At 41.0% G+C, this 1,057,190-nt stretch overlaps 11 protein-coding genes and 4 long non-coding RNA genes across 45 annotated transcripts; 8 read left to right on the forward strand and 7 right to left on the reverse strand.

Annotated features, from left to right (window-relative positions):
* Window positions 1-38,405: 38,405 nt before the first annotated feature.
* On the reverse strand, window positions 38,406-44,095 carry LOC134167169 (uncharacterized). 4 transcript variants are annotated; one of them, XR_009966119.1, is made up of 4 exons: window positions 44,076-44,095; window positions 41,435-41,526; window positions 40,491-40,563; window positions 38,406-38,699 (listed from the first exon to the last, which is right to left on the reverse strand). It is a non-coding gene; the product is annotated as an uncharacterized LOC134167169 (long non-coding RNA). The 4 variants fall into 4 exon arrangements; XR_009966118.1 differs by lacking the exon at window positions 44,076-44,095 and adding an exon at window positions 42,163-42,645; XR_009966116.1 differs by lacking the exon at window positions 44,076-44,095 and adding an exon at window positions 42,173-42,395 and having other exon boundaries at window positions 41,431-41,526.
* A 1,195-nt stretch (window positions 44,096-45,290) lies between these two features.
* On the forward strand, window positions 45,291-82,500 carry AVL9 (AVL9 cell migration associated). Of its 2 annotated transcripts, XM_062625501.1 has the most exons (16): window positions 45,384-45,577; window positions 58,334-58,454; window positions 60,648-60,733; window positions 62,529-62,600; window positions 63,264-63,353; window positions 63,734-63,800; window positions 64,456-64,496; window positions 65,617-65,655; window positions 69,522-69,591; window positions 70,141-70,670; window positions 73,528-73,662; window positions 74,506-74,725; window positions 75,755-75,872; window positions 76,739-76,792; window positions 77,261-77,349; window positions 78,721-82,500. In XM_062625501.1, the coding sequence occupies exons 1-16, from the start codon at window positions 45,512-45,514 to the stop codon at window positions 78,813-78,815; spliced, it is 1,893 nt and encodes a 630-aa protein (XP_062481485.1). In that variant the 5' UTR covers window positions 45,384-45,511; the 3' UTR covers window positions 78,816-82,500. The 2 variants fall into 2 exon arrangements, with proteins under 2 accessions (XP_062481486.1, XP_062481485.1); XM_062625502.1 differs by lacking the exon at window positions 78,721-82,500 and having other exon boundaries at window positions 45,291-45,577; window positions 77,245-77,349.
* Window positions 82,501-86,866: 4,366 nt separating this feature from the next.
* KBTBD2 (kelch repeat and BTB domain containing 2) lies at window positions 86,867-416,877 on the reverse strand. 2 transcript variants are annotated; one of them, XM_062625504.1, is made up of 4 exons: window positions 416,867-416,877; window positions 92,654-92,944; window positions 90,002-90,167; window positions 86,867-89,584 (listed from the first exon to the last, which is right to left on the reverse strand). In XM_062625504.1, the coding sequence occupies exons 2-4, from the start codon at window positions 92,821-92,823 to the stop codon at window positions 88,049-88,051; spliced, it is 1,872 nt and encodes a 623-aa protein (XP_062481488.1). In that variant the 5' UTR covers window positions 92,824-92,944; window positions 416,867-416,877; the 3' UTR covers window positions 86,867-88,048. The 2 variants fall into 2 exon arrangements, with proteins under 2 accessions (XP_062481488.1, XP_062481487.1); XM_062625503.1 differs by lacking the exon at window positions 416,867-416,877 and adding an exon at window positions 99,688-99,752 and having other exon boundaries at window positions 92,654-93,165.
* On the forward strand, window positions 94,571-96,604 carry LOC134167171 (uncharacterized). The gene is made up of 2 exons (XR_009966121.1): window positions 94,571-94,665; window positions 94,862-96,604. It is a non-coding gene; the product is annotated as an uncharacterized LOC134167171 (long non-coding RNA).
* LOC134167155 (uncharacterized) lies at window positions 102,129-110,917 on the forward strand. Of its 2 annotated transcripts, none has more exons than XM_062625481.1 (6): window positions 102,129-102,181; window positions 103,370-103,532; window positions 104,243-106,183; window positions 107,142-107,267; window positions 109,365-109,484; window positions 110,665-110,917. In XM_062625481.1, the coding sequence occupies exons 2-6, from the start codon at window positions 103,385-103,387 to the stop codon at window positions 110,700-110,702; spliced, it is 2,373 nt and encodes a 790-aa protein (XP_062481465.1). In that variant the 5' UTR covers window positions 102,129-102,181; window positions 103,370-103,384; the 3' UTR covers window positions 110,703-110,917. The 2 variants fall into 2 exon arrangements, with proteins under 2 accessions (XP_062481465.1, XP_062481466.1); XM_062625482.1 differs by lacking the exon at window positions 102,129-102,181 and adding an exon at window positions 102,384-102,518.
* RP9 (RP9 pre-mRNA splicing factor) lies at window positions 114,200-120,803 on the reverse strand. Of its 2 annotated transcripts, XM_062625513.1 has the most exons (6): window positions 120,508-120,792; window positions 119,280-119,310; window positions 118,368-118,497; window positions 117,433-117,524; window positions 115,932-115,993; window positions 114,200-115,231 (listed from the first exon to the last, which is right to left on the reverse strand). In XM_062625513.1, exons 1-6 carry the CDS (start codon window positions 120,708-120,710, stop codon window positions 115,018-115,020), a joined length of 732 nt encoding a protein of 243 aa, XP_062481497.1. In that variant the 5' UTR covers window positions 120,711-120,792; the 3' UTR covers window positions 114,200-115,017. The 2 variants fall into 2 exon arrangements, with proteins under 2 accessions (XP_062481497.1, XP_062481496.1); XM_062625512.1 differs by lacking the exon at window positions 119,280-119,310 and having other exon boundaries at window positions 120,508-120,803.
* Window positions 122,728-153,892, forward strand: FKBP9 (FKBP prolyl isomerase 9). 3 transcript variants are annotated; one of them, XM_062625484.1, is made up of 10 exons: window positions 122,728-122,840; window positions 140,581-140,726; window positions 141,267-141,456; window positions 142,412-142,557; window positions 143,493-143,682; window positions 145,256-145,401; window positions 146,590-146,776; window positions 149,110-149,255; window positions 150,726-150,889; window positions 152,249-153,892. In XM_062625484.1, the coding sequence occupies exons 2-10, from the start codon at window positions 140,639-140,641 to the stop codon at window positions 152,429-152,431; spliced, it is 1,440 nt and encodes a 479-aa protein (XP_062481468.1). In that variant the 5' UTR covers window positions 122,728-122,840; window positions 140,581-140,638; the 3' UTR covers window positions 152,432-153,892. The 3 variants fall into 3 exon arrangements, with proteins under 3 accessions (XP_062481468.1, XP_062481469.1, XP_062481467.1); XM_062625483.1 differs by lacking the exon at window positions 122,728-122,840 and adding an exon at window positions 136,926-137,196; XM_062625485.1 differs by lacking the exons at window positions 122,728-122,840; window positions 150,726-150,889; window positions 152,249-153,892 and adding exons at window positions 136,922-137,196; window positions 149,820-150,185.
* On the reverse strand, window positions 158,454-185,311 carry NT5C3A (5'-nucleotidase, cytosolic IIIA). Of its 7 annotated transcripts, XM_062625509.1 has the most exons (11): window positions 170,123-170,229; window positions 167,686-167,736; window positions 166,604-166,753; window positions 163,606-163,704; window positions 163,086-163,155; window positions 162,332-162,378; window positions 161,874-161,959; window positions 161,533-161,622; window positions 160,173-160,335; window positions 159,528-159,728; window positions 158,454-159,068 (listed from the first exon to the last, which is right to left on the reverse strand). In XM_062625509.1, exons 3-11 carry the CDS (start codon window positions 166,652-166,654, stop codon window positions 158,967-158,969), a joined length of 909 nt encoding a protein of 302 aa, XP_062481493.1. In that variant the 5' UTR covers window positions 166,655-166,753; window positions 167,686-167,736; window positions 170,123-170,229; the 3' UTR covers window positions 158,454-158,966. The 7 variants fall into 7 exon arrangements, with proteins under 7 accessions (XP_062481493.1, XP_062481495.1, XP_062481491.1 ...); XM_062625511.1 differs by lacking the exons at window positions 166,604-166,753; window positions 167,686-167,736 and adding an exon at window positions 185,140-185,311 and having other exon boundaries at window positions 170,123-170,232; XM_062625507.1 differs by lacking the exons at window positions 166,604-166,753; window positions 167,686-167,736 and adding an exon at window positions 185,111-185,249.
* LOC134167170 (uncharacterized) lies at window positions 174,647-182,552 on the forward strand. The gene is made up of 2 exons (XR_009966120.1): window positions 174,647-175,746; window positions 178,204-182,552. It is a non-coding gene; the product is annotated as an uncharacterized LOC134167170 (long non-coding RNA).
* Window positions 185,639-445,389, forward strand: BBS9 (Bardet-Biedl syndrome 9). 5 transcript variants are annotated; one of them, XM_062625489.1, is made up of 24 exons: window positions 186,001-186,104; window positions 187,183-187,297; window positions 188,938-189,088; window positions 190,137-190,201; window positions 191,762-191,875; window positions 211,603-211,777; window positions 213,797-213,881; window positions 215,546-215,729; window positions 216,676-216,805; window positions 229,172-229,353; window positions 232,550-232,626; window positions 234,276-234,329; window positions 236,032-236,134; window positions 237,092-237,196; window positions 239,223-239,237; window positions 242,658-242,798; window positions 244,790-244,885; window positions 249,560-249,732; window positions 250,510-250,662; window positions 298,176-298,358; window positions 312,749-312,971; window positions 339,811-339,921; window positions 351,399-351,530; window positions 441,874-445,389. In XM_062625489.1, exons 2-23 carry the CDS (start codon window positions 187,192-187,194, stop codon window positions 351,524-351,526), a joined length of 2,754 nt encoding a protein of 917 aa, XP_062481473.1. In that variant the 5' UTR covers window positions 186,001-186,104; window positions 187,183-187,191; the 3' UTR covers window positions 351,527-351,530; window positions 441,874-445,389. The 5 variants fall into 5 exon arrangements, with proteins under 5 accessions (XP_062481474.1, XP_062481476.1, XP_062481477.1 ...); XM_062625490.1 differs by lacking the exons at window positions 186,001-186,104; window positions 239,223-239,237 and adding an exon at window positions 185,639-185,931; XM_062625492.1 differs by lacking the exons at window positions 186,001-186,104; window positions 351,399-351,530; window positions 441,874-445,389 and adding exons at window positions 185,641-185,931; window positions 394,875-395,255.
* Window positions 445,390-460,004: 14,615 nt separating this feature from the next.
* On the forward strand, window positions 460,005-604,839 carry BMPER (BMP binding endothelial regulator). 7 transcript variants are annotated; one of them, XM_062625517.1, is made up of 15 exons: window positions 460,005-460,131; window positions 460,887-460,972; window positions 485,974-486,073; window positions 497,811-497,893; window positions 499,410-499,500; window positions 500,262-500,344; window positions 534,180-534,279; window positions 537,482-537,591; window positions 538,223-538,363; window positions 540,477-540,581; window positions 546,034-546,079; window positions 554,696-555,025; window positions 561,003-561,339; window positions 598,148-598,278; window positions 604,588-604,839. In XM_062625517.1, the coding sequence occupies exons 1-15, from the start codon at window positions 460,017-460,019 to the stop codon at window positions 604,767-604,769; spliced, it is 2,040 nt and encodes a 679-aa protein (XP_062481501.1). In that variant the 5' UTR covers window positions 460,005-460,016; the 3' UTR covers window positions 604,770-604,839. The 7 variants fall into 7 exon arrangements, with proteins under 7 accessions (XP_062481501.1, XP_062481507.1, XP_062481502.1 ...); XM_062625523.1 differs by lacking the exon at window positions 561,003-561,339 and having other exon boundaries at window positions 554,824-555,025; XM_062625518.1 differs by lacking the exon at window positions 546,034-546,079 and having other exon boundaries at window positions 554,824-555,025.
* Window positions 604,840-683,336: 78,497 nt separating this feature from the next.
* On the forward strand, window positions 683,337-739,025 carry NPSR1 (neuropeptide S receptor 1). The gene is made up of 9 exons (XM_062625524.1): window positions 683,337-683,855; window positions 693,901-694,033; window positions 720,045-720,148; window positions 720,447-720,540; window positions 724,819-725,020; window positions 735,807-735,883; window positions 736,311-736,400; window positions 738,340-738,520; window positions 738,637-739,025. Exons 1-9 carry the CDS (start codon window positions 683,709-683,711, stop codon window positions 738,728-738,730), a joined length of 1,122 nt encoding a protein of 373 aa, XP_062481508.1. The 5' UTR covers window positions 683,337-683,708; the 3' UTR covers window positions 738,731-739,025.
* Window positions 739,026-770,007: 30,982 nt separating this feature from the next.
* DPY19L1 (dpy-19 like C-mannosyltransferase 1) lies at window positions 770,008-813,047 on the reverse strand. Of its 3 annotated transcripts, none has more exons than XM_062625525.1 (23): window positions 812,441-813,047; window positions 811,566-811,634; window positions 806,123-806,147; window positions 804,824-804,911; window positions 804,039-804,176; window positions 798,481-798,601; window positions 797,019-797,112; window positions 793,121-793,178; window positions 789,847-789,938; window positions 788,017-788,116; window positions 786,603-786,680; window positions 784,690-784,776; window positions 782,111-782,170; window positions 781,447-781,527; window positions 780,587-780,688; window positions 779,785-779,856; window positions 778,329-778,378; window positions 777,238-777,262; window positions 775,653-775,772; window positions 774,598-774,772; window positions 774,260-774,359; window positions 772,735-772,860; window positions 770,008-771,888 (listed from the first exon to the last, which is right to left on the reverse strand). In XM_062625525.1, exons 1-23 carry the CDS (start codon window positions 812,730-812,732, stop codon window positions 771,732-771,734), a joined length of 2,310 nt encoding a protein of 769 aa, XP_062481509.1. In that variant the 5' UTR covers window positions 812,733-813,047; the 3' UTR covers window positions 770,008-771,731. The 3 variants fall into 3 exon arrangements, with proteins under 3 accessions (XP_062481509.1, XP_062481510.1, XP_062481511.1); XM_062625526.1 differs by lacking the exon at window positions 812,441-813,047 and adding an exon at window positions 812,051-812,295; XM_062625527.1 differs by lacking the exon at window positions 812,441-813,047 and adding an exon at window positions 805,584-805,647.
* A 24,137-nt stretch (window positions 813,048-837,184) lies between these two features.
* On the reverse strand, window positions 837,185-872,676 carry TBX20 (T-box transcription factor 20). 3 transcript variants are annotated; one of them, XM_062625528.1, is made up of 8 exons: window positions 872,358-872,676; window positions 870,261-870,495; window positions 869,133-869,297; window positions 863,849-863,957; window positions 858,322-858,480; window positions 854,748-854,824; window positions 842,784-842,893; window positions 837,185-838,477 (listed from the first exon to the last, which is right to left on the reverse strand). In XM_062625528.1, exons 1-8 carry the CDS (start codon window positions 872,482-872,484, stop codon window positions 838,137-838,139), a joined length of 1,323 nt encoding a protein of 440 aa, XP_062481512.1. In that variant the 5' UTR covers window positions 872,485-872,676; the 3' UTR covers window positions 837,185-838,136. The 3 variants fall into 3 exon arrangements, with proteins under 3 accessions (XP_062481512.1, XP_062481513.1, XP_062481515.1); XM_062625529.1 differs by lacking the exon at window positions 837,185-838,477 and adding an exon at window positions 842,080-842,309; XM_062625531.1 differs by lacking the exons at window positions 837,185-838,477; window positions 842,784-842,893 and adding an exon at window positions 852,733-853,416.
* A 51,814-nt stretch (window positions 872,677-924,490) lies between these two features.
* LOC134167190 (uncharacterized) lies at window positions 924,491-950,197 on the reverse strand. 2 transcript variants are annotated; one of them, XR_009966136.1, is made up of 3 exons: window positions 949,940-950,197; window positions 946,538-946,717; window positions 924,491-926,630 (listed from the first exon to the last, which is right to left on the reverse strand). It is a non-coding gene; the product is annotated as an uncharacterized LOC134167190 (long non-coding RNA). The 2 variants fall into 2 exon arrangements; XR_009966135.1 differs by lacking the exon at window positions 924,491-926,630 and adding an exon at window positions 936,778-936,959 and having other exon boundaries at window positions 949,940-950,196.
* Between the last annotated feature and the right edge of the window lie 106,993 nt (window positions 950,198-1,057,190).

The raw sequence follows: 1,057,190 nt of genomic DNA on the forward strand, positions 1-1,057,190 counted from the left end.
AAATTCATTGAGAGCTTTTCAATTCATCAGAACGGCACTCACTTCACATGACTGATGCGAACTCACAACTCTTGTTTCCATGGTTTTTTTTCCTGATTTCCTATGCCATTACTGGCTAATGCTTAATTTGCCAGTCAGGGACATCATATTATCATGAGAAAGGCAGCAGGTTAGAGTTGGCAGCAAGTGGGAGCATGAATGACTTGGTTTGGGAATGCTTTTAGATATTTAAGCTACCTTAAGACACTTTCCATTATAATAATTTCTCTCTTACACATTTAGCAACATGATTTTCTAACACAATACCAGAATAATAAAGGTAATTTGTATGAAAGGCTCCCTCCCACAAATGGCATGCAAGTTTGGCTCCTCTTTATACAAAGATCTATTACTGCCTGTTGCAGAACTTCAAGGCTTCCTTATATTGATTTTGATGTCACTAGTGTCTGAAGAGGGAATAATTTGGGGAGCAGGAGGAAAAAAGCTTACTAAAAGGAGACCTAGGAACATCTTTCCCCAGAATGTATTTGTTTGTATTGTGTCCCTGCAGCCCAACCCATTTTAAAAACAAGATAAATGTTCTCCACAGTTATCCTCATAGAGGTATAAATGCCAGGAGTAGAAAAAGGAGATTTAAAAGTATCTTTAAGAGCTCCCCATCACTAGCTTCACTATCAGTACCGAAGGCCATATTCAGAAACATCGCTGAAACTAGTAACTTCACATGACTTATTTAACATCCAATTCAACCAGCTATTTGCAAGCTTTGTTCCCATCATGTTAACCTGTCAAGAGCTTTGTCTTCCCCAGTCAGACACCCAGCCCTACTTGCTCCAGCACACCAGTGGCTTGGCATTCCTCATTTCCATCCCACCAGGAAAGCTTACAGTTCCTCCTTTCTTCCCATGCTCCCTCCTTTTGCCTATTTTCCACCGTGCCAGGAGCCCTGTGGGGTGCTGCCCTCTTCTGAGTCTCTTCTGCTCCTTCAGCCTGCACACCCTTGTGCTCATCCCTTTTGCTTGGGAAAGAAGTCACTCAGGTACGAAAACAGGGCTCTATGAGGAAGTTTTTCTCAGCCACTTAGACCCATCTCTCCCCACTTGTTTGTTTCTTCAGTGATGGTTTCCAGCCTCTGAACTGCACCCATTCAGCTGCTTTGGACAGGAAGGAAAGGAGCATGACAGGAACGTACCCTGGCTTTTATTTCAGACCATTTCATGGAGCAGAGATCCCTAGCATCCACACTTCATGTTTTCATTAGCTTTCTGCTCACTGGTCAAAGTAAGTAGCATTTCTCTGCCAGCACGTAACATCCAGTTATATGCTTTCTCCATACCACATGCTCTCAGCAGAAAGTACCATTATCCATAATTCAGCAGCCAACAGTTCCGACCATTTTTACCTAAACACTACCAATTTTCTCTCCCTGATAAATCAATCCTTCATTGTAGGATGGTCCAAGATGAACTCTCTTTCATAGAATCCCAGACTGGTTTGTGTTGTAAAGGACCTTAAAGTTCACCCAGTTCCAACCCCCTGCCACAGGCAGGGACACCTTCCATTAGAGCAGGTTGCTCAAAAGCCCTTCCAAAGCCCCATGGCAGGGGGTTGGCACTAGATTCTATGATCCTCAGCCTAATTAAGAGCTTGTCACACATTCACCACCTGGGTTTTTCCAGAAGCCTATGGTCTGACATTCTCTGCACTGCCCAGGTTTTCCAAGCTGTGAACTCCCCTGGGATATCTCAGTTTGGGTACTCTGAAGTTCATGTTTTTCCTGTTTCCTGACAGCCCAGAATGACACAAAAAGGCAATCTTACTGGAAACAGATTGCTCTCTTCATTACTAGTTTTAAAAAAAGCCTGTTATTTCTGCAGCATATGTAGTCACACAAGCTACAAAACAGTATCTAGGTAAACTGGAAATTAGAGGTCATAGAGTATGATTACAAATGACCCGCCCCTGATAGAAATCAACTGACACTACAAAAACCTCAGAAGACACAGTAAATTCTTGCAGTTTATTCACCCTAAACAAGATCATTCTCCATCTTACCATAAAGGTTAGTTGGAAAGACCGTGCAAAACCAAACAGGACTGTGGAGAATCTCGATTTCTCCCCCCTTCCCATCTTTCCTTCGCCGTGAATACCCTGGGATGGATTCTTCCCTACATAGGCCACTGATAATGCACTATGCTTCAGCTATTGTAAAGCTGACAATACCGAAGAACTGATTCAGTCTGAGCTAGTTTGATTGAACTATGATGTTAACAATATCCTACTTTTAGGTATTAAATAAAATCATGAGACAGGTTCCAGAATTAAGAGCTTCTTTAAACATAAATAGAACAAAGAGGGGGAGGGTCTTCACTTTTCTTCCAATATTTTAAGAGTTTTGGATTACTTAATAGCTTAGCTTATAATAGGCAAATGAAGTATAAGAGCTGGAAAATATTCTTCCCCATTTAAACGAAACACAGGAAGGAAAGACAAAAGACATTTGTATTTCAAATAATATATGAGGCTCATCAACATCTGACTGATGAAAAGAGACCTGCTAAACAGCTGGACAAATAACCTAATGACTGAGGGGAGAAGAAGTAAGATGAAAACTGGTTTTGTGCTAAGTCAGCAAGAAAACAAAAAGACCTCATAAACATTTACATATGCGACCCATACTGTGACTAATTTATTCCACTCGTCAGCATGCAATTATCAAGACAGATTTTACCTGTTGGCGAAGAACAGATTGAAGTAAACCATGTCCACCCATATTTAAGCATAATGTAACTAACTACATTTCTTTTGGATGTACAGAGTTTAGAACTCGACCATCTCATTGTCATTGTTGCCTTGGATACAAGAACTGCTCTAAATCAATTTAATAATTAAGGATTTTCTCTTGGAAGATTCTGTGCATTCTGGCTTCCATCCAGCAAAGCACTTGCCTACCTGCATACCTTTAATCACTCAAATGGTTTCAATAAAGTGCAACAATTTGCTGCCTTAAAGTTCAGTTACATGCTTTAATCTTGCTGGATTACAGCCAGAGCACTGAACACCTTGCAAACCCCAAGCAAGAGTGGTCATTATGGAAGGGAGTAGCACAAATGTGGTACACTGTGTTGCTAAGCTTTTGTAACACAAAAAGGTGCATAAGATGTTTACTTCTTTGTTGACTGCAGATTCTTATCTGGTAAGAACTTTATTACATGACTTTTATTTAATGTATAAAATCAAAGTTATTTCGAGGCCCAACAGCACATGACATGCAAATAATCTAACCTAAGCATGTATCCAATTGCCTCCTGACCCACAAAGGGCAAGGCATTAGCAGGAGCAGACACTGGGTGGGTTCTGCAGAGGGACTCTGGTCTTTAGCTTCACAGTGTGTTAGGGGCTGCTGAGTTTACTGACCAAATTTGTTAATTCAACGGTCAAACTCAAACTGACTGCAAGTTTTGATGTGAAGCAGGACCTCTCTCCCATCCCCTTGTCTTCAGGTTGTTTGACCCCATCCCTTACAGTGGGAGCTGAACACAATGCACACAAACAAGCCATTGTTATCAACACAGAAGTCCCCAAGGTCAAGTTTACATATGGGGCTTTTTTGCTAAACAGAATTAAAGTGTAACCTTGGCAACGAGGAAAAAGGGAAAAAAAAAGTCGAATCACCATAGGAGAGACTATTACTGGAAGCTCTCGCACCTCTCTGGAGAAGAGCAAGGGGGTTAGGTTCTCCAGTGTTCACACTATCCCTTTCCTTAAAACCAGGGCTGGCATCCCCTTCCCAGCAGAAGGACCTCAGTCTGCACAGAGCCATCCACAGGTACAAAATGTAGTGAGTAACCAGCTGGAAAAGTTTGGAGCAATGCTCGGAATGAAACTCAGGGGTGCCAACTGCTGAGTTTTCCAGAAGGAACTTTATCTATCCACCTTGCACAAGCAACAGGCCTGGCTTCCCACAAAGGGTGGAATATTAGGATATGCACACAGGGTGCCAAGAGCCGTGGGTTTTCTCTCCACTTGAGCTGGACACAGGCTAAAAGCAGAGCCACTGGAAGAAGGAATTAGGGTTTTGTCACATTTGCCAGAAATGTCCCCATTCCACACTGTGTGCTCTTGGGAAAATGAAGAAGGCTGGACAGGACCTTGAGTAATCCGGTCTAGCGTGAAGCATCCCTGCCCACAGCACAGGGTTGGAACTAGATGAGCTTCAGGTCCTTTCAAACCCAAACCATTCCGTGATTCTATATCAACTGCTCAACCTCAAGCCTCTCCTTTTCCGCACTCCTTTAAATCACTGCTGAATTGGCCAGACAAGCTTTCTGAGTCCAATTCACTGCCTTGAACCATGTGACTGACTTTCTGAAAGTGGTACTCTTCTTTGTGAGAGCATTTCAAATCAATAGACACAAGTAAAAGGGCTCTGCAACTCTCAACAGAGCAAAAATTCAAGCAGATTGGAGAGTCTACTCTGATACGCAGCCCTTACCTGTGCAACAGGGATAACGCTTTCCTGGTGGGGAGGAATGCTGAGTGTTTGGAATATGATCCTAGATCCAAGCAAGTAAGATAAGCAAGTTGAGAAAAGGTATTTATAGAGAAAGCAATAACCCCGTTTCCTTTCCCTCTTAATCTTCACCAAATCAAGTTTCAAACAGAGTCCTCTTACGCTGTCCTTGCGTTTCTTATATTTTAACCCCAATGTTCTCTGCAGAGCACACAACACTCCGACACAGGGGGAGAAAACAAGAACATGTAAAGATATGAACTATTCTAACTTCTCTCTCCCCATCTTCCCTTCAAACTACATAAAGCCAGAAAAATAGCATCTATAGGCCAATTAAACTTGATAGGTTAAAGCTGCTCGCAAAGGAGCAGTCATAGTCTAAGCAAACAAATCCCTTCCAACACTCCCGAGAACCATTAACAAAAGGTCACTTTGAAGTTTTGCCATTCTCTTCAGCTGCTTAATTGCAACACACCAAAATACCACTTATATAAGCAAGAAGCACACTCTTCATCCCCCAAAACCAGCCAAAGCATCCATGTGCCCTGCTTTGTATTAAGCAAGCACAAATCTCCGCCAAGCATCAGGAGTCTACCAAAAGGCTTTATGTCCATAAATATTGCTTATAAAATACATAACTAAGGGAAGGGGGTGGAGGAGGAGGAGATCAGACATTGACAAGGCTGCATGGAGAAACTGCAGCTTCTATCCCGTTCTGTTCTTAGCTTTCTGCTTCTCAGTGCTGAGGAATCTGCTTTAACCTTTTAATTGCTTCTTCATTTTGCACTATATCAAGAGAGAAATGGGACAGCTGCTAGCAAGTAGTGCACTATTAGCAAGTAGTACTGCTCAGAGCACCAGCTGTCCTGCAAACACTTCCCAGACTTTCCTCATTAATGACTAATGTATTCAGGTAGTAGCAAATGACAACATTTCTGCTTTTTGCCAACGATATGAATCTTTAATCCAGCAGAAAGTCTTGCCTGTTTATGAGCACTGAAAGGAAGAAAAACAGTTGAACAGCTGGTCCTGGGGGAAAGAATTCATGATTTAATTACCTCGGTGTGTGAATTTGATTATCATTACTTTCAAGAAGAGGGGCTAAGAACAGTGCATAAATGGGGGTGGGAGAGGAAAAAGAGTAAAACAGGAGTTTAAACCTTTCATATGGTAGCTTCCCTTTGCAATCACGTGCATCCAAGACAAGCCGACCAGAGATCTCAACCTGGCCTGCAAGCTGCTTCTAAACAAAAGCCTTGCTTTGAGGGGTCATGCACTGGGTCACTGAAGGAATCAAGTAATTGACTTGGGTTTTCTTTAAAAGACTAAGCACCACCATACCCACAAGACCCAACACACCATAAAACAGCAGCATTCTGGAAAAGACATTCTGACTGCTGAAATGGTTTGAGAGCGAGCCTCGAGAAAAAACAGTGTCAGTAGATTAAAGCAGCATGTATTTAAGCAGAAGAGATTTTAAGAGACTGTTTTCCATTCAACAAAAGTCTGGTCTGTCATTCTCATGCATTTCAGACAGAAAACTTGGGTGAGACTGTGTTCTTCCCAACTCATCTTTTCCTAAAACATAAAAACCTGAAGTTGGTACCACCACAAGGAACAGCCTCTACTCATACAAGTGGAGAAGACATGCAAAGTTTGGCCCCGTTTCCTCTGCCATGGTCTTCCTTGGTAACTAAGCATCTCTACTGCCCATGAAACCAAAGCACAGTTTAAGCTTCAGCACAGTGTGTTTAAACAAACAAGTTCTCCCTGACACAATCAAAGATGTCCCTGCATGACTGTACTACTGTGAGACTAGGAAAGATTCCCTTCTTGGTAGTACAGTGTAAATCCAAAGTAACTGTAAAGGAACAACATCACTGTACGGCTCTTGTTTATCGCAATATTGCCAAGGAGACCTGAGACCTCTCAATTATTTCCATCTCTTGTCACATTTATGACAACTGACAGAACCAGCTTGCCCAAGAGTCAGTCACTGGGGAGGGAGGAGTAACAGCCAAAAATGTGTCAAACATGCTTCTGTTACAAAGACACCTGAATATCCCATTATTGCTGTGTAACAAAGAGCATGATGCTGTCCATAATGCTTCATTAATGCAAATGGTCCTCAGGGAGGCTGACCTATTTGGTTATTACATATCAGATCTTCCCCTGTAGCCTCCAAACTAAAGTTAAGAACAGTTCTATAATCTTTATTTATATATGCAGAGTGAACTGAACAAAAGTATTCTACATGGAACCAACTTCACTTCATACTCTACAGTGGCGCTTACTGTAGCTTGAAATGACTGAAGCATTCAATTCCTTCTACTCCAAAGGCTACTCTGAGTGCTATTTTAATCCCTATTCAGATCTCTTCCTCCTCCACAAAACCCAAGTAAAATGATCCCTTTTAGCATGCAAGCACTCACGTAACATTTCAGCCCAGGAATTAAGGACTTTGGAGGTGGAAGGAAAAGTTAAAAATAGGAAAAAAGTAAAAGGCTGAAGGGCTCAACCTCAATCTTCACTTTTTCACTAGATGTCAGGTACAACTATGACCAGAGACCACCACAATTCAACTGGCTGACCTGGGAAATGAGAGGATGAAGAAAAATATGCATTCTTCAAGACAACACAGCTACTCCCAGTGCTATGACCTTAAGTTTCCTCCCAGTGGCTTTTGCACAGGCAAAACCAGCCCAAAACTTCATATCAGCATAGGTTCAATATCGCTCCGGAACACTAAGACACCATAGCACTGGGATTTGCACAGAGCAGCATATAAGAGACTGACGTCTTTGATATTAGGTCCAACTTCATATTTAGATCAGATTGGTCATGCACTCCCCTGCCCCTATCATTGCAATAGCTGGACTCATTCGAGTGTGTCAATAGTACTGGCACTGAGGAGCGCAAAGCTGGACACATTGCTACAAATACACCCTCGCAAGCGCTGGAGAGAGGTGTGCAAACTCCTTCAAAACTGGCTGTGTACTTCATGATATACCCATATGTGGTTAGCTCACTGCATGAAGAGCAAGGAGGGAAAACAGCAGGCTGTGGTCCAGCTGGAGAGGTTATCAACCCAGGCTTGATCAAATCCTGTGATCAAATGGACGGAGTGATTTCAGTAAAACTTTTACACTTTAGGGCATGTCATAATGCTTCAGCAACAAGGTTTTACAAAAACAACAGCACCTTCCACTCCAAAACGTAGCCTCCCACTGCTCCAAAAAGCACAGTTGTAGCTGTCTTGACACGGGCAAGCGACTAGCTAGCAGACAGTGTTAAAAGACAGATAAAGGAGAAGGGAACTGTTTATGTTTTTCAAAATAGGTATGGCACATGGGAAAGAAAACCTCACTCCATCTGTGCCCAGCTGTCTCACTACATGAACCATCTTGAGTTTTTGGCCATCTCTGGCTCTGCCTGCCTACAGGCTGTGGGTGGAAGAGGTGTTAAAAGCGTAGGGTGGGACTGTCAGCTCACAGCTCTATGGTGTTGCTACTGCATTTTTGAAGTCCAGATTTACTCAGATTTTACTTGTATTCCTGGGGAAAAGTTAGTCATGGGTTATTCTTTTTACACAGCACTGGATGAAAACACTTACTCATCTTACCTTTTCTCTTGAGAAATCTTTGTATTTGTAGAGCTACTGGGGGATGATTAAAAATAAAGCAAATTTCTAAACAGTTCTTGATGAGAAGCACTTGGATAAATACTTGTTTAACCTGTCTGTAGATTTTCACCTTCTACACTCATCTTGTCTCCCATTTTCCTTTTCACATTCCCTTTTTCCTCTGCAGCACCTCTAGAAAGAGCTGTAGCACAGTAAAAGTTAGCAAAACCAAACTTGGCTACTACAGTGAAAACACATTTATAGAGTGATCAGTGCTGTAATATTATTCCATTTTTCCTGCTGTACTATCATCTATCATATTTATAGAAACTGTTAAAAACGCTGTTTCTTCTGATCGAAAATAAACTAGGAGATGTGGGCTCCTATTGGACTTCAGAAGTGTAAACTTGATGCAAAAGTTAGCTTACTTTGTTCCTGCACCTTGTCATGGAAGTGAGAAGAATGAAAATAAAAGGTACTAAAGAACAGGAATGTAAGTTTTAAGTTTTACAAGAGCACTTCATTTGATGTAGGAACAAGACACACCAACATAAAGAAACAAAGTCCACAGCTATGTCATTTCATCAATGACAAACACATGCTCACAATGCACAAAAGCTAGACTATCCACGGAATGGGGGTGTTTTCCTAATGTTTTCTGTATTCAGAGGCTTTTGATCAATGGCAGCATACTTCCTGCGTTAAAGAGCACATTTGAAGGCAATGAGAACCACCTCCTGGTAATTCTGGCACATGTCACAGACCAAAGATTGACAGAAATCTGTACAACACAACGAGTTTGTCATCCCAACCAAAGCCAGCATAAAGCAACAACTGGGAAAGCTAAAACTTGGGCACATACACACAACCACTGCTCTGGTAGATGTGTTAACCTTTCAGCATGGTTGCAGCTGCCTGATGAGACATGACCAGAACATTGTCTGAAGAGTATTTGATTCTCTTTTAATTAAGCACTAAACTGTAGCATTCCCTGCAATCCATGATCCCACTGACATTAATAGGTTTAGAATCACAGAATATCTCAAGCTGGAAGGGACCCATAAGGGAACTATTTCCAGGGGAATAAGGCTGCTCCTTTCGCATCCTACTCCCCACACCCCAGATACTTTGAATCAAAGGAGGTTACAACGGTGTCCCATTAAAGTATTAGATCTGCTGTCAACCAAGCATAGCCCCAGACACTGTAATTTAAAGCCAATTATGTTTCTAATTTGACTGCTCAAGACAGTTTTCAGGTTTCCACAAATACAGCTCTTGAACACACCCAGCATTTTCTGCTGTATAACTGCTTGCATCAATTACGCCTTAAATAATTCCTTATTGAAGCAAGGATATTTCATTTAAAGTTACTACCTAGTACAATTTTCGAAATGTTTCTCAAAGAGCAGACCACTACTTATCTATGTGGGGTTTGTGCTGAAGATATAAATGTCGTCTTCTAGAGGAGGCAAACACTGAGCTTTCCGCTGTTATGAAGATGAGTGTGAGCGACTGGCTATTTGCCAGACAGCAAAACTTGACATTTCCAAAACATCACATCACCAGATGATAGGCTATCCTCCATGTAGGCACCAATTTCACTGGATGCGTATAGAACCAAGACTGCACAAAGGAAAGGAAACAAATGAGAGCTACACTAGCTCCTATGATGCTCTGCAGTAACTCAGCCTACTGAGCCATCCAGGGAAGTATCAAAAATATCAGTTACTTGTACTCATTTTCTGAACCACAAAGGCAGAGGTTTCAGTAGCTGAAGAGCAATCTGAAGTTATTTGGATGATGGTGCCAAGAAATGGCACCTTGTAGATTATGCACACATCAGCAATTTCTAATTAAATAATCCAAGGGAAGCTATGTGTGCATTTTCTAACCAAAGAAGTATCACATCTAAAGAATGTAATACTCAGGGGTATAAATTTCCTTAGTGCAATGAAGGATAAAGCTACAGTGTACCTGAAGCCAAGAACGCACCTCTGAGATCACATTAACTTGACAAAAGTAACAGTGACAGCAAGTGTGATGTCATGGCTCCAGTGCAGGTTGGTGACACTGAGCAGGGAGCCTGGAGAGCTGCTGCACTGACAACAGCATGTGCCAGGACTCGATCTCCCATGTTTGGAAGCAACTATAGCATCATCCACACTATGATGGATAGATACCATCAGTGACAACAGCACCAGAACAACCTGTAGCAAATAGCCTTTCTCTTAAAAGGCCAGGTCCTTAGAATTGGGAATATCAGTGCCAAGGACTACAGAAGCTGATAGTTTTGGATAGGTGATCTTTGTAAGATGAGCTGTTACCTTGAAAGTAAAACAGCAACGGAGGACGTTTTAATAGAGAACATTTGTTCTTCTACACCCAGAATTATTGGGCTGATGAGTAACACATCAATATCAACATCTTAAGTGTCGCATAAACGAAGCTCAGTGTATATATAAAGCTGTATATTTACAAAGCTGCATGTAATTTCATTGCTGTATTCAATTAAATACTTCAAAAGAAGAATCATAACTGTTATTTGTGTGGACTATTCTGAAATGGAAACAAATACACTATGAAATCATTCTAGAGTGATGCAAACAAAACATTTAAGCAACTGAGAAGATATGCTGCGGGATCTAACAGAGAAGAAAAATACCACCAAAACCCTCAAATGTCACAAAATTTCATTGGAATGGAAAACATTGCACATTTTCTGTCTGAATTTCTATGATATTTATTTGCTATGAACTGTCTGTACATGATAATTCTGAAACAGGCTGCCACCCTCAGGTCCACCTGTGATTAAAGTGATTAATCCTGTGATTAAGCCACTTGTTTCCTGGGCAGACCCTCTTAGAAAGTAAAACATTCCAGAAAAGCAGAAGGTCCAACAAACACATAGGAATTTGCTTTAAGGAACACTGAATATAAGCATTAACTCATTTAACAATGGAACAAAACAATACCCCCAGCTACTACTCATTACCAGACTATAGTGGCACAGATGATACAAGATGTTGGGAAAGGGAGGCAGATGTGTTAACTCCCTCTGTAATCACAACTGCTTTTACACTCACCCAAGACCTCTTATACCAGCATACCTCCCTCTGATCACACATTATTGTCCTGTAGGACACTCACATCTGTGCCAGGAACATACTCTCCAGAGGCACCAAATCCTACTCCATGCAATTCAACTCCTATGCCAGAATCTGGAATGCAAAACATCAGCAAACAAATATAACTAATGTAAACTTTTTGACACTTTCCCATTCTTCTGCTGGCATATATTGAATTTTTTTTGCCTGACAATTCCTACATGGCCCTTCCAAATAGTCCTAAATAACTTCATTAACCTTAACACAGCAGCCTGCTCAGTATCTGTCAAGTTGGGATACTGAAAGAAGAGCCATCTACTGCTCAAAGATCCCTAACAACCTGTATCATATCTCCAAAAGGGAGAAGGGAATTTTCTGCAGCATCTTGATGTATTGCCATTGAATGTTAATTTACTTTGTGACCTATAAGGCATCTGGAAGCAGGATATGATTACTGAGATGAGAGACCCTAATGCAATATATCTGTCACTATTTGTTGCTGTGGTTACAGTTCCCAAAGGCCATAATAAGGTCCATTATACCAGATTAGGAAGAAAAAAATAAACTAATAATTGCCCTATTATTTTTCTATCTTCTTCCACAAAAGAGTTCAAACTGGTTTGAAAATTAGTATTATTAAACCTGACTTCAGAGGCAAGAAGCATTTTATCACTCAGCATTGTTAGCAGTGATAGAGCAGAGAAAGAGAGCAAAGCTCTGTGGGGAAGGGGAAAAATACTTTTTTAAGAAAAAGAGCAGAGGCACTTTCATTCAATTTAAAACTGAGTTATTTCTGAAGCTGACATACATGGGTCAAAACTGACCTCACATCTTTTAATGCATAAAAGCCCTGAAGGCTGCCCTGCAATCAATGGCAACTGGCGACTTGAAACATGTGAAACACTGGAGAGTCAGGCTGGGTAGATGGTCTCAGATCTCTCTTCTCCCACCTCTGTCACACTAGTACCGTAATGGTGAACCCACTTGGCAGGTCAACAGCCCAAGTGCTGCATCCACCACCTCCCTCCAGGGTACTGGAGAGTGCAGTGATTCAAACAGGCACCCCCAGCCACAGGGCAGCATAAAGGAGAAGTCAAATGTGCAGAATCCTGCTCAACATTCAGCCTTGACCAGATCTGCAGGAACAAGGAATGAATTTACCTGTGAACTCTGGAAACATGGGCTATTTGATAGGAAACAACATCACTGACTCGGAAGTCAGCCCTGTTGTCAAGCAACAAGAGGAGGAAAGCAGTTGACCGAGGAAAAACCTCTGGCATTTTGTGTTCCCTAAGACGGTGTTTGTTTTCCTAAGTCATGACTGAGATGTGGCCTCTCCTCCCACACTCAGTGCCTCTAGAAAGAAAATAAACATGTCAGTCTCTTACAGCAAGGCTCTTCTACAGTTTGTTTATTTCCTTGTGCCAGGGTAAGACACAATGACTGACAGGCCCACTCACTGTCATCTTTTCATGTGTTATTTCACAGTTAACATGTACATCAAGCTTTCGTATACCTAGCTGCTTGATGTAAGTGCCCAGAGGTTTGTGCTTCAGCCTGCCTCATACTGTTTCTGATAGTCTGGATCAGTGGTATACTGTATGAAGTCCAGTATTTAAGATCAAGCCCTCATGAAATTGTGTTACTGATTGAAGTCTGCTGAGAAAGGCAATAAAAGTAAAGCATGCAAGATCAGAGAGAGCCTCAAAAAAGGATGCTGCCAAGATTTATTAATGACCCTAAAGATTCAATACAGTAGGAAAAAATAACTGGAGCATATAACACCCTGCTACACCCTCACCTTCTGCCACACACTATAGAAAGTGATCTTGGAAGACCCTGCTATGCTTCTAGCCCTTTACACAGTTATAGTCATTCTGCTTTTCTCTACCCTGCTGCTAACCCGAGTGTCAATCTAAAAATGCTTTCTGGAGCACATACCTATAAGGATGCATACGTGTTTGCAATTCTCCCATAAAAACATCTGAGCTAGTCAAGACTCAGCTCAAGTCAAGACTTAGCGTAGCTGACCAGAAGCCTTAGGTGCTCACCATGTGAGGATCATCCTCTGATGTGGCTGTAACAAAAGATTTTTCATCTCCTGATGGCAGGAAGAGGAATGCTCGAACACTTACCCAGCAGATAGAGTGCATCTGCTTGGACAAGTGCACTACTTTAGAGCACAGACACATTCATACACAGAACCCTCTGGTGAGGCAAGCTCTCCACTGCAAGCCAGTCCTAAGGTCAGGATGCATCAGAGGAATTTCATAGACTTACAGACTGCTTTGGGTTGGCCTTAAAGCTCACCCAGTTCCAACCTCTGCCATGGGCAGGGACACCTACCACTAGAGCAGGTTGCTCCAAGCCCTGTGTCCAACCTGGCCTTGGGCACTGCCAGGGATGGGGCAGCCACAGCTTCTCTGGGCACCCTGTGCCAGCACCTCAGCACCCTCACAGGGAAGAGCTTCTGCCTAAGAGCTCATCTCAATCTCCCCTCTGTCAGGTTAAAGCCATTCCCCCTTGTCCTGTCCCTGCAGGCCCTTGTCCAAAGCCCCTCTCCAAGTTTCTCATAGCCCCTTTAGGCAGTGGAGCTGCTCTAAGCTCTCCCCTCAAGAAGCCTTCTCTTCTCCAGGCTGAACCAGCCCAGCTCTCTCAGCCTGGCTCCAGAGCAGAGCTGCTCCAGCCCTTGCAGCATCTCCATGGCCTTCTCTGGACTCGCTCCAACAGCTCCACGTCCCTCTTGTGCTGTTGCCCCAGAGCCAGATCAGGACTGCAGGGGGGGATCTCACCAGAGCACAGTAGAGATGAATGCAGCCCAGGACATGTTTGGTTTCTGGGCTACAAGCACACACTGCCAGCATTCACATCTCCCAGAGTTCCTGCCTGCAGCTGCCTTAAACTGAAGCAGAACCTGGTGACACCCATACTGTGTTTTCCAGATTTATTTGTAACTGTGAACTCTAGAGCTTTCGGGTTTTATTTTAAAAACAGGAAAAGGAGATTATATTTCTCAAGTCTCCTGATAGGAAGCAGTTTCCAGGTTTAAAAAGGGCTCCAGTGTTTATAGTAGTATTTGGGGTCGAAAAAATAACACTGTGTTCCTGAAACACTCTGGTAAGCCGCCACAGAAGTGAGTAATGGAGCACCTTGTACCAGACCTGGCTCACACCATGCTGCACTCCATCTGTGAAGCCCATTCCCACACTGCACAATAAGCACTAGCTAACCCCAGCGTTTCCTGGAGGACTTCCAAAGCCACGTTAGTCCAGAAACCGGGATTTTTTCTCCCCACGACATCCCCACTCCCTTTGATTTCATAGATCTTTGTAGGTACCGCAGCCGTGGAGACCAAGTTTGCCTTGACAAGCTGAGCCCAGTGGCCACTAGATGGGGATAAAAGAAAGGAAAGCCCGCATCTCGGGTGAAAGGACAGGGAAAAGGGGGAAGAGATGCTTCTTCAGGAACCTCAATGGATACGGGAAGTATCCATTACTTCCCGTATGGGTACACGACAATGGATACAGGAAGCCCTATTTTGTTAAAATTATGCATTTATATTGGCAGACGCTGATATTTACTTGCAGGGCTCAAGTGAAGAAATCTTCCTCTCTCAAAGTGTTTTCTCCACACATTTAAAAAAAAAAAAAAAAAAAAAAAAAGAGGAATTTTGAAAAAAAGCACCCCCAAAACCAAAAAATCCTCACACTTCCTTTGTTTCTCTTCTCTGGGGATACCTCTGGAACAGGAGCTGGCAGCATACTGCGTGCTGTACCTATCCAGCAGCACTAACGTGTCCTTTCCTGGCTATCTCCACACATGCCCCAGCTGCTGACAGTCCTGGGGCAACAAAAAGAGCAATGCAAGTAAGCATCTTGTGCTGTTTGGTGTTCTTTTGAACACAGTGACTGCTTTGAATCATTGGCACTAAACATTTGGTATGTTTTATTTTTGAACATGGCTCAGTGAAACAAAACAAACTGCTGAAGTAAAAAAAAAACCTAAAAGATAACAACAAAATCACATGCACATTTCTTGCATATTGCTACCCATTGTTTTCAAATGTCAAGTGTAAACACCTCCAGTTTTGTTGTTAGGTGTATCTGGACAGCCAAAAAAGCTACTCCAATCTTTTAGATGCTATCCTCACAGTTTGAGCACAAGATGTATCTTAGTTGCACACGCAAACTTGGTTAATGTTGCTTCGGTCAGTACTTGTGCTTCTCCAGATCATCACAAGGTGGGAGGTTCTGTTTGTTTGTAATACAGTACCCATCACATTTAGAGTGCAGCCATGTCAACACTTTACACCTTCACCAAAATTGAATCTACATAGCAAGGTGGACAGGCTGGCAGACATTGCAGCAGTACAACATAACAACATAAGTCCTGCCAGAATGACTGATTACTAACTCTTCCAAAGAAAAATACAAAACCCACCCCAAACTATAAAGAGCTGTGTATTTCATAGAGTCATCAAGTGGCTTGGATTGGAAGGGAGCTTAAAGCTCATCCAGCTCCAACCCCCCTGCCAAAGGCAGGGACACCTTCCACTAGAGCAGGATGCTCCAAGCCCCTGTGTCCAGCCTGGCCTTGAACACTGCCAGGGATGGGGCAGCCACAGGTTCTCTGGCCACCCTGTGCCAGGACCTCAGCACCCTCACAGGCAAGAACTTCTGCCTGAAGTCTAATGAAGATTGTAACTCACCACTGCCATTGTTTCTGTGGTAACAAGATAAAACAGCATTAATAGTGTAATTTAATGGCTAAATTAAAGCAGTACTCCAGCTAACATGCCCGCCATGTCCCCATTAGCCAGACATCATGGTGTAACAAAGGCTTGTTTAAATTTGAGTTACCTCCTGACAAACCACCTTTCCCTAGAAAGACTGGAGCTAAGCCTGTGGATGCTGGTTGAGCTCTATCAGTATTTCTTTTAGGATACAGAGAAGGTGAAATACGGTCTTCTTCTTAGAAAGCTGGATATAAGCACCAGGAATTTCCACTGCAAATATAACTTTATTTTTCAAACCCTTCAAGGCATTTTGTTCTGAAATTTTGGCCAACAACTTTAATGCCCTACTTTAAAGATTAAAACAAAATATTTTAGTCTTTTGTGATAACACATCACACACCTGCAGATCAACAAAGAACTCTTACTAGGAGTAATACAGAAAACCAAAGCAGTGCCATACATCAGATTTATTTCTTATCTTGTACTGGCAATGCTTACATGTTTCAAAGTATGCCTTGAATTCTATTACCCTTCACCACATCAATGCAAATGGGACAGATCCCTTGGCCCATGCAAAATGAGCATCTCAACAGCTTTGCTTCTCCTCTTGATCGCTGGAACAGCCCAAAAGGGAAACCAGGATCCAGATGATGCTTATATGAAAGGCACAGGAGAACAACATATGCTGAAGCACACAATTGTGTCCAGGAATTAGGAAAAGCCTAGGAGGGCACCAAACTGAGAGAGGATTCAGCTTTAGCTTGCATTAGCAATGATATAACAGCTGCAGTTACTTGTTGCAGCTATATGTATTCACGCTTAGAACTAATAATAACTATCAAGTTCCCGTCAAGACCCGCTCCAATAAGATGAGCACTTAATTATAGCTCAGAACAATAACCTTTAGTCATGCCTTGTGTTGTAAAAATGCCAGTGTCAGGCTTTCATGCAATTACGCCCTTGATAACCAAATGTGAGTCACAAGCGTTAGCAGCAGCTACAAAAAGGCAGGTTCCTCTCTGCAGTGGCAAGGGTATACAGACCAAAAAAGACCTCCAGAATGCAGAAGAAGAAACAGAAATGGACAAGAAAACGCAGACACAGGAGTGTGCCTGTAACTTCCCCCATAGAATTTTACAAATCACACTTGGACGCTTCAAGGAAACATGTGAATCCAAAGCAGAAAGAAAAACTTCAGCCTCAACCTGCCACTTCCAAACACTTACAAAAGCCCACACAGCTCCAGGCGATGGTGGTGGCACGCAGTGCTGATGGCAGCTAGTCTCATCACCTTCCTCAAGGCAAAAAGAGAGGTTTCCCTGAGCCACTGTAGTAAGTCAACCCAAAGGTCCCTTCAGCTCAGTACATCACCTGCAATAGTGGTCAAGCCCTCACAAAACGGGTAACAGCAGCAGAGGTGTACAGCTATAATATTCTCAGAATAGCTTCCCAACAAGGGCCTGCAGGGACAGGACAAGGGGAATGGCTTTAACCTGACAGAGGGGAGACTGAGATGAGCTCTTAGGCAGAAGTACTTCCTGTGAGGGTGCTGAGGCGCTGGCACAGGGTGCCCAGAGAAGCTGTGGCTGCCCCATCCCTGGCAGTGCTCAAGGCCAGGTTGGACGGGGCTTGGAGCATCCAGCTCTAGTGGAAGGTGTCCCTGCCCATGGCAGGGGTGTGGAACTGGGTGAGCTTTAAGGTCCCATCCAGCCCAAGCCAGTCTGTGATTCTATGAGCACCCAATGTGCTTTTCTTGCTACCAGAAACTAATCTGAAAACAGATCACAGAGATGAAATAAAATAGGATAGGCCTTATTTACATAGAAAGGAGACCAAAACTTTTACTTACAAAAACGCAGCAGTGCCAACATTACTTTTATATTTAAACTAGACACATAGTAGTCTATGGACCTGCCTGCTCTCCAAACCCTCAGTCAGAATAAAGCTGAATTTCCTGTCACAAGAACTCAATGTCCATTGGTTCAGACTTGCTGACACTTGGAGAGCTGTATACTGTGCATCCAGCCAGGTCTTTTGGTGACCTCTGACAACATACCCCTCCAAAATACAAAAGAAGAAAAAAAACCACCAAAACAAAAGCTTTCTGTTACCATACTGGCACACCAGGGCTGACCTAAACTGCTTTGTCCCACCTCTAAGAGCAGGCTGAAAGATTGCTTACCAGTCCAGATGCAGTAAGAGTTCACTGCTCCTCAAGAGATGGGGCTCTCCAGGCCAGAGTGGCCTATCCAATCTCCCCAGTACAGCAGTGGGGCAGCCCCAGAAGTGGCCACAAGTCCAGATCACCAGACAACCCCAAGGTGACAACACTGGTACAATACTAAGCAAGGAAGTTAAGTCAGGATCATATCCAGAAAGTGCAGCTGAGGTCAGACATGGTTGCACAGTGGCCAGGCAAGTCCACAGTGACAAGACAACTAGTAAGCAGGCAACATGCAAGGGCCTAGGGTAATGAAGACCAGCAGCATTCCTGCAGCACTACTGAGAGAAGAAGCAATACCCCCAGGCTGAGCTTAAATGGAGCTTCTGGGCTGGGGAGGGGGTGCGTAGAGGGCCCAGCAGGGGCTAATCAGGGTAATTAAGGCAATTACTGCCTTCAGGGCCTTGGCACAGAGGGCTTCCCCAGCAGAGAAAAAGTGGTTTAGAAGATGGAACAAATATTCCCATTTAACAATGGGGAAGGTAACTCCACTTTATACAACAGGAACCGGATACTGAAATCAAAAGCATAACATGAAATCCCCCTCCTACTAATCCCAATGCCCTCACTTGCCCAGACAACTCAAGCTCATGTCCAAATACTGCAAAAGCATGAGAAGAACTCATTCCTTCTCCCTTCACCATCGACATGCAAAGTGGCACTCCTATGAAAGTACAGGCAGGTCAGTGTCCAAGAAAAGATGAAGCAGGAGATAGTTTTTCACTGAGCTTTCAGGAATGAGTTGGGGAAATCTTTCTGTCTGCTTTGAGCGCTTAGAAGATGTGGGATACCTTTAAAGTACAGATTGCTCAGAAAAGTACAAGAATGGTTGCATTCATCTTATAAAATATTCCTGGTCACCCAGCACTATCTCCTTAACCACCTGGAGAAAAGTGGCTCTTTCCACTATGCACAGGCGACTTAATCGGCCATAACTGCATCTAGGAGGAAACAACAGCACTCAGATTTGTCCAGTTGCTGTTGGATGCAGTACTTGGGCTGCCCAGGATGTTCAGAGTTGTGCCCTAGAGGGGTTTGTGTGCCTGCCAAATTAGAAGTTCTGACTCAAAGGTCCTCAGAGCATGAGGACCAATCCAGAGGTCTTCAGAAAGGGAGAGAAGTTCTCTATCCAAGTGGTTTTTAGCCAAAGAGAAGCAGTGCTGACCTGAAAACCCCTGGACTATGACTTCCATCTCTTCCACTGGAAGGTGTTCAGCATTTCTTTTTCACTCCCAGTCTTCACTACCAGGAAAATAACCATATTCACATGGATTATAAGTGTCAGGGGATTTTAAAATGAAACACTAGAAAGAAATGTGAGAGTCTAACATTTCAACACAAAATTCATCTGTTTAATTTCTGCCTTTTAGACTACATGTTTTCTCAAACTCCAATTCCAGGCTTTCCTAGCAACCTTTCCTAGCATCACAATAACATGCAAGCTTCCTGCTAACCACTGTGATCTCATCCATGAGCTTGTCAAATATGTTGTCGTACACAAACAATTTATCTAACAAACTACTGGCAGTGTGCACCTTATATGCTCCAAAGGGTAATAAAATCTTGTACTGCTGTGTTGATTATTCCATTAGCTGAAATATTGGAGGTGTGTGCTTTGGACCAGAAGGCTGCGGGCACATCAAGCATTGACTACATGGTATGTTTATTGGAAGTCCCCTATTAGCATTTTGGCAACATGCCCCCACTACCCTGAGAGCTAGATACCACCACCTTGAAATAATGTCAGCCATTTAGTTTTTCACAGCAATACCTCAGCCACATATCCACCCAAAACCCTCACATCAAATCAGTATTTCACTGGTTTTACTCATTTTCAGCTAGTTCAGATGGTCTGGGTTCTGATCTTTCATATATCATAGCAGTAACCACATTGCTAGCTAGTAATTAGCAAGTTTTATCAGTGCTGCATGCTCTTATCCTCAAACAGTCCCCAAGAGCCCAATTTAGTAAGATATATCTCACTTGTTTAACACAAATTTAGCCTCCTAAATTATTCCTTTTCCATAAACAGCCAGCACTAGAGCCCTGAGGCACCATAAGTAATTAATATAAATGTATTTTTTAACTATTTCTGTATGCATAATATTGCCAAAGCCAGCCACTTTCTGTAGATTTGCAATCACAGAGAGATGTAGTTCTGGATGTCTTAGTAAATGATCAGGAATAGAGACAGTAGAGAAGTTGACAAAAATAGAAAGCAATAAAAATCCATGATCATAGCATTTTCGCATAAGAACATAGCATGTAAAGAATGGCAGGTGCCTGGCAAAATGTTGTCTGGTAACAGAGGAAGGTCTCAACTCCAACAATGTTGTTTCCTTAAAAGTCAAATTAAAACCTCTGAATATTTTTGTTGCTGTTAGGAAATCAGCTTTATGCTTTTGCAGCTCAAATCCCCCAAGTCAAAATGCCCTGCCACCCCCTACTCATTTCTCCCTTCCCCACCTGCACTGGATGAAAATCCTTGAGCTGGTAGAGATAATGGTGGGGCTAACAAAGAGTGTCCTGAAGTCCAATGGATGAAAACATGATAGTAAAACCATCTATTACCTTCCTATAACTGCTCTTTAAGACTTTGAAATGATGCCCATTGTTCTGATGTATTTATGCACAAGTCTAGCTTAATAATGTGCCCTATAGATTAGATAAAATGTTTTATGGATTAAAAGAAATAAACTCAAAAAAGGATCTGGAACAAATATATCACATCTCAACCCCAGACTAACCACAGGTAACTTACTCTCAAGAAGACTAATATTTCTAGATAGGCTTTTTCATTAATCTTGCATAAATGTCTGTCATTAGGAACAAAAGGTGCCTAACCAGAACCTCACTAATGACTATGCTCTGACTGTGAGGACTGGGACTGTTTGGCACCTGGGCACAGAAACAAAGCAGCTCTTCTCACCCTTCATAATCATTGCAGATGCAGAAGGAGGTGGGAGGTGTAACATTTATGATTGGACATGAAAGCGCAATTTAACATCTGAGGGCTCTATAAAGGAAGGTTAGGTTGCTGGGAGACAACGTGGGCTGTTTGTTTGCAAGCTAGCCCTGGAAAAAGAGCACTCTTGCCACAGGTGGATTTCTCAGGTCCTTGATTGAGGGACAGGAAATGGCTCTGAAGGGGTCAGAGAAACTTATGACTGGAGTTCAAGTTAACAGGAACAGCAGTGAAATCAGTGGGGCAAAGCTGGAGGCTCAACAGCCATTGATAATGATATTTGAATTAAGCTCTTCAGTAAAAGAGTCCTGTGCTAGTAAAGAGGAAAAGTGGAGAGTGTCCCTGACAGGACAAGGGGGAATGGTTTTAAACTGACAGAGAGGAGACTGAGATGAGATCTCAGGCAGAAGTTCTTCCCTGTGAGGGTGCTGAGGCGCTGGCACAGGGTGTCCAGAGAAGCTGTGGCTGCCCCATCCCTGGCAGTGTTCAAGGCCAGATCGGACACAGTGGCTTGGAGCAAGCTGCTCTAGTGGAAGGTGTCCCTGTCCACGGCAGGGGTTGGAGCTGGATGAGCTTTAAGGTCCCTTCCAACCCAAACCAGTCTGGGATTCTATGATTCTATGAAAAAGTCAATTCATAAGTTTTTAGTGCTAATTAATAAATGAGGGCTTGACTCTTTTCCTACATTTCTCTTGTGTGATCAGAAGTGGCTAGTAACTCATGTGATTTAGGCACTGGTACACTCTCAGAATAAACCCTTTTTGCCTACTGTCTGAGGCCTTGTGATCAAAAAGTCATTAGAGGTAAATTAAGGTTTTGTTAATTTATGCCTTTTGTCTTATTCATATACTACCACACTCTAAGCAGATAGTCTTCCTGCAATCCTAACATCATAATGTATGAGTGTATTATGCTACTGTGACTTCAAGACTAGGCCTTAAGTTCAATAAAACCATTGGAAGCCACTTTGCAACTGTAACTGAAATAGATTTTGCTCTTAAGTGGATGAAAATGCTTCTAAGTGGCAAGGCCACATGCTGGTATTTCAGGCAATTCAGGATGAATTGTGTTGGGCCATTTCTTTTGACATATGTGAAAGGAACTGAGCTAAAAAGCAGACTTGATTTCCCACTATCCCTGTACCAATGCTTCCCAGAGCCCAGGAAACTACAAGGTAAATCTCTTGAGCAATGGTGTCTCCAGGAACTCACTTAAGAGCTCTGCACCTCTGCCCCAGTGATGCTTTTTCTCCTGTAGAGTGAAGAGTTAGAAAGCATAACTAGATAAGTCTTAATGGCAAATTATTGGCATCAACCACTATTATTATGTTCTTTCTCAAGGGATGACAGCACCTCAGGATCTGACCATTTCTGAGGAATTTGTGATGTTGGCATTATAAGGGTGATCATATATCAAGTGCATTACACTGAAGACATAAATACAGGACCTGACATGAAAGGACAGATGAGTCAGTACTTATAAAAAATTGATGGGACATAAAAACAGTTGCTCCAACTCATATAACATCATAAACAGGAGATATTAAATAGGAAAGAATGGAATGAATGAAAAGGTCACCATGGTCAAGACTTTCATGAGAAATATTATATTTAAACATGAGGAGACACATTTTGCGTTTAGTTATATGAGTACTCTTAAGATTTGTTAGATCATTGATATCAAATGATTACATATGTGGTCTAAAGAGTAGCCACAACAAATGAGAGCCATGAAGCAAGCCTCATTAAACAGTTATACTCGCCTACACCTAATGTAACTGGAGCTGTATGAACAAGAAAAAGCTGACGTTCAGCAGCATAAAGAGCTGGCTATTTACTTCCCTGAGTATGTAACTTTGTTTTCATGTGAGATTACATTCCTTTGCACCATATTAGATATTTTTGACCAATGCAGTACCTTTTACAGTAGGCTTTTATTACTCCAGATCACACTGATCATACCTAGAATCATGGAATCATTGACTGGTTTGGGTTGGAAGTGACCATAAAGATCATCTAGTTCCAATCCCCCTGGTATGGTCAGGGCACATTCCTCTAGACCAGGCTGCTCAAAGCTCCATCCAGTCTGGCCTTTTGATCATTTTTAAATCATCCAAATCATTTAAATAATTTGAAATCACTAAAAAGTATGGTGTGCTGTCTTGAAACTGAAGGACAGCATTGGGAAAACTGTTGCACAGGCACACACAGCAAGACCATAAATCTCAGCTGGTCGAAGGGACCTCAAAGCTCATCCAGCTCCAAGCCCTGTGCCACGGGCGGGGACACCTTCCACTAGAGCAGCTTGCTCCAAGCCCCGTCCAAGCTGGCCTTGAACGCTGCCAGGGATGGGGCAGCCACAGCTTCTCTGGGAGCCCTGGGCCACCTGCTCAGCACCCTCACAGGGAAGAACTTCTGCCTAAGAGCTCATCTAAACCCTCCCTGTACTCTGCATAAGAGAGCAGGAGTAAATTTAGCACTTGTTATTGCTTCTTACTGTCCTTACTCAACGTTCAGTATTACCTCCTGAGGCAGAGAAAGGGGTTACCTTGGCACAGACAGAGCAAAAGGCATCCACGGTGGTACACAGCAGCTTGGCACTACCTGCCCTGCCCTGCCCTGCCCTGGTTGACCCTGCCTTTAGCAGGAGGGTTGGACTAGAGGATCTGCAGAGGCATCTTCCAACCACAACTATTCTGTGGTATTAACCGTGACAGCATCACCGACCACGCCATATTTACAGCTTGTAACTGTACAGTTTACAGCAGATCTGGCCAGAAACTTTAACAGTAGCAACTAGCACAGCCTTGTAAAACGGGGACGCAGTTCTCAGCCAGTGGAGATTTCCAAAGCCAACTTTGATTTTACATCTCTAAAATGGGCATCATAAAACCTCACAAGGGCACTGCAAGGTGCAAAGGCACTTCAGCGCCTTTGTAATACAGACTGTGATACTGAGCTTGTTAGGTATTTAAACTGACAGCAGAATACAGATACATCTTCCTGAGCATACAGTCTCCATTTCCTCACATAACCCTTTAGGAAACAATCGTTAGCAAAAAAGTCACAACCGACTGCATCTCTTGCTGCGAGGGCTGGAGCAGCTCTGCTCTGGAGCCAGGCTGAGAGAGCTGGGCTGGTTCAGCCTGGAGAAGAGAAGGCTTCTTGAGGGGAGACCTTAGAGCAGCTCCACTGCCTAAAGGGGCTATGAGAAACTTGGAGAGGGATTTTGGGCAAGGGCCTGCAAGGACAGGACAAGGGGGAATGGCTTTAACCTGACAGAGGGGAGATTGAGATGAGCTCTTAGGCAGAAGTTCTTCCCTGTGAGGGTGCTGAGGCCCTGGCAAAGGGTGCCCAGAGAAGCTGTGGCTGCCCCATCCCTGGCAGTGCTCAAGGCCAGGTTGGACACAGGGGCTTGGAGCAACCTGCTCTAGTGGCAGGTGTCCCTGTCCATGGCAGCGGTTGGAACTGGATGAGCTTTGGGGTCGCTTCCAACCCAAAGCAAGCTGTAGGTCTGACGTCTCACAAGCAGGAGATGAGACTGCTAATAGACAACCTATCCTCTAGAACAACCCCACCTCCCCATTTGCCTCAGTTTTGGCCTGTGGCAAGGAAAAGCCTGGTTTATTTAAAGGTTAATTTTTAAAAGGATAAAACTTTAAACTGAAGAGGTATTACTGACATGCAGCATTGCAGAATTATGAAACACAGGCACAAAATTTTAACCAGGGAGAAAAAACTTACTAGCTCAACATGAAGCCAAATGGCACAAAGGCACTGCAATTCCATCTTGAAATGTACAGTCCTGTGCATGGTTCTTTTCCCCCCTCATAGCCTCACCCTCAAGCTCCAAATACCCTATTTCCATGGAGTCTCTTCAGACAGCTACAGGCACTTACTACGCAGGCCCCACACGTGCAGCCTAGAGAATAATACAGATTGTTCGTGAGCTGAGGCCATGTCAGATTTTAAGGGGGTGCATGACACATACTCATGCTTGGTGAATCACCAGCGAAAATGCCAACGTGATGGCAGGAGCAGCTATTACAGAGTTAAGGGTTGAGTCAGTTACTTTTCTGAAATGCAAAATGCATGAAATTGGGGTCTGCCACAAGACAAGACTCGAGTTCTTTTTCTTGATCTACCTGAAATTAACTATGTTCCTATATTTTAGCCTAAAGGAAAATAAGGCTTATAGGCTCTCCGACTTCCTCCTAATTTCTGAACTCCTCATCAGAGTTATCTGAATCTAAAGGGATAAAAGTGCTCAAAGATGCAGAGCTAATGCAAGTTTCCTGAAAAGGTTTGGAGGAATAAGTAATAAAACCTCCTCTCCACCGTGGGAAGGATTGCAGCATTCACCTATCAGCCATCAGCCTCTACATTCAAGTCCCAAACTGGCAGGAGATGAGAGTACACGAGCTCATAGAACAGCTCACATTAGGGATACCTGCTGGCCTCCCTCTGCTCAGCTGCCAGGGCTGTGCCCTGCCTTGTGAGCCCACAGAGATGTGAGCTGGGTGCCCTTTCCTTCAGCTAGGTGACAAGCTTTGTGTCAGGAGCTGACATTTCATCCGTGCTGAAGGCCGACAGAGCAGGACCAGCAGATACATGACACCAGCCTGTCCCTGATAGAAGGACAGGAAGAGTAGCAGTACTCAGCAACTGAAGAACAAGTGTGGGGGAGGAAGACTAACAGAGAGAGAAGAAAGTGAACTCTTTCTGCTCCACCAGCAGCCCCAACACGTTAACTACAGCTCTCTGGAGAAACACTAAAACCTATACAGGCTTTCAAGTAGCAAAGCCAGGTCCACAACACAGGGTGGATAGTCCTTCACATTCTTGCTCCATCTGTTGTTTTTCTCCCTCCTGAAGAGCATAAACCACATGTTCAACCCTCGGGCTAATCCTGTCACATACCAACCTTGAGGCTCAGCAGCAAACCTACAGTTGTGCTATTCAATAGAAAGAAATCCTCTTGACCACACCATTTCACTGGACCATAGATCTCTGCACCACTCCCACCTCACAGGCAGCAGCTTTTAAATACCCACAAGTTGTGCAAAGGAAGCTGTTCACATGGATTAACTTGTCTTCTCGTTTACACTGAAGACTATTTAAGTCACGATTTCTAGCCTTTGGCCATTTGAGAGGATTCCTTTGTCAGGTCTGAATGACTTGGAAGACAACAAACACTTACAAAGTCACAGACCAAGCGGTTTGAACACATTTATTTGAAACATTATTGCTGATGAAGTGGGGTTTTATTTCAGAAATACCTGATTTTTAGGTAGCTGTGAGCCTTCCCTCATCTACCATAAAACAAGTTTCAGAGTCAAAAGTTAATAAATTCCAACTTCAGAGATGGAATGAAAAGTGGTAAAACCCAGCTGAGATCAAGAAGTTTTTAGGCCTGGGTAGCTTAAGGTGTCCTTTTTCAGAGCCATCAAGGTGGCACTCCACACCCCAGTTGCCCTTTCTAGACAACCACTCCTCATAACCCTTAGGCCCAGATACCCCCACTGTGATGCCATGAGAAGGCAGGAGGACTCACTGAGCACTTTATCAGCAGGGGTAACATTTAAGTAAAATAAGCTGAGGCAGTTCTCTGGTATTTAGTGGTACAATGGACAGTCCATCCCTGGCAGTGTTCAAGGGCTTGGAGCAACCTGCTCTAGTGGAAGGTGTCCCTGCCTGTGGCAGGGGGCTGGAACTGCATGAGCTATAAGGTCCCAACACAGTCTGTGATTTTATGATTTTATGATTTTTAGAAGTCGTAAACCACTTACACAAACAAGTGGGATTAGATAACAAACAGGATTTTTAAAAAGGCATCTTCTGATACTTCAATCTGACTCAGTTTCTGTAACAGCAGGTCCTAAACTATGATTTATGTATGCTGCCTATTTGTTGTGCTGCAACTTCTCATCTATATCTGTGCTATTACTGTATTTTTCACGGCTGTTTTAAATTCAAGGTAACACTGATCTCAAATACTAAGAATGAACGGTCATTTCCTCTAACAAAGAGCTGTGAGCTACTATCTAGTTGTATATTGTATTCATGAGATCAGAAACTCATAATTCCTAAGGCTGCTACATGGGTTAAATAATAAATCTGGGCTGATAAACTGCCTATATTGCAGCTCCTGTATACATTTATGTACATAAACATCAAGACAAAACAACTGTGTCCTGCACATGTCATTTTAGACAGAGAAGACACTGATACACACACATAGACAATTAAGACGCTTGGAAGATTTTGAAGAACTGACAGACAAATAACCAAAGAGGAGCAAAGATGTATCATCAAGATAGTTCTGCCATTGCATGTTTTCTCACTGCTTTCCGATAGATGTTCGTATTATAAAATAACTGTTGTACTTTGCCTTCTGAGCTTCCCATTCTTTGTGAACTGTGTCAAATCTGTGCAAAACTGAAATACCATCCTAATCTTATGTTGCAATATTAAAAGAAAATGCCATAATGTAACATTCCGATCCAACAGCACTGGTAGTTTTGGTCAATGTCTTTCCTTTAAAGGCAAGAAATAGCTCAAGGTGGCAGCTCTCTTCTGCACGTTCAGAACTTCAGCACACATTTCTCCAAATATTTACGATATCCAAACTTAAGTAATTTCAACTTCTGTACACACAGGCTAGAGAAATTCACTGCCTAAGTATGTGAGTACTAACTATGCATGTACATCATACAATGTCTATCCAGTATGAGCAGAGCACAGGAATTCAGCTACTTCTTTACGCTTGTACAGCCATAATGTACTTCTGGTTCATCGCTAATCATGACTATAACAACCAATACTCAGACTGATTGATTTAGCGATTGCTTGCCACAAACCCCTTTCATGGCACATTGGAGTGCAGACTGAGTAACAGCTTCCCTTGCCTTAAAACCCACTAACATTTCTACTTCAAGATTGCCTTGATACTTGATTTTTGACATAATCTTGGTGGGGAATGAGATGGGGAGAGCAGCAATGCAAGAGAGGGTTAATTAAACCAACACACTCATCCACTTGGTCAGTTGGGACTATTGCCGTAGTGAAATGCTTTTTACATGCAGCAGCCTAAGAAACACATGCCAATTATTTGAACTAAAGTGGATATGCTCATGGCACCATCCCATCCTCTGGGAGACTCCAGCATGACAGAAAAGGAAAGAGAAAGAAACATAAAAATCAGCAGCAAGAAGAGTATTGTTTCTTCTTTGTTCAGCAGATAAAGAAACAGAGAAGATTAAGAAATAGGTTTAAGTTAAAACCGCTCTTCCCCAAGAGCTTCACATTTACAGCTCTGATCCATAACAATATAGCTTTTATGCTCAACCCCACTCTTAAGTGCAGAGGACAACCAAAGTTTCTGAGAACAATAGCTTACTTTCAGCTAAATGTTTAAAATGAGACAGAAAGCATTGTTACGGGTAGAAGAAATGGCATTCTCATAAAATTGCTTCTCCACATTTTGTTCTGTAGGGAAAACTCAGTGAATTTTTCTTTTCTTTAGGTTAGCATGTTCTTTCAGTACACACCTCAGAAAACGTCTGTTGACTCAATGCGACAAATCACTTCCCTTTTTACACAATCTGAAACTTCAGGAATAAGCACAGTGAATTCGTTATGTGAAACCTCAACTTCAGTTTAATATTAGTTCCTTTGTGCTCAATAAGAGATTACTCCTCACGTGTTTCATTTAGCTAAGTCTAATTGAAAATACACATCTTCACTTATGAAGGGAGCAGGTGATTTGGCAGTATCATGGATTTCTGTTACAGGTACCTCCTGGCAAAATTCTCCTGTCATAGTTTCACGATAAATTATAAGCCATGCCAGATGTCATTAGGTTCTTGTGTTGTTATGAAACATTAATTTCAACTTATTCAATGTACTGCATTATGGCATACACACAGCTTAGCATTCACAAGAACTCTGAACAGAGGATAAAGAAATACACTGGTAAAAGCAGTTGGTTACAGCTAAGCTTGCACCTGTAAGGTAAACTCTGGCTTTGGTCCATCAAAGTGTACAAGCTGTAGTTTAATTTCCATTGTACTTTGTGTTCAACACCCAGGTATTACTGGATCACCTAGAAGCTGAAATTTCCTTTGCACAAGGTGTGAGCACATTTCTTTTGACTGAGCCAGAACTTACAACCTTATGACACTTTTAACGCTTTATGGGGGAGGAAACAATACATGATCCACCACAGAAGCTTCCAGGACAAATTGCTCGTTCAATACTTATTCACAGAACAAATTAGAATAGCACCTTTCACTGCTTTGCATCATAGCTGAGTGTTCTAAACTAGTGTTGAGTGTACTAAAACCAGATGTGCTGTTTCAAGAAAACATGATGCCACTTGAATTCAGTAGAGTTTCTTCTGTTCGTAAGCATTAATTGTGCCCTTAAAAGCTTCAGCAGATCTATACATTCAAACCTGTGACATGTCCTAACTTTTCCGACATCCAGGACATATGGAAATAAAACTTTCAGCTCCATAGTTGTCAATGAGAAAGATCTGAGTTAATCTAGACCATTCATCTAGAAATGGAATAATACTACATTAACTAAGTAGCCTTTATTAAGAGATTAAAAATAACTTCTCAGCATCCTTTAAGTTTCTAAGCATGAAATCATTAGTGCAGCTTACAAGGTGTGGAAGAGAAATATTTTGGTATCACAACCAAACTAGTCTTTCCCTCTGTGAACTGGAACACAATCTGTACTGTTACATTGACACTTCAAAACCCACTCTGTTTCTCCTCTTTTCTCATCCCACATTTCCTTTTCAAGAAATTCTTTCATTATCTATCTCATAAAAAAGAGAAATAGATTATTATGGAAGAGCTCATAACATAAAAAGTCAGTGCATTAGACTGAGATACAAAAGTTATCTGATACATTTCTATTTGAGCTTCTGATGAATTATTGAGTTGTTTATAATTTCTAGGATTTCCCTCAGTAGTAAAACATTGGCAATGTGCATAAGCATGTAAAACTATTCATGAGGTACATTCATCCTGTATGTAGTTAAACAAAGCTTTTAAATCACAAAAAGATTTGGCTGTGAGACAGTACATGAGACAGTAACCAAAACCACAAGACCACGTCTGTCATACCCTGTTCCGTTTCAGAGCAATCTCAGCTTGCAAGGCAGATCAGCTTTCTAACACAGAGATAACTAGGGCTCACACAAACTCTTCATTTAGAAGGCCTCAAAAAGAATCACAAAGAGACCAAGTATCTTTTGTGCTTTTGTGCTTACTGACAGCCATTTTAGCTCACAAAGTGCTATGAAAATTACTTTCTCTAAAACAGTGCTCCATTTTTTAATCCTTTATTTTTCTCCTGAAAACAATCTTATATCTTTATCCTTGAAATTGTTTTTCAAGTTTTGATTTTTTTCTAATGAGAATCAACACAGGAACATTCTAAATTGCTTAAGCAAATTAAGTGTTTGCTACAACTGCACTTGGTCAACATCCCATTTTTATCCCAACAAGTGAACAAGTACAACCAAGTTTCTTTCAAGAGCCATACAGAAGGAGAAAGTATAGAATCACAGAATCCCAGGCGGGTTTGGGTTGGAAGGGACCCTGAAGCTCATCCAGCCCCAACTGCCTGCACAAGCGGGGAACTCCTTCCACTAGAGCAGCTTGCTCCAAGCCCCATCCAACCTGACCTCGAACACAGCCAGGGATGGGGCAGCCACAGCTTCTCTGGGCACCCTGTGCCAGTGCCTCAGCACCCTCACAGGGAAGAACTTCTGCCTAAGAGCTCATCTCAGTCTCCCCTCTGTCAGGTTAAAGCCATTCCCCTTGTCCTGTCCCTGCAGGCCCTTGTCCAAAGCCCCTCCCCAGATTTCTTGTAGGCCCCCTTTATATATACATTCTGCTCTGTATGCTAGCAAGTAAGTGAAGAAGCTGATACCAATTCGAAAACTATATAGGCTCTGCTGTACCGATTTTGAAATGGAGAAGAAAAACATCCCTTATTGCTTTAATAGTCACGTCCACATTTTCTAAGCGGATCCATTGCTTTGAGAGACCAACTAGAATTACCTGGAACAAACCTTATTTTAGTACAGTATCTGTTTGTTAGCTGATAAAAAAGTTACTATGTCTTGATTAATGATACTAGATGATTCCATCAACATAGTTCTGTCTCAAGGGCTCCAACTCTATTTTATTTTCCAGTTACGCATTCCTATCCAATTCCTATCTCTGACTTAGAGGCAAGCAAGGCACAATTTCTCAATGTCTACTGGTCACATGGGGAAGTCAATAAATCTCTTTTCCATCGGTACAAGCAGTTTGCAAAGATGAGACAGTTTGCTCTGGTCATCAACTGATTCTGAACAAGGAGGAGAATACAAAAGGATCGATAGAGAAGACCTTTGGTATCAGGGAACCCAGACCAACTGGTGCAGCTTCCTTCCCTATTGATCTGAAAAGAATGTTGTTTGACTGTCACTCTGTCGTGGTTTAAACCCAGTCAGGTAACTCGTTCACTCACCCCCCCACACTTCTTTCCCTCCCCCTGCTCCCGGAGGGACGGAGAGTCAAAAAGAATGCAACTCCCACGGGCTGAGATAAGAACAGTTTTAGTAACTAAGGTATAACACAAATCACTACTGCTACTACCAATGATAATAATGATAAAGGAAATAACAAGGGAGGAGAATACAACACCTCAGCACCAGCTGACCGATAACTTGCCCCCCTCAGCCCAACCAAGCACCGACCCATACCTCCTCCAACCCTGCAGACTCCCAGCCCTTCCAGCTAACTCCCAGTTACATCCTGGGCATGACGTGCTGTGGTATGGAATACCTCTTTGGTCAGTTTGGGTCAGGTGTCCTGTCTCTGCTTCCTCCCGGCTTCCCCTCCCCCCTGGCAGAGCATGAGCCTCACAAAGTCCTTGGACAAACCAAAACATCACTATCAGCTCTGTTCCCAAGCTGAAAGTCAAAACACTGCACTGCACCAGCTACCAAGAAGGAGAAACATGACTGCTACTGCTGAACCCACGACACACTCATAATCCACATATTATCTACTACTCTTTCTAGCCAAAGGGCTAAGGCTGTGCCACCAGCAACTCCGTAACATACCCAGAAACAAAAATCAGATACTACAGCTCAAAGTCTAAGGAAACAGCACCAAAGGCAACATGGAAGGCCTGGTAAATGACAGTTGTAAGTCATTCATAATTTATCATGGCTCTGTTTCAAATACTGACATTTTGCATGACTTGGATTATGCCTATTACTCTGAGATCATTGAAATAAAAACTGCTAGACAATCTGCAACTCTAAGTCACCCAAGCAAGGGAAGTTTGAAATTGGAAGCCTGACTGATTTCTGACTTTGAAAACCTTTCTCCAAATCACTTACGGTGTGTCACTAAGATCCAGCAGCAGTTCTGTCTTTAGTCAACTGAAGCCCACAGATCTGCACTGCTAGCTTGAAGACCAGCACGCCAGCCTCATGTCCCATTTCCATCACCTAGCTTTTATGTACCGTTTCTCACTAATCAAAAGGTACAGTGATTCCTCACCACGTCACACTTGAGTTAATACATCCACACATCTTCTTTTGCACCATTATATTTGCATGGTTTGCTCTTGAGCTCTCCAGCTGACATACTGCCTTTCAAGAAGGGTATACTATAACCCAGTGAGTGCCTACAGGAAGTCCCAAGTGGGTGCCCAATGATGTACAAAAGTCTGACTTCAAAGTATAAACTGAAAACCAGCTGCTCAAGCTGCAAAGGGACATGCTGAAGAGAAACAAGAATGTTTAAACATCTAAAATGTAGCTATAAAAGAAAACTTCTGGGTACATCCACTGCACACAGGACATACAGCAAAGGGGTCTAAACTACCATCTGAATCATTTAGGATTCATAGCAATCTTTGCAACAGTAGCAACTGCTACAGGAAGTTTTAAAGAATAAATTAGACATGCATTTGTAAAGAAAGATACAGAAAGTTGATCATTCACCTTTAGAATGAGAACACTAGACTACCTTCAAAGGTTCTTCTTTCACCATTGCTGCCCTTCTGTGTATGTCTATGGCCAGCAAACACAAGCATCATCCTCAGCTGTACACCTACAATTATGTATGCATATGCACATGTCTATCTATGCAAATCTATTTCTTTGCTACACACAGTTAAAGGAGATTAGTCTTAGGTAAGCCAATTTACATAGATAGCATTTGAAAGTTAAACACCTCAGTTCCTTGCAAAAGATTAGCCCAACAGATCACTGTTAGCAGTACGTAAACCCTTACTCCAAAACTGTATTCTCTTAAATCTTATGAAAATTTGTGCTAATATAAAGCCCAACTCATCTATTTTCTGACATTCTCCTCTTATTAAAGGTACTTATTAGACAATAAAACAACTGATTGGGAGCACATACCATGACAAGTCAAATAGCCAACTTCTGTAGCAGTTGCATATTACATCTCAATAAAGGTTACCGTTTAGTAGGTATACAGGTAGATACGTGCTTATAAATGCACAAGAACTGGAAGAAATAATCTTTAACTGGTAGATTAAGGGCTCTGCAACAGCATGCAACCTAGATCCATGTGCATCTATGGGTAAGCATAGTACAGAAACATTCTTCTGATTAAAACAATATGAGCAGCAGTACAGAAAGGTATTTGGAATGTCTTACTTGAAATCCACTGAAATAATGTCTGCGACAGCAGTCAGAACACTGGCAAACTACCTTTTCTGTTCCACAGAGCCTTGAAACCAAAATCCACCATCTGTTGATAGTTGCCATTAACAAACAAAAGCATTATGATCAACAAGTGTGTAGGACACCAAAAGTGACATTTTTGAATATATCACATACAAGATACTCATTCTCAGTATCTGTAAGGTTATACAATTTTGAAATAACTGCAAAAACACGAGTCCTGGAGTCTGTCTTGGATTATATTAGGTTTTAAAGTGTGTTTTCCTGCATTTTCCCCCAAAGTGTTTCAGAAATGAAAGAATCTTGGTAAAGTGATTCTCACACACTGCAGGAACACAGTATTTCTCCTACTGAGAGAGAAGTATAAAAACACTCTTATCTCTATGAGTGACCGAGGTCACAAGAGAATCTGTACTTTTCCACTGATTAAAAGGTGCTTTGTGCCTGTGCATACAGTTGCCTGGTAACTTGCTCTGAGCTACTGCATATTAATCACACAGACATGCAGGAACACAAAGCTGACCACTTCGCTTTATCACGCAAAACAGGTCACAGCAACACTAAAGTTTATAGCAATTCAAGAAGTTTAACACCGAATTTACTGGGATTTAGGTATGTGCTTATATGGTTTGATGAACAGTAATTTTATGAATAAAAAGGAAGCAACAGAAGTCGTCTGTACAATAGAAGTTATTTATATGTGATTTTAGAGCATACAAAAGGCATTGCCTACAAAGCAAACATCAATTATTACCAATATTTACCTTTTCATAGGGCAACATGTAAGGTCTCAGACTCCGCAAGCATAACCTGACAGACTGTTACGATTTGGAAGTCTTACAGAAGCTCCAATAGTGCACTCAAACTGGAGGTGTTTCAATATTTGGGATAGACTCATTATCTTCCATAAACATATCTCTTTTCAAACACAGGATAAAACTAATCTATAGATTTCCTCTTGTAAAGAGCAAACTGCTACAAATACGCTGTTCACTCCTATTTAGAATATTAAATTGTGCAGATCAGAGAATCACAGAACCCCAGACTGGTCTGGGTTGGAACAGACTTTAAAGCTCATCCTGTATCATGTTGAAATGCAAACAGCTATTTTGATAACAACACATATTATTCACTGAATTTAGGCACCCTGTTGCACAGTTAGTAACGTCGAAGAGCCGCTGCCATGCAACAGATGCACCTTACAGTACTTCAAGCTTTGAGACAGCCATGACCCATCAGCTCATGGCCATGAAGTCAGACAACTTGCACATTTCAACTGGAAGCCAAAAAGTTCTGAGGTGGGCTGCTGACTGTGTTCAATAGTCACAGCTGATGTAGGAGCAACCTGGTCTAGTGGAAGGTGTCCCTGCCCATAGCAGGGGCTGGAAATGGATGAACTTTAAGGTCCCTTCCAACCCAAACCAGTCTATGATGTGAGCATAGGTAGGAGCAAACTTTACTCATTTGCCTTTAATTGACACTCCAAATGTTTAAAATAACTTTTAAGTAGGTTGCTGGTTTGATTACCCTTCATACAAAACCTTCCTTCAAATGCAGGCTTGTTCTCTTCAGATTTAATGCACGAGCAGAAACCAAACCTGCATAACCACTGAAACCAGTGCAGAGTTTCAATAAACTTCAGCAATGTCAGAAATTGTCCTCAAGGATCTTCCATACAGCAAATGCTTCCTTCTTCAAAACTTTCCTAAGCAAATGTTAGTGATGCTGCACCACACGCACTCACCCCCAGGCACACACGTTCCTCCTGAGATGGGTACACAGCTTAGGATTTTAATCATCACCATCCTGTGTACTTGATACAGGTTCTCCCTTTTTTCAAAGTCTGCTGATAGGGAAAAGCTGCAAGTGCAGACTCGGTGCTTCTTGCCAAAAAGATTAGGCTTTATTAAAGAATACGCCTATTGCCTATATTTAAGGATCTGTAGATCTATGAATGGGTATGATGGCTTGTTAGCATCAATATTTAAACACAGGTATGAAAAATGTCCTTCAGCTGAATGCCAAAGTCGATTAATTAATTGCTGGGCAAATCCCCAAGGATGAAACACCTATTAAAAGCCAACAGCAAGCCAGAAATCTCTTTCCATTTCATGTGGTAAAAAAACCTAATACATAATAAATCCTGAAAAAGGGTCTAGATACTTAACAGGAAAAGCCTATATTGTTATAGGGCAAGCATACAGCTTCACAACTCCAAACAGCTATCAACTATAGCTGCAAGTAAACTGAAAGAGTAGGTAGAAAGGAACCATGTCCATACTAAGCCAGTCAGCCATGTAGCAAAACTAAAGATCATTGTAACCAGTGCCATCTTAGAGAAGAAAAAAAGCCCAAAACCCTACAAAACACAACTGAGAGGAACCATCACTTTGCATGGCATAAGCAGGAAGTTATTTTAACCTGATGACTTCCCTGCTCTAAACTTTAAGCATAACTTTCACATAGTTTTAAAGCCTGGGGTTATTCTGTTAAATGACCTACTTGTAGTGGGACCCTAAGTGGACACCAGTGCCCACAACTTCTACAGGACAGTGCAATATGATTAAGCACTAGATTTCTAGGGGAGGCAAAAAAAAAACCACACCAGCAGTGACTCATTCCATTGAAAAGCTTATTACCTGCACTTCCAAAGCAACAGGCTACAGAGATACTGAATGCAAAGTAAGCCAGATCCACCTGGAATACTTTGTATTCTCAGCTGAAAGTTTATAAACTCTCTCTTTTCATATTATAAAGGATTAACAGCATTTGTATGCACAGAAACTGCCTTTAGAGTGATGTCTGCAGACCTCCGAGTCACAAATTAAAATGTCTTCCTAAAATGTAGCAGTCTTAGCACCTCCTCTAAGTGGGGGAAAAAAGCCCATAACCAGAAAAGAAGGGTGAAGCAACACCAAGCTTTTTTCCCTAGACAGAAGACAATCCTGAGAGATTGTCTGAGAGAGATAAAATTCATGCTATCAGAATAAAAACCCAAAGGCACAAAATAGTTCACCTTTACCCCTGAAAAGTTGTTTTTGAGTCAAGATCTGCTCTTTTCCTTGGCCAAGCATGAAACCTCTCTTCAGTTTAAGACTGCTTTCAAAATCCTGATTGAAGCAGACACTGGAACATGTACAGAATCTTACTGATAACAGAAAAACAACACAACATGTATCGCTACACTGGCTAGAAACACTTTAACTGTTCTGACAAAAAGACTCAGCTTATTGCTAGGAAATAAAGTGTCTGGAGCCCCGACCAAATGTTGATATTCCAATCAAACGCAACTTCAAAGAGTATTTTTTATTGTATTAAAAAAAAGAAAAGCTGGAGAAGGAAATGAGGACAGAAATGAAAAACCATCCAGGGAGTCAATGGCATAGCCTGTCACCATGCAGTCTGAACATGACAATTGCAGATATTCAGAACAAGCAAGTCCAAATACCACATTCCCTGGGAGAGAGGAGGGAGTCTCTTGCCCTTTTCACAGGCTAAAGTAAGAAGTTTTCAATGTATTTCAAGGCAAGACCCAGCTAGCAGAAGGCAGAGTTTCTGACAGATAAAGCAAGGCAAAAGGATCTTCCTTGCAGTCTCTTGCTCCTGAGCCCCCTTCTTCAACTCCTCTTCTGGTGGCAGGAAGGCAAAGCATGTCCTGTCTCTGTGAGCCTGTGCGCTCCTTGGCTACAGTAACAGCGGGCACCTGTGATTCCTTCTCCAAAGACATTTACACATTGAGATCAGTTGAATTCTGCATTCTGAAAGCATAAGCTGCAGTGGACATGATTTAGAATCAGTTATTTTTTTGCCCATCATGACAAAATAGAAATGGCAATTCCTTACTTTACAGACATTCTCTTGATGCAGCAGTTGCTCCAAACATCTGTCAAGTTTTTATATCCCAGGAGAACAGATGCAGCCAAAAGAATGTTTATTCTAAAATGACTCCTCTGAACTTCACAAGCAGGCAGCGGCAGCTCCCAATTCAATTAAACATACACACAGCAGCTCCCAGTTTAATTAAGGATACACAGCGCCACTTAGTGGTGAAAGCAGTCACCACTGACGTGGATGAGAAGTTGTAGCACCAGCCTTTTTCTTTACTCCCCAAAACATGAGCCAGGTCTGCTCTGTCTCTCCTCGCTAGCCAAATACTATTACAGTGTCTTTACTACAAGAAAGTGTATTTACCAAGCAAAAGATGTCCAAGAGCGCTGAACCTCAAGGCCAGTAGAGTGAAAGGCTGCTGAGTATCAAACAGATGCATCCACTTTGAAGAGCTTTTCAGCATTCTCCAGCACTGTACCAGTTCCTGGTGACACAACCTCAAGCAGTGTTTAATCAAATGATCCAGCTTAGTATCTGCCTGTACTTCAAAGAACAGCAATGTCTTGGCTCACGACTTGTCTTTTATATAGACTTGGGTCATCAACAAATGCAACAGATGCAGAAAAACTAAACATTGGCTTTCTACTCCATCAACTAACTTGTGCACTTACATAACAAAACACAGTAACTAAAAGAAAGCCTTTCATTCAGGACAGATTAGTGCATCATTACAAAAAGGTAATGATTTCAACTGACAAAGTCAGCATCATCATTAGCAGCGCACCTTTCCTGAAGAGGAAATCCCTGTTATCAAATATCAACTGCAAGAGCGCGTAAACAAAATAAACAACCAACAAACACACCCATACCCCAAAAGCTCTATTTATATTATATTCTATACATATATATATATATATGTATCTTCATAGATGACAACTGTATCGATTTATACTTCAGGTCCTTCTCCTCCAGGAACCAGCTATAAAAGAATAAGACAATTGTGTGTTAGTGCCATAGATTAAAGTTTTACAAACTCGCATGCGACTGTTCTTCCTTTAGAAGATTTTAGCAGATGGAGACTTCATGGTAGACCACAAAAATGGTGTTTAGATTTTATATTATCTTCCTCTGGCAACAGAAGTCAGTTACTACCAGAGAAACACATGCCAAAAAGAACCTCCAAAATACAAAGAATGTTTAACAAGACACAAAGGAGTTCCTACGTAAGACGTTTTGTGTTTTGTCTTTGTTATTCAGTTCAAGGAGATTTTTTTGTCTAGAAACACTACAGCTTGTTTTCAGAAAGACATAGAACTTCTTTCCCACTTTCAGAAATCATGTGGGATTTCTCCAATTGCTCATTCTTCCCCAGGCTGTCACTATACTGGGAAGTTGGTTTCCCCTTTCTGACTTTTATTGCTAAGCACAGCCCAAAAACTAATAGAGCCTGAACCCTTCTACAGGCAGCAGGGTAAGTCAGCACAGCATTCTCCTGTGAAGAGAGTAAAGAATTTTCTTTAAGTAAACAACTGGACATCACAAAAAGAAATGGAAAAGGAAAAATATGACTAAGGGGAAAAAAGAAGAGGGTAATTTCTTTCACTGACACATTCTTAATAGTTAGCTGAGCACTTCTAAAGACAAAGAGCTCTGCTGCTTTTGGGACCAAAATAAGAAAACGTCTAAAGCGTAGTTTCCCTTATGTGGAAAGGTGTGTCCCCAAAACAGACACCAGATCTAATATAGAAACATATTCGTGTCTTACTGAAAATCTGCACTCTAAGAATCCCCAGCTTCTGCTTCGTGGGCAGCATCCCACCAGCTGAACTGGATGGTAGTAGTTTTACCCCATACAAGAAGTCAGAACACGCACTGTCCTTCAAGGACGCAAAACAATAACCAGAAAAAGGATTAGAAATGAAGTCAAGATGGCACTTGCTGAGACACACAGTGAGGAGGCGCAAGGCAGGTACAACAGCAAAACGGAGATTATTCCTCATTCACACAAAGCCAACTGGAGTCTAAGTCAGTCTTCCTCTTCTCTTCCTACAAAATTAGGAACACCCTTATGTAGGAATTCCAGACTTCAATGCAGAGAAGCAAAAAACTCTGGGTCTGCTTCTGCAGTACTTAGGAAGTTGCAGACTCCAGCTTAAGGATGCATAATCATAATATCTAATTACTGTTTCAGTACTGATCTACATACATCAGCACATGAGAAACAAAACCCGTAGTGCTTTCCATATGGCATCATCCAACAGGCCTCCAGATATTTTTTTAAAGCACGTAAAGGTACGTACAGCTCTCTGAGCATCAGGTGGATAATCATCACCAAATGACTCAACAAGCTTGTAAGCATCCAAACTTCTGCAAACACATTTATATACACAATAATGGATAAAATCTATTCCACCTACATACTTAGGCAAGCAAACACTCACAGGAGTTTAAAGCCACTGTATGAACCAGCCTCCAGAGTGGGTAACAAAACCAGTGATTCCATTGCACATCTCAAGACTGGAAAAACAGTCACCTAAGTAAAATCAGGGTCATGCTCTTTTTATTATTATTCTTTTTAAGCTGTAACATGAACCAAGTAAGGCAATAATACCACTTTTCCAGCACCACTCATAGACAAATATGCCCTGGAAGGGAAAATACCTTATGCAATGGAATTCTCTGGAAAACTCAGCTTAAAGTAACCTAATTGCTGACAGACTTACAGGTACAGAAAATAAATGCATGCTGCCTTTTAACCACGATGACTTACCATTGTTCTGATACTTCCATTTAACAAAATCTGGTCTAGTTTTGTGATTCTTCTGCCCTCAGGTGTAATCTCACTGAAGCAGCATTAGAAAAAGAACATGAGAACATGTAACCAGGGACAATGATTCATGTTTTGATTACAGAACTGACAAACATGTCTGCATTAAGATGACAATTGCTGGAACTAACAAAGACATCACCCACACTGCAGTGTAACTGACCACCTGGGTAAAGAAAGCTACCTGGCAACTATAAAGTTCCATTGTACTTTTCTGCTCAGTACATAAAGACACAGATTCACCCTGTAAATCCTGGCAATTTCTTGAATACCACCTACACTCAAAATAGGTTTCAAATATAAACATGGCACAGCAAAGTAATAAATACTTATCTTTACGTCTGACAGCTTTTTAAATCTTTGCTTAGACCTTAAGAAAATGTAAAAGCAAACAACCAGCTAGTTCTACACACAAGCCATGCAAAATTAAGGCTACAAAATAGGAACCTGATTACAAGTATATATCATGCAACAGCTACTCTATGACACAGCTGTCCTGAATACATCACCACTATAGTTGAACTCCAAGATATAAACTATTCAGCTGGCAAGTATTCAAAAAATGTAAACCCACTTTGCTTATAGATTTTATACAATATTTTTTTTCTCAGGAAACTAAATAGAAATAATGCTTAGAAATCTGTAACATCTTCTAACACCACATCTGAATACCCAGCTTCAAAGAAAATAAGGCCCAGAGTTTTAAAATAAAAATAAAGTTATTTTCATTTTTACTGAACTGTGATTCTATCTGTAAAATAAAAACACCAGAATAATACAACCCACCCATACAAAAAGTTTCTATCCAGTGAACTCAAACCTCTCCTCTCACATACAACAAATGAATTGAGCAGAAGCATAAAACATTTCCATCAAAGGATACTGACAAAGTCATCAAATCCTAGAAGTGTTCCAACAATTTCTTTATCACTTTTCATCACAATATGAATGCGGGAGCCTATACATTTGTCCACAAGCTCTGTAAATAAAAACAAACAATAAAGTTGAAAGGGACAAGAGACTTTTTTATAGAACAAGACATTCATTTGAACAAAACCCCTGAGACTGTGTGCAGTGAAAATATATTTTTAAAGGTGTACCTGTACTGCTAGTACACGACCACATCTCTGAGGCTGGAACTCTGCAGGAAGACGTTCCCTTCAGTGAGAACACTTTAATGCCATAGAATCATAGCTTGGATTGGAAAGGACCTTTAAGCTCCCCCGGCTCCAACCCCCTGCCACGGGCAGGGACACCTTCCACTAGAGCAGGTTGCTCCAAGCCCCGTCCAGCCTGACTTCGAGCACTGCCAGGGTGCGCAGTTCGTTACCGCACACCAGCCGAGCATCAACACTCGGCTCCAGCCGGTGTCTGCTCCGCACCCACAGACATCCACCGGGATTCCCGTTTGCTGCAGGCGCCTCCCGAACTCGTCCACCCCATTCAAACTTCCCGCCAAGCGACAGCGCCGCTCACACCAACCACAAGTGCCCGTAAACAGGCTTTCCCTCATCTCCCTTCCGTCCCGTTCCATGCTGTCCCGTTCCATGCCATGCCATCCCATCCCGTTCCATGCTGTCCCGTCCCGTCGCACACCGGAGCAGCGCAGCAGCACCACCCATTACCGAGCGGCAGCAGCTGAGACGGGTTGCTGGTCGCGGTGGCTGCCATGTTGGACTCAGGCCTGACCAATCGCTGCCACCTCCCGCTTCAAAGGTGAAGGGCGGTGCGGCAGCCCCGATGAGCGGATCGCAGAGCAATCGCTCCGCCCTTTTCCCCTGATTAAATACACTCACCCACCCTTCAAATAGCTCTTCTTTCCGCGGGGAGTGGCAGGGGGAAGGATTTTAATCGCTGTACGCCATAGCTATCTTTATTTCCCCACCCAGATTTGTTCATTAATTCACAAGTGGGCTGCAGCAAGAAGGATTTTTGGAAGCCCTTTTGGATACACACATGGCTTGGAGCAAAAATCACTGGCTGTTCGAACACGCTTTGCTTGCTTCATACTGCAGCACTGAGCAACCTGCTCTAGTGGAAGGTGTCCCTGCACATGGCAGGGGATTGGAACTGGGTGAGCTTTAAGGTCCCTTCCAACCCAAACCAGTCTATAGTTAGATAACACTGGTATTTCAACACCTAGAGGCATCACACATTTTGTGCCAGGCTGCCTCTGGAAGAATCAAGCCCAAATAAATTCCATCCTCTGCCTTAGAGGGCATGAACCTTTGGAGGATGTAGAGCTGCTGGGTGCAGGGCGGCTAGCTCAGTTCTTGTGTGGTTAGTTCCCAGGCAAATCTGAATGTTCACAAAGTCAAATCCAACCTCTAGCATCAGCAGATGCCACGCGGCTCCACACAGGATCACTTCACGGTGACCAGAGCAATGTGAGGAGAGGCTTGCCTCATAGCGAGGGTGCAGGGCTATGTCTCTCCCTGGAGCAGTGTGTACAAGGTGGCAGTCAGGGTAGTTGTAATGATGACGTAAGTTGGCACAGGCAGAGTGTGGGGACAGGCACAGAACCATAGATGAAATGCAAAGAGTAACCTTAATTTCTTTATCTCACCAAACACAGGATCTAGTGAGCAGAATCCAGGCAGAGCCACTTAAGCAGGGACACAGACATCATGGAGCTTGATCAATGCTGGAGTATCACCAGCACTGCTGTTTTCCCTGTTAATCATGGATTCATGCAGGCTTCATTTACCACTGTGCTTTGATCTTCTCCATAGCAGGACAGAAATTTCAAGCGTGTCTCATCGGATGTCTCCAAGTCAACTCTACTTGTCAAGCACAAAAAGATAAACAATTAGTATGATAATTTTTTCTACAGCCCACTTGCAGTATATTTCTCAATGTATAAAAATTCTGATTCACCTTTCAGTAAAGTGGATTCAAATCCATTCTGTCAGTTCCAGGAATGGATGATAGTCCTTGGGTAGTCTGGTTCAGAGGAAGAGGAGGAGAACAACTTGGAAAATCTTGGCTAGGCAGGCTTACAAAATGAGTATTCCAATAAATAAGCCTTGTTTTGATGGGTTGGTTCTGAGCTGGTAAGTTCATGGGCTCTGTTTCCAGACATCTGCAGAAGGCGTCTACATGGGCACAGGGAAAAGACTAGCAAGGGGGTGGAAAACAGTCTCTTGAAAGTGGCAGTCTTTTCTTTTTGCTTGCCATTTTTGCTCATGGATTTTCCTGAACCACTGCATTATGTGCAGTCTGACATACAGACTGTCAGGAAGTGAAAAATAAGGAGGAAAAACTAACCATTTAATCTAAAAGGCAGTGTTGGCACAAAAGCAAGTGGACACAAGAACTGCTTTTATTGTTATGAAATGCAGAATTACTAATGAACTGATGAATGGATGGGGCTTTGAGCAACCTGGTCTAGTGGAAGGTGTCCTGGACCATGGCATGGGGGTGTGGAGCTTTAAGGTCCCTTCCAACCCAAACCTTTCCATGCTTCTATGAATTATAATTACTACGGTAATGATACAATAGATGGTGATTCTTAAGTAAAATATTTACCTCTGAGTAACAGAAGAACTGTTTTCATTGCTGTTTGCTAGCTATGCACCAAGAAATAAATTCCTTTAGGAAAATTCTGAGAGCTTGTTAGGTAGCAGCTCTCACTTCCTTTCTTTCTCATAAATACACGTGGGGTGAGCTGCGAAAAAAAAACCTCATATTATATCAACCAGTTTTCCTACAAGAGGTTGATGTTGTCAATCCAATGTTTTTACTGTTTTAGCAGAAAAGAAAATTTCAAGCAGAAAAAAAAAAAATCTAATAATTTATTTAGAGACGCAATAAGGTATAATTATCCAGCAGTATCATATACAAATGTCTCTGTAATGCAAAATCCATAGCAGGAAGAGTGATGCCAGGCTGCACTTTCCTCAATGAACTGAGTATGAGCTATAAACACTCCCATACATCTTTGGGGTGATGTCTCATTATTGCAGTAGGCAATGGCCAATACTTCATACACTTTTCCTTTTTAAAATGATACTAAACAGTAAGTTACAGACTAAAACTAACAAGAAATCATTCACTTGCCAGAGCTGGATTGTTCTTTGTAGCTTATCCTGTGTTCCTTGCAGTATATTTTTTCTATAATGGTACTTCTGTTGGAGCTGAGGAACCATACGTAATTACATGCTTTCCTGTTATAATCTGAGCCTCTGGGTACTGTGCTCGTGTTGAGATTTTCTTTAAGCATTATTCATTTACAGCTCTTTAAAAAATAATCTCTTCCTCCAATTTCCACCAGAGAACCTTAATAATTCAACGTCCAGTCTTTACTGAATGCTGTTGATTTATATAAGCAGAATTGAGTCATAACACAGGTTAAAGAGGGAGGACGGCCTGAGTGCACTATGTTTTTAAACCACACTAAATTTTCCTGTGCTCCAAAATGACAAACCTGGACAGAAACCATCCAAGACTCCCTTTATGCGCTGCCATTAACATGGATGGCTGGAAGGATGCAGCCGAGGATGTGCTGTTCTCTGCGCTTCAGGGGAGCTTTGAGAGATTTGCTCAGAGAAGAAGTAGACCACCACCAAGAGGAGGCACCATGGTGGGACCAGGACTGGCGGGAAGGCCTCAGCAACTCCACTGCCCGGCCTCCATTATGCTTTCCCGGCCGCAGGATAACACGCAGCCGCACGCCCTGGCAGTGATTTCGATGGGCTGAGGTCCCCCCCAGAGTGCCCGGCGCAGCAGCAGCAAATTACCGCCGCTCCCCGGCACACAGCCCAGGGCACCTCCTGAGGGGCCGGACGGAAGCGAAACCCCGCCTTGGCAACGGGGCGGAGGGAGGGAGGGGCTGCCGGTCGCGGCTGGGTGCTGCGGAAGCACAGGCGGCCGGGGCCGCGTCCCTGTCGGACCCTGGGCAGCAGGAGGCGGAGCGAGAGCTCGTGCAGGGTGGCATCCTCCGGAGCGGCCATCGCCGGGGCTTCATGGAGAATCGGGGCCCGGTGCTGCACATCGTGGTGGTGGGGTTCCACCACAAGAAGGGCTGCCAGGTGAGGCGGCGCGGTGCCCGTCGTCTGCCTCTTTCGCTCTCTCTCCCTGCCTTATTCTGCCCTCAGCCCGTGGCGAGGCGGCCCGGCTGAGGCCCACGGGCAGGCTGGAGCCGCTGCGGAAGGGGCGCATCCGATGGGGCCTGGGGAGTGAGGGGGAGCTTTCCCTTACCTCAGGGCGGGCTGGAACCGGCGAGGGGCCGCTGATCGCAGTAGGGCTGCGGCCTCCCCCTGGCTGGGCCGGGGGTTCCCTCAGCCGCGGGGCCATGAATGACTCAGCCCGCCCCGGGCGGTGGTTAATGTTTGCTGGGCTGCGTACGTGACCGCTATCGGTGCTGCGCCTGTGGCTGCTGTGGGTCGGGCGTTCGGGCTAAGAGTTAAGAGGAAAACAGATTTGTTACCTGCCTCCTGTTCCTGCCGGACTACTCTCACAGGTACAGCTTGTGCACACACAGCCTGGTGGCCCCAAGGGACAGGACTACCCGTGATTTAAGTTTTGAGTGTCGGCTCCTTTGTTGCTTAATTGCTTGGCTGCTTCCTGTAGCCTGTAAGGTAGAATAAGTTTATGTTGTGTATTTCATAGGTGTGTCATGCTCGGCTTACTTTAACCCTTGAAACAGGAGATGCTGTTACCCAGCTGGGCTGCACGCACAGTTGCTTTGCTGTGACAAGATAGATGTAGCGATGGACTTGCAGCGAGTCTTTGTCCGTGGGGCATCCGTACTGTTTACAAAACATTGACAAAACAATAATGCCATGGTGATGACTATCCAAGAATAGGTGTAACACAAACACATTTCATACAAGGTAGCAAAGAGTTAAATTAATCTTTGTTAATGTCTAAGGAAACAAAACAAGCACAGCATAGTAATGTGTAAAACCATTCTTCATGCCAGCAGAGGCTGAAGCACAAGTGCAATAATTCATTGTAGGTATTCTTCCATCTCTTTTTCTGAAAGATCTGCAAGGTTTTGGCATGCATCATTTCACCTCAGGGTGTTTAGGGGCTGTTCAAATGTGGATGTTCGAAGGATCTTCCTGTGAAGTGATCCGATAATCTAGGTTGCAAGGTTTGCAGTATTTATCAGCCACTTTTTTGTCAAAGACTATGAGGAGATGAGTGTTAGTTGGTTATCTGTAGGAGGAAGAGCACATTGTTGTTGACCTCTTGGAAAAGACATAGGTTGGAAATAAAAGCAGAGATCACTTTTGTTGCTTCTGGTCTTCTTCTGCAGCCTGTATTTTTTTCCTTGTAATGTTATAGTGTGTTGATGCAATGAAAAAAACCACACAGAAAACCCCCACCCACCTATACATTAGTCGCAGTGAATTTTATCTTGCTGCCAGTGAAATGTTTGTAGAGGGATGTTTTCGGGTATTGTCAAAAATGGGGTCGGAATACCTCTGAACCAAATCCTTCTGTAAGTTTCTTAAGAAATGAACTGGAGAAGTTGGAAATGAAGGCAGTTGGGGAAAGGGTTAAGGTAGCTGTGTTGCAGGGAGAACTGCAGGAGTAGAAGGTAAGTTGGTAGAACCACAAACAGCCAGGCTTCCTGAGGGAAATCTAACCAGAAATTAATTTCAAATGTATTCTACTTCTGACTTAGCAGATTTGTTACTGAACTGTAGCCTCCTCAAAGAACTGGAGGCAGGGAGCTGCACAGCTATAGCCTAATGAGTTTGACATCAGTAGCACATGAGTCTCTAGAGAACTGATGAAGGAAAGAATTAACAACATGAGACTAAGTAGACTGAGTCCTAAGGGCATTCACTGAAGATGGATCATGCCTGACTTACCTGCATCTTTTGCAAGAACAAGTGATTTACTTTCTCTGTAGAACAAAGAGAGAATCTTGAATCTGCCTGCAACTTGCAAACAGATCACACAGCACTGAAAAAAACCTTTTTTTCTAAGGTGGAGATAATGGGGAATTAGCACAGGAGCTGGTACCTGAATAAGGAATAGTATGAAGGTGAGGAAGAAGCAGCATATTGTGTCAGAATAAGAGCTGCTGGTGTGAGAGGTGCTTGCAAACGATGTTTCTCAAGATTGAATTTGGGACACATATACGGTACTGGCGTTGTGAAATCTAAGATATGGTGAGCAAACTTGAGGAATCAGTGTTACAAAGCAAGACAGGAATGTTGTGGAAGAGCTTCATGATAATGCTGGAATGATAGAGATGGGGTGCATTACAAAGACATGCAATAGGAGTGAATAATAACAGTACAGGCTTGGAAATTAACATGAGAACGCCTGTGGAAGAGCAAAGTGAGACCATGTATGATGAAGGATGAGTTCCTGAAATGGTGTGGTTTTGGGGGTGAGAGTGGCAGTAGATGTAGTCCTATAATATAATAGTATTTTTATTGATGCATAAAAATTCTGATCGACCTTTCAGAAGAATGGATTTGGATTCTCTCTGTCACTTCCAGGAATGGATGAGATAGTCCTTGGGCAGTCTGTTTTCAAGGAGAACGTAGAAGAGCTTGTCTGAGTAGGCTAACAAAATGGATTTTGAGGCTTTCAGTTGTCTTCATCTGAGGACTATTAAGCTGCCTCTGTGAATGTGGGAAGATTCTTCCCTTTTCCTGTCCTACCTCTTCAAAGCTGGAAGATAGAGGCAGTTGTGTGTTGAGCTGAAACAGGGAACTGAGATGACCAAAAAGCAAACCTTGTTTTGGGTTGGTTTTGAGGTGGTTGGTTCACAGGATCTATTTGCTGGGTGGACATCAGCAGAAGACAACTACAGTGGCACAGAGAGACTAATAGGGGAGGTGGAAAAGTGTCCCTTGAAAGTGACAGCCTAGGGCTTCTCTTTTTGATTGTCATGTGTCATAATGGCCTTTGAAATATTCATTGAATGACTGCATTAAATGGACTTGGATTCCAGGAGACTGCTGGAAAGTAAAATATAAGGAGGAAAACCCAACCATTTAATCTAAAAGGCAGTGCTGGCACAAGAAGAAGTGGATATGAGCTGTCTGTGGACACACTGAAGATGGCAAGCGAGAAACCACTAAGTGCAGAAAAGCAAAGTTCCAAAGCAACTTTTAAATGGCAGCAATTCAGGGTGAATTTGGGAGGCTTAAGTTGGACATATCATACAGCTAACCTGCCTGTTGTAAGAGGAGTTTACCTGGTTTACCTGAGAAGGCTCTTTTGGGTTCTGTGTTTCTGTTTCTCTTTTCTCAAAGAGTCTTCCTAGTGAATGCATGTGGAGTTAGATATTTGGATGGATTTCTTGATTCTTGGTGTTTTCTTTAGATGACTTTCCCCCTGAAACTGTAGTATGGAAGAAGGGGGAGATATATATATATATATGCTATATAGCTGGTGTGTACAGAAGCGTGTAACTTGAAACTGAGCTCTGTCATTATGGATTCTCTGTCTGGGATTGCAGTTGGTAATGGAGGTAATTGGATTCTTACACATTCTATCTTACTCTGGCTTGAGGCTTATGTCTGAAGTGTACAGGTCTTCCTGTTGATTATCTTTCCATATAAGAATCGTTTAATCTATAGAGAAACTTTTATGTGCAGTTTGGAAATGTACAGGAACATACTTTTCTTGCATAGACTTGGAAAACAATCCACATGCATTCATTTACAGATGAGGAGAGTCAGGGTATTGCTTTGTCTCCTTCTAAGGCCCCACTGTTGGACTGTGGGTCTTTTTGCTGTGTGAAGTAGAATTAGGCTTGCTTTGTTTAGAATTAAGGAATTAGTCTAAGGAAGGAGTGAGTTCGCTTTGCTCTTTTTATCAACTCTTTTGAGAACTGCCTATGTTTCCAGGTCTCCTGTGCCCTTGACTGTAGCACTTGCTTCCAAGAGGAAAATTCTGAGGTTGCTCTCTTCAGAGGATTCCACAGGCAGCCTTCTGGAGGCATCTTTCTTTTCTTTTGTTAAGGGGAACACTTCCAGCTTGTTCCTGTCCCTGTTTGTTTGCTGTTGTTCTCCTAAGACTGTTTTACTGGAGAATTACTTTTTTTCCACTTCTTGGTCTTTGTCAACCCAGTAGTTGATGTGATTGTTAGATGTGCTTGATGCTTTTAATCATGTAAGTGAAGTAGATGCTTTGTTGTCTTTAAAGTCCTTCTCTCTCTGTTTTGGGGAACACAGTAGGCAGGTATTAAGCAATAAGTAATCTCTTCTAGTGATTAAATGAGATGTTGTTGAAAAGAGCAACAGAAACACAAAATAACTTGGAAAGGAACTGTGCTGACATCAAGCTGAAGTGCTTGTCCTGCCTCTATTGACAATAACCTTTAAACATTAGCTCAATTCGTTTTGTTTTCTTCCCTGTAAGATTATTTAAGCGCTTCAAAGGGCTAAAATGAGCATGAAATCTCTAGATGAAGTTAATCCTAGCATAGGTTGAATATCAAAGATTACCCTGTTGTCTAAAATATGTGGGTTTGCTTATGTTCAACAGGTTAAAACTTGGAAAGAAGCTTTTAGCCTTTGTTAGAAAGGCTATGCAAATTAGCATGGGATGCTAAAAGTTTTAAATCCACAGTGTATTGCTGAGTACACCTGTAGCTGCTATCTCACATTCCTGTAAACAGTGCCACAGATTCTGATTTCTCATGCAGGATTAATGGTGGGTTCTGTTCTTTGCATGACTCTGTAATCCACTTATTTAGTGTTTTTTGTTCATTGTTCAAGTGAAATTTACAGGGGTTGTGGATTTCTGTTTGGATTTTTTGTTTCTTTGTTTAGTTGTTCAAGCTATGAAGAGTGCTACGTTTTGATAATCTTGCAGTTGCTTCCCTGAAGTCCGAGAAAGGAAGTAAAGCATTACTTTGAAGGACCCTATACTGGATATTTTCTCCTTAGTTGCCCTGATGTGTGAATTGAGATGAAGTTCCTAAATACCTGATTTCAGCTATGTGACACTTGCCATAGTCAGTATCATCAGCTTTCATCCTATCATCTGTCTGTTCTTTATGTGTCTCATAATATGTGAGTAGTTATTTAAATGTTCTGTACCAGAAATCTTGAGCTTTCTCTTGAATCAATGAATTAATTACAAGTGCATCTAGACATTTTTAAATTGACAGAGGGGAGATTTAGATTAGACATTAGGAAGAAGCTCTTCCCTGTGAGGGTGGTGAGTCCCTGGCATAGGGTGCTCAGAGAAGCTGTGGCTGCCCCATCCCTGGCAGCGTTCAAGGCTGGGCTGGACAGGGCTTGGAGCAACCTGCTGTAGTGGAAGGTGTCCCTGCCCATGGCAGGGGGTTGGAACCTGATGAGCTTTAAAGTCCTTTCCAACCCAAACCAGTCTGGGTTCTATGAATACTAAATCAGTAAAAAAACTTTATTTTTGTATCTCTGTCTCACCTATTTCAGAATGCTTTCAAATAGTAACTCAGTGTAATTTATATATATCTATAATAGAGGGAGGTTCAAAGCTGTAAATCACTGAACAAAAGTCACTCCAGTTGGAATAAATTGAAACTTGCTGTTTCAGCTTTGTGTTCCCTGTGCTAAAATTACCTTATTTTATGTGTCTAATTTTGTTAATCTGCCCCACACCTTGCATGTGCTCCTGAGTTATTACACCTAGGCAGGTATGTTGTTTCTGACAGCACTCTTAGAAAGTTGTGGATACAAGATGTAAAAGCAAGTTCCTTGCCTGCTCTGACATGCTGGAGGACAGGGCATGGGGCTGCTTGCTTTGTTGAGGTTACCTAGAGCATAGTGTGTTCTGTACTTCATGGTATTACTGTGTTTGTTGAACTGGATTTGTCTGTTCTGAGGAGTAAATCTAATGCTGAAACTTGAAAGGAATGAGCATGTTCACTAAAAGCCATTCTGGCACCATCTGGTTTCCCATGGTAAAGACCCTGAATGCTTCGTGGTTCATAATACAAGGTGATCGCTCTCTTGTAATGCATCAGTTCAGCAATATAGGCTATATGAATTACACACAATGGCTGTTTCTAAACTGACAAGTAAATGTACTTTAAAGTGTACCTACCGTCCTGGTCCTTCATTTTCCCAGGACAGGGAGGATTCACTGGACCACTTGAGAGCTCCCTGCCAGTATGCATGGGCTTCTTCCCATTGGGAACTGGGGCATGCAGCAGAGCTGCGGAAAGGATGCGCATCTGAGTCTTGTGTGTGATGAAGTCTGGTTGCTGTCCTGCAGGACAGGAAGTGCCACCAGGCCGTGTAGCTGGGTGTATCCATTAAGAACCAGTGGGAGCAGCAGATTGTGGGGTGAAGAAGGGCTGCTGCTGACCCCAGTGTATACTAATTGCTGTGTTGAGCAGATACCATTTAAGAGTAGAGTAGAGGATTGTCCTCTCTCGTTTCATTAAGGAAGCTGCCCTCTCTGGTACCTTATATCTTCTTAAGAGTTCATCCTGTATGAATTCAAGCTTAGTTTCTGTAAGACCATAAGGTCTTGTCTTGAGGGCAGAACTCCCTAGCAAGTCCTCTAGGCTGGAATGGTTGAGTAGTATTATGTTCCACTTCTGGGAGGAGTGTGTGTGTGTGGAGAGGTTGTCATTGTTTACTTTCTTGGAGGAGAATGGTGCAAGCTAAAGTTCCAAGGCACCAAACTTATGTCTGACTTGAATGGCATGACCGCAAAACTGAAGTGTTAAGTAATTGGAAAGAGTGTCTAAATGCATCCTAGCATGACTTTGACGGCAAATACAAAGGTTCAGTATTTCAGGTTATTTTATATTTTAAGGGCCTAAAAGTCAAAACTTTACTAACTTGGTGAGAGTTTTCAAAGAAAATTTGAGTGGTTATATTGTGCATCTGCAAGAATACAAATGGTGTCTTAGAACTTGTGTAAGTGGCAGCTCTATAGCTTTAGCAATATGGGAACATGAAGCAGTGCCAGTTTCAGGAACTGGAAAGATGGAAAAGACTCTGCCCTACCTCTTTGTAACACATGGGCTTCTTTCACTGTTAATCTGCATGTATGTAATGGATTTTAAAATACATTTATAGAAATACGTATCATGCATATTCTGCATCTACATGTTTATATAAATATGTGTGTGTATTATACATAGTTATTGCACAGACAAATATATAATGTGTATTTACAAATCTGTTGTTAGATGTATTATTGCATAGGCATTATTGTTATATGGATGGGCTCTCAGCTTGTAGATCCTGATCTGTTGGCTCTGTCGTACAACAATGGGGAAAGCTTGCCATTTAAATCAGATTAAATTGTGATTTCAATAGTAGATTGTTCCCCATGCTGAAAGACCAGCAATGGTCTTGGATTTCCAGTTGGCTGCATGCTGCAGTTGTTATGACAATTCAGATAAAATCACGGGTGTATGGGTTGTCTCTGCATCTGGCTGTGCCAGGACTAATACATCAAGAAAACTTTTAAAAATCCCTGCTTTGTGTGAGGAGCAAATGCTGACTTATATGAAAGGAGGGGTCAAGGTTTAGGTATAATTTTAATCTCTTGGTTTTTTTTTTGATCACTATTGCTCAATACTCAACATCCTTCTACTTTCTGATGAGAGAGGAAGAGTTTGTATGCTCAAAATGAAATGTGTTGAAATGGTTTATGAAGGGGAAAGTTTTCCTGAATGGGAATGTAATAAGTGGGTTTTGCTGATCACCTTTTCTTCCTTTGGACAATTCTTTTACCTGTTTGTGCAGTACAAGCAATGGGAGAGATCATCAAAGCAATTGTTCAGAGAATGGAGTGGGTTCGCTCCCTGTAGATTGAATTTTGCAGTTTACTGAAGGCATCCTTAGTCTTTAACATAATACTGTCATTCTAAATATTTTCAGGGTTTTTTTAATAGAGATTCGAGTTTAAATCCTCTCTTCATTGAATTGATGGGGAACCTTACTTGAGTCCACATGATTTTACATTTCTTGCCTGAAGAGAAATCTTCCCAAACACCCATATTAAAAAGGAGAGCTGATATTGTGACTGTGCTGAATAAGAGGGGTTAACTTGTAAGTGGAGTAGTTCAAATGTGATTATAGATCGAGGGGGGAGGATGAGGAGTTTATACCGCCTTGCCAGCACATTTTAGATGATCGCTGTTTGGTGCTCACTGAGAATCTTACCATGGTTGCCAACACGAAACACTTTTCACAGGTAAGGGAAGCAACCTTACCTGAGTAAAAATTAATGCCAACTTCCTGTGTAATGTCTGAATGTAATACCTCAGGTGGACATGTTTATATGTATTGGAAATTCCTCTTTTATCAATGCTCTTTAACTTCTCTTCTGGTTTTGTACTTGTAATTTAGGAGAGAATATCAGTGTGTTGTTTTTAAAGAAAAAACACATTTGTTCCTAAATATAGCAGGTGAAATACCTTGCCTGCACTCATCTTTTTTACTTTGAGTAAAAAAATAATAAATGAGTAAAATAATAATAAATGGCTGGTAAATGTCTTCTGGCTGGAAAATCTCCTTAAGGGGAGAGTTTTTTTCACTTGTATTTTATTTTCATATGGCAATCCACAAAGGGTGAAATCGTTTGTGCAGAGCACAGTTATTTATTTGTCCACTAAATCGCAGCACAACCTTCTGTATCGATTTTAGTTCTGATATCCGTCAAGAGCTATGTGCTCGCAAAATAAGACAATGTGAGCAGGCAGAAAGCATTGCCATCAAACCCCTTTGACAGGCATGAGTAATATTTCCAGCAGTAATGAAGATCCCTGACACTGGGAAGAATAAGAACTGAGTAGAGATTCTAGTCTATGTGTTATGTAGCTTATTCTGATGCCTCTGAGGAGTTCAGCTTTGCATTTGAATTTAATTTTGTTGGGGAGTCTTCTTTAATTCACAAGAGGAGACAAAAAACTGCTCTGGCAATCTGCTCTGAACTTGCATGTATTTCTTTGTTCCTGTTGACTAACGAGCTTTATTAAAAGACTTTGTTTTTCATATTTGCAGTAATACATCTGTGTATTAATGACAACAGGGAAATTGAAGTGTGTGCTTATGTATGCACATTGTCCTGGTTTCAGGTTATATGTATGTATATATGTAGGGATTTACATAAATCCATTGTATTTAAATAAAAAAAGTAACTTCATTCTGTGAAGAGGGTGAAAGAGCTCTGAGACAGGTCTCTCTGTAGTCCCATCCTATCCTGTCAAGGTTCATCTTGGGTTTAAAGTGGAAGATGAAAAATAAAATAGCTTTTATTTTAGGTTGCTTTGACTGGAGACACTGTACATTGTGCACAAACAGGCTGAGAGGAGGATTTGACTGAGGCTCCAGCTGTACAACAAGTCAGAAGTGATAGAACTGAGATTCTGTCTACCCTGTTATTATCACTTCTGTATATGTGCATTGTGCCAAGCTTTTCAAGAGCTGTGGGGTTTGTTTTTTTCAGTGTTTTTGTTGGTTGTGGAGTTTTTAGGCTACTCAATGTTCTTATCCTTTGGGTTTGAAATAATGTTTTTTAATATGCAGAGTTGATGTAAGTCTGCAAATTGAGCTGTAGAAATCAAGCAGGGAGCAGTTATGGTGAGTTTCATCTGCATTCATTCAGTCAGCTGCAAGTTAGAAGTGTGAGCGAGCTCTCTTTAGAGGCGATGGAAAGAAACGGATCAGATGAATCATCCTCTGCAGGTGTCTCTTTTCTCTGACTGCAGAATGCTAAGGAAAAGGAAAGCTTTCTTGGAAATGGTGCTTTTTGACATGTAGGCAGCTACATGGATCCCCCCTGCACTGACTACTTGGCAAGAAGTTTGATTTAAAGAGTTCCCAGTGATTTCATTTCAAAGAGTTAAGTCAGAGGAGGGGTGGAAGAAAGTTCCCCCAAGGCATTGCATTCTCTCCTTGCTGTTGGATTATCCTTTTTCTTTTTACTGCTTTGTTTCTTCCACACTTTCAGCCTCCATGGTATGAGGCAGTACTTCTACAAGCAGTGATCTATTACACTACACAAATGTGATTCCTCCTTAGAAACCAGGGTACTTCCTACACGGATATTCTTGGCGAGGGGGAGGAATAGTATATCAGAACATAAATCAGGTCTGTCATAAAGTAGATCTGTAAAATAGGCTGGTTTTAGGCTGTTTATGCAATCTTAATTCTGTTTTATCTGAGTTTTGTGATATTCTCACATATACGCAGATGTATACAGCAATCTCTATAGTAGAGAGCATATTTTTGAAAGAAGCAGACTGATACAGAGCAAGGTTGTCATTAGTGTCTAATGTCTGCTCAGTTTGTTGAATTTGGAACAGTCAACGCCTGCAGAAGTCCCTGTTGCTGGGAGTATCAGATAGCAGCTGAGGTGCTGACAGTGTATTGTGGGCTGGAACAAAGTAGTTCCTCAGCAAATTTCATACTGTCAAAAGAACACAGGAGGCCAGCTCTCTTGGCTTTATTCTGGGCTTTGAAAAGGGGTATCCCTAGTGAATACATTTTTATTGTATAGCTTGAGTTGCCCTACCCTTTTTTCCTTTATTATGTCTTCTAATTAATTATTTTGGTTGGAATGCAAAATAAATTGGAATTCTGCAAGTGCTTGAAAGTAGCTTGACTTCTTAGATCCTTACCATATTTTGCTGTGAGGAATGCTTGAAGGTATTCACTGAACTCTAAGGGACCTGGGGTCTCTGTATTTGATGGAAATAAGCTCCTGCTGTGGGTCATGCAGTGAAATAAAATGCCTAATTCAGGGGGTTAATGTAGATGCTTCTTGACTATCTGTGTTTTAACACTTAGGAACTTTATTTTATTTATTGCTAAGGTTACTCCTCCTGCAAGAATCTGGTAATAATTCTGTCAAGTTTTCCGCCAGCCAGTTTGAATCTGGACAGCATCAGACTGTATAATCCTTTTCTGTATTGCAGATACTTACATGAAGCTTCTGACATTTTAATTTTCTTAGATCTGTGATTTGAAAAGGATAGCAAGAAGTTCTTTGGATTTATATTTGTACTAGATGGCAGGCAGTTTCTCTGCCCTTTGGATGGATGCAAATTCCAGCTTCTGTTTCTCCTTTGGAAGTCAGATGCTCTTCTCTTTTGCTCAGCATAAATAGACTGAGGATTCCTGGTTACTAATTGCAAGTCAGGGTCTGGATTCCCTCCCCTTTCTCCTGTCAGAATTAATCCTTTTTCTATTGCATGTTTTGTTGGTTTGGGTTCTTTTTCTCCCCCCTTGCCTAATTAGTTTTGTGGGTTACTTACGTTTTGCTCAGGACTTTTGTCTTTCACCAGACCTTTAGTTTTTGTGGGTATTTTCAAGATCTCATTTATAATACAAGGAATAAGAAAACTTGATACAGCAAGTAACAAGGCTGATTTCTTGTAGTGCTGTCCTTTGTGCTTTTTTAAGTTGGCAGCAGTTGTAGAAAGAGTGACACCATGTGTTAAGGTAAGAATTTAACTTTTCTTGATTTAGTTGCTATTACATCTTCAGTACTCTCGTCCTTTACCATGTTTGTCTTTTATCATCCATCAAACGTTAACGTTTTCTGTATGCTTGCTTTGCCGTGCTTTTGTTTTCCATGTATATATACCTGGAAAATTTCCATGTGTACATATTACAGCTCAATGTTTATAGCTACATGTGCTTTGAGAGAAGTTGCAGTGTCTTTAACTATTTTAACTTCCTGTTCAGTTTCCTTTACTGATAAAGGTGGGTTTAAATTTTGTTTAGTAATTTAAGAAATACCTGAAGGGGGTTCTACAAGAGAGCTGGAGAGGGATTTTTACAAGGGTTAAAGGGACAGGACAAGGGGAATGGCTTTAACATGACAGAGGGGAGTTTTAGATTAGACATTAGGAAGAATTTCTTTCCTGTGAGGGTGCTGAGGCACTGGCACAGGTTGCCCAGAGAAGCTGTGGCTGCCCCATCCCTGGCAGTGCTGTGGCTGCCCCATCCCTGGCAGTGTTCAAGGCCAGGTTGGGCAGGGCTTGGAGCAACCTGCTCTAGTGGAAGGTGTCGCTGCCTGTGGCAGGGGTTGGAACTGGATGAGCTTTAAGGTCCCTTCCAAACCAAACCAGTTTGGGATTCCAAATGCACCTCTGGAAAAAAGAGTCTCCATAGAAAAAGAAGATGAAGTATTAGTAGTGTGAAGATGCTGATGATGAGAGTCTGTGGTAGACATGCAGTGTAGTGCTAAGAATAGAAAGGTTTTCTCTATTTCTAGGAAAAATGACAAATAAATTAAAGGTGAAGCTGAAAAGCAGGGTTTCTTGGGGAAAGGAAAAGGAGGTACTTTAGGCCAATGTGTAGAACGCATTGCAGTGAAGGACATAAAAATATGTACAAACAGTATTTTGCTATTAGCATAGTTTCTGAGATTATTCAACACTGTTAGGGTAAAATAGAGGCTTGTGTGTGTTAGCATGTTACCCAGTCATGAGCATTTGGGGGGCTGAGAAGCCAAATCTGATTTTAGGCTATGTGTGCCCAGCGATGGCTCCTGCTGAGGTTGCAGGTGCAGCAGTGTGCTGCTGGCTGTGTGCATACAGAAGGTATTCAGCTGCTGGATGATACTTTCTGCTTGAGGACCTGTTTCATACTTCTCTTGAGGAAAAGGTCCTAGGCTGAACAGAAACACTGTACAAGCCAAATCTGCTCAGGGCCTGTCAGACCACACGTGAGTCAGTCTGTGCCTGCTTTGGAGTAGGAGATAAAGAATGCTAGTAGGAAATAAAACTTTAATACCATTGCTAAAACAAAAGGTGCTGGGCTGAATCACGGACACTTGCTTGTTCGATAAAAGTAATGTATTGTCTCTTTGCCTCCCCTCTGCTTTTGTTTTTTTTTGTTGTTGTTTAGGTTGAATTTTCCTATCCTCCCCTAAAGCCTGCAGAAGGACATGACAGCCAAAGTTTGCCAGAGGAATGGAAGTACTTGCCATTTCTTGCCTTACCGGATGGGGCTCACAACTATCAGGAAGGTAAGAAGTGAGAGAGGAAGTTGTATCTACTACTGCTACTGCAATCAAAGAAAACATCTTGACGTCTGAACAGTTCATCGGTGATTCTTTTAGACTTCCTGCATTGTTTTTGGTTTAAGCTGCCAAGTACATTGGCAAAGATACGTTGCTTCAGACTTTGAAATGAAAGTAGATCATAAAGGTGATCCTACATCAAGAAATCAGATGTTGATAAAAGCCTACACTTGCGTGTAGTCTAGAGCAAAACAAGGCTCCAGCCCTCTCAGTTCTTTGAACGGGGAATAAACTATTAAGTAAAACCTAATCCAGTTTTGAGGGAGTAATGAAATTCTAACATTCTGCTTTCATTATGTTCTCTACTAATTCAGAGGTTCTTAGAGTAACCTACAGGTCACTCGGTGTCTGTAGAATGGTGTATTTTGAAAACCAGCAAATGTAAAGGGCAGGAACAGAAGCTTTAGTGCATTTGTCAGCAGAATGATTCCTTTGCCACATATTTACCAGCAAATTCACTGCAGTTATTTTGTTTCTGTTGCTTAGTATTGCATTTATTTGTTGGACAGCAGTTTGGTTCGTCACCATGACATTTATATGCAAGTTCAGTTGTTTCATCTGGGCTTTTTTTTCCTGCATAGCAGTGAACAAGGAAGTCACTTAAAACAGCAAAATCACAGAAATGTTTTAATACTACTTTTAATAAGGGTTTTATGTTGTTGTTGTTTGTTTTTTTTAACTCTATGTACTTAGCTTCCTAATTCTCCAGCTTACAGAGATCTCATTTGGAAGCAAAAAGAAAGTAATATCAAAATAATCCCCTGCCTAGCAGTAAGAAGACTCCAGTCTGGGTCATGATTCAATAGCTCGATTTCTGTGGTGTTAAATACATAAGGAGAAATAGGCTACATTCAAAGCCGGGAAAGTCACATTCAGCCACACCTACATGTATTCTCTTGGCTCAGTACCATCCCTCAACTTTAAGCATTTTTATTACTGTACTAAAAGCTTTTCAGTGTGTAATTTTGGGTAAATAAATAAAGACTTGGCAACAAAACTGATATATATTCTTGTGTCCTGTAAACGAGAACGCACCTGAATTTGAAACAGGCAAGTATGTTTCAGATAATAGTTACGCTTACTATAGCTTTATTAGATATCTATTTTTTGAGTTTTAAAGTAATTCCCACTGGTAGTTGCATTTTTTCAAAGGAGATGATGGTTCAGGAAATAGTCTTCAAGGCTTTCTAAAACCCTAGGTGGTCTTCATAATGTCATTAAACTTGTTTGAGGGAGTTAGCTTTGTTGTGAATAGTCCCTCTTTCTGTTGGACTTAAAAGCATGTAGGATTGTCTCTTCATTTTGTTACTGTGAAGCAAAGTACTAGTAGTTGGTTTCAAAACAAGTTCCACTCAGGTTTTTGAAAGGTAAACAGTTGTAACCTGTTGTCTTCTAGTTACAATTTAGCAACAACAAACGGTCGTAAAGTTGTCTTCTAGTTACAATTTAGCAACTTTTGCAGTAGTAGCAAGTGTATATGTATGTACATTGGTGTGTAGGTCTCAAGCCATAAAAGTCTTTCTCTTGTCATATTTTATAGATACTTCTTTTTTTCTTTCATGTTACACTTGCACAGAGAGAGTATTTATTTTGTGTGAGACAAGGATTCACAAATCATTTTTGTGAGCATAGTGGTGCATGAGTATCTACCTTAGCAGTGGCAGCAGCTATGTTAATCTTTCAGCTGTCCTCCTTGGTGTTTTTTTCCCGTCTTCATGGCATTTACCTTCTTAATGGCATCACACTCCAATTGTATGCCTTGCCTCACACTGCTTTGTCTTTGCTCCTCCATACTGAACTGGAAAAGCAGCATACCTGCAGGTTTTAGTGGTGCTTAGCTGCTGTCAATAGCTGCTGTCAATAGAACCTGTCAGTGGGCTTGTAGGAGCTTTGTTCAGCTAAACACCAGGCTGTTAGAATATCCATATTAGCACAGCGGGAGATGCTTCCACAAAGCATCTTGCAGTCTTGAAACTAATTTGAGTGTAGGCATAGCTTTATAGATGAGTTTTTAAAGTCTCAGAAAATAAGTGTGTCAGTATTTTCAGCAGTGAATGTTTTATAAATAAGTGATGCTGAAAATGACAATATTGGACTCTTGTTAGTAACATATGAAACAAGTCTTTTCTTTTTTCACAGATACTGTGTTTTTCCATTTGCCACCGAGGTGTGGGGATCGAACCACAGTCTATGGTGTCTCTTGCTACAGGCAGATTGAAGCAAAGGTAACTTTCCAAGTTGGGAATTATATTAATGAAATAGTAGGCTTGATGCATTAATGACCCCAAGAATCAGTGGCTTGCATTACACCAACAAACTGCATGATCAGCTTGCATTAAAAACCTATGAAAATATGCATAGTAAATAGCTCCATAACTTGGAAACTATTCCTTTCCCTTATGTCAGCAGGCTTATTGTGGTCTTTTGAAATGTCCAAGGCAATTGACAAATATGTTTTGGCTCTTGTGAGCTAATCCAAACATCAGCACCAAATATGAAAACAGCTATCAGCAAATAGCTAATAGTCTGTTATGGTATCTGGGAATTAAGCATCTTGGGTGGAAAATGTTGAAATTTCTACAGTGTGTGCCCATGAAGAATTCTGGAATGTTTCCTGGAATCTGATGATGCAAGTGTAGGGGTGTTTTTCTTCACCTACCTCCTTTGCTGAAAGTGCACTTGCAGAGTAGACAAGAATCTTCCCATTCATTGTAGCTGCTTACCAATACTGAGCAAGTAAAAAGCAGTAAAGGTGAAAAATAGCTGAGAGGTGGTGTACACCTGATCACACTGAGGAAATGATGTACTTGATCTACTGGAATCTGTCCGTATTTTCAGAAGTAGTAACAGTAGCATGATCTGTGTATGACTGAGAAATTGGGAACTGAATGATCTTTAAAATCCCTTCCAGCCCCAACCATTGTAGGATTCTGTTGCTGAGTTATTACAGATTTAACTTTTAAAGTTCCTCCCTTTTCCAGTGAGATGCCAAAAATCTGGACTGCCATGTGGGTTTGAGCTTTAAATGAGTCTTGTGTTCAGAAGATGTAAATATTGTACTCTGTTCTAGTGTTAATCATACCTTGATTATATTTCAAGTTCCTGTTTATGCTATAGGAGAAATTTTACACATGCAGATTTTAGTTCTATTTCTTCTGAACTAAATCCATGTTGACTTCAGTTCCCTCACTATCTTTGCAGCCAGTCTTCGCTGTATTCTGTGATTTAGAGCCTTCCTCTATTTAACTATAAATTAACTTGGCTTTATTGTGCTCTTGATTAGTTTATGTTGTTTAGTAACTAATTAAGAAGCTAAAGAGATGTTTAACACTTTGGAACAAGTAGAACACAAAACAGTGTGTTTCATAGGACAGCTGTAGTGCTCTTCCCATCTGTTCTTTCTGGTGTGTGGGTTGCAGTCCACACACTTGCTGGTTTGTACCATTAAGTGAATCACTTTGCTGGATTTCTGCCCCACCCTTTCTAGGTCTGCTCTTAAATCCTGGGACCATTTGGTCTGGCTGAGAATGTAGCTGATTCTGCAGATTATACTTCCTATTTATTTGATGGGTGGCTCAAAGAAATCCTCAAGTATAAAGCAAACAGGTTTCTAGGCAAAGACTTTTCAACCTGGTCCATTTCCACAGATACTGTTAGAGAAGAGCAAGAGATGTGTTGTGGCTCCTCTTCTGTTACATTACCTTGAGTTAAAATGCCATTGCCTTTTCCAGGGCTATTGCCTTTTTCTCATGCTAGTGTCTTTTTAAACAGTCCTTTGCCTATCATCACAGTTCTGTTTGGATCTTTGTTGTGCTCACTGAGATGAGAACACAACTCTGACTTTTCAGTGTTATGATCATTTTTACTAGGTAAGGGCAAACTGTTGCATGGTTTGGATATTCTGCCATTTAAGGCAGTCAGTTTTAGGACCCTGTTTAAAACAGGGGGATGGCATGTGGCAACTAGACCTGTATTCACAACTGTGTCTTGTAGAACTACTGTAATACTTCTATTTTTTAGGCATTAAAAGTACGGCAAGCAGATATCACCCGGGAAACTGTACAGAAGAGTGTCTGTGTTCTCAGTCAGCTGGTAAGAATGCTTGTTTAACTCCCAAAACACTTTCAGATAACATACTAAAAATTATTTATTTTCTATGTTCTGATTTGGAACTTTTGGCTCCAAATACCTCTCTTTATTGGAAAGTGAATGTACTGAAGCAAAACTGAGTCAGAAGGCTCTGGCGTTTGAGTGAGCTGCCTGGAATTGATATATAAGTTATTGTAGACGTGTCTGCCTTCTGTAGATGTTATCAGGGATCAGGATATTTATTTGTGCTTTGGTTATTCTCATGTGCTACTAACTTTATTTCAGGTAGTAGGATTAAGGGTTTTTGGCATTATAATACCTGGAGAGAGTGGCTATTGACATTGATGCTCTGACAGTTGACATTGAAAGAGGTTTTAAGATAGTCACACATACAGCACACTCTTGTTTTGAACAAACATCTTGTGATTCTACCTATTTAGCAAAAGCTGTCTGTCACCAGGCAGGGAAAAGGGATTCTTTCTGTGCTTAAAGCTGAAAGATTTAAGCACAGGAGGAGGATGCTGCAAGTTAGCAACTGCCCCTCCATGAACTCTGTGTGTAATAATGTGTCTATATTGCAAGATAAGAGTGGGAGAAGATTCTACTTTAAAATGAGGGACTAAATAAGTTTTCTTCACATGCTTTTGTGTTTGTTTTTCTCCCAAGCCTTTGTATGGATTACTTCAGGCGAAGCTGCAGCTCATCACACATGCGTACTTTGAAGAAAAAGACTTCTCACAAATTTCAATTCTTAAGGTAACTTTTCAATAACAGCCACACAACAAACTTTCAGTGTACAGAACAAAGCTTTCAGTGTACGGCTACAGGTTTTAGTGTGTACAGTTATTGCTCAAATATTCCATTTGCATAGGTCATTCAATTATTCAGCTGTTGTAACAATTTAACATGAACTATTCTAATTTGACAGAGAGTCACCTTTCTGATGTGTAGTGAAATACAAGAACAAGCATGATTATCAGTCTGTATCTCCATTGACCCCATCAGTAAAATCTGTCTTTCTGGAATAAGATGTTGAGATCCTTGAAAAAGCGAATTTTATTTATTCTGGATTTTTGGTGACCATGTGCCATTAACAGCTTCTGAGTTTTGTTTTGCTTTTGTTCTAACTTTTACAGGAGCTTTATGATCACATGAATAGTTCTCTGGGCAATTCTTCACTAGAAGGGTCACAGGTTTATCTTGGTAAGTATTTTTGTACAAGCAGCAGAGATGTTAAACTAATCAGCACATTCCCTTCCTGAGCTAATTTGTTTATGTGCATTTAACAAATTAAACAGCAGAGGTCTGTGTGGCTGCACACTATTCTGTTATGTGTTTCTTAATGGATTTCAATAAATGTCAAATAAATTGAGTGTTGCTTTCATAATAGGAGTTAGTTGTAGGTTAAAAGCCGTGTTACCTCTTCACCCAACAGCCTGACAAGCCACTGCTTGGCTGCTTTTAGGAAACAGTACCTTCTTAATTTCTAGGTTGAGCTATTTGATGGTGTAGGGTGCTCAGGCTTTCATCATCTGTTTTTTGGGATAGATCCCATCTGATTCTGACTCTTTTCTGTGTTTTCTGAATGAACAGTGAGTACTTCAGCCTTTCCATAATGCTGTATGGTAGCCAACAGGAGTCAACTCAAGAGTATGACAGTTCATGTTATTATTGTCTCATTTGTAGATATAATTCTTGCTCCTGCTTAAAAGAAAGTATTTTATATGAGTTCTGCTCTTGAAATAACCAGGTTCACATAATGGGTGTCCTGTCCCCTCTGAAAAATGGTGACAAGACTTATTTTAGTATCTCTACAAGCTATTAAGCTGTAGTAATTGCTCTCTTTTTGGAATCTCAGGTCTGTCTCCTCGGGATCTTGTTCTTCACTTTCGACACAAGGTAGGTGTTCTATACCAGATGTATGAAGTACAGCACTTTGTGGGGTAAAATGCTTTGAGAGGAACTGAAAAATAAACATGTCTAGACATACCCGAGCTAGGAGCAAGATGACTGTTTCCTAAGTGCTTCTGGTTACAACCTCCTCATTTCCTATCCCCTTCCACCTACATAAATTCAGTGAATATGTAAGTCCTAGACTGACAAGTTTTGCCTGTGTGCTGGATTCCTTGGCCATTTCTACATTTGTGTGACATTTCTTTAGACCTGTCCCAGACTGCAGGTGGGATCTCAGTTATGATCTTGTTTCTATTTCCTGCTTCTCATCAGATGAATGTGATGGAAGAATATTGTTAAAGTTTGTGCAGGCACAACTTGGAGCATTTTTCCCTGTATCTTGTAATTTCTGCAGCTTCTGCCATCACAGAACTTGAGGGGACTAGCTCCTCTTCTATTTCCCAATGACTATTGAAATGCAGCGTGTATCCTATAACTAAGGTACAAATAACATTTAGAATCTTATTAACTGAGGGAGGTATCAAGGAAGCAAATTAAAGAATCTGAATTTCATGATGTATTTGTGCCTGCTCAGTAAATTTTTGGGGTAGAACTCATTTTTGTTTAACAGCAGAGGTCTGCCAGTCATACCCCAGAATTGTCTGTGTTTTAATTTGAGTGTAGAGAGTCTGTACGGCCACTCTGATCTAGATGTCTCATCTGTAGATGCCTAAAATTAGGTGAGGTGAATGACAGTCTTGGTATTCTGCTGAATCTTTTCTGTAATTCTGTGGAGGAACTCCTTTACGGTTCTGTAGTTTACTGGGGTTTTTAAATTCTTGAGTTATGCAACATGTACTTTCTGATAAGCTTTGTATGCTTCAAATTACACAATTCTTTGTGTAGGCTTTTCATTGTGTATCTCAAATGCTGATTTAAAATGAGTGCTCAGGTGGGAAAAGAGTATTGGAACACTGGTTTTCACTGGTCAAATGTATTTGCTCATTTGACAATCATGCAGTGATTAACATGAAACCTTGGGTAAAAGATTAGGCTTGCACAGTATTTTTGATAAATGGCACTGGTTCACTCACCATATTTCTCCTTTTTGTGTTTTTTTCTGCAGGTGTTGATCCTTTTTAAACTGATTCTTCTAGAGAAAAAGGTAATGTTTTGTAGGCTGAGGTAATTAAAATAGAAGATGCAGTTGTAAAAATTTGCCTCCACTTCTGTTCTGTTCATACTGAACCTTATTAATGGTTGTCCCAGTCAGAGTAAGTAAAATTTTATTAAATGTGAATGGAGAAACTTAACATATTATAAAAGATAAGAAAGGATACACATAATGCAAATAGGTACCTGTGTGAAGGAACCAATAGGAAAGCTGGTACCCAAAAGGCTGTGTACAGTTTTACATTTTTAAATAGGCATATCAAAGAAAACAAGTGCTAGAAGTGTCTTTCAGACCTGAATTGCATGAACACTTGCAGGAGACAAGGTAAAAAGCCTATCTGTTAAGTCAGGCTGAACTTACATTGAGTGGGTAAAACCAGTTGAATTCTAGGCTCAGTGTTTTCTTTGGGCTATCTCACTGTCCCAGAAGTAATGCTGACTTAGTCATTTAAGTGCAATGTGCAAAATGTACAAGCAGATGTGAAACAGAGACATTTGTTTTCTTCTGTGTGTGTGTGTATATATGTATATATAAAAATACCCTGGAACAAGCACTTTCAGTGAAACCAATGTGTATCAGGTCTCAGATATATGAAGGGATTTGCTTTTGTTTGTTTTGCTTTTTTAAACTTATTGTTTAAAATTCTGTTTCAATTTCCCAAATGTCACCTTTTCTTAGCAAACCTGCTCTGTTAAACCCCAACTTCTTCAGAGCACTGAGAAGGAAAATGAGGATTTCCTGTTAGCTGCAATTGGAAAGTCAGTAGGACTTAATCTATAAAGAAAGTGTTCAAGGCCAAGTTGGATGGGGCTTGGAGCAACCTGCTCTAGTGGAAGGTGTCCCTGCCCATGGAAGGGGTTTGAAACTGGATAATCTTAAGGTCATTTCCAACCCAGAGCAGTCTGTGATTCTGTGAGTAATTCTAAGTATAAACAGTTGTGATTTTTTTTTAAGCTTATTGAAGGCCTGGGTATCGTTAGTGAGGCAGTAAATATGGTTTTAAAAACAGAAGTAACAGCTTCTCGGAAGCTTTTGCACTTGTCACTTGTAAATTAAATATACCTTGACAGTTCTAAATATTTATTGATGAGAATAAATGCATTGATGAGAATTTATAGAATCACAGAATAGCATTATAGAATGGTTTAGGTTGGAAGGGGCCTTAAGATCATCAAGTTCCAACCCCCTGCCATGGGCAGGGACACCTCACACTAAACCATGTCACCCAAGGCTCTGTCCTACCTAGCCTTGAACACTGCCAGGGATGGAGCATTCAGAACTTCTCTGGGCAACCCATTCCAGTGCCTCACCACTCTTACAGTAAAGAACTTCTTCCTTATATCCAATCTAAACTTCCCCTGTTTAAATTTTAACCCATTGCCCCTTGTCCTATCACTACAGTCCCTAATGAAGAGTCCCTCCCCAGCATCCTTACAGGCCCCCTTCTGATACTGGAAGGCTGCTATGAGGTCTCCACGCAGTTTCTGCATTTAAGAGCTGTATGCTAAAGACTGCTAGGTATGAAAGGCTAGGCAAAAGGTATACTTGAGAAATTACAATTATGACATAGTAAGAGTGCACATGGAAATATGTATATAATCAAGACTCAATATGCAAGCTTTTTCCCCAGAAGAACCGAATTCTGCATTGTTTTTTAAACCATAAATGGAAAGAATATTTCCCAGTAGGATTTTGTAACGTATCTCCATGGATCTGTTTAAAAACTTGTAATACCATTTCATCAAGTCAGTTCAGTATCTGGACATAAAGAAACAAAATGCTTTCTTAAGTTACAGTTCTTCTCTGAAGCTGCTCAAACCCCAAGACATAAATGCACAGGAAGAGGAAGGGTTTCCCAAGCATGTTCATGTGACTCAAACATATGAAATTGTTTTTAAAGTAACTGGATACTTGTTGAATAAACCTGCAGGTTGCTTTAGTTTTGTTTTTCCCTGACCTCCAACAGGAACACAATGCTTGCATTTTCAAAAGGAAGAGTTTAGGTTTTCTGACACTGCCTGTTTTCTGGCACATATTAAGGTTCCAGAGTAACAGAAGGAATCTGTATGTTCAAAGACCTTAAACATAATCTCTAAGAAGCCACTAGTAATGCCAGTTTTCCTTGATCTGAAAAATGCCTGAATGCCACAGACAGATTTGCTTTAATCCTTAGCAATTTGGTTGATGCCGTTCCACAGGCTAAAGAACTGGTTTTCCACCTCTTGGCTGTCATTAGGCTGGAAGATTACTTCCAGATGGTGATCATTGGGTTTTCTGCTGCCAGGACCACCCAGTTTGCTGATGTAGATGTTGTAGGGCATATAATAGGGTTGGGAGGGGTCAGGAAGCGTGTGCACATATAGACAGAGAGATGGCAGAGGGGCTTGATGGAACCAATATAGAAAAGTACTCGGCTTAAGTAAGCAGTATACCAAGTGAAAACTTAGGATGGAATAGATTTCTTGTAAGCAAGATGGTACTTACAGACCTAATTATTTCTGTAGGCTTAAAAATAAGCTTGACTAGGAATACATGTTATCTGGGAATCTAAATCTCTAGAGGTATTGCAAGATTTCTGTTGTAGTTCATTGCTGTTGGGTCCTGCATCTTTCATTCGTGTGTTAGAAAGCAGCATCCTAGAAGAAGTTTGACTTTTTTGATTCCTGTTGGAGTCAGCTGAAATCCTGTCCTCAGATGAGCTGCTTGTTCTCATCATGCTTTCTCTGTGGCTGTAGCAATTGAATTTGCCTATCTTGAACATAGAAAAAAGAAAATTTGTGCAAGATAATACACATAATCTGTTTCTAGCTGATGTACTATTAAATATCATTTGGTGCGTGTTAGGTCTCTATAGGTTTTTCTTTCGGTTCTATCAATTCACTAGCTTGTAGACCTGCAAATAGTAGTGAAACATGAGTTCATCAGTCACATTAAAGTGTCTTCCTAGCTGACAGCAGAAGTCTTCTAGTAAGTCTACAAATTTGCACTTTTAATTTCATCATAAACCTATTAAACTGGCTTGCATAGTCATCAAGTTAGGTTGTTCTGCATTCCTTTGGTTGATTCCTTGTAATGCTTGCCTGTCTTGGAGGAGCTTCAGTAGTAATATTCAGTCTGCCTTGCGGTTCTTTCATTGCTAGCCTTTGACACCCCTCCTTTTGAATTCCTAACTAATTTACTAATCACAGTCTCTCTGGCTTAATTAAGGAGATTCTCTATTCCCATGTTATGCCTTAAGTGCTTTACCAAAGCTAATTATCAGTCATGTTTTCTGTTTCCACAAAATCTTGGGTTTAATCATAGGAAGACACTGCTAATAAATATATGCTACATTTATCCTGGTTTTCATTTATCTGCATAGCTTTAATTTATTTTCTTAGAAGAGATGGTTTTGCATAGTTTTTTTGTCAGAATTCTGGAATGGAGATTATTTGGCCTTTTTGATTTATAACAGACATTATAATGTACTACACATGGATAAGAATTTATGCGGTGTGCCAGGAACAACTTTTTCCTGTCAGTTATTCAGTAACTGAATCAATTTGGAGGGAAAAAATCCTGAACAACTGACAGTAAAATCCAAATGATTGACAAGTATCTATTACACATGGCTGTATATATGCAGCATATATATATCACAAATAAAATGTAAGGGTATAATAGACATTTAAATATTTGAAGTACTGTAAGAGCTTTTGTTGCTACGCAGACTCTCTAAAATAACATAAAAAGCAATGCTTGAATAGTTTGCGTGTGTTCTATATACCTTTGTCATGCTTGAGTGTAATTTTATTTTTCTCGTTCTCTCCTCCCTAATTCTCCTTTTCTCACCCCACCCCTCTCCCTTCTGCCACTAGGTGCTATTTTATATCTCTCCAGTCAATAGGTTAGTGGGAGCTCTGATGACTGTCCTGTCACTCTTTCCTGGTAAGAAGAGAAGTTTAGACTTTTTTTATATGCTTTCTGGTAGTAACTGGGACGGGCAGTTTCATATGGCAGACAACACAGGTGACAATAGAGTCATGTTTGGTATGTTGCTTGAAAAACAGGTGACTTTTATGTGTGTACACATATCCTAATTCTTGCTACTTACACGCTATGGGTTATTTCTTGTGCTTTATTGGAGCCACTGGATCTTCTGTATTGCCAGTGGGTAACATAGGTGGGACCCTGAATAAGTCACATGTTCCTGGTGAGTTCAAACAAACAAAACCAAAACCCCTAACCTTGCTAATTCCTAGCTTCTAACCAGTCTCCTCAAAGAAGAAAAGTTGGGGAAGATTGTTTAGGAGAGAAAGTGTGGGGTTTGGGTTTGGTTTACTTCTGTGTTTTTTTAACACAGCTTCCCCCAAAAGTAGTGTTTTAAAAAACTTGATTTCCACTACATACACCAAAGCACTTTGTTCATTTTCTTTATTCAAAGTCACTTCTATTTCCATTGAGATGCTGATACTCCTGTGTGCTATCACTTTCCAGGAATGATTGAACATGGTCTTACTGACTGCTCACACTATAGACCAAGAAACAGCATATCAGAGGATGCTGGGTTGCAGGAAAATACACCACATTTAGGTGACCCTGTTTCTGCTGCTGATACTTCAGATACAACTTTGGGAATGGGAAAGGGAAGCAGAAAGGTGGCAGAAAACCTTTCACTGGAAGGTCAAAAAACAAGCATGCCTTTCTCCCCATCAGAGAAGACTTGCAATGGAGCTCAGTCCTCCAACAGTGCTGTGCAGCGCTTGAAAGTTCCTTCCCGTGCTTCTCCAGCATCCTCTGAAAGTGACTGGGAGACCTTAGATCCAAGCATTTTGGAGGAGTCTAATCTGAAAGAAGGAGAAGGTGAAAATATAGCATCAGAACAGGCTGAAAATATTCTGAGCTCAGAAAGCCTTCCAATCACTGTGCAACCCCAAGCAAATACAGGACACGCAGTGCTTGTTCCAGGACTGATTTCTGGGTTGGAAGAGGACCAGTACGGTATGCCGTTGGCTATTTTTACAAAGGTAAACATGTTGTTCATGATACCTGGTAACTCATAAAGACATCTGTTTTTCAGAAGTGGCTAATAATTTTGGTTACCCAACTCCAGATCGACAGTAGGGTACTACAAAACAAGTCTCTGGCAAGTAAGTACAGTCTCTGGCAAGTGACTGTGTTCCTAGGCAGGTGGAAAGTGTGAGTGCACGTCTGTGGTTAATAAACGGTATGTAACTACTGTTTTCTTTCACTCTGAGTTGTTGATCTAACCTGTATGGGGCAAGATCAGAGTACTTAAGAAGTGGTTTGATACATTAATCTACACTAAGATTCTGAAAGCTTTATTTTAGCTAACACCTAAGCCTGTGTTTCCCTCTTCTTATGTTTATATGTATGTATTTATAAATACATATATGTGTATATATGCGTAAAATGTGTATATAAATGTGTATCTGTATGCACACACAAGAATATATAGAATCATAGAATCACAGGCTGGTTTGGGCTGGAAGGGACTTAAAGCTCGTCCAGTTCCAACCCCCTGCCATGGGCAGGGACACCTTCCACTAGAGCAGGTTGCTCCAAGCCCCATCCAACCTGGCCTTGAACACTGCCAGGGATGGGGCATATATATCCAATTTCATTATTTTTTACATGGTAACTCCCAGTTATCTGGCTCTTTCTCTGTGCCTGGTGCAGAGCCACTGAAGTTTAAGCTTGTGCTGGTGCCTTACTGAACTCCAGGTACTCGAGTGTCTCTCTAAGGACTCTGAGCATTGTCAGATAACAAGCAGTACATTTACTAGGGCTGGTTTCCCATAACCTTTCCCCTTCCCCCCCGGAAAGTGCATCCCTGTTAAAGATATTTTTGTTAGTGAAAAAGTTTTGTTTTTAATTTAATAATCTTTTAGAGGAACTTTTGCCCAGAAAGAAGATTCAGATTGATTTCCTCAAGCTGATGAGGTTCGAAGTGGTATTTCTTCCTTTGGAGGTGCTTATTTGCATTTCCTTAATAGAACATTTTATTAAATGGGTATGTGAGCTCCTGTCCATAACTTGCATTGGAAATGGCAGTCTGTGTGGGCTTATGGGAGCAGCTCAAATATCATTGCCCTGTATTGCCTTATGTCACTGTTAGAAATGCTTTTTCAACCAAGATCTGCAGTCTGGTGTTTGTCCATATGGTCTGTCTAATGAAAAGGATAGCCTGTAAATTGTATTTAGTGTAGTTCTATGGGAAATACTAGATTGAAAGCAAGAAGAAAATGATTGATAAGGGGGCCTATGAGTGCAAGCTTAGTTTGCTACTAAGCCCATAAAGTGGAAAAGTAAACAATTTTAAGGAAATGGACAGTTTCTACGTGTTTACCTTCTGTTCCACAATGGCACTTTTCATTTGAATTCATCCAGTGTCATTAAAGCAGAAAAGACTTTACATCTCTTTAAGTTATCAGAAAAATGTCATTTGAAGTTATAGTTTAACCACTATAAACTTGCTGCAAAGTTTAAATCTCTTTTAGAGCTCTCATATCAGTGTTTTTTTATGCAATGCCATGGAAAGACTAATAAATCTGACTAATGAGAGTGCGAGGAGATTTTGCCAGATGGCCTAATTCCTTATCCAAGTACACCTGAGCATAAGAAAAAATAGGTTGTGATACTTGTTTCTTTGGTATCAGTTCTTTAAGTTCTGATACTTATTTCAGTGGCACTCTTTAAAAAGAATGGAACATGTTCACAGAAATAAGAGTAGTTGTACTTAGAGACAAATGTGAATTTAGGAACTGAAACTTGATACTTAAATAGCAAAAGATTTCCAGGACTTTGCTACTTGGCTATCCAGTAATTAAACCTTCCTTTGCCAGCCGTACTTTGGGAAAGATTTCCATTTAAGTTGGTGATTCCCCTTAAAGCACCATTGTTCCTTTGACACAGGCTGTTTGTTCTCAGCTGATAAGGCCTCCTCATCTCGGAAGCCATCCCTGTGTCTAATCTAACAAAAGGGAATAGCTATGCTCCTTCCTTCCATATGTTTCCCATTACCACGTGCTGTGTGATGAAGTGCATGTGCTCTTTTTTCTGTCTGGTATGTGTTAGCCCTTCAGGGTTCCTACCAGTAAATTGCTTTGTGTTTTATACAACTGAACATCTGGAATTAGATTTCAGGGGTATGTTGAGTCTGTATTGAAAAGAAAATTACAATTCCTACAGCTGCTTCTCAATGATCTCTCAATGATTTCCATCAAAGCCTTTTTTACAAAGGCAAAATATTTGGTTGTTGGGGTCTTTTGCAACTGGAATGTAGGATACTAGTTTAACTTGTAATCATGGAGTGGCTAAAAAGCATGGTGTATTGCTTTCTATCCTGCTCTTTCTTAAAGCAGGCATGCATATGGTTATCAGAAATTGATTGCTCTCTCTGGAGCCTGGAAATCTCCACCTACAAAATGTGGATAGCAGTCTGTAGCTTTCCTGCATCATGTGCTTCAGGACTACGAGAAGACATGGTATGCAGGTGGAGAGATGAATCTTTGTTGACTTCTTGTCTCTGAATTGACCTGAGACCTCACTCTTGTTTTATATTGCTTGATCTGTTGCCTTAGAAACACATTTGATTCCTGTCCTTTGTGTTGTGTTTCAGCTTCAGTCCTGGGGCTGAAAGGCAGCATAACCACCTCTTGAAAAAAGTGATTCATGTGGAACCTGGTTGCTTTGCTTTGCAGATGTGATGTAGCAAAGCAATAGATAATCGTGGCTGAAATTGTAATAACTAAGGTTCATTCTGGGTGGAATGTGCTGGTTTTGTTAGGGAAAAACTCTGAATGTAGACAGTTCTAATTGTTTGACATTATGTTAATCCTCTGAACATGTCTGTTCTTTTAGGGGTACCTCTGCTTGCCCTACATGGCACTGCAGCAGCATCACCTCCTGTCAGATGTAACAGTGCGCGGCTTCGTTGCCGGAGCCACCAATATCCTGTTCCGTCAGCAGAAGCATCTGAGTGATGCGATTGTGGAAGTATGAGCCTTTGCCTTTGAGCTTCTTGAACTAGGGAGGGGGGAAACAGAGGTTCCATTTTAAATACAGCTTTAAAGTTTCACATTCATGCCCAAATTCTGACTTATTTCTTTTGAAATCTTAAAATGCAGAAGCATGTTAAATTGGTATCATCTGTTAGGATAGGGTTAGATAAGCTGTGCAAAACTACTACATGTTTTTCTGTATAGTTTTATATGCAATATTTGAATTTGCAGGGCACTTAGGGTTTTGTTGCTGGTATAATTTTAACTTCTTGTGTTGTGGGCTTTTTTCATCACTTTGTAGTAAGGTTTTCAAAAATAAGTGCTTGCAGCTGAGAAACAGCTACAGTTGGGTAATAAAGCACATTGCTGTTGAGTTCCTTCTGATTCAAGCAAGAGATAAAAATCAGTATCTAGTTAGAAAACAATCAGTATCTAGTCAGAAAATATCAGCATCTAATCAGTTCTAGCAAATGGATACAGCTACATAATCAGCATTTGGTAACCTAAGATAGCTACATATAGGTAACCAATGTAATAAATTGAAGTGATAATCAAAGAGCCTCTAGGAGAATGTATGTGAGCACCAAAGTTCCCCTGCCAGATCCTGTCAAATAAGCAGCTTTTATTATGTGCCAGGGAGATTATTAGGTTCTGGTTTTATCAGAGCAGTATCTGACTTTCTGAGAACAGTTAATTCTTTGTTTCTTTGGCTATTTGTTTCTTCTTGATATTGGGGGGACTGTAAGTTTAGATTTAGGTAGTAATATATAGTAATATATATATATATATATATAAGTAATTTTATTTAGATGAATGTTTACCATTGGAACTATTTCAGATAGAAGATGCTCATGTACAAATCCATGATCCAGAGCTCCGTAAGATCCTGAACCCAACAACTGCTGACCTGAGATTTGCAGATTACTTGGTGAAGCATGTAACTGACAACAGAGACGATGTTTTCCTTGATGGCACTGGATGGGAAGGAGGTGATGAGTGGATCAGGGCTCAGTTCAGTGCTTATCTTCATGCACTGCTTGCTGCTGTGCTGCAACCAGGTAGAACAGACGCCTTGTCTAGGGACTGAGATGAGGGTGGGTGTAATAAACATTTGTACTGTTGCATTGAATGTGTGGGCGGTCACTGGATCTTTCTCTACCTCGCATTTCACTTCAGGCTCCTTTTTCGGTTGACCTTGGCTATTCTTGTTACTCCTTGCCAAGCTTGTTACTAACTCTCACTCCACAGCCTGACAGACACTTTTTTCTTTGTCTTCTTTCTTCTTTGTCTGTCTCCTTGATTTAATTAAGCTTTCCTCATAAGTAGAAATACCTGAAACTCCATATGTGATGAGACTTTTACAAACACTGTTGCAGCTTGAGGTTAATTTTGGGGAACTAATTGGATTTGGAGACATTAAGTTAAGAGGCTGTCTTCAGGAAGTTTTTCCAAGGCTATTCCATCTCTTTTCCCTTCCTGCCATAGTCCCAAGCAGGGATTCATATAAGTGGAAAGTGTCATGTAGAGGTGTGTGTGTTTTCTGGAGCTCAATTTTTTGTCTTAACTCAGAAATCTCAATGTTCCAGCTTTTTGTGCATGAATATAACTAAAAGAATCAGTGTTTTATTTGTGGAAAATGTTTAGTTTGCCCAGCACTGACCCTGTTCACTTCATTCTTGTCACAATTATTCTATATTCATATCAAATAACTAATTCAGATTTTGCTCTGTGGTGTATGTGAGAAAACATGGGATTGGGGACTTGATTTTTCAAGCCCGGAAGATGCTCAGTTCCCATCTGACAGTATTTTCAGATGATTCATATGAAGTGCCAGGGTTTTCATACTAACTTTGCTCTAAAATAACTGTTTTCCTTCTCTCCTGGCATTGTATGTTTGAGACAATTTAAAATGAAGCTAAGGAAACATTATTTAAGTGCCTGGTTCTTAGTACTAGGGTTTTACTTGTCCTTGATTTGATAAAAGCCTGGAAAACTTTAATGTTTCCTTACAAGAAAGAATGTGCTATGTCTTGTGTTAGGTCTCTAATGAATTACTGCAAATTCTCATTTTCTTTTTAATTTATCAGACAACGAAAAGACGTTGTCAGACTTTGGAACGGTGTTTGTAGCAGCCTGGAAAAACACCCACAACTACAGAGTATGGAACAGCAACAAGCATCCAGCTCTTGCAGAGGTAAATTCTAGGTAAGGAAAGCATATTTTTTTTTCTTTAAGCATTTACCATGGATTGCTCCTAGTCAGGCACACCATTCTGTAGAAATACAGTGTTCCTTTGCTCCTGCTATAAAGCACATTGAATCAATACCTCCTTCAATAGTTCTTGCTCTAATTCTGAGCTATAGTTCTAGGAAGAAAAATGCATCCTGACTCAGAAGAAGTGAAAGTTGCTCAAGTTGATTGTTGGCTGTCCACAGCTATAGGAAGTTTGTCATTCCTCAGGAATTGTGCTCAGATGGTTCTGCTTTTCATTAATTACTTCCATGTGTCCAGGGAATAGCCGTGTCCAGGGTGGTCATTAATGGGGATGGAGAGGAACTGCCTGTTTTGTATTGCATCTTCTGTACTTTGGATTGTTTTATGTGTATTTTCACTCAAGATTAGATGATGCCAGGCTTGGCGACACTGTTGGTTCTGCATGCATTTTGTTTACAATGGGTTTGTTATTGTACTGCAGGGAGTTTTGTTTGCTTTTGCATTGTCAGCTGCTCTAGTCTGAAGAAGGCTTTTCTTCAGACCTGCAAAGCTCTCTTGGTCTACTTAATGGATCTTTTTTATTTGCTGTGTTTTGTTAGAAGGAGGTACTGTGCCTTAGTGTGCAAAAATTGTTAATATCTGGACTGTAAATAGAAGGCACCTTACAGGTCGTTCCTAGGAAATCGACAGTTGAATTGTCACTGGGACCTCACCTTTGGTGAAGTAGTGTGTCTACAAGAGATTTTATTAGTTTTATTGTAAGCCACAAGGAGGAGTACAAGTAATAATTGTGTGACATGAATTGATTTATAAAACTAAATTTCTAAATGTTTTCTTGGGTTTTCCTCCTCTTCTAGCCACCCATTCCAGGGCCAGTACTCTGTGTCAGATGTGAAGTTAAGATTGTCACAGTAAGTATATAGTATTTGGATTTTTTTATAGTTTTTAAAGTGTGATCAAGTATTAATAACCTACTTTTCCTATGATGAACTAAAACAAAAGAATTATCTAAATTGGGCCTGCACATGAAACTGTACTCAGTGTTCTGCAAAACACCACGTCTAAAGATGGAACATTCGCTTAAATAAGGAAAAAGAGTGCTAGTGCACTATTTTGTGTTGGACTTCACAATAGAGCTCTGTTTTTCTTGCATTGCAATCATAAGGCTTTTGTATCTTTTCTTCCTCTGAGAAGCTTGCCTAACTGATCTGTGTGAATAAGATGCAGGAATTATGGGCTTGATGATGTATGTATATATAGAACTATACGCTATGTAAATTAGTGTGTGTGTTGATATATAAACTTTAACTATGTATTTTATTCACACCTGGAAGTACTAAGTCAGTCAGCTAACAGTGTTCAGTATCTCTCTTGTTTAGCTCTGTGCAAAACAGTGAACGTGGAAAGAAGATTGGGAATGTGATGGTTTCTACTAGCCGAAATGTTGTTCAAACAGGAAAAGCTGTAGGTAAGACATTTGTTTCAAACCAGCTTGCATCTAAGCCATATTTTTTTTGAAGAAGCATCCTATATCTCAGTTATGGTTTGTTTTAATCCAGGTGTACTTTATTATATATAAAGCAGAGCAACAGTTTGAGGGGTAAAGCTGCCGATTGAGGCTCTGTATATCTGTGGAATACAGAAAGAGAAGCAGCTAGACAAAGTGTAAATTCCTTTTCTGGTGTGGGCTGGAGATGAATGTGGGAAAAGAGATGTTCAGGTAAAAGCTCTAATGGAATCTGGAAGTGCTTAGACAACATCACCACCTTCTGCACTGAGCTATTCTCATTTTTATATCAGTTCGACTGAAACTATTCAGAGCTGGTTGAAATCAGAGGAAGACCTTGTGTCAGTTTCCTCAGGTTTTGCAATAATCTGTAATTCTCTGGAAAAGCACTTCTTGCACTTGAACAGGGGCCACATCACATTGTCACAGAACCACAGAATCAATGAGGTTGGAAAAGGCCTTCAAGGTCATAAGGTCCAGCTGTTCCCCAACATTGCTAAGTCCACCACTAACCCGTGGCATTGAGGGCCTTGTCTACACAGTGTGTGAACACTTCCAGGGATGGTGACTCCAGCACTGCCCTGGGCAGCCTGTTCCAATGCCTGAGCACCCTTTGGGGAAGGAATTGTTCCTCATCTCCATCTAAACCTCCCCTGGTGCAGCTTGAGGCCATTTCCTCTTGTTCTGTCCCTTGTTCCTTGGGAGCAGAGAGCAGCCCCCTCCTGGCTCCATCCTCCTGTCAGGCAGTTGTTGAGAGAGTAAGGTCCCCCCAAGCCTTCTCTTCTCCAGACTAAACCCCCCAGGTCTCTCAGCTGTTCCTTATCACCATTGGGCTCCAGGCCCTGCACCAGCTCTGTTGCCCTTCTCTGGCCCCGCTCCAGCACCAAAATGTCTCTCTTGTAGTGAGAGGCTCAGAACTGAACACAGGATTCGAGGTGCGGCCTCACCAGTGCCCAGCATAGGGAGATTATCATCTTGCAATACCAGGTAATATGAGTTCACCCACTGAAGAATCTGATAGTTGTCCTGAAGTAGTTTTACCAAAAATTGTTTAGCTTCCTATTTTATTCCGTTGGAGTCTTTCTACTCTTTTTGCTGTTGTACAAGCTGGGAAGAAGTGCATTTCAGCTCAAGGTCTATCAAGGGCAGCACAGGCCATTCGTGCTGACCTACAGTGTTCAGGTTCTTTGAATATTTTCAGACACAGACTCTGCACTTGGATTTTAAATCCCAAATTGGATGACTGGTTATGTGGGGGTTTGTTTTTTTTTTTTCTTTCTAGTGGCTTAATAGCGATAACACTACACTACTGACCTTTGCTTTGTAATGCAGGTCAGTCAGTTGGAGGAGCCTTCACAAGTGCAAAATCAGCTGTGTCATCCTGGTTTTCCACTTTTACACAGTCAACCCAAAACCTTGGGGAGTGAATGACGGCTTTCCATGATGCTGCTGAATACTTCAGGTGCAGTACTTTCTCTGAGCTCTAGAAAGACCGCTCCAAAACATAGGAGTGGAGATTAACTATCCAGGACCAAAACAAGGTATATGTTGCTTGCAAGTAGACATGAAATGTTATTATTCAGCTTCTCTAGAAGTATAGAAGAATGGTGGTGTCTCCATACAATGGATGGCATTTCCAATATACTGGTTGTATTGAAAATGACTACTTTCCTTTCAAACTGAGCCTTTATAAAGACATTAGCAAACAGGGCTTGTGGCAAGCCAAATGTGTTTGACTTTAGATTTGTACATTTTCTTGGATGTTGAAAATATTTATGTAAACTAGTTATATTTTTCAATCCAAATAGCCAAATGTTGATGAATTCTTGTTAGAAATAAGCAGAGTATAAATACTGTTTCCTCTTTCGGGTTGGACTTGAGAAGATCTCTGCAACAAGTATACAACAGGAACCCTCAAAGGGTTCCTTCCAAGCCAGGTGAAACTTTTCACCTGCAAACTAAAATCAGAAGGGTGCAGAGTAAGACTGTGGCTTACTTAAGGGGTTTATTTTTCCCTTTATCCTCTGTACCCGTGTACAGTTGTTTGCATTATTCCAGCTCTCTCTGTCCCCAGATATGTGTGACAGTGGTGAAATCAGTATTTTCTTGACATCATGCAGTAAGCCTTCATAACTTTGCATATGTTTTGGCTGTGTTTTTACCCTGGAATGTAAATGGAATTCCAGTTGGCAAGATCTCTTTGGGAAAAGGATTACAAAACAATTCTCCCAAATTGGGATTGGATCATAAGACAGTTTTGTGAGGTCTTGCTTTATGGCAATGTAATTACACCATCAGTGTAGTTACATACATACGAACACAACGTATTAAACCTGCCTAAACCTACACCAGTAGCAAACTGTGTGGCTTTTTTAACCACTTTTTTTTTGTTACAGTAAAGTTATGAAGACTCTTCCAAATGAAAATCAGCTCTGTCGATTTTCTGTGCAAACTCAGGGAATGTTCTGTTTGGATTGCTACGTTTTTCATAAGGAAAGTAACACTAAAATTGAGAGAGGAACTGAAATGGTTCAGTTCGTATCCTTGTGTGAAGAAATGTCATAGTTTATATGAAAAGATGTGGCATAATGCTGTATTTTGTATGCAACATGCATGAGGTGTCTTCTATATGCAAGAGTTTTCCCACTTCCTCTCTTTGTGTGCCTCTTTATGCCTTCCAGCATCCCCACATGAGAGCTGTCAACATTTTCTACATTACATTATCAAATGTTCCAACTTTCTGTAGTAAAAGGCTCTTGGTTTATTGCCTCGTCAGTGTCTGTCAGCATTTTGCCATGGTCTTTTCTGGGGCCAAGATTTCAAGTCATGGTTATTTCTTCTGTTCCTCAAATAAAAGATAGCAGCTGTACAAGAGGTAACCCAGAAGGCTTGAATGTAATTTGTTTTAAGAATTGAAGTTCTGATTTCCTTAGGTGCATTTGAGAAGCCAACAGAAAAGCCACACTTGTATCACTGTCCAACAATTTAGTTTTCAGTTTTATTGCTTCAAACAGCAATTTGAAAACACGGGGTCTGGTTTAAAGCCTTCATGATTTTTTTTCCAGGACTAACTAGATAGAATGGCTGTGGAAAACCTGTGAGTGTACAGCTAGTATGAGTAGTTTCATTTGAGAAGGGCAAAAAAGGCCTCTAAAGCTCTACTAACCTACTGCCTCTGACATACAAGTAAAACGTATTTATAGAACTGCTGCAACTATTGCTCCTGGTCTCTGTGTGTATTTGTGTATCTCCTGAAACTCCTGATGCTTTTGTCTGTTTTATTCTACAACTCTGTAACAGAATAGAATTTATATCTTTTCAAAGACTAAGTAATACTTGATAGGCAGGAAGACCTCTGGTGAAGTAAGACTGGAGCTGAATTTATCCATGATGAGTCTGAAGCATTCTGATTCAGCATGCAGATAAGAAAATACTCCAAAATAATCCCTTGCTTTTGTGAAATAGCTAGCACATAATCTGCTCTCTGGGGCTTAAGTGGTCAGGCTTCATGTTGTAATGAAGACTGAGGAAAAATGCATAAAGGATTTAAGCACTTATAAAAGTAACTGCAGCAACTTAGGGCACACTGGGTAAATTTAGGCTTAGGTGCTCACAACAGCGAGTTCTAGGAGCCAGGCAAGTGATTGGTATTTCCATGTACAAGGTACAGAAGTGGGACCTTCAAGGATGCCTTTTCAGTATCTTTCTCATCCTCACCTGAGTTTTTCTGTAGAATTCTCCTGTGCCCCAAATTTGTATAGCAAATTTGTTATTGCTATACAATCTGTTATTACCCTGCATTCCCCTTACTCCCACAGACTCCCTTGCTGGTCCAGGGATATTAGGAATGATATTAGAAAGCTGACCTGTTTTTTGGCTGTTGTTTTGTTTTGGTAGGTGGGTCTGAGGAAAGGCAGAGTGAGTGCCTCTGCAGTGCTAAGGTGATACACGGCTGCTTGCTGCTTTGCACAGGGACTCTAAACGATACTTCACAGTGTTTCTCTTATGGACAAGAAGATTGAGGCAGATCTTTCTCTGCGGTCTTTTTCCCATTGTCCCAGCTGTCTCTGTAGAGCCAGACACACAACCTAATTTAAGAGTTTTCTGTTCTTCACAAATGATAGAATAAGAAACTTGTATCCATTTTCAACCTTTTAAGAACTATCATGATGCTAGCAAGTCAGGCTGTGATTTTTAAATGCATACAGTGATGAAGAGCATGCAGCAGGTGGAGATGAAATGATTTTTATAATAGGTGGTCTTCATTAATGTGTTCATTTGCTCTTTGACACATGTTGAACTTACTTTTGGGCAGTAGGGAGGCATGTGGTCACTGAGGTTTCCCTAAACTCATGTAGTCCTCTTCTTACTAACAGTTGTAATCTCTAGTTAAATCCAGTGCAAATGCAAGTTATTTTCTTCCCCTCTGTTTTCAAATGTCCAATGCAAGCATTAGTTTTTAGAAAGATTTAGGCAGTTGATTTCCCTTTTAAAGACCCTGCCATCCATTTCTGCCCTGCAAGGAACACTGAGCCCTACATCAATTGCTGATAGTGCCTCTAGTAAGTCAACTGTGAAGCTGTTGTTACAGCTCTGCCATGACGTATGTTGCAAAGGTATTTCTGGCTGATGATGTGCAGCGTGAACTCACTTCCAGGTACTCCAGTAACACACCTCTCAGATCCCCAAAACCCACAACACTAAGTATTGTTGACCTAATATTTCATTTCACTAAAAGGTTCAGCACTTCTCATCAATCATTTTTATGGTACAACCTTAACCCCTGTGCACATCTGACACCGGTTCTCTCAAATATCACAATGTGATGATCAGTTTTAGATCAGTGTTCTAGTACATTGCACTTGTTTGACCTTGTACGTGTTTTAAGCACCTTTGTAATGAAATTGAGTCTTTTGCCTAAACAAGCTTCTGATTTCCATACCAATTACTAAGCAGAGCAACTAATGTGGCAGTATTTAATGATGAAAGTGAAGGCATGAATGCAGTTTTTAAACATAAAAACTGTTGTTTGATAATGAAACATTCAAGTAATGTATTGGATTTTTTCTTCTCCTGCTTGAAAAATAAATACATCCAGCCTGTTTAAAGCTCTGTCTGCTCAAAAAGCTGTATTATTTTAAGAACTGAATCCCACCAGACTACACTTGCAGGCATCTAGTGTGATACTGGTAGCTGCTTGTTTTAGGCTGGCAGTCTAGCTTGTCTTCCACTTAAACTGATCATGCTGTTGCTCCTTGCAAATGCAGGACAAGAGGATCCTCGAGTGTGATTTTTGATTCCCTATTGGGTATTGCTCATTGTGAATTGATTAAAGCCTTCAGTAGGTCACAGAGCTCTCTTGCATCAGTGAGAACTTCAGGTACAACTACAATGTGGATGTAGATTTAGCTTCACGTTAATACATAGTTCATGGGGATTGTGACATCGAGTGAAAACCAGGGGGCTGAGTAAATGAAGTGCTGCACATCCAGTTCTCTGCCATCGTGAGCTGTTTTAAAACATGGTAACTTCTACTCTTGCTGTCCCTGTCCCTAGCTGAGAATGACCTGGTAAATTGCTGTAGGATCAAACTGCCTCCAGTACCACTGGGATGTGAATTGGATGGAGCATGTGTCTAGAAAAGAGTTAAAATTCTCCAAAACGTGTTAAAATGTTTCAGACCATGTGCAAGTTGTTGTGCAAACACACTGAAAGAGAGACCTCCATAATGTTGTCAATGCGGTGTCATTTGACTTTCTTGCAGGTATTTAGTTTGCTTTCAAAAGGGCAACATGGACAGTACTGATTAAAGGCAGAAACACTCCATTACTGTACTGTGATTAAAGATGTCTGACAAATTGCTTTGTGGTGTTTGGAGTCTTTAATACTGTAGGAGAGAAGAGACTGGCTTAAAGAAAACCAGTACAGAGCTTTAGTTCTGTGATGTTTCTGGTCTTGGCCCCTTTGTTTATCACACAGTAGGAGTAGTGCTTGGATCCATAAAAAGAAGTTAACTAGTGACCCTTACTCAGGTTACTTTATTCCCCCTAATTTGACAGTTGTGTGTGTGCACCATCTATACAGTGGTGGAACTTGGAAATCAAGCTGTCTTGTTGAGTCCTTCTGTATAGGTTTGGAAGTGCCTGATTGTACACTGCTCTTCTTGTAATACTATTCCAAAATCAACTGATAAAAAACAAGGTAGGTTTTTTGTTACTTCCCTGCCTGAATGGACTAATGTTGGTGAAAGCATAATTGCTGTTTGCTTCAATACTAGCAGAGAAATCCTACACAAACTTCTTTTCTTGTCTTCAGCTAGATCACCAAGAAGGGCACACTGCTTCCTAGAAAGAATATTTAGACTGAAGGAAGACCAGTTATCTGAAGTGAGGGCAGATACAGAGGTGGGGAATAACATCACTTGCATGCTAGATGAAACAAACGGGAAATACTGAAGGAGTAAACTTGGTTGGTCCCTCTTATCTCTGAATTCAGAGACTTTATGAAACGCACAGAAGCACCATGGAGAATTCATGAGTTGAGGCAAACCAGAAAGTCAGAAAATAATGCTGAGCGTAATGTGTTGTCTAATATGACCTGTGGTTACTGACCTTTGCTGCTCTGAATTGTGTGTCTATGCATTTTGATGTGTGTAATGCTGTGCTGAAAAGCTGGCTGAAGAGTACATCCACTCTTAAATGGTATTCTTCAGTAAGAACACGTGCTCAGAGGTAAGTCAGCAAGCTATAGCTCTTGCAGTGGCTAAATAAAACCTCAGTGTCAGGATCTAGCTTGACGTTTGTCACATCAGCTGAATAGATTCTTAAAGCCTGCATTATATCACTACCTTTTTATTGTCTTGTTTACCAGCTCTTTGGTCATATTCTGCAGTAGAGTGCGTGTCTGTATTCAGTACAGTGTTTCAAGAGATGAAGCCATGTAACATTTGAGGTGACCAGTCCTAGTTCAGGAATGGTGTGTGTATGCTTAAACACTCCCTTTACTGAAACGAAGCTACCTGGAGTCACAAGTTAGACCAAGACACATAAGAGCTGTATGTTTTAGAGCAGGAGGGGAGAAAAGTACATGCTTTTATTACTCTTTCACCTTCATGCCTGTCTTACCTTCTCTGTTAATCCTTTCTTTCCAGATTGGAATTTAACCCTGTACTGACCCAGGTGTTGCTGGCTGTGAGTGATCCCTGCATTTTACTCAGGCTGCTAGTACTCATCCTCCAGGTTACAGGTTCTGTAAGAACTGTGCCTTCCTGCATTGTACTCCGGTTGTAGGAGGGAGATAATCTTAAATACTTCTGGAGTGAATCCAAACAGAACTGGGTCTGGCTAATGTTAAGCATGAAGTGGAAGGAAACTGGTTTTAAGGGTGAGTCTGCCTAAATTAAAGCTCCTTTCATGTAGGAATCCAGACCAAAAAGAAAACAATGTTAAGGTAGCTGTAAATGGGAAACAGAGGAAGGAAAACACCAGGCTGCTGCTGATGCTTCAGGCATCACAATGGCTTGTCCACATGTTCCATAGTACTTCAGTGGGGCAGGTGCTAGTGCATTGGAACAGAAGCACTGAGAAGTGACATGAGAAACATGAAAAAACAAAACTTCAGAGTTTTATCAAATTATTCCCCCCACCCCTGTGATCCTGTTCTCTGTAAAGCTTGACACAATTCACTGCTCTAGACCTGACTGGTCCCCTTAGAACAAAAGTTAAACTTGCCATTAGGTGTGTATTTAAACAACTGCAAAAAACAAGGGGATGCATTAAAAATAAGCAGAGGCCAGACTGCTTCCTTTTATCACTTCAGGTGGGGGGAAACTGAAACTCTGGGGGACTAACTTAAAGGAATTCCACCAGAAAAGCAGGATGTTTTCTGCACTTACAGCCAAGTGTGAGGACATACAGAGTATATTCTTTGGAACTTGTATGTAAATGTACTCCAAAGCCAAGCCCAGGCTGGTATTAGGGTGTAGCTTTGTAGTAAAATACTAGTTTAGAACTCTGTGAAGGCTTTGATAGTATTTGCTCCATTCATGAAATGAGAACTGTATTTTTCAGCTGTTGTCTTTCACTCTATGTCCAGTGCCCATCTCCAGGCACATGCCAGCATTTTGCCTGCACAGTTTCCTTCTCCAGTTATGCAAGGAAAGAACTGAGACTTGAGAATAGCACTTCTCAGCTGTGTTTTCCGCTGGGGTTGAATACTGACTGCAACAACTAGTTTTATAAGCAACTGAGGCAAGAGCTAGTTTGTCTTGAATGGAGTCACTACAGAACTGTTCAACACTTGACTAGTTTAAATACTGTACAAATAATAGTAAATTAATTCACAATAAGGTCCTACATCATCTCAGACCATATAAAATGAAAATAATAGCTAGAACAATATAAAAATAATACATTAAAGATGCAGACCAGCAGGAAGCCCTGTACACCAGCTGTGTTTTAAGATATTCCCAAAGGCATAAAATTAAGGACAGCTCTTCCAGATTCTGTGAGGCAACTGCAGCAGCCACTGAAATTTAGTCACCTCTTTCCTATTCAAATTTACCCTTTTTTTCCCCCCCTTCCTTTGGTAAGGAACTATGCATAAGATTTTTAAACTCAAGCTGAAGGTTCTCACGCAGCAACCCCACTGTGCTCCTTCACCAGCTATAAATCATCTCCAAGCACCTGGGCTTGTCCTGAAGCCTCTTGCAGCATGATACAGTGGGCAGAAGGGAGCAGCCCCTTCAGACCAGCATTCCCAGAGACACCACTCACAGTTTTGCCCAAGGTATGCAATTTTCTAAATCCCATTCTAAAGCAGTATCACTGGTTTTCCTTTATTGTACACTCGCCTGAGTGGGCTTGCAACTGGAGGTGCCAGGCTACATGCCAGCAATAGGAACAGCTCTACCAGCAGCTTGCCTATTTCTCTTCTGTTGGACCAGTCATTATTCTGGCTCCCATAAATTCCTGCAATAGCACAAAATCCTAAAGCATTAAGAGTTTTATATAAGGCAGCTTTCTTACCTGAAGTCCCTTTCCCACTCAAAGCCTTAAACAAAGCTTTGTAAATCCATGTAGGTGCTGTAACTCTATTTGTGGAATAAGGAACAGAATCAAAAGAAAGCCAATGGCAGTCTGGTTGATGGTATTAAAGACTGAAAACAAGTCTCCCATCTTCTGAGCTTGCAGAAAAGATCCCTCATCACCTCCTTAATGCCCACTCATCACTTTCAGTTGAGCAGGACTTGTCCCATGACTGGAGAAGTGCTGACAGATCAAAATCATAGCAGGGGATTCCAGTTCTATATAATCCTTAGTTCAACTTAGATTCCCCTTTCAGTGATTAGTAAGTACAGTCAACTCCTGTGCTTCTCTCCAGACTTCTCACAGCTCAACTACTGCCAGTTGCCTTCAACAAACTACTCTATGCATAGTAACTCTACGTCCTTCAAGCAGAAAGCACACTTCAACTCAAGTTGGATTCAGTCTTTTTTAATAAATTAATGTCATTCAAAATACAGTGCCAGAACATGATGCAGCTGAACATGCTAGTAAGGTTTGTCATGAAGCACCTGTGTTCATGTTAGATTGGCGGCGCCCCGCTACTGCTAGTGGTTCCTGGGATTAATGCCAGAGCAGCACTAGTCATCTGCTCTCCTGCACGCAGAGCACAGGATATTCCTGAAGTTTGCTCCCCTCCCTCCCCCGAGTAAAAAACCTGATAGCTAAGGGATATCTATACACAATCACACTACAGTAATGCTTGTTATTAAATTAACAGAAAATAAAGACCTGGTTAATCCACACTAAATCTTTGTTTTACAATGGAAAAATACATCAGCAGCAGGAAGTAATATACACGAGCCAATGGTACTGTAACACAGAGCATGGAGGCATTTCGTGATCAAAGCTCCACGCAGACCCGCACTATGAGGGCTGGCAAGTCCTACTTCCAAGCCCAGCAACTAAAGTCCACACCTGGTAATCTACCAGCTGCTTGGAAGACCTGTATTCTAAATAGACAGGTATAAGTTAGTGAAAATAGGATACATGCACCTAACAATACAGCTTGACTGAACCTGCAGTCATTGTGCCCTGCATGTTACCATACAATGGAAGATCTACCCTTCCTACCACAGGTAGATCCATGGGATTTGTTTCTTTTTCTTTTAATGGCATTACTATACCAACATGGATATTAGTATTAAGTAAGTGCAGCACAGTCCTTGAGTTGGGCTGCGCTGACAGATAACTAGCACTTAAGCAGAATATCCAGAAGTAGTTCAAATGTAACTAGAAGATACTTTCAGAAGAGTTGTGACGTCATCCTAGAAACAGAAACTACTTTTTTTCTGAAGCTAATTTTCCTGAACTGAGACTTCATAGAACTAGAAATTAATTCTTTAGACAAGTCAGATGCTTAAGCTTATGATATACATATACGTTTCTCAATTATCAGATAATAGTATTTCAGATTATGGAAGCCTATCTGCTCATTTCATTGATTCATACTGAATGGCAGCAAAGGTTAGGGGAGGGCATAAAAATACATCCTGGGGAAAGCAGAGTCTGACACTTCATTTTCCAGACCTGCTCTTTCACAACTATTTATTTCAACCTAACTGAGTACAGTATCAGTTGCTCAGTCTGATCAGGAGCTATACAGGTGGCAGAGTAACCATCTCCCCATCCAGCTCAAATTCATCAACTCCATCTGGTGAGAAAAGATAGGTTGGAGGTTTCCATGGGGACTCTTCAAGGCAGGATGGATAGAGCTTTCCTACAGTGCACCGGAAGTCCTTCCCCAGGTCCCAAAGCACACGTTCTGATATGTGCTGCCTTAGAAACCAGCGGTCAAGTTCCAGGTCATACTGGTAGGTGGCATACTTGGCTCTCTCGTTCATGTGGGTTTCTCGTATAAAGACACATAAGGAATTGGAGATGACAACAGCTCTGATGCAGGGGTCAGAGTACCGCTTGGCAGGGATATTGGCTGCCATCCTCCATTCGTTTTTATTCACATCATAGATTTCCACAGTTACAGAAGACCCATCTACAGTACTGCTGGGGAGCCTTATACCAGAATTGCTGGCAATATGCAGTCCTCCAATATAGAATATTTTGTCACCAAAAGCAGCAGCTGAAGCAAAACACCTACTTGTTTGGCGCATGGCCATTTCGACCCAAGCATCTGACCTGGGGAAATAGCAGTACATCAGGTTGTATGCCATGACATAAATGCAGTTGTGAACTGCTACTGCTGTGCTCCACTGCCATGCACAAGGCAACGGGCTCACCATGGTCCACTCGTCTTTCTCGGTGTCGTATCTCTCCACAGTTCTCCTGTTGAGCTCTCCACCGACACTATCTCCTCCGATTGCATAGATGTATCCTTCACAGCACACCAGGCATGGCTTTATGCGAACAAAGAGCATCGGTGTCTTTGGAAACCAAGTGTTTTGCTGTGCATCAAACCAGTAAAAGCAATTGACAGTTCTGAAGGCAGCCTGGAGTTTGCTGCTTTTACTGTGATTGGTTTTTGTGTTTTTCAGAGGAACCTGCCCACCTGCTATGTAGATGTCATTATCAGGAGTTACAAGCGTCCCAACCTTATGCAAATCAGCAGGAGGGTTGCAGAGTTTGTAAACCTTTTCTGCCTGTGGGCTGTAACAGACAGAAGAATAAAGACTACCAGGGTTTTCAGCAGCAGCTTCAATGAATATCATCATCTCCTCTTTTGTCATACCGAGTCTGGGCTTGAAGAACTTGGGCATCGATTTGTAGAGTCCTTGCACCACCACTGACTTATCATTAGGTGGCAAGCCTTGAAACCAGGCTCTCTGTGTCACTTCTGAAAGTGCATCAATCCGGATTTGGCTAAGAACAGAGGACAAGTACTGCGATCGCGACTCCGTGTTGTACTCCAGCCATAACATAGCAGCTTCCCGCACTGTCTCCTCCTTCTCCACATTTAAATTGTCACTGCTTAAAATATCTATCAGTAGATCATGCGACAGTTGCATGAAAGCCTCCTGGTGGTACACAGCAGTGAACTTGTGCTCTACCATTCTTTTAGCACTCTGCTTTAACTCCTCGCAGCTGAAGAGATCAGCAAAACTCAACAGACGCACACAATTCTCTGCATTAATCTTTTTGATTAAGTATTCTCTGCACCGCTGCAGCACATCATCCACCTGTAACGCACAGAAGAAATGCACTCAGTATTCCTGCGTATGGCCTGTTCCTTCACACACATAAAGTACCTGCATTTAGTGCTGAACAGAGTTTAGGCTTCGAATACTACACATACACAGAAATTCAGCAGCGATTTACTCAACTGCTTCATACAGATCAAGTACATCAATCACATAGTCACGTGTTTCAGAGAAACTACTCTTCTGTCAGAAGCACACTGTTTTACTTCCACCCTCCATAGGGACTGTGAAGCAAGGAGGGATGGGTACAGGACACCTATGTGGCAAGCAAGCACTGCCTATACTGGGCAAACTGAACATTTTGAAGTGACTACACAGAAAAGACTATTTAACAGGAAAGAACATGGTTCAGAGATAAGAAGCAGTTACTTCATACTCCAACTAAGACATCCCTACCTGTAAGAAGCAGGCAGTTTCGTACAGCTGCTCTACGGTGCTGTCGCTTATTGCCAAGTTACCCGTGTATGCGTAAGTGATTATGATTTGCAAAGTGGCTGCATCCACGTTCCTCAGGTGCACGTGTGTCTGTTTGCTTTCGCTCAGCCCGCTCATGAACATGGCTCTGAGGAGAAACACACACATTCAGACAAGGATCAACAGTGAGTAGGTACAGCCACCTTGAACAGTCACCTCTAAGGCTCCAGTGATTACACTCCAAAAGGGGAACAGTCTGTTTAGTATTTACCATCTAGTGTTTAAGATAAAGCATTTGCAGAGAACTTTCAGAAAGGACCATCAGTGCCTTCTGGAGAAACATTTTACACTTACAGAATCATAGACTGGTTAGGGTTGGAAAGGACATTAAGATCATCTAGTTCCAACACCCCGGTCATGGGCAGGGACACCTCCCACTAAACCATGTCACCCAAGGCTCTGTCCTACCTGGCCTTGAACACTGCCAGGGATGGAGCATTCACAGCTTCCCTGGGCAACCTATTCCAGTGCCTCACCACCCTCACAGTAAAGAACTTCTTCATTGTATCTGATCTAAACTTCTCCTGTTTAAGTTTCAACCCATTACCCCCTGTCCTGTCACTACAGTTCCTAATGAAGAGTTGCTCCCCACCATCCTTATAGGCCCCCTTCAGATACTGGAAGGCTGCCGACTCTTTTGCATTAATCAGACAACTTTAATGATTTGGGAATCTTAACATTGGAATTTAAAACTTTTTCTGTTAGATGATGATGAGAAGGAAGAAATATCCTCCAAGAAAACACTGTTGAAGCACATACAGCTAGATTTTAGATTCTGAAACAGAAGCAGCAGATTCATATATTTATATGAGCTAAGTCATATAAAAGTGTGCTCCTCTAGGAGTAGGGAAAAGCTAGAGCAAGTACTAGTATTCTGTGAAGTATTTCTTATACACCAAAATGCTTTATACACCTATTGCCCATTCTGGTTTTTTAATTGCAACACAGTTAAGAACTAACTAGAGCCTAACAGTGTAAACCAAGTACTTGCTAATTTCTTAAAATAGGGGACATCAATTTTAAGAGCTTAATATTAATTCAGGTTTGGTCTTTGCAGTTGTATTAAAAACTCAGCTCAAGGCTCTTTATGTATTTGGGTCTTTTTAAGAACACAGGCATGAAAAAAACTAGCAGGGACTAGCTGCAGAGGTGAGGGAACCCAGGGGCACACTCCTTAAACAAAGCTATTCCAAGAAGCATCTTATACAGAGACAGTGCCATACTACTGTTCCCTCCTGCCTCATCCCCACCTCTCCATCTTCTAAGTTCCTTAACTAAGGGCAGCTTGTATCTTAGGAGGCACCACTGAGTGGCCAAGTCAGCATCAACTTGCCATGCAGGTAAACGAGACAGTACAAGTGCCAGCAGATTCCTCTTTGTAGAAAGTAACAGGTAGCTGTTAAGAGACAGCAGCGTTCCAGCACAGAGATGGAAGGTAAACTGGCTGCAGTCAGACACAATGGCTGCATCAACCAAGAGATGCTTTTCTGCTCTTCCCCCTCTCCCCACAGCTTCCTTCAGGGCTATCAATTTTTCATAATAAGGCTAAATTTAGGAAGCTGAGCATCTTTTTGTAAACTAAAGTAGAGAAGAAAAACAGAACATGACAAAACCACAAGCTTGATACTTCTTATAACGAGTGCCAAAACCTCATTCCATAAATAATAAACACACACATATGAATAAGAGATCTGACTACACAGTCTAATGCAGCACACTGTGGACTCATGACAGCTTTCCAACCTTACGATTAGCCACCAGCATTGAATCTGGCTCCATTTCCGGGGGCTATTATTTTATAGACTGTTGGAACTATGTCATCTGCACAAGGCCAACAGCAATAATCGTTATTATCTAGTTATCACACAATGCTTGCTGCTAAAAAAATACACCTTTTAATCTCAGCTGAGGCTGGTTGGTACAACACAAAACCCAGCAGCAACAAACACTTTTATGAAAGTAACAAATGAATCCTCAAATATTTCTATACAAGAAAGCAGACAATGTACAGAAAACAGTTTAGAAGTGTTCCGCATGGTGAGCCCATCTCATGAGAACCTTTCCTTGATGAAACAGGAAAGCAATGTCACAACTCCATCAGGAAGGTAAAACATGGCTGGATGTCACCAAGACTAGTTTCAGGCTTCAAAATTCCTTCCAGGCAAGCGCATTAATTATACTGTGTTCCCACAAAAAATGATTGATCACTACAGAACATTCACAGTGCCTCATCTTCTAGGACTTACTACGAAGATATCTGCAAAAAGTAGAAGCACTTAATGTATCTTGTTAATAAAAACTTCTTGATTAACTAACTTGATTAACTCCCTAAAAAAAAGGAACCATCACAAGTATAACTGTTTCTTCCACTTACTGTAAAAACTACAGCGCCTATCCAGACTAAGTCACAAGATGCTCTTTTGGTGTTGGCACCCAATGGTATTTAGGATTTTAATTACTACACTGATGTTTAAAATGCTAACATGTTAATTGTAAGTCAATCAAGTAATTTTACACTCAAAATCAGCTATCACAGATTGCCTAGAATTAACAGATCCCACTTTGAATGCTTACCTGAAATATGAGCTGCAAGTGGCAAGAACCATCTTATGGCAGGGAAATTCAGTGCCCTCAACAATCAATACTATGTCAGTGAGCAACTGCTGTTCATAGAAGAATTTTAACTGCTCCAGCAAGGATACAGCGTACTCTGTATTTATCTGCTTCTCGTCCTGGGTAGACATGACTGTATTCCATTAATATTTTCAGGACCAGAGAGAAAAGTCAAGATCTTTTCACCAGAGAAAGGTCAGTTGAATGTTTCTGAAGTAAGAGCAGGAAGTCTGTAGCCTTCAGAAGTGATACCTCAGTGTTATCTCAGACTGCTGAATCAATGCTTCAGACTTTGACCATCTTTTGACTTAGGTCATCATGCTTTGACTTGCTGTCACAACCTGGTCAAAAACTTTCAAGAGTGTCTGCAGGGCTCCTGGGGAGATCTGTGATGCAGCAAATGAATGAGGAAAAGCGAAATCTGAGGTAGGTTCCGTGGGACCATCTCTTGAACAACGGCTGCACTTGAGTCACTGAAAGAAGGAAAATAAAGTTAATTCACACATTAGCACTTACTCAAAACCCTTTCATAGTTACCTGTTAAAAACAGTTGTCTACAGCGTATTTCTAAATCAAATAATTCCAGCTTTAATTTTGCACTGTTTCACATTCCAAAAATCAAGCAATAACCAGGGCCACATTTGTCTAAGACATCACTATCATCACAGTTCATGATGAATGGTGAATGCAGAAATACCCTACTTGAAAAATCATACTTGAAATTCCAGGCAAAAATACACCATTTGGCATAAGGCAAAGGCTGTAGGAATCCCTGCTGCCATATTGCAGATCTACTCATTCAACAGAGCCCTGCCTCTAATACAATTCAAAGGCAACTGTTTTTTAACATTCACTCCCTTGAAACAGATCTGCTTAATTAATGTCACTTCAGTAGCTACTAATTTAGTGTCACTGATCTTTCCCAGTGAAGAAATACACACAAGCAGGAACCTCAAACTCTTTTAATTTTCACTGGCTGTTTAACTGGAAACCAGTCAAAATAGTCAAACCCAATGCTTACTGGTCAAGTGAAGCAAGTTAATTAAGCATCCCAGATTGTTTTGGGTTGGAGGTATCTTAAAAAGCCTTAAAGCTCATCCAGTTCCAGCCCCCCTTCCATGGGCAGGGACACCTTCCACTAGAGCAGGTTGCTCCAAGCCCTGTCCAACCTGGCCTTGAACACTGCCAGGGATGGGGAGCCACAGCTTCTCTGGGCACCCTGTGCCAGTGCCTCAGCACCCTCAAAGGAAAGAACTTCTGCCTAAGAGCTCATCTCAGTCTCCCCTCTGGCAGTTTAAAGCCATTCCCCTTGTCCAAAGCCCCTCTCCAGGTTTCCTGTAGCCCCTTTAGACACTGGGAGCTGTTCTAAGGTCTCCCCTGAAGGAGCCTTCTCTTTTCCAGGCTGAACCAGCCAAGCTGCCTCAGTCTGCCTTCATAAGAAAAAACAGAAAAGGTATTAATATTCAGGGGAGGAGAGACTTACTTGCTATAACAACAGATATTTGCACAAGTCTTGCCTTCAGACCTCCAAGTTTCAGGAGCAGTTAACTGCTGGAGTCACTGACCCACATGTATATCAACGACATACAAATTACTGCTCATCTAAAGCAGTGACCTGCGTCAAGTCACACCTTTTCACCAAATGAGCATGCATGCTGTCTCTGCATCCATGACACTATCCTGGTTTATCTGGTAACAGCATAACATGCAACCTAATCCACTGACTGATTCTGCACTGAACTTTAAATGGCTATAAAGACACACAGACCTCCTAAGTGCATTAGGCCCACAGGAATAAATAGCTCATGGCTCTACTGGTATCCCGGGTCTCTCTACAGCATTGTTTTTCCTGGCTTAGGAGTAAAGCTATAAGAACAGTACAAGCTAGTGGATTAAGCTCTATTGAGGCAGAACATCAGTACTACTAAGCTTTAGCAAAGGGAGTCATTGATATCCTGACTTCCTATTCTGATGTAATTTTAAAGGATATAAATCTTCAGGAATAGGAAGAAGGAGTAAAACTAATGTACACTGTTTTAGTCATCAGGTAATGGAACCAGTCAAGGATGCCATGGAGAAACTGACAGACACCTGCTAGTGAGATTAATGACTTTCGGCAGCATGTGGCTGAGGGCTGGTAACTGAAAAAGCAGACCTGTTCAACAGGAGACAAGCTGAAACTGTGACATTAATTACTATTAATAGCTGGAACATTTCAGCATGACCCTCAGGAGCAGAAAAGATTGAGGAGATGACAGGAGTCTTGTTGGAGAACATTTATGTGATGTGAACCACTGTGGAACTATGAATTCATGAAGCTGGAGTCCTTGGTTTACAGCTGATCCCAAACCATCTTGTTTCTGTGATGTGCCCAGAGAGGTAGATGCACATAGTAGGGACACACAACATACATGACTCCTGTTTTCCATATCCATACTGTGTTTTGCTGCCAGTGGCAAGCATTTGTTAATGAACAAAATTTTGTGTTTGTCATAAAGTCAGGAGTTGCATCATATTCCCTTGTAACAGAACCATCCTCAATACTCCTGAAGAGAAAAATAAATACATCAAGGATCTGTGCACTTCTGGTTTAAAATTAGCCATCATTTATATTGACATTTGCCCAGGAGAAGTAAATCTGTTCAAAATATTTGGGTAAGTGGTGTAGGAGCACCATTTTGTGCTTGGAAAGACATCCAAGACCACTTACCTACCTCTCTCACACCTCTCTGAAGAGTTCCACACAATTTTAAAGGAGATGGCTCTACTCACTTTGGAGGCAGTGGAGGAAGAATCAGCTTGTCCAAGGCCATAAACTTGCCAATGGAGAACTACAAGAGGGTCAGTCTTCCCCAGTCCCAACACAACATCTCTCACTGCACTGTTGTTGTCTGGCATGCAGCTCTTCATCTCACCTGACTGAAAAACTATCAATGTTAAAAGATGTCTACAGATGGACTACAACATCTTCTAGTTCTGGATACTACACAAGAGTGGACATGTTGGATTTATGCATGAGAATACCTATGGCTGAAGTTAGCTTAATATCCTGAACTGAAATTCTAATAGAATAAAAATAATCCTTGAATACAAGTTCTATGAATAAGACTTTCCCCTCCAACAATGTCACCGAAACAACCATGTTGTCCTGGGTAACTTTCTGGTAGTCAGCTATGTAAAGCAGGACTGGCAGGTACCTGCTGGATGGCCACCACTGAACTGGACTTCAAACTAATCCCAGGGGATCCAAAGTAGCTCCCTATCAAGCAGAACAACATTAAACAACAGCCTGATAACAGGGCTTGTTTTTAAGTAATTGCTTCTTTCAGCTTAAGTAATGAGGTGGCTTTTAACGCTTGTTCAGGTACTTCAAATCTGAATGAGACCATTCCAAAAATTAGTCATCAAATGTTAATGAGTTCTGGGATAGGCTATTAATTGCCTTCCTTGAATCTGTTAATCTTCTGAGGTCAGGCAAAGACTGATAAACAGAGATACAAACTGCACTATGTACATGGAAGTGTTAACACTATATGTCAGTGTGTAACATGGAGTAACTATGTGGACTATTTCCAATTTAATTAGTAAGGAAAGGTGTAATATATATAATATTCTTCAACTGAACTCATTCAAAACAGAATTTGCTTTATTTTTTTTCCAGAATTAAATGAAGGACAAAACATATCTAGATATGCAGTATTTTGAGGGTGGAAAAGAAATAAATTCTTCTGAAAATCTCATTAAGAATTCTGCTAGATTAGATGCCTAGCTTCCAACAGAATTCTGGGATGTATGAAAGTGTCATAGGTTCCTATCTGCATCTCTGGCCATCTAAATCTCTCTCGAATTCTAACTTCATTAATTCTGATTCACACTTCAATAAACCTCTATGTTTGGAAGAAAAAAAACAAACACCACCAAAACTTACTTCCTCAGACATTCAACTCATTAAATCTACTTTTAACTAATTAAGAAAAGCTTTAAATACTACTTTTGTGCATTTTTAGTCAAATTCCTATTTCCATCCAGGGGCAGCTTCACACAAATCACAAGTAAAAACACGTCTAAAGTGAGTCACTCACTATTTTTAACATAATAAAATGTCAGAATTAAGAGGCAACTGTAAGCCAAACTACACAAGCTCATGTGTGTAGAGAGGAATCCTCCCAGCTAGCAATGAAAGTATCGACCTCCGCATATGCTGAGTTACACATCAACATGATACAAAATTACTACACCAACTAATAGCACAGGGAATACAAGTACTAAGTGATTAAAATCAATTCTGTAAATCAATACACCTAGCCAACAGATCTCAGACAGGAAAGAAAGAAGAAAAAGGAGCTGGAAGTTCTAGATTCTTGAGTAATATATCAAATTGGCATCCTTGGCAGCAAAAAAAAGAAATAGATAATTAATGAAGCAATCCCAAACTTGGAAGTTTTCCTCTCTTCTAAAGCCATCAAAGGTGTCTTTGATAGCACTGCAAGTCCAGAAACCTGAGGACATCAAGGAGATTCTAGTAAGGCAACAACAACATGAAATTTCAGAGGAATACAAGGAATGATTTATTCCTACAATGTTATAATCTTGAAAAGTACTGTTCACTTGGAAATTACTACTATTTTCCATACATATTATGCCTGGGAGGAAGGCTAGTTACAGCTCAGAGGTAGGTGAGCCTTCTGAAACTACGCAGAAGCTAGAGACAAGGAGTGTCAGACTATGCTAACAACATGTTTGGTCACAATGTACTCCTCATTACCAGTTTCTTTCCTGTTTTTCAGCTCCTAAAGGAAGTTATACACTAAAGGAAATACCTGCTCAGAAACAAAATTAGCCCAAGATAAACCAACAGCTTCATTTGGCAAGTGGCCTTCTACCCTGAGCACAGGTAGTTTCCATCCCCAAGGGCATTTCTGTTTTGTGGAAAGACTTCACCTGTTTTGGAAAATTAAGCTCTGGAAAAAAGAAAGAAAAAAAAAGTGGGCCATGGATGTCTCCAGTAAGATCCAGCCAAGTCCCATCTGTAGCCAGAAAAGTGGGTTTTCTCTCCGTAGTACGTTAATGAAGCAAATCTGTTTAACAGTTTCAATTCCAGTTCACAATACATGTCACTTCCTGAAAAGTTCACTATGAGATATGTTGATGTTCAACTATAAATTCAAGTATTTCTACATTAAGAAATTAGATTAACAATTAATCCCAGATTGGTCTGGGTTCAAAGGGACCTTAAAGCTCATTCAGTTCCAATCTCCTGCCATGGGCAGGGACACCTTCCACCACAGCAGGTTGCTCCAAGCCCCGTCCAACCTGGGCTTGAGCGCTGCCAGGGATGGGGTAGCCACAGCTTCTCTGAGCACCCTGTGCCAGCGCCTCAGCACCTCATAGGAGCTTAATTAAGCATGTTAGTTACTAAAAGGTAGAGTCTTATCATGGAGATCTTATTAATACATATACAATTTATTATCAAAGTGAAGTAGCCGCTAAATTAAGGAAATCTTAGCATTTGCACCAATTCTGCTTCAACATCACCTGACCAAGCTAAAAAAAGCCTGCCTCAAAAAAAGACCCCAACAACCACCTGGCCAAAATGTAGTAAAAATACTTCTAAATAAGCAGCAACATCCTTTTTCTTTGGTCTCTACTGGCAAGATGCTAGTTAGACAGCACCAAGTATAATGGAACCCTTTTACTCCACGTACAAAAATAATTGTGAAAGAGGTGTGACACCTATGCCCAGTTCATAGCAGTACATGATTTATACAGCTGAGTGCATTAAGGATAAAAAATTACCTGTTTCTCCTGGAACATTTACGAGAAACTGAACTAACTTCATCTTGTATTTTAACAATCTCCTGAATCATCTTAATAAAGCTCTCTTAGGTAAAGCCCAAAGTGAGCTCAAAACAGCACACAGACTTTTAGGTCCACACAGAAAGCAAAGCTGTGGCTTTGCAACAGAAGCTCTAAAACCACAGATGTTGCCTACAATACAAAGCCATTTCTGTTCATAATTAATTTCAAAAGCAGGAGGTATCTATCCTGTTCATAACAGAAATAACAGTAAATAGTAAAAAAATCTTAGGCATATAGATAACCAACTTCAAAGTTAAACTACGCATATACTTAGTCCATAAAAGCTCTCTAAGACTTTTCTGGCTCTTCAAATGCACATCTGAAGCCCACCGTCAATTGCTGTAGGTACAAACACAATTAGATGTATCAGCAAGACGGGCAGCAACGTCAACAACCAGCAACACTTCTACAGTGCTGTTCTCCCACAGGGCTTCACTGTGTCTTCAAGCACCAACATAAAGCACCCAGGCTACAAACACCCCAGCCTGCTGAGGCGAAGAGGCCCTGAACACTGAAACCCCGCTGCCCGCCCCGTTACAGGCCTGAGTTCACAGCCCCTCCCGATTGCAGGGTGCAGCGACACGGGAGTAGAGACGGTAACACACGTTTCCCTCCTCCCGACACCCAGGCGTGCACGAGTCCCTCCGCCGCTGCAATTCCTTTCCTGCTTCCCTCGGAAGCTCCCCACCAGCACTAATGAAAGGGACACTTTCCTGCTCCGTGAAGAGCCGGCGCAGACCCAGCGGCTCAGGCCCGGTCACACGGCCGGCAGCCCACTGCGCCGAGCTGCCCTCTTCTCCTCCCGCAGCCCTCCGGGAACCGGTCCTGGCCAAGAAGCGACCCCGCAGCTCCTCGCTTCCTTCTCGGGGCGCCTCCGCCGCCGGTCTCAAGCAGCGCCCGGCGGGACACAGACCCGCAGGTCGGGGAGCGGGGGAGAGGAACCGCACCCAGGCCGAGGGCTGAGGAGTGTTTGTACTGGCACCAGCGCTGCCGCAGAGCCCCCCCCCCGGGCCGCCCCGTCCGCCGCGGCCCAGCACCGCTCACGGCGAGTGGCGGCCTAGCCCCGCGCGGGAGACGGGAAACAGCGCCTCGGCCGCGGGAGAGCCACCGCCAACCACCCCCCACCGCGGACAAACCTCCGAGCGCCACTGGCGCCTCAGCGGCGAGCCCGGCCCGGGGAAAGGGGCGAAGAACGACCCGGGGCCACCCGGGCGGCGGCAGCCGTTACGACGCGCCACCCGCCCGCGCTGCGCATGCTCACGGCGCGCGGGGAGGAGGGCGGGGGTACGGCGGGTGCCCGCGCAGCCGGGTCCGCCTCCGCTTCCGGGATTGCCCGCCCCGCACCGCCGCTCCACACCGCGTGGCGTGGGTGCTGCCGGCGGGGACGGAGCCGGTGGCTGCCGTGTCCCGCTCCCCCTGCCCCGAACGGGCCGTGAAGCGCCAGGCAGACGCCTCCTTCCACCTCAGAGAACAGGTTCAGACTGCTCCGAGAGCGGACCTGCAGCTCTGTGTGTGTGTGTGTGTGTGTGTGTGTGTGTGGAGACAGCGTTCTCACGGGAGAGTGCATAATTGGTACATAAACTCTGAAAATCCTGAAGGATACAGCAAGGCCATGAGAGGCCCAAGGGAGCTTAAGCAAGCAAGATAAGAAGAAGCTGGAATTCACTGTGTTATGAGAACTGTGGACTGCTGGCAAGCTTTTGAGGTCAAGTCCCCGCACCTGTGCTTAACCAATTATATGCTAGTTGCAAAGGGTCTTCAAGACATGTATCCAATCATAATATGCCAAATCACTGTACGTGCATGTAGGAAATAGTATTTAAGGGGTTAAGGCTTTGTAATAAACGGCTTTTTGTCTGATCATATTGATCTCTGAATGAGTCCATCTATTTTCTGCGGCAGGGGGGGTCCGCAGTAGCGGCCCTGGAGGAGCCTGAAGGGGAGATCCTGAGGGGAAGCCTTTCATTTGTTAATTATCGCCCATGGCAGTGCTGCCGTCACCGTCCTGGAAGTGTTCACACGCCGTATAGATGAGGCCCTCAGTGACATAGGTTAGTAGTGGCCTTGGCAGTGCTAGGGAACGGTTGGACTGGATAGCTTAAAGGGCTTTTCCAACCTCCTTGATGCTGTGATTCCATTTTGATGCATCCACCAAGAGACAGAGACAGAACAAAACGGTAAAGCGCAGGAATTTTCCAACCTGGAAACATGAACTGTTTCCAAGCACCCATTCCTCTTAGTTTTTCTCCAGTCGCATACCTTCGTGCATAGCACATTCATAGTGCTTTCCACTGTCCCTCTGTCCCAAAACTGGTTTTCCGTCATTAACAGATGAGACATGGCAAAGTCGCCGCTCCAATTCTGATTGCCTGAGAGGAGCCAGGGCAGAAACAAATTAACACGTTTCATAAATGACAGGTGGCAGAGTGTACTGTGCTGGAGTGTGTCTCTTGCCCAGATGGAAAGAACATGATGTCTGTCAGCACACTTAACCACAGAAATATAGAATCAACCAGGTTGGAAAAGACCTTTAAGCTCATCCAGTCCAGCCCTTCCCCAGCACTGCCAAGGCCACCACTAACCTATGGCACTGAGGGCCTTGTCTACACGATGTATGAACACTTCCAGGGAGGGTGACTCCAGCACTGCCCTGGGCAGCCTGTTCCAATGCCTGAGCACCCTTTGGGGAAGGAATTGTTCCTCATCTCCATCTAAACCTCCCCGCTGGTGCAGCTTGAGGCCATTTCCTCTTGTCCTGTCCCTTGTTCCTTGGGAGCAGAGAGCAGCCCCCTCCTGGCTCCATCCTCCTGTCAGGTAGCTGTAGAGAGCAATAACATCCCCCCTGAGCCTTCTCTTCTCCAGACTGAACCCCCCAGGTCCCTCAGCCGTTCCCCATCACCCCTGTGCTCCAGGCCCTGCACCAGCTCTGTTGCCCTTCTCTGGTCCCGCTCCAGCACCTCAATGTCTCTCTTGTAGTGAGGGGTCCAGAGCTGAACACAGGATTTGAGGTGTGGCCTCAGTGCAGGGGGGTGATCACTAGCCCGGGCCCGCTGCCATACTGCTGCTGGTACAGGCCAGGATGCTGGTGGCTTCTTGGCTGCCTGGGCACAAGCTGCTCATGTTCGGCTCTGTCAGTCAGTACCTCCAGGTCCTTTTCCAATGGGCAGCTTTCCAGACACTCTTCCCCAAGCCTGTAGCATTGGATTGGTTGTTGTGACCCAGATACAAGACCCATGTTAGGATAGAAAAACGTCACTCCCTTTACTCAGTACTGAAAACTTCACAAATTTCAGAAACAAATCTAAACTTTTCCCTCATTGCCTAACTTTCTTTTCCTAAAAAACAACAGTTTTAAGCAGAAGATTAGCAATATTCTGATTTGTTTCCTTAATGTAAATTCCAACATCACAAAAGGGAAACATTAGATTCATTTAGGGTTACAGCTTAAACACCCATGAGCCTTAGTTTCCTGTAAGCAGAAGAAACAGCTGAAAACTTTTACCATGATTCCTACCCTCGTGCCTTGATTCGCTGTCCCAACATTGATAGGAAAAGGCTCCTGCATCACTATTTAATGAGCCTCAGGTGGAAGGGGGAGCAGACAAGTAGTAGCTGCCTGCCATAAAGAGGGTGAGCTGAGGGTCTGGTTAGTTTCTTGCTGGGCAGTAAGCCATAGTAGTATGGATCTTAGTTTAGCAGGGGCTCCAATGGGGCACGAATAGCTTAGGTCTTGGAGGCTTAGGGTTTAGCTTGTTTGTGGTTTGGTTTGGGTTTTGTTTTTTTTTTCTCTATTACTTGCTTTTTCTATGGCCAAAATAATTCTGGGAGTATTGGCCTAGGGGAGCTTGTAGGCTTTTTGGTGCTTTCCGGAGCTGGTGGGCCATTCTAGATGGAAGCTGAAGAGGGCTCCAGTGTTCCTGGAAGCTTTCTGAAACTCTAGGCTGAACTGTATGCTAACTTGTAGCAGGTCTTACATTCAGATTTCTTTCCTTGTGATTTTGAAATATTTAAGCTTTCTAAAGAGCTGAGCTGCTGTCTCTTTTTCCTGCTTAGTCACTAGATCTTTTGTGTTCTTTACTGATTTTTTTTTTTTATTACTCTTCCTGCTTGTATGCTATGTGTGACAGGATTATATTATTTGCATGGTTTGGAATAGACTGAATTTAGCATATTAGTTAACTGAGGAGATGTGTAAGCGTGGGAGGGAGCTCTCTCTTGTGAATTTTGTATGGCTTTGAGTGTCAGCTTATGCATATTTTTTGTTAAGAATTATCTAGTTTAAGTGTAGTGTCACTCAAATGTTTGGGTTATTGTGTTAGCTGACCTTGTTCTTGAGTATGTTATGAAGTGCATTTCCTGAATTAATAGAGCTCTTACAGTTGTCTCAAATGCAACACGTGTGTTAGCATTAGGAAGTGCTTTCTTCATAAAGCACTAAACTTCTGAGTGTGTGAAGTTTCCACTGAGTTTTTTGCTCAAAGCTAATTTTTATTTGGCTGGAATCCTACTTATATGTATATATAAGACTACACTAAACTTACTAGTTCTGTGGCTTTAAGATATGTTATAAAACAGGATTGAAGTACTACTTCTGAGAGCTGCCTATAAAAGCTTGCTTGACAAAAGAGAAGTTAAAATCTTTGACCTTGACAGTAATGCAAATTATTTACTTTGTTTAGAAGATAATTGCTTTTTCCTGGAAAATTCTGGTTTCATTGGGCTGGGAGAGGAATATCTGCTGAATTCTGACAGAGCATCAAAAACATGAGGTCACACAGTTCTTTCAAGTGGTGAATTCTAAATATTTTTCTCTTTCAGTGTTTAAAAAAGAAAATGAATACTGCCTCAGCTTCAGAGAGTGGATCATATTCCACAAACCACACAAGACCCTTTTTTTATGTACAGCCAACAGCACAACAGCCTTTTCCAAGTACATGGTACCTCAGTCATCCATACAGTCCATACTGTGTACCTGCTCCAGGTAAAGTGAATGAGAGCTGTCTGTGGTAGCTTTGCTTAAGAAGTTAATAATTGTTTCTCCACTTATTAAGTGGAGGAAACAAATGAGTATCTGTGTTAAGAAGCTTCTTGGGAGTTTATGGTAGTATTATTGCAATGTTTTAGTTACCAAAAATCTGATTTATGGAGTGTTAAGTGTGTAGCTTGTGTAAAGCATCTGCTTGTGGAGAATGGAAACTAAGCAGAATATTAAGTAATGGTTTTCCCACAGATACAGAGGTCTAGAATATGCCTAACAGTTAATGTGTGTGTACATATTTGAGTTACATACATATATTGTAGGCATGGATAAATATAAACTTAAAGATCCACATGGGAAGAATATTATTAAATACATCTTGTAAATGTGTGTATGTTACCATTTATCTAGAGCTGTATTTTTCAAAGGCAATGCTATAACATAGTCCATAAAGTAGCAAAAAGGTATGGAAAGCTAACTGGTGTACATTCCAAGTTTGTTTCAAGTGTAGCTCTCCAGATAAGCTGTTCCATAACAAGGAACCCTCTCTGCTTTTTTTGCACCAGATTTGCTTCCAAGTGTTGGTGGGGGAGTGTCTTTCTTACTTATGTTCTGATCTTGTAGATGTCCCTGTGTATGTGAGCAACTATTAATTGGAATGACTTATTTCAAGAAGATATATTTGTCTTTGCCTTTTTTATTTCCAATCTTAGGCTTCCGAAGTGGACATCCGTATTTTCCATTTTATTCTGTTGCGCTCCATGAGTACCCTGGATTTCTTGTTCCACAGCAACCAGTTCATGCAAGAGTTAACAGAAGGCCTTATTTTAATGCTCCCCAACCTTCCCCTATGTTTTATCATGCAACAAGATTTAGACACTATAGTACCCCTGGGAAAAAGATGGAAACAAAAGAAACGCAGACTGATCCTAGACAGCCTGAAAACAAGCAAAAGAAGCATCAGGATATCCGTATGGAAACGAAAGGTTGTGATGCAGGAAATGCTGCCTGTGTTTCTTCTGGTATAGGTACAGAGACTGAAAGTACTTCGGAGAAACAAGATTCATCTGGATCTTCCATTGTGGTAGACAGAGAGTTTCATAACAAGAGCCCTTCCAGCTCTACACAGTATAGAAGTCTTCCTACTGGAAGCTATGCCTTTGAGAAGGAAGAAGTGAGGATAGAATATGGAAATGGCTCTCCAGCTATTCAACTGTGGAAGTCCTTTAAAGAAACTATCCCTTTGTATGATGTGTCAAGTGGTAAAGCAGTCCCAGAGAATATAGTGCAGCGTGACTTATTTTCTGTTAGCTCATGTGAAGGAATGATGTATAGCACCCCTGAAGGGGAGAAAATAGTAACAGGAGCTTCCTTAGATGAGAGAAAATCTGTTCTCCCCTCTAAACAGGGTGTTGAAACTATGCAAGAAAAAGAGGTCCAAAATAATGAAGTGAAGATGGATGCAGAAAAGCAAGTGAGTGCAAGTCAAGGGGCAAAATCGCCCCCAGGTGAACCCATGGCAGTGCAAGTCACAGAGTTGTCAAGGTCTGTTAGCATAGATCAACCAGTGGTAAGACAGGATGTGGTAGTAGCTAAGAAACTGAGCTCTAAAAGACCTACAGGCTCAAAAACCTCTCAAGAAGAGCCCAGCTTTATTCAACAAGCAGGACTGCTTCCATCTAGCATGGAGGTTATGAGTGACTTGAGTTTCCAGCAGAAAAAGCTGAACCGAAGCCACAATGTGACCAGTGAAAGTCAAACTGATAGGAGTATTTGGTGTGACGAATCCATTGAGAAGTACGTTCCTTCTAGCAGCTGGCTGGCTTGTGTGGACGCTATGGACACCAACTACACCTATGACATTTGTCTGCCACAAAGGAAGCGTCAAAGTGTACTCAGTCTTTCTTCTGATGACGTGTCCTCTAGAGAGGAAGGCTCATCAATTGACAATGCCCCGGTGTCTTATTTTGTCCCCGACTATGTGCTTCACAAAAGCATGTATGCTTTCCAGAAGGGTACAGAGGGCTTGGAGAAAGAGAAAATTAAAAGTGCCGGGTCCCTTAATGAAGATGAAGTGGTAGGAAGGGAGCAGATGAATAGCTTGCATGACCAAGATGTCAAAAACTCTTCAACCATGAAGACTAAAGAGGCTTCCAGTAAAGGTAGAAAGCTGGGAAACCTTCCTAGATCTTCTAGTCGGATGAAACTTGATTCTCTCAGGACAAAAGCAGCTAAGAGTTTGTCAGAAGTTGAGGACTCTGAAGAATACTCTGTGAGGGGAGAAGATGATGAAGAGGGAGAGGAAGAGGAGGATGAGTATGATGACTATGACATGGATGAAGTGGAATATTTTAATCAGGGAGCTACTCCATATGAAATCTTGATGCCTAGTACAGGAAGCTTCTACCAAGTTGGCCAGAGGGTGCTTTGGAAACCACCTAGACATGCTATACCAGCTCACTTAATCAGCTGGCCTGCTCAAGAGATGATAAAAACTAGGAATGGACTTGGTGACAACACCGGTGTAGTTTACAAGCCAAAGGAGAGAGAACAAGATGGTGCATGCAGTGACTATGGGTATTATGGAAGAAAGATGCCTACAGCAAGAAAAGGAGGACTTGAACATCAGCGAGCACTACGGAAATTCTTGGGAGGTAAGAAAATGGCTGAGGACAAAGTGCTGCTGAATAGAACATGCAAGCCACCTAACTGCAGTTGCAAACTGTAGTTGGAGCCAGGGGGAAAGATTGGAGCAGAGCCGTAAATATTGCAGAATTGGGTTGGATTTTCTTGAGGCAGAAGAGGTTTGCTACTATCTTTTGCCAATTGCAGGAAGATTCTGCATCTTCACAACCAGCAGAGGAATTCGCAGAAACTCTCCTTTGATTTAGAGTTGATCTACTTCACTTTCTGCCATTAGTGGCAATTTATTGATTTGAAAAGCTTATGGTTATTTGAACAACACATTTACCATTGTTTAATAGTATCTTGGAAACCTGGCATTTAAATTTATACAAACAGCCTGAGTTCTCATCATATCCACAAATTAAGTGGATGAAACAGGATTAAATTCATTATAATCTGGTGGCCACACCCTGTGTAACTTCTCTGCAGAAAAGGAGTCAAACCATTGTTAGTTCACTGTAGCTGCTGCTCTCTTGTTGTTAGCAACAAAAGCTTTGCCTTATTTTAATCAAATCAGTGTGAAAGTGTAAGTTTGACCTGGAAACAAGCATGTTATTAGTCAAAGAAACTAGATTAATCTGAACTGAAAATGAGTGAAGCTATAACCAGTTATGAGCCCTGACTGATGTGGGAAATTCAGTGAGTGGCTGTTCTTTAGTCCAGCCTTGTATTGTGACAGGCATCCAAAACAGGGTGATCTACTTTTAATGACAGTCTTGGTGTTCTTAAACTTTATCTTCTTTGTACAAAATCTGTAACTTAAAACAGTTTGTAACATGTCAAGTGTGGTCCCTAGAAAGCCATGAGGTTTTTCAAATAGCCATTTACTATTAGATTCAGTAGCTAGCTTTGCCTTCTGACTTGTAGATTGAACAGTATAATAACATTAGCAAAACTAAATACTAACTTAATTCTTTCCTTAATTAGGAAGGCTGTTCAGGGAGAACATGGGGATACCACCTGAAGAGTATTGGATTAGAAGTGGTGCTAAACCCAAATTTACCAGCCAAATACCTGGTAGTCTCTTACCCCCAGCCAGGAGCAAAGAACAAGGTACAACTTATTTGCTCAGTATGTTTCTGTTCTTAAGGAACATTCAAAAGGATCTAATACAAAACAGAAAGTTTATGGTATTTGAACAAGGCTTGAGGATAAAACTAATGCTCGTTACTCTGATTTTGATGAAATACCTGTCAGTGCATTTTGGGGTATAGTTATACCCTTCTCAAACTGAAACATGTGAGTAAGGGTGCATTCTAGCTACTTACCTTGTTTTAAAGGTACCAGGGGAAATCAAAGCATCAAATGCTTTGTGGCCAAGCAAAGCCTTTATTTGTGCAGACCTCCTACTTCCATAAACTGTAGTATTGATTTTTCATCTGGATAATGCTTAAATGCATGTGCAATGATAGTTCCTGATCTTGATGAGTAGAACATAGGAGTCATGTGTGATAGCTACATAGGCCAGTGCTTAGAAACTAGCATGGACCACAGTTACCTTGCTACTGCTAAAGGGTGTCTGAGTGCAAATCATCTTGATGTGGCTAAGGGAAAGGTGAACAAATCATAGTCAGGGTTGGAAACGACCTTAAGATCATCAAGTTCCAACCCCACTGCCATGGGCAGGGACACCTCCCACTAAACCATGTCACCCAAGGCTCTGTCCAGCCTGGCCTTGAACACCACCAGGGATGGAGCATTCACAACTTCCCTGGGCAGCCCATTCCAATGCCTCACCACCCTTACAGTAAAGAACTTCTTCCTTGTATCCAATCTAAACTTCCCCTGTTAAAGTTTTAACCCATTACTCCTTGTCCTATCACTGCAGTTAATGGGTTACTTTAACAAAACTAAGGTTAGCTAGTTTCTATGTCTTTTTCCTCTGAAGAAGAATGTTTTGCCTTTACAATTAAGGTTTACTTGGAGTGCAACTCTGTTTCTAAATGCTCTTCAAGGGTGTTTCTTATGGTAAATGATTTGGAAGAAGTGTAGAATTTGCTGTAATCTGGGTATTACTACTATCCTGGCTTATGTGCTTTCAAAGTATCGCAGGATCAGTCTACCAGGTAACAGTGTGATGTCATTTTCAGGACAGACTGACTTGCTTCTATTCAGTGATAACATCTATCAGGTTCCCCATATCAACAGCCCAGTGAATTATTCTCCAGAGTGTGTTCCTTGATTCTCTCTCCATGTTGCTTTCGTGCTTGAGCATGTTGGGATTTGAGATTTGCCTCCTGAGTTGGATACTTTGTCCTATCTGTTATCAGATTTGAAATTGTTGTGGGTTGGTTATGCTGGCCTGCTCTGTAAAAGTTGAAAACCTCTTCCTTTATCAATACTGTTCTTGGCTCCTTGCTACAGTTCATAAAATTCATAAAATAGTTCTAAAATTTTGTTTAACTTTCAGCATGTCTCTTCTGTCTCTTCCAAGTTATAGATGGTATGGCATGCTAAGGGGGTTTGTTACTCCCTGCTTTTTCCTCTTCCTTTTCCAGCTTATAGTTTGGAGAAGCTAGCACCTTCAATGCTAGGAGGAAGGAATAGGTTTCTTAAGGCTGTCCATGCTGATGGATGCCTCAGAAGTGCTAGTAAAATCACATCCTTTTTAAAATCTTGCTTATCTTAAGACTGGTTTCTTCATATTAATCTTAAATGTAAGTGCCCTCCAAGTAAAGGGGTTTGGCTAAACAAAGTATGTTGCTTTAGCAGTAATATCATATACTAAATTTGACTTCTTGAACTGTGTACCTGTGCTGCATAACTTAACAGGTCTGAAGAACTGAGCATTTTTGAGATGGTGGCAAGTCTGGTCACTTGGACAGCCATCAAGTAGTCTTGAACACTTAAAAAGTGAACTAGAATAGAATTATCCAACTTTCACTGTTTGTTTTTTTTTGCCACACTAACATCTATCCAAGTTATGCCCCAAAATGCAATGCATCCAGAGTTATGGTTAGTGATTTAATATTGTAGATGCAGAGGACTGGTGCTTGACATAAGCAGTGTCAGTTTTGTCTGCCACTAAAATGGGCACATAGTGCTCCTCTTTCTCCCATCCCACTACAGACCAGTCGGGGGAAGTCAAGCTTATATTTGCTTTTAGACTATGCTTTGGAGAAATAACATCGGTTGTATCTTGCTATGTAGGGTACCCACCTTTGGCTAAACTAAAGAAGAAAAGAATAGGCAAGCCACCTTCAAAACGCAGAGACACAAGATGTGAGGTGGAAGAAGCATGGGAGATGCCTAAAAGCAGTGTCCACAAAGGTTGGTATACAGTGACAAGCTACAACAGTGGCTGCTGTGAGATTTTTCTTCATTACTGTCTAATAATTAATGGTTTTGTTTGAACTGTAAGAATATCAGATTGTGAAATAATAGTAAATACATTGCTATTGTATGTGGGCAAGATGGAGGGGAGGGAAAGCAAGCTAAACTTTGAACATTGAATCACTTTGCTATGAAGACTGTTGTAGCTTTGACCAGGTTAGATTCCTTCCCCTTGTTTAAGGGAAAGGAAGGAAAAAACCCACATACAAAACTCCAGTATTTTAGTCTAGTTGCTTTCTAGACTATTAAGTGTTGGGTCCTGTGTTGCTTTGCAGTAATGCTTTTCTTTAAGCTACTGGTCTGTCTCAGCAAAAATACTGTTACTTGAAACAACACAAATGCATATGTACGGTTCTTAAGAACTTGAACTTTATGGAGTAGGAACTTTTTGCTACTTTGGAGGAAGCTGAGAAAGGTGATGGAGGGAAATACCACATTGAGTAAGTTCAGTAACAAATATACTTTTGTGCACTTGTGGGAGAGTCTAAGAAGGCTATACATTGAAAAGGGTTGGTATGTACAAGAAGCTAATTTAGGTGGATCAGAGTTCCTTCTGGATATGAGCAAGTTGGCATGGTAAAGCTAACCTGAATAGTCAGTCAGGAAACATAGGGGTTAAAGACAGTCTCTCTTATATTAAACAGATGACACTTTCATGTGTTTGCAAGGTTGGAAACCATGTTGGACTGAAGCATCTTGATACTCAAAATTGGTGTCAGTTGGATTATTTGAACAGTGTTAAACCTTTAATTGCTGTTCCTCTTCAATAAAAGCGTCTGGAAAATGTGCATCATTCCAAAATACTTTAGATTTGCCCCAGAAACAGTTGGTGCTTCTTGGCTGCATTCAACAATGTAGTTGCAAGAGCACATTGAAAATACACAATGAATTTCATGAAGAACTCTTATCAATCTGTTATCTTGGGATATTCTGAAGTCAAGCACCATTCCTGCAGAATTTATCCTTGCTGGGAAGATGAGCACATAGTTGTATCAGTGTGATCTCCAGTAGGACAAGGCAAACGCTGCTGTCTAGTCTGTCTTTAGAAGCAAATTGGCATGTGCTGGGAGGGAGAGTGCATCCCTTAATCTCTTCCTTTTCTTTTTTTTTTCTTCAGGGCATGGATCAAGAAAGTCCCTCTCTAAGAGACGATAAATGCCAATATTGAGGCAGGACGGGAAACAAAGTTATGTTTTGCATAAATCCCAAACTCTATTCTTGTATATTTTGTAAGTTGCTGTGTACTCTTAGAGGATAAGTAGCAGCATTGTAAAGACTGAGGACATTTAAAATGGAGTTAAATACTTAACACTAAAAGCACCTTTTTACGACTAGCACACCCACTATTTAATAAATTTAATAGAATTGCACTTTGAGGCTCCTTGTATTCCATCTATTACCTGGAAGCAAAACAGCTTGTTACAGGGGGGTGTGTGCATCAGTAGTATTAGCATTATTAGTCTTTACTGCTGTCCTGCTGTTGAGCTCTGCAGGGTTGTGAAGCCTGTCAATGTCATCTCGTACTCGGCTTGTCTGTATGGTGTGGCTTTAAATAGCAAATTCTCTTCCATCAGCTGGGTTTTTGGTTGGATTTGTTTTTGTTGTAAAAGTATATAGCTAAAACTGGATCAGGTTAAGTACTGACTTGAAGTTTCAGGCAGCCTCTCAGATCTTAACTCTCTTCAAGTGCATGACTGAAGAAAAAAACTGAAACACTGTGGTGATGGGATGCTTCCCCCTCCTCCCCTTGTTTTTCTTTGGAGACCTTTGAGTCCCCCATGGAGGCTCTGAGCTGGAGAGGTGAACTTTGGTGAACTAGGAGTTTTTACAACAGCACTGTACCCTGTCCCTTGACTTCTTACTGATATCTGTTACTGTTGATGCTGTCCTTGGCAGCCTGCTACAGGAAAATCATCTATAGAATGAAGATGATAAAACTAGTGATCTTCTGAATAATGGAAATAGACTGATCTAGATGAGGTGGATAGCTCAGAAGTGGCTGTTTTTATGTGGAAGTATTGAGGTTTCCCTGCCCAACTGATCCTTGATCTACTATTTTTAACAGCACTTGCTTACTTGTTTTAACAAGCTTTTAGAATTATATCCTTCACCCCAAGCTGTTAGTGAAAGGATCTACTTTAACACTATGATCCAAGTCTTTATTTCCTCTGTACCCTAAGCACTTCAAGAAAATAAGGAGTATAGATTTTGATTCGGCTTTTGTGATGCATAAAGCCTGTGTTACATCAGAACCTCAAAGAATAAAATGAGGGAGGGAATTACTTCCAGCATGGAGCTTTTTAATAGTTTGGAAAATATAGGACTGCTGCTCTTGAACATCTAATACAGGAATGTCCTGCTTTTAGAGGAGGAAAGACGTTATTCTGGCAGGGAGGATCAGTGGTAGAATCTCTTCAACTTGAAGATTGTTCTTAGGTAAGACTGACTTCTTTTCCCCTGAACTTGAGCATCGCCTTGGCATTGAATACTAAGCCGGTTCTGCTGACAGACTTATCAGGTAAGCAGCAAGACACAGTTAAAGGAATATTCATGACCATCACAGTTAGATGGCACTCTGTTAATAGCTAATACTTCACAGGTACTCCCAAGATCATCCTACTGATCCTTTCATAGGTCTTGCAGTAGTCAATGTATTTCCTACCCACACAAAAGAAACAGTTTAGGCTCTGGTGATGCCAGCTCCCAGGAAGATGTGAGGGAGTAGCAGTAGGAGTGTTTAGACAGCTCTTTGTCTGAAAACAAATGCTATTTTAAACTAATTCCTCAGTCTTGTAGCGTACCCATGCTATGTATCCATACCAATGCTTTAAGTAGTAGGCATAAATGTGCAAGTGCTCCAAAAATACTTCTTGGATCGTTTTATATGTGGTGTATTCTACTCTGACAGTACTAGTTATATGACCTCAAAACTAAATCTTCTACTTGGCTTTTTTTTCCACTCAGCAGCATGATTTGTGGACTGCATCTTAAGTCAACTGGTTTACAGCTATATTTAATATTCTGGTGGGTAAAATAGCCATGCTTTTAGGCAAGTTGTGAAGTACAGACTGTGTTTTATGAGACTGAGTTGGAAGTCCAGGCTGCTTTTATTCGGGCAGGTAATCAGCCACAGGGATTTCTGAGATTTAACTTTACAGGTGCACATACGTGGCACACTTTTGTTTTCAGTGAGGCTGGACTTTCCTGTGCTGGCAGCATTGACCTTGCAACTGGGGCAAGTACAGCTCTGCCCTTGAAGCTTTCACATGCTTCCTGCAGCACCTCTGAAGAGCAGCTGAAGAATCTATTTGCTGCTTGGCACACCAGTAACAAGCGGTAGAGGCTGGGGGATTGGTTTGAGCAGACTGTCTGGGCCTCGGAATTTGACTCCTTATTTGTAGCTGACTAAAACCTCTGTCACAAAGCGGTGTGCTGCAGTCACTAAAGTGGAGCCCGTGGCTTATGCTGGCTTGCCATGTTTTAATTCTATGTTCCAAGTGTCAACTTGGTAGCACCCGGATGGCATAAAGCTTTCCCTTTTACAATGTCCTGTCTTCTGCCTTATGTTGGGAAAAAAATTAATTGCAGGTCTCCCCATGAAAATCAAACTCTGGAAGACCAGAGTCAATGGCATCTCTCCTTCCCCCCCCACTTATTGCATGCTGAGAGAAAACACATACATGGCTTTAAAAAAAAACAAACTTCACATTCCCCTGACTCGCTGCCATCTCAGACAAGACTTATAACCCCCAAGTTATTTCATGGCCATAGAAATAAGATGTCAGTATTTCTGCTGAACTCCGACAAGGATCATCATTTCAGCTGTTAAATTTCTTTCTGGTGAAAGAGCCAGGAGCTCTGAATTTACTGCTGATGTTGCTGATACAGGGAACTATCAGGAGCCACCAGCATTATCTCATCACAGGGAGATATGCTGTATAATACTGGGAGATAAAACACAACTCTGCATTCAAGCTATGGGAATAAGAATCCTTGTGTAGGTAGCTTTTGACTACCTTGCTTTTCCCCAGAACATATTGTGAATTACCAGCAAGGAATGGGGAGTCATTTTTACTAAATGACTCTTAAAACATGTAGGAGGGAGAAAACACATTTTAATGTATATTTTCCCCTGTCATCTTTTCCAAAGGTCTCGGGAGGAAAAAACAGTCATCTTCCATGAGATTTAATGTGTGGTTCCTAATGTCAGTGTTAACGTTCACCTTACTAACATCAGGGCTTTATCATGCCTTTCTTTTTCTTTCAATGTAAACATAAGCACAGAAACTGAATTCCATGTAAGCCCTTCCTACTCCTGTCAAGGCAAATCTGTTTCTCCTTTGCAGACTGCCACTATGTATCTCATCTTCGTCCTGAAATCATAGCTTTGTACCACTGCGTCTTGATGTTTCAGAAAGAGCTGCTTACTCTAATGCAGTTCGGCTTACTCTAGCTATCTAACTGAGCCTACAAGATTAGTTAGAATAAAAGCATAGTAAGTCCACAAGGTCAACTGAGTAGACAGAACTTTTCCTTCTTCCTGCTTATGTGTTCTTTACTGCTGTTCTGTGGTTACCATGTCTATCTTGAAAACCATTTTGAAAGCCTTACACGTTTATATTCTTGTGGAATGATTCATAAAATAATTGTAGTAAACAAAAAATAAGGTGGAATTTATTTCCCCGAGTAAAAAAAACTCAGATGTACCAAAACAACCAATACTAAAGTATATACAGAAATGAATCCTTTTCATCTTGAACATGAAACCCCCTTTTTAAATAGCTAAACCTACTCCCTCTTTACACTCAGCTCCCAATCCTAGAGGCTGGAGAAATGCTTGAGGTGTTGTAGAACTATGTGTATTAATGGTGATGATGTTGAAATTTTATTACACACAATAAAACACTTAAGTTTTATTAACACAGCAATTTTAAGTAGATCCCCTTGATTAAGTTTCCTTTCCTTCAGCAGTGCTCTTTATTTCCCAGCTGCCAGTACTAGGACAAATACACTGAACTTCATATAGGCTGTATGCAGTACAATACAGTACAAGCTGCTGCTTACGAGCACTGTAACTGAACTCCCAGTGCTCTGTATGTAATACAATAACTTTACAGAGAAAAGACACTTCAGCAGACAGCTGGCTCCTGCTGCAGGTTTGTTGGCAATACCTTGGAAGTTGCTGTTTCCTGCCACAATCACATGTGGCAATTCAGAGCCAAATCTGACCAAGGCAGATGACCCTTAGCACAGGTTTTACAATAAAGATATGTTTGATGGAGAGTTTTTTAATGCAGTTCTCTTCTGGCTGCAAAGGGGCAGGAATGGGCAACCAGCGTAGGATGTCATACGTATCACCTATACATTCCCAGTTTAATAAAGCCTTTTCTGGTGGTTTCTTCCTCATCCTTTGGATTTTTCCTTTCACCCCACCAGAAGAGGTCAAGGAGCATGCAGCAGGTGACTGCTGCTAATCGGATTCCGACTTCTCATTAGATTTAGATGACTTACGCTTTCTCTTTTTCTTCTTCTTCTTTTCTTTCTTTTTCTTTTCCTTCTTTCTCTTTTTTTTCTTATGTTTATCTCTGCCTTCGGAGGAAGTGGAGCTGCTGCTGTCTTCATCATCCTCATCGCTGTTATCTTCTGAGGTAGAGTCCTCCAAGAGCTGCTTCAGCTCCTGTATCCTGAGTTTAAAAACTGGAATGAGAATCCTTTCTAGCTCTTTTTTACCTGTAAATCTTTATTCTAGCTTTCATCTGTTTCCTTCGTAGCCTGAGAAATGAGAGCTACATGCAAAGGGCAGGGGAACACTTCTGCTTCTGCCAAATTACACTCCTGTTACAGTATTTGCAGACTGATAAAAGCAATCCCTTTAGACACATGCAGATTCTCTGTTCTCTGGGACTTCCCATCCCACAGGATGTCAAAGGCAGAGCACAATACTGGCCAATATTTATGTGTGCAAAATAATAAGGCTACAGCTATCACCAGACCATCCAAAGAAGTTCTGCAATGCAAATGCATGTTGGAATGCTGATATTATGATGTTCATTGTCCTGATGACACATAGATGATGGTACTGAAGCCTTTTTTAGGCCTACAGGTAAACTAAATGCAAGTACCTGATTATTATGGCATAAATGAATGACTACTCTATAAACTCTGTTTTGGGGAAAAGTGTGGAAGATGACAGAATTAAAAAGGCAGGAAGTATTATTGTGTGATTCTTAAGAAAGCAGAAATGCATTCGTGTCTACCAACATAAAGAAACTGCCATTAAACAAAATGTAAGGGTAAGCTTGTATCAAGATTTCCCCTATATTAGTACTGTGATCAAAATGAAAACCAAACTGAAAATACAGTTTACTATGGAGCCACACTTACCTCTTTTCTCTTTCTTGCCGTTTATTTTCCTTTATTATATTATACATCGGATCTTCATGTGCCTTTAAAGTGGAAAACAGAAAATCCAGTGTTGGTAAAGCAAAGTATTTCTTACTGACTGTTATATTTCCTAAAAACAAATAAACCAAAGCAACCCAGATCCAGAAGCTTTTATCAAAAGATGAAATACAGTTAGCAAGCTCTTAATTCCCAAGTATACTCTCAGGCTTACCATACTTAAAGTGAACTGGTTTGGTTTTTATTACTTTAATGAAGGGGACCCTTCTTAGGTATAATGCCTCTCTGCCTCTTCAAGCAGTTAGCTAAGAGAACACCTTTCATGTACTACAGGGATAGCCAGACAAACAGAGAAATTCAAAATACTGAGCTGTATGTACCCTTATAGCATATTCTGAATATAAACACACAAGAATGATTACAGGAGCAAGGACTATAAGACAAACAAATAATGAAGTTGGAGTTGTCCTTGCTTGCTCTGCACTACCATTATTGGTTCTTAACTCAGTTCTTTTGCAGTGGAACAGCATTGCTGCAAAGCTTGTGGTGAAGGAAGGTAGCAAATAAACACTGCAGATATTTAAGGTGAGTTCATGCCATGCAAGAATTCAGCAAAAAGATGGGGTGATAATTTCTGTTGGAAGATTAAGCAAACAAGTTCAACAGAGATGAGGGATCTGATGTTGACCAGAGGTGGGAATTAAAACATCAGTAACAAATGAAAGATGTTAGGAATGCACCATGAAGGGCCTTGGACATACAGCAAGAGTTTGAAGCAACAGAGAAAAAAGAATGAGAAACAGTGAAGAATAGAGGCAATCTTGTTATGGGAGAGAGCTAAAACTACTCTTTTCAGTAGCATACAATCAGTATGAGCTCAGAATCAGGAGAGAATGAGTCCAGACTACGTTTTTAAGGATAGAAATGAGGGCATAAGACAAGGTCACGAGAGTTTGAAATACAGGTTAAGAGTGCAGAGCCACAGGAAAAGTTAAAGAGGTCACGCAGAAAGAATCTGCAGAACTGAGATGCAGCCTCATGTAGCAAGAGATCAAACCTGTAGACAACTGGATTACAGACCTAGACAACAGGCTTCATGATGTGGTTGTTCACAGCGACAGCAGAAGGCTTGAAGCAGCTGCAATGTGGGCAGCTCAAGCTTGACTAGACATGTTTTGTTATGTTGGCATTTTAATCACAAACACTGAGTATAATGGTTGAAACAGCTTCTTGAAGGTTTTCAATGTAAATGTAAAAATTACTAATTTTCCTTTTGAAGAGTAGATTTTCTGCAAAGCAGTCAAACATCCAACCACATCTGTAGCTTTTTCTTTATTAGGAGATTTTCGGCATCTGTATTATACTAGAGACAGGGGAAAAGTCCTTAATAAAGCATCATCTAACAGGCTTCTCTTCACTTGCAAGATTATGCATTGTCAGTATTAAAAAGTACAAGCAGTAATACTACAGCATTTGTACTCACTACTCTAAATTGTTCCAATTTCTGGTTGCCTTTAATGAAGAACGGGCATTCTTTATCTCCTGTTCTGTGTCCATAACGCTTACACCTCCAACCTTTAAAAATCAAAGAGCAGCAGTGAATTGCATCTCTGAGCCAGATCAGAAAAAAACCCCACCAAAACCATATTTATGCAAATTATTTCCCATGTATTGGAACAAACAGTATGATGTCCATAAAAGCATGGCCTTTATGAAAGGCTAGGCAAGGCTACTGCATCCTTCAAGATACTTTTCTATCAGCACGAGGTCATAGATTCATAGAATGATTTCAGTTGGAAGGGAAATTAAAGCTCACCCAGTTCCAGCACCCTGCCATGGGCAGGGACACCTTCCACTAGAGCAGGTTGCTCCAAGCCCTGCCCAGCCTGGGCTTTAACACTGCCAGGGATGGGGCAGCCACGGCTTCTCTGGGCACCCTGTGCCAGCACCTCGCCACCCTCACAGGAAAGAACTTCTGCCTAAGAGCTTATCTCAATTTCCACTTTTGTCCTGTCACTACTTGCCCTTGTAAAATACCCTCTCCACACTTCTTGTCAGCCCCTTTAGGGACTGGAGCTGCTCTGAGGTCTCCTCTTAAGGAGCCTTCTCTTCTCCAGGCTGAACCAGCTCAGCTCTCTCAGCCTGGCTCCAGAGCTGACCTGCTCCAACAGCAGCATCTCCATGGCCTCCTCTGGACTTCCTCCAACAGCTCTATGTCCCTCTTGTGTTCCAGCCCCAGAGCTGGATCAGGACTGCATGGGGGTCTCACCAGAGCACAACAGAAGGGGAGAATCCTCTCCCTCGACCTGCTGGCCAATCTACCTGGACCTCGTCATCTGTCCAGCAGATCTGCCCTCCCCCAGTGTAAGTGGATGGCTCATGAAGGTCCAGTGACATCTGGAATATTTTCAGCCTTACACTGCATGACTTTGACTTCTTTTCCCAAAGGCATCCAAAGCCCTTTTGTTGGGGCATGTGCCAGGAATTCTCGGGCACCTTCATTGCCTGGCACATCAGGTATGCAGTCCTCTGGTTTTGTTTCATTCTCCTATGAAAAAAAAAAAAAGAGAATAAAATAACTTTTTTAACTTGGTAAAAATTAATACCTCAAATGTTCAGGCTTTCACTTACTGTGGAAGCTATTTTCCCTGTAACATTTCTTTTTTCTTGTAACAGGTAAGGGTTTTTAAATGCTTTTAACAGCATTAAGTAATTTGCTTTTGTCCCTCACCCTTGAATTTTCCAGTCTGAACTTTATTGCCATATTAATTCCATTCCTTCCTGTTTTTTTTAGTAATTTATTTAAATAAGTAATGTAAATGAAAACTTAACAGACAAACAGAGGCTTCTTTTCCCTCTTTCTTCTAAGAAGACATAATAATTAAAAGCAGCCTTTACATCACAGATTATTTCTTTAGGTTAAAAGCACTAAATGATGGCTTAGGTATACAAATTTGGCAAAAGACGTTATAACTGTGAAAGGAAAAGTATTTTTACACAAATATTCGAGCATTAATAACCGCGAAGCATCCTGAAAAGATGTCACCCAAACTGAAAGTCTGCTTTACCATAAATGACTCCCCTTTAGCCTCTCTATTAAATACTGCACGAAGCGTGTGCGCTAAGAGGTGATGAAAGAACTGGTCTCATCCTATCTGGGCATTTCACTCTGGATTCACTAAGTCACGGTTCAGGTTGTAACTGAGGAGAGTTTTGAGTTTTACCCTGGAAGCACCTAGTATACAGGTAACAGTCACTTAAACACCTAAAAGACAGGTTTTATGAAAATCCCTTGTCATGCTACACATTTACTGCAATGTATTTACCAACCTTAATGAGCCCAGGGGGAGGTTTCTCATAGCTGAAAAGCAATAGGAACATTGTTACTCTGCAGCTTAGCACAAACACGTTGAGAACATACAGTACTTTGATGGTACAGAGCTAGAACTTTCCTTTCACCTCACATTTTCCCTTGCATTTCATTCTGTCAACAGGTACCAAGATGCAAGCAGACTGAGACACAGTGTTTTTCATATCGCCACACACGCTTCTCGCAAACATCCTTCAGGTTCATTCTCATGTGGGAGACCTGCTTTCATTGCACTGTTTTACAGGGATGTGTGGTACATCCAGTTCACCCTCAGCTATCATAAACGTACAATTCTCTCTTCTTTTTCTGTAGCACTCCCACCCTCCACCCCCTTGGATCTCACTGATCCACTCCAGCACTGCTGAATCACAGACACAGCCAGCTGAAAACATCAGAGTGTTCCTTACATCCAACCCTGCCAGCCAAACCTAACACATACTGATTTAATCTCTCTGTGTATTAAACCTAAAGACAGAACCATACTGACCCAAATATCATCTTTCCTGCAGCATTTCTTTAGAGTTAACAGCAGATACAAAATGTATTTAAATCCAAACAGCAAGCAGGCACTACTTAGAGCACAGCATCTGAGAAAGCACCTGTGTTGGGAGTCAAACACCGAGGCACTATGAAATGGTCTAACTTTTTAGTGCTGCTTAGTGCATTTCACTACAGATTTTTACTTCCATTTGGAAAGGAAAAAAAAATCATATTCTTGTGAACCTCCTGATCTTATTCCATTAAAACCCTTTCAAAGAAATACCATAAACCTTTCACAGAACTGCGGATTACTGATGGAGTCATTCGGCAGATCTCAAACCTTTGTATCTTAATTTCTTTTTTAACCCACTAGTGGGAAGCGGCTGCACAACCTCTGCTTCTATGCTGCAACTCCAAGACTCCCAGGAACGTGGAAGAAACTCATTTTCCCTCCACAAGAAGTGGTTATAGAGTCACCGAGCAGCCCTGCAAGTGGCCCTGCTCCCAGAGGCACGGTCTGCTCATGGATAACAACGAGCCACGGTTTCACACAGTTACGGGGCTGAAGCAGCCGCTGAGGGAAAGGAACGGGCCCTGCCTCCCGCGGCGCCAGGCGGCAAGTGAAACCCCAACACACCCGGCCCCCCCAAGCCGTGCACTGGGAACGATCCGCAAAGGGGCGGGGAGCCTCCCTCCGCCGCTCCTTACAAGGACTCGAGGTGCTGGATCTTCTGGAGCTCCTGCGCCTCCAGCCTCTTCCGTTTCCTCTCCTGCCGCTCCTGGCTCTTCCCGCTGCGCGCCGGGGGCTGCGACCGGCTCTCGAGCCGCGCCCGGCTGCCCTGAGCCGCTTCCTGCTGCTGCGCCCCCCCTCGCTGCTCCTCCTCCGGGCCCTGTGGCGCCGTGTGGGACATCGCAGCTGTGGCCAGAGCCCCGGCAGCCGCCGAGGCCGCGGCGACGCGCCCGCCCCTCCCCGCTGCGCATTTAGGTTTCACTTCCCCTCCCGGGCGGGGCGCGACCGCCCAAGCGCCGACTGCCTCCGGTGCCACGGCCGCCTTCGGATCTGCAGGCGTGCACGGCTCTGGGGGGGAAGGTCGCCATGTTTAGCCCATCGTGAGGCGGCGGCGGCAGCAGCGTGGCTCCCCGCCGGCACCTTTCCCGGCCAGTAGAACTAACATATGGAGTGTTGCGCTTTCGAAACACCGATATTTAAAAATAAATAAGTGATAATAACATAAACCCCACCTCAGCGCCACAACCATTCACACACGGGTTGAGGCGGGTATCCCAGAGGCCGGGCAGCAGACACCAGGGCAAGTGGAGAGGCAGAGGCTGAGGGTGCCATGTCACCGAGGCCTCGGGGCGGTGGGGATGCAGTTGGAGGGTGTCTGGGCATGAGGAGAGCAGCTGGGTATGCAAGGAGGGCGCCCATAGTGGTGGTCACAGGCCACCAGGGGCCAAAATAGGCGTGGGCGGAAGGAGGAGAAGGTCAGGGACATGCCTGCAGCCCCCAGAACACATGCAGGTAGGTTTGTTGTCTTTCCTCTTAGCGAATGGGGAGGGATAGCCCGTGGAGGAATGGGCTGGCTGTGGGACAAGCCCATTCGCTTGCCGCAGGTCCGGCGAGCTCTGGCCAAGGCTATGCTGGAGCTGCCTGACAAGCAAAGGGCAATTCCCTCTTCAGCCCAAAAGCACTCCTAAACAGCCCGATCTATACCATAGTTTCGCAGTTCCCTGCCTCAGCCATGCTGCTTGGGCTGCAGGATGAGGAATGGAGGCAGGTCGGTGTTGGGAAGGTGAAGTCTGAATTGCTCCTTCAGCCTCACACTGAAGTTCAAGGGCACATGAGATTGCTTGAGAGCTGAGTGAAACATACAAAATGGATCTTAGAAGTGGAGGAATTGAAGGTGATTTTGACTGTGATCTCCTTGCTGCTTCAGAAGTGGCAATGATTCGGAGAAAACTCCAGGAACAAACTTGCCAACAGAGTTTCAAGTTGACAAGCAGATATTCTTTATTTCGGCCCGGGAGACGCGGGGGATAGCTCCTCCTAACGTGTGTCCCCGAATTGCTCTACAGGTCATCCTTACATGGTCACTGAGCATATTACATCATTTTCCAAAAGGTTTCCGGCATGCGTACAAAATGTGGTGGTCTTTAAGGGTCGTTTACTTTTCCCAACAAGCTTAATGAACATTACAGACATAGCAATCATCCTGGCCTTCTACTTACCAGTTAGTTTAACTGCTCTCATCCTGGGCATCTGCTAGTCCGGGATACTCCCCGTCCCAGGTCCTGTCCTTCTGCTTTTCTCACGCCTTTTGTACTGAGGCCCTGAGGGTCTGAAACTATGTCAACTACCTCCAAGCACAGCAGTTACTTTCCATTACAAAGCCATCAAACTTAACAGTACTTAGAACTGATTACATTTTGTATGTACTTTTGTGCCTCCTTGTCTCAGCAAAGGGTGCTGTTCCTTGGTAACTGGTATCACAGCACCCTCTGCTTCTGGAGTAAGACACAGCCATGAGAAAGCCCATCTTTTACAAAGGAAATAGCAATCTTACGGTTTATTAAACCATGTAATATTATTAAACAAGCATTACTTTAATGTTGTTTTAGCTTCTACGTGGTAAAACCTCATTTACTTGGGGTGAAAGTGTTTCTCACTTGCTTTCAGTTAAGTGGCTGCCATTGTAACTTCACATCCCAGGAAACTATTTTTGTCCAGTCTTTCTGGACAGTTATTTCTGTCACAGTCTTTTGCAAGGATTTGGTGCTTATTTTAAGGTTTCAACAAAATAGTCTAGCTCTTCATTGCATATCATGCCACTAATATATAATATTGATGATTTTTATTTAATGCTCCAAATTTTGTAGGCTTTCTTCCCTGGAAAAAAAGCAGCAGCCATTCATGCATGAAACAACTCTCAGCAGCAAAGTGACATAATCTTGGAGATGCAATTCTCAAAAGAAAACAAACTTCTGATCTTCATAAATTAATTCCAGCATATCCTTCTGGTGAAGATGTCATGAGATGTCGTGTAAGTTGTGAGAAAACATTTTTCATTCGTTTAAACTGAAAGAGGAAAGATTGAGATGAGCTCTTAGGCAGAAGTTTTTCCCTGTGAGGGTGCTGAGGTGCTGGCACAGAGTGCCCAGAGAAGCTCTGGCTGCCCCATCCCTGGCAGTGTTCAAGGCCAGGTTGGACCCAGGGGCTTGGAGCAACCTGCTCTAGTGGAAGGTGTCCCTGCCCATGGCAGGGGATTGGAGCCGGATGAGCTTTAAGCTCCCTTCCAACACATACGTCTCTGTGGTTGATTCTGTGATTCATCCCATGGGTCTGTAGTTAGCTCATGTGTTTTGCTTTGCAGTGGGCCCTTCAGCAGTTTTACTAATAGCCTTTCTTTGGGACTAATCTGAGAAGAGACTGAGCTGCTACCATCTCTTGCCATGGCAGGACACAGCAGTTGACCCAAGGTGCAAAACTCAAGACCTCTTTTCTAAAGGCTGAGAGGCAAAATCAGTTTATTTGCTAATCTGAGTTAAATACCAGTGTGTCTACAGAGAGTATGAGGCGAATGCAAGGTGATGTAATTTGAGGTAATCCACTATGATGCACATTAAGCTGATGATTTTCATGTTTGCTGGAGGCCAAGAGATTTGCTGCCATGACACTGCAGGTGTGTGGGAATACGTCAAATGCCATCAGTCCTTTACATGGTCATGTATCTTCAAGCAATGAGTGAGGCAAGAGATATGTTTTTAGGTGTCACAGTTACATTTAGAATGTCTGAAAGGACTTAGATGAGACACAGTGTCAGTTTTTCACTCTATTTAAAGAAATGGCAATAGTTACTAAAAGTTACGCATCAGCTGGGCTGATGCCTACTAAATAGAGACTTTATTTTGGAAGCAAACTCAAGTGATTTTTGTCCCTCTTTTCATTCCAGTGTTATTTTGCTATTTTCAAGTGCCTTTTTATTTCATGTTTTCAAACCAGCAGAGTAGTCAGACTTTGAAACGGCTTTCCAGAATGTTTCTGGACAGTGACAGAAAACCTAATGAATTCTGAGGTGGTTATTTTCTTGTTTATGAACAATATTTTGTGGGAGGGATGTGTGCAATAGCAAAAGAGACAGGAGTTCTCTAGAAACCCTATCAGTCTTGCTTTTGTACACCCTTAATGTCCTAGTTTGGCTGGATTGAGAAGACTTCTGCCAGTTTGGAGCAGGTAAGGGCCTGGTTTAACCTCAGATTCAATGTTTTCAGCCTTGAGAAAATAATTGACACAAATTCAGGAACTAAATGCAGTTTCAACAGAAGTGTGGGGTTGCAAGTGGAGGCAGAAGGACAGACCATGATATATTATCCTCTTCTTACCCTTAAGTCAATGAGAGCTTGGCTGTGTTCTTTGCATCCTGGTGTCTTGTATGTCCAGGCCTTAATTTCTGAGCACATCAGGGCATTTGTGTAATACTCTTTGTGGCGGCAACTTAATGTTGCACACAGAAGGTAAAATTAAATAGGTACATAAATCTGCTCAGGCGCAGTGGTTTACATGTGTTCTTTCTTCGGTTTGATACAAATAATTCACAAATGCATTTCCTCGTCTGTCTTTTAGAAGTTATCTTTATCACTCTATTACCCTGCTCAGAAGTACCTAGCTGTGAGGTCAGGCTTTTCCTACGCTCCAGTTTCTAATAGAGGGAGATTATAAACTACAGGTAGCCCCAAAGTGTCTCTTTTGACCTTTGCTGAGAAAAGCCCTGGATTCCCATGTCTGTTGCACACTTACCCAAGGACACAATTGGTTTTGAGTCAGTCCTTAGGGAAGATCAAAACAAAATGAATTGGGAAGAAGGAGGGAGTAGAAAAAAAGTAGCTGTTATTTTCAGTTCTAGTTATTCTGGAGCAAAGATTCTCAGTATCTGTTGCTTATCTGTTGCTTAAATTTGTTCTGTTTAAAGGGTTTATATTAGCTGAGGATCTGGTTCCTTGTACTTAGCAGGATATTTATTTGAAGTTATATTGGTTCTTCCCTTTATTTGAATATAGTGCTTCAGGCATTTCAAGAAGTTCATTTTGGGGGAAATGTTGTCTTACCATAACAGCTGGCTGTTACAGTGCTGTAATTCCAGCTTTATCAAAGCATCTAAGCAGAAGCATTAACTGCTGTCACAACACAAAGTATCTAAAAGGCCCGTATGTTTCACAATATCCATTACAACTTTGTTATAAACAACTGAATGTTTCAGCTACAAGCCCTAATGCTGGACCCACTTTAATTTACATCTGTGTCATCCCATGGGCATCAGTATTCCTGTGAGAGCGTGGCCCTGGCAGAACATCAGCCAATCTGTTTCTCTCCATTTTTGGCTGGCTAGAGCTTTGAGCCAGGGTCTGTTTCTGATTATGTGTCAGATATTACGCACAGGAGAGGAATCCAGAACTGATGTTAGGCTCCATGGGAAGCTAAGTACCTCCTAATGGGATCCAGAAGGCTGAGCAGAGCACAGTCTAAATCCAGCATGGCCAGCCTACCACTGCCTGAAGCTAGCTGATAGGAGACATCCATGACTCTAATTTCTGGAACATTTCTGACCTCAGCACAGGCTACCTTGGAACAGCAGTAGCACTTTGAGCCACTTGAGAACCTTGGTTGTGAAGAGAGATGCTGACATGCTTTCTTACAGAGAAATTTAAAGTTTAGTTTAAGTGGAAGTGCTGCAATTTCTTTTGTATGCTAGCTTAACAATTAGGAAATGAGAGACTTGGATTCAGTTCCCTCCTTGGTCTTGGTAGTCAGTGATGGTGGCACTAGGAAAAAGTACCCCAACCATCATGTTAATGGCTACATTAGTGGGAGCCACCAACCGTTCATGTTCCACTCTTTGGGAGCAGCAGAGAAAAGCATTTGATATTCATGGGGTCGGAAGGACAAGTGTGTTTGAACTTGGTTGTGAGTACACTAAGAAGGGTGCCCATCCCAACACTGAAAACTGTACTTCTTTCTGTAAGATACAAAATCAATGTTCTAAGCAGGGGCCAGAACCCAGTTCTCCCTTGATTAGCAATATTGCACCACCTGACAGTATTGTGTTCCTATTTCCGCCTTCTCAGATTAATCTCATTTTAAAACTTGAGAGTTCATTATAAACTGGGCTCTGGCTCCTGCTTAGGTCACTGATTTTGTGTGAAAAGTGAAAACTTTTCCTACACACCTGAACCTTCACTGTGGTGTTCACTGCCACACATCATCATGTAAAGGGAATGAGGGAGCAAATGTCTGAAAGAACACAACAGCCACAGCTGCAATTCGTACAGTCCCTGTCAGTGTTCAAGACTGTAAATGTCTACAGGGGCAAGCCTTTTAGCGAAATTGGGAAGAAGAACATGAAGGTTTTGAATCCTAGCCAAGCATAGGAGTGAGCTAAGCGTTGAGTTGCTTATTTCTGTAAAGACTGGGGTACTACCTAAGGTATTCAGAAATGTCCACCTGCAGGAAAACTCTACCGCTAAGCAAGGAAATGTCTTTAGAAATTAGGGTTGGACAGCAGTTGAGAAAGGTTATTTGAAGTGCAGCTGTAGTCTGAAGCTCCTTTGTAAGGCTGCATCTCATTTTAAGCACTGAAATACTCAGCACAGGTGAGGCTGCACTTCAAATCCTTTGCGCGGTGCTGGGCCCCTCACTGAGACATTGAGGTGCTGGAGGGGGACCAGAGAAGGGCAATGGAGCTGGTGCAGGGTGTGGAACACAAGTGTGATGGGGAAGGGCTGAGGGGCCTGTGGGGTGTTTGTCTGGAGAAGAGAAGGCTCAGGGGGGACCTTACTGCTCTCAGCAACTGCCTGACAGAAGGATGGAGCCAGGAGGGGGCTGCTCTCTGCTCCCAAGAAACTAGTGACGGGACAAGAGGAAATGGCCTCAAGCTGCACCAGGGGAGGTTTAGATGGAGATGAGGAACAATTCCTTCCCCAAAGGGTGCTCAGGCATTGGAATAGGCTGCCCAGGGCAGTGCTGGAGTCACTGTCCCTGGAAGTGTTCACACACTGTGTAGATGAGGCTCTCAGTGCCATAGGTTAGTGGTGGCCTTAGCAATGCTGGGCAACAGTTGGACTGGATGATCTTAAAGGTCTTTTCCAACCTGGTTGATTCTGTGATTCTGTGATCCCAATGACTGATAATCCAGTACTTAAGAGAGGAATGATTATCTTCCTTCTTGTAAATTCTGTCCGCCAAGCCTCTGGTTGTTGATTGCATGGATGAACTCCCTCCATCCTTCTGTGGAAATACTGCCTTACTGATCACTTAGAGCTTGTAGTGGCAATGTCACCTATTCCTTCCGAAGTGTAATGCTTACTGTCTCTTCAGGCCACCACACAGTGAAAATAAGCTGTCTTTGATCTCTCTTCAGAATTTTAACTCCCTTAAGATTTTAGAGAAATGAAATCACTGAGTAACTTACATTTTTCACAAGTTTTTGCCCTTTTCCTTCCAGTCTTTGTAAATAAACACAAGTAACTGTATGCAGTCCTGGCCATTTTGCATTGTGCCACTGACACTTTTGGAAGAATGAGGCTGTAGTTGATGGGGGCATATTAGTGTAGTACGCTACTGATAGAGTTTTGTATCTCTGGGTATACACTGACATGGTTTCTCTTCTGTTAATGGAAGGCCTCAAATAGAAGGCCTCAAAAAATTACAGAGGCAAAGCTTCATGTAGCCTTCAGGGGGCTTTGCCTGACTAAGGATTGAATACATTTGGGAACTGTGTGAGTAGCAGGAGCCCTCAAATGCATTTGCATTATGGTGCATTATGCAACAACAGTGGGGAAGGGAGAATTTGGCTGACAACTCTTGGAGAGTCTCCCAAGTTCTTACAAAACGTACCATCCTTTGTGGGATTGCTTGTGCCCAAGCTGAATGGGCAGGACTTTGGTTTCATAAGAGACAGCCAGATGCAGTGAAACGGGTAAGTCTCTATTTAATCTGTTTTTGACAGATGAGAGGTTGAGTCAGGATTGCTGCAATTTGAACCCCATATTAAAGGGAAGATAATTATTCCAGATTGGATGTTCCTCATCTATTAAATCTATATATATACTGCTGCTTAACTCCCAATGGTTATAGTCTTACTGTCATCAGGGTTGGCAGGAGTTTTGCTACTGACTTAGCAGGGATCAAGGCTAGATTCTTTGCCTGGTAGCCAGGGTTTGTGTTTTCATAGTTGCAGGAAATTCCTCCTTCTGAGCTTTGGCTATATTGTTGTATCAGTGATCAGTTTGCAAGAACTTTTTCCTTGCAGAAGCAGATTCCTTTCCAGAATTTCTTCTCCAGAATACAGTGACTGATAAAACAGTTCTCATTTAAGTAATGCCCAGCGTATCAAATAAAATAGGCAAATCCATCTTTAGGGCCAGTATCTGCCTTTGGTATGTCCCCTCTGAGCTGCCAACTTTCCAGTGGAACACTGGTTGAGTTGCCTAAGAAGGCTCCAGAAATAAAGTGATGAAAAATACAATCTAAAAAGTTGAACGCAGAGATTCTTGGTTCTGCTTCCCACCTCTGTTAAAAAGGGAGATGACTTCTGTTAAAATAGCTGCTCTGTTAGTTCCATGCAAAGCAGCTGTTCCCACTTAATCACAGGTTTTTCAAAACTAGCCAAAGTTTGCAGCTCTTTAGGCTTCAAATACTTCCCAAATGTCAAGTTACCATCAGTTTCTTTCTAGGTAACTGCAAAGAAATGAATGGAAACTTGCAGTTCTAGAGCTTCTTCTTCCCCTGACCCTGTTGAGAGGGTGATACAGAAGGACCAGAGTAACAGTGGTACAGCAATGAAGCAAGAGTTAGTTATACAAGTTGACTCAGGAGTGTCTCTGACAGGAGCGAGAAAAGAATTCTGGTATGGGACTGTTGAAACTCATGCCAAACACACACAAATAATGTTTCCCAATGGTGGGACAGGAGCCTTCATACCTTTATTCCGCTGCTTTACTTTTGCTATGAATGACATCCAGGAACACTCCCTCACTGCTTGAAAGTTAATCTCCTCTCTTTCCTGATGCAGTCTGTATCTAGGCAGATTTGTACATGGCTTATGTCACTCATGGAGTGTGTAAAAACAATCAATTTATCATCCTCTAATAGAGCTTTCTCCTGCCAATCTTGTGTGCTGCTTTTGGTCCTGTTTAAATAAGCTGAGAAATGAGAGGAGTTCTGCCCAGTTATAATGTAATTTTAACAATGTACCAGTGGTATTGTCCAAACAAATAGATGCTGGGTACCAGTGGGTAGGCTGTGTTAATGAAACATTAGTTAAATTATCTGGAATGCAGATACAATACTTAGATTGTAGGCTGTGGGGAAAAATAACAGGGCATTTGGGGCCTCCCAAAATACAAGGCAGCAGTGGTAGAATTGAAAATTCAGGCACAGTAATGGAGGCCTCAGAGCTATAGGCACAAACCATAAAGAGGTGACTAAAGAAATGTAGCTTTAGAAGCTGAGTCAGTTGATTTTGTGGGTTAATAAAGAGAACAGAGAACAAGTCAGTATCACAAGTAAAACCTAAAACATGCAGTAAACTGAGAAATAACATGGGACTGTGAGCCAGCAAAGAAAGAGCAGCTGCCAGCCCCTCCTTCCTTACAGCCTTGGGTAACATGGTTTAGTGCAAGGTATCCCTGCCTATGGCAGGAAGGTTGGAACTAGATGATCTTCAGGTTCTTTCCAACCCTAACTATTCTATGATTCTGTGATTCTATATAAAAGTGACCTAAAGTAAGGAGGAAGAAATGCACAGTATCATTCTCCTCCTGGCAAAAAGGAAGAAAAAATCGTAAGTATTAGCATTGTAATCATGGCAAAGTAGTTGGAACACTGACAGCTTACTATAACCAAGCCTTTCTTCTTCTAAGGAAGATCTTTTGAGCCCAGTGGGAGGGTGAGCATGATACCAGAGAAAGGCATAGACAGTGCTAGGTTTGTTATAGTAGTTTGAATTATAATGTTATTGAATAAGCTGCAATAATCAGCTAATTGGACTATAAGTCTTAGCATGACTGTAACTCTTTCAGTTGCAAAGACTTTAATTCTTGGCTTTATGTTTATGGAGTGTTTTTTTAGCCCACACAGATTGCATGGGATGTTTGTTCTGGGCCCTAAGCATAAGGACAGACAGATAAACTTGGCTGTAATAGCTGGTGGAGAAGGTAGGCATCAAAGGCTGTGACCTGTGCTGCAAAACAGGCCAGCAAACCAGAAATGGGATGAGAATGTGCCCAGCACTCAGTATGATCTCACCAGCACTGTGCAAACACCTAAAGCTGGTTGTGTGATATGAAAGCACACAATTTTGTAAACCTGGGTCTAAAACTGTCTTTTAGTACACAGATCAGATGCCTGCAAGAGGTTACTGGGATACCACCCTCCACTTGCTCCACAGATGGACTCTTCTCTGTTAAAAACAAGTAGAGAGGTGTAGTTAATATTGTATGGATCTGTGAGAATCTGCTTCCACAAGAATGTAGGAATTTCTAGTAGAAGTGAAGTGTTAAGACTTGATGTCTGAATACAACTTATTTTCTCTCAAGATGCAATATCTGAATAAAAATTCATGCAAGAGTCACTAAATACTTACTGACTAGAAGAGATCTTCTACAGTGATCTTCTTGCACTTGGACCCCTCATAAGCACCTGCTGCAGGACTGCCTACATGCAGCGTGTGCTTGCAGCCCAGAACTCCCTGTGTCCTGGGCTGCATCCCCAGAGCATGAGCAGCAGGTCAAGGGAGAGGATTCTCCCACTCTGCTGCACTCTGGGGAGACCCCCCCTCTGCAGTCCTGATACAGCTCTGAGGCAACAACACAAGAGGGACATGGAGCTGTTGGAGCAAGTCCAGAAGAGGCCATGGAGATGCTGCGAGGGCTGGAGCAGCTCTGCTCTGGAGCCAGGCTGAGAGAGCTGGGCTTTTCAGCCTGGAGAAGAGAAGGCTCCTTAATGGAAGAGATTAGAGCAGCTCCAATGCCTGAAGGGGCTACAATAAACCTGGAGAGGGGCTTTGGACAAGGGCCTGTAGGGACAGGACAAGGGGAATGGCTTTAACCTGACAGAGGGGAGATTGAGATGAGCTCTTAGGCAGAAGTTCTTCCCTGTGAGGGTGCTGAGGTGCTGGCACAGGGTGCCCAGAGAAGTTGTGGCTGCGCCATCCCTGGCAGTGTTCAAGGCCAGGTTGGACAGGGCTTGCAGCAGCTTGATTTAGTGGAAGGTGTTCCTGACCATGGCAGGGGTTGGAGCTGCGTGAGCTTTAAGCTCCCTTCCAATCCAAACCAGTCTGGGATTCTGTGATACAGTAATAAGAACCAGTGAACAGTACTTGGTAACACTTATGCACTGTGGGCAGTTCCTGGGGAATTCACAAATGAATATGAATGAAGGGAAAAATAACAAGGTGTCCTGTTTCCCGTCTGCTCAGGCAGTGGCCACTGGCAGCTGCAGTGCTGGTACACAGAGGAGTGACTGACCTGACTTGCCTCTTTTCCAATCCCCCTCTGCAAATAATCCTTTAAGTCAAGACAGGTAAAGTGGGTTTGTGGTGTGCTCATTGCAAAATGCAGGAGGTTTTACCTCTGCTAGAACAGATAAACTTGCATTTCAGGAAAGCTGGCTTAATTTATTTTGTGTCAAGTTGTTTGCAGAGGAACGCTTTCCTCCTCTCTTCCCAAAACATAGAACTTCCAGAAAGCATTTTGTAGGCAAAATGCTTTTGGCAGGGGGTGGGTGGATGTGGGGGTGTGGGCTAGACTGGGGTTTGCATAAAAGGGTTCTGTCATAGTCTACACCTAATTTACAAACTGACTCTATTAAGGCTGCTTTGTTTAAAAGAATGTTGGAACAAAACCGTATTATTTTTAATTATAGAGCCATAAGCATTCTCGCGGACAGAGCACAGATTGGCCTGATAAAACCTAGGTGGGATAAATCAGTTACCAGGTTGTGACCATTTGCTTTACAGACCTTTTTGAGAAGGTTTTCAGTCTTCAAATAAATGCATAATACTTCCGCCCTCCCCTTTGATTCACTGAAGATGCTTTGTAACAGATGAACTACCAGTAATGGTTTGATTGTTTTGAATACATTTTAGACAACATCCTTGTTGCAGAAACTGCTCCTCTCTGCGCAGTTTCTGAGATTGTGCATGCGAGTCCAGAGAAGACCATGGAGATGCTCCAAGGGCTGGAGCACCTCTGCTATGGAGACAGGCTGAGAGAGCTGGGCTTGTTCAGCCTGGAGAAGGGTCAGCCTTCCAGTGCCTAAAGGGGCTACAAGAAATCTGGAGAGGGGCTTTTGACAAGGGCATGTAGAGACATGACAAAGGGGAATGGCTTTAACCTGCCAGAGGGGAGACTGAGATGAGCTCTTAGGCAGAAGTTCTTCCCTGTGATGGTGCTGAGGTGCTGGCACAGGGTGCCCAGAGAAGCTGTGGCTGCCTCATCCCTGGCAGTGTTCAAGGCCAGGTTGGACGGGGCTTGGAGCAACCTGCTCTAGTGGAAGGTGTCCCTGCCCATGGCAGGGTGTTGGAACTGGGTGAGCTTTAAGGTCCCTTCAGTCCAAACCAGTCTGGGATTCTGTGATTCTATAATATATATAGACTATGGTTTATTTCACATGAGTTTTGATAATTTGTTACCCAACGCATTTGCCATCTTGTTTCCAGCTACTCACAGTCCATGAGGTATGTCACTAATGGCCAGATTTTCAGTTTATCTCCTCCATAGAGGAACTTCTCTGAAAATCTGGTAACTGATTTCATATTTATGTTGAAATTTCAGCTTTTCTGAAACGATAAGGTTTAACCTCCATGCTCTCTATTTTCAAGGGTATTTAGACCTGAAAACTTTTTGAATGACAAGCTGATAAGCACTAATGAGGACAGCTGTTAGTGTGCCTCATTATGTTGTGACCCTCTGCAGGGAAGATGCTGAGTACCTAGTGGCAGGTGAGACTTTCTCCTGGCATGGCAGCGTCTGGAAGTGAGTAGTGATTCACACTGATTACCTGCTATTTGTTTGACTTACTTCGAACCTCCGTAGTGGGTGGAGTAGAGAGCAACTGAAGATGTATTGGAGTAAGTGAAATGTGCCTACAGGTATCCACAATTTAAAATGTATCCACTTCTTATGCTCTGTGCACTTTTGTGTTTTTACTGCTAAACTACTACCAGTAACAAATCAGAATGCAATCTGCATGTGGAGGTGGCTGATCAATCCAGCATGACTCTGTGTCCTGGTTTAGGCATGTGGTCAGGCAACTTGTTCACTCACTGCCCCCCCCTTCTTTCCCTTCCCCTACTCCTGAAGGGACAGAGAGGAGAATCGAAAAGAATGCAACTCCCACAGGTTGAGATAAGAACAGTTTAGTAACTAAGGTATAACACAAATCACTACTGCTACCACCAATAATAATAATGATAAAGGAAATAATAGGGGAAGAGAATACAACACCTCAGCACCAGCCCCACCCCACCAGACCAAGCACCCACCAATACCTCCTCCAACCATGTAGTCCTAGCCCTTCCAGGTAACTCTCAGTTACCTCCTGGGCATGACGTGCTGTGGTATGGAATACCTCTTTGGTCAGTTTGGGTCAGGTGTCCTGTCTCTGCTTCCTCCCAGCCTCCCCTCCTCCCTGGCAGAGCATGAGGCTCACAAAGTCCTTGGCCAAACCAAAACATCATTGGTTTTATCAGCGCTGTTCCCAGGCAGAAAGTCAAAACACAGCACTGCGCCAGCTACCAAGAAGGAGAAAAATGACTGCTACTGCTGAACCCAGGACACTCTGTGACAAGTAAAGAGCTCTGTGGCACAGTATTTCTTATGGCCCACCAAAGAAAAAAGCCCAAATCACCTGGATCTTTTTGGTCAAAAAAGGCATTTAGGGTCATTGTTAGACCCTCATGAGTCACACCATTGACAATAAATTTAATTACTCCTAATGTAATTCTGTGTAACTGATAGAATTTTTATTAAAATTATTTGGGTACAAAGAGCTGTTTCAGGTTCCAGGAGTTCTGAACTTACCATGTAGCTGCATAAAATAAAATAGTATTTGTTCAAAATGCTGCTTACTCAAACCAATACTTACTGAGGATCCTCAATGAATATAGTTTAGCCATATTTAATACTTAAAATGTGTAGATACACTGTGCTTCTGTGGTAGTTTCAAAGTATCTGAAGATCTCCAAAGAGTTTACAGATGCTTAGGAGAAATTAGCTTTGAGTTATAATTGGGGCCTTCCTTTTCCTCACTTGAAATTCAGCTCAGCAGAGAGAGCATAATGGTTCTTTCACATTAGTTGTAACCCAAAACTATTCTCTAAGAAACTTCTTAGTAGTTTGAAAGAGAGCACATACCGAGGTGAGCAGCTGTGGAAAGCTGCAGAGGGTAGAAGTAAGTAATTCATAGTTCATACAGATTATACAGCCAAGCCCATCATTCTGTGACCTCTCTGAACATGACCTACTGATTAGAAGCAGACTGGCATTTTTTTTTTAATTAGATTTTATATCTATTCAAGCTGTGTTTCTCATTGCTCTTACTTTTTTACTTCCAGAGTCATAGAATAGTTAGGGTTGGAAAGGATGTTAAGATCATCTAGTTCCAACTCCCTGCCATGAGCAGAAATCTGAGTTTCCTCTAAATTTACCTGCCATCACTTCAAGGTACCTGCAAGCTGTAGCATTTGATATGTTCTTTCTAAGAAAAAAAGGACTCCTTCTGCTTTTCTTGATCTGTAATTGAGAGAGTACTTAGAAAATATCCCAGATCCACTCTATGTTTTCCTCTTTGGGTATGCTACCTTTTTAGAGAACCTCAATATCAAAACACAGTATACACTTGAGGCATCCAAGGACTGAACCTTCAGGCCTGTAATTTTAGCTGTGTGATGGGTAATTGAGAACAGTTAGTGGGTAAGCACTGGGTAAGTCCAATGGCTACTCAGCAGAATATTTCACTAGTCACAACCTCTTCTATGTTGATATAACCGAATGTGTGGCAAACACTGTAATTTACATCATGACTGCCTGGCATTTGGCTTCAAGCACATTCCAAGGAGCAGAACAGCACCTCAGGTTACACACCAGTGGTATCAGGAACTGGCTTCTCTAGAAGCGTTAGGCATGTCTGTACCTATCTCCCTACTTACACTCTTAGTCATTGCTGTGTTTTGGGCTGACTGAAGAACAGGCAATCCAGTAGTGGTCAGCATCTCCAAAATGCTTCCTGGGCAGCCAGGTTAGTGTTCAAACTAAGCCATGCTCCCTTGTGTCACTGAATGCCCTCTTAAAAAGCCCCTCTCCAGATTTCTTGTATCCCCTTTAGGCACTGGAGCTGCTCTAAGGCCTCTCCTTAAGGAGACTTCTCCAAGCTGAACCAGCTCAGCTCTCTCAGTCTGGCTCCAGCCAGGAGATCCAGCCCTTGTAGCATCTCTGTGGCCTCCTCTGGACTCGCTCCGACAGCTCCACGTCCCTCTTGTGTTGTCGCCTCAGAGCTGGACACAGGACTGCAGGGGGGTCTCACCAGAGCAGACTAGGGGGAGAATCCCCACCCTCAGCCTGATGGCCACACTCCATTTTATGCAGCCCAGCACAAAGTTGAGTACAAAACTGTATAAATATTAAAGAGTCCAAGGAGTTGTTTTGAAAATGTAGAATTTCTAAATAAATGGGCAAAACCCAAAGGCTGTGTCACCACCTGGCAAAAAGAAGTGCCAGATGCAGGGCAAGCTTTGTGTTGGTTGTATCAACATACTCCAGTGGTTACCTGTGTGTTCTCCTTAAGAAAATAGAGCGTGTCCATACAAACTAACATCAAAAAAAGCTATTTCAATCTAGGCAACTGCCAGACAGTCTACATGTCTTGTTTAAAGGATGCTTTGCAGGGCTGATCTGGGACCTGTAGCATGACTGTTGTTGGATCTGTAGCAGCAAATCTGGTTATCTTCAAATAGCTGCCTGAGTTGCCAACTTTTTTCACTGGTTAGGTCACAGAGCAGCCAGCATCTCCTAGCAATACATCAGTGTTACACAAGAGTGTTTATGAAAGCACTTTAAAACACTTTGATTGGCTGCATCCCTTCTGCTGCAGGGTGATTGTGTTAGTGTGCTGGTGGCTGTGCAAAGAACGGGGAGCTGGGCTTGTGGGACAAGATGCTCAGGCTCGATCGCTGCATCACACCCTCAATGGTTTCTTGTTGCAAGTGGTCCACCTGAGTGGAGTTTATGCTTGTTCTATAATTTATGAATAACAAGATCTTATCATAGAATCCCAGACTGGTTTGGGTTGGAAGTGACCTTAGATCTCATCCAGTTCCAACCCCCTGCCATGGGCAGGGAAGCCTTCCACTAGAGCAGGTTGCTCCAAGTCCCATCCAGCCTAGCCTTGAACACTTCCAGGGGACAATAAATCCAAGTTCCTCCTCATCAAGGTCAAAAGGGAGAAGGGGAGAGCTGGCTAGCTGGGGCTGTGATGCCTCATGGATGTTGGTGCCTCACTGCGTGCTTCTCAGGTCATTTTCTCCATCTCTTTTGCACAGTTTCTCTGACAGGCTGTTGCAAATACCTGTGACTGGTGCTCACCGAGCAGCAGATGTCAATGCCACCTTGTTACCTTTGGAGTTGTGATTTTAAAATGGCACATTTGCGATGGGATTTTTAAACCTACAGCTATTCCAAACTGCGCAGGGAGCACGTGTGCCGCGGTGCAGGCCCAGCACTGAACCTCCCTGGTGCCTTCGCCCCCTCCCAGGCTGAAGAGCTTATGTATGTGTGAGGAGGGAAGGGCAGGAGCAGGACAGGCCGGGAGGGCGGCCCGGGGGCAGCGCCACGTCGCACCGGCAGCCGCTGGGATGGACGGACGGACGGACGAAGGACCGATCGCGGCGGCGTGTGGGGAGCTGGCGCCGAGGCTGCTCCTCCCCGTCTCGGGTGGGAGCGCTCCATCCACGTCTGCAAGTTCGCAGCGGAGGGAGGAGGAGCAGGCGGGCCGGGAAGGGCCGGCGGGCTCGCTTCTGCCTCTCCCCTTTTCTCCGCGTCTCCCTCCCTCCCTGCGCTGTGAGCGCTGTGCGCTGCCCGCTCGCAGCGCTCCATGGCGGGGCCGGCGGCAGTGCGGCGGCAGGGCCGATGCTGCGGGGCGCTGCTAGTGCTGCCGGCCGTGCTGGTGAGCTGGGCCGCCTGCCAGGCGCCGCCGGTGCCCGCCGCACAGCCGCCCCCGGACGGCGCCGAGCTCCGGGTCGAGCGGCGCTTCGTGCCCGAGAGCTGCCCGCGGGCCGTGCGGCCCGGAGATTTCGTGCGCTATCACTACCTCGGCTCCTTTCCCGACGGCACCCGCTTCGACTCCAGGTCTGGCCGGCAGCACCCTCGGGCTTGGGTTCCTGCGAGGGTGCTCTCGGGGAGAGCAGGGGAGGGAGCGGCTCGGTCCCCTAAGGGTGTTTCTGGGGATGGAAGTTGCGGTTGAGGTTCGGTTCAGCTCATCCCAGCTGCGGCCCATGGGCACTTCTGGGGTGAGCGCTTGGAAGAAGGTCAGCGGCAAGCTGTGCAGTGTGGTGCGAGCGAGAACAGAGAGCTCCCATGGGAAGGTGTCTCTGGAATGTGAAAGGGTGAAGAGCTGGGGTGTGATTGCAGGGCACTGGGGGTGAGAGAGACCTCTGTGGAGGCTGGGTCCGGTTCTCAGTGGTTTGCGTGCCCGGACGGATCCCCACTGCATTCTTCCAGTTGCTTCTCCAGTGCATCCACCAGAACCTTTGTGCTCCAAGAGAGGAGACCGTAAGGATATTAGGTTAGCCTGGTAAACAGGAGCACATAGGGTATTGAAGGCTCTCACAGTAACCTGCCTGTTTCTTTCTGTATGTTTCCTATGTGTTCTCCGGGTTCAAACCTTCTGGAACGCAGACATTTCTGAATCATTATCATTGCCAGAAATATAAGAGTTATCAGGCTGTGCTTCCATAAAAGTTTTTGGATAAGTTGACCTATGTACAGTGAAGAACCTGGCTGCTTTCCTGCTGTTATTTTAGGATCAGACAGCCTAAACAGTGGGATCAGGAGCTTGTGAGGAATGTTGATGCTGCCCATGGCTTATTTGTTTTTTGTTTTTTTTTTCCTGTTTCATTCATTACCACTGATCAGAAAGAAAAAACAAAATGTCTTTCAGTAATCCTGGTAATCTTCCTTGTGCTTCAAGGAGAAATCTACTGCCTCAGGGAAGTAACTGTCCCTCGGTGCAAGCTCAGCTCTTCCTCTGGAGCTGAAGTGGCTGGTAGTGCCCCTTCACCAGTGCTTCTGCGGGTAACATTTGGGATGCAGTAACTGGAGTTGGTGCAGCTTCAGTGACGAGGCATAGCGAGGACAGTGAACTCATTGGCAAGTGAGACTCCTGGAGAATCATCCTGAGCTGCAGATGTGAGGACACGCACACACAGAGGCAGCATCCTCACGGCTCATTTTACAAATATGTGGCAACTGGGAAACCGGCCGTGTACTAAGAAGTGTGCTTCTGCTTTCTGCAGATACACACTGAGGCTTACGGTGGGCTGAGCTGGACCAGCACATGTCTGCACCCAGGCAGGGCGCCTGGAGGGTCTTCCCAGGTGCTGGCTTTCATTTAAGTCCAAGTTCTTTGTCATTTGGAGCAGGAGCAGGCTGTGCAGAACTGCACAGCGTTTATCCCTTTCAGTAAACCAGTAACATCAGTGAGAGTCTAATCTAACTTGAGTGTCTGTATGGCCACCTTCATGTCAAGAGGGTGCAGAAAGTCAGGTTTGTTTGGCTTGTATTATTTTCTCTCACATTGACATAAGTTTTTGTTATTCACTAAATATGGTCTATTTTTAATATCAACGGCAGTGATCTGTCATGTTAAGACAATGGAAAATGAGGGGTTTATGTTCTGTAGGTTAATGGAAGAAGTATTTTTGAGTATTTGTCATAAAATATTTAGTGTTCCCTGCAGACAGTCAATATATACTAAAATTGGCCTATTGAAAAGCTCATTTTTCTACTTATCTGCATTGCTACCTGTTGATTGTTTTTTTTTTTTAAGCTCCTGAAAGTTACTGCCAGCATCAGTTTAGTCAAACACTGCTATGAAATTGGCCTAGAAAATGCTCTGGGTGTTGAGCTAAGGGCAGTTTTACTTTGTTTCTTCCTCAGCTACTGAAAATATTCTTGCAGTTTAAGACTATTTTCCTGTATTTCCAAGCAGAGGTGGTCATCCTGCTCTTCTTCCTACCAGGCTGTTGACAGAGTCTTAGTTTATTCTTTATAATCGTATATTCTTTTTTATTATTATAATTTATTATTTATGTTTATTGTGTGTCTGTTTATTTTTTTCCTCCTCATCAGTATTTGCACTTCTATTTCCCTGGCCATAAAATGATCTGGACTTTCAAGTCTGAACTGACTTGCCCAGTCATCTGCTGTTAATTTGGGAATTTCTACTAACAGAAACTAATAATTTTGCTTATTTTTAAGGAATCTGCAGTCACTCCAGCAGAGCTGCATGATCCGTTCACTGCTTTGCCCTGTTTTCTGCTGAGCATCAGTGTCTTCTTGACTGTAGGTTTATATCTGGTTTCTTAGAACCTGTTACTGGTCTTAACACCTTCATTATGTTTTTGTGTGTATAACAGGATTTGGCAGGAGCTAATTTAAATATTTTCCACCCTTGCCTGGGAATAGGGATATTTGTGCAACCAAAAGTGAGTGCTCTGTATAGAGGGTTGTCTGTTCTAAGGGAAACGGTTGCCAGAAGAAAAAATGATGGAGCAAACAGAGAGGTCGCTCAGTGAGAGATCCTTGAGGGATTTGACACTCTGGGACTGTTGGGAGGCTCAGTGTGTTGTGGAAGTGATGTGTATGGTCCTGGAAGGAAAGTTTGACATCATTTCCCTAGCAATATCTAGCTCCTGGCTACTTTCCAGAGAGTTTCAGCAGAAAAGAGGCACAAGCATTTCTTTTGTATTAACTTATTTTCTTCAGGGCTGCCTTTATCTGAGAACTAAAATAAAGTCCTTTGAATTATAAAAGGAATTTGAGAAAATGGGAGTAGCAAAGGCTTAAAAATAGGCATGAAGCTTTTGAAATACTTCCTGCTGTATGTTTATACATCGCTTCAGACTGTCAAATAGCAGCAGTAATTCAGGCACAGCCAAGGGGATCGTTGTGCAGAGTTAAGGTGGTCAACCAAACCATGTAAGCTGATGTTAGTGTTCTGCTGTGGCAATGCTGATGTTCTCCAGCCTCTCTGAGAAGTGATCATTTAAGCATCATTGCTTTTACTTGTCAAAAGTTCATGTGTTATCACAGTGGAAGATCATTTAGCTCTCTTGATTCTTGATCAGTCAAAGTTGTTGTTTAAAGCATGTCTCTATGCCTTAAGTGAGAGATGGGAATGTGGAGGAGAAAAATAAGTAACCAGCTGGAGAAAATAACCAACCACTGACCAATCTCAGAACTAGTACTCAAAAAGGCATCTTTTCTCTTTCTCTCTTCTCCCACGGGAAGTCCCCAACCATGATGTCTCAGATTATGAAGCTTGTCGAGCTGGTGTAATTTATGGTGTTACTCCCCAAAGCGGTGGAATGGTAGAAGGGTTTAGGTTGGAAGGGACCTTAGAGCCCATCCAGCTCCAACCCCTTGCCACAGGCAGGGACATCTTCCACTAGACCAGGTTGCTCAAAGCCCAGAATGAGCTGCTAATGTTTTTGCCCTCCTTTCCCCCTTTAGCTATGACAGAGGATCCACATTCAATGTGTTTGTGGGAAAAGGTCAACTTATTGCTGGGATGGACCAAGCTCTGGTCGGCATGTGCGTGAACGAGCGGCGCTTTGTGCAGATCCCCCCCAAGCTCGCCTATGGAAGTGAAGGTGTCTGTAAGTACAGCACTGGGCCAGCAGGGAGTTGATTGTGCAGGGGATTCAGAAGAGCAGATAGAGGATGGAGGCACAGAGGAGTAGAAATGGCAAGTAGTGAATTTCAGAGAGGTTTTCCCCTGCTCAGGGGTGTTTGTTAAGCCTGGCTAATCTCACCAGGCTCCCTCTGCATGCTGGAGGAAGAGCTGTTGACTCTACAGGACCTTCAGCAAATTAAGCTTTCTACCAAAGTTCACTATTTATTTATACCTGCCTTGATGTTAAATACTTACTGTGGTTTGTCATGGCAGTACTGCACAAGGTCTTGTCAGTGCCAGAATCAGCCTTGCTCTACAGACAGTCAACAAATGCTAAATCAAGATCAGTTTGCCTGATGGGCATGTTTGATAACAATTCATGTTGCCAGATACCCCCTCCGTAAGCAGCTGCAACAGTGACGAGGGGCCGGGGGGGTATAGGCATTACAAGGAGAAGGGTGTATACTGTGCCTGTTTTTTTAGGATATGCATGGATTTTGATTGTGTTGTTTTGCTTTTGCAGCTGGTGTGATACCCCCCAATGCTGTGCTCCATTTCGATGTGCTCCTGATAGATCTTTGGAACTTGGAGGATGAAGTGCAGGTTCAGACTTACTTCAAACCTGAGAAGTGTCCTCGAACAGTCCAGGTGTCTGACTTTGTACGATACCATTACAATGGAACATTCCTAGATGGGACCCTGTTTGATTCAAGGTATGCAGCTGGGCTGTGTGTCTTTGTGTATTTTAATAGGTATCTCATGTCACTTAAACCCATAATTTCCTCCCCCTTCACTGGTATAACAACTGATGTTAATTGCTGAGAAACACAGGAAATTAAAGCTAGCATCATCTGAGTGTCAGTAACTTATTTAGGGGTTATAGGAGAGAGGTACTGACTCAAACCAGTAAAACAGTACATTATTTCTTCATGGGCATTACAAACCCAGATCACTGTTTATTGCAGCCAGCTCAAAATTTCTGTAACCACTGCAGCATAGCAGTTAAAGGTAGAAACAAGCTTTATAAACTAAACAGAGTTCATAATGAAACTGAGCTACTAAAACTTTCATGTTAAGATTTTAAGTTTGCAGCATGTGGACTTCATTGAAGTTTGGTGGAAGATAATGCTGTAATAACAGCTGCCATTAGGTTTGTGAGACACTTTTCAAAACCTCTGCTAGGTTCCTGAAATAGCTAAGCACTCCCAGCCAGCCCTTGGTCAGTCAAGGAACAGTATTTTCAGAGTGGCAACTTGTGAGTTATATCATAGAATCAACAAAGTTGGAAAAGACCTTTAGGATCATCAAGTCCAACTGTTCCCCCAGCACTGCCAGGGCCACCACTAACCCATGTCACTGAGGGCCTTGTCTACATGGTGTGTGATTGCTTCCAGGGATGGTGACTCCAGCACTGCCCTGGGCAGCCTGCTCCAATGCCTGAGCACCCTCTCTGTGAAGACATTGTTCCTACTATCCAGTCTAAAACCTTCCCTGGTGCAGCACGAGGTCACTGCTGGTACAGGCCAGGATGCTGTTGTCTTTGGCCACCGGGGCACACTGCTGGTGATACTGTGCATAGCATGGGGCTTTTAAAGGTTAATGCTGTTCTTTCCTGGGGCTGTCTAACATTTAGTCATGTTTTGTTTGTGTTTCTGTTTTCTTGTTTAGCCATAATCGGATGCGGACTTACGATACTTATGTGGGAATTGGGTGGCTGATTCCTGGTATGGACCAGGGTCTCTTGGGAATGTGTGTAGGAGAGAAGCGCATTATCACAATACCACCTTTCCTGGCATATGGAGAAGAAGGAGATGGTAAAAGTTATTATTATCTTTTAATCTAAGTGATTCATATTTTAAAACAAACTTGTATTTGTGTATTTTAACTTTATGGGCAGCATTATTACTGATTCCAGACAGATGGAACAAAGTGGTGGAGAGAGAGGTTCAAAATGTATTATATGCAGGATCGGACTGGTTAGAAAGTACAAGTTTTTTTTTTTTGATAAAATTGTAATCTTTGTATACTGAAATTTTATTCAGAAAATATAATCTGCAAGATGGATTAATTGGCCTATGAGGCTGTATGCAGCCTGCAGCTCATACACAGAGGTGCCCATGTTAAATGAGGGGGCAGTTAAGTATAGTTTGGAACTCATCCTTAAATTCTTTCTCTGCTCAAATATTTAAGGATATGTCTGTGGATCCAAGGTTTCATACCCCTTCCATGAATTCATTACCATTAACTGTGATAGCCATCTCCATGAATAACAAAACCTGTGTGGAGCTGGGTTTTGATCTTAATGGTCCTCAGTCAAAGCAACCCATGCTGTAATTTGTGTATTGATGGAAAGGTACTTTTTCACTGAGATACTCAGTTTACCCTTCTTCAACTCCATCATGTGGTCTCCTGTTTTGATATTAACATGATGGGAAGAATGGATGTGCCACGTATTTCTTCTAATGGTTATTTTATGCACTTTCATGGAGTGTGTTGGAAATACTGGTAGACTAAACCATGCAGCTCAGATGGAGCTATATTGACTAAAGTAGGTGTTGCTGAAGAGGCTATTCTTAGTGAAGCAGTGCTATCACAGTAGGAGCAGAAGGAAATAATTGAGTTGAAGAACTGAGTGACAAACCCACTGAAAATGACTGACTATAAGCAGATTATGCTGATTTATTTTGGGAGGGGTGGTGCTTGATAGTCAGCTGTTTCTTACCAGTTTTCTGCTCCAACACTTCTGTAGGTAAGGAGATACCTGGCCAAGCTTCCCTTGTCTTTGATGTGGTTTTGCTAGACCTCCATAACCCCAAAGATGGCATTGCTATTGAGAACCAGCAGGTGCCTGAGTCTTGCGAGCGGAGGAGCCAGGCAGGAGACTTCCTCCGGTACCATTACAATGGCACACTCTTGGATGGCACACTGTTTGATTCCAGGTAACCAGATGGTTCAGCCCTTCAGACCATTTGCAATTTGACTTGTCTGTTTTGTCCATAACATATCCAGTTATTTGCTTTTCCTTCCTTTTTGCAATTGTTAAGTGGATTTGGAGTCTTCTTAAAAGCCTCAAAGAAAACTTTCAATATGGGAAGGAAGACAAAGACCTCTTTGTGTTATGACAGTATCACAAACGCCATCTAGGGGTGGTGATCCACCTCGTGAAGCTATGTATGCTTCAGACACGTGCCTGAAGACTCTTTGCCCCATAGAGCTTATTTGCCACATAGGTGATACTACTGAAGAGAGAACAGATCAGTGATTCCCACTGTATGTCCTGAAAACTGTGAGTCAGCATGCTAGTGGCTCATTTGAGGTTAATCTCAAGAAGCTCTTTCCAGTTGCGCTTGAAAACTGCATTTTGAAGGCTGATATCTTTTAGGACTGAACTCAGTGATGGGGTTTCTGTGGTAAAGGAAGAGGGATTGCTGTTGTGTCAAATTTAAAGCTCTGTGGGCATGTGAGACTCGTGTACAGGATTATATGATGAATAAGAAATACCCTTGTAGCTTCCTGCCACTTTTGTTTGCTCTTCAATGAGCAGTACTTTACTTTCCACTCTAGCTTTCAGAACAGTTGGCACAAGTAGCCAAAAAGAGTTGAAGATGAGCCATTGTAAAATGTTTTAAAAAATAAACTCATGGAAGGAAGAGTGTTTAGTACTGCTACAGCTGCTGTGTTTTTTCCTTCTGTAATAGTGAGCTGCAGAACTGCCCCATGGCAGCTCAGCCACGGCTGTCTGGACTCAGAGGAGTTGAACTACATCAGGGTCTGTCCTGATCTTGCTGTTCTTCAGAGTTACCTTGTAAAGATGAATTGAAACCTTTCTACCTTCCTTTCCTTGGGCTGTGCCTTCATGTAGCATGCCTTGAGGAAAGGCAGAAGACAGGCACATCCTTGTAATAGACCTCATTTGTTGTCATGGGCTTGTTTTATTTCTGTCATTAGGTGTTGAAGCAGATCCTACGCAGAGGTGATTGGCATAGTGGGAAGGGAGGGATAGTATTGATAGTGTTTTGTTGGTGTGACTCATTTTAATCATGTGCATCCCACCTTCTTGTAGTAGTTGTACTAGTAGCTGTGGTTGCAAAATGAGATAGTCTGAAGAGTGTCTTGTGAAAATGAACATAAACTACATCTAGTTGATAGCATTTACTAAAGTAGAGTCAGGGCAGAGGAAAACTTAAAGAAAAAAGCTGATTTTTTTCAGTTACTTATCAAAACATGTTTTAATCTAAAATACAGAAATAAGTGAGATTTTCTTTCCAGGTATGGTAGGAATGTGTTTGCAGATAAGCTGTATCCTAGCCAGGGTCCCAGTGCCAGTTAGTGAGTGATGCACACTGACTGATGAAACCTGGTGGCCTACATTCATTGAACATGGTGATTGCATTGTGCTTCTTAGGTGCTAATTAATGACCTGAACTGCTTTCAGAATTGTATTGCAAATCTGCTGCAAGGTTCTGTGTTTGCTGGAGCACACCTGACACTGCTAACATGCATTTCCCATAGCTACTCGCGGAATCGCACGTATGACACCTATGTTGGGCAAGGTTATGTCATTGCTGGAATGGATGAAGGTTTGCTTGGTGTGTGCACTGGTGAAAAAAGGAGAATAATCATCCCCCCTCACCTTGGATATGGAGAAGAAGGAAGAGGTGAGCTTCACTTTTCATTTGAGGCTTCTGTAATTAATGATGTTTCCTTTCTTGTTGAGTGCATTTGTATGTAGTTCCCCTTTTTTTTGGCATTTAAAGACTTAGGTTGTTATTTTGTGGGCATAGAGCTGACAGGATTACACCCACGATTTGCAGAATGAGTTTAATTAACTAGTAGGACAGGAAGAATGCGGAACAGCCTCACATGTCATTGGTGACCTGAACTCATTTGGATGATGGGTGGCTCAGACAGACTGGCACTTAGGTGCCAGGAGCTCTGCAGGGTGAGATCTTTCTTCCTTCCTTCCTGAATGTGTGCAAAAGCTCTGTGTGCTGAAGGAATTCATTGTGGCTTCTTCGCCATCCTTTCCACCAACACAGGTTTTGTGGATTCCTAAACCTGTAAAGGGTGGATGAATGTAACGGTGAAGTGTGTGTGTAACATGCAATTAACATTCCTTTGGGAAAAGTCATTAGTACCCACAAAGATTGGTGTGAGAGGTTGAAGGTAGTAACCCTTCACACTGATCACAGACCTAAGGCTGGTGTTTCAAAAGGTACCTCCTGGGATGTTACTTGGGAAAAGTGACTTAGAAAAAAGGCCTCTCCTTTGGGACTGCAAATTCTATGCCATTGAATCAGGGAATCAGACTCCTTTACCAACAATTCCCATTCCTGGATCAGTATGTGTCTTGTTAGTCCTGGTAATGCAGTTGCACATTGTCCTGGGAGGAGGAAGAAGTTGCTTTGCTGTCAGGATGTTGTAAGGAAACATCACCTTTCAGGCATTATGGCATTCCTTGAAGTATGCGAAGTCCTACGGGAATTTTGATGCTCAGTAATGAACTGGTACATGAAACACAAATCAGTTATTTGGGATGGTCACAGGAAATACCTGGTTGTTGCTTCATATCAGTGTATTTTTCAAATTCAGAGTAATGCATTTTTTTTCCTTCACTGTTGAACTGAGGTTTTAGTGCTTTTCCACTGCTTCTCCTTCACTGGATACAGCTTGCATTAGTTGCACACAGAGGAGAAATAATCCTTTAATTCTGAATGAGAAGAGCAAAATAACTTGGTAGCAAGCGCAGTGGGAATATGTATTCCTGCGGGATGCAGAACCTGGCCATCATAAGCCTGTTTGGGTACCATTTCTTTCTCTACTTGCCTGATTTTATTCCTATTTAGGGAAGATTCCAGGATCTGCAGTGCTGGTCTTTGACATCCATGTGGTTGACTTCCACAACCCCTCAGATTCAGTCAGCATTACTGTGAACTATAAACCTTCCAACTGCACCGTCCTGAGTAAGAAAGGGGATTACTTGAAGTATCACTACAATGCTTCACTCCTGGATGGTACTTTGCTAGACTCAACGTAAGTATATCCCTGGCAGCTGGTTGAGGGCCTGGAGCACAAGTGTGATGAGGAGTGGCTGAGGGACCTGAGGGGTTTAGTCTGGAGAAGAGAAGGCTCAGGGGGGACCCTATCACTCTCAACTGCTTGACAGGAGGATGGAGCCAGGAGCGGGCTGGTCTCTGCTCCCAAGAAACTAGTGACAGGACAAGAGGAAATGGCCTCAAGCTGCACCAGGGGAGGTTTAGATGGAGGTTAGAAATAATTCTTTCCCCAAAGGGTGCTCAGGCATTGGAACAGGCTGCCCAGGGCAGTGCTGGAGTCACCCTCCCTGGAAGAGTTCACACATGATGAGGCCCTCAGTGGCATGGGTTAGTGGTGGCCTTGGCAGTGCTGTGGAATGGTTGGACTTGAACATATAAAGGCCTTTTCCAACCCCATTGATTCTATGATTATATGATTCTATAGCATAATGAGAGAACTGGGAACAAAGAAGGTGTAGGAGTGTGTTGGAGAAGAATATAGACACTACAAGTGGAGTGATGAAGGAGGTTGTCTGTGTGGCAGTTCAGGTGCCTGGGCCAGTCCTACTAGAGTGACACTGATTTCAGTGTGAATGAACTGCCTGAGTGTGTTCAGTTTCTTGGGCAGGTTTTGCTCTCTGTGTGGGTTCAGTGCTCCCAAGAGAGGTCTCATAGGTGTATATGGTATAGGGCTTGTTAAAGCTGTCTTGAGTGTGGTATACAGTCAGTTGTCACCAATCACATTTGGAGCACACATGGGTGCTAGTTTTCCTTTATTGTAGTGTTGTGGTGTCAGCATGGAGAAACTGTCAGAGAGCCTGATTGTGATGGTAATGATCATTTCCTCCTTCCTGTTAACAGTAGGTTCATGAGGGAAGTAAGAGACTGCTCCAGTCTGTCTCATATAGAACTGAAGTGAGCCCATGGCACTGGTTGCTGCAGCTACAAGAACGCTTCTGCTACTTTTTTTTTCCCACCTTCATCTTTTGGGTAGCGCAAGTGATCGTTATTTAGGTTGGAAGATTTGTTTTTGGAAGGGAAGTTGGGAAAAGCTATTCTTAAACAGGTTATAATTAATATAGGAAGCAGTTTGTAGTTTTCACAGTGTACACCATAGCTTGCAGAGCTGAAAAGCTGGCTGACACTGAAGCTCTTAATGTGATGCTGTAGGCGAGTATGTATGCAAGAAATGTGTTTGGAATCAAAACACCTTTTATATGGCAGGAATGCTCATTTTGTAGCAGGAAGTAAGGGATGTGGAGACTGTCTTATTCTAAGCAGTTTGTAGAGAACCAAAGATCATGTATCTTATGCTCCTAATTTTAAGGCTGACCTCAAAACCACTGAATTGTTTTCTTTCCAAATAAACCAGAATATTCTGTGGTGGTACTGCCAGGCCAGATAACCAAAGGAGACCAACAGGAGAAAGGGTCATAGAATCTTAGAGTCACAGAATAGTTTGGGTTGGAAGGTTGAAGGCTCATCCAGTTCTAACCCCCTGCCATTAGAGCAGCTTGCTCCAAGCCCCGTCCAACCTGGCCTTGAGCACTGCCAGGAATGGGGCAGCCACAGCTTCTCTGGGCAACCTGTGCCAGCACCTCACCACCCTCACAGGGAAGAGCTTCTGCCTAATGTCTAACCTAAATCTAGGTCCTGCTGTTGTGACGTGTACCACGTAAAAAGTCTTAACATTGCAGGCTCTGCTTTTAGAATCACTTTAACTTGTGATGATTTCTAATTTTAGAAACAAGCCACCAGCAGCAAGGTAAAATTCAAAATATAATGTGGTTAAATAGCAGTAGTAGTATGTGAGATACTTCCATGCTGTGTTGGTTCAGTGACTGCTGTGCTGTAGTGGCTGATTTTATTACAGGGCTGGCTGATCCATGTGAATGCACCCTGATCCTCATGGGCTGGTAGTTTTGCGACAAATATACCTCTGGAATATGGATATCTGCTAAAAAAGCCAACTTAATTAGTTAAAAATATGTGAAAGGCAAAAGCCTTGTTTTGAGATAAAATACCTTGGGGGTTTAGTTGGCGGGATTAATGATTTTAATTGGGTTTCATTTAAGAAGCCTATCATTTTAGTATCAGAGGACCTGTCAGCAGTAGGGACGCTTCTGTTTGGTGCTGGCCATAACTTGCTACCTTGGGAACAACTTCAGGTAACTGCTTGGTAGAACAGAGCACTGGGCATGTAGTTAATTTTTGGTAATGGCAGGACACTAACTAGAAACTGCTATTTCTGTGGTCATTTGGAACAACAGAAATCCTCTACTGTATGTTGAGGGCTTCTATAATTCTTCTTCTTCTTCCCTTCCTCTCCAGACACAGCCTCGGCAAGACCTACAACATAGTTCTGGGATCTGGGCAGGTGGTGGTGGGGATGGACATGGGCCTGCAAGACATGTGTGTTGGGGAGCGCCGAACTGTTGTTATTCCACCTCATCTTGGGTATGGAGAAGATGGAGTTGGTAAGTGAGTGAATCCTAATGCACATCCACTTAGCATCTCTTGAGTAACTGAAACACAAGTACACAAGGTTTGTTATTTGCTGTGCTTTAGGGTGAGCTCCTTAATGGGATTTTTTAAAGAGGTTTTTCATGTCATTGCGTTAGGATTCCCCCCCCTTCACGAATGAAATGAACATACTGTCTGTGCTGTGTTTTAAGTCACTGTTCCTGTGGTCCATAGCCCATCCCAGTATAAAAGGGAACACGTGCCCCAGTAATGTTGCTCTGTTATAGTATGATCCAGGAACTCTGTTGCAGAAGGAGGTAGACAGTTGCTCTCTGTGATGGGGAATTGGATGCTCATGCCTGGACATGCCACATGTTATGCGGGAAACAAAACTGAAGGGGCCTGTTCCGCACTGATGTGATAAAAAATTCAAAGAAAAACTCAAACCTCAAGAAACTACGTTAAGTCAAATGTGAGATGTGAAATGGGATCAGTGCTGTTGAAACACCAACACCAACATGTTTAAGGCAGTTTGCTCTGGTTTAGAGCATTGAAGCCGATCCATGTTGTAATGACAGGGCCAACAGTGATAAAAAGAACAATACAGAAGTGACAAGAACTTTCATATCCCAAGATGTGTGGTTGCTACTGGTCCTCTGAGTTAAAAGACTTGAGGAAGAGGAGTCAGGAGATCACCAACAAACTCTCATGTGTATGGAAACAATTGCAGAAGTTGCTGTGTTCTCAGAATAGCTCCAGAAGAGTTTGTGTTTTATAAAGACTGTCAGGCATTATGTGCCAGGCTTAATGGAGAATTAATTTGTGATAAGAAATAAGGAAGCATTTTCACTTGTACCTGTCTTCCATGAAAAAGTATGAGTATTATATATATTATTACATAAAATTGCATAGTTCTATGTAATAAATTGAAAGTCTCATAAGAAGCCTGCTGTGTTAAATACCTGTCACAGGTATTTGCCATCATTCAGATTACATTTGCTACCCATGGTCTGAATCGCTGGATGGTTGCTAGTGCCTTGGTGAGTACACAGGTACCTGAAGAGATTTGCTTGTTTGCTGCTGGGCAGAAGTTAGAGATGACCTCCATTTTCTTTATCAAGAATAAATCAAACTCCTTCCTTCCATGGTTTCAGCATCTCAAGCTGCTGCAGCACTCCTGAGTGTCAGTTAGCACCTCAATACACAGTGTATGGGGGAGATAAAGGAAAATGTTTTATACAGTTTTATAAGTAAAAACAAACAAACAAAAAAAAGGATGCAGTTTTATTCTGAAAGCTTCCTTCATGTCTTGGTCACCTCTGCTGAAGTGAACAGAAGATTTGGTGGTTTGGGATCACGGGGTTTGGGGATTGCAGTAGAGAAGGTGCTGTTGGAGGAGAAAGAGAAATTTAGTTGTGGATTGAAAGGATATACATCCTTCAGTGTAAGAGAAGATCATGCCCCTCTGCCATTTGTTGTGACAGAAGGAGAAGTGCCTGGTAGTGCTGTACTGGTTTTTGACATCGAACTGCTGGAGCTGGTGTCTGGCTTGCCCGAAGGGTACATGTTTGTGTGGAATGGGGAAGTCTCTCCTAATCTGTTTGAAGAAATAGACCAGAATCACGATGGAGAGGTTCTTTTGGAGGAGGTAAGCTGAAACAATGAGAACACTTGCAGTGATTTTCTCCTACTACCATCATCAGGGTGCTTTCTTCTAACACCATCACTGCAGATGTTGAAGAATGGGATCTCTCCTCTTCCCCTCCTCTTCCCCTCTTCTTTGACATGGTGTTTGTTGTCAACAGGAAGGCAACATGTCAATTAAAATGTGGTTATTTAGCCTTAGAGATGGAACCAAAAAGAAGTAATGTAAGAATGGCTAAGAAAGGAGTTGTATTTTTTTAGTTTCTTCGTAACTCTGTCTTTTCACCTTTCTCTGTCATTCTGTTCTGTGTCCTTCCTCGCTGGAGTACTGTTGCCAGCAGCACTCAAAGGGTGGGCTGGGGCCCTATGGAACAGCATGAGATGCTTTTGAGCGTTTTAACAAGCCAGTGGGGTAAAACCAGAGTCTCATTTTCCCTTCCCCTAGCACTCTTTTCCACCTCTTTCTTTTCCTTCCTTCTCCATCTTCTCTTGTGTTTACCTCCACTTTTGCTCTTGCCTAATAGAAAAGTGCTTTTAGCACCCTAGGGAATGAATGGTGTTGGATGTGACTGTTGCTGGCACATCCTTCTGGTCACCTAGCAAGGAGGAGAGGGAGAAGCTGAGGAGGTAGAAGTGCTTGACCTAGGAGGTGTAAGTTAATGTCAGGAGTAGCATTTCTTGCTGAAGCTTATTTAACAAGAGGTGCCAGAGCTCACAGGAGTTGAAGAAGTTGTGTTTGACTGTGGACTTCTTGTCTTTGGCAAGCCAGCAGTAAGGCTTCTGTCAGATGTTGTCTCATCACATTGAATAACTTCATCATACATATCAGGAAAAGGACTTTAAGGGAAAACTAACCTTGGAACCTTTCTTACTATGGAGGCAAGCCAGAGGCATAATGCCTGAAGAGACTTTAGCAAATCTCATGGTATTCTGATACTCAAAGTCTCATTTCCTTGTTTCACTCTTTTTTCATTATGTGTGGTTTCTTGTAAGATGCAGGCAGATGTTTCTTTTACAGTGTGAGCTGCTTGCATTGGCCTGTGAAATTAACCCACCCCGTCCATGTTCTGTGTCACTCTCTGTTCAACTCATTGTCCCCTTAAATTATGAAAAATAGCTTTTCTTGTTAGGGGTCCAGGACCCACTGGAGTAAGTGAGGAAATCCACAAAGAGCAATTTAACCTCACATGTCTGTCCAAATTAGTCCAGTTTAGGTTGTTAGCATTATGTGTGTGTACTTTTACATACACTTAGTAAAATGCTAACAGTCAACAGCAGGTAAGTACTGCTTTTGTAAATACTCTTTCAGTTTTAAATGCCTGTCTCACTGTGAGCTTTCTTCTCCCCCTTTCTCTCCACACAGTTTTCAGAGTACATACAAGCTCAGGTTGATTCGGGTAAAGGAAAACTAGCTCCGGGGTTTGATTTTGAAAAGATTGTGAAAAACATGTTCACCAATCAAGACCGGGATGGAAATGGTAAAGTTACTGCTGAAGAATTCAAGTTGAAGGACCAGGAGGCCAAAGAAGGACATGATGAACTGTAAAGAACCAAAAAGCAAAGAAGTCCTGAACTGAGCTACTGTTTGAACGTGCGTACTGAAAGAGGTTTGGGCGGGCATGTTTCTGAAAGGTCAGCACTCAGCCAGCCAGCCTGCGGCTGTCCACTGTGCTGGCAGGCTGCTACATGGGAAGAGGGTTTGCAGTTGGAATCATTAGGTCTATTTGAAGAAAGTGTTCAGTGCCTCAAGTTAGGATGTGCCAACAGATAGAGTATACAGCTGGACCTGAGCCACAGGGCCTGGCTTTATGCTAAAGATTAGATGTTCTCATGGAACAACACACAGGGGGGATGGGTGAATCATTTGGGATGGATGGGCTGATGGATGGATGAATGGGTGGGTGGGTGGGTGGGTGGTAGGGAAAAAACTTACTGAGTGCTTTTAAAAGAATTTTAAGATACCTTCTGTACGTGAAATATTTGTGCAGGAAAATGAACCAGCAAACATTTCCCACGAAAATAACCTGTAAAATGGGCAGCAGTTGAGCCCAGCTCTTTTCAGAATGCATGAGCTCTCTTTCCAGTAGCTGAACAGACTCCCAGGACTATTTGCCATCTGACATGCGAATTGCAGAGCATGCAGCTGCTAGCTATGCCATTGCAGAATTCCGTAAGCTGTGAATTAAATTAAACAGGCCTAGAATTGTACCCATGTGTGTGCTGGGTTTTCACCTGATGGAGTAAAAGTCTGCTACCAGCTGCCTTGTAGTTCATTAATAACCTTGACTCTGGCTGGCCTGTTCAAACAGTTCCCCACAGCGATGCCCACACCTCCCTGGCTGCCACCTTATTTATAGTTTTGTTAGACTTCACATATTAGTATTCCAGGGTCCAAATACTGTCATAAATACGGGACACAACTGATGTTGTGTTGGGCATCTGTCCCCTGTATTGGGAATGGTTAGAGTGAGGAGGAAGGACTTGGAGCAGAGCAGTCTGGCATGGCAAACACCCAAAATGACAGTGACACAACCAAGGAACAGAACTCTGAGTCTGCAAAGGTTCTGGCCTATCCCTCCATACCGGATCAGCCCTAGGGGTGCAGCTGGAATGGGGTGTACTCGAGACACGGACCCATTAGGTCTGTAGACATGGCAGGCTGTTGAGTAGGAAATACACAGACCCCCTTAGTATGATTCCCCCTCAGTACACTGCATGTAAAGAGCACAAACACACATCCGATGAGACACTGTTGAGGACAAGGAGAAGGGGAGTTGTGTTCCATTATCTGCTTTGTGTCTAGTTTCTTGCTTTTCTTGATCTGTATGTGTGGGTTGGGAGCTCCCTGAGACCTGCTTTTTAAAACCTGGTATTTCAATTGGATGAAAACATTTTGTATTGGGTTTTTTAATACAGTTGTTATAGAAGGAGGAGTGAAATATTTTGTTTTGATACCATTAAATGTCGGGTTACTGATCTTTTTGTTAAATAAAATGTTGATGAATTATTACTGCTAACATTTCTTTGTTTTCTTTTTCCCCCGTTTTGGGAGCTTGAAAGGAAGCAGGACCCCTTGGTGCAGCACTCTCCTCCTGCACAACGCAGGCTTAACCTGAGTATGGGCAATACTGCTATTAGTCTTCAGGAAAAATGCTTTAAACTAGGATTATAAGGAACAACGTTTCATTCCTCAGGTTAGTGAAAGCAACCTCCCTGGGCATTGTGTCTGAGGTTTGGTGCTCTCCCTGTGCAGCCTGTTCCAATGCTTGAGCACCCTTTGGGGGGAAGGAATTGCTCCTCATCTCCATCTAAACCTCCCCGCTGGTGCAGCTTTGATGCCGTTTCCTCTTGTCCTGTCCCTTGTTCCTTGGGAGCAGAGAGCAGTCCCCTCCTGGCTCCATCCTCCTGTCAGGTAGTTGTAGAGAGTGGTAAGATCCCCTCAGCCTTCCCCCCTGAGCCTTCTCTTCTCCAGACTAAACCCCCCAGGTACCTCAGCCGTTCCCCATCACACTTGTGCTCCAGGCCCTGCACCAACTCCGTTGCCCTTCTCTGGCCCTGCTCCAGCACCTCAGTAACTCTTGATGATAACTCTTGTCATGTCATTAATAGCCATATGAAAAGGGATGTCAAGGGAAGGAGAGACTCCAGCAATCAGCTGCTGCTCCTGTAACGCAGCAGCCAGGTTCCCAGCCTGGGCACCTGATTCCCATTAAGTAGCCAGCTGATGAAAGGGAGCTGCCCGTAGTCAAAGGTGGAGGTTGGTTGTGGAGTTATTAGAGGCTTACTAGGAAGGGGACATGGGTGCGCATCCAGAGAAATTCAGGTATTTATATTGTGTGTTTTTCTTGTCCTAACTGGACAGAGGTGCTTTCTGCTGTGTAACTGATTAGGAGGAAACTGTAAACCTGTAGAGGTCCCCAGTACTTGATCTTGGGCATGTGCTAGAGACAGAACAGATACTGTGAGTAGAGTCAAAAAACTTATAAATTCACTTAACTTTGTTGCTTATTCCTTGCTTTAAACTTTAAATAAGACTCTTTTGGCTCCAACAGAATGATCTGGGAAATGTATGATACCTTTCTTTCTAAGTTGAATCATACATTAAATACACTTTCAGTGTTGCAAACTGTTTCTGATTAGAAACTTGACTTGGAAAGACATTTTGTGAATAATACCTCTTTCCCAAAACTAAATGTAGAATCTGGTTAGCAATTAGAGGGACTGGACTTTCTGGAAGAGGTGCGGTGATGATGCTGTTTGTAGTTAATTTTGCTTATGATTTTGGAAGGCAGTGTGAATTGAATGTATCAGTTCTTATTTCTAGCCAATAGATGTGTAACAAAAAGATGGGATTTAGAAAAAGTGGAGCGTATCTGAAAATGCATCTTATGTTTTCCACTGGTTACCATATAATCAAGAGCTATGGTTGGCAGTGGGATGATGAAAGGATGTTGTTAAACTGTACAGTACTATGTAGGTTTTTTAAAGTGGACTTCCTGATTCAGGTTGGTTGTGTTGGTGCCTATTCTCTCAAAAAAGCTGCACGTATGCTATCTCAAGAAGTAAATTATTTTGTGTACAGATCCCCTTTGAATAGGAAATGGGCTCTATCAGATGACTGAAATATGGCTCAGTTGCTCCTATGTCCTAGAAAAGGTTTGCTGTTCTGGCAGACCCCTAATGCAGAGTCTGAGACTGACAGGATTTAATGGCTGAAGGTGAAAACCCTGCAGGAGGTCTGAGCTTTCCTAGTGGGAGGGTGAGAATCCTTTTCTTTCAGTGATTGTCAGTGTGGACTGATGTTTGGAGACTGACCATTCATTGTCCTACTTGGAGGTGAGATTGGAAAATCTTCCTTACATAATGCATGGGACACGGTTGGTTGATCTGAAATCCTCTATCAAGGCAAGGAGTTTAAAGTATCCCTGTAGTCGGGAAACCATCAAGTGATCCCTTCTGATACACTTGGGTTCTGGGCAGGCTGAATAGTCATTTCAGTAGCTCTGATTAAGATGTAGTTGGAGATCTGCTTGGGTAACTGCTTTTAAAGATGTTGCCCAATGCTTTTCCATATTGCTCTGTCTGTGCTATTGTGTATGGTTTGGTTGGTTGTTTTTCTTCCCCCCCCCAGTTATGGGTGGGTTATACAATGAGATCCTCATCATGCTGAAGGAGTGATGGTTTGGGATGGGTGAGCCTGAGGAAGAATCCCGGCAGGAGGACCAGTGAGTTTATGTGAAATCCTGAGGCAGGACAGTCCTGCCCACCAGAGACCAGTCTCACACCTTCTCGCTGATGCTCTGGGGGGTCAGGGAACTCTGTTACGCTTGTAGCCAGAATGATCTTGTGCCAGAGAGTGTGTTACTGCCAGATCTTGTGCCGTGGAGCTGTGGCTATCAGCTACTTCTCACATGCTCTACATTTTAACTGTTATCTGTATTCCAAAGGTAACCCACCTGTAAACGGAAAACTTTGTCCCAGTGTAGACTTTGGGGGTAATGCATGGTAATTAGCCCCTTGCAAGCAGAGACTGGTTGAGTAAGCAGTGCATCCTGGCTCCGTGGTGTTTGTGAGAAGGCCTTTGCCTTTTGGACTTCTATTTGGCAGCTCTGACAAAGAGCCAGCATGACTGCTTGTTTAAAACACAGAACCACCAACTCTCCCCCTGCTCAAACCTTGATGTTAGCTCAGCTAACAAGTTTTGTAGGTGCCTGTAACCAAAATGTAGACTGCTAAAGGCAGAAGATGACTGTGCAGAAGGCTGCTCCTTCCTTCCCTTTCTGTTTTGCAGTATAACCATCCAGACCCTCCTTGGATGGTTGTACTGTGACTTGCTCCTGTCAGTCACACATAAGCTGCAGCACTTGGTTCTGTGTGTTTGTGTGTACCACTGACTCAGCAGCTCTCACTGCTTTCAAGCTCTCCCTGTTCTGGCTTTGGATGACAGGCTCTTGGCAGGTCAGGGCTGAGGCAGCTACTGCTGCTGCCGTGGTCTTCTGTCACTGGCATGACCAGGGTGCTGCCAGCTCTTCAGTGTCCGGCTGCCTGAGTCATGGCTCTAAAGGGAAGGCAGCCAGGACACTGTCCTCACCTTGGTTGTCTTACGGTTCAAGTGTTTTTCTGCACAAATGGATGGCTTCTAAGGTCCCACGTGTGGGGATCTGGCTGCCCCTGTGCCAGGAGTAAGGAATTACATGACCGTAGGTTGCATACAAGGAGGACATCACCTCTCAAGCAGTCTCTGCCTGTGACAATGCATGCCTCTGCCATGCATTTGGAATATATGGATGGTTAAATTTCAATTCACTGCAGAGGCTGCAGAGAGAGGTGGGGTAAAGAAACTACCCCCATCTTGCCTCCTTGGAAAAGTTCCAGTGGCTGTACAGATGTCAGTCTGTTGATTGGGACTGAATGTGACTGGTGCTACCATGTCAGAATTTAGATAACAGACCACAAGTTGGAGAGAAAGAGGATGTTTAGTAAGAGGTCTATTACTTGGTGGTGGGAGAGTATGCTCATCTAGGCTCTCCTGTATATGTATTCCTTAAGGAATGGAAGATGGCACAGATCCTGCTGTGTATAAAAGAAAGCAAAGGGGAACAATGACCATATTGCATGTTAGGGAAGTTACATGACTGCCTCTATATTATTAATGAATAGAGCTAATACAGCCAAGACCTCTTTAGGACCAGGGTCACAATACCACCTTTAACTTCTGCAACAGATCAGAGTACGCTTCTGAAGCTGTGGCTATATTAAGCTGTATCATTCTGTACATTATGCTGGGAGGTACAGTCATGCGTTCAGTACAGGGGACACACTTCCTGAAGGAGTATTTTACGAGGGTGATGAAACACTGGCAGGAGTTGCCCAAAGAGGTGGTGGATACCCCATCCCTGGCATTGTTCAATGCCAGGCTTGTTGTGGTTCTGTGCAACCTGACTTAGTTGAAGATGTCCCTGCTCAATGTGGGGGGTTGGAGTAGGTGATCTTTAAAGTCCTTTTCAACCTGAACTGTTCTGTGATCCTATGAAGATTCAGTAGGTGTTTAAACAGAGAGGACCTGCAGAACAAAACTAGAAGAGCTAGATGTAGTATTGATGCTTGTGCTTACAACTTCCAGAGAGTAGAAATATGACCCAAAGCCAGTCTGGAGAGGTGTTCCTTAAGTGACTCTGAGGCATGGGGCTGGTAGCAAGAAAACTCAATTTTGCACATGGTTAAGTCAGCTCTTAAATCCAAGATTAGGATCTAGCTTTGTTTTGATTTTATGTGCCTGTGGCAGCTGAGAATTCCAAGAGAAATTCCTTTAGATGATCCATGCTAGCTTTGACATGAAGCAGCAGGCTACAAGTGGAGTAGTACACAAAAGACCTGAAAAGGGGCTGAGGTTATGACTGGACTCTCAGCTTCTGAAACTCTCTGTTGTTACAAAGATGGAGAAACACTATCTCAGATATACTAACTTCAAACATTCTTCCCAATCCACAGAGGATAATGAAACAGTAAGGATACAGAATATTTCGTACTGATACAAAAATCTGTTAAGAAGAAACACTTTGCCTGAATTGGGTGAATAAAGCATTTTTACTGATGAAAAATATATGTAGAAAAGACTTGTGTGAAAGTCTGTAGCATATGAGTAAGATCTTTCGAAGTGCAGCTGAGACCAAAATCTCTTCTTTGAAAGAAGAAAACACAAATGTGCACGCTGCTCAGTCACAGAACGTTCACATCTTCAATAGTACAAAATAGCCACAGTTTCTAAAATGCTCCTCTGAAATGCCTGATTAAACGACATTGCACCATATTATCCCATCAGGAGCGCTTTATCACATCTATAAATCCAATTTAAATCTAGTTATAACAGGAGTGTGAGACAACAAACAACAGCATAAGAGCAGTAAAGGGAGCTTCTAGTTGACGATGGATGCCATACGTATTTCAAAATACCAAAATGAAGATAAAAGGTTTAAATTAAATTAAACAGTTCTGTAAATGAGTGAGCTAAGACAGCACCAATGTGCTGCTCTTCTGTCCAGTTGCCTCCTGGAAGGAATGGAGTAACTTGAGACTGCAGTTTACAGGATTTTCTGTAGGATGGAGTTGGCAACTTCCAGGGATTCATCTTTCACCAAGACAATATCGTAAGAGTCCATATATTTTTCCAAAAGCTCATCTACCTAATTGCAGAAGGGATAAAGAGAAAGATCTGCTTAGTTGTATATTTAATTATATATGAAGAGGTTTTGTCTATAAAATATTGCCCAGTCTTTGCCACCAAATTCAGGAAATAAGCCATGCAAATATGTATTGCTCCTATGAGTGAATTGCATGGGGGGACAGAGGAGGAGTGGCCTGACATAACTGTGTATGCATTAAAGGATACAGGACCTCATGTTTATTCCAGGATCTCACACATAAAGATACCTAAAAGAAAAACTACTTCCTCAGCTTCCTGAAAGGCTGAGAAAAATAGAAAACTGAAGTCTCCTCTCTCCTGAATGCAAACAGAAGTGCATGACAACAAAACATGTTGTCATGCCAACATGTGGTTTGATACCTGAAGCTTAGTATAATGGACCTGTTTCTAACTCATACTGTTTCATTCAATGTTTACAAGGCTAGATTAGGCTACTTACTTTATCGTTGAGATAACCAATCTTAAGGATGTGTTCAACGTTTGCTACTCCATCTGCCATACTCAAGTCTCCTTGAGAATCACCCAGCAGTATGATGTTACTGTTGTCTTTTAGTTGCTTGAAGTACTCTGTATTCTTCAAGGCACCATCATGTTTGTTGTAAACATGAATCAATTCTCCTTTAAATCCTTTTAATACCCCCTATTTAAAAAACCCAACAAAACACTGAAGTTATTTCTAGTGTCATGCAGACACGACAGAATCTAGAATTAAAGAGGTGGTATTACTGTTGAAATGTAATATCTAAGGAGGAAGAAGATAAATTACTGTTAAATAATGTGATCACTGCAATAGCATTGTTAAGACTAGACAGACAGCAATTCTCCCTGCCTGGAGGAAGAGTGGTGCTGTACTGGGCTGAGTGTGAGGTTGTCATTCAAGGGAATGAATGGTATCTTAGTCACACCATGCTAACAGTGTTTGAACTGTTATCCTTTGCTTCTGTTTTGCCTGGGAGAGTGCTGAGTACGCAATTCTGATTTTCTGTTGCATTAAAATATTCATCTTGTAGTGTGTGTATATATATATATATATATATAGCTACTAAATACCACAAACAGTCATGTAAGAATGTGTTATACATACATTTTCATCAAAATCCATGAAATTGGAAACCACTTTGACATTAGGATGGTAGACTCCAGCCTGGTGGATAACTTCCTCAAGAATGTCCCCAATCCCAGCAGAAAATATGAACACAGGAATATTATGTTCACTGAGCTTATCAAAGAAGTTCTCATATCCTTCTCTACAACACAGAATGTAAATACAAATCAGATCTCCAATAAAGAAAGCCAACAGAAGTCCAAGTTTTCAGAAGACATTTACATCATCTTTGGAAAAGAGAATGAATTTTCCCTGAGCATTCACTTTCTTCTTTTACCTCATCTTTTTGGGTTAGCAAGAACCATCAGCCTAACAACATAAGACATGTAGTTTTAGAAAGAAACTGCAGCATCAAGCTCTCTGGTCTTGGTCTGTATAGTCTTATTTCCCCCAAAAGATCTATTAAAGAATTAAAACCAATGTCCCCTCCCCAAACACCCCAGAACAATCAAATGAGTAGTAGAACTCTCTAGCAGAAGTCTGTACATCTCCTTTCCATCTTCCTTGCTTAACTTTTGACTTTCTGTAGGGTTACTGCCATAAAGCACATCTTGTTTTGCTTTTAAATCCTGAGAATGTTTATTGTGGCTCTTTTCTGAAAGTTTCTACTTTTTAGTACCCAATCAAAGCTATATATGCTATACCAGGAACAAGGGAATGTCATCTACATATGCTTTTTCCACACAGACACTGATGGGTAGAATTTCACCTTTAAAAGAGACCATGTGCTTGTCTGTTTTGTGGAAAATAAGAATTTAGTCAGTGTGATACACAAACACTTCCACAAGTGAAGTTCTAACATCCTGTTTCAGTCATCCAAAATTTACCAACAAGTTTGGAGAACTTTAAGAGATATAGTAGCCCCATCACATTTCAAGCAGGGATTTTGCTGGCTTTTAAACTTGCCTTTAGCCATAGAGGAAGAATAATACTTAATATAACATATGAAAGGTATTTTGCTGCATTTTTATCCCAGATAAAACTATTTTAGGGGATATTTCTCAAAGCAAAGTTGATCTCTGCATTACCCTTTAAAAAAGCATCACCAGTGCAATTTCAAGAGGATGAGTCTACAGAAACGAAGCTTGTAGAGATGGGACTATAAAAACCCCACAAAACCCAGTTTCAGATCTCTAGCTTACACTGTTGTGATCACTGCAGGCATTTAGCTGCAACATACCAATGAGCTGGGAGCATGAAGAGCTTGCTATGTTGCAAGATTAAGGTGTGTTCTCGGGAATGTTGTTTGGTGTCTGCTTCCTCTCCTCTGCCCCTAACACCCAGTAAGAATCTACAGAAAATGTTCCAAACCAGTATCATTTAATCAAAAGGAACTTACTTCAGCATAACATCAGATTCCCTCACAACTTCTGCAAACTTATCCTTTTGTAAGCCTTGTTCAATGAGAAGCGCATGAGATTTATTGTACCTAGAACAGAAACAAAAATAGGTTGAAACTGGCTTAAGAAGATTCACCCTTCATTAAATCCCATGATGAAAAGCATCCTGTATGGTTAATTCTTGCTCATTCAAGTTAGCAGCAAAGCAAAACCAGCTGTTGCACAACACTCAAAGAGATTAATTCAGTTCATGCATTAACTAAAGTTAATTACTGCTATTAATTTCCTTTTAAAAACTTACTAAATTGAATCTTAGTTCAAGATGGGAGATGTCTCTTACCATTCTACCATATATGGATATTTTTCTTCAATAGTGAGAGCTGGATCAATTTCAATGGCGTAATAGGTTTCTTTCAGCTGCAATAACTGAAGGGAAAAAACATCAGATATTTCAGAAAGATACATTAATCAACTCTTGGTATTTATCTAACCATTCTGATTACATTATTTAGATACAATGGGATCTGAAATGCTTTTTGAACAAAGAGATAGCTTGTAAAAAGCGGATGCTGTTAAAATTAACTACGTGCTGCTATTAAGAATACAAATATTTCCGTTCACTTCTTAGTGGTGGGATTTCTTTCAATCTCACTCAGTTTCTTGAGTGAGAAAGCTCAGGGTTTTAAAGACTGGATCCCTTTTCTTGTGCTGCTATGTAATTCAACATACAGCGCAGCTAGTGTTGTCTATACCAGTTGTCTGTACAACAAACCAACAGCTAGTAAGTTTTCTGTTTACCTTTTTCCGACATTCTTCTGTGATGAGCTTAGAGTTATCAATGATGTCTGGGGGGGTGGTGAAAAAAAGAAGTGTTAAAACAGGATAGTGTATTTCCTTTGCTTTGCTCTACAATAGTGTAAATGGCACAGATGGCAAAGTTTGATGACACACCACTATGTTTCCTCAGAACTTTCCTTACCCACAACCAGTAAAAGGCACATTTCTCTTCATAAGCATGAAGATGTCCTTCCCCTCATCTCTGAATTAAAAGGTCAATTACAAGCTCTCTTATCTGTTTCTTGAGATTTAACTTTCTGAAATCATCATGAGCCCTCCGATGTGTTTTAGGATTCCCACTTCTTTAGTAAATGGATTCTCTTTATTCTAAAAGGCTACAGGATAAAAATGCCGAGAATTATGAAGAGTTTACTATCTGGATCTTGCAGGCCTCAGGGATATTACCAGCTCTTAAATGTAAGTCGACCCTACCATATTGCGCTACTAGCACATTATAGTTCAGAAATTAATGTCATTCACAGCTAAAACAACTTAACTGATCTCAGTTCACACAGATTGTTATTAAAATGTATATGCATAAAACCACATACAGGCAGTCACTAGGATACTTCTTCATTAGGATGTACAGGTTACGTAACAAGTCAATATAAAATCTCACATATTAGGAAATAAATTGGATAGAAAATTAAAATGTAGGAAAAACTAAAAGGAGTGAACAAACCAATCTCCATTAAACAAAAAAAAAAGTACTCACTATGGCAAGTTGGACATCTTTTTCCATTGTAGGAAAATCTACTTAATGTCATATCAAAATCTGTAATAATCTATTTAAGGGAAGAAAAAGCAAAACTGTCTTACAACATGGAGGGACAAAATAAAGAATGGCTAGAAATTCTGAATGATCAACAATACCTAGAGCTCAGTAGCATGTGTCACAGAAATGTCCCTATTCTACTGAACTGCTGTAATGCAAACTAGTATAGCCCATGAGAGTAACTTCTTTCTAACACAACTGTTTTTCTAATTCCTTTGGTTAAAATATTTCCTGAAATTACATGTTTATCTCATTTACTTAACCAGTGTCTGGCTGAATTATACTTTAATCAACAACAACAACAAAGAAGAGTTACCATTTAAATTTGGGAGATCTCTTGAAGGCTGACTTCTGTTTTTTTAGAGATATATATATATATATTTTTCAAACTTTCTGGCATAGAGCGCCAATTGCATGATTGCTTTCATTCTGAAATGGTTACACCTTCTACTATCTTTACCTGAAGTTTGGCAGCTCCACCTTTGATGAGGCCACAGATAATCTCCTCTACTCTCCCTGGGTCCTTAATATGGACAGTCTTCTTCTGAAACTCTGGCATCTATGAAGAATAAGAACAAAGACAGAAATCCACTTTACAGAGGAAAACTTACTAGGTAATACCTACTATCTATCAGCTTGGAAGCTCTGCATTTATTAACAGTTTTACGTGCCATGCATGGGACAGGAAGACAAGAGCAAGAAGAAACAGAAAACACTCTAGATGTATTAACTGATGATTGCATACAGTTGTTTGCTTTCAACATCTGTTTTAATTTCCTTTCCTAATATCAAATTATTCAGTAGGCTGACACTCGCACAAAAATGCAACTGTATTTGTAGGGAATAAGGGATATATATAGAAACAAGATGTATGGGATCACCCTGTGGGTCAAGTATGTCAATTGGAGATGGTGAACTTTAAAACTAGCTCTTTGTGCGGTTAATATGCCCTTAAAGTTTCAACACAGATAAAGAACACAGGCTGACTTTAGACACTGCTTGTATTGTTGGGAATGCTGCATGTGTCAACCGACTGTTCCAGTACAACAAGGCGGAATAGTAATCCCTGCTCCTGAGCTGGTCCATCAATCATTTTCCGTAATCCCTTTGAAGAGTATTTCTCAAATACTATGAGAAATGCTGAATTAGGAAATAAAGGAAAAAACCACAAACCTCCTACTCCTCCACAAACAACACCCTCCCCCCCAGCCCCCCCCCCAAGCCTTTACTCACTCTAAAAGTTTATCTTCAACCTCGCAGAAATGGTGAAAGAACTACTTACTGACAGAAATTTCCAATTTGCCCTGTATTTCCTACCTTTATAATCACGTATGGACTCTTCCCACCGCAGAGGCATCAGACATTTGCAGTCTGTCTACACGGGCATTTCTGATTAGTACAGTTTATTTTCTGTATCTATAACTTTAGAGATGATGAAGTGCTAGAATTTCATTTCTCTCATCCTGACTGTTCAGCTTTCCCTGTCTCATACCGAGCACATAATCTTTTCTGCAGTGAGCCAACTGAAAAAGAGGCAGCTTCTGTTTCCAGACACACTTCTGGAACCAGAGTTCTCATATCACCAATTATTACTAAGTCACACAACACTGTTTTGTCCTGCTTTCAATACTGCTAAGCCTTTAACAACTGCCTTGCAGTCAAACTGCAATTAGGTTATAATTTAAGAAAAAGATGACGTTCTAAAGTCTTGCAAACACTTGTTTCTATAATGGAAAAGACACTTGTGTGTCAGGGAAAAGGAGGAGTTGGAGGTACCTTTAAATATCGGCTCTAGTCCACTCTGCCCTCAGGTAGGAGCAAACTATTACAGCTACATAGTTCTCAGCAGATACTTGTCTAACCCATTCTTCAAAAACTACTCGCATGTTCCTCACTTTTCTCAACTATCTATTCTAGTGCTCAACTATGTTCAGAAAAGTTTGCTTAATCTCTATGTACCCTTCCATACTGTAATTTTAGGCCATTAAACTTGGAGGAAAGTATTCTTTTTCACAGGTGCTTGCTGGATATTTTCCCCCTTCTTCCTGCACTAAAGAACCCCAGTTCCTTCAATCTTATTTTGCAGAGCACAGTTTTCTAATCCTCTGACAACTCTTGATGTTGTCCCAGCCCATCCATTTGAACCATTCTTGAAACACAGCATCCGTAACTATGGGCACAACCTTTCTGCTGCACTCTGAAAAGGCCTGATGTGAAGGGCTATTTTAGACTCTATGTAATAAGTTTGCATTCACATTTGAATCTATTTACTTTGCTAGCATGAATATAGTGATAGTTATTCAAATTCAGTTGGTAATGACCAATTCTTCAGAATTACTCCTAGGCAGAAACAGGTAGTTACACAAAGTGCTCTATTTTATATTTAGTCTTGCTGGATTGTATCTTTTCATCCACATCAGCTCCAATTTTTCCGTATAACAAGTAATTCTAATCCCCAGTATGCTTGTTGCTACTTTCTGGCTGATACCCTTGAAGACACTAATGAAAACAGGAAATAAAAATCCTTCCAAAACCTGAATCTCGAGTCTGATTATTTTCACGGTTTTCCACCCATCCAAAATACCTATACCAGAATACCTTGCCAAAAATTCTGAGGTCTTGACAGGTTATTCACTACTTCTTTGCTTTATAAATCTCAGAAAGAAACAGATCAGCTACATCCCACCTGGGAGTCACTGAGAAAGTTATTGAGTGTTAACAAAAAATAAAATCCCTGGAAAATATCCATGAAAGAATTCCCTAATCTTTTGAGAAATACAGTTACAAAGCATTTTTAGATATTTATTCACAATTATCAACACATGTAGCTTCATAAAGTGAAATATTAACAACTCTTCACAGATGTTTCATGGTATTTCTTTTGGTTGTCATACAGCGCTGGTAAACAAAAGTAACCTTACCACTGGTTTGGTGAGTATACACTATTTTTTCTCTATAATGGAATATGAAGCAATTTGACTCTGTTTTGTAACATTTTCACTGTAAATTGGCTCATCTAATTCATTTGACTTTCAAGAGGCAAATGATACATGTATTTTTAGACTTGGCATGCAAAAATTAAAATGGAATCTAAATCATGTTTTTCTAAGAAGTAGTTCAAGCATTACTTGGTTTAGTTAAGATTCTAAGCAACAGACTTCCTAATATAATTGATTTAAACAGAACAGATGTTGGGGGAGATGGAGAGATCAGAGGGAAAGGCTGTATGAGGAAAGCTGGATTGTTTGCTACTGTTTGATTTCAGACATGCCTTTTGTAAGTTTCTGAAACAACCTGAGGAAAAACCTCCTTAGTAAACACTTTAGTAGATGGTGTTAAAGAAGACATTACTTAAGACTGTAAGTCTGATGAAAGTTGCTCTGAAGTTGTAAACTGATACTTCTACTCAAGATCAGCTTTTAAGATACATTTACTTCTAATACATCTTTCATTTTTACATAAGAATTGAAGTCAGTTGAAGAGGATTTTATTTTAAGGGTGAAAAACATGAGTCTTCTGCAGCAAGTATAACTCAGGCAATTTCAGTCTCACAGGCACTTTCACAGGCAAAACCACATCTTCATTATAGGTATGGCATCTGATAAAGCCTCAGACAAATATGGTTAGTTGAAATAGCCATTGTCCCCATCACTAGTTCTTTGTATTCGAATCTGCAACTGCACATTAACTAGTTCTTTTATTTAGGCTTTATCATTAGAAGTAAATGAAACTGTCAAATAAGCAGTCACCAGTTTTCTGGCAAATTGGCTCCTTCAATACCAGGCTCCCAGACTAGCTCTTGTCTTTTTCTTGTATATTTGCCATTTGTCAAGAGTCAGAAGAGACAAGCAGATTCAAGTTGGAAAGAACTGATGAACAAAGAGTGAAAGAATGTAAAGAACATTTCAGTCAATTTGCTAAAATTTGTGTTTCTATTAATTGGTTAAGAAAGCTGTAAGAGTCAACTCAATATACACAAAAGGCCCCAAATTCTGATGCTGGGGAAGAACACATATGGAGAAATACCTGAACAAAAATCTCCACAGCACCTAACAAAGGCAAGAAAGCTTTTCAGAGCAAAGAGCTTCTATACTGAGAACTTTACGTACATAACCACAGGAAAAGGAATTTCACATTTTGTTGTTCTGAAAGTACATCCTATTGAATTATTTATGTTTCCCTATCCTGTCATTTTATAAGTGTGAGAAGAGTTTTGCTTTCTTACTAAAGATATCTATATGTTACTGAACTAGCTCAGGGGCCAGTGTCTCATTTAAAACACGTTAAGATGACAACTCACAAAGGTAATTTGTAATTGACTTCTATGCTGGGCAGAAATACATTTAAGTTTCCAGTCTGACATTTTTAAGGAGCCTTCAAAGAGAAGCAAAGAGAACAAAACTGAACAAGATTATTTTAAAGGTTGAGCTTAACTGAATTTATGAAAAGGAAAAACAAAGATCTGCTTGTTTGTGATAGCAGGTAATGGGAATAAGGATGTAGGAAATTCTTTTGTAGCTAATGATGTTAAGACTCATACCTTGATGAATGAACCGTAATGGATTCACGCAGCTTTGGAAATCCCCCAGTCCTACAAACCACAGAATGGGTCATTTACAACAAGGATAGTTCTGGAAATTACAAGTCTATTTAGTACCTGAGACATGCATCTGGGTTAAATAAAGAGAAGTATTTACTGTAAAGACCCTGCTGAATTCTAGTTTTGAAATAGTTTCCTACATACAACTGGATAGCAGGAATGGGACTAGGTGATCTTTAAGGCTTCTTCCAATCTAAACCGTTCTATGAGTGCAAACAAAGCTGCTTTTGTGTTCTATCTGGGTGCTGTTTTCTTAGTATTTGAGACAGATTATATCTAAGTGCATGCTCCATCAGTTCAATTATAAAAAAAGAGTTGGTGATGATCACTAAAATGAAAGGCAGGTATCCAAGTGAATTCACAGCTGCCATAGCAAGCATTTCCAATTGAGTATCCTAGGGAATTAGTAACTGATTGTGTGCACCAGGTGGAGTGTCATATTCTGGAGTTAAGATTACACTGAACTTTTGAATCTACCAAGTGCTGGAGATAGAGCAGTTACTTTCTTCCCCTACCCAGTAAAACAATGTTAAGTCCCTATGATTTAAAATAACAAACAAAGAAGTTCAATAAAAAGGGAAATTTCCTATAAAGGATGATTGTGGGACCTTCTTTTGGTTTTCACTATCTGTAGTTTTAAGTTGGGGAGGATGAGCTGATGAATGACTTGCTATCTTAACTACATGGAGATACGGCTCATTTCATAATCAAATCTTGATACACAGCCTGAAATAATACTAGTAATAACTACAAATATAAGATGTTATCATCAAAACTGAGGACATGAAAAAAGTGGGGCAAGTATTTTTATGCTGATACCTGTAAGCCTACGTTACTTGACAAAGCTGGGTTTTAGTTTAAAAAGACCAGTGTGGATCCCAAAAATCACTGCTAAGGAAACAAACACCCTGCATTGTGGCTGAATAAGTAAATCTCAATTACCACACAGTTTCTTTTTTCCTCTTTTCCTGGTAAACCTGCATACACTAGACTATGTTCCAAACCTATTATCTTTTGACACAGAGGACACACAGGGGTGGGCTGGCAGGGAGAGGGAACTATTAATGTAATTTCCAAACAACGAAATTGCAAATCAAAGTGATTAAATGGATAGGAGTCAATTATTTGTAAATTCTAGTCTATGGTGACAGCTTCCATGTAAAAGAGTACAAACCAAGAATAAATGGCATTTACTTTGGGAACTGCAGATGCCCGATTCTGAGGTCTGAGACTAGCTATCACATATACTTACTTATGGACATGTACCAAAAAGGGCAGGACATGGCATCAGTGATAGCTCTGAAATTTGATACCTTGGCAAGCTACAGAAAATTGGTTTCAGTGCTCTTGGTGTCAGAAAGTAACAGTTTGGTGAAATTGTAAGAAAAGGGGCACATTCCTTAATTTACATCTTACTTTCCACTCCCTTTTTCTTTTTGCTATTACTACAGAGCATTACTTTCATCTACTTCACAAAGCAAAGCTTACCAAAAAGCTTTTGAAAAGCATGCAACCTTTTTCATGTAACTTCTGCTATTTGCAATGTACGAGCTGCAAGAAGCAGGGAAGCTGTAACAAAACCACAGAATGGGTGGGAGTGGGTGTGTATCTTTTCCTCCATCTCTATGTTCTCATATATAGCTACATGTGCTCTTATATGTATAAAGCAAGATTGGCTCTGAATTCAGACAATTTGAATTGTGGTCCATGAGTGCAATAAAGGTTTCTCTTTGCAGCTCCAGCTGTGAGTAGGCTTATCTTTCAGACAGGAACATTAAAAGCTACTGGATGTCAGCATGGTTGCATCAGACACACCATTAGGTGCTGCTAGTCAGGAGACCTGCACTAGTGATCATGCAATCTGCTAGCATAACCTGAGCTCAGGACAGACAGATATTCATCTGTAATTATAAAAACATAGTCAGTTTTTTATTTGTATGATGTAAACTCAAATATGGTAGTAAGAAATCCTTAGTAACTAGTATTACAAATCACTTTTTTGGTAGTTTTGCCAAGAAATAGCCTTAGGACTACTTATCTGAAAAGTAAACAGGCAAATGTTATTTTGGAAATGAAAAACACAGAACACTGAGTATCTTCACAGTTGCTTGATAACATGCTGCAAAACTAGATACCCAGCACAGGTTCTATGAAATAACCTGTCACTACCTAAGCTATTTTAAGAAACTGAATAGGATGTGTACTAAAAATATTTTTTCCTGTTTTGTTTCATTGTTTACATCCTTTTACACTTAATGTGCTGGATTTGGATACTGTTTTTTTCCCCCAAACTAAAACATATAGAAAAATCTGGAGAGAGAGCTTCCAGAGAAAACATGACAACAGCATTTCCTCTTGTGCATTTAAAGGAGAATACCTGTGTGTTGAGCTTAGGGCACTCCTGATTCTTCTGTCCTTGATTTTGTCCTACTGCAACAGCATAGGTGGCAAGCAGAGTCCAGAGACGCAGGGCTTGCATGCAGGCTGCCAACAAAAACCAACCAAATCCTTTTAAGAATTGGTCTCCTGTATTATGTGATCTTTGCTACTCCTGTTGTACAGAAACAAACGCAGACATGCATGGTACAGAGCTACGTCCCTCTGAAAATACCCACACTTACATGGCTGCTCTAATACGTATTTAAAAGCAGAGCTGAATTCATCTACTCAATACAAACTGGTAAATATATTTACTCCTTCGCTGCTGTTGCCAGTTCTTTGGTATCAAATTTTTATACAAAAAATAGAGTTTGTTACAATAAACAACCGTAAATAATGCTGCAGCTCATAACCTTGGCTTAAAAACGCAGGCAGAAGACTGCTGTTGACAGAAGCTATGCACACTTACCAGAGGGTTTTGCAAGAGCAGCTGCCAGAAGCAAAAGAAAATTCCTCTTGCTTGAGAAGCACTAATATAGCAGCACAGGGTGCAGTTGAGGGCGTTTCCAAATGCAGCCTGACTAATCCCCATGCAAAACCCCAGGGTCCTGTGACGCACATCAGCAGCGCACAGCAGTTTGTTGTGCTCAGCAGTACAGACTGCCGGGCTTACAGCCCATCAGTTGCTGTACCAACAACAGAACATTTGACCTGCGCTGAATGAACAGCCTTCGTGGATGCAGCAGGCGAGTTGGGGCTGCTCTAACAGAGGAAGACGCTTGTTTTTCAAAGCAGAAATTTACTACTTAATTACTTTTTAACCCTTTTACAAGACCTTTCCAGGTGTTTTAGGATTTCCTGTTGCAGAGCGTCAAATTTCTTACAGCAGCTTGACATGGTCTCATGAACGTGTAGGAGGGAGCACAGATTTATTTGTGTAGAAGCAGCAAATTACTTAATTAATCTTTGCTTTGACTGTAATTATCTATGTGATACTGAAACAGGAAATCAAGGAGGCTTGTTTGTCAGGATTTTTGAGAGACAAGGTGCCACAACATGTTTCAGAAGTTTGTAATTTGCCTTATCAAAGACAGTAACTAGGTACCACAGAAGATGCATGTAAAAGGAATCTCTATTTTGCTGTCAGAGTATGAAGGAAGTATTGTCTAACCATATTTACACTTTGAAGTTGTGTAAACACTAGGAAGTGTCACACGAAGTTAACTCTTACTACAGCAACAGCGCGAGCTTCCCTATGCTACCCTGTCAGTCATATTCAACCTTAGGTTTATGATCACTAGTTCAGGCCAATTCATACGTGGTCATGAATTTGACCCATGCAATCATAAGAACTAAAGCAAGGGCAGGTTAGAAACGTAGCATGTACAAAACCCCTAGAGCTACACCCCACCCCTCCCAACCCCATTACAGGACACTAGAAATTCATTGGTGATACAAATTTCCATGCTGTTTTTCTACATTAAAAAAGAAAAAAATCAATAGACTTTTACTAAATGGATCCATATGTTTTGTGTCCACATTCCAACTGGAGGCCAGTATGTACTCTATCAGAACCCCTGTTTCGACCCAATGAAACAACTACTTCTGCTGATAGAAAACATGCGCATTTCATCAACACGTACCATCTTAGAATTGAATAAGATCTCCTCAAATGTACATGTATATGTCTGCTGTATTCTGAAGCAGCAAAACAATTTGAAAAGTGTGTTCAAAAAATGACATAATCCCTGCAAAGACTATATATAGTAAATTGAAAATACCTGGCATTGGTATTTGCCAGGATTTATAGCTCCTATTAATCTACTTGTTACAGCATGTGTCTACTGTTGTAATAGGTAACATACAGAGAATGCTACCTTTTATAGTATTTTAATATAGTTAGCATGCTTTTGGCTAATAGTATCTCCATAATAATGTTTGAGAAAGATATGTATAATACATGATCTTGAACTAATATGAATTACTTGCATTGCAAAAAGCTGAAGCTTATGTCAGTGTTGGATTTACAATTTAAAAAAAAAATCTTATGAACAATGAAGTAAAATATGCTTGCTAGATGAATCATGGAGTTCAGGTAAAGACATCACTTGATACATCCAATTTCCGGAGTACCTGCCTTTGAGATTTTATATATATATCAATGGTGACAGTGGTACTGTTATAAATGAGTCTTGTGAACCTCCCAGGTAAGACTGGGACGTGGTGGATGGTGGAGGTGGCCTGTTGATATTCTGGTACTTCTATGGTGTGATTCAGCGAGAAACAAAATGCTAATGATATCAAGGAATTCAAAGGAAATGAGCTTGCTTTTGATGAAAGTTGGGTAAACAAAAAAAAAAAAAGTGTGGTTTTGTTGGTTTTTATAAAAGTTATATCCAATTTAAGGTTGAAGAAAAGAGTTGCAGAAATAAAGTCCAACTTTTACAGACTAATTTTCGCTATACCAGCCTAATTAGCCTTTTAAAGGAATGATTGCAGTGTTAGTGAAAGAGCCAGAAAATGACGTGAGCAACATTTCTGTAAACATGAATACAGCCAACACCTAATTCTTAGAAAAATATCTTCCTGTTTTTCAACGAGTATAATTACTTTCACTTTAAATGAAAACATGGTATATGAAACTCCTCATTTACAAAACAAGGACAGCTGTCTTTGCAACTCTTAAGAACCCTGTGTGTCAAACAGTTTATTGACAATTGCTACTACTGACCATGTTCTGTTACTGCTGATTGAGTCAGTCAGCATTTTGTTTAGTGTTTAACTTTTGGTAAGAGATAAATTAAAATCACTTCTTTGTTGAAAGAGAGAGAAACCAAATCCAGCTGGCATTTCTACTCTCATGATACCAAAGGTCATTTAAATATATTTTAAGAACCATGAACTAAAGATGTATAGCTATTGCAACAGATAGGTTCTATTTTAACCTTCTCTCTTTGGCTGAGGGCCATATCTCAACTGCAGAAGATTCTATGGACAAAAAGGGGGGGAGGGGATACAGAACAACACTTAGAACATTAGATGAGTTGTTACTGATATCAAACTAGGAAAATGTTCAACTTTATATGGTGGTGTGTTGGGTGAACTTGGTTTGCAGGGATTCAGGATGCTCTCAAAGAGTATGAGGCACTGGAAGTTTTAGTTTGAAGCAAATAAAAACTGGTTCTGCTGGTCCTTACGCACCTCTGCCCTACATTGCACCTATTTGTGGAAAGAAATTAACACAGCAAAAGTAAGTTACATAAGCAAGTAAGCTAAACTTTTGTTGTTTGAAGTAGTAAAGTTGAATACTTCAACTAAATTGCCATCAGCTTTAAAGATCAAGAAAGGTCACATTTAAGAGTTATTTCTATTAATTGGAAAATTTGCTACAAAAATTAGAAGTGACTGAATCCTGTCTACAGTATTCATTAGTAAACATTAGCTAGTGGCTTTTCATGAGCTTACTACTTTTTATTCTTGTTTAGTGAGCCTACTACAACTGAACAACTTTGAACACATAGCCATTTCTGTAGCATATTGCCCAATTTTACTTGAGCAATGCTTCATTTTATTGCAGGGATCAGTTTTTAAACTTCATGTTTTTAAACTTCATGTATTTGTTTTCTAATTTTGCTTTTGTAGTAACTCTACTTAGTCCGTATTTTCCAAACCAGACTACTTGATATAACCTCCACAAGATAGGGAAAGCTAACCAAACCTTAGCACTCAAGCATCAAAACCAAGCAGAAGAAAGGAACCGACATAAACCAGTCTAATTCAAACATGATTTTTATTCATGCCATAGTAAACTGAGTTAATGATCAGCATCCTGGCTCTGGGAATAACTTTTTCTGTTTGTGACCATTACAAGGAAAAGAATGTTCAGGTTGAGGAAACTGGAGTAAACAGAAGTTTAGAAGGCTGCCTTGCAGGAATGCTGGATATCACTTATTTTTTCAGTACAGATCTGGTGGTGTGCTAGTCATATTTACAGCTGGTATAATGCAATACAGAAATGTTTGTTTATGAAGATGTGTGTGCATTATGGAGATGACTCATGAGGAATGTAAGAGATTGTTTAAACATAAAGAGCTTGAACAGCACTTGCTATGGGAAGGTGCTAAGAATTTATTAAAGACTGAATTAATTAAACTGTGATTAATCCAGAGAAGACACATGCTAAGAACGTGAGGGTCTTGACCTGACCCATTTTAAGGAGCAGCAGTACCATTGTAGCTGAGAATTTATTTTGCCTACTCAACTATCACATTTTGAAGAGGAAGAAAACCAAGTGCATGCTCAAAACCAAATAGAGGAAGGAAATGCCGTATCACAAAACATAATTAGAAATTTTATTTGGTGTTAGATCTCATCAGAGATAAATCTTTCTTTACAATATAAGAGAGAACTTGCGTTCTACAGTCTGACCATTTATGGCTATATTGAACACATTATGTTACCAGTGATAACACATGCACTAAAATGTGTAACAAACAGATAACTTATTTATTCTTGCTGTTTAATACACCAATAATTATGATGTTCAATTTGAAGCTGTGACTTGCAAAATTCTATATGGAATTGATTGTTCAGATGAGAAAGTAAAAGATACTGCAGCATCACTGTCTCTTATGCACCTTCCTCTTGTGCTTACAAAGCCATTCTAAAAGCAGAGGTTTCCTCTGGGTGGTATATCAACAGGCGTTTTGAATCTTACAGGAAAGCCGGAATGAAGGCAAGCCAAACACACTGCTGACTTGGTATACTGAAGTTCAGGGAACAGAATAAGGGCAAGAGGTTTTGATGGACTTACACATTAATCAAAGATACTTCTCAAACACAGAGGTATTGTTACACATTACAAAACTCAGAAAGAACTGCAAGAACTGTGGCAATAGAAATCAACACAATATTTAAAATCCTCCATAGAGGTTTATGAAGAACTGACAGTAACTAAGGTCTGAATTTCCAGTATTTCATGTGCTCTCCTCCTGTCAGTTACTACTTCAGGCAAAAATTTAGTCTGAGAGTATATATGGGGTACAAGCCACATGGAACCAGATCCAAACGTTCTGGGAATGAATGAATGAATGAATACAGTGCAGGGCAGCTACGTTTTGCCTGCACTTGTATGTTAGGGGAATCGCCTCATCTCTGGGCTCTGTTCCCCTTCCCTCACTTTGGAGAGAATTAAACTGATAGGTTAGAAAAAAAAGGGGAAAAACCACCCCAAAGTCCTGTTTAATAATCAACAAGTATCTGGAAATGATAAAGTGATCTTCAGTTAGTAACCATGTATCTTGGAAATGCTAGTCTATAAATGGCAGCCTACCTGAGCCAGAGTTTAATCTGCTGGGTTGTTTTCCGTATTTGCATTTCACTGATGCCTGTTCTTGCCAATGCTTTCTGGATAGCCCTCTTTATAATCATTATGCACTCTCAAGTTAAACACCAAATGCAGTTCTGGTTTCTCTATCTTACAGGGGACAGCGCAGAACTGGAAAAGGCCCTGAGAAGGGCAGTAAGGATGAGCGATGACATGAAAACCTTCCCTACAATGAACAGCTGAATATAATAGAATTCTTCAGCCTGGAAAAGAAATGACTGGATGGCACAGAAAAAGTTAACAGGGAAAGACTGTTCACTATCTCTTCCTGGGTAAAAGTAGTAATTATCAACTAAAGTTAACAGGGGGCACATTCAAAACAAGTGGAGACAGCTAGAGGTCACACAAGTAAATTAGTAAGATGTGGGAATGGGAATTCTTTTCTGGTGATACTGTAAATTTACACAGCCTTAAAAAGGTACTGGATAACAACATGAAAAAAGCTCAGGTTAAATTACAGCCACTGTCTCTTAAACACAAGCTGCTGGAGGCTGGGAAGTCATTCTAGAAAAAAACATCAGGACAATTTGTCCCTTTCTTAGGATTTTCCTGGGCCTCTGCTATAGACTACTGCTAGACAGTATCAGGGCAAGGCCTTTTGTGGAAGGTAAGTCAACACTCCCTGTTTGTAACGTGATGGCAGGGAGAATCTTTTGCTCTTTAGGACAGTGCTTCAGTTTCACTGAAAGTATCTTATTTTCTGCTCATTCTTCCTTTTTCCTGCTGGTTTTTCTTCAGAGAGCACGAATATAAAAAATTCATTTTTGACAAATTGGAATTTGAGTGGTTCTCTCTTTTTTCTTTACTACTGCTGTGGTAACAGCATAGCTATTGGAATCTGGCTATCTGAAAGATCCAGTTCCCTCTCATCTTACACAGAATCTAACACTCACTGAAAGAATGCTTACAGGTGAGGTGCTTGGTACAACTAATCCTTCTTCAAAACAGTACAGAATTCTAAGAAGTGGCCGTATGTAGATACTCTGGCATTCTTATAAATTCTTACTCAGCTATCAGGTGTGCAAAAGCTCACCTTGCACAGTAATTCTGATGACCTCAATTTTTTCCCCGAAACTGCACATTTGCATATATACTTTTTATAATTAAATATTCTGTATGTATCTGTATGCTTGGAAATAACTTAAAACAAATGTTGGCTTGCCTGGAAACTTCTCATGTAACACTATCTGAAGTGGAATGTGCATTAAGCCCAAGGCCTGGACTAAAGCAGTTGCTGATGATTCTCCTCTTATCTGCTTCTAAGAAAAAAATACCCATCTGCTTAGATTTTTCTTTCCACTAAGAATGCTGTATCTAGATCAAATAAACTCTGACCCTTGAATAGTGGAGTTGCAGGACCAGTTTGAAAACAAAGTCAGCAGGACAAAGTTTAATCTACAATTTATTGCCAGACACTATGATTCTGATGGAAGAATGTAGTGCTAATATAGTATACCAGTTAAAGTTACACATTGAGACCAATAGGTTTTTAACTGTTTTCTTTGTGTACAGACCCTTCTTTAAACTTCTTGGAAAAAAACGTATCTGTTAAGTCTAAAGATGAAATACCAATATGATACACTCAGTTTAAAGATAATAGCACAATGACTTGAGGCACGATGGATTGTTTTACCTCCATTGTCCCATTGTTTTATGGGTGTTCCTGACTGCTGAATCCATTCAAAGATGTAACTGGATGCTCCTTTTTTCTTGTAACTCTGCACATTTTTCCCTCTGGAAGTGTTACGAGACATGTTCAAAACAAGTCTGTAGTAATACTACCACTACTATACTTTGCACTACGCTACTACTACTGCTAATGTATCAATACTGCTGTTGCTTTTGTACTAATTCCTCCCCTTCAGTTTCACATAAAATTTCTCCATGGTAACATGCAGACCAGGTTCAAGCTTACCCATAACTGATTTATGTTGCAAAGACAGATGCAATCCAGGATAAAAAGTGTTGCATCAGTAACTGGTAAGTGTAAAATTTACACTTTTAGTCTGAAAACTTGTAAGTTTCCAGCATAGAAGGAAAGCTTTCAAGGAGCAGGGTTAATGGTACATTTTAGTGGTATTCATTCTGTCAGCACAAAGGTGGAGTAGAACAAACTCTTGGGTAACCCACTCCCCAATAAACTTAAATTATTTCAGGGATCCAATCTCCAAAGCAGACGAACAGTTGACAAGTGGGGACAAAAAGTAGGAACAAATATATTTGAACAGGAATCCTTGGTGGCAAAACCAGCTCAAGAGGTCTCAAATTCTGTATTCAGACACATTATGAATCTTCAGTGTCTAAATCTGGGCCTTGCCCCACCTCTTTAAAAAATAAATTGCAAATTAAATTATTGTTTTAAAGGTTGGCATATATAAAAGCAGAAGCCCCATTTCCTTCTAGCAATAGGCATTATTCACATTATTTATGGAGTATTTTTGTAATTATTGTCTGAGATAAGCCAGTGCAGTTCTATATTCCTTTGTGGCATTACTGAACAAAAATAGAGTTAATTTTAGTATTTAAACATGGTGTCTTTGACCTGTGTGCTGCTACCTTAGGCATATGTCCACTTGTACTGCAAAAATGCTTAACTTTTTTAAGTATTCAAGTAAACCACTTTATTAATACAAGGATTAGACAAATTACAAAAATCCAGCACTTTTAATAAGCAGGTTTTTTTTTTCTTACAGTCAGAAACTCCACACAAATAAGCTAAGAGAGATGTGACCAGCACAACAGCCACAGATTCCAACTTCAGGGCACAGTGCCAGTCAAGCTGCTGCATGATAGATGTGGGACTAAAAACCTGCCTACTGCAGTCATCGTAAGTTCTCTGATGTTTTACAGCAGCTGACCATTGGTGATTGATTACTTTTGGGTAAGAGAAAGCAGCTGACATCCAGAAACTGGTCAAGGTGTAACTGCTATACAGAGAGCTATGCCCCAAGAAGAAACAGTAAGTACATATCAACTGCTGCACAGTAAGGTGACCACAAGAAGGCAAGGGGGAAAGTTAGACTTCATGTCTTTTTATTTTCCACACCCTTCACGACAGTACATTATCCAACTTTCTTGCCCAGTTTTACCTGTGCTCCTATCTCTGCATGCTTGTTATGAAAGGAGGCCAGGAAGAATAGTTGTGAGCTATTCCTGCCTCACAGTTGCACTTAGCATGTGATAAGATCAGCCAAATTACAGTGCTGAGCATCTGCCAGGCCCTCTGCATGCAGGAGCAGTTCACTTGTATGTGTCTGACCTGGAGTCAGGTAGTGGCCAAGAAATGCCGGCTGTTGTGGGACAGGATTTCTTAAATGAGAGGTTACGTATAAAATAAGTGTATACCCATCTTCAGAGATGCAAACAGATACTAGTGCCACCTGCTGCTCTACACTGTCTGCTGCAGCTCAACTAGCTAGAATGTAAATACTGACAATGAATTGCCATCTGACAAATGCACCAGATTAAAGCACTGAAATCTAACAGTGGGCTTCTCTTCTATTTTGCTTGAACTTCCCCCATGATGTAGTATTCACAGGAAGTGAAACGTATACTGTACTACACTGGCACAAATATGTGTGCATATGCACACACGGAGAGAAGAAAGGGGCTGATGGATTGAAGGCTATTAAAGTGAATTGGAAATAGCCAACACAGGAAAAGATTCTGTATTTTGCATTGTGCAATTCATTCAAGTGAAAGTAAAAGGTAAGAGGCAGCTATTTAACTTTTCTTTAAGGAAAGAACTTCAAAAGTTCAGGTATTTTTAAAAGATTTCCAGGCTTACACAAAATGTGATGTTTTTACATTTGCAGGTACCTTTGAAATTGCTATTGAATTTACAGCTAGTGTTCTCCTGCCTATAAATGCACTGATCCATACCCTGGCACTCTTCAATACCTACAGTGATCAATTTAGGTATTTTTAATACAAGTTGATAGTTCCTGTGAACTCAAGACTAACTGTTGGAATGCTATGCAACTTTAATTCATAATATGAAGAATTTTGCAATGATAATGTGCATTCAATTAAAAAAAACCTTCTTACTGCTTCTGTCATTTGACAATGAAAGGTAACATGTCAGCCAGCTTGGATGGAGTTTTGGGTGACATGTTTTAGTGTGACCCATCCCTGCCCATGGCAGGTGGGTTGGAACTTGATGATCTTAAGGTCCTTTCCAACCCTAACTATTCTATGATTCTACGAATACTTGCAGTATTTGCTATTGGTCTTAATCTGCAGAAGAAGTTTAATAGAACACATGCTATTAAAGCTCAACCAATAATTATTGCCAAGAGGAAAAATTCACTTAGAAAATATGACTTAACACATAGTAAGCATTTATGAAAAGGTAAATATATTTCAGAGCAGAAAGATTCACTGAAAGATTGCTTTTCTGGCTTGGTCAAAGACTTCATACAAAAGAGAAAGCAGCAAAGAAGCTGTTCTGAGCCTGTACCTATAATATATATCATATCCTGACATTTCCTTATAGTTACTACTTGAAGCTCAATTTTCAGGTGCGTAGATCATTATTATGTTTTTGATAACTGTTATAATGAAGATAGATAAGTTCTAAGGAAACTCATGCAGAATTAAAGATTCAATTGATCTTCCCATACCCATTCCTTCCTTGTAATAATGTATGTTTCAAGACTTAGTGAATCAAAAAAACCCTCAAAGGTAGCAGCAAATTCAGAAAATTAAAATCTACTTCTGAAACAGATGATTCAATTGTAGGATCAGCTTATTATACTAAGGTAAAATGTTAATATGCACACAATGTATATAGTAGACTACTTTTTGATTCTTAACAGTGTTAGAAAAGAATATTGAAGTTTTTCTTCTCCTAAGACCCAAATCTTTAAATTTTCCAACTGAATTATTTTAAAGTGAGAATGAAAACCTATTAGTGGTATCTAAGTTGTATCCATAAACTATGCTTACAGTGTGTTTCCTGGCCTGTACAAACTTGCTTTACAAGCCACATTCTAGGTAATTATGTATTATGAGTATCTGTGCAAAAAGCCCGTGGGCAACAAAACCTTGTTTTAGTAATGCTGGTGTTTACCACTCTGTCAGTGTGATTTTTCTTTTGAGGGACACAGTCTAAACAAAAAACAAGACAGGAATAGTTATATCTGCAGCACTCATAAAATTTAACTTGGATTTAAAATTTTAACAGTATTCTAAAAATGATTCTAATACTCCAGCTGCTAATAATATAAAGGCTCTCACATACATGTCGGTAGGTAGGGGGCAGTATTAGGTCTCAGGAGCTCTTTCACATTTCACTACCTTTTATTGATTCCAGTTTGCTCAGGCTTGAATTCTTCTTCATCTTTGTAAAGGAAAAAGTATGTATGAAGGAGTTTCACATACTAGCCATTTAAATTCTTGACTATGGTTGCTACTTATTACATACTCTTTTACTTCAAGTGGAGAATGTTGTGAAGGTCTCATGATGGAGTAACGTCACGGTTACTCTAACAACTGGCTACTAGCAACAAGACAAGAATGAAGTGGGGAGGTATGTGACTGCTGCCAGTTGTAAAGGTCTGTATCCTTTGTCTGTGGCACAAACCCCTGATGACCTATGAAACAAGATGCCAATCTCACCACAGACTGGCAAGTAAAAGAAAATAATAACAAATCCCCACACGAACCCTATGACAGTCACATATGTTATTTGATTTCTTAGGGAAGTACATAATCAGTTACTTCACTTCTTTCTTGCTTGCTTATTTCTCTCCAGGTAAACTGTAATACTACAAAGATCAACATTTCTTTTCCTCCCCCAACGTATTAAGTAGTAATCTGTCCAGAGATTTTAACAATGACTGGCTAGAAAGTTTCCTGTAAAAAGAGAAATTGTTTTTTTGATACAAAGTCTGATTTTCTGGGAATTGGATCCACAGAGACAGAATGGAGAAATAGACAAATGTAACTAAGCATTTGCCCGGTTGTCTGCATAAGAAACCTGGGAGAGTAAGGAAGTCTCAGTTTCAGGTAGTCTGCTACTCAGGTTTCAATCAGCTCTATTACGTTTCTCATCCTTATAAAAGAAATACAATTAAAAAAACCCAAACAAAAAGTAATAAACAAGCTGCCAAGAAAAAAATCCAAAGTTCAACAATGTTGTTTATGAAACAAATAACAAAAAATACTGTTACCCCATTAAACAGTTTTTCTTACATTAACCCCATGTTTTAGCTAGTATGGACTAATCCTTGCATATGAGTGTTATCAAAAGACTTGGGCAGTGTTTTTCACTCTCGTTTGTGAACACCTCTTTTCTGCTGAGTTCCTAAAAGGCTTTACAAGGAGTAAGCAAGAAATGAAGTCTATTGTTAATAGAACTGATTTGCTATATAAGGATCCACAACTTCATTGCAAACTTGTTTCAGGCCTGGAAAGTCCAAAAGATTGTTACTGTAAGGTTTAATCTCCTTTTAAAGTAGCTATCAAGCAGCATCTAGTAAGTTACTTCAAGAATCTAATTAATTATTAAGCTTCTCTTTAAATTAAAGTTAGCAACCTTGTGGCTAACTATTACCTTCACCTGACTACAGGAATACTTTTACAGTTTCAGAGATGGCAATTTGGCTGTGCAAAGTAATACAGAAGACTTTGGGTGACAGTTGCTTCTTAACACATCGAGTACAACTTCATGTGACTGGCTGTATATTTACTATTAATGCCTCTTTTATTTCAGAAGTGGAGCCAAATTAACTCTGCCTAGATCTATCAGTGCCTAAGGGAAATTTCCTGTTTGCAAACTTCAGATGGTCAATGAAGACACATCATTAATACCTGAATTCCAAACTTAAATCTTTGCTTCCAATTAAGATGCTGTAATTTTATGGTGCCTTTATTAAGTTTAAATTTGTGTACCACTCTAATTACTTTGGTAAAGAAACGTAGGATAGATATTTAAGAATTTCTTGGGGTTTGTTATTCCACAAGGAAACTGTTACCCTTGTATTTTTCCACAGTGCTTGAGAATCCTTTCCACTTCTCTTCACATTAAACATTCTTGGTGTCACAATCCCCGATACTAACTTGTCTTATAGATATTCTATTTGATTTGTAATGTCCACTCTCCTTTTAGCTTTTAAACACACTGTAAGTTGGCTTCTTGCTTACATTTGAGTTTTACATGAGTTTTGTTTTAACTAGGAAAAAAGTAAAAAAAAAGTATTGCTGTAGTTAATGATACAGAAATATTTCATTGGTGAGAACTGAAGTCACATAACTAAGGTGTAAATAGGCCCGCTCCCCACTGATTTTGATGACCTTATAAATTAACGTAATGCTGAGTCTAATGTGGGTATAAAACCAAAGTGTAATATTCCCCAAAGGAAATATGAATAAAAAATATCTGCTGAAAATACAAAACCAATCCCGTAATTTTAATCTAACATGGAAGATCAGCCTGCTATAGTAACTCACAGATTAGGAAAAAAAACCCAAACCATTTCAATAAAGCTGTACTGTTCTCCCCCAGCCCGCCCCCCCCAGCTTGCACCAAATTACAGACTGGAAAACACCTCCTCCCCAAAGCTCCAAGGAAGGTCTCTCTGGCGATAAACTAAACCAGATGCAGTGTTTTATCAATGACAACCCTTAAATCAAATTACATTTGTGAATAAAACTATTACAGGAAGTTCTCCAGAATGCAGCATATTCAAGTAAAACAAATACATAAAACACATTTTTGCCCTTGTAAACTTTATACCAAGGAAACATAACTGTTTCCCTTATTGCAAAGAAATTTCACAGGCTGATTACATGTCCACTGAAGATACTCCCTGAGGGAGAAAGAGGACTTGCAGCTGATGAACTGCTTGTAAACTGAGGAAGCTGCCAGTTGGAACAGTGGTTGAAACCCTGGCTAAGCCAGCAGATAGTATTAACATGTTCAGTATTAACATCCAACTGGTAAAACATTCCCACCCAAGATAGCTGACATGCTTTGAACAAGCTTTATTTTCCCCTTGCAATTTCAAGTTCAGAAAAATCTCTGATCTTGAAAGCAGAATTTTTGGACTTATCTATTTAGGATCATAGATCTGTGTTCAAGAACATAGCTCTCAAAATGTTATCTAAAGTACATACTTAAGAGTTTCACTTACCAGAAATTAATTTAACATTGGTGTAACGATTTTTTTCTCTACCAAAGGCAAAATCTTTGCAACAAAGATAAAAGCTAAAGTCTTCCCAGCCAAAAGACTATTTAAACACTGCTCAGAAAGTGAATACAAATACATCTTTAGCAATTATTAGGCACTTTCTGAATGACAGCTCAAATTGGACATTGTGAATAGGAGTTGATGAAGCTATTGGAAGTATTACAGCACTAGAAGTAAAAAAGTTATTTATAGTTAACCAGTGCTATGCCACAGTAGTTTTCAAATGAGTTTTGTCAAATCCTTCCATAGAATCCAGAGCCCTTTCTCAGAAATACATCTAACCCTTTCCATAGTGACAATCCAAGCTTTCTGCTCTCCCACAAGCTAAGTGGGCTCACAGAAACTAAAAAGCAAGACACCCCCCTCCAAAATGCTGAAGGCTGTGGCTGATGGTAAGAAACAGCATTCATGTTTTTTCAACTCTAAGTATGACAACTTTATGACTACTGAAACCCCAACAGTGGAATTCTTTTCTGGACCCACGTTACCACACACTGCACTTTATGACTTCAAGTCAAGTCTTGCAACATGTGAGCAAGTGAGTAGTTACACAGCTCATAATTTACACACAGAATCCTATCTCTTAGCAGAAATCTATGTTTCCATGTGTAATTAAAATAAAAAAAATCTGAGCTTTTAGTAAAGTTTTGCAGGGCAGATCACAAAATATCCATTGGCTAACATCAGCATATTTAGTTTCAGTTCCATTCTTCAGTACTGTTCTTCACCAGTGTCCAAACCATAAACTCAAATTTTGAAGGATTTCAGCATAATCAGTATATTGTCTAAATTAAGACCTTTCCCCATTCAGTTAATACCTGATAGGCAGATATTTAAATAATACCCTAAACACGAAGTTTAACAAGCGCAGTGCAGAAGGAGCTCTATCTTCCTTTTATAGTAACTGTGAACACGCCATTGCCTCCCAGTTTCAACAGATGGCTGAGCATCCCCTCCTCCCACCTCCCTGCCCTCTTTTCTTGTAAACAACTTACAAACAGGCTTTTAAATTACAACCAAGACCTATATAGGCCCGTATATACCTATAGCTTTATGTACAGCCACACACAAGCTGGACAAGACAGGATGAAACTGACGCTTTCAAGGCTAGTGGATCTTGCTGTGATGGAACAGCCTCCAGCGCCCGTCCTTATGGTCAGAAACCGGCCACAACATCCCTCCTCCGCCCCTTCGCCTCAAGGGGTGGACATAAGACACAGCCCCACACATCTGGACAAGAGCCCTCACTCCTGGGGTCGGCCTGCAGCAGGAGCTGCAGGGCAGCGTGTGAAGGAGAAGGGAGCCGCGTGTTTTAGGTAAAGGGCTGACATTCGAGGGCGGCGTCACCCTGAGAAGGAGAAGGAAAAGGGCGTGCGGCCGGCGGCGGAGCGGGCCTCTTACCACGTACCATCTCGATGATCTTGGTCTTCCTCCCCGTCTTCTTCTTCATGGTGAAGATGTACTGCGCCAGCACCACCCCGCCGACCAGCACGCACACGCTGGCGCTGGCCACCGCGCCCATCTTCGCCACGGCGGTCCTATCCATGGTGGCCGCCCGGGGCACACCGAGAAGCCGCTGCGGCGGAGCGGGGCCGCTGCCTGTGGGCGCTGCAGGACACGGGGGGAGTTCCCTCCCGTCCCCCCCCCTCAGAGCCGGCCTGAGCGGGTCCTCACCCACCCGGCACAGCCCCGGCGCGGGCTCCCCGAGTGACGTCACGAGCGCGTGGCCTGGCCGGCGCTACCATGCAAGAGGAAAAAAGAGGGGGAGAAAGGGAATGTGACGGCTAGTGGAGGAGCAAGGAGAGAGAGCTCCAGAGGACGAAAGGCTTCTGTGAGCGGTTTCAAAAGGAAACAGCACCAGCTAGGAGGTTAGGTGTTTTTCTCAGGAGCACAAACCAATGTCTTCTTCCTTTCGCCTCCCCATGCCTGCCCCCGCACAGGAAGAAATGAGAGAGCCCAACGGGCCATCGCGCCGCTTCCCAAACTACGTTTCCCGGCTGCCGCGCCCCCTGCTGGTTGGGGCGGCGTGGCTGATGCTTACCGCGCGGTGAGGGGACGGCGGCAATGGCGGGGGCAAGGCGGAGCGGGTTGTAGCGTTGCTGGCTGGTGCCTCACCTTTCGTTTCGCTTTAGGCCGTGCCTGGGTGAGAAGTCCCTGCGAGGAAGGGGGACTGCCGCCCCGGAGTAGCTCGGACTGCACCACGCCCGGGAGGTGCCGGCTCCCGCCCAGGTGAGCACCCGCCGGGCTCTGTCTGTTGTCCCGCCTCAGGGCGTGTGTCTCCGGCTGGCTGTGGGGCTCGTGTGTGAAGCTGTGGGTGCGGCACCGAGGATCTGTGAGGGGGAGAGGGTGTGTTGTCGGCAGCGTGCCCGCAGCTGTAGCGGGTACCAGCGGCAACCCCTGAGGTGAGAAGATAGAGGGCTTATATTCCAGGCATGGTTTGTTTTACAGAAGCAACACGGTGGTTTGCAGGGCTGCCTTTGCTCCGAGGAAGGCAAAGGGTGAGCCCGTCCTTAGGAGCCTGGCAGCCCCTTACCCTCCTCTGCCGGGTCGGGTTTGTTCCGCTCACGGCAGGGCAGGGGCCGGGAGCGGTGAGTTTTGAGGTAGGGTAGCGGTGTTGTTGAGCCGCCTACAAAAGGATTAGTCTCTTTTTTTCTTCCGCCTGTCCCCTTCTTAAAATAACAGCAGGTATGGAGCAGAAAAGCTGATTTGTGCCCTGAGGTCTTTAGTTGTGTCACTAGGGCATCTGCAAGGCGATTACTTGTTGGAGGTTTTGATGTTGTCTTTCTATGCCTAAAAATAAGTTTTCTTGCATGAGACTTGCATCAGAATCTTTTTCTTTTTCTGATACTCCTTAGTAAGAGACAAAATCTCAGTTCTGTGACTTTGAAATCTTGTTTTACTTTCTTAATGTTAGTTACAGAAGGCGTTTAATAATTAAAAAAGCTGGTATTCCTTTGTATTTTCTTTAAGTAGCAATCAGTGGCTATCATAACTAATTTCCAAACTGAGGACAAGAAGTTTCCTAGGGTTGTTTTCTGAGTTACATAACCAGAAACCCAAGACACCTGAAGTCAACGTGTACACAGCTCAGACTAGAGCAATGCGAAGCTAAAAGGTATATAAGAATATAAGAAACATACTAGATCAAAGTTGTTGATAATGAGGTTGTTTGTATACGAGGTTGTGTGTATGTTTTACTTTCTGTGTGTATATTTTACTTTCTTACTATACTTTACAGAGGGCGTTTAACAATTAAAAAAGCTGGTATTCCTTCAGTCAGTGTGTATGCAGCTCAGACTAGAGCAATGCAAAGCTAAAAGGAATATAAGAATATAAGAAACATACTAAATCAAAGTTGTTGATAACGAGGTTGTTTGTATACACAGGTGTGTATATATATTTGTATATACTTTACTAGTTTCTATACAGAGGTGTATGTATATTTGTATATACTTTACTAGTGGTTTGTTTCCTTTTCAGTAAAGAAGAATGTCGTTGTTCAAAGCGAGAGACTGGTGGTCCACCACACTTGGAGAAAAGGAAGAGTTTGACCAAGGCTGTTTGTGTGTTGCTGATGTTGATAATAGCGGACGAGGTAAATTCAGAAATATGTATTTGCTGACTTTTAGGCTACACAGCTGCTAGTTTGCATACTGAAAGTTTATTGCCCAGGTTGTGTGCATTAGTGCAGATGTGCTTCAGTTGAGTTATAGATCATGCCAGCTCTTGTGGGCTAGAAGTCCTCATTCCTGTGTAAATCTCTGGTGCTTCTGGGGTTTCTAACACATCAATAACTCTTGTGTCTTTGCTACTGCATGTTTCTCCATTCCCTGCCTCCACTGAGACCAAAGGACCTCGTTAACACACACATCCCTCAAACCTGTTGCCCCCAGGCTTATTTCTGATGAGCCTGATTTTGTCCCTTTTCCCCCTTTAAACATAATTTAGAGCTCACTCAGTTAGCCCTGCTAACTCCTGTGCAAAGATCCTTTCCCCTCTTTGAAACAGGTGTACCCCATCTGTTGCCAGCAGGCTTGCTGCCGTGTGAACTGACCTGTGATCACAACTCCCAGATTCTGGTGGAGATCTGAGTTGTCTTTTCCTGATGAAAAACAAATGTAATTGGTATAAAAGCAGGACTTAAACAGTGTTGTGGGAATAGTAGTCTGCTGTTTTATTTACTTTCTCAACATTATACATTTCTCTCTGTTTTTAGACTAGTCTTCTTCTACCAGAGTTCAGGACCCAAGTGAATCAGCTATTTGCAATTGCCTAGCCACAGGCTGAAATACCCTCACTTAAGCATTTTTAAGGAATTAATAACTGCAGTGGGTTTAGTTAATGCTGATGAAATACTTGTTACTGAGCTGACGAAGGGATGTGGGGAAGGTGATGTTCTGTGACTGAGGGACTTGGGGGTTCAAATCTTTTGTGGCTGAAGAAGAGAGGAAGCAAGTGTCTGCTCTGAGCTTTTGATGTGGGATCCCATGGAACCATGCCAAGTCTCTAGAGCCTGGTGAACTTGCTTTAGGAGTACTTGTATGTTCTGATTTGTGGAGAAGTTCTGTTGGTGTGGATTTTGATCTGCGTTGATATGGTGACCTGTATCTAGAAGAAATAAGTATTGGCAACCAAGTTGGGTTGTTGGTTGTCATCTTGGGAGGCACCTCTTTGGTGGTTTTGTTGTTTTTTTTTCTTTCCATTAATTATTTTTTGTTACTAACAACCAAATGCCTACTTGATTAAAATACTGATTCCAAAATAACTCTGATGTAACTGTTACATTCATCTTTGTGATAGTGGACCTGTCTCAAGAGCAGGTGGTTCCAAGGCCCAGCTTTGATGTAGTAATTATCTGCCTTTAGGTTTGTATTTGGATAAATGTCATCGGTCCTAACTTTAAAATTTCACACTTCTGCAGGTGTGCTATGTCTATGCACAAATCCAAGATATAGAAGCTGAAAGTTTGAAGAATTCTTCAAAACCAGAATGAGACTTTTAAAGCGTGCTCATCAAAATGATGGAATAGTAACAATAGTCAGGGCCACCACCATGATAATTCCTGTATTGAACCCTTTGCTAATCTTAATCTAGAACACAGAGCATAAGCAAATTTAATTGAATCATGGAAATATTCTATCTTTTATGTATTCTTTGAAATACTTCTGCAGCAAAATGAGTTCCGCAGGTGCTATTGTATTCTGTAGTCTCATTTGGTTACTTGTTTGTTTGTAGATAAAATTATTGTAGGCAGTTATATGGGGTATCTCCGAATCTTTAATCCACATCCTGTGAAACCTGGAGATGGAGGACAACCTGAAGACTTGCTCTTGGAAGTACAGTTACGAGAACCAATATTGCAGGTGGAAGTGGGAAAATTTGTTTCGTAAGTCAACAACAGGCTTTGTTGCTGTTTGTTTAAGGCTTAGCTGTGATTTTCTTTGTTTTGGGGATGAGTTTTCAGTTTCCAGAGGGACAACTATTAAGCACATCTGAGAATACTGTACTATGCATTTGATCTGCTTCTCAAATCGTTTTGATATGAGAGGATTTTTACTTAATGTATACGTGGAGGATAATCTTCCAGATCCTTTTAAGAATTAATTTCTAAAATAAAGTTCTCCTAAGCAGATTCTCTTATAGCCAATTAAATACATGTTCTTAAGGGATTAATTTTAATTTTGAGATAAACTTCTAGTACTGCGGCATGAATTTTATTTTAAAAACGAGGAAAAACCTGTACTAAGCAAGAGAAAAACTTGTACTCTGAGACCCAAGGCCACAGGCTAAAAGGCCTGCATTGGTTGGAAACTGTCACTCAAGTACTCATGGAGTGACCCTGTGCTGGGAATTCTAATGCCTTACCCTGTGACATGATCTAACCCATTTTCTATAGTTACAGCACAAGAGCTTTCTCTGCAGGAAAAGGTTTTAGGGAAGAATAATGTGAATATAGGATTTGAATGTAGGAATATGCAAATATATAGGATTTGACTTCTGCTGTATACTTTAATTAACTTAGGTTCCATGCAGGTAGTACAAATGCGAGTTTTAAAAAAGTAATATATGTGGTTATTGAGTAATACATATTTGGAGGTATGATCCTTATACTCATTTGTCTTTTGGAAGAATTAACAGCACCTTGTTTGAAATTAATTTCAAGCTAAAGTGGGAAAACAGTTGACTTGCTCTTCATATGTAAATGTGAAAATATGTTCTTAAAGGATTCATTTTAATTTTGAAATTAGTTTCAAATACTTCAGTGTGCATTTAGGAAATTAGTACTTCTGAGATTTCATGCTAGCATTAAACAGCCAAGCCTTTGGATTTGGCCCATACCTAAAAATAATTTCAACAAGGTTATTTGAATTTTAGCCTGTATGCATTTTACTTGTAATTTATCTGTAAACAGTGCTTTTTTTTTTTCCTTACAGTGGTACTGAAGGGCTTCATCTGGCTGTGTTGCATTGTCGAAAACTCTGTGTGTATGCTGTTTCAGGTTAGTTACACACACAAGCTTTCATGTGATTTTAATTGTATTCTAAAGTCTGGATTAGGTTAATACTGAATTTAGTATATACAGCGTTTGCTCATTTTCTCTGAAGAGCTGCAGTCATGTTCTCTCACTCAAACTTGTGTCTGAAGAGGAAATCATTAGTGATGAGTTCTAGGTATTTCCCAGTGACTAACAGGTTTGCTGATCTGCTGAGTGCTTGAGATGCTCCGATGTGTGTGCTGGTCTGTGGTTGGTAGTGCTTGTGAATGACTAGTTCTTATTACAGTTTTGAAGTGGGTGTTACTGTTCAGAGTGCTAATGAAATAAAAGGTTGTTTAATGACAAAGTATCTCTTTAAAAATGAAACAGTTATAATTACTTCTGAACTCAAATCCAGATAATTCTTAGAAAGCCAGAACACTCATCCCATTGCACAAGGAGGTTAAGAGGAGGTTAATACTGGTAAGAAGGTGAAACTACTGTGTTTTTTCTTAAGTCCTCTTTCTTCTACTGCCTTTGGAAATTCTAAATGCTGCGTTCTCTCTGTATGTAAAGAGGCAAATCACAAAATACCTATTCTGTGTACTGAATTCTTTCTAATACATGCTTAAAGCAAAGCACAGATTTAAGACATTGTACCCCCATCTTCAAAATTCGATAGATAACTCTACATTGTGCATTTTCGGTGTACAGGGACAGCTGTGGCATGTAAGAGCATGGTTTTCTTGCAGGTATTGGAATAATCTTCGTATACTTAAAGCTATGGTAGGGTTTAGCTTAGATATCATTCACTCAAAACACCTTTTCCCCTGCTGATGTGACTGTTCTCAAAGGGTTTTGCTAATATTAGTTCTTAAGTGTTATTCTATAAGGTGAAGAACTTTGTTTACTTCATGGGGTGCAGGGAGGACTTACTCAGAAGGGGAGCTTTAACTTCAGTTTCTTCAGGAAGCTTTTTGAATTTCTCCTAGTTTCCTAAAAGAGTCAGGAAATTAAAGTTAATTTTTAGAGAAAGTGATATGTATCATAAAATAATTCTTGTTGCCGTATGTTTGCGTCTTGTCTTTGCACTGTTGATTGCTGCATTTAATTTCAGACAAAGGCAAGTCACAAATGTGCCCTAAGCGCAGCTTTGTTCAATTATAGCAGGTGACTAGCTATATCTTAATTTGAGACAAAGACTGTAACAGCTGAGGGTGGCTGTTGGATATAGTATATTCACTGAGTAAGTAGAGAATTGTATGAATTCCCCTTTGAGCAGGCTTTTTCCTGATATTAGAGATGTGCCTATTGTGGAGAAAAATATATTTAAGTAATAATCTTGGCCTCTTACTAAATATTTATACCATGTTTTCTGTAAGAAGACCTTATTTCTGGTTCTGGCCTTTAGGAATTTTGTAGCTTGGTGATCTTTCTAAATGAAAGCAGTGGTGTGAGCCTTCATATCTCAAAGCCACTAGGACTAAGTTACAGTTTTTTTCAGGTTGTTTAAGCTGGTACTTCTTTACTTCTTCCACATTGTGTGGATCAAAGGTGTAAATATATAACTTTTGTTTTTTTTAGAAACTCTGGGAAATGTGGAACATGGAAACCAGTATCAGATTAAACTGATGTATGAGCACAATCTTCAGAGAACGGCTTGTAATATGACTTATGGTCCATTTGGTGGTGTAAAAGGTAAGCTCCTTGTCGCGTATTCTTTATTATTAGTTGTTTAATTGTGAACACTTGATGATTAACTTAAATATGGAAAGGCAACATGATGCTGCTGTTTAGAGTAAACTGTCTTTCTGTGAATGATGGTACCTTTGCATCTAGAAAATAAATGAGGCAAAGCAGAGTAGTTGTTTCGTTACATTTTGAACTGGGTATGAGTTTACAAGGATAATACTGATCTAAAAAAATAAAACCAGCAAGCCAACATTACAAAACCCCTGGTTCCTCCCTTGTAAAATACTTTTAACATCTAAACTAGTTGTCATCATTTATGCTTTAATTGTTTTGCTTTTCTATAATTTGCTTATCCCAGGCAAAGAAAAGGTTAACATCTTCACTCTCTGATCCTAAAATATCAAATGTCTTTTGAAGATACGTAGATTTAAAAAAAAAGTAAAATATAAGCTTTGATTGGAAAAACATAACAGTGGAAAATAGTATTTATGGTGCGTTTGTAGTTTTGAATGAGTTTAATAGATACTGGTCTTTCTGAACTTCTGAATGGTGAATGTGTTCCAATCTGGAAGCATTTAGGTTTTCTCTACATGACAGTTCTTTCTCTTCAGAAGTAAAGTTTGCCCAACAGTATTGAGGGGTGGTTGTCATCTACACAAGTAGTGTTCATAAACTGTCGGCAGCATGATAACACTTTACCAAGGTAGAAAATCATCTGAATCTTCTGTGTCTGTGAGAATCTTCTGGTAGTAATTCTACAATGCCTTATCCTAAACTCAAGCTTGTCCCTGGGCTTAAATTCAGTTGGCCAAAATTCATATAATTCATAATGATTGGAGAGATTTTAACATACTAATTTTGTGCAACCACTGTGGGGAAAAATGGTCACCTCTTGTGGATGAGAAGATATCTATGCTGTGAGTATCTTGAGGAGTGAGCGTACAGGGTATAGTGCGCTTCCAGGCGTACATGTATTCAGGGGATTGTAAGCTAAAAGTTGTGAGTGTCAGGAATGGTTCAAGAAGAATATAAAGCAAATACCCAGGTACCACAATGTAGTTCTGCAGAATAAACTCTAGGGTTTTGACATGGTGTTTGTTTACCATGGAGGTACAAGTAGAATTCTGACCACCAGCCCAATCTTGATGCCAGGCCTGTCTCTTATAAACCTTATCATAAGCTGTGGCAAATGCAAGTGACGTAATGAAGATGTCTTTGCAAGCTAGGGAGAGACAAGGTAATGGTTACCCCAGAAACTGCTCAGCCAGCCAAATACTTTTCAACACCTAGGGTGGTCAAAATGAGGTCCAGTTCTTCAATAGCAGCAAGAATAGCCAGGGGAACTCTGGTAAGTTCTGCAGACTCTGTTTTCTAGTAGCACTTCTGCCCCAGCATGTCAAGCTGTATTCTTTTTCCTTTTTTCTTCCCCATGTTCCAGTTTGTGTTAATGTGTTTATTGCTGTGAAAAAAGAATGACCTCAAGTCTTGTTTTGAGGTGGCAAAATAATAAACAAGGAAGGCACAAATTTGTGTTTTGTAATAAATAGTACATGTTCATATGGTAAGAAGCTTTCTGTTTAAGACCTAAATCTAGGAACGTTATAGTGGATGTACCTAATAGCAGGCATTGAAGCATCAGAGAAGTAGGCGAAGTGAACACTGAAGAAAGTTCTTTTGGGGAAATACAAGAAATAATTCCATTTGTTAGAATTCCTGGACTGAATGTCCTTTTTTTATGTGGCATTCCTGGACTGTCCAGTTAGATCTCTTGTCAAAGATGTGTTTTTAATTTTTCCCATAGCCTTTTGCAGTGAATTGATTTCAGTTTTTTTAACTATCATCTTTAACACCCTGTTCTCTGCTTGAGGCTTATGAATGACAGTATTGGGGGTTTATTTCTATCTTGAAGACCAAACAGAATGAACCAGAAAGGAGCTTTGTCAAGTGCTGTCAATTTCAGCAAACTGCTGCATGTCCTGGTCTGGCCTGCTGTACTATCTGTGTGTATCTCTGGCAGATGTTCTGGGATGTAATTGAGAACCATTCTGTAAATAAATAAATACACTTTTTTACTGTCTGTCTTTCACAGGCTTCTCTGTAATTTTGGCCAGGCATCTGCTAACAGTCTTGCTTGCCTTCAGCAGAGGCTAATTCATGATGGTGGCAGCGCTGTAAGCATGCAGCAATGAGCTGGCTTTGCTTATGGTGTGACTTCTACTTCCACACTGTGCAAGTAGACTAACAAAACATAGGATAGTTTTTGTATTTATTGCCTTCTGTTACTTCTGTGACTAATATGTGCCTTATTGCTATGCTCAGGCATCCTTGAAACAATGTGAAGGTGAAAGAGGCACTTCAGAGGTCATGTTTACGGAGCTACTGAAACAGACAAAGGAGAATGGCAGTTGAACAGAAGGAGGAAAGCATGTGTACAGGGAAAACATGTTGTGGGAGTGTCGGGGAGGAGGGTGAATGTCAGTCCCCCAGGAACATGATCTTTCATTTGAGGAAGTAAAGAATGCTGTAGGAGTTGACACAGAGCACTTGATCTATGCAGTTCCTCAGTCTTGCTCATGTTTCTCTTGCTGAAAATTATGCTTTTTACTCTAAATGGAGGTTTTAATCCTGTACCTTCAGTGTTAAGAAACTTAGTCTGCCCAGCTAGAACAGTTAACTCTGGCAAAAAAAAAAAAAACAAAAAAAACCCAGGATTGACTTTGTGTATGCTAATATGTGCTGGTGTCCTCAAACATATTCTTGAGGGTTTTCTGTCCTTTCTTTGGACCAGCAGTTATTTGGTTCTAGCTAAAGCTCTATTTCTTTTTTGTTGGACTGCTTCCAAACTGTTGCCTGTCAATTTAATGGATACTGCTGAAAATGATCAGTTCGTTAATGTTTGTCCCTAGCAAAGATGAAATACTTGCCTCTTGACATTGAGGTATCTCTGTTATCATTCCTGTTATCAATAAATGTTATTTCCGCCCATGTGCAAATGCAGTCTTAGGCTGTACCGTGGGCCGCTACAGCTGTAGATTCATCTCTAGATACATCTGGGATGCCAAATGCTCTATTGGTCTCTTGATGCTGTAAGATTGCATAGTCAATTTTGAAAATTGGGCTGTGAAGCCAGCACATGGTTTGCATTTCTCATCTTGCATCTCCTTTGGCCTCTGGTGGCTTCTGCTCATTCCGTCTGAAAGAGTTTCAGTTTCCTTTGGAAAAGGAAGTTTGAACAGCAAAGAAGGCGTCTGAGGCTTACTGCTGTCCCTTGCTTCATGGAGAGCCCTGTGGGAAAAGGGATGAAGCCCTCTCTTGTCAAGAACCGTTCACTATGTGGGATGGGGTACGTAGGGTTGAAAGAGATGCGTAAACCAGGCTGGGACAGAGGTCTGAGGCTGGGTGACTGCTACTGAAATTGGGAGGCAGTTCCATAAGTAGGCAGCAAACTGTGCATAATGGTACGGAAAGGAACTCTCTTTCAGTCCTGCAGTTCTTGAACTTAAAGAGTTTCTGAAGATCCTCCAGTTCCCTTTACATTCTTAAAGGGGCTGAAGAGGCTTGTTCAGACCAAGCTTTCAGTTTTCATAGTGTTTAAGTTCAGTTTAGATTGTATTGGAGCAGAATGTAGTTCTTCAACTTACAAAGCATCTTACTGTCTTTAGGATGACTGTTTTTATGCAGAAACTGCCTGAAATTTTTCTCTCGACTGTTGGTTCACCTAACATTCAATCAGAGCTTTTTAGCAATGAAGGAGAATAGCTGCTAGAAGGAGATGCTCTACTACTATTTTATGTTTCGGTTTGGTTATGAAGCTCCACTAAGCATTCTTTAGCTGTTTGTAGTTAGATGTGTACTTACATAAATCTCTCCCTGTGTGCGCTTTCTGCAGCTTCGTTAGGGGGGAGTATCTCACAGGTTCTATTACTGTGGTAGCTGGGGAAGAATGTCTTTGCAGGTGTTTGACATGTTCAGAATGTAGAAACAAACACCACTAGGTCTGTATCTCATTCTCAGTCAGTTTCCTCCAGTGTTTTTGCTTTCCTGTCCCTGCTAGTTTGTGGGAATCTTAGACCATTGTTATGTTATAATTTGGTTTGTTAAACTGCACATCTTTTTAGCTGAAATGTGATGGAGATGTAGAATGTACAAAGTGCAACTGTCATTTCTCAACTGGTGTTTTTTTTTTTTGGCTTTTGCACTAAGAAAAAAGATATTGCCGATTTCTCTAAGGAGAGAATTGAGGTAATCTCCCCTATTTTGTAGCCTAGTTGCTAGCAGCTTCATTCCTGTTAGTGTCTTCAGATTAATGATTTGATGCTATGAGCAACTTTCACACATGGAAGGATGTTCTTATAAGAGGAGCAAATGAAGAAAATCAACAAACCCGTTTATTTTGTCTCATCATGGAAGGTTGAAACCTAAATTATATAAGCGATTAAAGCAGTGGTATAAAAAAGCCAAAGAGTGAGAAGCTGTTCAGTGACTGGCGCAGGTTAACAGCACACGTTTGTCTTTGAAGTAGCAGAGTGTGAATTGCGTTTGTCGCCACTAGATGGTCCTCTGACTACAGGTATTGGTCAGTGGGCTGCGTCTGTAAAAACTGCGTTTATACTAGAACATACCCTACAAGTACATTTACTGTAAGACAGTATAGAAAACACAAAAGTGTTTTCTGAAAACCTGCATAGCAAAAAGTTTCACTGATTGGAACAGAATGTGTTCTGTTGGTTTAGAAGTTTAGCAAAAAGGCAAAATGAACTTGACTCTTGCTTTCACCAAAATTAAGGGGCCAGGGATGTGGGAAATAACTAGGAAATCCCTTATGTTTAGCTAGAATCCTAAACAAAGCTGATGAAAACATAAAGAAGTGGAGAAAACGTACAAAGATGAAAATATAAACCAAGTATAGGCAGAGTTAATTGTAACTTAAAAATCTGTGGCAAATGGAAAGACAAAAATACAGAACTTTTATTTCTTTGCTGCTTTAACTTTACTTTTGTTCCTTGCTATTTCTGAGCAGTGGTGTTAAAATGAAAAGATTAAACTATCAAGAAGTGACACAGGAAGATCAACTAATAAGATCTTGTATTGTTAGTTCAGACATTAAAGAACTGAAATTAAGTTATTTCCTTTGTTCTATCTGCTTTTCAAATTTTGAACTCTTCCTCGTGATCTTAGAGCTGTATGTTGAATTTGTCCTGCAATGCTCTGGTTCTAGCATATGGGTCCTTTTAGAAAGGGTGATTCATGATAAAAGCATGAGTCAGGAGTGCTGAACACTGGTTTTCATCCACGTGAACTCTTAACCTAGCCACAAAGTATCACAGTCCTTAAGTAATGATCAGATTGCACAGTCTTCATGTTTTACTTCAGATGTAAAATTTAAGGAACTCGAAGTGACTGCTGTAAGCAGAGTAAAGGAAAGGAAGGTGGATGAGTGTGCAATTTAATGATTTATATTGCAACCTTGCTTATTGTCAGGTTTCAATTCTACAAAAATACACTTTGTATAAACCAAGGTAATTCTTCCCCCTGGTGAGACCCCACCTGGATTACCATGTTCAGCTCTGGGGCCTCCAATGCAGGTAGGATGTGGACCTGCTTGAGTGAGTCTGGAGAAGGCCACAAAGAAGATCCAAGACAGGCTGAGAGCAGCCTGCGCTAGTGAAAGGTGTCTCTGCCCATGGCAGGGAATTGGAACTGGATGAGCTGTAAGGTCCATTCCAACCCAAGCCAGTCTGTGATTCTATAATTGGACCACCAGAGACTGCTGTGTTAACAATTTAACTCTCATTATATGAAGTTGTGTTTGCTGTTAGTTTACAGTATCTTGGAAAGCATAGTGTATTGTATTTGTAAGATACTTGACTCAAATACCAAGTTACTGGCTAAAATTATGTTAAAGAACCTAGTCAGCTTGTAATACCAAGAGTAGAGTTTGCGTAACTCTGGCTTATAATTTTATTTGGGAGGGAAGTGAGAAAGTTGAGCATTTTAGGCTTGTTTTAGAGTTTTTGATCATCCAAATGCAAAGCTTTTTCCTTATTACTATGTTTATGAATGATCTGACTTGTTTCTCTAATGTAGTGAGGATGTACTTATGCTTTTGTGGTTGTAGCTGTGTGATGCAGAGGCAGCTATGCTAGATTTAGAACAGTGTGTGTACTGGACAAAGCATGAGATGTACTATTTTAGAACTGTAGTTAGTATTCTGGATAGCATCTCTAAGATACATTCTGTGAGATACCAAGATATTTGAGGACAAGTAAGTAAACTAGTTTCAAATGTTGTACGGGGCTGGTAAACCCTAAGTGATGGGACTTCATTTGGCTTAGTAAAAGTCCCTGCTGATTGAAAGCTTCCGATAAATGAGTTATGTGTTTTGATGCTGTTAAAAGAATGGAGTGAAGCAAATGAATTGGATATAGTGTTTTAGTTAAGAATTCCTTTTTTTCATGTAGCAGTGTGCCTCCAGTGCAGTTCTTAAAGCATAAATCTGATATTAATCTACAAATAGTCAAGTCTTATTAAGCAATATTCTACATATTATTTAATCTTTAAGTTAAAACAGCATTTATAAAAAGAGTGAGAGGATTTTTTTGTTATTTAAGCAGTGATTAGATTTTGAGGCAGGATTGCTCAGTTTTGTGATTGACGTAATTTGATCACAGTTTTGTTCCCTTCTTAAGCTTCTTTGCAGGTTCACCAGAGTCATGTAGGTCTAGTTCTTTTAATTAAAATAATGCTGAGTTGGATCTGTTTTTGCTGTGCAGATATTTTGGTTAATTAATTTAGCTCTGTTGACTTTAATTATATGAAACAGTAGCTGTGAATGATCTTCATATAATAATAATAAAACTTCTTATAGCTGGGTAATCACTTGGAGATAGTTGAGATAATTGTCAACTGTTTGCTTAAGGATCTCATGAATTTGCATATTGATACAGTAGAAGATTTGCAGGAAACTGGCATTAAGCAAAACATTTTTGTCTCTGCAAACAAATCCATATTACCTCATAATTAATTTTTATAGCCTTTTTCTAATGTGATATTTAGATAATTAGTGCTGAACGTACCTTAATTTTGTCTCCACAACCTATAGAAATAAACTGTCCTGTGCTTTGACTTTGTCTTGTTCACACTGAAGGTTTCTGGAGATGGTGTGTTGTCCTGGCCTTAGTGAAATCTGAGGAAGGAACACTAACAGGGAAAACCGCTGGATCACAGCCTGGGTTGTGTTGGAAGGGACCTTAAAGCTCATCCAGTTCCAACCCCTGCCACGGGCAGGGACACCTTCCACTAGAGCAGGTTGCTCCAAGCCCCGTCCAACCTGGCCTTGAACACTGCCAGGGATGGGGCAGCCACAGCTTCTCTGGGCACCCTGTGCCAGTGCCTCACTGCCCTCACAGGGAAGAACTTCTGCCTAAGAGCTCATCTCAGTCTCCCCTATGTCAATTTAAAGCCATTCCCCCTTGTCCTGTCCCTACAGGCTCTTGTCCAAAGCCCCTCTCCAGGTTTCTTGTACCCCCTTTAGGCACCAAAGCTGCTCTGAGGTCTCCCCTTAAGGAGCCTTCTCCAGGCTGAACCAGCCTAGTTCTCTCAGCCTGGCTCCAGAGCAGAGCTGCTCCAGCCCTTGCAGCGTCTCTGTGGTCTCGTCTGGGCTCGCTCCAGCAGCCCCATGTTGCTCTTGTGCTGCTGGACCAGGACTGCAGGGGGTTCTCCCCAGAGCACAATACAGGGGGAGAATCCCCTCCCTCGACCTGCTGCTCACGCTGCTGGGGATGCAGCCCAGCACAAAGGTGGTTTCTGGGCTGCAGGTGCACACTGCTGGGTCATACTGAGCTTTTTCACTCTTGTTACATGACCTGCTTCTGTTGAAGCTTATAGCTATTAGCCTAAGTCCTTCTACATCTTGAGAAGGAGTCAATATACTGCTTGTGCCTGACTGTTCCTAAAAAAGAGAGATTTACTGGTGTGGAGCCTGCTTATAAGAAATGGTGGTATTGTGCTCTATGTAGTAAAAGAAAACAGCTCTTTGCTACTGCTTTGAAAAAGTGAGCAGATCAGGCCGCACTTTATTCTTTGCCTTGTTTGTCTTGAGTCAGGTGTGACTTATGCTTGAGGAAAGTATACACAATAAATTCCTGCTGAAATATTATAGCGGATGGAGAAGTGCTTAAAGTAAAAATAAATTCACTTAGTTGAAGCTTAGGTAGTTTTACAGATTACTGCGTATATTTCCTGTGGTCAGTTGTGCATTACACTGAGTGGTGGGCAGGATAGTAGGTCATACAGGAACAAACAACAGCATGTAAGGAGTGAATACTAAAACTCTATACTTGGAGGACTGGTGGATGAAGTACAGGTTTCCTGAGCTACCATCGGATGTGCTTAGGAGATGTTTGAATGATCACATCCTGTAATAGGAGGATGACCTTTCCAGGTGAGGGCTGAGTTCTATGGTTGTTCTCTAGAGCATAAGTGATATGTTAAAGAGGGCATATGAACATTCTCAACACTTGTAGTTTCCTTCTTCAGTTTATGTCATTAAGATTTTGTCTCTTACGTAAGAACTAAAGAATCAGCATATTGATGGTAGGGGTTGAAACTAGATGATCTTAAGGTCCTTTCCAACCTTAAACATTCTGTGATTCTATAATAGCTTACCAGTGGGACACACAAGCTATTGGGTTGCTCTTGAATAGAATGCTGATTTTATTTAGAGACAGAGAGAAAGCATAGTTTAATAACCTTGCTTTTGTAGTAACTGAGTTTTTAATGGTGCTCACTTGTAGGTAATGGCGTTTTGTTTTCACTGCAAAAGCAATATTAGTATTTTATGTGATTCTGTAGAATATACTTGCATTATCTAATAGTTCAATAATCAGTGTATTTATCCTGTTTTTATAGAACTTGTTCAAAGGCATTGATAAATGATTTAGAATTGGATCCTCCTAATAATGCACATTTTTTGATCTGAAAAACTTAATGCCTTAAGTTGGCTTCCAGACTAGTTCAGGTATATTTGAAGTTGTTCAGTGGATACTGTACCAATAAAAAGAAATAATAAAACAACGGCAAAAAGAAGGAAAAAAGAAAATACAACTTTGACATGAAAAAGTTAAGAGCAAAAAGAGGTGTGAAAATACCTTGAACCTGTCTTTTCCTCAGCAAATAGCCTTGAATTAATTTTACTTTATTATAGCACTGGCCTAGAGGCAAAGTATGCTTCAGAGTTCCAACAAAGAGGGTGCTATACGTAGGAATTCTCTTAATAATGAGATGCAACATATGTGTAAACCATGCGACCTTGTAACAGGAAACTTTGTAAGAAGGGTTAGACTGTGCTTAACTTTTCCACAATTCTGCAAGAATGAGTTTTATTAGGTGTTAGTCAGAAAAAAATTATCAGCTGAGTTTTATGCTCTAAGGTTAAATGATTCTTATGACTATGTTTAAATACAGCAGCAGTATAAATTTGGACTTGGATTTATTGGCTAGTTCTGTTAAGGAGAAGAATGTTTAACTGTTACCTTCTTGTTAAATTGCTTCTGGGTAAGGACAGATGATTTGAAAGGCTTGGGCATCAGGAGTTGTTTCATGGAATAGATCTGTTGCTGACCATTTCTAAATGGTTTCTCATGTAACTTTGGAAACCTGTGTTTTTCTTTTTTAAATAATGGATTTAGAACCTCTTTTAAATTGATGATGTGAATGGAAAAACAATCAAGGAAAGTGTTCTGTGAATCTCTCGCCACCCGTTTCCTTTCACCTTTCTCAACTTCTCCTAACAGTAATGGCTCAGATCGGAGCCTAAGTGAAGTGAAAATTCCCATCACCTTCAGTATGTGAGAACTTCAATTAAAAATTGTGAGATATATTATTTAATCTGCATTTCATTTAAACAAAGCACTATCATTAAAATGAAGTAAAACCAATTGTAGAAATAGAGAACTGTGGGAGCTCTTGTATATGTAAGTGAAAGACTTGCTTTTCCAAACTTTGGTAGATTTTATGTGATACTCTTTTTGAATTTCTTTTGTTGAAGTACAGTATGCAAACGTGTGCAGTCATTGTGCACTGGTAGTATAAAATGTTTTGTATCTCTCATGTAGGGTTACGGCTTTAGCAGTACTCCTGCCAAGAATCGGCGAGTGCCAAGCAGAACAATAATTACCTCATATGTTTTTAATAGTGCATGTATATTAATAATGACCCAATCTTGCATTTCTCCTTTTGGTGACATATTGTTGACTCATATTTAATTCATCATCCTCCTCTAATCCCCGGATTCTTCTTAGTGCTGTTGCCTGCCGTTCTCTTGTTTCCTGTGAGACAGTTGTCTGAGATCATATCAGATATTTCACTGAAGTTTAGAGATGCTGTCTCTAAAGTTTTTTGATGCAGTATGTTATTATTAGTCTGTCTAATAAATAGTTTGGCATGATGAATTTTCTGTTACTTCAAACCTATGTACAGCTTTATTATTCACATATGTACTTTCTTATTAAACCTTCCTGCATTTCATGTGGATGCATTTGTCTATCAGATTTGCTTTTTTTTTAATTCATCCAAAAGAATGCAGTTTTCTGTTTAGTCTCTTTTGTCTCCTCAAAGGGTCTTTCAGAAATGTGTGCATGCACCGTTTGCTTATTTTTCTAGTATTCATCCATGACTATTCCATGACAAAGTCTTCAACTTGCAGGAATTTATTTGGAAGGTAACTAAAACCTTGTCAGTTGCTCTTCCTAGAGGGGTGCAGTGTATCTCGTAGAGGCTGTCATGCTTTCTGCTAATTCTAATTTGGGTTATTAGGTTTGGTGTGAATAATTTCTGTTAGAAATCACTCTGTCATTAAAGGCAGATTTTTTTTTTCCTTGGAGTGACAAAAGCATGAGGGAACAAACTGACAAGAGGAGATGAAAATCAATACAACTGTGACAAGGTAATCTTACTTTCAGATTAATGAGCAGAATTCTATTTTTGTGGTATCCAGTTGGTTCTGATCACGGTCACAGCTTGTTCTAAACTTTGTTGAAAGGTGTATTGTTGGCAGAATTGGGCAGCTGGGCATATACAGTTGAATAAGGTTTAGAAAAGTGTCACCAAGTACCTAGAAATTCAAGAAGCTGGTAAAAAATTGAAGTTAGATTTAATTTTATATACTTGCTTTGTGTAGGACTGCTATGTTTTCCCCTGGGTGGCAATGCAAGCTTTGCTAAATGAGACTTGAGCTTACCTTAACCATAGTTCTTGCTTTAGTAGCAGAGCCTCTGCCTACTGGAGGATTAAGGGCTGTGCAGTGCTGTCGCTTCAGAGGGCAAAGTTTTAAAGTTTTAGGGGAATCTGGAGAATTTGGAAGGATTTAAAAAAAATTTAGCAGAAGAAAAAGTGTTCATAACTTAAAGAAATAATGTGCAACCTTGCTGAATGTTTCCATTTCTCTAACGACTGATTATGACCATGGTTTATTAAAGATAAATATGCAACCACTCCAGAGAAAAATGTATTTGGTGACTATAATGAAAAGGACAAGGAAGGATTACAGCAGAAATGAAGTGTTTGCAACTGCGCCATCATAGACTTCTCTAAAGATTGCTCGTTGATTGGGAACAAAGTGTCCCATCCTGCTTAGCTGCAAAGGTATGAAAAGAATACATTGCAAGGCTAGTGACAAAGGAATAAGATAATCTCGGCATTTGCAGTGTGCTTCTAACAGTCTTAAAATACAAGATAAGAAATTGTTCCTGCTTTGCTAAATCCATGATATTTTCTGAGATTGCCAGAAAGGAAGTCTGTGGGGATGGTGATTTTTTTTTTTTTTTTTTTTTTTAATTGATGGAGACAAAATTTATGGACTCATTTGACTACAAAGTAAGAGTTAGTCCTTTCTGTGTGTTGGTTACTAGCTGAGGATAAATAGACAAATGATCTGAGTATGAAAAGTGGCTGTATTTTATTGGTGGTTTTGTGAATCTTTAGTCAAGCTGTGTATTTCTGATTTTAATGGGGTATATGAAACTTCTTGAAGAGGTATAGGTGTTCCACCTAATAGTCCAAACTCGCACGTTTGCACTGTAAGCTTCAGACTATTAGCTTTGGTCTGGACTATTTTTAATGAGTTCTTTGGGTGTGACTTCAGTTATTCTGGAGAGTGTTCTTCAGCAAATATTTTCAACAATACTGTAGCTCAGAATTAGTAAAGAATCCATGTACTTTGGGAAGTGCTTAGGAATCATGAAGCTTCTTACTCTAAGGAGATTAGAAATGGAGAAGTAGGAGTAAAGATGGAGAATTTCACTGGTTTTAGCAGTGGGATTTTGTATTGTGTTTGGTTATAAGTTTGCAGGTATGTCTTAAATGGGAATTTAAACATGGTGTATTTATTGTCTGATGGTGACTTAAGATCCTACAGGTAACTTTTGAAAGTACCTAAAATATTGCAGAATGGGGCCTATATTCAACTTCAGCTGAGCTCAATACAAGGACTAATACTGGTTTGTGAATCATTAAAAACATCCCTGTGCCTTAACTATAAAGTCAGAGGCTGTTGATTTGGAAGGGCAGATGCTGACAGTACTTGTCTTTACTTCATTGTTATTTGTGGGAGACTTGCTGGTTCAGTAAGATGTTCTTTAATAGTTATATAATACGGGATAGGTGTATAAATGCAGATGAGGGCATCTTGCCATTGCACAGGTTCCCAGACTAGATTTTCTTCTGTCCTCTTTAGGAAACACGTATGTCGATGCTCTTTTTAAAGACCCACTCTGTTTGTTCTGTCTGTAATTAATGTGCTATATTGAAAACAAAATTTTAGTATGATAATCTGTTTAGGGCAGGAGATTTTACCTTTTATGTCTACACAGTGTCAAATACTGTATTTTTTTCAGTAGCAACTGAAAAAGTGTGCTGGATGTTGCAGCTCTGATACTGTAGTGCATTTAAGTCTTCTGTACTTCTTTGAATCATACTAGTGTTGTTTCTAAGGTTCCTTCTACCATCTCAGGTCAGTATCATAAATGGATCATTCCCAAGTTGTCTTCTTCTGTAAGAGTCAGATCAAGAGTAAAGGAGTGTATCACAGGTCTCTACAGTATTGGTTATGTAAGTGAGGGCTGATTGGCCTTTGGAGATATTTTCAATAGTTCAAGATCTCTTTTTCATCTACACCTCCCTTATGCTATATGGCAAGCTGAAATCTGCAAGATGTTATGTAGGGAGGGTACAGGATGATGACTGAAAAAACAAGAAGGTGTTTTTTCTCATGGCAGCTCTGACTGCGTGCTTTACTGTGTCTTGACCAGGGAGGCTTCTTACAGAGTGGGCTGTTGCAGAGAGAACATCTCTTGTGTTGGGACTTGTGAATGTGTTTTGCTGCAGTGATTTAATTTTGGGAAGGGCTCACAAAATAGTTAAAGCTAACATCAGTGGTATAAGCATTGGGTGTTTTCTGTAAACACTTTTGTTATTTTCTCTTAAACTGCTATCCGTTTCTCTTGTTTTCTTTCATTCCAGCAGAAAAGCACTGAATCAGTCCCAGCTGAAACGTAGTAGGCTTCGTGCATTGTTTGGGATGGGGACATGCATTAACATCGTATGATGCAGGGCATTCTTCCCTTTTCTCTTTACATGTGTGCAGGGAATTGTACCTCCTTGGCAGTGCCATCAGATCCACTGGCCTAGAATGAATGGCTGCAGCTGAAGTCCTGAATTCTGATCCCTTCTGTACTAATGCAATGAGCAGGCACCAGACCACCATGCTAGTCGATTCAGAGGTCTTTAAGAATGCATATGGACATGTGCTTCCTCCTTTGGGTTAGGGAAGTAACCTAAGACTTACCTTTTTCTAGGCATACATTGTTTTAACAACTGCCTGTCATATTTTCAAATGGTTTTTCCATTAGGCAGAAGTGATTCCTGAAGTGCTTTTCTCACAGTTGACCCAGGTCTGTTTTGTTTCAGGAGCTGTACTCAGCAGCAAGTTGAATTCTTCAGAATGGCTTTGAACTGGAGGAGGCTGTTTTCTGTGCTGGGAGAAATTTTTTGGGGTGAATTTCAATGATGAAGGAAAAAGAAAACCTTTTTGCTTGTTTCATGTCAGGACACTAATTTCTTTTCCAGTGTGTGGGAATATAGTTTGTGTGATGAATTTAACTTCTTTTAGGAAAACATTTCCCATGTATCATTAAAGTGCTCTTAGGTTCCTGTGCATCTTATAAATGGCAACTGATCTTTTAATTGACACTTCCTTCCACACAAGACTTCTGACTGAAGCTTTTGATTGCCATTGGGGGCAATAAAGTTACCCCTGCTGACTTCTCCCAGAAAGCTGTAACTTTATGAAGCTTTTTCTGATCTCTAAGTCATCCTGTTTGATAGTGTAGTTTTCATTGCATGAGTTCACGTGGTGCTCAGGCCTTGTGCTTGCATAATGTACTTTTAATGAAAATGATTTGGTGCCAGAGGGGAGGCTCAAAGTAGAGGAAATCATTAACATGCAAAAAACCTTGAGCTCCAAAATAACTTTAATTAGAAGATTATTTCAAAGAGCTACCACCTGCCTGTCATTTTGGCTTTGCGTTAGCTCTAAAAATATGTTGTAGTTTAAAAGTGTGATGTAAATATATTCATATCATGCTAGAATAACAAAAATGCAAAACAACAGTAGCCAGACTTGTGCTTAAAAGTAACACTTTCTGGCTGCAGAACATTCCTCTTGAGACACGAGCTGCTTCAACTATGTAGAGTATACTAAGTGATTCCATCTGATCTGCAGAAAACACTATGGTTTATATTTTCACTTTATAAATATGTCACTGGTAAAGCCAACTGGCTGCAATAAGCTGTTTTGAAATGGACATTTCTGGCCCAGTTTTTGGGCGACTGCATTTCTTAAAGTGAAACATAAAAACTCCATTCACTAGCTACACATTAAAAACAAATGGCCAAAGGAAATAAGTTGACCTATAAAATGCTGGGAAATTAAAAGAGTTCATACACAATTTAGTTTTCTTTAATTATGCTTTACATGTAATAGTTTGGATAATTGGAGTTTGAACCACTAGTAAAAGCTGGTTAAAATCCAGAGTTGAGAGTTAAGTGAGTGGGATCAGCACAAATATGATGAACAAAGCGGTAGGTATATTAAGAAGTAATGCTGTAGACTTCAAGTCAGAAAGTGATTAGTGGTTCAGTCTTAGGTGCCTTATGTGTGTGTCTTCAGACAGTGCAGTTCAGTACTGCAGTGTTCTTGGAGATCATTGGAGTGCTGTAAAGAACTTGTCAGATCATATCAATTATATATTCCTATCAGTCATACCAATCATATATCAATCATATATTCATATCAATCTTATTCAGTCATATCACTAATGTTAAAACAGGAGAGATTTTAACATTGATATTTGCATGTGATCAGGGATTATGAATGTTAAAGATGAATGCTTCCATGTCTAACATGGTAGCTCCATCTATTGCAGAAAGTGCTATAGTTCTAATAATTTTCATGATGTAATGCAATTGGTATGAATAATATTGATACTTATAATGCACATGGAAGCAGAAGCTATTACTACTTGTTACTTAAGCAGTAACACCTCAACACTTCTACTGGCCTTTACTTTTTCCTGTTATTTGAGTTGTACTATGTCTACTAGATGACCACTGCATATCCATTCTCTCTGCTGTAGTATTTGTCTTTCAGTGTCATCAAAGAATAGAAACGTGTTTTGTTTTGTTTTTTTTTTTTCCTTCTGGTTTTGCCTGTATTTTTCTAAGGAAGAAAAGATGAAGAAGAAGCCTTAACAAACAAAGAACAAATGTGTTCTACTACTGGGCCTTTAAAAAAAAACCCAACACATTTTGCAGGCTGATATCTGTAATCTTTGTCTTCAGGTACCAGGGAGTTCCACAGAAGCTAGACATTGAAATTTAAGGTTGGGAAATAGGACAGACAGCTGCAGGTTTCTTCTCTAGAACACAGCTGATGGTAGGAAAATCCATAGGAAACTGCAAGGAGAGTTTAAGATTCTCTACACCCAGACTTACAGCGTTGTGTTCTTGATGAAGGTGTAAAATCGAGTGGAACTGAATAGTTGGCTAGTATATAGTGTTGAGAGAGTTTTCAGTATGCCTTTGAATGTGAATGTATGTGGTTTTGCGGTAACAGATGTAGAGTAGCTGTGGTCACATGGACACCTGGATTATGAAGCACTGTTTTCTTGCAAGCCAAATGAAAATACCACTAGTTAATTCTAGTAGCCAATAACTATAAGATAACTAGGTAAAACTGTGCAGGCAACCAGTGGGCTAGCACCTTTTACTAGTTATCAGTGTTTGTATAAGTTTCTGAGAGTACTTTTACTGGTTACTCATAATTTTATACAGCTGGATACTTTTTCTAGACTGTGTCAGCAGTGTGATAATGCTGTCAGCAGCTGTTGGGAAGTGGAAGCTGGGTGTCATTAATATTGATAGCATAACAGTGCAAACCAGCTCCCATTAATGGTTTCCATTGTTTGCTGATCAGGAGTATGTGATAGGACTAAATCCTGTGAAATTTCACAGCATTGAAGAACAGGTATTGACCACAGTGCCTTAGAGTGGATCAGAGATGAAAGATAGAATGTTTTATTTGAATTATTCTTCTCTTGATATCATCTAATTCAATACCAGTTTCCAAGCAGTTTCATCTAGAAGTTGCCCAGGATTGTGTTTAGTTGTGTTTTCAGTATGTCCATGGAGGCACATTCTGCAGCCTTTCTGGACAGTGCGTTCCACTGTTTGGTGTTCATGGTAAAAAACCCAACCAACCCACCAAGTCTCTTTTTTTCATGTTCTGATAGAATTTCATGTGATAGTTTGTTCCTTTTGACTTTTGTCCTGTAACTTCATGCCACAGAGAATAGTCTGTCTCTCTTATTCATCCTCTCCCATTAGGCATTAATGCACATTGGTGAGGTTCCCCTGCGCTCTCTGTTCTCTAGGCTGAGCACCCCCAGCTCTCTAGGTTCTCATCTGAAAGATGTACTAGTTCCTTAATAATGTTTGTGGCCTTCGGACATGCTGTGGTATGTCCCCAGATGTGTTTTTGCACTGGAAGCCCAGAACTGGACCCAGAACTACTCTGGATGTGGCCTCACTGATGCTGAGTGGAGGGGAAGGATTGCTTCTTTCAGCTTCCTGTTGATACTCTTCCTAATGTAGCCTGGGATACTGTTGGCTGCCATTGCTGCAGGGGCACATTGCTGGCTGATGGTACAGACCCCACGTCTTTTTTCCAGCTGTTTGGTCCCCACTGTGTACTGATGCCTGGGGTATTCCTTCCTGGGGCAGACTTTGCCTTTCTCTTTGAACTTATGACATTGCTGTCTGCCTACACATCCAGTCTGTTGAGGTCCCTCTGAATGGCATCACACCTCTGAGCCTGGTAGTTTAACCAGTCTTCAGTCTTCCTTGTTGTCCACTTACGTGTTAAGTTTTTCCTACTGAGTTGGCAAGCCTATTGGCAAAGATACTTCTGCTGGATTTAGTCAGAGGATCCCATCTCTTTCAAACAGCTGTCAGTCCTCAAAGAGGTTTCTCAGCAGGCTGAAGGGAGGAAAACCATCTAGACCCATATATCCTTAACCATCATGGCCAGAGCCATGTCACACTTTTAAGCTTGAATGGAGTTATTTATGTGGGGTGATGACTCACTTGTCTTAAACTTAAAAAAAACTACAAATTCAGGATGAGTCCTGCTATCAGCTTAACAGCCATCAGATAAGTGCCAGATCTGGCTTGGGAATGGAGAGGAACTATGTGTCTTGGAGCTGGAGGCACAGGAAAGGAGGTGAGTGAGCAAGGATCATTTGCCTCCTTAGCATTAAATTGATTTCTCTCATTTATCTGCTCACAGCCTTAGTGTGCTTCAACTGATAAAGTGAACTTAACTAGTGTAGTTGTTACAATTCTTTTATGTATATATTTTTAATTTACACTAATAGCAGTTTGATAGTATCAGCTGTTAGTAATGAAAAGGAGGGCATTTGTAATTGTAACTTTAATAACTTCATATATGTATATATAGTATGCATGTATCTTCACATGTATATTTTTTTAATTGAAACATAAAAGGTACTTGTAGATCACTATTATTTTTGAATCATCTGCTAGCAAAGTCATTGCAGTGCTCTTGGCTGGTACTTCAGAGACTCAGAATAAGCAGCAAACCAAATACGCTATGATCAGCAGTCACTGTAACCTCGTGAATACTGCGTTTTTTAGGGGTAGAATTCATCTACAACATATGAATAAATTGGAAAATTCTGGAAGCTGTTCTGTGAAGAATGTTTAAGAGGGTAAATGATTCTCAGAGACTTAAAGCGGCTTTATACAAATAATTTTAGAGGAAATGCGTGAGTTATGCACATTTAAGAGTTGTGTGTATATCTGCATGTCTGATGTGTTTGTGTACTGTGTGTTTCTAATTTTATAACCAATAAATTCTAAGATTGAACAGAAACCCTAGACGGTACTTTATAGTTTTAAAAGTCTGTGTAGAAAATCCTAGGAAAGTCCTAGTTCTAAAACAGTTTCTCTGTTTAGAAAATGATTTTGGGTATCCAAAAGCCCATATATATTCTCTCAAATCTAGCAATATATCTCTCAGCCCATAATAATTCTCTCAAAAATGACTGCATTTAGTCAAAGGAAACATTTCGTCATTGACTTTTGCCATAAATAGACATAAAGAGTCTACATTTTCTAGGAGGAGGTATGACTTTAATCTGCACATAGAAGAGGAAACATTTAAAATGTTTCAGGTTTCCAGTGTAGTGGTACAAATTTTAGCATGTTATAGATCAAACTTCTGAGACTGAAATCATCAAATTGAAGCTGCTAGTGACAAGTGGTCACTGGTTTAATGAGCTGCTATAAACGTGATATATTTACATTTTCTCACTTGCAGTAGTAGAAAAAAACCAAAGGTATATTGGTTTGTCCTTAGGATCAGGCAAAATCTCAGTCTGATTACTTTTGAACAGTAATGATTTCCATACTGAAATGCTGCTGTATAGCATGTTCCTATATTAATACAGATTCTGACATTTTTTTCAGCTTAGGAAGATGAGTTTTCATTGTCCTCCATATAGAATAACTCCTTGGTTTTGTTGATGATACAGACTGCGTCGGTTTGGTTTGGTTTTGGTTTTTTCTTTCTCAAAAGACAAATGTGAATGCAAAGTGTGGAAAACATTACCATTGTATTATTTTCACAACAGTATATATTTGTAGGACTTTGTATTGTATTTGCTTAAGTAGACTTGGAAGAGTAGACTAGGGTATTTTTAAACCATGGTTGTTATGACTGCTTGTAAGGTATGGAGGCATTTAAAAACCCAAGTAATTTGGGGTTTTGGCAGTATTAAACATTTCTTTAAACTGAGATTGTAATAGTAATAGCTTTAGGAATTTTTGTTTTAAATAAAATATTTGACTCTCCTTTTTGTTCTTAATATGTTCTGAATGTTATTCCCCCCCCCAGTCTAGTTTATTTTAGTAAGCAAGCCTTTATTGAGGTTGGCATATTTAGCATTTTTTTCCTCATAATAAATACGTAAATTACAATTAATCTTATTTTTGTTAGGATTACTTCTGAGTACAATTTTAATTTACTAAGCATTTTAGGATTGAACTGATACAAATAAAAATCCTTTGTTTTCTTTGTATTGTATTGCTTTTCTCAGGTCGAGATTTGATATGTATACAGTCCATGGATGGGATGCTTATGTTGTTTGAACAGGAAAGCTATGCTTTTGGCCGTTTTTTACCTGGTTTTCTGCTGCCTGGTCCCTTGACATACAGCTCTCGGACTGATTCTTTCATTACAGTGTCTTCTTGTCGACAGGTTGAGAGTTACAAGTATGTGTTCATGTTTGGTGATTATAGCATGTTTTGGTGCTATCATTTAGTATGTAAACCAAAAATAATAATGTTTAATACTTATTGCTTGTACTAATGTAGTATATCCCAAAGCAGGTGATAAGTAATTGCAGGAAAGAAGAAAAATGTTTTATGTTGTTTACTGATTACTGTCTCTGCGCAGTCATAGAAGAAATTGTATCCTGTGTCCTAAGGACTTTAGGGTCCCATTTTATTTGCATTAGTATGTTAAGTATACTAGCTTATCAAGTTGTCCTGCAAGTGCAAGGATTTTCCCTGCTTGAGTTCAGTCTAATCTGTGCTTTCAGTGTTGTCGGCACTATACTGCTTGAGAAAACTATTCCTTCTTGTTGTTTCAATGGGATTTTTATTTTGATGCAGATAGGTATTAGCCTGATAAATCTGTTCAGTTTTTGGAAGAGAGTTGAGACAGGGCTTTGTTAAAACTTCTGCTGGCAGAAGGTCTGAAGAACAAGCACTTCCACGGATATTTCAGATGTAAAAAGGCAGATCTAGGGAATTGGCCCACTGTCAAACAGATTAGGCAACTTCAAAGGTGTGAAAAGACCAAGGAACTTGATGCTTGCTTTGCTTTGTTCTTTCTCCATTAAAACATTAAACATCAACACATATTACTGATCGATGGGAATTTAGTTTGAAAACTATTAGTCCCTGTTTATTTAATAAAATGGCAATGTGCCAGCTAAGACTGTCAATAAAATATGGTGAAAAGAAAAAGATGTATTTGGTCAGAATCTGCAGCTTGTCCTACATGTGTTAAACTGAAAGAGGGAAGTGAATTTGTTCATATAGAGGACAATTAAAGACATAATAATTGTAATAGAAACAGCTTATTTAGTATTTTTATCTAAGTCATAGCATTCACCTTAAGCAGTTGAAGTTTCTTACTCCAAGTTCATAGTTTACTTCTGTAGTTAAATATTTTTAAAAACTAAAATCCTTTGGTAGTGAGCACTACAATACATGCACCTGAAATGTGAGGGCTGCTGGTATCATCGTTTTAAAGCTGTAAGTTTGACAATATAGAAAAATACATAATTTTGTTTATTAAACTTGAATCGGAGCATTCAGAATTGTGTTGGTTTGAGCCTAGGAGCTGATGGTACTCCATGACTTCCAGAATCGAATGCTGTCTTTTGGATAATTTTTTTTTTCTTGGTTATTTCACTTCTGTAGCAAACTTCAGTATTTCACTAATTACTTAGTGATACATGAGCAATGGAGTAGTTCAGTATGTTAGGACAGCAGTGTAAATTCAGGAAAGGAATAAGTTACATTAGTGTCAATGAGGACATTTTGAACGTTGAGGGTTGCATATGAGGATGGATGTGCAAAGCTTTTCTGGCAGTTGACATCTTTTGTTCTAATGTCTTCATTGCCAGTTTTCTTAAGTGGTTGGTTGGCAGTTTAAAAAGAATAAATCCCAATCCAAACTTGCAAACCTCTCATCTTTAGCTAGATGTGCAACCTGTTGGTGCCAATTTACTGTTGTATCTTGGATTGGAACCACTTAGTTGATGGATGTGTTTCAGAGTAACTGTTATATATAGCAGATTGTATTTCTGGGTAGTTTAGGAAGTTTTATAAAGCTTAAGAGGAAAAAAAGTCAGTTTTGTAATAGAATACTGATTTCACAATTTAAAAATAAATTGGTTTCTTGCTGTCTTTGTGGCTTAGTTTTCTATCCTCTAATATATTTAGCTGTTGAAATAATTCAGCACCAGATAAAGTCTGAATAGAAATGTTTGTTTCAATTTCTGCCTTTACATTTAGCTGTTAGCCTACGGTGATATTTATCTCATCATCTTTGCTGTTGACAGATGTGTTGCAGTAGTTTTCTGACAATCCTTAAGGACAGTGCTTTACTATACATCTATACTCATAATATGATAATTATATTATTTCTTAATATAAGGATATTAACTACAAAGATACATTTTATTTTTTACTTTTTTAAACATCCTTTCTTCTAAACAGATACCAAGTGCTGGCATTTGCAACAGATGCTGATGAAAGACAAGAAACAGACCAGGCAAAACTTGGCTCTGGAAAAAGACTTGTGGTAAAACCTGTTTATTTTACTTAACCTGTATGGTACGCTGCCTACATGGTAAAGAAACCAATGTTAAGTAACGAATGGAAACATTGTCTGCTGACAAAGGACCTGATCCAATTGCTATTAAAGGAAATGGAAAGACTCCAGTAGATTTCTATTAAGATTTCTTTCAGTTGTTTAAGGTTGGGCCTTAAAACTCACTGATGTTCTATAGGAGAAAAAAAAGCCCCATGAGAGAACTGTGTACTGGAAATGACTATTTCTAAGGCAGTCTGTGTAATACAGAACTTAAACTGAAGTAAAATAGATAATAGGGAAAATAGCTCATGGTTTTAATTTATCTGTGACTTTGTACTGGACTTGGAAAATGAACCTCATTCTACTAGGGAAACTCAGTAGTGAAAACCAGTTCTGTAAATCATATCCTGGACTCTTTTGGTCAAAAAACCTGTGGATTCAATAGTCTTCAGGAGGTCCCTGTGACTAAGTTGTTTAATATTAGAGCTGCCTCCTATTAAGAGGAAGAAAATGCCCTTCTTTGAGGTGCTGGAATAGAATTACTTGTCTACTTAATGTACTGTGTATACTCAGCATATTTCAGCTATGACAGTAAAATACTGGGAGAGCATCTTCCTTCTAGTGGCTAATCATACAACTTTCTTGAAACAGTCAGAATCCTAAATCTTGCATTAGGAGAAGACATAGTTTTTAAATAAGAAATGTGTATATACAGCAAATACTATTATTTTTTAATCTAAAATGAGAAGCATACACAGAGACAAATGTAACAAGCCTGGCTTTTTTTTACCTTTGTCTTTTAAGATGGCACTTCCAGCTTCATGTATCAGATAGGCAACTGTGTTTACAAACACATTCTGTGTTCTTCAAGCAAAGTGATTGATGCTGTTCTCATAGGAAGTGCTGCCAGTTCAACTTGGATATTTTTTTTACTTCAGGATTTCAGAATTTGTGTTTAAGCACAAATTCCGTTTTTTCATGTGTGAATCAGTTGAAATTTCTCGGAGGAGCTGAAACAACAAACCAATGAAATGTATCAATAAGCAGTAGTATTTAGAGATACAAGGATATAGGCAAGGCAGAATTTTCAAGTAGTTGCTTATTATATCCATGTATGTAGTAGAAAAAGTGCACTAATACACACAAATGTTCATCAGACTGAAGGGTGTACATTATTGACTGTAAGCATGAATGTTGGTTTAGACAGCTAAAACATTGTCTATTTTTCCATTTACATGTATTAGGATAATAAGTTACCACCTGTTGTCTCAAATCTTGCCCTTTATCTTAAGATACGTACAGATTTAAATGAATTTAATATTCTGCTCTTGGATTTAATAGTTAAAGCGTGAAGCATTTTAATTCTGAATGGGATGTGTGTATTAAAATTTGAATAATACTTAAGTGCTTAGCCGTCAATTCATGACTATTTTAAAAAGTGGATGTTATTGCTGCTTTACTCACAATAAGGAAAATTACCAGTTGCCTTCAAAATAATAGGATAACCTTCCCTCAGAAAAAGACCTTGATTTTACTTTTCTATGTTAATGATATTCATGTAACTTGATGAGATCTGAGCCTTCTCTGAGCTTTGTCTTTAATATGCAGCTGTTGACTGATCTCTGGAGTATTTTTTTTTTTTTCTGTTGAAGGTGGATTGGGTTTTAAACCTCGGCGAGCAAGCATTGGATATATGTGTTGTCTCCTTTAATCAGGCAGTTTCTTCTGTTTTTGTGCTTGGTGAGAGAAACTTCTTTTGCCTTAAAGATAACGGGCAAATTCGATTCATGAAAAAGCTTGATTACAGCCCGAGTTGCTTCATTCCTTATTGTTCAGGTTTGTAAAAGGAAAAGTCAACTGTAGCTTGGTTACTTCTACAGCCAAGTTGTTTGTTTTCTCTCCCCCCCCCCCCCCCCCCCCCCCCAATAGATTTTTCTCAACAAGCTGTTGATCTTTAAGAAATCTGTGGAATCAGAGCTCTCTTTTTAGATGAAGCAGGTTGATTGTCAAATATTACTTAGTGTGATGTCTCATAATTTTTAGCATCTGAATAGATATTTTCTCATCACCGAACCGAGGTGCTTCTCTGCTGTTTGAGTAAGTTTGCCTGGGCTGCCAAAGCAACAGACATTTAAGTATGAGAAATTTTGGATGAGTAAACTAGTGTTTGAAACCTTCTGTCATTTATGGACAGTGACAAAAAATCAAATTAAGTTTATTGGTGGGAGATGAAACTTAATACATTGTGTGGAAACACCTTGGTTGGATGCTACAATAGAACTACAGATTCTTCATACCTGTTCTGTTTCCAATACTATTAGGTAAATTTTTGTCACTGTCTTTAGAGTTAAAATATCTTCTTATTTTCACAGTTTATGCTTTCTGATTTAAATTTTATACTATAAATAAACTCTACAAATGCATACACTTTTAATCAGTATTCATGAGTCATTTAAGGAAGAGTTTAAGTAGCTGATATGTAACCAATGTGTGTTTTGTCACATGTATCTTGGCATGCCAGCATGGCAATTAGGAATCTTTTGTTCATTGGGATGTGGCTGGCTAGAGCCGGTTGTTGGATATGTTGTATAGTGTGCAGTTGATACTGGTGTCCATAATTAATCACCTATGGCCTTGGTTATTGTCAGTGTAACTTCCGTAACTTTGGTACTTTAATTTATAAGAATTAATGTCTTGAAAAGAAAAAATAGTGTAATGATACAAGAAAAGTACTGGTTTTTGAAAATCTGTCATCCTAAAATTGGTTTTGTATCTCTAACAGTGAAAGAAGGAACAATAAACACTCTAATTGGAAACCATAGTAAAATGTTGAATGTTTATCAAGACGTTACACTGAAATGGGCCGCTCAACTTCCCCACATTCCTGTATCAGTGAAAGTAGCAAATTTACAGTAAGTAACTTATCAAGTTTACTTTTTTCAGATCAATTTCCAGTTGTGAAATTTGCTCTAGATGTGAACAATCAGTTCTGAGGTATTCAACAAGGTGACTTGTGAAAGGAAAATTCAAAGTGCTTTTCTTTGTTTTGTAAAGTATTCATTTCATTATCAGGCAGACTGTTAATTCTAGAAGAATACTGAAATCGCTGCATTGTGCTCTAGATTTTCTGTTTTTCTTGAGTGAAGGTAGAACCTGGGATCGTACAGCTCTGGTGGAGCAGTTTGTTCTCTAAGAGAATGAAAAAAGAAGCTTTGCAATCTGGTAAGATCCTTCTCTGAGACAGGAAAATAGGGAATCTCACTGAAAATCTGTTTTCCTTAAGCTTTTAAGAGCATATGAATTCCAGAGATGATTTGTTGGAACAGAATATTAAACTCCAATGTTAAACTGTGGAAATTAAGGAACTTAATTTAAATTGCTAAGGATTGAACTGCAGCAGCCCAAAACGTCTTATAAAACATGCATAAGAGAGGTCAGGTGTAAATCTGTTTGGGTGGGGGATCAAGTGTAGAAAAATTCTGATATATTGATAACTTACGCTGAGCCTGTCACTGAAATACTAAACTACAGAAAAGTTTAGCTTATGGCTGGACTCTGCCACCAGAGCTGTGGTAGGTGCTGGCTGCTCAGTGCCTGTGACCGTACAGGATGCAGTAGTATCCTTGGCAGGTGGGTTACTTCTAATCCCCAGCAGGTTTATGGCTGCTGTGCTACCATATGCTGGATTGTAGAATACTTGATCATGAGTCTTATGTTTTATCTCTTAACGAATGAAAATGCATCAGTCTAACTGGCTTAACTGCCTTGCACAGAGCAATCTGAGGGATATTTGTGTTTTGTTTGGTACTAATGGTTACCTAATGATTTTTTAATACTTTGTAATTTAAATTTTTGTTTAGGCTCTCTGGAGAGAGTTGTGCTGGCTTTCATTCAATGCATCTTACAAGTAAAATAGAATGACGAGTCTCAGTGGGCCAGTTAGTATAAACCAACAGTTAATTATGCAGGCTATGACAGTACAGCTTTTGAAGTTGGGAAAAAATATTTGTGTCAGAAAAAATTTGAGAAAGGCACAGATTTTTGCAACAGCAGATTGTGCTAATGTTTGTGTACACACTTATTTGTTTGGAAAGTCGTATTATGGAACCATCTGTTTACTAATGCCTCTAAGAAGTTGATGCAGATTCTGCCTTTTCCATGTGAACTTTAACACTTGGTAGAGCATACTAATTTGTCCCAGATCATTTTGCTAGTTACATTTCAAATTCCCACAGACCTATTAATGCTAGGGTTTGGTTTGGGGTTTTGTTCTGTAGAGGGTGGAGAGATAGCAGTCTAATTATACATACCTCTTTACACAGGTACTGGTAAATGAAGGAATGCTTGTGTGTCTAGACCAAGTGGCCTGAAAGGCAGGGAGAAGTCTAGGGCAGATGTGTGTCAGAGCTGTGATTCTGTCTTTCTGTTTAAAAACATGGAGTATGCTTGTACTTCTGACATTAAAAATAAGAATGAGCTGAACAGCAAAAACTGTAGCAAAGCTTACAGTGGTAGTAATTTGTCTTAAAACATGGTTGTTTTAAAAAATAATTTGGAAGGGAATTCTTTGAGTCAATGTGATAATGCTTTTATAATACTCCACTTGAGAGGCCTCAGCCTCAGTAAGGGCCTCTGGGCACTACTGTAACATAAATAATATGAAGTACTTTAATAAGCATTGAGTGTTAATCCTATACTGTTGAGAGATTGAAATGCCTTTAATATGTATGTCAATTAATTACTTTCACATCCTTTCCGCTTTTATTGCACTAATGCTAAGGAGGTAAATGGAGTGTTTTGAAAGCAGTTGTCTCTGAAGATCATAGATGTTCATCTGTATTTTCTTGTTGGCATGTCTACTACTATTGTATTGCTCTGGCTTGATGGATAAGAAAAGCATCATTAGAAGCTGTTTTGTATAAATCCCTTGGGCAGGGGTATGATTACTTCATAATGGCAGTCAGGTACTTTTATCCTATAATCTTGATAGTCTACATCAAAGATAAGCGTACTCTTCATGAATTGATTCATCTTCTTACAATAATGTGATGTACAGTACTTCCAGTATGTAAATAAAAACAACACACTACAACATTTAGAATGAAATTCCAGCATAAACTGATGTCTATCCCAGTTTCAGAAACATGCAAGGAAAAGTAGAATCAAAGATAGGTGGTTACTTATAACATGTTTAGTGAGGTGTCTCTGCACTGTGTTTTTAAGATGTTGAACTGCTTCTGTTAAACCAGAATGTTCTCTGTCAGGAAATTGAATATTTCATATAAAAGTTTGTGATCAGAAACTTGAACTACAGACAGAAATTTGAGTTTGTTCTGGGTTTATGAGTTTATTCTCGGTTTTACCTGAAGATCTCTAGAATTATGGTCACTGAACTGAAAGTTCAGTTCTATTCATTGTTACAGAAGTTTGTTCACTATTTTGTTAGAAGTTTATGTTCTGGGTCTGTTAATGTATAGTAGTTACTAACTGTTCATGACATGGTTTTAATGTCAAGGGGACTCCTCCATGCTTAGCACTTCAGAGATATAACTACTTACATTGACAATTTTGGTTAATCTGCTTAGGACTTCATCTCAGCAAAACCTGATCTTCCCATTGATAAGCCTGCTTGGACAGTTACATTTCTGCATACCCTGTGTTGTCATCCTTAAAGTTATGGCTGTGCAAAAGCATTCTTACTGCAGCTGAATCTCTGAAAGAAAATGGTGTAGGTGTTCTGCCCTGACACCAACAAAAAAACCCACCAAACTTCTAGGGTGGTTCGAAGAGAAACTTTCCATATGCTGCAGTTAGGAAAGCTTGAGATCTGGGAAGCTACACAAAGTAATTACAAAAGTTCTCACTTCCCTCAAATTTTCAGTGTGGAAATGGTAATTGTGAGCAGTAATGTTTGCTTGGTATCCACCATAATTATATAAATCTCTTCTTAGCACTGACCTCAAAGTCCATTCCTTTATTTAGTGTGAGGTGTCCCTGCCCATGGTAGGGGGGTTGGAACTAGGTGATTTTAAGGTCCTTTCCAACCCTAACTATTCTATGATTCTATGATTTTTTGACATTTAGTTTCTGTATTTCTGTTTCATCAGAGACCTCTTTTCCAAGACCTCCTTGTACCTCCACATCTTTGCAAAGGATATGTCATGAGCGGTATCTCGTACATTTATAGATTATCAAGTCTATGAATTAGTCACTTTTTGATGCTTCATAAGATGCATTAGATTCTCTTTCTGTCTTCCACCCCATAATTCAGGTAATTATGAGGGGAGCAAGCACACATAGAATTGCGGCTCCTACATAGAGTTCCTGTTAACAGAAGCGCCTCATATGAAAGTAATTTTTTCTCTGTTGGCAGGAATTTGAGCCTGTAAAGGCACATGACTTAATACTCCCCCACCAAAAAGATGGGTCATGTTTGTCTGAATCATCTGAAATAACTTATGCAGAAAGTAGCAGAAAGTCACTTTTTAAGGGCCTATCACAAGACTTACTTGTTTTTCTGTGCCTGAATTATCGTGTCTTCATATGCTTGACCATAAAAGGTCCTTGGAGCAGATTAAAATACTTAGACAACTACTTTTCTATTTATTTGACACTAACTCACTTGGCAAAGCTGTTCTAAGAGTACCGTGTTTTAATGGCTGGCTAGGTATTACTCTGACCTGGCTGACCTGAAACTAGAACATTATGTTAAGGTGCATTCAGTCTGAAGCAGAATAGCTCATGTTGCTAGCCTCAGGGATGTTTCCATCACAAACAGCTGAAATGCCACTGTGGGTTGAGTTAAAACTACATAGGCAGAGCATTATAGCTTGGATGTAGTCTCAGGAAGGGGATTTCTCTTGTGATCACTTCCAAGTTACAAACCTGTTTTTGCAATAGAAAAGCATGAAGCCTTTAAATCGGGGAGTTTGTTTCTTCTGAACATTTTTGAAGTTCACTAGTCTCAACTTTACTACCTGGTTTTGTTTGTATACAGCCTTTGAGTTATACCTGGTAAGTCTGTGAAGGTTGGCTGACTTTTTTCTTTCAAACTGAAATAGACTGTGGAGTTCCTCAGATACCTCTCTTTCAAGTCAGTGTTTCATAATATTAATAAAATTTCACAATATTCATAATATTTCATAAAATTCACAGTTTTGTTTTTTTGTGCCTTTAGCTATCCATCAAGAAATGAAGTCTGGTGATATCTGTATGGCAAAAAAAAAGTTGACTTCATGTGGACTTTATCAGTAATCACAGTATTAACCAGCCTCCTCTCAGGGTACAGGGGGATGTGTTGTGGGAGATATTTCTTCCCTCTCATTTTAATCTACTGAGGACTCTTTACTGCTTAAGGCACCAGTTTATCAATGAAGTTCTTGTTTAAATGAAGGATATCTTCATCTTCAGCCACACTGGAATTGGATTAAAAATACCCAAAAGAAAAAACTTAACAAGCCACCTCTAGTGCTTGTCTAAAGGTATTTAGATGCTTTGCATATGTAGTACCTCTTGCTTTTAGAATGTGGGAACCAACTTTCTTTTGTCAGGATTTGTATGTCCTACTGTATCTGTGAGCAGAAGAACTGTGCTTCATGGAAGAAAGATTCTTGAAGCAAATAACCCACAGAGTGACATATATGCCTTGTAAAATGTGGAGTTCCTTTGATTACAAGGGGTTGACAGGTATAGACAAGTTGGTGAAAGTTACTAGAATATTTGCTTTCAGTTTCATGTATTTGACAGATAAATATCATTTTACTTGGTAGTGGAACAGCATGTTATCTGAAGGGGAAGTATAAAGCAGTCTGGAAAGGCTTTTTTTTGTGTGGAAGTAATGTATCACCTTTAAAGAATAAGATGAGTTTCAAAAAAATGTTAAATTTCCAGTACCCACTTTTTTAGCTTGAGCTAAGCTAGTAAATAGGTTTTCAGTATTTGAGATGGGGGAAAACCAATTATTTTTTAAACAGGAGTAACTGTTGAAAAGCCAGGAAATAAAAGTAGACTTTATATATTCAAGATGGCAAGCAGGGCCACTTAGTAAGCTTTATCCATACTTGAGCTCTTTATGAAATTCAAGTCTGTCTAGGTTTATACTGAGGAATGATCCTGTAATTTTTTTTATCTTCTGCAAATAAGATAACAGCAGGCTTGACTATAGGGGTCATGCTTGAACTTCTAACATTGGTGTTGTGAAACAGCAGCCATTAAGACAGCATCGCGTGGTGATATATTAATCAGCCATCTGTTAAAGCCAGCTACCCATGGGCTACTGATGTTCATGATTTATGGTGTTACATGTTTGATTATGGATTCTAGTGAATTAGAGACTTAAAGAAGTAATAAATTTATTAAAGTAGTAAATTTATTAAAGTAATAAATTAGAGATTGTGTAGGCTGAGATGCAGGAAGCTTACTGAATCACTCTAAAGTTACTGACTTGATATGCTTATAGTAGTGTGCAATTTTCTTACTGCTTGTAAGACAAAATAAAGTATTAAATAGGTCTAAAATTTGTTGTTGTTGTATAAGTCCTTCTTCCCCTTGCAGAAATAATAAGCAGAGTGTATTTGACTGATGAAGGTACATAGTTAACATGCATGTTAACATGTAACTTCATGACAGTTTATCTGTATAAGTTTATATATAAAGTCTCTGACTTAGCAATCTGTCTCCAGGTTGCTAAATCAGATTGCTAGTGTTTAAGTTCTTTGTTTTGACACAGGTTTAATTCCCAGGTTTGAACTCTTAAGTAACACAACGTGATCAGTTTAAACAAGGTATATGAATCAAAAGATTGGAGTTCAGTAATCTGGTGGACAGCCATTGGTTGAAAATGTGCTTTATGAAGTTTTAGCTTCCAGTAGTTTTAAAAGAAATTTGAAATCTGCAATCAATTTGAAAGTGAGAAAATACTGGCCTGGTCCAAGTAGGAACTTGAAATTTCAACTTCTCTGGCACAGAACCATGGTACATTGGGTGGTTAGATGAACACTGTAGCTGGGCTCTCCAAACAGTAGAAGGGTAACAGGAACTGAATTTATCTGGAAAAAATATCAAGAAATATTGTTGAATTAAGTAGATAAGCTGTAAAAGTGCAGTCACATACAGGGTAATAGTGGGTGGAGTCGAAATAAAACCCCTCTCTTTGAATTTTTTAGCTGTCCAGATGCTTGAATATACTTTGTTCTTCATTCCAGCTCATCTGTTATTCCTTATTAAAACTGACATCACCACAGCTATCACAACTGTTAAAGAATCGCCATATAAAAATGGCAAAACTTACATGTAAACCCAGCAAAACTTAGCACTTGCTACACGTTTTTATGGAAAGAAAACTGCAGGAATCAAACTTTATAGTTTGTTGAAAGATTTTTCCTTTTTCTGTATAGTAGTACTGTACCAGAAGCAATGCCAGTTATGACGTACCATTATGAACGCTTCAGTTATATACCTGTGTATATATATAAATTTTTATTTGAGTGTTCTGTAAGAATATTGCCTGATCTGAGAAGTTAAATACAGAGAATTCTAGAATCTTTCTACTTAAGCATAATTGCATTTTAAAGAGATGCTTTTAAGGAGGAAAAAAAACCCGCACATTTTTTAAATAAGTGAATTACTATTGGATTGTCAAGAGGTGGCAGTACAAAACATTACCCTTTTAAAGGTCTTTAAAGAGATAATTTTGTTTATTAATATGTGTAGCTTAGCCACAAAATATGAACAGGATTGTATTTCTTTTACCTTACTGGGATTCTGATCCTGCAAAAGACACATAAGTGCCAAATACTGTGTCCAGCATATACTGTGATTCATGAGCAGGCTTTCTAGCAAGTTAGTTTCAAAAAGTATTTAGTTGTATGATATTAAGCACGTGCCCATATTGCCAGTTCTTCTAATTTTATTGCATGTCACTGATTTGCTTTTTCACAAAGCACACATTTTACAGTTATGGGTTTGTAAGTGTTTCAACTTACTTTAGAATAACACTTAAAATATTCCTACCCTCGTGGTTCTAGGGAAAGCCTTAAAGGTGAAAATTCTAACTGCTCAAGAACAAGAAGGCAAGTAACTCCCCTTCTAGTATTTAAAATACAATACTTGCTTTTATGCAAATTGCATGGATTTCTTTTTCCTGCTAACCTGCAGTTTCTCTCTGGCTGTTCATACTGTGACAGATCTGTAGTGCCTAATACTAGCTTGTATGAAGCCAACAGTTGAGAATAAGCTTTATCTAAAACTTATTAGAGTGTAGATGTTGTCAGTGTAGCACCTTACGTCTCTTTATTGCTGGAAGCAGAGATGCTAGGGTCCTCTCTAGCTTACTGGAGTGAAATGAACTCTAAACATTACCTTGAAGTGGGAGAAGAAAAGGTTTAGATGAAGGGTAAATTTTGAGGCCCTCCAGATGCTATATTCACGATGCTGTAGCTGCTGTGTTGTATAGCCTTTGGAAGCTGCTCTGCTTGTCTGCCAGTGAGGGAGTCTGGCCTTAAAACAGCTTTTAGACTTACAGCGAAAGAGGCGCAAATGGAGAAATACATACTTGATGCAGCTGAAGAGGGAGTGAAGCATGGAGACATTTTAGGTGTCACACTTGGTCTTAATTTTTTTTCTTAACACTGACATTGGTACTGTCATAAAAGAAATCACAGAGTAATTTCTCTTGTTTCTTATTATTTGGAGCTTGGACTTAGAGGCTGCACTCTTATTTAAAGTTACTGGGGTTTATCAGCCCTTGCATTCATTTTCCATTTAGATAATGCCACTAGGTGTCTTAGTGTGGAGCTGTGATGATGTGAAATGGAATGTGGAAGTTCTGAACTATTCCTTGAATATTATACTTCAGAGCTCTTTACAATTTTCTGCCTGAAGCAAGATCATGTATTTCTGGAGGCCTGTGTCAGCAATCTGAATACTCTGGTTTTATTCTGTTTGTGAGAAATACTAATTTTAATTTAAATCTGCATTTTTGTATAGCTGGCTACCTTATTTTTTAACAAAACCTTCACTGCTTTTGAAATAGCTTTGATTTTATATTTAAACCAACAAGAAACTAAGTTGGTTAATCCTTCAGATAAAAACTGATTTTAGATGCAGTGTGTAGCAAGAGCTGAAACTGTGTGTCTAGCTTGCCTAGTATGTGTGCTCCCTGTCTGAAGGAACCACAAGATGATCAAAGAAATCACAGAGTGGTTTGTGTTGGAAGGGACCTTAAAGCTCCTCCAGTTCCAACCTCTGCCACGGGCAGGGACACCTTCCACTAGAGCAGGGTGCTCCAAGCCCTGTCCAACCTGGCCTTGAACACTGCCAGGGATGGGGCAGCCACAGCTTCTCTGGGCACCCTGTGCCAGCGCCTCAGCACCCTCACAGGAAGAATTTCTGCCTAAGAGCTCATCTCAATCTCCCCTCTGGCAGGTTAAAGCCATTCCCCCCTTGTCCTGTCTCTACAGGCCCTTGTCCAAAGCCCCTTTCCAGGTTTCTTGTCGGCCCCTTTAAATATTGGCAGACTGTTCAGAGTTCTCCCTGGAGCTTTCTCTGGGCTGAGCAAGCCCAACTCTTTCAGCCTGTCTCTATAGCAGAGGTCACCAACCCTCATGATGTCGTTCATGGATGTCAGTGTCTCTGCAAGCATTGTTTAGTCAGTAAGGGAATCTTAGCAGTTTAACTGTCAAGCTATCATACTAACCCTGATTAAACCCCATTGTTTCATTTAATATGATACGGCAACTTTTGGGGCTCGCCTGTGCCTAAGCTGTGCTCCTTGGCTGGTCCTCACCCGCCTTGTTGCTGCCCCGCAGGTGGCAGTAGCGTTCTGGCAGGCAAGACCCCTGACCCAAACTGCTGTAAATAGCGTGAAAATAGTCCTTTCCAACCCAAACCATTCTATGATTTACTAGTTAATGATATTCAATATCATTACAGATTGTTAAACAGTTGTAACTGAACACTGTATTTGCATTATATGTTTACTTTTCCTCTTCAAAGTGTGCAAAGCATGTTAAATACATAGTATAAATAACCTTAAAAGAATTTTAGTTTCTAATAGCAAACAGATTATCTGTTATCATGTATAATAGCAGAATGATGAAGTCTTCCACATAGAAGTATTACTTTTGATGTAAATGTGAACAAAGGATTTTTTTTTTTAATAAGGGAGGGGTTTTCAAAAGAGCCTGAGGGTCTTCCACAGATACCCCAAACCAGTTAAAAATAGGGGCTAACTGGCACTGAAGTTGTACCAGGTATACTTTAAATATCCAGCTGAAGGTCTGATTTTGGAGTTAGCGTTTAGTAAGAGTAAGATAGGCTTTTAACTTACTCCCACTACTTCATGTTAGAAAACTCTTACAGTTTATTACTCCTAGTCCAATTTTTCTTGAGCATCTTGTCAAATAGTTCACACAGCTAAAATGACACTGAAATGGTAATGAAACTTAGAACAGTCTGAGTTTTCAGAAGCACTAAACCAATTTTCATTATGCTCTTGCATATAGTTATTTCAGAGGATGATAAAATTGAGTGAGAAGTGTATTCAAAATGCTTGAGTACACTTCAGGAATTAGTTTCCTAATTTAGTAGTTTATAAATGATACATTATCAGTAAGGCACTGAAAACAGCACTGCAGAACATCTTGGTTTCTAAAATGATTGGTATGAGTAATACCAATTAAGACTACTTCTGAAATTGAGGTAGAAGTTTTATGCGCTATTATAAATATAAATAATTAAAGCTGTAAATTGTGTCAGTAACCAGACCTTGTCCTGGGAGTTGTCCAAGGCTTAGCTTGTGTCATTCAAGTAGAACTTAGAATTACAGCTCCAACTTCTATGTCAGTTGAGTGATCAGTTTGGTATTATAGAACTGGAAACATGCAAAGCATTTTAATTTCTTCAAGAATTATATTGTGAGCAATTTGTTTAGTAAGAGAAGATCTACAAAAAGCATATGCTGTTATTATTACCCAGAATCCAATAAAAGATACTTTTTCAAACTATTACCATATGTGTGTAGGAGTTGCTTTGTACTGTAGTTATTTTAGATACCAGAATAATTTGTTTCATACTTTGAGTTCCTCACTGTTAAAGTGTCCCCTTAGATTTGCCATTACTTTGACTATTGTGTGAGATATAGTAAAAAAAAAAGTAGTTTACAATAAAAGAAATTTAACAGTAATTGGAATTCCAGATTCTGCACAAAATGTGCCAAATGAAGTAATGGTATTTGCAGGGATATTGCACGAGTGCAGTAGCTGTGGGGAAACTACTATAAAACTGTTAAATGCTCTCCCCTTCCCCCCGCTGTCTTTAAACATTGCTTTATTTTCCTCAAGCTTTTATAACAATCTTGACTGGCTGACAAACATTCCAACAGAGAAATTAATGTATTATAAATCATATAACTGGTTACCCATATTTTTCTTATTGCTTCAATTGATGTGCAAATTCATGGATGGCTTTAACAAGGAAAGATTACTGTAAAAAGGCTTTTTTTTTCTATTTGTGTGTGTTTTGAGTTGCAGTCTTCTTGGGACCCAGCAGAAAAGTAGCTGAAGCAGAGGCTTGTGATGCTGCTTTTTTGAACTAATGCTTTTATTTCTGAGCTACTGAAGACTTAAAGGACTTCATGACTAAGAGGAAAGTTAGTTGAAATGAGTTTGTTTTAAGATGGAGTTTTTGAATGTGTCTTCTGTAATGCTGACACACTCAGAAGAAAAGTGTAATTTATACAGTAAAATCGCTTCCTTGATTTGAGTTGATTTTATGTGATAGACTGATTACCTGCAGATGACTGCCAACTTAAAGGTACATAGGAAGGACTGCATTTGCAAACCACTTTTGAATATATTATACTTCAGTAGTATATCATCAAAGACTTATTGCAAAGTGTGTGCCTATATTTCTTCATGCTCTTTTAATTTACAGTCAGATGTCCTCATTGAATCTTTCTTTCACAGCTTGACAGATTCGTAGCCTCAGGAAAGAAATTTTAAGATGGTCCAAAGCCAGTGCTGAAGAACTTTAGAAATTGCCTTGTTTTCAGGTGTCAATTTTCTTCAGGTGTGGAAGAAGCTCATGGTGCAGTTTCTCTTGTTTTCATTATTTGCTGCAACTAAATAGTAAAGGGTGGGACAGAGTATTCAGTAACATGGTAACATCTGCTTCAACAATATCCCTTTTCTAAAGACTTTGCTGTGCCCTTTGCCAGCTTTCTTATAAAAAATAAAGTTTTAGATCCAAGAATGAAATTTGAGCTCTCTTTGCTCTATATGACAGTTGTATTTGATGCAAAGGCAGTGCCTGCTATAAGATATTCTAATTCTGGAGTAAGAGCTAATTATTGGCATGAATATGTCACCTCATGATTATGAAAATAAGCACAAGCTTTTAATGAAGAATAAGCATTTTAAAAACTAAAATGAAAGTTAACTTTCTCCTAACTTTTGCTGGTAACAACTATTCTACTCTACTGTTCAGTTCCTCTTTTGTTTAGGGATTACTTTCAAGTTAAGAAAAATGTTGGCAATACTCCCTGTTGTCTTGTAATTTGTTAAATGCTGTCCTAAATTTTGCTTTGCATGGTACCTGGTCAGATACACAAAGTAAGTAAGATTTCCATAGGAGTAAGTTCAGTGAACTACTGTTCCTTCGGCTGAAAAGGCACTGTAGTGTAGCTAATAAAGCACCCATTTGTATTGATCCAGAGCAGTGAAAGGGAAATGTTTTGGATCCACGTGGCTTCCTTTCAGAAAGATACCACAGGGAAGAGCCAGCCAGAATCCTACTGCTGTTTTCAATGTGAACATGTTCCATCCGTTGTGATTTCTTCTAATGCATCCTTTCCCTTCCCTTCCCTGATGTTCCATTTTGCTAATTTATCTTCCTGCATACTGACCTTAGTCTCAGTACTTCAGAAAACTTAAGTTGTGAATGAAAAAGGTTACAACTGTACTGTCTACTTGGCTTTTTATGATCCTTTCCTTTACCTGTCTTTGTTATACAGATTCTGAGAAACTTGGAGTAAGTTTTAGTCATCTGCCTAGCACAGATTGGTTCTTAGGTGTGATTGCAATAAATAGGAGTAATATTAGTAAAAACATCTGAATTGAAGAAAAAGTATTGTTATTTTCTTTTTGTCAAAGAATCTCATTAAAACCAGGAAGTTCTATTATATTTGTAGATGGAACAGTAGAAGCAGCATAAATTCAATGTTACTGCTTCTGTGATTCTTCCCAGTTTCTTAATGAGCTTTCTTTATTTTTCTTATGCAGAGATTTGAAGGGTGTTATAGTCACTCTGAGTGATACTGGGCATCTTCAGTGTTCCTACCTTGGAACTGATCCTTCACTCTTCCAGGCTCCTAGGGTTGAATCTAGGGAACTAAACCAGGAAGAGTTTGATGCTGAAATGAAAGAGCTTCAGAAGATAATCAAGGAGGCCACAAAAACACAAGGTATATTTTATATGTGCTTTTAACCACCTGACTTCGCTTATAGCACTTTGAAGTACTTTGATTCATTTTCATCCCATAACACATTTCTGTAGGAAATGTAATATTTAATAAAGTTTAAGTTTTAATAAAAAAAATATACAAACAAAATCCTAGATTGTCAGGCCCTTGGATACAGAGTTTATCCTTTGTGTCTTTATAATGCCTGTTGGAACTTTCAAGATACTTATGGCAGGTTGCAGATAGCTGTCACTAGTGCAAGGGTTCAGAGAAGAAAATGACAGTGCAAGAAAACTTTAAGGAATTACACAGTAACAGCCTGATATACTTAGGCTTCAGAGAGAGTAATAGTATTGCCAAATTCTGTTTTATTATTACAAATGGCTTTTTAAGTTGTGCAATGAACAAAGGATTATTTTTGTTAAAGAAACTTTTCTGTTGTTTTAAGTTGTCTCAAAAGGAGTTGTTTTAGAAGAACACAGGCATCAAAACACAGATGATGATAAATTCTGGAATTTACATACTCATTGATTTTGTTCAAGTAAGAGCACATAATTTCTGCAGAGGTCCTTCAAAGTTTGTATTTTCGTAACTGAGCATTTAAACAGTGTGTCTGACTTGTACAGGGAATTGAAAGCATGTGATTTTACAGGAAACTGGAAAAATCTTAGACAAATAGAAAGAACCAATTGAAATCTCTTCCAGATTATAGTTAGCATGTTCTTAAATTGTATTAAAGATATAGCCACACCTTTTTGTTTGAAAAAGGGATAAAGCTCCCTAGAAAATAAGAAATGATTTATCTGCAGGTGTGAGCTTGATTCTACAACTTAAAGATTTCTTTTTTGTAGCTGCATATAATCTTGTCCATTATTGTTATAGACTGTCAGATTTTCAGTTTTACAAATCCAGTGATTGTATTTTTAAGCATATAAATGTGGGTAGATTCCACTGATTTTTACCACGTCAGCTCTTTATGAGTATTTGACTTTTTTTTTTTTTGGCTTTCATAACCAAAAGAAAGAAAGCATGATGGAATAATAAATCCACTTGAAGTGAATCAACTTCTGTTTGTTAGTTTTAACATATTGTGTGGAAGATCCAGAGAGAGAGTAAGGAAATATAGAGCAGTCCTTTATAACTTCTTTAATAGCTGTCATTGTATGATTGACAAGTTTATTGGGAATATTGTTGGCGTTTTTGTAATTCTCTCTTCCTCTTAGTTTTTCTTTTCCTCCTTCAGTCTTTCTAATCTGATCTAAGGTGTTACAGTGGTGTTTTCAGGTGGGTTTTTATGAATGCTCTTTTTGTTGTGGAGAGATGCTCTAATGATGCGTTTGGCTTTAACTGGATATAAAACTCTTGAGAGCATTTTTACAACAAAACCTTTTACTTAAGAATGCCTTTCAGTTTCAGATGTTTTGGCTTTGGTTCATTTTGGCTTTTTACTTAGAACTTTAGCTAAGTCTTAAAATAACTGCTAGTCATGTCTGGTCGAATACAAAACACTTCTGAACATTGGTCACCATTAAGATACTCCTAAGCATGATCTTTAAAATGAGCCATTGACTTTTTTGTGTTTTGGAATCATGTTTTTGCAGTAAGAGCTGGTGTTGTTTTGAAAATATCTATACTTATATGGAAATATTTTTTTCCATTTCATTTTTACTTCCAAACATGGCAACTACTTAGAATTAAGTCATCATATTAAAAATAAATTAAAAAAAAAACCAAACTCCACCCCCCTCCAAAGCTGACCAGAGTAGTTATTCCCATAAATGCCATGTATTTCTGTCCAGTGCTGACCTTTAAACTGTTGAACTTAAGCTGTTTTATACAGGTTGAGGAGTAAGGATTTACGTTGTACTCTGAAGTATTTTGAAAACTTAATATACTAACTATTTGAAAAACTAATATACTAACTATACAAATTAATGTTACTTGCATCAGTTTGGTTGCTGTGATTGAGCTGAGTCAAAACACCTATGTTTAACAAAAAGTTGATGCTTACATTGAATCAGCCACATTGGAAAAGACCTTCCATCCCTGGCAGTGTTCAAGGCCAGGTTGGACAGGGCTTGGAGCAACCTGCTCTAGTGGAAGGTGACCCTGTCCACAGCAGGGGATTGGACCTGGATGACCTTTAAGGTCCCTTCCAACTCAAACTAGTCTCTGATTTTATGAAGTTGCATCATAGTTTACTTGAAGAAGCAACCTGAAGAGAAATGCTTAAGAAGAGATAGAAAAGGAAGATGTTGTCTTATCTGTACAAGTGGAATGGATTGTGCCTATTTGTATGTAATTGACAGAACCTGTTTCTGAATGTGCTGGTGCTCTCAATTATTCAGTTAGTATGCTAATTTCCCCTTTACATTAAGTCTTTACTGTTTGTTACTTCAGGAACTATACATTTCCTGTTTGGGTTTTTCTTTTTCCAGTACATTTAGTATTAAGAAATAAAAGTGATTTTCAGAAGAATGCAAATACCTTAGAGTTGGACTTCTGGACTCTGAAGAGGAGAGTCTGGAATTCCTCATGCTATTTAAATGCCTAGCTTTTAATCCTTGCAATTTTTTTTTTTATATATGTGAATCTGCATAAGGTTTTATATCATGGATATAAATTTGTTCATAGCATTCTTTGCTTTTTGTGTTGAGTCCTGGAAATCATCGGGTAATATATTATAACCAAGCCCTGTATAATGTTCTGTACATAAAACTTCCATATACCTTCTTACGCAGAGGAATTCCTACAGCATATTTTAATTTTACACTGTTAGGCGCAGAATCTTTCTGTGTCTAATGTGTTGATTATCAAATAAAATACATGAAAGTGAAATAAGGTGTGCAGTATGCATTTTGGAGATAGTTGGTTGTTAGAGGTGTATTAGTATAAGCATGTGAAGACAGAAGTTTACAAATTCCTTACAGTCTCTGAAGATCATGGATAGTAGGTATAAAATCTTGTTACAGATTGCACCTAAATCCTTTTTTTCGTAAAGAAATCAGAAATCTGGTATGAGATCCAGGTTTTAGCTTTAGGAAGAAATGTCTTTGGTCTAAATCATATGCGTTGTTATACTTTTCCTTTACGCTCGTAGGTGTATTGACATAAATCTGAAACTTGATGCTGTTCTTTTTAGAAATGTAGCTGTGTGTTTGTTAAAGGAGAGCTGATTTGCTTTTTCCTTTTCTTTCAGATATTTTGCCCAAATCTGAAAAAAACAGAGATGTAATTGTCACAGCAGAAGTTTCACCCAGTTTGGATGTGGAATCTGTATGTACCTGTGGAAAAAGGAAATTACTTTGAAAACATGGGTTTCACACATGAATAGGTGGTGGTTGATCATGGATAGGGATTACTATGTATTTATGTTTGTGGGACTGAGCTTCTGCATAGCCCTAAGTTTCCATCAGTCAAAGTGCACTTTTGTTAATGATTTTAACTAGAATTATTAAAATTATTTAGTATCTTCTGTGTCTTTAGATTCCTGGCTAAACAAATGTAAGTGAACAAGAACTTGGGTTCTCAAGTAACTTTGTAGTGGTGAGAATTTGTAATAGTGAGTAGTTAATGAGGGGAAACAGTAGAGGTGTGGATCATCCTGTGGGTCTTTTAAAGGTAGAATGCATGAACCACTCAAAGATGCATTATAAGAAATAATCTTTCTCTGGTCAAGGCATCATTCAGTGTTCTCTGGTATTGTAACCTAATTAGTTTATTCATCTTGTAAATGTACATAGTTTATAGAAACTCAAATTAAGATTCAGGAGAGCTTATATTCTTTCTTTAAACTTTTCACTCTAACATTTCAGAGCATACTTATTGCACTAGAACATCTGTAATAAGTAGTTTCTGGCCACTGATTTCTGCAAAACTGATTTTCAGGGCTACTTACTGTTTAAAAATACACAAGAAGCTGCTTTTTAATACATTCATATATATATCTGATATATTTATTTAAACTGTTATTACTACTGCCGTCTCTACTGCTATTTGATAAGGGGATCTCTTTATAGTACCTGCAAGTGTCCTAGCAGTTCTGTATAGAAGAAAGGACAATGACATGGTCTTGGCTAGCTTCAATGATCTTCTCACAACACTTAAGAGAACTGTCAGGTCCACAGGATGTTCTAATGCTGCTGTGCTCATTTGCTCATCCTTCCAGATGTTTCATATATATGTAACTCAATTTAGCAGTTAAATCACAGCCTTTATTTCCTAAGGTTGTCCATATATTTTAGTTACCTGTGTGGTAGCGTTTTTCTGCGTGTAGCCATTTAGAAGGGAAAATCTGATAAGATACTTCATGGGGAAGGATCAATACAGCAAACGTGGGAACAATTTTAGGGCTTCTGCTGCAATCTTGGAAACTACAGTCTTGTAGATACTACTCCACTTGTGGAAAGATTGAAATTGCACTGTATGCATGAGTAGCAAGATGCCTACTGTAATTTTGTTCTGAAGCTAAAAATGTATTTCTGATTATAAGATAACGTGTGATGATTTTATAGAACATACTCTGGTGCATATGTAATATATTGGCAGATTGGAAGTCACCTTTCCCTACTGAATAACAGAAGGTATTTCCAGAATTTAAATAAATATGCAGTGGAAAGTAGTGTGCCAAACAAAACGTTTTCAGGTATTCATATATACATCAGAGTGTATTAGCTCCTTGTATACATAACATTCATGACCTTCTGCTGTCCTTTTTGCAGGCAATTTCAGACAGAGGCTTTATATTTTCAGAAGGAACTTGGAAATGTATTTTGTGTATTTTAAACTGTCATAGGAATGATAAGTCCTTTACTGTTAATTCCCTGTTTACCAAGTTGATGATAGGAAGGTAATATTGCATTCATTGTGTTCACTCATTCATGTGTAATATTGAATTTACTCTGTTTTCATCTTTTTCTTCACAGCAAGCCATTGACAGTGATGTAAAAGCAGAGACAGTGCCATCAGTCACAGTGAAGGTACTGTGCCGAACTCAAACAGTATCGTTCACATAGTGGTGACAAATTTTAGCAAACCTGTCACTGTATTTCACTTAGATCATGAGAATGAGTAAAATCTGAAATGCAGAATATACTTAATTCCTTTTCTCCATAGTATGGCAAGGTGTTGTTCCAGTAAGCCTTCTGCTGAAGTCAGAAAGTGATTGGAGATTTATTTTTGATAGGCTTATCAAGAAGCAGACACAAAGCCATTAATAGGATGGAATGAAGTTCTTTCTGGTTATAATTTTTCTACCACTTTTCAAAGGCAATAAATAATTTTTCCAGCACCTCTGAAATATTTGCTTACTCTCAGTGTGAAGGTTGTTATCTTTTTAGATGTCAATAAACAAAATTAGACTTCCTTTTTTAAAAAGCCTTTCACAGATTTTGCTAGTGAAAAAGAAAAATGCTAGGAAAATCTAATTTGAAAATTGAAATCACTGCAGTCCTCTGTTAGAGTTGCTGCCTGTAACTGGTACTACAAAAGGGTGAGTGTGTGTGCGTGCCTGTGCGTTCATGTATGCAGGTGTATTTTCTCCTCAGTATTGTCTAAAAAAGGATCATGATTTTTATTTCTGAGTTTGAGAGGATCTTCTAGGAATATCAGTTGAGCCTTATTTTTGAGAACCTTTCAAGTTCTCCCTCTTTCTTGAGTAAAAAGTTCAGAGGGTAACTAGATTATTTGTTGAACCAGCCTCCCTTAGACTAGTGTGGTTTAGTTGTACTTGGTCTAACACCTTCCTCTGCGTTTTTAAGTTCTAAAATGATACAGGATAATCTGAAGGCCTGTTGCAGCCCAAATGCATTTTTGAACCAAAATAAATGTTGATTTTGATCCTATTAAAGTAGTCAAACTTCCTAACACTTGAGTGGTTTTATAGCTAATAGTATTTTCCTAAACTTAACCTAGCTGCAGAGAACTCCTTGTTAGACCATCAGTACAAAACGGATGATAATAGATAGCAGATGGGGTCTGTGTACATGCAGACCACATTCAGATCTCAGTCACAGTTACACTTGTTTTAGATCTGAGTTAAGGACATTCTTTTGGTATCTGTTGGTTTTGCAAAGAAATAACTGCCCTCAGTAGAAGCACCCGGAGCCACTCCAGATTTATGGTTAGGTCAGCTCTCATAATCGAGAGTTGTAGTTGTGCTGGGTATCCTGTATATAGAATATGTGAATTTGTTTTCAGTAGAACATCAAATAGAACTTGACTCCAAAATTATTCAGGAAATTGTATTTCTCTTTGCACTTAAAGGAAGTAATTTCTTTGATCAGCTTTGTTTTTATTCTTTTTGGTCTTTTTTACTGTAGTCACCTAAAAGAGGCAACATGTTATTTTTATTTACATTGGAACAAAGGCACATGGCACTTTTAAAATCTTAACATTTTAATAAACACTTTAGCATCGGTTTGTTTTGGGTTAGCGTTACAAAGAACATGAGAAATCCCCTCAGGTTTTTGTAGTCTTTCAAGTTATTGTGTAGCATTGTTGGCTCTAAGAAAGAAGGAATTGTAAAAGGAAAATACTGGTCTTGAAATTTGAAGTTCTTTAACGTTGCTAAATTGTTCTTTGCAGGGTTTTCATACTTTTTTGCTGGTTATGGTTGTTTTCTGCTGTACAGAGATGAAATTGATGCTTCCTTTAAATACTTCTGTATGTCACTTGATTTAGATAACGATACAGAGCAGAGTGACTGCGAAAAAGCCAAACCTGGAAGTGTGTGTACAAGCTCCATTAGCAGTGACCTGTGAGCAGTTCGTCTTTGATGATTTAGGTAAATTATTCTAGGACCATTACAGATATTGCATCATATTACATTGTCTGATGATGTTTGAAAGGTATAGTCCAGCCTCCATCGCCAGTGTACTGTTGCAGATATGTGGCAGTTAAAGCAATTACAAATTTGCCTTGCCTGCACTCTGCAGCTTCTAGATACTGCTTGGTGGAGAAGACAAAGTTGAGAGGAATGCAGTTGCTTCCTTGACTGTGGCACGATGCATGGCAGGTGAGGAGAGGTAGCTTTATGATGGAGGAAATAATGCATAAAAATCAGTGGTACTTTTGCTGGGGCGTTTTGTTTTGCTGGCAATTCTCTCTATGTACAAATGGCACTGTTGAGCTGAAAGCAGGGCAGAAAGCTTGTTTACTCTTGAGGACAGTCTAGCATATGCTTCCAATTTAGCATCAGCTGTTTGGTGATTTCTGGTCTTTTCCCAGCTCTGTTGATAAGGCTGTAGGTGGGATTGCCTTGTTGATTAAGTGGAGCTGAAGACCTGAGAAGTATGTCCTGCTACCTCAGCTAGGACAGCAGACCATTTCTGCTCTGAAATGTGCTACCTTGGTCACTCTTGAAACAGGGCTTTACTGACTGCTGCTCATCTGAAAGGACAGTTATTATGTTTTCTCAGCATGTGACAGGGGCAAAGGGCTGATGGCTTTGTGAACTATTAAAACCACAATATAAAACTGCATTTGTTTTGATATGCTCTCTTTTCAGGGTATTGACTTGTTTTATTGGTTGTACTTCAGGATAGTTATATGTTGGAGAGACTAGTCTGCCTTTTACAAATTACAGATTTTAAAAAACACAGAACATGCTCAATGTTTTGATAAAGGTGAACTGATGGAAACAATTGACATAATTTAGTAGAATATTTCCCAAAGTGCTAGAAAATACATTGCTTTTGTTTGAATCCTCCTATTACTTGATATAATTTTGTGTTGTTTTTAGAACCAGATTCATCTGAAACTGTGATTGTGTCTGTCTTTTTGAAGAAGAATTTTTCTCCATCAGAACTCGAAGGAAATTGTGTGCTTTCATACAGTACACCGACAGGTAAGTCACTGGAGATTTCAATTTGATTTGCCTTTTTTGAGGTCTTTATTTTTATGTATTTCTCATAAATGTTCTTTTGAAATATCTTGAAGGCACTAGTAGTTAAAGAAATAATGTGTATCAGAGTCTAGTCTTCAGTTTTAGCTAATATTTTATGTAGTATCTTTTAGTTATGTAGTTGTTCTTACAGATGTAAAATCATATGCTTTTGTGGCTTAGGAAGCAGCTCTATGAACTTTCCCAGCCTGTCCTACCAATTTGCTCCTGTTCTGCCCTTTAAGGGACTGACTCTTGGAGTGAGGAGTTAATTACATTTTTATGACTCCTCATATTTCTGGGCTGCCAACAAATGTGACAGTAACTGCCTCCCCAAGAAAAAGATTTGAATAAGCATCGGGGTGATTATGCCTCACTTCCCTTCTGAATAGTTGAACATACTCATTCTAAACAAATAAACTAAATTATTCTGATTTACAATGCCATAATGACCCCAGTGATAGCATATGTAAATTTACCCTGCTTTCTGTAACTGAAGATGGATTAGCTTGGTTTTCTGCACGCAGCCTTGTCAATGTGTCAGCCTACTGAGAAACAGTATTTAGGCAAGACTTCTTTAAGTTAAATGCAGCATACATCAGTTTAAGCTGCCTGTTCTTCACATCTCAGCTGTTTGGCTTTGTTCCTGCACCTCCTCCTCCCTTGTGCTCACACAGTCAACAGTTCTCAGCCAGATTTGCTGATTTGGTCCACTCTGCAGAGCCAGGGAGCTGTGCCAGCACAATAGGAAGGGTGACATGGAGTAGACTGGCAGCGAAGAAATGCATGTGGAGTTAGGACTTCTGTGAAGGGTGATGGTCTTGAGTACCTTATCCCACATTGATGCTTTTATTTAAGCATTTACTTCACTTCTCACTGAAACACTGTGTTTATGATGATAGTCTAGGCTGTGTGATGACTGACAAAACTGAAACTCATGTTTTTAAAGAACTTGATCTTACCCTCTTGCAGATGGGTGCAGAGGGAGGGAGGGAAAAGGATGCTCCTCCCTTATTCTGAAGAGCCTGTGCGCCCAGCTTGTACAACTTCAGTCCCTCTCTATTGTCACTCTTATTTCTTGTGAAGATGTTGTACCTTCACGAGTGTCCAACTTGGTGATGTGGCTTTAGACAGATTTTTGTGCTACAGCTGTATAGCTAGCATACTTCTGAGTATATTGGATTGTCTGGCTTTGAAATCTTGCTTTTTGTTTTGCTGGTCTGGCTTCTGTGATTTTGCTTTGCATAACTGGAGTATCAGACTTCAAGGGTATTTCTCACAAGCAAATGAATGTGTTATTTCTTTCAGGTGATACTAGTTAGACTTACATTTTAGATAGTAGGTTGGATTTTGCTTGCCATTTGGTTAAGGAAGCTAAGAAATCTTGTATCTTAAGTACGTCTGATTGTTTATATGCAATTAAAAAAGTCTCCAGAATACATGAAATCTAACAGAATTGGGGATTTGTAGAAGAGATCTTAAAAGTTTCCCTTGAATGGTAGAATTTGTAAGACTTCTAAATAAAGGAGCATGATTAAAATATTGCTAGATTTTTGGTTATAAATTTAAATTATTAAGCTGCATGCTATTGCTAGTGTTGCATGTGCAAGGCAGTCAAATCCCTCAGTGTCATACATTAGCAAAAATGAAGTGCCTTTGTGACTTAATTTTATCCTAATAGAGACTTTGTCCTCTTTTGTTTTTAAGTTATCCATATTTGTGGCCCAATCAGTCTTCAGTGTATCTATGTGGGATTTATATAGCTGAAAATTAATGAGTCAGTCAGTTGGATGAGATTACACTATTGATGAATGTGGTCTCATGCCTACTTTTTGGCTAGGATTATGTCTTTATATATTGTTTAGTTAACAAATGTCTCTAAAGTTCTTGAAAAACTGTTACTACACTTGCTGTTTTCCTTATTTGAGTAGCATCTTACATATTCTTTTTTTTGATCTTCTCTTTTGTCCCGTTGCTGGTTATACTGTAGAGCTCTTTCCTGAAGGTGAGTGAATGGAGAAAATGCAAAGTTTGAATGGTTTCATGAGTGACAGCACATGCTGGATAAAGCAGATTTGGAAGGGAGCTGTTATTTTGCCTATTATTTCTGTAAGTTCTCATTATCCTTGGTTTGATGCTATGAAGGTGTGAATATTTGAGAGAATTGAAAATAAATGAGGATTAGACATAAGCCATGGAGAGAATAAAGAAGCGAAGACATTTCTTGAAGTATAATTCATTTCCTCGTATATAACATGAGACTTTTGCAAAGTATTAAGTGTTGTGTGTGTGAGATTGGAAACAGAAAACACAGTTGTATGTTCTTGCCTTACGATAGATATTTTGAGCTATTTTTTTCAAGTTGCAGCAAGAGCTTAAGCAGGTAAACTGTAGCTTTTTTTGTGCAACTGAAATGGCTATTAAGGATTTGTAGCTAATGTTAGGCTGTTTGGCCTGAATAGCTCTGAGAGTGGTGTCACTTAACATCTTTTCATTCCAATTCCTGTTGGAAACATGTTATTCAAGGCTAAAAGGCTGCTTTCTAACCAAGAATACCAGCAATACAAAACTTAGCTGTGGTTGTAATAGATAGGGTATTGACAAAAGGTGCAGTTAAAAGACAAAACTAACAAAAGGACTAAAGCTTCTGCATTGGTAGACTAGAAAGAGAGAAGGGTAGTTTGCAATGTAGTTGTGTACATGTGTTGAAAAGATACAGCCTTGTAGGAGTTACTTCACTGACTTGTGCTTTTGCAAGCATACTAAGTGGAAAATTAGGTAACTGTGTTACTGGCACCCTTTTCTGGTTTCTGTATGTTTCAGGTGACTTTGAGGTGGTGTACGAGAAATAGACACTTGAACCATCTCCGTAAAATACCACTCTTGGCAAGAATAGCTATCACTTTGTGGGAAGATTTCTGCTATATAAAGTAACTTTAAAAATTAGTAAAAAATAGAGTAAATATATAAATAAACTGTCTTAAAATAGATTTATGTCTTTTGAAAGTGTAGCATTCTAAAAAAAGATTTGGATTTTGTTTTAAGAAATTTCTACTCAAGATAAACACCTGCTGCTGAAGAGAATGTTGTGGAGCTTAGTAAACTTAGTAGAATCATCTGGGGCATTTATTTGAGTTACTCTGAGGTGCACTGGACTAGGTAAATGGAGGGTCATCAATATCAGGAAAAACAAATTCTCTGAATATTCAACATCCTAAATTAAAGATCTCAGCTTTAACGTTTTTTATCATGTACATCAATGTTATGTTTCAAATATAAATAAGAAGAATGCATGAGTAATTTGTAAGTGAATTGTAACTATACTGCATGGAACTTTTATTGCTTTTATCAGGTAAGTGCATAGTATGCCTTTAAATCATAGCAATTTATGAGGTAATGTTACAAAATTTCTGTTGTATTTCAGATTTTAAGTTAATCTGATTCTTTCCACATTCTTTCTTTATTACAGTGCTAAAATTATGTATCATGCAATGTATCACAACTTGAGATGAAGTGGGATGTATTGCTAGACATAACGCCAAAGGATTGAGGAAGTTCTGGCTCCCACACTTGGCTAGTGCTTTGTGTTTCTTTACTACCATTTAAAATGCTAAAATACTCTGAAAGCCTTTCCCAGCAAGAGTTTTTCACTGTAATGATAAATTTTATTGGTGCTATTTGGTTTTCTTATATATAGCTGTTTTGGACTCATTAACTAGAAATCTCTCCAGTCCCTTCTGAAGCCGGATACTATTTGATTTAGTTTTGATTTGACCTTTGTCTGAAATACTGAAACACTGTTTCTGGTGAGGCAGACTGAGAGCCGACTAGGAAAAGCTGGTTTGAAACAAGAAGAAAACATCTTTTTGGCTAGTTTTGTCACTGTTTTTTTTTTTTCCTGTTGATAAACCTCTATGTCTAAGTTCAGTAGTAAGATGTTTGTGTTATGTTGTCATCAAGAAAAGATCTTGATTTTCCCTTCAGATGATGAAGATAAAATTGAGTGAATAATTCTGAAGGGTCATGGGTTTATCGTCAAGTATTTTTCAGGAATTTTCCTTGGAACCCAGCGATATCCTAGTTTCGAGGATCTGTCTTAAGCTTTCTGCTTGTTTCACACTGATTTTACTTTCTGCAAGCTGATGCAGAACACTTACTTGGAGGCATTATCAGCCAGCCAAAAGAGCTACTGAACCAACAACCTAAAGGGTTGAATCTGAGTGGTGGTGTAGAATTTGTCCCAAGATGAGTCTTAGAAAAAATTTTTCATTGCAAGGGCTACGTGAAGCAGCAAACAAAATTGTGAGCAAAAAGGGTTGCTTGGAAGACTGCTAAGTGGTTGAACTCTATTTTTACATTAACCTGCTAAGCTGACAGGACTGATAACTTGTGTAGCTGTTCAGTTTTGTGATTTTTCTGCCTCTACATAATCTATGACAGTAACTTTATACTCTCTAAAAATGTGCTATGTTAAATTCTGCTGAGATAAGTGTTGGGTTCATGTTTGTCTTTTGTGAGTTATTTGGGAAAAAATGAGAGAATGGTGAGAGATTGAGGTGAGATAATGTTAGTACTGATCTCAGTATGACAGGTATTTCTGCTGATAGTGGTGTCTGTACCTGAACAAAACAAGGTTTCCCTGTTAGCTCCTTCATCAAAAAATCCTCCTCAAAAAACCCATAATCTGGTTGTAAGAACTCCGTATTTCATAGCAAGTAGCACTTCTGCCTTTCACTTCTACCTTTCACATATCACGAACATCCTCTTTTCTCTTGCACCATTCTGATTTAATTGGCATATGATACTAGATCCTGAGCATCAAAGGCAATAGCCTGTTTGTTGTACAGTTCTGTTTCATTATGATGCAGTAAGCTAAAAAGCAGAATTTAATATACCTTTGGGTATCAATGCCTGAGATACATTTTTTGCTAAGCCACAAACCTCTGACAGATGCTATGAAGGTAGCATAGCTTTATTTAGGTGTGTAAAAGAGTAACTTTGTTCTTCAAAAGGATCTAGTTTGTGGTACTCCTAGTGAAAACATAAATGCTTCAGTTTGCTGTTTGAAGTACCAGGAGTAACCATATAGCTGTGGTCTATGTTAAAGTAGAATAGTTTGTCTAGAGCATTAAAATGTTGATCTTCATTGCATATTAATTGGTATAAATACACATATACAGTGTATTTAATAACTCTTGTTTTCCCATTTAGTTGAAAGTGTTCACTTGAAAATGTAATCAGAAGTATTCAAATTTATAGGTATTTTTAGATGGAAAATAAAATTTGAGATTTTTGCATAGTTTTTTTTAATGTATCCTTGATCATGTTAAATATATCTTGTTACACCTCTCCAAGGGTAGAAATATGAAGTGTCTTGTATTCAGAATATGGATGTGGAAGATGAATCTGTGTTCTTTCATTTTAGGAATGCTGAAAGCTGCGCAGTGTAAATTCAGTCTGCCTTTACGATTAATTTGCTTTCCAGCTCAACCATCAAAAGCAGCAAACCACAAGATAACTATTGATACCAATAAACCTCCCATCAGTTTTCTCACCATTTTTCCAGGTAGGTTTTAATTATGTCTGTAATAGAAAATATGTTGGGACCTCCAACAGGAATTGTTCATCTGTGCAAAGTAATGAGGTAATTAACAAAATTAATGTTAGAATATTGAAACACTGTATTTTGAAAGAAATAATGGAGTGTAGTTCTTGATACAGCTGTCTGGAGCTGATTTTTTTTTTTTGGTAATAGTTTTCTTGGACTGGAAAGATAACGTGTACTTAACGATATCTTCTAATGCACAAATCTGAGCTACTTTTTCTACTTAAGAGAGTATTAAAATAGTATGAAGGAGTAATTAGGTGCCATTTAGGACTGGAAAATAATAAAATTGAGTACTGTAAAGTGTAATGTTCTGAAAATAATTTCTGCTGTAATTACGAGCTCATAATTTGGAAGAGATACAGGAGGTGGAAGTTACCACAGAAATACTCTTGTAGTACAATCTAGTACAATCATAAGCAAGCAAATAAGAGCTGAGGATGCATTAGATGAAATGTTTCCATGCAGGAAACTATCATATTACTATGCATTGGCACGTGTAATAAAAAAAAAGCCATGAGTGTTATCTAGAGATTTGAGAAGAAATAAGAAAAGTGACTCATTTAGCTTAATAAAACACAGGCGAAAGAAGGGAATACAGTTGACTTCAGTAAATATTTTGTGGCTGTATCATGCATCTAGATGATCATATTAGCACCAGAAGAAATGAATAAACAGGGCTTTTGTGGTTTAAGCCCAGCTGGTAACTCACCACCGCGTAGCCGTTTGCTCACCCCCTCATCTGGGTGGGATGGGGAGAATTAAAAGAATGTAAACCCCACGGGTTGGGATAAGAACAGTCCAATAACTAAAGTTGAATATAAAACTACTACTAATAATAATAAGGGGAAAGAATCTAAAACTAAAAGAGGCAAGGGAAAAAGAGCAATAAACCCAAATGATGCGCAATACAATTGCTCACCACCTGCTGACCGGTACCCAGCCTGACCATATCAGGGTTAAGCGCTACGTAGCAACAACTAGACCAGTGGTGTGTTATCAGCATTGTTCTCAGACTAAAGCCAAAAACACAGCACTGCACCAGCTACTAGGAAAGAGAACAGTAACTGCTACAGCTGAAACTGGAACAAGGGCTTATAAAGAGATTTTGAATAAGTGAAGTCTGGCAGTTATTAAGTTTCTGAACTTCAGAGGACTAAGGTTCTGGAACAGTTTGCTGAGAGCTGTATGGGCCAACAACTTTAATATGGTATTTTTAAGGTGGAGCTGCATCTCTTTTTGAAGTGCATTTGTCTGAGTAGTGGATTAGGCATGGTAATTTTTTTGGTAACCTGTTTTTCCTCACTTTGAGAGTAAATATACCTTTTTCTTTTTTTTTTTTTTTAAAGGGTGTGCAATGGAACACTTAATTGAAACAGAGAAACCTTTTTTTCAAAGGTCTACATTTTGGGGTTTTGATCATAGGCTTCCATTATGGCCAAGCAATAATGCTTTCAAAATACAGTACTGTATTTTTAACCTAGGGATGCGCTGTTGAAAATACAGCAGAAAGCATAGGCCTGATGTGCTTGAAAAGAAGGTATTAAAATCTTCTGATTTCTGTTCATCCCATTTTTAGTGCTTTAGGGAGTGGCGGGGGGGGGAGAACTGAACAAAGCCATACTGATGTGATCGGTGAAGGAACTTTGGATTCTTGGTGTGCACAATAAAAGTTGTATCTCTTCTGCTTCCTGTTTGCCTTTTTAGGGGAAGGTTGGGAGGAGAGGTGCTAGGGAAGAAATAGCAGTGTGTGGCTCAGCTTCCACATGTGAATGAAGGGAGGGTATACCAAAACACCACTGCTCGTCTTCTGAGCCCTAAGAAGGGGATCAGTCTCATATTGCCTTTTCTAAATTGCTTGTGCAAAGGCTGATGTGGTCCTGTCTGTGGCTTGAGCTGTGTTGAATCCCAGCATCGGATTATAGAAAACTCTGTTCAACTTTCTCTTTCAGACTTTGTTGATCCATCTGAGGATGACCAGGCAAATGTTCTGGGATTTCAGTTTTTAAGTGGTTCAAAAGCTACTCTTCTTGCTTCAAAAACATCACGTAAGTGCTATAAGAATTCGTGTTAAAGGAAGCCTGATCATTAGTTAATATATGTATATATAAAATGAGGATGTGAATCATACAGAGCAGGATAATAACTGTGTGAGAATTAACACAGGACTTTCAAACTGTTAGCTGACTAATTCTCAACCCCTCTCTGGTATCCAGTGATGTTACTAGGAAAGGCACAACATTTTACAACAAACAAAAAAATCCTACTCAAGATATAGTACACTACAGTGCCAGTTCCCTGAAGAAGCTGAATTCTCATCAAGTTTTTAGTAAGGTTTTTATTCATGAGTTAATACTATCATTGTAATAATGAAAAACCCCTCTTTTCCTCAAAGGTATTTCAACATCTGTGTTTGGGAGTAGGCATCTACTGGGATTTCTAAAAGGGATTAAAAAGCAGGTTTCTAACTTTCCTCTGATGTTCAGAAATCCTTTACTTTAATTAGACATCAGACCCCGCTTACTTGCTTTTCTGCCTCTAAGTAAATGCCTGTCTCTAGATGCTTGTATATCTTTGTAAGCATAGGATTATGGATTTTATATCCTTCCTATTATGTTGACAGAATGTATGAAGATGCATGTAGATACGGTGTTACCTGGTCCAGCGTCTCTTGTATATTTCAGTGGTCATGTTACAACCACTTTGAATTTGTGCTATTTAAAAAAGTTTGATTCTCTTCATTTTGGAGAGTTACGGCCTTGCCTTGTACAACTACTCAACTCGCTAAACTCTTTCTTGGCATATGCGTTGGAACCAAATCACTCCAGTTGTGTTTAGCAATTTCCATGCCAGCAGAGCACAAGGTCTTCATTTAATACAGCAGAGTAACAAATTGAAAAGCTGTAATACCTATTGTGTGTGGCAGGGAGTTCAAATGGCACAGTGTGTGAATGCTTAATGAAAGCAGTTTTGAGGGAGAAAGCAGAATCTAGTTGTTTGTTGTAAAATTCTTTTGATGCAAAAATAATCTGCCTCTTGGTTTTCAAAAATTGGTATTCATGATGGGTTATGCAGACATTGGTGGCATTAGCTGTGAGCTCCAGGGTAATATTTAATACCTTTTCTAATGTAATCAAATGTGGGAAAGCCAGAAACCATTTGGAGAGTAACTGTCTTGGTACCAAGAATCACTTCACATTTCTGAAGTTCGAATCCATTTGCACTGGTTTGTGTATGCATTACTTGCATGCTGGTTTATGGTTAGTTTGTTTTTAATATTTGTTTAAATAGTATGACTTAAACTGTTTTAACTAACTGGACGTGCAGTGATAGTTTCTGAAAATGAAAGGATGTAAAGGATTTATAACAACTGCCTTTTTCCTGCATTGCAGTTTAAATCCTTTGATTTGAAATTTATTTTGCATAGTTGCTAAATCTGATACTGTGTAAGGAACAAATTTGTGTCCATGTAATTAATGCATTTTAGCTTCTAGTGAGGCTATAACTTAATTCCCCTACCCCAAACCCTCAATCTTTTCCTCTCAGGTTTGTTTATTCACTAGGTTGGAATGACGCTTGCAGTCCTACTATAAACTTTCCCACACTGCTTTACTTGTGAAGTTCAGTTTACAAAGAAGATTCAAAATATCTGTTTCTCTTAGCGTGACTACTCATTTCTTGTGTCTGGGAGTCCTGACTTTAGAAAACAAATGAGTTGTTTGGTGCCACCTTCTATGTTTCCAGCATTCATTCATGGATTGGATTGGGTTGGTTACAGAATTTCTGAGGAGGATTTGCTTATTTGAAATACTACCCAAGTAAAACTTATTTAAAACAAATAAATTGTAAAAGGTCTGATACTGAAACATAATTCAGAATATGTTTATGAGCAGAGACTCTCCATAATAAAAAAACATTTGTAGAATTTCATGATACTAAAATGATTGTGCTTGAGTAGACAGCTCTTCCCTGGAGCTAATGAATGCAGACAAAATTGCATATTATTTACATTAGTTTATTACATATTAATTTAGCACTTAGTTTATACTTTGTAAAAGTGCTTATGCAACATTATCATTGTCAAAATAGTCTTCAAAAAGAAAACTGTACATACAGATAAATAGGCTAGAAGTAATGGTGTTTCAGAAAAGTAAAAAAAGTCCATTGGGACTGATCAATCCTTATTTCTGATTTACCGTGGAAGAAATTTATCTTGGATCCTTATCAACTGGACTTTAAGTTCTGAATTGGAAGAACTGCTTGTAGGAATGGAAGTCTCCAGGTTCATTTGGGTTTCCCTGTTAAGGCTGCAAACATGAATGGTATCTGTGTTCACATTTGTTTTTACTTGTTTTAGCTAATTCAGTTTGAACATGGTAGTAATTGAAGATGTTACTTCAGCCTGTCAAAAGCACTGCTGCAAAGGACCCAGCCTGAAGTTTATTTTGACAGTTAGTACACAGATACAGAAAGTACAAGATACAGAAAATATCTTGCCTCATGTAGATTTTAAGGTTTTAAGTTTGTTTGTTTGTTCTCTGGAGTGTTTTATAACTGTTTTTTAATAGAAGTGTAAAGGAGGCTTGACTGCTAATTGCAGCTGCTAATGTGGGTTTCCTGGCTGAGAGGTGAACTGAATCTTCTCTATTTCTTTCAGATAACCTGCTTGCAGGGCAACTACTCTTAATGCAGGTTGTGCTAGTTGGATGGATCAGCTGTAGTGTTAAAAGCCTTTGTAACCTATTTAGCCTATTGATGCTTCTCAGTCTCCTGCTTTTCTGTTTATTTTCTGACAATCTATTGTAATTTTCTGTAACAGAGCTTACTTTAACAAAAGCAAACACAAGTTGGTGAGCTGCTATAAAAGCACAGGATGAGCAGAAGCACAGGTTTTTTTTGGTGTTTTTTTTTTTTTTCATTGCATTTCTGTTTAAAGCACCTACAATTAAAGATTCTGTTTCATACAGTTTCTAAATCTAATTTGTCTGTTTTTGAGAGCTGGAAGATCGTGTAAAGCAAATAGCTGCAATGCTCTTAGGCCATGATAAAATTAGATTGTGTTTGTATTGACCAACAAACAATGTATGGAAATCAAATATGCATTTTGGAGGAAATTAATTTTATCCATTTTAAAACATTAATGTATTAGATATGTCAATTATAAATATAGTGACTGTTGATTTGGCCTGAAAACATCTGAGCTAATTTTCCCTCAAGGAAAAAAAATCACTTAAGGCAAAGTATGGTGATACTCAGCTCAGTCCAGCCGTTACCTTGTGAGTGTTTAAAAAATGGACATTAGGTTGAATGTTATCTGGAGCAGATGGTGTTCTTTTCTTTAACAGGCATGTTTTTAAATAAAACTTGCTTCTTTCCTGTTACACTGTAAACAGAATTTGTCATTCTTTGTTCAGTGAAATAAGTATCCTGGGAATGATGCCAGTGGTAATGTCAAACAATCTTGAATTACTAATGTTGAGAAAATTTCAAATAAGTACATTCAAGCTCTAAAGAATTCTGGTTAATTTGATTTACTGTGAACCTTGTTAACAAGGGCAAAAAAAAGAACTTGTTTGTATCAAGTCCCAGCAGCTCTTTTCCCTCATAGCTACATTTGTCTATCCTTTCGCATAAAGTATTGGTAGATATGTAATGAAATGAAATAAGGAACTGTTGTTTGAAAGTGTTTATCTGGATAAAAAATGCTGCTGTGGTATTCCACAATGTTTTTGTCTCCATATTTAATTAATTCCGATTTCCTGGAAATCATTATATACATTATATACTATATATGCGTTATTATATGAATGGGAACAAGAAACAACAGAAATAAAATCTTACCCACTAGCTTGATAATTTGCAATTTACTAAAATGTGGTGAGATAAGTGAATTTGTTGGGACAGATAACACTGGCACAAACAGGATTTGTATTTTCACTTCAGTTTAACGCTTTCATTTGTGCACTACAGCACTTTTACAAAGCCATACTGTGTAAATGGATAAAAATCACCTGCTAACATTAGCTGTATCTAGATTGAAGCATAGCTCTATTAAAGATGAATGTTGTTGTCTGTGACTAGTTAGAGTAATACTTTTCCTACTAAAACATATCCTAGAATAGGAAGTGATGATGTAATTAAAATTATATTGGCTGTATTATCGAAGAACTCAATAACCATTTCCAAAAGATATTCAGGATTTTAGGTAGATTGGAGTTGGTTTGTTCACACTGTTGCCAGGTACTTAGGATGCCTTGCTTCTGTCATGGTTTAAAGTGAATTGACCCTGGTTCTGCCTCCAACCCTCAAAACAGCTCACTAAGTTATATTATGGCAGAGAATTGTGGACAGCCTGTTGTGATGACTTAATATCATCCAGTAATTATCTTGTTTCCTTATTATGGTAGTTCTTCAGAGCTTTTTGTTCTTAAGGAGCAGGCCCATACTGAAAAGTAAGTAGTCCTGAAGCAGTAAACACTTCTATTTTGTGCTAGGAAACTGCTTTTAAAGTTAAAACAAAAGAGCTAGTATTTAAGGCTAACATCCACAGAATACAAGCATTTTTTAACACTAATGAACATATATCTCGTTGGAAAATCTCATACAGACTTAGGATGCAGTTAACAAGTTCCATTTGTGTGTTAGGTAAACTGTGTTGTATAGTGAACGTATGTGGTTTAAATGTGTGTTTATTAGTCCTGTATTTGTTCTTGTTTTCAAAGAACGATATAGGATCCAGAGTGATCAGTTGGAAGACCTTTGGCTGATAACAAAAGAGCTGAGGCTTCGACTTGAAGAACATTTCAAGAAGCAAAACTGCAAAGATTTCACATGTACATTTTCTGGTTCTGTTCCCCTGCAAGAATATTTTGAACTAATTGATAGACATTTTGAGGTATGTGAATAATTGATGTTCTGCTCATTTAAAAATTGTTAATGTGTTAGTACTATGGTTGATTAGATTAGGACTATAGTTATCACGGGCATTTGGCTTTCAGGAAATAGGAAGTTGTATCTAAGATAGTGCTGGAAAAAAAGAGTGGTAAGGTGATAAAAAGATAAAATAAGAATTGTTATCTGGGCATTAGATATCCAGTGTTGATCTAAGTTCACCTATTAAGAAGGAGAAAAAAAGACTGCTACTGCTGAACCCAGGACAACACTTCAAGAAAGTTTGTTGCTATAGCTGATCAGTCTATGTAAAAGGAAAAAGGGTTTCACTTCAGAAAAAGTTATTCAAACAGGGCAGAATTTAGTACTTCTATTCATGCTTAAGGGAATAACAATCTACTTTTCTGCTGTGATGAATACAGAATGCAGTACACTGTGTGTATGTGTCATAAATGGCATACCAAACCGAGAATAAGCCTTGAGATACTGGTGGTGAAAGTTCACTCTTGTTATTAGGCTTCTTGATGACATACTTATGCGTTTTCACAGATTATTGTGACTGTTGACAATTAGCTTTTATTTCAGTGGCAAAAGATAGTTCTTGAAAATGTTAATAAGCTTATGAGAAGTGTAAAATATGAAACTGGTATTAAATGACATTATATTTGCGTAATGCACACTCTCCCAAAAATTTTACTACAGTTTTCCCATTTCATTTGGAATGTGCATACAAAACATATATGACCCTTAACCTGAATTCCTGAAAACCCTTAAATTGCAGCTACGTTTGAATGAGGAAAAACTTCAGGAGCTGTTATCTCAAAGGGCTGCACAGTTTCGAGCTATTGAGCGGCGATTGCTGACACGATTCAAAGACAAAACTCCTGCTCCGCTTCAACATCTGGATACCTTGCTAGAAGGAACATTCAGAGAGGTCAGTACAGTTTGATTATGAGCCTAACCTTTCTTTATGTTGTTAGTAAAACTCAGCTTAAAGCATATAAGCTATGCTTTCCTGGTTACATTTACCATCCAGCAGACCAGGAAGCAGTAATTTGTTTAACCTAATTTTCCCTGTAACTTTCCAGATGATTTGCAATAGTTTTATTTCATCTGCAACCACAAAATCTTTACTCCTGGGTCACACCAGCTTGACAGCACATCATTCTTTCCTAACTGATGCTGATAGTGTAAATATTTTATAGTTCATGTGAAAGTATTTTATAGTTCATAGCTTATGTAAATATTTTATGGTACACTGTAAACTGGTTGGAATGGTTTGGTCAGTGTAACATCCACAACAAAATTGTCTGAGGCTGACCATGTCCTTCCTTACAGGGATTTTATGTTCTAACCATTCCAGAATGCGATAGCATTCATTCCTAAACCATCCCCATACTGGAAGGACCCAGGAATAACGCAGTTTTTCTTCCTTTTCTTGTCTTAGTTCTGCATTGCTTTAGAATAACCCTCGTGTCATGATGCGTCCCCTTTGCTAAGAAGTTACTTTGTGCATTTTCTGTTGGAGGATCTGATTTTACTTTCCAGTATGCCTTGTTAGAGAGATTGAGTCACAATTGGATTCCTTGTTGGAAAAAAGACTTACCTTTATGCACTGTTGTATATCTCAGCAATTAAAACCCAAAGGTGTTAAGGACAAATATTTTTCCTTATTGTTTGCTCTAAGAAAATATTTCTCTAAACTGAAGAAAACTGCCTTTCCAGATATACATGAGTCAAAAGAAATTTGCCTTTGTTTCATTCTTTACTGTGAATGAGTTAACTATGAGATGCTTTAAGTTTGAAAGTGTGTTTTTTCTGCTTACTTCAAGAAACAGGTATTGTTGTGATAGATGGGTGATTCTTTAACACTTGGAAATGGCATGACTAAATAAGCCCTAAAGATAAAGAGAAGTGAGTCTCTTAAGTCTGCTTTTGCTATGTAGAACTGTAGCCTTTCAACTTAAAAGTGACTGATGTGCTATACATTTTTCTTATGCAGTTGAACTGAAAGATGAGTTCTGAGAATATGACAAAAATCAGGTAGTTGAAATAAATGGATTCTGCAGAAGCTTATTTTATGAGGTCCTTGAAACCCATATTAAGTGGGTGCTTTTCCTGATAATTAATGTTGTAAGCTTTTTTAATTAGAATTAGTGTGGTTGAAAGGAGAATGAGGGAAAAGATTTCTTTCCAGAGAACAAATGCATACATTCCCCAGTGTTTGTTAAAACTTCCTTTTAGGCAAGCTCACATTTTTCTTGGTAGATTTCCTTTGTTGTCCGCCTTTGTGAATCTCCTTCCAACAAAGAATTGTCATTATTGTTAGTAAAAACAAAAGTGTAGCAAAACATAGAGACCCCCACTGCTGCCTATGTTGGTTTGAAAGCAAGAGTTGTGGTAGGATTTAATATTGTCTCTTCACTATGTGGTTGAAATGAAATTGCTCAATGATGCATTTCCTATATTGGAAATTGCCTTGTTGTCTTTAATTCAGTCTTACCTTCTGTCTTTATTTGAATAAGTATATCTAATGCAAATAGTTGAGGTATTCAAAATTTGGTACATGTGTTTTAAGTAAAGGAATAATAAGGCCAGATAAATATGAACAGCATAAAGTCTCACTCCAAAAAGTATGTAGCCTTTTTGACATTGGAATTGATATGATTCTATTTTTGAGAATGCTGCTTTTCAGAATAATTTTTCAAACAAGTTGTATTTCCTTTTGGAAAGTTGTCTGTTTTGAGCCCCATGGTTGTGTTCAATGATTTTCCTAATGCAGAATGCATCCAATGAAGAATAATGATCCATACTCGTAGAGTTAAGTGGGATGACTTACTTGGTTCAGTGGAATTTGTATTGAACTCTGAATAAGCAATGTAGAAGTTCCAGAGGGCTTTGTAATAAAACAGATATTATAAATCCCACAATAAAATACATTGCCAACAAGGCAGGATGTATTTAGTACTACAGCACAATTACTAATGGATTTATTGCAAGTAAGCTTTAGCCTTGCTTTTCATCTTCACAATAACAAAGAAATATATAAGCAGGCATCAGTGTATGCCATGATGAAAAGCTTGTGCTTGGTTTTATAGTCCTGTTTAATCTTTTCTTCTATAATTTCTCTTTCTGAAGTAATATTCTAGGTCTAGGATTTGAGAGAGATTTAACAGCAGTTAACAAATAGTGGCATCAGGTGTTCCATTCTGGAAGGAGAAGAAAAGCTTTTTGATACATAGTAACCTTGAAGATTGGAAAAAGGAAATGTTATTATCACAAAATTTAGGAATGATTTGTGCTGTGAAGGTGCTATAAAAATAATGGAAAAACTGATTTGCAGTAGATGCTATTTGTATGCCCGTGATTAATTTCTTCATCTCTGGTTAAAAAATGACCAGTGCAATTGGACATGCTGCTAGCTGCTGTTCTAAGAAAGGAATTTAATTATAGGAATTTAAAAGCAATTGCACAGTAGTTGAGATTGCATAGGTGCTTTGTAGTTTAAAGGACTTCAAATACAAAATGAGATTGCAGTGAATTTTATGGTAGCTGCTGTAAACAGCATGTACTTTGTGTAATGCTCACTTACTAGAGACATGTTATTGCTTGAAAGCATAATTTAATGATCTTTAATGTCTATGATGTGCTTTCTGTCTTATTAAAGTAAATAAAAAAATCATAGTTTGGCAATAGCTGCAGGTGCTTGCCCCAGAATGGTAATTTTCATGCGTTGACTCTTGACATACATTATTTAGGTTTCCAGGTACAAGCTGGAATTAACAAGTGTCATAAAAATCAGGTAATTCAATTTATTTGAACCCACATGGATTTTATCCTAGTGAATCAAAGCAATACTGTCTGTGTCTAGTTGTAAGCTGTGTTTAACCCCGTAACCATGTTCAGAAGACTACAGCAGGTACATTCATTTGGGGAAAAAGGAGGAAGGTTTCTATGATTCTGAGGATGAGTTTGAAATGGGGGTGGGGGGGTGGAGTTCTCCTAGGGCACTAACTGTTGTTGCTTAACCAATTTTAAGTACTTAAAACATGAATCTTGGACAAGATGGAACAGTTCAATTTTACAAAAAAATTTAAGGACAAAGCAATTACATCTGCCTTGCATTGTACTACAATAAAAGGTAGGAAAATTAAGACAAATCATGAAGCAAACACCTGTGTCCTGTATCCCCACACTTCCATCGTTTGTCATAACCATTGCTCCCTTCCTCTTCTTTGATGCCACTATTGCACAGTACCTGTTCCCCCATGTTCTGAAGTTTCTTTGGCGTTAACGGGCTTGTGCTTTCTAATACTGACAAGTTCTAACCATGGCCCCGGCAACACTCCTGTAATTGCTTATCTCTGCACTCTCAAGCCAGTGTGCTAGGGCTGACTGGCAGTAGCCATCTAACCAGACAAGATGGATGATGTTCCTGAGTCAGTAGAAATACCAACAGTATCTCTCCCCTCCCAGCCTGCTAATTAAAACACATTGAGAGAGGAACTTAATGATTTCTGGATCTTCATGTCACTGAAAAAATTAAGTGTTGTCATCTGAAACAACAGAAGCTAGGAATGGACCAACAGAGTAAGTCTGGCATAAATGGCCAGCAGAGCTATCTAACCTTAGACTTCTAGTCTTAATAACTACATGTTCTATAACAGTGGGTCTTTGGTTTTGACTGGTGATACATTTTATCTTTTCTTTCTTTAAGGTACTTTATAAGTTTGAGAGTGTCTTGCCATTCGTAAGAGAAACTAACATGCTTTTCTAAATAGGGCTGCTAGAACTAATTGATGCTGCAAGTTTATTCCCTTTATTTTCTCCTGATTCAGCTATCCCATCATGATCCTTTCTATAATTACTGAATAGCTTGTCTCACAGAAATACTTGGCTGTAAGCGGCAACAAAGTGGCTTTCAACATCATTTTCAGATCTTGTCCAGGTCATTCTGCTGCCTTTATTATATGGTTTGTATTTAACTTGTCTGGGCTTGGTCTTGCTTATTATGGGTTCTGCATATGAATTGCAGCTCAATGGAATTCACGTGCGTAGGAATTTTTCACTTAAAAACTCTGCTTGAGACAAGGGGAAAAGTGTTCGGTCTTTCAGATTTCAAGAGGTGCTCACAGGTTACTGTTTACAGGGAATAGGAAGAGGGACCATTCCTACAGATAATTTTTCAGGGTAATTTCCTTCATTTGTTCTCCCTTCAGCACTCTTGTATTCTCTATCTTGTTCGTATAGCTAGCAGTGCTGGAAAGCAAGTGTAACATTTCACCGTCAGGCTGTTAGAAGTGGTCACCGAACACAATTGCCTCCAGGTAGATATACTGTGACTCCTCATTTAGAATAAAGACAGCAATTCCATCAGGACATCAATTTTAATTCTTTATGCAGCAATAAAGTGTGCAGGAATTTGTTGTCTGTGACTGAGAGCTTTTTAAAGGGTAGTTGTTTTCCCTGAGGTCTGTGATCTGAGCTGTCACTAACGTGACACGTCACACAGCTCTGGATGTTAGTTGGAGATCTTGAGCATTCAGTAGAAACATAGGAATTTGGTGAAGGATTTGGAAGTCATATATCTCTAAATGAATGCACCGGTTCTTTTAATGAGTAATGTCACAGGAGTTGTCCTTTCTCTTTGACAGGGCAGTTTTGAAGAAAGGTGCTTCTACTTTATGAACTTCATTACACAACTGTTTCTTTGTCATAGCCTAATTTAAGCTTATGGTTTTGAGATGGAATTTCAGCAATTGTGCTGTGGATTAATATCAGCTGCTAAAATTTAGGACTGGCCCACAGTTTCATGCCACAGGGCAGGATTGATATTTAGGTCTCTTACATTTTGTTTATAGATAGCATGTCTTGCAACCCGATTGATCCTTTTGAAGCCCTTCAATCCCATGTTGTTTTCAGAGTGACATAAAATAGCCATAGTCCATAACAAGGTCCATTTTAGTCTTGAAAGTAGACATTCAAATAATAATATTTAAAGGTAGTCTTTGAGAAAAATAACTATACAAAGTCAGAAAAGAAGAATTATTTTAGAGCAACGCCTGATTAAAGCATGGAGGATGTGTCTTGCAGCTCTGTTCAAATATATTCTAAAATACACAAAAAGAGCATTCAGCACGTGTCAAAGAGTTAACTAAATGTTTTCTTAGAAAAGCATCCAGAAAGAGAATGCTATGATACAATAAACTTTCAAAGTTAAATGTAAGGAGAAAAAGCAAATCTGTTGTATTCTTGGACATCATTTAGGAGGCCATGAGAAGTGCACTAAATATTTGTTTCTTGAGGTTTCAGCAGAATGTGTAATTAATCTGAATTTTGGACTCAATTTAAAGAAACTTCGAGTCCCTTTGAGCACATCTTACTTAACAGGACAGTTGTGAGGAATTTTCACTCTAGTGCTGATGATCACTGCTGTGATGTCTTTCTTCCATTGTGGTTTATGATCAAGTAAGAGTGTTGAAACCTTGTCAAGCAATATTTTACGGATCAAATACTGTGTGCCAGTAATTGTCCATTTTGTAGTGCACACAGGTTCTTTCAGTCCCCATAGAAAGCCCTCATATGGTCTGCTGAACTGTCAGGCTGAGACTACAAGATCTATCCTACAAAGGAATATTAATTTTTTCCCCTTCAAAAACACATGGAGCGCTGAAACAAATGTCACAAGAAGTGCCAAAGAACACTTAATGTCACAAGGAGTGACATAAATCACTTCCTGCCATTGCCTTTATACACCAGTCTGCCCCTGCGCATGAGGACTGACTCAGTGCTTGGGGAATCCTCGGACAGGGCACACTGGTGCAACAGCTCTAAAGTGGGAACTGCATGCAGAGTGGTTTTGGGGAAAAAATATTAACTAAAACCATTCCTCTGGTCCCTTGGTGACCTGAATGAAGCAGTGGGTGTTCTGAGTTGGCTGTTGTTCACAGGTTCAGGGGGAGTCATTCAGGAGATAGGCCTGTATGTCATAACACAGTGGGTGTAGCTGAAACCCTCCTTTGTGGAAATGTGACAGGCCAGACTGTATGCAGCCCAACAGACCCCAGTTGAAGCACTTTGTGTCACATCTGTACCCACAAGGACATTTTACTTCCAACTTCTTTCTCCTGTGATGGCCACACCATTTCCAGCTTTAATGTGCATCTAACTCTCTCCCTTATGAGCTATTATACCTATTTGTCCTAAAAACTGGCTGGTCTTAAGTGAAGACAGTCCCACACTGGAACAAGTAATTGCTACCACAGACAAGAATACAGAAGAGTTGTGCCAGCAATCCTAATACATGCTTCCCAAGCACGGCTAACTACTTTCAGGCATTTTTGGAATACATCTTCTAATAAAAAAGGGGCTTTGATGACACTGTTAAGTATTCCACTGTTAAAACTCAGTAAGTCTTCGGGAAACAGAAACATAACACTGTTTGAACGCCAGTAAAATAGAAGATTTTAATTATATGTAATAGCCAATAAGCTTTTAGTGCCTATGAAAAAGCTACATTTAGCAGAAACAGCAGTAAAATAAGAGAAGTTAAATATAACTCCTCCAAAGAACAGCATATTTATTCAAGCCAAAAAAGAGCTAGTTTATACTATGGGTGTAGTTCTCACTGACATTATCTGGCGAAAATGACTATTATGGGAGAGGGTGTGATATATAGCCTTTGAGTCATGCATGATAAACCCTAATGGTTTTGCTTTGAGGTAAAAGTCCTTACTAATCAAGTAATGAATCATTCCCAGAATGTTCCTAAGGCCATGTGTGTCTGAAGTGTGACTCTAGAGAGAATACTGAATCATTAATGATCACTTCTGAGATTTTTATCAACCAATTAATAAGCAAGGAAAGGAGTTAAGGGTCTTGAACAAAGAGTTAATGGACCTTTAATGGCGTTCCATGTTTTTTAGTGAATAGAACATAATGAGTTTAATTTGCCACTGACCACAAACCACCAGCGATCGAAGTGCTCCACACATTGCAAGTGTTAAAATATTGCAAGGAACAGCATTTACGCTTTCAAGAGACTGGAACACCATGTTTACTTTAAAAGTTGTCATGTTCATACTTATTTTGTATTACAGCTATGTTGTAGATTATAAATTATAAAGAAAGAGTTCAACTTCCTAAATCAGTAGATGGACATGAGGTAAGGAGAGAAACAGGAAGTGAAAATGGACCTGGTTGCAATTCCTCAAAGAAAGGAAACGTCAGATCTGATAATCTGAAATATCAGATACCCATGAGTTATTGACAGGTTCTTTCACTGGGAGAAAGGTACTCCATAAGCAAGAGAGGAAGTGTTCTGCAGCAGTGTAATCAACACTTGAATCAAGAAAAATTGATGCCCTTTTCATAATGGAAGACACTATTATTTCATGCTCCTTAGAAAGTTTTCTGTATCAGCCCTGTAAGTATGCAGTACAGAAGCATTTGAGGCATGAAAGCGATACAGTTGAGAACAACTAGCGAGTGTACATGGTGGAAGGTACAGTGGCTCATTTGCGAGTTTGGATACATGATCTTTGTGAAATTGCTCATTTTGAGTGGTCCAGATGTGATCAAATAAGTGAACATTAAATTATTACCAGCTTTGGTTAATTTCTACATGCAGTACTAAGGACATTTTGGTGGCTTCCGATGTAATTTTGAAAGCTTGCTTTTATACTTGTGGTGGCTACTATACTTGTTTAACCTGTGTGTACATGGATACTGTGCCTTCAGGTGGCTGAAATAATGTTGAACTGGATCATGTTCTGGTGTAAGCTCACAACAAGTGATACTGTTTTTTTTTCATGTACAGTAGATAATAATTTTATGTTGTGGTTGGATGGCAAGTATGTGTTGGTTTCAGATTCATGCTGAGTTCTGGAGACTTTGATACTTGGATTCAGTGGAATGCTTGGGTTTATCTTGACTTTTATGTTCACTATACCAACAACTAAATAAGGGAGAGAGCTACATAAATCATGTAATTTAATAGCATTTTATGCCAGACTGATTTAAGACCAAACCAAAACAAAAAGACCTCCCTCTCTCCCGCAAAACAACCAAGCAAACAAAACAAGCATCTGGGATGTAAATATTTGTGTGTCAAGTTCACTATATTATTTGCCCATCAAATGCTTTCAGATCTTGGTGTGAGCTGGGTGTGGAAGTTGATTTGGTTACTGTTGTATCTTTGCTGTATCTTTTGTCTGCTAACTTAATCTAAAATCATTTTACATTACTGCTCACAATTATTTCCATTTAACATATGGCGAGTGAGCATGTAAATCACTGTTCTGTTGATCTTGGATACTCTTACAGATTTAATGTAGTGACATTTAATTTAGTCACTGATGAGGGCTGGCTAGAAATGACTTGTACAGACCAGTGTCAGAGGTGGGAATAGACCTCGGGTCATCAGTACATCTACAAGTGCTTACTTCTTCGTTGCACATTCCTAATCACCTGACTTTGGATTCTATTTGGTATTACTTACCAAAGGTAGTAGAGTAGTGGACTTTGGATTCCTGAAGGAAAAAGACAGAAAAAGAATTTAAAAAATAGCATAGAAACTTCACAACTAAAATAACTGTTTGTGTGTATGCCCCCTGCAGTCAGCTCAGAGCTGCTGCTCTAGCCACTGTCTCTCTCAGGAAAAATGCAACTTGTGTGGTCAGTCTCCCAATTTAGATCTTTTAAATAAAAGATACAGCTTATTTTGGAGTGAAACTGTTGGTTAAGCCTGTAAATTGACGAAAACAAAAGGGAAAGAACTTTCTTCTCCGTTTCTTCTTGCCAGTTGGCATCTCAGGAGGTCTGTTTTATGTTTCGGTTGTGCTTAACTGCTAACTTCCACAGTAGGTATTTCTACATTGTGAACTGTTTAATTATTCTGTTGTGGGTAATTTAAACCAGTATGCAAAGGAAAAAGGTGGTTGCAGGAAAAGTTGGTGTAATGAACTCAGGGGGTCAAAAGTTGGGAAGGAAGAAGACAGTAATGATGAGTGTCATAACTACAGAGCTGTTACTTTAAGGCTTTTACTACATAGAATGTTCTGCCTATTCTGCTTGCCTTGAGTTTTGCAAAATGTCGTGGCTGCCAATTTCTTGTTTTTATATTGTCTGTTTTTTTGTGGATACAGACTTGGTATTATTTAGTAATTTTAAAAGGAAGTGTTCACCTGAGTTCCTTGTTGTATGGACAACCACGACACTGGCAGGTTTTGACCGTAACAGTTGTAAGCATGATTTTTCTAGAAAGTCTTTTAGTCAACCTGAAAAACATCGTGTATGGGTGCTTGCCAGGGTAAATTCCTGTAACATGGGAAGGAGAGGTGGAGAAAAATCATTCTATATCAAAGGAACTGGATTTTTTAAATGGTATTTTTAAAGGAATCGTTCCATTTCCCTTTAGGAAATTTGAAAGTATTTGGTATGGATAACATAATTTTTATCTTGTTCATTGTTTATACTCTTCAGGCCAATCTTCTTAGAAAAGGCAACACCTATTAAAGGCCTTTGAATTCAGAGTCTTTCATGTTACAATGTGTCTATTTACTGCTGTCAGTAGGCTTGTAATATATTTAGCTTGAAGAGGTTAACAAGCATACCTTGGAGTGTTACTTTTATTTTCTGTTCTGTGACACTTAGCAAAATCCCATTACACAATTGAGGAGTATTATGATGTTAAAATGTTAATTTGTTCTGCATTCCGTTAAAATTGGATTTTTTTCTTGTGCACTGGCCCATGCGCTTTGTATAAAACCTATAATTTAAACACTATACCATAGAAATGCCTAAATTGGGAGCCTTTTGCCTTTGCTACCTTAATTACATCTCATTATTTAGTACTTAAAGAGCAACTTCTAGCTATTGGTTAAATATTTGCTAGCTAAATAGATTTGTCGTGTTAAAGAAAACAGTAGCCCTTGCCTCTGTTCTGGAGTGAATGGGGTTTCAGAGGTTTGAGGAAACTCTGTGCTTTGCTGGAGGAAAAGTAAACTTTTTGCATTTTCCTGATTTCTTTCATTTCTCCTTAATAAGCGTTTCATCGTGCGTGAGCTGTCTGTTACGTTCCAATAGGCAATTGAAAGTCTGTCTTGAAAGAAATGTTTTCCAAAAGACTGTTGTGTTTCAGTATGTTCTATGTCTTCAAGTTACATTTATTCCTTTTAGCTTTTATGAGGATCTGATGCACTCAATTTCTTTTCTCTTTTTATTGTGGAAACAAATAAGAAGCAGATAACTTGTTGGCTACTAATAGCTATCTTTCAGATGTTTTTTTCCTCCTTTTGGGAAGAAGTCTCTTCTCTGTGATCAGAGTCAGAAAGAATATGATGCATCCCAACATCTATTGAATTGTTTTTTCTGATAAATTTTACAATAATTTTTCCTATTTTTTTTAATTATATACAGGAATTATAAGCTGCAGAAGTCAACAGCTTGCAGGTGAACCTTCAGTATTTTATTGTGCTTTATCTTGCTATTTTTCCATTGTATAAGAGCATGCGAAGAGATTGTAGTTCATAATTGCAATTAGATAGAATGCCACAATGTGAAATTCCCTGTCATATGCAAAGATGTCCTACTTCATTCAAAAACCTCGTCTCTGTGAGGGTGGTGAGGTGCTGGCACAGGGTGCCCAGAGAAGCTGTGGCTGCCCCATCCCTGTCAGTGTTCACGGCCAGGTTGGACACGGGGGCTTGGAGCAACCTGCTCTAGTGGAAGGTGTCCCTGCCTGTGGCAGGGAGTTGGAACTGAATGAGCTTTAAGGGCCCTTCCAACACAAACCAGTCCAGGATTGTATGATTCTACTGCTCTCCTTAAGGAGCTCTTAAGTTGCTTATGCTGTTCATTTGCTTTTGGAAGCCCCGTGTCTCAAAGAAGTTCCTTCACCTATTCTTCCCATATGTTTTGTTACATGGTGGGTTAAAAATTGCAGACTGGCATGGTTACAGTTTGAGGTATAACTCTCCATTTATGTTTATTGCTGTGATATCACTGATCTTCTGCTTTTCAAAAGGCATCAGAGGCAAATAGAAAAAAAACCACCTTGATACAATTCTTCATCTTGCTCATGTGATTCTTCTGTGAGAAACCCATCTATGGAACAGAGAAACATTTGGCTGCCTTTGTATAAATCTGATTCTATGAAAGCCAGTTTTAATTTTCTCCAATGTATTTCTGTTAAACTTTTTTGAGGGTAGTGGTGGGGGGGAATACCAGCAGTGCAGCTACGGAGAAACCTGTCCAATTCTAGGCTAAGGACTGCAACCTTTCAAGCAGATAGTGACACAGGAAACAAAACATGAAGTTTTCAGGGAAACCATTTTTACATTTGATATATGTAAGCTCTGCAATCATTACTTCACTATTCATGTGAGGGTTTCAGTGATTTGTTGGCTATTGTCTGTATATATTCTTGGTTTTTAATTCAGCAAGGCAATCTGTAAAGTTCTGTGGAAACCCTTCCCTAAGAAGAGGTTTTGAGATTCATGTGGATTACAAAGCATTAAGAAGCGTTATTCCTTAATTTTCTTTCCAAGCAAAAATGCCAAGAGACAATTTTAGTAGGTATTAGTAAAAACTGGAAAGGATGCTTTGTGTTCTGGGACTGTTGCCAACATCTGTATTTGCAACTCCCATGACAGGTCCAAGAGTGAAAGCTTTTCCTTATTGCCCTCAGAAGACTGCTTGAACAAGGCTGTGACATTTCTGTCTTGTTGCATCTGTGATACTTACTTTCCTCCTCACAATTTTTGTTCTTTCTTTGAAGTTTATGGCCATCGCAAAGGAGTTTACTCTCTGGGGATGGGAAGAGAGAAAAAAGTCTTTGTCTTGATCACAGGTGCATTTTTCTAATAGGAGGTCACGTTGAATTTGTGTAGCATGTTTAGATGCTTCTGGAGCAGATCCTCAGCCAGAATGAGTTATCATGGGAGTTAAGAGCTTTGAGTGCTTACAAGGGCTGAGGTCTGTTCTCCAGTGCAGGTAAGTTTCTTCATTTTTTTAATGAAAAAATAGGACTGTAAGTTTTACAATTCCATCCAATGTCCTGTAAATTGGAGTAAATTTTTTGAAGAGATTCTAAGTCTTGTCGCACTTTTTGCAAATGTTATAGGAACCTATATTGTCCCTAAACTTTTTCATATTTTGATCAGGGTTCAAATGGAGGCAGTCAGATTTCTGTTGCTCTTTTAGAATCATGCATTTATCAGGTGAAGGAGAGTTAAAATGCTGCATACAATTCCGGGCTTTTCCAGTCTGTGTTTCAAGAAGCTTTTCAGTGCCTTATTGAGACACTTAATTTGGTGTAGTTCTATTCTGAGCGGTGTGGAGCCCTCTTGTAATCCTCTTCAATGTAGGACTGTTTCAGGTGCTCTGTCTTTGAAAATAAGCCACTTTATTAGGTCAACTAAATACTCATTTAAATGTCTAAATTCTGGTTTTAAAAATACACGTGCTTCAAGAGTGCATTTTTACAAGCAATTAGAGTCCTGAATTTTTGCCTCTCTCGTTAACTTTTCCATTGTGCACGGAATGATGTTGCTTTCAGTTGAAAAATCGATTGTTCCAGCAGAGTGCAGCAAAAGACAAATATTGTAAATATGTTTAGTTCCCTGTCAGGAGTTGGTATTGTGTAAAAAAGGAAGAACTTGGATGAAGAGCTCGTAATTCACAAAATTCCAAAGAAATGATGGAGGTTTAGTTAAGGTCTGCCTGCGAGCTTTTCTTTCTGCAGTCCTGTGACATCAATAGAATTTACTAGGAAAATAATCATTAAAGAGGTGTTAATATTTAGTGAATAACTAAAGTCTAAGATCTCACAAGCATTCCTTGTAAATAGAAGCAGGACTTTGTAGGCAGCCAAATACTAATGGTCAGTAATTTATCTGAGGCTGGACTGCAAGCTGGTGGGAGAGTGGAGATTAAAAGTCAGGATTTTTCTCATCTACTCTATACTTCAGCTATTAGATTCCCCTGCCTTTCATTTTAGCTGCTAATGGTTTGGGTTTAGGTATTTTGGTATTAGTGAGCCTAATACTGGTTTCTGGTTAGTATCTACAATTTGAATCAGTATTCTAGTTCAATCTTGGGGAAAATTCCAAATGATGCAAAAGGATTCTTGCATGTTCCTTATATGTCTGTATGCCTAAACTTACTTTAAGACATTATTTTTCTTCATATTGGCGTAGCTTTCCTGCATATTCACAATGTAAAAGAATAGTGAAGACATCACATAGAAGTACTTTTTTTTTTTATAATACTAAAGCCAATAGGAGTTTTCAGAAGGTGAAATTTAGTCTTAAAACATGTTAATGAGTGTAAGAGCTACATAGCTAAGAAAAAAGTGAGTATATGTATATTCACAGATGAAAAATTAAAATGGATACATAAAAGATTTCCAATGAAATCTCAAGGGAGAGTTTTCCTTACCCCATCTGTTAAAATTTATATAATTTGAATTAAGCTGTACATTTTTACTGATAGTTTTTAATGTCGTTCCCATGTCAGAATCTGAATTGAGAGCCCGAAGCACGCTTACATTTTCAGTGTTTGGGTTGCAGCCTGATCCCCTGGTCCTCCTGGTCCTGTGTTTCAAAATGCCTTGCACTGCCAGAGTTCAAGTGGGAAGTGTTCCAGAGTTCATTCTCAGCTCATTAATCAGCATGAGCAGGTCAAGTGAGAGACTGAGGATGAGTAAGTCAGGGATCCCCATCCAGTTGGTGTGGACACTGGGGACCCATCACCCCCACAGTTGGCCTTCCCATTCTTCAGTGGGTCCCGTTCCTCTGACACCTTTGCCCAGCAGAAGTGTGGGGTACTGCTTGTTGCATTAGTCTCTTCCTCTTCCTCCTTACTGGTCAGGTAAGGACAGTTCCCCAGGGCAGTGAGAGAAGTAACCTATGGAGAAGCTAAAGCTGCAGTGCTGAAGAAGTAGGGATGTTTGGAGAAAAATCATAGCAGGCTTTTAGGAGGCTATTCCAGCATTCCTGTCTGCTGCAACAAGCAGTTCCCCACTTTTCCCATGTCCTGTGGCTCTAGCAGATGGTGGTAACAGCCTGTGATATATGCTGATTTTCTTCTACTGTGACCTTGAATCTCTCAGCAATAAAAGAATCTGTTTAGGTTGCAAATGCCTGGGTTTGGTTCTGATCAAGATTTTTAATACAGTGTGAAGTAACTAAGTTTCTGGAGTGCCTACATATTCCAGTTAGGCTCAAGGCACCCAATGTATTGGATGCTGTGCAAGCACAGAATAAAGTTTCTCTTTTTATTTTGAAGATCTTTCTGTTTCAGTACACCAAATCTTAACCACATTTTAAGGACTTAAGTTTAGGGGTAAGGATGAAGGTCAGAGTGATAAGAGCATGGAGATATTTAGGAAAGCTGTTACACAATAAGATGATTCTAGGTTCATTTATTAGCTTTTCTAATACTGCTTCTTTAAATTTTTGGATCTGACTCAGTCTAGTCTGAAGGGAATTGGTTACTGACCTTTCCCATACCAGAAAATCTTAACAAAGGAAGAGTGGTGCGAAGATCATCTAGTATTTTTCCTGCCTCAGCTTTGTAAAGACTTTATTTACAAGAAGACAAAGGGAAATAGATATAAGGATCCCTCACTAATGGGAAAATGCGACTGCAGAATGGTCATTATTCTTGTGAGAGCGATGCTTGATTTTGCAAAGCACATTGCTAGTCTTGGTGAACTAAAACAAAAGTGCTCAACAAATACAGCCCGTAAGGATCATGAAGAAAAGCTTGAAATTCTCTCTGAATAGTGTGGGACATGCGGGAATGACTAATTTTAGGGCTGCCCTACAGTACTCCATATCTGAACATTTCTTTTGTGGCAGCACAGTGTGGCCACATGCAAGTTGGAACCCATCTGTGCAGTCAGTCCAAACTTAAAATACCAATCATTGCCTCAGACATTATACAATCTAATGCAGTATTTCTCTGACCTTTTTTAACATAATGGGTACTGATTGTTTTATTTTACTTTTTATTTTCCCCTGCTGTTTGCAAGTTGGAAACAAGGAAAGATGGACAATAAATTGCTTAGAATTTAGACAAATAGCATCCCATTGCTTTACAGGAGCATTGCTTTGATGCTGTAAACCTGGATGTTTTAAATTGGCACTGACAGCAGTGAGGAGCTGGCCTCTGGCGCTGCCTGCTAGCAGTCCCAGCTGTATACCTGCCAGCTGAGTGGTGTTTCTGTGTAGGTGGTTTGTATTTGTATTCTCAATTGCTGGTTGCTTCATGAATGCTGCTAGGAAGACCACTGGTGGATCTATAATCCTTTAAAAAACTGAGTTTGCAGGTGGCGAGAATAGAGGTGTCATTGTAGAGATTTAATAGTAATACTAAATGAACCTGAAGAAAGTCATAAAAGCCCTTTGAGGATTCTTTGGGGTGGTAATTATGCCTTGATAATTATCATGATGGGAATTAGTAGGTTGGTTCTGAAAATTAGTGTATGAAGAAGTCATTAGTGTTTGAGAACCATTTTGTCTAAGTAGTACAATGAAGGTATAAAATGTTCAGCAGGTGGGAGGAATGTTAAGATAGTGGCTACAAAGAGCACGCTCTCTATTGGAGGTTTTTTGAGATGAGGAAAAGAGAAGACGATGGCTTGAAGAGAAAATGATCTGTGGTTTTTGATTCAGTGATGATACAAACTATATATCCCTGGACTGCCTATAGCACATGAACTGCATGCAGAGAGGAGAGATTCAGGGCCCTGGGATACAGAGCTGTCTTTGTTAGCATGATACCAGACCCTTTGCAGGCTTCATTTTTACTTTTCCAGGCACTGCAACTGGTAGGGGGTATTTGATCTGCACAAAGTCTGACTGTTCATGGGGGTTGTGGGACAGTAGGGAAGGCGGTCGGAGCTTTGGATGGATTTGGGAAGCAAAGAAAAGAGGTGATTGCAAGCTATTTTGAGGCAAGGTGCTCTGTAGGAAAGCACTCTCCACATACACTTAGCAATGCTAGTGAGGCTAAGAAAGAAGACTGATCTTAGCTCAAGGGAGGTGCGGGTGTGTGAATGGCTGTGGCTGTTGGTTGAGCAAATAAGACTTTAGGAAGACTAGAGGAATGTAATGAGAGGTACTTAGAAGAAAAGATAGGTAAGATAGCACACTGAAGAAAGGAAGAGAATCTGGAATTTTCAGACAAAAGGAGACAAATTATTTTTACATATACGACTTTGTCTTCATTTTTACATTCAAATAATCAATCTGTAGAGGCCTAGAAGTGATTTCAGACAGGAGGAGGCGTTTAGATTTTGTGTGTTCTGACTGGGAGGAGAAAGAAGGTGAAGGGGAAGAAACCCCAGAAAGTACAGAAGCTGGTCATGCTTCAAAGCAATAATAAATATTTTGGTAAAGATAAAGCAGCGTTTATGCTGCTTTTACACTTTTGTCACCGTTGATTCTTTTCATCTAGTAAAGATAATAAATGAATAATCATAAAATATTTGTGTTTGAAAGGTCTTCCTTGCTTTTCATGAAGAGTATTTATTTTCCATCAGTCCATTACAGTGTAACATTGATTGGTGCATGTAATGTATTATTCATACTGTTCTAGTTTCATCCCATTAGCAATGCCAACATTATGCTGAATTCTGCAGTGGTAATCTTGTGTGAAGTCTTTGTGCAGTGACTGGTGCTGTGGTTCAGACCCTGTTTCACATTTTGTGACAAGACAGAGTGAACAACAGCACCTTATTGATACTACTCAGACTTTATTCCTCCTTTCTCCCCCCAAAGCCATGAGAACCATAAATGTACTGTAGACCTATAAACCGAATTGTGAAAGGCAGAAAGTGTATCAGAACTGGTTTATTTTTAGTCCTTGTAGTGTATTTTTGTTTTCCTTATAGCTGATGTCTTTAGAAGAGCCAAATAACTAAAACCATCAGATTGCAGAAATAACAAGAACAGAATTAAAAACTGCCTTCAGATAAAATAGTCTGTCATTTTGGTACATACGTATGGTCCTGTGGGTACAATTTTGATCATGTTAATTGCTGTGTGTAAAGCTGATTTAAATATGTGCTAGAGCCAGCTACTCAGCATGGTAAAGATGAGCGAAGGTCTGCCTAATGCTAGTACAAAAAAGCACACTGCTTTTTAATTCAAATCGTCAGTATTTGCTGCTTTAACATTTAGTACAGGAACTTTTTTCATGTGCAATAGGCTCAGACCAGAGTCCATCAGATTCAGTGCTAATCTCTTGATTGACTGAATGATTTGGGTCTGGTCTCTGTAGGTGAATACTTAAGGTTGCATTTTTTTTTTCTCTGGAAAAAGTGGACTTCTCCATTGGATATTCTGAGAATCCATAAGCAATTGCATCTCGAGACAGATGAATGAAGATGAATGTAAAAAATATCTTAGTTCCTTAATGCTTGAGATGTAAAATTACAAGGAAATAAGATGAAAAGTTTGAAGAATGTTCTTTTTCAAATGTTTTCATTTTTGAAAGCAGCTGTGTAAACACTGCAACCAGCTCTTCCTGGAATGAATGCTGAAGAGAAGAGAAAAATAACACCCAACCCCCCCATGCTCTAATGTAGATGTTGTCATGAAGGAGAAATGGCTGGTATCTGTAAAACCATGTTTCCTTGCATTTTTATCTTGGGAGATGGGGAGCCCCTGAGCAAAGTTGGGAGGGCTGTCTGAGCAATGGGAAGCTCACAGGTCAACTGGACTCCCACGGCTCTGAAAACGAGGGGTGACAAAGAGTCCAAAGAAGAAATCTGGAGAGGGAGTTTGGACAAGGGCCTGTAGGGACAGGACAAGGGAAGTGGCTTTAACCTGACAGAGAGGTGATTGAGATGAGACATTAGAAAGAAATTCCTTACTATAATGGAAAAACTGTGGCTGCCCCATCCCTGTCAGTGTTCAAGGCCAAGTTGGATGGGGCTTGGAGCAACCTGCTCTAGTGGAAGGTGACCCTGCCTATGGCAGGTGATTGGAACTGAATGAGCTTTAAGGGCCCTTCCAACACAAACCAGGCTGTGATTCTATGATTTTAGGGGATAAATAAGATGGAATGAGGGAGGCAGCCTGAGGTATGAAAGGAATAGACTTCATAGTCAAGACAGATTATACCAAAGGAATAGAAAACAAAAGTTTAAAAGAAAAACAGTGATGGTGAGAGAAGGTGAGTATTTTTGGCTGTGTGTTTATTCCAAGAGGCATGTTTGTACTTCGGTCTTCATTAGCATTGGGGAAAAGATTTGCTCAGCCTTTTGGAGAATAAGGTAGGTTAGCATTCTTTACCAGGCTTTGGATGGTGTTCTGAAAAGTACTTGTGTTGTATATACACATTTTTTTTTCTTGTTTTTCTGATAAGGAATTGTGCATCCTGGAACATATGTCAATAAAACTCTGACCTTTCAGAGCTTAAATGAAAATGAGGTAGAGAAAACTCAGTTATTTGCAGCAGTGTTTTCATTGTAGTAAAATTCTGTGAGGTGTTGAGTAGCTTTTAGTGTAAAGACTGCGGGTAAATTACTATTTTCAGTGAGAGTTTATATATTCAGGCTTTGATTTTACGTTAGTTTTTACAAATCAGACTTTGTTTCATTGTCTAATGTATTTGTCAGTGTTTCAGAAACATGTGAGTCGGCTGAGCACTTAAAATGCTTCATCTTCACTAACTGCAGCATGCAAATATAATGTCAGACACTTACAACAATTTATTTTTAAAGAATTGATCAAAATCCTAATTAAAACAGTGTAGGATGAACCTCTTTGCTTGAAAAAACAGGGAGGAGGCTTCAGGCAAATGGTCCAAAAATCAATGAAACCTCTCCTGGTGTATTTCCTTCCCCCTTTACCTGACATTATCCAGCATATGAGGAAGAAAGACTTTTGCAATATCTTGCGTGGTATTTGACCTTCAGAATAGTACATCTGACTGCATTCCAGTGAACAGGACAGTTATGGGGAAAGAATTTAGTCTGGCGAGAGTAGGATGTGCCATAGCCAAACAGCTCAGTGGCTTAGAATATACTTCTTCTCACTGGCTTGCAGTTTGTATTCTTTATTTTCTGGCATTATAAATTTTGCGTTCCGTATTGCGTTTGGGTCCAGCTTTGGAGGGTCCTATCCCAGGATCTTTTCATCCTGATGATTAGGGAGCTTAATAGGAAGTAAGGAGGGTTGAGTGTCGTGCTTTCTTAGGGCAGTGCTTTAACCCCTGTGTAAAGGGTCCTGTGTAAAGATACGCAGCTTCAGTTAGATGCCTGCCTGGATTTTGCTTTCTGCGGCTTTAGTGGGTAGCAGGAACTGTTGCAAAGCCCTGGAGTACCATGTGTTTGCCAGCTGCAGTGTGATAAGCCAGCAGCAGGATGAGAATATAAGCATGAGATGTCATTTTGCACTGGAAGCTGCTGGTCAGTTGTGATGCCAGTGAGAAAGGCACTCAGACTGTGAGGTCTCATTCACAATCCTGCTTATGGGAGCTAACGCTGTAAGAAGCATAGATACTCCTATGTCCTTTTAGATGTTGGGAGCCCCTTGTGGTGTAGCATCAAATGCACCTCCAACCCATGGGCAGTGCGCTGGGGAGACACCATCTGTAGACAAGTCTCCCTTTTGGTCATTGCAGCTGTAAAAGGATTGTGTAGAAAAACAAGGAAGCAACTCATTAGCATTTCTGCAGTCAAAAAAGAACAATGTTCTTGGGAGACCTTGCTGCCCTTTCAGGGCTTGCAAGTGGTGTAACTGCTGGTATGGAGGTGGAGCTGCCTACAACCTCCTCTGTTAAAATGTGTTGGTTCCATTTGCCCTGTGGCCAGTGGATTTGTGCAGCACAGCCCGGGTGGAAAGCCATGCTGGGTGAACTCTTTGTTGGCTGGATCACTTATTTCTTAAGACAGAGTCTCAAGCTTTTAACTGGTGAAATGAACAATTTTTGAAGATATTCTTCTTCATCTACCTTTCTCTTTGCAGTTCATAGCTATTTATTCCTTATAAAATATTATTGTTGTGCAAGTTATGCTAACTGTGCTTCATATTAATATTTGAAATATTCTGTTTAAGTGCCTTTTTATTGCTCTGATTAATTTATTGGAGTTGATAATCCTCTTTGAGAGCTTTGATGTTGTAATGCCTCTTAAATCAAAACCCAGCAATCTCACCGATAGTTCCAAAGAGATGGAAAAAAGTTCAGCAATGGGAACAAGTATTGTTTTGGCATTAAAATTTGCTGTGTATTTTAGTATGTTCCAACAATTATATTTCTACCAGCTTGGCTTGCTAAATCTTGCTCTTTACACATATCAGGTCAAAGGGACTGGATTCAGAGGCTTACAGCTGTGTATATCATTAGGAAAAATAACAAATTAGTCGATTAATCTGTGAAATTCATCCTCTAAATGTAAAAACTTGATAGAAAGTCTTACACTGTTTTGCTTATGGGTTTCCCTCTTCCAGCAATGTTGAGTATTCCTTCAAATCTAGCTGTGACTCCTGTTTTATCATCCATTGAAACCACTGGTTGATTTTAGTGGTGAGTCATTCATAAACCTGTGATCATAAGATTGTGGAATTTTCTGTATCTTGAATTTCACATTGCAAGCTCCTGGGATGTTTAAGTAGTGGGAGGAAGACTAATGTTCAATTAAACACCAGCATCAGTTTTCCAATGTGGCAATTGATATTCCACTCGAGGTGTGAGGATTATTAATGAATTATGAGGAAGCAGCAGAGCACTGATAAGAGAATTGAACTAAGTTGGCACATGAAGAGATTTGGTAGTACTTGAGCTTTGCTGAGGGCTTGTTATGGCTTGTGTTCATGTAGCTTTTGTCTTGAAGCAAAAGGCAAATGTACCAAGACTACAGCGTAGAGCCTTATGAGTGTAACAGAGAAACTGTACTCAACAGTCACTGCTTTTAAAGCTATTGCTCCAGCTCATGGTTATTGTTATTCTGAATAAATGTAAGGATAAAAAGGATAAAATAATAATTAAGGAGAAAAAATACTGCCATGTGCCCAGAGAAGCTGTGGCTGCCCCATCCCTGGCAGTGTTCAAGGCCAGGTTAGACACAGGGGCTTGGAGCAACCTGCTCTAGTGGAAGGTGTCCCTGCCCACAGCAGGGGATTGGACCTGAATAAGCTTTAAGGTCCCTTCCAACTCAAACTGTTCTATGATTCTGTGATACTTTTCAGTAGTTTCATAACACAGGTTGTCATCTGTAAAGAATAGTCATTAAAATATTTTGAGCCTCAATTGAAAGTACTTTTATGACTTTTACTGGATTTTCTTGTACAAATTTGTTTTAATTCAAAGCCTTCTCACATCTACAAATCCAGGTGGGCAGGAGCCTCTTTATTTCTGGTCTCCTGAATGTCTCCTGTAGATATGTCCCATTCCTTTCTCTTGCTCTTCTTTTCTTTGCCACATTTAACAAGCCTTTTTAATTTTTAATGTTTGCCCTACACACAGAGCGTTTTCCATTATTCTGGAGTTCAGGATGTATCTTCTTGGGAGCTATTTAGCTTTCTTTGACAAAGTATAATTGAAAAATGCTGAGTCACTAAAATTAGCCCATTAACTACTATTAGCCAATGTCCAGGTTTTCAGAATTATTTGTAGTTGTCAGAATGTTCTATTGAAACATTTTCTGTATGGAGCATTCTGTAAAGATTTCTTGTTCATGTTGAAATTTAAATTGATTTGTATTTCCCAGGGCTAAAGGAAGAAAATTGAAAAGGAAACCTTTGAGATCAGCTAAATGCATGTTTCCCTTGAGTTATTATTTTCTACTCTCTTTGTGTTCTTTAAATGATTTTGTATTTTTCCATATTGAGATGTGACCAATAAAAAAACTCAAACCCCACAAAATTAAATGGCCTGAAAATGAAATAGGTTTGAAAATTCTCCTTGAAAATTTTAATACTCTGTGTTTACGTTGAGATTTTTAATTGCTGAATATTCTGCAAAATGAATATGTTAAAATATGTAGGCATGTTTTTATATTCATTATAGAGCCAGAAACCATGTAACAATTTCTAGCGTCAGAAAAGAAGTCTGAATCCTTGTTCCCAATCCGCTATTCTCAACATAGCATTCCCTTCCCAGCTTAATTCTAAAGGGAATCCAGATGTTTATTTGAATATTCATAACACACTGCTGTTAGTTCTGGGAGGACCATAGATACCTGTGTTCCTTTCACACCACATTCATCTTGGAGCTGAAAATGTCGTATTCATTGCAGTGCTAGCAGATGAGCTCTTTGACAGGAAAATGCTTTCCCTCCTACCCCCCTACAAGTAAGGCTTTATGGAAAGGCGGTGGTAGAGCAGTCTCAGAAAACGTAATGTACTGAGTATTGACCCCAGCTCCACAGAAGAAGCTTTGTGTACTGTATTTAAATACTGTATTCCCAAAGAATTCTGAATTTATTTGCATTGCCTTAGCGCTAGACATATCTGCAAAGGGCATAAAACATTGTAAGGAGCCAGTTGGAGCTTTGTAATTAAGATGGAGCTGAATTACACATTTAACGGGGAATTTATTTCATTGTTCATGGAAAACAGAGTTTACCATCAAAAATTGAGACCTGCCAAATCTTTTAATTTGCAAACCATCCAAAAAGGACTATTTATTTGGCAGCATTTGCTGCCAAACTTTCCTAAGGGTCGTGACTAAAATCTGAGATTTTAAACATGTTACCTGATAAAAGTGATGAAAACCCAGTCTGTGTAAAATGTTTATATCTGGCCCATTTTATCCTTGCAGATATTTTTCCATCAGAGTGGAAATAATTAAAGAGATAAAAATTGATGTATTGGATGTATATTAATTCTGGAGTACAAGGAAATGTGTGCAGTGAAAGGAAATTGATGCAGGGGAGCATGAAAGCCACCAGGCTGGGAATTTGGGGTATGTGTATAGAAAGTCATGGGAAGATGCAAGCAGCAGTAGGAACCTGCAAGGTGAAAGGGAGAAGAGGAATGTGCATTCTAGCTGTTCTGAGGAAATAAAGCATCTGTAAACCTTTCCAAACTGGTACTGCATGCTTCTGCTTTTCTTCTTATTAATGGAAATGAGTCAAATTCCCAGTGAATCTGGCTTTAAAAGCTTTAAGGAAAGGCAGAAGTAGGGAGGTATGATTGATTATACTAAAATAGAAAATAATTTATAGTCAGCAAAGACTGTTTAGATTATTCTATCAAATGACTGAAGTCCTGACACCACTCTGTTCTTCACTTATTTAAAGGTGTACTCCTATACCTTTCACTATACATTTTAGTAAATGGATTTTATGGGGAAATTTGAAAGGGAAATGTTGAGCAAATGATAGCAGGAACATTAGATTAAAGTAACAAGCAGAGTGGGCATGGTTCTTAAGGGAATGTTGGAACATCTTCCATGGAAGATTAGGTACAAATGGTGGGTTTTTTTCAAATGTTTTCTTCTATTCTTACTCATGCATTCCTTTCCCAATATGGTATCTGTCTAGGTATCTCTGTTAGCAGTTGTGACTTTTCAACCCCGATTTAGATGAAGATGAATGATGATACAACATATTTGCACTCTCAACTCATTGCAGTGGCTTTTTAAAAATGCTGTCATAATGCATTTTATGAGCATAAGTTGCTTTCTCTGTCTTGTTGTAAGACAAGTGATTAATTCTTGTAGGCAAGCACTATATGCCATTATTGTCTGTAAGAGCTAGACAGGTATTTGAAAACACTGGTTTTTGCATTCCTTTCAAACCATTGTGAAAATATTTGGATGTACGTAGTGTTTATTAGCTTGAGTTTACTGGAGTGAGCGATGGATATAGGCAGACTGGACTGTGAAGGAACAGAACTGAAGACTTTAAATGCCATGTGAGGAATAGGATTCACTGGCATGAAAGAAATTTGGTCCCATTGGGTTATCCTGTCAGAGGACTCATCCTTGGGACAAAGCACACTCAGGAGGCCGGGCTGCTCAGCAGCTGCAGTGCTGCCTTTTGTATGATTTGAGGCTTACTTTGGTGTTTCCTGCAGTGAACAATGATAATGGGAAGTACTGGTCAGGAGGGATAAATATTAGATCAGTCTTTGGGCTTCTTGCCACGTTTCCTGGTGCTTGGGCCATCTTATTTATAAACCCAGGAGAGTTTGGTAATTATTAGAAGAAAGTGTAATTAATTTATAGAGTTCTAGTTATTTTGCTGAGTACTGTCATTGGAAGTACAATGCAGCCTTTAAGTAACGTCCAGTCACTGTATAAAGCTGTCTTGTGGCTGCTAAACTTTAACATTATACTGAAGTTGGATATAAACACTCCTTTTATAACTCGCATGTCACTGAAGTACGCAGATGTCTTGGCTCTGAAAGCACATTTGTGAAACGAGTGCAGTACTGGACCTGTGCCAGGACTGAGATGCAGTAGTTTGAGGGGGAGTCCTAATACCTCTCAGGATGGGAGGTCAGCTGAATAAGTGGGCCTCCCTTGTTCTGGCAGCAGAATACTACCCCTGAGAGAGCGTGCTCTATGCATGTTAGCTGCATGATGCTACAGTTCACTTCTGAAACTGAATTGAGACTCCATTATAACACTGCTTTGGGCCTTGCTGGAAGGGCCAATTCTGTTTAGTGCAGGCATTGTGCCCTGTTAAACAGGAAAGTTGGAAAGAAATAAAATCTGGAGAACTGTATTCATCTTTGTCTTAATTTCACAGCAGTTTTGTGAAAGTGCATAGGAAATGCATAGATTTCTCAAGGCTTATTTTGTATAGCTGATAGGTGGATGTATATTTACACAATGTGTAATATAATGTGTGCCAATACGTATTTGTGTTTGTGTATATGTATGTAAACCACAGAGGTTATAAATATTACTGTAGAATACCTCTAGCAGCTTAAATCCAGTTTGATTTCTGGAGTTTCAGCTGTTGTAAAAGATATCCACGTTTAAATGTTAAGTGTTTATAATAAACCAGGTGGGACAACCTTTCCTCCATTGCTGGGTGGAGACATGGCTGTACATCATCCAAGTTGGATGTTATGCTTTCTTTTGTTTAGAACTAATACGTTATATAATTTGGCAGAAATGTGATGGAACAGAGTTCTCTTTTTGGGTAATTTACATTGTAGTTTTGATCTGTCATTTGAGACTGAAGTGTGAGATTTTATTCTAGTTATTTAGCATATAAGGAATTAATGGCAGAGTTGAGCCCAGAGCTGAAATGCTTGTTTTTCAACACTGAGCCACTTTCTTCCTCTCATAATAATGAGAAACCATTGACGTGAGCTAAAATTAAGATTGCAGTCGTATATGTTTTACATTTCAACATTACATTGATTGGGCAAGATCCTTGGCTCTGCAACAGTGCCGTCTCAGTATCAAAAATAATCCTATGGGAATTCCGCTTTTGGTGCGGTGTATCTACACATTTATTACAGGCAGATAGGAGTTAATTCTGGCCATGCTGCAGTTCTGAAGGCTTGCTGTGCTGTACCTGAACTTACTGGAGTAGCACAGTGCTAAAAATCCTCCTGTAAAATTTCTGGGCCAGAGCTGTCTTGTGTCTGACTGAGGTGTTCATGTAGCAGCTGGAGGATCTTGTCATCTGTGCTTACCTTCTTAGATCTTGGTTTTTTAGATCCTTCTAGGAGGATATAGAATTATGAGTTGCTCATGAGATCTCTATAGAGGGCCATGCTCGAGTACCCCTGAGACTAGATAAATTGAGTCTAGCTGGTGTCTGTAGCTACAGATGACTAAGTATTAATGGCTCAATTCACTTCTGCTGAAAGCCAACGTAATGCACAAAGCTCAGCCATGATGGAGAACAGGACCCCTTACTTTTCTTTTACATTATTCCAAGGTATTAGCACTATCTTTCAGATTGGTAATTTAGTGAGTTACTGACAGAATTCTGATGTCCAAATGTGCAGATTTTGTATAATGACATAGTCAAGCTTATAGATAATGTGTGAAATTATTTTTTGAGAAATACTGGGTTTTGGCAGAAGTTGTTGTTGGCCTTTTTTGATTTGCCATGTTTTCTGAACAAACTCATTAAGGTATTTGTGCTAGGTGGATCAGCCTTCAAATAAGTGAATGTCAAGATGTTAAACTGAAAGAGGGTAGATTCAGATTAGACATTAGGCAGAAGTTCTTCCCTGTGAGGGTGGTGAGGCACTGGGACAGGGTGCCCAGAGAAGCTGTGGCTGCCCCATCCCTGGCAGTGTTCAAGGCCAGGTTGGACACAGGGGCTTAGAGCAACCTGCTCTAGTGGAAGGTGTCCCTGCCCATGGCAGGGGTTGGAACTGAATGAGTTTTAAGGTCCCTTCCAACACAAACCACTCTGTGATTCTGTGTTAATTTGCTTCAGCTAGGTATCAGATCTTTTGAGACTTAACGCATCTTAGTTATAACAGTTGAGATTGTCTAACTTTGAGTAAGCTGCAGCAGCAGTTGTACTTCTGTGTCAGGGTTTCTGCAGTGATGGGATATCCAAGCTGCCCATGTGACTCTAATGAGTCAGTTTCTGTCAGTTTTCCAGGTAAAACTGGTAATTTGCCATTCTCACGGAATAAGGTATCTGAAAGAACGAGCACGCAAAGCCCTGGTTACTGTAATACTTTGATATAGTTTTCATAAATGTGTTTTTTACCCTTATCAAAAAGACTATGGAGGCAATTGGACCAACCACTTGTAATCGCCTGTAATTGGAATTACAAGACATGTAATTTTTCTGGTTTGTCTAGGGTGGAGAAGGGGATGTGAAGCATGAGAATCTTTTGAAACTATTCCTAATTACATAAAAGTAAGTTTGTTAATAGAAGTTTCCTTTCTTTTGGTTATCTCACAACTCGATAATTTTTCATTACAGGCTTAATATATAAGGCAAATATTTTCCTCATTTGACTATTATCATTAAAGAGTTTTGAACATACAGGGGACTGTCATATACCATTGAGAACACACTGTAGTATGCATTCATCCTAGTTATTTTGAGCATGTATTTTATCAAATGCCTCTAAGAAATAGCCTGGCAATAGTTTTCTCAAGTTTAAAAAAGTTTTTTAAATTTATATTTCCATTAATGAATAAAGAATCTACCTGTAGATGTTTGATATAAACTCTTAGATTGGTAGAGTGTCTTAATAGTCAGTAACATTGAGTGTGCAATCCTTATGTCTGTCTGGCTTTGGCCTCGCATGAAACTTGAGAAAAGCATTAGCTAGCAGGTGTAGATCTTGCCTCTTAAAGTCTAGGACCAGAAAAAGGACCAGTCTAGCATGTTAGAACCATTTTGGCAAGTCTGTGCCTTCTGTTTGGCTGTCACGGGCTTCAAAGTGAATTTTGTTTCACCCCAGATTACTCAAGGACAGCAGCGCCTGGCATGGAGTATGGGGACATGATATAGACCCTGTATCTGCATTGCTTTCTAACAGAGGCTTCAGTGCTCCCTCAAATGTGGTGTGTGGGTACGAACATGCATCATGTTCCAAATGTCCTCTTAGAGCACATGGAGATCCTGGCAGCCAGGACTACTCATGAACTTGGTGTGAGGCAGTCTGTGGGTATAAGGCAGATAGGCTCACTCAGGCAGCAGAGGCGGGTTGGGCAGCGTGGTAGGGAAGGCACTGAGATGGCTTCGCTGCTTTGAAGTCTCTGCTACTGGAGCAAGTGATGTAGCAAGCTAACCCCAATTTGGTTTAGATGGTATGTGTTTACTGTGTATTAGCAGAAAGCAGACATTTGCCTGGTAACCAGGATGTCGTCCTCTACAGCTGAACCAGTGTGTGTTTATAATGTCCAGTCAATTTTTATAGTGTTATTTCTAACCACTGTGATCTACAGTTATACAGCACAATCAAAAGAAGAGGTGACTGATGGCAATAATAAAGATGAGAGTGTATGGAAATAAATGTCAGATGGGTGAATTTTTTTTTATATTAAAAGTGCCACTTTTGAATTTACATACTCTACTGTAGGTTCCTGCACCTTATTTAGGTACCTAAAATAACAGTGAACTTTCAGCTGTTTAGAGTATTCCTATCCTCCAAAATTATTGGAAGAGATTTGGTGCATTTGACTACCAATCTATGGTGCTTAAATAGCCTGTATCTCACTGATGCAGGTTTCTGATTTTGTATGTTGACTTTTAAGGATCTTGTTCAAAGCATCAGATTCATCACCATTTTACTTTATTATTACTTAGAGTTGGTTAATTTTCAGCAAAACCTACAAAATATAAATCTCTGTGTGAAAAAGTTGCATACCTGAATATGGTAAAAGTGTTGTTGATGACAAAAGGCTTGTTTTAGTCGTTTGGGGAGTTTTGAGAGCAGGATGTTTTCTCCACTCTGTGCTGACCTGTTTGTTTATCTTTTGGTATTTATGGGTCCTCTATAAATTTCTATGAGTAGTGCTGTACACTGTGAGTTAATAAATTGCCTCATTTGTTGGTAGGCTTTGAGGGTGTGTTTGTGTTAAACTAGTGGCACCAGTAGTTCAGGCGGAATATCTGAAAGCTGTTTCTGTTGCTTTCCTGTTTTCAGGCAGTTTAAAACAGCTTAGATAAGTAGTCAAACTGCAGGTTGCAGTTAATTGTTCAGAACATGGGAATGGAACGCAGGTCTGGCATAGCCCAAGTGAGTTACACTGAATTTGGCATGGAGCATAAAAGAAGGTGAAGTCACTTTTAATGGTATGTCCCGGTTCGTAAACAGGTGTTTGCCCAAGGGGAACACATCAGTGTTACTTTGCAAGCATTATGGCAGAGTGATTCACTGGAATATGTGAACATTTCTAACCCTTCCCTCCCCCCAAATATATTCTGTCAATCCTTTTAGCAATTCATGTTCAGTGAGATATTGCTTGCAGCAGTGAAAGAGATTGGATTCCAGAAATAGTGGCACTCTTTTTATCTATTAGCCTATCTAATGAATGGTGGTTTAAAATTTGATTGGCAGCTTCTTTTCCTATCTTAATTAAATTGGTCTTTCACCCTGGTGTCTTTGAAGGACAGAGCCTTTGTTAAAGATGTCGAGTTGGTCTTTTATTGTTTGTTTCCACTGGAGTAGAGCTTGTTGACGAGTTAAAGGTGCAGAATCAAGAATATACTTGTTAAAATATTCATTAAAAAGGTTTTAATAGTACTACCTAGGACAAAAGAGGAAAATGGGGCAAGTGACATTATGTTCTCCACCTGAGATGCAAAGAGCTTGTAACATTTCTACTAAATCAAATTCTCTAGCTAAGGTTGCAAAGAAGGTAATAAGGCTTGTTCTGTAAGTTTGAAGGCAGCTGAATGCATAGAGAAAATTCAGTCAAAAATGTTCTGTTTGGTAGTACCATGCTTAATTTCCATAGAAGGTAAAATACCATCAAATGAACATTGTAGAAAAATAGCATAGATGTAAAGAGAAAAAATTGTTGATGGGAAAAAGAGTTGATAGAGAGTCTGTTTATTAAAATACTTGGTTTTAAATTAAGTGGGGATTAGAAGCAAATTATTTTAAGGTCACCAATTGTGAGTTATTAGACTATTCTCATGCAAATTACATTTGAATATGCACCAGTTGGAATTGCTTTCTTGAACCGTTTCAAAGCTTTATTTGCACGTACGTTTCACTGCAGAGGTCAAAGTGCATAGTGTACAGTTTGAAGTTCACTGATATTTCTCATGGGGGTGTATACCTGTTTGTTAGAACCATGTGGTTGTAAAAAGTTTGTCAGATAATGAGAGTTTTCACTGGCTTGAAGAAGACGTAGAAACCCAATTCAAAACAATAAAGGTCATCTTTTGCTGTTAGGATTGGATTTACTATTTGTATTCACTTCAAAGGCCTGGAGGACTGTTGGTTGTAAAGTTGTCCTTTATTATCACAACTTGCTAGGGACTTGCACAGATTCTGACTTGTTAGCAAAAAAATGCTTTGCTGCACGCGTAAATAACCTGACGAAGAGTTGTACTTTTGTATATTGGCCTATAGTGACATGCATTTTGTGCTTTATGCTTGGATGTTTTATATTTTGATCTTAAATCAACTTCTTCTTTGTTTGCCATCATGTTTTAATTAAGTTTGCATGCAATATATTTGATAAGGAGCCAATACCACTTACGGATATGGAGTCATAAAACTGTCCTTAAGTCTTGGTGCTACAGGATATGGTAAGGAAGCTTAAGTTTAAGGGGAGACCCTTATCTAGAACTTAAACATATAACAAACCACAGTAAAAATTAGCCAGACTAGTGTGTAGTGATGGGACAAGCAGGAATGGCTTTAAACTGACACAGGTTAGACTTAGATTAGATATTAGGAAAAGAACTCTTCCCTGTGAGGGTGCTGAGGTGCTGGCACAGGGTACCCAGAGAAGCTGTGGCTGCCCCGTCCGTGGCAGTGTTCAAGGCCAGGTTGGGCAGGGTTTTTGGAGCAACCTGCTTTAGTGGAAGGTGCCCTTGCCCATGGCAGGGGTTTGGAACTGGATGAGCTTTAAGGTCCCTTCCAACCCTAGCCAGTCTGTGTTTAATGACTCAAATTAAAGACCATTCATCTAATACATTTTAACACAATTACAAATTGTGTTAGAATGAGAAAAAATGCAGGCTACAGTGTTGTAGCAGTGATATGAAAAAGGTGGTGGGAGTTTACTGCTCCTAATTTTTCTGTTAGTTCTTGAGCTGAAACATTATATAATGGAACAAGATTAAAGAGCCAAATTTGCTTTTAATATTGGGCATTTCTACATTAAAATAATTTTATGGGCTGCCAAGCAGTCAGAATAAGGTTGAAAATAAAGTGGTAAAGATGTTACGGAAACATATGCTTTTCTTGCTACCCACAAGGGTACATGTGGCACCATGAGTTAATGTATTACCCTTTCAATTATAGGGATCTGGTTCTGGCAATACATGGACTGTATGTGTTTTGACAGGTATATTGGTGGCTATTGTCACATCACCAATTACTTGAGCATCAGTAAAAGTAGTTGTAATGGGATATAGGGAAAAGCTCTTTACTTTTTCAGCTCCTAAAAATGGCTAGGAGTAGGACCAGATAGAGAAGTCTCATGTTTTCCCTGACAATTACTCAAATTAAATGCTTTCTTGAGAGAATAGTTTCAGCAGAGATGTGTCCCTATAAATATTCTTTTCTATGTTAAATATAGAATATACATATTTTCCATATATAGGGAGAATATACAAATTCTCTCTGTCTCAAAATATCCTGTTCTATAAATACTCTATGCAGTATTCTCCCTAGCTATGGAGAATAAAACCCAGGAATCCTTAGTGGTTGAGTCCTTACTAACTCCCATGACAAATCCTGAGTAAACCTATAGCCCCCACCAGTTTCAAGGACCATAGATTAGAAGCAAAATCTGACCATTAATGTGAAGGCAGTACCTCTGGAGCGATGCCCTATGACTGTGGAACATAACTGCCTGCGTGCTTCCAGTTTACATTAAGCTTTTGTAATAGAATTGAAAGGTTGCAGAGTGTAAAATGTAGTGGAAAGCTTAATTACAGTCCTCCAAGACCTTACTTGATAGTATAATTACCTTGTAGCAAAATGACAAACACCTCAGCATTATAATCATAAATGCCACTGGTGCTTTCAAACACATTTCACAAATACCTGTATATGTATGAAGATAGTTTTCTCATTGTATGAAAATTAAGAATACACTGCTAACAAAATCTGTATTTTTCTGTGTGTCTTTAAAAAATGAGTTGTAAATTACTGTATGTGGTTAACTTAAAGCTAATGGTCTGATATTTTGCTTATTAAATTTGTGGCATCAGATATTCTTGAAGCAGAGAGGAATGGAAGGAAATAGAAATGCTAAAATTAACTATTTCAGTTGTAGTAATTACGTTTGTGACACAGATTAAGGAAAAGCTCAAAGAGTAAGTTTGGTGCAGGTGTGGGTTTTCTTTCCTGCAGAGGCATTTACGTGTCTCGCAGCAGTATCATTCAAGTTGAGAACAGAAGATAGGGATAGAAGTACGCAGCACAATAGGGAAGAAGCCTATTTGATCCCCTGGCTATTTAAGTTAATTAGTTAATAGCATATTTTTCCTCCAGCTTTCTTCTGATGGGTTTAGAAATGTATGTGTAAGGGTCAGTATGAGGAGGCCATTCTGCAAACAAGGTTACTAGATTGTTATTCTGCATCTAAACCTTCAAGAATCTGAAAATTTCCAATTGCCTGAGACTGGTGCATTCATATTGGACACCTTTATCTATTAGAAGTGTAACTATATTGTGGTTTTTTTTCTTGTCTTTCCGCACCTGTGATGTGATATAGTAACTTAAAGAAGCAGAAATGTTGAATATATGTTCTTTATTGATCTAAACAGAAACATTGTGTTCTAATCAAGTGACGTAAAAGTTTCCAGTAGTCCCTAAGGAGAATATTAAACATTACTGTAAACCTTTTAAAATCTTCAATTTAGCTCATATTTAAGAATTCTAAAGGCTTGGACAAACAATTCCCTGTACAGGTAGGGTTAGAAGTGACAGAGGAGGGTAGTTCCAGAGAAGTGGCTAAAGCTGATCTTCAAATGAATTGAAGGAAGACTGAGGTAAATGTAAGGATGTTGGCCTGACATTCATCTTGGGTAAAATAATGGCATGGCTGAAATGGAATTGCGTTAGGAAGTTATGTAGAATTGCGACACAGTCAATAATAGTTGATACAAATTTATGGAAAGGTAGGAGATTATTATTAGTATTCCCTTAATTATATGTTTAGTTTAAATTATTCACAAAATAATTTCTGTTCAGTTTCCACAAAACTCCTTATTGTTTATATGCTGTTGAATTTTATTGTGCAGTAGAGACAAAGAAGTTACACATTGGGGATTCTGTTTTGTAACTACCATTGTTGTTAATTCTCTGTAGTTTGCCTCCCATTTCTGCTGCTTGTTATGGATATTGTGCAAAATCACCACAAAAGGACAGGGAAGATTGGGGATACCTGAAGATAAAGGAGAGGGGGACTAAACCTACACTGCTTTTCAAAGAGATGTAGGTGGATTAAAGATTCAGGTAATCTCTTTCTGTAAAATCTGTTCATACATCATCTGTCAAACATCATCACGAAAGCTGAAAGAAAAGAGTATCTTGATGTCCTGTCATACATAAGGTATGTTTCTGACTCATCTACCATTAGAACTTATATCAGGTGACACCCCCCCAATTATCTTTGCCATGTTTTCACAGATTTATAATAAATAAATAAATTGATAAATGCTCAGTTTAAACAGGCTGAAAATTGGAAGAAATTTGAAAAGCAAAGAAGTGATTATGGAGGGGTTAGACTATTAAATGAAGCAGCAGGTGAACTGAGAGAGGCCCTGGCTGGTATCACATGGAGAAAAACAGATAAGAGGAACACTCACTAGAAAAGACTAAATGAAAGAGGGCAATTAGCAGGGATAATTACTGACAGGAGCACCCTCTTGCCATTTTGAAAGGGATTTTGTCCATCAGTGCTCTGATAATAACTGCTGATAACGGTAGTGATCTTTGGAGGTTGCAAATGCTAAATACTGACTTTGGGGGAAAGAATGTTTTCATATAATATGGAGCTACTCTTTCTCAAGTGAATTACTACATAAGAGTAACCCTGCTAAAGTTCAGGGTGGCTTCAGGTTTTCTGTTTCTCTGAATACTTTTGAGTGATAGCAGCTGAATATGTTTTATCCACACACAGAAAATTGCTATTTAAGAACATAATTATGTATTAAGAATTATATATTTTAGTCTATTTAGATACAGATAATTAAATGATTAAGAACTAGACCTTACAGTAGCCTTCCAGTATCTGAAGGGGGCCTATAGGGGTGCTGGGGAGGGACTCTTCATTAGGCACTGTAGTGACAGGACAAGGGGCAATGGGTTAAAACTTAAACAGGGGAAATTTAGATTGGATAAGGAGGAAATTCTTTCCTGTGAAGGTGGTGAGGCACTGGAATAGGTTGCCCAGGGAAGTTGTGAATGCCCCATCCCTGGCAGCATTCAAGACCAGGTTGGATGAGGCCGTGGGTGCTATGGTTTAGTGTGAGGTGTCCGTGCCCATGACAGGGGGGTTGGAACTTGATGATCTTAAGGTCCTTTCCAGCCCTAACTGTTCTATGATTCTATGATTCTAATTATGATTATATATTGAAGGAAACGTACTTTATTAACTTCTTTACATTTTGCATTTGATTTTTCCTTGTGTAAAATCTCAGTTAAAAGAACTTAAATATAGTATGCTGTTTACGTGCTGTCCTTAGTCATGTGTGAGTTGAAGTAGTGGAATTTTGTATGCTGTGGATGAGTCTGCAAGGGTCCAAACAGCACGTCAGACATCTATCCTTTCTTGAACATGATGCTCTAACCACAAGAGCCCCACATAAAAGGACACTTGTTTGCTTTTGGTTTATGTTTATTGTTTTTAAACTGTAGTTTGTTTTCAACAGAAGTGTGTGGTATATAGACTTAAGTTGGAATGTCCTGTTTCAATAGAATAAAAGAAATATTCTTAATAGTTTCTTTTCTCAGGTAAAACTTTAATTTACTTATAGACAGAATTATTTAACTTTTGAGCACTGTAGATTGTGAATCCAAACCCAAATGTACTAAAATTTTGTTCTTAAGGGAACTAAAATGTCTGTGGTTAATTTGTCTGTGGACCACTTTCTTGGCTGCTTTTGCAGCATGCTTTTTCGCATGCTGCTATTCACAGCAGGAAAGTGTTGGGAATTTTGTCTTTAATATTGTGCTTCTATGCAAAGAAAAAAGGCATTCATTGATAATGAAGATTGACCCTCACGAGATAAAATTTCTTATATGTTTTATTACAGTATTTACTGCTAAAGATCTAGGCATATCTTTTGACTAGGTGGGGTTTGCTTTATTGTGCTATGAGTGAGTGAGATTCACAGAAGCAATTTTCATCTAGAAAGTTAGATTTCCTCTGTAGTCAGTGGAGAGGAAGATGGGTCCTCTGGATTCAGAGGCACAGAAAGTTAGATACCTTCTTTGGTCTTTGTAAATTTCCCTCTGTTTTCAACAGTGATGTTCTTGTATTTGCTGCAAAAGAGAGCAATGCTGCATGTCTTCCTGGTTCTTCATAGCTCCTTCGCTCTATTAGGGTAGCAGACATCCCTTCCTCCAGTTCCTTTAACAATAAGCTTTGCAATGGGGTTAATTCCTTTGGGAAATGATTTTTCTTTTATATTCTCCCCCAGGAATTTTCCATTTAGAAAAGAACATAATGTTTGGTTTGTGTTCTCATTACACAGCAGGCTTTCTTTAGTACTTCTTCCCACAGGAATGATGCTCAGTAATTCTCTCCAGTCCTATCATTTAGCCAGATGCCAGCTGTCTGTTGATGGAGCTCAGTAAGTTACTTCTACACCTGATATGAGGTTTTATCTATTTTTTATATATTTTCATTACTAATTTTTGACAAGTGGCTCAGCATCACTCCGAGGGAGTTGCTTACATGAAACCTTACATGAGCTCAATGCAGTCTGAGCTCAGCTGCGTGTATCTGTAATGTGAATCTCAAATGCCATTCTTCTTTATGGGCTCCTAAGCAGACTCCAAGGCGTTTCTGGTAACAGGCCACTGGAGATGGCCCTGGAAAAGGTAAGAATATGAGTGAAAGTAGACAGATGTTTTTCCTTAGATTCTTACAGTTTTATTAATCATGAATGCTTCCCCCCCCCCCCCGCCCCAGCAGATGCTAAATGAGGAGATGGTTGTTACTTTTTCAGAGGACATAACTGTGTAATTTGGATCATGTTTCTGAGCTCCACCAACTTGAAACATTAAAGTAAATTTGTTCTGATATTTGGCCAACTTATCCAGTCATCCCTCTAGACAAAGCATTTATCTGGATTTTTGGTCTATAGTGTGGCTACAGCGTACGCTCCCCAGATGTGTTTTCCTAACTTTGATGTGATAGAATAAAGCAAACATAAATACCCTTTTGAGTACACCTTGTTATGAGAAGTAATGGTTGAAATGAAGTTAAAACTATTAGATTTGACTGAAGCAGGGCATGAACTTCAGCTGTATTACGTCAGGGGAACAAGAGAAGTGTTTCAATGGAAATTTTTTGAAAGCAAAATCTTATCAGGAAGCTTATCAGGAAGAGCATTTGTTACTAATTTAGTGGGGTATATATGTGTGTGGTTATATATTAGCATAGAAAAATGAGCTCTTTCCTGTTCTCCATAATTGAGGGTACAATTTGTTAATCCAAATATGCAGTAGAACTATCCATAAACTTCTGCTCAGTTAATAAGGAGGGTTTTCTAGATTTAAACCAGAAAGTTATGAGGTCAGTTATCACATTTCAAACACTGAAGTGTACTGACTTGCTGTCTCTCTTCTGTTCTCCTACTTCAAGGCCTGTGGGAACCTAAGTCTAGGTGGGCAGGGCTTAAAAAAGACCTTATATATATTGCCCCATCTCTTTCATAGACTCAGCTGCCTTCCAGAAGTTGAGAAATGAAATGTTTGTGTGGAGGGCTGCAGTATAAATGCATTAGTTCTTGTGCATTTGATGCTAGGGTGTTTTCCTTGCTGGAAAAAATGGCTTTCTTCTAGGAAGTAGAGTTGAATTGAACTTTGGCTCTTTTAGAGTGTGCCTCCAAAGCCTTTTTGAAAGTGAGAGATTGTTCCTCTTTAATTCCAGGTGGCCTGAACTGCCTTGCTTTTCTATTGGCATACCAGAGTACATAGGTAGTGAGGCTAGGTCAAAAATGTGTTTATCTCAAACACTGGTGGGTTTGTCACATGGCTGTTCTTCCAGTAGAGGATTGGTGCTAAACATATTGGAAGGATTTTTTCTTTAATCTCTTTGTTAGCTCCTCTATCTTAATTTATTTTAAGGAAAAGAACAACAATGTGTGATATGAGTGAAGTCAGCACCGAAAGTAGGGAAAAAGTTGTGTTTCCAAAGGCACGGGTGAAGAATTTTCACCTGTACTGCCAAATTTGAACTGTTTCTTTTTTTCATGATGTTTTTCAAAAGCTAAGAGATTGAGTGCGTCGTTAAATAATGTATTTTGAATGAATGTTACAAAGCCATATAGCTTCATCTATATTTAGAAGCACAGCAGGAGTACAACATAGAATGCTATTAATAATAATAAAGTCCCAATCCTATAAATATGTACATGTGTCCATAATGTTGACTTTTACATTATTGGATGCAAATCAGTAACCTATGTTATGTAATCCTGTGATAAAATAGTTTTTACACTGTTTCTTTTTTAAAACAGTTATTAGTTTTGCAACTTGTCTTGCTTTGAACGTAAGATTTGGGGAAAAAACGCTTCTTTTGGTACTGTTCTTTATTCCTTCTTAAGTTCTAACTCCTTTGTTTAACTGGCAGAATGCATTGGTGGAATTTGCTGTGTGGCTAGGGCAGATGCATGTGTGAAGAAACCTGCACCTGATCCTGTTCGTGTGGGCTTTGTGCTTGTGAATTAACAAGGTATTTCAGGTGAGATTTTCCTAATTTGTCAGTTTGAGACAAGAGAGTTAGAAGGTACAGTTCCAGGTGTGCAGAAGAAGGTAGTTGGCCATTATCAGCAGCACAACTGTTTTGGTGACCTAAAAATATATGTTCTTTTGATTGCCACCTGAAGAGTTGCCATTGAATATACAGTAATGATACTTCAGGTGGTTCCTTTTTTGTTTTCGTTGTTTTTCTATAGATAGATAGTCCCAGGCAGGGATATGAGAAGCTGTTTGCTGCCTCATGACTAGGTTAAGTCCACTTACTGTGTGACTTGGCAGTAGGATATTTTTTTGGTCTATCAAAACTTGTTTTGCTCCCATAAAATGAAATCTGCACCACTGAAAATAATCATACCTGTATGGCAACTGTTCACATAGAATCACAGAATAGTTTGGGTTGGAAGGGACCTTAAAGCTCGTCCAGCTCCAACCACCTGCCACGAGCAGGTACACCTTCCACTAGAGCAGGTTGCTCCAAGCTCTGTCCAGCCTGGCCTTGAACACTGCCAGGGATGGGTCAGCCACAGCTTCTCTGGGCACCCTGTGCCAGCGCCTCAGCACCCTCACAGGAAACAATTTTTTCCTAATATCTAATCTGATAGAAGCCAGATGAAGTAGAGTGCAGTTTGAGTTTGTAAAGGTTATTTGCTGAGTATTGCTGTGGAGAGAGCATTGTTGTGGTCTGTGCTGTAGTTCCTCTGTGGAGGAGCACAAGAATCCTATTTGAAATTTCCTGGTGTTGCACCTTGCATGAACAGTGAAATTCTGCTTTCCGTGACTCCTTTGAGACCATTTTCTTTTTCTGCTAGTAAATCCAGTAAAACCTGGTGAACTCTAGTCCTTCTGCTGAATTCTCTTCCAGTTTGATAGACTGTGGTTTTGACTTGGTTTAAAAAGACTGCATTTCATCACGATGTGCCTTTGTTTGGAAATGGTTATGTCTCTTTGAGATGGAAAAAAAAATAAAAGAAATTACAGTAAAGTTTTAATTCAAAGACAAGGTGTTCAAGTAAGCAGTTCGTATGCTTTGCAACCTTTGTACTTTGACTTGAGAATCATAGAATCATAGAATGGTTTGGGTTGAAACGGACCTTAAAGCTCATACAGTTCCAACCCCCCTGCCGTGGGCAGGGGCACCTCACCTTAGGCCATGTCACCCAAGGCTCTGTCCAACCCATTTTATTTTCAAATGTATTGGCAAGTTTGTCAAGAACTTACTAATAATAGAGAAATTCTATAAAGAGTCTCAAAATAGAAAAGTAATTTTAGTGCGAGATTCCTTGAAATTCCTATTGTTGTTAAGTTTGAGCTTCTAATTACCCTGCCATCCATTTTCTTTGGTTGCTATGTTTAGAATTTGTTTCCAGAGTGTATTATCTTAATTTCATCACTCTGAATCCCAGTTGCTGTGTTAGCAGTCACTGTGGTTTCTAATCACTAGAAATTATATGCTGGCTCAACCTGAAGAGGGACTTCTGGAAATTCCCTCAGGTGGTTCAGTATAAAACACAAGTGCCAAAATTGCAAATGGGATCGAGGGGGGCAAGTTTAATGGCTTGGAATTTAACTTAGGACTTCATTGTCTAGACTGACTTGATGGTTAGTTTGGTACTGATACTTTTATTGTTAGAGATGTTGGATTAGGATTTTCTGGAATGGCTTTGTGTTCATCTGTGAAGATGGAAAAATACCTATGTCACATATTAGTTGGATTTGGTTTTATTAACCTTTTAAAGATGTGTCTGTCAGCATGTTTATTGTTTCTCGCTATAATAGAACATAAAGGCGAGGTGAGCCCGAGTTAGATGTGTTTTCCTGTGTACTTAGTAGGAATCAATGACCTGTGGATTTATTCTGGATTTCTAAAACTCATCACCTGATACCTAGTATGCTTTGAATACTTTTTTCCCCACTAGGTGCATATGACTGATCACACTGTGAGTAATGGTCTGTAATAGGATGTAATTCTGCCTTTACTGAATCAATGGAATGTTCCCACCAGAATTGGCTAGTCTGCAACATTACTCATTGAGCTTCACTGTGTGCAGAAGTAGGATCTAATGGCTTTCTCTTGATTTCCTGGGCACCGGTAGATGCTGTTGAACTGAAATGCACTTAGAAATTTTCAGGATGAGGTCCCTGTTAGTTTAAGCTCTTTGTTGGGGTTCCCAGCTCATTTTACTAGATAAAGCATGCAACTTCCCTGTTTAAAATTTGGTCCTTTGTTGTAAAATGGTCTTGTGATCATTATACAATATCATATACTTGGGGTATAAACCAAGCTCTCCACCTCTGTGTCTCCATTTAGCTAATGTCTGGCTGTATTTCTTTTTTATACACTGCTGACAATTCAACCCCAGCTTTACAGTGAAGCTCTGTCTCCAGTATTTGTGGGCTATCAGAGAGTCCATGACATATCTGTGCATAATTTAGCACATCCCTATGCTTAAATGGAACTTTTGTTTTGAAGGGGTGAGTAAAGCATTCATTGTAACTCACTGGTTTCTTGGGGTTTGTGTAATTTGTAGCAGATGTTACTTCACTCAGATAAGCTACTAATTTTGTAACTCTGCTTTTGAATTTGGATTTTACAATGTAGAACTTGCTTCTAAATGTATTGGAAAGTAGCGTATGTTTGTACCTTCCTTAAAGGAATTATTGCCCCCCCCCCGACACCCCCCCTCCCCTTGGTATTTAATAGTTTTACCAAATAACAAGCAGTTACTCACATGTAAAACTGGCTGCAATATTCACTTTTGGATAGGCTGTCAGGAGGAGGTCGGATGTCAGGTTTAAAGTAATTTTCTTCTATGTATTCTTCCCTTTAACAATATTTTTATCTGGCTTCTCAAAAATGCTAGACCCCTTTACAAAAATAACAACAAGCAAATAGAGAAAAGTGTATTAATCACGTTAAAATAGTCTTAAGTGTAATCCTAACCACAGAAGGAACACCAGAGGCAACAGGAATTCCTTTATGTTACTGTGGGTTTAAACAAAGAAACTCAGAAGATGATAGGCAGCAGTATAAAACATTAGACGTTAGGAGAAGGTTCTTACCTGTGAAGTTGGTAAGCCACTGGCAGAGGTTGTCCAGAGAAGCTGTGGCTGCCCCATCCCTGGCAGTGCTCTCCATGGGCATAACACACTATTACTTTGGTTTGTGGAGGTAAGAGACAGCTTTGGTACATGCAAAGTCTCTAAAGAGGATTCTACATTTAAGAATGTCATAATGTACATGCATTTGGCTCTTACAGAATCATAGAATAGTTAGGGTTGGAAAGGACCTTAAGATCATCAAGTTCCAACCCCTCTGCCGTGGGCAGGGACACCTCAAACTGAACCATGTCACCCAAGGCTCTGTCCAGCCCATCCTTGAGCACCACCAGGGATGGAGCATTCACAACTTCCATGGGCAACCCATTCCAGTGCCTCACCACCCTTACAGTAAAGAATTTCTTCCTTATATCCAATCTAAACGTCCCCTGTTTCAGTTTTAACCTGTTACCCCTTGTCCTGTCACTACAGTCCCTAATGGAAAGTCCCTCCCCAGCATCCTTATAGCCCCCTTCAGATACTGAAAGTCTGCTATGTGGTCTCCACGCAGCCTTCTCTTCTCCAGGCTAAATAGCCCCAACTTTCTCAGCCTGTCTTCATACGGGAGGTGCTCCAGTCCCCTGATCATCCTCATGGCCCTCTTCTGGACTTGTTCCAACAGTTCCATGTCCTTTTTATGTTGAGGACACCAGAACTGCACACAATACTCCAGGTGAGGTCTCACAAGAGCAGAGCAGAGGGGCAGGATCACCTCCTTCGACCTGCTGGTCCCGCTCCTTTTGATGCAGCCCAGGATACGGTTGGCTTTCTGGGCTGTGAGCACACACTGCCTGCTCATGTTCATTTTCTCATCAACCAACATCCCCAAGTCCTTCTCTGCAGGGCTGCTCTGAATCTCTTCTCTGCCCAACCTGTAGCTGTGCCTGGGATTGCTCCGACCCAGGTGTAGGACCTTGCACTTGTCATAATGTTGGCATCAGCCCACCTCACAAGTGTGTCAAGGTCCCTCTGGATGGCATTCCTTCCCTCCTTCCCTGAGCCACACAGCTTGGTGTCATCGGCAAACCGTGAAGTGTTTGAGCTAACTGGCATTTTAACGTGTAAACTGTGTTATGTTCTTATAGATAGAATCATAGAATGGTTAGTGTTGGAAAGGATCTTGAAGCTCATCTAGTTCCTACCTTCTGCCATGGGCAGGAACACCTTTCACTAAAGCAGGTTGCTCCAAGCCCTGTCCAGCCTGGCCTTGAACTTTGCCAGGGATGGAGCATTCACATCATCCTTGTGCAGCTTGTTCCCATTGCTTTACCACTGTCACAGTAAAGAATTTCTTCCTTATATCCGACTTAAATCTCCCCTGTTTAAGTTGAACCCAGATGATACATGGCAGGGGGGGTTGGAACTTGATGATCTTAAGGTCCTTTCCAACCCTAAATATTCTATGATTCTATGATACTGCTTTGTAGCAATTTTCAATTTAACATTGAAGCAAACAAAACCACACAACTTCCCTTGTGAACTTCCTTAATCTGGCTTTTCTATTTTCTGGAGGCAGGTTGCTATATTAATTACTTGTGATGATCAGTAATTCCACATTCCTCACGGGAGACAGTAGAATTTCAGGAGGTAGCTGGGTGCATCCAGATAAAGCATGGGTCGTCATGCTGCAGTGTCTTTCATCTCTGATGTCATCTCAGATTGAGGTCATGTTGTGCTTCACTTGAATGTTGAGTGTGTGGTGAATGGTGAATGGATGCTTTGTCCTCATCATGGTGGGCCTGTGCTACCATTTTAAGAACTGAGGTCATGGTTAGCACTAGCCCAGGCTTTATGATAAGGGTCAGGTAGTTGTGGCCTGAGGTACTTAATCCCAACATGAGCTCTCCCGTACCCACTGCGGTGATGTGGGAATGCCACAGTGTTTAGAAGTAGCTCACTTGAGGTGAGTGTTTGATAAAGATCACTTTCTGACATGGATATCTTTGCCTGCATTCCATAACGCTTTAGTCACCTGTCAAAGGCTCTGTGCACAATGGTTGTTGAGTGAGGTGGTCTGTGCAGGGAATTCGGCTGCTAATCACTGTTTTTTCAACTTTGTGAACTAATTTGGGAATTGCTCATAAATCTTTACTCTCAGAATAAGGGATATTTGGGATTTTAATTAATTGGGTGGATATTATCACTTATTTTATCAGTTGTAAAAGTTTGCTGGCCTGGTGTCTTTAACTTTTTTATGTGGCTGCATACCAGATGTGCAAGGTAGACAGAGAGGCTTGTAAGGAAAAAGAAATGCTTTCCTTTAAATGCTTACATGTTCCAGGTGAACTCAGATATGTGATGCAGACTTCTTTAAATCATAAAAAAATTACTTTGTTAGATCTTGTTTTAGATTTAATAACTGAGTTGTTATTTCCTTCTCTGAAATGAGTTAATCTGTGAAAAAGTGAAGTAGAGTAGTAGTTGTCCTGTTGAATAGGAATGGACAAGCAATAATCCTAGCATTCCTCAGCATTCTATTTTCTGATTTATATGCATTAAGATCCTGCTTTCTGATGTTGTTTAAAAGTAGTTGGAAGGGATCAGATCAATGAACTACCTTACAATAAATATTCCATAAGAAAAATTGCCAGGAGAGGACCCATGTGCTTGTGATCAACGTTTTTGCTTATAGAACTGTGTACAGAATGTCTCTTTTGAGCCAGGTATAAGGGCTTGGTTATGGATTAATTTACTGTGGAGTACATAATAGTCTTGGTAATTCACCATCTCTGTGTCCATTTAATAATAATTACATTTCAGCTGTTATTTCTCCTATTTTAAAAATTTTGTATAGAAGACTTACTCTGAAGGGCTATGGATGAAATGTAAAGTGATTGTATTTCTTAAATGCCATACTTTTCCTCTCTTCAAACTTGGTTTCTGCTAAAACTGGAGGTACTTTAAATTTACTAGAAGCTGAACCCAGTGTGATAGAACTAGGTGCGAGCAAGACTAGTTGGGTGAATTTCACCATTGGTGGGCATTTATGTTTTTCTTGGTTGATTAAGAAAAACCCAACCACCCCTCCACCCCCCACCCCCTCCCAGCCAAATTGTCAGACACGTTTCCTGTTTTCTGGTTTAGAATATGGCATAAAACCTGTGAGAGTTTCCAGTCCCAGTGGTGCTAGGGCCTCCAAGAAAATGTGCTACCAACTTAAAGTGCCTTGGAAATTTATACTCACTTCTTGGCCTTTAGTTTTTCAGTTTTCTTCAAAATTGTAGCCAGCTAATAAGAAGGCATTTTGCATTTTTGGAATTGTATTTGTGTTTTCTTGTATTACTGGAATGAGCCTGGGAGAGTGATGTTCATTATTGCCCCAAGGAGCTTGTCTGAATATACAAGAGTGGGTATGTTGCAAGCCTTTTTCAAGAGGGATTATTAAGTCTGAAGTTAGTGCTGGATGTTAAACAGTGCCCTAAAAAATATCTTTTAAGAAAGTGGTAATAATAGAGAAATCTGAATGTTTTTAAAACTTAAATCACCATTAGTTTGCATTTTTCAAATTCTTGACATCTTCTGAGGTCTACTTAGCAATAAATAAGCATAGGATCATAGAATGGTTATGGGTTGGAAGGAACCTTTAAGAGTATGAAGAGAAATCTTTCTGCTTAAACACTTTAAGGTTGAAAACATGAGAAATGCTCTATGCTTGGAAATGATTGCACTTAAATTCTGGCAATAGTGTTGAGGGTGGAAATTCCCAAGATGTTAAAAATACTTCTGGATTTCAGCTCTACCTGTGCAACTGTGAATATGAGATTTAGTAAAAATATTCAATATGAACTTTCTTTAAGGATATAAATGAAAATCAAGTTTTGATCAGTTGCAAGAACATGTATTCAATGGTGTACTTTCAACCCATGCTGGTTTCCTGCACTGGCTACTTTTTTCTCTTCCACTGCTGTTAGGAAGTCTGAAAACCTGATTTTTAGTTTTGTTTGAAAGCTTTGGGACATTAAAGAAAGAAAAAGAAAATTGTTAAATAGGCAATGATAGGCCTTATGCAATATAGGTGGAGTTTTCACCTGATGGCTTAGGAAATGTTTACAGTAATTTTCCTCTGTGAGGGAAGATTTCTTCTTTTTGCCTCAGATCAAGTACTTACTGTGGAACCTTATGATCTCAGACTATCTTTAGTTCCTCCAGCTGCTCTCTGTTGCTTTGGCTTTCAGGTTGACATATCTTAAGGGGTGTTGTCCAAGCAACCATTTTTCTAGGGTATAGGCTTTTTTAAAGCTGCCATGGCCATGTATGCCATGTGTATATCATACATTGTAGTATCGTAATTCATATTGTGTTATCCTGGTGTTCCAGATCTCAGAAGGCTGTATTAGGTCAATTCATCCATTAACAGAATGATTGAGACTTAGAAATGAGGTTTTCTTCCCCCTTTTTGGTTTCTCTGGAAGTATAAAAGTTGAACTTGTATATATGCAGTCGTAAAGATTTAATTGCTGTGTGTTTTAGTGACCTGCAACACTCCAAGACTGCACCTCTTCTTTACAAACTTAGGCATGTCACTGGTGTATATTTGTCTTGTATTAATATACATTAGAACTTCAGAATTTTGTACCAAAGGCAAACTTTTCTATCAGCTGTATTTTTAGGGTTTCTTATGAAGGTGCTTTCAAAACAGCTTAATGGCTTGGTACATTAGGTGTTGTTTGGGAGTACTGGGAGATTTGTTTTACATCTGTAGCCTGTGAAGAGGTGAGCACCTCCTTTGGTCATGGTTATAAAATGGAAAGAAAGCAAATTCTGAAATGAAGGATCCTTAAGGTGAAATGCCATGTGAAAGGCCTGAGTTATACAATATAAATTGAAATATAGCACAGAGTTAGAGATCATCGAGGAATTAATTCATGAATTCTCAAATACCTATTGGACAGGAAAGGCGATGAAATATTTGAAGGCCTCTGTTAGACTGAGGAAAACTTTACTGTTGTAGCTTGCTTCTTCAGAAAGGTGAAGCTGTATAGCTGTACAATGACTGGTTGCAGTGGTGGGATATAACTGGTGTAGGGTACTACTTAGTGTTGTGTCTGTGATGGAGCTTTGTCACCCATAACTGTTGAAATATAACAGCAGTGTGGAACTGAACCTTGTGTAGAACATGAGGTATGAAGAACATCATAGCTTTTGTCTGAGCAAACTGACAGGGCATGATTTTGCATCAGGTTATATGTTTGTGATACTATTAATCTCTTCCAACTGAACTATGTCATGTTGGTTTTCTCTATTTGGGATTAACATCTCACTTCTTTGCATGGTTAGCTGGGCTTTTTTTTTTGGTTTTGTTTTGTTACTGGGCTCTAATTTATGTAGTGTTTGGGCTCATGGGTGTCCTGTGGGTTTGCCATGTTGTTTGGAAACGTTACATCTTAAAATATAAACCAAAAGCTATCAACACATTTTGTTTGAGATGTTTCATATTTATAGTTCCCTAAAACTCTGTTTTCTTTATCTTCCCAGTCACATGGGAGTTTGGAGGGAACACACACACACATCTCTAATGCCAGTGTTGCAGATTAAAAATAGTTTTTCTCCACCAAATGCTAACAGCTGGTTGGCTTTAATTCCCGGCTGAAGATGCATCGTATAGTATTTTCATTTCCCTGCTGTTGCCAAATGCTAATGAATCAAGCTCTGCAAGTTTTTCCTTTGTAAATTCTGTTGTAATACTAATTACAATTTAACTGCATTTCTGCGAGGCTTTTGACAATTCCAGTCAAGTACCTATTACCCCATTTTGCAGATAAGTAAACAGAAGGAGAATGTGGTTGAGGGAGGTGCTTTGGGTTGATTTAAATGGCAGTGAAGGTAATCAGCACTGCTGTAAGCCAGGTATTATCCAGCCAACATGAAGATGTAGTGGCATTCATGTGAACAGGTCTTGTAAGCTGTGCTCACCCAGGATAAACCCCTTTCCTTTAGCTGAAGTAGTTCAGTGCCAACACTGGAAAATCTCTTGTCATATTGACATGTCATATTGAAATTGCATAGTGAAATCACTGTTATCCTCACTTTTCACTGGTGATGGAAAATGTCTAAATATTGTACTTCAAGAAAGAAGGCATTTATAGCAAAGTTTCTCAGAATACCAGTTTTTGTAATGCTGTGAATCTACAATATTATATACAGTGACAAGTTATTTCGTAACTGAGTTGAATATCATATAATGGCTCTTCTGTTTTTCCCCATCTTGAAGCACTCAACCCAACTGTTTTATCATCTTCGAAGAAGTGAATCTGGTGGTTTAGTTTGATTTTTTTCATGATGTCTAGCAAGTAAAGTGGTACTGCCTTCATATACATGATCCATAATGTTTACATCTTAGCATAAAAGATAAAAAACAACTAGTGCAAAACATGGAGAGACATGAGAGCTAATAAAATAACAGATTGCAGTTCTGTTCATCTGGAAATAATTATGTACTGCATTTTTAATTGCATAAAAGCAATGTATTGTTTTTGATTCATACAGTAGACTTGCTGGTCATCTGGAGATTTGTGTCTTGTGTGGTATAAAACTGAAAGTTAGTGTGTTATTATGTATCATGATGGGGATCAAGCTCAGGAATGCCTGAAGAATATGTTCTAAACGGAATCCTTTCTACACTGAGTATACTAGATAGATTGATCCTGTTACCTTGGTATGCAAAAGAAAAACCTTGATAATGAATTTAATACTTTGTGGTTTGTGTTTATGGAAAACAGAATTCCTCAGGATCTTCTAAAGGAAAATAGGAGTGTGCCAAAGGTAATTTCAGTGTTGAGTGTTCATGGATGGTAAAATTATCCTTAACAGACACTTGTGATTTTTGCAGGTAATAGCTCTAGCAGATGCAGCAGTGGAAAACCAAGCTAACATATTCCAGGCATTCACAAAGCTGAAAAGTGCCACTCATCTGGTGATTATGCTGATTAGTCTGTGGCAGAAGCTCAACACTGATCAAGTTGCTATTCTGGAAGCTACATTTTTGCCATTAGCAGAAGACACGAAAGAGATGGTAAGAATCTGTATAGACCTGTTCAAAAAATGCCACACAGCTTTAAGTGCTTAAATTTATGTATTTCACCATGTGCTTTGTGAAAGACTGTCCTTTGAGGTGATACAGTAGGCTTATTAAGTAGGAGTTTGATGCAAACTACATCAATTTCTCAGGAAAGTGGGAAAATAGGAGTAGGTTGTGGAAGGCTTCATTGGAAGATATGGTTGATAGTCAACTTCTGCTTAATCCTTCCTTACCAAGCCACGTAGGAAGATCTCACATAAGTTTAGCTGGCTTTAGCTTCTCTCCAGTTATTAGTACAAACAGGTTAGCCCCAATTTATTTGAGATTAATATAAATGCTATAATATATATATGTACTTACATGCACACATTCCAACATAACTATAAAATATAGACATGTACACCCAGTAATAAGCATTAGCCCTACATTTTCTCGAGTGTTTGCACATTGGTTTATGTAATGGATGAAAGTTATACAAATAAAATAGTGTGTATAGGTAATGTACTTGTGTTCTCCAGACTGCGCTCTAAATAGTCCTGCATTGTTTAGATATTTTGAGCAACCTGGTCTAGTGGAAGGTGTCCCTGCCCATTGCAGGGGGTTAGAACTGGATGAGTTTTGAGGTCCCTTCCTACCGAAACTGTTCTGTGATTCTATGATACTTTGCAAATTCTGCTCTGATTTAGTGAATATGACTATGTGAGATCATGTGCAAAGTTTGGAACATGGTCTATAAAGAAAGATAGTGCTGTACTCTATCCTTGCTCAAGGCTCTCAGTTAGATACTCCTTTAGGTGAAGTACTGAATGTTCTAAAATTAAAACAACTGGAGGCAATCTCTAGTTAGTTTCAAGTCCAGCCTTTTTACTGGGTTCTAGAATCAAGTAGCATGCCACAGTTAGAAGAGAAATAGAATCTGACATTAATATGCCTCAACAGTTTCCTTTAGGAGTCTGAACAGTATTCTGTATAACCTTTCACAAATGATTTCTGTAGACTAAAAAATATGAATTATCTTAGGTACACATTAATACTAATTTTCATGCTCTGCACAAGGTTTTTGCAGAGTACAGTGAATGCAGATTTTGGTATGTTCCTGAAATACTGGTTTGTGGCCATTTAGAAAGCTTGTGCTGGGTTCCAAGTGAATGTAGGATCATCTGCAATTTCCCCCTGGGGATGAGAAACAGTGTTTTGGTATTACACATTATATTGATCCATAGCAGGCAAAGCAAAACAGTTTTATCAGGATTTGTTTTGGATTTTTATCCTTATTTAAATTTGAAAAACTAAGTTGCCCAACTGAGGAGCATTCATTCCCATGAATGGAATTGAAAGAAAGTTTGTATGACTCCCATAAAAGCCCAGACAATCATTTTCTGCATGACTCACTTTTATCATCAGGATTTGCATTGCTTTGACACATGTTTTGATAAAACATGGTGAAATCTGTTGCATATCGTATAATGTGATATCACTTCAGTACGTATATTGATGTGGTTTTGATATATTAGTTAACAATATTCTGTGTTAAAACTGTAAGACCTCACAGATATTGTAAGGATATACATCCTGCAGTGCAGCCAGGATGAAAAATATAAACCACCAGTAATTGGGAGTGGAAATGGGAATGAAACCTTTACAAAATACTGAAATACATGTTGTATTGAAGTTGTTATGGTACCACAGGAATCTGAATGTAATTTGAGAAGAAGTTTAGGCAGGGAAGAGGGAAATCTTCTGACATACCAATGATATTTACAGACAGAAGCTCCTAGCTAGTGTTCAGATTTCCTTGCAAGCAGTCGAGTGAAACACTGGTGGAAGAAACTACTCTGAAGAATTTTTATTTAATCTTCAGACAGTTCTGCACAAAAGATTATTGTATTTTTATTTGGAGGGGATGTGTTTAAAGCAGGGTTTGGATGCAGTCTGCATCTCCAGAACATTGTCTGCCTTCTGCATTCTGATCATGCAAGTGTTTTGGTGGTTGTTTTGGTTGTTTTTTTAATGGAAGGAAAATGTTTAGACTATACTGTTACCGTAAAAAGAAATGCTTCTCTGACCATAACATCAACATTATTCTCATACATGCCATTCCATGTAGAACAGATTGCATCTTGTTTTCTAGGCCTGGCAATCACTTCAGTTAGATGTTTAGTAAATACAGTAGTGGTGTTTTGTGTTCCCATTGTCACCATTTTTTTTCTCAGACTGCTAAATGGTTGCTGCAAAACTTTTGTCTAAGAACATGGAAAATTTCTTTTTCCCTGTCTACAAAGATACATGGAAAGCCAACCATATCCTGAGCTGCATCAAAAGGAGCATGACCAGCAGGTTGAAGAAGATGATCCTGCCCCTCTACTCTGCTCTCGTGAGACCTCACTTGGAGTATTGTGTGCAGTTCTGGTGTCCTCAGCATAAAAAGGACACGGAACTGGTGGACAAGTCCAGAGAAGGGCCACGAGGATGATCAGGGGACTGGAGCACCTCCTGTATGAAGACAGGCTGAGAAAGTTTGGGCTGTTTAGCCTGGAGAAGAGAAAGCTGTGTGGAGACCTCATAGCAGCCTTCCAGTATCTGAAGGGGGCCTAAAGGGATGCTGGGGAGGGACTCTTCATTAGGGACTGTAGTGATAGACAGAGTGATGGTTTCAAACTTAAACAGGGGAAGTTTAGATTGGATATAAGGAAGAAGTTCTTTACCGTAAGGGTGGTGAGGCACTGGAATGGGTTGCCCAGGGAAGTTGTGAATGCTCCATCCCTGGCGGTGTTCAAGGTCAGGTTGGACAGAGCCTTGGGTGACATGGTTTAGTTTGAGGTGTCCCTGCCCACGGCAGAGGGGTTGGAATTTGATGATCTTAATGTCCTTTCCAACCCTAACTATTCTATGATTCTATGTTACCAAATAGTGACATACAGGTGTTTCATTGCTCAGAATCACCCCTTTCTTGTTATAGGCACATTTGTGATACTATAGTTAATAGTAACAGCTATAAATTGGCATTTTGGAAGTACTCCTTTTAATGATGTTTGGAATCATACCAACTAACTAGATGTCTGTATTATATCTTATTTTGCTATTGAAGTTGTAATTTGGAAGAAAAAAATGCCTGAGGATGAAATGCATGTTTTTAAGTGGCTCTATGATCTACTGTAATTAAGTTTGTGGCTTTAAATTTGCTACTTTACGGTGTTTATTAGATGAAGTAGAAAAATAGACTTTAAGGCAAGGATGGAAAAGAGATGGTGTCAGAAAAAAATCATAGAATCAATGAGGGTTGGAAAAGACCTTTAAGATCAAATCCAGCTGTTACCCCAGCACTGCCAAGTCCACCACTAAACCATATCACTACCTTGAACCAAATTTGTGAAGTGTCTTTTAAGACTCATGAGAGTTACTTTAAAGTGACTGTGATTTCTGTAAGAAGATGCAGGAAAAGATCAGGCCATTGGGAAAGACTAGGTAGCCTGCTAGGTTTTATGCTTGATAGCAGATGGGTTTGACTTGTAGAGTTCTTGAGTAATGTAAAAAATACTATTTGGCTGGTTTCCACTTCAAAGGAGTAGCAAAAGAAACTATGTCCAATTGTTTTTTTTATTTTTTTTTTTTGTAATTTGCAGTTTTTTCAGTTGCTGATAAGGGGACATCAAATTTTTATTTTCTTAAAGGTTGACTTTTGGTGATTGGTAATAATGGCATAAAATTAGTTTAAACAGAATTATGCAGAAATAGCTTTTGATGTGCATTAGGAATTCTTGTCTTGTTAAATTGTATTCTCTAGAACTTGTATGAAACTCAGAACAGGCATTCAGCCTTGGTATAAATCTTCTAATGGAGAATCTGACATATCTGGTTTTTAATTTTGTATTTAACTTGATCTGTCACCTTATTTGTTCTGTCAGTATTAGGAAATACTGAAGTTAATCTTCAGTGGGCTCAGTTAGTGAGCATAAGCCTACTCAGGGATTTTCTTTCTTGGTGTAAATTAGTCAAGGTAGAACTGTGTTCTGCTGTGATTAGTTTGCCTCCAGCATATATTACCTCCTTGAAAACTAACTTGGATTTCCTGTTAAGTATTGCAGTTGTCCCAAGAGACATACCCTTTGTTTGATAGATTAAATAAGCTTCTGTTATCAGACATCTTTCTCTGTGTAATATTGTGATGGGGACCTCTAAACTTTCTCTGTGTTAGGGTAGTGTAATCTGCCTCATTCAGGTACAAAGAGAAGCTAAAATATTTTAGTGCAGTAGTAATTACTGAATATGTGCTGCATACCAGGAGTTGAGATCAGTTGTCATGTAAACTGCTTAATTACCAGAGTGATGCATTATACTGATTACAGCCATGTTTTTCACCAAAATGACCTAACACTTCATAGAGATAATCAGTGACTCACTCTTTTGGCTTCTTTCTTTTAAAGAAGCTGATTGGCAGTGGAGAATTCCCTTGATATTGGGTCCTAATTGAAAGATCTGTAGATCTATGTGAATCTTTCATCTTGTTACAAGATCCCAGGAAAAAACTTACTGGCTTCTTGAGTATGATTTTGAGGGTAGCCATTTATTTTCAGGTGGAAGTTTTCCTTTTAATTAATGGTAAAATGCTTTGTCTTAATTCCTAGATCAAGAATGATATACCGGTATTCTCTCATATCTGCAGAGGTGGCAATAGGCACACTTTAGGTTAGGACAGGCCAATTCACATTAAAGGAACACTGAGATTGCATAATTTATTTCTGCCATCTTCTCCTGGCTTTTTCAATGAAGTGAGAGTTTGATATAGCCAAAATATGGTTTTGATGCCTCAAAAGTAAATCAGGCCATAAGACAAGGCTGTACAAACAATGGTGAAGTTAATTATCTTTGCTAGGTTGGACTAGATGACATTTGAAGGTCCCATGCAATCCCAGCTTTATTATGGTTCTATGATTCTACTGCCTCAGGCCAAAAAAACCCCAGTACTTCTAGCATAAGCTTGAGAATTGGCTATCCAAGAAAATATGCAAATCCTGTTTGCCACTGTCCTTGTTGTCCTAGCCTGTGTATTTTGAGAGAATAGAAATTCCACAATTTGAAGCAACAGAGCGGAGTCTAAAGTTAGTGGTGAGTAGATCTAAAGTAGTGTGAGAATTTAAATAGGAAACAAACTTCTTGTCAAGTTGTGGTTTTTTTTTTAGAGGTAAAATATGTGAGTGGGCATGTTTCCATATGTCACAGCTTTTGGAAACAGAAACTTGTCAGGCTTTTATAGCATCTTATATCGGTAACCTAATAAAGGATATTGTAGTAAGAGAAAAGTTCCTCCCCAAAGTCTGTCACTGATATTACAATAAAATATGGGGTGAGATGCCATAAGATGTCTCAAGAAGCCTTTGTTTGATTCACTTTTTTCTTCCAGATCAATTATAAGGTCTGATTCCTCTTCCCTGTATCAAAAATTATCTTGCTGAACCTCAATCTCATTTATAGACCTCATGTGTAGCAGGATTACTTCTGGATCTATAGCCTTCTTCAGCAAGATGCATGACTCCTGATGTGTTTGCATACTTGCAGACAGCTTTGACAGCATCTGCAAAACCCAAACGGCACCTCAGTTTTCCTACCTAACTGGTGACAAGTTCTTGAGGAAAAGAAAGATGAGGTGTTGGACTATTTCAGTACTAAAAAGCAAAACAACAGACCTCTGAAGCTGGCAACGAAGAAGCCAAACCCCTCCATTCATGTAGCACACACAAGAGTTTCTTTCATCAGTTCCCAGGAAGGGATCAATGGTTGTAAGAAGTCAAGTTAAAAAGAAAACTAAGATGACAAAATCCCCTAAAAGTTTCAGGATTTGGGAATAGCTTCTACAGAAACCCATGATGTGTGTGAACTTTCATGATCCCAGACAGGATGTATTTGAATTACAACAGACAAGCATTACTAAAGGAGTAACTGTACAAATAAAATCACAGACTGGTTTGGGTTGGAAAGTCCCAGAGCTCATCCAGTTCCAACCACCTGCCATGGGCAGGGACACCTTCCACTAGAGCAGGTTGCTCCAAGCCCTGTCCAACCTGGCCTTGAACACTGCCAGGGATGAGGCAGCCACAGCTTCTCTGGGCACTCTGTGCCAGTGCCTCAGCACCCTCACAGGGAAGAACTTCTGCCTAAGAGCTCATCTCAATCTCCCCTCTGTCAGGTTAAAGCCATTCCCCCTTATCCCCTTATCCTGTCCCTAAAGGCCCCTGTCCAGAGCCCCTCTCCAGGTTTCTTGTAGCCTCTTTAGGCACTGGAGCTGCCCTAAGGTCTCCTTGGCAGTTACATCAGACCTGTGCAGAAATGTTCTGTGTCTGGGACACTTTAAAAACAAAAACTTACAGAGTTTTTTTTTTTCTAAAGCTGATATTTACAACTTTTACTACCTGAAAATGTGAGACATTAATAGTTCAGTTAGATGCTCTAAAGTAGCTTGAAAATAGTTGCTAGCATGAATCACAGAATCATAGAATCATTAGGGTTGGAAAGGACCTTAAGATCATCAAGTTCCAACCCCTCTGCCATGGGCAGGGACACCTCACACTAAACCGTATCACCCAAGGCCTCGTCCAACCTGGTCTTGGACACTGCCAGGGATGGAGCATTCACAACCTCCCTGGGCAACCCGTTCCAGTGCCTCACCACCCTAACAGGAAAGAATTTCTTCCTTACATCCAATCTAAACTTCCCTGTTTAAGTTTTAACCCGTTACCCCCTTGTCCTGTCACTACAGTCCCTAATGAAGAGTCCCTCCCCAGCATCCCTATAGGCCCCCTTCAGATACTGGAAGGCTGCTATGAGGTCTCCACACAGCTTTCTCTTCTCCAGGCTAAACAGCCCCAACTTTCTCAGCCTGTCTTCATACAGGAGATGCTCCAGTCCCCTGATCATCCTCGTGGCCCTTCTCTGGACTTGTTCCAACAGTTCCGTGTCCTTTTTATGTTGAGGACACCAGAACTGCACACAATACTCCAGGTGAGGTCTCACGAGAGCAGAGTAGAGGGGCAGGATCACCTCCTTCGACCTGCTGGTCACGCTCCTTTTGATGCAGCCCAGGATACGGTTGGCTTTCTGGGCTGCAAGCGCACACTGCCTGCCCATGTTCATTTTCTCATTGACCAACACCCCCAAGTCCTTCTCTGCAGGGCTGCTCTGGATCTCTTCTTTGCCCAACCTGTAGCTGAGCCTGGGGTTGCTCTGACCCAGGTGTAGGACCTTGCACTTGTTATGGTTAAACTTCATGAAGTTGGCATCAGCCCACCTCACAAGTGTGTCAGGGTCCCTCTGGATGGCATGGAAGCATCGATAGTTATTGCTAAATAGGTCTGCACAGAGCTGTTGTGCTAATCTCAACCTAATTGAATAAATATTATAGAGCAGTTTCCTGTATAAGTCTTGATTCCTTTCTGCACTCTTCCACTTCTTATTATTCATAGATACTTCAGTCTTTCATACCTTAAATATCTGTTGTATCACGATCCCTATAGGACTTGATTGTTCAGGACATGACATATTGTGGTCAGTCATCAAGGTGTTACCTTGTATTTCCCTGGGTTTTGCATTTGTTTTTTATCCCTTGTGTTTAGAATTATTGTAGTTAGGTTTGGAGTAGGTAAGTATGCTAACCCAAATCCATAAGAAGATTTAAAGGTGTATAATGTAGCTCTTGACATGAGAGGTTATGACTTCAGAATCCCATCTCACAAATAAGGATGGTTTTAATTCAAGGATTTTTTCCTTGAATTAAAGTGAAATTGATTTATTTACTAGTTTGAACTCTTCTTCTAGAACTACATACCTTGCTAATTTTCTTAATTTTAGTTATTCTGTCTCTTACCTTGTTTTGGATTTTCAGTTGTATTCTCACTTTGATACTGCTTTCATTAGTCTGTAAACTGTTAGAATCGAATTATTTTAAATACCAATAGAAATGAAAATCAAATCAGTCAATATTATTATACATGATATTGATTTAAAGAAAGATACATTTAGAGAGCAGGATTAGTATAAGAATCTCAGCTGCTGCAAAAAGCAGTATTCTGTGCGCACTACAAACATCCTTCTTAGGCACTTAATAGATTTGGAATGTATTTAAGCTTGAGTCACTAGTCTGGATTTTCATCAGACTTTAATTCCACCTGTCTGTAGGATTTTACCATTTCCCAGCTTTTTAGGTATTCCAGTGGTAGGTATTTTAATGCACTATGTTGAAGGGAACTGTTTTTGTATTGTTACAGTGATAATTCTTCAACCATGTCATATGCATCCTAAAAAATGCCCTGTCTCTTGAGACCATTCAAGGTTTAATACATTAAGACTTAAGTTGTATTTTACTGCATTTTTTCTGAGTGCTATATAGGCATATAGACTATTTGCTTGTCTTCTTCTAGAAATTTATTCAGTCTGTTCAATAGGTCTCCTTAAATGCTTTATCGATTCATTTTTAGTAGTAATTTTTCAGGGACACAAGAAAGGTTTGTCAGCTCCTTTTCTGGCAGGAAGGCAAATATTGCACACTATCTGCGTGGCTGCTGTGGCTGTTATCTCCTGTACAAGACAGATAGGTCAGTTGGAAATACAGAATATGCTTGAACAATGTGTGTAAGGATGCCTGGTAGGACAGCAAAATTGGCTAATAGTCTGTGTCTGTGTTGGAGACTACCAGTTCAGTAGCCCTGGATTAGTGGATTACTAGTTTGTATGTGTAACAAATAAGACAATTTTTGTTTTAATCACTGTAAAAGTGAAGTGTTGAGAGACACACAGCTGGTGTTTCTTGTGAATCGGCATATACAGTGCTTTCAGATACAGAAACCTCTTCTTTGGTGATTTGGAGAAGCATAAATGCTTAGGTTTTCATACCGTAAGGTATGCTTCTAAGTATTATAGCGTTTCTGAGAGCTGATGAAATCATTATTGTGACTAAAATCAAGAAATAAGATACAGTCAGGCAAATTCCTGACTTAACAGCTGTAAGAGTTCCCATAATTTGGCTTGCACCAATTCTGCATAGCTTTTGCAGTATGTTTCACGTGGCATTTGTATTCTTTCAGAATTGTCTGGACTATCCCTCCAGGCTATGTTACTTCATAGGCAGCTTAAAAAATGGCTGTTGCCTCAGGACTAATATTAATGATAAAGGCTTTCAAAGGAAATTCAGTCTGTTAAGGTGAGACTTAAGATACAGAATCAAATGGCTGTCTGGCTCATGAACACAACATAGGAACAATGTTGTTTAAGTCTCCGATGTGTTAGTAGAATGATTTATTTACACTTAAGACAAATAGTATTAATTTGTAGATCTCTAGGTAAATTTTCCACAATCCCTAGAGTTCTCTGATTATTTGAACAGTAAAACTGAATTTTTAGCCTCTGTTGATGTAGCTTACTTGGCATTTTTATGGAGAAAAAATAATTCTTAGCATGGTGGGTTGACATGTTCCTTGATGCAGTGCAGCAGATGTTGATATTAGGATGGGGTTCAGCTGATTGCAGTGATTGCTTAAAGCTGCTTTTATAGCAGATTGTGGTCCTGAATAGGAGTCAGTATTCTTGCAGTTTGGAGACATGCAAAATATCATACAAAACATTATAACTGCAGATTGAAGAGGCTATTTTAGTACTACTTATTCTTGCTTTTGTGAGTCTTGTGAAATGTTAAAAGATTTTTTTTTTTCCCCTGATAATCACAAGGCACTTTACCTGGCTTGCTAAAAGGAACGGGCAGATTTAATGGAAGCAAAACAGAGTGGCCTAATGGAGAAACAGCTATGAAAACGTCTAACCATTGTAGAATAATACTGTGTCATAGTGGGCCTCTATCATTAGCAATCATTTGTTGAGAGGTTTCTGCTCTTCTGCATTACCTAGCACAAGAATAGAATTGGTTCTGAATGTCTTTGCTGTTAGGCCTACTGACCTCTACTTTTCTTGTATTAAGAATCACAAGGTGAACTAGAGTTTGCATTCAAAAAGAACCCTTTGCTCAGCTCTTCCATCTAGGAAAGAAAACCACTGTTAGGCTAATAGCTTGGCAGAATTGAGTTTGCTCAATTATCTGCATTAAAATTGAAGAAGAGTCATTGGGTCATCTGGTCAACTTCACTATTAACCACATTCTCCGTCTGCATATTGTGGCATAGGATCAGTGCCCTTTCTGCAGCCTGCCAATTTATTTGCAGTGTGATATCTCAGATGCTGGATGGGCCTCCAATTTTATTGCCTAGAATTTTAGAATAACAAACAGTAAGTTGGTCGTTTACCCTGCAGGGAAAATAATTTTGGAGGTTTCTTCTTATTCAGCAAATGGTAGAATCATCCTGAAAATTAGGTACCCTAGATTGAACCTTATGCCAAAGTGAGGGCAAATGTATAATCATGGTTATACTCAGGTATGCCATGATGCCTGGGAATCCTTAATGATAATATATATGAAATATAAGTTATGTGTACTACTACAGTCTTAGTCCTTCTGGTATCATTTGGTCTTCAGAGTCTTACAGTGTATGTGATTTGGTTAAAAGAAAGTGCCAATCTCTTCCTATTACCTACAAGAGAAAAATAATAATGTATACATGCAAAATATGAAGGCAAGTGTTTCCCAATGAAAAAGTTAAATTGATGAATTAAATATTTTTCATATCTATTTCAGATCATACAGTCAATATAAAGAATTTGCATGGTTAAGTAATACGTCTTACTGTGATTTTTGACTTATATTTGCTGTGGCAGTTATGGCAACGCTTGCTGGTCATAGGATGATGGATTACTGGTATCACGCTTCTGTTGAAGGTGTTTCTTTCAAACCTCAAATATGCAGAATATTACACAGAAAGCCATTAGTGAATATTACAACCATGGCTGTAGAATCATTCTTCATTGTAGGGTATAGACTTGGACACTTTCATTTTCAAACATCTTTTAGTTTTTTAATGTGTAAGGGGTAAAGAATTTTTCTTGTTCTTTCAGTGCTCTGCTTGCACCAATAAAAACTGCTGACAAATGCAGTCTTATTTGCAGCCATCAATTCCTAATTGTATAAAATCACTTTAACAGATTGCAATCAGGAGGGTTTTTTTCCATGTAGAGGTAGCTTTTTGTGTACTCTTTCGCTAATCATAAAGGCTGCTTTGGATTTGAGTGGACTTACTGCATTAACAGTCGTTGAATTGGAGAAGATAGCTTTATGGTCTACTGAGAAACCAGTTTTATGTGGAAATTAGATACAAGAACAAGGGCTGGAAAATGTTAAGGTACAAAGTAAAACATACCTGTGTGAGCCAAGGACAGAATACTAGCCACTTTTAATTTCCTGACTTTCCTTAGCTTATATTTCAGTCTTCCTTATTTAAATGCTCCTTTTGCCTCCATTTATATAGCTTATTTGGAGGGATGTATTGGCCAGCTTCTCAGCTACTGTATGCTGACACCAGTTAATCACGTGTTTCTTTGTGTTTTAGTGGAATTCTAGATTCTGATGTTTGTATTGTCTTATTTTTCATGATTTGTAGTATAATGAAGAGTGCCTGGCTTGATTGTTTTTGATGCTTTGTACATATTAAGTTTCATTGCCCAGTATGTGGGAAAGTAGACAGAGTTTACCAGCTCATTAACCTCTTTAAATTGGCTGCAGAGTGGATTATTTCCTGTTACCATCACAGGTCAGTGGATGGATTACGCTCCAATGGACTCTTTCTAGAACATTTGAAGAATGTTAAGCTACCACTGCATTGATTGACTGACATGGTTTTGCTGATCCACATGTTTTTTTCGGGGGGGGGGGGGGGGGAGGAATCTAAATAAGGAAGTAGTTTAATATTCTGCCCCTCTACTTTGCTCTCATGAGATCTCACTTGGAGCACTGTGTGCAGTTCTGGTGTCCTCAGCATGAAAAGGACATGGAACTGTTAGAACAAGTCCAGAAGAGGGCCATGAGGATGATTAGGGGACTGGAGCACCTCCCATATGAAGACAGGGTGAGGAAGTTGGAGCTGTTTAGCCTGGAGAAGAGAAAGCTGTGTGGAGACCTCATAGCAGCCTTCCAGTGTCTGAAGGGGGCCTATAGGGATGCTGGGGAGGGACTCTTCATTAGGGACTGTAGTGACAGGACAAGGGGTAATGGGTTAAAACTGAAACAGGGGAAGTTTAGATTGGGTATAAGGAAGAAGTTCTTTACTGTAAGGGTGGTGAAGCCCTGGAATGGGTTGCCGAGGGAAGTTGTGGATGCTCAATCCTTGGTGGTGTTCAAGGCCAGGTTGGACAGAGCCTTGGGTGACTTGGTTTAGTGTGAGGTGTCCCTGCCCAGGGCAGGGGGGGTTGGAACTTGATGATCTTAAGGTTCTTTCCAACCCTAACTATTCTCTGGTTCTGTGATTCTGTATCATTGTTCTGAAGTCAGGAATGGGAAATGTTGACTGTGAAAACCTTGCTAACTGATCCTGTTCCTCTGCAAAATGTAAATGCTTGATACATACACAGCATATTTTCAGGACGCTATTAAGAGTAGTATGTTTGGACCAAGATGAAGTGCCTGTGACTGTGGTTTCTGATGTACTTGACCACTAGTGAGCATCTGTCCTGAACCTTTTCTTAGGAGGTAACAAGGTCAGGAAGGGTGGCCTTTGCTTCTTTGTGTCAAAAGTAGTACCCTAGCCTTCACCAACACCATAGCTATCTAATTAAAGAAATTCATATACCGTATTTGTTTGACAGTGGACTCCAACAGGGTTTACACCATCATCGTTTCAAATGCTATGCCTACCTAGTCATGAAAATTTGGATATGTAGGTGATTTTGCTGTTCAACTGGGTGTTAGAATGTGTCATAGAAAGAGCTTAAAACCAAGAAGGATCTGGGTTTGTATTAATTACAACTGAATACTTGAGCTTTCTTTATCTATTTTTTTTTTTTTTTTAAATGCCTAAAGAGCTATCTTGGTATCTGTTACCTTAGCACCAGATAGAGCTTGGCGGGGGGGGGGGGGGGGGGTCCAGACTGTGGTCTCAAATACTTCCACAGTCAGGAAAGACTATTGCCAAAATAAGTCCCAACCAATCAGGAGTGTTGAGAGAGCAGACACTACACTAATACTATAGCAACTAAATAGTACTTACCTCCACATGTAGGCAGCACATAAAATTTGCTTATACAGGTAGTTGAACACTGAGAGATGTTATGAGTCCTGAGGTTAGCAGACCACAAAGCCCTGTATTAGTTACTAAATCTGTTCAAGCACTATAACATTGTCATGAAAAGACATGAGCCGGCTTTGTGAGTGTCTTGCAGGTTCATTAATTACAGAAACTTTGCATTAATGACATAATCTTATCACAGACTGTAATTCAAGGTTTAGAGAATCCATCTAAATGAGTCAATTCTGCATTGCATACTGCAGAATGAGATAGATGTCATGTATTAGATTTTATATATTAACCTAATAATCTTGCACAAAAAATAAAGACTTCTGCTATCCAGGATTCTTAATTGAAAGCACATCTTTGATTTGTTCATGTCACTGAAGGCCATAGTAGAGATTAAAAACTGGAACCATTTTAAAGGTGTTCGTTGAGCTGCCTCAGGAAAAGAAACTTTCTTGTCTTTACTGAGTGTTATTTGCAGGAGTAAACAATTTTGTGGCAATACTGAATGTGACACTGAATATAGCTTTTCCTCCTGAAAGCTTTTCCATAGGTAGCTGCATGTTTTAACTTCACTGATCACTAAACTGCTGTCTTATAAATGTTTACAGCTTGACGTGATGCTCTCAGAAATCTAAGTAGCAGCTTATCAGAGCACTGACACATCTCTGCTAATGCTGTGGGTATCGTAATTTAAAGTTAATCAGTCTGATAAATGGATGCTGAGTATCTGCAGCTTTTGGTTGCAGTCATGGTGTTCTCTGCCATTGGCGTATTGTCAGAATCTTAAACAGTGATTCCAAAGAATGTATAATATGTTTTTGGCTTTTTTTTCCCCCTGGCATTGACATATGATCAGCATAATGTTATATACCATATATTATATCTGTATTTACATCTCAGTTCTGCTCTTAATTCTGAATGTTGCATCTAGAAACTTCTGGTTTTGTTATTAGTACAACTACTGAATTTAACTATTATGTCACATACTATCCATATAAATGATACTTCTTTGTCAATCTTAAATTTGGAATGAGGAGTATTTCAGTTTTTGCTTGTACAAGCTGAAGAACTGGGATTTCATGGCACTTGCTAACCATTAAATTATATTTAATGTATTGCTGTCATTTTCAAACTTTTAGTCCTTGATTTGTTACTTTGTTTTTTAATATGCTATATCATATAATAGTCACCTAATCTTGTTTGATTTCCTTTTCTGTAACCCAGGGTTGGGAAGAAACTGTGGATGCTGCCATTTCTTACTTGTTACGAACTTGTTTGTCAAAGAGCTCTAAGGAACAGGCTCTGTCTCTCAGCAGCCAGTTGTGCATGCCCAAAGATACCAGCAGACTGAAGAAGAACATCACCCTCTTCTGTGATAGATTGGCCAAAGGTGGTCGCCTTTCCTTAAGTACAGACTCAGCCACTCATCAAGCTTCTGTCATGCCAGGTGAGGCGTGAGGTACATGTTCACAATTCACAATATGTATTTGTATATTAAAACTAAAAAATATGCACATTTGATAGTGTTAACAGTTTTCACTGTGGAAACCAAACACTGGTTGTGTTGCTGATCAGTAAAATGAGTTAATATTAAGATAATACTAAATCCAAGTTTTATCTCAGTCTCAAGCCAAAAATGGTCCCATAATTGTTCAATAGTGTAACTGTCATTATCTTGAGGAATTCTTCAGTGCCACTTTTCTAATAACTATTCTTTTTCTTATCAGAGGAGACTCCTATTTCTATAGCAACCAACTTTTAGAAATGTGTTTGAAAGTGCCTAGAACCCTTCTGGCATTGCAGCACTATAGCAGTAATCTGGATTTCTAGAAGCTATATTTGATATGTTTGAGATAGGGTACCTTTCTAGAGAAGTTGCTTGAAGCCACATTGAAAAGCTGATGATTATCTTCAAGTGTGCAACTACTTGAAACATGCCCTTCAGAAAATAGCTATCAGTATTTGTAGTTAATCCAAGTGTATATGTTAGCTGTGTGCCGTGGTCTCTGCTGGGCCTGGGTTTGTTCATTATTTTCCTTAATGGCTTCTGTGATGGAATATGGAGCATCAGTGTTAAAACTGTGGTTTTGCAGCAAGCAGTAGTTTCAAGCACATTGAAAAAGCAGTAGTGGATCTTGATAAAGAGGTAAGAGGTGTTCAGCTGAGACAAGGGCAAAGGACTCTAGCTAAAGCAAGAATCAGACAAACTTAAGCACGGTTGCCATTGAATAAACTCCTGGGGATTATAGTGTGCCTGCAACTGAATAAAAGTCAGCAACATGATCCCATTAAAGGTGAATTCCAAGTTTGGGATGTTGTAATATGACTTTTCATGAGGAGATACAGAATTATTTCTTTCTATTCTTCAGGAGAAAGATTCAGTTGAAATTACAGGGTGACAGAATTTAACAGAAGAATTTAGAGAAATTCAGTAGAGTTCAGAGAAGAGCACAAAAAGTATAAATGAAACAATTTTTATTTTTGTTTTTTCTAAGCAAAAAAGGAAGAGAAGGTTGAGAAGGGATGTGATAGTTTTCCAGTATGTAAAATGTTCTTATGAGGATGATTAAAAGTTAATGAGAATTAGTGGCTAAATATGATTGTGCGTGTGAGCCACATCAGGCTGTATCATGCACTGTGTTGAATTTGGCAACGTGTAAACGGTTGGATGAGAGGAACGATGAGGGGCTTAGGGAGCCGTGCCAACCCAAAGTGTGGGTCAGTGCCAGGGAAAGGTGAAGCAGACCACCCAGGTTGTCATGTATTGTGTTAAATGAGTGCAAGAACTTACAGCGTAAATCCTGATGTCCTGCAATGAATTAATTTTGTAGCTTTAAAGGTCTCTTATAATATGTTGTGTGTTTTGCAGGATTGCTTTGAGGTGTCAGCTGTTGCTAATTGGAGATTTGTTTAGGTGTCAGTTTGGTTGAGAAGCTGTGGCTTCCCCTTCCCTGACAGTGTTCAAGGCCAGGCTGGACGGGAGCAACCTGCTCTAGTAGAAGGTATCCCTGCCTGTGGCAGGGGGTTGGAACTGGATAAGCTTTAAGGTTGCTTCCAACCTAAACTATTCTAAGGTTCTGTTGGAGCTCTATTTGCAGTATTGCCTTACCCATGTCCTTACTGGAAGATTTTTCTATTATTTCATATGCATTGTTTTTTCTGCAAATCAAACTGGTTTAGTGTGAGTATTGAAGGTAGAGGTGGCAATTAATGATGTTCTCTGTAATGTTTAAAGCTTTGGAAGCTTCTTAGGACATCCCTTCAGTAACTTTTTCTTTTATACTAATAGTGACTAAATTATCTCATTTTCAGTTCTTAGTGATTGTTTTCCGAAGTGGAATGTTTTTCCTTTCATCTGTAGCAGGGAGTATACCCTGCTGTACTCTGCTCCATCTCAATTGCCGGACCCTTTCCTACACATTTTTTACCTAAACAGATGTTTCTCATTCTCTATTTAGATATATGGTATTAGTTTCCTAAACATGGTAGTCTATATGTGACTTGACACTTTGTCTTCATAGCTTTAATTCCCCAAGTTGATCATAATTTTGCTTTGTATAATCATGATCTGTCACTCAGATTCTGAATGAGTAAATGCTAAATTGAAAGACAAGTTGCTTTACCACATTAAATATACATATGCACCAATAATGTATTCAAAGTCATGCTTTGGAAGACATTTTTTCTATCTTTTTGTTATTTCTTGCATAAGCTTATAAAAACCTTTTTTCAAAATTGTGTTCTGATAACCATGAGTGAATATTGCCTGTTTTGGAGCTGTGTTCTTAATAGGAAAACTGGGATTCAACAGAATGTGTCATATTCCTTAAGGAACATTCTGTTTACGTGCTACTAAACTTGAGGAGAATGTCAGGACTAATTGGAAAAACATGTGGATTTGAGTTCCTGGAAGAATAATATTCATTTTTATATATGTATTAGACATGAACTTTGCTGCAAAGTCCTTGGTACACGAAGTGTGCTGTCAAGAAAGACTATTACTAGTTTGTGCTATCTGAAAAAATTGTGAATTGTGAAAACTGTTAATTGTGAAATCTTTGTTGTTCATTAGGAGAGGGAAACAAGCAGTGTAACTCCGGCATTCTCAGACTTCATAGTGTGGACTTTAACAGAATATTTTGCAAAATGTAGTACTTGCTGTTTGTACTCACTGTCACGGTAATGTATCTCAGAAGCAACTACAATATTTTTTTTTTGCCTGGAGAAGTTAGAACCATGTAGTTTAAAATTGCTCCAAAGTAATTGAGCATCCTGAAAAAGGCACGGAAGTCAGCAGCAAGGACTAGACAAGACTTTGAACTACCAGCAGATATGCTGAAAATCACGGCATCACTGTTGGAAAACTTTCCCTGGAACTTAAGTATTGTTAGCCTGAGATGACGGTAAACTGATGGCTTTGCATAGCCCCCCATGCTGGTGCAGAGAAGTGTATTAAAAATTGCCAGTGTAGTTTTTTTTCTCACAGATGTGACATAAGTCCAGTGTTGTTTATCTCCACTGAAGACTGTAGTCCATTATGAAATGTGATTCTTGCTTAATATATTTTCCATAGGTTTCCTGTAGCAATAAATTACTTTTGCCTTTAGCAACCCTTGAAATAATGATTCTAGATATTTTTTTTCTTAGTTTAAATATATTGGGTATCCATAGAGCTTTTAAGCAATGATTATAAAATCTGTTTGAGGAAAAGCGAAAGAACAGTTTTATTCAGAAAGCCTGCTACAAGTTACCTGCAAGGATTTTATAAACCTGAAGGCTGGTCAGTACTGATCATTGGAACTGATAGTCCACTGAAGTCAGTGGAAAATATCATTACCCAAAAGACATTAGGCATTTACCCATCTTTTTTGTAGTTTTCCTCACCTGTTTCAAATGTTTCATGAGACGGTATCATTTACAAAAATGTCCAGAGGACATTGGTGGGTATCTGTGATCTCAGGAATCTGAACCTTAATAATAAGTGCCTATTTCTCATTGGAAGTCAGTTTGCTGAGAACTTTTTTCTTAAATGTACCCAGAGACCTTTAAAGTACACTTACAAACAGTGCAAGCCAACTCATTCGTATGAATTTGTTGGCTCAGGTCCTTAAATATGCAGTTGATGTTAACTCGCTTTAGCTGTTGCAATGAAAACTCTGAACTCATCTTTTCTAGCTTCCATAAAATCATACAGGTTGGTCCTTAAAGTACCTTGAAGGACTGATTCCCCCAGGAAGTGGGTTATTTAATATGAGTGAAAAAGCAATTTTTAATGTATGAGATACTAAAACTTAAACAGGGGAAGTTTAGATTGGATATAAGGAAGAAGTTCTTTACTGTTAGGGTGGTGAGGCACTGGAATGGGTTCCCCCGGGGAAGTTGTGAATGCTCCATCCCTGGCGGTTTTCAAGGTCAGGTTGGACAGAGCCTTGGGTGACATGGTTTTAGTGTGAGGTGTCCCTGCCCATGGCAGGGGGGTTAGAACTAGATGATCTTAAGGTCCTTTCCAACCATAACTGTTCTATGATTCTGTGGTTCTATGCTACAAAAAGACTGAACTCTGCATTTAGATTTTTTTTTTTTAATGTTTGCTGGCTACATTTATTTCTATATGAAGTATAGCTTTGTATCACTAAAATATCATGTTCACTAACCTTCATTTTCATAACTGCTTAAAACTTACAGACATATTTATCTGAATCTGAAGTTAACATATGTTTGCATTTTAACAAGTACATGTTGTTTTTGTTTTGCCTGAAGAAGCTGGGGTTCCCGTGCCCAGATAAAGGTTTCTCTGTGAAAAGTTGTGTACTGCTTGCATTAAGACCAACACAGATCCATCATCACTGTAACGGCTTGTACAAACTTCCCATACTTTTTATTGCTGCCTTAAAGCAAACAGGCATTTGGTAAAAAGTATACTTCCTATCTTTGTAGTTCTTCCTTCTAGTAAGGCTACCAGAGTGGGGCTTGGAACTAGATGATCTTTAAGGTCCCTTCCAACCCAGACCATTCTGTGATGGCTCTGCTTTGTTTGTTTTTTTCTGATTTTCCTCAGTTATTTTTTGCATTTCTCCTCTGTCCATCCACTTCACTGGTTTTCTTCTCCATACTGTGCCCTTTGATGTCCATGCAAATGCATGCACAATTTCTTCACCGTGATAGTTGGAGCCTGGTAACCCCATCACTAGCCACCCAAGGGAGCAAATAACAAGGAGATGTAGCAATAAAAGGGTAGAAGACCCTTTTTCTGGGTGTCCCAAAGAAGTAACTGCAGATTAAATCCTGTGGTATGAGTGTGGATCTATCTGGCAAAGAGATTTTAGCAAGGTTTAACAAAGGCATAATGGAGACTGAAGCCATGAACAGTGTGATCATTGTGTACTTCTGTATCCAATTTGTGCAGCCCTGCATGGCTAAGCTGTTGTGCCAGTTTAAACATAACTTTCTTCTCTCCCTCTAATTGCAGATGATAATCACATAGGAATGATGATAAGAAGTTGCCATAACTCTTGCAGCCCTCAGCATTGTCATGCACTTCTGTTACACTGTGTCATGCCAGCTAATAATGAGACATGATACGGTGTATAATGGGACATGATACGGTGCTGCAGCTTTAATGTGACTTCTGTTACTCCACATGTAAAGTATTTTTGCAGAAATGTATCGGCTGTTCACAAGGAACTGTTCTATCTTAATAGAAAAGTCTAGAAATAAGCAAATAGTAACATATCAAAAATCTTAAACTAATTATTTGGGTTCTATTTTTGTGATTAAAATATGTCCCTTGCCCCATAAAGCTGATGTATTGAAAAGGAAGGGGAGTAGCAATTCATTAGGGAGAATTTTGGGAGTGCTTACAGCAATAAGATCTGTGGTTGCTCAAGAAAAGCTGAAGAATAACTTGGTGGAGCCAGAAACAATGACTGTTAGTCTCTCTGATGGGAATCTTTACTCTCTGTAACTTCTTTCTGTTGTGACTTTCTTTACTCTTTCAAACTTATATTCTATTGTTTTAGTAACTTTATTAATTTATTTTTGTGGAAAGAAAAATTAAACAATAGAGAAGTTAAATGACTTTCCCAAGGTCATCTCATCCTATGAGCTGATAACACCTGTGCATAAATAGGATTCAAACATGTCTTGCTGTCTTGCAGTGTAGCTCCTACATATAGTTTTGTGTTTTATTGTTAAAATACAGGTTGCACATGAATAGACTGGGGAGAGCCAGCTTGCCATGCAGCCTGTTCTTTTATCATTCTGCATGGTCAGATGAACACATTTAAAAATCAAAATCTGAAGATCAGACATGGGAAGAGAATGAGGCAGAATGTCAGAGGTGGTCTTTAATTTTAATGAATTCAGTCAAATTTCATCAACCTCCTGGACTCAAATGATAGTTCTCTAATTGATTAATTTTCAGGGATTACGTGAACAATGGTAAAGCATTTGTATTAATTTCTTTTTATTGAAAAAAAGATACTGATAGAAAACACGTATTTGTTTGTTTGTTTTTGTTTTTTTTTTTTTTCCAGGACATTTCCAGATTCCAGTATTGTAAGAAGGGGCAGAATAAGATGGAAGTGTAACAGGACATGTTTGTGTACAGGGTTGTGAAAAGGTTTTTATTATGTTGTTTAGAAAATCTCCCCATCTCAACTGGTATTACAGCTGGCAAAAACCACAGAGGGAAGGAGCACAAAGGTTAAGAAGGCTAAAGCCATAACATTTCTTCAAAAAAATAAATAATTTAAAGAGGAAAATGTCATGCATAATGAATAAAAAAGAAATCCCGCTTGAGATTTGGGATTCATTCATTTGTTGTACTATGAAATGTAGTTGGCAGTGTTGCAATTCCAACTTGCCTCATCTAAGCACAGGATCAACACATTAGTGCCTTTGTGAGCACAATCCTATTGCTGGCTCTTTACATCAAAATCCATTAAATTTTAATATGTCCCACTTAAGTATAAGTGGTCACAAATGATTCATAATGTTGAGGTAAGCTTTTGGTGACAATAATTGTCAGTTGAAAGAATTTCCCCTAATGATTGTGCTTGTCACTGGGCTTTATTTTACCAGTTGTTTGAGTCCTTGGGAGACCACAAGCAGAAATAAGCTTCTGAAATCTGCACTTAGAAGCTAATTGCTTAAAACTATGGAAAAAGTGTTGCTTAAAGGAGTAAGCATACAGCCTCTGACCTTCTAGTTCAGATGACTCAATAGTAGCAAGTGAAAAAGTAAAACCTAAATAGTTATTTTAAGAGGCTGTAGCGGATGATGTAATCTATTAAATAAAACCAAACTTTTATAATATAGCATAATCCTTGTCTTTAATGTATGCTATTAATAGGGAGTCAGTCTTACATGTCCAGTCATACTTGGATTTTCACTTAACAGGTTTCCTTTAAGTTTTCATTTCCTGTGGTACTTCAAGAGCAGCCTGTCTGATGGAGTGCACTGGTATTTGTATGTGAGCTGTGGGCATTTGAGGAGCATAATTAACTCTGCAGTGTAGATGACATTACTTTTCATTTCCGGTCCCTATCTAGACAAAGACCACCACGAAATTACAGTGATTGTCTGCTTTTCCCAAGTACAGCCACAGAAAAGCATACCCATCCACAAAAAGGTGTTGGGGGGAAGAATTTACAGAGGGATGGGAGGGGGTGGTGGAAAATATTCCAAGTCATCTCTCCTCTCTTAAAATGCTGAAATCGGGTTCTTTTCGAGCATTTCCTTTTATTCCCATACTTTTCTTTTTTTTTATATGTGTGTGCAACATTTCTCTTAAGTGGATTTTAAGTATTTCTTTTAATGTGATATATAGCTCAAGCCAGAATGTGTAAAGGCTAATGGCTTATTCATTTTCTTCTGACTGGAAGTAGCATCCTTTAGTCAGCAGAGATGCAACTGTTTAAACACCGGGAGATGTTGTGGCCTTTATTTCAGGTGCCACAACAGATTTGTTTTGCGTTTGCTACTTTGCTTTGTTTTTGGTCACATTTAGGTTGAGTAAACCTGAGTTTTCTCTTACACTGTCATAAATTAGATGCATCTTTGCTGAAATTGCTAGTGTTACGTTATTCTGAACTGTTCTGAGCCAGTGTGCTCAGAACGAGATAGTTACTTGCATTGGGTTTTTTGTGTTATCACTGAATTTGGCTTACAGCTTTGGAAGGGAAACTCTTCACATTTTGTTTGATTCTCAATTGAAAAAACAGCAAATTGCTTGAGCTATGACATTATTAATGTTTTTCTCAATATTCAGGTCTTTTTAAAATGAAGTAAAGGTGTCTGTGTATGTTGGTTGATTTCATGATTTTTATTATGTACATGGTGTAAGTAACATGTGTGAGTCTGTGGGACTCTGTGGTGAATTACCAGTGCAAAGCTATATGTACATCACTAACACCACTTAAAATGTATTTGCTCTTCCACATTGCCATAAGGGAGTCTTAATAAATCTAAACCTAGTGAAAATTTCATATTTTGTCCATGCAGAACTGATTTTTCAATTACTTCAGACTTTTTTTAGAGCCCAGTCCAAACGCTGATGAAATCTATGGGAGTTTTTCCATAGACTTCAGTAAGGTTTGGCTCAGACCCCCACTTTTCAATTTTTCAAATAGATTTGCCAAAAATCTGCAGAGAGCCAGGCTCTTGGAAAAGTTTTTCCTTGTGAAGCACAGCTGGTTTTGAGTTGCACACAGAAAAGTTCCTCCAAAGAAATGCTTTTCTGAAACAACAAAAAAAGAAGTTTTAAAGGTCTCATAACTTTAGTAGGTAAAAGAGTGGCTTTAACTTTTGAAGCTGAAGTTGCCTTTGGTCTTAGTCTAAGCATGACAAATTCTACATTAGATTATTTATATAATATGTAACTATATGATAGAGCTTAAAATGACTGTTATTGTAAGCTAACGTTTTCTTGGGTTGCAAGTTCCAGAGAGCTGCAGATGTCCTTCCTGATAAATTATTTGTTTTTTTGCTACACTGCATTTAAGGAGTGATTCCCTGAGCTTAAACTACACTAACTTGAGAGCTCTTGAACTTCAGGGAGCACATAGTACACAACCAGATCCAGTACACTGCGACACTGGGCAGTTTTCACTGCATCTGGGTCACGAGACTTGGAGATACATGTGGTTGGAGAGGCTGGGGTTTAGAGAGTGTGGGGCACAGCATGTGCCTCAGCAAGCTTTGCTTATACTCTTGCTTATCAGCCTGAGAGTAAAATAGTGGCATTTTAACGTCTTAGGTTATGGATGGCAGACAATGAGGTGTAGAATCTCTCTCAATTTCCCTTTTATTTGTGGCTTGTTTTTTCTTTGAGTGATTACATTCAGCAGATCTGACTGTAGTAAAGCTCATTATCAGTTGCCCACTCCCATGGTCTTGATGGCTTTTTCAGATGGAGAAAAAGGGTGACATCTTCCTGAATCTGAATGCCTGACACTGTTATAAATTTGTGCATCATCAGTATTGAATTTTTAGAGAATGAGAGCATTTTGGAGACCAGGCGTGTTTATGACAGTTCCAGTTTTTGTGAGCAGTCAGCTGTTAAGTCTGCTCATGAAGTTGGTTCAATGGTTCAGCTTGTGTTCATGTGGTAAGTGAAGGTCCATAAAGTCATGTCTCCCTTGCCCCTGTGCTCAGATTCACCCATCTCTAATACTTTTACCTGGTATTTGAGCTGGAAAATGTAAATTAAAGCAAACACAAGGTGCTTCAGCTTGGAGAAGGGAAGGCTCATGGAAGCCCTTGTAACAGTCTAACAGTACGTAAAAGGGCCTATAAGAAACCTGAAGGGGGCTTTAGACAATGGCCTGTAGCAACAGGACAAGGGGGAATGGCTTTAACCTGACAGAGGAGATTGAGATGAGCTCTTAGGCAGAAGTTCTTCCCTGTGAGGGTGCTGAGGCGCTGGCACAGGGTGCCCAGAGAAGCTGTGGCTGCCCCATCCCTGGCAGTGTTCAAGGCCAGGCTGGATGGGGCTTGGAGCTGCCTGATCTAGTGGAAGGTGTCCCTGCCCGTGGCATGGGCTTGGGACTGGGTGAGCTTTAAGGTCCTTTCTAATCCAAACCAGTTTGAGATATTGACATATTTGAAAATTCTTTAAAATAGTTCCTTTTTTTCTAATGGTGTCAGTGGCTGAACCACACGCAGGGGTGGTAAGGAGGCAGGCAAAAGTGAAAATCTCCATGAACTTGAATTCCTAAGGCTGGTTTTGGTTCAGTTAACTTTGAGACAAAGGTTTAGCTCACCCTTTGCTAATTAGAATGTTGCTAAAGCACTACTAAAAATAATGTATAGTTAACTAAATAATGCTGAAGTACTTTTCTTGTAGGGTTATAAAAGCCTTCGGCAAACTGCTATGAACTGTAGGCTTGATGGCTTTCACATGATTAACGTGGTAGACTGCATATCTGTGGGATGTTTGCTGCGTATTGTAAGGGCAAATACCACAGCAGGGTGCATTGCCGGTAGCTCTCTGTCCTTTGATGAAAGATGTACTTTATTAATTCTGACCTTAACCAAAGCTTGACTGTTATTCTACTTGGAGAAAATTAGTTAACTGTAAATTAGAGATATCACCGAAAGGGGTGTTACTTCAAAGTTAGGATGCGATTAGGGGGATGTTCCACTGTATTAATTGAGTTTCAATTTTAATGACCTACTGTCTTCTATGTAACAATAAGCAGCTGTGCCACACTGTGTTTCAAAGAACATTTACTCAGCCTTTAAATTTACCATTAGAGATCAAAGAGAAGGTCTGATGTATGTGGATGATGAAGGATGCCTCAATTCGAATGGATGGCTGAACAGAAATAGTGGAACTAGAGGGTAATAAATATTATGAACAGTCTTTTTTAATGTAAATTATGTGGTGCTGAACTATATGAAATTTTATAGCTGCACTGAGAAATCTTTCACTATTATCTTTAAACTTTGTCAGAGTACTGATAAGCATGTATTACTTCTAACACTTTTATTTCAAATAAACTTTTCAGTCAAAACTGAGGGGTTTTTAAGTAACAATAATTGCTGGTGACATTCTTGAAACCAGCTTAGAAATAAATGGATGCTTGAATTACATATAGGAATTTGTGGAGGACATTTCTGAGTAAAGTCTGGTTAAATGATCAGACTGTTTCCTTCCAATCTTAAAATCTGTTTAAATAGATATGAATTAGTAATTCTTGGTTTTCATCTTCTGTAAAATAAAGAGGGTTTCTTATAACCAGAGTAGTCATTAGGGGTATTAGGTTGCTGTTCAGGGGTATTTAAATGAAGTTATAATCTGACATTCTCATTTGAATCAGGTCATTGATAAAGGAGACGATAATGTGACAGGAGTTACACAGGAGATTAAAGTTAGTGGAATACATTATGTTAGATACCCTGGGTCTGATTACATTCTCCCATAAATTGTTGAGAAGAAGGAAATCCTATGGAATAATGTAGAGTCCAGCCAGATGTGATGAGGTAATAAGAGGTTAAGATCTAGCAAGGGCCATATTGCATGTTACAGGTAGGATTTTCCTATGCTGTTATGGTTCTATCCTTAAAGCCCTTATAAAAGTAAGTCAGGTTCTTATGGTGACATGTTACCCTACAAAGGCACTGTATTGTCAAAATTAATATGTTGCAATACTTTCCTAGTCTGAGGAGAACAAATTAACCAGTTCTGCTTGATTATTTCATTTGATTAGTTATCAAGAGTAAAATGCTTGTTGTACAATATCATAACAGTTTTCTCAAATATTTTCAAATGAAAAGAACTGGTATCTATGTCAAAAAAAGTAGCCTTTATTTTCGTCATCTTTGCAGCACATTAAAACCAGTTTTGTTCTAGTTTAGTGTAAAATTGATTCTCATGTGGGTAACTATATTCTCTCTGGCTATTGAATTGCATGTACATGAGATCATTTTGGTTAGTGTAGTTACAGTGTATATTGTAAACCCTATGAAGAAATATAAGAGGTTCAGTTCATACTGTTCATGGTTAGTCTGCTCTGGATTTGGGTGCATGCTATGTTTCAAGTATGTACTTTGTGATTCATGGAAAAATGGGAAGCTTTCTGCAACACAGCATTGCCAAACCAAGAAAGTGCTTCAGTTCTTGGTTCAAAACATTCCTTTTTAATGCAGATATTAACATCGGTGGTCAGTAATGGGTGTTGAGGGAAGGTTAATTATTCATTTTCAGACCTGTGATAAGGCTATGCTAAAGAGAGCTTTGGTACTCTGGCTTTTTGCTAAGATAAAAGCAAGATCTTTGCTGTGGATGCTTTTTGATTATATTGTAGTATGTTTGGTGAGTTAACAGTTTCCCTTGGTGGAATGAAAAAGGAATAGTTGTAGAGGGATCTACAATTAGGAATCATCATGGTAGGTTGCATTAGGAAATTCTTGACAAGCACTAGTCACTAGTCTAGTCCTTCTGAACAGTGAAATTGTTTTGATCAACAAGAGAAGAGTGAAATCCTAGCCCCGCTGATGTTTTGCCAATGGGAGTTTTGCCATTGGTTTAATATAGTCAGGATTTCTCCTGTTTACTTGACAGTACTGTATGTTGCTGTTTTACTTTATATTCATGTAGTGGTTGGTAACCTTCTGACTTGGGACACGTGCAAGTGAACTCTGAAGTGGACTTCTTTTAAAAGTGTCTTGAGAGTATGAATTCACCTCGGGTGGTTCTTCCTTCAGTGTTTGGACAAAAAGGAAGGTACAAAACCATGTTTAACTCATTGCAGATGTGGTGTTAATAGAAATGCAAACACAAATAGCCAGTTATGTTAGCAGAGACTCTGTAACAGTCTTCCAATACCTAAAGGGGAGCTACAAGAAATACGGAGAGGGACTTTCTGCAAAGGCATGTAGTGATAGGAAAAGGGGCAGTGGCTTTAACCTGACAGAGGGGAGACTGAGATGAGCTCTTAGGCAGAAGTTCTTCCCTGTGAGGGCGGTGAGGCGCTGGCACAGGGTGTCCAGAGAAGCTGTGGCTGCCCCATCCCTGGCAGTGTTCAAGGCCAGGCTGGACGGGGCTTGGAGCAACCTGCTGTAGTGGAAGGTGTCCCTGCCCATGGCAGGGGGTTGGAACTGGATGAGCTTTAAGGTCCCTTCAACACAAACGAGTCTGGGGTTGTATGATTCTGAAAAGAAAAAGATTAGAACACTGTTAAAGCTTCATTTTTTCCTGTAACTTTGGTGCCACAGTGACGGTGCTGTCTTGTCTTCATGACAAGTATGGAGGTAAAAGTGTAAAGAAAATATGAAAATTAAATTGATTCATTTCTATTAATTCCTACTGAGCACCGAGTAGGAAACACTCGGCATGTAGTATTAATAACTGTCCCAAACCCTTTGCAAAGGCTGACTTTAGCAAGAACTACAAAACATGAATTTGAAATACTGTATTTTTCCTGGTTTGTTATCTTTTTTGTTGTTGTGGCTGAAATCTTCAAGTGAGGAGAAGCAAAGGATACCTTGGGGAAGATAAGCAATAGGAAGAATTTGAATGTACCTGAATTATAATTGCAATTTAATTACAATTGTATGTTTTGTTTGATGTAACTCAAGTACAAAGAATGCAGTGATATGTTATGGCTTCCACTATAGGCTGTAACAGAGAGGGCCTGTTGTGTAGCTGGTGCTTAACAAATTCAGCTGTTTAGCTGATGCACAAAATATACCACACGTGTTAGAGAGCTGACAGGCTAAAATGAACAGTCTGCTGTAAGTAGCATTTCATGTTAGAGAAAATGCAGATGCTGCTGCAAGATGTATTATATTTCCATAATCAGTGATAGATAACAAGAATTGTTCGACAATCCATATCCTTATGTGTGCACTTAAGCTATGGGCAGATCGATAAAAAAGCATTAAGCCTGGTGCCAGCTGAAGATATTATACCTGCAGGCTGTTTGACTGCATAATGGAAACTAAATCTGGATTTCAGTAACTCTATTTAGGCAAATCATTATCTAGACAGTGTCTTTTCCAATTTCTCTGTTAGTTCTGGGTCATTTGGAAAGAGAAAGTCTATACTGAGTCAATGGAGTTTCTTGTTTAGTATTTATAACATGTAATTTTTCCATAGATGAAGAAAGTATTGCTGATGTCTTAATGTAAATGTTATAGTGCTTAATAATAGTAATTTTATCACTTAAAGTTATTCCTGGGTCTGAGAAACAGCAGTTAGTTACACATAGAATAAAACATCATGACTATGTGTTGAAATGGCTGCTCAATTAAAATAAGCTTTCTCAAGTCTTCGAAATCCAATAGTATTGTGTTATGTACTCATACAGTGTTGAGGGGTGTGTTGCATTCTAAATACTGGTTTGATTTTCAAGCGTGGCAAGTTTTACCTGACCTGTTTGTGAAATCATTAACAAAATCTAAAGTTTCAGAACATGTCAGATTTACAAACCTTTTAAGCATGATCAGTGAACACTGAATCCTCAGCATGAACTCTTTCACTCTCAAGGCAGGCTACTATTGCTCTGCTTTACTTGAATTGTAGACATGACCAAATTAAAGCAAAAGGACAGGAACACTACTTTTTAACAATGAAATGTATCCTTGGCCTTTGGTCATTCTGTCATGAAGCTTAATTTATGGAGGGGAGCCAAAACAGCTTACAGCATGTTTCTGTCATTTTGAGCAGGCAGAAGAATGAGAGTGCCACAGACATGCAGTGAGCTTGGCTATACAACAAACTCTTTATAAGAACACACGCTTTAAAGCAAGGAAATGAGATAGTGTGATGTTTACATAGTGGGATTTTTTTTGTGGGGTCTGTGGTTTGTGGGTTTTCTGGTGTGGGGTGTTTTGGGAGTTTGTTTTCTGGGTTTGGTATTTTTTGTGTTGTGGTGGTGGGTTTTATATAATAGAAACTGTCTCACATGAAGTTATTTCTTTTAATGAAGGAATTCTGATCTTTCTGAGGTCACAATGAATTTTGGTACTGTCAGGAAAAGTTAATATCAGGCGAGACAAAAAAAAGATAAAAAAAGATGTAATTGATTTTTATATGAACTATTTCTGCTGTCCAATGATATAAAGAGGATTATGTTTGCTCAAGTTTGTAGCCACTTTGTTTAGAATAACTTGAAATAATCTGCGCATTGTAGGGACTAAGAAATTGCTCATGCTGTTACTCAACTCTTGTTAAAACATACTGTCAAAAGAAGTTAATATAACAGATCAGAGGTTTGATGGCAGCAAACTATAGTTAGATGATATTTGGTTTGCCACTCAGATACAGGTATTTGGACTTTAGGTTCTTTCAAGTGATGTACAAGTAGAGAAGTATGTCAGTTCTGTGGCTTGAGGGTTGAAAGAAAGAGGTAGAATTTAAAAAGAACTGGTAAAGGAGGAATGACATTGAAGTGTAGGAGAAGCCGAAGCTATTTTAATTAGTAGCTTCCTAGGGAAAAATCCATCAAATAATATAAATTATCTACTTTTGCTTTAGTTGAGAGTGGTTTTAGACAGGAAAAGAAAATTCAACATAATGTTTAAGTTGACCTTCTAAACCAAGTAGTGCTTATAGCCTAAAATTAGTGATTCTGGTATCTTCTTGTTGTCTAGTTCTGTAATGGTGTATTGGGTTTGCATGGCAGGATTTTGGAACATTCTGTTCCCTGTGGGAAGGTGCAATCTGTAAAATTCTACCATTTCAGTTCATTCTTCTCTCTAGTTTCAGGTTGTCTGATACTTCTACTTGTATTTTGAATATATATTTATAGTCTTTGGATTGCTTTATACAGTTTACTTGCAGATGAAGTAGACGTTTCTAAATGATGTTTTATTTAAACTGTGTATTGCAAGATTTATGTTTAATTTGCCATAGACTTTCTTCAGCGTGCCCTAAAGTTGTACAAAACCAAGACAAATACGATTTGGAGGGGAAAGGAAGCAGAGGCAACCCTTGTCATACAACTTTCAGTTTGTACCTTACCAAATTTCAGGGTATCCAGTCGCAGTTACAAACCCAGTTATTTTGAGTAACCCCTTGTCCCAGTCAGTTACAAGGTGGTCTTTCAAACTTAAAGAGTTGATAGAATTAAATAAGCATAAGGCATAGAAGTAGCTGACTGACAGCATCTCTGTATTCTACTTGCTCTGTCACTTTATTTATCATTTTGGACAGTAGCAGCAATGTCAGCTTTTAAATAAGATGAAACAGAACAGTTAATCCTGTGCCTTCCTGTATAAAAAGCCACTTTGTTTCAGACATAGCATTTTATTGTAAAAACAGACCTTACTTTTTACCAAAAAAGCAGGTTGGATTTGAACACAGCTCTCCCTAAATATCTGCTGTCTTCTAGTGGATGTAATTCATTTGATGACATTAGCCAAATTGAGTCTCTTTCTCCTCTCTGAAAAGTTCATTGCCAAGATTCTTCCAAGTTGTGAAAGGTTTCTGGGAGTGTGGATTCTCAGATCTTCAGATACCTTGATCTTGGTAGAAAGGTACTTGGTAAAGTTGGTTCAAGGTTTATCTGCTGAAGCACATCGACCTCCTGTCTACTGCTGAAAATCCTTGCAGATAAGGAAAATCCTTGCAAATTAAGTTCTTCATTCTTAAGAAGAAAGGCCAAAAGTAATTGCAGTTATGGAAGATCACTTTATCTTTCAGTTGTATCATTTTCATAGCATTTGAATGCTATTGCTGTTAGTAAAATTGGGTGATTTACACAAATATAGGTGTGGTATGAGTGAAATAATGAAAGGGGAAAATTTGCTAAATAGGAAGTTCTTCTAAACAAAGGCAAAATTTTGTCTGCAGGATAAGATGCAATTTTAAAGTAGTGTACAATTCTGCGTTCATTTCCTTCAAATAAAATAGATTGATTGCAGGGCACTGTGATGCTAAATGAAGCCAAAGAGGCTTTTTTTTTGATTCCTCCTCAAATCAATCCTAGAAATTATAATGCTGTAAAAGGTTGATCTAACACAATATAATACTTGGATTTATTTGATCAGTGAAATATAAAGTAAATGAATAACTGAGTAATAGTGGGATAAAAGTAAATAAGATACGTTTCTTATTGCAATATTGGAGGAAAGATAGGTCATCATTTGATCTTAGCTCCTAGTACAGTTAATACAAATCGTAGTTGGTCATTAAGTAAAAGTGACTTTTTTTAGACTAGCAAACACAGTATTACTCAGGTTTTGCATGTTTTGACAAATCTAATATTTGGATACAGTTGAGAAATAGAAATTTACAATACAGGAAAACAATGTGCTATCTTTGATATAATTAACATACAATTAAGTATTTTCAGCAAAGGTTGCATTTCAAGTGTGGAAGGGAACTTATGCATTATAAAAAGAATTCGCTTTCTCTCCTATGAATGCTTTGGTTTTCTAGGTTCAAGGATCTATGTGCTGTTTATCTTGGAAAGGCACCAGATAGATGTTTGTTTTTATTTCAGTATCTTTAAAAAAGAATGCTTGTATCCATGTTTATTTCATCACTTGAATTGCTTTTGTTCCAAGTAGTATCTGGAAGAACAGAGGCCAGTTCAGAATCTTCTTGAAAATACAAGGTCTGATTTCTTGTACTAAATTTCAGCGCTTGGAATTCTGTATTTTATAGTCTACTGTCTCTCCAAATGTAAATTTAGTAAGTCTGCTTGCCAAATAATTTGGCACCAGAATTGTCAGAACTTGAGTTTTTAGGTGTTAGCAATATCACTGCTGGTATTTTAAAATGAAATATTCTTAATGATATTTTGGTCCCAGAATCTTTATATTTTTTACTTGAAGTTGTGAACTACTGGTTTACTTCCTACAGCTGGTTAAAGTCGCCTGGTAGCCTACTTTTTGTGATATTTATGTTCAGCGTGAATGCTGGGAAAATATTGTTAGATAAATGGAGAATAGTAATTCATTAATGAACCAATCATTAGATGACTGTTCATAAGTGGAGAACACATGAGTAGAGAACAGATAGATGGCTAATGCTGGAACACTAACAGATAAATCTTTGGTGGGGTAGAAAGGAGAGGGAAAGGGAAAAAAGAAATTCCTAGTTCAGAAACTCCATCTCTGTGTTAGAATAAGGCAATTTAGTCCCATTCATGAGCACAATTGTTTACCTCCATGCTTTCTGTTCCGGGTTTGTTCAAAGCCCTTCCTCTCTTGGCAGTCAGAAACCTGATTTCCAGTAAAAATTAATTTATGATCAATTCCTTATGATCTAAGAGTATCTTTTATTTTGCCAGAGACTGAGGATTTCTGGCCTAATCGCATTATTGATAAAGATCAGTCTGTTCCATTTTTAGTCCTCTTAGCTAGACCGATTGTCTGCTCATGTGTTGATAAGTGGAGTTATTCCTAGATGATCTCAGTAACCTTCAGCTGAATTTTTCCAGGTTTATTTAACCTGTCATGAACACATTAACAGGAATTGAACCCAGGATTGCAGATGTCTTACCAGTGCCTTGTTCATTACTGCTTTCTTGATACTTACTTGGAATGTTATCAGGTGGATTTCAGAATTGTGTTAATCTTTTGCCTGGTCATCACACTGGAGCCTTTTGCTTCTATCATCCTTTGATTATTTCAGTGGGGTTTCTATATTCTTTCATTCTTGTAACACCACCATTTCTAATAAGATTAATGCCTTTCATAATATTAAAGCAACTGCAATTGCTCTTGAAATCTGATCTTGGTATTCTGTAGGTAAAATTTGACATTTTGTGTATTAAACTACTTTAAAATTCTTTTCCAAATTGCCCAGTTCTGTATACTCCTCTTCCAGTAGCCTGTCACAAAAATGTATAAAGTATTACTCTACCAATTTAATTTTACCTTTCTGAGCACCATATACCCTTCAGTACCTACATTTGAATCCCAGTTACTAGTCCACTATGTTGTTATCCACAGTATATTCGATACTGCATCTGATGTCAGTAGTTTTTATTTCTGTATTTTATTCTCTTGCCCAAAATCATGCATTAGTGTACCTTGCAAATGTTTTTTCTTGATATCACTCAGTTTCTGATCCGGATTAGGAATAAGCTCCTTATTAACTGTTTCTACCTGAATACTGTTTCATCAAGGCTGTCCCAAAACATGCAAAAGACCTTGTGTTAACAAGTTCTTATGCAGCAAATTGCGTTATTAGCTTTTATTTCATGTTCACAGCTGGAACAAAAATGTTCGCTGTCTTGCATTACTGAGCTTCCTCTTGTTGTTGAAAACAGTGTTTTGCTTAAGTCTGTATGCTTCAGTATCCTTGAAGGGAAATAGTTATCTGTTCCTCAACCAGTCAAAGAAAACTCACCTCGAAAGTCTTGCAGTATGGTTGTACGACAGACACTTTCATAACTCACTGGATACAAAACTGCAAACCTTGCCCTAAGCACTATGTGTTCAACTTCAGGCTGCAGGGAATGAGGACTTGCTCTTTCCTTACTAGTAACTCCAGAATTTGTGTGTGTACATATATATACAAATATATAGTGTCTATATACGTGTCTGCTTTCTTGCATCTTCCCCTTCAAGAAGGCTTCCTATATATGCTCCAAGAAATATAAGTGTTTTAAATGGTGTCTTAAACCACAACAAAGGAGAATAAGTGCGAAACAATTCTTTAAACTTCTCAGAATGATGAATACCAGGAGGGTTTGGTATCAAGGTTACAGCCATTAGTTTCAGTCTGTCTCCTTTTCAGTGTACACTGAAGAAAGGTCAGAGACTACATAAAGACAATATTATGAATATTTTTTTAAAGCATTCTCTGGAGATCCCAGCTGCTCTCAACATTGGCTTTCAGGTGTTCTCTTGGGGTGTGTTGGCAGATAGAAACCAGAACTGACAGTAGAAATCCCTTGTGTTTATCAAAGGGAGTATTACCTCTTCAAGTTTTTGATGTAAACTAGTAAATGACTCTTAAGTGTCTTTTACTCTTAAGTCTCATTAGTGCAATGTGTTATTGAAACAATACAAGAGATACGGTCTCTACAGAGCTGGGAGAATGTCTTACAGAAAACAAAATATTTAACATAAAATTCTCTATCTGTTTTATATATACATCCTAATACACATGTATATATATTTGTGCGCACAAACTGAATTTGTATGTGTAAACCAAAACTAGTTATGACAAAACGCTTGCATATTCTTCTTGCTGCCCAGAAGGCTAGCATGGAATTGAACTTGTTACTTGAATCAAGAATGTTGTTCTGAAAAAATGTTGATGACACTATATCCTATAACTTCTGTGACTTCTGTATTTAAGCATTTTGAAAGAAAACCTTTTCTGGTCATTCTAAATGAACTTGTACACTGAATATGGGGAAGAAAATGTGAGACCCAGTTGCCAAAAATCACTGGGTGTTGGTGTGTGGCAGCATATTCTGAAAAATGCAATCATTTTTATGTTTATAGTGTTTGTCAACAGCTGATAGTCCCCTTGAAAAACTCTTGTTACAAGCGGATTTTGTTGTACTGTTACATAAAGGCAGATGGAAGTCCTCCAAGCACTACAAAGCTCAATAACAATTAACTCTCCCAACACATACCAGAACACAGAGCATGCTTTTCAGCTAGTATGTCCTCATCAGGTGAATAGGTTGTTGGGTGGAACAGTACACTTATGTGGTTGAAGCACGTCAGTCATTCATCCTTCGTTCATAGGGAGTAACAGTTGACTTCTGGTAAATACCGAATGGCACCATATAGTTTAGTGTTACTGCGTTCTTAGTCCTGCGTTAGTAAGGGTACTACTGAATATTGATTTTTGTGTCCTTGGCTGAGTGTCTAATAACATTTCTGTAATGAGAACAGCTGTTAGATCTGTTCTTAGCAGTGTGTTTCCCAATGCTGTTTGTATGACTTGCATACCACATGCCCTGAATCTCATCCTGGAAAAATCATGGAATCATAGAATCGTTAGGGTTGGAAAGGACCTTAAGATCATCAAGTTCCAACCCCCTGCTGTGGGCAGGGACACCCTATGCTAAATCATATCACCCAAGGCCTCGTCCAGCCTGGCCTTGAACACTGCCAGGGATGGAGCATTCACAACCTCCCTGGGCAACCCATTCCAGTGCCTCACCACCCTAACAGGAAAGAATTTCCTTCTTATATCCAATCTAAACTTCCCCTGTTTTAAGTTTTAACCTGTTACCCCTTGTCCTATCACTACAGTCCCTAATGAAGAGTCGCTCTCCAGCATCCCTATAGGCCCCCTTCAGATACTGGAAGGCTGCTATGAGGTCTCCACGCAGCCTTCTCTTCTCCAGGCTGAACAGCCCCAACTTTCTCAGCCTGTCTTCATACAGGAGGTGCTCCAGTCCCCTGATCATCCTTGTGGCCCTCCTCTGGACTTGTTCCAACAGTTCCATGTCCTTTTTATGCTGAGGACACCAGAACTGCACACAATACTCCAGGTGAGGTCTCACGAGAGCAGAGTAGAGGGGCAGGATCACCTCCTTCGACCTGCTGGTCACGCTCCTTTTGATGCAGCCCAGGATATGGTTGGCTTTCTGGGCTGCAAGCACTCACTGCCGGCTCATGTTCATTTTCTCATCGACCAGCACCCCCAAGTCCTTCTCCGCAGGTCTGCTCTGAATCTCTTCTTTGCCCAACCTGTAGCTAAGAATGGCTAAGACAATTTGATAGCTTAAACAGCATAGTTGCTCCCATAAAGAGGTTATATTGCCAAAGTCCCCTGAACTTTTAAAGTCAAGGTTTGATGAATTCAGGCATGTTCAAAATGTTTGAACAGGCTACAAGCTCAAACAGAAGCCACACAATTGGTGCAAATTATCTCTGCATAGCTCTCAGTGCAAATAGTGGCAACTTAAAATAGGGTAAGTGGTAGAATTTATGAACTGGAAGATTTGCTGAGAAACATTAGAGTAAAGCAGATCAAGAGTCTGGTATGCCTTTGTGTACTCCCATTGAAAATATTTTTTGGTGATCTACAGTGACATTGGACTGCATATGCAGTTGGTATGATTTTTCATAAATTTATTATCCTAATGGAATGTAACAGACATATTTTCTATCATTTTATTGAATTTGGTTATGTCAGATCAGGCATGAAACAGTGGAATTTTGTGACTGCACAATTGTAGCCACACTATTAGACTTCAGTGCTATGTTCTGAGATCTGTAACTGATTAGTTAGTGACTATATTTTGCTAGTGAACATGTGAACTGAACCTGGAGTGTTTTCCACTGTCATTATCAGACACCCATGTAGGAAAAAAAAAAATCCCTTCTTTGCTTTTCTCTAGTTCTTCTTTCTCCTTATACTCTACAGTGGAAATACACTTGTATTCCTGGAATGTGTCTATTCAAATGACACTCTATCCCAGACCAAGTATGTGAATAAATGTTCCCTGGACCTCACCATACACTCAAATATGTGTTGTTTTCTTCTATAGATTTTTTTCCTCCTTCTGGAAAGAAGCAGTAGCACTATCTATCTACAAAGCCTGCATGCAGCATTTACTTCAACAGGCAATGTACTTTCTGATGGGCAGGTACTAAACAAGATTTACAGGACTTCAATACATGTAGCTGGCAGAACCAGTAGCAGTAATTGATTAACTCTGTTTTAGAGAGAATATTCTCTAATGCCTTCAACAGCATTTTTTGTATACACTTCTCAGAAAATAGTGGACACCAAAGAAAACCCAACAGAACATGGGTTTGCATATAGCTTTGGAATATCTGAAATAATTTTTTGCTGTTTAGATTATGCCCTTTATATAATGGTATACAATGATGACAAATATATACATTGTATAATGGTCTCCATTCTATGATGGTATACATAGATGACCAAACCTGCTGTTTAGAGGACTTCCTGCTCACATTTATACTATTTTGTTGCTGCCAAAGACTGCTCAGGAAGCTGCTTTTCTTCCTTCTTTCTGTAGATTCTTGTAAATGTTAATTTCAGAGGAAAATGGAAACTTTATGCATAGTACAGATTGTGATTGAGTGGAAGAGAAAGGGGAAACCCAAAAAAGTCTTTCCTTCAAAGTGCCTTTTCATTTTTCAGATGTATACTACTTTTGTTTTCCTGTTTTTCAGCTTTTGGAGCCATGCTAAAACGTGTAAAAACATGGTGATAGGAACCTGTAGGAAAACTGTCAGTACTTAATTTTTGTTCAATATGTATTATATGTTTATGTTTCCTTTGGGTGTGGGTGTCTTTTTCCAACTCAAGAACCAAATGTGTTACAAAAACAGATGTAGTGAAAATAAACAAGAGAAGTCTCATTTCCTTTGGTGAACAGAGTTCACAATTAGCTTGAGTGTAATTTCATGCATGTTGTACCCTATCGAACACATTTGCTGACCAAAGCTTGCTTTCTTGGATTTATCACAACTGATAAAAGATCTGTGATGTCAGACAAGAATTTAGCTACACAGAAGAGGGGGAAAGAGTGGGTCAAATGTAATAACATATTCTAGATGTTATTCCTGCCAACAATTAATGGGGAAATTCATTTTATGAAGCACTGTTTACAGACTGACATCTGGAGAACTTCTCAACTTGGACCATTTCCAGTGTGTAGATTTATGTACTACTATTCCTGCCTCTCTTTTCCCTTAAATATTTCACTTTTTCTGATTTGTACCATTCATTTATGAATGAACATGAATTATTCTGCTGCTGTGATTTCTTTTAGGATTCCAGGTGCATAAAAATCTTAAATGCTTGCTAAAATGGACATTCAATGTATCAGAAAGTATCAGTGGGTACATTCTGAAATTTCTAGAGATACGCAAGAATTTAGGAAGGTTTTGATTTTATTTTATTATTTTTTTTAACTTAAAGTTCTGTTAGTCTATGACAGAGATTCAGAGTAGATACCCTCAGTAGGATCCCTGCAGTTTAGAGTCCTAGCAGGATAAGTCCTTTTTCTTCTCTTTCCAGATAGCTGTCCTTCACAGTTGTTAAATGTTTTTGAATCGCATAATCCTGGTTTACTGTGCATTAGATATTATATTCAGTGGTGTATGCTTGTGCCTTACCCAGTTTCTTTTTTAGTCTAGTGAAAGTTTACAATACTTTGAACATTTCAGTTCTTTCAGTGTGACAATTGATTTAGTGTGGTCTCCAATCTTTTCTTCCTGCCCTGAATCATAGCATGTTGTCAGGGATATTCATTCAACATAAAGACAGATACCTGTGCCTATTGGAGCAAGAAACTGTCGCAGAATCACAGACAAGTTTGGGTTGGAAGGGACCTTAAAGCTCATAAAGTTCCAACCCCCTGCCACAGACAGGGACACCTTCCACTAGAGCAGGTTGCTCCAAGCCCTGTGTCCAACCTGGCCTTGAACACTGCCAGGGATGGGGCAGCCACAGCTTCTCTGGGAAAACTGTGCCAGTGCCTCAGCACCCTCACAGGGAAGAGCTTCTGCCTAAGAGCTCAGCTCAGTCTCCCCTCTGGCAGGTTCAAGCCATTCCCCTTGTCCTGTCCCTACTGGCTCTTGTCCAAAGCCCCTCTCCAGGTTTCTTGTAGGTCCCCTTTAGGCACTGGATCTGCTCTAAAGTCTCCCTGGAGCCTCCTCTTCTCCAGACTGAAGAAGCCCAACTCTCAGCCTGTAATACAAATATTACAAGAGTAAGATAGAAATGCAGGGGAACAAAGACCTTGATCTTCATTGTCTCAGAAGACTAAAAATATCACTACTCTATTCCTTTCTTGTCTGGTGATTAATTTAAATAATTATTAGCGCAAGAGTTCTGGTGAAATCCTGCCCCACTGAGAGCAGTGCTCTCAGCCCATGGAATGCCTTTATAAAACTATAGTATTTAAACAGTTTGTAGAGAGCAGCAAACAAACTAACAGTTTGTTAGTGTCTTTGCAGAATAAATAATTACTACTCTTAATATTGATGCTGATACTACTGCTGTATGTATTCCGTCTTTGTTTTCATTTAGTGTAAGATAGTCTCTCACTGGTAACATTTCAGTCCTCACTACTCTCTGTCAAGAAAATAAAGTTATGGAAGAAGTGAATTTTTATTTTACTAACTTCTGATAGTGTCAGGTGACAAGTAAATCTGAACAAATCTCTTGCATCAAAATCAAGAGCAGGAAGTCTTGCTTCCTTTCAGCAAGTAGCGTGTTGTACCTAGGGGCAAATAGACCTTTTCCGATTCTTACTCAGTTACTCTCAGTGTTGATGACTAATGACATATTTTGGCATCAAAACCCATCAATTCTCAAGGCTATGTGTTACTGAATTCCAGGTTTTTAGAATGAACATTGCAAAAGGTCTTTGATTTCCCTGTGGAAGTTCAGTAGGTGATAATTGGTGAGTTTTCGCTCATGCTGTTAGAAAATATTCTAAAACCTTTTAAAATCTGATGCTATTCTTAGTAGTTATTTTGTGCAGGAAACCTTAATTTTGTATCCTGTATTTACAGATTACTGTTCAATAGAGTAGATTTTATTTGAAGAATATGAATGAAAAATATTTAACTTGACCTTTAAAACAGTGATTTCCATTTCATCATATCTCATAGTTTACATTTTAGTCACTATTTTCAAATGGGAACAGACATATTAGCTTACTGATATTTATTTTCATTTAGGGTGTAGGTACATTTATCTTTAATGCCATGTCAGACATTGCCCCAGTGTTACAGTATTTTAACATGAAGACTTTTTCTGATTTCCCATTTCCTCCTTCAGTCTCATAGCAAGTATCCTAAATATCTGAAGCTGTCATGGGTCATAAGTGCACATTGCTGACACGTTCACTCCTAACCTTCTTTTGTAACTGAAAAAAATTGCTTGCTCTAAATCAAACATAAACCCCATGATGCATCTTACCCTTTATGTCAGGGTGTATCTGGAATATGGTAGCTTGTGTCTTTCCTCTTTGCTAGGAACAAAAGACGCTGTATCAGTTCTCCATCTGGTAGGAGTCATAGAATGATAGAATACCAGCTTGGAAGGGACCTCAAGGATCATCTGGTCCACCTTTTTGAGGCAAGCATGAGCTAGATTAGGTGGCCCAGCATTCCCTATTTCCAGGAACAAATGTTTTCACAGGATTCACTGGAGCTGCCATGCTTTACCCTAGCTAGACAGCATTGTACATTGCTGCAGGATATGGCACATTGATTTGCCAGTGCTCCTGGAAGTGTTGGGGAAACTGTAGCTCTCCTGCATTGGAATACAACCTTATTTTCAACTATTTCACTTGTTTAGCTTGAAAGGAGAGAGTAGCCTGTATGGCTACAGACTATATACTGGTTACGGGGCCTGGAGTAGAACAACTCTTGACATAAAGGTGAAGAGCCTTTGTGCTCCACTGGGACTTGATGTGCTGTTTATAAACACATGCTTTCAGAACATAATAGGTAAGTACATGGATTTGTTTGCTTGCTAGTGATGATCCTGGAAGGGCTATGGAAAAGAGATGCAGCTCAGTTGTGTGCTGTATTGTTGGCAATGCACTTACTGTAAGGTCATGTTTCTGTTGTGGGATAGTGGCACATCCTCCAAAATCCTGATCATAGCCAACCATTTGAAAATGCGTTTACCTCACCCTATTGTACTGCGAGCTGCTGCAGCTTGTCTTCAGGTGATACTACCACTAGATTATTCCTTTCTTCATATTTTAAACACAGGCATTTAGACATGTTTGAAAGCTGTAAGGCATTGTGTTCTCTAATCTGATCAGAAAGGAATAGTGCAAATACAAAGAATCTGTTATGCCATGTATCCTTAAATCACTTGAGTAAGGTGTTGCCTTACTCAAGTGTGTTTCTGGACTGTGAAGGTGTCCCCTTATTTCCATATCTATAACACTGAATAGTAAAAATACTATATTTAATAGCCATAGCCCATCCGGAAAATGTCCTCATGTCACTCTCCGTGGCAAGCTAACAATCTTCATGAGGTTTGTTGACTTTGTACAGTTATTTCATTCACACTTACTTAATTTTATTACAAAACTAGCTCCCAGTAATCTGATCTTTAACACAAATCAAATTATTTCCATGTTTTATGTGGAACCACTTTTACATGTTCTGTGGTCTTAATACATTCATACTTTTTTCAAACCAGGATAAGAAGTAGTCATTAAGGCATAATCAGCCTTCTAAACAATGGTAGTAGTTATCTTCAACAAACGTTTCTGTGAAATGAGGATAAAGACTGTTTCAGTTTTATGTGTTCCTGTCAGCTAATTTATCACCTCTTTTCCTTAATTATGCACCAGTGGAGTTGTTTTGTTACATAAACACCACATTAAGGTTCTTCCATTTTCAACTAGGTGGTTGTGCTACGATCCCAGAGTCTGATTTAGAGGAAAGAGCAGTTGTACTGTGCTCCACAGCAATGTTTCCCCATCATGGACAGATCACAAAGCAGAAATCCAAGCCTGGTAAGAAAAGGAAAACTACTTTGTTTTATTTAGAGGTGTACAGCTCATATTTTCAGAGTGCTTGTGGACATAGGAAAGAAATTACATGTGTCAGGCTTTATTAACATAATTTCCATTTTTTCTTGTGATAAAAGTATGATGTGTAGGATTCTGAGTATATTCAACTTCTATCAAGAACAGTTAAACTCCAGAGAACAGTCTTGGAATTAAATAACTTCACAGTTGAAAGGTTTTGTGCTGCATAACACTTGAATGGGATTCTCACAGGTTTTATTTCCAACCTCTTCCACAGAAGAGGCAAAATGAAGCTGAGGATATTTTTGTGCAATAAAGGCTGCTTTTCGCTGCAGGATGGTTGTTAGACTTTGTGCCAGGTGATTAAAGCACAGTCATTACTTATCTTTTGTGGGGAGACTTACTAGAATTTCAGAAAAATATTATTGGATATAATCAAATGAAATTATACCAGCTATAAAATACACTGCATACAGCGGTGACACATATTCTGGAAAGACTTCATGCTGCCGGGAACTGTGGTATAGTGTTAACATCTTTTAAAAGCAGCATTGTGAAGTAGTACATTGCAGTTTAATAAAGTGCCTGGTAAGTTCTTAAGCTTTGACTGCAGCTGTTTCCCATTTTGTTTACTAACTTTTACCTTCCCTCCGTTTTCCCTCCTCATTGTCTGATTTTGTCCTTTAGTACCTATTTTTAAATGTATTTGAATGTGGTTTGTAAATCAGATGTGTTCATTATAGATTGCTGTTGAAGTTAAGAGCTTGCAACCAGTGGTAGTCAGAAACTCCTTATACATCTGCAAAAACCAGTTAATTGTGTTTAAAATATATTCAGCTGCTTGTTTGCCCGGCTAACTGTTGCACAGACAGGTAGAGAGTTGAAATATATAGATAATTGCAATAGTAGAATTAATAATAGTAAGTTTTTAATAGTGGGCAAGGAAGAAGGCTATCTAATGCAACAGTATAGTAATGCCACAGTGTAACTTGAAACTCCAAAATGAGTATCTGCTTGCACAGATGACCTGAAATATCCCCTGAAGGCCTAGAGCTCTGTTCTAGAGTGCTAATTACTTCCAGTCCTTATGGGCTTCAGGTCATGAGAAGGAGGGAAGCTGTCAAAGTTGACATACGTGGAGTTCAGTCCTTGTCATCTGGCTGTATGAATTACCCTCCTGGTAATGGAAAAGGATATCGTCTCTTTGATGTATGATAGAATCCTGATAAAATTCCAACTTTGGGCAACTAGACCAATAAATCCAGAACATATGGCAGGCAATCTTCATCTTCCTTCAGATGAAGCACATCTTTGTTCTTCAGTAGATGGTGTTCTGCTGTGTTGAAATAACCTCATTGCTGAAAAGACAAGCACAAGAGGAAAAGTGTAGAAATGTATTCATGTGACCCAGAAGCAGCAGCATGGGCACCTGCATATTCTACTGTAGGTCTTAGCCTGTGATAAAAATAGAGACTTACATCACATAGCTGGCTGTTGTTACTTTGTGGCTGTAAAAGGCAGAATGAAAACTTTGAAAGCTTTAAAAAAACCACCCCAAAATCATTAAGTTTACAGCCATGTGTTACACCAATGAATCTAATTCATTCATGGTAAGAATTGACTGCCATCTGCCAGTTAGTGCTACAATGTGGAGAGTAACTAGAATATCTGCCACTGAGCTGTCTGGAAATTCTAATTACTAAGAGCAGTGTGTAAGAGCCAAGGGAGCTACTTAAGCCATAAGGTAACACTAGGCATGAAATCACAGTGTTGCAGTGTTTTTCTGTACATGATATTTTTGGCCTGAATTCTGGTTCGGGCACCAGAGACTGCAGCAAGACCATGGTGATTACAGTGAACCCTTAAAGAGTATTTGTTGTGTCTTATGTATCTTTGTATGAGTTTGCATTTAATTTAACTATGTCCAGTCAGTAAGTGAAAAAAGGGTCAAAGTTGAGTAAAAATTATTTTCTTGATATATCATCATTCATTTCCTGGGGGGTTTGAGATAGATTTTGCTTGTAAGTTAAGAGTTTTGTTTTCTTTTTGAAGATGGCTTTGCTATTCATATCTCTAGCTATAGAGGTAGTTTAATTATACTGACTTGAGAGAGTTTTCTGCTAATATTTTGCATTGGACTGTGTCAGTTGAACTGGTATCTCATGCCTCAGCATTGTCATTAAAAAAATCCCAAAGTTTAATGACAGAAGTTTAAATAGATAAAAGTAGGTTGTGGTTACACCACCAAATAGTTCAAGACTGATGAGAAAAAACAGGATCTTTGCAGTGTAGACGGGTATGTACATGGGCACAATGGCTGGTAACCTTGTGTAGGAAACTTGAGGAGAAACATGTCTAGTAAAAGAGTGCATGCACAGAGGAAGATGGAAATGAATTTGATAACATGAGCTGATCAAGTTAGAATATTCCAAAGTATCCTGTAGGTCATATGAGACCTTCAGCTGAATACTCAAGAATACCACCCAAAGTTGAAATGGAGTGTGAAGTGCTGTTATGTACTTGCTCCATCTGGTGCCAGACCAAACCTTAGCAACAGGATTTTGTACAGGTTGAATTCTGTTCATAGTAGAATGTAGTGTTGGAGGAAGGAACGTGGACACCCTTGCTTCCAGTTAAATTGCTTGTGTGGATAAATCTGCTGAGGAGAAGTGCTGTTGAGAAGGTTGGAATATAGGGCAATTATGAGCGAGGAGGAAGCCTCAAGACTTTGAGGGGACCTAAATTCTGTTACAGGCTGTGAGCTTCCTATGAGCTTGTCTATTACTGCTGTGGCTGCTGCTTGCATAGCTAATGTTCAGTTAGTCTTGAGCTAGCTAACTGCAGTACTGCTAGCAACCTACTTGTGATAGTATGGCATTGAACCCTGGCTGTAGAATTTACCAAAACTCAAAAGTTCAGCAGTGAATTTGCATGAAACTCTTGCTGCTCGTAAGTGTCTGAGCTTGCTAATCTCTTGTTAGTGAGATGTAGTGTGTACTGTATGGACGTGACAGCCAGTCACTGCATTGTACACTAGAATGTTCTTTGGTCATGCTGAGAGCTTTTTAGCTTTAACGAGTAGACATGGACATGAAAATATGCCTTCAAATATGTTGTATGAGCTAGGCAAATAACTGCGAGGGAAATGAGGGACAGACCTGGAAGACTGTGCTGTGCTATGGGAAAGTATGCTGTAGGGTAGCATCCTGCCACAGACTTGTGAGTTACCTCATACAGAGTATTAGATTGAGACTTTCCAAGCAGCTGCTAAGCATGTCAATGAGGCTTTTGGCTTTGTTTGGAATAATTATTTAGGGCAGCAGAAAGTAGCAGCTAGTAGTGACGTTGCAAGTCTGTGCAAGGAGAGAATGAATGGTTCTGGGCCAGGTCAGAGTCTCTTTGGAAGGGGAATTCATGGCTGTATGACACTTTCTTTTTATCGCTGAAATGGTTTGCCTTGACTGTTTTTTTCTTACTTGTTTTTTTCCAATTCAGGTATGTTGTGATTCCATAGTAAAGAGTGGGATCAGGTTCATGCTGTTTGAAAGTTGATGATATTACTGCAGTTACAGGAGTAGCTTCTTGCCAACAGCTTTTGCTTTGAGTGGGTGCAAAGGTACTCCCTTGAGCGTTCTCTGTCCCAGTGAATGGAAAATTCTCCCTGCTTACCCCCACAGGGCACAGAGTTTGTGTGCGCTGCATTTGGAGGAGTAGTGTTAGCATGTTAAATCTATCCCTGCAAACTTTGATCTTAGTGCTTTGGTTACAGTGTGGACAATGAGCACAGATTTCATCATGGGCTGCAGAAGCATGGTGGAGAGATTGAATACAATTTGAAGTCCACTTTCAAGTCTCTTGTTACAGCACTGCTCACAGCTACAATACCAGTGCAGATACAACATGATCACAAATGCAGTGATTGTCGGCTCTTTCATGTGGGTCCTATGCACTTCCTTTCTCTTTGTTATGCTGTTCTACATGTTCCATTTTCTTCTTTACAAGTTATGAATTTCTTCCTAGAGTTGCAGTCTGCTTGAGTGGTGTGACTGCAAGGATAACTTTTCATATGTTCTAGATGATAACAACTAATGGAGATTTGCAGAACTCCACTTCCCAGGTTCTCCCTTGAATATTTCTGATTAAATGAGTTGAAAATGGGGTTTGTAGCAAATAAGTGTAAGGAAGTTCTTGCACCTGCTGGCTTTCTAGAGACATCTCTAAGGGATATGGTGAACAACCTTGCTTTGAGCAATTAAACTCTGCAGGTGATGAGCTCTAGGATGAAATAATGACTTATGTATTGATCAGGATATAGCCCTTTAAGTATTCTGTGTTCCTGATGTGCGACTGCTGCATGCTACTTACTATGAAAGAAAATTTCCTAAGACGCATTTTTCTAATAAATACAAATATTCCTACTGAATATTTTAGGCAGAAAGGATCTGGTTGCTCTTTTATGAGTAAAGAGTTTTATGCTGGTAAATCATGAGTAACTCCACTAAGTTAATGGAAAAGTAGATGAAAACTTAGTATGAATAAAAGAATTATTGGGCTGGAAAATGACTGAGGGGTTTTTTTTTGTTGTTGTTTTGTGGGGGTTTTTGTGTTTTTTTTGTTTTTTTTTTCTTTTTTTGGTGAAAGAGTGGTGCCACTTTGCAGTTTGCTTACTCATTCTGGATTTTACAGTGCTGGGAGTCAGATATGTCAATTGTCATGTCATGCAGCTGTTGGAATTCTCACAACTTGTAAGACTGGATTTTCCTGGCAGGATTTTCCACCAAAGATCCTGTAAATCTATCCTGTAAATGACCCATTTGAACAAAAAAGAACTCCTAAATGTTGAAGGGAAATATTTGCCTGACGTTTATGCTAATTAAGAATGATCATTGTCTTTTCTTGAGAAAGCGACCAAGAACATGGCCTCATATTTACATTTATTGTTTAAATACAAATAATTCTGAGGAGCTATTCATGAGAGCAAATGAACCAAAGGTTTAGCATTTGCGCTCGCTACTGTGCTGCCACTGTTTTTAGTTGAAGTTTTTATATTTTGCTATCGTGCAAATATTTAGATGACTTAAAGATTTGATTTCAAAGTTCTCATCTTGTATATTTAGAAAAGTAAATAAGCTCTCACAGTTTAATACTCCTCGCATCTAAGACCAAGAACAGTTTCAGCATTTATATTTATGTATTGGAATAGATTTTTTAACTGTCTTTAATTTGAAGCATCTGGCTTGTTACATTTGATTAAATACATGGGCAGCTATACATAAATGACTGTGAGGCTGAGATATAAACTCCAGTAAAACAAGACATTCTGAGACAAATTCTCAAACAATGCTCCAAAGTTGCACCCAGACTTTGCACAGCTGCAGAGTTTTTCTTGCAAGTTTTACTTAGCACTTTTTATTTGTTGTATTTGTTACTTTATCTACAGCATTGCATGACAGCGTTCATGTAGATGTGGTGGGTGCTGTTTAAGAGGATCATTCAACTTTACTCTTCTAATCAGAGACTGCTGGACTCAATTAATATGCCTGGATAATTTTAGGAACTACTACATGAGATTCCAGCCCACGAAGATGCTTAATTATACAAGGCTGTGTAAACAACTCTGTTTGTAAACAGCTAATTTTCTTTAAAGGTCTAGTGGCACATTTAAATTTAGCTGTGTGCTTCATTTTTTCATGAATCATCATTTACGTGAATACACAACTGTGTGAAATGCCAGCTGTAAAGCACCTCATCACAAAGTGAAAGAATACAAGATGAAGTTCTGTGATAGTGTTTCATTTGTTTGATTTCAGAAAGGAATATTCTTAAAACACTCGGCTTTGTACAAACAGTAAGATGGTAAAGAACTTTTGGATATAAATTGTTGCCAAATTGACTGAGTCTTCTATTTCTGTACTGTTCTTAATCTTGTCTTTTACCTACACAAATGAGAACAGGCATATCTTCAACTTGTTTTAAAGGATGTTTAAATAATCTCCAAAACATGTCTGTGAAAGATTTCTGTTTGCTCTAGATCAGACATATTTTATTTATAGATTGGACTAATAACTGCACTAGATTTTCAACATACACAAGGAAGATTCAGATGGCCTTACTACTGTTATTGTAATTATCATTGTTTGCTACACTGGTAATCATTTGGATACTGATATTCTTGCCAATTACAGCAAAAGTATTTTCAAATACATGGCCAAGCAATTAACTTTTTCGGTTAGGCGTTATAATAGGACAGAAATCAGTGCTAATAGTAACTGAGTTCTACATGAGATTAAACAAAAGGGAGATGTATAAATTAAGCTAAAGATCATTTTGGAAAAATGTACGTGCTGTCTGGAATAGGATTTCATGCCCATAATGAGCTTTCAAAACAATCAGTTGAATGAATCAGTGTTGTTGGCAACGCACTTTTCAGCTGTCCATGGCCACAGTTTTGAACCTGAACTTTTGTCCCAGGTCTGGTTACTACACTCATGACCATAAGACCACTCATAAGAATAACAGGTCTGACTTTAGGCTTATTGTTTGAAAATCACTGAAGGACCAATTAATGGGTCTCTTTTGAAGTAGTAAATGTACCTCGGACAATTTGAGTTCAGTTTCAAGCATTTTTATGAGACAGTTGCAGGACAATATTTCGTCCTTGAGCTAACGAAGAGTCTTGAATTAGAAATGAATCCGTCAGAAATGTGGAAACCTGTGATGGCCTAAGGTAAGTGAAAGCTCCTTCAGGACATAACCTTATTAGTAGCTCAGTTCTGTAATTCCCACTGATGTATTGTAGCACTGTGAGACTAGATCCTTGTTTCTTTCTGTCTCAACATTGCTATGTAATAGGAAAGATACCAGGAGCCTGCAGCTGGGCCCACCTAATACTTTAAAATTGCTAAGCTAATTGTTTCCACAAGAAAAGGTGCAAAGAAAATCACTGGGCTACAAAAAGCCTATTTTTCTGGGGAGAGCTGAAGAGATTTATGGAGGTTTTCTTTTCCACAGAGTCTGTTTTTCTAAAGAGCAGTACAGCTTAAGAGATTAATGTGAGAATTCCTTCATTAAGTCAATACCAAATGAAGTGCAGTTTCTCTTTAGCGGGAGTTTTTACATACCTCTCCTGTGAAATGTAATATAACATGTGGGAATGTAGGAAGTCTTACTTATGTTCTTGTATTTGCAGATTCAAGTATATCATAATGTGTATTATCCGCTGCAGTAGGTAGAGAGATCGATCTCTTCTGTTTGCGCCATGCCAGTGGTTGTGGTGGTGTTTTGCAAAATGTTTCCTTCAAAGGTCAAAGAAAGTCTGACTAATTCCAGTTTGTTTCATGGGTTGTCTCAGAAATTGCTATGAGATCGCAGAAAAAAAGTATGAAATGAACAAGTCATGGTAGGGAGAGCCCTCAACTTCAGTGACTTTAATGGAAAAAAATGGTTTAGAGCAGTTTTATGATTCGAGAAGACACTCAAAATTATTAGCAAAAGATTGCTATTGTTGCAGTTAGTGGAGCAGTAAAATGCAATGCAGCATATAACAACATACTCATGGCCATGTCCAAAGTTTTTGGAATCTATGAAGGAGACTTTCCTTATTCTTATCAAGTCCTGAAAATGAAACTGCTGATGGATACTAGAAGATGAGAAGCACGTAGAAGTGGCATGCTAAATATGGAACAAACTGAAAATCAAAGTTAAACGTGTTGTTACAAATTCTGAATAGGTTTTGTGTGCAAGAAAGGGGAATTATAGCACAATGCAAAGAATACTAAAAAAAAGATAATTTTAAAGCTTTTCATGTGACCAAATATTGTTCCTTATATTTCCTTGGCAGTTGTATTGCATAACTATGGACTTAAGATAAGTAGATGATTGTCTGTCACTAGGATTCATTCACTTGCTCAACTTCTGCTGGTAAATATAGGCAGAACAGAAACTAGTCTTACTTTTCTGTTAGTTGCTGCTACTTTTGATCTGTGCTGGGGAAGGCTGATGCTGTTTTCCTTACTGGTGTTTGTAAGATTTCTTATACTGCTTTTGTTTTCTCACACCAGTTATTTCCTCCATCATAAGAAGTGTTTCCATCTAAAGTGACCACTGCAGATACACCCAGTTGTTTCTGGTAATTGTGAACCGCTGGCTGTTGTTTTCTCTAGCTGTGGCAAAACCTTTCCATTGAATAGTCAGTAAAGCTTGTTTCTCAAGGTATCTGCTTTCCCACCTAATGCTGACTTCTGAATAAACTTTTTATACCTAATTTTTTGTCTAATGGGGAAATGATCATTTTGTCCAGAATGTGGATAGCTTTGAATTTCACATGTTGTTTGGATTAGTGTATTATTCCTGGCTTCACTTCTTTTGTCTGATCTTTGTTGGTTAATGAGATAGAGCACAGATATCTGTGCTGCTTTGTCGACATTATGGAAGAGTATGTATGAAATTTACTTTCTACTATTTATTCTTTGTGTGCATTTGTGTTAGATGTTAATGGCTCCTGTATGCTGTTGGCAGTCTTTGAGAAAAAAAAAAGAATAAAAGGATAGAGAAATGAATCAAAACATTTGAATGCTCTCTCATCATTCCAAGTCCTGAAAATCCAGGAGGATTTAATGGCTGCCATGTATATTATCAATTCCTAGTCAGTTGTTCAAAGCCCTTGGACAACAAGGTTGACAAGCAGAGGAGAATTTTAGCTTCTAAAATATTCATATAAAGAGGTAATTAAAATGAAGATGTTCAATAGCACAAACCAGAGCCAAGCACTCGAATTTAAAACCTCCTCTACTGCTGAAAACCAGCACTGTGAGCTTTAGGGAATCCCCAAAACTCATTGAGTGCTCCATGGAGTTTTTCTGATGCAGAAACTTGGGGATGGAATTGGATGGCTGAAGTTTTATATTAAAGTCAGATTACACATCATAAAGGTTACTTCTGTCCTCAAACTGTTTCACTAACTTTCTCAGAATCTTAAAGTTAATACTAATGTAAGTGCTTGACATATCAGATGAGTATTAGTTAAATCCAGGATGAGGCTGTAAAATGGTTTTCCAGGTCTTTTTTCCAGGTTACACAAAATGCCAAGACTCGCTTTATAGCTTGTCAACATTGGCCACCAAAGGGAGATTAGCTCTAGGTCTTTAGAACTGTTTGCTGGAAAAAAAAAAAAAAAAAAAAGGCATTGTGAGGTGTTAGAGGTTATTTTCCAAAGTATCTTCTTTTAGAAATAATTTTAGTGTCTTGCGCCCCTTTCTCCCCTCCCAGTTCCAGAAGGCAGACATCCATATTATGAGCTAATGGCTGAAACTTTCTTTAGAGAAAAGAACTGTTTTTTGAGATACCAGATTGCATGAAAGCACCTGAAACTGCTAATATCAGTTCTTTCTCCCTGAGGGTGACTCTGCAACCTCTTGAAAAATAAGGGAATTCAATGGAAACATTGACTGTCTTTTAAAGAACTGCTGACATGCCTGAAATGAGGGAGCACATTCCCACATGCTCTTTGTTGGAGAGTGTTACTGGAATTGCAAATAGGTTTTCCAGGTCATTTTGTGGAAATTATCAGTGCCATTATTAGCCACTTCGGAGCATTGCTAGAGCTTTGAATTGTCAAGGAATGGGCATTTTGCTTATATGGATAATATATAATGCCAGAGTGTATCGTCTTAGTTAAATAATATTGTGAATAGTACTGAAATGTTTCCAGAGTTGGTATCAGCAATTTTTTCCTCTTAATTATTAGAATAAAATATTCAAAATGTTACTGCACCATCAAGGTTGTACAGCTCAGAGCTCTTCTATAGAGGCAGTGGGATGTCCATGTTTGTACAGGTAGGTGATATTGTGATGCTAGGGCTGACAGGTCTCAGAAGTGGCTTGAACCCCAGATCCCAGTAGTCTCAAAAGTTCTTCTCACTTTGCTATGCTGGAGCAGTACCCGTGCCAGTTATGTTGGCTGTAGTTCTCAAAACTGGCCACTTGAAATGGACAGTAAAACCTCTTAATTTCTAGTTGTATTCGGTAGTGTTAAGAGCTCTTCCGCAGTTTTTTGAGTGAGTGGGGACACAATTCCCCAATGTCAAGGTATGTCTAATTCACAGAAGACAATATTCTGCTTTTAATAAGAATGTCTTTTGGGGCCCTACCTCTATGTGCTATCACAACTATCATAGCTGGTGGCCTGTCACAAACTCTTTTTGGTTCTTTACTTGGTTGTGAGATACAGCACATGTTGTCCATAATGCTTGAATTAGCAGTCTGGTCTAATGGAACGTGCCCCTGCCTATGACACTGGCATTGGAACTGTATGAGCCTTAAGGTGCCTTCTAACCCAGACCAATCTGTGATTCTATGAATGTGTCATATTTCCAACTTCAGTGGAGAATTAAAATTTAGGAGTTAATAACTGTACATTTGACTGTAGGTCAAATGAATGCAGGTCTTCTGATGTTTTCTGATCAAGGGGCACATCAGTTACGATAACAAAATTAGGCTTCAAAAAGAAGTTAGGCTTCAAGAACTGATTCAAGTTCACCACACTGAGTGAGGGTGGTTGGATGACTTTGTTAAAGAATTGTTTGGTGTGGTTTGTCTTCCCACCATGTTATTGCATAAGTAAATCTATACCCATACTTTAGCAGCATGCCAGTGCATGAGGCTAATCAAGTTTAGGTCTTTCATAAGATACAGTGAATGCGAAAAATAGCTTGTATTTCCTAACACAGACTTTCAGAGTGTGTCTCTATTTCAGGGAGAAAACCAGACAGATGTTCCAAAATGTGTAGCAGCACAGGATGTGATTCCTGGAGTGGTGTTACAACTAGGTTTCTCTCCTTTTGTGCTACCCTCAAAACAAATGTACTGTGGCACTTAGTGAGGACACATTTGCTTTTATTGGTGGCATGTTATTCACAGCTCATGCTGCCTCACAGAGCAAGGTGAACCACAGCAGAAACCCTGCAGTTCCTTAGCTTGCTCATTTCCTAAACAGAGTAAAAAAATTTATGACTCCAGTTAGGCCAGATTACTTTTCAGCTCAATGTATAGCTCCTATCCAGTAAGATAGCAAGTAAGATACTACTTAATCACATTTGAACTCTTGATTTATTTGTCTTCATGTTAATAATGAATTGAATCTGATTATAGTGTATTTTGGATCTTAGATCTCTTATCTGTCTTCAGTGTCCTGAGTGTCATGGACAGAGAGATGTGCTTTGTAGCGCTGTGCAATCCTCCAGGTATATATTGGCACCCTAGAGAATACTGCTTTAAAAACTAGAAGAAAAGCTTGTTTTCTGGAAAGTAGCCTTAGCAAAATGTTGTAACTTGGATTTCTGATGTGAGCTCTGGTCCTATTAAAGAAAACCTTAAGTTGAACGTTAGGAGTTAAAAATACCAAGATTGTATGTACTTAGAATTCTCCCATGGCTCTGCTTATTGAGAAAATTTTGTTCTTTTAGGGCTTTATTTTGGTGTGTTTAACATTCCAGCAGATACTGGATTATTTTTCATGCATGCAAGTGCTAACAACTTGCCACTTCAAGATTGGGAACTGCTGTCATTGCTGGTGGGAAAGAGGAAAAAGTAGTAAGGTAAGAACAGAGGACTGAAAAACATAGCACAGTAGAAAATGAGGAAAATAGAAAATACACTACATGTTCCACATCACATGGGTTTTAGTTCTCTCTCCTGTAGTCATAATCCAGCAAAGTTTTTAACTGTGAAAAGCATGATTAAAGACATGTGTATGCTTTCATCTGGCCTACACTGTCAGCAGCATTAAGCAAACACTCACTGCAACTGTTCCTCAGTGCACATTGCAAAATGTGCCTGGAAGTGTAAGTTGTGCATAGCTGTGCCGCTACCAGTACCTAGGTTAGCTAACTTAAAACTAGATTGGTTGTATACAAATGAGTTATGGCCTAAATCAGAAGAGTTGCCACGGTTTTATCTTCTCCCCAGCCACCAAAGTGTTTCTCCACTTTCTGGTGCCAGCACTACTGTTTATATGACCAGGTGCTAAGGCAGTTTTAGGGAGCTGAACTGATTGAAACCTTGCCCCAAATGGGGTTAAAGCTGCTTTTTCTTTAACCTTAGTCTTACAATTAGACCATTAAAAGGAAATGTTTTGCAGTGGAGGAGGTTGGTATGAGCATCGCAATACATGGAGGAGAATGAGACTAACCATTTTGGCAGCAGGCCATCAATATATGAAATTAAGTATGATTAAGTATAATGTGAAATTGTGTCCTAGTTTTTGACTCAATCAGCTTCCTGAATCATTGACCGTGTAATTGCAGGAGCATGAGTGCTGGTTCAAGGACAGAGAAGGGAATGGGGAAGCCACAACTGCTTACATAAGCTTATGCTGCTGTGTGACTCTCAGCCACAGTAGCTGAAGCACATTTGGACCCTCAAAAAATAGCAGCACTGAGAAAAGAGCCCAGAATGTTATAAGGATTTATTTAAACTGTGTGCTGTGCCTTATGAAGTGGAATTTTAAAGTTATTCTGAGTTCTGTTAACTAATGGACCAGTGCTGGAAATACTAGTTTATTTTTGTGCTGTGGAAGGTGGTTTGTGTATGATGGGGAGCCTCTTCATTCTTACGTTCACAATCCATTGTGCCAGAACTCATTTATGCTTTTTCCTGGCAATTTTCTCGCAGCTCTAAAATTGTGGACACAGGACCTAATCCAATAAAGTTCTCAAGCACATGTGCTGCCAAGCATATGTAGCCTTACTGGACTCACAAGGGAGTATAGTAGGCAAAGTGAAAACGCCCTCTGGTCTTTCTGTATCAACTGTATTTGGTCTTTCTTGGAGTAAAATTGGTTGTAAGCCTGAAAGAAATGTCATATTAGGACAGCTGCTTCTTCTGTTCTCCTTAGCATTTTCTGGTTTCGTCAAATGGAGAGTAGGTCAAGACTCCCATCACGAACATGAAGCTAAGCCAACCCTTGAGCAGGAGTTCTAACATTTTGGAATATTTATAACAGCTAAACTTCAGGATAATAATCTGTTCATGGGCTGTGTTAGTTCATTTTCTCTAAAATACAATTTTTATTCTGGCTGAATTCCAGACATCTGAGCATGGACTAGAAATCAATCTGGAATGGTCTAAAATTAAATTGCCATTCTTTCTTTTCTTTTGCCTTTGTTAAAAGGATTTTTCAGAGGAGCTGATACACCAAGTATAAGGCAATAATTGGGACTAAACTAAAACAAAAAAAGGGGGGGGGGCACACAAGATCCTCTATGAAATTTCATTTGCTTTCTGGAGTACAGTTCTGGCAATTAAGTACTGATTTAAAGTAATGTGTCACATCTTGTATTTCACTGTTTTATTTCTGAATCCTCAATATGTTATTTATAGTCATGTAGAACATCAAGACCTGTATTGTATACTTTGAGGCAAACTAGAAAACATAAACTATGTAGCCCAAGCTGATTTCTTTTTCCAGTAACTACATCCCCCTCTTCTGTGGCAACCCTTAAGATCTCTATTTGAGATATGTTTTTTTTTTCCTGCTGATCAGCTGTATTTTGGAGTGATTCTCCTTCTGCTCCCACTTTTTTCTTTCATTGTTCAGTCTTCTTTCACCTCCAATCTTGGAGTCTTTTTTCCTTCCTGGCAAGTTATTCTCAGTGTTCAGCTTGTAATACTTGCTAGAGATACAGGAGGTGTTAATGGTTATCGGTAATTATAAAGGCAAAGGTGATCAGGGCTACTGTATTTCCTGTACAGATACAGTGGCTGCTCTGCATGTTCAGTTCTGTGATTTTGTAGTCTGAATTTTAAGAAGAAGAATTAGGTAACTGGTTGTCAGAGTGTAGGATGTTCCTGAATTTTAAAGAACAGTCATACGTAGCACTCAGAAGTTACTGTATTACATGTAGAGAAAGATACTGGAAATGAATGCAAGATTCCATTAATTTCATCAGTGATTACAGTATGGTTTCCTGAAACTGTATTTTGCCTTATCCATATGATATGTTATATCCATAACTGTTACAGCTGAACCCAGAACACCGTATTTACTGTCCATTCTTTTAAATTCACGATCGTTTCTATAATAGTTTAGGTCAATGGCCGTCAAGTTTGCCATTCCGTCCAGAACTGAGGTTTGCCTGTTAATTCCTCATGCTCAAAAAATGGTCTTCTGCCAGGTTACATCTCTGAACTTGTTCAGAAGAGCAGATGGTACAAGAGTTTACACATGGACAGCCACAAATAAGGCAACAGAAATATCAGGTAAAATAGCTCTAGAAGCACAACTCACAAGTTTGGCTGTGAAGCTGATTTTACTTATTTGCTTCTAAATCAGATTCTAGGTGATTCACAGAATCACAGAACAGATGCGACAGTGATATCTAATGCAATTGTTAAGGAATAGCCAACAAGTACCCAGCTGAAATGTTAAGTATGGATGCGGCTAGAGAACCTGAAAATGTTTTCAGATTTATTTCTGCAAATCAGTGGGAAAAATTTGTGGAAAAGAAAATAAGGTTCCTATAGGAATTAAATATATATATATATATATATGGAGAAAGAGAGAATAAATTAGGTATTATAAACTGTTCTCTAATACTCATAAAGTCTTTCCACCTAAATTACTATTTGAAATGCAAATGATTGCCAAGGGTTATTTGGTCTCTGAATTACCTGTGGTTTCAGTACTTCTCAAAGTAGTCATCTTTGATGGTTTTCCTGATGACTGCCCTGTAGTTCTGTTTGTAATTGCCACTGTACCAGCTTTGAGATGTACTTGGTTCTTATTTCACAAAAGCAGGTGGAGGGGGCTCCCCTCCTACCTTCACCTCCTTAAATCTGCAGTAGTGAAATACTCTGCTAACTCTTTGAACGCAGATGTTTCATCAGTGCTTCCTCGCCATTATCTGCTGCCACAGAAAAATAGGAATTGGGTTGGAGTTCCTGAGATAGGGTTTTAAAGTCCTTTTAGATTTTTGGACTATGATTTCGCTAGTTATTTATTGTTGTCCTCGTTGCAAAACCATGGTGATGCGTTTGGTTCTGAAATGCCAAAAAGGAAATCTGTTTTTACAGCAAACGAGATGGGTTTTAAAATCTGCAATGCACATCAAGTAATGCATGTTGCCTGATTTTGTCATAAGTAATAGTTTCAGGGGAGACTGTTCTTGGCAGGCATTGCTTGAAGTGGGTTTAACAGGCTTATGATGAGAGAGATCCCAAGAGACCTTCTGTCTTTGTATAGATGTGTAAAATAACCCACAAAACTTTCCACAGGAATCTCTGGATAGACAAGGTGCATTCCCTTGTTTGCGCATCTCCTTTCTCTCGGGAAAACATCTGCTTGTCACTCATATCTGTTCATATCCGCTCATCCTGTGATATGACACTTCACCTGCCATTCCAGTAGAAACTGGAGTCAGTATTTTTGAGGCAATTTTTCTCATTGAGATGAATTTGAGAAGTTTGTAAAAATTCTGCTTTGTTTTCCAAGACAGGTTTATGACCAGTAGAGAAGGGTGTGTCTTGGAAATCAGCTCACTTTTGCTGAAGGAACAGAAAAATGCTGACAGTGGAACAGTGATAAGCGAGCTGATTTGGCAGCTCTTTTGATGCTTCAAGCATTAGTCCTGGAAGGTAGTTGTGCATTAGGCTTAAATCTTTTCTCTTACTGAACTTGTGTTGGGCATATTAATTTCATTTAAGGGTAGCAATCAGTTCAAGTAAGATCAGAATCAGTCTGTCATATTGCAGTTAGAGGAGCTTTGCTGTAGATCAGCCTGTGCTGCTTTAAAATTATTTGATTATTAGTTTATACAGAGATAAATATATTGAGCATTTATGAAGTCCACTTTTCTAATGGCTGAGCAAACTCTGAATCCATTTTAAGTGTGGCTAAATCTTGTCCTATGTAGCAGATACCTGACAGCAGCTTTTGGTGTATCTTAGGCCAGTTGGGGATTAACAATATTGTAAGGAAATATTTTTCAAAAACCAAAGACAAATTAAATTAAAAATATGATTTTTAAGTAACCAAATGCATAAAATTATCTTCAAGTGCTTGCTCCCCCACTCTCCCACCCAGCCAAGTGTGTTATGGCAGAGCTATGTTACAAACCTGGTATTCTTTCTTTCATGCTGTCTCAATTCATTGACATGCTTTTAGATGGTGTATTGAAAAGTAGTTATTGAATAGAGAAAGGAAAACAAGTAGCAGTTTAAGACCACCAACACTATCAATGCAGTACCAAACACAGTAGTGCAGTTTTGTCTGACTAACTGATCGGGTTGATCCAAGAGAAGAAGGGTGTGAATAGGAAAGTGTGGGCTTTTCCACCTTTGGAGGATCTGCAGAGCTCTGTAGCATGTTTAAGTGGTGCCTTTGAAACCTGAAAATGTGTTTAGCCAAGCATAATTGCTAAGCATATGCTATAATAAGGAAAACAGTTCTAACCATGTAAGACACTCCTATTTCTCATGCTTATGTGACTTGAAATACCTGTCCCCGCACCTCTGTCCCTTTAATTCTACTGAGCTCACAGCAGTAGAATGAGACAAAGCTGCCAGTATCTTACATCTCATTCATTAAAACTTTATAAACAAAACTGTCTTATTAAATTATGAACATGTAAATCACTTCTGGAATGAACTTCTGAGTTATTTTAGATATAATTTATTATTTGAAGGGTTTTGCCTATGTAGCTTTGAGTTCCGCATCTGGATCTGTATGAGATTTATGTAGAACTACTGATATTCAATTGGAATGTTTATCCAGATATGCAGGTTATTTACTTAATCTATTAGAACTGGAAAGAAGCAGGCTTTTGCCTTTTCCAAAGGTCAGCCCTATCAGATCCCTAGCATTTTAAAAAGGGAAAAAAGGAAGACAATTTTCTACTGTCTCCGGTGAATCCAAAGGTCAGAGTTTTGTTCCACTGACCTCACTATTCAGTATAGAGAAAGTAGATGGCATAATATTTTCTTAAGTTGTTTTGTATGTTACTATTGTGTACTGTATGTTCACATCATATATAGGTATATATCCAATATATTCAAGGTCATTGTTACCACTGATAAGGTTTCTTTTGAATTAAATACACCAAGCATGCATCAGGAATGAAGAGCTATATTTTGACTGCTAATTTTAGGTCTCAAAGTATTTCAGGATCTGAAAATGTTTCAAGCTTGGTCATTCATTCCACCTACATTAACAGCCTAAGCTTCTGGATAGTTAGTGAAGAAGGCAGATTCCGCTGAAGAATTAACTGAAGAATAAGTGAAGGTATGGGTATCTTTCCATCGACTGTTCTGGGGCTTACCCTGATGTCTGCCTATGCCAGTTCAGTGCTTCTGCAGGCTGTGGAGGAGGCCACATGGCATTGGTGAAGATCTAGGTTCAGGCATTCATGACTGAATGTGTCTTTGTTTGGGAACTTCTCAGGCCATGCAAGTGACTTCTCTGCATAGGTACGAAAATGTTTGAGCCGGAACTGGGAAGTTAAAAGGTGAGGGTTGGGAAAGTGCACTTGTCTATTTCAGAATCAGTGTTGCTTACTTTTACTAGGTTTGTAGAACTGTAGCCTCAGCAGATATTTGCTTGGGGCTATGGAGAGTAAACACTCTTAAGTTCAGATGCCAAAGAACGGGATAAGTAACAAGTTCGGTGCTGTTTGTACAGTTTACTCTGCAGTACTTAAAGTGAAAGTGCATACAACAGTAAGTGTAACTTGTGGTCTACATAGTGTTTGTAATGGCTAGCTAAACAATTCAGGGCAGAAAAACCCCCAACATTTGTGGAAGGAAACAGTGTATTTGGAGAGCTTGATGTTCATGCTGTCTACATTTAAGGGTGTTTCACTTCCGACTACCTCTAATTTGGTCAAGTGGACTCCATTAGTGATTGAGGTACATTTTCTAGTGTTGCTCCATCTAGAAGGAGTCTCATCTGTAGTCTTTTAGACTGTGCCATGATATTTAAAACAAAGTGCAGAAAGTGGGGGATGACTTCAAAATCTCAGTTCTGTTCCAAATGTAAATTGTAGATGCACACAGTTTATGTCACTGATAGAGGCAACAGAATTAATCTAACGTTCTGTTCAGTTTTCACTTGTGTTTGAGTACAGCATTTCAGTCACTGGCTTCTGCATATTAAAATATTAAAATTCTGGCTATTCTATTTTAGCTTTAAATGAATTCCTATGGTAATTGCAGATGCAGTTGTTTTCATCTAGATTATCTTGTCTCGTGTACTGCTTCATTGCTAAAATTATCTTCTCTACGTAAAATACTAGATCTCATGTTCAGTTATCTTGATGCATGCTATAAATTACACTGATTCAGAGGCTTTGCATGGGCAGAAGTTTAAAGGAAAAGACCTGTGAAGGAAAAGGTCACTAAGTTGACTTGGTAATTAGCTCTATCATGTAACTTCATAGTTCTGATTTAACAGAAATTTGAGGTCTTGTTAAAGAGAGAGGGTTTCTTTTTGCTCTGTCTCCACACTGGTCAGGTTAATGGCTGCGTTGTGTTTGAACTTGTCCAGAGACTTCTAACAAAAAATGAAATCATGGTTTTACAAAGCCACTGGCTTTAAAGGAGAGCATATTACATGTGTATTGGTATAGGCAAAAGTAATTTAAAACTTGGTTCACAGGCCAGAGAGTAGGAACTTCAATTAAAGTTTTGCTTTAATTGGGTTTATGGATTAATTTGGCTCACTCAGATCAGCTCTGTCTAATTATAAAACTATATGTGAGATTAAAGGGAACTGAAAAAAGCATACCTGTTTCTAATGTACCTCCCACAAGTCCTTTTCATTTTAAATTATTTTGTTTGTTTGTTCCACATTTCATCCTAACAGAAAAGCCTTCTGGCAGTGAAGTTTAAGGATCAGTTACTTTGCAAGTCTTAGAGAAAGCACAAGGGACTCTTTTATTTTCTTCTTCTTCTTCCCCTAAGGGGTTGCTTTTGAAAGATGACTTACAATTCTGTAAGGACAAATTTCTGTCTGCTGTTTAATTGCTCAGCTTTAGTTGGGGATTTAGTCAACCTAGCCACTTGATTGCACCTGCCTACTAGGTAGTTAGATGACTAAACCCCTTAATTTGATTCTTCAGTTTATTGCAAAAAGAACTCTTACTACATTGAAATAGACATCAGAATAAGGAATGGTACTGTTTTTTCTCTCTCTGACTTTTTTTCTACAGCACAGTGTAAGGTTGTTTACCCAGGTTTCACTGCAGTCTCCTCTGGCTTGAGCCATGATGAAATTGAATTTTATTAGTGGCCTTCACTGATGTTACAATTTTTGACATTTCTCATTTTGGCTGATAATGCTGTATGAAAAGGTCTCTTTGTGTGGTATATTTAACCGTAGTAGAATTTTACTTTCCGTTTGTATTCGCATATTTTTGTTGTCTGTCATACAGGTGGTATGTTAAGTGGAACAAATGGTTGCAGTGATATTTTCAAAGCTGCAGTCACTGTTTTACTGGTGTGTTTAATACATGTTGGAAATACATTTTTTTTTTTGTTTTAAAGAGACTAGCTTCTTGTCTTCAGTGCTCCTGATTCATAACCCATTATGTCCTGCACTAAACATAGCTTTGCCCATTCATGCTGAGATTGTTCCAGGAATGTGTTGTGTAACTGATGGCAGTGCACAACCAGAGGCATGATCCCGAGTGCCTGCAAATTATTTCAGCAGAAGCTAGAGTCTCTTAGCACTCTGCGTGCAGTGTTTGGCTCTTCCCAGCATATAGCATCTACTGGCTCTCCATCTCATCCCCTGGTGCTTTTATATCACCCATAAGTATGGTGCTAAGCCAAAATTTGAAGGTCTTTGTATTCTCAGTGTAGTTTGTGCATGGTTTTCTGTTGCTGTTTTCTAAGTATGCAGGAAAGGAGTTTTCTTCTGAGGAACAGAAGCAGGTTGTCAGCTACAAACCCTGTATCTTCACCTTGCTACTGGGATTGCTTTTCCTTTGTTGTCTTTCTCAATTTTCTTCCTTTCTGAAACGACAGACCAGGTTATTGCTTGTGTCATTACGTGGCTGTTTTTACACAGGCAATGCCATGAGTAGTGAAGGTGGGGACTGCAGTTACAGATAAATGTCAGTTGAGATACCACAGAGAGTTTCTCATCGAGGAAAGATGTTTTCTCTTATTGGTTTGGGGATTTTTTTTTAGTTTGACTATTTTTATTGAACATTCTGTACTCTCCAGTTTTGTGATCACTTTTCCTTTCATAATTGGGTCTTTATATCTTAAACATATATAAGTGCTTTGTTGTTACCATGAAATGATACATGTGACAATAATTACTTTTCAAGAACAACTTGGATCTTTGTTTTTTAAATGCAGATATGCAGTAGTTTATCTGTTTCTTAGATCACCTAGTCTTCATGATGCTGTACTGAACTGAGATTACTTTCACAGTGTCCCTTTTCTAAAGGCAAGATTTAAAACACCCCTTTTGGTGTTTAAAATGGGACTTTAAGAGGAGTGGATAAAAATCATAGGAAAACAATACTGAGCTCATGCTCTACTTCAGCCTTAGAGATGCCTTAAGTGCACTAAGCATGTCTGTTGGACTAGAAGTCCCCCTCACTTTCACTTCCTTTAACTGAGTAAGTGGGATGTGCCTGGATATTACTGGAGTTGCATTCCTTGAGTATTATATGTATTTATATATATATAGCTCAACACAAGAAGGAAGTTTTACAAAGAGACAATCATTTTTATTAAGGAGCCTGTCTTCAGAAGCTGCTGCTCTTGATCTGCTCCAACTAGAGACACTTGGTAGGAATCATGCTTTTCATGATAAAGAGATGAAGTTCCAACACATGTAAAGTACAGTATTCCTTACTTGTCCTTAGTGGATCTACACACAGCTTTTTGGGTTTTTAGACCCTTTACTTTGAAGATACTTTGCTGTGTCCACAGGCTATGCAGATAAATGACCAGGACTGCATTCTGGAACCACACATCCACTTCTTGGGTGTTTCAGCCCTGAAGTTACAGATTCTTGAGGACGTAGTTCTTTCCCACAATTCCAATTCAGGTTTTAGCTCATTGGCTATCCAATCTGCAGAATCAAATGCAGAATAAATTTAACCTCCTATGTTGTTCTCTCATTTTTCCAGCCTGATCTTTCAGATCCAGTTTCACAAGAGCACTTAGGGACCAGATTTCCCCTGGATTTGGGTTTGTCCTGCATGCACACCTAAATGCATGGCTGTGGAGTGTTGTTGCAGAAAATGTGTTTGAGAAAGGAATTTTTGAGAAGGATCTGAATGACAAGCAGGTGGTTAATTAGTTCTAAGGGAGGGAAGGAGAGAGACTAGGAACTCTGAGTTCTGTACTGAAGGTGGCATGAGTAAGAGAGAGGGAGGGAATACAGTTTGTGGTACAGAAAAGAGCAGTGAGGGCAGCAGGATTTGTTTGGGGAAAAAAATGTGAAAAGATGAAGCCCATATGGATTTCTTTTAGCTTCTTTTCCATTGCTTGAGCTTCGCCTTGTTTTGGTTTATAATGATTTTCCAAGTACAACATACTTAAAAATAAATCAGTGTTTTCATCAGAGTTTATGTGTTTGCAGTCCTGATTCTGTTTTTAAAATGCAGCTGTTGAGAATCACTCAAGATAGCTTACATTTCCTTGTGTTCTCCCTGATAAGTTGTACTTAGGTTTTTTTGCCAGCTAGTTCTCGCACAACTTCAGAATTAAACTTGTAAAAACCATTAAAATGCTGTTGAGAAGCAGAACTAATAATTCTTGTGGGTCTTGTTTTTTATTTTGGTCTTATTTCAGGCTTGGTTTTTAGGCTGACTGATCTGCTCTCTGAAAAGTAGGCCTATGGCCTTAGACACAAAGCACTAAAGGACTCTGTGTCATATACAGTATTATTCTGTGGGGAAAAAAAAAATTAACTATACTGAAGGATAAAAATCCATTGGGGAAAATGATAACTCTTTTTTTAATAACTGCTTACGAAGCAGTGTGAATTACCTTGAAAATAGTGGTCCTGCTCATGTGCAACTCAATTGAAGGGCTTTGAGTTTTTGTAGCAGCTAAAACTGTGCTTTTGATGTATTAAACATGCAATGAAAAATTATCTATAGCTGTGAACAGTATAACTTTGTTACCCTTTATCCCTAATGCATATGTGATGCATTACTGAATGGACATTCTAAGTAGAATATTAAAAAGAAAAAGAAATCTAATCTCCTACTTTTATTTGTTCCTAAGCTAAACTATTATCAACCTTATGTATTTTCATATTTACAGTTTAATTAGTAAAAGGTCTTATGTTCCCATTCATTCAGGAAATGCTGTGTAGTCAAAACATTCCTTGACACTACCGCCTTTTGCAAGAAGCCATGTGCTTGAGGTTTGACTATAACATCTGTATGTTCCTTGACAATTACTGCAATAACAGCTTCTTTGACAAAAATGGCAAATTTGTGATTTGTATTTAAATTGATTCTGTAGGAGTTAAAGATATGCTTGGATAAATTACCTTTTAAGTTGTTAGTGCAAGATTTGTGTTGTACTGACTTTCAATTGATTATATGCTTCTGCTTAAAAAGAAGGGAATTGAGCTGATGTAGTTTTAGTTTATGTCACTAATTATGGGTGCCTTCTCTGACTTTATGTGTGTGTTCAACCAAGCATCCTGCATTTTCTGTATGTCTAAGGAAGTTAAAAGAAAGACTGTTACAGACCATGGAATTCCGTGTTTAAGCAAAAGATGGTATTGGAGTCTTGTTTGGAAGAAATTGAAGTGAATAGAAAGGTGGACCACATCTTTGAGATGCTTGAATAGACTGAGAGACTACTGCTTCATTCTCCTGCTGATCTTTCTGTTGTCTGTATTGCCTTTGACATAATTTGAGGGACAATGAACTAGAAACCCAAAGAGTTCCCTCCCTATAAGAAAAGTGCTGGGACTTTCATTTTCTTCCCTCTCAAATTTGTTCAGTGAGTTGATGAAGAGGAATGCAGTAGAAGCAGCTTGCTTTAAGCCTCATCTGATTGTTACATCCTCACATTTCATAAAATTAAGTACAGGTTTTGGTCAGGTTGAATTAACTTGTTACTAAATTACGTATGTTGTCAGATCATAGAATCATAGAATGATTTGAAACAATGAGTTTGTCATAATCAGCAGGAAATAATACAGACCCAAAAGGTGAGCATTTTAATATGGAGTTTTCTGTTGATGGGTAACTTCCTGATGCCGTCTGATACTCACTTCTCACCCGTGCGTCGTGACAGCTTCCTGAGTGAATTCCAGCTTATGTGCCTGTTTGTGAATTATTTCTTGGCATATTACTATTGTCAATTTGCATTGCAAAAATAATTAAAGCAGGGAAGTTCTTTAGTGGAAATTTAATCTGAATCACACTGTTCACAACCATGCTGTCTATTTAAATGTCAGGACTGAGGGATTAGGAGATTTACACTTGGCTGTTGCTTTTCGCTCAATGGTCAAAATAGAACCAGTTCAAGAAGAAGGATAGTAGGAAAACCAGTTAAGCCTCCTGCTAAAGTCATTGGTTGAACTGAGACTTGTGAGGCAGCTTCTCAGAATTCAGTGCATACTTTCATAAATGATACTGTGATGACATTCACTTTCTCAGAAGTTCCAAGTGTTCCTTGGCTTTGCTTTAGGCCTTGCTGCTATTTGCAGCTCCTGCAGAGCTGTAAAAGCTTTCCATAGGGACTGTGTATATCTACAGTTTATGCATACCGGTTTGGGACTGTGAATTCCTTACATAGCCTTCTAACACACTGCAAATTTCATTTCTATTGTGAGGCTGCTTGCATCCTCTCCTCTTTTCTTCTAAGTCTTGGGTAGAATTCCAAGCTCACGGCACAATGGAAAGGTTGTGTTTTCTGTAATTGTGAATCTAAAGGCATAGAGTCACAATCAGAGATTAATGGGTAGCTCTAGAGAACAGGTCCATCCAGTTATATTATGAAACTTAGAACTGTATCAAAGGCAAACACAGTTGTTGAAAAAAAATGACTAAAAGTTAATTCTTTATGATTTTTTTTCCCCAATGTTGAATTACAAACAACCTGGTGCTCTTTTTCTTAAGTGTTTCTGAAGAAACACTGATTTCTGTCAATACTGAACAGATCATACAGTGAAGATGATCAAGGGTCATCTGCTTGATGAACAGCAACTTTTAGAAAGGTAACTTTTCTACCAAGTAATTTAGAGCAAATGGAACTCAGAGCAACATGATGTTGTAGGAAAAGAAAGAGGATCATGGATATGCAATAGAGATCTCATTTGTACCCACTGAACTCCCAAGAAAGGGGAGGAGATAGAGACTGTAAAGGTCGTACAGATAACTTACTGATTTCTTGGGTATGTAAGTTTTATAGATTCTTTTTGCTTCCTTTAAACACTAAATCTCTTGGAAGACTGTACTTAAGCAACTACTGTATTGAAGGCAGCAAAATTGACTTGTAGATCTGTGGATGCTGAACTATAAGCCTCTGATTCTTTAGAGAGGTGTCCCGGGTTCACCACTTAAACCACGACAAGAGGTAACAACTATCTCTGCTCAAGGAATGTACCGGGGACAAGGGAGAAAATGAAGCATAAAGCAAAGCTGAAAGCAGCCACGTGCAGTGGTGGGACTTCTAATAAAACAGTGGGAGAGGCACCAAGGTGTTTTAACTTAACATAGGCTATCTCTGCTTCTTACAAATTTTTACACATTTGTTGTGGCCTGGCAGCGCTACTTTCAGCAAAACGTAGGATACTGGGATCAGAAATACGTTCAATTTAACACTATCAATATCCCTTGATATATCAGGATTGGCTGGGTTTCTTACTGTGGTTTGCACTTGCTGTTTGGTCATCTTTCTGTGTATGACCAGATACTGTATTTGATAGTGTCAGTCTCTAAATAAAGCAGGTACCAATGCTTTCAAAGTATAATATGGTGAGATGTCACCTGGAGTACAGTGTCCAGCCTGGGCTCCGCGGTACAAAAGACACACGGAGCTCCTGGAGCAAGTCCAGCATAGGGCTGCTAGAATGATTAAGGGTATGGAGCATCTCTCCTATGAGGAAACGTTGAGGGAGCCTGCTCAGCCCAGAGAAGAGAAGGCTGTGGGGGGAATCTGACCAATGTATATGAGCATCTGAAGAGAGTGTGTCAAGAGGATGAGGCAAGACTCTTCTCAGTGGTGCCAGGTGATAGGATGAGAGGCAACAGGCATGAACCAAAACACAGGGAGTTCCACCTGAACATGAGAAAGAACTTGACTGTGAGGGTGACTGAGCACTGGAATAGTTTGTCCAGAGAAGCTGGGGAGCCTCCTTCCCTGGAGATATTCAAGAGGCCTCTGAGAGCAATCCTAAGCAATGTGCTATAGATGACCCTTCTTGAGCAGGGAGGTTGGGCTAGATGACCCCCAGTGGTCCCTTCCCACCTCAGCTATTCTGTGATTCTGTGAAAATACAATATACAGTAAAAGAAATGCTTCTAGTAGCTCCACTGTAACTTGAAGCTATGGTTTTCCGTTAGGCTTGATAGGATTTAGAGCTTCTATGTAGACCTAGATTTCACAATTAGGGCATGCCTTGTGTCTTTTCCTTGTTTTAGGATGAGTAATCTTTACAGATTTTAGGAAAAAAAATGTTGCTCTTCTACAAAAACTGCTACAGGGAGTTGCAGGTGTGTGTTTGGTTTGGGATTTGTTTTAGTTTAGAATCATCTATAGATGAGTTTTTTAATTGGCAAATGGAGAGGAGCGTTTGGGTTGGTTATTTTTAATTCCTCTGACTTCGAAACGTCTTTTGCCATTCTTATGTCTCTTAAATTCATGGGTTTTGAAAGTGTTTTATTTTTAATGTGTAGTCAGCTATTGTTTGTAACAAATTTTTGTGGTGAGGGATGAAAAAGTTATTCGTGCACAGCATTCTTCCTGAGTCATAATTTATTGCCATGTTAAAAAGCTGTCCTCATATTTGGGATGCAGAAGTTTTCTCCTGTCATATTTCCACAGTCTACTTATTTCAGTCAGTTTATCTACTGCTAATGTAACATTTTGCAGTCAGCAAGCACTTATCATTCTTACAGTTTTGCTCTCACAGTCCAACAATTTTAATAACTAATTTTAGCAGGCAGTGGTGTGATTTATTCTTAGTAGACCTACGTTTGATTATTAAATATATCAACTCTTGAAGAAATATAACCTGTTCCAGGTAGGTTGTTACTCTTTAGCTGAATACCTTGCTTTTTATTACTTCTTGCTGAGATAAAATAATTTCTAAGTCAGTCACCCTTGCCATCTGCAAAGCACAGTGATGGTTTTAAACAGCTTGCCAGTAGGGTTCATACAGGCAAAGTGTAGTTTTAAGATGAATTTTGGTAACTTAGGAAATTGAGGCCAGCAACACCAAAAAAACTGGTCCCTGAAATAAATGGGAAGTTTCTTGCAGTAGTGCACTCCAAAAAATAGATTCTTAACTGGCTGCTTTTACTTACTAATAATTATTATTGTACCTTTTCAGTCCTCGGTATTTGTAGGTAGGTATTGTGTGTAATTCAGTATTAAGAACTACAGTAATCATCCCAGTGACACATCATGATACAGTGTCACCAAAGTCAATGTAAATTCTCTTTGAATTGGCCGATATTGCCCTGGATAGTGTAGATAAAGTTTAATAGGGTTGTTAATAGAAGTAATTTGTAGGTGAAGACAATATTGTACTTCTTAGTCCTACCTGTTGGGTTGGGAATTTGAACTTGTGTTTGCAATGAGTTGAAAGATGTAAATGTGAGGAAGAGAGAAGTGATGTGTAGTTCTGAGTAGCTCATAAACTAAAGCTGAGAGCACCTCAGCACTAGCGCCTGTGTACCACCCACAGGAACTAGGATTGGCTAATGTGAATGTGTCTACTTAAGACTGCTAGAAACTACTAAAGTGGGGTGCATTAGGATAGATAGATAAAATTACATAAGTCATTGCTTAAGATGGCTGATTTGTCAGGCACAGGCATGTTTATACTGCTTTTATATTTCTGATAGAGGCGATGCGGTCATTAATCAATAATTGTCTTGCTGGATTTAAAGGTAGAGGGTGGCCCTAGCAATATTAAGTGAGGGGCTGTAGTGAAAGCCTTCTTTAATAAATAATGAGACTTTGCACTTACATAACAAAATGCCTTTCATCTAAGCAGGATAAAGATTTATAGAGGTGGGTAAGTTCATTTTACTGTAGGAGGATCGGAGGTATATTGAGTTTGAAATTAACCCCATGTCAGGATCAGAATTCATAGAATCATAGAATGTTTTGGGTTTCCTCAGAGAACAATATGATTAATTCTAATTAATCTAGTATTTAAGAATTATGTGTTTTCCCGACTGGTTTGGGTTGGAAGGGACCTTAAAGTTCCTCCAGTTCCAACCCCTGCCACAGGCAGGGACACCTTCCACTAGACCGGGTTGCTCCAAGCTCCATACGTACGGAGTAATACTTCATATACTGGGGCTGAAAGCTTCCTCCCCTGAGTAGGTTGGAGTGCTTTCTCTCTAGGAGCTTACACAACATGCGTATGGCTAGAATAATCTATCTGCTCTTGTGATCTTTTGAAGTTGCTGCTGAGTCTTGAACAAAAGCTGAAGATAAAATTAGAAAGCTAAATTAGAATCTTCTTTGAAGGAAGATTGTTTCTAGAATCTTGATGTTCAGTTGTTTCACAATGGTACTGGGGAAGCTTTCTGTGCAGAATGCATTCAGATGACTGATTTTGAGGGCTGTTGTGATGGGCTTTTTCTCTCAGTTGTAAACTTTTGGAAAAGAAAATACAAATCAACAGTGTGTACAAGAAATTCCCTGCATTTATATTGAAAAAGCATGTAAATATTTTAGAATGGTTTTGCAAATGATCAATTATTTTAAAGTGGATTGTGCTACAAACTGGATGCGTGTTGCAAGATGACTTAAAGTTTGGGAAGAGATTTTAAAGGCACCAGCTTAATTTTGTTTTCAAGCTTTTATTTCTTTCAATTTCTCTCAAAAATCACGTTGTACTTTAGGAATCTGAGCAGCTGAAAATACAGTACAATAACAGTTGAATTGTTCTAATGTAAAAAGCCTGCACACATGAGAAAATAATGAAATATGGAATGTTTGGCATGACCTTCTTACTAGAAGATCACATCACACCACAAAGTGCATATTCTACTAAGTCATATTCTTATCAGCTGTGGAAAATGCATTGTCATTTAAAATGCTTCTAGAAGATGAATTCTGGACATTTGAGGTTTTTCTGACTTCATGGATGCTTTGTAATCAGAGACGTTTGCATTAGCATGGCTAGTGATTCTGTTCAGCTGGCTATTGCCAGAGCAAGTAGAAAACAGAGGATAAAGTCCAAGAACCTGAAGTTTCAACAGTTCTTCTACATTTAGCCCCATCTGACGCATGCTTTGCTAAGAGCATTGGTTTTGGTTGCATGGTCATTTCTTATGTGAATCTCTAGTCCTTTGGTTATTTCATGGTTCCATTCAGAAATCATGTCCTGTGGTGCCTTTTTTGCTTTTATTACTGGTTTCCCAGTTTTGCTTTTTTAATTCTTCTTGAGCTTCACTTGTTTCTAACCATGGAACAGGGGTGTGGGGGAATATTTGGCCAAGGAAACTTCTTTGAAAATACACACGTTTGCGAATTAAGAGTTGGGCTTGTTCAGCCTGGAGAAGAAGAGGCTCTGGGTAGACCATATTGTTGCCTTTCAATACCTAAAGGGGCCTACAAGAAATCTGGAGAGAGACTTTTGACAAGGGCCTGTAGTGACAGGACAAGGGGATTGGCTTTAACCTGACAGAGGGGAGATAATATTAGACATTAGGAAGAAATTGTTCCCTGTGATGGTGCTGAGGTGCTGGCACAGGGTGCCCAGAGAAGCTGTGGCTGCCCCATCCCTGGCAGTGTTCAAGGCGAGGCTGGACAGGGCTTGGAGCAAGCTGCTCTAGTGGAAGGTGTCCCTGCTCGTGGCAGGGGTTAGAACTGGATGAGCTTCCAAGCCATGCTATTCTATCATTCTATAATGAATAGTGTGCTGTCTTATACACAGTGGGTTTTTTAACTTCTGGCAAGAGAAAGCATGATTGATGAGTTGGGTCTATGCTTAACTTGTACTGGAGATTGCATTTACATAATATTCATGAACTGTCCTACAGCAAACTTGGATTTAGGATAGAGAAAAATCTCATTATTTGCTATGGGATTTTATAAATTCATTCCAAATAGTAAAGATCTTGTTTTCTGACAATTCAGTAGGTTGTTGGAGTAGTTGCTACGGAGCCCTTGTAATTACTTCATTGCCTGTTGAGCTGTGTATTCCAAAAAAAAGGAAAATCAGGCACAGCAGTGGTACTGATTCCTTCACAGCATATTGCCATGGTATGTCAGTCATGTATTGGAGAAACTTAATCAAAGCATGTAAAGATATTTTAATTTTTGGCCTCTGAGGCTGTCAGCATGTTATTTAGTGCCCAAGCTCTTAATGCAAAGTTATGTGAAATTTAATAATAATAGTTAAGACCTAAAATTTCCAGAGGGATCTAATAACTCTGTGTGTTTTGAACAAGACTGAAGGCATGAATAGAAGTCAGTGTCAAATTTGCATCTTCCCAGAGAAATCTGAGAGGAATGTAATTAAACATGACAGGAATGTCAAAAAAGCCTGTCAAATTCTGCACAGATTTTTTCATGGTGGCAACTTCTTGTCCACTGGTACGTTGATTGAAGTCATCAGGATACTTAGACCAGTGGTACTGAATATAATCACATTTGAAATGAAGATTTTGCCTTATGGTAATTATTCTCCCATTTCTGATCTTTTAATCATGATGGAGTTAGTGTCATCATGAAGTGTGGAAAGAGACATGAAGTTGCTTATATTTTTTGTATGAAGCTAGCGAGGTTTTCAGGTGTCTGAAGACTCAATCTCTGTAATAGTGACAGCCAAGCTAACACTTTGAAGCAGTTGACATAATAGTTTTAACTTTCAGATGCTGCTCAGGAAGCAAATGCTTGACAATAATTCTGTCTTTTTTTTTTGTTTGTTTGTTGTTTTTTTTTATTCAAGTAATTTTCTTAATCTGTAATGAAAAAAAACCCACACCAAAACCCAGCCCCACCAATCTGTTTTATAATATTTGTCTTGTCATATCTTGTCAGTGCTTCCTTTCAGTTGCTTAAGCAAATTAGGCTATTTTTGACAACCTGTGGAGCAGGTCTTTGCATGAATGTTGCTTGGAACTAAGATGATGAACTTATTATGCCTGACCTTGAGAAGTATATTTTTATGTTAAAATGTTGATAAAGAAGAAGAATGGCTTAGCATAGAAACTATGCTCAGGAAAAGACAACTGCTGTTAAAGGAAGCAGTACACATTTATTCTCCTAGCTTGTTTTCTTTGTAAGTTTTGGACAGACCTACCACAAGTGAACAGGAGATGCCAAGAGGTAGTTGGTTACCTAGAAGGTGAACAAGGTTGTTTCTGGATTTGTAATCTATAATTATTGCTACAAGCAGCGTAGGATCCATAGAGTTACCTTATTAAACTTAGCAATAGATTTCATAACAGCTTCTCTCCAAGTCAGGACTTTCTTTTGTGATTCATAAAGAATATTGCAATAATAAATGGATAGGACAAATTTCTCAGTTACCAGTTTTAAGAAGCAGGGAATTGGATTGTTCAAAAGAGCTGCTCTTTGAATTGCACTGGCAATTCAATTTTTATTGTAGGCAAACAGTGTTTTGTGCTGTGTAACCAGCTCACTTCTCAAACTCTTTGGCCTGATCAGGCTTTACTTGGGAATGAGATCCAGCTCTTTATTTGTTTTCAAAGTAGAAACTCTTTCATTCCTCTGCTTACACAAATAGCACCTAAGCAGTCTAATGTTATTTAACCTCACTCATAACTGTTGTCAGTAATTGGCATCAGCACAGAATAAGGTTGTTATTGATAGCTCACACTATCAATTGAATATTTTTGTTAAGATCTAAGATTTCTGTCAACATCCTTTTTTTTTCATATTAAAAGTCATTTGGCTGCAAGTTAGGTATTTTCAGTGGTCTAGTGAGGTAAGTGTGACTATTGCATGCACCGTTTGCTCAAGCTTTTGCGCCTGTATTAACTTGACCTTTACTGAGGGTACATTGGGAAATTAATACTTCAGTTGTATACAGTAACTGTTGTATCTGGATATCTGTGTTAATATATCTCAAGCAAGTTGCACTGTCATATGAAAGATCTTGTGGGTAGACATGACTCAGGGTAGGAGTAACTTCAGGTTAGTTGCTTAATTAATTCTGCATAGAAGATAAGCCCATAAATGGCATGAGGATGGAGTAACAGTGATGACGATGCTACAAAGCATACATAGCTACATATACTTGGAAGCTGTGCAAGCTAGTGGAAGTGCTCCTTGATGATGCTTGTGGCTCAGGATTGATGCCTTATGTTATTTTTAAATATATATCATATATACATATATATGACACTGCTTCTTCAGTTCCTGCCTCTGGAAGAAGCCTTTCTCTGTCACTCTAGAAAAAGGACGATGGTTATTTTGGTGGAGCACCACTCCTTACAGGAAGTCATTGTACTGAGGAGTAGCAGCATAAAAGCTAAAAAGAAAACAAAATGTCAGGATCCATCTTTGTGAAAGAAGGACATTGTTTTTAAGATATTTATGGTTGAGATGTAAGCTTAATACTGGCTTCAGAAGAAAATGGAGTCTTCTACAGACTTCTTGTTTTTCTTGTGACCATTCATTTGTTTGATTTCTATTGGTTTTAATGGTTTTGCTCCTTGGAATTTTTGTACAAACAGCATTGCGAAGTCAAACATATTCAAATAAAACCTAATAAATCTTACAGAAAAATATTGTATAACAGTTCCATTTACATGGTGAGGACTCTCCCATTAAAGACTCCTATGGCTTTTAATGACTTTTTATTTTAATGTTTGGTTCCTAGCGTCTATAAATTATGCATGTTGGCTTTTCATTAACATAGAAGGCAAACATAATTCATTGCGGAGAATTCTTTGGCCACGCATGATTGAGAAGTTCAGAAAGATCAAAACCACTTCGCTTTGTGGTAGGAACAGAACTGTATTTCATGTACAGGCTCCAGCTCCTTGATTTTTAATATTGATTCCCTCCTCCCGCCTCAGTTCCACAAAAATTCAGGAATGCTGATAGCTTACACAAAGACATTTTGTAACTACTGGAGCTCTATAAAGAGCCCACAGGGTGATGTTAACCTCTTCCTAACAAATGAAGTAATCTCTGAATTGCTTTTTGTGTATAACAGGAGTAGGGCATTGCAATGATTATTTTTGCCTACAAAAAGATTTAAGGCATTTATTTTGTTCAAATGTCTTATGTTGGTTGACAATGAAGATTAAGATAAAAGAAAGATGACACCAAATAAGGGAAGCTTTGTTAGTACAGGCTTGGTAGGGGCTTGTGGGGTTTGGGCGTTTTAGTCTGAAGGCAATTTTATATTCATGAGACTTCCAATGAAAAATATGACATGGGAAAACAATGACTGAGATGTATGAGGATAAGGGCCATGGTTCTTGCTTTCTAAAAGACAGCAGTAGGGAGGGATTAAATTTCATACTGTTAGTGCAGGAAGAGATTTTTCTATACTGTGAGCATGGGAGACTGAACATATAGCATGAGTTTGGTACATGGAAAATTGCATGTCGTCCAGAGGGAGAAAGAACCCTCATGGGGGCTTATGAGAATGGTTTCAGTACTTTAACAGAACAATTATAGCTGGCATGGGATTGGACCACAAATATTGTAAGCTAGAGGAGATGACTGAGCATGAGAAATTGATGTGGATTTTAACACTTATGTCAGGTAAGTTTTTCTTGAATAGCAAAAGTACTAATAAAACATCCTTGTTCTGTATGTGCAGGATATCTGGCATTTCTAAAATACAGCTGATCTCTGAGTAATCTGTATGAAAGTTTGGAAACTCCTGCATTACTGTGAAACATAGATTAGCAAATCCACAGGGGTATTGGAGCCCTGCAGCGTGCTGAGGCATTTTTAAGTAATAAGTGACTGAGGAGGGTGAACAGGCTCATCAGTGCATCTCCTCTCTGTTACAGAGGCAAAGGGGGCCACTGGTTCTGTGTAAATGTAGCTTCCCCATCCCTGGCAGTGTTCAAGGCCAGGCTGGACGGGGCTTGGAGCAACCTGCTCTAGTGGAAGGTGTCCCTGCCCATGGCAGGGGTTGGAGCTGAATGAACTTTAAGGTCCCTTCTAAGCCAAACCAGTCTGCGGTTCTATATTTCTAAATCTAAAGCATGAGGCTGCTTTGGTTGAGATTTCTCAAATCTAGGGCTAGCTGAGAGGTGAAAAGCAGAGGAGGCACGGGTAACCTACACAGGGCTCTCATCAGCTTATTCCCAGACTGGTTTATGTGGGGCTTAACTGCTACATGGAACCTTGCCCCAGTTTTCTACTCTTCAGCACAAGACTGTTGTAGGGAGCATCAGACATGTTGCCAGATACTGGGTTTGACCCTGCACATTCAAAGTGGTCAAAGCATAGTACTGAGAAAGCTGGCAAATGACAGTCCTGCCATGTGTCAGATATTATAAATACCCCCATTTTCTGAAATACCAAGGTTGGGAAAGGGGAGTTACTGGGTCAGGAGTGAAATGCAATGCATGCGATGCATGTTGCAATAGCTGGCTGTGCATATTGACCGTTTCTAGTTCTTCTGAGTAGCTGATGCTCAGTAAACTGGATAAAATGTTCATAGTTAAAGAAAGTGGCCCTAGTGAATCCCTCAAATTCCATGAAAGATGACAAACGAATACATCAGAGTGATATATTCAGCATGTGTCTCATTTAAGTCTCGGCAGTATTGAGAAATAGTGTTTTGGCAGGGCCACTCTCCCATCCTAAACCAAGTAAATCAAAATCTTTCTCCAGTACAAACTATTGAATGGCATTCACAACCCATGTAAATTGGCATCACTCTCCTGCCTTCCTATTGATCTGAATTGTCTGAGTTTGATAAAAACCTTGGCTGGGTTACATTGCAAGCCTTTTCTTACCACACTGACTGCAGTCTGTAACCAAAAGGTTCGTTTCTCAGAGGCTGGTTGTAGCTTTTAAGATAGCTTCAAAGAAGCTTAAGTAAGGCAGGCAGCCAGGGAAGTATTTCCCTTTACTTGGTAAAAGAGGAGCTAAAATACAGCTAGATTGTGAGGTGAGTGTTCTGCTTCTGGTGCTGCTTTGTATCCAGAACCTTCAGGTATACTAAAGAAACTGACTTATAACAGCTTTCATGCTTAGGAAAGCTAAGGAACTTTCCCAGTACAAACGTTGCTGGTGTTACCTTGTTCACTGCTTTTTATTGATAGCTTTTTATATTTCATAATACAATGATTAGGATCACTGTATGAGTAAGGCTTTATGATCTGTAAAACCCTATAGATTGTCAGACTTTCCCCAGCAGTTCACAGGATTTTTGTCTACAAATCAGTTTTTTAACTGCAGTGTCAAATATACTTGCACCCAAATATATATTTTAATGCTATATTTTAATGTATTTTAATTCAAACTTCTTGTGGTGAGAAGCATGACTGAATTTGATAAATGTAAAATGGTGACTTGGAACAATGTTATGTGTGTTCCTAGAATGCTTTTAACTGCAAACATGCAGGCAGAATACTGTGGCTGCAGTTTTTTGTCTATCTATACTAAAAATGTTAACTTGAACTGAACCATTTAACATGCCTAATCCATAGCAGCTGTAATGGTCAGTGAAACTATTTCTGTAAACCACTTCTATTGGCATTATGAGCTTCCTTCAGTATTGATTTAATTTTAGTCAACCACTCCAACTTTAACCAGAATAAGCTGGTGCCAGATTACGCATCAATGACATATGTATTCTGTGTTCCTCACACAATTGCAGATTTCACTTGCCTGTACCACCACTTTGTACCTAATTAGACCAGACGTCTCGCTAAAGAGAAACCACAAACACAGCAGTATGCCCTGATAGATATTAATACAGTCCAGTCTCCTAACAAAGTGAACAATTGCCCAAATAATGATTTCCTGCTGTGGACTTCTTATGCTTTGTTTGTTAAATCCTATTTTCCTTCCCACTTTCCTGTTGACTACAGCAGAATTGAATTTTATTCAAGCTGACTCTCACTGGGTCAGCAAAAGTCTTCACCTTTGTGGAAGAGAAGTTAACCCATTGAAGGCTGTCTGGTTTTGAACATGTTGTATCAGTGCACTGAGCTCCCACTCCCAACCAAAGGGAAGGGGTTAATAGTCCTGTATGAAATGTGGGAGAAATGAGGAGCTGAGGTACATATTTGCTAATGTGTTTAAAGCAGAGCCAGAGTTCACTGGACCATGGTTTGGTTTGTTTTCATTTTCTAACTGTTCATTCTTTTCTTAGTATTTGCTCATTGTCTTAGTGATTTAGCAAAATGTTGTGCTAAATGTATCAAATATAACATTAGCAGTGATTACTAGCGTAAGCATCACTACTGAAAATGAAGCTATAGTGGAAATTAATCGTCTGGAATATCATGTCACTAAAGAGAATGGCAACATCTCTGCATATTGATTCAGCTGCTAGGATGGGGATACTGGAAGTAAGGTAATTTACTACATAAATTTACAGAAATATATGTCTAAGCAGGTTTATCTGATGATATGCAGGGAAAAACATTGCTGATGGGCAGAGAAATCATTTACTAACTTTCTACTGTTTGTATGCGATGCGATTGCAAGGGAATTTCAAGTAGGTATATCAACACTGCGCTTGCTGCCTTTACAGTTGGCAAAACAAACACTTCCATAGTCCTTAGGAAATGTGAGCACTTGGAAGAAATGTTTTGGATGGGATAACTTTCTTGCAAGTGCAGGAAAAAGAAAGCTCAGAGGGCTGTGTTTGTGATCAAGAAGCCTTAGTCAAGTCTTGGTAACTTTTGATGACGTTCCTCTTCCATAATGAAATCCATGGGTCATTATATTCTAATGAACAAAAAAGTGTCATAGAACTTGTTGTTCAATTTAATACTCTGAAAGTATTAGGCCCACAGGGATGAAAATGGTGCTAATTGTCAGAATTAATCAGCAGGAGATAAATAATAAAGTAGCATTTATTGTATTTTTTATGTTGCTGTTCTGCATTTTGCACACTATACAGTATGTCATGTCGATATAGTATCATCAGTCGAGAGTAAAGATTCCATACTAACTCTTTAAATCCTTAATTACTACTAAGGTTTTTAATTGAAATATCAATATTTTATCAGGTTTGAGAAATTGCCTCTGTGGTAGATAGAAAGTACATTTAAAGCAGTGAAGAAGTGTTCAAAGTTGCATTTTTGTTAAAAAAGGAGTTTCATGTTGTGGCTTCCTGTGATCTTGAAAGCTACACAAGGCATCTGAATCCCATTCATGTTTCCCCCATTTTTGCTGTCTTTTTTAGTCCTTTCATCTGCTCAGGTGGTATTGCTTGAATGCTGAGCCTCCTGGTAGAAAAAAGGCTTGAGAGATGAATGAAGGAAAGGTTATTGATTATGCAGAAGAAAGTCTAAAGCTGAGCCTCCCACAACCGCTTTCCATAGAGTGATAGTTGCAGAAGTCACTGAACTGGCAGTCGCGTGTTTCCTGTATCCTTTAGAGCCCTTTGAATGGTGGAAGGGCATGCAGCCATTCATTTCTGAATTCTTGGATGAAAAATACTTCCAGTTGCACACATTGATCACCCCAGAATTGGGGCCACTACTGAAATTTGGAAGGGGAAGGGAAAAAAAATAGGCCCTAAAAGTTTAACTGTCATTGTTTAAGGACCTCTGCCAAGTGCCAATCTTTGTGTAATTATCCAAACCAGGTTATATTCTATTAATACTATTTTTTTTTGGAAGAGTATTTGATGTATTTTCTGCCTTTTTTTAACTGTAGTCTCTATTTGTGCTACAGAAAAGATGCACAAGATTTATTAAGGAAAACATTTGGTGAATCCTAGCTCTGATTTATTTTCTGTGATAGGTAGTTGCTTGTTTCTCTGCCTTACTTCTCTCCCGGGAACGATGTTACCTCCTAGATGCAGAATGGCTTTACCAAAATTCAGCAGTTTTGTAATAGGCAGCTGTGTAAATTAGGAGAACAAGGGACTTGGAAGGGAATAGTTGCACCTATTTGCAAGGGACTTCTGCGGATCATTCTACAGATCTGAGCATAAGCATGTTGTTAATTCAGTGGTCAGCAGAGCACCACTGTGAGGCAGATAGTGATAATTAACTGTATCTACACAGGAGGAAACCAAAGCAGACACATTACATGAACTGAGTAAGTTTGAAGAGGACTCAGGAACTAAAATAGAGAATTTCCCTAACTTGATTCTCACACTTTGCTTGTTACACCATGATATTTTTATTGTGTGTGTTACACTCAAGGGGAGTCAAATTCTGTTATAGGGATGTGTTGGAGAAAATTCAGGTGTGACCTGAATCACTGCCCTGACTGTGAAAAGCTGAGTTTTAACTAATGTTGCATTTGACTGATGTCTCTGACTTCAAGTTCAAAGGAAGAGAAGGATCCTGAGTGATTAATAATATTTCAGAATGAAAGGATGTGATAGTGCCCTATGTGACCTCTTTGGCCTTGTGTAAAAAATAGGGACAAGAGCCTGGTTTAAAAATCTTTGCAATTAGCTCTAACATTTTAGATTCCCAGCCTCCAGTTTTCATGAATCTTCAAAGCCTAACTCTGCTTTTGGTGCTTCATCAGCTATTTCTGCTCTACTACTATGGGTATTATTCCCTACTATTGAGTAAAACAGCTTCTGCATTGGACTATATAACAGATTATTTATTTTTGTTATTTAAATACCAAGAGAAGACAGTTAATGACCTATGTATCTGCCTTTTTTTTTTTTTTCTGAGGTAAGTAAGAGCTATAATTTCTATTTATATTATGCATGACATCCATATGCTGCTTTGGATTGTCACTTAGAGATGAAGAGATACAATCCACTGCTGTATTTCCAGACACATGGTACACTGCTTTTCATAGTCTCTAAAAAAGTGAACTCGGTATCAGGCTACCACTATCTAATCAGAGCAACTTCAGTTCTGCCATTGGACCAGTGTTTGCTATTCAGGGAAATCCAAAGGAATTTGGTTAGAGGTATGTTTATTTTGGAGCTAATATGAAGGTTAGACCTCGCATCATTTGTAGAGTGGGAAAAAATTAATTGCTTCTACAAGAGTAATTATGTTAGTGCACTTTTATTGTGAAAATAATTAGAAAGAATGTTGGACTTGGGTTTTTCATCATGTTTCTGTTCATCATGTCTGGTTCAAGCCAAAATTTGTATGTCTGTGTCCAAGCTCTGATTACAATTGGCCTCTTTGTTTAAAATGCAGCACCCAAGTCCCCACACTGTCTGATGAGATGAAAATTTACTGCCCTCTATACAGACTAAACCATTTGTATAAAGTAACATAATTGATTTAACGTGGATTATCATAATACTACAGAAGAAATCACAGCCTAAAGTTTTGATATGCAAATGAATTTATGAAAGTGAAATTAGAAGGTCACTGAAAGGTTTGATGCACTGTCCAAGGAGGCACCGAGGCAGGTACATAGACCTGCTTGTATTGTGAGACACTGGCACAGGTTGCCCAGAGAAGCTGTGGCTGCCTCATCCCCAGCAGTGTTCAAGGCCAGGTTGGATGTGGCTTAGAGCAAGCTTCTCTCGTGGAAGGTGTCCCTGCCCATGGCAGACAGTTGGAACTGGATGAGCTTTAAGGTCCCTTCCAACCCCAACTATTCCATGATCCTATGATTTGCCACTCTGAGGTATAGAACTAGCATAAGACTTCTCCGGTAATCCTGCTAATGCGTCCTGCTGTGGGCTGGCTGAACCGCTTGACTCCATCCCACTCCAGTTCTCTTTGAGGAGGGATTTAGATCCTGAATCACACCATTTTTACTTTTTCTTTGAATTCACAGTTTCCTGTCCTCAGTAGCTGGTAAGCTGTATAATGTTTTTCCTGGCAGAAAATGCTGACTCAGTCCTGTTTCGTTTTCTGTATGGCTTTATGTAATGAGCCTTGTGAGACACAGCATAGTATTTTGTATGCCTGTCTGGTCTGGCAGTGACACTGTGAATGGCCGTAACCGTTTATCTTGTTACACTTGTTGGTTGTCCATGTAAAGTTGCACTTCTGTTATATTTCTAAGGAAATAGCTTTTATCACAAAGAAACCAGACCTGACTGAATCTCAGCTCCAGACAGAGCTTCAGTATTGTAATGCAGAAGTTCCTCAGTGTCTCCCTGGCATATATGGATGCAGTTTTACTCTCTTGGCAATATTCAAAGCTTAGAAACAGCCTTGTGAAGGCTTGGCAATCCTTAGTGAGGCCATTTGCCTCAGCAGCAAATTAGTTGAGAGACGCATCTGACTTGTATCTGGAATGAACAGGAGCAGAGCGAGCTATTTTCCCTATTTAGATGCCTGAAAAGTATAAAAATACACAAACATTCTTTTCCTTTTAAATATGATCAAATTTACAATCTTCACATTTCTAAAAGCCTGTTTTGTATCTATACTGTTTCTTTGATGGAAGAGGGTAAATAAAGGATAAATTATCTTTGAATAGGGCATGAATGTTTGAAGTGTGAAACTGGGACTTGCTCCTTAACTTAATTCTTCCAGCAAGCAGTCAAGAAGGTGACCTGAATCTCAGATTACATTATCCACAATGGAAATATGGTTATCTTTTTCCTTTGATCATTAAAAGGATGTTGGGGAGGGTTATGTGTGATTCTGTAACTTTTCTATTTCCCTTTCTGCTGGAGAACTGTTATTGTTCCCTGCTGCCCTTGCAAATAAAATAAGTTCAATGGTCAGCAGACATGTGCAACCTGATGACTGAGGAATGAAAAATAATCCTTCACCATCATTTTATCATTGGCCTTTTCTGTGACACAGCAAACCAGATAAGCCAGAGCTTTGTACAAGTCTCTCTGCTACTGGGTGCCAGCTTTTGGGGGTGACAAACTTTTTGGGATGACTTTAGCTTGCTTTTTGGAAGCTTTTGGAGCAGTGAAGTCTAAGTGTATTTTATGGTCAGCTACGGCACTAAGATTCAAAGGTTCTCCCTGAAAATCTTACTGCTGACCTTGCTGTTCCTATTTGTGATGTGCAAAGATGATTGTTTACCAGTATCACATTGACATCTGGTTAGAAAGCTCTGAACAAGGTCTGAGTAGTGTTTATACCCAACTAGAGATCAGTTCTTTTCCTGCAGTGTGATATAGTTCAAACCAGACCAACCTCAGCCGGAGAAGGAATTTATCAAACAAGAAGGCAGTACAGATTGTGCATTTCTTGAGGATATTCAGTGGCATTTACGTGCAACTTTCCTGGCAAGCAGTGGGTTGGTTACATCTCGCTTGTCCGGACGTGTTTCTTCAGGTTGTCTGACAAGAAGTTACTTCTTTGCCTGATATTTCCCTGACCCATTCCAAGAAAACCTTTTGCAGAACGAACTTGCACTAAAATAATTCCAAGATTTCAGCAATTACAACTTGACCGCAGAGGACAGGCTTATTTTTGTTGCTTTCCTTTCCTAATGTGGAGCTAGAATCATGGAGCCAGTTTATGCCGACAACAAACAACGTCAAAAGTAGATTAGTTTTTTTTCCTGTTCTCTTTCATTCTGGGGTTTTATAGCTTGGAATTTCCACATTTCTCTTCATCTCCTGGAAAAGAAAACCAGGCCACAGTAACCTGCCTGTGACATTTAGAGATAAAAGCATTTTGTGCCAGCAGCAGCAACCAGGCATGATCACTGCAGTGAACCAAGTTATTAAACTTGTGTTTGGGTCCAGCTGGCACAGCGAGCAGTGACTCAACTTCTCCCCGTGGCACACGCATCAGCGCACACTCGCTGCCTGCCACCTTCACTGGCTCGGGCGCTCAAATAAAACTTCTCCATCCAGGCCAGGTCTAGGATCTGTAGCATGTTTTATCGGCCTCACAGAAGGCACGAGTGACTCGGTGTGTCTGGCACTGTTTGTCTGGATTAGGACTTCATAGAAGTGCCACGGTAGTGTAATGTGATTCAAAATGAGCTGCCTGGTTTAGGCTGACTAAAAGCAATCAGAAGTGTGATCTTGGTTTGAACATGTATGTTCTCTCTTACTCTTGGCCTCTGTTAGCCATTAAATTTCCATATTTTATTGTGTCTTTCCCAACAAGGCCATACCAAGGTACTTCACATGCACGTTCCAACTCTGTTCATCTCTGTTTTTGGCCCCCTTTTCAGGTTGGTGGCCTGCAACCCTCATCCTCTAGAAGCGTCTGGTGATGTTTGTGAGCATTTGTGTCCATTTGATGCTACTGTCCATTTGATGTTCACTGGGCTGCTTGGAACTTTGACTTGGCTCTTGAGTTAGGAAGAAAATGATGGGGTACTGGATATAGTCCTGGTGAATAAGGGGCATGCCCATATTGCTTGATGATGCAGCAAGCAGCTGAAGCCAGCTGATCTTCCTTCATGTGGAGCCTTGTCCCTTTGTGATCTACCTTTGAACTTGTCTGGTAGCTGCCACTCCCCCACCATTTGTTTTGCAGGCTAATCAAGCTTGATGAATGGATATGCAGGAACTTCTTGGAGTCCTGAAGTATGGTTTTGACAAATTCTGAATATATTGGATAGGAATTGTATGGGGAGGTCAAACCCTCCTGAGATTTGTGGGGTTTGCTTCTTAAGAAGTGTAAGCCTATTGTTAGATAAGCGGCCGGATTTGTTTTTTTTGAATTCATGGCCTGACATCTTGTTCCTCACTTAAAAATTACTGTGCACCACATATTTAAAGGTTTCCTTTTAGACTTCCATAAAGGTAGTGGTGGAGATATAGCTAAAAATAATGCAGAATACCTTTCTTGGCTCTGATTTTTAAAATCTAGGTGGTATTATCATTATTATTGTTATTGCTGTTATTGTTGTTATTGCCAAAAGTGTACAGGTATGAAGTGTGTATTTGAGATTATCACGTATCTCTTGGTCTTTATGGCAGTACAACCCAGAGTCTGTGCTGATTTAAGAAGAAAAGTTATAAAGCTGGTTTTATAGCTGCGTGTAGTTTGAGGTAAAGGTGAGTTTAAAGAGATATATACTTTAAGTATTATTTTTCCCCATGTCTGAATTTATACAGCACATTAAATCTTTAGTGTAATTACTCGATAAAAACAGGCTGAAGAGGGTACTGATTATAGTATTTGTCACAAGGATGTGTAATGAAAGAAACAGGAAGAATGGCTGTAAGGTTAAGCTTTTGAAATAATCTTGCTTTGCTGTATATTCTCTGTTCTTCTATATGTACTTCCTTGTGTAACTGTGGGAATGTGTAAGAGTGTGGCAGGAATGGCTCATGGTACACGTATCGGTACTAATGATGAGGAAAAGTGAAAAGCGGGTGGAAGTTCCCCGTTGCTGCAGCAGTCTGGTAAATGCACTTCTGGAGCTCTAGTGCTGTCAATGTTGTTTATTCTACAATAGAGGGTAGGATGCTGTGGTTATCGGGAAATTCCAGCAGTTTTCACAGTTGGCCATTTCCAATGGGGGTTACAAGGAAACTCGTTAAATTCTTCGTGTCTAGACCAAGCTGTAGCAACCAGCTACTGCTGGGAAGAATCTTTTAAATGCCAGTGAGGTCCTGTATAGTCCATCCATTAATGGTTGAAACATAAGGATAGAGGAGTGGAGAAGAGGTTGTAACCTGCCCTTTCCCGGCTTTACCCTTCCATCCAGGTAGGCCCACCTACAGGTATGTACAGTGTCAGGATACAATAGAGAAGTCTGCTAAGAGTACCTGCATCCAACCCTAATAGATACTTCTTGCCACAGGACTGAGTGTTCAGGTATGGGTGCGGATTGAGTGATAACCTCACAACTGGAGTGGTTATGAGGAGAGCTGATCCATAAGAGGTTGATGCGGATGAAAGGGCAGATGGTGGTATGAGTTGTTCTGTTGAAGGATCTGCCCACACAGTGTTTTGCCTAAGTCAAGCAGAATTTCAGTATTTTGCACTAAGCCATGCAGTTCATTGCAGAAACCTGGATTTCATAAATCAGTAAGAGAAACTGCTTAAGAAGCAATAGGGAGTCATGCAGCACCAAAGTATACTTAGTTAATTTGCTCTGACAGGCCGGTTGGTGGTGGTTGTTTATAGTGTGGTCGTGCACACTATTCATTTCACAGGCTGTGTGACCCTGCTATAGTAGGTGCTATGTAAAAGGTGAGCCTGTGCCCGAGCGGTCGGTTAGTGGACAAAACAGGAGGAAGTGGAAATAGAGAAGAGAATGGAATACAAGGAGACAATATGCATGCAAAGCAGTGTTTTCAGCATGCTCTAAGCCGTACTGTTCTGCAGCTGAATCACCCCTTCATGGTGGGGGGAGCAATAAAAGCTGTGTTCTTTTAATACTTCTGTCAAGATACTGCTTTAAAAGCTGTAAATGCCTATCGTGACCCGGAGGGCGAGGTTCGGAGATGAAAATTGCCAGCAGCCTGGCAGTTTGGTATTCTGAGAGGAGCATAGCGTGTTTTCGATAAGGAATTGATTCCTGTCTCCTGCTTCTCCAAGTGATGTGTCCTCCAGCCTGGCATTGGAGAAGGTAGCTGCACACATGTGCCTTGCTCAGTTATATATGCTGCCACAATAATAGTAGGTAATAGGACTAGCTGTTATTATAAGCTTCTGTTTATTATGTAAACTAATCTTGATCACACTGTGGAGAAACTTGACTCCATCCCTTCAATAGAGGCTTAATTACTGAAGTCTTTTTTGGAAGACAACACCAAATATAGGTAACCTAAATTCCACCCAACGCATCTCCACCTTGTGTATTATGTTCAGATGTTTCTGAAGGTTTATGCCACAGACTGTGATGCAGGAACATAGGTGGAGCTGAGGCTCTTTGTTATAGTGGTATAATGCCTAAGGTAGATGTTTGACCCTTGTCTTTAAGCCTCACACATTAGGGACTTGAGAATTCTGTTTTCTCCACTGGAGAGTGATAATGCAGAAGCTCTGTCTGCACCTAGACTCACTCACCTGCAACATGGCAAACTAGGCATGCTGCCTGGTTTATGGGTTTGTCTAATTTAACCTGCCCTTAAAATGTGGTCATGAGATGGTGCTGGCTAAGATGGTCAGGTGCTGGCTAAGGAAGGAGAGCTGGAAGAAGTTTGACCTTATTGCTGCTGGGCAGGCAAGGTATGTGGATAGCATGACTTAGAGAAATAGGAATATTAAGTTCTGGGTCTTGAAGACATCCTGTGCTTGAGAGTACTTGCACGTTCTCCCACCACAGGAGAACATAGACCACAGGCATGAAGAGTTTTAAAGACCTCTGAACCTGAATTGAACAAAGGTACTTAGTTTTTCATTCTGTAAAGCCATGGTCATCTTCTATGAATGTATTAATTCATAGTTTATTAATTAGTGCTGTAAACTCTGTAAAATATTCTACATAACATTAGAAAATGATTCTGGTTTAGCACAAGGAGACTCATGGCAGTGTCTTTCTGGTAAAGCTGTGTTAATATAGTAGTGAGGTTGCCTGCTCACTGCTTTTTGAGATACTTCTGGATGGTTGGAATTAATGAAATGACAATAAGTGTTGTTTTACTTTATGGACTAAGGGATATCATCAAATATATCTTTCCTAAAACCTTTGATGTATTATTGTGCTCACTTTGGTAGTGAAGTAGAACTCATGCCTTTATTGCAGAGAAATGTAATGCAAAGTACTGTCATCTCATAGATAAAACCCCTTATAAATCAAGTGGATATAGTGAGGGTTTTGTTCTCTTATTAAGTCACCCTTTCTCATGTTTTTACACAAATAAAACATTTTCATTTTCATTCAGGCTAGTGATTTATGTCTTTGGCACCCTGTACTTGATGCTGTAGGGGCTCTGAGATGTTCATTGTTAGGCTCAAACTATTGCAGTAATACCATTGCTTTCTGTCTCCATGTGTAATTTTCAGTCAAAGATTTACAGCCATACACCCCATGGATCCTCATATTAAATTGTCTCATCTGCAAAAACAGATATAAATGAGTCCCTTGGCTATTTCTTCATAGTTCCAACACTCTTACGCAACCTGCATATGGCCAACACACAAGAATACTCATTCTTATTGATGTAAGAGCCAAGTCAAGTTATTGCCACTGCCTGTAGGTGCATTTTCTTGTACAGTTGTTTTCAGGACAGCATTATCCTTATTCCATATTGTCCTTTAATCTGTGTTAGAAAGCTATGAAAAGCAGATAGGAGATCTGTATTGCAGAAACCTTTGCAGTTCTGTTCTCTCAGAATCATACAATCATAGAATAGTTAGGGTTGGAAAGGACCTTAAGATTAGCTAGTTCCAACCCCCTGCCATGGGCAGGGACATCTCACACTACCATCTCACCCAAGGCTCTGTCCAACCTGGCCTTGAACACCGCCAGGGATGGAGCATTCACAACTCCCTTGGGCAAACCAGTCCAGTGCCTCACCACCCTTACAGTTAAGAACTTCCTCCTTACATCCAATCTAAACTTCCCCTGTTTAAGTTTGAACCCATTAGCCTTTGTCCTGTCACTACAGTCCCTAATGGAAAGTCCCTCCCCAGCATCCCTATAGGCCCCCTTCAGATACTGGAAGGCTGCTATGAGGTCTCCACACAGTTTCTCTTCTCCAGGCTGAACAGCCCCAACTTTCTCAGCCTGTCTTCATACAGGAGGTGCTCCAGTCCCCTGATCATCCTTGTGGCCCTCCTCTGGACTTGTTCCAACAGTTCCATGTCCTTTTTATGTTGAGGACACCAGAACTGCACACAATACTCCAGGTGAGGTCTCACGAGAGCAGAGTAGAGGGGCAGGATCATCTTCAACCTGCTGGTCATGCTTCTTTTGATGCAGCCCAGGATACGGTTGGCTTTCTGGGCTGCGAGCGCACACTGCCTGCCCATGTTCATTTTCTCATCAACCAACACCCCCAAGTCCTTCTCTGCAGGGCTGCTTTGAATCTCTTCTTTGCCCAACCTGTAGCTGTGCCTGGGATTGCTCTGACCCAGGTGTAGGACCTTGCACTTGGCATGGTCTCAGAAGGCCAACATCTTTCTCAAGTACACTTAATTTGATTTATTTATTTTTTAATGGTCAGCTTCAGTAGTCACCATATGTAGTCCATAGATTGTGAACAAGTTGGGTTTTGAAACCATGGGGGAGTTACTGATTAAAAGCTTGTTTAAATTAAGAAAAAAAGTATTTTCTTCAAGACTTTTTTTTTTACTGTAGAATAAAATAGTAATATCATTCGTAGCTTCTAAGAGTATTCTAATGAAAGTTTCTAAATAAAATATGATACATTTTCCTATTAGAATAAAAAGCAAAGGAATGATTTAATAAATTTCAGTTCTGCAAACTCAACATGTTACACAAAAATCAGGTTAGGTTCCTCTGGGTTCGTATGTAATCCGTGTGTAAGCATGCAGAACCCACAGTTGGAATTGGTTGATATAATTCTTTTATGCTTTTTTGTTGATATTTTTCGTTCTTAGATATTTTGAAGATGTATAAATCCATATTTTTTCCCTTTAACATCCTCTTACTGTTTTGATTTTCTCCATGCATCAGTTATGTTATTAATCTCAGGTTGGTAACAATAGAAAAGTCATTTTGTTGCCTAGTAATTTTTTGCTTCCCCTTTGCTGCTTACTTAGTTATGAAAATGTTATTGACCTAATTTATTCTCACAAAGGAATAAGCTATGTTTTGTTTGAACCCCATGCAAGTACATACCAATTCTCAAGTAGCGGCATAAACTTAAGGGCCTTGGGTTCTTCAGTACAGGCAATGATACATGATCTTACCATCCCTTCATGGTTACTTTTCGTGATCAACCACGCATTACCAGCTGCCTTCAGCTCTGTGAAGAAAAAAGTTATGTCCTCTTGCGAAAGTGAACTGCTGTCTGTCTGCTGCTTAAAACCTTTGTGTCCAATGCACATACAAAAACACAAGGGTGGTGGGGAAGGCTAGACACCAAGGAGTCACTATATATAGTAGGGGTTTTTCTTTTGACTGCTTAAAAAAGATAAGTAGCTGAGAGAGAGTCAAGTGTTGTTTCTCTATAAATTGTGTGCCAGCAGGTTTATCACTAAAGGCTGTAGGTTATGTTGAGTGGAATAATCAGGAGGAGGAAAGGGAGGTTAAAATAACAGAGTGGTAAGACTATTTTGACTCCACAATCAAACCCTCCTTGACTTTTGCCCTTTGGGTGGAAAGTGCTTATGTTACAAAACAACATGAGGTCAGCCTCTATGTTCTGCTGTTAGTTTTGTTCTTGCTGATCTATACTGAGGGAGTAGTTGCCTTGTATGTTTGTATTTTTCCCTTTTGTGTTAAATATTACATGCTGTCACTGAGTGATAAGAAGGACAGTTGCCTTTACTACAGAGTGTAAGAAGAATTGCCAAGTTGAAGAATGAAAAATTGCCTAGATGGCAATGAAGAGCCATCCGTGACTTCAGGAAGGTATCTTGAAAAACATCTGAGCATCTACTTTTCAAATACCTCCTCAAAGGCAGTGTGTGGTGTTAAGGAAATTTTTAATGAAGTCAGTTTCTAAGAGGTGGTTTGGGTGCATCCAGTTGAGTTAGCAGCGCTGTGTGAAAATTTTCCTGAGTTCTTTTGGAAAGGTAAATCATACCTGGTCTAGTCATCAGCTTTTTTCTGAACTCTTACCACTGCTTGATGAGTGATGCAGTGATAGACCTGTGATGTGGAAGAGATGTTGGAACCTGAGTGTATTATTTAATGGCTGCGGTGCAGTGAAGGAGGCCCCTGTCAGGAAGCAATAAAGTAGTTATTAGGTAATGACTGTGGAGGCACCATATATAAGGTTAAATTGATATATGTAAATCACTGACTTTAAGATGCTGAAGCTGCCTCTTGGTGCCCATCTTTTTTTTACACAAGTGGGGATCAAATAGTTCCTGTTTTGATAAATGGTATGTAGCTAACATACATTAAAGACCTTAAGGGAGTTGAGCTCTTGAATTCCTTTGAAATGTAATGGAATTTGAGCACTGAGTGCTGTTTCTTTTTTTAAAAGAGTCACTGGCTTATTTACCTTTATTAAACTGCTTTTGAAAATAGTGTGCAAAGACTATGATATGTCCTGTTAGGCACCGGGTATACATGCAGACAGACACATCTGATTTCAAATGTGTATTGGCAGTGGCAGAAACCAGTGCAAACCGATTTGGATTAACTGTTGACTTTCTACTTTTGTGTCTAGCATGTGTCGTGCGTAAAACTGATGTCAGGTTTTGGAGGTCTCTGCACAGGCTGTGTGGGATCATTTGAACAGAAAAGTTTCATGTTGGCTTGTTTGTGGATCATTAATTTTACTTAACATATTTTAAAAGTGAAAAAAAAATAAATAAATCTGCAGCTTATTTGAGACCTGACATACAGGAACGTGTCTAGCGGAGGGTGTCCCTGCCCATGACAGGGGGTTGGAACTAGATGAACTTTAAGGTCCCTTCCAACCCAAAGCACTTGAGTGATTCTGTGCCTGAATCACTTGCTACATACTTGTCTGCTACCCAGCTGTATCTTAAGAAAATACTTCCATTCAGCAAAGCTGTTACACATACTAAACAATATAAAAAATCTAGTGTGATGATCATTATAACCCACATTCAGAATAGATTAAGCAAATCCTTAACACTGCTGAACTGAAGTTGCAGTTTACTTCTGTAGTACATAGCATTAGGGTACCTGTAAACATTTATACATGCAGTTCCTATATAAGAGTGGATATATTTTTTGTAAAATATATATAAACAAGATTTTACAGAACTCTGTTAGCTGCAATTTCAAACAAGACCTGAGATTTTTTTTAGGAATGAGGGATTGTCTTCGCTTTTGAGGTTTGAGCTGTCTTTTCCTTGCTTGCATTGCTGTGTATGGAGACTGTTTATAGCAGTTAAACCCGACAAATTTTCTTTCTTCAGACTAGTTACGTTGTGGGAGCTGCAGTTTGGTTGACATCTGCCAGACTTTACAAAAGAAAAGTTTGGTTTTTTTTTCATGTGGTAGTTTACATGTGACTCTAACTACTCTTGAGAATTGAATCTGCTATGATTAAAGACTGTATCTGATACTATTTGTGCTTGGACAGTGTGCAGTGTTGCAGCAACAGCTGAGTAAAATACAAAACGATTGCAAGCTGCTTTTCTTAAGAGAGATGTACAATTAGGTCTTGGGTTTACAGTTAATCTTAGGTAGTCTGCCGCTTGCATGGGTGATCACCAAGGAAACAGGCTTGCTTTTGTTTGTGAAGGTACGTGCAATAAATACAAGTAAACATCTGAATGGAATTCTATTTAAATATAATCATGTAAAAGAAATGCAATTAGAATGAAACCAAACCAGATGTAATTTTTTGCTAATATTCTTTAATTAGGTGAGTGCAAATCCTGCAAGTGTTCAGTTAGAATTTCACATGTAAATGTGAAAATCCAGCTGTAAAGTTAAAACAGAAGTACCTTAATCAGAGCTACACAAACCTATATAATCAGCATGAAAATATTTTTGTACTGCCACATGTGATATATCATTGCTTTGCTGTATAAACACAATTAAAGAGTGCCTTGGGGGCTCCCTCAGCAAGAGATTAAACAGGGAAACAAGGCCAGCAATTCTAACACTTTGCATCTGATGATTTAACCAATCCAGACAGGCTTTAATTCCCAAAGATTTCTATTCCCTGCAATACGCATTATAAAACTCACAAGTGCAATTGTCTAATGCTTTAGGTCACAGACATCCGGTGTTTTGTGTTTTGCTTGTCAGTAAAAGAAATAATCCGTAACCTTTCCACAGATTGTCTCCCTCTTCCCTCTCTTTCCCCCCACCCTGTCAGAGATTAGCAACAATTTAGACTCCTGAGTGGAGCTAATTGCTGAATTCTGTCTAAACTGCTTCAGACAAAATGACCTTGCTTAGCAAAACCCTCCCATTTAAATTTTTAGGTTAACCTCACTTGTTTTGTCTGGAATAGGTTAAGGAAGCAGACTGTAGGCTGCTCTGGAAAAGGTGAGCATTTCTGATGGGGAGCTGAGTAGCTGCAAGTGCTTCAGGGAGCCCCATCAACTTTCTTTGTTGAAATAGCATCAAGTAAAACTACTCAGAACTTGAAAAATAGTGTCTTAACTCAGGAAATTGCTTATTACTTAGGTGATTCTTTCCTATACAGTCTGATTCTGACTATCCTAGATTTACTAGTTTGGGATAACAAATCCCTCTTTCTCAGACTTTGTAAAATGATATATGGAATCTATAGAAAACTTTGGCTTATTGAAATTTGTTATAGAGGAAACCAAAACTTGCAAAATGTCTATTTTAAAAATTTATTGCTTTTGATAACATTCCACAGAATAGAAAAGTGATAAACTAGTTCAGATCAGTTTCTTTCTTGGATGCTGTGAAATCCATGAATAGTTTCAGTGATCATTTATACCCATTGTTAGTTGCAAATAGCTTCCTATGTATTTATGCCCCTAACTTTTGAATTTCTAGTAGTAAATCGTAACAAATTCAGCACAAATCTGAAAAGCAGTTTTGGTAGTGTCTCATGGGTCAGTTCACACACCAGCAGGCCTGCTGGCAATGGATGGGGTACACTTGTCTCAAAGGGGGAGAGGAATCTTTGGACAGAAGTAGTGACAAAGGCTGAGCTACTTAGTGCTGTCTTTGCCTCAGTCTTTAGTATTAAAACCAGTTTTATTCTGGGTACCCAGCTCTCCAAGCTGGAAGACAGGGATGGGGAGCAGAATGAAGCCCTCGTAATCTGAGGGGAGATGATTCAGTGCTGGGTCCTGCACTTGGGCCACAACAACCCCATGCAACACTACGGGCGTGGGGAAGAGTGGCTGGAAAGCTGCCCATTGGAAATGGGCCTGGGGTGTTGGTCAGTGGTTGGCTGAGTATGAGCCAGCAGTGTGCCCAGAGGTCCGAGGGGGCCAACAGCATCCTAGCCTGTATCAGCAATAGTGTGGGCAGTAAGACTAGGAGAGTGATCTTCCCCTGCAGCACTGGTGAGACCGTACCTTGAATCCTGTGTTCAGTTCTGGGTCCCTCAGTACAAGAGAGACATTGAGATGCTGGAGCGGAGCCAGAGAAGGGCAACAGAGCTGGTGAAGGGTCTTCAGAACAAGTCTCGTGAGAGGAATGGAGATGGTTTGGTCTGGAAAAGTGGAGGTTTGGGGAGACCTAATCGCTCTCTACAGCTACCTGGAAGGAGGTTGTAGTGAGATGGGTGTTGGTCTCTACTCCCATATAAAGAGCAATAGGACTTGAGGAAATGGACTCTGAACAATGGAGATCTAGGTTGAATATTAGGAAAAATTTCTTCATCGAAAGGGTTGTCAGCCATTGGAACAGGCTTTTCCAGGAAATTGGAGGAGTAACCATTCCATGAAGCATTTAAAAGATGTGTAGATGTGGCACTTGTGGAGCTGGTATAGTGGTGGACCTAGCTTAATGGTTGGACTTGCTGATCTTAAAGGTCTTTTCTGACCTAAACTATTCTACGATTCTTGGAGAAAAAGAAAAATTTGTTTTAGTCAACTTAGTTTTGATTCAGGCTGTGTTTTGGATTGGAAAATTCTTTTCCAAAATTCCAGATGATTAAAATGTTTTTTTTAAAAGCAGACTTCTTTCTTTTTGGCTTGAAGTATTTTGTCATCCTTATGTCACAGCAAAAATCTTTGGCATAAAAATTACATTTTCATGCCAAATACTAGAATGCATATTGCAGCATACAGCTCAAAGTCGTTATACTGGGTTGCGTTCGGTCTTCCTGTGGGCAGAAGACAGAGATCATCTTTTCCATAGGTTGTTTAGGTCTCCAAAATTAGCCTCACCTTTGTCCGATGTTGTTTCTAATTTTGAGAAGGGCTAGTCAACATTGGAATATTTTATGAGATTTGCATGTAGTTCTTATGTCTTTTTATATCTGTAGTATGTATACAATAGGCCTCGTCCTCTATCAGTCATTAAGGTGGTCGTATGCAGCTGTTCTTTTCCATGAGCTTTTTTTTCCATGGCTGCCTTGCTTCACGTCCAAGCAACTGGAAACAAAGTTAGTTTTTACAATACAATCACAGTCATGGACTCTAAATGACAAGACCTAACCAACCTGATAAATAGACTGTGAGAGCTGTCTACAGCTGCTGACTCTTAACCAAGAGCACTCATAGCTCTACAGCTCTATAGTTAACTTCTTTTCCTTCTCCATGCTGCACCTGATGTGCAATGGTTCTCTAAAGCAAGTTTTATTAACAATTCAATTGTCCTTCTGCTACCTAGAGATTTCCTTTAAAGCAATAAAATTCCTAGTGCCCTAATCCAAATGACTACCCAAAGGGTCAAACATCCTAATTAGCTGGTTGGGAACATTGCCTCATATCGGAAATGGAGTTTACACATTTTATAAATTAAATCCAGATGAAAAATACTTTCTTTTCAATCATCTTCATAGGCTGCTAAGACCAAAAAGTCTAATTGAGAGAGTAAGAAGTAGGAGTGGTGACATTAAAAGCCTGTTCTTTTACTGTCAGCCTTGGTGCAGATGATAGGAATTGGTGAGCTGAAACTGTAAGGCATGAACTAAAATGAAAGTTTGAAAAGAAAAATATACAGACATGGTATGTATTTTCTTACTTGATTCCAGAAAAGTAACTTTAATTCAGAAATATTGTACTGTTACATCCAAAGCCTTCAACAGTGCTGCAAAGTGATGAAATGTTTAAGATTTTTGCTAACTGTCCAGGAATATTCAGTAGCTAAAAAATAAATAGGAAATGGTAAAGGAAGGAAATGGATTTTTAAGCCCCATTTAAAATTAAACCTTGTGTTTATTAGTATCAATCCATAATTGTAATACTTGTATTTGAATATACTGTTACCAACAGGGAACATTTGGTCTATTTGGACATGCTGTGAGATCCAGGCAGCTGCTGTAGCTTAGCCATTTTTAAATACTTAATAAACTGGCACTCCTAAACCTGACTTATTTATTATTATGGACATAAAATCATGCAAAAGAAAGCCAGATGGTAGGGAGCACAGTTTGGTTTTAGGGTTTTGAGCTGTATCATGCTTTTCATTATAAGATTTCCTATTCCCAGTATCTGTACTTTTTTATATCTTCTGATAAGGCTACCAAAAATTCTTGCAGTTCACCCATTCTCCATATAAATAAGTTGAATGGAAATTGTAAGAAATAAAATGTGTATGGTTTAAATGCTTGTTTCAAGAACTAGTGTGTTTTCAAGAGTAAAATGAGGTTTGGGTGTTTTGTTCAGAAAGAGCAGAGTTGCTTTTAATTGCTTTTGAAAATCTAGTTCAGATCAAACCCAAGGAAGTAAGATTGTGAAATTTCAGTCTTCAGAACATTGCTTTGAATAATATGCCCTGTATCGAATCCTGCTCCATGTGATTGAGCTATGTGACTCTTCCCATTGTCTATCGCAATTTTACATTGTTTTCATTCTGTCTAAAAAATTCCACCAACTTCTTTTTTTTTTTTGTATTTCTCTTCTATATATATCATCCTCTCCTCAGTGGCAGTATTTAATGTCTTTGCTCCTCTGTTGAAATGTCTCTTGCATTTCAAATTTCAGATTCATGTTCATTGGATGGTGACGCTCATTGAAATTCTTTTTGCAAGTGCCTTTCTGTGTAGCAGATTACACTGGGGTGCTCATTTAATGAAGCATGTATCAGTAGAAGGTTGATTATTCATCTTGGGCATGGTATTTGTTCAAACTGAATTCTGTTAGGAGGAGTTTTGTAATATTTAAAATAGTTATCTGTTTTTATGTAGCATTTCATATGTTTGTGTAGAATGAAATTAAGCAGCTCTGGCTGCTTAACTGTAGGTATTTAGTTGTCTTATAATTGATCCATCTCATCCGTGACAACTATTTCCTAAATTATCAGATTTGAGTTCATGTATAACATGTCATTAAATTTTACCTGTGTGGTACTCAAATTGGTCTTGATAAGGAGTTTGGAAGTTCAGGTTATAAAGGCGGAAGAAATCATGGCCAAGCAGAAAGTAACTGTGTCTTAGAAGATAGTCTCATCAAATATAGATAATGATTGTTTGAAGGTCAAAACCAGTTAGAATGGAAGAGTGGGCATGGATGTGGGAAATGTGTGTTGGAGATATGGGGATTACCTTCCTAATCCAATTAATCTTCTCCTTTTTGTCATTTTTCTCCTCTTGAAATCTCTGTCCTTTGTCTTCCCCATCCTCCAGATGCATCACATGCCTAATACTCTCTTGAGGGTAGTTTCAGTAGCTTCTGCAGGATGGGTCTTTTTTGGTTTTACTTGGCAGCTACTGATTTGATATGAAAAACATAGAAAAGGGCTGTGTACACGTGTGTATACTTTATTGTGTTTATGGGATGGAACAGTGTTTTAAACCCTGGAAAGATGGAAGAAGCAGCAGGGAATACAGATTTATTATTCAGTTCTTGTAGTAGAGGTTAACCATGGTTTAAAAAATTAGCACACTAGATAAGTAAGTTCTCTTTGAAGTAGGTATGAGGAGGAAGCAGAGGGATGATTTTTTAGGATTTACCATGGAAAATCTGGATATGTTCAGTAGAAACATATCTTTTAACAGGTAATTCCTGTGGTAAGATTTTACAAAAATAATTTATAATGGCAAATAATTACCCTTAATAGCAGTTTTAAAAGGCAACATATTAATCCACATAATTTTTCTTTTCTTCTAGATGCGTTTTGAAATAAATGTTCTCAGATCAGTGTCATAAATGCTGCCATTTAAAATTCTGAATATACTCTCATGGACATGTGGGTTCATGCTTAGATGTGTAGATATCTTTTTCAGTGGAGTAATCAGTGACTGAAAAAAGGATTTGAAATGAGTTGAATATTGACATAGAACCTGAAGTGTCTGCTTATGGAAATGGTGGAGTTAACATCATTTGGTGAGAATCAGAGGGTTTGTCATCTTCTCTTTTCACTCTTCAAATTAGTGGAGTATTTCCAGCACCTCTTTAGCCCCAAATTTGGCCTTTTAATTCTAATTAATTTGTGCAGCCTATGTCTTTTTATTGAGGATTCTGCTGTTTCCTGAAAGGGTGTAGGTCAACATCCTTTTTATATCTTTGAAAATTATATTATTTGAACATAGAAACATGTTACAAATGGAATTAATTATGCATAGGCATAATAGTCTTAACATAGCCTTAACTTCAGCTTTCCCAGTTTTCTGTATCCCTCTCTCTTTGAACATTCATTGAATGTCCGATGTTATCCATGAAAAAATAAAGGAGTGGTTTGAAAATTATCTGTACTTGGTGCTAAGATTTTCTTCTTATGCATATCAATTGCAAAAGAGGACCTTTAACTGCACAGTATGGTATTTTCTGTGAGTGAAGGATTCTTTTATTTTCATTTGATTTGTTTGTATTTAGAGGAAAATCTTGTTTCAAGTCTAAAGCTAGTAAATGGAAAACAAAATTGAGCAATATTGTTCCTCTAGTTAATATATATTGCACATAGGTTTATATTGTAGGTTTATAACCTACAATATAATTAATACCTATGTATTAAATGCGTTTATTATAGGTAGGAGTATAGATAGCATATCTCATTGAATTTGACCCTTTGTATCATGCATGAGTATTGATTTAAAGTATAATAAAAATTCTGTAAGTCCAGTATCCATGGTTGCTTCTTAAATGGTGCCTGAGAAAGGACATAACCTACAAATGGTTTTCTGTATTCTACAGTCACACCTCCCAGCCTTAATCAAAGGCTTTTTCTGGTCTACAGGCTCTGGCTGGACCAGGTGTAAATGGAAAGCACATTTGTGAGTCGTGAGCCCAGCACCTAACAACTTCCTGCCATAGTTGCTCATGTGTTCCCTATACTACTTCTAGTTCCTTAAATGCATTAGTGGTATAGCTGGATGAGGACAGTTGCTGAGGTGATAAGTGAATCCTGTGTGTTGTACTGACATTACTGGTACCTAGCAGTACCTGACTGATTACTATGTCCCTATGGACAGGGCTTTGAGGAACCTGCTCTAGTGCAAGGTGTCCCTGCCCATGGCAAGGGGTTGGAACTGGATGATCATTGAGGGCCCTTCCAAACCAAACCATTCTGTGATGCTACACGCTGTACTGAATTGGGATGATTTTTTAGGAGCCAATATAGACATAATGTGCTGAATTGGTACAGTTCCAGAACTATGTAAATTTGAATTGCTTTCAGATACATGGTTAGAAAAGTCCAAAGTCTAACAGATCTAAAACCAGGTTGCATAGGATTTCACGAGGTGACTGAAGCTCCTCAGCAAGTCTGTTGAGTGCAGTATGGTCAAAACCACCTTACAATGAATCAAGAAATAGAGGCCTCAGTATACTACCATGCCTAAATCATATTTATTCACAATCATATTATTAGTTTCACTGAAAGTAAATACTATTTGCAGGCACGAATTTCCTCCTGTAGTTGTTTTTTTGCTGTCAATAGATTTTCTGTACCCTCAAGGTCTTTGCTATGTGATAGCTTTTATCTTTGGGCATTCATGTTTAGACTTAGCCTACTTTCTTTTGGCCAAATTTGGGATGTTCCCAGGCACAACGAAACGTGACACTGTATTATTTGGATCAGATTGTCTAATCAGTTGCAGTAAAATGTCACTTTGAACTGAAGATGAGCCTGCAGTGTAATATTGGATTCTGATTTTGGATCTGTAATCTCAGCTTTGAAGTTAAGAAATGTTCATACATCATATGAATAGGAATGGCAGATATTTGTGGGTCACCTGCAAATAAATCTGGATACAAAGTCAGAAGTGATTTACAGTTAAAATATCATGTAAATTAAGTGCAAGTTAATGTTTGGAAAATAATTGTACGTTACTATACCGTTTTGAGGTCTGTATTAAAATGCAGAGAAAAGGGGGTTGCAACCCTTAGATTAACATGCTTTTCACCAGGATATCAATAAAAACGTAATGCCAACCTTGTCTGTGAATAAAATACCTATAAACACAGTATATAACACGTTTTTACATAGTTGACCTATTGAACATTTGCACATGTTTTTCATTTACATGGAATTGTTCTCTCTTACTAGACTCCATTCAATTTTACTTTTTTTTAAGCTTGACTTAAATACAGCAGACACCTTAAATGTCTTAACAAGCAGAGCCGACCTCTCTGTGGAATTCTTCAGAAAGGGTTGTGGGCAGCTGCTGTGGCCAAGGTGTGCTTAGGTCTGGTTTATGGCATGAATAAGGTAGAGGAATCCTCAGAAGAGTTTGTACAAGTAGAGTGTAAAAGCTAGACACAGGGGAAAATATTGGCACTGGTCAAAGGAGTATATGTGGTGCATATAATTTCCCAGCAGTTGTGCTGTAGCGCACTCATACGCACAATATACTGCTTAACTGGTAATAGGAAGCCATTGTTTTCTTTACAGATCAGAAACCTTGACTCCTGGCAGGTCATATGAACATGTGCATAATGTAATAACTTAAACATATGTCCCTGTTGTAAGGCAGGTGTGAAACAAGGATATTCCAGTTGAAAGATCCTACAGCTAGCTTTGGAGTCAAGAGGAAGGCCAGGAGGATGCGTGGTCTGGAAATAGGCGCTATAGATGTTTTAGGAGGTTGCTTTCATTCTGTTATGTGAAAAATCAAAATCTGCGTAATTCAGTTCATTAATAATTTTACTCTATTCTGTTTTTAAATGTTTTTTTTTTCCTGGTTGGAGGGGGGTGGCGGGTGTGAAGGCAAGTTACCTTTTCATAAGCTTTTATTGTTGTTCTTTTTTGTCTTTAGCTGTAAAAGTGCTTTTAGTTTTTCAGGTTGTGTTCTCTATATTAGAAAAAAAGACCTTTGCATGCTTGGTCTTAAAAGGATTTGTTTGTACCATTTCTGACACAGAGAAGGAGAATTCCTATTTAGTATTTTAAAACCAGGTTCATCTGTATATTAATATGTTTAATCTCTAAACTATTAGTTATGTATGATTAAGATAGCCTTCAGTATATGTCATTGCTCCATTCTAGCTACTTAGAAGCACCATCAATCTGATGACAGTCTGTACTCTAAGTAGTCTTTTCAAGGTGTAAATTCATTCCCTTTTGGTAATGAGACAAACTTTCTCTGGGTCATAAACCCTAAAGCAGCTTTAATATTGAAGTAAAAGGAGTGATTTAGCTGTATTATGGTCTTGTTTGGGGATTTTGTTCCCTCCTTCATGCAAAGAACTTTCCAAACAACCGATAGTTGCAAACTTTGTGTAGAAATTACTCCATCCACAAAAATCCTGAACAGTTAGAAGGGAAAGGACATTTTAATGAGTCCCCCCCAGTGAATCCTGTGTGTGAAAGAGAATGAACAAGAGACCAAACATTTTCCAAACTGTAAAATTGAGGACTTGAATCAGGGGTCTTCTTGCTTCCTATGAACTTGTGAATTGGCAATATAACTAATCTGCAGCATTATTCTTCCTCTTCTCAGCTGTTAGCAGCAATAGGGGTAAGTGTAAAGGCTCATCCCTCATGAACTATCATTTGTGTCTTTAAAACAGGGTCCTATTGTGGCTATAACTTCTGCACATAGTGTGTGAAGCCTCGATGCAAAGGCAATCAGTAGAAAGTTTGCCATTGACTACAAGAGTCTTTGGATCAGGCCCTGAGCTTTTAAGTCTGCAACTGTCATGAAAAATAAATACTGCACTTCAAGGAGCAAGCTCCAGGGTCTCCTAAAAGTAGCTTAAATAGCTCAGAGAGGAGCAGTATAATAACTCCAGCTTTCATATAGTAGGTTCTCACTAGTTTTACATCCCAGGGATACTGCTGGGACTCCCAAATCACTGGTCAACGGTGTAATGATACATGGCAAATTACCTAGGTAATGGCAGTCGGATAAATCACCTCCAGCCAATGCTGGTTAGCCAAGGCAGGGGTGTGCTATGTATTAACTGGAGCCAATTCCCCAAAGACAAAATCAAAGGAAAAATGGATTTGAGACATTTTTTTTTCAACCCAGTATGATGATTAGTGGTCATTAGTGAAGAAGATTTATTTTTCCTTATAGAAAGGCTAGTGAATGACTTCAGAAAAGCAAATGTGAATGTTTAACTTCTTACAGAAATTGCTGGAAGGGGTCAGAGGCTTCACAGCAGAGCTGTTCACCTTCAAGACAGAGTTTCTGTTTGTGCTCTTCCAATAAGGCAAAACAAGCACAATGGAAAAAATCCAGAAAGCTCTTGATAACATCCAGGACTGCAAAGCAGCCACAGTGACGTGGCATTATCATTTTCATGAGAAAGAAAGGGAACAACCAGCAACTATTCCCAAGCCTCCTACATGTTTTGCTGGGGTGATGTGAAGTTGAAAATCAAAGTGCTGTCAACTTCGTAGGAATTGAAGGTGCTGAATGGGAACCTGGCAAAGGAAAGTGCTGTGGCTCATCTTAGCCAGAGCACAAACTTTGTGCGGAATGAAACCAGGAATCCAGTTAAAGTCACAGCAAAGTGTGATATTTTTCATAGCTCTATCCAGAAATGTAGGACTTCTAAATCCCATCTGATGCTTGCAGTTAGCTGTGGAAAAAGTGAATGTGGGTTAGGCTGGTGCCAGTTATAATGGTAATTTGAATAATTTTAGAAAATTTCAAAGTATTTTTCTGACAGAAATGAATCATGGGCTAGTAAACTGAGCAGTTAAAGGAAGGTGTTAATGGAAGACGGGTACACTGACAGGCATTAAGCATATCCTGTGTTAGGCAGTGATGTACAAGCCCATGGTGGTATTTTTGGAACTTCCTTTGTGGAGCATTGTTGAGTGCTGGAATTATCACCTCTTTATGAAGGTACAGGCAGGGGAGGATGACTTAGCCATCTCTGTTGCAGAGTTCAAATGGTAACTGCAGTATTTTTAATCTGGGTGTGTGATGACAAGCCAAGAGGCTCCCATCTTGTTCTATTGATCACATTGCTGGGTTTATGCACTTCAGTGCATGTAAGTGTATCTGTGCAAGATTTTCAAGTATTTAAAGTTGAATAATTAGGATGATGACTCACAGAATCACTTGCATGTAGGGAGCCATCTGAGCTTACAGTGATTATTAAGCAACATTCAAAGCTCCCTGACTTAAACCCACTGTTTTTTATTTTCCTGAAATAAGCTTTCTTTCCTAATGTGACCTGCTCAATTGTGTGTTACGTGTAATATTTCTGATAAAAGCAGTACAAGACACTTACTCTTTTGATGCTGTGATCTGCACTTCTGGCTAATCTTTTTTTCCCTGTAGCCTGGATACAGTGTGGTAAGAAAGAGAAGCAGATATGATTCATCATCTACTGTAAAGTGCAGCCAAATAATACATGAATTCTAAAAACAACTAAAGGTTGAGTGATGGAAGATGAGACTGAAGCAGTCATGGAGGATTCTTGCTAGCAGCAGAATCATAGAATGGTTAGGATTGAAAAGGACCTGAAGATTACCTAGTTCCAAGCCCCTGCCACGTGCAGGGACACCTTCCATTAAACCAGGTTGCTCCAATCCCCTTGAACACTGCTGGGGATGGAGCATTCACATCTTCCTTCATCAATCTGTGCCAGTGTGCCTCACCACCCTGATAGTGAAGAACTTCCTTATATCTAACCTAAATCTCCCTTGTTTAAGTTTGAGCCCATTGCCCCTTGTCCTGTCGCTACAGTCCGTGAAGAAAAGTCACTCTCTGGCATCCTTGTAGACTAAAGTACAAAGAACCTGGTGTTAGACCAAAAGAGCCTTTACCTTTTCAGTAGCTTTACACAGAAGAATAATCCTATTGATAAATCTTAATCTTCACATAATTTTCTCAATATTTTGATTTTAGACAGACTAATGTATCTGGAAATTATGTTAAACTCTTCCTCTTGTGGCAGTGAATCCCATTGGCCATTTGTATTAATGGTATGAGGTGAAGTGAGTATCAGTGTTCATAGTCATGTATTTCTACTTGTTGGCTACTTGTCCAAATGCTGCAAAGGGTTAGGCAGATTTTTGTTAATGATGTGGCTAGAATGAAAAGAGCAGTAGTAGCCATTAAATCTGTCTGAGTTGACATTTTGAAAGGTTTTGAGTGCTTCAGGGTATTCTATTTTACCTGGGATTTTAGCTTGTTCATGACAGCCAGAGCTGGGTTGCAAGACAGTTCTCAGTTTCTTTCTGTACTAAAAAACAGAATACGAAGTGGAGATTTTTGACTTCACATCCTTGCTTCAGTGAATTTTAGTTACCCAAAATGAAATGGTTGCACAAAGTGAGTCAGTTACCTCCAAGGAGCCAATAGACTGATAGGAAGAGAATGCCTGGGTATCTGGGAAAACAGTGGAATCTAGCACATGAGCTGAAGACTCTCTCTTTCCAAGTTAATATCCTACCTGGAGGTATTTTTGACATCCTCTGTTCCCGTTTCTGAGTGTGCAAATTTGCATTTTCCAGTTTAAAAAGACTGTGGAAAACTTCTTTATGAGTTCTAACCTTCATTTGTTCTGTAACAAATGTTACAGAACAACTTAAATGCTTCTGTAGCGATTTTCATATCCAGGTAGTGTTACAAAAAGAACTCTAAAACGGGCTGGATTTAATTTTTATTTTATCTATTTAGGAAGTGAAACTTTATTCTGCAAGGCTAATAGCTAGCGTAAGGTGGAGCAGTGTCCTTGCCAACTATAGAACATTTGTTAACAATGTTTATTATCATAATGCTAAAAGTATGTTATTACTAACTTTGTATGAATAATATTTTTGTGCGAGTTACAGCACACAACAAGGTGTGCATTATAAAAGAGGGTGTCCTTGGCTGAATGACTTAAGTGCCTTGAAAAGTGGGATTTTTGTATCCATCCACACAAATGTATTCATCCACTAAAATTTTCCCAAACTCATTTCTTTTGAATGGCAAGAGAGATTAAAAAGGGCAAAGTGATTCCGTATGATCTCGTCGTGATGTAAAGAACTTCAGGCTAATGACTGGATTGTATTTTATAATCTGTTCCCATTTTATTCTTTCAGTGTTGGAGTACATTGTATTTTAAGATGGAAACAGTACTGCTTTGTGATCTTAAAGGGACTTATCTTTGTGGTGTGTTGAAAAACATTAGTGCTGCACATCCTGACTATTTTCAACTCGTGCAGTTCCACATAGGTTTTAAAAAGAGAAGACTTGATCAGTGTTAGTTTGTTCATAATGTAGGAAAGAATCAGCTACTTACGTATATCCTGTTCTGTGATTAATTCGTCTTTCAGCTCCAGGTAAACTGCAGAAAAAGAAATCTGTAGCCAAATCAACAGCTTTTCACAATGATGGTTTCAAAGCTGGATGCGTGAGCACTGCTAGCTACTTAGGCTTGAGGAGATGAAGAAAAGTAGGATGGGATTAAAATCATCTCCCTCTGAGACGGATGTCTTACATAAAGCAGAGGATTACTCTCTGGTTGTGAATTCCTTTCTCCATTATCTGTCAAAGTCTATTTTATTATAACAAAGTGGATGCCTAATTTTTGCATGATTATCATTAAGTGAGCTGGATCCTATGTAATGTAATGAAGTCAATTGCTAGGTTACAGTGAAACTGGTTACAGATGAAACAAGAACATTATTAGTGTGTTATATATTATAATGGTTTCATGCTTTGAAAGAGCTAGTATCTTTACGAAAAAGCCAAACCTCATTGCATGTAAAATCAGTGCCATTCTACTGAAGTCAATGGACTAGTGCTGATTTCACTTGAGCTGAAGACCTGGCCTGTGTTCTGGAGCTAGTGTGGAGGACATTTCATGTTTACCTTTTACTTTATTACTGTCTCAAAAGCATACTGAGCTGCCATATATTTGTCAGTCATCTTTCAGAATTGGCATTTATTAATTGCTCATGAAGCATGTAAAAGGACTGATAATTAATTGTTTGACCCAGAAATAACTTAATGAAAATACAAAGCAGTTTTTGCCATCTGAGTGCTGGCAGGAAACCAAAGCGTTAAGCTCTAATATATACCTCAAATAAACTTGAAATATAACTGTGAAATATGTAGAGAGGTACTTTTCATTAATACTGTATTGGCATAATGGAGCAGAGTTCTGCTTTACATTAAATGGAATTCCATTTCCTGTTACCATTAATGCAAAAGGACAATTTGGGCTCCATCTTCTTAAAGCACCCTTTCTCTATTATTGATAAGCCACTGTTTGCCTTGGTCCATTGTACTGGTGTGCATTTTAGGCTTGAGACTGAAACTGGGAAGCTCTCCTGAGCACCAAGCAGTGCAGTAGGTCAGTGCTGCTTAGTCAGTCGGCATTTACTAGCATCAGAAAATATGATGGATTGCACTGAAATGAAACCATCAGGTTCTTAAACAAAGTGGTTCCTTTCTCAGCTTCAAGAAGAAGTTTAAACCACTGGATAAAATTATGTGCCAATTACGTATAAACTTTTTTGCCACTAGAATAAAGGAAGCCATAATTCTATAGACTTGCATTCATCTGTTTTCATTTATAAATAGAAGGTAATAGAAAAAGAAATCTGTGATGGTGGACAGTGAAATGCAGCTTCTGTGCACTTCCAGTGAAATGAACAAAACCCCATGTTTTCTCTCTTTGACAGGTTGAAAGAAGGACTCAGAAAAGGAAAAGCTACTTTAAGAATGTCAGTCTTGAATACTTTAGTTGTTAACGTTGATCTTGAATGTTATAGCTAATAATAAGCCTGTTGAATTTTAACAGCATATTCAAGCTCCTCCTGGAAGGAAGACAATTATTTTAACAATTCCTCAGAGAAGAATTTAGACCAAGCCTATAAAACTCCGTATTTGGGGCACTGTTCTCTTCCTAATTGCCTCCAAAATTCCTAAGGATCTAATTTCATTATTTAGAATGTTTAAACTTGTCCTTTTATGTAGAGCCTTTTAAAATTAAATACCACTGAAATCTAAAAATGAGGGAGACATGGGATAGTACACAGAAAAACACTTCAGCTGGGACAATAAAGCAAGAAATCTGAGCAGTACCATGGTTAAAATTTTGCTGTTGTATCTAACTTGGGCATTTGCTCCCTGGAAAAGGGGAATGTTTTTTTATTGAAGATAGACTATTAACTTCTTGAGAATGATAAATATATCTACTGTTAAATCTTACTTCTGTTTGCTACTAAAAGTAATCTTGCATTACATCAGAGTCTTAAAATTAATCACCGGAATAAATCATAATTAGGGTAGCAACTGGTACAAAGAGGAATGAAGTATTTAGTATACATGTCACTAATGAAGTATTTCTCTAAAGTATATTAATAGAACTATGAACATATAGCTTGCTAATTGAATTTATGGTGTACAGAGTACAGGATGAGTATATTTTAAAGTACCCCCTTAGATCCCTTTAGTAGTAATTAGGACTCTAAGGACAGCCTTGTGGTATTTTCATTGCATCATTAAAATGAAATGATTAGTTGATTAGTTAAGTAATCTTGTACCAGAGCCACATCAAAAGGGTAGTGATTGCTTAAAAAAAAGTTGTGGTTTTTTTTTTTTCCCTACTTCAAAGCAGCATGATCAAAATGTTGCTTCTGTGCATGTGTATAAATACATGTACATTAATCACATAGAATCTGGAAAAATATATTACTGATACTAAACATAAAAAGTAAATAGCATTAATTTCAAAATAAGATATATGTAATCTGTCACCTCCTGTAAAATCCCCAAACACCCTCCTTGATAGGTCAAGATTTCACTAAATTTGAGTGAAATCATGGTATTTGGGTAGGAGCTACAAACTGCTGCAGTGTTTTCAAGTCTTTATTGTGAGAAGGTCTGAGCTTCAGTGAACATCTCTGAAGACAGAAAGCATCTTCCACGGTTGGGTTGTCTGTTGTAATTTCAGTCTGGGCTGTGGGCATCATTCATTGACAGCAAGTGCTGTAGTTTGTAGCTGTGTGGTGCAGAGCAAGCAGTAAATATGCAATTTTATTTTTGTGAATTTAGGATAATTTTATTTCTCTTGATTTTGCTTCCAAACCTGTTACATTAGAACAGTTCCTCAACGATGTTTTCTCTGAATCCAATCAAAAACTTAAATCCCAGACCCATCACTTTGTTGTTTTTTTAAATGACACTACTATTACATTGCAATTTAAGACTTTATTCAGAGTAAGAAGCAGTAAAACTTCTGTGGAATCAGCTGAGGGAGTGAGAGACTGAAACTGTTTCTACCCAAAATATAGACATATTTTACCACTTAATGTTAACTCTCAGTAAAACATACGTGGACAGAGGAGCCTTCCTGAACATTGTTCACCTCTATGTCCCAGACAGTAAGGGAATGTGACTTCAGCACAGGAAGCTTTACTCTTGTGTTGATGGCACCAGCAGTGGCAATGAGGTGGCACAAGCCAGCAGTCCCAAAGAGCACTGAGAAGCCTTGGCAAGCTTGTGTGTTGTCCTTGGTGCCGCATCTGCACAGACATGCCCATCAGAACTCCTGGTAAGCCTTCCCTCTCATAGAATCCAAACTGGTTTGGGTTGAAGGGACCTTAAAGGTCATCCAGTTCCAACCCCTTTCACTACGTTGCTCCAAGTCCTGTCCAACCTGGCCTCTGTGGAAATATATGAAAGAAACTGAGCCTGCGGAGAATAGCAGGACACAACATTGTGAAAACACAGCCTCAGAGGAAAGCAAAGAGGGAGCTAAGATCAGGCCCAATCCTGAGTGAAAGGCAAATAACCATGTTAGTGAAAAGTCACTTCAAAGGAATAATGTGACTTTCTCATTTTTTCCTTTGTAGTAGAAATACCCTAAGGATGCTAAATTTTGGCTTTCTGCTCAGGCCAAAAAGAAGTAATGCTACTCAGGCAAAACTCCCAAAAGATGTGTCCAATAAAAATGTATTACTTTCTTGGACTGATTTTTACTGACTTAGAGTTTTAGATGACGCAGCATACATGAGCACCATAGGTCCGTTTGCTTCTCTGTAGTGTTCAAAATTATTCTGCTAATAGCTGTCATAAATTACGCGTACCTGTTCTGCACCCAAAAGGCTGTCTAAAAGCAAGAGTCTAGTCAGAGTTATGGTCGCTCCAGTTATTTCTGCTTTTTCCTTACCTCATGACCAGCAGGTTGGACATAAGGAATACGGGAGTCATTATCCATGCCCTTGAACACTTGAGAGCTCCTTTGCAAAGGTGAGCCATCTGTTTATTGCAGAAAATAATTTTTAGTGATTGTTTTTCACCACCAGAATTCCAATGAACAACTTTGAAAAGGTCAGAATGACTGCCTATATTTCACTGCCATGGGAAATCCATCAGGCAATAATTTAACCTGTATGCCCCTTCGTACACACATGCACGTTCCATATTGTATTACAAATCTGTCATCTACTCTGTATTTTCCCAAACAGTCTTTTTGACTCATAAACTGTGTTTTCTTTAAAACTGTGGCTTGCGGAATTCTCTGTGGAGGCAGAGGAAAGGAAAAGGATTGCACTGAATTGTTTCCAGAGTGCTTGTGTATGTAGGGATGCTTAAGAAAGAGTGAGTTTATTTAAGATTGAGAAGTAAAGCACATAAACCAAAATTGGATGGGTGTCTTGTTGAAGGATCTCCTGGAATTAAGATGAGGGCAGAGTGTGCCACCAGGGTGCAAAAAATACTCCTTCATAAGGTGTAGAAAGTGCTAGTGGACTCTTTTGTCTTCAAACCTTTTTGCTTAATTGCTTCAACTTTCCAGAGTGATCCCAGATGCATGTAGCTAATCCTGTCTGTGGATTGCTGCTCCACTTCTGTGGTGGTAACATGAGGTTTATTTGAGGCATATTTGAGAAAATTTCATCATGTGGATAGAATAGGATGACTTTTTTATATTAATGAACAAAAACCCCACTTTCACTCCAAAAGCGAAAGTGGCATGTGAAGACAGTTATGCTACTCCCACAGCCACTGTGTTAAGTAGACCACTCTGTTTAAGACACACGGTACTCTGTAGCACTGTGCAGATTTACTAGCTCAGGCTTCTGCAATCTCAGCATCATTCTCATTGTGCATTGTGAAACTACTGTGAGAAAGTTTGGTCTTTTACTAAATGAAGTGTCATTCATGAGAAGTTATCCTAGGAAGCTTTCCAGGAACCATAAAATATAAAACAGCATTATTTTTTCTTTCAAATACCACTGAATCAAGAGCCAGTGCTGTAAGGAAATGTAACTGCTCTACTGCGAGTGCCCACCTTTGAAGGATGCATTACTGGTTCGTGTTTTTAACTTTTTAGTGTGCTGTCCCATATTTAGTCAGTGAAAAAATAGTGCAAAAAAAATGTGTGATTTTTCTGCTTTATGTTCTGAAGCAGGATTAGGAAGGCTGGAGGGAAAACATAAAAACGTGACATGCCAGGCCAAATATAATAACTGTTCATTGTAATAATTTAGTTTTGATGCAGTTGTTTTTTCATCCATGATAACTTTTTTATTCTAAATTTAGGGTAGCCAAGATCCTATGAAAGCATAAACTCCTTAATAGAGTTTTTTGGGAAATAGGCAAATTGGAATATAGGAAAACTGTAAATAAACAATAGATATATTAAAAAACTGTATATTTGGGGGGTTCCCCTTCCTCCCCCCCCCCCCCCCCCCCCTATATCGTACTTACTTTGCTGGTTTTTAAACAAGAGCCCTAAAATGTTATCATAAAGTTCATATTCAAGTCTACTTATCAAACTCTGGGGTTTAGCTGAAAATTTGGTTTGGATAATCCAGAGAAAATGTGGCATGAGCCTGCCAGGTAGATTGCTGTAAAAGAGAGGGCTATATTGGTTCAGATTTTCAGCTTACTCTGTCTTTGTGCATGTAATGAAAAGCATGTAGCAGACTACAGAACTATGTAATTTTGCAGTGCTCAGACAGCATGATCTTATCTGAGTGTGATTATCCATACTGTCAAGACTGTAGATACCAACAGTAGCTGTATTTTCCTGTGGAAGACTGGAAGGGGGGCACTGTATTCACAAAAGCATCTTTGGTATTTTCAAGATGGCTGGAGTTAATTTCAAATAAATTATTTAAGTTCACATTCTGTTTAATAATGTTGATGATTTCTGTTGTTGACATTCTTGGACAATACTAATTTTTAAGATCGATTACACATCCTTTATAGGCATCAGCAAAAGATGTTTCTGGTGTATTCACCAAAGATTGGATAAAGGTGGGTGCATTTAGTCACTTTCAGTTTTCCTCCCCCTAGTTTTAAAGTGAGGAGATATTGTCAACTCTTTAGGATACATAATTTGCTAATTCTTGAAGAACTTGTAGTCATTTTAAGGTTTAATTGAACAATCTGAATCTGCAGAATTTTTTCCTGTTATGTTCATGTAGTTGTTATTAAAGATGAATCTGTTTGAAAATAATCCTTTCCTACTTTTGCAGCAGCTTTTGCTAACCAAGGGGAAACTTCAGTACCCTTCTCCTTAAGCCACAATAGCTCAAGTTATTAGTATTCAGTACATGCATCATGTTTCCATTGACTATTCCTCCCTTGTCGTTGATGTTTGGTTTTAGTGTCCCTTTCCATTTTCTGTGTATAATGTTCATTCTTGTCTAAGTACAGGAAGAACCAATTATTGTTATAGTATTTCAATTAGGTGATATTGTATATAGAGGTATATTAGGCATTTAGGAAATACTGCAGATAGACGGTTGATGGCTTGCCTGCTCTGGCATTTCATTCTTCCAGGTTAGAGACAGCTTGGCCACCTTTACTTATTCATTTGATCTTGGGGAAGCTTGTATCTTTAGTCCAGATACAGCTAATGATCTTCATAGGTGCTCCAGGTATTTTAATGCAATTTTTTAAGATTTCTATGTCTTGGTGTTCTTGGTGTACAGGAATAAAATGGAATGAAACTCATATAAGGACTTAGCCGCAGAGATGTAAACCTCACACTTTTGATATATTTTTTTTCCCCTTCTTGTCCTTCCTGCTATTACTGTAACTGCTGTGATCTCTTCATTGTGGCTTCCTCTCCCATCATCTGTCCTAGTCAAAAACAATAGAAATATATTTTTCTAAGATAATTTCCCCCCTGTCTCTCTTACAAGCTCTGTTCTTCTGTCTCTCCCATTGCTTTGCTTCCTCCTTTTGGGCTGCTGTCACTTTCTGGTGACAGCAAGAAAGCGTGTGTACAGTGTGTCTTCCAGTGCGTACAGTCTTTCTGAAGTCTTACTTTCTTTCTGTGTGTTTAATGCTCCTGGACTGAAACAACCCTTAAGGAATGACTTTTCTCCAAATTCCTTCCAAAACTTCTCCTCGGAAATAGGAGCACATCTTTTTCATTAACTGCTTCTCTGTGCATTCTCTTAAGTCTTACAGGTGATACACTTTTTGGCAAAGGGATTCCAGTTAACGTGCCTACATTATTGATGACGTTGCTAGTTCTCAGTTGTACGTCTTGTGAAATCCGATGCTTTAGTAAGACTTTCAGCTCTTGAACACAACAGATTTGAAAAGTATGTCAATGTCTATATCGAACCCTTCCCCCATCCTCATCTCCCCACACCCCATGGAAATTCCATTTTTTGTATCTTATCTTTCTCAGGAGTTTTGGCTTTGCTTTTGTAATTCCAAATATTTGCTGAATTGCATCTAGGTATTCTTCCAGTACCTAAAGGGGGCCTACAAGAAATTTGGAAAGGGGCTTTTTACAAGGGCCTGTAGTGACAGGACAAGGAGATTAATGACTTCTAACTGACAGAGAGGAGATTTAGATTAGAAATGAGGCAGAAATTCTTCACTTATGAGGGTGCTGAGGCACTGGCACAGGGTGCCCAGAGAAGCTGTGGCTTCCCCATCCCTGTCAGTGTTCAAGATCATGTTGGATGGGGCTTGGAGCAAGCTGCTGTAGTGGAAGGTGTCCCTGTCCATGACAGGAGGTTGGAACTGGAGGAGCTTTAAGGTCCCTTCCAAACCAAACCACTCTATGATTCTATGATTAGTGTGGGGGCAAAGACAGAGGTGAAGAGGACAAATTTTAGTGTTTCTATTTCTTTTTATATCAGGATCCCAAGTTTTGTCTTTAGGCTTGAACGGGATTGTCTCATTTGTGGTGCAGGGGAGGGATGGATCCTTCATATCCTCATTTATGAAATCAGCAGACACTTTCCAGCCCCATGCTGGCTAAGGATATTCTTGGAGGAGGCCTTGGGTGACATGGTTTAGTGTGAGGTGTCCCTGCCCGTGGCAGGGGAGTTGGAACTTGGTGATCTTAAGGTCCTTTCCAACCCTAACTATTCTATGATCCTTTGAAAAATCTCAGGAGAAAGCGAGCATCCAGTTGTCTGTAATGCTGTATCTGCCAGAGAGCATTGTCTTGCTCAGTGTGTGACCAGTCATATTTAAGCAGTCCACTGGCTCTAGTAAATCAGGCTGTAGTAAATTGACATCTCTGGCTGTTGTAGCAAAAGAGTTCTGAAACTCTTGACATTTTCCTCTTCTTATCAGCAGTTTTCTGTCTTGAAGGATTAGCTGAACTAGTTCTCAGTAATCACATCACCTTTTAACACGAAAAAGCAGCTATCTTCATTGACACATTTAGCACATAAATATTTTTTTCTGTATTAAAAACTTGAGTGAATATTTTGCTCATGATACCAAGGACTGTAATTCACAATCTAATTCTGAGAACAAGAAATTATGCAGCCATAAAGTGTGCTTTATTCGTGAGATGGTTTAAGCTTATTTTATTTTCATGACTATATATTCTCTGAAGTCTATACAGATAAACTTTTTTAACATCTAAATATAGTACAACAGTAACACAGACCATTTCATCCATGGTACAAGTAATCTAGCAACAAAAATGCCTGTGTTACAAGGTTTGAGTTCAAATGTTCAAGGGTAGAATTGGCTGTAATGGTATATCTGTGAAAAAAATAAGCCTGTGGTGAAGCTGGAACCCCAGTGCCAAAGCACAACATATAATTGGGCCTAATTTTTTCCATATGTATCAACAAAAACAGTCTTTGCTTCCATGAGAGATGAAAGCTTCCCTTTCTGTCATATTTTTATTTTGTATATGATTCCTAACTCTTTATAATTTCATAGGCTTTTTAAAAAAACATGCCTAGATTTAGGGAGAGATGAGCTGTCACCCTGGATTTGAGTTTATATTTCTAATAGAAAAGCCTTTTTTGATGAGGAAGGGAAAACACGACTATTTCCCCTCCCCTGCCAAAAGGGCTACTCTGTTCAAATCCTTGTACAGTGCCTGTGAGCTATCCAAGTTGGCGTGGAACAATCCATTTGTGAATTGATTTAAATACCTCATTTAAAATAAATAATCTAGTGGAATTAGTGTCATAAATCTTCATAGAATAAGCTCACTATTTATATAAGATTGAAGAAGTGTTAAATACATTTCTGTTCTGTCGACAATGTATGGTGGTGTTTCTCCCTCTGCTCAGTTTTATGTTAATTCCCAAATAAAAGATGCCTATTTTATTATGCATTTGATCTATTGTTTAATGTGGTATCTTTCCAAATAATATTTCTTCCTCCTGTCTGTAAATTCAGTTAATTTGTATCTGAATCCTGCATACACTGATAGCAAAGGTAAACTTCATGGAAATGCCTCACGGGATGCCAGCGGTAACTTGCTGGTTTACTAGTTCACCTCACTTCAACTCTAGTTACATCTAGAATTTGGTTTGTAATTTATTCTTCCCTTAACTGATTCCACGGAAGTGAAGGGATTGTTTTTTTTCCTGGCCTTACATTCACACAGCATTTAAAACATTCTGTTCTAGACACCTTCTTTGGTAGGAGCAGAATTAAAAGTTGCATTGGCAATGGAAGCAGACATCACTGAAGTGACTTTTGAGTTCTCTGTATTGCTGGCTGTGCAGAACTTACTTGGATGTGGATGTGAGCTAAAGCCATCTTCAAAGTTATTCCTAGTTCCTAGTGGGCTGTTATAAAGATAATGAAGACAGTGTAGCACACCTTTCCCAAATGACTTGTTAATTTTCTGTTTCTTAGGAAGAAGCCCCACGCAGGCATTCAAGAAGGAGGAAGAAGCATTCTTCCACTTCCAATGCAGTTAGGAAATACCTAGGTAAAATCAAGGAAGGCATGTCTTGGTTACAGTAACCTGCTTCTATGGATGCCCACTGATATATTTTGGTAAAAGCAGTCTTACACAGTTTTGCTTCTGGTTTATGAGACTCCGGGAACAGCAGCCAGCTCAGAAGAATGAAGCAAAGAAAACTTTTCTGCCTTGTTCTTATTTCGGGTCAGCCAGAGAAACATTCTCTTGGACACTAGGTGACCACAAATTCCAGGGCCCTCCTGGAGCAGGAGAAATCCTTTTGGATTTCTTCCAGAGGGTTTCTTTGAATCTTAATGCAGGTCAGCCACCTTAGAAACAGGAGCTGCTACTTACAGTATTCATCGCCTCCAGGTACAATCCTTACTTCTTCAGTAGTCTGCTCCTGTCACTTGGTTTTTTTCAAGCCTTGGGCTGGTTCTGCTTACCTTTATTGCGTCCATTCCCCGTATGTCCCATGCATACCTCCCAAATCCCCATGCTACTACCACCAAGTTTTGGGATATCAGAAGTGAGAAGTCTGCCTGTAGGCCCACTTCAGGCTCAGATAAGCATGCTACTGACCTCCTTATAGTACGTCTCCTGAACCTTCCTGCTAGTCCAGAAACCTTCTGATAGCTAATAACCATATTCTTCCCACTCATTTATGTCTAATAAGAGGTACTGCAAAGCAGATACATCTTTGACTTCCTTTATTGGCAGCCACTGGTTTTATTTGCCTCCATTAGCTACCATCTGCTGCCTGAATCATCTGCGTTGGTCCTCTCACTTCATTGCTTTCACACTGACCTTTCAGACTTCCAGCTTTACTTGTGCTTTTCCTGCAGCCCTTTCTTTCTACCTGTCTCTTGCTTGTCTTCCTATTTTGGCAGTGTGTTTTTATTCCAGCCTCTGAGCCTCCTCTTCATGACTCCATCATTTTGGACTCCTTTTACCTTCTCAAACAGGATGTCTTAAGCCAGAATTGTAGGAATGCAGTTATGGCCCTACTCGAGTCAACAGGCAGAAGATTTTGCCATCTCTCTCTTCATGTATTTTTTTCCCATGTATTTGGGCACTATTTGCATGTATAATTGTTACATATGGATCTGTCTTGTGGAAGAAAAATAAGCTGAAATTACTCCAGTCTCTGTATAGTCAGATGATTGATATATGACCAGTATAGACTTAACAAAAAGAACATTCTCCAATGTGCATATTGCTTTGATTACTGAGGTTTTAGAATGTCCAAACGCTGTACAAAATGAGTAACAAACATCAGATGTTTGAAAAGTTAACTCGATAGAAGTCAAGGAAATAATTCTTAGTAGCAACTTGTTACAAAGAGTTCATATTTTTCTATTAATGGAAAATGACACAAAGATACCCTTAGGCCAGCTCAGTATTTGTATTAGTAAGTGACCAAAACTGTGTGTCAAGGCACTTGCACACATACTAATCACTTGCATTTGTAACTGCTTCCTCTGTCTTCCTGGCAAAATATCAGCATTAGGAAATTGTGACTAATGGTAAGAAGAAAGAACATTGAAACACTTATCGTAATAGGCACTATATCAGTACAGTCTTTATAGGAGCCAAAGAAAAACTAAAATACGGTTTGATTAACCTAAATACGATAGTGTGAATGAAACAGGCAGTTCCTTTGAAATGTAAGTGAAAGTGACCAGAAAAACTCCTACAGAAGTTGTTTTATTACTTATTATTTTTTATTGCATTTGTTAGAACCAGGAACAGTGTATGTACTCATTCCTTTAGCACAGAATGAGTTTTGTGCACGTAGAGGCATGAAAGAACGGCAAGTCTACAGCGTTCATCTGTTTTGATTTTTGGATATTTTTACTCCACTTAAAATCTAATATTTCTGGATAAAATTTACATCCTTTGTTCCCTTGTTTAAAAATGGGGAGGGGGTGTTTTTGTTTTGAATAATTAGTTGTGGCGTCTGATTGTATAAGAATTGCTCTATTGTTTGGACAGTATGACAGCCTCTTGTGTTTTAAGAATCTTCTTTTTTTCCAGGCAAATGGCTTTTGAGAATGGCAGCATTTCAAGATTATGAAACTGCTGCTGATGGTAATGGTTCTGTGATAATTAAACTGTCCACAGTCTCCTTTTTTTGTGTGTGTGAATCTGAGACAAGGGTAGTTGTGATTTCATCAAAGGCTTTGTTTGAGCTCTGGCAGCTGGCAAGGCAGAGCCCTCTGCTAACAGGCTAAGTACCATCCTGAAGAGTTTTCACTATACATTTCCTTCATCAGCTGCATATTCATCTCATTTCATCTTTGCCCATCTCGTAAGAAGACTAGTCGACTTCTTGGTGTTCTTCGTTGACAGAGTAGCCAATTTGTCCTCTTAGTAATCATGTATTAAAATTGGCTTTTGGAGACTTCTTAAGTTGAAGGTGGGGAACACATTCTCTTTGGGGTTTCATTGTTTGCATGACCGTTTGTGTAAGAAAGTACAGTAACCTAAACATGCCCTGATGTTAAAAATAAGAACTAAAATTATAAAATACATTGTGACCCTGCAGTAAAAATTAAAAAGGTTTTCTTATTTTAAAGGAATGTACATCTCATTCTCTGAAGAGGCCTGCAATAGCCTATGTGTTTATGCAAATGTATAGTTCTTTAATGCTTTATGACTGGTCAAGAGTTTAAGGTGAAGGACCACCACAGGTTCTCATGACTGGAGCAGTGCTGAGGGATTTTCACAACTGCTTTTGTGTGTGTGATTATGCCATGTAGGCAAGAGATTATCTGCTCTTTTCAGGAAAAACATTGCTGTAAATGGAGTCTCTAGAGATTCACGGGAGCAGAGCTATATAGCCTAACACATAAACTTTGTTTAGATCAGTGGTGACACACTGTTGTAGAGACAGTACAGGTATTTACTGCTCAGTTGGTACCCTCACATTAATAGCATTGGACTTCTGGACACTCAGTACCTCATGGGATCAGGTTGCTCTACTGAGGATATTGCTTAACTCTTGTTCTTTGCCTTTTTATATGTTTTTTCATTCAACATTGTCTATTAACCCAGTCTAATTAGCTTTGAATATTAGGTCTGATGGAAAGCCAATAGACAGAAGGTGAAATCCATTTTAAAACTTCCTTATGGGATGGTGCTCATAACACACTTGGCAATGGCGGTAATTGGTTGACTGAGACACTGAATATATCATTTAGTAGCTGTATGGTCCCTACTGACTTGTATGTGTTGTGCTTGGGATGGGATTCTGTTGCAGTGCATGCTGCATGACCACTGCCCATTCTTGGGTTTGGAAAGAGGTTGGTGGCCCTTCTTTAATGGAGGAGACAAACTGAGTTTGAGGTAGCTCAAGGGGGAGGACTGGCAATTCAGAGACATGTGAAAGAAAGACACAATCATAAGTAGAAAGTAAATTTGGGTAAATGCCACTTCTAGTGTTGTGCTATGAGAAATGTTTGGAAGAATTAGGGGGAAAGGTAAAAATGGTTAAGGAAGATGAAGGGGATTAATGCACAGAGAATAGTGTGATTCAGAGTTTGGGTAACTGGGGAATGTGGGAGTTGGTAAACACTCAGCAGAGCTTATTTGATGAATTGTAAGACATTAAAAAATAAGAGGCTGAGAAAGAAAGTGGGAAGTGAACAAATACTGGCAAACAAAGAGCAAGACAAAATATCTCTAAGGCTATTTGCGATAATGGTCTAAAGTGTTTGCGTGTACAGCACCACAAGGGGTAGTACATCTGCATTAATTCTCACAACTCACTAGCTTGTGGCCCCTTACAGAAATCCTTTAGTGTGGAGTTACATGAAATGACTGACCTGGCCTAGGATCACTTCTTGCTGGAAAGAAGAGATAGTTCTCCTTTCTTCCTCTTGCTGCTGCCCTGTGCTCCAGAGCCCATCCCCTACCTAGACCATGTGCTAGTACTTTGTTCACTGAACCGCCAGGAAAAGAGTGTTTGTATGTTTTTTTGCCAGTTTAGCTTTGCATAGTGTTACGTGGTGGTTCAGCTGTGAAGTCTGATGGGCACCAGCACGAGGAAGGATTGGGAACAAGCAGCTGGAGTAATAGACAGGAGATAAGACTCCCTTTTGTGTTAATGACTGCTTAGAGCAGCTATTTTACCTGTCTCTACACTGTGGCTGCAATTTTACAATTATCTGAATCCTATCTAAGTCCAAGCTCCTGCTGAAAGGAGTGGGGGCTGTGCTGATGGTGACACCATCATGGTGTCATCATGGTCAGTGGAATGGTCAGATGAGCTAAGAGAAAGTAAGCATCCTGACAAAAGAAGTCTGTTTTCAGCAGGATCCATTGCCTGGTTTGGCTGTCCTATTCACAAGGACCCAAGAGGAGGGAGAAGGAGGAAGGGTGGGCCTTCATTCTGGGTTGCAGCCCATACTTAGATGATTCTCAGCCAAGGGTGAACCCATGCCCATAGGCTTTTCTGGTCCCTGCTGCATTAGATTCAGGACACAGATATAGGCTTGCTTACCCAGAGGGAAGAGAGTTGTAACTAAAGATGCATTTCACAGAGATACCATAAAACTTAATGTAAAGTGTTAAGTTCAAGCTTTTGGATGAAAGGCATTGTATAAATACTGTTTGTATTAAACTGAGAAAAAAACCCCACTGTTTAAAATTTCAGGAATAGCTGTGGGAAATAATTTTAGGTCTGTGTAAGGAATGCATATTATTTTAAAAGACAGGAAAGATGACCAGAATAATGCAGTGATACAGGGGTACTAGGTATGCAAAATAAGTAGTTCTGAGTTATTTAGGAAGGGAGGGGATCCTACTGAAGAAAAAGGGATTCCACTTAAAATGTGTGCAATTTTTAAGGGAATTTAAAGAGAAAACCTTTAAAAGGTTTTTGAACTTGAGTCTGGGGCAGAAAACAAGGAGATATGGATAAGACTTGAAGTGCCATGTATGAAAGGAATTGAGGAGGAATTGCTGGTTGACGAAGATTGTTATTGTACAGCTTGCAAAGAGAAGAAAACAGAGAAGCAACTGAAATAATAACAATAATAATAATAATATTAGTATATTAGGCATTTGAAAAATAATAGGTAATGAACATATGCAGACTTAAATGAGGGGAGTGTCCTGCATGGGTTCTTTGGCATCTCTGAATGAGTGGAAATCTCTCTACGGATGGTTGCTTGTCCACAGTGGTAGGCAACACAGGCAGAGAAAATATGTGACGGAATCTGATAAGGCCAGTTCACCAGAGAAGTTGTGGCATGTGGTATTTTAATGTGTAAGCTCTAGTACAGTCACAAGATGTCACTTCTATGGTTGCATTTAAGTAGACACTGTATTTTGATCAGTCTCTAGGCTGGTGGGTGTTTATTCGCTCACCAAATTGTACTTTCACGTTTGGGCAACATTCGATGCTTTTACTGTCTTGCTTTATTTTGATGTTCTTGTCTTCCTTAAAAAAGAACACATATTCTGTGTGTTTTTAGTCAAACCAAGCGTATATTTTTATATGCGGATGGCAATTATAGCAAATATATATAGGGCAGAGACTGGGACTTCCTTCCTTTTGACCACAGCCTTCTCTGTTCCTGTATAGTTACCTCATAACATAAAAGTAGTCATATAAGCAGTCATGCATACTCAAGGTTAAAAATGGTTTCTCACAGTAGTATTATACAACCTGTAACTAGATGCCAAACCCCCAAAGTGCACTGAATCAATAAAAATTCCTCTCAGTCTGCATTGAATAAAGTGATACTGGAGTGCAGCAGCAAGTACTGTTTTACGTACTTGCATCCCTTGGTGCTCCCTTGCAGGTGACAGAGTTGCAGCATTCCTCCCCTCGTTTCTAGACTCCAAAGGAAATAAATGGTGAGGGGTAAATCTCAAAAGAATTGAAAGCTCCATTCCTACAGTTTTTCTGTTTAGGATATTTATTCATATTGCTTTGATTTGGAAACAAAGCCCAGAATTTCATGAGAACAAGCATTTTTATGAGCTTTCTAGGGTGTAATTACCTTCTGTTTGATATAAGTTTTACATGTTGTAACATGATTTTAATAATGCTTTGTGGTTATGCTTTTTAGAAATGCATTTCTTACATAGTCTTCAGCTACGTGGAAGCTGTTTATGTAAAAGGGTGCCCTCTGTTTGCATGGTAACAGAGTACTTTGATTGTAATCTTTTGAACCTTATTTTAAAGAAAAAACGAGTCCCTGAAGTGTCCTAGTTTGGACATACAAAAAACTGTATTGTTCCAAAAGCAGTCATGGAGATTGAGGAGAAAATCCCATCTCTCCAAGCTTATTGTTTTCTTCTCCAAAAGCTATTGTTTCTTCTGTCTATAGAATTGAGATGTCGTACTTTGAGCTTGCATTTTTCATTTCAGCATGTTATTGTTGCTTGATAGAGTTAGAGACAAGGGCTAACTCTCCAGTAACAGTTGATTGCTAATTCTGTAACTGTAGATTCACTGAAGATCCAAGACCTGGTTATTTCTTATCTAATAAAGTTGTCAATGTAATGGATCACAGATAAAAAGGTGGCTTTTTGAGCAGACTGGTTTGAAATAGTAAGAGTGCCTTTAGAAGCAGAGGTGAAGTCAAAGTTGAAAATGAATGAAGTATTAGTATGCTCTGTCCTGTATAGTTATAGAATGCTCATTCCAATGAAGGTGAAGTCAATAATTATAAAGGTCTTCAAAATTAAAATAGAAATAAAAACCAGGTTAACTGAAGCTACAAAAACCTTTTGCTTTGAGGGAAGATTTATGTAGGTTTTTAGTTTATCCAAATTGCTTCACCCATTCTTAGGAACACTAATAGTACTTTGGATTTCTATAGCACCTTTCATCTGGGAACCTCAAAGCACTTTGCAGGCATTAATTTAATTAAATTTCACAGCACTCCTGTGAGCTAAGTAATGTTTAAATAAGGATCACTTCACCCAGCACTGAAATGGAGCCACCCCTGGGGTGGAATGCAGTAAGTAGTTAATCGTACATAGCAACACTACACAACAGTTCAGGACAGAGCATGAAGAAAATACTATATCCCACTGAGACTGCAGGGTGAATCTTGTTAGCCAGCATTTCTGTTTGCTTGTTACTTTCCCTCCTTAGTTGTAGGTTATATTCCACTGCCTTTCTGATGACTACAAGGGGCTAAGAGTGTGCTTCTAGGTCCCACCAAATGGTCTTTGTCTAACCAAGACTTATCTCCCAGGTGTTGTGATGTTCCATTCAGTGAGGTGTCTCCTCTAATACACACAAGTTTCTGTAACATTCATGCCTCAATAGTTTGGTACTGATTTAAAGAATGGAGCATATCATCTGCTCTGTCATCAGTTGTGGATTGGCAGCACCTTTTTCCCCTGGAAGCTTACTGTGCCAGCTACCACACTGGTCCAAGGCAGTTGTGTTTGCAAGATCTAATAGGATCATAGCATAAGGTATGGTTATCCTCTCAAATCAATCCATCTTTTTTTGGCACCGTGGCATGCTGTTTCTGGTAGCTTTACGTTCAAAACCGAGCTAATGCATTGAATCAGCTTTTACCAAAGTCTTAGATCTACAACAAAGCATTTTTCCATTGTTACTTTTTAAATGCTGTAGGATATAAACATACCTGTTTGTTGCTCTTTTGCTTTGAAGAGTAGCGTGTTAGGGATTTTAACTTTCAACATGCCTTGCATGACTTTTACCCAAATCAGAAAACATAACTGGGGTGGAGAAGGAGGGGAAAAGGACTCATGCCAGTGGTGCTTAGTATTTGCTTTGGGAACCTGAGCTGAGATGTTCACTGGTCAGCAGTACACTGGTTATTGAAAGCAGAAGGAATTTCTTTCCTACTGTCTGTAATGATGACATTATCTTGAGATGAAAATTGGTGCCATAACTCTTACATTCTGTTTCTGTTGTTTTTCATCACAGTTTGAATCTTATTTGTATGTGTTTTGTTGTACTAACCCACTAAGGTACTGTGTGTACTAACTGGGAAAAATAGTCTTTCATTTTCAACTTTCTTCATATGCATTTATCCTTTTAAATTGCCTTCCCTTTTTTTTTTTTTTTTTTTTAATGACATTGCAAATCTCCTGTCTCATAAGTAAGTAGTATAGAGGGAATATAATGAGAAATTCTGTTCTGTCATAACCAGGAGGCAGGTGGTTTCCGTTAGAAGCTCAGCTGGAGTTTCCTTCCATGCCAGCAGCTTCCCACAACTAACTACTCCACTCATCTCTGCCCTTTTCGGTGGGGAATGTGGAGAGGAAGTGGAGCACAGCCCTGACAGATAAGGGATTACTCAAATGGCTTCTGTCACAGTCTGGGGATTAGGTTCAGTTATGAATCCATTTATTTTGTGAGTCTGTTAGTGCTTGTGACAGTCATGAATGAGGACATTCTGCTGGCAGATATTTGGCACCAGAGGAGCCGTGGAGTCTGAAAGGGTGTAAGAAAGCACTCTACCCATGTTGGTATCATGTGTCTCTCACTTCCTGGAACAATGGCACCTTTTGCAGATAGAACTGTCCATACCTGTGCTATCTCCTCCCAGGGAAGAGTACATGACTGGAAGTCTTTTTGGAACAGAGTCTGGCTGCGGGAAAAACCTAATTTATCCAGCTGTGATCACTTGACCAAAGAGGGACAAATCCCTACTTGAGGTAGGAGATTGGTGTGCAGAGGTGATAGACTTATCAAGACACTTAGAGTATCTATTATAAAATGACGAGATGCTGGTCATAGTCCATGGGGATAACAAAGACAAAGGGGGAGGAGACACATCCAAAGGGCAAAATTTAAGCTAGAGACCAGGTATTTTGTTGTATTATTTTTCTAGAATAGAAGAGGAGTGAATAAGGCATGAGATAATATTATAGAGACAATGAAAATCTTGGATAGTGTGGAGTCAGGAGGAATTGCTCAGTGGTTCTCAAATACTAAAACTGGGGCCTCTGAGTGAAAAACTAGGCAGCAGGTTGCAAAAATAAAATATAAAGGGGATACCCTCCTACATGGCATCTAAATTGTAGAACACCTTCCCACAGGATGTTGTGGAAACCCAAAGTACAGATTGGTTCAATGATAGGATGAGTTTATGAGAGGAAAGTCAGTTGAAAACTACTAGCTACAAAGGTGTAAAACTGATCCTAGCTCAGGAAACTTTCTAGCTGTGGAGTGTTGAAAGGTGGACGTTGCTTTCTGTTTGCCCTCTGCTTTATGCACACTACCGAAGTATCTGCTTGGGATCACTGTCAAAAGGTGGCTATTTGGCTACATAGGATTATGTATGCCATTCCTGTGCTTTTTTCCAGAATAATTCTTGAACGACTATTTTCTTAAAGGTAAAGAAAGGTTTATTTTAGGCAGAAACACAAGGCATAGAGGGAAATGGGAAGCAGGAGTTACCCAGTTTATTCTGAAAAATTGGATCATGCTTAACTTTAAACTTCTGAGTAGTGTCACAGAAGTAAATGGAAATATGTGTATGCAGGCTTAAGTGTAGGTGTAAGTTCTTCCCTGTGCCATGTTACATGGCAACGTATAAACGTGCAGTTTCAATTCAGCAGAATACTTTTCCCCATCTGCTAGTCAGTGTGCAAACAAGTGTGGTTATTGTCAGAGAGTAGGTTCATCTGTGTAGATTGGCTAGTTGGGAATAGGAATAGGTAGATAGAAAACCAGATGTACAGCTGGTTTGAGGCATAAGAAAATAAGGTGGTGGTGGTCAGCAGAAGTATTTCTTTCTCTTCTCCCTCCACCCTACTGCCAGCGCTGAGCATTAACAGTACAGCTTGCAAGGGGAATGAAATGTGCTTGCTATAAACTTTCTGGAGATAGATGGTAAGTGGCTACTTGATTCTTTTCAGGTTTCCATTTCCATGCTGAAGTAGTGCTAAGGAGCATAATGATAATCAAATTTCAGTGGGATTTGGGTAACCCTGAACTCATTTGAGCATTTAAGTTCTATGCAGAGTTTTGAAATGCTGTTATTCAGTTTTGCTTGATTGACTGGTTGCATTTTTAAGCAAACATGCTGTGTAAGCAAATTCAAGCAGGCATTTGCAATATAGAGTTTACGTAAAGCCTGAAGCTTAATTGTGTGGGAAGAACTAATCCCAAAGTTAATTAAAAGAGGATAAATAAAAGTTATGAGATAGCCATAAAATATTATAATAGATTTATTTACAAAATATTTATGATATTACAATATTATATCCAATCATATGCAATAAAACATACAAAATTATTCACTAGGTCAAAAATCAGAATCCCAGCTCTTTCATTCAGCAGGTACCTGTTAAAGTTGACAGTCAAATAAAAAGTCGGATGTATTCACAGAGAAACATCTCAAAAGTAACCAGTTCTTTAAATTTTCTATTTTAGAGCCATTTTTATTCCTGTGTATGCATTCATAGTGTAGAATTATAGCTTTAAATTTTAAGACTTAATCCCGGGTTAATTTTCTTTATATTCCAGAAATAACTGGCCTCTGGGTCACTGGTCTGGAATGAGTTTCCACTTTATTTACACAGCCGTTCTTACATTTGGTATTCTGTTTCCATAGTGGAGTAAATATTTCTTATTGTTTGAGAGAGTTCAGCAGATGCTTCAAACCAGAAATATTGGCTTAGCTGGCAACCAACTTGACCTGTGGCTTAGGTACCAGCAAATGTCTTGCCTCAGTTCCTAGCCCCTTTGGTCACAAACTGCATACTTTGCAATATTCCTGTTGTTCCATGGGGAAGATTGTTTTTTTTTGGTTTTGCAAATCAAATAAAAAACAAGTGGTGAAAGACTCAATGGCTAAACTGTAGTCAGGAAGTGGTCAGAAACAAGGCAACAGTAGCCTGTTGATTCTCAGGCGGATGACCCAATGAGGGGGGCAGTGTCTACATATGCCTAAATTATGAAGCTGCTGTCTTTAGTAACATCACCTTCCGCAGAGCAGGTGCCAGGAATGGCTTTAGGGCTTGAGGGAAAAGATGACGTATATGTGGATGTAGCTTTGTTCCTGGTATTGTTTTTGGTTTGTTGAGGAACAGAGTAAAGTTATAGTTTTCCTGCAATTTTAGGTTTACACTATGAATTCTGCTACCTCAGCTCAGCCAGTGTTCCACAGGGAACTCTGTTTTGGCTTGCATTACTCTCTTCCTGTGTGCCATTTAATCTTGCAAACCTGGATGAAGATTTTACCACCAGCCGCAGTCTTTGGTCTGTATCATTCATCAGAGATGGTGGAGAACCACCCCTGTTTCAGAAATACCATAAAACTGCATTCTTCCCTTTCCCTCTTAAACCACTGATACAACTTAATGCAACTGTATTCCCGTATGACTTGTTTTCCTACCTCATGCTCATATGTCATGTTAAGGACACTGGACAAGTGTCCAGTTTGTCTTCATCTCTTTACACGCTTCACGATTTCTTCTTTATTAAGTATGAACCTTTCTTAACAAAAAGCTGTTCCACCGTTGTTACTGCGTTACAGCACTAAAGTTGAAGACTTCTAGGGAAATATGTCTGCTAGTGCCTTCTGAAGAAAACATCAGTGTCCTAAACAGTAGGGACCTTTCTGGTATAACATTTCCATGTGCAGAGTGCAAGTTTTTTAGTTTATAAAGCCCAGATTCAGTTTGCCAGGACTCTTAGCATCTCCACTCCACACTTGTAATGACTGACACAGAACACAGGACTGAGCTCCTATTCCATAGTTATGGCCAGAGAAAAGCAAATTTGTTTTAAAAAGAAGTACTGTTATGTTATAAAGAAAATTACTGGCAGTCGGAGGACTTAGTAAAGCAAAGCTTTTTGCATAAGTCATCTGGCTTTCAAACATGCCTTGAAAAAAAGGAGGGAAAAGTCCACCAGACTATTCCATATCCTGTGGAGAAAATTCTGCTGAAACTGCAGAAGCACAGTGTGGCAAGCGTCATTTCTGCCTCCTTCGTTCCATAAGCACTCCTTTGACACATGGGGAAACTATCCATGTTGGGCATAGTTTGCTTGGATACGTGCTTTACCTAGACTTAATCCTTCTACTACTGGCAAATTGAACTTGCTATCCAAGCAATGACAGTTCCTGTAGACAATGTGTGTTATATTCAGGATCGTTATCTCGTACTTTGTATGACACTAGACATGAGATTAAGTGCTCTGTAATGTGCATATTACAGCTATTTTTTTACTTCCTCTCGTGTTTTGTTTGATGTAAAGTAGAGATGAACAAAACCAGATAATGATTTTAGAGCCAATGTATTGCACATGTACATGGCTGGAAGCAGAAGCAAGAAGAATTTGGACCTAGAAATAAAGGACAAATTCTGGGCAGAGAGGAATAACTTCCTTACAGATGTGATTCATTCTTCACTTGAAGTTTTTACATCAAAAAGCTCAACTTGAAGTTAAGGGCTTGTTGAGTAAATTATTGGGTGAAATCCTATATTCTGTATTATTCCAGGCATCTGACTAGATGGTTGTATTGAGACCATCATAGTCTAAGCCCTTCTGTTCTTTAAAATCTGCGAACAGTGAATGTTGCTGGCATATGTTTTCATGTTACCATGCGGTGTTTTCTTTAGTAGTGTGCCCCAGTGAGGGAGCAGCTTTCTAATGGCTGCTCAGTAATACCCAGTATTCCTTTAAAACAGTCAAATTTTGCTCAGTTTACCTCCAGCAGGTTTTTTTGTACATTCCCAATGGAGAATTTCCCCAGCACAGAGGTACTCTGTGTTTGGTGTGACTTTTCCAGATGCATAACCACAGCTTCCGTTCTTTGCTGATCCATCAAGGAGTTTGGTGGTGCAGTTTAGGGCTGTGTGGTACCAGCTTATGTTAATTCAGTGCATCATCTAAAACTACATGTTAAAAGAAAAATAAAAGGACCTGAGGATTATTTCCTTTTGAGAATGAGAGCCTGTTTTCACAAACCCTTACGAGAAGTGTTTGCTCTGTGGATTCCTGTTCACTCTATTATCTTCTAGACACCTCTCACATGGACTGGCAGAGCTATGCTTAGGGCTGTGATGGAGAATGCAACACTGGCACTGAGTTTGTACATGTGCATAGAGGTATCTGCTGAAGTCCTGCCAACGTGTTGATCATACACACATAGGGCAGAGCTTGTGTTAATGAGCCCCATGCTCTGATCCACAGAAACCTGGAGGTAAAATTGGGCATATCCACTGAAAGGGCATTTTCTTTGTCTCTTTGAATAATGCAGTTCTCAGTATCATAATTCTGCAGAACGTTTATAATCAGGAAGGCATTTTTTTAGAGGTATTGAATTCACCCTGCTTTTTAAATGATGTTTGCTTTTTTAACATGTGGCATTTTATAAAGCTAACTGATGGTATAAATCATAGGGTTATTTTTTTAAGTTTAATATGAGCTTCTAACTCAGAAGTGCTTCCTTATAGACTGCTTTCCTAGTAGAACATATAATTAAATGTCAGGGTGTGGGCTTTTGATTTTTGAGTGTTTTCTTGATTCTCCAGAATTTCTCATCTGAAGCTCCTCTTACCCAGGGAAAATCACCAATACCATTTCCTCTCCCCTTTGTGGTGAATTAGTTTATGTAATGATTTTCACACAAATTCGTGAATACATCTTGAAACACAGATGGATTGCAGGACACCAAGCTGAAAATGCATGTGTTTTTGTTTGACATGAAGTAATTGGACATATTGAAATGGGACATTTGGATTGCTAAACTGGAATCTCTCAAACTTACAAATTCAGAATGTCCAGTTGTGTCTGGTTACTTTGTGTGTTATAAAAATGCCTTCCATTTGTAACCTGCTTTGAAACCTTATGTTATCATAATGGTTGTCTCTTGTTCTTCTCTTGCCACCCTCGTTGAACCCCCGTGGCCAGTTTCCTATGCATTTTAAAGAGAGATAAACATCTCAAAAAATATGTAATTTCACACAGATTTTGTAGAGGTTGTCAGGTGGGTGTAAAGGAAAGGCTCAGATTACTAGGGGAAGGCTCAAAGAGGAATTTAACAGTTACCTGTTGCTTTTGACGTTATCTTGAGTAAGTACGCTCTTACCTCAAAACCAGCCTAATTCGTGGCTCTTGCTTGGGTGGAAACTGGTAGATGTGAAGGGTTAGCTGAGGGTACTGTGGAGTGAGAAGGGATATAGTTGGGTTTAGCTGTGGGAGATGGAGTATGTTAATCTAACAAATCAGGAATTGGAATTAGGAAAGGAAGTGAGACTTTGTATGAAGCTGTTCTTCATAACCACAACTTGTTGTATGGTGACATTGCCAATCTGCAGTGTAGTAAAAAGTTTAATTCTTTGTTATATTTCCATATTTTTATATAGCTGAGAATGAAAACCTGTTGCAAATACCAACATTTTCCATAAAGCAAGCATTTCACTTCCAGAACTGAGTTGCAGTCATAGACTTTGCACAGTTCAGGCTACATATATTTGTTCAATAAAAGCATTAAGAATCAGACTTTAAAAATTCTGATTTCATTATTCTGGCCTCTTGGCAATTCAAAGCTATAGGCAGGTCTCAGAAGAACTGGCAGAAAGTTACCTAATCTTTTTAATACTTCCAACTATTTCAAATTGATTTATAGCCTCTGTTTCATCTCAACAAGTTCAGCTATAAGCAGATTTACTGTTTAAATCCCTCTTTATCTTCTTTGTTTTTCTTTCTCACTGTTAACAATTCAACAGAATGAGATGCAAGTTTCCCCTTTATCTTACTTCTAATTTAGCAAAAACCTGAATGTTAGCAACTTGTTAATCTTTAATGAGTGTAAAGGATGATGCTATCTACACTGTACCGTGTTAAAGAAAAGGGTCTGAGTGTCTTCCAGCTATCAGATCAAATATAAATACAGTGAAGGTGCAGAATTGGCAGTGAATATATATATGTACACAATTACCTAATTATATACTATCTTGTGGGTATATGTTCATCATGGTAATAATGTTCTTTTAAAGTTTTAATCTCAAGTATATTATCCTTTAAAATTTCACCAGTAACATAAGAAATCGGAAAGAGTCCTGATTCTAGAAAGTTTTAATTTCTTTTTCTTATAGATAAAGTCTGTTTGTAATGTAGAAATCGTACAAGTACAGCACAGTTCACTAGGAAAATGAGCTTAGTGTTCTTGGTTTAGTCCAAGTTGGACAACACATTATTTGGCACAATTGAGTGGCCTGATTTTAAGAGAAGTACAAGACTGAATAAGCATAGTGGTTTTATTATTTGGGTGAGATGAGCTGTATGCATAGAATGATGAGGAACCCTTGTACTGTGTCCCACCTGCTTTCAATTGCACTGCTTTTATAAGCATTGGATTTACAGCAAAAATGTCTCCTACAGAAACACTGTTCTTTCCTGTCATCTGTAGATGAAAGGCTGTGTACTTCTGCCTTTCACATACCATACTTGTGTAGACAAAGTGTTACAGAAACATTGATAAAAATGTGTGTACATTAAATGGTTGGATATTGTTTTTCAGAGTACAAATGTGAGATATTTTATGTTCAACAGACAAATCATTTTGTTATGTTGTATGTTGCTCTAGTGCTTTGCCTGTTGAAGAAACCCTACTTTTAAGGGGAAGTGTTCTTTTCTTTGTCCAGTCTTAATGACTGCTTGGTAAGATGTTGACTTCTGTTGTGGTGCAAGTCTTAAATTAAGCATTCATTTCCTGTGGATTATAATGTTAAGAAGGATGAAGTTCATACAGTAAGAAAGAAGACATTCCAGGCCATTGGAAGTGCTATTTGTGTTGAAAGAATAGGATAGGAGAGGCTGCCAAGTGATGAGTTTCCCATTCTGAGGGTCTTCAGAAAGAAGCTTGCTTACCAGTTGAAAAGTACTAGCTTTAAAGATGAGATTTAGTGAAAGCATGACAGAAGTCCTCACTCTGATATGTCTGTTACTCTGCTCAGATACGTAGAGCATGGGGACCTGAATTTTCACCCTATGATTGCAATAGAAGGATGGGATTATGAATGACGGCCTTGCAATAGGTTTATGGTTTGAAGAGGAGCTACTGAATTTCATTTCAAGAAATCAAAGAGACTGTGTTGTCTTGGACCTAAGTTACAATGCACACGGTATTTTAGATGGCTTTAGCCTGAGCTGAGGTTAAATAAATAAACTGTGAAATTAAATGCAGTTATCAAGTACTCAGTCAAACAAAAAATAAGGCTGCCTCTTTCATATAGTCTTGGCCTTCTCAGAGGTGCCAGTGGAGGAACTTCAGTATTAAGAGTGTTGAAAATCGTTGTAAAGCAGAAGCCAATGCTAATAAACAGTTTTGGAAGTACAGTGAGTGGTTTAAGCATAGTCTGGATTATTGTTATTACTGTGTTAAATCACAGCAATCAAATAGCCAAGCATTGCTTCAAATGATTAAGTAGGATGGCTGTCAGTGAAAAACCTTCAGGCTTATTTGCAGGCATAGGACGGGTGTGGTCGTGGTCAGCTCTCCCAAACATGCCTTTGGATGCTGTTGCATATACAGAGCAGGGTGTTACATGATATTTTCAGAATCTGTCAGATTTCAGTTTGGTTTGGATGTTTTTTATGTTCCTTGGCAGGCATGCGTATCCCTGCAGCCGTACAGCAATCTGCATTAATGGCTGAAGTAACACCTACTGGTGAGGCAGTGTCAATCAGCAATAGGCTGCTGTTGACTCATGACTTCAGTTGACTCATAATCCCATTGAGTTTTGGAGGTCACCTTTTTTTCCCACCCTGAAGCCCAGTGCCACTTTCTGTCATGATTTGAATACCCATTGATTAAGAAAGTAGGTGATTAGTGCTTTGTGGACAAATGAGGATGTGCCTTTAATGAAGATATGGTAGAGTCTTACATTACTTCCTTCCTACATTACTTCCATCAGATAATTAAGTTAATTAATTTATTTATTCACATTTACGAAGGTCTTCACCCAGAGTGTTAGATAGATTGCAGTAATCATAGAACCACAGAACCATTTAAGGTGGAAAAGACCTGTAAGATCATAGAGTCCAACCGCAGAGCTCAGTGTGTTGTTGAGTCCAGAGCTCAGTGTGTCAAAATGGCACAGAAAGATCTCACAAAGATAAGTGATTTATTTTATAATGCATTCAGATTTTATCATCCTCTGTGTATATTTCTGTCTCTCCTCGAAGAGCGTGTAAAACAGATGAGGTTTGAAATGTGCCAGATCTGGGTATTGTCATGTGAAGGGGGCATCATATGCCAGGTAACAGAGTTTCTAGATCAGATCTGAGAGAAAAAATGAAGGACGAGAGCATTCTGCCCCTGGAATTTAGAAGGTAAAAAAATATTAGAAGCATTTCTAGGAAGTTATTCAAAGAGTCTTGGCTTGAATAGGAGGTGGTGTTGCACCATCTCTGAAGATAGGTATCTCAGTATGATCCGGTTTAGTTTTACAAACATGAAGTCATTTAACTTGTCATCCCATGCATGATGTGCGATACGTGGGAGAACAGCTCATTCCTTTTTAAGTCTGTAACTTGTTAAAATGACTAACCATCCTTTTCCAAGCTACTGCACAGGGACTGAGGCTGGTAAAGTGTATGGAATCCTTCAGGCAAATACTGTTTCTGACAACACAATTTGAATTCTCCTGTGTGGGTGGAGAAGCTCTGGCCATGGTAAGCATGAGCCAGCAAACTATTCCGCCATGCTTAAAGGAAGCTGCTTGGTAGTCTTTACTGCAACCTGTTAAATGGACTGGTTTTGAAAGTGCTTCTGTTTTACTGCTTTCCAAAAGGCAGGAAAGAAGGGTAGGTGCTCCTGGAAATAGTATATTTGAAACTTCATTTTACACTGTTGTTCATGTTTTACTATTTTCTTGTTTATCATCTGTAGTTTAAATGAATACTGGTAAAACTGCAATTTGATCCTCTATTTTTCATCTTCACACGTGGTTGAGTGGCTTTCACACTTTCACAGTCATGTATTTCTGCTGGCCCATTTCCTGCAGATGATCGTATCTTCGCACCTTTAGCTGAAAATACTGTAAGGATGATGTTTATTTTCTTGTTTGTGATTTCATGGGCTGCAGACCATGAATTCATGGATGACAGACTGGAAAACACTTTTACCATTCCAAGTAAGGGTTAAAAGCAAAAATCTATACCTTAACTCACAGCTCCTTTCAAAACATCTTACATGTGATGAATGTTGCCTTTCTTCCAATGAAATCCCTGATTACAGCAATAAGACCTCTAAACTGCATATGCATTGGGAGAGAAGTAGTAGCATCCAGCTTGTTGCAAGATCTTAGGAGAAGCAGATAATGGGCAGGCATAGTGGGACTATGTCTACATTTTGATAAATCTTCATCTACTGTATTAAGATTTCACTCTTGCTGCAACAGAATGGCTCTCAGTAACATGTCTTTCTTTACATTTTTGCCCAAACTATCCATTTGAGAGGCTCCAGTGGAGCTTTTGGAGCCCTGTGTGAACTGTGAAGTAAAGCTCTCCTGCAGTGAGAGATCAGAAATGCCTTGTGAAAAGCAGAGTCTCCTTTGAGAACACTTTGGAGACAGAAAAGCATCTGTTTTCCTAAGAAAGTTCTAAAAAAAATGTGTTGAGTTAAATGTAATATATGATTTAGATATTTCCTTGGGTGATGTCACCAGATTCTTCTTAGACTTAAAACCTCCCACAAAAAAAATCCATAACAACATTCCTTGCAAGTCATGTGCACAGTAAAATGCCAAAGATTAAAAAAAGCCAGTAATGTAGCATCAGAGAATTCTGGGGCATTATGTAGGAAAGCACTTAACAGCTGTACTTCAATTCTTTGTTAATACAGTGTTTATGCACGCACCCAACTTGAACATATACGTGTGTTCAGTTCCACTGAGCTCAGCTGATCATATGCATAAGTGATTGGAAGCAGTTTTCTGACCTGGAATTGAAGCTGATTAAGTATCATGCATGATTAGTTAGCTACTCTCCAAACTAGTAAACCTAAGTCCTTAAAGAGCTGTCCTATAAACTAAATAGCATATTTGAGGAGAACTTTCACTGTCTTCAGGGTGGCTTGTGAAAACCTGGATGTCCACCTTCTTAGTGAGGCAGACATTATTGCTCACATAAATAAGGACAGGTAGTGGTAGTCTAGATGCTGTGTCAAGCACAGGTTTGTGGACTTTCCATGCATCAAGTAGGGAAGAACAGCATTAAGTTGAATTGGAGTAGGAAGAAACCTGTGAGGTTCGTCTGTCAGGTAGGTTACCTTGAAGCATGACTTGAGCTATCTTTAGGCTGTTTCAAGTGGACAAGAGGGAGACTATGGAGGTGGAACAGCTCCAAAGGCAGCTCCTTCTGTGATACAGATACAGCTGCTGAGTCTGGGAAACGTGACTTTCATACTTGAATAGAAATCATTTGCTTGCATTAATTAATATTTAGTTGATAATAGTATACTACTCACGGTTAGTTTTGGTTTTGCTTTGGTTTTTTTCCTGATTTAGCATGTTCATCTTTGCTTTCTTAGCTTTCTCCAGGCACTTGATTTATTGCCCAATGAAGAAATAATTTTAACATTAGGTAACCATCAGAATGAAATTGTTGCTCTTCCTAGTCGTTACTGTCCAGTTCCAGGAGAAGTCTGTGATCTAGGGCAGCAAGTTGTGTTGCCCTCTAATGAAACTACCTTATTTACGTGATCTGAATGTATTTTGAGCAGTGTCCTTGAAGAATACAGTCATTTCAACCTGCATTCATTGTGGGAATCCCATTGCAGTGACATTTCCTGAAATTTGTAACATTGAATCGGCTGTCTATAAAAGTTGAGCATATTTTCCCTAAAGTCACAAAAAAATTATGAAAACTATATTGCTTTCCTGCCGTCTGACTATACTTAATTTTTATTGCTTCCTGAGCCTGTGAGAAAATCCATAATACATTTAAAACTGTTACTTCCATCATTCTAAGCCTTAGATGTGAGTGTGTTGGCTTCTACTGCTTTTCTGGAGGTACTGAAAGGTTCAGTCCCACAAAGAGCTGCCCTCATTTTGGTTCTGCTGATTTCGGTGTGAGGTTGGAGGGCCCAGAAATTTCTACTCCTCTTTCAGAAATGCGCAGATTTGGGCCTTATTGAACCCCCAGTTGGATCATCAAATCTGAGTAGCTTTACAGTTTTTGTTGTGAGTACTGAAATTGCCATTATAGCTAAGATATGCCTGGAATCATGTGGCTGAGATATGCTTGGAAGTATCCAGGGATGTAGCAGCATGCGACTCTGCTTCCATGTGTATGAGACAAAACTGCTACCAGTGGAAAAAATAGTAGAAACAGGGAGAATTACATTACAGGTCTTTGGTATAGTGAGATATTAAGACATTTTAGAATATACGATAAAAAAATACACACTGCTATTACATTACCCCTCTAGCACACTCTTCACCCCCCAAATCATCCTTTGCATTTTTAAAATATAAGATTTTAGTGGGGATGAAAGGAGATAGACACAAAAAAATAAAGGCAGATACATATTTTTGGTGAGCAACAGAAAGGAGTTTAGTGTCCATTTAGAAGAAATATCATCTGTTACTTTAACACAGGTTCTTTTTATTTTCTTCATTTGCTTTTAAGCCAACACTGAGACTTATCGAAAGACTGCATTTGGAAAAAAAAAGAAAAGAAACCTCTTAAAGCATTTTTCTCATATACTGTAGCTTAAAAGGAATGTGTGAAATTCAAGATTGGAAAGTATTACCCCAAAGTATTCTTTTTTCCTTTGTTGTTCTTTTTTCGAAACACATTTTTCCTCAAACCTGCCTCTCTACCAATGTTTTTTTCCCACAAGACTCCAAAGGAAAAATGACATCAAATGGTAAAATCCTGTTGTATGTTATTTCCAGAAGAATCCATGGAAATCTTGAATATGATTTTATCATTTGCCCTGTAATGTTCCATTGTTAAAAGGAGCAACACACTGAAGAGTATTCAGTTGCTGAATACTTCATGGTAAGCAAAAGCTGATGTTTCTGTGACTATTACAAAACACTTGAGGAATTTGTAGCACCTCAGATCTGTTGTATGATAATAGGAGTTAGAAATGGAAAACTCTTGTTCTATCAGCTTGACCATCTCCTGACACCACCAGATTGTTGTCTTCATTGTGGTACTAATTTGAAAATGTCATAAGCCATGTAGCGTTCACCACTTCTCTGGGGAGAATACATGGCATTAAAGCAGCCTTGAATAGTCCTTTCCTTGACTTCAGCTTCTCAATTCTCTTTTATATCTCTTCATTGAAATAAACAATTCCTAATGTTGCTTTGCCTTTAGCTATTTGATTTGTCTCCCTCTCTTCTGTTTTCCACAAAATCACACTGTTTGCACTGTTCCTTTGAGGAATTTCTCCTCTTTTGTTTATCTTCCTGGTACCCAGGAGCCATGGACTTATGTATACTGTAGGCTGTAAAGAAAATGTTAGAAGTCTCTACTGGAGAAACTTATGTTTACGTATGAAGGTAGTTAGTTGTCTTGTGGACATACAAGTTAAACTTGCACAAGAAGGCCTTAAATGCAAGTCTATAGCAGACTCATTATCCATAAAGAGATTTTTTTTTTCCTGTATGAATCTAACACGCTTTATTCTATATTTTACTGAAGCTGGTGTTGGCTACAGCTGCATATACTTTGCATGTAATATGTATTTTAGCAAAACTTGTTGAAAGGTTCAGTCTCACAGTGATATCATGCATATTAAAAGGATAACTGCACTATTTTGACTGAAGATACAGGTACACACAAGAATAGAGCTCTGGAATAGAAAATCTGTTGTTTTGGGAGAACTTCCAGTAATTGATTCAGGTTTCTCTTTTTCTGCTCAAATGAAGTATTTTGCTTAGATTTGTATCTGCTAACTTACTTTTAGAAGTAAACCCAACATTATACTCAAGGAAGCTTATTTGCAATCGTTTGGTGTTAAATGAAAATTAAAATTATTTTGAAAATACCAAAAATGCTGTAAATATTTACTTTTTTTTTAAGCCAAATTGACCTGACAAATTCAGCAGATACGTGACTGATGGTTTGTTTGACCTGCATTTGCAATTCTCTAAGGCAAATCATCTCAGCTGAAAAGTTTTCTCAGTATTAGCTAATGTTACGTATGTCGATGAGGAATGTTTGAAGTTAGACTAATGGGGAGGTTGTAGGTCTTAAGAAGTCAATTATGAGTTGCAGCCAGCCTACAAGAGTAGAAATTTACTGTAATATCTATCTATCGATCTGTATTTCATATCCATGAAGGATCTTGGATCTTCCTGCAGGCAGACACTGGGTGGCTGTCTCCAGGAGTAGGATTCATTACCATTCATATGAAAATGGTGGAAAATCTTGCCCTAAAGCTAACCTACCCCTGGAGTTTTGCCTATCTGTCATGGTGATCGCTTGTCTGGCAAGATAAAGGATTTGGTAATAGTCAGCTGGCTGGTCTGGCTGTCTGGGAAGTCAACAAAACAGCACAAGGAATCAAGCAGGCAAAAGACTGATTACTATGGCATTACTTCTCCCCAGGAAAAAACAAAGAGTTAACGTCTATGCAAAAAAGATCCTGTTTTTAATAGATTATCATCTGTCTAATCTCAATGTATATGGCCCAAATAGATGTTGGTTTGGTTTTTTTTTTGTCAGCAAATTATTAAAGAGCCAACAGTTCTGAAAAATTTAATAGGATTTGGGGTTGCAGTGAATGGGAAGGTATAAGACGAAGAGTAAATCGAATCATTGACATTTGTGTGGCTGGAATTACTTAAGTTTTAGATTTGTGTTGTGCATATTTTCCTTAGAAGCCACTGCGTTAATTTGTTGCCCTAACAAAGGGTGATCGCTAATTAGGAAGAAAGGAAGTTTGGTCACTAAAAAGCAAACGCTTTTTAAGGGATTTACTTCCTGGCAAGAAATACCTCTTCCAGCTGAAATGTGTCATTTGTGACTTCTTCCTGTAATCATCTCTACAGGAAAATAACCATTTCTCAAAGATTGCAAGCTTTCCTAGAAAAAGGCCCAGGATTTGATAGTTGATTATGATAGGCCAGGTATTTGGAGAAAATAGGCATTTTTCATGCAATTGGAATTATGTTTCTCACAGTAATGATCAGTGACTTCATTTAAGATAGTAACTGCTTTTTAAGTAGCTTGTCTCCATGCAAACAGATTCAGTTGTGTCTGTAATAATTTATGGATTGTTTTTCGGTTCCTGAATGAAGCTTAGAATACTGTTATTACAGTGCTGCTTATAGAGCTCTACATGGCTTTGAACTTACCAGCATCCCATTCCTCTTTTCTCCTTGATACCTTTAAATGTAAGCTAGATTCGGTGTGTTGACAGCTCTTTGTGTTTTACAGAACGTGTTTATTCCAGCAGTGTGTATATATGTGTGTATGGGGGTGTGTGAATATGTAATGTAAGTGCCTGTGGTCATCAGGAAAAGCAGCTGTGTGCCTTGAATTTTTTTGGTCATATCACTGGATGTTTTTTCCTGATGTTCAAATTCGGTAACTTTATATTAGAAACATTTTATGTGTCTTGGGTGTTTTCCAAATGCAAAGCAGACCTAAAGAAAGCACAGAAACTTTGCAGCGTTCTAAGCGTAGGAGTCTGAACTCTGCCATTTAGAGCTTGAGTACTTGATAATCCCAGCAACTGTGAACTGGTGCACACCTCCTTACCTTACCCAAACCAGGGCGGTAATTCAATGCAATTCAATCCTTGGACCCATTGGTGGCAGCTCTAGTGCTTTTTAGGTGCTGGGGTTCTCAACAGAAAAGTTTGTAGAAGGGATACATAAAAGGTGTGTGTATGTACACCATATAATGTAATGAAGGCTGAAGAATGCAATATTATACAAAAGAAGCACAGCATGATTTAATTATATTAATAGTAATTTATATTAATTATAATATTATTATAGGATAGAATTGATGATAGGGATATTTAGTTGCTGTACTTTGGAAAACAAAGACAAAACAAAAGAAATTACCTTGGAAAGGACACTAAATTTTCCATCATGTCCCATTTCACAGTTGGCCTGAGTTGCTACAGGCATGAGTCTGCAGAGTTGCCATTGAGGGCCACTGCCCAGGGGCATGAATGCACAAGAGCTTTGTAAGGTTTTTAAAAGTTAATTAAAAAAAAAGAAAAAAAGAAAATCTTGGACACTTGGTAAATGTTGTCTTTGTGGTTGTCACTGCCTTGTTATCTCCATTGTGTTACACTGCTACTACATGTCACTACTATGGCAGAGTGACAAAAAGGAAGATTTTTAGAGAGGTTTTTTAAGTTTTGTGGGAGCAGACCCTGCTATCCCCAAGGTAAGAGGTGCCCCTTCTACCCCTGCTATTTTGTGGCAGTTCAGCAACTTCATTCTTCATGGCTTTATATAGGTTGGACTTGCCATATTAATTGCAGTAAGTAGGGGGCATGTTTGAGAATGATGGAAACTGTTGTTTCACATTCTCAATCTTGTGATGTATATGGACAAAGAAAAGTTCCCTGAATTATGTCCTTTCAGTCACTCTGTTTCCTAAATGAAAAGCCAATTTATTTGATTTACACAGTTCTCTAATGAGTTAGTCCATGCTTCCCCCTCATTCAGCTACCATTTCTCCCCTTTCAGATACAAACCTGAGTGCTTTTAAATCATGTGTGCAGTGATCAGTGACTCACTGGTGTCTTGGAAGGCAATGGTAAGGCTCACTCTCAGTTTATTATTCCATGAGAAGTGATATAGGATACTGATCAAGTCCAGTTTACCCTGTTAAAGCAGTATAGGAAAGTCTGTAGCTTGTCCATCATGGTGATCAGTCTTCTGCACCACATCGGAGTTGACAATTTTACACTAATCTATTTGGCACTCCAATTGAGTGTGTCAGTTTGCTTGGGATAAGCAAGATGCTGTTGCTTTCTTAAGCTTTCTGGAAAACCCTTTGGATTGTGTTCATGGAATAAAGATTAAATACTAAGAGAAAGGAAGCAGCATATATTTCCTTAAGCGGTTTATAACAATAAAGAAAATTATTAGCAGTGAATACAGTTCTTAAAGGGAAAATTATTGTGATTTTCAGAAATGTGACCTGACAGTGCTGGGAAAAATCTGTTGTCTTTTGTTAACAAAAAAGTGAAAAGCTGTTAACTCTGGTCATCTGGAACATTTCATTTTGGATCCAGAATTTTATGAAAAATATGTACCTTGAAGCTGTAGTTTGTTCTAAAGCTGTTTCATGTCAGGTCTAGAAATAGCGATATTAACCATCAGGCTATGAGATGGGGTGTTTTTTTCCTCTTTTAAGTGGGACTAGCTTAAGAAAGGGGTGCCTCCCTTCTCTAACTTAAAGTAACTTTTGTCGTCTTGTTATAACTGCACTTTTCTGAGTCACTGTATGAAAGCATTGAATATTGTAGATCAGACACTTCAAAGCCAAGTTTGACTTGGTTTTATGCATGCTTCGGAGTACACTAATGTACAATAGTGTCCAGGAAACTAAGCCAGTAATTCATAGGAGTCCAAAATGTTCTCCTTAGGATGAATCATAGCAGCATAAATGATAGGATTGGAGAAGATCCTTTAGGTCATCCAGTTCAAAGCCTGTGTATCTTCCTTTTTACTAATCCCCCCCTAGGATTTCATCGACCCTATCTTTGCAAACCTCTCATATTCTTGAGTCAGCCACCTCCTTGGGTAGTTTCTTCCATTGCCTAATTGTTTAACCTGAACATCTTTAAACCTTACACCATCATGCTTAGTGTGAAAAATTTATGACTACAGAAAACAATCCTTTCTCCTCCCTTCTGCTGTCATGATCAAATATCATCCCTCCCTTTAAATGGTTTTGGTTTGCTGGTTTTGTTGTTTTATTCCACCACCCCCAACCTGCATGAATAACAGTTCCAAGAAACTTGGTTTTTTTTTTAGCTGTCTTTGGTGCTTCTGTCACTGTAACTAATTTTCTTTGAACTTTCAGTTTTCAAGACTCAAAAATACATTTTTATCTAGAAATGACCTTTCTGTGACTGAATGACATGTATGCATTAAGTCATGCTTTTCAAGAGGTAAATTAACAGGACTGAGGAATTCTGTGTCTTTGTTTATAGAAGCTGCTTTCATGAGGATGCTAATGTGCTCTGACTGACAAATATACAAAATTGGTGCAATTTCAGTGACTGAAGGTGGAATCTGGTTTTGACCTCGGATAAATGCAATCTCATGTTACTAGTCAGGATGTTAATTGGATCATATATATCAACTCTGTTTCAAAATCTTCCCTCCAGGAATTCTGGGGTTGCTTACTGCAGAGGAGTTAAAATTTATCATGCTTATTTCCAGAAGCAGTTTCCCAGTTCATAGCTGAGTTCATAAATAGAGGGTATGAACCTTTTAATAAACATTTGTCTGTGTGCTCAGACCAGTGTGATTCTGATAGGATTTTTGGATGACCTATAAAATGAAACATTGAGAACTTCATAATGGGGATATGAAGATGGAAGGAAGCTTTTTTCCTGATGAATTGAGGTAAAGGAGCCATAATATACAGATTTATTTTTTTTATATAACCTGTATTTCTTAGGATCTGCCTGGGCTTGTCAGAATATGCTGATGAAAACCTCTCTGGTGTTAACCATCTCACATACTATGATGTATCATGTGCCAGTTAGAGCAATGTGACGTGTACATTGTTCTCCTAGATGACCAGTTATTATTGCATGTTGAAAACATACAGGGCAGAAGTGGGAAGGCTGCTTATTGCAAGGCAAGTTTTCATACTGCCTCCCATTTTGGAGCTGCAGTTTGTACCTCACCTGTCCTCTCACGTCTCCTGCAGTTTACTCATGTGGTAGTTCTTTGATCAGTGCAGGTTCCCTATAGTCATGGATAGTGCTGTTGGGCAAAGTTGTGTGAAATTGAGGTAAATCCTGCTATATTACTTCAGTTTTGCCAGCCCATAATTACAGTTAATGCATTACGTTTTGTGGATCCACTGGGGTTCACGTGCTTGAAGGTAACCCTTCATGTTGCCCGTTTTGGCATGGCAATTTGTAGAAACAGACACAAGGGTTGTTTGTGGTAAGTCAGTATCATGGAAATAACAGGTTTTGAAAGCAGTATCTTGGGCACTATTTTATGGCTCAAATGAGTTTCTTTGCATTATAATTTCATAATTTCTAATTTTTAACATGCTGTATTTTCAGCCTAGTAAAGATGCATCAAGAAGGCCTTTTCAGTAAGATTTCCCTCTTCTCCCCAGTATTTTTGTAAACCTCCCTTCCTTAATTTCAGTGCTGTTATGCTGCTTTAGATGTTCTCTATCCAGTCCTCAAATGTATTGAAGTTGAGGACACTGTATAGTGGCAGCGTTACGTGTCTTGAGCGTGTAGCTTAGCGAGCAATGCTAATGCAGAGGTTAGTGCCTCCTGGTCTCTGTGGCTGTTCTGTTCAGGTTCAAATTGCTGACCATAATCATAGCACCTTCTTGCTGTTTCTCGTCTGAACTATGTGTGTGTCCAGCTTTTCTAAGAGTGGGCAGAAACTGATTTCATAATTCTTGCAAACTCTTTTCCTTGATTATGGTGGGGGGAAGTACCTTTTATGTAGTATAGAGCTGTAAACAGCTCCAGATGTGATCTCAACAAAGCTATATAGTCAGGGACAGTATTAACTGTGAGCTTTGCAGTGTCTTTTACACTGCATTGAGCTACATGGAGTATTCTACATGGGGTATTTCACTGCAGATGCATGTCTTAAACAACTTTTTCCATTATGCTACTTCTGCAGGGCTTTCCTCAGCAAGGTATCTGTGTTTAAGATTGTTATTTCCGTGGTGTATTGCAAATGGTGTCTCTTTTTATCTTTTCTCAACCTTGTTAATCTCTTAGTCCTAGAGCAATCTTTCTCCTCAACAACATTTGTAGCTCATCTTAGTTTCTTATAATCCACACATTACATTATTGTGCTACCTACCTCCTTCCCCTAGATCATTAATGAAACAAGATGGGACCTGCTGCTGGTTCCTTTGGCATCCCAGCATGTGCTACGTGATGAGAGTTTTGAACAAAAGAGCTGCCATTTGAGGGCTGACCTTTGTAAACCAGAGACAGCTCTTAACATGGTATTTTTAATTGTCCTTTAGGAAAAAAAAAAAAAAAAGGAAAGAAACCAGTAGAAGCTTCAGTAAAGGGAACTTCTTAGTGCCTCGGGGGCCTTGGGCTTCCAGCTGGTGCTGAAAATTTACTGCTTTAGTCTTTTGTATCTTGGTGATTTTATCCTTGATCTCCTGCTCTGTTAGCTTCACTGATGCTTTCCTTCAGTCTCAAGGCCTGAGATAAAGTTTGTTGAATTTAGTACCAGCAGTAAAGCATTGTAAATCCTGAAAACACCAAGCTCCAAAAAACACTGACAGTGGAAAATAAAAACTGAAGAAAGAAATGTATCTGGTTTTGTTGATGAGGAATTGCACAGGTGTAAATGAAAGCATATTCTTTTAGAATTATATATATTGTTGGTGCAAAAATTTGTGTGAACGAGACTGTGAAGGCGGTTGGGCTGACAGGCAAGTGGTGGTTTGAATTTAGAAGACTTGGATGCTCAGATTTTATTCTGCGGACCTTCTGGATCATTTCACTTCATTGGGGGTGTGTGGATTTCAGCTTTCTTCAGAAATGGCTCATAAAAAAAACTCACAACCAAACCCAAACACCACAGAACAAAACATAAAAGCTGTGTGTTTTTTTTATTATTATTCATATATCCTGTGGAGATGGTGCGAGTATATTTTGGATTGCTTTACATTTATTAGAAAAGAATTTAAGTTAAATCATTTTCAACACAAATTAAGAGTGGACCTGTTAAATAATAAGAGCTGGGTTAAATAATCAGTTCAATGTAAAGTCATGCAAGTATTTGCCTCTACAAATTTGTGTGATTATCCACGGTTCTTTTTCTCCCTGGATTTTCCAAGCAACTTTTTATGAGTTTCTACCCACTTTTTCAATTCTGTCAGGTTCATTATTGCAAAGATTGATATCCAGTACAGGATGCATTCATATCTTGAACTGGTACTTGAAAATAGGAAACTCAGAGTTTTGGGTTGAGGCAGAAGTTATCTTCAATACAAGGGTTTTGCTATTTTCCCCTTCTCCAAAATGTTAGTCTGGTATTAAAAAAAAAAAAAAATATATAGAATAAAATAGTTGTTAATGGGTTTATGGAGCCAATTTTCTATTGTTTTGCAATATGTATTGCCAGTTCTACCTAGAAAAAGGGACAGGCAAAATGCAGGTAGATTGGAGTAACTGTGTCTCAGATCATATGCCCAGTTGTTCTCTGTCATGTTTCTATGATGTGAAAGTGGTCTGTGATTTTATAACTTAGACTCTGTCATCCATCATATGCGTAAAACAGCTGATGTCAAATTGCCCTTACTGCCTTATTTTTTTTTATTTTCTAAACTTGTGAGTGCTTGAATTTGCAAGTTATGCTTTTTTATCATAACTGCTTTGCATGTAATAAATTGTTTCCTCCAGCTATAACCAAGGGTTTTACAAACTGATGAAGTCAACAATGTAGTGCATGTAGTTGCCAGATACACTGAATTTTTAAGCATCTTCTTTCTTCTTAATAGGCTTGTCTGGGGAATCAGCAGAGGAAGCAGAAGAGCCATGAAATCCAAAGACGGCCCTTGGGAGGAATTTCTCTCTGATGTCAGATGCATTTATAGTGCATCAGTACCAACCCGTTTTACCTTGCACTGACTGCAGCTTCCAGAAGGACTGTGCTAATTTATACAGATACAGAGCTGGGTCTCCCTGCCAACTAGCATCCTTTCCGTGAACAAAGTTTAAGCACTTACCCAACTGTGGTAGGAGTGTTGTGTTATGTTATCCCTTTCTAAGGATTCAGTTGATTGATCAAAGACTATTTACACATAGTTAAAAGCAACCTTTGTTTAAGGATATGGTTTATCTTTTTTTTCTTAAAGATACTCTGAACGGTAACTCCCTTTGAGATTATATTAACATTTGTTATATCACAGTTTTGACAAAAGATATCTATCTCGTTTCCTGCTGTACTAACATTCATGATTCCAGACAACTGAATTCACCACCAAAAGAAAAACTGGTAATCCATCAACCTTCTTTTTTCTCCTCTCATTGCTTATGCAGATTCTTGCTCTCTAGAGATACAGAGTAAAATATGGTTACTGGACAGAAAAGGCAAACCCTTTTGCCATAAACTATGTCACTATGAATGTGAATAAAGTTTACACTGTAAGTACCTTGAGCACAGCAACACATGGATCTTTTTATGGTTACCTGTGAGTTCTGTTATTCTTGTCAATCAGTCTGTTCTAGTTATGGGCAAGATTTTCAGAAGTAACAACTGATTTCCAAGTGCCTTAATTTTTATTAATCCAGTTGGAGGGTGCTTTGAGGGTTGAGTTTTTAGAAAGTGCTGACTATTCGCCTTCTGAAATTCAGGTTCATTCAAGGTGCCTGAAACGCAACACTCAGCAACTAGGGTGACCTTTGAGAGGACCTTGGATTTGGAAGCATCTGGCTCATGTCTGGATTCCAGAGAGTGATTTGAGATATCAGTAAAAGGTACTTGGGACTGAAAATAACTGAGACGTGGGTCAAGTGTAAAAACAGGCATTTGAATGAGGCCTCTCCTGACTGCTGCTGGTTCATACCAAAATATGTTGCAGCCTTTTGGATAGCAGAATCAAAAGGCAATGCTTGTCTTAGCTTAGTTTCTGGTAGATGCAATTGCATGAGCCATCTCTACATCCCACTCTCCTAAACAGGGGTTGACCAGCTCCTGTTGTAGCCATCAAAGAGATCCCTCCAACTCACTTATATGCTGTTTCAGCAGAGGCTGTGACAGTTGATGTGGTGCTAGGTTGGTATGTGGGTAAAAAAAGGACATTATTTTTCAAGATGTCTTAAACCATCAACCTTTATCATCTCTGTATCTACTTTCAACCTTTTTATATGCACCCCCAGTACGAAACCAACCTTGTGCCACGTCTGCATCTGCTGCTTAACTATCTGGTCCTACTCTGGTTCAGTAAACATAATATGACCATGTTTTACAGAGCCTTATTCAACATGTTAGCTACTAAATATTAAATAGAGCTAAGTGGCCAGGGAACTGGGTTCTGATACCTCTAGGACTGAAGCGGGCAGTGACTCCCAGTAAAAATTACTCTGTCCCCCAGGAGACCTCAGGTATCTACAAGTTGTGGGGCCAGAAATCTTGCTGCTTTCCCAGGAAGGAAAAAATCCTACCCCCTGCTTGCTATGGAGTGATTCTGCTGGCTGAGTTGTCTTTGCTCTGATCCCTCCCCCGTGGTTTTTGTCAGGAGGGTGGTATCCATCCCATTGTCCAGTTACCCTGCTGCGCTGCCAAAATTACTCTATAAAATAATCTCCTGTAGTCTCTGTACACACCTCAGTGACCAAAGAAAATCCATGGAGAGCTAATCAATTACTGTAGCTATTAGGTTTAAACTTTAACTATAGATCTCAAAACTTCTTTTGTCCTCTTGTCAGCAGCTACTAGGTAATCTAGAAAAATCAACCACAGTTACTACTGGAAGCCTGTACCATAACAGTGTAGAATCCTGGACCAAAGAATCCTAAGCTATAGGCATATAATATAGCTGGAAAGCAGACTACTGTGAGACTTCCGTGAAATGTATTACTCTGTCATATCTACCATTATTGAATGTGATCCCAGTGCTCAGAGCTGCCTGGCTTCATTGGGAATTTAGGGTAAACAGTGAGTAGGCACTGAGGTCAATTATATTGTGCACTCTTATTTAAGTTATTTTCTGTCATTTTAAGATGTAAGGCTCAGAAGCACTCTTGCCTTTTCCGCTGCATGCTTTGTAAAATGAAGTCTCATGAGAATAGTTTTACAGAAAGGGGAAAACATACTGGTAATAAAGAGGAGGGAGGAAAAAAGGGTAGAACTATCTATAGGAGTAATGTATGACCTCTTTGTACATTGCACTAAATTGCAGTATTTGGTAGCATCAGGATTTGAAAGTTGCATCGAGTAGAAATTACTTAGTTTCCACCAATGCCAAACAGTCCATCTAATTCAGAGGAAGGAAGCAATTGAAACGTAGTCATTTACGCAGCAGGCTAAGAGGAAATATTGTAAAGTAATTCTTCGCAGTTCTTAAATGGAGTTTGAATTTTTAAGAAAGTTCTTTTTGGCTGGAAAAATTCAGGCCAATTACAGGAAGTTTTGAAGTGAAGAGGGTTGGCCAACTGTAAAGTGTCGGGAAGCATTGCTAGTTCAGGGGAACCAAATGTTTGGTTCTCATCAGTGATGTTTCGGAGGCCAAGACAGGCATTGCTGCCCAATCAAACTGTTGAACAGGATTTGAGAGTAGTGCCTGGTCAGTTCTTCTGGTCAGGTTGAAGACACAGCCTGTCTGCATGTTTAGCTATTTGAGGTGAAGTGTGTATGTCTCCCAGATAAAAATTAATGTGTAATTATGATCTTTTTGAAATTAGTTTTGTATACATATATCTAAAAGGAATTTTTTGGCAGTTTGCAAACAACACTGTGAGTCACGGCAACTCCATTATATTTGTGCTAGAGCACTGTGAAATACATTTTCTCAAGTAAGTTCCAATGTCAAATTCATACTTTTGTGTTTGTATTAAACAGGTAAATCCTTCTGGAGTTGATTTTCTTGGTAGAGATTATTTTCTGAATGTTATTGTCCAAGGGCTTTTCTTTCATTTTGTTTTTGTGCTGTTGCAATGTAGAAAAACAGATTAAAACAATTACTGCTCTGATGACCAAAATCTGGAGGTCTGGGCTCTGCTGATCTTTTGGGCTTCGAACACAGTGCTGAGTTCAAACTAGGACTGTGGTTTTCAGCCCCAGATTGATTCTTCTGTCCAACTATTATTAAACTATGACACAGAGAAACAACATTTCTTTACTTTCCAGGGGCTGGGTTTTGAATGCTTTGTCTTTTTTTCTTCAGCATTTACTGTAACAGCAAGCATTAGAGATAAGTTCCAATATTCTTGTACTGCTTAGAAAGAGTAATTTACTGCCATAAACTGAAGTTTGCTGCGCAGATTGTATTTCTATGTGAACACTTTCCAGCATATCCCCCCCCACACACACATAGTATTTGTCATATTGAGTAAGTATCTTTCTTCTTATCAGAATATCCTGTTTATAAATAATCCATTTAAAAACTGCTGTAAAGGTGCAGTGAAATACATGACATACTCCTGAAACCAAGCTTCTGCATCCCTTCTTTATTTAAAATGAACCTTGAGTTTTCCCAAAGCCCTGTTTGTTGTCACCCCTTGACATCATGCTGCTTTGTTCGTTTTCCTTGTAGCATAAGGTTCCTCCAGTATTTATGTGGTATCTTCATGTGCCATTTACAGATGACTGTGTTCCTTTCCAGCTCGAAGGTAAAGTTTGTGTAGCTCTCCACTGATTTCAACCTTGATCCTCTTGAGGGGATGGAACACCCTCAGGTCCTCTGGAAACAAGTGGGAGGCCGAGGCACTCGCTGCCTACAGGGCAGGGCTTATAATTAGCAGAAGTGACCCAATCTAGTACTGGTTTAGAATGCATTCTGTCTGTGAGAATTTATCCTAATATTCCAGTAGACCAAGTTCAAGGTTGGTATTTATAGCAAGACTGAAAAACATTGTTTGGAGTCTGAAACTCCTCCCTGCTTGTCTGTTTCCTGTCTTATAAATTCTTACAATGGTCAGTGGTACCAGGAATTATTATTTCTGTCCTCTTTTTCAAGGTTGCTTGCTGTTTGCTATATAAAAGCTGCTAATATGGGAGAATATGCTTTATCCAGGAGACCAGCAGAGACACCTAGTACTTCTGTTAGCAAATGATATAGTTAATCATGGGATGGAAGCATAACCCAGTTAACTGATATGACCTGGTGCTCCCTGACAATGTGTCCTTATTGCTGTATTTTTGCTATAACAAGGTTGTATTTGCTATAGCAAGGAGTACAAACAGATGCAATATGCAAACACTTTTGAATGATTGCTACTTTAAAATACTGTGGCATTTCCCAAGAATTTCATAATGTTGAAAGCAGGAAAGGAAGTAAAATACAATTATATTTTCATATGCACTCATTGTAGGCTGATGTTTCCTTCACGTGCCCTGTCATGTGCTTAGTTTTACTATGTGTGTATAAGGCATCAATGTGTTTGTATGAATCTGCTGTATTGAAGATTTTGGTATCCACCCTCATTCTTAAATTAAAGGATTGAGCAAAATTGTGTTTTTATAGCAGGAAAAACAACATGGAAGTAACCAGGAGCCCTGGAAGAGATCCACAATCTCAAGCCATAGCTGGTAGATTGATGTTAGCTCTAATGGGAGTATTTTCCATTTGATGTACCATGAGCGTATTGTATTACTCAGTTGTTTGCTAGCACCACTTTAACACTACACTCTCATAATAAGAAATATTTGTTTTGGAAATTATTTTTTACAAAACCAGTTAAAGCTACAGAGAAAAATGATAGCAGTTTTTGATAAGATACTTTGATTCATCTTTACAGGCAGAATAGAGACTTGGAGTGCTTCCTAAGTGGGGATGATCATTACAAATCATAGATCACCCTCCACCACAGCTCCAGCTGGGTGCAGGCTGACAGTGTGTTCAGCTGCAGAGGCAAGATAAGAGCTTTTCCAATTATGTCAGCTGTTGCCTGCCTGATCAGAAATTGTGAAAGGGAGGTCGGTCATCCTAAGTCATTACTGTAAACTGATTAGAGTCCTAAATCTATTTTCATTGAATTTAACTGAGTATTTTGCCATTGATTTTGACAGGAGAGCATCCGTACTCTTCTACCAGAGTTGTGTCACAATAAGATGACATACAAGCGCAGTTTAACTAGCTGGCTGATGTAATCAATTATGAGGGTCTCTCCAAAAGATACTATTCCAAAATTACAATATGCATGAGTGTTAGCTAGTCAGTATCAATTAACTAGCTTCAGCATTCCACCTCAGAGGTGGTTGCTTCTCTGTAGAGAGTGATGCTGCATGGGGAATGGGCCCTTACAAGTAAAACCACAGAGCATTTTATACATGTTACTTCAGCCACTCATAAGATGAAATCACTCTCAGGATGAAGTATAGCAGCTTTTGAACAACCAAAGCAGCACTATGAAACAGTTTAGGAAATCCAGCAGTGAACAGCATCCTTCCCAACCAAGAGAATACTGGAGGGATGTATTTCCAGGACATGTTCTATTAACAAGAATGCGCTTACTTAATTTGGCATTTGAGCAACAGAAAGCTGGGCCCTCTATCTCTTAAAAAGTTGCTATGGTTTCTCTAAATTGATGTTGTTGTTATTACTATTTCCTGAATTTCACATACAATTCAAAACCTGGCAGCTCCAGTCTCCTCTTATACTGAGACATTTTATCATTGTTAATGAATGTAACATAGGTGCTATTCTTAGACAACCTTAGAAAACAACAAGGATTTTGATCCAATGATGGCTTGAGCCAGTTCTCCTTACTCTCATAAATCTGGTGAGACTGTATTGCAAAGTCTGCAGTGTGATTGGGAGAGAAAAGAGGTTTTATTGTATTGATTTTATTACTTTATTCATTTTGAAGGATAGACCAGTTCCATAGCATCTTGGATGAGTTAGAGAATATATGAAGAAGTTGGTCTATGGCAGATGATACTCCAATTCATTATGAAGCAAGTATTCAATAATTAATAGTTGCTTCAAGTGCCCATAATATGTTATAATCATGGTTGGATTCAATTACAGGAGACATAAAGGGGATTATTGTACGTTTTCTTCCCCTGATGGTATAATGAAGTGGAGGCAGTTGGGATCCATAAATATTGGAGAACAGTCAAGTTGCTAGATATATAACAGGAACTGTTTTTTCCAGCTGTCTGGATGTGTAGTGTCTTCCTTCTGCTTGAGCTATGACTGTAACTAGGAACTGGTAAGCATACAGCTTGGTTAACATTGTGCGATTGTTTCTGATCTGGTAGAAACAAAGAGGGTTTCTCTTGGCAGCATGTTTGAGTGCCATGTTCCAGCATTAACTGGATATTTCATGGTGGCACGACACATATCTTTCAGCATGACACCGAACAGCTGCCTTACAGACCTCAAGGTGCAAGTCCCAGAAGCAGTCAAATTTTCCCATTGCAATAGTATTTCATCTGTAAGGATTTGTCCCCTCTGGTAGTGACTGGAGGGCCTGGGAGGAGGAAGAGGAGATCCAGGGATCTGGATTCTCATCAGGATTGTGTTCTAAAGCTCCCATGCCAGCTGCCACAGAGAAATGTATTCTGAGAATAGGAATCCTGTTCATCTGGGTAAGACTGTGCCCTCAGGGTTAGTACATGTGGGTGTTCGATGATCAAGCAGCAGGGCTGGATTCAGTGGTAACAAACAGCTTGATATCAGTAAAAAAAGAGTAAAAGTGAATGTTTCTGTGGCCAAACAACCAAACAAGAATATGGACAATATGGCTGGCCCTTCAGAAGAGCTATGATTTATCACTGCCGTGTCAGTTGTGCCTTTCTGGTTCCACATCACTGTGAATTAAGAGGTTGAGGATCACAGGAAAGCAAGGTCCAAGCAGAAGTGGATGATACTTCCTCACTGCAGGCAGTCAAGACTGGAAAAGGTAAAGGGTGGTCTTCTGTTAAGTACCGCAGGAAAGGTTAGCAAAGATAAGGTGGAAGAGAGCTATGAACATGCAGGTGGTTGCAGATTGTGGATAGTACACTCTTAGTGTATTCAGAATTAATTTTTCTATTTTGGTCTCTCTTTTTAACAAAGTCATTCCACATTCACCATTCACTAGCTCATCTCATGGGGGGAGGAGTCCTTCTTATCATCCACATTTTTGTAGATAGCAGTCACTCTTGCAATCACAACATTCATTTCTTCTCCTATTTGCTTCTTCCTTTTTTCTCCCGGATACCATTGACCATAAATTGATGGGTTTGCCCAGCAGCCACTTTGTACATGTGTTTTAAAATTCTGAAAGAAGGAAAACTTGCAGCAAAATGAGTGTTTTGGTGAAACCTTTAAAATACAATGTAGCTATTCTTCTCTGGGATGAATAACACTACTTTCAGCATCAGGAAAATAATGAATGGAAAACCAAATGTGCTCTTAAGAAGTTGAAGCTTTTTTTAAAGGGCTACTGCCCAAGTATGTCATCCAACGGAGGAAGGTTGGTAGCTGCATTGTTTTTTGTACAACAGCTACCCAGACAGTGATGTGATACCTTTTATTGGGCTAACCAAAGTTAAAATTAGAACTGAGCAAATAAATCTCAATGAGTAACAGAGTTTGTACATTTAACCTTTCTTGCTTCTTACCAAGATCAACTTTTTCAAACCTGGCCACTGATTTTTTGGCTTCCAGTTTACAGCATGCTGAGGGAGGACCTAATTTCTAAGCCTAGTGAGCTTCCTACCTTCAGCTTGATAATGACTGCACAAAACCAAATAGGCATAACGGTACAGCCTTCGTCCTACTTGTTCAGGATTCTTGCATTGGACAGAACAATTTCTACAAATCCTCCCCCATCTCTCTTGTCATTTGAAGATACCCGGTGCAAAAATCTGAACCCTGAGTGTTTAGCTGAGTTAGGCCTTAAAAGAGCAGGCATGTCCATCCCTCGAGGGTTGAGCTAGGATGTGAATTCAGGATTTACCTGTGTGTTTTATGTATTTGGGTTGCTATAGCATTGCCAGGGGAGGCTTTGTGGTAACATTTATGGAAACCTGCATGCGCTGTGACTTTTTGTATAAAGGTTCGTCACCAGATCACTTCCACGTTGACTTCTGATTTGAAACTCATTCCTCTCCTGGTCATTGTCCTCACTGCTGTAAGTTTTTATTCACCAAGTTTAAAAACAAAATATTCCTTCTCTGTATCACTTCTGCCCCTGTCTATAGCTGCCTCTCCTTCAGAACCAGTCATGCACCGCTGCAGGTAAAGTGAGCAGCACAGCAGAGGTAAGAAGATCCAACCACTTGTAAAGATCAAAGTTGTATAACTCGCACTGATTCACCATGCAGGGGTGTGGTAGAGCAGTTTCTATAATGGTAAACTTACTCACCGAAGTGGCCAGAGGGCATTTTTCTTCAGAAAAAAACAGCCAGAGGGTATAAGCAAAAGGAAAACCTTTCTCCTTCTTAATTTCTTGTGCCTACTTCATTGTTACTCAGCACTAGACTGTTAGTCATGTGGCTGCTGTGGTGAGAAGATTGTGGGTTTGATTCTCAGCTAGAACAAACTGGAACAGGGGTAGCTGAGGCTTTGACAGTGTTCCTCGCCAGCCCTAGAACCATGCACTATCCCTTTTGCCCTTCTTCTCCTCTCCCCACACATGAGCAGGCTACTCTCTGCTCCTGAGCAGGGCAGAAGCAGGGATGTTCAGTTTTACTTCTCCAGGGTAAATCTCCTGCTCTGGCACAGTCAGGCTGTGCCAACATCCCTCAAAATTCACCATGGATTCACCCAGGTCCATGCCTCTGCGTGGCTCATGTCAGAGGTGTCACTTAGCTCCCCTTTATATATTTTCCACTGTTTGTAAAGTATAGCACCAGGTGGTGCTCAGAATAATATAGAATAACATTTATAAACTGGTATAATAGTATTTTGCTTCTCTCTACAGGGCCCCATGTCTCTCTCCATCTCCACTGCATGTCCAAGAGGATATCTTTTGGGTTCATGTACCACACTGTCTCTGCTAGGCTTGGCTCAGTCCCTGTCCTTTCCCTCACTAAAGTGTTATCAAACCTACCTGATAATTTGGATTGTGCTCATCTTTTAGCTACCCCAGTTCAACTCAAGGCACGTGGCTCAGACTGGGAACCCCAAAAGTGAGACTCTGGATTTGGAGAACTTGGTTGCGGGTGAATAGAGCTATTGTTCAGCTGCTCCCATGCCTCATACTTTTGCAGTCTGGTTGGATCCTGCTAGCTGTGAAAAAATGCTTAGTTTGCACTGCACCTATTCTATGGGAAAACAAAGTGTAGCTTTCAGAGCCATCTTTTCTTCCTCATTTCTCCTAGTTTGCATCATGTTAATTCGAACTGTCTTGTCTTAATCCTTTTCTGCACTTGGGCCAGCAGCTGAAAGCCTGTGGAAGTATGTGTGCTTTATCCTCTCCATGCTCTGCAGAAACAGCTTTACAAACCACAGAGACTATTTAAAAATAAATGGCCATTTTTTGAAATCCTATCATTACAAAGCTGAGGCTTGGTTGTTGTCCTCCAAGTGCTTCATAGCAGCAACATTCCTGCATTTTGGGAATTGTGCTGTGTGTTGAGCCAGTTGGAGTGAATCCAGAAGCAAAGCATGGAACTGTTGTGAGTGCTGTGTGCTCATGCTGTTGCTTTCTTTAATAGATGGCCTGTATTGTTGTTTTGTGGAATGCTCGGGTGTCAACTCATTGTCATTTGGAGTGTGGGGATGATTTTTTATTTTTAGAGAAGGATGCACAGAAATGATCTTTCAGAATTCCAGTTGCTTTCATTACTTCTGGCACAACAGAACTGAAAGCAGCTCCACTGCGGGCCTGTGGAACCCACAGTTCTGTGATTTATTGTTTGATATTTTTCTTTCTTCATATGAACATTTCTGAAGGTAAACACATGCTGCAAAACAAGTCTGTCTGAGAAAGTAATTGTGAAAGTTAAGTAATCCCTGGCAGTGTTCAAGGCCAGGTTGGACAGGGCTTGGAGCAACCTGGTCTAGTGGAACTAGATGAGCTTTCAGGTCCCTTCCAACTCAAACTCATCTGTGATTCTATGAAATACCATCCCAGATGATCTCTTAGGTCCTAAGCAAGCCACCCAAGCAATGCAGCTTGCCTGGCACAGTCTGTAAGTACAGGGGTGATTTTTGCCTCCCTCAGATCTACTGTAGCCCCCTTGGGAGAAGAGACCTGTTCCTTGGATAACCCAACACAGAGTTGAACCAGAACACAGGAGCATCCCTATCTTGTTGTAGTCATCCCCTTTTAAATGGAGTTATCCTGGTTTCCTCTGAGGACCTGCTGCAACAGCTACTTACAGGAGGGCCTTCTGCCCATGATGTGATTATTCTCATGGACCTCATCAGGGCTATTCTGATGTGTATTTCCTGGGGAAGGGTCTAAATTTGTAATTTGAGGGTGGTGAGGCACTGGAATGGGCTGCCCAGCTCTGAATGCTCCATCGCTGGCGGTGTTCAAGGCCAGGTTGGACATAACCTTGGGTGAGATGGTTTAGTGTGAGGTGTCCCTGCCCATGGCAGGGGGGTTGGAACTTGATGATCTTAAGGTCCTTTCCAACCCTAACTATTCTATGAAATTATGTGATCTATTACAACAGTGAGCCCAAGGTACTTCCAGCATTGTAATCTTCTGTTTGTTTAATAATAGCTATCTTACTGATTTCCATACTGACACATACACGCTACAGCCGCACAGGCTGATTTCAGTTTGATCAAAACATAAGGATATTAAAGCCAGTTTGATCCACACCTAACAGTGTTAAAAGCAGGCACTACCTTCAGAGTCTCCATTTAAAGATACCAAAAATAAATAGCATACACCACATGTAAATACATATTTAAAATTCTGTGAAGCCTTAAAAATGTTGATCAGTTGTTTTCTTCAGATACAAGAGGTTCAGCTTACTCTCCTGGGTTTCACCTGCTAATATATACAAGCCATGTGACTGATACTTTCCCAAAGTAAATACAATTCTCTGTCTCTGTTTACCTATTGCTTCTAAATGATGTATTTAGAGGCATGCTACTGTCAGAGGACTTTGGGATTTGGCAGAAACCCCCTGCAGATCTGTGTAATGACACCAAAAGCCCACCTCTGGCACATTCAATCTCTCATCTCCCTCTGAAAGAGCCTTAGATAGCCCAGAGGCAGGTAGATGAATTACGCTGCTTTTTGGAAGTACTTTTTTTCTCTTGCCCAAGTGGCTGTGTGTTTGCTTTTTGGCGAAGGTCTTCGGTTCATCTGACCTGGGTGCATGGGTACTAAAACGAGATGGGTTTTTAACAGATTTCTACTTTGTTATTGCTAGTATAGTTGCTTATTTCTGGTTTTGTTTTTTTTTTTTGTGTACTCTTGAGTAATTTTGGGGTTTAGCACATGCAGAATTATCTAGGATTTCATTAGTCAGACTGGGGCACAGGTCAGTATAATTATTAAATCTTGTAATACTGCTTCTTTAATAATGGCTCTATTACTCATAGGAAGGTACATAACTCACAGAAGTTAGAACAGATCAGTGCAGGATTACCCCAGTTTGCTCATGTATATTATACCAACATATCCTGATGGTCGAAGCTGAAAAAGACCACTTATGATTGTCAGTTCATTGCTCGCTCTGTGTGGTACTGTCAGGCAGTAGTACAGATCAGGTATTAATGCTTAACTGAGCGTGCTTCATTTAAATCAGAAGCCAAGAAGAAATGGTAGGGAGGATTTCTTACCTATGCCAGCTGCAGTGTTGCATAGCCAATTCTCTTAAGAAAAAAAGTAATCAGTAAATTGATTAAGGTTTGTACTTGGAAAATAACAATAAATAGGGTCTCTTTGTAAGACTGTCTTTTGCTTTGTTTTCCAGATAAAATAAGTTGTGTTGTACTAATGGCGGGGACAGCAAAAGCCCAATGCCAGATGAGGGAAAAGGAAAAGCCCATTTTGAGAGCAAACCAAGAGAGCATTTCGCTCCTGTAGGAGCAAGCCGTTAGCACATGTGGCTTAGATTGCTATAACCAGCTCTGTGGTTCAGGTTGATTGCGGCAGCAGCTCCCGCTCATCCCTGCTCAGGCTGCTGGCTGCAGGGCTCTGGTCTTCCAACACTGCCACCTGCCAGCAGCTGCTCCACACAGCAGCAGATTGTCCTGTCGACAAGCTGTAACTTTTTATTATAGATGTCTTAAAATTAATGGCCCTTAGTCTCCTCTCAGTCACTTGAGTGGGAATGAGGGCATCCATGTGAAGGAGAGGAGGCTTCTACTTGATGCATTCATTCCTCGAACTCACCTCTGAATTTTTAAGCCTTTAGTTGTCATTCAAAGAAAGTCCTGGGAGACATTCTGCTACAAAAACAAGAGCAGCAGCAGGAGGAAGGAAGTCTCAGTAGGTGAAGTGATGCTCTTACAAGATGCATGTTGTTGGAAACTTGTCTTTTAGCAAAATTGTGAGCCTTTGCCTTTCTCTGCTGGTAGAGGCATCTAAAGTTGAACTGCATCCTGGCTGAGGGGTGCAATCTTCTGTCAAAGTAAGCATGTTTTGTCTTTTGGGGGCATGGGTGGAATCCAGAAGGAGGGTCCACCCTCATCTGCTATCATTCTTCCATTTTATAAAGTGTTTCTGGAGTACTCCTTGGCATGGTATTCATAAGCTGGAATAGCAAAAATGCAGGTTTTGGTTTGTCTCACAAACTGGAAACAAAAGAAGAAAGTACCTCACATGTCACTCTCCATGTGATTTCATTAGCTCTTATCCTTCATCAGGCACAGCAGATGTTCAAGGGTGAATCCAACACAAAAACACATAACTCAAAGTAATTTTTATTATCTCTGGAAGGCAAACTATTTACAGCAGCAAAGTAACAGGGAGGAGTATGAGCATATGCCACTGTACTCTGTTTGCTTGGCCTGTGGCCTCTTGAATAGCTTCTGCTGGGAGTCCCATGGTTAAGACAGCATCAGCATTTCTCTTACCATTTACTTTCTTGTTGTCCTTATAGGATATTTTATATGGACCACTGCAGCAGCCTGTTGTCTCCGTATCGGAGCAATGCTTCCTGCTGCATACAAGTATTTTTCAGTTTGAGGTGCTGGTGGCATTTATATCCAGTTTAGGCTCTTTTCATTTGGTTTGCACTGCACAAATACAGATGATGAGGGTAATTTTGAAGACTTTTACAATCAGAAACTCCCTTTTTTGAGTTCTTAGAAAATATAATTTAACCAATAGAAGTATGTGAGTTTGACCATGCAGGACATTCTGTGTTAATAAACTTGTAAAATGTTACTCATTATCTTGCCACAAATAAATTAAATGCTTTGCATGCTCCAGAGGTTTATGGAAAACTGTCAAAATGACAAGCTGTTTGATAGAATTTCTAAATATTTATTCAGGAAAGTGTCACTGTAACTTTTAGATACTTTCTTGTACCTTCTTTTTATTTAAGGACTTTGTCCATAAGCCATTTTTAATCCTGTTACAGTTTTAAAACCTCTTCGTGTGGGCTCCTGAACCCACTTTACATCCATTTAGATTTCTGAATATTTTGCTTTGTCAGGAGTACCTCTTTGATACACTCAGGCCAGTCTGCAGGTTTATTAACATTATTTCCTGAGGAAAAAAGGGCAGTGCAAGAAGTAGTGTTTGTTCACACTGGTAGATAGTCTTAACTTTGGAACATGATTAAGCACAGAAATGCATGGATATGTGTAAGCATTTGAAAGGCTGCAGCCCAGCTCAGTATGGCTGAACTGCAAAGACCTGATCCACCACCAAAGGATGAACAGTAGTTACTACTGGTAGTGTAACTCCCATCTGCTCTCCTGTGTTAAAGTGCAATGCCTCTATCACGAGTTACTATGGAGCTTCCTGACTGCTGTGTGCTGATGCACCGTGATAATAAAACACTTTTGCAAATTACAGGTGTCTCTGCAAGCATTCACAGGGTTGAAGCTTACCAGACCCATGCCTCCAACTACAGTGAATGTACATGATCTTCTTTCTGATTGTATAAGTTACTGGATCAGGAGTTCTTTATCTTTAGTAAAATGTTGATAGCAGTAGAAATGTGTAAGCTCAGTCTGATAGGCAAACTATCTTCATTGCCTTGTAAATGTAGCATGTTTATGGCACACCTTCTTGAATGATAAGGAACCCTTAGGAAGATCTATGCCCAAGACCTTGAAGAGTGAATTTCATAAAAGACATGTGAATTTCAGTGATTCAGTTTCTTCCTCCACTTCTGGAAGGATTCACTAGCCCACGAAGAATGGGCCTTCTAGTGATTCTGACTTGCCAGATAATCATGAAGAAAGATGTGAATGTGCTCGCTGTCTCCTTTGCTGTTAGTATTGTTAACCATAAAGCTTGTTTTATTTCTTTTTAGGTGAGTGCTGAGTTGATTCTTTATCATGACCAGCTAGTGGCTGACATTGTTTTATGGCTGACTGCTGGGAAAGCTTCACTGCAGAAGGAGCTGCATTGCACATAAAGTGGTGTTTGTGAAGAGCTACCATTCCACCAAGCTGGATGAGCCCAGGCTGACCAGAACTAATGAACATATCCTTTCAATAACAACTAATACCATGTAATGCCTGTACGAAAAAGGTAAGGCTTTTGATGACATGACTTCTGTTTTAACTGCTAGCATACAACGAAGTCTCTGTGCGTATCTGATAGCAGAGCACAGTTTTCAGTGAGACCCTCTGATTTTGCTAAAATTACCACAGCTTTGAATGTTGTTGTCAATGTTTCATTCAGTGTTTTGAATGAAAAATAAATACCTCTTCAACATGGATGCAAATGGGAAAAAAAAATCCCCTGAAACTGTGCTTAATGTGGCATTAAATCAGAAAGGATTCTGACCTCTGATAAAGGTACATGGGAGATAGGGTAAGGGAGAGGTAAAAAGCTGAGACAAACCCCCTACCTATAGCACTGAATGGGTGAAACTGGGGGGGGGGGTGGGGTGGTGGGTGAGAGGGCATATTTCTCTCCCAGGCTGGGTCTTAACTTCATGAGAGATATAAAGTAATTTTCTTCTATGACATGTCACCAGGAAGAAACAGATACTAACAGTGAGGAGCAACTCCCTCATGAGCAGGGAGATAGGGAACCAGGGCATCAGGAGATCTGGAGACAGCACGAGCCCTGAGCAGGCTCTTCCACCAGGCAGCAACCAGGCAGGCATGGTATGAAAAGCCTTAGAATCCCATTTCAGCAGGTGTTTCAAGCAAGGAAGATGTGAGAATTCCTCACCCCAACACTGGTGCTACCACAAAAGAGACACGGACCCAGTGAGCTCACCCCACAGACAGTGTTTTCATGCCACAAATGGTGTTTCAGAGGTAAGTTTTAGGCCTAATGAAGTGTGTTGAAGGTGCTTTAGTGATCATGCTTTTTGTTTTCTTCCTGTGAAAACTCTGTAACAAATCTGTGTGTATTGCTTCTGCCCTGCCTTAGGTATGATTTCATTATATAGGATATCATTATATATAGGATTTAATTATGTAGGATATAAGAAAGATTTGTTAACTGAATGACTTATGGCAGGGATTTAGTGTGGAATTCAGTTGCTGTCACCTCTTGTCTTTATTTGATGAAAGAGATGAAACTTTCTGCATTTTCAGAGTATTTTAGCAAGTTCCCTGCTGTTATCTGGATGCCTGAAATGTTATTTGATGCCTTGTTGTGATTTGTATGTTTCTCACACCGGGTGACATTAATATTTAATGAATTTGAGACCATCACAAAGAGAAAATTCGATTCACATGGTGATATAAGTACTCTCCTGTGGTAGCTCTCACTTGAGAAATTATTAGGGTAGATTTTTTTTTCCCCTATGGCTGTTGCTTTAGAAGGGTTGTGGCCTGACTGGAATTGGAAAAGGGAAACATAGGCACTTAATACAGATTTAGAAGTAAGAAAAAGCGTTTGCCAAAAGATTCAGTACATCTTTCCAATGGAATAAACCATTTGGATAGGTGAAAATCTCTTCTGGAGTAGTGCATAATAATATGTACCTTGACAGGCTCATCTAGGTTTAAAATGAAGGGGAATGTAAAGATGATGTTTCCCAGAAAAAGATATACATCCAGGTTACACACGTTATATTTATGTACCTATGTGTTTATAATAGTCTATACTATGTGGAGCAAATCTGGTACCCCACTTGTGTTTCTAGGGAATATAAACCCCTTTTAATAGCACGTAAACGATCATATTTGCCTGTGCAGCTTCAACTTACATGGACTGAGGTTGGGAGCTAAAAGTTAAGCTTTCTTTTCCCATAGAGATGTCTAGTGATGTCTGCAGGTTTGCCAGTACCATTTTTTTCCTATCACAGGTGCAATTTTAGCTATTTTAGGACTTCTGCTTCCTACCCTAAAGGTAGGTGAGAAATTGTGTTAGAAATGAGGTTCACATATCTTACTTTTTAGAACTAAGCTAAGGCTTTCAGACGTCTTGGCTTTGGGGGTTTGTTCTTAAAATTAACATGTAAATCTAACTGTCTTGATTCTTAAGGGGAAGGGGAAATGTATTTAAAGTAGTCCTGTGTGTACCAGCCTGCCATGCACTTGATTTGCCATTACATTTGGGATAGCAGCTCACATCCACCTCCTAAAGAAAGAAAATAAGAACCTGTATAAATCTGAAAACTCTTCAGACTCGTTTGCTTCAGAGAGTGTTTATTTCCCCAAATGAAACATCACAGTTTGAAGGAAAATGGTTTGTGAAACAGGCTTGGGAGGATCTGTCACAGAAAATGCCCCTGCCACACACTGCAAGTGTCATCCCGTCCAGACAGTGCGTGTGTTTCTATGTGCAAAAGCTGGGTTTCAGTGATGTCCGTGGGTACTACTGCCCGTGTTTCTACCTAGGACAGGAAAGCGTGGACCTACAAACGGGAAGCGTTAAGGAGAGGAGCTGCAGAGGTTGCAGCACCCGCCGGGTAGCCGAGAGACCGGGAAGGGAGGGAAGGGAGCGAGGCCCCGGTAGCTGTCACGCTGCAGCTCCCCAGCCCCTCGGGCGAGAGGCGGGGTGAGCCCAAACCCCGATGGGGAGAGCTTGGGCCTGAGAAAGCCTCTCCGGGCAGGGGGGCAGCGGCGCCGGGAAGCGGGACTTTGTGTTGCGGCTGCCGCTGGAGAGGGGGGACAGCACAGGGGCCGGGAGGGAGCGGAGCGCGGCGGGGGGGGGGACCGGAGGAGAGCCGGGACGGAACCTCGGCGGTCCAGGCCAGGCGGGGAGCGGAGCCTCGCCGCGGCGCTCCCGCGCTCCCTCCCGCTCTCCTTCCCTTCTCCCCTCTCGCTGACAGCTGGCAAGAGCTGCCCGCAAGCACCAGCGGCTCTGACGCCAGTCGGGCTGCGGGGCCAGGGACGAGCCCTGCGGAGGCGGCCGCGCTCTGCCCAGGTACCGGGGTTTGCGCCGCACCAGCCCTGCCACAGTTTCCTCCCCTCCTTACTCCTCCGTTACCTTTTCCTCCTCCTCGTCTTCCCTCCTCTTCTCCTCGGTCCCCTCTCTGCCGATCCCCCCGCCCCACCCGCGGGCGCAGCCCCCGACGCCGCGGCCGGTCCGGGCGGTGCTCGGCGGGGCCCGGGAGGGAGTGGCCGGGCATCTCCCGGCAGGGAAACGGGGTCTGGGGCTGGCAGCCTGTCTGTGCGTGTGTGCGCCGGGGGGGAGGGAGGCCTGGGGGCCGGGGGGTGCCGGAGGAGGGACTATGGGGAGAGGAAGGTATAAGAAGGGATGCGGGCAGGGGAGGGGGGTGATGGAAAGAGGGGGTGCGAGGCCGAGGGGCAGGCGCTGACAGCCGCTTTCCCTGCACCCACAGTCCCCTCCCCCGGTGCCGCTGTGGGGTGGGACTCCCCGGCGGGCCACTGTCTCCCGTCCTGTTACCCTTACCCACCGCACCGGGGTCGGTGCTGGGCCGGGCTCCCCCACCCGACGGCGCGTCCCCGGGACAGCGGCTCCTTCCGGGACGATGCCCCGGCGGCTCGGCGGGGGCTGGCCGGTGGCTCCAAACCTCGTCCCGGCCGCCGCTGTCCTCCTGGGCGCGCTCTGCTTCCCCGGGGCGCTGGCCTCGTCCCTGCTCACAGGTAAGCGGGCGCGGAGGGGCCGCTGAGGGTGCGCGCTGTCCACCGGCCGCCGGGACCCGCCGTCGGGCGCGGGAAGGTGCCACCGCGTGGTTTAGGGCAGGTGAACGCGGGAACCTCGCTCCCCCCATCCCCTTGAGGGTGATGTTTTCCTGACATCTGGGGCACGGAGGGAAACGCCGAATCAATTTCTAGTGCAATCGAGGAGCCATTAGATTGTGGGAAGCGATTCCAACGTGACACAATAGCGGCTAATCAGCGGTAGGGCCATAAAGGGATTTCTAGTTTGATGCCGTTTGACAGTCAGCCTGCTAATTTTGACTCATTTGCCAGTTGCCGGCCATGCGTTACAAGGATGCTTGGTTCCCGGCTCGTGCGACGCTCCTGGTCCAAGTCCTTGCAGTGTGATGGACAGCTTTCTGGTGATCTCAGTGAGCTATGGAGCTGTTGTTACAGAAGTCTCCTGTTTTGCGTGGAGTACTCGTTATTCTCCACACGTCATCTGAGAAGAGAAAAAGCGTCCTTCTTTGCTATAACTGGGGCACAAAGAAAGCCTAGGTTGGTGTGGCAATAAAGGGCCAGTCATTCCCTTTGGAATCTTACAGAAATGCTGAGCGTCCATGCCTGCTTGAAGTGGGCAAAGTAAGGCAAGATTTTAAATCAAAGGCTAGGGGTTAAACGTGAGTGTGATGAGGACAGTTTTCAGAGCCAGCTGGGGGAATTCTGTCAGTGTTCTAAAACCTGTGTTTCTGTTACAGGATCTGTTGCAAAATGTGAAAACGAAGGGGAAATTCTGCAGATACCGTTTATCACAGACAACCCCTGTATAATGTGTGTTTGCCTGGTAAGTTTGGATTTCAGATAGGAAGAACATTCAGGCCTGTGCTAAGAGTAGCTGCATGGAGAGGGGAATATTTAACATAATCAAATCTTGGGTACCTCTGTCGCCTTCATGTAACACAAGGTTATCTCAGAGCTGAGCTAATGGAAAGTAATCCCATCCATGATCTGGCAGTCATTTCTTTGGCTTTAAAACTCTGGGGCTCAAAGTTGTACGTGACTTTAATTTGACATTGCGAAACCACATTTACTATGCGAATTTGGGCCGGGGGGAAGAACAAGTCGGGGTGCACACAAAAGTCTTTGCATGTTGTTCAGCAAAGGGAGTGAAAGGTAAGGCTTGGAAATGCTGCTGCTTCGAGCTTCCATGCGCTTAGTGTCACATGGTGGTAGCTGAGGAGCAGCGCCAGGGTGCAAGGTGAAAGCTGCAGCGTGACTCTACATGCTGTAGTAAGATGATGGTGAAACCATAAGCGATGCTTTCATCGGGGCGCTTTGTTCCAAGGATGACGCTGCCTGCTGTGCTGGGAATGCAGTGGTTAATAATGTCACTAGCTGATACACATTTTGGGGAGAAACATTCCCTTTCCTTATAAACTCCACTTCGGAGTTAAGCGTTTTTGGGAGTAGTTCAGCTGGACAAGCCAAGGCTTAGGAGATACTGAAAAACAGTTGTTCTAAATAAAACTCCCTACAATGTATTTAAAAGAAAGCCATAAAACCTTAATTTGCTGTTGAATGCAAAGGAAAGTATAGACCAGAAAGCACTATGTTTTACATTTTGGAAGTTATAGAGTAGCTGAATGTACAGAATGTGCTCTACTTTAGGACTAAAATACCAACATACCCTCTCCCCCCTTCTATTATTGCTATTAATAATACTAGCATTAGCTAGCATTATCATGTCTGTAAGAGACTTAAAGAATTGTTTCAAACTGCCTTTTAGAAGGCAGTTTTGGCAACTGTAGGTCTCTGATCTTGAGCCTGTCAAGTCAATCGATGTATTGACTCCTATAGATTTTAAGTGAGACACGGTGATAACTTTTTAGCTAATAGTAATAAAGAATAAGTTATCAATTCTTCTGAGTAGAGGAGGAGGAGGAGGATGGGATGTGGTAAGTAAAGAAATCAAAGGGAAAACAAAAAAAAGAGACAAAGCTGTGTTTTATCATGGATCAGCTTCCCAAGTATGTCTGCCACCACTCTTGCTAATGGAATCTGGTGTTAACCAGTGAGGAAGCAATTTATCTGTGAAGGAGCAGAAGTTCAGCCTTGGGCATCAGGGCAATAATGCATCAGGGTAAAATACTTGTATTTATAGATCTCTCTAGACCTTGGCTTTATGAAATCAATGAGCACCCTTTTAGTGCATGAACATGAAGAACTGCAAAAAGCATTGGATGTAAGAACTCTAAATCTCTGTGGTTTCTGTGGCTTGCTTTAGTGAAATGGCAGCTGAGGGCATTTGGCTCCCCTCTGTGCAAGGAGGACACTATGTCTTCTTAAGAGTACAGATGCCTGATGAATTCCTGCAGTTACCTGCACTGGATACGCTCTCTTTTATTTTTGCCAAAGGATATATGTGATCTCTTTCTTGAGTTGGAAGCTGGGAGACCTGGTAGAGGAGAAGGAAGCCAGTCTGGAGATACTGACTTTAATGCTGTGCAGCATCCAAAGCAATTGGATAGCCTCTCGCTGAAATCTTTGTTCAGGCCTGCCACGATGGAGAAGATCAATTTTATGAGTCCTGGGGAGAGCAGAAACAAAAGAAACTATGTGGTGATTTGTGTCCAGGAGTGAAGAGAGAACCAGGTTTCCTTACATCCAACTGGAAATATTGTTTATTAGCAATTCAGTGAGGAACTTCCTCTAGAAGACTGCTCATACTCTTCAAGTGCATACCTCATGGATGTTTGTATTGTAAGAAAGGAGCAACTAGAGTGATTAATCAGCTGTTCCAGGAAGGAAGCATTTTTTGTCCAGGAGAGGACAGAACATTCAACATAGGGCACTTGTGTTAAAAACACCAGTAAAGTAACTGAAATACAGGATTCGATTATGGCAGGTCTTCCCTAGCAGTGATTCATTTCCATGGCTGCAAGCTGCCGTAAGTAACTGGACAAGTTATAGAAATCTAAATGGCTCTGGGAAGAAGAGGAATATCTAAATAACTCCCTTCCAGGACTTTCCCTATCTCACAAATGAGAGAAGACAGAACTGAAATGTGAGAACTGAATCATCAAGTGCTTGACAGAACTGACTGTAGGTTGTGTCCTGAGTGGGGATGCATCCCAGCAAGGGAAAAGAGGGAGGCAGCATAAGCAAAGTGATCTCCAGCTTTCTCTTCACAGGCTAAATCACTTGGGAGGGCAAAGCAACAGGTAGTGAGCTCTACATAAGCTCTTAGTTTGCTTCTAGCTTTTGTTTTAGAGATACTGTTGATCGTGAGTACAGAAAGGACACTGGTGTGGATCTCCTAGACACAGGCAAGTCTAACTACCAAACAAGATGAGTTCTTTCTTGAACATCTGCTGTAACATGTGGGAAGAGAAGTTGTGGTGGTAGGGAATTCAGACTGGGGGGTGTGTGCTGGAGATTTTGGGAATGGTACATAGTCACCCACTTCTAAAGTACAGATAATGCTTTCCTAATAAAGAGGCACTGCACGCACCGTGAGATAGCTCTGCTTGGACTTCCTGATTTGTGAAAATGAAACACGGTGGAGTGTGCAGAACAGCACTGATGCTTGCCCTTAATGTAAGGAAATAGGTAAGACTCAGTATGTGTGTTTGTAAATGTACATTGTAGCTCCAGGTACAAGAACAACCAGCTGAACAAGCCACTACAGCTCAGATGTGGAGTTCCCTAATTTGTAATTTATATGTCTCTACTTTATGGTCTTAATAATGCCCTTAAAAATAGTAACTTTTTAAATCTGTAAGACAATAGTTTCTGTGTGAGCCTTTACAATTACAACACTTTAGCGATGGTGTATTGCTGTCCAACTAATCATCTCTAAGCACTTAATAAACACAGGATGGATTTGATCTCCAAAGAACTGGTCATTAATTACAGCTGACTGCAAGAAGTGGCCACTTTTATTTTATTTTTAGAGAGAAACATCAAAGTCAGAGAAAGATTGTGGTTTATCCACAAGGAATTTCTTGTGGGAGTGTGATGAAAGCTCAGGTCTCCTAACTCCTGGTCTAATGGATTGACTACAAAGCCATCCCTTCTCACTTCATGCACTTTCACTTTACAAGTGGATGTGGGTTGTGTAGTCACAGTATGATTGCACTCATATTCTTTTTCTGTCTCTCTGACAATGGGCAGGCTGCACAGATGCCAGGATTTTGGTGTGTTGGTTCTCCTGAGCTCTCTGAGGCACAGATGGGCAAGGGCAGATTAAAGCTGACTTCATGATTGAGAGGTTATGAGAACTATGATTTATGACTTGCCATTGCTGTCTGCTTAGTGCTGTTAGAGCTAGTGTGCTTTGGTCTTCTGCCCACTTCCACTTTGCATGTCTGTGGTTCTGCATCTCCGAGGAGACATGCTATCTCTGGAAAGCCACCATGGCACCTGTCTTTCCATAGGGTTTGGGATACTGGAATAGGACAAAGCAGGCTGAAGGCAATTAAGATTTTTACATTAGGTATTAGAAGCAATGTCTTCCCTGAAGGGTGCTCAGGCATTGGAACAGGCTGCCCAGGGCAGTGCTGGAGTCACTGTCCCTGGAAGTGTTCACACACTGTGTAGATGAGGCCCTCAGTGACATGGGTTAGGTGGTGGCCTTGGCAGTGCTGGGGTAATGGTTGGACTTGATGTTCTTAAAGGTCTTTTCCAACCCAGCTGATTTTATGGTTCTATGATTTTGAGAGTACCTGCTTTCTTGTGCCTTCACTTTATGTGCTGTTCAACGAAGATACTGTTGAAAGCACTGGCATCTTTAGTATTCAGATCTAATAGGCAAAACAGATATATGGAAGTTGCACTAGCAAATGTTTTTTTTGTGAAGCTAGGTCACATAAAAGTGCAGGACAGCCCATTTCTGAGGGCCATGGGTGAACATCCCATTGCAGCTGTGTTTATAGCTACAGACTTCTCTGATGAAAGGATGGGAAATGATGCAAGCTGCAGCAAGCTCTGTATCAGAGAAAGATGAACAAGCGAAAGGAAACTCTGGATGTGATGGGCAGTAACAAGGACTAAGTCAAACAACTCTGTGAATTAAAAATACTGTTGTTGAAAAGAGGGAAAATATTATTTCAGATAATGATGTGGCCCTTGACAGTACAAAGAAAATATGTCAGAGAACATGTGACTGTGAAATTATTTTATGCTTAGTGGTCAATGGTAAGAAAATCTCATGTCCTGCTGGCTTCTGAAAAATCAAAGTAGTGCAAGTGTGGGTTATGAAGGTGACTTGAAAAAGCTTGGGTTTTAAAGAACTTGCCTGAATTGGCAATGATGATTATAGGTGAAAATACATAATCCTGATGGTATTCATAACGGAATTATATTGATTCTGTTTGAGAAATAGATTCTTATATTCTGGTTATTAAATCCTTTAAGATGCAAGCAATTGTAACTACACTACTTAATGCAAAAATTATCTTCTAAAATGCTCTCCTACCTCTCTAAGCATCTTGTGTCCTGGCGGTGTGCACTTGCAGCCTGGAAACCTGGGCTCCATCCCCGGAGCATCAGGTCAAGGGAGGGGATTCTTCGCCTCTACTGTGCTCTGGGGAGACCCCACCTGCAGTCCTGATCCAGCTCTGGGGCAACAACACAAGAGGGATGTGGAGCTGTTGGAGCAAGTTCAGAGGAGGTCATGGAGATGCTGCGAGGGCTGGAGCAGCTCTGCTCTGGAGCCAGGCTGAGAGAGCTGGGCTGGTTCAGCCTGGAGAAGAAAAAGCTCCTTAAGGGGAGACCTTAGAGCAGCTCCAGTGCCTAAAGGGGATACAAGAAACCTGGAGAGGGGCTTTGGACAAGGGCCTGTAGGGACAGGACAAGGGGAATGGCTTTAACCTGACAGAGGGGAGACTGAGATGAGCTCATAGGCAGAAGTTCTTCCCTGTGAGGGTGCTGAGGCCCTGGCACAGGGTGCTCAGAGAAGCTGTGGCTGCCCCATCCCTGGCAGTGTTCAGGGCCAGGTTGGACGGGGCTTGGAGCAACCTGCTGTAGTGGAAGGTGTCCCTGCCCATGGAAGGGGGGCTGGAACTGGATGAGCTTTAAGGTTCCTTCAACTTAAACCAGTCTGGGGTTCTGTTATTTGTGGGAAAATGATTTTATTTCAGTCCATAGGAGCATTTCATGTACCTTGTGGCATTTGAGGAAACCTAACATGTCATGTATGACAGTTCCAGATTTTTATATTTCGAATGTAAAAGTTTTGGGCTGAGGGTAGTAAAAATTCTGCTAGTAGAAACAAACTTCATAAATGTGAAAACTCGCCACATTTTGTTAAGTTTTGGACTTTCTGTATATCAAGGATTTTGAAATGTTAGGATGAAAATGCTATTAAAAGAACATTGAGGGAACTTTTGATTAGATTTTTATATGGGTGTCAGCATATAAAATAGGCATGGAATATTTAAGTTCAGCTCTGGTACAAGTACGGTAAATGATCAAGCACAGCAGAGTTTTTGTTGGTACAGCTTTTTGGCTGGAAGGTATCTGAAACTCAAAATAGAAGTAGGCTCACACCTGATATTACGGCATTTGCTTTCAAGAAATCTATTTCAACATGCACTTGGAAAAGACATAAAAATGCTACAGCCCATCAGAAATAGATGAAATGAGAACCTGTGCATAATTGTAGGAGGAGGACATAAAAACACCAGAGAGTTAACTTAGCCTACATTAAACTTGTGAGTGCTGAGTTGGTTGAAGATGAGATGAACTCGTCAGTGACAATGATGACCAGTGTTGGTGGTGGTGAGAGCCATGTCATTTCATGCCCATTTATCATCATGGACCACGAACACCTTGCCAGAAGCAAGCAGAGATCCAAGAACAACCTACCCGTTGGCCAGTGGTGTGTATAGTTTTGAAATGAATGTACTAAAAATGCCAGCCGAAAGGGACAGGTGAGAAGCCAGGAACTACAAAGAAATAGGTGAGCATACCTCAGCTATCAGTGGCCTTCACATTGCAAGAGCTTGATATTTACTGTACTTGTACCAGTGCGGATTCATTCTCTATTCTTTCAAGAGAATGAAGGGGTTTATTTTCAATGTGTTCTTTGTGGGGAGAAGAGGATTCTTCTTATTTTCTTAGAGGTTTTTTTCCCCAATAATTGAGAACAAAGTGAGTTGTGTCAAGGAACAGCTGATAAAAGCCAGTAGTGATCTTGACAAACCACATCTAACCCAGCACCATTTCCCCCACCTTTCTTCCTTTCCCCTCATGCCTGCGCTTCAGTCTTGCCAACTGCACCTGAGGAGTGGTAATCATATGTCTCAACCTTTTATCACCTAAATCCAGAACAGAAGGAAATGAATGTGAGCCAGAAAGTGTAACCAAGTGTTGGAAACCTGAGAAAAATTTGGAGACAGGAGCTCAGGAAACTAGAAATCAGAGCTTTGCTTGGCGTAAGCTTTATTCGGCATGAAACATCATTCTGTAGTTTAAATTTCCGCCTTTAAATCCAAATGTGCAATGTAGAATTTGACCTTTGCTCATTAAAAAAAAAAAAATACATTAAATTCATCGTTATAAGACCTAGTGTTCTACCTAGTTTGAACTGACAGAGTAGTGAAACCAAGTGCAAGCAAACCAAAAAACCCAGAAGAAATAATCTCAACTCTTGGTCCTCCCTGCATATCCCTCTTAGTTCCCCCCAAAACCCCTCAAACAACCCCAAAACCCTAGACCAAACAAAACACAAAACCTCATTGCAAACTAAAGCAAGAAAGCTACTAGATTTGTTGTTGTTTTTTTTTACCTATAGCATAGTTGATTCCTGTGGCACAATACACAAGTTGGAAGTGCAAAGCTAGCCTGAGAGCAAGTGTTTGACACATGTTCAGTGAAGATGGCAGTGGTTTAGTACAGCAGGATTCAGTTGTTGTTGCGTCAAGGTATAATGTGGCCCAGATGACTTTTAGTGGAGAAGTGCATATTAAAAAAGAAAATAAAAATCATCAAACAATTCTTTCATACCTATTTTATTTAATTTCAATAGTTTACATACATCAACTACAGAATCTACCAAGGCTGCATCTTCTTTCAATTTAAATATTTTTGGTCTTTATTACTTTATAGTATAATCAGCTTTCTCTTCACCCACAAAAATAACAAACAAAGAGACACAAAAGCCTATGATACAGTAGTGTAGTGGTAGTTTTCACTCCCATATTACTGCAAAAGAGAATGTTGTTTTGATCTGTGAGTGAAGGGTTCCTGGAACACAAACATGCTCCAACACGATAAAAGCTGTATTAGTTTTTATCTCATTTTAAAAAGATACAGATGTATATGCCATCTCTTAAATAAAAAATGAGAAAACCCAACACCCCAAAAAACAAACCCTGAAAACAAAACCATACGTCCATGTCTGGTGCAGCTGGGTGTCGAATATGCACTTTGTCGTGGAGACCAAAGAACAATGTGTGTGTGTGTATGTATATATCGAGATGGTTTTGTAAGTGATAAGTGAACTGAATCAAGAGCCCAGAGCTGGTTAATTACCTGTTGTGGAAATGAGTGCTTTGGTAGGCTTCCCTGAAAAATGATTCAGGTAGGTTCAGTTGTTCTTGGTTCATGTAAGACCTGTAAGACAAGACTTTGGCCTCTCTGAGAATGAAACGCAAACTATCTATGGTAGGTGATGGTTACTATAGCTTGAATCCTCTAAGTTTTCAATAACAGTGTTGAGGCAATGTTCAAGTTGGTTTACTCCCGTATACAGATATAGCCACCTTGCCCAAGTTATACCGTGTGCAACATCTCATCCAATTTTCTTCTCTGAGAAATGATTATGGATGGTATAGCTGTATGTTGTGTATGTGCCATCTGTGGGCCTTTTAAAATCCACTTTCTGCGCTTTGCTTCACAACCCAGAGCTGCCTCAGAGTATGGCACATCCCTATGCAGGTATGTTTGCCTTCAGTTTGCTGTTCTTTAGCATGACATTTAGTTGATTATTAACATTGTGCACAGTCGTATGTGACAGCTAATGAGGAAGCCTTTCTGGAAATATGCAGGCTAGGAGAAGCTATTTAATGTTGTTCTCGGACCACATGGGATAGTGAAGAGTTCGCTATGTGCACATATTCTAACTTAGAGCCAGCTGCGTTGAGCAAACATACATGTGCACACAGTGCTGAACTGATTATAGGTCTTGGCAAAGCCCTCTTGCAAAAGATCTGGTGATATGTCACTGTAATGATGATGAAGATCCAATCCATCAAGTATGGAAATGAGATTCTTTTTGGCATAAATAAAGAATCAGAGAACTCAAATACAAAATAACATATTTAAAATATCTAAATAATATGTGGGAAAAATATGGAGGGCACAAAAATGCCATAAACTAAATGGAAAAATGTAATATAAGTTGCAAATGTCTTTGGAATGTGTCTACAATAAGTGCAAAATAGATCAGTTTGAGTTAAGGCACTTTTTTATTGCCAATAAGAAAAACATTATTAAAGAGCTGGTCCAATATCAAAATGGCATTTTAAAAGCATACGGTTACCTGTATATAGTTTTTATTAGCTTTCAAGTTTCTTCCATTGAGTTGTTAACGGTCTTTTTAAGAATTATGGTCCTGTAATTGAATGACTCAGTGTCAGTACTTCTGCTGTTCTGCTTTGTGCTGCCATATAAAACCAGATATTTTTTCCCCACCAAATATCTGGTTTTATTTCCCCATCATGTTTTAATAGAAATTTTTGAGGGAAGAAAAATATTAAGCCACAACCAAAAAATCAGATGAAAATGCAACTGTTTTATATTGAGCTTATGGTCAAATAAAAGGCCATTGTGAAGAAAAAACAATATTGTATAAAAGCTTTTACCTGTAATACTACTATTAAAATGACTGTCATACCAGTACTTGCTCATATTGTACCTAGTAACTACTGTAGTTACTTCCTCTGAGGCCTCTTGGCCTCTTCATCTTATGCATTTAGCTGCGGCTAAAGAATTCCTAGTCTGACCATTTGTCCAGTTGAGTTCTTTGCAGCATTTTGCATTCATCTGAATCAAGTGCTGAGATCTGGGTCCAAGTACAGTGTGGACCTCATCCCTTGTCATCCCAAGGTCAGCTCCTTGGGATGACCTTCTGAGACCTGGATTGCGTATACTTTTTGTCTGTTTCTTCATTTATTTATTTAACTTTATTCCTGCCTCTTTCCCCCCACTCCTTCTGTTCTATTTTCCCTCTGTGTCTGGAATCTAGATAGTGAGTGTGCTCTAGTGTGTCTGCTCTAGATAATGGTCCAAGATGGGCTGCTAAAATAGGAGTGCGTACTGTCATCTCACTGAAAAAAATCACATCTTCATGCATTGTCTGTGATTTGCATCCTTCTAACTTGTTTCCTCCTCCATTTTACACATCCTGGCTGTAGATTTAATTTTCTGTATTGTATCTTAGATTTTTCAGAGAGGGAAGCATTGTACATTTGTGCTGTAAAGTGCTATGACAGAAGGCAGTACTGTGTTGCATTAAATTTGGAGATCCATTTGTTCTTGTGAGCACAAAGGACAGAAATGTGATAACAAGTCGTTTGGAAAAAATGATGTGAAAGATTTGATATATTTTACCTGGCAAATCGAGCCCCCAGTTTTTCTGGGTCCCTGTTTTAAGTAAACCCTTCCACAAAGCTTCAATGTTAAAGTTTGAATTAGATCTTGTCTTTAACTCTGCCTTAGAGCTATGCTTACATGGTTACACTGCCTTTTGCTCCAGAGCAGGTCTAGTTCACGTAGGGTGTCTGCAGTTGGTCACATTAGTGACATGGTTTAGTGATGGACTTGGCAGTCCGGGGTAACAGTTGGACTTTATGATCTTAAAAGTCGTTACCAATCTGGTTGATTCTTTGATTCTGTGGCAGCAATGCTGCCTTGTGAATGCATAAACCCCAACAACTTACAGTGTTGAACCTTTCTGTGAATCAGATGTTTAGTGCAAATTCCTCAGCCACGTAGACACTTCCATTTCAATTTTAAATGTCTCTTGTGCCAAGTACTGTATTGGTTTTAACATCCAGAGTGGTGCCAGACTTGGGAAGTTGAAGACTACCATTTCTACTTTACCCAGGTAGTGCGCAGCCTGGGCTGGTAAGGTGCTCAGTATAACCCCAGCCTTTCCTGTTGGCTGCAGGGGCAGCTGCCCCTTTCTCCTGCCAGCCATGGATGGCTCACCCCTTCTTTAGTAGCTAAAGGTCTTGCTTGAGGTGTGGAAGCAGCAGCTCCACACTCTTCCTTACCCAGGGGTCTGTAAGCCAATGTGTCATAGTGCCATGGCCAGGAAGATCTGATTTCTGACAGCTAAAAGTTGTGTGGTTTGGGTTTTGTTTCCTTGGTGGGTTTCTTTGTCTGTTTTGTTTTTGACTGTTCCTGACATCTTTACATTCAGTTTTATTAAGTGGCTTCAGCAGGAACTGTATCTATCCCAAGGTCTAGAACCATTAAGGTGTATTCTGTTGGCCAGCTAGAGTCATACACTTGCATCTGTTTTTCAGGCTTGTCTTATGATTTATTAGTGGCTGAAGAATACCAGACCTTGATTGTCCTGAGGTTGTCTCTTCATCCTTTTTTCTGTCTGAGAAAAGGGCAGTTGAGGCATGATTTGCAAGAGATGGATAAGAGCTGATAAATGACTGCTCTAAGGCTACTTAGTGGTTATGATCTGATTGTGCCAGTAGGCGAAACACCTCCAGGTTGTGCTGCTTGGAGATCAAGAAGGAGCCAGGCTGAGCTTGAGATAAGACTGTTAGCTGAAGGATTGCCCGTGGGACCTAAAATACTTATGATAGCAGCAGGCTCTCTTACTACAGGGAGGCTGTTGATCATTTACTTGACAGAGAACATTCTTTTTCTGTATATATGGCAGTGTACATCTGATCATTTTCATATTTAGCACTTCAACATATATCCCCCCCCCCCCCCGATACTCAGCTCTAGGGAGAACTGGAGCAGTTATAACTGGGTTGGGTGGATTGCTAATTCAATCTGGCAAATACTTTTGATTAAAATAAATGAATAAAATCATGGCAGCAGGCAGAATGCAAAGCATGTGAGCACTTTAGCTCGTGAGCCAAGGGTTGGTGGATGGGTTCTTTGTAAAAGCAGTGCGTAAAACATGGTGGACAATTAAAATCATTATATATTTAAATGTTGACGGTGTGATAGTGTAAGAAACCTTTTCAACAGGAGCATGCTTGAGGCATAGTTTGTCTGTGATCAGAATGCATTAAGCATTTCTGGAAAAACTTGCTGATGTGGACATTTAAGATGCAGCACAGGGCACTGCTACTGAACCAGAGCTTGTTTCACATGGAAATGCAGAGGAAACCCAAGAAGGGTGCAATTTGTATAGTTCCTTGAAAAATGTCTGTATATGTCCCATCTAACTTGTCAAGGTTTCCAGTCCTCAAGCAAAAAAAAAAATTGACCCCAAAACCGATCTGAAGTGGGAATTTAAAAGAAATCTAGAACTCTAGTCCATGATAGTAAGAAATTGGAATGGTTTTATGTACTTGTCGTTACACAAAGTGTACATATTCAGTGCCTAAAACTATATAATCATTTTAGTATAAAATGAGTATCTTTGATGTTATTGGGTTTCTTGGCATAATTAAACTAGTTCACATATGGAAACATACAAAGATGGGAGCTATAAAGGGGAAAAGAAATCAAATCACCTACAGCAAAAGGCAGGTTCACTGGGAGGGAGCCTACTGGAGAGATGAGTTGGCAGCTCCAGCCTGTTCGCTGGGCATTACCTTTTACATACAAGACAGCACAAAAACTTCCAATGAGACAAAGCTTTAGTTGAGAGGATGTGGATGTGATGTGACTCCAGGAAAGCTGTGCATGACTCTGGATCCAGCGGTCTAGAAGGATTTTAAGTGTTTTCTGGAGACCTACTATTACTGCTCTGTGTTTGTGGACAACTTGTGACTGGCCATACAGTACTCTTAGTTAACCCACTCAGAAGTACTCAGGTTGGGCTATTGGCACAAGCAGCCTCTGCTAACTGTCCTGTCTCCTCTATTCAGAAGGCAACTCAGAACAGGGATTTCTTATAGCTGACATGTTGAGCAGAGAGCTGATAGCAGGTGTTGGGTATGAGGACTTACCCTAATCACTTCTCTCTCCTTTGGGATCAAGGACCTTATGCTGTGCTGTTCAGGGTTCAGTGCTCTGACCTGGGTGACAGGAGTATCTCCTCTTATGTCATACAGCTTAGTAGTTGGAGGCTGTGAGAGAAAAGCAGTTTATTGTCAAGTATATGGAGAGTCATTAACGCAGAGATCAGTGATCTCCCCTTGGTCAGGCCTCTCCTGCTCTTCTCTAGGCTAGAGAAGTGTGTTTCAGATGCCCATGTAAAACATGGCAGTGTGGCCAGGCTGGATGAAATGTTGTTCCTCTTCCAACCCGGTTCATCTGTGACTTGGCAATGAGAGCATTTCTCTAATTGCAGAAGAAGGTGTAGTTAATGAAAAATTAAGTTTCCAAGACCTGAAATGGTTACTTTTTAGTTTTCTTCGGTTCTGTCCCAGGTTCTCATTTTAACATGGCATTTGAGTCTCTCACCATAAAGAGCCCTTCTTAGGCTAAAGGTGTGAAACATTTGGATTTCAGACCATCTTTCTATCTCCCCTGTTTCTCCCCACTGCTGCCTGGGTAGTAGTATTGCTGCCCAAGTTCTTGCTCTTCAAAGAGAATTGTGCTATCCCACACAATGAAATCACCTCTGGCTGCCTTGCAAGTGCTGCGGACTTCGAGCCAGGCATGATCCCTTTCCTGACATTTGAGTCTCATTAATTGGGTTAACAAGATGCTATCCGCACTCTATACTTATGTAAATACAACATGCTAGCAAAGATCTTAATGGCAGCTGATGTATCACACTGCCTTTACATCTATCAAGACGTAGCACTGCAGGAGTCACTTCCAAAAGCAGGTTGTGTTCCTGGTCCCATGGGTCCCTTTATAAGCTGTCAGAAATGCTGGTGGTCAAGGCCAACCTTTCAGATGTCTTTAAAGTGTCCCACTGGTGACCAAAAATCACTTTGTCAGGATGACAAATGGCCTGCACATACCCCGTTCACCTTAGAGCTTCACTCTAGTGTCAGCTCCATTTACTTGTCAGAAACAGGTATTTTTTTTACTTCCAGCAGTGCAAGTGGGGCAGGGGAAAGGAAGGAGTGAAGGGAACACAGGCTCAGAAAGAAATCTGCTTGTATGGTTTCTGTTCAGTGTGCTATAGTAGTTGAGATTTGCAAGTTTTGGACACACCAGAATCTGTTTGTTTGTACATGTGTGAAGCAGAAAGAAGGGAATTGGCTTTTCGGAAGTGAGAACTGCCCCTGCAGGGCTTTGATTATGCAAAACCATGTTTTATCCACTGGATTTTTCAGGCAGAAAGCGGTTGTGCAATGCTAGTTTCTTATTTTGGACAGCAGACTTCTTTCCAGAGCAGCATTTAAAAATAACTGTTTAATGAGCTGGGTCTGCCCGGTGCATGGGGCATTGTGCGTGTGTTGGCACTGAAGAGCTCAAACCTCTGAACTTCTGTGGGTGGTTTCTGCAATGGTATTTTCATGTGGCTCAGTGGTCACTGCTGTGAATGAGAGCTGCTACATGTCACCCAAAAGCAGCGAGGGCCAGGCCACAAAATACGGTCAAAGTGAGCTGAAGGACTAGGAAAGTGACTTTGACAGCTTTGGCTTTTTGTTTTTTCTCAATCACTTCCATTCCGCTTTTGCTCAGTTCACAAGTCAAAATAGACTTTTTCTCCTTGCATCTACAGTGTTGGCTGAAGCTTTGAAAGTCACAGTCTGATGTACTTTAGCAGTATGGTTGATCACAACAAAGGAAAGTTTATTCCACCTTCATTGCATCTGATGGAAGCTTTGCATCCATCAGAAGTTTGAGTAGCTAGGAAGCAGAAACATGGAGAAATGAGATGTTTCAAGTAAAACATCACTGCAGCAGGAATTTTTTCTGACTAAATTCTGCTGTGGCCTTGAGTCTTTTCTTGCTGCACCAACTGGATGAAACCCACTTGAGAATGTTGAATCTAGATCTTTAAGGTCCCTTCCAGCCAAAACTGTTCTATGACTGCTGCCATGAGCTATCCATGAGTTAGGATTCTTGCTGTGCCTCCAAGATTTTACTAGCATGGAACAGTTGCAGTAAAAAGGAGTGAGCCCCTGTGAACTGAAGGCAGCATTAAAAGACTCCAAAGGCTCTTGCCCCCTTCAAGGAGTTCTGCCTGAGGTGTTCTTGATCCCTGTCTCTGCCCACTCTTCTCTGTACAGACCGACGAGATGCACCTTCTCTCTGCAGACTGCTGTGAATAACCTCCTCTCCTTTTCCAGTACCACAGTGTAGCACGGGCAAGATCCTGTAAGAAAACAAAAGCAGGGTCAGCGCTGAGTTTTCTTGCAAGTTCATTAAACCAGCAGTGTCTGGAGGCCTCTTGCCTAAATAATTTCATAATAGAAAACAGACTCCTGTTGCTTTCTTTTGGGCTACTATTTTTATTTGGTTGTTCCTCAAGCATTTTGGTCCCATTTCAAAACTTGCTTCAATTAAATGAAGAGGATTTGTTTTTTGGTGCTTTCCAGTTTAAAAGCTGTGCTACTACTGCAGAACTTCTAGGAGTCCTCTGGATTATGGAGCTAAGGATTGACAGGGGTTTTCCTAATAAAATATCATTCAAAAAACCCTATGTAGATTAAAAATTCAGAATAAAATAACAAACCCTTCCCCTTCCCTCCCCCAGCTGAGATCTCCTGTAGCTGCTTCTGGCATACATCACATCTTTGAGGATACAGTATCATGAGAAAACTGTCACTTGGTGATGTATTAGGGTAATATATCATGAGAGCATCGTTTCTTTAGAGGACATGGGCAGTAAAAGACATGATTCTGGCCAGACAGAGCAGCAGGGGACCTTGGGTTTTTTTCCTTCCCTTTTCTTTAATCTAGCCCTGTTTTTGTGTTGTACAGAAGTGAGTTTCTTCATGGGATATGACTTGTTGAAAAGTAAGTTAGGAGGCCCATTGGGCTTTTTAAACTCTTTCAGAAGTACATGGCCTCAAGGGCTGCTTTGTTCAAAGCTTTTATAACAGGCTCAAGCCTAAAACTAGAGCATTTGCCACTGCCTAAATCTCCAGTGTAAGGGTCAAGTAAGCAGATTTCAGACAGAGAAGGCAATAAAGATGCAATGACAGGTAACTGCAGTTTGGATAATGCATTTGTAGGTGTAGCTCATCAAAATGTAGTGAAATCATATTTATGAAGAAACCTCAGTCAATGCATCTGTTTTAAATAGATGTCAAATGAAGTTTTAATTCACATCAGTAGAAGAAAAAATACTATTGGTCAGTATTCAGTCTGTAATATAGTTATCCAAAAACATGAATTCTGAACTTGGGGATGAACTTCATCAGATCTTGATGAAAACTTTTTAAAGTTGTTTTTATGCTTTTGTCTCTCTCTCATTGGCAATGTCTGCTGGAAAATAGGCTGAGCACTGTCTATAGAGTGTGGACTGGGATGGCAGTAGTTAAGCAAAAGCAGAATACTGTTAGGACACTCTTTTGATGGGACTGAGTTAATTTTTGAGATGGCTCCAAGTGTGACCCTGTGGCTTGATCTAAATTTGTTGAATTCAAATTATTTAATAATTTCTTTTAAGCCTTTTGCACAATCTGCTTTTATGGAATCAGCTTGATAATTCGTCTGTGCCTTCTTCAACAGGTTTTTTTTTGGCTAGAATTTGCTTAGAGTGTTTTCAGACCAGTTTGGCTCAGGGATGATAGGAACAAACTTCTTCTCCTATCCATCCATGACACTTAAGGGGAACAAGCAGAGTAGCATGCTCCAGGAGCTGATGCACACAGGACAGCAATGCTATCTTCTGACTTCAGCTGTGTGTGGGTGGCCTCTGGATCAAGCTAAAGCAGTGGAAGATCTGATGGTCCTCAGCTGCCTGTCACTTCTATGGGAGAATGAATCCTGCCCCATCAGCTGCAGTCCGGGCAAATCAGGCTAGGCTGGACCATGCTTTCAAGATGAGTTGGGTGGTGATGGTTTTGCTGGCTGATCTGAGTGACTGGGAACATCCAGCAAGAAACAGATTGTAAGCTCATAGGGATGTGTCACTGAGCTGCAACCTTTTCCAAGAGGATGGGTACAGGTTTGCGCTCTCAGCTTCAAATTGACAGATATTGTCTGTGACTACCTTTTTCTTAGGTCTTGGCATCAGATTTAGGTGACTGATAATTAATACAAATTCTTTATTGACAGAGTTGAAAAAACATGTATTTGGATTTGCTTGTTTGAAAACACATTTAAAATTCACAAGAAAAGCTGTGACTGTTAAATGCATGCATCTTGTGAAATGCAAAGTTGGGGTCTCCCACAAGAAGCCCAGCGCATGCCCTTTCCCCAAAACTGGTTTCTGGACTATTATAGCTGTTTTTTTTGACTACAGTACTAACTGTTGTGAAGGTAGCATCACTTGTTACTTTGAAGACCATGATGTTATTTTGTTGACAGGTAAAGAGTTTTGCCTTTAACCTTACAGCTGAAGAGCTCTAATCCAAAGTGGCACTTGGAGGCTGAGATGGAGCAGGGAGACTAGGAGCTGAGTGGTCTGGATCCCACCCTTGCTTTCTTGCTGACTTAATCTGCAGTTATGGTCATTTTGTCTGGCCATGTCTGCTTTGTCGATAAACGGGGATGTACTCCTTGGATGTGCTTATGTGATGTCTGATGTAATGGGACCCTGATCCCAGCTGCAGCCTTAATGCAAACAAATGTAAAAGGAAAGAAAATGCTTTCTTTTCACCATGTAGTAGTGCAGTGGGCTGCTGTCAGGATTGCAGCAGGCCACCGAGGTCACTTCCCTCATGCTGGTGAACATCATTAAGCACAGTGAAAAACAAGATTTAAATCTGTTCAGTCTATAAGGGCTTGTGAGTGATGTGTCCTGAATGACTTGCACATACTCATGTCTTCCTCACAGCAGCAGGAGACACCGATTTGCAGTGAAATTCAGTGTCATCTTTCAGCAGGGCCTTTGTTTTATCCTCTTTCCTAGGGTGCAGGGACAGATGGAAGTATGAAGGGGTGGTTGATACTGGCTGAGCTGCAACCTCCTCCCAGCTTGCCCTCAGAGAGGCCAGATAAGCTAAAGAGATTACAGGGATGAGGGGATAAATTGGAGGCTACCGAGTGCTCTGCTCAGGAATGGAAAGAGAGACTCTGTGAAAACTGGCATATTTTGTTCCTCATGAAATACTGTTATTTGCACCTAATGCAATTCATGCTAAAATCGTGGTCATGTTGTGCCATGGGCAAGAACCTAATGCTGAAAGTACTAAGCATATATGTTTAGCTTCACCCACCCCTGGTGATAAAACCCCTGGGAGTTGTTCTGTTGAAATTGAAGACATGCTCAAGATAATAGGACTTCTCTCTTTGTGGGGTGAAGCTTAAGCCTTGGTGCTTGTGGATTTGCTAGCAGAGAAAACTGCATGGTTTTTCAGAGAACAGGCATTGCTTCATAGGGAAATATTTTTTCCACCTTGAATGTAAAACACACCTCGTGTGCTAACCCATTTCTATTACTGTACCCACGAAATGTGTTTTTGCAAGGGTAATTGGAGGGGAACAAGGGAAATGAGACCTTTTTCTTATTTCCCTTGACAGTGGTTCAAAACATCTGCAAACATCTCTCTGTGGGGAGTGGTGTCTCCTCCCTGAAGCCAAATTGTGTGGCTCTTGCTCAGGCAGAGCCATGCTTGTGGAAGAGAGCAGTCACACAGTATTAGCAGGGATTGCTTGCTTGCATCAGCTGTCAATTAAAGGGAAGTTTGTAACTCAGACCCGAGACAGCGAGTTCCAGACAGCAGTGCCAGAGGAGCAAGGGTGCTATTTTCAGAAAGTGCCTCAGGATTTGTCTAGACCATGAGTTACGCACGTGCCTGAGCCTGTTTCGAATTCACGTTGGCCCAACATTGGGGTTGTCTGCACGTAAGCATAGGTTCAGATGCACAAAGCTTGGTGCTCCAAAGCATTGCTAAGGGACAGAGATTGTGGCCAGCACTGGCCCAAACATTTGCTTCCATGTGTGCATGGACTTAGCATGCCTCCATGTACACATGAGATGATGCTCTGGCCATAGGCAACATCTGGCAGAGAGCCAGCAGCTGGAGAACGTGCGTGTCATGGCACGCGGTGTGAGCCTGTGTTTGAGCCTGGCTTGTCCCTTGTGGTGGAGATGTTGCCTATATGACTTGAGTGCTCTTGTTTCATTAATTTGAAATGGCTTTTTCTTCTCCTAAGGTCATACGTGCATATTTGAAAGCTGTATCCTAAATTCCCTGGGGGAAACTTTTGACATTGTTTGAAAATCAGTATTGTTTTGGTGGGTGATCCCATGATCCCACAAGCTTCTCCTGGCAGAAACTTAAGGACACTCTGAACTACATGGTGAGGAGTGGGACTGTGATGAATAATGGTAAAAAATGAATATTTTCAGGATTAGCCATTGTCCTGGCTTTAGCAGTAGCAGTCAATTTTTCTCCTTCTTGGTAGCTGGTGCAGCGCTGTGTTTGATTTCAGCCTGGGAACAGTGCAGATAATACCAATGTTTTCAGTTGTTGCTAAGTAATGTTTACCCTAACCAAGGACTTTGTGAGGCTCATGCTCTGCCAGGGAGGAGGGGAAGCCGGGAGGAAGCAGAGACAGGACACCTGACCCAAGCTAGCCAAAGAGGTATTCCATACCACGGCACATCATGCCTGGAGGGGTAACTGGGAGTTACCCGGAAGGACATGGGCTTCTGGGTCGGGCTCGTTTCTTGGCCGGTGGTATTGTATTCTCTTCCTTTGTTATTTTCTCTTATCATTGTTGTCGGTGGTGGTAGCGGTGGTGATTTGTGTTGTACATTGGTCGCTGGACTGTTCTTGTCTCAACCCGTGGGAGTTGCACTCTTTTGATTCTCCTCCCCATCCCTTTGGGAGTGGGGAAGGGGAGAGCTCCCAGGGGGGGCCTCGATTGCTTCCAGCCCAGCACCACTCACCTGGAGTGAGTGAACAAGCTATCTGGCTAGGGTTTAAACCATGACAGCCATTAACAACAGTTCTCATTTCTGTTTAGTCTCTGTTGCTTTTATTACTTTTCTGTCCATAGCCTTGTTTAAACATTCATTTAACCAAAAACTTTTCCTATTCAATACAAATCATAGATTTGTAGAATTGCAGACTGGTTTGGGTTGGAAGTGACCCTAAAGCTCATCCAGTCTCAACTCTCCTGCCATGGACAGGGACACCTTCCACTAGAGCAGCTTGCTCCAAGCCCCGTCCAACCTGGCCTTGAACACTGCCAGGGATGGGGCAGCCACAGCTTCTCTGGGCACCCTGTGCCTCAGCACCTTCACAGGGAAGAACTTCCTTATACCTAACCTGAACTTCCCCTATTTAGGTTTGAACCCATTGCCCCTTGTCCTATCACTATAGTCCCTGATGAAGAGTCCCTCTCCAGCACCCTTGTAGGCCCCCTTCAGACACTGGAAGCTGCTCTGAGGTCTCCATGCAGCTTCTCTTCTCCAGTCTGAACAGCCCCAACTTTCTCAGCCTCAGTTTTCTCAGTTTTTTGTCTGCTCTCTTGAAGTCAAACCTGAAATAGTTACTAACCTCAGGATATCACAAGTGCAGTGCCAGCCTTCTGAAAGCATTTTCAATACATAAGAAGTCAAAAAAAGAGAACCCCCCCCAGACTCTTACCATGGCAATCTAGCCCTCTGTGAATGCACATCTGCAAGGCCATCAGCAGCCAGCTGTGACAGCACAACTGTGACAGCTTGTGGTACCACTGACAGAGTCACTCTTTGGTACAGCCGTAAAGAAATGGACTCCTGGTTTTATTTTATTCCTTTATTTTCTCCTCTTCCAAGTCAAATCCAGGTTGAAAAGAGCCATCCTCCCGGTGACTGCTGTGAGCCGACAGGAGCCCAGTGGGGAACCCTGTTGAAAGTTGGCTATGGCTTCCAAGCTGTGGTTTGGCACACGTTCTCTCCAAGACCTCTGCCAAATATTCAGATTTCTTTTTAGTGTTTGGTTGCTTTTCTTTCTTTTCTTTTCATGTTGGCATTTTATTTAGGGGGACCACGTGAGTTCAAGGCTGTTAGTTTGATACGCTTTGTCACCAGAATGGGCCGTTTTGAGTTCTTTGCTGGCAGGTAAAAATACTAGGTGTATGTGGAAGGTGAGCAAATTGCGTTGAGAGGAGGTTGTAGTAAAGGTAACATGAAGTGGTAACGGTGGTATTGGGTCTGGTTAGTGTGTGGGAATTTGGCCTCACCTTTGCATGCCAAGTTAGAGAGACCTTTGGTTCCCACTAGCAAAGTGTGGGCACCCACAAAACTGATCTTCCTTCAAAGGTGTTAAGACATAAGTTCTCCAGCAGTTGGGCTTGGTGAGCCCAGGAGAGGAGTGTTGAGGGTCATCCTCCATGACTTCGCTAAATTTTCCTTTCTGAAGGGATTCCAGTGTGAGCCCTTTATGGGGTTGAGCGCTGGCCGGGGAGTTGTGTCAGCTGTGGCAGCATTGTTCTGGATCAGCCAGAATAAGAAATAGCACTAATAAAAACCTTCAGCTGAGGTTCTCTCCCTTACTCTGTGTGTGCCTGAACACTAAATTAACAAAAATCCCAGATGTGAATCTATAAACCATCTGTTTAAAATAACCATTGTGCAGGGCTGTAATTAAAAGTTATTTATGATGAATCTTGGGATCCTATTATGGATTTGACTGACTCCCAGGTTTCTGACTTAGCAAACAGTTTATGTATTTATGAGCCATGTGTCTCTTCCACACTTCTCGGTGCCAGAGTGCACGTCCTTTAAACAAAAGGAACAGAAAAATCCCCTACCCTCTCATAACTGTTGGCTTCTGAATGTTGCCGTCTAAAAAGTTTTCTCTTAAGACCAGCAAAAATCAAAGTATCTGAGAGCTTTCAACAGCTCCAGAGACGCTGTTGACAACACAGATGAAGGTTTGGTAATACAGCTGTCCTGCATGCAGCTACTTAGTGACTTCTTAAAATGTATGGCTGGGACAAGTAATGAAATGTTATTATTACTAAGGGTAGAAAGGGACATATTTGGAAAGGAAAGGATTTGTTGCTAAAGACCATTTGCTGTCACCCTTCGCTTTGCCCTTGCGAAATAAGAGGGAAGAAGGCAAAATCAGGACAAGCAGATGGACAGTAGACACTGAGCAGTGTTTTGGGCGAGAGGGTGAAGGGAAAAAAAAGCTCCTGATGACAATTGCTCTTTGTTTAATCTTTGTACTTTTACACCCAGTGGGCCTGCGAGATCTGCACTGGATAATGCCTGACTGCAATAGACTAAACAATGATTTACCAGCCCTGGTTTATCTGCTGCTGTCCTATGACTGATCAGCATGGTACATTAACCCTTTCCTGTACATCTGCTGGCTCCAGTTTTCCACAAGATGCAGCAGTAAGATAAAACAGGATTTTTTTTGAAGAATATTGGGATTAAATCCTGTCCTAGAAGCAGCAAGAGGCACATGAATGCACTGCCCTGGAGCTATGCTCATCTCTTCATAGTACAGAAGACATTTTGCGATGATGACTATGCCAGAGCAGTATGTTGCAGTTGTGGCCCTACTGGATGCTTCTTCAGCATAAAACCCCAAAAGGAGCAGTGGGGGCTTCAGCCATGAGTGCTGCTCAGCCCAACCCCAGTAGCAGGGAGTGGGGCACCTCGGCTGGCACCTGAAACACGCTTTTGGAGCCGTCTGGGGCTCGCCTATAATACCAGCTAGAGAGGAGGAACATCAGCTTTGCAGATCCCGCCCTGCTTAAGTGCTTAGCTTCACTTGTGCTGGCAAAGGCTGTCTCTGTTTACCTGGGATACGCTCACCTGGCCCTGTGGGAAGAAGAATGCAGCTTCACCTCCAAGAGACAGAGCTGAGCTTGCTCTTTTCTTTAAATAAAGAGGAAAAAAAGGGATGTGTGTATGGCACTTCCCTTTAAGATAGTCAACCATGTTCAGTGCCCTCCATATCCAGAGGCAATTCAAAGATTCATCCCCTAGTTTCCCCACAAGCATCCTTGCTCTTGGGACTGATGGCTTTTTGGGAGCATGAGGAGCAAGCCCCTCTTCTGCTGAAGCTGGGTCACTGAGACTCATGTAGTTAGTTCAAGGTCTACTGAGATAAAGGAATTAGGAATCTATAGCCTACTGCTTAATGCACCCTCCGAGAGGGAAGGACCCTTCAGTTCCTGTCACTGCACTGTGGGCCACTAATGTTCTTTAAGTGGAATAGCTGCCTAATGTAAAACAGCCCTTGGCACCAGTATATGAAATTCCAGATTTTTCCTCCTAGCAGCGGGCACGTACAGCCCAGCTCATTTTTGTTTTCTCATTCCAGTTGCTTCCATCCGTACGTGTAACACAGGTCCTGAGTTTGGGGTTGAGCCACCAGCATCGCTGGTGATAAAGGAAGAAGAGTAAGATCCAAACCTGGCTGCACGCCTGGGCTGGCTCAATGGTACCAAAAAATAAATTGATGAAGATTGCTGATTTAAGTGGGGGGCAAACAGGAGGCTTTTACTTCGAAGCAGTAGCTGTCATGTCTCTCTTGTTTGAAATATGTTGGTGTCATCCTTAGGATCATTTTGCATTGCCAGCAAGAAGCAACTACATTAGGATGTACCTGAGGGCAAAGGGAAGCAAGCAGCTGGTACTCAGGGTTCTCAGTGTGAGAAGCTGCCTGGGTAGCTGGGTTGCGTGAGACATTTGCGTCAGAAGTCCCCTAGGAATCTGGGAACGAAAAGGAACATGGATCTGCTTTACTCCTCATCCCTCCTGCAGTAATAATGTCTTCCTTTGAAGATGGAATCTGATGGGTAGGTGCCTACTGGAACCCCTGATATGGGTCCAGCCCTGCTAGGTTGGCATAGAAGGGCACCATGCATCTCTCATCTCCTAGAGGTCCATGATGCACGCTGCAGCTTGGTAAAACTAAGGAGACGTACTCTAAACTGGGTTTTGCCTTTCTTTCAAACATGATTTGAACCATGCACAAGATTTTCCTACAGATAAAGGCAGTGGGACTGCTACACTTGATACATTTGAGCAAACTCTCCTCAAAGAGAATCATATCTTAGCAGAACCCTTTAAAATACAGACTGTTCATAGTCAATCTGGTAAACTGGATTCCGCTGCCCTTCAACAGGCTTAATGGAGGCAAAGTCTCACTTTGTTCAAGTGGCACTGTGTTCACGTAAAGGGAACCAAGATTTTACCCTGTGCTCTAAAAAGAACTTGTTGAGCCAGTTGCAATTCTGTGCTGTGGCTGCTTTGTGCCAGTCTAGAGCTACGGACTTACCATAAATTCAGCTTAACTCACCAGTTAAAATGCATTTATGGTTGCTCTGCGATGCTGGAGTGATGCAGGGCAGCCAGCACTTAACAGTGACTAGCAGTGACCTGGCTTTTTACAGTAGTCATTTGTGTTGCTGCAGCTGCGCTTTAGGGCTTGATTCTCATTTGCCGATTTCACACTGGCTTGAAGAGAGTGCTCATTTACACTGATAAGATTGAAGTGCCTTTATAGCTCCCATCAGATCAGGCAGTGACTTTGAAGAAAATAAACCTCTGATTTTAGACAAAGAGCTGGAGTGTAATAAAAGCTGCGTGTTATCCTTCACAGGCACCTTGAATAAGGCCACAGGGAGCGAAAGGGAAAGACTGGAAAGCACAGCCTTTTCTCCTTTAGTTTTATGATTTACATTTTCCTAGGCCATTGATTTTTTTGGTCTCTAATTAAAGTCATAAGAGTGGGTGAGGTGAGTGCTTGCGTCTAGTATAGATGGCCACCTGTGTCACTTAATGACCCAAGATACTAATTATAGGTGGAGGTGACTTCAGAGGGCTATTTGCAGTCAGGAATTTCAAGTAGCAAAACTTTTCTGCAAGAAACACCCAAAGTGTTTGCTTTCTGGCCTTGTTTAAAGGCAAGGATAACCAGAAGGGTTGACACCACAGGGGAGAGGCAGGCTATAAACGGGGTAGCTCTCCTACCTGCTGTCACACATTCTCTATTGACATTCCTCAATGTGCTCTTTGGCCTTGGCCATCACTGACTCTTTGCCATAGAAATGTGACAGTAATGTACAGTGATGCTGCCTGCTTGTGGTGTTTCATTGACTCTCAGCATCTCGGGGAGAAAGATGAATTGCGGTAGTCTCATTTTCAGTGCAGTAGCTTCTTCCGAAGGACCTCTGGGTAGCTTGGTAATACCGCTAGTTAAAATGACATTCAGCAGTGGCAGAGAGTTTTGTTTTCTCTGAGGCTGCCAGCTCTTCCTCAGCCATCTGTCCTTTTGTCACCGTGAGAAATGATTCTGGAGCTGTGTGGTTCATGGGGCAGCACAAGACCCCAAGGATATTTTAACAAGCGTATCGTGTAGCTCATTGCTCATGTAGGTAAAGTGGATTTCTTCAGTGGTGCATATTTTCTGTCTTGTGATGGGTAGCATTCATGAATTACTGCCTGAGCAGAGTTTAAACACCATTTACTTGGCCTGCTGGATAATTCAGACTGTTTTCTGCTATGCTCCTTCAAGGGGAGAAAGATGCTTTGAAATCACAAGGACCTCTCCTGAAGAGAAAGAGCAGAACGGTCGCCTCATATTTTACTTTCTGAATGGCAAGAAATGGTAGCTGTGGATTTGGTTTGCTTGCAATAGCTTTTTGTCTGTTTTATTTTTCCAGAATAAGGAAGTGACATGCAAAAGGGAGAAGTGTCCAGTGCTCTCCAAGGACTGTGCTCTCGTCATTAAGCAGAGAGGAGCTTGCTGTGAGCGTTGCAAAGGTGCGCTTCCCTTCCGGTTGTTTCCCTCTTCTTAAAATGTTATCGATTCACATCTGTGTTGACAGAGATTGGACAAAGTTGGGAGCTTCTCAGCTGGGACTTACTGTCACCAGAGGCTAGAAAAGGACATTAAACATAATTAAAATTAATAGGTTTACAAAGCTGGTGGAGAATGCATAAATTCGTGTATGTGTCCTGTAATTATTAGTTCTTGCACAGCAGCAGTCCTTTAGAAATACATCTTTACTGTACTTTGTTGGCATGTTGTCAGTCTTTTGAAGGGATATGTCCTTTGTAACTATCAGAAATATTTTAGATCCACAGCCATCTGCTAGTAGCAACCAGTCAGTACGAATTCCTTAACCTTTTGTGTGGTTGGACAGAATAGGAATAATGCTTCTGAGTAATGAAGAGGAGAGTAATTATCCAGGACTCTTTTTATTTCTCCTCGTATTAGAAACAAATCAACCAAATGCTGTTTATTTCCCTAAATGTTCCTGATTAAAATCATCATATCATGGATCCTTTTATTAAATCTGAAATGGGCAACAATCTGAACATATACATTTATTTCTTGACCAACACTGTATTTTCCAAGCTCTTTAGAATGAGATAATTATCAAATAAATGCATATATATATATAAAATTAATAAATTGTGTAAGCATTCTTATCTATGAAATATGTGCAAGTAGATGAAGTTGAAAACCAGTCTTTTTTTTATACTGATACAGTAATATACTCTAAAATACTGATTTTGCTGAGGGACTGCTGATGCAGTCAACGAGGTGGAGAATGTCATACTGAGACAGCTTTATTTTTCTCTGTTGTTTAATTCTCCAGTGGTGACGGAGTGTTTCTGAGGGGGAGATAGGGTAGGATAAATTGTTGGGAGATGCAAACGTTTATTGCCTTCCCAAAGGGAAATACAAATGCAGGAAAACAGATTATGCTGAAATTCAGATGGAAGAGACATGATGGATATGCATTTTTCCTGGATGGTTGCAGAAGTGTGTTAGCTGCTGCTGTGCTCAATCTTTGCTTCTGTGCTGCAACTTTGAAATAGGTTTGGCAAGCCACAGTTTGAGGACTTGTCTGGAAGTCTGACACTTAAAAGGAACTGAAATAAAAAAGTTAAAGCATTATTGAAACAGATTTTACATAAATGCAATTTATTTCTTTTGTCAAATTGTATTTAATGTCAGCTTTATAGCAAAAGATTCCTGAGTGTTGCTTTGATTAGGCCAGAGGTTGATTTTTCATTTCCATAATGGGATGTGTAGTTAGCAATGGCCTGAAAATTTTATATACATACATATGCATATGTGCACGCATGCATGCGCACAAAAACAAAAGGTTTCAAAGTTGAGGACACAGATATTATTTTAATATATTATTTTAATTCAGACTCCTTGTAAGGTTCTCTGTTTATCCTGAACTGGGGGGCAAGTAACTACAGAAAATTACTAATAGGCTTGAGCCTGTCATCTGCAGATTGCCTGACATATCTAATGGGAAAATTAATAGAAACTGTTCAAAAACACAATCAGGAGGCACATGGATAATTGTGATGTAAGGGGAAAGAGTTATGTCTTCCAAAAGTCCTAGTCCTTTTGAATGTATCAGTCAGCATATGGACAGAGATACCCGACTAATAGGCATACAGCAAGATCTCTCACCAGAAGCTGCTAAAGAAACTTTAGTAGCCCTGATTTTGCAGAGAAGCACTTCTCATCAGTGAATAACTAACAGGTGGTGACAATGAGTGGTTGTTTTCATAGTGGAAAAGGTTACCAGCAGATCATAGCAAAGATCTCAACTTGTCAGTGTGCTCAGAAATGAGCTAGAAAAGGGGTGTAGAGGGACAGAAAGCTTCCTGCTGATGACCTCTCTTTAGCTTAGTAAAGGAGGAGGGCTGCCTGTCAGGAGTTGAGAAGGGTCTTAACACACTGCACAACTGATGACAAAATGGCAAAGGAAGTTAACATAGATGGGAATAAACATGTGCACGCAGGACAAAACAATCCTAACTACAGATCCAGTAACGGGCTCTGAGCTGGCAGTTACCAATTAACAACTGTTTCTCAGTGTTACAAAAGATACTTCTCTGGCTGGATCAGCTCAACCCCAGTAGCTCTTCAAAGGGAAAACTGAACGTTGGGTTTACTAGGAAAGCAATAGGGTACAAACCAGAATGCTCTGATATTTTTCTGTGTGAGACCGCAGTGTCTCCACTGAGGGAATATCAGGTAGGCTGCTTGTTCTCTCTCCTCTGGAGGCTAAGGTAGAGCTATGGAGCTTGCACTGTATTTTTCACTTTGCCATGGGTATCTGTTGTTGGCTGCTATCAGATACTTGCCTAGAAGGACATTTCTGAATGAGTTTTTCTCCTCTTTCTGAAAGGTAAAGCAAAATATGCACCTATATACCTATAGCAGTCCTGACACCACACACTGTCACCAGGTTGTTCTGGTGCTATGGGAAGATGTTGATGGAGCCAGATCTACCTCCTGGGAGGCTGCTTGCTCTCCTGGCACTCCAAATGTTGCTGAAGCTCTTGCTGTGTAATGCGGGTATGGGGAATATTTGGGGAATCATGGGTGCAAATGCCTGCCTAGCACTTCACCTACTCCCTTTGGTATTGCAGCAGCTCCCTGGCACTCCCTGTGTGGAGCTGAGATGCAGCCAGGACTTTGCCCTGCAGTGCTTGTTCTCAGTTCTATTTTGTCAGCCTGCCAGAGTGCCCATAGGGAATGCAAGCAGGAAAAGGGAAACAGGGCTTTTTCTTTTTTTTTCTGATTTATTCTTTCTTTTTTTTTAGACTGGTTTCATTTCATCTAAACGTGAAAAGAATATTACAAAGAAAAGACATCAGAACCTGATGGCTTTTTTCTTGGCTTCATTCCTGAAGCCTAGAAGAGCTTAATCAGGCCTTAGGGGCTCTTGCCAGCTCTATTTGATAGCTTCATGTCTTCCTACCTTGTGAAGAAATGAATGAATGAATGAATGCATGAATGAATGAATGGTTGTTGTCATTTGAGCACATCATCAGCATGATGACATCAAGACCAAAGGGTATGTTTCCAGAACTGGCTTCTGTAGGAAGGAAACCGCCACTCATGAGTCATTCGTGACACTGCTGCCAGGATATTTTTTCTGTTGTGAGGAGTGCATAAGGACTGGGTATGTAGGCCCAGTATCTCTGATAGCAGAGAAGCAGTCTGATACTATATACCTGCCATGGTGCATCCAGATGAAATCCCATATTAAAAGCCGTGCACACAGGAGAAATGGAATTGTTGGCAGACAGTGGTGAGCATTATCTCCCTTGCTTTGATTTGGGTATTTCTATGCCACTTAGATAATTTTTAGCACTTTATTTCATTTTTCTTAATAAAAAAAAAGTAAGAAACAGCAGCAAGTATAGCTTCTGCAGTCAGAAAACTCACTGTGGTGGAAACAACATGTTATCCCTCACATATTAAAAGATTTGGCTTAAGATTTTAATACACCAGACTAGCAGTGTGTTTGAACACTGTTTTTGTCTTTAAGCCCATAGGACCTTGGATAGTAAAGTCTGTGAGGCAAGGCTCGCTTTTGCTGTGTGTTTGTGCAGAGTCTGGAACAGAGAAATGTGAGCCCATGATTATGGCTCCCTGCTGCAAGGAGAATGCAAACAACTAAGTATAATAGCACAGATTTTCAGAGAGGTTAGTCTTCTAACAGGTACTAAATGCAGCTTATAAAACATACCCTATACCTCTAGCATACTATTCATTTTGAAAATATTAAAAATATTAAGCCCTTTCATTACTTTAGCATAGGATAAATAGGCCACTTTTCATCTCTCATTTTATTTCATATGTTTAATGAAAACGTATGAGATCACTGAGATTATAGAAATAGATTTGGCAGCATTTTCTTATTTAGTTAGATGGAGACCTGTCACTTGGATGTAGAGCTCTCTACACCTCTAATAATAACTTACTTTCTCTCTGAAGAAGTGGTATTACTGGCTCAGGGCTGCATAAAGTTTGCCTTTCTAAAATGGTGCTCCATATTCTACTCTCTTATCCTAAGAATCTGAATCTTCTATGGATGTGCAAAGACAAAGTTGGTGGGTATTTGTAGTAAGAGATTTCTTCTGAAGTTTCTTTCACTTCCCATGTGCGGTTTTGCTTTTTCTGCCCTTGTAAACTTCTGAGGATTACTGTGGGTTTTTTTTTGCTGTGTGTTTCATTTTCATAAATCAACGATCTTAGAGGTTCACGAGCTGTGTTTCATTGATCTGGAGTCTACAGAGAATGGAATCACAGCCCAGGCAACAGCAACACTAGTTCCCTGTAATATTGAATATTCAAAGCTATCGTAGCTAATTGGGCATTTCTTGGATATCAAATATGGCTGAGGATTGCAGCCAATTTCAACTGTTAGGGCTGGCTTGCAAGGGAAGTTAGAGGGAGGTTATGAGTTTATCAGTGCTCTGGGTACTCTACTAAGGCCCTGCAGAGGCCATACATGCATTCAGCACTTTGCCTGTGGACACCCCTAGTATGAGATACCTGATACCAGTTTGGTGCCCTGCTGTAACACTGATCAGTTGGGGCTTTGTGTGGGGCCCTGCTCAGCACTATAACTTGCAGCTCATCCTTTCATGCTCTAAGGCAAGCTTGCAGAGACAAGGGTGCAACCCAGTACGTGGATGGAGGGTGATAGCCTGGGAAGTTCATAATCTAGTCCTGCCATCTGTCAGAGACAGGTTATGGAAAGAGATGTTTTGAGGACATAATCAAGTCTTACTTTTTTTCTTGGCCTTTCTTACTGCCTCTTAGTCTCTCAGGCTTTTGGTGATGTGCTCCAGCTCTGAACCAGGACTCCTGTTTCTTGAGATTGGAGGTTTGCCTCAGCTTTCATTCAATTTCTAGCTTTGTATTTCAAGCAAAGGCAGGGGTTTTGAAGCAGTGACATACAGCCACTAAGGACAGTATCATCCACTATCAGGTTATGCCTAAGAAAAGGTCTCTCTCTCTCCATCCTTCCCTTGGGTTAACTCTTCTTAAAGAGGTCTTTACACATACATTTCATATCCCTTGAATATCTGGTGTAAACTATTGCGTTCAGTTGCTGCCCAGATCTCAGATTTTCTGATTATCTTGATTAATATATTAGTCAAGGTCATTATATTATTTTTCCTTTTATGTAAGAAGCTCCTTATGAAGTATCTTGTCATGTTGACATAAATACTTTTGCTGTCAAACATTACCTGGAGTTTTACAATCACAGAGCAGTTGCTCAGGATGCTTGGATTAGAAAATAACATGAGAGCTCCATGGTGATAATGTGGATGCACTTATACTTTGTGTGTGGACATTGTGCCCAGTGCAGCAAAGGAAAAGGAAACTGAAGACCAGGATGGAGACTTCACACAACACACACATGTAATGTTTCTCTGGAACAACATGATAAACATCTTAGGACACTTAATACTGGAATAAGAATTTCTTTTACTATTTGACTTTGAAGCTTATAAGCTGTACTGATCATGAGGAGACTGGGTATAAACGGCAAGTAATTGTGCCGCCAAATAACATCATTCATGGCACCCTCATAACCATGAGAGGTCACAGCTCTTCAGCTGCCAGAGATAGCAAGCACATTGAGCTCAAGATTCAGTGGTAGCTTTAACTATAAGGCATTTGGATTGCAAGGTTCTTCTGGACCTGTAGAGTGACTTTTCCGCACTCTGCATGTGTATTTGTGAAACACAAGACATTTTGAAGGTGAAATTCAGTTCCAGTAGGATGCAGGGGGGCAAAAACAGCACTGGGAAGAATTGATGCCTTTGTTGCTGCTACTCTTTGTTCAGTGAATATGAGCTTCTTTGTATCATATGCCTGTGAACTGTGGAGTCCTGGCACAGCTCACCCCTATGGCCACTTCACTCTGCTGTGTTGTAAGCCCTTTATAAGGCCTACATGCCTTGCATCCCTTGAGTATTGTAATTGCAGTGGCTCAGCTGCAAATAGGTTTGATTGTACTTAGTTACAGAGGAAAGAGTTGGCTTTTCACTGTTTCGAGTTAGACTGGATAAGCAGGGGAGATTTTGTATATACTTTCATGCTTCTGTGTTGACAAATGAAGACCAGGCTTGGCCAATAGGAAGTTGAATTTTCTAGTAGCTGTCAATGGCTTTACCATTTTCACATGTCATTAAGGCATATGAAAATCTATTTTATGATGGGGTTCACAGTTCTCTTATTTTGACCAACAACTTTCCTGCCCAGGAAATAGTGCAGAATGTGCAAGTTATTGTTTTGTTTCTTGTTTGGAGTTTTTGTTTGGTTGGAATTGGTGTTTTTTTCTCTTTGGCTCCAGCTGATATTTAGTGTTAGCATGCCTGGATACTTCCCTGAGGATTAATTTATCAAACACTAAATAAAACATGTCTTCTAACTGTTTTCTTTTTCCTAATGTTTATTTTCCATGCCAATAGAGGGGTTACGTTTTTTAAATAGAAAGTGGAGGGAAAGCAAGAAAAAGACTTAATAGGAGAAGAAAGATGCTGAAGAAATGAGGGATGGGGAGCCAGTCTATTGTGCACCAATCTATCACTTTCTCTTGGGAGAATAAGGAAATGACTTGTCTATAAAATTCTCATTAGCCTAAAAATAAGCAAAAATCTCTTCTGGAATCTTATTAGGCAATGTCAGAGTGAGTAATAAAGGCTTGTTTTTAATGAACTGCTGAGGACACTGACTGAGCTTTAGCACTACTAAACTGTCTCTTACAGTCCATTTCCCTATCTTCATATGATACTCCTCTGTGCTGGGGTGTCTGGGGAAGGCAAAAGAAGGGTCATTTAACAATGTTGCTGGATTTGGAAAGACAAATGGCTTCCTGATTTTTAACTTGTCTACATGCCAATAACAAAATCTACTATAATTTGCCTCTTTTGTTAGTCCAGTCCAGTTCTGTGTGAGGATGCTTGTGTTTGGATTAAATTGCTCTCTTTCAAATTAAAGCAGCCAGAGGTTGGTAGAGCATGTTTGAAAGTTAGGTGCTGGAGTAAGGCATGTACACCATTAAAACAAAGTAGCTAAATTAGAAAATCAGAATTGATTTAACTATTTTATAATCTTTTTTTTCTTTTGTGCAGGAGTGACTCAAGTCTAGAGATCATTTTGCCTCTACGATGTAACTAGAAGGTCATTAGCAATTTCCACTGCATATACAACAGTGACTGACTTCAAAGTATTCAGTGGTTTGGTTTGATTCAGATAAGCAACTTTTCAGCTTGCGTGTTTATCCAGGACTTATCTGAGCTATTTGAGTTGGAGTAGGTAATAGGAACAAAACCTACAACCAACTGAAAGTTAATATTTTACGTTAATAAAACACCAGCTATTTTAAAAGAAAGAATCAGGAAAAAAATTGGGACACAGTCCTTGACTAATATGAATCACCTTAGCTCCATTAAAATTGAAATGGACCACTGATATTTAACTTCCTTCTCTATGTGGAATCCTAAAGAGATGCCATATACTGGGGTCTATGTCATGGGATCAAATTTACCGATTAATGTTGAATTTTCATGTACTCCTTAGAACATTCTCAGGCTTTTGGGGTTTCCGCTCTTGAAAACCTCCTCTGTAGCCCTTTCTTTTAAAGTTTTGGTGTGAGTATGTATTCAGGCAGAGTAAGTGGATGGTGTTTAAGTGACTGTGCTAAGCTCTGATCTTTCTTGATTTATTTTCTCTTGCTCTCCCTTTCAAATGGTGGATGGAGACAGTGAGTTAATATAACAGTATTTCCAAAGGGAATTAGAGTGGCTTTTAGGAACTTGAAGTATGTTTTGCCATGCTCTATTGTAGAAATTGACACTGGGGACTTTGCTGATGCCTTTGGACATGAGATCATAGAATCATAGAATCGCTAGGGCTGGAAAGGACCTTAAGATCATCTAGTTCCAACCTCCCTGCCGTGGGCAGGGACACCTTATGCTAAATCATATCACCCAAGGCTTCGTCCAACCTGGTCTTGAACACCACCAGGGATGGAGCATTCACAACTCCCTGGGCAACCTATTCCAGTGCCTCACCACCCTAACAGGAAAGAATTTCCTCCTTATATCCAATTTAAACTTCCCCTTTTTAAGTTTTAACCTGTTACCCCTTGTCCTATCACTACAGTCCCTAATGAAGAGTCCCTCTCCAGCATCCCTACAGGCCCCCTTCAGATACTGGAAGGCTGCTATGAGGTCTCCACGCAGCTTTCTCTTCTCCAGGCTGAACAGCCCCAACTTCCTCAGCCTGTCTTCATACAGGAGGTGCTCCAGTTCCCTGATCATCCTCATGGCCCTTCTCTGGACTTGTTCCAACAGTTCCATGTCCTTTTTATGTTGAGGACACCAGAACTGCACACAATACTCCAAGTAAGGTCTCACAAGAGCAGAGTAGAGGGGCAGGATCACCTCCTTCAACCTGCTGGTCACGCTCCTTTTGATGCAGCCCAGGATACGGTTGGCTTTCTGGGCTGCAAGCACACACTGAAGCCAGCTCATGTTCATTTTCTCATCAACCAACACCCCCAAGTCCTTCTCTGCAGGGCTGCTCTGAATCTCTTCTCTGCCCAACCTGTAGCTGTGCCTGGGATTGCTCTGACCCAGGTGTAGGACCTTGCACTTGGCATGGTTAAACTTCAGTGATTGCTACTTTCCAAGCCAAATATGGTGGACCTTTAAGCATGGGCGAGCTGGAATGGCTCAACTGAGCTGGCATATGTGTGAGGCAGGTTTCACTCAGCTGAAATTAGGTGAGGCTCATAAACTTCCATGCTATGAGAAGGTGGTTTATGAAACTGGGTCTGTGTTTGCATGTGTCAGCTGAGAGATGTGTACATTGAAAGTAAGGTTCAGAAAAAGTAGCCATGATGTGGGCTTTGTTTCTTTCTCCTTTTGAAGAACAAAAGTGGGTGTAGATCTGGGGCGTCCAAAGGGCCATTGGGGTACATTTCTCTCAGAAACAGAGATTGTAAAGCCCTTCCTTTTTTACTTCTCTTCTGTTTGCCTGACATTCAGTCTTCATCCAGCTCTCACCAAGCCTGCTTGTGTTACTGGCTAACTCTCCCTTTGTGCTGTTTTCCTCCACTGAGCGTCTTTTGAAATCCTGCTCCCACCGTACTTCATGTTGGTGCTTGCATGATGCTGCTCTGCCTCCCTTACTCTGCTGGCCTGTGCCAAAGCTTGAGAGCAATCTTAGTGTCTCCAATACTTCTCCAGGCTGTTCCATTCTGGTATTCAAGCTCTCCCTGCTACGGTTACTTCTGGTGTGCCTCCCTTAGTGCTGCTAGCACCACATATCAGCAACAGAAAGGGCTTGTGGGCAGGCAGAGTTTGGCTCCCCCCTTGCTGCTTTCCACAGGGGCAATGGCTGGTGCTGCAGGGCAGAGGATTTTGTAGCACAGCTTGGCAAGTGAGAGCAGTGGTGACTGCACGGATGCACCACCTTCATGCTTTCTTGACCAGACTAATCCTTGGACTGCAAATTTCAGTTCAATGTGCACATCTGTACATGCAGATTAGCCCAGGGTCATTAGCTTTCTGACAGAGGAAATGTTTTAAATTAAAGAACATAATTGGTGAACAAATATGCAAGGTATTTTGCAGTTGCAAGTTTCCAGCCTGGCCCTTGATTCTGCACCGTGCTGAAGCTATCAGATCCATCTTGTAGAATACACACACATACAGCACAGCTTGTTCCATCTTGAGAGTCCAGCACACATGTAAACTCTTTCTCAGACTGGGATCAGTATGGCTCGGGCTTCTGCAACTTGAGGATGCTAAACCATTTTGAACAGGCTTTGCTACTCATCCGGGTTTGCAGTGAGCAGTGAGACTGCACTTTAGCTGGATGTTTTTCAGAACAGGACTTCAAAACACATAAGAGGAGCTTAGGGCTTCCTGCATCTCTCTTGAAATGTTGGTTTGCCTGTGTGAGCGCTCCCACAGAACTGTATTTAATATGCTGTGAATCTGAACATTTCTTCTGTTATTCGAAACTGGGGCTTTGCTACCTAAAAAGAAATATACTTTTGGGTTGAATTCAAAAAGGATTTTGTGGGGGTTTTCAGTTCCTCAGCAGCTCAGAACTGTGACCCTCAAGTTTTCTTACACAGTTTTTCTGATGTTATTTTATAATATATTATATATGTGTTAAAATAAAAATTAAAATTAAAAATATAGATTAAGAATTTAATACTTTTATTAAAATATTATAAATATTCATATTTAGAAATGATAAATAAATATTTAATAAATCAAAAATATAAATTAAGAATATAAATATATAATATATATTTTATAATATATTTTATATGTTTACAGTTATTTTGCTGATAACTCACCTTAGTTTTCAAAAGGGCATAAAATGGAGCCCAAAGCAGTTCAGGTCAGTGCACCCTACACAGAATAGAATGACTTAGAGTAGCTGCTGAGGTGGCATGCGGGAAGAGGATGGTGCTGTGGGCATCACTGGACTGACTGTAGTTTTGTGCTTGGTGGATCTCTGTAGAAGTCTGTGTTTCAAAGTCTCTGGCAAGACTCCTCTTGGTTTCACAGGCTCTTTGATCAAGCTCATTTTGGATAAAATAGACTAGGAAAAAGCCTTTGGAGCAGAAAATGGAAAATGGGCACTTTTCCTGCAGAAAACAGCATATGTGTTGCTTCTAATTGTATTTATTTATTTCTATATTTATTTCAGAAACACTTTTGGTCTCCAAAGAATTAATTTTTAATTGAAACAACTTTGCATTCATAAACTGTTTTGAAACAAATATTTATTCCACTCAGTATGTCTTTTCTAGTTGTGCTTTTCTGTTGAGCTCTTTTATTCTTCTTTGTGTTCCTTTTTGGGTTTCCCTTTGTGCAGAATACCAGAAAAGAGTGAAAGAGTGGGAAGGGAAGCTAGTAGGAACATGTAATAAAAGTGAGGAAAGTAATGTTTATTTTATTTTGAGCAAATGGCTCAATGAAGCTTCATTTTGCACAAAAAAGTGTGTGCTGAGCCTGTCCACAGGCAAGCCAGCCTATTTTCTGTTAACAAAGTTGTCATGTAACACAGAAAGACATGTCAGGCCAAACCCTGTGGGACTCCAAAATGGCCCCACTCAGAGATCCACTTCCCACACTGAAGAGCTTGATGTCTTTTAGCTGGTATGGATGTTGATCTCTTCTGTCATGGGAGTGAAAAGGTATAAAGGAGGGGTAGCTCTGCTGATGTCAGTTTGTCCATGCTGAGCTGCCCTGGCTGAAAAGCTCTTCCCAGGGGGTTTGGTTAATGAATGAGGGTATCATGGCCAGGCTGGGATGCTGAATGTTTCCAGCTCTTCTCTTGCCCTCTCTCCTTCCTCTCCCCACTCCACTACGAGTGGCAGAGGAGCTCCTGAATGGACTGCAGAATAAGCACCATTTTTGCGTAAATTGTCACTAATTTTCCGTTGCCTTGAATAGTCATAGTAAGGAGTTTGGCCAGTCAAGCATCAGAACAGATGGTGGTGGTGCTGCCAGCCCTCCCAGGACATGACCCTTCTTGTCAGTCCCAGCTCTAAGCTCTATCTCTTTTGTTCACCCAGGAGAGAGAGGATGGGTTGCATTTAGGATGCTGCTCTGTGATTTTCAGCAGCAGCCTCCTATGCCATCATTGTGTTCAGCTGAACTGATGTGCTTCTGTGTCTTCCTCTAGATTGCAGTTTTGGAGGAAATACATACAACAGCTCTATGAAATGGCACCACCCCAGCAATCCCTGTGTTACATACCAGTGCCAGGTAAGGATGTCATCAGCATCGTGCTAATGGAGTTGTGAGCTTTTCCCATGAAATTCTGGGACTTTTTTTTTTTTATCTGCTTCAAGTAACTTGAAATATTTTATTCCCAAAGCACAATATGGACTTTGCATTTAAAGTAGTTTAAATCCACTCAGATGCAGCTAGCTATAACCAAACATTCAGAAGGATAGGTTTTATGTGACTTGAGTACCACAATACCAAAACACTGCTGAAGGAGAGGGACACAGCCATGCCATTTCCTGCTGTCTTGATATTGAAATAAGTCCTCTTTTTCTCAGCATGCTAAGCCTTTTGTGAGATACAAATTATTTTACTAAGTAGTATTTCACTAAGCAGACACTTTTGTGTTTATGGGTTATACCTGGGATGTTCTTTTAAGAGAAACCCATAACAGAATCTTCTTTTCCTGGGCTCCTGCACTGGAAAATACTGCTACCCAGTAGTACTTTTGGTAGCTTGTCTATCTGCTACCATGGCATTTGCAAGGTTGTCCATTTTCCAGCACAAAACAAGGAAGCATGTAGGAAATTTTAGTTTCTGTCTGTGAATAGGTCTGGCATTTTTTTCTGACAATTTGATCTGGTTTTAATAGTAACTACTAAGAATTGCAGCTGTTAGAAAGAAGAGAAATGAATGAGTATGAAGCGTTTCTACAAACAAGAGAGTTTCAAGATGTTTCTGTTTTTCTGTGATGCTTCTGCTCTGTGAAACACACCTGTGTTTTTAAAGAGACATACACTGAGAAGGATGACGTTAGAGCAACTGTATTCTGCATTCTTGCACTTAATGAAAAGATACAATGTGAACTCAGATACTCTTACAACTACTAATTACATGAAATGAGCAATTCTTTATTGCCTGTTTCAGTGCCTAAATGCAAAACTGGGTGATGGTGTTTACCCTTGATCCACACAGTTCCTTTGGCTTCAACTGCAAAACAAGAAAATAGCAGCCTTTTGTACACAGATCCTCACACCCAGATTTGTTCAGGAGGACTCTTGACTTCTCCAGCAAGGAGTACAGGAAATGTTAATTTGCTAATACTTATCAGGCAAAGCATTAAAGATAAGCATCTCCCCTCTACAGAGCAAGATGCTTTTATCTGCTTTCTAGGTCTTTTTAACTCCAAGGGGAGAGGGACGAGAATGCCTAGTGTTTGGCCTGTGTTCACCAGAGCTGCATGGCAGATTATTGAGCCTGAGGATTCCTGATAAAGCGGGATTCCTTTTCCTAAGAAGGTGCTTGGTTTCTTACCTGTTCCATTTTAAGGCAAATCCTGTGACTGGAGTCAGAGAGACTCAAGTGGATCTTTTGACTGTGGATTAACCTGAATTCCTGATACAAGGCAGCAGGTACAGAAAGAAAAGAGGTTTTGAAATCCAGTGCTTTGTGGCATGTGCTGGGCTTTAATTGTACCACTAGTAGTAGTGGATTTTTGCTTGTTAAAGCAACCTGAACACAAACAATGAACATGTCTGATCTGCTTCTTTTTCAGGAAGGAGTGATAGTAGAGTCGGAGGTACAGTGTGTTGCCCCTTGCAAAAATCCTACCAAACTCATGGGAATATGTTGCCCTGTGTGTCCAGGTGAGATTTCATAGGAAGATGCTGTTCCACATGTGCAACTGTATTTCTAATGATAAGCATCATTATCTGGGAGACTGCCTCTAAATTCTCCATTATACTTGACAAAAACGGAGGCCAATGGCTTGCAATCCATTAAATGACAGACCAGGCTTAATATCTTTTAGTGGAGCAGAGGCAGACTATTGCATAGGCAGTAGCTTGTGTCAATATCCACAGGTGTATTTATGTTGTTTTTCAGAGGGTCTGTCAGTTGGATTTTCCTGGCTGATGGCTGGGGTTGTGTTAGGAGGGAAAGTGTAAGAGTAATCCTGAAAAAGAAGACTACCTTTGTGAGGCTAGTTGCTACCTATAGGCTAATCAGAGGCTTTGTAGGTAAGCACTGCTCCACTTATGATACAATGGGCTTATTATATTCTAATCAGTTATAATTTCTGCCAACATATAATATAAGCTTGGAGGTAAGAACGAGTAGTAAAAGATAAACAACTTGGAAAAGTGTTTTAAAGCCACTTTCAATGGGAGAGCTGACTTAGTCTTGACTTCATTGGTGCAAATTTGTGCGCTGTAGAAGAATGTTTTCTTTCCCCAAAAAGACATCTGGGGGTTCTCAAGGCCTTTGTAAAGGCTTCTGAAGTATTTGTGTCAGAGAGGGTGGTACGATTTACTTTTCGTATTGTCCTATGGTAGGGTTATAGAGTATTGTTACAGAGAAAAGGCAGTGTGCTATGCTGAGCTAAACTTATCCAAATGCTATTTTCCAGGTTGTATATTTGAAGGGAGACTTTACAATGAAGGAGAAGAATTTAGGCCTGAAGGAAATAAATGTACCAAGTGCTCTTGTATTGTAAGTATTTGCCTTTTGGCATTGTATCTGCCTGTATGAACTTCAAAAGGCACATTATTATTGCCATAACAAAGCAAGAAATATAAGGAATTCAACACTACTATGCATTCTTCTCCTAGATTTCAGTTTTCTATTGAAGACTTCACTGTACTAATACATTCTATCACTCATACTCTAAATTTATCATCTTTTTTATGAACTTACACTGTACACAAAGCACGGTATTTGGAAGAGGCTCAATGTGTTATATTAATGATGCTTTTTTTTGTAGTGGGATCATGCAGGAGGAGACAGAAAGCTTTTGGGGCTTCATCTATTGATTAACATTTATTAGCTGTTTCCTTGAAAGGATCTTTTGCAAGGATTCCTTTCAGCTCTATGTGGCAAGGGCCTTTTCTCTGAATTACTGAGTGAAAGGATAAGGGTAGCCTCCTTAGGCTGTCCCAGGTGGATTTTGGCTTAATGCTTAATGAAGAGGTCATATCCTGGAATTTATTCTTGACTAGCAACAATATAGAGAGGAAGTAATAATTGCATCCTTTGGGTAATGAGCACGGGCTTCTCTTTCACTTCCATTAAGTTTAAAAGATAATGCTATATGAGTTGGGGCAGATAACTTTGACTTCCTTGGTGTGATCAGTGAGACCACTAAAAGGCAAAATTCAAATCACTGCTTTTGTTGCAATTGATGAGCTGGTTATCAGCAGAAAATGCAAGGCTGGGGAATTTGCATTTCAGTAGCATACCAAGAGTTTTGTCAGTACCAGGCACAGCTCTCCTGCCTCATGAAAATAAAATAACAAAGGGAGGAGAAAAGGATAGAACTCAAAAATTAATATGTATTTGTACGTAGACACACATACATAGTTGTAATGAAACTGCTGCAGAGAACTTGGACTCTTGTGGGGAAAAATACCTGGGGATGTGCAAAATTAATTTACACTAAATCATCACTGCTGTTGTGGAGAATTGGGCTGCTCGGGTAATTGTGTTTTGTTGTTCTTTTGATGTAGGTACTTATTTATTTATTTGTTAAGTTTTAATCCTGTAATAATGAAAATATGCCATTGCAGTGATACTATGTGCCTTGGGCTTCAGTTCAGTCCCAGGCTGAGGAAAGTTGCTCCGTCTGTACTTGGTTGGTCCCTAGCTCACTTCAGCTTCAGCTGTAAAGCAGTAGCTTTCCTTAGTTAATGTTCCTCAGGGGAAGACAGGTCTGAATGGTTGAGAAGTCTGTGGAGACGTGCTTGAATATTTTCAGGCTGTGCTTTGCTCTTTTATAAGTGCTGAACAGATACTGCCTATTGCCCAGACGTTGGTGTGCCAGTATCTCCTTTATCAACTTTCCTTTGCTCCCTAAATAACAAAAGTAACAGTTCCAAAAAGAACATGGGATGTGGGAGATATTTGGGCAGAGCAATATAAGGAAATATAGGAACATAGGGTCAGACCTGAGGGTCTGTCTGACAGTTACCAGTGTCAGCTGTGTTAGAGAAGGAAACACATCAGCTACTGGTAGTGATACATTTAAAGTATCAGGTAAGAGGCCTAATGATCCCTTCTGAAACAGAAGGCATGATGGGTTTGGATGTTCATGACATTTGTATAAGATGTCCATCTCTAATGCTGGATGTTACTGACAACAGAAGAAATACCATCTATGCATAAGCCATACCTGTCCTGCCTTGGTTCTCTGTGCAATGCCTTTTTTTACCCTCTCACCCTTTTCTTTCAGAATTTGGGGATTCCTGTGCAATTTCAAGGCAAAGCAAATAACAAGGGCATCCTCAGGGTTGTGATAGCAGCTTGTTGCCTGCTTTACATCCATTCCCTTATGGGAATGGGTCCCCAGTGAATCTGTTATCTAAGCAGTTGGTGGATGTCTTATTTAGAGATACATATCTAGCCATGCAATGTGATGTGAACAGGCTTGTCTGTGATGTGCTGCAACTTGTGCAGGCTGTAACACATGAAAGGTAGCTCCTCACTGAAGATTTCTTCTGGGATTTCAAATTGTAACTATTTAGTGAGTCTTTTGTGGAAGTGCGGCAGAGGAACTGGCATGGCATATATTATTGCCAGGGTATGTTGGAGGAGTGGTGTAAGGATTCAAGCCACTTTCACTTAAGGGTGAATTCTGCTTTTTACCTGGGAGCAAGCTTTTCTAATGGTGCATTATTCTGGACTCCATAGGCCATCATTGTCACAGGCATAGCTCAGCCTGAGGCTGCAGGCTGCATTGAACAGGAAAAAAGTAAAGAGGGATGGCGGTGGTTTGTTTTCCTGGAGAGATGTAGCATTGTTCCCCATTCACTAAATGTGTTAAAATGAGGAATTACTTACAAAAAGGGAATTTTACCATTGCAGAATGCACTTTAAGGCACATTTCAGCAAGGCTGAACTGCAGGGCACAGTCTTTGGAAAGCTCTTTGGTAGCTCAAGTTTGTGGTATTTCCAACTCGGAGCAGTGCCTACTAGATACTGTTGAGCTCCTAAAGAATGTGAAATGGTTGATAAGATGTTTTTTTGTTGCTGGTTTATCATGCATGGCCCCAAAGGGTAGGGAAAGCAATGGCACGGCTACACATGGGTGCTTCACTCGGTCCTTACCTGCCATGCATTCAACCAGTTAATACAGTTTCTGTTTAACACCACTTGTGGTTCTAGTTAATGTCTACTGAAAACCAGCCCAAACCCACTAAACTCATTCCACGGAGGTCACTGAAACAACCCATTAGCTAACAAGTTTTGGGTTGCTACTGAGCCAGGCCATGCTTGTGGCAGCAAGGCAGAGATGAAAGCCCTCGTATTCCATTACCACTCTCTGGAGCTAGCTGCTCCTTGGGGCGACTGAGATTTCTTGCTGAAAATGAAAATGTATCACCTCTCACTCAATGCATATTGCCTGGCAGGGGCAAATGAGCTGGCTTTTAATGACTCGGGTTCTCTGGGGAGAGGCATTAGTGTAAGAAAGGTGGACGGGATAATAGGGATCTCCTCGTAGCCCAGCTGAAACCAGCTGTATCGCAATAATTCATCTGCCTGGCCTGTTCTTTGCTTTCTGTGATAGGCCAGCAGCCTGTTCTAGAGAAACCTTGGATATTTTCCCTACCATAAGCACCTACTTAAGTGAAGGACTGGCCGCTTTAATCAAGTGTTATTTCTCAGATACCACTTTTATGAGGTTGAGAGTGTGTTTCTGCTTGCACAGTGAAAGCACTTGGCTTACATGTTCCCTTTCCTACCGCCTGCATTAAAATAGCCAGACTGTGATTATCCTAAATGTTTTCATTTTCTCTTTTGATGTAGTGTGTTTGGGAAAAAAAATAAATAGTGGAGGTGGAAGGAGGGGGAGACAGGGAGGAGGGGAGGAGAGGGGGTTTGGCAGGAGAGTGACCTTGCATGAGACTGGTAACCATGGAGAAGCTTATCTCTGAATGGTAGAATCCAAGCTCATAACTAGCCCCATTTGACTCACGCCCTTGTTACCCAGACCATGGGTGCTGCGTGTTTCGGCATGTGAGGCATGCAGTGGTACGAGGTACCACCATGCTGAGAGCATGCAGCACTATGGAGATACCGCAGCCCAGGACCTGTCTTCCTCCACACCCCCTCTTGGAAACAGTTGGAGGCTGGATTATTGGATTATGGCATTGCTGGGATGGCCAAGGGCTGGAAGCAGGAAGGGTTGCACTGTCTGTCTGCCCTGCAGGGAGGCTGAAAAATCAACACGTTCAAGTATACCTTTGCAGATGAAATACTGCATCTATGAGGCAATGGAACAGGATGCCCATAGAAGCTATGGCTGTCCCATCCCTGGCAGTGTTCAAGGCCAGGTTGGATGGGGCTTGGAGCAACCTGCTCTAGTGGAAGGTGTCCCTGTGTGTGGCAGGGGGTTGGAACTGGATGAGCTTTAAGGTCCCTTCCAACCCAGATCATTCTATGAGGCACATTTCAGGGATTAATGTTGGCAGCATGGTCGTAGATGTTTGGTCCCCAAGCAGCATTGTTTCACAGAAGCAATGCTGGCCTCTTAGGTACTGTTCCAAAATGATTCGAAGCAAGTGAAACCCAAGTGACCTGAAGCAAAGCATGGGAATTTGGGGCTCTTGGAGAGCCAATTTAAAAACAGCCTCTGCTTGATCTTTTTTGCATCACTGGGGGTTTTACACTGCTGCTCAGGTGGGCTCAGAGGGACTCAAGATGCACAGAGCTCCTGGTCTGCAGGTGTACTTGTGGGTCTGTAGAGGAAATGTCTTGTCACTTATGTTCCTGAGTGCTAGGGTGCAAAAACTGCATAATGAAAGTTTTGCACAAAGAAAAGGAAATAGCACCAAGAAAATCTGTTTCTAAATCAATGAGTAACAGGCGTTGCAACTGTGGTAAGTAATGAGAAACTACATATGTTAGTGCTTTGGACAAAGAGGGTGGAATTCATCTTGTCTAACTCCAGCCATACAGAAGTAATGTGTCTGCTCTGATCTCCTTATCTGGGCTCCTCTTAACAGAAGGAGAGAGGTGGGATGGATTACTCTCTGCAGATGCCTATCTTCCTCCACTTACTACAGGGGGAGCCTACCCGGCTCACTGAGATGGCTGAAGATAGCTGAGACGGATCCTGCCCTTGCAGCCAGCTGGGTGATCAAGCACCCTGATACAGTTTTAAAGGCTTGACTTTAACAGGTATTGGGAGCTGCTGAAATACATTCCCATCTCAGTGGATTGCAGGGGACATACTCCAATCTACTGGGGAACTCAGGGGAACACGCAATTAAATGTATCCTCAATGAAGCCTGGTAGCAGAAGCTGTGTCCAAGTTCAGATTTTTGTCCTCAGTGCAGTGCCAAATGCCGATCTTCCCAAATTTCCATGTACTCCAGCTGCTGTGAGTCAGCTCCAAACTCCACCAGATGCTGTCTGCCCCTACTTCAGGGGCCTAGAAATGGTGACAGAGTTGTAAGTCAGGGGTGGAAAAGCAAAGAGCTAGTCTTTTGGTAGCAGGACTGTTCACTTTCTTGATGTTAGTGACAAGTAGAAGTGATTGGCTTATGGGCAGGTGCAAATGGAGAGCAGTAGATGTTCAGAAATGGGCAGCACAGGTTTGCTCAATGTATCTGGGTACCCTGCCCCCCCCCCCCCCCCCCCCCCCAGTATACAGAAGTTTTGCAAGGCTAGAAAGTTTGTTTTTCTGACTAGTCTAATAAAACCACAATCTTCCAGGTTATGTGGAGATGTATGGCTGTGCAGGTAGGCATGAGAGAGCAAGGACTGGGTATGTGCTGAACTTCAGTGAGAAAAACAATGTGGATTAACATGCATTGCCATTTTTCATCTTTCTTTTGATTTCTCTCAAAAATGCAAAAATTTTCTCAGAAAATGTGTCTTTTAGAAAACGTTCAATAATTTTAACAAAACTCCTGGAGTAAATTTAAAAATAAAATTAATCACAATGTTTCTGAAATACAGATGAACTCTGGGATAGCAATGCACGTGGCTGGAACTCAGTGTAGTTGTGCAGTGTAAATGATTTTTATTCACAAGCATTTCAAATCTCAGACTTCATAAGGCATCTTTCTGTGGCAAGGTCTCATTTCCTTCCTCTAGTCCTTTCGTCCTACATCTACCTGCGGAGCTTCCTAGCTCACCTAATCTGAGGGTGTTCCCAGCTCCCTTCATGATGCTTTTAATTTTGGTAAGGATTGAAGGGACCATTCTCTGCAGCAAGAGACTGTGCCCGGTTTGGGCACATTTCCAGGGGAGCAGAAATACTGAGCAGCTTCCTGAAGGAAGAATTCTTTAAGGATTGCCCAGAACGTGCAGCATCTTTCTCATATCCCTTCCTTCCTCTGAGCCTTTAGCTCTCTCTCTTCAGTTCTGGTATTCATTGAAATGAATCCCACCCTTCAGGATTCAGTTCAAATTGACCTTCCATGCTTTAGCATGATCTGTGCTCCCATGGCTGTGCTGTACCTCCAGCTGTTCTTCTTCCTTCTCCATTGTTTCACATAGGCACGCTACCCAGTTGTTACTATTTTTGAGATGACATCACCAATCAAAGATGAGTGCCCATTGTGCTTCATATCATAAGGACATTTACTCCCTTTGCCAAGAGGAGAGAGTGTGGCAGAAGAATGTGAAAAGAGATAAAAGTGATCTGGCAGATTTCCGTGGGGAATTTTTCCTGCTGGGAAAGGAGTGTGGAAATGCTGAGAAATCGGAGGAAGGAGCTCTGCCTTTGTAAGGTTCTTATTCAGACAGAGAACTGTCTTTCCAGTTTGATGGTCTGAGATGGTATTGTGATGATTAATGAATTAAGTGGTACTAGAAGCCACAAAAGACTTAAAACTTCCTGGGTACCTGAAGGGCCTGAGTATATGCTGATTAACAGCACTGAAATAACAGCCTCTTGCAGTACAGAGCAAAGGCATCCAGAACTTCTTATCATTCAAAGGAAGGGAATGCACAGAGCAGGATGGATTTTGCACTCCTAAAGCATATAAAGAAAAGAAATAATGCAGGTTGATCACTTTTAAAGGCTTATACCTCGAGTGTAGGTTGCTGCTGTTCTTGGGAGCAAAGGGAGAGAGCTTGTGCCGTCAGGTGTCTGTCCCTTGTCTTGTTAAGCTTTTCCTAATTGAGAGGCTGGCATTGATTCTTCTTACTGACTAGGAGGAATTAAGTACACAGAGCTGTAACAGTACAGGAGAGCTGTTAACAGGCAGCCTCTAGTGAGGGGACTGTTTTTTTCTGGCATTGGGCTGCAAGGAAGACTGCACCCCTCTCTGCTCTAACTCACTCCTTGCAGAGGCAAGGAACTATCTTGGAGGGAAAGCAAAGCAGTAAGATGGCAGAAAAACAAAGAACCTGGTTAAACTAAGCAAACAAACAAACAAACGAGCCTGCTGACCAGCAGGGGAGGAAGGGTTGCACGTGATTGTAGAAGTGCCCAGCAAAGACACAGGTTTTATGTGAGATGGCTGTAGCAGTTCTTGTAAGTGGCTTCAGATGGGAATGTGGGTGGCATCTCGTGGGAGCGCTTGTGTGCAGAATTGATTCAGGTCTAAAAGATTCCCACAAGTTGTGGTAGGAAGCAGTAAAAGCAATAGCTTGTCAATTAACAAGGCCTTTGTTTGCCAAACATTTTATGGAGAGTCCAAGAGCCTTCTGGCTGGTGTTACAATGAAGGAGAGGCTGAGAAGAGCAGGAATGCTTGGCTTTCATGTTTGTCACCCTTTCAGTTTAAATAAACTTGGATGTCACAGTCTTGGAGGTTGTTAGCGGATAACAATAGCTAATGGTTGTAAACTTGCGCAGCTCTCTGTGTCCTGAGACAAGATATTTTAGTCTGCACAGTCCTACTAAATGAATTAACACAAGAGAGCTTAATTAACTGCCTAACACCTACTTGGTTTCCTCTCTCTGATTTTCAAAAGAGAAAGTAATTAAGGATTGGAGATGGTACATGGTTACATGTGGGGCTTTGGGGTTTGCTTCCCCCCCTTAAGTCTGACCACTGTATCACTTTGGGTACTGTATTTTTGTAGTTAATTGTGCTGTTGCTGTTGACTTTGCTCATATTTCATGTTTTTCATTGATCAATGAAACTTGAGATCATTAAGTTTGAATTGCTGTTGAGCTCTAGTGTGATTGCCAAATTCCATCTTGACTTGCTGCCACTTTGCCTGTATTCTCCTTGCTCTTTCCACTGCGTCCTACATCGTTGCTTTTGTTTTCTGCCCTGGAAGCAGCTTGTGCGGATAAGGGAGCAAGTTTCCCACCCCACCTATGAACTATTCTTCAGCTGGGATGTGTGATAAATGAACATTTCTTAAAACAAACCAGTCATCTAGCAGGGGCTTGTCAAAGCTCCTTGGATTTCATCAACATGAACATATTTACTGCTGTTGCTACCTTATTTAATGGTGAAAAGCAAACACATTGGATAGTAAAAGGGAGGAAAATGATGCCCAAGAAATTATTTTCAGGATTGTGACAGGCTGTAACTTTTTTATACAACTCATTCTCTTAGGCTGAGAGTAGAATAGGCAGAATAATTCAGTGGCTGTCAAAACAGACATAGGAAACAGAAAAGGAAAAATAGAAAGTGTTTTGAGATGTGACAGTGATTTATTTATAGTGCCTCTAACCTGGCAGAACTAAAATGTGTCTAGGAGCCAAACTACCATAACACTTTTGGCACTCTGCTGTGGGTCTGTCAGTCTGAAGCAAAGATGCAGACATCCTTGCAGGCAGCTTGGGTTTGTGGTCAGCAGTGGGTCGTACAGCCCCAGCTTCCACTGTAGTGCTTCAATATGAAAGGTTAGTCCTTAAAAATGCTTTCCACTCTAGTGATAGACACAGCCTGTATGTCTTAGCTTTCTTCCAGGAAATCATGCTCCCATGGTACCTGAAGTTGTGTCCCAAACATGACTAGAACACCATTAAACTTGACAGTCCCAAGCTTCATTGAAAGCCCAAGAAGTTTTCAGCTCTCTGCCAGAAGCTTTGTAATGAAGCATTGAGATTTTCTACAGAAAACAGATGTATGTGGGGGTTTTGTGTTTTTCTTCTTTCTTTTTTAACTGGCGTTCAAGGGTGTTGCACAATATTTTGTGCTAAAATCATTGAAATGGAAATTTCTTTATCGCTTGTACTTGGGCGCTGGAGTCAATGTGATTGAAAATGCAAAGTCCAGATTTCCAACAGACTCAGATCTGATGCTTGAGGTGTCCGAGGCCGAAGAGATTTGAGTAAGTTATATGCTTTGTGTGGCTTCTTTTCCATTTTTTCCTTTTATTTCTCCAGAACACAGTACCAGCAGTTTTCTGAGAGTAGGACAGAAGCAGATGTGCCCGTGCCAATAGTATCTTTCTTCACAGGAAAAAACAGAGCTGGCCTCAGCTCTGAAAGCATGGAAATGAGGGCACTTGTTCCTTTTACCATCCTCTGCCTTGCACCCAAGTAGTCCACATGCTGAATAGAATTTTGACAATGAGACAATGTATGGGATAACAGTTATGTCCAAGAAGTCTGAGGATTTTTTGCTTTCAGCACTCAGCCTGTTCTCTGCTCCCTCTCCTCGTTGTAGCATAACTTTCCTTTTCCTGGATGCAGCTGAACACAATTCTTCCTAGCAATTTCAGTTGCCAATGCACTATTTATTCTTTCAGCAGCCAGCTGAGCTGCTCTGCTCTCTGTCTTTTGAGGTCAGGTTTTCTTAATTCCCCAAGGTTCCTGCAGTCACCATTCCTCCCCCATCTAGGTTTTTTAGTGCTGCACTTCAGCAAGTACGGGTATGTACATGTCTGGAACCATGCAAGGAGGGAAAATCCTATGTTTAGTGTATCCTCTGCTATCCACTGCTCTTTGTAGTTGATGTGCACGCGTAAAATCTCTTATCAGCAGTACTTGCACCACATCTGCTACTATGGCTTTGTTTTTTGGTCTGTGAACCTGATTATAACACAGCGAGCATTTTATAAAGTAGCTAAACGGGAATAGGACCCATAAAAGTTGACACCTGGTGGAAACCAAGCCAGGGAGGCATTTTCTTTCCTGGTGGTGTTGTTAAATTCCTCGTGGTCAGCAGTAATAGCTCTGCTTCCTAAAATATGGGCTGTGGGGTTTTACTCTGTTCTAATGGGCATTGCTCAAAGATTTAGTGTTTACGGTGTTTGGAGGACACATTCTTGCTTCTTGAGTGCTCAGCACAGCAGAGGTAACAGCAAGCAATTATATAAAATGAGGAGTAAGTTACAGGCTAATTTGAGGGCCGAGGGAGACAGAGGGAGAAGAAACATGCCTGTGCATTAGCAGGAGTAGTGTCAACCTCTGTAGCAAGTTTGCTGTTCCCCTGAGGCTGTTTTTGCAGTATTTCTCTGAGTCAGATGAGAGGCTAATAGGGATACTATTAATACACCCACTGACCAAAAGTACTTTTTGCAGTTTTCATAACGAGTGCCTGTGTTTCTATTTCTGTATATCTCATCCAGCTGCCTCACATTGCTGTCAGTCTCTGGGAAATCCTTTATCTCAGACTTTCTTCAAACTTACAGAAAGAGAAGGTGGCAAAGTAGACTTGGATCTTGCTTGTTCCCTGATACTGCCCTTCAGACTTTAGTGAATAGCCTGGTCAACTCTGATTATAATAAATAGTTGCTTCCTTGTCTGACTTCTCATGTAGGGCAATGGATTTCAAACAGAGAAGGCATTCCTTTCTCAGGATGTGACAGGGTTTAGTGGGGGAAAGCCAAGCCATACTGAGGAAATAATTTCTTCCTTCTTGATGTAGTAGTAGCAAAACAATGTGTAAAACGCATGGTGCTCTAAGGGGAGCAAGCGGGACTGAAACTCAGTGGGACCCTGGAGCTGCTACAGCAAGGGAAGGTGCCAGCTTGCCTGTAAAAAAAAGCAGGGATATCCAGATGGTACAAAGATAAAAAGCTGCAATTTCCAGCTCCCCGCAAATTCCTTCATCTCTCCTTCACTTTGAACTCTTGTAGTTTTCTAAATACTTAGCATTATGAAAGTGGGGGAGGACACCTAAGATGTGTCCTGCAAGTGGGCAGATGAAAGCAAAGGCAAAGGAAGAACTCATAATTTCCAGTGTGCAGGATTTATACCGCATTTGTGCTCTTGCAAGGGAAGTAAACCACTCATACTGGGGGCAGGAGCTGTAAGTCAGTATCATAAAAATAATGTCTAAAATCTCATTTGAAATTCGTATCATCAGCTTTTATCAGATGGAAGAGTTTCTTCTAGGGATGACATTTGCCCACGGAAGGAAAACTAAAATAGAATATAGCATACCACACATGCCGAGTCAGAATAGCCTGAAATATTCATATCTAGAAAGGCAACAAGCATACTTGTGGTTCAGCTACAGAATAAATATCAATTTGGTATTATTAATTAAAAAATAATTCATTATCTCTGGGCAGTGTATAATGTCAAAAGTACTAAACTCTGCTTCCCCCTTTCCCCACTGTAATTTGGATAAAATTTAGTCTTTGGTAATAGGTTGCAAAATTGCCAGTTTAATAAATCAGAATCAATACGCTGAAAGCACGTAGGAGGGTGACAATTTGTCTTCAACAGCAGGCACAGCAGAATGAGGATGTGTCAGCCCTGTGCCATATTATCACGATTTTTCTCTCCAGTCTGTTGACAGATATGGTTTTATTTTTAATTTCTATCATTTATTTATTTATTTAGGGGCTCGGGGTTTCAACATTTGAGTGCAGAATGGAAAGCAATTAAAATAAATAGTATGTGAATTTTCAAACATAGAAGCATATAATTGCGCTCTGAGTTCTGCCTTTCTGTTCCAAAATCTAAATGGCCTCAAAGAATACAGTGCTGAATGCCATCACCTCGTGCTTGAGTGAGAAAGTCCTAACAGCACTGGCTTTGAAACCCTGGCCCTAGGGAAGAAGTTTGTTCTAGCCCTTTGAAACCCAGCTTCCCTTAGACTCGATGTCTCCTCCTTTTATCTGAATTAAGCAATGCTGAACTTAAAAGGTTACAAATATTAAAATGGATGTGGTTTTCTGTGATAAAACTGAGATAACTTTGTGAAAATGGAATACAGGAGCTGGGTTGGGTGGAATAAAGATGAGGAACTAATTATGTCCACTGCTTAATTTTATCACCTCTTGCTACAGCACTGTCAAAACAGCAGTCTGCTGCCTTTGGAGATTGCTCAGTGTTATCTCTACATTTGGAAAAACAAAGTTGTTTTCCATGTAGTCCCATGCGACCCATGCTTTCCTGGTTTAATTAGGCTCATTTCAGTGATGTTAACACAGGGCTAGATTGAGTCTTGCATTCAGTACTTACTGTTTTGATACTCAAGAGCAAACACTGGCAAACTTTAGAGTAACTTGCATAATGGCTTGGAAGCCCAGTGGAAAACTTAGTCTACATGGATTTTTTTTGCCTTATTGCAGAAAAATTAGTATGATCAGAGGGGAAAGATGGCTTTTTAATATGTTTTTATTTATTTTAGTGGAACATCCCCGGTGAAACGGAGAAAAACGTGTGTGCGCGGGTACCTCTACGTGCCTGAGTGTCATTGTGTTCTTTGCGTGTGCTGCGCGTCTCCGCCCTTCCGCCACGTGGCGCTGCCGGGCGCGGCCCCAGGGCGAGCAGGCGCTCCGCGCTGTTTCCTGGCGCCACCTAGCGGCGGCGGCGGGAGCAGCAACCAGAGTTCAGAGACTCCCAAGCAGAGGAATGGTAAACTGTGATTAACTAAACAATTAATAACAGATGTTTAAGAAGAGCCATATTCGGAGATTCCAGCAGCCCTGTTTCTGCAGGCAGGGAAAATACAATTTAAATATAATCACAGAATCGTAGAGTGGTGTGGGTTGGAAGGAACCTTAAAGCTCATCCAGTTCCAACCCCCTGCCACAGGCAGGGACACCTTCCACTAGAGCAGGTTGCTCCAAGCCCCGTCCAACCTGGCCTTGAACACTGCCAGGGATGAAAGCCAGATTGACTTTGTCCCCTCAGTGTTACTTATTGCCCATCATACAGTTATAAGAACTTAGAAGGTTGAAGGTGTTTTAGGTTTGGGTGTAGTTAGAAGTCTCACCACCCTCATAGTGAAGAACTTCTGCCTAAGAGCTAATCTCAGTCTTCTGTCTGTCAGGTTAAAGCCATTCCCCTTGTTCTGTCTCTCCAGGCCCTTGTCCAAAGCCCCTCTCCAGGTTTCTTGTAGCCCCTTTAGGCACTGGAACTGCTCTAAGGTCTCCCCTTAAGGAGCCTTCTCTTCTCCAGGCTGAACCAGCCCAGCTCTCTCAGCCTGGCTCCAGAGCAGAGGTGATCTTTTAATGAGAAAGGCACTTTATTAAAGCATCTTGTTATAATTTCTATTAAGTGTGATCTGTATATTCAAGTCTGCTTGCATGTTTTCTTCAGTTATTATATTTATACTGGCCAGTGCTGCAGTAACCCCTAGAACCCAAAAGTACTTGACATTTTTCTTTTTTTTGTGTCCTTGACCTGACTTCCTAGCTGTGGTGTTACCCTGTATGTGTTTGTACATATTTGCTTGAATGAAGCCTTTTGCTAGTGTTATTGTTCTCTGCTTTCACCTCTCCCCTTAATCATTTCTCTGGTAATCAAACTCATGTTAGCAGGATAAAATGTTGGGTTGGATTTGATTTCTGGTGACAGTGAAGTTTTTCAAATAAGCTTTTGCATATATAGATTGATGAAAATTGGCAATACTGGAATGATGGGCATTGATACATGGCTGTTGGGTTTCAGCCTGATTAAAAGGATGGGAGAATAAAAAGGAAGGAAATCTAAACAGTTGTGCTCCACTGGGGAGTTAAAAAAGGCAGTATTGAGTTGGAGTCCAGTCAGCTGCAAGTGCTAAGTTGGAGTTTTTATTTATTATCAGAATGAAGACAAATGAAATCACCAGCCATTAGCTCACAATGTATGAAGAGCTCTGAAATGCTTTTGCACACACAGGAGACTCCCAGCTTGTCAGTGTTTGTATCACCACTGAAGTTAGCATACAGGGGACAAGTTCAAGGAGCAACTTTAAATTTGCTAACGCCTACCTTTGTGCAAGGCTGAGCCTTGAATACTTACAGGGATGTAGGCCAGATTGACTTTATCCCTGCAGTGTTACCTATAGCCCATCACACAGTTACAAGGAGTCAGAGGGCTGAAGGCGTTTTAGCTTTGGATGTAGTTAGAAGTGTCACAAGTTTTGTTCAAGTCCTTGAGAGGGCACAGTGGAAGTTGGAGAGGTGGAGGCCAGTGCCATCTCAGGCAGCAGAAGCCAGAGAGTCTGTCTTCAGGATGCAGAGAGAGACTGGCTTAATTTAGAAGTGGAAGGTGTCTGAGATGTTGGGGCAGTAATGTTGTTTACTAAAAGCTTAGTCACACATTTGAGTTACTTTTTTGTATCTTTACTTCACTCCTGCTAGCCTGTGCTTTTAGGTAAACACACATTCTTAACCTTTGTTTTTTCTTGCTGATAAGGATGCTTCTGAGTGATGTGGCACATGTTTATTGTACAGTGAGGGGTCTTTCTTTCAACTGTGATAATGGGATGCTCTCAGTAAGTGCCAGTGCAATGAGCTACTGCAGAGTATCCAGAGCATGGTGGTGCTTGCCTCTGCAGCACCTTTGGTCACTTACAGAGATGACATTCCAAATACTAGAAGACGAAGAAACGTCTTCCAGTGGCTAGCAATGACTGAGAAAGCTCTGGCATATGGCAGGCTTTGAAAAGCACTTACGGTTTTAAAGAGAGAATGTGACGTACATATGTTGGGCTAGGGTTAAAGAGCTACTAATGAAAACTGGACAAACATGACAAGTTCTGGGAATTTGCATCCTGTGAGTAGAGCATTGCCTCACGTTAAAGGAAATGTCAGCAGATGTGCCAGTTACAAGAAGAACAGGGTTAAAAACTGTATCTGAATATTCTTGTGTTGCACTGTGGATGGTAGAGCGCGTTATTTGTAGCTGTTAAAAATGAAATAAATGTTTTCACATTCCTTTAGTGATAGCCCTAATGAAGAAGAATTTTAGGAAGTAGGGAAAGGTCCGTATAACTTCAACTACAGCTATATCCCTGGACTGGTAACACCTTCTCTGGAGAAAATGGGCATGTGGCCAGCCAAGCTTAACTATGAGCTCAGCTTCCACTGGGACTGCCTGTCCTGCTTTCTTGAAAAGCATTTGTATGCAGGGCTTATTCGCAGTGCTTTTTCCTTCGTTGTGGCTTGTCCTGTTGGAGACAGAAGAGGAAGCTTGATCTGGCTTCACACCTTATCCTTTCTCCCCACATGAAGGCAGGCAGAGAGCCAGCAGGAGAGCAGCAAAACACATTTCATGCTGAAACACTTAATCTCTATGCATTTTTCCCAGGGAGCATGGCTTTTCCCTTTTCTTGCACAGTATTTTCATGATACTGAACGTTGTCCATAAATCTGATATCCTTGAGAACTGTCAAAAATAGAACATTCGTGAGTTGCAGGATTTATTTACCTTGCCCTAAAACATGGAAAAGTCTCAAAACACAGGAAATGTAGTAGAAGAATGAATCATTATACTGAAGGATTTGGTAGAAGAATGGTTACTCTTTTCCCTGCTGCTCCTCCTGCAACATAGACTGTCAGGAGCAGCAGCAGAGATGTATTTAGCCAAGCATGGAACAAAACAGAGCACAAATGTGTTTATCTTTGTTGGTAGAAAGCACATGATTCTGTATAATTGCAATAGTGGAAAGGGAATTGAGAGATGCCCTGAGCTATGATGTACTGAGCTGGAGAGGAGGCAGGAGGTGAACAGGCAGAAGTGCATTTGCTTGGGAAGCTGAACAGGATTTGATGGAAGTAGTAGTGAAGCAGCCAGAGAGAAGTGACTTCTTGTGTTCTCAGGCAGGAATTCCCTCTCCAGGCACAGTCCTTTGAAAACTTTGTTGGCTAGTAAGAGCAAGGCAGTCTCTTGTTGATGTCATGAGAATAGGAGAGCCTAAAGACATCACCAGTAGGAATGTGCAAGTTGGAGTAAAACAGGAATTGATTGCACCTTGGAGTGAAATAAACTACTGTGAGAGGCAGGCAGTGTTAGTGGTGATTTCATGCTGGGTGAAGCCAGCAGTGCCTGGGAGGCATGAGAACACGATATTTCCAGACCAGAAAGATTCCTGATAAATGCTGGATGGTAAGCGCTTCTCTCCTGCCTGACTTTGCTCTTGCTATAGCAACACTCTAACGTGGTTTGCATTCTGGGGTGGGATTGGCATGAGACTTAATATCTGCTCTGGGGTTCTGAATTCCCTAAATCTGGAATTCTCCGTGTCTTAACAAATGCCCTTCGGCTGTGGTAGCATTTCCTCTGCATGATGCATGGGTCAGTGCAGATGGGGTGTACATGACACTGTCAGCCAGGTCTAAGAGGCTTGCCAAATCTTCAACTGTGCTTCACAGTGGGCCCCAGACAGTTCATAAACAATGCCTTTGCCTGAGTATGGGAGAGCTGCTTGACAACTTATTTAATTACTGGGTGGAAAAAAAAGTCTAAACATGAGGAACTGAACCATGTGTCATGTTCTTTAGGAAAGAAAATAGTCTGAGGGAATTTCATCGTTATTATCCAACATGTACTTGTCATGCTGCCGTCACAGAGAATATTCTCCTCCATGCTGTTTCCTCTGTTTTACATTGGCCCATTTACACTAAATCTTGCAATAAAAGGGTTAGGTGTGCTTGATGCTGCAGTGTACTCAAGTTAGCTTTGATATCCAAAGCAATCTAACTGTGGCAACACAGACCACTGCATGAGCTATTTTATCCAGGAGACAACCACAGACAAGGTACTTTCTCAGGGAGTAGATACTTGTATTGTCCGCATATGAGCCTGTGGGAGAGAGCATTTTCCTTTGCAGGAGACCTGGGCAATGGACAGATGTTCACTTTGCCGGCAGCTGTGCTGGTTAAGACATTACCATCCCCAGATGTTCGATATTCCTATCTTGCATACGTTCCTGCCTCCTGAGCTCTGCCAGTGGAAGGGAGCCAGGAAGTGCTTGCTAAATGGGCTTCAGGCAAAGTCAGCTGTGTAAGCTCAAGCAGCTGATAGAGGTGGCTTGAGATAACCTGACTGCCTTTGCCTGAAGCTCATGCAACTCTCCTTGGCAAACCTCTGACTATGGGATAGCCTCCAGTTGGCAACACGAAGATCTGGAAGGCAACTATCAGCTGGTGGTCTTAAGAGTCACTGCTGATGCCCTTATTCACACATATCCCTTCTCTTGTGTTGGTCAGGAATGAGGCAAATGTTGTTTTAAACCGTCTTTATAGTCCTTATGTTCTTGAATCGCTGGAGGACTTGTTCAGGTAATGAATATCACTTAAGGTTTCTCCAACTGTTCCCTGTTTCTTAGCCCCTCTGAAAGATTAAAATTAGGTTCTTGTTTGTTCCTTACTTCCAGCACTCAAAACAAACCTGGGTTGGAAACCCTAAGCTGTCCCAGTGCTGAGTGTGGAGGACTTTAAAGTGATGTGGCCTTGGAGGGGCTGGTTTTTCTTGCAATGTTTGATGTTGTGAATTCTCCACCTGAGTCACGCACCATCCAAACCTGCCTGCACTCAGCCTCTCCTCGAGCAGAGTGGGTAGCTGCCTTCTGGAAAAGATTGGGCAGAAGGTTACCAGATTCTGGTTCATCACCATAGGCATTTGGAGATTCCCAGCAGAAATCTCCTGTGTACAAGGAAAGCATTTTTCTAGTTAAACCTACAGATTTCAGCCACTTGTGTGAAGCTGTCTAGCCATCTTGCCTAATTCAGCTTCTGGAAACAGGCATCAGTGTGAAAGGAAAGAGAGGTCTATTGTGGCATCATGGTGGGAGGACTGGTCTGAGGCTGGCTGGCAAAGTTTGGAAAACCCAAGTCCTCAAAGACAGGGAGGAGAAGAGAAAAGGCCCAGATATATATAGAGAGAAAAGAAGAGCATCACAGCACTGTGGTTGGTGCTGAACTTTTGTCATTTGATGAATTTCAGGTTTAAAGTGTCCACGCGGGGCTAGCACAGCCCTGTGTTCCTGCTTGTGTGGTTGTTCTTTACCTACGTTCATGTATGTTCTTTACAGCATATGTGACCTGTGTGAGCTTTGCCTTGCTGCTGTGTTTCTGTAAGCTGTCCTTTCAGGTCTCTATATAGGAGGCAACATTTTTCCTTTCAGGTTTGCAGTGGTGAAGGTTCTTTTTGGCCTTTGGATTTCCAGTGGGGATCAGAGAAATGGAAGGGTTCATTAGAAATTATCTTTTCAACTAAGAGAAAAGCAGCAAGGATGAATCAGAGAGAAATTAGATGTAACGAAGAAGTTCTTTACTATGAGGGTGGTGAAGCACTGGAACAGGTTGCCCAAGGAAGTGGTAAATGCTCTGTCCTTGGCAGTGTTCAAGGCCAGGTTAGACAGAGCCTTGGGCAACATGGCAGGAGGTTGATGTTAAGGTGTTTTTAAGATTTTAGATGATGTTAAGGTCCTTTCCAACCCAAACCAGTCTGTGATTCTATGAATTCCTAACAAAGAAGTACCACACAGGCTGTTCCACAACAAATTCCCAACAGCGTGTCTCAATTCCACTGTTTTCATTTTTAAATTTCAAGTCCAAAGAAACGTTGTTTAGAGAATAAAGTTTTCCATCCTTTCTGTTCCATTTATTTCACTTCTGTCTGGTGAGAAGCTCCATGTGAAAGAACTAGTTTTCAAACAGTCTTTGTGGATTAGAAACACAGAGAAGTGGAAGTTGCAGATTTCTTTTTGAGCATCACTGCTTGGAGCAGGAAAAGGCTGGGTTTCTTTTGGAATTTCACAAGTGAATTTTTGCTTTGAAAATATGGAAACTGTTGATTTTATGGTGCTCTTGGTTCTGATTTTTGATGGAGAGAGGCTTTAGTAATTCTCTTCAACAGAAAGGGTAGGCACAATTTTCTCCTTGTTTTGCCACATTCAAAAATAGCTACAAATATTGGATTTCTGTTTCATTATATGTCACTTTAACAGTACTCTGAAATCCTGCTTGTAATTAAAAAGTTTCACTCAGGGGTAGGGGGGGAAATGGCTTTTCTCTCTTTGAATGAATTTGCAAATGGGACAAATGCATGGTGCAGTCTGCAAAGGATTTAATCCAATATAGAAGAATCCCTCTTTATGAGTGTCTCACGTCTGTACAGGTTTTTTCCTTCCTTCTTCTTTTTCACTCTGAAAGTGAATAATTACTTCAGAAAAAGGGTGCCTTAAAATAACGTGTCAAATTCAGCTTTGGTACATGGACCTGCTAGTTCAAACTGCCTTTAACAGAGTTGCATTCCTTTATGTTGTGTGTGAATTTGGCTGTAAAACCTTACCTGACTGCTCTGGAAAGCTCCTGGATCTTCCTTGCATTAGGAAATATCCTGTCCATAGTTTCACTTATACAGAGCCTATTGTATCTACCTAAGAGTTATGGTGGTTTTGAAAATTTAAGTTAAAGTTTTTTGAACTTTGCAGTAAAGCTGGAAAAAAAAAGGAAGAAAAGAGAAACACAATTCAGATCTGTCTTGACTTAATGAGATTATTATGGAATGGACTGATTCCTTTAGGATTTGCCAGGAAAAAAAGAAGGGGGGGGGGGGACGGGGACAGGGACAGGAAAAAGCCACAGGAAAAAAATAAGAAGCAAATGTTGCATTTATCAAGTTAGTAGTGTGTATAAAAATTACACAAGGAGTCCAGAGTTTGCCTCAGATGCAGTAGTTGCCTGATACTCCACAGTGATAACGTGACTGATCATCCTTCCTTGCTTCCTCTTGGAAAGAGGAGGAGAAAAAGAGAGAATAGTAATATATCTTCTGTTGCTAATGCTGATATGCAATCTAAAGGGATTTGAGCCAACTTGGAGAGCTCTTTGAAACCAGCAGTGAATTTAATTAAGAAAGTTTGAGAGGACTACGGATGGAATGGATAATACAGAGAAGATTTCATTTAGCTTTGAAGAGGAGCCCTTCCTAAGCAAGTGTTTCACATTTGGGGGGAAGGCTCAGAGGAGGACAACACTGCAGAATAATCTCTTTTTCTTTACATTTATTTTGGTTCGCTCCAGATCGTTTAAAACAGAAGTGAGTTGGAGCGGAAGGTCTTGCACACACAAATTGTAGTGTTGTTATCTAGAGCATGATGCATTTTCTTCTGTGTCTTCACTTAAAATACAATTGTCTTTCCTCTGGTACATTCACTTTCTTAAATGACATGGGAAAAGTAGGCAGTGCGTTCAGGGATGGTCCGGTAGGAATTTCTGTTCATCCTTATTTTGCTGCTTCTATTTCATTTATGTCTAAGGAATAAACTGTGTCATGCCTGTGCTAGATCAAGAGCCCTATGCCTCTCCAAGAACACCTCTCTTGCTAATATCACCTGGAAAACAGTTGGCACATGGAATTTGGTGGCCATCTTCTGAAACTGTCTGGCATGCTTTTCTTCCTTGAAAAGCAGAGTAGATTTCTGTGTCAATTTGGGTTGGTTTTCCCATTGCATAAGTCCTAATTAGCGCTGGGGAAGTTGGTTTGCACTTGCAGATTACCATCTGGCCAATCTTATTGCATGATTTTTACAGAGGCCTTGTGAGAAATGGAAGTCTCAAAGTCAAAAATAACCTTTTTGTCTGATCTTCTCGAAATACGATGTTTCGGAAATCCTAACCAGGACTTCAAGGTGTACAGGATTTGGCATAGTTGTGCTCACACAATGAAGTCCCTATAGAACCTCTGAACCACAAAGTGGAGTTGCCTATCAGAATTCCCTGGTGTTACTGAAAAAACACCAGCTTGATGTCACCTGAAATACAAAATAACTTCTTTTTTAATTAAATGCTCAATTGATCCTAAAAATGAAGAGTTCGGGAATATTCAGCATAATCGATATAGAAGTGCTTGTCACACACAGAAAAGGGAAAAATTGAAAACCCTTAACGATGGCCATTCTAATATCAGTTTAACTTGGACACAGAATTGCAGAGACCTCATGCAGGCTTACTTGGCAACACTTAACCTTCTTCAGTCCTCTGGTTCTATCATCCGTTGCTATATTTAGCCCCATCTGTAAAAATATGTTTTTGCCAAGGAGCAAAGGCAGGATAAATTGCAGAAAGCATGTAAGCAAACAAAAAATCATAAAGCTTACAGGACAGTCACAGTTGCAGTTTTGTTAAGCTGCTCCCCATTTGTTCCTTGGCTTTGTGTTACCTATTTAGATCATAAAGCTTCTCAGGCAGGAACTTGGTCTTTTGGCTTTTTTGTTTGTGCTTAAAGCCCGCAGCACTTTGTACATGTCAGTACATTACTTTTACAGAAGACCTAACTGCCCCATTTCAAGGAAAAATAGGAAAATTCTGTGAGGTCCATTTAGTGACAGTGTTTTGTACAAGCGCCTATAATGGATGTGGGCAGCTTCAAGTTCTCAGCTCATGGTCTGCCTTATCTGGGACTTATTACCTAGGTACAGTGGCATGCTAAGAGGTCAGTGTGTCCTGCAGGCAAGCCAAGAGTGATGTCCCATCTCTGGCCAGCTCAAACTGTCGAAATAAGGAGATTTGCCAGCACCTTTCTGTGCAGCCACGCTGGAGAGGTCTTACTGTCACTAAACCAGCTAGAGTAACAGCCTGAGCGTAGTCTGAAGCATAGCTGGCTGTAGAGAACAGCTACTATTTGGAGTAGGACAGCTTTTGGTTATTCAATGCAGGCGTTTTTATGCCGTTGAGTAGTGCACTTGGCTGCTCACTTTTGTGCCAGGAAGGTATGGGTCTCTGGTGGTGAATTCGTTGTCACGTGCTTTGGAAATGTCTCACATAATGGAATTATCACTGCTTTGGCAATGTCTTGCATAGTCACTGGGTCTGAGATGGCTCAGGCTAGTGACATATACGCAGATTTTGCCCAGAGGGGCTTCTTCTTAGCTAGTGTGGTCCATTCTTAGAGCTCTTAATTTGCTGTAACTGATTACTAATTGGAAGATGGATTTCTTGAATTGCTGGTGGTTAGTGGCCACCTACTAATTGCTATTTGTTCATACATCTGTTCATGGTTTGTTTGTGCATAATTATCCTTAAGTGATATTTTCTTTTGGCGTGCATTTCTCTGGAAGGCAGTGTGAGTACCGCGGAGGTCCTCTGTGACGTACGGCAAAGATGTAGGAGGTATTCTTTGTGTTTATGTAGTGAGAAAGGCATATGGCTTCATCTGCTGTATCTACTAACAATACCATGTATGTTTAAAAGTTGGACTTGATTATTTCAGAGGTCTTTTCCAACCTAGCTGATTCTATGATTCTCTGATTTAAAGAACAGCAGTTCCTGTACTAAACATGCAGGGAGCGGGCCGTGGAAACCAGCCACACTCTATGTCTAATCAAACCTAACATGTGTGGCACCAGTGACATGCTAATAAAACTGTCAGGCCTTGGGACCAGTAATTTACACCCGTGTTCTTAGATTCTCTGTAAGAAAAAAGCAACTCTCCTTGTGGATGAAAAATGATGTGTGAATCTGTAAGGCAGGGCTGAAAAGAAGCAGATGCTGACATTTCTAGGATTAATATTTTTGCCTTAAAAACATGTCTGTCATCAGCCTCCACTTATAAGAGCAGAGGAGCACTTATCTAAATAAACATGGCAGCTGTTTTATATGATGGGTCTGTTTTTAAAATAGTAAAAAATACTGTATCATTTTGAAATGTATAGCTGCCGTTAGTGCTAACTTACAATAATAGGCTGGAGTGTGTAGCTATTCTGTACTTTAGGCTAATTTCAAATGACACTTTCTCACATTATCAGCGAACCTCCCTGCAAGGCCAGCACAATAAGAGAGAAGGTTAATAACTGGAAGTGCATTTTTACATCATTAGACAGATACAAAGGAGACTTAACAGCATGAAGGAGAGACCTCCACTTGCAACTGCAACCAAATTTTCTTTGTTTGCTTATTATCTCTCTTAGTGACTACTAATAATGATGAGGCAGTAAGCCAAATACAAAAATGCATTGTAATTTGCATGTGACCTGCATTCTTAGTCTCAATATAAGCATTTTCTGAAATGAGAAATGCAGGTTTCAGGTGGATCTTCTTGGTTTTGGCTGCTTGGTGGTGTTGCTTTATCAAGAGGATGAGGTGGTGCCTCTATTCTGAAGTGCTTTGGTTAGCAGGGTGTTATTGGAAAGGTAGATACAAGTATTTCCAGCTCCTCTGGCAATCTTTTTTGGATGAAGTTGGCCATGTGCTGTGGCCTGAACATGGCCTGTGCATATGGCCTCGCAGAGAATTTAGATACAAGACTATCCAGTCTGTTAATGTGATGTGAGCTTAACTTGGAGATAAGTGCCAAGCTGGTTGGCTTGCCATAATGGTGCTGTTCCAGAGCAGGAACAGCAGCAGGCCTTTAAGCAGGTGCCAAAAGAGTTGGCCTGGCCAAATGCAGCCAGCCCTGGCACATTATAGGTGCCTAAATGGTTAAACCTATATTTCCATAGGTCCTATGTCAAGCCTAAGCTTTCCCTGAGGAACCTATGATCTTTATAGATTTGGCATCAGCCTATTTCAGATGCATTGCTGCCAATGGGGACCCAGTAATTAGTAACAGGATCCCACCCATAAGTTAACAGCAGTGGCTGGATATGAACTTCATTGGAAAATACTTGGAAGAATAGACAGGGGAAACCTGAGTGTATGACATGGTCCATGCAAAAGGAGGAACAGACTTCTTAGGGTTTCATCCACCCTCTCCCCATGCATGTGCAGATGGTTTGCAAGCTAGGAAGGGAGGGAGGAACTGTGATTACCCTATCGGTCTTGCTAGGACTGGGAAATGTCAGATTTGGCTGCTGATGCTTCTGTAAGTCATTACCCCTGGAGGAAGGAGGAAGCAGTAGAGGAACTGGGACTTGTAAGCAATTCCTAATCAAAGTGTTTCCCAAGGCTATTGCTGGAGAGTGCAGATTCCTCAGCACCCCTTGCTCAGGCTTGTGTTTAAGACTATAATGTGTTACTTTCCCTTGATCACAAGGAGGAGTGTGCCCTATCCTGGAATAAATCCAAGCCATATCTCTGGGGAGAGACAACTCTAGGTGTAGTACAAAGCAGTGGAATTGTGCACTGTGGTATTTAGGGATGTTACTATAGATAGGTACCATTGGCCTACAGTGAGTCTAATCCTATACTACTTTAGGTAGACTGAAGCTATCCCTGTGTCTGTTTCACTGTAGGAACAGTTTCATAACCTACTGGTTTCATTAAGGTAGCCTAGTTTTCCTAAAACTTCATTTCCAAGAAATCCTCTGAATGAGCTGCAGTTTAGCAGTTTCTCTTGCTGAAGTCTGTATAACATTTTAAAGTGTATTTTTAACTCTCTTTGCTAAGTACTTAGGACAAACAGGATCTCCTGTTAATGAAAACCTTTGATGGATGCATGAACGAAGTAGTGTCTATGTAATCCTATATTTCCTGAGGTTACCTCAGCAGTATACGTGCAGCATAACATTTAAGGAGGGTATGTGCGTATGTAAAGGTCTTATAAAAAGCTAAAAGTAGTTTCCTTACTACTGTTACAACAGTATGTTTTATTTTACCATGGATGTTCTACAGATATCGGTGTGCTTTATCATCAAAACTTCAGGCAAGGGCATCCATAAAATGTGGAAACAACTGGTGAAGGATTAAATCTCAACCTCTCCAGTACCTCATTGAACTAAACCACTGAAGTTTTGTTCTCTTTGCTTGTGACTGGAACAGTGTCTTGGTGTGGGCTATTCTGGTAGGTTTTGACCTAGTAGCAAGTTTCCCCAATTCAGGTAAGTAGGTACCTTCTAAATTCAAGAACAGCCCCAGTTTATTTCATTCATGACCTTTGCACCTTCAAAAAATGAAGCTCAAATCGTGCAATGAAATGAAGTTCATGTTGTCTACAAGAATGTATCCACACTGCTGAAAATAAAGCCTTTATTTTGTATCGAAATGCCAGATGTCACAATTTGTTGGGCAGTGGAAGATTTAATTCACTCAAGTCTTACAGTTTAGTACTGTAGATAACTTAAGGCGAGTTATTTAAAAGAAATGCTCTAAGGCAAAGCTGTGAGGCTACATCTGTAGAGTTTCTTGTCGTGAGCAAGTATATTAAAGAATGATGATGAAGTGAGAGTCAGAATTGTCACCTTTCTCAGGACCACAATGGTACTAGTATTCTGCATATGCAAGAAACACGCTGGGGACACTGGAGGGATTTAATAACTGTTTATCTCTGCGAATGGGCTGTTCAGAAGGAAAAGCTGTTCTCAGAAGGGAGGGCAGGGCTGCGCTGTAATGTGGGAATTGAAGTGGGGGTGAAGGTAGTTGCCAATAGCTGACAAAGCGTGGGGTTTATGGAAGTACCATTTACTCTAGAACATAGCAAGAAAAGCCTGTACAGTAGTATGACAAAGCTGCAGAAGGAGAAGGGGGGGAAAAAGGAAAACCTTTGTGCAAGTTTGTCTTATGAAAAGCAAGTGCTATTTATAAAAATACATTGTGGCACTGATTATCATTTTGCAAGCATTGGGTTAGGACTTTGAAAAGTTATGCAAATACACTGGTGGTGTATACGCAACTGTACACCCACTGGACTGTGCTTCATGTGTTCTTGATGCCAATGAAAACAAAGCAGCCTCCAATTGATTTAGGGGAAAAGTCATAGCTGCAAGAAGCCAGGACCTGCTTTACAGAGCTACTGCTCTGCTTCTAATAACTGAAGTTAGGAAAGTCCCTTGGATTTAACCATAACTTTCTTATTATCTAGGATGAGATGTGAATTAGAAGAAGAAGCTGAAGAAGTTTGTTAGTGGTTTTTAATAGTTTTTCTGGCCACAATTTTCAGCATAACATGTTTTGTTGCAATTTTTCATAGCAACTCTTCATTTTAGATAAGAAATAAATAATCATGTGGCTCACAGCAAAGATTCCATAGTCACTGGAGACCTCTGGTGTAACAGCTCAATTAATCACAAATAGCTGAACTCTCTCCTGCAGTGGCATGCCAGAATCATTTCCTTGCCAATGTCTTTGCTTCCCTTCTGCTCTCCCCATGAAGCTGCTGCTCTTTACCCTCAAGGTGGTAAAGAGTTCTGCCCTTTTCTGCAGTGTGGGGCTGCCTATTCCTGCTTACATGGTTGTCTGGGCTCATTTTTCACCATTGCTCTGTCCAACCTTTAGGACATTTGTTCAAAATGCTGTCATCCAAAATGGGCTGACAGTCAATGGAAAGACTCCCACTGATTTTTATGATCTTTGATGCAGTCCTTGCCTACATCCTGCCTTAGAATCCACCTCTTCCACCAGCCATATGTCTTCTAACATGCAGCATTATAGAAAGACATTGTACTATAGTAAGTGCTGTATGACGCTAGATCCCTATCGCTGTTGTCCCTAGCAGCATTCAGAGAGATGACTTGGCACTGTTTGTATGTGCCCTGTGTAGCAGATGGCAGGGAGATTAGAAGGGGAAGCATAGCCTATAGAAGGATGTCTGGTTTATGGGAAACACCAAGAGGGTACATGAAGGGGTACCTGTGGTTGCAGCATCTCTGTTACATAGCTCTCTATTAATAAAGAGCTTGCTTTAATTTCAGAAGTCTGAATGCTTCTACCCAGCATGGACTATATAAAGCCGTGTGGCAGCAATGAGTTTAATGAGACATGCAGCAAGGCAGAGAGCTTGATTAATAAGTGTGTGAAATGGCAGCAAGTGATGGAGGTGATGTGAAACGATTGAAACTAGAGGAAAAGAAGCTGGATTTGAGATGTTGGCCAATCATCTCCATGCTGAAAGCAAGAACTAACCTGCTGTGCAGCACTGAGCATTGTTGGTAAAGTTGAGAAGATGAAGATAACTTTTTAGATACTCTCTTACTGGGGAAAACATCTGAGAAGTGATATTCTGTTGCTAGGAATAGGGCCTGGGATAATTAGGCAGCCCACAAAGGTGTTCGGGGTGCAGTGATATTTTTCACTTACTATCAGCAAGCAGAAGAAGGAATAGGCACTTACGTTACACAGTTGAAAGCTCTGCCTTCTGCAAGTAACTTTAGAGACATTAAAAAGTACCTAATAGAAGACAGAATAATTTGTGTAACACATTATTTCTACTTACAGGAGAAATTTGTTGAGACTAAGGGATCTACACCTGGAAAAAGCCCGAGTTGTTGAACTGTCTAGGAGAAGCATCAATAAAATAAGAGCTCCCAAAGCAAGAACAAGTATGTAGGCTCCAGCTGAAAGCAGTCAGCACTCAGGGTAGTTGCAGGCCAGTTTGGAACACAGGTATCATAAATCTGTGTAGGTACTGGGGAAAAAGAAACAGGAAAGACAGGAAGAAAATGCTTCATCTCATGGGAATAGTGCAGTAGGTATGGGGCACAGACTTGTCTTGTGTCCCATTGCCCCTGCTAACCTAGGAATAGAGCTGTTGTTCCAGGAGCAGCAGAAATAAGGAAACTCTGTTTCTATAGATGCCTAGCCCTTGCTCCTTTAACTGTCTTAACTCCAGTAATCTGAGCTTTCTTACAGCATCTTCGTGACATGAGCACCAGGCAAAAAGGAGGAGTTGTGGAAGATGCTGCCTGGACAGCCAGCTGCTACCTAACACTGTGGGATGCTTTCTGGTGTACCCTCTGGGGAAGAAACTGGGGGCTCTCCACTCTCTGCAGCCATCCAGTTTTGACAGAACTTGTAGGAATTTAATGCCCTTGAAATCTTAATGTCATTTTAATTTTTCCTTTTCATCTCTATCGATCTTCTTTAGAGGAGTCTCTTGATTGATCGTTTGTGGCTGGAGCTGATCAGAGATTCACAAGTTGCAGGTGTGCCTGGTTTGTGCCTGCATAAGCCTTTTTTCCTTAGGAAATCAGCCTGCAAGGGGAAAAGTACACACTGTGATTAAATTCTTCAAGGCTTCCAAGTGAAGGGAGCTGTTTACAGCATCAGTTCCAATGGAGCCAAGAGCTCAGTGTGTAAGCCCTGGAGGGGTGATGGCTGCTGGCTGTTCAGCTGTTGGGTCAGCGAGCAATTTGATGTCAGCTGGATTGTGAAGCCAGATGCAGACTAATCCCAGCAACACTTCTGCACAGCACTATTAGAGGGGAGAAATATGACCAAGTGCTGGCTATTGTGTCCCCCAGTTGAGAGGAAAGTGCTGTGTGACCTTCCCCAAGGAGTTCTTCTGCAGTTCCAGCAACTGGGAGATTTTAGGAGCAGTGTCCCTGCCTGTGCATATTTAAAGAAGGCTGCTGTGCAACCCGAGGTTTCATTTTCCACAATGTTCCCTTTCATCCAAGGGAGTAAATACCTTGATCCTTCACCTTCTCTGACTGGAGAGTCAGGGCAAATAGTGCTTCAAAACTTGACAGAACCAGGACCAGCATCTCCGCAGTAGTCCAATTTCAAAGTGGGGAGCTGTACCCCAGAACAGTGAACTTCACTCTCTAGGAGGAACCTAGCAAACAAACACAGCCCACCACTTCCCTCTGTAAAGGGGAAATCTTCTTTTCTTCATCTAAGCAAACCTAGGGAATGTGGCTCTCGAGAAGTGAAATCGATGGCAAGATCAATTGGCTTGGCACTGACACAAGTCGCTTTGTACACATGGTGTTTGTTTGAGGGAAAGCATAACAGTATTTAGAGGCTTCTTCTTACCCTAAATTACTAACTAATGGATACTTTAGTTAATTCCTCATTAGCTGGATACAACTACATACATATTAATTTCCAAAAGAGGAAGGCTTTTTGTTTGCTCAAGATGTTCTGACTCTGTGACACTGCAACCACACTTGCAACGTGCTAGGAGCTCAGGAGCATGAATTTACAGTACTTGGAGACAACTAAAGAACTTTCTTATTAACGCAGGTTGTTGGTGACACAAACAGTATATCTGTACCATAAGGTGTAGTACACTTGTATCATAAGGATGCACATGGAGGGATAGGTAGTAGAGTCAAACTCCTACCTGCTAGAAATTGATGGAGTTCTTTAGGCTTCTCGTGGTTGTGTCAAGGAATGCTTTTGAATCAGATGGAGAGGAAGGATCTTTAAGTATTGTGCCTTTACTTTGCCCTAGAGTTTGGTCTAGAAATTTATTCGTAAGAATCTTTCTTGTAATCTGTATAGATTCAGGCAATTTTAAAGACATTTAAGGCAGTAATTTGTATCCTCACTAATCTGTATGATCTGGTGTTAAAATGAAGGTGAGCTCTTCAGAGCAGTTTATAGGACTCCACTTTAGATTGTCACTAGGACCACTTTCTAAAGCCTTCCCATAGCAATGATTTATCAGCAAATAGACTTTGAGATCTAGGTCCAGAGTTTAAAAACTTAGTACAGACAGGAAAGTATAAATACCTGCTGCTTTGAACTGAAGCTGAAGATCTTCCTATTCTGAATTTTATCCAGTGCTTTCTAAAGAGGCGTTTTTAAAATCCTAGTCTGGACAATAGATGAGGCTGCAGGGATGCAGAAAGCTCTGGCTTGTCTGTCTGTCTGTTTGCTGGGCTGATTGATGTGCTGTTTGCTTTTATGCTGAGAACCGTTTTGCTAATTTGTGCATTTCCTAAAACCTTCTCCCTGCTGTGACCCTTCCAGGGAGCTCTCATTGTACATGACATGGCTATTTCAGGGACCCTGAAATACTGTGTAAGGCGAAGTTACTGCCAGAGCGTCGCCCGCATATGGCACTGGCATTCTTGTGCAGAGTGTCTTTCATCTGATTTGTGAGAGAACACCAATTTTATTTCCAAATTAAAACCACACTTTAAATACTCTATCCTCTCACTTTAATGGATGAAGTTGACTTACATGACGCAGCAGGGACTGTACATCTCATTGTAATATCAAGGTATGGGTTTACAAGCATGTGATTCCAGGGGAGTTTTGAAAATGTTTGCATAGTACATGCTGCTGACCCTTTTTATGTATTTAGTACACGTTTGGGAGGTAGTGAAAGTCTTTGCTATCACACAGTAGTTAATAAGTCAGGCAGAGCTCCTGGTGACCGTCAAGTGCATGCAGGCACATACACTACCCAATTCACATAGGAAGCCTTATATACATCAGCAAATGTGGTGTAGTGAAGTAGGAGTCCTTGTATGCCTTAATCTTTTTATTTTCCAGAGTGATAAAACTCATCACTATCTGAATCTCAAACAAAATGTCTATCATTTTATCAGCAGATTTCTATTCATTGCCTTTATGCCATTACTGTCACAAAAGTGATAATGTCTCTTTAAAATCTCATGGTGGCTGTGGTTACCTGCACCCTGTGTTTATTTGGCTTCTCTTGTCACGGGCATGGGGCAGACTTGCTTAGTAGTGACCCTGTTGAACTTTCAAAGTTATTTTTCATGCTGGTGGCATAAAATCTTTATTCATATTTGGAGACAATCTTGAACATCTGTCTTAGTTCTTACAGCAACCCCTGCTGAAGCTACAGTGTGCATCTGACCTTGCTCTAATGTCTGGAATATGTATCCTGGAGTTGAAATAAATGTGATTTTGATATTTCTACATTTTTTTTTCATCATAAGGATAACCTCACTGGTAGCAAATGAAACCTTTCACACTTCTAGAATGAAAGTTAAAAGTAAATGCCTCTAATCCACTGTGAGCTGAATCCTAATGCCAGCACTTAGACGAAATACTCTGTGAAATCGATGGAAATTTTACTTCTGTTGGAGGATTAGCAGAGTCTTTCAAGCACAAGGTGAACACGGGGCAAAACTAGGGAGGAATCTTTTTTAGATAATTCATAGCTTCACTAAAGCACAGAAATAAAGCCTGAAAGTGAAATGGAAAATGAGAGTCGCTCAAAAAAACACGGTTCTTGATAATCCCGAGTTAACCTTTAACATTAAATAGTATTTATATAAGACATTATTAAGCTTAGGCATGCTCGTTATCAGTAGCAAGCAAATTGGGAGTATGGAAACCTCTGTCCTGAGATTTCAGGAGTGCTTTCAAAACGTGCCTACACCAAGTGTAGCTCTGCTGTTGTTGATCTCTGTTCTCTGCCTCATGGTAGATGAAGCCCAAGACTCTTGGCTTGGGCTCCCAGCCTTTTGGGAGTTTTTGGACAGTTTCTTCTGCAGACATTTTCCTCTCCATCTTTCCTAGCACAGAGGCTGCACACATACTGTGCACAAGGCATGGGGGTAGCCTGCCCCAAAAACATACTCTCCTTCATCCAGCAGCTCTATCAAAGTCAGCCACAGCATAGTTGTCTCTCAACTCTGCCAAGTTTCTTGTGTCCTTATTGAACAGTGAGGTATCGCAGTCAAGATAGGAACTTAGCAGAACTGGATGAATGGGTAGCTAGACTAGCTCCATGCTTTCATTTTAGGAAAGACTCTCTCTCAAAGATGGATCTCTCATGGGAGAATTAGAAAGTGCTATTTCACCTTCCCCTCCCTTCTGTCTCTTGAGAAAGCTGCTGAGACAAGACAGTACCTCAGTGCGCACCAGCCTCTGAGCCGACACCAGAGAGCCTCTTTGTTTTGCAGATATGAGGTGGCAGCAGGCGTTTCAATGGTTTTGTTTGTCTCCAAGGTGGAAAATTAATGTTTTCATTGTAGACTGTAGATTTCATACAAAATCTATTCCCTTCAGAGGACTTGGGCTGCAGCAGCATCCCTGATTAAGGCTTCATGTTAACTATCACTCAAGGATTTATTTGCCTAGCTCTTGAATACTATTTCTCACAGGAAGCAGATGTCATTTGTACTTTATTGGTCTGTGCTGGCTTCCACTTCAGTCTTTGCTTTACTGGAAGGTGTTGCTTCAGACCTGGAATATTCTGGCTGCCTGGGATATGTTATGCTTAACAGGGAGATGTGAGCTGAAATCTGTATCTGTAATTGGGAGGTGGAGAAGGCAAGGTGTTTACTGTGCAGTTCCCACCCTGGTGCAGGCCATGCAGAGCCAGTCTTTGCTCTCTGGAGGTATTTTTCCCTTAATTTTTTTTGATTGAACTTTTTGTTGCACTGTTTTTTTAATCTATCTGGCTCCGTTTCATGCAGTTGAAAGCATTGGCAGCACTAGCTGATACTGCTCTGAAAGCTGATGTTCTGAATGCTTTGTGAGTTTTGAATTGTGATGACTGAGGCTTTTAAGAAAATAGAAATATTGTGTAGGTTTTACTGTTTCCTTGTAGTGCCTAATGAGTTATCTCTCTAAGCTCTGTAGAGCAAGCAGAATTTTTCTTACTTTAAATGGTACAAGTTGATCTGTTTTAGCGTGGTTTTAAACTTGCACCTGGCATGTTATTCAAGCCAAAGAACCTATCTGGGACAGCAGAAAGTTAGAATAGTTTGGTGTTAAAAAGCAGCATTACCCTCCCTGGAAGCAGGGCTAAAGAGGGAGGTGAAACTGGGCTAGGTTTTGTGCAGAGGAGGGGCTGGTACAATAGATAAAAAGGAGCTATAACCAAAAGGTTGAAATTAAGAAATATTTCATATTATCCATGGCATTGTGTGTTAAAATATATTTATGCAACAACTGTGAAGGCAATGTCTCAGTAATATGCTAAACCTGAGCTTTGATTCAATCCATCAGAGAAGCAAGGCTCCAGAGCAGTTCCAGAGAGACGTAGAATAGGTATTAGGTATATAAGCAGGGTTGCAAGAAAGGACCTGTGCTCACCATGTGTAGGACCATTGCTCTGTCTTATACGGACATATCCCTGATCCGGTCAGCAGACTGGCCGAGGTCTCCATGCCCAACTTTCCCATGTGCTGATTGTCACCGAAGTTTGAACTTTGTCTTCCTTTAGCCTTTCTCCCTGGGTAGAAATGACAGCACTGCTTCAGAGAGCCCTTCTTTGGTATTTTCTCTTTCATTCTGCACCTGTGTCTCTTCTCACAGAGCTATTCCCTGAGCATCATAAGGAGCACCAGTGAAGAATTCATTTTGTTTTGTCAAGTTTCTGGTCTGACCCTTAATTTAGAGCAATCATTTCAGTCTACAATAAACTCTGTGTTCTCACATGCCGCAGTGAAAGAATTATGAGTAGTCCTTATCCACGTGCATTCAGGATGCTTTGGTAGCCCCATGGGACCAGTAGACTTCAGTGCCTGAAAACTTATGGAATGGGGTAAAGTCAGGAAGTTATTTTCTGTATAATAGTATATATGGGGTCTGCCTGTATGTAAAAGCTTTTACATGATTCACTGAGACCATTAGGAGTGGAAATGCATACCATCATTTCAGGCATAGAGCTCTTCAGAATGAACAGCTTTTTCCATCTCTCCCCAGGGAGCCCTGAGAGGCATCCAGCATGTAGCTGGGAAGAGACTGTTCATAAGTATTCCATCACAGCATCCAGGAACACAAAGCTTATTGTTGGGATGAGCCTGCAGCTCTGAATGATAAATAAGGCAGGGTGGTTAGATGAAAAGGACTTACTTCCCTTGCTAAGACAAAAGCATACTTATTTTTAACATGTATCAACCTGGACCTCTCATGAGTGTAGAGCATATGTTGATAGAAAGTCCAGAGCTAAACACAGTATTCTGTAAGCATGGTGAAGTAGTCAGGCAACAGGGCAGAATGAGAACAAAGATCTCTTTTGACTGAGTTAATTTTAGGCATATATTCTGTGCTTTCACCTGTGCTGTGCTTTTTGCCTCTCTCTGTTTCTGATATTCATTGATGCACCGGGATATATCCAGTCCAGGCTGCTTATTCCATATACCCTCTTGCATTTCGGTTCTCTGAAGCAAGCAGACCTTCTGGCTTTGCATAGTTGGGCTTGGAGGCTAACAAAAATGTGCTTTCTTAAGTGGTTTTGGCTTATTTGGTTTCTGAGGTCATGGACATAATGGAAGAACACCTGCTCTCATCTTGCTTCAGCACTTAATCCCTGTCCCAGACAAGCCTAGAAGGGCATGGCACAGGAGGTGAAGAATAATATAAAAAATGGCTCAATAACTTCTTCGAGCATCCGGAAAGGTTCATGGATAATGATTTTATTCTCCCTGGCTTTCTCATATCCACACCAAGAAATAAGAGAGAAAGGCACTGTTTCTTCAACTACTACATTCATTGCTTGACAGAATGAAAAATACATGAATAAACCAAGGTCTGTGCAAGCAATATTGAAAACACTGAAAGACAGTAGGTTTCTTGCATGCCTGATGCAAGCAGAGATTTCTGTTGGCAAATAGTGCTTTGGCTTAGACTTTGCAAGGCTTGTTACCAGTCTGTACACATCTACTTGACATTTTGCTTTATTTTTCCTTCTAACTGAACCTGTTTTCCTTCAGGGTGGCCAGACACAGTGCATCCGAGAAGTCTGCCCCATTCTCTCATGTCCCCAGCACCTCAGTCACATTCCTGCTGGACAGTGTTGCCCCAAATGCTTAGGTGAGTGGTGTTTTTCCTGGGAATTTTGTAATTGATAGGGTATGTTTCTGTGTAATAACTTTCATACCAGTATTTCACAACACAATTCTGGGAGACAGTATGCTCAGAGGAGTTTATATCTACAGGTACTCGGGGTCAGTGTGTAGGGTTGTGGTGGGTGGTTCTAAGTAAGCAGCCGCAGAAGACCATTTGAGTGTAGATCAGTTGGCTCGCTTAGGAACACAGAGATGCTTCCTGCCTTCATTACACATTGTAGAAAGGAGGTTGAGGAGGGAGGAAGTGTTCTGCTGGAGTTTGCCACAAGCAAAAGGCCTCACTCTCTCATGTTTTTATTGAAGTGTGCATTTGCATTCTTGGTTTTGAGGAAATGCAGGTCAGAGGAAACTTCTGGACTGAAACTGCATTCTTATAAGCTGTTGTCAGAGAGGCCAAGGACCAAGGGGTCTGCCTCTTAAGGTGGAATCACAGTTTCAGACATGAATATTTCCAATTGCATCTTTCCAACACATTTTAAAGGAGAAGTCAGAGGCCCCTATGAAGGGTTAGCTCTTCCAAGTCATGCCAAGGAAGGCAGTGACTTTTGAGAGTCCTCATTTTGCTCTTACCATGCCCACAGATCCCACGGGTTTGTGTCCCTCTATTTCATAAAGAAGGAGCACTTATATCCTACCAAGTAAATTTGCTTTAATTTTGTCTGTGAGGTTATAACTAGGTTTGGAAAAATTTCGAAGTTGATAACTCCCAGTTCTGTAACAGAAACTTGTTGTCATTTTGACCGTATCTTTACTCCTATCCAAAGTCTATTTCCAAGGGTAGGTTAGGGACATAAAGAGGTCTGGCCTTGGAGGCAGCACGCCACAGAGTTCCAGGTTCTTATAATAGTTAACATTTTTGGCTGATTGAAATGAACCTGAATTTATCTATTTATTTATCTATTTATTTGTTAATTGAGAAGTGCTACAGATAAATGCCAGCCTGGAACATTTAACTGCAGCACCAGAGAGTAATACAGTAGAGGACTGAAATGGAGAGGAGAGCAGTCCAAACACCAAACTTCTCTTTTGCCTGAGGACATTTTTCCTTTCCTTCTGTAAACTCACTTGTCCTCTCCATCCCATGCTTTTCCCAACTGAACCTTCCCCTCCTTGACCCAGGCATTCAAAACCCAGCTTTATTTTTGACTGCTTCATGGAGATTTTTCTACAGGTTCTTTTTTCCTCAGAAAAGTCTGTAATAGATAATGTCTATTCGCAAGGAAGTGCTGGAAGTTTTTTAGTGGAGGCAGAGCCAAGGGATGTGTAGCACACCACATGGCAGTTAGGAAAGAGAAATATTTTCAGGGATGCTGAGGCAAGGCTTTTAAAGTATCATGTGAAGGATTTCCCTGCAATTGAATTCCTGATACTCAGCATATATGACTTAGAAGAATGCAGTTGACTCTACTGGGACTTGAATTATTAGTTTAACTAGTGGTTGTGGGCCAGCAAAGCCAACCATTAAGCCAGTATCTTCATCACCACAACTTTTAGAAGTGGTAGCTCCTTTGTCAGTGGTTTTTTACCAACCGTTTGAACAGGGTTGGCCACCCAGAATTGAGCTGGGTGGTTTGCAAGGCATGGGAAGAGGGTGTGAGAAAGAGCTGGACTTCTCTTCACTTGCTGACATAAGTTATTCGATTGCAATCCTGGCCCCACATAAAGCAGTAGAGGTGTTGTTACAGGCAGGACTGTGGTCAGGGTTTGCCTGTAAGTTGTGCATGGTTGTAGAGCAGTTCCTTTTAGGGCTGCTGAGCATCCTCAGCTGATATTATATGTCAGTTCTGTAAGAGGAATCAAGCCTTTTCAGAAGGATGCACATTCAGTAAATGGAAGGCTGGTTATACAAGCATAGATTAGCCCAAGGTAGCTAATTTGTAAGAGAGATGTTCAAATTGTGTCTAACTGAAAAATAGCAATTATTTCTTAACTTTTGTTTAATAGTTATTTTAACATCAGATTTGTAAAAACAAGGCTAATACAGTCAATTTCGCTATGTGTTTATCCTTTGTTCACTTACATCTCAGAGGAAAAAGGAACCTGTTATGCTGTCCTACATTTATCAATAATTATTGAAAAGGGAAGGAATTGCAGAGTGCCAGCACATGGTGGTTTGAGAGCTAAAGTATTGGCCTAATACTTAGTGGCTTCTTGTATGCGCTTACAGTCATCATTCCCTATCTCGGAATCGATGCCTATTTGGTATCAGACCTCAGAAATGATAAGCCAGGAGACTGGCAGCCACTTTATTAAAGAGCTTACTAGTTGGCTTCCACCAAAAGTAAACAGGGGAAGGTATTAAAAAAAAGGAAGGTAAGTACAGTGTTTTTGTAAAGAGCTCACGTTTATGTATCATAACGATTGCTTGTTTAAAATAACCTACTAGGAAACAAGCTGAGGAACAGGAGAAGCTTGGAGGACCACAGTGTGTTGCAACTTGAATGTAAAAGTGCTTACAAGATTGCAGGACTTCAGGAAGGGTTTGATGTTGATGCCGTCTTCCGTGTATAGTGCTCTTAACCTTGCCTCAGTCTCCTGAAACACAAATGTTTTATGGGTTATAGAAATTAAATATCTTGTGTTGCCCTCATTCTGCTCATAAATGCTGCAAATGCCTGTATTTCTTGCAACCCTTGTGAACATGGTACGCTAAGCTATCTTAATGAGACCAGACAACACCTATGTTGGGGTTTTTGTGTCTTTGTCACTGAGTTGATTTAGTTTGGCTGCTGTGAACCCCTGAAGTAGATATGCTAAAACCAGTTAAGGCTGCTTTATTTGATAAGTTATTGCATTACATTAAAGACTGTTTAAACTAGTTTAAGTGTACCTACCCTAAGAGTTTGCAGGGCTTACTTTTTATTCCTTTAGCTGCACTGTGCACTTTATGATGAGAAGGAGAAGAAAGATTTTTCCAATATAAACATGCCATAAATCATATTTACATTCCCTCCCACAGCAGCATTTGTACAGATGAATGTGTGCTCGAAGAACAGTGAACTGTTAAAAGCACATTTATTTTTTTTTTCACACCAAAATGGAAACACAGAGCAAATGACACATTGCACATTAATTTGGTCTGGTGACAATAAGCCCTACTATTTTTGTTGACAATATGGCATCTTTTCAACCACATTCTGTTTCTATTACTGTTTATTTGTATTCAGGACAGAGGAAAGTGTTTGACCTCCCATTTGGAAGCTGTCTCTTTCACAGCAACGTGTATGATAATGGGTCTTCATTTACTTATGACAACTGCACAGTGTGTACATGCAAGGTAAGTCCTCAGTGCTTTGATATTGCATGCCGCTGGTCGTCTGGCTTGGCAGGAATTTGTAGGGCTGTGGATTTATAAGCCCTAATACTGTTCTTTGGCATCTTTTGTGGTCCCTGAGAATCTGATCTGAAGAGCATTGCAGTTGTGCTAGGAAAGTCTAAAAAGCTACTGATTGCCTCAGCTGAGACATGTTGCCTGATGCTGCATGCTCCAAAATGGAGTTGCTTCAGGTTATGTGATCCACTTCAAGTTTTCATTAGAGGAGAAGAGATGTTTCTAAATGGCAATTTACCATATCTTTGCTGAAGGACAGTGATTTTTTTTTCAGCTCCTTTAACATGAACTGTGCCCACTAGCACTTCTGCATCAAGGTAAAAAGCATGAAAGTGTCACCAAATCAGTAAGATTTTGCAGGCCAGCAGGAGAAGTTGGGTTTCAGCTTCACAGGCCACCAAAGGGCCCCTTAATCCAGTAAATCATTTTTATTTTCTCCAATCTGACCTATTCAAAGCATTTGGGCTGTAGTGAGGGTGGATGCATGACTGAGTGAGCAGAAATGTTAGGGTAAGGACACACAGGAGCACAAACATCGTGTGATGATTTCATGATTTCCTTTTGTCCTTTTACCTAGGATTCAACAGTGATATGTAGGAAGAGGTGCTTACTTCCTGGTGAATGCAATAAAAACAAAGACCACTGCTGCAAGGAGTGTGTCTCATATCTCTCTCCTGAGGAAGTGAGTGTGTGCAAGTTTGGCAACAAGATCTTCCAGGTAAATTTTCAGGTGTGGCTCAAGAATAGATGCCATTGTTAGAGCAGAGTTTTGCAGAGCTTTCCATCTGCAATTTTTCTTCTGAGTTTATGTAAATTCTGTTAATACACAGCAGTTAAAGATTAGTTCCTCCTCGGTGAGACATGTCTTCCTCTCTGTATGCAGAGATTCAAGTTGCTGTCTCATGACAGGTAATACATTTTTTGTAAGAAACAGCGGTGCTCTGCTTTTCCCCTGATATTTATGGAGCAGATACTCCGAGTGGTGTGTAGGCTTTAGCTGCTGAGCCGAAGAGTCTCTTCCATAGCTGAGCTAATAGGAGCTTTGCAAAGTTTGTCTTGGCTGAAAGTTATTCATCTTGACTTACTACATTTCAAGTCTCTGCTAAGGACAGTACCCCTGACATCTTATATTGGGATAGCCATAACTGTTACCCACTGCATTCTCACTCAGTGTTTTCAGAGCACTTCTTCTATTGATGAGATCCTATTAGGTTTTCCAAATGATGTGGCTTTTTTTACATGTCAGAAGAAGATTCTGTCACCTCATGAGCCATCTGTGAATTATGAAACTCTTGAATCAGATCAGATGTTAAATCTTTGTGAATACTTGGTTTGCTCAGCCAGAGTTACTTCCCAATTATTCCATCTTTTGTGTACCTAGCTAAAGTGTTTATTCTGGAAATTACATGTGAAGCTACTGTATGCTGAGACTATACACCATGTGATTGGCGCTTTCACACTGGTGCTATTGTGCTTCAGGAACACATGCCTTCTTCTTAGGCACCCAACTAAAATATCCTGCTTCTTGTGAAGATTTTATTATATTACCAAGTATTATATGGAGTGAGAAAAAATAACAAGACAGTCCACCAATTTCTGGCTTTGTGAGCAAAAAGGTAAATCCAGCATCGCTCTGTTGAGGTTAATGGTCTAACACAAGTAGAATGGGCACAGCGAATGTGTTTTTGCATGCCCATGTAAAACCAGCTGTGATATATTCTGATACCTCAGCAGATGCTTGGAGAGCAGTCATTAGTGGCCCACAAGAACATATGCTGCATCAGGAACATCAGGCAATGGTAGCATGGCCTGGAAACAAAAGACAGGAGAGAGCCAGCCTTTGACCAGGGATGCTGTGCTGAGTAAGTTAGGCTCCTTGGCATTTCTAAGTTATTCTGTTTTCCCCTCTGGTCAGAACATCATGTCGAGGTGGGCACATAATTGTTCACAGCTGCCTGGTTGGACTGCCTGTTCCTGTCAGATCTATCTTCACCCTTCCTTCACAGCAGCCCTGTAAACAGAAAACAGGCACATTTTGGCTCTAAGCGGGCTAGCACAAGACTGTAAGTGGGCGAGACAGAATGTTTTAGGAACCACATCTGGCAAATGCAACGCTGTGTATAGGGAACCAGGGCAGTTCCACAAGCAATCCTTTCCAAATAAGTGGAGACAAGATCATGAAGCATATTTTGCTCTGCACCTATGACTTTGAGAACTATACACAGGCTGTCTTACCTGCTCTGAATGTGAGAAATTCAGCACTGTATCTCTTCTAAGCATTCTCAGATGTTTAGCGGATCAAGTATCTGTGAAAGTGCTGTAAGTAATCTAAATTAGGATTCATTATTCGACCATTCCTGCCCTGAACCAAAATGATGCTGCATCTGGGAATAAATTTACTATATGCTGACATCTTAATCGAATGCTTTCACGTGCAACAACTTAAAGGCGTCACTCAACCCAGTGAATCAGGTTTTTCTCATTATGTGAGCTTAAATGAAAATTGGTGGTAGGTGTGATCACATCTCAGGCACACAGTGAAGAGAAAACAATGCAGATAAGCAGGACACTGATGAAAAAATGCAAATGTGATTTGGTTACCCTTGGAAAAAACAATTTCTGAACTAGAGGTCCAAAGAGAAGGAAAACCCTGCTGAATGTGAACTTTGTCTTGAATCTGACTGGTCATGGACAGACACCTCAAAATAATGTAGGCTAAACAATGACACAATGCCAAAAGGAAAAGTCATCCTTTCTTGTGCAATGATACATTGCTGAAATAGCTTCCTTTTGCCACCCCAGCTGATACTGTATCATGTTGCCTCTTGCAGGATGGAGAGATGTGGTCCTCTGTGAACTGCACCATCTGTGCTTGTGTAAAAGGCAAGACAGAGTGTCGCAAGAAGCAGTGCATTCCAGTCAGCAGCTGTCCTCATGTGAGTTTTTTAAGAGAACAGAGCTTTCTTCTCTTTCTCCACCACTGTCCTTTTCAGTGTTCCTTGGTAGTGTGTGCATGGCAGTGGGGTATGCAGATTAGAAAGAAGGGATCATCTGTCATATTCATTTAGACAGGCGTTCCAAAGTGTGCTACTGCTACCCTGAATATGGGCTTCCTGACTCTGTCCTTGTATTGAAGGCTCTGTGCTGCTTTTCTCCTCCTCTCATTAACTTCCTCTGTCCTGAGTATCTGGACTAGAACATCTCTTTCACATATATTCAATAGCTTCATAGGGTGGTGAGATGACTACGATAATATTTCAAGAGCGTTCCTGTTGTCAAGGCAGGACACAGGAGGTTGTTGCTCTCGCATTTCTCAATGCATATGAGGCTTAATACTTGGTTGAAAATGTAAATTAGGCAAAGCAAAGCATATTTCAGTCATGTGGTGCTGCTTTCTCTTAAGGTTGCAGCCTGAGTATTTTCTATTTGGAAGTCTGAAGTGAACCCAGAAAGTGGTGTAATTGTAACTTTACTGAATGGCTTCAAAAATTAACATTACTTGAAACCTTGAGCTCAGGACAGCCCTTATTTCTTGGATTTCTGTCACTGACAAATCATTCTGTTTTAATGGCCCAAGCTTTCAGAAGAGGGAGTGCTAAATAGCACCTCATGTAGGGGCAGACCTTTGAACAGAACTGCAGAACAGAGAGCCAAGTTGTTAGCATTACACCTTCTCAGTGTTTCCTTCTCCATCCTGGAAGCCAGTGGGGAAAATATGAGTCATAGACACCTAGGTATAAAATTTTCAATGACAAACTCTAGTTTGTCAAGTTTTACACGTGTAAACTTTTGAGAGTCAGAAGCAGTGGTAGGATAGAGAGCCTGTACCTTGGCTCTCCCTGTTCTGCTGTGACAGTGCTTGCATCCTCAGAAGAGGGGACATCCTTTTCCTGTCACTCACTGCAGAGGGCAGTTCTGTTAATGGACATCGTGTGAGATGCTGCATACATTGTAGGAAGTATGAGCAGATGCAGCTGCTCTTCTGGGAACCTGATGTGGCTCATGGCAATCAGGCCATTCACAGCATAAGCAAGAGGTGAGAGCCTGGACTCTTCAGGGCTTTTCAAATTCTTTGTTGGCTGAGAACCTGGCACACACTGAATCTCATTTACATTTTGCTTGTGCTGATGCATTTCAACCATTTAAGCTGCTTCTGGGATCAAATAAATAATACGGCTTAATATAGATCTAAAGTGAAATACACCACTTCAGCAGTACCCAGATACACATTTGAGCATTGAGGTGATCAGTTGAAGTGTCTTCTAAAATGAGCATAGTGGTGGGTCATAGTGGTCACCATCTGCAGTCCTGTGACAGCATAACTAAGTCGACCAGCACTGCTACATGATCTGCTTCAAGGCTAATGTGAAGTCCTAAACTGCTTTAGACCACTAAGTTGAGTCCTCAGACTCCTGCTCTCAGTTCCTTAGGGCAGAAAAGACCAGCTTTGTTACCCTGCAGCACTGTTCCCTCCAGTATCTAACCAGTCAGCCTGCTGCCTGCCTTAAAACGGAGCCTACAGCAAACTGCATGCAAACCCGTCCTCCTCCACAGGTACATTTCTGCTCTTCCAAGCTAAATTGGAAGGATAAGTAGGAGAAAGAATGTAAATTCTAGAGTGAGATTTATTTTCCTATTCCAAGTAATTTTAAAGCAAATAATGTATGCTAATGCATTTAAATCTTTTCATCTCTCCTCCACTCTCTTTGATGCGATACTCTGTCACAAATGTAGAAACATTAATTAAACACACCACATTATTCAAGATAAAGATATATTAGTAATATTGGAAGTCTGGATATCACGCACAGAGTTATGCTGCTGTCTCTGCAAACTTCAGGGGTGTGAACTCCATTTCTTCCCTCTCTTCACAACATTTCTGGCAGTAAGCAGTCTCTGCTGACTATTGAAGACTGCTGTGGAATAAAAGGCTGTTCAGTGTCCCTTAGAGTGTCAGGCTACATAAAGTTATCTCATTAAAACTGTGTTATGATACACACAACTGAGTGTGAAAGGATTGGAGATTCACAAGGAACCTATAATATTATTCCTTGACATAAAAGCTTTACCATGCTTCTTAATACTCCTTGCATGGTTTTGTGCAGGGTTTTTTGTGATGAAATATTGTTTATCATTGTAGATTTTGGCCAATTACTTCTCTAAAGGATGGGTTTCAAAGTGGTAATTCTGCTGAAATTTCCAGTACCTTGAAACCATTTGTATTATTCAGTGTGTTTGTGGTAGGCTGACGTATTTTTGAAGACTCTTCCTGCCATTTCTTTCATTTTACTCATAGGTTTAGGCACATTTTTATGTTTCTTTTATTCTTTTCTGGAACATTTAATCCTGTATCAGTAATTACAAGAAGGGTCTTCCTCAGCTTGTCATCTGCAGCGGAGGTAATACATCTGACAAATTCAATCCTTCCTGTCATATTTATAGTAAAACACTAGAACTCCTTGGGTTTCTAGTGAGCCTTGTGGCTTGTGGTTTCTGTTTCTTACTTTCTGACCATGGACTCCATGGATTCACTCCATAGATATTCCCTCTCTGTTACCTGGAGTGTCAGCCTGCAAGGTGCGGTACACACTGGCTTCCATCCAGGGGAAGCTATTAAGCATGTATCCAGTCCTGCTAAGTTAGTAGGCTCTCCGTATGGGCTTAAGCTTAAACACATGCTTAAATACTTTAAGGAAGGGAGTAATCTCAACACTTGTTAAGACTGTTTCAGAGACCCTTTAGACCTTTTCTTACGTAATTTGCTATTCACTTACCCTAGCCCAGCCCTAGCCTCTTTCTTGCCTTGTGCCAACTCCTTTCCCATTACTCATCCTAATCATTTTCCACCTTACCTCCTCTCCTTACACCTTTGCATTCCCCACTACCTCTGTAAGCCTGTGGTAATGGTGGTCGTGGACATGGTCTATTTTTGTACTGCTAGAGGAGAGCCTGGTGAGTTTTACAGCATCCAGCCTTTTCTGTGCTCCAAGGCTGTGCAAAAGTTAATAGAATTAAATCCATGGCATGTGAAGACATTTGCAGAGTTTGATTCTGTGGGTGAATTTTGAACCCGTGAACTCCAAGTCAATTGAAAATTTATTCAGAACACGTTCTCCCATCTCTAGCACAGACTGCATTTAATGTTAGACACATCTGTTATTATTACAAACAAAAAGTTGCTGTTTTTACTTGAGTGCCAAATGAGGCACAAAAAAACAACAGCTGTTGCTATTGCACAACCAAACAGCCCCCTTCCCCCTGCAATTAGTCTTGCCTTAAAAAAATAGAAAATAAAAACCTCAGACATAAAATTGAAAACCTCATAAAAAAAAAAAAAATGAAACATCCCAGAAAATAGACAGACTTAAATGTGGTCTGCTTATAAATATTCATAGGGAAAAATGGGATCACATCACTTAGCCCACTCCTAAGGGAACCCTCAATGCTAACGAACTCTTGCAGCACATGTTAGCAATAATGGGTTTCCTTATTCTACAAGACAAAAACAGGATCTCTGGCCAACATGGTGGCTCAAGTAACCAGCCTCAGCAGGCTGCCTTGGAGATTCCAATTTCACTTGAATTCTTGCCACTTCTAGCTCGGCTGATGATTTCAACTCTTTTATTGAAACAGAGAGGTGAGGCAGTGCAGTGTGTGGCATTCAGCTGCATGTCTTCCCTTCGTACAAATACGTGTTGCCAAACTTCCTGTTCCTCCTTTAACGGGTTTTGTCCTAGCAGGTGCTTTAAGATGCTTCTCCCGGTTGCAGCCTGGTCCTCAGCTGTTCTCTTTGCTATGGTGGTCACACAAACATCAAGGCATTGCCCACACTGCCAGAGAAACTCTGATCCAGCCTTTTTCTCAAGTCCAGACGTACCTCAAGTCTGTTCACATGCAGTTGCACATTCAAAGGCAAGCTTACACTGAACTTCTGTGCCCTGCAGATGATAAGCCCAGGTGTGCTCATCACCAAGCTCTCATTCATGCCATATGGGTACTTCAGGCGTGAGCAGGACAAAGCATGTTCTGCTCTGGTCTGCAGCAGATACTTGGAGTTCATTTTTTCCCATGCACACTGTCAAAGCTTAGCAGTCCTGTAGTCAGAAAGCAAGGCAGATAGCAATAGGGCCTGCTGCCTGTGCCCCCCTCCCTGCTTTCTGCATAGACCTTACTTGTAAGGTCTTAACTTCTTACTGCCACTTACTTCTTACCTGTTTTCACAAGCTTTTCTGCGCTGGTGAGTGGGCAGAATAGCACAGCTCTGTTTGCTTGCTCTTGTTGGCCATTCCTTGTTCACCTGCTTGGTGGGGAGCAGGAGGAGTGGTCCCACAGAGGAGATTTACTCTGTAGTCAAATACTGCTGGAGCAAAGGCTCGGTGCTGGGGGGAGCAGCACAGCTCCATATGCCTCTGCCTTCCCTGTATGGGAACGAGGGTGAGCTCCAATATCACTGTAAGTTCTGCTATAACCTATGCCAGTTTTTGCTTGGAAAAACACATCATTCAGCCTGAAATTTTCCAGGCTTGTCCTCTAGCTTGATGGTTAGCTTTAGGGAATTTCAATAAAATCAGATAGAACATCTTTTCATTTAATGAAGACTCAAAAGGAGGGTGAATGTATGTATGCAGAGGCTGCTTCTAACCAGCCTTGTATAAGACTCAATCATAAATAAAATTGACCTGGCAGAGTGCTAAATAAAGACTGAACCTTTTTTTTTCCATATTACTATGACTAGACCAAATTGTTGGCTTTTACATGGATGTGTGCCCCTTTACTTCACTGGGGAGATTGGTCCATGGCTGGTAATATGATTTGGTGGGAGGTACCACAAGATTAAGCCGTGAAAGAAATCTGACCAAATTAGATCTCTACCGGTGCCCTTTTCCTTTTCCTTTTCCTTTTCCTTTTCCTTTTCCTTTTCCTTTTCCTTTTCCTTTTCCTTTTCCTTTTCCTTTCATGGAGAAATGAATGATGTGGGGGGAATGTGGGAATGTGTGTGGAGCAGATTGCTTCTGTGTGGCTACTAAAAGGGTGTGCATAAGAAATACATATACTCTGGGAGGCGGGGGAAAAAGGTAGTGATCTTATTAACCCAATGACTAGTCTGCTTTAGATTATCTTGCATGAGTCCAAAATTCTCTCACACTCGCTCTAAAGAGAAAAGTGGTAACAGAGAACCCTTTTAGTATTTCGTTTCTTATAAGACTGCCAGGAAGCTCTTTGAATAGTTCTGTCTGTTTTTAGCACCTGATACTTGAATCTGTAACCAGGGCATTGAGTTCAAACACAACTTGAACTATTTTCAAAGGCTTATCCAGCCTTACAACATGACACAGTCATTGCTCCAAAACCTCTTTCATTAAATCAGCCTGTCTTTCTCCCAATTAGGGTAAAATCCTGAACAGGAAAGGATGCTGTCCCATTTGCACTGAAAGTAAGTTCTTTCTTCGCATTCTTTGAATTCTTTTTTATTCTTTCAGAGAAAATAAATACAGTAGAAGTATGTTTGCTTTTCTGCCTTCGTTTTAGAGGTGGCTAAAGGGCAGGTGATTATTGCTGGCAACAGATTTTGCCTCCTATAAATCTGTAACTTTAAGCTAAAATGCCTGGGTATTTTATTGTATTTTTTTCCAAATGACACCCTTTTGGTCAAATCTGAGGTGCTGCTTTTTTAAGGATATGGTTGGCCTGTCAAATTTGTAGGTAATAAAATAAGCAAATTAATAGAGCTGTAACTTTTAGGACTGGGTGCCTTTTATACTTGTATATAACAGCCCAGCTATGTGTATGTATAATCCAACACCTTTGCAGATGATTTGTGAGAGTGAAAGAAAGGTGTGCAGAAATCTGAGACAGTCTGGGGCAGCGGTAGAAAGTACAATAGAAAACTAACCTTGTGTTTGTATGATGTTTAGCCTCAACCATGACCTTTTTATCCCTTTTCACTTCAGGATGATCACCATATGATATGACTTGTGTTCTCTCCTAGTCAGCAAAGCACTTAGGCAAACACTTATTTTTAAGCGTGTCCTATTTAAGTCAACAGGGAGACGTGTCTTCACTGAAGTTAACAGAATACAATTATGTATTTCCTTCAGGACATGTTTAAGTACTTTTCCAAATAGGGACATACTGCTAAAATGGGGGTTTATGATTTATAGGAAGGCTTCTGAAAGAAGGAACAGGTTTTTAAGGAGAGTATTTCCTATTCTTTTGGCTAAAATCAGATTGGATTTGCTGATTAACTCAACTCTGGATGCTCTTGAATTGCATGAATTCCATATGCTAAATACCTGTTTTTCCACTCTACAGCTGAATTATGTTGAAATGTGTAACTTGTGATAAAATAAACTTAGCTTGCAAGTCTTCAGTATCAAAACAAAACTCAGTGCAAGTGGCAACCTCAGGAACACTTGAAATAATACTAAGCAGAGGGAGAAATGAAAGAGGATTCAACTGACCAGCAGCTGATTTCATGTTGGCTCAGTTTCAGGGGAGAAGAAATTCATATAGACCTCTGCTCGAACATGACATGTCATTAATGTCATGAATTTATTGATCTCTGTCTTGCCTCTCTCTGTTCTTATGTTTCAGTCTTATTTAACCTTTCTCATGTTCTTTTGTAACGTGAGAGTGGGAGGAAAATAATGGGGCCAGCCATTCCCTCACAACACTGAAGACCCTCTACTGTAAGGGGTTAAAAGGAAGACAGTGACTTCTTCCCTTGATAATATAAGGGAATGGTCATGGCTATAAGACATGTGAAATTAAGGGCAGACTGCTGTTGCTTGTCCCCCTGCCATGAAGATCTGTAAAGAGCTTGGCTTCGTCTTGCCAGTAAAGGTACCCTTCTAAGTACTAGCAGACTGTTAGGTCTCCCAGAAGCCTTCAGGATAACTAGCTGGCTGGACATGAGGCTGGGAGGCTGATTGCACTGTCCCACGGTAGCACGCTTCTCTGTTGCACATGAAACAGAGAGGTCCTCTTTTTGGAGAGGTATCTCACTAGGGACCTATTTAGTATTTGGAGGCAAGTTGATGCTGAGCTGATTCTAAGCTACTGTGATTAAAAAGCCATTCCCAGCTTTTATCAGATAATGTAATCAAAGAGCTTAAATACCCACTGTCGTACAGCGGTGGTGGCTACCACTAACTATTTTAACATCCATGTTTTAACAGTTGCCATTTGCAGGGAAATAATTCCACCTTTGTGCCGGAACTGCTGTAAATCTCATCAGAAGACAGGCAGAAGGCATAAGGATTTCAGTGATGATCACCATCTCAGATAATAATTAGAAACTTTGCTAATTCAGCCAGTTTCTGTTGAGATAAGATGTATATGCACAGCCCTTTCCCTCACCCACCCATTCATGTTGATCCTCTCTCCACATATTAACACGCCAAGCATTTCTGGCGGTCCAGATATTAATTTTCCAAAGTAAAAACAACATAGGGAGGTACAAGAACATACTGTACACAGGAGAGCTTTGAGTGCAGTTTAAATGCAGCCAATTTCTGTGAAGTGGGTAAAAAACAGTCGCGTTGTTAAAGCATACACTTTAAACTGAAAAAAAGAACCCTAAAAAATCAAAGGATTATTTTCAAAGCAGGTTGTTGCAGAGAAAAAGTACCTTGTCTCCTAAAGAGCTGGAGAGTCTCTTTTGTCTACTGTTGCCCAAGTTAACTATGGTTAGTTTTGGCATGTTGCTGTTTAAGCTCCACGGCTGGCGTACAGTTATCACTAATTAAACACAGTGGTCATACCAGTGGAAAATTCAACAGTTTAGTTTATGCTGCTGTAAAAATGTAATGAAATGTACTCTTTCGGGCTTGATTTAGAGAAATCACCACTGACGTCAATTCCATAAATTAGTAATCCTATGTTAGACCGAGGTCATTTTCATATTAAAAAAAGAAAACACTAAACCTGAGTTCAAATAACATGAACAGACTGCTCTCAACCCCAGACAAAGATGGGAATTTGCAGGGGAAGTTAAATCTTTGTTCTTGACAAAGAAGAATTGATAGATCTTGCTGGAATTACAGCATGCAGTACGAAAGCTTCCTTCTGCAACCATATAGATATATTTTACTCATGATCAATAATCTTAACACTGTCTTACCTAAGACATTGTGAGGCTTTATGGATGAAGTTCTCCAAGTGGACGGCAGTCATCTAAGTCTAGCAGTACATTGAAAATGTCATTTGTCACAAATTCTGCAGCTCTTTTACTTGACGAAATGACCAATGGAGCTAAACCAAACTCACTTGAATCCAGCCTTAGGAGTAAAAGTTTGGTCCTTTCACCTGGTCCTGCATCTTTTTAACGTGTTTTTATAGTAATAAATATTCTTCAAAGCAAAAAAAAAAAAAAAAAATCTCAACAAAACCAACAGTAAGGTGGGGTTATGCATTGTAGGTACCTGTGAGAGCAGGGAGTGGGACTAAAGGACAACATAGGTCTGTCCTAGTTCTTTTTCTTGTGTTACTTCCTTGCCCTGGAGATATCCATCAGCAAAAAGACTGCAATTGTTTATTCATCCTGGAATGCTGTTCATGATTTACCTTTTCAGCCCTTTTAGCTGTGATGGTGTACTGTATAAATATGTATTTTGACAAATTTGAATAGGTATTTTATTTATGAAATAGACCATAAAGACTCCTGTGGAGTTTTTGACACCACACCTTGTAATGTGTATTATATCAAGCTGCACTATGCAGCAGTTATGAGGAAAGTACTCTCTGGCTATGCATTTTTTACAGAAAAGCTAATGAAATTCTATTATGCGTGTTCTGTAGCTAGTTTTCAAAAGTTAATAATGTGTTCTGCTTGATTTAGGGCTTAATTCAGCACATGGGCTAATTGCATTCAAAGTTTCATTTTATTTTCAAAGAGCTGGGGATCTTTTTGAGTTATAGATGTGCAACCAGAACACCCTTAACTGGTAAACTTGTATTTTTTCCTCCCTCTCCTTACTTAGAAAGTGTCCAAACCAGTTTTAGTTATAATTTAAAGCATATTTTTCTTGGCCACTCTTAACTACCTACAAGCCCAGAAGAGTGTGACCAGACATCTGGACATCTTGGACTTCAATTGACTGCTCTGATCTCCTGAAAAAATAAAACAAGCCATTCCATGAGCACCAGAGCTAACAGAACCTGGTTTCCTATGGATTTGTGTCCCATTTCCTTTATATCCCAACAAATAATAAACCCAGCTAGAGACAATATATCCTGTGGCTGCTCTGGAGCTACAAGTGTGCTAATTGCCCAGCCAATATGCTTATGCTCTCCGGCTGGTCAGGATGTGTGTGCTGACTGTCTGTCTGGCCTGCACCATGCAGTATATATATCTCCTCTTTCTAGAAAGGCTAAATACCATCGGGGGGGGCAGGAGCGGCGTTGGGTAAAAGGCAGAAAGGTACTTTCTGGCAGTCACGTCTTTCAATAAGTGGTTCTTACCTTTACTGAGCATCCTATATATTAGAAATAAGTTGTCTTTCAGGCTTTTATCCCTTCGTGTTGGCCAAAACAGGTTGTGATTTCACACAGATTTTTGGGAAATGCTAAAATGTTCTTTTCCTTGCTGTTGGTTTTTTTTCAGCTTTCTTTTTTTTGTACAGATAAATGTGCTTTCCAAACTGGTCTGCTTTGCCCACAGTTACCTTCCCTGTTACATTTTCTAATGAAAGTTACTATTTCGTTTGAATTGGGTGCATGATTTGTAATGCAAGGAAAGCATGCCAGTAGTTCTACAGTATTCAGTTTAGCACCTAAATACTATTATTATTAGTTTGTAAGTAAGCTGCAAAGCCTTAGGGTGGGAGCTGAGCGCAACTGCATGAATCACAGATGTAGTTTACGATTGTCAAATGTAAAAGTGTGAAGTCCATATTTAGTTGCTTAAAAAACAAAAGTGAAAACTGCTGAGCTCCCAGAAGTGTTTATGAAAGCCAGGAGTTTGGAATAGTGATTTGGGAGCCTAAATGTAGGATTTCCAAAACAGGTTTAGAGACGTTTGCATCCAGCTCCCAATAATGTTTAATCGGAGCCGAGTGCCTAAGGTGCTTTGAAAATCACAGCCTTCTGAACATAGTTCTGAGGCCCTCCTTTGGAAAAATCTCTGTTATTCAGGGGCAGAGCGGGAAGGGGTATATTTGCCTTCATGTGCATGTGTAGATGGGCAAATGAAGTCATAAAAGAGCATGAATGCCAGGTTCAAAACAAGAAAGAGGCAATGGTTCTTCATGCATTTTGCCTAAGGTTGTTATGGCTGCTAAAAAGAGTTTTGGGTTCAAGGGGAGACTGAATAAGTTCACAGAAAGGAAGTCTATCAAAGGTTACTAAATAAAGAGAAGCCATGTCTAGCTCAGGAAGTCCCTAAGCTAAACATAGGTAGAGGCTGCAGAGTCTTAAGGGGAAGTATCATATGTAATTGCCCTTTTCTAACTCTGCCCTAGACAGATGATACAAGGAGTATCCACAGTAAGCTGGGAACAATTTCCTGTAGGGAAAAAAGGGAAGGATCTTCACTCATGACCCTGTGCCTTGTTAGCACAAGCTGCTAAAATTCATACTCCAGTTTTGGGGAACGTACCTTTGGTGATGAAGCAATATCTCTCCATCCATTATGTCCCAACAGAGGAGCAAGTCACACATGCTCCTAACTAGAGAATGGGTGCTTACAATAGATTCCAGAACCAGCCAAGCAGAAAGACTGGTTTGTTTCAGGAGGGGAAAAAAAAGAAAGAAAAAATAATAAGCAAACCATAAAACATGATGTGATTGAAACTCTCCCAAAAGGAAATAAACAGCAATCCAAAACCTAAAAATGGCAGGAACTCCTTTCATGTTGCTTGTCTTGTTACAGCTGGTATTTAAGGTTTATTTCTAGGCCAACCAATTCTTCTTCCTGGCAGTGCCTGAGTTATCACACACACTCTTGCAGAGTGTGGATTTTTTGTTTTCATTTTAAATTCACAATTTTAGCAAACCTTTCAAGAATGTTTTACACAGTGATATCAGAGAATCAATTATTCAGGCTGGTTTTAGGTAGATTTTCCCTCCTCCATTTCCTTGGTTATTAAAGAAAACAGCAAAATTTGGATCAGGCATTCAGCTCTCTGGTCCAAAACACATTCTTTTTTATTTTAACTGCACTGCATCAAGTTGACATATGACGTGACACGATGTAACATAACATAAACCGACATTACTCTGCATAGCACATTAGAAATTAAAAACAAATATTTCCTTTGGATCCCATTGGTACTATCAGTTTTACTTGCACATCTCTAAATTATGTTTGCTCCTCTCATGCCTTGCCTTTTAGCCCCTTGCTTAGGTGAAGAAGCAGCCTCCCTCTCCTGATAAGTTAGTTAATAACGTGTGTAACATGTTCTTGGCCTGTAGAAATGCAGACAAAAACCAGTTCTCTCCTGTGAAATCTTCAGTGATCTTAAGGCTGGGTTTTTTTGATGATAAGTTGTCATGTCTAAAGAAAAAATAAAGCCTGAAAAAATGAAATAAAATCTGAGCAGGTAATAAAATGTATCTTCATATTCATTGTACAGATAATTATTTGATATACGGAAATCAGAAACATGTGAGTATGATTTAGTAACTGTGAAGTCAGATGTTCTCCATATAAAATCTATGGATTCTTTTCCCATAGGTAAAAAAGATCAATTAATCTTTGTATGGACTTTGGAAACAGTTCTTTTTTTTCTCATTGGTATCAATGAGGAAAATGAGACTCATTTACTCATGGTTTAAAAGCACACTTCTATCTAAGTGCCTTGGTTTTCAGGCTCTGCTTAAAGTCCATTGGGCCTGATTTCCAGAGGTCTTGGTGAGATGTGGTTCATTTTGACTTCTAATGGAGTTGTCAACGTTATGTCAGTGAGAAATTGAAACTTTCGGTCCCTAGTTTGCAGGCATAGTGGAGAAGCATAATAATGATGCTGAGAATAGTTACTGGCTTAGCTAAAGAAGCATGCATGTGGCAAGTTAGGGGTGAAGTACAAATTTCCCAGGCATCAGCTCTGTGATGGTGCTGAGGGACAGTGATGGCAGTGAGGGACACTGAGGTGAGACTTCAGGAAGACCTAACTTGCAGTAAGGGCAGTCGAGCACTTCAGCTGGTTTCTGGAGGAGGCTGTGGAGTTGCTGTTACTACTGCTCTTTAAGAGCAGGTTGGATAAATGTGTGCCAGGAATAAACAGGTACAGGTGATTCTGCATTGCAGCTGGAGAAGGGAAAGGTAATTTCTCCAGGGGTCCCCTTCAGCCCCATTTTCTGTGTCTCCATGTAGGTGTCCTTGGATGCTCTTTAACTACAGCTAGAAAAATGTGCCTGAAGCATCACAACTTCTTTAGCACAGCATTCTGCCTAGGCTGAAAAACCATGATGAGGAATGTGTATTGCATAGTCACAGCTGCATTACACTGCACTGAAGGAATTCTCTGCCTCCTCTGTGTATCATCCATGTCTCCTTTTCTGTAGGTTTGAGTCTGCTATTAATGGGATTTTTATTTTTTTTCAGTGAACGAATTGTAATTTTTTTTGATAGATGCTGTTCACATTAGTGAGTCCAGTTTTGCTACTGCACAAAGTCCTCCCCCTAAAGCAGGCATCATCTTTCAAAAGCAGTCTCAGCCCATGGGTATCCAGTTGGCAATAGCAGTGTGCATTTCTCTGCCTTTTGAGACTCCTTCTTCCAGGAACAGCAGCAAGGAGATGTGGTTAGGACCTATTGTTATGCCAGAAGGATGCAATGCAAATAAATTTGCTGCTCTCTTTGATTGTGAGGCAGTTCAATCGTTGGGTGACTGCAGGGTAACTCAGCATTGTTGGCATGAGTGTGGAAATGTTCTGCTTTTAAGCTGTGGCTTCTCCAACATATGGATGCAAAACATCAATAAGAAATCTCCTGCTTTGCTTGATGCAAATGATTGGTAGACATACCAGCCCCTAAATAGGCATTGCATCATGTTAGTCACGTAATATGGACTTTTAGTTGGTAGCCTGGTGACAATAACTACTACAAGTCAGTCATGTATAAACAACACCTATGATAGCAGAATAAAGTTGCTGTTTCTACAGATAATGTGGGGAAAATACATAAATGAGCAATACAGTTTATAAATGTACATTTTTTATCAGTCTGCCTATATAAAATATGGACAGTACCAGGTCCTGGTGAAGTTGTCTGATGGCTTTTAATTTCACGGGATCATCCCTGCCTTACTGGGACATTAGAATTACCCTCAAAAATACACATGTGATATTTTGAATTCTGCTTCTATTAGTGGACTGGGCTTTGCTCCCACAATACAATTTAAGGGTGGGAGCTCATCCCAGGGGAATTTAACTGTCTGAGAGGAATTACTGTAGTCTTGGATACTTTTTTGTGCTTCCAGAGCTGGCTGCAAAGAGAAAGGCTCCTCCAGAGAGTAATTCCCCATGTATTAAAAGAGATGTCTAAAGCTGGTGAATGAAAGACTTTTTAGACATGTCTTTTCCTCTCTCAGTGAGAGGGAATCACTTAGACTAGACATTTCATGTCTGGAAAGCTGAAGGTTAGGTGGGAAGGCTCCCATCACGCATCTCCAGAGACGTATGGTCTCTGCAAACAAGGGCTGTGCCTGGTCTGATATCATGAGTATGGCTTGTATTTTCCAGAAATGAAATACACTAAAATATTTCACAGGCTTTGTAATAACCTAAACTGTTCAGGTGATACATGATGTTCAACGGGCAAATGTATAGGTTGGAAGATGTGTCCTTGGCTCCTAGCTACAGGTTAGCCTTCCTATGGTGCCCCAAGAATCAGTTGGCCTTTCGTTCCCACCCACTTTGGGAAAGACATCTACTAAAGCCATGAAGCCTCTCTTTTTCAAACATATATATTCTTAGTGGGCATCAGCCCAATGTGCCCTGTAGGACAGATAGATTAGGTCAGAGCAGCATCCTCTAAGTTCTTATCAACTGCTTTTCTCAGACTTGGATTGATCCTGATATGGCGCTTTTGTTTCTCACTCACCTGCAGAGCCTGGCGTTTGCACTGTATTTGGAGACCCTCACTACAACACTTTTGATGGACGGACATTTAACTTTCAGGGAACATGTCAGTACGTTTTGACGAAAGACTGCTCCTCCTCTGCCTCGCCCTTTCAGGTGCTGGTAAAAAACGATGCCCGGCGGACCCGTTCTTTCTCCTGGACAAAGTCAGTGGACCTTGTGTTGGGCAGAAGCACTATCAGCCTCCAGCAGCACCTCACAGTGAAGTGGAATGGGACCCGCATCTCCCTACCTTGCGAGACGCCACAGTTTCAGATCGATCTGGATGGTTATTTGTTGAAAGTGACAACCAAAGCAGGTAGGGCAAGTGTGTGTGTGTGTTTTCCCTGAAGAACTTCTCAAGTGCAATGTGAACAGCAGTCAGTAAAAAAAGCATGATACCAAAGCCAGTCTATCACTCCCCTTCTCAAATGGACATGGGAGAGAAAATATAACAAAAGGCTTGTGGCTTGAGATAAGGACAGGGAGAGATCGTTCACCTTCTTACATAGTGTTTGGGTTGGATGGGACCTTCAAAAGTCATCTAGTTCGACCCCCCTGCAATGACTAGGGATAAGATATGTTATCTCTGAGATGCTAACACCATCGCTGATGGGCTCAGCTTTGGCCAGAGGTGAGTCTGTCTTGGAGCTGGCTGGCATGAGCTCTATCATACATAGAGAAAGCTTCTAGCAGCTTCTTACAGAAGCCAGCCCTATAGCCCCCTCTGCTACCAAAACCTTGCCATGCAAACCCAATACACAGGGTCATTGATTGATGCTTAAAGGTGAGAGCAGAGAGGAGATCAGTTCTTACACATATCATTCATGGTTTTATCCAGTTGCAGCAACATAGCTTACAGTCTAAGTCAGCAATTATATAAAATCATTAGTTACTAATGGCTAGAATGAGTTTAAGTTGTCAAATTATGGGAATATTTCACTGTGGCTACCCAGCAAAATGGAGGCCCTTGTTGGAAAACCCTAGCTTAATTTGCTGTTCAGTGCCATCGTGTTGGGCTTGCTTTGTGCTCAAGTAAGAGTTTGTCTGCAAGGAATAGAGTCCAAAGCACCAGAAGCAAAGGGAAATCAGACGTTTCAGAGAATCTGGTACCTTATTTATGGAAACAGGGGAGGGAGATGCAGACTCTCAGGTCTTTTGAGTCCTAGAAAATGCATTAACTGTCAAAAAGCTGAACCAAAGAACTTACATTTGTTTTGATAAAACTATTCTGAAACTACAGTATCCTTGCATAGATGAATCCTGAGGGGAAGTTTAAAATGTTCTCATTAGCATGTGTTAGGTACTACCGTAGTCCTGAGAGATTTCACGCACACAGTGAAGTACTGTTTCAGTGAGAATACCATTTACTGTTAATTCAATTAAATGCCATGTGAAAGCAGTGAAACCAATCTTTCTTATGGAGTGATATGGTCACAGGCGTGACACATAGTCATACTCATTATCTAGCATCACTTTTTTTGCAAGGCGGGACACTAAGCACCCACTGTTGAGCTGAGAATTTAGACACCTGTTTATATAGCCCCTGGAAATGTAAGTCTACATAATGTGGATCCCAGCTCTGGGCTCATTCCTCAAAGTGGCAATGCAGATTTTTGTGGCTGTCTGTAAAATGCACACAAGTTGACCATTATTCACAACTTCTAATTAAAAGCATCTTGAGGGTTTCTCTTTGCAGCCAGCTGAACGCTATGAATTCTGGCTATGTGGAATTCATTAGCCAACCACAGGCCAAGGCAAGGTTTTCCACTGAAGATGAATGACAGCTAATCCTGCTGCTATTCCATTTGTCTCTGGTGCAAGCCTAATAAATGACTGTACACCACCTTGTCCATGTGTTGGCAGAGGGAGTGCAAACATGGCATATGACAACGCACCAAACAGTGTGTAATCCATGCAGATTATAGCCTAAATAATTCCTCCCCTTGGCAGAGCAGGATCAGGTTTCTCTTGCTGAATGCAGCACGATGGGCCAATTCCTCTTTTCCTTAGCATGTAAGGCCTGGAAAGCAGTAGAACAGCATGGCTCCATTCTGCTGGGAGAGGACAAGCAGCAGAGAGGAGGGATATGCTGAGTAGAACTGGTTTAAGGACAAACTTTTTGTTCCACAGGAAATTATGAGTGCTGGAGGGGGAAAAAATGGAGGATTTTCTGTTTCAGAACGAAATACAGATTTAAAACAATAGATATGCTTTCCCATGGTAGGGTGAGAAAAAGGATGAGGGGAGCAGAAGTAATGAAAAATAAACAAAACCATTGCACTACAAGCAAAATTCAAAGTAAAATTAGGCTGGGAAGTGCAGGGTCTGATGCTTACAGCTCAGCCAGCATTCCCACAGCTTTTGGTTTCCCTTTTGGAGAGCTGGGAGCTGAGCCCTGGATAAAACAGGGGAGCCCAGAGTTTCAGGAAGCCTTGTGGTCCCTGGCTACAGAGTGATCTGCATGCAGGGGTGTCCTGGAGTTGCATACCCTCAGAGTCCAGGTTTCCAGGCAGCCCACCAGGCGAGCTGGCAGGAAACTAGCTTGGAGCCTTGCCTGTGCTGTGTTGGAAGTTCACTGAATGTGATATGTCTCCCTGAAGCATTTCAGTTCTGTTGAATTGGCATTTTCCAGTGAAAACCTGTTTTGTTGCTGAATTCCTCACCAGCTGTAGCCCTGGATGCCATACAGCAGTGTTTCTGGCACCCTGCACTTGCAGGTACTTTGTCATGGGTATGCTTGGGTGGTGGTGTTTCTTGTGTAAATCTGTGTGCTAAAAAAATGAGAGAGCAGAGGTCAGAGGGCTGGTGTCACTTATCTGTCTCTCTAGTGCAGGAGCACTTTTTGTTGTTTCTGTGTTGATCTTTTTCCCAAAGCTTCTTTGCTGAGGTTTTCTGTACTGCTTTGGCACTAAATCCTTAGGGACAAGTGGTCTGCCAGTTCTTGAGGATGCCTTTACCATGAAAAATCAGACAGAACAATTGATGGGAGTTCCCAGCATGGGGAACTCAGTGTGCGATGTGCATAAATCCAGAAGGATTTTTTTTTTAAATGCAGTAGAGCACATAGTGTGCCAAGTTAAGAAATCAAGTAACAAGTTGGTTAAGCATCCGTCAAAGAAAGGGGAAAATTGGAAAACCTTAAAATGTAACTCAGAGAATATCCCTTTTCTGCATATCCCCAGATGGGACAGATGCTGCATCTTTTGGCTTCACATCTCTTGCATTCTTGTCCAAGTGAATGGGAAACTCATCCATTTTGGGGTGGGGGGGAGGAAAGGATTTATAAGCACGAATAAACTCTTCCAAACAATTTCTTACTACCAACGAGACCATTTCAAACATTGCTCTGTAGCGTAGTCCTGTCTGTCACAGCTCTTGCTGGTTTACAGAAACCAACTGAGCTTTCTGCTTGTGACCAAACAAAAAGGCACACTCTGCACAGTGCCATCAGGGTCCATCAAAATTATCATGCATGTAGGAGTAAATACCCTTCCTCATTACCCCAAAAGGGACAGAAACCTTCAGGCTGTTGATCACAGCTAGAAATTGTCCTGCGATCTAAGCAATTACAGTAGAATATACAATACCCAGCTAGAGGAAAGGGCATCCTTTTGTCATAGTTCAACTATGAATCTCTTAAATTCCGTAATCAAAGCAGGATTCTCTAATCTAAAAATGTGTATTTTTTGTATGCTGAGATGAAAAGTAATGAATTTGTTTTATTCTTATTGGCATACTGATTGCTCAGAGAGCAACATCTAACACGTAGATTAACAATTCTCACAGAGTACACATGGATCTTCAGGATAATTTTATAGTTAACCTTTTATAATGAAGGTGATGGGTGTCACTGAAAGTAAGTCTTGGCTTGAGGAAAAAGAGAAGTTGTAAAAGGAAATTTAAGATATAATCATTAGCTGGTCTTAAAGTCAGCAGCTTTTGAGGGAGCTCAGTTGGGGAAGAAGTTGAACACTGCATTAAAAACTGGAGTTATTTTCTGAAGAGAACTGAGAATTTGGATATTGATGCTTCAAGCTTTGTGAAAGTTCATATGATTCTCAAGTCTGAAGAAATCTTAGTTTATAAGTTAATGGAAGCTTTTTATAAATGCCAGGACAACAGTATTAATCTGGTGTCTGCAAATCAAGCTGTGTTTTGTTTTGTTCAGTGTTGTCAGAAGCAAAGACAGCTGGAGTTTGAATTTGTCCAGCAATGATAATGTATGAAGCAGCTTAAAAGGCAGCTTTCCTCCTTGCCACTGTGCTGGCCTTGTTAACAACTGTAGTCTTGCACAATTTCTCAGTTGTCTGGGTGCAAAGTGCCTTTGGAAGAGGACACAGTGGCTCTAACGGTTGGACTTGATGATCTTAAAGGTCTCTTTCAACCTAAATGAGTCTATCAAAGCTTGGTTTATTAGATAAATTGAAGCTGCTTTCAGTAATAGTCAGCTCAGGACATATTTATCCTACGGTTGCTAACCTATAGTGATAAGATGCAATAGACTATAGTGATAGTTGGTGCAGAATTATCTGCACATCCTTGCTGGGTACGTTTTTCCCCAAACCCTTGGTGGCATGGTGTAAACCATACAAGCACCAAGACAGGATGAACCAATGGCCAAGAACCCCTTCTATAGCCGTAATTGCCATTTGAGCCTCATCCTGTTACTCTGCAGTGTGGATAAGAATTGTCATAGGAGGCAATGGGATGTGTTGCTAAAGGAAGCATTCCAGCTTTGAACTGAGTTACTGGTATGATAATTACTTACATGAGGATAGGACAGGATCTGGATCACATAGTGACAAGCATTGATTTACAAGAGAAAAAGGTGGTGCTAAGCCAGCCCACACAGCAAATGTAGAAAGCTGGAGCAAAGCCCTGGTCCTGCAACACAGAGCAATGCTGTTTGGTATTCTTGGTCAGGGAGGGAGAAGAGGGTAAAATCTGTTTTATCCTCTTTAAAAGCAGATTCTTGTGTTTATCCTTAACTAATCACTGTGCACAGGTACTTAAGGGAATAAATTATCAGCAAAATGATTTGTTATCTTCAGGTGCAGCGTTACTGCAGAGATGTGAAGTAGCATTCATCAGACATTGGAAATAATTAAAAGAAAGTCTGGTTTGGGTAGAAGTTAAGCAGCAGTGATTCTTGGCGGTGTTTTTGTTCCATATGATACTAAAATTGCTTTCCCTTATGAGATACGTATTTACTCCTTTGAATTGACAGTCACCCAAGTAAATACTAGAAGTTTAGCTTCCACCTGATGTCTGGGCTCTCTCAATTATAGCTGGGAACAGAGAGGCATTTAGAAGTTAGTTTATTCCCTTTGTATTAGACACCCTGAGCTGCCTGTTTCTCTCCATCAAAGACAGTGCTCAGACAGCTGACTTGAACTAGATACCTAGCTTTTAGGTGAGTACAGACAGATAAAATGTGTTTCACCTGCAGAAGCCAATTTTTGAGGTACTAGAAGTGCAAAAGCCTACTGTAAAACAGACTAGCAGAGTGCTTGCATCTCACCCACCAGGTGAAGGTTAGAGATTTACCATCATTCCTTAGTGTTGCTGACTGAGGAAGACAGCTTCAAAAAAGACACCTTTTGAAGAAACAGTTTGAATTGAGTTCAGAATGCTTCTTACTACAGTTTTATCCTCTGACATATCGCTGTGGTCCACTTTTTAACTCTCTTCACCCACACAAAATAAGGTACTTGTATTCCAGCCCTAATCATTCTATGATTCTGTGATTCTGTGTTCACTCAAATGAGCAATCAGTGTCAGCTTTGCAGGCAAGAAAAGGGTGTTTTCCATAAGCTGATCACTGGTGGAGTCTCATGGGACATGGGCACCTTTGTATGTCCGTGTCCTGTGCAGTGGGTGACAATGGCTGAAATTCTGTGTCTCCTGCGAATTCAGGTAGAAATTTGTCCTAGCAAATTCCATTTGCAGAATTTTGCAAGAGCCCTCTTTCCACGTTGAGAGGAGTTCTGCCTTGGCTCCACATTTTTTTAGGATAACCCCACTCATTAGCAAGGAGGAACAAAAATAAACAGAGGCAGGCATGAGAGTATTGTAATTGAATGTGATTTAAGAAACACTACAGTTGCCAGAGGCACTTACTGGGAGGTATATAGAAACCTAACAACATTATCAGAATGAAGCCAATGGCTTTGTTTAGGTTCCCATGAACACTGTTTCACAAACACAAGGCAGTGTTTTTTATCCTCAATTTCTTCTTATTTTCTTTTGTGTGTGTGTGTGTGTGCATGTTTTTTGTCTCATCCCTTTATTAGGCTTGGAAATCTCATGGGATGGAGACAGCTTTGTGGAAGTCATGGCTGCGCCTCATCTGAAGGGCAAACTCTGTGGTCTGTGTGGCAACTACAATGGGCACAAGCGAGATGACCTGATCGGGGGCGATGGGAACTTTAAGTTTGATGTGGATGACTTTGCCGAGTCCTGGCGTGTGGAGTCCAATGAGTTCTGCAGCCGCCCGCAGAGAAAACCTCTGCCCGAGCTCTGTCATGGGACGGTTAGGGTGAAACTCCGAGCCCATCGGGAATGCCAGAAACTCAAAGCGTGGGAGTTCCAGAGCTGTCATTCAACGGTGGATTATACCACATTTTACCGGTAAGCGTGGCTTGCTGTGGAAGGAGATGTGAAGTTACTGTGCGAGGAGCAAAACCACAGCTGGCCCCCTTTCAGTAGCATTTGAGCACATAATTTGAGCTGCTTTTGCTGTGAATTAATATACAGGCCTAGAGTTATGATGAGCTTTTCTGAGTCAGGAATCAAGAGAAGATGACCCTGAGCTAATAAAGACCTGAGCAGTCAGTAGTGAGAAGGGCAGGCAGGCTTGTGGTCACCTAGAGAAAAAGTACTTTTGGAGACTGAGTAGAGAAGAGGAAGAGACTTCAAGTCATTTCAAAGTCAGCTGTGAAGTTGAGGCTGACATAAATTGCTATTGCTTGTGGTCCAGAGAAGTGTGTCTTCCCAGAAGCATTTTTTAAATGACTTCATTAAAGCAGGGATATGAAATATTAGTAGTGCCTGTTGGATGGTGTAGTTTGTGAGCTGGGAATTTGCAAGGAGAGAGTTAACAGAAAGTTCAGTGCGTGCCCATCCTGCCCTGGGAGCAAAGGAAGACAGACGAGGATCTAGAAGCCTTCTCTGAGTGAATTATTCAAGGTTTTTATTTTTTAAATGCTTCCAGTCTAAACCACAGAGCCATCATTTCTGTTCTTTAATTGGCATGAGTTTATTTGCCCCTCACTCAGTAAATAAAATTGGCTTTTCTTCTGATTGTCTGACATGAAAAGATAAAAGTAAAGCCAAGTCACATTTGTATGGTGGCGGATGGAGCTGCCTGATCTCTGCGCTCCCAGCTTTCCCCACTTATGCACATCTGTTGAACTGTTGGGCTTATTAGGAAAAGCTTTCTAAAATGACTCCATTTCCCTTATGAATTGCCTTTCCTCTTCTTTTATAATGAGACAGAAAGACTTTTATCTAGCCCAGCAGAATGTCTGGGACTGGGAAATGCTAGAAGACACACAGCTTGGCTTGTAGTCTGTGTGCTTCTGCATTTAGTTTGCTATAGTGTATCCCTGTGCTAGCAGCCTGGCAAATAGTGAAGATTAGATTGTGTGCAGGTTATAATACTTTATCTTTTCCAATGGCTGGAGGCACAACAGAGAGCACTAGAGATGCTAACACACACACAGAAGGTCTGTTGAATACATTTCAGCAACATTCCCATCTCACTTCCATCGTCCTCTAAAGGTAAGTGATGACAATGCAAATGGAAAACAGACACAGAGAGATTTGTTTCATTTTGCAGTGGATTTTTTGTCCCTTTTTAAAAGTAGCTAGTGATTAATTTAGTGCAATACACTTCCTGACACCACAGTGGAAAATGATTTATATTTTGGCTACAGCAGCCAAAAAAAAAATCTCTACATGCTTGCATGGAGCATTTCTGTTCCTTAAGAATAATGTATTCTATTTGTTTTGGAAAGACAATGAAATCAAGCAAATATTTAATTTGATTATATCCTTTTGTAGAAAAGTCTGTTTTTCCCTAAGGAAATTTTATGTTGAAATGACCATCATATTCTGTCAGAAGTAGCTGTTAGCTTGCTTCCATGTAGATGTTGCTAGCTGTTAGACTAGATTCCAATACAGGAATCAAAGATAAAATATAAATTAAAATTAAATAATGGTATTTAGTAGAATGGTACTTCTTGTTAGAAACTGACAAAGTTGGAGCAGGCAATTTATCCAATGACCATGGCCATTTCTCATACAAGGAAATTCCCAAAAGGGGGTCATGATTATGGGACAAGCATTCAAAGGAAGTTCTGGGAATCTTTCTAACATAAATCTTTGCCTATACAAACACACGTGCATTTGTGTATATTAGTATAAATAAGTGTGCTTAAGAGATTTGCATTTTTTGTGTATTATTTTTAAAGAACTCATTGCTGCTGATGTGGTTTTGCAGAAAATTTAAATGACCATTAAAAGAAATTTAAACTGACATTTACAGCTTTTCACTGGGGTGTTTCAAAAAAGCATCTTCAGTCAATGTTTTCTAATTTCAGGCTGGGTGTAACTAAATAGTTTTCCAATTCTGCTTTACTAACTATGGACAAGCTTCTAGCAGTAAGAGAAGTGATGAGGCAGAATGGTAGGGTCAGGTTCTTTTGGTTTATTATCCATCTCCTCTTTGAATGAATAGCTTCAAATGGAAATAGTGTTTCCATTTGAAATACTGCATTTTCAAGAGTTAACCTTTCTTGGTCATTCTTGCCTATATTATCAACATTGCCTCATTTTCATTATGCTGCTCTGGTAGTGACCTGCTGTTAATCAGAATTCTCAGAAATAGAAATAAACTCAGCAGGAACTTTATGAATCAGGGTGTGTTTTCTCCAAATACCAGTGAAAAAAAGGCAGTGACCAATGCATTGCAAACATTTGTCTGACCCTGTGTTACTGAGGAGGTTTCTGTGAAGAGGTCTCAGATTGATTTTGTCTCCTTCTCTTTGCAGCTGCAGTTTCTCTTTTTGTTAGCCATCCAAAAAACATACACAGCAAGATTGTCATGATTGTTAGGTGAAAAGGATATGGTTAATGTTTTAAAAGAGTAAAGATCTAGCTGCATTGTTGTGAGGTTAAAAACGGTTAACTCCTGAGCTTGACTTTGATAGAACTGTGACACCTTAGGAGAAATGGTTGTGCACCTTGCCTTTAACCCTTCTTTTTTGACATTGTGACCTTGGTGACGTGTTTCTCTGCAAAGCATATGGTAGAAGAAAGCACCAAGAAACTATTTTGGAATAGTCCTGATTGCAAACTAACAATTTTAGCATCTCCTTTTATACCACTCTTTTAATTCTTTGTTTTGTAACTAGACACGTTTTACGGGCTTTTAATTGTGGTTTGCTTTGTTTATTTTTGAGTTGGTATTTTTGGTTTGTCTTTAATGCGTTGCTAGTTGTTCAGTACTCATGAATAACACTATAAAAATAACCCTTAGGGTTCAACTTTATGGAGGCAAGTTCATTAAGCAGGGAAACAGTTTTGAATTTCCAGGATATTTCAGTAAAATTTAGGTGAAGAAGACGCTATCAGTGACACTCATTGCCATTGCCACTTGTCTATTTAGAGATTTTAATATGGCTAAACATCCTTGCCAAAGAAAGTTACCAAGGTTACTCAGTAGCAGGCTTTTAGAGGGGATACTCTGACCTCTTATGCAATAAAGCTTGAACTCAGACTCCTGAAGCTGCTGTTGAGTATAAGCAATATTAAAAATACTTGGTAACATGTGAATCTCTCATACTGCTGTTACCAGAAAAAGCTCTATCACATTATTAAGAACTATTATGGTACTATTTAAGCTCTTGGATGAAGATTTGGGGATCTTAGAGGACCTGAGGAAGGAGAAGACAACTTTTTGTGCTCACCAAGCTGTACTCCATGGCTGATCTCATTGTGTATCTTTGGGGCAGGAGCCTGGAGGAGACTCCAGCCCCAGTGAGATTAGGGAGCAATGCGGCGTGGGAGACAGGTCTCTAGTGTGCACCCATCCATGCCTGATGCCTCTCAGGAACCTCCTTGGAAGGCAACAGGCAGCCCCAAACAGGGGTGCAGGGACTGACAGCAGTGCTGAAGTTGGGCTGAAGGAGACACCATAAAAGAAAGCACAGGACTGACTAACACTTTTAGAGTCTGCCTTCATTAGCATCTGTGGCTCTCTGGTAGACTTTTTTGGTTTTTAATAGTTTGGTATCACCAGCAGCTTTGACATGTGACATCAACATGGTATCAGTATATCACCCACCTCTAATACACTTACATAGTAGCTGAGTTTATAAATGAGTAGTTAGACATTGCTCAAGTCTAACTTAACTCTCACTGCTGCCATAGCTCTGGAAAAATATTCAATGTCTTACTTTTGCCATGCAGCAGACTTCCTTATTTGAGAGTGGAAAATCTGTGCTTCTAAGTCTTGAAACAAGTCTTTTTATTATTACTCTTCCTATTTTTATATTTTTGTTAATGCCACTATTATTGTCACGTTTTAACAGCAACAGCATACACTTAAGTTATATACATACCTATTGCAACGTACATACTTCAGTCACTCTTTTTTAATTGTCCTAAGAGGTATGTTTTCTCTCAAACACTTGAATTTAGTCATATTTGGCATTTTATAGCCATTTTATAGTAATTAACATAGTAATAGCCTCATTGTTTGAATCTGTGAATCAAATGCATTCAGGAACTGCAAATTGACTTTATTGCAATTTTTGTCTTTAATGTTCTTTGTGACTCTGCTGACATTACTCCATCTCAGCTCCTGGTTAGTCAGTTATTGATTTTCTATCCATTAACCAGGTAGCTGTATGCCATTAACTGCTGCATTTTTGCAGATTTTCTAAAGAATTCTGTTTAACCAGTGAAAATATTATTGATCAAAGTTGGAGTATAAATTGCAGTGTTGTTTGAGTCCATCAGCTCCCTGTTACTAAGTTTGACAGATATGCCATGAATGGCTGCAGAGAGCATGTGAGCTGTAGCATTGCTAAGTTAATGCAAGCACTATTTAAAAGATGGAGACCAAGGGTTTGTGGCTTTGAAGCAAAAGGCTTAAAGGTTTTTTTTTCCTGTTAACAATGGTGTCCTACAGCTGTAAATTCATGTGGTTATAGCCCTGTGTTCGCTCAGCAGGATGGTGCAAAAGAAATTTAGGCTGAGGGACTTCAAAAAAGCTGTCTTCAAGTGTTAAAGGGTTGGGTGGAACTGGGCTCTCTGAAGCACTCTGTTTGCTGCCAAGGGTGCATATTGCAAAATACACAATAAAAGAAATAAGGGTTTCTGGTCCTGTCTGTGTCTGTGGGCACAGCAGTGGGCTGTGTTGCTCCAGGGCTCATCTGTGGTGTGACCAAGGGTGGCTGTAGCTCTGAGTGCTCACCAGGATCATTTCTGTCCCAGCTCCTGCACCAGTGGCTTTCCACTCTCCCCAGGGCAGAGCAGCCTGTCCACCTCTTTCAAACAAGCCAGTGGTGATGGCTTGAGGACAGGACTGATGGCATGGACCTTGGCTTGTCCCCTTGCTGCCCTGGCGCAGAGCAGGGGCTGTTGTTCCCACTCGCCCTTGTGCTAAGATAGGGATGTTTTTGCACATGTCTGACTGCCTGCCCAAAACTTGCCCTGAGTCTGAGTACTAGCAGCAGTGTAACCACAACAAAGAGGAGCTCAGGATGAAACAATTTACTCAGCTTCTTGGGCAAATTGTCACTGAGCAGCTGTATGACCCACAGAGCTTCTGGTTAGAATGGAATTTGAACATATTTGAAATAATAATTGTATTTTTTTAAGCAAATCTGTACCAGGACTCAAGTTTCCTATGAGCTGGAAGTGCCACTTTCCAGTCTACTCTGTTCAGCATCTTTGGGTCTTCCAATCCTCTGAAGTTACCACTGGAGCTTTAGTTGCTTGCATTAAGAGCTTAATAATTCAGACTTTCTGTACAGAATTTCGCTGCTTTATATCATTCTACTTATACAAGGCGATCCTTTGCAGATCTGCATTGGAGAAATGCACAGAAGACTAGACCTAAATGGACAGAGCCAGTGTTCCCAACCTTTACAAGAGCACTGGTGCTTGGGAACATATTCTCCCACCTGCTGCCTTTACTTTATGCCTCTATATGAATCGACATTATTCTCCAAACCACTTCTAAATATCAGCCTGTGCTGTCTTGTGTATTGCCATGATGAACTCGCTGCCTGAGAGGTGAGAGGCATCATGACTTAGATGATCGTAAGGTCCTTTCCAACCCTAACTATTCTATGATTCTGGTGGCTGGCAGTGCTATCAAATGGGAGAAAACAGACTTTGTAGTGTCCAGCACACTTTGGGATTTCTAGCAGCGAGCAGCAAGCTTTGCTATCTGTGTGCTGTTGGTAAGGAGTACTGCAGAAATGACATATATATAAGACTATAGATCACCACTGTGTTAAGCGTCCTCCTTGAAGTATTTTTCATCTGATGTAGCCAAGAGTGGGTGCAAGCTGCCAGAAAAAATACTGTTTAGATTTAATGATTAGAAGTTTAGATTTGGACAAATAGGTTTCAGTGGTCAGAAAAGATAAATCTGAAGCCAAGCTGAGCTCAATTATCTGCAGATCAGGATTCTTCTTAATCTTCCCCCACACCCATGGCCCTGGTGGGGTATTTTTCATGTAACCAAGACCCATCCACTTGTGCCTGTTTAGAAAAGTACCTCAGGAATTTAGGGCCAGAAAACATTCTTCTCTTTGTATCAGTGGTTATTACAGCTGTAAAACATTGAAGCAGTGCCAGAGGAGTCACAGATGTCTCCTTTCCTGTTGAGGTATTGCAAATGGGGGGGGTGAAGGTGGAGAGGGCTCTAAACTCTGACAAGACAGTGGTGTTGGACAGACACCATTCACCTGGGACCATCCGTGGCTTGCTTCCAGCTGGAAAGCGCATGCTTCCCTGATGACCCACTTTGTGCTTCCCTATATGGAAAGTTAATGATTTTATTCTTTTAAAAAAGAAAGATTTTTTTAGTAGGAAAACCAGATGAAGCAGCCATACTGCTCTGTGATAAGAACCCAGGAAAGTTTCCTTTCTTCAAAGGGTGGCGTGTCTGGAATGTGTTTGTTTTGCTTACCTAATTACATGATCACAACCCTACCTGACACTGTTCTTTTACGCAGAATGAGATGTTGTTTCCTACTGGTTGCAAGTGCAATATGAGGCTTCTTTTCTCTCCTTTCCAGGAATGAACTCAATTTGCGATTATCATGCATTCAGGTATATAGAGACTTATTACAAAAACCTGCTTCTGCCTAGTGAAACTTAATTTCTTTCTGGTTTATTACCTGGCTCAATGAAATTCAAGTCAGGTGTTTCATAACCTAATACTGTCTTCCTCATTGCCCAGTGTCTGACAGATGTGAGAGTCTGCATGTGGAAATACAAGGTCAAAAGTGATCCTGAAGGATGGTAGAAACTGTGGAGAAGCAGGGAGAGGGAGAGTCATTGAACAGAAAAGCAGGGTACCATAAATGCTCTTGATGTCTGCTCTTCCTATCATTGTGAAGCAGAATTCACCAAGAGCTGGATTGTTCACCCACTAATAGGGAACGTGAGCTGGGATTAGACCGTCGTGAGACAGGTTACTTTTACCCTACTGATGATGTGTTGTTGCAATAGTAATCCTGCTCAGTATGGGAGGAACCGCAGGTTCAGACCCCTGTTGCGTGCGCTTGGCTGAGGAGCCATTGGCGCGAGGCTACCATCTGCGGGCTTGTGCCCGAATGCCTCTAAGTCAGAATCCCACCTAGACGTAGTGATACCGCAGCGCCGCGGCTGCCTCGGTGGGTTCACGATAGCGGTCACTCGAGGTTGACCCAGGAAATGACTGTCTTGCTCAGAATGTGCGGGTTAAAGCCCATCCTGAATCTTCCTTAGTGAAGACAGGCCTTCCTCATAGGGGAAGGAAAACTCCTATCGTCATACCTGGGCTGATGGAGCTTGTCTAGCCTTGTATGGGCTTCCATCTCGGAGAAGGACACTCTTACAAAACCTACGACCTGTGGGCTTTGCTGTCACCGTCCTAGCTAACTAGGCTGTGGCAGAGTCAAACCTCAGGTGTAAAGGGTGGGGCCAGTTGTGCGCAAGCGGCGTCTCACCTAAAAACTGCGCTCAAAACACCACCGCGCAGGCTGGAAGGGCTCACTCTCACCTGTCTGAAGGGACGGGCGAGTGTCGAAACAGCAGGTGGCAAGGTGCCTGGGTAGCTGCAGATCCAACCGTGCATGCAGGCAGACCAGTGCGTGGGTAGCTTGAGATCACTCAGGAAATGACAGTCCTGGTCGGACACTCCCTGACTGCCTAAACACCCTTTTTTCCAACCAGATTTGCATATCCCTTGGTCATCGTGCTTGTAGTAAGCGTGGTTAAAGCTCTTCCCAAGTCTTCGCTCGCAAAGCCAAGCCATCAATATGACTGCATTCTCAGAACTTGTTGTTTGTGAATTACCTTTAACAGAGGTTTGGTAGGGTGGTTTTGTTTGTTTTACTACCATGCCTTGGAGACGCGGGATAAGATCCTGATGCATTGAAGTCAGTGGGAATTTTGCTGTATTTGAGTGACAGGTTTTCATCATTGTGACTGTTCCTCTCCCATGCAGTTTTACTGCACTAATCTCTCACATCAGTTAGTAATCACTGGTTAGCCTTGCTGTACCACAGACAATTTAAGGAAGCTTCAGCTGGTTCAGAGACGGTGTGTCCATTCTTCAGTGGGCAAAAAAAACATTCAGATCGGGGCTCCTAGGTCCTATCTGCTTGCCACATTTTTCCAAGGGGAAATCTAAGGGGTGTCTTTCCAAGGCAGAAGTCCTAATTTATTTGGTCATAGGCAGCTGAGTTAACTAACTTGAGTTCACTTGTGGTTCTTTCTTCTTGGCTGTAAGAAGTGTGTAGGAGAAGACTGCAGTGCTAGGTCTGCTGTCCCTCCCATTTTTCAAAGCTTATCTGATAGGCTTTTAAACATGCCCTAGGCATAACTTCTCTAATATTAAGGTTCCCCATCTCAAATATCCTTATTTAAGCTACAATCTTAAGATGTCACTGTTTCACAATAAGCATGAGTGTGCCCTAAGACTATCACAAGCACACCCCTCTTGCGTAGAGTAATAATTACTTCACATTAATAATGATACTAATTTCACATTCTGGAAAACACCCCCAATATTTCAGTCATAGAATACAAGGCATGGTTTTTAAAGGGGAGAGCAGGTGTGGCGAGGAGCTGGTAAAAGAGCAGAATGATATCCTCCCTTGTGGACATGTTTTAAAGAACACTACAGGCCATTTGGTGTAATTCAATCCATTGCCAAAGCCAAAATGCAGCAACACTGAAGTCTTCTTTTTAGCTGCAAAAAGCAATCCTGTTTTTTTGGGAGATGCTGTTCAGAGAAGCTGTCAGCATCATCAGAGGAAACCACCCTCTGTCTCTGTCAGGTACCGCAGGATTTTAACTACAGCTGCTACAGAACCCAAGACCACTGTTTGATCTCATTTTAATTAACCTCTAAGGTTCACAGCAGGGTTTTCTTTGCTGGCTTGTTTTAATTTCATTTTAGCTTTTTATGTTTTCAGCTTCACTGCAGTATTGATTTTAAATACAATCCAGAGATGCTTAGCTGATGGTAATGTGTCTATTGCTGTGAATAAATAATTCAAGAAACCAGCCCATCAGATCTCACATTCTGTCTTGGGCAGGGGCTAATATGTGTTGCAAGGAAGAGGAAACCCACCCATACTGTAGCTGGCCAAATGTGCCATGTCATAGATGGTGGAGGAATTCCTTTCAGACCCCTGAGATGATCAGTTTACATCTCATAGCATGAAATTTTAATTACCTTTCCTATAACATGCATAACTGCAAAGCTACTATATTTCAGCTCCTATTTTAAGCCACCTGCAGTATATCCTGCCTAATTAGACACACAGCAAAGATGAACGAGGGTGTTTATAAGCAGGCAAATGAGATGAATTTGTGGGAAATGTTTTAAAAATAAGCTTAACCTAATCCTCCTGTTATTCTTATGAGTTCATTTATGCTTCTGGCAGGATAACCAGACAAAGCAGGACGTGAGCTGTGACCAGCACAAAAACTTTCCTGTAGAAAGTTTGCCTTAGGAAGGTTTTGACAGCTTTGAGCAGCTTATCAAGCTTGCTGTCGTTGTTGTTCATAGAGCTGACTTGCCACAAGTGAGGTGTCCATTTTGGAGACTTTATATGGGTTAGATTTAACTGAAAGCTTTCTTGTGGGTGTTTTTAAAGGCTGAAGGTCTTTTCCTTCAGTTTTGCTGTTGTTCTCTAGATCTCACAGGTCATCCAAAAAATCTGGTGTGTTCCCAGGCTTTTTGATCTCCAGGGACCTTTGCACTATGCCAGCTTCTTAGATGTTTTCAAGGCCAGGTTGGACAGAGCCTTGGGTGGCATGATTTAGTGTGAGGTGTTCCTGCCCATGGCAGAGGGGTTGGAATTAGATGATCTTAAGGTCCTTTCCAACCCTAACTATTCAATGATTTTATGTCTGTGATATAAAGTAGCAATCTGGGGTAAAGGCTCTTCATCAGTGGCTGTAGTAATAGGACAAGGGGGAATGGGTTCAAACTTAAACAGGGTAGATTTCAGTTAGAGATAAGGAAGAAGTTCTTCCCTATGAGGGTGCTGAGGCACTGGCACTGGTTGCCCAGAGAAGCTGTGGCTGCCCCATCCCTGGCCAGGTTGGATAGGGCTTGGAGCAACCTGCTCTAGTGGAAGGTGTCCCTGCCCATGGCAGTGGCTTGGAATTGGTTGAGCTTTAAGGTTCCTTCCAACACAAACCAGTCTGGGATCCTCTGTTTCTAAACCTGCTCCTCTCCTGTCCATCTCTGTAAGGGCTCGCTGTATTGATATGCATGTGAAGGTCCCATATTCCACACTTGCCCTCTCAAGTGCGCAAAGTGCTAGTGTGTAAAGCAATTAACTTCTGTTAATTACTCAACCCATGTTTTTCCTTCAGTCTTCACAGCACATGAAGGAATCAGCACCTCACATTACTGGTGATTTATGCAGCTTTGCAAACAAGGGCAGCACAAGCTGTTTTGGGAGGCCTCTATGACTACCGTTTGACCTGCAAAATGCTTGTTCCCTATGCAGCAAAGCACCAGGAGCAAGAGCAGGTCGAGCACCAGGGGCTGGTAGTGTGATGAGGAGCAGGCGCAGCCCTTTTTTAACTGCAAGTGCACAGGTCCTACGCAGCTGTATGCAGCAGGGCTACTGCTGATGAGGACTTGGGGCATGACAGCAAAATCTTGTGGACCCCCATGGCAGTTCTTGTCAGCTGAGTATTATTGTACCTTAGAGCATCGCAGCAACCAGAGCAAAGAGCAGACTTGTGGGAATTAAGGCAAGAATGGGTGGAGATACTTGTTCTTACACAGGAATATGTATTTACCTATCTCAAATATTTACCACCACAGTATCTATGGGTAAGGCACGCAGCACAGGCTGGCTGCATGGGTGTATGTGTGAGGTTCACTCACCCTTTAAGCTGTTGAGATGCTATTTAGAAACGTGTGTGGCTCTGCTTTCTGGTAGACATGTCAGAGCAGGCATACATTTATGATGGTGAGGTCTCAACACTGGAGATTGCCAGTGCCATCCTGGAGCAGGGGTAGAACTAAAATGCCACTGGATCCATACCATAAGAAGTCCCTTCCTCACCCAAAGGGAGCTGGAGGGTTATACTTTCACCCAAATGGAGGGCTCTGTATATGTGCAAGCAGGTGCTGTGATTTCACCTCTTCATCATGATATGCAGAGGGTGAGAGCATTTAAATCTCTCCCTGACTCCCACACTTAAGCCAGCTGAAATTAAAGTTGGTGGGGAATGTACTGGGAATACTGAAGGGAGTTGGAGCCATAAGTTTTCTTGCATTCCTGGGTACTCCTGCAACTAACATTCTGTTTAGATAATATTCCTGAAACATAAAAGCTAAAATAAATCCAGCATGTGAAAATTAATAACAAGTAATTTCTCTTATGATCAGTCCAGAGGAAGCTGTCGTAAGTGTTAAGGCATTCAGACAGCTGATTTTTGTACATCAGCTCTCAAGTGAGGTATGTAGTTTACAGAGAGTGAGTGCTTAAGGTTATGTAGTCTGAGTACATGAAATAAGAGGCTGTTGAGGATGGTGGATACCATGGCAGCAAGAAAAAAGTTTACAAAGTTCATTTCCTAAGTGCTCCTTCTTAGCACTTTACATTTTCAAATTGCAGTGTAAACATTTAATTCTCACTGCACCCTGGTTTAAAGTTGCTGAAATGAAGAGAGTTCTTTGCTGTGCAGGAAGCCAAGAGCAGATTTGAGATTAAAACGTGAAAGTGCCTGGTTCCTGGCCTCAAGCTCAAGTCCTTCTGATGGGATTTAAGAGGTTTCACATGCACAAGAAGTGCATTGTCTTATTCTTGTCAAAGCACAGATTCTTCTCAGACTTTCAGAAGAAGGCATTGCTAGTCTTTTTAAGAAGGCACTAAATCTTCTCTGCTCCTGCAAGGCCCAGTTAGATGAGAAATAACTCATTAATACTTCAAGCAGAAAATGTGTCTTTGGCAATTAAGGACTATAAAACAAGTCAAATCCTAGTAATGGGTTGAGGCAAGGACTAAAAAGATTTGCTTTTGGAGCTGGAGGAGTCAATATGCAAGAAAACACCCATACTCTGTTTTCAGATATCAAGGATTTGGCTAAGGTTTGAAAGCCCATTTTTGTTGTTGTTCTCATTTGTCTACGTGGTTCTTCTCTGTTTACTGATTTCTTAGCCCATGGTTCATGAAAGTATTTCCATACCCTTTGGAGAAGTTTTTTTTCATCATGGCAAGGTGATTGCATATATCATAGATGTCCTCAAATGGTGACATAAGCTTTCAATTATTTCAAGATTTGCTGTGGGTGCAGAAAACTTTCAGAAAGGGCTTATAGACTGCATGGCATGAGGAATACACTTCTTGGCTTAATTCCCAGGGACAAAGATGATTTGCTGGCAATGTAAAGAAGGGTCACCAAGATATCACTTGAAGGAGTCTGAAGTTGTTCTGTAATCAGAGAAGAGCTACGCAGATCCCACAAACAAGTGGCTACTTTATCTGCCATTGAGGTTGTTCGCATGCCTCAGACTCTATACACTAATTAGGCTGTGTTTTTTCAGTGGCTGAAATGTGCATTTCCCATTATTTGCATCATGATTCCTCACTTTACAGAAAGGCCCAGATCTTCAATGTAACCACTTCCAGGGCAGTGGTGGAATCTCTGTCCCTGGAAGTGTTCACAAACTGTGTAGCCGAGGCCCTCAGTAACATGGGTTAGTGGTGGCCTTGGCAGTGCTGGGGCAGTGGCTGGACTTGATCTTAAAGGTCTTTTCCAACCTGGCAGATTCTGTGAATAGCAGCAAATACCTGATTTCAAAAATACCCAGGAGCACAAAGTTGAAATACATTACACAGACATTTCGTCCCATTCAGAAGGGATATTTGGTTCATATTCCAGCTCTCCTCTAACTCTCCTGTGCTGATCTGCAGCTAGTTTGTCTCTCTGGTTAGTCTCACCTCTATGCAGCTGTTTCAGACTGGTGTCCATCCATCCCTTGCAGGTGAAGAACGCAGTTAGCAAGCACCTTTGAAACATGCCCTCTGCAGGCTGGGCAAGATCACGCAGAACACAGTGGCAGAGAGGCAATGAGGGAACAAACTTCTCCAGCAGGTTATTCTCTCCTGAGCTGTGTTTTCTCCCAAGATGTCTAGTCTGCTGCCTGATTTGACATAATCTATTGCATAGCCACAGCCTGTGTTATGGGGCAGCCAAGTGATATCCCTGGCCAGGATTCCCATCTGGTTTTTGAGGCAAGGAATTCACACTGCGTGGTTCTCTTTATCAGCTGCATGCAAACTGTGTGCTGTCTTGCAGCCCCCAGAATTTCCTTCACCTGTCTCTTTTATTTCTCTTTGTCTCTCAGTGCTGTTCATATTTCTTTCCAAATGATGAAGTACTTGGCCAGGAACATATTTTAGTTACGGAATACCAGAGGGATTTTTGTCAACATCTCCCATCTATGGAAGTTACAGTTTTATATGGGTAGAGGAAATTTAACCGTGTCACTGGAAATAATAACTCTTGTGACATAAAAAGATGCTATTTATTATCTTCATCATCCTTCCAGCAGATGGGTTCAAAGTCATGCCAAGGTTAAAGATACTGTGTGCATACTGTTGGTAGAGTATGTTTTAGTTCCATAACTGTGATGAGCCTGATTGACAGTGGTCTATGCAGAATGTTTAAAAACTTTTCCATATGACTAGGAAGTCAGGAGTTGACAAATTTCCCCAGTGTTTATAATTAAACCCTAGAAGAAGATATTAAAACAGTTACTGGTTTCTGTGTTGTGGTCAATATTAAGATTTATTGACTTGAGAACCAATATTGACTGAGAGAAAACTAAGCTTTGTTTTTCCCCTAAGGCCTACCAAGTCTGGATGTTGTCTGAAAACAGAAGGTTGCATGTTATAGACATCCAGTAGCATCCTTTTCCAAGAGTTTCTTTGACTTTCAGAATGACTCCAGAGTTTGTTATAATGTTTGTTACAATGCTTTACAGAAATTAGCAATACAGTGTTGCTTTAAAGAGTCTTTTAATTGTGGACATACCCCTTTGACATGCAATTGTTGGGGTTGCGTAGAGTGCATGAAAATGCTGTATTGGTAGCCTAAGGGAGGGAGAATTGTGTGTTCAGTGGGTACAAAATGAACAGCAGCAACATGAGTTTCTTGCGCTGTCCTACTGTTTCCATCTTGGGCTGTGGCAACATAGCTTGCTGAATTCCAGTCAGTATTGTCCCTGTATCCAGATACAGAATTACTGCAGACAATGTGGTGACTGTTGTGACACGGACTGCTCTTTCCAGGGAAGCACAAAAATGCACCTGAACTCATTCCAGGTCATTCCTCTTGCTTTTGTGTTACAAGTTTTATCATTTAAAAACATCAGGTGCCTGAAAGAACAGCTTGAGCCAGGAAAGTCAGAGATCAGAGCCTGATCTCATAAACCAACATATTACGTGACTATCACTCCTACAGATACAGCATATGTATTTTTGCCTGCTTCTGACTGTTGCCTGAATTATATACATAGCTAAAGATCTGAGCACTGCTATTTTTTTAAACAATCTCTATGAAATTAATCTCTTGCAGATGCTGGCTCGAGGCTAGCAGCATCCTTCATTTGCAAGCTCAAGGTACAAATAAAATTCTTAAGTCTGCTTTCCATTCAGATGTGAAGAGAGCCTTCCAGTTTGACATGAACAAACTCTTTGATTCATCTTTTGTCAGTGGTGAGAGTGGGGCTAGTTCAGCTCACAGGGCTCTAGACAGAGTTGTATTTCACAAAGCAGGCCAATAACCCACTCACCAGTTAGACCCAGTGAAGTAGTTTACCTAGGAGTTTTTCACGCCTCCCTTCCTTGGCAGCTTGGAGCCTGTCAAATTACACGGTCAGACTGAATTCAGGCTTCGTGTTGGCTCAGCAAAATGAATGCGTTGTGAGCTAAGGGTGGAACAACCAAGAGAGGTTTACTATGCTTACGTGCAATAGGAGCAAAACCAATTTTTGTAACATGGAGTGTCAACTGCAAGAAAACCAGCTTTATCTTAAGATTAATGCTATGTCTGAAAGCTGGCAGAGAGGTATGTGGTTTAGTTTTCAGGGCTTGTATTGGTTTTGTCCTTTTCCCTTGTAGTGTCCATTGCCTGCTTTGAATGGGAATGTTCTGCAGTCGCAGTGACGCCTTGCTTGTCCTTTTGGCTGAGGAAAATGCATTATGTACTGGTAGCTAGTGTTTCCAGAAAACAGTAATAACTTATTACAGAGATACCAGAAACCAGTTTCCTCAATATTAGCAATTTTTAGTGTTCCCTTATTTACCTTATAGGCATGAATACTGTCTGTGTGAAAAGAGTACCCTTTTTTTTGGTTGACCCTTTGTTTTCCACTTTTGCAGTACAGGTGTGACAGTGATGGAGGAACACGTTTACAGGTCTGTGGGGCTGCTGGAAAAAAGGTCCCTCGCTGGGCTGTTCACAAAGTGAATCATTAGCCTGACTGTAACAATAAATACCACCAAAAGAGAACATGCAAGGATTTATCCAAAGGTCACATTCACCCAGAAGGTTTCTCTGCTGAAAGAAGCTCACAGCTGTGTTAAGATTAAAGAGTGTCAGAGAACCATCATGCATGTGATTTTTTCACCCTGAGTAAAATATGAGCTGTTTGTGTAACAGCCCCATCTGAGAGATGCTGCTGTCAGACTACCTTGGGGCTGTCATATGTATTTCCAGTGGGTTTTTAGCGTTTGGGAATAATCTTGACTTTGATGCATTTATCTGACACATCCTAAACTCCTGCAATGCCCAGGAGGAGATCTTCCTCCCACTATTCTGAGTACTTTGATAGTCACTCAGAGAAAGGAAGTTTAACTGGAACAGCCCAGACAAATGACTGAGGTCAAAGTTATCCCAAAAATGGAAGTAGCCTGAACAAATCACTTGCCTTCTCACTTGAATGTGCTTAACACACAGGGGGCCAGGCTGTGATGTGACAAGCATTTTACCTGCAGCAACGGGCAGCTGCTTGGGTGAATAGTTGCTGATGGGATTCAGTCAAGACCCTTCTGTGGACTTTTATGCATGCATTTAAGGACACAGTCATGTAGTTGCAATGTGCAGCAACACCTCTGTTGCTAATCTCGTTAACCAGCTTCTCCATTCATTGGTAACATTTTAAAGTCAGGAATAGAGTCAAGAGTTTAATACTGATTTAATCAAAGATTTTTGCCTTTAGTGGTATAGGGCACAGTGTAGCCCGTGATTGCATGATGTCTCTCTTGGTCTCTTTCTGGCAGATAGTATGGGTTTTCTCCTTGCTTACTGATAGTGGCCCTGGATCTCTGACCTCAGAGAGGGCACCTCGTGCTTTCGGGACCATGCATTCTTGTTCTCAGCAATGACAGGCCACCCGTAGATGCTGTGGGAAAATGCTGTGGTGGCAGAGAAGGACACATGGAGTGTTGCTGTACTGAATGTTCCTTGAGAAGCAGTTGTGGCTGTTGTTGCATCTGTGGGCAGTAACTTCTGACATTTGTGTTGCAGAACACCGGAGAAATGCCATGTGAAAGTTTAATATAATTTTAATTGCCCTTTGTCACTTCCTACCCACAAGTCATTTCATTCTTTATCAGGGGACTCCACATTGGTGGATGTGAGGGAGAGAAGATCTGCTGGTCTCTCCTCCTAGGTTTCGACTGGGAGTTGATTTTTCTGGAAACACTCAGTGGCACGTTCTTCTCTGTGTTTTAGAGAAGCATCAAGTGATCACCTCATGAGAAATGGACCCCACTGGGGACTACACACCAGATTGTAGGCAAATATCGTGACAGCCCAGCGAGAACTCTCTAGCAGCCAGTTAGCGGATTATGTACTTACAACCAGTGGGGTTAGAAGTGACCTTCAGGCTGATAGCTCTCTCAGCAGTGAAGCCATGTTGGTTATTTGGATCATCTCTGAACCTGCTTTCTGTCTCTGTGAGTTCACATGGTTCTTATGTTGACTTGATCTGGAGAGTCACATAAATGATTGCGGGTTGTTATAAGAAATGGGTTTCCATGTGTGCTAGCCTTCAAATAGGGAAGGCTGCCATGAAACACAACATGAGGAGAAAGGAAAACACCTGAGGCTGAATTGGTGTCATGGTTCTATTTTAATTCTGAAAAACCTAAGTCTATATCCAAAATACCTTAACTCTGTTGTCTTAGATCTTAGTGGACCTTAGTCAAAAGCAGAGCACACAGCTTTTGGCACAAAACCCAGAGGATTTTCTGTTGGCTTTTTTTCTCTGGTTTCATATAAAGGTGGTCTAGTCATAATGAAGGAGAACAGTAGCTGCTTCAATGTGATATTTCTCTGTGTTATTATGGCACTGAATAGAAAACCTGTAGGTAATATGGTGACATAGTTAGTTGTAGGCCAGTTAGACACAGGAGAAGACCAGAATCCCATCGCAACGAAGTAATCCCTTTTCTTCTGGTGCTCAAGGGCTTTCATTTTAAATCTCCAAAGTTTTTAAGTAAGCATAAAAATGTTTTGACACCTTTAGGTGTCACTGCTGTAGTCTATCCAACTCCACTTCCATGCCCATCAGTGTAGAGTTTTGCAGATGCACCTGTTGTACCAAAGGCTGAAATCATGTGCGTGAACCTCTACTTCAGAATTTATTTTGCATCTCTTTTATAGAATCATAGAATTATAGAATAGTCAGGGTTGGAAAGGACCTTAAAATCATCAAGTTCCAACCCCCCTGCCATGGGCAGGAACACCTCACACCAAACCATGTCATCCAAGGCTCTGTCCAACCTGGCCTTGAACGCTGCCAGGGATGGAGCATTCACATCTTCTTTGGGCAACCCATTTCAGCTCCTCACCACCCTCACAGTAAAGAACTTCCTCCTTACATCCAATCTAAACTTACACTGTTTAAGTTTTAACCCGTTACGTTTTGTCCTATCACTACAGTCCCTAATGAAGAGTCCCTCCCCATGATCCTTGTACATCCACCCTTCTTCTCTATGTCCCTCTGGCACTCTGGCTCTACTGATGATTGCTTGCAAAGGAAAAAAAAAGAACAAAATCTCTCTTTAGAAAGAAATTTTGAAGCATTGACCTTCTTCTGAACTTTACATCATAGTTTCCATTGGCTGTCATGCTTGGAGTGGTTTGAAGTTTCCTGGCTGCTTATCCATTGGCTCAGCACTGGGGTTTTCACTTTGTCTTCATTGCCCAATTAGTGGGCAGAGAGCAGGAATGTGCTTGTGGAGGGGCTTGCTGGCTTGCTCTGCTGGGTTTAGGTCTCCAGTGAACTCAACAGCTTTGCTGATGTTTCTCTCTTGAGCTCATGGCAGTATTGCTGGGGAGCATGTTTTATGGAAGACAAGTAGGAGGTGCGGGCTGTAGAGGTTAGGTTTGGCACCTTTTTCAGTTTGATGACTGAGGTGATGAGGTTAGCACCAGCTTTCTGAGTCCCTGTGAGCTGGGCAGAGTTCCCTGCTGAGGCCAGCGGCTGGGTGCTTGACCTGCAGCTCAAAAGTATTTGCCACTTAGCTGACCTCTGGTGCCTGTTTTCTGACTTGCATGCTGTGTGACTCCTGTGATGACTGAAAACAGCAATAGAAGTGGATTTAGAATGAAAAGGTTCATTTCTGCAATGTGGTCTTTCAGAGTGCCATGGGTTTTCCAACACAGGTGTCTGAGAAAAGTGCTGCTCCAGGGGCCAGAGGTGTTCGCAAACCAAAGGTGTTTGGAGTGCAAATTCCTACAACAACCTTTTTGTTGTAGGAATTTGCACTCCAACCAGAATATGAAGCTTTTGGAAGTTCCCTGGAGATAAGGCCATGAGTGTGACTGACAATGCAAGTGGGATAACTCAATGGAGACATTTGACTGTTGCTGTGTAAGTGGAAGTCAATATACAGGGACTATCCCTTTGTGGTGCAGTACATGCAGAGAGCTGGGACCATGTATTGCTGGTTGTTACTGGCTTCAGGGAATGCTCTCAGTTACAAGCCTGTGGTACGGCAATTTCTGTTGCCCTACTCCACTTTACATTAGCACAAAGTTAGACCTTAATGGCGCAGTTTTCATCTGTCTCACTGCAGGTGAGATGATTTGCTTGAGGCCACCCCAGGAAATCGTACATGCAGGTTCACATGTCTATTCAGGATTAATAGAGAAGTGTGTGTTTAAGCCTACCCTAGAGTGCTGTGCAACAGCATGCAATGAATCATAGGGCCTGTGACTTCTGCTGTGGAAAACAATAGAGTTATTTCATTTGGTAATACAATAATATTAACAGTAATTATAAAGAATTGTAACAGTAAAGAAGAATTGCTCTTAGCCAAGCCCTTATTTTCAACCTTTAGCCTGACATTTCCTGATTTGTTTCATGAATGGAAAAACATCTTTGGGTCACTTTATTGCACAGAAAACAGGAAAAAAAAAATACATGCTGGGTTTGTCATTATTACTGATGTAGTGTAGTCAGTTTAACAGATTTTTCATAAAGTTGCTGGAAAACTGCTGCTGTTTTATTTCAGATGATAGGAGGGAACAGCACTTGTTTCTTCCGTTGTCAAGACAAACTCTCCATTCTGAATGTCACCCCTAATGACCCTATTTTTGACCTGGATAGCTCAGGTCTGATTAATCTAAAATGACACAGCCAGGACATTTGATAAATACTATACAAGTAATGTGATAACAGCGATGAGGCAGGGGCATCTTCCATCTCCGCACATATTCCACGCTGCTTTTGGAAGTCACATGAAGCAGACTGTGTGCTATGCTTGCCCTTTGAGGAGGGCTGGGATTTGGAAAGGCCAGATAGCAAGCGTCTGTGGTGCTCCAGGCAGCATCAGAGGAAGCTTTAGGAAGCATGGTTATCTGAGAAATACAGTTTATATATCATTCTGTGGTCGCAGGGTGTGATCTGTACGTTCTGTTCACCCTCAGGAACTCACTGGAAGTAAAAATAAAGAATGAGAGAAGCTCTGCCTACCACGCAGAAATGGTCTGAGGCATGGCTTGATAGCAATGAAGTGACTTGTGAAGCAGCAGGATGGAGTCAGAGTCAGCTCTGCCATTCTTCCCTGATGACTCACATGTTTTGTGGGACAAATCGCTTCCCAAATTGTTGCCATTCCCTTGCCTCCCCATAACTGGGTCCCTAAGGGGAAGGTAGAGGTTTCTTGGCTGGATCTGCCCATTGCCTTGAACTTGCAAAAGGACAAATGTAAGACTTGGTGTCATTTCTCTCTTCCATCCCCACAGATGTGAGATCTGACCATCAATGCAAATAATTTTAACTGCCTCTGGTTTGAATCGAGCCTGGGGCTGAAAGCTGTGAGCACTGTGCAAGGTGTAGTAAATGAAATGGTGACTTCCCTTTGTTACTAGATACTTAAATAAATGATTAGAAACAAAGCAGCATCCTCAGCAGAAGCTGTGTAAAGATGCTGGGAGTCTTTCCCCACCTGTACAGCAGGATCATTGTCAATTCTCTGTGGAATTTCTTGTTAAATAGGAGATTGTAATACCAGGGTTCTTACCCTGGCATTGTAAATACAAACTTCAGGATATTTTTCAAGTTAAAAAGGACACAAGCTGCACAAGCTTAGCTGAGAAAAATTGCGTTTCAAGCTACTTTGACTTAAAAAATATTTACTGTAATAGCACATGAATGTAGTTATGCTTTAAGGCTGTAAATATTTTTTGCAGTGCATTGACTCGTGCTACGCATTTTGGGGCTCTGAATTGCCCATGGACTTGGGTGTGAAATGGAGAATGAAAACAGATCATGGGAAAATTAGATGCTTTTGAGACTTACCTGCTGTTCTCAGGCATTGAGGCTGCTTGCTATCACTGCAACTTCTGATTGGCATGAAAAACTCCAAGTGGTAGGTTGACTATGAGACCACCATGGTTCCCTGCTGAGCCTCCCTAATCAACTGACCAGCTGCCTAGCTGGAAGATGTTTCAACCCAGCTCTTAGTGTTGCTGGGCCGAGCTGCTCAGCCAGGCAGCAAGGGACCAAGTCCGAGCAGGCTTATAGTGTCCCCAAAGCAGAGGTTCAACACTGCTGTCCTTCACAGCTTCTTGTTCCTCTTGCTGCCATATTTCTAAAATGGCAGGGTTTCAAAGCAGAGTTGGGAAAAGACTTGGTTTTCATGTGACTTCTGAAGATGGATACAAGCTCTGTATCTGTCAGATGTAGGACAGTTAGGAGGAACAATCTCATAAATTGTCACTGGTGAGACTATGATGGTATGTGATATTATTCCACTGTTGAAAACAAATATAATGTATTACTGCAGAGCCAGATTCAGGGCTAGGAAAGTTGGGTAAAGATCCTTGCCTAGGGCTCTCTGTGAATCTCTGCTGTTTCTAGTGAAACTGAACTGATTTATGGTTGTGTCAGGAAACTAGAAGTGGCCCGACATAGATCCAGATCCAGAGGCAAATGTCCTTAAAATTGAGTGTTCCATTGTGTGTATGTGCAGATATGTGTATGGGGGATGGAGAATGCGTTTAGCTTGTTACTAAATTGGAACAGATGTCGGATCTGGAATTGGAGATTTTGGTTCTTCTCCTTTTCTTGTGGAAACAATGCAAAGCTATCTTTTCAGCTGGCAAGTTGTAGCTGGTGTGTGGCTTTGGTCTCAGCTTTGTTACCCTCCAAGCTCTGAGGTTTCTCTGAACTGAAACACAAAATACAGTTCAAATGTTAGGATCTCAGAAAACCGAAATGGAAATAGAGGTTGGTAATGCTGATAATTCTACGGACAGAAACCTTTCAAAGTCCCTTGTGCTTCAGTACTGTTATTCTAAATGGGTCAGACTGAGTAGGCAGCTCAAGATCATATAGCAAAAAATAGATGAACTGCTTCTGCTACATGTGATAGAACTGAAAATGAGACTATGTTTTCTTAAGACTTAATCCTCCTATTCGCTATTTTGAATCATGGCTAAGAAAAATCCTGTATGAAACAAACGGACAAAACCAGCATGCAAGAGAGAAACTAATGAACGTACATACTGAAAAGGAACATTTTATTCTCCCCAAGTAATTCATGCCATTTTATGGTTTATTTGAAATGAAGTAGTCTGTCCTGGCGGGATAGTGAGCAACTTGGCACATGTGTTCAGTTGCATCCATGGAGAAAAGAAACAGTTCTTTCTGGAAGAAAGTCAGTATGTGAGTATGAGAGAACTTTTTCAGAGCTGGTCGTGTAGGGTGAGACGTCAAAAGCAGCTGGTGCTGGCCAACCATACCTGGCACTATAGACAAACACAATTTCAACAGAGCTTCAACAGGGATGGAGTTATACCAGCACCAAGAGTTTCTGGAAAATCTTAACCATGAAAGAGCCTTCTCTTCTCAAGCCAGGCTGTGTCCTCCTGTAACCAGCTTTTCAGGAGAAAAGGAGAAGTTGGCCTGAGGTTAACCACCACATGCCCAGCTGGGACCAGCTCAGAGATGGCAAATGTAGAAATGCTTAAAGTATACTCCTTAGCCAAAGCAAGAGCTATTTGCTTAATTAATTAATTAATTAATTCGCCCTTTAGCAATTTCTTAGAATTACAATTAGTCATTTCCAAGTTCTACCTACTGTTTTTATTTATCTATAACACCAAAAAGCTTTATTCATAGGGTTAATATCCAAGGGTGCTGGTGTCACGCACGGATCAGAACCTCATTGCTGCCCTCAAAAAAGTTTTAAGTTTTAAAGACTTATGTTGTCTAGCTTTGAAGAGTTCATGACAGTCTGTCCTGTACAGTATTATGCATTGCTCTGCCAGTACTAAGTTTTTCATTTGATAAAGAACAGGTCTGCTTCGCTGCTACAGCTTCCCCATCAAATTTCTTCCTCCACTAACATTTCAATGGGATTGAAAAGTGGGTGTATTAAGAAGCAGAGAGAGGAAACCATAATGAGGTGTCTGTAATATTTCCTATCTTCAGGTGTCATGTTCTCCAGCCTTTCTCCTTGCGCTTGAGAAACATAAAGTTGGATCTCACTCAGTAGAGTAAGGTCAGAATGCTGCTTACATGGAGTACCCCGTGGGGTTGAAAGCACACACAGCAAGAAGTTTGTTTTAGGACTTACTAGATGGCATGCTGCCTTGGAAGGCAGTGCTGTAGTATAATCATCAGGATGCCTTATAAAAACAGATCTGAGGGAGTACAAAGGCAAGCTATTTGCAATGGACAGCAATACATTTTATATTGAGCGTACACAACCAAGGTATTTTTCTGTACTTCTGAGCACATCTGTAGACACCCCTACAACTGTGTACCCGAGGAAGTTCTCTCTTCCCAATCTGAAATAAAGACCAAACAGTAACAGCATGTGGGCATAAAAATTAATGTGACGGTTCACGTAAAAAGGGGGGGTATGTAATATTCTGGTTTACTGAGTTTCATTTCTAACCATTTAATTCTGACCACCTCAAGTCTTCCTGCACTTTAACTTAACAACAGCCTTTTTGTCACTTCCCATCATGAAAATCGCACAGCGTTTCTGTGAGATGATAAACAGGTGTTACTTTTCATTCTGGCAGCAATGGCATTTTGGTGCAGGATGAAATAATCCTATCATTAAATAAGAAGCTCACAGTGGTGTCGTGAAGCTTAATTTGTTTGGAAAATGCTTTGCAGTATTCAGATGAAAGGCACTCTGGATATTCAAAGTATTATTACTGCACAGCTGGTGGTCTACACACTGCAGATGTTTATTCCATGCTGTTGCATGGTTACTTAAGTGGCTTCTTAGTGCAGATGTTCACAAGTGAGCATGCACAACCTCCTCTGCCTATGTTTCTTGACACGGATTTTATTGCTGCTTGACTTTTGATCTTGGAAAGAATATTCCTTCACTGGTGAGGTGCTACGTGTGTGTGTGACTACGTCCCTGTTGGTTCAGCCCCCATTGCAAACAAGAGCATCTGCAGATATTTACTGTGGGCCTTTCTCTTTAGCCTCTATTTCCTTCTGTGGCTTTTAGTCATTCCCACAGTGTTCGACTCTGGGGACTCTGCCTCTTCTGTTAATACTCCATCACCATCACTCACTTCATGCAGGCGTGATGATTCCCTTTGTACTCTTTGCCCAGATGGGATCAAGAGCTTCACTGCCTCTTGATTTTTTCTTTCCATGGCTGCTGCTACTGTTACATAAAGGGGTCTCTAAGAACTTCTGGGCTGCCATTCACAATAATATAATCTCTCTGAGAAGATTTCAAGATAAGATGAAATTTCTGCATGTATGCAGCTATTCTTTCCTTGCAAGTGGAGAGAGGTAAGGTCTGACTGCAGCTGACATCCATTGAGTGTGCTGAACATGCACAGATCTCCATGGAGGTGTTACATGATTTCATCAACCCATAAGGCAAGAGAACTAATGTTAAAATTTAAGTTCCTCTTGTTTTGCTGTAATTCCAGCAAATGTCCAGATACCCAATGCAATAAATACAAGGGCAGCTGAGGAAACAAGACTTATGTGTAACCTGAAGTGCAATGCATATTGCATTACTGACCTAGGAGCAGAAAATGGGTGAATTTGTACACATGCACACACACAGAGAAAGAGGAAAATACAGCAGAGTGGTACTGCTTCTGGATAGCATAGATGTTATTTACAAGATTCACATGGAAGGAGGATTTGATAAAACATACTTGAGTGTTTCTTCTGAAGTATTTTGAAAAATAGGTCTCTTGACAGCATGTTCAAGACCCACTATCTTGCAACTCAGAAGAATGAGTCCTGGCCACTTATCTCTAAAGAGACTGTGAGAAGGCAGAAGCTTAAAGCTGACTACATTTAGACAGGAAACTTCAGAGAGCAGGGTGAAATCGCATCACTTTCTGTAGCACTGGGAAAGGATTGGTGACAGTCAACATGGCTTCACTAAGAGCAAATCATGCCTGACAAATTTGGTGGCCTTCTATGGTGGGGCTGTGGTGTTAGTGGATAAAAGTGCCTGATGTAATCTACCTTTGATACATTCCTTTGCTCATTCTGATTAGGTAACTCATCTGAAATCTTGTCGTTGTATGGGTAGCATTTGGACGCCTGTTGTCTGATTCATGGTGATGTGAGCATTCGTGATTTACTACTGCTTGGTAACAAAAGTTTAATTTGCACATGATAAAAGCCGCATTAAATCACTGGCCCCTGATTAGCAGCTGAAAATCAATCAGGAGGGGCTTTTGCTCCTGCCTCTTTGGCTTGAGATTGAAACATTTCATGCAGTAGCTCTGCTAGGGGTAAGCTGGGCTGCCTTACTAGCGTAATAAAATGCAGACCATCCTAAGGGGATGAGGGAGTTGCATTCCAAAACTTGACTGCAAGCGACCAGAGTTTAATGGAAAACTTTGAAAAGATTCTATTAAAAACCAGTTTTCCTTCAATATATCATATGCTCTCTTTTATGCTTTCCCTGCTCCCTCTTTTTTTTTTCCTTACTGGCACAAAACCCAGGATCTTTGTTTTGACAGAGCTAATCCGCTCATGCTTTCATACTGGCCCTCGGGCTCCCCACCTGTGGAAAGATCCATGGGAGCAGAAAAACTACTGAGCGGTTGCCACATGCTCACCTTAAAGGGAAGAAATCAGTGGCCTCTCAGAGATCGGGACTCCAAACACTGTGCCTCCCGAGGACCCATGGAGAACATGAACTATGAGTCCTGTGCAACCTCCAGCAACAGCTTTTCCTTCCATATTGCCTTCTGGGATTTGCTCTCTTGTCAGCTGGGCTGCTTCAGGAGCTGTGCTGTATGGGCTGCCTTGCTGCCATGCTGCCTCCCTCTTCCCAAAGGCACACTCAGTGCTGACAATTCCTGCCCACAAGCTTTGCTGGTGAGAAAGGTTTTGAGTAGCTTGCAACCACTGCCAAGTTTGACAGCAAGCTGCATAACAAACTGGTACAGCCCTGAGATCTCTCTGCTGCTTCTGTGGGGAGACAAGGGAAGATTTTATGGAGTGAAAAGTGATGGAGAGAGAATTAATTGCTTTGTGGCTCCATCAGGCAGCGTGTGTAAGGTGGCTAACATCAGGCATTGATCTGCTCTATAGAGTCTCTGCTTAGCCAACAAAAAGAGGCAAAGTCAAGTTCAGATGTTTAGGGCTTTGTATACAAGACTAAGCCCATAATTTATCTTAGCATCTTTGCCATTCGGCATCACACACAGCTGATCAGGGAAATAACCTGTGGTCATGATTGTTCTGTTATAGGAAGGGTTTGCTCCTGCTCATGGCTAGCATTTCTCTTTAAAGACTGCTGGTTCACGTCAGCCTTTGTATCTAGTAAGTGGCTGTGCCCAAGCAACACACTGAAAGTTAAGTTTGTCATGAAGGAGAACAAAGCTTAGCTCCATCTGGTCATGTCATCTCATCCCACCTCACTTAGAAAGAGGTCATTCTGACTTTGTAACATCCATGTGGGTTCCTGTGGCTCCTAGGCCAGGCTTATATGTCGTGGAGTCACTATGTCTAGCACAGGAAGTTTTAATGCGTAGCATTTTAATTAAGGAAGCTTGAACTGAATGTGTTGTTGTGTGCTTAAGGAGTCTGAATCCTTCAAAGCCTTGAAGTACAGAACTGCAAAAAAAAAAAGGCTGATGACAGTTCTGAGTCTTGGCTCCTCTGCTGTCAGTAGGAAAATCCCCATCCATTTCACTGGAGCCAGTGTTTTCATCCACTGTGTTTTCAGGCTCTGTACAGTGGTTTGCAAATGAGATCTTGCAGTCAGGAAGGTTAAAGAACTGTGGTAGCATGCAGAACATGTCTTATCCAGAGCTTTCTGCATACGAAGTAGCAGGCTAAGTCAAACTGACCAGAGACCAGAAACCAGGTTTCTGCCTCCTGACTGAGTCCTGTATCACCATCAAACTGTTATGTTCACCCTCTTTATTGAATATTGTATGGACCATGGCAGCACTGCTGCTGTTTTAAGACAACTGTTCTTGGTGGGTAGGAGGACCTCTCTGTCAGAGTGAAGTCAAGTTAATGCCTGAGAGTGCCCACATGGTCTTGAGAACATGCAGAGCAAAAGCAGAGGTGCCTGGGGAAACATACAAACGGGAACTAAATATCCAGCATGGATATCCAGCAAATAATATCTATCAAACTAAATATCCAGCAAGATCAACCTCACCATGGGCAGGGCAACCGAGATGGGACTGCAGTTTTGCATTTGCGTGTTTGATTCCTGCCTAAATCATGCTTTATGTGCCCATATCTTTGTATGGGTCTGGGCCAGGACCACACAGAAGCCATAAAGCCAGGAACACAGTGGTTAATTAGAAAGATTCAGTTTAAGCTGGCTCTTATGCCACTTCTCACAAGTCCCATTTTTAGCAGTTATCTTTGATGAAGACCAAACAGGGAGACCTCTGACACGAAATGCACTGTATGCTACAGGCTGGGAAGTGGCATGCTTATTGAGCCTGATTTTGCCAAAACAAGATTTTTGGCCTTTTTTTTGTAAAAGGAGCAAGATAAGGAGGAAAGCTGTTTTCTAAGTGGCCGTCTCCTGTGTGCCCTTTCCCTTGCTCTCTTTCTTTCATATTCCATCTGGTGCCAGCGACTTTTTAAATGCTCTGCAGCCACCTAGAGGAAAAATATGCTTGACTGAAGTTAATTTTATATGGGTTAAGCCACGGAGTGGGCTCTGCAGAGGATGAGAATGTGAGTTTCTAAACTAGCCAGCCTGTTTATTATTATATCACAAGGCCTCCTTTGAAATATATGCAGTGAATCATCAACAAAAGCAAAAGATAACTTCAGTTTATGTTTGCACTTCAGAAATATTTCCTGCTTCATGTTCTCATTGTTCTTGTTATAAAACATAACATATTTTTATGACAGATAGCATAGCAGGGCCACGGTATGTTTTGTCATTAGACAGAAGGAGGTGATCTGTTTTGAATTCTTTTTTTTTAGAAGATTGAAAACTTGCATTATTTTATATGCCTGTCTCATGGCTATGGCAATACGTTGTTGGTATGTCTACGTGGTTTATGGTTCTGTAGGTTCTATCTAGGACATTCATAGTGCTCCTGGAAACCCTGTGGCTTTTCCTCAAATGAGGACAGTCACACAGAATACGCTTGTGGGCTCTCTGTCTACTAAAGTGAAAGTTGGTGAACTCAGATTCATTTCATCTATGCCATGTTCGTTTGCACTGTATGAAACATAATAGCAAAGCTCAGCTGTTGATTGAAAGTGCCACTTGGATGGTGTAAAGCTAGATATTAAAACATGTCTGTCTTTTTGAAATGGAATTGGAATGACTGGGTTTTCTTCTCTTTAGATAAGATATGACAGTTCACTCTCCACTTGTGCCTGAAGAACTGAGACTGAGTGGACTCTTCTTTAAAAAACAAGTCTAGACATGGAAAAAAAGATAAAATTTTATGTCAATTACATAATGCAAAGGCTCAAAACAGTGATGGGTTTTCCATTGTAGCTGTGCCAGAGGACACTGAAAATTCCATTACGATGGAGAGTCTCTGTCATAAGGCAAATTCACATGAGCAGTGTAAATGCTAAGCTAAGTGTGTGCATGAAGTGAATAGAAATGTAAAAAAACCCTTAGGAAGTAACTTTCTTTCTGAGCATTAAATCCATAGAGCACCTAGAGTTTTTTTCACCAGAAGACTTTGCATGATAAGCCGTATCAGGTAGCATTAGACATACTGCTGCTGTAATCTTTACCAATTATTTGATGGGTAGTTGCATCAAATGTGTGATAGATGGGTGACTGTGGATATTAGTTAACTGAAGAAATAAATGTCTTCAGAAAGCAGGTTCCATCTTTTGAACCTTCAGTGTCAGGGTCTAGGTGGTACTCCTAAATTTGCCTCTGTATCTTTCTGTTGGTCCAAACTTCTTATTATAAATGACCTCTTTATAATGAGTTTGGAAACTATGTCTGTTCTCAAGCTGAGTTATTGTAGTCCTTGTCTTTTCCAGCCAGGTACGCAAACCACAGATCATACAACATACAGGCAGACAAATCCTTTTTGCAATAACCTCACCAAAGAGGGTGGAACAAATTGTATGTATGCTGCTCAAGCAAGCAAGTAAAAGAGAGTATTTTTTGATAGGTGCATTTCAGTGTGATGTTGGGTACCTGTTTGATATGGGTTAAGAAACTTGTGCTGTATGTCCTCTTTATTCTAATAATTCTGTTCTACACATTCTGTTTTGAACTGTTTCACTTCAAGCTAAATCTACACATGAACTCAAAACAACTCAAGTTCTCATGTGTACAGATATTTATTTCAAATGCCAGGACTTTAAAGGTTAAATTCTTCGTGGCCCAGCTCAACTGAAAGAGAAGAGGAGGAGGTGAAAGCTCTCTCCCACTTTCTGAAAGTGAGTGGCAGTGCAAGGGGTCAGCTCTTCCAGGGCTGTGGGTGGCATTTCCATCACCTGCCAATGTTTCTTGAGCAATCCACTCTCTCTAAAGGTGGCAAGTCAACTGCTCAGCTGTACTGTAACTTTCAGCTCTAGGAAATATTCTGAGTCATACCAGATGCTTCTTGGAGCCTAGCATGGGACTTCATTGTCTTCCTCAGTCATGGTTCAGCTATTTCCCCGCGGAGGGATTTTAGCCAGCCTTTCCATTCTGAGGATGAGAAAGAACATTTAAAGCCACAGATGCCTGTAAGTATCCAAGCACAAGAGACAAGAAGCCTACTTGACATATTAGTAGATGTATTATCATGAAGAGAGAGGTAGGGGAGGTTGCTGTGTTATTTTGTTCTTTATTTGGTTCTTCCTCATTACTCCCTTTCAAGTGCCTTTGCCACTGCTACTTCTAATTTAGCGAGATTGTAAGTAGGTGTCAGGGTAGTGCTGTACTGAGAACAGTCACTTTAAGCAGTTTTAGAAAATGTTCCAGAACATTTCATTGTTCATTTTACCATATTCTTGTGGGTAATGTTGGTGAAGGCAATGAAACACAATTCTGGCACAGATTGCTCTTTCTATAAAAGTTAAAAATACTTTTTGGCTTTAACCAAGGCTTTTGGAGAATACTTTTAGTAGTACATAGTATAGGCTTGGGGTGATATTGTGCAGCACAGTACTTTTTTTTTTTCAGGGGTCTACATGGGCATTCATTTATTCAGTGCATGGAAAATACCATGTTTGGTTACCCTTTGTGAAGGAAGTATGGGTTTTGACTGCTTTTAAAGGATACGGATATGCAGATAAGTGAAAAATGAATTGCTGTTTGTTTCTGCTACGTTGGAAATTACCAACAATAATTACCACTTGCATTTACAGCATCTTTTTCCTGATTTGACTGAAGTCCTCTAAATAACTGCTTTGAAAGAGTGCCTTGGCAAGGCAGGGATGAATGTGGGTATCTTATGTGATTCTGTTTAATTATCTCTGAGTATGAATTCTATATCTGGAGCAGAAACAATGGCACTCAGAGTTCAATTAGGACTCTTCAATATATGTGTAGCATGATTGCTATGCCCTAGAAATCTTAGATCACACACAGCTCTTGCCCTTTGGTGGAGTTGCATATTTTATAATTTCTTTCTGCTTGTTTCCGTGTGGCAATAGTGTCCATGGCTGAGTCAAAAGTCACACAAAAATTTGGGATCAGGATGGAATTTGAACGCGTGATTCAAATGCCTACTACTGCAAACTCCTCCTCTGCAATCTGCCAAAAACAACTGCGATATTCTCAGGCGTTATGGCCAATGCTATCTTTATAGAAATGAGATTTCCCCATGGAAAGCATATGCCTGCAGTAGATTTGCCATGCGCTCATGGAAGATGAGCTGTGAGTTTCCTTTCTGCTCCCACAGTTTTTAGGGTTTTTTGGAGCCACTTCATCAGTGTGGGAGTTCTGGTACCATGGGGGAGTCTCCAGTACAAAACACATGTATGCTGCCTGCCACTTTTACTGGGTACCCTCCCACTTTCCCGAAAAAAAGAGTTAAGGCACTTATGGTTTAACTTTGTGATGAATAACTTAATCAGATCCCCAAGGCAATGTTACCATTGTTATGATGTGTAGGAAAAGCATAGAGGGAGTGCAGATACAGTTACCTGGTCTTGGAAGAAATGATCCCTGAACATGAGTGCCTTTGCTGCATGAAGCAGTCTGTTCCCCAGGCAAGTGCTTTGAACAAATACTCAATAGATGTAAGGGCTTCTGTGTTTTCAGCAGCTTCCAAAACTACCTTCCTCATGAAATATTTGCTGCTTTTGCATTAATACTAGTAAATTCTGGCAAAAGAGAGAATGATCTCAAGCCTCTGATCTCAAGCCTCAAAGCCGTAGTCTTCAGCTCTACATACCTTGCTTCAATACTTCAGTAAGATTAAACATGCACATACAGACAAGAGAGAGCTTGCGACAGCAACAGCATGAGCCTTTCCATTATACATCAGAATATGGCTCAGCTTCTCATCTTCTTACCTTGTGAAACGACTTCTCTCTCTGGGACCATAAGTAATGGTAACTCATTGAAACTTTGCAGGAAAACCAAACCAAACAAACTTTCTTGTAACGACATAACAACTGGCGTATGGCAATTTTCCTAACTAGTGCTAACTTAGACCAAGCTTTGTGCTAAAACCTCTGATTTGGCATATGCAATAATGAGTTATCCTAAGAAGTCTTGTCTCATGGGATGGTGGGGCTGGAAATCAGTTCTCCTCTCTAGGTAGATAACCCTTCAGGCTTTGGAAGTGTACAGCTTATCCCAGGTACAAACCCCTTTACCTTCTGATGCCTCTCTTCACATACATAAAACGAATGTAGTGATGCAATCTCTAATTGCTTTTGTAAAGTCTTTTGAGTCCTACTGGTAGAAAGAGGAAGATGTTTCCATTTGCATAGAGCCACTTCTTGAAGGCATCAGGAGGTTTGAAAAATGCCCTGCATCAAACTCCTGTTGCGAAATGTGGAAAAAAAAAAAAACCCATCCATACAGAAATCGTCCCTCCTAAAATCCCAGACTGGTTTGAGTTGGAAGGTCCCCAAAGCTCATCCAGTTCCAACCCCCTGCCACAGGCAGGGACACCTTCCACTAGAGCAGGTGCTCCAAGCCCCATCCAGCCTGGCCTTGAACACTGCCAGGCATGGGGCAGCCACAGCTTCTCTAGGCACCCCATGCCAGAGTCTCACCACCCTGATGGTGAAGAATTTTTTCCTAATGTCTCATCTGAATCTCCTCTCTGTCAGCTTAAAGCCATTCCCCTTGTCCTGTCTGTACATGCTCTTGTTGAAGCCCCTCTCCGGATTTCTTGTCGGCCCTTTTTAGGTATTGGAAGACTATTATAAGGTCTCCCCAGGTTCTGGTTGTGTATTTGTGTGTACTGCAAAGGAAAAGGAACTGATCGCGTTCAGCAAGTAAACATCTGCCATTTCAGTCCTGCGTGGCACTGACTAAAGCTGTAGGCTTTGTTGCTCTGATCTTTTCTTCTTCCTCCTTTTAATCATGCATGTAGCACAGGACTCGGTTCTTTGCCCTTTGTGGGACTTGGAGACTTTCCATAGTTTAATGTGAAAAAGGGCTGTTGCTGAAGGAGTGTACTTATGCAGCTCTCTTTGAAGATGTGGCAGCAGAGTGTGTGTGTGTTTGTCTCCTCCAAGGGTGTGTCCCACAGCTGCCGGATGTCTTCACTTTCATGGATTTCCCCTTGCAGCAGTTGGTGATTATGCATGCCTGATTAGCGGCATCTCTGACACACACCCTGCAGGCAGCATCCACAGCATCAAAAGGCATCACAGTGAGGCACTTGGTACCAGTTGAGGACTGAGAGGCTGGCTGTGCTTTGGTGCTTATTTGGAGCAGGGTCTCCAGATAAAGCACGCCATCACAGACGAATGTAAATCTGTAAATATGTCCTTAAAAGAAATGTCATTTTGTTTTGGATGACAACATCATTGCCTCTCTGTGTGATTTCACTGAGAGCAGAGCTAAGCTGCCCAGAAGTGTCTTGTGTATATTTCCGTAGCTGGTAAAATGGCTTCTTTTATAAGTAACTTGCCCTGCAATCTTATGAGATTATTTCTGTATGACTGTAATGGATTTGTATTGAAGCTTCATTTAAGCAAATATTTTGGTCTTGGTAAAGTGTCAAAATACCTTGGAAGACCCAAAGTCTCTGTTAGTGTGCAGTGTGGTACCTTGTCAGTACAGCTTCATTATCGGCTTAATTCCAGAGTTTTACTAGAAGTTTATTTTCCTGTTGTTTGTCAGTCAGATTAGAGTACAGCTAAACCTCTGCATACATGCAGTTAGTGTCACCGAATCTATTTATCAGACCCTGCTCCTTCAACTGCCAATCCATCTAACTACAATTAATACTAATGCATTAAACTTGCCACCAAGGAATTTCATTAAGGGAGGAAAAAAAAGGTTTATTTTGATTGATACTTCTTAGCAGCTGTGGATATTGTTTCCTTTACCCTCATTTTTCATTTAATGGTAATTAATGTATTCTTAGAAATAATTAGCAATTGTAATTCATTAATAAACCTGCCACAATCTGATGATTGCTCCTTAGCCATGCTTAGGGCTTGAGCCCAGCAGCTGTCAACAGAATTAAAAACTTTAGGAAAATAAAAGCTACCCAAGTAATTAGGTATGTAATGAATCAGAGGATTGTGTTGCATGGGGCATGCTACCTTCTTTAGTGGACACACATGCTGAACACTGTAGCATATTGTGTTAATTCCAGCCAAACTGGAGATGTTTCACTCTGGAGTAGAACTCTGAGAATGCAGAGCGAAACACTGAATTGGAACAGCCTTGAACATCTCTGGATGCCAAGGGTTAATGGTGTAGTGTCACTCACATATATACAGGGGCAAAACTCCATGCAACCTCAAAGAGGTTGTGCTCCTGCAGACCAAAACAGTGCCCTGACCTCCTTCATCCCCCAGACCATGCCCAGGCTTTATCAGGGTGAGTGCTAGTCTTGCCACCAACGTACTGATGGTTAAGAAGACTGTGTGGCTGATGGTGGTATCTTGCCATGGTGGAAGCATCTGGGATAGCTGGTATTGCATTGACTCAGTGCAGAAGGTGGCATCCCCCTCTGGATAGTGAAAATATATTTATGCTCTAGAAAGCAGAGGCAGTACCTCAGGTTTATGATTTTATAATTTCTAAGGCAGGAAGTCGGTGAGCACATAGCCAACCTGGTACTGGCAAACATTCCTAAATAACACAGAGTTTAATAATAACTAAATCTGCATGGAGAGCAGTAAATTGTGATTGATAAAGGAGGTTAGCGCAGGGACAAAAAGATGATGAAATTGTATCTTAATAATTGAATTTGTATCTGTGGGCAAGGCTATGTAGGGACAGGGCAAGGGGGAATGGCTTTAAATTGACAGAGGTGAGATTGAGATGAGCTCTTAGGCAGAAGTTCTTCCCTGTGAGGGTGGTGAGACTGCCACAGGGTGCCCAAAGAAGCTGTGGCTGCCCCATCCCTGGCAGTGTTCAAGGCCAGGTTGGGTGGGGCTTGGAGCACCTTGCTCTAGTGGAAGGTGTCCCTTCCCATGGCAGGGGTTGGAACTGGATGAGCTTTGGGGTTCCTTTCAACCCAAACCATCCTCTGGTTCTAAGATTATTACAGACTCCCTTTGTGCTAATAATTTGCTGCACCAGCAAACTAGCATCTACTTCACTGTAAAATGAGACACACCTCTTAAATGCTGTGGGGTATATGGAGCAGTGCCAGCTGCAGGGATGCTAGCAAGACATCACAAACATGTTGTGGCCAAAGGAAACAGTGTAAACTCGTTTAGTGTGTCACATAAAAAGGTGACCCTTTGTGCTTATACAAGGCCTTTTATCAGCTAACAACATCAAACAATGCCAGGGATGCTGTGCTAATCTGTTTCTTGCAACCCATCAGCTGCAATACCCATACAGCGACATCTGTTACTGGGAAAGATGTAAAGGGACCTACCGCAGAACTAAAGTGAAATAAAATTGCATCTTCCCCAGAAAGTAAAGTTATTTCAAATGAAAACCGTTGGTTTGTAGAAACAAGCATGTTGTAGACTTGCTCCAAAGCAATTCTGTTTGTTCACAGTAAGCACGTATCAGTAATTGCAGGACAGATAACCTTTTTATGTTAGTGTTTACATTGCGTATTTGTCACACAGTGAATTTTTAGGTAATTTTGTGTTGGGGATCCACTGAGAGCAACATGAAGGAAAGCTCATGGAAATGTCAAGTACAACTGTCAGGTTTAACCATGTGAATGGACACTGAAAGAGCCGGTGACTTTGGGAAGGGTAAATACTCCTCTTTAAGCAGCACTGTTGGATATGCAGAAACAAGCTTGTATGTGTTTGAAGGACCGCAGATTCTCTCTCGTAGTTTTGAATAAATATTTCCCAGTGACACTAAAGCATTGTATGGACATTAAGGCTCCTAATTACTCTGAGGTGCTTGCACCTTTTCCAAGCTATTACCTACTCAGCTATAGGGAAGGTTTCTGGAAAATTGAACCTGTATCCATTCTTTTTCTATAGGCAGTTAAAATATTGGTCCACAGCAAGAACAGTTAACACGGAGAGCTCATTTTTACTTCAGACCTTGGTCTTTCTAGAGGATTTGCACCTCTCCCACTCGTAGAAAAGTCCCTGAATGTGCATGGAGCAGAGGAACACCCAAGGTGCATGCACAGAGCTACTTCTGCAAAGCAGAGGAACTGGAAGCATGATTTTCAGAGGGCACCTTGTCCCTGCATTCTAATGATTCCACTCAGAGCAGTAGCTACTTGGCATTTCTGAATTTGCATTGGTGTATTTGCTGAAGCACCCAAGCATTCTGCATATGCAGAAACTGCTGACTGCAAGTCTGCTGGCTCTTGACAGTTACAGTTTAGGTCTGTGCCAAATGGGCACACACTCTGGATGAAATAACTTGAAATATAGTGGTGACACACACAGTAGCAGTTTCACTTTGAGCCATGTTAGCAGCTTTGCTCCCTGCCACGTTTTGTGATGATTCCATCTTATGCAATGGAAGAAGAGGGTGATATTAACAAGTGCCTGTGGGATTTCCTAGCATGAGAACTGCTCAGTTATGCTGCATCACCCCTGTTCCTTTGGAGTCTCTTCAAGTCTGGCATTTAGTAGTGATGCTGCTGAGAACACAGGCATTTAGCTATGTTGGGGCCTTCAAAGCCAAGGAGAGGTTGGGGGTAACCTAGTAGAAGGCACCATTTCTCATCCTGTGTATGGACGGGCATGTGCTTATTACCTGCAGAACTCATCCACTTAACAATGCTTCTGTTATTATTGGTATAATTGTTAAATTACTACTTTGCAGGGAATAAGAAAGAAGTCTTTATCTTGTGTTGAAACACAATTGTTGCAAAAATGGAGTTTGCCTTCTCCCACTGTGGTCTTGGTACTCTCTGCCTGACATTTATTGTATCCTCTATGTTTTTCTGCATGGTTGTCTCCCTGATGCCCTTGCGACTTTCTGCGTCAGAGCGGCACATTAAAAAAGAGCTGAGCCCTTGGGATGTAACAGCAGAGACGTGTTTAACTTCCCTGCCTTTTAGCACAAGTTGCTGTGGCATTGAACTCCATGTGACTGGAAAGTAAACAGCTCCAAACCTCGAGCAGGTATCTACCAAAGCTTTCCCTGATTCTCTGTTCTGGGGCTTTGTTCTGCAGGTCCTGTGTGACTGACATGTGTGAGTGCCCGGTTCATAAAAACTGCTACTGCGAGTCATTCCTGGCATATGCTCGAGCCTGTCAGAGGGAAGGGCTCAAAATCCACTGGGTACCGGAGCAGAACTGTGCAGGTAGGTGTTTTGGGACTGCTTCTTTGTAAGCCAGTGCATAGCCAGTGCAACAGTGCTTTTACTGTTGGAGGAGGATCAAAAATGAACCATCTAGAAAGGACCAGAATTGTACCAGCAGGGAACTTGCATACTGAGTTATAGAGAAAGACCTTAGGAGGAAAGATTTGTGACCATCAAATACTAGAAATGTTTATTTTGCTGCAAACTTTTCACTTCTAATGCCACCTGTCTTAATTTTATGTATTTCCAGGAAGAAGTACATGCCTTTTTCTTTCAGGATATGTAAACAGTTGATTAAGGCCAGGTTGGATGGGGCTTGGGGCAACCTGGTCTAGTGGAAGCTGTCCCTGCCCTTGGCTGGGGGTTGGAACTGGATGAGCTTTTGGGTCCTTTCAAACTCAAACCATTCCAGGATTCTGTGATTACAGACAGTGTTTAAACTCCTTTGACCTTCTGTTAAACACAGCTATATTTCCAGGGACAACATGCATATATGATTGGAGTAGGTTCAACGAGGGAAGGAGAGAGAATGTATTTCATGGGAATATTAAAATTCAAACCTGCATTATCTTTGGTACTTGGACCAGATTCCCCATGTGATTAGGGCTGCATTAATTGCCAGTGATTGGGCATAATTGTTTCTGTGAGAAGTGGTGGCCTGTGGTTGTGGTCACTTGAAGTAAAATGCAATATTGCAGATTAATATTTCCCCTGATGATGGTCTCACTAATTTAGGACATTCTATAATGGCATCGGTTTGCCTTTAAGTGTATTCAGGTTTATGTAAAGCAATTGACAGTAGTTGGAAAAAAAAAAACAGACAATGAGAGAAGGATACTCACTGCTGGTCAAAGAGCTATTGCTCTGTGGTCCGTTCTGGTGATCATGTGTGGCTCAGGGTCTGCTCTCTCAACTTCAGTTTCCTTTTCTGTTGAAGTCACGATAGCAGGGATGAGGGAATGACAGAGCACATTTCACTTGATTGGCTGTTCCCAAAAGGTTCTTTTTCCTTTTTTTTTGCAAAGTTACATTAAAATCCAATCAGGGTGTCACTAAGTGAAAGCCCTACTCAAGGATGTGGTCTCAGACATACAATGTATGTAATTTTAATCTATTGATCTGCTAGCATCCTGACTTTAGTTATTCATTTTTTTGTCCAAAGCACTTCAGACTGAGACCTTACTCTGGCTGATGCTGTAAAAGGAATAAAACCCCCAGTCCCTGCCTTCAGGAGTTTATACAAGTGCTGGCATATCACGACTTAACTAATTGAAGCTTCTTTTCACATTTTTTTTCTGGCATTTTACCAAAGACAAGAAAAGTTTCTGAGGCAAAAACAGTCCTTGAGAGAACATTAAGAAGGAATTTAAATGCACATCTTTCATTAAAGCTAATGAAAGAACTGCTTAAATCCACCCAAGTTTTTAATCTCAGTGCAGGCTTCTAGAGGGAAAGGGGAGATATTGTTAAGCAGAAGATACAGATAAGCTGTATTGGTCAAGTACCCTCAAAACACTTAAGCATCCAGTATCAGAAAAGTAGCACCATCTTCTACAGTAAATCATGCAGTAAGCATTACATTAAAGTGCATCCACTGCACTCCATAATTTACCAGAAGCCAGCATCAAGATTTTAATCTTTAACTTGGTTTTTTTTTCACCCCAAAACTTGTAGTTACAATTATTGTGTCCTAATTATGGATAGAAGTTCCTGGGTATGAAACAATATATCCGTAATAAAATTTTAGCGCTCTGTGACTTTCATTTCCTGCTTGACATTTCATAGCTAGTGGGATACTTGGAAGAGCTGTGTTCTGATGAAAACGGAGTATGCTTATTAGTAAAGTCAGGTTTTAATTATTCTTTTGTGTGTTATAAAACCAGATCTTGTGTGGCTGCCAGTTCCTCTACCCTGACTGCTGTATGCTTAGCTCATTTTTACAACCTTCAGAAAGCTTGTGTTGTCTGGAGGGCCAGCCAAACAGGATGCTCAGGTGGCTGAATTACATGTCTTGTTCCCTGCCTGCTCTTCTTCTTCCCTCAGTGCAGCAGCATATTCTCCTCTCAGTGCTCCACAAAATACTCCTGTTCAAGGTTTGCTGTCCTTTGAGCTTGGCTTGGTATGGAGAATGTCAGCTGCCGTTTAACTGGAGGGGTGAAGAGAAGAAGCTAATGAGTAAGGAATATGCTTAGGGTAGGAAAAGGTTTGTGAGATCCACATGGGAACTGAGAGGATTTGGAAACGAATATGGGTTTCTATGGGAAATAGTGGGAAGTGAGACCTGTTAGGACAGGCACATGAAGAAATATGAGTGATGGAGAAAAAAAAATGCCAGGAGACCCAGCATGAGGGACAGAAGAAATAAAACAAAGTGATACAAGGTGTAAAATAAAGGATACAAATGGAAGAGGTTTGAAGAGAAAAGGAAATAGAAAAAAAAAAAGGGGGGAGGGGGTTAGCCCAAGAAAGGCCAAGCAAGCAGTTTATAAAGTGCAATTAAGTAATCTGAACTGGTGAAAGACTTTGGGCCATAGTAATTTCACATTGAATTTTTGAGGGAACTGAGAGAAAGAAGACTCAAGGATGGCAGATGGCAGTAACTCCCTGTCATGGGCATGACTATACAGGGAAGAATAAAAAGCAGATATGGACTATAATAAAGTGCAAAATGCACATGGTAGCACTGATGTGCTGACACGCTCTAACAGCCTCATAAAAACTGAACAATTTTCTCTTTTTCCTATGTGATTGGCTAGACTAGAGGAGGATGAGTGTATATATGATTTTGACTCTTCTCTCCTTGGTCCCCTCTTCTCTGCTGTGGAATTTTCTGGCCAAAGTCACTCTTTTTCCCTGCTATATGTTGTTTTCCTTTAATTGCTTTATTGCGTGTGAGTACGTATCATAAGGCTATTCTGACATTTCAGTGGAAACTCATTAAAAACTAAAAGTTGAAAAGATTTACACAAGTGTATCATTAAAAGGTCAGTATCCAGATCTGTTGCCTTCTGCTATGTTAGAAAGGGAGACGTTGTGAATTACAAGCACCATGGGTAACATTCGGTTTGGAAGTCCTACAGAACAACTCAAAAGCCCATATTGTTCAACACCAGCAGAAGCAGGACGATTCCTTGATGCACAAATTAGCTTAGGAATTTCTGTGGAATCAGATTTACCAGATACCATCCACCAAGGGAATCCTTCAGCAGTTCCACGTTAGGTGTTTTGGCTTTTGTGTTGGGGAACAAGAATTCTTCCTAAATAATTACAGCCATGTCTACAAAGAAAGACAGGCGCAGACAGATACAAGCCTTCTCTATGAAGCTGCCAAACTGGCTGGAATAAACCAGCCCTGGTCTGAAAACTGTATAGCCTTATTAGGCAGGGTTTATTAGCTCAGGCACAGTACTGTATTTATGTGTCTATATGGCTTCTGGACTGGAGCTGGCTATCATCCTGCCAGCTCAGAAAGTGGTCTGAGGAAGCTCACATCTGTCATGCCAAACACATGTTCTAGAAGAAGAGTGGAAAAATCCTGTTGGGACTGGTAACATTGCAAAATGCAGTATTATTAGTAACTTTTGTGCTTTGGGGTTGGGTTTTTGAATTATTATTTTTTTGCTAGTGCACTAAGGAAGTTATTACTAACAGAGATTGGCTATTTAAGAGAGGAATTTGCCTTAAAAGACGGGTGCAATGGCATCACTTCTGTTTTCCATGTTTACATGGTACTGATTCATTTCAGCAGGCCCCAGGAAGCCTACTGCAGAATGTGTTTATTTTTATTTTTTAAAGTGTTGATGAAGTGGAATGTTCTGGATCAATCACACCACATGTTAGCAACTGAAGCACTCAACAATAAAAACCATCCAGGAAACAGCAGCCATTGTACTTTCCTGATTTTCCCCTTGACAATGAGTTAATAATGCCACTCTGTACTGCCTACAGCAGAAAATAAAGTCACGTTATCTTCTACATGGCATCATCTGAAGGAGAAGGAGGTGTTTTGACATACCATATCCATGTGTGGTAGCGCAGAGCTGGGGACTACTTAGAGATGCCACTGCTGCTGAAGGCAGGCTGTAATATGTTCTCATTTGCTCTGGGCAGAGATGAGGAAGTGGAAAGGAGACCTTGGCCAACTTTCCTGAAACCCACTGGCTGAGGCACTAAACAGAGCTCAGGTGGAACAAATGAGCTGGCTGTTACTGCAGTGAAGCCTTGTGGGATGAAACCTGTACAGCCTAAAAATGGAAGCTCACAGACCTTTCTATACGGAAACTGCATGTACTGAAGGCAGATGTTTCTGTTTGTGATTGGTCCATTAGAGATCCTTCGAAGGGAAACTCATTTTCAGAAGGAGGGATGGAAGTTTCTAGGAAACAGTCCGCTTAAAGAATTCACATTGTGTGGAAAATCGCTATCCATCTTTGAACATCTCGGTCTACTTTTCTGGACAGTTAATACATTGTTTACAAACACATTTTAATCTCCCATTTTATAGAGATTCAGTCACTATTCTTAACGCAGTGTGTAAGTGGAGAGTTTGTCATGAATCTAATATTTTACTTTACTCTTATTGCTTGCATGTTTTTCCCATCTTCTGTATTTCCTGTTTCATTTAGATTTCATTGTAATTATTCCTGTTGTTTGTTCCTTCTTCAGTGTACATGAAAGTTATCATGCACAGCAAGAGAGAAGGGGAAAGGTGGGAAAAAAAGTGCTCAAAACATCTGTTCCCACAAGCTGAATAAGCCTGTCTTGAACATTGCTGACACATGTTTTTTTTCCAACCTGCTCTAAAGCGATATGCAGTAAAAGGTGTATCCTGGAGTTTTTGGGTAGCTTGCTCTGGTACTTTCTCATGCTGAAAGCTAGAGAGCTTTTCTGTCCCTAATATCTACCTAAAATCTAGTATCTGTCTAATATTTAGCTGTTGATTCTCTGTAACTCCTGGGTATTTTTCTGCTGTACTACCCATTTTTTTGTTTGTTTATTTAATATATGTGTCCAGAGAACTTTGTATGCATTCCTGACAGAATTCCTTCTTCAAGGTTACTTTTCACATATACATAAATATCATAAAAATCATAAGAAGTAGAACTTGCAAGAAGTTGATGCTATTTTGAAGATCACCTTGTCACTGGTGAGGAGGAACCCCTTAAATTTATGATGCTTTAGCACTAAGACTTCCATCCTCTGTTATACACTCTTATACATATTTAACCAATATCTTTCTGCCTATTTCTCTTTACGAATAATAATAGTGCTGTAATGGCACTCCAAGGCAAATCCTCACCACAGAACAGCATGCTTCTGTCCATAACAGAACTGGTCTTTAAAAAATCTGGACTTTCTATCTCTCCCAAAATGGAGGAAACCTTCTTAATGCAACCACCTCTCTGTTAATGGGAAGAGATGATTCTGGATTCTTGAGAATCCCTTACCATCTATAAACTATTAGTACTTGGTTTTACCATCACCACAGCCATTAGAAAGAATAACGGACTTCTATTCATTATCAAAGCATGTATTATTCTCCATACTAAAAAGTCAGGATATAAAATGTTAAGAGTTTAAATATTGATCTTGAGGGGATAGAGAGCTTTTAGCTGAGCCCTCAGTGGTCTCTTATGTTGGAAATGCATTGAACTGTCAACTACATAAATCAATGAATAGATACTGGGATCATTAAGTACAAGAATTCTCATTCTCGGCGATCCCTTGGTAAAATAGCATAAAGCATGGAAATAACTGATTTTTATTGTTTTGTTGTGGTTTAGAAATGGTGCTGCGGAATTAACAGCATTGTTTGAATCTGCTGCAACATGCATTATTGAAAGTATAATCTTAGGGCTAGAAAATCCGACATGGTGAACAACTCTCCTTCCTGTAGGAGTGGGACTGATAATAACTGTCTGTCCTTGTAAATGTTTCAGGAATCTTTGATAAATTATAGTAACACATAAATGAACAATGTTAAGCCTTAAATATAGAGCATAGATCTGCTTATAGGTACAAACCTTACCAAAGCTTTATATACCATCATCTGTGTTAAAATACTCAAAATAAGTTAAGACTGCTAGGAACTTGATACCTTTTGATTAGGAAATTTGCTACCATTATATTTGTGATGTAAAGTAGTGCTGAATTTAATGTACTGCAATCACATGAGTAATTTTTTTCCTCTAGGTGATCGCCATACCAAAATGTGGGGTTTGATATTTGCAGTAGGAACCAAGCAGATAGCTAACTTTCCTTGTGGCCTTTGTGTAATATGGTATTTTGTTCCTTTTAACTGTCTTACAGCAACTCAGTGTAAACACGGTGCAGTTTATGATACCTGTGGTCCAGGATGTGTCAAAACATGTGACAACTGGAACGAAATTGGCCCATGCAACAAGCCCTGCATTGCAGGATGCCACTGTCCAGCAAATCTAGTTCTTCACAAAGGAAGATGTATCAAGCCAGTCCTGTGCCCACAGCGATGACATTAGTTCTCTTCCCATGGACATTAATGTGGGTGGTCACTGACCCCTTTGATGCTCACAGCCAGTGAAAGACTCCGCAAAATACACATCTAATCACAGATTGTAAATATGCTCCTGTGTGTGTATTTGTGTGTTTATGTATACACACATGGCGCCTAGAAAGATATATAAATGTATACTGTGTGTATGTACATACACATATCTATACACAAGTGCCCTAAAACGTAAGTACAACCCATATATTTATATATATGTCCACACACTCAAATATACATCATTTCTATATATCATAGAAGGATGAATTATTATATGTATATTTTTTGCTATAAAGTTTATGTATCATTATTTCTAGGACCGTGATCTGTAAGTCATTGTATAAATAAACCAGGTGTTTTTAATATAATATACTGGCATGAAAAGATTGGATGACTTTGCCATTGCATAAATTTGTCGTTTCCAAGGAAACTTTTCTAGGGCCATAGCACTGCCAGACTGGATTAGTTTCAACACAGAACCTGGATTTACAGTTGTACAGGAAACACATTTCTCTGGAGATGGAGGATTTATCTAGGAATATTTCATGCGTACCTTAGAGCTGCATAGCGATTGGTGACAGTGCTTAATCAGGCACAGAAAGCTGGGGATTGGCCTTTATGCTTTACTGAAATTACTGTGCAAAATGATTTCCAAAGCTGGTTGGCCAGCTGCCAGCAGAGAGATATTTCTTTCTGGAACAGCACCAAAGAGTCAGGGGCCAGGCTTTCAAAAGTGTTCGGCACCCAGCAGCTTGCTTTGAAAACCTGACCACTTCCCATTTCATATCCTAATGCCCCGTCTCTGCTGTTGTGTTTGGCAGTAGCTGTGAATACACAATAAGGAGCTTGAAGAAAACAGTCATGTACGTATTAGCCCCTTTAACATGTTTGAAACTGCTGGGTTTGTTTCATATTTCACCCAAATATTATGCAGAGAGCAAATCCCACTGTGAATTGGAGTGTTTGATTTCAGCGTGCCTTAAAACATGAAATAATGCTGAGTTTAGTAACTCATTTCATTTATCAGGATGGTTTAGAAGAAAGACAAATTCACCCCAGCAAAAAAACAGTAAAGAATGTCAAATGCTAATTGGAAAACTGCAGTTTATTTCCTTACCGGTCTTTTGCTTGAGGTTTATGAACATGTGGGCTTTGTGAAGTTTGCATGACTTTTGAAGTCTCCCAGGGGAGAAGCAATAATATGGGATTTCATTAGAAACTGTTAAAAAAGCCATACAACTTTCTCAAGCCTGGAGGAGAGGGGGGAGGGTGTTGGACTATTTTTCTTCCACTGGAAAACCTCTTGTAGAGCCTGATAGAATGGTCTCTGGAGATGACAGAAATCTTTGGGCATCTGATTTAGGTTTATAATGAAGTAATATCCTCCCACATACCTACTTCTGTTATGCCTTGTGTTGAAATTGCACATTGTAATGCTTTGAACAGTTTTATCCTTCAATTCTTCACTCTCCAGGAAGTTTTGCGGGGTCTGAGTTTACAGTGAGTGAGTGGGTGTAACACACTTGGGTTGTACAATCTGCCTGCAGTCCCATCCTGGAGGAGAATGCTAAGTGAGACCAGTTAGCTTAGGTACCACGCTAACCAAAATGCTGCACCACCACAGTGTTAAAGAGAGCTGGGCAAATAATGCCAGGGGTGTTCCATGGATCTTTATCCACATCTTAAATAAACTCAGCTTGATCTTTTTCTGTCCCTTTGCATTCATTTTCTCAGAACAGTTAAATAATTTGGTTTTACTGGCAGGAAGGGTTTTGAAGCCACACACACAAGTGCACTGGGAAGCAGAATTGCAAATGTGCAGATCCTATCAGAGCAGGAAACTACAAGAGTTTTATGTGTCCCATGTGATAATTGAATGGCAAAGCTAAAATTTAGGACAATTGCAGTAGGTCCAAGGAGTTAAAATATAAAATGGCAGTCATTAAAATAGTTCAAAGCAACAGTTAGACAGAAGAAATTTCAGCTTATTGGTGTCTGATGCTGAGATAGGGGGCTAAGCCATTACAAAGGTTATTTGCCTACCTCTATTTTTAGGATAGATTTTCGTTACTGGTAGGTTTTCGTTACTTACTGCTCAGTGTTTCCAAAATAAAAATACAGGCAAAGTGAATTGCACACAGGAATGGTGTGAGCTGTCCTTCCCCTTTCTTCTGACTGATAAAGGTGAGTGAAAGGTGAAGGGAGAGCCCTCCAGCTCTCTCAATCCACTGATCGCATTCAAGCAATACTTAACTGGTGCCGGGTGAAGAGGGGGACAAATTCTATTTTGAAATCTTGAAAGAGTTCATTTTGAAGCCTGACCTAGAGGTCTTCTCAAAATGAGAACTCATTCCTTGGTTTAACTTTTTCACGTCTGCCTAATTAAGGGTAGCCCCCTGCTTTTACCTTTAGTGATGTAGGCTGAGGAACGTGGTTTCATTTCTAAGCTGTCTGATTGCACCCTTATGGTGCTGTAGAGCTTTTTCCTCCAAATTCTGCAGATTTCAAGGCAATGATAAGGGTTCACAGGTACAGTCTAAGCAGTTCTGCTTTTCTAGACATTGCCTCTGAGCTTCAACTTGGCATAGGTTTTATATCTGTATCTGTACTTATTGTGTGCCCAGCTGAGCTATTATGACCGGATCAGTCCCAGCCTCGGCCTGTCTCACTCCACTATCCTGTTTGCTTTTCTTCTTCCAGGCTATTCGAAAGTTGAAAGTCTAGTCCATTAACATCAATAATAGCATTACCACTGGCCTCATAGAGTTTGAGTTGTAGCCCATCTTCCTCGTTAGTGCAGCATTCTTTCTAATTCTGCTGTCTTGGCTCATGAAATACTGCCCTTGGATGCTAGGGCTCATGAAATATTACCCCTAGGATGTTAGACCTGGAAACTTCCTGCATACCACCGGGGACTTATTTTTAACAAAATTCACTGATAATCCAATTTTAGTAGCTAAGTGTGTTTAGCATGCAATAATGTGTTTTTAATAATAGCAGAAAGTTGAAAATCCACATGGCATAGGGTTAAACCACAACATATATTCACCGAGCAAAACTGATGGTAGTGTGAGTTTTGGTCTTGATTATATTTATGTCAATCTGTGCATATAACTTTGTGCCAATTTGCAAAGTGAAATATATTTGAAGGAGCAAAGGTTCCAACCAAAGAATGATCCTAAAGGAAAGTCTGAGAACTTTCAATCCAGTGGATGGAATTAAGGACAGACTTGGATCAATAGCTTCACCATTAACCTGCTGTGTGTTCCCTGGCAAGTAATTTAATATTCTGTATTTCAATGAGGAAATGAGGCTTTGGGTTTATGCATAATTTTTATGTTTATGGATAGAAAATGTTCTAGAATGCCATATGCCACCAGGGGAATGTCAGCTGGTATTTTACCAATCTACTCAGGTCTGCTTTGCATCAGGTTGTCCCATATCTCCCATGTCATCATCACTTCAAAGTCAGCTTTTAGCTGGCATATGTGGAGGTCATATACATTTACTTCCTCTTTATTTACTTTCAATTATGTCTATTTTTATCATATATATTGAATTTTATAAACCATGGAGACAAGCCACAGCCAAGCAGAGCAATTTGAGTCATAGCTCAAGCCTCTGTGGGTACTCCCACATCTTCCAAGAACACCTTTCTTCTGTAGTGTAAGGTATGCACTTAGAGCAAAAACCTAAGGTATTTTTAATATCCTACCCAAATGTGACCCCATCCTTGCATCACATAAGCAGCTTCCAGTAGATAATCTAAAAGAAGTAAGTTCTTCTCATGAGAGATTTTTCTGCTATTTTCTGGAACACAGGATTCAAATGCAGTTCGACACTGCTTGGCTTCCCACTGACAGAACCTGACACTGGCAATAGCTGGACTGATCTTGAGTGACTGTACAGGGGTACTTGGTTTTTTGCTTTCATCAAAAGTAGACAGGGTTATATCAGAACTAATGGATATGAGAATAACAGCCCATGTATTTGCAGCTGGGCAGGCTGGAAACAGAGGCAGTTAACAGCATTTAGCACTGAAGTGGTGAGATGTTTCAGGTATTTCAAGAACAGACCTGAGTAAGGGGGCACTGTGCCTTAGTATTATGTCTCACTATTTGACAAACAGGAACTCTGCATAATGCTGATCAAATGCTTATTCTGCTGTCCAGTTTTACCATTTCAGAAAGCCCTGTGGCAAGAGAGGTGTTTCTGCTTCCTTACAGAAACATTTCTAGTATATGACTGCAAACCTTTCAGGACAAAGGCCTAACTGTGCTGCCATTACAGAATTCCTCTCTGTGTAAAGATCCTTGCACAGATTAGTATTTCTGGTACAAGCATCACCATGACACCCGAGCACTAAAGTCTATAACAACAAAATAAGGTGCTCCTATGAATACGAGGTGGCTCTTGATGCCTCAGATGGTGTGGCACTGTGTTTGAATGAAAATGCTACAATAATGTGAGGAAATAAAGAGCTAGGATGGCAGAATAACGGTAAGAGGCAAAGGAGAAAGTAGCAATAGGATTTTTTTTCTATGTGGATTTTTTCCCTCTAAATAGTAAGAACTAAACTGAAAGGGTTCTCCAAGCAAAGGTAAAGTACATCCTTATTCCCTCAGCAAAATAAACCCACCCAAAACCCCCAAACTAACCACAGTGGAATCATTTCTTCAGATCTGAAAAGAACTGGTGATATTAGTAGGTATAGAAATCCATAATTAAAATAAACTTATGATCTTCTATTCCTACTTTTCTCCCAACCCTTAAATCACAGTAGAAAAAGTCACCAGAATTAAGGAAAGGGGTCTTTCCTGGGCTGAGATGCGGCAAACACCTGCAGAATTCTGGTTTTGTGCTTCCAGTAGCACAACAAACCTGTTTTGATTTCCTCCAGGATATGTTTTAGTGAAAACACAGCATTTCCCAGTGTACAGTTATCAGAACAAAGACTACAAATGCGTTTTTATAACTAGCCTTGTTCCTGACTGAGATAAGATTGCAACTCCTACCTACTACTAAGAGGGCATACGTTTTCTTTTTGGTAACACTCTTTTCACCATGCAGAAACATGGCTCAGCAGCAAGCAGCATCTTCAAAACTCTAAGCAATACTAAATATGACATGTAGCATTTGTTATTTGCATGACTTTACCCTTTTCATTGTGAGTTATGAGCTAATGCTAGCCCCACAATACAGGAGGAAGTTGGCTCTAATGGAGTGTGTATTTGTGGTGGGAGAGGGGTGGCATTGTGTAATTACCATTATCATTGATAGCGCTTCATATTTCCCTAAGTGATGCTTATACCTGGGCATCAATACAATTTGGTTTTGCACATAAAGTGAAATGATGGGAATGTAGGAATTTCCTGCCCAGACCAGCCCACATTTTCTTCTTGCCAGTGGTGAAGAAATGCTTCAAAGCAGTCTTCAAAGAGTGGGATGTAAGCCTCATAATGGACAGCTATGCAACAGCCTGTTCATAGCTCTAATTTAACCTTATACTTTGGCAGTAAGTGGTTGGTACTTTAATGACCCAATCGTTCAAAGCACTTAACTGTGCTCAAACTTTGAATAACCTCGTTTGCTTCAGTGGGGCAACATGCATGCTGACTTCTAAACACATGCTTAAATGGTTTGCTGGGTCAGGGCCAGAGAGTTCAGCATCTGGCAGGATCAAACATTAAACCTCAGGATATTTTGTATTTCTTCATGATTTCTATACAAAGATCTGCTTTATGGTCATGCAGCTATCTACTACTAGAACATCAGAGAAGTCAAGGCTCTTCGAAGCCTTTTGTTTTATGACTAGAAGATTGGTGAAATGTTTTCTGTTGATTTTCAATGTCAGCATAACTATTTCTTACATTACATTGCAATTTCCTACCCTATTTTGTTTCTGATTATTCTTAAAGGGAGATACTGAGCTTGATTTTTTTTTCTTTCTCACTGGTAAAAGTAGGGAACCATTTCAGTGTGCTAATTTATATATAAAGAGAACTATTGCTAGCTGTACTAGTTTTAAACTTGCTTGAGATCATACTAGCACCATCCTGGCTTTATAGTTGTGGAAGTCATCCACAATCCTTGTGTGGCTTCCCTCAGTTCTTAGGCTTCTAATTGCTTCTAACTATGGGTCATTATAAAATTCTGATAACACCATATTAGAATAAAAGCATCTGCAGACAGATCACTAAATAACTTGCTATGAGAGATCACAGTTAAAAAGGGGGGTAAGGGATTAATTTGTTCCTCTTAACTTACTTTCACAATAACTTTTATAAATGGTGTTAAGAAGGAGAAAGGAAGGTGAATGTAGAAACTGATAAAGATAATTTAGAAACTAAAGATGTTTTGTAATATTTAGTGCAAGTATTTAACTTATGTTATTTCCTGAGTACCATTGTCTGGCATTCAAAACCCTTAGCAAGAAAAGGATTTGGTTCTGCAGAATACGGATCAAAACCCAGAAGTAGGTATGTCCTGATGCAGTTGTGCAGTTAAAATTTCACTCAGTCTATAAGGGAGTGAAGTAAATGAGTAGAGTTTGGAGGAAATTGTTTCTCCCATCTCAGGCACCTGCATGTTTGCTTGCTAGTTTGGGTTTGTAAATATGCAGGTGTTTGAACCCCACTGTGTTTGCTACACAGCCCTTACTCTCTTCGCATTGGTGTGCATCAAGAACAACTCCAGAGGAGACCACAGAATAATTCTTTCACTCATTATAGTTAACTGTTACCCTTCAAATGATGAGAGGGAAGAGAAGCTGCAGGGAACGTTAGAGTGTGTATCACATATATGAGATGTTTGAAGCCATTAATGTATGGATGGGTTACTTGAGATATTTCAGATGCATTTTCTGGGAAAGGCTCTGCAGTGTCAAGAGCATCACTGCAGCATGTTTACATTCTAATGCTTTGAATTGCTTTGGTTACTCAAGCTAAATTTTTAACAGATTTTGTCTGAGGTGCATTCATGTAAATAGGAAATATGTTTAATATTTTACTACATTTCTGTCTTCAGTATGTCTCTGTTTAAACCTTTGTTGAATTTAAAATGGTTATGTAGTTAAATGTATCTTACACAACTGCAAAGCTGTGCAGTAACTTTGCCCCAGCTTGCCTTTGAGTGTCTGTACAGTTTTTGCAACAATATTGTGCTAATATAATTTTGTGGAAGTAGGATTGTGATGAGTATGTTTGTAAAGATGTTATTTATTCCCTTATAAACTTAATATTTATTATCTTTATACAGATAAATACTGACGCCTGATTATTTCATAGCTAGCAATGGAAACTGCTGTTCTGCTTTGCGAGGTCTGACTCAGAAAAGCAATGCCTCCCACACAGTGATACTTTGTTCTCCTAAGAACTGATGTTAAATACTGTTATTTCTTGGGAGGGGAGGGAGGAGCAATGGGAACTCTTTTTCCTTTACTTTTGCCTGTGATCTAGGAGATGGGATTTTTTAACTCTGTGCAGGTGTTAACTCATTCTTGTGGTGTCATTTGACCAAGTCATTTCACTGCTATTTACCTTAGTTTCCCACTGGTCGAACAGAAATGATAATGCATTACAGAAATCACAGAAACTTTAGGAACAAGGAAATGTGTTAGAAATCCACTGATCTGTGTTTTGGCAAAGGTTCTGTCCCTTGGGCTCCAGATCAGGCATCACAATTGCCAAGTCTTTTTACTTTTTTTTGTGAAGAGGAATCTGCTCTACTTCTGAAAGGGTAAGTAGATCATGAACACAAAAGGCATGGGCTGGTATCAGCACTGAGCAAGAAGATTACCTTCTTTGGGGGATCTCTTACCTCCTAGGCTGAGGTGAGGAGAGCACAGAAGGTAAGAGATTTGGGACTGTGCTGGGTTCAGCAGTAGCAGTCATTTTTCCCCTTCCTAGTAGCTGGTGCAGTGCAGTGGTTATCACTGCTAGGAACAGCACTGATAACACCAATGTTTTTAGTTGCTGCTCAGTAATGTTTACTCTGACCAAGGACTTTGTGAGGCTCATGCTCTGCCAGGGTGGAGGGGAAGCCAGAGGAAGCAGAGACAGGACACCTGACCCAAACTGACCAAAGAGGTATTCCATACCACAGCACGTCATGCCCAGTATATAAACTGGGAGCAGTTACCCAGAAGGGATAGATCACTGCTCAGGTCAGGCTGGGTATCGGTCAACGGGTGGTCAGTGGTTGTATTCTCTTCCCTTGTTATTTTCCTTATTATTATTGGCGATAGCAGCAGTGGTTTGTGTTCTACCTTAGTTACTGGAGTGTTCTTATCTCAACCCATGGGAGTTACACTCTTTCAATTCTCCTCCCCATCCCTCTGGGAATGGGGGATTGAGCGAGCAGCTCTGTGGTTCTGAGTTACCGGCTGGGCTTAAACTGCAACAGGGACTTTGCTTTAAATTAGTAGGACTGCTGGTGCTGCATGCTCTGTAGCTGTGGGACTCCTTTCTTGGTTTGTACTAAGTATGCTGATGTCAAGTCCCCAGTGGTAGGCTGCTTCAGTATTGTGATACACTGAGGAGGGAAGGCTCAGCTCAGCAGTCTTTGTTCCATGACTGAGATGGGAGGGCAATGCAGAGATCGCACGGTCTACAGTTCCAAGGTGACCACGCTAGTGTACCTGGTGACTACTTACATCGTCACACATAACTTTTACCTCAGATGACCACTCAGTGGTCACAATTACTCCCTATTATTTTCACCATCCATTTTAGATGCAGCCTTCTCACCAAAATGCTGTGTTAATTCACCTCTGAAGCAGCATGCAGTTACAGACTTCACCCTCAATTCTCTCTTGCCAGGCTTCACATAGCCCTTGGTGAGATTAAGCCCAAAAACAGTCAACATTTTGTTTGCCTGACATAAGGGCTTTACAGACTGACATTTTGCAGAACATTTGCTCTGTTTATAGAGGCAGAATATAGGTCCCATTGGCACCTCTAGCACTCTAGTAGACCTAGTATAGGTCCCATGGGTACCTTGAGCAGAGTACTTGTGATGCTCTGACCGCAAGTGTTTAGGATGTAGTGCCAAAGGGTGACTAACACAAATAATGAAGATGTCCAGCTTTACATGGGAAGCCTATAGAAAAGACCAAGCTACCTCAGAATGACATTCAGCCTCAACCCCTGAAACGCCACCTCCTGTGGCTCCTGCCTCATCCACTGCCCTCTCCAATATGTGGTTTATGAGTCCTGCTGGTGATGGCCTACAGCCTGCAAGGCTCACATTCACTGCTGGGTAGAGAAAGCAGGGCAATAAATGCGCTGAGATGGAAGCAGAGGTACAAAATGAGAAACTCTCTTAAAGCATGATGGGCAGATGGGCTGCAAGGGCAATGAGGAAGAGGACAGGGAGGACAGGAGAAGAGGACAAGGATCTCCAACAGAGCCCTTCTGAGGGTCAGGATTCTCCAGTTCTGCTGTCTTGTCCATTTGGGCACATCACAAATGTGAAGCAATAATCCTTCCCTTGCTGCTCCTGTGTGACCAATTCTGAGCTGGATGTCTTCTGACTCATTTGTTTTCATTAAGATCCTTAAAGAGGAAAATCTTCTTTAAGAAAAATACAGCAGAAGGGCCTTAGAGAGGGGCTGAGAAAAAAGTCTAGTGGCTGTTCTCCATTTAAACAATCTTTAGATTTATTTATGGCTTTCAGGCTATTCACTGAATTCAGGCTAATCACTGGAATACATTTCTTCAGCACAGTTCACCATCAACAGAGTTGTGATGTTTGGGAGTATTGGTAATAATTGTTCTGTTAATTAGACCATACTGAAAAGTTAATAATCCCTATTTAGAACTTTTAACTGATGCATCGCTTCTGTTTTTATCATCGTGTTCTGTGGTTACCACACATTAAATTTACACTTGAAAGACAATGCTTTGTCTTCAGTTGTATCCATCCTGTTTTGTTTAGTACATCTGCAAATCAGGCTCAACATTGCTATTATTTCTTCATCTCCTTCCACTGCCCTATTCTAGACATGGTGTTTTGTAGTGCGTTTTCTCCCCCAAGTGTCTAACCCAGTCTGTGGTCTCTATGTAACTGTATATAGATAAAGCAATTCAAGGTCTGTATAAATGCAGTTTTAATATTCCAGACCTAAAAAAATGTATTTGATAGTAGATAGAATTTAAACCGTTTTAATTTGATTGAAAAGCTGGGAAGAGTAATTTTGGTTGCTATTTTCTGAACGTACAGCAGATGGTGCTTAACAAATATGCTTTACAACCAACATCTGAAAACAGCCGAGCCTGGCCATTTGAATGTTAATCGTACTTCCTGGTCTTTTCTAATGGAAAAAACAGCAATTTGAATGGAAGGACCCCAACAGGATTGACTTGCTTTAGTATACACAATGTGCACGATGTTTGAAGGATGGGGATACAATAACAGCTCTTTGAAAACAGCCTCTTGAGTGCTATAAAGGAACTATACATTTGGAAAGGAATTAGGCATTAGCAGATTGTTTAGATTATTTCTCTCTTGGTTGTTGCCCCTTCTCTTCAAACTCATCATGGTTCACTTAACAAATGGGAAAGATCCAAGATCCATGTACTACTTGGACAAAAGAATATGAAGGAAATGATGTGATGAGACTAGCCTGATATTCCCAAACTCCAATTCATTTACCTGTAAGTGAAATAAGGTTGTTTTTTTTTTCCTGCTGGCAACAACAATTGAGCCTGTGCTGTGGCTCTGGGCAACCCTTTCCCAGCGTGAGTGAGACCTGTCTCAGGTCTAAACCAGAACTTGCATCACTGTTTCCCCCCCTTGGTATCTCATTAGCGAGATAAAGGCAGAGTGACTCCTAGGTGCTATTTACATTCTGCAGTGTCAAAACCTCAAGATTTATCTCTAATAAGGCAGCTGTCATTATAAAGAAGCGTAAGCTACCATGAGCCAAGGGAACAATATGAAGGGGGGCAATGAGTCAGAAAGCTGAAGAGAATTTACTGACGTGCTTAGTGAAGTTTTAATGCAGCTTTATTCTCTCTGAGACCTGACTTATTCCAAAAACTGTAATTTCTTTTTATATGAAAGTGCATTTTTTAGGGTACTAATGAAAGGACTCACAATGAACATCTCAGGGAGGGAAATTCATCCTGCACAAACATTGATAAGGTACAAACAGCAGTAATACAAACATTTACACCAGTCTTCAGCGGTGCTCTGTCAACCCCAGCCTTGTTGGATCTAATCGTAACCCAGAAGGGCACTTAGCTGCAGACTGTAAGCTGTAATGATGGCCATGCAAAACCCATTGAGCAGACCTTTCATGCCCACATAATTGGCCTAGTATTTCTGGAGTTTCACTGATGTGAAAGAACAGAACACTTTTAGATGCTCTGCTTGCCTTCTAAACAGCCTGTCATGCCACAGTGCTGCCTCAGTTTCTCTAATTTAGAGTTAAAACTTGATTCCCTGTTAGAACTGAGACAACTGGCCACGTGTGGAATGGGATGGGGAACTCATACATCTTAGGTGGGGGATGCACTCCTCCCCCTTGCCTACAGCAGTTTGAAAGGCAAGCCAGCCTTGCAGTCAAGTTAATGCAGCTGCAGGCCTAGTGCTGGTGTTGAGATTGCTTTAAGAGCTTGGACACAAGAATTGGATGCTTTTCCACCACATCTGCATAGGGATGCGCATGATGACCTGCCAGTTGGACTTGGATATAGAAGTCTCACATCTGCAGTAGATTTACTAGGATTCAGAAACAGGGTGATTTCAAATACAGGCCTGATCAGATGAACTTTGAAAATAGATGGTGCCATGAGGTGTTATGAATCATACCTACTAGTCCAGATAGCAAGGAACAAACATCAGCTTTGCTCATCAAAACAAGCCAGAGTCCAGGTTTTAGAGCAGAGGTGAGTGGTCCATTAATGACTCAGAGCCCCCGAGACCTGAGTGGAAAGGCTGCCACCAATTCAGCAAAGAGACTGAAGATCTACCAGGACCTTACAGGTGCAAGCTGTGTGAAGAGGCCCTTGTTCCTTGCTCTGGAGCTGAAAAGGGAATGAGAATGCATCTCTCTGGCATATGACGGAATGATTGTTTATGGGCGATGGGAAATGATGTGAATCCATCTGAGCTGTGGCCAAGCAGAAATGGCCAAATTCTCTCTGCAGCCATTATAACAACAGGCAATTAAAGGAGCCTCTGTTTAATTATCCTAAGAACATTTTGAGGAGTAAGCGATTACAGCCAAGATTGCTGGGAGTCTGTGTGCAGCTGAGTGTCTGTTTAACCACCATCTGCAGCTCTTGGCCCACCTTCTCCCTTTGTTTAAACTTGTGTTCTCCATAGGCCGTTGTGAGCAGATCACAATATTGCTGAGGCAGTAATCGATACTGCTCTTGTTTTAATTCGCTTGCCACTGAGAAAAGCCAAGTTTAATCTCAAAGTTTTTTGAAACTTGGGCTACAGACAAAGTTGAAACTTCATTATAATTATAAAGCTATAGGAAAAGGATTCACTGATCTATTAATCTGTCACAAATGTATAGCATCTACTCCCCTTTCATCGGTTCCACTTTGCAGAGGACGGGCAAATGCCAAAGCAGACTGCAAGAAAAAGCTTTCATGGGCTGCAGTAAGAAAGCATGGTTTACCCAGCCCTGAAAAGGGTGTGCTCTTGGGCATAGAGTCAGATCAGCCCAAGTGTGTGTGAACATGTGTGTTCCATGTGTGTGCACGAGTTGCATGTGTGTGTGTGGAAGGCACAGAGGAAGTAGGATTATTGTAACTCTATGATATGATGCAGAATGCATTGCTCATTTTAATGGTGAAGGCATTTTCTTCTTTCCTCCCCATATCAGAACATCCCTTTCTGATATGAAGAATGACAGTGTTTCTCTGAGTCTTCCCAGGGTCATCAGGAGAGAGCCACAGCTTGAGCCTAAATCCTCCTGCCTGCTTCTGTCCCTGCCACAGTCTGTAGTGTCTTACTGGAAGCTGAACAGAAATGTACATCTAGCCCTCCACAGACCTGCTTCAGGGGACGGTTAAGAACAAAATGACATTAAAAGAAACACTGAGCAAATCCCTGATGAAGCTGGAAAGAGCAAATTTTACTGCTGATTAGAACTTGTGCTCTAAAAGTTTGTGTTAAGGATATTTCAAAGTTTCTGTCCGTCTCCAGGGAAGTTTGTTCAATGCCACAGGTTCCAGTGGAAAACAATAAAAGAAAAAGAAAATTAAACCAAGCGAGGCAGCATCACTCGTAGTCTAAACCTAGAAAGTTTTAAGGAGAAGTATGTTGAGACATTGTGAGAGGGAAAATTTGCTTGACTGCAGGTGGGATTTAAAAAGGCGTTATAAAAGGGGTTCTGCTATTTAGAAAGTAGGTCTTATTATCCTTGCCTGAATATAGCCAAATTTCACCAGTTGATTCTCTCAAGAGTGAAAATGGTAACTTGGAGTTGAGCACAGTAAGGGTGTCCTCAGGAGCAGAAGGTATTGTGCTATATCATTTGAACACTTTTACAAGTTGATGTTCCTTACCTTTGGTTTTAACTCTACCACTGTGATCTGCACCAATCAAACGGAGAGGAAGTGACTTACATCAGTGAAGTATAAGCTCCTGCTGGCTTGAAGCCATAATATAAAAACGAACTCTTACATCTACTGCTCTGAACACTGAGCTGGCACTTGAGGTGTCCTGCAAGGCTGTGGCTGGTTGCCATTCAATCTGCATTCAAGCTCAGCTCTCACTGACGCTAACAGGTATGTCACGTACTTCTTAGTCAGAGAAAACAGAAAGGCAATTACATGGTATTGTTTAATGTCAGTTAGATCAACAGAAATTATCCCAAGGCATGATTAAAGTCTGAGCAGGAACTTTGACGTGGATCCTTGCAAACTGGCAGCAAGGACAGGGACTGGGCATTGGTTTCATTGTGATTGTGTGTGATGGAAATCCAAAAGTGAGGGAACAGCAAGCAAAGGCAGTGTGAGACTGAGAGTGAAGATGGGTAAGAAAAGCTTGTGGTGTTCAAAGACTTCTTGGAAGACTTTATCCACACTGAACTGTGTTTAGAAAAAGTACTGTCTGTTGTCTTCGTCTGGAAACAGGGCCACAGTAGAGAGAACAGTAACTCCAGTTACTCCAGGTTACTCCAGCCAGGCACTAGATGCTTCATAGCATAAGTTCATATAATCTATTTCTAGCACAGCTCCAGGGAAATACTAGAAACCTTACCAGCCTGTATCAGCAGACATTGTCCTTCAGCTCAGAATCATAGAACAGTTAGGGTTGCAAAGACCCTTAAGGTCAACTCCCTTCATTAATGACCAGGAAAGCATCTAGAGCCCTGTCTGCATCTCATAAACGCACCTGACTTGTCAAAATAATGATCTTCTCCCTGCAAGGGGTACATTATGATCAGGAACCATTAGAAGATCAGCAGTTTCAGAGCTCTGATGTTCCATGTGTCTTCTGCAACCCTCCCAAGCACAGGGTTTTCTTTCAGACACCCTAACCCATCACCTTATTTTGCATGGTCTCTCATCAGCTCCCACTGTTGTGACTCATTTTGGGTTTACTGGCTGTGACTCTGTTTGGGAGGACAAAGACGGAAGATTTGGTTTTAAGGATTCCTCTACTCATCAGTTCGAAAATCCAACACAATGCCAACTCTGAAGACAGTATTTATGGAAACTGCCTTTATTAGCTGTAAACTATGATAATTTTGCTCTGAATACTAAAAGGCAATTTAAATTATTTGTGAACCAATTAGTTCTCAACAAGTGGGAACTGTCAAGGGAAGAAAATTGTAATACCTACTAACAGATGAAGGCCTGACTCTTGTGGTTTGTTATTTTGGGTTGGGTTTTATTTTATGTCTTCTTTTACAAGGGCTGAATACATAAAAGGGTTTGCTTTGAAGGGAATGAGCTGAGGGAATCTGTTCTGAAGTTTGTATCCTCAGCTATACATCAAATGTGAAAGTTTCCTTTCTTTGAGGGCTCTTGGGCATAGATGGTCATGTCTCAAGTAGCAGCAGCTCTCAGTTCAGTGAGCATTTCACTTTGGGGATTTCTTTCAGCAGGTGAAAGGATGCTACACTCATCACGGTAAGTCAGAAACACTCCTCATCCATCCTCTAAAGATAGGGGTTGTCGGGGGAGATGCCTGTTGTGGACTGAGCACATCCATCTCCATACAAAGCAGTTCGTGTTGCCACTCTTCATACAGAACTGCTGCTTCTTCTTCCTGCGGTGCTAATGCTTTTCTTTTTTTCTCCCATTTGTCCTCAGAGCTAAAACTCCTCATCTTCTCTCTTGATTAGCGCGATATGCTTTGCTACAATCTCCATCAGGGCATGCAAAATAATTACTGGGCTCATTTTCTGCTGGTCTGAAACTACGAGTGGTTTCTCCTGGCTTGCTTAGGATTCCTCAGTCCTGTCAAACTCAACCATTTTTCTTTGAAGGCCATGGCAAGAAATTCCTGAAGTCTCCTTTACCCAGATGTTCAGCTGGGATGAATATTTAAAGAATTATGATTATAGTGACTAAAACTGCGTCTTCTCTGTTGGTCAATAAAGTTTTATTTCCCCAGGTTTTCAGAGGCCTCATGGTCTGCGTTCCCAGCTCTCTCTGCTGGTTTGAATTTTGGAGCTTGAGCAGACACCTCACAGTGGGGAAGACTGTGTTACTAGGCAGACGGTATGCTTGCGAGTTTAGTTTTGGATTTCTTTGACCAGCAGTTGTAAGTCTGTCAGCTACAGTACATCTTCATTTTCTTTCAGCTCTGGGTCACTGTGAATATATATCACAATGTGAGTCGCTGAATGTTCTTCTGCTTAAGGGGCAAAAGAAAAGCTTGTGTTACACAGATGGACACATTTTGCCCAAGTGATCCCATAGAGATGGCGGGATGTTACAGCATTTCAATGTGACTGATGTTATTTTCACTCAAAAGCCTCCAGCAGGTTGAGCTGCTATGAACAGGCTGACGTAGAAGAAAAAGAAAAGGGAAAAAGGATTCCAGAATGAAATGGTTACCATATATGCATTTATTTTTATGTATTTATTTATTTTGCCATATGTGTGAGCATAAAGATAGTATCAAGGGAATTTTGTTAGGGGTGGCAGCTCTAATCCATGTTGTAGTAATGATTTCTTACCACCAGCTGTAATGATGCTTGTGGCAAAGTCTTGTAAGAAGCTAGCTTAGGTTTTCTCTAGTTTAGCAGCATGATGACCCTCCCCACGGGTGGAGAAAAGTGGTATCACAGAAACTATAGCCTCAAGTGGCAACTAAGCTCATGAGTAATAACTGAAAAACCCCTGTAACTGATAACAAGCTAAATTGTGCTGTAGTTAGCTTGGTCTTTCAAGTCTTGGCTGACTTGCTCACCACTGTAAATAAAACAATCTTTATAAATTGTTCCTATCTGATATAAAACTGTTGGAATAGGTACAGTTGGTGTGTGTGTAGGACACAGGAAAACACAATAAGCGTTCCCTGGAAATACTACAGCACCTAAATATTAAACCACACATTGCTGTTACAAGAACCTCAGAAATTCACAGTCTGGAATTAGGGTTTGTTTTATTTGTGACGAACAAAGAAAGACCCAGTTTAGGCTATTTAACTTAGTGCAGAATAAATTTTCATTTTGGATTAATCTCTCTGGGAATGGATTTTTTAATTCTCTCTAGCATCTGTGATTTGCATTAATATATGCAAAGCATTGTAATAGCATAGGCTTTCCAAAAGCAGATCTCTTCAAAGTTAAATGCTCCATTTTGATAAAGGGAATTATCTTTTGTTTAAAAGAAAATAAATCCCTGAACATGAAACTTTTTTTTAATTCAGGGCTTTTACTGCAAAATGCACAAAGCATTTAGAAATACCTGTTTAAAGGGTTTAATTTTGCATGTTATTAAACTGGATATTTCCTTCGCAATATATGCATATGCTGGTTACATTGGAGTGTCTCCATCCAGTAGTAAAAGTACAAGTGAATGTATATATACGTGTGTGTATGCATATATATACATATGGTTTTCCCACCTATTCAGCTTTAAGTGGCAGATCATGTTATTTTTATTCTTTCCTTTAGTGAATCAGGTTCTCAATCCTGAATTTACTACTCAGCCCTTTTAGTTAGGATAATTTCTTACTGATTTCATTGAGAGTTTTGCTCAGTTACAGTCTGAATAGGAAATTAATGGTGTCTTCACATATTGGTGCAGAGTTAATTCTGAGTGACTGGTATCTTGTGGGCTTCAGAGACCTGAATACCTACATATTGTCTCATAGTTCTTGATAGCCAGCAGTCTTTTTTGTCCTGTTTGTTAGGAAATCCTTCCAGGTCATCTTTTTTTCAGCATATATTCAGTATGTACCTCGCTGGGAAATCCTGGATCATGAAGAATAATTCAAAGGCATGATGGAGTCTGTGCCCAGCCTCTGTTTTGTCTGTTTGTTGTGTGCTTTTTCAGTCTTGAATCTGTCTTGACTGCATAGATTCCTTTAAAGGTCAGAAAAATGCCCATTTGCAAAGGTAAAAGGCTATATTTAAAGCTGCATAATTTTTCTGTACATCTGTCTGATTGTTTGGTTTGTTTTCTGAAACTGAAGGCCTCAATTTCATCTTAGCATTTCCCACACTTAGCTTCATGAAAGAGCCCCTGGCCTGCAATTAGTGAGATATGCTATAAATGTCACCACTTTGCTCATGAAACAGTTCTATTTTTACTTAATTCTTGACATTCAGACTTTTTAGCATGCTGACGTGTGGTTTACAACATTTTCACTAACACAGCATCTCAACTGTGCAGGCTAAATGGCAAATACCTTTTCATAGCTTGGACAAATGCAGCTTAGCAAAAGCTTCTCAATGGTCTATCACGTTATTAGGTGACGGGAGCTTTTGTAGTCACTTTGACTGGAAGTCTAAATATATTCCTCTTCTGGTGTTCCAGTTACTGGAACTCCACGACAGCAATCAGACCAATCTTCTCCAGTTTCAGACATGGGCACAGAAGTGCCTTCTTCTTCCAGGTGAGAGGTACAGCAGGCCCTGAAAAAGTCCAGTTTTCAAACCCACTGGTTTTCTAATTCCTGGCTCAGGTACCTCTGTAACAAAATCTGAGAAGTGCTAACAAGAAGTGTAATAGTTTTCACATCTTTCAGCATCAGATTTGAGTTCTTGAAAAGTAATGAAAAATCTAGGTATTACGGTAATGGTCTGATGACTAATGAAAGATAAATGCTGAGATAATTAGGATAATTGAAGAGTGAAAGACTCTTGATTTGGTTTTAGAAATCATTGACATTCAAAATCATTCATTCCCAAGCTCCTCTCCCCACGCCTTCTGTTTACTTAGTTTCTCTCTTAAGGGTTTTAATCTCCTGTTTTGCCATTTTGCCTACAGTTTACACAGACTATAAACAAACAGCAGTTTTCTGCTGCAGTTATTGGTAGCTCTCCTCTTTCTCTTGTATGCCTGACTATTTCCAGTGTAGGCTCATAAGCTTTCTAAAGCAAAGCTTTGTTTTTACATTTTAATTTTGATGTCCTCCCATTTTACATGGTCAGATAAACTGTGCCGGTTGATTTGCTTTGGGATCACTGGAAGAGGAAGATTGAAGTTATATTTGAAACTGTGGCTGAGGCAGCTGCATTAGCAGCTCACCTGGAATGAAGACAATATCTGTATTTGGAGTTTTGTCACCTAGGAAATGTAAGGGAGGTTCCAGTACCAGTGCTCTCAGAGGGTCTTGTATACTACATTGGGTCTTTGGCTTGCAAATAATCCAGTTAAAAACAGAGTCCTTAAAGGTGAGAAGATGGGTGCAAGGTAAACAGAAAAGAGAGAAACAAGAGAGAATGCAAGATTATTTCCTGACCAGTGAATTTACAGGGACTCTTCCCCACATTTTTAAAGGGATCTAAAGATAATACTACCATTGCACAAACATGTAAACTTCTTGAACACACCGCTTTAGTTTTAAATGGCTTTTCAATGATGGGATAATACCATGCTAACCCTGAAATGTAGATGATGATGAGTATGTTCTTGATACAGTTATTTTTTAAAAGTAGCCTATAATTTTTCCTCTTCTAAATGCATGCATTAAACCCTCTTAAACTGACTTCTAGAGATGGCATTTCAAACTATTCAATCATCTGGGAAGATGTTTTCAACAGAACTTTGGTCTGAGCCATAGCTTCACAAAGCATGGGAACAATGCAATGCATTCATAAATAACTGCTGACATTGCTTAGTCTGGTAGTTATTTACAAGCAGAAGGTCTCTCTGTTCAGGATGCACTTTTCTAACTCTTTTCCTACCAGAAGAAGAAAAAAGAAGCTACATTTTCCTCAGGGAGTGTATTAAATGATTACGCAAATTAATGCCATGCTTCCAATTAGTGGTTCTAATTTTGCATCACCTGTTGTTTGATCTTAACAAGAAAACAAAGGTTTTGGTGAGAGTGTTCTTTTTACTTCGGTCAGTTCAACCAGCCAGAATTTCATTCCTGGACAGTAAATCTGGTCAAAAAATAGTGTGTGATACTCCTCTGGGGGATGTGAAGAGGTGACATTATTTTCCTAAAATCTCCCATATCTGTTCAGATTCTGCACTTCTCATATTTTTCATCCTTCTCTTTGTCTTTTATGTTGTGCCTGTAAAATAGAAAATAAACCAAAAAGCAAGCAAGTTCTACCTCCAGCCCAGCCACCAGTGTTTGGACCAAGAAAGGGAGGAGTGTGTGTGTGCACATGAGGGAGAGGAGCACTCATGTCTTTGTGAAGGGCTGTGCAGGGATGCAGGATGCACATCCAAAGGAAATCTGCAAGCTCTGCTTCCTGTGGAACAGTGTTTTTCTCTATCTGGCTTGCTAATACCTGGTCCAGGAAAAATCTAGTACTGGTTGCTACTGGCCTCCTGAAGCTTCTAAGGAAACAAGAAGTCCTGAGATACTCAGTAACACCCTGTTTTCTGATGGCTGCGAATGCTCACATGCCTTGCGTCAGGCTAACTTTATCCTTAACATACTTCGGAAGTCAGCTGGGAATATTTTCTTTATTTAGGACACCCACTAGAGGGAGCAGTGCTAATGCTGTAACGTGGAAGATGTGTAACAAAACTGCATTAGTAGCACTGGTAAATCTGGGGCACTAAAAGCCTTGGGTTCCTGCCTCTCCTGAAAGCCCAACTATGTACTAAATAAGGAATTAGAGGGTTTCTCAGTGCCCTGGAAACACTCTGGAGAAAATAGTTTTAAAGAAAGGCTGATGTTTCCTTTCTAATTTACACAACTGCATTGTTGAAAGAGGATTTGCAATGACAAAATGGGCTTTAGTTGCCCTCAGGAATGACTTAGGGATGGAATGTGAGGGGTTTTTTCTTGATGGCTAAGATTTGTATGTAAATGCGTTGTCCTGATCCTCAGAAGCAGGGGTTTTAAGCCAAACTTAGCATTAAAAATTGCATTGACAGATATTTGGTTTTTCTCTAAAGGGTTAAAATAACCTGTAGTTGAAAGAAAGAAAATACATCTCAGGTGAAATACTTCTTGTCTTTTGAACAGATTGTCCTTTTTAGTAAACAGCTGAATATTACTATGCTTCTGATGAAAATGCTAGTCAGCATCCCAAGAGCACCTAGACGAATGAAGGGACTTGGATGTTGCAGTACCTGAGTGTTTGTGATGGTTATGTGTGCATCCAGCCCTGTGGTAAAACTGACAATGCAGTGTGGAGAACCTACACTCTCAATACAGCTAAGGGAAGAAGCGATGCATCCCAACAGGATCTGCAGATATTTGGGCACTGAATAGGAATCACTTAGTACAAGTAGTCATCTGGACAGTGCTGGTGGGAAGACATATGAGCAGCTATCCCAATACTTCTTTTTTCACTTGGCTGAGACCTCATAATCAGTATGTTTTTATTTCACTCCTTTACTTCTTTCCCCTCCCTCCATCTTTTGGTACTTGTGTGAAGTGTGAATCTTAAAGACCCACACCTAGAATGCCGATTTTGAGTGGTTTCTTTCTTTTTCTCTCTTGTTATAAACCTAACCCTCTGAAATACAACTCTATTAGTATTAAGCTGAGCCTGACTAATAGCAATAAACGATTGCACAAAACAGACTTCTATACTTGTTTTGGCCACTCTTCTATAGCTAGCAGACAGGAGGAACTGTGTAAGTGGTGATTTACCATTATGGAACTATCTCTTTTACCAGCTTGATTTCCCTTCCCCTTCTCTCTTAGGATTTCTGTCTCTGGCAGTGCGCAAGTAAAGTGAAGGTAATGTGGTGTTGCTCATGCAATGCTCAGCTAGGCAGACAGGGTGGACATTCTGTCACATCTGGAGATGGGACCCAAGGTCTGTATCCCACACTGGCTTAAGGACAATCCCAAACCACTAAAATTCAAGGTAGCAGTCACAAAAATAGAATTGGATATTACACAGATTATCCCAGGCAGTGAAAGGGGGAAAGTGAGAAAGTGTTTGTCCTAACATTTTTTGTGCTGTTTTATTCTGAGATATAAAGCAACTTGTACATAGTTACTGTTCTATTTCTGATCCTACATCACAAGTTACTGCTGAATATGGCACTGTAGATAGCAATAATAAGTATTTCTTCATACCAATGAGCTTTGCTTTCCTGGATCAAGATGGGAGCAGCATCTTCTTGCTTTTGACACTTGTTTCTTTTCAGACTTTTAATCCCTTGAGTTTACTTCTGTCAGAGTTGAGTTTGGACCAGTCAGCACATCTGCAGAGCATTGCAGAACCATATTAAAGTCCAGGTTGGCAGAGGCCTCTGGAGATTGTATGGTCCAACCTTTTGTTGAAAGCAGGGCCCGAGATTGACTTATCCAGGTCCCTGTCAAATTGTGGTATTTCCAACAAGGGAGATCCCATAGGTCAGCCTTTTTCAATGTTGACTTTTTTCTTATGGTGCAAATGTTTTCCTTATCTATAGGGATTTTTTCCTAAAGCTCCTTGTACCCGTTGCTTCTTTTCTGTCACCGTGCATCCTTGCAAAGGGAGTTCCTGCCTCTTCTCCGTGATTGCATTTCAGGTATTGGGAAAATGTGATTAGATCCCTGAGGCTTCTTTAGGCTGAGCAAACTCAGATCCTTCAATCTTTCTTCATCTGCCAAGTTCTCCAACCCTCTTATCATGTTGGTGGCCCTTCAGTGAACCCTGTCCAGTTGCTTTTTATCTTCTGAGGAGATCAAACCTAGATGCAGTATTAGGTGTATACCCCACAATGCTAATGGACTGGAACGATCACAGCCCTTGATGAGCTCGCTGTCCTTCTGTTGATGCAGCCCATGGCATGGTTTCCCTTTATTGCTGCAAAGGTGCACTGCTGGAAGGCATTCTGGTTGCCATCCATCAGGACCCTCCAAGCTGCGCAGAGAGACAGACATCTCTTCTACTGCTGTGTGGGATTGCTGTATCCCAGGTGCAGGATTTGCCTTTTATCTTTGCTAAACCTCATGCAGGTGTTGTTCGCTTGCTCTTTTAGGCTATCAAGGTGTCTATGAGGTGTCTCTTTCCTCTGGCAGGTTTGCCTCCTCACCCAATGTGGTGTCATTTATGTGCTATCAAATGTATGAGTTGCATGTCATAGTCTTATACATTAATATACACCCTGGCAGGAGTGTGTCTGAGCTGCTTACAGGTAAAGGCCCAGTTGTCTAAGTGAACAGGCAATACATGGGTCAGAGAAGAGCTGTATCATCAGGTACTCAAGCTTAAGTTTAATGCTCAACTTCTCTGAGAAAAGACAGAAGGAAGACAGCATTGTGATGGAGGTATAAGGAGCCAAGTAGATATTTTATTTTCAAATACTATCTAAAATGCCTCAATTTTATAAAACCAAAACACTATTTGATAACGTTGTCTTGGAGAATAAATTCTATCAGTGTAGCTTTCAGAAAAAATACAAATGGATGATGTTTTCCAGGTGCCTTTTAAATGTACACAGCATCATTCCTATGTCAAAGACTTGCAATCATTAAAGGGCAGAACATGATAAGTAGGAAAACCAGCACTTCGGCAGAGTAATAATTTGAAGACATGACAAAAAAAGTCACTGACATCAATTGATTCTGTGCCCAGAATAGTCCTGATAAGTAAAAACTGCATTTTAGAAAGGATCCCATAACTGAGCATATGTTTTTGCAACTGAATATAAATTTTGACACAAAAAAGTGAAGCATTCTAGAACTAAATGGCATGATAGCATTTTAAGTGTTACTTTTCACCTAGTCCTGGAAGGGAACAAGAGAAAATGAGTATGTATGTTCAAACCTGCTTGTGCTAGTGATTGTTCCCTGATCAGTCTGGGCTGAAGGGACTGTAATCTAGGTGTCAGCTCTGTGTTTTGTTAGAATTGCTGTATCTGTTTTCACAAGTGGGATCCTTGTTGGAGTGTATCTGGTGTGCCCTTATTACAGGCTGAGCATACCTTGTCAAGCTGAATGGTACATACACCTAAAATACAGGCTGCTGTTAACGTGTGGCATCTTGAAATATCTACTGTTTAAATTGCAGATAGGTAGCCTGGCTATTCTCAGTTTTGGGTTGTTTTTTTTTAGTCTGGTTAATATGTGTGGACAGCAAGCAGGCTGTTGTACTGCCAGATGGCACCTGGCTCCCTAGTTTCTTATCAGTACAAGAACTGTAACTTTGTTACAGTAAAGAAACTGGTTAAAAAGAAAGAAAGAAAGAGGATTATTATGTATTTGTAGAAATAAAAGAAGGTTAAACACACTACAAATATGTCATGATTATTGAACTAATGATGTAGTAAAATCTCTCCAAGAAATCTTTGGAGTGGGACAAGAGGGAGTTCCCAGTACGTCAAAATTTTGATATGGAATGAGAAACACTAATAAGTAATAATTGTTCTGCAGCCATCTGTGCATAAGCTATATTTTTAAGCTTGAATTTATTTGCTGTGGGACTAGTCATGCACAAAAATCCACCCTCTCCTCTATTTTCAGAACAAAACCATGAGACTTATCAAATGTTTAGCACTGATGCTTTGTGCTTAAACTAAAAAATCCTGCTCTTGTTGCTTCTTTCCCAGCAGATTTTGGTGCTGTTTTCTACTCCTTCTGGTGGAATGTTTTAAAGGATTTGGGTTACTTTAAGAGGCTTGCTTTTCTAACAATAATTTGCTAGTCATGGTCTCCTTGAAGTTTTGAAGGCTTTCGAATAAAAATGGATTTGAAGCTGGTAGGGGATGAAAAACTTTTGCGAAGTGAAATGATATTGTGGAAGAGAACATCAGTCTGAGCTATTGAGTGTATTAGTGAATGTTTAAATAGTACAGCAGCTTGCAAAATCTTCTTCATTCAGCCTTATAGGCACGCAAGTGACTGCTCTCTTTTCTTTCCCAGATCTCTCTTCAGCCCTCCATAATGCTTCTCTCCATTGGTTTGGTTTTTGTAAAGACTTTCCAAAGCATTCCTGCCAAATCCCAGGACAGAGGATCTCTGTGGTATGAATGCACTGTGGCATCTCCACTTGGAAATGTGCATAATGTTTGTCTTTATCACAAAAATATGTCCTCCTTAATGCTGCAGTTTCTTTCTAGAGGAACCTCAGAAGCCTGCTTCCCACCTCATACAAGCTAATGTGTTTAAAGTAAACCTTTTAAAGTCACAGATAGCTCTCTGCTATGCCACGAGACTGGAGTTTTGAGGGTTTAGAATAAAACAGTAAAATTCTGCCAAAAACTAGTTGACATTTATCAGCTGTCTTAAATTAAGAATAGACCATTTATTAAGGCATGGTAAAATACTCCATTGACAGTAATGAAAGACATAAACCGAGCTGTGTGTAGTGATGAGAAGGGGTGGTAAATATATCTTAGCTACACGTTCGATCTCTATCTCCTTTTGTCTTCAACAGTGCTTTAAATTATAGTAACAAAGTGACGAAAATGAATTTTCCCAGAGGATTACTAAAAAAGTCTGCAGATCTGTCAAATTACCGTTGTCTTTCAAACTGAAAGAAGAGATATCAGGCCTAAGGCTCCTGATTTATGTTGATTCTGAATAACATTTCTTGTCTGTCTTTAAGATGATAACCCTGAAGGATATGAATAAGTATGCTGAAGGAGCACAGTTTCCAAGCATACATTAACACTGCTTTTTAAGCCATTTCTCTTCTTTCTGGTGGAGGAAGAGGGTGATGCCAGGGTTGTCTGTTCTGGGCATCTAAATCTTACACAGTACTGCAACTTTCACAGGTAACTGACATGTCCTGAGCAACACTAGGAAGGGTATTCTTGTGCAAGGAGAGAAAAGTTACTGTCTAATATTTCAGCCCTAATGCAAAGAAAATGCTTATGCACAAGAATGGATTTTCCACCAGAAAGGCTTTAATGATCATGCATTAATATTCTCAAATTCCCAATCTCAGGAGGTAATTATGATGTCATTTCTAATTGCAATATTATTTTTCTTTACTCATGTAGATTTAACACTAATGAGATGAGGATTAGGTGTACTACAGTCCTTCTTCACTGGCTGATCCTCTGGCAATGAGTAATAATACGTAACACAGGGGAGACATGCAGCTTACCTCTGTGTTTACTGGCTCAGTCCCTGCTGCTTTGTAGAACATTTACCAGAATAAAGGAAGTACCCAATAAAGTGGCCTATAAACTGATCGTATCTGACCAAGTCCAGGTGTTTGTTTGTTTTCTTTTGAGCAGAGCAATAGGCCAGCAAAGCACCTGAAAGGCAGCATAAATAACCATGCTGAAAGGAAAAAGGTCACTGATTTCTTTACGTGCACAAATAGGATTTTAATACAGGATGCTGCAGGCCACATGCTCCGCAACTCAATGTCTCCATGCAACTTCAAAAGCAAGAGAATTTACCTTTTGCCTAACACAAAATTTGTGCATACACAGCTGACGTGGTTTCAGTGGTTACTTTTGACATGTGCAAGTGTTAATTAGAGGATAGCTAATACAGTAGTTCTCGCTCAAGGGTTTCTATGAGCTGCTGAGATAAACTCGCACGTAAACAGAAGTGTAAGCAGACTGTCTGTCTTTCTGCACTGCACTCTTGGAAAACATTTTGTCCAAAGCATGTCTGGCTCAAACTCACCACTCTTGAGGACTTGCAGTAAAATTAGCTCTGAGAGCCTAAGAAAGTACAATTGAATTGTGCTACAAAACTGTCGTGATTTAAGCCCAGTCGGCCACACACCTCGCTCGCTCACTCCCTCCCCTTCCACCCCCCTGCTCCTGGAGGGATGGGGAGGGGAATTGAAAGAATGTAACTCCCATGGGTTGAGATAAGAACAGTCCACTAAGGTATAACACAAATCACTGCTGCTACCACCAATAATGACAATGATAAAGGAAATAACAAGGGAAGAGAACACAACCACTCACCACCTGCTGACCGATACCCAGTCTGACCAAGCAGTGATCTAGCCCTTCCAGGTAACTGCCCCCAGTTTCTTTAGTGGGCATGATGTGCTGTGGTATGGAATACCTCTTTGGCTAGTTTGGGTCAGGTGTCCTGTCTCTGCTTCCTTCTGGCTTCCCCTCCTCCCTGGCAGAGCATGAGACTCAGAAAGTCCATGGTCAGACTAAACATTACTAAGCAGTAACTAAAAACATCGGTGTTATCAGCATTGTTTCCAGGCTGGAAGTCAAAATCACAGCACTGCACCAGCTACTAAGAAGGGGAAAAATGACTGCTACTGCTGAGCCCAGGACAACAGCATTGCCTCGACATATAATTTTAGTGTAAGATAACTTGGCTGCAAAACCAAATTTAGTTACCTAGGAGGAGCTTAAGGTGGTACTCAGGGCTAGATCAGCTTATGCCAGATGTGGAGGGTGTGTAGTATATTGTTGCCTCCTAATGGGAGCAGAGATAGTTTGATCCTACAAGGATGTTAATGAGCTCATAATAAAAGGGAATAGAAAATGATGATTTTTAATTAGATTGCTTTGGGATGTTAAGTGGAGAGGAATTCTGGAGTCTGTCTGGAAGGCTAAATGGCTTACCAGAGACTTAATGGGCTATCTACAGTTAAATCGGGGTATTGCTATGTACTGATTGGAAACATAAAAGTCTTGTCTGTGTTCACTGAAGTCATCCATTACTGTCATCTTCCCCTAACAACGTCTTGAAAAAAAAGAAGTCACTATTAAAGGAGGGGAAAAAAAAAAAAAAGGGTTGCAGTACTACACCTCCTGTTCTCTGTTAGTTATCATAAGGAAGAGGTGCTGTGTCCTGCTGTATGGGAACCCAGCTCTTTGTTCCCTATGTAGACAACTGGAGGGGGATCAGAGAGAATGAATGCTGCTGGACATAGAAAGAGAGTTCTCAGTGTGATAGACATCTACTATCTAAAAGCTTTGTAGCCGCTAACATGACATTTATATTAGGAAGGAGTGAATGGAATTGTGACAGGGACTTTTAAAGGCATTGTAAGTTTGGATAGCCCCCTTCACTACCTGAACAGTTAGCTCAACGTAGCCATCAAACCATGGGAGAACTCCTTTCCAGAACAAGGTACAAATTTTCTGACAGCTTAGCTGATTCCTTATTAATAAAGCAGATCTAGAAAACTTGCTCTGAGGAGAGGGACTGAAACTTGATCTATATCACCAAATCTTATTGAAAAACTGAGGTGAAATCCATTTTATAAAACCTTGAAAAAATGCTCATAGAAGACTTTTTTACCCTGTATTCAAAGGCATCATGAACATGACTTTTGGAGATGGAAGCATAAATAACTAAAAAAGCCCTCTAGTGATGTGATAGAACTGTGGTAGAGTCTATATTGATACTTCCAAATCTGCTGGTCAACTCTTCTAAGACAAATGCCATCTAACCCAGAAGCTGCAGGTTTATTTCATAATCAGACACTGATTCCACAGGAAGGAGGATGGTTACAGCACCTAGTGCCTGCCAAGGAATAGTCCTGGGTATTACAGGTGCTGTGTACTGTTAAATTCTTAGGAAGGTCTTTCACTGCTACTGGTGGCAAGTAGAGCTCTCCCAGACAATTCCTAAGCAAGGGCCAGAAGCTAGCTTGTGTCAGGGGCCTCTCTTAGTAGGCAGTTTAGATGGGGCTACCTTACTTTGGGGGGTAGGAGAGACCAACATTATGAATGTACACTGCCCTGTGTTAATTGGCCTCATTTGCCAGAGGATATTCCTGTGCACGTTAGATCTAATAATCTTTGAAAACAGCTGACTTTCTGTCAGTTTTCCACATGCAACACCTCAGGCTTCTCTGGATTTTGTAGACCTTCTGGAAAGAGACAAACATCTCTTCCTACAAGATGTTGGAGCCAAATGTATGTTAATTTTTATCTTGGATAATGCTACTACTGCTACTACTACTAATATCAATTATTAAGCCATATGAGCAAACCATAAGGTAAATTTTTATGGCATTATAATTCATTAAGTTTTTTTTCTCTTACTGATGAGAAATGCTTCAAGAAATGTTTTTTCTAACCACAAACCAGTCCATGTTCATTTGCTCATTTCTTTGTTGTGGCATTACACCTGCACTGCAATCTGGAGGGAATTGCTTCTTCCCCTCAAGCAGTTTGTTGAAATGTGGCTTCCAAAATATTGCAGTATTTGGGTAAAAAATATACCTTATCAGGGAATAGTTTTGCTACCAGTGAGTTGCAAGGATATGGTGTCCTATTTACTGACAGCTGGTTTCACAGGGTTAAGCATTAACGTTTCTCTGCATGAACAGATGTTGAATATTTGTATTTTTTTAATTAATGGAGATTGTCCTTGTGATTTCATGAATTCTGAAGACAAGTGAAGACTTTGGCTACTTTTGCCCTTGGCCTTTTTACGATTTTTGTTCTTGAATTTCATGCCAAGGTTTCATTCAGTGCTTCTGCAGACAAGAAAGGTAAATCAGGTGCCCTTCTTCTACCCTTGTGGATCATTGTAGTGTTTTTGAGGGATCTGGGGAGAGTAAGGGGGTGTTGTTTGGGGGTTTTTCTTGCTTGTTTCTTTCTTTCTGGTTTTTATTCAACAGCTAAAAGAGATTTGTTGAAAGAGAAAATCTAAATGTTCTGAAATACTGGTCAGTTTAAGCATTCCTCTGTTCTCTATCTGTTTTAAAAGACTGTGTGTGTTTTGTTAAGCTATCAGTACCCCAACTGTCTGTAATGTACCAGCTTTTCTCATCTAGACATCAGTTTAACACAGGGCACTTAGAAGAAATGCTATGTGGATTTTCTTCTGACTTTTGAGTAACTTCTTTATTCTTCCTGCAATTTCCTTACTCTTTAAGGAAACTTTATTTTGTGTGTTTTATCTTTTCTGGCATTTTTGAGGATTCAATAGATTGTTGGGTGCCTTTACATTGAAAATATGTGGATGATTATTAATTGGAAGTTAAGGTGGTGGTAACTTCTAGTCTGCCTGAGTAGACTAGTCTGATGTTCTTTGGAGCAATGTATGATGTGGAAGTGTGTCTACATAGTTTCCTTGTCTTTTCGATTTTGTGCAACCTAAAAGTTATCTGAAAGAAAGAAAAAAACAATAACATTATCCATGCAAAAAAGACCTATACATTGAGTGCATATTTTTAGGTGAGAATACATTGCTTATCAGAGCTGCAGCATTTTTACAGCAAGATCATTTTTACCTGCTGTTCTTATTCTAAGAACTTCGTATAAGATCCCTTTTTCTGACTTTTACTCAACCCTAATCTCAGCTAAGCTCTCATGCTATCAACAAAATTGAGTATGTTCTTTCCTCTGTTGGTTCTGGGATCTAGAAATAAGATTTCTATCATACCTGTGGTGTTACATGCTGAAGGTCTAACACAGGGTACTGAAAGGGTACCATGCCAAAGATGATTACCAAGTTCATTTCACTGTGTGTCCACAGATACATGAGGCCATTCAGCATAGATGAAATAAACAGCTGCCTCGAAGCATCTCCCGGGCTGTGGGAGCAGCAAGCCCAGCAGCATCTGGCTCATATAGAAGTAGTATCCTTCAATCAGATACTTGAGTGTTTTATCTTATTATCTATGAAGTGGGTGATCAGCTCATATAAACATATACTCTGAGTAGCAAAACTGTAAAGATAATTATTGCTTTCATAGATCTGTGATTTCTGTAATTGGATATTTCATCTAAAATATAAGAAACCCTAAGCTGTAGGAAGTCTGTGCCCGTTGGAGAGGCAGGCACTGGGAGAGGAGGAAGAATGCTGTGGCTGTTGAAGTACGTTTCCTTCTCTTTCATTCACAGCTATCGCAGTGGGGTTTCTTTTGTTTTTTTTTGTTTTATTTTTGGGAGTTGAGTTTGGGCTTTTTTCCTCCAATGTATAGATTTTTAAATAGATAACCCAATTATGTTGAGTAGATTTTTCACAACTGACATCCGAAATTTGACCCTTGACAGCGTACTGACATTTTTAATTTATCTTCTAGCACCCTGTGCACAGCCTCCAGTTGACAAGTTGAATAGTTCCCAAGGAATGCAGCTGGAAAGTACCTGCTCTTACAGTGCTGCATATGCAAAACCAGATGGGGATGTGCACTTTTGGAAATGAGTGTCTCCAAGCCCACTCATTATTTACTGCTGGCTGTGACAGGCAGCTTTGGGATGGCATCTCACTGCTCGCAAGTCTGGCTACTGCAAAGTTCATTTTCTTCTTCTCTGCGGTGGTGTCTTGATTGCCTGTTGCCTGTCAAATGGAAGGGGAGATGAGTTAGGCTAACCCCTTTTTAGACTCATGTTCTTGTCAGAATGGGACAGTTCTGCAAGAGAAAGTGTCATCTATTTGTGCTTCGCACCAAGGCATGTCTGCTCTTATCACCTGCAAACACCTAATTACAATGTTTTCATTACTCAGAGATTACATATATATATATTGCTCAGCATTCTAACAGTGCACACATGTGCCAAACATTTAATTAGAACTGTTTCAGTGCAAATCCTTTGCTCATAGAAAGAATTGTAGTGATTCTTGGCCAATTATAAACAAAACTTATTAGCTATTTCAAATATGGCAACATGATTTGAAGTCACTTCCAGAAATGAAACAGGGAAGGCCCATGCATTTTTTATTATTATATCTACATTTTAACACATAGAATTGTTTTACCATCAAATTATAACTTGAGAAACTGTTAATAACATGCAGCTTTCCAGAATGTTAGTTCCTGAAGCTACCAAGCTCTGAAAACAATTATATGAAGTGCAAGTTTATAGCTTCCCATTCTAGCATTCTCAGAACACATCCAAAAACATTTTAGATGACACTTATGTATGCATATGTTGATTAACTATTACAGTCAGGGTCTGTGCATTTTGCTGTCGTTATTGCCTTACTTGTATTTACAGTGTTAAAGTGCCTGACGCACCAAATGGAGATTTTTGGGGATGAATGAGGAAACTAATTGACCTTCATGAAATCACTCTATAATGCTGTCATTAAACCACACAAAGTGATGCTATGCAGGCATTCCGTAAGTAGGTCTGGGCTTGTGTAATTCAGCATTTCTTAGATTTGTACTAAGTGTGCCAGTTCGCCAGGGCTTCTATTTCATTTAAGGTAGCTATACCATTTAAATTTTCTTCATGGCACAGTGCAACATTCTCTACAGAAACATGCATCAGATTGGTGCCTTGCATACCTTTGACAAGCTTGAACTTGACACAGAACATTTTTGATTAAACACGATCAAACTTTGGTCAATCTTTTGTGTTAGCTTTTTGTATTGGTTTCAACTAAAACACCATAGAAAAATGTTGGCAGCTGAAGGTATTAACAATCAAATAACTGATAAACCATGATTCAGATTATGACTGAGATTCAGATTAATTTATAAGCGTTAGGGTTTAGACCAATTCTGTAAAAGAAATATGCCTATTTGTGTAAGTGTGGATACAGATAACAGGTATCTCAGTACCGTGTCCTGATGTTAACTTTTGTGTTCCTACAATGGTACCATGAAGTAAGTGTATGCTTCTCCATTCTTAGTTACTGTGGGTCCTTCAGATAACACGATATCCTACAGGAATGTTCCAGAGGGAGGGATCTTCTGAGGCCACAATCCCACAAAGCAATGTCTCCCTCTTACTCACAGCAGCAAAAGGACAAAAATGCATAGACACCAGGTGGAAGCAAGGATATCAAGAACAGGCTGCTTTTCTCACCTACTTCTTATGGGACCATGTAATAGCAACTTCCATTTGCAGTCCACATGGGGAAAGCAGTAAAATCCATGGACTCCTGCTGTACCTCTTGCTCACCCAGTGACAGCTCACACCTTTGGCTGGTGTTGGTTTTCCTTGGGATTCACAGCTTCCAAAACAGAGAGGTGCAAGGAAGGGCTGCATTGTGCAGAAGGCTGTGATATGGATTTAGTTTTCAACACAAGAAGGCCTGGTACAGGTCTAACACCTTTCTGTTGCAGTTTCCCCCCTGCCCCCCCCCCCCCCCCAAAAAAAAAAAAAAAAAGATACTGTGTTCTTACTTTTGCTCTTTTCTTTATTTGCTTGGTTTAGGGGGATTTATGTGTCCTTACAGAATTATGTGCCTGGTTTTTGTTAGCTGAGGAACACACAGCTACCTCCCTTCATGTGATAGAGCTGGTTGTGAAACTCACAAGGAGTCTCTGAAGTCCCAGTTTTGCTGTTCCATGGCTGTGTTACATACACCTCACAACCTTCACTGCTGGGGAACTTTCAACCCCATGGCCCCAGAATCTCCTGTGCTTTCTATGTGGCTTCTGCAAGGCACATGGCAAACATCCGATGTAGGATGAAAGGAAACATGCTACCCATTTCTCCAGTGTCTCCTCAAACATGGGCTGTGCAGTTCTGCAAGGTGCTGAGCACCTTCAGATCTTTGTGAGTCTGGTGGGTGCTGTGAGCACTTGGGAGTACTGAGGCATTGGTGGCGACAAGTCAGATCCACTTCATAAAGCATATGGGAAAGACTAGCCCCTGTCAGTCCTTCTTTGGACTATCCTATTGTGTCTGGTGTTAGCTGCAGAACACCCCTTCAGTGCTCACTGGCACAGAGGAGTGATAAAATGATTGCTTCTATTTGCAGCCAGACTGGCCTATTCCATGTGCCATACCATGAGCTGGATTGGCTCCTGGAAGGGCCTGAGGAGTGGCAGAGCTGAGGCTGGGACTGTATGGGCAGACACAGGAGGTGATGAGCCAGGGCTCAATGATGGGGATGTAGCGTTGTTTTCTTGTGGCAGCAGGGAGCCACTGCCCTGGCTATGCTGCCTGCTGAGCCCTTGCATGGAGGGGTACAGGGAACACTGAAGCCCCTGCAAGGCAGATAGGAGGGCTGTGTGGCCCAAGCGTGTAGCAAACAACCTTTCCAGTAGGCATATCTAATGGCATTAATTCAGGTGGTCTGGAACTTTTCCTGTATTCTCCCTAGGTTCAGACTATGTCATTAAACAAAGCAGATCTGAACAACTCTGAGCTCAACTCCAACAAGCAGCTCTGTCTCTGGTTTCTACAGCAGGAAATCCATGTCTCTGGTTCCTAACATATGTATGTACATAACATAGACATCTCTCAACTGTGTATTCATTATCTGACTGCATCACATCTGTCAGGCAGACTCAATTAAGCAAGCATGCTTCCAGACCTAGTTAAACCTTCTGTGCATGTAAAATGCATCCAACCCCAGATAAGGTTTTGGTAATCGGAGAATTGAGGAGAATGAGCTAAGGTGGGGGAAAAGCAGGAGGTAAAGAGTGTTTGTTAGTATTTCCAGGTTTGCCCCAAAGACTGTGTCTCCAGGTGTTTGGAAGTGCTGGCATATATTAGGTTGTTCAATGTCATGCAAAGAAAGGATGCTGGAGACCAACCAGACAGTTGGAAACATTTCACTACTTATTATCTGTTATTTCCTTCATTGGGTAATTCTTTAAAGAAATGCAGTTTAATCTTAAAAGTTTCCTCTGTTGATCATTAAATGCTCTCCATCTTTTTGAAGACTGGTTTTGCATGCGTGTGTTTGCTTTTTACACTTTGCAGCTCAGAGTTCTTACAAACCATCAGTGATGTCTGAGGTCAAGCTCAGCCTCCAGAAGCCTTTTCCAGATGGCACAAAAATGCAAACAGCCCTTGCTACCCCACAGGGAAGTACATTGCAGGCCTCTCTTGAATCACCTTTGACTGAAGACATGGTACAAGAAACTTTAGCATTTACATGAGCAATGATCACTGGAGGATCACCCAGGGAGTGAGATGGAGACACACCAGCATGCACATGTTGCACACGATGGGCAGCGATGCAGAAGTGGCTCTCAGCACCTTCAACAAGCTTCCTGCTGCTTGGGATGGCAAGTGGTGCTCGCCTCCGGTGCAAGTCAGAGCAGCCTGGGACCACGAGCTTGTATCAGGTAGGTAATGTGAACTACTAAGTGATCTTCTGCCTTGAACTCTGAAAAGAAGGAAATACAGACCTGCATATTTGAGGAAGCAAATGAACTAATAGGAGCCAAGCACTCAGCTCACAGATGGATTTTACCTGTTTTGAGTATCTGCCTGTGCTCATCTTTCTTGCTTTGGACCTTGAATCGTTGCAGTAAAGCAATTCAAGGTAACAATCTCTCATAAGGAATGGCACAGACCTGTAGAGAATAGCAAGGCAGACACCAGACTGTATTACAAGCTTCTGGAAAGGAATTTGCATTATCAGCCATAGACTAATTTTACTCTGCTGAAGTCCAACAGATTGCATAGGTGCAGTAATACTATAATGGGAAGGATCAGTCCTAAACTGACTTGTATTCATGCTGATTTAAATACCTTCCTTGGCTTGGCTTCTATATGAATAAGATAAAGGTGTCACATTTCAGTAAGTTTTACATTGAATTTATATGAATTGCTGGTGGTGGGGTTTTGTGTGCTGAATGGTCTAAGTCAGATATAGAAGTTCTGAAACTGTTTTGTAAAACCAGATTTAAGGTCAAGAAGTGCCAGGAGTTTCTGGGTTAAGGAAAAAGAATTTTGTGACAGTTTATTATAATATATTCTTAATGTCCTTCCTGGACTAGATAATAATTTAGAGTTTGGCACAGGAACTTACTTGAATAGATTTCCCTGGTGGATCAGTCATGAAAAAGCTGCTAAAATTCATCAGAAATATCTCTTTTGAAGAAGAAATTCCATCTCACACATTCCTTAAGGAAGGAAACTTCCACTTGGCCAGGATTGAGCTAAAGACATCTTTGGATACAGTAACAGTGCTGTGTACAGTGCTGCACCAGGAACTCAACCATGGGTTGGGTTGTAGCCTATGGCAAACTGACTTGGGGTTTTTTCTTTCTATCTCTGGTCTCATGGTATTGTGTGTAGTATTTCTTGATGTTATTTTTAATGTTATAACAGCTGGATTCATGCCACTCCATGAAAATCATAATTACAGGTAGAGAAAAATGACAGTTTTTCAAAGTATGACAAAATTTGAAGTCTGAAAATCAGATCAGGACCTAAAAACATCCCCTGAACCAGAGACTAACAACTTCACTCCTTTCCTAGCTTTTACCGTTTCCAAATGTTCCCACTTTCCTGAACCCTGCAAAGGTTATGTAAGAAAAAATAAATAAATCATGATAACTCTTAAAAAAATAATGAGATCTTAACAGTACTACTGATTTTGTCTCACTCATATCACAATGGGCAGAGGTCTGGCTACCAAGTAGGGTTATGGTCCCCAACCCTGCCTTGTTTATTATGGCAGAAATATAATTTCACTATATATGGAGCCACGGAGTGACACCACGTACATTAGGAGAAGGAGGTGACCCATCTTCAGCTGTGATTTTTAAGTGTGCAATGTGTTATTAGGTAGCTTCATAACAAACCTAACAGATTCCTGAAATCAATGTAAGTAGCTGCAACAATTTGAGCAAAGGTGTTTTGATGTCTCTGCTTCTTGTATGTCTTCATGAGATTCAAAGGCTTAAAATATAAACCCCAAATGTTTGTTTATTGTAGGAAAATGCATGTGTTGTACATACGCTCATACTTTTATGTTTGCAGCTGCAGCCCTATGTAAATTGCTGTTTCTTGAAGTCTCCCATTCATGGTCACAGTGGTAGATTACACATTTCCTTTCTGGAGGGCTAATTAATGTCATCCAAATTCTGAATAGTTAATTTCTGGGTAGTCTAGAGACAGCTGCAACATCTATAACCAAAGAAACACTCTTTACTTGAATAAATGGCCTGTATGCTCTATTCTATTTTATCAATATAACTTGAGAAAGGCAGATGTTTAACACTCAGATACTGTTCTCTTGAATGGAGTTCATCTGGTTCCTGCCTAAATCAAGAAGATTTTGCTAAATTTGCAAAAATGTGAGATTAAAATCACAGCAGGAGATAAGTGAACCAGTCAACGCAGTGTACTTTTGGCAGAGCTCCTCTCTGGTGGCAGTTGTTCTTGCTGTGAGCATGGTGGGGAAGGAGTTGTGCTGTCAGAGCAGTTAAGGGTTGCTGACACCCTTCGTGGGCACCTATAGTATCTGGGCTTAGGGTTTAGATCTCCATGGCCACTTCGGACTAGAGAAGTGGACCCCTAAGCAGAGATTTCAGCTAGACACCAGCCCCCTTTTTTCTCATTTTAAACCTGCTTTTGGGGAGAGAAGTTTTACAGCTGTTTTCTCATGCAGGGGAACAGCAGCATCATTGTGGGCAAAAGAAAGGATAAACAGAAATGTGCACAGATTTAATTTTTAGGTTTAATTTTAAGATTTTTCAAATGTGTAATTTTTAGGAACCCTTCTTGAGTGTTGTATGTCAACAGATTCCTCTGTTTCAGCACTGTCTTTATTTCACACTCTCCTTTTGACAACAGTGAAATATCTGCCCTTTCTCTGACTTAGCAGGCAACTGTACTTTTCTCTCCCTTTATCCATATTGTCATGGAATGAATGGGAAACAAGAAAGTAACCAAGCTGTCAAGTGACCTTCCTTCCTCAGGTAGTTTCACTCCTGTGTTTGCCAGCACTGCAGCTGAGAGATATGCCCTGTAGCTATTCCTTTCTTTAGATGTCCTGGAAGGAATGAATTGCTGTGAATCCAAGCAAGAGACTAATCTTCAGCTTAGCATTTAAAAGCTAAATGTTCAGTTTGAGTTGTCATCTAGACTGTCTCCCTTGGCTAGGCAAAGAAAGGCAATATCAAGGGTGATCTGATACATCCTAAAAGAGAGGGAAAATTTACCTATAAAACTCTGTCTTTACTGAAACAGAATTAAATTACTGTTTTTCTTAGTCCAAAGGTTTCATTTCTTATCAGATTAGACTTAAGCAGGATAAATGTTTGTTTAGCTTAGGAGCCAGCATCTCCTGGAAGTGGAAATGTTCAGTTACTTCAGTCCTCAAGCCTTGTTAGGCTACATCCATCATAAGTGAAAGCCGAAGAGTAACCAGTGAGGCTGCTTCATTTACCATATTAGTGGGAAAATAAGCATTACGGCAAGGAGCGGTAGAACAAAGGATTGTTTCTGATTTTCATTTCAGGTTTCTCTTGAACTTGCACCACTATCATCAGAAGCAAAATAAAAGCTTGTATAAACTCAGCAGCAGTGCAAAAATCCCTGCACCTCAGTGCTCTCAGCCTTGCCCTCCCCTTATCTAAATGGAGGTGTTAGTATTCAATTATTGCCACTATTTTTGGCACTCTTTCACTTCAGCAACACTTGTCCTTTCAAACACAGACTATTAGAGATGACAAAGGCACTGGGCAAGATTTTATTTTTTCCTCATATGTATTCTTACTGTACAATAAACCAATTTCAGGCAATGTTAATATGTTAAAGTCCTACTTCAATACAGTGTAAGGGCTGGGTTTCCTAACCAGGATACCTGCAAGAACAGAGATAGATTGTCTGAGGCTGAGAAGATATTGAAGAACAATACATAAGAGATGAAAACAGTAAATGTGATAGGCTGCTTTACAGAACTCCGGAGATAATTTCATTCTGACAAACCAAGGCCTTGGCTGTGAGGACATAAAAATGAGTAGCTAAATCAAATCGACGTATTTCCACATCATGAGTCAGGGCTATGAGACCGGAAAACAAGAATGGGTTTAGAACACAGAACTGACATGGAAAGAGTGCTTATTCAACCCTCATCTCTGCAGCTAAATGGTGCTTTCTCCATGTGCTTTCATGGTGGAGGTTTGGGTCCAGGCCACCTCAGAGATAAAGGGGCAAGTGCCAGGTTCAGCTCTAGACTTAGTTTTCTTTCTGCAGTTCACTTTTTGGATCTCATCTTTTGGTTTCAGCTCAGACTTTTTCTCCCAGTAAAGTCACTGTAGTGATTAGAGGTTACATTGCAGTCATGATGGTCCTAAGAAAGTAATGAAGGTCCTAAGGAGCATTTGTACAAAGAGGTAAGAGGAAAAAAAGTAGAAAAAGGACTTCTGGGCACACAAACCCTTCTTTCAGTCTCAAAGACACAAATCTCAAGCTAAATTATTATAGACAAAGTTGCTTTGGGAATGGTTTACTTATGGCAGGAGAGTTGCAGACATACCCAGCACTGGTAAAGCAGGAGTATTAGTAGTGGAAGAGGGGAAGTCTAGAGACCAGTGGGGTAAAAGAAGACATGTAGAGTTTTAAAGCATATATCAACAGTAGATCTGTATAAGCAGAGGTGCAGGAGTATAATGAGCAATTGAATAGCTACCACTCTCCCTGATATGCTACAGAAGATTACTTCATCAGTCTATATGCTGGTCTCACACTTGGAAATGGGAGATAGCTTATACATACCTCCATAAGGTGTGAATTAGGACTCACTAAAGGCTGTGAGCTATGTGCACGGGAATGTCTTGGATAAACTGTTTTTAAAAGCCAAGGTAAATGCAGAGGTACTCAAGTAAGCTGCTAAGTCTCTAAAAGGAAACATGTTCATTTTCTGTATTTGTTTTTCTGAATATGGTGAATTCATGCTCTATTTTGCCTTACAGCTTACACTGTGGCATATGCTTTACTGATTACAGGACGCTGAGACTGCAAAATTCATTACTTAGCAGAGAAAGGATATTTGCAACAAAGGTAAGAAAACTGGTTAGTTTTAAATTTGTCTCGCTGCAAGATCAAAGTGATTGGGAAGTTCAGAGAGCAAACTTGAGCCTGCTTGTTGGCAAATCCACTTGTAAAGGCTGAGATGGATGAGTTGTTTGAGAGTCTAGCCTCAAAGCTCTTTGTTAGTGTCCTGGGTTCAGCAGTAGTAGAGCTGTGCAAATATTGGAGACATGTAATGCTTCTAGGCAGGATGCCGTGGGCTGATCCTTTAGCAGTCAGACTATCCTCAACAGCCCTGCAGTGAGAAGGCTTTGACCTGGATACATGCATCTAACCACCACAGCAGTCTATTGTTAGTAACTGTTTGAGGTAAGAATATTGTAGCCATTTGTATGAGCTGTTCCTGCTTTTGCCAAGATTTTGAGCCACATGGAAGTATTTGGTGCTGAACCCTTTGCTTATGAATAATGGTAGTGTTCTCTTGATATCAGGTGTGGGGAGGAGGGGGACAGCTTGTTGGCAATAGCTGAGGAAGGTAAGGTAATGTTTTTCCATGAAAAATTCCTTAGAAAATATTACAGTGCCTGTAGGTTATTATGGCAGAGCTGGAGGTGCTGTGCGGAGGCAGTCCAGCAGTAGCTGCCATGGGCAGCAAGCATCTGCGAACTGAGCTATCGAGTCCCTTTTAAGAAAGATTAAAACTTCTCTTTCCTTTCTAAACAGTGTGATTAGCCTACTAGTGGCAAACAACCCATTAGTGTTTCTTTCTCTTAATGAATTTGGAACCAGAGTCTTTTTAAATGAGGTTATATGGGCACTGTGGACTACTTGCATGCTTCTGGATCAATGTAGACTGCTGGGCCTATAGAAATTAGTATAAATCTGGGGACAAGGTGAGTTACGAACACTTAGGTGTTACAAGCAGCCCCACTGAAACCTTCTTGCACCAAGGTGTTTGTTGTTCATTAGAAACAAATGCAGTTCTGCCCACCAGCAAAAGATTTTCTCTTCCTTTTGTTAAGGCTGTCTGCTGGTGCAATTGAGCATAGGCAAATCAGAAGCAAACTACCTTTCTCCAGTCATCTGTCTGTAATTTGACCCAAAACCTGAAGGTATGTGTCAGCGCTGATAATTAGGTACATGGGCACAATTTCCTATAAGACTGTTGGTGGAGTCCAGGCAGTCTGCCCTATTTCAGACATCAGAAGTAGACCATCAGAAGGTTATACAACTCTGGACCATGGGTTGGAGTTCAGATGATACCCCTGAATATTGCAGGGCTGCAGCAGGCAGTATGAGGCATAATCTTTGCTGATTGCTTCATGTCCTGAGGGCACAGGGCTGGGGCAAACATTTATTAGCCACATTCATTAGTTTGGGGGGTTTGGTGCTGCTCCATCCCATTTTCACAGCACTCATTTAGAGCGTGCTGCTTCTGGCATTTGGTCAATGAAAGAACTGATGGGATCAACAGAAATGGCATCAATTTAACTAAAAAATAAAACTGGTGCTTGGCAGGAAATATGAATGACTTGTGTTTTCTTCAGGTCAGGTTTTAAAGGTATTTAGGTGCTTAAGGTACAGGTAGGTACTTGGAAGATTTTTCCAAAGTAGCTATATGCTCAGCTCCAATTATTTTTTAATGAGACTTACATGCTTCCTTATTTCAAAGACACCTGACAGGAACATGTGTGAGGCTAAAGTACTGAAGGGCCTTTACAAAACTACTACGATATTACTATTGAAAATGAGACTTCATTATTTAAGCATTACAAGACTGATTTAACATTAAAATGATCTGTAGATTGTATTGATGGCTTTGGCATTTTAGTGGGCTTATGGTCTTCAACACTGGAAAAATAGTATTTTCTATTCAATCAGAAGAATAATTATACTTTATAGATATGGGCTGCAATTATGCAACTGCAGAAGTGTGAGGGAGGAGGAAAGGATGTGCTTATCATAGCGTGAAACACCAGAGTTTGTTCTGAGAGAGCTGCAGGGAGAGCCTGTGCCTTCATGCTGTTGTCAGAGAAGTGGACCTCAGGTTTAAAGTCTCCTTTCAGCGTCCTGAAGGTAATGTTGCCAAGCACATGGGACACTGAGCTTGGCACCAAGCTTCTGCCCAAGCATCTGGGCTACAAGAGCACATGTACCAGTCTCTTCTTTGCTGGTCCAACATTACCTCCCTTGGAAGGTGTTTTGAGATATCCCACTGAGTGGAGCTACTAGCCAAGAGTTAGCTTTGTGCAGTGAGTTCTGTGCCACAAATATATGAGCCCAACAGCGTATGGGTTGGGAGCAAGAACAGTCAGTGAGAATAGGCACCTTTTCAACCAAGGAGGGTAGAAAACTCTGGGTATCCTCATAACCAGGGACTGTGACAAGTTTGCCTTTGCTCATCCACATTCATGGTTCGTTTTTGGGTCTCACATGCACAGAGACAAGCACTCATCACTGTCTCTCCCTGGGGAGCTCCCTTGCATATGGCATTTCCACGACTGTAAATATGAAGTTTAATGCTAGACAAAAAGCTGTGCTGATAATGATGCCAGTAAAAGCTATGGCTTCTTAAAAGCATAAGTGTTTTTTCAAATGATAAATGATAAGCAGTTATGGAAGTGTGGAGGGAAGGTAGTTAAAAGCAAACTGTACTGATTGAAGATTAAAGCATGAGCATACCTGTGAAATGATGTGCATTAGTTTGGGTTTAATTCTTTTGGAAGAAGGAGATGCTGATAAAGAAAGTACTGAAATCTGAAACTGAGACAAATATCATCATGCAGCTGAATAATACAAAGGGTTAGAAAGAACAGATTGATAATGGTAATTAATGAGATCATAACCATGATGGCAATGATGTCTTTGATCACTTACTTTTTTCTGATGTGCTCTGAAGCCATGTGCCAAGTTTTGACCTTGAAAGTCTCATTCTTCCCTAAAATAGGGGGGAGAGGGGGTGTAATATAGCATCACTGTAGCTAATTACTTGGTTGCTAGGTTGCCTGGAGTGCAGGATGTGGTCCCAAAGAGGTGGCAAGGTCTGTGGTGCTAGTGTATTAGTACTGCATATGTCTGTATGGAGTTTGGTGAAAATCCTGATTTTACAATAAGCGTACTATCAGAGTGGCTGAAAGTATTTGTGCAGAGGTCAGTGAATGAGCTGACTGGTGTATAGCCATAAACAAAAAGAAAACTGAAAGCAGAACAGCTGTGGATCTTGTTAAATCAAAGCATTGCAATACTGTTTCAAAATTACATTCTTCAAAGCCTATCCTAGTGTACACTTGAAAAACGGTGCAGGACACCCCCATGATTAGTGAAACAGTTTGGTTTTGTTTAAAAATAAAACTGTTAGTAATATATTTTTGTCTTGACCAAAGCACAGAAATCAGGGCTCTGCGTGCCAGGGTGCGTGTATGCAATAACTGAATTCAACCAAGATAAGGAAGAGGAGCAGTTTTGAAAGGAAGATAGCAAGACTTGGATCTCATGATGGTTTAGCTGATGCCTTTTGTGTTTTAATTCCTTTTGACATTTAGTACAGACCAAACCTAGCAATTGCCTATTCCTGGTTTGTTCTTTTTGTCTGTTATCTCACAGGGACTGTCAATACAACCTTTTGAAATACTACAATGCAGAAAATAATTTTTCTACCTTTTCAGCTTTTTTTGTTTGTTTGTTTTCATGTGATTAGACTTCAGAAAAAGTGCAAAACATTTCCATAACAACAGTCCAGTGCATCTTTTTAATTCCAAGCACCAGGGAAAATCTCTTCCCATCTCCAAAGGATGTGATTAATATAAGGTTGTTTTATTTATATATACAATATGCAGTAGTTAGCAGCTTTTCATACAGTTAACACCTGAGAACCTGGGCATTTGAAAACAAGCAGGGCACTGGAGATGTGTTAATCTTCAGGTGGTATTGCTTGAACATATCGTGAGATAGTGCAGGTCACTGATAAGTTATGTATTCACATCACTGGGAGGCTGGTCTAAAATTTAACAGGTATGTGTAGTTTACAGTTTATAAGAAAAGGCCTTTGCATGTTCACAGGATAATATGTACTGATAATCTCTACTTCTTGGCAAGCTGGAGCAATAAACTGTAGCAAGAAATGTATATCCAAAACCGGAGTTGAGCCCATGGTCGTCTATCTATAGGCCAAAGAAAGGAGCAGGCAATGGCTTTTGAGATGTGGAGACTTCTGTCTAATGCTGCTGCTTTGAGTGTCCTTAGCACACACTCAGACAGGATGCAAGCCTATCCATTCTCTTGTGAGAGTAGAAAGTTTATTTCCTTTTGCACAGGGGTGAATGGTCCCTCATGGCTTTTATTGACGCTGGGATTTGATGCTGTCCTTACGGAACTGAGAGGGACTTTCTGGTGGTAGTCCAGCGCTGAAGTCAGCCACATCTATCAGTTTCCTCTAGAAAATGATTTAATTTCACATGGAAATCTGTCTCCTGGGTTCTCCTAGAACTAGTTCCTACTTTTCTAATTCCTCAGTGATCATAGATCTGGAAAGTTTTTCCAGACTCTGTTTGCTCGCTGTCATTTTGAGTTCTTTTGCTCTTGTTCCAATGTCATTTTACTTTAAAAGCTCTTTTTTTTTCTGGTGAAGAATTGGATGTCCCTTTCCCCCACTGTGATTACTGAAAGTAATCTTATTCCCTCCCAGTTGTGCCCCAATAGTTTTCAAATGCTTGAAATCAGGTGTGATTTTTCTACATAAAACACAACCAAGAATCAATGGAATAAATGACAAGTAAAAAGTGTTGAACAGTGCAGTGGAAGAAAGGATATATGGTACCATTATGATCTGTTTGATTAGTTCTTCAATTCTTGGCAGGAAGGTTTTCAAGTTGGCCAGACTTCTAAATTAATTCCTCTTTTCTGTCCTCTCTCTCCTTTACCCTTTCTCCTCTGTCACACTGTGTATCATGGACTAGAACTGCATTTTGGTAGCATCAATTAAATACAGAGGGTACACTAAGATTAATGTTTTCATGTGGATCAGAGTGCAGGTTTTGCGCCATGGAATGTTCTCTTTGCTTATGAGCTGTGATGTTTTAAAAGGAAATTAAGGTAGAATATATGCTGGAGTACAGCACTTCATCCACAAATAGGCATCCAGACAGGAGGCTGGACTAGAAATAGTCTGAAAATAAAAACAAGCACAGTGCAATCTGGAAATGAGGCCCTCAGGACCAACTGTTTCACTCCACGGGTCCACCCCCATGGTTCACATTACTTGCTACTGCAGATGTAGTCTTAGCCTTCTGCCCCGTCTGTCTGTCTAAGGGGATGGTATAGGTAGATGTACCTGCATGAAGCTTTCCTCCACCCTTATACTATCTTTGCATTCATCTGTATCTGTCTTCTAAAGAGTGTTTATCCTACCCTCAGACAGACAAAACTATCCAGAGGAGAGAAAACTGGCTGTTCCTCCGCAGTATGAATGCAGTCTTGCAGAAGAATGTCACTGGTAATCAAGACTAGGAACCAACAAAGCATTCACCTCCTTGAAACAGATTCCTTTGGATGGTATCCCTTGGTTACCTACTGACTCATAGATACCAATCTGGGGATAAAGAAGACTATTGTACTAGTAAAACCTACACTGAGATAGGTAGATTAATATTTAAAAGCTCAAGTTAATATGGCAGATTTAAACCTTGCATTTACATATATTCACTTTTCTTTCATTGGTGCTGTAAGCCTGAAGATTTGTCTTTAGATCTTGCTCATTAGCTTAAAAATGCTATCTTTTAACAGGAAGAATAACATACAAACTGGTTATATGCCTTCTAGTCAGGTACATTTACCAGAGCTTGGAGGAGGAACAGGTAGCCTTTTCAAGAGTGGTTCATCTCATTCAAGGTGAGCTTTGGCTGTAGTCCCTGCATAGGGAGAGGTGAAGAACAGGGCTCGTGACTGTGGTGCATAGGACCTGATTCTGCATTTACTGTACTTGAGGTGCTCTGAGTTGAGAAAGAAGGGCTACATTTTGAAGGTATATTTGAAAGACAGAAAACTCGTATTAGCAGCTGATTAATTAGTCTAGTCAAGCCATGCCCTGTGTCTCTAGCCCAGCAAGTGAATCAGCAAAGTCTAAATGGGCGTTTAAGATTCTCTGTGGGCAGGAGTGGAAGTTCCTTTAGCAGTAATGGCAGAATTGTTCCTGGTGTTAATACAACAGTGAAGACAAGCCTGAAGCAATAATGTTTTATATTTGTGTAATCTAGCTTCATTGTGGAATGACCGCCACTTCCACTGAAAATGAATTCCAAGTACAGTACTTTGTTGGTTGACTGCAAAATTATATTATGCTAAATCAGTCCTTCTTTCTTCCAGTTTATCAAGTTTATGGACTTGGTTATGAGAGGGGAATGAGTGATAATGGAGAATATGAACAAGGAAGTTGTATGCCTCCATGTATACTCCTGTTCATGTAACTTCTGCAAACGTAATTCATCCTTGCATACAGAGAACATAAGCTGGATGACTGTATGGCTCTCTATAAAGCATCTTACTTGCAATTATTGCCCAAGGTAACATCACAGTTAATTTTTAGACTCTCCTACAGCTCTGTCCTTGGACAAAGTATGTTGTGTTTGGCACACTAAATCTCTGCAGATTTTATCTCGTTATTAATGACAATTTACATAAGAAGTGGAGATACTCTCACTTTGTTGTCTGGTTCATTGCAGGGGCTTGTGACAAAGACTGAGATTTGTGTTTCTAAGAACTCTCCTCAAAGTGGGCTTAAAGAATAATGAATCCAACACAGAAAGAATCTGATCGGTAATTCTTGAGAAACTGTTGCTTTCCACTACTTGATCCAAAGTTTAGGTACGGAGTCTGTGGTATCCTGCCTTGAGGGAGTGCTTTCACCCTCTGTAAACCTGAACTATTTGTAAAATTTGATGTGAATGTGAATGCACTCACTGCCATAGGGACTGTATTTTTCTTGCTTGTTTGATATGCTTACTCCTCCCTGAGCACCGGTTTGCATGCTTTGCTGACTTGCTGACACCCGGATCCTGCAGGATGAGCCCCATAGGAAGGCAGTGCTGGTTGGCGCTCACCTCTGACAGCTCTGGAGCAGCGGTACACACTGCTGAAGGGAAGGCAAGAGGAACAGGGTACTGATGTCCAATCTCCAAGCCAGCCCACAGGACTACAGAGAGACCTGCACAACACCCACTGTCATGGCCCTCTCCTGTCCTGGGAATGAGGAGGCATGTGGGAAAATAAATGTTTCTCCGAGTACCCTGCCTGCTCCTTATCCAGTTGGGAATGGCTTCACGGGAGATGCATGGGGTTGTTAAAGCAGAGACTGGCACACTTTCCCCAGGATACAGTTCTGGTTTCAGCTAGTTCTTTCTTGTATGCTTTTTAGTGCAGCCATTATTAATTTGGAGACAACTTTTTCATGAATTGTTTCTTCTCTTTCTGATAAAAGATTCCTTTTTAGCTGCTATAATCCTGCCAGATACTGGCAGTTCAAAGGACAGCTTATTTTCTTGCCTTCAGAACAGGCTGATGGATATAACGTTCGGCAATAATACAGCTGGGAACTCCAGAAGAAAAGCAGGAGAGAGTGGGGGGTGAGGGGGTGCAGGAGAAAGCCAAGTGACACATTGAAAGTGGTTTCTCCAACAGATCCTAGCGGTCCATGGCTACTGGGCTATGTCTGAACTGTTGTTGCAGACTTGGCATGGGAAATGTCCTCTTGTTTCTTTCACCCAAGCACCACAGCTTTGATACTCTGCAGTTTAGAAATGTCTTCTCATGGAGACCTACCTATAACTTCTGCATACACTAATGGTGACAGCAGAATTGCGAAGAGCACTGGCTAAATATTGTGAGAGGGGATTAAATACAGGCTAGCTGGGCTTTGGTTCCCTAAGTCTTTTTATTCCCTATTTCACCACCTACTGGATGTGATCATTTGATCCCAAGCTATATCCTTTCTTGGAGTGCATCCTACTGCAGACTTTGTAGAAAGCTTTGCTTTGTGGCAAAGCTCATGTGCAGCATTCTGGCAAACATCCTTCCTTTTATTCAAAGTAAATACAAATGAACAACTGTTACTGACTCACCATTTCAGCAGTGTTACTTGGTGACTTGATGTGTAGGCCACTCTTATGTTACGAGCTGAAAAAAGATCAGGCCTCCATTAAAAGAAAATCGCTAAATTAATGGCTCTGCCATCCAGAGGGAAACTTTCCTTGTGTCTCCTGTGTGTTACTGTTGTTAAGTTCACAGATAAACCCCAGGATTTTCAGAAATGGCAAGTGCTTTCTGAATGACGTGGGTTGCATTTAAGATGACATTTTAAAAGAACCTAATTCTCTGTGTTTGGCAGCACTTCTTGGAGAATTAGACTGTCCCCAAGTAGCTCAGGCTGAACAGGGAACCAGAAGAATCCAGTTTCCTATAGGTTTCTCAGACTGACATCCAAATTTTGTGTAAAGCTTTCCTCTCTCCCTTGTCCTTACACAGTGACTTCATAGATGTGAAAGAGAGTTCTTTATTTTTTCAGTCTTTCGGTTACTTGTTTTCAGCTGGATGATATTTGCTTGGATCCAGTGCCTTGAATTTGACTTCTGGTTTTATTTTCATTTTCAATGTTTTATAAATAAATCCATGCATTTATTTTTAGCGCAGCTATTTTAAGGAGGTTTATCACATGCTGCACAAAGGGACGCGTGGCCCTGCTGTGCAAGTCATCTTGCAAAGGTGTGCTAACAAATGCATTTATAGCAGTGGAATTCATGGGGGACCCTGTGGGGGAGCAGAAATCATCCGTATGAGCCATCTGGAATGAGTCCCTGACTGTGAGTGATGAGTACTGGATGCAGCAGTGGTTCCAGTGTGCTGCCAGGAAAGCTGCTCTCTGGAGCTGGGGCATGATATGGGGCTTCAGCCTGGAGCATCAGGCACCTCCATGGGGATGGCTGAGGCCATGCTGGGACATTAGGCTGTGGACATCAGCCCACAGGAGCAGTGGGTTTTGTGGCCTTGAAGGGCAGGGACACAAAAGGATGTTCATACCCTCAAGGCCCTGGCAGCATCTCTAAAGTTAGCAAGACTCACAGAGCCACCAATAGTTTGGGATTTGTGGATAACATGCTAGCAGTAAATGAGGTTGAAATTTGCTAAAGAAGTTGGCCACCATTGATAACTTACCTTGATCAAATTAATGCATTTTGGGATGATAGCACATAGTAATCTCTCCTTGGAGATCATTTTAGGGGATAGATGCATGCAGCCGTAGCCTCTGTGTGTATGTGTGTGACAAGACAGGATGAAATAATAGTGGTGAACTGCTTATATGTGATTTATATATTATATAACATATATTATATACTCATATATAATAAGTATTTCATTGCTTAAATGAATAAGCCCTTACTTCTGTTTTGAATTTGGCACATTGGTGGTATAAAAAGTGCCTTATAATGATGCCTTGCCTTTCTGAGTCTTTCTTCCAAGGATTATCAGGCTGTATTGCCTGCTCCCAGCTGTTGCTTATTGCTGTAGTTTGCTAAGCTGCTGTACTGCTTCACCCCAGAAACTACTGCTCATCAATCTCTGATAGAAGTGTCCCTGCCATGCTTTTATACCCACCAGATATACATTCATTTCACTGAGCCTCATAGTCCAAAAAATGACACAGCACACACAACCCAAAAGGATATTCAGAATTGTCTGTAAGTGAATTAACTGATTTAAATCAACACAGTCTTCTCAGCATTGAAAGACTTCAGTCTGATCTTTAGCAGTTCATGTATTTTTCAGCCTGGGCCAGAACATGAGCAGGCTTATGCATCTCTAACTTCACTGTGTATTATGATTCAATCTAGCCAAAGTGTCACATTTTAGTTGAAGGATGTTAGTTATTTCTGGTTTATTGCTTTGTGTTTATTCCTTTTCTTCACTGGTTTCCAGATAGGCATAGAAGAAGAATTGCTCAAACTGCAGAAGAGTTTGCATTATGTTTCCTCTAGCAGAAACACCATATTTCTGGCCAGTATTGTACACACATTCACATACCATGTTCTTTTTTTTGTCCCATTTTGCTGCCTTAAGAGGCACAGATGCATTTGAAGGAATATACAAATGCCTTGAGGCATAGCTGAATTCCAGCCCTGACTTTCTGAAAGTTCACAGTAATGAAATTAAGCAGTAGAAGGTGCCTGAGAAGCATGACATCTAGGTTGACCCAGACTCTCTGCCTGTATCAGTAAGCACAGTGGACCAGTAGGGGTGGATCTGTAAACCAAAACAGTTGGCACTGAAGACCTCATATCCAAGATACACACATTTCAGGGTGGATTGGTCTGGTCTGGTCCTGTGGAATCCACATCTGTCAGCAACTGGTGTGCCATAGAGGTAGTCATGGAAAGCTTCTTACAGAAAATCTCATGTGAAAGACTTCCAGTTTGTGTTCTCCACAAGTGCTCAGCCACATGAACCAAAGCATGGTAAGTGGGGGCAATTGGGAAGCTCACTTCAAAGGGGCACTCTTGATCTGAACTAAACGCTAACGTAGACTCACTTGTAATCTTTCTCAGCCTGTTCTGGATGTCTAGTAAGTAGTTTAGGAAGATGTTCTACAAATCTGAAAGCTCTACAGAGGGCTCATGTGTTACTTATCACAGTGCTGGCAAAGGTATTACTTTTCCCAGGCTAAATGTCCAGTTATGGCTCAAGTAGTTGATTTAACCAGTGATAAAATTCATTGTGTGTGTGTGTGTGTGTGTGTGTGTGTGTGTGTGTGTGTGTTCGGGTTTTTACAAAGGACAATTTGCTGCAGTCGAGCAGCCCACACAGACTGGTTACTTGAAAGCCAAATTACTGTTTATATTCAAGTATCATTAAGGGCATGTAAAAACTGAAGGAATTTCTTAAGACACATGGGGAAGAGAATCTGCATTTAATGAAATTTGCCAGAGGAAGAAAACTCTGGCTTATGTTTTCTGTGGCGCTCATTCTGCAATGCAATTGCCAAGAGGGTCTTACGGAACTGTGATCCAGAAGCAAATGGATCAGCTTTAATTGTGTTTTCCTGTGGAGCAGAAGCACAAGCTCAAACACCAGCCTTTCTAGACTGAAGCTTTCATCTGTTTTATACTGTGGGGTGTTTTTCCCTAGCTGAAGGTGAATAGATGTGAAGAACAGTTTTCAAATGTGTAAGAGCTGAGGGAGGTTAACGGGATGCAGGAAGTGAATGAATGTTTTTGTGCTGCGCTTGCTGGAGTTTTGTGCATGATTACAGAATTTGTGCTCTTTTTACGTTGTGGTCTGGGTGGTTGGGGGAAAGTGAAGGTCCCATTCAGGATTCAGAACATTAAATTGTTTCCCTCCTGGAAGTTCAGCAGGGTTTTGTTACTGACACCAGTAAAACCAAGATCTCATGCGGAAAATTTAGATGGTTCTGACACCCTATGGTGACTTGAAAAAGGTGAAGTTAGCTGGGAAAAAAAGCAAGTGAGATAATACATCTAGTTTCAGAGATAGCTTTTCAATAAAGAGAGGGAGCCTGGGTAATGGGACAAGATGCTCTAAGACCTTATCTGGACAACTGTGTAAACTTCCCAGTCTTCCCTCCTGAAAGACAAAGTCAGACTGGGACTGTCCAGGAGGGTTGATGAGGGGACCAGGAAGCCTGATGTCCTTGTGGAGGACATTGAAAGAGCATGGTTTGGTTGGCCAACTGAAATAAAAACTTGTTGGAACATGATGGCTGTAAATACCTAAGAGCACCAACTTCCCAGTCAGAAGGAGAAGTCCAAGTGAAGTGACAAGAGTGGTACATGAACAAATGGATATTAAAAAGCCATGAATAAACTTTAAATGCAAACTGGATTCCCAGCCATCAGAAGCATGAGGCTCCAGACTGGCTTTCTGACAGTAGTGGGGGCAAAACCAAACACGTCTAAGAGCTGGATAATATTTGTGAAAGGAATAGTATGACGTTGTACCTGTAAGAGGAGGGAACAGGATACAATATGGGATATCCCTTCAGTTTCTATGTTCTGATACAGAGCTGTTGGAACGTGCTAGGAAAACAAAGGGAAAGTTCAACTTGTGCAAAAGCAGATTTTTTTATAAAAAAGCAAGTAAGTTTGGCTTCTTCCTTAGGATCACATTGTAAATGTCAAATACCATCAAAGTAAAGGCAGCGTTCTACTCTTTACTGATAGAAGTGCATTATCCCAAACAGAGGCCAAATGATAGCTATGCTCTTGCCTGTGCATTAGGTTTGGGTATAATGCACCCTTTTTCATTTGCCTGGAATCTTGCTTGAGACACGTATATGCTGTAGCAATGCTACATGTGCCTGTAAACAGGAAGGTTAGTTATTGTAGCAACACAGATGAGGCAATGGAGCATGACTGTTGGGAGTGCAAAGGGTGAAGAGGCAGGTAACAGACCAACAACTGAGAGTCTGTAGCCTGTCAGAAAACCAAGAGTTCTATGCAAACTGCCTGCACTATTGTGCGCTGGGGATGTGAAGGCTGGAAATGGCCAACTGTAGCAATCAAAGGCACATGGTTTAAGTTGAACACATGCTGCTGGTAATTACTGAGGCTTGACCGTGTGCTCAATGAAATGGAGCATTTTAACTAATGGGAAAGCACAGGATGCAGTGTTTGGAGGTTTGGTTACATATATGCAGACAGGAGCTATGATCTGGTTCCTGTCTTGGGTAGCTACAGCTGGAACCTCCTAGATGCTGTTGAGCTACCAAACATGCTAGATGATGTCCAGACAAGGTCTTACAGTTGAAGATGTTCTTGAGGGAAGACTTTGGTGAAAGGGGACTGAGAATATAGGATTCCTTGTCAGTGAGAGTTAGTCTACTAACTGTGGCTAGTGGGTAAGCATTTGTCGAACAGTCCCTGTTGTGCAGCTTCCGTGGCTCCAAGGACTCCAGTGCATTGAGACGCTGTAGAAAAGACACAATAATAAGAAAAACTTAATACACATTTATTATTTAGTTTAATAAGGATAGATTACTGTGAAAGATGGCTTTCCTTTCCCCTCCAAGATCTCTGCAGTGTGTTGCACTCTTAGTATCTTCGGGGAAGAGTAACTCAAAACACATGTACAGTGCAGAGAAGGTTGTACAATATTAATCTGTATTGTAGAGGTCTTTCCATGAACAGTACCATGGAAAAAGTTCCAAAATTACTATTTTAGGCAGGATAATAGACTTTACCTCTGACACTAGAGGAAATACAGTTTAGTGTGTTACATTGCTCACAGGCAAGATTTCAGTGATTTAAGCACAACACAAACCAACTCAGTAAACCTGCTAATGATAGCACTCCTGTGATTAAAATTGCTCAGTAAAGTGGTCATGTGGAGATTTAAACGGGCATCATGGCTTGCAAAAAGCAAAGAAAAAGATGCAAAGCTTTTGTGCAGTACTGGTTTCAGGTGAGTATAGTACAGGACATCAACAGGTACAAGTTTGAATGTGGTAGCATTGTCCCAGGAGGGCCAATGCAGTTGTTGGACTTTGGACTTTGATAATATTAGTATTGTACTGCAGTGGTCTTGTGCCTGGGATTGTTCTCTGAGCCAGAGGGGCTGAAGTCCTCTGCTAGAGTGTATTATCATAGAAGACAGGGAGATGAGAGAACAGCCAGTCCTCAGCAGGGCAAAAGTGGAGTGCTTCCTCCTTTCTATTCTGTGTGCTTTTAGGACCCCAGGTCCCTTTGAGGAACTGCTGTGCTATAGACACCTCTATGAGCAGGCTGTTGGAGTGAGTCTAGGCTGTCCTTTGAGGAAGGTGAAAATGAGGGCTGTTTAGGCAGCAAACCTGGATACATGCTTACAGCATAGCAGGTAGGATGTCCCATGGCTTAGTAAGAGGTGAGTTTGCAGGGCACTGAGCGAGCCACCTGCAGGGTTCCCATGTGCCTGGGGAGGAGGCTGCTGCTCACCTGAGAGAACCTTGATAATTCTGCTGAAGTTAAAGACCAACTCTTTATCCAGGGCTGACTGAGTCATGGCATTAGAAGTTGTTATCAAATGCTCTTGAGCTTACCATCCAGCAAAGGGTTAAAGCAGGAATCAGTGGGAAAGCATATTTTTGTTTGAACCATGGCAAATCTTCCAAATCCAAACCAAAAAGAACCCCTCAGACACATTTAAAAAACTCTTAAAACTTTTTTTATACTTGAAAGTGGTTTTTAGCAGGGATTTTGTTGGTTTTGGTTTTGCTTTTTTAAAAATATTTAGTAGAGAGTGCTTTATAAATCTAGGCTAGGAGAGATAAATGGAATGGGTGGGTGGTGCCGAAAAGCACATGGCCACCCTTTGCTATTCAGAGAGCTGATTTTTCACTCAATCCACTTCCCTGGCCATGAAAGGGAAGAAGAAATCTCACGTACAGCACTGGATTTGAAGTAGAAGGACCGTGCACAGATCAGCTGTACAGCACCTCAGTCCCCTTACTGTTATCTTGCAAAAAAAACACATTCCTATCCCTAATTCACTTCTGTGAAAAATGCAAGCAGACGTCTCTCCCACCTCTAGTTAATTCATGAAATGATACTTGCAATGTATGTTACAGCAACAGTTGAGCTACAGTCAGGGAGTGAATGGAAAGAAAACATTCCCTGGGAATGTTCTTTGAGATATGACAGTGCTAAAGAAGCCGGTTCAGTGGTTAAGTGAGGGGACCAGAGCAGCGGTCTGCTGGTGGGAAGACTCACTCAAATGCATCAACCTGAGAAATCTGCTGCATTAGTCTTTCTTTCAAATCCTAAGCAACTCCTTCTTTCAACAAGTTCTTAGTTAAATCCATATCCAAGAAGGCTACTGCAGCACAAGCTTTGTATTTCATGGTCAGTTGCATCTCATAGTCACTACTACAAAGAGTGCAGCAAATGACCTCCTCTGTCCTCTCCTAGATTTGGTCACTCTAAGTGTTCATCAACCAGTATGTTCATCAATCAGTATCCTGCAAAACAATTGACCCTATACTATTAGGACTTGATACTTTGACTAAATGCTAAAATTACTAAGACTTGAGATGAGTAACAACAGTGACAACAGTCATTACCACCAATAAAAATGAAGGGAAGGCAAATTTCACTAATTGAACATTTTGCCTCAAGACCAAAAGGAATAAATGTGTTGTTGCAGGACAGAATGCTCTCTTGGCACTAAAAATGATGCACTTAGAATAAGAAGGAGTTGTTTTCCCTTAATTTTTCAAAGTTTGAATTAGTGCAATCTCTCGTATCATCCTTAAGGCATGATATGTATGTCTCCTTAAAAAAATAACTGAAATACCACACTCTGTTGTATACAGTGTGTATACACTACTGGCTACAGTAGTCTTCTATGTTCCTTTCTGTCTTTGTGCACCTTTGGCTGAGCAGAAACAACCTTGTGCAATAGACTGTTCATGCATTTTGATGGTTTTACATGGTGGTGCATTTGATGGCGCATTTTGGTGGCTTCTGTGTCTACATGCGTGTATGTATATATTGGGCGGCCTGTTGTAGCCCAGGAAGATGGAAAATCATTACAGGATAAAAAGGTATTCTCCTTTGTGGGTCCTCTGCAGTGACACCAGTGTTTTCTTCAGTTGATGTTCATAAAGTTTTACGATGTTAATGTCTTGGACACAACCAGCATTTTGACACATGCAAGTTTCCAGTGGACTCAAAAGTTAAGGGAAGTTTGAAAGATAGACATTTGGTTATGTAGGAGGTTTTGGGTTATTTTTCAAGAAAAGAAGGCTAAAAGCCCTCTTAGTTTGTCCTACCAAATGACTTTCAAATTAAAGCATGTTTAAAAGACTCTCTGGGCCTGTGGATTTCTGCCACCCTATACCTGGATGCCACATAAAATGTCCTGAAGTATGTATCCTGGAGCAAAAATGGGCATGGAATACCATGAAGGAATTATGATAGTGCTAAATCCTGCTAAGACAACAACAAAGATTCTCCAAGGTGAATAGTGCTATGGGAACTTCGTGGTATTTTATGAAGAGGTCAGTTATAACCATTCAGTTTTTTCTTTTTCTGAAGCTTTATAAATGTTATTGAAAAATGATTAAGAGCAAACACTGTATGAATATATGTGTTTCATTAGATGTGCATAGTGGTCACATAGTAGTCCTACTCTCAAATTTGGGCAATGGTAGCATAAAGTTTTGTCTAACATACATATAAATGAAGAGAGAGATACTTTGCCCAGAGAACAAAAATAATGACATCCAGAATCAACATTAAATATACTTGACCTTGAAAGTACAGATGAAGAACTGGAATTTCTTTCCTCTAATTTTAAGATTTCATGAACTCTACAGAGATCTGGATGGAGGAATGCTTTGAAGAAGTACCTGACCAATGCATTGCAGACTGACCAAGACTCAATATCAAGAAATTACACTAACTTTCTGGGGCCATCACTGAAATAGCATGACTCAGGTCTATCAACTAACAAAAATTCTTCTTTCAGGTCCAGCTATGTAAGAGCATGTTGCTGGCATCTAGTGTTGTCAGTGTTTCTGAGGTCTCAAACAACTAAGTAAATAAAAAATTATATGTTGCATAAGGCTACTTTATTCATCTATGAATTTCTCAAACACATTTTTAGTTGCAAAAGTCTTTAACTTGTGAAATTTGAACGTAGTCAAAAGGCCTCTTTTATTTCCATTTTAAGTTCCATCTTTCTCTCTTGGTGGGTGGAATAGGGATTGAACTTGAATCCATTAAGTATGAATGAACTGAAGTCTGAGTTGAACCTAAATAAATAACGATTGAACTATTTTCTCTGAGAGGCTAAGCCATATTTTATAAGCTCAGCCTCTGAATATCCTGGCTCAAGACATCCTGACAGGTATTGCCCTCCTGTGGAAACTGTATGTATCACTGAGTTCAGTAGAAAGTAAGATGTCTCCTTCAGTCTGCACTTAGGTAGAGCCACCATACACTACCCTCAGAGCACTTAATAAGCCCTGCATAACTTTCACAAAGGCCTTGCCTTGTCAGGGTGCGTGAACATGTCTTTGCATTTTCATTGAAGTCAATGGAACTTAAAGTCTTCTGAGATTCCATACGTGTAGGTTCTTTGCTTGGTCATATTCAAAACCCTTGTGTATGCTTTCACACAGGGTTTGGTTTTCCATTTTCAGTCTTTTAAATCTGGGCTTGCTTATGGCCCTTAGGCTGGAAAACTGCAGAGCTCTGCAGTCCAGGAGGACATCTTGTTCTCTTCCCTCCAACTTCATTGCACACTGGGGGGCATGGAGACATTTGCCCTCTGAACACCTGAGACAAGCGACACAAAACGTCACAGCCCTGGATCATGTAAGCACAGCTTGTTTGGTAGACAGTGGAAGGAGAGGAAAGGACACTCTTGGAAGTCCTATCTCCTGGCTCTTCCAGCTGATTAGGAAGCAACATGTTGAAACACTGGACTGAGAGTAGTAGCTGTTAACTTAGTGTTAAAGAAATGATGACAGACTACTTAGTGTTAAAGAAATAGTGACAGATCAGCAAGCATTTTTGTCACACTCTTTTGCCCATAATAGGGTGGGAGGAGAAAGAAATAGAGGAAAATAGCAGAAATGAAGTGGTATTCCATTGCAGAAAAATGACGAAGAGGTTATGTTTGCATTTCAGCAACTTATTTCAAGATTGATGGCTAGCTGGAGGGCTAGCTGGAGGGTCACTGTTGACTTATGGCAGTATTTGACTATTGCCCTGAATTTATGTTGCTTGGCAATGGTAACACACATTAAGCAAAAGCGCAGCACACCTCCTGGCTGGTCCAGCCTGTATCCCTTCAATCATGCAAACCAATATGTGAGGCAGAGGTCAGATCTGTGGCCTCTACCAAATTCCTTGTAAAATTTAAGTGCAGCTGCTTCTCACAGAATTAAAGGTTATTTAAACTGTATTTCTTTTCCAAAAATACTTGTCATAACATGGGGAGTACCCTTGCTTATCTTTCAAAGCCATCAGATGCTTAGCACATCTTGGTTTGTTATGCCTCTCTGCAGGGCACAAAGCACTGTGTTACACAAACTCTGCCAGGATGGAGCTGCATTTGATGCTCTCTTGCTGCGTTCTTGGAATTTGTCCTTTACATGGCAGGTGGGGACCCAAAAGTTTCTCTTTGTGTTAAGGGACACTTGTATATGTATAAAGAGAGTCTCTACCTATGGTGGGTTGACCTAGGCTGGCTGCCAGTCATCCACTAATACACTCATTTATTCCCCATCCACAGAAGAACAGGAGAAGAAAATACAATAAAAAAGCTCATGGACAAGGAGATCACTTACCAGTCACTGTCATGGGTAAAACAGACTTGACTTGTTGAGCAGCAATTTAATTTATTGCCAGTTAATAACAGAGGAAGATAGGGAGAGATAAACCACAGCCACCTCCTCCAATTACCCATCCCATTCTTCCCAAGGTCAGCTTCATTCTTGATTCTTCCACTTCCCACCCCACTCCACCGGTGGCACATGGGGTTGGGGAATGGGGGTTGTGGTCAGTTGATTACCCTTCTTTCTGCTGCTCCTGCCTCCTCACACATTTTTCCTGCTCCAACATGGGGTCTACCCATGGAGACAGTCCTTCATGAGCTGCTCCAGTGTGGGTCCTTCTCCACGAACTCCTTCAGAGTGGGTGCTTTCCACAGGGTGCAGTCCTTTGGGAATGGAATGCTCCAGCATGGTGGGTCCCCCATGGGCTGCAAGTCCTGTCACAATACTCTCTGAGCAGAGTATTTAGAAACAGCCCTGGGAAAGCTGTGGAATGATGCACCCTTCTGTCTCTCTGCCTTTGGTGGGAATGCGCTGCCTGAAAGGACAAATGAGTTACATCTGCCACTTCAGATCAGTTCAGTGTGGCTTCAGGGCTGTAGTAAAAGCATGTCTCCTTGAACAAGAGAGGGGATAAACTTCAGGAACTTTGAGTGGTGACAGTTTCAGCAGCTGAGGGTGGACAGAGGAAATAAATACCCATATAGTTTCTGTGAGAGGAAGAGAAGGGGTACCTTGCTTCTTAAACAATCATTTTAAAACTTTTGAAAACTGTTTAGTAGAGTTGTGAGCTGAAAGGGAACCGCAGTTGAAATGTAGCAAGGAATGCAAAGTCTTAACATTTCTCTCCCTTGTGCCATTGCATTAACATATAAATAAACCACTGCTAACTGATTAGCTTATATCAGTGAATTTGGAGGAAATGGAAAAGGAGAGAATAATGACAAAACGTTTATTCTGTATTTGGTTTACAAAATGAGAAAGCTGTGTAATAGTTTAATAAAACATTATTTCAGTTATAATGAACTAAGCTGTATTTGCATGACAATGTAGTGCAACTTGGGAATGCTCTGCAGACACCTTAAACATTTCATGAGGAGATGATAACTTTTAAGCAGTTAAGGTCTAAAGCTCTACACTTACACCGAGCCAAAGCCAAAGTCACAATGCCAAGACCACTCACTTGAAGTTTTCTGAATGTCATTCCTATTACTCATTCATTAAAAAACATTGCCTTTCATTAGAAGCAGGACTGAGCATAGCACTTGATAAATCAGAACTCTTGTGATTCAGTCTGAGGGACTGAACCCTCAGTTTTGCTTGGTTTACCCCAAGGCAAGTTGGGTAGGTCAGGTTAACTTAGAAAATCAACTTTATAAAAAAAATAGTTTAACAAAGAATAAATATTTGCCATTAATTCTATGAAGACACTCAATAGAGAAAATAATAGGAACAGGACAATTGCTGTGAAATGCTAGTAAAAAACCAAACCAAGCCAAACTAAAAACCAAACATGGTTTTTCCCCTCTAAGTGAATCAGGAATACAGTGAGAAAGAGAAAAGAATGGGAAAATAAAATGCCTCCAAAAGTACTGCAACAGTAAAAACCTGCAAGTAAAAGGTGCTTCTTGAATATGTTCTTAACCAAACATAGATGGTGGAACAAGTCTTTGTTTGAAAAAATACTGAAAATGTAATGTGGTCAGCCACAATCCATGTGGGTATTTTTTGTTTCTTTGCTGCAGGAGGGTATTGCTGTACCTTAAAATTGTTTTACAGTTCTAAGCTTCTGAAAAAACTCATTAAAAGGAAGACAACTGAAAAGATGGGGATTCATGATGTTAGATTTAGATTAAATTTTAAAGTTATGATGAGGTGGCTTTTAAATTAATGGCAGAAATGCAGTTCTATTTTAAAAATACAGTGCATTTTTCTGTTGACACTGTTTTCATTGTGTTCATTCTTACTCTGACTTCAGAAAGGAAAGGAGAACAAAATAGGAAAATGGAAGCTGAGTAACAGTCAGTACATCTTGTTCTTTGGGAAGGGTAATTGTGAGAAGTTATACACTGGCTACAAACAAAGGCAGGGGAGAATTGTCAGGAATGTGCAAAAATCTATTGCAAAATAAAAACAATTTTAAGAAATGCTATAAAAACAATCAAAGTTATTTTTTTTTTTTAATTGCTGGTATGTGATACTTTGTAATTGGGTGATTTCTTATTATAAGGCAAATGCTCACCAGCAGACGACTATAAAATATACTGGTGATGTAACTGCATTGGTTCTGGGTTTCATTGCAAATGAAAAGTCTTTGATGAAGAGCTCTGCAGCTTATACAGCTTAAGTTCGTTCTGAAGAAACCATAATACTACCAGACTTGTCTCTCCCTAGTCAAAGACCTGTACCTGCCTACTTGTACTGCTTTTGTAAACTGTCTTTGGCAACTGCATACTGATGACAGTACGGCATGGCAAGGGTTTAGAAGTTGGGATTTTCTGATGTTCATGCCAAGATGCTTTGGTGTGGGATGTGCCTACGCTATGGATAATGGATGCCAATGCGGCAGTATATAAGGGTCTTTAAGGAGCTCCAGAGCAGAGTATGTGAGGGAACAGGTCAGTCAACAAGGAGGACTTTTACAGCTGCCCAAGTACAGACAGAAAATATTCCCTGTATCATCAGAGAAGACATTATGGTTTTACTGTGCAGTAACTGTACCAAGTGGAGGAAGGACAGGGAAGCTGGGACATGCACAGTCATTACTGTAAACAGTACATTAACTAGTATAAAATGGTGTTTCCAAATATTTTAATTATGGATTTTAATTTTTAGTTTGCTTGTTTCTGGCATGAGAAATGAATATTTCTCAACCAGTTCCTGTTACTATTTTAAGTGCATGGAGACGTGAAGAAGGATATGTATGTCTAAAATCCGGTATTATTCCTGGGTATGAACCAGCACTTCAAAAACTGCTGTTTTTCGAAGAATGAAATTGTCACCCAACTGAATTTGGTGGAAGTTTTGCCTTAGATTTCAGAGGCCCTTTACATTTTTTGGTTGTTTGAAGATACTTCATGGTTTTATTCTTGATCTCCCATGTGATGTAGGTAGTGAAGACCAAAAATAGTCCTCAAATCCTACCCATGAAAGACCCAGAAGGATGAGGAAGTTTACTTAAATAGAAAAGACATAAATGGTGCCATGGATTAAAATAGGTTTTTTTTTGAAAAGGAGTTAGGAAATTGGTATGAAGGTGATTTGCTGCAGCATAAAACACAAATTGAAATATAGAGGACTTAAGAGTAGAATTTCTGGATTGGATATGAACCTGGAGGTTTGTTCCATCTGTATCCTGACCCCATATATGAATGGAAAAGCTCTAAGTTGAATAAATTTGAAGTGAATCCCTAAAGAGGGAAGAAAGGCTAGGAAAACATATCCCCTTCAGTGCAAGACAGAGAAAGTCAGTAAGTAAGGATTAGTACCCCATTCTATTTTTTGCTATCAGCAACATTCCCTCCAAAAATGAAATATTTGTATGATGATCTCTAACATTTCTGTGCTGCTTCTGGGTGGAAAAGAAGTCAAATATGTACATAGGTAGTGACTTTTAAATGAAATGGCACCACAGATAAAACGTATCCTGAGGAATAGCTGGAGAGAATTACTATAACATTTTGCTACTGGAAAACAAACCACTATTTATTAAATTAAAACCAGGATGCATCAGGTATGTCTCTCTTGCAGGAAGGTCAACTGCTGAGAACAGTGTCACTTCACCTAGATAATTTCAATCCTGTTAGGACTACCAAGCACAGATCACTTTTACAGCTCGGCATAAATACTAAGTGGGTGATTAAAAGCCCCAGAGGAGGACACAGTAAATCTCATTGTCTTCTCTTTGCAGTCTGTTGTTTTGTGCAGCTGTTCAGAGCATGTAAAAGTAGCTACCATGTGGTCCTGGCTGTGTTTTACATGACTTTTGTAGCATCAGTGTAATGGATTGATCAAAGCACCAACTGGTGGAGAGATAATGTCTGATACTTGAACTGTGGACTCTTCTGTTTATTGCAAAAGCCCTTCCTAATGTTGCACTGGATTATTTCCACAGTTGCAGGCAAGGTTCCAAGCATCAGTGGCCAAAATCCTGCAGATTCTCATGCTGAATCAAGCAAACTTTGCTGCAATAATTTTCAAATTGGTCCAGCTGTAGTTGCAGCTGGATTGAGTTAGCTGGAGAAGTACCTACCATAGAGCAGATGTGCCAAATTGGCCGGTGTCTATTGGTCCTGAGCTATTTGTGCACAGAAAAATGTGCTAAAATTGCTATAGTTGGTCATTATTCCTTGTTCATATCATTCATTGTCTATGGCTTCAACTGATATCATAATGATAGCCTAAAAACCTCCTGAAACTAGTTTAGTATAAAGACATTTGAAAAGCTGCCAACAGAAACCTTACTTGAACCTATTTCTCCTCTGAAATACTCATGTTCTTACATCCCGTGGTGTCATGTCTTTGAGGGGAAAAGGTTGCTCTTTTTTGATTATTTACACAAAGCAGGATGCACTTTCCTTAACTGCAACAAGAACAGGTAGGTAATTACAAATGTTTTCAGACAGGCTTGTGAAGAACATCATTTTTATTCCCTTTTAAACTTCACTGGATTCAGGGAATTCACATATGCCTGCACTTTTCAACTTCTAAGGGATCAGTAGGAGTACTAAGAAAAGCAAAGCTATTATCAGAGGCTAAAATTCCTCTGATAATAGGAAGACAATGCACATCTTCACTGGAAAAGCTTTATGGGGTCTTCACACTGAGAAAGACTAGTGACTTACATCAAACACTAGAAAACAGTTTCCTCCTTCAGCCTATTTCTCATTTGATTCATAAACTCTTGCTTTATTTCTGTGCAAAAGAGGTTATCTGCTCAGATTCATTACATGATCGAGTTTGAAACTCCATTTTATGACTAACATTTTGATATTGATCTGTGTAGCTGCTCGGATTTGCAGCGTTTAAAGACAGAGTATGAGTCAAATGGCTTTCATTGCAAAGACTGTCACATTATTGTAGACTCAGGCTAAAACTAATTTAATGAATGAGGATGGTCTCTCTTTGTATCAAAGATGTCTTCCCACAGTGAGTTACATTACCTTACATCACCAATGACCAATAATAGGAGCTAGTTTTGCTAAGCCAATGCATATTTGTGGATGAGAATGCGAATGAAATCCATGGTCCCTCTTGAGCAAAGAACAATCTTCCAGTAAGAGAGAGCAGGTGCATTTGCATTTATCTTAATAAATGGAAATTACCTGGTGGCTGTAGATGTTTAAAGTTATCTGTGGGAAATGTCTCAGCCTCTGCCAGCCCCATGGGGTGTTTTGTAGACTGTAGGACATCTAGGCAGCTGATTCCTACTGCTGAGGCGATAAAAATGTGTGCATTGTAGAGGAAGGGAGACAGAATGGTACAAGAACAATGTAGCATCTGACTCTTCAGACTGGCATAGAGAAGCTAGAACAATTTCTCCTCCATTATCCTTTCCTCTATAACTTTCCTCCATTACTTTAGCTGTTAACCTAGAATTAGAAAAAAATATGAACATGTCAAAAAATCTGTCTCCTACCCTTGTGGCAAGACAAATTTATTCCTAACCCCTTTCTGATGAATGTTTCTTTAACCATACTAGAAAAGCCCATGGGATGGGCTTCCATTACATCCCCAGGCAATCTGTCTCAGAGATTTTCCTTGCCTTACTATTAGAGAGGGCTTTTTGTTCCTAATGTCCACCTTAACATCCTTGCTGCAATTTACGTCCATTGTGTCTTGTCCCACCCCATGTTGATGGATTTGAAGACTGGTTAATGTCTTTCTCCACTCATTTCCTCTCCTGGTTAAACAGTTCTTTCATATCTTTGCATAGGCCATACACCCTAAGTTTTCGACCATTAGTACTCTAACAGTACAAATGTTTTCATTTTAAATCAGTGCAAAAGTTACTATATTAATACAACAATTGTGCTAAATATTAGAAAGATCAAATCCTAATGGCTCTATGAACAGCACTTTTGATGAATATGCTTAATCTGGAGATTTCTTCAGATAAATATTGAAACTGTTATTTAAGGTAATGTATATGCATGCACACACACACATATATACACACATTAAAGGAACCCACATACATGAAAATCATAGACAGCCTGCAAAGATAAAGGCTAAAGATATAAATTTCATATTTCATTTCTGAGTTTCTTGATTTGTTGACGTAGTACTGCATAAAAATGATGGGTAAAGAACAAAGGTTTACCTGTAACAGCTCCTAGATGTATTTAAACCTCCTAAAGCAGTTTTTCATGAGCAAGAGCACTTTAGTGGGTGGTGAAAATGAATGCTTACAGGAATGCCACTAATGCAGTCTGAAATGAATGCTAATAGGGTTTATTCTGTCAGTGATATTTGTTGTTATCGACTGAGATGCACCTATGTGTTTGATAGCCTTATGAATTTCCCTGAAAACATTGTTTATCCTGTAGACTTGGATGAAAATCATCATAAATGTCATCTTCATTTACATCATGACACAGCAGAGCAGTTAAGAATATGCTTAATTCTGAGTAAAAACTTCAATTTCACTATGTCAGTAAGAAACAAACGTGTACTTAGTATGAAGCACATTTTAAAAGGTTTTTGCTAAATCACAATGTTATTTTCAGGGGGCTTCCTTTCCTTTAGCATTCAACAATACAGTGCTGCCTGATTTATTGCTTGTTACAATGCATCTTTCAATGCTACCTTTCATTCTCCTTTATTGTTCAGATGTGCGCCGCTGCTATAAATAAAGCTGTTGTGCGAGTAAGAAAGAACAGTTGCCTCTAGCAAATATCATTGTATGTTGTCACTACTTTTGTGAAGGTTAAAGATTAATGCTTAAATAGGGTACTTAATAATGTTCACATTATATATCACGTATCTTCTATTCACTAGATGATTTTTTCCTCTTTTAAAAAAGGGAAGAGGTATTACTGAATAAGAATCCCTGCAATAGCTATTTGAAAACTGCTGCAGATGCTTCAGACTTTTGAAGTTTGGACGTTTTATTGAAGAAATGATGGGCTCTTCTTGCTTTTCTCCCATTTATTAAATAGCTTCTTTGGAAGAAGAACTCATCTTGCTATGTGTAAATGCTGTGATGCCTATTTACAAGTAAAGGAGGGGCTGTCAATGTTAAGTTTCTTGCAGCTGAGAATACTGAATTTGTAAATATGTCTGGGTTTAAGCAACACTGTGTTTCCTCTTAGCTAAAGTATTTCCTCATTCTGCTTGTCAACTTTTAAGATCTTTGCTCTAAGCCCTTAACTCTTCTGCCACATTACATATGGAGCCTACCTGCCTAAATGGGTGCTAACTGTTGTACTAGCTGGGTGGCATATAGGGTGATGGAGAACAGTGGTGCAAAGCCTAAGTCCTCTTGTGGATTCGTAATTGTGCTGACAAAGTTGGTGTATCACTGCACTGAGTAGGATCTATAGATGAGCAGATGATAGCAGTAAACCCCTGATTTAGCAGACACTGCCTTTTATGGCACTGATATGTTATAGACAGTAAAAAGGATCATTACTGACCGAGAGGCAGAACCTGTTGGAAAAAACAGCTGCTGCTGAAGTATGAGGCAGGATTCTCGTTTACCAAAAAAGCAGTGATTTATTTGGAGGACTGGATCTCACACACATCAGGCTTAGTGTGCATTTTCTGAATCCTGCAGAACTACAACAGAGCTTGCAGTGTCTCTGAGTTTAGGAAACCAAAAGCTCACAATTTTTTGGCTCTCAGCAGACAGCTGCTCAGAGGAGACCTTTGGCTTGTCAATTTGTACAAATGTTTGGAAAGTGGAAGAATAGGGATTGCGAGGGTGAAAGGAAGAATGTTTCCATGAAGCAGAAATCCTGCTTTTTAACTTTCTCCTTTACAAGGCAGAATAATGAAATGTGTCACTACAGCAGCTGGGAATACTTGAAGGTGTAGGTATAGAATCATAGAAGAGTTTGGGTTGGAAAGGGCCTTCAAATATCATCTACCACAACCCCCAGAATATGCTCAAGGCTATGAGACAGCAGAAAATTCAATGATAATGAATAACTGTGCAGTAGTGGGACTAATACTGTGGTGAGTTTTACGTAATTTGCCATTTGTGGCCTTCTTCCAGCTTTTTGCTGGAACTACATGGACAAGACTGGTGTGACAGACACCTACAATCACCTTGAGAAATCCATCCTACTGCCGCCTGCACCCATAGGGAATTTTCTGTTTGAGCACGTGGGGCTCCTGCTGAGGATGCGGGCATGTGGCTAGACGAGTGCTGTTGCTGATTTTTAAACATCTGCATAGTTAGTTTTCAGTTCTCTTTTTCACAGGTTCCTGCTTCAAGAGTCATGAAGAACCAGCTCTTCCTCAAGACCCTCCTCTGTCAAGCCTCTATTAACTCTGCAAGGTAATGCATGAAATTTTAGCTGGGATTTAAATGCTGGCTTTGTCCTCAAACTTCCACGAGTTTGGAGACAAGCGTGATGAGTCATGCATAGGCAACAACCGATTCCTGCCTTCTTAAGTCTATGCCCTGTACTGTGTACTTTATTTTCAGACAATGCATAGCATTAAACTGATCTTAAAAAGTTATTTGAGGGAAAAAGTGTCACAGTACTGCCAAATACTAGAATCTGATCAGACGCTTGCAAGCTAACATATTCAAGGTTTCTTAGCCCTGACCGTGGCAGTATGCTTCTGGGAAAGTCACTGGATTTGGTAGCATCGATTTACCTTATGAAAAAGGCACTCCACAGACCAGTTGTGCTCTTGATTCTTTTAATCTAGTTATGGGACAATGATTATGTGCAAATGGAATTTAGTCTTGCCTCTTCAGGCTGGGCATCAAACTGAGCTTTCACAGTGAGCTCAGGAAAAAATCACTTTGGCTTTGGTCTCCAGAAAAAAAGGTATAAAAGAGGTGCAATGTTTCATTGGCTCATTTTCAAGTCACACAGTGCTGCCTTTTCCCTGCTGCACATATACATGGGATACATCAGGGCAAGCTTGACAATTCATCTCCAGGAGCAGATTTGGTTTGCTCAGACCCACAAGCAAGTTCCATGTCCCCAGAGAGTCTGTCCTGTTACAGCTGAAACCCTGTCAACAGCAGTCATTAATGAAGTGTCATTATGGAGGTAGGTACATCATCAGAACATGGCCACTCGGGCACTGTGGTCACTTCATAACTTGGCTGCTCTTTCACGTATTACCTTAGGTGGCTTTCAGGATGCTCCATACTGTGGAATCAGCAGTTGCTCACCACTTTAATTTTAATTGTAGGTGTTAAATTGCCAGGTTAACTCTTCCATTTTAAAGGCAGCAGTAAAGGTGCATAAACTACAGATAATAGGTGAACACATTGTTTATCCACTTTATAGCATTCAGGAGGGACATTCCAAAATGGTTTAATGGTCTATGCTTTAAAAAAGCATTAAAAGCCCAGGCACTATGTTTAAGATGCAGGTGGTCAAAAGTCTTAATGTAGCTGCTGCTTGAACTACATCCCTAAACCTACGTGACTATGTTCCCTAAGCTAGAAAACTTAAACCTGTCAGGGAACACCCTGACAGGACTGGAGGTGAGCCCTTTTTACATTGGGAGTAAAGGAGCTGAGCCCAGGTGAGGAAGGTGGGAGGATGCTCCCCTCTCCCCTTATCCAGCTCTTCTAATACAGGAATAGAGTGGAGGAAAAATAGTCTGCCTCTGTCCTGAGCTCACACCTCCTCTGCTCACCGTTTACCAATGGAGTTCCAAAAAGTAGCTTAGGAGAAGAGGTATAAAAGGTGATACAGGTACCCAGTCTCAGGTAGAGTAAGCTATGGGTACACTATGATGTGATACAGTCTCATGTCAGTTTTGCACAGGTACCCCAAAGGTTTCACTATAACATATTTAATGTAATTAATGACCTAAGACTGAGTATCTAGAGAGTCTGGGACGAATTAGTAATACATACTTTTTTTTTTCCAATTACAAAAATGGAATGAGAAATTGTACATATAGGTATGCATAATTTATTGCTCAATCTTTGGACTCTAATCTATTTGACAGCCTGGAACAGTGATTTTAAATTCACCTATTCCTAGTTACTTGATTTGCTCCCTTGGCTGTCTTAACCTTCCTCAAACAGAAGAGGTTTATCTTTAGAGCATGTTGGGATTTGAACAGAACAAATCAGATGCTGACATGACTTTTTTAAGTGTAATTAAAATGTATGACCAAGTCACACTCCCATACCTTTAAAAAAGGAAAAGCATTTTATTACATTAAATATTTAATCCAGGACAGTTAATCCATATTTATCTTACAGGACGATGGCAGTGACTGTAAAATTGCAGGCCATTGATCCTTTCTTGAACTCCTTGGAGAAGATATTAAGGGCCAAAACTGCATTATAAAGTTCAGGCAAACACTCCTCAAAGTAGAGCAGTGTTTAAATCAGTACACCAGATCATCCAGTATTGAGCTCCACGTTGTCAGATCATCCAATATTGTTTTACACTCCATCCAAGACATCTCAGTCCCTGGCATGCTGACTATCTGACTATCTGGTAATTCAGTAGGTATACTGTTTGCTTTTTTTCTTTCTTACCTGTGCTGTGCTGCAGGACTGACATCTCATCCACCTGAGCAAGGGACAGAGGTGATCATCAAAAAGGGTAGCAGAAGTTGACAAGCCTTTGCCTTAGATGTTTTGCATTTAGAGATTGAAGGAATGAGCCAAATGCAAGACAGGAAAATCCAGTTGAGGTCCTGGGCTTCTACAGAGAGATGCTGTGGAGGAAAGTCCGTAAAGTTCTTCATTACAGCCTTTGTTCTTGATTGCTTCTTTAGATCTTACTCTCAGTTTGCCATTCATCACTTCTTACCCTTCTGGTATGGGATATGCATAGGCTTTTAATTTTTTTCATAAGCTAACACTGAATTCCCATAGTATAGAATCAGTCAGGTTGGAAAAGACCTTTAGTATCATCGAGTCCAACCTTTACCCCTGCACTGCCAGAGCCACCACTAACCCATGTCACTGAGGGCCTCATCTACGCGGTGTGTGAACACTTCCAGGGATGGTGACTCCAGCACTGCCCTGGGCAGCCTGTCTACCTTTTGATATACATTTATCGGGTGTCAAAAGTATGTGCAGGTTCTGGACCATTTAAATATCTACTCATTATATATATATATACATATATGCACCCATATATATATTTATACATTTCTGTGTACATGTATAACATAAATTTATGTATAAAATTTGCTGGATATTTCATTTAAAAAAAAAGCTACAGTGTAAGTATTGCTGGTGTTGAACTCCTCATAAAGAGAAGGTGTTACAAGACTAATAAAAAAGAATAATATTTACAAGTATAATAAAAACATTCTTGTAAAATAGCTTTTACAGCACTGCTTGTTTGCTATAAGTAAAATTAATCAGTTTGGGGTCAGATACTCTTGAGAAAAATGTGAACTGGAATTTTTTCATCTTCATGGTTTAAATGGATATCTTACTGTTTTTTTAAATGTCATTTTTTCAGTAAAGTATCTATTTCATTTAGACTTTCATGTTAATGCTGGTGGGAATTTAGACATGTCTGCTGGCATTTTCATCATGAAACAAATAATGGGTGATTTTTTATTCTTTTTCTTTACTTTTTTCTTGTTTCACAACTGTCATGGTTTGCTGCTTTGTGGAGAGAGAGGGAATAGAGGGAGCCAGGCACCAGCAGGTTTCCCATGAGATGCTCTAGCCTATGTTGTTCCTGTCATAAAGTGGAGAAAGCCATTTCCAGACTTTCAGACCCTGAGGCAGTGCCAGATTGGTTGGATTTTAATCTGAGTTCTTTAAACACCAGGTCTGCAGATAAACAAAAAACCCCAATCAAACAAAATGAGCGTGTGTGTGTGTGTGTGTGTGTGTGCACCCTTCAGTTCTTTGATGATGATCGAGGCCTTTCATGAAAAGAGTGGTAAAACCTTTTAGCCATGAGAAAAAAATGAACCAAGGACAGATTCTTAGTGATGTCTTAGCAGTATTTTCTTAGCTCCTAACAAGAGATTCTCAAAGTTTCCTAAGCAGACTCCCTTTTGACATTTCAAAAGCTTGTTAAATTCCCTTCAGCAACTCCTATGAAAACAATCTTAAATTACTCTTCTTTTAAAAGAAAAAACTGTGAAATGAGAAATCATCATACATATTTTATTTCTGCAGAGAAATAAATCAAAAGCTTTACATACACATGAAATTGTTTTGCTCATCACCTTCCCAAAGAAGAGAGACTTTAATTAATCCTTGCTCTGAGAAAGATATTAAAGCCTCATCTAATCCCCAAGCAGCAGTTCTTATAAAGTCAGGAATCATTTTGCATGCTCATAACCACAGAAAACATTATTTTCTCCTAAAGCAGATAGTTCTACAAAAGTGATGAATGCTTCAAGTGCAGAGATGTGTTGCTTTTTCTTCATTTAACCTCTCCCTGGTTTGATACACATGGGGATACAATAGCAACCTTTTTTTCCTTTAAATTCTCTTTCTGTTTCAAAGAGCAAAACTAAGGAACTCTTCAACAATTTTGGTCTTTTTAAAAGTTCTGAAAACTTAGCTCTGAGCAACAGGAGCAACAAATACCTCTCACGCTGATTTCTGGTTTGTTTCTAAGGACTTTAACAAATTAGATATTGTATTAGCTATTTTACATAATTGGCCTGCACCACTGGAAACTTTTTGCACTCCTGTTTCCTAGATGGTGCTTATTATTTTATCCTGTATAGCTTGATTACAAGAACAATATGACCTGTTTCAGAGGTATGTTTGGAAAAGGACTGGGAATTTCTTGCTTAACTGACAGAGATATTGTTTTGTCTGTATAGACAGTAAATCAGCTTTGTTTATACATACAAGCATATAATCAGTAACATGAAGAAATCAAAATAGCCAAGTGGAATCAGCAAGCCAGATCATCAGTTTACATGCTTGGGCACAACCTGTGAGCTGAACAGAGTTGAACTCATTTATTTCCACGAAGATCTGGCACTGCTTGTCCATAACTTATTGCAAATAGAGCAGTCGTCCTTGGCTAGATAGCAAAGGCTGCCAAGGTATAATGTGATCAATTGGGTAATTGTACCCATTCTGAAAGCAGCAAAATACTCACATTTCTCTGAGCATTTGTATCATAATACTCACATTTACAGTGGAGAGCAAAGAGTCATTAGCAAAAGATACCCAAATCGTTCTGCACATCTTATTAAAATGATGAAGGTCTAAGAGACACAAAAGCCTATGAAATTTTGAGGATATAAAAATACTGGTCTAAGTTGATTTGCCGAGTTACAATTTGCCCCATGTTCAGTTACTAGGGAACACTTGCATCAAGTGTATCCAAAACTTTATGTCAGTTGATAAAGTTTGTGGGTTTATTTAGACAGTACCATTTCTTTGAACTGTCCTTTCTGTTTCCAAGTCACCATGTGCAGCAGCCCTGTTACACTTCTCTTTCTTCATTGGATTGGTTTTATTTCTGCAGAAATTGAAATTAGTGCATTTCCCCATTTTTAATAAAAAATGGGGTTCATAATGTAATCAGGAACATTAATGTACTGCCTTTGGTAGTCTAAAGAATCCAAAAAAACATCCAAAGAAGTATGCCTGAAAAATGTGTTAGCAAAAGATGATGGTATATTTTGTAAATGAAGTTTAGGATCACACCAGGCTAATTTATATCTATAATCTAGGCTAGGAAGAGCTTCTTTGCAGGAGACTAGTTTTCTGTATTATCTGTCTAACACTAAAAATAAAAGTTATTGTGTACAGTGTACCAGCTCTGGATTGCTGTTCTGGCCAACGTATGTTATTAAGCACTCTGCTCATGGCAGTATGCAGCAACATTATCAGCATGAACAAAAGAATAAAGACTTTATTCACATGAGCTCCCTGATGAAGCTGAGACAGTTTCTTCTATATTTCTTCCCTTCTCTCTGCTCCCTCTCTCTTTTCCCTGCTCTATAATCCAGTGAATGCAAAGTAAATGGTGGCACAAAGCTGCTGGGATGTGAATAACTCATCCCTCTTACCTCCTGACAGCATACATCATTGTCCTTTAGAGAAATGACCTGGGACACAATTGCATATTGTGGCCAGTATTATCTTCTGATCCCCTATACCAGTTCTGACTTGGGATACATTTCACCTGCTAACATTTTAGGGTATGGTTTGGGTATTTTTTCCCCCTTTGTGTCTGCGCACAGCTTTTGAAGGAGAGAGCAGTGTGTGAAGTGTATCTTTCCCTGGAGATCCTAAAAACTGAACTTCAACAACTGAGGAAGTTACACTATTCAAACTTTCTTCAGGTGCCTGTTAGTGGTAGCAGTGGAGTACATTTATTTTACTCTACCTTAGGCTTTATTAAAAGGAAATTGGATGTAACTTGTCCCTCTTCTGCACAGTGGCTTTCTTTATTTCTCTGTATTTGTGTTGTTTGCAGGCAGTCAGAAGCACGCCTGCTACGGCAAAGGATTTTTCCTCTAGACCCATATAATTTCTTCAGCCTTTTTATAAGTGGAATTAAGCCAGAGAGCAGTTAGAATTCAACTGACTGCTTCTATATTTAATAAATAATAACCCTGCCATGAAATTGTAATTGGCAATAAAAAGTCCTGCAATTCATCTAACAGCTTTCCACCTCCGTTGTAAATCCATACTTCCACTCCGCTGCTCGTCGCCGAAAGACAGAGTGTATTCATCACTTCAGATACAAGTTCCTCCACAGAAAAGGAGAACTGGGATGCAGGCATTTTAAATTCTCCCTTCCCACACTTCCTTTCATTCTCCTGCTTCCTTGTGGGCACAGAATTCCTCCTTTTATTTTTCACCTACATTTTGGTTTGTGATGTTTTTCCCCCAAGCTTTTAGTGTTGATGGATTTGACTAATTTTTTTCTGGATCACTCTCTTTCTGTAGCATCTGTAGTACCATTTGATTGGAGACTAGTGCTGGCAATATAGTCTTAAGACATGTTCTAATTTGCCATGTTTTTAACTTTAATTTTAAACTTTACCTAGATTTGTATTTTTTAGACTCTTCTGCCCAACTCATAGCAGAAGTTCAGTTCACTGTGAACAGCCCAGTTATTGTGTGGGTTTACCTCCCCCTGCTTTGCAAAGGAGGCTCAGCACAATTTTTGCTCACTGCTGATTTCATCAGCTCAGATTCAGCACTCATGGGCCATAGTGTTACAAGGTCATAACCTTCTTTCAACACAGGATTAGGTCCCTGTTTATAGAGGGTTTGTCAAAAATCATAGTTGAATGCTTAGCTAACTCCAAGTGCTCTCTGTGCCCAGAGTGGGGGATAAATACTCAATACACAGACAACAGAATCCATGAGGATGAGGAGTTGCAGCCAGAAGGTTGTGAGTTTGTTTCACACCTTCACTTTACAAAGCTCTTCCTTATGGGAAGGGAAATCATGTGGCCAGGTCCAGAAAGGGAATTTGCAGAGGAGCATGGAACTCAGTATCTTCCCTGAACCCCAAGACTGTGTCTTAGCCATTGAGTTATTCTTCATGCCCTGCAGAGGAAGAGAGGTTTATCAGCTCCAGGTATCCTCTGCACACTAACAAGGGAGAAACTCCTAAATCAGTGAAGGCTCGAATGGAAATAATGCAAATGACATTTTGTCTGCAGCCACCAGAGTTAACAGACAGTGGGATAAGGTATGGGGGGAGAAGAGTATTTCTCTCCCAAAGCAAACATGACGTGATATCCACACACTGTAGTCTAAGATGGACTGACAGTTGGTTAGGACAGGACAGGAAAGGACAGGACAGTTACTTTTGGAAGGGACCTACAATGACAGCCCAGAAAGCCAATCGTATCCTGGGCTGCATCAAAAGGAGCATGACCAGCAGGTCGAAGGAGGTGATCCTGCCCCTCTATTCTGCTCTCGTGAGACCTCACCTGGAGTATTGTGTGCAGTTCTGGTGTCCTCAACATAAAAAGGACATGGAACTGTTGGAACAAGTCCAGAGAAAGGCCACAAGGGTGATCAGGGAACTGGAGCACCTCCCATATGAAGACAGGCTGAGAAAGTTGGGGCTGTTCAGCCTGGAGAAGAGAAGGCTGCGTGGAGACCTCATAGCAGCCTTCCAGTATCTGAAGGGGGGCTATAGGGATGCTGGGGAGGGACTCTTCATTAGGGCCTGTAGTGACAGGACAAGGGGTAATGGGTTAGAACTTAAACAGGGGAAGTTTAGATTGGATATAAGAAGGAAATTCTTTCCTGTGAGGGTGGTGAGGCACTGGAATGGGCTGCCCAGGGAGGTTGTGAATGCTCCATCCCTGGCAGTGTTCAAGACCAGGTTGGACGAGGCCCTGGGTGATATGATTTAGCGTAAGGTATCCCTGCCCATGGCAGGGGGGGTTGGAACTAGATGATCTTAAGGTCCTTTCCAACCCTAACGATTCTATGATTCTATGATCCTCTAGCCCAGCTGTGCCTGTTAAATTGGTTTTAGTTGAATCAAACATGTGCAAAGGGGAGAAAAATGCCTTTAAGCAACAATATGAAAACTGCATTGAAAAGAATTCCTATTTATATATGTTAAAGGCAATATCTGTCAGTGCTGGCTGTTTAAAACACTGCAAGAAGGTAGCTTGTGGAAACACTGAACCCAGTTTTCCTCCAGTGACTTTCCTGTACTGTGTGAAACAGAGCTGTGGTGCTGCTGAGGCTCTGGTTTGTAGCTCAGAAGTCTATACAAATGAACAACAAGTTGCTGATGCAAGCTGTAAATAAAATGGGAACTAATACCTCTGTCTGCATAGCCCCCCCCCCAATGTGCATTAGTGTTCACTGTAGTTAACTGAGACCTTAAGCAGAGGGAGGAGGACAGGACATCCATATGGCTGGTGTTTTGTTCTCTGTGGTTGCCCTGTTAATGGGCATATGGTCTGCTGGGCAATGCAGCCGGGTGGGCTGTCTGTGTGCCCGATAGATGTGGTGGGAGCCTGACAGGGCTCACCTGAAGCCACCTTTCCCATTTGTCAGCAGAGCTTTAATTTCTGAGCTGTTCTCCCTTTCCAGCTGCAGCTCTTTGAGAAGGGCAGACGGTGCCTTGGCATTTGGAAGTGGAAAGTTTTGAAGGGAAAATCTTTCTGGTGCCGATGTGAGCTGTGAATTTATTCTGCCCATCTACAGGCATCCCTACGCGTAACTACTTGCCAGGACCTAATGGATGCCATGCATGTTGGCCACCTGCTCAGCTCCTTTAAAGCAGAAATACTCCAAGTGACTATGTTGACTGCCTCAGTGTTTTATAGGAATGTATGTTTATCAGGCATCTGTTTCATTTCATGGGGCTTGGCTCTTTATTCCCTAAAGCTACTTGCAATTCCAGTCACTGAACAGGAAGCAATCCTCCTCTGCAACAGACTGAATGAATGGAGAATCAGGCCCTTGAAGTACATGGTTTTCTTGATGGTTCTATTGAGGGGAGCAGAGCAAAGGGATTTGAAATTTCAGGGTTTCTGACAGTTCCACTAAGGCAATGTTCATATTTAATAGCATTCCTCTACTTGTTTTCATCTGCTTGCTTCTTTTCAAAAAGAATTCCTTAAGGATTGCTTATTCTTCTGCAAGAGTTTCTTAGCAAAAAACAGATAAATTGTTGTGCATCCTTTTTGTAAAATGGACCAATTTGAATTGACTATAAACAGCAGCAAAGATATGAAAAAAGTCCTTCTTTTTAACTTATCTATGGAAGAGAAACAACGCGCTCATATTTTCTCATTCCTATGATAAAAATGTTCTGTCTTTTCTCTGATTCTGGTGCTTTACTATAGGTGAAGTCTAGATTTTTGAGAGAGATCTGATCCAAAACTTTAATTAAGATGAAGAAGTCATTTGCTGGCAGTTTGGGGATCTGTTTCAAAGCTGGATAGCCAGCAATGGGTCAGAGATCAAGGCTGGAGCCCAGCAGAGAGCAGTCATCTCATTCAGTGATGCTTTCAATGTTTCAAAATGGAGTTTGTTCTGATTCGGGGTGAAAATCAAACACACATTTCTGAGCTCCAGCTGCCAGCCTCTAACTCCAGAATTCAGGAATTTGAAGAACTAACAAATGGAACGGGCTGTGGCATGAGATGACCCCATGTGGTGCAGCTGAGACAGTCACAAGTTGAGTCTTTGCAGATTCACACATTCCTAAAGACCAGCTGAGGCTGGCAGTGTCAGCATGCTGTGCCAGGCTCCCAGGCGGCACCTCCCTATCTTGCTTTGGGATACAGATCCTGAAGTAAAGAGCTTGGGAATGAGGTTGAAACCAGCTTCTGAAATCTTGCTGTGTTCTCTGACTCTTCAAATCCTAAGGTACAGCCTCTTCATTCAGAAAGGTGGAGAATGGGAATCTAGTAACTGTATATTTATCTCACAAAAGAACATTGCTATTTCAAATCTTTGAAGACTGAGAAACTTGATGTTGTCTCCTCCTGGAGGGGCTAAGAAGTATGTCTACATGTGAGCGCAAATGTGGTGGGGAAAGAGTTGCATCCTAGCTAAGGTATGTATGGAGCGTCCTGCATTGCACACAGCTGTGGTCTCTAAGAATCAGAAACTCAGCCCAGGCTCTGGGGCCACTTGCAGAACTTGGTTGGTTCCAGCTCTGGGGGCAGCACTTCACTCTGTGTATTTCCTACCTATGCTGAGCAGATCCATGCCCCTCCAGAGGCACAGCACCGAAGGAAAACAACATGTGTGCTAAGCAGCTTGTAAGTGAAGGAAGATGAGCTTACGTGAGACAGCAGGAACTGTGTCATTAGTGTGTAATTTCTGCTCCATCCTTGCTCAGTGGGGATGCGGGAACACAGCTCTCCAGTGGTCCTGAGCTGCCAGAGTTGGCAGCTGAGCTCCACTGGTCTGCCCCAGATGTTCAGCTCCTGGGGAGAAGGACTATGCATTGGGAAGAACAAACTGACATCCCTTTTCCTAAGCCAGCATTTATAAATTCGGATAAGCATGGATTTTAACAGAAAACCAATTAACTTGCTGTCTTTTAGAAGTAAGGAATATCTCATTCTTTTTCTTCCTGCAGTCCAATAGCATTCTTTCTTCTTTTTACTGAATATGATTGTGCTCAACTACTCCAGGGTGCAGGAAACTCCAAACAGCAAAAATCCATTTTGTTTTTCTAATTTTGCCCCAATAACAAAGAGAAATCTGCTATAAATTCTCTGTTAAAAATAATGCAGACTTGAGCACATCTGTCCATTTGTGCCTAATCTTTTAAACAATTAGACACATCAAAGCATTTAGATTTGCTGACTTTTGCAAATTATCATCATGTACAACAAATAGTGCCACATTACATTTTCTATCAGGGAAGATAAAATAAGGAAGTGCACAGCATAGAAGGGACTATGTATTCCTGCACAGTCCCTCCTACTCCTGCTGCTGGGTTTTGGAGAGCAATGTGGCTGTGATTGCACCCCTGCCTGCCATGAAGTGTCCACTCTGTCCTGTTCAAAACGACCCATCTCCATCTATTGTGTTTCACAGCTGCTGTGCAGGAAAGACCAGTCTCTGCATGAGGAATTTCATGTTTAAATAGTTAAAATCAGTATTTGTACTTGATCTTCAAAAACTCATTGCTCCTTTTTCCCAGGAATACCTGCCTTCATCTGTCTCATCCTATCAGTCTTCTGGTTTCTACAGTTGAACATGGTTTCCTCTTTTTGTCAGTCAGGAAAATCATGCCACTGTGGGGTGATACAAGATGTGTGTTGCAGGTCTTCCCCCATGTGTCCACACATGGAGGATATCAGTTTTGTTGCATTCCAGCTTTCACTGTAGCCATTTACAGTCTCAGGTTTTCTGGTCTTTTGGTAAGGCTTTATTTAAGAAAATTAAATTTGTTGAGACCAACATAAAGGGAATGTCAAATGAAACGGCATCTAAAACAAGTCCTCTCCATTCCTCTTCCAAATAACCCACTCTTTTTGCTTAAAGAGTATTCTTAAAATGGCTTAATCTTTCCTACTTCTGAAGCATGCTTATGCTCTGGTGCAATGCTAAAGTGTGAGTTGAAAAAAAGACGTCCCAAAAAAGAAAACAGCATCAAATTTTATCACACGTATTTTACACATGACAAATATTACACAATTTCTCATATTACGCATTAGGAAAAAAATAGTCTTAGAATAATAATTTGAGAGCATTTTATATTAAAGCAGTGAGAAGACTCCATTTCTCTCTCTGTAAAACTGTATCAATCTCTTCACCACTGAAAGTTCTTGGAGACTTGGCAACATCCTGGCTGATGAAAACAGTCAGCTGTGAGAATCAATCAGCTATTCCTTCCTAGAGGATTGCAGGTTGATCTCCCTTCCTAGAGGAATTGCTAGGATTTGATCTTGCCTTTTATAGGCTCTTTAGAGTCAATCATTAAAGTCTTTTTTTTTGCCATTAATTTCAGAGGTATTCAAACAATTTGCTTATCCATCAAATCCATGCCTCTCCAGCTTAGAGACAAGAATGTTGTGCAGGATATGTGTGAAATGCTTTGGACAAGCCCAGGTAGATGACATCAGTCACTCTTCCCTTATCCACCAGTGCTGTAACCCTGTCATAGAAGGCCACCAAATTTGTCGGGCACTATTTGCCTTTAGTTGAAGCCGTACTGGCTGTCACCAAGCACCTTCTTATTTTCCATGTGTGTTAGCATAGTTTCCAGAAGGATCTGCTCCATGATCTTCCCAGACACTGAGGTGAGACCCACTGGTCTGTAGTTCCCCAGGTTCCTCTCTTTGCAAAGGTAAGTGTGAAGGCCTATTTGTGATATTTTTTCTTGGTAAAGACACCTTTACAAGTCAGATAGATAGACACTGTTAGAAACTGTGATATCTGAAGTCTAAAAGCCTAATAGGGTTTTGCTAACACAGGTGCTTGTATATGGATATATCATAATCTTGCAGGTAATCGACATCAAAATGGGCTGAGCCAGGGTAAGTAACCAAAGTTGCTAGTGGAATAGCCAGGCTCCTGAACTTAAAGCACGGAGGATGTCCATGCTCTCCCAGGTGTGCCTGACTCCAGAGCTGACAACTTGGGATGCAAAGCAATCCAGAGTCCATAAGACACATGGCTGGATCCATGTGTGCTCGGTTTCTTACTGGCTGCTGCTCCTGCAGCATGTAGGAGCATGTGGAGGGCTGTCGTCAGAGTTGTACTGAAGGAAAGCTCAAAGGGACAATGCCAGCTTGGCTTTTGTTTTTTCAACTCTCCTATCACTCAGCTGCACTGAAGCCTGACACCTCTGGCAACCAGTGGCGAAGCAGTGAGAAGCTGGTTTTGTTGCTGCTCTTTACGAGAGAAGCCTGGCTGCATTAACTCTTAGGGAGACAAGCACCTAGACATCTCGAACAAAACACAGTGATGGAGGTCGGCTCCACAGAAGCCAGCAGCAGCTCCCAGGGAAGCACCGGCTGGCTGGATCTCACCCTTGTCACCTGCACTGAAACGGTGACTTTCACTGAAGTGGTGGCAGAAGAGGAGTGGGGATCCTTTTACTATTCTTTTAAGGTATCCTTTTAAAGTGTGCATTACTTTTCTCACATGTTACCAGATCTAGTGCTTTTTCAGCACCCCTGCGGGGAGGCAACTGGGATTATTGAACTTTCTTGCCTAGATATTGGTGTTTTCCCCCCCCCTGCAAAGACAGCAGGCAGCATGTGTGAGGCTTTTATTGAAAAACAAAACAGTTGTAGGATTTGGAGTTCAGAGTTTCAGGTCTCAGTCAATTGTATCCCCTTCCAAGAGGGGACGATGCTGTTTTTCTGTAGAGGTGTTGTAATTATACATGCATCTTTAATCAAAAGCTTGTCTTAGTTTGACACATCCTTTATGTCATTTCTTATAGCCATCATCTTGACATAAGGGATTTCTTTTCCATTTTCCAGCTGCAACAAACACTACACAGGTGAGAGGGGTTTGTGTTGGTTTGGGGGCTTTTTAATCACAGAGGACAAGCTCTAATTAATTGGTTTGCTTGTTTTTAACTTGAGCAGGGGATGCAGAGTCTCTGTAATGCTGCTGTTAAGAATGCACTAGATGAATCATTTAGTAGTGAATGCTGTTGAATGACATGGGAAGTGTATTCACTCATCTCCGAAAACAAACATCACCCCCTGCAATATGGGAATGTAGGGAAAAGAGGTGCTGAAATTCATCTTTCTTTCAGATTTCTGTGCCTGTTGTCAATTCTATTAAGCAATGAATTTGGAAATTATTAATAAATTATTCATGCTGTGTGCCATGTGTCACTTTACTGTTGTGGCACACTGTACAAGTTAAGTTCAAGTTACTACAAAGTCTGACAAGGAGTACCCTGCCATTCGTTCTGGAGCTCAGGCCCAAAGACATCACTTCCAACTGGAAAGATACAGGCACTTAGCTCATTTGACAATATGTTAGGTAAAAGGTTGTATGTTCAGAAGCAGTTTTGATTTCTGTGAGATTGTTCGTGCTCTGACACAATGCAGGAATTACAACAGGTTTCCATACCTGTTGAGGAAAAACTTTAGCAGTAGCTCTACAATTAATTAATGGGGGCCTCTTTTAACATATCACTGATGCATTTTTTCCTTGATAAGACAGTATTTTCTTATCTAGGATTTCAAGGATGAAAATTCCTTTTTCCCCCTCTTTTTTTCCTCTCCATGTTAGACTCCTCAAATGCTCTTGATTGATAAAAATCTGAAATGACAAGCAAAATATTTTTAACAACTTTATCTCTTTTGTTCTTTCCAAAGTTTAGTGCTGTGAAACTGAACAATGTCATGGGAGCAGTATTTTATAATGGTAAAAGTGACAATTAATTCTGATTAGAAAGTCCCCAGGCAGAAAAATGCTCCTTAATAAGGGAGATTGAGTAAATTACAATAATTAGGAAACCATGGATAATCATGCATGCTCATCCATTGCTAAAGGAAACTTGATTTTGTTAGCTGAGAGCTTCTCATTAGGCTTGGACTCCTCTGTCGGAAGTCTATCTCTGGCACACATAGCATGAACTTTGCGAGGAGGTTCACTGATTTCACATCAATTACTAGCTGTTAATAGGCATGGCAATATTTTGACTCTGGAGACAAGTGACAGCTGGTGCTGCTGCAGGAAAGCAGGGATAAAGCACCTGCTCTGATGGTGGTGGTGCAGGGAAGACAGGGCTCCCTGCCAGCAATCTCAGCGCTCTGTAAAAGCTTCACGTGTAGAAGGTGCTGCTCATACCTGCTGACTCAGTTGGCTGTCCTCCACCAGTGCTGCCCACATTGTGTCTGTATCCTTGCAACCTCCAGTGAGCCAAGGAACATCTCCTTCTTCTTCACAAGGATCTGGTTAAGCAGCTAAAGTAATAAAAGTTTCAACTTGGAATAGGCTGAATGGGTTAAAAACCAGAGCTCAGTGCTCAAAATGTAGCTACAAAAGGGAGTTTTGGTCATTTACTGGGATTTTCAAACACACTGTAGCCCATGGTTGACAGTAAAGGCAGGCTGGGTGAATGGCCACAGCAAAGGTTGACCCCAGTGCCTGCTTGTCAGGAAGCAGGCAGGACATACAAGATATTTCTGCTTGTGACCTGTCTTACCAAAGCTGTCATAGGAAAACACGATTCAAGCTGCTAAGTGACAACAAGGGAGTGATGCTCACCCGGTATCTGGAGCAGTTCCTGTGTTAATGACTCTAACAATTTTGCCCAATGACAGCTACGCAGTGTGTATCTCTGCTGCTTGAGCTATGGGAGCATGCACTGTTTCTTCTTCTCCTCCCATGCTTCAGAAAGACACATAAGGAAGAAATAAGACAGAACACATATAGGGAAGAATTTCTTCCCTGTGAGGGTGTTGGGGCGCTGGCACAGGGTGCCCAGAGAAGCTTTGGCTGCCCCATCCCTGGCAGTGCTCAAGGCCAGGTTGGACGGGGCTTGGAGCAAGCTGCTCTAGTGGAAGGTGTCCCTGCCTGTGGCAGGGGGCTGGAACTGGATGAGCTTTCCCACACTGAGAGTGCTTCTCTGCTTCCTCTCTCAGAAGCATTTTTCTGTCTACTCCTGTTCATAGCTTAACAACTAAATCCGCACTGCTTCAGATTAGAAAGCATTTTGTCCGTTCAGTTTGCTTTCTTCTCTTTATTAATTTTGGCTGGGAGATGGAGCATTTCATCCACTTGGAAGATTGCACAATTCCCTTCTGATAGTCATTACCAGAGCTCCTTGGCCAGCTGCTCACCAAGTTTTCACCCGTAAGTCTGCTTTGGGGACACGGCCATGTATGCTAGCTAGGCTGGCTCTTGGCATGAAGAGTTGCAGCCTTTGGGGCAGGACTGGGTACACCCACACATCACTGAGTATGGAAGAGGAGCTGGTGCATGGCAAAGGCGCTGGCTCATCCCCGTCTTCCTTATACACATCATATATATTCATGTCTTGCAGCTGTGTTATGGCAAATGCTCCCTGAAACCTACCATATTTCTTTCCGGGTGCCTGTACATGAGGCATCCAGGTAGGTCGCTTTCTTAAACCACAAGAAGTCCTGTTGGCTGGGTCAGCACCAAATTCAGAACAGATGTGCAAAGGGGTATTAACTACAGCTCCAACCTTCCAGGCCAAAGGAGAGTTCATTGCACCCCTTTACAACCTCTTCCGTAAGAATTTAGTCTATGTGTAAAAGGGCTTTAAGAAGAGTGTCAACTACCATCTGCCAAAAACAGTAACCTGAAAAGAACAGAGATCCTCTGAACACATGTGGCCTTTCTCTGCTTTAGGACCTTCTTAACTCTACAAATCTGACAAAGTGCAGACCAGAAACCTGCCTGGAGAGAAGTTAAAATCTCAGAATAGGTTTGTGCTGGTTGGCCACAGGGTTCATCAGGCCTGGAGGAGGCATCTCCACTTGCCAGGCCCCCAACAGACCCAAAGCTTCCCCAATGGTAGGAGCATGTGCTCCCCTCAGAGGGGATTGAGTGGAAGTCATATCTTTTTTAAGGGGTGTGCTGAGAAATGGGATGTCCTACTTTTATGCAATAGAGTAAAGGCTGGAGTGCTCAAAGGAGAAAAGTTACAGCCACTGTTTCTTTCTTGGTAGTACTGTTCTCACCATCATCTCCTGCCTCCCAGGAGAGAGGGCTGACTGCTCTCATCCAGTACATTTTCTCATTGTGTTTTCTGGTGTGTGGAGCTGAGCCCTCACCTGTGCAGCAGGACACAAAGTTGTTTGGGAACCCCATCTCTCCCCTGCCAGGTGGGAATCCCAGCCACTTGTCTACATGTTGACATCCCCCTTCCTCTGGATGCAGAAACCCTGGTCCCTGTGCCATGCAGCATCACCACAGTAGTGATGCTGAAGTGCTAGGGCTCTTAGAAGGAACATTTCCTTAGAAAGGAAAGGAACATCAGTTCCTCAGAAGGAACAAACCAATTGAATCCACCACAACTGGTTTCATACGTATAATCTGAATTCCCATGTTTCAGGAAGGATAGTTTGCCAGTACCACATTGGTAGCACTGCTTACACCTGCATGTTTTAGCCCTCATAGCTCAGATACTAAACAGGACTGCTTAGGTATGCCAGAGTAAGCACAAATCAAAGCGCATGTGCTGCTTATCCGTGTAGCCTAATGCTCTTGACAAAGGTCAGGGCTTACCATCTCCAGCAAAGGGCTGAGGAGACCAGCTTGTGGAGACAAGGTTTGCATAGACTTGTTTTATAAGACTGCCAGGTATCAAGGATTGGGCTCCAGGTGCCCTCAGAGCCTGTTTAAGTCAGAATCTGATGTTCATCCAAATGCAGGAGCCTCTTTACCTCCTGGAAAGCATTTACCTATGCTATTGCTTATTCTGATTTTCAAGCAAACCTCAGAAAGAATCCCATCATTGAATACACAGTAGAAAAATAATAATGGGCGCTGTCAAATTTCTGGAGTAATCTCTGCAAATGCAATCATACCTTTTAGAAAAATAGGCATATCAAATAATTCATAAGTAACTTTGCAGTCTTTCAGTGGGGGGGGGAGAGGAGAAGAATTACATCTACACAAATAAGGTGCCAGGAACTCCTGAACACAGCCTCTGCAATGTAATGACTGTTGCTATTCCTAAGATGCTGTGCTGAGAATGTAATAGCTGATCTCCGTGTGACACTGCTGCTGCAGTGTTGGCTAGGCTGGCTTCATCTAGTAGTTTAAATGCAACACAGAAGTGATCTGGCTGCGTGACAGCCCAGCAACTCTGAGCCAACTGATTCGGGTGGTTTTATACTAGCAACCCTCAAACTTCTGACTCCATGGTCCACACAGCCTCAGGGTTTGTGTCTGTCTGCCTCTCCTACATAAATATGCCTAGTAAGGATGAATGTCTCCATTTTTTTGAGGTGTTTTAATTGTACAGATTAGCTATACTTAACCATTTTACCTCTTTTCATGATTAAACCAGCATTTGACAGTTTCGAAAGAGCTATCCATATAATTATGCATGGACCATTGAGTGACCTAATATTATCTCTTCAAGTTGAAAATGTTCAAGCAAAAAGTAGAAAGGTACACCATGAAAAATGTATCCACCACAATTACAGGTGCAACAGCATTACATACAAAAGCTCAGGCAAAACTGCATCTCAAGTTCAGCAGAATAGAAAACGTCAGCTGGAGTCCCTTCCAGCTGTGCCTTTCTTCCAACCATAAAGACCCATGGGGAAGTGACTGTTGCCAGCACCTCTGACACGATGTGAAGGCCTCATGTGGCAATGCATCCTAGAATGACCTGTAGCAGTGTGCTGGGAGGATAACACAGCCAGTGTGAGAAAGTACCTCAGTAAGTCAGTGTCTGTGCAGGAGGTATGAAAGCTATCAATCTGACATGGCTGGTGCCATTGAAATGGGAAAGCATCAGTCCCAGAGATAAACCTGGAGCTGAACTAGTATTTATGCACTTTGAATCAGGCTCAATTCCTATTAGCAACTGCTCTGGTATCAGGCAAAGGCTTCTGCACCTGAAAACCTGAGCAAAAGCACCTCTAAAGGGGTGGGCTATCTGTTATAATCCCATTCCACAGCTGCAGCTGATGCCCCCAACAAAGGGGATATATAATGTAAGAAATGAGTGAGCAAGGGAGCTCTATGGGGAGAACAGGAAGGAGGGATGGCATCATGGCCCCAGAATACAACCCGATGGCTCTGAAAGATATAACTATGGTCTTGATTAAAGCTGCTTTCAGGGATGATCATTGTCACAAATATAAAGCCTCTTGCTAGACTTAGCCTGGATTCAGAAATTTTGATAGACAAAATAACAGGCCTCTTTCTTCTACAAGCAAAGGAAAATGTACACATTCATCAGACAAGTTTTCTGGCTTATATTTTACCCACGAAGAGTCTTGCTTCATTGACTAAAGCTAGTTTTAATCTTAAAGCAAATTAGCAAAACATGAGTATGTGCTCGAGAAGTCAAGCACTTCCATGCTCCAAACGCAGCAGCCTTGTGGAATAGCAATGCATGCAATGATTGTAGTCAAGCCAAAGAAATCTTTTTGACTTTGATTTGTTCTGTAACCTTAATTAAGTCACCAGCATCTTTAATTTTTCTATTCTAAACGAACTGGTGTATGAGACTAGTCTCTCTCATGGCATTCTTATGTAATGTAGTTAGCAATGCCCATTGCAAAAGTAGCCCTTGCTCAAAGCTTCTATGCAGGGGTTTGGGAGATGTTATTAGTTTGCTTTTTATTCAAAATGCCTCGGATGTCTGTGCAATGTTACTAAAAAATGGGTTTTTTGTAAATCACCTTGCTGAGGATTGTTATTAAAAGGATTTTTGTTTAATGGACAAACAAGACATGAAATGAAACACTTCTATGTCAAGCAACCTTGAGATGCTGAATAAAAGAAAACTATAGAACATGCAGCTGAAGTGAAATTCAAGGATCAGTCAGCTATCTGTCTAATCTAGTAACTGTTTTTAAGACCTTCACAGATGGAGTTTTCACTGAATCAATCAATACATATATATATAATGTATATGTATATAGTATAACTTCAGATGATCAACCAGAATTCTGTGCTGTGGTTTTGGTTACTGATTTTTGGTCAGTCTGCAGTGGATCTGAAGAAGAGACTATTCTTCTTTTTACACAGTCTTTTTGTGTCTTCAAGTTCATATTTTCCTGCAGTCTGCTTTTTGCTAGATTAAGCAGCTTAATTCAGTCAGTTAATTCAGTCTCCTGGATATATCCTCTAGACTGCTGTCAACTTATTGCTCTGTGTCTCTTGAAGCACTGAGCCCAGGAGTGGGTGTAGTAGAGAGGCTGAATACAGTGGAAGGATTAGAGCAGAGGCACACGAGACAGCTGTCAATCTATCTCATGAGGGTAGTTGTCACTCCCATGGTAGGGTGACATTATTAAATCAGGTTCCACTTGTGGGGCATCATGCGTGCTGCATGCAGGGGGCATGTTTGGAAGGCTCGTCTAACTCTGTATGATTACACCCACTGCTCTGTAGAATCCTGCACTTGTCCTTTGTTGAACAGTACCTTGGGGGGTTTTTCAGTGCATGTTTCCAATTCATCAAGATAATTTTGAATTCTAATTGTAGCCTCTGTGAAGGCCTTTATCACAGTAGATATCCCTTTCATAGCTACAGAAGGTTTCATTCTGCAAGCTAACACAGACTGAGAGAGGCTGCAGTGATTTAAGTGGCCTGTTATTATAACTCCTTAATCCCCAAGAATGAGCTCTTTTGCTTTTCTCTCTAAATGGCAACGACCACAAATAGATTAATAAAAACTTTGGCTTTGTTCTTTTATCTATGGCCTTTAAAACTTACCTCTCCTATATTCATCTTTTGCATCTTTTCAGTTACCTTTGTAATCTGATTTGATTGTATATTCCCATAGAGGCTTAGCACTAAAATTGCTTAACTGTACAGCGCTGCTTTTTAACTTGGCAGGAGGGGATTTAAACTGGCTGTATACGCTGTGCCCCTATGTTAGGGAAACACCCTTCTAGCACAGTCTCTGTTGCTCCAAAGCTATTTCTTCTGTGGGAACTGTAAGAAGTTTTGAGCATCAGATCCTTGTTCTGTTTGTACCCATTTCAGTATAATACAGGAATACAGAGTTTCTTCAAGAAAATACTCTCCTGATTTTACACCAGAGACGATGAGAACAAGTTCTGCTCCTCAGTTGTCTTCATATGTTAAAGATTTTTTATGAAATGGAAAAAAAACCTGAACCCTGAGGAAAGGCCACTGATTTCAAGGACAAAAGTGATGTGAAATCACGTTTTTTAATTGCCTTCTAAAAAGACATTTCCTTCCAACTCCTGTACAAAGCAAAGCATCCCCATAAAAATAGCTCCACGTCTCAGCCACATATTTGATAGGGAAATTGTTTCCAAGAAATTCAAGAGATTTTCAGACACTCAAAAAAGGTGGAGGTTTGGGTTTTTTTTTTGTCTAAAGGTTAAGTATCCAGCCCACACAAGTTGTCTTATCTAGGTCGTTCTATAATCAGTGGAGACAGGCCATCCTAAGGTAGGTGAGACGAATGGTGACTCATCTCTGAGACACTGTTATTATCTAGACTACGGGATGGCAACTTAGAGCAGTTCTCTTTCTTTAGAGCTTTGCAGTTAGGTGACATGACCCAAACAGCAGATTATGCCGGCAAAAGTTGTCATGCTGGGAAAAGTGAAACAATCTAAACACAGCCTTCATTGCATGCTTAAACTAATCTCTGGGTTTAGGCACAGAACGCAGCCTTGAATTGCTCATACACCAGGTTTTGTCTTCCCTGCATGCCCACATAACCCACAGGGTAGTGTGGCTACCTGGAACTAAGCTGAGGCTGGTTCCCATAGGTGGCTCCCCATCAGAGAAGGGACCATGGCTGCTGGCCAGGATGCTGCTAAGAGCTGAGAAGGCACTAAAGCCCATAGTAGAGCAAGAATTCCTTGCTCCTCCTCCTTTCCCTCCATTTCACCTTCCCTTCCTGCATTCGCAGCTGAGCCATTTTCTCTTTTCTCACACATGAGAAAGTTATGGGTTAGTGGCTGCCAAATACTTTTAATGAGTGCTCTCCCCTCTTTCTGCTCCATCATCAGCCCAGTCAGGTAGGCATGGGTCTCACCAACAGCCTCATAATGATGCCCTGGGGTCACTTCTGTAAGGCCAGCAGTGGAGATCCCTCTTTAACTGCAGCCCTTGCCCATCTTCTCCATTTTTCACTAGCTCCCACATTATGGGTTTGGTGTCAGGAACTGGAAGATCCCAAACAACTGCATTGACATAATCCAAAACTCTTCCCAGTTTCTAGGATGTGAGTCCAGGCAACCAATACCTCTGAAGCATTGGAAAGCCACAAGAAGGTAGAACAGGGCCTGAAGGCTCCTCTATATTTCACTCATGCAGGGGCAGCTGGTTCTGGGATCAGGGTCCCTTATGGAAATTTTTAACTTTAGTAACTATCAGCTCTGCTGAGACAGATAAGTATTTTTTCTCTCTTCAGCTCTAGTAATAATGAATATATTATTGCTGCTGGATACATAAAGATTTTTATTTCCTCCTGAGTTTTTCTGCTTTACATCCTTCAAACCCCTTACTGTGAAAAATACACTCTTCTCTACTTGTCTTCACAGAAGAGCAGTAGAAACACGTTCCATGATGCTACATACAGCTTTACAAGGGACAGGGTTTTATAAGTGAGAATTTTACAGAAATGAAGAATATTTTCTCCAAGCTGACCCTAGGTTCACCAGGCTCAGAGCTGGCCAGTTGCTATGGAGAAAACGTAAACTTCACACTAGCATGGAGGGGGAAACCTGCAGAGTGGCCACTGGAAAGTGATTATCCTGCATCTAGCAAGGGTTTTGTTAGGCCAAAAGTAGGGAGAAGATTTGGCATGTGTTCACAACGCAAGTAAATGCAGATACATACACCCTTGTTCTTGCAGCCTAAGGATCCTGATGCTTTGAGAGCACAAATAGCTTTCCTAATTTCTTTCTTTTCATTGTAGGCAGTACCACTAGGGGACGTTTTGTCATCACGTATCGCTCTCTATACAATTTTCCTTACAGTGGGTCATGCTTGCTTTTCAATCTTGGTGCATATCTAGATCATGGAGTGAATGTTTGAATTTCATAGGGCTCGTGAATGACCCGGACTCACTGGAGCTGGGAAGGGAAGAAGTATTTATTTCCCTCATTTCTCCAAAGGAGCCCATCTATCAATATTCCTTACAGAGTGAGGAAGCTGGTTATTTCACAGCTTGCTGGAGCACCATGAGAAAACAAGGCTGCGTCTCACTTTAGTGTTATGTGCCAAGCACAGATACTGCTAGTGGGTTTGTGAAGATAGAAGTAATATATAGCCACTGCAATCAAAGTGGAATGAATATCACCAGCAGTGAAGCATGTTAAGAATTTACTGAAAGAACAAGGATATCTTTTAAACTAAATGAAATCTATTGGCAAAATTCACATTTCACTCCTCTTTTCCATTCTCATCTCATTTGTCCTAGGATAACTGAGTGGCTCAACCCAAGTCACTTACCAATACACTTTTCTTTCCCTTCTCTTCAATGCAGACAGAGCAGCTGGTGACTCTTTGGATTCTCTTTATTGTCACTATTGCTGGGAATGCCATTGTGCTCTTCTCTACCTGGAGGAGGAAGCGGAAATCTCGAATGACCTTCTTTGTTACACAGTTGGCAATCACAGGTAGTGTATGGAATGGGTCACTATTCAAATGACAAATAAGAAAATGCAAGTTGAGTGGTGAAGAATTCAGTTGTCACCTAATGTCCAGCTGCAGTTTGCCATAAGACAGATGGATGGCTGCTTACCTCAGGGCTCAGTCTGCCTCCCATCTGAAAAGATGTTGCTAGCTGTAGTAGGGTTTGCATCAGATGCAGCAGCTACAGCTCATTGATTTCACTGAATCTTATCTTCCAGTCTGAACATTCATCCACATTTCCCCAGTTGTTGTCATGGAACTGTTTAAATTAAACTATTTTAAAGTTAATCTTTTGTGTTTTTCTACTAAACCCCTTCTAAAGTACTTCATAAGGGTATTTATTGCTCCATCAATTACGCTCTTGCATTGGCAAGTGAAAATTACTTCATCTTGTCTGGTTTAACCAAGTTAGGGAAATATAACAAAGCATAAAGGTGGAAAGCAATGCATTTAGCTTTTTTTTTTCTGAAAGGGGAAAGGATGCTGGTCCAAGAACTTTGCAGTTTTTAAATGAAATGTAAAACTGTACAGAAACCTGGTTTGTAGAACATCGGTCTCAGCAACTAGGAAAGGAAAAAAGAGCATAAGCAGCACATTGTTTCTCTGCGGCCTTGAATGGGCTAAATCTATGGGGATTTAAGTTTCCCAAGGGAAAATATGTGCTGTTTCTGTAATGGTGTCCTGCTACTAATCCCGGTTTACAAGAGAGCTGAGTTGTGATTTTTGTGTATGTAAGATATATTCATATGCTTTCTGTTGATTTTTTTTTGATTTTTTTTTTTTTTTTTGGTGAGCTATGGTAGGAATTACAGCACTTTTCCACTATTTCATATGTGATTTCCCATACTCCTTTGACGTCTATTTTGTATCTATCTGTTTAAACTGGAAAACAAAGGACTGCACACCCCAATTGTAAACATGCATTCTTTGCATGTAAATGAACTCCTGTTCATGGTCTCAGCCATGTCTGCTCAGGAGCTTGTCCTGTTTGAAACACTACTCTCAGTTGAAACAGTTAGAATAAGTCGCGCAAAGTGATGGAAAGGAACTGTCTCGTAACTACAGGTGATGTAAGAATTGTCACAAGGTGAGGAGGTGAAAGTTTGCAGTGGCTCTTCTGAAGTGTTGGCGCCTGGTTTTCCTGTTTGTCTGTGAGTCACGTGTAATTCACTTTTTATCTTGATTGTGACTATCATGTCACTCCTTTCGTGTACTAGCAATATTATCCATCATGTAAGGCGTGTTGATACAGCCTCACAGCACAGTTTGGAAGCACCGATCACAGATCAAGCATTACAGTGTTCACAGGAGTCTGAAAATAGACAGTCCCTGCTCAAAGAGCTCCCAGTCCCAGATTGGGATACAGAGGATGATAAAAGGTAGGCAACAAAGCAGTAGTACAGGCAAAGAGAAGAAGAACAACTGAAGCCACAGATGGACACTGTCCACCTTCTGCCTATCATCATCAGCAAGCAGAATACTGGGGGCAACTGTCATAAGAAGGGCTTTGGAAGAGAGAATGGCAGAAAATGACCCCATGTGTCTGGCACAGAGGGCACGAGGGCTGGGCTTGCTGCCAGAGCAGGGACACAAGTAATACATACACCATCATGGTAATAGAAGATGGGTCCTAATAGGAAGAGCTCAACTAAAGAGCAAAGGGTCTTTTCCTAGTAAGAAAACAAATGTATTTGCTGTGGCAGAGAAAGAACCAGAATAAGGACATGGATGCTCAGGACAAGGAAATAAAACAAGAGCAGACAGAAGTGTCCATAACAGGATAGCTTAGAAGAAGGCTGGTCCACATGAGGTGTGCTGGGATGAGGCTGTGCTGGGTAAACCCTGGGTGGGAGTTTTGATATTTTGGACCCATAGGAAAGGCTGCTTTTTGGATAAGAATGGAGGTGGATAGAGAGCTATTCACTAGGGTTTCAAACACCATCTACATGAAGGGAGGGGAAGGCATTGCAAGTGCGGTTCTGAGGGAGCTGGAATAATCAGTGGCAAAGACAACAAGGCAAATACCCCAGTGGACAACAAATAATGTATGCAGCTGACATTACAATAGTGAACAAGGTCCATGTTCCATTCACTGATTCTTCTGACCTTCCTGTTCCTAAAATTATTCCTGACTTTTAAAATCAGAGCTTCAAAGTGCCTGAGATCAACAGTCTTTTCCATTTCATGTTATGGAAATACACGTAAAAAATTCACTTGACATTCACATCTGCAGTGTTAAAAGAGGTAACACCAGCTGGAACAGTAAAGCTTCTCTCAAGCAATGTTGACCTCTTTTGCGATGCAAGAGTCAGAACTTTAATTTATCTTCCTGCACCAAGAGCTCCTGTCAGTATTTTGGCACAAAGAAATTACTTCATTCCTGAAATGGAGTCATTTCACTTTCTTATCTTCAAAAAATATTAATAAGAACAAAGCAAGCTGGCAACAGTCATCATCTTTTCACAACAAGTTATGAGGTAGATGTAGAATATTATGAAAACACTGGCTTGTCACATTGCTTTGACATGCCAGGCATATTTAAATCCTACCAACTAAAGCCTAATCTCCTGGCAAACAGTTTCTGCTTAGTCAATATTACTACTTCTATCTATTTTGAGATTCTTAAAGTATTTATTATTTCTGCCCCAGTAGCATAGAGAAGAATAATGGATATAGCTTTATCAATGCAGGCTTTTCAAAGCCATTAAAAAAGTTTCTGTCTATTGATCTGCAGCTTGATATCTGAGTAGTGTCCCCAATTCTCATGCTTCCCACTAATGTAGTACCAAAATGAAATGAAAATACAGCCTTCGTGTTAGAATAAACAAGGTATTCAAAGCAAATTGTGCATAATACATGAATAGGAAATGAGCACTGTTGTTCTCCTTGACTGGTTGCCAAGCCAGATGCAGTAGAGATGTAGCTAACTGATTGAGGCTCCTTTCAACACTACCAGAATGGAGTGGTTCAACCCACTCGGCAAATGCAGAGATAAGAATCATACTGATCCCTCACTACACCATAATTCAGCTTGATGCTCGAGGCTGCAGGGATCTGTAGGAATGTGAGTAACCCCTTCAACTTCAGTATGCTTAAAGATGTTGCTGAAGCCTGGATTCAGAATATTTCATGTTAAATATATGCCTATACAATGCCTGTGTCAGTACCACATTTATGTCTAACTCTCAGTTCATGCATAAATCTCTGAAATTATCTGAGTATTAAGCACTAGGAAATCAGCTAAGAGTTAACAGCTGAGTTGAACAATATTACTAATCACTCAGCATCAGCTAATTTAACAAAGACGAATATTGCCATATTTGCCTTGTGTTCAGTTTGCTTTTGGGAATTTTCCTTTATTGTAAAAATGTTTTTCTTAAAAACAAGCTTATCTGTGAAGACTGAAACTAAAATTCAGTTTCCTACAGATTTCAATCTCCAAGGCAATTTAGTTTCTCAGAAACTGGAAGCTCTGAAGATTACCCTGTGAGGAGGGTATTTCTAAACATCTTTTCCCAAATATATTTTTTTTTAGTTTAGCGCAAGTTATGCTCATGGCAATCTCTCCTGGCAGGAAACCTCTCACATCTTCCCCTACCTGATGTCATTTCACATAACTTGGGAGTCTTAGTGTCTTTAATATCTTTGCCTTTTGGAGATCAAAGAGTGGGGTCTGACAGATGGGTGAGTTCTCAAGTGCAGTATTACACTGGAAAGCTTCAAGCAGAATACAGTTGTTTTCAGAAAAGACGGTTTTCCCACATATTTATATCCATTTAGATCACTTTACCCAGATGATCTACCAAATAAATGCCTTCTTAACTCTACTTTTCAAGAGTAAAAGCAGCAGACACGAGCTATACTCAAATACTATTTGAGTAACATTGGACAAGGAATGTAATTTATTGGTTAAACAGTCCATTCAAACTGTTATTATTTGACCAATTCAAAAACCAATCAAGAAATATATTAAAAATCTCTGCTAAAAAGTATTTTACTTCTCATTATTCTTCATCCAACTTCAACTGCTGCTGACAGAGGAATGTATTTAAGTTCCTTTTAATGACCAAACATGCATAGCTTATTGAGGTTTTTTTCACAAACAGTAATATCTGGGAAGTTGGAGGTGGAAATATCATGACCGTTAGCTCCGTGACTTTGCCCTATTTCAACACAGAAATCAGTACCTTAAGAATACTGTTAGATTGTGTCCATTGTTAGGGGTAGAAATACCTGTAGGCACTTTACTGCATGCTGAATTTAAGCCATAGGCTGACAGACTTAGTTGGAAATGTATGTTCACTTAGGTATTGCTGTGGCTGTAATGAAGAGAGAACAAAAAAAGATGGTAGCTTACATATAAATAGTAAAAAACAAAAGATGACTTTTAAAAGTATTTAGCTACAGTCTATATGGTGATATAAATACCAAACCTTAAGGGATGATTTGAGAATGACATTAAAAAGACAAGGAGGTATTTTTAGAAGTGCCTTTTTATATCACTACCGTATTCTTCAGTTGCTACAGACAGCTGGATGATAGGAAGCTTTGGGTTTTAAACAATTTTACACTCATTTTGCTTAGTGTTTAGTAAAAAGTCAATATACTTGCCACAAGAGGGTTATGTGAGGAAATAGGTGGAATTGGGTCCCGCTAAAGCAAAGAATGTTTATTTTTTGTGCTGCTTCTGTCCAGAGAGAGCACGGTTGCAGGGCTAAAACCAGCTGTGCTCAGTCATTGACTTCTGGGGTGACTTTGGTTAATATGACTGAAGGCAGAGTCTGCCAACTAATCTACTAATTAAATGGTACTAAATAAGTGCATCAAACTCTACTACTACAACAGCTAAACACAAGCAAACGTATTAGAAGTTGTCCTTCCTTTCTTCTTCTTCTCCTCTTGTTTTTTTCCTTACACTAAAACCATTATGGCACTGACTGCCTTAATGTACTGTGCCTGTCTTTCAGTGTTTTTCTTCCTTGCCTCTGTGACTTGAAGGAATGAAGATGACTTGTTACTCCCTGAAATGTACAAAAGCTTAATATAATAACACTATTACCAAAATTAATTGATAATTGTATCTGTTACAGACTTTCACCTGGAAAATGGAACTTGTAATACTCCTGCATATCAGAGAAATCATACATACGAATTCATCAGTTTTACAAGTACCTTAGACATCGCAATGATTATGAGCATTGGAAGTTAATTGCATAGCACCAATTAGCAGCTAACTCAGCAAGTCACCTTAATGGAGGTGGACTGCTGGCAGCCAAAGAGCCCATAGATTTCCCACTTATACTGGAAAACCCACACCTTGCCAGCTGGGTCTTGGCTGGAACCTGCCATCTGATTTACATAATTGCCCACCCAAGACACAGAAGCCTAATAAGGAATGCTGAACTGAAATTGAGTTTATTTCAACAATTCACAGAAATCCATGGTTTTCTCCCCTTTCCACACCTTCATTTTCTGCTCATGTGTGGGAAAAGTCTGAGGAGAGGTGAGAAGCATCAGTATCCTACCTTCAGAAAACAAGACTTAAAGGAAGTTACAATTGTACTGCAGAGTTCATTGATAAAATTGAGAGAAGGATATCTGCATTCATTATGTCATAGAACCACTTGAGAGTGTAATTAATGAAATAATGTATGGTAAGAGAAAAGTCTCCGCTAATGCATCATCCTCATTCTACACTGCATGTTCCCATCACTACTGAAAAGGGTAAGTCAAAATTAGGAAGGGTGTCACTGACACATTTGCCTGAGTCCCCAGTAGCATCTAAAACCCCCAGTTTTGGAAGAAGCCTGATTCCGGAACACCAGCTGGAATTCCAGCAACTCTGCAAATCACCTGAGTGCGTACACAGCTTGAGAACTAGGGAAATAAATAGATTATTTCCACCTTTCCTCTGAGGGCTAGAGAAACCTAAGCATTTAATACAACTGTTCATTTTGCATTCACAGACCAAATGAGAATCAATTTACCAAGAGCAAAAATAGTCTCCAGGAGTAAACATGACAACATTAACATTACTTATTCAGTGCATCCTATGAAACTGTGTCAAGTTGCCTGGACTGGGAGTGAATAAGAATATCCATTGCATGGCTGTATTAGTTGCCTGAAGAAGAAACAATCATTTTCCATACATATCCTACCAAAAAGACTAATTCAGTAGCTGGAAAACAATATGGGACTAATTTTAAGTTAGGTATGTATTAGTGTATCCCCCAAAAACAGAGACATGATGCAGGATAAGATGTATGTGGTTGCTGCCTGCAATACTCTGTGGTATCACGTGGCAAACCAGATTGGATATCCATTGCCATGTCTGGTGATTCAATACCTCCTTAGCAGAAACTCAAATTCTTCTTTGAACTTTAGCTCAGATTTGAAGATGATTCATACTACCCTAGATCTTAATGAGTAACTTGGACACTGACAATATACAATTCCAGTCTGATATTATGAATCATGCTTTACTATACTCTCAGGTCAGGTTTCTTATGTGAAGAGCCAGGAATATTTCTGTATGTCTCTATATAATCGTTCTTGTCTGCGTATACGGTTAGTCAACACAAGACTCAGTCTTTCCCGAAGAAAATAGAAAATACCCAATACATGCGTCCCTTTTAAAATGCATTTTCTCCAAAACCAAGGTAGATGGGGTAAAGAGTGGAATAACCTCAAGAGTCAGGCAAAGAAACCAAGAGTGAGCATTAGCATGAAAACTGAGTGACAGAAAAAAGCTTTGTGTAAAGGAAACATAGTCTCTTTTGGGGTATCAGGACCTCTATTTCACGGTGTTTGGTCACACAGCCAAAGGAAGATGGCCATGGAAAACAAAGTATGTTTTGTCGTTTAGAGGTGAAATCATGAAGCTAAAGGTCTCACATAAATAACTTGGCATCTTAAAAACACATTGCTCCAAACCAGTCTAGTAGTGTAGGAACAGTGAATCTGGGACTGGCACAAACATTCAGTCGAGTTACACAATTTCCTTGTGAGGTTTAATGTAAAAGAAAGTGGTTTTGGTTCAAAATGAACTCTCCTTGAAAAGGTAAAGTTATGCTCCAACAACACTGGGGCTCTAAGAAAAAAAGGTGGCCTTCAAGGAGTGGCAATAATCCTGCGGCAGTTGGATTGACTTTGCCTTCTATGTATGCAGAGAATTTTAGTCAAGGAAGTGTGCTAAGACACAATGGAGCTCGTCCTAATGAAGTAGCCGCAGTGTTTTAGTCTAACATATGCTACTCCAAAAAGCAGGCTGGTTACTGCCCAATCAGGGAGCTCTTGTGGAGGTGGAATACCCCAAAAGCAGAGAAATGAGCTACAGGATTTCTGACAACTACTTCTGCTTTAGTTTCCAATTCCAAACGAAAATTCAAGGTGTTTTTAACCAGCCTGGACCCAAGCTTGTGTACTTCATGTTTTGGCTAATGCTCACATATTTTTAGGTACCTTCTAAAGGGCTCACTGGGAAGTCCGGGGCTGGGCACCATATTCATGTTTGCTGTGACTATCCATTGTAGCTCACTGCAGTAGGCAACAGTAGCACTGGCACAAAACCAAAATCAGCTTAAATGTTGTATCTATCTATAACAGTAGAATGCAGTGTCCCTCCCATTAGTGGAAATATAAAGATAATGAGCTCTCCAAATTTGCTACTGGAAGCAAGAATGGTCATCCACTTAAAAACCATGTAATGACTGTTATTTATATAGCTTACTTTAATCTTACAAATGCAGGAACAAGATGTCTATGATTCATGGTTTGTAATTAACGCAATCACAACCCACTACACAGACATCCTTAAACCAGCATTTCTGAGCCTGTTGTCTCTGAGCAGTGCTCTTCAGACCACTTACAGGTAGCAAAAATCGCTCTGCAGCACAGCTCCGAGTATAGAGCTGAGGTCCACATGGGGAAGGAGGACTCCTGAGAAAAATCCCTCTTCTTTCCTCCATGAATAGCATCTACGTACTGTACTTAATTGTTCTGGAAGAGGACACTGTGTGTTCATTGTTCATAGGTGCTCAGAGTGGGATTTTCAGCGTGCCTAGTGATATAAACTGTATCCCCTCTGCAACTGTAAAACAGCAGAAACACTCTCCCATCTCGCCAGTAGCTCCAGTACCAATTTCAGTGTAGGATATGGTAATATGTTTTTTTCCACGTTACACAGAACCACCTGGGACCCTGAAAATTTATCAGCAAAGAAGCCCTCATTTCATCTGCATCTCAGTCAATATAACACTCTCAAGACAGAGAAATCCTTTTTAAATTTCATTTTGTGAAGCCATAATATATTTTCAAGTAGAGGGATGAATTCCTGTACAAAGAATTTGAGTCTTTCCTGATATAACATTCAGGGACTTAACAGACTTTAGACCACAAATACTCCTGCTTCTAAAGCAGAGAAAAGCTAGCTATAGTACACCTCTATATATTCAATATAGCGCAAAATGATTATTCCTTTGCAGTGTATAGCTGTGTTTAAAATTACAAGCAGGCACCAGATTTCTGTTCTAAGTCACCCAGGAATGCCTTTTATTGCCGTCCCTAAGGCTTGGGGCCCTGGTCACCCACAATAGAAATAATAACATTAGCAGAACATCTTGTGACTATCCTATCTACCAAAATTCACCGTAAATCATACTTTTTTGAACTAAGATGGAATCAGTCACTGTTTGCTTTTCCTGGGTAATAAGTCATTTCTGAAAGGATTAAACGATGATGAATGGACCTGAGATGCCCTATCTATATCTAAAAGCACCATCCTCTCATTTCATCAGACACACACAGCTTAAACGTGATTCCACTTATCCACCTACAGCTTTCCACATAGGAGATCCGCATTTACTCTTCTATTATTTTAAAAGGAGCTGTCATTATTTCAGATCTTTGCATACAAATGCTTTCCCTGACTAGACATCTGTGTGACTAAAATGAAAGCATTTACTTTCAGCCAGTTTTTGCTGGTAGCTCTTTTCCCCCCCTTTCACCTTCAAAGTAATTTCTCTTACCCTGCACAGGGACCTGCACTGTGCAGCTAAATTACTGCTCCATCACAGCTCTGCTGATACTAGTAGGGCTGTGTGGAGATTATAAAAGTTTGCCTGGCCAACTGCAGCACTTTTGTGTGCTGTAAGACCAAAATGCAATGTAGTCTGGGCTTGTATGCTAGAGTGACCAAGTGGGTTTTGAAAGAAACAGTGAAAAGAACAATGAAAGTCTAATCTTAGTAATTTTTCTAGTTAGCCTAGTGAAATGGGAATTAGGGAAACAGATTCAGACAACTCTTTTTTCTTATAGCTAAGTGGTTGAGTGCTTTGGTGACAACCTATGTTTGCAGGTCTTTGAGCAAAAAGGACCTTCTTCACCTCAGGATGTCACTGTTATTTAGGGCATCACACCTTTTGCTTTATACAGCATCATTATTTGCAGGGAGGGTGGAGGGAAAATGCTCTGTTAGCTTCTTGACATGTGTACAGAAGTAGGTCTGAAGGAAGCATATGGTGCAACATCAGTCCTGGGAAGCAGAATGGGACATAACTGTCATAGAGATAACTGGATTAAGTTTTGTGATTGCGTTCTTGCACACTGGTATTCATTTTAGGGGATTATTCATAACATCTATTTTAGGAGCCTCACTGTAGGTATGTAAAATATGAAATCCATCTCCCTGTGCTCCATTTATAGCCAATAGAGAAAAATATTCTGAGCTGCCTTTAAGTTTCTTCTGCAGAAGGATTCAATTCCTAATTTAGATCCCCAAAGTTGACTATATAAATCCCTCCAGTGTTCATATGTCACCAGAAATGTCAGAATTACCATTAGTTTTTGACAACTAAGAACTTAATCTTCCACTGTTTCTATCAGGCCTCAGAAGTCTCTGACTCAAACCCATCTGCAAACACAGAGAAGATAGTTCTCAGTTTGTTGTTAAGTGCAGCAAGGCAGATCAACATGTTACCTGATGAAAAACGCATGATTCTTTCTTTTGTGCGCAACACTTCTTCTAAACACCCATCTGGAATTTGTCCAGACTTCTCTGGGCTCTGCCCAAAAGACAATTTATTCAAGTGGGGTCTGGAGTAAAAAAGTGTAGCTGGAGGGACAAATGTGATTCCAAACTTGAGCAGTAACACTACAGCTGCATGATTAACTTTAAAGGAGAGCCTTTGCAGGGCAGATGACTGCTATGCCCCACTGCATTGGCAGGAAAAACAACCTGAAATTAATGAGGGATGCAATGGGGATATGGATGCATTTTAGCAGCTCATTCTGGTTTTGCACACATTTAATACACAGGTACACAGAGTCAAGCTTTGTCAATGTTAAACCGAGATGACTAAACTCCATAGTCCAAACTTTGAAATCCAAAAGAAACTTGCACATACATCATTTATTCCTCCACTGCTATTAAGTTAGGCAGACAGTAGGAAGAGTGAGAGAAGGGTGAAGATTTGCTTCCCAAGAACATGAACAGTCAAAATAGGATGGAAATTAAATCTGGACAAACCTCCAGACATTTCACTTCCAAATCAGACATTCTTCTTCTTCTCAAGGAACAGGGATAACAGCACTGAAAGGCAGAGGTGGTTGGTTGATGACACTGATTTCTTAGACTAAGAGATTACTTATAATAAACAGAAACAATTCTTGCAAGATGTTTGTACTTTCATTATCAACTAGAGAAAGAGAATTATAGACAAAATATTATCTGAACATGTTGGAAGCCTGCAGACTGGAAGTGAGGAATAAGGGGTTTTCAGCAGGAGTAAACACTTTGCTTTGTAGCTGTAGAAACCTGAAGAAACATGACGGAGAAAAAAACCAACCCCAAACTACTCTTTTTGTGTGTGTGTAAGCACTTTTATGAAGTCATTTATGAACTTAATAAATAATGTTAACAACAAATATCAGATTCCATCCACTGAATGTGCCAGGACAGCTTTTTCTCTGCTGTGGTTTAGTATAACATTACTTGTGGAGGTAACACACCTCTGCATTGTAAGACAGTGTTGTTTCTATGAATGGATGTTTTCTAGTCTTGAATGGAAAAGCTGATTTCTATCCATTTCATTCCCAGCTCATTTAGGCACAGAAAAAAACAGGAACTGTGGGAGGAATGGAGAGCTCTCTTAGAAAATGGCTTTCAGAGGCAGGGAGTGTGTAAACACTAGTTTCCTAATGTGTTGTAGGGTTGCTGAAGTTACTGCTATGTTACTATAAAGTCCAGAAAAAACATTTAAGGTAATTTCATTCATTCATTCATTCAATTAGTAATTTCATGCTGCTTCTTAGGAAATTGTCTCTCCAGTGATATTTGATAAGCCAACTGAAATACACAAAATGTCATTTGTGGCTCAGTCTTCTTTGTTTTAACAAAATACACAAGAATATCTTAAAATCAAGGAGATGTTCACTCTTAAAATCTTTACTCAAAAAACTGCAAAGCCATGGACAGGAGCTCATGGAAGTCAGAGCAGATCTCCTCTAGAAGGACTGAAAAGTGTCTTCTGTCAGTCCTAGCATGGAATTCGGTGCCACCATTTCTGAGGCCAGCTTCGTACATAACCCTGGAAAAATAAGACTCCTTTCAGTGTTCTGCTCATCTCTCTGAAAGGAGCATACCATGTCACCTCTTCCATCTTTCATTTACAGAAGCAATTTAAAGTTGGATTCCTGGATTTCCCTGACAGAAGCACTTGCAGGCACACAACAAGCCCGACACATTTTGTATACAGAGCTTGTTAGATGGCACAGCCCATTTACAGTAAGCCTCACAGTACTGGCCACATGGAATCCACAAAAACTGTACTACAGCACTGATCCATTCATGAAACTCATGCATTTCCTATCTCTGATCATCTCCTCTGATGAGTTTTTACAGCATTGCGATGCTCAAACTCCCTCTGAAACATCAAATAGGTTTCATTGTGACAAAGAGTTATTAGTGGCAAATCTCATTGCTCTAAGTCAGAAACTCTCATGAAATTTTAATGCACAAAAGGCAACAGAATGATAAATCTACCCACCTGAAATCTGTGCTTTGCAAAGGTATCTAATCTAATATTAATAAGTGTCAACCTCATCAGCTGCATGTCAACCTAGTTTCTCTGAACGGTCGTCTCATAATACTATGTTGCAGAACCTCACCTCAAACACTGAAGTTTCTTACACAAACAAACCAATAGTGAGTCATGTACCTTTGCAACGTGGCTGTAAGTAATGACTGTCTCCCCGCATGAATGTGCTGGCACTTACAGCTTGGCAAGTTAACTGGAACACCAAAACATGGTTTTCATCAAGTACCTCCCAAATGCTCAATTTGCCTTCCATGCAGTAAGCAAACCAACTGTGTTTGTTCACATTACAGCACCATTTGCACTCCTGGGTGTTTCTCAAAAGTAGTTAGTATCTCTTCTACAGCAGAAACTTGTTCAAACAGTCGTTTTGAGTTGTGTGGGCATGCAACGTCTTGGATAACAGGGACCTGGTTGTAGAGTGGGTGAAACAGAAGTTCAATGTAGGCCATCTGACGGACAGCTGATGGAAATCAGCTTTAAAGGGCTTTTAGTGTCTGGGGCGGGGGAATGTGAGCGTATGCTGCCTCATATTTTCTATCAGCAATGGCATTAAAAAAACATATTGCGCTCTGCAGCTATGTTACTGTAAGCACGTAACGTACGTCTTCAAGGGCATGTAGCATGGAGCAGCTAGTTTGCTTAAAATGAGACTTGAGCTCATTGACTACTGTTTTCTGTCTGGTACAGTGGAATCATAAACTCCACCACTGAAAAAAACTTTTAAGTGCTTTTCCTGGGAGGAACACTCACTCTCCTATCTAGACCAAAGCTATCAAATTATCAAATATCATCCTTTAGAGCTGGGAGTGGAGGATGGGGAAGGGGGAGGTGGAGAGGAGGAAAAGAAGGCAATACAATTTAACCATTATGAAAGGGAATGTATATTCCATTAATACACCAAAATGAAAAAATAATTTCCCTTTTGGGGGAAATCATATGTCATTAAATGGTTATTTGGGATAAACATCTTGAGGACAACTGAAAAAAATCTATAATATGCTGACAATTTGATGCTCACTAGATTAGTGCCTGTTGTCTGTGTGAAGGTCTTAGATAGTCCATCCTTTATAACTGCAGTTTACAGAAAGACTTCTTAGGCTACAAAACCTGGACTCCATAGACAGTATAAAGTTAACTGTAGTTTGCAGCAGAAACAGGCAAGACAAAAGATGAAGAGAATTACAGCAAACTGCAGCCATCAAAATCTACAACAAGGAAAAGAACACATTGAACCAGGGCAGCTGCTGTGATGGAATGAGTCCCCAGCACATTATGAGGGCTGGCAATACTCATTCAGCTGCTAGACACTACAGCAAGTACCATTGCTCTCCTCTATCTGGGGAAAGCTGCAGGCCCCCTGCACAGGGTCTTGTTTTGAGGAAAACACATCCTCGGACTCCCAATGCTTTAGGTAAAGGAGTAAACTCACATGTTTGAACATTGCATGCATGGACTTTGCTAAGCAAGGGATGAGCTCAGGAGAGAGGAAGATAGCAGTTCAGTGGATTCAGAAACAAAAGCAATATGTCACTTCCTCAGTGAACATCAAGGATGTCTTTAAAATAGCTCTGTAATTGTTTTACTGAGTGAAGTACCCATAGCACATGGGCACAGAAAGCTCTCTTTCCCTCTGTGGCCTTCACAGCTCTCCAAGAACCCAAATTTTTGGAATAGACTCACATTAATGGATGAGACAGAGCCCTGTTGCAGGACTGGGCATCTCCAGAGCCTCTGTGGTTTGCGAAGAGACTCACTGGTACAGGGAGATACTTCAGCATCCTCTGCAAAGGATCCTTCTGTAGGAGATGAGAGACAACTCCAGGAAGAATATACTACCTGTCATTCATTGAGCTTCCCACGTTCAGACACTTGTCTTCTTGCACTGGAGGGAGAGTCAGAGTCAAATGGAACCAGTGACTGACAGCAGAGACAAGCTGTCAGTCTGCAACTGACTTCTGCAACAGCACATCTCAGCATATTACAATGCGTTAGAAGTACTAAAGCACTTCAGCTTGTGTGGTTTAAAAGTTATGAGCACAAAGGGCATTTGCCTTTTAATAATGTTTTTATGAGCTGCCCAAGTGGTTTGCAAGCAGTTCAATATCCACTGCTGCATACCATTACTGCTTTGTTTTCTAGAAGACTGCTTGGGAAACACAGGAAAGAAAATGACTGTGATCAAAGTGAAATTACAATACACAATCGCATTTCTGTGAATGCTCTACGCAGCTAATACAAATAGACTGGGAACAAAATTGATTCAATAAGATTCACCAGAAAAACAAAGCAGTGCTTCCAAAACCATCCCCCTTACAGGTATGCTTTTAAATAACTCTGTGCTTCTCTTACATGGTTTATAATATCAATGTAAATTTAAAAGGGTCTGGAAAGGGAATATTCTTGAGTTCTTTCATTGGACCTCAGTGCGCAGATAATAACACAAAGGATTTTGCTCTCGTTCAGGAGTGATTTGATCATCCTTAAAAGTCACAAACAAACGGGCTAGCTACTCCTGCAAGGTAGCATTATGCATAATAATAACTCTAGTTCCAAATCCTTAAACACCCACTCGTTAGTATATCAAATACATTTTCAAATAAGTGCTTTGGCAGGTTAGCATTGTTTTCAGCAAACAATGATTCTACAATGCATTTTTTACGCTTTGCAGAAAATGTTCTTGAAAAGATAGTGAATTCATCAGATTGCTGGATTTATACAGTCTGTGGCTTATGTTATCTTTTCTCCTAAGAGGTTGCTAAATACATTCACATCCTTTCTTGGTCAACCATTCATTGCTCCAGAAGTGGAGAAAGACACTTTGATCTCTGTGAAGCTTTTCTCAGAGTTACCTTTTTGGTGTGAATTGTAAATAAAGATGAAAGTTCATATTCCTTCACTATTTTAGAAGAGGTTCCAGTTTCAGAGGAACTTTGCTGGGGTACTGACTGAGAGGGTGCAGAAAAGACACAAATAAATTGATTTTAGCTTTTGAATGAGAGTTGTTGTTTTCGCTCTTTACACTCATCAGTCTTACTGAATTACCTGCAGGGAAAATCCACGTTTCTGATACTCATCTTAAAGACCCCCAGACCTTTGTGGTCAGAAAAAGAAGCCAGGCACTTAGAAAAATAACTGGTTTCCTGTATGATTTTAGCATGCCAAAATATCACACATCATCCAAAGACTTGACTCTGGTGGGAAACTTTGACTCCATTTTAGCAAAGATTTGTCCAGGTCTCAGAGGCTTTATGTGCCCTCATATCAGTCTGAGGTTGAACTTATTGGGACCCCAGGGAAGGAATCTGCACATCCAGTGCTGTCAGAGAGATCTGACTTGGCCACACTAGGAAACACCTGATGCACCGTGGGCATGCTCTGCCATGCCCCACAGACACGGTGTTGTGGGTCACCCAACACACCTTGTATTTATATTAGTAATGATGTTCTTTGGGAAAACAGAGCAGCAGCATCCTCAAGTCTAGCTGGAAAAATATTAGTCCTGTTTAATGTATCTTTGCATAAATTACTTTTCTCAAAGCAATCCATTTTTTGGACAAGACAGAGTGCAAGAACTGATGATTTTATATTCCTAGCACACACACTGCTGCACAGGAAAACGTGAAGGGCAAGAGGTGAACTCGGGGTTTTCTTTGGGGCCCCAGAGAAAAAGCAGACATTAGGATGGCTGATATTTTGATAACCTTTCGTGTGTCCCAGTTGTAGCCCTGAATATGCTTTGTAGATACACTCAGCAGCCAAAGGACTGAACTATGCATTTTTTTACATCAGCAGCAGTCAGCTTTTGCTGTGTCAATTTATGCTCATTTATAGGAAGGCTTAATTCTTGTTTTGACAGCTACAGAATTGTTCTGTGGTCCTGAAGGACTGATTATGGTTTTCTTACCTTCAGCTCATTTCAGACATTAGAATCCTAATGACAGTTGTGCTATGTTTGGTTTTGGTTTTAGTAAGAGGTGCTCAGCAGCCAAGCTGTATAATCCTTTGGGTCCAACAATTCGGCATTAAGGGCAGAACTGGATTTCTTTCTGAAGTGCTTAGAAAACACATTGCCTTTAAATTATATGGATTCCTGCTTGATTTCCTGTTTAAGTGCAAGCAGAATTGTCTGGCAGAAGGTATTCTTATTTTGCAATTATGCTATGTCAGAGTTTGGCTTCTGTTGATAAACAAAGGTAGGGGTATGGAGTTTTCTGTGTGACTTCTTCATATGCTGGCAGTGATATTGAGAGACAAGATTGTATGAGCACCGTACTGCCAGCAGTATGGCCATAATGGCTATGCTTTATTTGGAATCATCATTTAGGATCTTATTAACTCTCTTTAAAAAACATGAGTTTAAACTTTTGACATTAAATATATGAATACATCATTAACACCTTTTAGTCTATCATCTGCACTGCAGCATTTCTAATTGCCATTGAAAGGAAATGACAGTAGAAATAGCCTTTGCAGGCTTTAAGAAACCCTGAAAGAAAAACTAGCATTAAGAAGGTAGAGATATTATTCTATTCCTTTCTTGCATATTAAAGCAATGATGTTTATTTATTATTCTGTTCTAGATTGTCTTTGTGCCATCAAACAACAGCAGAACACTTTTTCCCATCTTTTCAAAAGGCTGTAGGACAAAACACTCAGCATTTTCATGCAGTGCTTCCTCACCTGTCAATCTGTATGACTCCTATTGATGTGTTTTACAGGTTTTCTGTGGAGAGTCACCTCCTTTAACTCCATTCCCTAGCTGGTTACCAAACGCTTACAAAGGTTTAGCAGGATTTATGGAATTTAGGTCAATGATATCACATATGGCACTACAGAGACTTAGTTGTTCTAATAAGACCGAATGCTTAGGAGCCCATTTTGGCCAAGTTCAGCCCAATTACAGGAGTGGGATCCAGATGATGTGTAATGAAACCTTGAGCATGTTCTGACATTTCAGTATATTTAATGGAAAGTAGCTCAGTATACAATTGCATGTGCAACCATTTCCACATGATGATGATTTTACAAGGCAATTCTCCAGCGAATCTTACCAGTATGCTTTTATCCATGCTATCAGCAAACACCAGAGGAGACAAAGCAGGTACAAAAAAGGAATGAACATCATTCTACTGTTCTGGAATTGCAGCTCAATTTTTGCCCAACCTTAGGCTTGCAGTGTGCAATATTCCTGCTTGAACATCATGGTAATTTGATTCACATTTTGCCACAGGGGAGGAAAAAAGGCTTACCATTCCTATTTAGACTAAAGTATCTATATCAACAGTATCTGAGCCTACTAAGAGAAGATTGTTGGAAGTGCAGGTATTTGGTGACTAAAATGACCAGACTGCCTGAGCTACACCAACAGAAAATACACCCAGGATAGTCCCCATTTTTTTAGATGAGAATAATCACACAGATCCTGTTGTGATCGAATATGAACATGCAGACCTTAAAATACTTGAGGTAAAAAGTTGCCAAAAAAAATCAACAAGGGGAATCCAGAGGAACTAACAAAAGAAACTATGTACAAGATATTGGGGAAGGACAGAATTAAAAAGGACTTTTTTGGTACTTGGTATCTTAGAAGGTATATGTCTTCTGGAAAACACTAGAAGTACAAGCACCACTGGAAATAAATGAAGAGTCAATGGATTACAAAGAGTGTGATTTTAATGTCCTTTGTGGAGGCTTGTCCTCATTTTCCAGTGCATAGTTAAGACAAGCTGATCCATAGGAGCTTATCTTCTCCATTACACCGAGGCCAGCCTCCCCATGCAGGTTCCCCCCAGACACACATTACTTTTATTTCCTTCTAATTGCTCCCAAAGGAGAGATAAATTAATCATAGCATTTGAAATATACTTTTCCAACAGTTAAATAATAGTGATCAAACCCTTCTTCATGGTTAACTTTGATTTGCAGATTCAGCCATGCGAAAGTCATAAGTCTATATACCTAGAGAAGCTTCATTCAAAACCTACAGCCACAGGACTCAACCAAACAGGAACCTTAGCTATGGTTTTTGCAGGTCTGCATGTACCTGTTGTGTAAACAGTTGCTGAAACTCTTTGTCCACACCTTTGTGGGAGGAGCCATTTTTTCTGAAGGACTCAAACCATAGAATTATAGAATCATAGAATTGTTAGGGTTGGAAAGGACCTTAAGATCATCTAGTTCCAGCCCCCTGCTGTGTGCAGGGACACCTCACGCTAAACCATATCACCCAAGGCCTCATCCAACCTGGTCTTGAGCACTGCCGGGGATGGAGCATTCACAACCTCCCTGGGCAGCCCATCATTGATGTGGATGACCTGGCATTACAAGCCAAGTCCTCCTTGCTCATCCTCCACTGCATTTTATGTGATGCTGCTGTTCCAGTTGTATGCCCTGGTTTAGTGGGTGCTGTGCTCCCTGTTGCAGCACTGCTGGTTCAGTCTAGGCCCTGTGCCCTCCCAGCTGTATCCCACAGCAAGGACGGGGTAAAAAAGAATGGTAGGAAGAGATCCATTAATCAAACCAAATTAAACAAAACCTTAATGCCCTTCACAGTGGCAAGCCAGGTTGAATTTTAATTCCTGGGGACCTGCTAGGGAATCTGTTGTAAGTGCTGCTTCTTAAGAGGTTAACACCGTGTAGTACATGCTGTTTTCAGCCAGTTACCTTTTCACCTGGATGAGTTCTGCAGTGAGGCTGGAGCCTCACTGCAGCCACCTTTTAGAATGTCTAGCTTAAAAGGGCCTGCCTCATCTCAGAAGGGGGGGAACCTCAGAGAAGGAATGTAAGAAAGGCAATAAATAAATAAAATGCTCACCTGGTGCAACAAAAATTCCTGTCACTTCCTGTGAGCCAGAAAGCGAAAAAAAGCATCACTTCTGCCACTGAAGAAAACCAGCACAGCTTTAGCTGAGAAGCTGAACAGGTTTCCCCTTGACAGTTTTCAAGTGGGTTTTGTTTCACCCATTGCATTTTGTGTTCTGCTCCAGGCTGCCAGGCCTGAAGAAGAAAACACACAGTAGCAGCACAGTGCACATCACTAATACATATGGCAAACCTGCTACATCCTGCGTGCTCCAGCATAGCCACTGCTGCACAATAAAATGCTGGTAGATGCACTGCATGATGCCCCACAAGAGCTTAGTGCAGCCCCAGGTTTTGCTCGCACATCTTCCCCCTGCTTTGCCAGGGATTCTCTGACAGAGAGCTGGGATCCTTGCATCATCCAGGCACAACCTCATCTGTTCCACGTCAGCACTTCTAAATTAGTAAAATTCAGGGTGAACAGGATGATGTCAGCCCCTGGGGGTACCAGCCATCCCCTCTATTGGCCCCATATCCAGTGTTGTGCCCAGATGCTCTGCAATGCTGGAGCAAGGGGCTGCAAATAACTACAAATGCAACTGGAGGGACTGTGAAGAGGACGTGTAGGCTATCAGAGGGTGGAAGTGTGAGGGTGGTTCCTGCCCTAGGACCTTAGCACCCATAGGTACCCCACATGCTGCCCCTCACTGCATGGAGAGGCACTGCACAAGGCTCCTGGAAGCTGAATGTAATAATTTTAAAAGGCATCTTCTAGACATCTTGCACGTATCTTGTCCTACAGGTGCTCACAGCAGGTATGTAACCTACGTCATTATCAGCTGCTGAACAAGAGCAGAAGGCTGGGTACATTTTCTAGCTAACAGGGTCACAAAATTACTTCTAGTGCAGTGAATACTTGCAAAGCCATGTGTGGTGTTTGCAGTGGAAAGCACAGACTAAGGGAAGAATGGGAGTAAGGATGTAATGAAAGGAGCTGCAGGGGTGTCTGCAGGAGGCAAGGCAGCTTTCCCTGCTCTCTGTCCCCTGTGCCTGTCCTTGAGCCAACCTGCTACTTCAGCAGCCCCAATTTAATCTTAATTGCTTGCATTCTCAGGTCTGTAATAAAATCAACTGGGGGGTTTTACTAACTTGCAAGGCAAGTTCATGGCTCTGGCTCTTATTAGCTGATGTGACACAGAGCAGCAGCGGTTGCCTCATCACTTCCAAAATCACAGACCTTATTGCTGTGGGGCAGTGATGCCATCTTTGGTTTAAAGGGTCTATCACTCCATTGCAGCAGCTGTTGGTAAACTGCTACTTTTGAGGATGTGCCCTTTGGGGATTGGTAGTGAAAGAAACGCACATGGTGAGGTCCAAAAATGAACCACATGAAATTCTCAGCCCTGACTAGGAGCTCACGCTGCCTGTCTTACAACACATTGCTGCTGCTGCTGTGCCTTGTGCAGCTTGGTGCCGTCAACAAAGCAGAACGAAACATCCCTCATTAAAATAGAATCACTCTGTAAGCAACATGAAAAGAAGGATGAAATTTCAGTGAGAGGCACAGCTTCACCAAGAAGTCATGAATCACCTCATCTGGCTTAATAAGACTGTTCTCATCAGGGGAAATAAATGATCAAACTGCAGCAGAGATGACGTGTGGAGCTTTTTAACCCACCACTGCTTACCAGCGATCTGCTTTCCACTTCTGACAGGGAGGACATCCAGCATCTTCAGGGTAAGTGTCTCTAAGGGAAGAGCGGTGTCAGAACTAATAATCAAACAGTAGAGATACTTTCTTGCTGACTTGCTAGCACAGATTTTTGTCTTAACCTCCTTAGCTGAAATGAAAGAAATATCCTGAAGTCCGCACAAGGTACACCCCTTTGGTAATGCCATCAAGACAGTAAATTCCTGTGAACAGATTAACTGAGACAGTTGTAACCTGTCTCTATTCCCATGCCAGATCTCTAATTACCTCCATTCATTTTCTATAATAGACTTCTGTCTCTGTGGAGGGCTGTTTTTTGCAATGAAGATTTGTTTCACTTACAGTAACAGCAAGCCTGCATTCAGATTTGACCCCTCCAAGGGCAGGTTTTGATTTTTCACCCCTCTAAGGGCAGTTTTTCTTGGTCATATGAGGCATCCACCACCCAAGTTGCTGTAACCATCTCCTGAACCAAGGGGTTCCTGTGTTCAGATGCCCAGAGGCAATGCAGGCACTCAGTCAAGCCCATAATAAAATAAAGGGATTTTGCTGAGCACAATGGAGTCTTGGGTAAAATTGGTCTTTAGGGCTCAGGATTTTCACAGGTTGATACAGTACCTGCCACATTCTCCAGGCACAGATGCTGTAGCACTATATTGAGCGTGTTTCAGTCTACCAACTTCTCTCTACTTTTCCTTATTATTGAAATCTCATGGAATTTTTCTTTTAAATTAGTTTCTAGAAACTCCACCTCAAGAGCAAACTGCTTCCATCCCCATCACACTAGTGCCACCTCTTCTCTTCAACAAAGAGTCATTTTGTCTGCATCATTTTGTGAATGTGCATTTGGCTTATGTTGGAAGTCACAAACTGTCACTTGCTGCTGGTTTTGTTTTCTATGAAAAGAGAATATATGTCATTAATTGATTTTCTGCCTATTTTTGTGAGGAATTAAATGAGCTTATAACCACACAGTTGCTTAGCAATGCAGACACAGAACCACAGCACACACATCACTTCTTAGTAAGAAAAAGAGTATTAAGAAAGCAGTGGCAATGACACACAGTTAGGAGTGAAGGTTGATTAGCACTGTTTTCGGGACCAAGCTTGGTGCTAGTTCACCCATTCATCAACGGAACATTCATCACTGAAAGAACACTGATGTGCAAGCTGTGAGCTTAGGAAGGAACAGTGAGGTTACCAGTAATAATGAGGACACTGAGGTTTAGAGCAATATATCAGCTATGCTGGTTTCCTGTACCTGATGCTTACCTCTTAAGACATCAGTAGGGTAATCCAGTGATACACATTGAGGTGTAAGCTTGTCAAAAGCAACCAGGGAACATGTGAGCTGCTGATACCACATTGTTGAAACCGGTTGACTTCTAAACACTAACCTCTATTACAGCAATTTAAATTACATGACAAATGAGGATTTCAAGATGTGATCATGGCTGTATTTGTGTCTGAGATGATACATGGGTAAGGAAGATTCATCTACCAGTGACTAAAGCTCTGCTGGTAATTCATGATCTGTGTATCAGACTTATAGCACTGGCACACTGGGTCTTTGTGTGAAAGGGCACTTGTAGGCTAAAGCAGTCTTGTGAAGGTGTGAGAAACATAAAGTCAAGCCCAAGCAGTAAGAGAACAGAATAATGAGCACCACGTTCATTGTCTAAATCACTAGTGAAGGTTTGCACCAGGTACTTGTGGCACTGGCGCTTGCATGTATGCTTAGCAAAGAATAACCAGTTAGCTGACTAGAGCAAACAGAAAACGTTGCACAGAAGCAACAGGCTAGAGTGTATAGGGCAGGGAGCAGGAGCACAAATTGTTTATTATAATTTGCAGTTTTGCTTCATTTTTGCTGCCTGATCTCCTGCATGAGGCACATTATTCACTTGGTTGCCCTATGTAAAGTAAACTGTGTCTGCATGATGAATTCTCTAAAGGTGTGCAGTTGGGTCAGACTGAGAGAGTCTGGTTCTTTGAAGAGATGGGATAAGAAACACCCTCTGGAGCAGGCAAGTAGGAGAGCAAAGGAATGAGAAAAGTTGGTCTGGTGCTTGGTAGGATCACAAAGATGAGAGATTTCTGAAGCCTGCAGAGGGCATGAAGACATTGTGTGGGAGAAGTTTCTATAATTAAAGGGTATTGAGGAATCCAGCTCACACACAGCTGGCTTTGGCACACAGATGTATGTGGTGCTGAGGGGTACATGCTTGGAGGAGGGGATGCTGAGCCCTTCACAGCAATCCAGAGACTCAGCACAGATTGCTCTTAAAAGGTACCCCTGGGGGAGCAGAGCAGAGGCTGTCAGCACAAAGAAGCCGTGAAGTTTAAACCTTGCTTAAAAGCCTCTGCAGTCACCTGAAAAGCCTCAAAGAGTCTCGAGGGAAAGATGGCTTTGGGTTGTCTTTAAACGTCCTCAAGTCCTTAAGGCTATAGCTATACTGGTAGGTAATGTCATGCAGTGAGAACAGACTTGTAGCATGACAAAGATGGACCTGATATCCACACTGTGCATCAGGGGGTGGATGTCTGCTTTAGCTGAGTAATACCCCTATGGTCCCTCAGCCTGAGAGCTGGCTGGCAACTCTATGGTGTGGAGTGCATGAGGGGCATCCCTGGAGAGCACCTTTGGGTTGAGCATCAGCTGAAGTGAAGGCTCATTCCCCTGTGGCTTCTCTCTCCATCACATGAGTCAGTGAAGTGGGGGCCATCCACAGGCTAAAACCCACATTCCCAATGCACATTAACGTTGCCTGCTGCAACATGGGCATACAGTGGAAATGTGCTTTCGGGCCTGCCCAAATTGCTTATACCCAACAAGTAGTCCTGAAACCACCAGGACACTGGCCCATCTCTCACCTCACCTGCAGGATGCACCTCCAAAGCACAGTACTAATGCATTGGAAAGGGATAACAATGGTGGAGAAAAGAGGGAAATGAGGAGACAAAGGGTGTGCCTTCCCTTCTCCCCCCTTTTCCTCCAGAAAGCACTGAGATGGGCAGGAGGGAGAGCAGCCCCCACACCTTCCTCTGCTGCAGAAGCTGAACCCCTATTTATCACACACTTGGCGGATGCTCAGACCATCAAAAGCTGGAGGATACCCTGAGGTGAAGCTCTATTGATGTGTATTACTTTGAACCAATGAATATTTCATCACTGGAGAGAGAGAGGATATAAATCAATAATTCAGGAGTAAGGAAATGGAAGGAATGGGTTTGAACCACTGCTGGAGGATGCATTTCACTTTTTGAAACACTTAAACTCAGTGCGTTATTCAAAGACCATCTTAATTCTATCCACCTACAGTCTTTTCAATACAGTCATAAAGCCACTATACTCATCAGAGGAACAATCATCCCATCCCTCTAACAAAACTAATATTTAACACAAGGTTTCAAACCACAAACTTCCTTCTGGAGGTCATCTCTGATCCAGCCTCCCTCTAGAGGCAGGGGGAGAGGGAAGAGAGAGAAAACAGGGCTGGGAAACACCGGGAGAGGAAAGAACAATTAAGAGTTCATTGGATGATCACCATCACAAAGAGGGAGGCAATGTAGTTATGTGCAACAGCAGTGATATTTTCCTCTGATTTCATTTTGAACTAAGCCTTGAAGAAAACAAGGAGATAGAGGATTGAAGAACAAGAGGAGATAAAAGATGACTGATACAGAAAAAATAATGCTAATTTTCCACTGAAGCAAACCAGGTTGCTGCTTCTGAAACATTAAGCTGAGATCTCAGTTTGAAGTTAGAAATATCTGGAATATCAGGAATTCCAAAGGGCTTAGAAGAAACTCATTTTGCCAAACCCATTCCTGATTGCTTGGAAATACTGGTTCAAACTATTTACTGCTCACAAAAATATGTTTTGAAATCGTTGCAACATCTTGTTTCCAAAAGTTTACACTTCAAACCAAAACCTCCTGGTAATGAGGGTTAGAATGACTTTATCGCACTAAACTTTAGGGCTAGTTTCTAAATGTGTAAAATGTTGATATCAAAGTGAAACGTTTTACCTCACCACTCTACTTTGTTTTTAAGTATGGATTGATGGTCCTTTTCTATGTGACTTGTTTTTGTCCTGTCAAATGGCACAAAATGTTTTTCCCAAACTGCTCTCACCCTTTGTGGTAATCCGCACAAGAACAGCAACATGCTGTGTTACTTGAAGTGGCAGGACACGGGATTGATGCACATTTTCTTCCATGGACAGCACTTAAAATGTTTATCCTGTCCTACAGGGAGAGAACTTCTGTATTATCTTGGTTTTAAAGACAAAATATCACCCATATGTACCACCAGCTTTTGCAATTCCTTTGTGAAACTTGCATTGCTGTAAGTGCTCACTTGTTCTGTAAGAAGCAGAACAAAGGCTGGAACATCTCCTTAGATTTTTCCACAAAAAAAAAAAAAAAAAGATGGCCTGAGGTGTATTTATTTTGGTGGGCGCAACAGTACATGCAGAAGTAGGTTAACTTTAAGCTGACAAGGCAGGGTTAGCTATTAAGTAATTAAGTTTGTGAATAAAATTCTGACAAAGAAGGAGCATTTGGATATCCCCCCCGGGGTTTTCACAGGAGACATATTTCTTTTTACAGTGAAAGAAAAGACAAAGATACAAAGTCATCAAATAATTCAATATCTGGCACAGCTGGGATCAAGCTGATGCACTTAGACACTAACATACATCTTCTCCAGTGCTGTATTTTATCGATACCCTATGGAAAACCTGGGGGCTTTTAGCAGGCAACAGGATCAAGCCTACCAGGCAGGACCCTCCACATCCCTCATAGACAAGCCTGAAATGTTTAGTTGTATGTGGGATTAACACCTGTAGATGATTTTTTTACACAGCTCTACTTCCAAAAAATAAATTGTTATTTGAGGAGGAATTGATCTTTGGTCGTTTTAGGCGTCTTTGGTATAGATGTGGGTATAGACCAGGACCCGCATCCAGTCTAGGGCTGATGTGGCAACCTCAGATGTTCCCCTCACATCCCTTTATAAGGAACAGAGAGAAAAAGGCACTTTAGGGGTGCAGCATATCCAACCAGTCAGCTGAACCACTGCCCAGAGGGCATTGGCAAGTCCTGCGCACAAGTAACCCACTGTGAGCTCTGATGCTTAGAGGAATCTTGCCCTGTTTGAATGGACTGGCATTAAATTAAGAGAAGAAAATAAACAAACCGAACTCTTAAGTGCTTTCTGAGGCTTTCCCAGGTGCTCTAGCATCTTGGGCTAACCAGTCATGGTGTGACTGCCCTCAAGACTGGGTTTGCTGGTAAGTCCTGAGGGTCACACATGTCTCTGTGGCTCCTCTGCAGTCATGTGTTTGTTTCTTTTAATGCTCCTTCAGTTAATTTTCTTTGCAGATTCATTCACGGGAGTCATAAACATAATGACTGACATAATTTGGCGCTACACTGGAGATTTCATGGCTCCTGATATCATTTGCAGAGTCGTTCGCTACTTCCAGGTACAGAAACCTCATGCTCCCATGTATGCCCAAGCTTGTGCAGCTTTGTGTAGACATTCTGTTAGCATCAGAAGCACTAAATGCTGAAAGTGTTCATTTAAAGTCAAAACAATTGAATTAAAGCACATTAAATCTTTGTGGACAAGATGAAGGTGAAAATACATTGAGGGCTTTTTTATTGCTCTTTCCTTTTATTTTCACTAAAAGTTTTCAAATATCCCTAGGTCAGTGTTCTTGGTGACATTGTTTTCTGCAATAAATGTGTCTTAGCTGCTGTCTCGTATACCTTCTGCCCCAGGTGGTCCTTCTATATGCCTCGACTTATGTCCTCGTGTCACTAAGCATAGACCGGTATCATGCCATAGTTTACCCAATGAAGTTCTTGCAAGGAGGTAGGAGAATTTCTGTACTTTGCTATTGCTATAGATATTATTAGGTAGCTTTTCTGCTTCAGAATTTGTAACCTTTTTGCCATGAATTATTCATTCCTGCTATAGCAACATTTGGACTCAGGTAGTTTTCTAAATGGCAAAGTAGCTGTGGTTTCAAGATTTATTAAGCCCTTCACAGTTTTTTTAAGCATTGTGTTAGCAAAGAATGAAATGTCATTTTAAAAAGTGTAGAGGTTTTCATTATCTCCCAGAATTTTTAGAAGGTTATTGTGGGCAAAGGCTATCCCTCTTACTAGACCCACTCTAGGAGCTGCAACAGCTATATTGTCTGTTTATTCACATTTAAAAATAACTCAGATTGAGAGTGTAGTACTGAGAATTCATGCAATAGTTCGATAGAACTTCAAAAGCTATAGCATATAAGTCTGGATATCTATTGTTTCTTGGAATGTTTTCTACTTGTTATTTTTACAGCACTCAGATATATGCTGGCAGCTTAGCAGTACAATTTAAAGAACATGATTTCTGTCCCACAAAGCCAAAATGAGACATTAAGTATGTTGCACTGAGTGAATAAACAGAAATAACAGGTGGGGAGGAAAGGCAATGCTTATGAGAACCATGAGGTCTGGAAGAACCACTTTAATCAGACGCAAATATCATTCTTGTTTTGGAGTAATAATGGCTTTTGCCAGCCTGCTCTATTCAGAGGATCAGATTAATGGTCCTTCCTGGCCTTAAAAACCTGTGAATCCATCACAGCTGAGGCAGTGGTGCAGCTTTGGCAGATGTTAAGGCCTGAAAGCTTCACATACTTCTGTGAAATTTAGCCTCTTATTCCCCAGGGTATGGGCTGACTTTTTCAGAAAGGGGAGATGGATATCAAGGTTTTCTTGGTGGCCTTTGGGGGTCATGAAGCATTCTGCAGCTCCTGCTGATGCTGCACCAGGCTGGGGAGGGAGAGCTGTGCAACAAACCCACTGACATCTCTTCTGCATCCATGGTACAGGAAAAGCAGCTACTGTCTGGGCTTAGTAAAGAATTTGGTGGTTAATCTGTGCAAAGCACTTTGAAGTTGGACATAAAACCCCCACCAACCACCTCAAATCTTTAGAAAAACCTTTTTTTAATTCAGTCTTATTCCCTACACCTATACTATATAGATGTTTCCTTTCTTTTTCCCATTTCCTATACCTATACCATAAAGAATTTCTGAAAGATTGGAAAGAGCAGACGTTGCACCCAGCTGAGAGGCAGCAGAGCAGCAGGTCATGAGCAGAGATAATACTGACAAAGCCCACATGGCTCTGGCAATGGCTGGCTACACAGTGATGGGACAAGCAAAGACCATGTTCAAAGGGAAAAAAGGAGCAGCTGTAAATCCAAAAGAAGTATCTAGAAGTGTCTAGAGAGGTATATTTACCATAACAACTTCCTGGAACATACATAGCTTTTGCACTCAGCTATTCCTAACAGAGGTGTCAGGGGCTTTTGAAATGCCCTCTTAGCTATTCTGCATAAGGAGAACAAAGACAACTACAAAACCTTGTCATTGGTGATGACACAGAGAAACCTTAACGACAGTTCTGAGTCAACCTGTAGCTAATTTTGTTCCAAATTGTAAAACTCATCCCTCAAAATGCTTCAACCAAGAAACAAAAGAGTTGTTTCTCCTTTCCCATTTTAAAAATGATGTTTTGATGTAGCCTTGAAATACCATTTTGGGAAAAAAACAAACTAAACCCAAAAATAAACCAAGCAACTTTTTGCTTTTAAAACATCAAACAATACCCAAGTTGGGGTTTTTTTAGGTGCAATGAGCTATACTTTGCATGACTTGTAAGAAAACAAACTTCAACAGTTCAGTATTTTCTATGTACTTTGTGAACACATAAATGACCACAGAAAGGGCAGATGTGGAAGAATTCTACATTCTAATCCTAAAGGTTCTGCTGTGTGAGGCAGCAGAATAATTCAATAACCAAAGGGGTCACTGAAAAGCAAATAAATAAAGATCAAAAAGAAAAAAACAGAGAAGTTACAGCAGAAGAGATGTTATGAATATTTCACCATGTTGAAAGGTACATGCAAACAGTACACAAACTAAGCAACAACAGAAGTGCTTAAGTAAAAGACAAAACCCAAATAGGTGTAAACTGTCACTTGCCTGGCTTTGAGCTGCAGATGACACTGAAGTCCATCAGATCGATTAGCTTCTAGATGCAAAACTTTCCATTTAAAGAGCAATGTTGTTCTTAAAGGAAAATACTGAAACTGGTTGAATAGAACATTGTATTTCAAAGCTGTAATTTATTTGATTCCATTTATAATCGACACAGCTCTAGTTATATGATTTGGCTGGCATTTAGAGCGTATTAGAGCATTTACAAGAAAACAACATAAAAAAACCTTTGCTTGCAAGGCAGGCAATTAAGATTAGCCTGATAAAACAAAAAGCTGCTTACCTAGGTGCTACCAGTGCCCTGTTGTCCTGGGTTCAGCACTGATACCACTCTTGCCCAACACAAATTGACCACTTCTCTCTGAATTATTCTACAGTGAAAAAAGAAAGCATATTATCCAAGTATAATCTTTTACCCTTAGAAATACACAGGTGGGCCCCACTGAGGCTTGTATGTATGTAGTTTAAGTAGCTACCTCACAATCAGAAAGTCCTTTCTGTCAGGAAATATTTTGTGACAGTCTTAATATTCCTTCTGCTAAGTTTTTGTTCTGCTTTGGGAAACTTTACAGCTCTCCTCTGCCTATGCAATATTTATAGACTTAATCTAACCATCTCACTTATGTAGATGTCATCAGAGTTCCTTTAAGCCCTAGATTAGCAAGATTGTATTTTGTTGAACGTGGGTAGCATTTAAAAATGAGCAAGATAAGTGAATATTTGCAACCGATGTTTTATAAAGCATAAAATTGCTTTTTGAATGTTTCGCCCACATGCTTTCGTATTGCTCTTTGAGCTTCAAGGAGGAAAGACACTTGCCTTGATATGCATAATTTAAAGTGATTTTCTCTTTCACACAAAACTTCGGGTATTTTGTAGGACAATAAAGTATTTCAGCACCAAAGCTTCCCAGATCAAAAAACCTGTCTCCATCTGTGTCTCTCGCAACCTGACTCAGGAGGAATAACCGCTGCTGAAATCACTGGTACCCTACAGATCAGCCCTTTTCCCCCACATTTTTTGGCTACAGCTATCTGGATTTGAGCTGGAAGATGTACATTTGTGAAAATGAAAGCCTCGGGGCTGTCAGCTCCAACTTACTGATTTGTACAAAACCCCCTTGGTGCCACCAGGCATCATTTAGTTTCCCATTAATTTTCCCCATGTGGCAGTGGAGAAGGCCAGAAATCAAGGGGAAGCAGTAGCCCTAACTTACCAAGTGTTTTGGGATCCTTCCTCTCCTGTTCTTCACTGTGAGGACCAGCAGGATCTCCTAGTAGGTGTCTGTTGTGGCAGGTAAAACAGGTCTGAGCACTTGAGCACCAGCATCTGCCCTGTCTCATGGTTAGCAGTCCACCCTTAACAAGGCTTAGACATACAGCCATCAACAGGAGCTGGGTTTGGTCCCTGCCATGATGCAGAGAACTGCAGGAGATTCACATGCTTGTCAGAGCCAAGTTTCTTTGGGGCAGTAAAGTTGCAGCTGGTTGTGCAGTTTTGTTTCAATCCTGAACTGAAGCATTTTCTCTTTCCTGATAGGTTCTTACTTCAAGGTGCACCAAAATGTTTAATTTCCATTCTAAGGAGGACATTTCCCCCATCAGTACATCCAGTATGCTCCAACCTAGTTTATGCTTTAAGTAATCCTTACTCTGTCATCTGCAGCATAAGGGCTCCTTGTTTTCTATCTCTCTGTCCCACTGAGCTTCACTTTGCTGTGACATGGTAAGAGTGTGCAGTAGGGCAGGCCTTCAGTCTTTAGCATTCATTTGTGATGTCTTGCTGGCACAGAGGAATCATTTACATCTCTTGTTTATGACTTGCTGTCCCTCACAAGTGTTTTCCCATAGCGTTTTCAGATTCAATGGGCCCTGAGCATCTTTAAAGAATACATGTAAAATACAAGCCCATAACAACATGACTATTTACCATGTGAAAGAGATGAAATACCCATTCTCCTTTGCAGTCTTTTCAGCATCAGCCCCAGATTCCCTTTCTTCACCCAGTTCCCTCCTCCTTCCTGCCTTTCTATCAGTACTGCTACACAGGGCCTTGCGTGCCCACATTAACACTATCTGTTTGATTCTGTTGCACAGAAAGACAGGCAAAAGTTCTTATTGGAGTGGCCTGGAGCCTCTCTTTCCTGTTTTCCATACCAACTCTGATTATTTTTGGGAAACGGCAGCTCACCAATGGGGAAGTGCAGTGCTGGGCTCTCTGGCCTGATGACTCCTACTGGATACCCTACATGACAGTGGTGGCTTTCCTGGTGTACTTCATTCCTCTGATCATTATCAGGTAAGCGTGAACCACAGTCAGCAAGCATGCGGTGAAAGTTGTCAAGTGTGCAATCAGCTTAATGCTTTAATTTCTACTCATTCATTACAATTTCATTTCCACACATGCCTTATAGCTGCTTTGGTTTTTATCAGATAATGTACAGGTCACTGTACTTGCTCTGCATATTCTCCATGCAGCATTACTAGCCAGAAACATTATCTCTGAAAGAAAGGACTGAATCTCTAAAGTGTGCTCACTTATCTCCGAGCTTCAGGCATGAAACATATCTTTAAAAACCCAGGATGAATGTCTAGTTATTATGACAAAATATAATTTTAATAAAAGAACAGGAAAACCACACTCAATGCTAATTAAATTAAAATTAACTGTAAGTGCTCTCAAGCTTCCTAGTACTAGGAGAGTGTTTCTTCACCAGGATGGGAAAGAAATCTCCAAGTGTCTGAAGCTGCCAACAACTCCTAATATACAGGCAAATAAAATCCTTCCCGTTCTGGAATGGGAAACCTTGGCTGCAACTATTGGAGACTGGTTTGCCCAAAATCACAAAGATGATCTGCAGCAGAATTAGTTTTAAACTGAGGTCAGCCAATATCCCAGTCTGTGCTTAGTGATCAGGGAATTTGATTGCCTCCCTCTGGGGTACTGCCATTAGCTGCTGTTAAACAAAAATTATCTAGCCATGAGGAGCTACCAATACAAAAGGAGCAGTCAAAAACAGATGTGGAAGGGGAGTGAGGCTTCTTAACTGGCTTGAACGGCTGCCAGTGGCAGTAACTTGTTCTCTGAGCCTTTTCCTTTCCTTCCCTTTTATTCTCTTTCAGTAGCAAGGTTACAGCAGGAGTGCTTGGTGTTCGTTTCTTCTTAGTGGCAAAGACTTGCTGAGACTCCCCCTTTTCCCCATAATATGGTGACATGCTGTTAAGGCTGTGAGAATGGAGCTGTGTTTGCATATCCCTTGGATATCTTTCTTGTTCCATCTGCTTTTCCAGCAGGTGATGAGCCATGAGTCTTTCATCTGAGTTAGCACACCAAGAGTGGGTGGGGGCTTATCTTTTCTAGGACAAGGCTACATAAGCTAAATAGTAAAGGCCATATTGCAGTTTTTACTCCTATCAGTTCAGTTGTGCATTGAAGTTTCTTACTGTTTAATCACAGATATTAGGCTCTGCAGCTCCTAATGAAGCATGTGGTGCTTGAACTCATCTAGCTGACAGGCTGGACAGGGCTTGGAGCAACCTTGTCTAGTGGAAGGTGTCCATGCCCATGGCAGGGGGTTGGAACTGAATGAGCTTTAAGATCTCTTCCAACCCAAAGCAGTCTGAGATTCTATGACTTTCTGATACAGATTCAACACTGAGCAGTGTTGCTGCTTAGAGAGAAGGGACAATCTTTATACTTTGCTTATAAGACATCAATTTCCTAACTTTCTGTTTCTTTGTGTGTGTCAGAATGCACACATATAACAAGCAAAATAATGAAAAATTCTCCTTAAAGAAAGGACATTATAGCAATAGGGAAAAACTAGTCCCAGGTTGCCCAATCGCTCTTCTTTCCTAGACAGGATCACTTCTCTTTGTATATTCTCCTATCTTTTAAAACCAGCCTAGTTTTAAATAAAGCAAGAAATATTCTTGGGAACATGTAAATAAAACTGTGGGTGGATCTGCAGCCCAGCACTAGCAGCAAACAGAATGAACACACAGAGAAGAGACAAAAAGTAACTTAACTGTGAAAAGAAATAGAACAGAAACTTTGAGGCTTGCTGCTTCTATGACAGGAGTTTTGTCATGAGTTTTCTCAAGTAGCTAGCAATCAGGATATTCTAGGCAGCATTTTAAGTGTTTTAGGAAAAAGACCCACAGCCTGTCCAGTTATCACAGAATCATAGAATATTTTGGGGTTGGAAGGGACCTTCAAAAGTTGTCTAGTCCAACCCCTCTGCAATGAGCAAGGACATCTTCAACTAGATCATGTCCCCCATGTGTGTGAAGCAGCTCTTTCGCACTCAAACTTACAGATGCACATGCTTCCTATTTCAGAACAGCCACTCTTTTTTACATGGCATATATACTTGTTTGGTCAGAAAAGGCAAGCTACATAACAACACATCTTTTAGAGCTGCTGCCATTATGCTCCCCTCCCTCCCTGCCAAAGGAAGATATTCAGACTTGATCAGCTCTGTGACTTGCTTTACAGTAAATCCCCAGAAGCAAGAAGGCAATGAAGAAATGAGGAGAAAGGCATGAAACCAGCATCTCATGAGATTGCCCTGACAGCTGAGACATGAATAAAGCATCCTAAATTTTTTTATGGCTTTAACCTTAAGCAACTTTCACCAGAGAAGTTTATGGCAGGGCAGGAATTTGTAACATTGGCCTTGGAGCCACAGGGCAGAGCAGTGCCCATTGCCTGCTCAAACACATTGCTGGTTTCAGCATACACTGAGACAAATGCTCTTATGCTCTTGCTGGCAGAGATCAGACTTTTGACAGGTAATGTATGTATAAAAGGTAGGTAATGTATATATAAAAGGAAATCTATAAACAAAACTGCAACAGCCCTGAAAGATGTAAATACTCAGGATATCTGTTCCCAACACTCCTTCATAACTGTTACCAAACAGCCTGTGGTTCTGTGGTGAGTTATCTGATTATAATACAAACAAACAAGACCTGAATAATGGAAAGAGAATGAAAAGCTGTGATTGGATTTTTAACCCTAGCATGTGGTTATCTTTGAGAGCTGAGAAAAGAGGAGAATATTTGTTCTTTTTGTGTAATCACTGCCCTCCTCCCCACTCAGTGTCACCCAGGAAGAGCCACAGATCCTGCATCAGGTTCTTCTTCACAATGCTTAATTTACCCTGTTCTTCCCTTTTATTTAGACTAATCCAACACTATTTCTACAGCTGATATTGTCAACTTATCAAAACCCAGAAAATTCAGAAAAATTAACTGGGTACCTGCAGTAATTGTTTCTCTTTTATTCTGGGACAAGTGTCATCAGCTACAACCAAAATCATTTCTCCTATGCTAAGATATGCCAAGCAAAGCTCAAATGGTATCTGTGATAGTTGAATACCTCCAGAGCATTGCTGAATAGAGGTTAAATACAGGCCAAATCACGATTACAGACTGCTCTCCTGCCAATACATGCACTTGGGCCCCTCAGGTCTTGTGACAGGGACACAGGAGAGCTAGTGGGTTTCTGTTCTGTATCACTACTGTGTGCCAAACCAAAATTATATGCTGGCACTTGAGTATCCAGAAATTCAGAGTCTTTTTAGCTGTTATTCACAACTATCAAACATATTTTTTATATTTTAACCTGATAAATGTAACATATAGGCACTTATCTAATATAATTCCAAATTTATGTATAAAAAAAAAAAAAGAATTGCAGAAGTTCTCTTGAATCACAGAATATCCATCTGCTGTTTAAAATCAAAACTCCAAAGAGAACATTTGCTTTGGAGCAGTAGAAAAATAATTAGATGAGAAAAACCAGAATCAGCTCAAAGGAAAAATATGGAACTAAACCCAGGACATTGCAGTGAAATAAAAAATAGATTTAATAGAAGGTATTTGTCTGAATTCAATCAAATAAAAGGAATAAAAATACTATTAGTAAAAATGCCAAAGGTAATTTTTTGAACTTGATTAAGTGAGCATGATCATTTTTGCCTGCAATTTCCATTTCTAAATAGAAAAACTTAGATCTTGCTGTTCTAATATCTGCCCAGCTATTCACTTAGCCATTACACATGCTTACAATGGTTTCTTTAGATGAAGTTAAATATGCCTTTTGTCTTTGGATAAATAGTACTGCAAATTAGCTACCATAAAATAACACAGATGCATCACTTTGCACAAATAAAGTACAAGGAACAATAGGCAATACTGGATGATAAATACAAGCCATTAGCGGGGGCTTAAGTGCACTTTTTGCCATGGTAAAGCTCATTTTACTAGCAAATACTAAGGCTGGGTGGGACAATATCATAATGCAATCCTTTATTTAAAAATAAATTAAAATCCATTTTTAAAGAATGGGCAGATAACTCATGTGATTGTTAATATCAATACATAGCTTTTCCAGGAGACACTGTATTTTCCAAACTTAAAACGATCTATGAATTACAAATGAAGATGGAGTGGGACTATTCATGTTAGCATTTGTATGACTAACCATAAGTCAGTTATTTATGTGCATAAAGAATGCTGTAATTACCAATGGAGCCATATTAAAAAACATCATTAACTAATAACATGGTACAAGGAACATGCATCTTAGTCCTTCAGAATTTGGATCAAGCTACAAAGCTCAATTGTTTTTGAGATGCAAAGAATTTCATTTGCTGAGATTCATCCATAGTCTGAACCATATTCCTGTATTTTCCTGCCACCTCTCCAGATCTGCATTTATCAGGGCTAGAAAAATCCCTGCATTTTTAGATCAACAGCATGTCCTTTCTATCCTGTGGTCTTCAAAGCCTGAGCAGCTCCTTCTCAAAAGGGCTTGGATTATCTTTTCATCCAGGTTTGACTACTACACTTAGGCTTGCTCTTTCCCTTCATTAATTTCTTGCCTGCAGATAAGGGGCCACAACAACTCATATAGTATTTCGATATCATAGTATGCATTAAAATAATTACAGCATGTGTTTATATAGCCTTAGAAATCCTCTATGCACTTACAGACACAAAGAAACCTGACAACATCTGGACCTAACAAACTGTACATCCAATCTCCCTGTGCTTTCAGTGGAGACAAGAGCATACAGAACACAAGCATGTTACATGTATTGGGAAATGAGGTTTGTGGCAATCACAGTATCACAGTATCACAGTATGCCAGAGATTGGAAGGGACCTCAAAAGATCATCTAGTCCAATCCCCCTGCCGGAGCAGGAACACCTAGATAATGTTACACAGGAATGTGTCCAGGTGGGTTTTGAATGTCTCCAGGGAAGGAGACTCCACAACCTCCCTGGGCAGCCTGTTCCAGTGTTCCGTCACCCTCGCTGAGAAGAAGTTTCTTCTCAAGTTTAAGTGGAACCTCTTGTGTTCCAGTTTGCACCCATTACCCCTTGTCCTATCATTGTTTGCCACTGAGTAGAGCCTGGCTCCATCCTCGTGACACTCCCCCTTTATATATTTATAGACACTTATAAGGTCACCCCTCAGTCTCCTCTTCTCTAAACTATAAAGACCCAGCTCCCTCAGTCTTTCCTCATAAGGGAGATGCTCCACTCCCTGAATCATCTTTGTTGCCCGGCGCTGGACTCTCTCCCGCAGCTCCCTGTCCTTCTTGAACTGAGGGGCCCAGAACTGGACACAATATTCCAGATGGGGTTTCACCAGGGCAGAGTAGAGGGGAAGGAGGACCTCTCTCGACCTACTAACCACCCCCCTTCTAATACACCCCAGGATGCCATTCGCCTTCTTGGCCACAAGGGCACAGTGTTGGCTCATGGTCATCCTGTCGTCCACTAGGACCCCCAGGTCCCTCTCCCCTACACTGCTCTCTAGCAGGTCGTTCCCCAACCTATACTGGAACCTGGGGTTGTTCCTGCCCAGATGCAGGACTCTACACTTTCCCTTGTTATATTTCATCCCGTTATTCCCTGCCCAACTCTCCAGCCTGTCCAGGTCTCGCTGGATGGCAGCACAGCCTTCTGGCGTGTCGGCCACTCCTCCCAGCTTAGTGTCATCAGCAAACTTGCTGATAGTACACTCAATTCCCTCATCTAAATCGTTGATGAATATATTAAATAATACCGGTCCCAGTACTGATCCTTGAGGCACTCCACTAGTTACAGGCCTCCAACTAGATTCAGCCCCATAGACTACAACTCTCTGGCTTCTCTCCTTCAGCCAGTTCGCAGTCCACCTCACTACCTGATCATCCAGACCACACTTCCTCAATTTAGCCGTGAGGATGCTGTGGGAGATTGTGTCAAATGCTTTGCTGAAGTCAAGGTAGACCACATCCACCGCTCTGCCATCATCCATCCACCGCGTTATTTCCTCATAAAAGGCTAAGAGATTGGTCAAACATGATTTCCCCCTGGTGAAGCCATGTTGACTGCCCCTCATAACCCTCTTATCCTTGATATGCCTTAAGATGGCACCAAGGATAAGGTGTTCCATCACTTTCCCAGGGATGGAGGTGAGGCTGACTGGTCTATAGTTACCCGGGTCCTCCTTCTTGCCCTTTTTGAAGACTGGAGTGACATTTGCTTTCCTCCAGTCCTCAGGCACCTCTCCCGTTTCCCAAGACTTGGTAAAGATGATGGAGAGCGGTCTAGCAATGACTTCCGCCAGTTCCCTCAGCACCTGCAGGTGCATCCCATCTGGACCCATGCATTTATGGATGTCCAGATTGCTCAACTGATCTCTAACCCATTCCTCATCGACTAAGGCAAACCGCTCCGTTGACCTGACTTCATCTGAGGTCTCAGGAGTACAGGGCTCTTCAGGACTGCCTGCAGCAGAGTAGACAGAGACAAAGAAGGCATTCAGTAACTCTGCCATCTCTGCATCTTCTGTCACCAGGGCACCCATCCCGTTCATCAGTGGGCCTACGTTGCCTCTGGTGTTAGTTTTGTCTGCCATGTATTTGAAAAAACTTTTTGCTGTCCTTGACCCTTCTTGCCAGGTTTAATTCTAAGGATGCCTTAGTCCTCCTAGCTGCCTTCCTACATCCTCTAGCAGCAGCCTTATATTCCTCCCAAGTGGCCAGCCCCTCCTTCCATGACCTGTAAACTCTCCTCTTCCTCTTGAGCATACCCAGCAATTCCCTATTTAGCCATGCAGGTCTCTTGGCCCTCTTCCTTGACTTCCTACGTGTCAGGATGCTCCGATCTTGAGCACGGAAAAAGCAGTCCTTGAATGTCAACCAACTATCTTGGGCCCCTTTTCCTTCAAGCAGCCTTGCCCATGGGATTTCCCCTAGCAATTGCTTGAAAAGGCCAAAGTTTGCCCTGCTAAAGTCCAGGGTTGCCATTCTACTTGGTATTCTACTAGTCCTACCACACAAGATCCTGAACTTCACCATCTCGTGGTCGCTGCAACCAAGGCAGCCCTCTACCCTTACTGCTTCAACCAGACCCTCCTTGTTAGTGAGGATGAGATCCAGCAGCGCTCCTCTCCTGGTCGGCTCATCCACCATTTGCAGGAGGAAGTTATCATCCATACACGGGAGGAACCTCCTGGACTGCGGCTGGGTTGCCGAGTGGTCCTTCCAGCAAACATCAGGGAAGTTAAAATCCCCCATGACGACCACGGCCTGTGACTGTGAGGCCGCTCTCAGGTGCCTGTAGAAGGCCTCGTTAACTTCCTCACCCTGATCCGGTGGTCTGTAACAGACACCTACAACAGTATCCGCCCTGCCAGCCTGCCCCTTAATTCTCACCCACAGACTCTCAACTCGCTCGTCATCTGTCCCTGGACAGAACTCAGTGCACTGTAGTTCCTCCCGCACATAAAGAGCAACCCCACCACCCTTCCTGGCTGGCCTGTCTTTCCTGAAAAGGACATAGCCCTCCATGACTATATTCCAGTCATGTGAGCTGTCCCACCACGTCTCTGTCATTGCCACCAGATCATAGTCTCCTGACTTAACACATTCAGTCTGGACAATGACAAGTGAGAAAGGTTTGTCTCACAGAGGCAAAAGGATGCTGGGGCACAAATTAGCAGGGCTCATTTGGAGAGCTTTAAACTAGATTCGAAGGGGGATGGGGTTGTTGCTGGGCTTGCCCCAGTGGGGCAGTGCTCCAGAATTGATGAAGACTGGGAGGCCTCCTATAATCCTAGGGTGAAATCGGTGTGCTCAGCTCGCTCCCTGAAATGTCTGTACACCAATGCGCGCAGCATGGGAAATAAGCAGGAGGAGTTGGAAACCTGTGTTAAGTCAGGAGACTATGATCTGGTGGCAATTACAGAGACGTGGTGGGACAGCTCACATGACTGGACACATGACAGCAATGTGTATGCTGTGCTTTTATATCTTGGCAGTGGAGGCCAAGCAGCTTGATACTGAAAGGAAGGAAACAAGCATTATGATATGGTCAGAATGGTGCAGACCACTGTCAAACACCCTCCTGTCCAACTGAGTACCAGTTGTCATCTGTCCCCGCTACTCCTTGCTCATCTGCCACTTCATTTTCCATCAAGTGGGAATTTCTTCCCACCTTCTGAGATGTCACAAACCACCATGTCCTCCTCCAGCTGCCTTTTATAGAAAGAAAGAAGCAATAAATGCATTCTGTAAAAAAACATAACTGCTTTTCCCTTGTGAGAAAAACACAACTTCTGTTCCATAAGTGCTCAGTGCTCTCTTTTTATTGTTGTGGCTTTGAAAGACACACACAGATGCCTTTTATGATCTTAAGCCTTGGGTGGTGTATTTATGGAAACTCCAGTTTCTTAGCTCCATGCCAGCATAGCTAGGTTAAAGAAGAAAAGAAGATTAGGCACTAAGATCTGGAGTCAGAGAGATCAAAGCATAAAGGCATAATTGCAGCTGGCAAAACAGTCCCTGGCAAGTGTTCCTGGGATGACAAGTGGCTCATCTTTCCTGACACCCACCCTGAGCAGCTTTATACCACCTCTGGTCCCCTCCTGATAAGGAAGGAGGGATCCCAGCTATAGAGAATAGAAAGATGAACAGAGGCAAAAACACCACTAGAAATCTGCTATGTTGGCAGCACTTTAGAAGCTACTGGATTAAACCAGGAATTAAACTTTCCCCAGACTTATAAAAAATGAAGGATTTAAATGAAACAGCATGTAAGCTCATATGTGAAATGCCAGCTGAAGAAGACAGCCACTATAACTGCATCTGGTGAAAGGGGTGCTCCTATCAGACTGTGCAGCCAAGGAGACAGGATTCTTGGAGCTGGAGGGAAAGAAAGTGAGGAGCCTGACTTCACAACTCAGTCCTTGTGGCACTTGGCTGGAAGTAGGGAGTCTGACCATTTTGACTATGAGTTAAGCTCTTCGTCCTGATGCTTAGGGGACTCTGAATGTGTTCTACTGGGCACATGTACGCCTGCAAATAAAAAGGTCAGGCTAGAGGCAGCAGGCTAGGGAGAAAATAGAAACAGGACTTCAAGAAGCTGGCTGGATATTTCTGGAGCTGACAACACTTATTGTTATAATGCATTCTACTTCATTGGGGCAGTCAAAAGAGAAACAATACGTGACTTTTTCACCACCGTCGGTACAAAGCGCAAAGGGACACTCAAGTGCACTAGCTGATAAATAAACAGGTTCTTGAAAAGACAGGAGATAAAAGGAGAATGTTCAAGTCAGCTGGGAGCCATGCTGGACCTTTGAAGGGGTAAGGAGGGCAAGCTGGAGGCCGCAGCAGATGCATACAAAACCCTCAAAGGGCAAGTACACTACTGCTCTGCTGCACAGCCCACACTGCATGTTGTATTCCCAGCTCTCACCTACTGAGACTGGAAACCAGATGGCTCAAACTTATGCAGAAGGGAAACCTCCAAGGCACACAAATACTGTCTTTGCAAGTGTGTCTATTAGTTGAGGATGCTGCAAGAAAAACTCCTATATCAGTGTGAAAGCTCTAATAAGAATGTCTCTTCTGATAACAAAAATAAACCACATGACAGTAAGACACATTTTTGTCTCTACAAAACACCCTGAAGTAATCTCTCTAGTTGCATCTTTTTCACAGAGTCATCACTAAGGTTTATGGCAATTAATAGTCAGGCTGCCCCAGGCCCCCCAGAACGCTGCAGTGTATTGCAAAGAGCACATGAGGACGATTTCTGTTGTGATGCTTGGTTTTCACATCAGGAAAACATGGCAGCCTGAGTGCATTAATTGAAATACCCTGAAATTATTTTTGTCTTCCTTAGCAAACTAAAAAGGAAAACACCAGTCAAAAAGATGCTGTTGCTTAGTGATTTTAGCTGCACATTATATATGCTGGAAGAAGAAAAGGCCTCCTATTTTCTTTAATGTAAAATGCTGAAAAGGTAACCTCCTCATCCTAACCTCCTCATCCAGGACATGGGTTCAAAGAGCTCCTCAGCTTGAAATAATTATTTTTACCAATTCTATATTAAATAAATTGAATTCCATGTTTGCTATTGCCTAGGGAAAGGTTGTAACTATCCAAGGTCATTGTGGACTAGGGAACTTTTCATCTTTCCTGTTAAGAGTGTATGTATATTCCCTTCTAAAAATGGGAATTGTGATGGACCTGGTTTGGAATCATCTAACTCTTCCCAGCTACCTGATACTTCTGTCCTTGATTTCCACCCCAGGACCTTGGGGCCCAAAAGCGAGCACCAAGGTACTCTACCGCATTTCTCATGGATCTTGCCCCTGTCAAATTCCCCAGGGTACCATTTCATTTGTCAGCTTCCTACTCACAAAGTAACAGCAAAACAGAAGTGTACAAACATCAAAATCTGGTCTTTCCTCTTGCTTTCCCTTTTCCAGAGCTAGTGTCCTAGGGCTGGTACGCAGGCAGATTTGGCTTCAGCTAGCTCAAAATCCCCAATGATCTCTTGCTTGTGAGATCTTGGTCAAATTACTGCATTCCTCTGAGCCTCAAATTTGACATCTACAATGCCAGGACAATAATAACAATTTCCATCCTGAAAACTCTTCAGACCTGCTATGCAGTCCCATCACCTCCATGAGATCTTTACACAAAGATAACTGTATTCATAGAGCATGAATGACTGGGGTGTCAGTTAAATTTACTGTGGCTCGTAATACCAATGACTCTTTCTCTTCTGTAGTGTCATATACTCAATCGTGATTCGAACCATCTGGATGAAGAGCAAAGCTCAGGCTGTCATTATATCAACCTGCCCTGGTGAGTCTCAGCACACATGTGTGTCCAGCCTTGTGATCCAAATATGGCAAGTCTCCCCAAATCTGGGAATGCCTGGACATGGAGTGTTGCATTGGGTCCCCATCGCTACAGTGGAAATGGGGTTTATGCAATGGCTCCTCCATAACTCTTTTCTGCATTATTTACCTTCTTTGACACTAAATCCCCTTTAGCGAAACAAAAGAAAACATCTGTGAGAAAATAATAAAAAAGCAAAAAATCCTTATTCTAGAGCTAGAATCCTTATTCCTAGAACTTTGCCCATTTCCATAATATTTTTTTCCTAGAATATACTTACACCTACAGTTAGCTGTGTTTTCACATGCCCTTGCAAGTCTGGATTTTGGGCAAGATCAGAAATTCCTGGGTACAGAAAGCTGTTTCACTAGCTGAGCTGCTCTTTTCCCAGGTGGCAAAACCTCTGCTGGCTGCACCAGTCGTGGGTTCATATCCAAGGCGAAGGTGAAAGCGATCAAATACAGCATTGTAATTATCCTTGGTAAGTGAAAAGCCGCCACAGCTGGTAGTGAGGGATGATGTTGACATTTGGAAGCTGGTTTTCCTCAGCTCCTTCCATCATCAGCACATAATGTGCAGTAGATGGCTCAGAGGACTTTTACCTTGACCCCCTCTTGCCTTCTGACCTTGTCCTTCCCCTCTCCTCTGGCTGATAAGATCCTGTTTTAGGCATCTGACATAAGCCTCAAATGAGGTTATAAGCATAACATTTCACATGTATAAAGAAAGTAAAGGAGGGATATTGCCTAAAAGGAACAAAGGAAGGGGTCATGTCCTTCCCATTCAGACTGCCAAAATACTTGGTGACTGAGTTGTCTTTTAGGCTTAGAGACTGTGTATGGTAGTTAGGTGCTGGGGTGGTGCAAGGGACAGGAAGGAGAGGAAAGGGGTGCGTTGCCTGCTGAGGTGGAAAGGATGAGCTCTCCTTTCCTGACTGGGCAACAGATGACTCAGTGCAGGAGTCCTCCGTCTCCCAGGGAGATGACATTATTCTGATGGAATTAGGAGGCTGACATTCTATCTGGATAAATAAAGGCAGCGTCACACAGGGCTTGTGATTAGCTGCCAGAAACAGGCAGGAAGGCAACCGAAGCTATTTATTCCTGAGGGCTGACAGCCATCCCCTACCACTGAAAAAGAGATCACTCCTCTTTTCGAGGACACACAAAATTCAGATTGGATGATATTGTGGTAATAGTTACTGCTAAGGTGCTTAGCTCACTGTTCAGTGAGACAGGGGAGAGACCAGCCTGACTCATGCTGTTCAGAAGCCCAAGAACAACTTCTCTGTGTCTGGGCTTTTCTGCATGGCAATCAGAGAAAGGTTTGGACAGAAACAAACACAACTGCAATGCCACCAGATGTTAAGAGCTGACCTGGATGCTCAGTATTTCAAAGGACTTTGGTGATATTAGGCACCCACCACCTCTTGATGTGAAAACAGACCTAGGCACCTAACACTCATGGATTTCTTTAAAACCACTCCAAGTTCTGCATAGTCAGTGCTATGATCCTTGCACTGACACTGTGTGTTGCAACTCTGCTGGTATCTGCTCATAGATGCTGCCAGTTTGCTTACTCTAGAGAGCAGGAGAGGGGCTTACCTCTTCCTTGCACATTCAGTGAGTTAACTGCCAAGGCAAAAAAACTGATCAATGTGACAAGAAAACCAGTGCAGGGTCACTCTGCTGTCCCATTTGGACGTCTGACTTCACAGATACCTGTACATCTGCAAACCAGGTACTTTGACCTTAGTTGACTGCACTGTCTGTCCCAGCTTTTCTGTGGAAATCTTGAGGGAAAAGCCTTTATGAAAGGAGATCACATACAAATTTGTGAGGGACAGATTCATTCCCTATTCCTGCAAATACAGATAGATCTGTCGCCTTTTTATTTCTGCCACTGCCAAATGACACGTTGGTCTGCCATAATGTGGTGTGAAAGGGTGTCATTCCTTGCTCCTGGAAGTCTAAGAGGCTCTGTTTTAATAGGTGGCTGTGACAGCAGTGCTGTCACGGAGAGGCATTTTGGTGGTGTGTACATTTAGATTCGCTGCTCACTCAGGGGACCATTAAAAGAGCACTTCACTATAACTGATGATGTTTTAACTGGCTACCTATTTACCCTTTATGTGTTGTGTAGTGTTCAAAAGTGTCAGGATATGTCTAGAGGGAGCACTCTAAACACTTAGAGGAGCACACATAATATATTTTATGGGCATTAAAATAAAAATAAAGACTAATAAAGGCACAATCTAATAACTATTCTCTTAAATAAGACCCTGAATAAGGAGAGATGACTTTTTTTTTTGCATGAACAAATACTTGTGCGTTATGGCAGTCTCTCTATGCGTGTGTGATTACCTCTCTAAATAGCTGAACTATCTAATGTCAAGCTGTTCCTCTCTGTCTGTCTTGCAGCATTTGTTCTCTGTTGGAGCCCTTACTTTCTTTTTGATATCCTGGACAACTTCAAGATACTCCCTGAGACCAAAGAGCGCTTCTACGCATCCGTGATCATCCAGAACCTGCCAGCCTTGAACAGTGCCATCAACCCCCTCATCTACTGCCTCTTCAGCAACCGCCTCTGCCCCCCTTTTGAGTAATGCTCCTTTAATGTCACTCTGACTTTCCCCTAAGAAGGGAGGGAACACATAAACACAGTGCATACAACTATTTTTGCCTGGTTTAATCCTAACCATTCCTTGTTTTCTTTAGGGAAAGAAGAACTCGAAGGCTGGGTGGAACTTCCAGGGATAGGAGTGATGGAGGGCAGGAGATGCAGGTCCTGTCCAAACCAGAATACATCTAACACAGACGATGCCCTGCAAAGCCACACTGGGACCTGTACCGAGGAAAGCAGAATTCCCCCTTGAGCCGCTTGCATCAGAGATGGACATTGAGTGACAAGAGCTTGCACTGTGCTGCTGTTGATCAGCACACATATTTGGGATCACCAATTCAGCTTCATCAATTGCATGCTGCCAGTGCCAAACTCAGTGCGAGGGGTTTGCATGCCCACATTGCGAGGGTTCATCTTTGCCCTCTGTTTTTAAGTAAGCTGTAATATATATACATATATATATACACACTCCAAATTGCAAAAAACGAAACAAAACAAAACATGTAAATGGTGTCTACTCAGAGTCTTCTCTGTTTTTCAAGAGTCACTAAAAGCCATTTACACTACCATCTGCTTCATATAAAGAGTACTCACAACTAATTACAGAGCAGGGACCCTGCTTAAAATGGAAACGTGGGCATTAAACAACAAGAAGACACCACCATCACTCTATGTAATTAGAGTGGTCTTTTGGGGACCTTACAGGGGAGCTCCTACATGGGGCACTTTGCCAGAACAGATCAATCTCTCCATCCACATAGCAGCACTTCCCTGACTCTTGCCCTGTGGAAATCATCCATGTTGCTTAAATTACACAGGGAACTACACACATCTTTATAAAATCTCAGAGGTAGAAGAAGACCTGAGTGAAACCATAAAACCCAAATTACATTTAAGAAAAATTGTCTGCTTATGGCCCAGTCTTAAGAACTCATTGTAGGGGTCCATAAAGCATGGGCAGTCAGGCAGAGCTCCCCTGCATGGCACCAAAGCAGTCGGGCATCCCTTTCCCTCAGCCCTTGGGGTATTCTCCCATCCCACTGTTCTCAAGTGTAAGGAGAAATGTGCTCACCCAGGTTCAGTGGATGAGTGGGTGATATTGACCTCAGTGCTCATTGTACTGCAAGGCAGCTTAAAGTGCTTGTACGATAATACACTGTAACCAGCTGTATGGCAAGTATGTTTGTTTCCAAAAATATTGTTTATTACTTAAGTGGAGTCATATTAAATGTTTTCTTTTTATGATGATGATTCTTTGCAGTGAGTTTGTTCTCTGCAAAATAAGAACTGAATAAAAATTATTTATAATTACCTAGATTACAGAGATATCTTTTCCTAAGTAGGAGATACATAAAACCATGGTGCTTTATGTTCTCTAGAAAACAAATAAGGTATCTCTTTTTATTACCTGAAGTTTTGTTACGCTTAAATTTTGGTGGCTGCTTAATTAAAACCATGAATCTGCATCAGCTTTTACAGCAGCCACCTTGGATAGACTGTATATAAGAACTAGACAACACTTCCATGTGGGTATGTTTTAACTTTCCCCAAAGTAGGCTGCTCAGTTTAAGCCTCATGGTGACATAGATTTTGGTTGTTAACTTTTTCATCTGACACATATACAATGGATAACCAGTTTTGAACAATTAATGAAATTTGTAGCCTTACTACCTGGAAATGAGATAACATTTCAGAGCAGTACTTTGATTTGCAAATTTAACATGACTCAATCCCATTAAAATTTACATATTCTTCACTGGGGTCATGACATGAATTATGTCATCTAAATTAAACATATACATGAGTAAGTGTAAGACTCCAGCCTTAAATGAAGTCATTATCCATTTATTTGCAAAGAAACAGTCTTCTCATGTCATTCATTATCTTACTATGTACCATTTACATGTTGTTCATATCCTTTTCCCTCTGGATGTGACTGTGGTGGCCTTCCTCATATGAGGATTTTTCAGTATAAATGGCCTCACACCACTTTCACCTGTATCCCTTCCAAATACTTAAACACAGAAATGATTTCTCATCTTCTATCCTGCTTTCTTCCTGTGCAGGAGATAGCATTTTATTATCTTTTCATACTCCCTAAAACTTTTCTTGTAAAGAAACAGAAAAAAGCTGAGTTTTTCCATCTCCCATGAGAGAGCTTTAGGGAATTTCATCTAACTCCAGTAGGTTTCTCATTCCTTTTCTGCATCTGCAACTTGCTCTACATCTGTTAGCTGTTGCTTAAAGGTGACAGAGTTGGTACAAAAAGAGCCCACACCTACAAAGAGATTCTGAATGCAACATGAAGAGGGTACCCAGCTTTTTCTTTCATGACAGCCCATGAAGAACTGTGTTTTTCATCAGCTTTAAAACTTTGAGATGCAACCATGAGATACTTCTGACTTTCCCAAAGCAGCCAGAAATATTTGTATGCATTACTATTGGGACATAAAATCCTCTATGATAATAAAGTCCTGTCTGATTATAGAATCCCAGAAAGCATGAATCAGAATCTCATCCTTCAGAGAAGTCACATCAAACAGCATAGGACTAAGATACTTTTCAAAATTACACATTAATTCAAGGGAATAGAAAATGTGCACTTTCTGTGACAGTTTCAAATAAAGCCTGAATGAGAAAGCTGTTTAACTTGCTCTTGGACATTTTTTGATGTAATTTAAAGTTCAATTCTCTTAGTCCAGATTTCCATCTGTTGCTAGCACTGTTTTTCATCTTGGTTTTGCCTTTGAAATTTCTGTCTCCTTTTTTATTTTTACTTTGAAAAAAACTAATGCAAGACAGCAAAAATTAAGCATCCAAATCTCTGGGCAGGTATACTCTAATAATGCAGTGGAATTATTCCACATTGCAACCATGGAAGAATAGCAAAACAAAAGCATTTTGCATCCTCCTGCATGCTGCTGACCAAGCATTTAGAGGTTCAGACCTCTAAATTATCTGATAAATAATAATAAATATAATAATGATAACATAATAATATAATAGTTATAATTCTTATTATATTATTATCAGTCAAAACAAAAGGAAGACGCTGCCTGGTTGTTTATAGGTTTGGAGGGGGTTTTTTTGAAGATATCTTTCATGGGGAAAAAATTAGACCTTTAGATATGATGCAGGATGATTTGACTTCACACCTCTAAGACTTCATTCATGAAGGCCCATACTCTACAAGTTACCTAGACATTTAAATATGAATAGTTTTAGTTGGAATCAGGCACATAAATGTCATTACAGAAGCGGACTTAACACAATAGGTTTTTAGAGTATTGGCTATTGCAAGTTATCAGACCCTTACTGATAGCAGTCTCTAAGAAGGACACGTAAGCAGAAGAAGGAAAACTAAGTCCAGTGCTTTTCTAGATCAAGGCCTGGGATTTGAATACCAGAAAGATTTATATCTATTCAAATTTCATATTTTCTTGACACTGCAATGTGCAGGAAATGGGAAAAAAATCCTCTCTCAAACCACAGATCTCTATGTAAAACATAGGAACAGATGACTCAACGGAAAAGAACATTTTCAAAGTGACTTTGGAAGAGAATTTATCAAGATATGAATGCTTTGGGGTAACTCTGACCTGCAATAACTAGGAATAGTCTCTTGGCACTCTCTTTACAAGGAATACACTTGCCAGCAAGTTGCCTAGTTCTGTGTCCCTACAGAAAGTTCTACCTCGTGCTTGTGCTGATTTGTTTCAGACAACAACCCAGAAGGCATCACTCTACCTGTCACTTCACCTTACCCCTAGCAATGGCTGCATGTACTCTTCAGAAACACTTATGGAAACAGAACAAATACAAGAGGAAGAAATTGCAGAAAGCACATCAAAAAGTATATATATGCTATGGGCACAAGTGCCTTCTTTCAAGAGAGGAATGATTCCACAGATAAAAATAAACCACTGCAGAAGCTTTCTGTCTTTACCTTCCAACCCAAAGCCTGGTGCTTACAGGAGCAGAGATTTAATTCATCAGCCTTGGGAAACATGATTGATTTGGGGAGTAAATGCAATTTTTAGTGTAAGGTAAAGTATGTTTCATATTCTTTGGTAAACTGTAATTTATTTTACACAGCGTTCAATTTCGGTAAGCATTATAGCTGAATGGCTCATTGCATAATCTTTTGTCGTGTTTGATGGCATCTTATTCTAAGTACGCATAAAATATGGGCATAGAGGGTTAGGCATACAAGCGCAGGCATGACTTTACCAATAGACTTTGCCGATTACTCTGGCTGGGTTGGTTATAGTGGTACCTAATTAGAAGCTTACCTGTTAGTTTAGACTCAAGCAAGCCAAGTGAAAACAGGCTAAAATTAAGCAGCTTCAATAAATGCAGCAAAAATGAAGAGAGTCTGAGGCATCACATAGAAAAAAAATGACATGATCTTGAGAACCCAAACAGCAGAAATGAGGTGAAATGCACCACGCTGGGTGCTAATAATCAATTGCAGCAAGTATGAGAAATCCTGCTATACACTGGGAGCTCATCAGCTGGAAATATCTGAACAGAAGAAAGCCTTGAGTATGTTCATTGGCCAGATGAACGACAATGAGGCCAGGAGGGTCAGGGGGCTAATATGATCCCAACATGGACATGGTGGTGCATTTGTCAGAAGAGCTACGGCTGAGCTAGTGTCACTGTTGCCCTCTGTTGAGACCACTTTGTGCAAAGCAAGAGATAGAAAGATCATGGTAAAAAACAGCCTGAGATTTTGGCATGTTGGGGCTGATAAAATGGAAAGCTGAAAAAGGGTATTTCTGCTGCCTTTTAATACAAGGATGTCAATAGGAAAAGGAGGGTCAGAACTACTTAAAACACACAATAAATCTGCAACAAACCCTGGAATATTCTCACCATGAATAAATGGAGCAGACACAATAATCAGCCTGCCCAGACCTTACTGCATTGTTCAGAAACAAACTTTCTGGTTATAAAAGAGTCCTCTAAGCTTGTGCTCTGGCTGCTTATTGAGATCTAAATGTAAGACAAGGCAAGACTTTCTGTGCAAGTTTTTCAGGGGACCAAGAGCCAGTTCCTTTCATTTTGAATCATGTTGATGGCCATGCCTTTTGCAATGGTGCAATGAGAAGGGGAATATTTATTTGGAGAGGTAATATCTTCTTATATCAAGCTGATGGAGCTGGAAAAGTGAATGAACTTGTAGGCATGAACATGCTCTCCCCATCCCTGCCCTACCAATTCACATCACAGGTTTCAGAAGAGTACAAGGCAGCATCTGCCACTTTTGCTTGTGTTCAGGCTTTCAGGTTGAAATACTGGTGACAGCGGAATTATACAAGGATTACTGTTTGAAGTATAATCCTCTCTCCTCTCTGACTAAGGCACTGTGGCTCACTCTGTCTGGTCTCAGACAACAACCTCATGTTGGAGCAGCAGCCTACAGCCGTGCTGGCAGCTTGCAGACAGCATGGGTTTGTTCACGAGTAACCACACTACTACCTTCACATGGGCTCATGGCTTTACGAAGAGGTGATTGAGAGCCTGTCATCAGACACACATTTATGCTTTGCGTGACTGGAAAGCTGCACCTCCTGGGCACTACAGATTAATGCCAAAGGGGAAAATTCCTGTAGCCATAAATTAATAAAGTGTCCTTGACTTAAAGGATTTGGGTTCCTTAAATGCATTACACAGAAGGCTAAAGAGAAGTCAGACTCCCTTGATCATACTAAAAGCTACTTAATGAAGCTACCATAGAGTAAGAAAAGAGTTTAAAGTGATGAAGTAGGAAAATATCACCAAGTCACATTTGGAGCCCATAGTTTAATGGCCTCATCTGGGAGAGAAGGATTACTCCAAGAGAGGTTTTAAACACCTAGACAGACGGATTACCAATTTGTATAGATGTAAGGTAGGTGGAAGGTTTTGATAATAATTTAAAGGAGACTCAGAATTATGGTGTTTCTAAAATGCCACAGATGTAGGATAATTCATAGAGGAAAGTCAAAGGCCATCACTTTTTCAGGAATACTTAGCAATTACCTGAACATCCTCTAAAAATTGGGCTGTTAACATGGTTATTTCCATGGGACAGGGGGTAGTGTCATCTGGAAATATTTATTGTCAAACAAACTCCTGCAACAAACTGTTATTTTTGAGAAAGTTTTGATTTTGAAGAATTTGCACACAAACAACATCTTCTGGATCAAACAGAAGAGGGGAGCACCTCAGCACAGCCATGGCGTGGGAATGCACTTAAGCCATGTCTTTTTATACAGCTTCCCAGATCCAAAAATCCTGGGACTATACATCCAGGTACTAAACCAATATCCACTTGTTCTGATCAGAACACCTCCAACAGCAAAAAAGGAAAAGTAAAGGAAGAAAAAAGAAAAAGAAAGACGTTTCATGCAGATGAGTTTAACCTAAGTCAAAAGGGGTAACATGGCTCTGCTTCAGTTTTCCTGAAGAGGATTTCTTGGTAAGCAAGAATCTTTGTGACATATCACGCCATATGATTATGGTAAATGCTCCTTTCAAACGCCAAAGACATGGTTGAGATACATAATTAACATATGGAGGCATGATGTTAATATGGTCCACAGAGGGACTCAGTAAGACATCTGAAGGGGCCTGCTGGGAGCCCAGCATTACACGTTTAAATCTGTTTAGTATTCTAAGCCAGATTCTCCATTCATGTATCTCAGCAGGTCTTTATAAGCTTCCCCTGAAGATGCAGAAGTTTTTATTAGATCAGGCCTTCGTCCATGTATCAAGGAATACACATGTGAGCCATTCTGAACCATGATCAATCATCAGAAAACAGGCATAATTATAATTTTATAATTATGAGAATAATTGCAAAGGATTAGTAGTCTACCCATCTGGAGACTTTGCAAGAGCTTAAAGGAAATTAAGCTGCTATATATTGGAAGCATCTAATTAACTTAATTTCTTTTCTTAGATAAAGCAGCATGAACTTCAGTTCACATCATCAGAGGAGGCCTGTTGCGTGATGAATAAATATTACCAGTAGATCAACCCAGCCCTACAAAAGAGGAAGACCCTTTTTGCTGGCTTCAGTAGGAGTTGATCAGGCTTTGTTCAAGGAGAACACAAGACCTGTTTAACGTGTTTACATTTACTATTTCAGGCAGGACTGAATTGATTTAACTGCCACCTCAAATCAAACTGACATTTGAAAAACAGGTTGCAGGGACTTTTTCAAGTTGGTCAAGCAAAATGCTGAGAGAAAATAGTGCACGCTGACAGAGTTATCTAAGAAAACCCTAAGAAATAGGATGGGAGAAATCATTTAGATGGTGACAGAGGGGAAAGAAAAATAATGAACATTTCCTAGAAGCACATGTCGTTCCTATTCCTTGAAAGATTGCAGTGATACCCAGCTGAAGTTTAATTGATTCAAATTACAGTACAGACAGGGAAATCATAGAATATCAGCAGTCTTGAAAGTGTGTATCTGATGACACTATGGAGCACAAAATTCTCCAAGAACATTGCATGACCCTTAAAAATGTTCTTAAATTGTTATGGGCTCAGCAGTGTTACAATTCTTGGATCAGTGAGTATGCTTAGAGTCACACATATAGGAACTAAAGCCAACCTGAGGGATAACATAAGCCTCTCCCTACTCAGGATCAGAACTCTGCTGAAATTCACTGCTTCCCACACCAAACTGGGAGTAAGCAGCACAGAAACATAGAATCACAGAATCACACAAAGGTTTGTATTGGAAGGGACCTTAAAGCTCATCCAGTTCCGACCCCCTGCCATGGGCAGGGATGCCTTCCACTAGAGCAGGTTGCTCAAAGCTGTATTCAGTTTAGCAATGAATGAGGCTCTGTGAGCAGACAAAGGATAACCCATTAAGTTCCATAAGACGTGTTTCAAAATTCCTGATAGACAAAAAGTCTTAAACTCAATAAATTCCTCTATCCTGCCCTCAGAGTGTGACCTGAAGTCATAGATTTGCACAAGCAGGTCTGAAGTATTTCACAAGTACAGGGTCTTCATGAAGAGTTTGGGGAGTCACTGCCATCTTCTCTTTTGCACCGTAGGGAAACCTTGGTTACTATGGGGTAAATGATAACACACCCTTAGACACCACTTCTGCATATGTGCCACCCTTAGGTCTAGGTCACAGGCACACCAAATTCGATGTGTGCCTTTTTAATAAAGTAATGGCTTTTGGGTAAAAGACTCAGCATGCCCGATTGCTTCACTGCTTGCCAAAGAAAGAGGCAAAAGCAAAAGGTGAGCTTCAGAGTAAAAGTATTTCCTCTGCCAAGGCATTCTTTCTTAAGATTCATGATACAGCAATCTGATTTTAATATTTCTATGGTGTTTAAAACCACCCACCAGTCCATCTCTGCTTCACAAAGCTGATATGATTCAGATAATTAACTCAAGGACAAATGATTATCAAGCTACAGGACATTCACCAGCAGAGTCATGAAGCCCTTTAAACAAATAACCATTGCTTCTATTGACTGACAATCTTTATGTGACTAGTTGAATTCAGCTCATGATCTTTCCAGCCACCAGTACAAAATGCATGACTGCAGTTTCCCAGACCTCCTCTTCTGAACTACTACATTAGCTTTCTCTGAAGTTTGAATCATAAGGATTTGCGAAGCTTCTGCTGCTATCCATTAAAGCGATTTATGGTTCACTCTATCTCAGGTGGCATACCTGCAAGCAGAGACAGAAGCGGCACTTTTAAGTCTTTTAAAGGATTGCTGAAGGGGGGGGAACAGTGAGGCATTTTTAGTAGAGAGTGACTCTCAGGAAAGGTTGTTTACTGCAGCACACAGCTACCATCAGAACAGCAGCACAACTTCATAGCATGTCAAACCCCCATATTTAAGGTTTTCTCCCATCACCCTAATGTAGCACCATAAATCCCTTATAGAACACAATATCCTACTTGTAGCAGGGATCCTCTTTCTATCTAATTCTCCAGCTCCACTTGCTATGTAGACAACGGATGTGAGGAAATGTGGGGTAAGTCCCCACACCTGCCTTTGGGGCACAGGCTTTTGTCCTCTGCCAGGACAGAGGAGACAAAGAGGGCTTTGAAGAATCACCTGCCACTGAAGGCCCCTTCACCAGGGCTTTTGCAGTGACTTTGCTACCAAGGGTTATGCAGTCTGAAGCCTGGAGGCACACCAAAAAGAGTGTGGAGAAATATCATATTGATCTGTCTCAGTACATTTACCTCTGATATGGAAATATAAAGGAAATAACTTCTGCTAAACTATGCAGATAAACATGGATGAGGGTTGAGTGTTCACAAAAGCAGGACAAGGACATTGAGTAAATTAGTCCTAAAGAAAAGGTGCATTAGTACAGTCAAACACCAAGCAATGCATCAAGGAGAAAACAAATGGCCATTCTCTCTAGAGAAAGTGGTGTTGTGGCTGGGAAGCCTAAGAATAAAGAGGAGCTAGAGAGAACAATAATGAATGGACAACACAGCACTAGCACCCAGTGTGTCCAGGGGATCAAAGGTGATCAGGGAAAAGAAACAAGGGGCTGTTTCACACACAATGGGAAAGGCAGATGTGGAAATCATATCTTGTTCAAAAAACCTTTTACAAAACTTGGATAGGTTGCCAGAAAAGAGCCTTAAACAACTCTAAGGATGGAAGGAAACCTCCTATAGTAAGAAATGGCAAGATAAATCTCTTTTGCTTAGAACAAGATTACCAGTAACAGCACCTAAAAACTTTCATAGGGAGAAAAAGCACAGAGCCAAAAAATTAAGTTTAATGGAGCAAGGCATTACACATCAGTTGTACAGAACTAAAGTCTACAAATCAAGTCAGACATTAGGATCACGTTTTAACAGTGAAGATTTTTAACTGGTGGAGGGGATTGCCATGAAAAATACAGGATTCTTCATCTTTGATGTCTTCTAATCAAGGTTGAGGAGTTTCTGGTTTATAAACATGATTCAACAGTCCTTCAGTTTAAAACCCTTGAAAAGCAAAGTTATATTCTGCATGGGTTTGCATTATCTCTTCCAGTAGCATGGGTAATGTAAAAAACAAAGGTAAAATGGTTGGCCAACTTCCAGGTTTTTGCATCCTTGGTTTTGGGTAGAAACAAACTCAAAACATTGATTCGATATTGAATGAAGAAAAAAGAGTAAAACACCCAGGTATCTTCTAGGACACACTGAAGTGGCACCGGGAAACAAGCAAATGGGATATTCACTCTGGGTAAAGCAGACTCCTAACCTCACCCCTGCAGGACACACTGAAAACAGAACATGCTAAAAGAAGGCGTGGGCAAGACCACAGCTGGGTAGCAGGAAGAAAGTTGCAGAGCTATGAAGGGAATCTCCTGGCCCTACAGCTCTCAATGGAAATTCTTCCTTTGTGTTCAAAATGAACACTCAAACACTGCTTAGTTTTTCTGGGAAAAGATCAGCCTCTGGACAATGTTGTGGTATCATTTTTGCACTGCTGGAACAGCTGCCCAGAGGACAAGAATAAGTTATTAAAAAGCAGAGGTATAGAATGGACTGGACACTCCTATCTATTTGGTCCCATAACCAAAGAAGGGAAAGCATTGGATTCAATCAGAAGAGCAGTCAACTTGTAAGCAATCACTGTAAATGCAATATTATAATTAGCATAGCAGTATTTGGAATTCATTTCTTCACTCTAACAATCAGTTAAAATCTTTATGAACTCTTCAATGCTTGACTGAAATGAGCAGCATCTGCTGCTACTTTAGTTCTGGATGGGTTTCAGATTAGAAATAGCACAATTACACTATTTGCAGGTAGAAAAATATCACAGGTGGGATCAGAAAGAAACTCCGTTCCCTGCAACATACAGCTGTGAATGAATGCCCTGTCATATATTGCTTTGGCATCTGTCTCCTTTTTCCTCTGCTGATAAAAGCCAAGATTACAGTACTGGTAAAACAGGACACCAGGTGAGATGGTCCCTAACCCTTCTGAGTGTGTCAGTTCACCCCTTTCCTATCTAGCAGCCATTCTGGTTTGATGCAAACCTTGGTACTTTGTAAGTAGCAAGTAGGAAGAGAGTCATTTTTCATTTTCACAGCACAGCACAATGATATTACCAATTGCAAATTTAATCTGCAATGTGGACTGCTTATAGCTCTGCAGCTGAGTCACCGTGATTGCTTAGATCTGCTTTTGTAATTTTGAGAAGGATTTATTAAAAAAAAAAAAAGAAAAAAAAGAAAAAAAAAGAAAATATATAGAAGAAAAGAAGAAGCAGCAGCAGGGGGTGAGGGAGGGAAGGACTAAACTGGCTCATTGGTGCTTGGCAAGCTCTTGAAACTTTTTCTCCTGAATGGAAGATTACTGGGCATTAATTCTTCCTGAAGCCAGTATATTCCGCAGATTCCCATGGGGAACACAGTCTGCTGTGACTATTGAGATGTTCTGCTTCAGAAAAACTTGACAACTACCCTTGACTAAGTGCCAGCACATCCACTGGCAGCAGTGGAGCAGGCTGCCCCTTGGGAGAACCTCAGCAAGCGGTATCTCAGCATCCAGGGCAGAAAGGAAAGAGCTGTTCCATCCATGGCTCCAACTGTGCTTGAGCCATCCCCAAGTGACAGCCTCCTTTCAAAAAGACAAAGACGTGCATCAGCATCTCATGCATGGGAGTGCAAGCACAGGAGCTACAAGGGCAAGGCAGACTGGAAAGGGTCTTCACAACAGTTAACCTGTGCTAATTTTTCATTCCAGAATTTAAGGCCTGAAATTTGAATCCCACAAAGCAATGGCGAAGTTGCGCTATCAACAGAAGTAGAGAATTAAGACTGTTTTAATTTCTTCTAATTAGAATAGGAAGGTAATACCATGAACGTTCAGGGGGGTTAACAACCTCTCCTTCGAGTGCACCCAGGTTTAGTTTAAAGATATTGCCCTCTCTTCACCTTCAGGCTCAGAAGATTGTATTTTTTGTTTGATAAAATAGATGTGGAAATTATTCATTACCTGATGAAATACTGGCGGCTGAGGCAATGAATGCTTGAGGGAATTTGTTTACATGCACTCATTCGTTGTCTGCGTTAACCAGACTGAATGTCTTGGACTTCCTTTTTTTCTTTCCCTAAACAAGACATTTGGAGACATTTTGAAGGTTAATTTAGCATTTCTCAAATGTCACCCAAACGCTGAATGATAAAGTTTATCTCATTTCTTTTTCATCCTCCACCACAACAAACTGTTAGCGATGTACTCAATTCTCCAGGCCACAGTCGCTACAAACCAAAGGCATCTGAAAGCATGAGCTGAACTCCTGGTTGCATTGGAATAAACCCCACTTCCTCAGGTTTCTTTGGTTTCTTCAGCTTCATTATTTCTACAGAAGATAGCAACAGGGCAGCCAATTCCACCTACATCTCCATGCACTTACAGGGCCAAGATGCTGAGAAAGAAGGGGTGGGCATCCTAACATAGCTTTTTAGGCCAACAGCTTGTTAGGTCCTTTGAGTAGCAACTCTCCATGGGGTTTGAAGCCAGTGGACTTTCTCACAGCTATTGAAGCCTATCTAAGGACAGTGGGAAGCCAACCTGCATCAGCCTTGATGGATCAAATCTGCACCAGGATCACTGCAAAGGTGCCTATATCCAAGTGCAAAATTGCCTTCACCCTGGCAAGCTTGGTGAGAAACCTCCACCTGACACAAAACTGGAGGCACCAGGAGCAAATTTTTCATAGCACCCAAATTCCTACCTCCCTCACACACAGTGGATATCCTGCTGAAGTCTGAACACTATAGACACACAAAATGAACCAAGGCATGGGTGCTCCAGGTAATTCTTGTCTCTGGCTAACCTACAAGAGACAGAGACAGGTCCCCGTGCCACCCCACGCTTTCCCAAAGTGAGTCATCTCATTCTGCACAGTATATATTTGTCACTGCACTTGTGCACTAGACATTAGAAGAGCTGATGGTGTACTGTGTTGACCTAGACAGAACTTCCCACCATGAATCCTGAAGAACAAATTCACTGCTGACAAATCCCCAATGAGGATGGAGAAGTTTGGTCCAGAGGTTTGTGAAATCACAATTCAGCTATTACCTGCTTGCTGTTGTACACCTTTCAGTAGTCAAACAACAGCAGGTCACCACTGCTACAAGAAAAAAAGTCAGCCTTACCAGGGTATACAGTGACCTTGAGCTGACTTCTTCCTTAGTCCATATGGAGCAGGGGAAAGAGTGAAATGGAATCAACTTCCCAACACATCAGCATCCATCCACATATAATTTCTTCTGCTGCTGAACATGATTTTGTTTTATTGGGAAACACCATCCACAGCGAGTGAGCTCTGAACTGCTGGAGTGAAACAATAGCAGGAGGAGGGGAGGGAAGGCATTCAAAGTTACCAGAAAGAAAACTGCAATTTTCCAATCAGCTCAGGAGGGAGGGTTCGCTGGCACTGCGACAACCACTGCTTCAATCACCCTGCAAAGGCTCTTTAATTCCCTGATGAGCTCAGGCAAATCTTTCCTGTTCACTCAGTTCCTCAGTCTAGAGTCAACCACACATATTGCCATAGCTTGTGCCATCCACCCGTGATCCCCGGAGATTCTCCACCCAAGGACAAGTGTACATATGAAGCTCCTTTGGTGATAGCACAGAAAAATCCTTTTAAAACTAGCCGAAGACCAAGCGTACTAACAAAAATGCAATAGTGATAAAATAGCTTTACTAGGATACAGCTTTGGAGACAAGGAGGCTGATATTGTCTCTGTGACTGTAATTATTTAATAGGCATTTAAAGCAGCATTGTAATTGCTCAGCCCTCACTGTAACCATGCCTTGGAATTTCACAAAACTAATAAAAACACCAAGTAAAGTGTCATTGCAACCTATGCAGCCTATGACATACAGTCCCCTACCATGCTCTCACAAGATGGGCTAATAAAGACAGAGAATTTGCTATGGGAAGGTTGGACCCCAGACAATGATCACTGTGCCACAACCACTCATCCGTTTCCCATCATGTGGGAAACTCTGAGTTTGACAACTCAGAACTCCCATGGCCCTTTGTTTAACCCAGTACAAATGATGTGGATGTGGTTTATTCCCTGCTTGCCTGCTCTTCTCAGCTGCCAAGGCAAGAAGGGAGAGGAAGAAGGAGCATGAGCACATTTTTAAGGGGACAGCATTGCTTCTTGCTGGCAGCATTTCTCAGAACAAGCCAGACACTGCCCCTCCATGCATCAGGTCAACTATATCCTGCAGATACTGACCTGATGATCCATCAGTAGAACTCTAATCCAGCGGGTACTTCAAAATACAACTTCATCCCACCAGTTACCCTTTCTACAAACGGCTGTGCTACCACCTCTCAGACTCCATCTTCCTGCATTCCCTGGGACATCTGCTTCAGGAGGATAAGGTTTAAGAGCAGGCCTGCTCTTCAAGGCCAGGTTGGACAGGGCCTTGAGCAACCTGGTCTAGGGGAAGGTGTCCCTACCTGTGGCATAGAGGGGTTGGAACTGGATGATCTGAAGTTCCCTTCCAACCCAAATCATTCTGTGATTCTATGCAAGGAAATTAACTTAACATGGTGGCATGTGGTTAACTGAGCTGTCTATAACACCACTGATACCAAAACCATGTTTCAGTGTGTAAGTATTTGTGATGCCAGTCCAGCCTATCAGTTCCTGTGCCCCACCAGCCCCCAGCTACAGCACATCCTATGCCCAGGCAGAACAGCCTCCAGAAAGCGAGGGAAACCCTAATCTGAGACCATGAGCCTAACAGCAAGGGCAGGGGCACTCAAGGCATGTTGCCAAGAAGCTCAATATAGTAAGCAATGAAGGAAAAGGGTGACACAGCCACAGCAACCCCCTCTGCCAGCCACAGCAGGTTGTTTTGCTTTGCCACAGACTGTGATCTACATGGGATGCTCAGATTTCCCCCCTCACCTTTCCTTGCAGCAGTGATGGATTTTCCTAGAGGCTCGATGAGCTCACCGAACAGCTCACACAATCACTTGCAGAAAGGGCCACCATCCAGGTTGAGGCACTTAACCCACAGGGCCAGAGGGCCAGACCCACCACCCTGACCTCAGCTGGAAGTGAGTCCCAGGCAACATAAGCAGAAGTGTGGTTGTAAAAGCAGATTCTTTTACTCAACTTTAAGGATTAGATACCTTTCTGAAGCAAATCCTGACCTTCTAAAAATGTCATTTTTCTCCATTCAAGCAATTTGCAATACTAGATTTTAAATATTATTCAGAGAACTCCTTTGTTCCTTTCAAAATGTCATTATATTCATCCAGGCACATATTTTTTTATATGTATGCCTCTTTTTAATTCTATTTTACTGTAGTACTGAAATCAAAGTGCATAACCTTTGACTACACTTTGAATCCCTCTTTAATTGCATTGCTTCGAGACTTCACACTACATTGAGCTTGCTCTGGTGCTCCAAGACTGTTTCTTTACCTTATTTGAAATATGCTTGTCCAGACATAGTAGTGAGGGCTGTGCCTCCCAGCCTCCTCGCAACCCAAACAAGAGCCCCATGGAGAATGGCTGGGGACACTTCAGGATACCATGGCAAAGCTCAGTCATGCCTGGGTGCCTGCCTGCTCTTTGGAGCACTGATGATGCAATATTCCATGTGCAAATACAGCTGTGCAGATGCATGCAAGGTGGCTTTTCATCTGACCAGGCAGGATCCCAATACCACCCCAGCTCAGAGTTATATCCACCTAAACATTCAGGACCAGCACTGCTGCAGCTACTTCACTTTTGTCATCTGAGCTATCAAGATAAAAGCTTTGTGCCTCTGCTTTTATGCCAGCTACAATCTTTAAATCCCTGACTGCTCAATATGCTCTCAACCCTTTAATCACCCCATCCTGATTTGTACATAGGAAGCAACATCACACCAAGGACCACCCATAGTGTTGCAAGTTACAGGCTCGCCCCTGAAACAGGCACATGCCCCTAGTTGTACACCAGGGCTTGGGAAAGAAGGGGTTTAAGATCAACCTAAATCCAAAGGAAAATACAGCAGATTATATCTAGAATGGTAAAATTCCATTATTTGTTCATTTCCATTTAAAGCATTATTTGTTCATTTCCATTTCCATAACCATTTCTGGGTTATATATTAACATCTCATCTAGTTCTATAACACAAAGAGGGCAGTATTTTGACATAGGGACCTTTAGGTTCCAATAAGCTAAGTTTCTGTAGTTACCAGAGAAAAATAACTGCAGAGAACATAAAAAAGCCAAGAAAAGTTAAGTAGAATTTTCTAGAGCTCCAGCATGCACGCTTTATAGAGATAATAGCATATCAAACATTGAAGACAAACCCCAGCTGTTTTGGAACATGCCTGACTACCCATTGATTGAAGCTGATGATGTGCATTTGGTCAATTCAGTATTTCCAAAGTCCTTGCTGCACTGAGCTTCTTTCCTGATCATTTAGCAGATACTAGGCTGTGCTGCCAGGCAGTGAACAGATGCCAGTTAGCATCTACACTCTCTTCCAGCCAGGCTACTGTAATTTGGGATTTGCCTATGGCAGGGGGTTGGAACTGGATGATCTTTAAGGTCCCTTCGAACCCAGACCAGTCTGGGATTCCATGACTTCTAGGTGCTAAGTGTCCTGGATGATCAATACTCCAGCAACTTCCTCAGGCCCCTTTGCTTTTCTTCCTGGATTTTTTAGACCTATCAATGTTAACTGTTGTCAACACATGAGATGCAGTAATGTTGTTCTCTCTCTTTTGAGCTATTTCTGCAGCCTAAGGTTTTCTTCTCACACAACTGTATTCTTCTCTTCATATCTGAGAGAGTGGTGGGGAGGCTAAGTAAAAGTAACAACCAAACCTTTACCTTAGACAGGGCATCTCAGACAGCTATAGCTTCATCCTACAATACAAGCTCATGTCATACACTTCCCTCTCCCTGTGCATGCATATGCAAAGCTGGTGACTACGCAGGTGATAACGTATACTTATCACGTACCTTATTTATCATGTTTATCATGTTCTTCCTCTTCCCCTCTTAATCAAAACAATCTGAATATAAGCTTGAACAGTTGTCATTAAATGCTCATAACCTTTCATGTGATGGAAGAAGAAACCCACAGCTTTAATGTGTAATTTGTCTTTCTGCAGCACGCGAGCTCTCAGGTGCTGGTGGGAGGAAGGTGTTCAGCCATGGTCAGCTCTCTACCCAGGACACGTTCAGAACTTAACTCACTGCTTAGCCTCAGATATGCTCACCTCCAACATCAAAACCAGACCTCCCTTGTCACAACAAAGTCCAACACTTCAGGCTTTAGGGTGTGGCTTTGTAACATGCAGCAAGTGTATTGCAGGGCTTTTGCTTAGGGTTTCCACCATGCATGTTTCCCTCACCTTCAGCTCTCAGCGGCTGGCTTCTCATATCCACTCCTGTGCTTAGGTTACACAAGCACTTTGCTGGCTTTAGTTTCAGCAACACACTAAGCATTATCTTGACCAGCTCCTATATCCAGCTCCCCGTGTGGCTGCACAACCACCACAGCTAACCAGAGGAGAAAGCAGTGGAGGGGAAGAGCCATCTAGCACATCTAGCAGTGACCAGCTGTTTGGATACACACATGCCCCCTCACCATACAGCACATGGACACAGTTGTGTGCATGTTCAGGCACCAGAAAATCTACAGATGTGTCAAAGTTAATCCCTCCAAAACTAGCCAAATTTTGGCACAATGAAGCACAAGCCAAAATTAAGGTTGTGTGTGACAGTTAATTTATTCTTTCTTCCTGTGTATAAACATAACATGGTATAGAACAGAATTACTACCACAAAGCGTATTGTTTTATACACTACACAGAGCAAACTACCCTGATTGATTCTTCTTCATTAGTTTACCTTACCCCAAGTGCTGAGTGTATGGCCATACACCTTCTTTACTCCACACTTTTCAGATGTGCTGCCTTTGATTTTTACTGCATACCCATCATTGCACCATGCATTTGCACCAATGAATTTATCTCCCTGGCACTCTTGTGAGGAAGCCCATCCCTCCAGCCCTACAGGCACAAAGGAGAAGTTTGACACCATCTGGTCTAGAGCTGTATTATTAAGTCAAACCTCCTAATGGCTTCATGGGCACCTGCAAGTACTCAACACCCTTTACAGCAAATTCCACTTGGGTCAGCAAAGAGGACCGGGGCTAAAGGAGCCTTGTTCACCCCTTAGTTTGTCTGATTTAGCTAAACTATCAGCAAATAAAGGGGGTAAATAGCTCAAACACACCTTAGCACATACCAGTGCCTCCCCCAGACTGTGGTCCTCAAAATGTCAAACTGAGCCAGAAATGCAGACACGGCTCCATGCTTCATGTCTTTGCTGTCCCCAGCCCAATCTCCTTGGACTTGTGCACAGCTCCAGACCCACAGAAATCCCCCAGCTCTATGGCTTGTCTTTCAATCCTGTGCTAATATCTGTGTCTTGGCACATGGCTGCAAACCCCACTGTCCCCTCCCAATGCCTCTTGCCCATCACCTTCAGCCAGCTCAGAGGAGGGCCACCAACTGCATGACTTACCTGCAGCCCTCTCGGACTATTTGCTGTGCCCTTGTTCGGAAGATGGCAGTGACTGCAGTCACTGCAGGCCAGATGATGACTTGCATCAGCAGTATTCAAACATTCATCCCCTGCAGCTGATGCTCATCCCACCCTTGCTGACTCAGCACAGCTCAGCAAGGGATGGATATGCTCTGCAAAGGCTGCAGCAATCATCTCTGAGCCCCTGAAGTATGGTGGGTGCCATGAAAAGGGCAGGGAGATGCTTTGCCTCCTTGAGCACAGCCTGTAGATGTAAGGCAGGAGATTTTCTCCTGTAAGAGGCAGATGGGGATCATACGTCAGGCTTAGGCTGGTGCAATGATTGTGTCTTATGGATACATTGTAGGCATCGTGATACCTTCTGAAAGGTCTCTTTCTTCCTCTTACGAGCAGAGCTGGGGGAAGAAGATCTGAAATCTAAGCACTTCCCAAAGGAAAAAACTGGTAGCCCTATGAACAGTGAAGCCTCTTCTCCATTGCTTCCCCTCCCCTTTACCACAGTAACCCCCTTTTCCCTATATACTCAGTACATCTGCCCAGGCAAGAGACAATAGCCTTAGCAGTTGGGGCAGAGGTACTCAAGCATCTGGGTTATGCTGGTTTTCCATTGGGGGGGGGGGGGTAATGCTGATCTCTCCTGCTTTCCTCCTCCAGTCTACCAGTTTCACCAAAGCCTCTAAATAACTGTCCTGAGATCTACATCACAGAATAGCAGAATGGTTTGGATTGAAGGGACCTTAAAGGTCATCCGGTTCCAACCTCCCTGCACCTTCCACAGGCACGGACACCTTCCACTAGACCTGGTTTCTCTAAGTTCCGTCCAACCTGGCCTTGAACACTGCCAGGGATGGGGCAGCCACAGCTTCTCTGGGCACCCTGTGCCAGTGCCTCAGCACCCTCACAGGGAAGAGCTTCTGCCTAAGAGCTCATCTCAATCTCCCCTCTGTCAGGTTAAAGCCATTCTCCTTGTCCTGTCCCTACAGGCCCTTGCCCAAAGCCCCTCTCCAGGTTCCTTGTCAGCCCCTTTAGGCACTGGAGCTGCTCTGAGGTCTCCCCTTAAGGAGCCTTCTCTTCTCCCAGCTGAACCAGCCCAGCTCTCCCAGCCTGGCTCCAGAGCAGAGCTGTTCCAGCCCCTGCAGCATCTCCATGGCCTCCTCTGAACTCTCTCCAACAGCTCCAAGTCCCTCTTGCTTTGTTGCCCCAGAGCTGGATCAGGACTGGAGGTGGGGTCTCCCCAGAGCACAGCAGAAGGGGAGAATCCCCATCAAATTTAATTGAACTTAGGAGCTCCCGAGTTTTTTGGTAGAGGCTTACAGAGAAGGGCCATGCCGGAGGTCCACCATCAAGGACACTTTTAACCAGTCCAGGGTGACTCAGCCACTGAGAAAAGCTGGCGCTGACTGTCTGTGTCTTCCTCCATGATGACTTTTCTCCTTGGTTGCTCCTGTAGTTGTGTGATGAATGAGATTATGTACCCAGATGATGTAAAAAAACAACTTATTTTGACACGTGAGTTTCACCTGGACCAATTCCAATGGTTGACCGCACTGACTGCACGGAAGGTCATGCTAGCACACGAGCTAGCTGCGGGAGAATGACTCTTTCAGTGGCATGTTAGTTTATGCTGTCTGCCATGGATGTGGAATTACAGCTGTAGCCAAAATAAATCCTTCTACCATTGTAAAACTACTGAGCTGGGAAAGCCTTTAGAAGAAGATTGTATTTAACATTCCCATACCTGTACTTTGCATTCTCTCAGAGTTAAATAGACTTTTTCTTTCTCTTCAAATATTTGCCATTCATTTGATTTTTAATTTGATTTTTTTATTATACACACAATGAAAAATGATTTATTAATGTTTTCCTCAAAGCAAATGTGGTTGCTGTGATTCCCCTCATTCTTTCAATCTTTCTCAGGCAGAGAATAGTTCTAGGAGATGATATTATGTCTTGTACAAATTGTGGGGTTTAGGCTTCAGTAGTCCTGAGGAAATAGAAAATCTTTACCTCAGGGAAAGTTGAGTTTATGCTCCTCTATATTCTTCCCAAATCAAATACACATCACAGTATCACAGTATCACAGTATGCTGGAGATTGGAAGGGACCTCAAAAGATCATCTAGTCCAATCCCCCTGCCAGAGCAGGAACACCTAGATAACGTTACACAGGAATGTGTCCAGGCGGGCTTTGAATGTCTCCAGGGAAGGAGACTCCACAACCTCCCTGGGCAGCCTGTTCCAGTGTTCCGTCACCCTCACTGAGAAGAAGTTCCTTCTCAAGTTTAAGTGGAACCTCTTGTGTTCCAGTTTGCACCCATTACCCCTTGTCCTATCATTGTTTGCCACTGAGTAGAGCCTGGCTCCATCCTCGTGACACTCCCCCTTTATATATTTATAGACGCTTATAAGGTCACCCCTCAGTCTCCTCTTCTCCAAACTATAAAGACCCAGCTCCCTCAGTCTTTCCTCATAAGGGAGATGCTCCACTCCCTTAATCATCTTGGTTGCCCTGCGCTGGACTCTCTCCAGCAGCTCCCTGTCCTTCTTGAACTGAGGGGCCCAGAACTGGACACAATATTCCAGATGGGGTCTCACCAGGGCAGAGTAGAGGGGAAGGAGGACCTCTCTCGACCTACTAACCACCGCCCTTCTAATACATCCCAGGATGCCATTGGCCTTCTTAGCCACAAGGGCACAGTGTTGGCTCATGGTCATCCTGTCGTCCACTAGGACCCCCAGGTCCCTCTCCCCTACACTGCTCTCTAGCAGGTCGTTCCCCAACCTATACTGGAACCTGGGGTTGTTCCTGCCCAGATGCAGGACTCTACACTTTCCCTTGTTATATTTCATCCCGTTATTCCCTGCCCAACTCTCCAGCCTGTCCAGGTCTCGCTGGATGGCAGCACAGCCTTCTGGCGTGTCAGCCACTCCTCCCAGCTTAGTGTCATCAGCAAACTTGCTGATAGTACACTCAATTCCCTCATCTAAATCATTGATGAATATATTAAATAATACTGGTCCCAGTACTGACCCTTGAGGCACTCCACTAGTTACAGGCCTCCAACTAGACTCAGCCCCATAGACTACAACTCTCTGGCTTCTCTCCTTCAGCCAGTTCGCAGTCCACCTCACTACCTGGTCATCCAGTCCACACTTCCTCAATTTAGCCGTGAGGATGCTGTGGGAGACTGTGTCAAAGGCTTTGCTGAAGTCAAGGTAGACCACATCCACCGCTCTGCCATCATCCATCCACCGTGTTATTTCCTCATAAAAGGCTAAGAGATTGGTCAAACATGATTTCCCCCTGGTGAAGCCATGTTGACTGCCCCTCATAACCCTCTTATCCTTGATATGCTTTAAGATGGCACCAAGGATAAGGTGTTCCATCACTTTCCCAGGGATGGAGGTGAGGCTGACCGGTCTATAGTTACCCAGGTCCTCCTTCTTGCCCTTTTTGAAGACTGGAGTGACATTTGCCTTCCTCCAGTCCTCAGGCACCTCTCCCGTTTCCCAGGACTTGGTAAAGATGATGGCGAGTGGTCTAGCAATGACTTCCGCCAGTTCCCTCAGCACCCGCGGGTGCATCCCATCTGGACCCATGGATTTATGGACGTCCAGATTGCACAACTGATCTCTAACCCATTCCTCATCGACTAAGGCAAGTCGCTCCGTCGACCTGACTTCATCTAAGGTCTCAGGGGTATAGGGCTCTTCAGGACTGCCTGCAGCAGAGTAGACAGAGACAAAGAAGGCATTCAGTAACTCTGCCATCTCTGCATCTTCTGTCACCAGGGCACCCATCCCGTTCATCAGTGGGCCTACATTGCCTCTGGTGTTAGTTTTGTCTGCCATGTACTTGAAAAAGCTCTTTTTGCTGTCCTTGACCCTTCTTGCCAGGTTTAATTCTAAGGAAGCCTTAGTCCTCCTAGCTGCCTTCCTACATCCCCTAGCAGCAGCCTTATATTCCTCCCAAGTGGCCAGCCCCTCCTTCCATGACCTGTAAACTCTCCTCTTCCACTTGAGCATACCCAGCAATTCCCTATTTAGCCACACAGGTCTCTTGGCCCTCTTCCTTGACTTCCTACGTGTCGGGATGCTCCGATCTTGAGCACGGAAAAAGCAGTCCTTGAATGTCAACCAACTATCTTGGGCCCCTTTTCCTTCAAGCAGCCTTGCCCATGGGATTTCCCCTAGCAATTGCTTGAAAAGGCCAAAGTTTGCCCTGCTAAAGTCCAGGGTTGCAATTCTACTTGGTATTCTACTAGTCCTACCACACAAGATCCTGAACTTCACCATCTCGTGGTCACTGCAACCAAGGCAGCCCTCTACCCTTACTGCTTCAACCAGACCCTCCTTGTTAGTGAGGATGAGATCCAGCAGCGCTCCTCTCCTGGTCGGCTCATCCACCATTTGCAGGAGGAAGTTACCATCCATACACTGGAGGAACCTCCTGGACTGCAGCTGGGTTGCCGAGTGGTCCTTCCAGCAAACATCAGGGAAGTTAAAATCCCCCACGACGACCACGGCCTGTGACTGTGAGGCCACTCTCAGCTGCCTGTAGAAGGCCTCGTCAACTTCCTCACCCTGATCTGGTGGTCTGTAACAGACACCTACAACAGTATCGCCCCTGCCAGCCTGCCCCTTAATTCTCACCCACAGACTCTCAACTCGCTCATCATCTGTCCCTGGACAGAACTCGGTGCATTGTAGTTCCTCCCGCACATAAAGAGCAACCCCACCACCCTTCCTGGCTGGCCTGTCTTTCCTGAAAAGGACATAGCCCTCCATGACTATATTCCAGTCATGTGAGCTGTCCCACCAAGTCTCTGTAATTGCCACCAGATCATAGTCTCCTGACTTAACACAGGTTTCCAACTCCTCCTGTTTATTTCCCATGCTGCGCGCATTGGTGTAGAGACATTTCAGGGAGCGAGCTGAGCACACCGATTTCACCCTAGGATTATAGGAGGCCTCCCAGTCTTCATTAATTCTGGAGCGCTGCCCCACTGGGGCAAGCCCAGCAACAACCCCATCCCCCTTCGAATCTAGTTTAAAGCTCTCCAAATGAGCCCTGCTAATTCGTGCCCCAGTATCCTTTTGCCTCTGTGAGACAAACCTTTCTCACTTGTCATTGTCCAGACTGGTGCCCTATAAAACCAGCCATTATCAAAGAATCCAAAGCCCTGCCTGTAGCACCAGTCTCGTAGCCAATTGTTCATGAACTGAATCTTCCCATTCCTTCCCACATCATCAGTGGAAGATGGAAGGAGTGCGGAGAAGATCACTTGAGCCCCAGACTCTTTCACCATCCTCCCCAAGGCCCTGTAGTCTTTCTTCATCCCCCTCAGACTGCAGGAAGCAGCTTCCTCCCCACCTGTCTGGAAGACCAGCAGCGGGTAGTAGTCTGTCGGGTGCACCAGGCTGGGGAGCGCCCTGGTGATATCCCTGATCCGGGCTCCAGGCAGACTACACACTTCCCTGTGATGAGGGTCAACTCTGCATATCGGGCCCTCTGTTCCTCTCAGAAGGGAATCCCCTACTACAATGACCCTTCTTTCTTTCTTAACAGAGGCAGTCCTGAGGTGCAAAGTCGACCCCCTTTTCCTATGTGGCCTTGTGGGCTGGCCTTGCCCCACATTCTCACTTACCTCTCCTTCAAGATCCAGGGCCTCGAACCTATTACGGAGGGACACCTGGGGAAGCAGGGCAGGAAGGGGGGAGGGTTTCCCCCGACGTCGAACCGGAACTCGCTTCCAACCCTCGTCGTCTTTTTGGTCCCCTACCTCTGCGCTACAGCTACAGGGCAGGGGCTGTCTCGGGCCATCCCCCTCTGCCTGAGAGGGCAGGGGGTCCTTCCCCTTTTGGGGGGTATCTCCCTGGAACCGTTCCGACCGGCATGCCAGGGAGTTACTCCACCAGTCGATCTCCCTTTCACACTCCCTGATGGTCCTCAGCGTCTCGACCTCCTCCTTAAGTCTTGCCACCAGGCTAAGCAGATCTTCTACCTGCTCACACCTCACGCAGGTGGAATGCTGTCCTCCCTCCCCCGGCAGCATCAGGCTCTGGCACTCCCTGCACCCAGAGACCTGAACAGCCACGGTCTGGGACGGGGTCTCCGTCTGAGTTGCTGTAGTCGTCTTACTGCAAGCTCTCTTTCTGGAGACAACCATATTGGTCTGCAGTCTGGGACACCAGCAACACGACCGGCTTGTTCCTCTCTGCACCCGGTGGGCAGCAACCCAAAGTTGAGTTTATGCTCCTCTATATTCTTCCCAAATCAAATACACATGCTATTAAATGGACAACAAAATTTCACCCAGTGATGAGACTGAATGCAACCATTCACCAACCAAAGACTGAGAAAAAAAGGGCTTCTGGGTGCTGAAAACGTGGACTAAAGCCAAAAGCAACCTCCCCAAAGTCACTGGAGTGGCACTTGAGTGGCATCTTACCTGGCAGCAATACCTGTTACAGATGAAATCTGATTGAATGATGGTATGTCAGCTACACAGGTCAGTATGCTCCACGGTGACAGCACATAGTATGTAACTTTCCCAAGTCTGAGTGTGTCTTCTGCATGGACATTGCTGGTTGCTCACTGCCATCCATGTTCTTCTCACAGCTGTGGATCCGGTAGTCATACAGGAATAAACGAAGGTCATTTACAGCATCTACTTCCAAGGGTACAAGTAAGGTTCGGAAAGATTTGCTGCAATGCACATCTGATTGTGCAGAAATAATAGATACAGAGAATTCAGCAGAGCCAATAAGGGACTTTGGCTCCTTCCCTTTTATCTTAAAATGGTCTCTCTGCTCTGTTACCCTCTGCTATCAGCTCAGATGGCAATAGCGAAGGGCAGCCTGAAGTCACGCTGTGCCATAAGGAAGAAAATATGCCAGGCTCTCAGGAGACCAGGAGCTGATGAAGGGTGTCTGCACTGTTCACCCTCAGCTGCATTTCCAAATTGCATGCTTCCCTCGTTCTTGGTTCTTAGCAAGTGTGACATGAACCATCAAAACCAGAGCTGTGTGATTCTATAATGCTGTCAGAAAACATCTAGCTTTTTGGTCACTTTAGCAGAGGAAATGGCCTTGATTTGGGAAGCTTTCAGTACAAGTTGCTTGTACATTTTCTGTGTTTTCTCGTCAGAAGAAAATGTAGCCATTTACAGAGTGATAGTATCACAAAGTACATCATTTGTTATTTATTTGTGAAATGTACATACAGGAGCACACAGCAGGTAACTTTTCATCATAAGTCACTTGCTCTGCACAGCTGGTATTTAAATCCCTTTAGAATCAGCATCAACCAGGTTGGAAAAATCCTTTAAGATCAAGTCCAACCGTTACCCCAGGACTGCTAAGTTGCACAGACTGGGGTGTTACCTATAACTCAAAAGCACTGGATGAAGCACTATGGTAACAAAGGAATTTAAAAAGAGGGGAAACAGTGTGAGGTGATAGGGAACCAAGTTCTGTGCCTCACCACTCTGACAGCAACGATGGCACTACCCATGTGCTGCCCAGAAAGGTCTAAGCTTTCTAACTGAACTACTTAGCATAGCAGAACAACATCCTCCTGTTTCTTCTTCAGTGACTTGTCTCAATGTGCTTTAACATCAGTCTCAGAAAGAAAATAAATGAAGAGCCTCAGAGCAAGATCGTGTAATTCTTCACCTGGAAGCAAAAAACAATTACGAAGCTCTAGTCCTACATTCAAAGCAGAAGAGCAGCTTGAAGAAGTGCTCATTGAGGATCAGATCATCTTTCTGAAACTGAAGATTTCTTTCTTGAAACACTTCTGTAACTGCTGTTATACAGATAGCCTGGAGTAAACTACTAGTAGGATACAAGTTTCTCTCTCTGTTCAACAAGATCTGAGGTTTCAAGGTTTGCTTTAAGTAGCTAATTCTGAGTGACTGGCTTGAGCAGAAGTCACTCGACAAGGACTGCACACCCTAGAACAAAGGCACACAAAATCATTCATGACTTCTGGAAAGCCATTCTTTCACCTCTTTTGTGCTAAAGTTTGTTCATTATGCCCCCAGTGATTCACAATCTAAATAGTCCCTCATTTTTCTGCTGCAACCTTGAGAAGCATCCTAATTCTAAAGCGTTTTCTATAAAACGGGTAGTATTTTGAATGCAGCAGCTATGGCAGGAAGTTCTTTGATGTCCAGTGTGCCTCCTCTGTGGTTTTCTACTTGGTTACGTACATTAGATGGATCAGATGGCACTCCTTATGAAGGATTACACCACAATACAGTATATGACATTTGTCCAAAGGGCTCTTAAACTGAAAACTATGGGAAACTTGGTCAAGCCACCACTAGGACCTAACACAGATGTCACTCTGATTCATAGTAGCTTGAATTAATCCTTCAGCAAAACACACTTCTGGATTTGCTGACTACGTTAGTAGCAACAAGCTTAGTCCTCCCTAAGAATGAATCTAGCTCCTACAAGATCACTAGCTCACTAAAAGACAGCGTGGTCTGATCATAGCTGCGATGCACCCACTTGAGTCTCTATCATTACAGCACAGCATAGCAGGTGCTTGGTAGCTGATTGTGGTGAGCTCCTGCATCACAGAAATGAGATCTCTTACATATGGAATTTGTAGCTAACAAAGTTATTTTCAGGTCATATAAGCAAACACAAATGGCATGTATGTGGGTTTTTCCTCTGGCCATGTAGCTTTCTGTGAGGTCCTGAGGAGGATGTGTACTCCAGGTTTCACCTTGTGATAAACCCAGGCTCTTTTTAACTCACTTATAAATGAACCACAGAGCAACTGGGAATGACAACAGACTACCCTGGCACAGGAACACCAGTTAACATGGACAACTTCCACCACTTCGTTCATTGGCGTAAGCCAAGCATTTTGATCAGGTTCAGAAAAAACAGGTTAGATTTGGGAGACACAAACACCTTCTCAGTTTCAGCTATGAAATTTTGCCCCATGCTATTCTGTTCAGTTCCATCCCATTTCCCAACATCAGAGTGAAACAAAGTAAGATTAAATAGGACACGGAAAAAAGCCCTCCCAAAACCAAGAGAAAACATTTCCAAACCCAGTCTGACTTCATAGAAACTGTGTTTCCTTTCAGCAGTGCTGCTGCCCCTCGACACTGCAAGTACTTATGCTTTTCAGTTTGTTACAATTGGAGCTTTATTGCTTTGCTACCTCCTTGAGTGTATGGACAATCTTACAAACCAAATCAGTGCTGACAGGTTTCTTTCTAAATTCAATTATCAGTTCAGTTGCACACTGACGGTTCAAAGGAAGGCAATATATGCCATGGGCTGCTAATCCAAAGGTGTCTTTACAATCCCTCTTTATTTCAGTCAAAAACCTAATGGGTGAAACTAACCTGCAACTATTCAAGTAAATAGCCAAGACCTCATTAATTTAAACATCACTTACAGATTCTGACTGCACCACTTGCTGAATAACATCGGATTGATTTTAAGCATTGAGGATAGTTAAAGTGCTAAAGATACAACTTCCTTTTGATCACCTTGTTACCACTTCTCCCTTCTCAAAATATTTATTTCTTTTAAATTATTTAATAACACAAAAACGGCTAAAAAGTTTCAGATCCTGTATGCAGCAGCTTGTAGCACATTAACTGCTGGCTAAATCCAGCGAGGATCTAGGATGAATAAAACTAAGGTTAAGGAAAACATCTATTCCTAGCACTTGTATACAACTTGTGTTCCAAGTTGAATGGCCTTTGAAATACTTCAGGAATGTGATGATTTCTACTCTATTTGGCTACTAAGCTTGGTTCTAACTTCAGCTTATTTTTATGAGCAGTGGATGATAAACTTCTCCAAATATAAATGTTACATTTTCATAATCAGAATCAAAGACAAGCAAGGCACTAATTCAAGAACCATCATAAAGCTAATTTGGGAAGAGAATAGGAGGCATCCCACTCCGGGGTATTTTCAGCCTTTGCTACCTTTCTTTAGCTAAGTTAAAGAAAGAAAAAAGTTGGATTTTGAGTAAGAGTTACGCTATAAAAGCCAATACTTCAGAAGAGGCTCGGATTTTTTGCAGAACTCAGGCAGACACATCTACAGCAAAACACTAACTGCTTGCAAATAATGTTTGCCAACTGCATCTTACGACACTCCAGGGATGCGTAGTCAGGGAAGCTGAGAAACCAGTTGCTCAGTAACATGAAGATGAAACATCTCAGGTGTATAAACACAGCACTAAGTAATGAAAGTGAGAATTCGGTGTGCTGGCTTTGAAAATAAGCTCAGTCACAGCTGCAGAATGAACTCAAGTGACTTGATTCCTTTCAGATGAACATCAAAAGGACAGAGGTTTTCCCTTTAGAAGTTGTCCTGTTATAGACTCAGTATTACCTTTAAATGAGATCCAGTAAGAGTTTTCATATTCTTCAGGCTAAAAGCTAGATGTCATCCATCCTGCCAAAGATGCAAAGCAAGTGCTGCTTGCCCTCAAGAACCAATTTCTACACTGATAATCTTGACAGGGTAGAAGACTGGCTACAGGGATCCTGCCCGAGTCCTCAAACAGAATGAAACCAGTTTTAATCATTCACTCTGTGTGTTTGATCCATATCTCATCATCTATTAGCAATAAATGTTCTATACATGCTGTAATAGGAAGCAATAAAGTTGAACTACTACATGATGAACCCACTCAAACAACTGCTGATTTCATACATTATATGGATTTCGTCACTAAAGGAGAATTACAGCACAAGACTAGAAACAGGCTGTTTTGCTGAGGAGGGAGATGCTGCCTAAACCTGTAAATCCTTTTACTCCTTTGGACCAACCAACAGGTCAGCTTGAAGTTTTCTGATGGATAGTTTATCATAGTGTTTGATTACTGAAGTAAAAAGGCTTGTCATATAGCTACAGCTGAGAATTTATCATAGCACTGAAAGGTTTCACTGCCCAAGAATTCCTGCACAGATGACCAACCCTCAGATTTAGGAGTTCTGCATGCCATTTTATGCCCTTACTCTTAATTTCAGTCAAAGTATAATTATTGCTTAACATCTAAACTCTGTTCCTATTCAAACAGGAAAGTCTTCCCTCGCATCACAGCTGCCATCCTCCTCTTTCCTCTGATTACAGCAATAAAGCTTACATTGGAAAAAAAAAAAACAAATCAGGATTTAGATTCCTTTGTCCAGCTGCTGAAATGACTCAGGAGCACCTTATTCTTCTGGGTTTAAAAATACCATGTTGTTTTACTGCAGTCCATCACATGATGTAACATAGATGAAACAGCAGTTTATAGACGGTACGCAACAGTGCAGTCTGAAAACACAGTTCCTAAACCCTAATTAGTGTTTTGTAATTGCCTTCTTACATATTTGCTTTCGCTGAAGTTAACTTCACTTGGAATGAGTCCTGTATTGTCAACTTCAATGTTTTAATCATAAAAATCTAAGAGATACTAATTTAGTTTCACTGTTTAAGCAGAAGAAGGAAAAGCAAAGGCAATTTTAAATGGCAGATAAGAACAATGAAGCACAAAGCTGAATAAGACTCAGCATCTTTTGTTTCATAAAGGTGCCTTATGTGGTCCCCACACTAAATACTACAGTTTGCACAATTACCAGAAGTGTGATAACAAATTGTAATTGTGCCCATTGTACTGAAGAAACTGAACTCAAAGCTGGCAGTATTTCAGATTCTAACAGACAAACCTGTATGATCCAATATTACTAGAATGCAACAGAAACTGTTTTCAGGTACTGAGGCATTCCAGTCCTCCGCCTAAATTATTTGAAGGCCAGCACATCTTTAAAAATGAACCTACTTGAGTTACAGATTTATTGATTAAGATCTTGCAAATGGAAAAACAACTTTGCTGTGAGCTAAGAAATCTCAAACTTCCATTTTCTGGTTCAAGTTGCAGTGATAACCATAATGTTAACATAATGTTAACTTCTTTGTGTAAAATGTTGTGTTATTTAAACCAAAATTCTTTCCTTTGGAATTGAGAGCAAACTACTGAGAGGACAAGAAATTTGTATCATGATACACCTAACTCAAGAATTCCCATGTTTTTTTTCCCACAATCATATAACACATTTTTTTACTTCATATTTTTCCATTACTAGATTTTGTCATCTTAACATTAGATCACAATAATTATTTGGGTTTAAGACCAGTTCAAAGAAAGGGACAATGTAATATCTCTCAACATCAGCTGAAAAGATTGTCTGGTCATGTACTCACTAACAACAGCCTACTCATCCAGTGAGGAACATTAACTAATGTACGTCTGGAGAGGGACTCTTCATTAGGGACTGTAGCGACAGGACAAGGGGAAATGGGCTAAAACTTAAACAGTGGAAGGTCAGGTTAGATACAAGGAAGAAGTTCTTTCCTGTGAGGGTGGTGAGGCACTGGCACAGGGTGCCCAAGGGTGTTGTGAATGCCCCATCCCTGGTAGTGTTCAAGGCCAGGGTGGACAGTCTTGGGTGACATGGTTTAGTGTGAGGTGTTGGAACTAGATGATCTTAAAGTCCCTTCCAACCCAAACCACTCTATGATTCTATGACCTTTGAACCTTAGCTTTCAAATGTTTCTTCCTTCTCCCAGTATTTGGGCTTCACTCTTGATTACCAGGATTTAGAAACTTAGAACAAGAGAAAGAATTCTGAGCTGCCTTCCAAGCTCACTTTGCCTGTAAACACGTATTTGACATTTTCTGTTATTTCACATACTGCTGCACTGATATGCCAAATAAAAAGGAGGTCTGGTTTAATTATCAGGGTTCAGCTTCCATCACATCTGCTGTGGCAACTGTATTAAACTTCAGTGTAATAGCTAGAAGAGCAGAAATGCAGCATCCATCAGAATATGAGAACAATTTCCATGTTTTTCTTTTTTATTTAACCACGTAAGTACATTTCAACAGTTGGCATAAACTTCATAAAAATACAGTTCCTTTTTGTGCTGTAACACTAAGTCACAATGTTTATATAAAGATTTCCTCCCCCCTCTTCCTTGAATTCAATTAACATTTTAAAAAGTGACTTCCCAAAAGCCCTTTTTGTGATAGTTTCCTTATAGAAATGTTTCCAAAATCTATTCTGTAAAAGTTAAAAAGCTAATGCATTTTCAGCCATTCTCCCTCGCCCTCTCAATAAAACAGATCTCTAAAAAAATAAGTCTTAGAATACTCATCAGTTGTTACACTACTACTTTATCATAGGATCCCATTTAATTGATACTGATACAGGCATGACGGATGCTATTCCTATAGCATCTAATATTGCTAGATGCTAGTAGGGCTAAAAAGACCAGTCACACCAATAGACTGATGTCTGAACCAAAGAAAAACAAGTGAAAACAAAACCAAGACATGAATGATACATAGAGAAACACTCGACTTTAGAAGTAGAATGACACTTACTGTGATACTTCTCAATGGCAATAAACACACACAAATTCTACCAAGTCAGTTACAGGACTGGGTACCTCGGAAAGTGAATCCTCTATTACCTAGAATATTGGTGTGACACCAAGATGACAGGAAAACTGCACAACCACTCTAACAGAGTTGGAGCAATTATACCCACAGAACTGACTACACCCATACCACAAACTGGGTTAAATTTCATTCCTCTTTAATGCTGATGATAAAATCCAGGTAGGACCTATTACACAGGGAAAGAAAATAGGGCATGAATTTTGAAGGTAATTTCTCATCAAGTTAGGCGCTGAAGGTCTAGTTAAGGCAGTGAAGGATTTATTTTAGAATCTTTCTAAGGCTATGACAGATTTTTCCTGAATAAAGCATTTTCCCTTAAAAATGTCATGTATGTTATGCCAGCTTATCCTGAATGCATAAGAATGCTAAAAATCCTTGGACACTGAGAAGCTAAACTATTGCTCACTGCAAATATTACCCTTATTAGTCATCTTTTTTAATATCAATAAGATTCCAAGAACATGCACCTAAATAATGAAGTTTCAAGTCTGCCTACAAATTTTTCTCCATTTCAAAAGCAAGCTTAAAAGCATTTGTTAAGTGGTTTAAAATGATGAATGTTCTTAATCCTCTCAAAGAAAACATGTATTTCTGTCAGACATGACTAGTGAAACTACGTGACTTTTAAGAGAATTTCTAGTATCACCTTGCCCAGAAGGGAGACAGGTAATGCAAGTGACATGAGAAATGTGATGCCAGATGCTATAGCACCATTCCTTTGTTCCTAGCTGCTAGCACCAAAGCTTTAAACAAACCTGCTTTGCTAAGACATTCTGACAGTCCCATTTCACAATAGCATTGGTTTTGAGAATGGAGTTACTTTCCATAGCTACTTTTAACTCTTTTTGGATCAGTGTTAAATAAAATGTGCAAACACATAATCATTTGCATAGCAAATCTCAAGGGACTGACCCTGAAATAGAAACCCAAACTGTTAGGTTTAAGATATTTCTATAATCAGAATTCACTTAAAATGGCAAAAAAAAAAAAAATACACATTTTTCCATTTTAAGTCTAGTAGAAAAGGTATTTCTGATTTAGAATTCTTACAGTTACTACTTTAAAAAGCTGAAAGACTGGTGGCTCTTTGCATTGAAATGTTATTCCCTTGGAATCTTTAAGACTCTGTAGTTGCTGTTTTCAAATACTGTGAAGAAATATGGCCTGGAATCCTTGCTCATAAGGGTACATAAAGGAATTCTGCCGCTATTAGCAGGATCTTCAACATCCCAAATTTCAGGCATACTGCAGCCAGGCCTGGAAAACAGATGAATAAGAAAAAGGAAGAAATGCCATCAAAACCCATACAGTTTGGGGGGGGGAAGTCTGCTTTTGTGGTGATAAAATTATTAAGAATCAATGTGGAGGAGGAAGCTCATAAACCAACTCAAATTATACAATATACATTACCCAGGACCCTTACAACCTCCTTTAAAATGGAGGGTGCTGCCCACACTCAGTATTTCTAAATAAAACTCAGGAAATAAAACCACCTTCAAAAAAAGTAGTGACTCTTTCCTTTTAGCCAACATCAATTCCCTGCAGAGTTATCTTTCAAAGGAAGAACTGCAGAGAATTTCCTAATTTTGTCAAAGATAACAGCAAAGAAGTAGAAGAGATTCTAAATGCAAACAAAACAAAATCAAAAATCCAAAGTAATCATGTTCTAAAGGACAAAAAGGGAAAGGTAGGGTTAGGGAGGAACAGAGCTTTTCCTTAAGGACAGCTTAAATGTGACAAAATTTGCAGTGACAAGCAATCGCCATAATATTTTGGTGCTGGAGCTGTCTTTTATTCTGCACCTTTTATTCATACTAGGCTTTCATTATATACACACACATCAGTTCTTGCCATCACAATGACTTGTTTCCTTTGTGAATCTCTTCTGTATTTTACACTGAAGTTTACACGCAGCGCAGCTTTCAGCTGCACACAAAGACCACAGGGTTGCTAATGTAGGTAAGTTAATTATGCTTATTAATATCTGGACAAAATGTGTTTTGGACACTTTAATAAAGCACAGATCAACATTGCAAAGCTCCAGCAAATCTTGGACTATGTATCTGAGCAGCACCTCATTCTTGTTAGAGAGAGATAACTCACTTTTTTCTGCTTACACACAATGACTCTTCCAGAATGTAGTAATTTGCTCCTAGTTTTATCAATCCCCTTTTTACATCTTTTGCAGGTTTTCGACTGTACATGGAATACACTACTTTAGTTCTGGCCCTTCAAAAAGAGAAATACAGAAGTTAGCTAGCAACACAGCATGAAAACAGAAGCTCTGACTTTAGGCTGGGCAGGAAGGCTTTTCATTTCACAAGACAACTAAGCTAAAACAAAGTTTAAATTAATAGTGCCATTTGCTTTAACGTGATCATTTCTTCACAAATATGATTCCAAGAACAATGTATACAGCCCTGCAACTTTTTTTTCTTTTTTATGTAGCAGGAGACAACTTTGTAACAAGATCCATAGTTACTGTGAACAGAAAGTGTAAAAATGTTAAAGGAATGCATTCTCCATATAATATTCAAGGCTAGGAATGACCTTGCTTGGACTGGTGATCAGAAGAAGTCATCTGCCCAGAGTCTCCACAAAAGGTCATATTCATCACCCTTGTTTGGACATTTTTAAAGGCAGAGTGCAAGCCCCGATGTCTGCCTATGCTGAATCAAGCAAAATCATCACTTATAAACACTGATCCTGTTTGTATTACCAAACTATATCTGCCTTTGATTGTGCAAAGCATGACATTGTTGACTCCTGTTCATTTTCTGATACTGTCTCACCTCTACTTTACTTTCCCCAAACATGCCCTGCCTTGTATTTTCGTCATAGAATATTTCAGTTGGAAGGGACCTACAGTGATCATCTAGTCCAACTGCCTGACCAGTTCAGAGCTAACCAAAAGTTAAACCAGTTAATGACAAAGACAGCTCTAAGGACCTTAGGCATGTAAAACTAATCCTCTCCTTTATCCCCCTCTATCTTGTTTTCTTGTTGCATTTTTGGTTTTGGTTTTGTTTGTTGTTGCTTTTAACCAATTTTATGAAATTACCAAAAAATAATGCTATGATAAAAAAAATATTTAACAAAAGAAATGAATGACCTTTAAATTTAAATTTAGAAAATAAAGTACAAAACTCAGTAATTCCATTACAAAATTTCAGTTTCAATTCATTTTAATAATTTAATAATTATATATATTACCATGAAAAAATTGACAACTAAGCACAGAAAGCTGGAAGGAATAATTCAACTGCCTACCTTGAGGGGGAAAAAAAAAAAAAAAAAAAAAAAAAAAATCAAGTCTGTCCGCAATGTCAGGAGTAACTAGAATGGAGAAAGGATGTAACAGTACACATTAGTTCCAGTTCCATAATTATACCTTGATTTTTTTTGCCGGTAGGTTGCAAACCATATCTATCCTACAGTATAGCCTTTCTGATAAACACAAATCCTGAAGAAACACTGCATGGTTTTTTTTGAGTCTGACTAAAATTACAAATAGAATTCTACGGGGTTTGAATAAATCTTACAATACAACATCAAAACATTCCTACTGTACATCAAAATTAAGATAGTGAATAGCAAATAAAAAGAAATCCTCAACTTCAAAATTTACCTTAATCCTGCATCTTCATAGTGAGGATGATTTACAATAGGACGAAGTGTAGACAATTTAACACTTGCCATGGTGGGCATTGCTCCTGCAAAAACTGCATCTGAAATACAGAATGAAAGGCATGTTTGAAATGAAGAATCAAGCAGTAAAAGCAGAGAAGCAACCTTCAATATCTTAATGGTAATCCTGTAGAAAAACCCAACCATTAAGAGGGTAGGGTACTCATTAGATAACATCTAAGAACAGAGATCTAATACATCTTTTTTTCTTGAATGGGTAGAGTAACATATTCATTATGATAGTAAATGGGGAATATCGTAAATTATTCAATAGTTTACCTTGTCTGGTATTGACTTTTATCCACTCTAAAAGTTCCTCCTGTGGCAAGTTGCTAAATTCTCCCATGATGTTCCACTGAGTTTGAAGGTTTGCTGATCCCTCTATAGCCATCAATGCTAAAATAGCAAAGACCAACGTTTTGGGCTGGATTTTACAGAAGAGCCATCCAAACAACTGGAATGCAAGCACCAATTAATTCTAGACAACAATTCTGCAATGTTGTATGTAGTACAACTCATTTTTATTTCTCTATAAGAAACCTAACATATATTATAATATGAAACATCTCTGCTATTGCTTCTCCACTAAACTTCGGTGAGATCTCATAACTATTCATATTTACCGAGTGTAGGGCACTGTATTTGTAATTGTAAAAGCCAAAAAGACAATGTAGCTTTTAAAGTTGTATTTTATATGTCAAATTCTGCAACTAAAGATGATTCAATAATGCTAACTACACTTCTACAGTTTCTATCTCCTATTTACATCAAGAGTTCCTACCTGTAGTACATGGATTAGAGATCGTATTACAAATTTCCAAAAACATCAGAAAAGCAGACTTTGGGGATATAAGGTTAATGTTGCTTTATTGCCTACTCTTCCATTTCTTGAACTGAGCAAAAACTCATAAATATGTGAAATGAATAGTTAATTACAAAAGCAGTAAGATGGAAAGAGCTGTGAAAACACAGTGTAAACAGTCATACAATGTTTGCATAAAATCAATAGTCAATAAAAACTTGCAATGGTACAGAAGTGTAAATACAGTAAAATCTAGTGAATGACTCCCTATGAACAAGCTCAATACACAGCATTTCAACCCCTATAATAATGCAATTGGACAAATTGCATAAAACATGACATTTGCTTCATCTGGGGAGAGGGGCAAACAGAACTTGTGTAACCACATTTTTGAACAAGCAATATAATCTGGTTTATTTCTAACTGGCACACTCAGATTCAGCAATTACACACACAGATATTTGCTTTCAGATATATATCTGGGTAATACTATAAGTAGTGAGATAGCTATAGGATCAAAAACAGACCTTACCTGTTTTGAACACACCAAGGAAGCCATAACACATAGATGTGGCGTCAAAAACAGTTTCAGTCTCATGATTAAAATAGCTAGGACACTGTATGCCAACAGCTGCAGTGCATGGTACACCAGCTGCAAAAAAAACCCAACAAACACACAGAAACAGAATATTTGCATACTTTTCATTTGTGTAAGGACAAACATTAACAATAAACGCAAAAGAAGCTGAAGAAATAGCTAGCTACGCAAAAGAGTTTAAAACATAAGCAGGCAATAACATACGTAACATTTCTTGTATAACCTCTTTATAGAGGCAAAGAGACCTTGCCATTTAATACCTAAAATACCTAAGTATGGAATGGAAGAAGCAAATAAAATCATCCTTGGTAATCACACAATCACAGGCAGCTTCCTTTAGTATTTTCAGAAATGGTTAAACAGCATCAGAGATCTCGCCACTCTTAACATTGAACTTAGAACTTCCACAAGTGCTGTGGTAAATCAGAGATAAAAGCACTGATTGCAAAAATGGCTCTGATTATCACATTTTGAATGGCACGAGACTCCCATAGCACAAACCACAAATAAACTGCTGCTAAGAACATTTTACATTGTCCTCACTCACTTACTTGCAAATAAAGAAACCACATAAGAGATCTACCATTCAATTATATTTCACAGAATCCTAGGGATGGGTTGGAAGGGACCTTTAAAGGTCATCTAGTCCAACCTCCCTGCACCTTCCACAGGCACGGACACCTTCCACTAGACCTGGTTTCTCTAAGCTCCGTCCAACCAGGCCTTGAACACTGCCAGGGATGGGGCAGCCACAGCTTCTCTGGGCACCCTGCACCAGTGTCTCACTATCCTCATCATAACAAATATTTTTGTTGTATCTCGTCTAAATCTACCCTCTGATAGTTTAAAACCATTATGTTTTGTCGTATCAAAACAGGCTCTGTTACAAAAGCCTGTCCCTATCTTTCTTATAAGCTCCCTTTAAGTACTGAAAGATAGCAGTAAGTTCCCCCTCTCTTCCCCAGGCTGAACCAGCCCAGCACTCTCAGCCTCTCTCCAGAACAGAGCTGCTCCAGCCCTTGCAGGATCTCCATGAGCTCCTCTGGACCTGCTCCAACAGGTCCAGGTCTTTCCTGTGCCGAGGACTCCAGAGCTGGATGCAGTACATTTTTTGGCATAATTTTATCAAAAGAACCACATGTAGAATCCTTTTCACCATGGCATGTCTCAAGACCGAATTTTAACATCTCATGTGAAAACCCGGTAAAGGAATCAGTCTTCTCAGTCTATACTGGGAAAATGAAAAGTCCAGTCTAAGTTCAACATCTTTCTGTATTGCCACAGCAAAAGTCCAAGACCCCTCTCTTGCGCTGGCATCCCATCATTAAGTAGTATATTTCTTTTTGTTAAACGTTCCAGAGTTATTCTGGTGACATACCAGACCCAGAGGGAATAAAAGATACTAATAACTTAGCTTCAAATAAACCACGTATCGGCATCAGACTACTGCAATCTGTATTTCAATACTGGAATATCTGCATTAACACACAAATGAAATTGTATAGAAAAAGAATCTTACCTCACCCTGGTTAAAACGTTCCTCTCTGAATGAAAAACAGAAAACCACATTATTTATGTACTACAGAAGCCCTGGTTTTATTTTGAAGTCATCTATAGTGGCTCTAAAAGAGTAAGTTAATCCAGTAAGCATAAATCAATACCTGCACAGATTATGTTTTTTCCCCTCTATAACAAGCTTTGAAATACATTGCAAATCAATTAACTATCTTCCTCAATACCTATATCTATTTGGAAAAATTTGGAAAACTGGAATTAATTTTAGCAGCTTTTTAATGGCTTCCATTCATTATTTTATCTATAGAACATCTTATTTAGAAAATTAAATCTCAGCAGTGTAAAACAGGCAGAGCACTGGTACCAAAAGTAGAGTCACTTATTTACCCAGGTACTATATAGATTGATTTTGGATTCTCAGAAGGAAATACAAATGTGAAGAGTCAAAATCAAGTATACTTGTTCTTCAAAAACATGTGTGAAGACAGGATGCTGAATCCTGCTCCCATCTGTGGAAATTTTGGTAACAGTCATTAGACGATGGAAAGCAGAAATGACCAAAATGGTCAGTGATAGGGAAATGACAACATTCAATCAGACAAACTGATTGCTCTTGATCACAGCACCAACAAATGACACCAAATGGCTGTGACAGGTAGAGCATGGGTTACAGATAGTTAGAAAATAAGAGATCTGTTAGGATCCCTTCCTAAAAATGAAACTCAGGTATCTTTATAACCAGGAAAGAAAAAATTAATGGGGAAGAATTCTCATTCACTGATTACAGGAGAAAAGCAAACAGGCACATAAATAAATATTGATTTAGGAAGAGAGCAGAAAAAGTATTACATAGAAAATCTGGGGAGAAGAGGGTTAAGATGTCTAAAACTAAGTTAAGCAGCTAAACTTACTTTTAGACATCCTATAAGAAATACTATGTAAGAGTATATCCAAACCATTCAGTGACTGAACTATACATAATTAACCTTTGAAAAAGGACCAACATAATGTGGAACTATGAATTATTTATCAGACAGGGAATCAAATGTCCAGCAGTTAATTCAGTTTTACACTGGAAAAGAAAACAATATTTACCTTTCACATTGGCCTGCCTGAGATAAGGACCACGTAAGATGTTTAATTGCCTGAAGAAAACGAGAGCCAACAACAAGTATGAATAAACTTTCAAAAGCATTCTAAAGCTTCTGAAGCATTTTCAACGTTTGCTACATTAAATTACACCTGAGTAATCTCATTTGGAAGATAATGGCGAGATAAAAGGCATGCAATGTTTTAGTTGAAACTTCTTTTTGAGGATGTTTAATTAGCTAGGCGGTTAGCAGTTATCCCATCTGTTCCTGTATAAACTGTAAGCTGTTTTTACACAGATTATACATAATCAAATTTACAAAAACAGTTATAAACTTCAGTTATAACACTCATCAGCATAAGTGACAAAATTCTGGGGGGCACTTAACATCAAAGCAAGTTTTACCACTGACTCAGGACTGAACCTCTGTCGAAATTTATGAAAAGAGAACACAGAAATTTAAGTAGATATTTTTGAAACCGTGCATTTTATATAACTGCATTGGGTTTACATGGTAAGGTTTTGGCAGCAGAGGGGCTGCAGGGATGGCTTCTGTGTGTCAGAGCCAGCTTCAAAACAGATCTACCAATGGCCAAAGCTGAGCTCATCAGTTGACGCTGGTGATTTCTCTGTTGATAACACATTTAAGAAAAGATTAAAAATACTGTGCAGCAGCTTTATGAGACAGCAGTGGGAAAAATGGGACAGAAACAACCCTGAAGACACCAAGGTCAATGAAGGAGGTCCAGGTGCCAGAGCAGAGGTTCCCCTGCATCTTTTGGAGACCACAGTGATGCAGATTTTCCCCCTACAGCCCATGGAGGACCATGGTGGAGCAGATGACCACCCTGCAGCTTGTGGAGGACCACATGCCGGAGCAGGTGGACATGCCCTGAAGGAAGCTGAAACCCATGGAGAGCCCAGCTCCTGGAATGAATTGCAGCTCCTGGCAGGAATTGCAGCTCTTGGAGAGGAGCTCACACAGGAGCAGGTTTTCTGGCAGGAGCAGCAACTTGTGAGGGACACATATTGGAGCAGTCTGTTCCTGAAGAACTGTACCCTATGAAAAGCACCCTTGCTGGAGCAGTTCTTCAAAGACTTGCAACCTGTGGAAGAGGCCCACTGAGCCTGGGAAGAAGGGGGTGGGGATGAAGGGAAGCTGGTTTATGTTTGATTTTTGTTTTTTCAGAATCCTAATCTATTTTTAACTGACAATAAATTAAATTCATTTTCCCCCATTCAAGTCTGTCTTGCTCATGACATTAAATCAGTGAGTGATCTCCTTGTCCTTTTTCAACTTTTTTTTTTTTTCCCCTGAGGATGGGGAATAAGAACACTGCTTGGAAGGCACCAAGCCACCACATTTTAACTTCTTCCCATCTCAAAGTATGTAATGATCCCTTCAAAACAATCAGAAAAGTAAATTCAAGGTAAAGGTGATTCATTAAATCAATCACTTACCCTTTTGATGATTACCCCCAAAACCACCAGAACAACTGGCAATAGCAGAGTCTTTGTGTACCTTACTGGAGTCTGTGATGGAAATAAACTGCATTAATTGCTTCCCATTCACCTATAATTACTTCAATGGTAATTTTAAAGAAAACTATATAGAGTTCTTCCTTCAGTAATATGTAAAATTAAATATTCAGCAAGAACAAAGCAAGCTTAAAGAAATTCAAATCACACCAGAGGTCATAATACTAATTATACTAGGGTCATTAGCAAATTATTCCCAGTTCTCTGGCAAGCCATCCAAAGACTGAAAAGCAGTTGTATCTCATCTGAATTTGAGTGCTATGTGTTGAAATTTAGACTGCTTATAGGTTATGCCTATCTAGATAGTGATGAACTAAGAAAAGTCTACTAACGTTAAGAAACTAGGATGCTTTTCTGTAATCTAAAACTACCACACAAGATCTTTGCAGCTCTCAGTTCATTTTCAATATACTAAAAACCAGCTCCCAACAGCCACATCAAATCTGAAGTAACCTTTCATATATCCCTGAGCAAGCACTTCTTTCATTCAAACAAGCACGCTTCTTAGATCCACACTCAAAACTTGGTTTTGGTTTTATTTCATTTAAAAGAAATCAAACCAGTTAAGTTTAGCTTATGTCCAATAATTTTTCTAATTTCATGACTAAGGACTTGAACTTATGATGGCAGTAGGAGGTTATGGCTCTCAGATGTTTTAAGTTATGACTTTAGAACAAGAAGTTCCCTCTTCCATAATCATTTATTTGATCTAATTACTAATTACCTCTTTTTCCATGAAGTCAAACTCTGCAGCACAAGTATACATCAATGTATCGAAATCCTTGTAGCCAATAAATTTAGATTTTAATATGTTTCCTATGTGAGCCTGGGAGGATATATGGGGGGAGGGGGGAAAAGAAGAAAGAAAAAAAGATGCAGTAAGCAAAACCTGACCTGTTTACCACAACAAAGTACTTTAAATATATATGAGAAACATTTTTAATTAGAACAGAAGTTTGTGTCATTTACAACATTATTATAGAAACATCAAAAATCTATTAAATGACATCTTCGAGTGTAACACAGGTTGGACTGTGTTAAGTAAAAAGGAGAAAACAGCAGAAAAAGGCTGTTACCATTGCAACTGGGTTCAACAATAATTATGCATACTCCTATTTTAAGGTACAAGCTTCCCATCTTTTGCCCCTGATGCATATCTGTACACAGGCTTTTAACAGTAGCATCTGACAATTAAGAGGCTGAAGTGAAGCAAGGAGCCCTAGTTACAACAAGCAATTCAAAAGCGTCTTAAAAATTAGCTTCAGAGGAAAGTGAACGAAGAAATTGTGTAAATAAATAAAGGTGTAGGTAGAAGATACCCAAAACAAAGCTCTCTAAATCCGGATTTAAAAACAAACACACCAGAGTGCTTACTAACGCATGACTAAAAACATTTGTCTTTATACAAACTGTGGTAATAACACCTAAAAGTAATAATATATAGCAAATGAGAAAGCAAATATGCAATCCTTCTCCCATTTATGCAAAACAAATCTTGGGATTTCAGGAAAGTGTATCAATAAGATGCCAATTCAGAGTTAAACATTTTTTGGAAGACACCAAACAGATACTCAGATAACTTACATCATCAGCTATTCCAAACACTAAGGAAGTTAGGGATTTCAAGGTGACTGTCCCAAATAACCAGGCGCATCCTTCAATGACCTTAAAAAATATATATATATATTCAGAATGAAATGAACATGTCTCAACAAACTTCTAAAAAACATTCCTTTTAAAAGGCTCATTAAATTTAGCTACTAGTTACAAATTCCCCTATATTATCACCAATAAACACAATCATTCCTAACCAATTACACTCCCCAAACTTCAGTACTCTTGAGTGTTTTAATGGTTTATTTGTATTTTCTATTACAGATGAAATAATGTTGTGCAACTGATTTATATTATGGCTGTACTGCTGCACACAGCACTGTAGCAGAGGTGGTACCATAGTTAACTTTAAGTAGGGGCAGCCTAACTCTCAATTCTGTTTCACATACACCAGTGTGTAGGGATTACTTCTCACAGTAAGCTCTCCATATTATCAGGCTGTACTACTCTGGTCATTCAACTCACTAGAAGAATTTGCAGATTTATAGTACCTTCTCAAGATAATCTCAAGTTAGAATTTGAAGAAAGTATAAAGCAAGTATCTAGAGTTACTAATAAACCAGAAGTCAATTCCTGTATTTCACTAAAACAAAAAAGCCATATTCTGAAATTCAAAAGATAGGAAATTCCTTACCCATACATAGACTTCTCTTCTGCTGCTTTTCAAGACTTTTGGACTCAATTCAAGAATTCCCTAATAATAAAACCAATGTACATTTTCAGGTATCATATAGTAACAAGATATTCCAGTACCCTGGATAAGAGGCTTTTTTCTGTTTCTTGTACCACACAGCTACTTATTAACCCCCCCTACATAATTAATACAAACAAAATATGAATATATAATATCATGATTTCACCCTGCACAGGCAAAATACACTACAATAAAATCTCTTACTGCAGTTTATATACAATTAATGGAAGACTACTCTTCTCCTTAACGAGTACGATTCTGTATTACACAGTTCTAAGCTTCTTTAAATCAAAGCCGATGGGAAACTGAATTATATCTGCTGCTACAGGCCAACCTTATTGGAGAGGCAACAAGAAACAGAAATGGAGATGATTTAGAATCATAGAATAGTTAGGGTTGGGAAGGGCCTTAAGATCATCTAGTTCCAAACCCCCTGCCATGGGCAGGGACACCTCATGCTAAATCATATCACCCAAGGCCTCGTCCAACCTGGTCTTGAACACCACCAGGGATGGAGCATTCACAACCTCCCTGGGCAACCTATTCCAGTGCCTCACCACCCTAACAGGAAAGAATTTCCTTCTTATATCCAATCTAAACTTCCCTGTTTAAGTTTTAACCCGTTGCCCCTTGTCCTATCACTACATTCCCTAATGAAGAGTCCCTCCCCAGCATCCCTACAGGCCCCCTTCAGATACTGGAAGGCTGCTATGAGGTCTCCACGCAGCCTTCTCTTCTCCAGGCTGAACAGCCCCAACTTCCTCAGCCTGTCTTCATACGGGAGGTGCTCCAGTTCCCTGATCATCCTCATGGCCCTTCTCTGGACTTGTTCCAACAGTTCCATGTCCTTTTTATGTTGAGGACACCAGAACTGCACACAATACTCCAGGTGAGGTCTCACAAGAGCAGAGTAGAGGGGCAGGATCACCTCCTTCGACCTGCTGGTCATGCTCCTTTTGATGCGGCCCAGGATACGGTTGGCTTTCTGGGCTGCAAGCGCACACTGAAGCCAGCTCATGTTCATTTACTCATCAACCAACACCCCCAAGTCCTTCTCTGCAGGGCTGCTCTGAATCTCTTCTCTGCCCAACCTGCAGCTGTGTCTGGGATTGCTCCGACCCAGGTGTAGGACCTTGCACTTGGCATGGTTAAACTCCATGAGGTTGGCATCAGCCCACCTCACAAGCGTGTCAAGGTCCCTCTGGATGGCATTCCTTCCCTCCAGCATATCAACCGAACCACACAGCTTGGTGTCATCAGCAAACTTGCTGAGGGCGCACTCAATCCCACTGTCCATGTCAGCAGCGAAGATTTTAAACAAGACCAGTCCCAGCACCGATCCCTGAGGGACCCCACTCGTTACTGGTCTCCAGCCGGACATTGAGCCATTGACCACAACTCTTTGTGTGCAGCCATCCAGCCAGTTCTTTATCCACCGAGTGGTCCATCCATCAAATTGATGTCTCTCCAATTTAGAGATTTGTGATTTATGATTTGTAGTACGCTAAACTAGATGTGTCCACAAAACCTTATCTCCTATTTCCTATGTACATAAATCCCTTAAGAGAACCTATAGGAAACTGAAAGAGGTTGAGGGTTCCTATTTAAGGAAAAATTAAGATACTGAATTATTAGATGATGAGCCTTCAGTGAGTAATTCCACTAACAGGGTAGTATGACTCAGCAGTTTTTAATAGTCTTGAACAAGTTTTCATCATTTGTCCTGCATTTCTGTTTTAACAATCAGTAAAGAAGCATTTAAACTTGTCCTCGCTTATGTTCTTGTCTCCCAATTACTCTGGTCAAGAATATATACGTGACAAATTTTAAATTTTTATAAAAAGAGGAGAAATATAATAACAAGAGAACTGAGCCTGAAGCAGTCCTGGAGCCAGGCTGAGAGAACTGGGCTGGTTCAGCCTTCAGAAGAGAAGGCTCCTTAAGGGGAGACCTCAGAGCAGCTCCAGTGCCTAAAGGGGCTACAAGAAACCTGGAGAGGGGCTTTGGACAAGGGCCTGTAGGGACAGGACAAGGGGGAATGGCTTTAACCTGACAGAAGGGAGACTAAGATGAGTTCTCAGGCAGAAGTTCTTCCCTGTGAGGGTGCTGAAGCACTGGCACAGAGTGCCCAGAGAAGCTGTGGCTGCCCCATCCCTGGCAGTGTTCAAGGCCAGGTTGGACGGGGCTTAGAGCAACCTGCTCTAGTGGAAGGTGTCCCTGCCCATGGCAGGGGGTTGGAACTGTGTGAACTTTAAGCTCCCTTCCAACACAAGCCATTCCATGACTCCAACATTAACTTAATTTCTCTTATGAAGAGGTCTTGGTATAAAAACATGTTTTTTTAAATTAGTATTTACCCATTCATAAACTATCTTGTAAGTATAATTCTGTTTCTCATGTGAAAGATTTCTCAACTATCTATCTGGTAATGCAGCAGTTTCACATTTTACATCAACACATACATAACAGTACAGCACTACAGTCTTAGTGTGTTAAATGATTTTTTTTTCTTAACTTACCCAGATAACTACTAAAGATGCAGCATAATATGATGTCAATAACATTGAATTACCAAACATCAGAATAAAACACACTACAAGAGCTACCTGAAAGAAAATAAAAATAATTAGATTTAACATAGAAAAGGGTAGAATTTCCCAATTATAACATTTACCCTGTATCAACAGCTTTCAATTTAAAGACACCTACTTCACAGCAAGTGCAAGCCTGATATTTCAGTGTACAGAATTGGTCTGTAAAAAATGATTATAAGGACTTCATGGCAACAGGTAGCCAAGTGTAGATTATTATGCTAACTTATATTTTAGAAGTACTTAAGAAACAAAAAGACTCGATCATAAGACTAGTTCACCTTAAGTGATACAACAGCTACAGTTTTGAAGTTATTCCTAACATACTCAGTAAATTACCGAGTTATTTCTCCATCCTGTTTGTTATCTTTCGGAATCCTGTCCAGACACAGAAATGATGAATAAAATGTTTGTTGTCTTCTTTCTTCCAAACCAAGATGCATATATTTAACATATATTCTTCACCAAAGGCAAGGAAGCAGCACTCTGATTATACACAATTATATGAGGTTGAAAGTCAAGGCTGTTATACAACTTTTATCTGTCATCCTGATCTCCTATTGTGCTTTCTTTTTAACAGAAAGCAAGCTGAATTACATTTTCTATCTTGGAGAGCAAAATCAACGATCAATCTGTCTTCTACACAGAGGAATAAAGAAAAAGAATGTAGTTACTTTTAAAATATGCAAGCTTTTCTCTTCCCCTCCTCACATAGGCTTTCATTTTCCACGCAAAAGGGGGGGTGACTGCAAAAACTAAAACCACCACAAAACACAGACTGGCAGTGTACACAGCCTCATTAAGCTTTCTCTGTGATACAACCTAACTGCCTAACTATCTGAAAAGTGGCTTTTTATGACACTTTGGCACCAAAAATATGATACAGCTATTGACATAAGCGGAAAGGCTTAAGTATTTCATCCTGCTTCTGTCAGAAGATTATTAAACTAAGATGATTATTTGCAAGTTTTCCTGGCAAATCTGACTGGGAACAAGCATTTGGTGTTCCAGGTTTATATCAGAAAGATAGAACTTGCCACTTCCTTTATTTTATCATTTCCTATATTTCAAAATACATTTGAAAACATATGAAATACCATTTAGCTCAAAGCTTTTCTGTGGTAAACATTCTCTTTTTTTGCTGAGTTTGCAAGTAATCTCACTTTAAACAGCAAAACTTGTAGCAAAACTTGTGATTATCTTAACATTAAGCCTGAAAATCAGATAATTATGCAGAAACTTGCATACTTTTTACTTATCTTCCCTTGCTTTCTCACCCATTTATGAAAAAACGGTTTTCCCTCAGACTAATAGTTTATCTTCTTTGTCCTCCTTTCTAAACATCTCCCCAGCCACAATGCCTCTGAATGGTCAAGACTACAGTAGTCTTCCAAGTCCAATTTTAGTTGGGGTTCTTCTCTAATTTTGACTCAATAACACCTTATTATCTCGTTTCTGCTAACCTATGGTCTGAGATGAAAGCTGCCTTTTCTACCTTTTATTGCTCACGCTTAATTACTTGGTCTGTTTTCTAGTGCATTGCTTGAGACAGTATCTCCAAGTCCATGAATAGAGACAGAAAGGAGAGAAAAATATTTCTACACATCTTTTAGGTTGGCAGGCTTTCTGGAGTTCAAAAAACCCTGTGCACCACAGGGATCCTAGTTTCTGACACTGTGATATAAATATGCGTAAGATCAAATATTCATATACAGGCCCCTCCATCCCTTATTATTGTGTCTTTTCAACCACCTTGCAACTAAGGAAAACACTGCAGACAAACAGGGTCTTTTGGTGTTCTGACCTATTTGAGGGGATTTAAGTTTTTTAAAAAGCATTACCATATGAGCAGCAAGTATCTTCTGTAATTTGCAGGAGTCAATATAACCCATAATACACACAGCAAATAATGAAGCTATCTAGAATCAAAAGTGAAAGAGACATTAAAAAAATCTGCAGTGGTATACACATTCATACAAAAATGAAAGATTATTGAAACAATCGTTAACTATTCATACTGAAAAGGGATTACTCAAAGAATCATTAACTTTTTTTGCTACTTTTTTGCTAAGTACTTATAAAAACCTAAGTCACCGAAGCACAGCACTAAAACATCATCTTTCACCCTTAGATGTAAAAAAGCCAACCAAACAACCAAAACTCCCCAAACAAGCAAAAGAACCTTTCATCAACATTTTTTAGCCCTAACTTTTCAGCAAAGTATAGGAATATCTATAATTTGCTGTTGAGAAAAATGAGATTCATTGATTAGACGGCTTAGTTGTTGTGAATGCTCTGTGCCTGGCAGTGTTCAAGGCCAGGCTGGAGGGGGTCTTGGCTCACATGGTTTAGTGTGTGGTGTCCCTGCCCACAGCAGGGGGATTGGAACTAAATGGTCCTTTCCAAACCTAACTACTCTATGATTCTAATAAAAGCCACCTGGGAAATTAATGACATTATGAATCTGCAATTTCAAACTTCAGGCCCAGCATTTGAACACGTTACAGTGATAACTTTCTCACAATATTTTACAGAATTTAATGGCTTCCTCTTCTGCAGTTAGAAAACTTTCATATTGCAGCATATATTGATTGTCCAAAGTTGTCAACTCAAGCCAGGCAACATCCAAGTAAGACAGACAAATGAAAAGGGATGGAGACATAGACAGATTTCAATCAATGGGCTATATTTCAATCAGTTTGAACACTAAAAAAAGTGTGCTATATGACAGTATCCTTCTGTGCACATTAGCATTTGCTGTATTTCAACACTTGCTAAAGTTATCTCAACTGTTTAAGCTCTCAGACACTAATATTATCCCACTATTGACAGGCTCATCAAAATTAAATAGGAAATCATGCAAAATCATGCCAGATATTACATGCCATGCAAACATTGCGCCATTTAAAAATTTAGAACAGCCTAAAGAGATCCAAGATCAATGCCTTTTTTATTTCTGTATTTCAATATACTAAGTTTGTTCTTGTTCTAATACACTGATCTCAGGCTGGTGGCTGCTTTTAAGGGAAAAGTAAATTTTCTGCTCCTAGAAACAGAATGCTGAGTGGTGTAAATGGTCAATTTTTAAGTTTTAGACTAGAAAAATATTGATGTGCTAAATGGTGTGAATTTTCCCTGAGAGCAAAAATGAAATCTGGCTAAAAGGAAAGCATCCATATAGTTGTGAATCCAGTGGCTGTCTGTCCATGACAGTCAATTTGCCTAGATAAAACAAAGAGGTGAATATAATCTTACCTGTGTTAGAAGAACAAACTGAGCAAACTGCCAGGGAAGCATGAAAAAGATATTAGAAACACACAGTGCAATCAAGCTTCCTGTATTAATATTCGGAATCCTTGGGAAAAAGAGACAGAACAGGCATCAGTAAGTAAAATTACACAGGTGTTTGCACATTATTGAAAAGTACAGTTGAGACTGCAACAAAACCAAAGTTACCTTGGAACTTAGCTAGCAATTGCGATCAACCACAACACTGTTCAAGTAAATCTAATATTCATTCTCCATCAGTTTCTAAAAATAATAGTTCTGATGCTTAACATTTCTTAACTATTAAATCTCTCGTTACCAAAAAAGCCTTCTCCTGGCAGCATGCAATACAGCAGGCCAACCTATGTCACTTGCAGCTGTCCACCTACAGGCATGTCACCACCATTCCCATTTCAGCTGGGATCGTAACTGCTCTCAGAACAGTCTGCATTTGAAAGCAATTTCACTCCTCTGTCTCCCATTTCTTCCATATTTACATATTTTTTAAAGCATCTTTTACAAAACCTCAAGATTAACTTCTATTGGAAGTCATGCTGAGCATGAGTCTAATGCATTAAGTAACACGTTATACAAATGTGATACAAGCCATAGGAATAATGGAGAATGTAAGTTCTAGTCTCTGTTCCAAAGATAGTTCCTATACTTCATTGGAATACTGCTATACATTAAACAGAGCTGCTCTTGATGCAGGAATTGTAATTGAGAAACAGGAAGTTAAAATGTTTTATCCCTTCTTTCGAACCTTGCTCTGAAATGCTTAGATTAATATCTACTTTTCATCAATATGCAAGCCCAACTACTATTTATGTATCAAGATTTGAAGAACAGGAGTGACTATCTAATCCAGAAGTGTCATAATTATAGGTACAAAATATATGTGCTCTGACCACCCTAACTTAAAGTGTAACTTCCTCAGATTCTGTTTGACCTCACAATATAGCATTAAATGAACAGATATAACATCTAGCAATCCCTCTACAAATCCTCAAAATATTTTTCTACACAGTATGTAGCTTTTCCTCACCTAAAAACCACAAGTTAGTGACAACCAGGAAATATTTTTCGTTTAATCATCAATAACTACAAATCAGTATGAGCTAATAAAAGGAAAAACTGGGTCTACAAGTACAATGTTCATCTAAATCATAAATATTTTGCAGATCTGATGCAATGGAGCTGGTGGAAAAGCCCTCAAGTATTAACTATCATGCTTATTTTTCAAAACAGAGGCAAGACAATAACGCAATCACGTTGCAAGCCAGAAACAAGGGAAAAGCAGGGCTAAGAACTCAAGAGCATCCCTGCATTAATGTAATTAGGTTGCTCTAAATCATTGAACTAATTAGACTAGTTAGTCAGAAAACCGTACAAACATACTAGCTTATGAGCGCCTATAGTATTCTCTGTTGCATAGCATAGGCGTATTCTAGAGTGCAACCAACATACCACTCTCCAAGAGGCACAAAACCAATTGATGGAGTATCAGCTTGTTTCTCATGGGAAGGAAGTGACATCAACCAAACATTCTGATTTTTAGTTTAGATACGTATTTGTCAACACAGTAATTCTGATTTTTATTTTAATCATGTCTTCAAGTTGCAAAGTTTTTTCCTTTTAATAAGTGAGTAATATGACTGCAGTTCTACTGGTGCAGCGTCTGCAATGTAACAGCCACAGGAAAGTTTCTATGTTAATAATATCATTGCTATAGCACACAGAGGCACTTATATAAATGCATTGAAATAAATGTCTTATGACATTCAACATTTTAAATAATTGTAAAGAGCTAAGTAGTACCTGAGGATATAGGTCAAGAGCAACATCTGAAGCACAAGGAATGGGTATGAGAAACTTTCACGAAGAGGTGGAGTCCACATGACACGAGTGCCCTAAAAATAAGAACTGGGTTAGACGATAACAGTTGCTGCTACATTTCCATAAAACAATGCATTTGTATATCAGAAAGATGGACTACAGATACTTCAATTAAAAAAAAAAAAAAAACCAACACACAAGCTACATCAGATTTTGCTCACAAACTTAAAAAAACCCTCAAGCCAGGAAGCATAAAAGAGAAGGAAAAAGGAAGCAGCTTCCAGACTCGAGGTCTCTGATGCTCTGTTTAATTAAAATAGATCACTGCTGTTCCAAAATTAAATGTGGCAGCTAGAGAACATCCAAGAAAAAAGCCAGAACAGCAGCTGCTTGTCCCTGCTTCTACTGAAACTAACAACTCACTCATGAAATGAAAACCATTCTCAAATTCAGGCAGTTACTTGCCACACTTAGATGGAGAAAGTGTGTGGAGAGAGGAAGTGAAGGATAAACCAACATACTCTTCATTATAGGTTATAAACATTTCACATTTCTACTAGTAAAAGCACAGGAAGTGTAATATCCAAAGCTGCCCTTCAAAAGCATGCAGGTAGAATTTAACACATGAAATTAAGCTCTTACAGATATTATACTAACTTGCCTACTTTGCTTTTTAACCCTAATACAACAAAGCATAATACAATGAAGTCAACTGAAAAGCCTTTTTCTTTTTTCATTCATTTCTTGGGGTTCATGGCAAATGGCTATAACTATCATCTTCATTGTTTATATTCAGCTCTACATAAAAAGTGCTTGCATATGGCACCGACCATCAAAAGCATAATTACAACTTTACAGAACAACTTTGACATACAAACAAATGTGTTTGAAATGGTTAGCAAGAGATTTGTACTAACAGTTAGAAATAGGTTCTTTACAACTACAGAAAAAAAAAAAAAGAATGTTGTTCAACTTAACACGAACCCTAATAAATCTATGAAATCTTATAGAATATTGATGCCAGGATGTTTCTTCTCCTACACTTGCTACAATCTTAAAAATCATTTTTCAAAATCCTGTTTTACCAAGGAAGTCACTAGAACCAACATGATACCATTCCTTGCTTATTGTCTTGCTATTTCACAAATATGTGAAATTAATAGTGTAAAATAAAAGCAAAGTACAGAAGCTCATCACATGAATCACAGTCCTGGCTGTCTAAAAGCACTCTCTGTAAAAGCTGCATCAAGATTACCATTAAAATTAATCTTTCATAAACATATATACTAATATGCTGCCTCCGGCTGACTGCACAGATGTGATTATTTAATATTATTTTCATTAGCAGTAAATATAATGATGATTATTCTAAAGCAGTCTTTTTGATTATTTTTCAAGACTATAGCAGCATTTCATTTACCAAATCTTTCAATACTGGAAGAGATAAAGACAGGAAAGAAATGATGAGCATATAAAACCATAAAAAGGAAGCATTTCCTTAAAAGTGGATTGACTAATGTAGCCCATTCTTCTGTATTTGGAATGTAACTCTAAATCACCTGTGGATGATTTATCAAGGCTGTAAACTAACTTTGCTGCAGGTATAAATACATCAGCTCCATCTAAGCTTGAAATCATTAAAACACAGTAGCACAAGCACAACACAAATAAACACATACTGCCTTAAGATCACAAGCTCAATGCCAGAAGGCTAACCACTTCTACACAGCATTAGATCAGAGATGCCTAGACTCGCAGATCAGGCTTACGCATGTAGCTCAGTCCTATCCTTCCAGAAATCGAAAGCAGATTTCAGCGATTGAGCATCACTGTACATGCTGTTGAACCACACACAAGATGACTTCCACAATCAAAGAGTTAAATACAACAGCTTTCTTATACAAACACATGTGCGTGCACACTCCTCATGTGATTCAACAGTATGCACAGTGAAGCCAGACCACCTAGATACATTGTAAGTACATGTATTAACATAATTCGATATGCACAACATCAAACAACTCTGAGTTATTTCATTAAGGGCAGCACAAATGCAAAGAGCCAACTGAAATCTGACACTGCTCCTCTGCAAGTAAGTCCTATTGCTCTCCAGAAATCCATACAGCTGAGCCTGAATCAGGGTCATCCTACTTCAGCTCCACCTAAGCCCAGATGCCATCTGTGTAGAGCTATACAGACCTAATTTTATGCCATTCTTCAAAATCCACACGTTATCTCTGTTTTTCCCCCAAGTCATCCATAGAGACGAGCTCCCACAGTCTCCTATGGATAGGAGAACCGCCTGTGAAGTAAATGCTTCCTGAAGTTACATTTTATCACCTTTACAGGCTCGGCAAAACAGTGCCTACATAATCAGTATTTCCTAGCAAAGAACAAAACATTCACCTAACTTCAGAATGCCATTAAGAATGGAAACCCCCCCAAGAACTTTGTATTTACCCTCTTACAGCACTAAAAAACCAGTGTAGAAACTCTGTAACATTTAGCTGGTCTGGACCTGACAAATAAAATGCTTGAGTGATGGAGGATATTTAGAGAAACATATTTCAAATTAAACTTAAAATTAAAATAGCTATTTCATCATACAGATTTTTGTTTCATAAGCAAACTGTCAAAGTTCACTATGAATAGAAGCATCTGTGATTTTGTTATGGGCAATTTCATATTCTTCCTACTCAGTTTTCTGTCAAGTTCAGCTCAGTAAAGAAAACAAATCATAAATTTAACCCTTAGCAAAATTATAAGGTAGCTAGTTTCCAGCTAGAAAATCTTAACACTACAGCTGCATTTTAAGTAAAATAGAATAAATATTTATATACATTTATATACACAAAATTAACATTAAAACCCAGAAACACTGCCTAAGTGTATCAGAATAAAAGCATGAATTTTCTTCCAAAGTATGAAACAATGACACGACAGGGAGACTGGGACACAGGGAGATGTTTTAAGTGATGGTTCTGTTTGGTTTTTATCTGTAATGCAGCTTACTAAAGAAGTTTAGCACTGGAATTCTCTCTCTCCATATATATATAGTTTCTAAATGCTGTGTATCCTGGCTATAATATACCAGTACTATATTTATTTGCCCTTTTGCTCGTGTGTGTGAGCACTCATGTGCTATACAGTTTTGGGTTATAACAAATAACCAACATCATTATCTTTAAGGAAATAAGAATTAGCTTAAACTTAAAGGAAAGAAGAAAGGAGGTGGTGGTTGCAGAACGAGACCTACCTCTCCATGGTTGAAAAAGAAACAGGCCACAGTAACAAGGCCTCCCAGACGGCTCCCACTGTGGAAAGAACACAGAAAACATGAAGAAACACTTATGTACAGCTAAGTCTACTGGGGGGGATGCTTTCAAGCATCAAGGGAAAGCAATATATACAATATGAAAATACTGGTTAGAAAGATAATGTTCATTTCAGAGCAGATCATCAGCTCTTTTCTGCAGAACAGCAATTTTAATGTCAATAATTTTGAAAATAGTTATTCCACTCCCCACTAACTTTGCTTTAGATCATTACATCTTGTGCTTCATCTGCTGCACCCAGAGCTTGGCCTTGAAAGTGCCAAACTTCTTTTTTTTTTTTCTCTAAATACCAGGCAATATAAATTGAGTATTTCTTCCCTTGCAGAAAACTTTGAAATTTGCATGCTCAGACCAAGAGGGAATTTTGGTCTGAATCCAAGACTATGTTAACTTAATCAAATTAAATATGTTCAGAAACATATTTAATTAATTCATGACACGGTCAACACAAGATACAATTTAACTCTTACATGAAACACTGTGATGTTAACATGAGAAAGTTTTTTAAGCCGCTGAGGATTTTCACATGTTTCTGAAGCAATCAAATTCACCTGCTGAATAATTAGTACCATGGAGTCACCACTAAAACCAAACATATTACTTAGACACACCTCATCACAAGACAGCCTTAGGTAAGGTACCTATTCATTTGACTAGATATGTATTTACTCATGTCCTCTGATAGAAAGAACATTTTCGTGCACACACGTGCACTACTACTATGAATGACACCATATACAAATAACCCTCAGATCCTTCCAGATCCTTCACCCATCACCAGTACACAGATCGAACAGAATCGGTGAGTTCTGGGTGCAAAACCTGTAGGTTAAAGACACCAACTGTGTGCTAAAACGATCTCTAAGAATTGTGCATTATTGCACATCATACAACACAAAGCTTTCATTTCATGGATTTTAAAAGCATCCACACTGAAGCCCAAAATGACTAAAAGAATGAGCTTGTATTTAAATATGTTAGTCTCAGAAACAAAACAAACTAAAAAATAGGAAAAAAAAAAAAAACAACAAACCCAAGCACCCAAAACCAGAAACAAAATTCAGCGTCAAAGGTTAATATTGTGATAAAACCTTGAAGTCCAGAATACAAAGGTCTTGTTTGTATTATGAGTGCTTCAGAGATAGCAGTCTTTATAAAGAATCATTATTTTGTCACATGAGACAAGCTCAGCAAATGTAAAGCACACAACAGGCAAATGAACCTCGTCAGTATCTTTTCCCGAAAGGGAAGTGAACGGAGCCTATTTCACAGAGGGTTAGGTATAGTGTTTAGTCAGAATGGTTGTCTTCTAACACTGCAATGCTACCACTTACAAGAGACAGCAGTTATGCCTTTCTACAGCAGTATAAAGGATAACTGTTCCCACTGAAACTCCCACACCATGCTACAAACAGTGAAGTCCATGCCCTTCATTTGGGCCCTACTTGACCCATGTTTAACAGAGAATAATCTAAATTTAATACATACTTAGTATTTTTAAAAGAAGTGCAAACAGTTATGCTTTGTGCAGTAAGAGTGACCTCTGGAATAATAAAAGAGCTGGTCTTTCACTCCCTCTGTACAGTAAGCTGAAGCTTAAAGTCATCTGGGGAAACGCTGTAATTCATTGTAGATAAACATGCAAGAAACAAAATACTGGAGAAGTACTGTCAGAAGGAAATATAGGAAATTTTCTCCAGACACAATATTTGACAATCTACTTAAGTATTTTGTCCCCTGACTACAAGAATAGAGGGGCAGGGAAGGTTGAGGGGGAGGCAGAATCTTACAACTGCAAAAAAATACCTATCATTCAAATACCATTCTTTTACCCATAAAAAAAAAAAATAAAAAATGGCTTGAGTTCTCATCATATTGCTTCAGTTTTCTTAACAAAGAATGCTTCAGAGCTTGAGACTAACTTGCATTATGTCAGACTTTAAAGTGCATTTCAGAACCATAGACCATACACAGAGTGCTAGGGCAGGGACATACTGTACCTGGCAATCTTCTAAGCTTGTGGGGAAATTGGTCCTACACCAAAGAAATAGTCCTACAAAAGCACCTAGCTTTCTGCTACTGTAACTCTTTCCACAAGCTCATTATAGAGTACAGTGAGCACAGATGTGAGAACACATGATAGCTTAGAAAAGGATGACAAGGAACTATTCTACCACCTTCCATCACTAGTCAAAGTTGCAAAAAGGCTAAAAGCAAACAAAGGCTGTAACAAAAAGATCACACATTCTATGAATATATATAGGAGAAAAAAAAAAAACACAATTATGTAAACTCGAGATGATAGCTGCTAATGAGCTCAGGAATAAAGAGATAAATATTAGAGGATGGTTTCCCACCATCAAGTAAGTCAGGCCATGAAGAAGCCTTTCAAAATGCATTGCAGAAACAAATCAGCTTTATGAAGAAGGCTTATGCCAATTCATCAGATTACCTACTTCAGTGTAGTAGAACTGAATTACTCCAGATTCAGTTCTTTTACTTTTCATACCTTATGGAAAAATGTAAATGTTCTGTCTTTCGTTTGACTAAGAGGAACCTTAGTGACTAAGCAGTCATCTTGATCTGGTATCCAACTACGAATATTCACCAGAACAAATAAATAAGATCAAAATCCTACCTGCAGGAAACTTCAGAGTCACTTGTTAATTGTCATAACCCCAGAAAGCCAGTGGTTTACACACTGGAAGAACTGCATGCATACCCTAGTTATCTTGACTAAGATCTACACTGCAAATCATTCATGTTAAAAACTCAATTGCTATCAATACTTGATAGTATTTATATCCAACACTGGCCAAGTACTGAGAAAGTACTGAGAAATTAAGACCTTACTAATTTTTCGAAGACATTACTATATAAAATATGGGTTTTCCATACACTTCAAGAGAAAAATGACATATTATATGAATATTTGAAGTTTATTTACTTCCTTAAAACATGAGACATTCATTTCCTATGTTAAGAAATACAAACATAAATGCTTTACCCACAAACACCTAACAGTTGTACTAAGCAACTTCCTCTTTTCACTATCAGCTCCTGCCCTGCACCATTCTTTATCTGAACTATGAGCACAAGCTTTAGGGAGAGCAGGAAAAAAAAAGACAGCAAAGCCAGGGAATGAGGGAGAAAAACAATCACATCTCTCAGAGGAAAATGTAGCAGTCTTTTGCTTTTTTGCAAAACTGACAAATTAAAATAGAGGTAAGCAGAAAAAAACCTGCCACTTCCAGTTTTCTGCCAAATGGAGAGTTTATTTTTGTATGAAAGCATATTAGAGTTCCTGAAATTTAAGAATACTGAAAACAGAAATTCATAGAAAAAAGGAAGTGCACACATATCTCCAAAAGAATGCACCATCTTAAAAGATATTTTGCCTTCTCACTTAAGTTAGGGTTGAAAGACATGCAATATGACTTCATGCAAAGCACTGGGAAAACTCCAACTTTGGTTAAAAGTATACTGCCATCCAAACTTCTTTAAAAGATTACTTGCACTGATAATTTTAAGAGTAGAAACATGTCAAAAGCCATTACAAAACCCATACAACATTTTGATTTATGCACAACCTGGTGGTATCAATGAGATACCACTACACTGAAATTTTCCACCATCATTTTAAGCAAAAAGCTTTTCTGTTGCAGTAATTTTTTTAGTTGCAATGTGTATGTAATAAAAAGCACCACTACTGTACCAACAAATAAGCAATATCCCATAAAAATATTTCAGCATTCTCTTGTTCAGATTCCATATAAAAAAATTACAGCACCAACTAAATAGCTCTCTCAACTGCCTTACCTGAGGTATGTACCGTATATGAAGAACAGCGACATCATTAATCCATTCAAAAGAAAAATCATAGCAACATAAAAGGAAGCAGGGTCTCCCAACCCTAACAAACAAACAGTTAATACATGTTGTCAAATAGAGAGGAAAGATTACATTGCTTATAAACCACCATACAATCAGTATAATACAACACACAGTATACTACCTTAATACACCTACAGAAAGAAGACAGCAAATCACATCCATTGCTCTTTACTTTGTTTCATTAGAAGCCAAGAGATTTTCCAGTAAAGCACATCTTTCAATTTATTCGTTCACAAACACTTCTGTGTTCAGACTTTTGATACTCTCCCATTATTTCTTTACACCCTCCTGGCTCTAATCATTTCAGCAATACAGCTCAGAAAGCCTTATTCATTCTAAAGAAGGTAGTAAAACTTCATAGTTTTGTACGTAGAAATTAGTATTCACCATTGCTGAAAACACGGCAAGACAATTCTCTAAAGAAAGATGACGTTAGGCTCATCAACCATGGTAGTCTCAATAGTTGGCAGTTTTGTTGGTTTGGGTTTGTTTTTACAGAAAACAGGAATGAAAAGTTATATTCACTATTTCCATTTATGTCAAGCTGTGAAGAAAGCTCTTATAGCCTTTGTCAAAGGAAAAACACTAACTTGTCAGCATGCAAAGACATTTTAAATGATAAAATGAAATGACTTTACAAACTACCATCTATCAGTTTTAACCAACTGCAGAACATCTCAAAAGTGCCTCTCAACATGGTACTTTTATCACATAATACTTGACAAGCCAATATTTTAAATGTGGGGGAAAAAAACCCGACCCACCACAAAAAAATGGCAGCATGCAAATTTTGATATTAAAAAAAATAAATAAATAAATCAAGGTATACGATCAAAATTCTTATGCTGAATAGCAGGTCACAAGAGGAAGAGGATTCTTCCCAGCAGAATCACTACACAAGATTTCTCAAAAAGGAGTCTGGTTGTTACTGGTTTCCCCATCCTTCCCACTTCTCAAGTTGTACTTAGGGGAAGAAATACAAAGAGTAAGATTTTGAAATGTAGGAACTCGGAATGCACTGGGGATTCTACAAAAGTTTAACACAGGTATAGTGGCCTCCAATTACCAGTAGGAGATCTTATTTTTATAACACTTCCAACACTACAAAGGCTCAGACTACAAACGTGAAGTTTTGAAGTGCAGTAAAGCATATTCAACCTAGGCAGGAGGAGCTATCTAATATACAAAGCCCACATTCTCACCCCTAGCACTCTTCAAAGTATCTTTTTTTCATACTTCTCATTTTTGTTGGGAACCTGCCGAAAACACAGGCTTAGCCAAATGAAAACATGTCAGTGATAAAGACACAGGAACATTTATTACTTCTGAAATACATCAAGCCACTACTATATGCTTCTAGAAGAAGCTAGAACAAAACACAACTCACCCTCACAGCTTTCAACAGGACTAAGCCCTTTTCCTCTGTTTACAGTCCAACACATCTTTGTGGGTACACCAAGGAAATCCATAACAGCAGTATAGACACGGTACCAGCTGGCGAGGACCACCTGGGTGGAAAACAGGATTTTTGAAGTTGCTGAAAAGGAATTCTGAGATCAGCTCAGTGCTCAACGTAACCTCCCGTGACAAATGGCCCTCATCCAGGATTCTTTTTAAACCCAGAATTTCTCAACTACTTTGCTTTTTTTGACCATAATTTCCTAAACGCATCTTACATAAATAGAGTGTTCATTAATAGACTAAAATTCTGCCTGCTTTAGAATAGAAATAATTTCGTGCATCAAACTGCAATATTTGAAAAAATTACATATTTCAATACCATCTTCTGTTTATCAGATATTAAAACCTCAGATTTTGTTGACAGAGGACAGTTGGCCAAATTAAATCCATTAAAACCCAGTAATTTTTTTTCTACCTGGCAAGAATATGAATGGATGAAGACTTCAGGGTTTTCACTCAGATAAACTTTGATAGGTTAAATTTAAGCATCCATTAGAAAGGGCTTCCAGATGCAATGTAAAACAGCATTTCCATTTTTTTCCATGCAAAGGTTTTAATGTTTTTATAACAAAACCCAAATTAAATCTCAAGACCCAACACAGAAAACATCAGCATTTTGTACACAGAAAAATGATGACTCATCTCACAGCAGTCACTAGCTAACATTACCAAATTATGCTGTCAGGATATAACTGACTTTATAGTGTTCATAAATGAGTAATGTGGCCATTCCAGTTGAACTGCTTTGAAAGTTATAACTCAGGGGTTCCTAGGCCGAAAATATGTTTCACCGCTGCAGTATTAGCTGTCTCAGCCCTGTGTCACAGAAAACACATACAAGGATGATTCCCTCTTTCCTTTCCCCATACAATTAATAAAACTCTTCATGTCACTTCATTCTTCAAAAGGAAAACATAGGGAATTACACCTTGACCTCTGAAAATATGATGGAGTAAATAGTCCTGGAAACCACTTCTGAACATACTAAGGATAAAAAAAAAAAACAAACAACCTGATTAGAAGCAGTCAACATGGATTTATAAAGGGGAAATCACACCTGCTCAACTTCATAACTTTCTGAGATGACCATCTTAGTAGCTGAGGGGACAGCTGTGGATGGTTTATATTTTGGTTTTGGTTTCTCTAATCTGGTGCCAATTTTGTTCTATGCCTTAAGATTCAATGATGGCACAAGAGAACACCTTCAGTAAGTGTGTGCATGATACAAAATCGGAAGGAGAGATTGATGCTTTTGCTGCCATTCAGAGTGACCTCAACAAGCCAGAGAAATGGGTCAATAGGAATCTCATGAAAGGGAAATGCAAAGACCTGCAGTGGGAAGGAACAATATCACACGCCACTACAGACTGGAGCTGACCAGCCAGAAACCAGTGTTGCAGAAAAGGACCTATGACTTCTGGTGGGCAATATGTACTTGAGCCAGCAATAAGCCCTTCTTGCAAAGAAAACCAAATGTATTCTCAGCTGTATATCACCAGGACAAGAGAGGCAATCCTTCCCCTCCACTCAGCACTGCCAAGACTGTATCTCCAGTGCCGAGTCTCATACTGGGCTGCCCAAGACAAGGAGGCCATCGAGTAAGGATAACTGAGAGACTTTTGACAAGAGACGATGATAACAAATTTGAAATACAGAAAATTCCACTTATACATAAAAAAAATGTTTCTTATTTTGAGGATAGTCAAACACTGGAACAGGCTGCCCAGAGGTGGAGATGCTCAAAATGAAACCAGAGACAGCCCTGACCAACCTGCTCCATTTCACTCTGCTTCAAGCAGAGTGTTGAGACTACATATCCAGACATCCATTCCACAACCTCACCTGCTCTGTGATTCTAAAAATTCATTATTCTGTACAGTTCTGGTGTCCTCAACATAAAAAGGACACGGAACTGTTGGAACAAGTCCAGAGAAGGGCCACGAGGATGATCAGGGAACTGAAGCACCTCCCATATGAAGATAGGCTGAGAAAGTTGGGGCTGTTCAGCCTGGAGAAGAGAAGGCTGCGTGGAGACCTCATAGCAGCCTTCCAGTATCTGAAGGGGGCCTATAGGGATGCTGGAGAGGGACTCTTCATTAGGGACTGTAGTGATAGGACAAGAGGTAACAGGTTAAAACTTAAACAGGGGAAGTTTAGACTGGATATAAGGAAGAAGTTCTTTACTGTAAGGGTGGTGAGGCACTGGAATGGGCTGCCCAAAGAAGCTGTGAATGCTCCACCCCTGGCGGTGTTCAGGTCCAGGTTGGACAGAGTCTTGGGTGATATGATTTAGCGTGAGGTGTCTCTGCCCATGGGCAGGGGGGGTGGAACTTGGTTATCCTAAGGTCCTTTCCAACCCTAACTATTCTATAATTCTATTCTATGATTAATACCAAGGTTCCAATCATCATGGCTTACTTTGTCTGTGTCCTTTACACTCTCACAATGTAAATCTTATAGATTTAAAATATAGCTACATATTTATAGACCAAGACTTCCTGCCTCAATATTGTGTCCTGCAAAGTACACTACCTTGAATTCCTGCAGGCTGTCTGAATGCCTGTGCCCTGGCACTTCTAAGTAAGCATGCACACATAAATGAACCTGACATTTGCCCCATCTCCAGATGGGAAACAACAGGGCTGGGGGAACCAAATCCACATCTTTCCTCCTATCTCCTGAAAGTGGTTTGTACACTGCCAACAGAATGCATATGGCAGCTCAGAGACATCTGTCTAACATATTTGCATCACCAGCCCTGAAGCTGACATTACCCTAAGCACATAAAACACTCTTGCTTAAATGTTTTGGAATGAACCAATGCTGCACTAAAATAACCTACTAATTTATCAACTTAACCTTTTTATGTCACAAGTGCTTGTGTCTGCTGCAGATGTTACCACATATGAATACTCCTTACAAAAGTACCAGGTTAGGTACTTCATGCAAGATACTTTTTGCCCAAAGCTACTTCCCACGGAGCAGTTCACATGGGCATACAAACACAAGTGAATCAGTAAGCAGTACAAAATTTCTAGGTCAATTAGAGCACAATAGCATTTTTGGAATTTCTACTGTCCCGTATCAGATGAGGCAGTGAATGCAAAACTTGGAAAACAAAAGACTGGGTCTCAGACCAAGGTCTCTCTAGGCCGGGCCACTCTTCTGGTGTATAAGAACACCAAAGTCAACCCCTTTTATTAGGTGCCTTTGATTAAGCACTTTAATGCCAACTACACGTGTCTTTGCAACGCTCATCAGTCGGATTCCAATTTTCATCATCAATGCTACACACAAAAATATAAACTGCTCCATAACAATGAACATCCAGGAAGCAAACCTGACATATTACCTCTCCACCACAGAGATCAACACAATCTCTCTCTACCCTTTTGCATCACGGATGACAGATGAAAACACCACAACTACAGAAATAACCTGACTATGTAGCAAATACTTGGAAAATCAAGACTTTACTGGTACTATAATATTGTACAATTACAAAGACTGACATGTTGATTTTGACAGATTTTTTTTTTACTGCTTATATTTATCATTTACCTAGATGATGTAGTGATTGCTATGGAGTCACTTTACCTTTTTCTTTCTCTTGAAGTTTTCATGTTTACTATTAACTGTACTTGCAAGCGAATTGTTCTACTTCTTTTTACGGGTTTAACATCATGGTTCGCAACCGGATTCCAAGGCTATTTTTGAGGAAATTAGTTCTGAAATCCACTAAACAACCATTTATTAAAATTCAGCCTTAATTCTACTATTGTGCTGAAAAAAAAAAGCTGGGAAGATCCTAAGATATCAAATAGGAGATGAATACTTTGCAAAAACATGACTGGATACTGAGTACCAGAAGGAAAAGTTTTACTGCCAACAAATAAATCCACATGAATCTTCCCACCACTCAGCTCCATTATAAGTAACGCTAGATAAATTTGGAGAACATACTTCAAAGGCCAAGTTGCACCTATTGACAGTTTTATAGATGTAGCTATGTGGAAACAAAGTACTCAAGAAATACACTTAAAAAAAATTACAGGAAGGCATCAGGCAGTAAATTAGTGTATGGAGCAGAGGAGACTATATGTCCGCTTTGCATGCCCACACAGGCAGAGTTGAATGAATTCATACCTTATCATCAAGTTCTATGAGCCAGTATGATCCTAGAAAATCATGAATGAACGGACAAGCCTGCACATTGTCCACAGTAATCTACCTACCATTCTTACAGAATGTCAGCCACTGTACCTGATTGCTCTTGTTTTGATTTCATAAGCCAATTTACTTAGTCATCTTTCATAGTGATACTGATGATTCTCTAAAAGCAAGCTCATTTGACCAGTTACCTTTGATTTTTGCAAGTCAGACTATAGGTGAAGTCAATAAACCTTTCTGAGCTAAAGAAAATAAATTCATAGTATTCAAGTAAGGCATGTGCTCCTAATATTGCATTTCTAGAACTGAACTGCAGTCCCTGTGGAGCTAAAAAGCAGAAATAAACCACAAAAAAACACACAAAAAAAAAAAAACAGTGAGAGGGTAACAAAAAGCTCTCATCTACAGCACTTAGTTCTTCCAGAGCAAGGAATTAAGAGACAAATGAAACCACTACATGCAAGTTGTATAAGTACATGCACGCTAAGAACTCTTACACATATAGCTCCCAAAAGCAGCTCTACTCAGAGAAAGCAGGAGAATGAGTATAAATGCTAAAATCCAACAATTACAGACATTATTAGTCCTTGATTCTGATGCTGCTTATGCACAGAGTTACAGAAATGTAATTAACCAAAGAAGATCTCCCGTTTCAACAGGTTTGCAGAACAGTGGCAAAACCATAAGAGAAAAAAACAAACATTCCTGTAATTAAAAACATGTTCTTTTTAGTGACAAAAAACCCCAACAAAGTAAGAACGTAAGCTAACCAGGTAACAAGTCTAACATCAAGTACATATAAAACAGCAGTCAGTCTTCGACAGAGGATTTTCTTCTGCAACATGGAAGCAAACTATTACCATTCATGGATTTTAGGGCCAGAGTGAACTATGATGTGCTAATTCATTGTCTTACATAAAATGCATGCTGAAATAACCTCTCGGTACCTGTATCACTACAGGCATTATTGTCACATACTACTGACACCTGTATTTCCTGAAGTACGCAGTGTCAGCAACATACTTGCTTTCAGTGAAAAGAACAAAAGACAACAAGAAGTGTAGAACTGGACTGCAACTTTAGGGCATGAAATACTGAGATCTAGAAAGTACTCACATTTGATACTTGCAGTCTGAGAATTGATCACAACATATCAAGTAACTGTCCCATTTTAAACCTAACTTAAGTAACACTTCATCAGTCACTGTATCTTTACAACCACATTTTCCAGAGTAACATTTCTTACAAATTTGTAGGCAAATCTAAAGAAACCAAAGATTTATCAGAAGGTATCATTTTTAAAATGTAGCTCACCTCTGGGTAAAGATTGAACCTTTGTAAGGTGTTAATCACTAAAGGATACTCAGTTAGCCTGTCATTCATAATTGCCCGTACTCCATTCCAAAATGATGGTGCCTCAATAATGATCTTGAAGTAGGAATAATAAAGACCCTACAGGAAAGCAGAATTATTATTTAGAATTAAAGAGAACACTTCTGCTTAAGTAACTGCCACATAAACCCTTTGTTTTTAAATGAAATTCTGTAATATAACTAACAGGACAAAATGATTTGACTATCTAGTTTTTCAAATCTCTTAAATTAGTGCCATTGAAACAAGCAATGTGGGTTTCCTTCCACCTTTTTATAGTATGTCTGGAGATCTCTCATTTGTGCTGGTAACTATGCACTAGCACAGTATTCCACAATTCTCCAAATGAAAGCAGCCAAAAGGTGCATATGTATGCAAACATCTATTCATTTCAAAAATTATTATTTAAAAGAGATGCATGAACAAGACTAGAGCTTACTTTCAATTCTAAGGTACTTGCAGCTTTGTATTTTAGGTCCTCTACAATCATGCTTTCTAATTATATTTGAAGTGAACTGTGAAGAGATATATTCATAACGATCAGCAGCAAGACACACAAATGTTCTGCATGTAAAAGTGTAAAGCACCTTAGTTGCAAGACATCAGTATAAATATATTGATGGTATATATTATCCAGATGGTATTAAGAAATTTTGGGAAGCCCATGATCACAAGATTATAGACAGAAGTTTTCCAATCACTACATTTTTTTTGCAGCATAAGCTAACCATTTCCGTGCGAAAAGCCATTTCTCTTTCTAGCGTTGAGAGGTGAGAAAAATGACGATCGTTTTCAAAAAGAGTTGTTATGTGACACCTGTTAAAAAATAATAATAGTTAAAACTGAATATAGAGGTTTCGAACCTTTACTAAGTCATCAATACCAAGGAGCAACTGGCAAAACATTCAATGAAGACCAAACATTTCATTTTACTCATATATTATACGAACATTCTCCTCCTCTCAGATTATTTTAAATGGAAAAGATATGAACCCATAGAGCATTTATTAAATTCTACTCTGAAATTAGTCATAATACTCTAATTTATTTTAACTGAAGGATCAAAAGTTTAATGCTATTAAAACTATCAAGTCTACATATTAGGAAAGAAAATTCAAATACCTGACAAAAGAAGCAATTAAAAACTGGTGAAAATAACAGTGTTACGTATTGTATGCTTTTTCTCCCCAAAAATCTTTCTTGACTTGTATTTTAACAGTTATCTGCCACTATGTGTAGATGTGCTGACAGACAAAATTTTGTTTAAATAAAGGTGCAAGTATGGAGGGGAAGCCAGGAAAAATGCAAATCATTTTGGAGGCAAAATTTGCAAAGAGGAGCTTCATCTTCAAAAAGGATGGAAAAAGAAACAGAGCACTGCCCATGACTCTGCCTTTGAACAGGAATTTGCAAGAAACAATCTACTAAAAATCAATAGTTCTTTTTGAGCTAGGAAAAAAAAAAAAACAGAGTGGCAGAAGCTGTTACTTTTTATCTCTGCAAAAGCAGCTGGGAAAACCCACTATGGAAGCCATTCTACTTCAAGTGCATACTACAAAAAATAGGTAAGTGAGGATTAGGGTGGAACCTGAAACACAGGGATTGCATTGACAAAAAGTAGTTGAAAGGCCATTCTTCTGTACATAAAGAAAATATTGGCCAGACTTTTATGAAGAGGTTAAAGAAAAGATGATGTAAAACCAAGAAATTAAAGCAGAATCTAAATGAGACTTTCAAAATCCACTGAGAGTAAAAAGGTCTGTGAAGTGGAAATGCACCTGAGTTTGTATAGCTAAGCAACAATTTTCCACCTGGAAAGTAGGCTTCGCTCTTCACTGAACAGACTTAAGAAACCTTTCACGTGAGCTTCACAAGACCAGAATTATTCATCTTGAACAATTTATAGTTTTGAGAGGAAAGATCTAAATATATGTATTACCCCAAAAGCTTCCATAAATATGAGCCAAAATTATATTTTAGTTATTTTAAAATACCATATTACTCTCAAGCAATAAATTTAACCTTACCAATGTAGGACTCCTGCAAAAGCAGCTGTAAAGAAAACAAAAGGTGCCAAGTTACTCAAATATTTAAATAACTGAACACAAAATCATGTTCATTAAAATAATTACAGTATTACTTCAGAGATGCACAGAAGGTACTCAGCCTCCAGAGGAAGAGAAAAATAGGAACATCTGAATTAACGTTCATGGCCAGCTCTCTGAAAATCTGAAATTATGCTGACGGTATTCAGCAATAGGCAATACTTCCCACCTGTATCTTGCATCACTCAAGTTGATCCATCAGAATCTACTACACCCATTTCAGCTACCAATAACAAAATTGAATTATTTTTCAAATAACAAACATGAATATTTTTTACACTCTGAAGTCACTACTTTGAGTGTTCACTCAGCTCCTGCTCAGATTTTAGCTAACACATAGCTCATGCTAAGGCCTGATGTATACTAGGAGCAGTGCTGCTAAGTCAAAGCAAGGGAAACGCATAGGCAGGACCTGGTGGCCAGAAAGGGCTAACAGCCATTATGCAGCCATCACATCTCCAGCTTGCTGTCTCCTGCAGCCATAATGCTCACATATTGACTGTCTGTAAATTTCTGTAAAATCTGTTCACTCACAGAAATGGTACAGACCAAACTTCAAAGCTCTAAGACATAAATACATCAGCTTACACAAAGAGTTTTTAAAGCAGATCCAGCATCAGCTGGACTGTTGAGGCTTTCGTGCTTCCCAGTATGATACAGGAGACCCCCCTCTGCACCACGACGGAAGAGGAAAGATAAGCTCCCCCACCATCAGCTACATAACAGTTCTGCTCACAGGTGAACAAGTTAGGAGTTACAAGATATGAGTTGTAAATTAGAGAAAGTGCGAGTTAGTAACATCACACCTTAAGTGGCGAATTACTGAATTCCCACATTGGGCTACTCTGTACAAAGCAGACTGAACCCTTGTTTGTCATGTTTGTAGTTTTCTTTCGTAATAAGCTCATAAAAGTTTAATTTACAGAGTACATTGTCCTGTAAATTTGACAGATCCAAACAGACCACAACAACCAAAACAAATCTAACTGAGACTATAATTGCTAAACAAGGTAGACTCTGTATTCAGTTACATTCCATTTATCCATTTGGAGACTATCAGTGCTGTTGTCACACAAATACAGAACAAGGAAGGCAGTCTAAGGGACAAATGGAAAAGTCAAATGATGATAAAGTGGTGGCTAAACAGTCTAGGTCTCTTTCTTGAGCATGACAAGATCTGCAGAGAGCAGAAGCCACTCGATTTTACTTGGGCAGTATTCACAACACATCCAGAGCTCACCATGGAAATAAAGACAGCATGAGTGTTGCAGCTCTCAACACAAAAGGGACATGTAGGCCACAAAGATGCTCCAAAGGCTACAGCACCTCTGCTATGGAGACAGGCTGAAAGAGCTGAACTTGTTCAGCCTGGAGAAGAGACGGCTTCAGGGAGACCTGGTAACAGTCTCCCTATATATAAAAGGGGCCGACAAGAAATCTGGAGGGACTTTTTACAAGGGTATGTAATGACATGACAAGGGGAAATAGCTTTAAATTGACAGAGGGGAGATTCTGGTTAGACATTAAGAAAAAATTCTTCCCTGTGAGGGTGCTGAGGCTCTGGCACAGGGTGCCCAGAGAAGCTGTGGCTGCCCCATCCCTGGCAGTGTTCAAGGCCACGTTGGATGGGGCTTGGAGCAACCTGCTCTAGTGGAAGATGTCCCTGCCGATGGCAGGGTGTTGGAACTGGCTGGGCTTTAAGGTTGTTTCCAACCCAAATCAGTCTGTAATTCTATAAAGGGCAGGCATTGAGAAGGACCACATTGCTCTTGCTTGGAAGATGTCTTGGTTGCTCTCTAAGCACACAGTGGCTATGTGTCATAAAAAGGTCAGTTAGACTTGTTGCCTTCAATCCAAGAGAACCTTTACAGTTAATGAAGACCGCTCTTATTCACACAGGCTATATGGAGCAGAGAGGAAGTGGAGGGGACAACCATCCTTACACCCAGCATGAGCCACAAAGGTGCTGAGCACTGCATCACTCTCCACGGTGCTGATCAGCACACACAGCATCAGCCACCCTGATGGTACAGGATGGGTCAAGGTGCTTGCACAGAGGTAAAACATACATCAGCTGCCTGCACCCTGATGCAGAGTATAGTCAGAGTTAACGAACACAGATGTGTGTTCAGACTGCATAGTATTTGCATATGGTTGCCTGTTTCTGGAAAGCAGCAGGGACAACAAAAAAAACTCTGCAAACCCATTAAATTTATGTGGAAGAGGACTGAACTGAAGGTATACTTCATGTGCCAATGTATACCCCCAAACCACTTTTTCCTGCAACACAGAGTCTGGAAGTGCTACTGCTGATAGTACTTATTGTCACCACAATGCTGCTGCTGGCAATACCTGTCATCATTGTCACCACAGGTCATAAATGTTGTGTGATGCATTATGAACCTCAATTTTAACATTGAGGTTTTGTACACAAAGATGTGTGAAGTGAAGCTGGGCAAGATGGGGGGAGGAGAGGAAGAGAAAAACAACAAAACAGAATTACCTAAAGGGGAAAAAAAAAAAAAAAAGAAAAAAAAAACAAAACCAAGCCCTAAACTACCTGCCTCTACAATTCAATGTTTCCCTTCAGTTACATGCTTCATATATAGTAGCTGAGGTTGGACAATACTATACTGAAACTTCCTCAAGAGTTTTTCAGCTCCATGCTGGCCACCAAACTTGTTTTCTCAAAGAGAAGCCCGAATTTCAGTTACAAAATGAGTACCACAAGCTTTCATTTAGAACTTTACATTCTTACATATGCTTTCTAGAATAAAAATAAATCACAAAAGGATTGCTCAGTTTAGTTCACTTTAAGTGGAATTTAATGTCTTAGGAAAGTTTCAGGAGTTTGGATTCTTTTTTTTTTTTTTTTTTATACTAAGGACATTTTCCTTAGTTCTCATGGAGAACTGCAAATTCCTTTTTTAGAAAAGCAAATACAGATATGATCTAGAATTCAAGGTAAGCCCATTTAGCTACATCAGCAACACAGCAAACCATATTCCAGAAACAAACATGTTTTGCAGTAATTGTGTGGAAAGAAACAGAGCCATCCATACCTTTCTTAGTACTTACTGAGTTTACACATTTGCACAAGGCATTATTTAATTTCTTGGCAACATTTCTAAGATTTCCAACCAGATTAGATGCTGAAATACATTTACACATACACACATCCCAACTATAAAAAAAAATTTTCACTTTAAGACAGATTATGTGTTAGTTAAGAATACACGTCAAAATAAATGCACATTAACTGCCAGTACTGTTTATGATCTCAAATTCATGTGGTTCCAAATAAGCCAAATATACAGCATTTTATTGTTGCTAATAACTGATCCATTAATATGGAAATTACAGCCCAGATTCAAACATACCACTTGTTTCACGGAGATAACAATATATTTAAATCTGATTCTTCCCCTCAGTAAATGTTTTATTTAAAGTCAATGCATTAAGTGTCAATACTTTCACAATTATTTTGGAGGATTTCATATACATTTGTATAAAACTTCACAATATCACTCTATTATAAGTATAAAACCAAGACCTATTATAATCACACAGCAATTCATGCAATTACTTGCATTTCAAGAGACAATGCGCTTAATTCATAGACTTCCACTATGTGCCCAAATCGGCATTTTCAAACAGATTGCATCCAGACTTACATTAAGCTAGATTCTGATGGAAAACACGCAAATCAGCTCTCTAAAATTACTATCCTTCAATCTCATTAATATCCTTACTGGGGAGGGAATGAAGGAGAGGAATACTAGAGTCCTATTGCTACAGAGATTTGGACAGCTACTATGTACTTGAATTTGCAGATGCCATTCCCTCACCCAACCCAAGAATCCCTAAAAGCAAAGCGTACAATCAGAATTTTGCAGATTAGGGCTATTATGTAAAATCTGATAGTTTATTTCTTCCGATTTCCTATTTTCACCTGTGTTCTATTCCAATGAAAGTAATATGAATGGCATATTAAAAGCATTCTAATTCTGGAAATTAAATACAGAAGAATGAAGCCATAATATACAGAACTCATTTACCAAGAGAACAACAAATGCTGACACATCATAAAACAACAGGATGTGAAACATGCCAGAAACGAGCTTTGCAAGTACCCCTAAAGTGACTAGGTAGGAATACAGCAGAAGTGTATGAGGGAACAACAAGGAATGTGAAAGCGCTGACTACTTTTGCAGCTTAGTCAAGATGTTTCACTGCAAGATTCTGTAGAATCTAGAAAGGATGTCTTCAAGAATAAGGCCTCAATTCAATGGTCATTACCAAAAAAAAAAAAATCTGGACCTTAAAGCTTCAGCAAAACAACAGCAAAAATTTAAACACCACTAAAACCAAAGGCCCTTGTTTCATATTTAGCATAGGTACATTCTTTGCTACTGCCAATACTGCATGCTACTACATACTTTGCTATTAAGGGTTTACTCCTATTAAAAATATAAAGTGCTCCCTGATGTATTTAATTGGTTATCTGGGTTTCACAGCCAAATTCCAACTCCAGAAATGATAAAGGTCTCCGAGTTCAATCACAGGAAAGCATTTTTCAGTTCTGACCATCAGTTTAATGTTTCTGAATCATTTAAGTAACTACTAGCATAGGAAACACTGAATAAACAAAGGTAAGCAAAGCAATTCAGGAACAGTTTAATCATCAATTAGTTTGTAAGCTGAGGGTTGTTCCCCTGCTACTGCTTTGCAATGTAATTCATCAAACTGAAGAAACTCCCTTCGGCAACAAGGACTACTGGTGGTGTGATTAATAGTACCAGCATCTTTGGGATACTCTGACAGTCTTTTAATAAAATAGTTTTCAGAGTATGTCTAATTGTACATCGGCCAAATATGTTATTATTTAACATTTATTAATTTTATTAATTAATTTTGCAGATTTTTTTGGTGCTTTTTCCAAGACTTCGGTTATTAGCCGTTTTATTATTCACTCTGAAATAACATCAGAATTTACAACCCCCTACTGTTCTGTGTTCTCCTACCAATAACCCTTCCAAAACATGCTGTGTTGATTACATTACTTATTAAGAGTTGCTTCCTTTTTTTTAATCTTAGAAATTAATGACTAGATAGGAGAGATCCATAAATACCTGAACAATTACTTTCCTACGAACGTTCCAATACCACACCAACTGCTACAATAAGAGTTTTACAAAAGTTACGAGGTAGGAAGTTTTCTGTCCCTTTTCAACACAAGCGATGCACTTTAGTTTTCAGAGTTGTATTTTGAAAGACATTTTGATACAGTTTACAACTCCAGAGTAAGAAAGGTAAAGAGTATTCCCACCCCCCACCCCCCCCCAAATGTTTTCCTTCTACTTACCCAGAAGGAAAGTGAGCCATATCTTGCTATCAGCTTTTACGATGGAGGCCTTCCTGTTATCCACAAATACTGCCAAAAGAAAACAAATACCTTAAGCACCAATTACAAACAGCCTCTGTAAAAGGGAAACTGCTCAAACTCTGCAGCATCAACTTTCTGTTTAAAAAGCTTGACTAGACTTCAAAAACGCTGCAAGAAGTTTCATGCAGCAAGTTAGTAACTACACATAAAAGCTTCGAACATCACAGACAGACTATTAAGGTGACTACTCAAATCATCAGGCTTTTAAATCCTGAAATAACTTTGTCAAAACGAGTTGTCAGGGGATTATTCCTACATAGGTATGTTATTGACAAATTCGCTCAAACGGAAAGTCAGCTTTCTAAACAAGAAACAAACCGGAGGGAGGGTTGCTTACTTCTCCCCCAAAGGATGCTTAAGTGTCAAAACAAGCCCTTTTCCTATCCCTCGCCTCCGATTCTCACCGATACCGGTGCGGGACTTGTCAGCTTTAACCTCCTCCCGTTGTGACAGGCTGGAGGACGGGCCCGGCAAAGGCGGGGGAGCAGCCGACCGCCAGCCGCTGCCCCCTGGCAGTGCCGGACACAACCGCGCCGAAGGCAGGCGGCGTGAGGCCATGGGGATGGCCGCTCCCAGTGTCCACGAGCCGCTGTCCCGCCGCTCCCCTTCCCCAGTCAGTAGAGAGAAGCCACTCCGTACCACGGAGGCTGCCGTGCCGGACAAGTCTACTGGCACCCGGAAAGAGGCACGGAGGCGAGAGCGAGCCTCATCCCACTTCCCCCGTGCAGAACGGCTGCCCCCCCGGCCCAGCGGGGGCAAAGGGGGCGGCTCTCCCCCCTCACCCCGCTCCTCACCTCCGAGCCGGTCTCTGCAGCCGCGCAACAGCCTCAGCGGCCCGCGGCCCAGCACGTCCCGCAGCCCCTCCGCCGCGGGCCCCTCCCGGCAGGGTCTCTGGGGGTCGCCCCTGGCTCCCCGCCGGCCGCCGCCTCCCTTCCGCATGGCGCGGGCCCCGCCGGGGACCTGCCTGCCGGGCGAGTGCGGCGGGCGCCCACGGCCGCCCCTGGGGCTAGCGCCCGGAGACTGCTGCTGCTGGCCAGGCTTAAGCGGCGGCGACTCTTTGTTCCTGCCTCGGGTCAGGACGACCATCTCCGCATAGTCCCCGCCGGGGCCAGGGGGTGGGTGCCGCGCCGGAGAAGGAGGCGAGGGGGGCGGTCCTCAGCGAGGAGGTTCCCCCCACCACCCCCGGGCAGGCCGGGGGGCGGAGACGGAACCGGCGGAGCTCGTAGTAACGGGGCGAGGAGAGGAGGGGAGCAAGTGGCGACTACTCCACCGGGCTGCGCCGCCGCTGCCGCCGCCTGCTCCGCCCGGTTGGCCACGTGGGGGCGGGTAACGGCTCCCAGCGCCGCGCCGCTCACGCACGCTCCGCCCCGCAGCCCGGCGGCGGCGGGGAGCGGGGTGTTCCCGCCAACCCCAGGCAGGGCCCCCCGCCACCCCCTCCAGAGGCGGTTTCCCTTTCGCCTTTCCGTTGCCCGTTCCTAAGCATGGCCTCGGTCACATGGAACCCGTGGCAGGGAGACGGGAGAGCTCTGGAGTGTCTCCCCCTTTCCCCCGCTGCCAGAAGGGGACTTGGCTCTGTTGTTGCCGTGCTGCCCGGCCACAGAAAACGCCTCCTCCTCCTTGTGGAGTTTAAAGGTGGTTTTGCTTCTCCGTGTGCCAGTGCTGTGGTAACCGAGCCCTGTGGCCTCCACCAGAGGCAGGGCTGCTGGAGCGCTTTCCTTCCCGAGCAGCATGCAACCAACACGGGCCCTAGAAACTCAAAATCATAGAATCACAGACTGTGTTGGGAGGGAGATTAAAGCTCATCCAGCTCCAAGCCCTGCCACGGGCAGGGACACCTTCCACTAGAGCAGCTTGCTCCAAGCCCCGTCCAACCTGGCCTTGAACGCTGCCAGGGATGGGGCAGCCACAGCTTCTCTTCTCTGGGCACCCTGTGCCAGCACCTCACCACCCTCACAGGGAAGAACCGCTTCCCTATATCTAACCTAAATGTCCCCTGTTTCAGTTTTAACCCTTGTCCTATTGCTACAGTCCCTGATGAAGAAACGTTCATGACTTTTCTAAAGTACCCATCCTCAGTACCTCACAGCAACAATCACTGTAGTAGCTCCTGCACTAACGGATTTATGCTCTTTGAAGGGTGGTGAATACACAACACAACACCTGAACACGACCCAGCTACAACAAAACGTTCTTTCTTCCTCCTACCTGTGCTGTCCTGCTCAACACACAACAATGGCCAGACAGTGACTCACACAATAGGCTTAATTAATCTAATTACCACTTTTTGACAATGGTGATTAAATAGAGCAGGTACAACCTCTTCATTAACTGTAGCATCTCCAAAAGGATCCATTTCACTCTTCCTTCCCTTACTTCTTGTTATTTTTTTCCCCCGGAAGTTCTTTCTTGACCATACCCATTCGTTGCCTCCCAGGTAGCCTTCATTGCTGTCTTCAGGCTTTTTTTTGCCCCTGCTCACTCTTCATTTCTCTTCCACGTTTTCTACCTGTTTGAGTTCTCTCCGCATCCTCTTTCCACTCTTTGCTTATTTTTCCTGGCCTTTCCACCCTTTTCCTCTGACATAACAGATGTGGGACTCTTTCCAAAATGTTTACAACTTCTGCTCTTTGTTGTCATCTCCTTTTCCTAATTATTTTTATGAACCCTATCCTATGAAACACAAGGTTTGACCCTTACATGGCAAATACCATACTATGATAGTGTTTAAAAAATACATTTAATATTGTCAGCATATCATTAGCACAGGAAGGTAATTTTGGTTCAGATTCAGTTACCAGGATAATGAATGTGTTGAAAACAGGGCAGCCTTTGCTGTCTCTGTGGTAGCAGGAAGATTGTTACCACAATCAGGGTGTAAGGATACAAGCTCGTACAGTCAGATAAAACAAGTCCATGGGGCTGACAGGGGGCCTTTGTGTCCACAAGTACTCTTAGCTCCACACTTCTTTGCTTGTTGGGGGAAAATCGACGTTCTTACCCCAGCTGTTCTGGGGAGATAACCGCAAAGGGCCAGTCTTATGCTGATCTCAAACAAATGAGCAAGGAAGAAAGAGTATTTTTCATTTGACAAGCTTACTTATACAAAATGTCCAGTCTCCTGAGCACGCAGACCCTTCTTGCAACGTGAATTACTCGCAGCAGTTTCAGTTATCTGCTTAATATATACTAAATATAAATGAAAGCATAAAAGGACCAACACCATTTGAGTATTTGAAGACTACACACGATTTTCCCACCTGCTTTCCAAGAGAAAAAGTCCCACAATCTGCTCTTATTTATATTTGGGTTTAATCGTGCAGCATTGTCATAAATTTAGTAACCTAAGGAGTCTATTGTTGCTGTCTGAGTGACTTAAATGTACAGGCTCCAGATAGTTAAGGAGTCTGCTGATTTTTAACTCCTGAAACCTATTTTTAATTTTTGCCAAAATCCATAGAGTTGTGGAACACCTATGAGCTTGAAGGGCTGAGATTCTTAAGGTTCAAATGATTGCTTTGGGGTGGCTTGACCATTGAAATTAACTGGGCCTGCTCCAGCCTGCAGCAAATCAATTACCTTCAGGCTGTTTTCTCTTATTAAAATTTTTCAGGCAATTTACTTCAAAAGGTACCACTCACAGAACTGGATTACAAAGGCACATATTACTGAACTAAACAACTCTACAGATTGTTTAAGTTACTATAAGAATGTGAAGACAGAACATCACATACTTAAACATAAAGGTGTCTGTGTGCAGCAACTATGAATTGCTATAGGAAACCATCAATGCTACTTCAGAAAAGCAGCAGCAGAGCAGTACACATCTAAAAATAAAACAACACTTGCTTCAGTCTGTATGTAAGACACACAAGTAGTAAGAAATAAACCTTGGGTTTATATCATCATATCAGTTGCATATATTTCCACAAGTGCTATGTTTATTTTCAACATCGTGACACAGAGCAGCTCATTACTAATCCTGCACAGCACAGCAAAGGGAGTGATCCCAGTAAGCCAGCACATACCTTGCTGTTTATAACAAAACGTGTGTATGGGGGGAGGGGGAAGGGGGTGTGATAACTCTGAAATTAAATGTGATTTCTCTCAACTCTTGAAGGTGCTGTATGATATATACTAGGCCATAGGAGAGACGTCATCTTAATTAGCTTTTCCTAATGTGTTTTGTCCAGGGACAGCAAAATCCATAAAATATTGCTCCACAGTTTTCTGCTGTTCCAGGGCAAAGCATATCCTGGAACATATATACCAGTTTCTGATAGGTCTTCCCTATCTCTCTAATTAACATGTTTTCCATGATCACTAGGACTGTCTCTTCGTATTTCTAAATCCTAGTGCCAAATACCAACCAGGATGCTGAGTTGGATGGTGGTTGTGACACACTGTCAATGGAGGTAACTCACAGTCCTCAGGTACCAGGCCCTGCAAGTAAAACACATTGCCTTGGCAGTTCTTTCTCCATTTTTTTTCTCCAGCAGGATTTGTTCCTCAGGACATTACCAAACTGTCCAGAGCTTGTGTGCTTTCATCCACGTCATCTTTTCTTCTGTTCTATTTCTTGCCACCAGTTCTCTTGCTTTTTATTTTCCCTCAAGTGAGACCTTCATTTTGCAGTTTATTACTAATACCAACCCCTTCTTTCTCCCAGGGTGATCTGGGTAAGAGTGCCCATACAGAACTCCCCTTTTATCTTGCACTGCTCTGCATTGTTCCAATGGCACTGCCTCAGAGCACACTCTGCAGATTTTACGCCAAGGCTGCCATTGCCACCTACCACAGGGCTTTTTCTTCTGCGAAGTTTGTGTTGATCCCCCACACTTTCACACATTCAGCAGCAGACTTAATAATAGCAGGACCGCAATGTAGCAAGTTAGGGAACTTCAGCTCCCTTTCCTTGGTTTATTTAATCCAAGGTTAGTACACAATGAAGGCATAACCTGGAAAGTATGTCTCTTCAGCAGGCAATTGCATGGCTGCTGGTGGTTAGATGTATACAATCTAGCATTAAAATATCAATTTTGAGTGCTGACAGCAACAGAGCTGCCACAATGTGGGTCTCAGAGCCTCAGGTAACTAGCCAGCCAGAGCAATTCGAGCTCCATACCATACGGCCATATATAACTTAACCCATTAATAATCCTACTTGAGCTTCAGCCACAGAAGAATAGACAAATTCTTACCTAAGGAAAAAACTTTATGAAAACAAAAATAGTTGGGACCTCTTCTTGTGAGGACCAGGCTGAATAGGAGTGCAGAAGACTTAGGAGTCTCTTAAGGCAGAAATGCGGAGGTAGGATTGACCCTGGAGTCTGTACATGGAGAAATATGCCAGGAAAAAAACAGCAGAGCATAGTGGCAAGCAAGTTACAGTGCATACCTTGTTCCATTTAACAGCTTTGTGGGGCTATTTCTCTTTCTGCAATATACAAAGATCTCCACCTTAACTCCTTTAAACATGCATTGCCTGTATCCTGAAGAAGGAAAAATATGCTCCTGATGAGTTAGTAATACAGCAATCTGATCTCTCCTTGCATCTTTGTTCACATCTATCTTCTTCTCCCACTTAAAAATTGCGCTTGCATTTTAACTATATATAACTATATATAAGTGGAGCAATATATAATTGGAGCAATTGCAGAACTTCAGTTGCGTTTTATCTATATATATATTTTTATAATTATATTGAACTGGAACATCTATGTCTGTAACCTTGTTTCTGTAGAAACAAATGAGAACAATTTACCCAGCTTGTCTACCCTGGCAACAAAAAAAAAAAAAAAAAAATCACAGTTTTAGAACAGGAGGTCCTGAAGACCCCTCTTTGACACAGAAATTGCCTCCTTCATTTCTATAAAGATGATTGTAAGTCTCAAGCTGCCTGCTGCCAGAATAACTCTGAAGAACATTAGTGACTCAGAAAACCCAATTACTCTCCATCAGACTTTTTCTCATTTCTTGGCTTTCAGTTCCCTCTACCATTTTCATGCTACCTTAAATGCTTCCCTGCAGCTCTGAAAAGAAAAAATAATTAAAGAAAAAGGAACAAGAAATACTTCGAGTATCAGGGAAAAAAATTAAGCTACACTGTGTACCTCGTAGGTCTAACAGATCTCCAGTTACCCTTCCTTGCTGCATACAGAACAATCAAAGCAGCACTTTGCCCTGTAGAGCAGCTGATTTGGGAGATTTGCCAATGTCCCGTCTTACAGCATGGAGAGTGATCATCTCCTCCCAACCAGGGCCTGGAATGTTTCTGTAATACTTCACCGTTTCGAGGACTTTTAACTCCTCTGCATGACATAATCTCCTTACAGCTTTCAAAATGAAGCTCTCTTGCTGTACGCTCCACGTTCTCACTGCGTGGCGTTTGGCCACAGTGAGTAGTCATGCTAATTTGGCATAGATGCCATGATTCACAGCCACAGCCACTGCATCTCGTTATGCTTCTATTTGGAGGAGGAAATTGTAGAGCAAGTTATCTGAGGACCACAGAACTCACTATTACAAGCAGAACCAATGGATCCTGCTTACCCTAACCTGCATTTCTAGCCACCATGGTTTTGCTTCATTTTTTTGCAGAGTCAGTGTTTATCTGGTGTGTCTCTAAGTAGCTGCTGCCAAAAGATGCATCAGGGAAGACAGAGGAAACAGCTTGCAGTGACAAGTAAGAGCTAAATGACAACAACAGAACATGGGCTGAGCTATTACTGTATTTATGGCAGATGCCCTTTATGTGAGATTGAAAATATGGACACCATTTATGGTGGAAATAAGGGAAGGCCAGCAATGAACACAAAAAGAACACGAGAAAAGGAATGATCTGGAAATGCTCATACAGTAGCTTTTCAGTTAACAACTGGCAGAGCAGCAGTAGGGCTCCTGAAATATGTTGCTGTATCAAAGTCAGCAAACCTGCACTGCTGGAGACATACTGGCAAGTCTATTTTGGCAAAAGAGTGAGAGAAGCTTATGGACCACTGTGAAATACTTACAGGAAGTTGTATCTGGAACAGCAGCAGGGGCTAGGTTTGCCTGCTCAGATGTTAGCAAGTTTATTTCTGTTTCACCCTTTGCTTACTCTGGTCTTCATTTCAGTGGGATTTCAGAATATCCTTTACTGAAATCCCTGATTAATGAAGGTAGGGGAGAAACAAATTCATTATCCACAGATTGAAAGTATCTTGGGCAAACTAAGCACAATGGCAGACCAGATGGAAAGCAATATGATCCTATACAGCCCTTAAATGACAGAGCCATGACTTGGGAATCTTGTTTGCATCCTGTGTATGACTTGAGAAAAGGTTTCATGTCACGTTTCTGAAACCTTGCTAATAACGGCACCCAAACCAGGCTTTAACAACTGTGTTCCCAAAATATTAAGATGTGTCACAGCATCAAACAACTCAATGGAATTCATCCCTTTCTTTCCATTTTCCATGTGGAAATACAGATCACTTGTAAGCATCACGGCTTTATACTACCTATCAGACTGTCCCCCCTTATTTTTCCACATCAACATTCATTCTAGTCTCTTAAACTATTATGAAACAAATAGCGCTCCCTTTCAGTTGGAATGACACCTTTGCGTCTGTCCCATCAGCCGTGCTGACAAACAGGTGTTAACTGTGGCCCCGTTTGTATCTTATTTTTGAGGTCACAGTGCCCTCTACTGTCTAAAGCATCCTTTTCTGCATCATCTTTAGATGATCTTTAAGGTCCCTTCCAGCCCAGACCATTCTATGATGCTGTGATCTTGTTTAAAGAAACAATATTCCAACTGTTTATATATTCACTAAAAAGAGCCCTTTTTTCTCCTAGAATAAACACATTAGTTTGTGTTTCAAGGTACACTTTCATCTAGACTAGCAGGCCAGATCTGGATTGTTTGATCAGACAGAAAACAGGTTGGCCAGGGAAAGTAATTTCTTGCTGACTCTGCTTTGTCAGTCACTGCTTATTTAAAACAAACCATTGACCTATGATGCAGAGCTTGAATCACACCTGACTTGTAAATGTTAAGTAACTCCACATAAGGAAGAGCTCTGGGACACATGCAAAGCAAGAAGAATCAGGCTGTGTTTCAAGTACAAATTGCAAATACATCTGCCACAGATTTGTATTGCTCCTCGTGATCATTCTGACTCTGCAGATACAAATCAGCTGTTACATATGGAGGTGTTCTTTATAAGCTCCTCTACTGTTTGCATTTGCCTTCACCATTTCTCTCCATGACTGATGTGGGGAACTGTAGGTGGTTTCACTCTCTTCTGAGTGTCCCCTGGGGCACCACAGACTGTCCTGCAGGGACCATCCACCCCTGCCCTCCTGCCAGCCCATCTCTCATAAGTAAGCACGTGAGACCATTTGTGACAGTTCCCCTCTCACCCCAAAGCCCCATTTACTGTGTCCACCCTGTCCCTACCATTATAAGACTGCTTTTGATTTTAGCAGATAGAATTCAAATCAAAAGAAGCATCTATAGCCAAGAAAAAAACCCTAGCCTGGCCCACTTCCTAAGCAGCATGCAGCAGCTAGCACTTGAAGGGGTTAAGCACGGGGGGGGAACACTTCTTTTTAAAATATGCTGTTTGTTTCACATTCTGAACATTTATAGCTTGACAGAACAACTCTTACGCTCAAGAGAGCAGCAGCAGGCTCATTGTTTCACTAGGCAGGTACAACCACTCCAGCTCCTCAAGGTGCTACAACTTGTTTCCCATTAGGGGATCCTATAGCATGGTTCCCTGCAGCGTGACACGTAGGAGTTCAGAGGATTTTGCTTCCAGAGAGCTTACATTAATGATACATATCAACGTACATACCGATGATGGACTGAAGCCTGAATATAGCACAGCATTACTTTTTTTATGTTAGCCCGATAGCAAAATGAGGAGAGTTCACAAAACAATGCACTTTCAAGCGTACACACACTCATACATATGTGTGTGTTTGCATGCATGCCTGTATGTATCAGAAGTACCTGTAAAATGCTAAAACAGCACTGCTGGACGTGGAACATGTATTTCAAATGTAGCAGACATACATGGCTTTATCTAGCCATTTTTAACATGCAACTGCTGCATCATAAAGCCACAGATAATTCTACTGATACTGAGTAGAGCTGAGGCTCCAGAACGAGCCCCAGGGCTGCAGTGCAAGGAAACTGTGACCCACTTGTAATCCCAGGTTTTCCTGAAGAAATACTTCACAGGAAGGATGCTTTTAATATTGCCACTTAATGGAAGGAGAAAATGACATCAAGGGGCAGAATAGTATGCTGGAACCGGGGTGAATACTTAGTGCTGGTTCTGGGTGCAAGAACAAGCTGTTGGGATCACATGCAGGGGAGCAGAGAAATGCAGAAAGTCTGTCAGAAAAAGATGATTCTCTTTAGAAACATTTCCCTTTCCCCATCTGCTGTGGTGATCCTTGGAAAACTTTTACCCACTTTTCACACAGAAAGAGCTTTGTTGCCCACTAACAACTCACAAACTACCTGTACCAGGTTTAAAGTAACTTCACGTTTATTTGCCATATGCATATGCAGAAGTGAGTTTTGCAAGCAGCATGAAACCTGCACATTTCAGCTGTCATTGTAAGCTTTAATGCCAGCATAATTGGAAAAACTGCAGAGGAAAGAATGCAAAATAAATTATGACAGTCTTACTTTATGGTAAACTGATAAAAAAAATCTCTTTATGGTGAAATCAATCAACAATGTTGTACAGCTGTGGAAAAACAAAATGTTACACTGGAGCATGTGAAAAGGAGTTTCATATCTCACCCATGAAGTCATCTACTGACTCCAGTTACTATTCATGAGATCTCAGTTAAGGGAATGTGTCCAATGATAGTGAGCACTGCAATTCAGGAAAGATTTTGACCCATTGAAGGATAGGGATTTTTCATAATCTCCTTTATCCCTTACTGTCATTCCTATTTTACATCAGCCATGGTAGTTTCAAAGTAGATTTCCCCCTCCACCAAACACATGCACACAGAAAAAAAAAACCTTGAAGTCTACACAAGGAGGATGTGAAAAATAGCCTGAAGAAGAGTAATCAGAGGCAATGCAATATCAGTTTTCAAACACGCAAAAGGTTGCTACAAGGAGACAGAAGCACTGGATAAGGAGTGAAGAGCTAAAATTACAGTCTGGACCAGGTTAGACGTTAGGGCCCAAAGAGTATTTAAACATCAGGCTCTTTAAAGGACCTGTGGAATCTCCATTGTTGGAAGCTCTTAAAAGCAAGTAAGATAAACATCTTTCAGAGGTGGTTTAATTATAAACTGATCTTGGCTTCAGCCAAGGAGATGATCTCTGAAGACCCCTTCCTGCCCTACTTTTTATTATTATATACCAGCTAATCCTTCAATGAGTCTTTATGAAAAAGATTTATCCCAAGTATCCCCTGACCCAGCTGTGAGCTAGAGACCACCCAGCTCCTGAAAGAGTGAGCAAAAATGCTACTTTTACCCTGAGCTGCCATTCCGTGGTTGTTTATCATGAAAGCTCTATGTAACTCAGAGATTACCAATCTTCTACAATGGAATACATTGGCAACACCTTCAAATTTTGACAATGAAAAAAAACCAAAACCCTAAAACCCCCAAACAAGAGAATCAAAAGAATTCTGGAAGCAGAAGAGCAGGACCAAACCTGTAAGGTTTGATTGGGCTTTTGTTTTCAGGTGGGGGATTAAAAGAAGGAGGAAACACTGAGTTTGCAGTTGAAAACTAGCCTGGGTCTTAGAGAGATACCCAAATTTCACTAATGGGTTTGCCACGGATCTACTCTGTAAGTACAGTGGATGATCTAAAATGAGGTGGTAACAAGGAGCGAAGGGAGTTGTGACAAAAAACTGGCTAGTATTGGTTAGAATAGGGACTGTGTGTGGAGCAAGACTGGAGAAGAGCAGGCAATAAATGAGGAAAACAATGAAAAGTCAGGGAACAGAACGAAAGAGAGAACACAAGCTATATTGGAAAATAACTGTAAATGTGCAACAGAGGCCTAACTCCAACACAGATTCAGGTATTTTCAGTGTCTCGTCTGTTTTTAAAGGAGTGCTAAGGGTTGAAAGGAAATACCTAAATGCTGGAGAGAATCTTGGCCCTAGAATCTGGATCCCCTGACCTGCTGCTTATATTAGGTCAGAGACCCTTAGGTCTCACAGTTCTGAAACACTGCACAAAAGCTCAGTCAGTCAGAATTACGTTTTTCATGCAGTTGAAGAGCTTGAGAAGGCATCCTTGTGCATACGTTCTCTATTTTAGGACACAATAAATGCTGCCTTCTCACGGAACGATATCCACTCTGTTGCCCACATTCAACAATGGGTCTGTCTCATGTGATGAATTTTTGCTGCCTTCCTCTCTTGAGGGAAGGCAGCAAAAGAGCTTTCAGAGTCTCTTTCTTCTCAGAGCTTCCACAAATAAGTTCCAAAGGTCTTGTGGATCGCATGTTCCTAGTTCTTCTTCGTCATTGTCACAACTATCTGAAAAAGAAGAACAGAAACCCTTGTGCTTGAAGGAAAGGAAGGCTAAAGAAATCAAAGGAGTTCACACCAACGGACACCTTACAAGAAGAAAAACTGCAATGGCATCTTCAAGTTTTTCTTATATTTCTCTTGTTGTAAACCTTACATCAGTAAATACCATCAAGTTTCTGTCCTCTTTCTACTTGAGTCTTCAAAGCTCCCCTATCCTTGTTTTATAGTTCCTGTAATTTTAGTACTAATGGAATTGGAATCTTCTTTCCTGTTTCTGAAATCCCTCCAAATATGGTTTGGAAGAACAAGGGGCAATTAAAACGCCACGGGCACTCAAGCATGCGTCTTCACTTCCCAGAGATGGCAGGGCTATGGCAGACATGTGCTTTGGACTTTAGCATTTCCATTAGAGAGATTTATTCCTATGTCACTAGGGAGTCCAGCTGAGACATTCTGATCCTCCTGCAGAGTCTGTATTCATCCCTTTCAGGGGATGAATCCATTTCTCTCATTGTATCCACTTGAATATAGAATCTGAAATCATGAAGATTAATTATGAAACTAAGTCCTTGAGTTCATGTTTTTCCTTGGTTATGTACAGAAATAAGTCTCTGTATATGCATATATGAGTTTGTCTAATTCTACCAAGAGATTCTTTACTATTTAAACCTGACAGAGGGTAGATTTAGATTAGACATTAGGCAGAACTTCTTCCCTGTGAGGGTGGTGAGGCGCTGGCACAGGGTGCCCAGAGAAGCTGTGGCTGCCCCATCCCTGGCAGTGCTCACGGCCAGGTTGGACACGGGGTCTTGGAGCAAGCTGCTCTAGTGGAAGGTGTCTCTGCCCGTGGCAGGGGGTTGGAGCTGGAGGAGCTCTGAGGTCCCTTCTACCTCAAACCAGCCTGTGATTCTATGAGTTAGCCAATTTCAATTTAATTCACCAGTCACACTTTACAATAGCAGGGTGTGTTTTTACGTTCAGATGGCTTCTGTATTAATAACAATTTAGATCTATGCAAAGAGTGGAAGTAAAGGAGGACAAAATGTTGAGAGGACTGGAAGGGGCTAAATCAGAAGGTCTCTACAGTGCACTGTCAGCATGCTTTCTGAGCCTCAAAGGGAAGGTCCGCAAATGTATTAAAATGATTGCCACAAAAGAAAATACATGCATCTGTACACAAACATACAACCTACATACTTCTACTCTGAGTAAGGTGTGAGTTGTGGCACACTCAGGAACCTTAAGACCCGAACAATTTACTCAGTTACACAACCCTGGTGTGGAAAGCAAGCTTTAAGTGGGTGCAGACATCTGCTTTAAGCCTTGTAAGGCTCCTTGAGCGCTATAGATTGTCCTGTGTAAGAATGAGAATCAGGCTGTGTTTTCTGCCTGCTACAGTGTTGAGTACATGTTCCAAAAGTATTTAGAGATAACTTTGTCAAGGTATGGCCCAACTTGCTTTGTCTGCAGGGAAGCAATCAGAAGCAGTGCACGTGGATATGAGCTGATCACTTTCTCCTGTTCAGACAGCATTTATTACATTAATATTTGCTGAAAATAAGAAAGTAGGAAAAAACATGTACCTCGGCAGGCATCATGCTAGAAGCTGTGATGCTTTACGGCCGCCTGAGCACTACGTGTATGAAACACAGAGCTAGAGACAAAACCTAAACCGAGACAGTGACCCCGCCTCCATCCGCCACCTCGGCCCGGCCGATGCCACCCGCTGCCGGCAGGGGGCGCGAGCTGCCCGTGCGCCGCGGCGCTGTCGTGCTGCGCCGGGGAGAGGCGGCTTCCGCTTCCGCTTCCGCGTCCTGCTTGCGCCGAGCCCGGGCCGGGCTACGCGGGGCTGCCTTTCCTGCAGCGGGGCTGCGCAGTCAGAGTGCCCGGTGGCGGCACCTGCGCTGGGGCTGTTCACAGATACACTGCCTGGCTCGGGTTGGAAGGGACCGTAAAGCTCATCCGGGTCCACCCCCGCAGTGTGCTGTGCTGCACCCCACAGAGCGTGAGCAGCAGATCGAGAGAAGGGATACTCCCCCTGTACTCTCTTCTGGGGAGACTCGCCCCTGCAGTCCCGATCCAGCTGTGGGACAACACGAGGGACATGGAGCTGTTGGAGCGAGTCCAGAGGTGGCCACGGAGATGCTGCGAGAGCTGGAACACTTCTGCTCTGGAGCCAGGCTGAGAGAGTAAGGCTGGTTCAGCCTGGAGAAGAAAAAGCTCCTTAAGGGGGGACCTTAGGGCAGCTCCAGTGCCTAAAGGGGCTGCAAGAAACCTGGAGAGGGGCTTTGGACAAGGGCCTGTAGGGACAGGACAAGGAGAATGGCTTTAACCTGACAGAGGGGAGATTGAGATAAGCTCTTAGGCAGAAGTTCTTCCCTGTGAGGGTGCTGAGGCACTGGCACAGGGTGCCCAGAGAAGCTGTGGCTGCCCCATCCCTGGCAGTGTTCAAGGCCAGGCTGGATGGGGCTTGGAGCAAGCTGCTCTAGTGGAAGGTGTCCCTGCCCGTGGCAGGGGTTGGAACTGGATGAGCCTTAAGGTCCCTTCCAACACAGACCCATCTGTGAAGTTACATATTCAGAATATATAATGAAATAATATATTTTGTCAGCTTTTACAGTAGGCAGGACTGCAATTTTATGTGAGGGTGGTTGGGTGGTTTTTGTTGTTTTTTTTTTGGACACATAGCAGTGAAAAGCACACTGGATGTAAGTAATGTGAAGATGACATATTTAAATGAAGGAGCATGGCTTAGGACCCCACATGGCCACGAAGTTCAGTGATCAGTGAATTTGTCAAAAGAAAGATGTGGTTCCTGGAAACGGAAATGAGTTTCTAATTCAGACCAAATGATTTTTTCAGCTGGAAATAAAAAGGGAAATGTGTATCACAAATAAAAAATAAAAACCATTTTGATGGGTGAACAAGTATTTTAATTTTTCATTTTGAAAGGGAGGTAATAAGTTAGAGTGCTAACTATCCTGATTTCACAGTCAAACAGTTTCAGTGACTACAATAACACACATTTCCCCCAAATGCATGGTGGTTCTTGTGCTTCTAGATCAGCCCTTTCTACAACTCCAAATTGGATTTTTGCATTTTCATTTTATTCTGAACTCATTTCCCCCAATTTTACCCATTCATCAGCAAACTAAAAACCGTCTATAAGCCCTTTACTTTAGATTCTTAAGTAGAGCTGCATAAAGTGACAATGAAAAGTCACTTGGCCATCACTGTTTATTTTGGTTATTGTAACTGGAGTAAATTATATCAGAAATAAATGCATTTGCTGGCATAGCAGCAGCAACAAAAGTTACTCTACTCTCTCCAGTCCCAAATATTAAGAGGGGGGAAAAAAGTAACAATGTAACTGGAATCATAAAGTGCTTTAGATATTATTATCCTGAATTTTGAAGGAGATTTAGTTCACCTATTTCTCCCTCCTCCCTCTTTTCCTTCAGTGGAAGCTGGTTCTCATTAAACTTTGTTTCTCATGGGCATGCTTTTAATAAAAACAGTGAAACATCACAAAATTCACAATAAAAGTACAAGAGAAAAATCAGTGTGTCCGGGGGGGGGGGGGGGGGGGGGGGGGGGGGGGGGGGGGGGGGGGGGGGGGGGGGGGGGGGGGGGATGGGAGGAAGGGTGCCCTAATGCCGAAATGACATGGTTTAGTCTTAAAATTACATCATAGGGATTGTAGCCATCCCATATTCAAATTTAAAATGAGTCTTGCACCTTACAGCTCTAATCTGGATATCTGATACATGTGAGGTGGGGTGGAGCGAAGTAGAAAAACTAGTCTGTAACATCTTGCAGATATAAATAAGGAAATCCAGTAAAAATAGCAGAAACCACAGTTGTGTTCCATGAACAAGATCACTGCTACAGTCCTTTCCATCACAGAGATATATAGCCCTTACAGAATCAGGTTTATGCCTGAGCTTCATTGTGTTTAGGAATCATTGCTTTACTAAGAAAGTACAGACCATCACGTAACATTTTTTTGCTAAGGCTTGCATTTTTCTTTAACCTCGTAATTTCCTCACTAGCTTCTTGTGAGCACTGCTTTTCAAAGCAACTTCAGATGGAGGAATCTATTTTAAGGCTTTTGTTAATTCAACATCAGTGAAGTTGTTTGGAGAGAAACAAAAATTAAGTCATTCTTCGTTTTGAAATTATTTATGTCATATTCAACAGTGGGGGAAATTTTGCAGACCTCTGCTGCTTTTCTCAATCCTATTCCAGCTGCTTGATGCATGTATTAATTCTCATGGCTTTCATTACTTAAATGAAGATGATGTGAAGTGCTCAATTTCCTTTTCTGGACTCTTTTTTGCCTTCCTTAAAGAATTTCTCCATCTGCATACATGCTCAGCCCTTGTCAGCAATCACAAATAGAGCAAAAATCCGTGATGGGTGTCCCATTTGTTGTCTTTGTGTGTTTGGATAACTGGTTTAGCCCTAGCCATGCAACTTACTTTTTGTGGACATACTCCAGAAACAAAGCAGTAAACAGGGAAATAGCAGTGTATTCTAACACAAAAAAAAACCAGCATAAACATTGATTTTTCCTGTGCTTAGGCGTGCTTCTGCAGGTGATTTTAAACATTTTCTTCAGTTAGAATCTGTTAGAACAGAAACTTGGATATTTGATCTGGTTTTCCTTCAGAATACGTGATAATAGAAACCTCCATCCTAAGCTAGAGTTGTCTCTAACCATACTTTGGTTAGTTTTGTTTATGCTCATATTGCACGTGTGACTTTTAGCCAAGTATTCTTTGTTGTGGCTTGCAGTTTCTCATGTGATTTTAGGTTTTAAAATGGCTCCTCCATTCTCCTGGTATCATACAGTACATAGTGCAAAGTTTTATGCTTGGCACATAGAGCAGTTCATCTCAAAATTACATGTTATTTGCTTAATTTGGGATTTCTATTTACACTAACTCTAAATACCCACTTGGATCTTATGATCAGCTTCCAATTTATTTCTACTGTAGCATCCGGACAGTTGCTATTTATGTCTCCCAGTTTTTCCAGTGCATTCATTCTGGTGACAGTGTCCATCTCAATACAGCTGCACTGTGGATTCACATTGCCAGAATAATACAAGTGTTAAAAATACTTTTAAGTTTTCATATGTGTGAGAGAGACTTGAACATTGCAGCTCTTAGTTTCTAGGCTGCTGGGTCACTAAGGAGAATCCACAGACTCAAGTGGCTCTAGCAGGAGCTGACAAGGCACTTTCTCAGCATCAAATGGTCTGTGTTTCTGTGTCTGTGGACCAGGTGGGGACAGACCTGATCCAAACCTTTGCTTACACCAAAGCCCTGAAGAGCAAAACATAATTGCTTTTGCTGTAAGGGGAGCTTCAACATATAGGGCAGCTGCTCAGCAGCAGGGCTGCAGGCATCACTTGCTGGTTGCAGCAAGAGCATGCTGATCTTGTGCTCCTCCATGTAATTTCGTGTTCTGGCTTCTCCCAGCTTCCTTCATGGCAAGACAGCTCTAGCCCTCATATTTCAAGCAGCAAAATTCAGTTTTCACCTATATTGTCAAAGTGGCAGCTCTGCCTTTGAGACAGGTATATAGACTATTCTTCCCCAAAGCGTGAAAGAACTAAGCTCCTAAGAAGAGGAGCCACAAATGTAGATATGTCTCAAACCCCACAAGTGAAGAAAGAAAAGATAAATTAACCTCTGCAACTTAGATAAGTGCTATTATTATTGAGGAATCAAATAAAAAGAAAGGACCTATGTGTTCTCTAACAGTTTGTCTAGTGTTGAAAGAACAAGAGAACATAGGCATGATACTATAGCATGAAGCAAAACAAGCTTTAAAATACTGCTTCACAAAGGGCTGATAAAACATTTAGGCTAGTCGATGAAAAACACATGAACTTTTCAAAACAGCAAACATTATAGCAAAGACTTTCAAAACAAGACTTTGAGGCATGATTCTTGCTAAAAAAAATTAGTAGGAGCTGTGCTTCCACATCTTTAATGGCTTTGAAATCTCAGCCTATGCTCTTCCTTGTTACCCAGAATCCCTCGTCAAGCATGTATGAAGGAAAACATTTTCTGTGACTGAAAACACAAGTAGTTGTCCATCCAGAACTACTGGAAACCATGCCAAGTTGTCTTTAAGTGCTAGGCAGGCTATATGGTACATACTAATTCATTTAATAACAGCTGAAAAATGTTTAAAGCCTTGCAAAGGAAATGAGGCACAAGTATTAGACTTTTATATGTTCATACAAAAAAGCACAGTTGTGCATTGTAAAATGAAGGAGAAAAAAAGGCCACATTCTTTAACCATCTGAAACGATCTAATCATCCTCTGGAAATGCACTGTTTGGGGTGGCTGTGTTAACTGAAAATGGAGTAATTAAATAAAGTCATGCTAATAAATCTCCTGAGTACTACTAACTTGTTTGTAATATCATTGAAGTAGAGTAGTATACCAGAGTAGTACAACTGGTGTATCAAGTCTGAAAGCTCTGTCATTCAGAGGAGGGTAATTGAAGCCTGCCATTCCAAAGCCCAGGGTACATGTTCAGATGTTATCGATGCAAATTTTACAGCCAACAATTTGCATCAAGATAAATTAATTCCTCTTTTGACTGCCTTGGGTTCAATCCAGGAGAGAGCAGAGGAAGAAATAGCAATAGATGTGTAACTGACTACGTATCAACCGTGACTTTAGGACAGGGAGTCAGATAAACAGAACAAAACTGCTCTCTCCCACACTCAGCTTTCACACCAGAGAACACCAGTGAAGACCAGTGGACTTTTTGTCTCATAAAAGCATACAGAAATGCAGGTACAGACAGAACTGGAGTGATTTTCAGTGGAAAGAACCCTGATTGAAGGAAGTCCGATTCCAGCAGACCCTATGAAACACAGAGCACCAGTTTAAGAATCACAACTTACTCCAGCTCTGTGAGAACTCGAGTGGATTTTGATATACCTGAATTACTTAGTACTTTATAGTTAAAATTATGGTATGTGTTGTGCTTAGAAGCTGACTGAAAGACAGTGTAGACTGTAATTAAAGACATCATGAACTTCTCCAGTTCCATATTATTGTTCTCAGGACATAGTAAGATGCTTTAAGACAGAGACCTGGGCAAAAAAAGCACAGAAGTAGTTCTAGCTTGAGGTGACAAATACTTATGGATGCACTGCCTTTGACAGAGTCGGTAACAGACCTCTGACACAGGGAGGAGATTTTTCTGCCACCTACCTCATCCCTTCTATGAATCTCTCAGAACACAGAAGTTAAGGATCTAAACAGAGAAAAGCTGCAGCTGTTCAAAGAACTAGGTCACTTCCTTTTAGGGGGTTATTTGTTCTAAATATCATCAATTACACATTTAGTTGCAAACATTTACCCTTCTTTAATTCGTCTTCCTGTTTGATCTGTTCTCCTGCAATAGTTCACTGAAGTAAAACAGGTGAAAAGCCAACTGAGTGCCCCTTGTGTATCTGAAGGGCACTCATTCATCTCGTCACCGTTTCTCCTAACCACCCTTTTCCAAATGCAGGAGAGTGCAGGACTTTGAAGTAGGTAATCATGAAGCTAGTGAAGACATGACTCAAACATAGGAGATTCTCTAGGACACAGAAACCTGAAGCCACTCAAAAATTACTGTGCATGGCATGCCTGGTAGGCTTCACAATAAAAACAATTAAAAGCCAACTAATAGACAAAAATGATACAGTGTGGCTGTGTGATTTTAATTTAACAAATTAGTCAACACAGTCCCTGTATTAACCTGTTTTCCAACCTAAAAAGCCTTAATACCAGATATTGGTGTATGTGGTTGTAGAACTGAATTTTACATTAACAGAGCTAAAAATGCTGCCGTAGTGAGCTGTCTAATACTCTCTGCACTGGGAGAAATTGTCATCCTACTGTTCTATGAAACCTCTCTTGCAAACTTCTGAGGTAGGCATTCCCATAGGTTTTGTTATTAGTCCGTGTGGTTATGACTATGGAGAGCAAGGACCAGCTTCTGTAGTTCCCACAGAAGTCCCTAGAGCCTCATTGACCAACCGTGATATCAATGACTAATAAGGATCTTGGGCATCAGACCACTTTTAATTCTTTATTCTTAGAATTACCATCACTGATTATTGTTAGTTTATATATGCTGAACTGATGGTGTATAGTCTAAGTATCTTCTGTGTATTTGAAAAGGTCTTTTCACTCATGATTCAAAATACCATTTATTGCTCTGTATTTCTTGCATACCATTAAGTCAGTGCATTCATTGTGCATCTACACAGGAGGCTTAGAAAATAACACCCTCCAAATAATTTGTCTGCTGCACTGCTCATCTCCATCATAGGTAATTTGGACATAAATCTGTTTTCTAAATGTAAAACACAAGGCAGCCTACAGTCATCATAGCTGCTCATCCATCTCTTCAAAGTAACACTATTGGAAAGCAGTTGAGATTCTTCACTGGGACAATAGCAAATAAAGGCTCCAATTATGCAGGTGTTTGGTGCACAGGCAGCTTGTTCCCAAAGGTCTTGACTGAACAAAGCACTAGGTGTTTTACAGTTGCAGAGCCACTGAAATACTTAAGCACTGGTTTAACTTCAAGAAGGCAAGCCTACTGATTTCAATGAGACCATTGGCATAACTGTATCTCAAACCACCATACAGCCAACATTTCTGATTCAGGAAAGTGCCAATGCACACGTATAGCTTTACATGTAATCAAGAAAGCCCCCTAGCCTGAGATAAGGCAAACGACTTTCACAGCACTGAATATCCATGAGAGAATACACTGTTTTTGCTACCAAGATGATATAAAAATGTAATAGAGAGACAAAAGGCATCATATACACTTACCAGTTCAGTGATCTGTCCTCATTTTCATATATTCCAAATGTAAAAGAGGTACATTAACACATTTTTGCAACTCAGCATAGTTAAAAGCAGATTTGAATTACCTCAGGCTGTTCCTTTCTTGCTCACATACACAGATAAAACCAAATTAAGGCAGTACTCCTGCTGTTCACAAAGACATTACAGCTCTTCTATCACCCTGGGTTTCTTTGTAAGCCAGGGACTCTGGTGAACTAGCTGCAAAAGACCCAGCAGCTGATCTCAATTTGAGGACAAGCTGAACTGCAGCTGTGTAACAAGAACTTTGGGAGCATGAGTATTTTTTCAGAAGCTGCTTTAAGGGATGGGTCTCATAGAAAGCTTGGAAGCACCTCAGGAGATCATTTGGTTGTCCCAAGGCAAGATTAGCTGTAATCACGTAATTCTTGACTAATGCATGTTCAACCTGTTCTAAAAGACTTCCAGTAACAGACATTGCTCCTTATCTTCTTTAGGCAATCCAGCCTTGTGCTTCACTATCCCTCTTTGAATATCTTGGATGTCATAGGTAACTCTCCCTTCCCTTGCTATTAAATAGAAATAAAATACTATTAAATAAAAACCTGCAGCAGATACAGAGAATAATTTACTCCTTGCTTCTTTACATTCTTCATATATTTGAAAACTTTATTGTATCTGCCCATAATTTTCACTTCTCCAGCCTAAACAGACCTAATTCCTTCCCGCTTTCATAGAATCCCAGACTGGTTTGGGCTGGAAGGGACCTTAAAGTTCATCCAGTTCCAACCCCTGCCACAGACAGGGACACCTTCCATTAGAGCAGCTTGCTCCAAGCCCCTGTGTCCAACCTGGCCTTGAACACTGCCAGGGACGGGGCAGCCACAGCTTCTCTGGGCACCCTGTGCCAGCGCCTCAGCACCCTCACAGGGAAGAACTTCTGCCTAAAACCTCATCTCAGTCTACATTCTGTCAGGTTAAAGCCATTCCCTTTGTCCTGTCCCTGCAGGCCCTTGTCCAAAGCCCCTCTCCAGGTTTCTTGCAGCCCCTTTAGGCACTGGAGCTGCCCTAAGCTCTCCCCTTAAGGAGCTTTTTCTTCTCCAGGCTGAACCAGCCTTACTCTGTCAGCCTGGCTCCAGAACAGAGCTGCTCCAGAACTCTGAGCATCTCCGTGGCCACCTCTGGACTCGCTCCAACAGCTCCACAATCCCTCATGTGCTGTTGCCCCAGAGATGAGTCAGGACTGCAAGGGGGTCTCACCAGAGCGCAGCAGAGGGGGAGAATCCCCTCCCTTGACCTGCTGCTCACACTCCCAGGGATGCAGCTCTCTTTATTATCTTGGGGATCCTGGGATCCACAATTTAAACCACCTTTTACATCTGAGCAGCCCTACCACATTCTGTGTGCTGTAAGGAAAATCCATCACTTTTCCCACTGCACTTGCTTAGTGACTGGATTAGAGGAAAAACAACAAAAGCAGAAAGATTTGGCTAAATAAGAATGGTATATCAAAACACCCAATATTTTAATGAAAGAAACTGAATATCCACACATTTGCACTTCTGTACAATTTTTTGTGATATATATATATAATTTTAAGCTGTTTACAAATAACATTTAATGCTTCAAATATTACATAATGTTGATATTATATTTCTAGCAGAAATAAATATATTGCACTTAAAAAGAAACTTTTCATTAGATGTTACTTCATAGTTTATGTTCACAACTTCTTTTTCCATAAAAAGATTTCCCCCTACCCCCAACCCCATACACACAAACACACACTTCAGTACATGGTGAATGTGCTCACGCGATGCATTATAAACAACAAAGTCAACACAGCAAACAGCAGAACTGTGGTACATTCTGTTAAAGAGATTACATCCAGTTTTTTACCTTCCTTATTTTTAAACCAAATCTTTCCTCATGTTTCTGAAGGTACAAATAGAAAACAAAAAAAAAAAAGGAAAGAAAAGATTGTTTAAATGTGCTGAAGGTAAAATACAGCAAACTGTATTTTCTGTCCTTAAACTATTATAAAAGGTTACTTCAGAGTTTACTTAAATTACTGCTTAGTTTTGTTTTAAAAAGATAAAATAAAAAGAAGTTGTCATTTAATAGACTAGAGATTATATGCAAGGACAGTTTATTACAGAGTAATACATAAATCCTCTGGCCAGCAAGTGTTTAGTAAAGAAAACACATCTCCTGCAGCAGAAAATGCTCTGTAAGGAATAGTGAGAATAAGATCTCACTAAACCCAAAGCTGATCTTGCAGTGAGTGAATGTCATCCCTCTGCAGATGACGAATATAAGCACTGTGGCCACAACTCCCTCCCAGACAAGGATCCCTAAGCATACACTAATCTCTCTGTTGGTTTTACCCCTTATGTAGGGATAAATTGTCACAATTTATATTAACTTACAGTTTTGGAAAGCTCCCCAAGTTTTTGCAGTAATTTTCATTGGTATGTCTCTTTCCCTATAGTACACGCACATGAAGAGAATGCAGTCCATAGAGTTGCCAGCCCAAATGTTTTCAGTTTAAAAGAGGTTAATTTTCAAATGCTGGTTAAGTGCTGGGTGCTGGAAACAGCAACATCTTCTTATGTGTATACACTCATGCAGTGTCCTGGTCTCCAGGGATAAAGCATTCTGGGAGATCTGCAATTGTATTTTGTAGATTGTGCTACCAAGGATGTTAGGTGTTATACAACTTACCATCTTTGAACCCATGAAGAAGCATTTCCATTAGAAACTCTGTGCCTTTATCCACTTAGGCTATGCTTGTTTGTCAGTTTATACCGAGAAGATTACTGCTGAAACACAGTTGCATTGAATTTCTCTCTTTGACAGTGCCTCAGGCCATACAAAGCAATAGTGCAAACCAAATTTAAAATGGGGGGTGTGGGGGGGGGGTGGGTATGTCTACCTTCAATCAGTGCTCCAAAAGTAGAAGAAAAAACCCAGACAAATGCATCTAAATCAGCTTGTTAGTCTTTGGGATGCTTTTGTTGGATTAAAGACCTGAGGCTGTTGACTATGTATGGATAAAAGAGTAATCCAGAAAACACCCAAAAGTACTTGTAACACTTTGGAGGATAATCTTATCATTCTCCTTGCAAAGCATATTCAGGCATGTTCTCTCCACCCTGCTTGAAAAAATCCCCACAACATAAACCAGCACCAGTTTGCTCAGCCAAGAGAGCTCATAAAGGTGAAGAGCACTTCTTATGGGATATAAAATGTGAATTATATTGGAAAATGAACTCTAGATTATTATGTGGCATTCCCAGACCGTCTACCAGCAACAGATGTTCTGTCCTGAAAGCGATGAAAATTTGACGGCAGTACAGCAACTCCTTAAATAAATTACTGAGTTGTCGTCAAAGTCATACAGATGGTTTGGTTTTGGGGTGTTTTTTGGAAAAGAAGTTTTACTCCTTAACTGATTAATTATGAATTTATATTTATTTAATTCCAATTGTGAAATCAATGATAAAGCTGATTTGTAGCTGGGGTTTAGTCTTGTTTTTTTTGTAGAGTTCCTGTTTGTTGCTGTCGCTGCAGTTCATTGTTCTTCCAGTTACACTTTATTTTTAGGTGAGAATGTTGAATGAAATCCCATCTTTGTTACAATCAAGCTGACTTCAGTGGGCAGGAATTGTAACTCTGGAATCACTCACATACTGCCCACTGGAAGGTGAGACGGACAGGGAGAAGAAACCTTGCGAGGTGGCAAGACCTCTTCATTGGCCTCCTGTGGTCTCTGTGAACTTAATCCCGTCAACCTCAACCCTGAATTCTGAACCTAACCATATCCCCTGCAACTTCAGATAAGTTAATGAAGCTGCAGAAGGAAACAGATAAATAGAATTTCCCTACATGCTTTAGTGCATGTCATCAGAAGGCCTTAATACAACTCTTAATACAAGTCAAGCAACTGAAGGAGAGGAATTAAAACTTGCTTCCATATCTCCTTCCCTGAAATTCCTGTTTCTATGGAATCATGTATGTACTTCAGGAGTTATGTTGTTATGGGGCCAGTATCATCCAATTTCCTGAAAAAATATGGGGTTTATACCAACACGGGTCATCAGTAGACACAACCTTGCAACATGCACTTTTCGGGTGAAACTGATAGCCTAGAGCAAAATCTAGTATTTAGATGCATCTATCCAAATTCAGTGTCTGATTTCAAGGCTGGGGCTATTATAATCATTTGTGGAACTCTTTGTGGTAGCTCTGAACCCAGAAACTGTAACTAAATGTTAATTTTCTTTCACATACAGAGACCAGAAGTTGCAGATTGCCTCAGGTCAATTTTTAACAGCAGGTCCAACAGAGAGCAAAGAGAAATGAGGATGACACTGCTACCAGGAAAATCATAAAGATGGCTATTACTTGTGGGATGCAAGTACTGGCCTACAGTGGAATGTGGGAAAAGACTGACATTGTCATTGGTCTGTGTGATGGGGCAGCTAAGACGAGGCAATGGGAGCAAAAAAGGCATGTGATTTGCCTTGCACTTTACAGAGATGGGAGGCAGGTGACTCAGTATACTCCACTCTGCTTCTTACCATATGATTCCAACACTCACTGGTCAAAAGTAGAGGAGAATAGTGCTAGAAAAACCTGGTTTCCATTCTGTGTTCCGGTTCTACATAGATCTTTAATATATGAGATTGGATTGCTAGTTCTTTTTTATCAGTATATGCGTTACTGCTTGTAACTTGGACACAACTCTAGACATAAACTCTGTGTTGACTTACATATGCTCAAATCCCAGCTCCTAACACATAGAAACCAGCATTGCACTGGTACTCTTTTCAGCAGTGCAAAGGATTCATGCCAGCTCACTGCAGAGGTGTCATTTTTAATTACACCTCTACAGTTCTTCTGTTGCATCAGACATAACATACTAGGAAAAGTGGACAGGAATGAATGAGAACCCTAATTACTAACTGAAAAAAGGCAGATATTAATCAAAGTTACATGTGAAGCTCTGCACTGATATTTTCCCAAGGAAACTCCACCATTCTACCAGGACATGGAAAGCCAGACAGTACAGCCCTCATTTTCCTGGCCAAAGAGTATAGTGTCAGCCATGACCAAACCTAAGAAAATCAGAACAAATTGCAGAAGGATACTGCAATGCCACTCATCTTATTTCAGTCCATTGATTATAATTTGACTTATAGGCTGTTCTAGCCTGAAATTTGGTTACCTTGATACGCATTTGCTGTTAGAAACAGGTCTTCAGTGGCAAGCACAGCAGCAAACAAGCATTATTTAAAAGACTTGGTATCTTAGGTTTCTAAGTAACAGGTTTTCCCAAATCAACGTTTTCCTTCATCATACCTTAATAGATAGTTACATTGCTCCTCCTAGGATAGAGGTCAAACTCCTGTTTAGACTGAAGGACAGAATACATCATTACTGCTACAGCCCTGTAACACAGTTCTTTTTTTTTTTTTTTCTCTCTTCTTTTTTGAACTGGTGTTTTGTGAAAGAAGCAAATAAAGAAAGACTCATTAAAAAATTTCTCTTTGGGGTTATAGTAGCAACTAAGAAATACTGCTTTTGGTGAATATAAGCCAGTCTTTTAAAAAGGACAGTGGTCTTCTCCACTTTGTCCCCTTCCCAGCAGACGTGTGCTGAGATAGTTAAAACATGCTCAAAGTTACAGCAATACGTTTTTCTGCCTAGACGCTCGTCAGTCACAAGAAGAGATGAAGATGAGTAAGAGCATTGCCTGATCCAGAACTGATCTAGTATATGAAAAGAGAAAGCTTTATACACAATTAATTTGTACACTGCTGCATAAGCATCATCTCTTTCCGCTAGGTATAATGCACCTTTGGAACGAGAGGCACGTGGCGAAACATCCTGGGAACTTTGGGATCCATGTCGGCTGTGTTACACCATAAGATCTGGGAGCAGGTCTAAGCTGCATGCTCTCTTCCCGTGATCCCTAATGGAGGAATCTATATCCATAATGCATGTTTCTTAGCTGGTTTGTGATGAGTTCAGCACTCCTGCCACAGGAAGGTCCCTCATATCTTTTCATACCAAGCTTGCACATTGAAAATCTCACATTCTTCGTGTCTTACATCACTCATACAAACGGCGTCATCACTGCAGAGGAGTGGCGCAGTCCCTGGATAGCTGCATAAGGACCCTGCTGGAAATAATGGTGGTACCTGGGCATATGGAAGGAAGGGAAAGTGGGGCCACTACCTTGCATAGAGCTGGCTATAGCAGAGGGTGTGAGAGGCATTCCCAGGCGGCTGTATGGAGGCAGAGATCCTTGGATTGGATGAGGAATGGGTGTAGCTATGGATGCAGTGCTGGTACCCAGGGCACTCAAAGACTGTGGATGCTGAAATCCAGGGAAACTGGTTGAGGAGGATACCCAGGAACTGAGGGACAGGTTGTCTGATGTTGTAAATGCTGACCCTGCAAGCAAAGAGAAATAATGCCTGATGCTTCATTCTTCAGGCAACATGCAAAGCTGATAACATAGCAAAAAGGGAGAAAAAGAGCCTTTCACAGCAAGGCAGATTTTAATGACAAGTTGTCATGGGAAGTACTTCTCTCTCCTTTTGTATTTCTTTATATTATTATTTGCCATTTGTTGTTCTTTATCACATATTCAGATTTCCATTTTAAGAAGTTGGTTTCACTGGCTTGAGCAGTAAAATCAGTTTTGCAATTGGACATCTTCGGTATTAAACACTGAAGAACTTTGTAATGCTGACTCTACACACTGAAGCAGCCACTCTGATGTGGAATCTCACTGCATTACAACCCTGTTTTGAAGACATGCTTTAGCTTTTTACATCACATCCTCAATAGAACTGTTTAGGGTTTTCTCCTCAAATTTTAGTTTGGCAAAAAATGCAGAAGAATGCAATTTGCACTACAAGTTTCCCCCTTCCTTTTATTTTATCCCAGTGGAACCTGTCCGTACAGCATCTTTTCACTCAACCTGACTTTTCCAAAATACAGAAAACAAAAGCCCTAAAATGTCAAAGCATTTGTTATTTTTCCTACTGAATACAGTGCTCTGGGAAACAACACTAATGCTAAATCCTACTAGGAGATGGGGGGGGGGGGGGGGTGTGTGTCAGTGAAATGCACAAAAGTATTAAGAACTGGCTCTCAGGGTAATTATTACTTTTGATCAAATGGGAGCAGTGTTTCTTTGGTGTTTTCTGAATCTGAAAAGTTCCAAAAGTTATTTTCACAAATTTTCTATCTCTTGAAAATACTTTTCCTCTGAAGTTTGCGGAATCATTAAAAAGGAAAAATGTTTACAACTAATGACTTATTTTATATATTAACTTATTAACTGTAAATTTGGGGGAAAACAATAATTTGTTTGGTTAATTACATGGCTGTTGTTAGATCATAATGTGACAGTGTTGCCCTTCACCTCTGCAGTTCCTCTATGCATCTGCTCATCATCAGATGCCTGGTTTCTAGAAATGGGAATACATAAAATCCTATAAATAAACTCTTTTGATTTCTATTCAAACAATAATTCAGCTCATGTCCCTTCTATATTTTCTTTCTTGTCCAATTTTGTCCATTGAGAAAATGTTTCTTACTGTAAGAAATAAATTTACTGGCAAGGATATTTGGCGAAATTTAACTTCAATTCTGTATTGCAAAACATTCTGAGACAACACATTTTACAACAGGTATTAGTTTCATAAATCTGGTTCTAGAGGATAGGTTCATCCAGGTTGTGAAAAGAAAATATACAGAGACAGCTATCTGTTAACGTAGACTTACTGGAATGACACATACGAACCAACTGTGGTCATATACTCGAAACAAAACTGTAAGCAAACAGCAGCAGAAAAGCAAAAACGGAAAATGATTTGTTTAAACTCATAAACTTCTTTAGGGCTATATTCTCAAATCAGAAAGAGAGCTACTCATGATTAATTCCTCCCCTGCTTAACAAAACAAATAAAATGGCCCAGTAAAGAGCAATTATGTTGATTCAGCAGTGGAAATAGACTTGAACCAAACCCTGTCCCTACCGCTGAACCAGATCCAAAATGCTGGGAAGTTAGGATCCAGAGCCAAATTATAAGGTTAACACTTTACTCACAGACCAGAGCAAATCAGGGAATATCTCAGCATTATTGCACTACGGGGGAAGCAGGATGGAAATCTGGATTTGCCTGGAAGGTTTACATTTGGCTCTGTTCCTGGTGGCTACTATGAAACCTGTGTGTGGATGCTGGAGTGCAGGCACCCAGACACTATGCATTAAAGAGTTTTAATTGGATTTATATATTTCATATCTGTTAATTCCTTTGGAAATAGACTTCCTGTGATAAATACGCTACTGAAGGCTAGCTATTTCCATCTTTGGATGGCTGAAATTGGCTGAGCTGAGAATGCTTTAGGTGGGTGCTGAACTAAATAGAAATAAATAGCAGGGGTAAACTTCCTTTGTTCCACACAGAATAAAGTATGTGATTCTTTCTGTGAGTGATCATGAAATGATTAGAGAAATAAAACAGGCTGAGAGAGCTGGGCTTGTTCAGCCTAGAGAAGAGAAGGCTACAGGGAAACCTTAGAGTACCTCCCAGTGCCTAAAGGAGGCTTATAAAGAAAGATGGGGACAAACTTTTAATAGGGCCTGTAGCAAAAGGACAAGGGGTAATGGTGTGAAACTAAAAGAGGAAAGATTAAGACTACATATAAGGAAGAAAGTATTTGCAATAAGGGTGGTGAGGCTCTGGCACAGGTTGCCCAGGGAAGCTGTGGCTGCCCCATCCCTGGCGGTGTTCAAGGCCAGGTTGGATGGGGCTTGGAGCAACCTGGTGTCCTTGCTCATTGCAGGAGGGATGGACAAGATGACTTTTCGACCAAAACTATGGTATTATTTGCATGAGGAACATACATAAGTTCCTTTCTTCCTCCAACTGCAGTGGTCTCTAATTGCAGCTTAGTAATACAAAAAGTCTCTCATGCCATGTTTGCCAGCACCAACGAAATGTGCTTTAGTAATTCTGAGGCTGCTGAGGCCTCAGAGAGCTTCTAACACATAGGACCCAGCAGTGTGTATATATTTGGCTGTCATACATATGAAAGGACTTCCCTCAACTTTGCAAGCAGGGTAGTTTTAAAATGCAACAGAAGAAATTAAAATGGCTGTGGAGTTTCTATAAGATCATTATTTCTATTATATCTTGGAGGACTTTTCCTTAGTTAAGTACACCAGACCTAAACAGAGAGTGAAGGTAGTAAGTACCAGTTGCTTATCTGCAAGAGCAGTATGTTTTACCCTCTGCATTCCTCTGGTTGCCCAGAACAATCACTTCCTATGATAGCATATGGCTCCCAGATTAGAAAAAAATGGGTTGCCACAGCTCATCATCTTCCTCACTTACTCATTTGCCATATTGCAAGCAAATGCAGAACCATACCCTGTAAGATCAACTGTTATAAACTATTCTTTCCTCCTATGACACCTTTCTAGGCATTCTCTTCAGTAGAGAGGCTTTAATGGCAAGCTCTCATACCGAGGTTCAACTTGTTCACTTTGTCACTTACAAAGGAGGGTATCATAACAGGGAGAAACTTAATTCTTGGAGAGAAGGTGCCTTGCTCTGAGCACTTCTGGCAAAGCGAAAATTTAACACTGTCTTTAACAATGACTGGCCTAGGATCAAAGGTGACGTGAAGCGAGGTAATCCCCCAGGAGGATGTGAAAGGATGGCATCATACCAGCTGAGGAGTTGCTCCAGAAACTCTGCAATGTAAGGGACTGCTCTTAGAACAGACGTGTATGAACAAGGCCACCTAATCACGGCTTGTTGAAAAGCAACTCATGGTTAAAAATAAGTGTTTCCTCTGCACAAGTCAAAGAGCTTATGACCAGAAATAATGCTCTTATCTTAGCAACACTGTATGAAGTTAGAGGACAAGACAAGGGCACTGCCGGTTGGAAGGCAGATGGAACTGCTTTACCTCAAGTGGCTGTTGCACATCAGGCAGGTCACAAAGTCAACATGCAAAGTATAATGCAACACAAGTTTATGCTAGTGATCCCACAAGATGGGTTTGAGATTTATTTCCAGTGGCAAATAATGACAAATGCAATTTGTCCAGCAAGTATCCCCACAAAGAGCAACTGTCTTGCTAAAGTAGACAAACCATTTGATAAAGCATTTGAGCTAAATTGCCTCAGCAGGAAGGGCACCTTTTAGAGACCAAGAGATAACAACGAAACATCAATTTTCCAGGGAGCTATGGACTTTTATTCCTGTAGAGGCAAAGCAGGTTAACCACAGGCTGGTTGAAGATGGTCATAACTAAGTCCTCTGTTGCTGGAGAGGCAACAAATGGCGTATCTACATGGTACTTTACAAAGGGTGCTGAGCCCCAGATAGTAAGTCCTGCCAAGGGACAGGGAGTGTTAGCTTGCTTTCAGCACTATGGTAATGATGTTGGCTGTTTTTCAGCCTTCTTGAAGAGGAAGCAGAGATAGTTCTCTTCTGATGGCAAAGACTGTATGAGACATCTCAAGATGCTTCCTGAGCTAACCACCCACACTAGTACCATGGGCATATAAAATGTCCAGAAAAGCCGTGAGGTAACAGGTATTCTCTTTATAGGACTTCGAGGCAGAGAGGCGCACCAGAGAAATGCTTCAGAGCACCACAGTGCTGATTGTGGTTCTACTTTTCCAAACCATAAATAGGTCACCATGGTTTACCTCATGAGCACATTTTCCTACCTCTGCCTTGTGTTGCCTGGCTGTCATCTCCAAGATCATCCTCTCCTCCATAGGTTCGAATGGGGGATCGGGCATAGGAATGCTTTTGGATAAGGCTCTCCACACTTTCTCTGTGAAAGGAAACGACCTATTGTATCAAAAACATCCTAAAACAGCCTCTTGATTTGTTAGGTTAAATACAATGAACATGCTGCCTTTTCCCTGCCCAGATCACAGCTTTCTCACACAGACTCTCCAAAATTACTTAACAGAAGGGTTACCTCTTAGCTCTGGAAATGCTAAACTTGGCTTGTGGTGTTTTAACATTGCTGATCACCTCTTACCTGCGTGGTCCTGCTTCTTCAGCAAAGTTGAGAGACCTTCCTATTGCATTTCCTGTATTCAGCCTCATATAGTGGATGTAAGACCAGCAGTCTTCACAGATTTGAACAAACAAGACCTAGGGTTATTTGTGATGAGTGATCATTCTGGGTTCAAAGAGACACCTGTGGTCTAGCACCTTTCAAACAGGCTTTCACGTCGCACATGACCACCTCATGTGGTGCTCCCCCATTTATCTGAAATCAGGCAAGAGGTAGATGAATCCAGAGACAGCTCAGCTCTAACTATACTCTCTCAGCATCAGAGTGAGGCCAGTTCAGAACAGGAAGTCCACAGATACTACTGATCTCTTGCCATGTCTATTCTGGGAGGTTAGATGTGCTTTCCAGGCCCCTGCCTCACTGGTGGCACACAGCACTGAAGTCACCCAAACAATTTTTAAATAGAAGGAAGGCATATCTGCACGATAAGCCATAGCAGTTTGTAAGGAAGGTCCAACTTTACACGTTCCCTGTGCATTTCCATGTAAGTAGGTGGCATTATACCAAAGAAGAATAAGACCTAGGCACAATTCCAAAAGGGCTTTGAACTTCTGTTCCCATTTAAGAAATCTAGGTAGCAATAGCTGTTTAAATCTGTTTTGTCTGACTTTACCATTTGGCCATTCCTACTTGCCCTTCACTTGGAGAGTGTAGCTGTTTCAGAAATTCCAAGGAAAACCATTTTCCAAGTAACACAATACATCACAGTGGCACGTGTTTTCCTTTCCTACAGAAAGCCCATTATGGTCATTTTGTCCTTGGTCTCTCACTGGCATCATTACTTATGCTGGTCTCCTCCGAAAAAAAAAAAAAATAATGAAGGGATCTTATCAAAGTGATTTACTTGTGTCAGGATTGGAAGTGGACTGAAAGCAATGGCGGATCCTACATCGAGGATGAGATAATGGGATTACTGCCTTTTAAGTGATTGAAAACAGTAGGCATATCGGGGCTATCTCGAAGAAGATTTTACGAAGAAAAAGACAGATGGCATTGTTTACAGTATGTGCTGAAGGCCCCTTCAAACTCCCTTCTTTGCTAAAGCAGAATGTGAAACGCAAGGAATTTTCCATCACCAAAAAAAACTCTCTCAGATGAGCACAGAATAACCAAATAATGAATTAGCCAGTGTCGTCTGAGTGATTTAGGTACCAGTCTGTAACCATACTCATAACCAAAGTATTACTAATCATTAATGGTCTGAAAAATAGATGGGATTCAACTGATTGATTGTCTGAATTGTCTCTATTGACTTTATTTCTAGTAAAGGTCTGCTTGTAATGACAGACATTACAGCACGTAACAATATCCTGATGCAACAGAAACAATGCAGGCTCTAGTTTTAGTGCAGTGGGCCAATTTCATCTCTAAAACATTGGATCCAATGGTGGTTTGGGGATAAACTCACCCCAATAAATTTACGTTTGAATTACCTACAGGGATTTAAAGCTAAATCAAATGCCCACAATTATTGCAGACTAAATTCTTTCCAGATGGGTTTTTATGCTAGACAGAGAACTCTATTATTCTATATGGTTGTCTTCTTTTAAAGGAAAAAGAGAAGTGACTTCTTAGTGAACTCTGAATCTGCAAAGTTTGAAACCAGGGAACTGTGTAGTAAGTTTGTTTATTTATTTTTAAAGCTGTAACATTGCAGGTAGTTTGCTAAAGGTTTTAGAAGATTAGTCTTACTCATTGGCACAAGAAGCAAAGGTTTTTATGGCAGAGGGAACAGTCTAAGGAGGAAACTTGAATCAGGGAAAGCAATGAATTTCACAAAAGCTATTTCGTTTGTGCTGCTGGGATTTGATACTCAAAAGCACGTATGCTGAACTTGCCTGACGTGGTGGTTTATGCTCGAATCACAACACACCCACTAATGTTTCATTTTAGAGCTTGAGGCTGTGATTCACATGATGAGCACAGTGCGTTGAGGTTCACACCAGAATGTAGGCACCTGTCCCCCAAAGCCTTCAGGTGGACATTCTTTCCACGTACAACACATGCTGCATGTATATAAACCTCCAAACAGACCTACAAGATTCAAAAGGCTGAGTAGGAAAACACCTAAGTGTGCAAAAGGACAGAAGTTAAAACAAGTAGTGGTGAATTTTCTCCACTCATATATATCTCTGAGTTATCCTACCGAGCAGTGTTTATTCCACCTAGAAAAACAAGAGCTGAAGTTGCACTCCACCCCTCCCTCACCCCCCCATCCTGGACAAGTGACCTAAATTAAAAGATTACCTTCCCTTTGTGTTTCAAACGAAAGGGATTTCATTTGAAAAAAAAATGCCTCTGCACCCCACTCAAATATTTCCTGCCCATAGAACACCACCTAAAGATCAAGTCTTCTTGGAGAAGAAAGGGGTTGCAACTCATCTGATCAATGGTTATGTGGAGTTTCTCCACATAGGTTGGAAAGAGGAGGCCAACCTCCACCACCCTTTAAAGACAGGTGATTTAGGACTTTCTTGAAAGTAGATGTGTGGGAAGAAGCAAAGCTTTAACAATGAGAATTAAGTACCCATGGAATCTAGTTTAAAAAGCAGGAACAAAGCTGACAATCTGGAGCACAGGTTCCTGCTTATACCCTCATTTCAACCAGGGCCTAAAGGACTTAAATCAAAATCTTCCTGAAAATTCCCTTTATGGAAGTGTGAACTGTTCAGGGTATCCAGAATATAGAGGGATAAAATACATTTTTTAAAGTCCCAAAATATTATACTGCTACTACTACTAAGAGGAAAAGACATTAAACTTCTGGCTTTATAGTTCTGTATGCAGCATCTTCAGATATCTCAATGCAGCTCAAAGGATTTATGGAAATAATTTTATAAGTTACTGAACAGTAAACCAGTAATTGACATTTTATGATTCTGCTCAATAATAATAATAATTTAGCAAGTGAAGACTATGGAGGAGTTGGGTTTTTTTAAAGCTTTCCATTAGTATTTTTCAGAGCTTATCCACTCTAAACTGGCTGAAGACTTCCAGTTACTCAATGCTCAACTTCTGTTACTCAGTTTGTGATCAGACACTTACTATCTAATACTTGGACCTAGCAATTTTTACCTTTTTAAGTATGTTAGAATGCCCTAGTTTCTTCTGCTAGCAATAAATTAGCAATAAACCATGTTTTGAGAGATCACAAGCTGCCAGCTGGATAAAGGAAAGATGTCTTCTTTCTGTCAAAGTCTTTTGTATGATCTACCAACAAGTTGCAGTCTTCCAGACTGCACTTCAACTCACAGGTATCTTGTAAATACCCAGAGGAGGGGAGAAACACACACATAGGCATAATATATTACTATGATTAAGCTGTGCTACGGGTATAACTGGATAATAGTAGCAGATGACAGGCTGGAGAAGAGCAAGTTAGAGGCTGAAACTCCTTGAGAAAAAGAAGGAACCATATGCCAAATGGCATGGAAAACGCTAAGCTCATATTGTCTACTGCACCCAAGGGAAGATCCTGAGGCAAGACAAATGGGAGGAGAGATGATAGGGAAAAGCAGCTCAGGCTTATCGTGGTTATCTGCATCCCGACACACCTTGAGCCCAGCCCTGTCAATAAATCTCTGCTTATTATGGATGAAGCACTTCTCTCCTTCATACAAGAAATAAAGCAGTGAATTTGGAACCAGAAATTGAAGGGAGTGAAGGGCTGGGAGTATTTATCAGTTAGCAAGGTTTTGAGATGCACAGGGAGCATCTTGCCATTCTGCAGGCCATTCAGGCAACTGATTCCAAAACTAAACTTCTAGCTAGAGATGCTTTATGTCTTGCAGCTACAAGCTGAGTCTTTGGCCATGTTTAGTTAACAGCGCCCTATACCTACAGAGTAGTCTCAGAGGATCAAAAGTAGATAGGAAAATCCTGATGTAGCTGACAAATGATTCACTCTTTGCAGACTAAACCCACGATCTTGCCATGCATATGCACTGGGAGATGGCAGAAAACAGAGCTGACTTGGGAAGCATCTGAGGAGTGAGGCCCTGTGTGAGGGTGCTCACTTCCTTTTTCTGTCAACCCAGATTACATAGAATCTCTCAGGAGATGGTGAAGTCCCAGATTACCCTGAGCGGGATCTTTAATCAAGATGAAAGAACAGTGCTTCTTTGTAGCAGGAACCAGGCATCTCTCTGATGCTTCTTTGTGTAATTTCTTCTGCTCCTTTTGCTGTTGCTCTGCTTCTGCTGTGCATTCAGCAGCAGCCTGATGGTCACTACGATCCTGATTGTGAAGAGTATGACCATGAGCCCTGCTGATACGGAAGAGGGCTCACCTGGCCACAGTGCACTGTCAACACTGGTGCTGCTACATGCCTGCATGCACCTGAAGCTGTGGATTTTCCTGGATTTGGCAGAGAGCTTACCCAAGGGATAGAGACAGGAAGCCTACTGCCTCCTTTTGGGACTAGAAGGCTTGAGGCAATATATTTGGGTTTGGCAGAAGGTGTTAGAAAAGCTAATCCAGAACTAGCTTGCCGGAGCCAGGCCTGGATTAGTATTCATCTTAGATCTGTACCATGGCTCCAAAGAGGATAGAGTTGATGGAATAGGCAGCCACCCATTCCACTGGGAGCCAGGTTCAGACTCCCTTGAAGACAATGCAAAGGAGCCAGACTGCGGTGAAAAGGAGCAGGTAGCAGAGCCAGGGACTCTGAGTTCATATCTCCTGCAGAAGTTACTGTCTCAGGCATTGGAACAAGAACAATTGGAATTGGAACAAGTTCCAATTTCAGGGCAGATTTGAGTGACCTGTCAGTGTTTTCTGCTTTTGCCCTCACTACCCATGTGCTAGGTAACCAAAGAGGTGAGGATAGCCTCACCCCGTTCCTGGTGTGATGGGGTTTGCTGTTTTGCCCTTTGCTTTACAAGAAAAAAGGCAATGTTAATAATAATAATAAAAAAAAAGGCAGAGGGAAAAATGATAAAATATTGAAACTGACAACCATGTTTTGCTTGGCCATTCAGTCCAACACAAAGAAAAATACAGAACAGGATATAAAGGGTATGAATTATCAGTTTGCAGCCTGAATGAGTTCTTTAGTTCTGCATTTCAAAGGTTTCCTTTTTTTGTAGCTGCCAGTTAGTATGTTTGGAAGAAAGCCCAGATAACAGAAGACATCAGAAGTGAGGTGAGGTGAAGACAGACGGAATAAATGGGCTGAGAAGGCACAAAAATAAACTTGTCGGAAGTGGCACTGTAGTAGAAAGTTGTTTTTTTTTTTTAAGGAAAAAGATGATTACTTTGCCCAGGACACAATTACTAAAAACAAGTCTGTAAAAAAACCCTACACCAACAAAAACACAAACCCAAATGGGGAAAAAATGGAATATAAAAACCAACACTGCAGGAGGAACAAATACATTTCCATAACAGCAGCTGAGAGCGAACAACAACAACTGTTCAGACACCACTCAGCCTTCATGCTCCTGTTGCTTTTAGGTGCTGTTTTACACAGGCACTAACATACAGAGGTATTAATTTGCTGTATATTGTTGCTCTTGTAGGTGAATATTACAGGCTGACCATAGAAACCTAATTCAGCTCTGACATGGTATGGACCAAATCCTCAACCAGAACGGACTAGCTTGTTTCCACTGCTTAGACTGAAACTGAACCAGTTCTGACCAGGAAGAACCAGGGTCTCTCAGACTACATTGGCTTACATGGCCTAAAAGCTAATACAGAGCCATCAAACACTTTCACAAAGTCAAAACTATTGTGTTGGATGGATGTAATACAGTGTAGTGGAAGGTGTCCCTGCCTGTGGCAGGGGTTTGGAACTGGGTGATCTTTAAGGTCCCTTCCAACACTAACCAGTCTGTGATTGTAAAAAAGTGAAACAATAACTAAATCATAAGAAAATCTAGGGTTTGACGATTGCAGGAGAAAGAACAAATACATCTCCAAAGTGGTGTTTGCTGGCAGCCTCAAATAATCATCTGGCTACTGATGGCAGTGGAGGAAGAGCTGCAATATGCATGGAGGTTATGTAGCCTGGCTGAAGCCATTACTTGGTAAAAGTAATGACACTTAGGAGGAAGGATCATGATGTTATCAAATATAGCCACCCTGCTTCTCCCAGCTGCAAATAAAAATGAGGAAAACAGCTTTCTTTATACAGGGAATTAAAACAAACAAACACAAAGATAAAATTACATTTCTGTGACTTGGAAACCATGGGTCTGGTCTGACATCATGCCCTCCCCTTATGCACGTATGACACCTGCATGAGGCGAGTGGAAAACAGTAGCAAAATAGAGCTTTTTTTATATCATCATTTTGCACAAATAAAAGGGATAAATAACAGAATGCCTACGTGGAAAATGCAGCTGGAGGCTGGAGTGGATAAGCACATCTGGAATGGCACCAGGTACCAGGCATTTAGGCACTGTAGTCCCTGGTGTTTCTCTAAATTCAGGATTTCACTTTGTCTTCCAACCTAAGTGTTGGAGATGGTCTCCCATGGCCAGTTGCTGAAATTCACAGACTGAGAAGTAGCTGGAGGTAAAAGATCAACTGGGGAGTTTGACTTGCTGGAGAGCTATGACAAAGCCCTACTTAATCATGGACATGGGAGTAGGTCATAGAGAGTTAAGTATTTCTGGCTGTTGGTAGGGGGCTTTTAAGAGTCAGAGAACTTGTTCTAGACCAGCAGTATGCAATGAGAATGGAGAGAAAGGCAGCTCAGAGAGAGGATGGAAGAGGAGACCACTGTGGACAGTGCATCATTAAGCACACGGCTTTGAGAGTTACTTCAGCAGGGCAATGCCCATACCTGGATATTAACATTGGTTTCACTTACAGCCTTGTAAACCAGTACAATGTATTTCCACATCTCAGACATGAAGTTCCTCAGGGGAGAATTCAGAATCTGATTACCATGCAAATCCAGCTGGGATGCTGGGATGCAGCTCTCTTACTTCTTCATCCCCCAATCCTTCCTTTTTCTGCCTAAAAATTACTTAGGTGTCCACATTGCCTCTTGAAGTATGTATCTACTCCCAGAAGTATTATTGGTCTTGCGCAGTTCGGTATACTCACTTAGCTCTCTATAGTTACAAGTCCACACCCTGACTTGCCTATCACATACTGGATCAAACAGAAGCAATGCTCAGATCATAGAGTCATAGAATCATAGAATCGTTAGGGTTGGAAAGGACCTTAAGATCATCAAGTTCCAACCCCCCTGCCATGGGCAGGGACACCTTATGCTAAATCATATCACCCAAGGCCTCGTCCAGCCTGGTCTTGAACACTGCCAGGGATGGAGCATTCACAACCTCCCTGGGCAACCTATTCCAGTGCCTCACCACCCTAACAGGAAAGAATTTCCTTCTTATATCCAATCTAAACTTCCCCTGTTTCAGTTTTAACCCGTTACCCCTTGTCCTGTCACTACAGTCTCTAATGAAGAGTCCCCCTCCAGCACCCCTACAGGCCCCCTTCAGATACTGGAAGGCTGCTATGAGGTCTCCACACAGCTTTCTCTTCTCCAGGCTGAACAGCCCCAACTTTCTCAGCCTGTCTTCATACAGGAGGTGCTGCAGTCCCCTGATCATCCTCGTGGCCCTTCTCTGGACTTGTTCCAACAGTTCCATGTCCTTTTTATGTTGAGGACACCAGAACTGCACACAATATTCCAGATGAGGTCTCACGAGAGCATGTTTGTGATCTGTCAGTTCTTGTTTGATCATTATTTTACAATTCAGTAGTTCTGTTCACTCACGCTCTTTCTGTGGTCACCTTTTTCCTTGGATTGTTTGCATGACATTAAATCACAGTGGTTTTATTTATCTATTTATTTTTAAAAGGCTAATTCTTCACAACAGCTCAAAAGATATGTTCAGGCTTGAGATAGAAAGTAACCCATTGGGTTCTGATTTTGCGTCCTTTTATGGCTTTGGCAGTCCTTTCTTAAGCAGAAGCATAAAGATATTCCCTTAAAACTCATCTCCAAGGTGAATTGCTCATTCTAACACCTACATTAATCCTTTTAACAAAGGCTACCATTAAAAAAGATCACACTCACCCACAATATTGCATTTAGCATCCAATAGTCAACACCAGCGTATGATAGGCTTCACATTCTGACAATTGCTGCTAAATGCTCAGTTTTTCCAATAACAACCACAGTGAGAGCCTTTTTGTAATAGAGGAAATGTAAATACCATGTGAAAAGATCAAAAGGTGAATCAGCTACTTATCTAAATCACAGTAGCCCCAGATAAAGTCTGCCCCATTGCCATAAATAGATTACCACAAGTAAAAAATGGAAAGACTTGATTATGGAAGGAATTTCACATCCTACTGAAAATCTGATATATACCAAACTTACCAAAGATGTTTTCAATGCTTAAAAGCTTTGCATATATAGCTATGAGTACAAAGAAACCATTGTAAGGTATATAGCCAGGAACAAAACAAAATAGAAGCATTTCAGCTCCTTTGATGTTGCTACCTCCTCTACCATTTTGTGAATTTCACTATCTTTACATATATTATTTTAACTCCAACACATACAATGCAAACAAATTTAATCCTAAATGCATTTTCAGCTTGGGTTTCCTACTTAAGGATCGTAAATCTAGAATGGGAAGCCTGAAGTCGTTAAAGTCACATATTTATAAAATCATATTCAATTAGGTTAAAAAAGTGCAATTTCTGTCATCATGTCATAAAAAGATGTGTTTTTCTCTCAGATCTACTATAAAGAAAAGCTACCTATATTGTTACAGATAGAGGCTGTTTTCAATCAGTTACAAGGAGCAATCCAATTACTGGATGGTTTAGTGCAGTAACTGACTCCAGACTAATTTAATTTCTTTAGGTCTCTAAAGATCAATTGATCTGATTTGTTTCCCTCCCCAAAGGCTGTTTAGGAAAAAGCAGGCTTAAATACCTGGAAATGAAATACAAAGCTCTGTACACTTTCACACTACTTAGGTCATTCAGAAAAGCTGGAACTCGTGATAAATGGGTGCTCTCTGGCCCTAACATCACAGGATGCTTTACAGGAGACCATTAGGATCACTGTGTGGATTATGCATGCGCGTGCTTCGGAAGCAGTGCATGCAAGTAATTTTCACAGCTTCAAAGTAACTGTTCAGTTTTCAAGAGCTGTACTAATGTGTCTTTGGCTTGCATAGCCTTTTTCCTAGAAAATAAAGATTTTTCTCTGTAATCTTCTAGAAATAGCTAAGTTTCTGACTAGACCAAGAAAGAGTCATGCTATACTATTCCATGTATCACCTACATCTTGTAATGCATGTCACAATGGATATTAAGTGAGAAATTCTTCCTGTTGTCGTATGGAATCACAGACTGGTTTGAATCGGAAAGGACCAATTCCAACCCCCTACCACAGGCAGGGACACCTTCCACTAGAGCAGCTTGCTCCAAGCCCTGTTCAACCTGACCTTGAACACTGCCAGGGATGGAGCAGCCACAGTTTCTCTGTGCCAGCGCCTCATCATCCTCACAGGTGCTGCCTAAGGTCTAATCTGAAATCTACCCTAGTTACTTGTCTTACTGTCATACCATATGAAATATCTCACTTTGCTTTTCCTTGCACTTTTTATCAGATTCCTTTAGCAATTTTGCTGGCACTAACATGAAGTCTATGGAGCCAGTGAGCACTTAAAAGAATGGCATTCTCATCTGCCTGAATATTTTAATGCTGGAACTGAATAAAGCCCTTGGTATTTCTGAAGCATATCACATAACGTAGGAAATTCTCAAAGAGTTTCTTACCAGGCCTCTTGTGTGTTACACTATGACTATCTCATTACTTGATCTGTTGTGCAGCAGTTTCTGGGGTTATTTTTAAATACCGTTCCCTAATGAGGGATAAACTTTCCAATTTAAGTCAAAATAAGTTCTTAACTGCACTTAGACTCTTAAATACAGAGCTTTAATATCATTTAAATACTTTCTACATTCTGTTTCCTGTATTTATTGTAGGTTTCACGTGTGGCTCCCTTATCTTTCGAGGCAGTGTCGGTGCCTCGGCTAGGCTGCCTGTCTCAGGCTCTATTCTTACACTTATCAATAAACAAAAGGGCACTGTGGTTTATGTTCAGCATTTCTGACTCCATGCCATGTGCTGTTATAATAAGATGTCCTCTGGAAAAATTCCCTTCATATCCAGCACCACGATAGTCAGTTCATCTGCACAGAGGTAACTTAAGTTTTTCTCCCAGCTTATCTATTCAGACTCGCTCAGCCCTTCCAAAGCTGTGTCATTAGGTGTTGCCTGCCTGTAAAACAAGGAAACTGAAGTGTGAAAAATCAAAGTATCTGCTCTTCCTACAGGTCTTTTATTGACTATTTATTGCACACAAACCTGAGCTTTGGGTGTTCTTTACCTTAGTACTTTGTCTGTACAGCAAGCTGTGCTATTTTAATCGAATCTGGTTTGGTTCTTTTTCCAATTTCAACAAAGGCTTTCAATTAGGAAGCAATTCTTAACAACTTTGCAAGAGTGCTGTGTAAAATTACTCTTCTTTAGCCAATTACTCAACATATCACTAATGATCCTGTCACTGGCAAGGTATAAAATATACCACTATCTCCCATCAATGTTGCTGCTTAGATTGAGGTACTTTTGCAGTGCTGTAAAGACTTTCCCTAGCTGTATGGATATGACTTCATTGAGCAGTTTGTCCCCTATGTGCACCTGCAAAAGATGATTCACAGATACATCTGGATATCCCCAGATGACATAGGAGCCTGGAGGGTTTTGGCCTCTCCAAACTTTCTTTCATGACTGTGTGCTTACAGGGAAATTTGGATGTGCTGTATCCATCTCCATCAAGTTCCCTTCCAGACTGAAGGACACAGGCAGCTTAATTTGCTTCATTTGCCAAACTGTTTGACACGATATCGTAAAAATGTGATGTGCTGGAGAGCTACCAAGAGATTGAAGTTAATTTCCTACTCAACTGTGGGTTAATGCTTCTTTCCCTATGGCAGCAGTTGCTTATAATGAACTGCACACACACAAGACTCAACAGTTTCCAGATAAGGCTTTCCCCTGATGCAGCCTGCAGTGCAATTTTGGTGAAACAAAAATGGCATCTTTGTCATCAGAGTGGGAGTTATGGGATTCATCCTGATAGCAATAATTGCTGACTTCAGTGTCTGGAACTGCTGAAGTGTATTTTGGGAAGCTCCCCTCTCTTTTCCACTGTGTGGAGCAGTGGGGAGCTATAAAGATGTTTTTCACAGGACCACTACCCTTGTTTCCCATTGACCCAGTTCACAGCCCTCAGTAGGGTTAAATGGCACGATAAGAAAAAAGCTTTTCATTCTGAAGTTGTAAAACTGACCCTTTCCCCCACCCCCTTCAAGAAGTCCCCTCAGGAAGATGAATATATTAGCCCCAACTGGAACAGATGTCAAAACTCAAACCAGCTCTTTCTTCATAAAGTTTATAAGTATTTTTAAAGGAGGTGGAGGAGGCTTACTGCATGCAACAAGATAACATTAAAATGCACAGCTTCTCAGGAGTTGAAAGGATGCTTTTCCTACAAACTCTCTCTTCTCTTTATCTTATCTGCATGGAAAGTAAACAGAAAGTCCCCATTACCTCTCGATATCAGTGAGTCTGGAAGAGTCCCGGAATCCTTTAGCAAAAGGGTTGCTGTCAATTTTCAACTTGGTTATCTGGGAACACAGAAAAGAGCAACGCAACATGAATATAGCGTTAAGGTATTGTAGCGTACAAAGTGTTAACCGATCCATCCTCCTGACTTCACTGCTAATTTTATCCATGCTCCTTGTGTGTGTTCGTATGCGCTAGCTACTCCTGAAATGCTGCAAAGCTGGCAGGGGCAAACCAGGGTGTATTACACATATGGCAATGGAAAGACCAAAGGGCACAGTGGTCTCAGCTGTCATGTAACCCAGAGCAGGAGGAACCCACCCATGTATACAGCATCACTATTTCCAAATACTTGAAGCGCATGAATCAGGCTGTCTTTTCCATGAGCAACAGAGCACCCTGCTAACATCTGAGCCTCATTGGTGGAGCTGCACATCAACTCATTTGAGCCCAAACTAGGAGCTAATGTTTTCAGCCAAACCTGCCAGCCACCACACTGGGGCAGTTTAGCTACGGAAAGAGGCTAATGAGGGAAGAAAAATGTGGGGAGAACTCAGATTTAAATTGATGGAACCTGGGTTAAAGGAGTAACCCCATTAAAACCATCAGTCAGAGATCATACAACCAAAACTCTCATCCCTTCTTTAGAAAGCAGCTACAAACCTGCCCAGTGCATCCTGTCATCCTTTCCACTGTGCTCAAGAGACCCTTTGCCCCAGAGCATCAGGGCTCACCTTGCATTTGCAGTGAAACTTTTCAGCCGTAGGTGATGTCTGCAACTGTGGTTTTATGGGAGCAGGAAGAAAATACACCACTACCCTTGTGAAATGTTCTGACTGTGCAACCAGATGAGATTTGGTAGATAAAACCCTAGACATCATTGTAACATTCAGATTTTCCAGCCATACTTCTTGAAAGAATTCAAAATAAAACCGTAAACGTTAGAGCTTGACAAGGGACAACACAGGACTTGTCCTGCCAGGCAGTGAATGCCACCAACTCTAGATGAAACTCACGAAAATAACAGCTCTCAGCACTTCATACTGAGTGGCTATGTTGGCCTGGCTTTCCTCAAAAAAGCCTGTATTGAAGAGGCCACAACCTCATTTTTAATAGCTGTCCCTTGAGACTCGGCAAGAAAAGGGATCTTCTCCAAATCCTCAAACAATCAAATCCTCTCAAACAACAGTATTTCAAAATGGGGTGGGTTATCCTCCAAATTAAAGAAAAATAAATTAGTAAAAATAGTTAAAAAGGACAACTGAGCCCAGCTTTTCATTATGAGAAAAAGATCTTCTGGGAGGGAAATACAGAGGGAGGGAATGGCTTATAAAGACAAAACATGAGTATTTAAGTACTGGTCTGCAGTGTATGAACAATACATTGAGTGGCTGTTACCCTGGGCAAGTCCTTTCACCCCTGGGCTGCTACCTTCCCTGCTTGGCATCTTGGGCTCATACAGGTCTCCCAGGCTCTCTGGGGAAGGTCCTTGCTTTGAAGTGCCAGGCAGGAGCTGCTGCAGCTCACCAGTTGTTCCTATAGCTGGTCAAACAGCATGGGACCTCAGTGCTGGCTGAGAGTTTGAGCCCATCTCGTGATGGTAGAACCATGAGGTACAACCAGCGGAAAGCTCCCTGAGCACCAGCCTTGTCACAACGCGGCAAGTTAGCCCTTGACTCACAGTGATTTTGCAAAAAAGTTAGTGCCTCACATACAGTGAATGTTTTTATGGCAGCATCCTAAAAACGACCTTGAAAAAAGACATGTTCTAACTAGCTCCATTGACTTAGATCACCAACACACCAAGCCAACTGTGCTGCAGGATAATAAGGACATCTATTCATCTCTTGAGCATATTTTCACCAATCAAACTTATATTTTCTGATATTAAAGATTTGGTATGACATCACAAGAGAAACTTTTTGTGTACACCGGTGCCAGATGAGACTCACAATCATTTATGGCCATATTTTTCCTGAGAGACTGTCTCACAAACAACTAGAGCACATCTGCTAGAAAGCATTTTAAAATTAAATCTGACCTACAATTCAACTCCGTGGCAGTGGTTTGACTGTTTAAATAAATGCATGCCCTTTAAATCTTAAATTATGAGATAGTTTGTTGAAAGTGTAATGTTATTTAGCTTTTATCTAATAACCTCCAGAAATGTAATCAATCCCTCCTTAAAACAGTTCTGAAAGAAATGGCAAAAATGAAAAAAGGCTCAGTTTTCATCGGTCATAAATAAAAAGACAGCATCAACCTCTAGGGTTTCTGGAGATGTTCCATTGAGAAGTCTTCCAGGACTCAATGTATGTGCTTTGGGGAGGTTAGCTTAGAAACATCTCTGGTGTAAATAGTGCCCGTAAACACAAATCCATCCTACAGAAATGCATTTCAGGTTCAGCTGGTTTTGTGCCTGCAACTATTTTTCTGGTTTCTGAAGAAAGTTACATGGAAAAATCACTCTGTCTGTCCAAACATTGTATTCTTGAGATTGTCAGGTCCTGAATGCATTTTCTGCAGGATTTAGATACAAACCTCAGTTTAAAATCAATACATTCAGATATTAAAGCCTTGAAGTAGGACATGGGATCTGTCTCAAGGACTGACTTAATACTACACAATTATCTTCAGAGCTTCTTCTGCCCCTGTGCAGTAGTTGCATTTTATTCACTGCATTTAGAAATTAATTACTTTGGCTTCATTAAATAGCCCAGCAGGTACGCTGACTCTGGGATACTCCTGCCTCCATGTTGGGACAGTACTTGTATTTTTCTTAGCTTGGGGGAATTAAGGAGGGAGAGATTTATTTTTTCATTAAGTGACATAGTCACTAAGCACTTAAAGCACATTCCAAATTGCAGTGAAGCCAGCAACATATTTCCACTGACTTAATTATTAAAGCCCTATCCACTGTCAAGCAGAGCCTCTGCTCTCTGTTTATATACTTCCTAAAATTACTCATTAGCAATCCATTGTTATGATCTCCTCCATTTTGTATATATTATTCACTGGCATGCATATTGAAATTCAAACATCTGGATGTAATCTGGGCAGCCTCTGAAAAGCATATCTCTGAGTGATTTCCCTTACGTTTAAGCCTTACATCTTAATTAGTCAGCTTTTTAAGGCCATGAAATCATCCCGTGCAAACCAGAGTATCTCTCAGCTGATAGCTTGTGACATCAAAGATCCTTGCAAATAAGACCAGTTCCTTAATGAGCTATAATTAGAAAAGGGCTAAATGATAATATGCAAACAGCTTTGTATAGGCAAAATGGAAGACAAATGAAAGCCTCTTTCATGTCATCTTTACTCCCATGAATAATCCTTAGGGCTCTTTGAAGTTGGTAGTACTACCCATCTACGTAAGAATTACTCCTGAATATGAATTAGATTCGGCACAGTCACAACAGACCCTGGCACGGAAAGGTAGGTTATATAGAAATTTTCCTAACTGGAAAAAGAGGGAAAGGGGGAGTGGAAATTGGGGAAAAGGGAGTTCTCAGCAAGGTGGGATTTAGTTAAATCTGTGGAAATTAGCAGATGTACTCACCAATTGATTCTGGTAGGCGGTAACAGCAGTGAAAACGGTCTCTGGAAAGATAAACGTCCTGAACTCCTCCGATTTCAGGTTTAGCAGAGAAGCCGTGTGATCCTTCTTCTTAATAATATGCACCCTTGGCTGGTACTTGTGCATGGAGTTCAGAATGATCTGCAAGAAAGAGTGACAAGGGACTGTCCTGAGAGGAAGGTTAACAGCACCCTCAAAGGCATGCAGGGGGAAAACAAGATCTAATTCACACTGCAGGGGAGATCTCTGAAATACAGCTAGCCAGGGGCTGATTTTCAGAGGAAACTCTCCAGCTCCTTTTGGGCAGTTCCAGAAAAGGAAGGTGGAAAAGCAGGCATCCCAGGAGCTGCTTTCCTTTCACTCCTACGCCACTGCTGAACACTTATTTTCCTAAAACATAAATACCTGTTCCTACAGGTGAGGTGTTTTACATACAGGCTTTGTTACTGCTAGCATGTGCCCAGGTTTGCAGGTGTCAGCTGCAAGGGAAAATATGTTACTCATGAAAACTTACGATTCGGAATCCACACTTGCAGAAACGTGCAGGTGCAGAATGAAAACAGCCAGGAATCCCTGGTATGTTTTATGTATATAAAAAATACACACACATCCCCAAACCAAAACCCAGGAAAAAATAAAACCCAATCAAAAAAAACCAGCAGCATAGACATGACCAAAATAAAACACCCCAGATCCTTTTACTTTGGCAAATCTTTAAAGCCAACTACGCTGTAGATGCTGTTCACCGCAGACTACCAAAAACAGACTACCAAAAATGAGAGAAAGGAGGAAACCCAGTACAGAACCCCAAAATGACCAGGTTTTGCCATTTTATTCTCGTTAATAGTTGTTTACGAGGTCCCAAAACAATTCTAAACCTAATGTACCAGCTAACCAAGGTCAGCGTTCACTGGAGTCAAACCCAGAGTCCCACTTGCTTCAGTTACCACTGGCTGGAGGCCTGTTTGGCTGCCGCTAACCACAGTATTACAATATAAGAATTAAATACAGAGCTCATCTTGCACCAGTCCTTGTTTTGGATATAATCACAGTCACAAGACGAAATTGGCACTGGTGTGGGTGGTTCTATTTTGCAGGGGCCATAACGACGTTACAGTCAGATCTGTACATCTGGAATAGCTAATGTGCATTCCTCAGGAAGCGTTAACTTCAGCTGAAACACAGCAGAAGGGGTGCAGTATTTCATGCTAACTCAGTCAATGGGAGAGGCTGCATGTTGCATTGGAGGGGAGAACTTAGGAACAGATTTGCCACGGCTAAAGTTTCCATCAGCATTTGCTTTGCAGCCAAATATTGCTGAAACTTGTACTGTGACTTTGTGGGGGCACTTTTATTGCCCTGAAAGTGTTGCATGTGCTCTTACCACCTCAGTTGCTTTCTTGCATCACTTCACCTTTTTCCAAATGCACACACAAAACGGCCATTGACTTTGGCTTTAATATCCTTAGCACTCTTCCTTCTCTTTGTACAATTTTGTCTTACCATCCTGGTCATTTGGGCAGCTCTAAGGAGCTGGAAAAGACACTTTAAAGGGTGGTATGGTGATGAGCTTATTGAGGGGTTGGCCCACAGAGCTTGGCTCTTCCCGTTACCTTTCATTACTGCTTTATCCACCCTAAGGCATTACATCTGAGCAGCAGCCGAAAGGAAGGAGGAAAAAACTGTGACAAGAGCAGATCCCACACATGCCCTTTCCTTTCACTCCTCTGTGAATGTGAATTGTCATAAAGAAACTCCATTTCTCAAACACGATCATGTAATCTTGTATGAAAGTTTTCCAAAACCAAATGTGCATATGGATAACATCCCCTGCCACAATGCTCTACACTGTGCATTCCCACTAGAAACAAGTCAGGTCTTTCAGGTACAAAGCAAGTACCAGATATAGCCAGGATGTCACAAAAGACCCATGGCCAAGGGTTAGGTCACTATTTCCTTTTCATGAGGGTCTGTGTAGGTAGCGCTCCATCTGCATCCCCGCTCAGGCTGCGGATGTTGCAGTATTCACGGATGCTAAAGTCAGCAGGATACCTCACAAATATACCCCTTAATATCCATGCAACTTCTGAGGTTAGGACCATCAAAACAGCCTGAAGGAGTTAGGTACACAGGGTGCTTCTCACAGAGTAGTCTCCAAGGGTGGGCTCAAAGCCCAGGCTGATGCCAGTTCTGCAATACTATATATGCTTAAGGCAGCCCCCCTGGCACAGGCTTACTGGCAATACAGCATGGTCCCAGGTCCCCAGCATCCCATCTGCCTTTGTGCTGACAGCCTGCAGCAGGGAAGATGACCAGGATCCATCATTACAGGATACGTTCACTCTAGGGTCAGGCAGGTTTGTAGGCATCTGGCTCAAACTGTCTCCAGACGAGTCACCGGAGGCAATCTGGATGCCAGCTGCAAAATCCCTGAGGTGGCTTTGAATTTAGGAACTGTGCTGTGAATGCAGCTTCCATATTCACCGATGAAGAGTGTTACCAGGCACTTTGCATTCTAAAAGCATGGAGGTTCCTCACTTCTGCCAGGTTGACTCAAAAAACACCCTGGGCATAACTCCTGGTGACTATTCTGAAGCTCCTGCTTTCACAGTTACTTGTTGGCCATGTTCACACCTTTGTGTTTGCTTTTGCAAACATTCACGTGTTGGAGTTTTGCTATCGTGGATGCCAGAAAAGCAATTTTGATAATGTATACGCTCATAGTTCACCTCACCGTAAACCATAAATGATGCAACCCTGACTAAGCACAACGAAAAGGCCTAAAAGCAGCAGTCTGTGTGAAAAACATCACCAGGAACCTGGAAAAAAAATCATGTTCATAAATGTTCCTCAAGCGAAAAATGGGAATTACTCTCTTGGCTGTAAAAATCCAGAGACAGGAGCCATTTCCTTCCTCTGGCAAAGATAGCTGAAAGTGTTTCCATGGAGCAAGCTGTATGTCATGCACACAGAGATAAAGACTTCTGCCTGATGCTTGAGGAGAATATGTACATAGCTATGGGGTTATGCATACTGAAGATACACAAGCAGAGATGCTTGCCAGCTCCACAAGTCTTGGAAGAAGAGAAAACTAACAAATGCTAGAACAAACAAATGCCTCTGTTCAGATCCCTTTTCCGGAAAAGAGCCACCCTGTGAATAAAACACCACAATTACCTTCACAACCAGAACTGTCTTCTGGAGGATGAAGTAAGAAAGCTACTAGAAGAAGCTGGAATCAGGTTGGATCCAGTTTCTTTCTATCTAACTAGCAATTAAAAGCGTCTCTTAAGTCATTCAGACTTCCTCGGGAACCAACACGCCTTAGCAAACATAATTAAGATTTTAGCAGGTCAGTTAAAAAGGATCTCATCAGTGAAGGGGGGCTCTTTCAAACTGAAGGGAGATGTTTCAGGAGGGATTTCAATTCTCCCCTTCTCTTAGTACTTGGGAGCTCAGAAACACCAAAACACAGCGAGCTGTCCTTAAAGGCGCCAGAGAATTAATTTCTTCCTTAATTCTACTGAGCATCCAATGATGGCAATTTCATATCTTAAGTGAAGCAGCACAGAAATTAGGCACCCTAATCTGGAACATAAACCACCACAAAATACATGAAGGCACCTGTCACACGCACCTCAACGCAGGATCAAGCCTTCGGGGCTTATTCTTAACTGAACATATAAAACTTTCCATCGAGTTTGGCTGTCCAAACCTTTCATGTAAAGAATGGGATCCACCTCTGCTGCTTCCTTGAAAGTTAATCAGGAGGCCACATCGCCAACACTATGGATCATTTTTTCCCACCGCCTGTATTTGAGATGATTACATCTCCTTGCTCTGTCACATGTCTCTGTTCCCGACAGCTTCTCAGACCTACTTTTTCTTTATACTCGTCTGGGCTTCTGGGAACTGCAGTGCTCCTAACTAGTTTGCAATATACTGCTGCAAGCCCTTTATTAAGAGGCACACATGGCCCCTGTTATGATGAAAAATGCTTCTTCTTAAATGTGCACGTATACTGCTCTATCATCGCTCAGTGATAGAGCCCACAAATCTTCAGCTTTGCCCTTCTACAGATTATGAAATAAAAGAGAGAGGGAAACAAAAATACATTCTTCCCTAGTCAGGAAGGGAATGGTGGGAAACAGATTCAAGAAAAATATACTCACAGACAGATCTTTACAAAAGGACCTCACAGAGGCATCTCTGTGGGCTTGCTTTGTGGGTTTTCAGTGGGGGTTTTGGTCAGGTTTTTTGGTCGTTGTTGGGATTTTGTTAACTACATGTGTTGTTGTTGTTATTGTTGTTTCCAGGATGTATTTTGAATTATCATGGCCCTGGATCAATTCTTAGATCTTGAAAGGAGTAAAAGTTCTCTTTTGGGTGAGAAGTGTTTGCACAGAACGGCTCAAACAGCCACCATCTCACCAAGTCCAGAAAGGCAATAAATACCACACTAGGGGAGGGATTTCTGATAACGCGTGTGCCACAATTATTCAGCTTGGCAAGCTTGTTACCCCTACACATGCTTCAGAGTTCAAAATCACTCCTCTCTTCCTGACACCTTGTTTACTAACACTGCCTTTGTGTTCCTTCTCAGGGAAAACCCTTCAAATCCATCCCCCTGCTCCTTCAGCCTTCCCCTGGGGAACAGACAAGCCCAGAGGCAACACTTTTAGCTCTTCACTTGCAATTTGACGGTGCTACCAGGCTGGGCCTTCTCTTTACAAGCACTTTTTGGAAGGGGACAGGACAGACAATACTTCTTCTTACCACCTACCTTTAGTCAGGTAACTAAAGGAGTTGTTCCTGCTGATGGAGCACAGTAGGAGCTCATGGCCAACAGCTCTGCATCCTGTTTACCAACTTTCAGTGTCAGGGCTTGTGACAGCAAACTGGTACTAAACAGAACTGGGACCTGTCTCCTTTAGAGGCCCAAGTCCACCCTGAGGTACCTTGACTTGCAGGTAGCCTGCAGTTATTTCAAGGGAAACAGAGACATGCTTATTTTTATAATTCAATAGCAGTTGCTTTAGTGTCACATCAGCATTTTCTGCTGACTGTGCCCATGCTGCGAGAAGTCTGGAAGTAAAAGAGCTCTTGTTGATGGACCAAACCCTAACAGCTTGCCTGTAATGAGAGGGAGCTTCCAAGCACATGTGGAAAAGTGTGTGAGCTGGCTAGCCAGTGCACATTGCAGAGCATATGCCATGCCATGTCATGGCAAAACGTAGGCAGAAGCATGACAGAAAGCTCACCTGCTTCCCTTCTCTCCCTTGCTTGGATGCTCAATTCTACCCTGAGCTTGTCCCCAGTGGATGTTCTACCTCTGATAGCAATAGAAGCATAACTTGAATGCTTGCATTGACCTGAGCTCTACCTTATGTCAGGTAAGAAGCCTGATTTCTGGTCACCTGTTCCTCAACAACAGAGATTAAACCCCAGTATGTTTAAGCTGTGAAGCCAATTGCTCCCATTACCCTTTCCCACCAGGAGGGCTACTCACGTGGCCATGCTGATCCAGCTCGTTGTTGGTGAGCTTGACTTTCTCGAAGGACACCATCTGTTTCAGCAGTTGCTCTCCTGTGAACGGGGAGTCAGGGTGCACGTACAACCTAGAAACCACGGGGGACATGAAAACTCTCACCTCTTGGCTTGCCCACGGGCACCACCTCATAAGCAGCCCGTACTATCTTGCTTTCAGGATAAGCAGTGGTTTCACAGATGCTTATATCCCGAGAGCTTAGGGTAATACAGAGCTGCTACACAAACAAGATTCAATCTCCTCCTAGTTAATAAGTGCCTGAAAAACAACCGTTCATGAAAGGCAGCGAAGCAGATGCCTCAAGTTGTTTTAATTCACTGCAACATAATGAAGAATCCCCTGTCCAAGTGCTCGATTGCTCTCTAACCATACCTATTATTTTATCTGGTTATCTAAAATGGAGACATTAACTAACATTTGCTGTTGTGCCTTTTCCCAAATGAAAAATTGATCATGTCTTTCCCCACAGCTGTACTAACAAGCACTTAAAATAACAATGACTACAGCTCTGAGAGAAAAAACATGGTGTCATTAGAGAGATAATGGGGGAATGTAGATAAAAATGCATTTTTCTTTATATGTAACATTAAGCTGTGATAATGATTTTAACCTGCACTCGATCATACGTTAGCTGTGGTGATGTCTGTTTATAAGAGGTTGGAGGCTGCAGTCCAGCACAGCGGTCTGACATGAAAAATTAATTGCAGCTCTGTAATTAACAATCCACCATTTTGGAAATTAAGCAGAAGAGAAGGAAGCACAGAAGACATATAGATACAACGCTATATACATCATGAGCAGACTAATTACCAGTGCCAGGCTGTTCATAAAAAAATATTTTATAGGAATAATGTATTGCAGAAAATTATTTAACTTCAGTGTTCTTTTATGACACTGAACAACACCTTTAGCTAGTGCAAACCAGACCTGTTCTGCTTCTGTCGGTGTTGGTTATCACTCAGCGAGGGCCTGACTCTTGTTTTGGGTGATGTCTTTGGCCACAGGCATGGATTTCTTCCATTAGGTTGGTGTAGCAGCACCGAGACGCCGCGTTAGAAAGATAAACATTTTTTTAGTGTTGTTGAGCTACGATTCTGGTTTAGGCATAAGGAGAATGGAAAAACCACTAAACAGTGGGGCGTAACTCTCTGATAGACTGCACTGATCCCTAATCAAGGAATGCCTGTCCTAAAGACTCTGGGGAGCACAGCTCTGTTGCTTAAAGAGGAAGGAGATTTGATCCTGCACTCTCCAGTTTTGCCAGCAGAATCCCCAAGACACAGTGAAACTGAAGTTTACCAGCACAGCTCACTTCGGATATGCAGGATGTTTTCTTTACATTGATCCAAAGCACAGCTTGGCTGGTAGAGCTGTGTCCACAGGAGGGATGCTGAGCCTGGGTTCCTGTTGCAATAAAATATTTGTAGCATACACTGCTATCGACTTTGCTGATTACACTGCAAAGCTCATGAAAAATTATGGTGTATCTGAAAACCCAAGAACCTGGAATCCTTTTCTGTCAAAAGAATTTTGCTTCTCATGAAAAATAACTTTGCCTTCCTGTAAGAAAACCCTATGAAAATCTCAGTCTTTGGAGCCAGGAATTAGAGAAGGCAAAAGAAATAGGGTCTCAAACATGCCCTGCAACTTTTCAGCCAGCGTTAAGATACATGTTTTGTTCAGACCGACTCCTAATTTTGAAAGGCTGGATAGCTCATAATGTTTATTGTGACCACAGAGCATCAGGCTCAGCAAGGTTTGGCTAATTGGACCAAAAAGCCAAACTATTCCAGCTATGCGCTGGGGAATGACTAAAGATCTTGGTGTGTCTAAAAGCTGAGCACAATTGTTTCACACCAGAGGCAGTTGATGCCTGGCAGTGCTTTCAAACAGCCAAGTGCCTGGATGTTAGCAGAGCACCAATAGGAAAGTCACTGAAGGACAGGCTGCATAAATGTGTTAACAGACCTTGCTTTGCTTTACAGACTTGCTACAAGCCACTGCAACGTGTGATTCCACCTGGTGAACTACACCTATCCACACACTTTGACAGCATGAGCTTGTACACCTTGGAGAAGAGGGTTGAAAACTAGAAGAATATCCCTTTGAAGTAAAATTAATCAACAGGACTATGAGCGTGTACAAGCAAATGGGCTAGAGAGATAAATGTGCACATTTCAGTGCAGCACACACGGCTCACCCAGAAGCTCATGCAGGCTTCGCTGCCTAAGGCTGGCCAGATGCAAGGGGCTGCTCATTTCAGTTCACAAAGGCTTCAGGGGCCATATTTGGATGTGAATTTGCTCCACAGCATATAATGTGTCATGATATAGTTTGGGTACTGCTTCCTTCTGGTGTATCTTGGAATGAAACACTACTCTCCTGTTTAGTTTAACAGTTTGTCTGGTCCTACGCACCCCAAGCATGCTACTTCTAATGACTTTAATGTCTCAAGTATGATACCTTTTAAAGTTTTCCTACCTAAAGGTCTCTAAGCATGTAGACACCATAACTTCATTAAAAATATGATCATAGCCAAATACAGTAAAAAAACAAACCAACAAAAACTTCTGAGTGAAGGAAAGAAGGTGAAAAAGGAAGAACAAATAAAGGTACATGCTGAAACGGATGAAACTGGTGTTTCACACAGTCTTAGCAATTTAGGAGAGCAAAGTATCAGATAGATGTTCTATCCCCAAATAGCACTTCTGAAGATTTACAAAAGACTCTCCAAAAAATATTTTTATTTAAGTGTTTGTTGCAACGTAAGCTTGTCTTAAACATTGACAGCTGGAAGACAGGGATAAAACTGGTTTAAATAAAATGTTCCCTGAAAGGCTAATCTTTCAAACAGAATCACAGATTACTTATTAATTGGGGGGGGGGGGGGGAGCTGTTTTAGCATTGAAAGTTATTTGCATAATGCAAAGAGCAAAACAGCTAACAGGTTGGATCCTGCAAAGTCTTACACACATGCACAATGTGACTCCTTAATAATTCCCCTGATGCCTTTGTGCCTGTACACATGAAGGCAGGGAGGATGAGCAGGGGGAGTTCGCACCTTGGTACCAGGCGCTAAGCACATGTACCCCCCTCACTAGCACTCAAGTAAGAAGAGCTAAAACTGTGTGTTCTGAAGACAAGAAATCTTAACTTCATTAAGGGGTTCTATTACCAGAGCAGGACCAAGCCTGTTTCAAGGTGGGAGGAGTACGACTTTTAATGTGTTCAAGCAAGACAGAGGCCTCCCACCTCAAAAGATGCATTAACAGAAAAAGCACAAGTAATGCAAATGTCTGAACCTCTTGACACCCTTTTTTCTCACAGAACAGAAACATAAGGAGGAGAAAGTGTGTAAGTGTCTATGTAAGTACCCTTCATACAAAGAAAAAGCAATCTGTGCCTTTGCTCTGATCACTGGTCTTTTTGGCTAAGCATCCTGAAAATGGAACAGGAGAGGGATGCATTTACACATGGGGCAAAACAGCCTGAAAATGAAGCAGCACAGGTACACTTTTGCACACAGAGCCACTGATCCATTGGGGACCTCAAAGAGCTACCACAGTATTATGATAAATATTAAACTCCAAGAAGGTTTGACCCTGGTTCTGAAACACTCAGTAGGACAGCTGCTACTTATTCCAAGGATCAGTGTCTTATATTCTTGCATTTCCTTATTGAACTAGTCTATGCCAAATACAGTGTGAATTAGCAATCTATTTAAAGGTATCCCAGAAAGCACACGAACAAAAAACTAAGAAGGGGAGAACTCTGCCTTAAAAACTATTTCTGTCCTCCTTTCATTTTTCCTTTTGATGCCGACTTCTTTGGAGCAGGACCCGTGTTTTTTCCTTGGGGTTTTGATCAGTGCCTATTACAATACGTCAAATGAAGCCCTCAGACGTTAACCGCATTGCAAGAAGGAGTTTTTGGCCATGAAAACAGAACCAACATAACTCCTAGGTTGCTGTCTTTAATCACAGCTTCTCTGCATGCACTTTTTGTTTGTTTGCTTCCCTGAGCCGCCTTCCAGAGATGAGCAGTCAGCAAGAATCCAGCTAAACTATTTATATGAGGGAGGCATGCAGGATTCGGTCCCTATACTCACAGACACCAAAAAATCCACTTCCATTTCTTGTGTTTCACTTCTAATTTCTGCCTCTGTAATAAGCAAGTTCTTAACCCCGGGCTAAGCCACCTGGAGCAGATCCGTGTGCCTGCATTGAGCCCTCAACAGAAAGGTTCTTTGAAGCCAGAGAGGCATCCAGGTTATTTCCATATCTCCGGCTCTGACTCAGCAAAGCCGTTGGACATGTGCTTCAGCCTTATGGGACTTGGGGGCTTAAGTAGGTACTGAAGTGCTGTGCTGAATACGATGAAGTGTGGGTCTCTGAAGTGCCCTCCCACCGCACAGCCTAGTGCTGCAGCCTCAGTTTCTCCATGCTCAAAGGGGTCAGTCATTCATTACATTAACAGAATTATTATAGGAATTGTCTATAGCCTTTTGTTTCTATATCGAAAATGGAGAGAATTTAATTGATTTTTCCCATAGTTTCTCAAAAAAAATGTCAGGATTCCTTAACAAAAAAAAAAAAAAAACAAACACTACAAACAAACCCTGTGCTGCAGAACTGATCCACACTTTGTCTGCTGCCTAAGAGACAACTAAAATCAAGAATAAAAGTATAGTTTAGCAAATGTTGAATGTGTTATCAAGAAATAAGCAATAAATATTCAAGCATAAACAGCACTGAACTGCAACGGCGTATTTCAACTTGGACTTGACTGGTGGTGCTTGGATTGTTTTATATTATGAAGTCAAACAGTGGTGGGCAAATGGGGGGGGGGGGGGGCAAAGCCAAGAGAGAAATCGATATATATTAATTTTTTTTTAAGCTTTCTTATCTGAATTGAGGCAAACTTCATTTATATATACATATAATATATATACATACACACACATGTATATACATACAAAATAAAAGAGCCTTTAGTGAAGTCCTGCATGCGTTGGAGCATTCAATATAAACTAAACCTCAAGCAGCGATTTGGGGCCCGATTCTGCATCACAGAAATTCGTCAGTGTTTTGCAATCAATGCTGTTGAGCACAGACTCAAAATCTTAAGAGTGCTGTTTGCAAACAGTGTGAAAAGATAAACACCGGGTATTCTTGAAGAAAATAATAGCAACAATAAAGAAAAAGTAAAGAAAATAAAAAGAATCCCAGCAGTAAAATCTACAAACCTTGCAGGGAGTGGAGGGTCAGCTTTTCCAGCCACTAGCCAGGAAGACCTATGGTAGGCATATCTGTATCTTTTATTGTCCACAGGAACTATATCCATTAACACAATATACTTGGCTTCAGGATCCACTCCCGAGAAGGAAACCCTGATGGTAGGGAACATCCTCCTGAAATAAAGGCAAATCAGAAAATAAATAGGTGATGGAGAAAAGAAATGAAAGAGCTTCTGAAAATAAGAATTCTATTTAAACCACCTGGGGAAAAAAAAAAAAAGCATCTATTGATTGTGCTTCAGCATAGTAGAAATTAAATCCCGTGTGTGCCTCTAATACGGACAGAAAAAAGACCAAACAAAACAACTTGAAATCAAAACGATTTTTTGGAAGCAAAACCATGGCAAAAATTAAAGAGGAAAAATGTACCTTTTGCCTGTTAAACGTACAGAACGATTCCCGAAAATACTTGTACCGAAGGTACATAAGTCCTTAGGTGGATTTTTTTAATGGGATCCACAGTGTTAGGGAAATAGTGCAGAAATCATTACCGTTCAGTGTCTCCCGTAGCTTAGATGTGCGTTTACGATTATTTCCGAGAGGAATTTTCAAAACCTAAAAACTTCCTTTACGTCCATTTCTACAAGACGCTATTTTTAACTGTGAGATTGTGCCGTCGACCCGACATAGTCCAATAACTTTTAAAGCAGTTTCAATTCTTCAGCCTCAAATTGCAGATTTGGTATGTGCTTTTAACACACACGCTGGTAAAAAACACAATCGTCGAGGAACTGCGTTAATAACGAGTAACTCTGCGGGTTACAAAACCCTACAAGGCACTCGGCTCTTCCGGACTGCGATGGACTCATCCAAAAGGCTTTACAGAAGAAACGGAGGAGGAAGCCTGGGATTCTCTTGCAACGGAGAGAAAAGAAAACCGAAGCAAAACAAGCCCTGGCCGAGTTCGTTCTCCACCACCCCGCGTTTCCCCGTGTCTGTGCCAACCCTTAGCCATCCTTGCTGCTCTCCCAGAATAAGAACCGGGGGGGGGGGATGTTTAGTTTCCCTTCATTTCCCTCTGCCCAAAGGCACTGTACGGAGGCTGCCCGCAGGGATGCCGGGGCTGCCCAGCCTTACCTCCCGGACTTGGTGATGATCATCTCGGTACCCAGTTCATGAAACTTATCCCAGAGCTCTTTGGTCTCCAGGCTGCAGGAGATTTTAGCCATCTCCTCGCTCGGGATGATAGGGGTGGTGGGGATGAGGGGCTCGGTGCACAGGGATGAAGGGCTGGTGCTAAAATCCCCGTGAGGGTCCAGGCTGGATAAGTCACTCAAAGGCTGGGCGCAAGAGGATTTCTCAACGAATTGTTCTGCAGGATTTCAGGGTGGGGGGAAAGAGAAGAAGAGAGACACTATTCAGTCAAGATGGGACTAGGGACCGCTGAGAGAAACTGTGTAAAAATACAATTAAATTAAAAGGCGTTTCTGGTTCAGCTGTCCCCTCTGACCCCGCACAGCCGCGCTGTTTCTAAGGCGCCTGCTCATCATTTGAGGATAGAGCTGGTGATTGTCGGATATGAGCTTTGGGAAAAGGCCGGGGAGCGGCTCAGCCCCCGCCGCATCCCGCCCGGCTGCTGCCGGCTGCGCGGGCGCGGAGGGTCAGGATGGGATCCCCTCGTTGCCAGCCGAGGATTTCCATGGAAAAGTCACTAATTCTCATTCAAGCGGGAGCGCCCGGCTCCGAGGGTCTCGCTGGCGGCTGCTCCTCAGTTGCGCCGCTGTCAGAGACCGTAACTCGGAAGGAGCCTTAGCGCTGCCGCGCTTCCTCCGCGGGGAAGCGAGCTCCTAGCGCTAACTCACCCGCCCAGAAAGCCGGCTCTGCCCTTGCCTCTCAGCCGGATTGCTGAGGCTCAACACACTCCCTTAGGGAAACGGGCTCCGGGGAGGGGAGCTGCGTGCGGCCGCGCACCCTGCGCGGAGGCGCTGGCCCCGCGGGTGCGGCGTTAGCTCCCTCCGAAGCTTCTTCCCTCCCCTCCCCAAGCTCCGGGAGGCTTCAGGGCCTCTGAGGGGAAAGAGAGGAGGGCACAGGGGTCTGGCCCGTCAGCGGGATGCGGCCGCGGGTCCGCAGCCCGGCCTCTCCGCAGAGGGATTTCGGCCAAATCTCCGGGCAGTCGTTTCCCTTCGATTCCCAATTCAGTGGCGGGGTGGGGGAATGAGTTTAAAACGTAATTGAAAAGTTAATGGAAAGAGCTATTTCAGAAAAAAAAAACGGAAGGTAAATGAAGAAGAGCAGCTACGGTTAACACAAGACCATGTGAGTATATCAAACGGGAAATGCTACAACATTCCCGGCCTACGTTATCGCCTAGTCTAAAAAGTAAAGTTCACAATGAACCCCTGGACTATGTGAAGCTGTCGAGTCCGTTGATGAGGTGGAGCAGGCGCCGAGAGCGCTGCCTTCTCCGAATTCCTATAACATCGAGGGTTATCTTCTTCATTGGCGCCCTAGAAGCTTAACACTTTTTTTTTTTCTTGTAGCAGTATTTTCCTGCGAACTCAGGGATAGACGCAAGGACCGCAGGAATTTCGGGGCAGGAGGAGAAGAAGGCAATAATGAGCGGTTTTTAAAGCCTTCGAGCATCTGAATCTAGGCGAGCGAATAAAAGCGAAGTCGCTTCCCGAAAATCGTCAGGAATTACTAGAAAAATCCTTCCGGACGCTGTAGAGTAAAACAGCCTGTATGAGCCTACAGCGAGCGGCTGCGGACCGAGGGGATTTTCAGGTCTACGTACAAGTTTTACTACCCCTTATAAGCCTGGGCACGATAGCGGAGATTCTCTTAGATGGCTTCAAAACCATGGTTTCTTTGCTATAGCTATGAAGAGGTTCGCTTGATGGCAACGAAGGGAGATGTAACCACCTCGGGGTGTGAGTAGTTCTAAGAATGGCAAACCGGGTAAGTGACAGAAGTGATTTAAGCTAGAGGAATTTCGGAGCCGGTTCATGCTATAGGAGCCCGTTCATGCTATAAACAGCCTAGCCTAAGAAGGGCGGTGAGTACACGAAGAGGCTCCTCTGGGTTTCGCGGCAGAGCTTTGACTTCTGCAAGGGGAAACCTGCGGGCAAGGAGGAAACCGGCTGCGGGGCTTTAAAGGGGTGGGCAGATGGACGGACGTAGAGAAGGGAGCTCCGCGCCCCACGGACACCAGTGGCCGCCCCAGTCCCCACTCACCCAGAGGTTTGATGGTGCTCTCGGAAGACTCCTTGTCCTTGGAGCTGCCACTCGACATGAGGGCTGCGATGGAGAAGGCGTTGGCCCGGGAGGAGAGCTGCGGCTTGGGGGGCGGCGTGTACTCCATGGCCACCCACGGGAGAAGCGGCTGGGCACGGGACAGGCGGGACGGAGTACCGGGGCCAGCGGAGCCGGGATACCGGGCGGAAAGGAAACGTTCTGCGCCTAGCGCTGCGCGCTCCCCCGCCTTAACGCGGGGCCGCGGAGATCCTATCGGCCGGCGGCCAATCGGCGGCGGGACACGTCAAGGGCCCCGGCCCGGCCGCCGAGGGGGGAGGAGGAGGGCGGAGGAAGAGGAGGAAAATAAGGAGGAAGAAGAGGAGTAGAGGGCTGCGCCCGCCCGCGGGGAGGGCAGGGGGTGGCCGACCCCCGCCGCCGCTCCGCCCTCGGGCAACCCAGTCCCGCTGCTCACCGAGCCGCCCCCGGGCTGCCGCTCTGAGTGAGCTCCCCTCTCCTAGGAGTCCTCTAAGGGGGGGTATGCCGGCCGGGGATGCTCCGAGAAGGTCCCTAGGCTATGCACTTTATCGACACAAGAATCAGTAGAGAGATGGTTGAGAGGGGGAAGAGATTGGTTTGGGGCATATTTTCCATTTTTCTTTAAAATTTTACTTTATTTTATTTTAATTTATTTTACGCTCTCAGGTGTGTGTCAATTTTCTACTTTTTGTAGAAATTGTAAAAGACTGAAACTCTTAAAGCATCCTTTTTAGTCGCTTTCTGCCTTTTGCGACAGAAGGTTCCCTAAGGCTGACCGTACACTTGGTTTTCCCGCACCTGGAAGCCAAATATTGTCATCCCAAACAGCTCTACTTGCCCCGGCCAGACCCTTGCCGTCCCAGATTGCCCTCTTCTCTGCAACCCCGTTTCATATCGGCGCCACCAAAGTAAATGGTATCGATCAAGTACATAAGACAGAGAAGAAACCCAGGACGGGCTGATGGTGCCAACAAGCAGATTATTACAAGGCAGTGATTTAAGTAAGTTGCTCGCCAGGTCTCTAGTAAACATATCATGTAAGCATCTTTCCTTTACAAATAAATAAAAATGCGAGTAATTTAACTAAAGTCCTTTAAATAAAAAGAGGACTAAAAATACTTGCTAGCTAAAATGACTCAAGAAGACACGCAAATTTGTTCAGTAAATTTCCAACTTCTAATCCTAGAACCTAAATTTAATACTCAGGCTTGTGCCAAGAGACACAAGGACTAGCCTCGGCCAGGGATAGATAGATCTGTGCGCCTCCTATTCCTGCTGAATTTATTTGATTAATGAATACGGGGAAACAATTATTCGGGTCACCCCCTTTCAGCCGGTGAAGGGGGCAACGTGAAATAGTGCCTTATCGCTTTGAAATGAGGGAGAACCAGCGACAGTTTGCCATTTATTAACGGAATTCGCTAATACATAGATTACATAGAATAGAAAACATAGAATAAATATATAGATATTCTATCACAAACAGGGTATTCAGGAGCGCCTGACGCTTTTGGCAGAGGGCTGAGGATTTCAGTGTGGCCCACAGTGAGGTCTGGGGGCCCGGTCCCACCTAAGGCATGAACAGTGGAGGAACCCCTCCAGCCCCCGCTGCAGCAGCCAGGTCAACCCCCGGAGCATCGCTGACCACAGCGAAACAGGAGCAGAACGACTGTCCCGCCATCAACCCGAAGAAAACAAACAAACAAACAAACAGCTCCAAGAACGCTTTTCCGCTTCACTCCGAGGGACATCCCTTCTTTTTTACAGCCCGGGTTCCCCGCTCCTGGGGGGTCCCGGCCCTAGGCTTGCTTGGCCCTACCTGGAAAGCAGGGTCCGGCCTGCCTGAAAAGAAAGACAAGGGAGGGGTGCGAATAGCCTGAGGAATTCTCTTCACCGTTACGGTGGTGGTGGGGGATGCCTCAGTCCCCTTTGGTCTCCTACCTCCTCTATGCACCTCGCAAACATGGATAAAAAAGCCAAGATTCCGTCAAAGAAACAGCGCGGATCCAGAAAAAAAAAAACCAAACACCTAAACAAACAAACCAAAAAACCCCAAACCACACAACCCACCAGAACTCTCCCTTTTCCCCTTGCTTCTCTCCGTCCCCAGCAGCCAGGTGGTAACATACCTGTCCCTGGCAGGGGCTGCCCGCGGCCCGTCGGGGCTCAGGGGAGGGGTGAATATGTCGGCGCTGACTGCTCCTGGCTGGAAAATACCGACGTGCAGGATCGGAGCCTTTTCTGCTGTGCCTCGTCGCTGGATTTCCAGCCCCATGGGGTGGACGTGCGCTGCCTGCAGCCCGGGAAGAAGGACCTGGACTGGACCCGGACCTGACCCTGGCGGGGGCAAGCGAGAAGTGGGGGGAGCGGCTCAGCGGGCGAGTTGAGACAGGGGCAGGGGGCTGCTGTCCTGCGAAGGGACCGGCCTTGGGAGCTTGCGGGTCCCACCTCGTACCTCGGAAATCGAAAATCCGGGGTGGACGGAAACCAGGAGCTTTATTATTTTGTTTTATTTTATTTTATTTTAATAATTTCATTTTGTACGGGGTCCGCCACCATAGGATGGCTCTTCTTTACTCATCAGAGCCGTGCAATTTTTCTCTCTATCCCACGAGAATCTTTTATTTTCTTAGTTTCCCCCTCGCTCCGCCTCCGATAAGCAAAAGAGCCTTGTCTAGACATCCAGAGCACCCCTTCCCCAGCCCCACGTGCAATGAACGGGGCTCGGCTCCGACAGCCTAATCCTCGGTGCGGCTCCGTCCCCTGCCGCCTGCAGACCCCGGGTGGGAAAGGGAAGAGACGCCGGCTGCCCTGGGCCGCCACTCCGGGGACGGGGGTGGGGGCTTCCAGAGACTGGGGACCCCAATGCTCTTGATCCCTCTCTGCTTTCCCATTAATTAACGTAATTAATAAACCCCTGCGGGCCCTTCCCAGGGGATGGAGCCGCAGCAGCCGGTCCCCGCCGAGACGGTGCAGGAGTGGCTGTCACCGCTGCATCCAGCCTGCTCCCGAGAGCAGAGTTACAAGCCCTGCTGGCCCCGAGCAGGGCGTTTGCCTTGGATGAACCCGTTCCTATAAAATCCTTCGTTATTTCTTTATCCGTATATAAAGAACACGCCATCCACACAGCAGTTTGTTTTCTGTCTAGCAAATCCGTGTATTTGTCTCTAGTGTCCATCTGGTAGGGCAGAGCCATGTCATTAGGCTTAATTCTGCTTTCAAAATACCGTTTTTTTTCAACCCTTCTCTGCGTGAAAAGCTCCTCGCTGTCCAAAAAGCAGCGTGCGGGGCACAGCTGAGGAGAAGTGCCGCACGCCCCGTTGAGCTCGTTCCTTTACCAGCTTTAATCAGGATTAAATCTCGGTTTCACCGTCAGGTTTCAAACAGGGAGCCTCTAGCCCCTTTCCAAAACGTCTCTCTGCCCGCTGACAAGCAACGGGAATATCCTAATCCCGTGAAAACTATGGACGCCACTTCCTCCCGGCCCAAACCACGGCAGGAAGGAGACACGAGGGACAGAAACCTGCTGAAACCCGCCTGAAAGCTTGCCCTTCCGCCGATGATTTCAGGTGAGCCTTTTCTTGGGTGACAGGAGCTCACAGGGTGCTGTCTTTTGCGCGGCCGCACAGCGCTTCTGCCTGTGAAAAAAAAAAAGGCGCAAAGCGCGCGGAGATCACGCGCGGATTTTAAGCCAGTTTCGCGTAGTGATGGAGGGGCCACAGCTCTTTTATATATATAGAAATACATGTCTATATCTATATGCTGTTTCCGTCTTCCTCCCTTACTCCCACATCTCCCCTCTGGAGCCATCGCCTGTGCAGAGGGCGAGGCGCCCCCCGCTTTAATTAGGAGCCCGAGGGTGAGGATGCCGCTGCCGGCCCCTCACCATTGCCTTCCTGCCTTGATTGCTCCCGGCCCAGTGCTACCAGGAGCCGGTGCCCGAGCCTTCATCCCGCACCGCGGGACAACTTGCGGGGCTGCTTTTGCCTTGACGGCATTCCCGCCTCGGGAGGGGAGGAGTTAAATCTTTTTCTGCTGCTTTTTCTATCTTTCTTTATAGTTTTAATCCCTCCCAGTAGCTGAAACCCGCTTGTCCGAAAGAATCGGTTTTACTCCCTCGGTCAGCCTTTGCAGAGCGCCCGTTCATGTCTTGCGAGCACATAGCCACTCTGCAAAGAGAAGCCCACAGGGCTCCCCGGCTCCGGCTCTGCTCATTGCAACCCTACACGATTATCAGCTCTACTTTCAGGCTCTTTTTCCCTTTCCACTCCTCTGCTGCACATAATTCCATAGCTCTCTCCGCCGGCTTCACCCTCCCTTTGGTCCCCGGTTTCGGAGCAAGCCCCGTTCCCAGCACTATTCCTGCGGCGGGGTAGCTCCATCCCCCTTCCCGCGCTCTTCCCGCAGGTAAAGGAGAAGCCCAGGTACCCCAGATCCAATTTCCCAACAAAACCATCTCAATGTCACCTACGCCGAGAAGGCAGCTTACTGGGGCAAAAAAAGCGAGGCGTTTTAAACCCATTAGGCATCTCCCAGATGCAAATCCAATGGTGGGAAGAGAAAGGCTCTATTAAGACCCGAGGGCTGGCAATTAGATTATAGTCCAATTGCCAGTGGATAATGTGCTAAAAGCTTTCCCACTTAGTGTAACTCCTCGCTGAAAATTATTCGCACTTTGCAGGCTGCTGCACTCCTGAACCGAAGACGTCTTTGTCCATGGAGAGCACGAACAGGAATAGCTCAACATGGACACATGGACAGAAAGACACAGGCTCGGGAGGTCTCACAGCCAGAGACATCATTAAACACATCCATCCTGATCCAAAGTCATATAGCAGATCTGCTCCTGCTGTATGTACACACGGTACAAGAGTGTGAGTATCGATGGATCCATGGGTGCACCAACACCTATTCCAAAGGGCAATACCGTGCATACACACATCGTCATGTCAGTTGGACATGATTCAACATTAACACCCCTTCCATGTGCAGAAAATACACTCTATTTTCCATATAAACCTCAAGTTCACACTTAATGGGAGCAATGACATTTTTAGTCTAAAAAATTCCTGTTTTGGTTATTCTGCAGGTTTTATTTTGTTGGTTTAAACCCATCACTAAAAGCTGATGAACTTTCCTGTACGGATTTGTACTCCCAATGCTCTTCAGCTATAATCTGAAGCACTACCAAGACTCCAGATGTGATCATTTCCTTCAAATATTGCAAAATCTCTTTGTGTTTGAGGACTCCCCACTCAGAAAGCTGCCTCCATGCAGTGAGGGACCTTTGCCCTCCTCCCCATCACATTCACCAGAAGTCATGAGCCTTTTCTTTTTATAAAATTTTGGGATTAATTTTTTTTTTAATTAATTAACACACAAGTTTGTCTTGCTCAACTTTCCCAACATCATTTACATGAAACCCAAAGCAAAATAAGTCATCCCCAGCCAGCACACAGAATGGCCAAGACCCATGCCGTGCACCTGGTGCCTGCAGTCACCAAGCACCCGCTTTGGAATGTGGGGTTTAAAATAACAGCCAATGGTGATCTTTAACGTTCTGGTTTTATGCATCTATTATGTGCTCATTTTCAAACCGAGGTCCTTAAGAGCCCTTCCACCTGTTTTGCAGAGGTAGAGGAAATATGCATTGAATTAACTGGCAGAACTAAGCAGAAAGGCTGGCTTGTTGGATGGATGAAGAGAGGCAGAAAATCTCCTTCATAGGTCTTAAAAAATAAGTAAATAAAAGTCAGAGAGTATAAAACTTTCTGTTCACATTCCAGCTACTTCGTTGGAGGGGACTGTGTGTCAATGGCTGGCAAAAGGAGCTGTTTGCCTGGTTTCTTCACACAAAAAGAACTTTCAACTTCATTGCACACAAAGCATTTCAGAACACTCTTCCAAATTTTGTAAAGCATAAAATGTCACTTGCTTACTTAACGGATGGGAATATTATTCAGCATGAAAATGATGTGTGTGCAGGGATACACATCTATCCACATAGCCCTGCAGTATCACACACTTAAAACTGGCCCAGTGGTGCTTTTCTTAGTTACTTTCCATAAATCAACACAAGCAACCTGCAGTCTGCCACAGCAGAAGATTTACTGTCAGCCTAAACCACTGCTTCAGACCAAAGGTTTGCTGGAAAAGAAGATTTCTGTATTTCAGTGCTCACTTTAAACTTTGACTTCCACCTTGAAGATGGAAGTCAAGATGCAGTTTCTGGTGGACTGCAGATTGCAAAGGCTCCTTCTCCTTTCATCAGGCATAGGGGTCCTTCCAAAGTTTTGGGCTTGCGGTTTCCAGGAGAGCTGTCCCTGCAATCATTTGTTGGTTGAAGCAAATCTCTGGCTACTGAATGAGTGGGACTCTGCAGTGGGACTGCTTGGCAAATGTACCTGAGCTCCTGAAGCAATATTGTATTATTTTATTGTATCTCTGTGGTTGATCTTTTGAGTGAATCTGTTTTAACTTTCTTTCAAGTCTTCTTGACTTTTTCCATATTTTATATATAATTTTAAAAAGTACTTAATAAATCAGAACTTTTGACCTTTACCACACAATTAGAATTTAAATAGGTGGTTTGTTTGCTGTTTAAAAGTTTTAAAATTGAATATTTAAAAGATGTTACTAAGCAATAAGTTGCCCATTTAAAGTATTTAGAACAAATTCAGCTACATAAAAACGTCTCAAGAAGCTTTTTTTGGTTAAAAGTATAATGAGCTTTTACACAGCACTCAGTCTGAAGATAATCACATGCGCATTATGAGAAAGGGCAATTCTTTTGCAGGCCTTGGATTAGTAGGAGAATTTCAGAGTTGCCTGTAATGGCAATATGAAAATAGGGATAGCGGGAAGCGTGGGGAAGGATGGAAACCTCAAGGACTAAGAAAAAACATTTTCTGGCAAATGCTAAAACTTTTTTTTTTTTTTTGTAATTTCATTTTAAATAGAAGAGTCTCTGGTTTGGGTCTCCAGTTTGAGATGTCCTGGGTGTTACTTACTTCATCTAGATTTATAGTTCCTTGACGCTTCTTTTGTTGTGTCCAATGTTTTGTCCCAAAATATCCAAAGCTAAGAACCTAAAATTAGAGACTGCCTTTGAAATTGCTGACCTCTGCATATTTTCCCTCTGTGAGCATACAGCAGTAGGAATACGCCCAAAGACAACGAGTTTTGCTTTGAGGGCCAAGGGTAGAAAGAATTAAAGGAAGACTATCAGCCATTTTCCAAAAGCTTCAGTAGCAGATGCTGTTCCATTTTTGCTCAGTGATGCATCTATGTTTTGCATCCCACATCACAAGTAAAGGAAAATGGAAGTTTGAAAAAGAAAAGAAAATAAAAAGCTAGTAAACAAGGAGATATAAGGTGAATGGAGAACAAAGATTTATCTTCTGGCCTGGTGAACTCGCAAAGTGAAAAGAAGCGTTGTGATTTACAACTCTCCCAGATCACACAGAGCAGGTTGTGATAAAGCGTGTTATACGGTCTGGGAGCAGCACTGCTGTCACCAAGAAAGTGCTCTAGCAGCTTTCTGCTGTCTGAATCCTTACCAGCCACAACTGCAGAAACCTAGTGCTCACAGATAGGGCCATGCTGCTGGGCCCGTCAGGCACCACAGACAGGGCTGCCAGATACTTCTGGCTTATTTCCACGCTGTAAGGACAGAGGGAGAAGCATTCCCACACTGTGGTGTGGTGAAAGGCATTGCTTTTGCTTATTTTAACAGTATGAAGGACAGGATTGGGGGTGTTCTGGTGTGAAAAGGATTTTTATTTTGTTTTTAAGCTTGCAATTTCCAAAGTATTCAGGATTAGGGCTTGGAAAACACATTTCAGTACCCATAACATAATAGTGATTTATCTGGCAAGGGCTAAGCTTGCAGAGGGAAACTAAGCTTATTTGAAACAACGTGGTCGTAAATAACACTGGGGGAAAGCAGTTCACTAGTCTGAGTAATTCCCAGCATGTGCTTTGCTGGGAGGCTGGCACCGAAAGGGTTTTCATTGCAGCAGTGCAAAGACAAGCGTACGAGCTAAGCGCCTCCTGCCCTGCCCATGGAAGAAACCAGCTTGCTTCCATTATATATATCAAAGTGAGGAAACCAATCCACCTGGAACTTGCACTGTAAAACATGGCTAAAAGCCAAGTAGGTTGCCATAATCTTGCAGGCAATCGGAGGTGAAAATCTGGCCCCTTTAAAGTTAACAGTTCATTTAGAGTGGATCAGAGAAGAACCTGAGCCAACACTTCAGTTAAACCTTACCAAGCCTCTTGGGGAGTTTTTGGCTGGTATTAGAGCTTAACTTGTTGACTGTAGTACAGTATTAGTGGTAAATCTTAAAGCTTTCAGCAATAACAGTTACGGTAATGAAAATACAAATCAATTAGGCTTCTGGGTGACATAGGAATTAACATTTCCCTATGGCAAACATGAGATTATAGAAATTTATATTTAATAAAAATGAATATCCAGTTCTTGCTAATGAAGAACATTTATAATCTTGTAGTGCTCAGGTTTGTTAATTTAACAGATGAGTGTAAAATTAATAAATGAGAACAAATAAAGTCTTAGGATCAAGTGTTCTTGCAGGATACAAAGTTGGACTGGGCTTTATGAGGTACAGGAAAGGTTTACAATATTTGCCAAGCTTGTGACTGTAGCTACTGTGAAACCCAAATGCAAATGACATATAGCTAATAGAATATGTCCCACAGAATATGGGACAAGAAGGTGCTTGTCTTCATGCTGCTGCAATGAAAACCCTTTCGGTTCCAGTCTCCCATTAAATAATAGAATATTACCTTGCTGCACATGTTGAGTGAATAACCAATAAATATAATCATAGGTATAGTTTATAAACACATATAAATCGTGCAAAGTTAATGCCTTAGGGATAAAAACAATGGGAAGTAAAAAGGTGTGAAAATAGGTCTTTTCCCCCAAATAGAGACAATATTTATCCTAAGACTCTTATTTCTCCATAGCAGAGAAATCTCTGTTCCTAGGCTTTTATTTTGTCAATTATTTGTTACACAAGGATTGAACTACATTTACAGTGTCATCTCTTGGCCCAGCATTAGGAAGATAAATGGGAGCTTTTAAGTTTAAAGACTGCTGTACAGAAGGGATTCCTCTTGTGCAAAACAGCCATCAGGGGAGGAAGACACAACCCTTCCACCACCACTGCCCCCACCCTTTCCTTCAAGGAGGCTGGTAGGGTCTTTGGAGCAGGAATTGGCTTTTCTGTATGTCTATAGTTGCCCAATACAAGTGAATCCCAACACAGTTGATGATCAGTAGCAAGGGCAGCCTTGAGTCAATGCTAGTAGTTGATTGTCTTGTCCTTGTCTTCACCCCTAGCCACTGCTGAGGTCTAGGCTAAGCCTAGCCCAGTTAAACCAGTGACTTACTTTGCCTTCATGGCAACTTCTTAAACTCAGGATTAAATACTTTTTTTCTCTTGAAGAGGTCTTTCTTTGATGAAGAGATTGATGAAAGTCAGCCTGAAGCCATAGACTGTAATTCCGTGTGTTCATTGAGCCATAATAAAAAAAGAATATTTGTCAAATAATAAATATCTGCCATTAATTGAAAGTTTTTTCCATTAATGGAAAATATTATTTAAAATGCATTAGAATAATATATTTAAAGTTAAAAACATATTAACATATTTTCCATAGTTACTTTATGGCAAGTTAGAGATTTGACCAAGAGCTTAGGTCTCACACAAGTTGAAAAGTCCATGGCATAGCCCCTTTTATATACCGAAGACCATATTCATCTTTCTTTTACAGAAACTCTTGAGCAAGAATGAAGTACAAAACCTTCTTGTACGCCTTTCCATTTCAAGGATAGCTGCCAAAAGACAATACAAGAAATAATGTTTAATATATTATTCTTTCAAGCACCAGGAATGCTGTAAGTTCTAATGTTAAAAATACCCTTGACTCTCAGGTTTGAAACACTTGGATATAAGTGATCCTGTGGAAAGTGATATTTACCATCCTATGGTGCACAAAATACTGAAACTGTTCTCTGTGATGTGTGGATACCCTAAAAAAAGCCTAGAATAAATAGGAATTGAAAAGAAAATTCCCTTTAGCCTACTAGAATAAATTGTATGGATTTACTAAGAGGATAGTAAAACTGAGGCTGGCACTGTAAAAGAAAAATAATGGTATACAGTAGGCTGTAACAGAGGTGAGGAGGGAGAAGCCTGGACATAGTTTACTGAGTCCTTTGAAACAAGCATTTTATATCAAAAAGGAAAACCAAGGTTAATTCTGGCAAAATAAATGGACATATCTGATGCCTGGTAATGGAAAGAAAATTAAGACCAAAGGGTTGAGAGAGAGAAGATTTGGTGCTAAGTCCCAGGGGTGGAAACACTTGCTGGGAATAAAAAAATGCATTAAGCACAGCTGAACTTTTACAGCTGTGATGACAGCTTTGTACTTCAGGTGATGCCTCCACCCTTCCTTGGCAATGCCACATTTTCTCTCAATCAGTACAAGATGGTGACTAGAACATGAGACCGGAATTTACTAATCCTAGACTCCAGCCCAGAACTGAACGGCTCTATGTTCCTGCTTTGCTCTGCCCCAAAACGAGCACAAAGATGCCAGCCTGCTGTAGAAGAGGCTTTGGAGTCTGCTGATTAAAAGCTCCGTACAGAGAGATGGTATTAGTACTGCTTATAAAACAGGGTACTTGTAAAACAGTTTGACTTGTAGATTCTGCTTGAGCTTTCACAATGGAGAATATAGAGTCTATTCTTAAAGCTGGCATTGCTACTCACTAGCAGCCGATGACACCATCATATCCAATTAAATCAGATTTCAGAGAGCTTTTTATATATTTTTGCTATCAAAGCAACCCATATTTGAACCCTTTCTTTCCTAAGTTCAGGTTCAAAGGGTTGTGAGACTTTTGCAGTGATGTGATCCTCAGGATTAGGAAGAGCACCTCTATGTTTAACATACACTCATGCTTTCAGCAAAAGAAAGGCCCTATGAAATCTGTCACTTAATATTTGCAGCCTGCATGGTATCCTTTTCTTCCGTTTGACAGCGGAGATTATGCCCACAAATAAACATTCCCAATAGTATATCTGGGCTCTTACCACTTGGCATCTGTCAAACAGCTTGCCATCAGCTTTCTAAAATTGACAGTTTCAGTAGATTTCTGCTAAATGTTGAAAAATAGTTTCGCTGACCTCTTCTCTATTGAGGATTCAGACACCAGCTGAGGCAGCTGTCCAGTTTGCAGTATGATATAAGAGAAGAGGAATTAACCCAACAGCAATTGAATTTGGAAATGTCTTTAGAGAAGCCACCGACTGCAGCAGGAAAAGGAGTATTACTTAGCTCTGCTGTCACTAAAATGGATGACATGTGCTAATCTACAGTGACCGATCCCTCTCTAATGTGTGACCTGAGCACTGGAAGACTGAATGGGTAGAGACTACAGTCACAAGCACAGCACAATGGTCACCATTATTTTGCTGATCTTCTCTGCTAAAAACTGAGTATATACAGTTTTGAATAACATGTTAACCTTGGCATTTCTTGTCTGTCTCTAGACTGTGCTCTTTTGCCTGGAAATTTGAATCTGTTGTTCTTTCAATGGTGGTGATGGTGGGATTACAGGAGCAGCAATCACTTGTCTCACTGACAGCACCGCAGATGGTAGAGATGGGGGCTGGAGAAGCAGATGCTGCACAGAGAGTGGGTTTCTAATGTATCCCTGCTGCTTACCCTGTTTTTCTTACATGGACACAAGTGTGCATTCTTAAAGCTGTATCATGCTGAAGGCTGGAGGACCAACTGTCATAGGGATGAGAGGGCTTCCACAGAAAACCAAGAACAAACTTTTGAGTGCATCTGAAGTGCGTGAGTGAGAACTCCATGGGCTACAGGGGTAGAGAGGAGAGGTTGTACACACGCAGCAAGAAAGGAAGTGTTAGCCCTTTGGAAAAGCACCTTCCTTATTCCTATCTGAGTTCTTAAACAAAAGAATTTTCAGTTAATTCAATCATTGCCTATCTCATCTGAATACAAGCTCATGGCCATCACTGGCAGCCTGCCTCCTTGACATCTGTAACTCACTTGGATTCTCACCTCACTTCTATTTACTTTAGAGAGAAGCAATTTCTGCTGCCAAATGCCAGCCCTTTCACAGGGCACATAAGTTTTGATGTAAAGCTGAAACATCACATTCAAGCTTAGATCCAGAGGAGTTAAACAGTGCTTATCCTGCGATGTTCTTCCTGCAGTTTGTCACCAGTCTTCATTCTTTAGCCACTGTTTAGCTGGACCTTTGCTAACACCCAGAGTTACTGGTGAACTTAGCTATCCACAGGAAACATGCCATACATGATCTAGCAAAGATGGGGTCATTTCTACAGCTAACCATACTCCTGAACAGAGTTCTCAGTATCTCAAAATAATCTCTCCTCAGAGCCATCAATCAAGGAGGGAGGATCGCAACAAACTTTTGCAGCCATACTAATAGGCTGTTTGTAACCTGGCCACTTTTTCTTTGTAGACTCATATGATTGACACCAGAAGCTGTGGTTCCTCATCAGGCTCTTTACCTCAGTCCTTGCAACATGCCCATCATTTTTACCTCTGAGCCTGTGGTTATTAACAGGTAGTGGGGACAAGAAACCTACCTATCCTCATCTGTCTCTAGTAAAGAAGAAGCAGGCCTGACCAAAGCATTGGTTCTTTGAATCTCCTGGGGAATGAGGGGTGGGGGGGAAAGGAAGGGACATGACAGACATAATAGAGTTGATGAAACTTGAGGACACTGGTGCAGGCTTTTCCTGTGAAAGGAAAGACTTCATAGCTGGCTCTGCATATGGAACCCAGATTTTACAAAAGTTGGGTTCCCTTCTTAAGAAGGGAGACAGAAACCAGATTTACTATCTGTTCAACAGACTTTATATTAATGTGCCATGCTGATACCAAATAGCTTTAGATGTGTCTAGGTGTGGTTCTGTTTGAAGGCTATGGTAAACCTCCTAACAAGCTTGTTTAGTTATCCAATTGCCAGGGACTGAAGAGGTTTAAGCTGTTATATATGAGATAGCAGCACATGCAACACAGCTAAATTACTTTTACCCCCTCTGGTATAATTTGAATTTACAGAAGTTTATAACAAATGAAACAATCACATAAACTTGTGTAATCAAAGCAAGGAAGAACATGTCAGATCTCACAAAACTCTTTGTGCTGGGAATAAAAAGCCAATTCCTAGGCTTGAGGAACAAGGCTACTAATACACCTACCCCACCTGGGGTTTACTGAGGACCAGGCTGTTCCTCTATGATGCCATGGAGCAGGCAGTATATGCAAATTTAGGTCCAATTTCTCAGCTGCAGGGGACATAAAGAAATACTTTGCATAAAGTAGAAGAATCTGTGAAGGCTGGTAACCCATAAATTTATGTCTTGTGATAAATTTTGCTATGTAAATACTTATCTAATAAGAAAGAGAACCAAATTATGCTGTAATTCTTCCAGCAATGGAGGTATAAAGAGAATCTCTGCCTCCTATATTAGTCTGTCTATATTCATAAAACAGGTATACAATTAATATCATTGATATTCCATCCTTATTTACAAATTAAATTGAAATTAGCCAAGTAACTCAGAAATTCTGTTGGAGAAGGGGTAGGAAGGACAGAAAGATTTGTTTCAGCCTTGTTTCTTTGAGGAAGCCAGTTTTAAGAAACAGGCAACAAGCCTAGTTCCCTCATGGCAATATCACAACAAGGAAGCATATCTGGTTTGTGTTATACAAACAAAGACAGTGCTTTGGGGTCAAAAACTCTGGGAGAAACATTAAGATGCCTTGCAAACTTCAGTGTTGAAGTTCCTGTAGGTGAATTATTAGATGAGACCTCCCTCAGTTAAGAGAGATACTGAAAGCAAATTGCACAGAGTCCATATCAGGTGAGTGTCAGAAGAAGCAAAAAGCAAAAGGCTCCTCAGACAGGCCAAAGGGAAAGTTCCTGATTGCTACTTCCCTATTGTTTTGTATCCTACGCTTCTGGAGAGGAAAACAAGAAGCATTTGTAAGGAGAGAGCACAAATACTTCAGGAACTTTCCCTGCTCTTTGCAGCTTGACCAGCATCTGGTTTACAAAAACAAACAACAAAAAAAAGATAATGAAATGCTGTAGATGTGGGAATATTTTGCCCTTGGCAATTGTGAGGAAACCCATATAAGTTATCTAAGATGTCAGCAGATTTTTAGCAGCAGACGTGACCCCAGTTGGGTGGGTACCACGTCTATGCAGAAGTACAGTGGTATGGAGAGGAACATAATGAGAACCAGGCTGAGCTGCAGCATGGCTCACATCGAGAGAGGCTTTCTTTGCAGTCACTGTGATGTGTCAAGGAAGTGGAGCCTTTGTGAGTCAGCAGCAGCAGCACTGCTAGTGCTCCCTCAGAGAGACACTACCAAAATGGCTAACAGAGCTGAACCAGAGCTGAAAAGGATGAAAAAGACACTATTATACCATCCAAAGCCTCCCCATGTGAATGATAGGAAGGCTTGACTTGCTCTCTGGTGTCAGATGGAGCGTTAGAGCATTTGGGAACTGAATCTGCTGTTTCTTATCCTCCTCTTGGAAGTTCTCAGGGCTTTACAGAGCAGCAAATGCTGTAATACACTGAGTGAGGAGAGCAAGCAGAAAAGTAAGGACAGCTTTGGACAACTAGCCTGTTAGTTAAAGTACTGCTTGCAGGGCTGGGGGAACTGCAGAAAGAGTTCCAGGGAACCAGTTACCAGTTCATCACCATATAACATGCATCTTTGGCATGTAATGTACTACTGTCCCACTGTTCTCTTTTCCCCTCAGTTCTTGTCCATGGCTATGTGTATGAAAGACTTGGCACCGTGGTTGTTTCTATGCATTTGTGCTCTAATGGCAGTAGATTTTGGCAGTGTTAACTAGTGCTAGTTCATCAGCTTGCCCCGTGCCCAATCCAGTGCTGTGCACTGCATTGCTGAAGCACCAGCAGCATGAAGGAAGGATGATGAGAGCTACGGGTTGGACATACGTTGGGTACTGCTCATACTTTCTCAGAGTGCCATGTAAAATTATATAATTTCAGGGCAATGTAGACGCATTTCTTCTTTTGACAACTGTTTCAGAGAGATGATGCTGGTATTAGCCAGCTCATGCCATTGAACTCTGCTGGAAGTTAATATATTGGTTGAACAACAGTATCAGGCAAGTATTCATATAACAAGGGCAGCAGGGGAAATACTATTAATAAGCCATGAATGTTCACCTGAGGAAAAATCATAAATCTCTTGATCTTCCTACTACTTGTACAAAAGACTAGCTAATGCAAAAGACAATGGTGTTTTGTCAGGTCTATGCAAATACTGAATAGTATGGTGCCTTCTGTAAAGCAGCCATGTAGGAAGGGATGCCCAAGAAGTCCATGAGAGAAGGACTTTGTGTTTCCAGCACCCCCAGAATACAGTGACATTCAGCTGAGCTTGGACCATGCAGATGATCACCGAAACCTGCAGCGTACTGTAGCTGTCAATTCTCTTTCTTGGGAGCTGAAAAGAGATCAGTGAGACAGCATTTTCATTGTTTATTTCTTAAAAGCAGCTCCAGGTAAGCTGCAAAAGGCAGAGGACAAGGCTGGCAGCCTGTAAGAACACACCATGCCAAAGACAAAGAAGATAACAAAAAGGGACTCCAGCAAAACAGCTACATTATCCCTCAGCACCACTCTTCAGAGAAAGTGTGCCACCAAGTGTCTATTCAAACACAAGCTGCTAAGAACACCATGCATCTGGTTTCAGTTAATTAATACACGGAAAATCCGCATGAAGAAAGCAAAGAGTGCTCATCTGAATACTAGAGAGATGCAGCTTCACTGGCAAGCAAATGGCATTGCTTCTGCATCACTCAGTGCAACAGAAAAATCATTCTGGTATGTGAGGAAACAAAGATTTCAGCTGCAGAGTTTCCTGGGCATTTCTGCTTAGGTGCAATGGTGTTCCCCATGAAACCTGTGCTTAAGCTACAGCTGCCAGTGCATTATAGTATTAATAGTATTAACAGTATTATATAGCATTAATAGTATTAACAGTAAGCAATGATGAAAAGGCATTTTATCACACTTTTCAGTGGTGCAACTCCAGTGCTTTGTAAGTAAGTATATTGTGATAGGTAGGAAATGAAAAACTACACAATTTGTTTCAGCTTTGTCCTCTGAAGTACCGGAAGGTAAATGGTGGGAAACACATTTACACCTCCTGAGACCCATGCTATATCAAACAGAAAACATCCATGCTCCTTTTTGGTGTATAGACAAAGGAGTCCCTGAATACAGATGCTTGGACTGGTACTGGCATTCTTCTGCTGTACTGGGAATCCACATCTGGAGATGCCGCTGTCAGTCTCCTGTTGGACACAGCCAGAGGTACCTTGCAGGAGCAAAGCTGCTCTGACAGCTGTTTGACAGCCCTATAGAAGGAACAGAGAGCTTGTCTGATGGGTCAGTTGTGTCAATGAAACCAAGGCATAAAGCAGAAAGAAAATAAGTAATAATATAAAGCCCAATTTAGGCTCTGATCTGTATGGAAACCAGTGCTGAGGGACTTGTTGCAACATGTCACCATCATGAAGACTCAGGAGATGAATTGATAAAACTATGGCAATGGTGGGGATGGGTTTCTTCTTTACTTATTATATGCATGCAGCCCCTGTGCAGATGTTTCATTACCTCCATGCAAAAGCCTGTTATGTCTGAGTAGTTTATTCCTGTTTCCTTCCAGAAATAAGCCATGCCAGCATAAAACATACCTGATATTCAAGAGCAAAATGAAAATTCAGAACTGTTAGCATGCCACATGCGTTCTGCAGCCCACATCAGAAAAGTTCCAGGACATATTTAAAAGGAGCTTTTATTTCATCTCATTTGCTTCACTTTCAAAGTAGCATCAACAAAATCAGGTTAAGGACTTTTAAACTCTGAATAGAATTTTGACTCAGGAATTTAAATGGACTTTAACTAATCATAAGATACACACTTCTTGTTAATTTGGATGGGGTTTCCCCCCCCGTCCCTGTATAGACAAGCTGTTAGACTGCATGAACTCTGGTCATCTTCTTCATTCAGGGGGCAAATGAAATAGGATCTTCATTTTAGCTCAAACTGTTAGCCACTATCTAGATACTATGGCAAAATGAACAATAATCACAAAGTTTTACTGCTACCTATTATGTCTTACAGACTGTAGGGGATAAATGCATGTTTTGGTTTATTGAAAAAAAAAAGAAGAGAGGTCAGACACATGGAGTCTCCCAACCACCACAATTCCCTGAGATTAGGAGACTGCCATTCAGCTTTCACCTCTAATTTTTCCCTTTGCTCATTTTTCTATCCAAACAAGAAGTGTTATTAAATCGAGAAGATTAGCAACAGGATCAAGGCTTTTTTTTTTTCTTCTTTCTTTCTTATTTTTCTTTTTTTTTTTGTTTTGTTTTCCCTCTCTGTGTGTTGCAAGGAAAGAAACATCCTGCAATCGCTTGCAAAGCATATGGTCATGATCGCGCTGCAACTGTAGATATGGGCATACAATAGAAGTTGCAGGTAAGCCTTCCACTGCTTGAATAAGCAACTCAGGCCAGGGCTACCTGTTCTCAACCTCATTTCAGTATTATGTTAGGGAGAGAAGTCTCTCTGTATCAGATCTGACAGGCATGTGTTCCCGAGGAAGTGGAGGGGAAGCCCTCCGTTCATATGACTAATTAGACCGGCTTCATGCTGGGTTGCTCTTTTTTGATGCTGATCCCTGTGCTAATTGTCAGTTTGTTCCTTGAGAAAGCAAGGTTGAGTTCAAATGCTGCAGTGCCTTGTTCCCTGTTAGCTTTCCTGACCTTAAACTGATGCGAATTGACAAGGAACAGACTGGGAAAAGAGAGTGAGAGCGTTCATTCTGCTTGTGGAGAGCACATTTTGGAGTTGCAGGGGTGGAGTGGGGGGAAAGAAGCTGGAGTGCAATTAACAGGGAGCAGTTAGATGAAAAGGGCAGTTGCACCCCTGAAGCAACAGTGTGAAGAGTTTGAGGAGGAAAAGGCAGCATCATGGATAGGCAGTCACTTCTAGCTGAGATTTTGCAGCTCCCTTTGGGAGGGAAGCGTAGATGGTTTAGTTTTTAACCATTCAGAGTTTTTTTTTCCTCTGCTTTTCTTCTCGTTAGATCTGCAACAATTTAAGACCAAGCTACTACAGCTAAGCCAGGCTCATTTCCCACCAGCTGCTTGGCTTTTTTCCTTTCTTTCCTGAGGCTGTTTTAGCTCTGGGCAGGCTTGTTTTTGTTTGTTGTTTTTTTTTTTTGGGGGGGGGGGGGTAGAGGGGAGAAGAGAAAGGGGGAGCATTTAATCAAATCTGACATTTTGAGCTCAATCCTGCAAGGTACTGAGCTCACTGACCTCAGTCCAAGAAAACAACATACATAGGACTTCAAAGGGGATACTCACATGCTTAAAGTTAAGCAGATGTCTAAGTGGTGTATTGGATTAGGGCCAGAGAAAGCGGGGCCTTCCAAAAAGCTGAGGAACTCTGCTGTGCTCAGGTCTGCAAACTGGTACCTTTGTTGGCTCAGCTCTAGGTGTAGCTCCAGAGCAGGTGTTACAACTACAGTAGGGTCTGAGATGAAAGGCATCCAAGGGCTTGGCTCCAAAGACAGGAGTCCCCTGGTCCTTGCAAAATAAATGCTCTCTTATGTTATTTCTGCTAAGCAGAAATGAGGCAGCCAAATGCTCCATTCCTGCCTTAAGTTCCTAAAATTCTAATTTACAGTCAAGGCATGACAACTCTGCAATAGAGAGAAGAAAGATCCCAATTTTCTTGGTTGGGCTTGTCTCCCTTTTCTGATGCTTTTAATTTTAATGCTAGAGTTCAAGAGTGCAAAACCGTAGTTTTCTGATTTCTGGGGAAAAGAGCTCAGAAATCACTGTGTGAATGTGAGCATTTGAACCTGACTTTAAAAAGTTGGTGTTGTGCAACTGCAACAGACTTTCCTCCACAGTGTGCATAGACACCTGTGGGAAACAAGAGTTTTCAGCCAAGTGTATACTCTCTTGGCCTGCTTTTGGACATGATGGCCTCAGGAAGACTTCAACTGTCCAGAATGTCTTGGAGGTAAAAAGCAAACAAGTCCTGACTCTGATGTTAACATCAAGAAGAAAAGAAACCCCAAGCAATGATGTCTACTGGAAATCTCTACTGAAAAAGCAGTGATTATCATCTGTTTGATATAATACTTTTGTAACTCCTTTTGTCCAGCATCCTTCAATTAAATATGTCCTACATATTTATATTATGTTGCTTTGCCCAAAGAAGTGATAAATGTTCCATCCTTGCCAGTGTTCAAGGTCAGGTTGGATGGAGGCTTGGGTGACATGGCTTAGTGTGAGGTGTCCCTGCCTATAGCAGGGGGTTGAAACTGGATAACCTTAAGGTCCTTTCCAACTCTAACTCTTCTGTGATTCTATGATTTGACATAGATACATATGCACACAAATATCTTCCAGTTCTTAATTTGGTGTTCAGTAGAATTTGTGCAATGGGAAAGCTTATTTCTGCACACAGCACTGATATTTCTGTCCACCTGACACACATGGAAGTCTTAGCAAGTGGGAGGGATACAGATAAAACATTTCAACCTCCAAACAAATTAAATCTGCAGAAGCTCAACTGGCTGGACAAGGACTAAGCAATTATTGAAATCTATGCAATTATGCCTTTGAGATACTCTAAAAATGTATTTTAATCAGTACAGTATGCTAAACATCAGCTTTCTGACAAAAGTCACTACTAAATTACAATGAGTTTAGGGCTTTACACGGCACTCACAATGGATTTTCTAATTTTCTGTCAAGATATGACACTTTAAAAAAAATCTTGCTTAGGATCTGCTTCCCTTTTCAGTAAGACCAGAAAAAGGTGGGAGAAGACAGAGAAAGAAGAACATCCAGACAAGCAAAGCACTGTCACATGTCTGACCCAGTTTAAAGCCTGTGACATGGGTAGAGGCTAATGTACATAAAAAAACCCTCCAAACCTTTCATAATATTTCTCTAGAGCAGTTCAAAGAATTTTGCATTGCTGTTGTAATAGTCTACCAGTGTGGGTAAGAGGGTGACTGCTCCAGTCCTGCTTTCTTGTGATACCTCAAGAGAAAAATATCATTTCGGTCTTTCAACCTTTTGGGGCTTCAAGATGGTGGCAGGCTCATTCAAACTTGCTACAAGCATAATATATTAAGGGCTACCATATAATGGGCCATGCAATTTTTCTCCTGTTACCATCTCTAACTCTGCTGTGGATGACTGTCTGGTCTGGAACAAAAGGAATACTGCAAGTGAAAGTTTGCCTTGGGCACCTTTCACTCATGACACTAGAAGTAACAAACCATCCTTGCTCTTGTACACAGGGTTTCTATTTTAGCACATTAGCAGCCAAACAGCTTCATTGTCATTGTCTACGTCTGCAGTAGGCCCTATTTTAATTTAAATGATGGGTTTTCAATCTTCTGTGGTCTAGACTTTGTCTAAATAGAGGACTATTATCTTATGAACACCTTCCTCCACACTCGCATCAGCACAGTCTTGTGAGAGTTTCCTGCTGAACTTGATAAAGTGGTGCATTAGTAATATGTTTCAGAAAACTCTTAAAGTAAGAAATAGGCATGTAAGAGAGAGGTCACAAAGAGCCTGGTGGACCCATTCACTTTGAGCATACAGTCTTTCAAAGCCAAAGAAGCAGGCTCCCCTGTTCATGACATCTGTCCCTAAATGTCCTCAAGAAGTGCTTGCTAATGAAAGAGGGGACTTCCAGAATGCTAGAAGGAACTGTCCTACATCAAGTCTGCATTCAGATCAAAGACCTTATTCCAAATCCTGCCATAGGGAGCCTTTATGAAGCTTTGAATCAGATGTTATGCCTTGGCCCTTCAACTTTTCCTTTTAAATAAAAAATGTCTTTTCTTGGTTTTCTGAAGCAGTTAAGAATCAGTAGTAATCTCCTACCCATTTGTAAAAGAACCAGTTACTTACATCCTATTTCCAAGTGCTTGGATAATGTCCCAACAGCTTGTATTGGGTAGTACAGCTAACTTGAGTGCAGCAACAACTGTGTGGCTGTGAAAGCACCTCAAGTGATCAGAAACACACATGCAAAAAGAGAGCACTAGATGCTGGTATCCTCCTGTCTTAGAGTTCCTACATCTGCAATAGCAACTCTCCATGTACCAGAGCTCAAGATAGCAGTTCTAGCAAAACCACCAGAATATAGATGGCATGGTAGTTTTTCCCCTCCCTTCTCTCTTTTTCACATACATGAAACAAAGCACGGCAAGGGGAAACAAAGCACAATTACAGCACTGCTTTGAGAAGAACAGTTTAGGTCCCATCATTAGGGCTACATGAGAACACACACAACAATCAAGGTTTCTTGGAGATCATTGTGGAAGGAATCTATTACATGCATGTGCTATATAGACCATCTAAACCACAAAAGAACATCAGGATCTCTTTGCTGCACTTCAAGATCGCTTGCTCTGTTGAAATGAGTCTCATGAAAACAGCATTCTTGATATTGCAGAGGTCATGGGTCCAGTGCTGGGTTTGTCGATATTGCAATAATTATTCCACAATGACAAGCTTAGCCAAAACAATGGGGACAGAGCATCAGGGCGGTGGAGTCTCCAACCTGCAATTTTCAACTCCAGCCTCCCTATTCAGTGTGAAAATAGCAGTGTGTGTGGCATGCCCCCTGACTGACGTACAAGGTCACTGAAAGCAGAAGTGTAGTACTTGGTGAAATAGAAGTTTAGACTAAACAGTGGGTGATATTGTCGGGACTTGACCACGTGAAGGAAGCTTTCATCACCAAATCGCATTTTACCAGATGTTCATGAGTATGCACTCCCAAACTCACAATCTCTTGTCTATCAGGAGGAAATTCATGCCATTTTTCCTTTGTTCCTTAAAATAAGGTCTGATTTGGTTTTATTTAGGTTTATAGGAATATTTCAACGTATAACAGCTCCCATTGTAGGCAGCTGGGAGTGAGTACTTGAAAACCTAGTCATGAGATATAATCACTGAGAGAGTGAGTGGAAGACCATAAGAGAGCTCACTAAGCACAGTGCTTCCAACAGATTTATTCAAAGGTTGCCACCATACAAGATGGTTAAGGTGAGAAAAGGGAATTGGGAAGATTGGGAGAGGTAGATGCATAGTTCTGAGAGGAGGAACAGAAAACTCCTGGCAGGAACGGTTTGGGAATGGGGAAGGAGCTTGTTGAATGGGAGCTACATGCTGGAAAAGTGTCAGAGAACTTAGAAGCACTGGGGGTACTTGAACTCTAGGACAGGAGGGTTGAGAAGTGGAAGATTATGAGTTCCCATCACCCAGTTTCTCACACTAAATCAGGAAGAGATGGGATTATCTTTAGCTAGAGATAAGCAGACCCTTATTAGGAGTCCAGGACACATGGAACTCCATTTAGTTTTCTCTTGTGCTGGACTACCAGGATACTGTCCTTCTCTAACAAGCTGGAATTGTCCTAGCCTTTCCAACCTTTCCTGGCCATAGGGGAGATCTGTTAGAATTTCCTAAGCAGTTTCAGGTATCATTCACATTATGCTCTGTCTTGTGAAAAAAAAAAAGCTTCTTCACATTATCCAAGAAATTCTAACATTTCATTGTTTACCAGTCTAACACAGATGATGTACAGATCTCAGTTATAGCAAACCCAAATAACCATCCCACCTTAACCCCTACTGATCTTAACTAATACTCAGAGAAAAGCAACATGTTGTGGTATCCATAACAAGCACCCCCACCCCTTATAACTGCAAAGTGAAATCTGGGTTGCAAATAGTTTTTTGTACTCAGATCCTTTCAAAATGGTGTAAAAGCAGTGAGTAGATTCTTTGTATCTGAATCTCAACAAAGAACACTGACTGAAAAACACACACACCTCAAATGATGCATAATTTTACCCTGTAATACAATTAAAGTTCTACATCCAAGGTCCAGAAAATTGATTATTTCTCCAGTTAATGGCAATTCTTTCCTAAACCTCCATGCCATGCTCAGTTTAATTTAGTTAAGACTATGTTAAAACATACAGCATCCTCTTGAATTTCAACCAGCATTTCTTGGGAGCAGTAAACAGCCTGCTAACCACAGCTGTAGAAGCTATAACATCACTGCTTGTAAGCACCACATGTGATAGACAGTTTTAGAAAGGGAGAACCAACGTAGCACCAACTTGAAAAAGCAACATAGCAAGGAAGGGCTATCTGCACATAACTGTCCTTAGAGATGCTCTGGGTGTATGCTTTAACTTCCAGTAAATGGTGATTTTCCATAGCCCTTCCCTCTTTGATACCACTAACCTCATGCACAATGCAGATGTCTCAGCCTAAGGACCTCCAGATAAACAAGAGTAAAACAGCATACTCACTCATTAACCAGGAAATACATCTCTTAACAGCTTCGCTTTTTCCTTTTGGCTTTAGCAAGGTCAGCATCTGCCCAAGAGTACCTAGAAGGAAACCAGAACCATGTAAGAGCCCTAAGTAGGTTCCTCGCCCCAGATATGCTCTCCTATGAAGGGAGGTGTGCCTTTGTACACAGGTGTGGTAGCTCCACACCTGGTGGAGGGATGCTAAGTACTGATTTTAAGCTCTGTATAGGTGCTATTTGTGAATGGTAGAAATCAGCTTCACCATGTTCACTTACCCAGAAGGGCTGAAGCAGTACTGCAGCTGTTCTTCCGTATCTTCATTGGTGATAGAGGAGAAAAAAACCTCTTTGCTACCTAGAACTGGACTACTCAAATGGCAAACTGTGGTCTGTATTGAGAAGCATTCAGTGGATTTTGCTTGCTGCAACCCTCCCTGGTGGTACCCACACCCTGGTAGAAACGGAGGCTGTGTTTCTAGCTTTCCTGGTGTCTTAGAGGTCTGCTGTGAAGCCACCACATACAATGACCAGTGGCGTAGAACCAGTGGCCTAGAACCTAGAACTAATAAAATTGCCTAGAAGACTTCAATAAATGTTAATTCAGTAGCTGTGCTCTCAAGCTTTATGTTTCAGGAGTTGAACATCCCCAGAGATAAGAAGCTACTTAGTAATCACCACAAACAACAAGTTTATATAACCCAATATGCTACATGACACCTTCTTAGCAACCAGTTCATCATCAGCTCTTCTGACTTCCCTTTAAAGCTTTTTAAAGGCCTGCCTGGAGGTGGCTAAGAAAGATATTTCTCATTCTTTCCACTTCATGCTTCCTCACATTTTGTTTGTATGTTTTAACAAAAAGTCTCCATCAATAATATTGGTGAATTTTTGAAAAGAAAGATGAAAATCTCTTAGAGAAATTAGAAACACACAAAACTGAACTAACCCAAACACATCAAAATTCATCACTGTGAAAAGATGCTTTCAAAGTGGATACTTCTTGCAGTAGTCAATTTTGTTTTGCTACCAACTTTAGATCAGCATTTAGAGCAGCACACTGTTAAATTAAACTTTGAGCTGCATTTGGGGTGGAACCAGTACATTAGGTTAGGCACATCCCCCTTAGTGGAGATGTTATCTGCTTCTCTTCACAGTGGCATCACTTGCTGCCCATTTTCTTTAAGACAACCAGTTAGTGTTAGAGAAGTAAGAGATTTTAGGGCAAAAACAAAATCAAGACCTTAATTAACTGACAATGATTTCTTCCCTTACGGTAAACAAGTTCTATTCTCTCAAGAGTGGGATCCAAAATCTACTGAAGGTTACAGTATTGACTTAAATGGGATTTGGATCGTCTCTAATTCTCTCCTCACAATTTTATCTTATTTCTAAGAGGCCAGATGCTGGGTCTGTATCTGCTCAAATCTATATTTTGCTAATGGAGCTCATGTTTCTGTGGAAAGAAATACAACCTAGTTCCCCTAATCCCCATTGCTGGGTGACTCTAAAAGAGAGACTTAGTTCATCCTGCAGTAGAGAGATAAGAATCATATTTTAAACCAACCCACTTTAAATGAAATTAAATAGCTGGCAGTGTTAATTGAGGACACTTGTCTGCGGAGCCCAAAACTCACTGTGATTTATTTCTTTCTTTTAAAAGAGCTGTACTTATTTCACCTCTCCAAATGGTGTGATTAGGAATGACCTCCCAGGGAGCTGAGGAGTTAGACATATGTGCAAACTGCTTTTAGGGAGAAAGGGTATCTTCTCTAAGTTTCTGTATAATTTATGTTTCATCCATAGGTAAAATGACAAATAATGCACACTTGGGTCTTTTAATAATAACTTTTGGCTGTTTGTGGGTGACAAAGTATTTTTCTGTATAATGTGATGTCCAAATTAAAAAAAGAAAGATAATTATAGATAGGGCATGTGAAAAAACTGCTGCAGCTGAGTGCCCTGTGCACAAACAATATCATGTATATGACACAGCATTTAACATGCTGGACAACAGCCTGGGCTGAAACAGGGTCACAGAGCAGCAAAAGGGCTGTTCTGTGGTTTTATCTATAGGTGGTCTTACAGACCACTGTATTCTTTGATCTCCTTTCTTTAAAACATCATGCAGATTAATAGGCAAATGAACCCAAATGAAACAAATATGAAAAGGAACAGTTTAGTTTTGCTGGTAATTTATAATTTCCTTCAAAATACCCATCCTTTAAAAAAAAAACCCAAACTAACAACCTTTTCTGGTGTTGCTTTTATTTCCACAAGGTTATCTCTCTCAGTCCTCTCAAAGTCGTTTGCCAGTGTTTGGTATTCAGTGTCTGAACTGTACTAATTTGGCAATCTGTATAGGGGGAGATATTATCCTTTATCAGACCAACAAATAAAAGTGGAAGAAATGAAAAGGTTTTGGGTTAATTTGTTCAGACCAACCACACGGTACCATCTCTGCTTATTAGAACAATGAATTTGCAAGCATCTCTAGCATTTCAAAAGGGGATTTTCCCCATTTGTCGTGTCAAAGTCATTCCTCAATTGCCTCCTTTGAATATGCACACCAGTAAAACTCCACCACTCAAACCTTTGCAAGAAGCTATCAGGAGAGTGCCCGACATGACAGGAGAGAATTCACACAAAAGCCTAAAATCTTTCTTTCTGCACTCATTCTGTGTCTGCTCAAAGCTGCAGAGATAGAATGCAAAGAATCATCATGCAGATTGTCTCATCTGCTATCCTTACGTCTGCAAAACCCATCCCCAGCATAATGATTTCCTCTTAGTTCGGAGCTTATCCGTTTCTGATCAAAACTGAATGGCTAAATTGTCTACAACTAAAGTAAAACATTCAGTGAAAGAGGAAAAAAAAAGCCCTGAATGATCTCATTCCATTATATTTAAAGGAGTCAGACCCATTTTGTCCACTGATACTTTGGGGAGCAGGAGAACTGCATTTTCTTTTCACACATGGAATGAAATGCAGAATGCACTCCACAAAGCAGGAATACTCAGAGGGGTTCTTCATTTTCCAGCGTGGTCTCTGCTTTTGCCTCTCTGCTTTTCCCACCTCTTCTCGCCCACCCCCAGTGTTTTTATCCAGAAAAACACAGCCTGAATAAGACCACCAATAAGAACGCCAAATATTAGCAGAGCAATCTCATCATATTTCTTTAATGTGGCCACATATAGAACTTGATTAAAAACTAATACACAGCACATTACACATTGGACTTTATTAACACCCTCCTCCCACTTTTAGTTTCTCCATTTGATTTTCTCAATTCCAGGCTTTTATCACCAGCGTGGTTTGATAAAAGTCTGGCTTGTGACACTGCAAAAAGGGTTGTACTCTCAAGAACATTCTCACCATCTCTGAAGTATCCAATTCTTGTCTCACTTGTACTGAAGAACACTTGCCCCTTGGGGTGTTTTCAAGTCCACTTGAGCGCTGCGGTGTTTACATTTATATGTTTTTTCCAACTATGTCATTAAGTTAATATTTAATGGATGGCATTTTCCCCCACCTGACGGGGGTTAAGGTTGAAGTCCTGCCTGAGAACTGGCAACGAACATTGAAGTTGTTCATATTGATCGCTATCACTGAGGAACATGAATACCTGAATGATTTATGGTACTCATAGTACCCTCTAGGGTTTAGGAGTGCAAACACCTGTCTGTAACTCTAAAGGGTGAGTGTAACTGTGCTAGGGCCCTGGATGGATTCCTCCATCCTGGGGGTCTGGGCCTGAGAAACCTCCCCTTACCTCCTGAGCTGCATTAAAGCTCAGGCTTCTGTCCTTGATCTCTGCCTGAACTATGTTGCTGGTGTGTCCATGCTTGGTCCTATATATCCTCATCCCTGACCTCTGTAAGGCCTGGTGTGCCTGTGGACCTGCCTTATCATCATGGACTCATCTAGTGACCTGGACTCTTGTCAAAGCCTGGTGATGATCCCCAGAATTGTTCTGCTTGCTGTGCTCAGAATCCAATGGGCAGATCCCATAAGGGTTATTAATTAAGGGCTTAGAGTCATTTTTAGAATAAGAAATTCCCAGAGAAGCTGTAGCTGCCCCATCACTGGCAGTGTTTGAGGACAGGTTGGATGGGGCTTGCAGCAACCTGCTCTAGTGAAAGGTGTCCCTGCCTGTGGCAGGGGTTGGAACTGGATGAGCTTTAAGGTCCCTTCCAACCCAAACCATTCTATGGCTCTATGACTCTATGAGCTGTGGCACTCTTGTGGAGAAGATTTCTGCAAGCGTGAATCTTTAGCCCACGTAGAGTCTTTGCCAAGAAAAATGCTTGTGCCACAAGAGGCAATGTTTTCATGAAATAGAAGATATTTATAAAAACATGTGATTATTCTGTTGCAAATAAGTACCAGTTTCAAAGCCTGCAAGTGAGATTGCATTAAACTTCCCTATTCTTTGTTATTTAGATGTTTCTTCTGTCTGGTAGGTAAATCATCTGCAGTTGGTTACAATTTCCACACAGACTAAACCAACCTGACTCAGTTTAGAAGATGAGAAGAGCCTATATGGACTCAAGAGGACCATTTTCACAAAAGCTCAAGCAAGCACTGCAACTGGTGACTGCAATGGCAGAAGGAAATGACTGTCACCTATTTTATTTCTTTAAATGAAGACTTTAGAGGCTTTTGGAAAACAGACTGCCAGTGAGGTGTCCTTTTCCCTTCCTTTTTCCTCCCCCCTTCCTTCTCTTTTCCTCTCCATCACAGCATGATGAGGCTCTGACAAGGGTATCTCCGTGCCGGGCTCCCGTCCATGCTGTGTATGGGAAGCAGCCAAATGGGATTAAGGGAGGTCTATGCTAAGACACAGGTTGAGTTAGCTTCTGTTGCTGCCTATTAAGGACTGCAGCCTGATGCCCAGAACTGGTCCTGGAAGAGGCAACATCCAGGAGACAAAGACATGAGTGACACATCACTGAATTTTGCGGGGTTTGAAGCTGAAGCGCTTTAACAGCCCCACTCCATTAAGAGCAGTAGGATGAGGAGACTTCAATTCATCAAAGCCACAAAACAAATCCTGGCTTAAGCCATCAGGTTTCACACACACACACACACAAAAGAGAGAAAACAGAAGCCAAAAACGTTCAATAAAACCACAGATACAATAAATCAGCCCAGTTTCATGCAGAAAGGCTACCTTTGAAACATCCTCCAGCAAACCTGCTGAGAGCTCCAGGTCCCTAATGAAACCTGAAACCCACGGGCTTGTGTTGCGGCTGTTAACTCGGCACAAGTAAGGGAAAGAATTACTCCCGTGACTCAGCGAAAAAAATCTGAAAACATCTCTGCTGCTTCTTCCTTCCCAAGGCATTTCCATTGTCTGGCATTTCCAGCAGGAGATGAACCCTGCACACTCATTGGTGGGAGAGAGAGAGGCTGTCCATGTTTCTGACTGCTTTTGGGTCAGGCTTTGATCTCTGTGCCCAAGAGATGACACCCAGTTCTAGAAATGAGAGGAGTGGTACCTGCTATCACACGGTCCCGAACTATGAGCACACACAAGCAAAGCACGGGGAAGTTTCCCCACAGCTCCTGAGTGAGTGGTACCAGGATTTCCTCTTCAGACACCTTCAAGCACCCCTACGAAGACAGGCGGAGAAAGCTGGGGCTGCTCAGCCTTTAGTACAGAAGCTGCTTGGAGACCTCATAGCAGCCTTCCAGTATCTAAAGGGGGCTACAGGGAGAGGGACTTCATCAGGGACTGCAGCAATAGGACAAGGGGTAATGAGTTTAAACTTAAACATGAGAAATTTAGGTTGAATATAAGGAAGAAATTCTTTACTGTGAGGCATTGGCACAGGGTGCCCAGAGAAGCTGTGGCTGCCCCATCCCTGGCAGTATTCAAGGCCAGGTTGGACGGGGCTTGCAGCAACTTGCTCTAGTGGAAGACATCTCTGCCCATGGCAGGGGTTGGAACTGCATGAGCTTTAAAGTCACTTCCAACCCAAACCATTCTAGGATTTTATGATTCTACTTCTTTTCCAGCTAGTTATTATTATTCTTACAACAGGGAGTTTAGCGAACCAAGAGAAAGTGACAAAATCACTACTTTCCAAGGGACAGTGGGTAAAGGGCAAGACTGCCCTGAAATTAGCAGATAAGAGCAGACCTTAACTGAAGCTTTTATCGGTTGTTTGTGTTCACCGAGGCCAGATGATTTTCAAGGAGCCGTTTAGAGATTTAAAGCGCTGATGTGACAGGAACTCTTTGATTTTAATGTTCCTGCCCTCTTCTTGCAGCCAGTGTTTATGTAAACTTGAGAAAAACTGCCACTACTGTTCATCTCCCTCATTTTTCAACCTTAATGGTAATTACATTCCATGCATGACAGGAGACTCAGCATTGCATTCAAGACCAGGGCTGTAATGCTGCCTTTGACATGCCATTACTATGAATTAAGTCACGGTTTCATAGAGGGGGAAAGATGATGCATTGCAAAAGTGTGAGCTTAAGGAGCATTGCTAAAACATAAATTGTGCATGTGTGTAAAGGGTTTCACTCAAATGCTGCAGCTTGAGATTTCCAGCGGCCATCCAACTGATGGAGGCACGACAATCCTATTGGAATTTAATCAAAGCAAAGCTTCCAGTTTCCCTGTGCTCTTTAGAAATCCCATCCTCTAAGCTTTCCATTTAAAGGGCTATGGATTTTCTTCCCCATCTTCTGGAAGACAGCAAGACAGTCCTCTATGTGTGTAAGGAGATTATAAGGTGGGAGGCCTGTGCAATGTGGTGCTGTGACTATAGATATACTACATAGCTTTTTACAACCAAATGTCCCTTGTTTCTAAGCTTTTCATTCTGCATAAGTGCCTCAAGTTTCACACCTAATGCTTTCATGCCAAAGCTTCTTTCAGCACTGTTTTTTTTATGTCAGATCTTCTTTAAAAGGAGCAAAATTTCTATTTGCTGTGCAAGATCCCCACTGTAACCTTCTTTGCTCTCATCTTTCCTCTCTCAGTTGTTAAGCACTCTCTTTTCTCTGTGCCTTTTTAAAATCCCATCCTATCAAACATTTGCTACATCTACCCAGTCCTGCTTGAGCTACAGATCTCAACAAAGGTTGCCTTTTGTTTGCTGTAATGAGAAAAGATGGTTATTTTAATGTGATGCTCCTTACTTAGCAAATAATTCCATCCCTTTCCTTCATTCCTTCATTCCATCTACTTGAGGTTTGCTGTTCCAGATGCAATATGGTCAGTTGATAGTGTGGAGTGAGGAAACATAAGTAGCAGTTGCTAGTTTTCTCCTGCAGATACACCTGACTGATGGACATGTATATCACACTTTGAGAAAACAGATCAAGCAAAATCACTAACAAACTCTCACAAGATATATCTGATGACTGCTTTCTGCGTGACATGAAGTCTGAACATTGCCATGTAGACAAGCATCATCTGAGACATCTCATAGCCGTGAGCAACAGGCAGTGGAACACAGAGAAGACATTTCAGTCTGGAAGTGAAGTTCATCGTCAAGCCCCCAAATATCATTCCCCATCTGCACTGTGCTCATCCCAGCCACAGGATGAAATAAATGGACCACAGTGAGTGATTTCAAGCAAGTCTTGACATAAACATGTCTTTGACTCACAGTTCCATCCCTGACACAAAGCCAACTGCTCTGGGCAAGAATTATTTCTGTAGCACTTCAGTTTCAGCCTTGGCTCCAAGCTCCTGGAGGGGAAAACCACAATTTTACCTTGAGCAGCAGCCAGGTTATTCCCCCAGCCCAGCTCACACTGACTCTCCTGCCAGCAGCCCCTCTCTCCGGGACAACCTCTGGCTTCTTCCATGGCCCCAAGCATCCCACATCCCTCCTCGCAGATGCTACCCTTGCCTCCTTGCTTGCTCAGGCTTGAACAGAGGCCAGGCCAGGCTGGTGGTCACAGCACTGAGTTCTTCTACTAGTTAATCTTCTAATTTATTTATTTGCAAGTGCCAGTAGTTGTACCTCTGCTTTGGAGCCAGGCTGGGAGAGCTGGGCTGGTTCAGCCTGGAGAAGAGAAGGCTCCTTAAGGGGAGACCTTAGAGCAGCTCCAGTGCCTAAAGGGGCTACAAGGAACATGGAGAGGGGCTTTGGACAAGGACCTGTAGGGACAGGACAAGGGGAATGGCTTTAACCTGACAGAGGGGAGATTGAGATGAGCTTTTAGGCAGAAGTTCTTCCCTGTGAGGGTTCTGAGGCGCTGGCACAGGGTGCCCAGAGAAGCTGTGGCTGCCCCATCCCTGGCAGTGTTCAAGGCCAGGCTGGACAGGGCTTGGAGCAAGCTGCTTTAGTGGAAGGTGTCCCTGCCCATGGCAGGGGGTTGGGATTGGATGAGCTTTAAGGTCCCTTCCAAACCAAAGCCATCTGTGATTCTATGATATTGGCAAAGGAGTGCTGCAGAGGATTGTACCAGCCTGCTGTGCCGGGGGGCTGCCCAGTGATGCAGCCTACATCTCTTGGGAGCAGCAAGGTGCCACAATTTCTCAGACATCTATGCAGCTTCAAGATTATGGCAGTTTTAAAACTACATCTGTTGAACAAGCGACTTTTTCTCCCCATCCTGGAGAGAAAAATGCATGTGTCTGTGTAACAGGCCAAAAGCAGCATTTGTTACTCTGCAAACATGATTCCCTAGAGAGGGGAACTACAGAAAATGTAGCCTATGCTGAGAGGAGATGATTCGGCAGCATCCTCCTTCTAATGGAAATGGACTGGACAGCAATTATATTAGTTTTCATTCTTTAAATTACAGATTGGATTTTAAAATTCTACACTGCTTCCAAAGACCTTTTTAAAGGTCTTTCTCAGGGTTTTATCTCATGGCCCTTACAGAACTTGCTTTAGATGACACAGAAAAAAAAAAAAAACACCCAAGAAAAAAACCTAAATCCCAATCGATTGCTCTGGTAATGGAAATGGAAACCCTGCTTGTCCCTATTATCATGAGCCTTATTACCCTTGTCATCACCACCACCATTATGCCATGAGGCTTTTATTCTCCAGGCATTGTGAGGAGGTTCAGTGGCAGAAGGAGCAAGCACCCAACCCTCTCTCTGCTCGGAGCTGCAGAGCCACACTTCCATCTGTCAGTAGTTCCCTTAAGTGGTGCTTTATCTTCTCTTCCTAACGACTTACACTTTATTGTATCTGTCTCACAGTACTGTCCTGCATTCTCTGCTAAAATCAGGGATTCCCTCTAATTACAGCCTGTGCAGGCTTACATGAAAAATAGTCCTTGCCTCCCAGAGCTTGCCATTTAAACCATCAGGGCTTTTCGGGCTGGATCCCCAGTCTTTCATGGTGCATTCAGGGCACTGAGCAGTTACAAATCACTAATTTTCACTTGGAATACCCACCACCCAATTCAGGAAATGCAGTTCCTCTGAAGCAGTACATGGAACACCATGTTTCCTATAAATGCAGAGGATCAAATTCCATTATCCAGCCTAGATGTAAATCCAGGTCAGCTCTAGCAACGTTAATAGAAATTACCAGATCTTAAGGAGGATTGATGGGAGCAGGGAAGAGCCCACAGCAAATACTGTTAAAAAATGCCAACAAAGTGACTTTCCTGCAGGACAGGTAGGGGAATTGCAGAGGGGCATGTCAGTAGCCTCATAATGTCAGTAGAATTATACTGCTGTGACTGGGCTTTTCTAGTGATACAATTAAGCTGGAATACATATACGTTTTTTCTCCTGAGTAACATACAACAAACTGGAATTGAAGCAACCGTGCAGGGAGTATAAAGCATGACCATGTCAATAGGATAAAACCTAAATTTTTCCTCTCATCTAGAAATCTTGGCAGTATGAAGTTAACTGAGGTTCTCCAAAGACTTCTTGCTCTACAGATTTATATATTTAATAAAGAAAATTCCTCAAAAAAAACGTATTTCAGAAAGAGGGTTTTCCCAATCTGAAGAATAGCAGTGCTGCTGATATAAAAATGACACCAAGTCCCGAGGGGAACTACACATCTCTTGAAGGTGCTGGAATGGGCTCCCAAAAACCATGCCACTTTCCAAGACCCCTGAGGTCCATATCTCCCTGTGGTATCGATCCTTGGGTGCCACCAGTGAACAGGCAAAAGGGCACTACTATTTTTTTTTTGTGGGTGAGCATGGGGCAAAGGACCACTGCATTCTCCAGGAGTTGAGCAGTACGATAATCCAGCCACCACCAATTCAGGGCCAGAGCTGGCACCTCTGTGTCAGTGCCATGCCAGAGGGTCTGTGCCTATCTGAGGATCACTGCAAGGATGCTGTATTGCAAAGCAGAAATGAAGGGCTTTGAAGAGAAGGCTATAGAAGCAGAGGGAGTTGAAACTTTGTCTTGAGCCCCATGCTTGTGTCCTGGGCTCCAGATCCTTGCTTCATCTTCAGCTGGCAGCCAGACCATCTAGAAACACGGACATCTCTCCTTCTCCTTTCTTTGCCTTGTGTACCACTCACAGTCTAATTAGCTGTTCCTATTATTGCTACCTTTCTCCCATGATCGCCTTGTTCTCTCCTAACAATGAGGAATGCTACTCGCCGGCAGTTATCAGCTAATTGGGGCTGAATAAGGTCATTGGCAAGGCATTATCCTGACCAAACCAAAATGCCTGTTGACATTCAGTGCAAACATTATCCTCTGCAGTGAAATACCCCAGCTTTAACCAGAAGCATGCCTTCCAAATTCGGGTGAAGCTGCTCTGCAAAAGCTCCACTGTGGTTCTGTCAGATCCGTGGGGATAAGCTGCAAGAAAGAGCCCACAGAGGGAAACAGTGCTCTACACACACTGTAAGCAAGCTTTCTGGCAGCCTCATTCACCAAGGCATCCAGTGGAGTGACTGTGGTTACAAATAGATCATTGCTAGGCACAGTAATCACAGAGATGAACTTCTGCTTTCAGTGTATCTCACACAGCTGCACATCACGAGAGTGGTTTCAGAGAGTATTGCTGGGAGTTGATGTTTCTTTTTCACATTGTTTGACCAGGGTGTGGAAACTTGTTTTCAAACACCCATTTGATTCCTGAGCAGCTGTCCTCCTCAACCTTTTGGGCATCCTGCTTTTATTTGCTCATGGCCTGTTTACACCACCAAAGATTTATTGGTATGAGTATTTGAGACATGTCTATTGATCATGCTAGTGCTTGTATAGCCTGTTCATGCATCACCATACCTTTTTTGGTTATTCATAAACCTTTCAGTCATTCAATTACAAAACTGAAATAATACCCTGTGACTAAGGTGTCAGTCAGCATGCTTAAGTCACATAGCTGCTGGCTAAGAGATCTGATGGACAAGAAGGCATGAAGTCTAACATAAGAAAACATCTTTGTAATTCATTGAACATCACTTCCTCTGCTGTTGGGAAGCAAGACCTACAACATGGGCAGGTTTTGGTTATATTTCTCTGGAGGCAATTTAGGTGTCCCCTATGGATTGCTTTGAGGATCGGTGAAGCATTAGCCAGTATAAGGTGAGCAGGAAGGAGTCTTTCACCTTGCAGGTCCCCAGTGTGACTCCTAGGATGGCTGCAGCAATGTCTCCATGGTCTATGGAGGACATCTCTTAAGCACAGAGGTGATTGATCACCTAGGAGCTAAAACCAGGTCCTGTTCATTAAAGACCAGAATGTAGTTTTTAATGAAATGGTAAATTCTGTCAGTGACATACAAAAAAAAAGAGCTGGAATTGCCTTTGGATTTGGGGATTAAAGACTGTTTTCCCCTCATAGTACCGTTTTCATTTAACATAAGCCTCTGGGCTGATAACTTCACACACCCAAGGAAGTCTGTAGTTTTCCTGGCCAGAGCTACTTGATATAGGTGAATAAAAAGGAATATGTGAGTACAAAGCCCCATTGAGCCTGAGGATGAGTGTCAGAAGGTTATACTTGCAGCTCAGGCTGGTTGTACAGTCAGCAGACAGTGGAGTGCAGATAACACGGAGGATGCTCCCTCCCTTCAGCAGCAGAGGAAAAGGGGGTGGAAAACACAGGTCACCTCTCTGCCAGAAAAATCTTCATGTGCTGATCGTTGACACTCAGATTTTAGATCTTCTGACAGAAAGCAAAGACTTAACCAATCAAGAAGATTGATAGTGATGAGGCTGAGGTTCAATTCTGATATGAAGTGATTTAACACTTGGCTGTGCAAAACACTGAGCAAGAGTTCCCTTGTGCCTTCAGCCAAGCAGAAAATCTCTGTGAAATTATCTAAAATAACAGCATCCTTTTTGAGCTTTCATCCCTACACCAGATGGTTTCAGCTGGCTGAGGCTATTTCCATGCAGAACCCTGCACTTGGCGCACGTGTGTATGCAGCACGATGCTGGAGACAAGGCTGCCCATCTTTTGCACATAGGAGGCACTGTTTGGGCACTCACAGATTTCAATGGGCTGAAATATTCCAGGTCAAATTTCTAGTTCAGGGGGATATTTTAGGTTTCATTCAAAGCCATGTAGGAAGTCTGCTTCAACTGAGAGCCAATTTAATTGAATGGAAGTTTATAACTTCAGTGCTCTTTAGGCTGGGCTTGCAGTGAATAAAAGTGACTTCAGGATTTCTTCAATGTCATTTACAATTCTCATTCATTCAAAAGTGAAGAGGATGGTGATCCCTATCTGTCAGTTACCCTTTCATTAGCCTTCCTGCTTTCTCCCTGTTACCCTCACAAAATGAAATGTGCTTGATTTTGCATCTAAAAGGTGATTAAAAATACACCACACTTAACTGAAATGCAGGAATTTTCTTTCCACCTTTTCCTTATACAGACTAGCCAATGACTATTTTTTAATTGCATGTGTTGCTTGATAGCTGCCAAGAGCAGAGATTATGTGGGCAATAGGGCTCCATGCCATGGCCTGGTGGAACCAAAAAGCAAAGCTTTCAGCCATAAAAAAGAATTGGGCAGTATGCTTGAAGGTGTATCAGCTAAATCAGCTAATCGATCCTGCACACAGTTTGGCACTTAATTCAATACATTCTTACTGTATTTCCTTTTTGGAACTCTGTGTTTTACTAGCTCAGATTTTAGGCCACATGGATACCTGGTGTTTTCATTCCTTAGGAGTAAATCTGGTTATACTACCTTATCCAGTTCCTCTATGGATGAGCTGCCTCACACAGCTGCCATTCCACTCCTGCCTAGTCTCAGGATAGAGTAACCCATTTCTTGCAGGACTGTTCTGAACTGTGGCTAACTATCTCTTTTCAACAAAGCGTTAAGGGTAATACATTACGTTATGCAAGAAGCCAGGAAGTGGCCTGGCTTTTCCTATGCTACACATATTTTGGGCAACAGAGATGACAAAACAGTATGAAAACTATCTAGCTTTTAGCAACTGAGGCACTACTTTCATTATTCACTTCCCTCAACAAACACCATCAACAAAACCAGCCATCTCCTGTCATTTCAGCAAGGCCATGTTGGCCTCTCAATTAAAAAGAAGTCAAGATAAAAGGATTATCATGAATATGTATTATTTTCTAGGGCAATGAGCAGAACAGATGTGAGAATACAGCAGAGACAGATATTATGTACCCTGCTACTGTCAGCAAATACTTTTTATGAAAGCAGTAACAAACCAAAATTAGCCTAGTTCTTTCTTTCCTACCTGTGCTTAGGGCATGTCAATTCACTAGAGAAAGTTGTTCACCTTCCATTTACTTCCATTTTGGCCACACAGAGTTGCTCCTCATCTGCTGACACCACATTTGCCATGCCATAATGATGCATTGATAAGCCAAGATGGGGTTTGGGAAGGGGGTGAGGATGCTCTGCTCTATCCTGCCGTCCCTCCCTTGCTAGCAGTGTGCTCTGGGCAGGACACATGGGTGCGATGTGACAATCCCACCAGCCCCATGGCTTCTGTGCGGATGTAGTTTGGGCTCTTTGCTCTGGCACTCACAGCATCAGGAGGTGATGCATGAATCTGGGGATGGTTTGTGTCCCTTTGATGACTCCAATTGGAACCACAGCCTGGTGTTGGTGTCCTCTCCCTCCCCAAAACCTGGTTGGGCTGTTAAGCAATGCCACTGCTCTCATCCCCCACTCCTATTCCCTAGCAGCCAGTGGAGACAGGAGACACTTGCCCCCATTTGGTTCCCCCAGCGAGCAGTGACCCCAGCAAATACCTTCCTTGCAGCACCGAGGCTGTTGTTTAGCTTGCAGTGCCACAATCCAGTTGTTGGCTACAGCCCCCAAATGTCTTCCTCTGTTTACATTTCCCCCTATCAAAGCTTTTTTCTAACACCCACAGTATCAGAACAGTTGGGGGAGGCAGGGCGATGTCCTAGGACTACCTCAGACATCCATTTTCCAGCAGAAGGTCTGGGGCCTTTCGGTGCCAGGCAGCCCTGGAGGATGTGGAGGTGATTTTCTCTCTGAGTTTGCTCTCCCCATGTCTCCGGTTCGATATCTCAAACTCAGCACCAAACTCTTTCCCTGATAACTGTAACTAATGGCTCTTGGGATGCAGGGGATGTTTTGGAAAGGACAGAGTATCTCAGCAGGTCAGGGACCACGGAGTTTTAGTGGTTTGGGGTTGGGTGCCCCCAGGTCTGCACCCCCCAAGTGCTGTTTACAACCCTGCTCATGCTTCCCATGAGCCTGAGCATACTGCCCTTTCTGAAAGAGGCCACAGATAGGCCTGAAAAGAAGTGGGGAAAGAGGTGACCCAAAAGGTGGTGGATGGGAGAAGAGATGGAAGGAGATTGTGCCATTGCTCTGGTGTGAGAAGAGGAGCTCCTGTGATTCCTTTTTTCCTTTGTAGTCCAAGAATTTCTTCTAATAAATTCAGTGAAAACCCTTCTACTGTAGTGAGAGCTCCCAAGAGGTTTGTTTAAAAATAACCTACTGACCTTTAGGACTTGAACAAGTTGGTGCGTCTGTACCATGGCATCAGATTTGGGGGTGGCAGGGATAACTGGAAATCATGTAGCACTTCTGAATTTACAGACCCTTTCCAAAAGCTACACAGATTCTTGGAAACAGAGCTCAGAAAGCCAAAAAGTACCAGAAGAAAAGTATGTGGGTAAATGACAACAACTCTGAAATTGGTATTAGTTTCTAAGCACTTTATGAAAAAGAATACTACGTGTTTTGTTTTGACACTTTGGGCTACCTTTTCCTTGCTTAAGTTTAAACAAAACATCTGAAAACAAAATGTTCCAGGTTAACTTAAACCCCACTCTTCACTAGTTCAATCCAAAGCATCTTTTCTTGGTTGCTCATTGGGCAATAAACAGATTAATCTTATGCTGAAACAGAGCAACTTCTTTTTAAAGACTTCCCCCCCCCCCCCCCCCCCCCGTAATTATACATTCTTGATGCTCACCTTAGGATACTCAACTCAGAGCTGTCATGGGAGGTCGATGAATTTGGGCTTCCCCATAACACCAGTACTCTTGAACATTTAATGCACGTGACAATATTTCCTTACAGTTCCTCAAACCGCAGTTATATTTCCAGATAAACTAGCTTCATTTGCAGAGGGTGTGTTGTTGTAATACCTTGGCATCTGTCAAAAAGAACAGTCAAATCAAGTGTATTCAGGGTATATGGATGGCTTCTGAGATGGCTTTAAACACTGCCTTTAGAACATCAAATTTCAGGCTTTAACCCAGCTTGGCTATATTTGCTTACTTGCTCTGTGTGCTAAAATACAGTAGTGGAAAGGGATTGAAAGAAGGTTGGCTCAAAGCAAGTTGTTTTACTGTTACCTGTCCTCATCCACCAAGTTGGAATAAGGGTTTCAGTTTATAGCAAGCTGTGCTTGTTTTGATTCTAAAATCAGCTAATCAGCTTAAGATTTTCCACAGCCAGAAGGTGCCTTTACCATTTGCAGTATAAACTGTGGGCTGAGTTTTGAGATTGAAACTCCTTGGCTAAAAACTGGTATGGATAACACTCAGTGCACTGGATGGAAGGCATTACCAGGTACAAAGTGAGCAACACTAAAGAGACTGATATCCTTTGATATAAATAGAATTGCTTTAATGTTATGTAAATGTATCAGGAAGACTATTCTAGTATTTCAAACCATAAAGGTTTTGTTGTAAGAGCAGAATATCAACACAACTAATTACAGTGTTAATATTGCCAAATAGTCCTAATAAGATCTTAGGCATCCTCAAAGTTTTCAACCCAGCAATAAGAAGTAAACATATTTGCACCTCGAGAAACATATGGGCTATTTACTAGGGGGAATATTTTGCTTGCCCTATAGAATGAGTGAAAAGATGGTAACAGCAGATTTGATTTTTCCTTTAATCCTTTTGAGAAATTGAATCAGCTCTGACATCTCTGCTTTTTCTTTCCCAAAAAGTGAAATCTTTGAATCAATTTCTAATAAGATTGTCATTGACAAATCCATTGGAACATTAGTGAACGTTTAAATACTAATTAGCTAAGCCACTGCTAATCTCTCTTCAGCAGAGCTCACAGACACAAACGTCAATTAAAGCAGAGTTTGTCCCCAGGGAAGGAAAGGTCAGAGGGTAGTGTTCAGTCAGCTGTGAGATTATGTTAACGCAGTGTTAGGAGTAATAACCTCTGAAAAAAAAACGCTAAAATTTCTTCTGCTTTCTTTTTTCCTAAATAATTACATTAACCATAGGGTGCAGAGAGGAAAAACAAGGGAAGAATTACAAGAAGTGAATCAACAACTGTTGCCTCTTTAGCAACAAACCAACCAACCATCAATCCATTGCCTAAGGAGTTAGGAGACAGTTCATTCCCTGCTTACAGCTAAATCATTTTGTATCTCAGGCAAACTCCTGTTTGTTTCCACCAGGATAAGATTCAGGTTTTTATTTACTCCTGAAATTACTATAAAGTGTTTATATTTGTGTGGCTCTGGGTTTTTTTCCCTCCTCTAACAACCCAGAAGAAAAACACACCTCAGGGCCTCACACTCCTTCATCCTTCCCAAGGCTTGTGGACCTATTTGCTGTGATTAGCAAATGCAGGACAGCAAAATAATTGGTGTGTTCTCAGCACACTTGCTTCCTTTTGCTTCTCAGAGCACTTTATTCCAGGTCTGCACTTTGGAGGCAGAGGGTTTTGAGCACACAAACAACTCCATTAAAGTCAAGGGACTTCTGCACTTCAAATTACACAGCTCCTTAAGTGCTTCAGTAGGCTGAAGCTGTAACTCATTAGGACTGGCAGCACAGGGGTATGTTTAAGTATATGCTGTAATGTTTCTGCAGAACATTTATTTATGTTGCATTGATGGACTTCAGCACCTGTTTAAAGTTAAGCACTCGCTTCCTCAAAGAGGGATTCAAATACCTTCTTCCTTAGTTAGATCTAGCATCCCTGCTTCCCCACACCATCTTGCAAGGAGAGCAGGTCCCGAGACACAGAGTCTCAGAAGTGCAGCTCTACTGATAATGTAAAAGCAATCATTTCAAATGAGGAGGGAAAGCACATGATGGGTGATTCCTGACCCCAGCTGCCGTTGTGTAGAGAAGTGTGTAGATTAACAGCTCCCTCTCAGGAGAGTGCTGTTCTCCCATCAGACTGCTTTAGCAAAGACTTATATTTTATATAAGATTTGTGATAGAGTATAGGCAGCATGGTAAATTTGAAATTAGAGCTAACACAGAATCCCAGGTTGGTTTGTGTTGGAAGGGACCTTAAAGATCATCCAGTCCCAACCCCCTGCCATAGGCAGGGACACCTTCCGCTAGAGCAGGTTGCTCCAAGCCCTGTCCAGCCTGGCCTTGAACACTGCCAGAGATGGGAAAGCCACAACCACAAGGGGCACATGGAAAGGGGAAGCTACTACGTGAAGTGTTTTGAAAAGCCAGACACATGAAGTGACATATCTTGGTGAGGCTGAATGTGTACCATGCATTCTCCCTGCTCCTGGAAAGCTTCATCATTAAAGCCTCTTAATTGCACTTAAAAAGAAAAAAAAAAAGAAAAAAAATCTTATAAACTATTCTTCCAAAAAGAAAGATTAAAAAAATCCCCCAAATATCTTTAAAAAACCCCAAAACACTATTCATGTACCATGCTGATTAGCAAGCTAAGTATAAGTTGATTTATTTAGGAGCTTTGGAGGAATCTCAGCAGAGAAAAGTATTACAGCTTGCTGTCATAATTTCCTAAACTTTTAAGTGTTCATAGATTTGTACTGCTCCAAGTTAGGAGGGGAGACTCTGTCATCCAGTCTGACCTGTTATATATCACAGGTCATTACATTTCACCAAGTTCCCTTTGCATTGAGTCCAATAAATTGTGCTTTGCTAAAGACTATCTCCAGAAAGGCATGTCTGGATGTAAAGACTTTAGGAGCCAGAGAATCCACCCACCCCCCAGCCCCTAAGTGTGTTCCAGTGATTAGGCTCACTCTAATAAAAACATGTGTTATTTTCAGCTTAATTTGTCCAGCTTCAGCTTCCAGCCACAGACTCAGGTTATGCTTCGCTTCACTGGACTGTAAAGCCCTTTGGTGTTCAGCATTCTCTTCCTGCAAAGATGCCTCTCTGGAGGACCTTTATGGAGGATGAACATGCATAAGAAGCTCTGAGTAATTTCTCTCCAACCCTTGATTTGGTTTTACAGCTGTTTCTGTGCTCTCTGGGTATACACCTTACAAGCAGAACTTGCTGAACCTGCACTATTTCAGTATCTTTCTCACCAGTCCCAGCCACAGATGAGCTCAGTAACATCTTTATTTATCCAAGCATTACTGGCAAAGAGAACTGGAGTATTACACTGCAATCCCCTGCTCTCCTTGTCCAATATAACCAGTAGAGCCTTTTAGTTTCGAGGGTACAGCCTCCTTTATTGTAGATGAGGTCTGTACTTTTTATTCTAAGGTATACAAACTTGTATTTTAACTGTACCGCATCATTTCACTGGGCTGTGCTTACCAAGCCATTCAGACCAGTTTATATCACTGCTTAGTCTTTCTGACTTTTACTGTTCAGACAGTCTTTGCCTTATCTCCAGATTACGATTTTACTTCATCTCATAGACAAAGATGGAGAACTGCCAGGTCAAATACAAACTGCCACTGAACCAAACCAGAAAAGTCCACATTCAATTCCTCATTTACTTACAAGTTTGGGTCAACCTAATATATACCTTACTAACAATGCATAATGCAGGCATGTAGAAGGTAGCGTGGTACAAAATTGTATCACTTCTTTAAGCAATAAACTTTATCATTCCATCAGAGCAGGATATCAGCTTTGATTTAAGAACTGATATTAGTCCTTTTCCTGATCTTGAATACTTATTAACAGAGCCTTGTACAAGTTCATTAATTATTTTGACTGAGCCTGTTGTTTGGTTAACTGGTTTAAGTTATCCCACTTACTCTTTGTGGCTACTGACTCTCTATTTAACATGTAAATATTGGTAGTTTTACAGAGTGTCACAGGTCTTCTGTGGTCTAAAATTCAGACAAGATGAGCCTAAACTCACATATTTATGGTCTGAAGATGTCTATTTTGCAACCGCTTTAGCATGCAAAGAACCACATTCATGTGACCTTGTTTAAGTAATTTATGGGTCCTTAGCAAGAAAGGTCTTGAAAAATGCTCTTTTAAAGCCACAGGATCCAAAACCAGAGGACTTTGAAAGGAGTAAGGTGATGCTACATGGTTAGTAGCAGTGTAGATTATCTTTACTTGAGGAGACTTACATCCTTCAGTCATTTTATATGAGGAAACATTACTGAGTAAATGCTAATGCTCTTATGCTCCTGTATGAAGACAGGCTGAGGAAATTGGAGCTGTTCAGCCTGGAGAAGAGAAGGCGGCATGGAGACCTCATAGCAGCCTTCCAGTATCTGAAGGGGGGCTGTAGGGGTGCTGGAGAGGGACTCTTCATTAGGGACTGTAGTGATAGGACAAGGGGTAACGGGTTAGAACTTAGACAGGGGAAGTTTAGGATGGATATAAGAAGGAAATTCTTTCCTGTTAGGGTGGTGAGGCACTGGAATGGGTTGCCCAGGGAGGTTGTGAATGCTCCATCCCTGGTAGTGTTCAAGGCCAGGTTGGACAAGGCCTTGAGTGATATGATTTAGCGTAGGGTGTCCCTGCCCACGACAGGGGGTTGGAACTAGATGATCTTAAGGTCCTTTCCAACCCTAACGATTCTATGATTCTATGCTTTTTGTGCTCCAGCATCTGTAGGTCTAAACAAGCTTAAAAACTACCCCAAATGGATTAAATCCACTATGGGATATCTCCAGGCCAGGAAGAGTTGCATGTGCCGGTATGTTTATTTTGTCCTTCGTTCTGACACAGGCATCCCTGAGTGCTGGAGCCGCTGTGGACTTATCAGCTCTTCTCCCACTTGAATCCCACATGCCGGCAGGGAGCATGTCCATATCCCCGTCCCTGCCTGTCCCTATACAGCTGCTTGTCACCCTGCAGTATCTTGTTGGGTTCCAGGCATTTTCCTTACAATTACCATGTTCCACTTTCAGTCACCGCCAGTCTTGCCAAAACTGATAGAGTTGCAATTTTGACATGTCAAAATCATTACACAAGCAGAAATCTCCTTGTCCACAGCAGCCTTCCCTCCATCATGGACAACAATGTCCAATAAAGCCTCCATTTGCTCCAAAACTAAAATGATGCAGATGCATTTTATCCTGTGCGAGAAAGAACACAGCTGTAAGAGTTACACGAAAGATCCTAACTTCAACTCTAATCTTCTGATAACTCCTGCTATGCAATATGCACAGCACCAGGGGAAATATCGAAGGGTGCTTCCAAGTAATATTTTCACATAAAAACTTGCTAAACGGCAGGCCAGATCCTCAGCTGGCCTGCATCAGTGCAGAGCATTGGAAGTTTATCTCACCAGGAATCTGGTTCAGCATCATGTACTTAGAATTAACATGGCTTTGCATGCCACTAGCAAGTAATGAAATGAAAAATAAAGTCCACCAGGTTATAGCAAAGAGGTTGGGGATTTACTCGAGGCATGCATTGATCTTTTAATTTGTGCGGAAACTGGGGCCTGAGATGATGGCTTCAGTGTGGAAATGCAGATTGATTAGATACCTAATCTGCAGCATGTCTTTCATCCCAGAGTGGTTTCCAAACACTATTGTCACAGCCTGCTTTTCTTGATAGCTCCCCTGGTACATGGTCACCCTGATTCCCAGATGCCTGGCTTACAGTTCAGTGCGGCGGGTTACAAATGCACATTAGGGCCATCACTCCGGCGCCAGGGCTGCAGTTGGAGGTGTTTTAATTTCCTAGGGAAATACATTTCTGGATCCAAATTTTGGGGCTTTGTAGGACAGGAAGACCCAGAGCCCTCAGTCTCCAAGCACCTAGAACAGGCACTTTCCCTGTCTGCAGAAGGGAAGTGGAAGTCCAAGGACTAGCAGAACCTGCTGGACCCCTCTACAGGCATGGGGATGGGTGAACTAAGACTGCAATCCCTGGCACCAACCCCTGGGCTACTCTAGAAAGGGAGCTGCTGCTCCCTCCATACTGGCTGGTGCATCGTATATAACAGACTCTAGCACAGACACCACCAGGCAGGTTTCTCCCCTCTGCAGTGAGCATCCTCATCAGCAGCTGTGCTCTTATTACAGTGCAATCAATGAGTATTTCATGACACAAGAGAGAATAGGTGCCCAAAGCACGCCATGAGCAGCATCCATATGCTTTTAAAAACAAGCATATAAATCAAGGTACTTTGCAGTTCCCAAACTTTTCATCCCTGACTCTCAAAGTTCCAGAGGAACCTAGAGAGCACCAGTAGATTTTGAGTATTTGCCCAATATGCTAGAAACATGTCAGTTTGTGTGAATGCAGTTGACTTTATAGTTGGAATTTGGATGCTTGCCACCACACCTTTACTTCTGCTGTCCCTCCTTCCCCTCACTCCTATTTGACCTTTGCTACTGCCCCACTGACTTTTTCAGTGATGAACCCTGTGCACCACTGCATCAGCTAGCTCCAGCCAAAGCCAGAGGAGCCCTCCTCCTCGATGGGGCAGCTCCAGACCCTCCACCAGCTCCCCGTGGTGCTAGGACCATAAGCTGCCTTTTCTCTGCAGAGGGGTTCTGTGGGACCCACAGAAATCTCTTTTGGCACATAACTACCACACCAGCAGTTGCAGTCTGCAGCAGTTCCCACATTCTGGATAAAACTCCCTCTCTCCTCTGATTACTGCTAACTCATACTTTCCAGAGCTGATTTATCCCAGGCCTCGTAAAAATGCTTCACAGCAGCCAAAGCATGTTGCTTTCAAGCACACCAGATTCCTTCCAGCATCAGGTATTATAAAAGACATATCCTCAGGGAGGATGCCTCTCCCTTTTCAATTCCTATGTACAAAGCCTTCACACTTACCATAAATCACACAGGGTGTCACCTGCTGAACTGTCATTGCTACTATTATTATTAGCATTGGAAGGGTCAAAACTTGCTTATTCTGGTCCCTGTTTCTTACTATGATGGGCAAAGGAGAGAGGAAGGGTGGAGGAGGGAGGAAAAAGCCAAGTTTCTCACAGAACCATGGCAGGAGAGTGTCAGCAGCTGGAGTAAAATGGACTTCCCTAAATCTCTGCCCAGCACTCTTAACATTGGGTCTCATCCTGTGCATTTGGTCACTGACTTGCTCTGCATCTCCACAGGTGTTCTGCTCCTACTCTACAGCTACTTCCCAGGCACCATAGGTATTTAAGCAAAGTGGAAGTCACTGTAGGTGACTACAGTGCAGCTAGCCAAATCTGTCTATGATGAATAGACACCATCACCCCAGTGGGCCAGGGGCAGGCAGAGGAGCTCTCACGTGCCCATCCATGTGCAGCTAGGACTAGATGCACTACTCCTAAAATCATGCCTTCAACCCTGTGTTCTTGAAAGCAATAATGCCAAAAAATTGGGTTCACCACTCACCCTGACCAACTCTTTTCCTCTGTCCACTACCACACTGTTTTTAGCTGCTCTCTGATTATTATCACACACTAAAAAAATGGACCATTGTCTTTCACTGACATTACTGTACAGGAAAAAAAACATACAGAGGTAGCAGTATCCTGAAGCAGAGCCAAGCAGCAGTAAAACATCACCCTGTTGCACTCCAGAGAAAGGGTCTACTAAGAGGCAGCAAGCTGAGCCTCACCTGGCTTCTCTGAATCCCCCAAAAAACTTGTCATGTTCACTCAAAGGCTCCACATTCCAACTGGAGAAAAGAACCAGAGAGAACAAACAACCTTAAATGTTCCCACATGTAAACACGCTCCCATAACAATGAAAATGGAATATACCCAGCCCTTAACTTTCTGCTAACTTGGCTGGTGGGAAAACAGACAGGCGATGAAAGAAGTGTAGAATACAGACCCTTGGTGTTCTTGTTTCCTACAGCCCCAGCAAGCACATCTCTTCCACAAGTATGCCTGCCTGCTGGGGCAGGCACCCATCTCTCCAGGGGCTGCGCAGACACAGAGGGAAGGACAAGTCCCTATTCCAGCCATTTTACGACCCAGGTACAGTTTAGACATTAAAGTTATTTATTCCCATTGCTACACCTGTTTTTGAGGGGTAATGGAGATGTGTGTGCCCTTTTGTTTCACTTTATGTCATGTAGGCGCATGTTAGTCTCACACAAATACAACGATGCATATGTTAAATTAAGTAGGAAGTGTCATTTACTTCAAAGGATTTCAGATACAGTCCTCTGAGTATGACTAAAACCAGTGGAACTACTCAGTGGGCTCTGGATAAAACCCCACTTTTCAAGGTTTCTATGCTAACAGATCAGCCTCAATTCAGCAGTGCTTTTCTCCCCAAAACAGCAGATCCCATCATTCCTAACACCAGGCAGGACACCAGAGCAACCAATCAGATGTCTGCAGTGAACATCTCTCCCTAGCCAAAAAAACATCCCACAGACTTAGCATAATAAGTTATTGTCTTCTTAAAAGGCAGCATACACACACTGATCACCCTCATTAAGGAAGCAGGACAATTTTCTTCTGTAAAACTTCAGTCTTCATCAATGTTGTAACTGGTCCAAAGGGAGAAGTGGAGTAGCTTAGCAGCCGGAGGACAAATCCACAGATTCCCCGTTTGCTGTTCTCAGCTCGGCAGGGGGGGCGGTATGAAATGGGAGGAGGGAATTTGCAGAGCTGAGCCTCTCTTTTTCTTATTTTCCTTTGGACAGCACTGCTCTCACCATTTGGATCACTGATGGGATGGTTTTCCTCCCGGCAGCCAGACTGAATGCATCTGTTCAGATTGCTTTCCAGGCTCATGGCAAAAGACTATTGGCCTCAAAAATTCACTGCCCCTGCTTGACAGGCTGAAACCTGTATTATAAGGCTTTGGATTTTAACCTTTTAATTACATTTTATTTCTAATTAGTTGCCAAGAGGGTAGGCAAGTGCTTAACAAGAATTGATGTGATGGAGCCAGCTTTGAAAGTGAGTCAGATATGTTTGTTTATATTGAACGGCAGTACACTTCCCTACATCTGTGAGAAGTACAGCTCTAAATAGGAGTTTTAACAAATGACTTCAAATTTGCCTGGCAGCCCAGATTTCTTTCCCTAATATTTTATTCTACATGCATAAAGCATAAAGGCTCTACTCAGTGGCAAACAATGATAGGACAAGGGGTAATGGGTGCAAACTGGAACACAAGAGGTTCCACTTAAACTTGAGAAGAAACTTCTTCTCAGTGAGGGTACTGGAACAGGCTGCCCAGAGATGCCAGCTAGGGCCAGGGAGGGGATGTGTACTGTGATGATACCACAGAGATGCCAGCTAGGGCCAGGGAGGGGATGTGTAGGATTAAAATGAGTGGAGATACAAAGTTGGAGCTTTTGAAGGTAGGGAAAACCAAGGAAAAATTACCTTAAAACACCACCAGACTATTCATCAAGCATTAAAGACAGCAAAATGTCTGCTGGAGAATTGCAGGTGACCCCAATGAGTAAATGGTGCTTCCCAGTGGGGATCCACCAAGACTTTGGGTCACCAAGCACTCCAGCAGCAAGCCAGCTCTACAGCCACCAAGCTCAGACTGGGTCTTTCTCCTGGTGTTTTCCCAGAGGTTTCTGGTGAGTCTTCAACCTAATAAACATCATGATGGAGGGACTGAACCAAACCTCCCAGCACCAGTGGGTAACAGATGCTCTCGTGTAGTTTTTATGGTGACTAAGGAAAACAAATGCATCCTTGAAATGGTGGAGACAAGAACCAACTTCTGATCCTTTGGCAGCTAGAAAATTTATCTATGGTGATTATTGAACATGGGATTAAAAAGGGATTCCTTGTCCTACATTCATGCAACTTATGTTTTGCCCATCATTGAGATATCATTATAAGGCTAATTTTGTCATCTGAACAAATGAATGCACACCAGGATGCCAAGCCTTACTCCAAGTTAAATCTGCAAAAACTCCATCTAGAATAAAGATATTCAGTGTGACGTTATTTTACATTAATGTGATACAGGAGCACCTGTATATCCTGAGAGTTAGAGAGATTTTGAGCTATTTAAAGAAACCCAAACCCACATATAAAATAAGCCAATATGCTCATACAGCTACAGCTATTACTCTGCTTCCTTATACAACCAAACCAGCCAAAGTGTTTCTGAAAGTCTAAAAAGATCACCTGTCAAAACTGACCACTCTAATTTGTAATATAAACACATTATATCCTTTTTGTGCTAATACAGAAGTACACATCCATTCACTCAGTTTAACCTTCCAGTTCCTTCTTCAATCTCCCTTTTAATGATTGCATTCCATTTAAATATATATGCACACACACCTGTGTTAGCCTCTGTTGCAGTGGGAGCAAAAGAAACCCACTTTTTACTAAAGTTTCACTATGTCCTTAACAGCAAGACCTTCTGGGCAGCAGTAATTTTGCAAAAACACCTTGAAATGCCCTAATGGTATAACTGCAAATTCATTCTATTCAGAGCTTCCTCCACCTTCATGTTCTGCCAGGGAAATTCATTGCCATTTACTCTTGAATCCCTTTTGCTGGTGGCTTTAAAATAAAAACCTCAAACCAGATCCTTTTCAAACCAGAAAAGGATCGACACATACTTCACTTACCTGAGCTACCCAAAAATTGCTGGCATTGCAATACCAGCACCAACCAGCAATTCTGTGTCCTTTTTCTTTACAGGGTGATTCTTGGTGCACAGAGACTGTTGGCTTGGAGAATAAACTTTGCTTTTGGTTTCCATCTCACATAATGATCTTCTCTTCCCTTTTTCCATTTTTGTGTTCTTTTCATTAACAACTCATCACACCCAGTGTCTGCAGTCTCTGAAACACAGAAATACTCATGCTTTGGAACAAAGTCATGTACCTGGTTATCCCAGCTAGCATTTTCTGGATCTGAATGCATAAAACTTCTGAGGTTTAATGCTTTGTGGCTGCAATGGCAATCCAACATTGAAAATGCCCTATGGGAAACTTATGTTTTTTACTGCGGTTTTGTTTACTTCTTTATTGAACAGAACTGGTTTGTTAGTTATTCAGATTTATAAGTTACATTGATCTAAATAATTCTTCAGCCAAATGGCAGAGAGAAACCCTGAGGCCCTGGGCTTTGGTGAGACTAAATCAGTTGTGTATTAACTATGTTAAAACATTTGATCAAAGGGTATTTGGCAGATTCCCCCAAAGACATCCATCCCTCTTGCTCACCATTCTCCAGTCTGCTGCACTTTTCTATTGGTGTGCTGGTCATGTCTATCTACAATAACTTCAAGTTGTCCACTAAGCATGCCTTACACACTAAGTGTGTAAGGCTTTTGCACAAAGAGAGGCATGGTTTGAAAGTGGTAACTCCAAAGACTGGGCATACAAATTGCTGCCAAAGCAATAGAGCTACTTTTCATCTCCCTTTAAGTTTCAGCATGATGAAAACAAGCCTCCTCTTGCAGAATTACTCTTCAATGGCTTTACTGACTTTTTAAATGGCTTTAACCTGCCAGAGGTGAGATTGAGATTACAGACAGAAGCTCTTCCCTGTGAGGGTGCTGAGGTGCTGGCACAGGGTATCCGGAGAAGCTGTGGCTGCCCCATCCCTGGCAGTGTTCAAGGCCAGGTTGGACGGCTGCTTGAAGCAACCTGCTCTAGTGGAAGGTGTCCCTGCCCGTGGCAGGGGGTTGGAGCTGGATGAGCTTTAAGGTCCTTTCCAACCCAAACAAGTCAGGCATTCTATGGCTCAAAATACCAGTCAGAACTTCAGCAAGTGCGTTGCCGTTTTACTGTCTCCTTGCACCCCTCTGCTCCTCTCCCGGAAGAACACATCTGCTTTTTGCCAACTTTCCTCAAACTAGGCAGCATATTCCACTGAAAAGCAACAATTCATAGTGCTACATTTCTGCTTTTACATAAACTGTAGCAGAAGAAGTGGTATGGGCAATGGCTTACCACTCTTTTCCTGGGCCAGTTTAAAATAAGTTAGACTTCTCAAACAACTTTCAGGCATCAGCTTGTTTGTGGGTTTCATTTTCTTTCCCACAACATACACCTCCCAAATACTTCTATTCCAATTATTCTAATATTATATTACTCTATTTATTACATTATTAATGTTAATTATATTATTCTATTATATTATTCTAATATTAATTATTTTAGTGGCAAGGTGATTCTTTGCAGTCTTGTACTAGGATCAGGGAACTAGAAGGAGAATTATATGTAAATGCTTTTCTCCAACTTTATAAAGCATGCTCCGCAAACCTTTTACATTTAAATCTGCATGAAACAGGAGCAGCATCCCTGAAATAGCAGAAAGAGCAGGAAGAATCAGATGCAGGGCATTAAATATCATCCGCACCGATACATATGTGCGTGTGTACAAATCTACCCAGCTAGAGCTTCTGTGGTATTTGAAAGGACAGTAAACCCTGAAGAGCCTGAATGTTCACAGGGGAGCTTATCAGTTGTTGATGAGGCCCTGTCCAGCCTTACAGACAGCCAGTTTCCTTCTGCAGTGGGGCACTAGTTTGCTGCGGAGCCAGCAGAAAGGTGATAAGCTGCGGAGAAGATTTTTTAGGAGTCTTGCCTATCTTTCACACCAAGTGGCCAGAGCACATTTTCCACAGTTGCCACTTGCAGATAGGCTGGCTGCTTGCGGATAAGGTCAAGAAAGAAATAGGAAAATGGGTTCCAGTTTGCTTCCTCTCACAGTCCCATAGGACCCTGAGGTTAGGCCAAACTGTTTTCTCCCTCCCACCCCCCTTTTTTAAATATATAAATCTCTCAGAGCTTATAACTGCACCAGACAAGGTAGCTATGGAGTCGACTCAGAGCAAGAGACAGATTTCAGACTGGCTATCAGCAATTCCCTGTCTGCAACTGCCAGGCAGGAAAGGCCTGCAAGTTCTGCCAGCTGATAGCAAAAGCCTTGGTTAAACTGAGCTGTAAATCTCTTTCAGCCCTCTCAGAGGAAAGGGGTTATTGCAAAGTTCACCTCTTGCCCAGTGGCGAGTGACTCTTCAGGTTGGGCACCAGCATCAGGGTGGTGCAGAGCAGGAGGGCACTGATGCAGGATGGGATGTCCAGCTCTGGGACAGAGCAGCCTCATCCCTCATTTCTCAGGCCACTTCTCTAGATACTGAGAGAAATGCAAATATGCAGCGGCTGAGGTTAGCATCCAGGAGAGATAACGTTAGGAAACTCCAGGGGAGAACTTAAGCTGATGTCTGAGGTTGTTGTACCTACATCTTTGAATCTCACTCTGAATGTTTGACCCCCTTGCCATTGTGGAAGCATACCAGAGCATTATCCTGGTCACTGTTTTCCAGGGTTGCAAACTTACGCTTGCAGGTTAAAACATTTTACCCTCAGCTGCTGACAGTGACAGGAGTCACCTCAAGTTACTTGCATATATTTATGTTTAACACTGCCCTTGGGATAATGCTATTAACGCATAACAATACACAATCACTATAAGGCTAATGTTCTGTACCACTATGATGGTGTTGCATCCATTGGGCAGTTTCCTTTTACAGTGGAGAGAAACTCTGCCAACTGCATTGATGCATCTGCCTCTCTTGGCATCTAAGTGAGCCACCCTTATTATTGCCTCCCCCTCCCACCCAAGAGCCTCCCAACAGAAGAAAGAGATTTGAGAAAAAGTCTATGTGATGCTTCAAAAGCTTTGCTGAATCTTTGCTGCTCTAAGGCATAAATTTGAAATAACAGATTGTTGTGTTCAAGTGCTGCTGTGCCAACCCTTTCGAGTATTGCCAGTGTTTTGGGGTCAATGTGTTAGTGAGGGAATGGCTGAAGGGGAAAAAAGGATTTCAAAAGTTTAATTCCCAGTTCAGACTATCTCTGGAATCCTATGTTTTCAAGTTGCCCACGTGCTGCCCTCTCTTCTGCTTTGTGAAGGCACCGATATCTTCCGCTTCTTGCTAGCACAAATCAAACACCCCTTGGCCAAGCTCCTCTTCCTGCAAACTACTCTGACAGTTCTGTCATGCTGATGTGCAGAGGTTGTCCCCAAAACGTGTTCATCTCTGGTTCACACAGCACCAGCACGAGGCAGCCTTGATGGATACCAGAAAGCAGCTTGTCTGTCTCTAGCCCATGAAGGGAGTGGAAAAGGGTCTTATTTTGCACTTCATGTGGTTTCCAAACAGCCTTGTAGCCATGCATGAGGCTTCACCCATCCATGCAGGCATGGTGGGGTGCTGCCAGCATCCTCCATGGGTGGCACCCACCACAGCCCCCCTGCAGCATGCCAGACTCTTTGCAGCCCCGTGGCACTCCTTTACAAAGATATATCACTTCTAATCAGTGCTAAGACCTCCCAGAAAAATGGTGCAAAGTTGGAATGGCAGGACACAGAGGTGGCTCAGCCAGGGCTTCTGTGTTCCCAGCAGTAATGGGACTGGAAAAAGGAGAAGCCAGGAGATGAGAGGGCAAGAGGGGAATATTTTTCTGGTAGAAAAGAAATATGCTAGGGATGAACATGTAGTGCCAGTGATATTTTAATCTCATTGGCAGGGAGCTGCTCTTCCAGATAGGCAGAATTAGTTTGGGGTTTCAGTGTCTTCCCTCAGTTGGGCTGGCAGATAGAGGGGCACAAGTGATCTGCCATGCACCACCCTGGTCCTGGGGATGCAAAATATTCCCTGACCCAGTAATCAAGAATTCAATAAGGAAAAGTAATCACAAGGCCAGATTTTCCCCTCAGGGTGACTATTAAGTTGGTGTCACCAGTAACTCCAGTGAAGTGGCTCCTGACCAGCATGGTGCAAAGAAGGGAAGAGCCAAGGCTGCAGACTCCCAGGCCCCAATCCTATTTAGCAGTGGAAATTAATGAGACACCGCTAAGGCTGATTTGCACACTGCAAGACCACCTCCATGACCCCTATGTCTGTCAGCAGCAACAGGAGCACTGACCTCACCAAAATGTTCTTGGTGCTACCAAGAAAGCTCAGCAGAGGTTGAAATCCATAATTCAGAAGGGCCCAACACCAGAAGATGATGTTCTTGCTTTATGTCTGGAATCAAAAGGCACCATGTGCAGGATAAAAGAGTTTTTTTTGTCCCTTTGCTTCTCCAATGGAGACACACACATGCACAAGGACATCCCTTGTAGAGCCATCCGTATCAGAGGGACAGACATCACAGCCACAGCAGTGTTTTTCCACATCTCCGTTTGCAAAACACTTGTTCCTTGCAATACCTTGATGCTGTCCCTGTGCAGCATTTCCCTGTGACAGAGATAAGAGATTGGCACCAGCTTCTCTACAACAGACCCACAAACCCTTCCCCTAGCACAAAACCATATTATCTTACAAGCTATTTTTCTCACCAGGGAGATTTTACTTATTCCTATCTTACACCTGGTAATGAAATCGCACAAAGTATAGGGTATAGGAAAGAGGAAGCTTTTGACTGAATTCGTACCACTTTCTACAGTTCCTAATTTAATGGTTGTCTATTAATAGAAAAAAAGCTGATTGCCGTAGGTGCCCTAGTTAGACCTGAGACTATTAAAGCATCTCAGCCCACTGAGGTTGATAAGAGTGGTTCAGCCCACCCCTTCTACACTGTTCAATTTACTGTTTGAAGGTAAAGAAACCATGCCTGGAGACATGCAACTTATATTTGTCAATGCATTGCATGCTACTATTGGGAACTTTCGCTGTAAATACCCTCCAGTGTGGTCCAAAACAATAACAGGGCATTTGTCAGGCAGGAAGAAAATCCACAGATCTCCATTATGCTGAGGGACACCAAAAACTGGAGAACAGACAGTGGAAAAAAAACATTACTGCAGCCAGGGAGCAGAGGTCTGCCAAACCCAGAGAGTGAAAAACAAAAGGGCTGTAACCTATACTGGATAATATCAGAGACTACAGTAAAAAGGTTAAAAGAAATCATCTCTTTCTACCACATTTTTATTGCCTCCTTTGTTTAGACTTACAAGCCTGAAGGCTCAGTTTTTCCCCTCTTGATCACTGGTTTTGGGAAATTTTTGTCATCATTTTGTACTAGATGTTGCTTTTCTTCAAAGAGCTCACATAGACTTCATGCAGAATGAGGACGTTGGTCACTCCAGGAGAGGAAATGCCAAATGAGTGTACAAACGGAGAGGAAAATCTCACATCCCAAAAGAGACAAATCCAGCAACAGAGACATGCCTCCCTTGTAAAATGTGACAATCAATATAACAAAGAGAAATGGAATTCCTGCCAGCCCTCTGATAGACATTGTGCATACTGGGCTTGGATATATCCTCCTCTTCCTTTCTGCCTTCAGAGGGGATGTTATTTGAGCCAAACATGAAGCTAAGCCTGTCAATAAAGATTTACTGGCTTGCGGACAAAGCCTACCAGTTACCAGCAGCACCACCACGGAGACACTCAGTGAGGGCACAGCATAAGAGTTGCTCAAGAAAACATCACTCAGACAGATGGGGGCTAACCATTATGTGTGTTTGCCTAAACTACCGGCTAATTGAGGTGGAAAATGACTTCTCCAGATGATGGACACTCCTCATGGTCTTGATTAACTCCCTTTGTATTGTGGTTTACAGAAATATGTCAGCGTTCTCCATCAATCTGCCAGCAAGTCTTTTCCCTAACATATTTCAGCTTGCCACTTGGCCTTTCACTGCAGATAGGTGCTGCCACAGCTGATAGAGCTCCCGCATGACATCAGGGAGCAGCCCTACCTCTTTCCACGGGTGTTGACCTTCCTCTTTCACAACAAAAATGAAACAAGTCAGCAACTTCAAAACAAATGGCGTCCTGGTGTAGTTGTGGATTTGGAAGTGAATATTTCTCAAACCTACCCTAGGACTGAGAAGAGTTATAAAGTGCCAGGGATAATGCAATTGAAGAGTATTGGTGCTGCTTTAAACATATCTGTTGGTATCATTTGCCAAGTATGATCGTAATATTGTAATTATAAAATTAACTTGGCTCCTTTTTTCTCTTGAAATCAATAGGGATGTTTTAACATCTCAGTAGGATGTCATACATTCCACTCAGGAAGAACTGAAGTTACAAATGCAGGTTGGGAAACACCTGATGGGAAAAAAGGTGGGACTTAGAGCTGACCATGACTACTCAGAATGCAGCAACGCATGTCTCTGTATGCTGTTTGGTACATCCCTGTGCCCTCTGTACCCCTGATAGTGCTCCACTGTGGGACTGCATCAGGTATCAGGTGCAATACTTCACGTAAAAGTAAAGATTTCTCAGCTGTGCAGGCAATATACATTTACAGTTACAAAGCAGCTTAAGAGAAGCAGAAAGGGCACCAGGGATGGGGAAGAATAGGCTGAAATGCATTCTCTTAAAAACTTTGTTCTGCTTCTAGATACTTTCACAATTCCTCTTTTCCTAGGGCACCTTTCTCTTTCTGGATCACTACATTCCTTTGCTACCCCAGCAGCAATCCATATGGGGGCTAATGGTCTGCCGGAAGAAAAGACATGGACTGAGGAGTATAGAAGTGAGCATAGAGGGAGCAAGCAGAGACTAGAAAACGTGACTTAAAAGGAAGTGTTGAAAGAATCAAAATACTTGCTATGTATTAAAGAGGCAAAGGGAAGGGATATTCAATTTGCTCCTTGCCTATCAAAAATGATGCACTAGATAAAAACAAAAAAGGAGAATGGTAACTAAGTCCATTCGGATTCACTAACTCAGGTTCCCAATAACCTTGTGACTCTAACATATGTTGATTTCAAGTTAGGTTGCAAGACAAATGGCTCTTTGTGGATGTTCTGCATTACTTCTTTGGGAAAGACCTCCTTTCACTGTGTCCCTATACAGCATCTAATTCAGTGAGGCCCTGCTCCAAAGTGGAAATCTACAGGCAACAATGCAGAAGTCCACTTAAAAGCTAGCCAGATTTAAATAGTTGGAATAATTAGCAGGGAATATTCTACTTGTACTCTGTCATTTGGTCATCACAAAGTCTACATAATATTCAAGATCTAAAAGAAAAAACAGCCTCACAATCCACATCTGCTTTTCCCATTACCCTAGAATTTAGGTGCTTGGCATTTGAACTTCATACACAGATAAATATGCCAGATCATTAAGAGATGAAGACCAAGAAAACCTCAGTTACTATGTAGAGTCCTAGAAAGCTAAAACTTTTGCTATATTTATTTCATTTTTTTATCAGAAGAAAAATCTTTCTCGTTTTTAAATAGTTATATAGCTAAACATTAATCTTATATCATCTTCACCACTGCAGACTCTGTGTGCCTTCCAGCTGTGCCATAAAAGGTCCAACTAACTTTTCTCCTCCTTTCCCTAAGGGGAGGATGTGCTTTCCATAACAGATACCTACTGCAGTGCTCCACATGCTAACATTACCATGAGGGAAGAGAGTGCAGAGAAAAGTAGGCACGCACAAAAACCGAAGGAAAAGGTTTCCAAGCTGAACATTTTGTAATACATCTTCCTAGTGGGCAAATTAACAGGTCAGTTTCTCTAAACTTCTCAGAGTGTTATTGTTTCTTTGTACCTTAGATGAACATTTTTTAAAAGGCAAGCATCCCTCCATGAATCTTTTCCTTGTAAGTGACAAAAGGTGCATAAATGATAGTCTTCAGTAATCTTACAGCCCTATTGATCTCCACCAATGAACAGAGAGAGGGTTTCTCATTTAGGAGGAGGAAACAACCAACTGTAATCCATTGTGGACCAGCCTGGGAATGCTGCCTTTTTATTTTTTTTCTATTTTAAAGATAGGATGGGTTAATTTCCCAGTTCTAAACAATTTATCTGTGCTGAGCTGGAAGAGTGTTGAGTGGGAAAGGGTTTCATTGTCCACTAGGGCCTTATGGCTCTTCAACACCCACCACTTCTGCCTCATGTCAAAGAAAAGCAAATAGGTTTATTAAATAGCTGTCAGGCCGAATGAGGCTGTACAGAGAACAAACAGAAGGGAAATTGGATTAGAGGCAGAGTACATGCCACACTAAACAAGGGTACAGATTTACAGCTTTCACTGCACAACTGGACAATGGACTTTGAAGATGAGTTTTGGGGAGGGGAGAGCCAAAGTCTGGGGATAATGGGAAGACGACCCACGCAGCCCAGGCAGAGCAGCAGTCACCCTCCTCAATAGCTGGAAGCTCAGAAGTAAAGGTACCCCTGGCTCCAGACTCCTGTCTGTGTGAATAGAAAGCGTTCCCAGGCTGTCCTCTGCCCACCTCCCCCAGGGAAGATGCTTTTTCACCCTGATCTTCTGAGACATCAGTCCTAAATCACACCATCTACCCCAGCACAGGAAACAAGAAGGAAAAAGAGTGACAGCAGAGCTACAGAGAATTAAACTTTCCCCGATAAAAGCTTTGGCTCACAGGCGGGCTCAGAGAGGTTGGGCTCTTTTGCAAGTGGCTGATAGTTATTCCCAGAGAAACCCCAGCCAAATTCTCACCACGGAAGGGGAAGTGCCAAAATATTTTCAAGTGCTTTTTAGCTGGAAGAAAAGGGAAGAAAAATGCAGAGGTACTCCCCAAGGGGACTGCAGGGACTGGTAGGGTCAGGAGGATTGTAACGCGCCAAGCGATGTAAGGAGCTGTGTGTTTTGTGCTGAAAAACTGCAGACCTCAGCTACTTAACATATGCAGTAACTGGAACTGACTACTACCTGGTGTTGCTATAGCAGCCTGAACTTTTCTTATACTGAGGAAAAGATACCACATCACCCAGGCCACAGTAACTGATTCCACTGTGAGAAGGAGCAGGTCTTGAACTGTTTACCTTTGTACCGACCTTCAAAACCTGTGGTTTTGTCTCCTACAGGCAAGCTGGAAACCTAAGTGCTAGATTCCAGATGTTCCTCCACACTGAGGCCCAAGACCAAGCACTTCTCTGGACGTTTGCCTCAAACCACTTCAGGCAGGTTGTGATTTCTTCACACATTCACCCCAGCACAGCACCATCATAGAATCATAGAACGGTTTTGGTTGGAAAGGACCTTAAGATCAACCAGTTCCGACTCCCCTGCCATTGGCAGGGATGCCTCACACTAGACCATGTTGCCCAAGGCTCTGCCCAATCATCTCAAAAGCATTTCTGGAAAGCAGGACCCCTTCAATATCCTCATCAATATTACAGCTTAGCTCCCATCTCTCCAACAGTGAAGGTAAATGCATTGCTCAGCTGTGCATTGACCTGCATGTTTGCATCACCAGAGTGTTTATAACCTACATTTCCTCAAGTTTCAACTGAATGGCACTGGGATTCCTCCTGATTTTCTAGCATCTGCTTGTGGAGTTTTTCCAGTCCTCAGGAGAGGAAAGAAAACATGGGGAAGTGGATGCATAGGGTGAACTTTTATATAAAAACTTGTCATATTTTAATTTTATGTTTGAATTCATCACTTCTTAGCCAAAAGAACACTCCTACCTCTTTCCATCAGAAACATGGAATAAAAGGATGAGCGGGTGCAACCCTACACTTTCCTACCCATTTTGAGTTACTGTTCTCCTAGTGCCAATGTATCTTTCCATGTCTCCACTAATTTAGCTTAAATTTGCTTTCCGTCTCTGAGTTATTTAAGCACATAGTGGCCACTGGATTTTCTTGCGCTTGACTATCACATGCTGTGATATTTCTTACACACAGTGATTTCAAGGATCGCTTGACTTCAGATTAGCGTGTGTTTGGAGTTATTCTTGATTGTTTAAATTGCAGGTTATTTATTCTGAAGAGCAGTTGTCAGGACTGACACCAAGCATTTAAATACATTATCTGTAATGGTGTAAAGACACCTTGACATGTTCATAGAATAATCTAGGTTGGAAAAGACCTAGGATCATCAAGTCCAACTGTTACCAAAAGACTGCCAAGTCCACAATTAAAGCAGGCAAAAAGAAGTTTCACTCCATGCCTGATCTTTGTACCATGTTCTCCAAACCAAGCTCATTCAACAAGGTCTCAAAGGTTTAACATAGCATAATAAGACATTAGCTGATCCTTTTTCAGTCACCTACACACAGCATTCAAGATAAAAACCTTGGATCTTCCTTACTCCAGCAGTCTTGGAGTCTAAGAAATGAACCAGTGAAATCATTTGAATAACTACTGTACTGAATCTGTAAGATGACAGTTGAGACCATGAGGACGCATTCAGATATTCTGGTAAATAGAACAAGACAGAGAAAATGGAAGAGTTGGGGTTTATTTGAAGAGGGGAAAGTGCAATCAGGATAGCCTGTGTCACACTGCCACTAAAATCTCTGATATCTCAAGGTCTTAGCCTGAAAACACCAACTCTCCTTTTACTGTTGGTGGCTGGATCAAGACCTATATTCCAGCTGACCAAAACATGAACTGGCTTAGGTCATCTGGCAAGCACAATGTGTCATCCAACTAACAAAGTCATTAAAAAGACAACCAGGTCACTTGAGGGATCCTGCCAGTAAAGGCAACAGTTTGGGTATGAGTGGGTACCCAGACAAGTCAGCAATATGTTTCTCTTTTCCTGGAAGACAGAAACTGTGGGGTCCAATCCCACAGCCAGGCTTGGCAGCCTGCATGGCCATGCCAGAGGAGATGGGGGTGAGACACATCATACGCCAGGTCCCCAAAGCTCTGCTTGTTCAGAGGGGGGACAGCAAGCTGTCATCCCCAGCACATTATCTGCTCTCAAGTGACAGGCGCCTGTCATCAGCGGCCAGGCAGAGCAGCCACAAGTGCTGATCCTCCTGGTCCCAGAGATGGCTTGTCTGAGGTATCAGACAGCTTTAGATCACTGTGGAAGCCAAGAAACTAGCAGCCTGCACTTCAGGCACAAATCAGTGCCTCTTTGAGCTCAGTAGGTGTTGTCATAAACCACAAAACTTAGTGTTATGGTGGAAAGTGCTCTGCACAGCAGTCACAACAGTGTGCAGCAAGGATGGTGTGCTACAGCAGCAAAAGAACCCAGGCTAAATCCATTCCAAGACAGCTCAGGGATCAAGAACTAATTTCACTTACAAGAAGTCACGTTTGTTTTGTCTCAGCACTGTAAAAAGGCAAAGATTTCCTTTCTCCCCACCAGTTTTCCAGGAGCCAATGCTATTGTTACCAGAGAGTGGCTGTAAATTCCCTGATGTACTGCAGGAATGGCAAGCGAGAGGCTGGTTTCAAATGCCTGTTTTGCAATGATTCAGTTGGTCTGGTTTGGGACCTGTGACTGTGCTTAATTTTACTTTCATGTTCCTTGCTGATAGATCTTACTCTTTTATTTCACTATCAGAAGACACCAGTATCTCGCTCATGAATTATCCAAAGTTTCAGCTCTCTCAATAATGAAACATAAATCAGAGGGCAAGTTGATTGGTAGCATGCTTATAAGCTATTGCACATATGCCAGCAGTGGCAGAAAAAAGCATTCAAGCCAAATGTAGGCTTTAGCTTGTTTGCTTGAAATAAACCAGCTAGAGCTACACACACTTGAAGTGTTAATTATCTGTACTACTGCAGTGCACACAGGCAGCAGCTAGGAACTGTGTCAATACAGACTGCCCATACTATATTTGGGATTGAAAACACCGTATTTATAACAAGAAAGATTTTGAGGAAGTGATGACTGTTCGTAACACTTTTTCCTCAAAATCAGTAGTGAGACTCATCCACTTTTATGAAGAGCAGATTTAAGCCTACATAAGCTTCATCAGAAAAAGGATTGGATTAATAGTGGTCCCTACTGAAAATCCCACACTTTATGCAGACACCAATACTGAATTATCATGAGTAAAATTACAAAAATCACAATAAATCAGATAACAATGAAAATACAGCAATAAATCCTATGTCATACATCAATATGAGTGTTAAGCCTGTCATTAAGCAGAAAATGTATTTAATTGAGATCACAGTAGGGCTTTCCTCAGAAGCCACAAAACTGATAGCATTAGTATTACAAAACCAGGCTGTATGTAAGAGCCAACAGGCCTTGCTTTTCCTGTATGAACTATTAAAAATCAGCAGATAAATGTACCGTTAAGTTTCTTTGTGGCTTGTCCTGACCAGAGATTGTGCCTTGATCAAGTTTTCTGCACATCTGGACATGTGATAGGCCCGCAGACAAAATGTTGTGTTAGATATGGAAAGCAGATTTGACCGATTAACATATACTACAACATAGAAGCAGCTATTGAAGTGTTTGGAACGTGATAGAAGCAGCAGATTGATAAGATTCCAAACCAAGCTATAGATGATGTCCAGTTTCTGGTAAAAGTATGGTAAAGAGAAAACGGCCAAACCCCAGAAGCCACTGAAAGCTTAAACCAGCCAACCAAAAAAACCCACAGATTGACATAGTTCAAGTTTCAATGATCTGTGAAATTACTGAAGCAATAAAATGGAAGTAAGTGAAAAGAACAAGTACTGCAAGTTGAAATCTTGGAGAAAAATCAAAGCCAGGTCTGCATCAGCAAGCAGTAACACTGCAGTAGGAGTGGATCTGTAGAGCAAAGCAAGTGATGGTGAGAACCCAACTTCTACACTACCTAGGGGTGATACAGCCTGCTGCTGCCTGGTTCTCCCAGACTTGTCACCCATTAGCTGAAGCACATATCTGCTTTCAGTCCATCCAAAACAAACAGTTTGCAACCTCCAGGGCTGCCCCATAACAAAAACCAAGGCATGCTAAGTGGGGATGTGTGGGAGATGGACTTCAAAAGCACTCCTGCCCTACAGTGATACGCTAACATAGGTGCAAGCTAGCTTATCTAAAAGTATATTTGCATTGGAGAAATATTCTATTCAAGCTTTGCACAATCACATTTTTCATTCTGCAGTGGAGCTTTCTTTAAGGAGTATAGTGATTGCAATATTCTGCAGTAACCATATCTTCGTGTTAGACATCATGACACATGCTTTAACTTTCGGTCAGCCCTGAAGCAGTCAGGCAGTTGGACTAGATGATTGTTGTAGGTTGCTTCCAACTGAATGAATATACTCTGTTCTAAACTTCACAACCATGCCTAACAAGTAGGAGAGAGCAGATTTTATCATTATGTCTCTCTCATTAAAAACAACACTGAATAACTTGATTTCAGTGTATATGGGAGCTGGATTGGTACATGAGCTAGGCAGGACAAAGTAAGCTGCTGCAACATTGTGCTAACTATAGCAGCATGGATGCACATGTCACTGCGAAAGGTTAGAGCATTCTTCCCACTGACATGCACAGGGAAGTTTGCTCATCATACTAACCAGACTGCTCATGCTGGTTTTCATGGCATCTTTGAACTACCACAGAAGGAAATAATCTAGGACCGGCAGCAGGAAGTATCTGTGATCACCTCCTGGCAAGTAAAATTATTTCACTCTGCACCAGCAGTTCTCCCCCTGCCTTCTTCTGTGGACGGACTGTTCCTTTTGAGTAAGAAACCAAGATGCACTTGGACAAATTTAGCCTTGCAGCCTATGGGTTCATACAACAGGTTTGTAGACAACCATACAGCTTGTTGTTTCATACCAGCTTGTGTGTTTTGGGTAGATACTATCAAAACCAGCAGATAGTTTTCTCTGAGCAGCCAGACTGTGACCACACCAAGAAGTCTAAACCTATGAAAATGAGACTAGGCACGTTACACTTATCTCTCTTACAAGCTCTAGAGGATTTGCTCATCTTGTCCATCAACAAGACATAATGCTGATATAAACTTGCCTGAATGCCTGTATGGTGCTCACTCAGACACTATTTGCCTGTCATCCTTGGGGGGTGGCCTATGGGTCATGGAGGATGGATAGGTCTTGATACTGGACCAAAGGAAGACTTTCTTTAGCAGGATGGTTCTTTTTCTGCATTGGATCTCGCTTCAACTTTGACACATTACAAAGGTAAACACATTTTAAAACAATTATGCCCTGCTCACCGTTCAAGGACAAGTGAACCTCCCAACTTAACATAATGATGTTTAATTTTAAGTTTATCTATTATTTGATAAATCATGGCCTGTCATGCTTCAGGGGTGGTTACAAGAAAAAGAGGTCCTGAGTGACAGACGATGCCACCCGTCCTTCACCCTCTCACCTTCCGGGCTCTCTGCACCTCGAATTTTGATTTGAGTCCATTCGCAGCTCGGATCAAAAAGGCAAAAGGCTTTTCCTCAGACTTGATAGTCAAAGTCCCAGGAAAGCAGTACATTAAACACTAACCTGCAGCTCCAGAAAGAAACAGGGCTGGTGGTTGTTTGCGAAAGCCTGAATTAGAGACTAGCGACTTGAGATAAGATAGGCAATCAGTTCTGACTCTGCCACTGCAGACTTCTGGTCTACTTGCAAGAGAAGACATGTCATCATTTCTCTTGACAGTCCCCAGGATTTCAGGGAGATTGCCTAGCAGTCGCAGCAGAAAGGGGGAAATGAAAACAGGACTCTTAAGGAAGAATGAAGGACTTCAGGTCTTAGCTTTATTTTTAACAGGGAGTCTACACCAGCTCTGAGTAAGTTTAGATATGGTCACATGTCATCTCCAGATCCTGGGGCAGGGAGACTGCGACATATTGATGTAACACAGATTTTGCTGTGGCAAAAAGTCCTTTGCATAGGGGTCACAGTGCCAGCAGAACCCTGAAGAGAAAGGAAGGTTGGTTTATTTTTTTGTACTGTTCAGTAGCTACTTGGGTAAAATCCCTTTTTATTAGAATTTCTCCCTAAACTGCCTATGCCTCATGTGCAGTTAGCTTGGCCATCTTACCACTGGAAACACATTTTCCTAGACACTTTATGTCCAAAAAAAGGTCACATACTACATTAAAACCATAGCTTCTGTCAGAAGAAAACACTTGCAAAGTAGATGCCAGCTCTATGCTCAAATTAGTATTCAAACACTGAAGCAGTAGGACTGAGGTGGTCAGTCCAAAGGACTGGTTTGCTAGGTGTGCTTTTGAGGCCCACATTAACCTCTCCAACAGGTCAGCAGCACAGCAGAAGTCTGGATGGCAAGGGACAAATGCAGCTACACAGCAGCTCCTTTAACCTGGCTGTAAGTTCTCTTGATATTTCTTTTCTGCAGCACAAATTCATATGCAAGCACAAGTTATTAAAGCAGTAATTGCTCCACTACAGCTTCTCAGGAGGCTACAAAAATAACTACATGCCTACATCCAGTTAGTAAAAATGGCATTTAATTCCATTGCGGGGGGGGGGGGGGGGGGGGGGGAATGCTTTAGTTCAGACCTTCTAGCACAGAAGTTTCAGTTGCCTTGTTATTCTTGACTGCTTGAGAGGGCTGCTGTTCTCTAAAACATGCATCTACTGTCAGGGGTACTCAGAGAAATACAAAACTGCTCATCCATAAAAAGTCTGTTCCCCAGATTGGTACCAAAACCAGCAGAAGAAAGTGGTTATGAATCACAAAAGGGTTCAATGGAGATGGGAAAAGGGAGAAGGGCTACAGAAGGGGTTTCCCCATTATGGTGCACAGTCCCAGTCACAGCACACAAGTCTCTACCTGGCTGTGTGTCCTCTGTTTCTCAGACTGATACTTGGGAAGCTGGAGGAAACTACAGTATCACCAAGTGCACCATTGCTTTCTTCCCTCACTACTTGTGTTACCAGGTGTATAGTTAACTTCTAAACCTCCCTAGTTCAAGTCTGGGATACATCCATCACCTCCGCTTCTGTGAGGACTCAGCCATTCATCACCAAACCCACTTCACCCATCCCCAGGCTCGTTTAGTGCCTTACTCAGCAAACACTAGTTGACTTGGAAATGATTCCCAGGAAGGTTCTCTCTTCCTCCCCTTTCTGCCCCAAATGAAACATCTCCTGTGGCTATGTGCTCTCCTTAATCCTGACACTATTCAGAACTGAAGCATAAGAAGGTGATTATTGCAGCAGATCCTCTTCCTTCTTTCCAGAAACACATAAAATGAAAAGCTAAAATCTCTTGCTTTTGGCCACAACCTTCAGGTCAGTTTACCAGGAACTGTATCTATACATTTTTATTTTATACAGCCTTTCTTCTTTCTTGCCTCAAAGCAGCCCTCAAGAGAGACCACACAGTATGCAGCATTTGGAATCTTTTTCTTCTTCTTTTCCCTCTGGAGCTCATTCTAAAGTGCTTCCACAGATATTTTTCTTGCTTTGTGTTGCATTTCCTCTGTAAGCCTTACAAGACTTGCCAGCACAACTTCCCTGGCTGGTATACATACAACCATAGATATTTTTAAATCACAAAAGCAAACCTTCCTACTCCCCCTCCCTCCTTCCCCAAACCCCTATCATGCAAACATCTCTCTCCTCCTTCTGATGGAAGTAATTTCATTATTTTAAAAGCATTTATGCAACCAACAGACAACACCATGTGTGTGCACACACAGGCCTCTGCAGGAGTCGATATGATTGTGCCCTCTCCCTACTTTCTGCTTTCTCCATCCTTTATCAATATTAATATTTCACATTTTACCCAAGTCCAGGTCAACATCCACTATATCTATCTTAAGCATGAGTTTCCAATGTACAGTGTTAAACCCAAGCAAGTTGCTACCTTTGATGTAAAAGACACAGAGTATGCTCTTTTAAAGGCTTACACAAGTCTTGATCATGAAAGTTGCTTCCTTCTGAAAGAACAATGATCTCCTGGCCACTGGATTAACTCTGCACGCCTCCAGCCCCTGTGCATTGCAGTGGGTCCCCTTATTCTGTAGCAAATTAATTGCAGTGACACTTCTTCCCAGCACTTAGGAAAGGTGCTTATAGACTTTTAGCTTAGTTTTGAGTAAGGAGGAAAGGGGGGTGGCTTTTTAAATCCTCCTCTCCCCATCCTTCAATTAGAGGGCAATTATACTTGCTGTTTCTCAGGTCTGAATTCAGCATCCCTCACATAACATCTCTTCCTATTTAAGGTATCTATATTCTTGTCCATAAACTACTTTTTCTGAAATCTAGTTCTACTAATATGCTTCCAACTGAAAAAAGCAGTTACCCACACTATATGTGCCCTGAAAACCAGCATAATCAGCAGTTAGAGACAATGTTGACACAAACAAAGTGGAAAAAGCCCTGTCACTGAGCCAGGACAGGCTACTAGAGAGAGACTGGATTGAGACAGTCATTCCAGATACAGTACTCCCATTTCAATATTTGGCTGTCTCAGTCAATCCATTTTCCCCTTCCATCCCATGAAAAGTTAAGTATCCCCAGGAAGGGGAGGCTCCGAGGATTTTTGGCCCTTCTCACTGACTTCTGCGAAGCAACAAACAATCCCAACTTTGGAAAGAGAATTTTTATACAGCCTTATTTGTGTGTTAACAGGTTAACAGGAAGAGTGTGACAGTCAGAATGGGGAATTGTGGTATTCAGGAATCCCACCTTTGCCTGGTGGGCTCTGGGGAGAAAGAACTCTGCTGTCCTCCTCCTCTGTCCAGATGTCAACAACCCCATAGACTTAACCCCTAACTCTAACCCCTAATTTTTGAGTTTAAACCCCCGAACTCCTCATACCCCTGCAGAACAGAAAGACTTTAGCACAAGGTGACAACATTCCAAGAGAGCAAACAAATCTGTGTGCTGTGTGTCTTAGCAATATTTGAGCTTCTTCAAACTAAGAAATTATAAAGGTAGCCTGAAAACACCAGAGATACAAAATTAAAGTTATTTTTGGATGCTAGAGTTTCTTGTCATTTATTTTTTTGTCATTTATTTTCAACAAAGGATAAACTTTTAAATATATGGATTCCTCATGCAATTCCTGCTCTCTGGTGTGCTTAGAAGCAGGTTGCTGAAAAGGCTCTATAAAAACCCCTAACAACAAATCTCTCTTGCAGCCCTGCACTGCATGAGCTGTGTGATCCCAACAAGGGAGCCAAGTGATGTTCCTCCAAGAGCAAGGGCCTTGGGCTAGTTGATAGTTGCAGTAACCTTAAGTGTGAGAGAAGAGCCGATGACACAGTGGTCATTCAGCACACCCATGCTCCCCTCCCTACCTCATCATGCACTTTAATGTCCAATAGGTGTTAGCAAGTCCTGTTGCACTCTGCTCTGCTGGCCTCAGATTCTGCTTCAAGCAGCCCTCCTTACTACTGCTGTTAGTTGTCTAACTGTATCTCCAAGTATTTGGGCTTTCTCTCTTCTTCCAGACTATTCGACATGCATCATGTGTGTTCTGTATTTCCAGACATATACTCTGAGCTACCTTGAAGCACATTTGAGTCATCCCCCGCCCCAAGCTCCAGAGCACTGGAGATGGCAGGGAGCAGAGAGGGGCAGGGCTCTCTGACATTATTGAGCATGACCTCAAATAAGAATATATCATTTTCATGGGAAATTATGGACTTTAGGGGGGTGGGGATGGTAAGAAAGACAGAAGAGAGTCTCTGTACACCTCTCTCTCCCTGTTCTCAGTGAAATAAGGAAAGGTGATGAGCACTTCTTACCCCATCGAGGAAGAAAGAAAAGCTTTTAACAATAATTCATCCAATTTCTTCACTTTGACTTGATTTTACCTGATCCAAACAATGCTTTCTGTTGTTACAGGAGGGACATTAGTATTCAGGTTATTGTAGAAAAATTACAGAAAACACCTATAGATTCTACAGTAACACCTTATTTTTTTCTTAACCCCTTCAGTCTCAAACAACATCTTTGCTTATACATTTGGTCAACTGTACAAACAACACTGAAAAGGCAAGAAAAAATGGATGAGTAAATATTACAGGGAGCATTTGTCAGCTCAAGACCAACTGTATTTGGAGGAACATCAACAGAAGATCTGTGATGGACCTGCAGAGGAACAAACCTGTAGTAGATATCAAAGAACACAAACCTTTACCAGGACTCCCCATAAAGGCAGTATGAATACTGTGCTACTCCATGGGGCAAAAATCCTTTAGGGAAAACAAGCAATACTGTGCTATTAGCTCATTTTCCAAAGACAGGCTTGGCAAGGGAAGACAAGCTGTGGAATAGATGTCAAGAAGAGTTGGGGAAGCAATGGCAAAACAAACATGAAGAACTGCCTCCAGATGTTCGGGCAGATGATGATCAGAGGAGCAAAACTGCAGCTGCTCAAGATTTATATTGAAAATGAATGCCTCAGCGTTTGCCTGTCCTCCTTTGGGGTGTGCTAGAGCCACCCAGGCTCCAGCAGAACATAATCTGCACGTGGAGGTTAACATGGTTGAATCAATCTGATCATGGATGAAAATTCAGCTGCTATCGATTCCCTGTTTAGGCTGCCCTTCCCGGGTCAGAATGGAGACCTGTCCCATTGTTCAGTGAATACAGTATTCTGTTCACTACATCAATTACCCTGACCCCAGGGGGGGCAAAAGCCTCCCTGCTCACCCATTTACAGTGACAGCTGTCATGCTAATGAATTCACATTGACATTATAATTAAACCATTACACAAAGTGAGGCCTCACTCTCAGCTGTACAGCAAACACACACAAGGCCACTTTGGAAAGGTTGCCTATTAGATATAGAGTATAATAAGACGAGGTATCCCTCAAGTTTTGGAAGATGAAAAAGGCAGGCAGAAGGTGCAGACTTAAAGAGGGATTAGGAAACAAGGACAACCTTTGAAGTGACTTTTAGTTCCCTTTTTAGAGTAGCTTTTGCTGAAGAGGTAGTTTCATGGCAGATGAGCTTCCTGACAAGTCTCTTTTTGGAGTACATCTTAGAGAAGGAGCATTGCAGGACAACAAGCAGCTCCACAGCAAGAACCAGAGGCACAAAAATCCCCAAACCCTCCACATTCACTTCACTTGAACTAGAGATCTTGCACATCACCAGTCCAAAGAAAAATAAACAACCCTAATAGACACCATTTATTTATGTATATTTATCTCAACTGGCCAAGAGGATCTGGGAGCAGCCAGGTACCAGATTTTCATTATGCTTAACAGAAGCCCTCTGCTCCACAGCAGCTCTGCACCCAAGTAATAACCCTCCCAGATCTCCTTTGCATCCATGCACCCTTTTCATGTTTGGCCACCACTGACCAATAGTTTCACCTTAGAAATTGCCGGGGGTTGGGGGGGGGGAGAGGGGATTGTGGTAGTAATGGATTGGATGGGTAGAGATAGCTTTATACTATTCAAAGAGCTGCTGCTCTTTTCAGACCTTAATGTAGGAGGCTGGAGAGCTACATAAAACCTTAACAGTGACTGAAATATTTTCTTCTAAGGAGGTACGAATTGCATGGTGCAACAGATGAGCAGCGTTCATCTCTACTTAGAGGTGCAATCTACAGAAGCAGTGTTATAAGCACCATGGCAGTAGGCAATTTGACAGTTTCAAGTTGGACAGTCTGGATTCAACAATACAAAAAGGCAATAAACCCGCATTTAGCTTATCAGAAGTCTCTCATTTGAGTCTGAGCACCAGAGGATTTAAAATAAATAACAAAATATTTTTGATTTTTTTTTTTTTTTGTTTTAATCTAGTGCATTCAAGTATAAGAATAAGTTCTGGGATGTTATTGCATGTTGCTATTTGGGAGAAAATCCTCACATATGAATACTGAAAAGCATTCAGCATAAGACTGTATCTCAGGCTTTCAACTTTGGTAAATTTAAGGATACAGATGACCTTCATCGGAAAGGATCACCTGAACTTACTTTGAGACCTTCGTGGTTGTCCTGAAGTGATTTCAGATCTATCAGAACAAAGAGGAATCAATGAATTTCTGGGACTATTTAGAGACCTCTGCATCTATACTGGAGATATTTAGCAGAATTCAGCCTTCACATAACCCAGCGATTCCAGACTTCATTTCTCTGTCCTGTTGCATCATTAAAAGCTGGATTATGGAGTTAAGCATGCACAAGCTGGGAGGTGCCAAAACCAAGGCTACCCTACAACTGCTGGATCAGCCCATGGGTGTATGTTACATCCCCTTTAGCTCTGTGCACATTCAGTACACAGGGTACATGGCCAGTCATGCAGCAGCCATCAGTAGAACATTACTATATTCTTATAAATCACAGGGAGAGCTGAGGAAGTGCACATTGGGAATATTGTGTAGCATCATGTAGTCTGCCACACAGATGATCAGAAGAGCTAAAAGTCTTAGATCCCCTATTATCAGATTAAGCCGCTCCAAAGGAAATATTTAGTACTGCAAGGGAATATAACCTGACAAAGTTATAGGCAACTGAGAATTGGACCTTGATCAACAATTTCAACAATGGGTTGCACTTCTGGTCCTACGTACAGTACTGCTGCTGCATGAAAAGAACAAGATCTTGGAGGTTTATTTTAAATCAGCACAGTTTGCTTGCCTTCCCTAAGGCTGTGCAAGTCTAGAGAAGCTGGAGACTACCTATAATGTATGTTGTGTTATTCTGTTTTCCTAAACTGTACTTTTAATGATGGATGGAAGGCTGAAGCAGCTGATAACAATGCTAAATGGTGAGAGACCAAATATGCACCAGTAGCTCAGCTTAAACTGTGTAGCTGGGATAGAGCTGGGCTTGTGCTGGGAAACAGATGAAGTGTCCTGAGAGTACGTCAGCCCTGGAGCCCTGGAAACAGCTTTCTTTTGCAAAACATCCTTCTCCTGGGGGATGGGGCAGAGGGGAGAAAAAGGGACTTAAAATCCATGGGCATTATGGCTTTTAACCGAGGATGCAAATAATGTATCAATAAACAAAGTGATGCAAAACGTATTAAAGGTACATGCAATCACACGACCCTACTCCTCAGTGGAAGGGGAAGCTGTACAGGTAGGGATGGCACCTGCTTCCACACTTTGTGCTACTTTGCTGTCCCCAGGACAGGTCCACCTATACGCTTTAGTAGGAATTTAGATCTTTTTAAAAGGACCTGACATTTTTACAAAGGGATCCTTCTCTTCCATACTCTGCATGCTGCACTTGGATGAAAGAAGGCTCTGGAGTCAAGTTAGGCCCAGCTTTACTCTTCTGAAATCAGTCTCGCTTTTCAGGGCCTCAATCAGGTGTCCCAAAGGCTCTTTTATAAAGACCTGTCTGCTGCAACCATTGCAGACTGGTGCAACAACATTACATCTCAGTGCTAACTCATAATTTCAATGTATACATTTCACTGTCCTTTCTACAGAAGCTGTGGTGTCTGTCCTCTGGTGGGACAATTTGCTAAAAGCACCCCAAATCTACAAGTATTGACAGACCAGAGCATTACTTCTTTCCCCATCAGAACCTTTTTGCATGTGGGTAAACTCCAAAATTTTTACCCATGTCAGTGTGGTGGAACACTGGCTAAAAAGAGTTTCCCTCTGCTTTAGTATATTTAGTAAATTGTGATGATAGGAGAAACATCATCAACCAACATAACACAAGAGTTTTGCTGTGAGATAGCTGATCCCAGCTGAAGCAAGTCAACTTGAGCTGAAAGACTAAGTTACATGGAGGAAAGAGTTAATAGGGCTTCAGGATAAGATACTCCAGCAAATAAATCCAAACATGAGTTTGTAAGCTTGCTTTTCGCTTCTTTAATATATTAAGAACTAACATTATTCAAACACAGCATTTACCAACTCAGCATGTTTACAAAACATCGGATACTTCTGAAATACAGCCACCCAATGATATTTGGATTTGGGGCATTCAGTCAAGACAGAGATAAAAAAGGGAGCAAAGAAGTCAGTATGCTGAAAAACCCATTTTTCCTCTATTCATCCATGCCAGTCCCAGTGACAAGAGCTGCTTTTCAGTGCCCCGTCCCTTTTTCCAGCTGGGTCCCAAAGATCCCCCCAGTGCAATCCCCACTGCCTGAAATTTTACAAGATCCCCACCGCTCTTCAATTACCTTCGTTGGCCTGTCAAGACTCCAGCATCTCAAATTCAGTTAGCTGGTGTTTGGACCTCCGCCAAGGGCCAGCCTTTGCTCCTAATGACAGCCAGCTGAGGGGACACTGAGAGGGGCTGAATTCAATTTGCAGGCCCTCTAATCTGATTAGGGGAGCAGGGTTTTTATTTTCTCCAAAGTTTGCAGTAGCCAGGATGAATGATGGCTAAAGGATGAGCTGTCAACATCAACAAAGGCTTGGAGACAAAGGGAAAAAAATGAGGGGGTATAACATATTTTATTTTAAGGAGAGAAATGAGCCTGCTCTGACTGACAGCATGGCGAGCTGTTGAGTGAATTGTTCAGGTGACAATGTTGTGTTTGCAGAGTGTCACTCTGTGTGGGCTGTGAAAGCAGGAATGGATCCAGCTACTGGGCAGATGTCAAGCAAATTCCAAAGACTGCTGTTCTTTTCTAAATAGAATATCACACTATTCTCCCATCCTTGTGTAAAATATGTAACGCTTCCTCCATTTTCTACTTCGTGATGCTCTATTACAAGTACTAAGCTGTAAAAAGCCCCTTATTATATAGCCACACACAGTCTTCATTTTTCGTTCTTGCACATCTGAGGGTTTTGCCTTACTGGGCTGACTTGAGCATCACTCAGCTAAAGGCAGTATCTCTTCACATTCAAGCACTCAAGCATACAAGTTTTATTTGCTTCACTTCATAATACAGTTATAACAAATTCTAGCACCACTTTCTCAATATAGTTTTCTTAATGCTTGAAAACTTGTGGTGCACTCAGTTAATCTGTAATGATATAATTTTTGCAGCATTGGAATATGAGCCTGGAGGAAGACAGTGGGGCTATGACCTTCTGCAGCCTCTGCTTTTCCTCTCACAACACCCAGCATGGCACATTCAACACAGCTATGGGCTCCCTTGCTAATTCTGCAGATGCTTATTTCTATTCAGGTTACCACTACCACAACTGCTTCACCCAAGAGCAGGAAGACAGGCAGGGCTCAGAGATGACCAAGCACACGCTGGTCATGTTCCAAGAGCTTATATGCCAGCCATAGGAAAAAGGGAGCCCAGCATCCTGTAGGTGAGCAACACCATAGTCTTGTGAAGGGGCACAAAGCAGTTGCGTCATTGCCTTAGCATCCAAAACTGGGAGATTGTCATTAAGTTATCTTAGAAACAGGTTTCAAAGACAGAAACAAGTAGAAAACCCAAGGAGTGCTTATGATGGTGAAGAGACTGTTGATGAAGCCAGAAAGAGGCAGAGAGAATTAAAACAAACATGATAATAATTCTCCTATTCTATAGGCAATACCTGGTGCATAGGCTGCCTTTCTAATGGGAGGCTCACTTTGCTAGCAGTTTTGACTCACTTGGCACCCTGAAGTATTTCTGGGCACTCACCTCAGGTAAGACTTCCCTCAGCTTTGTAAACTAGTGATGGAGAGCTGGTGCAGGGGTATCTCTCAGCACCTTGCAGAGCTCAGAGGTCTTCTGTGCTTGAGAGTTGAGGCTTAGCATTTGGGAAGCAGCTTGTTGTCTCATCAAGGATGTGCTTTCTGCCTCTGTCCATATTCAGAGCCTCTGCAAAAATAAGTTAATGTTCACAAATGCTCAGCTGGAACCTATTAGCTTGTCTGCAAAGATCTCTGATGGTCCCTTGCTCTAACCTCCCTCAGTTCTTGCATTCAAATGGATTAGGCTGTCTCCACAGAACATCCCAAGGCTAAAGGGCCAGGCAAAATGTTTCTTGTAATCATTCTTCCTGTAGTCTTTTCTCCTGTCTATCTGGGACCTCCATGGAGCCAGACAGGAGAGCTGACAGCAGGAACGCTGCCTACGCTGTGCCCTCCACTTCCCTTGTTAATGCTTTGGCAGAGAAGAATGAGAGCAGCCTGACAAAGGCACAGAGGGGTGAATAAGTAGGGAGAAGAAAGGAGAGGGGGAGATGAAGCTTAATAAGTGAGGAAAGTGCATAGGAAAAGAGATACAAGATAGGATTAGATGCGGATGCATAGGCAGGAAGGGCAGCAGTTAGGAGGAGCAATTTTGGAACAGGAGTAGTAAAGAAGCCACACTGGCCTGCCAGAACCTGGAGTCAGCACCCCAAATTATTGCCTTTCCTTCCCTATCAGAGGATGCCTGTGAACATCTTATTGCTCCTGGCAGTCTAATAGCAATAATACAGCTCTGACCTCCTACATCGTGAGCTACATCGTGAGCTCAGGAAGTGCAAGAACCATTGCACAGACTTATAGATCCCATTTCAGGCAAGAGAATCAGTGCAGTGGCACAGGATCACATTTTACTATTCTCAACATGCTTTGAATGTGATATGGGTAGGGAATTGCAATCTAAATGACATGTTGGTGAAAAGGAAAGGCTGCAAAACCAAATACCCTAATGTTAGAAAGTGGCAGAATTATTTATGCTTATGATAAATAACTGATGCTCCCTCAATCTGAAAAAGGCATAATGTTTTCAAGAAAGCAATATCCCCTATATGGAGAATATTACTATATAATGGCAAAAGATATAATCCCTTTCATGGCTTGCTGAGATCTTTTGAGTTCAGCTTCATGATAACCTGTGCAGTGAAACTGTCGCCTGTGCTTGTTCATTGTTTTGTATTTTTATTGAGAACAAACTGACCAGTAACAGATGCCCCCCCTTTGTATTGGCATCCATCCATTCAAAAAACATTACAAAACTACAGAACACTATCAGCCCATCAGTAATGTTACAAGTTAGATGCCGTTATTATAGAATATGGATATTCCATATTCTATAACTACCTTTGGAGATTAATAAGACCCCCAAAAGCCAAGCCAACTCCATCAGATAACGAATGCAGATGGAGAAAGCACTGAATATCCTAAAAAGCTGATAGATGACGAAACTTCAAAAGATGCTGCATATTCTTATTAGATCTCATTTGAGGTGATTAATGCAGTTACACCAGGGGAACATTTGGCCCATTATTCATAACATCCAGAAGATGAGGAATAACACACTTAATTGAAACCCTTGTCAAAATGAAAAATTAATTATCTTTCAAAGATTCTCTGTCAAACTGTCACTTTCTATTTGCCACGCAGGGGCAATATCAGCAAAATAGCTCTTCAAGTCCCTGCTACCAGCAAGTCTATTATATTATGTACAAGTAACGAATGCAGAAGAGGCCAAGTCAGGAATTATGCGATGAAGAATAATCAGAAAAAGTCTGCTCCAAACCCAAACCTGTTTCAGGAGAGTGTGGCAAAAGCATCAGGCATTTCAGTTTAAGCATGGATATCTTCTCAAGAGGCAGGAAGGGTCACCAAAGAACTACCGGAGGGTCCAACAGCCCCGGCACTCCCCCAGCTAGGGAAAATCTAGGCTCTGCTTTGAGTAAAAGCAAAGAAAATCTATGCTGAAAGGAAGGACCATGAGGTCATTGTCTGGTTTGGCTTCCTACTGCCTCTGCAAACAGTCCAGAGACCCTCCAGGGGAACAGAAACGAAGGAGGGTGACTTTCAGGTATCAAGATCTACTGAAGGATGGTACAATGATTTTGTGGCCATCCCTTTTCTCAACCAGCTGTAACAGCAGTTCAGGCAGGACTCACACCCCTCCAATTCCATGAGCCCTTTTCCACAGGGATAGACAAGGAAAACTAAACAGAGCACTTTGATAGCAGGCACAGATGACTCAAGACAATGGCCGTCTGCCCAGACCCAACCAGGAGTATTCATGCAGTTTCTAAGGCTTCCTCAAGCAAAGATCAACAGTTTCCAATCACCCAGGTATTTGCTTTCTCCCCTGCCAAGCACTAGCCCCAAGAGAAAGAGCAAAGTCCCAAGTGCCTGTTAAAGACCCCAGTCTACCAAACCTAGAGCATAGCAGAGAAAGACCCCTGGCTTTTTTCACTTGCGCCACATTATCACAGAAAGGTGGATTAGAAGTTATCTCAGCTCTGCTTTCTTTCAGAGCTCCTTGGCAACGCAGCCACCAAGATATAAATATGCACACACAAAAATCTGCAGCAGGCGTATGTGCATGCACACACACAAACCAATAGGCAAAAGTATTTCAAGGCACAGGGCAGATATGGCTGGGAAGGCAAAGGAGTTATGGAGATTCTGGGAAGAGGGGGAAAATAAGGGAGATTTTTCTACTGTCTTCCCAATATTTAGGGGTTTTTGAGGGTCAAAACCCAGTCACCTTGGAAAGTCAATAACTTCACAGCTGTATCTACCACCAGCAAGCTTCACACACATTGCAAGGGTCAGATACAGCTTCAGGCCTTCATTGTATAGAATACCATTTAGATGAAGAAGACCTAATTCTACAAATTTACAGAATTACAAAGGACCAGCAACAGTTTCAGGCCTACATTGTATAAAATGTAATTTAAAGGAAGATGACATAATTCTGACTGAAGTAAGGCTGACAAAGAACCAACTTAACCTGGGTACTCAATAGTACACTGATCAAAGGGCTCCAGGCAAGGGAGCTCCCCATCCTTGAAGGCAGCAGGCAAGTAGCACTTCATGAACTGTTTATTACTTTTATAGACCTCAGGTGGCAATTAGCACCTGCACCAAAGTCAGGGACATGGAGGATAACGCATTGGTATTACCATTTGTGATCACCATAGTAACAACACAGCAGAATAATAAACACTAGGTACACATAAAATATACCTTCAGTGTCCTGTGCAAGAGGGAGACCAACACACTGCTCTCACTCATTATGCTCATACCCCAAAATGGCAAATTAACCCACCATACCAAGTCCCTGTGCACAGCAAGTGACAGCCCTCACCTCACTATCTAGCTCCACAAAGTCCTGAAAGCTTTTCTTCACAAAGGCCAAGATGAAAGCCAGTCACCACAAGGTTCTTATACCCTTGCTTTCTTCCTTGTCAGCAGTGAGGGTCCTCCCTTTCCTTTTGGGTGGGAGTTTTCCTACAATGATGGATGTTGATGCACTCAGACACCTGAAGCAGATACTCTTTCTCCTTGGTCAGGTGGGACAGGGATATTTGGCATGGCATTTTAGTATCTTCTGGCTCACAGTTCTTGTCCTCAGACACAGGGGAATCTCTGCTTCCTAATGAGCAGCACCAGGCTGGGAGAGAGCAAGCATATCAAAAAAGCAGTGCTGGAAATGTCTTTCAGCTTGTACAAGCTCTCCCCTTGTAGTGGGTAAGGGGCTGTTCATCAGCTGCTCCTATAACTCTTTTCTTTATGTGTGTACAAACTGTTTACATATTGAATGTTGTGCAATAAGATGAAGAAGTATTTATTCTGAGATGTTTATATTAACCCTTCTGAAGCCAAGAGCACTTGTGCTAAGAGTACTTGGATCGCAAGAACTAACTGTGGTCCAGACCCTTCTGTGGCTCAGCTTTATTATTGCAAGCAGTATGTCTGAAGTCCACGTGGCTCCTGCTGTTATTGAGGAAAGCACAAATACAAGGCTTTGCAGTGGAACAACACAGTCCTGCAAGTGGAACACGTTCATCAAGAAACCCAGGCTCCAGGAAGGCAGAGAGAGGGAAAACCTCACTGATTCTGCTTTACTTACAGGGCTTTTTAGAAAGGAAAGAATCAAACAGAACCCAATTTGTCGTGAAGCAGAAGGACTCTTGGTTCATCACTTGGAAAAATGTACCAATCCCACTATTTCCCTGCTTTATGATTATGACTTTTTTCTTTCTGCAACTTTAGAAACCGTCATCACTTACATTCATTCCAAGTTTTGAAGCTAGTATTTGGATCCAGGTATCAATACTGAATGCAAATTTGGTAGAACAGAAGGTAATTCTTTGGGGAAAAAAAAAAAAGTGTTATAGTTTTCTCCTCAGTTCACTTCCTTTCCCTGCCTACGCAGCCATGCCAGGGTCATAAGTATCCACTTCTGGATGTTTTTTAGGCATCTTTCAGACTGTCATCCATTTCTTCTGAGATACCTCATGAAGTGTCATTTCTAAATGTTATTACTCTAACATGTCTCTTTCTGGTCCTGCTGGTCCCCCGGGTCTCAGTCAACATCTGGCTGGGTGACCTGCTCCGCAGTCCCTTATGGTTTGTTTTGTAGGAGCTGATATCCTTCACCATGAAAGAAGATCAGACTCTTCCCTTTACATGAGTCTTCATTAGTGAATTGCTGTATCACGGTCCTTTTATGTTTAATCTCCTCAATTAGTTCAAATAATGAATTTACTGCCAGGGAAGTTTACAAAAGCAGATCATTTTAAATAAATACTCATCACTAAGTAAGTAGTCACTAAGTGCACTCGAAACCTCCATGTGCTCACCCCAGGAGGCAAAGAGCCATGCAGGGGAGTGGCTGCAGACACTGCCACTATTTCTGCGCTAGACAAGGGAAAGGAGGGCTCCAAGCTTTGGGAAATCCCTGCTTTAGTCTCAGCTGCCTTTTGGTATCAGGCATTTGTAAAGAGCTATTAACAGTTCATTCCCAGGAGAGCTGCAGGTTAGATGTTACTTGTGTACATTACCTGTCACATTAAATCTCATCTTCCATAAAGCTCTCACAAAAAGCAGAATACATTTACACGATTGTAATAAAGGCAGAATGTTTTGGGTGAATGAGGTACTACCATTTTGCCTTAAACTAGCAATTACTGACAAAGTAGTGCATTTTATTTCTGTGTTTTGTACACAGCCCTTGGAGGTAAGGCATGTTCAATGGCATGCTTTTCTTACAAATCTGGCTTAAGTGACAATGAATTCTTTCAGAAAATATCTTTGTTCAGCTAAAGAGCTCATCTTCCAAAGCTCTGAAATTACTTGGTGCTTTGGAAGATGTTCATTCCACAGTATTGATGGCATGCTTGCCTTTCTGCAGGTTTTTGCTCCCATTATTTTCTTTTTATCTAAAAAACCAGATAATTACATAAATTTTTAACATAAGGTTTTAACAAAGAGACTGAAATTTCTGGTTTAAACAATCTCCTTTGGGCAGGGAAAGCATTTTCTTTTCAAGGCATTAGAATTAATACCTTGAGAATTCTTTCAAAAAAGTAACAGCAGAATAAAATGAAACAGGGAAAAAATAGTTTTCATACTTCTTTACTCTGAAACTGTTAGGCTAATGCTGGAAAACCATAAAAAGTTATAAGAAAGAAGAACTTTCCTGTCTAAATTGTCTTAATTTTCCTGTGGGTCTAGTTCTGGGTAGTGTTCTTTTAAGTCCATATTGTGATTTTGAATATTGAGAGTCTCCACTATTGTCCCAGTGGGTAGCTTTCAAGGTGTGGCAAGACCTCCCTTATCAGCATAGGAAGTTTGAATGTCTTCATATTTTGTAGACCTGGACCCACTTACAGGTTTTACATGTTCTTTTCAAATAGAACTCACTTTTTTCTAGATTTTTAGAAATGCATTTTAGATACAATATTCTATATTTATAGATTTAGAATTCTGTTTTTAGATATAATATTTTAGATATTATATATTTTAGCAATACATTTTAAATATCATGGTGCAACACAGAGGATTGGCTCTACAAAACACTCCACAGGAGAGGACACAGAGTCCCCCAGTACTTGGTGGGACATCTGGGTGCTTCAAAAGGGACACAGTGCTTATGTCCTGTGTCTAAAGTCAAGAAAGATGAGCATGGATTCAGAAGCAACCCAAAACCTATCTCAGTAATACCATGAATTTTAAGGATAGCCCTTAGCCTGTGGATTTACTTGATTTTCATTGAAATTCTAATGCCAAAAACATTAGGAAACCTACTTGCTGTCCCTTAAGCACTTCCCCCAGCCTTGGAGGAAAGGTCAAGGTTATTATCCATTGTAATCCATCATGAGGAATTTTCAGACATTCAGCAATGATGCTTTAGTAATTTTTTGTGCCACCTTAAGCTCTATGACCGCGTACTGTTTTCCAGGCAACGATAGCAGATAAACCCCTTAGTTCAAGTACATGCTACCTGGGTCAGGAAAGCCACATCCTCCTATAACATACATATATATATATATACATAAGTAAGAGAGAGGGGGCAAGACAATTTCTCAGCAGCTCTCAGAAGAAAGCTCTTTCATGATGAAATTTTTACTTAAGAAAAGCTCCTAAATCAATTGCTCCCAGGCAAGGGAAGGAGGAGGGAGAATGAGGAAGGCTGTATTCTCCCTGCTCAGCAGTTTCCCACTGCCCTCCTGTCCTCCCTCCCCTCCCAATCAGTAGGTTGTAGGCAGGGCCTGGGGTCAAAACAAAGAGCTGACCCCATGGCAGGGCACCTTGGGGTGCTAGAGTGGGCAGTGAGGACCTCGGCTGGTGATGCTGAAACATGTAGCTCTGGTCCCTTTCCACCATGTTTCCTTCCAGCAGGGCAAGAGCAGGGCTCCCATATCAGTTTAGCATACCAGAGACTTAGAGGGGCTTACCAGGCTGCTCTGTTTAGGGGATAAAAGATGGGAGCTTGGCAGGAATAAACATGTCACTGGGGGAGCCTGCTCCATGGGGCCTGATTTCCCTCTCGTGTCGACTTGCTGCTGGCGCAGCTCCCCAGATGCCGCAGCACTAATCCTGATTTATGCTGAGTTTTGGTGGGCACAGGACCAACCAGAGTAGCATACAGGCATGCTGCTTCCCCTCACCTGGGCACACACTGGTGCTCAGGAGGAGGGAAAACTTGTTTAGTAATTAAAGTGATTTTCTAGCTTTTTGGGTGGGTGCACATGGCTTCGTGTGAGTTTGCATCATTCAACGCTGATGGGACTCAGTGCATGTGCCAGGGAGCCTAGTGATCCCAGTGCTCAAAGCGATCAGGAACAGGAGGGATAAGCTCTGCTCTGCTGCTTCCCCTGAAGTTAGGTTAGCAAAATCAGCTGTGATTTTGAAGCACCCCTGCCTAGAAGTGTCTACAGGTCATGCTTCTCAATGCCCTCACTTTCTGCCAGGGAGGCAGCATAGAGTGGCTGCACCATCCCTGAGATGCATGTTGTCTTCTAAAGCCAGTAGAGGACTGCTCACATACCTTCCTGACGGGAGCACTGGGATAAGGAGGTCATTTATTTATGGCAGCTCTGAGATGCTTGTAGGAGAGATAACAGAGCATCGAGCTGGCCCTCAGCAATAGGTTTGCTTTCAAATCTCCAGCTCTCGATTTACAAATGCAAGGCTGGCACCAGTGTTTCCATGTTGTTTTGCGCACAGCACTTAGATCTTTGGTCTTTCCCTAAGAGTAGGGGGAAAAGATTCCCAAGTTTACAAAGGGTCCTTGTGAGCTTTCCAAAGATGTCTGCTCAACAGCACTAGCGCTCCTTCACCACCGGCCCTGGGCAGCCAGGCACACCTAGACAACGATTCATCCCACTGCCGCCATTGCACAATGCACAGAGTATTGTCTCCCCCAGATCTTGATGGAAGTCCACCAAAGGCAAATCCCTCCTGGAGGTATTTTTGGGGGGAAGTTATTGCTCACCCCCCTTCCCCACCTCTTCCCTCTGATCGGTTGTGGCAGTTTGAGCTGAGAAACCACAAGGTCCCTCGCAGATGTTTGGTAACACATCAACGGCCCGGCCCAGCACAATGTAATGCAATTCCCCCCCAATCTCCCTCAGACATTACCTAATTGATAAAGGGGCCGCCCCGCGCCGTAGCAGCTCCCTCCCCAGCTCGTGCGACACAGCAGGGCTCTGTTCCCTTTTGCCATGACATCATGCCGGCGCTTGCCACCCATGCATCATGCTGCCTGTGAGCTTCCTCTTCCACCCCAGATAAACACGGCCGAGACAAACCCCCTCAGCAACACAAGAAAAGAGCTAAAAAAAGGATTACAAAACCCCACAACTTTCTGCAGCTCCTGCCCCAGACCCTCATTCCTGCCTGGGTTGTGGTGAGAGCTGCTGAATGGGGTTTGGATGTGGAGCCCGTCTGCAGTGGCCTCCAGCTTTCCACTGTTTGCTGGCAAAATCCAGAGAGGGAAAAGGCTCAGAAGTGCAAAGTTTCTGCTATAACTGCCAGACACAAATACCAAAGTTACTCTTGCTTATACAAGTGTGCATGCATCGGTGGAGTTTCCACGGGGTCAAGTATGAGACCAAATGAGACCGTCAGGCTCAAACTGGGCAAAAACCTGGCGCTGCTTGGATGGTGGGGCTACAGCTAAGTTTGCAACAGATTTGGTTTATTTACTCTGTACCGCACCTAATGCAGGACTGGAAAACAATGTTGCACATAGAAAAATGTGTGCAAGTAGGTGCAGCAAATAAGCCGTTTTCTTATATTCTTGTTAGCAGCTTTCGATTTGAGATTGCCTCCTGAAGTAGCCCCCCTTAATGTGTAATCTATAGTGTCTTTTTGTAGTGAACTGTTCCCCCCACCGAACTGAATTCAAGGTTATCCTTCACTGTCTAGTGTACAGATCTGTCATGAAAAGATAGCTGTGAATTCCTGATCATCCTTATCCATAGTGGGTCTTAGCAAAGTTTTCACACAAACAGAATTACTGAAATTGCAATTATACACTGACCAAAATTATCTGTGGAATAATACATGTAAACGTGTGGAATTTAGCAAAGAAGGTCATAAAAAAATGGACCCAAATACCTGGAAAGTCTTTTTTTTCCAGATTAGGTATTTTACAAAAGGAATTCTAGTTTTGTAAAAGGTGGGGCTTCAATTCACAACACCATTTTGTTTCAAAATCAAATACACCTTTTCAGTTATAAAAGAATCCTCCCCCCACATCATGTAATATAACCCAGAATATGCATATTTGCACACATGCACACACACACGCACATAACCATACAGAGGGAGATGCAGGGAAAGTGGGAGAGGATCCACAAAGAAAAATAGCTCCTTCTCATGTAAGTCAAAGCTAACTGTGAACAACTTTCCCCTATGGTTTCTTAGTTCTGATATCTAACAACAATAAGAAAAATAGAGGTCAACTTTTCCCTCCTAAAGTTTACACACAATATCCTTTTACCTCATCCCCTGCTGAAAAAACCCACAATGAGCATCCAAGCTCTGAGGTCTAAATCAGTATCGATGAAACACAGGAAACAGTCAAATTTTGATCCTAAAGCAAAAAAAAGAAGAATAACAGAGGTTCACTTCTGTTAATGCCAACTGTGTAATTAATGCTCACACATTAATTACAGGCATTAATTGCCACACACTTAATATGGGGCACTGTGGGGTTTTGAGGGATGTTTAATGAAGTGATTGCTCAATCACCATAACATTCCTCATCCCACAATTTCTCTGGCTGCAGAGAGCGAAGCGGTTTTGCATTCAGGACTGGGTTGCCGCAGTATTTCTCTTACAAGAGAGTTATAACTCGGTGTTGGGCTGCTGCAGGCAAGCTGGCAGCATGCAGGCAACCAACAATGTTTTCCTCATTAGTTAATCCTTTCTAGCAAGAGGAAAACATAGAGCTGCACGTATGGGTGTGGGCTGCTCCAAAGCAGGACCCACTCGGGTACAGGAGCCAACACAAAAAGCTATACAGCCCCCGAACATGGATGCATCACCAAGAAGAGCACTGCATCTGCTTGCAACTTAAACCCCTTGGTGTTTCACTCCCATTGCGGGAGCACAGGACAGATGAGCTAGACACAAACAAGATCTTATTTTCCTCCTCTCTCTTGTACTCGAGGAGAACATGGTCATAACTCCACTGGGAAGAAACAACCCCACAGCTAATCTTCCTCCTCCTCAGGACAGTTTGTTGAAATTAGTGAAAGGATGCAGACGTTGTGCAGGCTGCTTGATAAGAGTTATAAGCACTGGTTTGTTATTATTAACGAGAGGGAGCATAACTTTGCTGTCTCCAATGATTTTAAAACACAACATTCTCCCTCACAGCTATCTCCCTACCTACTCTATTTACATTAAATAGATGCATGAGTAAGTGTGGGGATGTGAATATGAAGGGAAAATAAATCGCTTCCAAGGGGAGGGTGTTTTGTCTATTGTGTACATTTTTGGGGAATGTGGCAATATAAACCACAAAATAAAAAATGAGAGCAACTCAGAAAGCACCACCAGAACTCAAAAAAAAAAAACCACAAAAGCCAACAAAGTAACAGCAGAGCCTGGGGGTACAGGCAGCTTGTTTTCCTTGAAATACAAACACATGAAATCATAGAATCACAGAACGGTTTGGGTGGGAAGGGACCTTAAAAATAATCTAGCTACAACCCCTAAAGTACATGTATTGGTTAACAAAGTGTATCGAGGATTACCCAAGCTTGCATGTTGAGCATCATATAATGAATGGGATGGGTAATTTCATAGAATCATAGCATAATAGAATGGTTTGTGTTGAAAGGGCCCTCAAAGCTCATCCAGCTCTGACCCCCTGCCACAGGCAGGGATACCTTCCACTACAGCAGGTTGCTCCAAGCCCCATCCAACCTGGCCTTGAACACTGCCAGGAATGGGGCAGCCACAGCTTCTCTGGGCACCCTCACAGGGAAGGATTTTTTCCTATTATCTCATCTAACTCTCCCTTCTGTCAGCTAATTTCACCTTAATCCTTCTTAGATGCTCCTGACACTAAAATCAAGCTGCTATTTATTTGATAGTTCAGCTCAAATTATAGCTTAAAGGCAACGCCAGCAGCAGAGTATCACCAGTGCTGCTTTACGAGTGACAAATCAATGTCTGCTCAGGCAGGTTCCCCATTGCATCCCATTGCACCCCATTGCCTAGGGCACTCCTGATGCTGAGAGCAAGTGTTGAGTATGCAAGCACTGGCATGATCCATTTTCTTCAGCTGTCCTCAGGGTGAGATATTTGACATGGATTGAGGCTGCGGCTGCTCTGAGGCAGACCAGGAGACTGCCTCTGTATTTCACATCACCCCAAGCACCACAGGATCCCTGACTTGAGGCTCCTTGGAGCTGTGGTAACAGAGATAACGGGCTGTCGTCATCTCTGTCAGCTAGAATAGATGAAAGTGGAAAAATCCTTCGGCTTAACATTGATCGGGCGCTTGCTGAATGTGCAGGGAAAGTAGAAAGATGGAGGGCAGCGACTAACAACGGGAGGAGGTAAAACTAGGATATCTGATTTCATAGGCTCTTGATGTCTTTTTTCTTTCCCATTGGCTTGTCAGCTTTGCTACATATATTTATATCCCAAACAGGTAATTCTACTGCTGCCATTTGTTCTTTGGCCAAACAGCACCTAAAAAGGAACTTCGTGCTGTTGTTACAATTACTGTTGTATTAAGCACCAATTCATCATTAACTATGGTATGTTTTTGGAGACAGCTTTGGGCATAGATGATTCTAATTTAGTTCTAGGAAATTCAATACCACCTGTAAGTTCAGCACAGTTCAAGTTACAAAAGTCTATCTGTAACATAGAGTGAAAATGACATAATGACATGAAGTTTTAAGAAGAACGTATCCGAATGGAGTGAAATCCAAGCAGAATCTGCCTTCAGAATACAAAATTTATAGTTAATGGAGTGTAAATCTTCTATGGCTTTATTCTTTAAGACATATAAAATTACTAAAAATACATCGCATTCTGTCCAGCAGATGTGTTGCAAAAACATTGGCAGCACAGTCTTTGTAACCACACTTCTCTGTGGCTTGTGCTGGTAGGGCAGTGTGGGAGCTGGGCTGCAGGCGATGCACACCTCAAGGCAATGCAAACCAGCAATCCACTATTTCCTACTGTGTCATGCAGCACATAATTATTTCCTTATTATTATTTGTTTTCTTTCCAAAAGGTAAACATGAAAACAGTGTAGTCTGAATTGTATGGCTTTTTTTTACATTACATAGAAAAAAATGATGGCTAGCTAATGGATATTAATTCTGCTCTTTTTGAAAGGCGATGCAGGTTATCTAGCACTGACATGCATGAATCCTGACACAATTACTGGGATTTCATTTAATTTATTTATTATTTTTCTCTTTTTTTCACTATTTCTTTAATAGGTTCTAAAGTATTTCTTTCCCACATGCAGGACATCTTGGGCCAAGTCCTGTACTCTCTTAGAGAGTCTGATTACAGCCTTCTGTATGTAACAGTGCCATAGCAAACTATGCAGGTGTGTGCATGTGCATATTTATATGTATTTGTGTGTATTAGCGCTTGTATATACACATGGTCCCACATGCATCACATATTTTATTTTGCAATATTAAAACAATTTATTCGCAATAACAGAAAGGAAGAATCATAGAATCCCAGACTGGTTTGGGTTGAAGGGACCATAAAGTTATCCTGTTCCAACCCACTGCCACAGGCAGGGACAACTTCCACTAGAACAGGTTGCACCAAGCCCCATCCAACCTGGCCTTGAACACTGCCAGGGATGGGGCAGCCACAGCTTCTTGGGGACCCTGTGCCAGTGCCTCACCACCTTCACACAGAAGAACTACTGCCTAAGAGCTCATCTCAATCTCCCGTCTTTCAGTCCAAAGCCATTCCCCCTTGTGTAACGTTAAGAATGTGATGTGCTGTTTCCTTTCTGTGCACAATAAGCTCCAAAGGTTGGCTTTTTAAATTTTGCTATAGTGCTGTAGTTGCAAGTGGTGTCAGAACTGTACAATTGGTCATACACCTTCAGCACAGCATACTTGCTAAACCTGTCACTTTTGTATGCCATGCAGTCACATGTTTGTATTCAGAGGTCCATGAAACTGGCAAGAAGAGCACTCTCCAGCTGTTCTGTCCTTTTACCAGCATCACATTTGGAGAGCAAACTGTAAATAATAAGGAGTTGATGATGCTTCCATAGCTAGCAAAGTTCCAACTTCAAAAGCTTTTCTACTTCTGAAGTTAATGATTGACATCCCTCTGGGTTTACTTTTAATGCTTTTACTGTATGCCATTCTAGACCATCAATAACTATCGGTGTTTGTGGCTATCATGCAAGGATTCAAAAACATGACAATTCCTCATTGTCCACAGTTGCAGATCACAAGTGTGCTCGTAGTAAAAGGCTGAATGGGTGTTTCACAGCAAAGATTTTTATGTTACAAAGCCACTCTCAGAAGGAGACTGTCAAGCCCTAACAACCATCAACATTCAAAGATAGTTGTTTTCAAGACTCAGTGGACAGATGTGACTCAAATCAATTGCCCTTGCACAGGCAGCCAACTGACATGCCCCAGGGCACCTCGGTTGTTGGCACAAGGCTGGAATATGCGATATAAAAGTATGAGAGACCAAAGCAAGTGACCAGCAGCAGAAACCCAGATGTGGCACCATGGGGACATATCAAACAGCTTGTAGGCATCAATGGGTGAACAACTGGATCAAGACTGGCCATCCTACAGCTGCCTGTAACCAGGCAATGTGTGCAAGGAACTTAACCCCTTCAAGTTCACCAAGTCATTTTTAAAGGAAGCACCCTTTGGTATGTATCCTGTTACTTGAGCACATTTGAATGTTTTCAGTTCAAATCACCAAATTATAGGTTGATGTGGGCAGAGATTTTCTTTCAGTAGTTTCTGCAACTGCTTTCCATGCTGTATGAAATAGTTATATAGTGAATGAGACAGGTACCAAACAAATGCCTCTCCTAAACTACTCCACATGTAGCTGATTGTGAGTTCCCCAAAAACTATGTGTTTTATAGACAGTGGAACAGAATCAAGGGATCTAACTAGAGAAAACTTTCTCCAAGTATGTCCTAGAACTGCAGCTGGGGCAACTGCTCTGTGTACCTTCACCCCTTTCGGGTTACAATGACTGAATAGCAGGTCCTGAGTTAAAAATTGCCATTGCCATGAGATTTCATTTACTTCTGACCAATAAAGGAAAAGAAAAAAGACAACAAAGACTAATGGCTTCTGAAATAAATAATTTACATGTAAACATTTTTAAGAGACCAAATGAAAATACATAAATTCATCTTCATGAAATCTTAAGTTCACAGTTTTTTGCTCAATAGCCAAAACCCATAAACAAAAAGAAAACAAGAAGAAATTCTCACACAACACTTTTAAATTTAAATTTAGATGAAATTAAATTAACTTTTGATTCAACTAAATTGGATATGTCTTCTAAAAATGTAAACCAAACAAAGGAAGCAGAAATCTGACCGCAATTACAGACAGGCTAGTGGTGGTGAACGTGGCTTCCAAAGATGTTTGGGAATCAGATATCTACAAAGTTTTGTATTCAAGTCTGTGCCAGAGCAACAAGCTCTGACCTTGATAAGACTCACTTAGGATCCTATCTGTTCAAGGCAGTCTTTTAAATGCAAAGGTGAGAAAGAACAGAAGCAGAAAGTGGAAGAAACAACCCTACATACTTTGTTGAGTAGGTCACCTTCCAAGAGCTGGCAGCTCCTGTCCACCCCAAAAAAAATTTATGCAAAAAAATGTAAGTAGGAGGTGTATCTCCCAGAGAACACATTTGCACATTACAAATGTCCATGAGCATGTCTATTTTACATACAACAGACCTGTACTTCAGGATACTCTGGCAGACTAAAGCAGACGTTCCAGTGAAACTACATGTATCCAAACAGTATTTCTGAGTTATGCTACCACATCACTAGCCAACTCCATTCATACAACAACCATGGCTAAATTTACATAAATTTACATAGCAGTTATTGCTACATAAGCATGTCTTGCATTCTGCACGTAGTCCTCTGATTCTTAAACATCGATGCCTTAAGGCAGCTTTCCTGTCTAACTGCTTTTGCGTGTGACAAGACAAAAATAAAACCACAGGCCTCTTGTAAACTTTAATCACCATATTAACACCTATGAGAAAAGCTTTGGGTGATCCCAATCTTGTTTAAGAGGGTTCAGCTGTAGATACTTACAGGATGTTCTGCCCCTGCTGATTGCTCATTATCCAAAATTAGCTCTCAGAGCAGTCTTTACCATAGTATCTGGCAAAGTGGAAGCTGGACCTGTTTTCAAGAGCTTTTGACATTCTCAGGACCTCCGCTCTTCCAGGAATGCATGCCTTCACGGAGCGGGACATTACACAACTCTCTGCAGGGAAGAAGTCAAGCGCATTGTTACTCAGTGAGGAAATAAACCCCTGGAAATTATGATTTTGTTGGTTTCCTGACATGCTCACAGGTTTATTGGGGCTTTGGCTCCAGCTTAATGGTTTTCAGGGTTCAGGCTCTGTGGTAGGTCTAAAAGGTCTTGGACAAAACAGGTCCAATATTAGAAGCTTTTTGGAAGCCAAATTCCTGTTGATTTTGGTGATGTTCTCCCAACATTCACAGAAAAAGAGAATCACTTGTTCTTTTCTCAAAAGATATACCTGATGTGAAAACCTGCACCCCTGCTGAAAACCTTAGATTATTACACCCCCCTCAAAATGTGAATACACATGCCTACAGAAACAGCAGCTCTTCCATCAGAGCACAACAAAAACCATACAATTTTATATGCCTAAAATCTCTCCAGTGCATCTTGTACATATCATTTAGAGGGTAATTCAAATTCCTATTAAGGACAGGCTTACAGAGTCTAAGCTCTGAAAGCTTGTGAAAACAAATTACATTTTGAGTATTTCTTCCAACTTTTCTTCAGACAAATGGAGGCTACAGTAGCTGTTGCTTTAATTCGAGTAGGATGATGTGCTGATGTAGTTTGTTTATTAGTTGTAACAATTTTCAGTTATACTTGTGGTAATTTTGTGCTGAAAAAATGCTGAAGAGGTTTTTTTTTCCTTAAAGAAAAAAGTTTGCTGGTTTTATTCTTTTTTTTTCCCCAAACCTAAGATATTTCACAGATTTGCTCATCAGAAGAGGTGCCAACTTTGTGCCAACTGTTGTTTTGATGCTGTCAAAACATTGAACCTTTGTGTGCTTTTCATTTGCTGCTGTATTACAGTAACATATTTGGCTTACATATGCTAGATACCCATTGCATAGTACATTTAACAAAGTGTAACCTGAGCCAAAACCGATGAGAACAGCAAAGCTAAAATCAACACTTCTCACCTCTTCAAGATGAAGATCTGGTTTTCCAAGGGAGAAATTTCAGTTCTTCCAATGCTTGTTTTCCTTTTTGTGATTCCTCATGAAAGTTCCCCTTAGAAAGCTGTACTTCCACTGGCTTTGTGATAGGAGTGGAAATGTGCTCCCTCTGAGCACTTAAAAAAAAAAAATCACATCCTCTCATTTCATATTTTGAATTTTTCCTGTTTCTTTTCACTTCATATCATTAATATTTTTTTTTAAATTTGTGGTAACTGTTGCTTAGTATTGCTGGATTTTTCCATATGAAAACTCCTTTTAATGTGGCCATTATGTAAATAAATATGTCTAAAGTATACTTTGCTACAAAATGAAGCTTTAAAACATATGCTTCTTATAACTTATAAAAATTAGTGAAACACTCCTTCTTATACACTGCGTCTAGCTTAACTTTAAAAAAGTATGTGGAAACACTAAACTAAAATACATGAGATTGCTGTTAATGTAAAATATCCATCTGAAATACTTTGGCATTTAAATTTAGCTCATTCAGCCTCTGGCGTATGAATCTGGAAGTAAGCCAGTTTCTCTTTATAAATAATAAAGTACTATGCAAATCCGGAGTGGATGGTCTTGGAGCAAAGCTGTACTTTTCTTGTATCAGCTGTCTTTGGGTGTAAGTGAGGGAAAAAAGGCTTCTTAAACATTCAAATTGTGGTGTAGAAATGACAACAACAAGAGTTTTGCTTTTCCAGTTGATTTTGACTGGCATTTCCTAAATCCTAGCACTTTACTCCCATGGAAGCTGCAGCCTCCACTGAAATAGCTGTAATTAAGAAAAGCCATTCTGGACTGTTGCTGCTCCCAGCATGTGGTCACAGCATGGCTGTGCAAGGAGCACAGGGCAGAGCCAGGCGTGGCTATGGGCTTCACACACCCATCATCCGTGAGCTACACATGCAAAGGACTGTTCCTCCAAAACATGCCCAGTGGTACCAAGAGGTGCCTGGTTTAGGATCTCCCTGGGCCTGATGCACCCGGGCAGAGCCATGATGGGGAAGGGGAGTCCAGCGTGGGAAGGAGGCATTGATCCTGGTCACGCTGGGTCTATCCCCATTAGCACATTGGGAAAAAAATGATGCTCATCAGGGGGTGTCCCCAAAGGTATGAAAGGCCTTGAAAAGTACCACTGCCATCCCACATTTTAGGCTGGAGCTGAGGCCCTGCAACAGGACTTGCTTCTATGACAAGGTGAAAATACTATAAAAGGGGAGATTCAGGCTGGATATGAGGAAGGAATTCTTTACAATAAGGGTGGTAAAACACTGGCACAGGGTGCCCAGAGAGGTGGTGGATGCACCATCCCTGAAGACATTCAAGGTCAGGCTGGATGTGGCTCTGTTGAACACTGATCTAATTGAAGATGTCCCTGCTCATTGCAAGGGGATTGGATGAGATGACCTTTAAAGGTCCTTTCCAACACAAACTGTTCTGTGATTCTACTACAGAACCGCACATGGTGGAGGAGCCACAGTCACTTGTTCGGGGCAAAACCACAGAGAAAAAGGTGGAATAGAGATGCATGGCTCTCTAGTGATAGCACCAGACAGCAGAAAACACACTCACTATTCATACATGAGCAAGGCTCCCTAGTGAGTGTCTTTGTGAGCGTGTCTTTGTGAAGACTTGTCACAAAGTATATAGGGAACACAGGGACATTTAAATAGGGAAAAGTTCAGGACAAAGCACAGGAAGAGGAGCCCATAGAAGACAGATCTCTGTTTTATAACTCACAAATAAGACAGGAAGCAATGCAGCCTGATCAAAGGGCAGTTTGAACCACATACAGCTTCCACTTACACAGCCTGCAGCCGACCATCCCTTTCCAGGATCAGATCAATACTTGGCACAGGCCACTACCATTCGCTTTCAGCTTGAGTCATTAAGAAAGACCAAAGTTTTTCAGGTCATATGGACAATTCCTCCCCAAAGGGAAAGCAAAAAACCTGAGTATTTGCCAAACTGAGGGACATAAAAGTGCTATGATGTTATAGCTGTTTTACAAGAAGACACTTTTCCAAACGCTACACATCCTTATTAGGAGCAGCACTAACCCACTTAGAACCAGTACTCTACATCAATGTTCAGCCAAATTTATTCTTGACCAGCCTGCTATTTCCTAGGACACTTCTCAAATCAATCAAGCCCTCTTGTCATGGAAATATTCCATAGCAAAAATTGTCATACCTTGTAAAAAGGGAAATCCATTTCACTGCTGGATATATCACGTCAATAAAAAAATCACTTATCGCTGGACAAGAAGATAGATTTTTTCAAAGTGGCTGGGATTTTAGGGGGAGGAGAAGCAGAGGTTATGGTTAATGTTATAAGATTAGGACCACTGTTTGCAGCTTACCTTTTGAATGATGTATTATGTTAGCTGATGAAGAAAATCTACTGTGGCTTTCATCGGTTTCTCTTTTAGTAAGGATGAAACTACCTTTTCTTAAAGAAAACACATCGACATGAAAAACACACAACAATGAAAAAAAGTAGAACTTGCACAGTTTTTTCCCTTACTATCTTTGTTGGCATTCCCATTTTTCCTCCAAAGGGCCAGCAATGGCCAAGGAGGATACTGTTCCTGAGGACAAGACAGTTTCCCACCACCTTTGCATCAGACACAACGGCATAGGGATGCCTGTGTCCTGGAAGCTGGTTCCTTACAAGGATTAGTGGAGACAGGTCTTCTCTTACAGCAGCATGGCCACTCAGAAGGAGATGGGAAGGCTGGAGGTGTCTGCCTGGTACAGGAACACTGAAACCCAGGCTCAGCTCTTGGACAACAACTGAAGTGAATAAACCCTGTTACTTGTTTCAAGACAGACCTGAGGTAGCTGAGAGCATCAAACATGCGTCATACAGGCACGGGTGCTGCACAGGCTAGGTACAGGCTGGCCTGAGAACAGCCGTCACTGTAATTCTCTCTGCCTTAACCCTGCAGTGCTGGTAAGCAAACGTGTTTCAGGATAAATAACCTGCTGGGTTGATTTAGCCTCTCTCTCAGCAAAACAAGGCAGATTTTCCTGTGGGAGGCTTGAAGCTGCTGTTGAGGCACACAGAGTATTTGCCTGTGATTTGTCTGGCCTTTCCCAGCTCCTTTCATGCTGAGGCTGAGCAGAAAAGGCTGCACATACTCAGTTACCTCCACTGATGGGGACTTGCTAACAATGTGTGGCCGATCTGCAGACTGGTCCAGGGACGGATCTCCCTTACAGGAGGAGTATGAGTCCCACAATAAACTGATCACCTAGCACCTCTTTAACCTAGGGCTCCCATGACTCCAGTTTTCCCTGGATGCACCCTTGTCCCTGCTTGCCTTTCCCAGCAGATCCCATGTGTTCAAATCCCAGGGGTTGCAGTGTTGATCCCATCACAGCAAGAGCATCTAGTCTGTTCAGTGCCTCTATCAAAATGTCATGCCAACCCTACAGAAAAAAATCGGACATCATAAAACAATTTGTTCTCATTAATTCCTCTATAAAGTGTTGATGAAGCCTAGATGTTCATTCAACATACTGGAATTCACAGATCTGCTCCTATAACGGAGCTGCATCAAAACTTCTTTACTGGCCCTTTTAAAACCTGGCGTAGTTCCATAACTGGAGACTTAATTCAAGCAAAGCCTGTGACAAAACAGAATATTATGAAGAAGCTCTTTTAAGAGGGCTTCTCCATGGCTACATGGAAAAGCAGGAAATTCTGCAGATCATCCTCTCACAGTTCTTTGTTCTCCCTAATACTTCTCATTTCCATTCCACCATTAGGATAAAGAGGCAGTTTGTGAGAACAACAAAACATGCACACGCATATGCAAATTCACCCAGGAAAACTGTTTCAGAAAACAGACTTTTTCTCCTATATAGGATACAGAGTCCGATCTTAACACCCTTTTCCCAGCAAAACTCTGGAGCCGAATGGAGGGCAGGCTTGGCCCCCAATCATGGCACAGCAATCCACCCTACTTTTACTACCTGCTGGATCTCTCTCCATTCATTTCAGGACCTGAGTTCTTTGGTGGTCTTCTGTTTTGACATCTGCTTACCCTTATCTCTAATCAGTTTTGCTGATAGACATTTCCCCTGAGTGTGGAGACACTGCCTAATAGATTTGGGGTTTTTAAAACCAACTACTACTTAGTAGTCAGGAAATTATCTTTGTGGCCTGCAGGGGTGAGAGACACCGTTCCTAACATTCCCATGCAGACAGTTAAGTCTCACTCAGCTTTATCTGATTTGCTGTATTCTGCTCTTTATACTCCCATAACATAATGGCATAATGACCATGATGCATTTTTGTTCAACCTCCAGTTAGGCATAACGCACAATATCCCAAGGCACCAAACAATCAGGGAATGCACTATAAGTAACTGTTAAATAATGTGGTCGTTTAACTACAGCTTGTATCAAGAGTTACACCGTCTGCTGAACTTGGAACATGTGGCTTAAAGTGAGGAGGAGCCATTGAACTGATTTGTTATGTGATGTAAAATCCTTCATGAAAAAAGAAAAGTATCACACATCAAAGTGCAAGGTTTTACAGAAAGAGAAATGGGTAAAATTACATGTTCTGCCCTCGGTACAAATGCTGGCTTGAATATGCAGCAGTCCACGTTTTGCTATGATGGCTGTGCAAAAGACGGTGGCTCTACAACAGACATAAATGCCATAGCACTCCATAACAAGGCATGAGCTCTTGCTGTTTAGCAATGGTACATTGAATTTCCAGCTAGACAGCTGTCCTGGTTTCAGCTATTGTGCATGATGGACAAAAAATAAACTAAGAAGTAGTCCCAGTGCCTTCCAAAACCTTAGAAACCATAACATAAAGCAGAGTACTTGAAAGTACACTGTGAAGAAGTCATTATGCATTGGCAGGATGCTTGAGAAAATCCCTGACAGAATTCTTGTTGAATTTAATAAAGCAAAAAGAACCACACAGATATAAGGGAGTCCTGGGTGATTTCAATTTGAACTTTCAATGGGAGTGGGATGGTCAGGAATGCCTGCATCTGGGCTTTTAAATGGTAGTCTTTCTTTAAAAAAAATCAGTATTTTTCTGGGTCTATCAAATGTAATTTTTATTGAATTTCCTTCTGCTGGTTTGTTTTTATTCCATTTCAGTGAAAACAAAGAGCACACACTTGCAAAAACATGTCTGAGTCCAGACGGTCAGTGCAGGAAATTCCTGCAGTTCTGGTGAAAACCGGGGCTGGAGGGAGGAGGGGGGCACATAGTCAGTGCCTCTGCTGAAAGATGAGCTATAGCATGAATCCAAGAGACACCTTGGATTTGGGTTTGTGTCTGCCCTACCATCCATGAGCACACAGATGGGTCAAACCACCAGCTGACAAAGACTTCAGGTGTGGTGATGTGGACTTCTATGCATGAACACAAAAGCACTGTGTTGGGAAGGGGAAAACCCTAGCAAACATTCACAGGGAGCAATCTGGAGCTGGAGGTTCAAGACAGCAGTGGTGCAGGAATCCATAGGAAATCTGGAATCCCCAATTCCAGTGCTGCAGGATAACTTATTCTCACTTGTTTCTCAAGCACTATGCAAAGGTAAAGGCTGTTTATAAATTCATGGATCTATATTCACAACTGAAACGAAGGACAATGCAGGCTCATGCAGCATCCCCAACATCACTCAGACTGCTCCTTTCCCCAGAACGGGTAATGACTCTATTCCTTGCTAATTACAGCCTATAAGCTCATGTGATTAAAGAAAGTAAATACAGCAAAGCCAGGAACTCAGTCTGTGCTAGGCATTTGTGTTTTGATGGCTCCTCATCTCTGGGCCTTATCTTCAGTCTTACCCCAGCGGCTGGCAAGCACTGTCTCCAAAGTGCTGATGTCTCTGTGCAGTTGTGGATAGAGGAATTATATCAGATCTGCTCCCTGGGAAAAGGCTGTGCAGAGCCCCGAACTGTGCAGCCAGTTTGCTTGTCACTCCTTGCAAAGCAGTGATCTCATCCTTGCTGTCTCCAAATGTTCTATCTCCAGTGTAGGAGAGGGAGGAAGCAAGGGACAAGGGGAGAGGGAAGCTACGAAAAGAAAGATCCCATTGTTAGAGTGCTCTTGTGTGAGTGCTTGCCAAGACAACAAGATTGGGTCTGATGACATGAACTCAAGGGTCAGTAGGGAGCTGTGCAAAAATGCCTGAACTCCTTGTGCTCATGATCCTTCGGAAAGGAAAAGCAACTTCCAGATGTGAGCAAGCCTTCTTTCAGCCATCCAGCCCCCTAAACCTACCAGATTATATAGCCTGAAGACGTCTGCACTCATTTGCATGGCTGAACAATTGCAATATTTGCCTTGGAAGGAGAAATGCTTCAAAATCCTAGACCCAGCTACCAAAGCACTTCAGGTGTGTTGGTATTGAATGGAAGTTGAAATAAATTGCAGGGAGTTGAAATAAATTGCAGGAATATGGTCATGAAAGACGGGACAAATCCAGGGTAAACCCTTAAGCAAAGGTTCGGAGTGAACTGCAAAAGCCTAGGGCTTTTGTACATCTTACATGAACTGGATGCAGAGATGCAGCCTCTCTCTCCATCTAAAAGCAAAGATAAGACTGAAAATATTCAAGTACTAACATCTGTTGCCAGAAAGTCGCATAAAAATGTCAGGTAAAAGCCCAGTGTTGGCACTAAGTAACTCACTTCTGTGTCGTCATCTTTTAGGAAGAGATTTATTCTGAATTCAGGTCAGTTGACACCCACTGAGGATGTGCCCACATCCATCAGGGTCTCAGGAAAAGCAGTCACAGCTATCAGGGGAACTTCATGCTGATAGGGCTGATAGAATGCACTGACATGGCAGATACAGTGCCTGCAAAACCGAGCGTCAGGGATTGCACCCAGGAGGGAAAAAGCCAGCTATTATTCCAGCTAATGCTTGCTAGACACAGGGCTCAGGGGCATCTGCCTTGGTGCGACTGAAATTGAGGCTTCAATGGAGAAACCAGGCTCCCACTCAGAGAAGCCTCTTGAAACCTCAACCTAACCTCAGGAACAGAATTCAGCTCATGTTTAGCATGAGTAATACAGCTTCATATCTTACAGCTGGGGCCAAGCCTCAGCCTTTGGCTGAGAAAGAGAAGGGAAAAAGGAAAAGGAAAAAATAAAAGGAAAATGGAAAAAGGAAAACAAAAAAGGAAATGGAAAAAAAGAAAGAGCTAAAGGAAGAAAGAAAGAGGGAAGGAGAATGAAAAAGAAAGCGAGAGAAAGAGAATGAGAGAAAAAAAAAAAAAGGGAGAAAATTTAAAAGAAAAAAGAAAAAAGAAAAAAGGAAAAAGAAAAAAGGAAAAAGAACTCTTTTTGCATAATTTAGTAAAGGGAAAAGCACTGGGTTGTTTGTTTATTGCTGGGTTGTTGGGGTTTCTCTTTGTGGTGAAGCATTTTTCCACCAGCACTCTTGCAGCAGATGCCCCTGCCTCTGCAGCGGGTGAGCAGGTCCAGACCCAAGCCACCTCCTTTCCGCTCAGCCCACCACCAGCACCTAGCTTCCTCGGCTCCCTCCGTTCTGAAGGTGTGATTGAATAAGTGCCTGTGAAGGCTGTAAGCACTTGCTAATTTGAGGTTTGTCTGGTCATAGTCTGGTGGGTCTGGTTTCCAATGTCTGTGGAGCCAAGCTGACGGTTAACGTGTACTCCCAGTTTTCCCCTCCTCCTCTCCAACTTTTTCCAGAGCCTGTTCCTCACTGACATCCACCTCCCCACAGCCCCTCACTCCAATTCCCCCCCCACTTCGTTTTCTTAAATCGACCTGGTCTTTGTTGTACTAATTAGATTATCTCTGCCTGAGGGACCCAGAGAGCAGCCCCAACAGAGCACAGCCTGGAAAGACAGGACACATAATCCCCGTTATCAAGGGGGCTGTCATTTGGCATGTAGATCAACTAACTCTTTCAATACCATGGGAGCAATTGTACATCTTAATATTGATTTTCCTCCCAAGATATGATCTCCTACATTCGTACATCAGTCTCGCTTGCCCTGGCTAAACGTCTCTGTTTATTATAAGGCAATACAACATGTGCATACACACACCTCCCAGCTTTTTGAATTCACAAACAAGAAGGTGCTTTGCGGGGAGGTTGAAAGAGTGAGCAAACACCAATAGGAAAGTTAACACAGCAATTCCAGGGAGGAACAGGAATAAGCCAAACCTACTGCACTTTCACTTTGCATTACAAAGTAATTAATTCAGAGCTGATGGACATCAAAGGCTGAAACCAGCCATGGGAAGTGGCATTAGCAATAAATCATATGCTAAAAGCAGTAATGCTTTGAGTTGTATTGCTACCATTCAGCAACCAGACTGTTAAATAAGTTGCTGCTTGTTTCTCTTGTTCATCCTTTCCATCCACCTCAGTATTAATTTCAAGAGATGTTATTAATATTTTGTGCTCCATACAAATCACGTATAGCTAACTGAAAAAAAGGAGAAACACAACAACGGACAGACCTTTGCTTGAGATATCAAAATGCTTTAAATTATAATCAACAAATCAACTTGCACAGGCACAGTCCCTTTTATCATGATGCCCCTTTCAAGGATAACCATGGGTAACTGGATTCTTAAGGTATTAATTTCTGTCAGGTTAGAGGACTTTTACTGTTGGTGCACCAGAAGAGTTCTTAGCTTGAGGAGCTCTACATTCTCTTCCTAGGAATGTACATCACTAGGCAGCCTATGTCCAATTGCTTGCACATAACCTTCTTTTGCACCAAATTCACTTTGCACATTCACTTCATGACTCTTAAAAAGCAAGCTTGGATGATATAATTAATTTTCTATGCTCAGCCACACATATTAAAACCAAAGAGGAAAGAAATAATTCCCATGCAAAGGAAAAGGGAAAAATTCCTGCAGCTCCACCATCTAAACAGCTCTGTTGACTTATACCAGCTAAGGTTTATGCCTGTAGAACCTGATACTGACACTTGCTAATACCATCCACAGAGCTGAACACATTTTATGCCAGACAGGAAACTTCATCCACAGCAGTGGGATCATGTCCTTCTCTTCCAAAAAGTGTCATAGGATCTCTCACTTCCTCTTGGACAGCCACCACAGCCAGAAAAAATAGGACCTGGGTCCAGTGTCTCAGCTGAAAGCAGCTCTCCAGCAGTGTAGGGCTTCCTGTAGAGCCTGTACAACTCCGCTAGCATCTAAGACAAATACACATCATGGCTTGAGGACCACTGTTTTGTTTAAGGTCTCCCTCTCCCTCCGTTACCTCCTCTCCTCTCCCCTCTAGCCTTTCCACTTCTGCTTTCCAAGTACCTGATATTTCCAGTTAAATGTTGGCCTTTTTTTTTTTTTCAGAGTGTAAAGATCCAACCAGCTAAATTATATTCAACATGTGACCAACACATGGACCTCTATAAATATATATATAAAGAAAATCACAGACTTTCAGGCTTGTGTGATGCAGAAGGGTGATAAATCAAGGAAACTCTATGTCCACCACCACAGCTCACAGTCATCCACAAAAGGCAACTTCATAATGCCTTCAAAAATCAATTTTGGGCTGGATTATCAATGGGAAAAGAAAAATCTTGGCAAACGAGATTGAAAAGTACCCAACCTGCCTGGCTTTTCTGGTCAGCAGCGTGGTGGAGATATGCTCCTGTCCTGAGAGACATGAGGACTCCCTGCCTCTGTGGCAGTGCACAGGACTGTTGGCAATTCACCCTGTAAAATAAGAGCATAACAGATACATAGGGCAAAACAGAGGCTCAGACCCCAAAGGACCTTCAAAAGCAGGGCCAGAGGAAGATGCAATATTGATGGGAGAAGGAGATGTGAGGCATTTCTCCCTGACGTAGACCACAAGTGCTGGATAGTGCAATAAACTGACAATAAAATTCTACAAACTGTAGTTTCTTCCATTGCCTGAGTGGAAAGATGGAAAATACTATATATCACAGCAGTAACTCAGTTACAGTATTGAACTGAAAGCATCATTTTCGGAAGGGATTTCAGGCAAACCATCCTTGTGACTGAAGAGCATGCTTAATGGGTGGCCTACGTTTCACCCAGGAGGGATGAGAAAAGGGAAGCCTTGTCCTTTTTCCAATGGCCATTCATTACTGACTCCAAATGGGATGGAAATTCGTAGGTATTACTGAGGGATTAAAGTGTGCAGGGTTTTTTGGGAGCCAGTCTCTTTGGAATTTAAAGATGTGCAAACACTGGGACCAAAGAGAATTGCTTTCCTATAGTTTTGCATCTTGCAGCTGTGGGGTTTGGTGTCTAATAAACTGCAAAACTTGACTGAGATGGTTCCTAATGTTGGAGGTGTGTGCACTTGTGAACTCTCTGATGTCTATGAAGGGTTAAGTTCACCATTTCCCTCAGCTGGGGTATGAATAGTTGTCTATCCTCTACTCAGATATATGTAGCCATGAAACCTGTAGGGATTAAACATCTCTGAGCTGTTTATTTCCTGCTCTCCAATGATTTTGAAAGTGATTTCTAAGGCAGAGATAGCCATACACACACCTCCTATACAATGTGCTCCGTGAGGTTCCATGTACCACTTTTCCTTTAGAAAATGAATTTTGCACAAGGAGCGCAACAGCAGCTGAGAGAGATTTTCAAGTTTTTTCTAGTTTGCTGTATTTTATAAATTGACCCCATGCAGATATTTAAAGTTATTTTCACACATATTAAAAATGATGCCCAAAATCTCAGTGAAACTCCAGAATCATGACTCCATGAACACTTTTGTTATGATGGGAAGCTCTTGCTGTGCCTTTATTTTGGGGCTCAAACCTGCCCAATCCATACAAGGTTTGAGTGTCTCACTTATTTAGAGACTCCACAGAGTGAAGGGGCCATAACTCCAGTCCTAGAAGCAGTGATACTTTTGTGGGTGGGATACTGTGTCTGCCTGATTAGTGCTTGTAAGAGGATGCATTATCCTCATCTCTCTCCCCAGTGTCCCCTAGGGGGTCATTTGGGGACCTCTACATTGCCCTACACAGATACATCCCAAGTTTTCAGCTCCCCATCACAGTGCCCAGTGCCAGGCAATGTGCCAGAGAAGGTCCCTAGAGAGCTGCAGGGGGAAGAGAGCTTTCCAGTACTCCTGCCAAGTTTGTGGTCTTAGCACAGCCCTGCCAAGCAGGGAAAACCTAAGGAAATATGTAACACCACATTCTTCAGCATCTCCTTTCCCCTCTGAGGCTTGCACCTCCCATGGCCCAGTGCCACACAGCCATCTGGGGTGGGGACGAACTGCACTGCACCTTTTGTGGGATCATGTGCCTAAACGGCTCTTTTCCCTTTGCCACAACCCATTTTCCTGCTCCATACCTCCGTGGTGGAGTCAGGCTCAGGGATTACAACCCCAGAGGTTTCTATTACCTGCAAGGTAACCTGGATGCAAAGCTTATTGAAGCATCTTCAATAATACAAGTAGAAATCAAAATCCTACCAGCTGCCCATAGGCAGAAGAGCCAATTTCATACCATATGAGGGAAAGGACACACTCAGCCTCACTCCATGGAGAGCTCCAGAGCTTATCTCCTGCTGGGAGGAAGGTCTGGGATGCATTCTGCGCATCCGCTCTGTGGCAGAGGAATGCTATTGGCAAGGGGTGGCTGCTATCAAGCCTGACACATTCAGCAAATTCTTTGGCTCTTGTCACCTACCCAATGGCTTTTCCTGATCTTAACAGCCTGGGGACCAGAGAAGCAAGGGAGCAGCAGGCAGAGCTGGCCAGCACCATGGCTTTTCTCAGGTTGGCAGCCAGCACTATGTGTGTCTCTTTGGGAGGTGTTCCCCTGATAGGGTCACCAGTCCAATCAGGGTAGCAGAGAAGATGCTGGCCTAGATGAAGAACTGTGATTTCATTCAGCTTCCTCCTCCTTTCACATGGGCCATCTGTTCTTGGAGAAATAAACATCCTGTGCACCCCAAAATGCTGCTAGAACAAGCAAAACAAAACCCAACTCTAATGCCAGATTAAGACTCAGAGGCAGACACAGCCCCAGGGTCTGTCCTTGTCACACTGGTAAAACCAGGTTTGCTACAAACCTCTTAACATTTTCCTGCAAAATTTTGTAGGGGTTTTCTCGTGTTCCAATGGATTTCTTCTAGGGGAATATCTATTTCTGGCCAAATTTCCAGCTATTGGGGTAGAAAAAGGGAGAAGATGAATTTTTGATATATCTATCGACAACAACTTTTTGCTCTATTCAAACTTTCCCCACAGGAATAATACACACTGCACAAAAGATCAAGGAAAACAGCTCCCATGAGGTGTCTAAAAGGTTGTTCCTTTAATGCAAGAATATACTTGCAGCAGGTCAAGCATATTAGGTACCTTACTCTTGGTTTCCTCTCCCAGACATGCGCACAACAAAGCACCCACTTTGCATTCAGAAGTTTGCCACAATCTTCACTAGAGAGAAACTCTACAGAAGGAAGAAAAAAATCTCTGATATGTGGTTGCTTTTGTCTTTGGTAACATGAATATTTCAGTGCAGATAACTTGGTAACACAGCTTTGGGTAGGGAAACAAAGATTCTTTGAAACAGGATTTTGATAGGCTAAAAGGAATTAACAGGTCTGTAAGAATATTAATGGAGTAATGGAAAAGAGAGACTCCCCCAGCACCCGCGGAGCTTCACAAAAAAGTTAGGAATTCTCAGGAAAAAAGAAACGATTAAGAAGAGAATCCAGCCACCCCTATTGGTTGTATACCCTGTCTCATATCACAAAGCAAAACCAAATACTAACAGAATGACATTCCAAAACACCATCTTAATGCAAAAACTGCTTGACAGGGAAGGAGCAGAAGGCTGTCTTGTCTTAGACCCCAATTAATGTCAGATAGCTCCCAATCAGGTTCACCAAACAAACCACTGTGGCAGAAAAGCATCTTCTACAACTGGCTCTTCTTAACAACCCCAATGCCTTTCCTTCCTGAGAGTAGGAAATGAGTGGGAAAGCTGGGATCTCCAGGCTCCAGGGACCATCATTCTGTCATTTCATCAGTGTGTGCGGCCACATCAAGAAGGTGCAGAATACGGAGGATTTAAAATGTAATCACCCCAAATTTAAAGGTGCAAATTGGATAGTTTTCCTGGAATCCTTTTCACTGAATAAGTTCATTCATACCTATTTAATCAGGTTGTTATCCTCACACACTCTGATTTCTGCACACAAGGCTGAAGAGCTGGCAGCTCTGTGCTTTCCGATTGCCAAAGGACTAACCACCAAGCCACACTCTTCTGTTTCAGCTCCCTGACATTTCTTTTTCATCACAAAAGGTTGTTATCACCTGCTTTGCAAAAAGTGAGGATGGTCCTTGTTCCTTCTGAGGACTTTAGCAGAGAAGATGCATGCTGCGTGTGTTACACACTGTATGTACAGGGCAGCATTAAGACCTGCAAGCTTTGGAGAAGCAGCTTGAAATGTAGGAGGAGAAAACTCCAGATAGTATTTGTAAACGGTGCTTTAAATGAGATCAGAGTCAAAACGAAGAAAAACAAGGCAGGATCAGGGCAGGGGCTCATAAGGGTAGGACTTTCACATACTTGCATTGAATAAAGAAGTGGTAAGCAGCCAGATGAAACTATAAGTTACGGAAGAAAGTGATGGGATGTGGTGAAGAGCAGAGAAGAAGCTGAGCTCAGTAGTGAAAGGGGTAAAGTAGGGAAATAGACCTCTAAAACTCTGGAGTAAAAAGGATGGGGGAGTTGCAGGGGAAGAGGAGCAAATGCACCAAGGAAGGATGTCGAGGAAGGAGAGAAATGCAGGCCACATAGAAATTGGATCTGAAGTTTGCAGGTGCAGTATTTTGTCAAGTTGGTAAGCTAGAGTGCTAGGAAGAGGATGGTATCGAGGGAGGAGCTCATTGGATTGAAGAGCATTAATGCTGTGAAAACAGGAAGCTCATGAGTTCAATGGATACATTATAAAATCCCATTTCTTACAATGACCATCTTGCATGCTGGTACAAATGGTGCACAAATGTCTTCCAAGCTCTTCAATCCATACTTCTGGGTGCAAGCATTCAGTGATAAATCCATTGCTCCCGGAAACCTACCTGGTTTTGTGCCTAAGAAATTATTTATAGAGTAATAGGTTCATCTTCCCACACAGACAAAAAAGTGTTTCAGCTCCTTTACTTACCCAGAGCATGCCAAAATTACCCATCCCAGTCAGCTGTAAAAGCACATTTCAGGATTTAATGGCTACATTTGGTGGATTATTATACCCAGCGCAGTATGCAAGCTTTTTCTTACACGTATAATTCAAAATTACCCTCAATAAAAGTAAGGAATGCAAGTGACACTGAATTACACCCAGAGAGACACTGTATCATCTCAGCCTCGTATACCTCAGTGGATTCTGATTCTTCTATGTGTTATATCCGGAGGTCAAGTGGGGGAGTGATTTAACATACCCAAGTTCCAAGTGTCAGACATCTGAAGCAGATTAATGATGTCTGCGTAAAACTCCCCCTGATAAAATGCTATGGCTCAGACCCCATCTCCAGTTGATTGCAGGACGAAAGCAATCTCTCTTTTAATTCAAGCTTAAGCTGCCATTTTTTTATCTTATTCTTAGCAATGGCACAGTGGATAAAACTTAAACACACAGAGAGTTAGAGCCCTCTTCACGCCCTCTGGACTGAATCAGGGCTGAAAGGAAATAAAAGCAGAAAACAAACCCTGCTCATTTCTGCCACAAAGGCTCAAAAGATTGCTCCCAGATCACACATAGAAAGTACACAATCATCTTGTGGGATGTTGAAGGCCCACAGGCTGCTGTCCTGTGGGAATTATGGCTTGTCATGATTGCCCCTTCAGGACGCAAAAGGTTTGCTGTAGACACAGCGTTGGTCTGAGTCGTGGATTTTACCCTCGTTGTCCCACTGACCTGGAAAAGTCATTTTGCTACCCTGTGCCTTTGCCTTGCCCATCATTTGGCATTTGGCTCTCACCCTGCTTGCGCGCTGCCTAGGAAATCCTCGACAGCAGCCCGTGCAGTCAAGGGTAACTAAATCACAATTAGTCACCCTGATGCCAGTGGGGTAAATCTGATAGTCGGTAGTTCATTACTCACGTCTATTTATTTGGCTGAGGTAGTGCAAAACCTATTTTTAAAATAAAGTAATAAAAATGTTGACAGAGGGCCACTGCTTTTGGAGGGAAAAAAAAAAAATAATCAGGACTTTCCCAGACTGAAAACTGTTTAGGGCACCACTCTCATCCATCACTTTGTATGGCTCTCTGATAACTCTCTCCTTATGATTGCAAGTCATTCTCTATCAGCATACAGAGACAGCTCTCTAGCAAGACACAAATAGAAGCAGGCACAAAGCTGCTTATTGGTAAATAAATCAAAGAGGAGGAATTGGGAGAAGGAAACAACACAAAGCTCTCTCTGTCAGAAGAGCAGAGATTTATGTGAGAAATTCACTGATGCTTCAGGCCACTGGTGCCATTTTCCAGGGTATGAATGGGTGGATCTTTTGCATACGTTTTGCTGGGTTGACTTAAGTAAGTCTTGACAACTCTCTTTCCCTGGGGACTAGACTAAAAGTATTGTTTAGAAATCTAATATATGGTTTATTTACTCAATTTGTGCTGAGCACTACAGTTCCTTCAGGCCAGCTTCAGCAGTCCATTACTCCATTAATGCTCCATTACTGAAATTAGTGCTGTAATTGGAAGGAGGGAGGATGATGGGGAAGGGGACACTTTTTAAAGGAGCAGGTCCTGCTTAATCCCATCATGGAAGAAAGCATTAGAAAAAACTCAACTGCTCCCTGCCAAGCCCTTCCACCCTTCCCTTAGGTAATGGGGTAGGGAAGAGAAACTTCTGTCTGGTGGATGGCGTGCAATAGATGTGCAGTAAACAGTCAGGTCTCCCCTCTGTCAGGTTAAAGCCATTCCCCTTGTCCTGTCCCTACAGGCCCTTGTCCAAAGCCCCTCTCCAAGTTTCTTGTAGCCCCTTTAGACACTGGAGCTGCTCTAAGGTCTCCTCTTAAGGAGCCTTCTCTTCTCCAGGCTGAACCAGCCCAGCTCTCTCAGCCTGGCTCCAGAGCAGAGCTGCTCCAGCCCTCACAGCATCTCTGTGGCCTCCTCTGGACTTGCTCCAGCAGCTCCAGTCCCTCTTGTGTTGTTGCCCCAGAGCTGGACCAGGACTGCAGGGGGGGCCTCCCCAGAGCACAGCAGAGGGGGAGCATCCCCTCCATGACCTGCTGCTCACGCACTGGGGTGTTCTGGGCTGTGAGAGTGCACTGAAGCCTGGTCATGTTGATACTTAGGTTTCACCCTCAGCTCCTGGTCTCTTGCATGGGGATGGCACTGTTCATAGGGCTGCTACTGCAGTTTCTCCTCCCATGGTTCGCTGCCTAGGAAGACTGCAGGTGGCTATTTTAGAGCCTTCAAAAACCCAGGAGAAAAGATGCAGTGCTAAGAAAGACAGCTTGACCATGGAGGTGAAGCATGGAGCTGCATTTGGTTCCCACCACAGGCCCTTCTTGAAGCCATGGTAGATGTAACTGTATCTGGGGCCGCAGAGATTCCTTTCACTCCTTGGCTTCACTCATCCATCCCCCCAGATACTTTGCAGCATGAAGGAATTCAGGATCTGTGTATTTATGCTTACTAGTAAGTCAGCTAAATTTCATCAAGGGAATTTCATGGATGCTGGATCCACAAATTGCATATGTGCCATCACAGAGTTTGCAATATTTTTTCAGTATTAATTGTAAGCTGGTTCCTGAGTAACAAATACCCTGTACAGTTATCCTAGACAACTGAAATATATACTGCAAATATACATATTTATTGGTTTAGTTAAATAGAAGACCTGTCAGAAGACTAGCAGAAAGGTAATACAATAGCCCTAGAGAGGTCATCTATTAAAAGGGATTAAAGACTTTACAATAAGAAAAAATGTCAGAGCTTTTAGCTGGGATGCTGCTGCTTCCATTTCCCAGCCAGTGATTTGTTTTGCCAAGGCTGGAACTGGAAAGTCCCAAAGGAAACAGAGGACTTAAAATATTTGCCCTATAGAGGTGAGGGACTATGAGGACAGGCCATAATCCTGACTGTGTTCACAGGGAGCAGAATAACACAGACTTTGCTGGAGGGGTCAAGATAGTAAACCTTAGTTCTTACAGCACAGTAGGACTTAGGGTAAAGTGCATGTCCTATCCTTCTCCCATTTGGCTTTGTTCCTATCACATAGACTCAACAAGATTTGCTCTGGAAAAGCTGTTTGATTGCTGGGATAAGCCACTGGTCTGGAAAGGAAGCCTGTGAGGTTCCCCCCACAGCCCAACCCTGTCCCTAGCACTACCTGCACACCAGTGAGAGCTCAGCTGTAGGCATGGGGTTCATCACAGGGGGAGAAGGTAGAGGCTGAGGAGAGGTCCCACTGGAGAAAGTGGATGTCCCCTCTCACAAGAGAGGTCTATTATCATAGAAACAAAATCAACCTAAAAAGAAATGAAAGCAAACCTTTCATCTTACATGCTTATGAAAAAGACCATTAACTCTTTCAGACTTCTGTGTTTTGAGGTCACCACCACATCCTTTCTAGGCTAGAGGGAAGATGCTACTCCTTCCAGCTGTGCTGCAGCTCAGGGTGGCTTGTCCCCTTTCCCAGGCTGAGCCACAGGGACAGGATGAGAGTTTGTCAATCCTTCCTTCCCCAAAATCTGAGCCACAGGTAAGAATGTAAAGGAGAGCTGCATCAGCAAGAGTGAGCAGATGAGCTGTGGGGATGGTTGGAAACCTCTCCAAAGGATATGTTGACCAGGAGAGCCAAGGCACCCTGGTGTCACAGGTTGCTATCTCTCTGGGCAGCTGGCAGCATCTTGGAGACCCATGCATCCACCCTGCTACCAAGCCCTTGACTGAGAAATGCATCAGCATGTCAGGATGCTAAATACACTCCTACTGGTGAGTGTCACTGGAAGAGGACTCTTTTAGAAAGATCCAGATGGGCACTTCCTCAAGGTGGAGACTGTCAGGATACAGGAGAAATAATAGAATGGGTTGGGTTGGAAGGGACCTCAAAGCTGATCCAGTTCCAACACCCGCCATGGGCAGGGACACCTTCCACTAGCACAGGTTGCTTCAAGCCCCATCCAACCTGGCCTTGAGCACTGCCAGGGATGGGGCAGCCACAGCTTCTCTGGGCACCCTGTGCCAGTGCCTCAGTACCCTCAGTCAAAAATAACATTACAAGAATAAAGAAGCCTCTATTCTCCATCTTTCTAACTTACAAACTACCCTGGGTTTCTCAACAAAGGCTTCAAGAGCAGAGAGAAAACTGGGAGGGACAAGTGAATGCCCCCTCAAGAATTAAATCCCAATTAACACGCCATCAGTGACGAAGGACACATTTTACGTGGTCGATTAAAAGACTCCCCCCTATTGATCTTTGCAGCTAATCATTGTCCTACCCCTGCTTAGGGAGCGCAGACACAAACCAGCAATCTAAATTTATTGAGACTCCAGGCAATCAATAGGTCAGACTCCTGGAGAAGCATTATGCAGGAAGAATTTCTAAGTGACTCATCATGGGCTGGTGAGTCCCAGGTCTCCAGCAGGTCCCTGAAGCTGTTCCTTTCTCTGCCTGGACGGTTCATGCAAGGCCAGGGTTGCTCTATGTATGCTCCTTGTCAAAGCCCAGACACACAGCCCGTGACAAAATAGCAGCCTTCAGCTCAGCGTCACGGCGGGAGAGCCGGGTACCTGGAGGCAGCAGACAGCCTGCCATATGAGCCCTGCAGTTTTGAGTTAAGCAAAACAAAAGTGAGTAGCTGTAATTTCACAGATGGGAGCAATTCATTAGCTGGGGAAAGATGTGGTCGCTCTAATCGGGAGTGACTGGGGGAGCTTTTGATGCAAATGGCCACTTGCAGCTGCCTCTCGGGTCAGTGAAAAACAATATACTGTGAGATGGAAAAATCAAACTGTATATTAATTTGATAGCCTGAGACAGAGCAATATTTCTGGGCCCTGCCATGTGCCCAGGTGATCTGCCACTTCTGGAGTTTATAGTACGTGATAACAAGAGAATTGGACACTCCATTAAATCACCTGCACAACTGCTGTTCATATGACTGCAGCCAAAGGGTCAGAACTAAAATCCCTGCAAGTGACTGATCAGGACACACTGATTGCCCAGGACTGGGAGGGAAGAGGTGAGAAAACAAAGCCAAAAAAAACCCCAGCCTTGTCACATTTTAATCAGTCATCATCTCAGCTTAAATGCCTTGTGCAAGGCTGATAGTACAAATCAGCCTTTCCTTGTTCTTCAATTACACTGCTGCAAAGAGTGTCCTCTAGGGAGCTGCACCGTGGCCAGTATGGGTAATCAAAGATGAGGAGTGGTTTTGGTCAGGAAGAACTTTTCCTAGTTGACAAATCCAGAGAAAGTAAGGAAATCTGGTGATGTAACTATAAAGAGCAGCTACCCACTGCAAAGCCTGATTTCAAGGATGGTGAAGAAAGCACATTCTGATTCCTGTGGCTTACTTCTGGATTAAGGCTTCAAAAGAAATTGCCTGGGATCCATAGGAGTCTGGGATTTCAGCACATGAACATCACAAGGAGCACTTCCACCTTTGACACAAAGTGAGGGTGGCCCCTCCACCCTTCTGGGAAGAGCAGCCCCTTATCTACTTCAGCTAAGTTAGTCGACTTGGATCAAAACTCAGGTTACAGCAGGACTGGTCCCAAAAGAAAACCACTGGGAAGTCTCTTGCTGACTCCAGTAAGCTTTGGAGAAAGCTCTCATTAATGGGGCACAAATAGCCTAGCAATACACTCACATGCTTGAGGTGGGAGAGGAAAGAGGGATGGAAGAGCCAGGTGGCAGTGTAGGCTCTGTGATGCTCTCTTCTTTTCTCCAACTACAAACACCTCCTCATACCAGGGTTTCTACAAGAATTAGACATAGACCCAGCATATAAGATTTAAAGATGCACCGTTTGTAAGATGCACTTGCAAACTGGTCAAGAAAACCATCTTGCTATTCCTCCTTCAAGTAGAAGTCCTGTTTGTGGAGTAAATGAAGGAAGCGTGGACATTTGCTTCCTCAACAGTTTCCACAAACAACAGTCTCACAGTGATAAGAAATGTGGGATACATGGCAGCCTGGTGTGAAAATGCATGGCAGGAGATTGAGGGAAAGAAAAACTCCAGACAAGTTACATGTTGCTTTCTTTCTCACCCAACAGGCAAGGAAATGCAGTGGCACTATTTCTGCAGAATGTCTTCCTAATCCCCCTCTGGTGAAGTGGCATCCCATGACAAACATCTTTGGGAACAAGCATACAGACAGAAAAGGGGTAAAAAGATGGGGAATAGGCAGGGTCATTTTAATTTAGATTACTGAATGACGCAAGAAAGGTGCCTGGGGGAGAAGTCCTCAGAGAAAATGGTAAATCTTTATATTACATGACATTAATTACACTTTTACTGGGAGCTAACCCTATTACAGCACTGTGTATGGCTACAGAAGATGGTGTGGTGTCTTTCCCAACAAAGAGCTGACTTGCAGGAGGCCCAGGGGCCCAGCCATGAATTTTACTGCACTCCATGTCACAGCTCATAAAGACTGCTTAATGCACTTCTTTGCAAGTACTTTTCTTTGAGACTTTTACCAGTTAGAGCCATGGGAAGGAGCAGAATTCAGTCTTTAATGCAAGGTCCTTTAACATGGGGCTGCAAATGAGATGCGGGTTCCTTGGATTGGAAAAGCATTGCAACACCAGTCGTGCAAGGTGTCCTGACCAGCCCTATCACTTGTGCTGCCTTATCCTCCAGCATGAGACCTTGGAGCACAGACCTCAGCATAGCTATGGGATGTAATCCTCAACCTGCTTTCACAAAAGTGGCAGAAGTTAGTTCTTCAGTGTGCTGGATCACTGGGAGAGCAGCAATGACTACCATAGACTCAGGTGGCAATGGACAGCAGCAGAGGTTCAGAGCTGGAGCAATATTGGTGGGGTTTTGTTGGAAGCAGTAAACATCAGAGAAATAGAAAGAAAAAAAAAAGCAAAAGAAGACTAAAGGGCAAGAAAAGCATTAGGCAGGCTCTGAGAGATTACCATAAGAAATTATTTGTTCCAACCACTATCACGTAAGAGCTTCAGACTGTGAATAACAGAAACATCCATCTCATTTGTTCTCTCTTTCCCTCAGGATAGTAGGCTTGGCCAACACAAAATTGTACCAGGTTTCTTCTCTCCAAATCTCTTACAAATCCCCTGAGCGCAACTGTGCTTGGGGCAAAAGGTGTAACAGAGATACCAAGCAAGGTGCTCAATGGTAAGATCCAAACAGACCACAAGCAGACAGGAAAGCCATGTCAATGCAAATGTCTTAACAGAGACCTTGAGGTGCCCCAGATTTACTCTGGTACTGAGTGATTGCAAGTCTCTTTCTCAACTATAGCTGAAGGTACCACTGATGAATTGGAGATCAACTAACCCACAGAGGTTCTGTGTGCCAGCAAAAGTGTGTGAGCAGCTTTAGGAGGACTAGAGCAAGCTACAGATTTAGGTTGGTCCCTCACATGGCTTGCAATTTGTCAGAGCCACTTTTCTATAGCAACTGAAATGGGCTCTCCCAAGAGCCATGAGCAGGGATATGTGCAGGCAAACCACCCCATGCAGCACCTGAGGGGGCACAGCCTGCAGCTGGCATGACAAAAATGCTCTTTTAGAACAACAGATGGATGGAAGAATGAAAATCAGCCAGTTGGTACCAGAGAGGCAGTGAGTGAATCTTCCAGATCCATCTGGGCTGGGAACTACCTGAACACTGTAGAGGTAACCCTTGCTGGAAGCTGCTGCAACCCCTCCTCTACCAACTGAACTTCATAGGGAACTTCCGCAATCACAGGCTTCCTTCACTAAGCTCACCCTCTCATTTTGCTGGAACTGAATGAATGGCGGCACAAAATACTGGGTCAATATCTTCTGAGCAGCTGAGAATGACAGCTAGTATCAGGAAAATACATTCTCCTATAGACTTAGATAGATTTGGAAGCAAATCTTCACACAGGCTTATACTGCAATTATACTTAAGTCCATGTACACTGCATTAGTAGTGGATTTCTCCTCATGCACTACAGACATCCCATGCTGGTTGCTCAGCAGTGCAACAAACTAATGCTATGGCAGACTCTTCCAAAAATAACTTCCTGCCTGCTTTGTGTGCTTGCATGTCCAGTTGCTGAGCAGTAATTAGTGCAAGCACATGTACATGAGGCATGCAACCTGCGTACATCACTGAGCTCCAAACACAGACTTCGGATGAACACATGAAACACATCCTGATCTGAAATACCACCCAGCAGTGTGTGCAAGTCTTTGTGTAGCAAAACTTCAGCAATAATTTCAGGGACCAGATTGCCATGGCTGAAAAAGGAAATACTTCCCATATGGGAAAAAAAATAAAGATTCAGAAAGGATGCAGTTATGCCACAAGATTCTTTGAAGGTTATACTGTGTTCCTGCCCCTAATACTACCATTTTGGTGTCAAAGGGACAGCTAGATAGTACTTTTCTTCAATAATCCATTATATTTTTCTCCTGAGCCAGTTTTCTGAAGAGAAGGTACCTGAGCAGCAGGACTCCCTGTATTATGTGACCCCAAACTCATTCTCTACACCATTTCCTGGGCACCTTTGAAAGTTCTCTCAGTTTGGCTCAACATTTTTATCTGTGATATTCAGTTTAAAAGAGAGCATCAGCATGGCAAACAGCCTATTTAGCTACAAATATGTCTCATATTTGGGTTCCTGCATATCTCCTTTATATGTGTGTGACCTTGGCAAGGCTATCCCAGGGCTGGGACCTTCATAGGTTGTCTGTGTAGCAAGGCCTGGTCATCTTCTCCCAAGGAGACCCCTGGTGATGTCTCTCCCCTCTCTGGGACTGCCTGCTTTCACAAAACTTGTAGGAACAGCTTACCTCTGAGGTAGGTTGATGAGCACTTACTAGCTGGGTGAGCAGGAGCAGCCAGAGCACAATGGCTCCATCCCCACTTCCTAGAGAAATGGTGGAGAAAAATCCCAAACACATGAGTAGGAGAAACATGAAATAACCAAATGCAGCAGGAGAAAAAGATGCTTTAGGAAGGGGAAGAATAGCATGGGGAAGGCTCAGACTCCTCAATTAGAGAGAAGGTAAGCTACTACCTCCCAGTTTTATTCCTCTACCTCTCCCATCTGCTTGCTAACAACCCCTGCCTCCCCAGCGGATGATCCCTCATGCAACCTGCCTTGGTGAACTATAAGCTACACTGGATGCTCCCATGAGGAGAGCCACTGCTCCTTGAGGGGACAGGGAGGTTGTGAACCCCCACTGAACAGGTTACCATGGTTGTGTTGTTCTTTTCTCTTGCTTCCCAGCCCTGGGAGCAGAAGGATGAGAGGGAAAAAAATGAAAGGGAATCGGGGAGGGGGGTGGGGGGAGGAGCAGAATGGAGTTATGCTCACAGCTTTTCACAGCTGAAAACAGACCCCACTGCTGGTAATGTGAGAGGGCTGGAGCAGGCGCCAAATGGATAAGGCTGTAGACAGTGGGACCAGAGCGCTGATACTTGCCAGTACCTGCAGATAGGAGACAAATAATTGGCACATGTTAAGAAACATAAAAAAAAAAGGGGGAGGGAAAAAAAAAAAAGAAGAAAGAAAAAAACATAGGGGAAAAAAAAAAAGGAGAGCAAGAGAGAGACAGTTGTTAGATGTCCGTATTTGCTAAATGTGTCTGGCAGGAGCCCCTGCAAGGAATTTAATCAGCAAGAGTTGTTTAAACTGGGCTTAGAAAACAAGCCCTGTGCTGCTAGTAATGAACTTCATATCATCTGCAACTCCTGTTTGCTGACGACATTCAATTTGTTAATTCTGCAGCTGGTGATAGGGGTCAGATATGAAAGTGACGATTGTTTTTTGACGTTCCAACCCCTGCTCACATCTTTCTAATTAATCCTTTTAGGAGCCACCAGCACATCAAGAGAAGTGTGGGGAGGGAGAGTGGAGGAAGAGAGGTGGTTTTTCCACTCCTGCCCTTGCAGCTCCTTGCCTCTCACTGTAGAGGGAAGGGGGAACAAGGGCATTCGAGCTACTTGGTCCTGTGAGCATGAGGCTTTTCACATTGTCTTAGAAAACTTTAATGTTAGAAAGGTAGGTATTAAAGAAAAAAAAAAGAAGAAGAAAATAAAGGCCACCTCCCCCCCCTAAAATAGCTCAACTTAAAATATGGTGTTTCATATTAACTATCTCCAATGGAGGAAGTGATGGGTGGTGGAACAGGCAGTAAGGTATGAAGCCATCCTCTCACCAGCTTACCCTGTTGATATGGGGCTGGGGAGATCTCCCAGGGACTGGTTTTAACAGCTGAGAGTGTATGAGGAGATTTTAACTCAGGAGCCTGAACTTCTTACTTAGGAAGTTATTTAGGGTGCTGAAGCCAAGCATGCCTTGGAGAGGGCCATCCAGGGCATAGCAAGCACAAGTAGACAAGGCCAGCACCATCAAATAAGAACAACAACCCATGAAAGCCACAGAGGGCTGGAAGATGCCCCAACGTTGTTCTTGACCAGATGAAGTCCCGAAACAGAGATATGTCTCTGAAGCCTCTTCCAATTGGCGTGAAAACTGTTCATGCTGTGTTCCTTGCATTCTATTTGTGGCATTAAGATCATCACAAGTTCATCTGGTTTCTGGTGGGTTCTGCTGCAGGTCTCTGGTTGTAATGGCAGTGGGAGGCAGATGGTCACCAAAGCTTGTCCCAGTTCACAACAGACTTTGTCACAGTGCCCTATAGTAGAACTTTAATCCAGATGTAGTGTGCAGTGAGGTCTGTGTCCATTTGCAGAGGTTGGATGAAAAAGCCTTGCTTCTGCGGGAGTGCTGGCACAGCCAGGGATGCACATCTACCCATGTGCTCTGTTCCAATGGGACCTGATACTGTACCTTTGGCTCCAGTGCAGTGGCCCTGGTTCCTCTCGAGCAAATGGAGAGCTACCAGCTCATTCTAGCTGGGTATCTGCTGGACCCTGTTTTGTCTGTGGTCAAAAACATGCACCCACTTGCTTACATGTTGCCAATGTTCCAGTTTTTCTTTTCACTCAACTCACTTTATTAATCAACAAGTACTGCTATGGCCTCATAAGGGTTTACCCATCCAATATAAATTTGCAGTATCTGATGCTGTGAATAGAAGTCAAAGCAACCGCTGTAAATGTTTATTTTTTTTTAATAGACTACATTTGTATGAATTGATTTGCACATAGCATCATTTAGGTTGGAAAAGACCTTTAAGATCATCAAGAGTCCAACTGTTAACATAGCACTGCCAAGTCCCTAACCACCATGTCAACAACAGAAAAAATGTCTATTACTCTTTCACTCCAGACTCCAAAAATCAGCAAAACAGAGGCTCAGTTCTGCTCTTGGCATGTCTGCATCAACTGAATTAGCCTAGATTTACAACAGTAGGCTCATGAGCAAGCCTTGCCCCTGTATTGTCTCTTCAGTTTGTTCTAAACTTTGTGCAGAAAAGCTAGGGAAAACACTAGGGCAGGGGGAGAATTGAATGCTACAATCAATTTCATGAGTCACATAAAAAGATTAACAGCAAAATAGAAGTACAGAGTGGCACTCACCCAAAAAGGACATTATGGATGATCATGCTCTGTGATTACCACCCAGGACAATAAGACTGACCAGCTCCCTTGAGGTCTAGCGTTCAAATGGCGAGTGCCCAGCAGGCATTTAATGAGACATCAGATCTCATGAAGTTGATTTTAGCAGCATCCTCCAACATGGAGACACCCAAAAGTTCATTGTTAGACATTTGAAATCTCAAATCAAAAGCCTTTCAAGTACCAACACCATGTAGTCATGTGCACAGCTGTCAGATATAAAACCAGATGCCACATCCCGGTTGCAACAGAAAACTGATATTTCCCTGTCCTTGACCAAAAAGAGTTCTTTGACTTCTCTCATTTGATTGGTTGAGTCTTGGTTGAATTATAAAATAGAGAAGATCACCAAAGACTGACATTAGCATAAGAACTCTACTAAAAAACTCACACTAAAATTTACTTAATGAATAAAATTACCTCAAACAAGAACCACACTATCTGCAAAAACACTGTCAGAGGTGGAGGTATCTTTCCACTGGAGCATCACTACCTGCCACTAGCAGGTAGCTCACTACTGAAGCCTTCTGGTAAAGGAAGAAGAGTATCGGAGGGCTGCCTGAGGTGCCTGGTAGACACCAGCCCTACAGAAGACCAAGATCTCTGCTACATCTGCTGGTGATTAAGGAAGAATGACCAGAAGGAAGAAGCTGCACTGGGACAGCAGCAGTGCAACAGGTTTTCCCCATCCAATAAGCAGAAGGTAAGAACATGATTAAAAATGAGTTTCTCAGGCTGTAACTAAATGCACTGCTATTTGTCAATAGGCTTTTGCCTATTGCATTTGTGAACAGGAGCATGGCTTTCCCTCATGCCACATTCACAGGCTTAACTTATCAAAAACGTGTTGGCTCTGATCACCTCTGCCAGCAGCAGCAACACAAATAGGGGCAAGTGGGTCACGGTATCCACTCTGCTTAGCCAGAAGCACAAAGCACCCAGTGAAAGACATTATCCTCTCCATTGTTTATGTTCAGCTTCAGCATGCCCTAGCCATTTTATTCCCTGTATGGCCAAGTCCCACAGGTACCCTGTCATGTAAAAGACACCTTGTTTATTATTCAAGTGTTAACAAAGTACTTGAGTGGGAAAGTAATTTATTTTCATGGGAGAAGAAAAAACCCAACCAAAGCAGATATGGCAAGAATCAGCAGCTCCAAAAGCAACAAGGGTATCTTCTACTACTCAAACCCGCTGTAGTGGTGTTCATGTACATGCCTTGTGCAGGCAGTTGTACCCATCCAGCTGTCTCTCAAACGGTGGCTTTTCACTTGCCAAACCACTTTGCTCATTCTGCCATGCTGGCAAGCAGTTTATTTGATTTGACTTTATTAAATCATCACATGTAAGGTTACAAATTCTACTTTAGGGCAATTATTCTGATTTCCTTGGGGGGGGGGGGGGGGGGGGGGGAAGGTCTTCACATCAATCCAGAATGCATGCCTAATGCCACCTGTTGTCACCCTATTTTCTTCAATATTTTCTTTTACCAGACATGTCTCTTGCCACAATATGAGGTTCAAATAAATGAGAAAATACATATTTTAAAGAAACACATCCTCTCTCTGAGACACATACACAAAGGAAAAGCAAAGCATTTGTAGATAGAAAACAGCTAAAAGGAGTAAAGTCAAAAAGGACAGCGCTTAAGTAACCAGTATTCCCAGATAGGTGATGTCAAAATGGTAATTATCCTTCCAGAGCTGCCTGGAAATCTAAAGCAGGAGGTAAACATCCAAAAAACTGTATTGCACTGCTCTCACCCTGTGAGGGTACTGAGTACATCTGGAATGATGTGCTCACAAAATGGTCTTCATCTTCCACAGCCCTTCAGGGCTCTATGGAAAGGGTGTAGGTGGTCCAAAGGGACATAATTACAAATAAAGGAATGAAATTGAGCACCGGAACATTTGCACTGTTTATCAGGACAAAATTCCCGAGCAATGAGACATAGCTGACGTGAGGAACCATGTCCTTAAGGAATCAATGGGAACTCCATTAAAGGTTACATTAGATAAAGCAGGCTGTGCTACAACTTGGAAAGAAGAAGTCTCCAAATACTCTGATTTCTTCTACAGAGCAAATGGCAGACTCTCCCTTGGGCAGCAAAGTTACAGAAATGCCTTTAGGTCTCTGGCTTGTTTAGGTTATTGCCTGGAGAGCAATGCAGAAGAATTAGACTGTGTTAAAACAGAATTATTCAGCAGGCAAGTCTTGGGCACTTTGGAACATCGTTATCTTCTTGCCTTTAGAGTGTAGAGCCTATGATTAATCATTTTATATCTTCCCTGTCCCATTGTTCCAGACTTGGAGGGGCTTTCAAGATGCTACTGCAGTACAAGCAGTCAAGAGCAGGCTGATAGAGGTGGCACATTCCTGATTTGTATTCTATTTTACTTGTACAGGTCCCTTCTATTTGGGCACCTAGCAATGGACAAGGAAGTCCACTTTTAGCCATGCTCTTCCAAAACATTAGCATTTATTATAATATATATAATAAATACATAAATAATTTAGTGTGTGCATACATATATATATATATATATATATTAAAAAAAAACCTCCTTGATGTTTCCAATATGAATTCAGATATGTCCTTCCCAGGCAACACACCACCCCCATGGACACTGCAGATCTGCTTCCAAAGTGAAAGCATTTCCTATCCCCTCGAAGTGACGGGACCCGTACTGAAGACCATCACTTGCAGGTTTGGTTTTTTTCCCTCTCAGCATAAGAATGCCCAAAGAGTTTGGGAGGCTACGGTTCAATAGGTGAACACAGGAGGGGGAGAATAAGGACAAGTATATGAAGCTATCCACTGAGCAATCTAGACCCATGTTGAGTAATCTGAATGAAAACAGCTTGATTTAAAAATAAACACAGGAAAATCAGACCCTTCCAGTGAAAAGACTACTTAAGGCGTACTACTTAGGAGCAACAGATTAAAGAAATAGCTAAATCAGCCTTTTAGCTGTTTGTAATATGTTACAGGGCAAGGAAAAAACCTTCATTGTCACTGTGAGCAATCACCTACACCAGGGCCTGAACATGTTAGAGAGACAGGCCCTGCTGCCCAAATGCTGTTAAAATCTTCATAATTAACATTATTAATAGATGTCAGTATTTAATACTAAGATTTTAATAGCACTGCACAAAGACCATCTTTTTATTGTTTATAGAGATCAATTTCCAATTTGGGACCAGAAAGATATCCACATGATTTAGAAAAAGGGGAAGTAACAGAGAAATAGCTTGAAACAATACTGTTATTGTGCACCATCATGGATGCAAGATGATTGCCCTTCTCTCCTCCTATAAAGAGAGGTTTGATCTGTGTCCCACAGGCTGAAAAGGGACGAGTGACCCATGGACCAGCAGGTCCAACTCTCTCACCAGCAAGTGCCAATGCATTTTGCATTAGCACTTCGTACAAGGAGACCCTGAGTTCCAGCACCAATGGGGCCAGGGGAGTGTGAAAAACCTCCAGAATATGCTTTCTCACAGCCTGACAGATAACTTGCCATAAAGCCCAAAGAGAGTCATATCATCCAGGACGTAATATCCCATGTTATAATTCAGCCACCAAAAGAATGAGTTGCTACTCACAGGTTATGTACCCAATCCTTAAAACTGCTACTGAAAAGGATTGAAACTTTGCTCCTCAAGGCCTGTAGTCTAAATCTGCATAAAATCCAGCTTGTTCAGCTCTCTCTAGAACAACGCAGATGGTTTGGAAAACAGAGAAGAAAATTACCTGCTTACTAAATGCTTTCATTCTATGGAGTTCACTTTATAAAAGTATCAGGTAAGGAGAGGAAAGCAGAGAGAAATGCTTTAAAATCCAAATACATACTTTAAAAAATGAGAGGGTTAACATCAAGGAGGTTATTTTATCTCCCAAGGTCAAGACCAGGGTGCCCTGAGTGAACAGCGGTTGGGGGCAAGGCTGAAGTAGTAGGTTTCTCCTTAAAAAATTGCAGACCAAGGAGCAAAATACAGACTGAAAATTGAAGTGCAAGAAGACAAAAATGCTTAAATTAGCCTGGGGAAGTCTATCTGAGTCTTGCCCATACTAGACAGGGTTTGCTGGAAAAGGGAAAACTACAAAACTACCAGTAAACTGCCCTACTTGGAAGACAACCTTCTATTAGAAAAAAGGAGCCTTTTGGCTGGTATAGCCCAATACAATCACTTCAAACCAATCTGGGGAAAGGATTCAGCTACTGCTGAACTATTTACCTGCACCTGCAGCATGATGAGGAATGATGTTGGCTTTGCTGGCAACAGTTAACATCTTGGCATTTAAAACTGCCACTGGAATCCTAGCACACAAGCCCAGGGAGGCAGTAGCAAGCTTCATAGGCTGCTTTTCAGAGCAATACCGTGTCCTGGGGAGCAGTGTTTATGATTTCTACACACCCTCCTTAAAAAAAAAAAGATCAAATTCATTACTTGATGTTGGAAAGAAAATTGATTAGATGCAAAATTTTAAGTGTAAATATCCAGAGGGAGACATAGAATCCAAGGGAATAGGGGGAAGTGGAGGCTCTGGCCTTCTGTCCCTTGGCATGGAAGAATTTGGAGTCCTCTATAATCTGTCAAAAGAGTGTCCTGGTGTAAATGACCTTGTTTCCACTCTTGATCCTTCCCCACCTTGAAGGTGCTGCATCTCAAATACTGACTTTGAGCATGGACAAGGGGGAATGGGTTTAAACAGGGAAAGCTCAGGTTAGATGCAAGGAAGAAGTTCATTACCGTAAGGGCGGTGAGGCACTCGTACAGGGTGCCCAAGTAAGTGGTAAATCTTACATTCCTGGCACTGTTCACGGCCAGGCTGGACAGAGCCTTGGGTGACATGGTCTAGAGTGACCCATGGTAGGGGGTTGGAACTAGGTGATCTTATGGTCCTTTCCAACCCAAACTATTCCATGATTCTAGATTCCATAGGTCCCAAACTCTAAGCACTTCCAAATTCCCATCTCCCAACAGGGACAATTTCTGCAATCCAGTCTCATGATTTTGCACTATTCAAGCATGTCTCTCTACCTCCAATCCTTTCCAAAGCTCCATCTCAGAATCTGTTTTTATCTCATTGCAATAGAGGTACAGCAAAGGCTTGTGAAATACTGGACTAAAGCACATTTCCTCACCTGGTTCTGCAGCTTGTAAGTACCAAACTTTTCTTCCTTGTGGTCTTTACTTTCAAGTTTCTAATAGAAATGATGGACAAGCAGACACCACCATTCTGTGGCCAGTACAAGGCAGACAGGCAGGGATGCTGAATCCATTTCCTCCCAGTTTTTGTTTTTGGTTCCCACTGGTGGGGATGCCCAAGATCGCCTAAGATCATTCAGCATCCAAGTCTCTGTCTTAGACTGTTAGTGCCCACTGCTTGAAATTTGTATTCAGATGACCAGGCTGAATCTAACAAGGAGAGGGTCATTTTAGCTGATGGCCTCTTTGCCACTTATAAGTGAAGAAACCCACCCCATGAAATAAGCCAGTGGGGGTTTCTGATAAACACACCAGTCTCCATTCAAAGGCATAACTTTTTTCCAGGAGAATCTTCATTTTCTACTACCAAACTATGGGTCTCAGACTTATATTCAGCACTGGAGATTTCATATTTGTGGCCTGCAGTCATAGGAAAATCATCCTTCAAAAGTTGATTCAGTAGGACCACAATATGGGACTTGCTGCTCAAAACAATAGGAATAAAACATTTCTTCTTTTCCCTAATTACCATGCCTAAAAAAATAATTCAGGGGGGAAAAATCAACTTTATCTTCCAGAAATGTCACATTTGCTTTGTGTCCTTCAGAATCCATTGATTTCTTCTCTCTTTTTCCCCGGAGTAATTGCCCAAACCTTTTCTGCCCATCCACACTTTCTCTACCAGAAGCTACAGAAGTATATGCTATTAGTGTGTGTCAGAGGTGTTAACCTAAAGAGACAATATTAATGAAATACACAGATCTGTCTGCACAGCCTCTTTCACCCTTGCTCATTTGCACTTTTCAGGAGGCAAGGAGCACAGGAGGGATTTTCACAATGGTATTGTTTCAGATTAGTATGAAGAAAATCCTTGGTCCTTTCTGTGTGCTTGGGAGCCTGTAGTAATCATATTAATCTGGGGTCCTTATTGCTGGTTAATGGAATTCTTTTAATATTGACCCAAGTTTCTAGTAAATAGATTTGCATTGATCCAGTGATGTATAGAGCTCAAGTAAGTCTATCTATGTGTAAGCAAATTAAAAACCTTAAGCCTATACAGCCAAACTGTATAATCCCATGCTGAAAAATTGATCCTCTGATACTCTCCTGGGGACCCTTTCTTTCTTTTTAGGTAAAGAGACACCTTCAATTTCTTTGACAGAAAAAAAAGAACATCAGCATAATATTTGAGACAGACAGATTTCACACTCATGAAAATCCAGTTCAAAGCCACCAGAATGAGTCTTTTTAACTAGAAACTGCACCTTGTATTGCATAACACAGCACTGATATTTCACCAGTTGGAATGAATATATAACTGTGTTGCTACAGCATCACTCATCCTCACTTTCCTGCCTGAGCACAGAGTTTGATAGTTTTGAAAGAAGAGGCTGACCAGAGCCTTGCTGGAATGGCAGCTATCACCAAATTCAACACCAGCCTCACCCCAACCATTCTCCTTTGAATTCAAGTGGTCTCAGTGTGCCGCAAGCAGCAGGATGGCCTAAGCTTTATTTCCATCACAAATGAGACTAAAATAATCACTTGGTTTCACACACATCTTGACCCTCCAGCACATCTGCACTAGATGTAATCCTTGTCTAACGTATTCCAGGCTACTAGCACAAGGCTAGAAAACACACAGTCGTATCCAAGATGCCTGAGTGCATCTTGGATAAAGCTACATTTTGGCAAACCAGATCAACCTACATTTTGGCAAACCAGATAGAGCACCTATAATTTGGAGGTCATTTTTGGGTTACCCACTCAATACATGCACATATCTCTGTTGTATGCTTATAGTTTGTGAGCAGATAAAACACAGAAGCCTGGCAAAGCCAGTGGTCAGGTTGGCAGAGCTCATGCAATGGGGATGGAGGATGAGCAATATCTCAACACTTACTTTACTGGGTGGGAAGGCAGCACAATTTCGTCATGTAAAAAGCCACCTTATTGGAAACAGTAATTTTTCATCAAACACCAACCAACAACCTTTAAAACCTCCCCATTGTAAGAATGAGCAACTACAACTTCTCAAACTGAAGCCGGTTTTGGAGGATGTGAAGATCTTCTGACCGGAAGATCCCTATCTCCAATTCTTACGTGTGTATTTCCATCAATATTCAGATTCATTTAAAACAGCCTATCAGCAGAAATAGCACCTTTTTAGTTACATATGCATCCCTGCCTCTATTTCCAAGAACTGTTTTTATGCCTTGCTCTGCAGATTTGCACTGCTAAGCTGAGACCCAGGACTGATATCTAGCCTCTCTTCTGCGCATGCAACAGCTCCGCTGGAGTTTCAGATGCAAGGTCAGGGGTGGTTTTTGTCTGATAGGCTTTCCACATGCTTTAGTAAAACCAGCACAATACCTTACTTTCATAACGAAGTTGTACACTTCTAATGATTTCTCAACACACACACGCGGTTATAAAGTGCTAAAATCATTTTCCTGCAGGTCAGCTCTATGAATTTGCTCTGGGGTGACAAGTGAAAGCCTTCAAATCACCACCAGACCTAAGCAGTTAGCAGAACAAGCATAGCACATCTGTACACCATAGCAAACCCACTGCCTGCTGGGAGCTCAGTGCTGCATTATGGCTGTCTTAAAAAGCAGTGGAAATTTGAAGGGATACTAAAGAACACACATCAGCATTGGTTTTTAAAACCAGTCTTACGACAAAAGCAGTAAAGTTCTGGTTGCACAGAGTAAAATAGCCTCGCTATGTTTACCTGCAGGATCTCCAGGGAGTGTAGGACACAACCAGCTTCTCATTCTCTAGGTGGAGGAGCAAACAGATATAATGGGGGAGTAGCATGCCCTGACTCCTCAAGCAAGGCGAGTGGCTGTGCTGGCTGCTTGTGCCAGTGCTGGTTGTGCCATGCTCCTGAGTCCTGCCTACCTCAGCCTTCTGCCCCAGCCCAAACTGGAAGGTGACCTGCAGGAAACTCAAAACAAGCCGTTACTGTTTTGTGTCAGCTCAGAAAACCACAACAGGGCCAGGCAGGGAGAGGGGGAAATGCTGGAGAGGAAGTCAAGGAAATTCACTTTGGCAGAAAATAGCAAAGCCTTTTTCTGAATGTTAACTATCTAATTTAATGAAGTCTAGAGATCAGTAGAGACAATTGTCACTGCCAGCTTTGATGCATATTACAGCTCCAGAATACAAGTCAGCAAATGCATCCAGCATACAAAGGGGAAAACAAAAACAAGACAAGGATTTGACCCTTTGCTCTCATGATCCTCTAAGAAGAAAGATCACCTTTCAAAACTACAGAGGAAAAAAAGCCTTCCCAGTCAGAACAAGTCAGCAAGGAAAAGGAGAGGGAAATCACAAGGCAAAAGAGTACAGAACTGTCATTTCTCTCTGTCAGTCTGTGGTGCCTTTAGGGCTGTCAGCAGGAACCCTTATGGGCTGAAAACCCCTACGTGGGCTGGGAAAGTAGGGAACAATTCTGTCATCCCTGTCAGGGAGCAGTCTTGCATTTCCCCCTTACAGGCAACTAAGCTTGCTGTGCCTTCATGGCAGGCCTCTTCTCCCAGCACACACTGCTCCCATGCTGGTGGGATCCTCGTACCCTCAGCTTCATCACTCCCCTCAGTGCATCCTTCAGCAGGTATGACAAAGGGTAACAGGTAAAAACTTAAACAGGGGAAGTTTAGATTGGATGTAAGGGGGAAGTTCTTTACTGTAAGGGTGGTGAGGCACTGGAATGGGTTGCCCAAGGGAGTTGTGAATGCTCCATCGCTGGCGGTGTTCAAGGCCAGGGTGGACAGAGCCTTGGGCGACATGGTTTGGTGTGAGGTGTCCCTGCCCATGGCAGGGGGGTTGGAACTTGATCCTAAGGTCCTTTCCAACGCTAACTGTTCTATGATTCTATATGGTGAAGGAGATATTGTTCATCTCTGCAAACATATACAAAATCCAAACCTCTGTGTATCATGGGCATAGCTAAGCAAACTAATACAGTCTGATTTCTTTCAAGCAGGTTTTTCCACAGTGATTTTCAATGGATGAAGTTTTAAAGAATCATTCTGGTCACCAGACTGGAAATTCATTTTCGTCTCCTCTCATTTTTCAAAAGAAAGGGCAAAAATTTGTTGTTTTGACTTCACCCTGAAAATTCAACACTGATTTCTTCAGCAGCTTCTGCTCTTAGATCTGTAAGTACCAATGCTGCACATCATGAGGACTTGGAATGTTTGGGATTACCCACCACTTACTTTCCTTTGTGTGTTTTTGGTGACCATAATATATATCTCCCACACAGGTTGCTGTGTTACTGTCTACAAAGACATTATGCAGTAATGCAGCTTGATGGGAAGGTACCATATGCTTTCTGGGTGCTCTGAACCTGCTGCAGGCATCTGTGCATGAAGAGAAGGTAGTCCAAGACCCTCATTTTTAAAGACTGCATTCAGAGTCAAGCACTTGGGTGTAATATCAGGGCACACAGCCAGCTTCATCGCTGGACAGGATTTACTCAGGAGCCTAATATAGATTCCCCAAAATAAAACACAAGTTACAAAGATGGACAAACAACATTGTTTGGATTATTATGATTTTATTTCCCAGGAAATGCTCTCCATAGTACTTCCAATGTTTCAGCTCACTGGGAGGATAGCAGACTTCCACTTCTTTCCTGAACATCTTCAGACCTAGAGTTCTCACTCTTACTGTTCAACATGGCTTAACAATATCATTCTAGACAATCTGCTCAATCCTTAACCAAAGGACTCTTCTTTCCTCTCTCATCCTCTTGATGCACCCTTCCTTCTCTGAAACTGGGCTCTGGGGAAGCTCTGTAGGGGAGAACAGCACTTCATCTGCCCTCCCAAAGACTAGGAACCTCAGGTGTGCCCATCTCTTGCTTTATATGACTTTGTCAGGCTACAGGCTCCATAAAATTATCACATTATGAAAAATTCTGATGGTTAGCATCCATCTTCTCTCCTGCATGCTAGGATACTCGTGAAATGCAGCATCCTTAATTCTGCTGCTTGACTTCAACTTGCCTTCTCCCATCTTTCCACCCAACCTGCAGACCTGAAACCCAGATCGTATGATCTGAAAGCCAGGACCATAAGGATGCACACAGAAAAAGTGCATCCTGCCCAGGGTATTGTGACTACTGCACTGCTGGTTGCTGGCACTGTGACATGGGGGTGAGAGGGTCCCCCCATGCCCAGCATCCTCCAGAGGAAAGCTTTTGGGGTGCTGGACCCAAGGCAGTCCCTGTACCCAAGAGGCTGTCCCTGCCCTTGGTGACCATGCACTGGGCATAGGTGCTGGGTGTCCCTGACACTTAGCTCCCAAGGACAAATCTGGTGCTGTTTGCTTTGCATTCCTCTCCATTTGTCAATGACCATCTTCAACAGCTATCTTGGCTGGGCAATTGATAGCAGGCACCCACAATGATATCTGCTTTGTCTTCCATCCCACTAATCCTCACCCAGAGGTTCTCAACCACACCATTCCTAACCATAAGGGCTATACAATCAAACCTCTCCCTTACATACACCAACTTCTCCACCTCACCTGCCCTGCATATCCCACCTGAGGATCCTGTAAGCCCTCCATCTCATTTGCCTACCTCACTTCATGGAATGCTCAGGTCCTACCTTAAAACCCTGGCAAATCTCTGTTTCCTTTAGGATTTAGTATTTGGAGTACTGAAAGGAAGGTACTGTTTGTATTTGTGCAAAAATGGGTGCATACATTCAGACTGTAAATAAGCACATTACTATCCATAAGTAATTGCATAAGTATTCATGTGATTCATTCATTAATCACCACTATTATTTGTCCTCTACATCATGTGTCAAGAGAGTTTCCAGCCACCAGGAAAGCCAAATTCTGGAATAAACTCAACTCCTACGATGGGGTGGGGAGCAAAAATCCTAACTGAGTTTTAAAACTCAGCCTGATAAATGAAGAGGAATATATGATGTGACTGCCTGAAATATCAGGAGTCTGGACCTCATGATCCGTGAGGACCTTCCCTATCCTGAGCCCAGAATTACTAAATATAATATATGATAAAGTCACTAAAAATATCTAGCTAATCACTCACATGCCAATAACATTTTAGGTGGAGTTTTGAAGAGCAAGAATGAACCCAGTACCTAAGTACCTTCAGCCCCCATAGGAATCCCAGACACTAATTACACTTATCTCTATTTCCAGTAGTGGTTACAGAGCTATATTCATGTAGAAAGTCCTCATTTCCTGGTATTAATACACTAAATGAACATGACAAAAAACTGTAGAACAAAAAGAGTATCCATGTTTTAAGCATGCAGAAATTAAAACCAAAGGAGAGGTAAGTAATCCTGTGCAGTTGCAAAAGCCAGAAACTGACAGCACTTCTCCCAGTCCTCCCTGTAATACCTAATTTGCGTGAACATCTCTCTTCCTGTGTTGTGCACCCATTGTTGAATGCATCAGAGGCCAAATCAGGAAACACATTTCCCATTTAGATCTGAAACTCTTTGGCTCCATGGTACTCAACCAAAATTGTATAAAGCAGACACTGAAAATAAAAACAGTCATGACAAAGTTGTCTGCTGTATTCCCAGGTTTCCTGCTGTTCCTCAGTTGTCTCATTATTCCATTAGAATAGCACAGATATACAATCACAGACTGGTTTGGGTTGGAAGAGACCTTAAAGCTCATCCAGTTTCAACCCCTGCAACAGGCAGGGACGACTCATACTAGACCACATTGGTCCAAGCCCCGTCCAACCTGGCCTTGAACACTGCAAGTGTGCAGAAGTTCAGCAGCTGCAACTTCTCTGGGCACCCTGTGCCAGCGCCTCAGCACCCTCACAGTAAAGAAAGTAAGGTAACATAATATGAACACATGATAATGAAAGCCTCATTTAGGGTAGTATTTCCTAAAAAGCCTACTTCACAGAATCACAGAATAGTTAGGGTTGGAAAGGATCTTAAGATCATCTAGTTTCAATCCCCTTGCCATGGGCAGGGACACCTCCCATTAAACCATCTCACCCAAGGCTTTGTCCAACCTGGCCTTGAACACCGCCAGCGATGGAGCATTCACAACTCCCTTGGGCAACCCATTCCAGTGCCTCACCACCCTTACAGTAAAGAATTTCTTCCTTATATCCAATCTAAACTTCCTCTGTTTAAGCTTACTTAAGCTCTCAAATCCTATTCTTAGAAGTGAGACATGTATGACTAGCTCCAGCGAAGAAGCAAGATATTGAAAATATAAATAGCAAAAATGCAATACAAACCCTCAACCAAACACTCTCCTCCCCATTCACCCCCTACCTGTCTTCCCTAGCATCTGTGGTTGATTTTCAGGTTCCCTAGTTTCATATATCCATACCAAAGCACTACAATATTGGCTTGATGCACACCATGTGTCTACACTCAGCTGGGACTCAGAAATTAGGTATTTAACCCCCCAGGGCTCTGAGAAAAGGACAAAAGGAGGAGTGAGATGCCCAGATCACATCTATATACATCAGCAGGATAAGACTTTCCAAGAAATAAAGTCTCATGACAGCCTAAGTATTACAACAAGCAGGATGACAACTCAAGAACATAGTAAAGACATTACAGACCTAAGCCTCAAATTCCTCCCCTCTGACTGAGGGGATCCTGTGCCCCCCCCAGCACACCTCACTCCAGAACTTCCTAATTACCCCAAAAGGGGACATCTTATTGCTTCAGGTGTTCTGCTTAATAAAAAGTCCTAATTCTTTAATTGAAAAATGCAAGTGCAAGACTTAGCAGCCCAGTCCCTACTGTAAGGATGGTCTACGTAGTATCCAGCAAGCATTCAACATAAGGTGTCCAGCATGGCTCTCTACATTTCTTTCTGCATAAGATGTTAAGTTACTTCTGAAAACAGAACTTTGATGTTTTTGACAATTCTTTTTTTTTTAATCTACCTAAGAGAATTTTGAATTCAACTAAGTCTTTATCTCCATAATTTATTGTGGTAGTGAGTTCCACAGACTAACTACATATGACATAAAAGGGCATTTTCTTTACCAGTTTTACATTTATTGCCTTTTAATTTAATTAGGTATCCTTCTGTGCCTCTTTCAAAAGACAGGATAAATAGGAGCACCTGCTGACCTTTTTTGTGCCATACATTGTTTTATATACCTTTCTCATGTCACTTCTTATTACTTCCTTTACTAAATAGCTGTAATCATTTTAATCTCTCCTATTATAGGATACTCTCCAACCTGTAACCATTTGCTTTGCCCTTTCTGAAAAGTTCTTGGGTATTCAGGTCCCTCTATGTATTTAAAAGTAAGATAACTTAACAATAATCTTTAGAAAGTCTTGCATTATTTAGGCAACTAAGTTCCTTCTGTTACCTGTCTTTCCTATACTGGTGTACACTTATCAGGGAAACAGTACCTCTGGAATGATCTGTGTTGGTAGCAATATTTGCAAACAAGAGAGACCAAGTTCAGCTTTAAATACATTATGTATTTGGGGCAACACTTTGGGGTGTACCCCAGCTCAGGGCTGGTTTCACATTCACAATTAATTGGCAGCTGTAGGCAAATCCATCCCACATGCACCTCTTCAACACCGATGCCCAGAGTGTGCTTCAGGTGACCTTACCAGACCTTCCCATAGCACTTCCTGCCAAGTTTCTTCTCAATGACTGTGGGTTGGTGATTTCATTTCCTCTTCGTGGGAAATGAAGCCATTTCCCAGCCAGCAGCTGGTGATGGGAAGTCCCAGCACTCAGCAGGAGCAGCTCACCTAGAGCTCCCAGCTCAGGCTCCTGCTGTTGATGGAAACTAGAAGATATGATCTCCAGTTTCACTAACTCTGAGTTATCACATTTCTTGAACAGATAGAAAATCATGCAAACACTGAATGATAAGCTCAGAGTAGTGCCAGTGCCAAAATGCAGCAGTTAGCTCAGGAGTTTGAGTCTCATCAGAGCTTTCTCATCTCTCCCATATATTTTGGATTCAGTTTCTCTTTTAGCAGGCAGGGCAGCTAGGTGAGCTCAGGTGTGTTGTTAGTCCCAGCATAGGGTAATTTCTACCACTAGCACACAGCAGCACAAAACTAAGGCGTTCTGATGTAACTCACAAGGAATTATCTCCAGGTATTATAGCTCCTTGTCTGCACTTAGTGTCTGTTCTGCACCCTAGAAAGATCTCACTTTTCACATTTGTTTGACAATTCGGGTTCTAATTTGAACACCATATTTTAAGCATTAGAATCCCCCCATCCAACAGATTCACAAAGACTATTTCTCCCCAGTCTTTTTCCTTACACCTCCACAGTGGGCCTGGGCACACCAGGGCACCTGAGCTGTTGGGTCCAGAAGGGGACACAGCATCCCACTAGATATTTAAGCTTTGCTAAGGGTGAACAGTCATGGTGCCAGTTCATCCCATACCAACACCTTTAGGTCTGCAGGTGCTTCTCTTCTTTTTCTTAAAGAGAAAGATATTTTTTTCCACACACACACACACACACACACACAAAGCTGCAGCTCTGGGTTCACCCCGGTTGCCTAACCCCAGGCACCCAGTACTACTGGAGTTGCCATAGAGAGTGGCAAAACCCACAGTAGAGTGGAAGATACAAGAGGGAATCCATGGCAGACCCTCATCCTTCTGGATCAGTACCTTGATACCAGCTGCTGCAGCCCAAGGCATCTCAAATAGCAATTCTTAGGCACACAGGCTGTCTTTTATCTGAAGCTTTAGACCCAAATCAAGCACAAAAAGTAGTTTTGTGTAGAAAGTGGCTGAATTTTCACAGTTCAGCCGTCTTCAGAGTCAGTATATTAAAGAGTATCTTACCCCAACAATTGCTTTCTGAACATAACACCCACTGGAAGGGGAAAGGCAAGCCCTAGAGCAATCTGGTTTATGTAGTGCATCTGAAGAAGCAGCACTCCTTCAATTCTGTAGGAAAAGAGAGCCATCTACAGGGGAAACCCTGTAGATGTAGATGTTCTGGTTTGTCCAGAGAACTGATCCGATGAGGCAGTGTGATCCTGGGCAACCGACACAAGGCAGAAGCAGCCAAATGCTGTGTTACCAGCAGAATCATGAAGGTTACACAAACATATTCTGCATAATAGAAGTTGTGTGAATCAGGTTTAGACTCTCTCAAGCTCTTCTATAGTTTTAGCAAACCTTTTCCGTGAGCATTCAGCCAAAGCTAAAACTAACTTGATTTCCTGATGACTACATCCTCACATTCCACTTCCAGTAATTGCTGGAAGACACTTTTACTGGCACACACTCCATGTACCTAAACAGGAGACAGGTTCCATTCAAGGCTGTGGTCCCACGCCACCTTTTCATACCCAGGTCCTTTCCATCAGCCCTCTGCCCCTGGGTTATCTGGGCACAGCCATACCGTATCAGACATGCCAAGTAAGAAAGCTGTATCTAACCTAATTCGTTACAGAAGATGTAAAACAACTCATCCTGCCTGCTCTACAATGGAAAAAGGCAAGGTCTGGCACTTTTTTGGTACTTAATTTTGGTATTTAACTGAACTGCATGTTCAGCTCCTTGCTGGTGACTGTAACAACCAGCAGATAAAGATTTGCAGTCTCATCAACAGCACAGGGAATGACTCCTAATTGCCTTTCTGCATCCATGGAAAAAAAATCTCAGGGCTGAAATCTCTTTAATTTATTTTCCTGTTGTTTGACTGTCCCAGTACATGTCATCAACAGAGAAAGACATTAAAGGAGAGAAAGGAAGGAAGAGAAGAGTTAGCTGAAAACAGTAAGTGTTTGGACCACTGTATCTGGAAGTCTTAAGAAACTGTAGCGGAACAATTGCTTAAAATGACATGTTAGAAAACATAAGGTCTTCAGTGCTAGGGCCTGCTACAACTTAGGGAAACAGCTCTAAGAGTTTCCCCTTGGCCAGATGATACAGGATGTTTTGTTACGTTAACACAGGGGCCTCCATACTTGGCTGGATTAAGCCAATTAAAATGGCATGAAATCAATCTTTCTTTAAATACTTAAAAGCGGACCAAAAATTAAGTTGAGCAAACCCTCCTGAATTCATTTCAATTTCTTTAATGACTGATTTATGTGATATATAAAGTTCGGTTTCAGATCTAGCTGGACTTCTAAATGTTTGTATGTTCTTACTTATTCAATCATATTCTCTTGTAGGATTATTATTTTAAACTCATCCAGATTTGAGCTTTTTAAGTTATTAGAAAAAAATTCCATAGACTTACTTTTGGCTGAATTTAATAATAGTTTTAATTCAATTAAATCTAATTGAATTACAGTAAATGCATCCTGCCATTTTATAGGTACCGAGTTGTACAGTCAATGGAACAAAGTCATCAGTGTAACAGTATAGCTCTGAGATTTAATATTGTTGATATAGGTCATAATATAGGAAACTAGGACTTTTGTGGATGGGAAAGATTTCCCTTGGCCTAGATAGACTCAAGTCCTGTGTCATAAAGAGCAGTGGTCGTGCCTTGTACCTTATAGCTTCCATTTGGTCCAGATATCACACACAGAGATACCAAACAATGACCCCTCATGAGATGGCTATTGACTTCAGTGGGAGCTGGATGGTGTGAGGGGGTTGGAAAGGAACATCATGTACATGGGTTCTTTGGAGCCTTGTTAGAACAGGACAATTTGTGTCCACCACTCTCCCTGGCCAATTATCTGAAGATAGAAACTTACAAAAGATATTCTGAAAACTTTTTGAAAGGATTTTGCCATTCTTTCTTGTGTTTTAACAGTGAGGTTAAATGAAAAACACATGATAATCAATTAGATGTGGACTAAGCTCCCCCAGACAAGGGCTGCTCTTTTTGTGTATACATACAGGCTGAGATATGTTGCTGTTCATTTTAACTATATAGGAGTTACACCTAGTCTAAAGCAGTTGTCCAGGTGTCTTTGCAGAGAGTCCTCCTAGGCAATCCACCCCATCCATCTTTGATGACACATATTTTAGGACTATGGAAAAGTTTTGTGCTGACATACATTTATACATTGCCTACTACAGGTAAATATGCCGGTTTAACTGCATCTCCTTGCCTTGCCACCCACCCAGCCCCAGTCGCTCACAGCCTCAGTAGTAGGCGGAGGAGATTTCTGTCAGGATGGCACTTTTGCATGCCTGTTACTACCCCGCTTGGTTAAAATCAGTCCACCTGGGGGAAGAGAGCCTCCAGGAGGCCCAAAACTGGGACAGAGTTGTGGAGGTGGAGCACTGTTCCCCAGGGGCTGACACCAGCCAGAGGCAAGAGGTGTGCAAGCAAAGAAGAGCTGACAGTAGAAGCCTAACAAGTATCTTTAAAAGGGGAGTTAGACCTGGAATGAAAGGACAGATCTCTTGATCATTAAGCAATCTTTAATTCTTTCTCTAGCATGTCTGCAGTCATTCTCCACTACACATTGACCAGGAATTCAATAAGCTCTCTTTCTCCATCATCCAAATCACTAGTGAAAATACCAAGTAGCACTAGACCCTTTTGATGCTGATTCCCAGCTCAGCAGAGACTCACTGACAAGTGCACAGTTTCCAATGGACTGCATACCAGAAGTATTAAGATCTTCTCTTTTCCTTTTCAAAGTGTGTCAAAATAGTCTAGAACAGATATTTTGTTGAAATCTGGTGCAAAATCAGATCTTACAGGAAGCCGTGGCTAAAAGAAATGCACTCAAGTAGTTAAAGTTTAGGAAGTGGGATCATTGCTAAGATTTTTATGCCCTTTTTGTGCCTGTTCTCTAATAAAAGCAAGCAGCAGCTACTTTAATCACTACAATAGCCCTTCATGCCCAGAAATCTCCACTGAAAAGTCAGTTGACTTGCAAAGGCATAAATGTCTGAAAGGGGTCAATAAAGCACTACTAAATAACAACAGCCCTTTCACTCAGTACCCTACACTGGGTTGAAACCTACACTTCTCTTCACTGTCTTTTTCCCAAAGGGATAAGCATAAATCTAGCTTATGTTTCTATTTTCTTATAGGCTACTGTGTAATTTTCAGCTCTTTGTAAAATACTTACTAAGGGACAAGCTCACAGCAGACAGGCTTGAAACTTGCCTCTGTTTTTTGGTAAAAAGAACATGTAACTCCATCAGGTAATGGGAAGATTGAACAAGTATCTGGATAATCAGCTAAATTAGATAACAAAGAAGAAAAAACATAAAACTGCAAGTTAGTTGCATGGTAGGAATGTTGTCTTTATGAGCACACACATGTATATCAGGGATCAGTGCAGGGAAAGGGGCTTCTCTTAAAGATACTTCCTTCTAGTAGCTGAAAGAGAGGAAAGAAGCAATCTGAGGGATTATCTGCACCAGATAAAAGTGCTTGGATAAACTACCATGCCTATTAACAGCTCATCTCTAGCAAAACATAGTGGAGCCCATGGACAGAGCAAAAAGGGACATTTACTTCATATAAAGTTTTCTCCCAGTATTTTCCTAAACTCTTTCAGTGTGAAGTAAGAGTAGATGAAGAAATCTGTGTGGAAGAGGTCCTTAGGCTGCCTCTCTCCCACCCTAAACCACAGTCCTTAACCATCCAACCTGTTAATGCTTTACTATGTGTAAAAGCAGGGAGGAAAATTAGTTCTCAAGGCACTTAGGGAAGGTTGTCAGTCACAAGGGGAATAACTGCAAGACAACTTCCTCTGCTTTTCCACAACTGGCCCACACAATGGCTCACTCTGGCTCAGAGCCTTAAGTTTTCCAAATGCCAGATGAGCTGTGCAGGCAAACATATAAATCTAACCTTCACTGCTGCTAATTCCACTGCACAGCCCTGAGGAGACACCTCAGCACTGCAGCCTGAGGTCATGGCTGGCTCCATACACACTGACCACAACTTGGATACAAGCTGGGCACAACAGATCCTCACCAGCTAATTTGAGGGGGCAAGAGAAGTCCCAGTAGGCACAAGATGGGGTTTCCGCATGAGTTTATACAACCGCTGTCTGGTTTGAGCTGGAAGGGACCTTAAAGCTTATCCAGTTCAAGCCCCCTGCCATGGGCAGGGACACCTTCCACTAGAGCAGGTTGCTCCAAGCCCCATCCAACCTGGCCTTGAACACTGCCAGGGATGGGGCAGCCACAGCTTCTCCGGGAGCCCTGTACCAGCACCTCAGCACCCTCACAGGGAAGAACTTCTGCCTTACATCTAACCAAAATCTCCTGTTTCAGTTTGAGCCCATAATCCCCTGCCCTACCACTACAGGTCCTTGTTAAAGAGTCCCTCTCCAGCATTCCTGTAGGCCCCCTTCAGATACTGGAAGGCTGCTATGAGGTCTCCATGCAGCTTCCCTACTCCAGGCTGAACAGCCCCAGCTTTCTCAACCTGTGTGAGTTCTCTCAACTGGATTCCCCTCTTCTGAGTATGTTAATGCAAATTAGAACAGTAACAAGCCAGACATACAAAGCTTGGCTATTAGGCACAGCCCTTCCTACACCAGTCACTGTGCTCAGCAGACACTCACAAAATCAAGAACCACAGGGAAAAATGCTGATAGCTAAACATACTTGAAAGCACAGAAACTCAGCTGTGATAAATAAGCGCAGCTTCAAAGAAATATGTGGGCCTGGCCATGGAGTTTACATTTCCAGTGTTACGGCTCAGGCGGACTTCGGGATGGGGAGATGCACCATCCCTCCACCCTGTCCCACTTCACAGCTGGGCAGGCTGCAGTCATTCAGTACTTGATTATGCATTTAAGGACAGGAATTTCTCATCTAGTTCTAAAGTTGATTCATGTTACTTTGATAGCAGGCTTATGGAACAAGCTTTCCTTTAAGCTTTACTTTGTGTTTCCCCAGTGTCTTGAATCAAGAGCTCTCACTCGAGGCAAAATGGAAGAAACAGTCTCATTGATGGAATGTGGGCCTATGTGAGAGCCCTCACTATCACTTCTATGACAAAATATATATCAATTCCTAAGCGTAAAGGGAAATAACCCTACTGCATACATATATAAGCAATGATTCTGGTCTAATGGAAAGTGTCCCTGCCCATGGCAGGGGATTGGAACTGGATAAGCTTTAAGGTCCCTTCCAACACAAACCATCTTGTCATCCATGAACATACATAGTTCTTAAACACTAGATTACTTCGAATTAACCTGGTTGTTCTCTGAGAAAAATGTACAAGTTTGAGGAGTTCCTTTAAGCAAGCCAAGTTTTACATGTTTTTCTGCAGTGAGTATAGTCTTAATTTATACAGAAAGCCATGCTATTTATTAGTCAGATATGTAAATCATATTGAGATCAGACCACAGGGCCAGATAAATTCAAATCACAGTACCACTTCAGTCTGCTCAGGCTTCATGCCAGAGCTTCTCTCCCCCTTATTTTCATGCTCTGCTCTCAGAGTTTATTGTAACCTCAACATTTCCAGACAGCACCAAGGAAAAAAAACATTATATTTCTAGCCAGTTACTCGATTGCCAGTATAGTAGGACTTTATATTGATTTTCTGTCCTCAGCTGCTAATATGGTGCACTTCTCTCTAGTTTTCTCCTCACAGGTCACTAAGATTTATGGCTGACCCAAAGGAGATGAAACCAGGAGACAGAGTGCTGAATCACCACTGCTGGAAGCCACCTGCTGCTGACCAGCACTGGGTCACACACATCTCCTGCATGCTTCAGGCCGCCCCAAGAGCTCTACTGGGCACTGTACTCCTCATGTAGGAGAACTTGGCTTATTTTTGCCGTATTTACTGGCTGTCTAATTCACTTGCTCTACAGAAATTTAGCTCAGTTGTTGAATAAAATGCAGCACATATGAACAAATGGTCTGCTTTACAAAAGGCAGGGTCTTCACTGAGACACTGTTTAGCAAGATGCCTCCAAGCCAAGTAATCATTACTCTTTTCTAGGAGAAAAAGAACTCAGTATATTTGAAGGGAGTTTCACAGAATACTGCTAAATAAAGCAACACTGGACAGGGTGTATGTGGAAGGGGAGGCATAAAACCTTCCGCTGCATTCTGGGGAGGGAGAGAATGTAAGGGATGGCACAAGAGAAAGAAATGGTTTAAGTTTAGGACCTTAATCTGAGATATGGAAATGGTTTGAGATGAAGCGGATGAAATGCAGCCCCTGAACTATGGACAGTTGAGGATTAGGGTTCCTAGTGAATAAACTAGCAGCCATGGTGCTAGAGTGCCTGCACAAGTGTTGGGGCTCATGTTGACAGTCTCCTTTGTCTCAATGGATTTGTGTCCTGGCTTGTGAATCAGCCTAGGTTTTGGGTTTGGGTTAATAAAGACCAGGGCTTCAGCCGGTGTGGGGATGGAAAGGGACTGCAAAATGAAGTGCTCCCCAAGAAAGATGTTTCACATAATTTTAGTACTAGGATCCAGAATATTGCTGATAAGATTATAGAAAATCCATTGCAATATTTTAATGCTTTCCCTTTCTTTGCCCAGCTTCAGTCTTTCTTGCTAAGAATTGCACCCACAGTAGATTTCTCATCTTGAACTATGGAAATAGCTTGTACTGGAAATTAAGAGGAGGATATAATTGCTTAAATCTCATGCTAGTCAAAAAAAAGTCCATCACAGATTACTAAATACACAGAAACATCAGCCAACTCAAAAGTAACCCAGTTCCCTGCAAAAACGTGAGCTGAAAATAGTTGGATGTTAGGAGACCACATGGAAAAAGCAAGAATCTTTTCATACTGAAAGCTATGTTCAGGTGAGGGGAAGGAAATGGGTCCCATGGTGTCTCCACCTTGCTCTATCCCTGTGCTGTGGATGGCTAGGGCAGGAGGAGGTTGGACAGAAAGATCCATGACTTGGTGGAGCCACAGAGGGTGGTGTGTAAGTACAATGGTACAGGGCACAGCTGAACCTCAGTGAGGTTTTGAGGGAACTGGAAGAGAGGCTGTCACTTTGAACTAGAGACACACATAGGTATCCCTCTTGCCAGATGAATTGGGAAGCCTCATTACTGTGCCACAAGCACACCAGTGGGCATGCTATGCCTTATGGCCACCCTGGGCACAGGACCTGTGATGGGATGCACCCTCAGCTCTTCTCCCCTCCTACGTGTGCCCTACAATCAAGGGAGGAGGCAATGGAGGCACCCAGTATCTTCATCTTCCTCTTGGGTGAATGTACTCCACTTCAAAACAAAGCCGCCTCCAGACCCCAACAGCCAAAGGGTTGGTTCCCTGTGAGCCATGCCTCTGGCCACAAGACTCAGCTCAGTCCCACCCATATCATGTTCTCCCATAGCATCCCCAGCACCCCAATAGCAATATGAATGGGGAAGCCTTGGATCTCCAGCCTGAGAGCGCTGTCCCCATTTCTCTGCTGGCTGCCATGCTCTGATAGCTAAGGGAAAGAGGGTGAGACTGTAAGCAAAGCACCTTTAAGGCTTTACCTAAAGGGAAGCATGGCCAACGACCCCATGCGATTTGGTTCTGCTCAGGCATTCTGAGCCCATTATGGCTGAACAGGTCCTAAATGTCCCATTCACATCCTCATTATGCTTAATTAAATTAGCTTATTGAGATTATCAATGGAAAAGACATTATACAATTAAAACATTCACACTCAATCAATTTTAATTGTATTCACTACAGTTGCCTGTGCCAAACCTCAGAGAAGCGAAGGAAAAGCAATTTTTGCAACTCTCATTTATTCAAGTTTGATCCAGTCGGGTTGTTTTGGTTGTTTTTCCCCAGGCAGAACCCAGCATCTGCCTCATTCCCCAGTACCGCTGCCCGGCACCGTCCGAAGCCTCCTCCGGTGTGTGAGCACCATCTAGTGCTACAGGTCGCAAAATGCCACCCACTGTCCGGTGGAGCTCCAAGCTCCCTGAGATGGTCCTTCTGGCAGCTGATGCCAGAAGACTTCCTAGGGGCTTAGTAAAACCTGAGTACCAAAAATGGCACATTCAAGAGCACCTTCATTTTCAGAGAGCCCTTCCCTAGTTATTGCACACTGCTTGGGCTGAGGTTGTTGGTCAAAGGTGGCTTCAGAGCCTATCAGAAATGACAGGTAAAATGTCCATAGCATCACAGAATCCCAGAATGGTTTGCATTGGAAGGCACCTTAAAGCTCATCCAGTTCCAATCCCCTGCCACAGATAGGGACACCTTCCACTAGAGCAGGTTGCTCCAAGCCCTGTCCAATCTGGCCTCAAACACTGCCAGGGATGGCGCAGCCACAACTTCTCTGGGCACCCTGTGCCAGCACCTCAGCACCCTCACAGGGAAGAATTTGTGCTTTATGCGCAACCAAAATCTCCCTATTTAATCAGCTTTAACCACCATCACTGAGATTTAAGACAGCCCACTTGTGTTGGGCTTAGAGCATCAATATATGGGGGTTGGAACTAGATAATCTTTTATGTCTCTTCCAACCCAAACCATTCTATGATTCTGTGTCATATAGTAACTTACTCTTATGCCAAAAAGGAAGGTGGATTTTGCTTCCCCCATTCTCAGCCCCAGCAAGCCACAAGTTTTTTATCTGCTCTCGGAAGGAGCAGCCCAGGCCACAGCTCCCTTGCAGAGCAAAACCAGCAGAGAGGAGGTAGGGAAGTGTCTGGTTTTCATCCAGCACTTGTTTAACTCAAGTGGTCCTTGGTGGTCAGCACAGACCAGGATTAAGTCTCTGAGCACCAGGTCATGGTCCGGCTTTCCCTCCAGCTCAGTGTGTGCAGTGTGCTCTTCCACAAATCAAAAGCAGGGGATGACCAACCCTAGAAACCCTATAGACTGCATGTTCTGGCCCTGCTCCTCACACATGGGTGTGAATTGGGCAGGAAAGGTAAGTGGGGATCAGGGCCCTGCTGCCTGGGAGGTACACCAGTAGGCTGGAGCTTTATCACCAGCCACATCAGTCAGCAAGGCTGTAAGCAAGCATCACACCCAACACACAGGTATTGACTTGCAGGAGGCTGGGAATCCAGCTGTAAAGTAGACCTCCCAGAGCCCTGAGCCAGGAAGCTCTGATCTCCTATTTTCTGGATGAATGCTTTCACTACCAGCTGAATACAAACAAGCAGGAGACAAGATTCTCTGGTGTTTACATCTTGGAAGAACAGTTAACCATAAGCAGCCTGCCTAGATTACATGTGCCTATGAGGGTGAAATAATTCACATGGTCTCTTTGGGTTTAGTTTGTTTCTAGCTCTCAGACTGATGTGCATTTCCACACATCCAGAAAGGATTTTCACACATCTGAACTTCTGGATTAAAACTGGAGGCTTTTACACATTTTCAGTGCCTTTAATTAGAGAAGAAACTGTCATGATCCTGCATTAGGAGGTATTGGAGTCCTTTTTCTTCCCTCAGTGACTAAGCAGAGCCTTGCTGCAAGCCAAACCTGCGGTAAGACATGGGAATTCTGGCTCATGCAGTCATACAGGGTTTGCAAGGCTGGCTCAGAGATTTTTATGCCAGTTTTATATGAACATCCATCCCCTCTCTCTTTAAATAGGAATGCTAATTTACTTGGAGCAAGTTCTCCCAGTGCGGTTGAAGATCTCCAGTCTCCTTTGCTCCTGCCTCTAAACCCTTCCCATCAAACTGATCACTGTAGAAATAGCTGTAATTGATATCAGGTGTTTCAGAAATGTTTACTGCTCTGTGGCACTGCTTGCCTCATATCTTGCTGTATCATTCTCTCTTCCAACATCATGAATTTATGCTCACTGATCCTGAACAGCTATACAAGAAGATTGATTTAGGGACAGATTAGTTTGCAAGTATTCACTGCTCCTCTTAATAATCAAAGAAACTCTATAGATGTGAGCACTGAGGAAGCCAATACTAATAGAATTTTTTCTTTTTGCTAGGGTTCAGAGTGAGGTTTTTCTTTCTTTTCAATAAATTTTAAAGATTATGGTGTTTCAATTTCTAATCATCTTCCCATGCTCAGAACAAAATTATATGTATTCAAAATAAAGCAATAACCCAAATGTACTAAGATCAATTGTAGGCTGTCCAAATTATTCTACAATGCATAAGCTGTCTTGCTGCTCACAGTGTGCTCTGTGCTGTATCCTCCTATGCTTAGGGAAAAATAAAGCATACAGCAACAAAAGAGTAAGAACCTCCAGAAAACAGATCTTGCCAGAATTCAAGTTGGATGGACATGCAGAAGAAGGAATCTGGAGACAGGAATTCATTCTGCAACAGTACTCCACAAACCCTGTATAACAAGCTCAAGAAGGCATAATAAAGAGTTCCTATTAATTTTGGTAACACCAGCTAACAACCATCCAGGTTGCAAGTGTTCCCTGCCCCACATCCATCAAGAAAACCCACTGACATGCCCTGGTATTTCTGAATGCCTCAAACATCAACTACACCAATTTGTTGCTGCCACAGCAGGGATATGATCTGGAACTAGTGCACCCACACACCGAGCTGTATGAGCAGCAAACCCTATGCAAGAAGACCACAGAAATATGTACTCTTTTCCTTTGTGGCTGTCTAGGATGGCAAGGGTAACAAACTAAGGAATTACAACTCAGCTATCTTCTAGCCATCCCCTTGTGTGACCCTCATATGGATCACCCATACTCTTCAAGTTACTTGGAAAATGAAACCACATGCACTTTTAGGAGCTCTGCTTTCTAATGTTTCACGTCACCTACTGGCTCACACACACCAACTTCTCCATCTCCCTGCCCCCAGAAGTCTTGCCTTGTGGATCTGACCACTGATGCTGCAGCAGTGTCCCACGAGAGATAGTACAACCATAGATCTGGGAACAGACTAGTTTTCCTGAGGTGCATGATAAGGGACAGATTACCTGAGCAACAGAGAGCAGTCATGTCGAAGTATAACTAAACTTGCCAACATGCCAGTAACATGCATAAGCATGCCTGTCTTTAAAGCTTTAGAGCCAAGGTACAAATGCTTCATGGTTAGCAACAAACACTGGATCATGCAGAGAAAGCATACTCAAGAGTAACGCTTTCTTATCCAGCCTGAACTAAGGAAAGCTCTGGTTCAGCTGGAGCTCAGTTCACCTCTAAAATATTGCTGGAACTGTCTGCTCTGCATCACATTGCCAGCTATGATCTCTATGGAATTACAGATTCTGAAGAATTTTGATTGGGAAATGCCAAAGCAAAACAGCATAAAGAAAAAAGGAGTCATTTGTCTCTCAATGTTGATCTTTTCACTGTTTTGAAATGACAATCAAAAATGTCATATTCAGAGATTTCCCTTTCAGAAGAAAACCTGAATAAATAGTCAAAGCTAACATTTGCTGACAAAGAAAAACTACTTCAGCTAGCCTGAGAGAGATGGGGTTTTGCAAGGCCAAGATATTTCAATAACTCTTTCCTCTTTAGCTGGAAACTGGGACCACCTTCCCTGGTTTTCAACCCAGTGAAAGTGCTTGGCAAACACAAATTAATCCATCCTTCTACCAGTGAGGAAGGAAAAAAAAGGGGGGAGCAAAAGCAGTTTTGCGACACGCTTTCAATGAAGTGGGATGGCTGCTGGCAGAACTACAGAAATACATAGAATCATAGAATAGTTGGGGTTGGAAAGGACCTTAAGATCACCAAGTTCCAACCCCCCTGCTATAGGCATCACAGCTTTAATCCTACAATGTGCCTGCCTGGGCACAGGTCCCCTTTGTGTGAGACGCCTGCCAGTGAACACTGGTGATGCCCAGAAGCTGTACCCATCCTCTAGCATCCCCCACACAGCAAACCCCTCTGGGCAGGGAAGAGCTGTAGCAACAGGAATAAAAATGCTCCAGAGGCTGCCTGTCATAAAACCTGCTTTAAAACCTCAGTTTCTGCAATTCACTCTTCCTGACTCCACACCCAATGGCTGCTCTTGAACCTCATCTTCTGAGGGAGGGGAGGGGGGGACGACGGGACACAATTCCCAAGAAAAATGTTTTCTTTATGAAGCCATCCAAACTTCTCATTATCTTTTTCAGGGAAGACCAATAAAGGCAAAGCACAGAAAGATACACTACATGGGCTCGTCCTTCCCACTGCTACCGAGAGCAGAGCAACACGAAACTAAATAAAGATGTTTACTGACAGACTAATAAACAAATGGGCCCATTTTGATGTAACCTTGATGAATGGAGCATCCAGGTGTTTTCAATAATGGCAATAAGCACTGCAACTCAAAGTATTTCTGATTCAAGTATAATGCATTATTAGGCCATTAGAGGCTGAGTCTAGAGGGCCATTTGTGCTCAGGCCTATCAATAATGCTCCTTCCCAGCCTACATTTAGGCCAGGGGAATTAGTCATACGGCTATTCTATTTAATAAAAACCAAAAGAAGACGCATCAAGAATCGCATTACATTTTAACAGGGTTACAGCAGTCCAGGAGGACCACAAGTTTAATTTTCATAAGAGCATTCATTCCTCAATTATGTCAAACATGAAAATGTAAATGGCAAATTTAATGCTAACAATATCCCTCAAAGCACATTGGCAGGTAGCAACCATTATGTTGAGTGAATGCTGGCTGCATAACAAGCAGCCCCAAACTAGAAAGCAGGGGATTAAAATTGCCAAGCTGAGCTCCACTGATTACAGCTGCACACTGCCTAAAACATCCTTTGTAATAGACATGCGGACTGAGGGTGGATTCTTTCCTCCTGAAGAATTTGCTGACCATGCAAGAATCACTATTAATATTAGCTGAAGGTGGCAGCCACAGGATGCTGCAAGAGCCATCCTCTGGGTCCTTTCAAGCAAACACAAGAAGCCAAATCCATCACCAGATGTAATTCCAACAAAGAGGAGGAAATTGCATGCACAGACACACTTTGCTGGCTACTCCTTGCACAAGCAGTAGTGCCTACGTGGGGATGAGAAAGAGCAGGTGGAGGTTGCATGCTCACATGTTGCTTCAGGGATGCAGTCCACAGCCTCCCTCATGGCCAGTGAGGCTCTAGCACAAAGTGCCCAAAGAACCTGTGGCTGCCCCATCCCTGGCAGTGTTCAAGGCCAGGTTGGACAGGGCTTGGAGCAACCTGCTCTAATGGAAGGTGTCCCTGCCCATGGCAGGGGGTTGGAACTGGGTGAGCTTTAAGGTCCCTTCCAACACAAACCATTGTATGATTTTTTGTGTTACTCAGTGTGCACTGGGCTGCTACGTGGTACTGCTGAACAAATGCAGTCAAGGTACTTCTGTGGTCTTCGTAGTTCTAAAGAGCAAGTTGCATTAGGTTCTGAAGCACAGAGCAGAAAGTATCATTACCACTGCAGGTCCCAAATGGTTTGCTTATTACAAAGCAGATTCATCTCTCTTCCTGAAGCCACTGGAAGCATGTCTGCGCATTAAGGTCACCTCTATGTATGCTTTTGTGTGTCCTCTGTTACACGCAAGACCGCATAAATAGATAAGCATGTGCATGTAACAGACAGATTTAATGAGGATATTAATGAACATTTTCACATAACTCTCAACACAGCCTCATTGTGTAGCAAGGAAGATTGTGGGTTCCCCCCCACAAGATTCACCAAAACCCACATTAATGCTAGGTATCTGTCTCTCTATTCTGGTTTTACGAGGTAGGAAGTGCTACTCAGTCACATTGTCTACTGGATACCCCAAAACTATTCACAAAGCCAAGTTCTGATGAAACTGAACAAGGAGATACTTAGCAGAATCACATTTTTTCTGTAGCTTTTTTAACATAGGCCTGAATCAGAGCTTGAGGATTTTTTTAATTTCCCTTGTACCCTTAGCTTTTTTCCTCATAGAAACATATGAAATGTATAAGCAGGGACATCTGAGGTACAGAGCTGTATATTCACAGAACCATGTCACTAAAACTTCTAAACACAGCATTGTTTTAGCTTAGGTGAGAAATCAGCTCACTGTCATCATGCTGCTTAGTTTATACCTAGGTGTGCACAACCAAAAGTCACATCAGATAACCCTACTGGCTCCATATTCCTGGGAGATGGGAACTTAACCCCTCCACCAGCGTGCAACAGAGCCAAAAGGACTCCAGATGAATCCTCAGCATCTTGTAGATGGATAGAACTGGGGTCAGAAAGCACTGTGAGGAAACCTGGACTTTGTGTACCCTGAAAATCTTTAGGTGTTGTTTTCCACTCATCTTTACCAATCCTGGCTCTCATTTTCTTCTTCCTTTCTCTCAGATAATGCAAATTAATCCTCTCTTTTCCATAGGCTTTTCTTTCCCTTCTTTTTCTTCATCAGCCTTTTCCCTCTAAGTCAGCAGGTTCCTGCAATCAGCAGAACCTCTGTTATCCCCAGTCCCCATCAGAGCAGTCATTCGTCACCTGCCCTGCCCTCCTGCTACTGCTCACTCCTTCACCTCCATCTTATGCAGCACTGAGCCGTCAACTCCCAACCTGAAACCTTGGCATTGGATACTTTTGGAACATGAAGGGATGAAAAGGCATTTTCCCAGTCAGATTTGCAACTCCTGCTCCTTTTTCTTCCAATGACCACAAGCCTAGTTCTCCAGTTGCTGACAGATAAAACACATTTTACCAACCAGCTTCTTACAACAGAAAGACCAGCACCAGCCTCACCACACAAGTTTCTGATGCCAAGCTGTCTCACAAGAGAATTACTTCTAATGCTTATGCTGCAGCACAGGAGAAATTTGGAATAAGCAGGAATTCACTGTTGGTAGATTTATTTCTTTCACAAGTCAGCAATAACAAGGAAGGAGGCATAATAGCATAAGCAGGGTTTAAGAGATGTTTAAATACACACACTTGTCTGATTTAACTTCCTTATCCTTTGGATGCCTTTCCTGTTAAGAGGAGAAATAATTCTTCATCTTGGCCAATAAAAGTGGCAGTGTTTTGCTTCAGATTATACCATCTGAAAAGGCAACAGCCAGCACATCCTTCCACTTGCTAAGCTAGCATGGACACCCTCAGCATGCATTTGGAATATGCTGAATTGAAGATGAGAGAGATCAGGGAGCAGAGACAAAAGGAAAAGAGACAACACCACCACAGCTAAGGAAGTTACTTAGCAAACAGAAAAGAATTTAAAAGCATTTCTTGTTTGACAATCCATTCATAAGAAGCTAAATCGTTTTTTATGGATGCTTTGGAAGGAGTGAATAAAGTTTTGGGAGGCTTCTTCAAATTCCTGGAGCCACAGAGAAATCCACTACTTCTTTATTTTTTTTCTTGGCATAACAGTGTTTTGAGGGAGCTCAGTTTTCCAGGGCTGCAGGAGAGGTTGAGCTCTACTAGCAGTCACACTTCACAAAGCGTGTGCACTCTGAACCCAGCAGATGTGTTTTCATGATGATTGGTTCTTGTTATTTCAGTCTCTGAGCCACAGCTTTCCTCCAAGGATCACTGTGGGAACCAGCCCAGAACAAGTGCTACTGCGTGAGACCCTCTCTAGCCAGAGGCTCTTGTGTCAGCACTAGGAAAACCTCAGCTTTCATCAGTCCAAAGCGAGGGTCAGCTCTTGCTTCAGTTCTGAATTTCAGCGAAACATGTTTTTTTTCACAGTGGCTTCATGAAACCCCAAAGCAACCAAGCTGTTAAGTACTGGAAGGACTTGTCTGTGAGCACACTGAACCAACATCACAAAGGTGGGTCAACCTTCCTCAATTTCCAAATGCAAGAACCCACCTCTGAGCTCAGTTTTCACTTGTTGGGAATTTTCCATTTGGAGGCAGCCGGGTTTTCTTTTCTGGAGTGGGTTATTTTAAGCCTATGTCAGATGCTGTCAGTCACCATCCTAAGAGAACTACTGGGACCCATGGCTTCACTTTCGATGTCCCACAAGGAACTTCACAAGCGGCCCACAGCTGTATTGGCATATGGCTATCACCACTCTGCTCCCCAGATGTCTTTAAACTGGCAATTGAAGGGCGAGTTCAGTGCTGCTGTTTGTAGAGAGCCATGACCGCTGAATGATTACGACAGCAGGCAGTGCTACGGAGGTGTTGAAAGAGTCTATTAGTCTGCTTAGTCTAAGGCAGGATGGAGTGTTAATGCAAACTCTCTGCAAACAAATACCCTGCACAGACAGACACAAGAGCAGCAGCAACTAGGGGGGCTGTTTTTCCCTGTGGGGGGCCGTTTTCCCTCTGGGGGGCTGTCATCAGAGAAGTGCCTTGCTTGAATATGTGAGAAGTGCACAGAACTAGGTGACCAGGGCTAGAAAGGCAGGGAAAGAGTCATCTCTGCACCTTTTGTCATGGTAGAGAGGCAAGGCAAGAGGAAGACTACTTGCTTGCCAGCAAGAAGTCACACCCATCCTGTAACATGATGGGCCTCTGAGACTCATTCCCTGGGACTTTAAATGACCCATTAGATGCCCAAAGGTCCAGGTCATGCCCAGGAAAAGACAAAGATCACCAACATTTGGGAGTCCGAGGAATAAGTGGGTCCAAACTATGCTGATGTTCCCCCACCAGCAGCCCTGTGGGATCTGAAGGAAGAGATTAAATTAAATTACATCTGTCACCTCAGGTTAAGGTTTTAATTGGGGATCACAGGTACTTAAAGAAAGGGGAAATCCTGCCTTGGGGAAACCCAAAGTCAAACTCTATTTCAGTCCAGTGTCTCCATACAGAGAAAGCTGCATAAGCCTGTCCAAGCCAGATTCTACACAATCACAGCATATCCCACACCCCATTATTTCTCCTACTGTCTCTTCAGCTTTTAGAATCGCAGACTGGTTTGGGTTGGAAAGAAGGACCTTAAAGCTCATCCAGTTCCAATCGCTGGCGCAGGCAGGGACACCTTCCACTAGGGCAGGTTGCTCCAAGCCCCATCCAACCTAGCCTTGAACACTGCCAGAGATGGAGCATTCATAACTTCCTTAGGATGCCTGTTCCAGTGATCCACCACTCTCACAGTAAAGAATTTCTTCCTAATATCCAGCCTAAACCTCTCTTGTTTACATCTGAACCCATTACTTATCAAGCTTTTCAAATGCCTTTTCCATGAAAGTCAGCAGAGAGGCACCAATTTGCATTACCTGAAAACATGGCCCTTCAAACAGAATGGAGATAATGAAGGTCACTGCCTGGTGACTTCATCAGCTGGGGGGAATTGCCTCTGCCCCAGTCCCCAGGTCTGGCATGCCAGTGGGGAGGCTGAGCAGTGAGCAGCCATGGGGATGTTTGGTGGTGGTGATCCCTGCCTGTGGCTGGAAGTGCCTACCAAGACACAGCACTGTCTCCACACTTCCTCAGAGGACTTATCAGCATAGGGTGATCTGATTTGCCAGTGTAAGGTGCTCAGACACTGCTCTCGAGCACTGGATCCTTCTCCTTTCCTTTTATACCCCCCTTCAAAATTGGAGGGAAAGTATGCCTTGGCAGAGCCTGCTGCAGAAGCACCTGCACAACAGATGCCAGAGGCAGAAGGCTTCTCAAAGTGGGACCAGCTTCCCCAGGCTGGTATATCTGCTGTGGCCCTGCAGGCACCATGCTTCTCAAAACAACCATCTGAAAACACTCCTGCTCCCATTAGAAGTGCATGAGAGTAATCCCTTTCTATCCAAACTCAGCCAGGTCCCTGCACTCAGGGGTCAGTTCTCCACAGTCAGCCTCCTCTGCCATCAGCCTATGTTATGGTCCAGCAGATCTGGAGGGCAGGATTTAATGCGGTGCCTTGTGATTCCACCTGCTGAGGATGTCCAGTGGCATAAGCTTGTCATATGACTGCATGCTGTGCACATTGGGGTAACCATGTGGAAGAGCTAATTACAAGGCAGGAAATTAGAGCACAAGCTCAGAGGAAGCAATCTTTCAGCACACAGCAAAGCCAATCACACAGTCTTTAGCAACCGTGCCTTAAAGTAGAAGAAAACTGGCTGCTGAAGGAGGACCTGGGTTAAATACCTCTCTTCCCCTCTGCTTCCTCTCAACATCTGCCCTTGCTGTAGCACAGCTCAGTGGAAGTCTAAGCAATGTTGCCCAAGAGAGATGGAAAACTCCCTTCATTAACAGTTCAGCAGGGCACTTGAGCATGTGTTTAATGTAGGCATATGGATAATCTTACTGACTTCAGCAGGATCGCTGGCATGCTTTTTATTAGCCTTATGAGGGAGAACCTTGCTGAGTCAGATCCAGAAGGTTCATACTTTCTCCAAGATCAAAGGCAGCACACAAGGCTCTGCAGCAGAACCCACATGGCTGCAGCTTGTTTTCTTTGCACTGCTTATGTCCGAGCAGGATGAAGTTTTGCTGCAATTTTTTTTATTTTGGAGTACTTCAGCAGAAAATATTGATTTTTGACAGTGCAGAGATTTGCAGGTGACACATTGGGATCATACGCAAGTTGCTGCTGTGCTAAAATACAGGAAAGAAAACATCTTATTTAGCTGTATTGCAGGTTAAGTGTGTTAGAATAATGTTTTCATTGGCGCCAAGACACCTTCGCTGCCTCCCCCCACCCCAAGATGGAAGAACTGCCAAAGGGCGATTCCTTTTGACTTGGGATCTGCATTTACTACCACTGTTTGCTTTGAAGTCTGTGCCAGCAGGACAGAACCCTAAAAGGGTCTTTGAACTGTCTACCCCACAGCCTGTGTCTCCCTCTCCAGCCCTAATCCAAATTATCACCAAAGCAGAGTGCAAACATCACCCTTCCTAACCGATAGGGAAGCTCTGGAAATAACATCATAGTCATGTGAAAATGGGCTCAAGCACAGATGGCTGCAAATGATAAAATAATAAAAGCTTGCCTTTGGCCTGCAAACACTGCTCCAGGTCAAGAGGTGAGCACACAGAGAGCTGTCAGATCACATCGAGATCTCAGCGGATCAGCTGTAATCAAAGGGCTCACAGGCAGCTGCCCACTGCTGCACAGTGCAACCCAACATCACAAATCTCTAGGAAAGGCAGAATAGCAATCACAGCCAGTGAATGGGCAAAAGATGATAGTACAGGAGCCGTTCAAGGAACCTGGAAACTGAGAGGTGTCGTAAGGACAGGGGCAGTGCTTGGAAAGTGATCCTTTGGTCTCTAGCATCAGCCGGTGGGCTCCATCCAGACTAGGCCTCTGGAGACTGAGGAACAAGAATCAGTTGAGGACAATGAAACAACACAGATCCACTTGGCAAAGCACACTGGCAACCCTCACACATGCAGAGACATGCCTGTATACACACATATGTATCAATCCTTACGTTACACTCACTTCAACCCGTACACTTGGTATGGGTTGAAATATCAACAGTAGCTGGGTACAACTGACATCCCACAACATTTGAGACATAAGTAATGGTCATGCTTAGAAATGTGATTAACGAAGAAGAAATCCCTATGGGTTTCTTGCCATCTCAGCAGTTTCCAGCTTAAACTGCTTTATTTCACATGCACCAGCCTTTGCATCAGGTTTCCTTACAGCGTGTAGCACAAACTGAAATGAAAAAGCAAGACTGTTTTATTTTATTTCCAATGACTGTTCCATCTACTCAGCAACAGAAAAGCCTTAAATGCTTCAGCCTGAGATCACTGTCAGCTGAAGACAGCAGATTAATACTGTGAGAGCATGAACTGGAGCAGAGCACAGGCTTACAGCATTGCTTGCTTGCTGACTCGCCCTCCAGTGCCAGAAGCTGTGCAGAATCCAGCTGATGTCTAAACACAACCAGGAGTAAAACCCACACAACATGTTTTGGGCAAGATCTCAAGGATCAGTTTTGCCAAGTAAAAGATCATTGCACCAAAAGATCACCTTTTGAGTGTCATTTCACTTTAATCTTTACCACCCATGTTCACACACATTGACTGAATAACCAGAAAAGCAGGGACAGATTTCCACTAACACACCCATAAATGTATCTTTCCTCTGAAGCAATGGGAAACTTTTAAGGCACTTAGATACTATGATGATGAGCATGGCATTAAAAAAATGTAGATAGATAAGATAAGGAAAGGGATTGTCTGGTAGGAGCCAGCAGCTGTAATTTGACATGATGATAATTTCCCTTGTGAACGCTGGGACAGGGGCAATGTGGCTCTCTCATCTTCCATTAGCAGGGCAACAAATACAAAATGTTTCTCTCAAATAGCCCTGTAAAAATCACCCTCTCCAGATGATGTTTAGAGTCAAATGCTCCACTCTGAAACAGGAAGCTGAGGAGGGAAAGGGACAGCATCAAGTGCTGACAGCTCGTCAGAGCTCAGATGCTAAGTGAAAGTGAGACCAGTACTTGGATTAGGACACTGGTAAACACACATCACCGAGGAAGAGGCAAGATGACTAAGCATGAATTGTACTGAGAGGCAAAAGCAGGAATGAGTTTTGCTGATGTCTCAGCTTCCTCCCCTCTAGTGGGGACTCGGGAAAGAAAAAGTTATTGTAAAGTCATCCCGTGTAACCAATTAACCAGCAATCTCCCACATGAAAGTGACATTGTGCTGTGAGGAACATGAGGTGGCACCAACATATGGGAATAAAGGCAAAAGAGCAGAAAAATAAGGCAATGCTTTGAAGAGACCTTTGTAAGAAAGGTCATCTCCCACCTCATGTATCACATATATTCCTCGAAACAGCCTCCTACTTCCATGCGGTGCATGGCTGCATTACCATGAGATAAACATCACACAAGTGATGAGCTTTATTTCACTCCCATGTGTAATGCCCGAGAGTCCTTTAACATTTAGCCTACCATAAGCTATGGAGCAAATTTCGGTAAACTCTAGAGGCCCCATTACAACTTGCTATTATTGTAGCCTGTAAATGATACCATGAACACACCAGCAAATTGATACACCCTCCCCTGTTGCCTGCACAATCCTCTCTCTACATATTCTAGGAAACACAAACTCACTTTTCTACAAGGTTTCTTTAGCAGCAGAAGCAACACCTCCACAGTCACAGCCAGGGTCAACTAAACCCAGGATACACTCACCCCTCATCATCAAAATCTTAAGCATAAAGGAACCTTCCTTCGGCTCATGCAGACAGCACAAAGAATGTGTTTCTATTTTGGTTTTGCTATGCAAGTGCTGGGTAAGGAATTTTCTATAGAAAGTTCACAAAAAGCTATAGGATTTGTTTGTTTGAAAGGTCTTTAACAGATTCCAAGTGCTACTGCTAGAGCTCAATGCACAGGGTTAACAGTGAGCTCTGTCCTCCACATCATCATAACACAAGCACACATCAAAAGCCCTGGCTGCTTCTACAAACATTAATCATTTTTTTCCTCCGTTTTTTCCTTGTTTGCTTGGGTTTGGGGTACAAGGAAGAGCCCTGCACCCTCCCCAGCCGTGAGCATTTATGCTCATTTCTCTTGACAAAATGACATTTTACAGTCTCCTGTGTCCCCACTGAGCCACAGAAATGGAATGCAGGAAAGTTTCCATCCTCCTGATACCCTGGAAAGTACCCATGGGGCTTCAGCCACCATCTGCACCCATCCCTCTACTAAAGGCAGCCATATGCACGGACTTAAATACTGAAGTGCACCAAGCTGAAGCGTCTGTATGTATTAAGCCACAGAACTCGCACTGGCCGTCACCAGTATCCCAGTGCACAACAATAGGTGCTATCTGAAGCTCCAAATTAATTTCTGCAAAATAAATGCAGATATAGAAGAAAAATCCTTCCATTACAAAACTGAAACAGAATAAGCAGAATATACAATGGGAGCCAAATATAACAAGAAAACAGCTGGAGGTTTTGATTTGTATTCATACACATTTATATGCATATATATATATATAAGCATTTTATATTAGCAAGAGGTTTTACTATAAAAAAAAAAAACAACAACAAACCTATCTTACCGGGGTAGAAAGGTCAAGGTATTTTAAATCAATTTTTCCACAATTTGTGTCTGACAGAAACTGATGCTGTCTAGGTACGTACTGCTATCTTGGGATGAGCTCAGGGGCAGCAAAACAAGGCGATAAGGAAGGGACATCATCTCAAAACTAATAAATCTCCTTCCCAGATGGCATTTTTATCTAAGAGTGCCAAAAGAAGCCAGACAGGAAATTTGTGGACCTGTATCACAGTAAACTCATTAAGAGTAAGTGAGTTTCTGAAAGACTAAAAGTGAGTTAATCTGGTGCCTCTGATTAAAAAAGAACCTCAGCATTTCAGCTCCATCAGCCTAATGTTTACAACGTATGGAATAACTTAATTCACCAGAGCATCAGTCCTGTGATTATCTATGAAGGAGATAACATAGCAAAGCTTGCATTTTAAAGATGTCCCCGGACTATGTGCTAAAATTGATGAGTGCAAGAGCACAAGCATTGCAGCTTCCCTGGATGGACTGGGAGCATCCCTGTTCAGAGGAGTTCCGAAATAAAACCAAACCCAGTTCAGTTTTAAGGCAAAACTGAAAAGCACAAAACTTCTCTCTAAAGCAGCGCAGTCCTTCTGCTGCCTTTCAAGAGATGGGACTGAGAGCAGACTGTCTCACTCATAATAATGGACAAACACAACACCAGGGATCCATGCAGAACAGAAGATCCCTGGTGCAGCTAGCTGTGCCCACAATGTCCGTCTGTCCCAGACCAGATGGAATATCATCAGTTCTCTGAGAGGGGGCTACTCAGACCACCAAAGTTAGAGGCAACCACACTGCAGCCACAGGTTTTACCACTGAAACGGATCAGACACTAGGAACTCTCTCTTTGATGCTCATAGGTAGATAACAGATTTTTAAGTGTTATCATTGGACACATTCAAGCATTCATAGTAACCACTTATCAAACTCATAAGGCTGCTTTTCCATAGAAGTAGGAAAGGGTAAGCAAATATTTATATTGCTATGTTTAAGATGATTAAAAGCCTTTTTCAAGTACTTTTGCAATCGTAGCCATAAAGCACTTGTACAGGAAGGAACGTATTGTTGGCAGAGGAAGTGTATTTTGTTCTTAAAACTAATATTTAGCTAATGCTCAGAAATACATTTATGTAATCTGTGCTCTGTTACAGTGATGTATTAATAATGAAATTGTAGCTCTCCAAGCAAGTAATGAACATTAACAATGGAAGTGGAATCAGAATGCTATAATGTAAGAAATACTGCTTGGTCAGCTGCACACAGAAGGTGCATCAGTGATTTGAGTCAGAACATGAAAAGACCATAATGATAATGACTCACATCACATTTGCATAGTTAGTGCCTTTCAGCCAAAGAGTGATCTCTGGACTTTTTAAACCACTAACACAGGAGGTGCCAAGATACTACAGAAGGATGCTGAGCACCTCCAGCTTTTGAGGGACCTCTTTAGGGGGTTAACTGGATAGATTCTGCAAGGCTTACCTCTGGGACAGCACAGCAAATCTTCCTGCCAAAAAGTCAGCAGTCCTTTTGGCTCCTGCAAAGCATCCTCACCAGACAGGCTCATTCCTGCTCCAGGTCTGAGCTGATGGCCTGGATGCATATGTTTGTTACTACCTCTGATGCTGGCCCGATCTGGGGCAAACAGAGGTATTTTTTCCATACAGAAGCTTGTTCTTGCACATTGTTCCCACCAGCGCATTCATGGTAGGGATCACAGGGATCTCTCCATCATGCCCCTGCTACAGGCTAATCATAGGCTCAAGAGCTGTTCTCTTTCTGGGATGCCATGGTATTGCTTAAGGCTCTTGGCCCCATCATCATTCTGATTGAGAATTCTAAAGACAGCAGCTATGGCTTCTGGGATGTGTGCAGGATTCCTTCATGTAAATAAACAGGGAGAAGAGGGAATCCTCACTCTAACACAGGTCTGCATGCAGCCACTATGCTCCTCCCAAGCATAGGAGTATTTGATAGCCTCAAGGCAGCCAGAGTGAATCATATGTTTTATAACTATTTACACATAAATGCAGAAATTCATTTAAAACTCCTATCAAGACTCTTGCTCCCAATTATAATGCTGCAAGTAGCCAACTATATACACTAGGGAGCTTTTCAGCATCTAAAAGAAAAGGAGGCTGAAAGTATCATTAGCCAAATAAGGCAGGTTGGAATTGTATCCTTTCCCAGTTTGCTTGAAGGCAATATGGACTCATTAATAAGTATAGTTAAATATGGATGTTTATCAATTGCTATTGGCCTAGAACTCAAATCATTAAACTCAAATTAAGCCCCATCCCTGGCAGTGTTCAAGGCCAGGTTGGACAGGGCTTGGAGCGACCTGCTCTAGTGGAAGGTGTCCCTGCCCATGGCAGGAGGTTGGAACTGGATTAGCTTTAAGGTCCCTTCAACCCAAACCATGAAATAGATATTTCTAATTTCCTGCTGCAGGAGGTGAGCAGACTTCCTATGTCACAGATCAGAGGCACCTTTAAAAGCACAACTGCTAAATTAATCTTCCTATGCTACACATGGTACCTTGAGGACAGTTTTCTGGTAGTCTGGAGTTTACTGAAGGTTGGGTCCCCCTCCTTGCCTCTCTAAACAGACTTCAATCATCTTTGATTTTCCACACATGAGCAGCCAGGTTGAATGACCATATCTGTTATCAGCTGCAAGGAGTCTGGGCTTACCGCTGCTGACTGATAGCTCTCTGCAAAACCCCCTCCCAGTGCACCAGATCTTGCTTCCCTCTGCTTACCCTCCTCAGGGATCCCTCTCAGCAGCTTCCCTATGCCTGTATGGCAGACCCAGGGTCTAATGATATACCAAGCCAGATGAAGACACAGAAGAGTTCTGTGTCCTAGGGTAAAACTATAATACATTGTTTGCTGGCAAGCAACATCCATGATTTTGATTCTTGTACCCTTTTTTAGCAAGGGCAGTGATATACACAGCTAACACAGCAAACAAGATCACAGCTTACACTGCTAGTATCTCTAGCAGAAAAGCAGCATGTTTCAAATGCACAGCCCATGACTTCTCCAAGACAACACCTCACCTCAATGGCTTCATTTCCCAGATTCTAAAGTCAGTATTTCCAGAACAAAGAGCAGCTGAGAGATGCCCTGGGAGAAAGTACAGTGGTAGGAAGCATCTTGCACACATGCACAAAACTATATGGTTTGTGTCAAGAGAATAATTGTCAGCCGAGACCCCAGAGATGGTAAATCGAACTGTCTGTTCTGCATATACTAATGGGAGCTCAGCGTTAAGTCAAACCACACCCTGAGATGATGTGAGGTTGAAAAGCAAGTTGTTAACAAGGAGAGGGGCTGAGGGTGCTTTTATATTTGGAACACGCTTTTGCATTTTCCTTCCAGACTCAGGGGATTAGGGTGATAAAGGGATAGGATTTGTCAGGAGTATTTTAGCTGACTAACACATGGAAACAATGCAGATTGCTCGCATCCTGTTTGCGGATTCATCACCAAGGCTTCTTTCTTTTATTTATTTGCCTAGGGTAGAAACTGTGCTGGTAAAGAAAACTGTATCTAACATTTTCCCAGAATTGAAGTTATCCGAAAGTAATCTTTGTCCTCCATTTTTACATAGGAGAAAGAAGGGTAGATTCTCATCTGGCCTTTGGCATATTTGAAAACATGGTATTTCAATGCAACCATTTTAACTGCTTATGTTAAGTAGTCAAAGTGACAGTGAAAGATGAGGTTGCCAAGTTATACGATGTATCTTGCCTTCTAGATACACAGCAAACGTTAGAACGACCATGCATGTTTCAAACTGTCTGAAAACAAATTCTCACCCTTACAGCAACATTTTAAACTGAGCTTAAATGAAGGTAAACAGGTAGTTTCTGCCATAAAAGCAGGCGATTTGCTCCTGGTCTTATGAATCCAGTAAGTTCCATAAGATTCAGTACAAACATAAGAACTCTCTTGGCTGTTCCCCTCTACATAGTTGATGGTCTTTGATCCATGCATTAGAGCCAATTATTCCCACTTTGTTTCTCCCAGGTTTCAGGAACCAACTCTTGAAGCACAAGGACACTGCTGCTGTGTTTGAGATGGCAGTTATTTACTTCATAAGGAAACAACCCACGCTGGTTGTCCAAAATGAGGAGGTGGTCAGCCTTGTACAAACCTATTCATCCTGTGACCAGCACAGGTGAAAACTGCTATTATGTTTAAATGCTGCTCCACAAAGAATCGCCTCTGCCCCGTCCTGCTACAGAGATGGGGCAGGAGGAACAGAGACCCTGCATGTGGTGAGCATGGGCTGGGAAACAGTCTTCTCACCACCCAGCCTCTTCTGTACTGCCCAACAAAGAAACCGCCCATCAAAGGAAGCTTCCCTGCTGGTTTAGCAGCATTTCTTGGGCTGCTGTCCCACCATAAATCCCCAACTGGCTCATCAGGAGGAGGAAGACAACTGGAGTCAGAGGAACAATGAGAGCCACAGACCACTTACCCTGGGATCAGCAACACCGGCACACTGCTGGGACATGCACACTGCTGAGACCCTACACAGGCACTGGTATCAGTAAAAGTCTCTTGGTTTATAGTCTTCCTCCCCATGCTGAAGCTTGGCCAGTGGCCATCACATCTGAGGCCTTTTCTGTCAGCCAGGTGTTTGTTTCACAGCTCTCCTGAGCTCCAAGAGCTGTCTAGCTTAGGCTGGCAATGCTAACTGTGCAGGTTTTACATCTTTATTAGGTAAGGCTTTCCATTCCAGCAGTATTTACACCACGACCTTCTGGCTTTTCCATTTACAGCCCTGTGCTTAATTCTTTCATAGCATCTGCAAGGCACTGACATCCAGAGCTTTGCATAGGTAAGGCATCTGTTGATCCATCTGTCCTTTGGGCACTGTCCTGTTCCACTTGAGCTCAATGAGGCCTTTGCTGGTAGCATCGGCTAGAGACTACCAGAGAGCCTTGGACTTCAAGTACTTAACACATTGTAAGCCCAGAGGGCAGCTTCTCTTAGGTCACCCTCAAGCCAGTGAACAAAATCCCTCATTCTACAAAACAGAGGCTGCTCCAGTTTCCACTGCTGCACTCAGATCCGTAAGAACTTCCTAGCTGTCCATTACCAATGCTGGAAGTAACATCTACTCACTGGAAGCCAGGTAACACATACTTAAAGTGCAGACATGTTTTAGCTACCCTCTAACTCTTTTCCCTCACTAAGAGGGCCACAAGTGGCAAATGCACCCAATGTTCTACATTTCAAGCCAGAAACAACATCACAGGTACCAAGTGAGCGCTGCTAGAAAATAAGATATCCTTTATATTCAACCTCACAATACTTTAGTTAGAGATCAGAAGTGATGGGCCTTAAAGCAATTTCCCTTACCTTGTCCTAGCTCATCTGCAGGGCCTGTTTTGTTCTTGTCTTGACCACTGTTTAATCAATTCAATCTTTGCAAAGTCATTTTTACCTATTTTACACATGCATACTCCCTAGGTATAAATCAAAACATATGGGGCTGGGAAGTCAACCGCCCCCCAAGTTTTATCTGCTCTTGGGATATCTCTTCTTCATGCCTCAAATTCTTCACCTCTCTGCTAATGTCTCCTATGCATGCATCTTGCAGGTGCTGTGCAATGAGGCTGGACAGTCTTAGTCAGCACAGCTCCTAAACTTTTCCCAACAGGATTACTGATGAGGTTGCAAGTCCTTTTCAAGATGACCAAGAAATACAATAGCCCCTTTGCATCCTCCAGGCCTGAGGAACCTCTTTGGTACAAGCCCAAGCAACAGGGAGGTCTGAAGGCCTTGGGAACATAACACATTTGAGGGCCACTTTTCCAATCTTTTTTTGACACCAGCAGTGGGACAGAGATCAAGTAGCAGCCTCCTGTTCACATAAGCAAAGACCATGTGTTCCGTTTCCCAAACACAGCACTGAACTTTCCCCCTAGACCTCCATGGTTTAGTCAAATGGAATAAACAAATGCAGATCTTTTAGCTGACTAACTGGAAAGTATTTTTCCTCTTAATAAAAAGATGCTGAGCAAGTACTGGGCAGAGACAGGGAAGAGTCTTCCCAGAGTAAACTCTATGCACTTATTTCATCTTTTGTTTGACAGAGGCAGGCAGTTTAGAAAACCCCATTGCAGAGCAGCACACAACAGAGGAGCTTCATCCTCATCCTGTCATTCATCTCAGCTGTCAATCCTTGCAACTGGCATCAGTCACAGTGACCACGTCACAGGAGTAAGCATCAGTAGACTTGACTCAGCCTTCATCCTGCCTCATGACCTGCTCAACACTAATGTTTTCCTCCTGTTAATTCAATCACCCTATTCTTTGTGCCAGGTCAGGTGCATTACTACATGCTTAGATTACAAACCTCAGTGTCTACAAATCCAATGAGACTTTGCTAGAGGATGCCAACTGCTTTCAAGAGCCAAGAACTCACACAGGAGAACACTTTCACTTCAACAACACAAGGACCAACGTTACACTTAGGTAAGTACTGGGGAATAAATTGGTTTAGGCAGCAAGGAAGGATTGGAATATACTTTTCTTGCTTATGTCACCAACTCACACATCCCCTAGCACCGCCAGGCTGTACAACAGCAAGGACTGGTGTGCTCCAACCATGAGACCATGTTACCCGGACTCCCGCACCACACTGAGTGCACACTTTGCACACCCAAAAGAGCTTTGTATGTGCCTTGCACAGGGGCATTCCGATGCTCTTTGCTATTGTTTTCACAATGTCACATCACCCTCACAAGCACTTGGCATTTTACTGTGTATTCTGTTGCAAACAGTGTCTTCACACGCATGCCACTCATAGCAAAGGACCTCTGCTACAACTCTGCCACCTAAAAAGCAAAGCTGTTTAAGAGGTACAGAAGATAAAGCCTTTCAAACACACTGATCCTCATCCCACCTTTAGAAGGAAGAAAGCAACTTAAGATACCACTACATAATTGATGAAAGAGCTAACAGGCTTGCAGGAAAACATCACATCAGCAATGCTTGATCCTTTAAGTGCCTGGTACCTGCTAGTAGGCATAAAGTCAAAGGAGAACTCGGTATATTAAAAAATAAACCAGTTCTCCAATTAAATCACAACAATATCAAGAAAATGAAAACCAACTTCAAAAGAAGGAGGAAAATACAGCCCAGAAGTAAATATGTTCTGTGAAAACTACCACAAAATGCCAAGTTATATCTTACCAAGCACTAACCAGAAGTCTTTAAACCTTCAGACGCCAGCTTATCCAACACACAACTCTGCTCTTGTTGGGATATGTGAGGATACTTAAGGAATGCAACCCAGATGTTTATGCTTTTTTCAAATTTAAGCCTTTCTGAAACACTAAACCAGTGAGATGAGGAGAGTTTTTCAGCCACCAGACCCCAGTCTGTTAATTACAAAGCAGATAGGCTTGTCTGGCTGAGCTGGGAAAAGGGGGGAGCAGACATGCTAATGAATACTGAAATAGAAGATCCAGCAGGTAGTTGTAGTTGTCAAGCATGAAAGAGAAATACATGGACTTATACATTGGATCCCATTTGGGGAAAATCTTATTCCCAAGTTAATTTCAATAAGGTAACCTCTGCTGCAGCTCCTGATTTGTGCAGTCCATAGCAGAACCACAATATACATCAGCTGTTGGAGCAACACATTGCCAGAGAGCTGCCAAAAAGGCGGTTAATCCCAAATTTAAATCCCAACACATTGCCTGGGTCTGACTTGCTTCCGTGCTCACAGATGTGGACAAGCCAAAAAAAGAAAGAGCCAGTGAAAATAACAACTGTCACTATTTCTTGGCAACCACTTTTCCATTAATATCATTTGGTGTATTTTCGTATTTTACATGTCTGCAGATAGCTTTAAAAATATTACTGGTGTTCTGATATGGGGAAGTAAACCAGATGCCTTGGCTTGGCATCAACTTCAGGTTTTTCCCCCCCCAAAACGGTCCATTTCTATTGAATGTTAAGACCAAAAAGATCTTGGTGATACCACTGTGATGAGGCCCAAGTGGATTACACTCCAAAATAGAGGAACTCCCTTAGGACAATGCTCTCCACTGGTTAAAGATGTCTAGCAGTTCACCCTTTTGCTGCTTTTGATCCATTTCTCTGGCACAATTGAACCAGGGGCACAGGAGCTGGAATTTCTCCAAGCACAGACTCTCCCCCTTCTCCTTCATCTTCCAGAGGCCTCACTGCAACACAGTCCTTCCCAATAGAGGCATGCTGGAGTCAGCTCCCCTCTCCAGAGCCCAGCCACTGCCTTCCCTCCCAGTGCACAGCATGTCTGAGTGCATATGGTTTTCAAACTCCCTTTTTAGTGTTAAATTGACCTTACAGCTCCTAAGTACCAGACAACCACAATGCTGCTCTGTGTCACAAATTTTCATTCCCCACCTTCCATCTGTGCCTTCTACTCCAATAAGCTCTTGAGGGACCACAGGTTTTTTGGGGTTCTAGACACTCTGGTAATGTAAGAAAATTAGCAACCCACAGAAAAGAGTCAGGATTTTTCCTCCATCACCTTTGTTGCTGCCCTTCAGGGAAGGAAAGCCCTCATCCCCCTAGGCAGGTGATCCGCAGCAAGGCAACATGCTTACTTGGAATACAAAGTCCTACCATGTAGTTACTGCATGGGGATTGGTGGGGTTTTGTTTCCAAAGGCTAAAAACCACACAATTTCCCCCCCCTTTCTTTTTCATAACAAACACAGTAATAAGAGCAGAGCCAGGAAAATACTGAATTGGCATTTATAAAGCGTTTCGGCTGTCCCATTTTGCTCTAGAAGAACTATCTTACTGGCACTGTCCTACAAAAACATAGTATGTGTTGTATCACATGCTAATAGCCAGAAGAGCGACATTTATACTACTTTAAAGGAATGAGACATGAAGAAAAATAAAGTGTCTTATGGATAACTCAACAAGCTATTCATCTAGCTGGGGCTTAATTTATTTGATCTATAATAACAAAATATTTCCTCCTTTAACTTCATTCTTTAAATTCACCATATGACAGGCGAATATTGTAAGCAGAAATTCTGTCCTAGAAACCACATTCCAGTGGTATTGAGAAATCACTTTCTTGTGGTGGAACAAGAAGCCTGCTCTTGGAGATGCAAGGATTTCTTTTTCTCTGCAATAGTTTGCAGCGTGGTCGAGATGCAGCATACGCTACAGACCAGACCTTATTTTGGATGCCAACGAACCTCATGGGCAGTAAATCTTTTTTCTTAAGCAATTAAATTTCTGGCTTTAATCTTTCATTCTCTTGATAGAAGTGGTTTCCTGGATTAGGCTGAAAGTCAGAAAATAAGCTGCCAAACAAAGGTTCCCTCCAGCTCTAAACTACATTTAATATTTCTCTTTCACTGCAATATTCCCTGCTGTTTTCTTTTTACATCTCCCCCCCCTTTCTTCACTGTGTTCTAAGAGATGAGCTCTCACAGCTGAGAAAAGAAGTGCAAGTTTCAAGACTGTCTTAAGAGACCTGAAGCATCTGTATATCCCAAATCTTGTCCTTCCCGTTACTCATTAGGGGAGGTGTTAGAGCTAGAAGAGATATTCACAGCCCTCACGCCTTGCTCTTAGCTTCAGAATCTCGATTACAACACTAATCTAGAAGTCTACATCCATCACTATTTCTCCTGTCTAGCATCTCCTTTACTATCCAGGGGGAGAAACCCACTGACTGCTGGCACATCAGCTGATCCCTTCTATCTGTAAATGAAAGATTAGTTCTATTCTATCAGGTCTATTTTTATTTTTAAATAGAGGGTCCTGAGACATTTTACTTCAGCAGTTAAATGAAGTAGAAAGCATTTGTTCAGTAAGGCACTGTTGCTTACTATTAACCCTACACCTTTTGCTCACAGCCACGTTACAGGAAGCCACACCAGCACAGACATGCATTGGTCTTGCCCCTTCCAAGGAGGTCTCTTTCCATTAGGAGCTGTCTGACAGACATCACCCAGGGCCATATTTCAAAGTGACACAGGAGACTGAATGGGACCGAGACACCCATCAAACTGTGAACCCAAAACCTCCCACCAGGCAGTTTGCATGTCAAGTACTACATTCCATACCAGCACAGGCATCTCCGCATATCAACATGTTAAAGACTTGTCCCTTCTCATTATTGCTATTGACTCTCAGCTGGATAGCTTCAGAGACACTAACAAGGTTTAATGCAGGTCTTCAAAGCACTCAAATTCTCCACTGGAAGTGAAAAGGAATATTACACATACACACACCAATATAAAATGCATTACATATTCCGAAGATGTTGTGCATGAAATAAATACTCCTTTCTTAATTAAGAGTTCTTCCTTCATTACAGTTTTAGAAATGTCTCCAACATTATGGGACTTGGCATTTGGTGTTTTCATTAAAAACAACACTCTCAGGCTGCATGGCAGTTCTCAGTTCTCCAGACTTCACTATGTGGCTTCTACCCCTTAATACAGTTATGTTTGGGGGAATTTTGTTCAGGTCTGATCAAGTGAGCTGCTGAGCTGTTCTTTTTCCTTCCATTTCCATAGTACAATAAACTCAGTGTGATTTGTGGGCATGCAGCACTTAAGTCTGATCCCGCAGACCTGGAAGCTTTTGTTTGAACCTTTAACCCTCAGGATGTTAAAGCAAGGTCCCTGGGATTATTCAGTCCATAGAAACTACCTGCATTTCCTCTTTATGGCCCCTTGCTCAACTCCACAAAATGAGACCATATTCTAATCAGTATCATACAAGGACATACAAGTCCTGCACCCACTGTGGTCTAACAAAAACCTTGTAACACATTTCAAAAGAGTCATAGACAAAGGTCTACTGCTCTGATGCCCTTTCTAGACTCTCCAGCACCAGTTGCTACATCAATGTCATTCTCTTCCAAGCATCAATCGATGCAAAACATTCTCAGAAATGAAAACAACTGAAGTTATTTCCTAAATCAGAGCCAGAGAATATCCCATCATACTCATTTAAAGTCAGTGAAGGTACCTGTTAGTACTGTTGGCTAGATATGCTATTGAAGGAAGTGACAGGATTCAGTCAGAAGCCTTAATTTGAGGAGCAGCCTATTGACTTCAAAACAACCAGCCACTGACAGAAGATAGTCGTCTTATTTGCTTAACAATTTCAGAAAAGTAAAGACCTCTCTTGAGTTCTCTGGGGTCCAAGAAGCTGAGGAAGCATCTGTAGCCATAGAAGAGAGGAACTCTTTACCCAAGACACACAACACCTTCCATGTAACTGTGCTCCTACAAGTGGGAGCCAGAGGCACGACGCAATATTGGAGTTATCGATTCACTTGAAGCAGAAGATGCCGAGAGGACAGTCAGAACTGCAGACCATGTGCTTTTTAAAGGGGAGCGTGACTCCAAAGAGGTCAAAAAAGTAATTGGACAGTAATACAATTGTGTGAGATTATATTAAAGCCTACAGTTATTCATTTTATTACATTTTGCTGTAAGCCACTGAACTGACGATCTATCTAGGTTGAAGTTTATTTGGTTAAGTTTAGGAATAGACAGAAAATGAACATTTCAGTGCTATCTTTGGCTTTCTTACCTAGGGCATAGTTCAAGATACTCTAAGGTAGATTTCGAAGCTACTGAGCCTGCAGGAAGCAATACATACCTAAACACCCTGAAAACCAAAGCAGGGCTACTCCAGTGTTAAACACTAGCTTAAACAGACTCTTCCTATACATCCCTAAAAGGATCATTGTGCTTTTACAGAATTAGATACTCCCTCAGGGAACTGCTATGTTGTGTCCCTCCAAGCTTCAAGCTAACTCCAAGTACTAACTACAAGTACAGCATCTACCTTCAGCAAAGGAAAAAGGGGTGGAAAGAGTCAGGCTTAACTGAATTAACCAGAGGAAGTTATAAGGAGTTGTACTTAATGGCTGGTGTCCCTGGCACTTGGCCACACCAAATATTTAACCTATTTTTAGAAGCCACAGCAAGATGCAAAATTTGACTCCATTTCACCATTCTCTAAAAGCTTACCTTCAGATTAACCAAAACTTCTATTTCCAAACAGGTGTCAACCAGGTATTCATTTACAGCTGCACATCAAAACTATCTGCACCTCCTACATTCATCTGCTCAGAAAGAAGAGCTGGATTGAGTGTGAGTTGATTCGACTGAATATGCCTTTGAGCCCTGTACTCACTACAGGCTCTTTAAAGCTAACTCAGTTGCTGGACTGTATGAATTTTACCTGGTTATGACTTGAACCTCAAAGCAAAGGAGGAACTAGCAATAACTGACTTCCCCATGGGTTAAGTACACAGCTATTTCTTTTTATGACAGGGGGTTCATCGTACAGAATCATAGAATGGTTGGTGTAGGAAAGAACCTTAAGGTCATCCAGTTCCAACCCCTGCTATGGGCAGGGACACCTTCCACTAGAGCAGGTTGCTCCAAACCCCATCCAACCTGGCCTTGAACACTGCCAAGGATGGGGCAGCCACAGCTTCTCAGGGCACCATGTGCCAGTGGCTCAGCACCCTCACAGGGAAGAACTTCTGCCTTATATCCAACCTAAATCTCCCTTGTTTAAATTTGAACCTATTGCCCCTTTTCTTATCACTAGTGTCCCTGATGAAAGAGTCCCTCTCCAGTAAACATTCCTACATGTATGCAATGGTTGCTTAACTTATATGATACTTCTGTATGAGAGCACTACTATGCTATGGCAATCCTCTAACAAAATCCACTGCAATAAAAGTCTAGTAGAGTGATCTGGCATAGACTTATTATACTGACACTCTGCTTTTTAGTGCAATGCTTTACCCAAATAAATTTGCAATTAAGTGATATTCCAGTGCCATTTCCTAACATCTTGCTTGTAGCGGCACGTGTATATCTTGTCACCCTAGAAAGATTTGGCTCCAAGAAGGGACAGTTCTCTGAAACACTAAGCAAGCCATCTGGTTACATCAACAAACTTTCTAGAAGCCCTAATGACAGCAAACCCATATGTGCTGATGGGAAGTATCTCACAGTTAATCAACTGGGCATTGAACCTGATGGGGCACAGACAAACTGAGTGGAGGTGTTCAGCCACCTATGTGACCAAATAACCAGTCCACATACCAGTATCACACTGGGTTCTGCTGTAATCTGGCATTAAATGGATTTACTTACAAAATGCTTCCTTCAGGTTATATCATCACAAGGAAAGAAATGGATAGCCAAGATAGGCTAAGGCAATGATTAAAGATAAGAAGCCTTCCTATGACCATTTTTAATCTTCCTAGCTAGAACATAAGACTAAATCTTATTTCTAACGAAGCCTCTATTTTATTCTCCTCAACCTTTACAATTCCTCTTGTCCTCCAAATCCACATACATGCCATTAGGCAATAAGCTTGAGGATATCAAGCAGCAGTCAATTAATGTTAACAACTGACTCAGCCTTCCTTTTCTTTCAGCAGCAGTTTGTGGTCTTTTTGAGCAGACTTTAGAAGAGAAATAGAAGAAATTGAACACATACCAACCAGCAAAAAATAACACACCACTTAAAGGGGAAAAACAAAGTGCTGGATGTGACTGCAGAACCCATATTCAACCTGTATTCATTGCTTTGCCACACACTGGCACTTTCAGTCACTGCCAGCAAGCAGCAGAATGGCAGTAGTTATTTGCCAGCTTCCATATGTGTGTCTCCTGCTTGCTCTTGACTATGTACATTTTTCTTGTAAGTCAGTATATCAAATGCCAGGACTCTGGCATTGAGCTGTGGTTCAGTATTCCAGACCTCAAGAACAATGTTCAAGTCAGAGTAGCTTTTATAAGGCAATGAAAGATTATTTTCTTCTTTAAGGGGACCATCTGAAATTTGGAAGTGGTTATGCTGTCCATCAGTCAACAAGAGTCTAAAATTGTTACTAAGAGAGTGGAAAGTAGCTACTGGAAGCCATTTGCCATGATTAGACCCAGAAACCCCTCCATTACCTCCATTCTAACAGGTCAGGGATAATTCTGACAGTGAAAAAATGACTGTCTCTACAGCTTTGTCTTGAAGCTCAGTAAGGAATGGTTTTATCATATTCTGCAGCATTTTCAAGAAGGCATTATGCATTTTAATGAAAAGATTTTACCACATTGCAAAATCATCCTATTGCTTATATTCACATCAAGCTGTTATTAGCAAGTAATCCGAAGGCTCATTTCCATCCCAAAGGCTTTGCCTGGAAGACAAGTGGTCAGGAATTGTTCCTGGTCCAAATGAAGGGTATAAAGATTTACTAATTTCTGCTTTCTAGCTGGCATGGGTGAAATATTGTCTAGGAAATAAAGGCTAAAGAAGACTCTTAGCAAAGCCACAGGCACACACAATACACACACACACAGAGAAGTAAAACAAGCACTCCTAATGTTATCTCTCATCACTCAAGAGGGAGATGAGAGAACTTCACTCAATATTTGCCACAACAACAAGCACAGCATTCACCTCCAGCTCCTGATGGGTGGTGATTTACAAGCCCAAAGTGTTGGTCTCAATACTGCACATGGAGACAGGCTCTGCAATCAGACTTGTGCCAGGCTGAGCCCCACAAGGACTTTCAGTTCTGTGCACAATGGGAAGCCAAAGCTCAAACCAAACAGGGGCTGTTCCTGGCCAGACACCACTGAACTGCACAGAGTCAATAGGCTAAATGGTAATCAAGAGGCTGCACAGCATTTTCAACCCAGTATTTTAAATGCTGCTCTTTGAATTCCACCTGAAACAAAAGTACACACTGAGCAGCAATCTGCAAACAGCTTCATAAGTTACCCAAACCCCATCACCACGACCATAGAGGTTGAAGTTCTGGGAATAAGAGCTAGGTGAGAATGGTGCAGCACAAGCTCTGCACCACTTGTTCCCATGGCTTAAAGACAACAAGAAGCAAATATAAGCATGTATCCTGAGCCCTAACATTGTGCACAGAAGCATACTACTAGCACAACATTTTCACTTGTGTCTCAGGGAGGCATTACCACACACACACAACCACTGCAAAACAACAGCATGTCTTTGGAAAGGTCTATCACTCAGGTAAAGCATTTTCTCTCCAAGATCAGTCCTTGATTTGCCTTCCCCCTTGCAGGGCATTCAGCCCACTGTTTGGTGTGAAAACAAATTCTCCCAGTGTGGCCACAAGCTGAGCTAACACAAGAAACATTTCCTCTTGCCCAGCTTCTGCAGATGATGGAACTTGGTCCCAGGACACTGTATTTAGTTTCAGTCTAGAGCTGCAGATCAGCCCGAGGCTGGGAATCCCACCCTCACCCTGGTATGAAGAAAATGGTGTTGAAAGGAAAGCATTTGTCTCCAAGAGGGAGGATTATTTTTAAGGGATAAACATTAGCTGTTTACGGTGTAAACCATGGAAAGGAATGTAACCAGAAGTATATACTCATCTAGGGGAATAACTTACAACTTTTCTCAGTATAATTGGTTCTGTTAACAAAGTTCTAAGAGGAGCAGCAACTGGTGGTATTTCAGAAAGAAGCAGCCCATTTTTTAAACAGAGCAATTCATACCTGATGAACTGTATATGTGTTTATTTACCTTTGTCTTGGTGCATAACTCAAATCCATCTAGGCAGCTACTCTTCTGGGTAGCAGTTCTACTGCGGAACAATAAGCAGTGGTGCAGGCACACACACATGCACAAATCCACATTGAGTGTGCAAAACAGTCACCATATTTTGGTCATACCCAGAGAGGTCTGGTTTAATGCTATTGATTTAAAACAAAACTAGGACCCTATTCTTCAGTGCCCAGATGAGAACACCTACATGGAACACATGGTACCTGTATGGCACTGCTCTGCAGAGACACATTCGTCCTTAAGAGCATGCAACCATAGACAACCAGATCTTCTCATTCACAATATGATCATTCACACAAAGTCACAGCAGCCTACAGAGTATTGTTAAACATATCCTGAATATTGGGGAGGAAAAATTAACAACAGAAAAGCAAAAAGCTACCCAAATCACTTTCACACAGCTTTTTCACTTTAGAAGCAAAATACAGAATGAGTTTGAAGATGCACATCAACCTTGCAAGGCTTTCTGGTGACTCCAAAGCACCTGTCTGTATAGTACAGCATTCAAACACCAACAAAGAATATACACTGAGGATGTCTACAGTCAAGCTTTTAGAGACTTAGGCACCAAACTGCACAGCCCTTCCCATGTGGTAATTGAGCTAAGCAAGCAGGAAACACAATTAAGGGCTGGAGGAAAAATAATAAAACATGTACTTCCATTATATCTGGCTTGTTTTTCTTCCCACTCCCCTTCAAATAGGATACAATAGAAAAGAGGGAACAAATCACTTCACATCTGTAGAAAAATGACACTGAAGCCAATGCCCACATACAGATACAGAGACCCACTGGACCACATTCAGGAGCCTTGTTACTGCTGGGGTTTGCAGGCAAAAGTCTTCAACACTCATTCTCCTGGCACCACTCTAGAGCTTTTAGGAGTTGATTATTCCTGTTCCACAGCATACAGTGTTTCACTGGTGTATTTAAGCAGCCTCCAGTACAAAAAAATCCAGACATATGCTTATCACTGCTGGGTGTGATGTCAAACTAACACCCAGCAGCTCCAGGGGAAAGTCCAAGCTTACCAAAGCCAAGGGGAAGGAGGGAAGAAACCCTACAACCAGCACAACTCCCAGGAGATGGCATTTTTGAGCCACCAGCTCTACTGAACCAAACTGGATTGCTTCCAATACAGCTTTGTCAGCTGTCCCTTTCCACACTGGCTCTGCACTAAGTTTGAATGCCTGAAGTATTCTGTAGCTACTTAAGGTATTGAGAAGGGAGTTAGACATCCAGGTGCTTTCAAGAAGTCCTAGCTATTGACTTCAGTCCTAGGATTGCTGGTATTTCTTTTACCTCTCTCTTTGCTCAGCTTCAAAGCTGTTTAATTGCACATTATTTTTGCCCACTTCCTCTTCACAGAAACTTTTACTTTCCTCTCTTCTGTTAGCCCTCATACAGGCCAACCAGTTTTCCACTTACCTTTTTAGCTCCAGATGACTTGTCTTGTATCCATACCAGTCTGCCCAGATCAAAGGAACAGCATCCATGAAAAGATAGCATTTAATTCCCTCCATCTACCCTTTCCCTCACAGCCCTCCTGTACCCTACAGCATCTTATTGCTGATTCAGGGAACATCAACACTCAAAATCTATAGACATCAACACAGTCCTCAAGGCCAAAGACTTTCCTAGCCACTCCTAGCACTAACACAGCCCAAACCTGACCCAACAACAATAAACCCTCTCCCATCAACTACACCAGACTCCTGGCCCTTCTATAGGCACCTGCCGGGATTGTGCTAATTCATAGCAGCTGCAGCTTGGAACCAGCTTTCTCCCAGCTGATGCTCAACTCATCTCAAGATAAGAGAGCTTAGTTGATATCATGGGTTTTTCTGACTAATAGGTTTCTTCTTCTGAGACAAAGCCCACATGGTGTCATTCTGAAGGCTCTTCCCTGGTTTGCTAAGGGGAAAAAAGACTAAAAATCCTGTACTGCAGGAGTTTTGGTCTTGGACCCTTAAAGGAATCAAAGCAAGCACCAATTCCAGCCCTAGGATTACGTGATGTTCCTCCTTACTGCCATGAGGAAGGAACTACTGTTTCTCCTTACAAAGGAGACCCTAAAGTCTCTCATCTTCCAAAAGAAAGGGTTGACTTCTTAAACTCAAAACTGAGAACATAAAAATCCAACCCAAATGAGGAAAACAGTTAAATCTGCACCAAAAGAGACATGCATTCTCACTGAAGTCAACAGCATCAAAGTGAGCAAGTTTCTCTGAAGTAGACTAACAGGCAGACTGAGCTCAGAGGCATAAACCTTTGCCTACGTGGTGGTAGAGTTTGGATCTGTGTTTGTAAAGCAACACATCTTTGTACTGCCTGGATCCAACAAGGCTGTTGTCCAGCTACTGCACTGTTCTAATAAAGTGAAGAGGGGGTTTGAAATCCATTTGAATAAAAACTGGGCTGGAGCTAAAGGCCATTGTCAGAAGCGGTGCTTAGCAAGGATCTGGATGACTGAGATGTAATAATGGATAATTAGAAAAGCATTGCTGCACTTCAACAGTTTGAGTAGTGCCACTACAGGATCAGGAAGAGCAATTCAAGTCTGTGCAAGCCAGTACCAAAGGAAAACCTTTTTCATGAGTTAAGGATCGACCAGTCAAATTTCAGTACAAGGATTAAGCTTTACTTTTGCCATGGCGGACAATGAATGATAAAAGAACTGCTCTGTGCTAAGATCACTACTCCAAGAAGTTACTTTTCACCTCTATTTTTAACATTATCATGTTTATCCAAGCTCACTCATGGGAAAAAAAGAATGGTTAAGTCAAACACATATTACTTAGTTGCAAAAATAATAGGGAACTTTTTAAAAGGAGGGAAATTAGAGTACCAAATTGACTTGAATTTATTTGACTTGAATTTTCTCCTCATATGGGAAAACAAGTGAATATTTACATACTGTAAAGTCAAGTGTCTACCACCAGAATAATGTCATCAAAAAGTCATCAGGAGAAAAGGTCTTATTATTTGGATAAATTTCTTTCCTTCTGTGGTTCTTTCCTCTTGAAGTCTAAATAAACACCCAGGCTGCAGCCGCATTGTGTCTACTGGAACTCTGGGGAGGTTGTGAGCCCCAGTGTTTAAAGTTTTCTTCTTGGTGAGCAGCAAGAGCAGGGCTCTTGGAAATCAAGGGGGAGGCTTTGCAGCCCAAAACAATCACTTACTGAGGCTGGTTAAGATGAGACACTGTGATAAAACATTTCCAATCCTCCTTGGCTTGCAGGAAAGCAAGAGGTCTTAAGCACAGTACCAGAAGAAGCAGAGATGTCCACCACAGAACACAGGATAACAGTGTCCAAGGGAAAACCAAATGAAGTCCTACAACTGAGACATCTCACTGGAAACCGTTTTACAACCAGTATAATGCGCTTACATACAGAATCCCAGACTGGTTTGTGTTGGAAGGGACCTTAAAGCTCATCCAGCTCCAGCCCCCTGCCATAGGCAGGGACACCTTCCACTAGAGCAGCTTGCTCCAAGCCCCGTCCAACCTGGCCTTGAACACTGCCAGGGATGGGACAGCCACAGCTTCTCTGGGCACCCTGTGCCAGCACCTCAGCACCCTCACAGGGAAGAACTTCTGCCTAAGAGCTCATCTCAGTTTCCCCTGTTTAAGTTTGTAAATGATGCCACTGCTTTAGCGAACCAGCAAGAGCTGCTGCTTTTAATGCTGATTTAGGACTGACCCTCTCATGCCAGCCAAAACCTTGCTATGTCCCAGTTATGTTTTCAGGTGAGCCAGAGCTTGAGAACTTGGAGCTGTTGTGGGTTTTCATGTAAGACAAAGCTTGGGGATTGTAGGACAAATGGCAATTGTCTTATTGAGACTTCTTAATTAGCAGATTTGAATAGGATTTTTCCCTCCCAGTGTCAGCTAGATAGAAATGTTGTGAAACAAACCCTTCCAGACATCAAAGCCAGGGAGTGACTGTTTCTGGGTTTCAGGCAGACCCTGAAACTGGATCCAGAGCAGTACTTGGAGACACGCTTTTTCATTCTTAAGGGCCGTTGCCCAGTGTGATTTCCCAAGGCCCCAAGCCATATGAGCTTCATCCCCCACATTCCTCCCACTGGCCAGTTCATTGTTTGCAAGCAGCCCCAGTAAAGAAGTGGTGGAAAATTCACACAGCCCTCAGCCATCCGAGGCAGGGACGGTACCTCCACGGACACGTGAACATCTCGAGCTATAGCTGGATTACTTCGCACATGAGGTGACATGAAAAATAAAGCCCTGAGAATTCCATTCATACCAAGTGTACTCCCAATAGAGCTTTTAAACAAATCTCCACTGTTGGAGGGACAGAGCAGAACTGGAGCCTGTCTGCTTCAATTTAAATCTGTCCCTGAATGATGTCCATGAGTTAACAGGGAGAGTTACAAGGGAAGGAACAAATAAACATTACAAAGAGGAAAAGAAACCAGACTTTCTAAACACTCAGATGCCCAGAGAGTTCCCAAGCAAAGCACCCATGTGTTAAAGGAAAAAATACATCTCAACAGCATTACAATTGTTAGCAGCTCCGAGGCTGCGTAAGCTATGTGCAAACCAGGCATAGATTTACCAGGGGCGCAAAGGAGGGTTATCCTTACCTTGTTCCCATGAGCTGTGCCTTGCAGGGTGCATGGCTATAGTACAGCTTTCTGTTTACACACAACCTGGTGCACAGGTTGTCCTCTCCAGGGAAGGGGAAAGACAGACAGGAAAGTGCTTTTCTCTATCAATACAGGCCAATACACTTGGTGGTGAGGTGGTCAAATGCAAAGAGCTTTAACTGCTGTTCATATGAAGTAGAGGTCTGGCTGTTAATGGGTTTTAGGACCATTTCTGCCTTTGCTTTCTACCACAGCAAGGGAAAGACTTACTAACCTTTGTTTTGGACAGGTAACAGTTGGATTTAGTGATCTTAAAGATCTTTTCCAACCGAGCCGATTCTATGATTCTATGTACCTCAGCCAGAGCCTTTCTGGTTTCAGGGCAACAGCCCCACAATTCTCCATTTGTGCTCACACCTAAGCTACTGCAGGACAAGCAGAAAGGCCGTGTAGCCACTCACTCTACTACATGAGAAATCAGGCTCCAAGGTCTGGAAACGCAGATGAGTAGCCACTGATCACAGCCTGGTGTTAATGTACAGCACTGGAACACAGCAAGTCCCCAGCAAGTGACAGTAGGAAGCTTAAATACTATCTAAGTCCCCAGCAAGTGACAGTAGGAAGCTTAAATGCTATCTAACTCATCCCACAAAAAGCCATCAAGGATCCCATTTGGCCAAGATCTTGTATTTACGTGGTTCAAATTTATGCCCACGTTTAATGCAGAAATGTTGGAGCTTGAGCACAATTTGTGTTTGTACCTCTAATAGCTATCTAGAAAATATTGGACAAAGCCAATAAAAGGAAAAGCTTTCCCCTGTCTCTCTCCTGAAACTCCTCTTCAGCTTAACCCAATTTTCCAAGTCACTTAGAGGCCTTTAAATAAAATGAAATCCTAACGATGTTGCTGCCATGAATAATTAATTGTACCAGCACAATCTCTCAAACAAAATCCATTCTCATTAGATTAGAGGTTTTCTCAAGACACACGAGTTCATTATGGCATTTTTACATCCTTCTTGTCTCTTACATTTCTTTGTCTTTCCTTATCTATGTCTTTTCTCATTTGTGTCCCAGACCCAGGACTCCATCACCTCGGTAGCCTCCAAAAGGACATGCCGATGCCTGCACAGCCAGGCATATGGTGCAGAAGCCCAAAAGCCCTCTCTTTAGCTTACGGACAGCCCGGTGGGTTGAGCAGTCCACCAGACGCTCCTATTTCCAGAGCCCAGGAACTCAGTTGGAAAGGTTTACCTTCTGCTCAAAGCTCTAACCTGAAACTGATTAGGGAGCATGGTTCAAGTTCTGTGTGAAATCTTTGTTAGAGCCATTCTCAGTGTTTCAAGTTGTAGGAGGTTAAAGACTATGACTTTACTGATATTAATAAGCAGGCACTGATTTTTTTTTTACCCAGCTTTGTATTCAAATTAATAAGGATAACAGGTGAGTGAAGGATAGAGGGTCAAACCCATTGCACATAGGAACTGATTGGTCTACTATTGGTTTAGTAGGCAAAACTTCCAAGACACTCAGATCTGCACTTATCCACAGACTAAAGAAACTATTTTAAGGTGTAATAGGAGTCACTCACAGTACCCTTAATAATAGCTTTTGCCACAAGAAATGAAACTTCAGTCCAGCCATGACCCAATTTAAACTGCTGGCATCTAATACTCTTTTTATTTCTTGAGCCTCTGATAGTCCAGGCTCATCCAGTGGATTTTCTTCTTTTGACAGTAACAGTAGTTTAAGGAATGAGAGTTCCCTGAAGTCTGCAGAGCAACTATTATCAGCCTTTTGGAAGATGCATCACAATAAAATCCAGATCACTGAGTGTCTTCAGGAATCTAATTGGATTTTTCACAGACGCAAGCATTACTTTTGGTGCTGAGGACAGATTCCAAGTCTGAGAGCTACACTTCACCTCTTACACATGCCCTGTGACTTCAGTGGGATATGGCACTGCCAAGCCACCCTGGATGCTTCCTCACAAACTGCAAACCCTGGAAGCACACGCTGGTAACGCTGCACTGGATCACTGGAATGGACTTCTGCTCTGTCACAGGACACCTTAAGTGCCCTCTTACACCTACCCATGGTCTTCATCCCCACCACTCTTCTTGGGAGGACACCACTTCCATGGTTAGGAATCATCTTCTGGCCCAAACTTACTTCTTGGCACTTCCATTCATTACTCTTCGGGCCAGTTTTGTTTTGTGAAAATGGGAGGCTGGAGCTGTAAACAGGATTACACATTAATGGAGTTAATAATTCCTTCCCTTCTGCCAATACCTCATTTGAGGTACCTCAGGATATCAGGATTGTAGATACTTTTTTCCTGGTTACTTTGCACCTATGACTCATCGTGAACCTCTGATCATCCAGCACACCCAGCATATTTCCTTTACTGATTCCAAGTATGCTCTTGCTTTGTAAATCTTGTTATTAGTCCCTACTTTCTTCACATGGCTCTTTGCATTGCTGCATTTCATCCCATTTCCATTAGCCCAGTCCTCCCTGAATCACATCACCATCCTCTTTGTGATGCTGATGTCTTGTACCTTCATGTCAGTATAAAATTCCATTGGCACTCCAGAGCCTGGCCACAGATGTGCTCTGGCTAGGAGGACTGCAACCACAACATGTAACCTACCACTGGAATTGCCCAAGGGAAAAGGATGTTGCCCCATTTTCATCTGACTGCCCATGTTAATCTGTCCTTCAAAACAGACTAGTTTTTATGCAAGATCACTAGTTGAACTATTCACATGAATTTTTCCCCTTAGGGCTATGTTTAAAAACATGTCTCCAGCCCTGTAATCCCCCTGTCAGCAAAGCTTCCTGTTATCAGTTCTTTATCTAGTTTTTGTACTATCCCTATCTTATCCATCTAAACTAATAAATTCTCTCAAAGGACATAAAATCTGCTCTGCCAGACGTGACATTCCATGTCCCAGTTGTCTCTGCAGCACTTCCCTATACATTTTTTGTCTTCATTCAGAGTCAAGAGAGGTTATGTACTTTTGGTCAGCAGCTCCAAGACTCCTCTCAAGCCAAGTCCTCATTAGTTCCCCTTGCTCTGGTGGTTACTACTGTCAAAATTTGCTTTCCTGAAATAAAGCACCTTAGTTTTCTTTAACTGACTTTTGATTGAAAGGATCTCTACCAGCATTCAGTCAATCCGAGCAGTTTGGTTTGGTTTTGATAACCAATTCTGTAGTAAACTCCTTGCTGTGAACACAAAGGGGTGATGATTCCTATTAGACTAACAACTGGTGAAGGAATCTGTCAGTTACTGAACACAAGACCACCTGGATCCTGCTAATACTGCTCCTGTTTTCCATACCTAGATTTTCCAGATCAAATTTAATTAGAGAAACCCATTTCTAAATCAATCAAAGCCTGTGCATCTCCAAACAAGACTCCCAACAACGGATCAGTAGATTTTATTTTGTTACCATCCTTCCCATAATATATTTAATCCTAAGTGGGTCTATTTGACCAATGTTATCCCTTTTTGCTTCTTTGTCAAGCCATACTGTGAACCCAGAATTATGGAGATAGAATTATAGAACAGTTTGAGTTGGAAGGGATCTTAAAGACAACCTAGTTCAATCCCCTGCCACAGGTATTATCAATACCTTTAGCTTTATTAATCCATCCTGAATAATGGACCTCTTTGAACACTCAATTTTCTTTTGTGAGCTCTGTTCCCAAAATGTATTTGCAATCTCGCTGAGAGCCTTCACCAGTAATTCATGTGACTCTATTGCAATGTTAATGACATGTTTGTGTTAATATCCTGCTGGCTTCCATACTGCAATTGTCCTTTTTTAAAGAAGTGAAATGTTGTATAGTTGTACATTACTCACTATATACATATGTCCTGCTCTATCACTTGTAACCTGGGAGAAGAGACCTTATGCAGAGGTCAGCTCCATATATTCACTGAAACCCAGCAATGATAGTTCCAAGTTAAGGCAGAAAATCGCTTTTGTGATCTAAGAGCCATAATTCCTCTTCTATAGATAAAAATCCCAACATCTTGCAGCACATTCTGCTAGTGGATTTGAGTAGATTGTGCCAAACTAAACAGTAGCTCTTTGCATATTCATGCAATTGAATGTGAGTGTGTGTTTGTGAGACTATACAGATTGAGTCAGTATGTTAGACTGACAAGGAAGGTCACTATAGCTATTAAATTACAATGGGCAAAAAACATTACTGTAGCCATTAAAATCAAAATCAAATTGATTTTTGGGATGATCATTATCCACGTTTGCAATTACAATTTTTCCTCTCAAAAATGGACTATTCTACACAGACAGAAGGGCAGTGCAATAAACACGGGAGTTTAACAAAACTTAAGAAATCAAGATAATTCACCCTTAATGCTCCTTGAGGTAATTTCTTTGACTTTTAGCATCACATGAAGTGGTATCATCTGTGATGCAGATACCAAAGTAACAGGCTCTCAAGCTTAAGGACCAAGTAAAACTTCAAGGCACTTCTATGGAGTAAACAAAGCTCTCTGAAATGTCTTTCAGTGATGTTACCTCTGCTCTCAAATGTCTGATTTAAAAACTTGATTGTATCGGTGATCCTCCTGTTCTTTGTGCTGTTGGGACACTGCAGACCCTCAGTGATGGGCAATGATACCGTGTGAAGTGAAATATCTTCCCCAAGTAATGTAGAAGCAGAGTTCAACCTGATGTCTTATGGGAAGTGCTTTCACAACCTCCATCTCAATTAGTGGCATCTCAGATTGCCAAATGCTTCACAATAGCCCAGATGTAATTCAAAATCATTGGCAAGCCCAGTTTTTGAGCTGACATGGAACTGCCAGGAGAGGAAAGGAAGGCAGAGGGAGAAGCAAAGATATTTCCAAGGGATCATTCAGCCCTTCCATACATCACAAAAACCAAACAGAGCTTTTCAGCAGCAGCTCTGAATGCACAAAAGGGGCCAGGATCTTTGTCCACATTAACAGAGGCTCCAAAATCAGTATGAAGCACTGCACTAGCCAAAGAGAAGTCACCCTGGGTATGTAAAATGGAATGAATACGAAAGATAGCCATTGATTATTTCTTATTTAGAATTAAAATAATCCCTACTGTATAATAACCTACAAGTTCTTGCATAAGTTCAACTCGGTAGACATGACATCAGATATTTCACATACATGTAAAGTTATGTATGTCTGCAATAGCTTAGGTAACCTTGTGGCCAGATCTTTGCATACTGCAAGCAGGCCCAAATCCCCCAGCTTATTAACTGGCTTCATATGATGCATATACACCAGATGAAGAAGAGAGCCAGCAGTTTTACAGTTCTGCCTATGTTTTACTCATGTTTCTCTTGAAATTCAACCCCAAGATGCTGCCCAGACCAGTTTAGTGCCTTAAAAGTCTGCATTCCTAGTTCCTGAGCAGGCCTTGGAACAATAGCTGTGGTCTCAGGAGACAGACTTTGACAGCAACATCCTCTTAAGATATTGCTGCTGCTGAGTGGTGCTGCCGTGCCAAGCCACGCTGCCCCTCCATGGTACCAGATGATCAGCTCCTGTGCCCATGCTGGGAAACAGACTGGAGAACCCCCTAAAAATGACAGCTTCTACACTATTCAGCCCCTGCCTGGTGCCATGCAGTAACACTGGATAATGTCACCAGTATGACTTCTTACAGCGCTGGATCTCTGCAGATACTGTCACATCACTTTGTAAAGGACCTCAAAAGCCCTCTGCCAGGGACACAGGAGTTTCAGCCCTCACCAGAGACAGGCCATTGGTAAAACAGCATTAAGAAGGCATCAGTTTTCCTTCACCAGCAGCAGCTGAGAAAGTTTATTCAGATAAACAACCAAATGTTTGCTTCAACAATTGAAAATAAATACTTGCTCTGAAGAATCACACGTCATGGGAAGACCCATGCAAGCTTTTGGATTATAATGAAAGGGTAGGAAGCTGATGTAGCAAAAGGTGTCCCTGCCCATGGCAGGGGATTGGAACTACATGAGCTTTAAGGTCCCTTACAATACTAACCATTCTGTGATTCTATGAATATGAATTAAAGACATATCAAGACCAAGTCAGGCACAATTATCTTAATTCATGATGTTTGTGCTGTAACTGATGCGTTACACCCTATCCTTGTGGCCACAGGGGGAAAAAAAAGGAGATTAAAAAATCAACAGTGTTGGAAAAGCAGAACAGAACCCAACAGAGCAATGATTCCACACTTCCCAAAGCCAGCTCTGTGTCACTTAATTCGGCAGATGTTTCTTCTCAGGCAGATGAAGACAGCAGGGTGCCTAACTTGTTAGAGCACCACTTCAGCAAGCAGCCACATTGCCAAATGTGAGAATCTATTTGCCCGGGGAACAGGCGAGCTACAGACAGGACTGTTTGGAGACAGCCTTGAATACGAAGCCCTGGAGCCAGAAAGGAGATACAATAGCGGGAGCAATCTCACAGCTCCCTCCCAGGACTTCATGCACCATTTAGCTCAAGCAGGACTCGCATCTTTTAGCGGCAGGAGAGGGGAGCCTTCAACACTAACTGCAGTCATAGAACCACAGCACGGTTTGGGTTGGAAAGGACATTAAAGCTCATCCAGTTCTGCTTTCTTTCTTATATCCGACCTAAAGAATTTAATTCACTTCTGCTGAAGGGTTTGGGTTAGAAATGATTTTTTTGTTGTTGTTGTTTAAGGGAAAGATACACAGACTGCCCTGAAAGCACTGGTTATCTCATGAAGGTGAGCACCACACCCCTACAAGCAAAGACACTTGGTGAACATCATATGTCATATTATCTTGGAAGTGGACCTGCTCGAGCCAAGAGGAGGCCATGGAGATGTTGTGAGGGCTGGAGCACCTCTGCTCTGGAGGCAGGCTGAAAGAGCTGGGCTGGTTCAGCCTGGAGAAAAGAAGGCTCCTTAAGGGGAGAGCTCAAAGCAGCTCCAGTGCCTAAAGGGGCTACAAGAAACCTTTGGGCAAGGGCCTGTAGGGACAGGACAAGGGAAACGGCTTTAACCTGACAGAGGGGAGACTGAGATGAGCTCTTAGGCAGAAGTTCTTCCCTGTGAGGGTGCTGAGCAGGTGGCCCAGGGCTCCCGGAGAAGCTGTGGCTGCCCCATCCCTGGCAGCGTTCAAGGCCAGCTTGGACGGGGCTTGGAGCAAGCTGCTCTAGTGGAAGGTGTCCCCGCCCGTGGCACAGGGCTTGGAGCTGGATGAGCTTTGAGGTCCCTTCGACACAAACCAGTCTGGGATTCATCCCGCGATTCCACCGCTCGCTGATGCAGGAGGACGAGCTCTCCCTCGTCCTGCAGCACACGAGCAGCGCGCCCGGGGCTGCCTCCCGCGGCCCAGCCAGCACCACCCGTGTCCGACCGCCGCCACCGGGGACTACGGAACCCCCCGCCCGCGGCCCCGGGCCCCGTCTGTCGGTCGCCGCCGAGTGCCGCGCCGGGGCTGTGTGACGGCGCCATCTAGCGGCGCTCTGGAGCAGCGCCGCCCGCTCCGCGCCGGAGCCGTTACTACTCATCCCCTTCGTTTACCTCGGTGGAGCACATGAGCGCACCCGGTGCCCTCGGCAAGGCGCAAGGCGCATTGTATTGTTGCAGCAGCATGTTTTCGCAGTGCTGCGGTTAGTGCGTTACTGCAGTTGAACCTCGGGCCACGTTACTAACCAAAGCACTTCAAGAAAGCCACCCAAGCGCGCTGACCTTGTCGCAAAGAACCAGGTTTTGCCTGCCCTTCACAGGCAGCAGTTAAGTTCGGCAGTCTAAAGGGGTGAAGAACACATGGGCACATGTGAGGATGGAGGCACGCACCCAGAGGTAGAGTGCAAGCTGGATCGTTTATTGAAAAGATGACACGATATTTAGATGCTTCCAAGCAATTAGCCAAGCACATCTGCGTTTGCCTTGCGGTTACATCAGGTGAAAGGTCTATCTGATTTTCTTATCGACATCCTCTTTCCAGTTCTGACGTCCTCGTTCCTTGCCAGTTCCAACGTCTTCCAAGTACCAGTCAGGGACAGGTCACTCTTAATCGCCTGCTGTAGTTCCTCCTTCCCATGGTCTCTGACAGCTTTGATACATTCCAACCCCCACAGGCACACACACATAAATAACCCCCAAACAGCCCGAACCACCACCCCACCCCCACCCCCCACCCCCGATTTTACAAACTAACATGCCCACAGCTTACTTCCATCTTACAAACTTCTCACACCTAGATTCTACTTCCCAGGATTTCTGCAAAGGCGCGGGGGGGGGGGGTGTGGTGTGCGTGTGTGTGTGTGCAATGAAAGCCAACAGGCTTTCTGCATGTGTTGTCCTACTTATACACCTTGAGATTCCAGCTGCAGCGCCCTGCTCCAGAAACAACCACTCACATTGCAGTTTATTCCTTGAACGCCTAAAGCTACGCGAGGATGAGAAAACCCAGGTAACAGCGCCTGGGGGTGTTTAGTCTGGAGAAGAGAAAGCTCGGGGAGGACCTTATCACTCTTTACAACCGCCTGACAAGAGGATGGAGCCAGGAGGGGGCTGCTCTCTGCTCCGAAGGAATGGAACAAAAGCAAACGGCCTCAGGTTGTGCCAGGAGAGGTTTAATCTAGGCGTTAATACATAGCATTAAAGGGAGGTTTAAACAAATATCAACAAAACAACAGCACATCTTTGGCTTCACCATTCCAAGCCCTAGGGACAATTCAAGCAGTGAAATCACATCAGTATCAGAGATGCTTATGTAGTTTGGGCATTCTCCCACTGGATGCTGTGCTTGCCTTCTCTGAATTCTAAAGGAAGGTTAGCCAGCCCTCGTCTTCTACTGGCCAGTTCTTTCAGGTCCAGTATGTGTTTCCCTTCTCTCTAGCTGTAGATTGTCCTCTTAGTAAGTCTTGAGCTGCTAAGCATTCGCAGGAGTCACCCCTGAACTGTTTCCTTGCAAAAAACGCTGCTTCCAGCTAAGAACAGGCTGGCACTAGAAAACGTTTGGGTTGTACAGAAAACAAGCATCAGAAACACCATTACTCTCACCATATGACAGAACAGTGTGATTTTGCATCACTTGCTACCGGTACAAACCTTGCACACAATGATATTTTCCGTGGCAGCAATAGTAAGATATCGCAGAGTATGTCTGAGACAGAAGCAGCCTTTTCCTGAAGTACCATGCAATAACTTCTCTCATCATTACACGGAGCAACTGAAATGCCACTGCTGCCTGGCAAAGTCTCCAAAGCAAGCAGCAGCATGAGGAAGGGCTTGTGAGCTCACAAGGTAACAGGAGGAAAAGGCTTACCCCCCATTTAGAGGAAGTCTGTGTACCTGCCATTTCATGTCTTCCTGGAAGGTAAAGAAAAGCATGAAATTCAATCACTTTTGCTGTACTCAGAGTTGTAAAAGTGGGTGATGCACAGGTATGTTACAGAACCATTAATACTGGGGGCACAGCCTAGCCTGCCTTAATCCTCAAACCTTTTGTTCCACTTCATGCTAGAGATTTGCTAGAATTCAGCCTCTAGCTTTGCCTACAGCCATGTACTACATAACTGTATTCTGCTTTACGCTATAGAACAGTTACGACAACTAAGAAAAAGCAACTGTTTTCCTCGGGTTTTCATTTCTCTTCCATCACCATCTGTTACATATTTCACACTGTTCAACTCTATACCCAAATTGCTCACAAACCCATAAAACAAAGACCTGATGGGATTAATTCTCATCAAGCTCTTTCTTTTTCTGAAAAGGAAATTGCACCTCTTGTACCTCAATCTGCTCCTTGGTGCTTGCTTCATATCCATTCATGATCACATCTTCTCTTCTCTTTGATCCACCCTTTGGCTTTCCCCTGCCTCCAGCTCCTTCACTGCTTTTTGGGAATGCTTTGTATCTCATTCTTCTTTCTCACTCATTTTCCATCTTTTTTCTTTTCCTTCCTCAGATCTTGGTACGGTTCTGGAAGCTGGGAGGTTCCATGTCTTTTAAACATACTCCTGGAAGTCTGGCATCTTTGATGCTTGCTCCAGCTCTGGTGCACAACTGGTTAAAGATCTCAGAATATCTCCCTCAATATCCAACCAAGTGCCAGGATTTCCCAGTTCACTATTTTGACCTTGTATAACCTATAAACAAATTCCTCTTCATCTGCAGAAGAACAAGCAATGATAATCCCATGCTTTTTAACCAAATCGGGTCTAATAGGAACATAGGATCATAGAACAGTTAGCATTGGAAAGGACCTTAGGATCAAGTTCCAACCCCCAGGGACACCTCACACCAAACCACGTCACCCAAGGCTCTGTCCAGCCTGGCCTTGAACACCGCCAGCAATGGAGCATTCACAACTCCCTTGGGCAACCCATTCCAGTGCCTCACCAGCCTTACAGTAAAGAACTTCCCCCTTACATCCAAGCTAAACTTCCCCTGTCTAAATTCTAACCCGTTACCCCTTGTCCTATCGCTACAGGCCCTAGTGAAGAGTCCCTCTCCAGCACCCCTGTAGCCCCCCTTCAGATACTGGAAGGCTGCTATGAGGTCTCCATGCCGCCTTCTCTTCTCCAGGCTGAACAGCCCCAACTTTCTCAGCCTGTCTTCATAATAGCATAACAGCAACTTCCTTTATCTAGTCTGCTAACAGCAGAGAGCTGCCACCAATTGTTTCCTACACAAGACCGTCCCTCTGTGCCATTCCTTTCAAAATGGAAATTTCCTTAACAGTTCTTAAAGATTAATCAAGTTAGATCCATCCAAATTAAAAGGGTAAATTGTCTTGGACAAGGTCTACGCATTTTATATCTATGTAGTAGAGAACCTAAACTGAGAGCAGCTCTCCACAGCACCGTGGGAGCAAAACACCACAATTAAACAGGATTCCTCATTGCTGTCTACACAGCAAATAATTTATGCTTGCAAGAGACTTGTATTTCTCCTCCTGTGACCGATTTGTAAGTACAAGATATTTTGTAACTCAAAAAGCATGCTATTTAAGCTGTTTAAATTCAAACCACTGTTCACATTTCTCCAATTGAGTCAACTTTCAGGAAGGCCTAGAAATCCTGACGGGTGTTTCAGAGGATAAAAGCAAAGAAAACTGCAGCAGCTGGACATGAGCAAGCAAAAAAGGAACCCCCACTTCTCACTTGTTCAGACTTCTTGAAGAGCTTTATAGTGTAACAGAGTCTTTGCAGCCATTTTAAAGTTAAGACAGCACAT

Source organism: Pezoporus occidentalis, unplaced genomic scaffold (genome assembly GCF_034315485.1).
Source record: "Pezoporus occidentalis ecotype Australia unplaced genomic scaffold, CSIRO_AGI_Poc_V1 ctg28, whole genome shotgun sequence".
Lineage (NCBI taxonomy): Eukaryota > Metazoa > Chordata > Aves > Psittaciformes > Psittacidae > Pezoporus > Pezoporus occidentalis.

Excerpts from the sequence above, each read along its gene's own strand:
- TBX20 (XM_062625528.1), bottom strand. The coding sequence starts at position 872,484 with ATGGAGTACACGCCGCCCCCCAAGCCGCAGCTCTCCTCCCGGGCCAAC. Across the intron at positions 869,298-870,260 it reads ATCATCACCAAGTCCGGGAG|GAGGATGTTCCCTACCATCA; the intron begins GTAAGGCTGGGC and ends CCTTTATTTCAG. Across the intron at positions 863,958-869,132 it reads GACCCTCCACTCCCTGCAAG|GTTGTACGTGCACCCTGACT; the intron begins GTTTGTAGATTT and ends CGTGGTTTCTAG.
- BBS9 (XM_062625489.1), top strand. The coding sequence starts at position 187,192 with ATGTCGTTGTTCAAAGCGAGAGACTGGTGGTCCACCACACTTGGAGAA. Across the intron at positions 189,089-190,136 it reads GAAGTGGGAAAATTTGTTTC|TGGTACTGAAGGGCTTCATC; the intron begins GTAAGTCAACAA and ends TTTTCCTTACAG. Across the intron at positions 211,778-213,796 it reads CGACAGGTTGAGAGTTACAA|ATACCAAGTGCTGGCATTTG; the intron begins GTATGTGTTCAT and ends TCTTCTAAACAG.
- NPSR1 (XM_062625524.1), top strand. The coding sequence starts at position 683,709 with ATGGAGGTCGGCTCCACAGAAGCCAGCAGCAGCTCCCAGGGAAGCACC. Across the intron at positions 683,856-693,900 it reads CCTTTTACTATTCTTTTAAG|ACAGAGCAGCTGGTGACTCT; the intron begins GTATCCTTTTAA and ends TCTTCAATGCAG. Across the intron at positions 738,521-738,636 it reads CGCCTCTGCCCCCCTTTTGA|GGAAAGAAGAACTCGAAGGC; the intron begins GTAATGCTCCTT and ends TGTTTTCTTTAG.
- BMPER (XM_062625517.1), top strand. The coding sequence starts at position 460,017 with ATGCCCCGGCGGCTCGGCGGGGGCTGGCCGGTGGCTCCAAACCTCGTC. Across the intron at positions 497,894-499,409 it reads GTGTTACATACCAGTGCCAG|GAAGGAGTGATAGTAGAGTC; the intron begins GTAAGGATGTCA and ends CTTCTTTTTCAG. Across the intron at positions 537,592-538,222 it reads GCACAGTGTGTACATGCAAG|GATTCAACAGTGATATGTAG; the intron begins GTAAGTCCTCAG and ends CCTTTTACCTAG.
- AVL9 (XM_062625501.1), top strand. The coding sequence starts at position 45,512 with ATGGAGAATCGGGGCCCGGTGCTGCACATCGTGGTGGTGGGGTTCCAC. Across the intron at positions 58,455-60,647 it reads GGCTCACAACTATCAGGAAG|ATACTGTGTTTTTCCATTTG; the intron begins GTAAGAAGTGAG and ends CTTTTTTCACAG. Across the intron at positions 76,793-77,260 it reads GTGAAGTTAAGATTGTCACA|CTCTGTGCAAAACAGTGAAC; the intron begins GTAAGTATATAG and ends TCTCTTGTTTAG.
- NT5C3A (XM_062625511.1), bottom strand. The coding sequence starts at position 185,248 with ATGGATAGGACCGCCGTGGCGAAGATGGGCGCGGTGGCCAGCGCCAGC. Across the intron at positions 163,705-170,122 it reads GCCCTAAGCTCAACACACAG|ATGCCAGAGTTTCAGAAGAA; the intron begins GTATTCTCCTTT and ends TATTCTTCATAG. Across the intron at positions 162,379-163,085 it reads AAGATGTCCAACTTGCCATA|ACATCATTGATAACTCTAAG; the intron begins GTGAGTACTTTT and ends CCACCCCCCCAG.
- KBTBD2 (XM_062625504.1), bottom strand. The coding sequence starts at position 92,823 with ATGTCTACCCAGGACGAGAAGCAGATAAATACAGAGTACGCTGTATCC. Across the intron at positions 90,168-92,653 it reads ACTTGCAGCTCATATTTCAG|AGCCATGTTCATGAGCGGGC; the intron begins GTAAGCATTCAA and ends GTTTCTCCTCAG. Across the intron at positions 89,585-90,001 it reads AAACTGCCTGCTTCTTACAG|GTGGATGATGTGCTGCAGCG; the intron begins GTAGGGATGTCT and ends TGTGCGTTACAG.
- LOC134167155 (XM_062625481.1), top strand. The coding sequence starts at position 103,385 with ATGAATACTGCCTCAGCTTCAGAGAGTGGATCATATTCCACAAACCAC. Across the intron at positions 103,533-104,242 it reads ATACTGTGTACCTGCTCCAG|GCTTCCGAAGTGGACATCCG; the intron begins GTAAAGTGAATG and ends TTCCAATCTTAG. Across the intron at positions 109,485-110,664 it reads TAAAAGCAGTGTCCACAAAG|GGCATGGATCAAGAAAGTCC; the intron begins GTTGGTATACAG and ends TTTTTTCTTCAG.
- DPY19L1 (XM_062625525.1), bottom strand. The coding sequence starts at position 812,732 with ATGGTCGTCCTGACCCGAGGCAGGAACAAAGAGTCGCCGCCGCTTAAG. Across the intron at positions 804,912-806,122 it reads TTTGCAGGAGTCCTACATTG|GTGTCACATAACAACTCTTT; the intron begins GTAAGGTTAAAT and ends ATTTTTTAACAG. Across the intron at positions 781,528-782,110 it reads GAAGAGAAGTCTATGTATGG|GTCATTGAAGGATGCGCCTG; the intron begins GTAAGGAATTTC and ends ATATTTTTTAAG.
- RP9 (XM_062625512.1), bottom strand. The coding sequence starts at position 120,780 with ATGCGCAGCGGGGAGGGGCGGGCGCGTCGCCGCGGCCTCGGCGGCTGC. Across the intron at positions 115,994-117,432 it reads AATTGGAACAATTTAGAGTA|GCACATGAAGATCCGATGTA; the intron begins GTGAGTACAAAT and ends TCCACTTTAAAG. Across the intron at positions 115,232-115,931 it reads CGGCAAGAAAGAGAAAAGAG|GATACAGGAGCTGAAGCAGC; the intron begins GTAAGTGTGGCT and ends TTTTAAACTCAG.
- FKBP9 (XM_062625483.1), top strand. The coding sequence starts at position 136,943 with ATGGCGGGGCCGGCGGCAGTGCGGCGGCAGGGCCGATGCTGCGGGGCG. Across the intron at positions 142,558-143,492 it reads ATATGGAGAAGAAGGAGATG|GTAAGGAGATACCTGGCCAA; the intron begins GTAAAAGTTATT and ends ACACTTCTGTAG. Across the intron at positions 149,256-150,725 it reads GTATGGAGAAGATGGAGTTG|AAGGAGAAGTGCCTGGTAGT; the intron begins GTAAGTGAGTGA and ends TTGTTGTGACAG.